Source organism: Kogia breviceps, chromosome 1, assembly GCF_026419965.1.
Source record: "Kogia breviceps isolate mKogBre1 chromosome 1, mKogBre1 haplotype 1, whole genome shotgun sequence".
NCBI lineage: Eukaryota > Metazoa > Chordata > Mammalia > Artiodactyla > Physeteridae > Kogia > Kogia breviceps.
The window spans coordinates 103,385,736-104,449,762 of NC_081310.1; the positions used below are offsets into that span (position 1 = coordinate 103,385,736).

General features: G+C 35.8%; 1 protein-coding gene, 1 long non-coding RNA gene and 1 pseudogene across 2 annotated transcripts; all 3 read right to left on the bottom strand.

Moving 5' to 3' along the window:
- Positions 1–92,284: 92,284 nt before the first annotated feature.
- Positions 92,285–909,636, bottom strand: DPYD (dihydropyrimidine dehydrogenase). The gene is made up of 23 exons (XM_059043609.2): positions 909,384–909,636; positions 861,571–861,681; positions 789,494–789,576; positions 703,140–703,227; positions 684,203–684,364; positions 668,252–668,448; positions 662,199–662,280; positions 652,951–653,038; positions 554,875–554,982; positions 552,994–553,163; positions 538,398–538,608; positions 516,262–516,446; positions 483,202–483,417; positions 430,221–430,385; positions 374,208–374,276; positions 365,487–365,570; positions 313,159–313,279; positions 312,228–312,347; positions 232,040–232,182; positions 200,793–200,972; positions 115,154–115,297; positions 96,563–96,703; positions 92,285–93,738 (listed from the first exon to the last, which is right to left on the bottom strand). The coding sequence occupies exons 1-23, from the start codon at positions 909,420–909,422 to the stop codon at positions 93,568–93,570; spliced, it is 3,078 nt and encodes a 1,025-aa protein (XP_058899592.1). The 5' UTR covers positions 909,423–909,636; the 3' UTR covers positions 92,285–93,567.
- On the bottom strand, positions 782,569–782,890 carry LOC136794464 (cytochrome c-like; annotated as a pseudogene).
- A 46,752-nt stretch (positions 909,637–956,388) lies between the features above and the next one.
- LOC136794468 (uncharacterized) lies at positions 956,389–1,061,853 on the bottom strand. Its single transcript, XR_010841262.1, has 4 exons — positions 1,061,360–1,061,853; positions 1,058,446–1,058,555; positions 1,057,956–1,058,319; positions 956,389–956,682 (listed from the first exon to the last, which is right to left on the bottom strand). It is a non-coding gene; the product is annotated as an uncharacterized lncRNA (long non-coding RNA).
- Between the last annotated feature and the right edge of the window lie 2,174 nt (positions 1,061,854–1,064,027).

Consider the following 1,064,027-nt stretch of genomic DNA (forward strand, 5'->3'; position numbering starts at 1 on the left):
ATATAGTCCAATATGCAGTTATTTCTGGGACTAGGTTAGCATTTGGTGGTGTTTCCTGCCAACGAATTTTGCAAAGGAAATTGCTGTGCTTGGGTAGTGCATGAAGAATGTAATCTGCCGGGACTCTTGAGTACCTACCACATGAATAAAAATATGTGCTCTCAGCAGAAAAAAAAAAAAAAAAAAGCTTAGACTAGAAAAACTTACCCTGTTCTTCTGATCTCTGTGAGTCATTGTCCCAAGAGAGGACAAGTAAGTACACAGCTCTGGAGATAAAGACAAAGGAGATAGGGTAGTAGTATCATGTTTCTACCTATTTGGAAGAAACTATTTTTTGTGATCTGGAATGTTGTAGACATTCACACTTGGCTTTGTAACTAATATAGTGATTAAACACATTTAGGTAATTCTGGACTGGACATCGATGTTAGTTAGATTAATGGAAGACCTTTCTGGTAGTGCAATCTGTTCAACTACCCAGAGGGGTTTCTCAGAGGACTTTTTGGAGGTATCTTGTTGGGAAGTTTATATAAGAATAATCATCAAATTAAAAAATCACAGTGATAAAGGGGGCCTTAGAGATGGTTTTTAATGGTTTATTACCATTCATTTCTCAGGTGAAATATGCTTTCAGCTGTTTAGGATCATATCAGATGAGAGCGAACCTCTGGATGGGCAATAGTCCAGAGAACTCCTTGAATTCCTTTCAAGACCTAAGTTTTCATGATTTTATAATAACAAATATAAAAATACTTGCATTGAAATAAAAGCCCTCCATACATTCTAGCTATCATTTTTATTATCTTAACTGTTGGTTAGATGCTAAAGAGTGAAGGGGTAATAATAAAACCAGGTCTGAGAAAAAGGCTGAGCAAAAGACTGTCTTTCTATAGAGCTTTTCAAGGCAAGTGAAAGCAGCATTAGCCTGCTGAGTGGTCATGAAGGGGAACAGTTGAAAAGAGCTTAGAATTTCCAAATCAGCACAAAAGCAGTACAGGTGTCACTTCAATCTCATATAACGTTGTACCCCCCTCCCCAAAACCCCAGTTCCCTTTGTGAGTCAGAATCAATACAGCTTAAAAAGAAGCCACAGGAAGGAAGCACAGTATTTGCTTACTCATAATGAATACTCTCCCTGTGATATATTGATAATATTACTGCTTTTGTTTTTAGAGGTATAATATATGCCCCCCACCATCACACACACACATATTCCAAGCTGAAACATGGCACCAAGAGCTTCATCCTGCACAGTTTCATTATTAATAGTGTTATCATTAATGCAAATGTTGACACATTATCTGCACAACCATTTTCTAGTAAGGAAATCCACAAATAACACTTGACATCTAGTTTGCATAGCAGCTACAGTGTGTATTTTTCACTGTTCTTTGTATCTTTACTGCTTAGTGGAGCGCCACATCATTTTGGCCTAGTTCAAAATCTTTTAATATGCAAACCTGAACCAACATCAAAGGACAACTCAGCTTCAAAATGATTTTCCACACTAACAGTCTTGTACATCACCACCAAATATTATCACATTGATTACTACACAGTTTTAAGATTCAATGGTTTTGAGTTGATTTTTTCCCCATTAATATATGTGGACTTTCATTATATGATTTTGGGGTCATAATTTTTTAGTTCTCATTTTCTTTTCTTAACTCTTCATTAAATGTGCAACTTTAATACAATTCAGGGTTTTCTAGCATCATGATGTTAATGATACTTCAATTATTTTACACTATTGTTTGCAATGCAATTAAGCAAGACACTGAATCTTTAATATTAACGTTTCTTCTGTATGCCTACAAGCATTACATAACTATTGCAAACTTGCTACAAATTCTGGAGGATTTAAATCAGAAACAACCTTTGAAGAGCTATACCTCACCATAGGGTGCAAACATCTTGGCTCCTAAGAAAGGCATCGTAGAGAAGGTTCGCTAATTGATTTTTCCTTACGAACAATCTGTTTCTCTTCCAGTTTATTATAGGAAACACTGGCATTTGTCATTTTTCCAATATTTGGAGCTTGCTGCCTTAATAAATGCACATATCAGATGATGCTCACTCCATGTCTGATGGGCGAATGGTGTTGGGCAGAGGAAGGTCACACTGATGTTAAATTTGCTGCTGAGCAAAGGATCACAGTGTAAATGGAATCCTGAAAGCTGGGAAATGCGAGTGTGCCAGTGTAAATAATCTATTAATTATTGACAGCTAGGAGACTGAAAATTCCTATTTAGTCATGACATCTTCATTTTCACACTGAGCCATTTCTGGCATTTTTAAAATTAAAGTTTTCTTTTACTATAGATATGAAATATTTCCATTTATACTAAATCTCTGCTGGTGCTTTCTTCTTCCTTTGACATTTTGTCTGGTTTTTGCATGTTAAAGCAATAGCAGATATGGCAAAAGGCAAGGAATGACCCAAGAATGAGAAAGAAAACAATGGTATTAGGATTGCTTACACATTACACATTTAAAAAATTCTGTCCCTATGTAGAAGGGAAACAAACCCCCAGGAAAAATGTAAGTGACGTTTGAGAAGCTTCAGGCACATTCACTATTTACAGAAGCCAAATGACATCGAAGGTGCTGACACTTATGAGACCATTTAGCAGATATCGCAGGACTGTAGGTCATTTTCAAACATTTAAAAATATTCCAAGAAAAAGGGCAAGGCTAATGTAAAATATTTTAGCGTTCTTGCTGTAATTTTTTTAAGTTATTATTATAAACTGGTCAGTGACATGATACCTTCATATATTCAATTTCTTTATCCCTACTACACATCATCAGGCTTGCTTTATTTCCGGTATCACCTATTTGCGTAACTGAAGTAACTGGCACTCTGTTCATCAGAGTTTAACTGGAGAGAGTATAAATGTAGCCTAACGAAAAGGTTGGGCCATGCAAGAACATTTGGGGACTTCTGAGGCACAGTGGGTTGGTGCCCCTGACATGTTGGGGAAGGGCTTTTATTAACAGCACACTTCCATTGGCGAGGTAATGTTCAGGCCTTTGATCACTATAAAGACCCTCTCTTCTGGGTTTCTTAACAAACTAAAAGGTTGAATCAGGTTCCCTGAAGTTTGTGAACCCCTTTTTGTCCATTTGGGTCAAGTTTGAAGCCCAAATGGACCAATTTATGTTTTCAGGTTAGTGTTGCTTTGAGTTGAGGAAATACGTTTGAACTTTCTATTCAGCAGTCCAACTCAGGGGGTGTGAATAACGGTGAACTGTTCACACGAGCCCCAGCACACCTCCACTGCTGGGTCTCCTACTGCTGGACTGCTGGTCCAAACTGGCCTTAAAGGATTCGCCACCAGGAGGAGGTCTTTCATGTTTCTCTAACTTTGATTTCCCACTCTCTGCTACTGATCATTTATGATAAACTGGAGCCTTTTGAGCTGAGCAATGTCATGGCTGCTGTCTACATTTGAAATGACACTACATTGATGCATTTTACAACTAAAACCAATATGAAATACATGATATTTAAAAGGAATGTTTTAGGTAATATGTCTGAGATAGAAAGGGAAAAAGTGAGAGGGAAGGGTTACCATGGAATAAATGTAAGTGTGAGGAATTTAACTATGTAGTTTGTTTAAAAGAAGAAAGAAGGCAGGAAGGATCCGTAAGGAAGGAATCCTTCAGAGGCTAAGCTAAGAGCAAACCATTATTCCTAACAGAATCACATAGTAGGTATGAGTCTTTGTATCTTCAATTCGGAAAGATATTTTTCTTTTGGGGGTGATGCTGTGCATTGTGTGTTCTACAACAACAGTATCTGAAATGGAGGGAATATAGATCCATCCTCATTGCTTATAACATGGGAGAACTAGCTCAGCCATAGCCCTGGTGGTACTTGAAATGCTCATTATGTCCAGCAGAGGGCACTAGTAACTAGTGCACACCAGTAACACATTCACGGTATTTCCCATGATGAATAACCATATTTTCAATACATTACAAGCCACAGTAATGAGAAGAACCAGTTATTATTTTTGTTCTTGTTATCATGACATAATATCTTTTATTTATCCCAGTGAACATTTCCAACTTCTATAGCTTCAATTAAAATATCAATGCCCGGTTCAGAATACTCTCTCAATGTCCAGAATTGGTCTATTAAAACAAATCCACACACATGTTTTCACATGTCTGAATAAAAGGAACTTTCCTGACTTTTTCTCACACTAACACTTCTATTCATTTAAGCAGAATTCCAAAGCAAAAGGGCAACAATTCTCAACACTGGAGATCTTTGAATAGATAGAAATGGTGCCTCAGAACTTTTAAGAACCGTGTCTCCGCTGCCCCAGTAGGAACTTTTCACTGAGGAAACACAGTCAAGGTTCAGCAAATCTTGATTTCACAGACAGACCCCCCAAATTTTAATTAGCCATCTCCTTACATGTTTAGATATTATTTATGTAACCATCTTATTACGTATTTAAACACTAACACTACTTGGGCAGCCTGCTGACTGTTACTGAAGAATTCCTTGGAGAGTGACAGATATTTCCAACCAATGATATTTTGATAACCAAAATATCATTCGCAAACTTTAACTAAAGAAATTTGGCCCTTTTCATCACCCTGGACCGGATGTGTAAAAGGAAGAAGCCATAGAACTTTATATATCTTAACTGTTCCTCAGTAAACTTACCTATAAAAAACAATAGCAAACACCTTCAAATCACTGGCAAGAGTTTCTTGCACTATTTTTGTGCAGTAGCAAAATCTAAAAATATTATTATTGAATGATAGTTATCGAAATGTAAAGTCTATGCATATTCTTATTAAAAAGAAATTTTATGACATTTTTAAATTAATATCTTTTTATAGCCCCATGTGTACACATGTGTTTAACTTTGGATCTTTGTGATTCTCCTTTTTTGGCAGGGAGACCTAGACCTTATGAATATGTGTGGTAATTTAAAAAGTAAATAAAAACATGAATGTACACTGCACATCATTGAAATGACACACTTTACTCTAAAATTATACCTTTTACGGCTTTCACTGAAAATATAGACTGCTGATCAATCAGAGTTTTGAATTTTGTTATTCATATTTCTTATCACCTGTTTATGAGTAGTGTCCATTTTGCTTTCCATCACAGTTGTGCCTGGTTGAGTGCAGAAAAGGTTACATGCTGGCATATGGTAAAAGCTTATAGGAAGATTTATACCATTTTGAATGGATTGTTTCAGGTTGCCTGCATTTGTAATACGGCTTTCTTGTCACGGAGAAGAAGAGTTTGTTATTTTTGGCTTTCATTAGAGTTCTCACTTCAGAGTTGGTTAGTGGGGGTTTCTGCTTTCAAAGCTGACATCTCTTTTCTTTTTAGCATCTGTTACATAAACAGGGTGAATAGCTACAGGGTTCCAAAATCGCGAAGGAAGCAGCTAACCCGCTTATTCCTCGCTCGACAATGTAACTGACAGCACGTAGCTCTCTCCACCCCTGCTGTCTCAGTTTTGAAGGGAAGCGCTGTTGCGCCCCCCCGCCCCCCCACACACACCAAGGCGCTGACAATAGGCAGATCTGAGGCAATGAGTGTTTCTGGGAAGACAGCAGAGGAGAGAAGCCTGGTGGTGGGAGAATGAAGGTAATAAAGGAAATTATTAATATTTCTATAGTGTTTTTTTGCATCTTTATCTCTCTGATTCTCATACCATCCCTTTGAGAATATATAATTATTACCTCCTGTTAAAAATTCTATATACATATTTGTATATATGTGTATTTTTAAGTAAAGAAGAGGAGAAATACTCTAGGTAGGAGAATTCTTTTTTCTGTTCTCTGAGCAGGGACTGGTCAAATCAAAATGTCCTAAACACAAGGGAAAATATTATCTCACACAACAAGAAGCTTCAGTGTAGAGTGGTTCCAGGGCAGAATGATGTCTTCAAGGACTGAACATCTGCCATGGTCTTTCTGCTCTGCTGTTTTCAGAGCACACTGGATTCACACTCATCTTGTGTCTTCATGGTCATAAAATGGCTGCCACAGCTCCAGGAGTCACAGTTCACATTGTCAAACGACACAAGATCTAGCACAGTTTCTTAAAGATAGCAAAGTCTGATGCATCGAATTGTACTGCTTTACCTCTGAGCTCAGTGGTGGCTTAATTCCCAAGCTCCACAGGGAAGCAGAATGGCTCCATTTGCTCCTGTCTCTAGGGTTCAAGCCCATGATAAAAGAAAAACAGAAACAAAGACCTTGGCCTCAGAGAGTTAAATAATTTACTCCAGGATCCAGGAGCATATATGGAACACAGTGCCCATTGTTCTGTCTCTAAGTCTGTCCTGGAAGGTGTTTGGGTTAAGAGAAGACAGTCCTCTCAGATATCTGTTTATTTGTACAGAACATCCACTTTGTACATAGTAGGCTCTCAATCAGCATCAGTTGATTTGATTTTAGGTTTAAAAATGAAATTAAAACGAAGTTCCCTCAGGCTATTTGGCTTTGCTCTCTCTCTGGCATTTCCCTGTGATAAGTTTAATTGAATTTGAACCAGACTCAACTGTGAGAAATGTCCAGGACCCAGATATCTTTTCTTTTGTGTTTAATTTTGTGCTGATATCAACAAAGATGGAGATAATCAGAACTCATTCTGCTTCTCTAGGATGCTAGCTTCACTTTCTGTAATTAATCAGCCAATTAATCTACAATGCCTTTTGAGTAACCCCACTAGTACTCCATTCTACCTGTTCTAAAGTACGGAAAAGGTGCTTTTCATCAAGGAGCTTGCAATATATTTGGAGAAACATGTCAAATACATGTAAAGCGTTGACTAACTGTTTTAAGGTTATATATGCATCAAATAATCAAGTTCCCTGGGAGGCTCAGTACACAAACAGGCAGACATAAAATGTGAGCTGGCCTTTGGCAGGAGAACTGGCCACAGGACAGCGGACTAATAACTCTGATGGAGAAGGTCTATTCAAATTTTATGAACATGAGTTTTCTCAGATATCTGCAGCTGCGCCACCTTGGAGGGACTGGAACTGAATAGGCCTCAGAGGCATATACCTCGGGCCTGGAACACTGGGCCAATTGCTTAGGGCTGTGAACTCTCCGCAGTGGGAGAATGATTCAGAGAGGCAGCCTTGAGGGCCAAAGGAGGATGTTTTTATTTAGGAAGATTTAGCTAAGAGAAAAAGTTTACAGGATCTCTATCCAAACAATCAGCCAATAAATGCAGACCTCATCCCCAACCCAGAGCCCACCAAGCCACACAGCCTCTTTTATGACTTATTTAGTGTGGTTTCTAATTCAACCTAATTTCCCTTGCCTTATCAGCAGTTTAGGCTCAGTGGACTTGATAGCAGGAGTTCTCTGATCTGTTGTTTTTGCTTTCAGCCAGAGCCTCTGAAGCTTGGATCAGGAATAGAGGTGTCGATTTGGAAGTCAAGAACAGGAGATGACTACTGACACCAGATAGGTACGCTATATAGGCAAGAAATTACAGAGGAGATAGCCAGAGATAGAGCCCAGAGGACTGCTCACTAGGGTTGATTCTAACCAAAATTGTCCCTGGATGTCTCATTTGTAAAAAGAAGACCATAATAGTACATCCATCCACAGGATATTGCGAAGTTTGGGTGAGTTAATAGATGCAAAGCATTAGAAAGTTTTTTGACAGAATAGAAAGTACTCAATATTGTAGTTATTAAGGCTAATCATCTTCTAATTCTCCCATTTTCCATTCTTCTTCCTTTACACATTTCTCCTGTCAGTGCTAAGCTGCCCTGGTGTCTGCATACCCTCCCTGGATGTTTGCAACCCTCTCCAAGCCCCTCTTGAAGGATGTGTGGGCCTCCAGTCCTCCCTCTTGACTTTCCACAATCAAAACTTAACTGTTCCATATCATGTAATCCAGCAATTCCACTCTTGGATGTATATCCGGGAAAAATTAAAACACTGAATTGAAAAGATACATGCACCCCAGTGTGCATAGCAACACTATTTACAACAGCCAAGGCCTGCAAGCAACCCAAGTGCCCATCAACAGACAATTGAATTAAGAAGATGTGGCATTTATATACAGTGGAATACTACTCCGTGAAATGAAATACTGCCATTTGCAGCAACGTGGATGGACATAGAGAATATTATGCTAAGTGAAATAAGCCAGATAGAGAAAGACGAATACTTTATCACTTATATGTGGAATCTAAAAATTATGGGAGACAGACTCACAGACATAGAAAACAAAGTAGTTACCAAGGGGCAGGGGGAAATAGGGAGGGACAAATTAGCGGTATGGGATTAATAGTTACAAACTACTATACATAAAATAGATAAGCACCAAGGATATACTGTATAGTACAGTGAATCTTTGCCATTATCTTATAATAACCTATAATGGAGTATAATCAGCAAAAGTACTGAATCACTATGCTGTATACCCCAAACTAACACAATATTGTAGATCTACTACACTTCAACCAAAAAAGAAAATTTAACTGTTCCATTTCAAGCCCCACTAATTCTGACATGGGTGTTTGCATTATAAGCAGACAATGCCTTAACGTCTAAAGAATGTCTCTACTGCTAAAAAAAAAGGAAAAAACTAAATAAATAAATAAAAAAGAAGAATGTCTCTACTGCTGAGATATGAGACATCGACAGTGGTTTCCTGATTCAGGGCTCTCTTGGGTGCCCTCCTCAAAATGCTTCCTCCCCACCCACCCAGTAAGTAGTCCCCTACTCATGTGATACCTTGAAAGCAAAGCAAAATAAATGGTGAAGAAGTAGGCACAGAGAAATGAGCAGTAACAAGGATGCTATCAGACTATTTCCACAGAAACCACGAACTGGTTTAAAGAGAGAAGCAAACAAATTTGTGGTCATTTAAAGTCTAAAGACACATTTAATAACATTTCTTAATTTCTTTAAGTTTCTTTTTACCCCTATGGAGGAAATCTACCCGACATAACATAAACCACTAATAATGTGCTCTAGGCAGAACATGGTTCTGTAAGCAGTGCAGGCGGGTTTCAGGCAAACTAACAACATTATTGATTTTAGCCAAGCTTATTAGAATCAGTGTTACATGCCCTCTTCCTCTACCAGATTGTATTTGGACTTCATTATGAAATCTCATTACATTAAAAGGAGGCAGCAATGAGTTCTGTAAATAAAAAATTTCCAGAGATGGATTTGTTAAAATTAGTATATCTGTGAAACCTGCTTTGGGTATCAATCTGTCAGGAAATGGAATCGTGTATTTTCTTTCTATCCTGCATACCCCCTGCTCTTTTCTCTGATTGAGAATATTTGCCAAATCTAGCAAAATACAGAAAACCATCCCTTGTTTTCCTGTTAGCAACCTCAGTGTAGCATACAACTGGGCGAGACATCAGATCACATAATGACTACAGGCAGCTTGAAGGAAGAACGTGGTTTATTCCCCTTTCCGTACAGCTCAGTGACACAATAAACTCGTGAATCCCAAACAAGAGCTGTGACAATGGAGTTAAGTCTGCAGCCCTCTGGCCCTGGGTTTTTAGTGCAGGAATATGAAGGACGAGAAGAGATTTGAAATCACTCCCATTTCTGCTTTAATATGTGACATATCATTTGGATTAGGCGGCTTAAGTGAATTGATGAAATTGATGGAAATGAATTTATAGTGGAAATTGTTTTTCCAAAGCAAACAGTTACCACATGTACTTTCCTCTTAGACCCTCACTCCTGCTGATTATTCAGTATCAACACACACAGTCTTGTAAAATACTGGAGAGAATGATGAAAACTATTTAGCCAGAAAGCTGAGTACTCTTTCTTCCAAAATTACAAATACAAACTCAACACCACACTATGAGTGTGGCTTCACTTGGCACTGAGGAGAGATTCTGGAATCCCCATTTGAGAAGCAGGGAAAGATGAGAAGTCCAAGGCCTTCCTGGAGGGGCTCAGCGGCAAACCGCTGGCCTGCTTCACACAGGACTCCCCAGTAAACCTGCACTGGCTTTGCGCCAGAATGCTTCCTCCCCACCCACCCAGTTGACATGTAGGATCTCTATAGATCTGGGCATTGACCTGATCTGTTGGATTAATACTGACACGGGGACAAAGACCTTGGTACCAAGATACTGAGCAGAATATTACAGAGTAGGGAGAGCCACACAGAGAAGTTAGAACTCCCAGGACTCAAGTCTCCAGGTAAAGGATGACAGTTGAAGTGACAGGCTGATTTCTCCCTCTTCTGACATGGTTTTTCCCATCCACCATACCCTCTATAGATTAGTAGTGGTGTCACACATTTGCTCAAACCATACACAGCCGTGCTGGGAAAATGTAGTGTCTTTATATTCTATAATTGATCTGAGTCTTCTTTATGAGTCCCCTCTCTCCTGGATGCTTTGAGTTGCCAGTAAACAAGATATCAGTCTCCTCTGCTTTAAACAGTCTCATTTCAGCCTCTGGTTCATCTGTCTGGCTTCCTCCCAGGACTGACTATGGGCTGCTGTTCCTACACCATGGGGACTTGGCTTGGTCCCAAAGTGTAGGGATGTCCTAGAGATCTGGAGCCTGGAAAAGCAGGGCAGGCACTAGTTGCAGTGTTCCTAAATTCCCCTAGAATTGTAAGGTTTTGTTTGTTTGTTTTTGCGGTACGCGGGCCTCTCACTGCTGTGGCCTCTCGCGTTGTGGAGCACAGGCTCCGGACGCGCAGGCTCAGCGGCCATGGCTCACGGGCCCAGCCGCTCCGCGGCATGTGGGATCTTCCCGGACGGGGGCACGAATCCGTGTCCCCTGCATTGGCAGGCGGACTCCCAACCACTGTGCCACCAGGGAAGCCCGAACTGTAAGTTTTTAATGATCGTCCCCTCTTGGGCTGTGACCTCAGGATGGGTGGGGCAGGGGAGGGGGATTGTATGCATATGAAAATACATATGCATCCCTTCCTCTGTTTCTTTCCTTCCTGCCATTGCTCAGAGCTGGCAAGGTTGGGCTTTTTATTTTACTTTCTCTTCCTTTCTGATCAGGAATTCTTACATCCTACATTTCCCTTGCAGAGATCATTCCCACTGGTCGTTGAGATTTAAAGAGAGAATCCAATTCACCAATAAAGGATTTCAACTCAGAAGGCATTTTGAAAGCATTGCACCCATTGCCCACTGTTATATTGGTAGAGGTAAAATTTGAGTGGACTTATAAAATAGTGGAATTATAAAATATTTCCCATATAAGCTTTCTTCACAATGTCCAATTTCAGAGGCAAACTTGAGATGTCTATTGCCCTAGCTCCCACGTTGTTTAGCTAGATATCCTGACCTCACTAGAGTCTCCTAAAATTCTTTAAACAAGATGGGTATTTATCTTTAGTTACCACAGTATACTTGGAAAAGAGTGCGTGATACTTGTAACAAAAACTGTGACGGGTTTTGTATCAATCTGGCTGTTATCAGTCTATTTATATTTACAAAATTCTCTTGTACTGATTTCATTAGAGCACTTCGAAGCAAGGAAGTCTCTCCTAGTTTGTAGAGTTGTATATACAGAGGCATTAGGTTATGAAATTAGTTTTCTAAGCTTCTACAAGGGGAAAAATGATCTCATTGTACTCAACCCTAGTCAACCTCCCCTGGAGTACATTATACACTTCTGGATACAAACAGTACATCTCTCGGAGGGCAACTGGGACCCAATCATTCAACATATTTATTCAACAAATATTTCTTGCACTCTATAGGCCAGCTTTTTTTTTTTCGGTGCTGAGGACAGAATGGCAGAAGTGTTAAATAAGGTAGAAAAAGTCTCTATCCTGAGGGAGCTTGTATTCTGGCAAGTAAAATAAGAAAGAGGATATGGGTGTGGATGAAAAATGTCACCTGCCATATCAGTCAACAAAGGATGTTGCGGTTATCAAGACTTCAGCCACTGCAGCTGCCCCACCTGTGCACCCTGAGGGGATTCAGGATGGAGAAAAGCAGGATACTGGTCCTAGATAGCTAAGGTGAATATCAAAGGAATGATGTCAATAAGTCCAGACTTTTGCATCTTCCCATACATAGAAAAGCACTAAATTAATTAACCTGAGATGTCTGGTTTTCTTTAATTAACAGTAATATTGATGCTCCAACTACCTGATTTTTTTGTTGCAGAAACTCCTATATATCCTGGCTCCTTCCTTACCTCTTCAGAGCTGTCCCTCAGAGCTGTCTGAGAGGCTGTCTTCTGGGCTTAAGTCCTCAGCAAGTCCACCGAAAAAACCATAATTCTTAACTTTTAGGTTGTGCATTTTTTTTTAGTCGATGTGAGTAAATATGAAGAGTACCTAGGGAACTTCAAGAGTTTATCCATAAGAAGAAGAGAAACCTTGGGAAAGGGAGAGTGAGATTTGACAATTGTAAATAGTACATGGCCTGAATTTTAAAAGAGAGAGGAACTCATATTTCTATTTGGTGTTGCTGTGTAGACAGGACCAGGGTCAATGGGGAGGATTAGGGAGGCATATCTTGCTCAAGAAAGAACTTGCTAGCAATTAGAATTTTACTTCACCTGTCTCTGTAGAACCCTAATATACTGCTGGCAGGAATGTAAATTGTGAAGCTGCTTTGGAAAACAGTATGACCGTTCCTCAAATGATTAAACATACATTTACCATATGACCCAACAATTCCACTTCTAGGTATATACACCAGAGAAATGAAAACATATATGCATACAAAAAGTCGTCCATGAATGTTTTTAGCAGCATTATTCATAATAGAGAAAAGGGGGAAACAATCCAAATGCCCATCAACTGACGATCAGATAAAATAAATGGAATCTTATTTTATTGGCCTTTTTAGGCCATAAAAAGGAATGAAATATTGATACATGTTACAACATGGACAAACCTTGAAAAGATTATACTACATGAAATAAGCCAGTCACAAAAGACCACATATTGTACTATTCCATTCATATGAAAGTACAGGATAGGGAAATCCATAGAGGCAAAAAATAGATTAGTGACTGTCTAGAGCTGGCAGAGAGGTTGGGGGGCTAGGAGAATGAAAGCTAATTTCTTTTGGAGGTGATGAAAAGTTCTAAAATTGATGGTGATGATGTCCGCACATATCTGTGAAGATGCTAAAACTGTATACTTTAAATGACTAAATGACATGAACTACAGCGTAAAAAAGCTGTTGAAAAAAGAAGTAATATTTGAATCTGTGGTTTCAACTTTTCAAACCAGATTATGGGATACTCCAAATTACAGCTTTGGTTTGAAAGAAAAGAGAGGGTCCATTTCAGGCTCCTTTTGAGACTTTTCATTCTCTATTTTAGCAAGTATGGAAATCAGACATTGTCTGATGACATGGGGAAACTGGGTTTTCTGAAAGATAACTCCTGCCTTTTTCTAGTGCTTTCTGTGTCCTTTGTCCTAGGTTCTCACTCCTAAGGATGCAATGATAAGATTCGGATGAGAGAAAGATCTGAGACAATTCAAAAATCAGTTGCTACTCTTCATCTCTCAATGAACTTTTATCAAAAAGGACAATTTTTAAAAGAAATGTATAATAAAAGAAGGGTATCACTCATCAATACAGGCTTGAAATTTATACTAAGGAACAGAATTTTAAAATTTCATAATTTTATTGCTTGTTATATGAAATAATAAAATTTTTACTTATTGGTACTTACTGAGTATCTATTGTGCCCTAGTCACTTTAAAATACCTTAGTCATAATTGTCTTTAGAGTTAAAGAAACAGTTTAGAGACACTGTAATTTGCTTCAAATCACTGTTTTTGGTTCAGTGGCAGAGCCAAGGCTTGAGTCTGTGTCTTTCAGGCATCGGTCTGCTTTTACAAGTTGCCTCTGAAGAAAGTGAACCAAAACTGCAGCTTGAACGTCCTTACTGCTAAGGAGTACAAAACCACTTAAGAGGTAAGCAAGAAACCTGGCTATGTAAAAGTTCCCTCCACAAAGTTATCAAAAGTGAAAACACATCCTAAAGTGAGTTCTCCCGATTATTTCTTAATAGGTCAATACCATTGCTCAAAGTCTTGAAAATTCAAAATTTTCTTATTTCACAATTACTGGATTCAAATGGCAGCGCTCTTGCTCTGTCTTTTTCTCTTGCTTTCTCCCTACACAAATTGCTAGCTGTTGAGCTGCCAACAAACCAGAGCTCCCCTGGTGCTTCGCACACATCTCCAGAAATGATGTCAGACCAGCTCGGCTCATGTTCATATTCTCCTTGGCTGATGAAATATTTAAACCATGCTGATAGCCTCAGATGGCATTTTAGATACTGAATACACCACCCTGTGGCTCTCTTACCAGAGGAACAGTAGGCTGCAGTGCCCTGCATCCATTTCTCTCCCATGTTTATGCTAAAAATGACACTTCCTCCTAATGCTTTTTAATCAAAAGCAGCTCATCACCAATAATAATAAAAAAAAAAAGTCATTGCTAGTAGGCTTGACTGGCCAAGTGCACACAATTAGTAAGACCTTTTGGAGGAAGAATGTACAGAAAATGCTCCATTCTTTGACTTTCAGTTAAAATGATAACAGCAACAGATCAAGTGATAGGAAACCTGTTGCCTGTCTGTCAACCCTGAGGCTGGTGCCTGGTGGGAGAGCAAGGCTGTCTCTGCAAGCACAGGTGAGAAGGTCGTGCAGAGTGCAGCTTTGACACCCAAGCTAACTGAGGAAGACATTTTCATTTTGACCTGATCCCACAGAAAACAGACAAACAAACCCAAAACACTTGTCGAAGAGCTGTGCTGACACAGGTAAGGTTAATAGGTGAGAGGGACTAGACTTTCCTTAATATTAATAAAACATACTTTGAGCCTTAACACAGTGCCCTTGTTCCTTAATTTTGATGGTAAAAATCAAACCATTTCCCTTCAATGTCGTTAATGGGGTCAGTCTCCGAGTCTGAGTCGGTTGCCATGCCGCCAAGTCCTGCGGAATCCTAAAAACCGTCATCATTTGTTTCTAAACAGATCAAGAGCTATTTACCATCTCAGTGTTTTGTGCACAGCTGGGTGTCTGGCAAATGTCCAATATCCATTAACATTTAAAAATTAGTCCCATAATGCATCTTTTCTAGGGCTTGAGAAGTATACACAGTGACACATGTTGGGAACCAATTACACTTGCACTACCATTAGTCTGGCTGCATTCAACTTCCCAGCAAATTCAGGCTAATTTAGTTTCCAGAATGGTGTGTCTAAATTCATACAATGACCTTAGAAAAGGCTGAGTATCTAAAGATTTAAAGTGGAACAAACTGCTTAGCAAGAATATTACTTCTCATGGTGAAACATGAGAACACATTATGTGATGATTCGCTGAATTTCTGCATGTTTCCTTTTAATCCACCCTTTCTAAAACTTGCAGTCAGGATGAGTGGGGAGGGCACAGTTGGACTAACAGATCTCAGTAACCATTTTTATTCCCTTGGTCTGCAAAGCTAACCTCACTTTGTTTGTTAGCAAACAATTAAAAATGTGTCTATTCTTTCCCACTTCTGGGGTTATAGCTGGGTTACCTGATTCCATTTGTTTAATGAATGAACAAATTCTGTCTTTGGAGTAGAGCACGTCAAACTCTATTTGGGAATCATATTATGATACTGCCCAAGATGAGCAAAGCAAACTATAATGGGTGGTTTGGTAAAATGCCAAAAGTAGAGAAGTTCAGAAATAAATACTTTCTAGAAAGTGTTCTTCAAATTTGCACTGTCAGAAAAATTCCTTTAATAATATCCAAGGTGAAAGAGGGAGTCGAATCTATCTGGGGAGCAGCGCCCCCCTTTCTTCCCAGGTGTGGATTCAGTTTTCAGCAATCAGGATGGAAACTGATTGGCTTCTCTGGCTGATGATTCTGGAACGCGTAGTGTCCAAGCTTATCTTAGCTCCCTTAGTCTATGTCATGCTGTTTAATAAAGCTAAATTGCTCACATAAACAGAATACTGTGCCATGGGCTTTCAGGATTCAGAGGTAGTTTAAAAATATAATTTTTCACTAACATTCAACAGAACAATTTAGCAATAGCTTTACAGAAAATTGCAGGAAAGCAGTAATTTTCCAAATGTGCACAAACTGATTCAGCAATTTACAAATTAGAGACTTTGCAGGGTGGGGGTGGGGGAAGGATGTGCACTGAGCTAAAAAAGTTGTCCTCTCCTAGGGAAGATTTCCCATGCCTCAGGCCACGCTGGCGAACATTATTCCATTTTCTTCAAGCACCTTGAAATATCATGGTAAAGCTCCTTTTGGAGGTTATAATTGTTAAGTTAAAATTGCATTGACTGAATTGACTTAAATTGGGGTTGATTCTAGGAAATGTCAAGGCCTCTGTAATTTAAGGGTAATTTTTAGTGGGTTCGGAGGCATATGTTAAGATCTCCTCTGGTGTGCTCTTATTTTGAGAAGACTATATATTTATTTGGTTTTTTTTGTTTGTTTTGTTTTTTTGTGGTATGCGGGCCTCACTGTTGTGGCCTCTCCCGTTGCGAAGCACAGGCTCCGGACGCGCAGGCTCAGAGGCCATGGCTCAGGGGCCCAGCCGCTCCGCGGCATGTGGGATCCTCCCAGACGGGGGCACTAACCTGTGTCCCCTACATCGGCAGGCGGATTCTCAACCACTGCGCCACCAGGGAAGCCCGAGAAGACTATATATTTATAATGTTTGGGGTTGAAATGCTTTTAAACATCATAGGAAATACAACTGCCTCAGCAAGGCTGTTGATTTGTGTTCTTATTGAGTTAGGAGTTTGGGGTTAGCATTCTTTTTTATCATTTAGGGAGTGTGAATCATAGTTACTGCTTAAAATTTTTAGGATAGGCACATAGACATAGTAGATTAAAAATAATAAAGAATAAATGTGCCAGTTGGGGAAAACATCCAAACCTATAATTTTTCAAAGCTGTTTATATTGTATGTTTCCAGGTCATTTTTTTTTTTCGCGTAGGGATTAACCCAATGGGTGTAGAAGAATTTGATTTATTGGATGAAGAGAGCTTCAATTTGGTTGAGAGTATTTCATTTTAATAACTTGAAAGGTAAAGATTTTTACCTCTAACAGTAATTTGAATGTGTGTCCTGCTTAAAATAACTAGTTCAAAATAGGCTGGGGGAAAAGGCGCATTTTATCTTTTGTATAAAATGCATGCAGGGTTATGATCTCATCACACATTAAAAAAACCCTTTACAATTGGAATCGTGAACAAGAAATGTATTTCTTCCAACTTAATTATTTAGTTTCCTATGAAGAAGTTGCTCTGTAGAGGTCAATTACCCTTCAGGGATATCCTGGAAGAAATGAACAATTAGCTTGATTTTCTGTTGAATTTAGAGCTTGAGACTCAGTATGTGATCTATTAAAAAAAGGAGATAATTCCTCTTAAACCATGTCCTAATCTACATGGGAGTCTTACACTGCAGGTAAGAAATCAGCAAAGTAATCCAATCCACCACCATGGGGCCAAGACTGAGCATCTCGATACACAACAAGCATGGCTTCAAAACATTAAAAGAAAAATCCCTTATGGGGAGCAATGAAGGATAACAGAATTCACTCCTCTTGAAGTGTAAAACCTTATGAAAGGGAAATGCCATCTGATTTTTTTTTTAACAAAAGAGAATTGCTTAAATCTGATTAAAGGGAGTAGCAGCAAACATTGTAATTTGGGGTCATCAGGAGAGTATACAGGTTTATGGAGAGATGAAAGGCAAGAGTATGACTTTCATAAGCTTCAGACTATCCAGGAGGCTGACTATTACCTGGCTCTGCTCTAAAATAAGCTCTCTTGCCCCAAGAAACAGAATTTAAAGTGGGGACTAAATTGAGTTAAAAAGCATCCTACACAGAGCTTTTCAGAAAAGCACTGAATTCGCCTACGTGATGAATCTAGAAAAAAAAATATTTCCTCTCTGGAAATGTCTTTCTCTCTCTTTTTGAGTTAACATGGGAGTTGTATTTACAACATTCTCTCTCTCTCTCTCTCTCTTAATTTGAGGATGGTAGTTTCAACTGGCTCTATTGCCTTGGAGAAGCCAGGGCTATGCTTTAAGCTAAATAATATTGGATGCCCCTCAGGATCTACATCACCTTCATGTCACTGATTGAGCATTTCTCCTGAGGATGCATTCATTTGTTCTGTCTCAGTCCTAGGACTCTGGCTTTTAAACACACACACACACACACACACACACACTTGGGAGAGAGATGAGAATATGCAGAGGGTTTAAAGAAGAACAACTCAGGAGTATATTATGGAGTGGGAAATTGTTGGAGTTGTGTCATTTCAAATATAATCCCAAGAAAACAGTTTATAGCCAGTTGCTGGTTTTCTTTACAAGAGGAAGAACAGTTTTATCAAAAACCACTCTGTGGGTGGCAGAAATAAGTTTATCCATGGAGAGGGGGTAGAGCTCTCTTGAATGGCTGCTACATATGATACCAAAGATAATTTGTAATAATATATAAAGAGAGCACCCTGAATTCATTTAACCAATTTCAATGTGATTTAAACACTTTTCATGCATTTTCATTGACTTTTACAGCATTCTGGTGAGGCAGAATGGGCAGATCTCATTTCTGCCTCTGCAGTTAAGAGATGGCTGTGATGGAGACTAGAGCCGCGGATGTGTGGAGTGGTGTCTGGTGATACAAGATTAGGTGCTTCCTGTTGAATCCCTTTTCAAGTTATTTTTCTGATATATTTCCTTTTCAATATTTTCTGTACTCAGTTGCACACTGCTTCAAGTCTTTCCTGGAGGGAAGGAAGGGGGGGCGGTCCCAGGACTTGAATCAATCTGAAAGTCATGCTCTTTGATTTTAATCCCCCTTTTCCCTTAAACTCAACTTCTGCTGACAGCCTCAGCATGACCTAGTAATCTTGAGCCATCAGATTGGCATCAGATGTGGCCAGAAGAGATTTTATGAGGAAGTGTGTTCCTACCACTCAGTCTGGACTTGTATCTCCAAAATCAAGGCAGCTTAATGTGTCCTGAAGGATTGAGTAGAGGCAGCAATCATAGATTTTGGTGTCAAGACATGCCTGGATTTAAGCCCTGGCTTTGACACTTAGTCTGAGTCTTCCTCATCTGTAAAATGGAAATAATATTGATAACCACCTCATAGGATTATTTATTTAGGTATTGGTGAGGATTAATGAGATATGTGAGCAAACATGCAGTCACCACAGACCCATGCTGAACCAAACAACTCATGTCTCTGTGATGCATAGTAGCTGTGGATTCAGAATTTTCTTGACCTTAGTCTTTTCTGTAGTGTGCTTTCTTGGTCAAAGCCCCCAAATGCCAGCTTTCTCTGTTATACCATGTCAGAACGTCACAAAGGAACTTTCCTGAGTGTAATTTTATATCAAATATATGTTACAGAACTCTTAACATAATAACTTTTCTTGGCCTTGATTGTTTCACAGTATATACCTACATCAAATCATTATATTGTACACTTGCAACTAATATAATGCTATGTGTCAATTTTTTCTTGATTTAAAGAGTAAATGAAAGTAAAGATGACTGAGGGATCCATTAACCTTTGACCTATAGAGTAATAAATTTTGTCATAAGAAGGCCTCACACCCCATAAAACTCTCTCTGAAGGTGCAAAACATGTGTGGTGGCAGTTTCCAAAAGCATTTCTGTACTTTGTTACCAGAATCAAACGTCAGAGAACGTTAGACCCAACAGCACCTTGGAGAGCACCAAACTCACTGCTCAGCCCATTTCGCAGATGAGGAAACCGAAAAACATAAAATGGTCACACTGCTCTTCAGTTACTAAGTAGGGTAAGAGCCTTGGACTCCTAATTCCTTGTATTGTGCCTTTTATATCTCATAGAATAAAACATAATCTAATATGTGTGGATACAAGTCTGAAGGCAAAGACTGCTTGTTCATTAAACAACTGATCCATGTAAACAATCCAGTTATTCAGTCAATTCATTCCTTGGCAGGGGAAGGGGGAATGAGTTGCTGATGGGGAAGGGACTCTTAAATTGGCTGTTTGGCTAATTGTTTGATGAAATCACTCACATTTCGGGCCAGTGGTCATTCCAATAGTCTTCTAGATACAAACAGATCAGAAAAAAGAGCTTCAGTGATGCCCCTTCCACTGCTGTTCTGGGTGAATGGGAGGCAGTGGTTATGGCCATGGGCATTCAATTTGATGGAAAGAGATGGTTTTCATTCCTCAAGATTTACAGGATGCATAATTGTGGCTAGTTGTCAACTCTGTCTTATTCCAAAGGATGGCTCTGGGTGAGCCGTCACATTTTTTTCCTTCCACAGTGATTTGTTTCCTCTATTTGTTTTTCCTTCAGTGGTGCATTTACACAAGGCCTAACAAAAGGTGGACACCAAACTCAAGGGCACAGTTCAATAGTTCAAAAGGCCTTCTCTGGGAATTAAGGGGATGTTTGAGCAACCACCAGAATGACAGGTGAAGTCAATACAAGGCAACTTTAGTTTTTCTTTGCCTATTTGCTCTTAGAATTATTCACTTTGCCTAATGAAGAGTTGGTGAAACTTCCTCTCTAATAGTAAGTTTTAAAACACCCCAAAGCATTTCCTACTCCATCCCCCCATTTTTTTTTCTCTAGTAGAAACATTTTATTCTCCTAGGTCTCTAAAAGTTAGAAAATGTTTCAAAGGTGACAACATCTGTTCCCTACAGTTTATCTGTTCCCCAAAGAGCTTTGCAGAGTCACCTTCACTAATGTGGAGCCAGCATTGAGCTCTGTTACATCTACTTATGTACCACATATCTGGATGTCTAACTACTTGTGTATTCTGAAGACCAAGATCTTATAAATGATGGCTCATAAACTTTACTACCTGAACTTTACCAGCTCACAGCCCCCAGTTGCTCATTTGAGAATCCCAGTCCCTCTCCCATTTGATTCACTAATCATGTATGTAGGCCCACCCTGGGATACATTCACTTAGGATTCAGTCTGTCAAGTTCTTTGCAAGGTGCTTTACCAGCCTTGCAGTGTCCTTAGAAAGAAGACTCTTCCTGGGCACAGCATTTGTCTGGGAATGGCCCCAAGAGCCTTTTGGGAGACTGAGCTGCACCATTATGGGGGGGTGTCATGGGGTTGGAGACCCAAGAGAAGAGATAAGAAAGGCCTTCTCCCCTGCTCTGTGTTGTACTTTGTCACTTGGACTCCAGAGTAGAGTAACTTGGGTTCAGAATCTTATAACATTCAGCTCCGTACATCCTAATGTCTTCCTCCCTTTGTGTCCAAGAAGGCTGCCTATCAGACTGGCGGTGGGGAGAAGAGCAGTTGAGAGAATGGAAGGATACTGTGCCATCCCCTCCATCCCTCCTTCCTCCTCAGCACCCCTCATATATACAACCACAGCAATGCTACTAACCCCACAGTATCTCCTTCAGTTGAAACTCCAGCTTCTTTGAAAATTCACTCATGGAAATGAATATCCATGCGTGTGGTGGGGCAGGATGGAGAGGCAACTGGATGGGAAAGTTCTCTTCCTGAAATCCTTGAGCAGTGTAAGAATTCAGAGTAGGAAAGGCTGGAGCCAATCAGGTGGTGAGGCCCTTCCTCTCACACTGTCAGGGTGTCTGCTTCCTTCTGGCCGGCAGTTGTTTCTTAGGCTGGGTGGTTATCAGAGGTATATCCTCTTCTCCATGTGTCTGCCTCAGCTGGCTTCCAGGAGAATAGAGCATGCTGGTGACTGTTCTCATCAGTTCTTTATTGAAGAGCTCATATGCTTGCACTCAGACCATATAGTAAGGGGATGAATGTGGGGAGATTGCATGGCTTCTGACTCCCTACCTTGGCCTTGAGGGTATGCCAAGTGGATGCTCTCTTGCTCACTAATTCTCCCTCTTCTCTCCTCTCACCCCTTTAAATCCCTTTCCCACATGGGTTTCCAGCACCATCCCTATCCCCTTCCTACTCCCACAAGTTCTCCCAGAAATTCAACACCCTCGCCAGAATAATGGAACCTCTGTATTCTCTCCTTGTGTCCGGAAAAGTCCACAATGTGGTCCTCATGTATCCGCTAGATGTGGTGGCTTTTTTCCTTCTATGGGCTTTTTGCTAGTCCACTGAATGCGCTCTCAAGTAGAGCCCACTGGAGCTACAGAAAACATGCTCCCCCTCTACCTCTTCCCAGGAAGCTGTCCTTTGGAAGACCTTGTACCTAATCTTTGGTACAGATTCCCATTTCTCCTTATTAACAGACCTTTGACATTGTTTCCTGAGAATGATCCTGGCTTTATATGTTCCCCTGCATTACATTCCTTACATTCATTGGCATGGATGGCACCAAATCTAAATCTCTTCTTTCTCAGATGAAACTCAGCCTAACTCATGGACATGGGTATACAAATTGACCCTTGAACAACATGGGAGTCAGGGGCACTAACCCTCCCGCTTAGTCAAAAATGCCCTTATATCACTTATAGTCTGCCCCCCACACCCATGGTTCCATATCCAGGGATTCAACCAACCTCAGATTGTGTAGTACTGTAGTATTTGCTATTGAAAAAATAAAAGCATGGATAAGTGGACCTGTGCAGTTCAAACTCGCATTGTTCAAGCATCTACTATGCATGTGTGTGAGTGTGGGGGGGTAAGACGGCTCCGCAAATTTCTCCTTGACCACAGAGTTGGGGTGTAGAGGTGGGAGGACTTGCAGGTAGTTTTCACAGTGCACCAACACGAACGGCACTGCTGGGGATAAGGGGCCGTGCCCTGTGCACACTCAGTATGTTTTCACACAAGTCCTTTAGTCTCTGTCTTAGGTTGGGTCCCCCAGAAACACACCCCGAGACAAGGATTTAAGTATAATCAGTTTATCTGGGAGATGATCTCAGGAAACGCCAATAGCAGAATGAAGGTGTGAGACAGGAAAGGGAAGGAAGGAAGCTAATGTGTGTGCAGTGGACTCCCAGGCTCAGTCCTCTGCCAAACTCTGGGACACTGTAAGGGACTTACATCAGAAGTGTCCCACCCAAGTGGTGGGGAAGACGGGTATTTATTCTTCTCTGTTACTAATGGCACGCTACTCTGGGAGGGATGAACTCCCTCAGCATTTCTGGCGGGCCCCGCCCTCTGTTAGAAACCAGAGAAAGCCCTCCGTGCAGAGTCATAGGTGCTCGCAGTCAGAAGCTGATAATAGCTTGCATTGGTGCAGAGCCAAAGGGAATGGGCAGGCCACTCACTGCCCTGTCTACTACTGCTCTATTCAAAGATATGAGCAGAAATACCCTTTTATACTTTATTGGTCTGTGATCCAGAAATGCAGAGACCTCTCCTTTCCTTTCGTCAGAACCTGCTCCATGCAGTTTGCTGGTGTGGTGTTTTGAAATGAAAGCCCTCCCTACCCCCATGCCACAGAGAAGGATTTAGCAAGGAAGAAGGAAGACTGGCTGGGATATTGGGTCGCTTATGTTTGTCAGTCTTTGTTTTGATAGCTCCTAAGAAGGTAGCTAGTACCTGTTTAATGAAAATTAAAGTATTTTCTAAATGGAATAATAAATTAAAAATTGGGATTTGAAGCAAGAACCCCTGATCTCAAGAGAGGTGCTCTTTTCATTTAGTTCCACCTTTCCCTCATTAGGGAGTCCCTGAGCCGAGGAGGCTGGAAACAGTAGTTGCCACCAATGATGGCAACGAAAGGGTTCCCTCACCGTGAATTCTCCGCCCTGACTGATAATGGCTTTTGTGTGTCTAGGACTGGGATCTGTAAATTGGCCTGCCAACCTAGCCAGAATGCTAAACCCCACTCCATTAAGGGCCATTCAAATCAACCAAAACGTCAGCACTCTTAAAAATGGATCTATTAATAATTCAAATGTTTTAGTAACAATACAAGCGTTTTCTCACATTATATTAGAAAATTTGACAATGTTTGCCCATATTTATAATTGCGCTGGCTTTCTTTTTCAGAAATAGTATGATTGCTAAGCACTGACACATTTGTTTCTGCACTGAATAGTCTGATTTGATGAAAATTTCCCAAAGCCCATAGCTCTTATTTCAACAAAGAAAATTTGTCTAGGAAAACTGTGAATTCATCCCAAGAAAAAAGAAGCTAATTTTAGCATAGGATCAGTGGTGTTTAGGTGTTTTTGTTTCTTCTAGTTCTTAGATAATTTGTTATGGGCAGTAACTTTCTAATCAGGATTCATTCTGTTCCACCAGCTGTAACAGGTACTAAAGTTTCCATGCTGTGGATCTGCACACGCATTATGTGCACATGCACATGCATTTACACACTTACTGTATTCATTCATCCATTGGACAAACACTTACTTGCTGATCCATAAATTTGTCACTAAATGTACAAACTTATTTGAAGGCCTACGATAAGGTAACTGCTATGCTAAAAAGGAGAGCACAGACCTTGTATTAGGAAAGACCTTAATTCAAATCCTATTAGTTGCCTAAGACTGAATAAGTGAGTTCAACTCTTCAAGTTTCAGTTTCTAAATCTGTCAGATTGTGATAAAGAAAACTTATCTCATGATTGATGAGGGTTAAATTAGAGAAGACATGTGAGTAAATTAATATTTAATTCTATGGATGGCGCTATGAGGTTGATATCATTATGCACATTTTTGTAGAGGAGGCAAGCAGAATTCTCCCAAATATGATTCTCCCCAAGTTGCACAGAATGGCATCCATGTAGTTAAAACAGGAGGCCACGTTCTGATTCATATACCTGACATCTTGCTCTATAGTTTTCAGGCTTATATAGAAGTAACAGGAAGCTTCCTTTTATCTCAGGTGACACTACAATTGTTCTTATCAGGTAAGAGACATAGAATCTCTTTTTTTATCAATTAAATACTCATTAAGGTTAGCAAACTTTCATTGATTGGTAAAGGAGTATGTGGCTAGTTAAAGGGGCAGTAGCAACTTAACTGCAAAGCAGAGAATGCCTAACAACTTCCCTGAAAGTATTTTCATTTATTTCCATTGGGTTTTATTAAACATCCAGCATTACAGCCTAGGAAGGCTGTTTAAATATTTGAGCGGGAATTGATTGTGTGTTTTGACATAGTTGTGCTTTTGCAGGAGTATCAATGATCATATGGATTGTTTGTCCGTTTGATGAACTTCTTGCATGAGTGGTGTTGACAGTCAGACTGTTCCTTCAAGAGCATGTTTGGCTCCACCAGTGTCCTTTTGTAATATATTAGGGTAAATAGTTTTCTTTGTGTGTGGGAGCACATTGCTAAAATCACAAAGGAAGGTGGTGGGAATATATGATTTTAGTATACAAATATTTATTTTACAGACAACATTTCAGAAACATTTAGTGCATACAGCTAAGTAGATCTATATATTGATTAGTCTGGCTTGTTCCCAGGGCAGGAGAACTTGATTCATCTCCTGTAAATTCACTACTCTCTTTAGAGTTTCAGGATCTTCACTGGCAGTGTTTCTCCCAGGGTATTAAGGCCTTTGCCACCTACGTAGGCATGGGTAAAGAAGAAAAAAATAGGAGAGGGAGACAGCAGCGTGAACAGAATATTTTGAAGATAGAATTACAAAGCATAAAAAATGTTTACCTTTGATACTTTTGTATAAGAAACCTCAGAAAAATAATCTTTATATTTCTCTTCATATTTTGACCTACTTTTGACAAAGGGAGGAGGATAAGGCAATAATGAGATGGGGTTTGGAGCCTGGTCCAGCTGAGCCCTCCTCTACCCCTCAGTGTGGCCTGAAGGAGGTTCCCGACAGTCCTGAGCCTCAGGCTCCCCCCGCAAGAATGAGTGTACCATTATAACTACCATGTAGAATTGTGAAGATTAAAGAAAATGTATACAAAGTACCCAGATCACAGTAAGTAGGGAATAATTGTCGGCTATTTTTATTTTTTAACAAGGTTATTATAGCCCCTGAGAAGACAGAATATCTAGTGGTTGGAATATGGTATTAGAAGTGGACAAGGTGCAAAATTCTGTTTTTAGCTCTACTAGCAACTCATTACATATTTGGCATTAGGAACGTACCTTCTTACTTGTGCCATTTAATTTTTAAGTTATCTGGAAAATATGATGTTGGAACTTGGTGATAATAACAGAGCCCCAAAGTGTTTTCAGAAAGGAATCTGGAGATAATGGGGGAGGGAATAGATCACACAGAGCCTTATTGACCATTGTGAAGATGGTGACTTTGACTTCTACCATGTCAGGGTTTTCAGTAGAGGAGTACAGTTACCTGAATTAGGTTTTTAACTGACTCTTGTGGTTGCTGTGTTGACACTAACCTATGGGGTGGGGTTTGGGGAGAAAGGTAAGGCAGTAAGCAGAAAGACCCATCGGGTGGATATTGTAGTAATCCAGGCGAGAGTTGGTGGTACCTCAGATGAGGATGGTTGCAGCAGAACTTTTGAGAAGTAATTGTATTCTTGATGTATATTCAAAGTAGAGACAATAGCATTGTAGATGGGTTGGATGTAGAGTGCAAGAGAAAGAGAAGAGTTAAGAATCACTTGAAAGTTTTGGCCTGGCCAAGTGGAAGGATAAAGTGCCACCAGCTGGGAGGGGGACAACTGAAGTGGAGCAGATTTGGGGTGGAAGATCAGGAGTTCAGTTTGCCACATGCTGAATTTTAAAATGTGTATTTAATTCTAGGTCGATTAGGCAGTGAGAGGTATACATCTAGAGTTAGAGATATGGATCTGGAGTTAGAGATATGTATCTAGAGGTCAGACTGGAGATACAAATTTGGAAATCACTTGCACGGAGATGGTATTTAAAGCCATAGACTGGATGAGATCACCAAGCAAATTAGTGTGATAGTAAAGAGGACCAGCTGTTGAACCCTGGGACAGTTTACTTCATTAAATGATGTCTCCCAAAATTTAAAGGAAGAGCAACATTATTCAAAAGAGCCCATATCTACATTTGATCACTTTTGTGACTTGTAGCTGTGAAAAATGTAAGTCGTCCTGCTTTTGCTGGGTTTCTGCTGAAAGAGAAGGTATAGTAAACAGCAGGGGAAATTTAATGTTTTTTTAATGTCTCTTTACTGCCACAGACTTGCATCTGGAATATATAAAGAATGTTCAAAATTCAATAATAAGAAAATCAACCCTTGATTAAAACATAGACAAAAAATTTGAACTAAAATTTTACCAGAGAAGATATAAAAATTGCAAATAAGCACATGAAGAGATGCATAGTATCATTAGTCTTTATGGAAATGCAGTTTAAAATCACAATGAGATATCACTGCATACCTACTAAAATAACTAAAAAGCAAAAACAAAAGAAGAAAACAGAATCTGATAGTACCAAATGCTAAGGAGGATACAGAGCAGTTAAGACTCAGATGGTTAGGAATGTAAAATGATACAGCCACTTTGGAAAACAGAAAGTTTATTCTTACAAAGTTATATGTACTCCCCATAGACCCAGCAAGCGTATTTACCCAAAAGAAATAAAAACTTATGGTAACACAAAAACCTGTACACACCTATTTGTAGTGGCTTTATTCATAACTGCCCCAAACTGGAAACAACCCAAATGTCCTTCAACTGGTGAAATGATAAACTGTGGTACATCCTTACCACGGAATACTATTTAGCAATAAAAAACAAATTACAGCTACACACACCAACATGGATGAATTTCAGATGTGTCACGGTAAGTTTAAAAAGCCAGATTCAAAGGCTATATATCGTCTGATTCTATAAAGACAATCTATAAAGACAGAGAACAGATCAGCAATGTGATGGACTGCAATTGTGGAAAGGAGTTGAGTGCAAAGGGAACAAGTGAATATTTTGGAGGGAGGGAACTCTTCCATATCTGGATTGTGGTGGTGGTTACACGACTACACATTTGCCACAACTCATAGAAGTGCTCACCCAAAAGGGTGGATTTTACTGTGTAGATAATTATATTGCAATCACCCTGATTAAAAACAGGATTTCTTTACACTAACAAAAAACAACCGGAAAAGAAATCAGAACAAACAAACAACCACATAGCTTCACAGTGTTGAACTTCTGGGAAACTACCTCAAAAGTCAAGAGAAAACCGGATCCCACGCTGAAGTCTTTCCCAGGGCTGGGCAAGAGGGAGCGAGTCAGTGAGGACCACTTTCATTCACTGCATCCGGAGCACTTTGACAAAGGCAGAGGTGGACTTGCTGTGGGCCATTGGACTGCACATCTCCTCAGTGAAAGATGATCCAGCCTGATGTACTACAAAGTGCCAGCATACAACAAGCTTGTTGTATTTTTAGTTCCCAGACTCAGAGACACCATGTATGGTCTTTTCACCTGGGGTGAGGTTGACCTAAAACACTACAGGCAGATTCTCTGGAGTAAAAGATTTTTAACTACATGTCAGTGACGACTAGTTACAAAAGGAAAGAGAACTTGCCCCATTTGACACTAAATGACAGAACAATGTGACAAAAGCTAAAAACAACAACAAAAATCAGTCTTTAATACAAGAGGCTGATCCCAGTAGTGTTAGGAACAAGCCTTTTGATTACCTCTTTTATCCCACGAATAGTAAATCCCTACCCTCAAAAGGCTTTCTAGGCTAGTCTCCTAGATTTTGGTCTGATGACCTCCAAAGTACAATTTGCAAAGTTGAAGGAATCTGACCTATGTTTAACGTTTAGTTTCCATCTATCTCTGCAAAGTGTATTCTGGAGAGGAAGCCGCAGGATTTTGTTGTCCCCCTATAAATCAGGTACAGCACAGACCACATGTTCTATAGCTTTTTAGAGACCTGAGTAATGGGTTAAAACCCTGATTAGTAAAAATGCTCTTCTAAACCTCTTGACTTAGGCTCCTAGCTAGACTATTAATTGTAATATTGGCTTTCTATGAAACTTCAGCCTCAGTAATAAAGTATGGAGTAAGGCTTTGCTAGAACTAAGCATGCAGAGACACCAGACAGGGTTCCTGCCATAAGGGCTGGCATTAGGGTAGGAGGAAGCAAAACTTAATAATAAAATAATAATAATGATGACAATGATGATGACGATGGCAATTCAAAGTAGCATATGCTAAATCACAAATGTGCACAAGAAATAGTAAACACAGTAGAGAAGCAGCACCCCGTAAATAGACGTTTGAGAATCAAACAGTTCTGCCCTGAAGTCCAAGTTCCGTTGCTTTGTGACTGTGAAACACTGGATGACTCACGGACCCTCCGTAAGTCTCAGTTTCTTTATCTAGAAAAAAAAGATAACTGTAGATTCTACTTGTGAGCGTTAAAGGAGATCACACCTATAAATGTTTATGTACAGCAAGCACTCCATCATAAGTGTTAACTATTGGTAGTGGAAGTAGAGACAGTACAGGTCGTAGTGAGATTGGAAAAAAGTGGCTATTTCTGCAATGGTATGTCAAGTGTGCTCTCGGGGGAGGTCCTGGCTGGAGCTATACATTTGGGAGTATGAATAGTACTTCAAGTCATGGTAGTGGAGTGAGATTAAGGAAAGAACATAGATTGAAGAGAGGGTATGGCCTAGCAGGGAGCCCTCTAGCACGCCAAAGTCTAGAGATGGGGCTAAGAAGGAGCTACTAAAGTTGGATTTGTTTTCTTTCTATTCATTTCAGAATTTACCTCTATAACACTTTACAAATCCCCCCAAAACATCACAGTCATGGAATTAAGCTTCAGCCTAAATCCTGACAGGTAGCTCTACTCACTTTCATTTCTGTCATTATTAAGGGAATGTGAAAAAAATAAGTTAAACTTTTCTTGGCCTGTGTAATTGTAGTCCAGGTCTCCATTGTCAAAGTAAAGGGTTGAAACAATTATCTAGATAATTCAGGCAGAACCTACCAGGCCCTTGGGACCCCTCTCTCCTGCTGTTTTTGCCTAAGTAACTAGGGAATCACTTCAATCCTCTCTCTGCTCACATAACTCTGGTCTTACTATGTCTTTAACCATTGGACCTTGTCACTGAAATAAATATATCATATTGGAAACAAATACCAGGGAGGGAAGGCACTCTCATTTCACATGTGGGTGTATTTTCTTTCCATATGGACTATGCTAGGAGCCAGTGCACAAGGCAGATCTAAAGTGTAAAGGATAAAAGAAGGCAGACAGGTAGGAGCTGAGTCCCTGTCAATCTGAAAGCAAATCAAGCCCCCTAAAGGTGAAGGAGCTGAATTTTCTTGACAAGATCCTGTATTATCATTTATTGTTATTTATAACTCTTTGAGAGAACAGCAAGAATACTAAAATAAAGGAGAATACATTGACCCATGTCACAAAACACTATGAATTTATGACCTCCCTATTAGAGATATTTTTCTAATCAAGAAGTAGTACTTTCACCTCAAGAAAAGGGATGTGAAGGGGGATGAGAGGTTTTTGATAAAAGACTAGAAAATTGTACTTGCTTAAATGCCCAGGATGGGATAAACAACAGCAGAGTAAACGAAAATCTCACCAGCAAATGACACCCTCCCTTTTGTGTGACTGAGTATAAGTCCATGGAACTTGCAGTTGTGCCCAAATAAAGAGAAGCCACCGGCTCTAACTCAGCATTGACAGAGGCTGTCAGATCTTATCTTAATGAGGCACAGATCCTAGGACAGGAGAGGAACAAAATGAAGCTGTGTAGTAAGGTACACAGCGCAGTAATTGGATCAAGCTGAGGCAGTGGTGGTCCTTAGCAGCTCTGGATACAAACGAAAGGGCTGTCACTTGAAAATAATTTGCTACGTTTCAGTGTTACTTTTGTCCATAGACTTGTGTGTTAGAAGAGCCTTAGACGTTCCTTCTCCATTTGCCTTCCAGAATATTTGTCTCTAACCACACTTCAGCAAATTTAACAACGTGGGAATCTTGAGATGCCTGAAATCCTTTATTTACGTGAATAGAATATACTTCCTCAGCTCTTACCTTATTCTGCATCCAGTAAATTCCCCATGTTGCTAGCTTAGTGTTGCAATTTGCATTGCATTGTCCATGATTTGCCAGGATTCCCCCAAGATGCTAGGTAAATATTGACATCCCATGCTGTGAAATGAACTCTCCAGAATAAACTGACGTCTTGTTACAATTAAAGAAGTATTTAGGCCCTGTGATCCACAGCACTCTTATAACAGTTCCATAGACATTGTTTCTGTAATATATTGCTTTGTAACAAGCTACTCCAAAACTACAGTGGCTTTAAACAATAGTTTATCATCTCTCATTATTCTACAGTCTGGATTGGGTTCAGTGATGGAGTTCCTCTCCATCTGGTGTTAGTTGGGGCTGGAACATAAGAAGATGGTTTCTTTACTCACATGTCTGGGCCTCACCTGGGTTGTCTAGAACAGCTGGGGGCTGGTCAGGCATCTCTCTCCATGTGGCCTCTTCATGTGGCAGGGTTGGACCTCCTGACGGCATCATGGCCTCAGAGAATCTGACTTCTTACATGGTGCCTGGCATCCAAGAGGGAAGAGGCAGAAACTTCCAGTCCTTTTAAGTCCAGGGCTTGTCCCATAACATCATTTCTGCTACACTGTACTGATTAAAGCAAGTGATGGGGCCAGCCCAGACTCAAGGGAGGGGAAATAGCTATTTCCCCTCTTAGGAGATGAAGATGCACCATATACGTACAAGAGGGAAGGAACTGGCCTTTAGGGACCTTAGAGAGGCCTCCTGACTGCTCTGGTGGGGACTGAGGAGCATTGGACGTTGGATTCATTGCTTGTAGGTAGTTTATTTCTAGTGTAGAGCATATTATTTCAGGGATATGAGGTACCCTAGGTATCATTTAAAAGGCATTTCTCCATGTACAGACTATTATATTTAAAATGGATAACTGACAAGGACCTACTGTAAAGCACAAGGAACTCCACTCAGTATTATGTAACAACCTAAATGGGAAAAGAATTTGAAAAAGAATAGACACGTGTGTGTATAAATGAAGCACTTTGCTGTACACTTGAAAGTAACACAACATTGTTAATCAACTATACTCCAATATAAAATAAAAAGTTAAAAAAATGTCAAAGGCAAAGAAAAGGTGTTTCTCAAACAATTTTATGGTTATCCATAGTAAGAAACATCTTATATCATGATCCAGTATAAAAAAATTTTAAAACATACACTTAGTAGTTTCATGAAAGAATATTGATCTTTAATACATGCATTGAACTCTGCTGTTTTTATTCTGCTTCATTTTAAAGAAAGTTGGTCTTGACCCATTGAAACTGATTTTATGATCTACCAATGGGGTAGCATCGTGATCTGAAAAATACCAATCTAACCCTATCTATTCATTTTACAGATGAGGTTGCTGAGGATTCATGGGGTTGGGAGACTTGTTGGGCGGAGGCAGAACTAGAATGCAGGTCTCATGGCTCAGAGGCTAAAGCTCTGCCACTCATTACGGTGCTGTAAAATCTGCAGCGCAAGCAGTGATCCAATGTGAGCTGTTAATTTTGTTTAGTTTACTTTCTCATTCTGGTCTCCAAAAAGGTGCAAATGAAGGATTTTTTTTAAAGAGGTTTTCTTTCTCATTACCCTACAACTTAACCATGCTTAGTATATTTATTCAAGCATGAGCATCAACTCACAGCATTTTCAAGGAAGCACAAAAAGCACAGCCTATTCTCTGCCCTCAGGCTATTTTTTTTGTAGTTTATTTTCTTCACAACCCTAAGATACATAAAAGAAATAAAAGTTCGTAAAGTCATACCTACTTATTAGAGCAAAGAGGGAACATTTCCTGATCTCAATGCTGTGATGAAAGGGGGGTGGTGGAAACGCCCACAGGAGATTTTGAGGAATAGGGCTGTCTCCCAGGAAGAGTTTTAGTATATTTCTGCTTGGAATCATAGATTGACTGGATGACCTCTGAATCCAAATCATTACTTATCTCCGTGTAGTGGTGTGATGGAGGCTGCATTAACTGATGGCCCAATTAGCTCTCCAATGATAAAATTGCTTATTAAGTAAACTAAACTATCTCTAAACATGGGCCTGCAGTTGACAGTGCAGAGCTGTACAGATGTTACTTTGGTTCGTCCTGTAGCTTGAGATTCTACTGCAGCACAGTCGAATAGAAATATGATGTGAGCCACATATGCACCACTTTGAAATTTTCTAGAAGCCACATTCAAAGAAGTAGAAAGAAACAGGTGGAACTAATTTTTAAACTTTATATTTTGAAGTAAATTTAGACATAAAAGAGTTCCAAAAATAATGCAACATTCCCAGGCATCTTTCATTCAGCTTCTCTTCATGTTAGCATCCTGCATAGCCATGGTAAGGTTATCAAAACTAAGAAATTAACATTGGCACAATATTATTAACTAAACTACGGACTTTATTTGGATTGGGGAAATTTATTAACCCAATTTCAACATGGGATCGATCTAAAAATCATTAACAAGATACTTCACGTTCTTTGTTTTGTGCTAAACCTTCAAAATCTGGTGTGTATCTTACACTAATAGCGCATTGCAGTTGGGACCAGCCACATTTCAAGCACTCAGCTGCCCAGGGTGGCTGGTGGCTCCCACGTTGAGCCGAGTAGTCCTACCGTAACAAGTCAGAGAAGAGCTGCCATCAACAATCAACTTCCTCTTGTGTGACCCCTATGGTAGGTACTTGAGTCCATGAAGCACTAATGGGTAGGACAAAAGAGTCTATTGTTGACAGCACTGGCTTAGGGGTCAGGCAGAGTGGAGTTCCAACCTTGCAACTTACTGTTAGCTATGCGACTTTGATATCTAACTCAAATTTTCAGGGCCTCCTTTTCCTCGTCTATTAAAAAATGAAGAAAATAACACCAACTCATGGGGTTACCAGATTGATCGAATGAGATCACGCTGTTAAATGCTGGCACGTGCCTTACCGCGAGCGGCTGCATGGCAAATGTTAGCTTTTAGTGGTTCTCTGTGTCATGGCCAAAAGATCAAATATATGTGCGTTTTCTTCAGTGTTGAGTTCTAGATAGTAAAAGTTGGTTTAAGGCTCTGGTTAGTATTTTAGAAAAGGTCGACAAGTGGTTATTGAGTACCTACTATTTTCCAGGCACAGTGCTAAGTGCTAGAGGCAAAAATGTGAATAAAATCCCTTATGGAGTCTTTGCTGCAGAATCTGAAAGATTATTTATGGAAAAGGAATATTTACCTAAGATGTTTTTAAAATCAATGGATCAGGCTGCATTTATTAGTTGGATTAAAATTTACTTATTTCCTTGTTACAGAATGAGGTGATAAGCTCATGGAGATGATTAGACATGTCAAAGAAAACCATCAATGGTAATAACAACAATAAAATCCAACATTTCTTGAGCACAAAATCATCATGTAAACCCAGAAATATAACTAGATCTTTGCCTTAAATATTACCTTACAATGTCTCTAGTAAAGTTTTTGTTATCTAAATCTCTGAGTGTAGTGTATGTCAATTTTTAAAATCCTGACACATACAGAGAATCAGGAAACCACAGTAGTGACTCTTCTGAACTTGTAAGATAATTGTCTTTGGGAAATTGTCCTACGAATGATCCTTCTCTTCCTCCCTCCTCCTTCCCTCTCTCCTTCTCTCCCTCCCTGCTTTCTTCCTTCCTCTTTTCTTACTTTCCTATATTTCTTGCATCTATAACATAAAAATTAGACAATTTGGACAAATTATCTCATGATACAAAGTAAATACAATTTGAGGAATGAACTACCTTGAACTTTCAAAATAAAGACTAATAGCTCATTGGTGTATTTTAAAATATTCTATTCATAGTGCAGTGATCACAAGACAAACAGACTGAATTCTGGCTCTTATATATAGATATATTCCTTTTGGGCAACTTAACCAATTTGACTCTCAGTTTCCTTATTTGTAAAATGAGAGTAAGAAAAATGCCTTCCTTTCAGGATTGTTTTAAGGATTAAAAAAGATAATATATGTAAAGCTTGTATTACAACATATGCTTTACACACATCGACCACAGAATGAGTGTTCAATATATGGTTGTTTGTCAGTCCAAGATGTCAATCTACTTGCAATTGGGGGATGCTGAGGAATAAGAACTAGTGTAACAAGAATGCAAAAAGAAAGAGTCCTTTAGCTTTTAATTAGCTAAATGGTATCTTTGTGCTTAGATGATCATTTTGAAATCTAGATTTTTTTAAGCTAGATAAAACTTTTTTTCCTCATTCTACTGTCTCCAATTTAACTTTTCAAGGACAAAATAGAGAGAATTTTTTTAACACCTTTATTGGAGTATAATTGCTTTACAATGGTGTGTTAGTTTTTGCTTTACAACAAAGTGAATCAGTTATACATATACATATGTTCCCATATCTCTTCCCTCTGGCGTCTCCCTCCCTCCCACCCTCCCTATCCCACCCCTCTAGGTGGTCACAAAGCACCGAGCTGATCTCCCTGTGCTATGCGGCTGCTTCCCACTAGCTATCCACCCTACGTTTGGTAGTGTATATATGTCCATGCCACTCTCTCACTTCGTCACAGCTTACCCTTCCCCTCCCCATATCCTCAAGTCCATGCTCTAGTAGGTCTGTGTTTTATTCCTGTCCTACCCCTAATCTCTTCATGATATGAGGATTTTAAGCATGATGTGTTTTTTTTATCACTTAAAGAGGATTGCCCTTCTACCTCAGCCAGCAAGGCCATGAGACTCATTGCCCCGGCATGGAAGGAGGACGGGGGGAAAGGAAATAGGAAGCCCAAAACTGGCCTCTTCTGTTCCAGGAGGATTTGGGGAAAGGGTGAGCTGAGATAGAGTGAGGAGTTCTTCCTGCCCCTGGTTGGGTCCACTTCTAATTGGCACAAGGAAACTTAAAAATCACCCAAATAATTTTGTGATCCTGAGAAGTGAGTGCTGATGTCATGGTGTGGGGAGAGGATGCAGGGTCTTTTAACAATCCCAACCTTTACAGTGGGTCTCCGCCCAACTTGGCTTAGAAATGATGGTGCCATCACTCTTAGGGATGAGCCTGAGGGAGCATCACTGCCTCTCCTTGGCCTTTGTAAGGCTTAGCAAAATTGGCCTGTTGTGGGGATGTAGAGGCCTTGAGAGGCCAGAAGACTGCCATAAGTTGGGATGAGGAGGTCATGCAGCAGAAGACTCCAAGCTGCATGCAGGGAATGAGTTTAAACGTTTGGGACTGTGAACTCTGGCAATGAACACCACTCTCTCATTGTCAAAAAACTGTGAGATAGAAGCACTATGCCTCTGCAGCTTAAGTTCACGGAGCAGAACAGAGCAGACCAGACCATGTGTTACAGAGGACACGGGGTTATTTGTACATTCTGTCTCCTTAGCACAAGCACTAGGTTGCGTTAGCTACATTCCTCCATATACTCTGACAACATTTTTACAAATAGCAGGGCAAGGATAAGACAGTTTGAAATACTTAAAAGAGACTATTATACCGAAAGAGACTGAATTGCCTTAAGGGAATAATTAAACTATTGTATCTAAGTTTACCAGATTAGACTAACATTTATATTCTCCCCTATTAACTGGTAGTATAGGTGTGTATGTTTGTATGTGTAGAAAAAAAGGGAGAATGAGAACATGGGAATATAGCCAATATTTTATAATAACTAGAAATGGAGTATAACCTTTAAAACTTGTGAATAACTATATTGTACACTTGTAACTTACATAATACTGTACATTAACTATACTTCAGTAAAAAAATTTTTTTAATCTAAACATAGGAGATTCCTTTCAAGGAGATGGGTAAGATTGTGAGAAGAGCACAGTTTTGTAGGGGGAAGTCAAAAGTTCTATTTTGCACATGTTAAATTTGAGATGCCTATTAGACATCTAAATGGAAAGGATGAGTAGGCATTTAGGTATGTGAGCCTGAAATTCAGAAAAGAGGGCTACACTGGAGATAAAATGTAGGCATTATCAACAAATAGTGTTTATGTGCCAGGGCATGGCTGGTCCTTGGCAATTCAAGTGTTTGAAGAATATATATACTTTCACTAGTTACCTTTTGGCAACACTGCATGCACAGCTGGGATGGGGGATGGAAGCTTGACTGATTTTCCTTTTCTCTTGACCATAAGCCTAAGAAAAATGGAAAAGTAGGAGTAGATTTAGTTGACCTAGAGGGTAGGTATTGGTGCTGAGTACAAAATTCTTAGACATCTGTGTGGTTTCCCATGAGGAAGGGAATGAGGCAAACCTGCCCACACTCCCTACAAGCTTCACAGAAGGAGTAGTGAGGACACAATTTGCATGTCACACAGGTCAATATTTTGAGAAGAAAAGTCCTATCCTTCTGTAGCCTCCTGGTTTAATACAAAGGCACAAGAAGAGTAGACATGAAAGAGGAGATTGAACACTAACAAAAGCCACCTGTCTCTCACGTTTCCACCTCTTTAACTTCTAAAAATAACATCTTTGAGAGCTGGGCCTACATATACATCTGTCTGTTGGGGTTTTCACCATTCACGCTTCATGATGAGGAGAAATTTAAGGCATGTACCTCTCACTCCCTTCCTTCCATTTACCTCCACATTTACCTCTCCTTCACACATCCATCTTCCCCAAGTGTGTTCAGACATGACAGTGGAAGCAAATGCTCTATTTCATGTCACTGGGGATGGACGCCATCTTTCTAAGTAGATGCACATGGATCGATCCTCTCTGCATCACTGACATAATATAAAACTCCCACTCTTTTGAGGTCCCCACAGGTCCATTGTCATTCCTGACTTGTTTTCAGTTGCTGATTCTGCAGAGTCTATCTTGTTCTTGAAATAAACATAGTCTCCTTTTCTGAGAGGCTTGAGCAAAGTATAGGAGAAAGGTTAGTAAATAATGGCAGTAATGATGTTAAGTATGCTAATATTGACAGCTACCATTCATTAAATATCTTCTTATGTTCTGGGTCACTATGTTCATCTCTTTGCCTGTCTTATCTCAGATACATGTGAAGTGGGGTTTGGGAGGCCATGTACATGGTGGTTAGGGCCAAAGCTCTGAAGCCAAACTATCTGGGTTAGAATTTTGGTAGCATCACTCACTGCTGTGTGATCTGGATCCCCATTTTTCTTGATTTTTTTCATCTGAGTAATATGAATAGTAATAGTGAGGATAATAAGGGTACCAACTGCAGAGAGTGGCTTCAAGGACTAAATGTGATAATATAAAGGAACAAAATTTGACATATTAAAAAATTAGGGAAACACTCGGCCCAGAGTAAGTGATCCATAAATATCAGCTGTATAAATATCAGTATTATATTTGTCCTCCTGTCAAAAATGAGAAGAATAAATCAAATGCAAGTGATCCTAAACTGCACCATGATAAGCGGTATGTCTGGACTTAAAGTCAGGTTTGTTTCAGGCTATGTATCTTCCAGTGGTACAGGGGCCAAAATGGCCCCATAACAGACTTCTGACATTTGTATATAACTAACGAATGTTTCATTCTAACATAAGAAATAGTGGTAAACACATCATGTGCTGTATCACACAGGCACATGTTATATCACTGTCAAGAGAAGACCACAGTGTTCCCATTTTACTCGACTCTTGTACTAGTTCAGGTGGCCCTGATCTACATTGCAAACTAAAACAACAACAATGATAACAAAACCCCCAGCAGCTATGTGAGAAGGTCAGTGCACCTGACCACTACCACATCAGATCCCAGGCTGCAGAGTCCTGCCTTCACAGTCGAGCCTGTGCATGTACTTTGTAAACTTTAAAGCTTTTATAATTATCATTCTGGGATGCCTACTGTGTGGGTACCAATACCTAGGAATATTTGTGCCATCTGGGTAGAAATTAAAAGCCCCTGAAAGTTGACATTATAACTCTCAATGCATTTTTCCTCTCTATTTTTCTTGTTTCTAATGTTGACAACCACCCACATGGTATTCACTGGTTCTCAGTGTAGCCCACAGAAACGCCAGCTGGCTGCATGCCAGCGTCAGGAGGATGAGATTGTGGGGAGCTTCCTCATAGCAAAACCTTGTCAACGACCAGCATTATTTCGGAATCTGAAATATTTTTCTTTTTCTGTCCCTTTGGTTTCTCTTTCCACCTGGGAGTGGGACCGAGGATGGGTTACTAATTATATTGTGGTAGCTGTGATTCGTAACAACCCCAGCCCTCATCTTGATGCAGCATCACTCACTTAGCTGGTCCAGCTAATACTCGGAGATCGGATGGGGCTGTCAGCGTGCACATGCAACATCGCAGGAACTCAGCTGTGCCTCCTAGTAGTTCCGCGCTGGCTTTTAAAATATGATTTGTTTTCTCCAAGCCTGTCCAATGCACAACATCCAGAAAGATACATGATTAAAACACAAAATCTGCCCCCTGCTTATTTTTGACAGTTATAACAATCTTTGTCTTCAATTAATAGAAATGCTAAATTTATCTGTTTGAGAATCAATGACTACCAAAATTCAAACAGAAGCATTTCAAAACCCAAGACCTTTCTTCTATCCTAATAACAACTCCTCAGGTAGCAGCACAGACTCCAAGGAGTATTCTTTAGTTTGGAATCTGGTCTTGTGTACATTGGATTGCTGATTAGAGCAATAATAAATGAAGGAAGTTTGCAGAGTGCACAGCACTTCCTAGACTGTATAAAAACATGTTAGCTTTTACTCAACAGGCATAATGCTTTAAAAATGGAACCACACTAGCTTCAGGACTTATTTTGGCCTCCAAAATCTTCCAGCCAAGAAATCTAAGGGCTTCTGACTGCATGTATTTTACACATAATGAAAATACATGGTGAGCCTTCAACCTGTGTGTGATGTGTGCATATCAGTATAGTAACTCTATGTGTTACTGTGCTTGTATTAATCTGCCAGGAATGAGAACAGTTCACTGACTTAAATATCTTTAGAGAATGATGGAGTCAGGATACAGAGGCTTGTCATTTGAGGTGTATTTGGTTTATACTCGGTCCTGTGGTGGTTCAGAACGCTGTATTATCACATGTGGAGCATCGTCTCCTACCAAGGTTCTCAGGGGCTGCCATATTGGATTCCAAGTGGCTCTGTGTTTGGGAGCAACAACAAAAGAGAGGGATTGATTGGTGCCCCTCCTCTACCATAGACCTGAGGTTTCCTTTTATCTGCAACTATGGACCCAGTGCTGTCCAGTAATTTATTTAAAATGCAGCTATGGTTTGGAATATTTAAGTTGTTCTTGCTCTGGGTATATTGTGTATTTCTTTGGTAGAACAACAGATAAGCTAGTATTTACTGAGTACTATGTTCTAGGCAGGTTCTAAGGGCTTTACATGTGTTAGTGCAATTAATCAGCATAGCAGTCCTATTAAGTAGCATTATTATTTTCCCAATTTCCTGATGAGGACATTAAAACACAGCAAAGTTAAGTGATTTTCTTAGGGTCACATAGTAAGTGGTAGAGGGGAAACATGTCCAGTGCTTTTAACCACTATGGCCATGGACTTTGAGAGACAGCTTTTATGTAGAAGTAGCAGTAAGGAAATTTTTTAATATCAGGTCAATCCAGAGGAGAAGCTAGAAACCTCTAATTTATGACACATAAACTTCTTGGTTTTTCAGGCTACTTTGCCCTGTTAGCAAGAGCATCTAAGAGTCCTCAATTTGGGGGAAAATTCTAAATCTATTGTAGCTACACATTTTCTCCTTTTGCAACAAAAATATTCTGAATGTGTAAAATACATGAAAAAATTGCAACTAGTAAGAGATATGAACACAAAGATTTTCTTACCCCATGTGGTGGTAATAGAATAGATGTTTCCAGAACTGGTACCATCCACAGTTTTAAGTCTTACCTAAGAAGGAGATAGGGTTCCACTCCAAAGAAATGCAGGGTTTGCTATATTAAACCATTTGGCTGGCGATTGTACCTAGAGTTAGGAGTGCTGCTGTACCCGCCAATCATTTGTTAGCTTCACACACAGTTGTAGGACATTTTCTATAAATGCATTTTCTGTAGATGGTGCATTTGATCACGGACTAGACATTTCAAGGGATGTCTCTGAGTAGAAAGTTTTGATTTGCTCCTATTATGTCTAGCCCTGTCTCACAATGAGTCTTGGTTACCCCTGAGTTATGAGATGTTGCAAGTATCTGAGGTAGTACTGAATGACTGGTATTCCCAAGGAACCTAATACAATAAGGACCAGTTGAAACTCTGCCCTTAGAGACTCACGTGTATACTTCACCTTGGTCTGTGGCCAGGACACAGGAGATGGATGAGCCATTGGTTCATTTATTTCAATTAATTCCATATCACTCCACATCGCCCATCCATTTCACTCCGGAGTAATACCAACAGCGTTCTCTTTTTGGCCTGAACCAGTGAGTCCTTTAGATGTCCAGGGCTACCTCCTAATTATTTTCATTCTTGCTTCCCCTGCCTACAAAAAAATAATTAGCAGTACTGTGCATGATTTGGTTGATTCACCTGCCAGTTTTGCTACACTCAGAATTCTAGAGCAGATCTGCAAACGAAAGGGTGTCCAAGTAAAGACTCTACATGTGAGGATAATTCACTAACTAATGGTTGCACTGCTAATTTGATTTTGCTGCTGATCAGAGATATGAAGAGAATTGTAATTGAAACGCATTGCCACCAATTTGTAAATGTTGGTACACATTATCCATCATTGTTATGCTATTATGCTATTAACAAATTATCACATAGAGGTAATTTAAAACTGTTAACTGATACAGGTATAACTTTTTCCTGGTGATAATTACACATAAAGAAAAGAGGTCAGGCTAAATGTTGCATGGTATTATTGCATGGACTATTGATGGACAGTAGTGATTAAGTGATGTTAGAGCTGAAAAATTACTTTGTTCCTAGCATTTCTATTAATTTTCTGTTATACATGAATTTAAAATATCATATTCAAATAAACAATAAATTTTTCTAAAAACACATATTCGGGATTAACTTTTCTAAAGTCACTATTCTGCTTCATGTTAATTTAATATTGATTTTAATGAGTTTTTGTTTTTTTTTTTTTTTTTTTTTTTTTTTTTTTTGCGGTACGCGGGCCTCTCACTGTTGTGGTCTCTCCCGTTGCGGAGCACAGGCTCTGGACTCGCAGGCTCAGCGGCCATGGCTCACGGGCCCAGTCACTCCATGGCATGTGGGATCTTCCCAGACCGGGGCACGAACCCGCGTCCCCTGCATCGGCAGGCGGACTCTCAACCACTGCACCACCAGGGAAGCCCTCGTGTTTTTTAGCTGCATACTTAGCTATAAAACATTTTCTTTAAAAAGTTAGAAGACACTAACTCAGTACCAGTGAATTCTTGGTTGAGTACGTGAATTCCCAATTCATTTGTATATTGATGAATTATGTCCTATATTCTTAAGGAAATTAGTACCAGAAATAATAAACTTATGCTTCAGAAGGTGAGTATTCAGTTTGACTAAGAGAGTTAGGATATGTGGGCAGATTCTGTGTTGATGCTATGATACTATGAAGAAAGATTTTCAATGTAGTCTATCACATTATGCACTGTATGTGGCTTTGGGGATATAACTAATGAAAGGGAAACTAAGATCAATTATAGGATGAGAGATAAAGTCAGATGAGGAGCACTGGATATTTCAGGTTTAAGCTTTGAAAATCTTCAGTGCTTGAAGCTTCTCAGCCAGAGGTTAGGTTGTCAATGAATATCACAATAAAAACACTGGACAAGTCATTCCTAGAAATGTTCCACGAGATCTTACTACAACCAATGTCAAGGACAAAATGTAAAATGACAAATAGGACCTTAACAGAATAATGTGCTATAATTTTATCTCCTCCCAAAGGGTTCCATCAGTGCTAGGACTGTTGAGTCTATGAGAGTCATGTGTTACAAGTATTTATGAGATGGAGAAGAAACAACAGAGGTGACATTCTGCTGCTGTGAAATGGGAGGCCTAGACTGATTTCTCAGTGCTCAGGTCAGAAAATAATTGCACATAAACTTATAGAGAACACGTGACAATAATTATTTGTTATTCTCAAATGTGGAGCACTAAATTCTGAGTTAGGACTTAGTGGGCTGTTTCTAAGTGATAAGTTCTAATATAATCATGAAGGGTGAAAGACATATCATCAAAATTACTCTTGAAAACCTCAGGAAGTTGCCCTATTGAAGACCTAGACACCCTCTTAGGAAATCCAGAGCCACCAGTTTTCTCCTAGGTTGTGTAGATCAGATTTCTGTGCACACCAGAGGCAGTAGATGTCATCTATTTAGGGCCATAATGCACAAGAAGGATATATGTATAAGCACCAGAGTCTGAGTCAACAGAGCAAGGACAGTCACATGATGAGGGGCATGTAAGAACCGGGGCAGGTTGAAGGAACAGATTTTCATCTTCTCACATTCCATCCACAATTCTCTCTGAGATTTATAGGGACTGAGTGAAATTGCTGAAACTGCTGGTCTAATTGCTTTATTTAAATAGCTATCTTTCACACTCTTCTTCTCTTTGCTCCCTCTCTTTTCTCTTCCTCTTTTCTCCCTTCCCTTACCTCCCCTCCACTACTAACTCTCAACAGAACATTATTTAGCATCACCCTGACAGTCTCTTTGAGATGGAATAGAAACATTAAGACTTAAAAAACTTGTATGTAGCGTATTCTCAGCTCTAAGATCTCTAATTTGTTCAAACCTCTATGACTTATTTTATGTTTGGTAGGGATTCTTAATGTTTTTGTTGGTCCAAGATTTGAGTAGATTCTGAAAGGACCCTTTCCCAGAAAAAGGTACTATAAACATTCAAACTCAATATAAACAAAAATCAAGATCCATTCATGGTCCTATAATTTTTAACTAAGATTCTCTAGACCACCACAGATTTCTCCTTCAACTAGCAGGTGGTCCACATTCTCACAATCTAATATTCCCTCCTCTATCATCACTTTAGAGGGTACCTATAAGGATGATAAGGATAGAATACTAAGATTGAATAGCTAACCTTCATTAAATGCTTAAAGATGTACAGGCACTAGTATCAATTAACTTATTTACCATTTATCACAACCTGATGACAAATGTGCTGTTATCCTCATTTACTGTTAAGGAAACTGAGGTACAGGAAGGTTAAGGAATTTGCCTAGAAAACACAACTAGTAAGTGACCGAGTCATGATTTGAGGTCAGAAAGTTTGGTTTGAGAGTCCAAGCTCTTAACCAGTATGCAGTATAAAAGTAACCGGGTGTCCTTCTATTCAGTTTGGTAAAAAGAGAAGATGATCATGGCTATACTGTACCATCAAATTGTGACCCTGTGACAGTGGTCATTTCCACCAGTGCTTCCCTCCTTAGAAGAGGATGTGCCGCCTCTTAGTACTTGAAGCTGGCTGCTGACTTACAGCTACATTCAGCCAGTCTTACAATCAGTCCCCTTGGTAAGCACTTGAATTGATTTCTAGCAGTTTGACAATCTGATTCTGGATTCCTAAAAGGACTATACCTACTTTTCAGAACAGGTTAATTACATATTACTGTTTGGTTTACAATCAAAATATAATTTCAAAGACTGTTTAATAAAAATAATATTATTTAGGACATGTGGCTGCAAGTATCAGAAATTTAACTTGTTATAAGTAAAGGAAGAAAAAAAATTATTGGGTCATGATCTCCAAAGATCTACAGAACAGTGAAGTCATGGAAAAATACAGAGAAGCTAGTACTATTGGATATCTTTTGTCCTCATCTGCTTTTCCTTTTATTCATTTTCCCTTATTGCTAACTGGCCTTTTCCAAATGGCAGGAAATATGAAGCACCATAGCTTACACATTTTACATTTTACATCTTAATTACAAAAGGGAGACAGTTTTCTCATTTTCTTCATGTACAGTTCAAGAATCTAAGACAATATATTTTATGGACACAACTTGGTTTAATTTCCCAAGGGTTTGTTCCCTGGAACAAATAAAATGGGACTAGGGATAGAGGGGTTGGATCGTTTGAAAACATATTAGGTCCACAGAAGTATGTGGATGGAGTAGGAAGCGAGAAGTTCCCAGGCAAAGGGACAGAGTGATACACAACCCTTACCGAATGACTATGAAAGAAAACTCAACTCGATTTATTTGCTTGAAGTTAGCATTAAATTATAAAGAACTATTGGAAAGAGGGCTTGAAAACTTGCTTTACACTTTGGGAAAATTTCTTGCTTTACACATTGGGAAAAAATGGTGTGCAAATCAAATTTGTGTTAATCCAGTAAATAAGTGACTGTTTGGAAAACTTTTATTATAAATATTTCAGCAAAAGTAATATTATTATAGTAAATAATATCAACCTTAATTTGAATTTTCATATCAGTTTAGAGTGAGATAAAATTGTAATGGGAAGCCAACGGGAATAAGAAGCAACTTTCTTCAAAGCACAGCTGTGGTGTCCTGCCGAATGACCTTCTGGAGGAGTCTGAGATTTGCACTGAGGGAACTAAGCTCAGAAGCAAAGTGGACGGGCACAGTTTATGGACTGACGTGTCAGAGGTTTCCTCATAGTCTAATGCCAACTGGTGCTTTTTAATGAAATGAGAAAAATAGAATTAATACACATGACATTTTAAGTAACACGATTCTGAGACATGGGCCTGAGTCCGCTCCTAGAAGAATCTGTAGTTTTCTAGAGGGAGATTTCACTGGTGTAGCTATACCTGCCTTACATTGCTGTCACCGTGCTGAGTAAAAGATGCTTCTACCAAGAGTGTTCTTAGGAATTATGTTAGTAATAAAGGCTTGTACCTTATGGAGGTCACATTTTCAGCACTGAACAAGAATCAGGATGTGAAGGACAAGTTTCTCATTCTGTCTCACTCACCTTAAGTGAGAAAAAGAAATTCACGTGTGAGACTTTGTGTATTTAAAAATACATGCGAGTCAGGACAGCCTCTTCAATAAGTGGTGCTAGGAAAACTGGACACGTAAAAGAATGAAATTAGAACACTCCCTAACAACATACTGAAAAATAAACTCAAAATGGATTAAAGACACTATAAAACTCCGAGAGGAAAACATAGGCAGAACACTCTTTGACGTAAATCACAGCAAGATCTTTTTTGACCCACCTCCTAGAGAAATGGAAATAAAAACAAAAATAAACAAATGGGACCTAACTAAGCTTAAAAGCTTTTGCACAACAAAGGAAAACATAAATAAGACAAAAAGACAACCCTCAAAATGGGAGAAGCTACTTGCAAATGAAGCAAGTGACAAAGGATTAATCTCCAAAATACATAAACAGCTCATGCAGCTCATACATCCAAAAAACAAACAACCCAATCAAAAAATGGGTGGAAGACTTAAATAGACATTTCTCCAAAGAAGACATACAAATGGCCAACAAACACATAAAAGGATGCTCAACATCACTAATTATTAGAGGAATGCAAATCAATATTTCAATGAGATATCACTTCACACTGGTCAGAATGGCCACCATCAAAAAATCTACAAACAATAAATGTTGGAGAGAGTGTGGAAAAAGTGGAACACTCTTGCACTGTCGGTGGGAATGTAAATTGATGCAACCACTATGGAGAACAGTATGGTGGTTACTTAAAAAACTAAAAGTAGAGCTACCATATGACCCAGCAATCCCACTACTGGGCATATACCCTGAGAAAACCATAATTCAAAGACACATGCACCCCAGGGCTCACTGCAGCACTATTTACAATAGCCAGGACATGGAAGCAACCTAAATGTCCATCAATGGAGGAATGGATAAAGAAGATGTGGTACCTATACACAGTGGAATATTACTCAGCCATGGAAAGGAATGAAATGGGGTTATTTGTAGAGACACGGATGGACCTAGAGACTGTCATACAGAGTGAAGTAAGTCAGAAGGAGAAAAAAATATATCATATACTAATACATATATGTGGAATCTTAAAAATGGTACAGACGATCTTATTTGCAAAGCAGAAATAGAGACACAGATATAGAGAACAAGTGTATGGGTGCCAGGGGTGGGGATGGGATGAATTGGGAGATGGGGATTGACATATATACACTATTGATACTATGTATAAAATAGATAACCAATAAGGACCTACTATATAGCACAGGGAACTCTGCTCAATGCTCTGTGGTGACCTAAATGGGAAGGAAATCCAAAAAAGAGGGGATATATGTATACATATAGCTGATTCACTTTGCTGTACAGTAGAAACTAACACAACATTGCAAAGCAACTATACTACAATTTTGAAAATAATAAATAAATAAATACCAGACCTGCCATTTAAAAAAAAAATATGTGGGAGTCAGATTGAAGCCTTTCTCCTTGACCAGCTTGAGTGAATGTGAGAAATGATGTGGTGTGGATGGGCACAAGCAGCTCTGAACTCCATCATTTGGAAAAATGAATAGCAGAAAGTTTTAGCTTTAATGCTTTTTAAAAATATACTTTATGTTTAGATTTATAGTTAATATTTTAAAATCTCTTTCATCTACCATTAACTCTGGGAGCATGATGATGGAACACTAATATCAATTTGTAGCAGTTTTTTGGGGGGAGTACATGTGTGCATTTGCACAGCAAGTTCAAAGGACGATTTAAGATTGAACAAATATAACCACTAATTTATGGTGATAGTAGGCTGTCTCAGTAGCTTGAAAGGGACAAGATGGTATATATGGGGAGACATTGATTCTATATAGAGGAAAAAGAAAATATGACGTTAGAATTATAATTTGTGAGAAAGAAAATCTAGCATGCTTCTTGGTTATTTAGAATTATGACTCGTTACCCATTATGCCATTGGAAGGCATCAATATATAGTTGGTCAAGAGTATGGGCTGTAGAGTCTAAGTTCAAATATCTTTATTACTGGTTGTGTGACCTTGGAAAACTTACTCTTTTAAATCTCAGATCTACCATCTTCAGAATGTGGGTAAGAATAGATGCTGCTTGAGAAGGTTATTCTGAGTAAACGAGCAAATCCATATAATGTTACTACCATAGTCCCTGCTATACAGCAACCGCTTAATAAAGTTTCCTATTATTTATGACTCAGTCATTAATTCCTCCTCCTCACTTATGGATAGAAAAATCTGTCCCAACACGCACATGCACATCCTGATCATATTCTTGGCTTCAGTACTCACTGGAATGGCCTTAACGTTGTCTGATCATGGATAACTCTTTAACCAAGGAATAGTAATGGACTGCTCAAGATAGAAGGTGACAAAGTCATAACTCCCATTCCTACTGATGGATAAGCTGAGTCCCAGAATGCCTATGCATCCTTCATAAGATTACCCAACTAATTGGTGTTAGATTAATGATTTTTCCATTATAACAGTTATTCTTAAGATCCTCTGGGGGGCAGGAACCTCTATGAGCACCTGACAAAAGCTGTAGACTTTATCCTCAACCAATGTATCTCTGCACATATAAAACATTTGGCATATAATCTCAGGGAAATCCCCCCACCACCACACCCAACACACACACACACACACACACACACACACACACACACACACACTTTCACAGGCTCTTGGTTATGGACTCTAGCTGATCAACACCCTCCTGATTTTGTACCTTGAAAAAAATAACTTTCGGTTAGATTCATCCTTGTTTTTCTTCCCATGCTTGTCCTTCATGTAGAGACTTTCATTCTCTCTTCCCCCTGTTCTCTAGACCATAGAGACAGGAACAGGAGATCTAGAAGCAATGACTTATGTTATATTTTAAAGCTGGTTTGAACCTAGAGGTTTTACCCCCTGCATCCTTTGGAAATGTTTCAAGAAGTACACAACCAACTCCAAGAAAAAAAAAACTTCTACCAAATCTCTCAGGAACAGAGCAAAGAATAAACTAGGAAAAACATAAATGTGGGAGTATGTCCATATGTGTGGCTGTTCTAATTTTTATTATATCAAGAACATGTGAAATGAGATGGTTCCTCTAGAATTGTGCTCATAACAGAGAAAAAAATTGCCCAAAATCATTGCTTTCCTTACCTCCTGCAGATGATGAATTGTGGTTCAGCTAGAAACTTATATCCAAACTAAAGTTTTCTCATCAGTGGTGGGATGATTTATTTTTTCCTTGGAAAAGTTATAAGCATCTCTCTGTATGCAGAAGAGTGAACAGTGGTAGACATAAGAAAATGGAAGGAGTGATTTGCTTTCAAAGTAACAAATGGTTATTAGAGTATTAGTGAAGGAATAAGAGGGTGAGGCAAAACATTGGAGTGGTGAGAGGGGAGAGAGGAGAAAAAAAGGAGAATCATAGAGAGATCAGATTGCCAGCTGTTCATCCACCCCTCTGTTGGTGGCAGACAGAGGACCCCCCCACTGTCCTTTCCAACATAGCCTAAAGCCCCCAGATAGAATAGCACGTGCATTAGCATACAAGGGATATCATAACAAAACTCCACAGACTGGGTGGCTTACACAACAGACACTTATTTTCTCACAGTTTTGGAGTCCGGAAGTCCAAGATCAATGTGTCAACAGGGATGGTTTCTACTGAGACTTCTTTTCTTGGCTTACAGATGACCACCTTCTCTCTGTGTTCTCACACGGTATTTCCTCTGAGTTTGCACATCCCTGGTGTCTCTTCTGTGTGTTCAAATTTCCTCTTATAAGGACACCAGTCAGACTTGATTAGGGCCACCTTAATGGCCTCATTTTCTTAACCCCTTCCTTAAAAGCCTTATCTCCAAGTGCAGTCACATTCTGAGGTACTGGGTGTTCGGACTTCACCGTATGATTTGGGGGAGACACAATTCAGCCCATAACATCAGAGTAGCTTGCCAGCCTGCCAGCCTCATAACAATGGTCATCCAGGCAGAGGTGAGCAGAAGTTTTTGTGTTTTTCATTGGAGTAATAGTTCCGTAAGGTAGAGTGATGCAAGGTGGGCTCACCACTTACATTTTGAGCCATAAGGATTTGGAAGATATAAGGTAGACAGTGACTACTTTGGCTCTTTGACCAAGGTAAGTCCCAAATCCTACACCAGCTCTCTCTGCAAAAATCCGAAGTCTCTGGAGCAAAAGATTTTCTGTAACCCTGAGAATGGATTTCCAAGAAGGCTGCCAACCCTAACATAAAGGCTTTGCTCCTGTCCAGCTCTCACTGCTGTGTATACTCACCACGGTGGAACATTTCCAATCCTGTCAGCTTGTCTTTGATTTTACATTTTTTATAGTAACTTTCTAGCCAAATATCAATGCTGCTCACTGTCTTTTAGATGTTCAAAATCAAAAGTTGCACAGTGGCTATGTTTTTATTTTATTTAAGGATTACTTCTATTTTTGGCAATCTTTGACAGCTCTTTTCAGCACTGACGCTACAATAAACCCATTGAAACTCTGGCTTTTATGGAGAGCAAACAAGCCAGAGAATTATTTCACCCAACTAAGATGAGAGACAGATTTTTGTTATCTTCCATCTCCAAAAATCCTATACATCTCCATTAAAGGTTTACCTTAAGAATGGAATTTTGTGTCTTGCTTGCATTTTCTAAACTTTGGAGTATTTCACATAAAATAGAAAAGTACCCTTCATATCTTTTATTTAAAGCCAGGACATCTTCTGGGCCAAAGAGGTGACTTTTAGAAATGGAGCTAGGACATGATCTTTTGCCCTAAATGGGAGACAAATCTAAAGTGTGCTGAGCTAAGAAGCCAGACAGGTTTCAGAAACCTCTTACCATATTTATTTTTATCTGTATACTTCATCTTGTGTCCATTCCCATGTGATCTGCCATCAATTACCCACTGTAATTGAAACCTCCAGTTTCTTATAAGGTAGAGATACAATAAAAGTAACTGGAGGCCAGAGAGGCTGCCAGTTCAGCTTTTGTCTGCCCCTGCACATCCCTGACTCCTTCCTATGGCCTTGTTGTTAAAAGCATCCATTTGTATGTTTCTTCCTTTTCCCCTTTTAAAGTTCATGGGGAAAATTATCATGTTTTGTTTCAAGGCACATTGGAATCAGATCAGGCATTGAAATCCTGGCCCTAAGCTTGCTGTGCCTACTTGGACAAGTTTCTTATCCTTTTTTCTGCCTTAGTTTCCTCATCTCTTAATTGGTGCTAGGAAGAATAAATGAGATTACATTTATAAAGCACTCAGTTTAGTGCATGGCTACATAGTATCAGCACTCCACAAATGGAAACTGTTTGTATATTTCTTATTCTCTCTCCTTATTATCTCTTTCATTTTGGTCCCATCTCTTTTCTTCTCCTCCCCTCTCCTTTCTCTCATTTACGTCCAGTTTTCTCTTTCTCCTAACAATAACATAGTATATGAACACCTTTTCCTGTGACCCAATCCAGTAAGTCTCAAGCAAGGGCTGTATTGGATATACTTAAGGATATTTAAGTATTTCAAAAGCCTAAGGGAAGTTTTAAATTGATCTGTAATAGCACTTCATTGTTTCTTTTCTTTTGACTCCAATTAGGTGAACTCAGTATACAGAAACTGCTTCCTGTTTATCAGCAGCTCTGATGAGGAGTTATATATGTCTTGCATTAATAAAAGAGAGAGAGAATGGGAAAAAAGAATCAACTTATAAACACATTTTTTTTCTGGGAATTACATCTTTCAAAATGTGGAGTCCATGAGGACTGAGAAAGAGAATAAAAAAATTAAACACATTTTTTTCTCTTTTCTCATCTCTAAATTTAAAAAGACATAGACTAGATGCTTTTACCCGTCCTGAATACTAGTGGTATGGACCATGTCAGCCTGACTCTTTAATTGAAAGGTGTTTTGGTGTCTGAGGCCATTAGCCCTTTCATTGAGGGACACTATAAGAAAAATGTTTATGAATCACACCATTGTGTTAGTTGTTCAGGAATATTATTGAGGGCATTGCCTGCTACATTATTCAGCATGGCTCATGTATGAAAGCCATTCCACTATTTCATATTGGCATCTAGGAAACTTAAAGTCAAATTCAAATCTCAATTCTAGCAACTGAAGTGGTCTTTACAGCTTACAATTTATATTTTATTATCCCAGATCCTGGTGTTTAAAAAACAACGTTTTCAGATTTTTCTATTTTATAATATTTACCTCAAATCCTCTCTAGAAAAATTCAGAATATACATTAGTAAACAACTCTCCTCCCTCCTCTGGCTTCTCTAACTTCTTAGCACTCACAGATACCATTTCCTCCAGAGGCCATTTCATTCACTCGCCTTCTTAGTCTCTGTTTATCTCCTGTGTAAAATCAATGACTAATAATTTGTGCACATGGACAAAAAGACAGGCATCTGTTCTTTCTCCTCTCCCAACGTCTAATTTTTGCATGTGGATTTCTGTTTGGCTTGTAGATGTTATTCTATGCTATCTGGTAAGAAGAAATCGACAGTGATAACTCATACCCCATATCATACCTGACTTTCCCTTATGGTCTTAATTTTGCTAGTGAAGACTGATATTTTTCTCTTCTCTATATTTCTCTTTTCTTTTGTTTGAGAATATCCCATATTTTATTTTGGAATATGTCATATTTTACATTGAGAAGATGGACTATGGACAAAATTGTTCCTGAATTACTTAGTCTGTACCTTACTTAAAAACAGTTGGTTATGGGCTTCCTTGGTGGCACAGTGGTTGAGAGTCCGCCTGCCGATGCAGGGGACACGGGTTCGTGCCCCGGTCCGGGAGGATCCCACGTGCCGCGGAGCGGCGGGCCCGTGAGCCATGGCCGCTGAGCCTGTGCGTCCGGAGCCTGTGCTCCGCAACGGGAGTGGCCACAACAGTGAGAGGCCCACGTACCGCAAAAAGAAACAAACAAAAATTGGTTATTGCAAAAGCCACACTACCCACAGAATGTAGCTGGCTCAGGCCAGTCCTTGATTTAGTAATTTACTATAGATTATTGAAGGGGTTTCGCATTTTAATTTTCCAAATTGTTTCAAGAGTGTTTTGGTCATTTTACAACAAAAACTTCAGTGAGCAGGATACCCATGTAACATTTTTTACAGAAGGATTGCTGAGATTCTGATAACTAAGATGGCATGTGGGTTACCACATGGTGAAAGCCACGGATCTTGAGTAGGACTTCTTGGGTTTGACCCCCAGATTCTTCATTTATTTGCCACGTGGTTTTGAACAAGTTACTTAGTCTTTCTGTACTTTATTGGTTTTGTTTTTTAATCTGTAAAATGGGCCCAAAATGACACTCTTAGCTTAGCTCAGCGCCTGGCGCATGAGCAGTATTATTGTTTTGATGACTTAAAATTTTCAGGATAAAATTGTCAAAACCGGCCTGCAATGAACTGGAACGTAATTACACTTTATTGCCTTAACTCCATGTCTCTTGGCTCTTAGCTGTTGGGTTTCTGTTATCCAGAGAAAGCTGTTCTATACCCCAGCATTATACTTGGACATTGGGGAACAAAAGGGAGCTCATGTAAAATGAAGCTGAAAAAGAAGTTGATGATTTAAATAAATGAGAACTGTTTCTTATAAAACCCAGGAAGGATAAAGAGCCCCACTCAGTTCATTAACCAGTTGCTAAATGGTGTTTGTGTTATCTCCATGAATACTAAATGAATTCATTATGATATGTGCTATTATGGTGAATAGCAAATGAATTCATAACGATGGGCTTCATAAAACTATTCCTAATGGAGAAGTTATGCATTATCAAGCTGGTTTCTAGAGTAACTAGGGCTTACATTTAAATGGGGGAAATAAATAATACTAGTCACGACATTGGTTAGTGGGAGTTACTTGGGAAGGTTCTACAGAACTGAGAACACAGTTCACGTCTTGGTAATACATCAGTAGCCTCAGATGACTCTCAGTTTTTGGTTTCTCTCTTTTGTTACTGATGGCTGATATCTATTTTTGTCTTTGATTCAAAGAGAAGGATCCAATTATATGCAGCTAGTCAACAGTAAACCTTTACTTTGAGATTAGAAAGATGAAGTGAGAAAGTCTTAAAGCATTTTTCAACCTTTCCTGCCCAGAGGCTATCTGCAGGAATGGTTATCACACTTCACCAATCTTCAGGTCAGTTGCTGTACATAAAATGCAGTGAACCCCCCTCATCTACCCACTTTCTCTCAGCATAAGAATAGAATAAATTTTAGAATTAACAGCATGAATAGTGTACCCTTGAAGTAATATTTGAATTTTATTGACCGTCATAAATAGATTATGAAATCATGGCAGCAACAAAAGCACAGATGGTGTCTTATTATAAACCTGCAAACTGCAAGCAATGAGTCTGAAGACCACTCAGAGGGCACTTGTGGGCCATCAGTGGTCTAGAAACCATACTATGCTAACCTCTCATCTAAAGGTAGAATTAATTTCTTAGAAAAAAATTGACACAACTTCTTGATTTCGTAATAAAATTAAAATACATCCAGGGCTTAAGTTTCAACAGCCAGCAGTTTTATGTGTAACCCTAATTTATGAATTACATTTGAGCCTCTAAGAGAAATATTTAGTGAGAAGTATAAAAAGTAAAAGAAATACAAGGTAAAATTTTACTAATGCAAGCGGTTTAACAATTCAATTAAATAATATTACTTGCAGCCTACAATGTGCAAGGCATTGAGGGAGATACGTAAATAAGACACTGTGTTAGTCTTCAAGAAATTTTCAATAGAGTTTGTCATGTACATATTTCACTATGATATAAATTAAACTGGGATAAGACTTAGAACTAATATACACAAAATGGAATGTGAATAATTATAGCAAAATAATAATAATCACTTACATAGAATTTTTTTGTGTGCCAGGAACCTTTCTAAACACTTTACATAAGTTATTTATTTAGTCCTCACAACAAGCCTATGATGTAGGCACTACTGTTATCCCCAATTTACGTGTGAAGAAATGGAGCCACAGATGGTAAAGTAACACAGAGATAGCTGACTGTGACCTTTTCTTGCTTTTCTTCTAGGATGGAGTATTTTACTGAGAAGAATTTTGAAGCTGTAGAAGAGGGTGGAGGCAGAAGATGGAAGAAGGTTGGATTCCTGATACCATAAAAAGATTGGACTTTCCAAAACAGAAGGTGGTATCAAAAGCAACAGAGATATAAAATAGGGTGATCGGTGAAAAAAGCAAAGAAAGATGTTTGATAACTAGAACATCGATGGTATTTTTAAGTGAGTGGTTCATGGAAGCATTAGTGCATGGACAAGATTTCCAGATTAAACTTAAAGAAAGAATAGGGCATAAAAAAGTGAAGACAGTAAGTGAAGCCTGTTCTTTTCAGAAATTTGGTATTGAGGGCCAGGGGGGCAAGGATGAGATTAGTTATAGGTATTTTTAAAAAGAAGAGCTTTTCAAAACAAGCATGGAATAGATTTAAGAGTGATTGTCAGAGGGGAGGAGTTGATGGAGACAAAGTGATTAAAGATGCAATCATCCCACCCTTTCTTGGAAGGGATATGCAATTTTATTTAATTTGTTTATTGAAATATAGTTGACATACAATATTATGTTAGTTTCAGCTGTACTACATAGTGATTTGATATTTGCGTACATTATGAAATGATCACCATGATAAGTCTAGTAACCATCTGTCCCCATACAAAGTTATTACAATAGCATTGACCATATTCTTTAAACTGTGTATTACATCCCTGTGCCTTATGTATTTTATATCTGGAAGTTTGTATCTATTAATCCTCTTCAGCTGTTTCACACTGCCCCCACACCCCACCCTTTAGGCAAACACCCTTTTCTTCTCTGTATCTATGAATCTGTTTTCATTTTGTTTTGTCTTGTTTTTTGGGATTCCACATATAAGTAAGATCATATGGTATTTGTCTTTCTCTGACTTATTTCATTTAGCATAATACATTTAGCTCCATCCATGTTGTTGCAATAACAAGATTTCCTTTTTTTATGGCTGAGTAATGTTCAGTTACATATATATATATATATATATATATATATATATATATATATAACAGCTGCTTTATCAAGTCATCTATCAATGGACACTTAGGTTGTTTATATATCTTGGCTATTGTAAATAATGCTGCAATGAAAATTGCATATATCTATTTGAATTCATGTTTTTGTTTTCTTCAGGAAAATACACAGAAGTGAAATTGCTGGATACACAGAAGTTCTACTTTTAATGTTTTGAGGAACCTCTATTTTGTTTCCACAGTGGCTGTACCAAGTTACAATCCCACCAATAGTGCACAAAGTTTTCATTTCTCCACATCCTCACCAACACTTGTCATTTGTTGTCTTTTTGATGATAGTCATTCTGAAAAGTGTGAGGTGGCATCTCATTGTGTTTTCAATTTGCATTTCCTTGATGATGTTAAGCATCTTTTCATGTGTCTGTTGATCATCTGTATGTTTTCTTTGGAAAAATGTATATTCAGGACCTCTGCCCATTTCTTAATCTGGTTGCTTTTTGATATTGAATTGTATGAGTTCTTTGTATATTTTGGATATTAACCTCTTTTGGCTACATCATTTGCATACATCTCCTCCCATTCAGTAGGCAGCCTTTTCATTTTTGTTGTTAGTTTCCTTTGCTGTGCAAAAGCTTTTTAGTTTGATTTGTTTTTTCCTTTGTTTACTTAATTGACAAAACATACCAAAAAATATTGCTAAGATCAATGTCAAAGAGCATACTGCCTATGTTTTCTTCAAGGAGTTTTATGGTTTCAGGTCTTATGTTTAAGTCTTTAATCCATTTTGAGTTAATTTTTGTATATGGTGTGAGAAAGTAGTCCAGTTTGAGTCTTTTGCATGTAGCTGTCCAGTTTTTCCAGCATCATTTATTGAAGAGACTGTCTTTTCCACATTGTGTATTTTTACCTCTTTAGTCATAGATTAATTGACCATATAGACTTGGGTTTATTTCTGGGCTCTCTATTCTGTTCCATTGATCTATGTGTCTGTTTTTGTGCCAGAACCATGCTGTTTTGTTTACTGTTGCTTTGTAATAGTCTGAAATCAGGACACATGATACCTCCAGCTTTGTTCTTTTTTCTTTTTTTGGCTATTCTAGGTCTTTTGTGTTGGTTTTTTATAGAGTATTTGTTCACTTCTATAACAAGTGACATTGGTGTTTTGACACGGGTTACACTGAATCTGTAGATTGCCTTGGGTAACATGTTAATTTTACCAATAATTATTCTTTCAAACCGTGAGCACAGCATATTTTTCCATTTGTTTGTGTTGTTTTCAATTTCTTTCATCAGTGCCTTATAGTTTTCCAAGTACAGGTCTTTTGTCTCCTTAATTAGATTTATTCCTAGATATTTACTTATTTTTAATGCAATAGTAAATGGGATTGCTTTCTTAATTTTTCTTTCTGATAGTTCATTGTTAGTGCACAGAAACACAACAAATTTCTTCATTTTAATTTCATATCTTGCAACTTTACCAAATTCATTGATGAGCTCTAGTAGTTTTTGATGGCATCTTTATTATTTTCTATATAAAGTATCACATCATCTGCAAAACGTGATAATTTTACTTCTTCTTTTACAATTTGGATTCCTTTTATTTGTCTTATTGCTGTGGCTAGGACTCCCAATACTATGTTGAATAAAAGTAACAAGAGTGGTCATCCTTGTCTTGTTTCTTATCTTAGAGGAAGTGATTTTAGCTTCTGACTGTGGAGTATGATGTTGGCTGCAGGCTTGTAATATATGGCTTTTATTATGTTGAGGTATGTTTCCTCTATACCCACCTCGTTGAAATTTTTATCATAAATGAATTAACTTTGCCCAAAGTCTCTTCTGTATTTATTGAGAAAATCAAATGATTTTACTTCTTCAATTGGTTTATGTGGAATATCATATTGATCAATGTGCAGATATTGAAGCATCCTTGCATCCCTGGGATAAATCCCACTTGATCATGGTGTCAAAAAGACGGATTTGTTGTTAGTTATAGGGATTGGACACCATGGTGTGAGGAAACATGGCTTGATGGTGATTTCCCTAGCTCAGGCTCTTCATTAGCCAATTGACCTATTTCTTATTATTGTAATCCAAGGAGGGAAGGAAAGGAGCTTGTGACGAAGATATAGAAGAAAAGTGAATCCAGGGAGTAATTTCAGGGAAGCCAAGAGAAAAGTTTGCTGATTTTTTCAATGTTTGGCACATTTCAATATCACTGCATGTTTTCTGAAGAAATTTTTATCAATTTTTCAGACTCTGGACCTCCATTAAAGAAAGTCTTATAACAAACACACACACACACACACACACACACACACACACACACACACCCCTCCAGTTACTCTAACTATATAATACACAAAAACCTTAGTTTTGAATAATTTCCTATATTACTTAAACATGTAATATATATGATGACTCAGGTAACTTTATCTTAACTTTATTCAAACAATGGCATTAGAGCCTATCTAACTTATTAATGGCACATTACACATTTCAGAAATCAGAGAACTTTTCACATAGTGCCTAGCAAAATGTTAAATGAATTAAATGTAGTTAAATATGAGCTTTAACACACATCTCATTTAATACTCACAAAAATCCTGTGAAATAGGTGTCATTATCCTGTTTTACACATGAGGAAACATGTTAAGTGACTTGACTAAGGTTACAAGGGGTGGAGAGGAAAAGCATGGTCTTGAATGGGTTTCAAATATCCTAGTAGTACACTCCCCTGCATTACATTTGTTTCATTTGTACTTAAAATTGAAAGTATAAGGCAAGTTTGAACTATAAACTTCATTGTGTATTAAAAATTATAATATTTTTGTGTAATGACTTCTAAAATCTGTTCACAGTCTTGTACTGTGGCTTACACCTCAGAAAAAAAAGCTCTCAGCTCTTTGAGAGTGGGACCATTTTATGTAGCCTAAAAATGCTCTCAAATGAAGCCATTTAGTAGCAGCTCCACAGACAACCTCCAGAATATAAAGTATGAACAGAGTCTAAATGGGAAGAAATGTTTTTGTGGGGGAAGAATGCTATTATTAGCATCCTTAGAGTCACCATGCTTGCAATGTGGAACCTGAAGAAAAACAATGATGTAGATTTATTGATACTAGTCTCTAGTACCCTCCTGGAGGTAATTGATAATCAATTACTTACCTGTCCTTAATATCTTCTCTATTTCTACCATAACAACCACAACAAGAACACAAATGGTTTAATGCAATAATTTATTCCTTCCACAAACTCTTTTTAAGTAATTATTTGGTGCCAGGCACTGGGATTAGCATTTTCAATACAAATATGAACAGAGTTCCTAATCTATTCCCTTGAGGCTCTTGTTCTCTATTGTGTGTATTTTAGGTATATATATATATATATATATATATACACACACACATATGTAGTATTACACATAGGACTGTTCAAATACATTATAAAAGATATTATATTAATGATAACCTGGCATTATGCATCAAACTAACAGTTGTCCCAGACGACTCAAATTCTAAACATTTTCAGGAGAGAAGCTGCCTTATACAGCGCTTCTCTTCTCTCCCTAATGTCTCCCTTCCTCACCAGCTGGTACAATGGCTTAGACTTAGTGAGTGGCCAAAAATACTAATTAAATGATTTCTTGATTGGCTTTTGATAATCTTTATTCTTCAAGGTATATATTTAGCATTTTTCTCCACAGCAATAATTTTTAATCATCAGTTAGATTTATTCTTTCATCAAACACTAATAAATGCTACTAGAGGTCCTAGGTAGTTTCTGGATAATTGTCACTGAGTTCAATTCACATCTAAACAAAGTCTTGATGCTCCAGAATTACTAAGGATGATTTGGCATATGTCAAAATTATTTCCTAAGGTCAGTAAATCAGGCAGTGTCTGCATAATGCCACCACCATTAAGTGATCTAACTTTCACATTCACATGTTGGCTTTATGTTTGCCCATCCAGGGGAGGAGAAAAAGTGAGAAAGCCAAAATTTGCTTGGTCGTAGAAGGCAAATCACTCAGTCAATTGTCTTGCCTCTCTAGGAAGTTATGGCTCAAAAACAAATTGAGCATATCTAAAGCTGATAAAGTGCCTAAGCTTCAAAAGCAAAACAAACCCAGAAACTGATAAATCCCTTTGCTTAAAAGCAAAACCAAAGAAATTTAAGTGACTAAGAGCAAAGCTTTTGTTTAGCAGCCAGGGATATGACACATAGTCTTGTGGGAGACAGGATGAGAATTAAATGATCGCATAAATGATCCCACTGTTTTAATGGATGATTATGAAATGACCAAAAAAAAATATTGCTGTCTCATTTTGATCAGGGTTTAAGGTAATACAGTGGAACAAGTTTGATAATTAAAGAGCTCCAGGAAAGCTGATGTTTATTTTTTAAAAAGTTAACCTAAGCCATTCTCCTCACTATGTAATTTAGTTGATGACATTTTTTGTTTGTTTATTTTCATGAAAACCGCTTCATTCTTTATCAGCTAGACTCACTCATTTCTAAGAAGTCAGAATTACGTGCCCCCAAAGTCGATTATGTACATTGCAGAGCAATCAAATCAGCTTGAAGCATAAAGTCATTTTGTGATTAATTAGATTTGAACTAGCTCTTCTTTGGAGGATACTTTGTGGTAAATCCCACAATTTTGTTTGTGTGTGTGTGTGTGTGTGTGTGTGTGTGTGTGTGTGTGTGTGTGTGATTTGGGCAGTATTTAGCCCCGTGACCCTTTCTTACTTGTTGAAATACTCTCTACCTTTGGACTTCATGATAACTAACTCTCTTGATTTTTTTCTCAATTTTTTTACTTCTTAGTCTCCTTTCTAGGGGTTTTCTTCTTTGCCCCATCTCTTTAACTTCTTAGTTTTCTGCCCCAGTTGTAATATATGATGAAGAGCATACGCTTTGAGACAGACTGATTGTGACTTCTCAATAATTATGGGATTTTTGAGAAAATATTTTAGCTTTTTGTATCTTGTTTTCCCTCAATAATACGCCAAGATAATTATACTTGCCTGTTTGTTTCCTAGGGCTACCACAGCAAAGTACCATGACCTGGATGGCAGTCTCACAGTTTTAGAAACTAGAAGCAAGAAATTTAGTTGTTAGCAGGACCATGCTCCTTCTGAGACCTGCAGTTTTGCCTCTTTCCAGATTCTGGTGGGTTGCTGGCAATCTTTAGCATTCATTGGCTTGCAGTTGGGTAACTCCAATCTCTGTCTTTGTAATCACATGTTTTCTCCCTGTGTCTATGTCTTCACATGGCCATCCTCTTATAAGGACTAGTTACATTGTATTAGAGGCCCACCCTACTCCAGTATGACCTCATTTAACTTAACTAATCACATCTGCAATGACCTTATTTCCAAATAAATTCATATGCTGAGATACTGGAGATTAAGACTTTAACATCTCTTTCTTGGGGGGGGGGGACCATTTCAACCCATAACACTGACCTATGGCATTCTTGTTTGAACTAGAATGACTGATCAATTGCTTGGCATCTAGTAAGTACCACAAAATTATGTTCCCTTCCTTTCTCCTTCATGCTGGGTTATAATTACAGTGTCTGTCCATGACTGATTTCAGTCTGTCCCAGTGTCCTTAATCTTTTTCCAAAAATGTGCACTGAATGTGGTGAAAGTTGGGTCACCACGTTGATCTCTATTGATTCTCATCCTCACGCTGGTTTCTGAGGACATGGGCTAATTAATGTTATTTGGTGTTTTTGTTTAGAGAAGCACTTACTTTCAACTCACGCAGTGTTTACCCATCGTGGGCTTCTTTCTTTGTCATTTTATTCAGTTTTACCTCAATCTCTTCCACAACACAATATGCTTTTGTCAAGGAATCAGATCACTATAGGGAGAGGGTTAACGTCCACAGATAGTGGACCCCAGGAGTACCTGATCTGATACAGGAGGTAAGATGGCTCTGGAAGACACAAACTGTCCTCAGTTATGGATGCTCAAAGAAGAGTGGTTAGTTTTAATTGTAATACTTTACTTTTGGCTATGCTTACCTCCTGCCAGATTTCTAATTCCCTTAACATTTAAGATTGCCAAATCAGGCCATCTGTAAACATGAAAAGTTGTAAAACTGGGGTCTTTCACCAAAGTGATAGTTTTAATATTCTGAACAGAAGAAGGAATGATTTTTTCTGGTCCGGAAAGTCCCAAACAACTTAGTTTGGAGTGGATATACCTTCTTCCTTCTCCACCCTCTGTAATTCCTAGGGCTTTCTGAATGTGGGTGGATTTTGGTTCAATGACCATCTTTTAAAATTTTTCTTTTTTCCTTTCTTTCTGTCCAGAATGTGCCTTGGCAAGCATTGTGGAGAAGTCCAGCACAGCCTTTCATGAGCCAGAAAGGTTAAAACTGTGATGAAAGGACAGCACCAGCTCTCTGCTGTTGGTGAGTTATTCTGTTTATTCTACATATGTTTCCTTTTAATTAAAATGTCATTTTTAATTAAAAATGAAATGTCAAGAAGGAAAAAAAATTGGCAAAGTCTGGACTATTGCAATGAATGCAAGCAGAAAAAGTCAGTAGAGAGGAAAAAACTTTGAAAGGATGAGAACAGTATCTCATTCACCATTTTTGTAGAAAGAAAAAAAATCCAGAAGGGGATTGGAGAGGTTTGAATGGTCCTTGCTGTTCATGGCACACACGCACATCTGCTTTACAGCATGTTTCCATAATTAAAAAATATATATTTGATATGTGGGCACATGCTTTAAGTTAATGAGTGATGCTGATGGGTGCCACATTTTTCATGAGTGACAGAGCCACTAATGAGATGTAACATTGACTGCAGAGGGCACCAATTAATTGTGTAAAACACCCTTGCTGGCCATTTATTTAATATATTTTACAGAAGTGTAATGCCTTGTGGCTTAATATGGAGCTTTTATTTTGTTATAAAGACCCAAGCCTACAATGGGCTTTTCAAGAATTATGCATCATTTATGCCTCCCTTTTCAGCATCGCTCTGATAGAGAATGTTCCACATTATGATTAAATCCTCAAAGGGATGCTTCCATAGACAAGTAAATTCCATAAAAATAATTGCACGAGAGTATCCATCCCTTTCCCTAGAGTGTAGGAGCTGACACACAGTTAAGAAGATGGTGGGGCATGTAGAAATCAGCTGTGGAGGAATGACAAAAAAGTAGTTTTGGTATTGAATAAGGGAAAGACCAATGAGGAGTGAACCTCTCCCCAGCAGGTAGTACTTTGATTTGGCCTTTCATCTCTTTCATTTTTGTCTCGTTTGCTCTTTCGATGAAAACTTCCCTCCCCTCTCCCTGTCTGCCCACGTTGGCTTTACTTTCTTCCCTCTGTGGTACCATGCTTTCCCTTGACCTGCGTCTGTGCGTATCGTCTTCCTTATACTTGAAATATAATTTTTCCCCAAAACTCTTCCCTAACTCCCTTCCTAGCTACTCCTTCTCATTCTTTGGATCTCAGTTTATAAAATCAATTCTCAATAGCATCCAAATCTACTGCCTTTTCTCTACCATCAGTAGGTTCTGTGATTACCCGCCCACAATGATATTCTTTCATAACACCCTGGAACTCTCCCTCATAGCACTTATTGCAACTGTAATTAAATAATGAAATGCTTAACTTCCAACTTAACTTGCCTACTTTTTCTACAGTGTAAGCTCCAGGAGGGGAAACCATGCCCACCTCATTGATGGCTATGTCTCTAGCACCTGGCTCACTGTCCAGTACATAGTAAATGTTAGATACATATTTGCTGTTGAATGAAGTTTACTGTCAGTGAAGTAAGACTCTGTGCGTGGTTAGTATGATTTGCTACAAAGCAGGTGGATAGTAGTGTAGGTTCCTGCAGATTATGAACGGGCTTTACAAACAGTCAAGCACACCTCTACTGTAGAGTTAGCTCTGTCTCTAGTATGGCTGTGATCCATGAAAGTGATAATAGTGCTTAGAGTTTTATCCTGAAATGATCAGAAAAAAAATGCAATTTATGGAGACATAATTCAGTAAACCGATATTAAGTTTCTACTGGCAGTGTGCTTGGTACCTACTGTACAGTTTAAGAGCTCTCAATTTAGTAAAATTTGTGGAGCAAGTGAGAATGAAAGAACATTTTTCTGCTGGCTATCCTTTTTGTTCTCCAATGGTAAATGTTATCTAGAGGAAAATGAAAGGTATCTGCCCAGTTCTTCACTGGGTCTACAAGAAAACATACTTGTATCTATTTACAAAGCTGAACCTGAAGGAGATTAAAATGTTGCTACTTGTTTACCTTAATAGCTGATGAACTAATATGAAATGACTGCTTTTGTTGAAAAATAAATAAAATGGTAGAAATTTTATTAGGTATATATTAATTTCCTTGCCTCGTCCTCAGTTTTGTAAATATAAGTAATAAAAGTAAAGACATCTCCTATCCATTTCACTGGATATTTTTTGACAGTTATCTTTGAAAAATATTGAAAAAGTTCCCCCATTTTTCTTTATCACCATGACAGTCCAGAAGTCTTGCTTTGTGTCCAATTGAAATCCCTCCTGCTTTATTAAAACAATTTCTGCTTGTTTGCTTCTCTGTATCCATGGAGAACAACTGATCGACATCCTTCATATAAAACCCTTTATATTCTTGGAGACAGTAATTTCCTGTGAGATATTTAGTTGAAAGTTTCATAAACTTTAAGAGAAAAAAAGGACTGTGATTTTGTAACTTTACAACAATATTATCCAAAGTTTTGGACATAAAGATAGTTATATTTACCTTCCTTTGTGACAAATTAACTCGAACCCCCTTTTAAATAGCATTTTGAGTCCCATCATAATACATTTAAATCACATATTTTCTGTCAAGCATGGTTAATTATTTTGAAAGTGTGTGCATTATAGCACCTCTTTATGGCTGCTCTTAATTTCTTGGTAAATCTCTTCTACTATATTTTATCATTTAAATTTATAATTGTTCCAATATGAATTATCACTCATTTTGAATTGATTTTGGCAATTTGATTTTAAAACCTTGAAATCTGATTATGGATAACCAATAAAAAAAATTCATGTGAGAGACAATACAATACTATCTTTTAGCGTTGAGTGATTCGATTTAGGAGCAGTTTTTAAAAATAGCTTAGCATTAATTTCACATTAGTTGTCCAGAGTAGTTTAAGGAAATCCAAACATTTACATAACAAAAAAGGCAAAATGTCACTTAAACTGCAAACATTTGTATATGATCTAGATGTGAAATTATTTTCTGGGATTGACAGCACATGGTATTAACTGTCTCACAACTTCTTCATTCTTCACAGCAAGGGAGCTCTTCTTCTTGGAAGTTCTATGATTGGAGGGGTCTCGATACAAATTAACAAAAAGTTCTGCCCAACTGTTTCCTTGGTTTTGGTGAAAGGCTGCCCTCTTGTGCAGAGAAGAGAAGCAACTGTTTAAAAACCTCATTTGCCTTATTAGTGATGCAATTACTGTTGGATTCTGAAATGAACATTAAGACTTTTCTTGGCACATGCAACTCATCATTTAGAAATATCAAGAAGCCACTCTTAACCTTCCTTTGGACTCCTTATACTTTATAAATGAATTATGATTTTCATAATTCTTTTATACAACTCAGGCCAAAGGTAAACTTTCACTTCCATATAAGAAAATAGCCCACTAATAGGAAGAATCTACATGGTTCCCCTTTTAAAAAATAAATGTCCCAGTTTACCCTCCCCCCTCCCCATGTCCTCAAGTCCTTTCTCTAGTAGGTCTGTGTCTTTATTCCCATCCTGCCCCTAGGTTCTTCATGACCAATTTATTTTTTTTTTAGATTCCATATATATATGTGTTAGCATACAGTATTTGTTTTTCTCTTTCTGACTTACTTCACTCTGTATGACAGACTCTAGGTCTATCTACCTCACTACAAATAGCTCAATTTTGTTTCTTTTTATGGCTGAGTAATATTCCATCGTATATATGTGCCACATCTTCTTTATCCATTCATCTGTCTTTACATTTTATTAAAATATTCTCTCATGGAAAAAATATGTAAATGATGTGCTTATTTCTAATTACAGAATCTTCTGATCTGTTAACAGAGTCATATAACTAAATAAAAAAGAAGACAGAATTATTCCTTTTGGTCTGTTGAAGGCTGGTTCTTGACTTTGTCACCAGAGGGAGAGAAGAAACTTGGAAAATCCTTCCAAGATTAGCACTTAAAAGTGAAAAATAGAACACACACACTCTCCCACCCTTTTTTTGGTCTTATTTTTCGAAGTATTTAGTTTCACCGAAGTAGTGATTCCAAAATTCATCTTTGATAAGTAGATAGATAATAGTATATAATAGCAGTAGATAATAAGTGGATTACTTCTATCTGATACTTTAATATTGTTTTATTTTATGCAAATGCTTTCTTATACTTTTTAAATTTAGGGTTTTAAAGAACTTAACAAATAATTATTGTCATTTAGAAAAGAATTAGTTGACTATATGTGAAAGGTATGAGCAATGAAGAATCCTGAGCAATGCTATCTGAATTAATTACTCTGTCTCTAACCCATAACTCACAGAATGGAGAAGTAAAGCTTTGATGTGGCTTACACTTTAGAATTCCATGAGGTCTTTAGTCATCGGATGATGTTCGAACTCCATCTTTTTAGAAGATAAGAATGACTTAAAAGCAAAAAGAGCCCCAAGAAAAATAAAAACATATGTCCACACAAAAAGTTGCAAACAAATGTTCATAGCAGTATTATTCATAATAACCATAATAGCCAAAAATGGAAACAATCCTAATGTCTATCAGTGGAAAAAATGTGGTTTATCCATACAATGGAATATTATTCATCTATAAAAAAAATGAAGTACTTATACCTACTACAACATGAATGAATCTTGAAAACATTATGCTAAGTGAAATAAGCCAGACACAAAAGGCTACATAATGTATGATTCCATTTTCATGAAATGTTCAGAGTAGGCAAATCTATAAAGATAGAAAGTAAGATTAGTGGTTTCCTAGGAGTAGGGGTAACAGAGAAGGATGGAGAGGGAGAGAAGAAAAGGAGAGCTGCTATTAATGAGCACAGGATTTCCTCAGGAGGTGATAAAACTGTTCTAAAATTGATTGTGGTGATGGTGGCACAACTTTGTGAATATATTAAAAACCATTGAATTGTACCCTTTAGATAAATTGTATGGTATTGGAATTACATCTCAATAAAGTTGCTATTTAAAAAAAAAAAAAACCCTGCCCACTGTGTTCTGTTAACAAAGGCTTTTCCTTTATTGTCAATGTCTGACATTTGGCATTCAAAACTCTTCTTATGTGTGCAGTTAGCCTCACAGAACCTTCCTTGGTTTTTAAAGATTTTATGTCACTGGTTCAAATCTGCCTTCTTGTTTTATGAGTTTAATTATTATGAATAATATTCCTTCAGACATTTTCCCCCCCTTCCAGGACAAAATGCCTTGCAGGGAATGTAAATATTTTAAGTGTTGTTACAATATTTATATGTGCAGAAACAAAGAGCCAAGGGCGGCACTTTGCCCTAACAGATCGGAGCACAGGCTTTGAGGTCTGACCGACTAAGATTCAAATCCTGCTTATTAGTTGTGAAATCTAGCACAAGTCCTCTTTCTGAGTCTCAATTTCCTTAGCTGTAAAATGGGGACAGTTTCACACAGCTGTTCTCTCGTGTATTAGATGAGATAATGCATTTAAAGCACTTTGCAAAGTTGCTTAGCACATGATAGATATTCAAAAAAGAGATTAATAATAATTCTGAAGGAAACAATTCCGTTTATTTAACTAAAGTACATGACTAGAAAAGAGTTAGCTTCCTCAAGCCACTTTAATGTTAATTAGGGAGTTTTTGTTTTGGTCTTTAAAAATATGAATATTTCTAGAGAGTTCAATATGAAGATGCATTTTTTTTTCTTTAAAAAAAGCTAGATAGAAACATGTAAGGAGTCATCACAGCTTTGCGAGAATGGACAAAATTATTCTCTTCAGGCATTATTTTCAAAATAATGGATTTTACTTGTCTTAGGAATTTTTTTCTGCCTTTTCATCACAATTGCAATCAGCATACTACCTGCTGTCAACAACAACAGAAACAGCTGGATCACTCATTTTGATGAGGGATTACTCTTCAGTATTTATAGTAACACCCATTTCACCAAGTGGAGCCCAAAAGAAGGAAAAAACAAACAAGTGACTTTCCTTATAACAGATAACTGCCTTCTTTTGAATTAAATTTCCTTCCCTATTGCTTTCCCCAGCTTCAGAGTCTGAAGCCCGTTTTGCCACTCAGGGGACAATATGAAAGCAGCCAAACCAATGTAGCTAATAGAAATTTAACTTTAAAAATACAAAGGTTTGCTTTAAATATCCTGTAATAGCATTAAGCAAAATATTAAGGGATAAAAACAAGCACATAGCCATGCCAAAGACCTTGAAATCTGAACAGAGACTAGGTTCGAAGTCAGACATGCATAAATAAGTGTCTTTTCTCAGTGATATTAATGAAATGGTTAATTCTGTTGTCATGGCAACAAAGAACAGCTGTGATAAAAAAGCTAAAGGTCTATACATAATGCCCAATACAAGGTCTCTCTAGTTCTAAAGCTGATTTTCTTAGCTACAATAGAAGTGATGTGTTTTCAATATCATCCTAAGCTTTCACGTCAAATCCTTCCAGTTAATCCAATAAATAGACAAGTAGCATAAAAAGGAATATATTTTTGTACATTATAAACCTTATAAAAGAAGTTTACCTGTGCTCAATCTTAAGAGGGGATCTGAAAGGTAAACATATGCTCCTGGAAAAATAAAAACCTTTACAGAGTGGAAATTGTAAAAAATGTATGTTCAAATGGGATATCAGAGTAATTATCAAACACATTATTATCTAGCCAGTCAGTAGGAATGTATTATATTTGAGATAACAATATCACTGTCAACAACAGCAATGCAACAGCAAAAGTAACTCAATTTTTAAAACTCACCAGAACATAATAAGTGAAAGAGTTTGTTTTCCAGGCCCATCAGCGTTGTTTGTGTGAAAGTGAATTCACTTCAATTTGCTGAATAATCACACCAGTAAATCCACCCCAGACTGCAGATCAATTTTGGACTCTGATAAAGACCCATATTTCATCTTTCTTCATAAACCTCTTCTTTCCACCTTCTGGTTCCTGAAAGATGTCCTAGCTTTCTTGGTCTTCCTCATCTCTCTTGCTCATATCTCTATCAGAACTATTCTCTTCTCTCCGCTCTCTTCCATGTTTGTAGCTCCGGTACTCATACTGCCTTCCCTGCATTACTCTAATAACTGAATGGGTCCCCAATTTAATGTCTTCTCAGATGTCAGAGTGATTTTTTTTTTTTTTTCTGCGGTATGCGGCCCTCTCACTGTTGTGGCCTCTCCTGTTGCGGAGCACAGGCTCCTGACGCGCAGGCTCAGCGGCCACGGCTCACGGGCTTAGTTGCTCTGCGGCATGTGGGATCTTCCCGGACCGGGGCACGAACCCGTGTCTCCTGCATCGGCAGGCGGACTCTCAACCACTGCACCACCAGGGAAGCCCCAGAGTGATCTTTTTAAAACACAAATCAAATTGTGTCATTTGTCTTAAAATCTTCAAGAGAGTCTCCCTTTACATTCAGAAAAAAAAATCCAAACTTCTTTCTTTTTTTATTCATCTGTCTTTATTTTTAAAATAAACACTGTATATATTTAAGGTGTACTTGATGTTTTGATGTGCCTATACATAGGGAAAAGATTACAACAGTCAAGCTAATTAACATATCCATCTTCTCACATAGTTACCATTTTTGGGGGGGGGGTAATGAAAGCACCTGAAATCTATTCTCTTAGCAAATTTCAAGTGTATAATACAGTGTTATTAAGTACAGTCAGGCCGTTCACTCGATCTTTAGACTTAACGCATCCTACACAACGGCAGCTTTGTATCCTGCGACCATCATCTCCTCATTCCCCAACCTCCCTGCCCCTGGTAACCACCATTTTGTTCTCTGCTTCTGTGTTTTCAACTTTTAAAAATTACACATATAAGTAAAAGCCTGAAGTATTTTTCTTTCTGCGTCTGGCTTATTTCGCTTAGTATAGTGTCCTCCAGTTTTATCCCTGTTGTTGCAAAGGGCACAATCTCCTTCTTAGAAGGCGCTTCATGATCTGAACCTTCGTGACTTCACTCTCATCTCCTGTGACGCCGCACATCTTCCTCTCTGGACAAAAAGACCTTTTGAAGCTTTCCAAATGGGCAATATGTTCTCAATGTCTGTGTCATTTTACAACTCTTTCTTCCTTTAATTTGAATGTCTCTTTTTGCTTTTCCATCTAATACTCTCCGATTTGTAATTTTAGATCTAACTCATATTTTCAAAGGTGGGCAACTTAGTATTATATGTAATGCAAAAAAAAAAATTAAAGGTCCCATAGTTAAATAATTTAGTTAAATAAATCGTGGCATCGATGCAATATGGAATGTTTTGAAGCCATTACAAACTATGCCAGAGATATACATGTATTGATACAGAAAATATCTACTGCTATCTTTTTAGGTTACTATCAGTTGAAAAAACAGTATGTTCAATGTGATTCAAGTTTTTAAAATTAACTTTATTGATGTATAATTTATATACTACAAAATGCACACATTTTAATTGTATAGTTTGATGGGGGTTTTTTTAATGCATACTAGCATGTGACCATGGTCACAATCAAGATAAAGAATATTGCATCACCCCAAATTTCACTGGCTCCCCTTCCTAGCTAATCCCACTACTACTCCTGGCTGCAAGCAACCACTGATTTCCCTTCTATTAATATAGATTTGATTTTCTTTCCTAGAGTTTCAATGAAACCATATAGCATGTGCTTTTTGTGTTTGGCTTTTTTCTTCCAGCACAGAGATTTTGAGATTCCCCCATGTTGTTTTATCGATAATCCTTTCATTTTATTGCTGAGTGGTACTCTACTTCGTTATTCAGTAATTTATCTATTCACATGTTGATGGACATTTGGGTTATTTCCAGTTTTTGCCTAATATTAATAAATCTGCTATGAACATTCAAGTACACGTCTTTGCATGGACATGTGCTTTCTTTTCTCTTGGGTAAATATCTAGGAGCAGAATTGCTCAGTTGATTGGTAAATGTATGTTTAACTTTATAGGAAACTGCCAAATTGTTTTCCAAAGTGGCTGAACAATTTTACATTTCCATCTTCAATGCATGAAATTCCAGTTCCTCTGTAGTCTTACCAAGTTTAATAGTGCCATTCATTTCAATACTGGCCATTCTAGTGGGTGTGTAGAGGTATCTCACTGTGGTTTTTATTTGTATTTACCTGTTGATTAATGACATTGAGCATCTTTTCATGTGCTTGGTCATCTGTTTATCTTTCTGGTATATATTCAAATCTTTTGCTCATTTTAAAATTTGTCTCTTTTTCTTGAGTTGTAAGAATTAAAATTTTTTTTTCTGGAAACAAATTTTGTTTTATGTATGTATTACACAATATTACATAATGTTTTATGTAATATTTACATAATATTACATAATATTTTCTCCTTGTCTATGGCTTGACATTTCATTTTCTTAATGGTTTATTTTAAATAGGAGAAGTTTTTACATGATTATGCTTTGGTAAAAATAAAGCATAAGCACATCTATCAAACACAGACAAGAACTTAATTGTGTCTTTCATCTTCGCATTCCTAGAACCTGGCTCAGTATCTGACATAGTCAGTGCACTATACAATTTGATTGAATTCATTCAGCAAATATTACTGAGCACCTACAATGTGCCAGGAATTATGCCTGGAACTGGGAACACAAGTTATATATGAAATACAGACCTTGCAAATAAGTAGCGACAAATCTCTATATTCTCTGTGCCTAGCAGGATTCCTAGCACTTACTAGCTACCTGAAAAAAGTGTGCTGATGAATGAAATGGAGTGATAAAAATTGAGCCTTGCATTTTTTTAGTGCCATTGTTTCAGATACACTATCCATTTATTTGAGAGGGTTTTTTGCTTGTTTGTTTTTAACTTATTTAATAAATATGAAGGCGGACAACCCAAATAAGTGAGAATTTGATAGAAGACTGAGACAAGTTTATAGCAGAGTTTTGTTTGGAGTGACCCAACCAAGTGAGCTGTTACTCTGGGGCCTCTGCAGAGCTGATAACTCCTAAAAGGAGAGGGATCAGGCAAATACAATTTTTTTCATTTTTTTTTTTTAAGGCGAGTTCATCTTTAAATAAAAATGGAGCCCCAGATGTCTGCGTGGAGCTATCTCCTTTTCTTCTTTATTAGAAGTGGTTACATCAGATCTCAAGTCAGTTTAAATGTCTTAATTATTAACAAGACTACGATCATTCTTTACATAGATGTTGTCTATGTATTCCTCAGTCATTAGAATCAGGACACCAGTGTCATTATCTGTATAATCAAATCGGATGATTTCATCCTCAGGCTCTCTAATCAGCATGATACTGGTAACTTATTTCTTATGAAACATTAACTCCAAGATATTAGATATATCATTATTGGTTACTACGTTTGAACCTTTTTCTAATAAGGGTAAATAGAAATGGTGATTGCAAGAAATCTCAAAACATATGAATAAAGAAAATGTTCTTTCAGCAGATGATAAATTCTAGTTCTGTAGTCATTCATGTGTAAATAGAAAAGGCAATCGGGAGTGTGGAAGGATTTTTTATCTGGATAAATTGATCATTGACTACTATTTTAGGCATGGGCTGTATTTTTCCTTTTATGATAATACTTAACAGACAGGTTTTTTAGTATCAAGATTTAAGATGGAGATTAAAGCATTTTTAATTTTATGGTAGCATTCTACAGGGTAGGGACTTTTTACAAACACTAGTTTCCTCTGAGTTTAGCTTCTGTCTTCAGTTTTGAGAATAAATCACTACCTGTGGGTGGAAATATGCACCTTGATACATTTGGTAACAGCTTTGAAGACAGAAAAACACACACACATTTTTGGGAATGCAAATAGAGAAAATGCACTTATTATAATCTTTAGCTTTTCCAGACAGGAATGCATTTCTGGGGAACACAAGGCTGTTGTCTAATTATTGGTGATTTCAGAACTGCTTGTTAACTTGTGTTAAACTGAATTGGGATCATCCCTTAATCTGGCCAATGCATTGCCCTATTACATTTACTAAACTTTACCAGCTGGTTCATGATAATTCTTTTGTCCTTCTACAGGACAGCTGGTTATAGAGTTCCTTAAAAAGCAACAAGACTGGGCTTCCCTGGTGGCGCAGTGGTTGAGAATCCGCCTGCCGATGCAGGGGACGTGGATTCGTGCCCCGGTCCGGGAAGATCCCACATGCACCGGAGCGGCTGGGCCCGTGAGCCATGACCGCTGAGCCTGCGCGTCCGGAGCCTGTGCTCCGCAACGGGAGAGGCCACAACAGTGAGAGGCCCGCGTACCACAAAAAAAAAGCAACAAGACTTATTTTTTAAGTTTTCTAATTTCTTCCAGCAGCTGATAGGCATTACTGTAGAAAGCCTTGGAGACGACAGTGAACTTTGTCTGGCTTAGATTTGTATGAGAAAACTCTGAAAGAGACAGCAACGTTCTTCACACAGACAGAAAGCCCTGGAGGAAATCAGTTACCTTCTTCGGGTGAAAGGTGGCTTCTATTGTTCTGCCATAATTTAAAATCCTAATGATTGAAGAAGAGGGTTCTTGGAGGGAAGAAAGAATGATACATAATTTTATCCTCAACAATTAAAAACCAACGAACCGAGACCCAAACTCTAACCCAGTCATAATGTTCCATCTCATCAATAAAGACAGGAATTTTTAAAGTTTGTAATTTTGTTAATTAACCTACCATTGCCTCAATATCCTTATCTAGAAAATGAAGATAATCATACTACCTTTGTCATTGACTTATTTTGAAGTTAAATCACATAATTTAAACAAACCACTAGGACAATAGATGACACTTAGTACGGGCTCAATAAATATTAGTTTTACTATTAGTACTATTGTTAATACTATTATTTTCCACTTTTATTATTATTATGGATAACTCCTCTCTGGTTTCTGTAATGTTTAGGGTAAAGCCTGTAAAATGAAAAGAGCTGAGCATTCATCTTTGGTGGTGATCAGGAACTGACATTGGCCTTCTGGAGAGAAGTATCCTCAAACATTAGAGATCACCATGTCCTACTTAATGGATAGAAGGAAGAGGTGTAAGCCTTTCAGGCTTGCATCTTGGAGGGAAAGAATGTCATGGGAGACCTTGGCCTGAGCCAAGGTCCTGGGACATGACCGTGTTTCCCACTGTGCTGAGAGAGCACCAAAGATGAGTCGAGAGTTAGTGGTAATCAATTCACAGTTTTATTTGGAAATACAGGTCCATGATCTTTTTTTCCACAATTCTAAACAAAGCCTCCAAAATCCAAGAGGTTTGGGTTTTTTTGTTTCTGTTTGTTTGTTTTTTAGTAACTTATCATTTGCCAGTAAAATTAACCTGACTTGCGCTCATTTGGGGGTGAAATCTGAACTGACGTGATGTGAGTCTATTGTAACATCATCATCGCCCTTAGAGTGAATACACTGATCCAGAAATATTAATGACTTCGTATATGGAGTGCTGCCCTCATCTTTCTAGGGATGTATATGACATACAGCATATGCATATGCATTTTTTCCTAAAATGTGAGAAATTCTGAAATGAGAAACACGCGTGGCCCCAAGCTTTGTGGATAAAAGATTAAGAACTACATCTCCTCACAGATTCACTTTGGTCTGGTAGGGTGAGCTGACCCACTGTGATCCATCGATTCCTCCCTGGGCCACTACCTCTGAGTGCCCGCTGCTGGGGAGGTGTCTGTCATCTCCATGCAGCACTGGTGGGCTCGCCAAGAGAAGGGAGGCCATCGAGACTGAAGCCACAGCCTGACTGTGGTGACTTCTTGCCTTAGAGAAAGCAACCCATCCCCACTTTTTTGAAGCCAGGAGTCAAAATTTAAAGACTATTTGGACAATCAGAATTCAATCTGAACGGTGACCTCCCCAGTGAGATTAGAATATGGCCTTGTGGGTTGAACATTTCTAGTTCCAATGAAGGCTTTGTATATTGGAGACTTGGGATCCTACCCATCTTTGGCTTTCAGTTTGGTGCTGAGAGCTCCTGACATAGTGAGATGTCCACACTTTGCCCCCCATTCAGTAATGTAGCTAGCACGTTGGGGCTACTCTGGGCTGACGCCTTCCCTCTTCTTTCCACTCATCTTGAAAATAAGACACTACCTCTGAGATTTATCAGTATCTAACAAATCATAGCAGACATGTAAGGTGATGTTAAAGAAAGACTAAACATAGATGCTAGTCTTGGTACTTAAATATTCTAGAGAAGGAATGTGAATTAGAAAGGTGTTTGTTTAGTAATGAAATCCTAGAAATGGGATCACAGATGGAAATCATTAAAGCACCTTGGAGGGAAGGGACTCTGGCCAGGGGAGGTGACTTACCAGCCCAGGTGCTCTGGACGATTAGAAAGTAATGTCAGTGAATATTCCAACCATCTAACCAACTCCCTTTACTTTATTCCTGTTTTCCTTGCTAGAGAGAAAAAAATATATTGACCTGAAGGCTTGAGAGTCCAAGCTCCTTGGCTGTTCTAGTTCTTATTGCACAGTCTTTTTCATAGAACTGTGTCTCTGATTGGAGGTGATAGGAGTTTACCCCAAGATGTGGAGCTAGTCTGCTATGTGCGCTAGTAAGCCCCCAAGACTGAGCTACCACCCTGGAGGCATTCTTGTAGGTGGGCGGCAGCCTTTCCTGAGACTGCCTGCCTTTGCCTGCAGAGAGCGGATGGGTGATTAGGAGAAGCTGACATGGTAACGTCCCTAGTTGTCAGATGGGAAATGTGCATCTTCCCCTCCAGGTTTTCTTCCTGAAGGAAAACATCTATTTTGGTATTCTTTATTCTTTTCTAAGGTTAGGGTACATCAGGTTGACAACAGTTAGTCAAATAAAAATATTTACTAAGCGTCTATTGTTTTATCCTCACTGCGCCAGGCCTTAGGGGTGTGCAAAAGAAGGGGAGATATGTTCCAAACAAGCTTTAAACAAGAAGAAACCATTCCTGCAGCTAAACCAGGGCAGGTAACTGTGGCTGGTTTGATTGACAGTGGGGAGAATTGGGGACTGACTTAGTTAAAGGAGGGGGAGAGAGGTGTGAGCAGAGGTGATGAGAGGTTCTAGAAACTTGTAAACAGGGAAGACACTTGCATGTCTGCAGGGGCCAGGCAGGCAATGAGAGGGGTAAGTGGAGGTGGTCTGTCCACTTGGAGAGCCCTGGCTGAAGGGGCAGCTGCTTCTAGTTTTAGCTCAGTGGTCAACAAACCTTTCCTGGAAAGTGCCAGATAGTAAGTATTTCAGCCATACTGTCTCTGTCATAACTTGTGACTGTGAAACTCTGTTGCAACCCCACTATGCAACTTGTTACCCATGACAGCAGCCATAGACAGTTGGGTTAGTGAATGGATGTGGCTTTGTTCCAGTAAAACTTCATTTAGAAAAAGAACCTGCCTTGGTGTGGTTGCTGAAGTATGCCAACCCCTGCTCTAGAACTGATGGTTGCTGGATCTGAGTTTTCAAAAGGATTTAGAAATCAGGATCGTGATGTGACATATTTTGATTTTAAGATGTTGACTCTGTAAAATTTTTAATGTCATCTGATCCAAGCAAAAGCATTTCTACGGCCCCATTGTAGCCAGTTTGTTCACTCTCAGTAAGATTTGATATAGGCTTGGGGGTAAGCAGGATTTGACAGCTGATGAGGAGAAAGAAGAACTTTCTAATAAAAAGAATAGCATGAGGACGATCAGGGAACGGAAGGTGCTCGTGGTGGGTGGTTAAGAGTATAAACACTAAAGCCATCTTCTAGCTGTGAGACCTTGGACGAATGACCTCACCTCCCAGGCTTGGGTTTCCCATCTCTGCATAACAAGGATTAAACTAGTTATTATTTGTAAAAGTGCTTGAAACAATCCCTGGCACAGAGGAATCACCAAATAGCTACTGGGTTAATAATAATTAAAAACAACTTGTTAAGAGGACTTGTAAATAACAAGCTAGACATTTAGGCCAGCTTACTATTAGGAATAAGTGCAAAATTTTTGACTCATTGCCCATTTTCCATTGATATGGGTGCTTTATTATTTGTAGTAGAGATTCGTGAATTCTACACAGGCAGACAACTCCCGTTTGGTCTGGAGTCAAACTCCACTCCTGACTGGTCACTCACTCTGCAAATGTGTCTCTTGATCCCAAGGGGGACCAGATAGACTATATATACCAACTTGGGAGGGAGAAGAGAAAAGGAACATCTAAGGAAATCTATTATATGCTAATTGCCCCTTAAGGTATCAGAATTCGTACCACAATCCTGTGAAGTAAATATGACAGTCTTCCCTCGTCCTCCAAGTCCAGTAGCTTGCTTCTGGCTAAGTGGCAGAGGCAGAAACTCAAACCCGCTTTAACATCAATGCCCATGTCCTTTCCTCTTTGGTAGCTGGAGTTTTCAAAATGTGTCTTGGGGCACTCTAGAATTTAGGAAAGCGACCATAAGCTCCTTGTGAGCAGAGATTTGTCTGTCTTTATGTTGAAATCACCAAGTCCTAGAATATGCACTAGGTATTTGTTAAACAAATGAAGAAATATCGATACGTAAAGGAAGGGAGGAAGGCACATAGGACGTTTTTTCGTGGCCTGTTTCAACCAGAGCAATTCCACTTGCATCTGCTTTATCCTTCTGGAAGCTCCTGCAGTGCGTGTCACTGCCTCCTCACAAAAGCAGATTATCTTCTCTGTGACATTTGCGGCAAAACTCAGAGAACGATAGTGTTATTGCTACATCACTGTATAAGGGTGTCTTCTCTAGGCCTGAGCTGAGATTCGAATCATCTAGCAAGTAGAGGCTATTGAGCCTATGCTTCAGGAGCCCAGAATTCCCAACCATCACTTCTAGGACTTGCACAGGCCTGTTCCCTGGGTCCCCTTCCAAAGGCAGATCCATTTGCACTAAGGTGTCCACAGGCATGTGCCTGAGGCCACCGACAGGGGCAGAGAGAGAGTGCGGAGAGAAAGGTTTAGGCTGGGAAGGCAGTTTCCATTTGTACTTTTGCTCCAGGCACCGTAAATATTAGGGCCAACACATTGGACCCCTTTAACAGAAGGTAATACAAGGAGTGGGGGCAGCTTTTATTCTTTTTACCTGAAAGTAGAGCTGATGTCACAGAAGCTAAGAAGATTGAGAGTTTTGTTGGCTCTGGGACTGGCAGGATATGAATGAGGATGTTAATGATGCAGTGGAAACTCAGATTAGCAGAATCCAGGTTGAGAGTGATGGGACCCTGGTGTCTCCAGGAGCAGTGCTGGTGTGCAAGAGGTTGGGGGAGCACATGGTCCCTTGGAGAAAGATGTTAATCCTTTTGTTTTTGTTGGAAATTGGGAGTGGGGTGTGCTCTTCAAAAACGGCTGACATAGGCTTGCAGGTGAGGGTTGGCTGTTAACATTTATTTCATCGTGTCAGTGTGACCTTATTGGTCCACACAGTGACCTAGTGAGGCCTGAAGATATTCAAATCAGGTGAACATTTCACATGAGCACTGTTTGATTAGCCCAGTGCTGACAGTTCAGCATGTGTCCCCATCGGAGCTGTCCTCACTAAAATTCAGCCCTTCTTGCAATAGTTCTCTTTAAGTACGCTTTGTAATTCTTTGGATGAGGGTTTCTAAAAACCTATTCTATTGGGGAGCCCCAAATCTGTAATTTCCTTCTAATGAGTCCTGTTAATTTGATGACAGCCTTCTCAAACATCACCACCACCCTCCTTTGGTCTGTAGGGGGCTTCATAATAAGATGGATCCAGGGGGACAGAGAGCTGCCAGACACATTAAAGAAGCTAGCTTCCCTGACTAAGGAAGGACTTATTAATGATTTTAGTCCCAAAGGGAGAGACACACAGAAATTCTTCAGAGAGAAAGAAATGGCGATGGTGAAATCAAAGCAACCCAGGTGGCCTATAAACAGGCTAATTATGTGGAAGACCCAGAAGCAACTCTGAAGTTGCTTCCCCAGCTGCCTTTGGAGTCTGCCAGGTAGCCAGATGCTGGCAAGGCAAGCACATCTTCCACAGGTCATCAGCAAAGTGGTGCACATGTTAAAGCAAGCGATAACACCCTAGGATACTTCTTTATGTAACAAAGAATATTTTAGATCTTTATGGGTAAAATTCTAGAGGATTTAGAAACCTCCATGTTATTCAATGAGTAAAAATTATTTATAAATTGTTTTTCTTATTGGAAAGGCATAATTATGGAACACTGCATATATGTATTTGTTCACACCCATAACCATGATGTCAGATTAAGGAAAGAAAATGGTACTAGTACACTGTTAATTTATTGTAATTGAGAGATAAATGGCAACATTTTGATGAATAATGTCATTTAGTGTCAAAGTTTTCGTTATCATCTTAGAAGTATCATGTCCAAAGCTTGGTGCAGACTCTGAAATTAGAGGCCAGGGTTGAAAAACTGCTCAATCTCTTGGCCTTCACCAGACCCTTTGTGACACCCTGATAGACATCCTAAAGCAGGGAGTGCAGCCCCTTCTCCCTAATTGAGTTTGGTGATTTTTTTAGAAAATTAATTAATTAATTAATTTTTGGCTGCGTTGGGTCTTCGTTGTTGCTTGCGGGCTTTCTCAAGTTGCGGCAAGCGGGGGCTACTCTTCGTTGCAGTGCGCCGGCTTCTCATTGTGGTGACTTCTCTTGTTGCAAAGCACAGGCTCTAGGCATGCGGGCTTCAGTAGTTGTGGCTCGCGGGCTCTAGAGCGCAGGCTCAGTAGCTGTGGTGCACGGGCTTAGTTGCTCCGCGGCATGTGGGATCTTCCCAGACTAGGGCCCGAAGCTGTGTCCCCTGTATTGGCAGGCGGATTCTTAACCACTGTGCCACCAGGGAAGCCCGAGTTTGGTGATTTTAGCAATGTCTCCAGAGAAGCCAGGCACCTGATTCAGAATGGAGAAGGAGACAGAGGGTGGGAAAAGGAAGTGTGGAAGCTTCCTATTTAAAATGAATGGATCGATTTAACAATTGCCAGGATGATGTTATTAAAGGCATCCTGGTCATTACTAATTGATGATCCCATGAGGTGGAAAGACTAGTGCTCTCCCCAGAAATCCAGATATTAGGCAGGTGTCATTTTAAACTATATCTCATAGGAAGAAAGAACAATTGTTTGTAGTAGTTCTATGTTCAATATCAGGGCTTAGTTTAGAAACCTAGAAGAAGAGATTCCTAGCTGACCCTTGCACTCTTCTGGGCTTACACATTGTTATAGGATTTTCTGGTGTACTTACCAGTCTCCATCATCGTACTGTGAGTTCCCTGAGAGAGGAGCCAGGCCATTTAATTCAAAATTTTATTACGGGGGAAAGAATGGTCTTTCCAACAAATAGTGCTGGGACAAATGGACAGCCATGTGCAACAGAATGAAGCTGGACTTTTACTTTACACCATCTAAAAAAATTAACTCAAAATGGATCAAAAGCCTAAATGTAAAAGCTAAAAATATAAAAATCTTAGATGAAAACATAGGTGTAAAGTTTATGACCTTACATTAGGTAATAGTTTCTTAGATATTACACCAAAAATATAAGCAACAAAATAAAGTAGATAAATTGGACGTCATCAAAATTTTAAAAATTTTGTGCTTCAAAGGACACTATCAAGAAAATGAAAAGGCAACATATGGAATGAAAAGAATTTTTACCAATTGTCTGAGCAGGGGCTTGTATCTGGAATATATAAATAACTCTACAACTCAGTATAAAAAAGACAAATAACCTAACTAAACATAAGAAGAGAATATGAATAGACATTTCTCCAAAGCAGAGATAAAAATAATACACACAAGAAAAGATGCGTAACAAAAAGCTATCAGGAAAATGCAAGTCAAAACCACAAGGAGATACCATTTCACTTTGCTAGGATGACTATAATCAAAAGGACAGATAATAACAAGTGTTGGTGAGGATGTGGAGATATTGGACATTCATATACTGTTGGTAGGAATGTGAAATGGTGCAGCAGTGACTTTGGAAAGCAATCTGGTAGTTCCTTAAAAGGTTAAACATAGTTACGACATGACACACCAATTCCACTCGTAGGTATACACCCAAGAAAAATGAAACCATGTCTACACTAAGGCCTGGACATGAATGTTTATAGCAGCTTTATTAATAATAGCCAAAAATGAAAACAAATGTCCATCGACTGATGAATGGATAAATAAAACATTGGTATATCATACAATGGAATATTAGGTAGCCACAAAAAGAAATGAAGTATTGATACATGCTACAAGTTGGATGAAACTTAAAAAGATTAAGCAAGGTGAAAGAAGTCAGTCACAAAGGGCCAAATATTTTATGATTCCATTTATGAAATGTCCGGAATAAGCAAATCCATAGTAGATTGATGTTTGCCTGGGGCTGGGACAGAGACGAATGGGGAATGACTGCCAGTGGGTATGGGGTTTCTTCTGGGGAGTGATAAAATTGATAGTGGTGATGGTTGCACCACTCTGAATATACTAATAGCTAGTGAATTTTATACTTTAAATGGCTGAATTTTTTTTAAAACATCTTTATTGGAGTATAACTGTTTTACAATAGTGTGTTAGTTTCTCCTTTACAACAAAATGAATCAGTTATACATATACATATGTTCCCATATCTCTTCCCTCTTGCATCATCCTCCCTCCACCCTCTCTATCCCACCCCTCTAGGTGGTCACAAAGCACTGAGGTGATCTCCCTGTGCTATGCGGCAGCTTCCGTCTAGCTGTCTATTTTACGTTTGGTAGTGTGTATATATGTCCCTGCCACTCTCTCACTTCGTCACAGCTTACCCTTCCCCCTCCCCATATCCTCAAGTCCATGCTCTAGTAGGTCTGTGTTTTATTCCCGTCCTACCACTAATCTCTTCATGACATTTTTTTTTCTTAGATTCCATATATATGTGTTAGCATACGGTATTTGTTTTTCTCCTTCTGACTTACTTCACTCTGTATGACAGACTCCAGGTCTATCCACCTCATTACAAATAACTCAGTTTCATTTCTTTTTATGGCTGAGTAATATTCCATTGTATATATGTGCCACATCTTCTTTATCCATTCATCTGTTGATGGACACTTAGGATGCTTCCATGTCCTGGCTATTGTAAATAGAGCTGCAATGAACATTTTGGAACATGACTCTTTTTTTTTTTTTTTTTGTGGTATGCGGGCCTCTCACTGCCGTGGCCTCTCCCGTTGCGGAGCACAGGCTCTGGACGTGCAGGCTCAGCAGTCATGGCTCACGGGCCCAGCCGCTCCACGGCATGTGGGACCTTCCTGGACCGGGGCACGAACCCGTGTCCCCTGCATCGGCAGGTGGACTCTCAACCACTGCGCCACTAGGGAAGCCCCATGACTCTTTTTGAATTACGGGTTTCTCAGGGTATATGCCCAGTAGTGGGCTTGCAGTGTCGTATGGTAGTTCTATTTGTAGTTTTTTAAGGAACCTCCATACTGTTCTCCATAGTGGCTGCACCAATTCACATTCCCACCAGCAGTGCAAGAGTGTTCCCTTTTCTCCACACCCTCTCCAGCATTTATTGTTTCTAGAGTTTTTGATGATGGCCAATCTGACCGGTGTGAGATGATATCTCATTGTAGTTTTGATTTGCATTTCTCTAATGATTAATGATGTTGAGCATTCTTTCATGTGTTGGTTGGCAATCTGTATATCTTCTTTGGAGAAATGTCTATTTAGTTCTTCTGCCCATTTTTGGATTGGGTTGTTTGTTTTTTTGTTATTGAGCTGCATGAGTTGCTTATAAATTTTGGATATTAATCCTTTGTCAGTTGTTTCATTTGCAAATATTTTCTCCCATTCTGAGGGTTGCTTTTGGTCTTGTTTATGGTATCCTTTGCTGTGCAAAAGCTTTTAAGTTTCATTAGGTCCCATTTGTTTATTTTTGTTTTTATTTCCATTTCTCTAGGAGATGGGTCAAAAAGGAAACTCAAAATGGGTTAAAGACCTAAATGTAAGGACAGACACTAAATGGCTGAATTTTATGTTATGTGAATTACACCTCAGTAAAGCTGTTAAAAAAATAATCTGGGGGCTTCCCTGGTGGCGCAGTGGTTGAGAATCCGCCTGCTGATGCAGGGGACACGGGTTCGTGCCCCAGTCCGGGAAGGTCCCACATGCCGTGGAGCGGCTGGGCCCGTGAGCCATGGCCGCTGAGCCTGCGTGTCCGGAGCCTGTGCTCCGCAACGGGAGAGGCCACAACAGTGAGAGGCCCATGTACCACAAAAAAAAAAAAAAAAAAAAAAAAAAAAAATCTGTTGTGTACCCAGCCCACAATATGCCAGGCCCTCAACCTGGCCCTGGGAATTCAAATATGCATATGGCAAGTGCTTGCAACTTAGTGCACTCATAGGCAGATGTATAAGGAGCAAAGATATTATCAGGAGGGAATGATTAACTCTCGTGTCTGGGGATGCCCTAGAGAAGAGGTCCCAACGTCTTGTGTTAGTTTTTTTGTTTTTTTTTTTTGCGGTACGCGGGCCTCTCACTGTTGTGGCCTCTCCCGTTGCGGAGCACAGGCTCTGGACGCGCAGGCTCAGCGGCCATGGCTCACGGGCCCAGCAGCTCCGCGGCATGTGGGATCCTCCCGGACCGGGGCACGAACCCACGTCCCCTGCATCGGCAGGCGGACTCTCAACCACTGCGCCACCAGGGAAGCCCCAGTATCTCCTTTTGACCTCACAATAGTGCTGAGAAGTTGATCGCTGATTGAGTGGTATATTGGTTAATGGCATGGATTCAGGAGCTAGACTGCATGCGTTCAAATCTCAGCTCTGCCATTTACCCACAGTGAGGCTTGTACAAATTGTTTAGTAGCTCTGTGCCTTAGTTGCCTCGGCTCTAAAACTGATGATAATAATAGTACATACTTCATAAGACTGTGATGGTTAAAAAGATTATAGGATGTACGGTGTTTGGAACAGTACCTGGCATGTAGTGCCGACTGGTTAAATGTTAGTTGTCATCAGTAATCTCCTTTCTCCTGAGAAAACAGGCTGAGATTATTAAGTAGTATCTTCCACAAGAAGACACATCTAAACGGCAGAGCCAGGATTCAAGCACAAGGAGTTGGATTCCAGAATCTGCATTCTAATTCACTATGTCATGTCACCTGTCCACAAGATTCTGTTCACCTGGTATATATCTTCTGTGAAGTATCCTTTGTCTTTCCCAGATGGACTTAAGGATGCATTTATATTATTTCCATAATAGCACGATCAGCATTCTATTAGAAGAAAATTACTGTGTATTTCTAGTGTTTTTCCATTAGTTTACACAGTGGCTGGTATCTACTGGTTATTAATAAATATATGGTGTTCTCAACTCTACTGCTAAATATACCTTCAATCCATTCCTTCCTCTCTAAACCCACTATTGCTACCTTATCAGTTCAAGTTCTCAAAATTTCTTGTTTGATTGGCTGTAAGGGCACTGTAATTAAACTTTGTGCTACCATACCCACCACCATATGTCATGATAGGAGATACTCTTAGTAAGCCTTTGTCTGTGCAATCAAAAGACTCTACAGTTGCCCTGCTGATAAAATTGATCTGAAAGCTAAATGTATATATACTTAGACCCAATAATTTCACAATTTGGACAGCCCCACCACCTGAAAGTCCTTAATAATTATTATCTGATGAATGTGGAACTGTCTCTGCTATTTAAGGAATGGTAATGAAGAGTTAATTTGTAAAGACCTCCTGGCTGAGTGTAAAAATGGTTGATGCAATACTATTGATAATATGCAAAGTATGGTTTTCCTTACTGTTGCTGTACCAAACAAGCCGTCTAAGATTTTCAACCACCCGACAAATTCCATATGGGTCTGTATGTAGTAATGAACATCTTCTCTAAGGAAGGTATCTTCTAAACTCTCTGAAATTGACAGTCATTCATTCACTAAAATCTCACTTGATGCAGGAACTAATAAACTTCCTTTCCTAAATAACAAATCCTTTACAATGCATAAAGATTAAGAAAACTTCATTTCTCATTTTGCCTCAGCATGAAACCGGTAGGCTAAATTTTATTTACTGCTCAATTACACAATCTGGTTAGGGGCCAAGCAGCTTCAGCATTTTCTATTTACCACAATTCTTTCAGTTTTTTTTTCTATCTAGTGGAGTTGTACCTTATATTTTAGTTTTCAATACCTTGAAGCACCTTTTTATACATTTGTTTACAGTTAGAATATCCTCTTTTTGTGTGGCATCTATTTATGTCTTTTGCCCATTTGCTCTATTGGTGGTCTGCTTTTTTCTAATTGATTTGTAGGCGTTTTAATATTTTGTGAGTTCTTTGTCAGTTATATGTAGTGCAAATGTATTTTCTCACTCTGTGACTTACCTGTTCATACTCCTAGTGGTCCTTTTGATGAAAAGAAACTCCTAACTTTAAAAATTTTTTAAAATTTCTGGCCGTGCCTCACGGCTTGCAGGATCTTAGTTCCCCGACCAGGGACTGAACCCAGGCCCTCGGCAGTGAAAGCGAGGAGTCCTAACCACTGGATCACCAGTGGGAGTTTCCCAGAAACTCCTAATTTTAATGTTGTCTTTATCAACTTTTTCCTTCATGATTAAGATTTTTGTTTTCTGTTTATTAAATATTTATCACTATGCACCCATCAGATTGCTAACACCCCTCCTTCCAATATAAAGTGTTAACAAGGGTGAAGAGGAACTTGAATGCTGCTGGTGAAGTGTAAATGGCTATAATCATTTTGCAAAACATTTCGGTAGCACAAATAATAATAAAGACACACGATTCCTACGATTCAGCTATCCCTTTCCTGGTTATTTCTCAAAAGAAATGCATACATCTATGCACCGAAATACAAACACAAGAATCTTCATAGCAGCATTATTTGTAATAGCAAGAAAGACTACCGACGACCTACATTTTCTTCAATAATAACATAGATATGAAATTATGCCATACTTATGCACTGGAATACTACACAGGAATAAAAATCGTCAAATTATCATTACATGCAATGGCATATATGACTCTCCAAAGGCTAATATTAAGTGAAAGAAATCAATCATTTAAAAAAATACATATTGTGGGGAACTTCCGTGGTGGTCCAGTGGTTAAGACTCCGTGCTTCCACTGCAGGGGCACTGGTTCCATCCCTCACCTGGGAACTAAGATCCTGCATGCTGTGCAGTGTGCCCAAAAAAACCCACAAAAAACAAAAAACAAACTTATTGTGTGGTTCTATTTATATAAAGTTCAAAAATAGGCAAACCAGCATGGTGTTAGGGGTCAGGACAGTGGTTATTTTGTGGGAGAAAGGAAGAGATCCAAGGAGGATTTCAGAGATGCAGGGAGAGTTTTGACTTGGGTGGGGATTAAATGAGTATTGTTCTCTTTGTGGTGTTCCCTTTGTGTGATAAGCTGAAACTTATGACTTGTGAACTTTTCTGTGTGTGCTATATTTTAATAAAAGAAGTTTATAAAAATAAAGTTAGCACATAAGACAAAAATCATATTACATTTCTTTTTGAGAATATCTGACTCTACATGTTACTGTTTCATCTGCTATATATCTATCAGTGTAATCTGATATTTTGGGGCACAAATGAATGCTTTGTTTTTACTTCTAAGGTCATGTAAGTTTCTACTTTAGAAAAAAAATTTTTTTCATACCTTAGGTACTAGATTCTAGCAACACGGAACTATTATGGACCTTAAAAATTATCTTTAAGTCCCTTGATAAAGACCTGAAGTAGGGCAATGAGAACAGAAGAAGATACAGAAGCACTTCTTATTTCAGAGGTAGAATTGATAAAAACTGGCAAAGGATGGGAGGAATGCAGTGGGACAGACTGTAGTTGATTTTTATTCTTTGGTCCATCCATTTATCCACATTTGGTAACAGCAGAGGCTCTTGATCCTTGCAGAATGCATGAGATGCCTATTGTTGCTATAACTATCACAAACTAAGTCACCGAAAGCAACACAAATACTTATCATCTCACAGTTCTGGAGGTCAGAGTCTAAGTGTCTCCATTGGTTAAAAGCTAACGATGGGCTGAACTGCCTCCCTTCCTAGAGGCTCTAGGGGAAAGTCCATTTTCTTGCTTTTGCTTCTTGAGGTGCTCAAATTCCCTGCCTTGTGACCCCCTTCCATTTTTAAAGCCCTAAGTGACCAGCTGAGTACTTCTCGATTGCATTACTGACCTTCTGTCTCTTCTGCCTCCCCCTTTCACTTACTGAGGACTCTTGTGATTACATTCAGCTCACCCAGATAATCTAGGATAATCTCCCTACTTTAAGGTCAGTTGATTAGTAACAACCTTAATTCAATCTGGTATTTATTCCCCCCCCTTGTTATGTAGCATGATAAATTCACAGGTTCCAGGCATTAGGACATAAGCAGCTTGGGGAGGGGACACTATTTTGTCTACCACACAACAATATGATATTTGTTATGATTCAACAAAGACGATGTGAACTTAGAGCTCTGGGGGTCACATGTGGAACCTGAAAATAAAGCCACAGAAGGCAGAACAGAGAGATGAAGGGAATCTGAGTTCTGCTGATGCCGTTATTTGAAACTCTGGATCCAATAAACACTACCCCTGGGGTTTTAGTTATGTAAGCCAATAACATCCTTCTTTCTTTTCCTAAAATAGTTTGAATTGGATTTTCTGTCACTTGAAGTTAAGCATCCTGACTGATGTGGGGCAGGAAAGAAAGGAAGAGCTTATTGTGATTTTATTGGATCAATCGTGTGTGACTAGACGAGGAGCAAAGCCATAGCTTTGCTATGCTTTCTTCCTACATAAAGAAAGATGGGAATAAATGAACTAAGGAGGAGATAAGAGTTGACTTTAGGCATCTGAAGTTAGGCTTTGTAACTGAATATCCATTGATACAAGTTGCAAGCACTCTGATATACACATCTGAAATTCAGAGAAGTGGGGATGACACATAGACTTTGGAGTCACCAGTCTTTCTCCTCTTATCTTTAATGAAGATGTTTTATCTATGGTGTTCTTTGCTAGGTCCTTGGACTCCTATACTGCTGTCTTTAGCAGAAGACAGCATAAAGCTGCCATGTTCTTGTTTCAGGAAACTTTCCAAAGATTTTTATTTTAAGGGTTGGCTCAGAATAATACTGGAATAGGAGTCATTGCCATTGGCCATAGTTGTTGGTAAGACTTTGCAGTAGGATAAAAATTACTCATGCTCGTAGTCGCAAAAGAGAAAACGAGGCTTCCCTGGTGGCGCAGTGATTGAGAATCCGCCTGCCGATGCAGGGGACACGGGTTCGTGCCCCGGTCCGGGAAGATTCCACATGCCGCAGAGTGGCTGGGCCCGTGAACCATGGCCGCTGAGCCTGCGCGTCCCGAGCCTGTGCTCCAAAACGGGAGAGGCCACAACAGTAACGAACTTTCATCATTAACTATACCATGTCCCCCCAACCACATACGTAGCCCCATCGAAACATCACAACCTATAAGAAGGAAGAGCAAGATGTAGTCTCTCAAATGTTGCAAAACAAAAGGGGAATGTAAAAAAAAAAATTATGGTTAGCTTCCTACAGTCCTGTTCCAAATCCCTAAGCCCTCCCTCTCCGTTTCACTCAAAAGAAGTTCTTTTAAAACAGAGAAAATAAGCATTTTTGAGTTTCTTACATAAAGACATAAATTGAATTGAAAGTTTCTTATCTTTTACTTAGGTTCTTATACCTCCAAGAAAATATGCAGACTTAACCTTTTCAATAATTGAGTCTTAACATACATGTGTCTTTCTCACACGTGTGTGTGTGTGTGTGTATACTTGGCATTTTATCTTTGACCAATTACCTAGATTCCATGGAGCTGGATACCATAAAATCATAGACGGCCAGGAAAGATGAATAAGCCAGCACTAGTAATAGGCAGGTAGATCTTAGTTTCAACAGAAACACATGAAGGAAAATTATTGGTAAGAGAGGAGGTCTTGACCTGTATGTTGACTAATGCAAATCTTCAAAAACTTCCAGCAGTATATGAATTTGAATTCATCAATGGTAGTGGAATAGAGAAGGCAGGGACACAGAAGACTCTTGGTGCTTGTGGAACACAGTATATGGAAAAGCACTACACAAATTCTGTAAATAAATAACTGCACAGATACATTAATCAATATGACTCACTACTATAGACTATCTACCGGTTACAAGATGGCTTGGTTTCTTTGATGGCACAGCAGTTTATAGTGCATATTAGAAGAACAGTAAATATGAAAACAATGATAGACAATATCAGAGTTTATAAATGCTATAGATCAGTTCATGAAAGGCTAACATACTCAGAGGGACAATTAGCCATGCAAGTTTCCAACCTGAATGGGACTATTCACTTTAAAAATGTCATTTTGTAATTTAAAAAATTTAAGCAGAAAATCTGTACTAATTAATAAAAGAGGTACTATATTAATTAATGTTACCATATTAATTAACCCTTTCAGACAATGGTATTTCATAATTTCTTCAGGCCATTAAATGGCACCCTAAGACCACCAAAAGTGAATAATGCATCTCCAAATATTCATATTGTAGAAAAACAGATAATACCCACTTACCAAATAATCTGGAAGAGAGGGCATCATCTGAAAGTCAAGTCAGCTGAGCTTCATTTCTAAATATAGTAATGGGATATATATATATATATATATGTTAAGTTTCATTACTGGGATCTTTCATTTTTGTTAGAATTAACTACCCTACTCTCTATTTAAAAGAATCTTGGGGCTTCCCTTTTGGCGCAGTGGTTGAGAGTCCGCCTGCCAATGCAGGGGACACGGGTTCGAGCCCTGGTCTGGGAAGATCCCACATGCCGCGGAGCAACTGGGCACGTGAGCCACAACTACTGAGCCTGCGCGTCTGGAGCTTGTGCTCCGCAACGAGAGAGGCCGCGATAGTGAGAGGCCCGCGCACTGCGATGAAGAGTGGCCCCCGCTTGCCATAACTAGAGAAAGCCCTCGCACAGAAACGAAGACCCAACACAGCCAAAAATAAATAAATAAATTTATTAAAAAAAAAAAAAAAAAAAAAAAGAATCTTGATCTTCCAACTGCTTGGAATGTCTTTTTCCAGATGGCTATGATGATGAATGAATGCTTAGGAAGTCATACCACCAGTTAATACTGACAGTCTGATTTTGAGTCTAGCAAATGTAGATTTTTGCTAGTAGCCTTTTATCTCTTTAAAGTTTATTTGAAATTTCTATGTTCATAAATAATAGCAACAGAAATTATAATTATATCTAATGTATTAAATGCAAAGCTATCATCTTCTGATGAAATTTTACACATGAATAAATTGAGGTTCAGTGGTCTAGTTAACATATCCAAGTTCATGTACTTGGCAAGCAGCAGATCCAGATTCTAATAACTTGTGTGTAAGATGAATAACTTTTTTCACATTTGTAGGAAGGTTTGGGAGGTGCAAGTGAAGATGGGGAACATGCACTGTGGGCTGTGTAGTGGGGGAGTGGAGTATTGGGTTTAAATATGGACTTTGCCCTCTTCAATGTATGGTCTCAGGCAGATTGCATAAACTCTTTGAGCCTTGGTTTTTCATCTGTGAAATGGGGCTAATAACCTCTATTCTGATCAAATTACTGTGTGCTTAAATGAGATGTTTTATTTACATTTTAGTTTTGGTTTGTTCCTGTCATTTTGGTTGACAGAGTTTTAAAACAATGGTAGAAGAATTTGTTCTGCATTAAAAAATGTGTGACTTATATAAACAATATTTACAGGTAATTTTTTTTCTTAATATACAAAGTCAACAAGAATTTTTAAGTTATTTTATTGTAATGACAAGGCTCTCACGAGTAGTACAAGATAGACCGCTGATGGTCTCTTCAGACAATATTAGATAAGATCTTAGTAACTGAATGTTTTTATATTATTGAAATTCTGTGTTTATTATAAAGTATAACCTGATTATATGAGCTCTAGTATAAACATATTTTTAAGTGAACACATTAAAGATTTTAATGAACTCATTGTTAACAAGGGAACCAGTAAGATTTACAACTTGTCCTAGTATAAACATTTTAATTTTAAAATAACAATACATAATAGAAGAGACAGAAGATGATTCGTATCCAAAACATATCTTTGTTTTCTAAATTGCTTCACTATAGGATGTTTTTAAATGAGAAAAAAAATTGAATACTTATTCAATGAGTTATTTAATTAACCTGTATTATTTTGTTTTATCCTCACAATAACCTTAGGAATTAGAAACTATTTTAATACCAATTTTATAGATTAGGAAGTTTGGTTGTCTGAGGTACCAAGCAATTAAGTGACAGCCAGGTATCAAACTCCAAAGACTGCAATTATCTTCCAACTTTGGTTAAAGCCCAGAGAATGTAAAGGACATATGTTTGGAATAGTAGTGGAGTAATAGTAGTGGAGTAATTCCATTTTAATGAAGCTGCATTTAATTTGTTAACACATGAAAGGATCTGGAGGTTTTTATGGTGGTGGAGAAATATGATGGGACATTCATGTTGGCAAGTAATCTTATCAATAGCACTGAAGAAATGGGAGGGGATGTTGGATGGCCTGTTAGGAGGTATTACAAGAGCTGGATAATACACAATGGAGGAAAGAACCATGGCAGTTACTACAATTTAGAGCTGGGGAAAGACTTGGGGAATGTTTTAGTAGTAAAATTGTTGGACATAGTAAGGGACTGCATGAAAGCAGGGAAGACAAAAAGCAGGAGAAGTTAACTATTTTGACTTTTATTTTTTTGCTGTTCGCGGGCCTCTCACTGTTGTGGCCTCTCCCGTTGCGGAGCACAGGCTCCGGACGCGCAGGCTCAGCGGCCATGGCTCACGGGCCCAGCCGCTCCGCGGCATGTGGGATCCTCCCGGACCGGGGCACGAACCCGCGTCCCCTACATCGGCAGGCGGACTCTCAACCACTGTGCCACCAGGGAAGCCCTATTTTGACTTTTGAAATTGAGTTTGAAATGGTTAAATACAGCAAGTGGTCAGATACATGGATAGAAGTCCAACTTGGAGGTATAGATGTTAGCACCATCTGTATAGAAGGGGTAATCAGAGTCAAGAGTGGGAAGAAATCTTAAGGACACCTTCATTAGATTTGAACTAGCTTGATATGTATGACTGACCGTGAATGGAATTTGCTGTAGAATTAACGCCAAACTGCTCTACCAAGAGATAGCAAAAGACCGTGTTATTTGAAACGCTTTATAAAATTTTATTTGGTATTATTCAATCATACAGATTTTGTGGTAAATGTGCATTTGTAAAAGTGCATAATCAAACATTTAATTTTTCTTGATCTTGCATTTGTCATAGAAATATGCCACAGATGATTACATAAAGATTCACTACTTATGGATTCATATTAAAATATGCCACAAAGAAGAGATAAACTAATTTATAGGATGCTATTTGCTGATTATGAAAATAGAGAAATATGAAGATATTATTTGGCAATAACAGAAAATATTTCTTTTTTATTTAATTACTTTCAAAATTCAACATAAACACTAAAATAAAGAATTGGTAAAGTGGTATCACACATTTAATATATATTTCCAATACTATATTTTTCATTCTTGAATAATGAAGCACATGAGCCACTGCTGTATAATCTGGGTTGTGTTCAAACATTAATTGCTATAATCATGAGTTACCATTAGAAGCAGATAGAACAGATCTGTGCACAGCAAAAGCGTGGCTTTAACCAGAGTTCCATCCTAATGCGTCTTACTTTGTTAGGAACATAGTTTAAATATTTAAAGAAGCATGTCATGTTGATTCACTGGTGGCGTTTGGACACCCATCTAAGGAGTGAGTGATGAACGGCACAGCGTGATATGAATGGTTACTAAATACTCTTGCCTTCAGTATCCAGCACCAAAAAGAAGTTATTTCAGTGAAGGGGCCTTAAAAAAGTTTCACAAATCCTTGCTGGCTTTCTTTTCCGGCCACAGTAAATTATTATTTGACTTCATTTGAGCTTTATGGAGCTAATTACCTTTGCTTAGAAACAGAGTTAAAATTAAATGTAATTTTTAATTAGAAAATGTTTCCTTGGAAACATTTGCTCCTAAGTTAAATTGTACTTTGTTCCAAAATACTTATTTCTTTTACAATTAGAAATCAAAGCCAGAGCCCAGCATAGGGGAATTTGGAAACTGTAGCATTAATTGCCACAAAAGTGCTAATATTTTTCATAATGGACAACTGATGGTGAACATCCAATTAACTGCTACACAGTTGTATTTAACAACTCTCCTCAGAAAAGACTTATTCTATTTTATGACCATTAATTGAATGGTCACTGGCAGTAGACTTTTCTAAAATTTAGAAATTTCTTGAGAAATTATCTTTTTTTATTTAGAAATTATATATTTGTTTGAATTTAGAAAGAGCTGAGCATAATGATCACAATTAAAAAGATCAGCATAAGTAGGTGACCTCAAGGTCCAGCAACTGTTTCACAAATCACCTTAACACACGGGATTCACAGCCAAGGGCAAGCCTCTCTTTGGTTCATAAGGTGTTGTCCTGGAAACCATTCTGATGCAGTCGATAATAGGGCACACGGAGAGACACAGGGTACAGCCTGTACAAGTGTCAGTAATGGTGGGCAGGTGGGTTTCAGGATCAAACTGGATAGCCTGCGAACAGAAATAAAGAGTCTTGCTGTCACTGCCCACAAAGGTCAAGAATGCCCCCATTTTAGCATCAACGTTTTTTTCCACTGCAGGAGAGCTGCACTTGGAGACAACTACGCCCAGCACCGTGGTGCAGCTATAGCAACAGTTGAGCTGCCAGGGAGAAGGGAAAAAAAAAAAAAAAAAAAAAAGGACAAAAAAGAAATTCTTTTAAAATTAGAAACACAATGTTTAAAATTCCTTAGAGGTATTTTTCTCTCTTTGTGTGCAGAAAATATTTCATAACATAATAACTCTCTAGTGTCCTGTGTTCTGAGAAGAACATAGGTCTTGTCAGTCTGACCAGGACTGGGTAGGTGTCGGCTACCTGAGGGGGGCAGGGTGCTTCCACACCTTGTCCTTCTCATCCTCATGGTTCTCGACAGTGGAGAAGTGTCACTGTCAGATGGGGCAATGAATGCACTTGCTTGGATTTCGAATTATGTGTGTAGTGTTTAGAAGAAGGCAATAGGAAAAAAAATTAGCTTAAGTGCCAGCTTTCAGGTTTGAGGATTTCTAAGCTGATTCTAGGCATTACCCGACCACCAAGGGGAAAAATCACTGAAAGATGGGAGCCTGGACACCTGGCTTCCTGGTCCTGGCCTGACACTCCTCAGCTGGGAGAACCAGGATAAGGCTTCCAGCTCTAAAACTGCTCAGGATTTTGAGAAATTCAATAATTGATTCCATTTCCCCCCCCTCCTTTCTTTCCTTCCTTCCTTTCTTTTAACATGAAGCAATCTATAATATGCAATGAAAATACCTAGTGTGAAATTTACAATTGAGATTTTCATTTAAAGTCATGATGATTATTTGTTAAAGAGAGATATTTCAACAGTGGAAACATCATGCAAAAATTTCCATCTAGGGGAGACTTCAGGGTAGCTACGTGCGAGCAGAGGGGACTTGAGAACTTGTCTGGAATCTTGCAGAACAATTTGATGTTTTTACTTAGATGGTGCACTAATTTGGAGGGATGAGCTAGGGGGCTGAGCAAAATTATGAGGGTCATTAAGCCCCCACCTCAATCCAGATACTCCTTGAGGCCAGGTCTTACATTTTGAAATAAGTACTGAATTCTGTTGTGTTTTTTTTTCCTGTGTCATATACAACATGTTATATAATCCAATTCAAAATATTTTTATGTTTAAAATTTTCCTCCCCCAAATGAGGTTACTTGTAACTATAATTATTTTCTCTCTTAGGCACATAAAAATGAAAATGGTCTCATTAGAGTAAATTATGTCAGGCTGCTTAATATTTTTAAAAAGTTTCTGATCTTTAAGGAAACAACCATATATCTGAACAAGAACTGCAGTTATGACAAACTATTAGAAAATTTGTCTAAACAAACTGTTGCCATGTTTTGTACAACAACATCTCTGATGGCTGTTTAAATGAGTAAAAGCTATTTCTCTTCCTTATGTACCCTTTAATAAATAGAAATCTAAGAAACAACTGATGAAAATAAAATAATACTTATGTTTTAGAAATCTTATACTTTGAAAATTTGCAAACACGTAAAACTTTTCAGTTGAAGATTTTGATTTTCTATTTTTTGTCTTTTGGAGACATAAGAGTCAAAGGACTTTTAAAATCTTTTAAAATGTATAATTGTGATTTTTCCCCCCTCATTAATAAGATTATTTTTGCTAAAATTGTACCAAGGCTAGAATTCCAAGGTGGAAGTAATAACCTCTAAGATTTAAGATGTTAGAACCCTGATGCTGTGATTTTAGTGCCAGAACTTCCTTACTAATCTCTGATTGGTTAATTAGAGAAAAGAGGAAATGAAAATGAATGTGATATGATTAGCATTTTCAAAGTAACCATTAGAGACACTTCTCAGATAGAAAAAAAAGTGATACAAGGGTGAAAATTTGGTACAGAAGTAGTGTTAAATTAAGGAAGAAGAGATTTTTTAAAAATTAAAATTATGTCTGTCATACGTGTATTTGGTGATCAGAAGAATATGTAATATCATACCACAAGCAAATAGGAACTTTCTCCAAGATGAATAAGGTAAATGAACTACAATTTTTAACAATGGCCATTTTATCTATTTTGAAAGTTCATTAATCATCTTAAAGGGATCTTATTTTACTTTATTATACTTCTTTATAGCTTGAACTATTTAATGAAAATAATATTATTCTGCGGTTTTCAGCCTGAAGACAGTTGAATGCCCATTTTTTCTTTATTGTTCCATGGCAGACTCTCAGCTGAAGGCTGAGGAACTGGGAAGAATCTCTGGATCATTTCATGTGGTAGGAGTAAAACTTGTTGGCTCTTCCAGCGATAGAGGAATTTCTGGTCCCAACCAGCCCATCTAGTGGGGGGCAAAATGCTTTTTCTTTCTAACTGAAGCTCAGTGAATACTGAATGGAAGAGCATTCTCTTTTGGTGGAAGGAAGCAAGTCCTTTCAGGGTCATGGCAATAAATTGTAGTTTTTTTCTCTCTGCATGACAGCATAATGCTTCTTCATGGCCATAATTGTGTGAATTTCCTTTTTTGTTTGAATTTTTCCTTCCAATTTTATGAGTGATGAAATGATACTAAAACAATACTGTGCACTGAATGGTGGCATCGTTGGTATGAGTTATGGCTTCCCTTAAAAAAAAATCACTATGTTATGAGGGTGAGAGAACAGAGAGCTATGTCACCGCTGAGTAGCAATGTTTGACACGTCTGGTCTGAATCCCACACTTTGTGACAGGAGACGCTTTCTGCTACAAAAACCAAGAAGAAACGTGCCTCACAGCATCCTAATTGCAACAGGATTCTTACCTGGTAGCCAGAGTCATTACAGGTCATGTAGCATTTGCCACAGCTGATACACATTTCTTCATCAATCACAGCCACAACTTGCTCTAAGTTGCTCAGTTCACCAAATGTTCCAAGGTACTGCAGTGCTTTTCCAATCACATCCTGAAAGATAGGCAGTGAATTACTTACAGTGTTCATTGTAAAACATTACCATGTGATGATTAATATCTGTCCACATTTCCCTGTTTTTATAGAATGTTACATTATATAACTTAAAAGGTTTTGGATATTGTAGTTCTCACAGATATACTTTTTATAATTATAGCTTACATATTTCTGTCTCCTGAAAGATGGGCTTTCTCTATATATCTAGCATAGAAACACATGACCTAACTAATTGCATTCAACAGGTTTTCTACAAATGATCTAAATCAGTGTTTCTGTGGACAGAAGAAATGACACCCTTTTCAGTGGTTGTGGCTTACTTTTTCTCAATTTTGGACTTTGAATGATCCAAAAGTAATGAAAAGTGACAAAGGGTAATGCACTGATACTAGAAAACTTTAGATTGCTAGGAATGAGGGGAATAAAAATGTGGACACTATGCATTTATAGCACTGCATTTGGAGTCTAGATTTCATTTAGAAGAGTGCTTTGAGAGCATACCCACCTGTCATGTCTTGAAGGGTATATTTCATTATTTAAAAATTCTAATTTATGTTAATTAATTAGGTTAATTTAATAGCTAAATAAGATGCTCTTTTACTATTAAAGAACTAGGATTTTCTTCATTCACCACTGAAGATTTTTCATGCTGTTACACATTGCTTTGTTCTTCATATTAATTGGAAGTGTGCTTAATATGTGAAGCACAGAAGATGTTTCATCAACAATAAGAAACACTCTGCTTCATAAAACAAAACAGAAGAATGTAACAATGTTTGTAAAATTAGTATGCTGTCAAGATTTTCTGCTCCTGTTTTTAACTTTTAACAAGACAATCTTTTGTTTGAATTCAAGGTCCGTGTTCAAGGTGGTGTGACTCATATTTAAAGCCATCTTCCTATATTCTCTATGGTATCTTATTTTCTGCTCTTCTTTTTATGACCTTGGTTACCCTTTTTTACTCTATATTTTCCCTATTTCAGCTCTAAATGACAATATGCTCATGACTTTGAGCTTTTAAACTGAAACAAAGTTTACATAATTATATACCATTCGTGTGTCTCTCAAAAAATAAGGTGATCAAAAACTTACTGTCTTTACTATTTTCTTTTCAGTGTGTTGAAGGTATAATTTCAGTGATACCACAGTCTGTTTGTAGTGGGGGGGGCCCTTGATGTCCAAATCAATATCTCCATTCTGAATTTCTCTCACAAACTTAAGATCTACTTTTATCAGCTGCATGATGAGCATGGTCATTAGAATTTGGTATGTCAACTTCACCACTCACTGAATTTTTCATCAGCATCACAAAACTGGATCTTCCTTTTGATTTCCTTAGTCTTATTAACACTGTTAGGATTTCTTCAGTCACTGAGGCTTGAAATTTCAGAGCTATATTTCACTCTGACTTCTCCCTACTCCAAAATCTCATCAGTTGCCAAGTCTTCTGAGCTCTGATCTTTTGAATCCTCTTTCCATGTCTACTAAAATCTTTAACCATTACTAATTAATTTCCCACTACTTCTAATGTAGATACAAGAGCCTACATAAGTCTCATCCTCGTATTCTCCCTTTCCTTTCTACCTTATTCAGTGTTGTCATCTTCATCTATGCTGTAGAGCACAGATTAAATTTTCTCACTACCTTACTCAAAAATCTGTTGAATTAAATACAGTTTCACATTTAAGTCTAGCATTTAAGGCTTTCTACCAACTAGTCTTTTTTGGTCTTATTTCTCACTTCCAAACACCATGTGCTTTAGTTACACGGGACACATGCCCTACACTGAACACACTTGTCAGTCAACTCCTCTGGCACCTAATTTTATCTTGAGTCCTCTGTCCAGAATACCCTTCCTTCCCATCTTCACTTTGAAAAATCCTGTCCATCCTTCAAAGACATCTCACATGCCACTAGTTCATGAAAACCTCCTTAATTCTTCCTTCTCCTTTCCTAACCAAATTGAAGATGTGATCTCCCTCTTCTTCATTCTCTTCTTCCTTTGTCTCCTACATCTTTTCCTCCTGCCCTTTTCCCCTCTTTGTCCTCTCTCTCTCCCCCTCCTACCAATGCAGTGGCCTATAGTGTTTTATCTATTATGTGGAACTAATGGTTACAGATGACTTTGAGTTCTTACTATGTATCAGGCCAGTGCCATAATGTTTAAGCATTTTCTCATTTAAATCTCACACATTTTATAGAGGATGAGATTATTGACATTTAAGGTATAAAATTAAATAAATGATGAAGCAGGGATTCAGACCAGGGCTGCCTAACTTCAAATTCTATGATCATAAGCACTCTGCTTTACTGGCTCATCTGTTATTTCTCTATTTAGCAAATTTTACTTCATGTTGTAGATATTTTCTACATTTAGCTCCTTATTTGCAGTCTCTTAGTAGGCTTTGTTCATCTTTGTATCTTATGTTGTGCATCTTACTCCTCAGATCACTGAAACGTAATGGGTACTCAAATGTTTGTTAAAATAAATGTATCTTTAGTTTGTCTATATACTAAATATTCAGCAAAATATTAGGCACACAGTTGTATGAGCTAACAGCTACTTTTTGATTTACTGAATACTTTTATTAATATGAGATTCCCCAAAAGATTTGAGTACCTCTTTAAATACAAAATAATCATAGTCAAAGTATCTGGATATGTTTAATATTTTCTAATATTTTAAGACAGTAAATGCATGAGGTCACTCTATGGCTGTAAAAGACTATACGTGATAGAAAATAATTTTTTCAATCTAGTAAACAAATTAGTCAAAACAGTTGTTTCATTGAATTAGATCATGGCTTGACTGAAATCATCAGTAAATATTCAAAAGATGATTAAACAGGAAACTCCGTAGATGGTCATCCAGCTTATAAGGTTCATTCCAAAGAAACAATACATATTTCTAAGATATTTTATTGTAGGAAGCAAATTCACATTCTGTGTATATCAAATATGCCTTTTGCTCTATATTGGAGATTTGCTGTTGTCATTTATTAAAACATCATTTAATGTGAAACTAAATAAAACAAAGTCCTTGGAGCCTCTAAAAATTATTTACACATGGTGTTAAAAATCACCCTTCATTCATCATAGTTCTTAAGAAAATTTTATATATATATATTTAATCTGGAAGAGGATAAAAGAATAGCAACTATTTTAACTTATTTTGTAAAGAGTAAGCAAAGAAAATGAATTATCATTCTATGTGGCAGAAAACGAGGACATTTGTTTAAAACTCAAAGCTTCCAGGTAGTACTGCCAGCTTATAAGTACCCTTGAGTATACGTTCTGGAATTTGGAGTTTGCTGAAAGTTGCATATAATCAGTAAAGCACATATGGCTAGTCTAGTCTCTGTTGGACACATACCTGTGGAGATTAGGGTACCTACATTCATTATTCCAAGCAGGGTGTGGATATACAAAGGTCATGCGGTCTGCTATAGCCATCCCTGATTAGTGGAAAAGTTTATGTGTGAATGTGTATGTGGGAGAAGTGATGTCAAATTCTTTAAAGTGTAGGTGATACATTTGATTTAAATATGTTTTCCCAAAATTAATGTTGAGAAGTAGTACAGAATTCTAGAATCACATCTTTGTCAATTAATTATTTGTTTGGGATAATCAAAAGCATTTTTAAAAACTAGATCAGTCAATATTTCTGTTTGATATAAAGTTTGGGATCAAAAGTGAGGAACTAGAGGGCCCCCATCCCATCCCTGCTACATCATACTTAATGTATTAGGCTTAGTATGAATTTCTTAGTTTTGGCCTATTTTTTTTTACAGGTGATTGAAGTATTTTCAAGTTGTGATTGATATCTGGCGTGTTAACTGTCGTTAGATTTAAGTCTACTACACATCTGATTAGCATACTATTTACGATACCTGTAAAAAAGTGTCATTCAGAGGCCAGGACCAAGGACAGTGTGCTGTGGGCAATCACTATGATGTCTATACAAAACAGATCAAAATTATTTGGACGTAGCTGTTTTTTTTTTTTTTTTTTTTTTTTTTTTTTTTTTGCGGTATGCGGGCCTCTCACTGCTGTGGCCTCTCCCGTTGCGGAGCACAGACTCCGGACGCGCAGGCCTAGCGGCCATGGCTCACGGGCTTAGTTGCTCCGCGGCATGTGGGATTTTCCCGGACCAGGGCACGAACCCGTGTCTCCTGCATCGGCAGGCGGACTCCCAACCACTTCGCCACCAGGGAAGCCCGGACGTAGCTGTTTAATTACTTTACCATTTCCTTAGCTGTACCATTACCAATGTCACAGGTTCTTAACTGTTATATCAAGTTCACTGCTTGCCTAATAAACCTAGCAAAATAGGAAATGAGATAATTTGGTTTGTTCTCACAGAATTTATGCTGACACTTGATAATTTCTTCTTTTATTAATGCTCTCAAGTCAAAAGTTTAATGATCCTTAATGAAGCTTTCTGGTCTACTTCTATCTTTTCTTCACTCCCCTTGCCACATCAACCTTTTCCTTTTCTAAAGAACCTGGAGCACCATTTAATTTTTAGCAGTGTGATACAGCAATATCATACTAAAATAGTTTCAAAAATATAGCATACAATTTATTTTCGATATCCTACATAATGTCCTCTGAGCTAGGAGATGGGGATTGTGACTGTACAATTAGAAAGGGAAGTCTTGAGTTTAAATTCAGTAGAACTCTGATAACAGGACTCAGCGTGAATAAGCTGAGTTGGGAGGGCAGAGAAAAAGCATGATTCAGGAAATAAAGCAGTAAGTAAATTAGTGGAGAAGGTTAAGAGAAGCAAGCGAACCAAGAGATGGGGTAGAAGCTAGTGAGGACCTGGGAACTGAAGTGGGTGAGAGAGGGTGGAGTGGAAGGGAGCTTGTTACTGAGAGACAGATGGGTGAGGTTTGGGTGTAGTCAGGGTTGGTTCAGTACAGATCTGTGGCCCTGATCACTGTATTCTTTTTATGTGGGCTGCCTCAGGCTTTAAAGTAGCAAGTTCTCGCCAGACACTTTGGATTTAAATACATTTAATGAGGCTAAATGTGATGTGTTTCTACTTTATCCTTACCTATCTTGGGCTTCACTTCTCAAATATGTTTTCCCTATCCTTTTCAGTTCTAAGAGCATTCTTTATGGGGATGCTACAGAGATAATAGGAGCTGAACAGTTCTAATTGTAAGTTAACAGTATACCATCTGCTCTAAGTAGTGGGTGTATTCTCTTTTCTTTTTTTTTAACTTTTAATAGACAAAATACATTTCCATTTTTCCTAATATTGTCTCCAAATTCAGATAATTTGAGGCTTTGGTATTTCTGAAACATTTAAAAATCTTGATGCCACTCTTTTATGATCATCGTTGGTATTGTGATCTCTATTTTCGCATATGACCATTCAATACTGAGTTATCTAAATGCTTCACTCTTTTCCTAATCCTCGTGAAACTCAGAGATTATGTCATCAAATTTCAATTTGACAGCCTCTCATTCTTCTTGATCCATGTTCAGGTTAGAGCTCTGACTGTGGGATTGTTTTCTATTGTTTCCGAGCTCCCTGAAAGTAGATTTACTAAAGGTGGCACACTTGTACATTTAAGCTCCGACTTCCTTTCTGTGGCCTAACAAACTCTACGATGATATGGGATGGTTACTTTCCTTCAAGATTATTTTAGCTGCCATTTTCCCCAAACAGATTTTTATAAAGAACCAGAAATAAGTCAATGCGGTAAGTCTCTCATTGCTTCTCTCTCCTTTGTGAGATTAAATTTCCAACATGGCAATTCAATAATTTTGCCAATTTTTTGCCTTTAGTGGAGTGGGATTTTCATCTGAAGTCTGTAAAGGCTTACATCGCTGCTCTATCTTGCCTGTCCGTATTAACCATCTGGTTACGGGGTCTCTGATGTAGTCCCCGAAAACATTTCTGTTTTCCTTTCATTTCACTCTCCTGCAGCTGCTTCCTCCATGCTTCACTTTCACATTTGTGGATTTCCATGCATGTGTATATCTTTTTGACATATACTGCTCCTTCCCCAGCCCTTTCATTAGACTTATGTATTCCAAAGAAGATATACCTTTCCATCATCATATTCTGGTCAGGAATCACATCTCAAAACATCCCCGTAAGACTTAAGAGTTGATTTTCACCATATTCTGTTCATGTGTTTTAAAGTGCAGTTTGATAATTTTTCATCTGCTATGTGTCTGTATATAGACAACTGAGAATGTTAATGCCTCCCGCCCATTTCTCTGGTATCTTCTGAAAATTGCTGGGAAAATCCTCCACTATTTTTCTTCCTGTGCCATCCCTTTTATGCTCCATAGTATCTAATATGCCTTACAGTTATATATGAGTACTTTTCTCCTTCCCCTCACAACTCAATTGAAATAATAAACCTCTCGATCAGGCTGACTGGTCTCCTGCCAACACTGTCTTGCCAGTCTTATGAGATGCACTCTATCTCTTCCTAGAAGCAGCAGGAAGAAGAGATGAAAACATCACTAGTGCCCCTAAACCATTCATTTTCCTACCCAGAAATTCAAAGACGTTAGAGATACATTCCTGGCTTCATAAAGAGAATGAGAATTCATTCTCATATATATCAACAGAAGTGGGAAGCATTCACGGAACTTTATAAGCCTTGGCAGACTCTCAAATCTCTGTTATATGCTGCCTGCGACTAAAGCACGTTTCTCATTTAGCAGGGCCAAATGTGCACACTGTCACTTCAGTTCTCTTCAGCCAGGAGATAAAACGGCTTCCTATTTGGTTTCTTTTCTCTAGCACAGGTGAACCTGTGGAATGTGTTAGGAGCTTCTTCAGAAGGTCCTGGTTCATCTTTTAGAAGGAGACCTTTACATCTATTGCTGGAGGTCAGTTGTCTTTTTCTTACTTTATCTCATTCTTCCCCTTCCCCTTCAGCACTGATTTTAATTACCCTCCTCTTCCTCAGAAGCCTTTTCTTTCACAAAAGCAACAGCTCTGCAATATGGCAATATGTATGGTAAATGCTGTGTCACTATGAAATGGAAATCCAGATGTAGGGTTGATAAAGAGGAAATTGACTGGATGCCAGGCTGACTCTAGGGCCCCAGACTATTCCCTGCGGTAGGACTGACAGCCTCTAAGACCATTTTTTAGCTTCCAAGGACGCAAGGAGAAGCTGGATACCGTGTTGGCTAGAGAAGACTTCTGGTTCTCAAGGATGCCCTAGCCACAGTGTAACACTGGGAGTAACCACTCTTGACGCTCTAGCTGAAATCCTTAGATGTTTAATCAGTATATCCCCTTGCTCTTTTACATCATGTTAAGACTGAGCAACAAAACTGGATTATTTTCCTCATTACTGCCTCTCAGTTTGGTCCTTTCTAGGAAATCCTATTGAACAAAAGAATGAGTTTTATATTGGATTTAAGGTCCCATGGCTGCATTTATTCCAAGAATGTATTAACACTATGCTTTACAAACATACTCATATGCTTGAAACGCCACCTTCCTTTTTTTTTTTCTTCCTTTCATGAGAGACAGAAGAAGATAGTGATTAAGGCCCAAGTTTTAGAGCCAGATTTTGGAATCAAGTCTTGGTTTTCATGTCTTCCTAGCTGTGTGACCTTAGACAAGTTATTTAACCTCTCTGGCTATTAATAACTTAATCAGTAAAATAGGGAAAATATGGATACCTGATAGGGTTATGGTGAGGATTAAATGAGTTAATTCACAAGCATGCAGAACAGTGCCTGAAACCTCATAAGTACTCAATAAATATTAGCTTTTATTATTAATTCTCTGCTTAATTAACACTAATTTATTAAACTCCATGTTAAATATCACCATCTCTGTGAAGCTTTGCACAATTACCCGAGGCGGAACTAATCCCTTTCACTCCTCTGTGTTCCCAGAGCATTTTGTACATATTTGATTGAACTGTAAATAATTTTTAACATGTGTCTTTCTCCCCTGTTAGACTATGAGCTCCGTAAGGATAGATATCTTTCTTTTTAAAATTCATGTTGTATTCCCAGTTTCCTGGATTGCAGCGAGTGCATAATAAATATATGTTAGCACTACATCTCCACCACAATCAGGAAAATCCTGGTGCCTTGAACCATGCCTTGTTAGTCTCTGGATGTACACCCAGTCCTTAGCACACTGCTAAGGTCACATAGCAAATACTCAATAAATACTTACTGATTGACTGATATTGAAACTGCCTACTTCTGAAGCAGCAGACCATTAAGTCTTATCTGAGGCATTTGAAAGAAAAGAGGAACAAAAGATGAGATCTACTGAGCATGGCTTGCTTAGAAATAATATTGTCACACTCATAACCAGAGAAGATGGGGGTAGATTAGAAACTTGAACGCATGACTGAAAAACTTGTTCAGACAAGAGGGACTTAGTCAACTTTGTGGGACACTGGGGCCCTTTCTATACCAGATGGGGAATAATATACTGTGCTAGCTGAGAGGATAAACAAAGCAGTGGCATGGAGTTTAAACTATTGAACAGAGGAATCTAGAAAGAGGCCAGCAGCAAGGAGGGAAGAAACACGCTAAAATAAACAGTTAGGTGGACAGGGAAAATATTAAGCATGAAAACAACCCAGACCCTCAGGAAAAAGGGGAGATGGAAAAATGGTATGTCAAGAACAGAAGAAACACTGTGGGGAAAACATAAAAGTAATGATGAAGCAGCAGAGGAGAGTACGTAGCATGCCTGGGTAAGTGTGGTACAATAAAACAATAAAAGCACAAGGAGAAATGTCTGATTCACATGCAGAGAGAAAATGACTCTTAAAGGGAACGTGGCTGTTAATTTCAATGGGGACTGAACAACCACACGGCCGCATCATCCAGATGGAGTCTAAAATAATGCGCAAGGGGGCAAGGGACTCCTACGAACATGACAACAACGGTGGCTCCTTACATTTGAATAGAACTATGCCTCGTGCAATACTTTCACACACATCATTGTATTTAGAACAATGGAGTTGCGGTCTTCTGACATTATCTATTATTTATTCTCCTTCCTGCCAATCTCCCGCCTAGATCGTTACAACAGCCTTCTAACCAGTCTTCCTGCTTCTGTCCTTGCCCATCTCGGATCCTGTATCAACACCGCAGCGAGAATGAGCCTTTGAAAACTTTTGTCAGATCACATCATTCTTCCTTTTAAAAAGCCTCAATAGTTTCCTGCCAAGGACTTTCCTACTTCGGGGTCTTTGCATTTTCTGTTCCTTCTGAACAGAACGGTCTCACCCCGCCCGCCCCCCCGATATTTATCTGCATTGATCACTCTCTCACTCTTTGAAGTGTTCACTCATATGCCATTTAACCAGGCAGGCATCTCCTGATCAACCTCTCCAGCAATTACTTTTCTCCTAATCCTGCTGTATCTTCTCCACAGCACTGTGACTATCTGACATAGTATGTACCCACTTGTTCATTTGTTTATTGTCTGTTCTATAAGGTAGACACCAAATGTAGACACCATGGTGTCTAAAATGTAGACACCATGAGAGCTGGGCTTTTGTTTTGTTCACTACTGAATTGCTAGTGACTAGAGCAGTGCTGGAACATAGTGGGTGGACATTAATAGTTGTTGGATGAATGACAAAAGGGATGTATGGGTGAATAGGACAATTATTGCCAAGTGGAAATTGTAATCTCAGTGGTTACATGTGAAAGACAAAATGAAACAATACCAGATGTCCTTGCCAAGATGAGCAGTGCTATCTGACCTGTGGGCCACTTCCTCATTCTTAAGACTTGCTCTTTTTTTTCCTCCATGTCATCATTTCCTTCTGGTTATTCTCTTATTTCTTTGATCACTTTTTCCCATTTGCTAGCCCAGAACTTCCTACTCCCTCATAGGGTATTAGGTTAAGCAAGAAATGAAGTAAATATACGTGAAGCTTCTGTCTTGTGTCTGGCACCCAGTAGGCAGTCAGCATGTCAGTTCTTTTTTCTTTATATCATCCAGCACAGGTGCAAAATTAGCTTGAGTTCACTTATTTCAATATGCTCAAATCTAAATTTTTCACCCCACATTAAAAAACTCATCAAACCTAAAACACGAAGAACAAAACCCTGAATCATTATCTTTCATTTTTCTTTATCTCAGTTAGTGGGACTATCAAAAATCTAATCATCTTAGTCTCCTTACTTTCAACTTCTTTCTCTCCCTTATACTTCAGTATATAATGAGAATCATCAAATTTTAGAGGGAGAATTAGCAAGGCTTCATCAATTTAACCTCTGCTTCTGTTTCCATAACCATGGCCACTCACCAAATCTAGGACCACATTATGAATCACTGGGAACATCCCTTTTCCCACTTACCCTTCTAATCACTACCCAGTCTACAGGGCTCCTTAAACGCCAGTTCCTCAGAGAGGCCTTCCTCATCTCCTTCAATCTAAATTAGGTCTTGCTATGAAAGAGACTCCATACATCCTGTATTTTTCTTTATAGTCTGAATTACAAATATAGCTTTATATTATTAGTGTGATTCTTTGTTTTAATACCTGTTTCTTTCTCTATTCTGTATGCTTCATGAGGACAGAGGCTGTGTCTGTTTTATTTTTTGTACTATAGATGCTAGCACACTATAGCACACTATAGATTCCTAGCACACTGCTTGTTTCATGGTAGGTATATGATAAAAATCTCCTGAAAAATATATGGACTTCTTCAAAACTTGCAACTTGGTTGACTTCCAGAGCTTTATGTATTCCTACTAACATTCTTGAGTTCACTTTATTGGCCATATGGAAATGGAGGGTCACACTAACCTGTTATCTACTTCAAGCTGTCCATTCCTAACATCCTAACTAATAGTGGGTAACATATACAATATTTAGGATATGTTTGGTGCAGGCTAAAAGCACTTCACACACTACCTAATTTATAATCCCATGAGGCAGACCCTTTAATTATGTCCACCTTACAGATTAGTTAACCGAGGCAAGTTCATGTAGCTGCTAAATGGCAGTGGCATAATGTGAACCCAAGCAGCGTGACAGAGTAGTTCCAGGCTTAATTCAGGAAACTCTTTTCCCATAAATGTAATCTGCTAAAATCTTATAAACCTTGCTACATCTTTCAATGAAGGAAACAGCTTCTTAAGACTTTCGAGCAGTCACTTTCTTCAAACATGGACTACTTACTAAAATGACACTGGTAAGCCCAAATTCAGTTTCATTAAATGCCTATGGTATTACAGTAGGTAGAAAATCATATGTCACTCTCTTATCCAAGATGACTTAATGTATTGTCTGGACTCCATTCCTTCCTTATTTGCCAAGGATATAGCTTCTTTAATCATGCCCTTTCTGGTAGCTTTAGCTATCCTTTCCTAGCATATAAACACATGCAAGCTCAGAGTATCCTAACATATACAAACCAACTTTCCCTCTACTACATATCTTCTTGTCACTTTCCTTTTGATCTTTCTCAAGTTCAGGAAAGAGTATTCCATATGCCTTGTCCTTAATTTTGAAACCTTTATTCACTCTTCAATTTACCACCTCCTGGATTCTACTTTTCACCACTCCACTGAATCTGCTTAGGCCAAGATAAGCTAAAATATGAAGGTCTGATGCTTATGCTAAGGAGTTTACCTTAAGATCATGGTTAAGATGTGGGAATTTTAAGCAAAGGGTAAAACAATCAGATTTGCATTTAACACAGAATACTTCATAATAGTTGGAGGATACATTAGATAAGAATGAGAAAAGAAGGTGGGAGGCCAGTTTGTAGAATATTTCAGAATTCCAGGAAAGAATGTGTAAAGAACTTCCCTAAGGCCTTTGCTGTAGGGAAGAGCAGAGGAGGAAGAAGACATGACAGATAAAAATGGTAGACATTGGTGAATGTCCATGATCCCATTCATGAGTGAGATGAGTCATAGGATGAAATCTAGGCCAAATTTCAGGTTTCTGTTTAGGTAAGAGGGTAGATAGAGTGCTGTTCATTGAGACACAGGACTCAGGAGGAAGATCAGGCTTAGAAGGAATGATAATCAGTTTAGTTTGAAGTACGACGGCTTTTATGCACCTTGCTTAGACTATCCAGGTGGAGGTATCCAGAAGATAGTGGGTAACACAGGTTTGAAGCATAAAAAGAGGTAGGGATGCAATCCAAAGATGGGCATCAGACTTAAATAGACATTTCTCCAAAGAAGATATACAGATTGCCAACAAACACATGAAAGAATGCTCAACATCATTAATCATTAGAGAAGTGCAAATCAAAACTACAATGAGGTATCACCTCACACTGGTCAGAATGGCTATCATCAAAAAAATCTACAAACAATAAATGCTGGAGAGGGTGTGGAGAAAAGGGAATGCTCTTGCACTGTTGGTGGGAATGTAAACTGATACGGCCACTATGGAGAACAATATGGAGGCTCCTTAGAAAACTAAAAATAGAACTATCAATCATACGACCCAGCAATCCCACTACTGGGCATATACCCTGAGAAAATCATAATTCAAAAAGAGTCATGTACCACAATGTTCATTGCATCTCTATTTACAATAGCCAGGACACGGAAGCAACTTAAATGTCCATCAACAGATGAATGGATAAAGATGTGGCACATATATACAATGGAATATTACTCATCCATAAAAAGAACCGAAATTGAGTTATTTGCAGTGAGGTGGATGGACCCAGAGACTGTCATACAGAGTGAAGTAAGTCAGAAAGAGAAAAACAAATACCGTACGCTAACACATATATATGGAATAAAAAAAAAAATGGTTCTAAAGAACCTAAGGGCAGGACAGCTATAAAGACGCAGAGGTAGAGAATGGGCTTGAGTACACGGGGAAAGGGAAGGGTAAGCTGGGACGAAGTGAGAGAGTGGCATGGACATATATACGCTACCAAATGTAACATACATAACTAGTGGGAAGTAGCCGCATAGCACAGGGAGATCAGCTCGGTGGTTTATGACCACCTAGAGGGGCGGGATAGGGAGGGTGGGAGGGAGGGAGACGCAAGAGGGAGGAGAATAGGGAATATATGTATATGTATAGCTGATTCACTTTGTTATAAAGCAGAAACTAACACACCATTGTAACGCAATTATTGTCCAATAAAGATGTTTAAAAAAAAAAGAGGTAAGGATGGAAGATAGTTGAGTCGATACATAGGAAAAGTTTAAATGAATCATAAAGGGAAATGATATAGAAAGAAGGAAGCAGAGAGAGGAGTCCAGACACCATCATCATGTTCTCTCTCCACCCTTTTCTCTTATTGTACCCCAACCTGCACCTGCTTCTGTCATGTGAAGCTACATGCTGCTACCTGAACTCATCAGTCTTCCCCTCAAGTCCCACCTTCTGCTACCTTTTCCATCTGGTTAATATCAAGAAGAAAAGGGAACTATGTTGAACATATTTCAAAGTAAAGAATCAGCACTGTAGTAGAAGAAATATTTTTGTCTTTACAGAAATGTTAAAAGTAGTACTAAGGTCTTGGTTTCAAGTAAGGGGCTTATAGCCAAGAATTTTGGACTTTGTCAGAAGGTTTTATTTGTAAAGTTTTTTGTTAAACTCTTCCTTATTAGACAAAGATTTACTTAAGGTATAAAATTTTTTATAGAAATTGGCCATCCTTATTAGAACTTTGTCTAACCCATTTCTGATTCACTCTTGAAAAGTTTTAGCGAATTCTGAGACACTGAAGATTTAAATGTAAAGTAAGTCATGCAATTTATGATACATTTTTTGTGATTGAATCATAACTTGAGAGATGGAAGGAGCCACTTTATTTTATTATTATTATTATTTTTTGCGTTACTTGGGCCTCTCACTGTTGTGGCCTCTCCCGTTGCGGAGCACAGGCTCCGGACGCGCAGGCTCAACGGCCATGGCTCACGGGCCCAGCTGCTCCGCGGCATGTGGGATCTTCCCGGACCGGGACACGAACTCGCGTCCCCTGCATCGGCAGGCGGACTCTCAACCACTGCGCCACCAGGGAGGCCCAGGAGCCACTTTAAAAGGCAAATATTGAGATCTTGGAATGGTTGCTTATTTGTGAAAAAAAATTAAAGGTATAGCCATATCTGATACTTTAGAGCAGAACAAATTTTAGATTAATTAAATAATCAAATGTAAATTCCAAAAGAACCAGATGGGGCGAATTCATATAATCTTAAGGTAGAAAAATCTAAACTAAGTAAATAAAGAAAGGGAGAAATCACAAAACTAGCTTTTGCCAGATATGATTTCATAAAAGTAAAACTTCTGTATGTATATCTAAAAACACCGTCATTCAAATTATCAGGCAAATGGCAATATATAAAAAGTTTATTTAAAAAAATCTATAAAACAAAGATAAATACTACAACAGAAAACTGGTCAAAGGAAATAAGCAACAAATTCACAAAAGAAGAAATGGTCAAAAATATATTAAAAAATCATGCCAATCTTACTACTATTTAGACATTGGAAATTAAACAAAAAATACGTTTTTGACTATTAGTTAAAATTAAAAATAAATCTATTGTTGATGGGTGTCTAAGAATATGAGTCCTCTCTTATATTTTTTGGCAGAATGTAAATCTGCACGTTTTTCCTGGAGAATAATTTGGCACTATGTATCAAAAGCCCTACAATTTCACCTGCAATTTCTCTTGAGAAAACAATAAGAGATCTACACAAAGATTTTTGTACAACAATAGTTATAACAGCATTATTTGTAAAAAAAAATTCTGGAAATAGACTAAAAATTCAACAATAGGTTAATTTTTAGAAGTTAATAAGTTCATATTACGAAATATTATAAAACCATTAGAGTGATATATAAATAATTAAGAGGTTTTTATATAGAAAATTTGAGTATTCTATGTTTATTTTAATGTATTACATTTAGGTTTAGAAAAATAACTAGAATACTATAAATCTAAATTTTAACAGTGATTAAGTTGAGGTGGTAGGATTATGGGTAAATTTTAGATTAATCTTTGTGCTTTTAACAGAAACAAAACAAAACAAACAAATGAAACTACAGAAGGTCAGGAGGAGGAAGAAAAACAGAAAGGAAATGAGACTTCTTTGTCCAGTGGTCTCCTCTTACAGATCTCTCATTAGATATTTGCCCCAAATCAAGTGATTAGTAGCACAGCGGTGACAAAACCCATGTGTCACAATTCCCTTACTAAACGTTATTCTCCATGTTCTATACTGACACCTTCATCTTCCATGAGCAATCTCTAGGTATATTTCATATATTTTCTAGAATGGACCCAAACATTTTGGTCCCTATTATGAGCCAATCTTTTCAATCCTAAGCCAACAATTCTCAATTTCACCTCCATCCCCCACTCTACCACTGTTTTACTATGTGACTTGATAAAATTATTTAATGTTTTTTAATTCCTCAATTTTCTTATCTGTAAAGTGAATATAAAGATAGTACCTATCCCAGGTATTGTGAAGATTAAATGAAATAAAACATGTATAAGACTTGGAACAGTATTGGCATATTAGAGCTCTTGGTTGCTACATACTTCCATTGGTACTTTCAGGAGATGAAATTTCTCTCCTACTCTGGAAAATCATACTGGAATATGAGTAAAAGTCAATTTACTAGAGGACAACTGCTCTTATTAAAAATACAATCATACACACACAGAGCTCACTTTTGGTAACAACATCATGGCTCTAGAGATCTAGTGTCATCTAACGCCACCACGAATATCTCTGGGACAGGAACAGATCTCTATCTTCCTCTTCCTCTAAAACGTAAGCTCTGTCCCACTCTATAGAAATATAAAGCCTTATAGAAAGCAAGATGAAATGAGCAGTCATTGTCATAGCAAATGTAATTCCTCATTTTCCAGAAATAGTTGCACCTATAACTGGTGAAAACTCCCCATCTTTCTGCAGAAAAACCTGACCATTATCAGCTACCATTATGCTTTCTGACAGGACACACCATATTTCTAGAAATGACAACAGGTATTATAGAATGGGTATAGACACCCTGGGAAGAAAAACAAGGTAGTGGAAAATCCACTGGACATTGAGAAAAATCTACCATAGCAGCCCCTTAATATGTCAGCACTGTTATGGTCTTAGTTATGGGAAGATGGTGTCAATGGTCTCTTGAGGCTTATGTAATGTAACACCAGGGGTACTTCAATTTGGATCATCTCTGAAGTAACAATTTAGGAGAGTAATGTAAGCCTGTACTATTTCTAATAAGACTCCTCATCTCTCCTTGAGACTTTAAAAAATGTTCACTTACTTTCCTGACTTCCCATTTCTTTGGTTTATTTAATTCTGCTGAGTTTGATATTTTATTTGGATTAGTGATCAGTTAGCTTTAATTCAACTTCAGCAGGTTTTTTGTTTGTTCTGTTTTTGTTTTGCTTCTAGGTTATCAACATATTCCCTGACAGAATAGAAGCCTAAAAAAGGCCTCAATGCTTTTATAATCACCTTGCTCTTCCTTTACTTCAAATATAAATAATATTTTTCTTTTGAATTTTGTATACATAAGGAAAAGATGGAGAGCTTACATTTATTTCAAATTAATTAAGTAGGAAAAAACAAGCAGGGACAATTCCCGCTTAACCCCAAATCATATATTAGTTATAGCCAAAGGGTGGGGGGAATGTGAAGAATGGAAGGATCCGGCTTCTTCTTTACCATCAGTGTCCAGTTCATCCTTTTAGTATCACACAAATAATTTAAAGGAAACAGATCAAGAGACTCTTTGGGGCTGTTATACTGCTGAAAGTCCCAAGTGTTCACTTTATTTGGAATTATGGCATTGAAGTGCTGGTAGAATTTGTGTTCAGCCACTTCCATATTTCCTTTCAGAACTCTGAATAACTTAGCTCTCTTAACATCGTCTAAATAGGACACATTTCTTCTTTCTCATAGATAGAGGGGAGTTTTAAGGGTTCCAACTCCTGTTTGACTACTAAAGAGGAATTTCAAAGAGCTCCTAAGAAGTAAGCTTTTCAGCTGATGCTTCAACCAGGAAATGGAGATAGTCACTAAATGGAGAAGAGTAAGTTTCAGTGACTGAAAACCACGTTCCCTGATGGTGACTTCAGAGAGAATGTGGACCTGTAATACTCCTTTTTAAAAATTATGATTGCAGGGCTTCCCTGGTGGCGCAGTGGTTGAGTGTCCGCCTGCCGATGCAGGGGACACGGGTTCGTGTCCCGGTCTGTGAAGATCCCACATGCCGCCAAGCAGCTAGGCCCGTGAGCCATGGCTGCTGAGCCTGTGCGTCCGGAGCCTGTGCTCCGCAACGGGAGAGGCCACAACAGTGATAGGCCCGTGTACCACAAAAAAAAAAAAAAAAAAAAAAAAAAAAAATTATGATTGCTTTAAAATAATTCCATCTTGAGGGAGGTGGGCAGGAGGGAAGTAGGTGTGGCTATAAAAGGGCAAAAGCTGAGGGATCTTTGTGCTGATGGAACTCATATCTTGACTCTGGTGGTGGACACAGGAACCTACCCATGGGGTGAAACTACACAGAACTAAACACACGTGTGTGCTCACACGCGCAAATGAGTAGAAGTACAACTGGGGAAATCTGAATAAGATCAGTAGATTGTATCTGTGTCATTATCCTTGTTGTGATGCTGTATTACAGTTTTACAACATGCTACCATTGGGGAAACTGGGGAAAGGGTACATGAGACCTCTCTGTATTATTTCTTACACCTGTATGTGAATCTACATCTTTTTCAAAATAAGAAGTTAAAGAAGAAAAACAAGAAATATCATGCACACATAATTCCATCTTCATGATAATTTTTGATGTTATCCAGAAAACAATTTCCTGAAACCCAAATCTGTACAGGCTTTCCCAAGGCTGAACCAGAGCAAGTTTGTCCAAAATGTAAGTTACCATGTTGATATTGATGGTGAATATTGATCATTTAGTTATACTCTATGACTCAGATACCTCTTCGATTTAATTGTAGATTACAGTAATTTTTAAATGAGTGTAAGAAGACAAAGAATTCACTGTAATATTTTATGGCCTATTTAAGTCATTCAAAATTTGCATGAAACACATATTTGACAGTGTTCTAAAAAGTATAAAATATACAAATAAAAGAGGCTATCCTGTCACTGCAGACAGAATGTTTAAAACTCTGAATATATTTCAAAAACAAAATCAGGGGCTTCCCTGGTGGCGCAGTGGTTGAGAGTCCGCCTGCCGATGCAGGGGACACGGGTTTGTGCCCCGGTCCGGGAAGATCCCACATGCCACGGAGCGGCTGGGCCCGTGAGCCGTGGCCGCTGAGCCTGCGCGTCCGGAGCCTGTGCTCCACAACGGGAGAGGCCACAACAGTGACAGGCCCACGTACCGCAAACAAACAAACAAACAAAAACAAAATCAGTGGTACATTTAAACAGGAAACAAACTAACTAAACAGTAAAATAGACATATTTACATATACAGCTTAATCTTTACCTTAATAGTGGGAATAGGCTTTTTGGGGATAAAATGTTTTCTCTCAAGTGGTGGAAAAGTTGCATTTTGTTCTTTCAGTCTTATCTTTTCCTCTGCTATGATTTTCTTGCGCTGCTCAAGATAAGGTCCAAAACTTGGCAGTTTCTAATAGGAAAACACACAAATAAGAAAGTATGTTAGCTCACAGAAGAGAAAAATGTGAGGATATAAACACAAATATTGTAAACAAACAAATGTGTGTTTTGAGACTGTTTCATGTATACTGTAACAAGGTCTACATTCATTCTTGGACACTAGTCTACGTATCAGAGTCCATTAATTATTAAAAAGAACACAATAGCAAAATACCTTTACCAAATATGTATGTATTAGATATATAAATATTAATTGAAATACATTTCTAAACAGAATAAAATTCACAATGGTAAACCAAACCATTCACTTAAAACAATAGCTATTAGTTAAACCATTTGTTTAGTTCATATAGACAGAAGGTGAAACCTATTGATGCTTTTTTTCTTCTTCATCAGGTTTTTAGCACAATATAGACACAGCCTAGTCTCTGACAAATGCTTTTGTCAATAGCAAAGGTACTTGGCCAAAGTTCAAATCTGTATCTCTGTTTTATTGTGTTCAAATTCTTACTACATCTCTTTAAAGATTGTAACTAATGTTGATTGCAGTTTACTGGAATAGCTGAAAAACAAAATGGTAAAAATATTGATTTCTCTGCACAGAAAATAAAGTTTATTTTGCATGAAAGAGGCAAAAATAGAAATGAAAAGCAGAGGAAATATCACAGTGCTTAAACAAACTCCTTCAGTATTCAAAATCACATTATGGAGCTTTAAATCTCAAGGTTATTCAATTGTACTTTACAAAGTTCATTTAGAAAGACACCTGGGTGTCATGGAAAAATGCTAAGTGGTTTCACGTTAACACGAATATGCCCTCATACTATTCATTATCCTACAATTATTTCCTCTTCACTTTGTCCTTCTCTTCTAGAACCTTTGATCTTCACTTTTACTGACATATACTGCTGGTGATAGACACCACTGAATTCCAAATGTTCTGTGTCTGCCTGGAACCTGGAATTGCTAGGTCTCTTTTCAAAGACTGCAAAAATACCACCACCACCCCCAGCTCTCCTGCAGAATAAAGCAGATTTACCGAGCCAATGAAGGCTTGGAAAACTACAGCATTCCAAGGTCATCCTGATCTCTGCCTTAGCAAGTAATTAGGTGAAAAAAATCACACTTGTTTTAAAACACTGGCCTCTACCTACCAGGTTGCATAACACTCTAGGAAAATGTGTTCTCTGGTCCTTTAGAGATGTCACTACGGTAGGTAAACTAAACTTAAACTGTGTTCCAATTCGGCCAAACTGCAACTGAAAGTTTATATTAGCAGAAAATATTCATGTGGAACTATCTAAGATTGTTACTTCCATTACCAATTTACTGTAATTATGTCAACAAGTTGAGCAAATAGAAACAATGTTATGAATGCCAAATTAATACACACAATTAAACCAGAACTATATACTTCATCTCTGCACCTTAATGCTTTTCTAAATTACAATATTTAATGATTACAGTAATATGAGATGATATGACAGAGGGAGAAAATATATGAATATGTTGTATCTATTTTATCATAAAATAAGTGATGCTGTCTTGTTAAAAAGCATAAAATAGAGTATAAAACAAATCCTCAATATTATCACATATGTAAGCCCCTTTAATGCAGAAAAGATAGTGCTTGCTTGTTCTATTATGAAATGATTCTTTTCCTAGGGCAGATGAGGTGTTACGGATTACACTTGGTGCCAAAGAAATGCCCCAGGGGTCCTTTCTTTGGTGAATGCACATCCACTTGATATAAATCTTGTCAGAATATCAATCTCCCCACACTTCTTTTACACATCAAGGACACCTCTACCCTAATCTTATATCCTTGAAGATTATTATCAAGACTTGTTAGTGTGAAACACATGGCCTCTGAGTCTAGCAGATCCCTCATGATGAAGGCAAGCTCTATGGAAATCTGAACCATTATCCTAATTCCTTGATGGGGCCTTACCTTCCTCAACACAATCTCATTCCACCTAAATGTTCTGTGAACTTATTCAAAAGAAATTATTCTCAGAACTTTTTAATCTATCTTCTTTTTTTTTTTTTTTGGTATGCGGGCCTCTCACTGATGTGGCCTCTCCCGTTGCGGAGCACAGGCTCCGGACGCGCAGGCCTAGCAGCCATGGCTCACGGGCCCAGTCGCTCCGCGGCATGTGGGATCTTCCCGGACCAGGGCACGAACCCGTGTCCCCTGCATCGGCAGGCGGATTCTCAACCACTGCGCCACCAGGGAAGCCCTAATCTATCTTCTTTTAAACATAGACCAGAGGAGATATTTTTTTCCATTTAGATTATTCTTTATCCAAAGAGAAATAAAGCAGTTAAATTTAAACTGTGATGATTTCAAGTTGTTCCAATAATGGTAATAATAATAATAATAATAATAATAATAATAATAGGAAATCCCTTGATTCAGAATAGAATACAGCCTGAATAGACACCAACCACCTGATATTTTCTTTAACTTTTTTGCTGTGGTTGACCACATTTACCATTTTTAACTAATGCAGCCTTTCCATAACTAAAGGTGCTATGATTCTAATGTGTTAATCTTTTATAACTAGTTCTAAGGAGAGGTTTTCAATTTAACATAGAGATTCCTATAGGATTTTCTTTGTGTGTGGGTTGAAGAATCAGTGGGAAAAAAAGAAAACTGTTGCCAAAGTTTTCTTTAAATTGAAAGCACACCCACCCACACAGAATATCAGTGACTGCCCCCTCGACGTTCTGCTATTTATCTCCAAATCAAAGAGGGTCTATTTGCATGTAGTTTCTCACTGCCTTATGGAGATCCCAGAGGCCGAAGTGTTGTAGTACCAGGTTCCAAAACGTCAAGGCTGCCATAGTCATTTTGCTTTCTGCATTAGTATGAGAAATTTCACTGCTTTTAAAAAATTATTATTACATTGCATGTTAGAATGCCTCTAGGATAGCTGAGAACTGAACATTTGAAAAGTTAAGTTTTCTGCAAATAAAAAGATCAATTCTCCCTTGCACCAGAGGATCACATATTACATTTAGGCATATGTTTGTGTTCAGATCTTGCCAAAGGAACAAACCAAAGCAAAATAAAAATAAGAAAGAGTGAAGGTGAAGGCAGAGCGGGCCACCGTATATGTGTGAAATCAGCGATGATTAATAAAGCATTTAGTTCAAATCTCTGTCTGAACATAATAGTTAATTGATTTCCTATTGCAGGAGGAGAAGCAGCAGGGCCTGACAGGGGCAGCAGCAGGAGCTTTTCCTCTTCATTCATTATTTTCTTGCAGAAAAAGTTGAAGCCTGCGGTAGCTCAAAGAGAGCAGTTTTGAGCGTCATGCTATATTTCTTAAACAAAGGAAAAAGTTCTTTAGGACTCTCGAAGGCTGCTTTGTAACTGACGAGCTGAACAAAGCTCAGAAATGGTGTGGTTTTTGTTTCAATGCTTTCTCCAGGGATTCATCATTGATGAATCTGTCCTCACCAGAAAAGCTAAATCCTACTCATTTAAAGATAACAGTATCTCACACTAAAACTGTCTCTGTCCAGATATTAAAAGCATTACACTGCCGATAGAAAAGTGACAACATAATGAATCAACAAGGATACCTTAAGCCAGCAAAGCTTTAGGGTAAAGAGGTCTATTTGGATTATAATTTATTCATGGATCAATCTAAAGGTAATTGAGCATATTATGAAGTAGAAGAGGGTTCTTGTTTCTAATAGAAGCAGGCACTAGTATCTTCCAGTTTAAATTGCGTAATTTTTATGAGAATGGCAGCAAGTTGGCTAATAGCACTGGTCTATAGTGCTGTAAGAGATCAACTCTTATTTTCCTAATCATACTCTCTCATCTGATTTGAAACAACGAGGGCAAGAAAAGTAATTTCTTTGACATTCAAATGGTAATAAGTTAAAAGATAAAATTATTTCAGGTTTATACTGAGTGTGAGATATATGTATGTATATATATAGTTCATATACTGTAAATATATATATACACACACTGAGTGCAACATATATGTGTGTGTATTTTAAATTGTATACATATTTTGCACTCAGTATAAACCTGAAATCCAAATATATATATGTCTCATTTCTGTGTGTATACACTGACAGATTGAAGAATAAATTAGAGGTAAAGGATATAGTATGCTTCACGACTAAGAATTTATTTTATATTTTTTACAAAAACATGTTCACATATGACTTAGTTACACTATCTTATCTTTTGTCATTTATTCAACATATACAATATCATATGCCTACTCTGGGCCGGGAACTGTCCTTTGCTACATTAAAGGTTGAATAATTTCCATACATAATGTGTGTAATTATCATTGCAACTAATTTTTTAAGTATCTCTTGTCATTCATTAAGGGGTAGTGTCAGGCTGAATTATATGTCAAGTATATCTGGTTACTGCAGTTATCTAAAGGCATTGTATACAAATCTCCTTGGAAAACTATTTAATTTCAATCAAATGACCAAGAAAGAGAAAAGTGAAGAAGACAAACTTTCAAAGAGTTGATCTTTTTTTTTTTTTTTTTGGCGGTTCGCGGGCCTCTCACTGTTGTGGCCTCTCCCGTTGCGGAGCACAGGCTCCGGACGTGCAGGCTCAGCAGCCATGGCTCACGGGCCCAGCCGCTCCGCGGCATGTGGGATCTTCCCGGACCGGGGCACGAACCCGTGTCCCCTGCATCGGCAGGCGCACTCTCAACCACTGCGCCACCAGGGAAGCCCTCAAAGAGTTGATCTTTAAGAAAACTCAGAAAGGCAACGGAGTACTCTTGGATACCTAAAATAAAAAATGCAGGAGCATGATGGCTGGGAACCTGCGTTCTCTGAGTGTGTTCCTAGCACATCCTAATTTCAATCACTGTGCACTTGGTGTGATGCAAGGAAGTATGGGAGACAGAGATGAGAGGTCTCTGTTCTGTTCTGTCTGAATTCAGTTACTTTTCTTCTTCCCTTCCTTCAATTATGACAGTAATCAATTACTTACATTTGATCCTGATTTTTATTCCAGAATCTGCTTTCACATGGCTTACATTCAGAAACTCAGATTTTCCCCATGAATAACTGGCTTGTAATACTTAATCACTGATATAACAGTAAGCCATTTTTCATGATATTATCAGATTTGGACAGTGGAAAACAATAAGAAGACAAAGAGAGGAGGACCATCTGTACATTATATTACCATAGTACTATGTGTTGCCCAGTGGTGCAAATTGGGACACTGGAGTTGGACATGCAAAATACATGAAATTAATGAAATATAACTCTTAGTTTAACCTGATAAATTTAAGTGGACAACTTCTGATAAAAAAAATGTAATGTCTATAGCAGTCAAAAGCAAAGATAACTCATGCTTCATAGTGAAAGCAGAAAGCCAGCATTTGCATAGTGGTTAGGATACTGATTTAGAACTCAAATTTGCATTAAAATCACAGTTTTACACTCATTAGCTGTGTGACTATGAGCCAATTACTTAACCATTCTGCTACTAATTTTCCTTATCAATGAAATGAGAATGATAGTCTCTAACTCACGATACATTTAATGCTTGGTATAAGCATTAAATGGAATAATATTTGTAACGTGCATGCCTGCCAATTTACTCCCACAAGCCTTAACTGCTTATGTTGCGTTGTGTACCAGGCTCTGTATTTCCACGTTTGCTCACGCTAGAACGAGCCCGCCCTGTCTTTTTTACCTGGTACATGCCCATTTGGCGTTTCCCTCTCAGCTCGGTATTCACAGCATTGAAGTAATGTCCTTTACTGATTCCCCTCTGTCCCCAGTGTTAGGGGGGCCTTGCAGTGCTGCAGAGCCCTCTGGGCACTTTTTAGCCTTGCACTTATGCCATTGCCTTATCACTATTAGCCTCTGCCTCCATGTTCTCCACTTGAGGTCCTAGTTAGTTTTTGATCCAGCACATAACAGGTACTCAATATGTTTTTTTTCCCGCCTTGTTTTTGGCTTGCTGCTTAGCATTTTTCTCAATAGGTTTTTCAAAACTTGAAAAATTACTGAATGAATGCATGCATGAATATCTTGAATGTATTTTTTAAAATCCTGCTGGCTGTTTGAAATGTCAGACAATCCCAAACAATTACTTTCAGAAAGAAATTAAGTTACAGAAATAAGTTCTTTAAAATTAAAAATTATATCATACTTACACAACAGCTGTGATTCATAAATTTAAAAAAAAAACACTTGTAGAGTGCAAGACACTTACAATTTATATATAAAAGACAATCTGTCTCCTTAAAGAGCCTGTAGTTAATAACAATTGCAATACTCCAAGACAGAGGCTGTGGCAGAGGTGAACCAGGATGTCAGATGAACAATGACAATGTGCACCTAACCCCGGCTGAGAGGACAGAACTTTTCTAGAAATGACATCCGAGCTGAGTTCTGAAGGATAGGGTGAAAGTTGGTTGGCAAGTAGTGAAGTTGGAGGTGTGAGGGTCAGGAAAGGGGAGGAAGATCCTCCAAGTGGAAGAAACACCAGAGAGAGAAAGGCGATACTTTGGAAGAGATGCCGGGGAGCCACCAGACTGCTGACCCTCTGCTCTGTGTTTAATAAGATACAAAGGGTGAGCTGCTTCTTCCGTGAAGGGGAAGCAGAGCACATTTTGTTGTGAAGTGATAAAGTCGGGATGTATGTTAGGGAGAATGTCAACCAAGAGAAGAAAATCTAACATGAATGGAATGCCAGCAAAGGATGAAGGAGATAAGACTTGCTTTTTGCCAAGGACTGTGCAGGTGCTGGAGCTGCAAAGACAACTAGGAGGTCGTTCTTTCCAAAAGCATTTTATGGCCTGTAGGAAGACTGACTCATATTCAATGGAACTGAGGTGAGAACATTATTGTTTTATATTGAAATATCATTTAAATGATGTATAGCAGATTCCTCTAAAGAAATAAACTTCATTGCTTAAAGCAATAACTTTTAAAGCAATATCTTTAGCTTGGAGTTCGGGAGATTAAGCCCTGATGGCATGATTGAAGAGAAACAAAACCAAAGAGATGGTCGAACCACTATGCACGAGAAATGCAGAAGAATTTTGAAGCAGAGACGCAAGAGGGAAGGGATATGGGGATATATGTATATATTTAGCTGATTCACTTTGTTATAAAGCAGAAACTAACACACCATTGTAAAGCAATTATACTCCAATAGAGATGTAACAACAACAACAAAAAAAGAAAGCAGAGAGGAGAGGGAAGAGGAACGTGCAAGAAGAGAAGGAAAAGCGAGAGATGTAGAGGGAGAAGAGCCTATTGATGTGATGACTGGAGTACTTCTATAAAGAGGAAGCACTAATATCCAATTTTAAGCAATCCAAATCCTCCTCTATGACCCCTAAAACTTTAAAAATGTCTCCTACCCACTTACATATCCTGGAGAGAAATTTGGAAGAAAGTCAGGGAAATAGGGTTGAGTTTCATGGTTGGATTGGAATAGAGACCAATTAGAGACAAGATTTGAGGGAGATTCCGAAATCAGTGGGAATAGGAATTTATTGCCAGAAGTGACATAGAGAACATAATCTCTAGGAATTTTGTAGCAATATCCAGAAGGATGGGACTGGTTGATCTCAGCTGACATTTGGGTTATGTAGGTAATTATTCGGAAGAAAGGGATAAGCAGAGGAAGAGATGCACGAACAGTTTGATGTAACCCTGATCTAATCAGCAATTAATTCCAACTAAGAGACTTCTTAGTGAAGGAGGAATTTAAATTGTGATGAAAGATTATAAAAGGGAGAAATAGTGTGTGGTGTTGAAAAGGGGGAAAAAAGAGAAAGGAATGGATGAGTAAAGGGTTGAAACATTAAGAAACTACAGAATGAACTTATTCTTACATGACTAAAACAGAGTAAGTGCCTGAGGAACAGTAGCAGGTAAAGCTGGGAAATCTATGAAGGGCTCTGAATTCTGCACAAAGCAGTTTGGATTTTTATTCTTCAGGGTGTAGGGAAACACCAGATACTTGACAATATGTAATCAGGTCTTTGTGGTGGCAGAAAGAAGGACGACTTGTGGGTAGGTGCTTTGGCAAAAAGAGGAGAATGATCCAGAATGTTGGAGATGGGATTCCGGTTGTAGCAGAAAAGGGAAATAGATGACATAATATTTTTTAAAAGATTATACAGTACTCTGGAAAACAGAGAGCCAATACTGACTACACATCCCAACTCCAACAGTACACATCGATTTTCACTCCCTCACAACCCACCAGCTGCTGCACCCGTGCTCTGACAGTGACTCCTGCCTGAAACCACCTAGCTTTCATTCTTTCTGACACAGAACCCTCTCTGACAAACTTCTGTCTCTACCTCTTTGCTACTCATCTTTCTGCAAATGACCCCTCCTCTCTCACCATCCCCTGCTCAATCAGAGTCTCAAACATTTTCAAAATCACATGGGAACTGTGTTCATGGGTGCCTGCATAGGCTGTGAACTACAGAAGAGTTACACCTTAGTGAAAATGAACATAAAGCAATGGTGGTAGGGAACCTGGGAAGGATGAAATAGGATTCGTTTTTCTTTCCTTGCATTTTGGAGGACTCCCTGCTTGTGTTTTGTAGTGATGATGAATTGGGGGAGAAGTGAAGGAAATCAACTTCCTCAACAATAGCTCTAGTGAGAGGTGATTGTAAGTTCTATACAGGAAGGAACTGCACCATCATTATTATCTTCATCAAAATCAGCATATTTATTGAGCATCGCTATACACCAAGCCCTTTGCAAAGTGCATGAGTACCTAATCTCTTCTTCATTGCAACCCCATGAGGTGGGTATTGTTCTTGTCCCCATTTACAGATGAGAAAACTGAGGTTCAGAAAGGCTAAATAACTTGCTCCAGTTTTCACTTATTAATAAATGGCAGAGCCAGGATTCAAATCCCAGTCTGCCAGATGCTAGACTCTCTGCTATGCTGTCACTCATATTTTGATGTAGTACTTACAAAGCTTATTAAATGAGTATTTAATGTATTCTTGATTGCTATAAAGAAGCATATTACACACATATTCCATTCCTTGAAATCTATGCTTCCTGTTTTTTCTTTTTCCACAAACTGTGAACTGAAAAACACCTCACACAGTAGACATCATTAAAGAAAATGCTGAACACATACCATGCAAAATATCTGTATTAGTTTAGTCCTGTTTATTACTGGTCTCAAGTCTAATGAGCTCAAGTTAATACAGGTGAAAGGCCAGAGTGTTACATGTAGCGGTTAATGAAATACCATAGAGATGCTGAGAAAATGATTAGCAGCCAAATGTGAATTTAATATACTTCATTCTCAAGATTCAGCGCCCCGTGGGAGGCATCTTTCTGGGGGAAAAAATGTGGTATATTGGAAGTAGCACTTGCTTCCGAGTTGGAAGATGGGGCTCCAATCTTAGCCTTGCTATCAGCTCTTCTTGTGACCTATGACAGTGCAGTGACTCCCTCTTAGTCTCAGTTCTCTTATCTGTAAAATGAGGAGGTTGGACCAGATAATTTATAAGGTTCCTTCCAGTGTGACGTTTTGTTTTGTTTTCAAATTCAGTTAGAAATCCTCAGGGTTTATGCTCAGGTAGCATCACATAGTCTGTGGATGAAACGGTGGATTGAGTCATAAATTATGTTGATATATACCTCTTTCCCTCCTATTTAACTATAGAACATTCTGAATCTGTTGAAGCTGTAAAATATGGATATTATAAATAATGTTTATCAAACTTCTAAGGTTGGAGTTAAACTGTTTTAGCCTTCATCAGTACAACCACAGATAGCATTGCTATTTTATCTCATTATTAAATAATGAAATCTGTATAGATAATTAACAGAAATAAAAACAATTCTTAAAATAAAGCTATTATAATCTGTATAAATTGGGAAAGTCCTACGATCACAACTAACACTACACTGTAATTATCTTTACAAAGTTTGATGTCTAGTTACAAACTGACCTGAGACATACTCTATACAAAATCAACTACACACATATTAGAAGTAGATATAAGTGATAACAGGCATGAAATTGCCAAGTGAGTAAGATTAAAACAAATACACTTCAACTGCATTTGTGTATATTCAAAGTTTTAGGTTGTTGAAGGAAAATAGAGCCTTCTACTAAAGCAGTGCAATATACAGAATGGTCACTCGTCTTGGGATGCAGAGACTAAGACGCTTAGTTTCTAAGACAAATCACCTGTCCTCTGTGAGCCTCGGTTGTCATCTGTGTAAAACAGAAATAACAATGACCACTCTTCCTCCCTACTCTTCATAATTTTTTGAAATAGGAAGGCACTAGTAGATTACTAAAATACAGCTTTTACCATTTTAAAAACTATAAAGCAGCATAGAACCCATGTTATTTTAATATACTGAATATAAATATGATTTATGCTCAGCATGATAAACAATATAAAGATGAAGTATGCTGAATTATAAAAATGTCACAAAGGGCTTCCCTGGTGGCGCAGTGGTTGAGAGTGCACCTGCCAATGCAGGGGACATGGGTTCGTGCCCCAGTCCGGGAAGATCCCACATGCCGCGGAGCAGCTAGGCCCCATGAGCCACAGCCCCTGAGCCTGCACGTCCGGAGCCTGTGCTCTGCAACGGGAGAGGCCACAACAGTGAGAGGCCCACGTACTGAAAAAAAAAAAAAAAAAAAAAAAAAAAAGTCACAAAATACTAGCTACACATGAAGAAAGACTTCCTGAGCTATAGTTCTTCCAATGCTTTAGGATGACTTGAATGAAATAATTGGCTTTTGAAATCCACCTTCAAAATGCTACTGCTTTCATGGCTAAATATTGCATAGAATGTCAAGGGCAAATACCAATAGGGGAAAATGGAATAAAAATTACTTCATTCAATGGTATGGAAGCAAAGGAAAACAGAAAAATGGAGTGATGAAGAAAATGGGACTGCTATAAATATGAAAAAAGCATTCAGGATTCAGGCTATATTTGGAGCCAGAGTAGAAGATTCATCTATCTTTTCCATATTTATTCAATATGATACCTAATATTTCCCTACACGGAAACACCTGGATGACTGCTTTAAGCCTTCTTACCTCCGAGTGTGGCACAAGACAAAAACTGTTACATTTTGATCCAATCAAAACTATTTTGAGTTACATTTCAGGACACACTGGAAAAAAAGATCATTTTGAAAGTCAATTTTTAGGGTTTCTATTGCTAAGCAGGAGATTTATATTGGAGAGAAAATAAAAGTAAGTGCAAGTTTTTAGTTGAAAGGAAAAGACTTTTCTAACATAATTAATTACCATGCTAGTAGGAAGTATTTAACATGGGAAAAGAATCTTTTATATGCATGGCAAAGTGCTCCATAAATAATAGCTTCTGCATACAGAATAGAAAACACTAGCTAACATCCATCTGTAACATCAGACTCATATCCAAACCTAGGTCACTACTGAAGGCAATCCTTGCCCCACAGATTTGGATTCTCCTCTCTGTCTCTTCCACATCACTTTCTAAACTATAATACCATTAGTTATGTATTTTCTCTTTTTCTGAATAGATCATAAACATTTTGAGAACAGGATACTTTTTTAACATGTTTTATCATTCCTCTTAATTCTTGACATATAGTTGGCTTTAATTAAATATTTGATGAATGAATGAAGGATTAAAAGCAACAGAGAGCTGTGTTGACAAGAAATTTCAGCTAACCATATGTGGTCACAGCTTAATGATGACAATAAGTGATCTAGTCTAAACACTTTTCATATAAAATATTCAGAAAGATTCTCTCTATGCACAATGCTGGGCAAGAGTGGGATTGATCTAATGCCTAATGACCAGGCAAATAAAATTTGGCCTGGTCCATAATATTGCATAAACCAATCCCTGATAATAACAGGGAATTGTAAAAACAAATAGCATTTGTAGTGATAAGGTATTGTAAGGTATAGTTCCAGCAATCAATTTAGATTCAATGGCTTAGAGCTCAATACAAATAATTTCTTTGTATTTTCCAGGTTCTTTGTTTAAAGTTTTCTATCAATAATATAGTAATGATCAACTATTTCATTTTCCTATTCATAACAAAAAAATCAAACAACAAAACATCTTATAGACCACAGTTACAAAAACCATTATTTTATTAAAAATTTACTTTGAACAATTGTGAATCTAGGCAATTATCACATTAAGTCAAATACTCAGCTTCAGGGAAAGAATAATCCACTTGATTCTGTGGCCTTTACAAAGGCCATATGGCTATGTAGTACCCGCTACTGTTCTTTTGACCACCCCCTACCCCAGCCATTGGCTGCCATAGTCTTTTATAAAGATGAGCCTAATGCTTTGCATTGGCTAATACCACAAAATGAGGACAGCAGTCAAAGAAACCAGCCATTAGTACATAATTTTCTGAGCTTCATCAGACATCAGCCAATTGCTGAATATCACATGTCCTAAGAAACACAGCACCAAACTCTAAAACTCTTATGTAGCTCTAAATTTCTAAAACCATAAAACCATAGCGGGTATGGTTTTAGAAATTGTTTTTGTGTATTATCTCAATTTCCACAATAACATAATTATTATAATATTGCTGAAACTTGAGGCCCACAGATGTGGCAAACACTTAATGCCCAAGTCCACATAACAGTAGGCAGCAGAGCAAACTCAAACCTAGGTCTCCCAACTCCAAGCTTAGCCCCTTCTCCTCTATATTGACTGGCCATGTCCTTCCCAAGCTTTTTAGCTGCTATTTCACCTAAGATTACTGTATGGTTTTTGGCATTTGACCAAGGGAAAGATCTAATAAAATGTGTTCTTGTAGAAGGCTCATTCTATGTGCTAAGCATTGAAGATATAACAGAGGGCAAAATAGATATGATCCCTATGCTCAGGGAGTTTGTAGTAGTTTGTCATGTAATAGGATTAAACATAAATAAATAATCCTATGAATATATACAACATTTATCACAATTTTCAATGATATATAGTTATCCGATTATTTGTTTAAAGTCTAATCCTAACAGACAACAACCTCTAACCCTTTGCTTTACTCACCAGGCAAAATCTTAGCCCGCATTTAACCCAATTATCCAGCTATTCTATATTTACACTTGAAAACTGAATATGGCTGGAGAATATGACTGCTCCCCATCCCCCAAATGGGCACTAAGTACCCAATAAGCGTTGGTACGTTACCACTGTCATTCTTGAGCTTTCTCACTACAAAATGACGTTCTTATACCTTCTTCTTTCTCCTAAAAACTAAACTGCCACTCCTGCTCATTGTTAGTTGATGATCTTGGTTAAAGATCATTACATTATTAGTTAACATTTTTGAAGTAATTGTTCTATTCTAAATTTTATAAATCCACCTCATCTGTACTACCATCCTTCGTCTTTTCTTCTTGCTATGATGGGAAGTGTCCTGGTTCTTTCAAAGGCTCCACTGAGGGCTCTATCTCACATCTGCCTGGTCATCCGAAGGAATGTGCCTCTGTAATTTTTATCTCCGCCCACCCCGTGATTCACTTTCACTTTTAAAAAGTATTTCCATTAACACACAAATGTGCTTTAATCTCTCATCCTGAAAACAGATACATAAAACAAATAAAATCACTCCTTTGAATCTACAGGCACTTCTAGGTATTATTTATCTATTGCCTTTTAAATTTCTTTTAAGAATGGTTAATGGTGTCTGTCCTCACACCCTCACCTCCCATTTACTCCTCAGTATACTCTTTTCAGGAATTTGTCCTCCATTCCAAACCATGGAAATGCTTTGGTAATGAGGTCAACAAACACCTTTATTTCTCAAATTACGTGGCCACATTTTTGTGCTCATTTTACTTTATCTCGCAGAAATGTTCAACCTAGGTAAGCCCTCCGTCCTTCTTAAAATACTACCCTTCTTCTCCTCCTACATCATTTCTGTATTTCTTTTGCTGGTTAAATCTTTCTTTGTGAAACTTAGAATATCCAAGGCTCAGTCCTAGCCACTCGTTTTTCCCCCTCTGTTGACACACGCTTTCCAAGTGATGTAATCTTGTCTTACGGCCTTAAATATCATTTAAACTGTGGCTTTCAAATTTATAGCTCCAGTTCTATTCTTTAAACTGAGCTCTAGACTCTTATGTCCAGCACCTTAATTAACATATTTAATTAAATGTTGAGAAGCAATCTCAAAAATTTACATGTCTTAAGTAGATTCCTTATTATTTCACTCCAAATAGGTTTCTTTTCTAATCTTTCCCATCTCAGATAATGGAGTGACTGCTCACACATTTGCTCAAGTAAAAACCCTAGGGTTAGTCTGGCTTCTTTCTTTCCCTTACCATCCTGCATAGATTAATCCTTCAGCAAAACATCCAGGCTCCACCCCCAACCCACATCCCCAAACTCCCCATTTCTCACCATCTTCATTGATATGGCACTAGTCTAAGGCTTCACTGTCTCTCACTGTGAATATAGAAATAGCCTCCGAACTGATCTGCCTGCTTTCTCTTTTGACTTGCTATAATGTATTCTCCACATAGTAACCAGAGCAGTTATCTCAAACACAAATGAGAACAGGTCACTCCTCTGCTTAAAATTCTCCAATGATTTCCCAGTGCACTTAAAATAAAATCTAAAAGCTTCACAATGACTGCAGATTTATCTGGTCCCCGACTACTTCTTCAGTCTCCTTTTTTACTGTTCTCCTCTTAGCTCACTATACTGCAGGCACACTGGTCTTGCTTTTCTCAAGTCTTATAAATTCCTATAGCCTTAGGGACTTTAAGGTAGGCCCTCCAAATCACACTCTGCCTATCTCCCATTTAATAATAATCCTATAATTAATTAATTAATAAGTTCATTTCTCCATCCTCTCTAAAAGGTATGAACTACCAGAATAGGTCGTTCATCAATTTTGTTCTCTGATGTTTCCCCAGAACCTTGGACCCCCTGACTGACTCATTGTATATTCTTAGTGAATGAAGGTACTGGGTGGCAGTATATTTAGGATAAACAGTGCAGTCCTTGAACTGAGCTTGGCTTCCAATCCTGGTTCCATTATTTACTAGGTTTTTGACCTAGTCAAATTTTGCTTAACCTTCATAATATCTCAGTTGCCTCATTCATAAAATGGGAATAATATTTCATAGGGTTGTAGTAAGGATTATATAATTTATACACTGTATATAAAATGAAGCTAGAGCTTTCTACATAGCAGGTACTTAATAAATGTTAGACCTTGTCTTCAACATCATCATTATTATAGAAATTCCAGCAGTGTATTATAGTTTTTTCAATTACTATCTTACATGTGCTTTAGCATATTTTGCTATGGGCTTACCATTACCCTAGAATTAACGTTCCCCTCCCTCCAGTAAACTGTTTTTCCATCTTTTACAAGGAAAGTCAATGGATTAAGCATGTTTTACATGATGGAAAACTGTTTATTTCACATCCAGACTGCATGCTCTCTGTAAAGTAAGAATTGCTCACATAGTTATATTATTTCATGCTCTGCATGTTTAAGTAAGTAAAATTAAGGAAATGAAGATTTGATAGTTGAGAAGTAAATGTAAACACTAGTGCTTAAAGAATGAAGGCAAGCCCATTCTGTAGCCTAAAGTGAATGCTGTCCTCTGTAGGGGTTGGGGAAAGATCCTAAGATCTGAGCCCATCACTGTGCTACTTCATGAACATCTGGCAGCCTGTCACTTCACAGGCAACAACATCTTCTCTAAACAGAAGAGACTTGAATTCATCAGGGAATCCCATAGTACAGTATATGCTTAACTTAAGTACCTGCTTTCCGTGATTTCCATAGATTATCATATTCATGACACTGTGGAGTGAAAGCATTCTTCTCACTCTCTAACCAGAACATGAAAAAGAAATTAAAACATTGGCAGGCACTTTGTCTCCAGTTTGTTGGACAAGTAAGAAAAGGACTGTCTACCCATTTATGTAAATGAAATTCTGTTAACTCAGCGCATTTTAACAAAGATGACAGCTGTCTGTCTATTAATAAATACCTGACAAGATAACAATTACATTTGGGGTTGACTGGTTTTTCTTTCAATAAATGTAGGTCAGTGGGTATTTTTAAGATTTTGTTTAAAACAAATTTTCAAACCCCAATAACTTTTCCCCTCATCTCCATTAAACCAGAAAGAGATTTCAACACGTACAGTCTTGCTTTCTTAGCAGTGGTTTCAGAACATAATGGTCAAAGCCTTAATATATATAACTATGAAATTAAATATGTATGTGCTTACTGTGTGTATATACATACACACACACACACATATAAATATGACATCCATACTCTAATGCAATATTTTGAATTCTATAGAAAGATGTAAAACATAGTAGGCTCTGTGTGGTCCAGGAGTGGCTACTCAGCTTAGGGATTATCTGGGTTCTGGCGCTGCTTCTTCTATTTGACTTTGGATTTTTATTTCATTGTTGACTATCAGAAAGGAAGGGTAAAGATATATAACAAAATAATTAATCTGGTTACCCATCAAGCTTTGGGAATATATTTATGAAATAATATATTAATGAATAATTTGAGTTTTGGTGGATTATCTATGGCATTCATTAATCCAATCCTGGCCCAGTGGCCTATTAGTTAGAGTTCAGAAAGTGAGTTTTTTAAACAGAATGAGGATGAGACTTTGAATTTTCTTTTATGGAAGATCATTCCAGGAGATTGTGTTTTTCTCTGTCTAGTGGAGTTTGGGAGAGGGTCTATGTTGATGTATTAGAATGCCAGTTATAAGGACTGGATAATTTTATCTTTATTTATTACAGATTAAAAGCACAATGTTGTATTTAATCACATTTAAGATGTTATATTATTATTATGCATACTATAAGAGGAAAAATTAAGCAAAATAAATTGTTTAAAATATTAATACAACTTTTTACACCTTCAGAGTCTGCTAATTTAAAGATGCCATCAATTAATTGCAAGACATTCTGATTCAGGGGTATTAAAATGTGAAAAAAATGCATGTCTTATAATTGATGGAATGCATTATGCTCCCCAAATACTTACCGATGCAGTTCTAAGGTTCTTTCTCATCATTGTTAGTAGCTGTAACAATGGTATTTCATTATTCTTAGAGCAATGCTGTGTGAAAATTACATCATCATCCCTAAAATTCTATTTATAAATAAAAGTCCAAATTTTAGAATTATAAAACAATAACAAAAACCTTATCATCAGAAAAAGGCAGGGAATAAATATTGTTTTATTTCCAGCTTTATCCCAAAAAACAATGTATCTGAAAGAAAGAGAAGGCAGAGAGGAGAACTCACTAGATACCTCTGATTTGGGTGGAGTCCAGATCTGAGTGCTTCTGAGATAGGTATCTGTTGTTTCCTGAATTCTATTTTCCTCCTATATCTACTCTAGAGGTAGGTAGTGCCATTTAAAAATAAGATTAAGGGGGCTTCCCTGGTGGCGCAGTGGTTGAGAGTCTGCCTGCCAATGCAGGGGACGCGGGTTCGAGTCCTGGTCTGGGAGGATCCCACATGCCGCGGAGCGGCTGGGCCCGTGAGCCACAGCTGCTGAGCCTGCGCGTCTGGAGCCTGTGCTCCGCAACAAGAGAGGCCGTGATGGTGAGAGGCCCGCGCACCGTGATGAAGAGTGGCCCCCCGGCTCGCCGCAAATAGAGAAGGCCCTCGCACAGAAACGAAGACCCAACACAGCCAAAAATACATAAATAAAAAAATAAAAAAAAAATAAGATTAATGTGAGTTCAAGAAGAAATTATCATACGCAATAGTGTTCCTTCAAAGAAAATCACGATATCTGACCATTTTTTAAAAAGCAAAGTTCTTCACCTCTTGTATTTCTTATGAATGTCTTTGCATGAGCTAAATACATGAGCAGTTGATGGACTTAGTTATTTCCAAGAGAAACTTCTGTTGATCAGAGTGCAGGGAATAATTCTAGCACATCCCCTTGGAGATATTTTTTCTAGGACAGAATGAGCCACAGGGAGAAAGATACACAAGACAATGTCAAAAGATACAGCATCGTTATGCCACTTAATGGCTGGTGTGGGTTACGTCAGCCAATAGTCCTGGGAAAGTGGGTTTTCCCTGAATAAAAATGAATCAAAAAGATAATGTCATATTTTATTAGACTCAATAAAATCATAAGCAAATACCATACATTCCGGTTAGTCCTCTAGTGATGGAACTGTGTATGTGATGGCACTAATGGATTCCTTAAATGTAAATTACTGCTAAATTCCTAAGTAAACCGTCCCTCACTTCAGAGCCATTGTAATCCATCTCTTATGTCAGCTGAACTGTGATGCTTATCCTTCTGATCGCACAGGCTTTACTGCTTTTCTTCATTCATCTCTCATACTCAGTAATCTTTTTACCTCTCCTTTCCAAGTTTATAATTTAAAAGAAATCTATTCACTACTGAAAAAAGGACCCTAGTGTAAATAAGATGTCTTCGAGTTATGACAAAGAAGCCATTACTGGTTATACAATGGTCCAGGTTCTATTACACATACGACAATCTGGGGAGTCTCACTGCTCCAGCGCCTTTAGCAATGTTTCATTTCAACACACAGAATCAAGGCGGGGTACTGACTTTAGGGTCTCCTTCTGTTCCTACTTCTATCATATGGTCTTACATTTCACGTTTGAGAGAAAAGTCCCAGAGGGCCAAGACTGGCTGCAGTAAGTTCTTTGCTTTGTCATCAAAATGGATTTTGATTTTTTAAAAGTTGCAAAATAGTGGATTGGCTAAATTGGAACTCATTCCTCAAAATCCTAGATGGCCATTAAAAAGAAAGTCATATACAGGAGGATTATAAGAAGTATAGAAAATGCTTGCATAATAAGAGAAATAAAAAGCAGAATTAGAGCAGTATATGCAGTAGGATACTAATTTAGTTTGAGAAATTATTGTTTGTATGTGTATACACACACCTGCACACACAGTTGGGATCTCTGAGTAGTAAGATTAGCAGTGATCTTTTTTATACTCCATGTATTTTGCTAATTTTCTACAGTGAGCACATATTACTTTTATAATCAGAAAAATGTTATTAAAACAAATATTGTCTTAAAAGGTATACTAATGGGAAATATTATAAAAACCTTTGTGGGAATAAAATTACAGTTACCATTATGGCAAAAATTGTTCTCTTTTATTAAAACTATGAGCTTCAAAAATTAATTTAGAACTGTAGCTACCATGTAAATCTAAGTTGTGGGAGAAAGCATAAGCAATGATGAGACAGAAATATGATAAGCAGACCTCAGGCCAAATTCTAAAATATTGTTAAATACATATTAAATTGGAAATGTTCATCCACTCCAGCAAAGCACTGTGCATATTTGAGGTTAGAGATGTTTACTGATGAATACATGATTAAATTTCTGTCCTATGTGAGGTGTTGGCAAATTAATGTGCCTCCAAGAATTAAACTGTAATGTAAACTTTTTAAGAATTAAAATTCTAATACTAGCTTTTATTAGAGAGATTTATTTTTAATTTATATTTCTGAAGGAAGACATACATTTAGATAGATGTACATATAAAATATTTACACGCACACTCAGAATAAAACTTTGAGCTACCTAAACAACTGTAGTTTTCTGAATGTCCCTGAGCCTAAAAATATTGCATCTCCAGAAGGATCTTTGGTGGCAAGTGTCATCTGCACTGAACGGAGCTGAGAAGAGCTATCAAGCTAAGAGTTACCCTCACATTCAGTTTCGATGGGTCCGTTTGTGGACTGAAAAAGAACACTTTTGACTGGCTAGTGATGTCTTTTGTAGGCCAGTCTTTTTATGTAGAAGTCAGTGAGTATGAGAGAAGTTTCACTAGAATAATAAAACCAATTTCTAAAAATATGAAACAAAGACTATACATAGATTAGAGGCCATAGAAGCAAATACATTGATGCTGGAAAAATAAGGTATCAGTAGAGAGAGGATCGTAAACAACAGTTGGTGAGACACAGCGAAGGCTTAGATTTTACAAGCACTGAAGACCCATTAAGGTAATATCTACTTCCCAAACACTTAAAAATGGGTATTTGAATTTCACTAAGGCCTGCTATACACACATATATAACATGTATATAAATATATAACAATATATACTATATAAATATATATATTGTATGTGTATACACACACACATAAGTACACATGGAGAGAAGCCAACTCTAATTTAAACTCCATCTTCCTCTGGAAGCAAAGGAAAAATGCATAAAAGGGAAACTGGGCATGTGCACATGATCTAAAAAAAGATAAATGAAGGAAAATATTAATGAGTCAATAAAATTTTCCCATTGCATATGATACTAAAGTTCAGAAAAAGTAGCTGTGGAAACTCTGCAAATGCTGAGACATCGGTTGTGATTTGAAAGCTGAATAATCTTCTGTCTAAATAATCCAGTTAAGTTACACCAATGTTTACTGAGAACCTACAATTTTTTAGGCATTGCCCTCTCTCATTGATTCACTGTTCAGCAAGGAGACTCAGGCTTACTGCACCATGGACACCTTCTAGAGGCAGCTATGTTGTATTGTACTGAGACACCAGCTTAGGAGGCCTACAGACATACAGCTGGTGTGAAATGACGACCCTTGATCTGCTATGGTTGTAGGGGAGCTCTTCTCTCAGAATTCATTTCTGTACACAATCTCTTTCTTGCAACATTTTGCAGTGAAGATGAATTACCGTTATTGTCCTCTAATATCTATCCCAGCAGATGCTTGAACAAGTAACTCAAGTCCCCATGGGATAAAAAGCATAATGACAGATTGAATGTGCTAACACTATAGGTTTACCCACTAAAACCTTTATTGATTAAATGCCTTATCATCATCAAGAGTCACTCATTTATCTGATGCTTTCAAGTATATGTGAATGTATGGATGAACTACTTTTTCCTGAACAGTCTTCACTAAAAGATCACTTCAGAATCATCAGCTGAAGCTTTATTAATGTAGTATAATTGCAGAGGACACTCAGAGGAGGCTAGGTCAAGCACTGTTACCATCTTTCTCATATACTGATTCAACCTATATACTGGGGTTTATCCACATTCTAGAAAGCTAATACAGAGATTAGAAGAGAAAGTTAATCCACTGTATAGATACACTGCTTGGAACTTTTAGTATCATTGTAATGTCAAAGATGTAGTTTTTAATATTATTTGGTTTAGAATTTTGCATCTTTATTCATAAGTTGAAAATGGTCTATAATTTTTTATTGCAGTGTTATCTGGTTTTAGTAGTAAAGTTGATCAAGGCTTATAAATTTATTGGGGGGTTTTCTGTATCTTTCTATAAGCAGGGATTGTTTAAATAACATAGAAACTGACAAAACTATCAGCTATTCAGTTGCAAAACTAGTCGTGCCTGATATCTTTTTAATGGTTAAAGTTAAAGTTTGCTTTCCAGTTCTATAGATGATAACTGGTTACATATTTCAAAATTTTTGTTGTTTATATTTGATGAGAAATTAGCTACTCTGTCTAGATTTTATTGCCAAAGAGTTATACATAACACATTATTCTCTAATTCTCCTGTATCTGAGGTTACTTCTGTTTTCATTCTTACAGAATATATTTTTACTTCCTCCTTTTTTGAGTTTTAATAATAATTTTATCTATTTATTGGCTTTTTCTTTTCAAATGTCATTTAAAAGTTAATTAGTTAATTAATTAGTTAGTTAATTAATTAAATTTAGTTATTTCCCAAACAGTCCTTGCTGACACCCAGGAGAAGAGGATATTCCTTGTAGATCCAGTGTATTTCCCCCTGGTGCAGGATCACCTTCCCTTCTCTGAGCATCCTGAGCTTTCTTTATAATCTTCAGGTTCTATTGTGAAAACACCTTCTTTCTTTTCCCTTCTATTTTGCCCCTGTCCTCAACCTTCTGTCTAGATGCTCTTTCTTTTTAACATTATATTTCTCTTTCTTTTCAACATTTCTTTTTCAGGCCAGAAACTTTGGCTTCCCAGCATACAGAGCATTTAAATGTACATGTGTAAAAAGCAGTAGATGATTATAAAATAGATTCCCATGTTTCTTAGCTTCTGCAAAGAAGTCGGGATGGCAAGGGCATCAAAAATTAGATCCAGCAATAATGAGTGACATTATTAGGTTTTCTGTCTGTTTAAGTACCAGAAAACAGCAGCATCTACTGAAAAGAATACTGAGCCTGTAATCAGATAAGAAGATTAAGGTTTTAGGTCTTTGTTTAAATTATTTTTTTTCTGCCAGATTCAAAAATTAAGGCTTCTCTAAGGGATCTTTTACCAAATTTCTCTCTTTTTACTCAAAATATTAGAGAAGTACATACAGCCAACCTGAAAAACAAAACAACAACACTAATTGTAAGTTTTTTTTTTGTTTTTTGTTTTTTTTTTTTAATTTTTTTTATTTTTTGCGGTATGCGGGCCTCTCACTGTTGTGGCCTCTCCCGTTGCGGAGCACAGGCTCCGGACGCGCAGGCTCAGCGGCCATGGCTCACGGGCCCAGCCGCTCCGCGGCATGTGGGATCTTCCCGGACCGGGGCACGAACCCGTGTCCCCTGCATCGGCAGGCGGACTCTCAACCACTGTGCCACCAGGGAAGCCCTAATTGTGAGTTTTATGGTCTGGTGAATCTGCTTCAAAACTTTGTAAAAGCCTTATTTGTTTATTTTTACTAATTTACCTTTCAGTGGTTTAGGCCATGTCATCTGAGGACTGAAGTTTAGTGAGAAAATTACTGTGTCAGTTGCAAATGGAAAAGAAGTTTCTAAATTTAGGTTCGTGGCTTTGGAGATCTTTGACTCTGGGATGAACCTGCTATCTGCACACTGATCTGGGCAAGGAGCACAGCTCCTCCAGTGGATACCTCTTATGTATGTAAGACAAACTATCATCATTTCAAAAAGATGTAATGGGACAAAAAAATAATGTAATATTATTTAGTAATAAAGGCAAAAAAACTCCTCATTGTTTTTCACAGGCTTTGGAGACAAAAGGTTCTTGCCTTCAGGTCCTGGCAATTTTGAATAAAAAGCCTTCAGTATAAAGCACACTAGGTGTGTTATTTATTGTGATTGCTAGTGACGTATTAGAGGCCAAGCAGAAGAGTATTTGAAAAGAAAGACCAATGCCGTGCATTCTATAACTCTGGCTCACAACCAGTAAGACGTCAATTTTATGCCATCGACAACACATCTCATCCCTTCAGTGTGTCCCCAGAAGTCAGGTAGGAGTTCCCTGTAACAGCCCTGCACGAGAAGACAGCTGAAGACAACGACATGGAAATTAGCACACTGTGTGTCCCACTTTGCAGCCCAGTCCCTTGATTTCCATGATTTGACAGGAGATGATATCAAAGGCTGAAGGAAGGTGTTAAGGAATAGGTGAGCAGTTAGGATCGCTAGTCACACACTGACAGCAGAGGAAGTGTCGGGCTACCCGGTGAGCGAAGCCACGGACATGGGCCCTATCATAGAAAATATGCTTTTTGTTAAAGCTTTCAGTATCGGGAGGGAGGAGCAACCTTTCTGGCATGAATACTCTACTGCTGTGAGGATCCAGTAAAAGGTCTTCTCAGGGTTTGTTTAAAAAGGTCAGCTCAGGAACTACTGACCCCCATGACTTCATCCTGACAGTTTCAGCCCTCTCACAAAATCACTCTTGTCACTTCTAGCCTCCTGTGCTTTTCTGAAAACAAAACCCTCTACCACCTGCCGTCCATTATTCCATCAGCGAGCAACACGCGCTCTCTTCAGCTGATATTTCAATTTATTTGTGGTTAGATGTGCAATAATCCTCTGACCGAAGCTGAGGGAACAGTTTAAAGATTTAAGACAAAACGAAGCCAGTGCTTCAAACATCTCTTCATGCAATACTTACCAGACACAAAAATGTGGCTAATTCTCATCCACACAAAAGCAAAACTAAGACACGCAGATGGTCAGTGCCTGCCCTCTGCAGAGGGAGAAGCAGGGTTGGCTCCAAGTAACAAATAATTATCCAGGTCCTTTGTAAATCAAGTTGTACCACTTCTCCTGTGAGCATCCACAAAGACGGCTGCATATATTTGCTATTAGCTCCTTCTTTGTCTGGGGATTTTGTTAATGCCCTTTCTTCATATAAGTTTGTGTCGCCTTGTTCTCACATTTGACACCAACTGAAATAGCCTCGGAGAACCTTTGTTTCTATTTTCTTCAAAATGTGTATTCTTCAATGAGGTTTCATCCTAATCTCTTCTTTTCAAAAGGATATGAATTGAACATGCAGAGAATCAGCCTAACAGGACCGATTATCAATTTCCATTTCCTTTCAGCGCCTCTGCCACCCGTGGGCCCCCTAGACAGCGTTCCTTGAAGACAAAGGGTGTCTGAAATGGACAACTTTATTTTCTACACTGATCTCTCTTAGTGGACGACAGAGACTCATCGCCCATAATAAATCCTTCCTCTGACCCTTTTATATAATGCACAGCTGAGCTAAAAAGGAAATCAATGTGGCAATTTTAATTTAGCAGTTTCATTCTGTTAATTTATCTAAAAAATCCTGTGCCATGACTTCCCCTTGTCAAAACAGCCAATTCCTGTCATTGTGAAAATGTGAAAATGCTTTGAGTTTCTTCCCTTTTTGAAAAATAGTATGGCTGTAAAAACCATGGGTCACACACACTAAGCCCTCCGTGATTTTCTTGTGAGTGCAAAGCTCCTTTTGAAATCAATGTGAGCGCAGCAAGTTGGAGAAATGTGGAGGGTCTCTAGGGAGAAAAAAAATCTGGGACTGCATTGTTTGTTAGCTTCGCTAAAGATGCCTGTGAAATACTATGGAAATGGGATGCCAAGTATCTGCAGTCTGTATGTGGTGGTGAAGCCTGGTCATTTTAGTAAACAGGGGCTGTTTAATCATGATTCATCCTTGGGGAGAGTTCTAAGTAAGGAACCACACTGTGTTTTCTGTCAGGGCACTGTAAAATGAGCTTGAGAAGGACCAGCAGACAGAGCCTTACTCTTCTCTGGATGCCACGCTGTCGTAGGGGACAGAGGCCACCTCAATGCCACACAGCCATCAGGGTCATGGTGGGATGAGCACCGGTGGGGCCTCGGAGAGGTGCAGACTCCACAAGGGAGGTGGGTTCTGCTGCCTTTTCAATAGGAACCTCATGTCAAAGGAATTGCTTTTTCAAGTCTTTGCTCGAATCTGACTTTTCCAAAACATCCAATTTAAATTGAGAATTCTTCCAGCCTCTTGCCCTTCCTCAGCCCTACCTAGACCACTTACGTAACTTTTTTCTTTTTTCCTCCTTAGCACTTGTGACTTTCAACCTCCTTTATAGTTTACTTATTTATTTTTATTATCTACCTCCATTCCAGGTAAAATGTTAAGTGCCCTGACTGCTTGTTCACTAAATTATCCTCAGAGCATGGCATAGTGTTTGGCACACCGTATGTGCTCAATAATTACGTTTCCCAAAGAAATGGTACAGGCCCGCATCTGCCAAGTTGTCCTTTGGGTGTAGGAATGGCAGCATCACACCTCTGTTGTCACCCCAGACCAAGGCCCGCTGTAGAGGGTTTCCTGGAGCCTGACTCACATCATGGTCGTGTTTGGGAAGAAAATCACCTATTGCTCTGAGAACCCTCAGGACTTCCATAAGAAACTGAGACTGGTAGAGGAGAGGAAGCCAACTCCAAACCAGATCAAGGAACTAGCCCAAGTGTGGGCTTATAAATAGTCAGATCCTGGGACTTGGGAATTGTAGAGACAAACCTAACTGGTTTCAGTTTGATACAAGGCTTCAGCTATTGGGCCAGCATGCTTCAGCACAGTCATTCAGTGAGGGCCATTATGGTATAGGTACCATGCCAGGCACTGCAGAGGAGACAGCAACTGGCCTATGTCTACAAGTAGATTATGATGTATAGAAGTTAGCTTATGTTTCAAGTCCAGAGCAAGACATGGGGTTTACTATCTTGAATCTTGAAGAATGGCAATGCTTTCAGTGGCAAAGATGAGACGAATGACATTAAATGTAATGGGAATGGCGTTAGGAGAAGCATAATGCATTTGAGGAATAACAATCACGTAATCCACTTACCTTGCAGACATGTTTACTGGAGGGAAACTGAAAAGGGAGATAAATCTAGAAAGATCGGTGGCTAATTATGTTGGAGATGGGATTTATATGTTGTATTATTTTATTGGGGAACCACCAATAGCTTTTAAGGAGAGGGCAGACTCCGGAAGTCTGTGCTTTAGGCAGGATTTTTTTTTTTTTGGTGTGTGTGTGTGTGTGTGTGTGTGTGTGGTACACGGGCCTCTCACTGTTGTGGCCTCTCCCGTTGAGGAGCACAGGCTCGGGACGCGCAGGCTCAGCGGCCATGGCTCACGGGCCCAGCCGCTCCGCGGTATGTGGGATCTTCCCGGACCGGGGCACGAACCCGTGTCCCCTGCATCGGCAGGCGGATTCTCAATCACTGTGCCACCAGGGAAGCCCTAGGCAGGATGTTTTATTTTATTTTGTTTTTGTGGGGGTAATGGGGTGGTGGCAAACATAATTAGTTAAGTAAATAAATATTTATGAGTGCCGAACTATAAAACTTAAGAACTATGAAATCCATCCAACTTCTAATCTTTAAGTGATAAAAGAATATTCTAGAATAGAGTCATGTATTTGCTTTTCAAAGACCTCCCAGATAGAGACTTTGCAACTTTGCTCATCAATCTTTCTAGTACTCTGAACAGTTAAGAAATTCTTCTGTATTTCCAAACCAAACCTCTTAACCTTCATTATAGCCAATTTTATCTGACTTCATCCTATATGTATACAGAGAATTACCATATGCCATACAAAAAGTCAGCCTGCCATATGCCTGAAGAGAGTACACAAGTAAATTTTGTTGAAATAATCAACAAAATTCTCTAAAAGCCTTGTTGCTTTAATCTTTCCTAATGTCACTCATTTTATCCCTTCAGTGAAAAGAAACAAAACAGAACAAAACTCTTAGGTCTCTTTGCTATCTTTATATTTCCTTCTGAAGATTGACATTAAAACTATACCTAGAAGAGTATGTCTAATGAAGAGACTAGTGGATGATCATTTTGTGACTGTTTAATATCACTGATTGACTTTTTAGTCCTCAATTGCATTGCTCTGATTAGTCTGATTAAATATAAGATTGCCTATACCCTAAGATTTTTCTTTTTTCCTATACTCAGACCTAGTTAGATCAGATCATCCTCCATTATCTTCAGAGTAAAGGTTAACTACCACGTGACCAGGGTACAGGGAAACATGGTTTTGACATATTAATTTGTTTTAAAGGTAAAACTCTCAGTTTTAAGTTATTAAAATATAGACTGAAAATTTTAATGCCAACAATAACATTCTGAAAATTCTGGGTATCTTTACATATCAGAAACATATTTGCCTTGCATACCAGCCAGTACCAAGATATACATACAAAGAGTTTACCACAGTTCCTGTAGGTAAAATTTATTTTTCTAATAAATTCTGCCTCTAATAATAAGGCTGGAGTTTGACCAGTTCATTGAGACTTGGTCCTTTATTACCCTCTGAAATTGTTACTATCAAGTGAATTTAAGAAAACCAGTAAAAATTCAACTGAATAGGGTTTGAAATATAGCACCTTCAATAGCCCAAAGGACTCTGCTACTTTCTAAATCCGATAAAAAAAGTAAATATATGAAGAAAAATATATATGCTCCTTGACATCACATTTATATACTAGCTTATTTACGAAATTTTTCTTTATTGGTCCTTTGAACGTAAGAAAATAAGAAACCTAGATACTTTAAAAATGGATGAGAGCACTTATTAACCAAGAAAATATACATGAATGTGTATCAATATTTACTTTTGTGTTTTTATTCTTTCATTATTCCCTAATTTTTCTATTTTATTTCCTATCTAATCTTTAACAGATTTTTAGAAAGCTACATTACTACATCCTAAGCATCCTGTTTCATATTAAGCCACTGCTGGGCTTAGGTGGATACTTTTATTGAGTTGTCAGGACGATGAAGGTTCTGAGACCTCAGCATATAGAAGTCAATATGCAGTAATGAATCTGGGTCCCTGCCAAATATGGTCTGCCATTGTGAAGTTCCATCCCTGCATTTTAAATCGTGCTGGAGTTTCTTGCATTTCACTTTTCCTTGGATTTTGTTTCATTAAACAACTTTGGGAGAAGTATTTTACACTTCCAATCTCTGTGTGAAAGTCACTGATCAATCAGTGGATTTATGGTTTACAATGACACAATGTCTCATATGTAGGAACCAGAAAAAAATTTCATAATGAACTCCTTCCTTATCGTTTTACTGAAGCAAATGGTTCCCCCTGCCCTGCTCCAAATAGCACATATTTCTGGCATTTTAATATATCGTTAGTTGGACCAGACAGATTTTAATCCCTAATAAAATAATTCTCCTAAACCTTAACTTATTTATTTTTCTTAATACTTTGCTATGAGAAAAGGCAAATAGTCATGTTAACTGGGTCACAATGCTTTAATATGATAACTTGTAGTAACTTCTCTCAGTAATTTTAAAAACACAGAGGCACAGTTCCCAGCACACAGCCAAGGGAAACCAAAGAACTAGATTTATTCCAAACACAGACTCCATAGGTCAATGTCCACTTTAGAATTTGTGTTTTGCATTTTATATTATTTCCTTCAACTTGTTTCAGTGTCTCTCAAGGATGAGAAAATATATTTTCCATGGTCCATTTGGAATTTATTCCTCCACATTTGTACAGATACTAAGGGTAAAATATTTGGTTTCCATGGATAGAAGACCACTGAGATAAACTAGATGCTACTAAAATTTGCCTGCATCTTTGGACATCCTGTATGATCCTTCTCTTACTTGCCTCCTATCCCAAATATCTGTGCATTCACACCGAAAATAGAATGGTTTGCAGGCTCTTCTCTTAGTGATTTGCTGGGCAATCTCTGTTTTATGAATTTAGGAAACTCCTTCTATCTGTGGGCCCTTTTTCTACTTGGTGTGAAAGAAAAACTAGTTTCATCCTAAATAACATCTGGAGGAAATGAATCAGTAAGGTAAAACCACAACTTCTACAATATTGTTTTAACCTTAATTTTGAAATCTTTAAAAAGGATTCTTTTAGAATAAATTAACTAGTGAGAAAGAAATAAACCACTTATTTTTGGAAGTAATAAATGATTTTAGGACTCTGTAGTAGCAACTTCCCAAATTAGCTCTTAGGTTAAAATTTTCAGAAAAGAGGAAATATTTTAAAATACTCACATTTTCCTATCTAACGTGAGGATGGTTTGTTGGTGAATGGAAACTGACCTTGTATCACTATGTCTCCTGTTTTATGTGGATGAATCTCTTTTTCAAAAGACTGTCTCAACCACATGAGTTCTTTTTTTTTTTTTAACCAACAAACCAAGAAAGTATTGCATCTTAGACATTCTGATTCTTAGACAAAGCATCAAACAATCTCATTTTACCACAGAAAGTTAAGTATATTTCGGTTTTATAGCAGATCATCTACATAGGTGTGAAAGAGAAATTCCAGTTTTATAACTTCCTAGTACATATATTTATTAGAACTATGCTGACTACTTGCATAGGCCTGAGGTTTAAGAGCTCTAATTTACTGAACATGACAGAATAAACCATGATGAGCAATAAATTATTTTTTTATAAATGCTTGGAAATAGTTCACTCTGCTTAGTGGAGATATAATTTATACCATTCCTTTCTTTTGATACTATTAATGTTTTATAAATCCTTTTGAGATTACTAGTACAGTGATCAACTTTAGCCTTGCTCTTGTTTGACTTGTCACAGAATCTCAATTTTTGGGATAACAATGAGTGAAATTTACTATGTGTATAAGAATTTTTCCAGAACTGTTCTTTGGCTCTCATTTTAACAGATGTGGTCTTAAGTGATAAATATCAATAGCTGGAGAAATTGAGAGGCAGTAGCTATTTCTCCACTATGAGCACAAGTTTCCCAGTTGATTTGGTTTGGGATATCTTCTCTTTAGATACCAATATCTATATATAAATCTGATAAATTTGCTTGAGTAGAACTTCTGAATGTGTATATTTGACAAACTTGATTCTATCCTAGTAATTTTTATTATCTGTAGATTATAAAGCATTTGTATACAAATGTCTTGCTGAAAGCTCTGGATCTTAACACTTAACAAAGCACTTGCTTTGACTTGCCTCCCTGGCCCCTTCTTCCATACTTAAACTGCAGCCAAACTAAACTTATTTCAATCCCAAATGCTCCATTATGTCTCATGCCTCTCCATCATGCACATACTGTTCTCTGGGTCTTATATACCTTTTCTCTAGTCTTAGTCTTGTGAAGATTAAGACTATTTCTTTAGGTCTCAGCTTTGATGTCATTTCTTCTAGGAAGCACTCCTGTCAACACTCACTTCTATAGTACCTGGGATTAACCCATTCAGAGCATTTCCTCTGCTACCTTGAGTACCTTAGTTTCCCCCTAGGCTAATTCCTCGAAGGGCAAGGATTGAATGTTGCAGTATTATTAGCACAATGCCTGTCACATAGCTGCGCTCAAATATATTCGTTGAATAAATGAAAGGATGAGTGGGTAGTGAAAACATCATCTTTTCTTTAATGTGCTTTCTGTACATCATTTCCCCATTTCAGTTCTTTTTTTTTTTTTTTTCCCCTGGAAAGAGTACCTTGAAACGTTCTCAAATACTCTGTTTCCTTTGGAACTTTTCTGCCTTGCTCTACCTGGACAATCATTTATTCATTCACAAATATTTCTGAGTTTTGTTTATGTACAAGGCATTTTGCAAGGTTGTGAGAAGAACTCCAAGAGAAATCATACTTGGGTGTGGCCCTCAAAAAGTTTACAGTCTAATAGAAAAGGAAAGACTGGCATAAAGAACACTATCATCAAAGTAGAGAATAGTGTCAGGGAAAGGAAACGATGAATTTAGTTGGAGAGATAAGACAGGTCTTCCTAAACATGAACAAGGTCTTAAAGCATGTGCAGGGTCTGGACATCATGGCATACAGAGAAAAGACATTGCAAGCAATGAGATAATGTGTGCAAAGAAGAAAGAGGAGAACAGAGAGCACGTAAACACAGACAAAACCTGTTTGGAGCTCAGGGCTTATGAAGAATTGGAACAATGCTGATGGTATGTTGAGAAGGGAGCCTGGGTCTAGATAGTGGAGATCCTTGAATGCTGAGCTAAGAGTTAGATTTTTGGCAGACAAAGGGGACTACTGAAGCTTATGAGCAGAGCTGTAAATCTCTCATCGTCTGGCTGAGTCTTGCTTCATCTTCCTACACAATATTTCTGTATCTAACTTTTTTTTCCTACGAAGCCACAGAAATACTTCTCATCCTGTTCCTGTTCCTTTTCCTATTATTTTATGACATAGTAATTGATTCTTCTAAAAAGCCCCACTTGAAGGCTGCTGGAAAGGTCATTGTCAAACTATTTTCCCCCATCCTCATTAAGCTTTATTACTTATATCAAGTTAAAAATCCTAATAATTAGCCTCTTCTGTAGTTTCCTGCTGGCATCCTTCCAATTCCAATTTACCTCCTATACATTTTCCTGGTCCTTTTGAGACCTTTGACTCCAACTCTTCCATTTCTGGAGCCATTTCCTGTCTCATATACCTCTGTGTTGTCTCTTTTTTTTGAAACACCAACTCACGGCCAAGCTCTCTTGGACATCTTGGATTATGGATAAAGCATATTAAACAGAAGTCATTAACCCCCCCACATGATGTTATATGTTGCCATAATAAACCTGGTCTGTATTGCTCATCTTGCATGAATCAAGCACATAGTAGTAGGTATTTAATAAGTGCTTAGTGAATAAATGAATGGAATGAATCTTGATTCATGTTGGAATACATGTTCCTTATGAATAGGAATTAATTTTTATATTCTACACTCTCCTCTACTCTCACTGGTACAGACACTCAATAAATGCTAATTAAATGAATGTAATTAATCCTTTCAGAGAAAGGAATGCTGTGGAAAAATCCCAAGGAAGTGCCAAAGAGAATAAATTTTCTTACCTCAAGATACTCAGAGCCTCATATATGGTATTTAAGATAATGCAGAAATGTACTCTTTAGCTCTCATTTACTGATGCTTGGCCTATATGCTTTCAATAAAATATAGCCATTGTTGATTTTTTTTAAAGCCCACCTCAAAGGTTTCATATCTTTGAACTAAACAAGAGTTCTGGGTTTTTATGACTTGCACAAACAAACAGAAGCTGGATGTGCTTAGAGTTATCCATACCTAATATTTTAATTCCATTGTTCAATAATTCCCATTCCTTTGCATTACTTTTGCTTTATTACACTCTTATAATACTCTCAAATATATCTATAAAACTTTACAACCCTTTTCCAATGGCATATGGTGTGTGTTCTGAAGAGAAACATGTTTATGAGCTGAAAGATGGGAAGAAAATGTAAAGTACTCCTACGAGACTTGGGGAGGGATTACTGCCTGCCTGCATGGCAGGAACACTGCAGTATATCAGACTCTTGCAACCTGAATCAGAGCTCTTCTGTTTCTGCAATGAACAGAAGTCTGGGAATGTACTACGCCAACTTTGATGCTTTCAGGGGTTTTTTGTTTTGTTTTTTTTTGTTTTTCCTGCTGGAGACTGAAGTCAGTAGTTCATTAAATAGTACTTAAATTCTGTGTGGTATAGAATAATATCTATTAGGAAGGAGAGGAATTTAGCGTGTGGACAGAGGTATGAAACCAAATACAATTGTACTGTCCTCTCCCATAGGAGCCCCCCACCCCCTAAGACTTCGTCAGGCCACAGGTAGTTCTTGGAGAACTTGTCCTTCCATAATCATTTTTGTAAGCCTACAGATTCTTGTTTTGAAATATCCTTTTGTGTTCTTAAAATGCTTCACTTGTTGAGCCCTCAATTCAAATTTTTTTTTTTTTTTTTTTTTTTTTTTTGCGTTACTTGGGCCTCTCACTGTTGTGGCCTCTCCCGTTGCGGAGCACAGGCTCCGGACGCGCAGGCTCAGCGGCCATGGCTCACAGGCCCAGCGGCTCCGCGGTATGTGGGATCTTCCCGGACCGGGGCACGAACCCGTGTCTCCTGCATCGGCAGGCGGCCTCTCAACCACTGCACCACCAGGGAAGCCCTCTCAATTCAAATTTTGAGCTGCCTCCGATTAGAGTCCCTCTTTCTCATCACAGTCATGGAGACACAGAGTCTAGAAATCTTAACATGGTGTCTAACCTTTCTCGTCGCTCCCTAATTGGTCAACAAGTACAGCCATTTCTCCTCTCAGTTCTCTCCTACCCACTTCTCGCCTCCATCTTCTTTGCTCTTCTCTAGTTTCAGGCTGTGACCTTATCTCCCATGGCCTACTTCAGTCATATCTTAACTGATCTCTTCTGACTCTAGCCTCTCCCACTCAGATCACCCTCCAACATGCTACCATAGGATGGCTGTTCCTTTAAGAAAGCCTTAAATAGCCTCTTAAATAAACAAGATCCCCTTCCCTCCTGTCTACTAAGTCCCAGAGGACTTTGGGATTGCACTGCTCCACACACTCTTTTTTTGTTTTGTTTTGTTTTTGTTTTTTTTTTGCGGTACGCGGGCTTCTCCCTGTTGTGGCCTCTCCCGCCGTGGAGCACAGGCTCCGGACGCGCAGGCTCAGCGGCCATGGCTCACGGGCCCAGCCGCTCCGCGGCATGTGGGATATTCCCGGACCGGGGCACGAACCCGTGTCCCCTGCATCAGCAGGCGGACTCTCAACCACTAAACCACCAGGGAAGCCCTCCACACACTCTTTACATCAGCAGCACTGGATGCACTCAGGGTCTTCTTCACATTCTACTCAACCTTAAATCCTCTTGAACTTCTTCACCTCTGAAATACGGCTCCTCTGTCAAATGTGGCTCAGACTCTCGTATGTATTCCTGGATTTCTCCAATTAGAAAGAGTCTCCCTTTTATGCTCCCTGACACTATTGTTACCGCATCTCCATTGCAGCATTTTTATTCTGCTTTTTATTAGAATTTGTAACTTTAATTCCTGTAGCACCCAGTGAGTTGCATCTTCCTGTCTTCTTCAGCATTTCCATTACTCATTTGACAGTGTGTTTTAAGTGGACCTAAAATTATCTTTGCAGAAAGTATTGGCTCTGCTCATGAGTAATTTTTGGTCTATATTCTGACATTTTTAAATGACCCAGCCTTCCTTGTAGATATTCTAGTAACAGGTAAGAGAAAATGGCATGGATCTGCCTTAGCAACACTCAGTGATGATCAAACAGATTTGAAAATAAAATATTCAAGGAGAATGGTTTGAAGGATAAATTTTTCTAGATTTTCTAAATTTTATTTCTAGGTGTTCTAAATTCAAGTTTTAGAGATCTACTTAACTAGATGCTCCTTTGTAAAAATCTCATCACTGTCAACAGTGAAGGACAGTGTAAAGTGCTGCACTAGGGAACCCACTATTGCATTTGTATCAGGGATGTGGCTCTAGAACATAGTATCTTTGTAAGGATATAACAGACATTTCTTGAGGGGTTCTTACCAGAAAAAGCTGTGCTTCATTCACTTCTGTTGGTTTATACCTATAGGTATTATGAATTGTATATGTGATTGTTCCACTTTTTGCATTAGTTGCTAGGCAGTTTAGAATCTTATTTTCAACCATGCTTTATTAACAAACATAAGACCACTCATAGACAATGGCTACTAACTCCATTTCTTCTCCATTTTATTTTTCTCACTTTAATATCTATCCTCTGATTTTTTCCCTTTCTAACATCTATCTATCTAACCATCTATCTATCATCTACTTATCCAGTTATTACTTATAACTTGAAAATCATTGTAAGAAGTTTTAAATAAGAACAGAGTTGAGGAAAAAAAATAAATATTTTAGAAATTTCTATTTCATACAAACTACATAAGATAGCACTTTATTTGTAGAAGGTACTCAAGGGTTTCCTGACTGAACCCAAAGAATTTCAAAGCATTGAAAATCCCAGAGAAAAAGGCTATAGGTCAGATGTAATCAGTCACTCGAAGGAAACCAAATAGGCTTTTGGTCAAAGTTGAACACAATAATATGGTACTCATCATTATTGGGTTTCATGTATTTATAGTGACTCATACTTCATAATGTGACATAAAAAGAATGAGGCAACATATGCAGTAGTTTTCCCTACTATAATCCTCATAAAGAGGCTCTGAAAGAGAATGGTACTTTTTATGCATGTACTAATACTCAGGCACCACTATATCAGCTAACTCAAACAGCAGTCACAAAAATCACATCAATATTTCTCTTACCTCCACCTGAGAAAGGTTAGTGTTATGGGGGTGTGCACAGGAAGAAGAGCAAGGATCGTGGATTGCTGGTCCCTGCTATATGTCAGAGCACGACAACTGAAATACACTGAGAAGGTCAAGAGCAGTGGAAGCTGAAGAGACAACTGTTTTGTGTGTGTGTGTGTGTGTGTGTGTGTGTGTGTGTGTGTGTAAATGTTCATAGGATCTGAAGAAACCTCAGTACAAATGTCAGTTTTCATGACCTGATCACATATGACTCAATACAGAGGTGAAATCAAGATGCCCCTACTGAGAAGTTCAAAGTATAGACTCCTGAAGAATAAGACTGCAGCAAGCCAAGAGATCCAGTCATAACGGGAAGGAAATCCATAAACACACTTTTCATATTATGCTCAGTTGGACTAGCAATGAAGAAAGATCATTAAAAACTGAATAATTTTAGTTTCTAGGGTTACCTTATTTTAGTTTTTTACATTACAAAACTTTTCATTCATTTATTTACCTTTTATTACATGCTTTTTAAATGAAGATATATGGTTGCTAAGGTGTCTACAATTTAAAATACATTTGGAAAGATTTCTGTGACTTTCACAATTACCATGCTATTAAGAGTGAACACAACTAAAATTGGGAGGGACATGGAGAAAGAAGCCGAGGAAAAAAATTGTTTTTAAAGACACACATACAAAATGTAATTCCTTCATTATCTTCATCAGACTTCCTTACATCTCAGCATTCTTTAGGTCAATCAGTCAAATTGCTGCTAATGCTTTCATCAACAGGAACATCATGATTGAGGTTAACACATCTGTGCAAGAGCTGTTACATTATAATAAAAAATTATAATGCTAAGAACTTTTTCCCTTAAGTGATATAGAAAATGCCCCTACAGATAAACTACTATTATATATCATTTCATTAATCTATTCCACGTTCATTACCTTGGCTATAGTATAGTTTACTAGGATAGGAAATGAATAAGATGCAGGAAATCTTTATAGCATAAGAAATATGCATAAAACATCTTGTTTCTATATTTTTCAATTATAAAGGTAAAAGAATACTATAGAAAAAACTGACACATAGAGAAAAGTAAAAGAAAACACACACACACAAATCCGGCACTCTAAAATTGGTATTCTTATGGGTTCTCCTTCCATCTTTGTCATGTGCAAGTCATCATGATGTAAAATTACTGTTAGAATATGTTTGCTCATTTTGCATTTTATCATGCGGAATGTGCCAGATCACTGCCTAGAAACTGAAATACTCTATTTAATGATATACCATGATTTAATCAATTTCTCATATTGCTTCCAAGTTTTTATAGTTGGTACTATTTGATTATTAAATAATGATGAAGTGAACTTGTGTGCACATTTTAAAAAAATGTATTTGGGAATATTTCCTTAGAATTAATTCAAAGGCTTTAGATTATAGGATTTCTTTTCCAGAGAGTTGAAACTATTTCCAAAGTTATCAATATTTACAAGATCACCAGTTTCATACCAATACCTGACATTGTCTTAATATACATAACTGTAATTTTTCTGCTTATTTGTTATGTGATATAAAAATGAGACCATATCTTTCATTTAATTTTTTTCAAAAAGCAGTGGGCTTGAAAATTTTTTCTACATTCTTTGTTAGTTGTACTTTTTGTTCATGTATTTGACTACAGAGGTATCAAGATATTTTTCTTAAAATTTTAATTTAACCTTTTATTAAATAAAAATAGTAACTCTGCCACATGTATTATACTCTCCCTCAATCTATTGCTAGCCTTTTAAATTTAGGCTATATATTATGTACACAGGTTTTTAAACTTATGCATATAAATCTATAAACTATGTATATTAATAAATGGATTCTATAATTGTTGGTATTACCTTTATTTTATTTTTAAATTGCTTTTCGATAGTGATAATGTACAGGGATATTATATTTTATTTTCTTCTAACTTTTTAAAGTTTATAGCTAACATACAGAGAAATCTATTTGTTGGTATATTTTTCCTTTGTGTTGCTTTTTTTTTTTCCTGTACGCAGGCCTCTCCCTGTTGTGGCCTCTTCCGTGGCGGAGCACAGGCTCCGGACGCACAGGCTCAGCAGCCATGGCTCACGGGCCCAGCCGCTCCGCGGCATGTGGGATCTTCCCGGACTGGGGCACGAACCTGTGTCCCCTGCATCGGCAGGCGGACTCTCAACCACTGGGCCACCAGGGAAGCCCTTTGTTGCTTTTTAAAATTGATTACTTATAGATGTTTGATAAATATTCAGTTTTAATTTCTACCTGTTCTCTGGTTTGTTTTTTATATCTAACTATTTAATCCATTTGGAATTTGCTTAGGTGTATGGTATGAGACATTTTCGATTTTTTTTCTACATAACTGCTATATATTATCATGTAATACATTTTAATTAAAAAATACTTTCCCACTGTTGTATGAAACCTTCTATGATACACAGAATTCATAGAACTTATTATACATACAAGGTTCTATTTTTAATTTAAAAAATTATATTCCATATAGGTAGAGACTGTTCGTTAAGGTCTAATTACATTGCTAATATATGATAATTACAGGAAGCAACATTACACTGATAATTTCCTTATCTTCTAGGGAATGACTTTTGATCAAGCTGGAGCTTTGTAGAGTTGGCACTGGGCTAATCATAAGTTTTCAAGAAATGAGAAGAATATTGCCTTCAATTTTTAAGCTAAGTTATTATTCTATCTCCAAAATGAAAATAACCCTTCTGAATAAATCTGACTATAAAGGTTTGTTTTCCTTTGGTAAATGAACTGTTTAAAATAAAACTGCATTTTGTATCATCACATAGTATTGTGAGCATGGATTCTGAAGCCAGACTGGCCGAGTATAATTCTCTGGGCTGCTACTGACAGGCTGGATAGTTTGGGGCAAATTACTTAATCTCTTTGTGCACTACTTTCCTCATATATAAAATGACAATAATAACAGTCATTATCTCCTGGGGTTATTACAAGGATTGAATGAATATTTATATTATTTTACCTAGTTTTAGAGGAAAAGGGGAAACTGTGTTAACAAAAGTTTCCTAGAAAGGGTTATCATTTGGCTAAATCTTAAAACATTAAGTAGACGTTCACTATTTGAATTTTCCATTTTGACACCAGTTTCGGAAGCTGGTGGTTGCCAATTTAGCAGATAATTTTTACTACATACTTTTAGAAAGTTCTGCCCAGCTCTGCTGGGACAAGTAGACTATTGCTTTTTCAAAGAAGTTCTAGCATAGGTTTCTCTACAGATCATATAAATCTTTTGCCTTTTTTTTTCAAAGAAGTCTTAGGCCTAATGATGAAGTATGTCAATACTGCCTTTGACAGCTATCTCCTCTCAGTAGAACTAGTGCTGAGAGTACCCCAGTGTTGAGAGTATACATGGTAAAAGATCTGATAGAATAATTTACAGACAGGTGAATAGTAGCTAGTGGGTTACTTCTTTTAGGCAGGATCTTATGTACATTTTTTATTTAAAAAGTGTCTCAGAAATAATTGATATTTTAAAATATCACCCTAAAGTGCAGCTTAATCCACTATTTTTCCGGGTTTCTCTAAGCATTAAATTTGGTCACCATGAAGCAATAATCCTAGAGTTATTAGCTTAGCTCTACTAACACACACTTCTACTTAGTTGATTTAGCTAATCCTTAGCTTCCACTAAGAATTGATATGGTATAGTTATTTGAAGGACATTTTTGTATCTTTCACAAAATAGCAGTTGTAGGCATTGTACATTATATTAAGGAATATTTCTTAAATATGGATCCATGTAACAAAATTTCCCAATATTTAGTGCCTGTCAGAGCAAAATACTGTCTCTTAAGGCAAACCTAGACTTCTCCTCTTATCAGACCACAAGCACTGCAAAGCCCATGACCTTCTTTAGTTTCTTGGCTACCATTAAGTTTAAAGCTAAACTTGGTGTCCTGTTTCAGTACTATAGCTTATCTCTGGTTTCAGATACAAGTACTTCTTACTTCCTAAATGATTCCTGATCACTCTTAAATTTAAAAAAAAATGGTATCATCTTAAATGTTTTAAATCTATAAGCTGTTTTAAAAAGCATATAGGTACATGAATGAAATAGTTATTATCTGTATTCCTCTTTTGACCTTTATTAAATGTTAATTTTTAAAAGACAGTGGTATTTTTTTTCTTTCCAAGTAAATTTCAAGGTCCTACAGCAGGATAGGATTTCTTGTTTTATACCTTCTATGTCCTTCACTTATAGGTACTCAATAAATAACTTGATTGGCTGATAGCTGTCTTTTAAAAGAGGATGTCTAGTTTTCGTTAAAAAATGATGGGTTAATAGAAATATTGAGCCAACAGAGGCTTTCTGTTATTTTCAAATTACTCCACAATGGTCTATGATTATTTTCTATATGTAAGGGAGAGTATATCCAGGATCACCACTCTTTAAACTGGAAGGGATTTTGACAGAGTCCAGTTCCTTTATTTCAGGGATTAAGAAAACAAGGCCCAGAGAGTTTATATCATTTGCAAAGGTTACATGCGAAGTCATTAGAAAGTCAAGACTGGAATTAAGGCTTCTCATTTTCCAGTCAAGTCATCTGAGGCCAATCTATTTATTCACTTTCTACATCCACACAATAAGAATGACTTGCACACATTTTAAGGTTTGAAATCAAGCATGACCCTAATTAGAATCTTCATTCATAAAACTCTAAGCTTTAAAAGTGCTAGGAGTCATGACACAAATAACAAGTTCGGAGAGCTCACTGTGCCAGGCCCTATGTTAAACATGCTTTATTATTTCATACAATCTTCACAATAACCTTCGATGTAAGTATTACTGTTATTCCCATTTTACAGATGAGAAAATGGGTGGCAGGCCCCATGCTTAGTACCAAGATTCAGCTGAGCTGAGCTGAGCTCTCATTTACGATGAGTATTGCCTCACAAATCCATTACAGTACATGCTTTCCTCTTTAGATATGTAGATATTTTTTCCTAAGCCAGACTGGGCTACCCTAATAACCCTCTACTAGAATTCTTAATTCCTACCCACTTGGGCCTTTTCCCTGGAACCTTCCTGCCATCAAAATAGGAATTCATACTCAGCCCTTCAGGACTGAAGTCACAAGTAGTGCTGGAATCCAAGAAAACACCAAGTATTCAGACAAATCGGGAAGGAATCATCTGAATTCCTTCAAAAGTCAGTGAAAAGAAGATGCTGCAATTAAGGAGTACCTTGGAAGAATGTAGGAATCAAATTTGTGAAGAGAAGGAAGGAATCTAAGGTGAAAGCAACTGGATCCTTTCTTTGTTTATGCCATCCTCAACACCAGTAAAGAGTAGCATACTAGATTGTCTTGGACTAGAAAGAATAGCTAAAATGGACAACTAACACCATAATATTTCAAAGTGACACATATCAGAGAAAGTCTCAGCTAACTAACCACTTCATTCCGTAAGTATGATATTTGCGAAAGGTGATCACCTGTTAATGTTTCTGATGAAGCCTAAGGAATCATGTGGCAAATGCTGAGGAAATAGTTCAATTCGAACCAGATTCATTGTTCACCTGTTGGTGCCACAGTTCTGTGTAGTGGTTGTCGGGTCTTTTTGTAGCTGTGGAATAGAGGGCCTTCTGAAAATGCTGAGAGTGCAGTGCCTTCCCAGAGCCGACTCTACTAGATGCCAGCCTCAATCACGCATGTGCCAGCTAATACCATGCCACACAACCCATCAATGCTTTCAGCATTTTTAATCATCTGCCTTGGAGAGACAGAAAATATTACTATTGATTTAGCTTGGTGTTTAATGTGGTTGTTAAATTTTAAACCACTGTACCATGACCAGTACTTTGGGTAGTAATGTAATTCTTCCAGGTTTATCATCTCTCTTGAAGCTTAACTATTTAGTTCATTGTGTAGCATTAAATTCCAGACAGAGGAATAATTTTTAATAACACAAACACTTAATAGAACAACTTTTCTGTAAGCTTTCTCATAATGGTAACAGGAAAAGACAATTGCTCTCACTGTGCTCCGCTGTAGACATTCTGCCTGCTCTGTATCTCTATCAGTTTTTCCATAATGTGCTCTTGGCACACTTACTTTAGGATTGCCGGTTTGAGAGCACTGCTTTTTTTATCCTTGTCACCAAATGTGATATTTTCAGCATTCAAGATACACTGCAAGTGGGGATAAATATTGAGACTGATTAATATTGAGACTGAAATTGAGAACATGTAGGTGCATTTACCTCTTTATAAAATGAGCCTTTAGGAAATTATTTCATCTTGGGGATATGTCTGGCTATTCTACACAATTTTTTCTAAAAGGCTAATAGTTAATGTGTCAGGCAGCACTCCTTCTGTACTCACTGCCCACAGGCAGAGTGGTCGTGGTAGGTACACACCTTAACATAGCATAACATCAACTCTTGCCTTTCCCACAGAGAGACTGATGGCTCCACTGAGTACACATCCCTGATCCAAGATGTTAGTGAACACATTTCTTATCAGCAGTGGAGCTCTCAAAGGTTTCCTCAGTGTTCACCAACCACGTTCCAGTGTGGAGGAAGGATGTTAGCTAGGTATGGGACTAAGCACAGATGCAATCTGGGTATTCAAGCTGACCCTACTGGTGGATGTTGGCTGCACACTGAATGTGGCCTGGCTGAAACCTGTTCCTATATGAGTGTGGCATGTGGAAATTGGAACAGATGGCGGGGTCAGTAATAAGGAACTTGTTTGTTGTTGCCGATTGGAGGCCATTTCTCCTGCCAGCATGACTCCACAGATTTATCCTGGCATTGGTGACCAAGGGGAGACAAACAACGTTGTTCAACAAGCATTCTGAAAGATAGCATATGGCCAGGAATAAATCTCTAGAGAATACCAGGATGTGTTGTGTTGTGCTACACTGTGGTAGTATTGCTCCTAAGCAGTAGAGGGCATGGTGAGTTCGTCCGGTTAGCAGTATAAATAGAAGTGACTGAAAACAGCAGCAAATATAATCTGGTGAGCTTGGGAGCAATTGTGTGGTGTGCTGCTTCTAAGATTACTTGCTTAATAAACTGCTTTCGTTTCATTCTTTCTCATTTTACTACCAGAAAATATTCATATGGGTTGGGTTTTAGGGTGACAAAGTGTTGAGAATGTTTGTTGATTTTATATACATATATATATATATATATATATATATATATATATATATATACACCCACACCCACACCCACATATGTGCGTGTGTATGTATATATGTAGTAACTAATAAGAGAGAAGCATTAATGATGCTAGTCTAGAAGCTTAGTTAATTGGAGTCTCTGGGGGGAGCAACTCAAGTTGGTGTCTGCTAATTAAGGCAATGCACTTTCCAGGGATTTAAAAAACCAAGAGCCCGTCTGACTTTATGACCACTCACTGGTTATAATGCAATAGCAGTGACTAGCTTTCACTGATTCTACTCACATGGCTGACTTGGTTAGATGCATTTCACTCTCACAACAAAAACTCGTGGGGAGTAATATAGTAACATTAGTCATAGAATAAAATACAATGTGATTCCACTTTAACATTTTTTCAGAAATCTGGAAATTTTGTCATTTAGTTTGGTCCTTTTGAAAAAAAGAAACCTGTCACAATTGCATATTTCTTCGGAAGCTTTGTGGATTCACACATCTTATTCAAATATAGATTAATTTCCTGAGATACCTCCAAATTAGGTATCCTGAAATTCCATTCGTCCAGTTTTGACCCATGCCGGCTCTGGTTCATTAGTGCTGAGCAGGTCCTGGTGCCTCAGATGCTTCTCCCTCATTTCTGATGCTATAGCAGGATCTTCCCAATTACAACTGAGCAAGTAAATGTGATTTTTAGAAAACTACAAGGTACTTTTCATTCTTCTGAGAACAAGTTATAAAAATAAAAATATTTACTGTTAAAGTGGTTTCACAAGATGAATCAAAGAAAAGTCAAAACATCATGAAAAACCCAATAATACAACTTCCAGATATACAACAGAACAATGAAACAGTGCCAAAGCCAAAGACTTGGTTTTATTCATGGATTTAAAAAAATCTTGGACTTCTGGTATTTAAAACTTCTCTCCCTAGAATCTGGGTTTAATCCTAACATATGAGAGTGACCAGAAAAGCTCTGAGATCTGCCTAGGGTTTTATCCAAAAGCAAGAAAAGAACCTAGTGGGTTTGAGAGGGAATAGAGATGTTCCCGGCTAGTTTTGAAAGTGAAGCTCATTCAGTAAACTGTAGTATCAGTTTTTCCAAATCTCAAGTAATTAAGTTTTGTGTTATACTACAAAGCTGAACATAGGTGTGAGCTGAGAGTGGGCCTTAAGTCACATAGGTTTGCAAACAGGTGGAGGGTAGGGAAAGCTCTCTTCTGAGTAGATATTACACCTGCAAACCTTGTCATTATCATCCCAAACAGGGTGGAATGGGAAGTGCTAATATGGTGACCTGGCTTCATGGAAGAGGGTGCTTGCATTTTCTAGCACAGTTCCTGGCACATAATGGAAGCTCTATACATGCATGTCAGACAGAACTTCAAAGCTTGGGAGACCATGGGGCAGAGGGCACAGAAGGTGGCCAGCAGTTTCCTGAGTTAGAAGGGAATTAAGTTAGGGCATGAAGATGGGCACCCTTGCTCCACTCTGCCTTACCTCCTTCAATTTGTCTCCTGTTACTTCCCCCAACCATTCTACTGCAACACACTGCTCCTTGTTGTTGCTTAAACTTTCACACTGCCTGTTCCTTCTGCTTGGAAATCTCCTCTCAGGCATCCACGTGGCCTATTCTTCACATCCTTCACCACTGTGCTCAAATGTCACCTTCTCAATGAACTGCAACCTGTCTCCTGACTCCCATACTTTTGACTGCCTTACCCTGCTCTGTTCTTCCAACTATATAGCCATGCCTCCTAACACACTATCACTTCTTATCCTTATTGTTCATTTTTTAAAACAACTTTATTGGGGTATAAATGCTTTACAATGGTGTGTCAGTTTCTGCTTTATAACCAAGTGAATCAGCTATACATATACATATATCCCCACATCTCCTCTCTCTTGCATCTCCCCTTACTGTTCATTTTTATGTCCTCTCTCTTGAAGATAAGTTCTACAGGGGTAGGACTTATTTTTATTGATGTGTCCTAACTGTCTACAACTATGTCTGGCAAATGGATTTGATAGTTATCTTAGATTTCTGTGCCATGTGAACTGAATTCCCTTTGAAACATCACAGAATATGTGCTGAGGGAGAGTAAGGAATTATTGACTCCTATGCTAAGTAGCTGCAGTGCATATCCGTGACCTCCTACCAAAAGCCAGCATCCTGGGTATTCTAAAATCACATTCAAGAATTACTCAGTGGCTCTCGAAGAGATACATGCATTCCGATGTTCACTGCAGAAGTATTCACAATAGCCAAGGTATGGAAACAACTTGTGTCACGAACACACACACACACACACATACACACACACACACACACGAATATTATTCAGCCATGAAAAACAAGGAATTTCTGACATTTGCAACAAAATGGATGGAGCTTGAGGGCATTATGCTAAAGGGAATAAGCCAAACAAGAAAAGACAAATACTGCATGGTATTACTTACACGTGAACTCTAAATACAAAGGAAAAAGAAAAGACAAACTGAGAGAAACAGAGTAGAAAAGTGGTTGCCAGGGGCTAGGGGGAGGGTGGTGGAGGAAATTGAGAGAAGTTGGTAAAAGGGTACAAGCTCAGTTATAAGATGAATAAAGTCTGAGGATCTAATGTATAAATGATGACTATAGTTGATAACACTGTATTGTATATCTGAAATTTGCTAAGAGAGTAAGACTTAAATGTTATCACAAAAGTAAAAAAAAAAAAGGAAAGAAAACAAGGTAAATATGTGAGGTGATGTATGTGTTAATTAACTCTATGGGGGGAGAATCCTTTCACAATGTATACAAATATCAAATCATCACCTTGTACACTTTAAATATCTTACAATTTTATTTGTCAGTTATATTTCAATAAAGCTGAAAAAAAAAGAGAACTACTCAGGTACTCTCAAGTCAAATGGCAGGTCAAAGCGCTCCTTTGGAGTCCTCCTGGGCTGTTTGGAAGCAGGGTCTACTAAATTAGATTTAGAGGTACTCAAGGTTTGAGATCTATCCCTATATAATGCAGAGAGGATAGAAATTTAGATATCATTGGAAATTAAAATATATTGAAATGGAATAAATTTAGATTAGATAGTTCTTCAAATCAACTTGCACTCAGAGAACACAGGAACATTTTTTTGGTCAAAAATAATCAAACTTCACATTAAGGATAAATAAATCTGTCTTCAGTAGAATTTCACCAAATATTTCTGGTGTTAGTGTGAAGAACTAACTTGAGAATTCTGGTGAATGCATTTTAAAGAAAACTTCATATAACATTAGGGAAGGAAAAGAAACTCACATCTTTCATATAGTTCTACACATTTAGAATTATAGATACATGAGAAACTCTCTTCTTCTCAAAGACCTAAGAAAAAAATAAAGAGATAAAGAAAAAAAGGAGAAAAGAAATAAAAATAAAAAGAAAATATTCTAGGGATTTTTGTTTCAGTCCTCTTCAAATAATTTATTCTCATAACTTCTATCAGATTTAACTTCCTCGTATTGGTTTAATTTCCCTTCCTCAGTGGTAGACTTAGAAAACTGCACTCCTTAAAAAAAAAACAACTTTATATAATAATCCTTTTTAAAACAGAAAAGTAACAATTTTTCTTCAGCCTTTCTTTTTTTGGCTAAACTAAGTTTAATTTAGTCTACAAGCTAAATAATGCCCTTCCTGATTTTGCTTTTTGGCACTTGAATAGTCTGGATTCTTTTAAATTTGGCTCTTCCAGGGCTATTTTGATAAAATATTTGATCAATATTCTTTAGAGACTCCTACAAAACCTTCTAAAGCTACTACTTTCATTTTTAGATTTTGTCACTATAAAAAATATATGTTCACTATGGGAAATTAAGGAAATACAGAAAAGAAAAAGAAGGAAACCAAAATCACCCAGAATGCCTGCTCTCAGAAATGCCAGTTAATATACAGGTATTTCCATTGCTTTTTCTCCTGTCCACATATACATGTTTTTTGAACAAAGCTGGAATTATATTTAGATATCATTTGGTTTCCTGCTTTTTTTTAAACTTAATACAAGCATTTCCTAGGTACAGTGTACATTATTTTTACATATTACATTTATTTTAAAAAGGAGTCACTTTCATTCTACCAAGGGTGTTTATAACAAGATATATTTTTGAAATCCTTCTTGGTAGAACAGTTATATAAGAAGTGGGGTATCTCAGCATTTGCTTTAAATACACTGGAATATCTAATGGCCAGCACATTTGGAACTGAGAACACTTGACCAATTAGAGTAAATTCCTTGAACTGCAAAGTAAATAAACCCAGAAAAGTGATTTGAGGACCACTATTACTGATTGAGATATCTGACTCTCTTGTCCACAGTGGAAAGAAACCTCAGGGATGAGTGAACCTAGACTCCTGAGTAAGGCATTTTAGCATCATCCAGTGACAGTAGCAATTAGGTAGACCCTTCTATGCAGCAACTCAGTATATAATGCATATATTTATAATGCTATCTCTAAAATAGCAAATACAATCTTCATCTATATTCCACAAGTACTTTCTTAGAATTTAAGTTTGTCAAGCGTTCACAGGTTAAAAATGAGTTATTTTTAATCATAAGAATTTTTTTACTACAGCATATTACCAGGGAACTTAGCTATTCATTACCTCACAGGTTTAGTTTCTGAGGTGAGTACAATTATAAACCAAAAAGCATTCTGAAAAGAAAATTTACAACCCATCTTTGTAGGGCCATTTCTTATATGTCATCCTACAAATTTTACTCTACCAGAATTTGGGCAGAGTTATTCTTAATAAGTGTGTAAAGGCTGCTTTTCTGTGTCATCAAGAAGAGTTATCCCCCAGCACACGCCGACGTACTCATCTGGTGTATGCAGTACCCCCAGTTACAGACCTTTCCTACACAGTAATCATTATTCCTGCTTTGCTTTTCTGGTCATCAAACCCCAGTATGTATCACCATGAAACAAATGTCAAATAAAAGGTTGTCTCAGGAGAACCCCAGAGCTGAACGTTTGACTCTCAAGACTTTGGAACAATATTCTCTGACTTTAAGGCCTTTGATAATTCAAGTGACTTTTTAAAGCAGAAGGACAAGAAATAGGTATGCTTCCTTAAAGTAGATACATAGGCAAGTGTTTTTCTTTCAGCTTTGCACAAATATAGTAGAAGAATCTTTTATATTCTGGGCAACCAACCAGAACTCTATTAACTAGTAGATGAAGTAACCTAAACTATATGTTCCAGATGTAATAGGGAACAAATGTACTCAATCCATGGAAAGTAAAGTCACAACCCACAAATGGAAAGAACTAAAAGTCATCAGGTCCTTCTACATGAAAAGTCCATTTTGACATTTCTGTTGTATTAACAATCTGTTCCTGCTTTGGTGGCCTTGGAAGAATGAACAGCAATATTCATAGTCTCTACTATCAGCCTTGTTAATTTTTTTGAAGACCGCTGGATATTTATTAACCTATGACTTTTCACTACTTGAAGTGTTCTCATTTCTATAACAAATAGATTAAAATCAACAGAGAAAAGTTCCAAAGAGTGACAAAGTTATTGGGTTTTCTTGAGATTGTTATGCTTACTTCTTTATAATGGAGGTCTTTTGAGTCATAGTGAAATATCACCTATTTGGAGTCATATGCTGTGCTTTATCCCTTTGGTAGATCAGAAAAAGAGAGAACTTGGGTCCATCACTGCAATCTGATGCAGCAAAGAGGAGTGACAACTGAAGCAGTCTTAGACGAGTTATCATTTTTTCTTACAAATTACATTCTTATTCATTCTACAGTTATGCCAAAATAGCATTCGTTCTCTCAGCAAATTTAACAAATAAAATAAAATACCTATCAATGTAGTGGCTCAGATTCAGTGATGTTGAGGGAAGGATGATATGTAGAGAGATGCTAGTATGGTACAGGGTGTTGGTGGTGGGGGAGCAAGTGTGCACAGTTAATAGGAGAAGATGTCAAAAAAAAATGAAGCATAATAATAGTGCAATTTATCCTTGCTAAACGTACTGCAGTGTGCTATAATTAAATATGAAAACCTAAATTTATCTCTATGTTCGGTTGTCATTAATTTAACAGGGAGTGCACATGTTCTAATCTAATGGCTGATTTTTTTTTTCTCCATGTGCAGCATATTAAAATGTATATTAGCCTCAAGGTGCATAAACACAAAATAATAGACCAAAGGTTTTGGCCTGTGGAGAAAAAAATCCATGCTCAAAGGCCGTCAAGTAGCTGTGATGCAGGGGAGACACTCACTTAGCCTCATTAAGCCAAAGCTCTCTTTTGCTTGTCTTTTGTTCTGCATGACAGCAGCCTCTTTGTTGTATAATAATTCATTCCGAGTTCGTTCCAAGCTACCGAAACTGGTGAACTGTGGCCATTTTAATGAGAAGTATTGGTGGTATGCATAATCTGGAAGCCACGTGGCCAGACAATCACAGAGCACTGCAGCCCGCAAAATGAGATATTGTCGAAATCACAAATTTGTCAAGTTGTTTTTGGACAGGGTATTATAATAAGCACTAAAATATGCATCCTATTACTCTGCATCTGCCAGTCAAAGATCACAGTAATGAATGCGTGCTGCAGGGTAAAACCAGGCCGTTTTCCTAAGTAAAACAAACCACAGAGTACAGAAAAGAATTATGCGGTAGGTTTTTTTGTTTTTTGGGTCTTTTTTTTTTGGCATTGCTCGATTTCTTTTTTTAATCCTTTTGCACCAGGAATCAGGTTCTCCTGGCATGGTGTCCACTGCTAGCAGTGAATACACAGAGCCTTCTGATGCCAGGGAGTTTACGTGAATACATTGCTTTATAATAGGTGTGCTTACCAATGGAGAATACAAAAACCTCAAACTCAGAGCTTAAACTGAGTCTAATGAAGAATTCCTTGGAGACAAAAGAAAAAAAGAAGGATAAGAAAATCTCTCCCAATGATATGATGCCTTATGTTTTATCCTTTCCTACTTTAAATGGCTTAGGCTTTGGGGCTTGTTTTTTGTTTGTTTGGTTTTTTTTTTCCCCCTGGGTTTTGTATCTGTTTGTCTGTTTCTTGCTTTTTTGTCTGTCTGTCTGTTGGTTTGCCTTTTTGGATTAACCTGAAGCTTCCATACTAGCCAGTTTAAGAAGACCAATACAGTGTATAAGGTAAGTATTTTCACTTGTCAATAAAAATGGTCCTTAGGGAGAGTGACCATATAATTTATCATCTAAACCAGAACTCAATTGAGAATGAAAGGGAGAGGGGTATCAACAATTGAAGGCATAAAAACCAGGTTTGTCCCAGGCAAACTGGCCTATACGATTATCCTAACTGTAGGTTTTTGGATTGGTAAATGTGAAAGAAACTCACAATGACCAAAGGCAGTACAACACATTCTGTTATTTTAGCCAATCTGTATTAAACATGTAGGGGTTTTGTTTTTGTTTTTGCCTTCAGCTAATGGACTCTCCATAAAGTCTGGCTAGAAGTAAAATGATTGGAAGACAACTGGAGAATAGGGAGAAGAATCCACTGTTCCACTCTTTTCTAACCACTCATTTAAACAAATTTTATTTGATCAGCAGGCACTATGAGAGACAGCAATTTATAAAACTATGGTCTTCATGGTGTTTATAAACAGGACTGGGGGTGGAAAGATACACACATAGTAAATGTTCATGTAGGTATAAACCAGATGGTCCCTTAGTTCAGAGGAAAGAAATATACTTGCTGGTCAGGAAAAATGAACAAAGCTGCCTGAAGTAGGTAATGACATCCTGAAGAATGAGTAGAATTTCATTAGGCAAGGAGAATTGAGTCAGGGGAATTAATTGCAAGTCATAAGCCGAGATGTTGAGGTTGTGATAGGAAGGAGCAGGGCATGTTTCAGGACCACTTGACTCAGAGATGATGCTGTATATGCAGAGGAATAACAAAAGCAAGATCGGTATAACAGGTTGCAGTGAGATCCCAAAGAGGCTTGAATGCCAAATAAAAGAATCCCTTACGTCTACTGATCAAGCAGTGTCACTGAAGGCTCTGAACAGGAAAAATGAGTTTTGGAAAGAGTAAACTGGCAGTGATATATAAGAGGGCTGGAGTGGGAGATGCTGGGAGGAGAAAGCCTACAGTTGAACAGCAGGAGAGAGGTCATAAAAACCTAAACTAGAATATTGATATTTGAGTCAGATAAATGGGGCTCATGCAATGCTCCCATTCTTTCTGAAATATTTCTACTGTGAGACTTACACATATTCCCCAAGTTGCATCATATCTTCTCAATGTCTTCAGTGCCCTCAGCCACCAGTCCATCTCGTCTTCATGTCCATCTCTTCTGTGCCTTGTCTCAGGCTCAGTGATTGGAGAGCACGTGACCGGTCTTGAGCCCTACTTTGAAAATGCTCCGGACCAAGAGGATGAGTCTATGTGACTTGGTATAGCCTAAGTTAGTAGGCATTTTCTTTTGCTTTAATGTTTAAAAGTGTGAGCACTTTGGGGACATAATTACTTTATTTTATAGGTGCAGGTTTGCAAAGGAAGATAAGCGCAAGGCAAACCAGAGCCCCGAGTTTGTCTCAGGAGATTCAAGCTAGAAGCTCTGCCCACAGTTGAATCATGGAAGCCTGAAAGTGTAACAAATGTCCTGGGATGTAATGTCTGGAGTCTTAAAGCTGTGATGCATGACAAGCTAAGCTCTTCAGTGCCAGAGGTCTCCGTCTCTGGGGCACTAATACATCCCTCCATTGCTCAAGTCTTCTGTTTGGGGTGTATCCGTGTGTGTGTGTGTGTGTGTGTGTGTGTGTGTGTGTACGTGTATGTATGTGTTCCTTTGGGACATTTGCTTTGAAGTCTGGTCACCAAACTAGGCTTTTCCCTGGTGAGAGCACCATCCTATAGAGAAAACATCCACATTTGCCTGCAGTTTGTGTAACTTGCTAAACTGAAGACAGACACACTGCACGGCAACCAGAATGCTTTCATTCACCCTTTAATTTCATTAGATTTGCATCTACTGGTCAAAATTCTGGTTTTATTTTTCAACTCTGATGATGAATACTAAGAATTATTTTACTTATAGCTCTATTTAATTTCGTAGGGAATAAGAAGTATTATGAATTTTTTTCTTTAAAGACCTCAATAATATTTATCTTCTAAATGGAATCTTCAAATATACCAGGGGTATCTTATGGCTTACGACATACTGCGACATGTCTACTATGAGATCCCTGGAAATATCTGTCTCAATAATATCATTCCACATGCTGATGTCATGACAAGAACCATTGAACACCTGTTAAATAATCAGAATCACTTGATAAAATTTCTAATGATTGTTCTACATAAATGGAATCCCCTACAGTGCATTGCTTGTATTTTCTTTATATTCCTCTTGAATATTCTTCCTTGCATTATAGCTATTTAAATCTTACCTTTCAACTAAACTATAAGTTCTCAATAGATAACACCTGCTTCACTCTAAGTTCACAGCACAGAGCCTTTCATGTGTTTTGGGCTCAATACATATTAGTGGAATAGAAAGGTAAATCTAAATGTTTCACACTTTTCAGAGTTCCTTTTTATTATAGAAACATAATATGCAGATGTGCTAACAGAGGATGACAAAAAATAGCAGTCTTTTGAAAACTAGTATTTATTAAATGGATGGAATATGTGTTATAAGTTAGTGTTGTATAAACAATTAAAATGCTCTACAAGGACCAAACTGGAAGCTCATATTGGTGGCAATGTGATATTGGATTCTAACTGCATTTCACCTGCAAAAGACAGATTCCTTTACTCCATCCCCAGTGCTATCATCTTAGTCTATGGCAACATCGTCTTGTAACTAGATTTCTCTAACAGCCAGTCCCACCTGCCCAGTGCAAAATGAAAGTGCAAGGCCCATTGTTTTAAAAAGCATTAAGAACTTCAAGATGGAGTTAGCAGGGCATTAAACCAAGAGCAGAACTCTTTTGAAGAGGGGAGTGTTGTGAGACTGCACAGGTCACACACCCATGAAACTGGCCCTGGTAAGTCTTCTAATGATCTCTCTGATTTGATTTTGTGTGTTTTCTATTTTCCCACAGCAGCACAATGATGTTTTTAAAATGAAATTTAGATAATATCATTGTTTCTGGGCAAAACCATTTGACAGCTTCCCCTTGCACACTTAATATAATCCAAATTCTTTATCATAAAGCTCCACATGATGTGGTCACTGCCAGCCTCTCTAATCCTATGTGGTGTGACTTTTACCCTTTTTCTCTAACTTTGGCCATACAGGCCTTCTTTCAGTCTGTTAAACTGAAGCACAGATGCTTTTCTCTCCCAATGGAATGCTGTTCCCTGACTCCTTCTCATCCTTCAGATCTCATTTCAAATATCACTCCCTCAGAGAACCCTTTTTTGATACCCAAACCAAAGTAGCTACACATTCCACATATTCTCCTAAGCACACCTTTTTCTCCTTCATTATAGTTATCACAAACTTTAACTTTTTAAAAAATTAAAATTGTTTCTCTCCATTATCTGACTGTAATCTCCAAGAAGGCCAGAGCCCAGTCTATCTTATTCACCACAGTGTAACATCTGGCACAGAGCCTAGCTTACAACAGGTGCTTAATAAACATTTGTTGAATGAATGAATGAATGAATGAATGAAAGGTTCATTCAAATGCTCAATGACATTTTTCTCATTCTTTTAATGAAGTTAAGATGTAATTTGCTTGGGCAACCAGAAATATACAAGTTCACTCTGGCATTTGGAGGGGGGAGTACCAGGCTCTGTTCTGTACCCAGGAAAAAGCTATTTTCTCAGGATAATGAGTATTTATTAATATGTATTTTTGTTATACAAAATAGGACCCAGAACCAAGTACATTCCCTCGTCATCTGTTTTCATGACTCCTGGGTGGTCTGAAATAGAATGTCTCTTTCTAGGGCCTTCTCTTTCCCATTTTCTATTCTATTTCAGAACAATGAGCTGTTATTTTTCACTGGCCATCTTGTCCTTCTTTGGCTTCAAATAGAACTAGGGCCGTTTTTAAGAAACTACACACAGATAGAGTATATTGCTTCTTCCTGGAATTCTAGTACATTATTATGACAAATGTTTTTCATAGCAATATTCATTGCATTATGTTCAACTGTTTTTGTTGTTGGCCTGGAAATACTAGAAGTATAATTACTAGCTTTGACAAAGTAATAAAGTCAGTAGAAAAAACTATGCTAGGATTATGGCCTCTTGTTAAGAGATAAGCAGCGAAGTCAGTACCTACATGGAAAATTAATATTGATATCAAATCTAGCTATCTTATGCTCAAAATAAAAAATCATTACATTCTTAAAATATTCTTCTATGAAATGTATTCCATTTATAACTGGAATGCTATAGAAAACATTAAAATACTTTATATACATTTATATAACACCTACTTCATTTAGAAGCTTTTTATTATATATATGTTTTTATTATATATATATTATGCTTACATATATAATATATATTATAGATATAAATAAATATATGTGTGTAAACTTTCTTTTGATTCTCTATAACAGTTCTGTGAAATCAGCAGAGGAAGATTTAGTTATCTCCATTCTCTAGATGAGAAAACTGAGGCTCAGAAATATTACCTATGACCATGCAATCAGCTAATGACAGAGTCAGAATTCAGATTTTCAGATTCCTTTTCTTTCTATTTTACTGTTCTATGTTTAACAAATACAGCAGATATAAAAAGCATTTTAAATTAAAAACATTTTGATGAACATATTCTACTATTCCATGGAAGAACTCAATAGCAAAAAGTTAATTCATGAAGAAGATTTATGATCGTACATTATCTGAATCGGTCTAGTATTATTTACTAAGCCCTCTTCAACCTTTCCCCATCAAAAAGAAGTGTATTAAATTAACATTATAGTTATTTAAGAACTAATTTTTTTCTAGCCTGATTTAACTTTATGGATAAAGTATTAATTATCATGATTTCTTGGTTTTCCACCAAAATGCAGTTGAGGATATTTAAACTGGTATTTCCAGGAAATTCCTTATGCTAACTTGGTAAAGCATTTATTTCATAGGAAGTATTTCCAATACTTTCTATAGGAAATTACACTGTGCAATTTCAGCCAAAGTTTCCAGGGATATGGAGGATTTATTTCCTGGCCTAAACCATCTCTAAATGAGATTTAAGAGTTTAAAAGCTGGTAGTGGAGGGAGTAGTGCCTGTGTTCTGGTGGATGAGGTCATACAGTGAAGTAAGTCAGAAAGAGAAAAACAAATACCGTATGCTAACACATATATATGGAATCTAAAAAAAAAAAAAATGGTTATGAAGAACCTAGGGGCAGGACAGCTATAAAGACACAGATGTAGAGAATGGACTTGAGGACACAGGGAGGGGGGAGGGTAAGCTGGGACGAAGTGAGAGAGTGGCATGGACATATATATACTACCAAATGTAAAATAGATAGCTAGTGGGAAGCAGCTGCATAGCACAGGGAGATCAGCTCAGTGCTTTGTGACCACCTAGAGGGGTGGGATAGGGAGGGTGGGAGGGAGACAAAAGAGGGAGGGGATATATGTATATGTATAGCTGATTCACTTTGTTATAAAGCAGAAACTAACACACCATTGTAAAGCAATTATAGTCCAATAAGGATGTTTTAAAAATAAATAAATAAAATATATTCAAATTAAGGGACTTCTCTGGTGGTGCAGTGGTTAAGACTCCACACTCCCAATGCAGAGGGCCCGGGTTTGATCCCTGGTCAGGGAACGAGATCCCACACACTTGCCGCAACTAAGAGTTCACATGCCACAACTAAGGAGCCGGCATGCCGCAACTAAGACCCAGTGCAACCAAATAAATAAATATATATATGAAAATATAAAAGATATTCAAGTTAAGTAAAGTATTTCATGTACAAAATAAATTTGCATTCACAAATAAAACTATTATGCCTTGGAAAAATAAAAAGCTGGTAGTGAATGTATGGTTGGGCTACATTACATTCAGATGAATGAGATTTGCAAGGTCAGTGTCAGTATCAAATTTGGGTGTAAAATGCAAAGGTAGGAAGTTTGATGTTCTCACTTTTTTAGAAGATGACTGACTCACATACATTGTGTATACATATATATGAACACATACATATGCAGAGGCCCATATTTAATATCTATTAGTGTATCTATTAAATGATGGTGTGATATCACATATACATACAGACACTCATATGTAATAGATATTAATATATTATACATAATATATACTATTATATATAATATATGCAGATAGGCACACATACAATAGATACTGACATATCCAATATAAAATCGATATTGACATATGATATTTTATATATATCAATATATATATAATTATCTATATGATATTAACACTATCAGCTTTTTTTGGTCAAGTTGTTACTCTCTCAGGTATAGCATGACTAAGAAATGGATCCTTTTTTAAGCTTATGTTTGATGATTTTCATTGTATTTTCCCACTGATAAAGTAGAATTTTAAATATAACTCGTTTTATTTTTATCTGTCCTCAATTGGAGTGCTTCCTAGTTCATTAAATTTAGAAATCCCTTCTCACTGCCCCTCTGTCATGTACTTAATGATCTGTAAAACACTTAAAAACACTAGAGGAGTTCGTTTTTTAAAAGAAACCCTACAGAGAAGCCTTCTGAAATGTCAGAAAATCTTTTGTAATCAGCGATTTATTTATTTGTGCTTTAACTACTGATATTCATATAGTAGAGGCATTCTTTTGCAGGGCAAACCTGTAGTATGCTCTGCAGCTTAATCTGATGATAGCTGATACAGCCTATTTAAAAAAAATTTTTTTGCATTGCTCTTGTAACAAAACTAGTTTAGAGCCTAATGAGAAGAATTAAAAGCCAGAAGAACAGGATTTAGGTTCAGCTGTGGGGAAAGAAAGTAATAGCTACACCGCATCCACACTCCTTTTCTAGCACTGTCTTTTTTGTGGACTATTTGGTAACATGGCATGATAGGTGAATTGAGGCCTACCTGGCTGTTGGCTGTAGAACGTGGTAAAGACAGTGTTAAGAGCATGTGTCTAGGTAATCTGCACAGTAGGTATCCTAGGTAAGTTAAATGTGTTTTTACCTGTGTCATCACGAAAGTGGAACAGGCTAGGGCTGTACTAGACTGAACTTTTCTCAAGACCTGGTAGTGAAGTGGGGAGTTGGCCTCTACTGGTTATCTTCTGTGTGGGGTAAGGCTTACCTGGCCTGAATGAGTACCCAGACTTGGGCTGGGTACTACTAGGTATGTGGGATGTAACACTTGGGACATAGTTTTCTGTTTGATTTCACTACTATACATCAAACTTCATGCTTCCTAAAATCAAAGGCTTTTCACATTTCATATTTCCGTGTGCTGTTATACATCTGACCTTGGAATCATCATTTAAACTATTCATAGTTCTTTTCATCTATCGAATTTTATAACCTGTTGTTCTCTGGATCCTGTATGAAGCATGAGCCTTTCTGCTTTTGTGGCCAACTATTCTCTTTGAATTTTCACCTGAGTCATTATCTGCCTCTTCCATGGTTTGTCTCTGGATAGGAGGCCCCAAATTGCATTAGCTGTTTTTATTATCCTAATACATTGAAAGCCTGATTTCACTATAATTTGTTCTTCATTTTCATCCCAGTTCTAGGTCTCCTGATAATCTGTTTTCTGAATTGTGTCTATTAAATGTCTTATTTGGCATTATTATTTCACAGATTCATATCTTACATTTAACCAGGTTTCGCTTCATTTCTTTGTCCTTATTTGTAACCTCTTTAGATTCTTTTGTAGAAGTCAGCTTTTTCTGAGAATTTAAAAGTGGTTCTCAAATTATAACCATCTACAAATTTCCTTACTGTTCTTTTGACCTCATTTTCCAATGATTTCATCAAATAAGACATACAAAGTCCTTCCTACTTTGAGATATTACTTTATTGTATTATATATACCAGTATTTCTCAAACTTTAACATACACATCAATCACCCAGAGATCTTGTTAAAATACAGATTGTGATTAAGTAGATCTGGGGTTGGGCCTGAGATTCTGCATTTCAAACAAGCTCCAGGTGATGCTGATGTCGCTGGTTCATGTACCATGCTTTGAGAAGCCTTTTTATCTAGACAATTTTAGTTCATGCAAATAACATAAATAACCTAACTGATTTCTAATAAAGTTTTAAGGAAACTGTTCATGGTTTTACACATGGAACTTATTTGAAATGGTGGTTACTTGAGATGAATTTCTTTGTATTAGACTTTGTATTAGAGAAAGGATCTTACTTCCATATGGCCTAAGAGGGTGATTAGCATTTGATTTTTTCCTTCTTCAGAATCTAGGGTTCTGCTCTGGGGTTTGAAAATGCTTACGTGGTTCATTCAAACCCTTCTTGATGGTAAGCTATATTACCTAGTGTTTGCTCCCATTCAATCACATGTCACCTTTTCTGTCCATTCATATAACTTGAGAGATCCCTTTTCAGTGTATTGCCATCCTCTTTCCTTTTGCTTATTGGGGAGATTTATCTACTTATGTGGGATTTTATTCCTCAAATAAGGTAGGCTTGATTACTGACCCCTGAGGAACACAAATGCCTAGTTATCCCTATTTGTAATTTACTATTATTAAGTCAGTTCTCTATGCAGGACAACAAAGTCCCTCTCATTTCCATAGTGACTGAATGAAGAAGCAATGATTACAAGGAGCCAGCCAGAGCATATGAGACAGAAAAAAGGAGGCTTGAAATTTCTCCACACTTAGGAAATATGTATTCCGTGGCACAGAATGGAGTATCACTTTTGAAATATTTCACTTTCTGTGAAAACTGCCCACACCTCTTGATGGATATATTTTGAAGTTGTACAAGCATTCCCATACCTGTAATATGTGTATAAGCTCTCCTTTATTTTTGACACTTTTATTTACCCTTAATGTACATGGAGCTAAAAGTGATATATTTTCTAGACATGGCTTGATTTCAGGTGATATATATCTGCAACCAGAGAATAAGATTCTTTACAATGAGCAGTGTTGAATAGGTGCTTCTACAGTAATCAGGCATCATGTATTTGGACTTGACTGCACAGGGTAACCATATATATTCTTATTGAAGCGCTGGGTGTTTAAAAATGCTTTACTTCATTCCAAAGTTAACAAAAATGACCCTGAAAAGTACACTGATAGCAAGCAATATTGCAACAATTATACCCTTCACTGCATTTGATTGTGGGGTTTTCTCTTTATTAGCTTAAAAGTGAGCAATACCAAGTCTAATTCCCCAGGGCCTTTTGTGCTTCTACAAATCATGTCAAGTTGCTCACAACCACTGAATTCATTGCTCTGATTTAGAGATAGCAGTACATTGGATGAGAATTTTAAAACAACAATAACAAAAACATTTAGGTCTTCAATTTATACAAATTCGCAATTTCAGAGAGTTTTATATCTAGGTGAATGTTCTTTTCACGAGGATTCTTCATGTTCCTCATTAACTAGAGATGAATTTTGGAGAGTCCACTTCTGGTAATGGCCAAGTGCCCTGTGTTGAATTTCTGCAGGTAACTCACCCCCTCACACACATACAAAGTTATCCAAAGGGATTTAAGAATGATTAAAAGAAAGCAGAAACTGAAGGGAAGTTGACATTTGGAAGAAGGGAATAACACCACTCTTTTTGCTTGAGGATGGTTTCAGGTGGTATCAAGCAGGGAGGTTAAAATTCACAGAGAAATCCACAGTCCTACTAGTTGAGAAACCAGAGTTCAGTGCCATCAAAGCATCTAGAAACTGGGGGAATTTCTAAGAAAGGGGAAAGCTACAGAGAAGATCGAATTCTGCGTATGTACTTGACCCAAGTCTCTGGCTGACTTCTGAGCAATGCATGTGCTTGGTGGACTTCAAGCAGCCCAGCCAAAGCTGAAATAACTGAAATAGCTGAAAAGATATTTCAGCTTCCGCTAAGTGCAGAGTGGTCAGAGTTTGGGTTTTGTGTTCACATAAGTTAACTGTCTGCTGAAACAAACAAAAGTCAGCACTCTTAGGTAGCAAATAATAGAGTCCAGAGTCTCCACAACGTATCATTCACACAGTCCAGAAACAATAAAAAATTATCAGACATATGAAAAAGCAGGAAATTGTGCCAATTCTCAAAAGAAAGGGCAGTCAATGTAGATCAATGCTGAGACGATCCAGATATTGGAATTAGAGGTCAAGGATTCTAAGGCAGCTATCATAACTATACTCAGGGTCTAAAAAAAATATAATGATAATGAGTGATAAGAAATCTTGCAGGAAAGAAAATCTATAAAAATAAACCAAGAAGACATTCTAAAATGGAAAAATGTGGTATCTGAGATAAAAAAAATTTCACTAGGTGGGCTTAACAGCATAATGGTGATGGTACAAGAAGAAAGATTCAGTGAACATGAAGGGAGATCGATAGAAATTATCCAATCTGAAAAATAGAGAAAATAAACAATTGAAAAAATAAATAAATAAAAGAACTTCAGGGACCTGTGGAACAATATCAGACTCTAATAAATATTTAATTGGAGTCCCAGAAAAGAGGAAAGAAAGAATGGGACACAAAAACTACTTGAAGGAATAGTAACTAAATATTGCCCAAATTTAGTAAGATGCATACATTTACAAATTCAAGAAGCCCAGAGAAACTTAAGCTCAATAAATACTATAGATGACTTCTGAAGGTTTATAACATTTTAATACAATGTAGGGGGCAAGATGGGGAAAAATTTGTGGACTCTGAATTTGTAATATGTTTGGGGATATGGAAAAATGGGAAAATAACAAAAATGAACTAGAAATACATTTTGTTCCTTTTAAATCTATTATTAGAATGTTAAACAGGAGTACTATAAGAATGAATTATCCATTAGATAACTAAATAAAAATAATATTATTCAGTCACTATGCCACTTAAATAAATTCTAAGGTTTCCTTTCATTTCCCTCCCTCCCTTCCTCACTTCCTCCCTCTCTCTCTCCTTCCCTCTCTCCGTTTTATCCTGGAGGAAGGCAAAGAACATAATTTTTCTTATTGGCACCATTAGACTGAGGAAGAAATGACATTTTATTATTTGGGTCAAGTGTTATTGTGATAACCAATAGTTTTATATTTATAATATTGCATATTTAACTAACTTCTCCACAATTATTATACAGTAGAGTGCTAGGATTTCTAATATGATTTTAAAATAATTTCTATTTAAAGGATATGAAATTAAAACAAAATTATTTTATGAAAATAGGTGATAAAGAAAAAATAACAAGCAACTTTTCTCTATTAACCATTCAGAATATTAGAATAGGGTGACTGGGAAATTATACTGAAAATGCAAGATAGAATGTTTTCTCTACACTACTCATAGTAGAATGTTAATTATACATCCTCAACTGAACCAATGCCCTGAAGCTTTTCTATGATATTGATAAGAGAGTTCAAAATGGATGTCTCTTTAATGTACCACCTGACAAATATGAGATTAAAGGTCCTGCAGAATTTTGAAGGCCAAATGATGGGGTGTCTGATTCTGAGAGATAAGCTAACTCTTTAAATAGAAATGAAAGACTGCATGAGACTTACCCCCTTCTATCACCCCCCCCTCTAATTCCCAAGGTTTAAACTCAATTACAAATTCATTGGTACTTGGATTTTCCCTTATTGTCACAAATTTTGAACATCTGAATTTCAAAGAGAACACAACAGCCTTACACACAGAATCAGTCCTAGTTGGAAGGGTACCACCCAAATTATTTAGTTCGTCTACAAGAGACTGTACCATTACTGGGATTCAATAATGTGATATCTGAATAAAAGCCTTACTTTAATTACTGCTTTCATTTTTTTTTTTCAAAGCCCAGTTCTTAACAAATTTTGAAAACATAAATTTGGACCTGGTCACTGTCTGTTCTCCAGTTAATTCTTCAAATAGCTTCAGGATAGCTTTAGTTAACTTGGCAAAATGCCCCCAGAAATGAATTAGCATGTTTAACAACTTGGCCAATCTCTCCCTCATCCCTACCCCAAGCAAAGCCTATTTAATTTCAAGCAGGCATTTTAGCATATAGTGGTTAAATTCCATCCTGCGTTCCTATCTTGAATTGGCTGATTTGGAGGCAGGCAGACTTCCTTCTGTACCTCATGCAATTTAGAAACAACAGCAGATTAGCGATTAAATTGGCTGAACAACTTCTGGCTCATATCAATTAATTTCTCCAAGGATTTTTCCTTAAATAAAGCATCTTTTATACACAGCTGCAGGGAATGTCTCAAACAACCCAGCTATATAATACACCACTATCTTTGAATACTTTCATTTTTAATGTTAGAAGCTCTGTCATAGAAAAGAGCCTGGAAATCCATCATTATTCTACATTGATACAAGTATAAGAAATAACAGTATCAGTGTTCCAATAAATTAAGACTCTGTAAAGAAGAACTCTCACCTTCTGAAAGGTGCTGCAATCATGAGGGATCTGAGGGTATTTCTAAGCCAGTCAAGAAAGAGCTACATATTTGGCATCTGTAGAGGTTTTCTCCTCTTTAATGTTAAATTCAACATGAAATCTAAACCATGTGTAGTTAAAGTGATTTTCCAAGTAGAAAGAAAAAGACCTACTAACCAAGTCCACACACTGTGAACAGTATAAGAGGAATGGGATCACCCTCCTTTGGAAACAGGGATGAGAGGATAAAGTTGTGGTACTCACTTGTTTCTGGCTCCTAGAGTTCGATTCTTAAAAAAAAGTGGAAGGTTAAAAAGTTGTATAGTAAAACTGAGTCTTCACTCGAATGGGAAAAAAAAAAAAAATCACTTTCCTCTTGGGGTTTCCTTAAGATGCTTGGTGGTTTACCTGTACTATCCCCTCAGCCTTTGGAAGCTGATCAACCCAGCTACCTACTCCTTTCAAACTTCTCTATCCTACCAGTTCAGAGGTACCAGGAATTACCTATAAGGAATTACATTTTGTGTTGAGAACTCTCCAGACATAGGCAAGAATCCAGAAATTTGCCAAATGGGCTAAAACTTGTGCTTTAAAGTTTAAAAAAAAATCAGAATTTAATGCAGATACAGGAATATTACCTATGTTCCACGTTATCTGAGCATTTGGAAATTTTCCTTATATTTTATTTTCAGTAATTTTTATTACCACTAATGTTTTCAATAACTTTAGAGAGTATATTAATGCTAAATTAGATAATGGGAATGTTTCTGATAGCAAAAGTTTAGATTTATTAAAAAATGGAAGAACAGATTTACACGTTAAGTTTTTAGAGTGGCATTTCTTTTTCTTCTCAGCAGATATCCAGTGGAAGTTTTATATTTATCAAGAGTTTTAGTGAAGGATAAAAGTTAGAATTATTCCTGTCATAGGAAGAGCACAATAAACACTTCTGTGGAATACCTACCTCATATTTATATACTCCCTGGATTTATTTAGTATCCCACTATTAGATTTAAAAATTAAAGCCCGTATCACTCCATTTCCTGTAAGTTACCACTTCTTGACACTGTACAATTCTTGGACATAATTACTTTGAGTCCCTAGAGTAATGTCAGTAAGCAACTCATGAAAGCTTCCTGGTAGAAGCAGATAGAATGAGACAATGACTACATAACTGAGATCAAATTATATCCGCAGGGAATATGGTGCTCTCTGTATTCTATAAAAGTCTACATGAAAAGCTCACTGATTCGGATGAATAGTGTGGAGAGTTCTTTCGAGCTGGTGAAAAGTCTGAATTATAGATTATTGGGAAAGAAATGCACATCCACTGGAAGAAACCGCTAACAAGTGCTCATTTAAAACAGTACCTACATTGTTGGTTTTCATAAGCATTTTGATAGCATACTTGAAAGCTGTTAATTATCTAAAGTAGGTTAAACAGTTTCTTGCAATGTGTTTATACTGATAATTTGTTTAGCAAAGCAGTCCTTTTTATATCAAATAGCAGAAAGGTATACTACAGCTACTAATGACTAAACATTCTGCATTTTAAATTAGTTGTATCTCAAATTTACAAGTTTGTAGTTTTCCATTACTAGTCTCTGGAAAAATTCTAGGCCTTTCTTTCAGAGGTCCACTATTCTTATTCAATATTCACAAATATATAACTTTAATTAAATATGATCATATCCTAAGAGAGTTATGTTTTCAAGTTTGGATGACAGATTTCTATAGTGCATGATAAGCTTTTCTTTCAGTCACATAGTCACAGATTCTAATTGTAAATCTGAGGAACTCTGAGAATATGAAACCTTTTTATAAGCATGATAGTCTCCAACCAGCAAGTTAAGCTTTTCACAGGGAAACAAGAATATTATGAGACTTACCTAATTAATACCTAATCTTGCTCTGTGACAGTCACCCCTACAGTGTTCAACAGGCTATCACAGTCAAGTGTCAAATGAGTTCCAGAAATCAAAGTACATTTTACCAACAGCCATTCTTCTCTTTTGAGAAGGATGTGGACTGGTTTGGGTTTGTGTTCTGATCTCCTGTTGTCTGGGTTCAAATCCCAGCTTGGTTATTTACTAGCCTTGACTATCTTCTTATCTGTGAAGCAGGGATACCAGCAAGACCTATTTCACAGGTTGGTCTGAGGCTTAAATGTGGCACTCAGTCCAGCACACAGTACTTAGTAGGAACCAGGAGAATGTTAACAATTGTTATCTGTTTGCTAGAAACATATCCAAAGGAAGGTAGGTTCATTTGGCATGAATTATTCTTATCGAGTTTTCATTTCTCCCTACCCTTACCAATGAGCATTGCATTAGACAAATTCTGCTTCCAAAAGAACACTGTTTTCCTTTTTTCACAATTATATATATATATTTAAAACCAGTGAATTCCAGTTTTTTCCAGGGGGCCAAATTCAACTTTAATATTCAGAAATTTTCAGAATTCACATTTTTTCCTTTTGGGAAAATCAATGTATCTTCAAAGTTTTGGCCCTGCTCCCAGGGGTGATGATTTCTCAGAGATGACCAGTAATGTGTTCAATCACATTGTCAAGCTCTCTCAGTTCCCTTGATGCAGTCTGTCTGGGGCTGGAGACTTGCATTTAAAGTGGTTAAGTACTACCTGACTAAACTTGCTCACATCAAAACAGGGTTTCAATTTCCATTTAGTGATTTTTGTTCTGCTCTTTCCAGACTGAGATGATCCTTCTTAGTGGAGAGGATGGAAACAAAATAGGAGTTGAGTAGTTCTGTCAACTGTGTGTCGCCTGTAAACACTTAACAATTTTACATTTACTTTCTTAAGAAATGGTCTGATCACTACCATTTTCATCTGGTAGCTCTAAAAAAACATATTACTGACGAGATGAATACCATCCATACTACTCTATTTTTTTCTTTCCAAATCAAAATGTCTACATATTAGCAATCTTCTTACATTTTGTCTTAGATGAAGCATCTATTTCTTTCCAAGGCAAAACAGTTGGGGGAAATACCCTTAGTATGAAAATGTGCTTACAAATGCCTATAATAATGATCAGTTTCTTCTTTTTTTTTTTTTTTTTTTGGACAAATTGGGTTAAGTTTTGAAACACTGCCATACTTTGCTCTTTAGATGAACTCTATTCCCAACTTGAAGCAGTTAATCACTACTGAATCAGGTTACATTGTTCTAACCTGCATTAGAACAGGCATACATATTTGGCATAATAAATTAAAAAACCTCAAATACACTCTCTGACGGTGAACCGATGGTGTAACACTTGTATACACCAATTACGCTCTGCGTGGGATTGTCGCTTGACTTTGTATACCCACTATGCTGAAATCTCCTCAAAGACAACCTTGAAGCTCGTCCCCCAACCCCCAAATCCGGCTGCTGCTTCACTTCAGCCCACCGAGCTCTGGCATGCTACACCTTGTTAACACCAATTTAAAAATAAGGAGTAGATAAAAATTCTAATTGTTTTCCTGCGAATTTTTCTTAGGTCCAAGAATATAAGGCCAGGTATCCTGTAGGACTTCCAGAAGGAAGCTTATAGGAGTAAACACAGGAAATATACAAGCATTGTAAAGCTAGGGCATAGTACCCACATCCAGAGCTAGGGAACTTTCAAACACCACTTGTAGGTTTAATTTTGGTTCTCTGCTGACCGACATGCACCACAATGCCTGAAGAAGGACTGCACGAATGGGAGCTTCGCCTGGAGTATAATGAAAATGTTCTAATCTTCTTGGCAAGTGTATGTAGGGGTTTGCTTACCATTAAGTATAAATCAATCATTGCCTGGTACCCTGAACAGTGAAGGGCACTAGAAGCACATCGGAGACTGTGTACCATAGGAGAGTCTGAAGTCCATTCAAATACCAGTTACTGCCTAGATGGCTGATTTTATATGGAATGGAGATGACTTAAGAGAGAAAGAAGGCAGCGTTCACAGTTTGGCTGGGCGTCCAGCCAGACGTGCACACAAATCTAGACAGGCACTGCAGCTGCTGAAGGAGAGGCCCGATGCTGGGGAGGGCAAAGAAGTCTGCAGGAGCCTGTGCAGGCTCCTCTCCATTGTCTGAAGGCTCTCTCTTCTCCATTACCCCCCAGCTCTCTTTATCTCAAACACGTTTAAAGACATAAATCAGCAGACAAGAAGGACTAGATTCATTAAGGCAATTGGTGGGGAAAATATATGCATATAAATAAATACCTAAATTCATAACCCAAACTGGAATTGTTGTAGAGGAGCTCAAAGTCAAGAAATCCAAAATAAAGAGACACAACTGAAGGAAGAGATGGGTTTGAAGAGATGGGTTTGTGACCTTTGCCTGTAAACAGAGTACATGGTGAGGATCAGGCCAGTGGGCAGGATGGCAATGTGGCTAACGATCTTGATGCCAGCAGTGAAGGGCCTAGGTAAGGAGGTGATGTGCCTGCAAAAGTAATGATTTATCCTGAGTCCACTGAATACAGGTGAGCAAGCAGGTGTCATGTTATTCTCAGTACAATCCACTACCATAGGTCACTGGAAGGCAGGTAGAAAGTTCACCACTTTGCCCACAGATTAATAGAATCTTAATCTGTTGTCAACCCAGCTCAAATCTAAAGCATTAGAAACAATGATTGTCTCAGCAGAGGATGATAAGTAGAGTCAGTGAAGCATAGAGGGCAAGTGTGCAGATTTTGTGAGCACATACACCTGGGCTAGAATGCTGTCTCTGCTTTTGCTAGCATGGGAACTTGTACAACTTTCTTAACCTCCCTGAGTCTCTTTTCTCTGCAGGAAAAAGAGGAAAATGGTTCAAACCTCACATGGATTGTTATAAGGATTAAAGTAGGTAACATACAAAGCTGTCAAAACAATACCACACAGCAACCAGTTGAAAGTATTTTTATCATATCATCATGATTATTAATTCTACATTTCTTTGGGCAAATAACTATGAAGTCATGAACTGACTCTAACAGCTTTGTCTGTCTTATAAGATGAACACATACATCACTGAATGGTAGACACAGGACTTAGCCAGGCTGTGCATTCAGTGGGTGCAGTTGAGGGGCATCACTGGCCCCTTGGAATAACGAGACCCATCCCACTGACAAGACATGGGATGATGAGACCATGTAAGAGGAAGTTCATTGGCACAAAGGAATTCTTGAAATGGGAATATTAATGTCTAGAGAAGATGTAAGAAAATTTTCAAGCTAAGGGATCATTGTGTTTATGGCCATGACACAGGAATTAAGAAATCAGGTGAAAGTAGATTTTGTGTCCCATAGAATTTGAAGCACCCTCACTGTCACAATCATAGGTAGATGATGCTGTTATCTTTCCTCATAGCCTTTAGAGTCTCTAATAGTGAGTGTGAGAAGGGATTTGTATTTTATAAACTCCAGAGTACATATATAAATGAGTAAAAAGTGTATCTTACTCTGGCTAACTGTTTTTATTGGACATCCTTCAAGTAACAAATAAAGTACTTAAAACTCATTGGATTAAGTTCTGATGAGCCTAGAAATGCTAATGAGAGGAAAAGACATGATTTGATACAGAGTTATAGATCTGATTTCTGTGTGTGGAAATTCATATAAATTTGTTTTTGTCGCACTGATTCTGATAACCTGCCATAAAACTTTTGTTAATGCTAAGAGGAAAGACACAGCTAACGCTATAAATTCATATAGATATCTTTGGCTTCCATATTTTGGTAGCAAATTAAATTTATCACTTCATTATCCCTTCCTGGCAGTTGGAAGTTGTAGACTTTAATGGAAGGTGCCAGGGCTGCTAATAGACTCTTCTCGTCACAGATGAAGGAAATGTAAAAGCAAAACTCACAAAGATTTGATGGGTTTTATGCTAAAAGACAACAGCACCCAAAAACACAAGCTAAGAATGAAGCCTGTACCCTATCAGGGGATGGAATTAATTATCTAACAGATTTGTAACTCTTTCTCTGCTATAAATAAAAATTCAGCAGTTTTCACAAGTGATCATTTGGCCACAGCCATTGCTTAGTATAGATTGGAATTAATGAGGACATTTACATAAAGCTTATACTACCATTTTCCACCCTCAAGACAGTTCATCTGTCCTTTCCCAATTGCTCCTAATCTCCCAGATTGAGATGGACATTTGTTCCTTTCTGCTTCTATAACTCCAGTATCATAATAGCAGTTATGTTGAAAGGAGGTATAGTTTAGTGCTTAAAGGCACAGTTTTTGCAATAAACAGAACTGGGTTTGTATCCTGCTTCCACTAGTAATAACTAAACCTCTTTAAGCCTCAGCTTCCACCTTTATAAAATGAGGGTGTATATACATATAAGTAAATGCATGTATATATGTATATGTGTAGATAGTTATGTAAAGCATTTAATGAATTTATTACTATTATCTTATTTTATTTAATTTATTTTTTTTTTGCAATTGACCATCCCTTGAAGATAACGGGTTTACCTTGTTCATCACTCAATCTCAATTATCTACCACAATGCCTAGTATGTAACAGATACTCAGTATTTGTTGAATGAATATACATATGTTTAAATGATTAAAAGCCAAACTCAAATTAAAGCTTCTGAGCTAGGCAGAGAGACATAAATTCTAGTTAGTACCCAAAATCAAACCTGTCACAAAAGTTATGAGTTCAGAAAAGATATGTGACATTTGTTTCCAGGCATAATTTTTTAGGAGATGCATCTTAGATAATAGGAAGCACAAAAGCAGAAACTTGAAGGAAAAAAATACCAGCATCAAAATATAGTTTTGAACTTTTTACAGCTTTGCCATAGTAATGCCTCACAAAATGCACAAAATGTACATGTGTGAATCGAAATTCAACCTCAAGAGTTTTGTCTTTATTTCTATAAATGTTATAATTTTATTATCTCTTAATAATGGTGCTATTACAAGACAAAATGTCAATGCATATATTAAAGCATCAGAAATGTATCTGGCTTAAATTTCCAGACAGATGTCCCACTGGGTTTGTCTGTATAAGGGTAGGTAGGACATTAGGGCAAAAGAGCCCAGCCCTGCATGTAACACTCTATCAACAATCAATTTAAGGTTCTGTTCTGGGAGCTGTGGCCTCAGGCAAGGCCAGCTTTTCTTAACAGAGGCTGCAAGCACTGGCTGATCATACAAAGCAAAGGAAGTTGAAGGCCTACCAAAGGACCTAATCAAATTTTCTATCTTTCTGAAACAACTTCTCATTTGCATTGTGATGCCACATCCTTTACCCGTGTCACTCCTCAAGGAGCCAGTTGTTCCCCTTCTAGATTTCTAAGCCCTAGCCAACCTCTCTGATGTGTAAGGCCTAAAGTATTCCAATTCCACACCCAGTTGGCAGAAGGAAATACATTTGTTTATGCCCCCAGCCATCCATTTTCTTTAAGCTGGTTTCCAGCCAAGATTGTTATCTAGGTACCAGTTATTCTTTTCCAATAGTTAAATTCATAAGGTTTTAGTTTCCCAAAGGCTACCTGATTAAAGTAATTTGGACATAAAAAGTGTCTTTAGTATTTCTTGTATGATATATCTTACTTTGTCCCTAGAAATATTACTGAATGTTTCTTCTCTAGTTTCTTTCAGAATTAGTTTACTTTTTTAAAAGTTAATTTAACGTATTTATGTATATTTACACACAGTAAAATACACAGTAGACAGTTGGAGGAGTTTGAATAAATAAATATATCCATGAAACTATGACCCTAATCAAGGTATAGGACCTTGTTATCATTCCAGAAAATTCCCTTGTGCCTTCTTCCAGTCAATTTCTACTTATCACTGTTGTGATTTTGAAATCAAGTAGGACCCTATGGGGATCCTGGGCACAGAAGCTTTTCTATGTCCTCCATTTCTTGTTTATAGGGAATAGGCTTCAGCTTCCATGACTTTCCCTGAACTCCAAAGGGCAGGTTCAAACTGTTGCTAATCAGGGAAGGGAGGGGATGCAGAGACAAGGGAGCAGCAGTCAAAAAACAATAGCACAGCCTTGGGGCAGGGTCCTGCTTCCGCCTCAAGGCATACACATAACAATATCTTTGAGCTCTTCTGCAGAACCAAACCCCCCAACAGAATGGAAGATGTTAACTACTTGATGAAGCATTCTTCATTTCAGAGAGAAGGTCACAGTTTGATAACCTCAAGAATCACAGAAGCTCACCAGGAGACCACCTGAGGCCAGATTAAAGGAATACAGGCCCTGCACACACCTTGATCCTTATCAGCAACCCTATCCTTGAACCATTGCTATAAAACTCCTCACCAAATTCCCCAGCGTTGGAACACACAGTTTGGGGGCAGGAGCCTGCTGTGTCCCCCTTTGCGTGGCAAGGCAATAAAGCTATTCTGTGCTACTTCACACAAAACTCTGTCTCCAAGATTCAATACAGCACCAGTGCACAGAGGCCAAGTTTTCAGCATCAATTTCTAACATAGATTTATTTTTCCCATACTAAAATTCCACATAAAGGGAATTATTTCGTAAGTAGTCTTTTGTGTCTGGCTTCTTCCTCTTAACATAATGTTTTTGAAATTCATCTATCTCAAACTTTAAGGAGATATGTTTTTATTTCTCTTTGATAAATACCTGGGAGGAGAACTGTTGGGTCTTATAAGAGAGTGCCAAAGAGTTTTACAAAGTGGTTGTAACATTTTATATTTCCACTGGCAAAATACAGAGGTCTAGTTGCTCCATATTCTCGCCAACATTTGACATTGTCAGTCTTTCTAATTTTAGCCATTACAGTGGGTGTGAAGAGGTATCTCATTGTGGTGTTTTGCTGCACTTTTTAATGTCACCTAAGCTTTTTCTGTTTTTCTTTACCCAGGTTTGTCAGTTCTTACCTAGTGCTGTCCTTTACTTAGGAGAATATCATTCCTAATCGCAAGTCAGGCTACTTAAACTATGGTGATGTGCAAGGTCACCTGTGTGATGGAAAATAAGTTGGTGATGACAAAAGATGCATCTACCAAAACATTTCCTTGACTTACTCCTGCTAAGCTTCCTTTGGGTTTTCCAGGAGGGGCAGAATGTACCACCATCACAGATAGGCTTATCAGGCTTTTGGTAAATTAATTAAACAGAAGTCTGCTCAATTTTGGTGCCAAAGGACTAACAGAAGAAAAAAGGAGTGGGGCAAGGAAGTGGGGCTATAGAATGTCTGTCCTTGGACTCTACCTTGTTTCTTTTATTCAATTACTGCCTGCTCTAGGCCTTGACACCTACCTAACCAGTTAATGCATTTCTCCTTAGGCCACAGAAATTATCCTTGAAGCTCCTTAGAATCAAGTGTATCTCTTATTAATTGATTTAAAGTGAAAAAAACCCCACCACATTTCATACAATTTAGGCTAAATAAGTTTTTTAAACACAGTGCAAATCAATTGAACTGTCCTTTCATATTGCATCCTTCAACTGCTGAATATTCTATATGGCATTTCACAGAAATATGATTTGATTTGAGAACATCTGCAGCAGTCTGGAACACATTTTCCCCTGTACTTGACTTTTTAGCTCATTATAGCTCTCAGATGTTCTCTCAGCAATCCTGTGACATATTGGAGTGTTACTGAACAAACATCAGTGAAGCCTATGTCTTGAGTAGTGTCAATCTCAGTTGAAAATGTTTCAGCTTTCTTAGCATCAACACTAGAAGAATTTAATTAACCCACTGAAACTTTCAAAATGATAGTTAATGCATGTAAGAAATGAGAAATCTGAAACGTAGGGGGAGAGTGGATAAGTGCTTAACCTCCCACAAGCTGATGCCTGCCACCCTCAGCCTGCACTTAGGCAGCCCATGAAAAGCCTTGCTGCTCTGTGCAGCCTCCTAGACTTTGCCATGAAACCTCTGGCTTGCACTGTCACCCCTCCAGAGATGGAGAAGGTGGAGGTGGCAACCACTGCTGTCACACTCCCCTGGTCCGCAAACAAGGTCAGCTTCCAGCCTCTAATCAGCTCCCATCCAGCTGCTCTTATGTTTTTAGTAGGTGGGGTTGGGAGACCAAGGTCAGAAAAGCGCTGTTGGCAGTGACATGGTTTTTTGCCCACTGCTGCTATTACATTAAGAAAGCAGCTGGTGAGATAATGTATGCCAAAGTGCTTTGTAAATTATAAAGTGCTTATATAATTGTCAGGGATAATCACTACTGTTGTTTTATTCCTAGGTTGCAGGAAGAGCACTGAACTGGGCTACTGGGTAGCAAAGTCCACCAGAAAGCTAGAGAGATGGGCGTGTGGGGTCCAGAGGGGGGTCTTGGTGAGAGTACAAATTTGGATGATAACAGCAAGGAGATTAAAATTGGCTTCTGGGTCTGATGAGCACAGACAGTAATAGAAAAGCCATGGACAGGGGAATGTTATGTGAGGGCCAAAAAAGGGGAGGGGTTCTAAAAGATTAAGTCCAGGAAGCTTCTCTTCAGACACAGAAATGTTGTTTGAGCCCAAGCCTCTGCCATACTTTCAGCCTTAGCTTGGGCCCTAGCCTTTCCACACTTCCTAGACCTTAATTTCAGATTATTTTGGAAAACATTCTCAAGTTCCCTGCCACCCCTGCTATTCTGTGCATATCTCTATATCACTGTAATTATCATACTATATTATATAAATAACTCTTTAATTGCCTAGTTTCCACACTAGTCTGTGATCCTTTTAAAGAAGGCAGCATTATAATACCTGGCACATACTAGGTGCTAACAATTGTTTGCTTGATAAAAAGTAAGTGAGAAACTAGGAGAAAAGAGTGTTCAAAAATCAAAGAAGAAATTTCTAATAGGAAGAAGTGGTCAATTGTTGAATGTAACAAGATCTAGTAAAGACAAGACTGGAAATTACTGGGTTTGGTGACCACTAAATCACATAACTTGAACGAGAGCATTTCTAGTGATTTGGGGGGTGGGGATGGATAGAAATCTAATTTTGATGGGCTGGAGATAGTAAAGCAAGTAAGGAATGAGAGACAATGAGTAGAGATGATGTTTTCTGGAACCTGACCTGTGAAAGGAAGAAAAAATTCAGACCCTGCTATTTATTTTTCTCAACAATCCTATGGGATACCTATTGTTATCCCAAGTTTTTAAACAAGGAAATGGTGGCTAAGGGGAAAGTATGTAAGTTGCCCAAGGCCTTACTACTAACAAGAAAGAAGCTATGTGAAAAGCATAAACTCTGCTCAGTTTCATCAGTTGGATTAAGCCAATGGTGGGATCTCTTCACAATAACTTATTTAAAACCAGCTACAAAGCAGGAATAAATATTTTTGCTGTATGGTTTGGAAACAAGGCTATCTGGTATCTTCCGGCATTTTGCCAAGAGATCAGGCCCAGGGTGGAGTGATGTAATGGAAAACTGCATTATGGTACCAGCTGCCAGCACGTGGAAAGAGGTGCAGAAAAGGAAAGTGAAGGTCACTAAAGAGGAGCTCTTCCATTTTACAATTTTCAAAGGGCTACAGAGCTATCAGTCCTCTGGCCACAGCTACAAGTTATTTGCAATTATGTATTAATCCTCACTGGCTGGTTGTACTCTGGTAATAATCATACTTGAAATGTCAGTGACTTAACACAATAAAAGTTGATTTCTCACTCATAAAAAAAGCCTGTTGTGTCTCTGGATATCCTCAATGTGGCGGCTCAGCAATCTAGGCCATCCATTTTATGTTGCCACTTTCTCAACATGAGACTTCAGAGTTTGCTATGGCAAAGGAAAGGGAATTTAGAGAATTGAGTGCCAGCTGTGAAATGTTTCCACTCAGAATCACATGCCACATTTCACTCACATTGCATCAACGAGATCTAGTCACCTAGTCATATGAAGCATCCAAGAGGCAAGGAGGTTTACTTCTCCTACAGAACAAGGAAATATTAGTGAGCCCCACCAATGCTGACCACAAACTCTGAGGGTATGAACAGAGAAGGATAATCTTGCAGGCTTGTTCTATACCTCAGTGAAGAATGTATACAGTAGTCCTGGGATAATTCTATTTTCTTGGGAGGCCCGGATTACCACAAATGCCATATGTTTACTTTCATTAATTTCACTTGGGACCTACATTAAATGTAAAGAAACATTTAGGCAATATTTGGTAACATTTAGGCTCCAAAAGATAACCAGCTTGATAGCCCTGAAAGGATGGGTGACATTCTATATCTCATTTGGAATGGGCATATGCAGAGAATAATTGAAAGCAGAGGATCTAGAGAAGGTTCTCCAGTTTGAGATGAAATAGGATAAAATTGATAAGCAGGAAAGACAATAAAAATGCTTTAAAGATATATGGCAACAGAGGTTCAGGAGGCATGGTCTTGACGTGGTTTGCCAGGAACAATCCACAATAGATTGGGCCAGCATGGGAGTGAGGCTTCAGGGCACTTCCAAGTCTATGAGGCAACTTCACAGACAGAGCCTGAAGCTGCAAATCAAAGAATTCTCTAGGTAGCATTAGTCGCGTTCTCTGGGCAGGTTGTAGTCACAGCTTCTCAAACATATTTCTAGGGGTCACTCGTGGCCATGAAGCACAGACTAATGTAGAGCATGGATTTTAGACACTAATAAGATTGCTTTCCAATATCTATACAGCATGAAATGGAGGGGATATTTAGAAATTAGGTGGTTAATTAGGTCAATATGGCAACCAAACAGAGTAATTGGGTTTCTAAGGAGAAGAGGAAAAGGGATAGATATTTCATCTGGATATCTAAATGGCTTTAGTTAATTGGGAGACTGCCAATTATTCAGAACAATTGAAGATATCTTGGCCTATCCTTCCTAAACTTCCAGGGTTTTGGTAATGCTATTCAATGGCAGTTGCATGCATATAATTTCAAAGGTAAAAAAACACAAAACCAAAACCAAAACCAAAATACAAAACCAAAACCAAAGAACTATGGTTTGTCTTGTTTGATGTTTTGGGGGAGGGGGTAAATCACATCCTTCTTTTGAATTTCAAATAGCAGATATTTAATTTTTTTCTCAAATCTTAGATTAGTATAAATTGTCATAACGCTAAATATAATTAGAATCTCTGTTGACTCTTTGCATTATCAAAATGACTCCTTTGACTCCTTTAATACCAGAATATTATATCTTGTATATAATGCTCTGTTTATGCAAGTGGACAGTGAGGTTAAACAGAGATATGACAAATGCCTATTTTTTTCTCAGGGGAATCTCAGGGGCGTAGCTCAGAATTACAGAGAAATATTTTGCTTTATTCCATAAAATCAGGATTAGGAACAAAGCTAGCTGGTTTGTGATAAATGTTCACTGATTTTGTAGAGTTCTTAGGAGGGAGGATAGGCTATGAGTTTAAGGATAGTATTTGAATTCAAATTTTATCTTACATGCTTATACTAATGGTTTCTTTACAAATCCTCAGTCCCCACCCAGACAAGAAAAATCCTAATTTTTTTTCCTGGCTTAAAAGTACCATCAGAATTAATGTGGGTAACTTGTGTTGAAGATGAAAAGCACTTTTACACAAGTTCTAAGTATATAATTAATATTAATGAGGTGCATTCTGATTAAAGTAGTATATTTGATGAAGTATGAGGAATTATACTGAACCACTTACTTTCATGAAAGTGACAAAGGGAATACTTTCATTTGTACTTGGCAATTAGATATCAATTTAATGAGTGAGAAGAAATAGGGACTCGTAACTTTTAAAAGCATGATGGAATGCTGGCAATAGTGAAAATGTTGTATGGCTTACATTTTATTTCAGGCACACAGTGGTGGACTGCAACAAGGTGGGTAAAATGGTTACAAATTCAAGAGCTCATTGCTGCCCAAATTCCTAAACCAGTCAAGCTGTCAGTGCTCTGCACTCCAGGAAGTGCAAAGCCATATCATGCAACATCTTTCTGTGTTGGTGCCCATGCAGGCATTACCAATTGATCACATACCTCTATTGGGCTTGGCTTTGAGTTAGAATTCTCCTCTACAAGGTGCTCTCAGTAATTGCCACCAAATATCAGAGTTCCCCTGTGCAATGAACCCACTTACCCCTGAGATGGGAGAGAAAACAAGCTGGGAAGGTTTACAGGGGCACAAACTATTCTGGTTATAAGCAATGCAAAACTATCTTTTCCCATAACATGAGAGACTTCTACCAGCATCTCCTATAATTGTTGATATTAAATTCTGATATAGTTACTCTGATTTGGCAACAAAGTATGCCCCTCCCTTTCACCTATTTTAGGACCAATGATGAACCATTCATGCTAGTTTACTGCCAAAACCCCAAATTAACAAATTTATCTCCATTTTGCTTGGAAAGCAAACATTTCTGATTTGTTTAGGAGCTTTCTTGTGTGTATGAAAGGGAGTGCTTCAAAGGACAAAGTTGCAGGCTTTTAAGCAGATCAAACAAAACTAACCTAATAAGGGCATGTTATCAATAGAAAACCAAGAGAATGTATAAAAATAATGTCTGAGTATCAGCTGGAAAATCTACACAGAAGATGGAAGAAATCCACTCATAAAGCATTGCTCAAATGTTTATGCTTACCCTAATGTTATCCATATATTCTGGATACAAATATATCATATATCCAAATTACTCCAATCTATCTATCTATGTTAGAATTAATTATAACAATAACTGCCATGCATTGAATGCCTGCTATGTGCTACATACATCATATATACGATTTCTGGTCCTCACAAAGCACCCATGAAATCAGTATCATTATCTCACTTTGGCATTTCAGCAAAGGAGAACTGTAGGATTCATGTGGTTGGCCCAAGTTCACCCAGTAGTAAGACACTGAGGTGGGATTCAAACCCAGACCTGCTGGACTTCAAACACAGTGCTCTTTTTACTACAGCAGCACATTGACTCCTTTGTGGGATTCTTACACATTAATGAGCTGATGAGACACTCAGGACTACAAGAGGGGGATATCAAATCTTATCCAGCATTTTTGCTTATAAGTAGGAATAATCACCATTTATAACAGGTGATTGCCCTATTTTTAAAGGATACTTGGCAATTCAGCATTCTACCTAAGATACTACTCAAACCATCTGATGATATTTAGAGATGTAGATAAGTCCCCATAATATCTATGCAGTAGACTCATTTGGTAATTTTGGAAAGTTTGAATTTCCAGGAACTGATGCTTTGTTTTTTTTGCCATGTTCTATGAAATGAACTAAAACAATAAAAAATATTTAGCTTCATGCAATCAGTCATAGAAAGCAATAATATTGATTTCTATTTCAATCATTACCCAAGTAACTGAAAGAAATGTAACATGTCATCTGGAACTTCTTTAACTGTATAATGTATCCCCAAAACATAACTGCAGGGACAAAGCTGCAATGAGAGAAAATAGCATGGACGAGAACTATGAGGCCATAAGATGAACTTGAAAGAAAACGGCTTCCATCACCTTTACCCTCTCTTTTCTGAGCTAGCCGTGCAAGTGATCATGGATGGGAGTTCGCTGCAAGAGCCCACGGGCTCCCTCACAGTGGATTTTTCATTGGAAGATTCCGTGTACTTGTTGATAAGATTAAATTATTTCAAATCCAGTTTACTTTCATAAAGTATTACATATATTTATTCTGGTCACAAGTTCTTTGTGAGATATAAGTATTATGGATATTTTCTCTCATTCTGTGACATAAATTTTCATTTCCTTAACTTGCCTTTTGATGAGCACTTGCCTTTTGAAGTGCAACTTATCATTTTTTTTTCTTGTATGGTTAGTGCTTTTTGTATCCTATCTAAAAATTTTTCCTTATAAGTAAATATATTTACTTATATTTTCTTTAAAAATTTTATAGTCTTACTTTTTACTTTTATATCTATGATATATTTAAAATTACTTTTGTGTCCTGTGTGAGGAAAGTATGAGGTTCATTAAAATATATCTATATCTATATCTATGCTTAACCATTAATTCCAGCACCATTTATCAAAAGGACTTTCCTTTCTCCATTGGATTGCTTTAGTGCCTTGTCAAAAATCAATTGAGTGTATACGTGTGGGTTTACTTCTGGACTTTCCATTGATCTATTTGTCTATCCTGACACTAAAACACACTTGCTTGATTACTGAAGATTTATAGAAAGTCTTGAAGGCAGATAGGTCAAATCATCTAAGTCTGTTCTTTTTCAAGATTGTTTTGGCTATTCTTGCACCTTTGAAAACCAATGTAAATTTTAGAATCAGTTTATCAACTTGTACAAAAATGTGTGTTGGGATTTTGATTGGGATTGTCATAACTCTACAGATCAGTTTGGAGAGAACTGAGATCTTAACATATCTCTCCACTGATAGTTCTTCATTAATTTTTCTCAACAATTCTTTGTAGATTTCAATGGGTGGCTATTGCATATATTTTAATTTGTTCCTAAGTACTTTGTAGTTTTTAAATGTCATTGTAAATGGCATTTTAAAATTTAATTTTCTGATTGTTTATTGTTCTTGTTGTTCATACATAAATACAACTGACTTTTGTATATTGTCTTCTGTCCTGAAACTTTGCTTAATTCATTTATCGACTTTAATAGTGTTTTTATAGGTTCTTTAGGATGTTATATGTACACAATATTACTATCTGCAAATGAAAACAGTCTTAGTCCTTTGTTTCCAATCTGGATGCCATTTCTTTCTTTTCACGTCCTTATTGTACTAGTTAGGACCTCCAGTATAATACTGGATATATGTAGTGAGCATAGACATTTACTCTTAGTTCTTGATCTTAAGAGAAAAACTTTATTTTTTTTGCCATTACATATGAAATGAGCTGTAGAATTTTTGTACATACCCTTTATCAGATTGAGGACGTTTCCTTCCACTAGATTGCTTAGGGTTTTATGATGAGTAAATGATGGATTTTTTCAAATGCTTTTTCTGCATCTAAGGACTTGTACTGAGAACATATAAAGAACTCCTAAAGTTTAATTAAAAATAAACTCAACTTCTAAGTGGACAAAAGATTTGAATAGACACTTCACAGAAGAAGATATATGGATGGACAATAAGGACACAAAGAAGTGTTTAAATCATTAATTTCCAGGGAGATGAAAATTAAAATTGCAATATCATACCAATGTACATGTACTAAAATGTCTAAAATTAAAAAGACAGAGGATACTAAATGTTGGCTGGAAGAACCGAAATACCCATCCACAGTTGGTAGCAGTGTAACATGGTACCACCACTTTGGAAATCTGTTTATAGGTTTCTTATAAAGCATACACATCACCTTATGACTCAGATATTACACTCCTGGGTTTTACTCAAGAGAAATGAAAATATGTATTCACAAAACCAGTTATGCCTGAATGCTTATTTCAGATATATTTATAATAATGGGAAAGTGAAAACAGCCCAAATGTCATTTTGAATAAATACACAAATTGTGGTATATTTATACAATAAAATATTTTTTACCAATAAAAAAAATGAATTACTTATAACTCCCCAAATCATGGATGAATCTCTGAAACACTGTGCTGAGTGAGAGTAACTACACACACAAAAAACATACAATGTGGAATTCGAATTATATGATGCTAAAGAGTCTGAACAAACTAATCTATGTTGACGGAAATTAGATTGTGTTTGCTTCTGGTGATGAGGAGGAGGGAGAGATAATGACTGGGAGAGTGCAAAAGGGAATCTTTGAGGTGTTGACAATGTTCTGTATCTTGATAGAATTAAGAGTTGCATGGGTATATCATTTGTCAAAACTCATCAAATGGCTTATTTAAGACCTGTGTTTTTAAAGACAGACCTTTTTACTTTATGTAAATTATATCTCAATTTGGAAACATAAAAAGCATTAAAAAATAAATAGCATGAAGACATAAAACTTTTATAGTTGTGGGCAAACAGGAGATACCACTCTTCTCTTCTGAGATTGTTATTATTAGAACTTTTGTGATGGTCATGCTTATGACATTATATATTCCTTGTGGATACTTCTTTGTTCTCTGTGTTGGATAATATACCAGAGACAAATGAATAGATAGACATCTACATATCAAACACCATAACCAGATAGCAGTAGTTTTACAAAATCATATTACTTTTGGTTTTAAAAACATGAGAATGGGGCTTCCCTGGTGGCGCAGTGGTTGAGAGTCCGCCTGCCGATGCAGGGGACACGGGTTCATGCCCCGGTCTGGGAAGATCCCACATGCCACGGAGCGGCTGGGCCCATGAGCCATGGTCGCTGAGCCTGCATGTCCAGAGCCTGTGCTCCGCAACGGCAGAGGCCACAACAGTGAGAGGCCCGCATACCGCAAAAAAAACCCCAAAAACCAAAAAAACAAACAAAAAAAACCACATGAGAATGATGCATCTGGTCATATAGATGCACCAATTTTGGTTTCTATCATCAAAATAAAGCCTTGTTTTATGAGTCATTATACAAGTACCACGACAGTTTCTCTGATTTTATCCTAATGAAAGCTTTTTAATGAGTACACATTATGTTCACTTATTAATATCACTGATATGTATTTCATCATATTTTAATACCTACTGAAAGTAATTTGGCACATTTACTGTTTTCTTCTAATATGCCTGCTATCTTTGAAAGGGCCTGGCTGGAATTTTAATTATAAATTTGCTTCCTTTTTTCCTTCCAAATAAGGACACCACAGATAGTCTGTGCAACTTAATTCTATAAACATGTAGCATTGTGCTAGGTGCTTGAAAACTCAAGCGTAAATAAGACATGATCTCTGTTTTCAAGATGCTCATAATGAGCTCAGCGATGGACAAGAAGTAATGTTAACTAGAAGATAATGTCAGAACTGCAATAGCAGTTATATGAACAAAGGGTTGTAGAAGGAGTGACAATTTTCCCAGAGGGAGAGGAAGAGAGTCATAGATAGCTTCACAAAGTAAGTGACATTTAAGATAGATCTTAAAAAATAAAAAAGAGTGATCAATATATCATTCATCAATTCGGCTATCACGCTGTTGCTCCTACATGGTAGATACTGGGGCAGGCACTGGCACGCAGTGTGTGGTCTGGGCCCTAAAGAAACTTATACTCTAGGTACATTTTGCCAATCCTAGAAGGAATGCAGGTTGCTCACTTGCCACTCTTTCCACTCTGGCTTCTTTCCATTTAATTTTACTAAACTAGACTTGTACACCAAAAGGAACTTTAAGTTCAAAGTTATTATTTTTCTTTTTACATTTTTTCATTTCTGAATGTCATGGGAAAAGTGATGGCTTGATAAGTCATTGACTACTAATAATTAGTTCTACCACTTAGCTGTTTTCTTACAGCATTGATTTATTCATTCAGTTACTTATTCGAGCATCATTTATTAAGCCCTTTCTGAGTATCAGTGGGTCCCCAGGAATTGGGATACAAAGGTGAAGAAGACTGTCTGGTAGAAGAAACAGAGATGCAAAAATTCAAATGCTGTGTGATACTGGTTGCAACTAAGGTTGAATAAGAGAAGGAGAAATTAATTCTGGTGTAGAGGTCAGAGAATAACTCAAAGAGAAGCAGATGCTTTCATTACTCTTTAGTGAACTGGAAAGACATTTCAGATGTAAGGAACAGCATGTGAAAATGAATGCAGAGCCCAAGCAATCAGTAGTGTTGTCCTGTGCTGTTTCCCTTTCAAAGGCTCTTGCTTAGGAATCCTTCATCTCAGGCACAAAGAAGTGAAGTCATTTCCTCCCATGCTTTCTGACTGTAACATTTTCGGTTCTAATATTGGAGCATCCAATTTCTTTCATGTTTCTCAAGCAAATAATCTCCACATAATTCTTATTTCCACACCTAAAAATGCCAAATACTAAGTTTACTTTCTAATGTCACTAAAATATATACTTTGTCTCCAACTCTAAAGAAGAATTTGTGGATAAAGGTATAACTGCAGCTAGAGTCTCATTTAAGTATTCTTCATGCTTTATCTAAAATACTGGGGGCCAAACGTAGCTCAAAACGCAGAATTTTTTTTTTGGACTTTTGGAAAGAAAAATGGTACACATACTACCTTTTCCCTAGCACCTACAGCAAGGTGTGGTGTGGCAACCTGGACTTCAACACATTCGTCGCTCTGCAGTAAACACATAAGTGTTCACTCTAAGAGGAATAAATAAAGATTACAAAAGCCTCACATCAGTTCAGGCCGGGTTTGCTGCCAAATGAGTTATGTGAAACATTTGGTTTCAGAGCTTTTTGGGTTTCAGAAGTGTTAATGAGAGATCACAGACTTGTATTGTGGTTATCCTCATTTCATAGTTTTGGAAACAGATTTAGAGAGATTAATTAACCTGTCCAAGTTGCTTAGCTAGTATAGTAAGGAAGCATCATGGAAACCTAACAGTCTTACTAGGAACTCTGTTGGTAACCACTGTCCCATACGTAGCAAGCAAACACTTCACTTTTATTAAGTCGCCAGATTTTCACCAGGTAGAAGAGGGGATTAAGGTAACTGAGTATACAATAAAACTGCTTTGCTACCGATGCGCCTCCTTTTTGATGATACTGTGAATAGCCTCCCCTTCCTTATCCTCACAGACTTCCTCGTTGCTGACTGTCTGCGTGGACTCTGGATGTCACGCTTTGAGAACTGTATCTGTCCTTACAATTCTTCTTGCTTACATGTCTTTGACCTAGCTGCTGAACTAACTCCCTGCCCCTGGTTCCTCAATGGGTATTTTCAACCACTGGCCGTTCAGAGCCCAGTGTGCTGCTTTTCTGGATTTCCTCTCCTGACTCTCTATTTCATTTCTCTTCCAGCTCGAAATCATTTCTTACCAGCTTTCTCCCTCAAGAGAAGCTTGTGTTGTTCCCATTGCTAACTTCTCAATCTCTGACTATATTCGGTTGCTATTCTTGCCTTCATTCTTCTTGGCAATGTGGATCCTTGTATGCTTCCATCAGAATCAGGTTGTTAAAATACAGATTCCTGGACTCACCTTTGACCAATGAAATCAGGATCTCTAGGAGCGGAGCCTGGGAATCTACATTTTCATAAGCATGCCACATGGTTTTTAAGCACCAGGACTTGGAGATCAATAGCTTTGTGGTATAGCAGAGCTGGTGATTGCTCTTCCTGTGGGATCCGCTTTCATGTTTGCAGGAACGAATTTATACAACTTGCACCGTAAGACCAGAGCAAACCATACATGCCTGACTTCTTGCTCTTCCAAAATCACATGAAGAAACATTGTTTGCGAAGTTTAATCAATTTATACGTGAGGTATGCATTAGGGAGACTATATTAAATATACTAATTACGTATATTAAATATACTAATTACTTGGCTCAAGTCTCATTTTTCCTCCGTCTTCAAACACTGTACTGTAATTCGTTTCTTCTAAATTTCTACTCTAATATATTCTAGCCTGACCTCTGAGCGAAAGATGAAAGAGAGTAACAATTGTACTTTCCAAACAAATTTTTCCTGTCTAAAGAAGCCAGCTACTTCCAGCGGGGCTTTCTAAAAAGGGTCTGCAACTTCTCTTGTCCCTTTAGCATGAAAACAGGGTAAGAACCAGCATCCTATTCTTTAGCTAATGAGAATATAGTATGAATTATTTTCAAAGACGCACACACACACACACCTGCAACACTAGGAAGGAACAGCTAGGAAGCCACAGCGCTTTGATTCACTATTAGGGATATTAACCTAAAGGGGATAGTCACCTATTGTTTTGAGTCATGTCAGACCTCACCAGAGACTCTGGAGCATAGATCTATTACCAGACCATCTGCTTGTTCCTAAACTTAGTGCTGAGAAATGAATTGCTAATATAATCACATAGGCAAAATCTTTTTTTTTTTTAACAGATGATAATGCTGGAAATTACACTTATGATTTTGATGAAGGCTGGACTTACTAAAATAAAGTCTGAATCTAGATTCAAACTATCAGAAAATCAATTTCCACTTAAGTCACTGACACAAGTGTCTCCATCATTATCCATCTTTTATTTGAATATGTAAGTTTTTAAATGAGTGTGGAAGTCTTTGAAAGACAAAAATGGCACAGTGCAATGCAGCTACTTCCATTTCAGCTTGCAGGGTGACTGCATACATTTGAGACAATGCTTTTATAGACAGTCATAAACTATCAAAACTACCATGTCAGAAACAATTGACTTGATACATTTATACTGGATGAGTGTAAAGTTATTTGTAATTTTTTTTTTAGTTATGAACAATTTTAGGATATTGATGGCCATTGATAAAGGCAAGAACACTCACTGTCTAAATACTTGCAGACTCAGTTTATGATAATATGACTAGTTACGCTAATAATGCTGCTTAGGCACAGTCTCGCTAATTATAATATTATAAATATTAATGTCACCCAGGCTTTTTGTTTGATTGCCACTCATGGAATCATTCATCACGATATTTTCCTGGAATCCACACTGTAAGATTTTATTTCTTTCTCCCTTTTATTTTTCATCACTGGACTTGCAGGGATACACATTATTCTCCAAGAAGCCCTTATTTTTGGCTATCTGTTTGGAGAGGAATAGTGATATTTACCATTAAAACTAGCCAAATGTAAATTGTTATATGATGTTTCTCTTATTCTTTCCGAGTCCCTAACCCTGCCATCCAAGGCACAGTACCCAGGGTTTTCGTTTTCCATTCTTTTTCATGTGACCTGTTTCAAGTTAAGATTCATTTGAATTATTAAATGCTTCCTTAAAGAATCTTTTTACTTGCCTCTCTTTTCTTAAAGTTAATTATTGATGTAGTGACAAGCTGAAAAGACTAAGAATTATAATTTTTTCCTCCCTTCATTCAGGACTCAAGAAACATCTTCTGACAATGGTTATCTATGTAGAATAATACAAAGGAAATACAAAGGCGAAATGCTGAATGTTGTTTTAGAAAAGATTTGCTAAAATCACTGTATTATACAAAATGTAAATGTAGTGTATATTTCTCTGAAAATAGCAGTTAGTGAGAAAGTTGGGACATAACCTTTTGAGCCCAGGTTTAACCACACAGCAGAAGCAGTTACAAAAGATACTGATTAGATTTTAATTTTAAAAACTTCATCATATTATTCAGGGCTGCAGTGATTTGATTGTCTTGAAAATAGAAAGGTAATGTTATAATTTCCAGAGCTTGTTAAAGAATAAAGAAATCTCCAGCCTCCCACTGGAAAGAATGCCAGTCATCACCACAGTAAGCAAGAATTTGGAGGCACTTTACACTATAAACTTCAATCTTTTTCTTTTATATGACCTTGTGTTATACTGGTTTCATAAAAATGTAACGCAGAGACCTATCATAGAGTTGTAATCAAGCCTCCTTCAGAAGGATTCTACAGCAGAAATCACATCAAATGGGCACTGTGTTTCCTCTGTTAGTGAGATGGTAGGAGGGCAAACAAGACCTGAAATAGAAAGTGAAAAAGGCAGAGTTCTCAAGGACAACCCAGGAGAGGTGGCCACATACCTTTCCCACGAGTTCAGCAATGCGAGGAACTGGTTTGCCTTTCTGGTGACTCTCGGTGGGTGGACTCTGCCCGTCCCAGTCTTGTAGCTCTTCAATGCTTTGCAGATAAAGCAAGGCTTTGAGGCCAGTGCAGTAGTCTTGAATGACAGTGAAATCCTGATTCTGAACAGCACTGCATACCTAGAACAGGTGGAGCAACCAAGTAAAAGTCAAGCTAAGAGCTAATTCTCCAAACAGCCTCACTTTTCATATAGTCAACACAATTTATTTTATGTGCCAGGCACTGTTCTAAGCATGACAGGTCAGTTGTTGCCTGGAGGGGATGGGAGTGGTAGGGAGGGAAGGACTATAAAAGGGACGAGGAAACTTTCAGGGACTGTGAGTACTTTCATCAGCTTGATATGGTGATAGTCTCACAGGTATACACATATTTCAAAACATCAGACTGTACACTTTAAATATGTGCGGATTACTGTATGGCAGGTATAGTCAGTATGGCTGTAAAAAATTAGGTCCAGGGGCTTCCCTGGTGGCACAGTGGTTGCGAGTCTGCCTGCCGATGCAGTGGACACGGGTTCGAGCCCTGGTCTGGGAAGATCCCACATGCCACGGAGCAACTAGGCCCGTGAGCCACAACTACTGAGCCTGCGCGTCTGGAGCCTGTGCTCCGCAACAAGAGAGGCCGTGATAGTGAGAGGCCCGCGCACCGCGATGAAGAGTGGCCCCCCGCTTGCCATAACTAGAGAAAGCCCTCGAGCAGAAACGAAGACCCAACACAGCAAAAATAAATAAATTAATAAATAAACTCCTACCCACAACATCTTCTTTAAAAAAAAAAAAAAATTAGGTCCAACCAGAAGAATTTCCCAGGAGTTAAATTTAGCACAACATGAGAATGGACATTTTAACTCTCTCATTCTCCCTCCGTTGAGACGTGCAGCCTGGACGTGGTTCTCATGCGAGAAGGTGGTCCTGCTGAGCAGAAGACCCATCAACTCATCCCTCATGTACCACTGCCTGCCTCTTTAGCCTCATCTATCACTGTCCCCCTTTGTATTCACTGTGCTCCAGTCACCCAGGTCTTTCCTCTTTTCCTCGAATTCGCCACATTCTTTCTTTGCCTTAAGACCTCATAAGATCTCGCCGGCTAGAAGGTCTTTCCCTTCTACATATGGCTAACAGCCCAGATTCAGTCTCATGGGAATTATCACTTCCTCAAGGAGGCCTCCAGGAGCCCAAAATAAGTTAACACCTTCTTTAGCTCAAATATTTTTGACTTCTAAGTTTTGCAAGGTTATTTGATTGAAAGCTCCCTCCCCCAATAGACTGAAGCTTCAGGAGGGAAGCAGCTATTTTATTTTGGTCAACATATTATCCCCAGTGACCAGCACAGAGTTTGTCATTTATTCTGCTCTTAATAAGTATATGTTGAATGAATGCGTAATTTAGAAGAGATTTTTAAAATTTGAGTGACATTTCCTAGAAAATAGAGATTTAATACTAGAGTTAAGGAAGGTTGATTCTGAGAAATTAGGATCATTCAAATAAAAATATACTTGAGAGTCTGTGTTAGGATTGGAGTTAGAGCTTGAATTTAGTGGACTTAGAGAAACACTCCAGGTTGATTATTTACAAAGATACTTCTCCAATTTTGATACCATACATAGTCTCCAGAGACTCATTTACAACTGCCAGTAGGACCTCCTCCTCATATGGCCCATCATCACTTCAAATTCAAAATTTACCACATAGAATTCAACACCTCTCCTCATTCATATTTCAAGTCAATCCAAAGAAACAGGCATCCAAACAAAACTAAGCAAAGCAAAACTCACTTCTATCCCATCTTCCCAGATGTTAAATTCTTAGCATATATCATAGTTGCTGGTGATTGCAGACAATAAAGAAAAACCATGTCATACATGAATGTCAATGAAGAAATACCTGAAAATAGAATAAATCATATTCTATTTCAAGTTCTCTTAAAGCCTTCCGAGTCTTTAATTAATACATTTTATTGCCATCCTCATGCCTAGTGCACTACCTGATACCTAGCTATTGCTAGGCTGGTTGAGAAAATTTACTGAAAACACACTAAGGGGTTCCAGAATAGGGAATGGGAAGTAGATAGAGACAGAGAAAGGGCAAGAAAAATATATACCTAAGAGTTCACAGCAAAAAGTGGTAGTGATTTCATCATATATATGAAAAAGAAGGCCAAGTGTGGAATTCTGGGAATATGAGCATTTAAAAGGAAGGCTAAGGAAGACCATGAAGGACACTAAGCAGAAGAGATACAAGACAGCATAATGGAAGATGTCAAACGCTGCACGAAGATCAGTAACATCAGAGGTGAAAAGTGATGGTTAAATTTACCAATCAAAAGACTTTAGCATTTATGGGGGAGAAGCTCTGCAACAGGGCAGAGGCCATCTTATAGTGAGCTGAAGAATGGATGAGGATCGAGGACGTGACGATATGAAGACAGACTGCTCTGATGAGAAGTTTTGCTCCTACTAAGAGAAAGAGGAGAGCTAGGGGTATAAGTAGGAGAATTTTGTATCTTATTTTTATAAGGATGGAAATAGCTATGTTTTAGGGGAATGTGGACATTTTATATTTCAGAATAGGAGAGAATGGCTTCTGTATATTAAATTTCTGTCAAAATTGGCTGAATGATGGCGTGGTAAGAAGAAAACAATGTAATATCTAACATGAGATGAGCTCTTACTATGGGCCACACACTCTGTTAAGCACTTTTTAATGTATTGGGTTGTCCAAAAAGTTCATTCATGTTTTTCCATAAGGAAATTATATAATTTAGTCCTCAAAATAACGCTGAGGTAGGTTTAATTTTTAGCCCTATTTTACAGATGAGGGAAGTGAGATGCAGAGACTTGCCCCAGGCAGGCCACATGGTTAGAAAGTGGATTATACTGCATAATTCATGACCGTGCAGTCTAAGGTGATGAAGGTATAGACATTCACGAAGGAAAACTCTTTTCACGTAACTACAATTATCTTTTCCATGACCCAAACACATGTATATATAATTTTAAATGATCAATTATCTTCAACCCACATATAACTATTGTTTTGAAAAATAGATACTGCTAGATAAAAATTGTCAATGTCCTCCTGTTTTATTTACTTCTTACTTGTACAGTATGAGTAAAAACAACAAGGTAAAACCAAAAAGCAGAAATAAAAACCTTTCATTTCCTATTGTGAAGGGCTGTATGTTACCACAGTGCAGGAAAGAACATTGAATAACCACTAAATACAGACAAGAATATTTTCTAGGAAGTCCATTTATATCACATAAAAAAATTTGTTTCTCAGGAGGAACAATTTAAGCATTAATTAGGCCTGTTATAACTTTCTTAGAGTTGATTTTCTTTTCAGAACAATTATAAAGAACATTATAATTTCCTCCACAGGATTTCTTTTTTAACTGTAAAAGTCAACTGATGCTTTACTTAATCTTCTTTGTTCACTGTGATATTCTGTTTTTTTTTTGTAGTATATGTTAATGGATATACTTTTACTATAGTCTTAAAATAGTTCCCCATATGAACATAAGAAATCAGATTTTGAAAATCACATCATGTCATGTAATTTATGGGATGTTCACGACTGCTGTGAAAACCTGCTGCTAAAAGGACTCTAGATACCCTGCAGTGTATGAATAGACAAGTTGAGTCTCAGTCCTCCCTAACTTTTCCAATGAGAAGATACAAGAGCCACTACTTCTCTTAATCCACAAACATGGCACAATTTGTATAGAGTAGACTCAGCCAAGTGGTGCTGGAGTGATCACAAAGCAGACTTGTGTATTTTAACTATGGAAGAACATGTGGGGCTAAAGACTAAAAAGACTCCCTCTTTTCCCACCCTCTTGTATGCACTTTACCCTATAGTGCTAGTGTTTCACATAATTGGGAGCTACACTGAGCACGTGAAGGGGACACAGAACTTGAAGAGGGAGGAGAGGCTACCAGATGGCGACTGAACATGGCTGGGAGGGTGTGATATGCTGGAAATCCTGGACGCCACCATCAGGCATGGGTGTCAGAGGGGACCACTTCAGATATGTTTCATCATCAAGCAAATGTCACACTATTTATATACCTTCCTAAAGTGAGTAATTTACCTTTTACTATCCATAAGATTAAATATTAATTTTCTGATAGAATTTCTGATAACAGAAGCTTTCACATTGATATTTCTTTGAAAATTTTAATATATATATATTATCGGAGGGTCTTACTAAAATGCAGATTCTGTTTCTGTAGGTTTGGAGTGAGGTCCAAGATTCTGCATTTGTGACAAGCTCCCAGGTGGTGCTGATGTCACTGGTCTACACTTAGAAGAGCAAGGATTTAAGCACTGGCGGGGATGAATCTCATCTTATCCTGAAATGCTGTCTGCAAAGTAAATTTCTTCCAAACAAATAATTTCTTGATTTTTACTATTAGACTGTAGCAACACTTTCATGGCCCTTTAAAGCAGCACTACTTATGATAATAAGTCACATCTGAAAAAGAGAGTAATTTTCTGATGAAATAGTAATGAGACCCAAAATAAACTTAGGATGCAAGCACACCACTGGGAACAGAGCTTTGTCCGTGGGATTTGATGCTCAGAAAATGGATTTGCTCAGAAAGGTGCCTCGCTCTTGCCTAACCTACACTGAGGGCTTTATCTCTATCTCAAAGGCAAATGGTTCCTTTTAAAACTCCAAACGTGTAGCTGCTACTCCTAAATGGGTGTATTTTATATGACATCTCTTAATTGTTTGTTTAACAGCTCTGATTAGGACTCTTAATAGCTGTTAACATGTTTGCTCAGTATAATTTGTAAGTTCTTTATGGTGAAGGCTGGTTTATCTTTCTTCGCAGCAGGGCATCAGGTGCCATTATAAGGATCATTGCCACCATTAATTATTTCCATAAGCGTGAATCTCCCTAGAGTGAGCTGTTCTAAATAGGGGCCCTTGGATTCTCAGCGGGACCAGCCCTGTGCAGGGGCTGAGTAGGTGGTGACCCCCTGTGTGGCATGTTTTGAGGTGTGCTGTAAAGCTCCCGTGGCCACCGAACAGTCTCCTCTAGAGGTCTGACACAGTGCCCTGAATTTTCACTTTAGGTGCAGCCACATTTAATTGAAGCCTGTCTATGTAAAGCAATTGTAAAAATACCTGGGAGGTGACAGAGGGTTGAGGGGTGCTATTCCTTTCTCATTATTTCTCATTAAATGAGATTAACCATATTAATAGTAAAGTACCTATTTATGGTGATTTATATTATAAAAATCTCCTTTACATACATTATTTCTTTTAATACTCCGAATAAAACTATGAATTAGGCAGGGGAGAGGATAGTATTTTTACATTAACAATGGAAAGAGCTTGGACTTGAAGGACTATTTCTTAAAGTCTAATTGAGTGGTTTTTATGCCATATCAAGTAGTATAGCCTAGGGGTTAAGAGCATACATGTAGAAGTTTGGCAGAATCAGGTTTAAACTGCATCTTAGCTGCCTAAGTATGAGCAACTTTCTTCACTTAAAAATGGAGATTAAATACTTAGCACACAGAAGAGTAAAAGGCAACGTATTTAAGTGCATAAACTAGTAGCTAGCACTTAGTAAGTAAGCTAAACTGGCACCAAAAATAAATTTCATAACATGAATAAATCATTAGAGCATGAATTAGGCAGAATATAATTTTTTAAATCTATACTTTTTGGGTCTAATGAAGTAAAAGAAGGTCATGGATATTATTTTTATTTACATTAAGTAATGCCCTCAAAAAAAGCTCTGGTCTTGTTGTCAGAAGACATGACTGAGACCGAGCTCTGTCCTTCAGCACCTGTGTGACTGAAGCTAGTCTTTTAGCTTTTTGATTCCTCCTCTCACATCTCCCAGTCTGAAAACAGTGGATGATGATAGCTAATTCATTACTGTGAGGATTAAGTTATCTCATGTAGGTGGAACTGCTGTGGAAATTATAGTACCATTCAGACAGAATGGTATCAAACCTCATAGCTATTATCAGGTAATCTAGAATTTAAAGGGCCTGGTGGAGGTCAAAATGGAAACTTTTGCCTGTAAAGGAAAACAAACTCCTTGAAACGTAAAAGACAGTGTACTAGAAAACTAGCAAACAGAATTCAAACTGGATTAAAAATACTAATCCCAGGCAAATAACTTGGCCAAGAAGAGTTCTATAGAAATAGAACATTGTGGGGCTGGCACTTGTTTTTGTGCAACAGACTAGCACCTCTTTCAAATGATATTTTGAAAATGTGACAAGGTTCTTAAATAGAGATCTTGAAGTATCAGACACGACTCAGATGAACCCATGATCACAATGATTCCTTTTCATTTCTTACCACATAGGTGGACAAACTACACTCCAGGTCTCAGAAATGTGTGCCACCAGACTGTAAGCAGTAAAATACAAGTTTACATTTTAAGTCCAAAGTAGTCTCAAAGTTTCTGTACATTCATTAGTAAGAGGGATACTTGAGAGTAACCACATTTAAGCAAAAATGGAAATTCTGCAATGCTTATAACATTCCAAAATATCCTAATAACACAGTCTTATGTGGCTGGAAGAAGTTCAAGAATATTCCCATGAAACGAATCATAGATGAAACACTGAATAAGGAGGATTATCCATCCAATTCTTAAAAGATTTCCCAGAAAAAGAAGAAAAAAGTGATCCTATGATCTCTCTTTACTAATCGCTTTTGATAAAGGGTTAATCTGTTTAAGCAATGTAAAACACCTGCAGTATTTTACATAGTGCTTTATTGTTTTCAAAGACAAAAGGGAATTTAGACATTTTTCAAACCAGCCTCCTTGTTTCACAGCTTAGGAGTCCAGAAAGGTTGAATGAACTGTCCGTGGTCACACAGGTGGAGGCAGGGCTGGCCTCCCCACCTGGTCTGAAGCTTTTGGGCTAAGGCACTGCCTTTCAAGTGTCATCACTTAGTCCATACACCAGTTCAGAGAGGAAGACGGAGAAGGTGCTATTAAATGTTTAGTGAGTGAAGAAATGGAAACTAAACATTGAATGTCCCAACTCAAAAGATTAGTAGGTGGTTGAGTCAATGGTCAGATTCAGATCTTCTGACCTCTGCTTTTATCTTATCTCTCTAAATTCCGAAATCTTAAATGTAATGTGTCTTCCATGGTTCAATATGCTCATATTTATAATTTTCATAAGAAGAAGCACATTATTGAACAATGATTTCAAATTTATTATTTAATGAATAATGGCAGAAATCCAAAGATTTTTAAAAGCATCCTAAAATAATTGGAAGACTACTTGAAGTTTTACTACTAAAACTGGAAAACAGACCTCTACTGTTGTTGGATGAAAATGCAGTTTCCAATTCCATCTGTCCACACCCACTGATTAAAAACATCAGATCTTCCGAAGGCATGGAATCAGTCATTCCTCACTGAATTGAGTTCTGACCAGTACTGATAAACATGTATAAAACTACATTGTACCTTTGAAACCAGTGTACAATACATACCGTTAAAGTAATAATTCAGAATAACAATATCCCCTGTGAGGTTTTGGTACTACATAAACATGGTACTGCTTACTAGAATTCATGAATAAAACACCAAAATTATGATTTTATAAAGCTATAGGTGAAAAGACAGCCCCTGGAGATACATAGTACATAGGGAGCTAGATAGGGGTATATTTGCATATCCACATAAAACCACAAATCTTAGTAGTTCTGTCATATTAGTTTCCATTTGTTGGAGCTGTACAACATCAAAGTTGTGATGTCCCTATATACTGCATTTAGCAGTAATGTAATGGACTACGTGAAGAAATCAAAGTGAGAGTTTCTAAGTAGTTTCCTGGCAATTGAGACAGCAGGCTCTTTCATGTGCTCTGTAACTGTAGCAGTGCATTGATTTAAACTCCTTCTGAGATCTCAAATGCTTTTATACTCTTAGGTCTCTCAAGCAGCTTTTTTTTTTCAAAGTGATAAAATTCTAGCATTCAGCAGAATACCGTCTTTTTTGCCCCAAAAGGAGAGGGCTTATTTCAGCTTTGCTACTAAACTGCACAGGATCACTAAGTAAAATAGCTGTCCAAATGCCATCCTATTAAGAAATCTGGCTTTGAGTTCAGTTTTCTATGTTCTGACCACAGCAAATTGGATTGGGGAAAAAAGAACAAAAAACAAATAGCCCCACAGATGTTGTTTTTGCGAAGGTTCAGTTCAGAAAAAGCCCAATGGATAAGCAGTTAAGCTTATTAATTTTTTTCAAAGTTGTCCTTTAATTGCTACTCATTGATAAATCCTAAGGGTATAGGAGTCACTTAATTTTTGTTTCGTATGTCATCTATTTCATTGTTGATTACATTCCTTATCCTCTTATCTAGCCTTTTAAATTATATATTTTCTGACAAATTCTAAGTATATGAATACCTCTTTTTTTCCCAATCAGGAAGGAATTTTAAGGAGCTTGAAAGGCTACTTTTCAATGTCCATCTGTGGTCATTCCCTATCTGATTAATTCCTTAACCCACATTCAGCTGAAGACAGACTAAAGAGAATAAAGTGTTTCCAAGGTATTTTATACTGAGATTCAGACCACATTTTGCCAACCAGAATATATTCATCTATTCTCCAAGTACTTTCTTACAGGCAGCACAGGCAATGGGCCACACCCTCGACTATTATTCAGAACAGCATTGTGGGACTCATCTTCTCACTTGTACTTTGTTGATGACACAACTTGACTGAAGATGGCCTGGACTGATTAGTCAAAGGGATGTGCCCTGCAGGTGAGATTGCGTCTGTCTCTTTCCTTATATCGTCCTTAACAAAGTCAGTTCCAACTGGATTCAGATCTCAATTATGACCTGAACCAAGAAATAATAATAGAAAAGAATCATACAGACACAGCACCGCTGTCTGCCTTTTATGAGGGGCTAGAGATAAAATGGTGAGCCAGGCACAACATGTAGGGCCAAAGAATGGTGACTGCTTATCTGCCTCCTCAAAGACATTGCTGTTGATGGCCATGCTTCCCCACAGACATAAATACAAGACAAAAATAACTGAGGCAAGGCCTGGAGTCTTCTGCACATCAGGGTCTTATGTAGCCCATTCTTCAGTTAGGGGCTATGGCTGAAGTTTGAGGAAGCTTGGTCCCTTTTGCTTCAGAAGCAGTAGGATTTTTCTACTAAAAGAAAGAATCTCACCATCCTGGGCTATTGCTGTGGTGCAGCATCAGTTACCACAGTAATTTTCAATTACTCTGCAGTAACACAGGTGGTGGTGCAAGGGTTTCACAGAGCATTGTGCAAGCTCAGCACCTCCCATGATCAAAGTGGGGCAAGAAAAGGAAACTAAATATCCAAACAATAGCTGTCAGATGACTAAAATCCATAATTTTAGGCAATCTCTCTTTTTCAACAGTCAACACAGCTGCAAAAACTTGACTTACAATATCATTTACTAAAATACCACATGGGGTTTGGATGACTGAAGGAGAATAAGTCATAATGCCTAGAAAGGAAATGTCTATTGGGCAAATTATCCCATGGAAAATTTTTTCTGGACCTTGAAGCTGGATAAAGGTATGTGGTTATTCAACAATATAAGCAGACATTCATCATTCCAAGAAAAAAAGGACTATTTGCCTGCAACGAGAGAAATGCTATTAATGTGAAAATAGCATCTCAAATAATACTGTCCACCTCTTAACTCAAAGCCCTCACAATTCAGTAGTTGATTTTATGTTTAATATATTATTGATGAAAACACAAATTTGTGAGAGTAGTGTGTAGCTATTATCAGTGAGTCAAGAATCTTGACTGAGTTGCTGATATAGTCTGGGACAAACAAGTTAGACAAAGTTCAGCTGATTGAGTGAATACTTACAGAGTTAAGTGCTATAGAAAAAAACCCTACCAATGTTCAACTTAATATACTGAAAGCACTCGTATACACCGAGGGAAGGCTGGAGAAGCAAAGCAAAAAGGTTTGTATTTTTAAAAAGATGTGTTCTTTTTAAACATTAAAGACCTAAAGACAAAGAACGTTAAAGACTTGTTCTTAATTCCTTTACTATACAGGTAGAAAACATGAGGCTCACAAAGTTGTGACTTTGTGGAAAGACCAGGGAAATAAATTGTATACTAGGTCTTTATCTTTTAAATTAATGAAGACCAAGAACCTGAAAACAAAATGCCTGGTTTTCAAGCTTCCACAAATGGATCGCTGGAATATGGTTACAGATGAATGAATGCAATGACCAAACAAGTAGTTTTATTTCTGCATTTCTCACTAAAAGGGCACATATTTTATGATTTGTGAGTATGAGAGTTAACCTGAAGGAAGATAACAAACACCAGTAAAAGTTCTAGGCTGAGAGTTTTAGGAGGATACTCAGAGGTGATCATATGATTTACCACCGAAACTATGACACTTGAGAGTAAACAGGGCAATTATTCATGAAAACACCAGGACAATCAGCATAAATTGAAATTGTCCTAGACAAACCTAGATCTATGGTTTCCTTACTTATTAGAGGTTTTTTCCCCCATGTTTAGATCGGAAGGAGCTTTTCGCTTATCATCATGGAATGTGTTCTGAAATACTCTGTCACTTTTGGTTTGGTTTAATATTCTGGTCCTTCAGGTACTTATGCAGGCCTCAGAACCTTAACAATGGATTTAAGTCACAGGGCCTTTACTGCTTAGGTGGGAATTTGGAGTCTTGGATAGCTGACCTGATCCAGATAGCCCTAGGGTTAAAAGGGCCCTCTTGGCCTCCAAGGGTCTTTTGGCAGAAGAAGAACACAAGACGAATAGAAACAATAAGGACTGTCCCAAATCCGAATCTTGTAAGCCAGAATCTTGTAGACCTTCCTTAAGGGTGGAAAAATCTGATGTACTTTACATATTTAAGAATCTGTTCTTTTGTAACTATCATTTCTTTATGCTTTACCCAAATTCCTTTAGGCTTATTGTGCTTTGAAATTCACCTAGTGGGTATTACGTTCCAAGTTCATGTGTAGCACTACATTTAAACTTCACAATAACACCATGAAATGTGTTATTATTTTCTTCAATTAGAAGATGGGTAAAAGAGGGTCAGAGAACTAAGGACCTTGAGTAAGATCATACAGCTAATAAATAGAAGAGCAAAGGTTCAAATCTTGGGTCAGTCTGCTTCTAGGACCCTTTCTCATAACTACTGTGTACTCTTGCTTTTCCGTTGTAACCACTACAATCACTCATGTGGAAGCAGGGATAAATAAATAAATAAAATTTGTATTATATGTATTTTTATATACATATATTATGAATCTATCTATCTATCTATCTATCTATCTATCTATCTATCTATCTATCTATCTATCTAAAATAGAACTCTTGTGAGGACTATATCGAATAAAATATGTAAGTATTTGGGTCAGTACCTAAAGTACATGTATGGTAGGTATCATTGTCTGGATCTCATTCACCAGTTTTCAGAGACACAATAAAAGGTTAGGTACTATATCTGTTTTGTTCATCACTGCACACTCACATAAAGATTTGTGCTTGCCATGTGATTTGTTCAATGAATAAATGAATGAAGCAAGATAAAGGTATCAGAGTAACAGCACTCAATGATGAGCATCGTTCTCTTTCATTTTCTGTCAATAATTCATTTTCTCTTCCTCTACAATAAGATATTTTAATTTCAATTTCTATTGCATTTAGAGTCTGTACCATTCAGTGCACCATTAAACATTAATTTCTTTGCACTTAACTCTTTTCTGGGAATACCAATGTATTTCTAGGATGCAAAGAAGCAGCTCTACTTCTTTAGCATTCTTCTTGATACTCAGCATACTGTTTGTCACAGCCAAACTTGGCCTGTATTTGGACAGGAAGGCTTTCTTGTTGTATGTATGACACAGTGGGTCTCATTCAGAGGTAAGAATAACTATACAAGTTTTTAATTCTGTATCTTGATGTGAAACTAGTGCCTTTTGAGTTTTCTTTCCATAATGATTAACTTCTAAGTTAAGTTACTACATTGAGCCCCAGGACTAAAATGATCACATCTATGTTGTAAGCAATTGGCTTATCACACACAGATGAATATATAAGATAAAATGTGGAGACCAAGAAATAACTGAATTTCAACTGTCATGCTTTGACAACATAAACTAAAATCTGATTGCCATTCCCTCTCCACAAATCAACATACTTCAAGTTTTAAATCAATTAAGAATATGAATTAGAATATATATATGAATTAAAGAAAAAGATAAATAAGGTAAATGCAGGTTAAGTGAATTTTATTTGTTTTACATTTCAGTCTTATCTATAAAATGTCACACTGTAAGTTAAACTATTGCTTACATCCTGAAGCTGTTATAAGGAACAGTCCCTAATTACATAATGCTCTAAAATGCAATAGAACTGGCTTATTTTTTTTAAACTCTCTTTAGATTACTCACATTTACTTTGTGTGTTTCAGAGACATCATGCCCTATGAATATGCAACATTATTCTTAATTTAGCTCTTTAAAACCAGGCATGTGCAATGTGTGGTGTATTTGGCCATGCTGAATTCACCAGTGATTAAACTGATTTTTAGCTTGCGTCATTGTTTTCAGGCCCCATGATGAGTCACGGAACTTTTCTCTCACCTCATATATATTACTGCATCTGGTATCATTAGGATGGAGTTAACATCCAGGAGGTAGTGATTGATATAGGGAGATGATAATGAGATTATGGCTCATGCCCTTAAAGCATGACAACTGAAATCCTATCCATTTCCACATGAGGAAATATGCTAAATATTATAATATCTGACACGTCTATCACTGTGGGATTAAGCCAGCTATCTGAAACAGGGTTGATATTTTGATCCTTAAACATATTATTTTCTTTGTCTTACAAACACAGAATAATTGATTTGGAGATAATGAAGGTTTAAATCTGCATACCCAAATTTTTAATTCCAGGAAGTTTTGAGGTCCTCTTGGTTCAGATCTCTCAGCTTAAACAAAAGAAGCAAACAACCATCACTGTCTCTCTTTCCTCTGATTTTGTGGGGCGGGATCAGTAAACAAGATAAGAGAGGTGTTTAGCTAGGTGTTTAACTAGGAATATGTATGTTTCAGACCCGGAGAATCTGGTATGAAAGTTTTCAAAAGACCCACAAGTCACAAGAACATTAAATGTGTAGGAAATCTGACCACTTAAACACAACAGAGAAGCAGTATTTCTTGAATGCTTGAAGAAAATGAGTTAGGGAACTGGATAAGCATGTTTTTTTGGTTTTTTTTTTTGCGGTACGCGGGCCTCTCACTGTTGTGGCCTCTCCCGTTGCGGAGCACAGGCTCCGGACGCGCAGGCTCAGCGGCCATGGCTCACGGGCCCAGCCGCTCCGCTGCACGTGGTATCTTCCCGGACTGGGACACGAACCCGTGTCCTCTGCATCGGCAAGCGGACTCTCAACAACTGAGCCACCAGGGAAGCCCAGCATGTTTTTAAAGACTAATAAATTTAGGCTTCTTTTTTTCTTTGGAAGGAAATGTTTTCTAGACCTTTTATTTACTTTATTTAAAAATATACATTTGATGCAAATTTCATTTCTTTTAATCTTTTCCTCTAACATAATCTTCTAGAATTCAGCTTCAGGATATATATATATATATATATGATATATATATATATGATATATATATCTGAGAATGATAAGGGGTAACTGAAACTGCCCTCTGAACTATTCAACACCCAGACGCTTTTTGTCTATTTCTAAACATTCACTGATAAGAGATATCTACCCATTCATTTCTCAGCATCTATACACGAGCATGTATCCATGTATCTACTTTGTGCCTAATCACTACCAGGCATTCATAAGCAATGGAAAGGAATATACATCCTAGCTGAGAGAGAAGACATATATTTATGGGTTATACATGCATTTGAAGGCTCGGTACATCTCTGGAAAGTAGGATAGAGAAAAGGAGATGCAACTGTCTATCTGACATATCCACTGAGATGTCTCCTAGGCATGTTAACTATGGCCAGAATAGCATTCTTAATTTTCTCACTCCTTACAATCTACTTCTCCAATAGTCCAAAACTTAGGAATCATTCCTTATTCCTTTTGATTCTTGCCCACAAAATTCTAATCTCTCAGCAAGTCTTGTTGCATTCCTTCAAATATATATTGTAAATTGCTTCATTTCTCTCCATGTCCATTGTTTTTTGTTATTCAAGACCATCATCATCTCTCACCTGGACCATAGGAATAGTTTTTACCTTCTACTCTTGACCATCTCCAAATTAATTACCTACACAACAACTAGAATGATTATTTTATGATATAAATTAGATCATATTTCAACACTGCTTAAAACCAGAAATGTCTTATCTCACTTTGAAAAAATGGGAACAACTGATATACCTGACAATGCCCTGTATGACCTGGTTTCTGCTTGCCTCTCTTACTAATGCCCGATATGCTCTAGCCACATTGGCCTTTTCTGAGCATGCCAAAAAATGGCATGTCTTTTATTTTGTCACTCATGCCTTTATTTTCGCCTTAAGGGTTTTGCCTTATCTGCTTGTAATGCTCTTCTCCATATTTTCATATGGCTGGGTAGTCTTCTCATTCAGTTCTCCTCTTAAATGTCACCTCTCCAGAGAGGACTTCCCCCACCAGACAATCCAGCTACCCAGTCACTATTTTCTATTTTAAGTTTTCTGCTAGCACTTTTCACTACCTGTGGTATTTTTCTTATATGTTTGTTTCTTATTACTGTGTCTGATACCTATAAGATACTCATTAACCCTTCAGAGAATGAATGGACATTATTTATAACCACAACCTAACACTGCTTGATAACACGAATCTCATGACTGAAGTTCTCAGTGCGTTAGTTATCCATACCATTAAAGCCAATCTCTCCCTGATGTGTTTAACTTTTCTTAAATAACATAGAGTTTTAAAAATTAAAATACTTGCATCAGGCATAAAGAGTTAGACCAAGTATGATCTATGTTTATTTATAGGAAAATAGTATAATTTTAATACTTTAATGTATAGAACACATTTGTGGAATCTAGGAATACCTCCGCCAAGGATGCCTTGATTAGGCAGACTCGTTTGAATGTGCTTACTTTTAAGTTAGGCAGGGCTCATAAACATTTATTTAACTTGATTACATTTGAGATCATAATATTAGTATAAATATTAGTGGATTCTTATAAAAGGTATTCTGTCTCATTTCCCAGTAAAATTAAAGAAATAGAACTCCTAAGCATTACTGATATCCCTCATGCTTACCTTCCAGGGTTTTCACTGTGAATCACTATTAATTCAAATTTCAAACCTTTATATTTAATAATTTTGTTATATACAGTACTCAAGCAATCTATCTCTAGGTATGTGCATTAAAAAATGGCATTAAGAAGGTATAATTTAATACCATAAAACTTGTCTATTAGAAGTGTAATAGTCAATGACTTTTAGTAAACTTACAGAGTCATGCAGTCATCACCCCAACCCAATTAAAAGATATTTCCACCACCCAAGTGTTCCCATGTGCCCTTTTACAGTCATCCTCCTATTTCCTCCCCAAGCTGCTGGCAAATGCTGACCTGTCTTCTGTCCTCATGGATTTGCCCCTTTGGATCATTTTCATATAAATAGAATTATGTAATACAAATAGTACAGTATTTTGTGTCTGCTTGTCTTCTCTTAGCATAATGTTTTTACACATGTTAAAACAACCTATGGTGTTATGGCATCAGTTAATTTCATTGCTGAATATTATGCCGTTGGACGTACCACATTTTGTTTATCCATTCATCAACTGATGTGAATCTGGATAGTCTCCATTTTGGGGATATTAGGAACAGTGCTGCCATAACCATCTGTGTACAAGTCTTTGTGCTGATATATGTTTTTATTTATCTTGGATAGGTACCTAGGAGTGAAATTTCTGGACTGTATGGTAAATTTATGTTTAACTTTCTAACAGCTGTCAAACTGTTTTCAAAAGTAGTTGCACCATTTTACATTCCCACAAGCAATACATGAAGTTTCCAGTTTCTCCACATCCTCACCAGCACTTATTACTCTCTGTCTTTTGAAAATAGTCACTCTAGTGGGCAAAAATGTCAATATAGCATAGGGGTTAAAATCAGAGATGCTAAGCCAAATTATATGAGCTTAGATGACAGCTTTGCCATTTACCATATTGTTATTTAACATTCCTATCTATAGAATGGGGACAATGCTAATATCTATCTCAGAGGATCATTGGAGGGGAAAATGAATTAATATAACTAATAGCTTACAAAAGTATCTGACACATAGTAAGTTCTGTGTAAGCATTAGCCATTATAATAGCTTTGTTATCATGATTTGCAAAGTTATAATGTACGCATAGCCTGTTTGTGGATCATAGTGAGGCTGTGGGAAGCTATTTATGTTCTCTTCATTAAGAGTTTCTTATATGACGTTGGGCTAAGATAGTTATCACAATATCCAGGCACTAGAATGTCAAGTTTTATAAAAATCGAACTAAAGATCTTACATATAATCAGAGTGGGTAAGACTCCAAATGACCAGAATGACCTATCAGACAACTTCGGTTAAAATTGGGACTTAGACTGATTTAAGCAGTGGTTTCATTTATTCATAAAATATATCTATCCATGAAAATATTGAAAAACTAGTATAGACAAGTTGTTTTCCTATATAAAGTTGCATTCAGTTCTCAATTACTTGACCATAAGGACCTTCTTCCTCCCTTTTCTTTACCTGTATATTTGTTTCTTTGATTCCTTTTTTCCCTTGCTTGACTGTTTGGATGATTAATGAATCATTGCATGCTTCAACCAAGGAATGAATGGAGAAACAGCCAAAAAATGATATTCTCCCTTCTCAAATCACTACAATGCTCATTTTAGACACTTTTCCAGAGAAAAACAAGTCCCATCTTCTTATCAGGTATACTTCTGATTAATAACTTTAGAATATGTTTTGCACACATGCTACTCAGTTTTAAAATATCACTGAAAGCATTTCAGAGCACTTCCCCTGGGTTTCCAGGTATAAGCAGGAATCACTTCTGCATGCTTAGGTCATTGCTGTCCTAATTTCTCCAGGTTCCAGAAATTCTTTGGGTACCTATTTAATTCTCTCACAGCAAGCTATTCCTACCTGAGAGCACCCAACTTCTTAGCTTTCTGTGTCTCATTCTGGGAGTGAAGTGATCTAGGTTATAGTGTGGTAAAAATATTAATATAAAATTGCACACTATTTTCACTTACCTACATTACCACTTATGGTTATAACCAAAGAAATGAACAGTATGAATATAACATTTAACTGTTTCTGTACTGACAGGGTTTTTCTCCATTTCTGAAATTCTATGCTTCTACAAAATAAGATGAATATATTCTGTTTAAAAAGAAGTAGTAAGGCCAATGGATGAAAGATACATGGAAGTAGAGTTTCCACAATATGAGGCAGAATTTGCTTATAATTTTAACTGGATAACTTGTAAGGTAATAAGATATCTGTCACTGTGAATATAGAGGCTTGATAACCAGATGTGTAGAAGAGATTAGAATCCTGGATGAAGTGCCACAATGGGCCACACTACAGTTTGTAGGAGCCCACTTTCACAGGGTGATAAAACCCAGGAGGGAGAGTTAACTCTCCAGAAGGATGAACTTTAACCAATGGGAGAGAGAAGGCCGAAGGGAATGGCAGATCAATTTTTTCTTCATTTTCCCTGTGATGGATTTTCCCAAGGCACAGTTGTGTTTGTTTGTTTGTTTTTTGCCACGCCATGCTGCTTGCGGGATCTTATTTCCCGGACTAGGGATTGAACCCAGGCCACTGCAGTGAAAGCTCTAACAACTGGACCGCCAGGGAATTCCCCCAAGGTACTGTTTATCTAGTCTGTCTGGAGGCAGTCCACGTGGCCAACTGACTGTAGCTTCTCTTTGCATCTTGTGAAGCAGTGGCCAACTCAGTAACGCATTAATCCGTATTCAAATCGCATCTTCCTCTGTCTCATTTCTAGTTTCTTTTACTCTAACCATCCTAGATTTTACCTTCCAACAAAACACTAGCACTTGACCTTTCCTTCAGGCCATTTTCAATCAACCTGAGCTAAGACTAGCTATATGCTAGTCAAAAGCTAGAATAGAGGGCTGTAGGTTTTGTTTTAAAATTCTTTGCAGATGTATAAAAATGCTAGTGGGGGATGATGATGATCATTCCTATCTAACATCTGTGGGGTACTTTTTTGCAGGTACTATTTGAAGTGCTTTACATGTGATAACGTTTAACCCTCACATCTATCCTACTAAGTAGATATTACTATTATCCCCACTTTACAGATAACAAAACTGAAGTATAAAAAGTTCACACACCTATTAAAGCCAAGGTCATATAGCTAACGAACAGCAGAGCTAGGATTTCACTCTAAGCAGTTTGATGCATTTTCATTTGTGTTGAAACATACATCAGTAAGGTGCAGTCTTCTGAGGTCCCCTGTGCTTAGCTAGCAATTCTGAGGCTGATATCATTGCCTGTGTAGCCGACTCTGGACAAGGCCACTTGGGTCCTTGCCACACTTTTATGATTAGAATGTGGTCGCTCAAGAGCTGAGGTCCACTCGCTTTCAAGAATGTGTGCTTGGGAAATCAGACTCTCTACCTCCCAGGCTACTTAGCTCACACGTTCAAAAGGAAGCATCGTAAAACACACACTTGGATGCACCAAAGTTTCTCATATCTTCCTGCGTAGAGGTTTATTACAGAGACCTGTAATAAAACAGACTTTTATTTTATGCTTAATTCAGGGCATTTGTAGTTTCACCTTGCATCATTTTTACCCACCATCATACAGTGTATATTACATTCATCCTGCACACAAACAGACATGCCCATGTTCAGGCTCCTTATACTTATGTGACTATTGGGGCTGTACTACAAAAGTTCCTACTTTGTGTTGTGTGAGATACTTAGAGCTGAGAGTGACCTATACTTTCGTTTTGCCTTTCTCTTGCTCTATTTAAAATAATGACCACAGAATCTCTTTCAGCAAAAGGTCATCTGGGTCAATGGACAGAACACAGAGGAGATCATCTGCCATAATTGCAAATTAATGCTCTCCTGGTAATGCATTAATTACACACTATTGATCTACAATTGAATCATAGAAGAACTACTGAGAAGTGATTCTACTTTCTTATTTTTTGTGCTTTTATTGTTTTTTCCATAATGCATTTTTCTTTCAACTGGAATTTTCTCTAATTGTCTCCATTTTTAACTTCCCACAGCGAGATGACTTCTAACTTGTAATTAGAATCTGTAAAAATTCATGTCTCTGTCTCAAAAGGCTTTTGGAAATCTACTGAACTGTAATTTTGATGCCATAAAACACGTACATGATGCACAGATACATATTTCTAGAGAGCCAAGCTTTTGAATGATTTTTTTTAAAACTTAGATAAAACAGAAATCCATTTGGTCCTCTATCTGAAATTACAATTTGTTGAATAGTCTGCAATAAAAGATTCAAAATTTTCCCCTAAAAGCATTTTTCTTGGGAGCATTGATGATGTGATTTCCCTTCCTTGAGCAAACTTTTAACATATAAGTAAACCGTTTCTATCAGATACATTTTTTTAAGGAGTGTAAATGTGAGAGGAAGGTGCAAAAATCCAGTAAATATTTATACACATTTGCACAGAATCCTTCTGACAAAATCCAGATTTCCTCTTGTTTGTGGCAAACTCAATTGATAAAAATTCTTCTACCGAGTGGAACTGATCATAAGCTTGTATTTCAATGCTGAATTTGATCATGCTCCCAGTTTATACAAAGGTCATCTGGCGTAAGCCTGGTTTCTGAATTGTGAATTAGAAGTCACTTGAACTGGAGACTGAAATTTCCTGACAGAAATTTCCTGTACCTTTCATACACCTTAAACTTATCACTGATTTTTAAAAACTTCGAAATGGGAGAGACATAGTTGTGATTTCTAATAAAAGTCTTTTAAGAATGTTTTAGGTCTATAAGAACTTTGATATTTTACTGTAATTTCTTTCATAATCATTATTTGCATGAGTCCTAATCAATACTATGAAAATAAATATGCATCCAAATTATCTGCTTATTCTTTAATCCTCAGTAAATCATTATCATCTGTAGCAAGAAAATGTCTAATAAATGTCAATTATATGACTAAAATTACATGATCTTGGTACTCTTTCTTCTAGGAGTTAATAATGAGAGACCAACATAATCAGAGTTGATATGCACTTTCCAACCAATCTGAGAGCTGGACCAGGGTGCCGCAGCCTCCCTGATGTACCAGGCATCACTGGATGGCAAGAGGTTGGCAGGATCAGAGAGGCTGGAGCAGGAGGGAGGCACTAGACGTACTGGGACTCTGAATTGTGATACTTCCTTTAACATATTAAATATTTCTCACAACAACCCAATAAGGTAGATACTATAACTTCTATTATACAGATGGATAAACCAAGGTTGACAAGAGGTTAAATAATTAGCTTAAATTTATTTAGTTATAAAGTGGTGAGTCCAGGAGTTGAGCAAAGAATTGTAGAACTTCAAATCTTCTCTTAACTACCATAATATACATGGCAATACAACCAGATCTGGATACATAACAGAGGCACAAAAATACTGTCAAGAATCTTCAAGACTAGAACAAACGAAGGTTTTTGAAAAATGCTAGGGACCAACAACAGGCTTTCTTAACTGAGTGCATTAAGAGCAAGGAACTTGAGACACTGGTTGGCAAGATAAACAAAACAAAACACCACATATTAGACAATGATATAGAGGTATAAGGCAGAACTGTTCAGCTTCAATTTTACCGCACTAAGAAGAGATCCCACCAACCTTCTTAAGGCAGCTCTCAGAGCTCAGTTATATCTTTGGTGCAGAGCCCTAGGTGTCCGGTAGTGCAGCTACTGCCTAACAGAGTCGTCCTCCCTCTTCCTCTACCTTAGACACATCCTGTATTAAGATCAGAAAGTGAATAAGCAAATCTTCACATTTCTAATCTTTGAAGATGGTTAGAAATAAGACTTTTTCAAGGATACTCCGTAAGAAATGAGCTGGGTGTTCATATTTTAAATACTGTAAGTTATACCAAAACAATATTTTTAATAAACAGGACAGGTGAAAATTCATATTTGTATGACAATTATTTGTAGTACACAAAGGCATTTTCTTCTTCATACTTATTTCTTCTCTCACAAAAGAGAAAATTAACTCTGTAGTATGCTCCAAGTAAAAATAATTTGTTAAATACACAAATTGCAAAATTGTAGGATTTATTTTAATTCACAGAGTAAAATGTCTTTTGGAATGTTCTAATGTAAATAAATCCAGGTTACCGAGGTCAAAAAAAAAAAAAGAAAGAAAAGAGAAGAAAAGTGATAAAGAATTGGGATAGCACATACAAAGCAAAATAGTAGAGTACAAAATTGAATGTCAGGCCTGGAAACTCTTAGGGAGGTAGGCACTTATGAGAAACCAGCTGTGAAATCTCTTTTTGTGGTCTGTATTTTCATTTTTTCTTGTAAGAGAAATATTTAGAAACTTTGTGGTCTGTACTTTCATTTTTTTCTTGTAAAAGAAATACTTAGAATGGCACAAACAATCTATTCTGATCTGAACTCTTGGGGAAAAAATTCAAATATATTAAGCATGTGATAGAACTGAATGATTCCAGAAAGGGATTTGTGTTAGTCTGATTTGGGGATTCATATTTAATAACATTTTTGTTGTATAGAAAGTTGATGATGATGTTCTACCATTAACAGAACATGTACTGGGAGATATGTTTTTTTCTAGAAGTGATGGATTTGTGTTGATAAAAACACATTTTGGGGAACATCATCCTTGGAAAGAGTAAAAAAAAAAAAAAATATGTGCAAGGCAAGGATGAGGGAGGCTGGCTGCAGCCCTAGAAGAGAGGAGAGTTGAATCACAAAGGATAAAAACCATAAATTAAAAGTGAACCATGTGCTCTGGAAGTTCAAAGTAGAAAGGGCCCACTGAGCATTTATTTGCTCCTGGATTTGTGGAGAGAGAGAAGGGGTATGGTGTCAGACTGTGAAAATGTAAAGACCTTGTCACTCTTTAATAGCTTCCCATTAAACAGAGAATAACATCTAAAATTTTTATCGTGGCGTACAGAACCCCACAGGATCCACCTCTGCCTGTGACTGCCCCTTCATCTCCTATCATCCTCATCTCTGCTGTGTCTTTCTGTCCTGAAACAAGACAAGACTGCTCTCACCCTTGTGCGCCAGGCCTTTGTATTTATGATCTTGTTCTTCCTTCTGCCAGGAGGACACTTTTCTCCCAGACCTCTGCATGGCTGACTTTTTTTTTTTACTCATCCGAATCTGTGCTGGATTATCGTATCACTCCTCTGGGGGGGCTTCTAGCATGCAAGGTTCCTGAAAGCATTCTCAGTTGTCTGAAAACATCCTAGTACCCTTGGGGCTAGAACTATGCCTGGCACATAGTGGTCACCCACCACGTAATAAATGAAGATGTCATCTGATGCAAGTTCACTGAGGACAGCATTTCCCTTTTACTAAATATCATATCTCAAATACAACTAAGACCACATCAACATTTACTGGGAAGCTACATCAATATGCTATTTTTGTTGACCTTATTGTGAATTGAATCCCTCCACAGCTTTTCCACAAAATCTTCTCTTTGCCATAGTTACCTCTATTTTAGATGTATAATTAAGTTTTTGCACCCAAGGATGGGACTTTATATTTATCAACAACCAGCTTTATCTTCTTATATGGTATGAGTCACATATGTGTCTCTTGCTTTTCCTGAAGCTACATTGGAACTTACTGTGCCTCCCTATTTCACGTTACTTAAAAATTTGATCAACTGGATTTCTATGTTTCCCCCAAACAGAACTCAGGAGCCCTAAGTTAGCCAGCTTTCTAGAAATCTCACGATTTCCTTTACTCAGCACATGAGAAAATTTATTAGAATTTAAAGTAATTTTGGAAACTGAAGAATTCAGGGATAAATTATTTAATAAGGAGTAAGTAGCTCACCTGGAAAATTATAAGACTGGGGTAAACAACTGATACACAGGTGTAGTTCAAGAGTTGAGAATGAATCATCAGTTAATACGTCAAGGACAGAGCATGCATTCACATGTTTGTGAATGATGATGAATTTCTTTTTCATTTTCTAGAACATTTCTTGAGCACAATAACATGGATGGTAGGAGATGCAGAGACAAATCATGGGGTAGAAATCAGGAAACATGGTTTCTAATCACACCGGTTAGCCAACTGATGAAACAAAGTTAAGGTAATTACAAATTTGCAAATCTACAAAATAGGGTTAAAAAGGCTTATTGATATGCCCTTAGCTTTGTAAGAGCCAAATGAATTAATAACTAGAGAGGACTTTTTGAAAAACAGATGGTAATTCATCATTAATATTCTTTTTTAAAAAAAATTTATTTATTTATTAATTTGGGCTGTGTTGGGTCTTCAGTGCTGTGTGCGGGTTTTCTCTAGTTGCGGCGAGCGGGAGCCACTCTTCATCGTGGTGCGCGGGCCTCTCACTATCGCGGCCTCTCTTGTTGCGGAGCACAGGCTCCAGATGCGCAGGCTCAGTAGTTGTGGCGCACGGGCTTAGTTGCTCCGCGGCATGTGGGATCTTCCCAGACCAGGGCTCGAACCCGTGTCCCCTGCATTGGCAGGCAGATTCTCAACCACTGCGCCACCAGGGAAGCCCCATCATTAATATTCTTTACAATATATTTGCTATGGCCTAGTGTTTTCTAATAACTCTCTATTCAGTGTGAACTCTGAACCCTAACTTAGTACCAAAATGAGTCTCTAAAATACTGAGGTGGATTTTTAAACAAATACACAATTATACACATCTAAATTAGTTTGGGATTTTCAAAATAATGTTGGTGGATGTTGACACTGCTCAGAATAATTTTGTTACACATTTTTTTGAACAGTTTATTAAAGTCAGTTTATGGACTGACAGAAAAGGAGACTCACGACTTTGTATACTTAACTCAGTTCAACAACCAACGTTGTTCACTTGGCTTGGCTCTCTTTAGCTTTGTTTACAGGAAATGAGATCTATTCTCAAAGTATGAAGAGTAGTTACTGATGGTATTGAAAACACATTAGCTCCCAAGTGACTATTTCTAATAGTCATTTGGGTGGATAAGTTATGGAATGATTATTAAAAAATTATTTATGTTAAATCACAATTCATTTCAAATGATAAATTGGAAAGATTCAGGGAAAACCAACATAGAAAACACAATTTTGGGAAAATAATATGTGAAATAAGAATATCTAAACAACTGGGATTATTTTTTTTAACTGAAGAATTAAAAGGTAAATAGTAGTTGAAAACTTGGGTCAGACATATGAAGATTCTTTGATGAAGAAGTGAAACTAGTAATTAACCATAGCTCTGCATACAATGCAAAAAGGAACAGACAATATAAAGGATCTGGCCAGAGTCGGGAAAAAATTTAGCCAAGGAAGTTTATACAAGATCAGAAATTTCATATGGCTAATTGCAAACATCTTAGCTAACTCATGGTTATTTTCTCACATAAAATAGTCACTGTGTGGTAGAGTTACTTTTTCTTATAGTAAAACTGTCATTCAAAAAGATTAGATTTAATTTCAATTATTTCTTTTGAATCTAGATATTAATCTTTCTATCAAGTGGCGAGTGTGTAATCATTCGAAAGCCTAGCAGGTTTCCATTTAATTTCCTCTGTTTGCTTATAAACATTGTTGCACTGCAATCAAGATACTTTTCAAAAATTAAAACCTCTTCCATTAAAGACACCATCCATTAAAGTAATTTAAAATAATGTAATAACTGACACAGTAATTTGAATTTCGCTGAATGGATACTATTTTTTTCCTATATATTATTCTACGAATATAGGGTTTCTATTTTTTAAAATAACTACTTGCATATTGTTCTTAACACTGTACATGAAACACTCATTAAAGCTAGGAAACAAGAAACAGCATAGTGGAAAGAAAAATGTGTCTATTTTAACTAGCTATGTGAAATAATTCTGATGCCATTTAAAATAACTTTGAATGGTATCAACTATTCTTCTTTCATGTATCATAGCCTGACTTTAAAGTGAATGATGATTAAATGAAAAGTAAGAAATAATTGAATAAATATATTTTCCGCTTACCCAATAAGAATTTAAAATATAGTACGCAAAATTTTTACCATTTAAAGACCCCCATCTATATAGTTGAAGTACTTCACTCTTCCTGTGCATTATGACCAAGAAAGAATGTCCATAACGCATCTGTACTCATGTGGAAATAGTGTCATCGTGCTGCTTCAATTACCTCTTTTTCTCTAGTTTCAATAAAATAATACATCTCTTGATCACATTAAAAAATTCCATTTAGCTTGAACTAGCTCCATCAGAGCAGCTAATTATTGTCAAAAATTGATTTGGTTATATAACTCTAGTGAGTGTCTGTCACATGACCATGACTCACAGCAAATGCCCACTATACTCCCTCTTTCTGCTGTATTTCAGGATTTTCTATTAACTTCAGTGACAAACCCATACAAAAGAAATGGAATAAAAAAACCCACCCATACAATCTCAATGAAGGCACAGGTCATAATTGTACATGAATGAACTTCCTATAATTTCTGATGTCCTGAATCAAAGTCCTTAAAAGATTGAATTGTAGTGGCAATATCATTAAATTAAATTATAGAAACCCAAAGTAATTCAGTGAAAAAAAAGGTAGTATAGTACTTATATCCTCTATCTATATACAATAGAGGAGAGTGAACATTTTGTGATGAAACCTATTACTGAAAGCAACTGACTCCATCTGGGTTTTGGTTGCAATAGAAATCCCTAAATAGTTTTTGTTAATAGAAATTGTAGACTAGTACTTAAATCAGATGAAGGGGATACAGAATTCATTCTGAAGGCTAGATCTGGGACAAACTTAAACTACAAGTTTAAAAAAAAAGCCAGTGTTAATTTATTAATCTTTTCAAACTGTTTTAAAGGGAAATTATTCAAGTTGTTTATTTACTATGCCTTTCCTGAATAACTAATTGGCAGCCAGAAGCAAACTTCCTTTTTTCAGAGTAGCCTTTCAAAAGATTTAAGAACTCAAGAGTTTTTTAAAGAGTTTGAGAATGTAATTTAACAGAGGTATTTATAAATTTCAGTGTTCAGTATCTTAAATTTAATAATAATTTTCACTTAGAATTTGTATAGATCTAACTTGCATATTCTAACTAATGAGAGCCTATCAAAAAAGATGAAAAATGAGATTTCAAAGACACTGGGGTTCATTTAAATAAATTAGAAGTTAGTTGGGTTGACTGACAAATAAGAGGAGCTACCCAAGAATACACACCCATAATTAGTTTTGAACCTTATTTCTTGGCCAAAGTGTTGCATCTGGTTCTGTTGTAATAGTCATTTTTACTCCAAAGTTGTTCCAGGGAAATCATCTGAATACTCAAATTATTCTCTAGCTAACGCCTTAGTTTTTATATAAGACATTAACTGAAACATTTTTAAGGTAGGGTTATTGGATGCTTTACCACTGAAATGTTAAAATCCTCATCAAAGCAAATTGTAGAATAAGGTAATAGAAGTAAATAGTGCCAATGAGAAATGGTACATTTTTAAAAACTGTAAGAAGACTTCAAAAGGCAAAAAATTGCCCATTAAAATGCAGCCTGAAACCTAAAAGGCATTTTCCATTTTTAAACTGCAAGGTGGTCTAAAATATTTTGTGATTTTTATATTTCAGTTAAACTCTCAATTAGCAAAAATTTAAGCAAGTGATGCTATAACCTAAGTATTTTAATTCAATAAATATTTCCCTGATTCCTCGCCTTCAGTTTTTTATACAAATATTACCTTTTCAATGAGACCTCTTTTTTTTTCTTTTTCATAGCACATATCATCTTACATACCAGATAATATACTTATGTTTCATATTTATTATATCTTTGTCCTCACTAGAATGTAAGCCCCATGAGGTGATGTACTTTTGTCTGTTCTACTCACAGAAGTATGTATTCCAAATTCCTAGAATAGTGCTAGGCATGTAGATTCTCAAAAAATATTTACTGAATGAATAAATGAATGAATGCTTCTCTGTGGTGCATACTGATTAACAAGAAAAGAATGTTCTATCACACTTATCAAATATTTAATGTGTTTTTCCTATACCCTGGTCAATACATCAGGTGACCAGTGTTCTATGATGAGGCCTGGCATTAAAAGATACATTGAGCCAAACAGATTTCCTCTTTTGAAAATCTGAGCCAACAGATACTAAGCTGGTGAGGTATTTCATGTAGAAGGTGGAGCTGAAAGACCACCATGTGCAATGGGTCCATGATGAGCATGTGCTAGGCAGAAGTTCAGAAGAGGGAGGAACAAGGAGTAAGTCCTGGAGACAAAGGATTGAACAGAGCTATAGATTCCTTTGAGGGAGAAATCACATGGCGCACAAAAGAGATGGAAAAGTTCTCTGCCCAGAACTGCCCCATTGGTTCTTGCAGTTCCTGTCTCCATTCACATGTAGAATACAATAGGCTTCATTTTCTTCAAGTAGTTTGAGTGAGTCTCTGCTTCTTGATCGAAGATGAGCCTAAGCAGAAACTGCAATTTGAGTGATTATTTCACCACACGTTTTTATGAAGACACAAAGTACTCTATATATTTATATATCAGGGTCCATAAAGCTGAGTGCACTTCTGTGTTTGGAACATATCATGTTATTTATTTTTCTATGTTTCCACATTTCTTCTCTTCTTTGAATCCTTACTCTAAGAATTAACTTATAGCCTGAACATGTAAGCTTTGAGTAGATGGGGAAGATCTGCCTATTACTGCTACTCCACCTTAGAGGTTCTGGGAGGGGGACAGGTGGTATGACCAGTTGGAAGAGCATTGGCTTTGCAGTCGAGAAACTCAAGGTTTTAGTTCTGGCTTTAGCACTAGTCATGTGACTTTGGCTACACTACTTTCATCCTCCAAGCCTCAGATGATGTCAAAGAAGTATAAAATGATTTCACTCTCAGGTAGGCATGGAAATACTGCATCTAGCAGTAGCTAGAATCAGCACATGGTAGTCAGTCAACAATTTCCACCCCTAATGTGTAACTCGCCCAAGCTCACATGTCTGGAAATGAGCTGGAGTCCTTTCTGGAACCCACTCATAATGCGTTTTTATCCTTGAGTTCATGTATTCCTTCATGTTCATGAAAATAAATTCAGGTGATATTCAAGCGTAGACATCCATTATCTTCCAGATTCTTCTTGAAATACTGCTCTGTATTCTCCCTTCATTTCTGATGCCCACAAGTCCCTTCTTTTATCATTTCCCTTCTTAAGGAAATTCCTTCAGTCATTCTTTTAGTTATGCTTCCTGGAAATAAATTCTTAGTATTTCTTGAGTTAAGAATGTCTTGTTTTATCTTTCCTTCCTGAAGGAAATAGGATTATGGGTTGATAGTTCTTTTCTTTCAACAGTTGAAAAATTTTGTCTCACTTTCTGGACTTGATGGTTTCTGATGATGAGAAATCTATTGTCATTATAATTGTTTGCTCCTTATAGGTAAGATGTCATTTTTTTCTTGCCTTCAGGGGCCTTTTGTCTTCAGTTTTCAGAAGTTTGATGATGATGTGTTTTGGTATGAGTTTCTTTGGATCTCTCATGTTTGAGATGCATTCAGCTTCTTGAATCTTGTAGGTTTATGTCTCTTACAAAACTTGGGAAGTTTTCAGACATTATTTCTTTTTCATCCCCTCCTTCTTTGACCTCTCCTCTGGTACTCTGATAACATGAATATTACAACTTTTGTTACACTCCCACAGTTTCCTGAGACTCTGTTCATTTTTTTCCTTTCAGTCTTTTTTCTCCCTGTTTTTCAGATTGGTTAATTTCTACTGCTCTATCTTCCAGTTCACTGAGTATTTCTTTGTCCTCCCCATTCTTTTGTTGAGCCCATCAACTGAGTTTTGTATTTCTTATTATATTTTTCAGTACTGAAATTTCCATTTGGTTCTTTATATCTATGTCTTTTTTGAGACTTTCCATATTTTCCATTTGCTTCAAGCCTGTTTGTAATTGCTTCTTAGAGCAACTTTATGATGTCTGCTTTAAAAATCTTCATCAGATCATTCTAAATATCTGTTATTGCTATCTTAGTATTGGCATCTATTAATTGTCTTTTACCATTCAGCTTGAGGTCTTCCTGGGTCTTGGTATGATGAGTGATTTTCAATTGAAACATTGACATTTTGGGTATTATGCTAAGGGACTCTTCATCTTATTTAAACCTTTTGTTTTAGCTGGCTTTTTTGGATACCATTCTGGCAGAGGAGGGCAAGGATGTTGCCTCATTACTGTCCAGATGCCCTACTTGTCCTCGTTTGACACCTGAGGGACATAACTCCTTGTTACTGCCAAGAGAAGATAGGAGTTCTGGCTCCCCTCTAGGCCTCATCTGACACCAGCGGGCTGTGATGGGGGGGACAGAGTGGCCTTGTTACCGCTGGGTGGTGATAAAAATCCTGACTCTCCATTAGACTTCCTCTGACAAGACCCCGGGGTGGGGGAGGAGAAGGGACATCTCATTATTGTCAGTGGGGTGGAAGTCCATGCCTCCCACATATGGGAGCTCATTATTGCCCAGGAGCGATGCTGGGTACCTTGTTACAGCCTCCTGAGGCTGGAAGTATAAGAGCCATGCTTGTCCTTTGCTTGTGTGGACAAGTGTGGTGCTGCAGTTTTTAGCTGTGGTGTTTGGCTAGAGAAGAGCAGTTATGGTCTAAAAGTTTTCTGTCTTGCTAGGCTGCCCTTTCCTGGTTCTCTGGCTAGAAAGAGTAGGGGTTTTTTGCCTGCACTGTTGTTTCTGGGTTGCTGGCTTCTTTGGCTCCAAGTCTGGGATATATGAGGCAAAAAGAAAACCCAGGAAATTCTCCACTGTGTTGTGCCTTGGGTCCTGAGATTCCTAGCCAGACTGCCTTCTCCCCTCCTTTCAGAGTCTCTTTATGTTCGTTCTAGATATATAAAGGTTTTTAATTGTACTTACTCAGAAGCATAGGGAAAAGTACACCTACTCCATCTTTCTGGAAGCAGAAGTCCTCCTCCATTATCATTTTGATATATGTTATTTCCAATTTATATTTCATAACAGGATGTTAATTCTGATTGTGAAATTGGCAACACAAGATACTTCACTCCACTTTCTTGCCAGAGAATATAAGTGATGCTAAACACTCTGCTCCCCACTTACCATCAACGTTAGGTAGTAAGCAGCCATATTAAAGTGGGATTTACCTCAGAGGTCACAGTCTAGTCCTCATGTGAAAAATTTAACCTGGGTCATGTCAGACCATCCAAACCTGCATATCTGGTCCCTGAGAGAAATGCTTATGCTATAAACTACTGAGGCACTGTACTGCATCTATGCTGAACAACATTATAATATAAAAAGCAAGTGTATAAATAATAAAAAATTAAGTAATTTCTAAATTATTTGTAGAGGGCTAATAAGAGTATGAATGTACTACATCTCAAAGTATCACTTTATGAAGACAATGGATTATTTTCCCTCAGCTTTGTACCACAGGAAGGTAAACAACCAATTTATTTCTATATTTCTAAAGCCGTGATTTCTTTGCTTTGGCTACCAGGAAGTTCAGAGTCAAATTTGTTAATGCCTCCAGTACCATACGGCATAAATTTTGTGTATTGGCCTTGCCCTTGACTTCTCTTATTTTTCAATCAAGATTTTACTTTTACCCAGAGTTCCTCATATATTTGGTTTTTATCCAGTAGTACAGTATGCATTTTGGAACGTGATCTCATTTATTTTAGAAACATACAGGTGAACAAATATGGTAAAAAAAAATAGAGGGTTTGTAAGCCCTCACAAGGACAGGAAATGAACCTCAGGTTTGTTCTCAACTCGTAATAGAAACTTAATGAGTGCCATGCTTTTGATTCCTCAAAGCCTCTTTCTCAAGAGACCCTACAAGAACATACTTGTTGTCACATAATTTTCACTTTATTTGTTAGACGGAGTTTTGTGAAGGGACAGACAAACACAAGTACTACCTGGAGGACTGAAGCACCACTGTGAAGAAACTGAAGACCACTTTCAGCTGAGTCAATTCCACCAGTGGCCAAAATGGGAAATCCAGGCAAAGCGTGAGCAATAGTGGACACAGCTCTCAAAGCAATAGGTCTGACGGCTGTGCCTACAGAAAATGAGGATGATCAATGGTTAGTATATTGACCACTTGAGCATATTGCCTAATAATCACTATCATGTGATGGCAGTGTTGTATTAGACAAAATTTAATTTTATCTCTACTTAAGATATATATGTATGTAATATACAAGCATTGCTATGTTTCAAAGTATGTTAATTTGTAAATGGATGTGTACTTATTTTAAGGACTTTGATGCTATTATTGCATGCAGGCATGTTATGCAAGTAGGTATAGCAACTCTAGAACTCTCACATAAAATACATACATATCACAATTTGATACACAGTAATGTGTAAAAGATTGTATGGGGGTTTCCCAGGCGGCGCAGTGGTTGAGAGTCCGCCTGCCGATGCAGGGGACACGGGTTCATGCCCCGGTCCGGGAAGATCCCAGATGCCGTGGAGTGGCTGGGCCTGTGAGCCATGGCCGCTGAGCCTGTGCATCTGGAGCCTGTGTTCCACAACGGGAGAGGCCACAACAGTGAGAGGCCCGCGTAAGGCAAAAAAAAAAAAAAAGATTGTATGGAACACTTGAGCATCTGTTTTAAAAAGAACAGGGAATAGCAGATTTTGTAAAAGAAAAACAATCACATACAGTGTATAAATAGACATACAGCTCTGTTATGTTTCCGTGAAGTATAAAGCAGCTGGTGTGAACAGAGATACTGCAAAAACGAGCAAGGTGCTGATGAACTTTGAGATTCCATATTTCATTTTACATGTATTTCCCAAAATCTGATAGTGATTTTACTCAAACATTGTGAGTCTAATCTAATTTTTCATACATTAGAACATTTTAATCAAGTTAAAGAGAATTTACTAGAATTCAGTAATTAGAGTATGCGTTTGAGTTTGTATACATTATTTAGGCAAACATTACCAATACATTAATTGCTAATTGTAATAAAGGCTGTATGGATGGACAGAACACTCTGAGGTCATTTTTTACATGATTACACTGTATAATGCTGCTTAGACTCTCAAGGGTTAACCCAATCAAGAGTAAATTAATGCTCTCATAACATAGTAATGTAATTTGATATTTCTGATGTACACTCATAAGTCAATGGTCCTTTAAAGGCATTTTCTGAAGTTAAAATAGTTCTTTTTGTGCAACAATGTGGCATTGCCTCAAATAAGGGCTCCACAAACAACAAAACAAGCAAAGGGTAAAATAAGCCCATGTGGTGAGTACTTTGGTATCTCCTCCACCACCACAAGCATCCTTACCAGCATTCTAAATATGTATTCATTGGTACTCCTATTAAGGAAGCACAAAGAGCTTTCATTAAAAATTGGTGGTTTTCTTTTTATCCTGTTCATTTCAGATGAAACTGAATTTACGTGTAAACCAATGCTTTAGCACTCAACACCAAAAATGTTTGTGGAAATATCTACTTGGCGCTCCCACACTTAAAAAGTCTTCCTCTAGATAGTAGAGTTTCTTAGTCAAGAATATTCAATGCTGACACTTCAGGATTCCATAACTGACATTTAAATACAAGGTAGTAAGTTAGGGCAAATTAGAAACTGAACGTCAAGATTCTATTTCTATTTCAAAATATTTATCAGTGACTTCTTCTTAGTCTATATGTTTTAACCATAAAAAAGGCTAACATAGTGGACAGGAGAATGAATGGAAAGAATACACACACACATATTTATAGAAACATATCTTTAGCTATACTAAAAAGAAATTCAAGAGTAAAAGTTAGAGGAAAGCATTTTTAAGGGAAGTTGTAACTTAAATAAACCTTTTAGACAGACATACAGCTATATTGGCATAATATAACTGATATGTTCAATATATGCTAAGTTGATGGCTCCTTTACACACATGTTACTTTGAAGTAATAAAGAAATATTGGGATTCTTTTTTTTTCTTATTTAGTTGACCCTGGAGAGTAAAGGAAATTTTTGCTAAGCAGATAAATAATTTATTTCTAACTGCACTGTTAGAAGACTATCATTAACACTAAGGGGTAAAATTTCAAAGCGGTACACAGGGATTTGGCCACATATTCCAAATGATATTAATGGACATAAAATGGCAAAACCCCAGAACACAGCTTTGAAAATTTAACCAGTTACATTTAAAGGGCAACATTATTACACAGGTGTTAAAAAACATCAGCAAATCCTCAGTGGCATTTGAAGATGTTCAATTAGGTCAATAAGACATTTTCTATTTGATGTTTTTCCTCTCTTTTAAAACTTTTCTAATTTACCTAATGAACATGAAAATCTTTCAAAATGATAAAGGTATCTTTTCAAAAATTAAGAGTAATTATGTTCTCTGAGGAAATGGGATCCAAAAATGAAGAAACAGATCCTTCTGTTGCTGGGTAATAGTAAATTCAGTTTTAATTTCCATTATAAATTCCATTTGATTTGTTTTCTTTATAACTCAGTTGATTTAGTATGAAATATAATCTACTTGTTCTCAGCATTTTTATAGGGAATAGATTTTAAAAATGGCTTTTATTCACCATGAAAGGTTTTTGGAAGGAAACTGAAGGTATGTAAAAGGATCTTTCTAAATTGTTATACAGAAATTTCTTTTGAGTTTTAAAGTGACAGAAATGAAAAAATAATAGATTCAATATAAAAATAAAACTTTTGGTGTGAAAGAAACACATATATCAATACCATACGAGATTGTACATATGTTAATTAACATGCATACAGATTTCCAGAATCACAGTTATTGAGATAAGAATTTTTAAAACTTTGTCACTGCTACAGTAATTAAAGATTTTAGACCAAAGACCAGGGAGGAAGAAGCCAGTTGAGAAGCTCAAGGAATTAAAAGTGGACTCCATCCTAAAGGAAACAACAAGGTTTAAATCAAAAAATTGAAATCCTATAAGCTTAAATTAATTAATAGGCAATGTGCAATTTAAATGAAGCCTTCATCTACATGGGGTAACCAGATGAACCTGATGGGAAGTTAATTACATCAAGCCTTTCTGTTTCAACAGTGTGGGAGGTGCCAATGAAAGTCAGCCATTCTGAATCCCCACATTTTGAAACAAGCTGCAGGTTCAAACAAACAAAAAGTGAACTTCACCTTTGAGTTCCAACATTGCTGTGAAGAGTCCTGATTTGTACCAAAGTGGCCCTAGCAGAAAACCTGGGGGACTAGAATGAGCTTGTGGTATCTAATCAATCTAGGCCCTCCATATAGTCACATCCTAAAACGCAAATCAGTATGTTGAATTCATAGATCTTTGATAAACTTCACATTACATTTGATTGATTCATGATCTAGAAAAACATTTCAGTAAGCCAGAGATGTTGAATTCAAAGGTAACCAATCTGAATTCAATGATTTTTTTCTTAAGAAAATACTTTCTTATTTTAATTGCAATTTCAAAAATGCTGTTAGTAGTAGTATTACATATTGATATGCAAGTAAGAATTAATGTATTATGACTTAGGTTCCTTACTCAGGCCTCATTTATCCATTCATCTGTTCATCTGTTTATTCAAGAAATATTAAGCACCTGTGCCTTCTTTTAAAACAGAGGTAATTGTAACTGAATTGGAAAAGCTTAAAAGACAATCTCTGTTAATCAGTTTATGTTGTAACCATATTGTCACCCAGGGTGGATACCCAAAACACCAGCCTCAATGATCTTAGGAGGTAGTTTCAAGGTAAATAATATGAGTTCAGTTATTCATTCTGTACACATCCCATTAGGAAAACTTCACATTCATTTAAACAACATATATTTTATAATTACTATTAATATAAATTCTAGAAAGAAGGGAATTTGAGGATGAATTAGTTACATCAGAGAGACAACAGGGCCAACTGCTTAGGTTCAAATTCTAACTCCACTATTTACAAGCACTGTAATCTTGTGAAAATTTCTTAATCTTTTCATCTATTAAATAATAAAATTATAATAACTTCATAGAGCTGTTTTGAGGATTAAATTATTTAATATATATAAAGGTCTAGCACATAATAAAGATTATACAGATGTTTGCTATTATAACCTGTACTACCTAGGAGGACAACTGATTTCAGAGGGAGCATTTATTTACTTTGTGCCTTTTATGCTGTTGCTGTGTGCTTAGTAATGCAAAGAAACCATTTTTTTTTTTTTTTTTTTATTGGAGACAAGATCATGATGCCTAGGATGATGAAACTTTATAACCTCTGCTCCCTTAGGAGAACCACACATCTCCCTCTCCCTTTTCCCCTCTCCAGCAGCTTTCATTTAGTTGTGTCATAATGTTGGTAGGATTAACAGACTCCAAAGCTAAAAATCTCAAAGGCAGACATCCATATATTTAAGATTTTATTTTGAGAATCAAAAGGTCCATGAACTAAATCAACATGCAATACTTTTAATGACAACATCAGAAATTGGGTTTATTGGTGAGAAGGAGGCAGAACTTTACTTAGCATGACTAAATCCTTGAAGAGAAAAGACATTTTTTTTTTTTATTTTTTATTTTTTTATTATTTTTTTTAACATCTTTATTTGAGTATAACTGTTTTACAATAGTGGGTTAGTTTCTCCTTTACAACAAAGTGAATCAGTTATACATATACATATGTTCCCATAACTCTTCCCTCTTTTGTCACCCTCCCTCCCACCCTCCCTATCCCACCCCTCTAGGTGGTCACTAAGTACAGAGGTGAACTCCCTCTGCTATGCTGTAGCTTCCCACTAGCTATCTAATTTACATTTGGTAGTGTGTATATGTCCCTGCCATTCTCTCACATCGTCACAGCTTACCCTTCCCCCTCCCCATATCCTCAAGTCCATGCTCTAGTAGGTCTGTGTTTTATTCCCTCCTACCACTAATCTCTTCATGACATTTTTTTTTTTTTTTTAGATTCCATATATATGTGTTAGCATACGGTATTTGTTTTTGTCCTTCTGACTTACTTCACTCTGTATGACAGATTCCAGGTCTATCCACCTCATTACAAATAACTCAGTTTCATTTCTTTTTATGGCTGAGTAATATTCCATTGTATATATGTGCCACATCTTCCTTATCCATTCATCTGTTGATGGACACTTAGGTTGCTTCCATGTCCTGGCTATCGTAAATAGAGCTGCAATAAACATTTTGGTACATGACTCTTTTTGAATTATGGTTTTCTCAGGGTATATGCCCAGTAGTGGGATTGCTGGGTCATATGGTAGTTCTATTTGTAGTGAAAAGACATTTTTAATGGGCAAGATAGTGTGGAACATATGCTAATTTTGGATAACTGAAATTTTGAATAATTGAGTTTAATTCTGTTTGTTTTTTCTTTAATCATTTGACTCCTAAGACAGCTACTGTTACAGAGTTAATTGTTAAAGCTAAGTCCACAATAAACTCCCTGATAATGGCTCTAGCTGGCAATAAAACAGAACTGGGTTATAATACTCACTCATGCTCACTGTGTATACAAAAATAAAATGTAGTTTTAATTTCCTTACATTAATTAAAATATAATGAATTAAGTGGATAACAAATTCCTTAGAAATTGAACTTTGACTGTCTATTTGTTAACAGTTTTAACATCACCCAGAAGGAAGAAAATATTAGCAAATCAAGAATTCCAAGGATTTAGGAGTTGATTGATTTTTATAAAATAAACATAAATCAAGCACCCAAAATTTATCCTTTAAAACTTTAAAATATTAATGAACCTAACATACTGATAAATATGTAAAGCACATAAATACATATATATATATATATATATATACATATATATACAATGGAATATTACTCAGCCATAAAAAGAAACAAAATTGAGCTATTTGTAGTGAGGTGGATAGACCTGGAGTCTGTCATACAGAGTGAAGTAAGTCAGAAAGAGAAAAAGAGAAAAACAAATACCGTATGCTAACACATATATATGGAATCTAAGAAAAAAAAATGGTCGTGAAGTACCTAGGGGTAAGACGGGAATAAAGACACAGACCTACTAGAGCATGGACTTGAGGATATGGGGAGGGGGAAGGGTAAGCTGTGACAAAGTGAGAGAGTGGCATGGACATATATACACTACCAAACAGAAAATAGATAGCTAGTGGGAAGCAGCCACATAGTACAGGGAGATCAGCTCGGTGGTTTGTGACCACCTAGAGGGCTGGGATAGGGAGGGTGGGAAGGAGGAAGATGCAAGAGGGAAGAGATATGGGAACATATGTATATGTATAACTGATTCACTTTGTTGTAAAGCAGAAACTAACACACCATTGTAAAGCAATTATACTCCAATAAAGATGTTTAAAAATAAAATAAAATAAAAATACATCTTTACACATGGATTAAAGTCCTCTGAGAAAATTACCATAATTCAACTAGAAACTGAAGTACCACAAGGATCCAGGGTTATATCAAGAGATATGAAATCTAAAGAGGAGAAATGGGAGAAAGAAAACCAATTATTTTATGTTGTTATTTTAGGTTTATTGAAAAAGCTGGGCTTCCCTGGTGGCGCAGTGGTTGAGAGTCCGCCTGCCGATGCAGGGGACACGGGTTCGTGTCCTGGTCCGGAAAGATCCCACATGCCGCGAAGCGGCTGGGCCCGTGAGCCATGGCCGCTGAGCCTGCACGTCCGGAGCCTGTGCTCCGCAACGGAAGAGGCCACAACAGAGAGAGGCCTGCGTACCGCAAAAAAAAAAAAAAAAAAAAAAGCTAAAATTTTTCTTATGAAAACGTTTTAATTTTTGTTGAATATTTCAAGATATTTTTTCTGAGTCTTCATAACTTTTAGCTGTTTATCTGCTTCATAACATATTTAATATATTCATAGTCAATTTATGTTCAATAATTTGGTACCTAGCATGTGCCAGGCATTTTATTTTAAAGCAATAGAATTAATACTATTTACCAGAGAACGGGCCATTTTCCTTTCTGAGCATTTGTTCTTGGAGTGATTTCCATAGCCTGAAAAGGAGACTGGGGCTTCATATAGTGTGTGATTTAACCCTTAGAGTGCTGTGCAGGTAGATGCTATCATCTCTGTTTCGTATATGAAGAAAGGGAAGTTCAAGCTGAATAAAACTTGTTCTATGCCACAGTTTAAAAGTTTAAACACCAAACTCTGTGACTATCAGAGTCCATACTTTTCAGCTGCTACTGAGAAATGACAGTGCAGCAATTATGAGGAGGATCACTTGCACATTGTCTTTGCTTAAGAAAACCAGTATCAGTATCGTCTGTGGTCTAATGCTCAGATCACAGGTTCTAAAGTCCAACCAATTAGGTGTAAGTCTTTGCTCTATTACTTTACACAACTGTGACTCTGAGCAAGCTCCTTAGTTAGCTTCCATCAGTTTTCCCTCTCTGTGAAACAGGGACATCAATAACAATAATATCATAGCAACTTGGGGACTATTACATGATACAATTTGTGGAAAGCACTCGGCACAGGGCCTGGTTCATAGTATATATAAGCTAATATTACTATCAAAGCCAGAGAAAATTGATCAGAAAAATAAGCATTCACTATAAACATGTGGGGATAAACACTTAATACTTAAGGGGTGTTAGTTAATCTCCTAGATATTAAATTTGGAGATCCTAAGTCATTTCATTTCTAAAAATTATAGTTTGAGTCTATGATTGTAAATGCATATATTTGTGTGAATAACTCTTTATTAGATTTATAATGCAACTGCAATATCTAAATGTATATGTCTTATCCAGATACTCTATTTTGAGAAATCTAATCCATTAGTACATAGACATAAAGTTACATGTACAAAGATGTTCCTTGAAATATTGTTTCTTATAGCAAAACAGTGAAAACAACCTAAATAATCACTAGCAGTTATGCTAGTAAATAAATTATAGTTTCTCCATGTATGTATGATATCACAGGAAACCTTTAAAACTGATGTGGAAATATCTCTAGGATACAATGTTACATGTTAAATGACAAGTAGCAGAATAATATATAGGGTATAGTCCCATTTTAGGTAAAAAAATGTATGATTACATTTAGTATGTGGGAATGTAAATGCAAAGAATGTTGAGTTTTAAACTGCTAATAGTTATTTCTGGGGAACAGGTTGAAGAGAAACTTTCAAGTTTGATATCTATACGTCCATATTATTTAATTCTTTTAGGTAAGAAAGTGTTTATGATTCACTTCTGCAACGAAAAGTGACTATTTTTTATAATGCTTCTAAAACAATACAGGAATAGGCATTTTCAGATTCTGTGCTGTGAAACATTTATATATGGGATGTGCAATGATTCTACTCTCTGTAGATTCAGAAGAGCATATTTGGTTATATATCCAATATTTTAAGTAAAATATTAACAAACTTAGAATATATCCAAAACAGGGTGAATAGAATGATCTCTCTCTTTCTCTCATTCTCCCCACCCTGCCACATACACATATACACATACACACACATAATGGGATGGACCCAGAGATGGAAAAAGCCTATGAAAAGTTTTGTTTGGAATCAAAGGGTAAGCAAAACCAGTAAAGCTAAATTTCAGTATGTCAGTTTTCTGAAGTAGTTTAGGATATGGTGATTTAGAAGAACACAGGAAAGCAAGAAAGTGTTTCACACATAACAAATTAAGGATGTTGAGTTATGTTACTAGTGTATGAAACTTTAATTTTAACATTATCTGCCAAAATAAACTTTATTCCCCAAAACTTAAAATGCATCTATATATATATGTATATATAATATGCATATATTATATATAGTTTATTATATACAGTTAATTCCACTGTTATGGTACAATAAGATTGATTTTGAAATAAAAATTTTAAAAAATAATATGTGTGTGTGTATAGAATGGCTGAAAGTAATCCTAATAGTTGTCTTCAAATATTTAAAGGATAACCATAAAGAAAGGCTTCATTTATGTTTTCCTAAAAAGATAACTAGAACAAACGGTTAAGCACACACTATTGGTTTTATTATTGCTATTTTTATCATTAATTTGTTGTAAATTCAGCAACAGAAGAAGCTACATTTGGATGCCCATATCCCTTAAACCTAAATGGATATTTGGCAGGTAGTAGCAGGTAGGATGCAATAAAAAAAGCCTCTGTACTATAGAAAATATTGGATTAGATGATCTCTTCCAATTCAAAACTCCAGGATAATATGAACTTTGTCATGGTATTTTAAGGAGCAATTTTAAATGCTCTGTGTTTTCCCGGTAGATACCAGTGATGAAGTTAACTTATAAAAGAATTAAGTATGAGTTAAAGTGAAATTCTAACATGCAATACATTCATTATAGAGACTCCTCTTTTGAGTGCTTTCTAATTGTCAGGTGTTTTCCTAAGTGTTTTTTCATGCATTGTCTCAGTGACATTACTTTAGGTATTTTTTTTTGTCCTCATATTCTTAGATATGTAAATGAGATCATAAGAAATAAATATCTCGCCCTCAAGATCACTCAGTTAGACAGTGTGGGTCCAGTATTTGAATCTAGATCTACCTGACTCCTAATACCATGCTCTTAACCACAATACTATATTTCTTCCCTATTTTAATTGTTTGCATATTGATTAAGTTATAGAGAAGTTAATAATTTTTATAAATAATAAAGATATGTTGTCCACATATGATAAAACCAAAAATACTGGCATTATATTAATTGTTGGCTAGTCATTAGATAGAAAAGATAGTAGTTAGTAATTGGTATAACTAGAGAGACCATATGACCTGGTTTGCCCAGGAGAATTCCAGTTATCATACCTATATTTATTTGTAATTACATGATGTAATTATAAACAGCATCCTCTTTCACTCTAAAAGTAATCTAGTTTGGATAATCAATTAAAATGATAATTGTATCTAGGAATTATAGGACAAAGATAATTATGGAAGCAAAGTGAAAGTTGATTTAGAACAAAACCATAATCTATGAAAAACTTAGAAACTAACTACATCTTCCAAGACTCAAAGGATGGCATGAAGAGATAAATTTCCTTGAATTTGTTACTAGAGGGAAAAATATATGGCATTCATATGTGATATCTAGGCATAATTAGTCTATATGTTCTTTCTGTTTTCAACCTGTAGGTGGCCACCACAAGCTACACTTATTAAACAACTCATTAGTAGCATTTTCAATACTGTCATCTTCAGATAATTAGCAATTTATTTAAATAACCAATTTCTGTAGAAATAATTGCCATGAAATGCCCTGAACCTACTTTTTCATAAACTATAATAAAAGTGTTAAGATAATCCCTGACATTTGCAAATGCCATTAGTTCACCTTTCCTTTTGATAGTGCTATGGCATTATGTTTAAACAATTACCCGATAACACAGCAGTTTAATGAAACAGTACAGTATGAACATTCTTCAATATGGCCAGTGAGGACTTTCAGATTTAGAAAGAAATCCAGACATGTTAACATAGAGGAAAGACACACAGACAAAAGAAAAAGGATTATTTGAAATAAGTACATTATTGCTATTTCCAACTTGGTTTAGTTTTCATAGTAGATGCTACAACATATGTACTCTCTTTGGAAAAAATAATGGAGAGTTTTGTAAATTGATTCATGTAATTGGATGGTGTCAATTAAAATCATATGAATCTATGAATATGTAAAATATACTCATCATATTATTTGTTCAGTAACCTCCACACACAAGAAACAAGTAGGGAATTTGTATTACTCTCATTTTTCACATATTTGTGTTTTTACTTACAAAATGGTATAAATTTTCAAAGTAGAGTCATCAAGGAAAAACTATAAATGGCTTTTACATCTCGGATGGTATTTAGCATTTAAAATGGACCAGGGTTCTAATCTCAGTTTCTTCCTTGTTATTCGGCTCCCTATTTTAAGTTCTATTGATGAGGGCTCATAGTGTGTTTCTGAGTTACCAGAGATAAAACTCTCCGAGACCGTCACAGTTTTTAAGCTGTTGGTCTTCAGATTGGGATTGACATACACACACTACTGTATATAAAATAGATAACTAATAAGGACCTACTGTATAGCACAGGGGACTCTACTCAATACTCCGTAATGGCCTATACGGGAAAATAATTTTAAAAAGAGTGGATATATGTATATGAATAACTGATTCACTTTGTTGTACACCTGAAACTAACACAACATTGCAAATCAACTATACCCTAATAAAAATTTAAAAAAACCCAACAACTAGAATTCAAAAGAAATTACAAATCATTTTATGGCTAAAAGGAAATAATGCTGAGAACCCACTGAATACCAGGTGCTCTCCTAAGTTACTTACACATTATTTATATCCTCACAGGTCACATATGTATTATCCTCCTTGCACAGATGAAGAAATTCAGGCTCAAAAAAGTTAAATAGCATATAAGAAAGGCAGTGTTCTGTAGTAAAATAACACATTATAGCAATAAAACAATTAGTTCACAATGTGACCATAAAATTCATTGATGCATTTGAATTTGAGGGCTTTTTTTTATTTCCAGATTACCATATGCCTCAGTCCCCCCCTTATAAGTACTTCTGGCAGTACTGTAAGCTTTTATATAATGAATTTACCTATTAATATATGACTCCTTAAAAAATACACACATTTCCTTAGAGAAGAGATTCTGAACCATGACAGACTTAGCAAACTTGGTGTATAAACATCTCTCATAAGATTTTGCCTAAGGATTTTCAGGGCAAATGTTATCATACCATGTAAAAATCTCACAGTCTATGTGTATTCAAAAATGGTTACTCGAAGAGGAGAAAGAGAAAGATTCAAATGATGATGATAATGTTGATGACCAGGACTAGGCTTTGCTCTTGGAGAACCCAGGACAATTAGAAGGGGACATTTTTCTGAAGACATAAAAAATAACAAAAAATTTCCCACATCCACTAGGATCATATTACCTCTTTCTTTGTAAAGCCATGATTTCTTTTCTCTCTGAAATTCTGTACTCTGTTTACACTGTGGGTAGTTCCATGGTCAGTGTGTCCATGGTAGCACTTGCCCTACTGTCAAACTATTCCTTTTATTCTCATTCTCTTTTTCACTTTACAATGAATTATGTGTAAATCTCTGGGCCTTGAGATAAGGCTGTATTCCACAGAGTCTGCTGAAACCCAGGTTGTACAGCAAGCACTGAGGTTTTGTTCTCTCCTCTGGACTGGACATTTCTCAAAGATATTAATTGGCTTTAATATTTTTAAAATTGAAGTATAGTTGATTTACAGTATTATGTTAGTTTCAGGTGTACAGCACAGTGAATCAGTACTTTTACTGATAATAGTCCATTAAAAGTTATCAGAAGAGAATTGGTTAATTTCCTATGCTATACAATACATCCTTGTTGCTTATCTATTTTATACACAGTAGTTAGTATCTCTTAATCCCATACCCCTATTTTGCCCCTCTCCCCATCAGTAAACACTAATTTGTTTTTTATATCTTTGAGTCTGTTTTGCATATACATTCGAGATATAAGTGATATATAATAGTTGTCTTTCTCTGTCTGACTTATTTAGGTAAGTATAATATTCTCTAGCCCCAACCATGCTGCTGCAAATGGCAGAATTTCATTCTTTCTTACAGCTGAGTAGTATTCCATTGTGTATATCTCATCTTCTTTATCCATTCATCTCTTTTTTTTTAAACATCTTTATTGGAGTATAACTGCTTTACAATGGTTTGTTAGTTTCTGCTTTATAACAAAGTGAATCAGTTATACATATACATGTGTTCCCATATCTCTTCCCTCTTGCATCTCCCTCCCTCCCACCCTCCCTATCCCACCCCTCTACGTGGTCACAAACCACCGAGCTGATCTCCCTGTGCTATGCGGCTGCTTCCCGCTAGCTATCCATTTTACATTTGGTAGTGTATATATGTCCATGCCAGTCTCTCACTTTTTCACAGCTTACCCATCCCCCTCCCCATATCCTCAAGTCCATTCTCCAGTAAGTCTGTGTCTTTATTCCTGTCTTAGCCATAGGTTCTTCATGACCTTTTTTTTCTTAGATTCCATATATATGTGTTAGCATATGGTATTTGTTTTTCTCTTTCTGACTTACTTCACTCTGTATGACAGACTCTAGGTCCATCGACCTCACTACAAATAACTCAATTTCGTTTCCTCTTATGGCGGAGTAATATTCCATTGTATATATGTGCCACATCTTCTTTATCCATTCATCTGTTGATGGACACTTAGGTTACTTCCATGTCCTGGCTATTGTAAATAGAGCTGCAATGAACATTTTGGTACATGACTCTTTTTGAATTATGGTTTTCTCAGGGTATATGCCCAGTAGTGGGATTGCTGAGTGGTATGGTAGTTCTATTTTTAGTTTTTAAGGAACCTCCATACTGTTCTCCATAGTGGCTGTATCAAGTTACATTCCCACCAACAATGCAAGAGGGTTCCCTTTTCTCCACACCCTCTCCAGTATTTATTGTTTGTAGATTTTTTGATAATGGCCATTCTGACTGGTTTGAGGTGATATCTCATTGTAGTTTTGATTTGCATTTCTCTAATGATGAGTGATATTGAGCATCCTTTCATGTGTTTGTTAGCAATCTGTATATTTTCTTTGGAGAAATATCTATTTAGGTTTTCTGCCCATTTGGGGATTGGGTTGTTTGTTTTTTTGATATTGAGCTGCATGAGCTGCTTATAAATTTTGGAGATTAATCCTTTGTCAGTTGCTTCATTTGCAACTATTTTCTCCCATTCTGAGGGTTGCCTTTTGGTCTTGTTTATGGTATCCTTTGCTGTGCAAAAGCTATTAAGTTTCATTAGGTCCCATTTGTTTATTTTTGTTTTTATTTCCATTTCTCTAGGAGGTGGCTCAAAAAGGATTTTGCTGTGATTTATGTCACAGAGTGTTCTGCCTATGTTTTCCCCTAAGACTTTGATAGTGTCTGGCCTTACATTTAGGTCTTTAATCCATTCTGAGTTTATTTTTTGGGGTGGTGTTAGGGAGTGTTCTAATTTCATACTTTTACATGTAGCTGTCCAGTTTTCCCAGCACCACTTACTGAAGAGGCTGTCTTTTCTCCACTGTATATTCTTGCCTCCTTTTTCAAAGATAAGGTGACCATATGTGTGTGGGTTTATCTCTGGGCTTTCTATCATGTTCCATTGATCTATATTTCTGTTTTGGTGCCAGTACCATACTATCATGATGACTGTAGCTTTGTAGTATAGTCTGAAGTCAGGGAGCCTGATTCCTCCAGCTCCATTTTTCGTTTTCAAGATTGCTTTCACTATTCGGGGTCTTTCGTGTTTCCATACAAATTGTGAAATTTTTTATTCTAGTTCTGTAAAAAATGCCAGTGGTAGTTTGATGGGGATTGCATTGAATCTGTAGATTGCTTTGGGTAGTAGAGTCATTTTCACAATTTTGATTCTTCCAATCCAAGAACATGGTATATCTCTCCATCTATTTGTATCATCTTTAATTTCTTTCATCAGTGTCTTATAATTTTCTGCATACAGGTCTTTTGTCTCCTTAGGTAGGTTTATTCCTAGATATTTTATTCTTTCTGTCGCAATGGTAAATGGGAGTGTTTTCTTAATTTTATTCTCAGATTTTTCATCATTAGTGTGTAAGAATGCCAGAGATTTCTGTGCATTAATTTGGTAACCTGCTACTTTAAAAAATTCATTGATTAGCTCTAGTAGTTTTCTGGTAGCATCTTAGGATTCTCTATGTATAGTATCGTGTCATCTGCAAACAGTGAGAGCTTTACTTCTTTTCCGATTTGGATTCCTTTTATTTTTTTTTTCTTCTCTGACTGCTGTGGCTAGAACTTCCAAAACTATGTTGAATAAGAGTGGTGAGAGTGGGCAACCTTGTCTTGTTCCTGATCTTAGTGGAAATGGTTTTAGTTTTTCACCATTGAGGATGATGTTGGCTGTGGGTTTGTCATATATGGCCTTTATTATGTTGAGGAAAGTTCCCTCTATGCCTACTTTCTGCAGGGTTTTTTATCACAAATTGGTGTTGAATTTTGTCAAAAGCTTTCTCTGCCTCAATTAAGAGGATCATATGGTTTTTCACCTTCAGTTTGTTGATATGGTGTATCACGTTGTTTGATTTGTGTATATTGAAGAATCCTTGTATTCCTGGAATAAACCCCACTTGATCATGGTGTATGATCCTTTTAATGTGCTGCTGGATTCTGTTTGGTAGTATTTTGTTGAGGATTTTTGCATCTATGTTCATCAGTGATATTGGCCTGTAATTTTCTTTCTTTGTGATGTCTTTGTCTGGTTTTGGTATCAGGGTTATGGTGGCCTCATAGAATGAGATTGGGAGAGTTCTTCCCCCTGCTATTGAGAAGGATAGTTGTTAGTTCTTCTCTAAATATTTGATAGAATTTGCCTGTGAAGCCATCAGGTCCTGGGATTTTGTTTGTTAGAAGATTTTTAATCACAGTTTCAATTTCAGTGCTTGTGATTGGTCTGTTCATATTTTCTGTTTCTTCCTGGTTCAGTCTTGGCAGGTTGTGCATTTCTAAGAATTTGTCCATTTCTTCCAAGTTGTCCATTATTGGCATAGAATTGCTTGTAGTAATCTCTCATAATCTTTTGTATTTCTGCAGTGTCAGTTGTTACTTCTCCTTTTTCATTTCTAATTCTATTGATTTGAGTCTTCTCCCTTTTTTTCTTGATGAGTCTGGCTATTGGGTTATCAATTTTATTTATCTTCCCAAAGAACCAGCTTTTAGTTTTATTGATCTTTGCTATTGTTTCCTTCATTTCTTTTTTTTTTTGCGGTACGTGGGCTTCTCACTGTTGTGGTGTCTCCCGTTACGGAGCACAGGGTCCGGATGCGCAGGCTCAGCGGCCATGGCTCCCGTGCCCAGCCGCTCAGCAGCATGTGGGATCTTCCCAGACCGGGGCACGAACCCGTGTCCCCTGCATCGGCAGGGGGACTCTCAACCACTGCACCACCAGGGAAGCCCTCATTTCTTTTTCATTTATTTCTGATCTGATCTTTATGATTTCTTTCCTTCTGCTAAATTTGGGGTTTTTTTGTTCTTATACATTTTAGATATGAGTTCTTTTTCAAATTTATGTGTATAAATATAATATTTTTTCTAGACTTTGGCTACTTTATTGATTTCTTATAAAATCCAGTTTATCAATTTTTTTAAAGTTTAGTAAGTGCTTTTATTTTTTTTAACATCTTTATTGGAGTATAATTGCTTTACAATGATGTGTTAGTTTCTGCTTTATAAGAAAGTGAATCGGGCTTCCCTGGTGGCGCAGTTGTTGAGAGTCCGCCTGCAGATGCAGGGGACACGGGTTCGTGCCCCGGTCCGGGAAGATCCCACTTGCCGCGAAGCGGCTGGGCCCGTGAGCCATGGCCGCTGGGCCTGCGCGTCCGGAGCCTGTGCTCCGCAACGGGAGAGGCCACAGCAGTGAGAGGCCCGCGTACCACAAAAAAAAAAAAAAAAAAAAAAAAAAAAAAAAGAAAGTGAATCAGCTATACATCTACATATATCCCCATATCTCCTCCCTCTTGCATCTCCCTCCCACCCTCCCTATCCTACCCTTCTAGGTGGTCACAAAGCACTGAGCTGATCTCCCTGTGCTATGTGGCTGCTTCCCACTAGCTATCTGTTTTACATTTGGTAGTGTATATATGTCCATGCCACTCTCTTTGTTCCGGCTTACTGTTCTCCCTCCCCATGCCCTCAAATCCATTCTCTACGTCTGCATCTTTTTTTTTTTTTTTTTTTTTTTTTTTTTTGCGGTACGCGGGCCTCTCATTGTTGTGGCCTCTCCCTTTGCGGGGCACAGGCTCCGGACGCGCAGGCTCAGCGGCCATGGCTCACGGGCCTAGCCGCTCCGCGGCATGTGGGATCTTCCCGGACCGGGGCACGAACCCGCGTCCCCTGCATCGGCAGGCGGACTCTCAACCACTGTGCCACCAGGGAAGCCCTACGTCTGCATCTTTATTCCTGTCCTGCCCCTAGGTTGTTCAGAACCTTTTGATTTTTTTTTTTTTTTTTTTAGATTCCATATATATGTGTTAGCATATGGTATTTGTTTTTCTCTTTCTGACTTACTTCACTCTGTCTAACAGACTCTAGTTCTATCCACCTCACTACAAATAACTCAATTTTGTTTCTTTTTATGGCTGAGTAATATTCCATTGTATATATATGCCACATCTTCTTTATCCATTCATCTGTTGATGGACAGTTAGGTTGCTTCCATGTCCTGGCTATCGTAAATAGAGCTGCAATGAACATTTTGGTATGTGACTCTTTTTGAATGATGATTTTCTCAGGGTATATGCCCAGTAGTGGGATTGCTGGGTCATATGGTAGTTCTATTTTTAAGTTTTTAAGGAACCTCCATACTGTTCTCCATAGTGGCTGTATCAGTTTACATTCCCACCAACAATGCAAGAGGGTTCCCTTTTCTCCACACCCTCTCCAGTATTTATTGTTTGTAGATTTTTTGATAATGGCCATTCTGACTGGTTTGAGGTGATATCTCATTGTAGTTTTGATTTGCATTTCTCTAATGATGAGTGATATTGAGCATCCTTTCATGTGTTTGTTAGCAATCTGTATATTTTCTTTGGAGAAATATCTATTTAGGTTTTCTGCCCATTTGGGGATTGGGTTGTTTGTTTTTTTGATATTGAGCTGCATGAGCTGTTTGTGTATTTTGGAGATTAATTTTTTGTCAGTTGCTTCATTTTCAAATATTTTCTCCCATTCTGAGGGTTGTCTTTAGTAAGTGCTTTTAATATTCTTTCCAAAAAATCTTGCTTAACCCCAAACTACAGAGATATTCTCCTATGTTTTTCTGCTAGAAACTTTATAATTTCGGGTTTTACATTTAGGTCCTCAGTCCTTTCTGAATCTTTAAAAATTTTATGTATGAAGTTAGATAACAACTAAGGTTCTTTTTTTCCCCTTTTTCTTACAAATATCCTGTTGTTCCACCACCATTTGTTAAAATGATTTTTATTTTCCCCACTGAACTAACTTAGTGACTTGGTCAAAAATCAATGAATTTTATATGTAGGGACCATTTCTGGATTCCATCCTGTTCTATATTTTTATACTGTTATCTTGATACTGTAGATTTATGGCAAGTCCTGAAATGAAATAGCATCCTTGAATTCTGTTTTCTTTTTCACAGTTGTTTTAGTTATTCTAGTTTATTTTTTTATATAAATTTTTGAATCAGCTTATCTGTTTCTTCAAAGAGTGTTTACCAGAATTTTATTAAAGATATTTGGGTCTATATTAATGCAGGATTTTGGCCTATAGTTTTATTTTCTTTTAGTGTATTTGCTGGGTTTTGTTATCAGAATTATACTGGCCTCATAAAATGAGTTGTGAATTGTTCCTTCTTGTTCTATCTTCTGCAAGAGTTTGTGTAAGATTGGTATTATCTCTTCCTTAAGCTTGATAGAATTTACCAGTGAAGCCATCTGGGCCTGCAGTTTTCTTGGTAGAAATGTTTTTAATGATGATGATGATGATGAATTCAATTTCTGTGATAGTTATGGGGTTGTTTTTTATTTTGACTTTCTGTTTTTTGTTGTCAGTTTTAATTAGCTGTGTTTTGCTTGGAATTTGTCCATTTTGTTTCAGTTGTTGAATTTATTGCATAAAGTTGTTCACAGTATTCCCTTATATTTTTATTGTTTTTAAAATCTGTTGTGATGGTTATGCTTTAAGCACTTAATGTGTGCTTGTCACTGTGCCACCTGCTTTACATAGATTATTTTATTTGGTTTTACCTGGTTCTATTTAGGTCCAATAGATGTTCTTTCCCACTATATGGTTATCCAGATAGCTGCTGGTTTCTAACTACCCACTTGCCTGAGGAACATCCTTGCTTATAGTCCAAAGCCCTAAAATATCAGTGGCAACATGGATAGATACATGTTGAGACTAGATGACCAGTTTTAGGCCCCTAGCTGCCCTCTGGACTGGTAGAAGAGGTTACCAGAATGATGCACATCCCCAATGTCTAGTATAGTATGAGAGCTCCTCTAGGTAATACTTTGGAAGATCTTATCTGAGGTAATGCAATGTTAAATTATTTTCCCTTTCCTAATTGCTCGATCACGTGCTCTATTTTATGCTTGCTGCAGATTTCTGCAATATTTATGATGTTTATTAAGAGTATAAATGCATTTATGAAAATAAAAATGTGCAATACTGATGACAGTTGTTGAATGGTTGAATGGAGTGGAACTTGTACGAGCTTCCATTACATAAGGTCTCTACATTGTAGAAAGAGGAATCTTACTATTTTAATTGTTACCTTTGTCTCCTCTGACTGATAAAAATCCTATTACTTTTAAAATCAGACTGAAAAGATCCTCATGATCTATATAAAGGCTATAGCCAGGGACATGTACATAGACTATATATTCTGTTTAGTTCCCTCTGATAAATATTTCTTATTAACAATGAAATAAATATGGACTTCTTTCATTCTATTATATCTTTTGTTCAGATACTGTTGAAATTCAAAAGAACTGAAGAATTCTTATGCCAGATCAATATTTTAAAAATCGTCTTTTTAAATAAAATATCATACAGAAATTTATGATGATAGCTGGGGGAGTGGGGGAGGGGCTGTCCCTGTGCTCACCAGGCAACACCTCTCCCCACCCAAATGAGTCGTATACCATATCCCAACCTGAGAGGCTGCTTTAGTTTTGCTATTAACATTAAGTGTCTCACAAACATGAATTGTTCATTACTGTATCTGTAGTTTTGCTCACCTTGTCCCCAACCCCTGACAGAATTTTAAATATCCTAGTTCTCAACCCCACACCTATCTGTCTATCTTTTGAGAGCCCAGTTGACATCCTGCATCTCCCACAAAGCCTTCCTGAACCACTTCAGTCTCCTGGATCGTCCTATGCTCTGAGTTTCAGAAATTCTTTAGTTTGCTCCACATAATCAGGATGTGGACATGCATTGCCCATGTTTTCATGGCAATGAAAACTCAGTCTCATAGGCTTGCTGAGAGGAAGTACCTTTATTGCTGCCTTTTAGTAACTGACATAGTGCTGGGTACAAGCAATACTTTGGACTAAAAATGATTTCTCGTTTTTTTACCCTATTGTAATTTAGGAAGAAATTTTATTGTCAACTAACAGAGAGCAATTACTAATCAGTAGAGCAAATATTAATGAGTAGAGCCCCTACTTTCCTAAGTGCCTGGTCAGTTTACAGAGAGCATTAGTACTCAGAGAGTTGTGATCAGGTCTACCAGGAGATGTCCTTGTCCACATTAATATCTTTATTTATTTATTTATTTACTTTGCGGTACACGGGGGCCTCTCACGTTGTGGAGCACAGGCTCTGGACGCACAGGCTCAGCGACCATGGCTCACGGGCCTAGCTGCTCCACGGCATGTGGGACCTTCCCGGACTGGGGCACGAACCCGTGTCCCCTGCATCGGCAGGCAGACTCTCAACCACTGCGCCACCAGGGAAGCCCCACATTAATATCTTTTAACACCTGTCAGAATACTATCATCAAAAACTCTACCAATAACAAATGTTGGAGAGGATGTGAAGAAAAAGGAACCCTTGTACCTGTTGGTGGGAATGTAAATCTGTGCGACCACTATGGAAACAGTATGAATGGTCTTCAAAAAACTAAAAATAGGACTACAGTATGATCCAGCAACTTCACTCCTGAGTACACATCTGAAGAAAACGAAAAAACTAATTCAAAATGATACATGCACCCCATGTTCATAGCAGCACTATTTACAATAGCCAACATATGGAGGCAACCCAAGTGCCCATGAAGAGATGAATGGATAGAGATTTGAGAAGGTGGCAGAATAGTAAGACACGGAGATCACCTTCCTTCCCACAGATACATCAGAAATACATCTACACGTGGAACTGCTCCTATAGAACACCCACTGAATTCTGGCAGAAGACCTCAGACCTCCCAAAAGGCAAGAAACTCCCCACGTACCTGGGTAGGGCAAAAGAAAAAAGAATAAACAGAGACAAAAGAATAGGGACGGGACCTGCACCAGTGGGAGGGAGCCGTGAAGGAGGGAAAGTTTCCACGCACTAGGAAGCCCCTTCACGGGCGGAGACTGCATGTGGTGGAGGGGGGAAGCTTCGGAAACACGGAGGAAGAGCTCAGCAACAGGGGTGCGGAGGGCAAAGCGGAGAGATTCCCGCACAGAAGAACAGTGCTAACCAGCACTCACCAGCCCCAGAGGCTTGTCTGCTCACCTGCCGGGATGGGCGGGGGCTGGGAGCTGAGGCTCGGGCTTCGGTCTGAAGCCGGGAGAGGACCGGGGTTGGCTGCATGAACACAGGCTGAAGCGGCTAGTGCACCACAGCTAGCTGGGAGGGAGTCTGGGAAAAAGTCTGGAGCTACCGAAGAGACAGAGCCTTTTTTTGCCTCTCTTTCCTGGTGCGCAAGGAGAGGGTATTAAGCGCGCCGCTTGAAGGAGCTCCAGAAACAGGCGCGAGGGGTGGCTATCAGCGAGAACCCCAGGGACGGGCATGAGACGCTAAGGCCGCTGCTGCCGCCATCAAGAAGCCTGTGTGTGAGCACAGGTCACTATTCACACCTGCCCTTCCAGGAGCCTGTGCAGCCCGTCACTGCCAGGGTCCTGTGATCCAGGGACAACTTCCCCAGGAGAACACACGGCGTGCCTCAGGCTGGTGCAACGTCATGGTCTCTGCCGCCGCAGGCTCGCCCCACATTCCTTACCCCTCCCTGAGTGAGCCAGAGCCCCGGAATCAGCTGCTCCTTTAACCCCCTCCTGTCTGAGCAAAGAACAGACACCCTCAGGCGACCTACACGCAGAGGCGGGGCCAAATCCAAAGCTGAACCCCGGGAGCTGTGCAAACAAAGAAGAGAAAGGGAAATCTCTCCCAGCAGCCTCAGGCGCAGCGGATTAAATCTCCACAGTCAACTGGATGTACCCTGCATCTGTGCAATACCTGAATAGACAACAAATCATACCAAATTGAGGAGGTGGCCTTTGGAGCAAGATATATTATTTTTTCCCCTTTTCCTCTTTTTGTGAGTGTGTATGTGCATGCTTCTGTGTGAGACTTTATCTGTATAGCTTTGCTTTCACCATTTGCCCTAGGGTTCTGTCCGTCCATTTTTATTTTCTTTTTTTTTTTTACTTTTTAATATTTTTTCTTAATAATTATTTTTCATTTTAATAACTTTATTTTATCTTACTTTATTTTATCCTCTTTCTTTCTTTCTTCCCATTTATTCTCGCTTTTATTCTGAGTTCTGTGGATGAAAGGCTCTTGGTGCTCCAGCCAGGAGTCAGTGCTGTGCCTCTGAGGTGGGAGAGCCAAGATCAGGACACTGGTCCACAAGAGACCTCCCAGCTCCACGCAATATCAAACGGCGAAAATCTCCCAGAAATCTCCATCTCAACACCAAGACCCAGCTTCACTCAAGGACCAGCAATGAACAGTGCTGGACACCCTATGCCCAACAAAGAGCAAGACAGGTCTACAGCCCCATCCATTAGCAGAGAGGCTGCCTAAAATCATAATAAGGCTACCAACATCCCCAAACACACCACCAGACGTGGACCTGCCCACCAGAAAGACAAGATCCAGCCTCATCCACCAGAACACAGGCACTAGTCCCCTCCACCAGGAAGCCTACACAACCCACTGAACCAACCTTAACCACTGGGGACAGACACCAAAAACAACGGGAACTACGAACCTGCAGCCTGCAAAAAGGAGACCCCAAACACTGTTAGATAAGCAAAATGAGAAGACAGAAAAACACACAGCAGATGAAGGAGTAAGGTAAATACTCACCAGACCTAACAAATGAAGAGGAAATAGGCAGTCTATCTGAAAAAGAATTCAGAATAATGATAGTAAAGATGATCCAAAACCTTGGAAATAGAATTGAGAAAATGCAAGAAACATTTAACAAGGACCTAGAAGAACTAAAGAGGAAACAAGCAATGATGAACAGCACAATAAATGAAATTAAAAATACTCTAGAAGGGATCAATAGCAGAATAACTGAGGCAGAAAAATGCATAAGTGACCTGGAAGATAAAATAGTGGAAATAACTACCACAGAGCAGAATAAAGAAAGAAGAATAAAAGAATTGAGGAGAGTCTCAGAGACCTCTGGGACAACATTAAATGCACCAACATTCGAATTATTTGGGTCCCAGAAGAAGAAGAGAAAAAGAAAGGGACTGAGAAAATATTTGAAGGGATTATAGTTGAAAACTTCCCTAATATGGGAAAGGAAATAGTTAATCAAGTCTAGGAAGAACAGAGACTCCCATACAGGATAAATCCAAGGAGAAACATGCCAAGACACATATTAATCAAGCTATCAAAAATTAAATACAAAGTAAACATATTAAAAGCAGCACAGGAAAAACAACAAATAACAAATAAGGGAATCCGCATAAGGTTAACAGCTGATCTTTCAGCAGAAACTCTGCAAGCCAGAAGGGAGTGGCAGGACATATTTAAACTGATGAAGGAAAAAAACCTACAGCAAGGATCTCATTCAGATTTGATGGAGAAATTAAAAACATTTACAGGGCTTCCCTGGTGGCGCAGTGGTTGAGAGTCTGCCTCTGATGCAGGTGACACAAGTTCGTGCCCTGGTCTGGGAAGATCCTGCATGCCGAGGAGTGGCTGGGCCCGTGAGCCATGGCCACTGAGCCTGCACGTCCAGAGCCTGTGCTCCGAACAGGAGAGGCCACAACAGTGAGAGGCCCTCATACCGCAAAAAAAAAAAAAAAAAAAAAAAAAAAAAACCTTTATAGACAAGCAAAAGCTGACAAGAGTTCAGCACTACCAAACCAGCTTTACAACAAATGCTAAAGGAGCTTCTCTAGGCAAGAAACACAAGAGAAGGAAAAGACCTACAATAACAAACCCAAAACAATTAAGAAAATAGGAATAGGAACATACATATTGATAATTACCTTAAATGTAAATGGAGTAAATGCTCCCACCAAAAGACACAGACTGGCTGAATGGATACAAAAACAAGGCCCATATATATGCTGTCTACAAGAGACCCACTTCATACCTAGGGACACATACAGACTGAAAGTGAGAGGATGGAAAAAGATATTCCATGCAAATGGAAATCAAAAGAAAGCTGGAGTAGCAATTCTCATATCAGACAAAATAGACTTTAAAATAAAAAGTATTACAAGAGACAAAGAAGGACACTACATAATGATCACGGGATTGATCCAGGAAGAAGATATAACAATTGTAAATATTTATGCACCCAACATAGGAGCACCTCAATACATAAGGCAAATAGTAACAGCCATAAAATGGGAAATCGACAGTAGCACAATCATAGTAGGGGCCTTTAACACCCCACTTTCACCAATGGACAGATCATCCAAAATGAAAATAAATAAGGAAACACAAGCTTTAAATGATACGTTAAACAAGATGGACTTAATTGATATTTGTAGGGCATTCCATCCAAAAACAACAAAATACACATTTTTCTCAAGTGTTCATGGAACATTCTACAGGATAGATCATATCTTGGGTCACAAATCAAGCCTTGGTAAAAATAAGAAAATTGAAATTGTATCAAGTATCTTTTCCAACCACAACGCCATGAGATTAGATATCAATTACAGGAAAAGATCTGTAAAAAATACAAGCACATGGAGGCTAAACAATACACTACTTAATAACTCACTGATCACTGAAGAAATCAAAGAGGAAATCAAAAAATACCTAGAAACAAATGACAAGGGAGACACGACGACCCAAAACCTATGGGATGCAGCAAAAGCAGTTCTAAGAGGGAAGTTTATAGCAATACAGTCCTACCGTAAGAAACAGGAAACATCTCAAATAAACAACCTAACCTTGCACCTATAGCTATTAGAGAAAGAAGAACAAAAAAACCCAAAAGAGAGCAGAAGGAAAGAAATCATAAAGGTCAAATCAGAAATAAATGAAAAAGAAATGGAGGAAACAATAGCAAAGGTCAATAAAACTAAAAGCTGGTTCTTTGAGAAGATAAATAAAATTGATAAACCATTAGCCAGACTCATCAAGAAAAAAAGGGAGAAGACTCAAATCAATAGAGTTAAAAATGAAAAAGGAGAAGTAACAACTGACACTGCAGAAATACAAAAGATTATGAGAGATTACTACAAGAAACTCTATGCCAATAAAATGGACAACTTGGAAGAAATGGACAAATTCTTAGGAATGCACAACCTGCCAAGATTGAACCAGGAAGAAATAAAAAATATGAACAGACCAATCACAAGCACTGAAATTGAAACTGTGATTAAAAATCTTCCAACAAACAAAAGCCCAGTACCAGATGGCTTCACAGGCAAATTCTATCAAACATTTAGAGAAGAGCTAACACATATCCTTCTCAAACTCTTCCATCAGATAGCAGAGGGAGGGACACTCCCAAACTCATTGTATGAGGCCACCATCACCCTGATACCAAAACCAGACAAAGACATCACAAAGAAAGAAAACTACATGCCAATATCACTGATGAACATAGATGCAAAAATCCTCAACAAAATACTACCAAACAGAATCCAGCAGCACATTAAAAGGATCATACACCATGATCAAGTGGGGTTTATTCCATGAATGCAAGGATTCTTCAATATACACAAATAAAACAACATGATACACCATATTAACAAATTGAAGGTGAAAAACCATATGATCAATGCAGAGAAAGCTTTTGACAAAATTCAACACCAATTTGTGATAAAAAACCCTGCAGAAAGTAGGCATAGAGGGAACTTTCCTCAACATAATAAAGGCCATATATGACAAACCCACAGCCAACATCAACCTCAATGGTGAAAAACTAAAACCATTTCCACTAAGATCAGGAACAAGACAAGGTTGCCCACTCTCACCACTCTTATTCAACATAGTTTTGGAAGTTCTAGCCACAGCAGTCAGAGAAGAAAAAAAAAATAAAAGGAATCCAAATCGGAAAAGAAGTAAAGCTCTCACTGTTTGCAGATGACATGATACTATACATAGAGAATCCTAAGATGCTACCAGAAAACTACTAGAGCTAATCAATGAATTTTTTAAAGTAGCAGGTTACCAAATTAATGCACAGAAATCTCTGGCATTCTTACACACTAATGATGAAAAATCTGAGAATGAAATTAAGAAAACACTCCCATTTACCATTGCGACAGAAAGAATAAAATATCTAGGAATAAACCTACCTAAGGAGACAAAAGACCTGTATGCAGAAAATTATAAGACACTGATGAAAGAAATTAAAGATGATACAAATAGATGGAGAGATATACCATGTTCTTGGATTGGAAGAATCAAAATTGTGAAAATGACTCTACTACCCAAAGCAATCTACAGATTCAATGCAATCCCCATCAAACTACCACTGGCATTTTTTACAGAACTAGAATAAAAAATTTCACAATTTGTATGGAAACACGAAAGACCCCGAATAGTGAAAGCAATCTTGAAAACGAAAAATGGAGCTGGAGGAATCAGGCTCCCTGACTTCAGACTATACTACAAAGCTACAGTCATCATGATAGTATGGTACTGGCACCAAAACAGAAATATAGATCAATGGAACATGATAGAAAGCCCAGAGATAAACCCACACACATATGGTCACCTTATCTTTGAAAAAGGAGGCAAGAATATACAGTGGAGAAAAGACAGCCTCTTCAGTAAGTGGTGCTGGGAAAACTGGACAGCTACATGTAAAAGTATGAAATTAGAACACTCCCTAACACCACCCCAAAAAATAAACTCAGAATGGATTAAAGACCTAAATGTAAGGCCAGACACTATCAAAGTCTTAGGGGAAAACATAGGCAGAACACTCTGTGACATAAATCACAGCAAAATCCTTTTTGAGCCACCTCCTAGAGAAATGGAAATAAAAACAAAAATAAACAAATGGGACCTAATGAAACTTAATAGCTTTTGCACAGCAAAGGATACCATAAACAAGACCAAAAGGCAACCCTCAGAATGGGAGAAAATAGTTGCAAATGAAGCAACTGACAAAGGATTAATCTCCAAAATTTATAAGCAGCTCATGCAGCTCAATAACAAAAAAACAAACAACCCAATCCAAAAATGGGCAGAAGACCTAAATAGACATTTCTCCAAAGAAGATATACAGATTGCCAACAAACACATGAAAGAATGCTCAACATCATTAATCATTAGAGAAATTCAAATCAAAACTACAATGAGATATCATCTCACACCGGTTAGAATGGCCATCATCAAAAAATCTAGAAATAGTAAATGCTGGAGAGGGTGTGAAGAAAAGGGAACACTCTTGCACTGTTGGTGGGAATGTAACTTGATACAGCCACTATGGAGAACAGTATGGAGGTTCCTTAAAAACTAAAAATAGAACTACCATACCACTCAGCAATCCCACTACTGGGCATATACCCTGAGAAAACCATAATTCAAAAAGAGTCATGTACCAAAATGTTCATTGCAGCTCTATTTACAATAGCCAGGACATGGAAGTAACCTAAGTGTCCATCAACAGATGAATGGATAAAGAAGATGTGGCACATATATACAATGGAATATTACTCCGCCATAAGAGGAAACGAAATTGAGTTATTTGTAGTGAGGTCGATGGACCTAGAGTCTGTCATACAGAGTGAAGTAAGTCAGAAAGAGAAAAACAAATACCATATGCTAACACATATATATGGAATCTAAGAAAAAAAAGGTCATGAAGAACCTATGGCTAAGACAGGAATAAAGACACAGACTTACTGGAGAATGGACTTGAGGATATGGGGAGGGGGATGGGTAAGCTGTGAAAAAGTGAGAGACTGGCATGGACATATATACACTACCAAATGTAAAATGGATAGCTAGCGGGAAGCAGCCGCATAGCACAGGGAGATCAGCTCGGTGGTTTGTGACCACGTAGAGGGGTGGGATAGGGAGGGTGGGAGGGAGGGAGATGCAAGAGGGAAGAGATATGGGAACACATGTATACGTATAACTGATTCACTTTGTTGTAAAGCAGAAACTAACACACCATTGTAAAGCAATTATACTCCAATAAAGATGTTAAAAAAATAAAATGTATAAAGAGCTCCTATAAACAATCATTACAAGATGAATAACAGCTAAAATAAGCAAAACTTGAGTAGATGTTTCAAAAAAGAAAACATATAAATGGGCAATCAGTACATTAAAAAGGTACTCCATCTGAGGGAAATAAAATCAAAACCTTTGTAAGACTCCATTTCACACTTGTTAGAAAATAGGTAAAAATCAAGAAGGCTGATAACACCAAACGTTGAGAAGAGTGTGGAACAAGTAGAACTCTCATATATTGCTAGTTGGAGCATAAAATGAGAAAATCCCTTTGGATAATTGTTTGAAAATCTCTTTAAAAAATAAACATACATCTATCCTATGACTCAGCCATTTCATTCCTAGATTTTTGCCCAGGAGAAGTGAAAACAAGACTACAAAATTGTATGTACAAGAATGTTCACTGCAGCCTTACTTATAATAGCCACAAATTGGAAAACACCCAAATATCCTTCAACAAGAGAATGGATAAACAAATTATGGTCAATTAATTTACTGAAAATTATCATCAGTAAAAAAGACTTGCCTACTGATACTGAAACAACACAGATGGTTATAAAAACTATTATGTTGAGTTAATGAGACCAAAGAGTAAACACACACACACACACACACACACAGTGGTAGGGATGTGAGAAAGAGAGAGACAGAGATCACAGAGAATGAATAATTTGATTTATATGAACTTTAAGAATAGTCAATATCTATATATATCTACAGTGACATATATATAATATGGTGAAGGAATTGACTGCAAAGCAGTATTAAGAGAATATTCTGGTATGAAAGAAATATACTCTATATTATTTCAAACTGTAGTTACTACAGAGGTATACAATTGCCAATGCTAATTTAGCTGAACACTTAATATCTGTGCATTGTACTGTATGTAAATACACTTCATTCAAAAAATAAAAAAATATGTAAATACATATTAGAGGTAGCGAAAATGTCCATCTTAAAAGTAAGCATCTCCCAGTTGGATCCATATCTAAGACATCTTTGGTGGTCAGATCACTCAAAGACTTCATTTTATAAAATATGAGAGCATCTTCCCATTAGCGGGCAGAAACTACATCCAAGAGAAAGTGAATCTTATATTTTAAAGGTCAATAGGACTGGGCTTCCTTGGTGGCGCAGTGGTTAGCATTCCACCTGCCAGTGCAGGGGACACGGGTTCGAGCCCTGGTCCGGGAAGATCCCGCGTGCTGTGGAGCAAGTAAGCCTGTGAGCCACAACTACTGAGCCTGCGCTCTAGAGCCCACGGGCCACAACTACTGAGCTCACGTGCCACAACTACTGAAGCCCATGTGCCTAGAGCCCGTGCTCTGCGACAAGAGAGTGCACCGCAATGAGAAGCCTGGGCAATGCAATGAAGAGTAGCCCCCACTCGCTGCAACTAGAGGAAGCCCAAGCGCATCAATGAAGACTCAACGCAGCCAAAAAGTAAATTAAATAAAATAAATTTAAAAAAATATTTTTTTTTTTTAAAAAAAGGTCAGTAGGACTAAGGATCATATATGCAGTACATCATGAACGGGAAATCCGCAGAACTACATGACCCATCAGGAGCACTTTTTATGATATTGTAGGCCTCTTCAATGCTTGTAATCTCCATGAAATTTTCTTGAAAGCAGTGCCTTGGAAGAAGCCATATATATCCCATATAAGCATGTACAGGAACATATACACACTGTCAGTGATAAATTACTGATTGTTAAGAAAAAGGATACATGGAGTATAAAAATGATGCAAATATAAAGACAGGTATTACGGCCAGATCCTAGATCTAAAGCACAGCCCTTGAATTAGCCAGGCATTGTAAGCACCGCTCCATGTAGAAAGACGCATCTCCAGTAAGCTGCAAAGGCAATTTGGCCCTTTGCTGATGGCTGTACTAAGTTAAGACCCCAGAGCCAAATTTCAAAAATGTCATCAACTGATCACAAATATTGTTAACATATAATGAGAGTTACTGTTTCTGCACTTTATGCCCCAATTGCTGTTTGAGTATATCTTTACCTCTCCAAAACAAGAGAGTGAGCACTCAAGGGTGTTATTCCTATTAAAACCTTGTAATCATAAACTGATCTTCCCAGCTGAATCTTTAAAGAATATTTGGCTTATAGCTTATGTCAAGTCTATGATGGGTTTGCAATGAAAAAATCCTGTCCCTATTTGCTGCTTTTCCAATCTTTTATGTTTTCTGATGAAATTTCAGGCTCTTGTCAAATTGAGGTCGTTACTTCGTAGACTGGCAAGGCTATTTAGGCTGAATTGGCAAGTGTGCAACCCCGGATGATTCAACTTGTTGCCAAATGGCATTTAGCTAACTTCTGCATGCATGAAAAGGAGACAGCCTATTATCAGAACCAACTTGGTGGAAAAAGGATATACAGTCAGTATCTAATGCACGTATCTAAGCAGAAATGGGATGCATATGTTTTTCCTCATTCATAGATGCTCATTCAGTTTATATTGTTGCCGTAAGTATTTCATCATCCAAATGCTTAAATTGTGCATAATGATTCCAAATAGCACTGGACCATTCAGAATTGGGCATTGGGCATCACAGATGTGCTAAATCCAGCTACAGTGGCATGGCTAGAACATGGTTTCCTTGCCTCAAGGGGAGAGACTTTTTTAGTACCCTTTGCCAAAACTGCTATACATTGTTTTCTCAACAGAGTTCAGAGACTCTTTGTAATTGTGTAGAAACTGACAGAAATCATATAGGACTATACCAACCTTTCAAATCTCTTCAAGTATATCTGCAATGGGTGTAAATAGGGCCAGCAGTCACAGTGTATTTCTCTTTTCTAACACTAATATTTGTTTTACTCTAGGCAATAAGAATAAGGTGTGAGAAATGGCATGCTCACAGGCAGTAAGTGGCTTGAAAAAGGTCTCCTGTTTGCATTCTAGAAGATCATCTATTTATAAACTCCAAAATACAAATCGTAAGACTCCCAGAGTTCTTATTTACTAAAAGCTAAATTGTTACAGGGCAGCTCTTGAAATTTGAAATTTTAAAATGGCAAACTACAAAAAGTTTCAAGAAAAAATAATAATGTCCCATATCTAGCACAAACTGAACTAGAGAAACATATCTGTGATTGCCAAAAAGGGCTAGCACTCTAAAGACTGTAGGCAAACAAAATGCTAACAAGTTTAATTATTCACAATGGCACATTTATGGAGAGTATAATGCCGCAATCAATAATTACAAGCCCACACAAACAGCATTGTAATAATTCTACAAGGCATGTTCAGAAGTGAAATAATTTAGAATTTGAAATCAATAGCATTTATAGACATTGGAAAGTGTCAAATGGAAAGTGAATGCCAGTGTTTGTATTCTTTCTGGAGCATTCTCACTATTCAGATTTTAATTATTCCTTAAAAGATTTCCTAGTATCTAAAAGCAAAAGCAAACATTTGTCCTTTCATGTCTCAATTAACTCTTCCAACAGACTCAGATTTGTCGGGAGGTGTTTTATATACAGGAAAGTGACAAGTCTTCATGAGAACTAAGGTTTGTCCCAAGTTTTCCCCTTTAGTCTTTGTTCCTTTTGGCTTCTCTCCCTTTTGACCTTCTCAGCCTCCAATCTCACTTTGTTCCCTTTGTTTCAATTCAAAAACCTCTTTGTTAGCATGTCAAAATAAAGGTTTTGGGCTTCCCTGGCGGCGCAGTGGTTGAGTCCGCCTGCCGATGCAGGGGACACGGGTTCGTGCCCTGGTCCGGGAAGATCCCACATGCCGCGGAGCGGCTGGGCCCGTGAGCCATGGCCGCTGAGCCTGCGCGTCCGGAGCCCGTGCTCCAAAACGGGAGAGGCCCGCGTACCGCAAAAAAATAAAAAAAAAAATAGAAAATAAAAAATAAAATAAAGGTTTTGGCACAAATGCTTTCTATCACAAGATATTACTTCGGTAAATTCATAAATTAAAATGCTCCCTATAATTAAAAATAAAAGAAATTGCGTGAGGGGTATAGGGAAACTCTGAGTACTATCTTTTCAACTTTTCTTTAAACCCCCAATCATTTCAGAACAAAAAGTTTATTTTGAAAAATCCCTTATACAGCACTTGGATTCTTCCTGCTCTAACAAAAATATCAGTTTGTCTACATTATTTGGCAAAAACGAAGACACAAACTTGTGCATACTGGAAATAGTTTTTTAAAAATACAGTACTTATAGTTGTTTTTATTAATTACCATTTCCTATTAAGAAATAATAGGAATGATATCTTTTATTGGACTGTCTACTATGTGCAAAGCACTCTATTAAGGCTTTTACTTAAATAGTTTCATTTAAATCTCAGAAAATCCTTAGGAGCTATTACTTTTGATGCTCAAAGTGGTTAAATACCCTGCCCTTGTAATAATAACTGAAAGATCTTAGTTTCCACCCACATCTGTTGACTCTCAAATCAGTGCTGCTTTCCACATTGCCTCACTTCACACAGTTAGCATTTGTGTGTACTTATGTTCATACTAATATGATTCCAGGCACTGTACTAGGTTACATATTTATAAGAGTGCTCAAAAATAACCCTGAAAACAAGTTGCTATTAGTCCTAAAAACAAAAGGAAACACCCTGACGTTTTCTAGTAAAAGCTGTTCTAGTCATGAAAGCATTTCACTGTCATCTCTAGTCTTTGCTGACACTTCTTCAAGTTACTAAAAAAAAAAAAAACTATATTTAGGCATTTCTCCATTAATGGATTGATGTCCAATCACCTTATGTATCACCAAATTATCTATCAATTGAAAAAGAAAAAGCAGAAAATTTAATTTCAGGTTACTCCAGAAGCTATGGCAACCAGGCTGTTTGGCAGTCAAAGGGTGTAAAATCCAGATTTGATAGATGGATATATTTACATATTCACTTTTACATTAAACAGAGCGGATGACACATCCCTGTATAAAACCTATTATTTAAACACTTCAAGTGAAAAGTGTTAAAATAAATGGCTCATGACTTATGAAGTGTTAAAATAAACATTTATTTCAACATATACATGTCATAAGCCATTTATTTCAACACTTCCTACTTAAGAAGGCTCACCCAGACAAAAAGGAAAGATTTCCTTTGCTAAGATATGTCAAGAGGCCAAGACACAGAGGCTAAAATCGGAGTTTCAGTGTTAGAGGTCTTGGTTTGGAGAGGCTGGACCAGAAGGTATGGTGGGAAGTTTGATGCTTCACACCTGGTAAAAGCTCTGTGCTTGTGGTAAGCAACATCACCCACATTGACTTCATTTAGACATCACATTTATCTAAACCGACTTCGAGACTTCAAGGCATGCCTGAGCATCAAACTGCAAATGAAATGTACTGTTTGGTGGTATTTCTACAAAGAAAACATATGTTCTATTTCATGTCTCCACTAATTAGAAGAGTCTGATGTAACCCAAACTCTGCAGGAAACAAAGCTTCCAAGAATAAAGGCAGAGTTTCATAAGTATAATAAAGCTTATATAGCACTTCTTATATGCCATGCTTCATTCTGTGTGCTGTATAAATATCAACTAATGTAATCCTCACAACAATTTGGAGAGGTGGCTTCTCTTATTTCAGCCTTTTTTTTTTTTTTTTTTTTTCCAGATGAGAAAATTGAGATACAAAGTGGTTGAGTAACCAATCCAAGAGAAACCAGTGAGTGGTGGCACCAGGATTTTACCCCAAGCAGTTAGCACCAGAGACCCCACACTTCATCCCTGGGCTAGGCTGCTGCCTCTTAGAAATAGGATAGCAGACTATTTCGTGTTATGGTCTAGAAGTTATGTAAGCTTGAGAAGTTGTCCAGTTCATCAATTCATCTTCAGGCAGGGCCAACCTAAATAGGTGAAAATTTCTCCCCTTTGTAAATAAGACATATAAACACAAATAATTAATGATGTTCCTGTAAGATATTAGTATTGACTGATGACTGCTGACAGTTATGAATTCTTTCAGTTTTGCCTATTTTAAGATTTTATTTTCCTACAAAAGGTCGAACATCTATGGTTAAAATGAGAATGTCTGATAGTGACTAAGTTATTTCCCTCTAGGATGTTTCTATGGCCTCAAGGCAAAAATGCTGGCAAATGTTTCCATTTTCAAGCAAACCCAATAGCAGTAGACTTCATATTCTGAACAACTCTCTGGGGTCTCTTTTATAACGTCTCTAATCCCATTCACGAGGGTGCCACCCTCCCAAAGGCCCTACCTCCCAATACCATCACATTGGGTGCTGGGATTTCAACATATGGATTTTGGAAGGACACAAACCTTCAGTCCATAACACCAACCAATCCCTTTGACAATCTCAAGGCCAAAAATTGGTAAAAAGAAGTCAGGAGACAGAGGGCATCGTGACATATGAAGAACATACTTTTAACATACCACAATGGGGAAAAAATTCTTAGAGAGATTATTATAGGGGTATCTGGCATTTCAAAAGAGAAAACTAAAGTGTAGAAAAATTATGAAATGTATTTCACAAAAAGATGTAGGATTTTTTTTCAAATGACAATTTGGTTAATATTAAAATATATACTAATATGTTTAAAATCTATATTTGATATATTATTAGAATATAAACTAATACTTCAATAGTATAATTTTGAATAATTATTGATCATTTATTGAATATACTAGATGAATGAGATCTATCTTTTCATAAAGAAACCTGATATTTAAGAATTATTATTGAGAACAAATTTTTTTTACTACTATATATATATATATATATATATATATATGCTGTCTGAGTGTGAATATCTTAACAGTTTTTCCTCAGTTTAAGAAAAGTTTCAGGGCTTCCCTGGTGGCGCAGTGGTTGAGAATCCGCCTGCCGATGCAGGAGACACGGGTTCGTGCCCCGGTCCGGGAAGATCCCACATGCCGCGGAGCGGCTGGGCCCGTGAGCCATGGCCGCTGAGCCTGCGTGTCCGGAGCCTGTGCTCCGCAACGGGAGAGGCCACAACAGTGAGAGGCCCGCTTACCGCAAAAACAAACCAACAAAAAAAGTTTCAGACCTTCAACCAGAAAACAATGAAATTTTACACAAATTTAAAGTATACATTTAAAGTATTCAAATATTTTCATCCATTACATCACCAGACATTTCTTGAATGCCAACTATAAAGTAGCTATTATGTTTGGAGGTGGTGAAATAACATTAGCATGTAATACATACTAATGGCTCCAGAAAAACCTGAGCAAATGACCATGACAGCTCAGAGGAAGGTTTAGTAGTATACTTCGCTGGGTCATCTTTAAGATAATATGAGCTAAATCTTAAACAAGTGGCATTTTAGAAGACAGAGAAGGAAGGCAAAGGAATCACAGATAGAAAGCACTGCATGAGCAAAAGGTCAAAGATCTGGAAGTAATCGGAACATGAGATGTGTAACAAGGCCTAGAGTAAAGGATGGATTAGGAGGGACAGGAAGGGGACAAGTCTGAAAAGTGGGTGTGGCAGGTATCTCTGACCCACATCTAACCTCCTTAACCACCTCCGATTTCAACTGTTGCTGCCATGGACAGTTCCATGCCAGCTATTATTAACCCAAGAAGGCAGAGGCCCACTCTAAGTTCTGCTAGGCTTCTTTCTTCTTTGTGCCCCAGGGCTGCTGCTGACACAGCAGAAGCCTACCAGGTCTGCACAATTGCATCCACAAAAGTGCCAAGCAGTTAAAATTCCCTGGACAGCTTTCAAGTAGGGGTTGATGGGCACCCCTGGATAAATGCTTCGGCTTTCCATCCTTCAGGTGGAAAATTCAGCAAGACCCTCTGCCATCTCTATACTTCTCAGGAGTTTGCAACTCTAATCTCAAAATAACACTCTTAATTGGCTTTTGCTTCTTCTTTGCCTTACTCTCCTTCCTCCCTAACGCCTGCTTCCTGAGATCAACTCCCAAATAAACAACCTGCATCCAAGTTTTTGTCTCGGGGTTAGCTTTCAGAAGAACTCAAACTAAGGCAGTGAGAGTTACAACAGGGCCAGTGTGTGAAGGGTCCTGTACTCCACTTAGCATTTTGGACTTTTTCTTACAGGAGCAGGAAAGCCTCTGCGAATGTTGAGCAGAGTGGTCACCAGATTAGACGGTATTTTAGAAGTTATAAATGGTAGCGGTGTTAAATAAGGATTAGAAGGAGATGAAAGTGAAAGTGAAGAGATTATTAAAAGGTCATTTAAGAATTAACTCTGTTGGAGTAAAAAATGTAAGTCCCCAAAGATACTCTATACGGTAGCATCCGCTTTGTGTAAAGTGCAAATCCAAGCAAAATTAAATATCATATTGCTTAGGTGTATTACACACACACACACACACACACACACACACACACACACACGATAAAATTAAAGAAAAAACAAGAACTTGGTAAACATAATGATAAAATTTAGGATGGTGGTTATCTCTGAGTGTGAGACAGGAGAACGGGATAGGGAGGAACAGCTAAGTCTCGGTTATTGGCAACATTCATGGGTTAGTGGGATCACAGACTTATCATATTAATGAAACAATGAATTAATAAGTACATAAGTAAATAAAAGAGTACCATTCATGGACCAATCATGATAGTGTTTTGTGACTGAAGACCCATTTTTGTGCATCCGAGATAATCCAAACAAATGAACCCCAAAGTAGTGAGATTAAGCAATAAGCAATAAGATTCAACAATAAGTATATCTTTGTAGAAGAGTTCCACGAGGTTGTTTGCTGGTAAAAAAGATGTGGAATTAACTATTCTCCACATATTTTACTTCAGCTATGAAAAAATCCATTAGAAGTTACTAAAAATATAATAACTACTACAAATAATAGTAACTGCAGTGAAACGAAGTTACTTAATGTGTACACTGCTTTCTGATTGGATAGTGGCTAAAACGGACATGATTTTTAAAAAAGAATTAAGTTCATCATCTGTAAGTTCAGGTCTTGGACTAAATCAAGGTTATAGAGACAGAAAATGGGGTAAAAGGGTTCTGTCACACTCAGAGGTGGACCATATTGTACCTTGTGATTAATTAGATATACAGATTAAGAGGCTGGGAGGTTAATGTTATTAACTATGATAATTTTTAGGGTTTGTAGAAGGTAATAATTCGGATTTGGGTGAGTACCTGAGGTTATCTAGATGGAAAATATCTGAGCTACTTTGGAACATGAAATATAGTCCATTATTTATATTTTGGTTTGCCATGAATAGTGCACTGTATAACTGGGATTCTGTAAATGTCTTATTTATATATAGTAGCCTAGGGCTGAAAGAGGATGTGACAGTGTTGGCTACTGGAAAGCATTTCCTAAAATGTCCAGTTGAAAAAACCATCTATGGACTTTAGTGTCATAAAACCTTGGTATAAATTCTGATTTCCTCTCTTAACAGCCACTGTGAGCTGGATTTTAAGCAATCTAAAAATAAAGCTAACAACACCTACCTCATAGGTGATTGTGAGAATCAAATGAAATTCTGAAAATGCTTTGAAACAGTAAAAGTGTTACACCAATATTAGTTACCACATCATTTTAAAAATAACTTTGGAAATAGATGAATATAGCGACATGGATTCTGATGTTTCTGGTGATGATGATGATGAAAGCTAAAATCTATTACCCTTACTATCTGCTAGCTAGATCTTTATAATGATTATCCCTTAATGATGATGGCAGAAATTGGATAGACCAATGAACCAAGGACCAAAGTGTTCAATCAAGGTGAGAGAGTGACTTAAGGACAGTAGATGAGATCAAGTGGCATAACTGAGGCAAAGTCAGTGCAAAAAGTCGAGGTGGCATAAAGAAGACCAGAACTTCAAAGAATGGTGATTGAAGATCGTACAGCAATAATTTGGAAGGAGTAAAATAATAAAACAATTATATGAACATCATTAATTTTTGATCGCATTAAAACTCAACAAGCTTTGGACAGTGGCATATATGGATAGATAGGTATGTACACATACCTCTACATATATATAAAATTGCCTGCCTTTCACCACTGTCATTCTTGGCAGATAAAACACTATAATCATTTTATAGTTGAATGGCATATAATGCAATGAAAGGTCTTCACAGGAAAAAAAAAATTATGTTTTCACCCTTTTACTTTCTTTAGCAGTGATTAGTTCCAGAAATATAAGGTATCATCACTTCTCAAAAAGCGCTGTAGGCTATAAGACTGCTCCTCTGAAGTGGGCACCATGTAATACATGTGCTTTATTCCTAAACATCAATCAGTTTCAAGAATGGCAGCTGCTTGTAGAATGGTAATAATAGAAATAGTCAGCTAAGAAGTATGCTAGGCTTTAAAACACTGGATGACAGATGTGAAGTCTTCTTGTTATAAAAGAACACTCTCATATAATTATGCTTTTATAACTAGTTATATCAGTTTCTAAATATTTAGTTTTTAAGATCTTTTTTGTAACAAAACTTATATGGCAGTGTTCTGTACTGACATAAGAAATAAGATATAGAAATATATTCAAGAACTATATGAAAGTATTCTGGATAGGTGTGGTGGCTCTAGGTCATTTAATCTGAAAACTACCCCATTTTAATGATTACTAAAAGCATGATTTGCGAGTATTTTAATTTACTGCAAAAGTATGGACTTGAAGTAAGAATGTGATACATCTTGCAATTACATGAAGTTAAAAGTTTAAGCAATTTATGAAATAGATACGTATACTTTATTGAATGTGCTCTTTGGTAAAAACCATGACGATGTTTATGAAGCAAATGAAGCAAAACTTCATTTTGTGTCAAATACATAGAGAAGGTGGGTCCCTTACCTAAACTGAGTTATATTTTTGCTGGAGAGAGGGTTTGCAGACTGAACCTAACTATATAATGTAATGTATCTAAATGCCAAAGAAATACAGTGGACGGTTCTAAAGGAGATTAAAGAGCAGGTGAATTCCAGGATGTGCTGGGAGAAAGTGATCCTCAAAGTACAAAATGAGATAAGCGGACGTCAGGCATTCCAAACTTCGGAAAGTTTTTGAAGGAAGGCATGGAAGTGAGAATGTACACACTGATTCTACAGAACAAGGAGATAAGCATTCACCTTGGGTAGACAGTGTGTAAAATGATCACTGAGTTGCAAATTGGGAAGTAATGCTTGCTAGATTGTAGAGATTTAGTCTAGGATGACTAAGAAGTTTGACAAACATGATATTGGCATAATACACAGAGTTCTTTCTGTGTGGCATTGAGCAGATTTTGTAGGAGATTGTAATATAAAGGTGAAGGGAGAGAAAGGGAAGGGGAACTAACTGGGTGCCTCTATGTGTTGGGCAGTGTGACAGACAACTTTGACTTTAAATACGTCATCCTTATAATTATACTTTATTATTAATATATGTATTTGAAATCACATCAATTCAAAATTATTTTCGAAAACCAATTGCACAAATATGAGAAAGTTTAGTACTAAATGACGCTTGCTCATGGGGATGAAGTTATGACAACCCTGTTTGAGAAAGAGATAAAAGAAGAACTTATATATCAAGAAAGAATCAATTTGCATCTCTCTCCTACTGTGCTATAGGAGGGAGGAAAATTAGAAGGAAAATTGTGCCAAATGGTTGCTTTATTTTAAAAAATTAGTTTCAGAAGGTAGTTCCAAAATTATTTCTGAAGGTTATGAAGGGTATGATTTTACTTGAGAAGATAACAGTGTTCTTAGAATTGAGAAGTAAGAGTAGGCCAGGCATTTGGCATGCATTATCTCATTTATTCCTCATAACAGCTCTGGGAGGCCTGATTTTGAGTATTATCTTCAATTCACAGTGAAGATACAGAGGTCGTCAGCTGGTAAGTATGCTTTTGATGTTTAAACTCAGTAAGTTCTTTGCATCATTTACGTGGCCTCCATCCAGTAACTCCTGAAACACTGAATTATTTGCAGTTTCTTGAGGAGATCATGTTTATTCCCATCTCTGTGTCAATTCTCTTGCTATTCTCACTGCCTGAAATGTTCTTCACCTTCTTCTCCTATTCCTCCTTTGAGGCCCATATGAAATGTTATATCCTTTGGGGGGCCCTCCTGGATCATCCCCAATCACCACATTCCTTCCTTCTTGTTCCCTCTAGCACTAGCAGCCATCACCTTGAATGACAGCCAAACAGGCATGCATGGCTCTTCCTTTGTGGTATGAACTCTGTAAAGGCAGGAGAAAAATCTAGTGACTACCTTGACTGTGGGTGTATCCATCGGAAAGAAAATGAAAGGAAGCTTTAGGAAACACTGAGCATGGCTGGATGAGTTCATGAAGCTCTCTTCAGTCTGTTTCTTCATGTGTTAAATGGGGCCAATGGAAAAACCCACTCCCCCAGGGTTAAACAGGAAACTGCGTGTAAAGTGTTCCACATAGAACCTGCCACCCTGTAAGCCACCAACGCGCGTTATTTCTTATCACCACTGCCACTACCATCATTATTCCTAGAAAATTCATTCCTTAACTTCCTAAAAGATCAAAAAGCATTATGCTTTCCTCTAAAACTTGAAGACAATTTTAAGTTTTATAAAAACAATTGTCATTGGGAGATTGTCATTTGAGTTTTAAATGTCACGATGAAACAGAAATTAACTTTTATTTCTTGTATAATTTTTATTTTGTCTTAACTTTTGATCGAAGCCTCGAAAGAAGTAGCAATTTGGGGTACGTTAAATTTTACCTAGAAGATACATAAAGGATAATATTATCCTTCTTATTTCTCTTTCCCTTTTAGGAGGTGGAAATTATAAGACATTTTCTGGTAGAAAAGATATCAGACTTAGGTATATAGTCAGTTTTGTTCTGGATCCATGCTGGGAGAGAAAACAATGAATGTTCCACTTCATTTATGATTTCCACTGTGAAAATGATAAGGACTAGTATATTCTCACATCAAATTAATCTATAGTTGTAGCATTTAAGATACAGTGAAAATCCCTAATTCAAGTGTACAGTATCACTTATAAAGCCAAAATAAATGGGGTAAGATAAGAGTTCTCAGTCTTGGGTTATAGTGTCATTGCAAGACTTGAGCTGTGTTAATTCAACAAGCTTGATCTTGATTGCCAAAGCATGCTTGTCAATATTTAGCTCCCAGAGGGCATGTCAGGGGCCTTTACAGAAACTAGCTTAAATAAAAAATACTATAGGAGGATTTGTGATCCTTTTCCTAACACTCAGATTAAACTGCTGATTTTTTTTTCTTCTAGTTTTTTAAACCAGGAACGTGTTTTCCATATTTCTACAGTAACAAGAAGAGGAGAAATTGCATAGAAGAATTGTAAATGCTGTTATTAGGATTTCTCGAAACCCAGATAAAATTCTGTCACATGAAATCACTATAAGGCTTTTATCTGAGGTTTGAAATAGAATTTCCCCATCATGATTACAATATGGGAAAAAGTGTGGAAAAAAACGTTAATCTGTATTGAGAAATAAATGTAATACAGATGAGATGACGGGTAATGATTCCTACAAACTTAAAAACAAATGGCTTGCAATTTAGTAACTCTATACTTAGAATCTTCTGCTACAATGATGCTATGAGGTTTCTAGACTTCTGTAGCCATTATTCCTTACATTTAAGAAAATGTAGTGAGGATCAATCTTATAATGAAGAAAACCTACACCCTCTATGGTGATTAAGAATAAAAGATGATATGAAAATTAGCGTATTTTTCCTAAATTAATACATTTCTCTTTCCCATCTGACTTTTCTGGTTTAATAGATAGAGGTTAGCAATCTACATTTCCCTTTTATTGAGCCTGACAAAGCATTTATGAAATTGAGTATGATGAAGATTATGGCAAAAATAAAAACAAAATGTTAAACGTATATCTCACATAATTGAAAAATTACCCCCTTCACTTGGTGATCAAAATTTTTATATATGTCAAATCCTTATAACATAGCAGAAAGTGGCCTTGATATCATCTATCTTATTTTTTTACCCCAAATAATGACTAAAGATGAAATCAGATCAATGCTGTACTAGTGAGAGTCAGGCTGAAACGACCAGAACCAGACCATGATCCAGCTATTTTCAGTTAGCTATAGACAGCTGTGATTGACAATACTGATTTTTAATACACAAACGGCAAATTTCTCTTCTCAGTCTCCAAGTTTCTGAATTGAAAACTCTGATGATTCATTGAAACAACAGTTTTGATTTATCATATTTGTTTTACTAAGGTAAGACAAACGTCTGAGATACATTCTTAAATTCTATTTGAACTTTTATGTAGTGGTAAATCTTCCCATCTTTGTCCCTAATTTAAGCTTCCTAAATGTCAATTGACCCTCATAACTATTATTATATTTTATAGATGGATGGATCAAGTGAGCACAAGGTAGCACCAGAAAGCTACCAGTATTTAAACCAGGACTTGAACCTGGTTTTGTTGATTACCTTGGGCTCTGTCTTTATCAACATATCAGAGATTTCTTGATTGAGGCAAAGTTTGCATACAAACAATGATGAGACTTCCAGACCTAAAAATGTTTTTGTTTTTAGAGAAACATTACTCTCCAGCATGTGTCAAAGATTTAGTTAGGGAAAGATAAAACATTATGGTTTTCAGTTATATTGTGTGTTGTCTTTTCTTAGAAAACCACTTCAATTCCCCCCCCCAGTAGATGACAATGGCAAATCAATTTTTATTCACTATCCCTTTTATCCTTGGACACTGCCTTATTGGATGCTGGGAATCCTAACTATAAATTACACCTTACTACTTTTGCTGTGGTTCACCATACTTCTGCCTCACTAGTATTTACTGTTTCTTAAATTCCTAAACTCATGGTAGTAGGTCCTTTGCATGCCCTCTTCCCTCTGCCTGGTGCTATAAGTATCCACATGATTGCATGATTGGCACCTTTTATTCACACAAGTCTCAGCTCAAATGTTATTTCTCAGAGGCACCTACTCTGAGCCCCAATTTAAAGCTCCACCCCTTTCTTCCTCTATCAAAATTATATCACCTAGTTTTTCTATATTCATAACAGTTAGGAGTATCTGAGATTATCCTTACTTATTGTTTATTCCTCACCTCCCGTCCTTCTCACTGTTGTTTGCTCAGAGTCTAGAACAGTACCTAGCATATGGTAGGCTCTCTAACAAATATGTTTAAAAGATAAAGAACTGAATCAGTCTCTTTAACATCCAAATATAATATATCCCACAAAAATATTTTTAAGAATAACATTTGTCATTATCAGCCCCATCTCTGGGAATTTAATCATAGCAGAATTTGTGTTACTGTGATGTATAAACAACCTCATTGTCTATTTTCTATTATGTAGTGTATTTTTAATATTAATACTGACTTGAGACAAATCTGGTATTTTAATCTTTCCACTCAACTTTTAAACACAATATTTCTTTAATCATTTCAGGTCGCCTACTGACCAGCTCAATTTCAAACATGTAACCTATCTATTTGTAAGTCAGAACATTTTAGTATTCTCCACTTAGATAATCAGTTTTCTAAGAAAACCCCATTCCTTTATTATAGTGTAAGTTTGATTCCTCCACTCAGAATTTTATAAATTAAACATTCCATATCAGATGTATCCTACAACATTTTTATTGAGAAAAGTACTATATTGTACTTCGAGTAAAAGTAAAAATTACTTTTAAGTCATATGACTTTAGACAAATAGCAGTATTGAATAAAGTTATTACCAATTACCAGATTTTTTAAGCTAAAAAGATGGGGATATCCAGGAATAAAGAACTTAATCTAAGTTTCCCAAGAATTAGCTCATAATTTTAATAGAATATGAATTTCAGAGAAATACTGTGCTATAAAATCTGTATGATTTGTCCACGTTCAGAAGGGTATTTAATAAATGTCCCTAGGCAGCAACTTCCACTTGGCTTAGGATGTCAAGGGAGAATACTAGCCAGGGAATGAAAAATAGTGCAGTTGTGCTCAGAATGCTCAGCTGCTAGGAGAAGCAATCTCTACACCATGGACAGAGTGCACAGGAAGGATCCAGACAGACTCTAGGAGTGTGACCCAATACCTGATTAAATAACATTGCTGTGGCCTGAAATTCAGGGTCCTGGATCTTTGGCCTTCCCATGCAATTCAGTTCAATACTTCATTATACCTTGTCAAGGCATCTCTGGTGGATTTGCAGTTTTCTTCATCTTTTATGTGAATATTTCAGATGAATGCTGTATCATCTAGTTCTGCCCCTCCCTTTAGCAGACTAGTGAGAAACAAGAGTTTTATTTAGGTCAGAGTAATTTAACTGACCCACAGCAGAAAGTTCCTGAAGAGCTCAGCATCTTAGCTTGAATGCTGATTTTAAAAGAGAGATGGAGTTGGGAACACATTTTTATTTTTTTCCTCTCTGAGCTGGGACAAGCCTTCAAGGCAGCCTGAAGTTGTAGGTTGCAAAGGATTATATTCCAGATCATTCTTTAATTTTGGTGAGGATAAGTAGGATTAAGACCTGATTTCATGTCTGTTGGTTTTGAAGAAGTGCAGAGTTAGAAAACAACCTCACAAAACTCCATAGCCAGTCCGAAAGATCAGGTGCTAGATTCCTTTTTTTCAGCAGTGTGCTTTCTGCTAAGCCACTGAAGAGAAGCTTTATTGTCAATGAAAGAATATTGTACTTAATATCACATCAGAGTCCTTTAATTCTGATCTCATCATTTAGCATACATGGACAACCATTTCCCCTTTCTGAATCCTGGTGCTGTTATCTTGAAGTGTTCACTAGGATTCTTCCGAGGATTAAGTGAGAGAAGAGCATGGGAGCTCTGAGTGTCTTATGGAGGCACATTCTTTGGCTTTTCTGTCAGCTTTGTTAGCTAAGCACAAGGTCCCTACTAGCTATTGGGGGAGCTCAATGTTTGTGCTCTGGACAAGGATCAAACCAAGGAGAAATCTGACTCAGCAGTTGTCTTTTCTTTGGGAATTGTCACCATTAGTCCCTCAAGAAGAATATACTTGTCAACAGCTCTGGCTGGCTCCCCACTTGCTCCAAAAGCTAGATCTTTAAGCTAATAATAACTTTTCAGTGTGTTTGCTATTTTTTCTTATATTCTAGGCAATCTAGGAATATTATGCAACTATTACAAATGATAATCATGATAATTTTTAATCACATGGCAAAGTACTTATGAAGATATAATTTTAAGTGAAAAAGAATGCAAATAAAATTGAATATATAGTGTTTTTCTATGATGATAAAATATAAATTACTTGTGTGTATACACATACATATATATAATGTATGCATGCACACACATATATTAATAGTGAATAGAGGATAGAATTACTGATTTTTATCTTCGTTTTTACATATTTCTCTATTATCCAGATAAAAATTTTCAACAATAATGTCTGCTTTGATAATAATTTGGAGGTGTCAAATCCATTGGCTTTGAGATTATTATAATTGGGAATGATTTGGTACGAGGACTATTTGTTATATTACTGGTAGCCTTGTCACTCACTGCTGAAGTCTCTTCCCTTTCCCAGCCTCAACTGGGACCAATGCATGGATGTAATTTCTGCCATCCAAGGGTACCACAGTTAGCCATAAAAAGGAGGAGCATTTTATGTCTTTTCCCATGGATGCTGTTCTATGACAACTTGCTTTTTACCATTAATGCTTGCCTGCTGTAAATGTGTACTTACTCATTGTATTAATCAGGTAGGTTGGGCTGACATACCAAAATACCATAGACTGAGTGGCTTAAACAGTAGAAATTTATTTCTCAGAGTTCTGGAGTCTGGGAAGTTCAAGATCAAGGTGCCAACTGATTCAATTCCTTAGGAGGGGAGGGCTCCCCTCTTGGCTTTCAGTCAGCAGTCTTCTTGCTATGTCCTTACATGGAGGAGAGAGAGCACTCTGGTGTCTATTCCTCTTCTTATAAGGGCACCACCCTTGTGACTTTATTTAAGTTTATTATTTCTTAACATGTCCTGTCTCCAAACACACTGGGAACTAGGAACATGAATTTGGGTGCGGGGGGGGGGTGCATAATTCAACCCACTGTTAAATAATTCACTTAAAACTGAGCTAAAGTATTCAACCGTACATAAGCACTCAAACTAAAGATGAACTGTAACTCCTCAAATTATACCACTGAGAAGAGAGTTACCTATATTCAAACCCTGATGATCTTTCAATTATGCTGTACTCTCCCAATAAACTTATTCTGAAAAGGAAACAACTTAATATAATATTTTGGATATGTCAGTATTTATCTGATAGGATTATAAGCAGGAAAATATTTTTAAATTATTTAATCATTATTTTTGCATGGTGGGGAAGGACCTCACAACTGAAAAGGCTGGATATTAGAATAAAAATCAATTTAAAATTTAAAAGTTGTAAGGATCATGAATGTATCCGTACATGATAAAGGGGAAAAAAGACCAAAATTTAGGTGAATTGGCATTTGTAGCTTGATATAAAATTTTCACTGACAAAATTACGTATGATTTCAAAACTGTTTTATGGCAAATATATTAGATATAAGTAAAAAGGTCTCTAGGAAAACTGTATTGGGTAACTAAAAAGTAGCTTCATTGATGAGAAATCTCTGTTATTGACGGTGTGTGTGAGAGTTTGAATAAGATTGTTCATGAAATGAACATGAGAAAGATTACTTCCAAATTAACATATTATTTTATACACAATGTACTTTTATGTATATATAAGGAAATTATGATATTAAATATTATTATTAAGTATTTGAAATTTTTCTTCACATCTGTACAATTTATTTATTCAAATTGGCTGAAAGCTTGTTTTTTCAATCATCTCACTCAAAATAGAGGATTGCCTTATAATCCTAGGCACCTTGTATTTGGACATAAACTGCCTTTACCTGACACTTAATCCACAAAATTGTAGTGTGTGAACTACACAAAACATAGTGTTTAACACTAACTCTGTGTATATTATATTAAAACACTGGAGAGAGATGCTAACCTCATTGATAGTTTTCTTCACTTAGCACAATTGCAATTATCTTCTAAATGTTCAAGAGTTATTCCCTTACTTCAAGGTTATTCCCATTACCTTGAAGGCCTGGGGTTGTACATGTTTCCTTCACTTCATTCCAGCAGATTGCCTGGCATATATATTTCTTAAAGGAACGAAAGAGGGTGGAAAAGTTAGCAAGAAGCAGCAGAATCACTAAGCACCTAATAATCTTCCACTAGGAGTCTGAATTCAAAGAGTGGGAGAATGAGTTTCACTTTCCCCAAGGATCTATGCTATTGTGGTGTTGAGAGACAGACTGCTACTTCAGAAGAATGTCTACAGACTCTAAACCTCGATCCTTCTCTCTCCCCAAACCTGCCTCCTTGCGTTTCTGAACCAAGTGCTGACACTCCTCATATATGAGCTACTCCATTGGGTTACATCACTGATCTCCAGAAGAATCTAATTAAAATATACATACATTATCTGTGGAAGTTAATTAGCTAAGCCATTTATGCCAAAGTTCACTCACACGGACAGCTATGATGTCTGTGAGGGGAGAAAACATAGAACAGGTAAATTCTGCTGTGAGTTTGGGGCCAGAAAATATTTGGAATACAGGCAATCACTACCTCAAGGTGGTGCTTGGGAGACAAAAGTTGGGCTCAAACATCAAAAGGCAATATGGACACTGGGAATTTGCTGAAAGAGGAAGTAAAAGTGAGAGAAACAAAAACTTTGTCTAGTTAAGTTCTTCTAGAGTAGAGCCCTGCCTATGCTGAACATTTTAAAGGAATTAGTTATACATGTTCTCTCACAAACTGTTTTATGTGTTTTAAGTAATTTTAGTCAGGAAGATTTCTGTTCTTTACTTAATATCCGTCTCTTGTGTTGATTCCCTAAGCTGTTATTGAGTATCTACTACTACTACTACATACCAGAGACTTTGCTAATAGAAGATTTTTAAAAAAATTGACCAATATAGCATTTCTGTGCTAAAAGATCTTTCAGTACTAAGAGTGAGATGTAAACAAATAATAACCACACAAATGACTGATTTCTTCGACAGAAGCACATGGAGATTATGTGGAAGCCATTAAAGGGAACATCTAATTTAGCTAGAGAGTTCCCAGAGAAGATTTGTTTGCACACTGAAGAAAAACTGGGATTTCCCCAGACAGGGGAAAAGCAAGAGATAAGCAAGAAGCATGGGGACCAGGGAGCATTTGAAGACCAGAGAGTGGTTCCCTGTGACTGGAGCACAGCTGAGTCTAGGGAGGTGGACAGGCAGAAAAAACTAAGGCTAGAAACGTGCTTAGGAATGAGTTTGTGGGCGTAAGGAGTTTGAAGATTAAAGAAAGTTGTCTGTAGTGTAAAGAAAGAATAGACAGAAGATGGGAGAGAAATCATGGAAATAAAATCAGGTAGGAGTTTATTTCAATATTCCCAGTCAGTGATAGTCTTTGGGGTTAGAAGAAAAAGACCAGCTCAGAAAAACATTAAGTAAGTAGGTTTTTTAGGCTTTAGAGATCAATCAGATATGGTAGTCTTATCATAGCCTCCTCTTATCATTTTGGAAGAGGTAATGTGCATTGAAGGTAAAATTGTAATACAAGTCAAAGAGGCTGTCTTTTTAAATTCAATATTTTTCAAGAAATCTGCACATTCTCCACACTCTGATGATAACTATATTTTGAAAGCCCTGCGAAAGCATCTATTTCATTAATGCCAATTAAAAGAATGTAGAGAACAAATTACTAAAGCATAAATATACAGACCATTTTTCAATTTATCGCCCACTCACCACTGCCTTCTACCTCACCACATTGCAAAATAATTGCCTGTATTCTCCATTCTCCCACTTGGTGAACGACTGAATCACGGTGTTCAAATCGAAGGACTTCCACACTTTGAATAATAATAATTGATCTCAAGCATGGTCTCTTATGATTTAACATTCATTGTATTCTTCTCTCTGAAGTGTTTTTATATCAGTAACTGTAGCTTCATTGGCCCTTACATCACAGTGTTCGTTTTAAGAGCGAACAAGTACCCTGAGATAACTGTGAGCCTCTTTTTGAAAGATGATTTGTGTCCTGCAATTTGAATTTAGGGCAACAGATTTTGTCAAAGGCAAACAAGCACATTTTTCTCTTTTAAAAACCCAAGTTTTGAACATCTGCGAAAGGTCTCAACTCAATTTGACACTCTGCCACGTCCTAGAAAAACCCCAACTCACAGTCATGTTTATTTCTTCTCTACTTTTTCTCCAACTTCCACTACATTTTAAAATTATTTCCTGACTAAATTAATAAAAACAAATTAAAAGATGGCAGAGAGCACAGGCATAGAAACTTATTTTTTTTTTGAGAGGGCTACATTTAGCTAGAAGCATATTCTGTTGCTTCTAGTTGAATCTTTATTTACACAACAATTAATCAGCTATAGTATGTCTTTTATCTGAGTAAATGATCAACAACCCTTTTAAAATATGTTAAGGAGTTCATTTACATCTGAATTCTCCTGACAAATACTAAAATAGATAACCTTAATAAGGCACTAATGAGATCATTATAAGTAGTTTTGTCTGTATTTAAAGCACAGATTTAAGATCTTCATTAATGATTAACTACTGGAAAACTTTGTCCAATCCCTTGAGTTATTTTTAAATCTTCATACACTATAATTACACATACTCAATCATAAAACTTTCCTTGGTGCTGAACACAATTGAACTTTGAATAAGAACAAGTATGTTACAAATCTTGGCTGTTTAAAAGGTTAATCTTTAAGTAGATTAATGACGTAGTGATCTTTACTCATTTCAAGCTTTTTTTGACTGTGGAAAAGATACTTTACTTACAAGCTATTGCTCTGACCAGACTTATAGGGTTAATTTCTCTAGAATATTTAACAACAAATACCTTGAACTTTCTGATTATAAGGTGTCCCTGAGATCAGATAAATTGCATGTGGTCTATCACTGGTCTTTATTTTCGGTTGTAGTAAAATAAAGTGCACTTTTTCTCATCAGTTTTGAAGGAGTGACAATTAGTTTTTAAATTATATTTGAGCTAAAATCAATGTGCAAGACTTTAACCCTAAAGTTACCGGACAAAATAAGGGCATTTTACATGTGGTACCACAAAATTTAAAAAACAGAAATACTTGATATTCCCGTTCATTAAATATAAAATTTATTTCCAAAAATAACTCGTAAGTGACTATATTTTAAATTCATAATGTACAATTTCAGAATTAAAGTCAGTTTCAAGGCAAATTAGCTAGTAGTTTCCAGCAAAGAGGTGAATTTAAGAAATGTAATTTTCTAACGTAATCAAGCCTTTCAAAACATGGTTTGCCAACAGGGCTAAGGGTAAAAATCAATATTTTCTGATCCTTGAAATCTTTGCAAAAAAAGGCATTCAGAAAATCAACACAGAAGTTTAAAAACTATGCTAACATACTAATGGGGCAACATTGATATTCATCTATAAACTATTCCCTCTCACAAGAGATCAGTTTTTAATACAGTACAATTACCTCCATAGTGACTGCAAAATGGCAGTTAAAGCTTTAAAGTGTAAATCTTTACTTAGGTAAAGCTTTAAAGTGTAAATCTTTACTTTTGAGTGTTTACCAGTCAGGGCTTTAAAAAGTGTTGGAGAGGACGAAGGAAGGTGGTAAGCTATTTATAAATTGGAAGGTCTTTTGCATTTGTCTAGGAATATATATTGTTAATATGTGATTAAATTACCATACCAGTTTTCCTGGAGGATTTCTGTGTTTATTGCCTTTTTTGGTGAAACATTTATCCAGCTCTCTCAATCTCGTCCTCTTTCTTGTATGAATTCACATGTATTAAAATGCAGGTGTCTTACTTGTTTGATATATGTCATTTGCATTATTTGAAATCCTGCAGCCTCCCAATTTCTTGCAGTCCGTACAGTTCAGGAACAAAATTATTTAGTAATAAGATTCTGAGGATAAGACGATGTCTAATGAAACATACATATAACAACAACTTCACAAGCAATCTTTTCAATTTTCCTGTTGAATTTTAGGAGTAAAGTTGGAGAAAATGTCTATTTTGAAGGAAGCACAGACTAAATTATTGTCATCATAGCCTGTGAATTATTATTGGATGCCCATTTTGCTCACAGGAGACTTTATACACCATAAAGTTAAGGCAATCTTTATTTTAGAAGCTTATACTTTAAAGAATAAAATGAAGTAAAATAAACTTTAAAATAAGTAAAATAAACATTAGCTCAGATACACACACCTAAGTGCAGGTAATTTGGAACTATATGAACAAAGTACATATACTCATTAACAATGATCATCGTAATAATAATAACTAAATGTCCAATGAGCATTTACTAAGTATCGCTATGCTAGAAGCCCCATGGGGACAAGGAGTGATCAGTGTTAGTGACCACTGTATCCAGTATGTTGGACTAGCGTCAATTACGTGCTAGGCAAGTCCTTCTCTCCTGAAGTTCACAGTCTAAAGAAGACAGACAAGAAATTAGAAGTAGAATACCACAAAACCGTGATAGAGAGATGCACGTTATGCACGGACTCGGCGGGGGGGTTTCTAAAGTGTTTGGGGTGTATAAGTAAAACAGTGGACTTTGTCTTGAAGAATACATGAAAGAGTGGCTCTTATGGTAGGAATGCCTCTATGTCTAAGGGAGTGGTATGTTTGTAGGTGCATCAGCAAGAGAGAGCTTGGCATGATGTAGATGTGTGAGTAGCTCAGCATGGTTGATCATGGCCCAGGGTAGCTATAAGGAATGACAACAGATGAGGTTGACTTGACTGGGACAAAATCATGCAGGGCCCTGGGATGCCATTATAAGGCAACTCTTATCCTGGAATTCTATCCATTTTATAAATTCTGGTTAAAAATGATATCTCTCCCACAAACCTTCCCTGATCCTTCCAGAGAGAAGTGAGCTCTCTCTCCATGGAGCTCCTACAGAACTTTCTTTGAGTTGATCTTTTGGCATTCACCACATTTTCTCTTGCAATAGGTGGTGGAGTGAAAAGAATAAAGAAGTAGGATTCAGAAGGCAAGAGGTCTACTCTCAATTGTGCCTTTGGACAAATTTGTTAACTTTATTAATTCTGGGTAACAATACTTATAAGCATTTACCACACAGGGTTATTGTGAGTATGTGAAAGTGCTCTAGAAATTCTGAAATGTTACTTGAGTTATCTGAGTATATATCATGTATCTCCTATCAGAATGTACACACCTTTAAAAGGGACAAGAATTAGACTCTAGGAAGGGTGGACAGTAGTTTGCCAATTATTTTTAAGTCTAAAACCTTGAAGATTAATCTCAATCTTTACTTCTTCCAGGAGATCTTTGCTTTGTCCCTCCCCCTGATGTGTTACTTCCTCTCTTCTTGATTCACACACATGTGCACAGCTATTGCATGGTGCTTGCCATATTATGCCTTCTAATCTTCCTCCTCTCAGCTTCCTTTGCTGGATCCTCCTACTCTTCCTGATCACAGAATGTTGAAACAGTCTTTGGACCTCTTGTTTTCTCTATCTGTATGCATTTCTAGTGTATCTCATCAGGTCCCATGATTTTTAAATACCATACACTGTTTACAGTCCGAATGCTCTATTTATGTCTTAAGCTCTTCCTTTACCGTGAGCTTCATAATCAAATATCCAATCAGTGACTATATACATCTTCACTTGCCTTTTTAAAAAAATACATTTATTTATTTTTATTTATTTATTTTTGGCTGTGTTGGGTTTTCATTTCTGTGTGAGGGCTTTCTCGAGTTGTGGCGAGAAAGCCACAACTTCATCGTGGTGCACGGGCCTCTCACTGTTGCGGCCTCTCACTGTCGCGGCCTCTCTTGTTGCAGAGCACAGGCTCCAGACGCGCAGGCTCAGTAGTTGTGGCTCACGGGCCCAGTTGCCCCGTGGCATGTGGGATCTTCCCAGACCAGGGCTTGAACCCCTGTCCCCTTCATTGGCAGGCAGATTCTCAACCACTGCGCCACCAGGGAAGCCCTTCACTTGCATTTTTAATAGACATTGTAAATCCAACACATCCAAAATGAACTACTGATCTTCTTCCCCACTCCCCTGCCATGAAGCTGTTCTCCTTCAGGGTTCTCCATCACTTTAAGTGGCACCATTATTCATTCAGATCCTTGACCCAAACTACTTGGAATAGTCTATAATTTCCCTTCCTCTCATTTCCAAAACCCAATCCCTCAGCCTGACTTACTTATAAAATATACCCTGAATGCAACGTTCCCACCCTCCATTGCTTCCATTGCTACCTCAGTAGTCTAAATCACCATCATCTTTGGCCTGGATTTCTGCATTAGCCGTCAAAATGATCTCCTCCCTGCCTCCATTCTGTCTGCCACAGAATAGCTACTGTGACATTTGATTTAAAAATGGAAATCAGGTCATCTACCTACCCTAAAAATTAGAATAAAATCCGAAATCCATAGAGGGCCTACATGATCTCTGGTTCCCCCTCTCATCGTATTGTCAAACACCATCCTCCTTGTTCACCCTACTTCACATCACATATCCTCACTGCTGTTCCCAAGCATTCCGCCATCTCAGGGCCTGTGTGCTGTGCTTCCCTCTGCAGGTGAAAACATGGCTTGTGCCCACATTTAATTCAAGTCTTTTCTGACCACCATACTTTCTAAAATTGTGATTATACACTTCCCTTGCCTCTTCTCTGATCTTTTCTTTACAGAACTTATCACTATCTTGCATTAGGTATCTCTTTACCGATTTATTTATTCCCTCTCTCCTCTATTAGAATGTTAACCTTCGTGATAGCAAAAAAGCTTATCTACCTTGTGCAGTCCTATATTCCTGAGCAACTGAAAATAGCAAGACTGAATACTTATTGAATAAATATTCAATTAATAAATGCTTAATAAAACAGGTATTATAAATATATTTGAATAACTGATTTCAAGTAATGGACCAGTTTAGCATTTGGATGCAGTCTGATCAAGATCATGCTCAATTATCTCTTAATCCACCAATCTTTTCTTCATAATTTAACTGAACATTCCTGGCTGATAGCTTACCTTCTAGGTTTCCTGTGTAAGGCACTTGCTTCAACATTTTATTTTGGTGGTGCTGATCTATGTATTTAGTTTGCTATTGTCCAGTTCAATTTATGTAACTAACTCTGACTAATGTGCCACGTAAGTGTTTACTGTCATTCATCTCATGACTCAGCCTGTTCCAGGAAATGCAAATATCAAAAAAAAATTAATTTCTCTTTGATTGTGGCTTAATATTTTTCATCTTCAGAGATGTATTCCCCTCTGACTTGAACAACGTCTAATGTCAATGAAAGTCTGCCTACTCAAGGACTTCAAAGCCAAAAGTAGTGTGCCAGTCTATAACAGCAGTGTCCTTTGAGGTTCCAATTTTTAAAAGTTAACATTTACTACTTGACTGCCCCTTTACCACATTACAATTCAGGGCAGGACAACCAAAAACTCCAGAAGGTGAGTGGATAGGGAGAGAGATACACAATTGTTGTTGATAATATAACAACACATGACTAAGCTGCACTAGTTAAATGTTCCTCAACGTTCTTAACTCAATGCCTAGATTTAGAAAGTCACAGATCAGGACTCCAATTACGCTGAATTACCTGGTGGTATTACTAACCCCCAAGCTGACTTCCTGCCGTTGCTCTCCTCTAAAACTGTGTAGAGGAAAATAAGGACAACTAAATCAGGCTAATTTGATGTGCATAACTGGAAAGAAAGCATCATTTAAGAAAAAAAAATAGTTTCCTGTCATTTGGCAATGACGCAAAAAGCTAGAGAAATCTAACATCCTGAATTCTGTGCAGAGAATATTTTCCTTGCACAAGGAAATTTACTAGTTCCATATCAGTTTTACTTATGTGTGTATGTGTACACACACACAGACAAGACAACACACGTACACATACATACACATTACACTCTTAATAAGACAATGGTATTTCACAGAAATTTTTCCATAGCTCTTGGTAGACATTGAACTTGAGCTTATGAATGGCAAGAATTTACTTTTAAAATATAATGTGACATGCTGAATCTCTAAGTATCATGGTTCTTACATTGAAATTTTTCAAAGAATTGTTTTTTAATTATCTAAAAATGTAACATATTTTGATGAAACATTGCAGATTCACCATACCTATACACTCCTTCCTGAAAACCCCACCTTAATGACAAAAAGTAAATATTAAAAGAAAAAAAGCATAGATGCATGGAGACAAAGAGAGTAAGGAAGGTATCTTCTATAGATGAAAAATTTTGGAACTTGGAAAGTGAATTGAGAAGTGGTAACTGACGTAGTAGAAACCTATGAATATGCATGGTGTGGAACTCCCAGAAAGGCTCAGGACTGTGGAACGCAGCAATGCAGTGGAATGAAGGGCCCACAAGGGACTAAATATGGGAACATCATGTGAAGATTGATATGTAGAATCAGCAGGACCCCAGGTCCCCTCTCCCACTCTTTGAAGTCAGATTTCTAGTAGTCCGCTAAAGACCAGAGAGTTATTTTTATGGAGAAAGTGTACTAGAGATACACCAGATATCAAAACTAGTGGAAGGCTGTGATTGAGATGATAATGAAAAGTAGGGAAATGAAATGAAAGTCTGCATATTGAACACTGAGACTACCATTCACCCTCCTTTCCTTTTATATCAGAAGACATGTGCTTCCATGATAGGACACTTGAGGATTCTTTTCCTAAGAAACTATTTATTCCTAGAGAAAAGACCCCATATTTATGAGCCCCAATAAAAAGGACAGCTTACTGTTCAATCATTCTACATTTAAACTCTATAACTGCTCAACTTCACTCACAAACTCAAAGCTTCCAGTCAGCTTTTTAGTGTCTCACACTCAAAACTGAATCAAGAAAAAGAGCCCTGGATCCCCAGGCATTTCAGAAAGTCTCCTATATGAACTAGAGAAACCAAAACAAATCATCAAAATAAATAAAAGAATGAATAATGAGGAGGAAATAGTAAGCATACAAGAATTGAAGGAAAATTGAAAGAAAAAAAACAGTTAATATCCTTAGAAAGGGTAAGATAAGGCATTGCATTCAAAATATCAGCATGCAATAAAAAAGAAACTATTGGAAAATAAGAAATAATTTTAAGAAAATTAAAATACAACTACCAATAAAATAATAGGTTAGGGGATTTAAAATGATATAAAATTATATCCCCAAAGATAGAATAATAAATCTCCCAAAAGAGAGAACAGTAAGATTCAAGTAGAAAAAAAGATTTTTGAAAATTAGCAAGGAGAATGACTTAAAAAGACTAGAGAAAAACAAAGACAAATTATAACAAAATAACACCAGAAAATTTCTTAGATCTAAAGGTATAAATTTTCAGATAGAAAAGACCTGAGAGCTCAACAATAAATTGAAAGGAAAATCCTCACTGCAAAAATCAGATCACAAGGGGTAAAGAGATCTGAAAGGGGTGAAATATATATATGTATAATATAATATATAATATATATAATCTTAAAGGAGCAGATATTAATTGCAGATTTCTCAATAACTGATAGAATAAATTGGAATAATGGCTTAAAATGTTTAGTTAAAAATGGGGCTTCCCTGGTGGCGCAGTGGTTGAGAATCCGCCTGCCGATGCAGGAGACACGGGTTCGTGCCCTGGTCCGGGAAGATCCCACATGCCGCGGAGCGGCTGAGCCCGTGAGCCATGGCCGCCAGGCCTGCGCGTCCGGAGCCTGTGCTCCGCAACGGGAGATGCCACAACAGTGAGAGGCCCGCATACCAAAAAAAAAAAAAAAAAAAAAAAAAAAAAAAAAAAAAAAAAATGACTTTAATGTGGAAATTTATGCTCAATCAAATTATTAAGTATGAAAATAGAATAAAGATATTTTTAAATATGCATGAGCTGAAAATTTATGAGTATGCTTAAACTATCTCAGGAAGTTCTCAAGCTAAGTTCCAGAAAAATATGCTAAGTAATTACACTAAGAATGAGGAACATGGAGGAAACAGAAATAGAGACTCCAACACAAGTACTAAGTTAAGGGACATTCCTAAATGATATCAAATAGGCATACAGCGCATAGGTTTTGTTTTGAAAATGTATATCAAGTTACAATTCTACCAATCGAGAGTCAAAATCTCTACTTCACCACCATTTCTTGAATTAAATATTCCCTTTATAATATTTTACCAATTTGATACTTAAAAATAGCTCACTGCTGCTTTACTTTGCATGTCTCTGTAAACTGAGCTTTAAAAGTTTTTTTTCCTTGTGTTATTATTTATTTTCCTTTTTTGTTCAAAGAACTTTAAAACTCCACCTCTAGTTTAAGACAGACCAGAAAAGAGCTGCTTTTTTGACTTACACCTGGATATTATGCTATAAACTGAGGAATGTCATTAGAAAGCCAACTGACTGGTGATAATAGCATGTTGGCTATTAAGCCTTTTGCTGAGGATAGAACTATTATATTATATGGTATTCACTTAATGAGAAGGCATGCACCTTGGTTCTGAAGCAACTGCGTTATCTTACGAACACTTTTTACATTCATACTTTAGTTTTGTTCATGCTTTTAAAAAATATATAGATATTTTAAATTACATGCAAATACATTCAATGTCTTCACTGTGATATTTTTTCATTTCTTTCATCTTTAGAAAGCTTTTCTTTTCCATTTCAAATAGGGTAACTATCCACCTATTGTTTTTCTTTTTTCAATAGTTTAATCTAGTACAGTTCCTCTTTTAGGTTTTAATATAAAACTTGTTTTGATGTATAGTATGAAGAAAGGGTATACTTAGATTATTTTTCCCATGGAGCTAATTTACCCATTCATTATAAGTTTAATGAAAGATCTTTTCCCAATTGACTTGAGAGTCTTCTTTTATAATATGTTATGTTCTTTGGAATACAGAGTTTCAGGGTTTTCTGTTCTGTTCCTTGGTTTTTCATAGATTGTTATGCCAGCAAACATTTAAAAATTATCATAATTTTGCAACTGGCTTGTATCATCAATTGTGTATGTCCCTTTTTACCTTTCTTCTGGTTGAAAACATTACTTAGTAACTTTATTTTCCTATTTTCTCTTGTTTCTGAACTTTAAAATAATTTTGTATGTCTTAGAAAAAAGCTTACTGTAATTCTATAATTGCATTAAACATACAACTTAATTTGAAATAAATGCCATATTTACAGTAATGAGTCTTTTGTGACAGTGGTCCCCAACCTTTTGGCACCAGGGACCAGTTTGGTGGAAGACAATCTTTCCATGGATGGGGGTGGGAGATGGTTTGGGGATGATTCAAGCACATTACTTTTATTGTGCACATTATTTCTATTATTATTACATTGCAATATATAATGAAATAATTATACAACTCACCATAATGCAGAATCACTGGGAGCCCTGAGCTTGTTTACCTGCAACTAGATGGTCCCATCTGGGGGTGATGGGAGACTGTGACACCCAAAGTGTGTTGCTTATGTCCATTCTACTCTGTAATCTCGCTTTGGTTGCTGTCACTGCAGAAAACCCTGCTTCACAAAGACAGGATGTTGGAAATGGAAGCAGGCGTTTCAGTGTTTTTGTGGCAATCTCAGGATATTCCGCCTTGACTTTAATCCAGAACGTATAGAGATCTGAAGTTGTCTCAAACATACTTTTTTTTTTTGCGGTACGTTGGCCTCTCACTGTTGTGGCCTCTCCCGTTGCGGAGCACAGGCTCCGGACGCGCAGGCTCAGCGGCCATGGCTCACGGGCCCAACCGCTCCGCGGCATGTGAGATCCTCCCGGACCGGGGCACGAACCCACGTCCCCTGCATCGACAGGCGGACTCTCAACTACTGCGCCACCAGGGAAGCCCTCAAACATACTTTTAAGGCCACCGTCATTTGCCATCTCAAGCAGTTGATCCTCTTCTAGCATGGACGAAGTTGATTCACCCGGCTTATTCACAAATGGAATGCAGGTCAATTCCTTCCCAGTTTGTGGGTCTTTTGTGGTTGGGAAGTAATGCTCAGAGTCTTCTGAAAGCTGAGATAGGTGATCATGCACCAGCTGGGAGAAAGAAGGCCCTGGCTCCGTCTCTTTCAAAATCTCTGCTAATGTTTGAAACATGTCAAAAACCCCAGTGTTCACTCGTCGCCCCCATAATTCCAGTTTGGCTTTGAATGCAGCCACTTTATCCCCCGACTTGAACACTGTTGTCGTTCTCCTTTGAAGTGACAGATTGAGTTCGTTGAGCAGGCTGAATATGTCACACAAGTAAGCAAGTTTTGTGACCCATTGTGTGTCACTGAAATGTGCTGCCAGTGGTGACTGTTTTTCTAAAAGAAATCTCTGGAGCAGCTCTCATAGCTCAAAAACCCTGGCCAGTGACCTACGTTTAGAAAGCCATCTCACTTCTGTGTATAAGAGAAGACGTGTGTGCTCTGCGTCCATCTCCTCACAGAGCTGCACGAACAGACATGAATTAAGGGCATGCACTTTAATGTGGTTGATAATTTTAATCACATCCTGCAAAACGTTAAGCTCAGGTGACATTTTTCGGCTAGCCAGCATTTCCCCATGGACGACACAGTGCGTAGACTCACATTCAGAAGCGACCTCTTCGACCCGAGTAGTGAAACCAGAAAGCCGTCCAGTCATGGCAGCCACTCTGTCCGTGCATATACCGACACAAAATGACCAATTCAGTTTTCCTGATATGTAATCATTCAGAGACTTGAATAGTTCTGCAGCTGTGGTGTTGGTTGGCCACAAAAGTGCACATTACATATACTCATGCGCATCATCCTGAAAAATATATCACACAAAAACAAGCATTGTTGCCTTGTTGTCAACATCGGTAGATTCGTCAACCTGGACTGCGTACCATGGTGATTCAATCCTCTCTAACAACTGTGCCTCAATATCCTCTGCTATTTCATCAATTCATCTAGTTATGGCGCTAGCTGAAAGAGGAACACATGCCACCTTTTGAACTGCAGCCTCTCCTGAAAGTTCACGACAGATGTCCTTAGCAGCAGGCAGGATCCACTCTTCATCAATAGTAAAGGGTTTCATAGCTTTAGCAATGTGGTTAGCCACTAAGAATGATGCTCTTAGCGCAGACACATTTGACTAAGTGGTGGCCTTCAATAATTGCTTCTGTTCTTCGTGTTCACATTTTTTCCCTTTGAAAAACTCCAAAGGCTTGTTTTTTAATGCAGGGTGCTTGGTTTCCATGTAGCGAAGCAGTTTTGAATGTTTTATGGCTTCATTGGATAGCCAGTCGCCACATATTATGCAAAGCGAGCTTGGAGAATGTGAATCATCTGTTGCAATGAACCCATAATTTAAGTAGGACTCTTGGTATTTTCTTTTAAATGCAGCTTTCTTTTTGTGGGCAGTCTTAGAGTCTTCTGTTGTCTCATCATTGGGTCTTTCCCCCTTTTCAAAGAAGCTCTCCAGCGACGTTAGTTTTTTACTCATTTTGGCTCAGGTTGGCCTGTGGGCTTACCAAAACTGTGACTGAGACAAGTGCACGGTGCAGGAAAGAGGCATGGACGGAAGTGGTAAATAAAATAATGGGTGGGCCACGTGCAGACTAAAATAAGTGTCAGATTCTGACTTAAAGACTGCCACCAGGTGCAGCTGTACAATTGAAGTACGTCAACTCCCTATAAAGCCTGCCACCAGATGCAGCTTAATTGTTACTTGCCACTCACTGATAGGGTTTTGAGATGAGTCTGCAAGCAATTGACTTATTATGGTCTCTGTGCAGTCAAACCTCTCTGCTAATGATCATCTGTATTTGCAGCCGCTCCCCGGCACTGGCATCACTGCCTCAGCTCCCCCTCAGATCACCAGGCGTTAGATTCTCATAGGGAGCGCGTAACCTAGATCCCTCGCATGCACATTTCACAGTAGGGTCTGCGCACCTATGAGAATCTAATGCCGCCATTGATCTGACAGGAGGTGGAGCTCAGTGGGTAATGCAAGTGATGGGGAGCGGCTGTAAATATAGATGAAGCTTCGCTCGCTCACCTGCTGCTCACCTCCTACTGTGTGGCCTGGTTCCTAACAGGCCATGGACTGGTACTGGTCTATGGCCCAGGGTTTGGGGACCCCTATTTTACTACAAGGGTGTACTATATTTTGTCATTTATTCAAACCTGCTTCTCCATGCTCTGCAGTTATGTTGTTTCTTCCATTCAGCTCCCATATATTCTTTGTTAAGGATGAATATTTTCTGTGGTTTTTTTTTTTTTTTTTTTTTTTTTTTTTTGCTAGTGTGAATGTTAGTGCATAAGAGAGCAACTCGTGTTTGTATGTCTGCTGTATGGTGCAGGCCCTACTGCCCCAAGAGCATAGGCTTGGGAATCAGTCAGACTTGGCCTCAAATAAAAATGAACCTGAGTCTCTGGCACAATTTTCCTCATTTATGAAATGATTCTTTGTAAAGGCTGCTTAGCTCAGTTCCTGGCACTAAGGGGCCCCTTTAATAAAAGGTAGCTGCTATACAATATCTTAGTGCCACCATTGTCATTACACTGTCCTATACTCTTATTAATTCTAAGATTTAATATTTCATTTTGCATTTCCTAGGTATATGAGCAGAGCACCTCCAGGTAAGTAGCTATATTTTCTAAAAATTCATATCTCTTTTTTTCATGTAACATATGTTACACATAACTTCCAGAACAACATTAAGTAACAATCTGATGATATTATATAAATAATATTCATAATATTAAGCCACCCTTGCATTCCTGGAGTATTATTCTTTGGTCAAAATAGATATTTTAATATAGTATTGAATTTAACTTCTTAGTAATTAATGTACATTTAGATTCATAACTGAAACTGATCCAAAATTTTTATTTAGTGCTTTTTAAAAAATCAACTTTCAAGTGTGCTGAGTTTCATAATTACTTCCATTACAGAAATATTCAGGTATTATTTTTGTCGTATTGGCAAAGAGGAAGCACCTTATAAATGTAACCATTTATTTTATACATATCATTTAGTTTAACCACCACAAAAACCCTCTGAAGTAAGCCTTATTCTTATTCCTATTATATAGATGAGAAAACGCAGGAGATAAATGTTTCCCAAGGTGTCAAAATATATTAATTAAAAAATCTGTGCTTTTGAGCACTACGTTGCTTAACATGACTTTCAAAAATATTACTTTCTAATAATATTGCAAGACCACCATTCTTTATGTCAGGTCCCAACTTTTAATATTCATTCATTCAACAGTGTTTATTGAGCACCTACTATGTGCCAGCCACTGTTCCAGCAACAGAATATATATCAGTAAGTAATACAGTAAAATATCTCTGCTCTTGGGAAGTTTATATTTTACTGAGTAGTAGCAGACCATAAACATAATAAGTAAGTAAATAATTTGTGGGCTGTGTCTAAAGCAACACTTAGAGAGAAATTTATAGTTTTATATATTTATATTAAAAGAGAAAAAGGTATAAAGCCAATTATCAGAACATCTACTTTCTATTCTAAGAATCTAGAAAAAGAGGAACAAATTAAATCCAAAACAAGCCAAAGGAAGGAAATAATAGAGGTAAGAAATGAAAAGAGAAAATGAACAAAAGCTAGAACAAATCAAAAAAGCCAAAAGGTGGTTCTCTGAAAAGATCAACAACATTAATAACTTCTAAGTAGAATTATCAAGGAAATAAAATATAATGCTCAAATTACTAATAATTGGAATGAAAGAGGCTAATAATTATAGATTCTAAAACATTGAAGATAATAAACATTAAAAGAATTATAAATAAGTATATGTGTCCTCTTTCCTTCCAGTTTTATTGAGATATAATTGACATACAGCACTGTGTAAGTTTGTATACAGCATAATGATTTGACTTACATACATCATGAAATGATTACTACAGTAAGTTTAGTGAACATCCATCATCTCATATAGGTAAAAAAAATAAGAAAAAAAATCTTTCTCTTTGTAATGAGAACTCAAGATTTACTCACTTAACAGCTTTCATATATAATATAACATACAGCAGTATAACTTTATTAATCACATTGTATATTACATTCTTAGTACTTCTTTTTCTTATAACTGGGAGTTTGTACCTTTTGACCACCTTCATCTAATTCCCCATCTCCTCACTCCCCACCTCTGGTAAAATCTGATGTCTTTCTCAGTGAGTTTGCTTCTTTGTTTTTAAAGTATAATTGATCTACAACATTATGTTCACTCCTGATACGCACAAAAAAGTGATTTGATATTTCTATACATTAGAAAATGATCACCATGATGTCTAGTTGTCATCTGTCACACAAAGATATTACATTATTGACTATATTCCCCACATTGTACATTTCATACTCATGACTCCCTTATTTTATAAATGAAAGTTTGTACTTGTTAATCTCCTTCACCTATTTCTCTCTTCCCCCATCCCCTTCCCTCTGGTAACCATCTGTTTGTTCTCTGTATCTATAAATCTGTTTCTGTTTTATTATGTTTGTTCATTTGTTTTGTTTTTTTTTAGATTCTACATATCAGTGAAAATGTTATTTGTCTTTCTCTGTCTGACTTTTCACTTAGCATAATACCCTCTAGGTCCAACCATGCTGTGGAAAATGGCATAATTACATTTTTTATGGCTGAGTAATACTCCATATATATACACCACATCTTCTTTATCCATTGATCTATCGATGAGCAATTAGGTTGCTTCCAATCTTGGCTATTGTAAATTATGCTGCTATGAACATTGGGATGCATATATCTTTTTGAATTAGTGTTTCTGTTTTTTTCAGGTAAACACCCAGAAGAGGAATTGCTGAATCATATGGTAGTTCTATTTTTAATTTTTCAGGAATCTCCATACTGTTTTCCATAATGGCTACACCAATTTACACTCCCACCAAAAGTACATGAGGGTTCTCTTTTCATCACATCCTTGCCAATATTTTCAGTTTGTTGTCTTTTTTATAATAGCCATTCTGACAGGTGTGAGGTAATATCTCACTATGGTTTTGATTTGCATTGCCCTGATGATTAGTGATGTTGCGCATCTTTTCATGTATCTATTGGTCACCTGTATGTCTTCTATGGAGAAATGTCTATTCAGTTCCTCTGCTCATTTTTAAATCAGGCTGTTTGCTTTCTTAATATTGAGTTGTATGAGTTCTTTGTATATATTTGCATATGAAACTCATCAGATATATCATTTGCAAATATCTTCTCCCATTCATTAGATGGCCTTTTTGTTTGGTTGACAGTTTCCTCTGCTGTGCAAAAACTTTTTAGTTTGATGTTGTCCCATCTGTTTGTTTTCGTTTTTTTTGACCTTGCCTGAGGAGACATATCCAAAAAAATATTTCTAAGACCAATGTCAAAAGTACTGCCTGTGTTGTCTTCTAGGAGTTTTATGGTTTTCAGGCCTTACAAGTTTTTAATCCATTTTGAGTTTATTTTTGTATGAGAAAGTAGTCCAGTTTGCTTCTTTTGCACGTGGCTGTCCAGTTTTCCCAACACCATTTATTGAAGGGGGTATCTTTTCCACATTGTATATTTTTGCCTCCTTTGTTGTAGATTAATTGACCATCTAAGTGTGGGTTCATTTCTGGGCTATTATGTTCCATTGGTCTATGTGTCTGTTTCTGTCCCAGTATCATATTGTTTTGATGACTATAGCTTTGAGTTTGAAACCAGGCAGCATAATACCTTCAGCTTTGTACTTCCTTCCCAAGATTGATTTGGCTATTTGGAATCTTTTGTGTTTCCACCAAATTATTTATTCTAGTTTTTTGAAAAATGCATTTGGTATTTTGATATATATTGCATTGAATCTGTAGATTACCTTGGGTAGCATGGCCATCTTAACAATATTAATTCTTTCAACCCATAAGCATGGTATATCCTTCCATTTTTTGTGTTGTCTTCAATGTCTTTCATCAGTGTCTTACAGTTTTCTGAGAACAGGTCTTTTACCTCTTAGTTAGATTTATTCCTAGGTATTTTATAGTATATGTCCATTTTAAATTTCACTACTTCAAATAATAATTATCCTTAAGTTTTTCAAAAGGCTGTCTCAAGTTTTTTATTTATTTATTTATTTTTTTTCTGTATGTGGGCCTCTCACTGCTGTGGCCTCTCCCGTTGCGGAGCACAGGCCCTGGACGCGCAGGCCCAGCGGCCATGGCTCACGGGCTTAGGTGCTCCGCGGCATGTGGGATCTTCCCGGACCAGGGCACGAACCCGTGACCCCTGCATCGGCAGGCGGATTCTCAACCACTGCGCCACCAGGGAAGCCCTGTCTCAAGTTTTTAAAATTATCTACATCAAGAGTGAAGCAAAAAAAAAAAATCTCCGATTTAGGATAAGAAATTTGCACACCTGAATTTCCACCCACCTACTTTTGTTATTTCTCACAAATTATTCTTTGTTAAAATAATCTGGAATTTAGATCTAAGTTTTTCCTTTTAAAATTTTGTTAATATTTGTGGCTTCTTTTTCAGGATTAAGTTTTGACACAGGTATTTAATTTTGAAACTCAAATTCCAATAAATATTTAGGCCTACATATATGGTTAACATTTAAAAAGCTTAACATTTATGCAATGTCCTCCTAACTCTTGGATTCATAATTTAATTCAATGGTTCTCATACTTTAGTGTGCATCAGAATCACCTGGAGGGCTTGTTAAAACAGACTGCTGGGCCCTACACTTCAAAATTTCTGATTTAGTAAGTCTTGGGGTTCTCCTTGAAAAATCTGTGCTTCTAATAAGTTCCCAGGTGATGCTTACTGCTGGTCCAGAAACCATAATTTGAAAACCACTGTTGTAATTTATCACTCAGTTATTTAGTACATATATCTTCAATAATAGTTTTAAAGAATGATATATTTTTTGAGCCCTTGTATATCTGAGAATTTTCACACATTAATATCGACTTTGATATTTGATTACCCTTTCTTCTAAAAATATGTGCCACTCCATTTTCTTCTGCTATTTAGTGTTCTTGAGACCATATCTGTGGCTAGCCTAATTTTATCCATCTATTCTTGTAATTAAAAATATTTTGTAGAATATAAAATGTAAGTCTCTTTACAGATTTTTCTGGTAATCAGTGAATTCTTTCTAATTATTTTTTTAATTTAGGAAAGTGTTTAAAAAGTTTAAAAATATATGCCTTTCATTATGAAATAACATATGGAAAGTGCCTATTAAAGAAACTAAAATTTAGAAAGTAAGCTTAGAATAGTGACTGGTATTTTTTCTTTAATTACCTGCTGCCCCACCCTCATCCTGCTACTTTCATCAAGAATTCCGTTTTTGGTTGTCTGTATGTCTATCACCTTCTCTTTCATGATATTGACTTCTCTGTCCTATTTGTCTACATTTTGGAGAGATTCCTAAGGCCACCCTTCACAACACTGATTTGAGTTTCCATGGTTTCAACTTTTCTCTGTCATACAAGCAATGTGGATTTTATTTGTGCTATTGTATTTTTGCTTTTTTACTGTTTTTCCTTTTCTCAACTATTTCCCTATCCATTCTGCACCTTCTCATCTCAGTCCAGCATGAGTTGCCCCTGCTTTTTCTGTCTGCATGGTTAGGCAAATCCCCTCTTCAGGACTAAAGGTATGTGCAGCATTGATGTTCACATTTCAAAGGCAAATTGGCAGAATCTAGCAGATCATGGGAGTCTGTGAGACTAAAGTGGGAAAGTTTTATTTTTTTCTCCTGGCCTTGATCTCTGACACTCTTTACAGATGGAATATATGTAAAACTACATAATTCCCCGTGAACAGATACTAGGAGTCATCGAGTCTCTAATTCTACTTGAAGATCTTAGCTTATGAGGATTAGAGCTCTTAAACATTAGGCATTGCCTCCAGCTACTCCTGGTCACCCCTCACAGAGAGAGAGATATATGAAGTTTTCATTCATTCTATAATCTATCTTAGGGCACTGGAACAACAGCAATGCTGCTTGCCTTAAAGTAGGTATAAAAGTGCTGAAAGTGCTTCTTGGCTCTGTTTTTATCTATTCCTGGTTCAGAAAAAAAAAAAAAAATCATCCAAAATATTCTCATAAAAACAGCTCTTTTGATACATCCAATCATATGCACATTCTCAGAAATACCTGGTCAGGAATCCTATAGGAGTAGCAAAGAATTGCCTCTAAAGATATATCCCATCACCCCAAATTTAATACCTATACATAAAGCTCACCAAATAGAAAGTCAGTAAAAATTGCTTGACAAATGCGACATTTGGCTAAGAGTTAAGTCAAATTTTTGCTGTTCCTTTGAATATTGTCACTCTTTATTTGTTCATAAATGTTAGTGAGAATTTTGGAGAATCCTTCTGAGGGTCTACTCATTTAAAATTTAAAAATCTAAATTATTATTAGAAAGACCAATAACTAAACTGAACCATCAACGATATACTGGTTCACTTCATTCTCCTTAAAACAAACATCTCAAATTTTTATGCAAAGTATTATACCTTGTAATGGTGACATTTCCCACATTAAAATGCCCCTGCCAACCCTGTGCCAAATGGGGACTGAAGATCACAGGTGTCAGAATACTCTGTGATTCTTGTTGAGAAAAGTATGTATTCCTGGCCTCGCCTCATATCTACTGAATTAGATGCTCTCTCAGCCCAGGAAGTGGCATATTTTAAGTGTTTTAACAAGCTCCTTGGTGTGACTACTATCATACTAAACACTTTGGTGATCCCTGCTATATTATAAACCTATACAAAAATGGTGAAACTAAAGAAAAGTCTTTTGGGAATGATTTAGAATAATGGATAAGGAACAAACATGCAAATACACACACACACACACACACACACACACACACACACACACACACACACATTATTTCTACCAAAAAGTTACCATACCCCCATCAAGTATAAACTTGCTATTAAAACAAGGATTTAGGGAGCTAGAAGGGCCAAGGCAAAAAGATATTTCCGCTACTCAAACTATTATTGTTAGTCCAATTCTTTTCTATTATGTTTTATTTTACACTGTTTCAGACAGAAATTTATAATTCCATTTTAACATTGGACTAGAGTAAAAGACCAAATGTTTGGAGCTAGTGAATAAAAATCCAGCACAGAAATAATTTGATCCATTAAACCTTTGGCATCTGCCTTGAAAAGTACATATGTTTCTTTGTGTTATTTCTCAGTATATTAATATGAGAAATGCATGAAGCACAGAGGTTAATAGGAATACTGAGAGGTTTACTAGACCACTTATAGTATAATTGTGACCTGTCATTACTGTGATATTTTTTAAACAGTGATTAATCTTAGTGGCATATTTATAGATTATTTTCAGTCTAATTTTTTTTTGTTGTTAAAGAAATACAAAAGTGGGTCTCTGTGTATTTTCATCCTACAATATATTAAGAACATTACAAATGCATAATAGTGTAAACTAATAGAGAATGAGCTGGGGTAGGAAAGTTGCTATAATACAGTGGTTAAATTCATAATATCAAGAGCCAGACAGCATGAATCCCAATATACGTAGATATCAGCTGTGTGACATTACAGACTTTACTTGACCTTTCTGTGCCTCAGTTTCTTTTTCAGTAAAACAGGTCACTAACTGAGACCACCTGACCAGGTTGTAATGATTAGATGACATCACGCATGAAAAGTTCTTAGCATCTGGTGCATAGTAAGCTGGTCTATAGTCTATTAGAATTTCTTACTCAGTTACAAAAAGCTCACAAGCAAGTCAAGGTGGATGGCAGAGATTAAGAGACAGTCTGATCTCCAAAACTTTCTGAATTGTACACAGCTGAAAATTAAAAATCAAAAGGTGTTTCTTGCAGGTCTAAAATGTGCCTCTAACTTTCCTACATTTTGGTGGAGATAACAAAGAAACAGCAATGGTTCCTGCTTTTAAGAAGCTTATAATCTAAATAGGTCAATCATTAAACAGATGTGCTAAATGAACAAAGATGTCCAAGAAGTATTCCTTGGACTCTTGACTATGTGTATACACTTTTTTCAAATTAATTCACACTGATTAATATTTCTCATACCATATGATGCCTAAGGTATGCTGAGGGTATCACCTTCTTCTTACTTTAATTATATTTTATCTTCTTTTGTTTTAAACCAGGGAAAGTGAGAATTAGTGTAGTTTACTTTTTCCCTTTCAGAAAGGGCTTAGCATAGGTTTTTGGGCCCAATATCTTCCCCACCTCACTACTTTCAAAATGTCCTTTTCGCTCTCCCTACTTAATGAAAAACTAACATCTCTGAATTACTTAATAGTGCTTATGCAAGCTCAGTTGAAATCATAAAGGAGACGATACTGCTCCTGGGGAAAAAGATGGATCTGTCCAAAAAGAAGGTGAGACAGTTGCAGAAATACATGGTCATTTGTAACTGACTGAAGATTACAAAGAAGGAATTAAGAAGGACCCCAAAGTTTGTTCTCAGCATCACAGTTGGACCAAGCCCTCATACAGTTTATTTAAGCCAGTAACAAATAAGGTTATTTATGACTATATTGATGACAGTTTCATTTCAAGTGAATGCTGCATGCTTACATTTTAAGAAAAATGCCTGAATGTTTCCTGTCTTTTTTTTTGTTGTTGTTGTTGTTTTTCTTTGGAATAAATTCAAGAATTTTTCCCTAATTCATCTATTTGACTCAATTTTCCCATTTGGAGATGAAGTGATATAGATAATAAGGGACATGATTTTGACAATGTTCAGATTGTCAAATCGTAGAATAAATTTTAGATTACTAAGTGACATCTGTAGCCTATTAGAATTTAATGAGTATACCATAGTTATACCATTTAGACTTATTGTGGTGGATTTTGGATGAAGACATTGATAAAAATGCCTAGCAGTTCATCTTTGCAGACAGATCTTAGCCTGAATCCAAACTATGACATGTCCTGGCTACGTAAACTTTGGCAAGTTGCTTAACCATCTGGAGTTTGAGTCTTTAAATCTGTAAAATGGGCCCAGTAATATTCACCTCATAGGGTTATTTAAATAAGAATGCACTTAGAGTGTTCAATACTGTGCTGGACACACAAAGATCATATTATTAAAAAGGCCTGGATATTCCACACAGCTGTTACTCATTTTTTGAATTGCCAGGGCTGAGGACTGCAGAAAGGCTGATCAATTCTGCTAGTAACACAAGTGACTAGCAGCATAAATGTTCAAAAACCACCATTAGCACATATTAACTTATGTACTGAAATTTATTAACCCATGCAAGGAAATTTTCTCAGAATTGCTGTGCTACTTTAAGAGACATAGTCGAGTTTACATAAAAAGTAATAAAACCAAGGTACTGTTTTGTTGTCATAAAGTTGTGCGAAGATTAGATGAAATAAGCTAGCACTCTTGTCCTAAAAGTATGTATACTCAGTGATGTACTTCATATGGCAGTATGTATCCCATGGGTAAATTGATTTTAAGGGAATCACTTTCTAGATCCCATATTTCCATATGTATTATTTCTTAAGTTATATTGCCTGAGAAAGAGTACAGTCAAGAGATCATGCTGGCTCTTCTGTTCTCAACTCCCATGTCTCCACATTCCTTTCCACCTTAGAAAAAAGCATATTTCTCAGTGATCTCAAATACTGCAATGGTATATTGCCCTGTGGTGTAAAGATTCTAGGGTACCAAATGGAATGATAATTCAAAATATTGGCGTTGGTCTATGATTGAGTAAAAACTATTTTTGCAAGTCAGATGACTTCTAAGTTATTGCTTCAAAAAAACTGAAAGAGAAACTCAACAAATTGTTTAAGTATTTTTGTTTAAGATCAATAAGTAATGTTTAGCTTATAACATGAACGGTGTCCAAAGATTTGAGTGAAATGACTATGCTATTATAAAACTCTTTCCACTCTAAAATTAAAATTATTTAGATGAACAAGGACTTTCAATGTTCACATCTACAAATAAAAGCAGGACAGAATGATGCTGAACCTGGGCATTTTTAGGAATAACATGCATCAATGGATACATGATCAGATTTTTTTTTAAAAGCCATATTTTTCTCATTAAGAAACGCATTTCCAATAAAATTAGTTTGTTGAAAAATAATCAAAACTTATAATACATTTATATTATTATGATAGAGTATAAATTTTAAAGTCTAAGAATACGAAAGAAAAAAACATTTATCATTTAAAGTCTTAACCCAGAAATTTAAAAATATAAATGTCCAGTTATAGACATATATTTTGTTAAAGACAAATTCCATAGAGGGGCTTATAAAAGAAGTTCAAGCTTAAAAATATATGAAAACAGAATAAAACAGAATAAAATCTGGTGAGAAGTTCAATTATAAATATTAGTTCAAGGGAAAAAATATATGTAAAACTTTCAGCTATTATTTAGAGCTTGTTTATGTATTTTTAAATAAGATGATGAGTATAAAGTCACTGCTCTTTAGACTCTATTAGGTTTATTTACAAGAATGATGTAGCAATTTCATTTTAAGAATGAATATTTGCAGAACTCGGGAAATTCTGTCTTTTGCTATAAAGTAAACTTATAGCCAAAATTTGTAAAGGTCAACCTAAACTGAGTGAAGCGTACATGGTATATAATTTTTTAAATGTGGGGTATTTGTGAGCATAAAAATTTGAAGACCACAGACATAATATGTACAGAATCCTTAGTATACTTTCTGCACCAAACTGAATCAAAGTGCTGGACTTTTTGCAAAAGCATAGCAAAGAGGTTAAGCTGGCCTGACCAGATTCCTTTGCCTCCTCTATTCCAATCCTAACTCTTCCTGTACCATCACTCCTGTATCATCTTGGCAGTCTGTACCTTTAATGCATCAGATACTGCATGGGTCTCTCAAAGGTTTACCATGCCCTACACTTAAGGACCTCTTGGAACTTATCAGGTATTCACATGATACAAAATTGTCTGGGCTGCACACCAGGACACTCCTCCATCCAAGAAGGCTGTAGGCAGCTTCCAGGGTTGATGGGCATTATGGCAAACAGGCTATAAACATGACTTTGGAAGACTCTCAGTGCATAGTGTAATCATACAAACAGCAGGGATACTGTTCACTGAAATAGCTTATCTCCGCAACATTGGTTATCTCCTTCCTTTTACTGATAAAAAGGTACCATTGTATGGGGATGACAGGAAAGAAGTAAGTGAAGAGAGAACAGAAGGCTACCAATACTGTTGTCTTCTATATTTTAAGAGTTTGAGAAAGTAACTAGGTTCATTGATATTTAAGTGCTTGTCCTGGAAGAAAACTGTTATTATTCAGTATGTTAGTATCTGCACAAAGTCAAAAAGGAAAACATAATACTTCACAGTCATGAGCTTAATTTTACCCTTGTCTACCTCTGACACCTTCAAAGGATTACTAATATCCATAAATTGTCTTTAGTGGCATTCAGAATGGATTCTCTTCGCATAAACAATGGTTTGCAATCAACATTTAATCTGGAATGGGGTGACATATTCTTTCTATTCTGAAACATCAAATATTGTGTTCTGTAATTTTTCTAGGAATTAATTCTGACCTTATTAACTACAATTTGTTTCAGAAACTTAACTCTGGGCAGAGATTCTGCATTTATTTATAGAATACCATGATTCTCTAATTTTACCTTGGATTAAAGCCTTTTAAGTTATTTGAGAAGTCATTCAAACCAAAATGCTCAGTGACACTAACTGTACTTCATCTACTGTCTAATGCATATTCTCAGGCCCTCCCATACTTATGTATCAGAAATTCAAGAGGAAGACTCCAGCAATCTGTATTCTAATAAATCCTCCAGGTATTGGTACACATTAAAGTTTGAGAACCACTGATCTCCTGGAGTCTCACCTCACCAGCAGGACTTCCGTAAGTAAAAACTGGCTACAGTTTAGACGTTAAATAGAAATATTTCCTTTAACAACATACATGAATCCTGATACATAAAGGAATCATATATACAAATCTTAAGTCCAACAATTAAGGGTTAATCTATTTTCTATTATAAAGGAATCATATATACAAAATCTTAAGTCCAACAATTAAGGGTTAATCTATTTTCTATTATGTGATCAGGCATTTGCTTCTAGAGGGTTTCAAGATCTTAAACTACTGAGAACCAGTGACATTTTGATAGTTCTCTAGATGTTAGGAATAAATGTGTTAGCTTTATAGTCAGAGTTTGCAGGAGGTTTGGACCAATGCTTACAGATTTAAGCCAATGAATGGATAAAGATGGTGAAGAATCTCATTCTAATCATGCCCTCCTTTCCTAATTTCCCTTTTCACTGTTTGGTCTTCTTCCCCTTTTCCTTAGGGAGCCGAGTGATTGATAGCCTAATCCAATGACTATTACAGCTGCCTCAACTAGGACTCTTTTCCTTATCATTAGCAGTTAGCCTATGGTTAAATTCACAGCTCACTGCTTGGTACAGCCCCTGAGATTTAAGGGTCTGGCCTTTAGAAAATATTTAACATAAAACTGAAATCTTGACATACTGAGAACTCAGTTCTCTGCAAGGCTTCTTTAATTAATCCAATGTACTGTACCATTGTTCTGTATGAGACTGTGACATGGTGAACTGTTTCTGAAGCTTACAGAGATGTGTAGCTCTAAATTAAACAGTCACTGACGTGTACCTACACTGATTTTTAGTGCAGTAGATATGCATGAATCTGTGAATATTTAAATTCAAGCTCAAACAGTGACAAAATACTCTCTAGTTTTACTTTCATAATAGAACATTTTTGATTAATTTCAAGCTTGAAATCATTCTTTATGAAAACACACACACACACACACACATACACACACACACACACACACACACACACACACACACACAAGAAAGAAATTTAATAATTCATTACCACTGCTGCAAAGGTAAGTTTTCTTAATATGCTTGTCAGGGTCCTTTAGTTTACAAAGTCTATCAAATATTTTCCTAGGAGCTGGTAACAGACATTAATTTATTTTCCTAATTTTGAACAAAGAAAACATATATACTATCCAGATACCCAATAATTTTTTGGCTCTTAAACATCATTCGATTTTATCATTTATCTGCAGTTATTTTAAAATACCTAAGGAAAGAATATAGACCTTGATCTATGCTTTAAACCTTTGCCCTTGCTCCAGTCTGTCGATGAGCTGTAAGCGTCTATGAATATGGCAGCTGAGTCCCAGATGAAAAATTATGCATCTCATAAACTGCTATTCTGCTGAAATGTCAAGCCAAGGCAAGGCTGTACCTCAAACTCAGCACTTGGCATTTTCCTTCTGTCTGCTTTGTTGCCATGAAGCAAACATGAACAGTGAGGATTTGTGTAGGGCAGGTAGCAGGCGAGCTCACTGTCAAAAATCTATTATTAGGGCTCTGATCTGCTGCATAGACCAACGACGGCCAAACAGTGAGGAACTCCGGCTTCGGGAAAAGCAATATAATGCAAAAGGGGATTCTTTGTCAATCTGTACATGAATATATTCAAATAAGCATGATTTAAATGAGAATAGTTCTAATGGTGAGCTTCTCTCAACTAAACTGATAATTTATAATGAAAATTGTAATTCAACATCTTTATTTGATATGCCTACTTTTGACTATTCTCTAAATATAGTACACATGTTTATATAACAAGTTCTTTATGAATTTGATCAGTTAAACTTGTGATAGTCTAAGAATGTTTTTACATATGTGAATAATAGACTAGAATTTTTTGCATTATGTTGGTACATATAAAAAAAGAAAATAGATAAGTGAGTATAAAATGGAAGGCTCTCCGTTTAATTATTCTTTTTGGCATGATTTATTACTGCTTTTTTATTCATTTAAATATTATCTTTATCAGGTTATTTTAGATATTTCAGTATTAAAATCTAAGATCTTATTGATAAAGATGGTTACAATAGATAGCTGAAATTTTATGACAGATAGTAGGTGTGTTTTTCTGAAAGGATTTTATGCATCAGTAATCATGTGATTGACACATAAAAAAATCCAGCCCACTAAAAGCTACTTCCTATAAAAAATATCAGTACTGCATTTTATGATATAATTGTAACACATAGTATAAGAACTTAAAGCAATCTTACCAAAATTTTCAGTTGCTTGCATGTGTGAAAATAGTTATTCAAAGCAAAATGTAACTGAAACTTCTGAGTTTCCAATCTAGTATATGTTTTGTCATCTTCTCCATTTTACACAATAGTCACTAATAAATACAACAAAATAAGTTTAAGTTTATGCTTAGAGCGGGTTACACTGGATTTGTGTTTACGTAGTGCCCAGTAGCTGAGTGCATGCTGCTAAGTGCCAGCAACTCTTGAGTAACTATTTTAAAGACAAACATAAAATATGCAGTGTGGAGCCAATGCTTAAGGTTCTTTTTTAAGCTACTATTGATATATTATTGATACATCGATTCCCTCAAGTTTTCTGAACTATACACTTTGTACTCACTTCTAGCCCTACATTGTCACAGAGTTACAAGTTACTAGCAAATTTCTAACTTGCACCTTCTTTTATTGGTAATTCCCATGTTGATTTTACAAAGAAAACACCTTTAGGCTTGTAACTATAAGAGCTCAGTTAGTGTTCACTGTCCAGTAGCCCACATAGCTGGATTTCAAATCATATATCATTTATTTGTAGAATGTAAGAGCATTTATGGAGTATACCATTATCATTTGTTGAGAAATACACCATAATTTCTTAACCTCTGTAATATCTCTCATGTGATTAGTAAAATATGGGTTCCTGAAACAGATCAAATCTTGAAGGCCGTCTTTGATGAATTATTCAGAAATCAGTATAAAGTTTATAAGTATTAGTAGTGAATAATAATAGTGTTCTACTGTTTTAACTAAGTTGATACAGAATCAATAATTTCAAACATCTAAAATTTGAAATTGAGGACAAGAATTTCCCCTTTTTGATAAAATACAACAAATTTAGCAAATAAAATAACTTAAAATGAGTTAATTTTTCAACCTTGTAGAAAGTAAATTATATTGAGCCTAAAGTATCTATCATAATCTCAAAGTGCCTTCTGCAGAGAAATTTCAGAACTTTTCCCTATATGTGGGTGTGTGTGTATGTGTTTTCATGTAAAACAAATGAAATATGTGCAGGACAATGGAATAACAACAAACCTAAGGAATGTGCCCATCCTCCATTAATAAAAAGAACCTTTTAAAACACAATAAGGAACAATAACAAAAACTCCTTCAAAATGTTACCCCATTGCTTGATTACTATTTCTCCCGATGCAGCTATAAAATGAATAAAAGTTATCCTTGTGAAGTCAGTTGCAAGAAAGACGTATCTTTAGTTATGCCATGCAGGACTCATTTTTAACCAACTCTAAAAGAATCTTATCTACAGGGAGGACTTCATGTGAAAATGTCCCACCACAGCTGGATAACACCATTTATACAGGTGAGAGTAATCACTGAATTAGGGGCAAGCTTAAGATGCCATTATTATTTGGGGACAAGGTCAAGAAAAGGGTCAAAATTTGAAACTAAATCAAGAAAAAAAATAACCAAACTAAAACTAGGTAAAATAATGAGTAATTCACTTGAGGATAGAGTTTATAAATAATGTTCCTGATGAGATTAGTGTTCCTTCTAACCAAATAAATAAAGCCAAGGAATTTTCTCCCCCACCCTCAAAAAAAAAACCAACAATAATTTATTCAACTGTGTAGTGATACATGAACTAATTGCTGTTTGATGTTAAAAAGTATTCTGCATGGATTCTAGAAAAAAAGAAAGTCAGGTGGTAACAACTTACAGTATTATGCTTCTACTCTCCAAAGAAAGGTAGAGAATATTGATTCTTTAGAGGCAATGATTTAGACAGAAGTTCTTGTATAGTGGAGAGCTTAAATGGTCATCCTAGTTTCATGAAAATATTCCTTATGAATACTGAACAAGTTTTCTTTTGATACTGTTCTTACTATGAACTCATCTTTAATAGTCTCCTACTGTTACCACAAATCTTGCCAGGTATTTCTCCTACAATTAAAACTTAGGTTTATAAGTCATTTTACTATGAATTTGATTCCTGTGTTTGACCACCTTCCCCACTCCAATAACCTACAGATGAGTTGGAAAATGCAGTTTCTAAAATAACAAAGCTGAGGATGAGACCTTGGAATGAAGTCCTAACTCTCCCTCTGGATATAAATCTTAAACTTCAACAAGTAGAAGTTACCTCACTTAATGACTTCTACAGGCATAATGACATCTTTTATTTAACAAAGAGACCTCCCTCTAAAACAGCAGCTTTCTGACATTTTTGAAGTTAACCACAATAAAAAATTCATTTAACATCATGATCTAGCACAGAAATATATATATGTGCACATTACATGTATAACTAACCGGTGTTTATCCCAACTGTGTGCAAAGCATTCTGAAAAGTTTTTTCTGTTCTATTTCATTAAAAAAAAAAAAAATTGTTCAGAGTTCATTAAGCTTGATTCCATAATACACTCATGAGTTGGGAACCAAAGTTTGAGAAACTGCTTTAGAATACTCTAGAATCCAGACTGATCATATGTGAAATAATTAAACTGACATTCCTTAGCTGAGGTTCTGGTTTTGAAGCTAGTCACTGCACCTTACTAGCTAATATGTTTTAAAAGAAGGACATTACTGAAATGTGACCATTGTTCTATAGCACATGCCCTACTCTAGTTCCTCACCATTTCCGCATTGAAACAAAACAAAATATTCATTTCAAATAGCAGGGATCTTATTCTGAGAAAAAAAAAAAAAAAGACTGATAGAGAGCTAGAAAGTATTGAAAGAGAAAAATAGCCTTCCCTGGTAATGAAAAGTATGTACTGTATTTCAGGTGGCTATCCAAAATTGAACTCTTTCTAGCTTTCACTTAAAAAAAAAAAATCTATGATTCAAGCAGCTCTTCTAAAAGTAGATATTCCAGTGTTCTGAGAGAACACTTGGGTAAGTATTAGCCCTGTGCTGTGGGAATTTTTTTTTTTAATTTTGTAAAAATACCTGGCATATTTTGTGTAGTTTTCTATATTGAAGCAGCATAATTGATAAAACTAGGAATGGTATTTAGCCATTTTGATATTTTCATCACCCCTAAAATTTGAAGCCATTATTATGTAACACATTTTGTTAGGCTAGGTTTTGCTATAACTCATTCTGAAGGCACTTTGTTATAGAACTTACTTCTGTCCTAAAATATATTATCATTGCCTGTTTAAACTGCTTTTCAGATTATATTACCTTTAAATTAAAGCAAACATTGCTTTAAAGGAGAAAAACTATTAATTTTGTCAATATGGAGAGAGTCTATTTTCAAAACAAATTGTTTATAATGTGAAGGGACTTAATATAGAACCTATTAGAAATGAGGTACAAACCCTTAAAAATGTTAGGGACATTTTGTTGTTTAAAATGAAAGTTCTACCCAGGCTTGGTTGAGTTTATAACTCAAGTGAATATTTATAGATGAATTTATAAATCTTAGAAATAGTTTTATGGAAATGTTAACGGGCCCTGAGGTACAGCTAAACTTGTTTGCAGATACTGCTATAATTTCCAGTGTGTGTATGCTTAAAAGACTGCAACACAAAAGACTTTTTCTAATGCTGTAATTCCGTCCGTTTATTAGACTGAGTTATAGTATGGGAGAATATTCAGAAACTGCAGCTTAAATGAGAAAACGTGAATGGTGTTACTTATATAAAATACTACTGCAATAGTTCTTTTATTCATTTTTAATGTTCAGCACCCTCTGTGACCTCCTTTATTCTCTTGCTGTCAACATGGCAGGCTGGAAAAATTGAAAAGGGGTGACAGAAAACATAGTGCACGTTACAGCCCAACTCTGGAATCTCTCAACTCTCTTTCTGAGACACATGCTAACTTGCTTCATGTTATTCTGCATTACGATAATATTTAAGGCCCTGTTTGGTAGCTCCTGATACAAGGGAGTTCTGTCGGGACCCTGAGCAGGTGCTCCTTGTCAGCCTTCCTCTTTCTGACACTGTGGGAATGGCATTCAATTAAAAGCAGAATACACTTTTTTTTTTTTTTTTTAAATCATGGCTTATAGGCACACTTCACGCTCTCAAAACATAATACCTCAGCATGGAGAGAGCTTTATTTGTGTCTATGCAGCCTCTTCCAAAAGCACATTTTGGTCAGATTCAGCAATGCTTTTCTCGAACAGTGGGACACTGCTATGTTATGTATATTTACCACTGTCTCTATCACCAAGGAGACTAATCCCCATACCAGTACAGTCAAGAACCTCAAAGCATTGCCTTTGCAAGACCAAGTTCATGTTGTCACAGCAACAGAGGGCACAGGGCAAAGATACTGAACAGGACTTTGGGATTAAAACTTCTGTTTCTGTTTCAAATGCAAGTGTTTTATGATGAGAAAAAGTGTGCAAAGGTATGAGGTCTGCAAATATCTTGTCAGCTGAAGCTATAAATGTAATGTTTTAATGATTTATTTCACAGTTGTGAAGGTAAGATTTTTGAAGAAGGTAGATTTCAAACTTCTAGGAAGACTGGAAACTAACCCAGACTATGAAAAAAGATATTAAAATCAGGGTGCTTATATTCTTCTTTTAGAAGGCCTTGTTATTAGCCTTTACTAATTAATGATGGGACAATTGTGACAATGAGACACTCTTGAGTAATGCACAGACTGAAAGAGAATAGAATTTGTATGAAACCCTATCTTGGTATACTCTCCTCTTGTGCTATCAGTCACTTGATCAATCTGTTCCATCTGTCATAACTATTAGAAGTTTTGACCAGCAATGAGTTATAAGAATTTAGGATCATAAAAGTCACAATATTCTTGCTTGTAACATGATCTCTTGATTTTTCACCAACCTCCAAGGAAGCAAAAATGCAAGGAGAGGGTAACACCTACCGGACACTCCTCCGTACGTAGTCCGTTTTCCAGTGCCCACTGCTGGCCAGGGTGTGCCATCGGCCTTTAATCCCATGAGACCTGAGACGGTGTTGGTGGCTGTAACACCGTCTGCGCCACCTATGAAAAACACAACATTTTTCTGCAGTTCTTAAAGGGACGATTGCTAAAACCCATTCAAACCCACACAACCCAGAAAAATGCATACTCTACTTTCTCTTGAGAACATTTCCTCCCCTCAAATATAGTCACTAATTTCATTCCTATAATTATACTTAAAATGCTAGACATAAAAATTTTTAATGAGCACCACTTTATTTTTCCAATTATTATACAGATTTGTGGATGCCAAATGTTTTGTATTCAGTGTTATTTTCCAGGTAATTTACAATATCTTTACAAATCAGGATGCAATTTCCATTGGATAGCACGTAGCATATATGATTTGTAAAATCATGCATTGACTGTATGATTTATATATTCAAGATATTTATTGAGCATGTGTTTAAGGCAGTGTACTAGATCCCATCAAATATAAAGGGAACTCATAAGAAATTTCACCTGTGGAAGCAGCTATCTTTTTAAAGTTTCATTAAAGGTTCAGGTGCTATTGCTGGACTGTTATATTGTGAAGTCATTCATTTTGGAGTGGTTTGTTGTGACTGTGGCTTCGTTTCAAATCGTTTGTGTGTAAACCAGGTGTTTATTAGGAAAAATAAAAGATATTCTTGTATTCCTGGGCCACTTACTAGCTTGAGTATAAGTATGGATCTGTTACATTTGTGAGGTCAAGCGCTCAATATAATACCTTTCTTAAAGTTTAAAGAGAGATATGCACATATATTTGTGGATAAAGATATACTTTAGTATGGCTATGAAATTTAGGCCCATACTTACATAACGAGAAAACAGATGTAAGTCAGGTTCTTACCTTCCTTTGCAGCTCTGGCGATGCTTACGATATCAGTGACATTTGGGGTCAACTTGGCAAAAAAAGGAATCTGAACAGCTTGCCTAACCCAGCGACAGATGTTTCGTACCAGCTCTGGATCCTGTTCAAATAGGTCAGTTAAATATAGAACATAATTAAAGAATTGTGATCAAAATGTGTGCTGGAACAACAGCAAAGCTGGAGATGTGCAAGACAAATCCAACTTGACAATGAGCAACATGATATATTTCTCAAATTCCTCCTCAGTATTACATCTAGACTCATTAGGGAACTAAGGTTAACACACTTCAAGCGAACTGCAAATTCATCACATAAAGGTTAAATTCCTCAAGGGAGCCTTTGGAAAATAAAATTACAAAGAACCAAATGGAAGAAAGTGTTTCCCACTTCCAGTTAAATAATGTCAGAAATAAAACATAAACTTCTGGTGATAAGTTCGGGAACCATTACAGAATTTCTAATGACCTCATTGGTTTAAGCCTAATAAAAATATTTGAATAGCTGACTCCCAGGTGAATAGTATGAAATCTGGAGCCTATTGTCTTCATTATTAGAAGACTGAGTCTTGTTGAATTGTATTCAAAAGAAAATATGTGACTTCCTAATCAATCTAATTATGGTATATAGTATATGCTAATGTGGGGTAATTCAGCCTTAGGTTACACACGAGCTGATCAGTAACTTTAGCTTACTTTTGCAAATGTTGCCAAGAGCTGTGTAGCACTTTTCAACATTGGTCAACTTGAAAGAATTGATTAAAATGACAAGAATGAAACAAAACATCAAATGTTCATTTTTAAAAGCAAGGAATAGATGTTTTCCTGCACCTGTTCCTTGTGATTTTTCAGGCTTCTATTTTCTCCTGCGACAAGTATCATTTAGAGGGCAATCACCTATCCCTTCCATTGAAAATAACTCAGCAGTAGTAATGTTCTTTGATTTCAACACATACAATAGTCCTTTTTTTTCATTACTTTTAGTGCAAAATTTATTCTGACAGGTACTGATAATGTGCTTTGATAAATTACATTAAAATATGCAATAGCAGTTCATTATTGAACTTGGTAATATTATCTTAGGAAGTTAAAATGCTTTTTTTAAAAAAATAAAAGATCCACCCAGAAAAATGCAGATATATATTTAAACTATGAAACAGTAGGCAAGTATTTCATTTGTAATTAATATTTTTATATGTAAGAAAGTTGCTCTTTGCATTTTAACCTTTCGAATTCTTTTAAGATGAGATTTCTAATGTTACAACCTTTAGAAAGAACCTTTTCACTTGGGTTTAATGTATCTTGATCAGTCATCTTGTATTACTCTACAAGTTACGTGTTTGCGTGCTAAGACACTGTGATGAGGTAATTTCTGTTGATTGTTATTGTCTCTATTCAGCAAAACTAATAATTTCAACAAGAAATCTTTGACTTGGCTTGTTCTCTTTTCAGAACAGTAATTTCTTCATTAAACATAAATATTAAAAAAGCACTATATGGAATGCTCTACAGGGCATACTGTGTATTATGAATAGTAAAATCTGGAGACTTAGCTGTACAAATTCTAACTCATGAAAATGGAGATCTGCCCCTGCCCATGCAATGTTCATGAAATATTTATAACCACTGCACTGGCATTATGAAGACAGTTGCATCTTTGTGACTTTCATTTTTAAGTTATGAATTTCCACGGGACTTAGCCTAGAAATGACAGTAACTCTAGATGACATCAATTGCATGTCCTTTGTGAAAGCTCTCTTTAAGGTAGAATTTGCCAATAATTTAAAGATCACTTGAATTGCATAATACATGGAAGGTAGCCTGATAAGAATTAGTAAAACAAATTTAAAATATTATCTGGTTCCAAAAGAGTAAAGACTAATAATCTGATATAGGTTTCTAAGTGGCTTTCAATACTATTGACCACTGCGTCTTTATATTTACTTTGAACATCTGCCACACTTTTTTTCTGTTGATTCTCACTAGCTGAATACTTTAAATGGATGCTTCATACATTGTTTAACAATTTGAAATTTGTTCAGAGTTTTTCAGTTTTTGTAAAAAAATATGGTCCGTTGGTTACCTTTATTTACTTGAATCATCTGCTGTTATTTTGAGATACCATAGTTTAATCCTCCGATAGTTCTATGAGTAAGGTTTATGGTGTTCAGATATATTTTACCTGTCTTCATACTCAGTTAAGCCAGCTGTTCACTAATCCTCATACCCAGTTGAAACATAATTTGATTACCCGAGAATTTTAAAGACAAGTTATAGCCAACATTATTGTAAAAATTATTGACTGTTCCATAAATTGCAAAGTTTTGTTTGATAGGCATAATAGGGAATATTATAATACAACTAGAAATGTGGTGAGGCTAATAACATGAAAAAGTGAATCTGTACACTTTGGAGAAACTATTCACACATTCCTAATTTCCTTACATTTTTGATGTGAATGATCGAGATCTAAAAACAATTAATAGTGCTTATGTATCCTGACCTTCTCATTTGCTAGTGATAGCATCAGGTGGCACTGCCCTTCCTAACAAGCCAATTTTTAGAATCTTATTGAAATGAATAAATTTTAGACAATTTCTAATTCTCCCCTCCAAAAAGTCTTCAGGATAGGAAATACACAAAGTTACTACAACCTCTCAGACAGACTGAGACTTTAACATTATCCACACCAAGAAAAATTAAATAAAAGAAGACAATTCTGGATTGCTTTTCTACTTCTAGGCATATAACATTGTAGGCACTCAAAAAAATTCGTTGTGTCAATGAAAGAAGACTAAATGAAAACTTGGCAGATTTTCAATTTACTTCTTTATGTATCCATCAATTTATAGATTATGTTTGGGTTTAAGAAAGACACAAATATATTTTATGATAGATACTGTCTAAAAGAATGAAATTCACTAAGACTTCTTTACAAAGCAGGAAAAATTCTGAAGAAAAATGGTAGATAATCATGGAAAAAAGAACAGCTTAACAAGTCTTTTAAAGTGTCTAGTCCACAAAAAGCCCACCTGTATCACCAATTTTTTACTGGCTCTTCCTGCAGATATTCATAATGCCCATCCCTGATCATGATTTGTAATCTCTCCCATAGCACTGCTTGTGTGTGTGCGCGCGTGTGTGTGTGTGTATACTACTTTAATACCTGTTAACCTTTTTGTTATTTATATGATCACCAAAGAAAGCTGTGAGGGAGCAGAATGGGTTTTCCTGTGATGGAGGTATGTGATATTACTAGCAAGAAAGCAGTGAAGCCCTTAAAGGAACGATTGACAGGTCTGGGGAGCACGTGGTGGTCTTGGGGGTACTTCATGACGTGAAGGTAACAGATCAAGCTTGTGAGGTGCTAAGAAGAGGATAAAATCAAACTAGAGATAAATGTGGCCTCTGACAATTTTAATGAGGAGCAACCCTGTGTCTGTCTGCAATTAATACACTCTGGAATAGATTCCTATGAAACCCAAACAACAGTGACAACAGCAAAAAGCGAAAATGTAGTTCTGAGCAGATTGTTTGTTGCAGAAATGTCCATTGTCCAAAACTGGTTGCTTTTAAAAGCTTAATTTTCTATCTGGGCCACAAAATAATAATTTTTAATTCTAGTAACTAGCATGTCTCTAGTTACACATTAAGGGGATTCTATATATGATGCACCCTGCTGCTTTTGAGGACCCTCAGGTGACCTCTCCATTGTAGGACAGGTATTTTCACCAATTACCTAGGGCATCAAATGTCACTGATTTCATGCCCTGTACAGAGGAATAAGCACTAGAGAATGAGATTGTGAGAATTTCTTGATAAGTTAAATTACTAGTGAAATTTTTGACTTTAAGAAACATTTTCTCCAATTTCCCTGGTAATTTCCACTCTGCTCAATTCTTTTCAAAATGGCTTTCTTAGAAGGTGGCATTTCAATGAACCCACTGAAAAATTTTACTAGCTATGAAATGTTTTCTACTAAGGAACTCTTAAGTCTTAATTCATATGGCATGCTAGGAAGTAGCTAGCATTTTTATGTCCACTTTTCTGATAGACAGAACTAGGGTCCAGAAGATCAATCTGAGTACCTACTTCACCTTCTTAATTTTCTTTCCCATTATCATGTCCTAAACCATCATCTTCTTTAGCAAAATTGCTCCTTAAAGTAAAATGCAGCCATCAATTGTAAACTAGAACTATAAAAGGCTTCTACTTCATTTATACCTGTAAGACTAGCTGTAGCTTCAGAGTAATAGGCAAAAGTGATATATTTTATCCTTTTATGTCAGTAAAGTAAGACAGAAAGAGTTAACTACTCCAGGTAGAATTATTAGTAAATGCAAAGACTAGGTATTGGAATGGGGATGTTTTAAATTAACTTATATTTTAGCATGTGTCCTTCTTGCACCAGTTTTCCTGATTTAAGAATTCTAACGATGGCATAATCACCTTGGAAAACCGTTTGGCAGTTTCCTCTAAAGGTAAATGTGCACTTACTAATCAGTGCAGCAATTCTACTCTGAGTTATATATCCAAAGGACATGAAAATATATATCCACACAAAGACTTGCACACAAAAGTCCATAGCAACTTTTTCAAAATAGCTCCAAATTGGTAACAACTCAAATATCCATTAGTATGTGAATGAAGTGGCATGTCTACACAACGGAATACTATCCATCAATTAAAAAAAAATACTAAACTACTGAATCATGCAACAACTTGGACTTAATCAAGGAAACATTATTTTCAGTTAAAGAAGTCCACAAAATGGTACATGCTGCATGATTACATTTATATGAAATTCCACAAAGGAAAAGCTATGCTGACAGAAAGCACAGCATTGGTTGCTGTCGCTGAGGTTTGGGGATGGGAAAGAGACTAAGTGGGAAAGGGCATAAGGAAAGTTTTTAGGGTAATGGAAATGTTCTGTATCTTGATGGTGATGGTATTTACATGAGTGTAGACATTTGTCAACACATACCAAATTCTATACTTAAATGTATTTTTTCTGTTATAAGTAAATTATACCACCACAAATTTCATTTAAAATTTTAAAATAACTCCAAGAGTGTTCAAATATAAATAGAAAAATTAAAAGTCAGTGGCATTCTAGGCAGTGTGGGTTTTTTTTTTTTGCAGTACGCGGGCCTCTCACTGTTGTGACCTCTCCCGTTGTGGAGCACAGGCTCCGGACGCGCAGGCTCAGCGGCCATGGCTCATGGGCCCAGCTGCTCCGCGGCATGTGGGATTTTCCCGGACCGGGGCACGAACCCGTGTCCCCTGAATCGACAGGCGGATCCTCAACAACTGCGCCAGCAGGGAAGCCCGGGTTCTATCCTTTTAACAAATTTATTTACTGACGACAAGGCACTGCAATTAGCCTATGCTGGAGACAAAGATGAGTGGGACAAAGAAGGCAGAGTCTACTTGGAAGTACAACCCAGGCACATAAATAACATGTATGTTGGATGTTAAGTACAAAAGAGGAGATCCTGATATGCTCTCTTATTTCAGAGTATTTCAGAGCATGTAGCACAGAGTTCATCACATAGTAGGCACTCAACAAATACTGTCGACTTGATAGAGCTCACATTGCATAAATTAACATTGACTTTCTTATTTCTATTTACTCAGAAGAAAACTGGGAGTATAAAATTACTGGTTCCAAGATAACCTAATAGACAACTGTTTCAGGAACTATGCATTATGTTAGACAATGGTGTTAAAGATATATAATACACTATCTCTATTCTTAAAAACAAAACAAAATAAAACACTTCATAATCCAGGGGGGAAATTCATATAACATATAATACGAATATAAAATGCTATAAGTCTACAGCAATGTATCTGTATATGCATATAAAATATTATATATATATATATATTTTTTTTTTCCTCTACTTCCCTTGTGCCCTAAGTTGAAGATGACACAGAACTAACTGCTTGTGTGTTCTCTCCTCCCCAGGCACCCGTAGCCTTCTCCATTCTGATTCTTGCTTCAGGCTTTTCTTTCTCTCTCTCTGCCCAGAATGTCCTTCATCTCTTGTCCCTTGGATAACATCACTTCCATCCTACCTCAACACAGGATGGATTAATAAATAATGACTCCCTTTTAAATACTCTCATAATGTTTCTTTATTAATTCATTTATCACAGTGTTTTATAATCATGTTTTTTTTTTTTCCCCCATCTCTACCAGACTATTAGTCTTTTAGGGGATATATCCTACTCTTTTATCCTGATCCTCTTATGTAGAGTCTAAGACACTAAAGATAATAAATACTGTGTTGAACAAAAGAATGAAGAACTCCTAAATGTGGATCAGATTTCCACAGTGAGCAAGAAAACAACTGTCCCTTCCCTTCAATGGAGCCAAAATAAGCTGGAGATATCAGTAGTTCTTGCTCCATAAGCCAGTGGAATTTGGAAACAGTCTTTTGCTGTTCTCTACCAGCGAGCTGAACTGCTTGGAAGACAGCTGTGCCCTCCTGTGGCCCGGCAATCCATTAAAAACTCCCTGAGGTCCCGACTGCCCATGGCCCTTTCTGTCTAAACCTTTAGGATATTGAAGATTTTCCAGTCTGCACTCTTAACCTTGCCTCAAGTCCCAGTCCTTGGTCCCTGGGGCCTGGTGGGGAAGTCTATCCATAGTTTTGCCAGTTAAAGGGAACTTGCACTCCTTTCAATACCATTTCCTGTGACTATGGTTTAATGCTGCTGTTTCTTCCATTCAGACAGCATTTCCCTAGCGTACCATTCCTCTGATATTCCAAGTGTCAGGGATCCTCATTCCTATACACTTAGTTTCAGAAACTTAAACCTTTAACAAATGGATGCGAATTGCCATGAACTATTTAGATAATTCTTAAGAAGTAGGTAGTCTTTGAGTCATTATTTTTAACCCCTCTGATGACTAGCCCCTCTTTATACCCTCTGGTCCACTAGCTCCCTTCTTTATTCCCAAGTGGCAATGTAATGATGGAGGTCAGCTCTGAAAATGGTTCAAACTTCAAATCTTCCCCTCTACAGGTTGTCCCTATGGAAGCAGATTCAGATTTCCTCAGATTGTCTTGATCCTCTGTTAATCCCAACTGGAAATCCACTGCCTCAGGTGACCATGGCAATCAAGTTGGAGAAGTACCTGCCAATGAGCATCTCCTGCTCACAGTTCCACGTGCTTTTCTAGCCAATGAGTGTCTTGGGGAGGCTCTTCCTCACAGCGCTCTTGCTGTCTTATTATACAAATACCTTGAGTCTCTATTGTAGGAACCCCAAATTATAACAAAACAAACAGAAAAACAGAAACTGATTCTGCAAGTTAAGGGGTCAACTTTTGGAACTGTTGAAGAATTGTATAACCTTCCACCAGAACTAATGAGTAAATACACTAAGGTGACTTAACTAGGATCCGAAATGTTCTTATGGAGTACATGTAGAAGCAACTATGACAGACCCAGACATGCACCACTCAGATCCTCCTTCAGGAAAAGACTTGTGCCCAGCTGCTACAGTGTGGTGAGCTGACAACTTCTAACTGGTCACTCCTTCAGATCACCTTCAGATTTCAAGCTGAGGTCAGGGTCCTCTTGGGGAGGCCCCAGCCAAGACAGCAAAACTGTGGTACAAGGGCCCAGCCATTTCTATCCAATGCAGGATTTCTCTAGTCGGCCATCTTTGCCCTAGGGCTCTCTGTTGGGCTGCTGAAGATTCTTCTCGTATCTGTTTCAGGGTCTGACTGCTCCCCCTCCCCAATCCTGCTTCATCCTTATTTGTCCCTATTCCTTCCACAAGTGTTACTCCCCAATAAACCTTTTGCACTTCTAACTCCATCTATGTGTCTGATTCCTGGAGGCCTCAATTCCTTACTTGAATTTTTTAATTCTCTCTGTGATACGGTTAGGGTGTATTCTAAGAAAGTCAAAGAAGAAAAAGAAGCTCACCCAAATGACCCTAGGGTATCTCACTGAGAGAAACTCAAGAAAGCTAAATGGAATCCTAACAAAGCTCTTACACCCAGCTTTCCTGGAAGGTCCTGGAAACAATCAAGCCTAGTTTACTCAACAATGGACAATATACGCTTCTGGGTAAGAAAGGGTCCAATATCAAGAAGCAGGACTAATTTTTCCCGTGAAAAAGACTGCTTTAAGGGACATCGTAGCAGACAATGATTGGGTGTCCTCTGTTCAGATACAGTTCAGAGTCATCACTGGAGAGTTTAGATACCTACTTTATCTTTTGATTCAGAACCTGCTGGAAAAGTCACTGCTGTGATGTGGGACACTGGAAATGACTGTGCGAAGTCTACAGATAAAGGAGATGATACCTTTGTGTCCGAAAAGCCAGGTCTACCAATCAGGGGAATATGATCAGGGGAATCAATGCATATGCTAATCCCTACCCCAGTGCCATATCTCTTGTTGATAAAACAAATTAATAACAACCTCTTTAAAAACATCATGAAGACGTCATCTGGAAACTTCCGGCAGGTGTGTTGGGTCTCTAATATTCTATTCTAAAGTCTGCTTTTGCTTTCATATCCATTCTCTTTGCCTGAACTCTTGCATTTCTGGACTTTATCCTTTGCCCACTTCTTTCTGGATAAGACCTCTTTGAGTCCTGATGCTTACCTGAATTGGCCTGCAGGTGCCCTGTTTGCATCCATATTTGATCCATGACTTATTGGTCAGTTACAGGCAGTCATTCCTTTCTGCTTCACAGTGATTTTCCTTTACCTCTGCTGGATACTTCCATCTCTACTTCCCTTTTATCATCTCTCTCCCCACCCAAATGAAGAATGAAGTAGGCTCCATGTCTGTCTTCATAGGCAAAAAATGCCCTTTGAGCACCATACATTGGCCATAGTGCACAGAAATTAAGACACTTCAAAATGCTCTACATTAAAACATTTTTGAAAATGGCTCATTCTTTTTAGCATTCTTTACACTGAGGCCCCCAAAATACCTTGATCTTTCCTTATATGTGGGGTGTTATTTGTGAATTCAAAGGTTAGTTTTGTACATGATGCAGAAAAAGTGCTGTCCATAGTCTGTTAATGAAGTTATTCAGTGTAACCTGAAAAATCTTATATGTGGAGAAACAGGCTATGAACATGCTTTGCTGATACCACCGGTAGGGGTTCAAAATTGTGGACCAGCTGAGCAAAACTGAAACTCAGCAGGCTCCTCCATCACTGCTCAGAACACACCAAAAAGGCTTCAGTGGGTAATAAAGTGACAGCAGTCACTTGCACTTCTGTGTACGGATTCATTTTAGATAAGGGCAAGTAAGTATTTAAGTGTATAATACGGAGTTTTTATTCTTTGCAGACTTTAGGCAGCTTGTCGTTTGTTTTCTTAATGAAAAGCATTAGTGTAAGCAGTGTTAACAATTGATATTTTATACATCTGTTGGTCTACTCACTTAGCCTATGTTTTTGAGTGCTAGAGTTAGAAAACAACCAGAAGCACAAAACCTCAGTATCTTTATAATCCCCTGTTCCTGTGAATGATTAACCAACACAGGGAGGAGACTAGTGTAAAACAGCCTTTTGCCCTGGAGCACCCATGACGCTGATACATTTAAGATGAAGAGTCTAGGGAAGCCATGCTTCTGTCCTGGGAACTTTATGAAATCCAAGCAAGAAGGAATTACTGTTGAGGCAATTTTAAATAACGTAGCAGAGAAAACCTCAATCCCTTGGCAATGAATGGTTTCAGCTAAGGGGAGCTCATCCGTAACAAGTTGGTACAGTTCCTTAAGGGATTTCTTCCTACTGCTGCTAGAAGAGCTAGAAAGAAATATCTAGGCCTTTGTTTTGCCAGCTCAGTAGACTGATTTCCCTCTTTGAGCTGAAAAGGATTTGGAGATAACTAAAAGTGGGGTGACTTTATTGAAAGGTGTTTGCGTGAAAATGTGGGATGGGGAAGATATTAAATATGACCTTTTGTAAGTGTGATATTAACAAACTCTTGATAGAAAATTCAGGGATGTTAGATTTTACTCCAAATTTTGAGCAATCTGAACCTAACTTAATCTTTATCAATGTATTTATACTCATGTGGTTTATAAGAGTACACATCATAAGGGGTGTGTGTGTGTGTGTGTGTGTGTGTGCGCGTGTGTGTATAAAAAGAGGATTCTCTATTTTAAAGTCTTTCACGTGTCAAGGAAAGGAACCATGGCAAGCCTACCCCTGCTGCTCCCCCCATTACTGAGGGCTTATTACAGTTATATATGGAGAAGTAAGAAGGTAAGTGAAATGTTTTTGGCAAAGGAAGAGCTGGTCCTCTGGGGTCTGGGATGCCTGTCATTCATCTTGTAGGACACACAGCAGCTCTGGTGACCCACCAGTGAAATCAGTGACAAAGAGCAGCTCTTACTTTCTTGTTTTTCCTTTAAGAGTTGGTGTCTATTGCTTTTAGGATTAGAGACTCTGTGATACTAATGAATCTGCTCTTACTCTTCAGTATCTCTTTTTCCATTTCTACTTCTACTCACTTTCTCTTTTTTCTATATTGACTTTTTGGTTCTCCCATTCAGTTTTTCTACAATCCACCAGAGAATCTATATATTTCAAAACCAAACCCACAGAGAAGATCCTCAGATAAAAACAGAATAATTTTTTTGTTTTGTATTGTTTTTTGTTTTGTTTTTTTGGCCGTCCCTCCTATTTCACACCCTTCCCATTTATTTTGTTAAATTCCCACTGTATGAAGTATTGGTGGAACACAGAAACTATCTCCACTATGGAACCCACTGAAAAGAAAATTTTTGTCTCTCTATTCTCTGGCAACCAAGAAACAATTACATGATTCTCGGCATGGCCAACTGATGCTCCAGCCAAAATTTTAATCTCACGATCAGAAAAGTGGCTGAAGTTTCTTTGTGGTAGGGTGTGGTACAAAGTCTCTTGACAGTATCCAACAATGGCAGTAGTGGCAGATAACAGCACTGGTACAGGCTGTGCATTATCTGGGCAATTCTTGCTACCCATTCTCTGGATCCATTTGGTTTCTGACCCTTATCTAAGCCTGTTGTTCCTGCCTTCCCTGATTCTCTAAGACATCTTGTATCCTGACAATAAATCTTCTTTTCACTTCTGACAGCTAGAATCAGTTTCTGTTGCTTGCAAGTAAGAGTGCTAAATGATAGTCAGTTAGCCAGTACTCAGTAGAGAGTGACCTTATTGCTTGAGTTATGGCACCACACACCCTGAAAGGCTGCTGATCTCTTTTTTTTTTTTTTTTTTTTTTTTTTTTTTTTTTTTTTTGTGATATGCGGGCCTCTCACTGTTGTGGCCTCTCCCGTTGCGGAGCACAGGCTCCGGACGCGCAGGCTCAGCGGCCATGGCTCACGGGCCCAGCGGCTCCGCGGCATGTGGGATCTTCCCGGACCGGGGCACGAACCCGTGTTCCCTGCATCGGCAGGCGGATTCTCAACCACTGCGCCACCAGGGAAGCCCTGATCTCTTTTTATTTAGACTACAGCTGGTCACTTTTTGCTCAGGATACAGTATCTAGTCCAATGAATTGTGGTCAAAGTATCCAGGACACATGCTTTTGTGACAACTTGTATACAAGATATTGTTTTTGGTCACTTCCCTTTAGAAAGGAGCTTTAGGTGTGGCAGGTCCTTAGCTACATGGATTGTGTATAGTAATAAATAAATAACACTTTTTTTTTTTTTTTTTTTTTTTTGTGCTAGGCGGGGCTCTCACTGTTGTGGCCTCTCCCGTTGCAGAGCACAGGCTCCGGACGCGCAGGCTTAGCGGCCATGGCTCACGAGCCCAGCCGCTCCGCGGCACGTGGGATCTTCCCAGACCGGGGCACAAACCCGTGTCCCCTACATCAGCAGGCGGATTCTCAACCACTGCACCACCAGGTAAGCCCAAATAACACTTTTTATTTAGCTCCTAATAATTAACCTGAAACGTTCCATGAAATGTGAAAATTACAAAAAAAATAAGGTATTAATTTGTCCTCAAATACAGTCAAATTAGATCACTTAGGGCACTAAAAATTGGTCAAAGTCAATAGAATATATAAATGGCCTTTGGGATTAGTATATGTCATTATTTTTCTATAAATCATTTAGCATTTGAATATGTCATAATAAGCAAGATGTCGTATAATTCAAGAGACCCTTTTAGAAAGAAGTAATACATATCACCCAGGTACAGGAAAGCTTGATTTGAAGTGTATTAAGAGTAGCTATGAGTTCTTAAAAGATGGATATGTAAACAGAGAATGGTAATATAGCCCATAGGAAAAAATATCCTGAGGCCCTGAAATTAATTTAAAATATGATCTCCCTTTCACTCTGAATACCTGCATGATTACCAATTCAACCAGGATCTTTCGTTTATCCCAATTCAACTTTACTAAGGTGCCTGCAGCCTACATGGTTGAACAGTTAGGCAGCTTGCATGGGGGGAATAATCTTCAAACTGCTTGAAACACAAAATCGTATTAGTATTAAAAACAGGTATTTACTTTTGTAATATTCAAGAAATGTAAAGTACCCAAAGAACTGCTAAACTTAGATAGTTTAAAACTTTGCATTTTTTTCCACTTAAAAATAGTAAGTGTAGTAAACCTTACTGGGTCATGTAATTAACATCTAGATGTTGCAGCATATAATTAGGTTTTTAGAATATTGGGCAAAGGCAGCATCCAGCATCACAAAAAGGTTTTACTAATACATTTCCAGTTGCTAATATTCCTAGATTTTAACATGCAACAGTTGAAATCACAAACGTGACACAGTTACTTCTTACTTTATCCTTTCTCTGCTAAGTAAGGTATTTGTGGGAATTCAAAAACTATTGAATCTAAACCTTACTGGACATTTGCAATCATCCTGCAGTTAACCACAAAGACTTTATGAATGGCTTCATTTTGGTATAAGAAAAAGACATAAAAACAACCCCAAGCAATTTGCTCTCCTTGAAGTGTGTAATACAAAGAAAGTATTAGTGGTAGAATGATTACCCTTATTTTATTACTTTTATTTACTTCTAAAGTGTGTGTGTGTGTGTGTGTGTGTGTGTGTGTGTGTGTGGCGGGGGGGGGACTAGGAGTCTTGAAAGAGTCACAAAATGGCAGCAACTGGATTAGGGCCTGTGGAGAAACACATGGGTAAGGAATGCATAGGAAGACTCTAAAGCATGGGAACGCACTGTGTGATAGGAAATAGAAAAAAGAAATTCCAAACTATTGTTTATGAAGGGAGCAGAGAGGAGATATGGCTAAACGATTCAACTAGAGTTTAGAGTCAGCTTCCTACAGATTCTGTGCTAGACAATAAGAAAACACGAAAAGCCACATGGTTAAATCCATGTTTTAGAAATATAATTCCATATATGTCTGTGGGTTGAGTAGGATAAGATACAGAGCAAGTAGGGACACCAATCTGAAAGAGAAAAAAGGCCTAGTGCTAGTGAAAATCAAGAACTTCAAGTGGACTAGAACATCATTTTAAGGATGAATATTAAAAACTTTCAAGATTAGTACAAATTGGAGTTGGGGAACGAAAGTCAAAAATAATTCTGTGGTTTGTCATTGTAGGAGAATAGTAATTTCATCAACCAAGTGAGGAAATACTAGAGAAGCAGGTTTAGCAATAAAATGATGAATTTTAGATACATTGAATTTGAGGTCCCTATAAGACACCTAGCTGAAAGAATCCAGTTGAGAGTTAATAGGAATCTGGATCACAGGATCACTAAATCATAGATTTAGTGATCATAGTTGTTAGTATGTAGTTGGTGGTTGAAGTCTTGTGAAACCCTTGCTATGTCAGAGAGAGAAGAGAACAATGAGGAAAGATCCAAGGAAGAAGGGAAACTCCAATAAAGAAGATGTAGATGTAGTTCTTGATATAAAATACACCAAAGACATCAGGTAGGATGAGGACTGAAATGTAGGCAATAGATTATACCCCTTAAAGTCACTGGCAATTTATGGCACATATAGCTAAACATAATACGGATGGAGACAGATTACAATGGGTTAAGTAGTTAAATCTATGGATACACACAGCCTAAGAAAACCAATAATAAATTTAATCTGAACTATCAGAGCTTAGAACTGTGCTTGACATAAAATGTGTATGCAATGAATATGTTGAGTAATTATCATTTTATTGTTATCACAATTAGAACTAATGACACAGTGGAAGATCATTTGCTATGTTATGAGGCAATGCATATATGTAAGGGAGACTATATGACATTTTTAAAGGAATCGGTTATAGTTTAAACAATATCTCTGAATTCTAACAATGTGAAATCCATGACAGTCTGAGATGTAGGTTTGTTAATTAAATATCTTATTGAAATCACAGGCCTAGATAGGACTCAAAGAGGTTATTTAGACCATTCTCAGGCAATATTAAAAATAACAAACATACAACACAGTGATTTACCAAGTGCTCTCACACATTGTAACTTAATTATCCTTAAATCATTCTGTTTTGTTTTCTATCAGGTTATCCCCAGTGAGAGATACAGTAGACCCACTTCTCACAACATTTGAAGACAAATTCACACAAATCTCTTTCGCATCTTAATACAAATTAAAATCATATATTTCTGTTTACCTTGAAAGAAAAAAAAGAAAAATTGTTTAATATAATTTATACACTATCCTTGCATTAAATCTTTCTTCAAATGTTATTTTAAAAAAAAGTTTTCCATGATTATGAAAGGATGATTTCATAAGTATTGTGTAGTAATTTTTTTGAATAAATCATTTAAAAAATTATTGACTAAGAAAAATAAAAATTACTCATAATAAAACAACCAAACAACAACACTATTAAAAAGGTTTATTTCCTTCTATTTTCTGGGAATAAGAATACAGTTTCCTCAAAGTTAATTCTTACCATTTTTACAGTTGTAAATCCTTTATTTTTTTCATTATATCATGTGCACTTCCTATGTCATTCAACTTCTTTAAAAATACTATTTTGATATTCATAAAATATTTCATCATATAGATATACCCTATTTTACTTAATTATTTCCCAATTTTTGCACTTTGAGATATGTCCAGTTCCCATTATAAATAACATTGAACTAAATCTCTTCTGGTGATTGGTGCTCCTAATTCCCTTGCTTTTGTTCCTAGGTGCTGTGTTTATGGATAAAACATGAATTCTCTTAAAGCAAGTAAACAAAATCAGACATTTAGAATATATAACCCCTTAGAAGAGCTGGATAGTCAATAGACCTGGGCCTGACACTAGTGGAAACTTATGTTGCTATATGTTATCATGGGAGCAACTGGTGAGGGAGACAGAATTGGATTTTTCAGTTGATGCAAAATAGGCGAGAGCCCAACCACAATCAAACAATCAGCTTTTAGCCTTCCCCCCATCCCCCCACCCCAGGCCTAGAGCACACAGGGCTTCCATGTCTCACTCAGAGATGGATCTCTCCTCAGTTAGCACATGTACAATTTGGTTCCTCCACAATGTTTAATTTAAGCCAATGCTATTCATAATGGGATTTTCCTGAACCTTATATACCACAGATATCCCTATTAAGAGATAAAATGATAATGCTATTATATGGTGGCCACAATCATTTCTAAATAATTAATAGACAATAACCTGTGCTGTACATATAAACCATGATATGCAGTCAAAATCAGTCACTACGTAATTTTAGAACGGTCATGTTAGCCCACTTACGTTTAATTACCAGACCAGAATTTGTTAATATGCTTCCTCCATCCACAATATACTTCCCCATTCATATCACACACATTAGTTCCAACCCTTGAGAGAATTAATTTCTTCATTTATCTTTCCTTAGGATTTTTTATATATATACTTATATTTGGATTGCTCAATAGAAATGTATTAGACGAATGAATGAATATTATTTGTTATGTAACTGGATAATATGATTAAAAAAAACTTTAAAATGTCAATAGGGCTATACATTCCCAAAGTCACATTAGATAGAAAAAAGTAGGACTACATACTACTAAGTGAAAAAAAAAAAGGTCAAACTACATTAACTACAGGCATGCTCTTATAAAGCATCCTTATATAATCTTTTGCTAATTATCTGAGAATCATATATTTACTTTTATACAATTAAATTTCCTTAAAATTTGCCGACATTTTACTGTGATTATGTTGCAATCAATCCTTACAGAAAAGAGATATCATTTATAAATTCTTAGGTTAGTTTTATTACATCAGTTCTTCATAACCAAGAGGCTTTTTAGTTTATATTTTTGTTTTATTTCACGTTTAATTAAAGCTAACAATTTGTTTAAAGTGTGATAAATTAAAGAAAATGTTTCCCAAGTTGAGTGAGAGACAATCTTTATTGTACTTCCTAGATTTTTGGGCAGTTTGGTAGGATGAACTTAATAGCCTAAAACAGCTATTTAAGAACAAGAGAAAAGAAGAATAGGTGTAAATCTGAATTTTGTTAAAATTGCACGAATAGGAATGAGCATTAACAAAAATATGTTTTGTAATATGGAATTGCTACCAATTTGAAGTATGCATAAATTCATTTTTATGGTTATGCCATTAACTTTGAATTATCCATATTGGACTGGTAAGAGCCACTTCTATTATAAGCAAACTCAAAAGCAAGTATATTTCTCTTTGGGATGTAATCACAGTTACAAACGTACACTTTTAACTTTCTTTATTTCCAGTATTTAATCCTGGATTAAAGTGATGCTTGGTGAGCACTCTGCTGGTTACTAATGGGTAAGGGTAAGAAATATCTTTGAGTCACCATGCATGAATGGGACACTAAATAAATATCTTACTCTACATTAAAACAAATATACTATCAGATTATCTTATACCATATTTGTGAGTTTGATCAATATTAAATATGAGCATATTCAAATTTACAAAAGAATATACATATAATGATCTTTTATTTCTATGGTATTTCCCATAACTTCTGCAATACCAAAAGTACACTATGTGTTTCAAGAACACTTGACAATTTAATTTATTTAGACTTTCCAAAAATTCAAATCAGAGCTTTAGTATAAATTTTCTTATTAGTTATACATATAAAATCTTAATATGCAAAGAACATTTTACATATATTCCTCTCTTCTTAATAGGAAATGGAAAAACGGACAACTGTTTGAACATTAAATATCCTATAATTCCTCCTGATATAAAAATGAAGACCTGAAAATAAATACTGATTTTCCTGTTTATAAAAGAAATCAGGCTGAGTCCCATGTCAACAAATGAGTTCGCAGCAGCTCTAAAGAAATTGTAAAGACGATCAGTCTATTTTCTTTTTTATTATTTTCTTGTCGTTTATTGTCACAGTTATTGCTTAATGAAGATGTGAACTTGTATAACTAAAATCTGCACCACCGTAAACAATAAGGCATCATCAGCCATATGATGATGCAACTTATTTGCATAGTAGTGGGCTGTGTGTTGTGTAACCAGTTGTAACCATCTTTTCCTTATTTGGTGATATTCATCCATCCATTCATTCCTTCATTCAACAAATATATATTCAACTACTATCTTAGTTGCTGGGGTAAATAAGTAAAGTGAATAAGACAAAGCTATGGTACTCACGGAATTTTCATTCAACTGGGAAATACAATAAGGAAAAAAGAAATAAATATGTAACACAATTTCAAGTAGGTAATAGAAAATTCAGAGCAGGGTAAGAAGATAAGGAGAGAAAGAGTGATGGGGCTGTGGGTATGGTAAACTGAAGATGGGTTGCTTGGTTTAAACCTAAGAAAGTCACATTTAAGTTTATGTATATTCTATGACCAAAACAAATAATGACTTTGCTTTTATAGTACCTTAAAATTATTTTAATTTCATTTAGTTAATTTTTTTTCTTTGTTCCTAGATTTTGAATTGTTTCAAGTCGGGGACCTTTTTTTTTTTTTTTTTCATCATGCAATATCATCCATAGAGGCAAGCATAATACTGATATACAACAGGCACAACAGATGTACTAATCATTGACTAAATACTCATCACTTTAGATAAAACTTTATTAGAATGAGATGTGACTTCAGAGCAAATACTATGTAGATTTTACATGATCACTACCTGTTTCTATTACCTAGTTTTATGTTTAACACAATAACAGGAAACTGAGATGCAGATGTTAGCTAAGTAGAATGCTTGTAAAAGTTAGACTAATTCTTAGCTAAGTGATTCACTTACACTAACCTTAATGTACAATTCAAATTCCTTGCGAAACTATACACTGCTATATTTTATATGAGATCACTCACCATTAGTTAAAACTGCAAATGTTCACACCCATGTATGGCTAGGTAGTGAGATTTAAGGAGGAAAGGAAGAAAGGTAGGAAGGAAGGAAGGCACATAGGCAGGCAGGCAGGCTAAAGAAGACTAGACCTAAGTAACTGAATTAACACCTGCAAGGCATCATGGTATTTGGTTTTTGTTACAAATTAAATGATAGTGCCATATGTTTAGAGTGGTTTAAGAATGACGGGTGGTTTTACTTTTTCAGACATAGATATAGAATAAGATTAATTGAATGCCTGCTTTTATTAAGACAATAACTTTAAGTTTTACTTAAAGTTACATAATGCTTATGCTAGAGCAGGTGTTCAGAGAAATACAATTCCATAGTACTAAGGGAATATTCTTGGTACTATGTATCTATTATCTAGGAACTTTTACATTAGAAGAAAGAATACCTTATTTCTCTCAGCTTTCATATTCCAGGTCCTTTTTATTCCATCTGAGATGCTACTGAGATAATCACTGTTAATTAACCTCTGATTGTGTACCTAGGAACACTGAGGATACACTTGGTGTTTCTGGGCCTTGATACACCCCTCTTGCCTTGCTGTGCTATTTGGTGTTCTGAGGTCTCAGCTACCTCCTTAAAATGATGACACATCCTGTCTGTATATGAGGTCTTTGAGCCAGTTCTCCTGTTTCTGTTTTACAACTTATATAAATATATATATATACAACCATGTATATTTAGTAAACATATTAATAGTGGAAGTAATATGAAAGTAGGACTAGGGCTAGCATCACTATAGGCAATTTTTTTTTTTTTTTTTTTTTTCCCCTTTTCGGTACGCGGGCCTCTCACAGTTGTGGCCTCTCCCTTTGCGGAGCACAGGCTCCGGACGCGCAGGCTCAGCGGCCATGGCTCACGGGCCCAGCCGCTCCGCGGCATGTGGGATCTTCCCAGACCGGGGCACGAACCCTCGTCCCCTGCATCGGTAGGCGGACTCTCAACCACTGCGCCACCACGGAAGCCCTAGGCAATTTTTTTTTTTAAACATCTTTATTGGAGTATAATTGCTTTACAATGGTGTGTTAGTTTCTGCTGTATAACAAAGTGAATCAGCTGTACATATACATGTAACCCCATATCCCCTTCCCTCTTGCGTCTCCCTCCCACCCTCCCTATCCCACCCCTCTAGGTGGTCACAAAGCACCCAGCTGATCTCCCTGTGCTATGTGGCTGCTTCAAGAAACGAAATTGAGTTATTTGTAGTGAGGTGGATGGACCTATAGTCTGTCATACAGAGTGAAGTAAGTCAGAAAGAGAAAAACAAATACTGTATCCTAACAATATATATGGAATCTAAAAATATTTTTTAAAAAATGGTTCTGAAGAACCTAGGGGCAGGACAGTGATAAAGACACAGACGTAGAGAATGAACTTGAGGACACGGGGAGGGGGAAGGGTAAGCTGGGACGAAGTGAGAGAGTGGCATGGACATATATACACTACCAAATGTAAAACAGGCAAATTTTTGAAGTAAGAATTCTATCTCTGAAGACCTGACCATTTTGGTTGATTATCTGTCTTAAAGGCATCTTCATCTGCTCCTAGCCAAATACCCTGTCTTCCACGTTTGAGCATGAATATAATTCAGGATAGTCATCAACAAATGATAGTGGTGATGTATCATATGACAGGGACTAAATATTTACCATTTATTGGGTCCTGGCATATTATAAGCAGTAAAATAAATCACAAGCTCTGGGGAAATAAATTATAAGTTAGGAGTCAATAAATAAATAAATTCCTTATGATTACTGATATACACTGAAAAACAGAAAAAGCAAGAATTAAAACTACTACTTAATATAGTAAGTCTCTGATATTCATAGACTAAACATCTGAAGTCTCAACTCCTTGTGAATGATCCCATAGAGCATATATTAATATATAATTTTATATGAAACTTGGATGATGTTGTGAGCTTGGTGTGAGTGAGTCACTTGGCCAGGAATAAGCCTAACTTTTAAGAGCTTTTTTAGCTAGCACCTACGCTGAGGTGCAGGCTTAACTTTTTTTTTTTTTTTTTTATACTTAGAAGTGCAAAATAATTTTTGAACATGTCAAAAGACTTTGTGTAGAGTGAACCCCAAAGAAAACCAATTGTTAATTCTCATGACGGAAATAAGGAAAAAGTGAAACAGTTTTATAAAATTGATGCATCTTAGAAAATAGAAGTTCTGTATAAATTTGATGGTGACTCAGGCAAAAATTAGTAACCATATGCTCTATATAGGAAACAAGAAAAAGTGATGTTTGAAAACGTTTCGGCCGGTGCTCAATTCAGAGTTTATGTTAATGGCATTATAAATGACTTTAGTTCTGTTTCTATAGAATCATTAGGGTCTACAGGGACCATTTAAATATTTCAGTTACACTTTACTGCTTTTTATGAGGAAAATTATATATTATAGTGATACTTAGGGATTTGAGAAGGTCTTGGGACTTATCCCTCATTAATATTTAAGTCTCAGCACTTGTCGATTTACTTTTCTGCTATAATTTCCTATTGATTCTTCAGTAATTGATAAAATTTGGCTTATTCAGCTTATTATGGAACTCTTTATGAAGATGTAGAGTTTTCTTGAAAGTTCTTGTTAAATTTGACACTACAATTCATGGAAACTTAGGACTTAAGATACCTTAAGAACTGCAGCTTCTCCAAATGTCCAAGTGCTAGCATGGGCCATGGTTAAAGTTATATTCCCACCTGCTGATTCCTGCTGTTTGGTCATTTTTTTTACTCATTTTTGAAAACAATGGCAGACTTTATGGGATTTCACACACAGTCTGTGGTCATACGTAGTTTACAGTCTAAGAGGGAAGCAAAGCATGTAATCATAGTATAGGCTGGTATGGGATGCTAGAGGCAGCATGATGGCATAATGAAAAGAATATGGGATTGGAGTCAGCTAACCCTCTGTTTTCCTGGATCTGTCACCTACCAGCTATACAACAAGTACCAAGCACATAGCAGGAGGTCAACATACAAGATAAGCAGCACAAACTGCTGCCAAGTTTAGAGAAGGAAAGTGTCATTTGGGGCAGCAGTGGTCAGTAGAGATATTTGACTCTATCCTTGGAGAACAAACAAGCTTGACTGGGCAGATGGTGGAAGGAAATCTGTTCTGTGGCCCAAACACAAACGAAGGTGCTGCAGGGAACAAGAATGTGAGGTGCAAACTGGGGAAAGCAGAGTGTGTAAGTGTTGCAACATGGAGGTTCTGTGGACAGGTGAGGGGAAATCAGATCAAAACTGTAGATTTTGAAAGAAAGACAGGTTGTCTGTCTCTGTGATAAGCTTCTAGAGAGGGCACTTCTTTTGTTTTTAATCATGCTTTCCTTGGCAACATGCACAGGAAACTCAGCTGTCAGCTTTTTGTAGAGGCTGCTTCCTAAATTTAATTAGAAGATGCTTCCTAACACAGAAGCAGAGCCTCCCCTCTTCTTTCCATTATTGTACTTTATCTGATCAAACTCAGCTCCTCAAATTTCCAGCTTAGTTGTTTTCAACACTGCCTGTGCATCAGAATCACTTGTGGAGTTATACACATACACAGGCCTTGGGCCCAGACTTCTGGACGAATCTAGGGAAGAGGGGTCCATGCATATTTTAAAGAGAGTTTCATTGGTGATTTTAATCTTCAGAAATGATTGGGGGAGAACTTGTAGCTCATATCTTCTTTCTTTAAAATGCGGGTCAAAGGTAGTCACTTGTTCAGATACAATAGCATGCTTATTTCTCCTTGGGATAACTGTATATTTCTCCTTAAAATAATGGAATATGTCACCTTGTGGATTAATTGTAGAGCTGTCAATACCCAAAAGCCTACTTTATTTGCCACAGCTCTGTCTGACCCAGTGGGTCCTCACAGTCTTGCATTACCTCCCACTTGGCCAATTCAACAGATAGGACCAAGGATAACTAAATTTCTTACATTTTAAAATAACATACTGGGCTTCCCTGGTGGCGCAGTGGTTGAGAATCCGCCTGCCGATGCAGGGGACACGGGCTCGTGCCCTGGTCTGGGAGGATTCCACGTGCCGCGGAGCGGCTGGGCCCGTGAGCCATGGCCGCTGGGCCTGTGCGTCTGGAGCCTGTGCTCCGCAACGGGAGAGGCCACAACAGTGAGAGGCCCTCCTAGCACACACAAAAAATAAATAAAATAAAATAAAATAACATACTGGAAAATATAACAGTGCAGTTGCTGCTCTCTTAAAAGTAGTACACATGCCTTTTTGAGGCAAAGACACAACGCAGTATACTCTTTCTAATATTCTTTATTCCTCCATTCCTCTACCTTCATCCTAGTGACTTGAGGCTACTGAGACTTCCTTCTCCCTTTACTCCCACGGGCTGTTTTCTTTATTCAGTGCCTTATGTCCTGTCTTACATCTCATTCTCTCTTCAAGGTAACTGGTTTCATAAATTTAAATCATGAAGTTATAAATAGATTAATGATTTTTCCTTATAAAGAATAGCCACATTTTAAAAGATAACTCCAGAAAACAACAATGTAATAATGTCTCCACCTCATAGAATGACTCAATGATGGTGGATCGTTCAGACACCACGGCACAATAGTAGGAAAGATACATTTGAGCAAGTACGCCTTTACAAAGCGGCTCTGGAATTACACCTTGTAGACTATTCTAACCCTGACTAGTAGGTGCTCAATAAGTGTTTTAGAATGAAGAACTACGCCAACATATTTAAATAATGTCAAGAAAAGAGAATTGAACCAGGAGCCAGGAAACCTGAGTTCGAGCTTAGGAACAAGATGAAAATGGACCTGAAAAGGGGGGAAACAAGTGCTTAGAGAGATAGGAAGTGAACCAGAAAAGTACAATTTTTAAAAGAAAGGAAATAATTTCAAGAAGGGGTTCTAAATAAGGTCAAATTCTGTGCAAGAGCTAAGAAGGTAGACGACTGTGAAAATGTTATTAGTGACATTTCTGATAGTATTTTGACTAGAGTGAGAGGAAAGTCAGACAGAAGTTTGGAGTGTATAAGTGGTGAAGAAGTGAATACAGTTTTCTAGATGATTGGAAATGAAGGAATGAAAGAAAAAAAAAGGACAGGTGTACTGAGAGGGTGGTAGGATTGGAATAGGGTTTATCTCAGGATTTTGTTCATGCACGTAGGAGACGGGGAAGGGGCCAAGGTGAAGGAGGAATGAAAAATATAAATATGGGGAAGAGAGTGAGATATTAGAGAAGTAGATGAGGTTGGGATTAAGCATTTGAACAGAGGGGTTTGTCTTGGAAAGGAGGAGGGACTCTTATCTGACATTTGGGTTAAATCAGAATGCTGACTAGAAAGATATATTTCCAGGAGTGTCAGAGCAATGAAGAGGCAGAATACCTCAGGCCTCTACCAAATATTTCCTGTCATACTCTCTGTTCCAAGAAAAGTACTCATTGCACCTCGCTGAGACCACCACCCATAGGCCCAACTCTATGGTATAATGTACTTATTCAGTTAGGTCTCCCAGGACAGATCCCTACTGTCTCCCACTGCTCTAAGGTGGAAGACCTCTAAAAGACATCTTAGCTGATGGGTTGAACTCCTAGGCTTTTTGCGAAGAAACTACTAAGGCAAGTCTGAATTGAAGAGTTATGACTCAACACATTTTTGGGGAATTGGTTTCCAGCTAAGAGAGTGCCTCAAATGAAATTAATACAGAGTTAAGTAGGATTTTGAAGGACTATATGGCCAAGAATCTCTAAGTCTGGCAGAATGGCTAGGGATAGCTTAATAGCTAAATACCACTTAACTATATTAACAGGCTTGGCTGTGTCGATACTGGGCAAGAACTATCTCCCAGCAACAGAATCTGAACCCATGGCAGCCACACTGGCTAAATAAAGCACTTGGTTTACTTCAAAGGAAGTGAGTTACCACTAAATCGGCAAGCAGAAGGTGGGCCCTGCTTAGTTCCATTGACAGCTGTATCTTGGTTCCCTTCCTCCACTTTTCTAAATGGGTGGCTCCTCCATGACTGTTTACTAAATACAGCAACTACTGTATTAAAGAATTTTGTAGATGAAGTAGTAGGACATCATGATCCTATTATTTTGACCTGACATTTTAATCCAGAAGATATTTCGACTGAAACTCTGGGAAAATTAGACTCAGTAGAAAAAACCCAAACAAAATAACTATAAAAGTGAAAAACTGTATAACATTAAAACTTTACACTTGATGGCAATATTTAAACCTGTGAAAACAGATTCTGGGAAGGTAGAAAGTTGCCAGAATAACACAAAACCTAAAGAAGCTTTGAGCTCCCCAGAGAAGAGAGCAAGTATGAGGCTTCATTAACCTTGGGAAGAGGAAACAAGCAGAAGTCCCACTGGGTCTGAAGTTAACACAGCAGATTTTTTTTTTTTTTTGCCACTGGAGAGGGCTCAGCCAGCATATGCCAGTGACGCTCCAACCTTGCACATCTGTCAATATTTCACATGGTCCTCTGGGAGGCTACATAATCCTGCTAGGGCTGACATACCTGGAAGGGTTGGAGGGTGGGGAATAGGTGGAATAAATTGCTCCAACCATTCATATTTTAGGAGGAACTGACCTTTTCCTACTTTTACCTATAGAGTCTTAGGACCTGGTCTTATATCCTTCTCAGAGAAGGGGTTCAGGTATGCCAGTGTGTGATCACTAGCTCACAAGACAAAACCTCTGCATCATCCACAACCTTCCACTTGCTCAAGAGAACCTCAAATCCTGGCCTGTTCTTGAGTGACAAAACCTACATTATAGGGAAGTCAAAGGAGAATTACTACCTATTTCATAGACTCTGTAAGTTGTGGGAAGGAGGTCAAGCTGAACCAGTAGCTACTATTAAAGAACAGCTAATGAATTAGAGAAGAATGTTAATTTACATGTAATGAGTATTCTCAAGGAGCTGCAATTAGATAATAAAAATAATAATCACTTGAACTGACAATAATGATTTTCAGAATTCTAAAACCAAATAGAGAAATTGAAAAAGAGTGTAGCCACTGCTGAGAACTGAATTAGTTGTCTGGATGATCAAATAAAAGGGGAAAAAAAAGAAAATTAGCAATAAAATAAGAGACTTAGAGGAAGATCTAGGTGACATAATACACAAAGAGGAGTTCCAGATGGGGAAAAATTGAGCATGGAATAGAAGTGATAATCAAGGAAATAATAGAATAAAAATTCCCTGAGTTGAAGAAAGACTTGTGTCTTTTGAATGAATAGGCTCACTAAGACTCAGACAGGATTAATTTTACGAAAAGCCACACACCTAGACATAATCAGGGGAAATGTCTGACCTCCAATGCTAATGAAAAAAATTCTTTCTTCTACCCAGAAGAAAAATAGTTTTCTTACAAAGGAAAGATTATCTGACTATGCTATTAAAAGAAAAGGCCTACGATCCAAGAATCTTTATACTAGCCAATATAATACTCACATGTTAAGGAAAAAGCACAATGGTTTTCAACATTCCGGGATTCAGAAAATATGCCACCCTTGTATTGATATCTTATCTGTAGAAAATACTCAAGGAAGTACTCCCAACCTCATAAAAATTCAACCAGAAGCAAATCTTTACTTTCTGAGAAGAGGAAAGAAGAAAAGTACAATGAAATAGTGTTAAGCAACTTGTTTTAATTTATATGATGACAATTCTACAACTAAGATTTAGAATAGAAGTTATGACAGGATTCTTAAGAAATATGTATTCTTAAAATTATATGCTTAAAAAAGATATATACGTATGTGTGTGTGTGTATTTATATATATATATATATATATATATATATATGTCTTAAATAAGTTTAATAAAAACTTGCAACTACATTTTTTCAGCTACTTAGGAAACCCAGGAATTGTGGAGGGAAGAAAGTAGAGGGAGAAAGGCAGGCCGAAGCCTAACGGTCTCTAAAAACAAGTAGGAGAAGGACTTCAGGGGTAAAATGAGCAAGCAGGCTGTTCTGGTAAGGACATGATAATTATTGATATACTAATTGAGAAATATTGCTTTACACATCATTGTGAAGAGAAGAATAAAAGTCCATATTAGGTAACAAATAAATAAATAAATAATAAAACAATGGGGGAAAACTTCAGCAAAGTAAGCAAATAGTAAACACAAAATAATATGAACTACTAAATCAAATAGATCAGTTACCACTATATGTGTGAGTAGGCTGAATTTCTTATCAAAGTAAAAAATATCCAGATTGGGTTTAAAAAATCAAATCAAATAGCTAAAATAGAAAACAAAAAACAAAAAGCAAAAAAGAATGTAGGAAGAGCAATTTAGTTTTGAGTGAAAATCTAGACCAAAAGCATTAATGACGATAAGGAGTGATATTATATAGTGATAACAGACATGATTCCCAAAACTATATGCATAAACTATACAGCAAACAAGATGAGGCATATAACATAACTTTAAGGCATGAGTTTAGCATAAGGCTTACAACCCTAGGAAACAAATAGGAAAATATATAAAAACACAATGATAATACATGCAAACATGTATATTGAACTTATACAAACACCTTCAATTATGTCATGTTGAATTACAAAGGCCCTAAATTAATGCAGATATCCTCAGATCTATATCCACACGCACAAGGCTTGACAAGTTAGACTTTTCTCATGAACCTTCCTTTTCTTCCCCAGAATAGCATAAGTTAAGAAAAAAAAAAATTGTTGATTATACTTAGGAACCCATGGAATTTTCAAGTTTCTAAATTCTTTCACTGAATACAGACTACATCATTAAAAATAAACATTTTGAGTTATTTGGCTTAGAATTTAAAAAGGTGAAATTTACCTTAAAGACTTTCCTGTTTTACCTACAAAGTTAATGGTTCTCATTTCCTTTATCTCAAAGCAGATAAGCATGATGATCTGATAAGAACAGCTGGTTTCTTGGTCAGCCACTTTATCACTCTGTGTTTCACTCCTTGATAAAGATTAACACATCGGGTTTCCTTGGTGGCACAGTGGTTGAGAGTCCGCCTGCCGATGCAGGGGACACGGGTTCGTGCCCCAGTCCGGGAAGATCCCACATGCCGCGGAGCAGCTGGGCCTGTGAGCCACGGCCGCTGAGCCTGCGCGTCCGGAGCCTGTGCTCCGCAACGGGAGAGGCCACAACAGTGAGAGGCCCGCGTACCACCAAAAAAAAAAAAACCCATCATTTTCTGTTGTCAGTATTCTAGTAGTGCTCATAGCGGCTGCAGAACTAAGTCTTTCATAGATGAAGCCTAACTATTCCAGTGGTGGGCTAGAGCCAACTCTATATTCAGTGACATCAGGTGTAGCTTGAAACTGGCCATAGTGGGAGCATTTATACAACAGAAACTACAAATGCTACAGATCAGGGGTTCATTTTCCATAGAGCTAGTTTAACAGCACACTACTGATTTCTGTTCCTTGTAGTCGATTTGACAAAGTTTGGAATCTCATACTCTAGTAGGAAGATATAAAGTAGAAAAAAGGCCTATCAGAAACTTATTATGTTCTGCCTGAGTAAATGAATTTATTTATGAGAAGTACAGTTTTCTTAAAAAGTCATGGAGTCCTTAAACTAATAATTTTAGGAAATGTTAAGTCTGAAAAATCATCTTATAAAATTATAAGCTTAGAAAAAAATTGTACTTTTGCTTAAGGCAAGTTAAAAACATGATCTTGTCTACTCTCTTTTTTTTTAATCTCCTATATTCTTGTAGTAGTGAATCTTTCTAGTTTCTACTTTCAAGAACAACTAATTTAATTTTTCAAAGGATGGTTAGAATGGCATTTCAGTGAATAAGAATTTTTCATATTATGCCTTAATAAAACTTGGAGACCTGTTATTATTCTATGGGGAAAAAAAAAATTACCAAAGCTTTTTCTTTCTGATAAAGCATTGAAACATTTTTATTACTTCATACAACTTAATAATGCTAAGCAGAAGTGAACTTATGTTCTTAATGGAATTAATCAATGTCCAGCTGATTATAACCAGTATTAGGTTCAGACTGGGCACAAGTGCTTTTCAAAGTCATGTGTGGGAACATGAAATGAAATCCCTTAATTTTCATCCACAAAATGTCCAGAAAAGTAAGAAAGGTAAAGACAAGGTCAAAACCGAGCTCTGAAAGTTGAACACCAATCAATGTGCAGAAGTCTAAGAGGGATTTGTGTTGGGAGTTGAAGTCATGATAAGGGGCTTGTCAGGAGGAGGCAGAGCCCTGCTCTAAGGGGCTTGAGTTGTTTTTATTTAGCAGCCTTTGTAATTTCTGCCCTTGCAAGCTCATGAAAGGGCTTAGCATTAGCACCCCACCACTCACCGTCATCACCACTCTAAGAAGGACAATTCAATTTCTTTTTATGGCAGAGACCAGTTTTTGAGGTCTGGATGAAGTCTGCTACCCCCTGTATTTGACTTACAGTTTCAGGTATTTAATAAACACTGTTAAAACAAAGAAGTGAAGAAAACCACCTCCAAAAATGACAACAACAAACAAAAAACAACAACAACCAAAGATAACACCAAACAACTTTAAAAAAAGCCTTATAAAAAATACTGAGAATCAGTGTATTTCCTTAATGTTATAAAGGTCTTCTGAGATTCGTGTGTGTGTGTGTGTGTGTGTGTGTGTGTGTGTTTAATTGTCTCAGCTATCTTCTGTGAACCGAGAAAGACCTTCTTTTGTTAGAATGTGACAGACCAGTTAGAACTGTGGCAACTACCATTTACAGCTATTGATTTCCATGTGACATTAAAGGCCCCAAATTCAACCATTATTCTCTTCAATTGTCACAAACAAAGGTTAATAATAGTTGAGTTTGGACTGAAGGAATCAAGTAAAGATTGCCAACTGAAATTAGCACGTTCTTCCTTTCTGAGTCTCAAGTCAGTATGAGGGTCTGTGTTCCACAGATTACATGTATATTATCACCCTTTTAAAATATGCCTTTCTCCCAAAAGTAATATTCGAAATACAGAAAAGGAAAATGTAGTTTCATAAGAAATCAAGCCATTTAAAATAATAAATAATTTAAAAATATATTTCTCTTTGCGCAGAGTAAAAACATTTTGTTTTGTTGCTTCTATTGCAGCAAAATAATGTTTCTCATAACTCTAAAAAGTGGTATGTAGCATGATTAAACAATATTTCAATCCCTTAGTTCATGCAGAGGTTACCAGCTAGAGGGGAGAAAGGTTTGATTAAGTTTATGTCTTCCATGAGGAATTTTAAAGGAAAGCATACAACTTCTTTAATATATGAGTGCTGAAGCTACAAATGGCTTTCTCTCATGGGTAGGTATGAAAGAATAAAGTCCTTTTACTATACTAAATAGGCAAAAAAATAGCTGGTAAGATATTATAAATTTTCACAAAAGCAATGGCAAATTTTAAACGTCTACAAGTCTTTACAATTTCAACTTGCTTATATTTATATCATGACTTACTACCTATTTATCCTATTTATGAATGGTAAATAAATAAAGATTCATGTGCTGTTTCCACTGCAAAAATTTTTTTAACAAGTTCCTTATTTTGAAAAAATTATTCCAATAATTTTAATTATTTATTGATAAATTATCATTAAATAGTTATATAGCACTATCAAATTATAATTCTCATTAGATGGAAACTAGTCATTTTTGGACTACTTCATAGACAGGAATTCTAGATCAAGTAAATGAGTTTAGGATAATTTATTGTAGATCATTATTTCTAAAAAAAAATGAGACTCCTCCCAAAAGTTAACCTGTGGTTGTTAGTAATCATTCTAAGGAATTTTGGAAGTGGAGCAATATATTTTCAAAAAAACCTGGTTTATTCTTTGAATAGAATAAACATTGGGCCTGACTTAATGTCATGCAATAGCATTTCATAGCTTAATAACAACAGTGGTAGTGAAATTATTTTAACTATAGGATCCTATCCTGTGCACTCAAACATAATAATATCCTTTTAAAATCTGACTGAAATTTTAAAACACCCAAGAATTAACAATTGTTCCTATATAATTGTATAAAAGAAGACATAAAATTTCCCCCTTCCCAATCCCAGAGTTTCTAACCACTAGGAACATTAGTGTGTATTCTTTTCATTTTTTTACCCCATGTTTATATAGGCCTATCTATATATACTTATGTATTATTGTTATTTAACAAAAATTTAATTGTTTTGTTCTCTCTCTATACATATGTATACATATATATGTTTACACACACACATATGTATACACACACACCACATACATTGATATATGTGACATGTTCACTTTTTCCCCCTGATTAAAACAGACCTACCTCGTTCTTTTTAATAATGGCAGAGTAACCTGTTACATGGATGTGCCAGTCCCTTAAAGATGAACATTTAAGTTGTTTCCAGTTTTTGTGTTTTTACAAATAGTGCTTGCACTGAACTATTTTCAACATGTTTATGCATGTTCTAAGATTTTTATAGGATAGATTTCTAGAACTGGATTACTGGGCCTAAAAGTTCATGCCCTGAAATTTACTCAGATTCAGCAAAACACTTTCTCAAAGTGTGGTACGATTTACTTCCCCATTAACAAAATATGAGAGTGACTCCTTCCCCCACATCCACAACAGCACAGAATGTTATCACTCTTTGCCAATTTAATTAATGAAAAATTTAGTGTCATGGGCTTCCCTGGTGGCGCAGTGGTTGAGAGTCCGCCTGCCGACGCAGGGGACACGGGTTCATGCCCCGGGCCGGGAAGATCCCACATGCAGTGGAGTGGCTAGGCCTGTGAGCCATGGCCTCTGAGCCTGCACGTCCAGAGCCTGTGCTCCGCAATGGGAGAGGCTACAGCAGCGAGAGGCCCGAATATGGGGTGGGGTGGGGGGGCGGATTTAGTGTCTGTGTTGCTTTAATTTGCATTTCCATTCTGACCTACTGAGTTGGCTATCTTTTCATGTTTACTGACCATTTGCAAATCCTGCTTCTTTGAATTGACAATCCATTTTTTATTGGGTTGTTTCTCTTCTTCTTAATTGGCTAGAAATCTTTTTTTCTAATGTCCTTTTCTTCCTGCTTATATGGATAAGCCATGCTCACTTTAGAAAATACATATGGGCGAAAACAAGATTAAAGCTGTCCATATCGCTACCCACACAGAGAGGAATATTTTTGGCATATTTTTTGTTAGTAGCATGAATGATGAGATGAAATAATTGTGTCCATTCTGTTATGTCACCTCTTCTATTCACTCAATGACATAGCCTTGGCATTTTTCTATACTTTTAATGTTCATTCACAACTCAAAATTAAAGTTGAATCAAAGCTGAGCTGCTCAATCAGCTTCCTCTCATAACTCACATCCTGTACTGAATCATGATTACTGTGGGAATGCAAGAAAATGCCTTTTAGTTGATAAGCAGAAAACAGCAGGAAGAAAAGTGACAAGAATCTTAATTGCAATTACATACGCAAGCAGACTCTATTCTTCTAAATATTTACATGTATTTTAATCTTCACTACAACTCTATAGGATGAATACTATTATTAATCCATTTTACAGAAGAGGAATTGAATGCAAAGGCAGTTGCTTTATATAGCATATAGCATGCATACAGACTGAATCCAGTAATCCAGTTTTGTGATCTGTGCTCTTAGTGACTATGCAACCTGCCTAATGGAAGTACAAAAGCAGCAGTGAAATCATTTGCACTTGGATTGGTGTTTTCTGAATTATTTTTCCCATTGCAGGGATTTTGAACATACGGATTTTTTTCATTATTTGTCTTTTTGTTTGTTTTAACTTTTTATTTTATATTGGAGTATAGTTGATTAACAATGTTGTGTTAGTTTCAGTGGTACAACAAAGTGATTCAGTTATACATATAAATGTATCTGCTCTTTTTCAAATTTTTTTCCCAATTAGGTTGTTATATAATACCAAGCAGAGTTCCCTGTGCTATACAGTAGGCCCTTGTTGTCATCCATTTTAAATATAGCGATGTGTACATGTCAATCCCAAACTCCCTAACTCTCCCTCCCTTCCACCCTTCCCTCCCCACCTGTAAGGTCATTCTCTAAGTCTGTGAGTCTGTTTGTTTTGTAAATAAATTCATTTATATCATTTTTTAAATATCCTGCATATAAGTGACATATTTCTCTTTCTCTGTATGACTTACTTCACTCAGTATGACAATCTGAATAGAATAAATACAAAAGAATATTTATAAAATATATTTTTTTACATAAAAATACTTGTGTTTCTCATTTCCTTGCTTTTTTAAAATTAGTTTTACCATATACATTTACATCCCTAAAAAACATATAATTTAATATTAAATGATTTTATATTATTGGGTTGGCCAAAAAGTTGTTTCGGTTTTTCTGTAAGATGTTACAAAATCCCGAATGAACTTTTTGGCCAAGCCATTATATATACGTGGAATTATATTCTTTCTTACTTATTCTTCTGCAACTTTTTTTTAGCTCAATATCAAATTCCTAAGATTCATTTATGTTTTTGCATGTAGCTGTGTACCAATCTTTTTTATTGCTGTATAATATTTCATTGTATAACTACATTACAGATTTTTCTATCTTTTTTATTGTGGATGGGTGTTTGGTTGTTTATAGTTTTTGTTATCTCTTAAGCGGCTGTTCAATTATTTTGTCCATTTTTCTATTGAGTTGTCTTCTTCTTGTAAATTTGAAGAAATGTATACATTCTAAATTTTACTCCCCTGTCAACTGTTTGTAGAACAAATGTTTACTCCCAGTTTGTATCTTGCCTTTTCACTCTCCTCATGGTATCTTTTGATATCAATCTTTTCTTTTATGATTTGTGCTTTTTCTGCCTGCTTAAAGAGAGCTTCCAGATCATGAAGGCAATAACACATTCTTCAACATTGTTTTCTAAATGTTTTTAGTAAATGTTTTGCCTATCACATTTAGGTCTTTAACTACATGTATTTGATTTGCTAATTGCTAACAATTGTCCTAGTACCATTTAGTTCATAGTTCAATATTTTTGCACTGGTTTGCAATTACAGCTCACTTAAATCAAGTTTCCATATGTGTTTGGGGTTTTTTCATGAATTCTCTATACTATAACTTTGCTCGAATATCTAAACCTGTGCCAAAAACCACTATCCTAACAGCTATAGCTTTATAAGAATTTTTGATAGTTGTTAAGGCCGACTCAATGTATATTAGGTGCTTAGAACAATGTTTAGAACAGAATAAATGCTACATGAATCTTTGTTATTACTATTATTATTATTGAATGCCTTGGATTTTTTTTTTTTGTCATCCATATAAACTTTAGACTCAGTTGGTCAATTTCAATGAAATAATTTTGCTGGGATTTTTATTGGGTTTGCAGTAAACATAGAGATCTACCTGGAAAAAAATGAAAATCTTTACATAGTAATATCTAATTCCCGAAGATGGTATTTTCCATTTTTTACATCTTTTAAAAATGTCTTTCAATAAAAATTTTTAATTTTCCACAAAATGATTATATACATCTTTTGTTAGATTAAATCTATTTATTAATATTTTTTAACACAACAATAGTGTATAGTTTAAAAAAATACATTCCTAACTTGGTGTAGCTAGTGTATAGAAATGAATTGATGCTTGCATATTGATTATTTCCCTTTCTAAAATCTTTTTAATTCTAATAATTTATCACTGGATTAGTTTAGAATTTCACTATAGATAATCAGAAGATATATATCATCTAATTTTTTAATCCTTATATTTTAAAATTTTTATACTTTTATTTTATTGATTTTATAATATAAAATTAATTAGTCTTACTGCATTGACATTATATCTAGTACAATGTAGGACAGATATGCAAATAGCAGGTATCCTTGTTTCACTACTGATCTTAAAGAAATGCTTACCATTAAGTTTGCAATATATATTATTGCAAAAATAATATATATTGCAATTATTTTGCAAACATGTTAGATCACTTTAAGGAAATTCATTCCTATTCAGTTTTCTAAGATGGTTTTAAAATTATGAATAGATATTGAATTTTATCAAACATTTTTTCTGTAGCTATTGAGATGATCATATGAATTTTTTCCCTTTTAACTGGTTATGTGATGATTTACCTTAATTAATTTTTTTCTTTTTTGGTTAAACCAACCTTGCTTTATTGAGGTAAGCCCCAAGTGTCATGCTATGTTCACATTTTTTATGCACTGTGGGATTCAACATGTTAATATTTTGTTTGGTATTTTGTATCAATGCTCATGAGTGAGATTAGCCTGCAATTTCTCACACTGACCTTTCAATATCAAGGTTATGCCTGCCTTATAGAATGAGTTGAGGGGGGTATTCCTTTTTTTGCTATAGTCTTTAATACTTTAAAATCTTTTCTCCAAATACTTCCCATTTTTTGAAGCTAGTTTTAGAAGGGCTGCTTTTTCCTATGCACAAAAGACTGATCTGACTGTAATGTTGGTCAGCCATTTCATAGTTAAAATGAAAATTATGAGTCTTTTTGACTAATTAGGTTTCAAACAGCTTTTGGTTGTACAGTATATTCATGGATGTTAAGATAGTATTGTCACAATTAAGGTTTTTGAAAAAATCCTTTCCAAGAGGATGTTTTCCATCAATAAACAGAAGTAAAGTTCAATGCCTGATTAACAAACATAATGTCCTCTTTAATAATTCTCAGCACTCTGGTAATTCTGCTAATATTACTGTGCTATCTACAACTCTCTCCTTTTGTTTCATGTTTTGAATAATTCAATTAAAAGTCTGACAAAGCAATAACAAGGGATTAAATGTTGTAGAATTGTAATTCGAAATAAAAACATAAGCTCTTTGGAAGTATTTATTAAAAATTATACTAAACCTTTTCAAGCATATGAGATTCTTGGACTCTTGCTTAGCCAAGTTATCCTGCTTCCTCCTTTGTACTCAATTCCAGTAAACGAAGAAAATAAAAATGTGTAAAGCTGAAAGACGTTCTTGCAAAATAGACCACTTAGGAAGGACTCTGAGACTTCTCTATTTGGCCTACACTGAAGGAAGGATGATGACTTGCCTTCTTTTCTCCTGAACTGTGAGAAGACTCATCTGTTGTAAGATGAGCACTGAACAGCGGCGTTTATAATTTTGACCCTTTATCTGGAAACCTTTAAGGTACAAGGCAATGAGGAGGATATGAAAAGGAATGTGATATAGACCAGACCTTAGAAAATATTTACTTTAGAAATGGAGGTAGGACAAAAGTCACTTTCATGCACAAACTAATCTCATGTGGTTGGTGGGCAGAAAGGAGCCAAGAAAATATGCTAAGGAGCATATGGATCAAGATGTCAACAGCATAGGATTCAAACCTCCCATATAGACATAGTTCTGCCCTCATCAGATTTAATGATGAAGAAAGATACGAGGAAATCACTTATTCTTACATCAAGATTAAAAAAAAAATTAATATAACGTGGCATCACTTTAGAAGAGGAGCTATGGAGTAGAGGTGAAGTGTACAGGCCTGTAGTCACACATCCTGACTCTGAGTCCTGGCTTGGCCATGTCTTGGCTGCAGGATTTTGGACAAATCGCTTAACCTTTCTATGCTTCTATTCTTTTATCTGCAAAAATCAGGAACATGGTAACACTAGCTCACAGGGTTGTTTGAGGATTAAATAATATAATCTATGTAAAATGTTGACACATTTCCTGGCATATAATAAACTCTCAAAAAAACAAGAGATATTTGTTGCTAGCAATGTAAGCCAATCCTACAAATTCTTATCAAAAAATTAGTGATGATTCTACGAGAATCAGAAACCATAAGAGTATCCAAACAAGAAAAATGCTAACTAAGCAAAAAAAGAAGAAAAATATAATTAAAGAAATAAAAGAAAGTAAACCATGAGAATTTTTTTTTTTTTTTAATCTTGTGAGATGAAAGTAGTCTCAGACCTGGGACTGCTCCTCTTCAGAGCAGGAGAGAGAGGTAAGAATGACAGGGAAGGGGACCACAAAAGAAAGGGAGTCATGAGGAAAAAGAAACTTCCTTTTTTTTTTTTTTGGGTTTTTGTGGTACACGGACCTCTCACTGTTGTGGCCTCTCCCGTTGCGGGGCACAGGCTCCGCGGCCATGGCTCACGGGCCCAGCCGCTCCGCGGCATGTGGGGTCTTCCCGAACCGGGGCACGAACCCGTGTCCCCTGCATCGGCAGGCGGATTCTCAACCACTGCGCCACCAGGGAAGCCCCCGAAACTTCCTTTTTAACAAAGTAAATTAAACTTTATTATAATGCTGACTGGGGTATTGATGGTGAGAAGGAAGAAATTAAATATTCAAGTCACAAGATTTAGCCCAAAATACGTTACTTAAACAGCTTCCTAATCTGCAGTGTACCACTGTATACAAACATTTAAAAAATAATAACATAGCCCTCTAAATTTACCTGCATTCTCTATTTTTATGTTCACAACTTATACCAGAATGTGTGCTGCCCATGCCAATTTTATATTTACTAATCTACATATAAGACTGGATAACTTTTGTAGGCAAATATTCCATTTGACAAATTCGGGGTGATCTGAAAGTTTGGGTACAGGAGTCAGCCAAATAAACTAACTGATAAATTAATAGTTTAATTTTTGAGAGTTTTTTTTTTTTTTTTAAGATGACAGGTTTTATATTAAGACTGACACCAGTCAAGGAAGGCACAGGAAGAAGTGAACTTCAATTATTCATGGTGCTATAAGTCACAAAATCAGGAGAAAACATATGATATAATTTTTTTGGATTGTTTTATCTGCTGATTTTAAAAATGTTATCATTTAGTCAATGGTTTATATCATAAGTGGAATCTGGTTGATAAAAATGCAATAGGAGATTCAAAAGAGATTGATACTGTTGACTTTTAAAAATTAGGACATCATGTCAAAGGCACACAAAACAGGAGTGATGCCTAGTCAAGGCTGAGCCATTTAATAATGGGATGAATAAAACTATAGAGGGTGAACTGGGTTCACCTAATACAAAAGTCAGTTGTGTTTGGTGGAATCAGCTACAAAAGACTGGCTTTTTAGGAATAAATCTTGGGAGGTTTCCTGAACTTCTCATCTTCTATCTTGTCACCAAAAATATTTCCCCCATGGCATTCTTTAAGGATGCAAGTGTCCTAGTTACCACATTTGCTTATTTACTTTCAGTTTATTACCTCCCTTTCACTTTTACAACATCTTCGTAGCTTTTCTTTCTTTTTTTTTTTTTTTTTTTTTTTTTGTGGTACACGGGCCTCTCACTGTTGTGGCCTCTCCCGTTGCGGAGCACAGGCTCTGGACGCGCAGGCTCAGCGGCCATGGCTCACTGGCCCAGCCGCTCTGCGGCATGTGGGATCTTCCCGGACCAGGGCACAAACCCGTGTCTCCTGCATCGACAGGCGGACTCCCAACCACTGTGCCACCAGGGAAGCCCATAGCTCTTTATATATGTTCCTCCCTCTACTCTTCTCCTCTCCCAACTAAGAAAGACAATATTAAAAATGCAAGTGTGAAATATATGAGAAAATAACACTAGCATTTTACTGCATCTGGAAGCTGACAGACTTATTCTTTTGGGTGCATAAAATGCACTATACAAGTTTGAGAGTTTACTTTGAAGGCCAATTAGTAAAAATAAGAGAAGTTGTTCCAATGGCATTTGTAAAATGATATTAAAGGGACCAGTGTTTCTGGTCCCTTTAATAAAAGGACCTTTATAAAGTTGTTTTTAATAAAAAACAACTGATATAGGAAAAACTTACGGGGCAGAATTCAAAGTGGCAAGAAAAGAGAAAAAGAGGGCTTCCCTGGTGGCACAGTGGTTGAGAGTCCACCTGCCAATTCAGGGGACGTGGGTTCGTGTCCCGGTCCAGGAGGATCCCACATGCCGCGGAGCGGCTGGGCCCGTGAGCCATGGCTGCTGAGCCTGCGTGTCTGGAGCCTGTGCTCCGCAACGGGAGAGGCCACGACAGTGAGAGGCCCGCGTGCCGCAAAAGAAAAAAAAAAAAAAAAAAAGAGAGAAAAAGAAACCACTAAATGAAGGGAACACTTAACTAGAAATTTGGAGACATGAGGAAGAGTGGAGAGATGAAAAATATAAAGAAAATGATTACAGAAATAGAAGAAAATCATTTAAGTGGCAAAAAACAATAAACTAGCTTTTCTGAGCTACTAAAGCAATTTTTATTTAAAACATCAAGTACAAAAATAATAAAAACAGCAATAACCCTGGAATACAATAAAGTAAAAAAAAATAGAGAATGAAAATATAAAAATACAGTAGAGATAGAAACAGAAAACCAAATGTGATTCAGGAGAAACCAAATTCGAAGATAGTAATTTTACAGAAGAGAAAATAAACAACCAAATAAAAGTAAACAGAGGGGGAAACATTTAAAAGGAAAAAGGAACTAAATGCTGCAAAAGGAAGAGTTTAATTATAGATTTTTATTTAATTACACTAATATTTAATAAGTATACATATTAATACAATTAAATTCAGCTACTGCAAATATTACAAAAATCCATAATCATACCAGAGCTGAGGATACTGTTTATGTTTGTCTTTAAATGCAACTCAAAAATGAGACAGAAGAATCTGGCATATTCTCAGATATTCACTGCCAAGAAACTTTGAGCTTTCTAATCCAATTTAGGAAGAAAATAAAAAATTCTTTGTAAATAAATCTAGATAAAGAATAGGAGTGCTAGGTCCAAAAGGATCAAGGAAGAGAAAATGGAGAAAGCAGAATAACAGACAGTAATATGAGGTGTCCACAGAAAGAGGAAAGAAATTGGGGATAAGGGACATGACTAATTAAAGAATGCAAAAATGCAAAACAAAGCTGATGGTATCCAGTATCCTCAACACCTGCACAATTCCTGCCACATAATAATTGCTCAATTAATAACTAATTAATTAATTGAATGAATGGATGTTTCAACTACCAGACTATCTTTTCAGGCCGTGTTCATCAATAGAAAAACAATGAAGGAAAAGCAAATAGGTAGATTTGCCAGGAATAGTGTCAACATAATTGCCACTTTGGAATAATAGACCTACTTTTGGAAAAAGATGAAAACCCCGAATAATCCAGAAAATTAGGAACAAAAACACACAGATTCTATGTGAATTGATCTACAGGGAAGAAATAGGTCTGCACTCTTCTCAAAGAACAATTCTTACTGGTTGCTTTGATTGTTTTTTATTGTCATCAGCCTTGGCACTCCTCTGGATGTGTGTGTAGGATTCTTGGAACCAAAACGAATATCACGTACAGTAAAGTGCACCTATCCTGAAGGGAAAATGACAACCACATAACACCATGTAAAAGAATGCCAACAAGGGGATTCCGCAGTGGCGCAGTGGTTGAGAATCTGCTTACCAATGCAGAAGACACGGGTTCGAGCCCTGGTCTGGGAAGATCCCACGTGCCACGGAGCAACTGGGCCCGTGAGCCACACTACTGAGCCTGCGCGTCTGGAGCCTGTGCTCCGCAAAAAGAGAGGCCACGATAGTGAGAGGCCCGTGCACCACGATGAAGAGTGGCCCCCACTCGCCGCAACTCGAAAAAGCCCTCACACAGAAACGAAGACCCAACACAGCCAAAAAAAAAAAAAAAAAAAGAATGCCAACCAAAAGAGAATTTGTTTTTGCGTTATATGAGACAATAAGGCAGAAAGAGAAAGAAAAGTAAAGCAAATGACTGTGTGACAGAAAAGAACAAGGCTCACAACATACAAGACCAAGAAAAGGGGGTGGGGGAGCCCATGAAGGCAGAAACAACGTAACAAAAAGGACAAAACCAGCAGTAGAGAAAAGAACTGTCAGACACAAAACCCTCAAAACAATAGATAAGAAAAAAAGGATCAAGATGACAGGAAAAGAGCAGCATGGAATCTAGTAAGAAAAAGAAACAAAAATTTCAAATAATGGATTTTCTAAAATCCCTGCTGTTCCACCGGTGCATTGTGTCACAGTCTCACAGAACAGTGCATAATTTATTATGGTCACTTGCTGCCAGGCTGTTCTAAAGGGCAACAGCTATATGAAAATACTCCCCACCGTTGGATGGCTTAATGATCCACCCTTTGTAGAGGGGCAGGGCTGTGGAATGGCCGGCGAGGACAGAACCACTTATGGTCAGGATGGTGCTCTGCATATTTAGTGCTCTCTACCCTGTGAAGAAAGGGCGAATTAACTCTGGGGCACCTCTGTGGGAGTTTTTTCACCCCTCTTCAGCTTCTCCTGAATAATCACCATCTTTCAGGAGTAGTTTCTGAATGCCCAATATCACATATTGCCTCCTTTAGGGGAGGGATGATGTTAAATAGAAACAATAAAAAAAATGGATTTTTAGAATAAAAGTCCTTGAAAATGAACATTCATGGCTGTAAAATTGCACTATATTTTAATCATGTCTGGAGATTTAAAAAAGAAGTTAGGGCTTCTTTTTAGAAATGAACTTGGATACAGAAAAAATAAATATGACATAAAAGTAAAGATCATTCAAATTATTTTTACCGATCATTTTCAGGAGCATGGCCTTTTCAGTAGTTTATATAGGAGTTTTCATTACTTCCATAAATAGCACTATCCTCAAAGACAGATGCATCATTAAGATATGTATCCATTTCTATGATTAGTAACGCCAGGGATTACTTCTTTAAAATTCTTTTTTGAGGGGCACTAGTGCCTGAGGTTGGGAGTAGAGGTTCATGAATCAGATGCCCAGGATTTGGATCCTGATGCTGCCGTTTACTTGCTATGTGACTCTGCCAAATTACTTACACTTTCAGTCTCTGGACTCTCCCCTTTGTACAATGGGAATTAATAATAGTACATATGCCATAGAGTTGTGGTGAGGATTACATGAGTTAGACCTTGAATCAGAGCCTGGCAGGTGTCAGTGATGGTACCTGCTCTCAAACGAAGTGTGAGGGGACATTCAGGAGACATTTGTAATCCAGAACCATCTGCCATTAGGTGGTGGGCATGGAGACAGGAGAAAATAATGTTCTGCTCCAGATCTTCTCAATGCAAATGGCACAAAAACCACTTTGTATTAAGGCTTAATTCATCCACTCATTCATTCATACCTTTATTAATCTGTCCAAAAAATATTTACTGAACATGTGTCAGAATAACATTAATCTTGGGGGTTCAATGTAGAGTAAGTCATTCTAGCCATAGTTCCTTTGTCTGTAATATAGATAATCTATCTTCCACCTCAAAGTTGATTGAGGAGCGGATGTGATCCCATGTATAGAAAGACCTAGCAAATTGCCTAGAATAATATGGGCACTAAGTGAATAAACTCAATTTCTATTATTCATAAAAACTCTTCATGAATTTATTATCTTGGTATATACATATATATATATATATATATACACACACATATATATATATATCATGGTAACTTTGTAGCCACCTCAAAAATATAATTCCTTATTTACTATCTATTGGGAAAACTGTATTTCACTTTACCCTAAATCTATCATTTCTATAGAGAGAGTGAATATCTAATATATATAATATTCAAAATTTTATATGTGTGTTTTTAATTGTTTAAAATAAGGATGGCTCCATTTAGAGGAAAGTTTTTAATAAGAGCTTAGTGATAAGGATTGGAGAAAGTATACTGAAAATATCAGAATCACAGATATCAGTGCATGGTCTAGGATTGGAAAAGTAAAGACCCCCTGACAGTTGGGATTATAAACCATGGATTTGTCTGAGGTTAGGTCATCAGATGGATAAAGAATGCTTATCTGTTTTGGGTAAGAATGAGTCACTCACTACACCATGGAACAAAGAAGAGAAAGCTGGAGAGAGTGTGAATGATAAAGGCATCATCTGTCTTCCTGGATCCAGACAATCATGAAGTCAACTTCAACCTTGTACCATCAGTTACATAAGCTAATATACCTACCTTAGTTTATAATACCAGAATTCCTCCATCTGCAGAAGACAGAAAGCTAAGAACTATCTTTCCACTTGTTTCTTCCTTAAAACCCATAGCCAATTCATCCTCAATTGCTGTTCAATATACTCCTTACCTTCGGCATATCCATTTCTCTATCTCCACCATCATTTTCTTCATCTAAGCTACAAACCATTGATATTTTTTAACTTGAACTACTTTCTGCAGGAGATTTCAGCTGGTCTTCTCAAGTCCATTCTCATGCTCCTCTATTCTATTCTCTCAAAATGAAAATATAATCCTATCATCTCCACCATTGCCACCGTCCCACTCACCAAACACATGCACATGTACATATGCACACACATTCAATAAACCCTTTAATAGCTTTCCACTGCTGTTTGGATAAGATCAAAATGCTTCACAAGGCCTGGTTATGGGGTCTTAGACAGCATGACCTATATTTTCCTCTCCAGTACCGTCTTGTGCCACACACATCTGCTCTAAGCACCCCATTCTTATTTCTTGCCCTTCAACAGGAGTTGTTTCAGCCACAAGGCTTTTGCTCATGTTGTTTCCACTGCCTGGAATGCTCTAACCCACCCCAATCATTTCACTTAGTTAAAAATCCGCTAAATATTTCAGTTATCAGATCAAATATCACTTCCTTAAGTTATCCTTCCTTGACCATTCAGAGTAGCCCAGAAACTTCATACTACATGCTCTTCAAGTATCCTGGACCACTGCTTCATGGTTACTATGCCAGTCATACTTGTTTGTGGGGTTATTCATCCAATATCTCTCAACTTTACTAAATGGAAAGCTACATGAGGACAGAGAACATGTCTAATTTTGCTCATCATTATATTCTTAGATTTTGACACAATTCTTGGTACATGGTAGATACTCTAAATATTTGTTGAATGAATGAAAGTAGAGAAATATGTGATGATTTGGGGAGTGCAAAATAGGGTCTCTAGAATCTATTTCTCCTAGATAAAAAGTCTAGTCTCTAAAAGTTTGAGACCTAGGTGATAGAACATAGAAGGAGAATCAAGAGTGAACGCAGGAAAGAGGAATAGAGAACAGACACTACAAGTGAAGGGAGCTAACTGTTCCTTCATATACCAAGTTCTCCCATATTAGGCAAAACATAGTTATAGAAAAAACAGGAATGTAATGCCTACTATGTTGCCATACGACTTCTTGCGTAGTCAAGAAAAGAAAAATGTTGGCAATGGAAAACTGGCAACAGAAATCTCATTTGATAGAGGACTAGACATTTTACAAATAAGAGAAAAAATCTGCATTCTTTTTTTCCGTTGCAGAGCACAGGCTCCGGACGCGCAGGCTCAGTGGCCATGGCTCACGGGCTTAGTTGCTCCGCGGCATGTGGGATCTTCCCGGACCAGGGCACGAACCCGTGTCCCCTGCATCAGCAGGCGGATTCTCAACCACTGCGCCACCAGGGAAGCCCCTGCATTCTCTTTTTTGATGAGTGATGAACATACATTAAACGTAACTGAATTTGCAGTTACCTTTGATCTATGAGGACTTTTAAAGCTGAATACACCCAGGAACAAAAGATAGGGAGGGAAAAGTAAACACCCAACTTATCAATTCTAGAAAAAATAAATAGCAAGTAATATGAGGAAAGAACCAAAGATATTTAAGACATCTCAAAGTGGCTAAAATTGACAGTCATGCTTTAAATTGGTATCTCTTTAAACAAAACTTTTTTTTTAGAGAATGTATTAATTAATCATATTGCTACTTGATAAATTGACTTTTTTTTGAAAGAACAAAAACAATGTTAGCTCCAAACATGACTGTCATTAAGATTTCTGCAATGTAATCAACGTCAACACAGGCTTCATGTTTGTGTAAAATCCGTGATTCCCCATTAAGGACCTCCTCATGTGTTTCATGGGATGGGGGATGTAATAGTTCCCTGGGAATGTGACTGCTGGACGATGGTAACAAAAGCCACAGAAATTTCAATTCTGAATCAGTACTCCTAGGCTGTAAAATGCTGTGAGTTTGATAAATCTACTTTCTTTGACTTACTTTTCTGGGGGGGGAGAGGCAATATTTTCTTCTATAGTCAAATAAACCCATGTGCCTCCTTCCTAAAATTGCTCACCTACTCCCAGCTGGAAGTCTTAAACTGATTGTACTTTAAAAGATTACTTCTACCCCAGCAAGAAATGTGTAAAAACTTGCTCTCTGAAGTAGAAGTTGCCTTAATTTTACGGTCTTCTTAAATGTAATGCCTCTTACGCCTTCCCTTGATTTGCCTTATTCATTATGCTCTCTCTTGCCCTATCTTGAACTCTGCTGCCTCCGAGTCTGTTAGCTCCTGAGTTCTTATTAGTTTTCTGGTCCAATCTTGCTTTTTAGCCCAAAATGCAGTGTCCTTTTACTCCTGGGTCTTTTGTCCCTTTTAACGCAGGACTCAAGTCCTATTTGCCAGTTCTTTCAAATATTTTAGGCTAGTTGGATCCCATGACTGGACCCGCCATTCCATTGCCAATATTTCTATCTTAGTAATTTTGGTTTCCAACTTTGCTTCTGTTCTGCACTGCTGATACCTATTTATTCTGGTGTGACATCATGGTATACAAACTGCATGATATCACAGACTAAGACCATAGCCTCTCCCCACCTCATTCCCACATTTCTCTCTTTAGGTCAAACATATTTTTGGTTCATCTTTGTGCTATAGTCAACAGACATACAGAAAACTCTCAAATTCACTGTGATGTGATCACTTGAGAGTGATTTTAAAACAATTTGAAATGCTATTGCTGCTTTATTTCAGGAATATAACATGATGAGTGTAGTAAAAACCACATTAAGTTTGAAAATACATATTTAGATGTTTTTCCTGAAACCATTCACTGAGTGGTCCACCTATTTGTACTAAATATATATATATGTGTGTGTATATATATATATATATATATATATATATATATATATATATATATAGTTTTTTAACTGACAGAACCATGATTTTTATTCTAGATAAAACAATGACACTTCCTGATCTAGAACTAGTAACTCAGTTAGATTTAAAGGGTGTTGCTTTCTACTAAAGATTTATTATTTTTAAAAGAAAGGGATCATTTTTATATCATTAACCAACATTAATAACTAAAATTGAAAAACTCATAGAGAACCAGCTTAAGGCAAAATATTGGCAGTTCTGTAAATGCCTCTTACAGATCTCCTGTAGTTGCCTACTTATCCAAGCACCCATGTCTATGCGAACGTCTGGGAATTAAAATCAAATAAAAAATTATGCAATATAATATAGTATAAAGCAAATATTTCTTTTTAATCAGAGATACTCTTTCTCATAACCAAGTTGATAATTTATTTTAAAGCACTTCCAAAATTATACCGCCAAAAGGAAAAATAAAAGAAGGCAGGATAGTAAAATGTATTTGGGTAATATCAGATTTCAGTCGCTTTTGCAGAAGCTTATACCATGCACCCATTTCTTGTCTGTCTTCCAGGAATGAGGTTATTTTACAGTGCAGTGATTTCCAAACCTGTGACGTCTCAGGGGCTCAACCCACTGAGGCTAACTTAGCCTAGTCCACGTTTAGCCAGTCAGCTCATAGACCTCAAGAACAACCTCCTAGCCCGAACTTACATTCGTCCACGTTGATTAGAGCAAAGTTAAACACCACATTCAGGACAAAGCAACACTTTGACACCCATGTTTCTTAGGGGGGCTAGAGTCAGAAGGGATGAGAAGAATCAAGAACCTTAAACAGAGGAGGTCTCGTGGGCACATACCTAACCAATATCAAAAAGAACATTTAACTCAGCAGTAAGCCTCACCTTAGATTCCCCCAAGAGATGTCAGGTCACTGTGACTTGAGTTTGTTGTATTTTACCACTGGTGAGGCTCCCACATTTCTTTCTCTAACCTTTAAGATTTCTCATACTCTTGAGTTCCTGCACTTCACTCCTCTGGGAAATATAGGAAGTGCTATCACTTGTCAGCTGTTTTGGCTTTAAAAGAGGTATCTTTATACTGTCCCCTCCGTAGACATTCAATGGGGACCAGATTGAGGCAGGGCTGTGGTCATTGTTCCCTAGACCTTGTATTGCATATGAGATAGAGGGTCTGTTAGCCCAGCCGCTGGAAAAAGGTTTTATTTCCTAAGGGAAGTGCCAGCACCTCTGGGACAATGTGGTCCTCACACTTAGTTTTGGATTCTCTTCCTGGTGACAGACATCTGCTGTCTGGCAAGGGCAAGAGCAGTAATCTGTGTTTTATGAAAAATGTTGGCATGTTTTGGCAGAAGCAAACCCTTTCTCTCTTTTTTAAATAAAAATATAGAGTTTATGTAAATTAAATATGGACACAGAACAGATCATGAGGGAAATATCAAAGTGTTGCTTTAGGTGATCTTAATATAATTCAACAATTACTTAAGATCTACCACTTTTTTTTTTTTTGCGGTATGCGGGCCTCTCACTGTTGTGGCCTCTCCCGTTGCAGAGCACAGGCTCTGGACACGCAGGCTCAGCGGCCATGGCTCATGGGCCCAGCTGCTCCGCGGCACGTGGGATCTTCCCAGACCGGGGCACGAACCTGTGTCCCCTGCATCAGCAGGCGGACTCTCAACCACTGTGCCACCAGGGAAGCCCAAGATTTACCACTTTTAAACTAGTTTGTTTTGCTTAGCTAAATCATCATGAAAAGCAGGACTGTATATATATTTTCTGATGAGAAAATTAATGTTAAGACTGTCTTCACTGACTAATCCAGTGTTCGGAAATTCTATGCAGAGAATGTATGTAAATAAATTGAGGGGGCTGTGAGATAGAAAGACATAGCAGGTGATGATGGTGGCACCGCCATCTTTAGTCAGGACTCTGCTTTGCCTGTAAAGCTAGAGTCGTCTTCTCTCCAATTACATACTATCATTTTGGAATTTTCCATCCAAAGGAATTGTTACCAAGCTAGTTGTGCACTATTTAGCAATCACACCCACAATGAAGGTCAAACCATGGCATCCAAAACACTGAACAATGAGAATCCTCCAAGGGCCAGATAAATAACATCTCTGTAGCCTCTTAGAACCGTTAGGTAAAGAAATCCAAATTCATTGACAGTGATTCAATCTCTAGGTCACCATAGACTGAAATGAGAGTATGTACCTAGTTTCTATCTTTAACCTGTTCATATATAAAATATTATTTTTCCTTTCTCATGGAAAATTTGTTTGATTGATAAAACATACCCAATTAATGAATTAGATGTCATCTGAAATAGAATTAGACAGGTGATTTTTATTTGAATAATTTCAGTTGAAAAGATATGAATTCCAGGCGGAGGGAATAATAGTTTTCAAAAAGGTACAGAGTAAGAAGTTTCCAGGGCAACTGACTGACTTATTCAGTTGACTAGAGATGTGGTTACACCCAAATGACAAAGTAGAAAATACTAGACAGAACACCGGATGGGGGTCAATGACAAGGGCATCACAGGCTCTGAGCCTTGTTAGTTGGTTACCTTAGGCTAAGGTTATTTAGATCACTTCCCAGTCCCCAATTCCTGTCCTCTAAATAAGGAGGCTGAACTGGGAAATCTTCAAGGTTCCTCTCAGTTCTGAGAGTCTGTGCCACATCATTGACTCAAGGCAAAGAAGGAAACAGCTGGTGTGAAAAGTAACTCAAGAAAAGACTTTAAAAATGTATGCTTTCTGATGGCAAGGACAAAAAATCATGGGGATTATGTAACCAGTATTTTAAAGTCCTGTGGAGCATGTTTCCTCTTGCTCTCCTTTTTTGCTATGTGGAAGATAAAATAGGAAGGTAGGAAGACAAGGCAACTTATCCCATACCCCACGCCCCCCCTCCCCCAACTATTTTTCTTTTGGTAGCTGATGGAGGGTCTAAGAATTAAAGGCACTGCTGGCTGAGGAAGGCAGCCTAGAGAATCTTCAATGTCAGGAACTCAGAGGATTAGCAAAAATGCTGGGAAAGGCTTGATTTCAATACTTAAAGGTTGAACCAGACAGGCACATACTGATCAAATCCATGTTGCGAATGAGCACTTATCCTTGGTTAAATGTTTGCTGCTGTTTACATGTACCAGATACATTGTTAAAGGAGCCTAAAATTAAGCTCTAGTTCCTCATTGCTGCATGGCAGTGCAGGCCAAGTGTGGCCATATCTTCCTTATTTCAAGAGACCTAAGAAGTAGAATTTTTTTGTCCAGCCACCTGTTTTTAAAATGTTGGTAATAATTTCAAAAACAAAACAACCACAACAACAGTAGAAAGCTACTCAAGGTCTATTCAGCTTCTGTGTGAATCTAGGTTTGGAAGTTGTACAGGGTGGAAGTAAAAATATTCACTATAATTCTAAAAGGACAAAAGAGGGATATTCACTTAATGCCCTATGAACACTTAGCATTTCAGAAAAGAAGACCTCAGAGAGGTGCCATTTCATCTGGACTTTATAGAATTTATTGTAGTTCAAGTACCTTTATAAAGTAATATGCTGCCACAGGAAACTGGTTTACACAGATTGCATGTAGACAACTTTAAATTTGAATGTCAAGACATCAGAGAAGCTTCTGTATTCCCAAGAGACAGAACACCTAAATAGTAGGTTCAGGTTTGTCTGTGACTTTAGAGCTGACTTAGTCCTGCACTTAATTTTTAATTAATAATAATAATATTTATGCTAATATTCAAGTACTGATTTATTAGGAACTGTTCTCCGTGCCTTTCCTATATTCAGGCTTATATGCTAATTAAAGCTCAGGCCCCAGGGGCCACTGACCAGCTTTGTGACCTGGGAAACATGGAAGCTCAGGTTTTTTTGTTTCTTATTTTTAAATTTGGTAAATGGGATAAAACCTCATCCTACTTCAGAGGATTGTTATGAGGAGAAGGAAGAAGACAGAAAATTTTCATGCTGTAAAATAACTCTGACTCTTTGGAGTGCACACAAGCCAAGCTAGAGCACATTTTCACCTTCACTTGAGCAATAAGTAAAACGTTGACTTTTATGCAGGCCAGGGAAAATGTTCATGTTTTTTAAAAAGAACAACACGATATGCATTTATTTCTTTAGTTGTTCTTATTTTACCAATGCTCTTTATGGGTAGATTAAAAAATAACATGTTAGCCTGCTGCCTGTAATGTTCGCATTTAAAGAACATTAAAGCTGGAGGGGATTTAGAGATCATCTAGTTCAAATTCCATGTTATAGAGATGGAAACTGATGCTTTAGGAGAGTAAATGGCTTGATCAAGGTGACACAGATGGTTGATGGAAAGAAGAAAGAATGAGACTGCCTGTAAACACTTAGAAAGTGTCATGCTAAGTGTTTAAGATTTTATATGAAGTTTCACCATGCAGGGAATATACAATTCAAATTCCCAAGGTCGGTTTGAGATATTATTTATTTCTATAAATTCCATAAATATATATGATGTCTCTGTGCTGTAAAGATTAGAGCCTTTTCTATTTATATATTTCACAATTTTTAGTCACTTATGGAAACATAAAGAGTTTAAATATATATGTGTATGTTTAAATATATACAGCTAATTTAAAAGCACTTAGGTACAAAAGCAGTATTTTTCACTTATTTGGTATCTGCAAGAAAATATTTGAGATAATGGAGAATAAAACAGATGTTTAGAGAAGAAAATGTACTGTATTATGATACCTTACCTCATCTTAAGGAGCTAAAATCACTATTGTTTCTAGAAACACCAGAAATGTGGACAGTACAAGAGAGTGTTTCCAATGGATAAATATTCTAGCCATGGAATTAAGGTCAGTTTGTTTCATTCATGAAGCAAACATTTATCAGGCTCTGGCGATACACACAGGTCTGTGCTTGGCACAAAGGGAACTTTCAGCAGATGGGATTCAGGATCACACTGTGATGGGAAAAATGAACTGGAACGGCTCCTCAGTCCCCCTACACTGAGTACAAATTCCCCATCCCACCAACTTGCAAGTGTTTAAAACTGTGAACCTTAAGGAGGGAAGAAGAGCCAGTGGGAACAGGAGGCAGAGAAAGGAAAAAAAGGAAATAAAAGAAAAGATGAATAAGCCCCAGATGTTTTGGGGCCCACTCTAAAAATTCAGAGTTATAGTAAAGTTTTTTTTTTTCAATGCACTAATATTCTTCCTTCCTGCTGTTTAAAATATTGAACATTCACGTGTCCCGAGGCAGAGTAATCATTTAAATTATGTTGGAGCAAAATGATTAAATTAGCTTTATTTTCCTATTATATAATTTGAGGATATAATTCAAAAGAAAATTTCTAAACTTGGCTAATAGGAAGAATTGGTTATAGTTTTAGAGATTATAACTAACAAGTGAAATGAAAATGATTCTAAGTTTCCTTCAGCCTAAGATAACGGTTTTTGGAACATATGTTTTCCATGAGTTTTAGAAATCTTAATGATAACTGACTGAAAAATTTTAGTACTTGCATCTTCATTCTGCCAAAGGCTGTGAGAAAATTTGTGTGGCTAAATAACTTTCTGGAGAGGATACACCTAAGACACTTAACAGCTGGGTAAGTTTAGAGGTGTTCCCAGAGCAAAAGTCTACTCTAAAAAATAAACTCAAAGCTGGGCAACATTTTCAAAATAATTGTCATATTTGTGGCAAGGAATATATATTAAAATACATCTTTCTTTTAAAAATTAGTCAATAGATTTAAATTTTCCATAGCTATTTTAATCCATGTAACTAAAAGATATTTTGGTTCTAAGTTTCAGACACTGGGAAAGGGGTAAAGAGAGAAACTCGACTCCCTCAGGCCCTGCTGCAGGTGTCCTTTTAGGAACCTTCCTCATTTTAACGAAGTTACACATCTTGACATACTGACTGTTGCCTAATCATATGACTTATAAAAGTTATGATTTAATATAACGGTATTTTTCCTCTACAGGTAATTCTGAGGCTCGTTCTATTACCCCACTTCTGGATAATCTGTTGTGAGTGGAATAGAGAATGTACTTGAACAACATTTGACTAGGCCATCCTTTCCTGCTGCCATAAAAGAATGGTTTCTTCCCAAGTCACAAATCTATTCTGAATGTTAATTAAATATTTACAAGGTACTTTAAAATCCTCCCTGAATGCTAATATGAAAAGAGCAACCTATGTTCATTTGAATAAGCAGAAATTTCTGCTCAAGTTAAGGGCCTCTGGCCTCTGAGTTTAATTCAAATAATTCTATGACTTGAAAAAAAAAGAATTGAAGAATTGAGCACCTACTATGTACAAGGCCCTGTGTCAGATGTGGAAATAAAACTAAACTTTCTAGGACTAGGAAATTTGTCATAAATTACAACATTTTGTATTATTTAATTCACATCATTTCCCTCTGGGCTTAAAAGCGAATTAGATGCAAAATACTCACCTTTTTCGCATTAAGCTTTTGCAATGTTCCTTAACATATAACACTGTATCTAATTACACAAAGATGCAATATTTTCTACATATTAACATATATTTCCACATTTTATTCATTAGGTTTTTGAAAGTATTTTAGCATGAAGTTTCCATTTATTGTATCCAAAAATAAAAATAGCATCAAAGTCTTTTTGCAACTCCCAAAACACAGTTAGGGAATAATGATCATATGCTAAAAAATGTAAAATGCAATTTGTGCTGTGCCCCATTTACTACAAAATCACTACGAACAATGCATTTTGTACAGTATATTGCTCCAGGGAAACTGGATCAGCATCAGGAATGAATAAAGAACATTGCATTTGAAATCAGCTAATTCTGCTTCAGCGCTTTTAAAAACTATTTGTTATGATATTACCTCCCATCAAGCACATAATATGATATTTTCCTCAATAAACCTAAACAGTTGCTGTAATTTCAACTTCTCTCATTTTCCACTTTTTAAGCACTAAATATTTAAACAATGCAGACCTGGAAGTCTCAAGCCACTCATCTGATCCTCCCATCTTCCTGCCTAAGGTATAGTAACTATCTGTACAGGGCCTGTTCTGTCACACAGACATACATAATGGCAGCTGTTGATGTCCTTACCTGCCCGCAAGCCAGGCCCATTCCTCTTTCTCCCATGCCATGTGGACACGATAAATTTAACTCCAGGGCATCTGCTCCAGAAGCCTTTAAGATGTGGAAGGAAAATAAAAGTAAAGGCAAAGCTTTATTCGTGTACCGATAGGTTTCACCATTGATAACTCAACATAGGTCACATATGCCAAGTTTTAACTACTCTGCTTTCTGCACCATGGCTACCTTGTGAGGTATATTCTGACTCTCTCAAATGAGAGGGTGTATGGCAGCAATAATAATAACAACAGCAAATATTTATTGAGTGCTTATAAGATGACACTCACTGCACTATGTGAGTTATATTTGTTACCTCTGACACTCATAACCCTTGGATTATTAGGGTACCAATTTTACAGATGAGGAGACTGAAGCTCAAGGGAATTAAATGACAAACCTGGTTATCAAATGCCACAGCAGAGATTTTAACTCAGGTCTGTTTGACAGCACATTGATTCTGCCCTACACAGCTTCTATTTTCATAGAAACAAATCTTACTAATTCTGGATAATTGGTACTGGAGGTAGCAGTGCAAAGGAAAATGTAGTAGGCTAGCTGGAATGAATTTGAGTAAAATTTTAAATGTTCCTCTTTTATCAATTAACTTTTATTATTCTTTAATACTGCTTTCATATGCTTCAGAGCATTCAAGCATGTTAATTCCCCAAACTGGAACACCATTCATTATGTTCTATGTTGCTTTAAAAAAATTTAAAAGTAAAATAAAATTTTGGTAACAGTTCAAATTAAACCAAAGTATAGAAAAATATAAATAGTCTTTCTCTTCTCTCCTTCAATTTCCTACCTCTAAAGTAATCAATATTAATAATTTAATGTGTAACTTTCTACTTTTTCTATGTATACAAAAAAGTAAAGCATACATATAACACATGCATCGGGCTGCTTTTTTCTTCTTGGTTTTGCTCTTTATATTTTTCATTTTTTCTTCCAGTTTCATTGAGATATAACGGACATATAGCACTATATAAGTTTAAGGTGTGCAGCATAATGATCTGACTCACATGCATAACGAAATGATTACCACAAGAAGTGTAGAGAACATCCATTATCTCATATAGATACCAAATAAAAGAAAAAGAGAAAAAGCCCTTGTGATGAGAACTCTTTTAGGGTTTACTCTCTTAACAACTTTACATATGATGTACAGCAGTGATAATTATATTAGTCAAGTTGTATGTTACATCACTAGTACTTGTATATCTTATAACCAGAAGTTTATGCCTTTTGACTGCCTTCACCCAACACACCCTGACTCTGATAACCATAAATCTGATCTCTTTTTCTATGAGTTTGTTTGTTTATTTTTGAAGTATAATTGACCTACAACACTGTGTTAATTCCTAGTGCACAACATAGTGATTCAATATTTCTATACATTTCTATATATTACAAAATGATCACCATGGTTAAGTCTAGTCACCATCTGCCACCATATAAAGATATTACACTACTACTGACTATATCATGCTGTACATTTCATACCCATGACTCATTTATTTTGTAATTAGAAGTCTGTACCTCTTAATCTCTCTCTCCTATTTCTCTCATGTTTTTTAACTGATAATCAATTTTACTGTATTTCTTAAAAGTCCATGCTAAGAAACATAAAGTACAGATAATTTTGTCTTACTTTAATAATTAAATGGCATCTTTCTTATATAACTCATTAATTCATTAGTATACAAATGGGTCCTAACAAAAATGAAAAAAATATTTCACGCTAAGCATTCTTATAATAATTGGAGAAACACAGAATTTTTGAGAAGTCTTCTGTAAAAACTCTAAGAACAAATAGAACACTTTTTAATTTGAGGAATGGAGGATAAACTAAACAATTCTTTTACATAACTTCTGGAACTCTTCCAATGCCACGATTTCCTTTTAAGTAAGGTAAACCAGAAGCTTGAATCAGTTCCCATAATGTTAAAACATGTCTATAGCATCAAACAAAGACTTAAAAAAAAGTTCATTATTTTCTAGGTGTACCAAACCTTTCTTTAGGCCAACAGAGTTTCTTCAAGTCTCTCTTTTCTTCCTAATCGATCAAGATTTTAGCCTATTTTTTCCTGTCTCATGAATTTTAAATAGGACCTCAACAAACCTAAAAATTCTAGTTAGTTCTTTCTTGGTTGACTTCCTACCCACCTTTATTCATTAGTGAGTCTGCTTTTTCTTCTGTACATTTGTGAAAATTCATTTGCTCATTCAGCCTATTTTCTAACATGGTTTTATTATGGTTTTTGCTTCTTTAATTCAATTTTAAAATGCTTCATGTTATTTGAAAATTACCATGAATCAGGCTACATTTTTTCCTGTTGGTTTGGTGGTAAGCTTGGACAAAGCACAACCTGCTAAACTCTTGAGCCCTAATCCTAGAGCTGCTAAGGAATCTGGGCAAGTCAGTTAACTTTCTTTGCCTCCATCTGTTTAAGTGTAAACCGGAGATAATATGACCTATCTCAAAACCATGTCGTGTGGGAATTTCTAGCTTAATTAAAACATTGTACATTGTAATTATATACAATATTGTGCTTTTCTTATTATTTCTTAGTTATTTCAAATACTTCTTTTAGACTTCTTTATTTCTTTTAGACTGCTAGTTGAATTGCAGCAATTAATAGTAAATCAATTCAACAACATTTTGCAATAAGTTTTAGGTACCATTTGTATACATATTTACATTATACACATTTCCTAAATTGTAAGTGCAAGTTTACAATTAGCTATCATAGTAGACAATAATAACTAACATTTACTGAGTACTTACAATATGTCAGACATTTTACTAGGCTCTTTGTAATGGGATATACCATTATCCCCATTTTGCAAGTGATAAAACCAAAGTACAAAGAGTTCAAGTGACTCACTTATTGTTCTATAGCTTGTAAATGAGAGCAGGGTCTTGAACTCAAGCATTCTAAGTCCGGAGCCTATATTCTTAGTCACTATCATAACTGATTAGAAATCACTTATTCCATGGCTGGAGTTGTTTCAGTGTGTTAACAAAACATTACAACTCGACATCCTTAAAGCTTCTAAACGTTAAATAAATATTAAAATCTTGTAAAACCACTTATCCAATTTAAAGTCTGTTCAGTGTTTAATTGTTAAAAATGTTCCCAGTGTTATACACGTATACAAACACTGACCCACCAAACACACCTGGAAAGACCTTTGAAATGAGCATGTAGGCTTCAAAAACAGATAATCCTGCTCAAGGTAACACCAAGAGATGGGGAATATTCAATTGGCCTCTGCTTGAATATTTCTGTCATAGGATGTACACCACCTTAAAGGGTAGTTAATTCTATTTCCAAGCAACTATATGCATTCAAAAAGCCTTAATTGCTGAATTAGCATGAATGTTAAATTAACTGAAACTGGGCATGCATTCTTACTCCTGTTATTCACAAGCTTTTTAGTTTAGTCACTTGGCCCAGAGTTTATTCTGCCTCACCTAAATGATTACACAATAAAGTAATCTAGTGAAGGCAGTGACAGAAAATTTGCTGTTTCTAATTTCATATATTATCTATCACCCATCTATCGGCATGAAGTAGAATGATATGTTAATAGTGTGGACTATGGAGCCAGAGTTCACGGGTTTGAATCCCACTTTTACCACATACTAGCTGTGTGAGTTTGGGCATATTATTTAACAACTTTTGGCCTCAGTTTCCTCACTTCTAAAAGGTGGAAAACAATGAAAGTAACTCGTAAGGTTGCTTTTCTAAGGTATAAATAAATTTAATCAAAGTGAATGACTTAGAAAAGCGCCTGGACTACACTAAATACTACGTGAGTGTTAACAATTGCTATCTATCGACCTGTCTCTCAGTCCATCCATCCATCCATCCATCCAATTAGAATTTCCAACTTGCCTTTCCTCAGCTTTGATCTGAAAAAAATTTAGAGTAGCTATCCATACTTCAGGGGGAAAAAAGAAAATTATTCTAAGGAATTCTCAGAGTGGTGGTAGTAGTGTGATTTCTAAAATTTTCTGAATCATTTAATAAAAACTCTCAGAGAAACCAGGGAAGCAAAACCACAAACCCTTGTACAATATATACAGCAAAATCGGGTGCACAGCTCTTTCCCTTCTCCTTTCCTTACCTCTCCCTTCCTTCCCGATCAATGTAGTTCTAAAGTCATTGGTTGGGGCAGAGCCAGGTAGGTGACTAGTAAGATCTAAGGAAGAGCCATGAGGGTCCACTGTGGGATATCAGAACCTGAGCACAGTGAGAAGGACAGACATGTGGAGGGTGGCTTGGTGTAGTGCATCAGAGCCCTAGTGGGAAGGGAAATCTTCCATGGATCAGGGCAACAGGCAAAGGACATCAGAGCCCAAGCAGGGTGGAGAGGCATGAAGCTACACTTTTTGGATTCTCTCTTAATTTCTTCTGTTAAAAGAATACGCGAGGTCCACTGCCAACTTTCTATGTAGCAACAGTGCCAACTAGTCTCAACTATCCAAAACTGGGGACACAGTGTGGCCACCTGGTTTTGACATCTATGCCTCTCAGCTGGGCCTTCCTTGCCTCATCCTACCAGTTACAGTCAGACCCTTGGCAATCCCTCATCAAGTCCCTGACTTAAAATCTTCAGCTTTGGATCTTAATCTCCTCAAGTTCATTGGTGCCCAATAAAGTGCACTCTTCCCATTTATTGTATAATTGCTTCCTTTCTGTTCGTCACATGCCAGTATGCCAGCTCTGTGCCTCTATTTTGCTTCACTCGACAAATATCTGAGGACTATCCGCTGGCTGGCAAAGCCATATGTTTGGAAATGGGAATTAAACAGTGAACCAGATGGGGGTCTCTACCCCGCCCCCAGAGTTTGCTTTGTCATAAGGAAGATAGGTTACAGGGCTGATGACACCACTGTTAATCACCATTTTATTAAATTCTGCAGAAAAAAGGTACAAGCAAAGATAGACCCAGATTTGGCAGAGCTGAAGTTTGTACAATTTGGGGAAACTTCTTTAAAAATGAAAAATAATTTTAAAATGACAAACAGAAAATTAGTACAGGCACTTGGAAGTACCTTGTACAAGTCAGAGCTCTGAAACTTAATCTTCATTAGCTTTATGGTAAACCAGTTTCCGAGGATAGGATCTTAGAAGGAGTCGGACAGGGGGTTCACCTACTAGTCAGGGAGCTCAGAGTGGAGGAAGAGGGACCATTCCAGGCCAGGGGAACAGCAAAGGCTCTGAGGTATAAATGTATTGGAGGAGTGAAAGAAGGCCATCGGGGACTGGAATGTAAAGAACAAACCCAAGGTGATACTGGGGAAGTGGTAAGGTACCATACCATGTAGGTCAAGTCAGGAGCTTTGCGTCTTAAGAAAGGTAGTGGAAAGACTGTGGATTGATTGAGGGAGAGATTAGTGGGGCATCCTGAGATAAACTTAGATTAGGATGGTAGCAATGCTTATTGAGCCACACCTAATTTATATGTCTCCTCAGATCTGATGGCCTTAATTGCCACCCAAGCTTTTGTCACTAGCTTAAAAAGTGCTATCCTACATCTCCCATCATTGCCAATTCTCACAGTTCCCTCAGGATGAGAACGGGGATCTGTCACAGACTCCACTGTACCTGTCAAAGTGGGAGCTCCAGGAGGGCCAGTGCCCTCGACATGCTGTGGGATTTGACTTCCCTATCAGCTACCTAAAGGGGGCAGGACACATAACCCAAAAGTGCAGAAGAAAGTAAAGCGCTGTAGTGTAAAATTTTACCAATGAGAGACAGGAGACAGGAAGGAACCAGTAGATAGCTCCCTCCCCCTTCTTCTCCTCTAAACTGCTGTGAGGCAGGACAATTCCATACAGCCCTCCCTGGCCCACACGACTGAGCGATTGGTTCCATTTCCTTGGGAAGTGGCAGCCAGCTCTGGAGTGCACCATGCTCTCTCTGCTTTCCCTTCTTCCTATCGCCTTTCCCCGCCCTCACTCTTACTGCTCTGGAATTGAATCCTTCAATGAAGCATCTTCACATTTATTTTGACTCAGGTTCTGTTTTCTAAGCTAACACGCATTAAGAAAGAAATGGATTCAAAAGTCTATTCAAATGAGTTCAAGATCTATTCCAGACCTACTATTGTGTATGGTTCAATTTGGTATACACATTGAAACTGTGAACATATCTACACAGCTGAGGCTCTACCTTATTCACCTTTGTTTTGGCTGGCCAGGGACTCTGCACATAGTAGGTGCTTCATAGATCTTCCTTGCATGGAATTGGAATAGGTTATCAATGTCCCAGAAAAGTAGGATAGTGTGTGATCAGATAACTGAACCAAAAAAAATTGAGCAGAGCCTAACCATGCTACTGATTTGACACCAAGTTGTAAAAACTTTTCCAGAGGCTGCTTCTGTTTTATGGTGTTCAAAAGACAAGACAAATGAAAACCAGGTTGAGCAATGCATAAAAGAAGACATTAAAAGTGTGGGTATTCTAGGGTTAGAGTGAAAAGGAAGGTTTGGTTCAACATGGTTCTATTTCCAAGAATATGCATGTGACAAAAAAGATATACTGTATGTGTATTAACTTTTAAAAACAGCATTTAGTAGAATTTACCATATTTTAAGAATGTACTAGGTTCTTTTTTTTTTTTTTAACCACCCACGTGGTCTTAAATAGTGAAATAAAATGGTAGCCTCTGGTGAAACAACTAATAATGATCCCTTCTTGTGCACATTTTCATTCTGATATAGAGTTTCTGTCTCTATTTTTTCATGTTCTTATACAACTGGATCTGTTCTGCTGTTACACATGTGCATTTGTTTTCAGATATAACAGTAAAGAGCAGATTTCCTCAATTCCCTATTGCATAATTCAAGAATTAATCTACTCTAAGGAGAGGAACTTCATGAATTTAAAGTATACCCATCACCACATTAAGTGATTTGCCGAACTTAAAAGCAGTGGCTCACTACAACAGCTGGGTGTTATCTCAGATTTCTTACCCCTCATTATCAACATCCGGAAAGAAATGTACGTTCTAAGTGGTATAGTAACTTTGGCTTGAACACTTTTTGTTTTTGTTGACTTGTTTTAATGTGGGCTCTTCCATTGTAAGAAAATCTGTTTTAATCTGTTTTGAAGCATGTGTTCATAGAAACAAAACCAAATACTGACCCTACAAAGCTTTACTGGGTGTCTCCCATATAAGCTGTGATGGAATCACGCTGCCCATTGCTGCCCTCCAGGGGGATGTGAAGACCTGGGGATAGTTCCTTCATGTGCTATACCCTGAGCTGGTCCATATTTTAAGATTAGAGGGAAGTGTTTTTTTTTAATTGACACCATCTATGGATTGAACTTCTTGATATGTACATTGCTTTCCTGTGGAGAGATCCCACAGACTGTTTTGACTGAATGGAAGGCATATCTTTTTCTTTTTTTTTCCTCCTTACTTCCCCTTTTACTTTTATTGATTGATTGCTATAAGAACCTAGAAAATGATATCGAATTGTAGTTTTAAACTACAATTAAAGAAATAGGTATAGAATGTGAGAAATATGAAAAATATCTTTAAGTTGGTTACATGTATAAAGGCTTTTGACTTTTTAAAAGTAAAATTTGCTTATTTAAAAATTAATGCTCATTACTGAAGAAAATTCTTTAAGTATTTTATTCTACAGAAGGCAGAGAAGCTAGTAGCGTGATAAAGCCATTCATCATAGTCAAGCTTTAAATTGGCAAAACTCATGCCAAACATGGGCTCTGTAGAAGATTTCATGGTCAATTAGGCAAATACATGTATAAAATGGACCCAGCTACAAAGATCATAAAGCCAATTACTGATCATGTTAATGTTACCCCTCTAAGTCCCAGAAATAATTTTTGCCCTTGCAGGTTTAAGATATCCAAATAAAATATACAATCAATATTTTTGAACACTATAGAAAGCTTTATAATATTTTATAATGTAGAGTCGTTAGTTCATAAGTATTGTTAGATTTAGTCTTCTGTATTTCTGAGGGGTTTTCAAGAAACCCCAGCTCAAGCTGTCTACAGTATTTTTCATGACAACACGATGGACATAAGTATACAATTTAAAGTATGTATTTTTCCATTTGAAATACAAATTTGAGGCACATGGTTAGTTGTTTGCATTTGTGCAAGATTCAATTTATATTATAGAAAACCTGTTGACTAGTGTTCCATTCAGGAGCATTCTGTCCTACCATTTTATGCATGTCTGTATTCAAACTAGAATAGTATTAAATGAACCTTTTATATTTTAAATATACAAGAGTTTTATATTCAAAATTTATTTTCTTGCTGTCAAACTAGTTTGCCTAAAGGCAAGGTAAGATCAAGTTAGACTCTCAAAGGTAGAATTAAATTTTATCATGGCATCCATCATAATGTACAGTTTGCTTAATATGCAAATAAAGAGTATATGGATTCAAAGAATAAAGGATTTTTAGGCAGTGTGTGAAATCCAAGGGACCACTTTTATAGAATAGATTCCTTTTAAATTTACATTTCCATCATTTTAATGAAAACATAGGGTAAACAAATTATAATAGAAATGTTCAAAGTTACCATTTTCCATTTAATTTTACTTCTACTGGGTTATTTTTCATGACAGCTCTTTATTTAAAACTAATAAAAATAGAAGAGAAGAAATAAAATAAATATACTAGAAAGAAATCATTACCTCAGCCTTTCTGGAGAGTTCCATCCAGTCATTTTTGTTGTAACTGCACATGATGCTAGCAATCACAATCTTTAAAAAGAGAAAGGAAAGGCTATTAGATCAAATAGTTGTGCCTTTGTACACAAGGGTATATGATATATATATATATATGTGTTTATAATGATAAACTATATTATAAATATTAGTTTTCCATCTGTTGAAAGAAATCATTCAAAAAACAGCAGGGCATTATAGTGAGGCAAAGGATGAGATCTGGGGCTTCAGACTTATGTTAGAGACTTTCTCATTTACTCTCTTTGAATACTTGAGCAAGTTACTTAACTTTTCTGATCCTCAGCATTCTCATTTTTAAAATGGAGAAAATAATACTGACCTTGCCAACCTCAAAGACTGATAGTTGGAATGACATGGATCTGTGTATGTGAAAGGATTGTTTAAATTATACAATGACACAGAAATATTTATTAATATAATTAATGGTATAGCTAAAAGGTTTCAAGGTATGGAAAGGAAGTAAATTAGTGTTTTCTTCAATCATATCTTATTATAGTATGGATAATAACACCTTACATATTCAGAGTGATTTATAGTTATAAAGTTTGTTAAATGTTGATTATTTAACTATAGTCTTACAGTAACCTTATAATGGAGGCTACATAGAGTAGTATTTACTAGTATCTGCTCTGAAGCCAGAATGTCTAGATCAGAGCTCAGACTCTACCACTAACTGTGTGGTCCTGGGCAAGATATTTAGTTTTCTCACTGGTTAAATATGGATAATAGTATCTTCCTACTTAGAAAAGTGATCATTGAATTGCTAAGATTTTATGGCTCTAATGATATGCTAGGTAATGTTTTAATTGATTTTACTTTATTAACTTACTTAATCATTCTCAGCATTACTCTCCCCATTTTACAGATGAAGATACTGAGGCACTGATATGTAAAGGTCACAGAGCTAATAAAGAGCACAGCCAGGACTCAGACCCAGAAATCTGACTGACAGTCTGTGCTTTTAACCACTAGGTTTTGCTGGCCTAATGTAAACATTCAATATATGTCAGTAATTCTATTATTACCATTTAAAGACTATGAGATTGTGACACAAAGAGTTTGTGCCAAGCCTAAAGTCACAGAGTCCAGTGGAAGAGTCCACTAAAAGCCACTGGGCTCCCACCACATACAGGTTTTTAATGTATGTCTAAAAAACAAAACAAAACAAAGATGTGCTGTGCAAGTCAGATGAATGCTTTTAATATTAAGAGAAAGACAGAAAATATGTTGGAGAGAGTTCTGAATACCAGAGCTCGAAATACTGAATAAGTCTGTCCTTAAGATTGGATCAATTTTTTCTCTCCTGATAGACTGTAATCTCCATGGGTGCCTGGACTGCTCTGCATCATGCATCATTTTATCTACAATAACCAGCATGATGTTTGGCACATAGTAAAACTCAGTGAATAAATGTATGAGGGCACTAAAGGTTTAGGAACAGAGAGTTGCTTTTTCAGCTCATCTTTTTAAAATTAAGCAGAAATGAACACCGTGAGTTAGAGAAGGGAAAAAAATACACAATTGGTGAAAACTGTTGGCAAATAATTATTATACAAGTCAGAGTGAAGAGTGAGCAGGGCAGTTGCAAGTGCTGGTCTTGGCGATAGAAAAAAGGGTCAGATGTCAAAATACATAGAACTTGTGAACTAGAAGGAGCGATTCAGAAAGAAGAATCAAGGGCTTCCCTTGGTGGCGCAGTGGTTGAGAATCCGCCTGCCGATGCAAGGGACACGGGTTCGTGCCCCGGTCCAGGAAGATCCCACATGCCCCGGAGCGGCGGGGCCCGTGAGCCATGGCCACTGAGCCTGTGCGTCCGGAGCCTGTGCTCCACAACGGGAGAGACCACAACAGTGAGAGGCCCGTGTACCACACACACACAAAGTAGGACAATGAGGAGAAAAAAGGAAGCCAGGAGAAACAGTCTATTCAAATAGATTCCTCTGTAGACAGATGAACAGGGAGAAAAGTAAAAGTAGATGATGAATAGAGGAGGGAAATCAAGAATGCACAGAGTTCAGGATTCAACTTTGGTGTCCAGTTAGGATGCAGCTTTAAAGAATTTGAGAGAAATACCTCAGAGTGATCCTTGGCCTTTTCTCTAGGGGCTAAAAGAAAGTGAAAAGTCAAATTCCAAATGTGCCCATTTGCAAGCAAAAAAGGATCACCAGCATAATTGTGCAACTTCAGTAATAGATGCTCTTTCTGCCATTTCCAAGTGCTCTAAGATCTTGGGGATAATCTGCCCACTTTGCAGGCAGAAAACAGTCCAGGGAGGAATTCCACAGGGGACACCAGATCTTCTGGGACTAGATTAATACCTCCTTGTGAGTATCCTTGCATGAAAAAAAAAAAAAAAAGGGGGGGAACTCATTCGAAAAGAAAATCAGTTGGGATGAAGGCTGGGGGCAGGTGACAGATTCCTATTGTCTTCAGTGGCCTTGACGTCAAGTAAACAAACACACATTTTAAAAAAACGGTTACTCTAAGGATTTAGGGGAGGAGCAAACTCCCCAAGCTTCTTGGTAAAACTTTAAGGGCAGGGTTAGATCCAAAGATCCAGACTTAAAAAATGACTTTAGCATTAGATGTTAATTCTCCTGTGGTGAAAGAGAAAAACAATAGACCTAGGATTTTAGGGAGTTTTACTATTCAAAGCAAATCAAGACAGACAAAAAACAAAACCAAAACCAAAACATGCCTCCAGTTATGACAGAGTATCCCCAAGTTCACATCCCCATACAAATATGAAGTAGCTGCTAAATCAGCACAGCGTCCTATGCCCCAGTGTCCCTCTCAGGGTGCCACGGAGGACAACAGGGGAGAGGCTTCTACTGGGCAGGATCCAGGTAGGCAGACAGGCTGACCAAGAAAGCCACTTCCAGGGAAGTCAGGTTTACTAGCACTGACAACTGGATACGATAGATGCTCTCAACTAGTGACTAAGATAGTTCCTCTTTACTAAATGGTGATTTTTATTTTGATAAAGCTGTTTTTGCTTCAAATATATATTGATTGTGCCTGGATTGGTTAAAATCTTCATTTTCCTTATAAGGCCTGAGGATCACAAGGACCTGCACTTGAGCTTGATAGAGAGGAATAAGTATCACCCAGAGAACACTGCCATTGGGGAAGGGTGACCACAGGTGTGAGAGATACATTACGTTGAACAGATACAAGTTTTATTTGTATGCTCTGAGCAGCCAAGCACTACACTGTTCTTTCCTCATCATCTAAAAACAGAGTTTACCTTCTTGCCCAAAAAGCTGGGAAAATATCCCCAACAGGGTTAATCACAGTGATCAACTACTCTGGTCTCATTAAAGTCCTTCAATGGAGCTGGGGAGTTAAAGGTTTTTTTCCTCTTTGGTCCCTGAACTGGAATGAGGGATGTTCAGAGTAGCTGGTAATCACTGACTGCTTACCTAACCAACCCAACCCTCCCACTCCTACCCAAGGCTAGCTGCACTAGGTAAAAACAAAGCAGAGACAGAGGAAAGTAGAGATACAAGATGGAGAAATGCTTCCACCACTTTCAAGTCAGGTGTACCACTAACATGCCTGTACAAGTGAACCAATAAATACCACTTTGGGCTTAAGAAAACCCAGGTTATATTCTATTTTCTATCACTGACAGTCTTGACAATTACTACATGCAAAACTAGAATTGTCACTTTTAAAATAACTTCCTAAGCATTTTTTTTTCTGTCAAGTAAATTTAAGGGAAAAATAACTTTATACACTATTTTTAAATGCTAAATTATCTAAGAAGTCTAAAAATCTTTATCTAAAACCAAGGGATAGTTTGTGAAAGTATACGGTAACATTCTATTTCAGAGGAATAATGATGACTCCAAATCATTTTATTTTTTATTAAAAGATACTAGGATTTTTCGAAAAGTCAGGCTAAAAGACATTAACACTAAAAGAACACTGGACAGAATTTAATCTTTCTTTGATGATTAGAAAGCCCTTCAGTGTTTTGCTGTGCTTAGTTTGTAATCAAACAAAGGAAGACAGGTTATTTTTTTCCTATGGAAGAAAATAATTGATGTGTATTTTACATTGTGAAACATCATGAAATGTTACTAGAAATGAATACCCAATGAAACATTTTTAAAACCAGGTAACATTTCCCTATCTTTCTTTTAATTTAAGCCATTTCTAAGTGCTCCGTTTTTCATGGCTAAATTTTAAAACATTATTGGATGAGTCTATACATAACTATATCCTACATTTTTTGATACACAGTCTAGTGAGAGATTCAAACAATGTCAGTTAATCAATTAATATGGAAACTGAGCATCTGCTGTGGTAGGCACTGGATGACATGCAGAGGAGTTTAAGATATTGATTCCAAGTCTTTGTTTATCAACATTTAACCAGTATTTTTTGAGACCTTCTATGCGCCAGTAACTGTAACTCAAAAGTGATGAGCAAAAGAGGAAAAGTCCCTACCTTCCTGCAGCTTACATTTTTAGGGAGGAAAAAAGTCATTTAAAAAATACATTATTAGGACTATTTCCAGGTCAAATTAAGGAAAAATAGAGGAGAGCAAGATGGAGAATCACAGGGGTGCACAGAGCCTCATTAGTTGATGGTCAGTAAAGGGCTCTCTGAGTGGAGAAATAAAAGATAAGAAGGCACCTCACACAGAAGAATGGATTGGGACCTGAGTGAAAAGTGGCATTCCAGGTAGAGGAAACGGCATGTGCAAAGACTCTGAAGTAGGAGTGAGCAGATATACTTAAAAAGAGAAGCCCTTTGTAGATGGCATTCCATGACAGGGCAAGAAGAGTGTAAGAGGAGACGAGAGAAGCAGGCAGTAGCCATATCTCTGGGAGCTGAAACCTGTGGGAGTTTGGATTTTACCGTAGGTATAATGGGAGACCACTGAAAGGTTTAAAGGAGGGTGATAAAATGATCCGATTTACATTTTCAAAAGATGCTTCTGGCTACTTTATAGGGAACAGAATGAGGGGCTGTAGGGTAAAAGCAAAGAGTCCAGTTGAGTTGAAATAACGTGGCTTGCATGATATTCATGGAGATACCAAGAAGTGGAACTCTGAGCTAAGACCAACAAGGTGGATCAATGGTTAAACTCAGGAGGTGAGAGGAGAGAAAAAATTAAGGATGATCCCTAGATTACTGGCTTGAACCACTGCGTGGAGCATAGACACTTCACCAAGATGGAACAAAGAGTAGTGCAGTAACAAGTGGGGGACTGTTAAGAGGTTCAATATTTAATATATTACATATAAAATGTCTAGCAAGCATCCCATTAATGATAACATCAAGTGTGCCACTGGATACATGAGTCTAGAATTCACTGAAGAGGTTAGGGATGAAAGTGAACATTGTAGAGACTTCGACATATAATGGTATTTAAATCTACCTAGCTTAGTGACTTCTAAACAGAATAGAATAAAATAGAGAAAATGAAAGAGATGAAGATTAACCCAGAGCCACATGAAAATGCTAAGAGAGGGAAGTGTTCCAAAAAGTAAGGAGCAATCAACCGGGATGAATGCTTCTGACAGCTGGTGTAAGAAAACAGAGAAGTGTTCACAGGATTTGGCAGTACAGATGCCACTGGTAAGCTTTACAAGAAGGGTGTCGGTGAAACAGGGAAGACAGAAGTCAGACTGGAGTAGACAGAATGAACAGAATACGAAGGAGTGAGAGAATTGATACACAAAGCTCTCTAATAGTTTTTGTGGGCTAGCTCAAAGAGCAATGAGGCAGCACATGAAGGGCTGTGGGAGGTCTAGTGAGATATATATATTTTTAAATGGACTATATTTGAGTATGTTTTTATGCCGGTGGAAATGATGTGGAAAAGAAGAAGAAGCTGCTGAAAAGGCAAGAGGTGATGATGAATCTGTAATAATTTATGAATCAAATTGTGGGTGTTGTTTCTCCCTGAAAAATACTTCAAAGGTTAAAAACAACAGGACACTTACTCTGCAACAAGAAAAAGTAGTGTTAAATGGCTTCAACTGTCATCCTTCCAAACTTTTAAATTAAAGAATCACGATTCATAGTCAAATTATTTTTTATAATTCATTTCCTTATGGAATAAATAAAATGATTTTATTAAGTATTTATTTTTTCAATCTGAATGACAGTAAAGTCTGCACATCAGAAATTAAGGTGAAGAGCAACATAAAATTTCCAAGTAGTTACAAGCAGGCCGTCTTGTCAAATTCACAAATACTTACAGTCTATGCCTAGAACACAGGTTGGAAACACTGATTTGGTATTCTGTAATCATACTGTGAACTATATTGGAAATTCAGTCAACAATTCAGCTTCAAGACAACCTAAATTTTTTAGTACGGAAAAACTGCAAAGTGACAAAGGTGAACAATTGTATATTACAAGTGGCCGAGTTAGGTTTTGTCAAACAATTTAACAAAACCATTGCTAGCACTACTGGGATTATATTATATTGAGGAGGAAAAATAGCATGGGACATGTGATTTTCAAAGACATTTAAAACTAAGAAAATATGTTTACTAAATATTAATTAATTGGACAACATTCAAATTGTAAATGTTCTTTTTTTTTTTTGTAAATGTTCTTTATACCACTGTACAAATATACTAAAATGAGATTGGTACAATTTTCCTGAAGTGTACACATTGAGAGTAGACCATTAAAAGTAAAACTCATAAGCTCTTCAAATTTTATATGGTTACTGCTAATTTAATGGTTGCAAATGAGAATAGTACTCTTAAAGCTGTCTTCTAATATTATTTCAAAATTTACCATTTTCTTTGCTTATTTTGGGACCCACAACTACCTTGCTTACACAACTATTCCTAATACAGAAAAGTCATGTTCAAAGTTATAAAATATGCACATAGTATCCACAGAAAATCAGAGATGTTTTCCACTAGAACAAGAAATAAAATACCACTGTAGACTATTCAGGAACTACAGTAACTGCTGTTTTTTCCTCTCCTTTTCATCACTTCTTACTAGGTTTTTATGTAGTTTCCATCCCCACTGTATTTAGCAACTGATCTACCCTAGGTCACCACTAACTTTGGCAAAATTATTAGACACTTTCCAGCCCAAATCTATACTGGAACTCTTTCCAGCACTGAGACGGTTAGCCACCTCCACTTCCTGAGACCCTCCTCTGTATGAGCTTTGGAGATACAGCCTTTTATCCCTATTTTTCCTATTTTTGCTATTCCTTCTCAGGCTCTCCTGCCTTTAACACCTTTTCCACGTTGATGTCCTCAGGTTCTACTCATGGTCCTCTTTTAATGTAGACATCATGTTCACAATGAATTCAGAGAATACCTATATGCAGAAAATTCACAAAGTAAACACCTCCAACCTGTGTCTTTCTCCTGAGTGCAAGAACAGCATATTCAACTATCTTTGAGCACTATGCTCAACTTGCCCCAAATCAAACTTAAATTTCTCCACCCTGAATTTGCATTTTCCCCACATTGAATTTGCTTATACTCTATGCTTTTGTCCCAAGTTAGAAAACTAGGAGGAGATTTTCTTTCTTCATTTCTCCTTCATTGCCTACATCCAATTACTTACCAAATACTCTCTAGTCCACTGATTCTCAGACTTGGCTGAGCACTGAAATCACCTGGAGAGTTAAAAACATAACCCCAAGATCTGTATGTAGTTAGGCCCAGTCATCAGTGTTTTGTCAAGGATCTCCAGATAGTTCTAACATGCAGGATAGTCTGAGAAGTATTGCTCTAGTTTACTCATCAAATATCTCTTCTAGGTGCTCCTGACTCTTCATCATGACTGTCTTAGTTAAGACCTTCACCACTGCTCCCCTGGATTACTGAAGTACCTTTCTTATTAGTCTCCCCATTTCTGATATCAGCCTATGTCATCTGCCAGATCCGTCTAAGAGACAAACCTGATCATATCACACTTCTGCTTCAAATCTAAATTCAAGATAAAATCTAACTCTTTAATATGCTATACATGACCACAATGGGACATTTGCTCCAACTGCACTGAATTACTTTGCTTCCTGAATGTAACATATATTCTGCATTCTCTTGACCATATGTCTACTCCTTTTGTCTGAATGAATAAGGAATGGTCCCTGTGTTCATATGGTATAATAAAGGAGACATATGTAAATTGATACAAAAGTAATTATAGTGTATGAACCAGAATACAGTGAGAGCAGAAAGGAAAGAGTGATTATCTGTATCTGTGTGAATCAGGGAAGGGTTCAAAGAAAAGGAACTCTTAATCGACTATGAAATCATCCACAGTTATTTATTGGAAACTGATTAGAAATGAAAAGGCCAAGAGTACTCCAGTTGTAGTAAGCAGCAGAAACAAAGGCACAGGGTGCTGTGTTTAAGGAATATGCTATGCTTAAGGAATATCAAGGAGTTCAATTTAGCTCTGGGGGAAATGAATGGCTACACTTCGAGGTCATGGAGCTGGATGCATAGATTGAAACCAGATTTATTCAGGCAAGGGGTTAAAACAATGGTTTCTAATCAGCTGAGCATTTGGCCTTGAATTTTAGATTATTTTGTCTAGTAAATTCCTGCTCCTCTTTTGCTCATTACCTTTCCCAGGCAGGCTTACCTGTTCACCCTTCCTCCCCTGTGTCAGGCACCCATCTTCTGAGATCCCACAGCACCCTTTGCATGCCTTTATCATAACATTTACTATATTGTACTAAATTGTGGTTTGTATGTCTTTCAAAAGATGACCAAAGTTTTTGGGGACAGGGCCCAGTTTTTCATCTCTATATCTCTAGTATCTAGTATTGTACCTTATATTTAATTAGGATTCAAAAATGTTTGCCTCAAAGGAATAATGAAATAGGTAGCTGAGAAAAGAAATTGTAAGTAACACACACTGCAAGTAATCCAAGCAGTTAAATAATGTATTCAATTACATTTACAATATCTAAATGTAAGTAAATTTCTACATTCTACAGAGAGAGTGAGAAGGACAGGTAGGTGGTACAAGGTAAGAAGTTCAAGAACCTCTCACATTTTATAAAGTATACTTTATATTAATGAATAAGAGTCCATTATATTTGTTTATAGATTTACACTTAATACACATTTTCACATACATTATCTCATTTATTCCACATAATAATTTTGAACTTAGAAAACCTTATATTGAGAATAATGAGCACAGATAATTTACTTTACCAGCATAAAGTAAATCAATAGCAGAGGCAGGGATTAAGCTCAGGTCTTTTGACTCCAAGTTCCTCTTGACTACATCAAGACTATACCATATTGATTTCCTATCCTTTCAATTTACATTAGAGATTCTAGCTGATTTTGTGTCCTCATCCCTCTTATGGTAGTCTATTTGAAAGAAAGTGTTCCCTTCCCTGTATCCATACCCCCTTGCAAAGTAACTGTGCAGCTACTCTGATAAAGTGGGGGATTTATTTACCTGCCTTTTGAATGTGGGCTTTGTGACTTTTTTTTTTTTTTTTTTTTTTGCGGTACGCGGGCCTCTCACTGCTGTGGCCTCTCCCGTTGCGGAGCACAGGCTCCGGACGCGCAGGCTCAGCGGCCATGGCTCACGGGCCCAGCCGCTCCGCGGCATGTGGGATCTTCCCGGACCGGGGCACGAACCCGTGTCCCCTGCATCGGCAGGCGGACTCTCAATCACTGCGCCACCAGGGAAGCCCTGTGACTTGTTTTAATCCATAGAATTCACAGAAGTGATGTTGTGCCAGTGTCAAACCACAGCTTAAAGAGGTCTTATCCTCTTCTGTTTACTCTCTTGAAATCCTGCCTAGCCATGTGATCAAGCTAGTACAGCCTGCTGAAGGATCAGAGACCACATGGAACAGGGATGAACCATCCAGCTGAGGCCACAAGGGACCAGCCAGCACATAGCCCACCTGGAAGTTGACTATAGACAGAGTGAGACCAGCTGAGACCAGAAGAGCCACACAGCTTAAGCTTAGCTCAGCCCAAATTGCTAACATGCATGCAGAATTGTGAACTAAATTCATAGTTGCTTCAATCAACTAAGTTTGGGGTGTTTTGTTATGCAGCCAAAGCTGATACCACTTTTATTAAGTTTAACAAGAACTAGCACTTGCTCTGTACTTGCATGTGTCAAGCACTATGTTAAGCATTTCACGTGTATTATCTCTAACCATGATAAAGTGGAAATTATCAGCCTCGATTTACAGGTAGGTAAGAAAAAAACTTATTTAAAGAGGTTAAGTACTCAGGACTGTACAGCTAACAAGAGTAAATATAAATCTTAAACTGTCTATCTATAATATTTTTTCTCTAACTCATTTTTTTTTGCTCCTTAAACACACATTTATAGAAAACTATGTGGGTTTATTTTTATACATGATGCATTTCATTCAATGTGTGTCAATTGTTATTACTTTTATTTTCAGAGACTAACCTTATTTCTGTGTTCTTGCTCAATGTATTATTTCACTGTGACTCCATAAGTAACATCTAAGCTAGACAGGCAGACTGAACTGCCTAGGAAATCATGAAGTCAAAGGGAAGATCAAGTGAGAAAGACCCAATGAGATGATCGTTGTTTCCTAACCACCTAAACATGTTAAGGGATGAAAACAGGGTAGTGTTGGCTCTGTATAATTTGGCCCCAAATCACCTTGCCGCCCCTTACCTTGACACACCAAACTGAATACACTGTATATACTGTGTATTCAGTATATATTCAGTATATGTATTCAGTCAATATATAGACGTTTTGTGGCTTCCATCTTTTCCCTGTGCTGATCCTTCTTATAGTCCACCCTACTCCTCTGACAGTGTATCTCCTATTCATTCTTCACGTTCTAACACAGAGCTAACTTCTATCATACTGCCCTCAATGATCTCAGAGACAGAATTACTGTTTTTACTGGGTATTTGAGTGTGATACATCTACCTCTACTTCAGTTCCTATCACACTATATCACAGATGCATGTTTATTTATACGATTGTCTTCCTTTACTCCACTCAATGGGAAAACATGCTAATTTTTATTCACCTTCATTTTCTTATCATTTGGTTCAGCATTGAATAGCACCTAATGTGAACTTAACAAATGTCTGTAGAAGGAAAGATGGCCTTTTGTTATTCTTTATGAATTAAAAAAAAATTTCTATTTCATCCCTATAAAGATAATAGTACTTGCTGCAACAATGGAGAAAAAGTGCATATATGAAACTACCAAGACTACCGTATATTTTCATACCTATAAGTCATTTACTGTCTACATAGCATGATTTTGGCACTGGCTTTAATCTATGATGTCTAACTGGATTTAGGCTGTTCTATCACTGTTGACCCTTCACTGAGGTTGCAGTAAGTCAAGTGAAGTCATAAAATTTGAATTCACTGTACACAAAAATGGTGTCACCTACATAAAACCTGTGAATGAGATTTGATTTTTCTTCTACTTAAAAGGTCATGATATGTTGCCTGTATTAATGTGGTTCATTCGGGGGACAGCCTTTCAAAGGCACATAAAGGAGTTGACTTGAAATATGTTATAAAGTATCTATTCCAATTTTAAACTTTTTCTATTTAGAGGCTATAACAAATATTCATTTAATGAAATGCCTTCATAAATTAATAAGGTTAATAAAATACAGTATTAAAATGTGATATAGGAATTTGAGGTTAAAAAACAGGTTAAAAATAAAGTATTAATAAAAAAATAACCTTTCAAGATAATTACATGGAATAATGCGCTACCTTAAATAGTCTGGGTGCTTCTTCCAATACTATACATATAACACATGGGCGTTATAAAGATTATTGAAACATTTTCTGTAAAGATTTTAAATCCCAAATGAAAATTTTATGTAAATACTGTTATTGTAATTATTTTATGAGATGTAGCTCTTTTGCTCTCATTAACTATGATTGTACGTTTAATGCATATTAAATTAGATAATCCTGTTGTGTAAGTTAGTGGTATTGCGTCTTAAGTTCTGGGTGGTAAGCTTCTGGAGGACGCTGGCTGTGTCTTCCATCTTAGCCTATGTCCCTTATGGGCTGGGACTGCCTGTTCTGTTTACTAATGTACCTGTCACCTATTAGGAACTCACAAAATATTTGTTGAGTGTAGAAGTAATTAAAAGAATAGCTGAAATGCAATAAATATTTGTTAAATGCAATGTTTCTAAGAAGTCAGGGACTTCTAAAAACAAACAACTTATTCTTTCCCAACTATATGCTATTATCTCACAGAAATTCTATAGGAAGCCTTAAATCCAGTTCACTGTGGAACATGCTGCCCATCCTTGGGAGACTCTGACTCTGTTCTGGGGACTTCTTCAAACTTACATATTCTCCCCTAGACATACACAGGCACTCTCCCACACTTCCTTCCATTCTCTGCCCAAATGTCATTGCCTCAGTGACACTTTACTTAAGACTGCAAACCATCCCCTCCCAGCTCTATTTTCTTTCCCATGGCACTTTCTATTATATCATTTTATTTAATATACTTAATGTCTTTCTTGCCTCAGTGTGAATGTAAGCTCCACTAAGGTAAGAATCTTTGTTTTGGATACAGAACAGTGCTGGCGTATATGGTGATGCCCCTTACTTGTGAAATGAATAATCAAATACTAACATGTCATTTAAATGTCTTTTTGCATCAGCTACCTGATCTATAAAATGGGAGTAACTTGGCTTACCACACTTTTTTCATAGGGATTATTCTGAGAATAACATGGTTCTATATATTTGACATTAAATACTTTTCAATGAAATTCAATGATTTTTTGACTAAGAGAATAATGCCATATTCAGATTTGCCATTTTCTACAATTTAGTTAGAGTGCAAACATTGACATTTTGAAATAGTGCACCACTTTGGTTTTAAACATCCACTGATAAGACTTTTAAAAATATGTCATTGGAAAGGGTAGAAAGCACCATCTTTATATGCTGCTTTGATCTTTTGGTAGTGTCATCTTGTGGGCATATCTGTAAATTAATGCAGTTTTTAAAAAAAGAGGCAGATCCACAGGATCAAACTTTATAGATCAATTCACATTTTATAGATATTTAAAAATTATTTTTAGATTTCACTGAAATATTAGGAAATTCACTAACATCTAGGACAACTTTTATTAAATTATGTTTCCTGGCTTAAACTGTTTTATCAGAATTGAGATTAAAATTTTTTTCCTACTCACTCAGAAAAAATTCTAAGAACTTTGAGCCCCAGACATGTATGATTCCCTATTTGGAAGACCCAAAGAGGGCCAATACTGCAAACAAGTAGCACCTTAAGGATAGAGTAGTGTGCTGCAATGAGGAAAGTCTGGAGAGTAGGGGAGGGGTTAGCAGCCATGCCCTTTTCCTGAGAGGTCTGAAGAACACACACTTTAGACCATAAAGCTGGAAGCTTTACTCCTCACCCATGCTCTGCATGAGACACATGTATTTCCATTGCTCCTGTCCTTCCCCTATGTACTTCTGTAAGTAGTCATTCATCACCTTCCTCCCCATGAAACCACCTGCTTCAGTGCCCACCTTGAGACAGGCACAGAGAGGGCGCTGAGGGAAAACTAGATGACTGAATAAACTAATGATCCTGTGCACTCTCTTTTTACACAAATAATACCATCTTCACTTTTTTTTCCTGCTTTCCTTCTCCTCTTCATCATATCCCATCCCCACTACAGTTTCCCTCACCTCATCAGACCTTTCTGAACAGGAAGTTATTTCCATGTGGGGACTCATGTGCTTCCAACTCCTCCATTTGGAGGAGCCGCATCTGCCAACAATGGGCACCTTGGTAAACAGCAGTAGAAACAAACCCTCTAACACGCTGCACTTTTCAGGATAATGATTAATGATACTCAACTAATAAAACATTCACTGTATCACTGAATTTTGATAAATGATTCCCTGCCTTAATATGCTGTTGATACTTGGGAATCAACCAAAGATATTTCCACATTTTGTAAACATCTTAGGGTTTCATCTATATTTCAAATTTCAGTTCAAAATGTTCCTTCTCAGAAGCTTGGAGTAGTGATTTACAACAGAAATAATGACAGGATCTTTTTCAAAGTGATTGGAACCTTTCCGGTATAAACTTTACACAGCATAATGAATGTGTTGGCATTTTGAACTTATGTGCATACTATAAAAATAAAACAGAGTGTACAACAAAGTCCCTGTTAAATTCACATTACCTGTTAAATGAAGATACCAAAAGGCAGAGTAGCCTAATTAAAATCAAGAAATGCTATTCAAGCCATACTTATATACCTCTAAGATAATACATATGCACTAATATTTACAATGCATGAAAAGGGTATACATCTCATTAAGCACACGGGAAAAAATCCCCAAATTTCTTTGCTTTAGTGAGTTATTTCATAAAATATTTCTAATATCAATATTAGCTATTTCAACTGCTGAGGTAAAGTTACATTTGTCAATAAACAATGTATTAGCACTTCTAATTCAAAGCAAACTCTGAAACCCTTACAGAGTTTAAAATTTGATGTTTTTTCACGATAATATATTTAAAGTTTAAAAATTAAAACGTTTTTCTCTTAAATGTTCTTTTTGCTCATTGTTCATACTTTTCCAGCTTGCTCATGATTGCACAGATGTGATATAAATGCTGTTTTGCTGTTTTTAAGAAACAGTAATACCCCCCCCCAAAAGAAACAGCAATGAAGTGTTTGTTTTGTAATCTTTTCTCTCCCATATCCCACATATAATTACATGATCTTTGAAACAGTCAAAACAAATAAAAGTAGCCTTTCAAAATAAAGTAATAGTATGGCTGGAATTTGTAGTCCTCTATATTAAAGGTAGATTGTAATATTCCCTACTATATAAGATTTGCCAATTTGAACATTTATTTAAAAAATAAATTTATAAGCATACACATCTTATGAATTATTGTATAAAAGTATACACAATTAAGAGTTGGGAAAAAGGCATACGACTGAAATTTTGGGTCATCAAATGTTTTGTTTTGATAATTACTATATATTTTCAAAGAGCATTATAAAAACTATAGCACTGATTATTTTAATTACTTAGAATATGGCAGAGAACAGCCTCCATTATAATTTGATTTCAAAAAACAAATTCCTGTTTAGACCTTTTGAATTATTTACAACTACCTCCAATTTTTCTGTCAGTTAGCAAAGGAACAGTGAGGTGTCCTTACCTCCCCCACCAAACAAGTCGTCACAGTAGAATACCATAAAAGCATGTGATGAGGAATTTAGTCTCAGATGCAGCCCATGTCCCCACATGTCTCATAAATTCTTCTAATGCATTTTCACATGCATGATCATGAATGCCTATTCAGTGAAAAAGTTTACCATATGCTACATTTTTCAACAACCAAGAACAAAGAGCAAATGGTTCCTGGCCTTGTATATGGAACAAAAAGCATAAAAGCAAAACAAAAACCTCTTACATTTTTACTAAATAAAGGAATGAATGCAGAATTGTAAAGACTGAGTGGAAGCTTCTTTGGGCACCATGCTGTTCTTTTCTTGAGACAAAAGTGTTCAATGAGAGACAGGAAGGAAAGGAGGTACAAATGTAGACCTCATGTGTCACTCAATCCATCTTCTGCTTAGTAAAAACTGTTTGCTACAGTAGAGTATTAAATGCTTCCTTCAGTATACTTAAAGTAACATAAATTTTTATTATTTCTTTAGGAAGAAATCACAATATAGTAAGTAGAAAGTTACTGTCAAGAGTTTTTATTTTTCCTTTCTCCCTTCAAGATACTCTTGGGTATGCCTCTTGAATCAGGCTAAGCAATCCCTTTCCTCTTTTAATATGTTCTAATGACTTGGAGTATTATTTCTCAGTAGATATTAATCAGCCAAGCCAGAGATATTTAGTGCATTGGCTAAATGTATAATATTTTCCCCCAAATTATTTATGTAAATAATATATACATATGTATGCTTAGAAATCATATATATATTATATGCATACATATACACATACACTTCCCCTTAATCAACCACCCCAATAACTCTACAATGATCCAGCCACCTATGAGCCTGAATTACTCAGCCAAACACACACACACACACACACAATTCTATAAATTGAAAGGAAAAATACTTAACCTTAAATTTTTGTCCTATCTAGGCAAAGTCCTTCTTACTGAATTGTGATTTATTACAATTAGTCTTTTTATCACCTGGTTACCAGCCTTGGTTGAGTGCACAAGCAATTTCTGGTAAAGGACTCATTGTATCAAAATACCTTAACCAATAAGCTAAAGGTTCTGAGAACCTCATTATATGGGATATTATCTCTATCATATACTTTGGTCTTAAGAACTGCCAGAAAAAACTCACTCAAAGCAAATTAGTGGCTACATTTCATGTATTAAAGGACATGTATAGTTTTGGTCTGGTGTCAGTTTCACGGTGTCATTTTACTGATGTGCATCAGAAGGGACCCATGGAGGAAAATTAACTTGGGCTTTTTAACTGGCAGAGCAAGATGCTCATCTTCTAAAAATACTTATGCCTTAATGGTGTTTTTTTTCTCATATAGAATTACTCTGCCCCGCTCCATTTCTTACTGCCTTCTTATTTATTTGCAGAAGAGCTATCACTCTCCACCGAATATGCTGTCGCTATAAAACTGCTCAGAATCAAGTCTCTCTAGGGGCAAAGTATTTTAGTTCACAACCTGTATCTTACTATGCATGCTAACAGCAAGCAGTATTGAAGCATTTCTATTGCCTGACTTGACCTTTGGTCTGGTTCAAAGTATCAGCTTCTTCCTCTGTTCATTTCATCTTGAATAACTTTGTCAATGAATATATTTTTTAACATCTTTATTGGAGTATAATTGCTTTACATTGTTGTGTTAGTTGATGCTGTATAACAAAGTGAAGCAGCTATACGTATACATATATCCCCATATACCCTCCCTCTTAGGTCTCCCTCCCACCCTCCCTATCCCACCCCTCTAGGTGGTCACAGAGCACCGAGCTGATCTCCCTGTGCTATGCAGCTGCTTCCCACTAGCTATCTATTTTACATTTGGTAGTGTATATATGTCCATCCCACTCTCTCACTTCGTCCCAGCTTACCCTTTCCCCTCCCCGTGTCCTCAAGTCCATTCTCTACGTCTGCATCTTTATTCCTGTCTTGCCCCTAGGTTCTTCAGAACCATTTTTTTTTCTTTAGATTCCATATACATGTGTTAGCATACGGTATTTGTTTTTCTCTTTCTGATGTACATCACTCTGTATGACATAAATCACAGCAAGATCTTTTTTGACCCACCTCCTAGAGAAATGGACATAAAAACAAAAATAAACAAATGGGATGTAATGAAACTTAAAAGCTTTTGCACAGCAAAGGAAACTATAAACAAGACAAAAAGACAACCCTCAGAATGGGAGACAATATTTGCCAAGAAAGTAACTGACAAAGGATTAATCTACAAAATATACAAGCAGCTCATGCAGCTCAATATCAAAAAGTCAATGAATATATTTTAGGTCACTCTAAAGAATCTTTATTAAACTAGGCATCTCATTCTTTTTTAAAGAAACTCATCAACTTTCCCTACTTTTCACTAAATTTTCTTTTACCAAATTAAAATGTCTTTGCCAGTAGCATGGCTGTTTTTACTTCCTATGAATCCACCCTACCCCTTCCTGAAGCTGTGAGGAAGAAGAAAAAAACTTCAAGGAAAATCAAACAAACAAAAAACCTCTAGAAGACCTTGCAGAATGAAAAAATGGGGAAACTACTATCAGTCTACATATATCTCAAAGACTTCGTTTTGAAGCTAGTGTTATAGCAGTCATCCATCCTAACTAAACTAATCAGGTAATCCTTCCATAATCTCCATCTTTGATGAAACAACACTTCCTTTACAAAAGAAGCACCACTAGGCTTCCTGAGTTGTCCATATTTCAATGAGATACTTATCAGCAATACGGAATCTTCCATGCCTTATTACTGACAAAGTTTTTCCTGACATCCCTATAGCATCATCCCTTTTTTTTGATAGAGTTACACTATCTGGTATGTGTGTGTGTGTGTGTGTGTGTGTGTGTGTACTCCAGTAGCATTTACAGCTTGTAAAGATATGAATTTTATAAAATAGTCTCTTTTAAATTAATTATTTTGGATATGTTTGTCGTGTCTTCCCAAGTGTATACACCTTTGATGGCAGGGACCCTTATATGCTTTATTTTCCCTGGTAAGGTGTCTTTCATATATTTGCTGTACTTGTGATTCGGAGATATGGCAACTATTCAATATTACCTGTCTTACTATAAAAAAGATGAAGGAAATGATTAGTATAGCAAGAGAAATCCAGTCATATTAATGTTTAGGGACCATTAACTTTTTCAGTTCCCATTTTGTCAGAATTTGCTATTAAATCACTTTTCGTTGAGAACCTGAAAAACATGTCACAGTATAGGATGCTTTAAAAAGAGGGCAGTCTAATTCCTTATAGTTTCTTTTTTTCTTTCTTTTAAACATCTTTATTGGAGTATAATTGCTTTACAATGGTGTGTTAGTTTCTGCTGTAAAATAAAGTGAATCGGCTATACATATACATATATTCCCTATTCTCCTCCCTCTTGAGTCTCCCTCCCACCCTCCCTATCTCACACCCCTCTAGGTGGACACAAAGCACTGAGCTGATCTCCCTGTGCTATGAAGCTGCTTCCCACTAGCTATCTATTTTACATTTGGTAGTGTATATATGTCCATCCCACTCTCTCACTTAATCTCAGCTTACCCTTCCCCCTCCCCATGTCCTCAAGTCCATCCTCTACATCCGCGTCTTTATTCCTATCCTGTCCCTAGGTTCTTAAGAACCATTTGTTTTTTAGATTCCATATATATGTGTTAGCATACAGAATTTGTTTTTCTCTCACTGACTTAATTCACTGTGTATGACAGTCTATAGGTCCAGCCACCTCACTGCAAGTAATTCAATTTCATTTCTTTTTATGGCTGAGTAATATTCCATTGTATATATGTGCCACATTTTCTTTATCCATTCATCTGTCGGGGGACACTTAGGTTGTTTTTATGTCCTGGCTATTGTAAATAGTACTGCAATGAACATTGTGGTACATGAATCTTTTTAAATTATGGTTTTCTCAGGGTATATGCCCAGTACTGGGATTGCTGGGACATAAAGTAGTTCTATTTTTAGTTTTTTAAGGAACCTCCATACTGTTCTCCATAGTGCCTGTATCAACTTACATTCTGACCAAAACTGCAAGAGGGTCCCCTTTTCTCCACACCCTCTCCAGCATTAATTGTTTGTAGATTCTTTGATGATGGCCATTCTGACCTGTGTGAGGTGATACCTCATTGTATTTTTGATTTGCATTTCTCTAATGATCAGTGATGTTGAACATCATTTCATGTGTTTGTTGGCAATCTGTATATCTTCTTTGGAGAAATGTCTAGGTCTTCTGCCCATTTTTGGATTGCGTTGTTTGTTTTTTTGATACTGAGCTGCATGAGCTGCTTGTTTATATTAGAGACTAATCCTTTGTCAGTTGCTTCATTTGCAAATATTTTCTCTCATCTTGAGGGTTGTCTATTCGTCTTGTTTATGGTTTACTTTGCTGTGCAAAATCATTTAAACTTCATTAGGTCCCATTTGTTTATTTTTGTTTTTATTTCCATTTCTCTAGGGTCAAAAAGGATCTTGCCGTGATTTATGTGATAGAGTGTTCTGCCTATGTTTTTCTCTAAGAGTTTGATAGTGTCAGGCCTTACATTTAGATCTTTAAATGTGTTTAAAGAAATGAGACCAAATGAGACCATTTTGAGTTTATTTCTGTGTATGGTGTTAGGGAGTGGTCTAATTTCATTCTTTTACATGTGGCTGTCCAGTTTTCCCAGCACCACTTATTGAAGAGACTGTATTTTCTCCATTGTATATTCTTGCCTCCTTTATCAAAGATAAGGTCACCATATGTGCCTGCATTTATCTCTGGGCTTTCTATCCTATTCCATTGATCTATATCTCTGTTTTTCTGCCAGTACCATACTGTCCTGATTATTGTAGCTTTGTAATATAGTCTGAAGTCAGGGAGCCTGATTCCTCCCTGGCTATTCAGGGTCTTTTGTGTTTCCATACAAATTGTGAAATTTTTGGTTCTAGTTCTGTGAAAAATGCCAGTGGTAGTTTGATATGGATTGCATTTAACCTGTAGATTGCTTTGGGTAGTAGAGTCATTTTCATAATGTTGTTTCTTCCAATCCAACAACATGGTATATCTTGCCATCTGTTTGTATCATCTTTTCTTTCATCAGTGTCTTATAGTTTTCTGCATACAGTTGTTTGGTCTCCTTAGGTAGGTTTACTCCTAGGTATTTTATTCTTTTTGTTGCAACGGTAAATGGGAGTGTTTCCTTAATTTCTCTTTCAGATTTTTCATCATGAGTGTATAGGAATGCAAGGGATTTCTGTGCATTAATTTTGTATCCTGCTACATTACCAGATTCACTGATTAGCTCTAATAGATTTCGGGTAGCATCTTTAGGATTCTCTATGTATAGTATCATGTCATCTGCAAACAGTGATAGTTTCACTTATTTTCCGATTTGGATTCCTTTTATTTCTTTTCCTTCTCTGATTGCTGTGGCTGACTTCCAAAACTATGTTGAATAATAGTGGTGAGAGTGGGCAACCTTGTCTTCTTCCTGAACTTAGTGGAAATGTTTTCAGTTTTTCACCATTGAGAACAATGCTGGCTGTGGGTTTGTCTTATATGCCCTTTATTACGTCAAGGTAAGTTCCTTCTATGCCTACTTTCTGGAGGGTTTTCATCAAAAATTGGTGTTGAATTTTATCGGAAGCTTTTTCTGCATCTATTGAGATGATCATATGTTTTTTTCTCCTTCAGTTTGTTAATATGGTATATCACATTTATTGATTTGCATATGTTGAAGAATCCTTGCATTCCTGGTATAAACCCCACTTGATCTTGGTGTATGATCCTTTTAATGTGCTGTTGGATTCTGTTTCTTGGTATTTTGTCGAGGATTTTTGCATCTATGTTCATCAGTGGATCTTGGCCTGTAGTTTTCTTTTTTTGTGACATCTTTGTCTGGTTTTGGTATCAGGCTGATAGTGGCCTTGCAGAATGAGATTGGGAGTGTTCCTCCCTCTGCTATATTTTGGAATAGTTTGAGAAGGATAGGTGTTAACTCTTCTCTAAATATTTGAATTTGCCTTTGAAATCATCTGGTCCAGGACATTTGTTTGTTGGAAGATGTTTAATCACAGTTTCCATTTCAGTGCTTGTGATTGGTCTTGTTTATATTTTCGATTTCTTCCTGGTTCCATCTCAGAAGGTTGTGCTTTTCAAAGAATTTGTTCATTTCTTCCAGGTTGTCCATTTTATTGGCATATAGTTACTTGTAGTAATCTCTCATGATCCTTTGTATTTCTGCAGTGTCAGTTGCTACTTCTCCTTTTTCATTTTTAACTCTATTGATTTGAGCCTTCTCCCTTTTTTTCTTGATGAGTCTGGCTAATGGTTTATCAATTTTGTTTATCTTCTCCAAGAACAAGCTTTTCGTTTTATTTATCTTTGCTATCATTTCCTTCATTTCTTTTTCACTGATTTCTGATCTGATCTTTATGATTTATTTCCTTCTGCTAACTTTTGGGGTTTTTGCTCTTGTTTCTCTAATTGCTCTAGGTGTAAGCTTAGGTTGTTTGAGATTTTTCTTGTTTCTTGAGGTAGGATTGCATTGCTGTAAACTTCCCTCTTAGAACAGCTTTTGCTGCATCCCATAGATTTTGGGTTGTCGTATTTTCATTGTCATTTGTTTCTAGGTATTTTTTGATTTCTTCAGTGATCTCTTGGTTCTTTAGTAGTGTATTGTTTAGCCTCCATGTACTTGTATTTTTTTACAGATTTTTTCCTGTAATTGATATCTAGTCTCATAGCATTGTGGTCGGAAAAGATACTTGATATGATTTTAATTTTCTTAAATTTACCAAGGCTTGATTTGTGACCCAAGATATGTTCTATTCTGGAGAATGTTCCATGAGCATTTGAGAAGAAAGTGTATTCTGTTGTTTTTGGATGGTTTGTCCTATAAATATCAATTAAGTCCATCTTATTTAATGTATCATTTAAAGCTTGTGTTTCCTTATTTATTTTCATTTTGGATGATCTGTCCATTGGTGAAAGTGGAGTTTAAAAGTCCCCTACTATGACTGTGTTACTGTCAATTTCCCCTTTTACAGCTGTTAGCATTTGCCTTATGTATTGAGGTGCTTCTATGTTGGGTGCATAAATATTTACAATTTTTATATCTTCTTCTTGGATTTATCCCTTGATCATTATGTACTGTCCTTCCTTGTCTCTTGCAATAGTCTTTATTTTAAAGTCTATTTTGTCTGATATGAGAATTGTGACTCCAGCTTTTTTGATTTGCATGGAATATCTTTTTCCATCCCCTCACTTTCAGTCTGTATGTGTCCCTAGGTCTGAAGTGGGTCTCTTGTAGATAGCACATATACAGGTCTTGTTTTTGTATCCATTCAGCCAGTCTATGTATTTTGGTTGGAGCATTTAATCCATTTACATTTAATGTAGTTATCGATATGTATGTTCCTATTACCATTTTCTCAATTGTTCAGTTTTTTTATTGTAGGTCTTTTCTTTCTCTTGTGTTTCCTTCTTAGAGAAGTTCCAGTAAAGCTGGCTTGGTTGTGCTGAATTCTCTTAGCTTTTGCTTGTTTGTAAAGGTTTTAATTTCTCTGTCGAATCTAAATGAGATCCTTTCTGGGTAGAGTAATCTTGATTGTAGGTTTTTCCCTTTCATCACTTTAAATAGGTCCTGCCACTCCCTTCTGGCTTGCAGAGTTTCTGCTGAAAAATTAGCTTATGGGGATTCCCTTGTATGTTATTTGTTGCTTTTCCCTTGCTGTTTTTAATATTTTTTCTTTGTATTTAATTTTTGATAGTTTGATTAATATGTGTCTTGGGGTGTTTGTCTTTGGATTTATCCTGGATGGGACTCTCTGTGCTTCCTTGACTTGATTAACTATTTCCTTTCCCATATTAGGGAAGTTTTCAACTATAATTTCTTCAAATGTTTTCTCAGTCCCTTTTTTTCCTCTTCTTCTTCTGGGACCCATATAATTCGAATGTTGGTGCATTTAATGTTGTCGCAGAGGTCTCTGAGACTCTCCTCAATTCTTTTCATTCTTTTTTCTTTATTCTGCTCTGCAGTAGTTATTTCCACTATTTTATCTTCCAGGTCACTTATCTGTTCTTCTGCCTCAGTTATTCTGCCATTGATTCCTTCTAGAGAATTTTCAATTTCATTTATTGTGTTGTTCATCATTGTTTGTTTGCTCTTTAGTTCTTCTAGATCCTTGTTAAACATTTCTTGTATTTTCTCCATTTTATTTCCAAGTTTTTGGATCATCTTTACTATCATTACTCTGAACTCTTTTTCAGGTAGGCTACCTATTTCCTCTTCATTTGTTTGTTCTGGTGTGTTTTTACCTTGTTCCTTCATCTGCTGTGTATTTCTCTGTCTTTTCATTTTGCTTAACTTATTGTGTTTGGGGGTCTCCTTTTCGTATGCTGAAGGTTCGTATTTCCCATTGTTTTTGGTGTCTGCCCCCAGTGGGTAAGATTGGTTCAGTGGGTTGTGTAGGCTTCCTGGTGAAGGGGACTGGTGCCTATGTTCTGGTGGATGAGGCTGGATCATGTCTTGCTGGTGGGCATGACTGCGTCCAGTGGTGTGTTTTGTGATGTCTGGGACAATAGTATGATTTTAGGCAGTCTCTCTGCTAATGGTGGGGTTGTATTCCTATCTTGCTAGTTGTTTGGCACAGGGCGTCCAGCACTGTGGCTTGTTGTTTGTTGAGTGGAGCTGGGCCTTAGCATTGAGATAGAGATCTCTGGGAGAGCTTTTGCCGTTTGATATTATGTGGGGCCGGGAGGACTTATGTCCTGAACTTGGCTCTCCCACCTCTGAATCTCAGGCCTGACACCCAGCCAGAGCACCAAGACCCTGTCAGCTACTGAGCTCAGAAGAAAAGGGAGAAAAAAGAACAAAAGAAATAAAATAAAATAAAATAAAGTTATTAAAATAAAATATATATACTGTTAAAAATTTTTTAAAAATTAAAGTAATTTAAAAAAAGAAAGAAGAGAGCAACCAAACCAAAAAACAAATCTATCAATGATAACAAGCACTAAAAACTATACTAGAAAAATAAAACAACAACAAAAAAAGACAGACAGAACCCTAGGACAAATGATAAAAGCAAAGCTATACAGACAAAGTCACACAAAGAAGCATACACATACACACTCACAAAAAGAGAAAAAGGCAAAAAAAAAAAAAAAAAAAAATATATATATATATATATATATAAATAAATAGGAAGAGAGCAACCAAATCTACCAACAATAATAAGCTCTAAATACTAAACTAAAATAAATATAAAACTAGGAAAAAATTAGATTCAGAAAGCAAGCCCGAAGTCTACAGTTGCTCCCAAAGTCCACAGCCTCAATTTTGGGATGATTCGTTGTCTGTTCAGGTACTCCACAGATGCAGGCTACATCAAGTTGACTGTGGAGATTTCATCTGCTGCTCCTGAGGCTGCTGGGGAAATTTCCCTTTCTCTTCTTTGTTCGCACAGCTCCTGGGGTTCAGCTTTGGATTTGGCCCCGCCTCTCTATGTAGGTCGCCTGAGGGCATCTGTTCTTCACCCAGACAGGAGGGCGTTAAAGGAGCAGCTGATTAGGGGGCTCTGGCTCACTCAGGCCATGGGTGGGAGGGGTACAGAATGCGGGGTAAGCCTGCGGAGGCAGAGGCCAGTGTGACGTTGCAACAGCTTGAGGCACGCCATGTGTTCTCCTGGGGAAGTTGTCCCTGAATCATGGGGCCCTGGCAGTGGTGGGCTGCACAGACTCCCGGGAGAGGAGGTATGGTAGTGACCTGTGCTTGCACACAGGCTTCTTGGTGGCTGCAGCAGCAGCCTTAGCATTCCATGCCCATCTCTGGTGTCCGTGCTGGTAGCCACAGCTCCCACCTGTTTCTGGAGGTTGTTTAGGCAGTGCTCTGAATCCCCTCCTCGCACACCCGAAAACAATGGTCTGTTGCCTCTTATGCATGTCCAGACTTTTTCCCGGACTCTCTCCTGGCTAGCTGTGGTGCACTAGCTCCCTTCAGGCTTTGTTCACGCAGCCAACCCCAGTCCTCCCTCTGGGATCTGACCTCCGAAGCCCGAGCCTCATCTCCCAGCCCCCATTCACCCCAGCAGGTGACCAGACAAGCCTCTCAGGCTGGTGAGTGCTGGTCAGCACTGATCCTCTGTGTGGGAATCTCTCTGCTTTGCCCTCTGCACCCCTGTGGCTGTGCTTTCCTCCATGGCTCTGAAGCTTCCTTCCTACCCATCCCTCATCTCTGCCAGTGAAGAGGCTTCCTAGTGTGTGGAAACTTCTCCTCCTTCATAGCTCCCTTCCAGAGGTGCAGGTCCCATCCCTATTCTTTTGTGTCTTCTTTTCCTTTTTTCTTTTGCCCTACCCAGACACGTGGGGAGTTTCTTGCCTTTTGGGAAGTCTGAGGTCTTCTGCCAGTATTCAGTAGGCATTCTGTAGGTGTTGTTACACATGTAGATGTATTTCTGATGTATTTGTGGGGAGGAAGGTGATCTACATGTCTTACTCCTCCGCCATCTTGAAGGTTCCTTATAGCTTTGAAAGGATTTCAAACTGTCATTCCATCTACGTATAAGGTCTAAATTCACATGACTTAGACTCTCACTCATTAGACTGTCACTCTCATTCACCACTCATGTAATGTGGTACAGAAACTTCTTGTCTTGTCAATGGTTCATGTAGAGTTATAATTTGGAATATGTTAAGGAAATGTATCTAGTGACTATTCATGGCGCTAGATCCTTCCAGAATCATTGACTGAGTAAATGCTTAACTCTCTGATTTGCCATATCCATAAGTATCAAATTTTGGGCCTCCCTCATTTCTAACTTTAAAGACACTATTTTGTTTTAGCTTCTAGCTATACAGCAACATTTTCCCATCAGAAATGGATCCTAGAATACTTTGAAGCAACTGGCATAGAACTTCTCTTGACATATGTCTTGTGGTAGTTAGCAGCTGCCAAAATGTCACATTATTCTTGGTGAAATAGAAAAACTTATATCTGGAAATCATTAGAGGTCCAGGACCTATAAAGCTATTTGCAAACCCAACACAAATTTAAACAAATGTGAAAGTGTTGTTCCATTCATCACTCGGATGGAATTAATCCAGACCTTCTGGGATATCCTTAACTGAGAGGTGGTCACTGAATCCCCTCTTTAATTAGACCCTGACTTCATCTCAATCCCCAAAGATTTCTTATTGACTCATATTTTCCTATCATTGGTTCTCAACATTCACCCTCTAATATAATATAGCCACTAAAGATTAATTAATTAATTTAAAATTTTCTAAGCTGTGTTCAGAAAGATCTTTGACTCCTGTTTCCCCTGCTTGTTAGCTGTTTGATCACTGACAGGAAACATACTTCCCTAAACTCTACAAGGGAGGTCACATAACATAGTGAAAAGAGCTTGGGCTTCCACATTTATTAGCTGTGGAGCTTAGGTAAATTTCATAGTTCCTTGGGTAAGTCAGTAATTTCTGTGAGACTCAACTTCCTTATCTGTAACATGGGGTTAATAATAGCTGCCTTAGTGAATTATTGAGCTATTTTTTAGAAAGCATTTCTATTTATTTGTCTGTTTCTATATCCATCTCTGTCGCTTTCTCTAATCCTATCTCCATCTCTACTTCTACACCTGTACTTCTAAATGATAAACATAAAACACCCCCAAAGTATTAGCTAGCTCCTTTGACTCTGTAATTATCTAAAATTATCACATATTTCTTATATACAAATATTAAATACAATATGTAAATTTCAATTTCAACAAATAACATAATACATGCCTTTAAGCAGGAGAATTGCATTAACTGAATGGTTGAAGGAAGTATAGGAAATACATTTCTTTTAAACAAAACTACATATAGTAAGAAGAAAATTCTTTAAATAGACATAGTCTGTTGCCTGGTAAATCTGATTTTGATTTTATTTTACTGTGTGTTTTCACTTCATTTTTTTTCAATATTGAAATACAAATATGCTTCTTATTAAAAACTACTTAGAACATCAAATCCCATGCAGTAAGAGTGTTAACCATTGTAAACCCTGTCATGTCTCTGAGAAGCAACGGAATTATCTTGTTATCAATTTAATAATGGAACATTGAAGTAAATGATGCCATCCACTGACACCAGTAACACTGTCTCTCTGGGGAAATTCATGTCTGTGAGAACTGTCAATCCAGATGGATACGGACGTATTAAACATACTCTTTTCAATCCATAAATCTACCCTTTCTGGGATGCCTTAATAAAAAGATTCCTTATTTTGATAAAGACAAGCTATGCAGAATATCTTGACATTACTGATCTATAATCCTTTTATTTAAAAAATATATTTTGTGGAAGGGGTTAGTAAATAATTTAATAATAATAATAATAAATAATAATTTTCTTCTTCCTTTGTTTGCTTTAACATAAACTGCATGTAAAATATTATTCTGAGGTTTTAGATGAATAAAGTATTAGTAATTACAGAGATGTAAAGGCAGATATAAGGTATTGATTCACCTATTTGCTTTGGCAAGCTTTCTGCAAAACATAGTTTACCTCTGCTGTTTTGCATTAAAATTGCCTCTAGTTCTAATTCAGATGGATATAAGATGATTCTTTATATTAAATGTGTCATACATTTTCCCATGAGCATATATGACAAGAAAAGTAAAAATCATAAGTATAAATATATCAATCAAATATACAGTACTAGAAAAGAATGAAAATCTTCTCGGTACAAAAATACATTATAAGAAGAAGCAGAAAGCAAGAAATCAGTTCAGTTGCATTGTAAAATTACTGAGATGTTTTGGTATCTTAGATTGCTGGTGCATATTAAACTGCATTAATGGACACAGGTTTTAGCCAAAACCTAGAAGTAATGACATCCTCAATGCCTAAAAACTGTGGAAGGAAGAACACATATTGATAAGGGGAAAAGAAGTTCAAGGTGGAAGTAAGGAATCTAGAAAAGGTTCTTGAAATTTCCAACTGATTTTGAACTATTACTCCCACCGTCCCCACCCCAGACGATTATATTCCAGGGTGAATAGAGGGCTAACTTGCCATGAGATCATTCGACGTGCTCTTGTCCAAATGCCTTGTGGGCAGCCCAACTAGATATCTTAACAGGCACAAGAAACACTATGTACCCAAAACCAAACCCACCATTTCCCTCCCCAGATCTGTGTCTCCTGCTACATTCCATCTTTAGTGAATGGAGCCATCAAATACACAGTTATGTAAATCAGAACTGAGAATTATTCTATAATACTTCATTTCTTTATGCAATAAGCCCTACACTTGCTACTTGAATAGTCACTATCTCGGGCAGTTCCAACTCTTACACCCTCTAAAATTTATCACCTCTTCCATGTCCACTGCCCTTGTCCAGGTTGTTCCCATTTATTACCTATGTCAGGTCCTTCTATAGACCTGGTACCTAATAGCTATGTAAGTTATATTATGGCTTTAATTCTCACAACAATTTTATGACATAGGCACAAATATTCCCATTATAAAGATTTTTTAAAATTAAAATTGTATTAAAGTTTAGATAATTGCAACAGTTTAGAAAAATGCAATATGAAGAATAAAAACCTACCTCTAACTCTATTCTCTACCTCTAGCCCCTTTTTCCACAAATGTGAACACTATTAATGTTACTTATCTATTTAAAAACATACATTTTCACACCAAAGAGATCATATTATGCACATGGTTCTGCAACTTGAACTTCAATTCCGAAATTATCTTTGATATTTATTAAATCAGCCTCTGCGTTTTTTCCAATTTTTAAAAAAACCATTAAACAATACCGCAAAAACTACTTTTGTACACATATTTTGGAGATTATATCCACTGAGAAAATTCTTAATGAAGAGATTTCTGGGCCAAAGGGCACTTGCATTCAAAATTTTATTGCTATGGTCAAATTCTTCTGTGGAAAGTGTGTACTAATCCCACTATCAGCATATGAAAATGCCTATTTTCCCATATTCTATTATATTAATCAGAATCCTGACAGGAAACAGATGGCACACTCAATTTGGGTAATTTGAGTAAAGATTAATAAAAGGGCTGTTTACAAAGGGGTATGCTTGTGGAGGAAAATCACAAGGGACAGTGGAGGATACCAAAGGAGCCAGTAGGGAGCCATTACCATCTCAAGACCTGAAGGCTGGTGAAGAGGGAGGGCCATCAGACAGGAGCTGAGATTTAGTGGCATTCACAGCCACCTCACAGTGACTCTTCAGGGAGGGAGCTCCCAACCTTCCCACAATCTCTCTGGTCCTCCTGACTGAGCCCAACTGGAAGCCAGAGGACAAGGTGGCCCATTGATGCAGGTCAGCCTTCCAGATCCAGATGTGGTGTGAAAGGGGAGAGTGGATCTGAGCAGCACACTGAAGATGTCGACTGGAACTTATAATTTTCCAGAGTTGAAAGTTAAAAAGGGTTTGTGCATAATGTTGAAGCATGTGGGTATTTCTATTCTGTCATGTTGATTTCTGAACTATTAAATACTCCTTTGCTAAGTGGTTTTGGTGTCTCTACTCTTGTTCTTTTTCCAACAAGTTTTGGTAGAGCTACTCAGGGATCTTTCCAAAATGTAAGTGGGGTCATGCCATTTCTCTGCACAAAATCTCTCTGTAGTTTTCCATTTTTCAGGGATAAAGTTCCAATTCCTAGGCAAGAATAAATGGCTTTCCTAATTGGGCCCCTGTGGTCTGGGGCCACCTCTCTAGCCATCATGCCTGCTACCAAAAATCTGTCCGTTTGTATTCAGCTCTCAAGCACTGCTGAGCCATTTGCAGTTCCCAGTTGTGAACCATTTTCTCACACTTGTATGTGACTATATTACTTGGTCAGAAAAGCCAGCTCCTCCTTTGTACACATGGTCAACTCCTATTCATTCTTCAAGATGCCACTCCAGGGCTTCCCTGGTGGCGCAGTGGTTGGGAGCCCGCTTGCCGATGCAGGGGACACGGGTTTGTGCCCCGGTCCGGGAGGATCCCACATGCCGCGGAGCGGCTGGGCCCGTGAGCCATGGCCGCTGGGCCTGCGCGTCCGGAGCCTGTGCTCTGCAGCGGGAGAGGCCACAACAGTGAGGGGCCTGCATACCGAAAAAAAAAAAAAAAAAAAAAAAAAAAAAAGATGCCACTCCAGAGTCCCTACCTCTGGAAGGCTCTTCCCAACCAACTCTCTTCTGGCAAAGTTAGACACTCGGTACAGTACTCAACCTCTATGTGACACTGTGCATTTCTCCCTTGCACACAGTTTTCTAAACCTGTTTACTTGCTTATCCTCCCCTTTAGATTGTGAACAACTTGAGAGCAGGGCTTGTTGCTTGCTCACTTTTTCATCTTCCTCTTTGGTATAGAGCAGAGACTCTGATGTCTGATGAGTGTGAGTCCTGGGGTCTTCACTAATTTGCTGTGTGTATTTGGTAAAGTCCTTTCATTTCTCCAAGTTCCTTAGCTTATAAAATGGACGTAATCTTAGCGCCTCACTCTTACGATTGTTTTGAGAGTTAAAAGAGTTTTAAGTTTGCCAAACCTTTAGCACTATGTCTGGTATAGAAGCACTCAAAATTGTTAGTCATTAATCTTGTTTGCTCCAGAATATTTATGTATCATATCAAACCACCAAGGATTCCACTTCCAAGAGGTTCACAGCGACTATTTGCATGAAAAAACACTACCTTTCCCTAGAGTAATGTGAAAAGGTTTGAGGCCTGACATTAAAACTCCTGAGGGCATCAAATTTAAGATTTCTGGACAAACAAAAGAAACAAGTGGTTGCTCAAATCTCTGGGTAACTAGAAAATTACAAGGGTAGACTTGTTTTGTCAGTTATTGTTCATTGTGTAATCCATAGCATACAAGAGTGTCTAACACATAATGGGGGATAATAATACTTGGTGGAAGAAGGTATATGTCTTAGGTTGGGGGGACACAAACTGCTTATCGATATGAACCACTGTTGTGGCCTAAAGTGCCACACAAGACCATTGTCAGTGACTGGGAAATTATTGCAATTCCTCAGGAGGGTGGAAACACCATTCAAAAAGCATGGCAACAATGTAGGGTCTTAAAAACTGTTATCTCTGGTGGGAAATTCTCCCTCAGCTTTGAAGACCTGATGGCAGAATCAATAGGAAGAATATTTCCGAGAGCAGGAGCAGGAAGAATTTCTGTTAAGAGGTGAGGTTCTAAAATAGTAAGACCTGTAAAGTACTGAGGACAGGGGCAAGGAGATAGAGCATAGAAGCAATGGGGATTGGAGTTCTGTGTTAATACTGAGTGCTGCTTCTGAGTCAAATGCTCCTGAAATTCTGATTCATTCTCACTCCTTGTTTTATCCTTGGGAAAAGGGAGACAAATAGAATTCTCCTCACCCTTAATTCTAAGTGGTATTATGAATAAACTAAAAAAATAAATCTGATTTTTAAATTATAATTTACAATATTAAGAAAAGTACCACTATTTGGATACAGTTTAAAAAATGCACATTTTAAACAAATAATACATTCATTAGGGAGAGTTTTACAATTAGACGGAAGAAGGCTTTCACAATTTGATTATTTAGTCCTTATCAAGGCACCATGAAAATGACTGGATAGAGGGCAAATGACAAGGGCAAATGATATTCAATGAGGGAATTAAGGTCACATTTGCAGACTTCCTCTGATAGCATGTCCACTGATGAGTAGGGATTGTGGTAGGCTGACCTAGGAGACCATGAAATCAGCAAACTAAAGGCGGGGTAAAGCACAATAAACTTTTCTCATCACGGTCTAAGACATCCCACTTCCTACTTGCATGGTGTTTTTAGGTCAGTGGCGTTGCCTCAGATCCTGCAGGTCAGAATAGAGAGTCTTAGCACATGACAGGGTGGTAGGGTCTGGTGCTTCATTCACTGAGCACCTACTGTTTGCCAGGAGTTGTGCTAGGTTCTAGGTATACAATAGTCAAGAAAACAGATGTGATATCAGCATACATACCTCAAGATTACAGTCTAGTGGGCGATAGAAGCACTCAAAGAACATAAAATGGCGTATGCCTACAAACTGTGATAAGTGCTGCAAGTAGGTTGTTATGGTATCCAAACAAACACATACATACATGAAATAATGGGCACTTGACACAGATAATCCTTTCAGGTAATGTCTATCCATAGAAGTGACTTGCAATTGAAAATCTGACAGATGAGTGGAATGCGGGGGGTGAAAAGTTGCCAAATTCAACTAAGCGGACTATCATGTATCAAGACCCAGAGGCAGTGAGGACTAGCTATGTTTAAATACATAAAAGAAGACTAGGGTTGCCGGATGGTACCGACAGAGGGAACGGAATAAGATGCTGTCAGGGAAGCCAATAGTAACCATAGTAAAATGTTGGTTCCAGCAAAAGAAATCATACTGTGATGATCTTATGAGGAATTAGAGAGAAAACTCTCTAGCTCTCCCATGCTGCCCATATGCCTAATTTTTTCAACTTGAGGGTGGAGTTGAACATCACTGAATTCTTGATTTCATTCAAGTCTGCAGGTAACCACACATCCATACTGTAAGCTCTTTTTCTGTCTGGTGTGTCATCTGGCTTAGGGGGAGGAGGAGTATGATTATGGCTAAGTGGGGTGTGTGAAAGGAAAGCAGCAACTTCTTTTGTTCCTTTCCTTTCAGACCTGATTTTATCCTGAAGAAGAGAGTACAAAATGACATTGCATCCCTCCTGCTGGGGAGAGTGCAGAATTGGTCATGGGCAATTGTGAGCACTGAGCTGACATAGTACCCTGGTGACCCGAATGAGTTAATGTATTGTCCAGAAGCTCTAATTTACAACCAGGAAGAATTTGGGGTATTGAGAGGCAGATTGAATAGGTCCATTTTGGCCCATTGTGATTTCAGTGACAGGTCCAGTTTGCTCTAGTCTAAACTGACTCACCAAATCATGCATTCAGACAATTAAATCACCAACCCTTTGACATACTGTAGGATTCCTGCAATGTGACACAGCCCTGTCACTTAAGGTTCCAGCTTAATGTGCCCTTTACTTTCCAGTCCTTTCCTCTTTTCGGGCACTTTGTGCTGAAAATCTTCTTTGACATTGATTTTAAAACAAGATATGCACCGTGTTGCTTATCTTTCTATTAACCTATGAATACAAAATCTTGCATATAAGCTTGTAATAAAACCAGTTATATAACCAGAAATATAGCTAGCCATCTTGATTCTAAGATTTGTACCTTTTTAATTAACCAACACTATGTCATATCTGTTTGTCTTTTCTTGTGGAACTTTCTTAGTATATAACAATAACAACTATTACATTTATTTTTATATACTGATGATAAGAGATAATTCCAATAAAATACATAGTCAAAGAGGATTTTAAAAAAACACTTCCAGAGTGGTTCATGAAACTAATAAAAATGATATCTGGGAAACACTTAATGCTTTTTCAATCAAAATACCAGTGGGAAAGTAGTCCCTATAATAATGGGTGTTCAGTGGTTACATGGGGACACTCCAGAACTTTTGCTAGGGTGGTTTATTCAGAAACAGTCAAGGTGCTGCTGGATGGAAACAAGATGGAAATGAGTCTTTTATCACACAAGTAGAAAACACAACTGAAAGTAGAGTGGTAGTCAGAATACTATTGGCAAAGAAAACACAGACATGCGGCTCTGATAAGAACGAGACGAAAGAGAAACACCATGTGGAAACTGACCTGCTATACTGTGAAAGAAAGATTCTTTGGCCCTAGTGGTTAAACTATATCACCAGAACTATAGAAAGGAGGAAATGAACATTGATTATGATACTACGCATCATTTGTTATTTGTTATGCAAATACTTATAGTGAAATTCTCCATAACACTCATTACTGAGTTTGGGCTCAGTAATTCTTCCAGGATCCTTCTGTCACCTTCATAGGATCAATTTGAAAGAGGCTTCCTCTTCTCCAGACACTGGTATTAGTATATGACCTAGTGGGCCCTTGAGTATTTTAAATTCTTGTGCCCACAGTGAATAAAACCCTTTTCCAAATGCTGTTTTAGTGACAATTAAATTTTTCTTAGATTTTTCTAAAATATAAAAACCAAGCAATTAAGAGTTCTTAGATTGGCCATTCCCAGCATCCCACAATATCTTTATTCTAATATGTTCCAAATGCATCAAGTAACCAATTCAGTTTTTCAGATTTAAAATTTTCCTTGTATTAAAAAACATAAATTTAAAAAATTGAACCACATTTACTGAATATAGATTACTTAGATAACGAGTCTGCCTTAAAAATTTTAGGGCATATCGTGACTATGCTTAGGGTAGTGTATTATAAAAAACTGATAAAATTAATTTGAAATCCCTAGATGATATATATGTATATGTTTGGCATACATAGTTAATTCTTTTATTAAGTATATATTAAAATCATCAGGATAACTAGATGTTACCAAATTATTTCAACTCAAGAAAAACAAAGAAAACTATACAGTTTCCTCTTTACAACAATATAATACTATAGATTATTAAGCTGATATCTTTAATAAACTGATGATTTCTACATTTTGGTAGAACACAATTAGGCAAATAAAGATATTTCAGTATGACAGCAACAATTTCAAAGTAAAGGTAGAATTATCATATTGTCTTATTAATTATTAGGAATATTTTATTACTAATAATAAAACTGTAAAGATATCAGAAGAAAGGGGGAATTGGAGATTTCTACTCTCCTTCTATGACTACAACTTCTTGAAAACTCTAATCTCCTATAATGATCCAGTTCTTTGTTACTCCAGAGGAAAATTTAGAAGGGACATTTTATAGAAACAGATGTCTATGATTAGTAAGGTTTCACACATGATTATGCTCTTAGATTATAGATAATCTTCAATGGAGATAAAAGTATATTTGACATTTTACAAAACAGCCTTCATCCAAACATGCTATGGCTTCAAGCCAATCCTCCAACTCTGGTCAAATCCTTCTGTATTCGATTCTAAAAACATTCTTACTTGAACCTTTGGCAGCATTCTTTTAATTATTCCCCTTTCACAACTTTTATTCCTTACTTGCATTTTAACTGTACACTTTCATACATATTATATCTATTGGCTTCAGCTAACTGAAAAAGAAAACCCATGTCTTCTTTACAGCTATAATGTAGATGTCACTATTTAGGCCATTTCGACTACTTAGGATTTTGTTTTATATGATGTTCTTGCAAATTCCTATAGCATGAGAGATTTCAGATTCAGAGTTGGCAGAAGAACTTCATCATTTATGCAGCATTTAATATATGAATTAAGTTGTTTTGATCATGCACTGTTTCATGTTTAATCCTCAAATACATTCTTTGAGAAAATTTCTATCAACAACCACTAACTTGGAATACTCTGAGGCAAAAGGAAAGGCATATAGCCAAGCCTTTGTCCTTTGTTTTTTGAAGTAAATTATCTATATGTTGGTAAATCCAGTCAAAATATAAGCTTTCTGATATTGGAAAACTTGAGCATTAGACAAAAATGACTTTTTCAATTTTTTTTTCCTAGTTATTATCTCAAGAGCCAACATAAACCTATTCCTATTTCTGCTTGGTCAAATGACTGACATTTTTGTGTGTCCAAAGATCTATACATTCATCACACATAAGCTAGAATACAAAACTCCTGTTTGTCTATTCTAGGAAATTACTAAGAAAACATAACCCCAATCCTTCACTCTACACTAGGTACCAAAATAATTTCACAGCTGATTTAAAACTCTTACCCTCATCTTCATGCCCCAAGTGCAATGTGACCTGTCTAGCCAGGAAACTAACAGAGCATTCTCTCCCTTCCTCTTTCTGCCGTGTGTTCCCCAGCTCCCAGCAGTGGTCTGTTCCCATAGTTAACCTCACAGACAAGATAAAGCTTTCTTGTCCAATGAAGCAAGAAGAAAAAAATTTCTCTCTGAAAATGTACCTCCATTTCAATTTTTTTTTCCAGGAATAGATATTAATCCTGCCCCTTTGCCCACTCAGCCAATAGTCAAAAAACCTCCGAATATAAAAATTCTCAGTAATTTTCTATATTGCTCCCATCAAACTAGTTCATTACATATGACTAAAATGGAGTAGGGAATAGAAAATAATATGTATTCACCTCTGGAATGATCTCATATCTTTTCTGAGCATGAGATCCCACTGGCTTCTCTTATGTGCAATTCAAAGATGCCTAAAAAAATGACTAAGTATTTATGGTTCATTTAAAATGTAAAACCTCTTTCTTCTGTTATTCAATATCCACTGCAACGAATACTACTGTAATGTAGGTTATGTGGTACAATAAGATTTCTCAGCCTCAGTGAGAGATCTTTTTAATCAAATCATTGTCAGACATGTAGTATCTTTAAGGCAGTGATAGCATCACTCCATCTCTTTGTTTATGGATGAGACTGTGATTTGGCCAAGTCATATAGCTGCCAACAGAGCTGCAAAAGATTGTAGTTCTTGCAGACTAGGCCCAGCATTTATTCATTTATTCCCTACACTCCATTATTGTTTCCCAAACTCATGCTCCTCTCCCCACTCCCCCCGCCACCAAGCTGCAGACTCCCTAATCTCAGTTTCAGTCAGTTGCCTGAAATTATTTTGTAAAGAAAAGTAGTTCTTCAAATTCTAAACCTGAAAAGGAAAATCAATTCAAAAAGTTAATAGCCAACAAATATTTATTAGAGTGATTACCATGTGCCAGGCACTGTAGAACAAAATTAATAATAAGGTGGAATCAGTAGAGGTAGAAAAGCAGCAGGTTTTGTTCACACAAGGAAGTTTCAAGAGTTTGAGCTCATTACTTAAAATAACAAGGGGATCATGTGATAGGAGACAGTTAAGACAGACATCCAATCAACCAGCCAAGGAGCCACAACAAAAACTAAAAGTTAAACAAGAACAAAATCTACCTGAGGTCCTTAAAAAACGCTTGATAACATCACTTACACAAATAAGTGATTCATATAATTTGAAAATGAACACATTCATAATGCTTCAAGTCCTTACGTTTTTCTGAGTGTGTTTAGGTGTTTTTAAGTCTGTTCATGTGAGTACCAGTAAGAAAGGTTTCTTTTCAAAGTGCTCATATGGTTATGATTAAATTACAGTATTAATTTGGATTGAGAAAATGGTTTACTTTGCTAAACACAATATTTGGTAAATAGAGTATTAAAATTTTAAAACATTTAGAAAATTTTACAAGGATGCAAATGACATCAGAATATCAGTTCAGGAGAACTTAGTAAAATAGTGAGCATTTTCAGAAGTGGACACTAGACATAAATTTGGATTTTGGTAGAATTAATACAAACTATTATGCCACCTTTGTAACTATACAGAGAAATGTTAAATGTTTAGCTCGGACTATTAATGGTATAACATGATATAGATCTTGGTAAATTTGAGTTAATGTGGACTACAATTTGTGCTATGTATATGACTGTAAAGATTGGTATGCTTTATAAATTGTTTTATTTCACATAATTTGATTTTATATTTCACTTAATTAACTTGCATGATTTTTAAATTTCAGTAAATCAATAATATATTGGTGAAAATATTTTATATAAGAAATAAATTCAGCATAACTTTGTCTGCCTTAAACCTAAATACAAAGAAATATCTGTCATTGTGGTCTGCAATTTCTTCCTTTTTCTTTTTCTTCTTGTCTTTCCTTTTCCTTCTTCCTTTTTGTTTTGTTTTGCTTTGCTTTCTGGTCAGAAGGTATGATTAAGTAGATATTGTTATAGGTAAGTGTTGCATATTGGTGAGACTGAAAGCTTTGAAGTTCAATTCCTGGCTTTGCTACTTTCTAGCACTTTTATCTTAGGTAATTTACTTATTTTTTTAGGATTAGTATGCACATTTGTAAAGTGAGGAAAATACTTTCTGTTTAAAATTGTGATGTGCATTAGTGATAAAGTAGGTATTACTCAGCATAGCAACTGGCACAATAAGGGGCAATTATTACTAATTAATTTAGTCATCATTAATTACCATACCCTAATAGATACTGACAACATATAAGTCTAAAAGGATGTGCACCTGGGTTTTAATAGTATTTTTGGGGTGTGTTTTATTTGGGGGTGGGGGGAAGGGAAGGTTAGCAATAACCAAAAAACATGCATTTAGGAAAAGAGGCATGAGGCGCTTAATAAATGTGGACAAACTGAACACCAGTCTGCATGACTTGGGTACCAAAATCTCTAAACTTCATTTTTCCCCTTAGTAAACAGATTGAGCCAGACGACGCTTGCTAATTAGTGATTCAAGGATTCTGGCATTCAAGGACCCTGTGACTTAACAATTCAGTTACATTTATTGAGAATGATAAAGAATGGCAATTCCAATTTTTTTCTACAATCATCAGATTTCTCTCTAAGATTAGAAGGCTGTTTCAGTGATGATTGGAAGTAAATCTTAATATAAATCAGAACATCACAGGAGATGCATAGAAGTTCCTTAGATAGAACTATGGGAAAGGAATATTACCCCTGGAAAATTCAAGTGTGTGATTTGATATAGCCTATCTAATCAATCACTGATCGACTTAGACAGATTTGGTCACTTGTTTGTTAGACTCGGCCAACATGGCCTAGAGGACATGGAGTTTTAAATAAGAATAATAATTTAAACTAAGTACTGTGACAGTTGCCTTTTCTTTAAAAAAAAAAAAAGCAAGCAAACAAAAAAACCTTTCATGGCATGAGTCCTTTAATTATATGGCTGATTTTCTATAAATTAATGAAAAATTTAAGAAATGCCCACTTCCCCATGAAATTAAATAACATATCATGATGTATATGACAAAGAAGCAATTGAACTTGGCTGGGCATGTGCCTTGGCCCTAGGAATACCAAGAGACCACTATCTGGAGGGAAGAACAGAGACATATGCAAATAATTACAAGATAGAGTTATATCTGCATTGATAGAAGTATGATTATCCTTCTCCCATATCTAGTTCCTCTTATAAAAATTCTGGTTTACATCTGTACGCCTTTTTGTATCTGTAAAATTTGCCTATGTGAATCAATCCTTTTGAGAATGTAGAAGTGGAGCCTGGAGCCTGGGGGTTAGAAAGAACAAAGAAAGAGAAATAGTACATAGCAGAACAGGCTTAGGAGTTTTTGTCAGACAATCTTTGGCAAGACACTATAAAACAGGGCCTTAGAACTAACCCTTAGAAAAATTCATTTATTCATTTTCTTGAGATATATTAATTGAGTCCCACTCTGCACAAGCTACTGTTCTAGAAGGTCGAGATTCAGGAACAAATGAGGAAAAATAAAAAAGCTCCCTACCCTTATGAAATTCACACTCTGGAGAAGAAATAAGTTTGTGAGAAAAGGGACAAATATATTATTGAATATATACTGAAATACTGAAATATACTGTCTAGTTGAATATTATATTCTAAAATAGTTTCTGACAGTATATATTCAATAAATATTGGTAGAATTTTAAAAAGGGATTTTTTTTTTTTTTTTTTTTTTTTGCGGTATGCAGGCCTCTCACTGTTGTGGCCTCTCACGTTGCGGAGCACAGGCTCCGAACGCGCAGGCTCAGCGGCCATGACTCACGGGCCCAGCCGCTCCGCGGCATGTGGGATCTTCCCAGACCGGGGCATGAACCCGTGTCCCCTGCATCGGCAGGCAGACTCTCAACCACTGCGCCACCAGGGAAGCCCAAAAGGGAACAATTTTGATGGTAATGAGTACTGTTGGAGTTTGTGATAGGGGACTGCTCTCCACATGACAGTCAAGGAAAGCCACTATAAGATGGTATTATTCGAACAGATAACTTGTGCTAGAATCTCTCATTTCTTTATAAGATTCAATTACATGAATGTTAGAGGATTTGATATTGTCCCACAGATCTCGGACACTGTGACATATTTCTTCTTTGTTTTCTCAGTTTTGGTAATTTCTTTTACTCTGTCTTCAACTTCACTGATTCTTCTCTCTGCTATATCCAGTCTCCCTCAAGCCTATACTATGAATTCTTCATTTCTGAAATAGTATCCTTCACATATTTCTATTTTGATCTTTTTAATATTTTACAACCCTCTGATAAAATTCTACCATCTTTTTATGAATGCTTTTCCACTAGACCTGTTTTTTTTTTTTTTTTTCACACTTATCATGTTAATTCTAAAGTCTTTATCTGATAATTCCAGTTCTATCTCTGGATATGCTTCTACAAACAACTTGTGAGAAAACTCTCTTGACCTGGGTCACATGTTTTTTTTTTCCCTCAAACCTTATAACTTTTCATTGTATGTCTGATAGTTTGTGTAAAAGAACAGTAGAGACTTAAATAAGTAAAAATTATCTCAGAAAAGGGTGTACCCCTTCTAATGAGGCTACTAATGTAGGAGACTGAGTTGATCAAATCTGTAGTTAAGCTGAGTCTGGGCTTTGTGTTGATTTTACTAGATCTAGTTCTCCACTGGCTTCAAATGTTCGAGTGTTGGATTAGAAATTTCTCTTCAGTAGGACTTGGGAACTGAGCCCCAGAAAGACTCCAGAGTCTCTTTATTATGATTAGTCCAGCCACCAACTTTCCAAACCATGGGATGTCTCCTTGTCTGCAGACCATCTGCTAGCTTTTTGTGTTGCCAGGGAGTTCTTTTTGCTCTCTACTTCTACACTGGCTTTCCGTGCTTCAGAACATCTTTCTGCTGAGCATGCCTTCCTCAAGCCTTCAAAAGGGCTACTGCAATACAACTGGTGAAGGCCTAGAATGCCTTGGAAAATTTCTCTCAGGGCTCTTTGCCCACCCCAGGCTTCAGTAGGCCTCTGCCTTGTAACTGGAGAAGGTCCTGATTCCCTTCAGGATGATCTCTCTGAGCTCTGCTGCCTCAGCCCCACATCTGGTAGGCAGCTCAATGAAATAATATGGGAAAGAGTTGGTTGCTAATGGCTGACAATTCTCTGCCTGGGCTCCTTGAGGTTCTCACACATCATACCACTCCAAACACATCCATTCTTTAAACCTTTATTGGTTTTTCTGTTGTGATTTCCTTCCCTCCCCACCATTCCTCCAGGGAGCAAAACAGTCAAGTCTCTTCTCTCCCAAAAAGAGCTTATCACTTTCTGGAATTTATTTCTTTTGGGTTAATCTGCATGGGTTTAAAAAAAAAAAATCCAATTTTGCTGATTATCTGACTTACTCTGGTTTTTAGGGTGGGAGTGTAATCTCTTCTGGCTTTCTATCTCCTAACTAGAAGCAGAAGTCCTGCCTGAAATTCAAAGACACAATCTAATCATACTGTATCTATCCTAGCTGAGTTTGAACTGAGAAGGTCTTGGAAGATGTTAAGCAGAAGTAAGGCAAAAACTCTGAGTCGTAAAACATGATACAAAAACTTATTGAATAGTAAGTAGGAAAGTATGTTAAATGTAAAGTATTTGAGGTATAATTATAGTCTGGGTAACAACAAAAATTATTGTTATATGTCATTTTCACATTGATTTCTAATCTGTTTTCTAATAATTCATCTAAAAACTTATTGCATACATAAGTTTTCCAGTCTATAAATGTGTTCATTTTCTATATTGACACCTCCCCCCCCAACCTTGCAACCCAAGAGCCATAATTAAATTTATAATTTAAACTAAATCAACCACAAAACAGTTACTGATCATTTTAATACTGGGGATTTTAAAGAACACATTATGAAAAAATTAAATGCAAAAAGAAGCACAAAGTTAAATTAAATTATTTATTATGGAAAGATTAGTTAATCTAGTTACTTCTCTAAATTTTTCATGAATAAAATATTACACAAAATTTCCTTTTGCATGATCAGTATATAGATCAGAAACTCCCCAAAGAAGTTGTATTAATAGTTAACTTGGGCTTCCCTGGTGGCGCTGTGGTTGAGAGTCCGCCTGCCGATGCAGGGGACACGGGTTCATGCCCCGGTCTGGGAAGATCCTACATGCCGTGGAGCGGCTAGACCCGTGAGCCATGGCCGCTGAGCCTGCGCGTTCGGAGCCTGTGCTCCGCAACGGGAGAGGCCACAACAGTGAGAGGCCCGTGTACCGCAAAAAAAAAAAGTTAACTCATTCTTTATTAATATACTCTAGGCATTTTAACAACATGCAAAGTGAAGTGTCTACCTCAAAAATGACTTTAATTATAAGTTATTTCTTTGCTTCATGTACATAATGGATAATTAGCTTAGGAAAAATCTCAAAGGGAGAAAAAATACCCAACTGTGAAATTCACAAAAACTTTCCTTGGACTGGGTGCAAATGCTATTCAGGCTAATACCAGGGATGCATAAATTCTCTCTACTTTATTTACAATGCAGTCTTGATTAGTTAGGAGCTCATTTTCCAGTTTGTGAATTATCTAGGTCTTTGCTTCTTCTCTTCCCTCTCTCTGGCTGATTACCTTTCCCATTTCTCTGCTCTTTAGCACCTCCACCAGAAGGGGAGGAAAATCCAGGTGAAAAGAAAAAGTGAATCATACATGGACATTTTTAAGTATTCTGGAGCTTGACTTTAAAAAATAATATTTTTTTTCTATTGTGAGTGTTTGTACATCAGACCTCTGTCATCAATTTGAAATTTTACCACTAACAGTCTGAGAAATATCCTTGGGAAATTACCTTCATCTGGATATCAGATTCTAATACAAAATAGGGATGATATTCATGTATTCCTTACAAGGTTATTTGAATTCATAAAATCTCTTTGTCAAATTCTTGCTTCTTTTCCTTCTGTTAAGATTCAGGGCTTGCCTTGAGAAATGGCACCTTGCCAAAAAATGTGGGTTTTTTTTTTTTTTTTTCTTTTTTCCTTCTTTTTAAAAAATCTCTCTTCTCTTAACACGGTTATGAAATGCACTCTTGGTAGAAAAGTAGAAGCTACTGGCAAAAATGTCATATCTTTACTGTTGTATTTCATTCATAATTCTTCTCTATCTGCTATTAAAATGATAATCACAAGTTACCTGTATTAATGGACCTCATTTTAATGTATATTTTCATGAGTTTGATTCTTAAAATGAAGACACATCCCATAGAGTGAAATTTTAGGTAAATTAGAGGGTTCATTTTACACATGCTTGTTCTATTAAAGTTTGCCTCATTTGTGATATTTTAAGGATGAAGTACTAAATTTGCCTAGTGATTAAATTAGAAGTCCAGTGCCTCCATGACCATTCTCCTTTTAGATTGTTTACAATTAATTAGATCATATTTGTGCATCACAGATATAGTTTTAAATTCTGATTAAATTGAATCAATTACCCAAACATAAATAATGGTTGAAACAGAAAGACAGTTATTAAAGAGCAGTCTATAGACCTTTAAAATAGTACTAAGTATTTATTTTTTTGAAAACTGTCTTAAAGAATAAAGAGAATAATTTTAAGTAAATACCTTAGAAGACCTAAGGGGAAAAATATGAAATTTGTTCCTTGTGAAAAATAAATCTCTGGAATATTCCCCGTAGGGTACAGTGTAAAAGAATAAAATGCCCAGTGGCAAAAAAAAAAAAAAAAAAAAAAAGTAAAATAGAATAAGTAGTTTGTAACAAAGTTAATGCAACACACATAACTATAGTATCTTATGTTAAATAACAGCCTCTATTTAACAATCTCCAACTTTTAGCCTCTCATAAAACTTTGGTGATTTTTAAAATATTAATAAATTAAATGGGCTCTTCAAGATAAAAAAAAAGAAACACTTAGGGACTTGAGGGGTCAGGGGCAGTAAGAGGTTTTACTTTATCCTTTCTCTCTCCTAGTTTCCCTAATACTTTAAGAGAAGAATGCATTAGAGCTGATTTCTCCACAAAAACAGAACACTGACTGATGTGAAATATTACCAAATTGATAATAAGTAAATGAGTCCACTGAACAAACCTCTTCAGCAGTTTGAGTATGGGCTTTGTTTTTAGTTTATGACATGGTCTGGTTATGTAGCAAACATATGTAATTGATAAATTGTATCCATTGCCTCTCTCATGAGCTACTACATAACCAAGAAAGAGTCTAAATTCAATGCAACATCGCCATCCCCAGGGTCTCTTCCAACATGGTTCAGTGTGTTGGATGCTATACTTCCAAACTGAGGAGACAATATTGTTACCCAAAAGGCAGCCTGACAAATTACAAAGTGGAGGAGAATTTGAGAAAAAGTATGTTGCAGGCAGTTAATGCTTGTATATATAAAGTGACTAAAAGCTTTGATGGATTTTCTCAAGATTTTTCCTTTACTGAATGAGATAAAGCCCTAGCATTTTAATCTCCCACAAAGCAGAAGCTGAAAAAAAACCACCCAACATTTCTTTTCTTTCTTAACACTGCATAACATCATTTTAAACCTCATGTTAATTCCCGTGTCTCCATATCAAAGTGAATACAATCAAAACACTAGAAAATTTCACGGAATGTAATAACTGACTGGTGGCTTGGGCAATGGGTAGGGATTGAACAGTCGGGTGACAGGGGTTTAGCCATTTAATCCAACCTGGGATTAATTCCCAGGGCACATCCCATGAAAAGTGCTTTTATAATTTTAAATTTAACCTATTGAATATGTTAAAACAGATTTATTGAAATATAATTCTCTACATATTATGTATTATATAAAGTATAACATATAATAATTGCACATATTTAAAGGTTACAATTTTATATACTTTGAAACTATCATCACAATCAAGATAATGAATATGTCTATCATGCCTCCAAATTTCCTTGTGACGCTTTATAATCCCTCCCTCCAAACCCTCCCCTATGAGGCAACCAGTAATCTATTTTACATCCCTATAGATTAGTTAACAGTTTCTACAGTTTTATCATAAAATATGTATTTTTTGAGAAGGAAAGAGGCTGGCTTTTTGTTTCTCAGCATAATTTTTGAGATTAATCCATATTTGTATGTATCAAACAGTTCATTCTTACTACTAAGTAGTATTTTATTGTATACAACACCACAATTTGTTGATCTATTCAGTTGGACATTTGAATCATTCACAGTTTTTTGCTATTACAAATAAAACTGCTGTGAACAGTCCTGTATAAGTCTTTGTATGGACATATGTTTAGGTGTTTCTTGGGTAAATAGCCAAAAGTGGATTATCTGGGTCATATGGTAGGTGTACGTTTAACTTTTTAAGAAACTACCAAACTATTTTCAAAAGTGGTTTTACCACTAGCAATGTATGAGAGTTCTTGTAGCTCCATATCCTCGCTAACATTTGATATAATCAGTCTTTCAAATTTTAGACATTCTAATAGATGTATATCTCACTGTGGCTTTAATTTGGATTTTTGTAATGACTAATGATGTTGAGCACCTTTTCTTGTGCTTATTTGTCATTCATGATCTTCTTTGGTGAAGTGTCTCTTCACATGTTTTGCTCAAAGTGGGAAGGGTTGTTTGCTTTCTTATTACTGGGTTTTGAAAGTCTTTTAAACATTTTGGATACAAGTCTTTTACCAGATACGTGATTTGCAAATATTTTTCTCAGTCTGTAATTTGCATTTTCATTTTCTTAGCAACAGGTTTGAAGAGCGAAGTTTTAATTTGGAAGAAATCACATCTATCATCTTTTTCTTTCAAAGACTATACTTTCGGTATGCATCTAAGAAATATTCAGTATTTATCTAACCTAAGATAACAGAGCCTTTCTCCTTATTTTTTTTTTTTTTAAGGAGTTTTATAGTTTTAGGTTTGTCATTTGGGTCTATGAATATTTTGAGCTAATTTTTATATGTCATGTCAGACATGAGTCATTTATTTTATTTTTATTTTTTGCATATGGATACTCAATTTTACCAGCATCATGTGTTGAAAAGACTAAATGTTGTCCACTGAATTTCCTTTTAGCATCTTTGTCAAAAATCATTTGTTCATATAAATAATTTGTAGGTTGTTTTCTGGACTTGTTATTCTGCTCCATTAATCTATTTGTCTATCTATCTTTATGCCAATACCACACTATCCTAATTACTGTAGTTTTAAAATAAGTCTTGAAATCGGAAAGTTTTAGATTTCCAATTTGGTTCTTTTAAAATTATTTTGGCTACTGTAAATTCTTTATACTTCCATATGAATTTCAGAATCAACTTGTTAAATTCTGCAAAAAAAATCATGTTAATATTTTGACTGTAATTTCATTTAACCTTTAAATCAATGAGGTTACTTGACATCTTAACAATAGTGACTCTTCTGATCACTGAACATGATATACCTCCCATTTACTTAATTCTTTAATTTCTATTGTAATATATTGTAGTTTTCAGTGTTCACATATTTCACATCTTATGTCAAATTTATCCCTATTTCATTTTTTTGCTATACTGATATATTCATAAGATATACTTATTTCAGTTTCCAATTGTTAATTGCTAGTATATAAAAAGTACAAATGATTTTTAAAAGTTGATCTTGTATCTTCAATCTTGCTAAACTCATTTATTATTTAAAGTTGTATTTTGGCAGGCCAAGGCCAGGTTGAGTCATTAGGCATTTGCCTGGGGTGCAGAATTTAACGGAGTGCAAGAAAAGTTAGTAATAAAGATAAACAGTATTTTAATGCAACTATTTAAAAAATCAAATCTGAAAACAGTAACTTGTAAGCTAGCTGCCTGCTTTTGTAAATAAAGTGGTTCTTATTGGTATATTCAGTCAGATTTTCTACATAAATAATCATGTCATCTGTGAATAAAGGTAGTTTTATTTCTTCCTTTGCAATGTGCATATCTTTTATTTGTCTTCTCTTATTAAACAGTACAGGAACTCTAGCACAATGTATTCTAGAAATGGCAAAAGCAAATATCATTATTTTATTTCCCTTAGGAAGAAAGTATTCAGTCTTTTACCATTAACTAGGATATTAGCTCTAGGGATTTTTTTTTTTTAATGCATTTTAGAGGGCTAAGAAATTACTCTTATATTCTTAGTTTGCTGAAATTACTTAAAAGTTAGGAAAGGATTTTTGAATTTCTTCAAATGTTTTTTCCTGTTTGTGTTGTTGTTATTATTTAGTTTGCAACTTATCTGAATTATATTATTTTCAAATGTTAAACCTACCAGAATTCCTGGAATAAACCTCATTTGTTCATGAGGTATTACATTCTTTATATACTGTTGGTTAATATTTGTAAATTTGTTTAGAACTTTTGCATCTACATTAATGAGGAGCACTGGTCCATAGTTTTCTTTTCTTGTCCTGCCTTTATCTGGCTGTGATATCAAAGTGTGGCATTACAGATTTAGTTTGTAAGTATTTCCTCTGTTTTTCTTTTCTGAAAAAGTAGGTGTAGAATTGGCATTATTCTTTCTTAAATGGTTGGTAAAACTCACTCATGAAGCCATCTGGGCTTGTAGTTTTCTTCATGGAAATGTTTTAAACCAGGAATTCAATTTCTTTAACATTATCCATTGCTTCTTGAATACACTTTGAAAATTTGTGTCTTTAAAGGGATTTGTCCAGTTCACCTAAGTTGATTATCTGCATAAAATTGTTCATAATATTCTGTAATTTTCTGTTTTATATCTGTAAAATCTGCAATGGTGTTACTTCTCTCATTCCCTATATTGGTAATTTATGTTTCTTCTCCCTTTTTCTTCCTGATCAGTCTAGCTAAAGTTGTGTCAATTTTATTTGTCTTCTTAAAGAATCAGCTTTACCTTTGTTGACATTTTCTATTATTTTTCTGTTATTTATTTCATCAATTTCCTCCTCTAATCTTCATTATATCCTTTATGTTATTTATTTTGGGTTTAATTTTCTCTTTTTCTAGTTTTTAAAGGTGGAAGTTGTAGTCATTAATTTGAGATCTTTCTTCATTTCTGATACATGTCTTCGATGGTATAGATTTTCCCTCAAGTAATGCTTGTATGGTATACCAAAAATTATGATATTTTATATTTTAATTTTCATTCCATTCAAAATAATTTTTAATTTTGCTTGTGATTTCCTCTTTCAGCCGAGGGTTATTGAAGTATATTATTTATTTTCTAAATATTTTGGGATTTTACAAATACATTCCTGTTTTTGATTACAAATTTAATTCTGTTGTGGGCAGACTATATACCTTGGATGATTTACATTTTTTTTTTAATTGTTGAGACTTCTTCTATGGCTCAGAATATGGCCTATAATAGTAAATATTATGCATGTACTTAAAATGACTGTGTATTCTGTTGCCTTTGGATGGCGTGTCCAATAAACGTCAATTAGATAAGTTGATAGCATTTTTCAAATCCTCAACAGCTTCATTCAATTGTTTTATTAAGTACTGACAGGCAGGTATGGAAATCTCCAATTATAATTTTGAGTTTTCCCATTGCTCCTTGTAGCTCTATCAGTTTTTTATTCAGGTTTCTTGAGCTCTGTTATTAAGTCATAAAACATTTAGGACTGTTATCAACTCTGGATGAATTTTTTTCATCATTATAAGTTGATCTTTTTTTGCCCCTGATAATATTCTTTGCTTTTATAACTACTTTGCTATCAGTATTATGAGATTGTATTTGAATAGAATTACCATTGTATATCTTCTTCCATTGCTTTAATATTCTCCTATTTATGTCTTCATATTTTAAATTGTTTTTTCTTGTAGGCAGCATACAGTTGAATCTTGTTTTTTTTTTTAACCAAATATGAAAACCTCTGCCTTTTAATTGAGATGTTTAGACCAATTACATTTAATTTCACTATTGATATGGTTAGGTTTAATCTTACTTTCTTTTGGTGTGAGTACTTTGTTTAATTCTATCTTACACCTTTATTTTTCATGTTTTACCTGTAACTAAGTCACATTATTTTAGTGGTTGTATAGAGCTTATATAGAGTATATATCTTTAGGTTATCACAGTCTACCTTCAAGGGATATAAAACTTTACATAAGGTTTTAGAAGCTTACAGTAGTATACTTCCATTTCTTCCTCACAACTTTTGCACTATTGTTGTCATATATTTTACCTTCATGTATGCTATAAACTCCCCACACTATCTGATAATGTGTTTTTGTTTAAACAACCAATTCTCTTCTAAAGTGAATAAATAATTTTAAAAAATATTTACCCATGTAGTTACAAATCTTGGTGTTCTTTACTAGTTTGTATAGATCCATATTTCAATCTGGCATCATTTTCCTTCAACATAAACATTTTCTTTTAACATTTCCTGTAGTGCAGATTCCTGGTGATGAATTCTTTCCACCTTTTTATGATTGAAAAAGTACTTATTTCACTGTATTCTTAAAGATATGTTACTGAATTTTGAAATCGAGTTTAACAGTTTTTGTTTGCTTGTTTTTTAAATCTTTCAGCACTTTAAAGATGACCTCTAACTTGCACTGTTTCAGATGACAAATCAGAGCAGTAACCCTTATGTTAGGTTCCTCTGTATGGAACATGCTTTTTGTCCCTGACTGCTTGGAAGTTTTCCTCTTTATCACTGTTTAATTAATTTGATTATGATGTATTACCTTGGTGTAATTTTATTCATGTTTCTTGTGCTTGGAGTTCATCAAGTTTCTTGTTTATTATTTTTATTTGTTTGTTTTTGTTTTGTTTGCATAGTGGGAGGCTAATAGTTTTAAGAAAAATTGGGAAAGTATGGTCTATTATTTCTTCAAATTTCAGGAATTCCAGTACATATTAAGCCACTTGAAGTTTTCCCCAGCTCACGAATGGTATGTTTACTTTCTTCTCTCTCTCAACCTCTGTGTGTGTGTGTATGTGTATGTGTGTGTGTTTGTGTGTGTGTGTGTTTCACCTTGGATAGTTTTTATTGCTGTATCTTCAAATTTACTAATTATTTCTTCTTCAGTGCCAATATGCTGATAATAACTTCCAGTGTGTTTTCCATCCCTTTCGTTGTAGTTTTCATGCTTGGAATTTTGATTTAGGTCTTTTATCTATCTTCCATGGCTTAACTTAGCCTTTTGAATGTATGGAATAACAGTTTTAATGTCCTTGCATATAATTTTAACATCATATCAGTTTTAACTGATCGATTTTTTTATTATTTTGGGGCTATTTTCCTATTTCTTCACATACTAGGTAATTTTTAATTGGATGCCAGACATTGAACTTTATCTTGTTTGGTACTAGATATTTTATATTCCTATAAATATTATTGAGCCTTTTTCTGAGTTGCCATTAAATTACTTGGACATATTTTTATCCTTTCAGGTCTGGTCTTTAAGGTTTGTTGGGCATAACCAAATTAGTGCTTGGCCTATGGCTAATTGTGAATCATTTTGGATTTATTTTGATTTTTATACATTAGACAGATCTTTTTTAAAAAAAATAAAGTAATGCCACTAGATAATTGTCCTTGATTTTAGCAAAAAAGCGAGGTTGGGAAATATCTATGTCCTCTGGAATAAACGAACAGTATTACAAAATCATTACTTAAGCTGTGGTGTAAAAAAGAGAAGAGCTTCCTGGAGGATATACTAGGCTTCCCTTCAATACCTGATCCAGCAGTTTCATAATTTACTTAAAATAAATCAGCATTGGAATATATAGACATTTACAGAAACAGGGACTTTATACACTCAAATAATTCCAGATGGAGCAAAGAAGGAATGCCTCCAGTTGCAGAGACTCTTAGGTTTGTTTCTGTTGGTAAATACCCTTTTTGGGATACAAGGAGAGAAGAGCTAAGGTGCTGTTTGTGCTTTGTAAGCTCTGTGATCAGAAAGCAAAAGTAATGAACTTACACTGATCATTGCTTCCTGACAATACATTTATCGTAGTTTCATTTGTTACAAATTTATCTGAACAGACTGAATGGGTAACACAATCCCCTATTTCTAATTAGCTGGACTTAATTATACATACTTCAAAGAAAAGGAAGACCACTTCTGCTGAGTCAGCCTTCGTGGCACCTGTAAGAAGACTGTGCAGGAGTAATGGGGTGACGAATGTCCACTGAATAAGTAGGGAGCATCCTCCTGCTTGGAGGATACCTAGATCTGACTCAGTCCCTTGACTTCCCTATTTTCAAATACAGAACTTAAAATGAGGCCAGGTAACAATTCAAGCCAAGGTCCACATTGAGTCACTGGCATTGTCTTCTACAGACACCTACCTCGCTGCAAAGCAAAAAAAGCTGAGCTATAAAGTGTTCTTCACTGGAACTAATGACAAGATAATGATTGACTGATGACAGAACTTTCTTTGTCAAATGAAAAGATTTGTTGCTTTTTTTTTTTTTTTTTTTTCTTTTGACAGTCTGCAGTTGAGAAAGCTCAATCTAATTGGCCCATCTGAGTGGGTTGACAAGGGAGGATTGTAACATGTATGTTCTTAATTTCTCAGGTTCTTTATGGTCAAATAGAACACCTCTTCATGGTGTAATGGAAAGATTTCCAGTCCCAAAGCATTTACTTACTAACTGTGTCATCTGGACAGTTAATGCAATGTCTCTAAATGTCAGTTCCCTCATTTGTAAAATGGGGAAAATCTCTGTTTCACAGATACATAAAACCCTTAGCACATATAAACAGCTCCCAGTAAACAGTTCTGGTATAGGAGTTTTATAAATATTTAATGATATATGTCAAAGTTCATGAGTGACGTTGATGATATATGTAGTAGAATCAATTGAGGAACTTTATAAAAAATATAAACACACACAGATACACATATACATATCTATACACATACTTACATACACACACACAGATCTATATTCACTGTATCCATGCCAGAATTCTAAAATGATTCAACTGGTATAGGGCCTAACCATAAATACCATTTTTGAATCTCTCTAAGAGATTCTAATATGCAACCAGAATTGAGAAATGCTGGACACAGGTTCTTAATCTGAGGTCCTTAGAACCCTTGATAGAAAACAGAAAATTCATGAACCTGGATGGAAAAAAAAAAAAAATTAGGTCTTTATTTTCACTAGCCTCTCACTGAAATTTAGCACTTCCTCCATCATGAAGCAACAAAACAGTGTAACACTATCAATACCTATGACTTTGCACCAACAGAAACCAGAGAAAATCACATAGCGATGTAGAGTTGCTGCAGCTATCTCAGGGTATCAGTTGGAGTCACCATTATATCAAGACTGCAGTAGGTATTAAACCTGCCACTAGATTGTATTTTTAGTGCCTTACTAAAGAGTAACATATTTTACTACATCATATTTTTTAAAATATTTCAATAATTTTATTTTAATATAATGGGAATCCTTTATTACCTTATGAATTTTGTTTTATTCATTGAAAAACAGTATTCTAAAGGAGGCTTTTAGGCTTCACCAGGGTGCTTGTGGAGGCCATGGCACACACATAAGGTTAAAAACTCTGTATTTAGAGGCTATTGGTCAGGAAAACATCTTCAGAATGCTGACAGAGAGCAACTTCTTTGGAGTCATTTTGAACATAATGTGTGCAATGCCGATCTCTCAGTAATAAACTGACAATGGGTTTCAGTAGAAATGAGGTGTCTTATAATAGAAGTATATTTACATACCAATTGTTCTTCCCTTATTAATTTCTCTAATAAAGCCATCATTCCCCTTTCTATCTTCACCAGCTGATTCACTGATGAATCCCTAACTTTTGCCTAACTCTCACTTTAGCTTCCACAAATGATAGAAAATGCCAGTCTTTGCTTGCTAATTCAGTGCATTCAGACAAAATGCAGCATGTATTTCTTGGTAAAAATTTTTTGCAAGCCTGAAGTATATGATGTCTAAGGTTTTTGCAGTGAGAATTAAAGGATTCACTTAAAATTGATTTCTGTAAGCCCTAATTACACAATACATTTCATAATAAGCATTGCAAAATCTCAGCTTAGGAAAGAAAAGAAAAAAAAAACCTCTGAGTAATAAATTGTCACTACAATGATCAGTGTGCCAGGTTTAATTCACAGGTAAATAAAAGGAAACCTTGAAAGCCAAGCAGAAATCTGGTATAAATGTAGGCTTTGGTATAATTCTGTGACAGTTAAGAAACAAGCCCTTACAATATATTTCAGGGGGTCTTAATGTCTTTATATTCAACATGGTCTTCCAGCTGTCTCCTCTAGTTCATGGTCAACTGGTGCCTACTTTCTCTGGAAAGAAAGATACTGGCTGCTGATGTTAGCTGAACTATATGCCCCCCGGCACAATTCCTTTTTCAGAAAAGTTAGCCCTTGCTTAGAAGCTGCCATAATAGGTTGAATTATCTGATCCCTGTCATTAAAGGTGGCAGCCACACACTCGAGAATGATGTGGGAAAACTCCAGTGAGAGTGATAATTAAATGTGGAAAATGAAGGGTCACCTTCTTTCATTCAGCTCATTGGGCTTGGCATCAGAGTAATTCCAAAACAGTGGGGGATATTCTACTCTCAGCATGGCAGTATCTAGGTGCACACATATTATTTCTATGGGTTCAAATGGGAATGCCATTTTAATTTTATTTAAAATGTTATCTTTGATATGGGAAGTAAAAATGTTAGAAATTAATTCTAAGAATACAGAAAAAGAATAATGAATATAATCTAAATGGTAAAAGAATCAGCAACAAGAAAAGCTGCATTGTTTTGTCAGAAGAAAAAGTGTTATAGGAGAAGAAAATTATTTCCAGGGAAATTGAAAAGAACATTTAAATGTGTTCCAAGTCTTTCTGCTTGATTGTAGGATCACAAAGCAAGGGTTTTGTCTCAACTTTCTTGTCTACTTACTGTCATTTCTTGGAAGCCATTATTATAACATCTTATTCCTCCTCAAGAGAGGGTAGAAAGTATCAGGTGAGCTTAAGACAAGTTATTGGTAGGTATTATTTTCCAGAAAAAGGGATTTTTTTCAGATACATTGGCTCATTTAAATACGATTGAAAGAATATTTCATACTGTTCTTATTTTGCATTAATATAAGTAACACTGAGCCTTTAAGGGCCTGAAATGATATTGCAATATAAGCAGGTGCACTAGTGAACACTATTACTAGACAGGAGCATGGATGCTAAAATCAAATTTCTAGTTCAAATTCTGGCTTCACCATATAATACCTGTGAACCTTGGGCATGCTACTTAACTCTGTGTGCCTCAGTTCCTCATCTGTGAAATGGGGAAAATAATACTACCTATCTTATAAAGTTGTTGAAAAATTAAATGAGTGTTAAAATACACAAAGCATTTATAACCATACCTAGCACAGAGTGAATACTATGTAAGTGCTCACACTTATTATCATTTATTATTATTTTATTGCATGTTCAGTACCTAGCATAGTATTACTTAACACTGTAGACTGTTTAAAAATATATTAATAATTATTTCTATGGTTGACCACTTTTTGTCCTTGTCATTCTGAGAAAAGCTTCCCAAAACATGTGGATTCTTTAAAGCACAAATAGTCCAACAAAATTGTTACTAGAGTTGATTATATAACATGCAAACAGATAATTGCAACATCAAGCTCAGGAAGTGAAAAATTCCTGGGCAGAAGCTATAGATTTCATATGGCCTTTATAGTTGCCTTCACATCTGAAGGGTTGAATTGAGGAAGATAAATTGTATCTTATGTGATTATATTTTGTTTCAAGATAAGAGAGAACTTTGAAACAGTTAGAGCCTTCTAAAACAGAAAAATAAACTTGATGAGCTAGGTGATAGTGTGATAGCTAAAGTTCCCCTGTAAAATTTCCTGATTTATCAGTTTGTGGGCAAACATCCACAAATTTCATTAGATTTTAAAATATTTATTATTAGAATACTTGAAGTGTTCTCATTTGTCTTTGAAATCTTTTCTACAATGCAAACATACATCGCGCCCCAAACTTCAACCTCAATTCACCACCAGCTCACTGAGAGAGAGAGAAATGTGTGTGTGTGCATGTGTGTGTACGGTGAAAGGGGCTCGGGGGAAGAGGAGGAGAGTGAATGAATGACATTAAAGACAACACTAACCAATTATTGAGGAGAAAATACTATCTGTGGACTAAAAAACTATAGGCAATATATAAAAATCCACAAAAAATGAAATATCATACATAAGCCTGATATCACTGTAATATTTGTATATAGTACTTTAGAAGAAAAAAAAATTATAAAAGATAGTTGACTCACTCAGAATAAAGGTGTTAAAATTATTTGGTGAATTATTTCCCACTGAAAAAATCTAAACTATACAAGAAATTCTGCTTCTGCCTCAGCTTTTTTTTTTTTTTTTTTTTTTGTGGTACGCGGGTCCCTCACTGTTGTGGCCTCTCCCGTTGCGGAGCACAGGGTCCAGACGCGCAGGCTCAGTGGCCATGGCTCACCGGCCCAGCCGCTCTGCGGCATGTGGGATCTTCCCGGACCGGGGCACGAACCTGTGTCCCCTGCATCAGCAGGCGGATTCTCAACCACTGCGCCACCAGGGAAACCCTGCCTCAGCTTTATATTTAAAATGATTTACAGTCTGCAATTTCTTCCTAAGGTCATCACCTTCATAAATACTAGCCACATACAGTGAAAACCAACTCAATAAAATGAGTATTTCATTTCTCTTCCTCCTGCTTATGTAGATACTTCTTCCATCTACATGGCACCCATTTATAACAAAGCCTCACATTGTGCAGATTTTTATGAGTTCTTGAGCATTTCTTTCTTTTTTATCTTTCTATGCATCAGCAAAGCAACTGGCAGATTCTTTAATAAAATATATTATACACATTAATATTTATAAGCCTATGAGTTGGATGTTTAAATAAACATTCACCAACTTATGCCAATTCTTTTGTTTTAGACATTAAATCACACTTACATTGTCTGGAAAGTCAGCTTTTAGTTCAGTGACACTTTGACACCAATATGCAGCTGTTTTTTCACTGATGAGCTCAATATTCAGGAAGGAGCTTTGTCCAGGGCCATACATGGGGCCAGAGGTGGTCCCCCGGATGATTCTGGGTGAAACATTTGTCACTATGTCCTGTTGAAAGAATAAAGATATTGGGTCTCCTTTCTACAAAGGAAAAACTGTTATCTTCATTCTATACTCATTTCCATATTACAGTATTCTACTAAGTCCTGCCTCACATTTTTAATATATTTTAAATTACAGTTGAACATAAACTACTTTCAAATGAAAAAGTAAAATAAAATATTTGTTGGCTTTATTTAAATTACTTCCTATAATTGTAAGGTTAGCATAGTGGAAAAATATGTAAATTCATTTACACTGGTTTTGGGCATACACACTTTAATTTGTGTGCAATTAAATAATAAATAAAAACACGATAAGTAAAATGTAAGAAAATCATTTCAGTCTATTTAATCTAAGCATCTCCAATGAGATTTTAACTCAAATAAGAGTTACTGTTTGTAAAGAAAAAAATTTTTTTTCTAAAAAGTAATTTCAATATAAATTGAAATTCCTAAGGAGTAAGGAGTACACATTAAGGAGTACAGCTAAGGAGTATATATTAGCACTATTGGCTCATCAAACTTTAACACACATTCTAACAAACTAACTAGGTTGATTTACCTATATGATTCTAACTATAAATTCACATTCAATGCGAATTAATTTTTCCCAAGACTGAAATGAGGATATCAATAACTTCCTGATAACTATAAACAGTAAACAGTCAAATTAACTTGCTTGTTAAGTGTAATTAACAATCCATACTGCTTCTAAAGCTGTATTAACAAAGAAGAGTAACATTCTTACATTGCTAAAAACTAAAAAGAAACAAAGATAGAAAAATGTTTCTTTAGCCAGCTTCCAATTAAAATTAATTTTGAGTAAAGGTCATTTAGTTAAGGAGCTATCAGAATTATTCCTTTAAATACCCCTCCTCACCATCTTGTCACTTTTAGTGAGATAACATGAACCCCCATTAGTATATAGCAATTAAGGTCAATTTACATATTTTAATTAAGAACCACCCCATATAAAACAATTAGCGTAATAGGCATACTAACTGGATTTCATAACATTTGGACGTTTTTCCAACTAGATAGACAGGAAACCTTAATTAGCATTAATTAGTGCTGATCTGCATATGTTTGATAAGGCATACCCTTGCCACAAAAGATTATTTATTCCTGAATCTGCCAAATGCTACAGTTGCAGAGGATAAAGGACTTTTCTTCACATTGAATGTTAATTTCTGGCAATTTACATTCACTTTTACATACGAATTAGTATATTATAAAATAAATGTTACAATAAGCCACCTTAAATATGTACATTTTTACTTATAGGAATCCTGCCAGTTAATGTTTTACTAATTAAGCCATTCTACTTTTTTTGATGTTGGGGGTAGGAGTTTATTAGTTAATTTATTTATTTTTGCTGTGTTGCGTCTTCGTTTCTGTGCTAGGGGTTTCTCTAGTTCTGGCAAGCGGGGGCCACTCTTCATCACGGTGCGCGGGCCTCTCACTATCGTGGCCCCTCTTGTTGCAGAGCACGAGCTCCAGACGCGCAGGCTCAGTAGTTGTGGCTCACGCGCCTAGTTGCTCTGCGGAATGTGAGAGCCTCCCAGACCAGGGCTCGAACCTGTGTCCCCTGCATTAGCAGGCAGATTCTCAACCACTGTGCCACCAGGGAAGCCCAAGCCATTCTACTTTTATTGTAATCGTAGGAATACCACCAGCCTTACTTTGATTTGCTACTGTGAAACCATGTTACACGATCTTAATGGGTAAAGTGACAAGTAGAGTCACTCCAGGAAGCTCAAGCTTAGTGGGTCCAATTTATATCTTGGCAAATGCTTAAATGTGTGCTGTGTGTACCTGCAGGTGGCTTCTGTGCATCTCACCCAGGTAGGTACTCTCATGCTGTCATGGTCTGAGAAAACAATTCTAGAAATGTTTCATTCAAATTAGGCTGATTTTCTCTTAGGTTTCAATTTTCAAGAGCCATACATTTAAGACTTGAGTTCCTCCTTTCCTCTGCTATCCCCTCTACTCTAAATTTTCTTCACCTAGATAAGTCCAGTCTAGGTCACAGTCTGTGCTCTGCACAGGAGAATTGGACCAAGGAGGTGAAGAGAGACCATATTCAGTTTACCAAGTAATGTGCCCTGGCAATGGGTAGTTCCACAAATGAAAGGGCACCTGTTTTAAATGACCATTTTGTAATTTATTGACCTGTGTTGAGGAGGAAGAAAACTTTCCTCTACCCTTCTAGGTTCTTCAGGCTGGTCTAAGAACTAAATTGACATGAGATAAACAGGAGAAATGGAATTTAACTTCATATGTACAGGAATACTACATACATGAGAGGGTAAGAGTCCCCACATACATGACAGGCTCAGAGACAGGTTAAGTGAAGTATAAATGCCATCCTGAGCTAAGGAAAGAGATAGGGATCTGGGGCTTCCAAGAACAGAAGGGTCATTATAGGACAATAAGAAGAAGAGTAGATGTTTGGTAACTAGATGTTTGCCCTGTTGAATAGATGGAGACACTTAGGTAAATAACTCTTTTCTGGGAAAAATCCCAAGTTTAAATTCTTCTAGGTACTTAAAGGAGGGGCAGTAGTTTCTCTTGAACCTGCAGGATCTTGACTGCCTTTATCTCAAAGTAACCTTCATGCCAAAGTGACACATTTTGGGGATGCTAATTCTGAACCCCTACATTGGAAGTAGCACTTTCTGCTTATTCAACAAAACGGACTCGTGTGTTAGACTCCCTGCTCCTGCCCATTCTTCAGGTCTTAGCTCAGACTTCAGTCTATTTAGGAACCTTTTCTGATCTCTCCAGCACCATCAAATCTTAAGCTGCTCTGACTCACACCATCATAACAATAACAATGGTACCAAGAGTACCATTCCCCATTTGGTACTCTCTACATTCTGTATTGTGATTGTCTATATTCTTGTCAGTACTTTTCAGTAGAGTGTAAACTTTTGAAGAGAAGGAACCATATCTTGTGTACTATTACATGTCCAGCTTCTAGCCTGGCCTTTAGTAGGTATTCATATAATGTATTTTTCTTTCTTTCTTTCTTTCTTTTTTTTTTTTCAGTTGAAGTACAGTTGATTTACAATGTTGTGTTAGTTTTGGGTGTAGAGCTAAGTGATTCAGATATATACATATATATGCATATACATATATATATTTATACACATATATACACATATATACATATATATGTATATATACTTTTCCAGATTCTTTTCCATTATAGGTTATTGCAAGATACTGAATATACTTCCCTGGGCTATACAGTAGGTCCTTGTTGTTTCAAATAATGTTTTATGAAGCAACCTAAACTAGAACCCTAGGCACTAGAATAGGTCTTGTCCTGAGGCAGGAACTATAAGATATTCGTTGCTGGCCTCATTATGTTGCTGAACAAATGAGTTTGCGCTTATACTCAAATTTTAGGAACTAGTTCTTTGCTTATATCCTTTCCTACTAGACCATTTACTTGCTTCCCCTGATCCCTCAGGGACCCCTTTTTGAATACAGTCCCCCATCCCACACTATGGCTAGATCCCGATACCAGCATGCAGTGATGCAGACTGGCCATTACTCCACTTCTCCCCATCCTAGCCTACTGCAGATCTTTGATCACAGAAAGCATATTTGAACTTGATCACCCTGTAGCTTCTAAGACTTTTCTGACTGTTGACCCTAAGTTGCTGGATTTATCTGATCTCTAGGATCCAAATAGAATGGCCCCATTCAGATATAAACCAACTCTTATGCTTTTCCAGTTCAAGTGGATAAGAATTCCTAACCTGGTCCATGGCCAACCTAGGGGACTTCTTGGGTTAAGAGATTTCTTAGGTTAAAGTCCTGATGATTTCTTCCTATCAGGACCTTAACCAACTATAGTTGCCTCTTATATCTGTGCTCTATGCTATGCCCATATCTTCATAGAATGTGTAGATTTTTTTAATATCATAAAATAAAAAAGACATGAGTGGAAGAATCACAGCTATACTGAATAAGGAAAATCTCAATAGTCTAGGAATTTAAAACCATATGCTATTTTACAGTATTCCTCCTAATAACAATTCAGCCAAGAACTCACAACAGCCAAAAGGGTCAATAAGATGAGAACATTTAATTGGAGGACAGTCAAGCAAACGCTTCTTTCTTCAGATGTCCTCCCTCAGTGATACCTTAAAACCTCAAATTCTTCCACTAGAGATTTTGTGTACTGTGAGTTGAATTTATTGTTAATGTTGGGATTGTTTTATTTTCCTCTTCTATAATCCAATGTTAAACTGTAAATATACTGTGGGAGGATTATCAATGATTTCTTTAACCAAGATCCAACAGGAAGTACAAGGCAAATCAAAGGGAAATTTTATCTATTGTATGACAAGGATTGTTTACTCATTTATGTTGATTTATGACAGGTAGTGCCTCTCTATACAGGTCAGTTTTCTCTCTCCTTAACTCAAGCAAAGAAAAAGATCCTTAATAACGGTCCAGATTACAGCCACCTATTGTGTATAACTTGTCAACTATCCATGAGTCAATTGTTACCATTGCAGCAATTAAAAAATTCAGCATATTCCAAATTCAACTAAATTGCCAAAATTCCAATATGGTCATCCAGTGATAAATCAATAATATAAATTTTATTCTAGGCTGTGTTTCCCAAATTCAGTCATATTTACCACTACTTTGTCAAAAACCTTCTCCAGTGACTTGAGACTTAGACTTTTTAAATTAAGTGAAAGATGAATGAAAACTTGGATATAACAAATTATCCTTGGTTATCTGATTAAAGTTAGAGCTTCAATAATTGGGCAATAACTTACTAAAGCAATTGACCTGGGAATACTAGAATCTGAGTATGATTTTACAAGATGATATTTTGCTTTAATATTTAATAGCTAAATCATATTAGCATTGCTTAAGGGAGTTAATATAACAAAATAAACATATTCAAGAATAGTTAGAACAGATAAGAGTTCATTCTCTATAACAAAGAAGATGAATTACCATAGTTCTAGTGTTCAGTACATTAGCAATATTCAGACTTTTTAAAAAATTGATGTTTATTTATAAGAAATCATTAGGTGATATCACTGCTTCATGTGATTTTGTAATTACCATTATAAAATGGAGTGCTAGTGACCTCTTAACATTTGAAGTGATGATAGTGATTTTTCAGCACTAGTAAAGAGATTGAAATGGTAAATAGGCTGATTATGTTTGTTTGTTTAAGTTCACTTACTTGACCTCTCTTATCCTAAAAAAAAAACACCAAAAAAACCCATGCTGTTTCCATGGTTACTGCTGGAGTAAGATAGTCACAATGGGCTCGCTCAATGAATAGGAAAAGGAAACTGCAGAGATGACTTGGTAAGAAAGTAGGAAAAGAATTGGGGTCTAAAACTGGTAGCTGAAAATGAAAAATAAAATTTGCACAGTGAAACACAGCTACTATACTACAACAGATGAATTTTAAAAATATGTTGTTGAGTGAAAAGAGCAAGATGTAAAAAAATATAGAATATGATACGTAAAACATACTTCTGTGATGAAATTAAAAATAAGTAAGAGAATAATTTAAAAGAATTACTTTTGATACTTTTTAGAGTAGTAGATGCTGGGGGAGAAACTGGAGATGGAGGAGCAACAAAGGCTTTCTAAGAGTATTAGTGATATGCAATTTCAAAGAAGCTTTATTCCTGAACTGTAGAAACACATGGTAGAATGAGAAATCTGTTTAATGAGCTTTGTGCTAGCATAGTGAATACTGTTATAAGCTATCGCTAAAGGTTTGTTGGTTTACCTGAAAACCTGTAACTTAAATCTTAGGGATATTTGTTCCTTTTTAATTTCCAAGATTCTGCTGTGAATTGGTTGTTTTTTATCCCAAAAAATCTTTTAATTATTTGGTTTTAATAACTAGAATTTCAAAAATGTAATGCACTGCAGGAAAAATCATCCTCTAAAATATATCATCTCGAATATAAGTGGGATTTAAGTATTCATTATTCCATAAAAGAGTAGACTCACTTTACAGATAAATCTAACAACAAATATCCTGTTACATAATATGATTCCATCATTATAAATCTGTCATACTGTTACCCTGGTAATAGCAAAAAGTAAAATAAAATTCAACAGTGGCCCAGTTTCTACTGCAACTCAACTGTTATGAAAGAACCCTCTAACATTTTATTTTCTTCATGAACTAAGTATATTAATATTTTATTACTCCATAAAATAAACTTTATAATGTTCAGAATAATTTCCACTTGGTTGTTTTGGAGGGGTGACATGAGAATCTGTTCTTAATACATCAATTTTCCATCTTAGTTATCTTATACAATGATAGCACTCAAAAACCTAAATTAGTGACAAAATTTACCCATTTGTCATAAGGAACTTTAAATCTGTCTATCCACGTGGAAAACACAGTAAATAAGATTAACAATGTTATCCTACAAATACAAAATAATTTATCAGAGAAACAGTGGTGTTGAAAATGCAGAAACAATAATAATTTAGATTTGTATAGCACAGATGTTTCACATAGATCATCTATTTGATTTCACAACTCTGTCATCATGCAGTTAATGCTACAACCAGGTCTTAGAGATATTAAAGTCACTTGTCCACTGTTGCACAGCTCTAGTGAGCATTAGAGACGAGACTAGAATCTAGATGTATTTATGTGATATGAGTAATAAAATTATTAGTGATTTAACATTTGATATATATGATAATAATTAGTACTAATTTTAGTTGCAAGAAAAATAAATCAACTTAAACAACTTAAATTTTAAAAGTGGGATGTGGCATATGAGCCTTAAGGAAGAGAAATGTATTCCATAATGCCAGAATGTTAGGAACGTTTCTCTGTCTCTTTTCTCTGCCTCTTTTCTCTGCCTCTTTTCTCTGCTTCTATTTGCATATCTCTTCATTCTTTTCTCTTTCTACAGAGGGCTTCCTCTGTCCTAGTTTTTATGACAGAACACAGGCCTCTGACAGGTCCCAAGTTACAAGATGTATAGTCTCTCCCCAAAACTTGTAATCTCTCAGGCCCACCAACCCCTGTGGCAGAGACTCTGACATGGTTTGATAGTCACCGTTTGTCTAATTAACTGTGTCTAGCAGGGTAGAATTAATCAGGATTCACACAGATGCTCATGTAAACAAAGATGTAGTAACTGAGAGCTAAACAAGCAGTCTTATTAAACAAGTCTTCTACCCAGGACTAGTCCATGCAGAAAGAAGAAATTAGAAAAAAGAAATTACGATATGGGCATTCATAAAGTGTCATTAACTTGGAAAATGGCTGCAAAAAGACAAAATTATTATCATTTAGTGAAATTAAACTTTCCATAGTCTCGAATCAACCTTGATAATCCATTTCTTATTCCTGTGGCCCCAAACTTTGCAAGATCAAAGTCCTATGAACCCTTTGAAACCTTCTCATGTTTTAGAACACATTGCAAATTCTGTATTTCCAGTGTGCTGGTGTGCTGACGACTGTCAACACAAATGGCCTGGGGTGCACTTAATCTCAGTCTTGGGCTGGACAGAACTGACTGATGGCTACCCAATGTAAGGAAGGTAAGAGAGTGGAAGGAGCAAGAAGGAAAACAAACAAACAGCAGCACATTGTGCAGTACAATAATTAGGGAAACAATTTAGAACTTGATTAGGCTTAGAAAGGAAATGATGAACAGAAACTAAATATACTGAATGTCTATGTCAAGGAAGGAATTTTACTCACTTGCTCTTAGTGCACACTTGGGGCCAAATGTCTTCCTCCTCCTGGATAGTGTCAGATATCTAGAAGATTTGTTTTCTCACACTGCACAAATATGGAGATTTAATTTTTGAATTTTATTCATGTCTGACAGGTAAAATTCTGGGTCACAGGTTTGTAGCCTTTTTTCTTTCCTCTTTCCCCTTTTCAAGGAGTTTATAACTTTGCAAACAGGACACTAAAAAGTAATTTGATTTGCTCTTTGACTTTTTCATGTATCAAAATGGCTTCACTATATCACAGAGAGGTTGTAGGATATTACATGACATAATAGAGCACATGGCTGACATGTGGTATTTGATAAATAAATATTTATTCATTCATCAATTCACCAACTTTAGAGACAAAGTAGAAGTTGTGAAAGTTCAGGCAACTGTGCATGGGCTGAAGCTGGGAACTCAACAGGAAATTAGGATGGGAAGATTGCATAGAGTTAGGTCAAATTAGAGAGTCTTGAATGACTGTTTTAAAGAGTTCAAACTTCTTTCTGCAGCCTTTGAGAATCCATTGTGTTCTGTCTCTTATTCAAGTTATTAATACCAATAGCTCACAGCAGCTGTGCATTCACAGAGATAAGTCTTACAAGAAACAGATGAAGAGCTTTTTCTGTGCTGATATCAGATGGATTAGAACGTGATTAATCAGCAGACAGACTGATTAAATTATTGGGTTCACTGTTCAGATAAGAGGTTTTGGATATACTCTGCCAAACTGTAATTAACTTAGAAATTTCTGCTGGCCTGCTCATAAGATGATCATGTGATATGCTTTGAAGAAATCTTTTAGGGCCCCAAACAGCAGCTGTGAAGGTATAAGCATGAGTCAGTTCTAACAATTATTAAACATCTTCAAGTATTAGGGCAGGATTTTCATTGAAAATGATAAATATTTTTTAAAAAAAACTTTACATTTTATAAAACTTGTATAAATGCTGTGGTCTTCCTTGAGAAGCCACTGTAAATGAAATGGCTATTATTTAAGGAAGGGGACATCTAAAAGAATCAGACAGGAGTTCTCCATTTTTGCATTATGATTAATAAGATATTGAGAGAAAGCCCTCACAATATAGTGCATTTAAAAATACCTGACAGGATATGAAAAAGCAAAAGCAAAAGATGCACAATTGTACCTGTGTCAAAATAAGGAAATTTCTCAGAGATCAGAAATGGCAACCAAGCAGAGATCCACAAGGCAAACCAGTTGTAGGGTGATATTTGCCCTCGAGGTTTCTGCCAGTCCCAGGTGGCCTACAGCCTGAGTTCTAATGGCTTAGAAACATCTGAGAGAGCCACACAATCAGGGCACATGCATGGTGGGCGTGTGACGAGAAGCCTCCAAATAACGGTAGCACCAACAAAAAGTTATGCTCTCATTTTCTGAGCTAAAGAATAACTATAGAGTAATGATGGGGTATGTGTCCACTTGAGCCTAAATATTGGATGAGAAAGAAAATATCTCTCCTAAGAATACAAACTTGTGTGGGCCCCCAAACCACAAGTTGTAAATTTGGTTTAAAAATGGCTCTTGGCCATAGTGTCTTCAGATAATTAGTAGAAGCAGTATCAAAATCTCTCTGGAGGAAATTTTACCCCAGGGATGTGAGTTCACAATAGATTTCTACTAATCAAATGAGGGGAAAAAAGGCATCATAAAAGAAAGTCAGTAGGAAGAAAAAGCTATAAAATCAAATCTACAAAACAAAGCAAAACAAAAATCCCCCACAGATACTGAGATTTTCAAATATGGAATGTAAAAGTTTAGTATGTTTGAAAAATAAAATAGAGTCTTGAATGTATAATCAAAGAATAAGCAATTCAAAACTTACCATAAAAATTTTAAATATAAAAAAAAGAATTTCTAGAAATAAAAAAGTAATAATTGGGAAAATAAAGAACCTTAATAGTTTGGGGTAAATAAGAGATTAGACATAGATGAAGAGAAGTAGTCAATTTGATGATATATCTGGGAAAATTACCTGAAAGGCAGCATAGACAAATGAGATGGAGGTAAAGAGACAGGAAACACAGATTGAGAATTAAAGGAGAAATCTAACTGGAGTTCACAAGAAGATAATGGGGACAATCATAAGAGAAAGTATTTCAATATATATTGTCAGAGATTTAATAGAATTAATGAAAGATGTCAGTCTTCAGATCCAGGGACACCAAAAAACTCAAGGAAAACACATTAGATAAATGGAAAAGAATAGAGAGCCCAGAAATAAACCCACACCTACATGGTCAATTAATCTACAACAAAGAAGGCAAGACTATATAATGGGGAAAAGATAGTCCCTTCAATAAATGATGTTGGGAAAACTGGACAACTACATGCAAAATGGTGACACTAGACTTATTACCTTATACCATACAAAAAATAGATTCAAAATGGATTAAAGACTTAAATAAGATCTGAAACCATTAAACTTCTAGAAGAAAACATATGCAGTAAGCTCTTTGACACTGTTCTTAGCAATATTTTTCTGGATCTGTCTCCTCAGGGAAGGGCAACAAAAGTAAAAATAAACAGATGGGACTACATCAAACTAAAAAGTTTTACACAGTGAAAGAAACCATCAAGAAAACAAAAAGCAGCCTACTGAATGGGAGAAGATATTTGCAAATGACCCATCCAATAAGGGATTAATATCCAAAATATCTTTATACATAAAGAACTCATACAATTCAATTACAAAAAACAAACCTGATTAAAAAATGGGCAGAGGACCTGAAGAGACACTTTCCAAAGAAGGTGTACAGACGGCCAACAAACACATGAAAAGATGCTCAACATCACTAATCATCAGAGAAATGCAAATCAAAACCATAGTGGCATATCACCCCATACCTGTCAGAATGGCTATTATCAAAAAGACAATAATAACAAGCATTGTTGAAGATGTGAAGAAAAGGGAACACTCATGCACTGTTGGTGGGAATGTATATGGGTACAACCACAAAACAATATATAAGTTCCTCATAAAATTAAAAATAGAACTATCATATGACCCAGCAATTTCTGGATATTTAACCAAAGAAAACAAAAACACTTATTCAAAAAGATATATGTACCCCAATGTTCACTGCAGCTTTATTTACAATAGCAAAGTTATGGAAGCAACCTAAGTATCCACTGATGGAGGAATAGATAAAGAAGACATGATATGTATATACAATGAAATATTACTCAGCCACAAAAAAGAATGAATTTGCCATTTGCAACAAGATGGATGAACCTAGAAGGCACTATACTAAGTTAAATGTCATACAGAGAAAGAAAAATACTGCATGACTTCACTTACTTGACAAATCTAAAAAACAACGAACAACACAAAAGAAATAGACTCACAGATACAGAGAACAGACTGGTGGTTGCCAGAGGGAAGGAGTATAGGGAGATGGGCAAAATAGGGGAAGGGGATTAAGAGGTACAAACTTTCAGTCATAAAATAGATAAGACACAGATAGGTAATGTACAGCATAGGGGATATAGTCAATAATATAACTTTGTATGGTGACATATGGTAACTAGATTTATCATGATGATCATTCCATAATGTATAAAAATATTGAATCAGTACATGGTACACCTGAAACTAATATAATATTGTAAGTCAGTTTTACTTCATAAATAAATAAATAAAATTAGTACCTTGTAGTAAATAAAGCACTAAAAGCAAAGAGAAAACTTAAAAAGGATCCAAAGTTATAAAGACTACCTACAAGGAAAAGCAGATTGATAGTGAACTTCTTGACAGTGCCAGTGGAAGTCAGAAAAGAGTAATCTATTTTCTATAAAGAAGAAATGTTGACTGAGAATAATGGTATACCTTCAAAATTATAACTCAAGAATGAGGATAGGGACTTCCCTGGTGGCACAGTGGTTAAGAATCCGCCTGCCAATGCAGGGGACACAGTTCGATCCCTGTCCGGGAAGATCCCACATGCCGCAGAGCAACTAAGCCCGTGTGCCACAACTACTGAGCCTGTGCTCTACAGCCCATGAGCCACAACTACTGAGCCCACGCACCACAACTACACAACTACTAAACTACTTTTTTGGTATGCATGCCATGTTTCATGGTTTTAAGAAAAGTAAAACAAAAAAATATATCAAGCAGGAAAAAGAAAAACTGATAGGATGCAGACCTGATGGTGGAAGTATTCTAGAGTAAGCCATCTAAAACTCTAAGATTGGTGTGTTCTTCCTCAACCTTAGCATCTCTGTTGATATAGAGCCCTGTATGATATTTTAGAGAATACTGGTTCCAGTGTCCCTCTAAGAAAATAATGGGGTTGTATGACATGATCCCTACCATCACTTTCAGCCACCACTGATTAGGATAGCAAAAAGTCATTTATCCATAAAACTATAAAACATTCAACATGCAAATCTTTCAGATTAGAAATGAACATTTCTACTATATGAACATTTTCCATCCATGACACAAATTTATGATTTTGGGATAATCTCAAACTCACATTAAAACCACTTTAGGTAACACACACACATGCTGTGGCTATCTTAGGGAATCCTCCCCACCAATATTCTACTGACTAAAATAAGAAGATGCAGTATGAGGGAGAAAAAAGAAGTTTATTTCTGCCAAGAATCTGTGAAACCAATCAGCTAAGAAAAAAATCATTCATCAGGGCTTCCCTGGTGGTGCAGTGGTTGAGAGTCCACCTGCTGATGCAGGGGACGCAGGTTTGTGCCCTGGTCTGGAAGGATCCCACATGCCGCGAGGCGGCTGGGCCCGTGAGCCATGGCCGCTGAGCCTGCGCGTCTGGAGCCTGTGCTCCACAACGGGAGAGGCCACAACAGTGACAGGCCCGTGTACCGCAAAAAAAAAAAAAAAAAAAAAATCATTCATCTGAGTAAATATACAAACTCCCCTAAATGTAAGTTAAGCAGCCATGAGATTTAATAATTGAAATAATAAACTTTAAAGTCTATTTTTTCATAATTCTAACCCCCCAACTCAATAACGTTCTTTCACATATTAGGCCGTAAAGATGCTTGCATTATAATTACAAAACACCATTTAAAAAAATGTATTATGTCCTACAGCACTTAGCCTTGACAAACAATTACTGGATATCACATTCAATTGAATACAAAAAGCAATCTTTATCACAGGTTAAAATTAGCCTTGGAACAATAAATGCTTTCACAGCTATTATAAACTCCAAACTGCTTTGTACCAGTCTCTTCTGAGGAAATGCAAACAAGTAAACCGAAGGACATTTGAATAACTTCCTGTCTGTGTCCTCTAGTTTTTTCAAGTTTTGTTTTTTTTTTTGTTTTTTTTTTTTTAGTTTCATAAGGAATAATCATTCATGTTACACTTAAAAGGTGGTCGATACGGCTTCATAGGGAAAGGCTTTACAATTTAGAATAAAATAAAACAAGAACAAATAACCAAGCAAACAAAGAAACTGAGAATTCTGAAATTCAGAATGTGTTATTCATAGTAGCATTCTATTTTAATTATCAGGACCACTTTTTAGGCATTATTGTAAAAAAGAAAATTGAATGGCAAAGTCTTTGCTTTGATGGGTTTCAGGACATGCTACTCCAAAATATGGCACGTTGGCATATTTAACACCTTAAGGTGAAGAAATTGTTTAAAAGGGCAGAAGCAGAAAGGTCACACTGACCTCATTCCTCTCACCCTTTTCTCCTGAAACAACTGTACAAACAAACCTTGTTAAACTCACTCTTAACTTCCTAGTTATTTCTTCACCACTTGCTACCCCCTAGTCCAAACTGCTTTGTCTTGTCCATTATTCACAAATTTATTGTTCCTTTGTCTAAAAGGAATTAAAGCTTCCTGCTCTGGTCACTTCTTTGGGTCTTCATTCTCTTGTGAAGTATTCTGTGTACATGTAAAAACTCAACAAAATGTGTATGCTTTTTGTCTCTTAATCTGTCTTTGTCAGTTTAACTTTCAGAACCCAGCCAGGGACCCTACGAGGGTCCAGGAAAACTTTTTCTTCCCGTAGAAACAGATTTGTCAGTTGGTTCCAACCCAGTATTCTGAGATAATATACTTTCTTGTCCACTCATCCTTCAGAAGACAGCATGAACTGTAGAATTTCACCATTTAAATTACTTAATGAATTACTTTAATCATAATAGTTATTAATTCTGAAAATGGTATAATCAAAATCATAACAGCAAAGTGGTGGGCAGATGCAAATGCTGGATATAACCACAAAATATTCTTACAGGTTGACCTAAAAATAAACTGATTCCTGGTAGAGATGTTACAATCAAAATCTCCCATCACTTTGACTAAAATACTAATTTGAGAGTCTACCACTAGTTTGCTGAAGTAGCCTTAGAGATCATTAGATGGTTAGAAGGAACAACCCAGTGCTCAGTTTTCCTTTGGGCTGTAATCATGTTCTGACTTTAAGTATATTCAAAATTAATTAATTAAATAACTATAATAATAACAATGAATATATTTTAAGTAGCAATTAATTCAGTCACTTAAATGCTTGTCCAGGTGCCAAAGCTGGTAAAAGCCGCTCCAAACAATACCTTATATTTGTAGAGTGCTCTACAATATCTTCTGTGCTTTCACATATACAATAAAATTTAATGCTCTTAAATGTCCTATGAAATGAACCATTTCCCAAGGGTGCTTGCTGGGATATTTGGGTATGGATGGGAAGTTCTTTGACCATACCACCTTGGGAAAACATCAAAGCTATAGCTCCTCTTGGTGATTCACAATGCACCCTAAGCATATGAGAGGCCATAAGATATCCAGTACTAAACCTGTCAACCTTTCCATAATCCATTATCTCACAAACCCACAGGACTCTGAAACTTTTTCTCACATATTGCCAATTAATATCCTGCATACTTCAATATTTTATAGAAAACAGATTATGATATACATATATGGCAGTGGTCTTTAAAATTTTTTATCTTGTACACATCAATAAGAGCAAACATTTGACCAGTCATCTCCAAATAAATAATTAGCAAAAATAAAATATTTTCCTACTTTCTTACTATATCCCAATGCTTTAGGGATGTTTGAACTCACAGTGGACAGAAGGGCACTGAAAAATATCTCTCTGGAGTACAGAAAGAAGAAAAATCTGTCCAGAGAGAAAGCTTAAAATCTTACAAAGGACAGGAAGATTGTCCAGAGCTGAGGTCGGTAAACTTCTATTGTAAAGAGCCAAGTAATAAATATTTTAGGCTTTGCGGGCAATGTGATCTCTGTCACAACTACTCAATTCTGCCATTGTCACATGAAAGCAGTCATAGACAAAATGTAATGACAAAGCAATCTGTGTTCCGATGAAAATATATTTATGGACACTGAATTTCATTTCTTACTGCTACTTACATACATTTCATATAATTTTCACTACTTACAATATTATTTTTCCTTTGATTTTTTTTCCCCCCAAACATTTAAAAATGTAAATATCATTCTCAGTTCATGGGCTGTATAAAAACAGGCAGTAGGCCAGATATGGCCAGTGGGCCATAGTTTCCAGACCCCTTGTCCTAAGCGTAAAGGGTCAGATTAAAGAGCAAAGCAAAGGATGGGGATTAGGGAAAGCACCATTTTGATTTTCCTACAAAGCTTTACAGGGTGAAACACAAATAATTAGATAAAGATGATTCTGTTTTTTAAGGTTTAGTAGGCTTAAGACATTTAAGCTGCTTGACAGTAAGCAGCAATACGAAATACAGCTGGTCAGTATATAACTGATTCCAAAATATAAATATATAGAGGAATAATTTCCAAAATATTTTTTTAAATGATGGCCACTTTGACAAGTTTTCAGGAAACTCCAAGATTAGTCAGAGCTGGCTCCATGGTCCTTATGGCCCTCTGTGGAGAGTCAGCACCAATGTTTACTAGTTGGACTTGTCCTTGCAAAAATGATACAAAGGAATGGCCTTTTAATATATCAACCTCATTAGGAATAAAATGCACGGCTAACATCTGTAATGTTTCATAGCACTACATATAATTATTTTCAAATTTAGGTGAGGGTTACACAAACATCATAGATCTCCAGAAGCCTTTTATCTGATATATGTAAACATAATAAAACCTCATGGTTCTGATTACCAAAGGCTAAAGAATGAGTAATTTATACACTGCAGGCCTACAGATGTACAATTTGTGTGATAAAATAGACCTAAGGGGAAGCTCCAATTGCAAAGACAAGGGACAAAGATAAAATGCCATTATTTCCTCACAAACTTTTTTGGTTCTGGTTGATTTTTCTAAAAATAGTATTATTATTTCTGATTTTCTGGAAGCAAAAATAAAACAGTAGTTACAGGCAACACAGTTTAATACTAGTTATAAACAAGAGAATGTTGAATTTCATTCATTAGCATATTGATAAGTTTCTGTTTCTATAACAAAATTAAGTTCTACTAACAGTTCACAACTTAGACTGTAGATACTAACCACAGCACCATATAATGATCTTATAATTGGATTGCAATGTCTTGGATCAATTTTGTAATGGGCGTAATTTCAAAATAATCTTATTTCTTTTTTGAAATGGTTACAAATCTAATATATAGAGAAATGTGGAAGATCCTAAGTACCTGAACCATAGCAAGTAAGGTATCTGATTGTTCCCTTAGATAAGATGAAGGATATGAGCTAGGAAAAAAAAGAAAAAAAACTTAAATAATTGCTTATTCACATGGAGAAAGATATCTAATATTGAACAAAAGGGCTCCACTTTCAGCCAAGTCATGTTCATCATTTTTATAAATAACTGATGGTAGCCATATAAAGACCTGAATACAGATATAGAGAGATCATATTTATTAAATGTGCTAATGGTATTGAGGGGAATTAGAAGAAATTACTCCAATGGACTAAGAGACCAGATTAAGAGACACAGGTCAATACTGATTACCATAAACCTACTGCACCCATTTCCCCTGGCATTTTCAGAGGGTTTTTGTTTGTTTGTTTGTTTGTTTTTAATACGAAGAGGCAGTATTGTGTATTGGTTAAAAAGAAGAAACTCAGGGCTTCCCTGGTGGTGCAGTGGTTGAGAGTCCGCCTGCCGATGCAGGGGACATGGGTTCGTGCCCCGGTCCGGGAAGATCCCACATGCCGCGGAGCGGCTGGGCCCGTGAGCCGTGGCCGCTGTGCCTGCGCGTCCGGAGCCTGTGCTCCACAGCGGGAGAGGCCACAACAGTGAGAGGCCGGCGTACCGCAAAAAAATAATAATAATAATAAAGTCAAACTACCTAGTTAACATCCTAATTCTTTCATCATACTAGCTGTGGCATCTAGACAAGTTACAACCTCTTTCTAATTCACTTTCCTCATTGGTAACATGAAGACAGTTAGAGATAACATTTCAAAAAGTTACCCTGGATAAGGTAAAACCAGGTACATGTAAAGTACTTGGAACAGTATGTGATAAAATATAAACATTTATTATAGTTCAATGGTCTTCTGTGCATTAACATTCTTTACCCTCCCTCTAGTTCCAACATATATGATATAATATTGATGTCAACCTTATTTTGGTGAATTGATACTGGGTATTCGGGAGGTTGTGCATCGCTCAGAGTAGTACACCTGCACAAAGATACTGGGAGAACTCTGGTCTTCAGGAGGGCTTCTGCTAATTTACTGAAGCTGCACATGTTAGCTGACACAATTGGACCCACAAAAGGATTATAAGATTTCTGAATTAGTTCTGATAACATGCCACACTGCTTGTGCTAGTAAAGGGAAAGAATTTAAGCTGGAGATTGTGAGTGCTACAATGTGGCAAAGATCTAGGTCATACATACCCTTTTTTTTTTTTTTTTAACATCTTTATTGGAGTATAATTGCTTTACAATGGTGTGTTAGTTTCTGCGTTATAACAAAGTGAATCAGTTATACATATACCTATGTTCCCATATCTCTTCCCTCTTGCATCTTCCTCCCTCCTACCCTCCTTATCCCACCCCTCTAGGTGGTCACAAAGCACCCAGCTGATCTCCCTGTGCTATGTGGCTGCTTCCCACTAGCTATCTATTTTACATTTGGTAGTGTATCTATGTCCATGCCACTTGCTCATTTCATCCCAGCTTACCCTTCCCACTCCCTGTGTCTTCAAGTCCATTCTCTACGTCTGCATCTTTATTGCTGTCCTGCCCCTAGGTTCTTCAGGACCTTTGTTTTTGTTTTTTTTTTTAGATTCCATATATATGTGTTAGTATACAGTATTTGTTTTTCTCTTTCTGACTTACTTCAGACTGTATGACAGACTCTAGGTCCATCCACCTCACTACAAATAACTCAATTTTTTCTTTTTATGGCTGAATAATAGTCCATTGTATATACTTGCCTTTTACACATCCTTTCTCTCTCAGTGTATGGTGGAGACTTTCAGAGTCTACATAGACTACAGTGTCATTTCTCTGATGGCTATGTGTATTTTTGTGTTTTCTTTTCTTTCTTTCTTTTTTTTTTTCAGTACGCGGGCCTCTCACTGTTGTGGCCTCTCCCGTTGCGGAGCACAGGGTCCAGATGCGCAGGCTCAGCGGCCATGGCTCACGGGCCCAGCCGCTCCGCGGCATGTGGGATCTTCCCGGACCGGGGCACGAACCCGTGTCCCCTGCATCAGCAGGCGAACTCTCAACCACTGTACCACCAGGGAAGCCCCTGTGTTTTCTTTAAAAAAAAAATCTTTGTACAAAGCTTGAGATGCCTACTTCACTTCTGCAAATGTGTATAATGAGATCAATAAAGTTTCCCCAACAGTCGCAAATTACACTGCCTCTACCTTCAATATGTTTTAAGGGAGATCATAAAGACTAAGGTGGACAGTCCCAAGATAGGCCAAAAAAAGCTAGAGTCAGAAAGGGAGACCAATATATTGGATACAGAATCAAATTCAAAAGAGATGTTGATGGGCCAGAATGATAGGCTTAATTTAGCAAAATAGCATGTAATCAGAAATTATATTTTGGATCTAACACTCCAAATACACAAGTACAAGATAGAAAAGGCATAGTTCATCAATGGAAAAAAAATAAAATACTATGGTGCTTTTATTTCAACATGGCTATTAAAAAAAAGGAGGCCACACACACAAAAATAGTGAATATATTAATAGTAAATTTGTATTAGAAAAAGGGATGTGATTGTCCCACTCTCAGAGCTGTTCAGAGTACTGCTTCCAGTTTGGGGCAACTGAACACTTTCATTAAAAAATAACAACAACAAAAATTGGTTAAGAGACTTAAAATGATATCATATGAGGAGTAATTCAAAGAAGTAAGTACAGTTAGCTTAGATAAGGTAAAACAAGAGATATATAAAAGCTTTGATCATTTATCTGAAGGACAGTCATATAAAGGAAGTTTAGACTTTTTCTCAAATTACCGTAAGGAGTAACTTGCACAATAATTAGAACTATTCTAAAGCATTTCAACTATGCTTTCTAAGGTCCAAAGCTGTTTAAAGAGGCAATTATTTGTCTCTAGAGAGTTCCTCCTAACTGAAGTATTTGAGAATAATGTAGTAGACACCTACTAGATTATCTACCCAGCACTTCTTTTCTGAGAACTGTCTTTTCTCTCCTTCATCCACTTGGTTGTGGGAGCCCTATACATAACTTTAGATTGACTTGGGGACAAGCATTTTAAAGAGAGTCCAGACATGGTTGCAATTTTTAATTACATTTTCTTCCTTAGGTGAACTGATTTCTTGTCTTTGGGATCCTGTAGGACATCCCATTATATACCTCTCACTTAGACTTAAGTTGCTGCAACCGAAACAAAACTAACATACCTATTAGTATGGATACTAATTGCTAACGATGGAACAGGCAGGTGACAGCAAATAAACCTGCAAATCCTCTTCCAGCTAATATTTTGCATTTTTGTGGTTAACTATTTTCAATAAACATCCATTTTTAAGGGTGGGATTTAGAAGTTTTATCAAAAACCCCAACATTTACCCAAATCTTGTTAGCTCACATAGCCTTAAAAAGAGAATAAAATAGGATAAAATGTTCCTCAAATCATTAAAACACTGAATTTTTGAGAAATAATTCCCCATTTTCCCTCTCCCCTCAGTTCCTGGCAACCACCATTCTATACTCTGCTTCTGTGAGTTAACTATTTTAGATAACTCACATAAGTGGAATCATGCAGTATTTGTCCTCCTGTGTGACTGGCTTATTTCACTTATCGTAATGTCCTCTAGGTTCATCTATGTTGTTACAAATGGCAGAATTCTCTTCTTTTTCAAGGCTAATATTTCATTGCATGTATATACTACATTTTCTTTATCCATTCATCTGTCAATGGACATATGGAGTGTTTTCATATCTTGACTATTGTGGATAATGTTGCAATGAACATGTGGGGCACAGATATCCCTTTGCGATCCTGATTTCAACTGTTTTGGGTATATACCCAGAAATGGGATTGTTGGACCTTATAGTAGTTCTGTTTTTAATATTTTGAGAAACCTCCATACAGTTTACACAGCAACTGTACCGTTCCACATTCCCACCCAACAGTGTATAAGGGTTCCATTTTTTCCACATCCTCACCAACAGTTGTTATATGTTTATGTTTTTTTAATAACAGCCAACCTAACAGGTGTGAGGTAATATCTACTTGTGGCTTAGGTCCAAATTTCCCTGATTATTAGTGATGGGTATAAAATTTCTGTTATACAAGATGAGTAAGTTTTAGAGGTCCACTGTAAAAAACTGTACCTATAGTTATAACAATATGGTATTGTGCACTTCAAAATATGTTGAGGATAAATCTCATGTTAAGTATTCTTACCAAAAAATAAAAATAAAAATCCACAAAAAACACAAGGAAATTTCTGGAGGTGAGGAATATGTTTAGTGTCTCGGTTGTGATGATAGTATCACTCATGGGTGCAGGCGTATGTCCAAACTGATCGAAATGTAAAAACTAAATGTGTGCAATTTTTTGTATATCAATTATAGTTCAACAAATCTAAAAAAAGATACTTAATTTTTGAACAGATGTTAAATATTGATCACAGGTCACTGAAATGACAAAGTCAAAGTTGTAATAAAATATTCTAATGATGAACAATGCAGTTTGGGGAGAAAGAATGGAAAGATAATTACTTCAAATTCTGAGTGTAAATATGGAATTAACACAGTGAAGTGTAAATGCCAATACAGCCCAGGTATATATACTTTCAATGTTTGATTACATATATGAGAACATACCAAAGATATATTTCGAATTAGATATAGATTGGGAGTTCCGATAGATGTTATTTCACATTTTAAATTTCTGGGACTATCTCTAATAACTTTTAGATATTTGGTGTTCTTTGATTAGTGTCTAGGTATTAAGTCAACTGTTCTTAAAATAATGTACAGATTAATTTTATTTGTAGTAATTGGATACTAGATATTTTGAATATATTTACTGTTCATTCATTCAGTAAAAATTTAGAGGGCAATTAGTCTGTACCAGTTACTTCCCATTAAAATTAATAAATAACCCTCAAATGAATAATAAACGTATAAGATATGTGTTTTTCATTTTTAAGTACAAAATATTATGGTGGTATATAATGTAGAAACTGCATACAGATGTAATTTTGTCATTTTGAATATCTTTCCTAATCTTTTATTTAGCCTGAATGAAACATATATAATATAATTATAACAAATCTTGGACATCATTTTTCTTGTATAAATTCTATAACTCATGAATAAAATGCAATTCCAATAAAAATTCCTTTGATTGCCTTTTGGAATTATAAAAAAAATGATTCCAAATTTTACCTATAAAAATAAAGTAACGAGAATAGCTAAGGAAAAGGGCAATAATATATATTAGTAAAATTAACACATATAATAAAAACCAGTAATTTTAACCGTATGGTTTTGTTACAAGAAGAAACAGAAAGAACAATGGAGCAAAACAGGAAGCCACTGTATGTGGGCATGTGTGTGAATATGGTGGATAGTTAGGCTATAATATTCAATTAATGGGAAAATATGAATTGATCATCAATTGTCCTAGGACAATTGATAAATCATTTAGTGAAAAATAAGCTAAAAATAATTGACTTGACATACACCAAAATAAACACTAATTTTTTTTTTTTTTTTTTTGGTACGCAGGCCTCTCACTGTTGTGGCCTCTCCCATTGCGGAGCGCAGGCTCCGGACACGCAGGCTCAGCAGCCATGGCTCACGGGCCCAGCCGCTCCGCGGCATGTGGGATCTTCCCGGACCGGGGCACGAACCCATGTCCCCTGCATCGGCAGGCGGATTCTCAACCACTGCGCCACCAGGGAAGCCGAATAAACACTAAATTTTATAAAGTAAAAATAAGTAAATGAACAAGAGGGAATAGAAGAAATATATGTTACAATGTACCTCAATTTTATTTGTTGATAAATTTTCTAAGTATAAAAGCAATGAAAACAAACAAAGAAACAAACAAATAAACAGGACAAACTAGACTTAATAAATATTTAAAATACCTATACTTCCATACCATATAATCATAAAAATACAAATGAAAACATGGGAAAATGTTTGCAGCATGGAGAGCTTGGATTAATACTCCATCTATTGGAAGGAAAGGATTAACAGCTGAGTTGTGGCCTTTCTTCTAGCTCCAGTGTCAACAAAGTTTTTTCTGTAAAGAGCTATTTAGTTAATATTTCAGTCTTTGTGCTTCAAAAGTCTCTGTCAGAACTACTCTGCAACTGTACCATGAAAGCCACCACAGACAACATAAACTAATGGGTGTAGCTGTGTTCCAATAAGACTTTATTTACAAAACTAGGCAAGGGGACAGATTTGGCCTGTGGACCTTAGTTTGTTGACCTTTGTTCTAGCCTCAGAGATGCCTAAAGACTTGACCTCTGGCCAAATTCTCCTTGCAACAGTAATTCAAAGAATGTATACCCCATACAAGTTAAATGAGAGTCCTGCTGAGGTTATGCTCTACTCACTGGATGGCTGCACCTTTTGTTGAGTTTGGCCATTAATTAATTAATTGATGAGATGCAGCTACACCAAAGGATGTACCTACCACTGAGAGAGCCATAAACTAGCAAGGTAAAAAAGACTGGATAGATCCGAGAGCTGATGGTATCTCTGAACTGAGGGTCCTCACCCAGGCAGCCTCTTTTATAGTAACCATGGAAGTCCACAGTGCAGAATGATTTGTGGATGTTGGAAACTCTGCCAGAGACTCATACCACTTCCACTCTGCTATCACTCTGCATGCTGAACAGACCTGTTCCAGATCTTTTTCAAACCTAAGAAAAACTGATACTGAGTCTCTGAGCTTGACTATCAATCCAAATCCAAAGACAACTGCTGCTGGGAAAAGCAAACTATATGTGTGATTATAAAGGGTTTTAAATCACTAAGAAAAAGATGAACCTTCTAATAGGAAAATGGCCTCAAAATATGAATAAACAGCTGACAAAATGAAATTTCATATGAAAAATAAAAAGAGAAACAATAAAAATGTTTTACCTCATTAGTAATCAAAGAAGTAAGTTTAAGTGACACCCCATTATATACCTATCAAATCAGAATTTATTTTAATGATAAAACTGTGCATTGGTAAAACTTGAGGGAATAGGAAACTTCAGGGAGTTTACACTGGAAAACTTGAAAGAATTTAGAAACAGAAGGTGAAATAAAATGTACTTTTTGAACAATAATCTCATTTCTGGGATTTTATTTCAAATGTAAGTAATAAAAATATGTGTATACAAATGATGCACAGGAAAGAAATTATCTGTAAGCTAATAAATTAAATACAGCCTTAAATGTCAAATAATAAGTGAAAAAAATTATATCAAAACCAAATTCAGCAGACATTGTTCACTGCCTATCTAATATCCAATCCTATTTTTGTTCTTACTCACAGAATCCTGATATCATTTAGGGGAAAATGTGCCCAATTTAAGACTTGCCTCTGTATATTCCCTTCCACCTAGGGGAGGCCATTTGACATAGATCTGGTCAGTGAGGAGTAATCTAAGAATTTCTGAAAAAGCTTTGCTTCCTGAAAAGCTTTGCAATATAGACATTGCACTTTCCTGCTTTTCGTTTCTTTCTGCCTAAAAAACATATTTCTCAATAGCAGCATTTAAATGATAAAAAGCAAGGAGAAATGCCTCAAATTTTTGAAGAGAAATAACTTTTAAGCTAGAAATATTAAATCAATGAGAATTCTAAAAATGTACCTACTATACACCCTTTCTGCGGAGTTTTCTGGAGGATTGGTTTTAGGAAAATAAGAGCTCAACCAAGAAAGGAAGAAATGGGATTCAGGAAACATGGAGAGTAGCATAAAGTAAATTGAGGACTCAGAAACATGAGTATAGATTAGAACAGGAGTGGGTGGTCTCAAGATGAATAAACTGACTGAATCTTTGGAACTTTTTGTGGAAAAACTGCTTATGCATATGTAAGAAATCAGGTAAAATATATAGGAAAAAATAACGAGTTATATAAAAAATAAAACTTATTTAAAAGGTGCAATTATTAAATCCATTTAAAGCAAATATTTGTAAGTCAAAAGAAACAATCATCACACACAACTTGAGTCAACAATGAGCAACATTTACATAGACAAAGTAAGATAAACATTAATAATTGAGAATGAAATTCTTAGGAACTGTAACAGGAAGTCAATAGAAAATGTATAATTAAAAAAATGCAATGTAAGTGCATTAGACTCATACTTTTTTAAAAACCTAAAAAATGGTAAAAATTGAAAGTAGTTGCTTTGCAAAGCAAGAAAAAAAAGTGTGAAAAGGTGGGGCAGGGAACAGCTGAATTTCATAAAAATATTTTTAGTATTATTTGAGGTTTAACTTTGGGCACATATTACTTTGCTAACAACAAACTTTTGTTTTAAACAAGTTATAAAAAGTAGGCTAAAAGAAAATATGGTATAAAAACTACTATGTTAAAGATTACTATACTCTATGTGCAAAAACACCCCTCAAAATGTTAGAGACATATAACTCAATAGAAAAAATAGTCAATATTTGTCAATTATTCCTCAATAAAGCTTGGGGGAAAAAAAGGGAAAAACATAGTTAAAGGAAGTGCACAGTCATTTCATAGAGGAAGGAAGGTAAATATTGATAACAATGTAAAAAGACACTTAAATTTATCAGTAGTCAGGAAAATGCACATGATAACCAGGAGATGCCATTTTTCACCCATAGGATTTTGCAGTATGGTATGTGAAAATAAGTAAAGAAAACCTCATTTTAAATGGAGTTGGGAAGCCCTGATGTGGGAGCTCTCATGCACTACCACTCCCAAGATTTTCTCATTGCCCAGCAATAGCCCAACCCATGAGACACAGCCACATTCAACCAATGAGAAACTGCCACTACCCTAAACTCTTGTTCTCCTCCAATGAACTTTCATTCAAACATCCTCTCCCAACTCCCTCCTTTACTGTATGAAAGAACATTCGTCTACTTTGTTCTTCAGACACGTCTGTGGTTCACCCATAGTCGGCATGTCCTGAATTGCAATTCCTCTGCTATTCCCAAATAAACTTGTTTTGTTGGCTAAACTGCTTACCTTTATGTTTTAAATGTTGACAGTCAAAAAGTTTAAAAGATTGATATAACGTTCAATGCTGAAATTCACGGTGAAGATGGATACTTTTACATTATTGGGTGTGTGAACTGCTAGGACATTTTTGAAAATTAATCTTCAGTGTTTCTCAAAATTAAATAATACATATACTTTTGAATCAACATTCCCCTTATAAGAATCTAGTTTAGGGAAATAATAGTCCAGAACACCAAATATGAACATCTCATAGTGACAAAAATTCATAAAACCCTAATGTCTGGGTTTCCCTGGTGGTGCAGTGGTTGAGAGTCCGCCTGTCGATGCAGGGGACGCGGGTTTGTGCCCCGGTCTGGGAAGATCCCACATGCCGCGGAGCGGCTGGGCCCAAGAGCCATGGCCGCTGCGCCTGTGCATCCGGAGCCTGTGCTCCGCAACGGGAGAGGCCACAGCAGTGAGAGGCCCGCGTACCGCAACAAAACCAAAACAAAACCTAATGTCCGTCAAGAAAAAAATAGTTGAGTAAATCCTGCTGTATCCAATCCATACAATGAGAATTAGGGAGCCATTTAAAAAACTGAGTGAACTTGCTTACATTCTACTTTGAGAGGTAGACCATAAACATATAACTAAAACGGCATATAATATAATCATCTTGTTAGAACCTTAAAATCTTGATAAAGTTAAAGCTATTTTTTTCAAGTTAAGAAGCCATGGTTCCTTTGGTTGTTTCATTTATCTAACTGATACCTGCATTGGCACATATTTTTATCTAACAAGTATTTTAAATACCAGTTCCTCTTAGAAAACTGTATGAGCTCCACTTTCTCCTTCTCTCTCTGTATATGTATGATCATTCACACACATAGATATATTAAGAAACACACACCCATTCCTAGAGAAAGAAATTACTGATAGTGGATTATAAATCATCATTGCCTTGAAAGTTGTTTTTTTTTTTTTTTCCCGTATACCTTTTACTAAAGCAGATGCATTACCTTCTCCTATGGTATTGTGGGGTGGTGAGGGCGGTGGGAGAAGCAAAGGTCTATCACGTTGAAAGTTATAAAAGTGATAGTACATGTCGACAACAATTGACAAAGCACAGTGCTGTTGTTGAGAGAACAGTCTAGGGGATATATATATATAAAATCTAGGTATAAAGATTTACTGTCAATCAGTGAACTATACAGTTATTTAATATGTGGATGTATCCAGTTCTTCCCATTGCCTTAAATTGCCTTATTCCTCCTTCAAAGTGGTATTATCCACCTGAACACACATTCAATTACATTTTCCACTAAGGATGAACTGCTAAAAATCAATGCACACATCATAGACACCTATATTTTTCTTTCTCCATTAGAGTTTAAGATTGCTACAATTCTATAAGTATTGACTCACTTCATTAGATTATTTTGGGTGAAGAACTTGAGGCAAAGATACCGTTTCCATGTGAGTACTTTAATAGAAAATATATACTTAAATTCCACTGTTTTTTTCTTCAAGTAAAGCCTGAACCAGATTCGGGTACACATGGGTAAAAAACTGGTTTGGATAAATAAAGGATATGTGCAGGCCAGTTTCTGCGATAACAAGGAAGAATTTTCATTATTTTATTGGGAATCAAAGATAACAAATTTAGTTTTCATAATAGGAGTAGCAACTAAAAGAAAAGCATGTATTTCTGGGTACTGAGAATAGGCCAATCACCTTTGTGCAGAAAAAGTCCCCCACCTGCCTCTGCCTTCCCCTATAATTTCCCATTATGAAAAGTTAAGATTTTAGTTCTTTTTATAGTACCTCTCATGCAAACTTACCCTCCTCCAACCTATCAACATATCTGAACACATTTTCAGTTAAATCTCCAACCAATATTTTTATGTTTGTAAATAGGTAAATATTGGGATAGAGTGAGAATAGGGGGAAAGAACAGAAATACAAGCTTGACTTTTTTGACTATATCTTATATACATTTGACTCTGGACCAGGCACATATTTTACAAAATTTAAAAGCAGCCACTGGCATAACCACACAGAGAGGTGCTACACAACACAGCTACTTTAAAGCACTGTGACTTTGTACATCTCCAGTGGAACAAAAATAATGGCAAACAAACAAAATAAATGTCAATTTTTTTTTTCAGTATTAAACTTGTTGGGAGAGTGGTTTTGCTGTGTATAGTATAGAAGAAAGAAAGTATAGATGTAACATTGACAATGTCAATTAAAAATCATGTAGCTCTGAACTGGAATTGGAAATAATAAGTATCATTATTTATTTTATTCTAAAACAATTAATATTCAGATCACTGTCTACTAAAAAAGCCTAGAAGCAATGACCAACCTAGCATCAGTGGGCAGCCCTAGGACCCAGATTATGGTCTCTAAATACTATGTTTTTATTAAGTGGAACCAGATTACTCAGAGAAATGACTTTCTACTTCAGGGCAGGAAGTAAGCAAAGTGAGCCTAGAACATTTTGTCCCATCAAAAAACAAGGCAGCTGTCAAAAAATACAAGCATATTAGAGTCATGTGAAAGCTTATAAGTAAGTGGAAAAAAATAAAGCATTTATCCTGCTTCTCCTATATGAACTCTAGCTCAGCGTAACCAAATAATTCATGGTAGGAAATTACACTTTATAGAATTCTAGTTAACATTTGAAGAAGGTAAGATAGAATTAAAGTATCATGCTTATGCAATGCCACATAAATTAATAGATCCATGTAGAGTAATAACAAAATTTGTTTTCTATATCAGTGTACTATTGAGACACTTGAAAAAACATATGTAACCTGGGTTCTTTGTGATATATGATTTCTTGAGATGACCAATAGTTACTTACAAGCATCATCAATAGAGCAAAGTGGCTATTTTGTATACCCTGATAGATTAGGATAGATACCTACTAGATATTCTTGCCAAAACAACAACAACAACAAACACTATCAATCCTCTAGATCTAACCACCACATTATGATAAATCTAAGGGTCTAGAGATAAATTTAAATGAAAGCTCAGGGAGGCAATCAATGAAATCTAGTCTTTAAAAAACTCTAAAGGACAGATCAGCTGGCTTTTCTAACAAAAACTGACAGAAAAAATTTTAAAGAGGGAAAATTTTAAAGAGATTTAAGAGAAATATCATACAATTGCTATTTGGGGATCTTATTTGGACATACTAATTCAAGTAAACAAATAAACAAAATTAGACGCAAACACAAAAGTTGACTAGATATTTTATGATATTAAGGAATTATTGTTAATTATTTTTAATTGTTATTCCAGTACTGTTTTCATATTAAAAGAGCATCTTTTTAGAGATATATATTGAGATATTTACCAATTAAATCATAAAACAACTGATATTTACTTCAAAATAATCGGGAACAGGAAGAGTGGTGAGGTAAGAATGGATGAAAGTTGGCGTTGAACTTATAATTATTGCAGCTTGGGGATGGACATGTGTTTTACACTTTGAAATTTTCTGTAATTAAATTTTTTAATATGACATGAATACTAAGCTTTGTTATCCCTTTCAGATACTCAAAACGGGTTCTATGAAAATCTGTATCTAATATCTCAATCTGTGTCCCCATCTTAAATGATTATATATATCAAAATTTGTGCCTATTATAAATTTAATGTCTATTTCATAAGTTAACCACAAATTGGTATGAACCTACAGGTTTAAAGTCTGAAAAACAGTGGCTCTGACTAGATGATACCACTGTTTGAGCACATAAAACTTAGTTAAAAAGACAATCCGTAGCTTCATGAAACTATTTATATTTGCTGATATAGGACACCCTATTTTTAGGAGAAATTATTATGAGGAAAAATATATTTTTAAGGAACTAATGAGTTTGGGGCATGTGCTACACTAAAGAGTTAATATCCAAAATATATAAACAGCTCATACAACTAAATATCAAAAACCAAACAACCCATTTAAAAACTAGGCAGAAGACTTGAATAGACATTTTTCCAAAAAAGACATAGAGATGATCAACAGGCACATGAAACGATGCTCAACATTGCTAATTATTAGACAAATGCAAATCAAAACCACATGAGATATCATCTCGCACTTGTCAGAATGGCTGTCATCAAAAAGATCACAAATAAAAAATGTTGATGAGGATGTGGAGAAAAGAGAACCCTTGTACGCTGTTGGTGGTAATGTAAATTGGTGCAGCCACGGTGGAAAATAGTATGGAGGTTCCTCAAAAAACGAATTTGAAAAGACACATGCACCCCAATGTTCATAGCAGCATTATTTACAATAGCCAAGATATGGAAGCAACCTAAGTGTCCAGCAACTGATGAATGGATAAAGAAGATGTGATATATATATATATATATATATATATATATATATATATATATATATGTATATATATATATGTGTGTGTGTGTGTGTGTGTGTGTGTATATATATGGTTGAATATATATATATAGTGGAATATTACTCAGCCATAAAAAAGAATGTAATTTTGTCATTTGCAACAACATGAATGGACCTGGAGGGTACTATGCTTAGTGAAATAAGTCAGACAGAGAAAGACAAATGCTGTATGGTATTGCTTATATGTGGAATCTAAAAACTAAAACAAATAAATGACTATAGTGAAACAGAAAAAAAAAGATTACGGCTTATGTTCTTATTTTGACATGAAGGCAAAAGCTCAGTTCTAAAAACTGGATGAATTTAGCACAGCAAAGTCAGGGAAATCCTAACTCAGTAATTCTCAGACTGCCCCTGAGGGGTCTATTCACATCACAACCACATGTGCTAGAGCTACTCTAGGACACATCACAGGCTTGACCTGAGGTCATTGCCCTGGTTAATCCTCTCCTACTATCATGAAGATGAGAAAATATGTCAATAATAATAGTTACCCTTTGTTGAGCACTTACTATGCCCTCAGCACTTGTTAAGGTTTTACTTCTATTACCTGCTAGAAATGTACTTGACACATGGGTGTACTCAGTAAATTATAGTTATTACTATTTCATTGCAACAGCTTCACAAATAGGAGACTGAAACTTAGAGTTGAAATAACTTGCACAGAGTCCCCTAGAAAACTGGGATATGAAAGGGAAACCTGCCACTGAATACATGAGATGTATCCATAATAAGTCCTGTTGGTGTTTAAACCAGCTTGAAAATTCATTCCCAATGGCAGTGCTACCATGAAGATTGGTTGGTGAATCAGAATAAAGCAGAACTGGGCTTTATTCATTAGTTTATAATTCAACAAAATTTTGATTCTTGCTCTAAACATGCACCTTAATAATGTTAACCTTAATATTTTTTGCCCACTTACTAGATGCCGAGAAATATATCTACTATTTTCATCACTATGCCAAATCAACCACCACGGCATGATGTTGGTTGGGCAAATCATTAACCTTTCTGTGACTCTGTTTCCTGTCTATAAAGTATTGATAATTATAGTACCTTTACTAGTACATTATCATCATCATCACTATCATCAACTCAGTGACTATTCACAACAATTTCTTATAGTAGATATTCTCATCTGTTCTACCACTTACTAATAGCTTCATTAGAGCAACCATTCCGTGTCTCATCCTCATCTACTGGATGGGACTAATATTAATATATACTGCATAGCCTTGTTGTGGAGATTTAGTGAGTACATTAACCCACAGCTCCTGGAATATAAACACACAAGAATTGTTTTCAATTGGGTGAGGTCCTAATGAATGGGGGAACGGAGCAGATATGAATGGCTTTGCCTCTGAAACCAAAAAATAATTAAATATCATATATACTGTGCAATTGTGAGGGCTCACTGCTCTTCTGTGTCATCATTATTTTTTTAAGTTTCTTTTGATGCCATTTTTAGAGTAACACTTTTTTAAGAATAAAGGGAGATAGTTCTGTGTAGTAGAAAGACATTGGTTTTGGAGTTAGGTAAACCTGACTGAGAATTCTGGCTTCACCATTTAATAGCTGTGTGACCCTGAATAGTTTACTTACTTCTTTGGGATTTTGTTTCCTTAATTACAGTATTATGACACAATATGAAAAGATATAAAATTCTTATTTCTAAGAGCTGTCATGAAGATTAAATCAGATGATCTATGTCATAGTAATACATAAACTGTTTCAGTCATATTTTCCTATGTATCAAGTTTTTAGAGGAAGGTAGGCTCTACAAAAAGATTTGATCCTAGAGTTTTGCATCCTCAGATTAAATATTTTTTTCCCCAAAAGTTGCAACATCAGCAGATTCTCCACCCAACTTCATGGTGGCACTGCCATTGGGAATGCATTTTTAACATGGTTGAAACATCAACAGGCCTATTATGGATATATCTCATGTATTCAGCATTCAGTAGCAGGTTTCCCTTTTATGTCCCAATGCCTCAAAAGGAGCTCTTCTGATACGGTATTTTTGATTCATTTCCACTTGTCAAGGAGGGACTATCAGGTTTTATTTCAAATTTCTGTCATGCCATTGCTGTGTGATACTTCACGTCACAAAAGATGATGCAACTTTCCACATATTAAGCTCGACACAGTCATAAATTTGCACTCCAAGCCCTCACCGACTTCAATAGGGCTTCAACTTGTAGAATGATTGCAGATCAAGCCATTTTGATATAATGTAATTTTTTTAAGTAGCTTTTTTCCATAAGTAGAAACATGCTGCAAACATCAAACTACCTGCATAGCATACACACAGCAGTCAGTAATCCCACTCCTTGTCAAAACATTTTCTGTTCATATGGGAGTGTTGACTGTCGTCAGAGACTTAAAAAGATTTTAAGGAAAACCTCTGTAGCCACACTCCACTCCCTATTAGCATAACACAATTTGAGGAGCTTCATTAAAATCCATTCTTATAGAACCACACCTTGGATGCGTTATTACAATAAATTAGCCACCACTGTTGAACTTCTATGCATACAAATAATAGTACGGTTCCCTTCATTTTAAAATCATCTTTTGTTTCCAAATTAAGGTTTATTTTGCCAGCTGATCACAGCATAAATCACAAAGAGCATAGCCTGCAAACATATGTCTCAAGTTCAAGCAGCAATGATCTGCTACTTACAACCCTGAAGACAATAAACATTTTTATCCAATCAACCAGAGTCTAAATAAATTCAAAGAATGAAAAGTCTTTGAAATATACAGGCTTTTGGATATCAAATTACCTTTGAAACCCCCCCACCCAGAAGTATCTCTAACAAAATCCATTTGAAATACTGCTTCAATATTCTAAAAAAATCAATAATTTAAACCACAGGTTGAACATTTTTACTTCTTCTACGGCAGACTGTCATTTTTCGAAATGAAAATGCTAATGATACCGAAGGGGAAAGCACTAAGCAGAAGAGATGCATGAATGAAACCCTGGATTGGCTAGACTTGCTGGTTTGATGTCTTTCTCGCTCACTCATCTGTGACAAAATGTCTTTTAAAATCAACAACTTTCATTTCAGTGTTTCTAAAAAATGCACTTCTCTATTGTACATAACCTTCTTTCTATAGGAAGTTAAGGAATGTGCTATAGCAATACATTTTATAGTAAATATGAATACAAAATGTTACACCACATAGGCTCTATTATTTCAGCATAATCTATAATGTCAGGACACCTTTAAATATTGCACAGAGCACTAGGGAGAGGATATTCACCTAGTACTAATGGTTTTCATATTCATACCACTGTACGAAAATATAAGCAATGAAGAAAGCCATGGAAATCCAGAGCCCAGAGGAGTTCAAATTCAGAAGAAACTTTTTTGCTGCCTCTGAAATTATGTGCAGTGTTTAAAAATGTTAAGAAATAAAGGTGTGAGTCCAGGGTCATCACCTTCCCTGTGCGGGAACTGGATTTAAATGAGCTTCTACCTAACATAAAACGTTGCTAGTAAACTGGGTGAATGTTGGAGTTGAGTCATTTTTGTCCAGGAACTGGGAATTCATGGGGTGTAAAACATCTTACCGTAACAAGGGCCAGAGAGATAAAACCAACAAAACAATGATGACCAATGAATAGTCAAACATGATCCCAAGAGCAGTGGGACTTACAAGGGAGAAATTCTGTCCCATGAAATCAGATAGTTAAAAAGAGACAGATAGTAAATCTTTTAATAAGTTTCTCGTTTCTTTCCTAAAAACCTACAGCAACTTAAATTCAACCTATAGTTAAATTATGAAAAAAATATTATTGATCCGTTTGTATCAAATGATAAATTACATTATATTTCCATCTGGAAGAATAAAAATCCTAACTTAAAACAGAAGAGAGGAATCTGGCTTTTGCTGAGTGGCGGCTGTGTTCGTGGCACTGAACTATGACTGTAGCAGACACAAAGAACAAGGGGACTCAGAAATTGCTAAGCTAACATACACATACTACTATATATAAAATAGATAAACAACAGGGACCTATTGCATAGTACAGGGAACTATATTCAATACCTTGTAATAACATATAGTGGAAAAGAATCTGAAAAGGAATATATAGCTGAATCACTTTGCTGTACACCTGAAACTAACACCACATTGTAAATGAACTACACTTCAAATTTTTAAAAAATGGTTAAAAATTTAGAAAACAAAAAAAATTGTTAAGCCTCAGTTTATCCATGCAGTGGGGATTATGACATCTACTGTAGCGATTTATGAGTAGTAAAAAACAAAATGTAAATTACGTGGCTTTCAGAATTCCTGACATATATATACAAGAAATACCCAATGCTAGTTTTTTCAGAGGAAGATACATCTGGAACTCAGATAACTCTAAAAAATTTTAAATGTTCTAGTTAAACGTTTAGCATGGTAAAAGAGAAAAGAGCTGGTGTCTTCTTCCTATTAAAACAGGCAGTTCTAGAATTCCAAAGGTTTATGGGAATGCAATTTTAAGGGAGGAGAAAGTTTCCAGGGAGGGTTACATCTAAACTGGCTCCTGAGGCTGAATTGAGTTTCCCATAGGCAAAATATTGGGGAGGGGTCTTCAGATGGAAGCTCACCATATGAACAAGTGCTGGGGGAAGGCAGCACCCGGCATCTTCGGGGAACGTGAGGGTGCCCTCAGGCAGGTGTGCCTAGAGCAGTGAGCAATTTATAAATCTTGTGCACAAGCATAGTCTGTAGATTGGATAATAAAAAGAACACACGGGGTCTGAGAAATTGTATATTACACAATTGTATTATACAATTATAGGAAATTGTATAATTGTATATACAAAGGGAACATTTCTATTTAAAAAAACCTTAGACTCTCTGTTACTAAACAGGTGGAGTGGAAATCAAGGCTAAGAAAACATTGGGTTGAGATGACAGAGGGCCTTGTATGACATGGTAAGGAGTATGAAGTTTCTCCTACATGTGGAAAGGATTGTGACATGCCCAAATATACTTTAGGGGGATAATTTTGGTTGAAAATAATCGCATTAATTTCTGTTGGGAGACACCATGGAAATTAGACCCTTTAAGAGGTTCATGAAATGTTCTAAGTGAGGACAAATGAGGCCTTGAACCAGGAAAGTCAGAGCAGGGATGGAAGATAATGTGTATGGAGTGTTTTGGGTTTGGTAACTGATTCTATGGGAATAGTCAACACTCCATTTGAGAAAGAAGAAGAGAAAGAAGGAAAGAGAGGGAGAGGGAGAGGAACAGAAGGACAGAGAGAGAGAGAGAGATCCATCAGTGTCCACATCTTAATAAACTGTAAAAATGTTTCTCATGCCGTTCTCTCTGCTGACTCTTTCCCTCATTGAAAATCAAGAGTCAAAATGTAGACATGGACTTAAATGGATGAACAGCTCTGTGCTGGTACTTTATTCACTTGTGAACTCAAAGTTTTAATAAATTTCCCTTCCTAAGCTGCATCAAAGTTATTTGTTCCATTGTTGATTTTATTATTATTGATTATATTATGATTACATTAGCATTTGAATTTGTGAAGTACTGTAAGACAGTTTGTTAACAATTTGTCATGATACCTCTGATGGGTGGGAGGATGACACACATCATTATCATTATTATTAAGATTTTCTTTTACAGCTGGTATCATGATAAATGATTTACAGATAAACATAGCAATACTCAAGTTATTTATATCAAGTTAATTAATCATATTGATTTAACAACCTGTTCTGTTAACTTTTTCCCTGTAGATGTTAGTTTTAGATCTAATTTTAGAATAATTAAATTGAGTTCAAACTTTCAAACTCTACATTAGTACCTATATCTCATCTGAAAAATTATTAACATTTTCAGTTCAATTTTAATAACTGCAATTCTTCTAGCAGGGTGACCTTTTCCTTCCAAATATTTGAAGTAATTATAGCTGGAGAATGAAAGTACCCACTGACAATTTTCTTTTGCTATTGAAAAGTCCTACTGCAGTGACTGGCACAGAACACAGAAACCACGTTTCTCTCCTCCTACCTTCACTTCCTTTATGAATGGGGCAACCATAAACAGCTGCCAAGTCAGAGATCCGGGAGTCATTCTTGCCTTGTCCCTCCCCATCTCTAGCTTCATACAATCAGTCACCAAGGCTGCTACTGCAGTCTCTTTTATACATTTTATATAGGTTCACATTACTCAGTCAACAACCTTGGGCCGATACCATTTCTTCTCCAGTAGTATGCTCCTGTAAAGTCCATGAAGACTGGATGTTCCTTGCCATGCTCCTCACCACTCTATCCTCAGGGTCCACGCACAGCACTTGGAAACAGAGTAGCTTATATATACTTCTGAAATGAATACATTGATCCTCCCCCCTTGCACAGATGGAGAAAAGTACCAAGTAGGGCAGCAGAGAGCAGGGAAAATCATTTGCTCCAGACTCCTTGAGTGATATGCTTTAGTCTTGCTATCTAGAGTGTATTAAATGTTTCTCCTTAGGTTTCTAATTTAGTAAGTTACGTTCATAATATAGCTTGGAACATTTATCCATTTCCTTGAACTATATAAATAACCAAACAGTAAGAGAGTACTCTTTGAATAGATGACATCCTGTAACACTGTCTCCCAAAGGCTGGGGACCCATATAAACTGGCTATTCTTTACAGGTTGCCTTCTACGCCCCACCCTAAACTCTTATTTTCAGAAAGACTTGCTCTCATGTCATGCCTCCAGTGGACGCGGATAAGTCTTTCCTGATGACCGCACTTCCTAGATCAAGAGAAAAGAGTGAAAAATGGCAGCTATTTTAACTGCTAGTTATAACAACTAGTTGTTATGGTGATATGTTATTAAGAATATTAAGGCAATCCCAATCTCCCAATTTATCCCTCTCCCATCTTTCCCCTGGGTAACCGTTAAGTTTGTTTTCTACATCTGTGACTCTATTTCTGTTTTGTAAATAAATTGACATATACACACTTCTATATATAAAATAGATAACTAATAAGTACCTACTGTATAGCACAGGGAATTCTCCTCAATATCTGTAATGACCCATATGGGAAAAGAATCTAAAAAAGAGTGGATGTATGTATAGGTATAACTGACTCACTTTGCTGTACAGCAGAAACTAACACAACATTGAAAATCAACTATACTCCAATAAGAATTAATTTTAAAAAAGAATATTAAGGCAATTATTAGGCTTTCATACTTTTACCATTTAGTTATCAATTATACTAGAAGCGAATATCACAATGAGAAACAACTTCAAACTCATTCTGGTAGCTATAATAAAAAAGACAACCAGGCTTCCCTGGTGGCGCAGTGGTTGAGCGTCCGCCTGCCGATGCAGGGGACACGGGTTCGTGCCCCGGTCCGGGAAGATCCCACATGCCGCGGAGCGGCTGGGCCCGTGAGCCATGGCCGCTGAGCCTGCGCATCCGGAGCCTGTGCTCCGCAATGGGAGAGGACACAACAGTGAGAGGCCAGTGTACCACAAAAAAAATAAATAAATAAAAGACAACCAACAATGTTGGTGAGTATGTGAAGCAACTAAAGACCTCATACACTGCTAGTGGCATTGCAAATTGGTGCAGCCATTTTGGAGAAAAGTTTGGTGTTTCAACAAAAGTTAAATATAGAGTCACCGTCTTACCCAACAAGTCTACTCCTAGGTATATTCACAAGAAAATTGAATACATACATCCACTCAAAAACTTATCCATGAATGTTCAAGAAAATACTACTCATAATAAGCAAAAAGTAGAAAAAGTCTCTAAATATTAATGAACTAATGAATGGATAAACAAAATGTTAGTATATCCATAAAAAGGAATGTAGTTTTGATACATGCTACAACATGGATGATCTCTTGAAAATATCATGCTAAGTAAAAGCAACCAGACAGAAAAGGTCACATATTGTATGACTGCTTTTATATAAAATGTTCAAAATAGTCAAATCCATGAAGATAGAATGTGTATTAGTGGTCTCCAGGGGGTGGGGGGAATAGGGAGCCATTGCTCGTAGGTATAAAGTTTCTATTCTGGAGTGATGGAAATGCTCTTAAATTAATTAGTGTTGATGGTTACACAATTCTGTGAATACACTAAAAAACATGGAAATACATATTTTTAAAGAGTGAAATTTATGATATATAAATTGTAAAAGAATTCTAGAATGAGGTTGAGAGCTAAGGTTGCTAAATATTGTCTTTCTTTTTTTTAATTGCAGGGATAAAACTTTCCAAAGAATTTTAAAAAAAAACTGTGATTACATAACACACACACACACACACACACACACACACATATATATATAATAAATATACATATTTTATATAGTATACTTAGACCAAAGTAAAGTATTATAAGTTCTCAACAGATAACTACATGATCTCATGATATACATATATATACTTTATTCTTGTAATAGCTATATATAAATGGAAATTATCTAGCTTTTGAATTAATAAAAGAAACATTGAAATGTATATGTAAATGTAAATGAGGAATTATTTTTGAAGATTGTGTTTTGTAAAAATTCTTCTTTAAAACTTTATCAACAATGATAAAACAGATATACGTGATTTCTTCTTATGCAAACTTATATCACTTACAATAAATAAACTTTTCATATTACTCTCTAAGGAATAAAATGAAAAACTGAGTAGATCAAAATGTAGAATGGTTGGAGTTGTAACACTGACCTCTATCTGATTTTTCTCCCTCAGGAGATATACCTTTAAATAAGCAATTTCAGTGTTTAGCCTTGTATTCCTTTGGTAAATTCACTTTTCTTCTATCTTGCATAATTTCTTTATAAAGACTTTATAACCTAAGACTCCAAATGGAATGCATATGATTTTTTCTTTACCCTTGAAATAAAGAATATTTTATTTTACATCTTTTTTTAAATATCTGTGACTTAATATTTTAAGGTATTGCTTTAAGACAGGTTGAAAAACACCTTTTGTGTTAAAATAGCAAATATTTTCATTTACCATGCATATATCTCCAAGGTTAATGCTAATTCAAAGATATTTTACAGAGTATATAATATGTATTTCTCTCTTTCTATTTAAAAACATATAGCATACACAAAACTTCAAATCCTCTGTGGAAAACAGTGAGAAAAAAAACATACACATTCATCTAATCACAGGCATACATGCATTTTATTTGCTAAGAAAGCAATAAAAAGATGTTGACACTGTAATTTAATCAAGACCTTATCTTTCAGAAATCTGTTTTGAAACACTTAAAATTTTATCTTTCTTCATTAACATAAAAGTACAAATCCAAGATTTATTATGCATCTGTGACCCTCTGTTTCAACTGCAACTTAAAGTTCTATTCAAAATCTTATTTCAAAATCCTCAAAAATGTTGGAATCTAGAGGCAAATGGCAAAAACAATCATTTGTATTCAGGTCTCTTTTAAAAGGGATATGTATGTGTATACCTAACTTCATTTATAAAAGGCCTGTGTTCTTCAGTGGATTAGTTTAGTTTATTTACAAGGAGAATTTTCATGTTTGTATTTCAACCATAGGTAACTTCCTGAAATGAAAAGTTATATATACTTCCTCAGCTATAAAGAACAACAATAGCAACAAAAAACTTCTAGATCTTTTATTTTTAAGGCACTAACATTTTGCAAGTTATAACTCCAACAGTACTCACACGCATTCAGAAATGAAATACATGTAATTCAATACTGAAGTACTCTGTTCTTATATTTTACTAAATTTAAGCAAAAGCCATTTGTGTGGTAAAATTATATAAATAATAAAACTGAAATTCTCCCATTACAAATAAAATTTTGTTATTTCTTAAAAGTATATCCAAATATATCTGTAGTATGTCTAATATTTTATGGTTCTCGGTGAAGCATAAATTAAAAAGTAAATAATTAACCCAAAATTCTTACTTCAAATGTCTTTTAATCAGTCATATTTGTTGTCTTCTCATATTTTCATAAAAGAGGCATTTTTTTCCCCTTATATGCATGGAATTTTTTTTTTTGCACATGAACACCAAATAACATGTGTTAAAATGGGGAACTGTGAAAACACTATGTGTATATTAATATAATATGATATAGTGTATCAGAGCTGATAAATGCCAAGCAAACAGCACATTTAACATGTTGAAGCACATTTTAAGCCTTCCTTTGCTCACGTAATCTAGGCTTCAAATGTATTTCTCAATTGCTCACTGCAGCATAGCTGCAGAACTGAAACAAAACTTTCAGTATAAAAATGAAAACCCCTTTGTTTCCACAAAAATCCTTATTCTGTCATCCACTGGCATGAGCTTTCCAGTCATGTTCTCTGCCAGTCCTTACCAGTTTGCCAATTACACAAGCTGCTTCCCAGACATCAGACACAAATTCCACAAGACTGCTGTGCAAGCGTACCCTAATTAACCATCAGCTTAATTAGACAATTTACTGTGTAATTAGCAGGCAATTAGTCAACACCTCTCAGATCTTATTGACTGCTGTGACAGCCTTTCTGTCTCTCCACATTCCAATACACAACAGCGACCATGTATCTAGCACTCTTCAACCCGGTATGACATGGTTCTGGATGGAGAATTGGGTAATATTATACAACAAAGGAAAAAATCAATATGTAGTCTGTCCAATTATTGAACTGCTTATAAACTTGTCTTTTATTTAATACTGAAAGTTCAATATTAAATATACTTTAAGTACTTGCTCCAAAAATGGCTATAGCGGCAACTTCTTAATGTTTTATTTCATGTTTTAATGTGAAACACTGCAAATTACATGTACTATGAATTATGCTCCATGACTGACTATGCCTACAATAATTTGAGTGAATTTTCTGATCTGCGTATAAGAGAATTACTCGATTAAATCCTATTAATGTTAATAGCAGTTATAGACACAAACCCCATACACACTGATGGAAGGTGTTCTAGAGTTGGGAAGCACTTTCTAGTTTTCAGTGAATTATAAACAGGTTCAGAAATCAGGAATCACAGCTTGGTGTCTTAACATTTACATTAATACTTATTAAGTTTAGATGAAAAAGCGTTTCTAAAAATGTTTTTCTCTGAGCCTGTGTGTATGTTACATAACATCCACTGCTCTTTGCAGTGCAATGTCTGATCCTTATAAAATCCTTTCCTTTTTTGGGGGATTTTATGATTGGTAAGTAATGATATTCCAACAGCTATAAGAAAGAACAATTCTTTATCTCTTTTGCTTTTCAGAAATATTAAAGATGAATTTTATTGAATGATTTAAAAGTCACAAATCCTCTGCTAGTTGAAAGGAACAGAAAAGAAGAATATGTGACCATTCCTTCATAGTTTAATTGGTCAGTTGTCATCTATATTTTCTGTTATCTGATAAACTGCAATAAACATAAAGTATTTATTACAATAGATTTTTTCCTATATTATTTACACTTTCCCATTAGCAATGATATTTTCTTTCTTCTTTTTGAATGTAAGGGCCCAAAAATTCTAGGCAAGAAGAACAATTAGTGAAAGGCAACAGGTGACAATGAGGTTGGCTCATTGGAGAAAACTAGAAAAGGCCATTGTGGCTGTAGCTTAATTGGTACAAGTAGAATGAGATGAGGTCTGAGAGACAGGCAGGAGCTATATGATAAAGTGATTTGTACAAGAATTTTGGATCTTAGTTTACGGGCTATGGAAAGCCATTAGAATGTTTTAAGCAAAGGAGGGGCATGATATGACTTAGGTTGTAAGAGATCACTTAGACTGTGGTATGGAGGCTGGCGTAGTATTCAGTGAGAAATGATGGTGGCCTAGATGTGGGTGGTATTAGTGGAGATAAGACCTTAAATGAGAAGGGAAAAAATATAGTGATTTTCTATGATTACATAACTATTAATGTTAATGTTTTAGTTTGGCATGCAGATTGTGGTAACAATAATGACAACTCTACTGATACGGTATTTCACACATTAGAAAATCATTTTTACAATTTTTTTAAAATTCAAACTGATCTTCACTAGAATACCATAAAGAAGGGAAAACAGATATTTTGGTCTTGTTTTACAGAAGGTTTAGAGAAGTATAGATGTATGTTATAAGTATAAGGTATAGATGATACAAACATAAGCCTCGTGATTTGACAGGATTAATCAGAAAAAAGAGACTGTGTTGGGGGGAAGTGGAAGTCATTACTGAAATGGTGAATGGGAGTTACATCATGATTAATAGTGACTTCCAAATTGAATTATGTAATTCCTCTACTTAAAACCTCTTTAGTTCCCTGTTGTCTATAAAATCACATTTAAATTCCCAGCCTAACAGGCCTTTCCCATAGTCACCACAGATACTTATACCACCCTATGATGCGTTATGCTGAATCTTACTTAAGATTCAGCTGCTGAATCTTAAATATGCTTGGCACTCTCAAGACCATGGATGTCCGTGTGCTATCCTTTCTGCCTAGAATAAAGATACAGCTCAAATGTGAAGTCATTTTTCTTTTTAAAAAACTGAGGAAAATACTGCTTTTGAAGTAACATTTTTAGTCTAAGAATCTCTGCTGCCTTCTGTCAACATTTAGTCAGTCTTCCTGCATCTTTTTGTTGTATATTCTGAACGAGTTTAAATCTTGTAGAGCAAAAACCATTTATACACATACACACACACACACACATGCACACCATATGAATGGTCAGTGCCTAACAAATGTTTGAGTGAATGAGAAAAAAAAAAGGGTATATAAAGACAACAACAGTTCTCAAAATACATCCAGTCTAGTCAGTATACCTAAAAGTGACACTTATGACACTTTTAGATAAATTTTAACTTTTAATATAGAGTGAATTTGGCAGAAGCTAATGATAAATTGTTCCAAACATATGGGATATTGTGGGAAAACATGCAAATGAATAAGCAGAGCAGGATGCAAAGGGCAGGGATTTAGCTGAAATGAAAGAAGCAGATGGGGAAGTCGGGTAAGTAAAGGTAACTGATGTATGAAAAGAAAGTTTGGCTGAATGCTTCTCTAAAAAGACAGTTACTGGGCTTCCCTGGTGGTGCAGTGGTTGAGAGTCCGCCTGCCAATGCAGGGAACACGGGTTCGTGCCCTGGTCTGGGAAGATTCCACATGCCGCGGAGCGGCTGGGCCGGTGAGCCATGGCCGCTGAGCCTGCGCGTCCGGAGCCTGTGCTCCGCAACAGGAGAGGCCACAACAGTGAGAGGCCCGCGTATAGCAAAAAAAAAAAAAAAAAAAAAAAAAGCCTATTTGAGTCTCACCTTGTCCACTCTCCCAAAATGATTAACTAATTAACAAGTGTGAAATCGCAGCCTGAAATGGAAAAGAGGTGAAGACGTAATTATATTGGAAAATTGATTGGTTTCCTTCATAGTCGACTAGCCCAAATTGTGAAATAGAAGGCAAAAAAATTTGAGAACAATTTAAATAACTTTAATAATATACTTGGTTAAAAATGTTACTTTGGTTACAATTAAAAGATTTATGTTTAATATTAGAAGTATGTCAACCTGTTTGGAAACATCATAATCTATATTCTACTGAACAAACTAAGCCTGGCATACATGGCATGCTTGAAAATTATTCACTTAGAACTTTGGGGAGGGGTAGGGAGTATTTTTATTGGATTCTTACAAGCAAGACTTAGCTTCGTTATTGCAAGTGTACACACAAATGGGTATGCAAGCACACACACACATTCTTTTGTTGTTGAAGCAATCAAGTTTGCTTCAGAGAAGAGCTTGCTAAACAGTCTTGAAGTGAACATTTGGATGAAATCTCCCATAAGACTACTACGTGTGAACTGTAGCCTTTTAAAAAACCCATTCTTTATAATCTGAGGGTGAGTCAATTTTATGAATTATGAATTCAGTCAAAATTATGAATACAGTTCATCTAAATAACAATTAAAGAACCCAACCAGTGAAAATCAAACTATTACTACACAGAAATCACTTATGGTTTTAGCATGTTAAGTTTCCCAGAGGAAAAGCTTATACTGAATGTGTTTAAATAATTATAGTCCTTAGTTAATGTATAGTTAGATATACAATAGGAGAATAATACTACACATAAAAAAAACCTATTTATGTACTAAATTTAAAGCCAGAACTATAGCAGTGAAAATAATGCAGTGGAATGTTGTTCATTCATTGTTTCATAGACTTTCATGATAAAGTAATGTAGAAGCTCAAAAATAATAAAATATATTAGTTTTGATATAATCGTTTAAAAATCCAGACCTTTATTTCTCATAAGGCCTTCCAAAAGGAGTTATAAGAGTAAACTGTGATTTTCTGTATTGTAATCCAAAGAGAATTACTCAGGCTCTAAAATATAATTATGTATGATATTTGTGAAATTTTTCTTAACACCTATAAATATTATTTTTTGCATTTTTAGTCTTGACAATGTTAGTCCTGATTTTTGTCTGGTTCATAGGTGCTGGCAATTTGTGCAAATGTAGGCAACTTCCTCTCAATTAAGATAATGAGGATCGAAACAAGTTTCTGGAAATCCACATGGGAGAACCGACAACCGACATGGTGAAAAGTCTGCAAACCTTATTATGGGAAGGAAAATGGGACTATTTAAAAAGGAAAAAGACAAGGCTTGCAGATAGGACATGAGAGCTGTCTCCAAGTAACTGAAGAGCTGTCATGTGGAATTGTGGTTTAAATTAGAATCCTATAATTATTCATTCATCTAACAAGTATGTATTGCATCCTTCCTATCTGCCAGACATGGTTCTTGGCACTGGGCATACAGTAGCAAACAAGAAAGATAACATCTCTCTTCTTATGAAGCTTACTTCAAATGGCTAAAACAGAAAATATACAAGTAAATAAATAAATGATTAAGAACATGGTAATTTCATATGGTGCCAAGCACGGTGAAGATAAAACAACCAGGGAAATGGGGGACAGAAAGAATGAGTTGAGTTTTAAGTGGTCAGCAAAGAATTCTCTGAGGAGAGAATTTTTGATGTGAAAACTGAATGAGAAGCAAGAGTAGCTGTATAAAAAGCTGAAGGCAGAGCCTTCCAGGCAGAGCAAACACAAGCAAAATGGTCCTAAGAGTTGGAGGAGCCTACCATATTGGAGGACTAGAAGGATGGCCAGGGTGGCTGGAAAAGGATGGTACAGAAAGATTGGCTTTTCATGACAATGGATTCCCAGAGGTTTTAAATAAATCTCTCTCTCTCTTTCTCTCTCTCTCTCTCTCTCTCTCAATGAAATGGTAGATAGAACCAAAATAGACATAAAATCCTAAGTGCCACTCTGCTTGAAGCAGGGGGTGGGAGGCCCTCAGTGCAACTGTTCAGGTGAACTCCAAACGCTGATAGAGTCAAACTGCCTTCATTTTAGACATAAAGTAATGAGGTCCAGTAAGGATAAATTAGGAAGCAGCATCATATAGAGTGAAGAGCCTGAAATAGACCAAATAGACCTTGGTTCAAAACCTGGCATGGTAAATTTAAGCCTTTGGATGAGTAGAGCCATTTTCATGCTCCTGGGTCCTGTCTGAGGACCGAAGCATGTGAATAAAGCCATCAGGGACAAGCCAGCCACCAAGCAGTCTGTCAACTGGCCACAAATGCACTAGTGAGAACAAGTAACATCACATGGGGTAAAAAAGGCCTACACAACTGAGCCCTGACCAGATTACCAAACTATAGGATCAAAAGCAGATTACTTGCTGCTTTAAGCCACTAAATTGTGGGGTGGTTTGATATACAGCAACAGATAAATGATACAGAAATATCTGCTAGCCTAAAATCAAAAACATGTAGCACCAGATCTCAGATTGAGAGGCAGGCAGAGGCCTCTCTTGAAAACTCAAGAGTAGTCTCTTAGTAATCTGGAAGAATGTTAGTGGAGGCTTAACACACAGTGTGAAAATTGCTATTGGAGACTGGGAAAAGAGTGGCCTTGGGACTTCCCTGGTGGCGAAGTGGTTAAGAATCCACTTGCCAATGCAGGGGACATGGGTTCGAGCCCTGGTCCAGGAAGATCCCACATGTCACGGAGCAACTAAGCCCGTGCACCACAACTACTGAGCCTGTGCTCTAGAGCCCGTGAGCCACAACTACTGAGCCCACGTGCCACAACTACTGAAGCCTGTGTGCCTAGAGCCCGTGCTCCGCAAAAAAGAGAAGCCACTGCAATGAGAAGCTCGCACACTGCAATGAAGAGCAGCCCCCGCTCGCTGCAACTAGAGAAAGCCCACGAGCAGCAACAAAGACCCAACGCAGCCAAATAAATATAATTAATTAATTAATTAATTTTTTAAAAAAGAGTGGCCTGTATTATGCAGTGACAGAACAAGTGGCAAGAATGTCACTGGTGATCATTCAGAAGATAGAAAATGTACATAATGCATTTGTGGATCCGACTAAAGAAATCTCTAGACAGAATGCTGAAAGTGTCAGTTGAGTGTTTCTGCCGAGTATAGTAAGGTACTGTAAGAGAGAAAAGAGCCAAATAAGGATATATTTGACTGCTAGCAAACTTAGAGTGAGTAAAGCAAAGGAACCTAGGACTTGCCGTGTTGGAAAATAAAGCTATTCTTCACACTTCATCTCTCCTGGAAGGAAAAAGATTTTCCAAGTAAGAAATGACCCTGGGGTAAAGATCACATCAAGAGCGTTGCTATATAATACTTTGTTAGGACTTTACAAAGATTTCAGTCAGGTCCTAGTAGATTCTTTCAAGTAGATGATATCGATTCTAAGAATCTTTAGGACACTCTGTCACAGCAGCAAGACATATTCAAAATGGAGAGAAGTCTGTCTCAAAAAGACTTATGGATGTGGCTTTAGGGCATGGAGTCGGCCCTTAACAGATCTGAAAAGTTTTTTTTTTTTTTTTTTTTTTTTTTTTTTGCGGTACGCGGGCCTCTCACTGTTGTGGCCTCTCCCGCTGCGGAGCACAGGCTCTGGACGCGCAGGCCCAGCGGCCACGGCTCACAGGTTCAGTCGCTCCGCGGCATGTGGGATCCTCCCGGACCAGGGCACGAACCCGTGTCTCCTGCATTGGCAGGCGGATTCTCAACCACTGAGCCACCAGGGAAGCCCTGAAAAGTTTTTAAGAGAGTTTTGTGGTGATATCACTATGACCTAGGACTAAAAGGGATAATTCAAAATAAAGCGAGGAATAGGGATTCCTAACTTTCTATGGTCAGAAACAGGCTGAAAAGGCTACTCCACTGCCAACATGGACCATCAGTGGTCATTTCTAAACAAAACAAAGCAAAACAAAACTCAGAGAACAGAAGCAAGATCCCAGAAGTTAGGGCCAATAGTGGATAGGAACAATGGATTAGGGAACCACTAGTAGAGAGTAGAACTGGATCTTAATTAAGTAAGGGAACCTGACAACATATGCCCAACTGAATTTCAAAATTGCAGTGGACAAGTGATTGCTATTTCCCGTCCATTTCTTTCCTTCCTGAGTGAGAGTATCTGCTGTGGTTCTCATGACCATATCATTTTATGTTGGGTGTATAGCAGATAGACAACTTGTCTTTCTATTTCACAGAATCCTGGATAAAGTGAAGGTGAATCCGAACAGCTTTATATGGGTTAGGACCTGAAACAGATCACTAGATCATAGACATTGAGTCCCAAATCATGACTGGATGACATTTTGAGTGTCTTGGAATGGGGTGGAATCATTTTGCACGTGGAAGTGATGTGAATTATTGTGACCAGAGGGCAAGTTACAAAGACAGCTGTAATAATCCATCCCTGCTGTATGCATGCCCCTTTGTGATATGACTTTGCTGTTCTTCGCATCAATGAGCAGATGGTATTTACCTACTTCTTGAATACAACATGTATATTGTACCTTGTAACTTGCTTTGTCACAGAAAGTACAGTGGAAGTGACAGTGTGTGACTTTTGAGGTCTCAGCAAGGCCTTGCAGCTTCGAGTCTTGCCTTCTTAGAACACTGCTACCTTGTGAACAAGCCCAAGCTACTCTCCTTGATGTTGAGATACCAAGAGACAAGAGAGATTATGAAGAGATGGAGAGAAGGGCCCGGCCATCTCAGCAATTACAGCAACTCTGACCAGACACATGAGTGGGGCCATCTTGCCTGTCCCCAGCCATCCCTTCAACTGACTGCAAATGCATGAATGAGCCCAGCAGACATCATGTGATGCAGAAGAACTTCCCATATGAGCTCAGCCAAACTACCAATGTGCATAACTGGGTGAATAAATAATTGTTGTTCCAACTCCTGGGCTACTTATTTAGCTTTCTCAGACTATTATAGTTGATCCTTGAACAATGCAGACTTGAACTGCATCCACTTATATGCATATTTTTTTCAATAATTAAGTACTACAGTACTATATGGATCCATGGTTGGTCCAATATGCAGATGTGGAACCACAAATACAGAGGGCTGACTATAAAGTTATAAGCAGATTTTAGACTTTGCAGGGGGTCAGTGGTCCTAACACCCGTGTTGTTCAAGGGTCGGCTGTATTTCATGTAAAAAAATTGTACTATCTATCTTATAGGGATATTGTGAAGATTCAATGAATAACTTATGAAAAGTATTTGGCAATATCTATACATTCTAAGTAATTGATAAATGGTAGTTAGTAATGTGTATAAAAATAATAATCATAACAATGACCTGCAATTTCAAACAATACGTTCAAGATAGTAATATAGAAGCAACTTTGGACAGAGACTGTTGTTGCCCAGGTCAAATTTCTTTTCCCTAAATGGCACTGCCTCGCCATACTTGTTAGCCTTCCTCTACGGTATTTATTTACTTGGAAGGAAAAAAAAAGAACACCATATTTTAAAATCAACAATTAATTTATGTTAATAAGTTAGACTAATTTATGTCATGATGTCTCTGAGGGCAGAACTAAAAATATGGATGCAACTTATGAGAAGGCCGATTTGGGGACAATAAAAGGAATACATTTCTAAAACAGATATTTCTATAGCTATAACAGGCTGCAGTGCCTTAACGATCTAGCATGTTCTGTCACTAAAGGCATTCAAGAACAGGCTACATTTCTTCTGTCAGGGCTACTGGCACATAATTTGGCCAGATAATTTTTATTTCCCGTCCTAATACTGTACAATACTTATTCCGTTTTCTCAAAAATTCTTTGCATTTTAAAGGTTTAGTCAACAACCTAAATCTTACTATACAATCCATGCATTTAGAAATTCCACTGACATTTTCATTTTTAGACATGTATACATGTACTATAAAAGCAACCTGGGATATGAAAATTTTAAATTGGCCTTTTCTCCCTTGATTGAGATCAATACTCAGAACAATCCATTTTTTATGTGTTAACTGTCTGTTCATATGGCTGGAAGAAAAATAAACTCAATATGCTGTTGCCAAGAAATCTATGTATTCATTTACTAATTCATTTATCCAAAGAATATCTATGAAACATTTATCAAACTCTTCCTATACACTAAGCATCGTGCTATGTGGTATAAGATTGTATTTTATGGAAACAGTTAGAATCAATACTTTGATGCCAAAGAAATAATGAAGAATCTTAAATATTTCTCAGATTTCAGTTTTCAGTATTTTATGTGGAGAGAGACTCATTATTTGTATACCTACATACCTAGTTATTTGATACTTATTAAAACAAAATATATGCATTCAAGACATTTTCTTACTAAAAATAAATTACAAGTATACTGTAATCGTTATATATAGCTTATAAGTGAAGTGAACTTCTGCTTAGGTTTGAATTTGATTTATGATAGTTAGAAACACTTCTGAGTTTATCTGTGTAGTGAAGATATATGCACCCTGCAGTTAGATATTCCATATTTGCAGTATATAATATGTGGCTACCTATGAGAAAAAATTTACGATATAATCAGCAAAAACAAAGTGTTTTATCTATTTCTTACCAGTATAATGCAAACACAGGTCAGGAGGTTATTTTATGTGAAATCTAAACAATTTCTAATATTCCCAGTTAAACAGAGCATTACTCTGGTTTGTCAGGACACTTTAGCTTTAATTAAGCTTGACAGATTGATTTCTCCCCTACCTTTTTAAACTTGAACTCAATACATATTTATATTAAAATTTATAATTATATTTTAAGTATTTTTATCATGATATTTCAAATGTTGTCTTTATAACACATAAACAGAATCTCAAGAAAGGCAAGCTAGGTATTTTGGGACACTCTAGGAAAGTCTGATTTGGGAAGGAAAAATATAGTTAATAAAAGCCACCTTTGATGTTATTTAACACAAAAGCAAACATAGATCTTTTTATATTTGACATTAAAAATCTTATCATTTGCCTCCCTAAAGAAAGCACATACAGCTTTTATACAGACTGCACAGTAAAGAATAATAATATTTCTGTTTACTGAGATAACAACTGGCATTTCACTGTAAGTCAATGGTCTTTCGTTGCTACAGCATATTAGACCTCAATCTGGCATCTACAAATGTCAAGAGCATAAAAAATATATATAGGATGAAAATCAAAGCATGTTCCAAACTGCCCAAAAAAATTAAAAAAGGGAAACAAAGTTCACCTAAACATATCTGCTGCAGAAATCAGTGTAATATTCAACTGTCAATCTAGAAAAACAATGAGGGAGCCACACTGTCAGTAGGACAGGATAATAAAATTTCCAGCAGATGTTCAGTCAGGGCTCTAATTTTTACTGAACTCCCTTGGCAAGCATTTAATTTCTTTATCATATGCAAGCTCGGCAAATTGTACTTCATCAAAACTGTATTGTGAAATATTAATATTTCATATGATAACAAAACTCCATAGAATAACCTTTGTCATATTAAGAGCATCCAAATTTGAAATGTCAAGACTCTGAATTTTAATACATTTTAAGTAGACTCTTGAAATAGCATACTAAACTGTAATAAGGCTAATCTAAATTGGTATGCTATAATGCCACACAAATGTATAGTACATATAATACTTTAATAGATGTCTTTAGTAAGAGGCTGTAAAAACATGTGTTTATAATACTGAGTTTTATACTACAATATTTCACCAGTAAGAAAGCACAAAACTCATAAGACAATAATAAATTCACAAAAATTTAATCACTAATTAGAGACAATATAAGAACACAAAACAAAAAGAAGTAGATCTCTATTAAGCAAAATGACTACTTTGCAAAATCAAGTACGGGAAAAAATCATTTTTGAAAATAGAATCATATAAGCCCAAGGTGGCACTGTTATTTATGTCATTACAATCCGCACAAATACATTTAAAATAGTTTTTGCAGAAATATTTTGTTGTACGCACCATCAAAGTAAGTAAAGTGGAGCTTCCTAAAACCCCCTGTCATTATATTTTATGTGCCAACTTTAATTTGCATTTGTCCATAACTCCTCTTTTGAACCAGTATCACAGACTCCTGAATTGGTAGATCAAATTCAAATTGGAGGTTCAGAAGGAAGTTAGCTCCCACATTTATTTCTGCTGGTGATCCTAATAAAGGCAACTGCTCTTAGGTTATTGAAAGAGACAGCTTCACAAATCAATGCATGTCACCAACAGAGTAAAGACAGATGTCTCTGATTAATCAGAATTCAATTTTGTAAGCAAACAGGAAGTTCCAAGCAAACACTTTTTTCCCCTACAATTCTTCCCTTATACCTGATTAGCCATCTATTTCTGTTTACATATAAAAATTTTTAAATAGCATAACTAAAGTAGTCATTAAGTGATATCAGAGACTCAGTTTTTCTCAACGGATTAAACATTTGATTATAGCTTCCAAGTAATTCTTAAAGGAAGAATTGAAATAAAAACAAATGTAATGTCAATATTCTACAAGGTTGTAAACAATTGATTACTGATATTCTAAAGCTAAATCCAATATGTTGTTTATTCTTACACTTTGTTTAACCAAAGTATTTCTAAGTATTCAGCCAATTTATGAAAAAACCTCCCTTTAGCTATTTAAACATAAAAATATTTAACTTCTTTTTTCATGCACTAGTTTTCTAACTTTTGAGGATTCTCTAGATATTCTTGATCACACTTACACACAGCATCTTGTAAAGCTGTCAGAATAAAACAGCTGTGATGTTTTAGCCATAATAATGCCAGCTATTGATCCTAGTAAGAGGTGAAAGAAGAGAATGTGCTTAATGGGGCATATTTGTTGTGTATTATTTTCTTTGCCTAAGGATAAGGCTGATTTAAATAATGATACCCTTTTCTCAGTCAGTAGATTCACATATTCTTATACATTAATTATTACTAACTACTGGTAAGTACTAAATATATCAATAGGTGTAGCATTTAAAATTTTATCAATAAAGGGCCTAAAAATGTTAAATTTTGCTGCTTTTTTCTAATCCAAAACCGTATAAGGATGCAAACCTCTACTGCATAAGTTGTTCCACTTTGAAAACATTCACTTATATGCTTTCTGTACTTTAAAGAATCAATATGAACTTTAATATGTAGTTTATTTTCTACTAAGTGTGTCCACTTGCGTTGTGAGTACAAAGTCATAATATCAAATTAAACTCAGGTATTGTATTTGGGGAAAGGTTTCTGTATTTAAAAATTCAAGAAGAATCTTATTCCCAGCACCAGTAAGTTACAATAAATGATTTTTTTTTTGACACGACTTGGATTCCAGGATTATGTGCAAATAAAATTCATTGTCTCTCTAACTTTGAGTTGAGGCACATGTCCTCATTCACATACATCCAGAAATCACAAAACAATTAATAATGCCAACATAAGAATAAGTGAGTTTGTGATTATTAAATGAAACAGACACTGTGTAGTATTTATATTTTTGAAGCTTCTTAGATAAAACACAATGAAAACTGTATGCCATTATCCCTCCATAGGACAGAAGGAATGGAAGGAAATTAAAGACTCATTTGTAATAATAGGTTTTATCCAGTAGTTTAATAACGGTTATTTATAGGTCAGAAAAATCTTTCCATTATAATATTTATTCCCTAATTAAAATACATGACAGATATTTAAACATGACTTCAAAAATAATTTCTTACCTTATCAAGAGAGAAAGTTTTGGTGAGAGCAAAGCCCCATCCAGCTTCAAAAGCTCTACGAATCATTGATGAACTGGTAGTTGGAGTTGCACTGGCAAGACCAAAAGGATTTGTAAACTTCAATCCAGCCATTTCCACACTAATGTCCACCAGATCAATAGGAGTATAAAAGAGGGGTAGTTCAGGTGTGGTAGAAACTGAAGCTCCATATTGTGACTGCAAAAAAACAAAGAGCCAATAATTATGCTTGTATCACATCTGATTTTTCCATATAATCTTTTACAAAAATCACTTCAACACAGCATTTAAATTAATATAGATTACATCGGTCTGTTTGGAATGATGAAAATTAGCAAAAAAGTCAGTTAGCAGAGAACCAAATTCATATAATATCATCTTTTTCTAATTTAAAAGGTAGTTTAGAGAGTACTAATGGAAATAATATCAATTGAATAAACAATAAAACTACACTTAAAACATTCTGAGATTCAAACACAAAAGGGAATAATTTCAGAATTTATCTCCTTGGTCCCATTAGCCCAACCTTTTTCTACTTAATTTGTGGAAATGTCTTTAGTGCTCAGAGATACGGTCAACAGCAAGTCAGGAGTCCTAAATTCAATTTCCAGTAACCTCACTCTATTTATGAGATTTTAGGAAAGCCATCTAACAAATCCTTTCCTTTTCTCCTTTACCGTTTTCAGTACAGCAGCACGAATGCTGGTTGCCTAATTTCTACCTCCGAGGGATACTGGAAAATGCAGGAGATCAAAAGCCACAGGGAGATATCTAATTTGGAAAGTGGGTAATGTATTCATGTGCATGAGGGAAATTTCTTCAGAAACTAAACAGGTACCAAACAGTTAGTATAGAAATTTCAACTGTAATCTCTTAAAACTGTAAAATTACCTTTGTTAAATGAACATAGTAAAAAGCAACTTTGCATTACTGGAGAGATTTAATCAGAAAACCCTTTACAAAGTGCATGGCCCACTGAAACATAGTAGGTGCTTGCTAAATGTCTCTCTGATTGCAGAGGTTATTGGATATTTCATCAGGTCTTTTGTTTGTAAAATGTCTCTGTCTCGGAGGAGGTTCAAGATGGTGGAAGAGTAAGACATGGAGATCACCTTCCTCCCCACAAATACATCAGAAATACATCTATATGTGGAACAACTCCTACAGAACACCTACTGAACGCTGGTAGAAGACCTCAGATCTCCCAAAAGGCAAGTAACTCCCCACGTACCTGGGTAGGGCAAAAGAAAAAAGAAAAAACACAGACAAAAGAATAAGGACGGGACCTGCACCAGTGGGAGGGAACCGTGAAGGAGGAAAGGTTTCCACACACTAGAAGCCCCTTCGCGGGCTGAGACTGCGGGAGGTGGACGGCGGAAGCTTCGGAGCAGCGGAGGAGAGCACGGCAACAGGGGTGTGGAGGGCAAAGCGGAGAGATTCCCTCACAGAGGATCGGTGCCGACCTGCACTCACCAGCCCGAGAGGCTTGTCGGCTCACCCGCCGGGGCGGGCGGGGGCTGGGAGCTGAGGCTCGGGCTTCGGTCTGAAGCCGGGAGAGGACTGGCTTCCTGAACACAGCCTGAAGGGGGCTAGTGCACCACAGCTAGCCGGGAGGAAGTCTGGGAAAAAGTCTGGACCTGCCGAAGAGGCAAGAGACTTTTTCTTGCCTCTTTGTTTCCTGGTGCGCTAGGAGAGGGTATTAAGATCGCTGCTTAAAGGAGCTCCAGAGACTGGCACGATCCATGGCTATCAGTGCGAACCCCAGAGACGGGCATGAGACGCTAAGGCTGCTGCTGCCGCCATCAAGAAGCCTGTGTGCAACCACAGGTCACTATCCACACCTGTCCTCCCGGTAGACTGTGCAGCCCGCCACTGCCGGGGTCCCGTGATCCAGGGACAACTTCCCCGGGAGAACGCACAGTGCACCTCAGGCTGCTGCAACGTCATGCTGGTCTCTGCCGCCACAGGCTCGCCCCGCATCTGCACCCCTCCCTCCCCATGACGTGAATGAGCCAGAGCACCAGAATCAGCGGATCCTTTAACCCCATCCTGTCTGAGCGAAGAACAGATGCCCTCTGGCGACCTACACGCGGGGTGTGTGTGTGTGTGTGTGTGTGTGTGTGTGTGTGTGTGTGTGAATCCAAAGCTGAAGCCCAGAAGCTGTGGGAACAATGAAGAGAAAGGGACATCTCTCCCAGCAGCCTCAGGAGCAGCAGATTAAATCTCCACAATCAACTTGATGTACACTGCATCTCTGGAATACCTGAATAGACAATGAATCATCCCAAATTGAGGAGGTGGACTTTGGGAGCAACGAGATATATATATATTTTTTTTCTTTTTTTCCCCTTTTTCTCTTTTTGTGAGGGTGTATGCATATGTTACTGTGTGATTTTGTCTCTAGCTTTGCTTTTACCATTTGTCCTAGGGTTCTGTCTGTCCGTTTTTTTTTTTTTTTTTTTTGAATAATTTTCAGCACTTGTTATCATTGGTGAATTTGTTTTTTGGTTTCGTTGTTCTCTTCTTTCTTTCTTTCTTTTTTAAAAAAATTACTTTAAAATAATTTTTTTAAATTATTTTTTTGTTTTTTATTATAATAACTTAAAAAAAAAAATCTTTTGCTTTCTCCCTTTTATTCTGAGCCATGTGGATGGTAGGCTCTTGGTGCTCCAGCCAGGCATCAGGGCTGTGCCTCTGAGGTGGGAGAGCCAAGTTCAGGACATTGGTCCACCAGAGAGGTCCCACCTCCATGTAATATCGAATGGCGAAAATATCCCAGAGATCTCCATCTCAAAGCCAAGACTCAGTTCCGCTCAACAACCAGCAAGCTACAGTGCTGGACACCCTATGCTAAACAACTAGCAAGACAGGAACATAACCCCACTCATTAGCAGAGAGGCTGCCTAAAATCATAATAAGACCACAGACACACCCAAACACACCACCAGATGTGGACCTACCCACCAGAAAGACAAGATACAGCCTCATCGACCACGACACAGGCATTAGTCCCCTCCACCAGGAAGCCTACACAACCTAATGAACCAACCATAGCCACTGGGGGCAGACACCAAAAACAATGGGAACTACAAACCTGCAGCCTGCAAAAAGGAGACCTCAAACACAGTAAGTTAAGCAAAACAAGAAGACAAAGAAACACACAGCAGATGAAGGAGCAAGGTAAAAACCCACCAGACCTAACAAATGGACAGGAAATAGGCAGTGTACCTGAAAAAGAATTCAGAAAAATGATAGGAAAGATGATCCAAAATCTTGGAAATAGAACAGAGAAAAAACAAGAAATGATAACAAGGACCTAGAAGAACTAAAGAGCAAAGAAACAATCATGAACAACACAGTAAATGAAATTAAAAATTCTCCAGAAGGGATCAATAGCAGAATAACTGAGGTAGAAAAACGGATAAGTTATCTAGAAGATAAAATAGTGGAAATAACTACTGCAGAGCAGAATAAAGAAAAAAAAATGAAAAGAATTGAGGACAGTATCAGAGAACTTGGGACAATATTAAATGCACCAACAGTCGAATTATAGGGGTCCCAGAAGAAGAAGAGAAAAAGAAAGGGGCTGAGAAAATATTTGAAGAGATTATAGTCAAAAAATTCCCTAATATGGGAAAGGAAATAGTTAATCAAGTCCAGGAAGGACAGAGAGACCCATACAGGATAAATCCAAGGAGAAGTATGCCAAGAAACATATTAATCAAACTATCAAAAATTGAATACAAAAAAAAATATTAAAAGCAGAAAGAGAAAAACAACAAATAACATACAAGGGAATCCCCATAAGGTTAACAGCTGATGTTTCAGCAGAAACTCTGCAAGCCAGAAGGGAGTAGAAGGACATATTTAAAGTGATGAAAGGGAAAAATCTACAACCAGATTACTCTATCCAGCAAGGATCTTATTCAGATTTGACAGAGAAATTAAAAAATTTACAGACAAGCAAAAGCCAAGAGAATTCAGCACAACCAAGCCTGCTTTACAACAAATGCTAAAGGAACTTCTCCAGGCAGGAAACACAAGAGAAGGAAAAGACCTACAATAACAAACCCAAAACAGGAAGAAAATGGTAACAAGAACATACATATCAATAATTACCTTAAATGTAAATGGATTAAGTGCTCCAACCAAAATACATAGACTGGCTGAATGGATACAAAAACCAGAGCTATATATATGTTGTCTATAAGAGACCCACTTCAGACCTAGGGACACACACAGACTGAAAGTGAGGGGATGGAAAAAGATATTCAATGCAATTGGAAATAAAAAGAAAGCTGGAGTAGCAATTCTCATATCAGACAAAATAGACTGAATTAGACTGATATAAAGTCTATTTGTTTTAAATAGACTTTAAAACAAAGACTATTACAAGAGACAAAGAAGGATACTACATAATGATCAAGGGATCAATCCAAGAAGAAGATATAACAATTGTAAATATTTATGCACCAACATAGGAGCACCTCAATACACAAGGCAAATACTAACAGCCATGACAGGGGAAATCGACAGTAACACAATCATAGTAGGGGACTTTAACACCCCCACTTTCACCAATGGACAGATCATCCAAAATGAAAATAAATAAGGAAACACAGGCTTTAAATACTACATTAAACAAGATGGACTTAATTGATATTTATAGGACATTCCATCCAAAAACAACAGAATACACTTTCTTCTCAAGTGCTTAAGGAACACTCTCTAGGATAGATCATATCTTGGGTCACAAATCAAGCCTTGTTAAATTTAAGAAAATTGAACTTGTATCAAGTATCTTTTCTGACCACAATGCTATGATACTAGATATCTATTACAGGAAAAAATACAAACACATGGAGGCTAAACAATACACTACTTAATAACCAAGAAATCACTGAAGAAATCAAGGAGGAAATCAAAAACTACCTTGAAACAAGTGACAATGAAAACAGGACGACTCAAAACCTATGGGATGCAGCAAAAGCAGTTCTAAGAGGGAAGTTTATAGCACTACAATCCTACCTCAAGGAACAAGAAACATCTCAAATAAACAACCTACCCTTACACCTAAAGCAATTAGAGAAAGAAGAACAAAAAAACCCCCAAAGTTAGCAGAAGGAAAGAAATCATCAAGATCAGATTAGAAATAAATGAAAAAGAAATGAAGGAAACAATAGCAAAGATCAATAAAACTAAAAGATGGTTTTTTGAGAAAATAAACAAAGTTGATAAACCATTAGCCAGACACATCAAGAAAAAAAAGCGAGAAGACTCAAATCAACAGAATTAGAAATTAAAAAGGAGAAGTAACAACTGACACTGCAGAAATACAAAGGACCATGAGAGATTACTACAAGCAAGTATATGCCAATAAAATGGAGAACCTGGAAGGAATGGACAAATTTTTAGAAAAGTACAACCTTCTGAGACTGAACCAGGAAGAAATAGAAAATACAAACTGACCAATCACAAACACTGAAATTGAAACTGTGATTAAAAATCTTCCAACAAACAAAAGCCCAGGAACAGATGTCTTCACAGGCAAATTCTATCAAACATTTAGAGAAGAGCTAACACCTATCCTTCTCAAACTCTTCCAAAATATAGCAGAGGGAGGAACACTCCCAAACTCATTCTATGAGGCCACCATCATCCTGATAGCAAAACCAGAAAAAGATGTCACAAAAAAACAAAATGACAGACTAATATCACTGATGAACATAGATGCAAAAATCCTCAACAAAATACTAGCAAACAGAATCCAGCAGCACATTATAAGGGCCATACACCATGATCAAGTGGGGTTCATCCCAGGAATGCAAGGATTCTTCAGTACACCTAAATCAATCTCTGTGATATACCATATTAACAAACTGAAGGAGAAAAAACATATGATCATCTCAATAGATGCAGAGAAAGCTTTTGACAAAATTCAATGCCTATTTATGACAAATACCCTCCAGAAAGTAGGCAGAGAGGGAACATACATCAATATAATAAAGGCCACATAAGACAAACCCACAGCCAACATCGTCCTCAATGGTGAAAAACTGAAACCATTTCCACTAACATCAGGAACAGGACAAGGTTGCCCACTCTCACCACTCTTATTCAACATAGTTGTGGAAGTTTTAGCCACAGCAATCAGAGAAGAAAAAGAAATAAAATGAATCCAAATTGGAAAAGAAAATAAAGCTGTCACTGTTTGCAGATGACATGATACTATACATACAGAACCCTAAAGACGCTACCAGAAAACTACTAGAGGTAATCAGTGAATTTGGTAAAGTAGCAGGATACAAAATTAATGAACAGAAATCTCTTGCATTCCTCTACACTAATGATGAAAAATCTGAAAGAGAAATTAAGGAAACACTACCATTTACCACTGCAGCAAAAAGAATAAAATACCTAGGAATAAACCTCCCTAAGGAGACAAAAGACCCACATGCAGAAAATTATAAGACACTGATGAAAGAAATTACAGATGATACAAATAGATGGAGAGATAGACCATGTTCTTGGATTGGAAAAATCAACATTGTGAAAATGACTGTACTACCCAAAGCAATCTACAGATTCAATGCAATCCATATCAAACAACCACTGACATTTTTCACAGAACTAGCACAAAAAATTTCACAATTTGTATGGAAACACAAAAGACCCTGAATAGAAAAAGCAATCTTGAGAAAGAAAAATGGAGCTGGAGGAATCAGGCTCCCTGACTTCAGACTAAACTACAAAGCTAGAGTAATCAAGACAGTATGGTACTGGCACAAAAACAGAAACATAGATCAAGGGAACAGGATAGAAAGCTCAGGGATAAACCCATGCACATATGGTCACCTTATCTTTGATAAAGGAGGCATGGATATACAATGGATAAAAGACAGCCTCTTCAATAAGCGGTGCTGGGAAATGTGGACAGCTACATGTAAAAAGAATGAAATTAGAAGACTCCCTAACACCATAAACAAAAATAAACTCAAAATGGATTAAAAACCTAAATGTAAGGCCAGACACTATCAAACTCTTAGAGGAAAACATAGGCAGAACAATCTGTGACATAAATCACAACAAGATCCTTTTTGACCCACCTCCTAGAGAAATGGAAATAAAAACAAAAATAAACAAATGGGACCTAATGAAACTTAAAAGCTTTTGCAGAGCAAAGGAAACCATAAACAAGATGAAAAGACAACCCTCAGAATGGGAGAAAATATTTGCAATTGAAGCAACTGACAACAGATTAATCTCCAAAATTTACAAGCAGCTCATGCAGCTCAATATCAAAAAAACAAACAACCCAATCCGAAAATGGGCAGAAGACCTAAACAGACATTTCTTCAACGAAGATATACACATTGCCAACAAATACATGAAAGAATGCTCAACTTCATTAATCATTATAGAAATGCAAATCAAAACTACAATGAGATATCGTCTCACACCGGTCAGAATGGCCATCATGAAAAAATCTACAAACAATAAATGCTGGAGAGGGTGTGGAGAAAAGGGAACCCTCATACACTGTTGGTGGGAATGTAAATTGATACAGCCACTATGGAGAACAGTATGGAGTTTCCTTAGAAAACTAAAAATAGAACTACCATATGACCCAGCAATCCCACTACGGGGCAAATACCCTGAGAAAACCGTAATTCAAAAAGAGTCATGTACCACAATGTTCATTGCAGCTCTATTTAGAATAGCCAGGACTTGGAAGCAACCTAAGTGTCTATCAACAGATGAATGGATAAAGAAGATGTGGCACGTATATACAATGGATTATTACTCAGCCATAAAAAGAAACGGAATTGAGTTATTTGTAGTGAGGTTTATGGACCTAGAGTCTGTCATACAGAGTGAAATAAGTCAAGAAAGAGAAAAATAAAATACCATATGCTAACAAATGTATATGGAATCTAAAAAAAATGGTCACGAAGAACCTAGGGGTAAGATGGGAATAACAACGCAGACCTACTAGAGGATGGACTTGAGGACACGGGGATGGAGAAAGGTAAGCTGGGACAAAGTGACACAGTGATAGTGTATATATGGACATATACACACTACCAAATGTAAAATAGATAGCTAGTGGGAAACAGTTGCATAGCACAGGGAGATCAGCTCAGTGCTTTAACCAGCTAGAAGGGTGGGATAGGGAGTGTGGGAGGGAGGGAGACACAAGAGGGAAGAGATATGGGGATATATGTATATGTATAACTGATTCACTTCGTTATGAAGCAGAAACTAACACACCATTGTAAAGCAATTAGACTGCAATAAAAATGTTAAAAAAAAAAGTCTCTGTCTGTCTCCCTTCCTCTCTCCCTTTCTCTCTGTTTATCTCTGAAAGACAAATAATACTGGCAAATATAAAGAGGATGAATTTTCCCAGCCAAAGTGGTTACTGAATGGACAGGTCTAGTTAATTCTAACGTCAGAACTCTTTTCTCTTGTGAATCATCACTCACAAGTTGTTTGAGCAGAACTTTAATTTTACAGGAGTGTGTCTTATGTAGATAAAGATTGCCATGACCTGCATAAAAATTATTTCTAAACCTCCACCATTTATAATGCAAAGTTAAGTTCACGTAATATGTAAAAAAGCATCAAACTTGTCAACTGAAAGACTAGTGTGTCTCTGGTGCCTGCAAAGAGGTACCTGATGGCATCTAGCATTCAGCTTTGGCAGGCATCTTCTGCCAACAATGTTCTGGGTTTCAAGGCACACTTCTGAATATTGTGTACTCCTATTGTGAGCATAATGTCTTCTGTTCTCACATGGATGGCAATACTATTAAAAGGATTATTAGCAAAGACAAAAGTTATAATGTATAATATAAGGAAGTGAGGGATAATCTAAGTCAGGTTAATTTGAGGTGCGTGTCTGTCTGTGTCTGCGTGAGTATGTACAGGGATGGGTGAGGAAATAAACACCTTCGGTGAGATTTTCTTAGCTCTGAATAATCATAATTAAATTGAATCAAGGAACTTCAAGGTTAGACTATGGAAGAATTTCCTGACACCACAATTTGGTTAACACCAGGGAAATTTTAGAAGCACCTTCCATGTTTGAGGAACCTTAGAAACTATGGGCAATCTTTGATCTGATGATGATAGCAGAAATACTTATGGTTCCATGTTCTTTATTAGATGAGGTGAATGACACTACGTTTTCTCCTTTTTTCATGGTTTTGTACTGAAATAACTAATCTCTTCAATCTCACAGATGAATTTTAGTTTGTCAATAATTATAGCTATATAGCATTAGACAATAGCCCAGGGACATAGATATATATGTGTAGTTCAACTTACATTTCTTAATTTACGTAGTTTTAAATACATAAAGTATTGCTTTGGAATTCTTAAGAAGGTTGCTGCCTTAATATTTAAAAAGGGAATGATGTGGCCAAACTCTGCAAGATTTTCCTTAAGCTTCAAAACAAAAACGAAAAGCAAACAACAAAACAAATAACAAAAAAATCAATACACACACAAATGTCAAATGAGAAGTATACCTTCTTATAAAAATGTATATTTTATTTCATTGACAAAACTACTACTGATGTATATGCAGATATGACATAACCTAAAATCTTTAGTTGTAATAGGCAGTCTTTTTTCATATTGTACATACAGGGCTATTTTTTTGTTTTGTCTTTGTGCCTTTTTACCACAGTGTGGTGCTACAGCAAACCAGTCTGGTCAACCTCACACTATACTCAAGCCTTAATGTACGCTTCATTTTCTGAAATTTAAAAGCTTGTTCCCCTCTGCACACTTGCTCAGGGAACTTAAGCATCTCAGATTTCAGCTCTCACCACAAGGCTAATTCCTCCCAAATCCAAATTGCAACATTCAAATTCAGATTTCCAAGAGACTTCAAGACCTTTGGATGTGGATGCTTTGTCGTTAATTCAAACTCAACTCCTTCAAAATGTACCTCATCATACATTCCCTTCTAAAGAATATGTTATTCAGATTTTCAATTTCAGACTGTATTATTTTTCCAGTCATCTGACAGTGTTAGTAAGCAATGAAGGTAAGAAACAACCTAGATGTTGAATAATGAGGACTAGCTCCCCAATGATACTACTGTACAAAGAATGTTACACTGGCGTCAGGAATGACACAGAAAAAAAGAATGTATTGACATAGAAGAGTGATTATCCTGTAATAAGTGAAAAAATTAGTGATGAACAAAACAGACAAGGTCTCTGGAGCTTACATACAGAAAAATGTAAATAAAACTACCAACAAATCAACTGAACACAAAATTAAAACCACAGATCATTCATCACACTGCCACTTGTCTCCATGCATTATCTTAGGTATTCCGACTAGCCTGAAATATTACCTAACACTTTCTTCACCCATCAAGCTCCTAATCATCCTTCCAAACTCAACTCATTCATGCAAGAATATGCTTCCTGGGTTATTTCCTTAAGAGACTTCATATAGTTGTCTAAAGTAGCTGACTCTTTTCTTTGATATTTTATCATTTAAAATATGGCTGTACCTCAGTAGTCATCATACTCTGCAGTACATGTTGATTTTCTCTTCAAACAGAACATAAGCTCCTTGAGGGCAGTGACTATAACCTATTCAAATTAGTATCTCCATTAGAGTTTGAAATATTTGCAAAATATATGTTTAGATTACATTATATCATATTATATATAAAATACTTACTCTTAAAGGCAAATCTGCCCCTTGTAGAGACAAAGATAAATAAAATCACTTTCCCATAAGGCAACACTCATTATTTATATCTTTATAATTATTTTTAATACACAATGCTTTTTGACATTCTCATTGTCCTTTGTTGGCTATCTCATTTACCTTCTATTTTCTGAAACTAAGGAGTCTGCTAAAGTAGTTAAAAGGGTTAAATACAGGAACTTGAATTTTTAAAATTTTCCCCCTTTTCCTCTCTCTAATTCAGGAATCAACTTATAATCTGGACATCACCACAATCTCTCTGGTTGTTCAAAATGCACTTAATAGAAACCAAAAGAAAACTACAGAATCAAAAGAGGCTGAAGTGATAAAGAACTGAGATCAGGATGGAGGGCAAGGGTAAAAATAGAGATTAAGGAAAAACTAAATATTCAGCGATTTTTAGAGAGTAAAAATAAAAAGTAACACTTCTTTTATAAAAGCCATTGTCAGCCACATGAGATACTGAGAATGAGAGAGATGTCTAAAGATGACTTTTGTAAAAATTTGCTTTTTCCCCCTCAGAATTTTTTAGGGGAGACTGAGAAAAGATTTTAGTTACTTACAATTCAATCTAAAAAAAAATAACTCGATGACATGCATAGATCATGAGAGTTCCCAAATTCATATGAGTTACACTTAAATGTTCTCATTTCATTTCCATCTACAAAATCCTTCAAGGAGCTTCACTACCTGCAGAATACAGCATAATCTCTGCAGCACTATATAATCCCAGTTGTGATCTGGGCTCTTCCCTTTCCCTACACTTTCTAATCACATCTTTCACCCTTTCTAATCTCATCTACTACCATTCCCTCACAACATCTTATGCTTCAGTTTATTAAACCACTTATAATTTCTCAAACAAAACAATATCATTAATGCATCTATGCATTATGACTTTTTATTTTTCCTAAAATGTTACTTCCTGCTTGGCTTTTCTGCTCTGAAAATTCCAACTAATCCTGCAAGAGTCAATCTTGCTGTCATCTCCACCAGGAAACTTCCCCAGCTATCCACAAGCTCACTTGTCCCCTTATCATACTCTGTACTTGGTTGCTTACATGTATGTGTCTCCCATCTAATTTACTTTCAGCAACAAGCATAAGACTTAGCAGAAAGATGCTTAAAATATTTGTTGAATGCATCAGACTACTGTCTATGGGTACTTAGCCTCTTTTTTACATCAGTTCCCATAAGATGATAACCAGTTTAGATGAAATAATCATTAACTGTATTCCAGATATTAAAAAAGTACAATATTCTATTATTTTAATGTAGAGTAACACTCAACTCGTACCTCTGTAAGACTACTGAATTTAGCAAAGGTTCTCAAAAGAGCCATCCAGTAGGAATGGTAAATAACTGTTCTAGGCAACCAAGTTCCTATGTAAATACAGGTATTCTATAATTCAGTCACACAAAGTGACGTAAAAATTCACCTCACAATTTCTCCAGGATCCAGCTTAAAATAACACATTTTTCGGCCCTCCATGACTTTTAACTTTCAGATTCAAATGGACTCCTTTGGTTCCAAGTAACAGAAACTAGGTTCAGAAGGTTATTATGAGGGTATAGAAGTATCTCATGTAACAGCAGGAAAACAGCAAGGCATCCAGGAAGGGCTGGGAATCCTCATGGAAAGCCATAGGATCTGTCTCTTGCTCTCTCTTCTGTGTGCATCTAGGTTTATTCTGTCTCTGCAAATTTACTTCCTCTGCTTCATTATCCAGAATGGTTGATATTTTATAGGTCTAGCCCAGACATTTTTAACTCTACATTTTAAAACATTTGGAGAGTTTTTTAAAATTCTGATGTCTTGGCAAGAGAGTCTCCATGCTAATTACATCAGAATTGCTCTGAGTAGGGCTCAGCACTGTAATTTTTAAAAATCTCTCCAGGAGATTGCACTGTGCATCCAAGCTTGAAAATAATTTCTTTGGCCGTATTAATGCTTCTCCTAATTCTTATCCTCAAGTGAAACATTCAAGTTTAGCTACCATCATCTTAAATGTCTACAATTTTCAAATAAGTTGGGCACATACTCTAAAAAGTGCTTATCTGCTTAAAAGGCATTAGTTCTGACAACCATCAATATATTTTCCAAATGTTAAGGCCCACTGTAAAAATAGGTCACTTACTTTATTCTCAAAATGAACAAGATACTTGTCTATTTGCAAATAATACTTATGCTGGGCCCAGTGATAAGTGTTTTGTACTTATTCTCTCTTTTTGATCACAACTCTTCAAGTTAGGCATCATTCTCCTATTGAAGATGAGAAAAGTGAGGTTCAAAGAAAGCAAATTACTTGTCCAAAGATAAGCAGCTAATACATGGTAGAGCAAGATCTGAATTCAGAGCTTTCCCTTACATTATATCAAGTTGTCCCTATTTACATAAACATTGTTTTTCTAAAGTATTAATGCCCTCAAAATAGGAAACTGACTTAAAAATTATTCATTATGGTTTGATTAAACCATCACACACAACACATGTACACATGCAATGAAAAATCTATTATCAAAAATGAAAAATAGGGCTTCCCTGGTGGTGCAGTGGTTAAGAATCTGCTTGCCAACACGGGGGAGATGGTTTTGAGCCCTGGTCCGGGAAGATCCCACATGCCGCAGAGCAACTAAGCCCGTGCTTACTACAACTACTGAACCTGCGTCTAGAGCCTGCGACTCACAACTACTGAGCCCGCATGCCACAATTACTGGAGCCCGTGCTCCACAACAAGAGAAGCCACCGCAATGGGAAGCCCAGGCACCACCACAAAGAGTAGCCCCCGCTCACGGCAACTAGAGAAAGCCTGTGTACAACAATGAAGACCCAACACAGCCAAAAATAAAATTAATTAATTAAAAACAAAAAACCAACAATGGTGAACAGACTCTTATACCGAAGGTCCAAATTAAAAAAAGAAAGAAAGAAAAGTATATACCAGTCAGATATTAATGAGATAATCAATCATAATGCCTTTCAGTTGAAAATAGAAATAAAAACAAGTACAATGCTACACTATAATGACCTATTATTTTATTATCACTGGTATTCTTCTATTATACCTGGCTGGGTCAGGGAATCACAGACAGAGAAATTTGCATATATAATTGCTATTCTGTTGAGGGAAAAGCAAATCACATCATAATTATGTATCCCAATTTCACTTTTTTCCCTAATTTGCTTTAGTAGAATGATTTTTTTTAAGAAAGCACTGTTAAAAGCAAGACTATTGGTAGTGTTATGTTTGACTGAAGAAGAGAAAATAACTATCACTATATTGCTTCCAATTTAAAATCCTCAAACAGCTTTCACTTACTCATTTTATTTATATTTCATTTTGATATAACTATAATGGTCCCTATCTTGGGGTACAGCTGCTCTAGAAACATCCACCCTGAGATTATTTTAAGGCAAAGAATAAATAACATTGTGCAGGTACTTACAGCTAGATTAATTCATAGGTTGGATTAATGCATTAATTAACTCCAGCTCAGTTACTTTGCCCTTTGAAGAAATATCTGAGGGAAAAAACTTACAAGGCAGAAATTAATTTGGATTAGCTGTTTCCATGATGGAAAGGCCTAGGTACAGTGATTATAATTATAAAATAAAATCAGACTTCATTTCTCCATCTTGAGAAATTATTATTTATAATGAAAATTTTAAAAAGATATGAGTCTATAAAAAAGTTTCTAAAAAATAACAATCCCATTTTATTCACTTATTTAAAGGACTATATTCACATTGCTTTTCATAAGATATCTGTAACCTGAACACAAAATAAGGCTACAAAATTAAATATTAACTCAAATCAATGGGATCTTTTTCTCCATCTAAACCCTACCTCCACCCCTAACTACCAGCTGTTAAGCAACTTAAAGTAGTATCATGTAAACATTCCTCTGTTCTTCAATAAAAAAAAAACTATTCCTCCCTTAGTTTTTCCCATTTACTTTATTATGACACTGCCATTTATCCAGCTTAAGCCAAAAATCTGTGAATCATTCTTCATATTGTTCTCTCTCATTCCCCATTTCTTTTCCACCAGCAAATCTAATGACAGTGTCTCCAAAATATATGAATCAAAGCACTTCCATCCATTTTCACTGCCACCATTATCTCTTACTGGGACTATTTCTTACTGGTTTCCCCAGTTTCCCCATTTTCCTTGTCTCCTACTGAAATTCACTCTTTACTCTGCACCAGAATAGCCTTTTAAATACATAAATTTGATTGTTTAAAAATTTTCATTGGGTTCTCATTGCATTTTGTTAATATTCAAACTCTTTATTATAGTCTACAAGATCCTTCATGATTTGGTCCTGTGTCCCTATCCAAACTTACCTTATTCCACTCTCTCTATATATGTACATATCAGTCACATGTTACTTCCACCAAACTCTATCTTTCCCTGGGGGTCTGCATGTACTCTTCTCTCTACCTGGCATGTTTTGTTTTGTTTTTTTCTTTAATTCTTCAGTTTCCATGTAAAACTTTACTCCCATTTCCAAGTACCAGCACTTCTAGCAACTGCTATGGACTGAACTGTGTTCTCCCCAAATTCATATATTGAAGCCCTAACCCCCAAGGTGATGGCATTTAGGACTGGGCTTTTGAGGGTTACTTAGGTTAAGATGAGGACGTGAGGTCATGAAGGTGAGGCCCTCATGATGGAATTAGTGCCCTTATAGGAAGAGACACCAGAGAGCTAGCTCACAGCTCACTTGCGCTCCTCTCTCTCCCTCTCTCTCTCTCTCTCTCTCTCTCTCTCTTTCTCTCTCTCTCTCTCTCTCTCTCTCTCTCTCTTTCTAGCTCACTCTCCACCATGTGAGTACACAGCAAGAAGGTGGCCATCTACAAGCCAGGAGAACCCTCACCAGAACCTGATCATGCTGGCACCCTGATCTCAGACTTCTAGCCTCCAGAACTGTGAGAAAATTAATTTCTGGTGTTTAAGCTACCCACTTCATGGTATATTGTTATGGTGGCCTGAGCTGAATAATAAAGCAACCCAATGTAGTATCACCAATGAGTCAAGTGAACTTGTAAAACGTGCTTCCTAAATCTCATGTGTCCCATGATCTAAAATGTTTCCTAGGCATATTCAATTTTTCAACAATATTTACGAAGCGCTTACTATATGGTAGACATTGTGACCAGGTCTAGGGACACAGCAGTAAACAAATTACACTTTCTAGTTTCATGGATCTTATCTTTCATGGATCAATTTTTCAACAATATTTACGAAGCGCTTACTATATGGTAGACATTGCGACCAGGTCTAGGGACACAGCAGTAAACAAATTATACTTTCTAGTTTCATGGATCTTATACAGAGTGATGGGGGCTAGGGGGTGGGAGACAAATACAAACATAGATTAGTGTATCTCTGTGTGTGTGTATGTGTGTGTGTGTGAGATAGTGTGATTCATAACGAAAGATATATATTTGGTCTTTGTCCTCTTTCTGGCACATTGCTCCTAAAAGTCTTGGACTTTCCTCAATGATGAAAACAATGGGAAGTGTCTTTTGCTATGTCAATGAGGTGACTTTTGGAAAGAACCAAAGGATGGGGGCTGGTTGCCAGGAGAATCAACCTTGTGGTAAGTTGGAACTTTCAGTCCCACCTACCTGTCTCCCTGACCTCAGTGGAGGGGAGAGGGGCTGGAGGTTCAATCAATTGCCAATGGCCAATGATTTAATCAATCATACCTAGGTAATGAAGCCTCTATAAAAATCCAAAAGAACAGGATGTGGAGAGCTTCCAAGGTAGGAACACCAGATTTGGGTGAGAGTGGTGTGCCTGGTGAAGGCATGGAGACTCCATGCCCTTTTTCCATATCTTGCCCTATATAATAATTCTTCCATCTGGCTATCCCTGAGTTATATCCTTTTATTATAAACCAGTGATCTAGCAAGTAAAATGTTTCTCTGACTTCTAAGAGCCACTCTAGGAAATTAATTGAACCCAAGGAGGGGATCATGGGAACATCTGATTTATAGCTTGTCAGAAGTACAGATAACAACCTGCTCTTGTGATTGGCATCCTAAGATAGAGGGGGGTCGCTGGAACCTCCAATCTATAGCCTATTAGTCAGAAACACATATGTGATAACCTGGGCTTGGTGACTGGTATCTGAAGTGGTAGAAGGGAGGAAGTCTTGTGGGATTGACCTCTTCCCTGTGGGATATGACACTTATCCCCAGGTACATAGTGTCAGAAGTGAGTTAAATTGTAGGATACCCAACTGGTGTCCTGAGCATTGCTTGGTGGTGTAAAGAACCACTTCCTCTCTACACATACATGTTGGTATTAAGTCCAGGGACCCAAAATATTGTGTCTTAAAGTGTTTTTTCCTCAGAAACAGAATGCAGAATATGTGGGTTAGGGAATAGTATGGATGAGGTCAGGGAAGTTTTCCATTTGGTACCCACAGAGGCTTCTTTAATAAAGTAACACCTGAGCATATACCAGAAAGAGGTGAGAAAAGGGTCATGAGTGTATCAACAGAGTTTTGGTATACACTTTTCATGACTTTGAAATGAATGGCCCAATTTATCAATTTAGCTACAGCAATAACATTGGTTTCTACCTTCTACTAAGTATAATATCATCCATTAAGAAAACAGAAAGTATCAGTCTCCCAAGGCAATAGAAATAAAAGCAAAAATAAACAAGTGGGACCTAATCAAACTTATAAACTTTTGCACAGCAAAGGAAACCATAAAACAAAAAGACAACCTATGGAATGCAAAAAGATATTTGCAAATGATGAGACTGTCAAGGGATTAATTCCCAAAATATATAACAGCTCATACAGCTCAATAACAACAAAAAAATAAACAACCCAATCAAAAAATGGGCAGGGGACCTAAACAGAAATTTCTCCAAAAAAGACATCCAGATGGCTGATAGGTAATTTCTCAACGTTAATTATTAGAGAAATGCAAATCAAAATTATAAGAAGGTATCATCTCACATTGGTCAGAATGGCCATTGAAAAGTCTACAAAAAAAAAAATTCTGGAGAGGGTATGGAGAAAAAGGAACCCTCCTACACTCTTGGTGGGAATGTAAATTGGTGCAGCCACTGTGGAAACCCATATGGAGGTTCCTTAAAAAACTGATAAGACAGGGCTTCCCTGGTGGCGCGGTGGTTGGGGGTCCGCCTGCCGATGCAGGGGACACGGGTTCGTGCCCTGGTCCGGGAGGATCCCGCATGCCTCGGAGCGGCTGGACCCGTGAGCCATGGCCGCTGAGCCTGCGCGTCCCGAGCCTGTGCTCCGCAACGGGAGAGGCCACAACAGTGAGAGGCCCGCATACCGCAAAAAAAAAAAAAAAAAAAAAAAACTGATAAGACAGTTATCATATGATCCAGCAATTCCACTACTGCATATATCAAGAGAAAACTTTAATTTGAAAAAATACATGCACCCTAATATTCATAGAAGCACTATTTACAATAGCCAAGACATGGAAGCAACCTAAATGCCCATCTACAGATGAATGGATAAGGAAGATGTAGTATATATATATAGTGGAATATTACTCAGCCATGAAAAAGAATGAAATAATGCCATTTGTTGCAACATGGATGGACCTAGAAATTGTCATACTGAGTGGAGTCAGACAGAGAAAGACAAATAGCATATGATATCACTTATATGTGGAATCTAAAAAATAATACAAATGAACTTATTTACAAAACAGAAACAGAATCACAGATATAGAAAACAAACTTATGGTTTCCAAAGGGGAAGGGGGAATAAGGATAAATTAGGAGTTTGGGATTAGTAGATACAAATCACTATATATAAAATTGATGAATCACAAAACCCTACTGTATATCACAGAGACCTATATTCAATATCTTGTAAAAAATTATCATGGAAAAGAATTAAAAAAAAGAATATATATATTTGTATAACCAAATCACTTTGCTGTATGCCAGAAACTAATACAACATTGTAAATCAACTATACTTCAATAAAATTAATTAATTTTGAAATTAATTAATTTTAAGAAAAGAAAACAGCAGGTAGACTATTACACAGAACCTTTACTTCATACAACAATAAGGGTCGGTTAAAAGGATAATACAGTACTTTAAGAAATGGCTTCTGTTAGCCATGAATCCCTCCCAAATAATAAATAACATGTTGACAAATTTTCAAAAGTGTCAGTCAAGAAGGTAACAGTTGCCATATTCACAGGCCCAGGGGCAAATGCGGCGACACTGCTGACAAGATGTCAATGACTAGTGTAAGAAAAGCCTGGTGACCAGCACAAGGTGGTGCCTGACAGCAAATCCATGTAGTACAAAGGAGTCAGTATGAGCAAGGTGAGAGTGATGAAGGTAAATAACAGAAGCTGACATTTAAGAAAGGTGACAGCAGCAATGTTAAACATTAAGACTTGGAATAAAAAGCTCAAAATTGTAAGTCAACAACCTATCAGGCAATCCCTACTTTTGTGTTAAGCTATTAACTCTGCATTTCTAGGAGAAGTCTCTGATATAGGCTAAGGTGGGGATAGGATGCAGGGAGAAAACCAGTACAGTCTCTCAGAGGTTATTTTGCCACTCTCAACAAGTCAGTTAGGCCTCTTTAAAACTCATTTGTCTCATCTTTAAAACAACGATTGTGAAGGATTTTGTGGGAATCAAACGAGAAAAATTGTAACACTGTTATGCTCATTTTCACCCTTCCATTTCCATGTTAACTGTACCCCACCACCTGTTTTAGCAGTTGAAAGTAGTATTTATCACCAGTGATCCGAGTGCATCTGTAAAATCTACTTCCTAAACCTCACGTGCCCTGTAATCCTCAGCATGTTCAATTTTTCAACCACTGTTATCAAGTACCTACCATATGGCGGGCGTCTGTTGTCCAATCACCTACTATAACACAGGCGTTGTTCTAGGCATCGAGGATACCATAGAGAACAAAACTGACAAAACATCGCATTGAAGGCTACATTCCCATGGGATGTTGTCCTGCAGGCAGTGACTATGCAATATATGCTAAGTCATCCAAAAATGAAATAACATCATTTTGAGGGATGGTTGTATGGATTACAAAAGCCCAGTCCCCTTGTTTTCATCCCCACTCTGGTACAGAGTTCTCTGATGACTAGCAGGAACTTACCTACGTGTTCTACCTTCCACAAGCTCAGCTAAAGTTCAGCCAAGAGAACACCACGAGGAAGAGGATGGACAGTTACTGAAAAGAACAGCAGGGCTGAGGATGAAAAAACTTGGCTACAGCCCCAACATGGCCATCACACAGTTTCAACACCTTAACGATGGCATTACATTTCTCCTGTTCTTTTTTTGTGGATCTTATTGCTGTCTTTATCTCTTTGAGGATCTTTAACATACTTATTTTAAAGCCCTTTCAGAAGATAGTTCTATTATTCAATTCTCCTATAACTTGAATTTAATCTTTCAAAGTCTGTTCTTCAGCTTCCTGCCCTATGTATTAAGGGGTTGAATCAGATGATATCCATATCTCTCTCAACCAACTTCAGCATAGGTTTTCTAATTTGTAAAATGGGGGAAAAATGGTTACTCCAGAGGTAATTTTTCAGTGTAACATGAATGTTAAGCTCCTAAAAAGGAAATGAGCATGTAGCAGGTATTCAGTAGATTAGATTCTTTATTTTTAACATGTATCATTTGGGTTTCAGAACCATAAAAAAATTATAATTTTGTCCTTTTTATGGATGAAAATAGTGAGGCACAAGATAACACATCAGAAACTTTAACAGGTTTCAAGTCTTTAAACTGGGAATTCCACCTCTATAAGTACATTTTGCTGCCTCAGAGCCATTAGTGAGATAACCAAAAGGCAATATGATATTCCCAAAGGTCTGAAGGGAGAATCAATGAATAAGTAAGTCAGGGCTTGAACCCAGGTCTCTTGACTTTTAGGTTTCCATTATATCACCTTATCAGGATAATTTTCTTTTTTTAATTTTTATTTTATATTGGAGTATAGTTGATTAACAGTGTTGTGTTAGTTTCAGGTGTACAGCAACGTGATTCAGTTATACATATACATGTATCTATTCTTTTTCAAATTCTTTTCCCATTTAGGTTATTACAGAATATTGAGAAGAGTTCCCTGTGCTATACAGTAGGTCCTTTTTGGTTATCTACTTTAAATATAGTAATGTGTACATATCAATCCCAAACTCGGATTCTTTACAACTTGTATAAGAGTCAACTTTACTAAATCATTGAATGCAGAATAAAATTCTAGCTAAAATTTTCAGCTGAGTTATTTTGCATTTGAATTTCCCCCAGCAACCTAAAGATTTTTAGTTCTTTGTTCTACTGTGATATTGTCCTTAGCACCATACAGCTCCAGGCATCAAGGTGTTAAAGATTTGGCATAGAATTCTTAACACCTGTATATAGCCCATTTGGACCAAGTGACACTGCAGTGGCTAAGTTCTTTCATTCAACATCAGCATACGCTGAGATCAGGTTCTGTATGGCATGGATCAGATTTTTCAGTTATTTTTTTCTACCCATTCTAATCTTGAGTTATCTGCCTGAAGTAGCAATCTACTGCTATATTGGTAAGGAAATATTCTGCCTTTATGGAGACAATTTCATTTTAAATTACTTTTCAGGTCAAATGCTGCCATTTAATAAGGTTTGGAACCTTATACAAAGTCAATAAAAGGCGTTAAAATTACTTATTAGTCATGGCATTTTCTTCCCCTATCACCAACTAGATAGTTTTGTTTTGATAGCTCCATTAGATATAGGCTCATTCCTCATTTTTTCCTTGATTTCCTTTTACAACATATAGATGACATAAAAAATAAATCCCCCTTCATATACAAAAAGCTACACATTATTAAAATTGAATTTTTAATAGAAAAAGTATTGTCTCTGATACTTATTACTTTAAACATTAGCTAGGGAATACACCAAAAATTAACATGAATATATCACCAAAGGCAAATTCTATAGATAGCACTATAGGATTTATTGTATGCTTATTTACAAGCACTTAAAATGGACTTTGTTTTTCAATAACTGTAAGCAAATTTAACTTTACTACTTCCCATTGAAAGGGATAAAAATGAGATCACATGCACTTCTGATTCTTTTTCAGTCTAAAGGTCCAGTTTCCCAATGAGAAATTGGGCTGAAGTCATCTCAATACTGTGATCCTGACCAAGTGGAAAAACTTAGCATGGAAACAGCATTTAGCCATGACATACTTCAATATTATTTTTCGGAGGCTATCACTATCTCAAACTAAATCCATTATAATTTAAAACTGTCTTTTTATTGATATTCATTGTTTTTCAGCCTGACAGTGGCCAATGATTTATACCAATTTTCTTTTAACACAGGAATTAAAGAGTTTGAAATATATCTTAAAGGACACTTTTTCAATAGGCCTCAAGATTTTAATACAGCTGTCATTTGAAAAGCCTTACCTCCTCTCAGTTGGAGAAGGGTTTAGAGAAGAAACGAGCTCCCTTGATAAGACTGTTTTTATTTGAAGCAGTGGAGGATTCAAAAATTAGTATGACATATTGATGATGCCTTTTTTGAAAGGCATTTTTATTCCCTAAGTAGAAGAAGACTGTAGCTGGCTGTCAATCATTAAACCACAAATGAAGTCCTTTGCCTGGCTAAGATATTTGCAACTATACCAATACTGGTAAACTAACCACCAAATTATAGCCTTTTCTCCTGCCTCACCCAGATTTCACAGGAGCTGCACACCCAAATAAATGCCTCTTGGCTACCCATTCATCTAACAGCTGGAAAGATGACACTTGACATTTGGAAACTTTCCTGTGAAGATTGCTGCAAGGCTTTCCCATTAGCTTCCTGGTGAGACTGTAAGGTCGAATAAGCTGCCTCAAAACCTGCAAAGGGTAACGGAAATACTCTAATATTAAGCCTGTGCGATTTAAATTTCTAATTCTCAAATCATAGTTCTTCAGATACTGTAGAAACCACTGGTATATTTCAGGGCAAAAGAATGCCTTTGAAGATGTGGAATTAAAGTGATATTTTAAGCAATGATGATGATAAGTGCCTTTTATTTAAAGTTGGCACTGAAGGTCTTCTAAGCAAGAGAGACTTGGGCATAGATAATTTCTTCTACGTTTGTTTTCTAAAATCCCAGACTGTCATATTTTTTTAGCAACTGTTCATCTTTGTCCAGAACAGAAATCTTAAACATAAGGCACTGTCACTACCATTCTTTGGGCTTTACTTTCACATCATAGATATTATGAGAGATAGGTTTAAAATTTTAACAATCCAACAGTGTGGGTTTGTTTGGAAAATCATTGACCCCAATATAAAATAAAATTGTAAATATTCCAGTATTAAGAAAATGCTGTGATCTTATAAATCTTTCAAGTATAAACATAGGACTTTTTTCTCTTTAGAAAGAGACCTTTTGAAGAGACCCCCAAATCAAAAAGTTTTAATAACCTGACAGTTCACTAAAGGTATTAGATAGATAAAATCCTTCACATAATCTCAAATCCTAAAGATGGCAGAAGGTGAAAGATTTCATTTATTGATATGAATGCACATAATTCAATTAGCTTTATAGCAATGATCCTTCTGCACTGTGCCCAGTTTTGAATTCCCCATCTTCAAAGTGTCCTTACAATTTTCTATTCTTGGTTGTTAACTCAGTATTTCCCATGTGAAAGATTCAAAAGAATGAATAGGCCTCTCTAAATGTTCAGTCATATGTCCAAATGTAGATAAAGTTAATGATTAAAGAGGAAAATGAAACATTTAAAAAATATATGCAGAAGGGCATTGAAGAAACAGCAGGCATGAATGATGTAGCTTTGAATCTTGAATTAATCACCATCTGAGACTGAAATCACTTTTTAAAAGTCAATTTAGTGAGGCTGAAATTTACCCTATTAGAGACAATGACAGATAGGGATTCCTCTGGATGGGAATCTCATGGCCCCAAATCACAAAAAAACATGAACACAAACCTAGCTTTCTCACAACATTCCATTAACAAATCCACCAAGAGGAGTCTCAGCTCACAGAGAGAAAATGAAATACTTAGCAATGACTGGATGACTCTTTTCAAACTAAAATCACAACTACCATGTTGGACTCACTATATGGTGGGACTATGGCATGTCTCTCTCTCCACTAGGTACTGAAACCACAAATTTGTTTCACATAGCCTATTGAACTACCATCAGATGGATGGTAATGACTTTCTGTCACTCTTGACCTGGGGCAGATCTGAACTAGTGACCAAAAGGTTAAAGGCTCTGTATCTCATTACTAACCCCCTGAGAGATCTAGTTCTCTCAACAACTAACTATTCTTTTGTGCCTCAATGAAACCAAAAGAAAATACACAAAAACCTCAAGCAGTAGAGAAACAGGTCATCCATGCAAGGAATTTATGATAGTTTTGAAGAACTTTACAAACACCTACTTCAAAATATACCCATATACTACATAAAACTGAGTAGAATCACATTAACTGTGAGAGAAATTCATTATAACCTTCATTAAAATATCATATAAGCTTCACTGAAGCCGAACAACACTGTAAAAAGTTGAGCTGAAAAAACACTGTAGAAAACTAAAACTTAAAAGATACCTGTGCTCTGTGATCTTACAGGGTTAAGAAAGACATTTTAGATCTAGTATGATGCTATATTTACGTGTGTATCTTGTACATACGTTCTAAGATAATTTTGCCACAAGAATTAGTTTCAGGAGGGATTGACAAAATGGAAAGTATAACATAAAGAAATAATCATAAATGAAATAATCATAATAGTATCAGGCACCTTAACATGGATACTTATTATAGGAATACAGCTTATTTAATTAAGGGTAAAGTTTGAGAATGAAAAAAAAAAAAAAGAATATCATTTGGGAACATTCATGTCAACAAACTCATGTATATATAGAAGGAACAATGAAACTAAACCAATAATAAAATTAACTTTTTGCTGTTGTAGAAAGTTGACCTCAAATGCTAACTGCCAATAAACAATATTCTGTAACTATTTAACTTCAACTATTCTGTAACTAAGTATTCAGTGACACCTAAAGTCACTTGTAAACTCAGTAACCAAAACAATTTTTTTAATGTTTAATGACCCAATGCCTCCTTCCTTACCCTTTGCAGTTTCTCATGAACTCTACCTAAAAGAAACCAGGTGTTATCCTTTTCATTTCTTGCCTATAGTTGAATAAGCTCTATACAAATTCTGTCCTTTATTTGAGTTTCTATTCATTCCATATTTATCCTTCCACTAATAACTCTTGTCTTTTGCCTTTCAATATTTATCTTTGTACCACCACAACTGCTTTCATAGCAGCAGCATGTACATTTAGATAAACCCTTCCACTACCAGTAATAAATATTGTGTTATTTTATTTTATTTTAATTTTTAAAATAAATTTATTTATTTATTTTTGTCTGTGTTGGGTCTTCGTTGCTGTGCGAGGGCTTTCTCCAGTTGCAACGAGCGGGAGCTACTCTTCATCGCGGTGCGCAGGCCTCTCACTATCGTGGCCTCTGTTGCGGAGCACAGGCTCCAGACACGCAGGCACAGTAGTTGTGGCTCACGGGCTTAGTTGCTCCGTGGCATGTGGGATCTTCCCAGACCAGGGCTCAAACCCGTGTCCCCTGCATTGGCAGGCAGATTCCCAACCACTGCGCAACCAGGGAAGCCCAATATTGTGTTTTTTTAATGTTACATATAAGAGATAGTGAATTTAAAATAGAATTCTGAATCACAGAATAGTGACATGACTAAAGGATCACTCACTCTAATGATGTAATCAAACCAGTGACTTTTGAGATAATTTCCATAGATTTAGATTGCTTTATTTGACAAAATGTCTCATGTTTACAATATCATTTTCTAAGAACTACCATGATTACTTTAGGAAAAATGAACTTCTGATCTAGGATTAGACTTACAGGAATTTAGCTTGTATTCTATCTCCAAGTTCTCAGAGAAGGCCATAGCATGGTGAGATATCATATAGCCTTTTTTCTCTCTACGTTTTGTGACTAAATTTTTGTTTGTATGTCAATACTAGAACAAAGTAAGTGCTGAATCTTCTGAATGATTGTATTTTTGTAAAGAACATTTGGTATTAAGGTATTAAGGTACTTTTTGGTAAAGGAGGACCTTAGGCACCTTTTACACTCTCTTAACCAAGTTGGTTGCACCAAACAGATTCACTAGACTAGCTTCTTCTCTCCTTTTCCTCTCTGAGATATACAAAGGAAGGCCAAGGAGTACTGAATCTTTGTAATGGGTGGGGTGCTCCTGTGTGCCTATGAACCTTCTACTCCACTTGTTGAGTTGTGTGCTTATTAAGAGTCAGTTGTACACTCTTTATCCCATTTGTGTTGGCTCAAGGTGTAAAGAAAAATTATATAAATCGATGAGCTATACAAATGTGAAAAAAAAGAGGGTTGATTCTGTGAAAACTAAGTTGAATGTTTTCAAAAGATATGATAAAAAGGTGAGTTACTAAAAAACAGTTGCTGTCAAATTAAGTGTGACAGAAACAACTGAAATGGCTTCAGGGTGATCATAAAAACCCAGAAAATTGCTATGTATGTTCCTTGAAAATGTGGCTCCACTTTAAAATACAAAAATGGAAGTCGTAGACAATATATTATAGTTAGGTTTAGATAAGAAATATTCTAGAACTACAGTGACTGTATTGAACAGACCTTGGCCCTGCTTATTTTTTTTAAGAGAAATGAAAATGAGAAAATATCTAAATGCATTAAAATAAAATGATATGCTTAATATATGTGTATATTCTTTTACTATGTCCCCATTTTAACTTTTTCAGATTAACCAAAAAATTATTGATTATTGTTTCATAGGACAAGATAATTTTTTGTACTCCTGTGTTTTTAAATAAATGTTCTGGATTTAACCAATTTATCATTGATAAATGTTCTGGATTTATCTATATAATTAAATGTCTAATTTTTACTCCAATTAATAATTAAATAGTCTTTAATCGAGCTAATTGCCCCTCTGTTTTCTTTCTCTGGGAAGTTCATATTCCTAGAACTTTTCTATACACTTAATCATTCTGGTTAAGGTATATTTTTAACCAGAATTAAGTTATACACAGAGTACAGCCTCCAATCACAATCTTCTAATTTCAGTTTCAAACTACAGAGGAACTCTCAGGAGAAGTTCTACTGCATTATTATATTTTTAAATTTTAACACATACTGTAGGGGAAGATATCAAGGACTGCTGCTAATTGGCAAGAAAACTAAGATTCCAGGGTTGAAAAGTACCAGGGAAGTAGTTCAGTACAGGGGAACTTAACAGCTAGACATTTGTGTGTTCAAATCTTGGCTTCATTTCTAACAGGATACTGACCTTGAGTAGGTTTATCATTTGAGCCTAAAGTAAAGTAGGTAAAGTTGGTAAAGTATTTTTACCAGCTATGAAACATAGATAATGATGCATGTTTAACAGGGTCATTATAACCAAAAACTGTACAATGTATGATAGATGCTAAACAATTAGTGGCTGTTATTTCAATGGTTGACAAGTGAATATAAAAGGCATGTTCCAGGGAGGATAAAAATCAGGGACTACTTCTTTTGAGTCATCTCTAATAATTCTAGTCAACATTGATTTCCGTTTCTTGACTAATTTAGCATTTATTTGTTATAGTAAATTTAGCTTTCTATTACGTCGTATATATTTTTCTCTAACTATTTCACGTGGATGAAATAATTGAATTCAAACATCATTATAAGCTCCTTTAGAGAAGGAAGGCTGATGGGTTAATGTGGTTCTTTTTTTTCCCATTACAGAGGTTTTTATCTATCCATCTGTCCACATACATGAACACACACACACACAGACACATACACACACACACTAGTTAAATAAATCCATTACAAAGATACAAGTAGAAGTGCAAATTTGAAAATTTATAGAATTTTTTTGTTTACCTGTAGTCATTCTTTCAGTTGCATACTCTTTCTTTGGGTACACTGTCAAAATTATCTTAGTCAGTATTCTCATTTAAGTGAAAGAAGAAAACTCAAATATGCCTGGACTCCACTAATATCATAGTATTATAAACAAGTAAGGTGAAGTCATATTGGATCACTTATTCGTACAACTAAAGAAGAGCAAGTTTAATATTTTAAAATAATGACTTACAAGGAGGGAAATGCTGACAAAATGAAAAATATTTCTCTCTCTATAAATTCCAGATCTGACACTATCACTTCTTCATTCAAACAGTTCCTACCACATTCCTGCCTCATTACATACTCCAAATTAAATTCCCAAATTGGGTATCCTCATCGTGTTCTAACCCCAGTATAATAAACCCCAGATCCTTTCTCCCATTTTTCCTACATAGTCTCCATGTTCAGGGCCTCCACTAGCCCAGACTGCCTTTTGGTGAAAAAAAAAAAAAAAAAAAAAAAAAGCTGTAGCACAGGTACAAGGCTTAGGGAGCAGGAAGAAAGCACCTTTGTGAAAATTCGAGGAAGGCACTCCTGCCTCTGAATAGAAACAGAACAGCAAAAGATGCCATTGTTTGGTGAGTGGAGCTTGGTTGGATTTCAGCCAACCGGTACCCTTGTTTGGGTAGCCCTTGCACAGTGGGCAAGCTATGAAATTTTATCCAGTAGGCTTCTTTAAGTTCCAGCGATTCAAACCATTCAGCATTCTTCCAGTTTTTCTTATCTTCCCTCTTTATGTGTATCTTGATTTTTATGAAGTCTGCTCACTCCATATCATGATACCCACCTCCAGGCAGAATCAATCATTATCTCTTCCATACTGCCTCATGCATTTACATTTTTTATTACTGTATTTGTTATTTTGTATTATATGTATGCGTCCAAAACTATTTGTAAAGTACCATTTTAAACAACTACTGCTTACTGAATGAATGAATGAATCCATGCATGAATGACTACATGGATAGACAGATGGACGCATATGGATGAATAAATGAATGGCTAGATAAAATGCTCTTATCATGACCTGAAACAGCCTCTTTCAATCTTCATCTATTAAAATACTATACTTTGACTTTCTATTCAAATCTCCTATTTTATAATTTTTATAATTTTTTATAATTTTAACAGTCCAAAGGGAATAATCTCTAATAATTCACAAACAATAAATATTTAGAGCCCAGACTCTTTACTAAGAACTTTCCATAAATTCCCTTATGTATTCTTCCCTGAAACCCAATAGGGTAGCAACTTTATTATTGCTCCTTTATTAAGAAATCATTTCTTTACCCCTATGAAGACCACGTCTTAGAGCAATGAAGTGACTTTCCCAAGGTCATATAGTTTGAAAGTATTGTTGAAATCAGACCTGTTTAGTTCAGAGCTCAAATTTCTAACTACTCTATTTTATACTCCTACTCATTTATTCACTTTGGTACCCTCCTAAAGTTAAGTGTTAGACCCAACAGTTGGTACTCAATAAGTGGTAATTGATTAAATTAACTAATAAAATTTTAAGTGAAGCTCACTTCAGATAACTATGGGAATTATTGAAATCCCAACATGTGTGTCTTTAAATAATCACATGTACCTGAAAAAGTATATTTCAAAGAAATTCTAAATATCCAATTGCAATGATTGCATGTATGAATTAATACTATAATGTATGTATAAAATCATTTTTTTAAGTCCACTATCTAGTGTTGCATGTTTCCCCAAAGTATAACATAAAACAAGGTGTTATAAACCTTCATTCATGAAAACTCTTCAGGCATTATATAAATTTTTCTAAACTAATGCTACATTGGTAAGAAAACACTAGTTATTTACAGTGCTAATTAACTTATATAACAGATATATTAGTTTTCTTAACTCTTCTTTAAATTCCTTTAAAATCAATTATCCCTACGTTTTTTTCCTATTTAATGATGAATACACTCTTTATTTTGAGGGTATATTAGTAAACTAGCATGCCACTGGCTTGAGTAGCATCAGACCAGTAAGAAGCCTTCAATTAGGGAAACATAGGATGCTAAAGAATACACTAGAAGGAAAGTGTTTCTGGAAGAGGAGAAGGAAGCAAAACCTGAGGGACAAGGGGGATACAGACAGGTGAAATGGCTGGAGTCAGGAAAGGCCCAGATGTAGGAGATATCTTGATGTGTTAGGGGAAATTCAAATTGGTATCACAAGCTAAGGAGTTTGGACTTTATCTTGAGTATAAAGAGGAGCCTCTGAAGGGTTTTAAGTGAGGAAATTAGGATCAAATTTGTATTCTAGAAAGATGACTCTGGCTGCAGCATAGGGGCCTTGGATTTGACAAGGGGAAATTGGGGGCAATTTTAGGAGGTGACAGAGGCCAGAACTAAGTTACTGACAGAGTAAAGAGAGAAAAATCCTATTTTGTCTATATGTTCCTTTTCAGTCTCATAAGTGCTTAGCACTTTGTATCCAACACCCTCGCAGAATAGTGAAAGTGTTCATTTTACCTGACAGAGATTTTATCTACCTTCTGTTTTTACCGCATTTCTAAAATGCCATTCAATACTTTCTTTGACAAATCTGAATTCTTCAGCCAAACCCAAAACTTGTACTGGTCACAAATTTTTAATTTTTTTATATTTTAAACACCATCATTCCTAGCAATATATATTTAAAGTACATGCACTTCTTTTTTTTTCGTAATACCTAAGAGACTGTGTCTTTCCTTTCATGAGTAAGTGGAAACTAAGTAAAATGATTGCTCATTTTTATCAGCACACATTTATCAGATTCAGGGAAGTAGAAAGATAACAGTGAAGTAAAAAAAAAAAAAATACCCTTAAGAATCTTTCTGAATGATAATTGTGAAGCACTACAAAACCACCATCATCATAAAATATAGTAAACATTCTCTATGTCTTTGAATTTAAAAGCTACAAATGGATTTAAATATTTAGAAAACAATAACACACGCCATTCTCCACTTGCCTATGTTCAACTTTACCTTTTCAAATCTCTCTAGCATCTCTGCCTTCCCACCATTTCCCTTCTGCAAACTGAATTCACATCTTCACTAGGTTTTATCTGGCGTAGCACAAAAGGCTTTTCTCCCTTCTCCTGGGTCTACTTTCATTTCTTCAAGGAGTTAACAGACTGGTCAGTGAGATGTATGTCTGGTCAACCAAAAATTGTATTTCACACAAAAAATAAGCAAATTAAAATAAGTGTATGAACACCTTTACAGGGATAGAATTGACCAGGCATATATGAGACAGAGAAGAAAAGAAAATTTAGATAAATAACTCATAAATAAGGGTGTGTACAGCAGTGCTGTTTTATGAGAAAAATAGGTGTGTTAACACACTAGGCATAAATCTTTCAACTGTGTTTTCTTAAGAATTATCTCTATTCTGAGACTGTGCTGTTTCCTACTTTTCTCATAAACTTTCTCGTTAATAAATGTGAGTAAATATTATAATTTCATGTGTTTGAGTGTTTATTTTAATGCTGCTACACAGCAAAACAAGAAGCAATCAGCCCTATATTGGTTTCCAAAGTGATTTTGAAAATTTTATTAGTCTGAGTAATCCACAGTTTGAGGATGACTGATGTAGAGGATTTGACTCTAGGAATCAGAAATGTTAAATACTAGAGATGAAACAAGTTTAGGGGATCACGTTTGGTTTAAAAGAAGTGAGTTTGAAGTGTAGGCAAGATATATATCCAAATGGAGTGGTGAATTTGAAATGTAGTTTAGACAAGTGAAGATGTTAGCAGACAGGTGGATCATGGAAGAGAACGCCCTACTGGTGATACAGATTATGGAGTTATGCACTTGGGAGCCTTGGGAGAACACTATGAAAATAAGAAATAAGAGTAGAATAAGAAAATTAAAGGAGTTTTGGGACAGAAAAATTGAAAAAGCCAAAACAGGAGTCCATCCTGGGTAGCTGTCTTGAACTGTTCCTGCTGTGAATTACTGAGGCCATACGGACTCTCCAAAATACAGATGCTGCAGCAACTAGAGCCAAAACCACTACCGACATGTCTCCTTTGTATTCCCAGATTTCTGTCTGTTAAAATTGCATTCCTTTTCCCCTTTTCTTCCTAGCATAGTCCCTTTTAATTTATGAATGATTTGGACAGAATTCTTAATTTTAGATTTATCATCTCCCCAAAACGCTGCTTCCTTTGTCTCTATGCACAACAAGTAGGCTGTGGTTTACACCCATTCTTAGAGCTTTACCTCTATGGGACACCACACCACACTCTGGCCCAGATCCCAACATCTCAAGATGAGAGATGCCGAGGTGAGGTAGGAGTAGGTTGGTTAACTGAACATAAAAAATATGATGTAATCAGTACCAAGTCCAGGCCCAACCTAGTAAGTAAGTAGTCATGGATGAATTACAGAAAGAGTAGAGAACAACCAGAATAGACTAAATGGTGGTGACAAAGAGGAAGAAAAATATTCAAGGAAACATTAAAGACAGTAAATTTTGCTAGCATGTGAGAAACCAAAGAAACCGAAAGAAGGGAGGCAGGAATTATACCGAGAATTTAGAGCCTTTCTTGAACAGGAAAGAAAAATAAGGATTTTATTTACAAGAGCAAACTTTTCCAGAAACATTTTATGCAAATGAGGTCACTGTGTCTACATTTAGTTAAATTATAAAGCAAGAAAAGAACAGAGCATTTTGTCAAAAAGTAAAACAACTGAAATCTAGTAGATATGGCTTTTTTCCCCAAGAGCACAAAATTACTGTACCAGAGTACGTTTAACTTTATATTTTACCATTTTTACATTCTGCATTTGTATCATAACAGCAAATAGTGAAAAAAATAATTACAATTGAAATTTATAAAATATTTGTTTTCTTTTCAATTAGGTGCGTATAATTTAAGACTTGAATAGGAACTCACTGATCCACGTGGACAGACAACATAATTTTCTGGACCATGCAAGATTATTAGGAATATAGATTCTATATCATACTGTATATCATCCAGATTTGATAAATGTATTATCCATGTCTTTAAGCATTGATAAATATTTTGAATACAGGATGAATAACTTCATAGTATTCCACTGGTAGAAATGCACAAATGAATTTTCAATCACCTAAACAGGTCTACTATCCAGTCCACATTTAAAAAATTTTATCCAAGTAAATATGTATGTGACCTATTGAATATACAGTTATTATATACCTTATAGAAATGCTCATATGAATGAGTAGAAAAAATAAAGAAGTACTTATCCATTGGAAAAAATTAACTGAAATTAATGGCAAACACCTACCTGTATATATTTGTGAATGTACCAAGAGGCTTGCTTTCCGTCATTCACGGATTCCACTGTAGTGTTAGCCATACCAACAACATCACCACCTGCAAACACCCATGGTTCACTGGTTTGCATAGTTTCTGGATCTACTTCTGGGAGATCCCATCTGTTAAATTTTATAGGGCTCAAGGCTTCTTTTACTGGAAAAAAGTGAAAGACAACAGGCAATGACTAATCTGTGCATCACATAAAAATAATTTGAAAATTAAGAAAAATTATGATGTAATTATTGTTCTAGGGATTCAAGCAACTGTTTTTAATGAACCATAAAAATGGAAAGTTAATGAAATATCTTAGTTAACAACACATTCAAAGTGTACTGACTTAACCAATTCAAAATAAAACTCACATGTAGGTGTTAAAGACCACAGATTTGGGCAATGTTTCAGATCTGGTATTTATGTGTAAGAAGTTTGGCAGACTACAGTCCTTTAAATATTTTAATTGTTATAAAATGCATTTTCTAAAACTTTGTCCATGACCATTATTTTCACAAATTTGTTACTATTCGTATGATCCCAAATTTATTCCTGTGTAACACAGATGTAAGTTATATTGTGAATTTGAATCAACTGCCAATCTCTTCCTTTCACAGCAAGTTTTATGAACCAAACAAGACAATATCTTCTACATTTCCATCAAATTACTTAAACTTAATGTTAAGTGATTTAATGGACCCAGAATACAGTTACATTTAGCCAGAAATTTCTGTTTTATTTTGTAAAAATCTACAAATGCAACCATTAACATTAGTTCCTTGTGGAAATTGCTCTGTAAACGAGATTTAAATTATCTGCTAAATATGCTGTGTTCCAATGAATCTAAACATGTCAGGAAAAGGAAGAGGTTGAGTCCCTTTAAGAAAAATTACCTAAAGGAAACTCACTAGTCACACGATCTGGATATTTGGAAGAGATAAAAGAAACTAGATTAGATTAAGGGGTTGATCTAGAGAAGAAATGAAGAAAGGTAGACAGTACCATATATGATGGAGCAAACTGAGCCAGTGTTTAAGATAAAATGTTCTTTCCAGGTATTCATATCATGAATTTTAAGCACAGCTTCTCAAGATAGACTAAGGGAGCTATTTTTTATTCCAATTGAAAAGAAAATATAACAATATAAACAAAAGGAGAAAATATTGGAAGTTCTTAGAATACAAAAATTAGTTGTTGAATAGATGAATGATTTAAGTTTAAAATAAAATAGCCAAATGTAAACCATGTTATTCTAAAATTATTTTTTTCTGAGAAATAATAGGAAAAAAAACATAAAAATAAAACCCTGGTGCATATTTGTAGCTTTCTACTTGAAGAATATTAGAATTCTAGAAAACTATTAAGGGACTAAAGTTGATTGTGTTTTCCCCACAAGACTGTAGGCTCCATGAGAACAAGCATGTGTCCATGCTATGCTGCTTACCACTGTGCCACCAAGCCTAGCACAGCACTTAAATCTTAAGAGACACTCAATTCAGTGGATGGATGGATGGATGGATGGATGATGAGTAGATGGATCAATGCCATCATGCTCAGGTTTTTATTTTAAAATCTTCTATTGTTTGTATCTCTGATGTAATTTCACCCTTCATTGAGAGTAAAATTAAATATTCATGTAATTATTTTCAATACAGAATGGCATTCTGAGAAGATTTTTCTATTGTCTTTAAAGGTCACATGAAAAGAGACCTTTAGCATTTGTTCCCCGTTGCATAACAGATCATCACTACCATCTGTTGACAATTATCTGAGTTGCAAAACGTCGATAGTGAGCATGGCTCGTCAATTCAACCTATTATAATAATGGTAACTGTAACACACCATCATTGAATGGTATAGAGACATACATACACACACACACACACACACACACACACTCACATGCAAGGGGTAAAAAATAATTCTCCTGTACAAGAAATGACCTTATTTGTCCAAGACTTTGATACAACCTTGTCCTACATAGAGATCTGAAATAAAGATGGTTTTTAAATGAGAAGGAATTCAAAATTATTTCACTAGGAGATCAAAGCTCTTTTATACATTTTCCTCATTTTTTTACAAGAATATCCTTGAAGATTAGCACAGATTTCACTCTAAGCTTGAGCAATGCAGGGATTATGCCTTAGTTATCTTTGATTTCCCACAGCAGCTATTAGAGTCAAAGACATATATACTGTGAAGTTATTGAAGATTAAGCTTCAGGGTCCCTCACTTGCATGGGCCTCTTTCAAGGCCTAAATTTGAATTTGTAATTTTTTTCTTTTTTATAGAAAGTCCTCAAGTTATATAGGCTTCAGGTCTCGCAAAACTTGAATCTACTCTTCAGTACACCTTAAATAGTAGGTGCTGAATAAATGCTTGCTGAATTAAGTTGAAGTTCATAAGTAATGTGCTTTATAACTTTTTTATGATTTACAAATGCATATGGTATGATTCACTTTAATATTAGAGCTCTATCACTAACTCAGTCAATAAATAGTAGACGTTATTAGAAGTTTAATAAGTAATTCTTGCATTTCTTAAAATATTTAGCACCAACACTATAAGCCAACCTAGGAATATTTATTTGTGAATTCAAAAGCACTATTCTACTCATGGGCCTTTCCACTGGATACACTTTGTATTACTTTATGTCTCTAAACATTCATACATACTCATGTTTACTTTTTAAAATATGTTCTTTCCTCAATATTTAACTCAATTATAACTTGAAGTCAGACCTGAATATAAACTTTTAATTTTTCTATCATTTGTAACATGCAACTAACCTCACAAATAATCAAATAACTATGACACTGTATTCCAAAACAGAATTTTTCTCTCACAGTAAAAATGATCTCAGCCCCCTTTTGAAAATCACCTATTTAATTTTCCCCCTACTCTTTTTAGAGGGCTTCAAGTTTAACATGTTCATAGTTTCATTTAAGAAATAAATAGAAAAAATGAGAGATCAAGCAATTGGTTATGATGTTATTAAATAGTATAGCAAAGCTTACATCAATCAAAACAGAGATCATTTGTTTGCATTTTAATATCTAATATTTTAACTTTTTCTTTGTCCAAATGATAAAGGATCATTGAAAAAATAGAAAAAAAATGAAAAAAATAGAACACGGACAGCTTATAAGAATATAAGCGATGCTTTAGTGGGTCAGAACTGTTTTCAATCAGTGGCACTAAGCAGCTAACACAAGAATGACTATTCATTACAACTTGAACATCAAATGATTAGGATCGTTTCCCTGTAGGCACAGTGGACTCAATATTTAAACATGAGGGACAGAGAGAGGGGATTAATTAATTTTTTGAAACTTTGTTGATTCTGATTGTGGATCCTAATAACACTTTTCACGATTTCGATGACTCTTTTGAAATGTAGCTATTTCTATTACTTGATCATATTTTTAAAGCTCCAAAGTATTTAACTTAGAACTCAAATTAAGGATTCACTGAAAAAAATCTATATGCTTTTATTCATAATTTGTCAGGAAGGAGTTCATTTATTTAGCTGCTTCTTCTTAGAGGGACTTTCATCCTCCTCGTCATTGTAACTATCCTTCTATGGACTCCTCACGGCTCTCTTACATCTCTGCTGATACGTTTAACTTGGAATACAATAAAAATAAGTCTCAGAAGGATATCTTCTGTTTTGCCTTTATCTAGCTTAGAAGGAATGAAAGCATAAGGGGATGAAAAATGTATATTTACATTTGCAAACCAAATAACTGCTTGCCATATCCTATGAAGTGTTAAATGAATATTAATAGAAGGATTGTATTATTTTCTTTCTTGTTTATAAAATAATGGGGGTGGGGAAAGATGGATTTTCTGTTATGATCACACACAGTTTCCCCACAGATTTCCATGAGATTGCATCTTGCTGGAGACTGCAGCATATGTCCTGGTAGTTCCATAGATGAACAGAAAAAGAACTTGAAAAAGAATCCCAAAACGTGCTTATTCACAGTCTATATTATTCTGCAAATAGGATAGAAATGTGTTAAATGTTATGGTGCCTGGAATTTTATGCAGTCTTTAAAAGGAATGAAAACATCCTTAATTCATACCAAACATTCAAGATTTATGTTAATTTTCTGCTTTAATCACTACTATGTTCGAATGAGCTTATTTAAAAAACAAAGACACTCTGAGGTAGCTTTAAAACAAGAAATGGTTTTGAAATAGGAACTTTTAGTCAACTTAATGTTATGCATGAGATGATTTTTTTATATAGACTTAATTGTATTGTGACACACAAGTTCTTCAATAAGCCACAGCTTAAAATTGCAGAAACCGTCCCTCAGGGACACATCACTGGCAGATGCAGATTGCCAAGGTCAATTAAACTGATGTAGCTGTGCTGTCATATATGTAGAAGAGAAACCCACAAGCATATGACAAGTATATTTCTCAGTATTTATAAAAAGATGTCAAGAATGTGATATTTTAGTACATAAATATAAATTAATTCTCCATAAACAATAAAACAATACAACAGAAATCATAATGAAGAACGATTATTAGTATTCTTTGGAGAGTTTGAGATGCTATAAAACAATGGGGGGGATAAAAAATTTCAACATTTATAATAAAATGATATCTTGAAAACAGATGAATTCATCAATGTGCTTGTTGTTTAATTTTACATAATGTATTAGCCAACAGGACCAAAGCACAATGAAACAAAAAGGAGAGCTGAGGCAATAATCTCAGTAAATCAGAGCTGAAAGCAAAAATCTCAGCAAGAGCAAATAAATTCTAATTACAGGGCCAGGATATCAGAGCTGTGTTCAAATAGAATAACCTGGGGTAAGGAGGGGACAGAACCACAGAATGCCTTCAACTAAGAATATCAAGTCTGGTTGGCACGAGCTTTGTTCTCACACCTCCCTTCTGCCTCTGAGTATTCGAATCAATATGCTGTCCATTCCCAAACACAATGGAGCGGACAATGACAATTAATCATTTTCTTTTCCTCAAAAGTCAACCTTGATACTGTACCTTCCTGCTCCCACAGAACCTCAAGTACCTCTGATTCTTTTTAGACTACTGTCTTTCTTATATTCTCCTCTCTCATCTCCTATGTTGAAAAACTGGTCTTAACCTGGTTCTCTCTTCTCACTGCCATTCTTACATCTTCCTTTATCTAATTTCTGGAGTAATTTACACTACCTACATTTTTTACCACACACTTATTCCTTCCAGTGTATCCCTCTTATGAAAATATGGTCTCTATGGTCACCAAATTCCGTGACTTCAGTTCTCCTCCTTTTTGCCTTTCTATAGCATCCCATAGACGAATCACGGTAATTTTGATCTCCTTCTCTGATTTGCGGAATGCTACTCTATCCAGACTCTCCTTCTTTTTAAACTGTCCTTAGCCTCTATCTGGCTCCTCCTCATCTTGTCATCATCCTCTTCCCAGTTCTCAAATATTGTCTACTACACTTTTCTGTGTCAGAAATTATAGTTGTCTTGTGCTTTTAACTTCATCTCTCTGGAAATGACCTCAAACACTCCCCTTCTGCTTTTTTATTCTGACACTTCTAGCTGCCTGTTAGAGATTCCAGTGTGGATGCTCTACTGTCCCTTTTAAATTGTCACATGTAAAACCTAGTTCACAAGCTTCCTCTGGGATTTTCACATTTCACAATTATTAGTAAGCTTGCTTTTTCACGTCTCCTACTCATTGTGACCACCAAAGCTTCACTGAAACTCTTATAACTAAGATGATCCAGATTGCCACATCCAGTGACCCTTCCTGTCATCACCTCACTTCAGGAACTAGGGTGGGGTGGGGTGAGACACCCAGAGAACGAGGTTTAAGAAGGTCCTTAGGCTCAAGATCGTGCAAGGGTAGGTCGGTGCCTCAACTGTCTCACCCTACGTGTGGCACTGTCTTCCTTGATTTCTCAGTAGCATTCAACAGATGACCACTTCCTCCTCATAAAAGTCCCTTATCTTGGCTTCAAGGACACCATACTTTCTGCTTTTCCATTTGCCTCCATGATCATTCTTTAACCTTCACTGCTGCTTTTTCCTGTTCCTCCTTCTCAAAAAAACCTAGAAATAGATCTTAGTCTTGGCATAATCTTTGAATCTTTTCTCTCCACTTATCTCAACATGCAGTCAGTTACCATGTTCTAACAATTCAACCAAAGGAAATTCTACACTAGTTACTTCTTACGTCTCATTTACATCATCCTCACCTAATGAAGAATGTTAAGGAAAGCAATCAGCATTCACTGATCCCTTGTGTGAGGCAGACATGATGCTGAATATTTCCATATAGTAGTCTCATTTAGACCACAGCACAACTCTTTAAGGTAGGTATTAGCATCCTAAATACAGCCAAGAGGTGGTAAAGCCAGTATATGAATCCAGTTATTTCTCAGTGCAAAGCTCTCCTTGCCACTGACCCTTGGTGTGAGGGAAAGAAAAAGCCAGGAATAGGCCAAAAACAGTCTCTTAAAGTTTCACTATTGGGAACCATGGAATCATTAAAATTAAGCAGATTAGGGTTGGAGGGGCAGCAATTATCTTTCTTGTAGGTCTTATTTCCACAATTAGAGAATCAGCTCATTGTAGAGAAGAAACCCAAGTATTTTCCAAAAGCTTCCCGAAGCTTCTAAAGAAAGTCTCTACAGTGACAAACACACTGATTAGAGAAGAATAGGCACTTGGCTAATTTCTTTTGATTGATTTAACTATTTGACTTTCCTACTGCTATGGTTAAATAATGCTCAGTTTGGATATGCTTGTAGAATTCATGCAGTGTAAAAGTACAGATTTAATTTTCTTTCCCTCCATGCCCAAGACAAGCTTAGGCTCCCCAAGTTAAATACAAAAGATGGATGTCAATAATAGCCTGTAGCAACTCCTTTTGTTTTACTTGTATTCTATAGGGAGTCTCATTCTCATTTCCTAAACCGACCAACTAATCAATTCAGAATTAAAATTGTCTAAGCACTTCACCTTGATTTGCTTATTTCTCTGCAATAATTCCATCTATTTAGAACACTAAACTCCTTGAAGATTTGATTTCATTTTCTCTGGAAGAGATCTCCTCAAGGAGGTCAGTGTCCTTGAGGAAAATATATGGGGATTGTTTTCAAATTCTCAGTTGGATTCCCAAATGCTGCACTTTGATTTGCTTATTTATATTCAATGATACCATCTACTTAAGACTACAAACTCCTTGAAGGAATAGATCATCCTTTAATCTGATTTGGACCATAATCATCATAATTCTATGCACATTTGGGTGCCTAATACCTCTTGATAATTAGGAGACAGTGAAAAAAGTGGAAAGCCTACTGAAATATTTTATGTATACTTCTCAGTGAAAGAACTTTTTAAAATGCTGGATGATACCATCAAGTGATATAAATAATTACAGAAAGGGGTTAAAAAATGTTTAATATAAAATCCTCATTTGCTGCATTTAAAGCATAAATAAAAACAAATAGAAAGCCAGAAGTAAATTACACTACTTGTGAAAACAATATTATTAAAATATAAGTGAATACTGAAAAATATTTTAATTAACAAAATAAATCAAATGGAAAAGATTCCCTAAATAGAGCTTTAAAAGTTAAGTCTATGTGTGTTTGACTGCCATGACTAATTATGTATCCATGTAATGTGTGTTCAATTTGGGCTTATTTAAATAGCAGAAATGCTCATTAGCTGCAGTATATCTGTGAAGCTTCAGTAAACAGTTTAATGGTTTTTATGTTTAACCAATTTCATAAGTTCCTATAATTTTAGCTTTAGCAGCTCATTAATGTTACTTTTTGATATCCATCTTATGACTTCTTTTTCCTTGTCAATCGGCTGTAGGCATACTTCAGTGCAAACTTAAAACATACAGTAGAATTTATTTTAAACAATTTTAGCACATAAGTAAATGCATGATTCAAAAATATAGCTTCTTTATATAGAGTACTGGTTGTATTACCATGCAGTCAAGAACTATCTTTGGTATTGACAAAGGCTATATTCAATAGAATTCATGATGATAATAAAGACAAACATTTATCGAGTGCCCCAGGAACATGTGGTTGGTTTTGGACGAGGCAATGTATATGTTATCTCTCTGGATCTTCACAGAATAGGTATTATTTTAATTTTATAGCTGAGGAAACTGAGACTGAGATAAGTTACACAGATCACATTCTCAGGATTTGAACCTAACTACAAATCCACCACAGCTTTACCAACTGGGAATACCTTCAGAGGCATTTGGAGATAAACACCTAGACCTTAGTAGAGGGCCCTACACCTTGGGATTAGATACAGTCATATGATGGATGAAATTCTAGAGAAAGAACACAAACCTGGGTAAAAATAGAATGAACCATTTATTTTTTAAAGTGGCAGCAATCACAACCTGAACTAAAGCCAGAAGAGGAATCATCAGAGTTTCATGAGAATCAAGATGTTTCTGAGCCATATAGCCACGAAGTGATCATTTCAAGAAATGTCAGATACAAGAGAAATGTAAGGTAGGTAACCAGATTTGGGGATCTGGAGTTCAATGAGCAGTAAAAAATGACATGTGCAGGTAAATGATGAAGGCAAAAGGCAGAATAAAAGGGGTTAAGGAGAAAGGACCTGGCACAGACAGCAAGGCACTGCATACAGGATGTTCTTTGGGACTCAAATAATGATTGCATAGGAAAAAAATACAGCACTAGCTTGCATTGGTTCATTCAATTAGCAAATATTGTCTGCTGTGTACTAAACCCAGCTGTAGGCACTGTAGTAAACCACAGATAAGGGAACTGCCCTTGTGGGATGTACATTTCAGTTGGCAGAAGATAAAAAATAAAAGGTAAACAAGTAAGTGAACTATATGATAGTGAAAACGGCTATGAAGAGAGATATATCAATGAGAGTGTTATGAGGTGAGGGGGCTGAGAAATGGAAGATCAAGGTGGGGACGGAGGGGCACAGGGGGCTCTTTGATGAGATGACATCTGAGCTAAAACAAAGGATAAGAATGAGACAGCATGTGAAGACCTTGAGGCAGATCATTCCAGGCAGAAGGTACTGTTACAGAGGAGCTGAAGTTGATGCACTTGAAGAGTAGAAGGGAGGCTTTATGTGCGTGGAAGAAAGCAAGCAAGAGCAGAGGAGAGGGGGGCTAGAGATAGGCAGAGGCCTGATCAAGGAGGGCTTCAATAAACTGTGGGAAGAATTTTATTCTAAATAAAGTAGGAAACCACTGGAGGGTTTGGAACACGGGAATGAAATGATGTAATTCCTGTTTATAAAGCTGATTCTGGTCGGATTATAAGGAAGCAAGAGGAAATGCAGGGTGACCAGTGACGAAGCTACTATTTTCAATGCAAGTGGAAGTATCAAGCATCTGACCATTCCCTCAACAGAAGGAGGACTTGCTGGTCTTCGTGTGATACTTTACATAAACATTGCTTTCATATGCTTTGGTCTTTACTGTGAATTTTCTGTAGCAGTATTTAGAATAAAGCAATCATTTCATTCTATTCATCTTAACATTTATCCATCTCTTCATTCATCCATTTATCCATTCATTCAGTGAACCATTGAGACTGTGCTGGATACTTTGGGTTAAAATATGAATAAATTACCCTGCAGTTCTACTGGCAACATAATTTAGAGTATATAAGGTGTATAGGTTGAAACAGGAGAAAAGCAGGAACCAAAAAGGAGAACAAAATTAATTATATGTTTCCCTCTGTGTGTGAGCGGAACATATTTTATTGACATGGTCCTTTAGATTTCAGGTACCCACCAACTTTAGAATAAAATTCAGATACTTTAGCCTAACACTAAAACATTTTGTGAATTAGCAATGATACATTTCTCCAGCTTTACTATTTCTTATTGTGTGCATTATGATCTAGTCAAAGGAATTACCCCTTGTATGTATCTAGCCTGTTCACTGTGATGAAATGTGCTTTCCCGTCTCTAGTCTCTTAATTCCTGTCCAGTCTTCATCTCTATTACCAATACCACTGCCTCCATAAAAACTTCTTTGATGCTTACAACTGGAAGTCATCTCTCCACCCTGTGTGTTATGCTAGCAGTTTATCTATTTCTCCTTGAGTCCACCTAATGGCATTTTGCATTTTGCCCTCTCTATTAGACTGCAAGCTCCTGTAGACAGGGACAATGTATTTTTTTGTGTGTGTGAACTCAGGAGAACCTAACCCAGAATCTTGTAAACTCAATAAACATAGAATGAAAGAAGGGGAAATAAGGTCCCACAAGTATGCAGGAGGGCAGATTAGAAGGGTGCTAAAATTAAATTGAAGCATTTGGTTTCAATCCCACCATGAGGGGAGAATAATTTTAGATTCTAAACTATGAGAGTAATACAATGATACTGGTGATGTAGTAGCTCATTTGGCAGCAGTGTGCAAATACAGGAAAAACACTGGGCCATGTTAAATAAAGTGAATTGTCAATACGCTTTTCAGAGGTCTTGGAAAATCACTGGATGTTCACTGAAAATAATATGCTTGACACTCTTCCATGCAATGTATGGAAAAAATAGTTGTGTAAGTGAAAGTCCTTTGAAAACATTTTAAAAGCTTCATAATTACAAAATATTATAAGAATGGCTAGCATGGAAAAAAGGTTGGCACTGGATAGCATTAGAACATATAAAGCTTAGGCGAGACCTCTGAACGTATGTTCAAGTGCGTGCTGGTTTTCTCCTCCAGCAATGCCAGCACGTTCGGGACACCTAATAAATTACATGTGCATATTACATTTGAACTGTGTAGCTTCCATACTGGGGGGCTATCTATTAAATATGATTCAATGTAATTTTCCAACTGATGAAATTACAACTTACATGTATGTAGGTCAATATCTAATTTAACCAAAGACTATTTTAAATAGGTATATTGTTATTTTTGTGATGTGTGCCAAGAATACAAATGCAAAGTAATTAACAAAAATAATCTGTAATACCAAATACATATTACTAAGAACAATAGTATACAACCTACATCATTACTAAATTTATAATTTCACATCTTGATTTCACATCTCACAGCAGCAGCTTACTGTAGTTTAACACTTCACAAGAATATTTGCTTTCAGAATAAACCTTTAGTATACCATAAGCTAACTAGTATTTAAAAGACAAATATAATAGGCTATGGTAAACAAAGCTCTGGACATGTATTACACTCACTCTATGTTGAATAACATTTTCCTACGTTTTAAGATTTCTGTACTCTGAAACAATTATGTTATTTTGTCCATTTTCTACCTTCTTTCCCCAGCAAAACTTGTTACATGCCACTGCTCTACTTCTTGTATGTAATCTTTGATTTGATGGAAAAGTACTGATTTATCCACTGTCTCCCTGTAAGAATGCATATGATATCAACCACTAGTGAAACCTGGAAAACAAAGATAAGGGAAGGCTCTGAACAGGGCTATTCACTGGGGAAACAAACCTATTCCTATGCAGTTATTAGAGGGAAGTAAAATAATTACAGAAATATCATGTTGTGCTTCAAATGGATGTCTAAGGCAGTTGTAAGTGATGTGATGTTGAGTCCAAATTATTTTCAACACTGTTATCAGTTTGACCTCCCTCCTCATCGCCTTCACCCCTTTAAAATAATTCCAAAGAAAAACTGTGCAAAGATTCCATTATTTTGGATGGTTACTCTGCAGAAATGCCAGTGCTTGCTTTAAATCCTACCACTTTATCCTCACTCTGCACAGTGTATTCTATAATAGAAAGACAATAAATCTTTCAGCCAGAAAAATATCTGATAATTAGGACAATTTTTAAAAAATATGTACAGTTTTACTATTGGTTTCCTGAGAATGCTTCTTGCCTAAAATACAGTTAAAAGCCAGACAATGTACAGGGAAGACTGAAAAGGGATTCATTCTCATCACTGGGCCAATGATACAAAGGATAGATCAATCTTTTATTACTCAGGCATTATGACGGTAGCATCAGGAACCAAATGCATTAGTGAAAGAGGGAAGGTACAGAACCATGGATTAAAACTGTCTTCATGTCATGTCCTCCAAAGATATTTACCACATACAAAGCAGCAATAACAAAAGCTGATTTTTTTTTTTCGTCTTCATAATATGGTAGGTGAGATCCTTCTGGATTTCCAAATACCACATGTCCTCTTTCATCATACTTTTAAGAAGTTGTTATTTAAAGTACAAGTTATAACAGCTTTTATTCATTAATTCAATCAATGAATAACCACTGTTCTGGGCACTAGGTTATGACAGTGAAAAGACAGACAAATGACAGATAATGATTCCTAATGTCTCTTTTCAATCAGAATGTTCTTAGTTCTGGTCCTATTTCCAGTTGTTGAATGGATTAGCAAATCCAAATGACACACATCACCATTGCACTCAGACCTGTTCTGTCTGCTGCATTTGTGAGTTCTGGAGGCATTAGGGACATCTGATCAGATTCTCAGGCTAGATACTCCATATTCCACCCCTTTATCAGATGACCAAACCCTGACTGTCTACGTAAAAAATATGTCTGGATTCTGAACGTTCTTCTGCAGTTTTATGTCCTTTAACTTAATCCGGGCCTTAATTAGTAGCCACGCAAACTGACAACAACAGTCTTTTAACTGGTTTCATCGATACTGTTCTGTCTTAATCCCAGGCTACCTTGGAGCAACATGCTTATTCCACACTCCTGATGCTTCCTTCCATGTGGGGAAACAATTATTGGTATAATACTCGTGGTGCCTCTCTGTATCTTACTCACCTCTCTTAGAAAAGCTGAATTCAGTAATTATAATTAGTGGATCTGGAAGAAGAAATTAGGCATGCATGACACATGCTCGTCAAGCCTATAGCTTGACAGCTGCCCAGTTGAGCACAGGTTGTCTCCCTCCCTGAACACTGAAAATCTTACTGCTGCAATTTCCCAACAGGGGAACCACAATTGTTGGATCTTACCTGTGACTGGTGAGTAACTTTGCTTATTTCAGGCATCCAATACTAGGAAACACAATTGTCTTCTGATATGAACCACCTCAAAGGTGACTTCATGGTTTATAACCCCCAACTATTTGAAGAATATTACAAATGCTGCAAACCCAAGCAGAGAGAAGGAAGATCCATGACCTACCAGAATTACCTCATTAACATAAACGTCTCTCCCATATTTAAACCTCCTCATTTGTCATCCGGGTGTCTATAGGATAAAATTCAAAACCCCTGGCTTAGCATATAAGTCTCTTAACTCCACATAAATTTGTAGCCAAATTTCCTGCCATCTTACCCCTACCCACTTTCCACCTTATCTTACCATACAGCATCTGCTCCAGCTAAACAGACTTTCTCACTATTGTCTGGTCACCTGAGGCCATTCATCAGCTTGTACTTTTTGTATGAATATTTCCTCTAACAGAGAAACTCCTACTCAAGCCCTAAAACCCAGTCCAAATATCATCTCAAATTAGCACATTATGCTACAATTTATGTATTTACATGCCTGTTTCTCTCATTAGCCTATGAATCCCTGGGAGGCAAAGACTCTCTTTTATTCATGCTTGTATTCTTAGTGCCTGGACAGGGACTATAACATATTTGGATATTATAAAATGTTCATTGCATGAAAAATTATGAGAGAATGAATAGTAAAAATCATAAAATTAAAAGTTCAATTTTAGAAATAAAAATGAAAAATTCAGACCTTCATTTATAAAGATGAGAACATGCATGAAATAAGTAGGCTGATGACAACTTTCTAAAGACATGCTGGTTTTTTTAATACAGCTTTTAAAAATGACTGTAAAATGACTACTTAATCTAACAGTATGGTGTTGAGCAAGTTGCATAATCTCCCCGTGGCTCCCTCCCTTCCACCCCCATTCCACCTGGAAACTCCTACACATCACTCAGCCTTCAATTTACAACCCACTTCCTCTAGGAAGTTTCTCTGAACCTTCAGACTATGTTTTGCGCTTCCCTAGGACTCTAAACTTCTCCCAGCACAATTTATTAAACTGCATTCCTGGAGGCAAAGTTTGCATTCACCTTTTCCACACTTTATCCCCAGAATACAGCCCAGGGCCTGGAATATCAGGCCATCAGAAGTCATTAGCTAAAAAATAAATCTGTGAAATTAGGAGTCTAGAATACATTATCTCTTAAATCCCTTCCAGCACATTTGGAAATGTATGTAAGGAAAACTTCAACGCAAGTTACTGCATTGTAACATATCCATAAGTTACATTGGACTGACAACTTTATTTTTCAGTTCTTTCTCATCCATTCTTAGTTGTATTAATCATTAGTGAGGCCCTCCCACTAACATTTGTGCCATTAGTTAAAAAGTTCTCCGATGTATCAATAAAGTGCAGTATTCCTTAACCTGTTCTTTGAAACTATATTGTAAACATTTCTGTTTATAAAAATGCATGCAACAGGGATAATCTGACCAATTATGACACATTTTCAACTTGGTACTTCATTCCTTCCCCTTCCTCTTTATTTTTGGTAAGGCAGAAGAGGAATGATGAAAGCTGAAGGCCTCAAAGAGTGGACAATTGTTCAAAGAAAAGTTTGCTGAATCTAAGTGCCATGAGTGGCTTCTGAAGGACATACTTTATTGTTTGAAAAATGAAACATATTGGTCAAAAAAAAAGGGTTATTAAAATGCCTCAGTGTTTCCACTTCCATTAGAGAAGTAGCATATAAGTAACATTTTAATAAGGAAAAAAATATATCAAACATACTGATGCCATGTCTTTTCAAGCACAGGTAACTATTACTATTGGGCACTTGACTCATCTAGTGCTCAGCTTAAAACATCTTTTCTAGGTTTTTCCCAACACCTAAAATAATTGAGGAAAATGGGTCCATTCGAAAAATTCCTGAATATCTGCATTGTCACAGTCTCATGCACACCATTTCTTGCCTACCTAGCAATTTCTAGCTCTGGCTTAGGCCAGAACAAGGCAAACTAACCCATGGACTGCATCTTTTCTCAGGGTAGGAGGCAAGTGAATCAAACTACACTTGAAGCTAGTACTGACAGAACCTTTTATTTACCCCATGAGGTTTTGAAATAATTTTCTGAGGGAACTGGTAAGCAATTTTAAAGCCTCTCCACCACCGTCCCCGTCCCCCCCAAAAAAAAATCTCACTCCCTTATGCAACCAATTGCAACTAATGCTATGAAGGAAGTTGCTTTCTGAGGGTTTCCTTAAATCTTCAGAAAGAACTGGGCTTCGTGTTTCCTTGTCTCTAGTAAGATGAGGAGGAAGAAAATGTAGGCACTGGGTGAAGTGTATAAACTACTTTCCTAGAAGAAAAGCCATGCACTCCCTGCTATGCCCAGAGAATTCAGTCACCTTGTGATTTGCTCTCCTGAGCAGTGCTGTGCAGCATTATCCTGAGTCAGTTTTACACACCATTCATCCTATCTTTCCTTCCAAAAACAAAGGTTTTGTTTTGTTTGCGGTATGCGGGCCTCTCACTGTTGTGCCCTCTCCCGTTGCGGAGCACAGGCTCCGGACGCGCAGGCTCAGCGGCCATGGCTAACGGGCCCAGTCGCTCCGTGGCATGTGGGATCTTCCCGGACTGGGGCACGAACCCATGTCCCCTGCATCGGCAGGCTACTCTCAACCACTGCGCCACCAGGGAAGCCCTAAACAAAGGTTTTTAATCTTAGTTATCTCATACCGTAATTTTCAAATGCTTAAGAGATTAAACTTAGTATCCTCTAAAGTGCTTCTCTTTCCATTTTAAGATAAAAGTGAGCAAACCAAAAATTTGGCCCAGTTTTACCATGTTTAAGAGGAAAAAAAACAAAGATATTAAAAACATCCTCTGCTCTTTATATAATTGATTTATGAAAACCCAAAATGGAGTTTTCTAACTACTAAAAGTTAGTTGAATGAAAATTCCTCAGTGGTATGAGAATCATCAGAATTGATAATAACACATTTTTAAAACATATGATACAGTTACAAGCTGTGTAATGTTTTTTCTGTAAATAAAAATAACCAAATATAGGAAACATTTTCTCATTTAAAAAATCATAAATTGTAAGAGCATCTGCTTCACTTATTTTATAAAGACATGTGGACAAAACCTGCAGGGCCCCAAATGAAGTCCTAATTTTCAAATGTTTTTATTCCTAGACAACATTCATAATGTCATAAGGGTGTAATATAACTCAATTTAATTATTAAAATATGATTTTGTTACACAAGCATAATATCCAAAATGTAAGAGATGCTCACTATGTGCTAGACATATATCTAAGTGCTTTACATATATTATTAATTTACTTATTCTCAAAATAACTCTAGAAGGTAGATGCTATAATCTTCCCTCTTAAAAGATCAAGACCACAAGACCATGAAGTATGAAGAGACTAAGGGAGCCAGATTTCCAGCTGGGTATCCTGGCTCCAGAGCCCCTGCTCTAAGCTGCTCTACCAGACGGACTCTAATTAGTGTCATATTTATTGGATTATAAAGAGTGCAACAATTTATGCCAAAGCAGGGAAAAAAATCGATAGCAACAGAAAAACAGAACTACTTGTCTAACATTTATGCTTTCTAAGAAAAGTAAACCAAACTGACCGCACAACAGGAAAAAATAACAACTAGGTGTAATAAAATTAATATCTTAACATGAATCAAGTAAAGTCAAATGCACAAATATATACTGTGCAACTATTATGGGTACAATAATATGTTGGCCACTATTGGGACTACAACTTACTATAAAGATACAGTCTATGCCTTTTTGGGGTTTACAATCTAATTGGAAGTTAAATTATAATAGGTTCTTGGAAGATGAAAACACATAGCTCTTTTCAAAGTGGACATTTCAAAAGAATGAGAGGATGACGTGGTGTAGTGTATGAAAGAGGCACAGAGGTCATGGCATAGGCTAAAGTGCCTTCCTGCAGTTGTCTGAAAGCATAGTCAAACACACATAAAACTAAGTCAACTAGATCTCCTAGGACTGGGAGGACAAGGCGACTGTTATCACCTCCATTGGAAAAATGAAACTGTGAGGTCAGTGAAAATGGTAACGCATTCTCCTTATCAATTCCAAACCAACAGCGAAGATATGCACGCTTTCACAACTGGCAGTTTGGTTCAAAGCAGAAAGAGAAGGGAATAAAATAAGGAAAAAGTCTCTTAAACTTGACATTGTCCAAACAAACAAAAAGAGGGAAAATTCAATTCCATAAACACTGATGTTGGTGTTTAATAGATGAGGAGACTTCCTATATTATGAAATACATACTTTTAAAATAAATAAATAAATGTTTTAAAATTTCCAGTGAAGGGCAATATTTGTGGAGTAGAAATGCCAGTTAAAGGTAGCTTGTGCTTAATTTACTGACAGCCTTTAAAATCAGTCTTCAATACTAAAATCCAAATTTGAGGTGATTTGGAATCTTACATACTTAGAGAAAATGGATGAGAATTTTGAAAATGTGGAACCACTCTCAGTTTTTCATAGGAAATATATTAAATAAAGCTAAGACTTTATCATACCAATCAAATTAGAAATTGGACACCACAATGCCTCTAGAATTTGGACGGTACTTAATGAAAGAGTCAATTAAATTGTGCTCATAATAAGCACACATATATTCCATGCACAGGGATGTGGAATACAGAGTCTTTTGTTCTTACTTCCCACTTACTGCTACAATCCAAAAAAAAGAGAAATAAAATAGAATTAAATAAAATAGTGATTATTACTTATAATTGTTACAAGCCTTACGAACAATGAAATAATTAGAAACTGTAATCCAAGGATATTATACAAATTTGTTTTATAAACTTGACTTATCTTTTCTTTAAGCTGTTGAGGCACTTACTATTTTCCTGACATGAAATATTTATTACAGATATATTAGGTGCTTAATACTAAAAAAAGTCATTTTATATTCTCCTTTGCAAAACACACAAATTAAGGGACTTGCAAAAGTGATGCAGTATATCAGAAAAAAATGGGATTAAAAATTTAATTTTCTGCAAATTCCCAACTTAGTTTACCTTTACAAATACCTATTATTGATATAATTGAGACACTACAAATTCATTTCACTACTTTTTTTTTTTTTTTTGCAGTACACGGGCCTCTCACTGTTGTGGCCTCTCCCGCTGCGAAGCACAGGCTCCGATGCGCAGGCTCAGCGGCCGTGGCTCACGGGCCCAGCCGCTCCGCGGCATGTGGGATCCTCCCAGACCGGGGCACGAACCCGTGTCCCCCGCATCGGCAGGCGGACTCCCAACCACTGCACCACCAGGGAAGCCCCCACTACTATTTTCATTTAAAATATTATTGTAACCAGACAATGCTGAGTATAAATTATCACTGTACTTTATATGTACTCTGTCAAGTTTATTTCATTCCTTGAATTCTTCAGCATATATTTACATAATCCATTCACCAAGGACTTTCTAAATTAACTGCTTTGGAATCCACCCTGTATCAGATACTGGGAGGAACAGTTCAACAGGGAACAGTGGAACTAAAAGTCAGGCATGTAGTATACATAAAATCATTTGCTGAAGTTCTCAAGTACTAAGGAGTAGGCACTTCATCCTATTGTGCAGGGTAAAATTGTTGAATTTAATGAAAAGTAAAACTGGAATTAGATATCTGAATCTGGGATATCATTTTTGGACTTTAGTGATAGGCGAACTATGGTATGGTAGCGAACTTGAGAAGAAATCTGCCTTAAGGAAACCTGATGAGGTGATCCTTCCTTACCTTGGGCATATCTCTGTAAATGTATTCTTAACTTGATAAAACAACTATTTGTTTTCAGGTCTGCCTCCAACACCAGTTTGTGAGGTTTTTAAGTATAAGGAATGCCTCATTCATCTTTGTACTCTCCAGAATACAATTTGGTACCTGGCATTCACTAGAAACTCACTAAATCATTGTTACATGCATGAGCATAAATATATGATGAAATGTCTTCTGAGACATAGAGACTGGAGAAAGAGACGGCAGAGTCATTTTACACAGAAGTGTAATAGTGCCTATTGTAATCTAGCTATGACTTGGCACATAGAAGTTGTTCATTAAATATTTCTTACAGGAATTAATGCTTATATGAATAAATGAATGAATGAATCAGTTCAGTGAAGGAATAAATATATTAAGAAGAGAAATGGGCAAAGTCTGAACTTTGGAAAGGTAGAGTAAGAAAAGCAGTCAGTGACAGTAGGAAAGGAATAGTTAAAAGAAAAAGCAAGAAAATGGAGTGTTGGACTTCCCTGGTGGCACAGTGGTTAAGAATCCGCCTGCCAATGCAGGGACGTGGGTTCGAGCCCTGTTCCACGAAGATCCCACATGCCGTGGAGCAACTAAGCCTGCAAGCCACAACCACCGAGCCCATGTGCTGCAACTACTGAAGCCCATGAGGCTAGAGCCTGCGCTCTGCAACAAGAGAAGCCACCGCAATGAGAAGCCCGAGCGCTGCAATGAAGAGTAGCCCCCGCTCACTGCAACTATAGAAAGCCGATTTGCAGCAACGAAGACCCAACACAGCCAAAAATAATTAAATAAAATACATAATTTTTTTTTAAAAAAGAAAGAAAATGGAGTGTCATAAACAATAATAATGTGTTACAGTTTCATTTCCAAAGCACTTTCCCATTATTTCATTTTAATTCTGACAACAGTCCTGAGAGGTAGGAAGAGTATATATTATTATCATTATTTTTTTATAGAGGAAGAAAGCTGAGGCTCAGAAAGGTTAAGTGACTCGGAAGAGAGTTTTTCAAACAGAAAGAAATATTTAACACTGTCAAATGCAGAAAATAGAATATGGACTGAAAAGATGTCACTGAGTTTGGCATGAAGTTCACTGGAGCCTGTGCAAAGTGAGGTTGGGAAGGACGGAAGAAGAAGGGTAGAAAAGCAGGTTGATGTTTAAGGAAAGAGATTATAAGTAAATATATTAAAATATATCATACCACATATGTAATAATCACAAAGGTACCAGACATAAATCACATCACATGGGTATCAAGATGGGATAAAATTCAGGGTAGAAGAGGAAGACATGAATATCTTCTCTTCTTACCCAAATGGACAACTTGCTTCCTATAAACTGATTTTCACTATACCTGATACATGTGCACATGAAAGTTTTCTTTGAAACTATTATTTTAAGATTTTAAATACCATTTAGATAAGATCTTCTTGATCAACTTCTAACAAATAATGATTCTCTCTACTATTTGTTAAATGCTTTCCATTCAAAAAATAATATTGAATATGTTTAGAAAGCAGTAGAAGCATGAATGCTATTTAATATTCCAGCTCTTCCAGCTCCCCTCTAACTTGAAAGTAGCTCTTATTAATGTCAATATTGAAGGGCCCTCGTAAAGCAAGTAATTCTATTTGAGGAAAAATTTCCCAAGCAGTTTGTTTTTCAAGTCAGCAGGAGGGGGGAAGAAAGGAAAGTGAAGAACCATTTTCCCTTGATTTCTCTAATGTATAAGGGGTAACACATGTAGAGCACTGGAAGAAACAAACACAAGTAAATTTTGGAATAAAATATACAAATAAATTCTTAAATGACTTCGTCAACTAAGCACAAATAAAACAAATTTTCTTTTCTTCTGCTTCATATTGTAAATACTATGTTAAATCGTTCACTCTTCACACACACAGGAACATAAGCTTTGGAAAGCTGTTTTCTATGATCTTCTAAGTCACATCTACTTAAGTTTGCTTAGGAAAAGATATATTTTTCTTAATATTAGAGTTGTCAGTTGTGGGACATAAATTTAGATGGTAAGATAAATTATTTTTTGATAGGCAAATAATCAACAGAATTGCAAGTTAAATATGATTCAACTTTTTACTCAATTTTTGGTCACATGCAGAGCAGTAAGAACAGTATGATTTTTTTAGATAATAGAATGCAATTTATACATTGTTCTTTTTTTCCTTGCTGAACTCATCAACAAATAACAAACCACACTGTGACTATGTCTACATATCACATAAACGTCTAGATGAAAAGTGACAAATTCAGGCCATCATCCAGCTATTCAAAAACATTTATCTTGATGACATTAAACATCTGGATGTTTCCAAATACCAAGATGTTTGATGTCCTGCAGATAAAATATCTTGATGAGTGGTTAAAACTTTCACTTATCTGTTGCATAAATATGCACATTTGCAAGCATATATATATTTCTATTTCAGACACAAAATGTAATTTTAGCATGGATATAGTAGGAAGTTATAGGAATCGTCAGGTTTAGATTCTTTTTTTTGGTTACTGTTTTTCTTAATGAATCTCTGACCTAGAGAAACATCTTTCTTTTACTTTCCTTTTAGTTAATAAAATAGTTAATTGTCATTTTGACAGCGTGTAGTAAAAGGTAAAAGATTTGCAAAATGAAGGCATGGAGGTACCGAAGCTTTCTATACAATGGCCCACAAAAACACTGTGTGGGAAAACTTAACACAAAATAGTCTTAGTTGATTGACTTATTATTCATTTGGAATGCTATATAAAATATTTCCTTTTCTCATTATCTTTTTTTAAGCATTTTGTTATTTCTTAGTATGTCCATTTATGCCATTTAAATGAAATGATAGGAGTTCAAACTTCCTAATTTGATAATTTTGATGTTTCTAGTGATGATTTGGCATGAAGATAGTAGTCAACATGAATTCTATTTTTGACTATTCATTAGATCCTAATTTGCTTGAATCATTGAAGATTGGCTCTTACAACTTATCTGTCACATTTTCTTACTCTAGGTCTAATTGAAGAAAAAGCTATTCTTATAGAGGAAACAAGGCAAAAATTATTACAAAGTAGAACATGTATTTTGATTATAAGCTTAAAAGAAAGATTAATGTTCTTTTCAATTCCCACTACTTTAAAAATAATTCTCTATAAACATTAAATACCATTTCTACATCTTATAAATCAAGATTTCTTGCATTCCATACTAGAAGAAGGAAATGAATGTTCAAGTGAAAAACAATTCCCCGAAAGCTGGAAACCATTATGGCAGTAAAATAACAGACAATTGCATAACACATGTCAGCTCCCGAGCACTCTACCTTTAGGATCACTCAGAACTGAGCCAAAGGCACTGATGACCACATCGGCTTTCAGACGGACTATCTGATCTTCATCTTCATTCCAGTTTCCAGTTTCATCTTGCTCTGTCCGAACAAACTGCACAGCAACAATTCTCCCTCCTTTTACTATAACCTTCCGTGGGGACAGGAAAGGCAAAAATTCACATTTTTCTTCCTTCGCAAGCTCCATCTAAAATGAAACAGAATAGAGAAAAACTTGAAAATGTTTCTTCTTTATTTAATATTTGATTTTTAATTCAATTATACATGCTAAAGCTTATAATGTTTAAATAAACGAGAAGTTTTTTCTTTCACCAAAGCTGAGATTCAGTTATCAGCTATTCACATTTTATAAATCACTGACTCAGGAGAGTCTTAGACTGAACTTGTCATGTGGAATTTTATAGATCATGGCATCACAAGATACTTCTCAAGTTTTAGGTTGTGCATGCCCTATGGCTGGTGATGTGTGAGGTTTCTCACTATAGTAGCCTGGCCTCCTTATGCTTTCATTTCTGTAAGTTAAGTTCTCTTTTTTATCCTGCATTATATGAAAATAAATTCTTATTATTATTACCAGACTGTATATCTCTAAGCTGGAAAAAAGTCAATAAAGTGAGTGAGCCAGTTTCTGCAAGTAAGTGATTGGAATGGTAGGTAGGAAAATAGATTAGAGGAATTCTGTAGAACCAACAAATAAATTAGATTTATTTTTACTTTTTGTGTAAAAATGTACACGAAAATTTCAGAAAACAAGCATGCTCTTCTTGACAAATTTCCAGTTATTCCACATATCTCACATAATTTATTGTGCCATAAAATTAGACACCCTATTTTTTGTTTGTTTTCGTGCCCATAAAGGGATTTCTATTAAAACAGAATGTTGATATTAATTTAGTCCACTTACTGTTTTGGAGGAAATCCAGGCATTTGTTAATGTGATCCTAACCAGTATGTTGAGTATTCTTTTTCAAAAGATGTAAAAACATCCCACTAAAGAGGTTGAGAGGGTGTTGAGGACACATCTCTCAGCACTCTACCCATAACTAGCGGTTCCAAACGTTACAAAGCATCAGAATCACCTTAGAGGGCTTGTTAAAACACTGCATAGGCCCACCCCCAAGGTGCCTAGTTCTATAGGATTGGATGAGTCCTGAGGATGTGCATTTCTAACAAATTCCTAGGTGATGCTTTGCCGCTGGTCCAGAAGTGACATTTTATGAACTACTGTCATTTTAGATTATAGCTGTCTCTGAACTTAATTGATCTATACTATGTATTCTCCATGAGACTAATATTGCCCATAAGGGAGCAAAATTGATTCTTGGGGAAGAAAAATTCTTAGATAACATAAAGCATAGAGCCATAGCTTATAAACAGATATACAGAATATCTAGGATATTAAAATAACAGTGTGGGGGTAATTAGAAAAAATATCTAAAATGACTCCTTCAAGGGACGATAATTTATTATTTTTTAATTTGAGAAATGCAATGTATTACCAAATATTGGCCTGAAGCTATTTCAGTCTACATCTTATTTAGGATATTTTTTGAATACTGGTTTTAATGCCTTAAAAATTGGACTGCCTAAGCTATTATCACACAATATTTTACTTTGCATTATAAAATTAAGAGGTTAGCAATAGCAAAAGTACTACATAAGTGGGTAGTGTGGGTTGTAAGTATACAGAACAGTGGATCTCAAACTGCTCAAGGTTTAGAAGGAAAATAGAAGTAAGTGGAACTGAATCAGTTTTGAAACCCACTTCCACTCCTTATTTGGGATAATTGCTGAATCTCTTTGACCTTCAAGTTCCTTATATATAAAAAGGGGATAACAATACCTAACTAATTGGGATGTGGTGTTGTTTAAAGCAATTCAGAAATGTAAAACACTTAAAGCAGAACTTAACATGTAGAAGGTGAAAATAAATGCAATTTATTTGTAGTTGTCATTTTCTGAATTCACTTTTTCCCCAAATCATTCTTCAATCTATTTAGTACCACTTAGCAATAGGATTATGACTCCAATAGAAAGGTAGCCCAACAACAAAGGTAAAAAAAGGAAAGGCCCAAGAAACTTGGACTACTTTTTAATTTTCTACAAAATAAAAATGTGTGATGTCTGGAAAGCAAAATATTCCTTAAATACCTCAAATTACAAAATAAATAAAACATAAAATGGTATGTTCTCTGTATCACTTTTGTCCCATTTGCATAATGCAGTGCCTTATAGCTCAATATAAACCAGTTATTGTGTTTCAAAAATGTCAAGTGATGCTAAATTTTAATGATAATGCCAAACTTGACTGGATAACAATGCCAAATGTTTATGGTTTGAATAAATCAATAAATGATGTGTATTTATAATAGTATTCCTTTCTGTGGAGGGCAGGAATAAAACCCTGAACTTGGCTGTACACATATTGGGAGCATGTCTCAGACTGATTTAGGGTCTGTTTTGTCCAATTCTACTCTTTCAAACTATGAATACTTAGACAGTATATATTATTATATGTAGATAATCTCACATACTTTTTGCCAAATTTGGCATTTAATTTACAAACAAAAATTGAACACTGCAAATTTTAAGAATTGAAAATAAGTTTACCAATGATTTATGCTTGAACATGCTTTAGTAATACTCTTACCATGGCTTTTGACTAAAACCTACGTAGAGTTATGAACATGAAGAAACCATATATTAATGTATCCTTAGCTCATATCATAATTTTCCATATATGCCAGGGTTGATACCAAATATTTAGTATTCATGGCAGCTATCTGACAGTGCATGGAAGTCAGCAGGTATATACATCGGCCCCCAAAGAGACTATTCTAAAATTCTGCTCTTGAAACTTGCAATGTTATTTACTTTCTCAAACATTTAAGATTAGACTATTGGGCAGCAGACACAAATCACACTCCTTCCTGCTATTTTGCTATTAGGTACCTAGATTTTTCATTTTACATAAAAGAGGGGAAAAAAACTTTTAAAGGAAAGATAGAAAGACATGATGAACATATGTAATTATTTGGAAAGTATTGATATTATATTGAAAAAAGAACTGAGATAATAAGATATATCTTAGTCAATAGGGGAATATTAGGAAAATGAGAATTGAAATAAGTGAAGCCATATGTTAAGTGAAATATCCTTTGCATTATTTGTGGACAACAGAGGAATTTACTTTCACTGTTTAAGAAATCTGCCTGATAAGACAAAAATAATAATAATAAATACGTATGCAGCTACCCTTTAAGTGCCTGGATATCATCATGATTTACAGATTTCTCAACCAACCTCAGGCACTCTGCTGCTTGCTGGCCTCACAACAAACACTTTGTGGGAAGAAGTATTATTTCCTTCCTACAGAAGGGAAACTGAGGATCAGAGAAACCAAAGGTATATTAACAGATGGCAAAGCTTAGCTAAAATCCTGATATGGCTAGAACAAAATCCTTTGGTATTCAGTTGTATTCAAAGGCAGAAGTTGTGGTATATTTAAAATAATGAGACTTTGTATGGTTCCAGTTGCTGACTCTCAAAACAAGGCGAATTAGAACAGGAAAGGATCTAGCCAAAGGCAAATTAAAGGTAAGGAGTTGGCTGGATAAAGGCTGCCTTCAGTGGGAAGAGGAAATCCAAGCTTCCTAGTCTAAGTAAGTTTAGAGGTACTATGTAATTATGAAATACAGGAACCAAGTGATGGACTTATGAACCCAATATTGTAAATCAGTTAATGGAGACTCCTTGAATCCAGAGGAAGGATCAGTTTAGAACAGAGAAGTACTACTTCATAAAGCAAATAGTAGAGACATAAAACATATTATCTCAAGATATAAAGGTAGAAAATTAAAATAGAATTTAAATACATTTATTTGTTAGACAGTAAACTTCAAAAAAACTCTTTTAAGTACAGAAAGAATATCTTACTAACTTTCTATCCCCAGTGTCCAGAAGTGACATTCAAATATTTAACAAATCATGAGCACAAACAAATGAACATTCAGACGGATGCCTGGCAAATCAGGATATACTCCAGCTGATATGCCACATGGAAGGTTATCAAGTGAATCTATCAAAATGACTGGCACACAGTAGACATTGAATAACATTTTGTTTACCAAAATGAATGACTAATATGAAAACCCAGAGGACATTCAAGCTAACAAAAGGAAAACCAATTAGTAGTATGTGGAGTCAACAGCTACTAAACATCCATCCCAAAGCAAGGAACACAGAGCATGCAAAAGGCATGCTACCTGACCAGAGCATCCTATGTTGTGAGTCTGAAATCAGAAAGCAAATAGTACTTCTCCTCAGTTGTCAGTTCCACTGCCATATGAAAATGATGGACCAAAGTGACCAGTGGTCTAACCTCATGCAGTGGGTCTTAATATTTTATTGTTTAAATTAATCAGCCTTCTGTGTTAATTAGTTCACAGATGTCAGTGTTAGTGCCTTTTAATACCTAATGTTTGTTAATGATCATTAATAATCAGCAGCTCGGAGTTTGGTATATGGACACTTCTGTTCATGGCACACATATTTATTTATTTGTTTGATGGAGCCTGTTCTCATGAGGAACAACTGGTACATCAAGCAAACATACAAATATCTCTTGTCTTTTTCTCCACCAATAATAACTCAAGGGAATAAAAGACAAAAGCATCTATAAGGTTCCATTTTTGAGGTTCAGTAAATCAAATTGTTACTTTCTTTTCATACTATATGAGGAAAGTGGAAAAAAAACCACTTCTTAGCTTTGATTTTTACCTCCATATTCAGGGAAAATATGTGGTTGATGCAGAGTGAAATAAAAATAGAGTGCTATAACATGCAATAATGATCATCATTTTAATGATTAACTTTATGTAATGTGATGATTTGGTCTGATTAATATTACAGGCACCACACTGTGGAAATTATGAAACAACTTAATTTACTATAATTAAAAGCATGATGTCAACTCATTTTTAGATTGCATATAGGCAAAGTAAGCATAGGTTATAAACCATAATTAGCAGAATTCAAAACTAGCATACATTAAATTCTAGTTGCCAAAGTTTGAGAAACGATATGAAGAAACTATATTCTTTGTAAAGATTATCCTCTAATAGCTAGACATTTAACAAGTTATCAATTCTGTATAAACATGAGGACCTCAGAGATGGTATTTCAAATCAAAATTGTCTGGTAGTCTGCTTTGGCCAGTGATAATCCTGGACAATATTATGTTTTATTTCATCACTGTTAAATTTATTCATACTACATAATGAGTCCAATTAACTTATAAATTTACCATACATTTATTAAGTACTTATTATGTACAAAAATGGTGCTAGGTGCTGCAGTTAATAAAATAATCCCTACTTTCAAAAATCTCATAGAGGCAGGGCTTCCCTGGTGGCGCAGTGGTTGAGAGTTCGCCTGCCGATGCAGGGGACACGGGTTCGTGCCCCGGTCTGGGAGGATCCCACATGCCGCGGAGCGGCTGGGCCCGTGAGCCATGGCCGCTGAGCCTGCGCGTCCGGAGCCTGTGCTCCGCAACGGGAGAGGCCACAACAGTGAGAGGCCTGCGTACCGCAAAAAAACAAAAAACAACACTCATAGAGGCAGACAAATCTGCAATTATATTGTGTGATAACATATAAACACCTTCTGTCCTAATGACAGATAAAAGGGCATTTTACACAGCAGTTGTGCAGGTCAAGAAAGGTCAGCCTGGAGAAGATACAGCATAAACTAATCTTGAAGGATGAGTAGGAATTAGTTACTGAGAAATTCTGGTATGGAATAGATTATCTTCCTTTGGTGAGGGAAGATGTAGGATGGTAAAAGAGTTAATCTCAACAAAGAAAGGAAAGTGACCTGGTTAAATCCCCTTGTAAACATGCTAATGGAAAACAAACTATCAACCAGTATTTGCAAGTGGTAGAGCTCTTATCTGCATAAAGCTTTTGGCAAGATATACCTGCTAGTCTAGGATTGCCATGGTAAACAAAACCTGGGAAATATGGATTTATACAGCAAGGTTCTCTCTAAAGAGTCAAATAAACTATGTAACCATCTGAGTATAAACTGGAGATGTTTTATAGTTAAAACAGCTTCTTTTCGTGTAAGTGATGGAGCTACAAATGTTACTTACAGACCCTACATTATTCTGGATAAAAGCACACCGTGATGCAGCAGGATGGGACCTGGAGAACTGTACTAGCGGTCTTGCACCTCTTCTTGGTTACCCCACACTTCATGCTTACTTATATCCTTGAAATTATTTATAAAGTTCGATGCAAGTTATATCTCTAATTCATGTGAGTTTGATTTCACAATCCAATATTCTGGTTATTTTGGTTACCAAGGAGACGAAGGAAGATAAAGAAAGAGTCAGTAAACTCTGACGATCCACTCTTGATCTCATCTTTAATTTACTAAATACTTCCTAATGTATTTTGTACTTTTTGGTTTATACAGACTCACAGTCTGTGGTGGAATGAAGAGCAATTTTGATACGCTTACCACTCTCTGAAATCTCCAAGCTAATTCTGCAATTATTCTTTTCTTGGGCAAAAAAGTTTGCTGAAACCACAAGTTGAGTTTCCTTCTTTTAGTACCTCCTATGGTGTTACAAGCATTTGGCTTCTTTTAATTTTAAGCTTTTAAAATTGAAGAATCTTGAACAAAAGGAAACATTTCTTCACATGAGAGTTGTACTACACATTTGATACAGTTGCCCCTTAACTATTTTGTGTCATGATTGAGCTGCAAAATCCAGAAATGCAACGCATGCATAATTTATAGGCTTAAAGTGCCTTTGCACAGGTATCATAAAATACATCTTTTCTAACAAGAAGAGGGTTTTTTTTTTTTTTTTTTTTTTTTTTTTTTTTTTTTTTTTTTTTGCGGTACACGAGCCTCTCACTGTTGTGGCATCTCCCATTGTGGAGCACAGGCTCCGGATGCGCAGGCTCAGCAGCCATGGCTCACGGACCCAGCCGCTCCACGGTACGTGGGATCTTCCCGGACCGGGGCACGAAACCGTGTCTCCTGCATCGGCAGGCAGATTCTCAACCACTGCGCCACCAGGGAAGCCCAAGAAGAGGGTATTTTTAAACATTACTCATTTATGACTGACAACATTTTCTTAAATCTGACGAGCTCTTATTGTTCCTCATATTAGATTTTGCTACAGTCAGGCATTCCTGGCTATTGTTGGAGTATCTCACAAAATTACCTTCTGCATTACTTTGGTGCCTTTGCATCATTACCTTCTTCCATCTTGAAATGCCTCTTCATATAAATTCTGTACAAATCAGGATCCTCTGTTTTATGCAATTCGCTAATCCTCTCTGATTCTACAACTTTTTATTCATTTTTCCTTTGGTTTCATACATTGATTGGTTGAATTTCTTTTTTTCCTTTTTTTAAAAAAAATTCTCAGCTATTTTTTAAGAGACTAAAGATCAGGAACAATTAACATTTTTCAATCTACATTTAATACTAGGTTGATATTGTAATATAATACACTTAAAAAATTTAACTTAAAATATAAATAATTAAATAAAAATAACTACTTATTTTAAAGCTATCAGAAGTAATTTTGGGGCATATGTATATATATATAAATATAAATTACATATTTTGAATATTTCATATTCATTTAAAGTCTTCCTATAACGTTTTCAATGTCCCTAAAATATTTTATTAAACGTGCTTCATTGATCTGTTGTCTTGGATCAAGCACTATTCTATACTTTCAGTCAGACCCAAGTTGAATGAGCCAATCCATTTGAAGGAGACTGCACTTTAATTTATGGGATGAGTATAAAGTAATAACTACCCTATGCAGTAAGTGCTCTAATATAGGAAGCATAAAGAGCTATAAGGTCCCACAGGAGGGAGAGGCTAATTACAATGGGATTAAGGAAGCCTTCAAAGAGAAAATGACATTTAGAGCAGACCTTGAAGGATGAGCTCACCTCTTAAGAGAAAAAAAATCACTTTAAAAAGAATGACAATTTTTTTTTGTTTTTGCATTAATCCATGCGTGTTTTTCATTTATTTTTATCTTTTAAATTGTATGCATGTCGAACATGTGTTTAAAAATTATACAAATTAATTTTTAATATTTTCAATTTATATAAAAGAAAGAAGATATTAGAAAGCTGAGATGAATATTATTAATGGGAGAGGCGCTTCTAAATTTCACATAAAAGTTAATAGAGTAATAGCAACATAAAGTTTAATAGAGTAATAACAAAATATCATTATTTAATAAGGCTTAATAGTGACTTGATACCAGTTTAAAATGTTCACTGTTAATGAATCTGTGTATATATATGTGTATATTTTTTTTTCATATATATAGTATATATATGTACATTGGAAAGTTGGTAAAAAAAGGTACATAGTTTTCAGCTCTACAGATATTCCTAAGTCAACACAATGCAGCCACCCCCTTGGGATTTTTGAAAATAATTAAGCATTTAGAATATATAATCTTGAATGGGCACAGGATTTGTTGGCTCCTGTTTACAGTCCTTTTTTTCCACTCACCATCTGAATTATCACATGTAGTATAGAATTCTGACAACCACACCTGTCAGCTTCTTTGATATCCATGTCTTGAGTGCAGCAGATTTTACCTCACCAACTGACTGAGGAAACATTAATTGCAACTCGTTTCAAGTGTAATATTTATAGATATTGCTAAAATTTTCAGTACAGAGTTGCTCTCATTCCATGAAGAGATAAAGCCTTCCTGTCCAGATTCCATATCATTCACAGATCTTTCTCTAAATGTTCAAAATACAGAACTTGGGGGAACAGAATAAACTCTGAGAAGCATAGTTATAACACTGATTTTACAGATGGGCACATCAGACTAGAATATATAACCTAGAACCAAGTGCTTCAACTTTAGGTCAATTCCTTTTTGACTGTTCCATTCTACCTCTCATACTACACTGAAATTTCAGGCTTTTCAAAATGTAAACACATACAGATCCTTGGAATGTCATTCCCACATCATCATAAATTATTAAAGGCATACTTAATATCTTAGTACCAAGGGAGTCATTAACTAACTTTGTGTTCCTGGGGACAATTGTGTGTGTGTGTGTTTCTTTGCAGGTACCTTCATATCTCCAACCATGCTAACAGGTCTCTGATTACCTTCCATGGAGAACGTCAACCAAAATGATGTGCAGGTGACAAATATTGAAGAGCTGCTATAAGCATCACCCTTACTAAGTAAAATGAAATTTGCCAGCTTATAAAGTTTATTTTCTAAAAATAGTCCCACGGTCATATCTCTCATAACTAAAAATCTAGAAAACGTTAGCTACTGGTAGGAAAATGCATGTTTAGCTAGCCATATTTAGATGATGAAAGCATCCACGGATGCAGCTTTAACATGATCATTTGATATTAAAATTATCTGAGGGGAGACCTACGGCTCATGCCACATGAATGATCTATTATGGATCATGTTATGTGGTACCAGAAGGATTCAATTAAAAGGTACATTTTTTCACACTAAGATATGTTATTTCAGAGTTGTAGTAACAGTTGAAGAAATTTCTGACTAACAGACCAGGCAATCTGGTTCTGTTATTTTATTATTAAAAATAATAAAGTAGCGTTATCAAAATAGTTGACCTTCTGAATAGCTAAAATACATAGAAACAGGCATTATCAAAGTTAAATCAGTTATCTTTTGGCAAATAAACAGGGGGGAAGCCAAGGGGTGCTAGGGAGTAAAACAGAGAGCCCATTTAAAATATAGCAGAATTAAAGACCTCTCATGTTTTGCTGCCATTGGGAAATTGACTGTGAACAATAGATTCTTGGTATGTTCTCTGTGTGTGGGACTATGCTATTAAAATAATTTTGTACCATATTCTTCTCAGTAATAATTAATAAGAACTACAAAGTCCTTCCCTAACCTTATCCTTTAAATTTATCAACTCAAGAGGGTCTGTTGAGTCCTGACCTTCATGCCTCCTTCTAGGGATTCCCAACTGCCTAAAGCATTCTTGCAGTTCTATCTGATCTGTCAACAACTTTTAATACCAGCATTTTTGGGGATTCTGTTATCCTGTGAAATTTAATCTCACCTATTTAAGCTTGCAGAAAGTTCTGGAGGGAATTATTAACAGATTTTCCCTCATCTTCTTAGAGGACAGTGCTGAATGATTGGTTGGTTTCCCTAAGGACCCATGGCTGAGCAGTGCTAGTTTGTCAGTAGCATCCTATTTAGCACGTGTGTGAGGCCACAAGGGAGACTGAAAGACATTTGGAATCAGAATTATATCAATATGCTGATGATGCCTCCATATCTTCATTTCATCAAAACGTATATCCTGTAGCATTAATGCTTTCTTAACTAAGATGGAAAGTGCCCCCAAACAGCACACTGCTTATGGCTCTAATTAGACAGCTGGAAACTACATTGATGATACACTAGAGCAGTGGATCAGCAGCCTCAGCATCACCAGTGAACTTGTTAAAAATGCAAATTCTCAGGCCCATCCCACAGCTACTAAATCAGAAATTGGGACTAGGGCCCAGCAAGCTGTGTTGAACAAGCCCTCCAGGTGATTTTGATGCACATTGAAGTAAGAAAACCTCGGCATTAGAGAAATGGGATGTGCTTGTCACTGCAGAATCTATTAGTAGTGCCTCCTAACTTAGTAGATTAAAACACTTCTGGATCTAATTATATGGTTCTTTGTTACTAAACATGTAACAGTTCCTTGTTAAGTCTAACTGGCCTATGTAATAATTCATATTTGCCACTAAATGATGGGAAAACTTTATATTGTTCTGTATTTCCCTCCCCCTTCAAAAATCATTTGAGAATTAGACCACAGCTTTGGATATATACATGCTGACATGCCTGACTGTGAGGCCTTTTACCAACAGACAAATTATGTTATTTCCAAATTCCATCAAAGAGCCAAAGCCCAATAAACAATATACATATTTGAGAAAAACTCTAAATGTCAATCTTCATTGACTTCAAAGAAACCAGTGTGATTGCAGTTTGGGTGTACTGGGGGTAGAAAGCATAGGAAGAATAGAAGAAATACAAAGAAATTGGGTTTGATATTAAATTCTTCACATAGGCTGAAAATTTATCTGAGAACATTCTTTCAAAACCTGTATCTTGAAGTAGATACATGATATTGACTTACCAGTTTCTTAAGTGTTAGCACTACCATGTCTTGGGCCTCTTTGATGTATACCGAATCAAATAACTACATTTATCTAACTTGGAAACTATGAGCCTTTTTAATGCTAGAAGCCCTGGATGCTTGTTCTCTCCAGAAAACATTAATTCCACAATTATTTGTTGAACACTTTTTATGTGGCATCCATTGTGCTAGGCAGGGGAAGAAAAAAGTGATGATCATGGCACCGTTCTCATAGAGCTCACAGCTCAGTAGTTTTAAGATCATGTAAACATTTTAGTTTCTTGTAAACTAATAATAAACATCCAAACATTTGTTCTTCTAGTTTTAATGAAGCCCCAGATCCGCCTGAGTTCTACTAGGCTCAACTGCAGGCATACAACAAGTTATCCCACTAATCCATTGCTTCCTCCCAATACTTTGATAAACACAGTTCATCCCACCAAGCTTTGGCCTTCTGACTGAGCCATCCTGGACTCTGATCCTTTATTTTAACTATTTTCTCCATTGCACTAACCACTGTTCAACATACATTTATGTGACAGTTTATCTGTTTGGTTGCCGTGTCTTTCCTTACTAGGTATGAGCTCCATGAGGGCAAGAATTTCTATCTGATGTGTTCACTGCTGTATTCTAATTGCCTAAAGCAGTGCTTGATACACAGTGGATGCTCAATAAATGTAGGCTGATTAAACAAACAAGCAAACAAAACTTCTACCTTCTCAAGTACTTAATTATCTGGTCTCGTTCTGTGTGTCTATGAGTGTTCTACTTATGCAGAAGAAACAGCCACTACTCATTTCTAGTGACCCTTGCCAATGGAAGATGACTATAATATAAAGTATGAAGTAAACTGACACTGCCATTCAGGGATGTCTTCCCTTCCAACTTTCAAGGTGCAGCCTTTCATAATGAAAACCTCTCTGACTTTAGATTTAGAAAAATAAGATTTAAAATATTTAGTTCAAAACGTATTGCTCAAGCACTTATTCTTGGCTGAGGTCCTATGCTATGCATGAGGATACAAAGATGAATCAAATTAGCTTCTTTTTTAATCTTAGGCAAGTCACTTTACTCCAGTATGGCTGTTTTCCTTTTATTTGTACCATGATAAGATTGCACTAATTGATGCCTAAAATGGTGCTCCAGAGAGTGTGTGGAGAAAAGGGAACACTCTTGCACTGCTGGTGGGAATGTAAATTGATACAGCCACTATGGAGAACAGTATGGAGGTTCCTTAAAAAACTAAAACTAGAACTACCATATGACCCAGCAATCCCACTACTGGGCATATACCCTGAGAAAACCATAATTCAGAAAGAGTCATGTACCAAAATGTTCATTGCAGCTCTATTTACAATAGCCAGGACATGGAAGCAACCTAAGTGTCCATCGACAGATGAATGGATAAAGAAGATGTGGCACATATATACAATTGAATATTACTCAGCCATAAAAAGGAATGAAACTGAGTTATTTGTAGTGAGGTGGATGGACCTAGAGTCTGTCATACAGAGTGAAGTAAGTCAGAAAGAGAAAAACAAATACCACATGCTAACAGATATATATGGAATCTAAAAAAAAAAAAAAGAAAAAATGGTCAGAAGAACCTAGGGCAAGATGGGAATAAAGACACAGACCTACGAGAGGATGGACTTGAGGACATGGAGAGGGGGAAGGGTAGGGTGTGACAAAGTGAGAGAGTGGCATGGACATATATGCACTACCAAACGTAAAACAGATAGCTAGTGGGAAGCAGCCGCATAGCATAGGGAGATCAGCTCGGTGCTTTGTGACCACCTAGAGGGGTGGGATAGGGAGGGTGGAAGGGAGGGAGACAAAAGAGGGAAGAGATATGGGGATATATGTATATGTATAACTGATTCACTTTGTTATAAAGCAGGAACTAACACACCATTGTAAAGCAATTATACTCCAATAAAGATGTTTAAAAAAATAAATTAATTAATTAAAAAATAAGTAAAACAAAATGGTGCTCCAGAAAAAACTCCTATGATTACAAGACTATCTCCACCTTGGATTTTGGAAAAGTCTGGAAGGGTAGAGTGGATGGAGAGAAACCTGGAGAATAAAGTTGACATTTGTAACTCAGTCATGAACCAGTGGTGACTCTGATATTTGAGTGAGATTAATCTGTAATATGGTTAGTCTACATGTGACAAATTACCTATTGACTACAGTTATAATTCTTGCCTAGAATAGAGACTCCAAATATGTTCAGGCATTCTAAAGCAAATCAAATTCATAATACTGATTTAGATAAAATGAGTAATTTATCTTTCTATAAATACATTTCATTCTTGTTCTCAGAACTAATACCCTTTATAAGGCATTATCTTCCTTAATGTTAAAATTTGAGAAGTCTGTGGTACATGTACCCAGCTGATGTTTCACCCAAGGTTAGTCACCAGTCACCTGTTAGAATGAAATGATTTTAAATCTGTCATTTTTAGTAAGTTTACTAATTATTAATTCTAGATAATGCTTACATTAGAGCTCTTTTAAGAAATAAATGGAGGGCTTCCCTGGTGGCGCAGTGGTTGAGAATCCGCCTGCTGATGCAGGGGACACGGGTTCATGCCCCGGTCCGGGAGGATCCCACGTACCGCGGAGCGGCTGGGCCCGTGAGCCATGGCCGCTGAGCCTGCACGTCCGGAGCCTGTGTTCCACGACAGGAGAGGCCACAACAGTGAGAGGCCCACGTACCACAAAAAAAATAAATAAATTAAAAAAATAAAAATAAATGGAAATCTCTTTGTTCTACTGCCTTCACAGAAGAATGAATTAACTATAAGTATTATATATATATAATGTGTACAATGATATATATATGTGTGTACAATGTGTATATATGTGTATATGTATCATGTGTACAATGAGATATATATATATATATATATATATATATATACACATATCTTTGAATGCAGCTTGTAAATTTGACTTATGGAAAATTCCGAATGTCTCTAATTACCACATTCTCCTAATTAATATCCATATACTTTGTGAAGAGTATCTAGTGTTTGGATATGGAAGACTTAGCACATTCCGCTGTTACTAGTTAAAAACAGTACCTTTCAAAGATATTAACCCTGATGATAATAAGAAGCACTTGTGTATTGACAAAGATAAACTTCTCATTGTATCCAAATCAGTATTGTAAAATAATTTTATTTTACTTTGAAGGTCTGTACTAGAAAAAGCAACTATGGGCAACCCAGAAATTTTTAAATGTGCATTTCACAATCTGAAGAACATTCTAATGATTTAAACTAGGAGACTGCACATTAACAGTTACATCTTCTAAAATTTGTTGCATGACAACTCCATATTTTCTGATGGTTCCATTTTACCTCCTCAGGGACAGCTCTTATATGAACAAAGCCTTTTCTGAAGACGATGAACACTCGGCGGGCTCCACAACGTAAAGCGGATGTTGCGCAGTCGAAAGCTGTGTCTCCAGCTCCGAGTACAATCACGGCTCCCCGTATCGATGGCAATGGAGAGTGACAGGCACACATTCCTGAATGATGAAAGGAAAACCCCATTTTCAAGTAGAGAAACCATTTCTGCATGACAGCTCAAAAGATACTTGTACTCAAAGCAGTGTAAAATTGCATCTTGCAGTTTTCGAGGATGGAGTGTCACTATCAAATTATTCTGCTTCATTGAAAGACAGTTTTATTCCCACTTTAAAAATATGCTCATACATGTAATTTCATAGTCAATACCTTTAACTTCTTTTTTTCCTTCTAGAAGGATAGCTATAACACATTTTGAAGAGTTTGGGTCATAATAAACTGGAACCAATCAATTTAAACTCTGTCAAAGTTGTGATATGTATTTTTAACTTATTGTCATTAAACTTGTTTGTTAGAAGAAAAAAAGTGATCCTTGTGATCTGAGTTAATAATTTGCAGTATTTCATTAAAACCTTTTATTTAGAAATCATCTTATAAGATTTCTAACATATAGTCCTGCTGTATAGTATATTTAGTAAATTTTGAAAATTTTGAATATGTTCCCTTTATGTAACTGAAGAATTTCTGAGAACTATTTTCTTGAAATAGTTAAGATAAAACTTTCTCCCTTTTACTGCTTTTCTCCTGGTTTTGTTTGTAAAACTGAGCAATAAAAGAAATCTGACTCTCCAAGTGAATATTTCTCAACAGCATTTATATGAATATTTGATGTTCATATGAAAATTCTTTAAAAAGTAAAATGCAGGTGTTTGCTATGTATTAGATAGCTCTGTATTATTGGATTAAATAAAACTGTTGACAAGATAAATTACTATAATTTTTGAAATGGCACCACAGATAGCATAATCATTTTGCTTGAGTCTGTATTTGGGATTACATAATTAGCCTTTTGTAATTCTCAAATACATGCTATGTGTACAATGATCTTCCCTAGCAAGCATCGTGTTCTCTTGGAAGGAAGAGGACGAAGATGGTACACAACTTTAGCTGTAAAGTTCTATAGATTGATCTAAGAGAGAAATTTTCTTATCTTTTTCAATTTTAGGAGAATAAACGTAGATTCTTATCTTTTCCATATGTAATTGATGTTAAAATATCTGAAGTTCAGAATTCTTTAAAAATATATATTTAAAGGAGTTTGACTATCAGGTTTTAGGGAATATATTATAGCTTCTTTAACACTAAGATGATGACTCTAGCCCAGTCAAAGCAGAGGACAGGCATAGCTTCCAGTTGTTCTTCCTTTGGTGTGTGAAGTGATTTCACAAAGAGCCTAGGTATTAGGCTATCCATCAAAGTGTTTTATTTTAATTTCATAAAACTGTGGTTCAAGAAGAGACTTAATCTTTCTGCTGGTGTGGATACAAATCATGGAAGACATGATCACTTGTCCTATTTTAAACAAAAATATAAAACAGTTCCCAAAGTGAAGTTCCTGCCTTTTCTTTTAAGAACAACTTCTGATGTTTGTTAAGGACACTCTTATTTTGAAGCAACTTTTCATAATGCAGTTTAGAACTGTATATAACACAGTGAAAAATCCTTATGATGATGTTTGATTGGGAGGATGGACAAATAGATGATTCTGGCTAACAGTAATGTCACATTTTTTTTTTTTTTCATTTTACATTAGTGTAATAAAAGGATGACTTGGAGATCTGGACAATTTCCTACTGAGCCTGGACTTAATATACATTCATAATACACATAACAACATAGGTAACATTAGGAACAGAAGACAATATGTGATACCTGCTTTACTGCTTTTGGCTACAAGTGGCAGAAAGTCTTTGGATGTATAAAACCCCTGGTCCTGTGTCAGGCCTTGGAAGATGTGATCCTTTTTGGGTTCTGGCAAACCTAAGTAAAAAAAGTTATAAAATATCATTAGCAGGAGGAGTACTTTTCCAACTGACTATTAGAAAGAAAGTAGAAAGCTGTAATCATTAAGATAATATGGTTCTTAGAGGAAAAAAAAAATCTATAAGCAAATTAACATAAAAGAATGTACATAACACAATGTAACACACCTCAGAGTATACCTTTAATACATAACTAAGAATACATCATAAATCACATATTCATGTGCATATGTACATATACAGAAACATGGATACTCACATATAGTGTTAAGGGGACAATCAGGTTATATTATTTCCTCATGTCATAAATAAAAATAAATGTCTGGTGTATTAAAGTGCTAAATATAAAAAAATTCATCACAAAACCTAAAAGAAAATATGAATATACGTTTATCTAGTCCCTGAATATGGAAGGTCTTTCTAAGGGTGGGGGGAGGAGACTAAAAAATTTCGAAGGAAAAAAAAGTATTTTACCACAAAAATTCATCTAGTTTTACACTTCAAAAATATTATAGGGGCTTCTCTGGTGGCGCAGTGGTTGAGAGTCTGCCTGCCGATGCAAGGGACACAGGTTCGTGCCCCGGTCAGGGAAGATCCCACATGCCACAGAGCGGCTGGGCCCGTGAGCCATGGCCGCTGAGCCTGTGCGTCCGGAGCCTGTGCTCTGCAACGGGAGAGGCCACAACAGTGAGGGGCCCACGTGCCGCAAAAAAAAAATTAAAATTATAAACAAATTAAATGCCAAGTGATTAGCTAGAAGAATATTTTAACAAATAAAATGTCTTTTCTATATAAAGACATTTCTCAGTTTTAATGAGGAACATATTAACTTTTCAGTAGAAGCATAAACAAAGGATAACAAAAATTGGGATAACAAAAAATATAAATAGTTTATAAGCACCAAAAATCTTAACTCCCCTAGTAATTTAAGAACTGCAAGTTAAAACAATGAGATATGATTTCTCCTCTATTAAAAAGTAAAGGGTTTAAGAAAATTACACTATATGGCAAGATGGGATTTGTTATGCTCTTTTGGTAGAAATTTGGTAGAAACTGGTGCCTAATTCTAAAAAACAGTTTTGAATGTATCATAAGAAAATACTAAGACATGCAAATAAAGGTTTGATGTATAAAAATGGTCAGTGCAAAAAAAAGATAAGAGAGAAAGGGTGGAGGAATATCAAAATGCCAACAGAATGAATAATCCAGTTTTACTTAAAGAGATGAAAAACATGACAGAACAAAAATGCAGACATTAAAACAAACATTTGAAAAGTGTGGTAACAGATTGTAGTCAAAATAGTGTTAAATAAACTAGCAGGACATAAAACACTGTGTATAGTATGATTTAAGTTTTATAAAAATATATAAACTATATAATCTGAACAGTAATCATTTCTGGTGGTGGGATTGGGGATATTCTGGGTTTTTTAAAATTATTTCCTTATTTTCCTAATGTTCTATAACATGCATGGATCAACGAATTAGGAAATAATTGCCAATATTTTGAAAAGAATATGAATAGCTGGTTAACATGTTTTCAAACTACAAATGAGGCAAATCTAATAGCTTTCAACCCACTACAGGAAAGCTTTTCATCTCAATTCCATAAGGGGGAAATGTATAGTTTAATGTTATTTACTATCCAAATCTCAGTCTACCAATAGTCCATTCCAGAGAAATAGGAGTTTATTTCATAGTTAAATGAAAGCCAATGGTAGTTGCTGGTAGACACACAGAGTAAAAAGCATGGCCCAGGAGATGAGTTTTGTTGTGTGTGGTAAGGTTGATACTATATCTGACCTGAAAACTGAAGGTGCTGGTGGATTGAGTGCATAGCCAGCAATAAACCATTGCTGTCCCTTCAAATTAAATCAAACATTTTTCTTTCCTGTCTAGCACCTCTTTCATTTCCTCCCCCCCAAAAGATTTGCCCTTTGTTTTTAGGTTATTTTAAGACCAGTTTTAAAAATTGTTTTAATTATCTAAGAAAGCTAGGCAAGTCATTTGACTGGTCTTTGCTCTGGCTTCTCTATAAACAAAATGAGGATAACTTTATTTCTTCATTTTCTGACATGGAGGAATATCCCTTAGTCTATTTGTAACATGGAAACTATTACATAAATGTGTGGTTATATATATTAATGTAATTCTTTTCGAAGGACTGAGATGGGGGTGGTTACAGTTACATTAATATAGCAGAATATGTACTTGAAGATTCTAATGACAAAACAATTTTTCTTGAAAGCTATTAAGAGATGATTGTAGTTTAAGCTACATTTGATTAGTCAAACCAACATGTATCATTTTATATATATATAAAATATATATATTTAAATAATAAGGACCTGTCTCCTCTTTCATATCACTATACTATAGAGATTGCATATGTTCTATGGTACTTCATTTTCCCATTTTCCTGTTAAAAAACCACAACAAGGAAAACAATGTGAAGGGTTTTGCAATTTCAAGGTGATATGATAAGCAAAAACCTTTAAGACAGATCAAAAACAAAGCACAGAGAATGTAAGTGGTAAACAAGAAGTCTATAGTTTCTGGTAATGAAGTCTAAGATCCTTCCTTTACTAATTCCTAATCTGAGCTTTTTCATTACTTGCCGTGGGCTAAGGTAAAAGGGAGATTTACATCTGTGCTTATTTTCTATAGATCCACTGCTAAAATAACTGTTATATAAAGAAATGCAAGGCATTTGTATTAAACACACCACCTGACCCATAGAGATGACTTTTTCTCTCCTGCAAGAATTATTTCACAAGAAAAAAGCTTTGGTAAAATTTAAATTTCATTTTTTCACTTGAATCATACACTGACAAGGACAACTGAGTTTCCTGTGCTTCCACCCCACTCTGCATTTATCACTGTAATGAATTTAACATTTACTGGGTCAGATTCTCCCTGTAAATGTTGAAGAGGGCACCAGCTAAATGTTCTGACCTATAGATACTGGCTTGAGGAGAGGAAAAATGAGCCAGTAACTGGATGGGATGATTATGATTGGGTTATCTCTGCAGCCTATTTAGCCACACCTCAAGTCATGCTCACTTTTAGATTCCCAGTGTCCACAGAGACCTTCTCCCCTACCTGGGTGGCAGATCATCTATTAGGACCATGTATCTGAAGCTCTGCTCACATACGCTTTGGCAGTCCAGCCCAGCTGGCAGAAGTACCCTATTCTCTGCTAACTATGATGCTGCTGGGTGATTAGGAACAGGGTCTTTGTCATCAGACAGAGTTTGGTGTGAGTTCTACCTCTCCCATTTATCTGATTGTGATCTTCTGTAAGTTCCTATAATAGTTAGTTTTATGTGTACATAGCTAAGTACACACATCACATTATCCAATCAAACACTAATCCAGGTATTACTGTGAAGGCATTTTATAGATGTGGTTAATATCTATAATCAGTTGATGTTAAGTAAAGGAGATTACCTCAATAATCTGGATAAGCTTCATCCAATCAGTCCAAAGGTCTTAAGAAAAAAACTGAGGTTTCCTTAAGGAAGAAGAAATTCTCTCTGTCTGCTGGCCTGGCCTACAGATTTTAGATTTGCCAGCTCCCGCAATTGCATAAGTCAATTCCTTAAAATAAATCATACCACTCAATCTATCTATCTGTTTATCTATCTAGCTATATATCTACCTATCTATTTATCTATTTTATATATCTCTTAAAGGCTTTATCTTTCTAGAGAGCCCTGAAACAATTCATTAATTGCTCTGATCTTCTATCTCTGCATTTCTAAAACAGAGATAATAATTATATTTCTCTTCTCTCATAGATGTGCGACTTAAAGGAATATCTATCTATCTATCTATCTATCTATCTATCCATACATATATATATAAAGCATTGGGATCTGGCACATAGTGAATGCTCAATAAACAGTATCTATTAATATTAAGATAGGTTTATTATTCTGTAGTCTATAATATTTTTTTCAAATTCCACATTTTGTGTCAAGGAAGAATAAATCTTAAATCAAAGTAAAGTATTAAAACCTTAGCAAATTTAAACAAAGTGCTACAATAGAAGAAAAATGAAGCAACCTTAAGTGAAATATGAAAGATAATGAAACTTGCAAATACCCATCTATCAAGGGAAGATTTCCCTGAGAGTAGGTGGCATATTAATAAATAAGGTATGTGTCTATACCAGGATGATTTCAAAATGACACTGAAATGACTTTTTAATTCACCTTTCAGTGGGAAGAAGGAGGTTTATGAACAAAGAGGAATTGACAAAGATTTGACAAACAAAACAACTCAGGGTAATATATGTATAGTGTTCTTTGTCTTTCAAGAAGGCCAGATAGTTTCTTTGTTCCCCTAGAATAGTTACTGAATTTTTGGTGTTTCAGCATGCATTTATACAAAGGAACACCTTCTTAAGAAGTACTGAAAGATTATCATTTTCAAGTTCTCCAAAAAGAAAAGAAAGAAATAAAATGTTGCTTATACTGCAGAAAATCTAACTTAACATGTATTGATTACTTATAGGCACTGTTCTAAGTGCCTGACATATAGGTAGGTGATTTTTATATACTAACTCATTTAATTCTCAAAACAACTCTATAAGACAACTCGCATTATTATCTGCATTTTAGATATGAGGAAACTGAGGCACATTAAGATTAAGTAACTTTGCTGAAGGTCATAGAACAAGTTAAGTAGTAATGCCAATTTCTAAACTGGATGGTCTGGCTGTAGAGTGTATACTTTAACTTCAAAATGCTTCCTTTGCCATGTATAAGGTTATAATTAAGCCCTGTTATAATGTGTTGCTACATAACAAGTGATGTCTAAAGTAATCATTCAACGTATATGTATTAAGTTTTACTGTAAGGCTATGGATACGCATACAACACAGAATGTTCCAATCTAGTGGTAGAGAAAAGACTGGCTGCTTTTCTAGGCTGCATCTTTGTTTTGCGATTCTTTTCTCTAGCACAATTCCTCTCTGAAATGTCTTCCTTCTTAAGTGCATTCCCCTTGGGTATCTGCTGGTTATTTTTCAATATTTGATATTCTTTGAAATCTGTATCTTTGCTTTGTTTCCAAAGCACCTCCCTCTGAAACAACCACAGAATAAACAACAGCAGTGTATTTAGTAAATTCTTTGTACTCATATTAAGTTCTGCACAACATCAATTAACATTAACAAGATATTACATATTCTGTTTTGTGTTATCATCTAGTAAGTAAAAGATGAGGAATACGTTTCTAAGGCTGAGTCTTCATAGCTATTGTAGGACGTGTTTAAGAATTTCTCAGATTTTATAATGTCTGCATGTGTTACTTCACTGGGTCAACTCATTCAGCGTTAACTGAATTGAGCAACAATTTGTGTGACGCCTCTCATTCTTGAAGGCATTCACTTGAATGACAGCTAAGCTGTCATGCGGAAGATGGTGATCAGATAGGCGTGTCACGGGAGACAGCCTCACACATCCCACAGAAGTGGAGAAGACAGCACAGAACATTGTGAGACTGCCTCTGGTTCCTGGCTTGCGGAAATGGGCAATGTTCTAGTATTCTGAACTCTCTGCAGGTATACGGTCTTGTTATTTCACACGAGTGCTTTTTCAATAAGAAGATTTTAGTAGATACATAAAATCCCTCTGATTATGTCCTACTCTCAAGTTTACTGGCTGAGCACAGCAAAATGTATTTGATTGCAAATGTCCTACGTTTTTCACTTTTCCAAGTACTTATGTGTCTAAGATTTTGCTGTCTTCTCAAAGAAGAAAGCACGTTGTGTGATCTCAGTCCTCATTGCTAACCCTGGTTTGGGGAATGGTGCTGCATGAGGAAGAATATTTACATGGGAAGATTAAACATGGATTCATTAAACAAACTCTCACTAAGGGACACGAGGCTATCTACCACAGCTATGCAGTTGTGTCTGTAAGAAATGTCCCCGTGTAACCATTGTTTTTCTTTATTTTTGTTCATTAAATCTTTTTAAAATATCTTAATGCCAACTGACTTACTTCTATCATTTGTAAATACAGCGTACTGAATAAGATTGAAACCTCTAAGTCAGACTTTCTGTGTTAAAATTCTCATTCTAGCTCTTACTAGCCATTGACCTTGGGAAAGTAAATTATTCTTTCTGGGCAGCAGCAGCCTCATCATAGGATTGTTAGGAGAGGAAAATGAAAACAATATATGTAAAGCTCTTCACATAGATACGAAATAAACGTTTCCTTTTATTTGCATTCCCTCCCTAAAAGCCTTTGTTTGATATAATGAAAGGATACATTCAGATAGACATAAATTAAATGTTCATCTAATCCATCATATACACAATTCACACTGTTGCACATTTAAGCGGTCAGTGTTGGACAGATTGGTTAGAATGAAAGGCTGTGGTAAGACAAGGGTATTCCTCTAACCTCATTCATTCCACAGACTACAATGGACGCAAACCATACGTGCTTCAAGACCAGGAAATAGCAAGGTTAAGACCCTCTATTGGTTAAGGCATCATTCAAATTGCAGCAGTTAGTTAACATCCTGCCTCAGAGACCACTGACCTAGGAGTCTGGAGGACTGGGTTCTAGTCTCATTATATCTTCTTTCTAGCTGTACTTGGGTAAAATTACTTTTAATACTGTGGCTGTCAAATTCCTTTATTTTATCTAATTATGTTTTATTAAGGTATAATTGACATATATTAGTTCCAGATGTACAACATAAAGATTCAGTATTTGTATATATTGCAAAATGATTACCACAGTAAGTCAAGTTAACTGCCTTGATTGGAACGAAGATATCTCTGACTTATGTACAGGGTTGTTCTGAAATGAGGTGGAAAAGTACACATAAAAGCACTCTGGTAAATCTAAAACAACATTCAAATGTAAGTCATTATTACTGTCTTGGGTAAAATATAAAAACTATGGAAAAATAAAGACTCACATTATAAAAGATTCATAGTATACACTTTCACAAACAGAAGATACTGCAATTAATCATACGAAGATATTTAAATGGCTGTAAATAGATATGTAAATGTAGGTATAACTCATAAATACATGTATTATGGATATATGTGTTTACATACTTACTAGAAAAAGTAAACTATTTCGATAACAAGCCCAAACAGTTGAGATTACAATATGGAAATAAAATATTCTTTTCAAGGGCCTAAGCATTCCACAATTTCACAATGGATTATAAAGTTCTACATCTGTCACTTAAAGATCACTTATATGACTCAAAGGATTTACTTCCAAGGGAAAACAGTGCCGTAAGAGTTATCACTCTAGGATCTATATATGGATTAGAAAGAGAACAGATCAATGATGCCCTATTGTGATTCTTTTCCCAATAAAACTCCCCATCTTTTTCTGACAACCCACTGTAAATGCATTTAGCTCTCGAGCGTTCAGACTGAATTCAGAAAGAGTGGAGTGATTCAACATAACACATATGAAATCAGATCACCATATATCACAATAGTATTCATTTCATTGATTTTTCAAATCCCCATTAAATATCTGTTCTGTATAACTGCTGTCTAGTCTCTTTCTCTCTCATTGTGACCACAAGCATTAATTGTATGGATCACATAATTTGTTAGAGCATAACAAGATGAAGACTTTTAAAAAATGTTATGAATGAAATCACCATCTCAAATAATTTTTTCCCATTACACAAGGTATTTTTCTGTACAGAGACATGTAACAATAATGACCTCCAGAACTAAGAGGAGTAAAGAACACTCATACAATTTTGAAAATCGGAGAGACGCTGAACTAGGATCTTCTTTTTGTATTTAATTATGAAAACAGAATTTTAAAAGCAATGGAGAAGAGAATAAAGTAAACAAATGTAATAATTCCTATGAAGTTACAAACATATTTGTTTGCTTTTATGATTTCATGTAGAAAATATGTATAAGTTCTATTATACCAATGAGATCAGTTCATAAAATTTCATATTAGAGCTAATATCAGGCTCCAATTTAGAGTTTATATGGGTGACAGACAATATAAACATATTAATAAAGCAATGTGTTCACAAGATCAACACATATGAAGTAAATTGAATCTAAGTGGTTAAAATTCTTCTAGAGGATTTTTAATCTGTAATAAAATATCTAGCAATTTCATATAACAAAATGAGAATAAGATGCATTTGTAGTCTCATAATTTTTACTCCTTTTACACATTTGGAAAAAATAGAGAGAGAGAGACCTTATTTTAATTAATAAAATATTGTCCAAGAACTCAAAGATGGATAAAATATCCTTGAGTGTTTTTTACTTTCCTAATAAATAAATTCTATATTCAGGATCCACCTTATCTATTGTTCTTTCTATATAAAGGGACATATGAAGGAACCAAAACAACAAAATCCTGGACCAAAAAAAAAGATGAACTATTTTTCTTTATATTTTTGTAATACAATTTTCTTGTAATTAGCAGAAGTTATTTTACTAATTAAAATTTAATTTTAATATAAAAATAAGATCTCATTAAAATCTCTCTTCTAGAAAAGATATGTTAATGTAACTTTTTTTTCTGTCACAAAATTATACATATCCCTCTGATTTTTGGTATTATTTATTAAAGTGTGCTTTATCTCTTGGGCCTTTTTTATTTGTTTTCCTCCCTTCTCTTTTCTCTGTTTCTCACTCTCATTTGGCTTTGGCTATAAAACAATTTCCTTAAATTTTAATCCTCACATCATGAAGTAAGGGTAAGCAAAAAAGTTCAAAGAATATGCCTCAGGCGAAGATTTTTTTTTTCATAATGACTGGAATTCTTAGATGGTGTTAGAAAATTACTATTTAGGACTATGTAAGCATACTACATTCCAAAGTAAAGAAATCATTAATAATAAAATACTGAAAAGGAACAGTTATATTACAAAATAAATCTACCCGGCTTACAAAGAAAACAAATTTGCTATAGCTACCTGCTGTGGAGATGAGGCAGTAATCTCAACAGCAGGAAATAAAAGAGAAGAGAGGAGAAAAATACAAAAGCACAGACATTAAAAAAGTAATTAAAACACTTATCTCCATCGACATACATTACAAAAAAAACCCTCAACCAACCACCTAAAAACCATACTTTACTGAACTGCACAGCAGGAAACAGCATTAAAGCTGCCACCTTAAACACACATTCTGTAGAAGGGAGAACACCCCTTTAAAAATGTAATCTCAAAAGTATTACTAATGTGTTAATCACCAGTAAATGTACCATACATTCATTGTATTGTATTAGTTACTTTCTCAAAGGTATTTATTAATTGTACTTCTAAATTTTTTACTCAAATAAATTCTTAAATATACGTACAGGTAACCTCTATTTGTAATCGTTCTAATGAATTTTTCAGCTATATTGTGAGGCTAAAGTATTCTGTATATCAAAAACTTTATGTAAAAGTTTTTAATATAACATGCATTTATAATAGATAATGCAGTTAAACTGTTTTCTTTAAAGCCAAACTAATCTTTGCTATAGTACTGAAATAAAAAGAGTGAAACACAATGCAAGAGTTGAGGTCATGGATTAAAACTGAAATGAAAGCTAAGAATCATTCTGATTTACCCAAGTATGCTCTGGCCTTCAGAGCTCTGCAAAGTGAAACAATACAAGTCTGAGGAAGCAAGTGGCAGGCCTTAAAATAAAGACCATGCACCAAATGTGCCTGGTGACTCTCTGAGCTGCTGAAACTTGTTTCTGCATCTACCTGATTCTCCCCAGGCATGTCTGTGAAACGATGGAGAGCTGCCTGATTCAGAATCAAAAGACGTCTAAGGGATTCCTGACCTTCACTTGTGTGTGTGTGTGGGGGGGGGGGGGGGCGGTACACGTGCCTCTCATTGTTGTGGCCTCTCCCGTTGCGGAGCACAGGCTCCGGGACGCGCAGGCTCAGCGGCCATGGCTCATGGGCCCAGCCGCTCCGTGGCATGTGGGATCTTCCCGGACCGGGGCACGAACCCCTGTCCCCTGAATCAGCAGGCAGACTCTCAACCACTGCGCCACCAGGGAAGCCCCTTCACTTTTTAGCTATCAGCTATAAGCTCATGCCTAAGTCATTAAATTTTAAACCTCAGTTTCCTCAACTTTAAAATTACAAGAATTAGAAAAATGCATTTCCTTATAGAACTGTTATGTGGACAAGTAAGCATAGTACAGCTCTATATTGCTGAAACAACTTAAATTTACACGTAGAAAATACAGATATTGGTTTTGCTACCATATAATTATTTTATCTTTTAATTATGCATTTTGTTCTTTACTCAAATTATACATTTCTGTGCAAATTTATTTATCTTATTCTAAGTCACTGCTGTGGTTTTTATAAATCTTACAAGAAAATAATCTTAGTAGATTTTTTTTCAAGAAATGTGTATGTAATAAGAAAAATATTAAATTATTTCCATGATTAAATATACTTGGAATGCGCTCAGTATTACCCATACATTGCTGAGTTAGAGTCTTGAAATTAGAATACTTTTCTAGGAATTCAGAAAATTCCACAAAGTAATCACTTTCCAAAGACACTCTTGATGGATAGACACGGTCAACCATTTCAGAAACATACGGTTGACCTTGAACCTCAGTTTGTTCATCCACAAAATAGGCAGATTATCGAGAAACCAAATTCTGAAACTTGCCTGTGATTTTCAAGGAATCCAAGACTATGAAAATGTATCTTTGTACATGTGTGCATTTTATTATGTATGTGTACAGAGAGTCCATACCTTTCATTATACCACCCCTACAGAGCCTATGACTCAAAAATAGTTAAAAAATCACATCCACTAAGATTAATTCAACTATACCATACCACTTATCCAGCTGCTATCCCAAGTGTATGGAGTGTGGTCTCAAATGCCAATTATCCACACCTGACAACTGTTACACACCATTAATAAATACCTTTTTTTCTTTTGGTACGTGGGCCTCTCACTGATGTGGCCCCTCCTGTCACGGAGCACAGGCTCCAGACGTGCAGGCTCAGCAGCCATGGCTCATGGGCCCAGCCGCTCCGCGGCATGTGGAATCCTCCCGGACCGGGGCACGAACCCGTGTCCCCTGCATCGGCAGGCAGACTCCCAACCACTGCGCCACCAAGGAAGCCCCAAGAATTTGTAAATATATTAAGGTCTGGTAAAATAAAGTTATAGTTTTGATGTCAGACTTAACTATGTTCATATTATTACTCCACTGTATATTGGCTGTATAACCTGCATAATCACAGTTACTTAAATTTCAAGTCTCAATTTCCTTATCTATGAAATCAGGTAGATTAATTTAGATAATATATCTCAATAATATGATAAATGCTTACTACAGTGACTAGCAGGTGGTAAATACTAGTAAATGAATTGGCTTTTATGTATTTTAACTTCCAAAATCCTATTACTTTCATACTTGTACCTTCCTTGATATTTTTCTTTCTTAATACTTAACATAATTTTAATATAAAACACCACAACAACCACCAAAACTACAGATAATTTTAAATACTTAATGCCAACTGAAATTTCCTTTGATATTAGTGATTAACCATATAAAACTTGGCAGATTCAATGTATATTCACTACATATCCAGTTCTGAAATTTCTGTTACTTAAAAAAGCCAAGCAAAACTACAGTCTACCCTGTTCAACTTTCAAATTTGGATACTAGTTGTGATTTTTAATTGTTATTAAGATAAGATGGAAATAGAAATTTTGGATGTTTCATTTATTTAAGCACTTATTCATTAATACCTATTGAGTGCCTACTGTACTTGGGATACAGAGGTACTTGGGATATACAGAGATGAATAGCTTCCAGTCTAGTGGGAGAAGAACATATAACCAGAAATAGAAGAAAGCAAGATAAGTGATATGACAAACGGATGCATAGGTAAGTGCCCAGGAGCCCTTACAAAACACAGTTTACCTCAGCTGGTGACAATGATACTTATGCTCAGTCTTGAAAGATGAATGTTTCCCATGGTAGAAAAAGAAAGAGGAAGAATGAGCAACATATACAAAGGTGTGAAGGGGTAAGAGTTCAATGTGAGTGAAACTAGGGTGTGGCCAGGGGAGCAGATAGGAGAGAGGGAATAGCAAAATTTGAAATTTGACAGATAGGCAGGCCCCAGACCATAAAAGGCCATGCAAGCCACAACACGAAGTTTGGATTTTACCCAGAGGAAACACTGCAGGGAAATGATACAGTCAGCTTTGTATATTAACAAGGACAAATTGGTAGCAGTATGTAGACCTGACTTGCAGACAGTGAGAATGAAGGAACTAGATCATGTAAGGGGATGCTGCATAAATCCAGATAAGACAGGAACACTAACCTTGTACTTCTCAACCTGGATTATTAGTAACCTCCACTAACATGGCATTGCATGGAGTGTCCACAGCCTCAGTACAAACACAGCCTACTTTCCTGGGACAACAATTTCAATCAAAGATAAGTACTTTAAATTATGGTGTTTATATTAAGACAATAATGGAGATGTTGAGGAATGAAATGCAAATTTCAAATAAAATTTTACTACTTCAAAGAAATTCTGTATATGGGATTTGAAACTGTGCCTCTGGATTCCTTAGAGGTATGTTTTCACTTTCTTCTCCTATTACAGTAACTTTAATGGGGAAAAAAAGAAAAGGATTCACACTAAGATACTGACAATGGGAACACATACAGGAGAATAAAAACATATCCTGAAGGTCTTTAAGGGTTAATTTCATTGGATTAGGCACCTCTAGGTTGAAAGGAGTAGAGGAAAAGGAAGGGTCACAGCTGAGCCTCAGCTTCCTGTTTCTCGGTAGGTTCCTCGTGGTATGCTTGACTGTGGCCCAGGACAGTGGAAGAGGAGAAGATGCTAGGGCAACAATATTGTTCCACTTTGAACATATTTAATGGAGCGTGGGACATCCAGTAAAGTCATTCTACAGATAATTAACAAGTAAAATTTCAAGTCTGAAGCTCATGAGAGAAATCTGGTTTGGACCAAGAGATCTGAAAAGTATCAGCAAAGAGACTGTACTGGAAGCCATCAATGCTAATGAGCTAATCCTGAGGAAAAGAAAGCCAACAGTGGAGCCCTAGGTAACATATCAACATTTAAAGGAAGAAAGAGGAAAAGGAGCCCAAATGGAAATTGAGGAGAGATCAGTCAGTCAGGAGAGGCAGGAGAAAGCAGTATGCTGGAAGCCAAGAGAAGAGAGGTATCAGTTCAGACTTTATATATATACAGTGCATTAAAATGTACCAAGAAACAGGTGCTTAAAGAATACTTTTGATTTTAGGACTCATCTTTCTTGAATTTTAAGTATAGTACAAGGTCACTATACTATACTTTTGGAAATAAAAGCATTAATTAATTAATTAATTGTTTTCGGAGATAGTATAACTAAAGGAGATTTATTGAGACAGAGCATAAAAGAGAACAAAAACAACAAAATAGAAATATATGTATTGTAGCTATGAAAATCCATTTAAATGAGGCAAATCAGAAGAGGAAGAGGAAACAGGATAAACCCTATACTGACACCCACACTGCAAGGTATTCTAGTGGTAATGCCTGCCAAAGTATGAAAAGATTTTGCTAGAAGAGAAATATATCATATGCCTTTCTAGGAATCAGTATCAGTGGAGAATATATTCATACTAAAATGCTTTCTTAAAGAAAGAATTAGTCAACAATGGCAACTCTGCATTAATTAAATTCTGAGCAAATAACAGAAAATGGATGTAGCTTAGCTTGTATAATATTTGTTTGATTAAAAACTGCCTTTAGGAGGGATTCTTAAAGAATTTCGTCAAAACTGAAGCTTTGACTTAGGGAGCTGTTGTTCCACCTCTAGTAGGTTTGGAAATCCCACAAAAGGGCCCACTGATATGCGGTTCACCCTGCAACAAATTTTTTGACTTCTGAAAGCAAAACCAAATAATGACTCCCTGACAGGTGAAATACATGGCCAAGGTAGCAACACCTATGTTTGCTCTCAGTTCCCCCACCTACTTGCTGTGTGATGTGTAGAAAATTAGCCTATTTCTCTGTACCTTAGCTTTTTCTTCTGTAAACTGAAGCTTTTAGCACCTCGTCCCCTGAGCTTTTCCAAGAACTCTTGAATCACTAAGCATTATACAGACATAAGAAATTTAATAACAATTGAAAATATTTTCATTATAATGGAGTCTGTTACATAGACAAAGAGTATCACCTCTTTTACTACTACAAGGTGAGGAAACTACAGTAATAGTGGATGGTGGATTAATCAGGGAGATCAAATTGAAATTCTGAGGTTCTCTTTGGAAATGATTTAAATTCCCTATGAACTATAAAATATACAAACAATCAAAAATTAAATTATACTCAAAAGTACCTGAACCACTCTAACCATGGTATAAAAGCATATATCTTGAAATCATCAATAAAAATCTTACACTTTTTAGGGCTTCCCTGGTGGCGCAGTGGTTGAGAGTCCGCTTGCCGATACAAGGGACACGGGTTCGTGCCCCGGTCCAGGAAGATCCCACATGCCGCGGAGCAGCTGGGCCCGTGACCCATGGCTGCTGAGCCTGCGCGTCCGGAGCCTGTGCTCCGCAACGGGAGAGGCCACAACAGTGAGAGGCCCGTGTACCAAAAAAAAAAAAAAAAAAAAAATCTTACGCTTTTTAAAGTCAACATAGAATAATGAATTCTATCCCAAATGCCTGTGGTTTAATGAAGTGAGCAGTTGATGTTTGATCTTTTTTCTTTTTTCAGTTTCTGAAATATATTAGGGTCATTTCTTATCATAAATATTTTAAGTTTTTTTTTAAAGAAGTCATAGATACTGCTAAGCTGTTTGAGTTCTGCTGCTTAGAGCATGGTTTATGTAAAACCAATATCAGCAATTTCATCTAATCCAATAGTTGTAAATTCTAGCCACCATGAACACTTTTGTGACTCTAACTTGCTGTCTTGCCAGTGTACTCTGTAGATTATGAAGGAGAGGAGATAGACTGCAGTTCAGAAGCTCTCTTCAGCACCTCCTGTCCTAAATTCAGGCTCAACTTCATATAAGCTCAGTAGTAATAAATATTCTGAGTTAACGTTTGTAGAGTGTTTTGCCACTTAACAATAATTCTTGTGTACTGGAGCTCCACAACAGCTTTATCGGCTAGGCATCTTTATGAACATTTAAAAAATGAGCAAAATGAGGTTCAAGGCAGTGAAACAAGCTTTCTGAAGTCTCATTAATTCTGCCAAAGCCAGAATTAATCCAGCAAAAGCTCTTAAATACAGTGTTTCTTCCACCATTACACAGAATATATGTTTAGGATAGTCTATAATCTTTATTATTAGGGGGAAAAAAGGAACCATAACCTAGTCTTTGAAAATTTAGCATACAATGATCTGTGGCACCTTAAATTTTCTGAATGTTAATACAGTAGTTTTATTCATAAGAAAGATAAAAACATGCTTTACATATTAGCAGGTAATTATTCACATACCCCACCTACGCTACATTTTCAAAGATTTTAGGTAAACTATGTCTACTTAAATTTAAATGATGTCTTGTAAAAAGGATTTTCTAAGCATTATTCATTTGTTTAAAGCACAGATCTACAATGACAAACCTATCGTCAATTCATTTTGTTGAAAGGGTAATAATGAAAGCATTATTTTCCTTTTTTCACTGCAAGTCATTTGACCTATGTTAAATCAACTCTCAAATTTTCATTCATTATTTCTACATGAAGGATTTTGCCAGCTCAAAAAAGTATAAATCTTCATTTGTCAAATTTAAACTATCCCTGTCCCAGTTGCTATCAAGGCTCATAGCTCTTATCCCTTAAAAAAACAGCAAAATGTTGTCAAGTCACACAACCTCCCCACAGCCTCAGATGACCCCTGGAATCAATAATATTTGTAACTTGTAAGTGCACAGTTAAGGAGATCAGAAGGCAAGCGCTGTCCTCGTTAACCGCATTGAGCTGTGATACTACAGCCAACTCCCTTGTGTGGTCTGTGATCAATTTTAATCTCCTGACCAAGAATAAAAGAATGCAGACTCCTGATTCTGGATTCATCTTGAAAGGAGAGTATAGATTTGTATGTCTGCAGTGGGAATGAAGGATTTAATTCAACTGGCATTCAAGGAAAGAATACATCTAAACTATCATTCCTCCTCATTACCCTCATTGCTTCCAGGGTCCTCTATCGACAGAGCTAAATACTGAAAAATGTGTACACAATGGGTTAAAAAGCAAAGCTGTCTTTGTGGACATATCATCAACTGACTACAGAAACAGAATTTAGAGTGATTTGTCGTATTGCTACATGATTTAAAGTGGAATCACTTTTTCTATCTTGAATTTCCTTATAAAGGTTATAATTTTGTGCCAGACTTCTTTGTGTGAAAATCTTTATGTTTAAGCAATTAAATAATGCATAATATACTAAATCATCATTTAAAATAATCATGATTAGTTGTTTTCAAATCCTTACATTTAGGTACACTGTTACATTTTGGGAACTTTAAATTGCAAATTGATATAAGAAAGAAAAGACATCACCAGTTTGTTAGTTTTATATCCTTATATCTATACCCATGTCTCTCTCTCTCTATGCACATACATATATATGATAATGCATTTACAAACAAATGCAGAAATACTCTTATTTTTCTATAAAAATAAGAAATAAGACATTTTATTGTTAAAAATAAATATAAAGTGTTCTTGCAGTTTACAGGGACAATTCAGGCAACTGTAATTTGAAAATTCCCTAGTTCCTATAAAATAGCATTTTCAATACATCAGACAAAAATTCCCATTCTACATCATCACCACCATCATTGCAGCAAACAGTTTTTGGGCATTTATGATGCATCATGTACTGTGCTGGACAAAAACAAACAAATAAACAAACAAACAGAGCAAGGTGGTGAAGAACATGGACCCCAAAGGCAGAGCCTAAGTTCAATTTGCAGCTCTGCTCCGTCCAGGCTGTTTGATCTTGAGCATATTAATTTGCCACCTTTGTCTCAGGTCCCTCATCCGTAAAGCAAGTATAAGGTCATGAATAGCACTGAACTTAGTAGAGCTTTTATAATGACTAAATGAGAGAACACAGACAAACATGGAAGTATGTGTGGTACTTCACGGGTACTTAATAGGTGTTAGCTATAATAAAATGTATTCTGGCTCATTCATTCATTCATTAATAAACATTCAGTAACTGCTCCCTATGTAAAAAGGACTGTGTTAGGAAACAAAGATGAGCATAAGACAACAATGTGACATTTGCAAGCTGTTTAACTTTTGGACATCAGCCTTCTTATTTACAAAATTAAGATATTAACGTTTGTCTTGAAAGACTGCTATAGAGATCGAATGAAATTAATTACATAAAGTGTCAATCATAACACCAGCTACATATAGGGGATGGTCAACAGATGTTTATTGAATGAAAGAATAAAGAACTGGATGGATGGATGGATATATGCTATGCCTTAGGCAGAGAAGAAACAAGAGTGAATCAATCAGTCATGAGCTCAGAGCACACATTTATAAGTGAATTTCAAATATTTCTAGACTAAAAAATTGAAATATACCAGGTAACAAGGTTTTTACATGAAGTCCTGGCAAAAAGTACATTTGTCCTGTTTCCTCCCATAGAGAAATCAGCATCTAGTGAAAATGTAAAGGATAAATATAGATTCCTTTCACAGGAGCTGCCTTTTCTCTGTTTATTAATTGTGTAATGGGTTCACAGTTCAAAAGGCCCAAATTTGGCAGTGGTAGTCAACTGATATTCTAAAACCAATAAAGCAGGGTATGGTGCTATTTACCAGGGAGGAGTGATTTATTTAATTATTTGATTTTAAATATTTAATGAAATCCATGACATTTTGATTGGTTTGAAAACTCTGGAAAAAAAAAAAAAAAAAAAAACAGAAGTGGGAATCATCTTGACATTTTTATTTTAAAAACAATGACTCCACCTCAGCCAACAGAATTGAATTAGTAAAGGAATCTGTTTCTCTATGTGAATTTTAGTAATAGGAAATTATGTTTATTCTGTCTCTTAAAATGACTATTAACCAGATAGTTAAAATATATATTGATTTGAAAAGGATAGTAACATTTTAACCTACCCACTGTGCCAATTCAGTCCAATTCTGTTCTATGTATGCTCAAAGCTGATCATTTTTAATGAGCTGTTCTATGAAAGTAATACCACAAGCATTCATTTTTTTCCTAGTTAATGCCATGCTAAATTAATGGTATAATGAGAAATAACTCAGGGGTGTGCCAGCATCTTAAATGGTAAAGAAATTGGGGGCTATCAGACCCAGTCAAGTGGTAAGTAGAATTATAAATCTAATTGCAATGTGCTCAAGTAAAAGACACCCAGATCCAGGTAGAAGAGCATGAAACTCGGAGTCCAGATCTGCCAGAGTTGGGTAAGGTGCAGAAAAGAGGGCATTTAGAACAAAATCAAGTAGCACTTCTTGAACACTGGTTCAGGAAAGCTTTGTGGAACTAAAAACATTTCTTTTAGATATCTTAACAGTACTATACTATCTGACAAAAAAAAAAAGTACTATAAATTGACTACTGTAAATGCCAGCTTATATACAGAACTCATCTCTTGTTTTTCTGTTTTTGTTTGTTTTGTTTTGGGTTTTTTTTTTTAATTTTTATTTATTTAGGCTGCTCCAGGTGTTAGTTGCAGCTTGTGGACTCTTACTTGAGGCATGCATGTGGGATCTAGTTCCCTGACAAGGGATTGAATCCAGGACCCCCTGCCTTGGGAGCTTGGAGTCTTACCCACTGGACCACCAGGGAAGTCCCAGAACCCAACTCTTCTTAACTGAGGATAGACTTTGCATATGTGTGTACATGTGTGTGTATAATATATATTATGATGCATGCAAACATATTCACAACTACAGGTACACAAGTAACTCCATATCTACTTTCCTAGCTGTATATGTATATGTGTATGTATGGTTTAGAAGTATTAGTTAGTAACAAACATATTGTAGCTTTATCAAAAAGTAAAACACCCATCCTTCTCAAACTCTTTCAAAAAACTGCAGAGGAAGGAACACTCCCAAGCTCACCCTGATCCCCACCATCACCCTGATACCAAAACCAGACAAAGATGTCACAAGAGAAGAAATTTACAGGCCAATATCACTAATGAACATAGAACCAAAAATCCTCAACAAAATACTAGCAAACAGAATCCACAAATACATTAAAAAGATCAGACCATGATCAAGCAGGATTTATGCCAGGAACGGAAGGATTCTTCAATATACACAAATCAATGTGATACACCATGTTAACAAATTGAAGAATAAAAACCATATGATCATCTCAATAGATGCAGAAAAGCTTTTAACAAAATTCAGTACCCATTTATGATAAAAAGCTCTCCAGAAAGTGGGCACAGAGGGAACCTACCTCAACATAACAAAGGACATATATGACAAACCCACAGCAAACATCATTCTCAATGGTGAAAACCATAATTCGAAAAGATACATACACTCCAATGTTCCTTGCAGCACTACTTACAATAGCCATAATTCGAGAAGATACATGTGCCCCAATGTTCATTGCAGCACTATTTACAATAGCCAGGACATGGAAGCAACCTAAATGTCCATTGACAGAGGAATGGATAAAGAAGTGGTACATATATACAGTGGAATATTACTCAGCCATAAAAATAATGCCATTTGCAGCAACATGGATGGACCTAGAGACTCTCATACTGAGTGAAGTAAGTCAGACACAGAAAGGCAAATATCATATGATATCACTTATACGTGGAATCTAAAAAAAAAAGGGGGGGCTTCCCTGGTGGCGCAGTGGTTGAGAATCCGCCTGCCAATGCAGGAGACACGGGTTCGTGCCCTGGTCCGGGAAGATCCCACATGCCGCGGAGCAACTAAGCCCGTGAGCCATGGCCGCTAGGCCTGCGTGTCCGGAGCCTGTGCTCCGCAACGGGAGAGGCCACAACAGTGAGAGGCCCGCATACCGCAAAAAAAAAAATAAAAAAAATAAAAAATAAAAAATAAAAAAAAAAAGGGTACAAATGAACTCATTCGCAAAAAGAAGTAGAGTCACGCATGTAGAAAACAAACTTATGGTTACCAGGTGATAAGGGTTGGGGGGGAGATTGGGACTGACAGATATACACTACTATATATAAAATAGGTAATAAGCTGTATAGCACAGGGAACTCTATCAATACTCTGTAATGGCCTATATGGGAAATGACTCAAAAAAAAAAAAAAGTGGATATATGTATGTGTAACTGATTCACTTTGCTGTACACCTGAAACTAACATAACATTGTAAATCAACTATACTCCAGTAAAATTTTTTTTAAAAGACAATTAATTGACTTATCTCGTCCCCTTTACCAGCTCGAAAATCATTCACAAGAATCAGTAGGTATAGCTGCTTTAGGTAGAATGGTCTCTCTCCTTTCCTACCTTTATCTCATAACCTTCCTATAGGATAGAGATCACCAAGAATCCATTGAATGCCATTATCCAAGGTGGTTTAAGACACCTAGACAAATTAGGGATAAGATGACCAATAGGCCAGGCTAAGTTTTAGCCAAACAAGTCATTCATCACCAAATCTTTTATAACCGATGTACCTCCTGATTGGTCTGTGCCCATGCTTTGCTGGTTAGTCAATAGTTGAATGTCACTCCTGGGATCTAGCCAAATTAAAGTGAACATGAGGATGAGAGGCCAGGAAATATTTTCTATGCTAACATGGCAACAAGGTGGAGTGGGATGGGGTAGGGGGGAGTAACAGAGAAATGAGAAGACACAGAAATACTGTCCCTTGCCTCTTATCAAAATATATAACAAAATCTCAGAGTGCTTCTATTCTTCACTGACTCCTTAATCCCTCCTTCTACCAAATGAAAGTAAATACTTCCAGAGTTTTATTGTTAACATGACTTTCAAGCATTAGTTTACAACTAGAAAAAGCATGAATGGCTCGTGTATTATTTGGGCCATAATGACAAATATTTAGAGTGTATCCTATTTCCACAGATCTCTCCTTAAAACGTGCATTTATATAGTAATTGGCATTAAAAGTAGAAAGGGTTAAGAGACTAACTTAATCCTGTGTTGCATTCGTTAAATTCAGCATATTAATGCAATATGATATTGTCTCTGTGGAGTTTCATTTCACATGATAAAAGAAACAAGAAGCATCTGATCAATAAATAGAAAATCAAGTTACATATTCCCACTAGGTTGCTCTAACAAGGATTAATCTCAGGAATGTTGGTGCATGCCTAAAGTTGTGGCTTTTAATCCTCTCACACCAGTGGGTCTAAAATACTTGCCATTAGCACTAATGTAAAAAGAATTAATACTTTACATATGGATATCCACTCTACTCAAATGAAGGGGTTAATGGTAAAATAAGCCTTTAAGGATGTAAATGATTCCTCCCACGTGTCTGGAAAATAGCTCAAGTGTTTTTCATTTAAAATTATTAACATATAGAAACATTATTATCTCTGCAGTTAATATGCACCTCACTGAAACTCTCATGGTCTGCAAAAATTAAGGAAGGTAGCATCCCTAATGAAGTTATAAAACATATATCATTTATTAAGCAACAAATTGCATCTTTAATTTTGGCTTTAATATATCTTTAATTTAAGCTTTAATCATTACATGGAAAATGCCTTCCAAAGCCCCAGGACAAATTATGTCATGACAATAGGGTTTGTTTCTTCTACCCCCTACCTTCCACCCACCCCCAGTGCTAAACAAGGTTGTAATTGACCTCAAGCTTCCTTTTTATGAGCAGGCACTTCTCTGAAATACTGAGAAAATCAAGGGAAAGACAACAAGATACGAATGTTTTTCCATTAAGAGTCTAATTGCATCTAATTTTGACATTTTTTATTGATTAATGTAGAGTATTGAATAATCTAGTGAATGTTATGAATCAGATTTTCATTGCTTAAAATGTGAAATGTTAGAATAAAAAGGTTAAAGCCAAATTAGGCATACATTTTTCTTCCCTCCCTCCCTCTTCCCCTACTTTCTTTCTCCCCTTCCCTAGACTCTTTCCTCCCTTCAATAAATATTTATTAAGCAGCCTTGATATGATAGGCATTGTTGTCTTCCGGGAAAATTTACCTAAATTTGTTTGAAATCATATACTAATTTAATGTAAAGTCTATTTGCACAAAGCATAATTTCAGTTTTCAATAGTTGATAAAGTTTGTCTGAAAAACCCTCTTTCAAAGGAAAAATATTTTACATCTTGATAATACAAGGGGGCAAACTCCGTTCAGTGTGCTTGTAGAAATCAATCATACTTCTCTGAAAATAATTAGGGAAGAGTGTACATGTCATTAAAATCTTTAATAAATTCTTTATCATTGTTCATGATCTAACACAATGCTCATCACCTGTTTTACATAAACAGGTAGTTTCAATCACAAAATGTTAGCATTTTGATGCTATATGTAGAAATTTTGATTACATACCATTTATCAAATGGCAAATATGTTTTTCCCTGTGTAGCAGGTCGAAATGAAGGATGAATCAGCTGAAGGAGGAGAGATGTGTTGATCCTGGAGGAAGGAGGGGCAGGAGGAGAGGACAGAGGAAGGAGCACGCTGAGAGGTGCTGGTGAAACTTCCAAAACAACTGTTACTAATCCTGAATTGCCAGTGTGTGTCTAAATCTGTTCATTTATTTTATATACATTTACAAATTAAAATTACAATTTTAAAGAGGTAGGGTATGAATATGAACGTATATAATGAATTAATTCTAATTTATAAATTTTATTATATTAAATAAATAATGAGGGTATCATTACATGTCAGTTAACACCAATAATGAATAAAGACACAGTATAGAAAAGAAAATGAAATTAGATTCCTTGAACATACAGAGGACAATTGCACAGAGCCAGAACTATGGGCACCATACAAGTGGTAGTTACTCTACAGTTGGCCCTTGAACAATATGGGTTTGAACTGGGCAGGTTGACTTATATTCAGATTTTTTTTCAATAGTAAGTACTATAGTACTATGTGTTCTGACTCTTGGTTGAATCTAAGGATGTGGGACTACAGATATGGAGGAACAGTGGATACAGAGGAACGGTGGATACAGAGGAACTGCAGATACTGAGGGCCAGTTATAAAGTTATGCCTGGATTTTTGACTGCATGGAGGATTGCCCCCCTCCAACGCCCCAATTGTTTAAGGGTCAAATGTATTTTCTTTTGTGTATACCTGCAAAATTATAATTTTCCTTGAATTTTCACTGATGGATCATCTTTTTCTCTAACTTTCCGGCTCATGAAGAGCCAGAGAGACTGGATCTTACTTATAATCCCAGCAGTATCTCTCATGGAGTCAATACTCAAATAACTGACCTATGGGAAATTTTATACTGCCCCTACAAAGTTCTACTCATGGCACTGAAATATAGTGATTTAAAATATAATAAATGTTTTAAAATGAGCCAAATATTTAAAGTTGATTTAATTTTTTAACAAAGTTTTATAACAAGGTGTATCAAATCAGGTTCCCACAAGAAACAGATTTCACTCTTAAAGGATAATAACTCTAGGAGATTTTATTTACAAAGAAAAAATTACAAAGGTGCAGGTAAGATGTTAAGGAATTACAAGGGACAGAGACTTGGGGCTAGAAGAATTAATCTAACATCAATGGTTCTGTCAGATAATCTAACACTTTCACTCTTTTCAGTAGATCGAGTCACCTATTAGATATAACATAGAGTATTTATAACACAGTGAGGTTATTTCCTCCATAAGTCTGACAGAGCAAAAGCAAACATAGAAACTTTTTATAAAACCAGATAAAACTAAGATAAAAGGTACTTCAAGGATGATTTACTCCCAGAAGGGGCTTGACTTGTCCAAAACTGCATAGTCAACTAAGTGACCAAGCTGGGGTCTGGACTCAGTTACTTAATTCTCAGACCACTTAATTTTCATTAACAATGAAAGCATCATGATTATCCACCAAAAGAAATCATATGTACATCTTCCCTACTCACCAAAACATGCACTTTTCAATGTATTTTTTTAAAACCATGTTTAAGTGTGAATATACAGGATTATTTAATGTTATAAGTTGCAGAGACCTTGGATATCATGAGAGCTCACTGTCTGATTTTAGTAGTGAGAAAATGAAGCTTACAAACTTTTAAAATATTTGGGTACCAAAAGCTAATTAAGGGCAAAACTAAGACTTAGAGATCTAATTCAAACATAGCTGCTCTTTCCACAATCTAAAGCTGCCTCTTATTTTTTCCTTATTTATTCTATAATGGCAGGCTTTGATCTACTTTTTTCCCCAACTTTATTGAAGTATAATTGACAAATAAAAATTGTATATATTTAAGGTATAAAATGTGATGATTTAATACACATATGAAATGAAATGATTATCATGACCAAATTAATAAATCCATTATCTCACACAGGTGTTTTTGCTTGTTTGTTGTGTGTGTGTGTGTGTGTGTGTGTGTGTGTGTGTGTGGTGAAAATACTTAAGATCCACTCTCTTAGCAAGTTTCAAGTATACAATACAGTATTACTAACTATAGTCACCGTGCTCTACATTAGAACCACAGAACCTAGCCTATAGTGAAAGCAGGTACCCCTTGACCAACATATATACATTTTCCCTACCCCTCAGTCCCTGGTAATCACCATTCTACTCTCTGATTCTATGAGTTTGACCTTTTTAGGTTCCATATATAAGTGAGATCATACAGTATGTGTCTTTCTGTGATCGACTTATTTCACTTAGCATAATGCCCTTCAGGTTCATCCTTGTTCTCACAAACAGCAAAATTTCTTTCTTTTTTTTAACTGCTGAATACTATCCCATTGTGTGTGTGTGCGTGTATATGTATATGTATACACGCACACACACACAATGGGATAGTATATATATGTGCATATATACACATACATATATTATTCATATATATATATATACATATATATATCACGTTTTCTTTAGGAAATGTACACTATTAGTAATAATGTAAATTGATACAGCCATTAGGGAAAACACTATAAAGCTTCCTCAAAAAATTTTTTTTTAAAAAGTACTACCATTTGATCCAGAAATCCCGCTTCTGGGTATATAGCCAAAGGAGATGAAATCTGTATCATAAAGAGGTATGTACACTTCACTGTTCAACGTAGCTATTAAAAATAGCCACCTCACAATGGTCAGAATGGCCATCATCAAAAAATCTCTCAACAGTAAGTGCTGGAGTGGGTGTGGAGAAAAGGGAACCCTCTTGCACTGTTGGTGGAAATGTAAACTGGCACAGCCACTCTGGAGAACAGTATGGAGGTTCCTTAAAAAACTAAAAATAGAGCTACCATATGACCCAGCAATCCCACTACTGGGCATATACCTGGAGAAAACCATAATTCGAAAACATACATACACTCCAATGTTCCTTGCAGCACTATTTACAATAGCCATAATTCGAGAAGATACATGCACCCCAATGTTCACTGCAGCACTATTTACAATAGCCGGGACATGAAAGCAGCCTAAATGTCCATCAACAGAGGAATGGATAAAGAAGATGTGGTACATATATATAATGGAATATTACTCAACCATAAAAAAGAACAAAATAATGCCATTTGCAGCAACATGGATGGACCTACAGATTGTCATACCGAGTGAAGTAAGTCAGACACAGAAAGACAAATATCATATGATATCGCTTACGTGTGGAATCTACAAAAGTCTACAAATGAACTTTTCTACAAAACAGAAATAGAATTACAGATGTAGAAAATAAACTTATGGTTACTGTGGGTAAGTGGGGGTGGGATAAACTGGAAGATTGGGATTGACACATACACACTACTATATATAAAATAGATAACTAATAAGAACTTACTGTATAGCACAGGGAACTCTACTCAGTACTCTGTAATGGCCTATATGGGAAAAGAAGCTACAAAAGAGTGGATATATGTATATGCATAACAGATTCACTTTGCTGTACACCTAAAACTAACATAACATTGTAAATCAACTATACCCCAATAAATTTTTTTTTAATAATAGCCAAGATATGGAAACAACCTAAGTGTCTATCAGTGGATGAACAGATGAAGATTTCAGGCTTTTAAAAATTCAGAGCCATTTCAAATTTTTCATATATGCCTAAAAGAACTAGCTTAGGCTGCTAAACTCTGAAATACTATTGAATGTTGTTGGCAATTATGATTCAAGTTAAGACACATTTAAAGACTGTTGAATAAAATGAGGTGATTAAGACATGATTCTTATTTTAAAAAATTCATATATCCATGTATCCAATTACTTACTGAACATTTTCCACTGGTTGGCCTAATAATACATCAAATTCAACATATCCAAAATTTGATCCATCATTTTCCTCCCCAAATGTACTCTTTTTTTTAAATTTATTTTTTTTTATTTTTTATTTTTTATTTTTTTAAACATCTTTGAGTATAACTGTTTTACAATAGTGTGTTAGTTTCTCCTTTACAACAAAGTAAATCAGTTATACATATACATATGTTCCCATATCTCTTCCCTCTTGCGTCACCCTCCCTCCCACCCTCCCTATCCCACCCCTCCAGGTGGTCACAAAGCACAGAGGTGAACTCCCTGTGCTATGCGGCTGCTTCCCACTAGCTATCTAATTTACATTTGGTAGTGTGTATATGTCCCTGCCACTCTCTCACATCGTCACAGCTTACACTTCCCCCTCCCCATATCCTCAAGTCCATGCTCTAGTAGGTCTGTGTTTTATTCCCGTCCTACCACTAATCTCTTCATGACATTTTTTTTTTTCTTAGATTCCATATATATGTGTTAGCATACGGTATTTGTTTTTCTCCTTCTGACTTACTTCACTCTGTATGACAGACTCCAGGTCTACCCACCTCATTACAAATAACTCAGTTTCATTTCTTTTTATGGCTGAGTAATATTCCATTGTATATATGTGCCACATCTTCTTTATCCATTCATCTGTTGATGGGCACTTAGGTTGCTTCCATGTCCTGGCTATCGTAAATAGAGCTGCAATAAACATTTTGGTACATGACTCTTTTTGAATTATGGTTTTCTCAGGGTATATGCCTAGTAGTGGGATTGCGGGGTCATATGGTAGTTCTATTTGTAGTTTTTTAAGGAACCTCCATACTGTTCTCCATAGTGGCTGTATCAATTTACATTCCCACCAGCAGTGCAAGAGAGTTCCCTTTTCTCCACACCCTCTCCAGCATTTATTGTTTCTAGAGTTTTTGATGATGGCCAATCTGACCAGTGTTAGGTGATATCTCATTGTAGTTTTGATTTGTATTTCTCTAATGATTAAGGATGTTGAGCATTCTTTCATGTGTTTGTTGGCGATCTGTATATCTTCTTTGGAGAAATGTCTATTTAGTTCTTCTGCCCATTTTTGGATTGGGTTGTTTGTTTTTTTGTTATTGAGCTGCATGAGTTGCTTATAAATTTTGGATATTAATCCTTTGTCAGTTGCTTCATTTGCAAATATTTTCTCCCATTCTGAGGGTTGTCTTTTAGTCTTGTTTATGGTATCCTTTGCTGTGCAAAAGCTTTTAAGTTTCATTAGATCCCATTTGTTTATTTTTGTTTTTATTTCCATTTCTCTAGGAGATGGGTCAAAAAGGATCTTGCTGTGGTTTATGTCATAGAGTGTTCTGCCTATGTTTTCCTCTAAGAGTTTGATAGTGTCTGGCCTTACATTTAGGTCTTTAACCCATTTTGAGTTTATTTTTGTGTGTGGTGTTAGGGAGTGTTCTAATTTCATACTTCTACAGGTAGCTGTCCAGTTTTCCCAGCACGACTTATTGAAGAGGCTGTCTTTTCTCCACTGTATATCCTTCCCTCCTTTATCAAAGATAAGGTGACCATATGTGTGTGGGTTTATCTCTGGGCTTTCTATCCTGTTCCATTGATCTATATTTCTGTTTTTGTGCCAGTACCATACTGTCTTGATTACTGTGGCCTTGTAGTATAGTCTGAAGTCAGCGAGCCTGATTCCTCCAACTCCATTTTTCGTTCTCAAGATTGCTTTGGCTATTCGGGGTCTTTTGTGTTTCCATACAAATTGTGAAATTTTTTGTTCTAGTTCTGTAAAAAATGCCAGTGGTAATTTGATAGGGATTGCATTGAATCTGTAGATTGCTTTGGGTAATAGAGTCATTTTCACAATGTTGATTCTTCCAATCCAAGAACATGGTATATTTCTCCACCTACTTGTATCATCTTTAATTTCTTTCATCAGTGTCTTATAGTTTTCTGCATACAAGTCTTTTGTCTGCTTAGGTAGGTTTATTCCTAGATATTTTATTCTTTTTGTTGCAATGGTAAATGGGAGTGTTTTCTTAATTTCCCTCTCGGATTTTTCATCGTTAGTGTATAAAAATGCCAGAGATTTCTGTGCATTAATTTTGTATCCTGCTACTTTACCAAATTCATTGATTAGTTCTAGTAGTTTTCTGGTAGCATCCTTAGTATTTTCTATGTATAGTATCATGTCATCTGCAAATAGTGACAGCTTTACTTCTTCTTTTCCTATTTGGATTCCTTTTATTTCTTTACCCAAATGTACTCTTGATCCTATCTCCCCTTTTTATGAAAAATAATCTAATCATTCATTGAAAATATATTTATAGAGCACCTACTATGAGCCTGACAGTGTGCTGAGAATCTATGTTGACCAATACTGAAATGATGGCTGCCTTCATGTAAAAAAAAAAAAGTGTAGTGTAAAGTATACACCAACTATCCAGCTCACCAGATATGTAGAAAAGTAAGAATTATCCACCTAAATATCTCCCTCGTCATCAAACCTCATTTTTATTAAATCACAAAATCCTATTTTTTTCCACTTAATAATTTCTCAAGTTAACCTTCTCAAACTCACCACCATAGTTCAGGCCCTAACCTTTCCCTGGCTGACAAAAATAATCTCCCAAACAGATCTTCCTGCTTCTAGCTCATCTTTATTGGAATCGTTCCCCACCATACTGGCAAAGAAAATTTTCTGAAATGGAAAATTAGTCATATCACGGATCAGGGACTCCCCAATGTTTAACTCCTTAGCATGGAATATAAGGCCCTATTCAAGTTGTTTGAACTTTAGTCTCATCTCTCCTATTCTTTTAACAACTACACTTCACTTCCTATAGACTAATTTGACTTTCATCGTGTAGTACCCTGAACACAGTATTCCTTCTCATTTCTCCATGTATTATTGATTCCCTCTGACTGAAATACCATGCCCTCCCTCTTTGTCTAGATATTTCTTACCTTGTCTTTAAGAAGCAAATGATAAGTCAACTCCTCTGAGAAGATTTACAGACCAGTGTCACCCCCTACCCCAAACTGAGATATGAAATTCCCACTCTGTATCCCCCTTCTTTATTATTATTACAACCAGCACTTGACACTACACTCTATTTTTTTATTTTTGTGTGTGTGAATTCTTTAAGAAGTCCCTGCTTTGTTATTGTCTGTATACTTCCTGCCTAGTACACAGTAGGTATTCAATAAATACTAGTCCAATGAAGGAATGGTAAATTCAGTTATTTGTTCATTTTTCATTTACTTTCACACTTTTCTCAGCGTCATTAAAAAAAAAAAAGCCTCCCTATGTATGTGAATGATTCATCCTTTTTTCTTCTAACATTCAAGTATCCAAATGTAATTTTAGGATAATGAAATTAGAAATTATTCTGAGAAGAGAATTCTTCTTCAAAATATCTTTTTGAGACAAAATAGGATTACTATTCAGAGACCAGAGGGACAATACAGAGACTCTGGATAGTTCACTTAATCATTCATACAAATAGTTTGGATGTTGCACTAGAACCAAGATTTCCAAGCGAGGCAATATGTTAAACCTAAGAATGAGAAATATTAATAACTGTCACTACTCACGTATCAGCTCAAATTACTTAGAGTGCTTGGATAACTGTGATGACACAATAAGTAGAAAACTGATTCAAACACACAAAATATATATATACATACATACATATGTCCTAGGTGAATGATTTGTACAATAGTAAATATTATAATTATAATTTTTCATTTCAATTTTAATGCTATTGACAAAAAGAAAGCCCAAAGAATGAATATGCTACAGTTGTGTTAAAATTTCTAACTTTATTAGAGCAGAGATTTGTTCTAAAATTAAGGTTATGAAAATATTCTTTCTTTCCTTTTCTCTTTCTCTCCTTTCTTCCCTCCATCTTTGCCCCTTTCCTTCCTCCCTCCCTCCATTCCTTCCTGCCTTTCTTTCACAATTCATAAATGATCAAAAGGCCCAACACCTACATATTAAGATAAGGATTAACTATGAAGAAAGAAAAAAAATGCACAATGTACATGTTTACAACGCTTACACTTTCTTCATCAAAACCACAAGACCATGATTCCACAGAAGTCAGTTTTGAAAATGTACCAAGTACTACACAAGAACCAATCCACAATGAAATAAATTGACAATGGGCTATTGATTTCAAGCATAATTATAAGCCTTTTACCAGGCTTATAGATCACTAAGATACGGTGACTGGAACAGACCAGTCAATCTGCCCTATTCATATTTGCAAGTTAGCATTAAAAAAACAATTTAAACTTAAATAAAGTTAGGCTTACACTAGAATTTCTAGACCCTTAGTTTTGCTGGATCTTTAACTTTTGGTGGTTTAGATGTCCAGTGAAAAACACCATTACTGAGGATGAGGCCAGGCTGAGGATGAAATTTGTCTTATGACCTAGGGAGAGTTACAGACTATTTAGCAGGAAGATTCTGTCTCTGAGTGGGGTGTGTGTCTGCTGCTGGACACTTAGGTGGGAGAGTGTATCTGAGAAACAAGGCTTGTTAAACCCTTGCTTCTCTAAGCAAAGTCTGCAAGTCTGCAGCATCTACATCACGTTAGAGCTTGTGACAAATGCAGAAACTCCAACCTCCACCCCAGACCCACTGAGTCAGCTGGAAGCAGATCTCCAGGTAATTTGTATGTACATTAAAGTTCGAGAAGTACAATTAAACCATCAGTTCTCACCCTGAAGTAAGAATAAATTTTTATGAAAAAAAAAGAAAAAGTTCCAACCTGCCTTCTCTTGAAAAACTCTTGTTTGCCCCTTGGTCCCACTGAAACATAGGTCATACCACAGCCAGACCTGTTGTATGTTTGATAACTGCATAAGAAATCAAATAGGCAAGTATATAGAGAAAGAAATTTGGGAATGCTACAGTAGACCCCTTTGAACGCTGTCACCTAAATGGTATAAAAGTCATTTCCCTGCTTTCTTTCTGTCCCATTTCACTGATGAGGAAATTAAAGGATTGCTTAGTGCTGTTCTAGATCAGTGTTTCTCAAAGTCTCTGTGGTGAGGGACCAGTCTTCTTTTATTCCAATCCATTTCAAAAAATAATTTTGGTGAAACAATATAAAAATAAATTACACAAAATATGAATTCAAAAAAGTTGCAAGCATACAAATGTATGCCCTGATATTTTATTATTTGATTCATCATACATGAAATTACTCTGTCAGTTATTATTGACCAGGTTATTATTGACCAGTAACAACCACTTCAGACACTGGCACCAGTCTATGGTTACACTGTCCGTGGCACTGCTACAGATCACATAGAATTTGAACCCAGGTAGTCATACACTTCAGAAATAAATAGATTTGAATCTAGACAGGCCTCAAAAGCACCACTTTCAACCATGGCACCATCATCACGAACCCGTGAAAGGCACAGTCCAGCCGGAGAACAGGGTTCCTTGTTTATAGACCAGTGCTTAGCTTTTGTCAATAAACCAGATCAAATCATAAGGCAGTGTAACATAGAAGAAATAATAATATACCAGAAACATGAGAGTATGTAGTTTTGTGTTTCAGTTTTGGAACTAGTATGTAATCTCAATGAAGATGTTTTTATTTACCTTCATTACATTCATTTTGTTTATATTTGGTGTGTGATATACTCTAGACTGTAACTGACTAATGTATCACATCACTGGGTTGTTATATGGATTATATACTTAGACAAAGTTTTATTATTTTATTTTATACAGATTGCTAATTTACAAAATCTAATCTTCTATAGAACTGTAATCAATTGTTTGGTTTCCAATCGACTAGGTAGTCAAAACATATTTTCATTTCTCTTAGAATTGCTAGAGATGCTTAATAAAATTATTTAGAATTTAAATAAATTATTATTTAATAAATAATAAGCAAAATAAATAGCTTAATATTAGATTATATCCCAAAGCACAAAATAAGCATCCTTGAGTTCATACTTATATAAATAAATGAATAAACAGGAAGAATAGACAAATCTCCACAGAGTATAATTCCAAATAATTGATGTAGGTACTCTACTCTCAAAGAAGAGGAGCATAACTCCCCAACTCTTAAGTATGGCCTGCTCATAGTGACTTCCTTCCAAAGAGTATGAAAAGGGGGCAAAAGAGTAACTTATTAGTGGGGAAACCTGGCATACACTACTTTAGCCAGGTAGACTAGAACAAGTTATTGAAGGTGGACTGTCATAGAAAGTGAAAAGAATGAGCAACTTAGAGTAGAGAGGATTCACTGCAGAATAATTGGAAATAAATTTGGAACCATAGAGTTTTCAGTTGTTACCAAGACCTCATAAAGTCAGCCCTAAGCAATAGAAGCATTTTAATGAGGGGTTTTTTGATCAGGGACACAATATAATGAAAAGAACAATTAAGGAAGATAATTTTAGTTGGTGGGATGAAATGAAAGAAGAAATTCTGATACAGAGAGCCTGTCTATAAGAGAAAATATTATTGTTTATAAACATCTGAAATAGAGTAACAGCAGATACAATAGAAGAAAAGAATGATATAGAATTATTATAGATTAATTGTAGATGATATACAGGACAGTAACTGTTATGGTCTGAGTTGTGTGCCCCAAAATTCATATGTTGAAGTCCTAACCTTCAATACTTCAAAATGTGACTGTATTTGGAGATAGGGTCTTTAAAGAGGTAACTAAATTAAAATTAAGTTAATGTCATTGTGGTAGGTCCTAATCCCTTAAGACTGGCATCCTTATAAGAAGAAGAAATTAAGACACAAACACACACAAGGCAAGACCATGTGAAGACAGACACAGGGAGTAGATAGCCATCTACAAGCTATGGAGAGAGGTCTCAGAGGAAACTAACCCTGCTGACACATTGATCTCAGACTTCTAGCTCCCAGAATTGTAGGAAAACAAACTTTGTTGTTTAGGCCACCCACTTTGTGGTACTTTGTTATGGTAACCTTGGAAAATTAATATAATGATAAAACAATAATTCTCAATTCTGAAGTTTTGCAACCTAGTGCAATAACCATGACTTCACTAAAAGTAACTGGGAAACTGGAGGAGGAAGTTCATGTGGGCTGTGGCAAATGATAAATCCCTCAACACAGATAAATCATTGTCCTCTTTGGGTCATTTAAAAAATCAAGGATAGGGGCTTCCATGGTGGCGCAGTGGTTGAGAGTACGCCTGCCGATGCAGGGGACACGGGTTCGTGCCCCGGTCCGGGAAGATCCCACATGCCGCGGAGTGGCTGGGCCCATGAGCCATGGCTGCTGGGCCTGCGCGTCCGGAGCCTGTGCTCCGCAACGGGAGAGACCACAACAGTGAGAGGCCCGCGTACCGCCAAAAAAAAAAAAAAATCAAGGATAAAATAGCTTGTCCTCTTTACTGTGTACCTACTAGCCTGTGGGCAAAGTGAGGTCTGAGACCACTTCCTTCTTATTTTTCACTCTCAATGATCTTGAAACATAGCAAGAAATATATAAATATTTGTTAAGCTAATGAATTTATATTTCCCACAGTGCCAAGCCCAGAGTGTCTTGCATTTATCAGTGCTTCATTAATGTTTGTTGAAACAAATCAATAGGAAAAAATGTTTTAAGCCCTAGTCAAAGTTATATATATATATATATATATATATATATATATATATATATATATATATATTTTTTTTTTTTTTTTTTTTTTTTGGTGCCCGGGCCTCTCACTGTTGTGGCCTCTCCTGCTGCGGAGCACAGGCTCCGGACGCACAGGCTCAGAGGCCATGGCTCACGGGCCCAGCCGCTCCGGGGCACGTGGGATCCTCCCGGACTGGGGCACGAACCCGCGTCCCCTGCATCGGCAGGCGGACTCCCAACCACTGTGCCATCAGGGAAGCCCTATAATTATTTTTAAATGTCAATGATACCAACATAACTTAAATGAGAAAACAATTATTAAAGTAATGGGAAAAATATCATGCAAATATCCAGCTACTTCAGGTTCTTTAAGATGATTTTAATCTCAATTTAATTTGGAAGTGAATACTTCCAGTGCCTACAACTGGTTACTCTAAATGACAGGAAAAAAAGCAAGCAATGACTTCTAAGCCCCTCTGAAAACCTCTGCCTAACTGAAAATGGGTTTGTGTTCTCTCTCACATTTCTACTTCAGACTATTGTTTCTAAATATGACGTATGTATTTCCAACATAAACAATAGTCTTCTAAAACAATGTTAAGTTGCTATCAGTTGTTAGTATTTGCCTGACTTGTATAGGTGAGAAGGATCAAGTCTCATCATGTCTCCCTTCTGTATTAGCTTGACAACTGTCAAAATGAAAAGACATAGAAAGGGAAGAGATTGGAGGGGAACTATAATTCTTGAAATACATATTATGTGCCAGGTATTTTCTAGGTGACATACATTCAATTCCCACAGCATCTCAGTGAAATATATTACTGTTTCTAATTTATCTAAGGGGGAACTGGAGCTTAAATATGTTGAAGTAACTTCCCAAGATATCATATTCACTAAGTGGCAGATCAAGGATTTGGCTCCAAAGCCTAGATACTTTAATTTACAGCACACTGCCTTCCAGGATTAATGGAACATTGTATGTAAATATTAACAACAATAATTTAATAACTATAATCATTTCAATTATCACTTCCAAGTAAGTAAACTGCTGTTACCTGCATATCACCTCTTGTTGCATTATAAACTGAGAGTGTGAGGACCCAGCCTGTGGCAACTCACATTGTTTCAGGTATTCTTCCCAGATCACCCTCCTGGCTCTTCAATTTCTCAGGTTTATAGATAACAAAGAATGTATGCCCCTTCGCCTTCCCAATTATGATACTGCACTTGGAGGCCCAACTATGCTTTTGTCTGTTGCAGGGCCAGCAAGTTTGTAAGTTCCCCCATCCCCATCTTACCTATGACAGAAAATCCTGCTCTGCATAACACTTATTTCCTTCTCTCTACATACTGTGTTTTGGAACATCTTTTCCAGACTGGATGACTTAGGGGGATTGAGCACTATCAACTGATTATCATTCGACACTACATTGCTAATTGCATTGAATTATAATAATATATATTTATATATATAGTATATATAATATATACAAATAAAATACATTATTATAATTATAATGCTATTAGGTTCAAGAAGGCAAAATTATAAAGAGCCTTTTGAGCCACACTAAAGACTTTGGATGCCATCCTGAGAAAGACCAGTTTGCAAGCTGAGTTGTAACTATCTAGTAAGGAAAAGATAAGTGCTAGGACTAAGGAATGATAAGAAAGGGACCCATTTTAGAGACATTTAGCAGTAGACTCTTTAGGATATGAAAACTGCCTGGATATGGAAGGAAAGGGAGAGAAAAAGTCTCTGAAACTTTGGTCACTTCCACTGACTAAATCTTCAGGAGCACTTGCTTCCTGGATTTACCCATCCTATTTCCCCAGCTCTCTAATACTCTCCATTTATACTCCAGGAACCTATTTCCTGCTTTCCTACATCCTGCTTTAGCTCACGCCCAATGTGTATTCATCACTCCTCCCTGCATCTTGATATACATTCCATCCCCGGATATCACCCAGTATACACAGTGATTCTCTTATTGTGTATGCCAAAGAGAAAAAATTCTCAGACATTAATGGTTAAATTGCCATTTGAAAATCAACTAGTAATAAGAAAAAATGCCTTTGGCATCATATATGTTTGCCTGCTGTTTTAGGTCCTGCAATCAAGCACATAGCAATAGTCTCAAACAATTGTATCAAATAACAGTTAATTATAGGAAATCTAGTACCACTTGGAAATCTTGCCAATAATAACAATGACAATAATACCTCTTCATAATTTTTAGGAGATGAGGAGAACAACCATGATTTGTGACAGCCAAGTCCTACTTAGACTTACAAAATGATTTATATATGCAAAATAAATTGGTTAAAAGGAGAAAAATTCAGGATTTTCATTTCATTATATGCAAACAGAACTAGTAAATACTAATGTATGACTGTGCTGTTTTATGGGCCATGTATTATATGTAAAAGAGCAATATGTGCTTGGACTTTGAAACTAGACACCTGGGTTCAAATCGTAGCCTCTACATACTAACAAAATGACCTGGGATGAATTTTCAACTGGGAATCCCAATGATGGGGAGATACGCATAATTCATTTGACTTAACATGTGTAACAGAGTTAGAAGAATGCCTGGCCGTTAGTGAATTCTCACACACATTAGATATTATCTCTGCTCCTTTTAAGTTAATAGTTATCTTTAAAACAAAAAAAAAAGCAAATCACTGATTTATTTGATTTTCTGTTTTCCTCCCAGACCATAACTACTCTAGCAGAAAATGCTATCTGTCCACCTCTAAGTCACATGCTAGATCTGACATCTTTTTACCGCTTAGGTTGCTACCACTTGGTTTGGGCTTTCCCAGAAACAGCCTAAGACAAGAAATCAATTGCAAGTACTTTACTTGAGAGATGATTACATCCTTGGCGGATGAGGACATGAGTCAGGGAAGGGAAGAATGAAAACAAAGGGTGTTTTCCAAAAACTTAACCCATGGGTAATGAGCTCAGATGTGCTAGGGATTCTGGGAGCCAATGTAGGACACTTGCCTCAGAGCTATCCCATCCCAGGGGTCTGGTAACTGGAGCATTTTGGGGTCATCAGTGATAGTTTGAAGGCGGCTCACAGAGGCATTATTTCTTTTGGTACATCCTGCCTCTCCACTGTCATCTCATACTGGCCCCTTACTTTTTAGATTGATACAGCCATATTTTATTAAATGTAGTAAAGCCAGCATGACTCACATCTTCACATAATTCAATTACTCAAGTGACTCTCCTCAGAGATGCCAATTCTGATCATTCTATTTAAAATAGCACCCCACTCCCCTTAAAAGTCAAAAATTTATTTCAAATGTTAGCAATCTTTTGTTCAAGATCAATATATTCAGCATATTCTATGAATGGGTTTTAGAAATTAGAACCTAGACAACACTATGATTTATACAAATCTTAAATTTTATTATTATACTTGTAAAATGGGGATAATAAAATATATTTTCAGGGGTAGAAGAATTGAATAAAATAATACAAATATGCTATAAAGTACAATATAAATGTAATAAAAACGCAGTGTTCTTATACTTAAAACTTTTTATATTTTGTACTAAAGTTTTCCATACGGTTCATTTTATTTCATTTCCATTTTCCTTCCTTAACCACTTACTTTTGTCTGTTTTGTTTTGTTGTTTGCTTCCTAGGTCCCTTCAAATACTCTGTATGCCATCTCTTATGTGTCTAATCTGGCGCTGCTCTATTTCTCCATGACTTCTCAATCACTCTCTTTCTAGCTCCCTCCACATCCTCCTCCTGGAGGGTTTGTTCCTTCCTCTGAGCATTCTGCCAGTATTGTCTCTCCTGCCATTTGAAGCTAACAAGACCCTGAACTGATGCTTCTCTAGGACCTCAGAGCTTAATGTTTTGTCAGCTTCAAGCTGTTTTGGAGAAGGTGTTGGCTTATTTCTCAGCTGTAGCATTGACTTAGCAAGTCTTTCTTCTAAACCTATAAATAATTCATTTCAGGTCAAGTTTTCATTACTAGAAACTTTTCCCAGTAAATGAGTTTCTTTATCTCCAGTAAGAAAGTATGATTTGGTGGTACTAGTGCTAAGCAACTAATTAACAAAAGATAAGTTCTATAGTAGGAAGGCATAAGCCTTCCACTTTGGTACAACAGTATCTGCTACTATTTTTTTGTTTTGGGGAGCAAAGCAAAGAATTACAGTGGTAATACAGCTTCCTGCCCTTCAGAAAGCCTGTCAATAGGCGGTACTGTCAAAAGCTTCAAGACATAAGCCAAACCTCAATGGAACACTAATACTCCTGTTGTCTTGATATGTTTCATTCTAGGTTCTATAATAAATAATTGAAGAAATGGAGGTAGTTGAAACAACAGCAAAAGGATAGGTACATAACAGGCTTCTGAGAGTGGCCTACCGATTTTCATTTTGCTGATACCACACCTAATGTGGCTTACAGGGATCCCAGAAGGATTTCCCAGTCACTTCAAACTGTCATAGTCTGAGCTGCCCCAATGATGGGAGTGGGGTCAAGAGTACTGGGCATTCTGTTAGTCACTCCAAGCCCAAAAGACTGTAAGTCAAGAACAGGCACAAACTCTCTTCTGATCGGCAAAACTGAAAGCCCCGCCAGCCACTATCAAGCCAGCTCAGAGTATAGTTTATCTTCTCTTGTCAATCTAGCAAACCCTATTTGTTGCTGGCATTTCAACAAGCAAGATTTATTAAGGGTGAAATGTCAATCTTGGGCCTTGCTCCACCTTGTCCCAGGTCAGTAGGCAATGAAAGTGGTCATTCTAGAAAGTGGCCTTTTGCAATCATAAGCACTTATGTGAAACCAATTTGAGAAATGATTTATGTTGACAAAGAGTAACAGATCAAATGCATAAAGCAATAAAGAGATGGACAAAAAAATATGTGCTTCTAAGGAACTTGTTATTCCGAACTAAGTTGAAGGAATTTCATGTAAAAAAGTAGATGTGAATTAATAACTTTTCTGTGTTTTATTCAGGAAAAAGGAAACACATGCAAACTGCTAAAATATAAAAAGAAATGAAAATGGAATTTTCTTGAAACATAATTTGCAATTTTGGACAAATGTTTGCTCTTTAAAGGTAAGGGAGTAGGAAAAATATTTTGTGGAGAGATCTTTATAATACATTAGGGGGATAAACGAGTCAGAGAAACCATAACATTAAAAGATGCAAAGTAAGAATATTAGGTCATTTTATGGATAACACAGTTATATTTTTTTAAATGATTTTTAAAGACCCCTTTGAAATTGAGACTTGAATTATACATAAATAGTGCCACAGGGTTGGACTTCTAAAATTCCATACCACCACTCAATTGTAACCTACAAGTAATGCCAAGAGTACATAAGCACAAGACCATGCAACTTTTCCCATAGTAAAAATAACTAATATAACAGGGAGTGAAATGAAAAGAGCTGGTAATGCATTTCCCCCCCAGCATATCAAGCAGGTTTTCATAAGGAAGCTGTGGTCATCAATCACTACCTCATTACCAGCCCGTCATCTGGGCTTAGGCTAAATGTATTCTGGCTGGCTGCCATACTAAATGTTCAATGAAACATCCTTAAGGCTCTCTACAAGTTCAGCTGAAGTCGCACATGCTATACATCAAAGAGGAACATTAGCGTTATCATAGCTTAATAAATAGTGCCATTCTGGCAATGTAATCTTGTGTTCTAGAGCTATCTACCATCCCTGGTATTATACTGCTTAAGTAAACAATCTTGCTGTCTCCTGTGAGGTTTATTTAATGATAAATGCATATAGAGATAATTAGTCATACTACTACAGATATACTGCCAAATCTACTCAAAAGCTGGCCATAAATGAGATTAACAAAATACTTTAATACACACAACATGTAAAAAAAAAATCTCTCTGGGAATATAAGTCATACATGTCCATTGCTATTCATCATGTTTGACTCTCACTGGAAAACTTTTAAGCCAAATAAAGGCCCCAGTCTTGATGGTGACTTTCACAATTTCAACTAACACAGATATTGGTTGATATGCTCATTGTTGAAATGGTTGCTTGCTGTCATTAGTCTTATAATGATAGTCCCAGAATTTTTAACATACATACAGGTGTCATTACCTTCACTTGTATAAACTATATACCTAAGTTTGAGGATGGGCTATTTTTTAAGGTGAAATGTGCAAAATGGTTTCAGAGCAGTCAACATTTTTGCAGTTTCTGGTTATTCTTAGTTTCGTCTTTAAAGCCTAAGGATATAGGCAACATGCACATTACTAAGAAAAAATGTCCCTGGCTTCTTCCCAAGTTTCAAAAATATATAAGTAATTCTAACACAGAATTGTGGGGCATGCTTTTCTAACACTAACAAATTTGCTGAGGCCACACAACTTTCTTTGGTTTTCCTGCTAATTACATGCTTTTGATTAAGAGTTTCCAAAAAAATAGTGATAATATTTAAGAGATCTGAAAGCTAAATCTAAAATGTGAAGTCAAACATATTAATAAGAATTATGAATCAAGATGGGATATGCCAACAATAAGTAAATTTTAAAAAGAAAAGATTTAGTGTCAAATATAAGATGAAGGTCATCTTGGGACAGAAAATGAGATAGAAATATAAAACAGCAAGCAATATTCAGGCCCACATAAAGTAAAGGGCACTAAAAATGAGATAAGGATATGGAGCCAGGTTTTCCCTGAAAGTCTAGGTCTGGGGCTGGGCTAACCTGCCAGGGAAAAGTGGCCAAAACCATTGCCAACATGCCATCTGGAACTATGACATTTTAAAATGTGAGCCTACAGGGGATAGTTGAGCATAGGCACAGTCTCTTCACTATTAATCAAACCAAGACATCAACCACTTCAGACATTAGATCACTATGGGAAGAAGCCCCCAGACACATTATTAAGATGTCAAGGAGGAAAGCTGTTCACTCTATCCTTAGATTCAGTGTCTGGGACCCGTGAATCAACAAATAAAAGATTAACAGGAGAAAAGGTGTATGGTTTTTATTAATATTTGCATTCATAAGAGTTCACAGAAAATAAGCAAAACTCAAACAGGCAGTTTGACTTGGGGGCTTATATACTTTTTTTTTTTTTTTTTTGCGGTACGCGGGCCTCTCACTGTGGTGGCCTCTCCCGTTGTGGAGCACAGGCTCCGGACGCGCAGGCTCAGCGGCCATGGCTCACGGGCCCAGCCGTTCCACGGCATGTGGGATCTTCCCGGACCGGGGCACGTACCCGTGTCCCCTGCATCCGCAGGCGGACTCTCAACCACTGCGCCACCAGGGAAGCCCTGGGGGCTTATATACTCTTTAAACAAAGGAAAGGAGGTTTGTGCTACAAGGGAAGATAAATTATGGGGAAATGACTAAGAAATATATGAGGGAAATAAAGAAAGATAAGGGTTATTTTAGTAAAGTCTGTTTATGCAAACTCGTCTCAAGTGTTGAATCCAATCTTTGGCATTGAGGTCCTCTTCATTTCCTTTCCTGGTGGGCAGGACAGGGTGGTCAGGGGCAGGACTAAGGGGCACTTCCACAAAGAGAAATTTATGCCCTGTTTTTAGGCAGATAAGGGGAGGGCAGAGTACTCTTCCTGTATCTGTGGTTCTTAATTGCTTTCAATTCAAAATAATCCTTATGCCTAAGAGGCATATTTTGGGGAGGCATATTCTGATTCCCTTCAAAGCCCTGATTCAAGACTAAAGTTCTAGAGGAACAGATTAGCAAACAGCAAAACCACTGGATAGGGAAAGGAGGGTACAGATGAGGAGAGAAAGAAAAGTAAACCAACACAAAATTTTTAAATTCTATTAAAAATGAATATGCAAAAACAAATGTTATAAAGGATTCAAATGCTAAGAAAGAAAACCATCTAAGTCAATATGAGAAACAGGAATTACAAAAAAAAAACTAATTTTATGGAACACTCTGACAAAAACATTACAGTAAGTATGTCCAGAATGCTTAGAACAGAAAATGATATATTGTTTTTTCTTAACAAAGTATCAACTTCTGGTACAAAAAGAGGGAAATTAAATGTGAAACAACAGATTTGAAAAAAATAATTGATATAAAATAATGGAAATAAAATACAATTAATAAAATAACAATAAATGAAAAAATAACTCTTGCTCTGAGGATGTCAAAAAGATAATTAGAAATAATACTGAAAAATTCATCTACAAGGCAGAATAAAAACTAAAACATGAATAAGTAGGTAGAATATATTGAAGCAGGAGGAAAGGGGGCAGGAACAACCTTTAAAAGAATGATATAGCCATAGTACAAGACAAAGACTGGTTAGAACCAACTGGGTCCAAGATGAAGGAAGATTCAACTACCAGTGGACTGTGAGCCTCATTATACACTCACTGTAATACATTAGCATGCTAAATGTATTAGCATGTGCTAAGTGACACACCCACCAGTGCCCTGACAATTCTGAGGCCAACCATAAGAGGTCAAAAAGTGGGTGGTGGCCCAATTCCTAGAAATCCACACACCTTCCCCAAAATAATTGGAATAATCCTCCCACTCATTAGCCTATGAAATTACCAGCCCATAAAAATTAACCACGGCCATATTTCGAGGCTCTCTCTCACCTTCTGAGATGGCCTACACTCTGTCTGCAGAGTGTGTTACCCTCTAAATAAATCCACTTTTAACCTATCACTTCGTCTCCGAATTCTTGAATTCTTTCGCAATGAAGAAAGAACCTAATTCACCAGGGACAATATGAAAGATACCAACAGATGTCTTTGAAGTTCCAAGAATAAAATAGAAAAATAGAGAAGTATGATTTAGAAAAATAGTAGGTGAGTATTTTACAGTATTTAACACTGATGGCCAAAGTGGGCACTTATGTTTCCACAAGGCTTATAGAACAGTGTCAGAATAAAACCTATTCATGTCTGGGTGTAGTACAACTGACAAGAGCAGGATTTTTAGGGACAAAGAAAAACCCTCAGGACCAAATCTAATCTCCTGCATCTAGTTGCAATTGCCTGAAATTCCTTTAACTGGAGACAAAGGCTTTCAATCTGTAGATCGAGATAAAAGGCTTAAAATGCAAATAACCAGGAAGAAAGAATGTATTCAGTCCATGCTCTGTTTACTTAGATGGGGTGTTCAAAAAAGTGAAGAGGCACAAAGCACCATAAGAGATCTGTTGAGAGTGATGTCTTTGAAGAGAGGGTCTGGAATAGCACTGCCTTCAGATTCAGGCTATCTGTGCCCCTGGCTCTGGATTTCATTCAGAAGATAATGTTCTAGTAATTTTTTGGCTGTACTCCAAGAGGTGAGGTGTTCTGTGGAGCCTCAGCTATGTGCCCACCTGGAGTCCATGCTTGGGGATGGAATTCCTTTCACCAAAGGCCTGAGCCTGCTTCCTGGGCCTGTGGCCTCTTCTTTGGTTATTATACCATCCTTAGCATCATGTCTGCAAACCAAGGGCTAAGGGTGGCCAGGGTGCAGCTATTGCTCTCCCCATTTATAAAATGGGAATAAGACTCTATTCTAGAATTGCCACAATGATTTAAAAAGTCATTGTATATGATTGATATCTATAAACATTTAATAAATGCTCATTCCTTACCCCTTATTGATAATGCTATTATAGTAAAATAAATGTATGTGTACTGAATTAAGAATAATGTTCTATTATCTTCTGTTATCTGCTGTCCCATGGCTCAGACACTGAACAAAACTACTGTACTATACTCAACATTAACTGTTATTCTGCACATATTTATTTGGTTGTTTCCTCCCATCCTGTCTTTTTCTTATCTATTATAGACATTTTGGAAATAAGAATTTGTAAGCACTGTGCATTTTTGAAAGTATAAATAAGAAACAGTTGAATTTTCTGAAAGTTAAAAAAAATCTCCTTTCCTAATGATCATTAAAGTGATGTGTTATATCAAATAATCAATGGTCTCATTAAAAATGACAGCGGTCTTACAAATAGTCTATGAAGCTGGGTCCTTGAGTTTCAGTGGTGTATGTCTGTATATTTAATTTCATATAATTGGTAGGTAAACAAAGAAATAAGATTTTCAGCTATGACATTGATTCCAATTATCTCATTGTTAATTTAAGGAGCCCACTGGAGGCTTAAGATGCATTAAAAAAATATAACCAAATTAGATCCTCAAACACATGTATGCACCACTAAATGATGCTTCACATTCCTATGCAAGCTGATATGATTTCTGAGTGACACTGATAAGGTCAACAGTCATGTGAAAGCTGGTTCTTATTCTACTCAACCTAATTGAAATATAGGGACAGAAACTGTATTTTTATGATATCACAAAAAAGGAGTTAACTACTGAAACAGAAGTAACCCAAGGGCAATCAATCATCAGAGAATCTACCTCTTTATCTAGTCTGCATATATAACTGACAACTCATCAAAATATTTAAATATATATAAATGAAGTCAGGTTACACAGTGACTTGCAGAATTTAAAGAGTACAAATTCATTGATTTGTTTTTTAAAAATAAATTCCTAAGGAGGAGAAAGGGCATTTTCCAACTCCCCTTGAGGCACTTAAGATTTTTTTTTTTAGTATTGCTTTCAACCTCTAGCAGAGGTATTTTTATTGACATATTTATTCTGTTAAAAGATTAGGTGAGTCTGTAATTGTACTGGTCGCATAACAACACCATGGCCAAAAAGGCCAACATCCAACACCATGGCCTAACCAGTGTTAAGTGGTTCCAGGGTAGTTTTGGAGAAGTTAGGACACAGCCTACATTTGCAACAACTGTCACTGCCTGGAGGCTCCTGACCCTTCACAGATGCCATGTGTCATGGAAATTTTCCCTGGGTGAATAAAATGGTCATTTTTATAGAAAAGTCACAGAGGTCAGTAAAGTGATAGCAGAAAAGGGTGATTCATGCTTGACTCTGGTGCTCTAGCTCTAAGGTCTGAAAGTTAGTCTAAATATCTTGTTTATTCTTGCCTGCTATGACTTTAAGAGGTCAATCCCCTTAAAGAGATAGATCCCAGTAGCTGGTCTTCTAGCATAAAATGTTTATTATGAAGTCAATGCTTCACTTTTCCTCTTCAATTTGAAAAGTGATTTTTAGCTTCCCTGTCTTTCTTAGATGAAGATTATGACTGCCTGGCTGACACATGCATGGAATATAAAAGACATATGTCACTGCTTAGCCTGTACCAAGTCTTGCAGTGGGAATAAACCAAATGATTCTTCTTTTGGACACAACTGGTTAGACGGGGGATGAATGCTTAATCCAGGTCCTAACCTCTGATCAGTCCACCCAGATACTATACACAGTCTGTAGTGGGGAATTTTGTTGATATCTGTAATGCAGAAGGTTAAGGACTTCTTTTGGAGAAAAGTACAGTAAGCACATGTAAAGTTATAGAGAAAAGTAGAGGATGAAAATAGCAGAAACAAAAAGAGACAGATCAGATACAAAAGTGTTTGCAACCAAGAAATGAAGAGCTTTATTTCTAGTCCTGATGCTTTCTACTTCCCATAAAGCCTGGCAACATCTCATGTCCTATATTACAATGAATCACTCTTTACTTGAGCTAGCTTCTGTGGCTTTCTGCAAAGAAGACTACCACTGAGAAAACACAGCAAACATATTTATTATTACTGGCTATAATATTTGAACTAGAACTCTCAAGCTCCTCCATCTCTAAGATGTAATAAACAAAACTGTAACTTTGTATAACTACCAAAATGTCATGTTAAAATGTCTTCCCATTGCTTTCTACCCTTAGTTATCAGGGCTCCACATGTTGCAAACATTTGTGTATATATATCGGATGATAAGGCACTACAGAGTGAAACTTATCACATGTTTTTAAAGGAAAATATTTTAAAGTTACATTTTGAAATATGTAATACTTTCACATAGTTCAAAGATAAGATAAAGAAAGATACATTGTGAACAGTCCCTCTTCTCTATTGTCTTCACTTTTTTAACTTTTTTGGATAGCACTGAATATATGAAATTTTCATGCATACACAAGTAAATATTCCTATTACCCTATTTTTTGCATAAATGACAGCATATATTGTTGTATACCAACTTTTTTCACTTTACTGATCCATCTCAGAGATATTTCCCCATTGATATATAAAGATGTTCTTCAGTATTTTTAAAGCTTCCTAGTATTCTGTTGTACAAATATACCATAATTAATTTGTTGATTATTAGCTAGTCTCTCCTGATGGACATTTAGGTTGTTTCCATTACTTTGCTCCTTTAAAAAATACTGCAGTTAATAAACTAGTAGACACGTCACTTCTTATGTATAAAGAAATTTCTCAGAAATGGAATTGATGGTTTTACATAAGCATTGTATGAGAGTGTCTGCTTTCTCACAGCCTCATCAACAACCTGCCAGTCTAACAGATAAAATGGCACCTCAATGGAGTGTTAATTTGCATTTATTTTATTATGAGTGAAGTTCAGCATTTTTTAAACTGTTTAAGGGTCATTTTTTATTTCCTTTCTGTGAAACATGCTATTCTATTTTAGTGTAGGATGTGAAACATAGATCCAACTTTATTGCAGAGGATATCCCAGTTATATCAAAACCATGTAATGTATAATTTGTTTTTCCACACTAATTTGGAATACCACCTTTTACATATACTAAATTCCCGTGTGCATTTGTGTCCATTTCTGGGTTTTTCTAATCTATTCTGCTGATCTGTCTTTTCATGCACTAATACCATATTATTTTAATTGATGAGATTTAATGATGTTTTAGGTTTATGACAATATATTTTAACTTCTGTTGCTCTTATAAATACATACTTTCATTTCACCACATCTTCTAATAGGTTAATTAGAATCATTTTTTGTTTGCATACATAAAAGCTACTGATCTCAGTACACAAATTTTGAACTCCAGTTTTCCTAAAATTTGTTTGTGAAAGTTTATCACTTGATTTTTCTTTGGTACGCATCTAGAATGAAATATTTTTTCTCAACCAATACAATTCTTATATCTCTATCTTCTTTCTTTTCCCTAAGTGTTCTGACTACTACTTCCATTAAATGTGAAATAACAATAATGATAATGGACATTATTATTATTGTCTTGGTCCTGAGTTTACTGAGAATGTTTCTCCATCAGAGAAATGCTACATTAGATTTGCAGTAGGATAGATATATATTTGTGTTAAGAATATATCCATCTCATCCTACTTACAGTATTTTTCTTTGAAAATCAATAATGACTATTGAACTCTGTCAAATGACTTCCCAATTTTGATATAAATTATCATATTCTCCTTAGACTTATTAAAATAGTATATCACTAGTTTTCCCTAATATTGAACAATGCTTATATTTTGTAATAAACCTCGCTTTTTCCTGGTGCATTATTCTTTAAATGTGTTGGTGGAGTCTGCTTGATAAATTTCATTTAATATTTTGTATTAATATTTATAAGTGATATTGGTAAGACTCATACATAGTTGTGTTTTTTTTCCTTTTCTTTTGGGGAGAATTGGGCAATTTTTGTCAGGTTTGGCATAAAAGTTATGAACATTATAGGAAAAACTTTAGAAGTGTTCCTTACTTTCCAAGCAATTTAAATAATAATGAAGTTGTTTACTCTCTTATGAAAATTTCTGAACCTGACTTTTGTGAGGTGAACTATGACATATTTTTCTTTTTCTTTGTGGAAATCAGTCAACTCTCTTTTTTGAGGTAAGTTTTGGTAAACATTATTTTAGTAAAGAATTATACATTTCAAATGTATTTGCCCTGAATTTTATAAATAAATTTTTATAATTTACTTAATTTTTTATGTTATTTATAGTTGTTTGGTACTCAGAGTTCATATTTTTTGTGGTTTTGTTTGTTCACTTTTCCCTCCTTTTCTATTTAATCTATTTGGTTTTATAGCCAAAGACTAGCTATTAAATTTATTTTTTTAATTCTATTTTTCTGTTTTCTAAGTCATTAATTTCTGAGTTTATCTTTATTAATTACTTTTTCTTTTTTCTCAATTTAAATTATTATTTTTAACCTAACCTTCTGGGTCAGAAGTTTAAATCTTTGTTTTATTCTCTCTTTTTTGTTGATAGTTATTTAAGGCTTCAATTAATTGTATTCCACAGGATTTTATATGTATAGTTTTGATCTCCCCCCCACTTATATTACAAATTCTGTTATTTCAATAAGTATTTCCTATTTGACCCAAAGGTAGTTTAAAGGAAATTTCTTCCCCTGTATTTCCCATACAGTGTTTTTACTGTTTGTTTGTGTATACTCCATCATGATCAGCTAATCAATACCAATATATTGTTACAGTGTGATCAATATTGTGTTTACTCGTGAAAATTTACTGAGATTTTCTTCATAGCATAGTACATGCTCATTTAAATATTGTCCATGGGTGCTTTAAAGGAAGATGTATTTTCAGTTTCAAGATACAGAGTTTTATGTGTTTTAGCAATCGATTATTATGTTATTTAATTCTATCTCACTTCTGTCACCTTGATCAGCTTGGACTGAGAGTGGTGAAATAAGTTTCCTACTAGTAATGTGCCTATAGGAAATTTGCTGCTTTCAGTGCATAGATTTTCATCACTACTACATCTTCATTGTGATTTTCAGCATTTGGTATTAGAAAGTGCCCTATTTCTCATTTTATTGCTTTTGAACTGAATTTCACTTTGCCTGTTATTAGCATCATGACCCTGCTTTACTTTTGTTTTCATTTACCTAGTGTAACATTATCATCCTTTTATTTCAGCCTTCCAAATTCACTTTGTTTGCACTGTACCTATTAAATAAAGCATAGAATTGGGTCTTGATTTGAGATGCAATCTAAAGGATTTGTTTTTGTTCTGGTACTGTGCCTTTTATGATAGAGTCAATATAGTTGGTCAGCTAAGTCATCCTATTTCATGCTATTTTTCCTGGTTTTTACATATTTTACCACTTGGTCTGCTGCTTTCTAAAAATTTAAAATAGGTAGTGTATATATGTCCATGCCACTCTCTCACTTTGTCCCAGCTTACCCTTCCCCCTCTCCGTATCCTCAAGTCCATTCTCTAGTAGGTCTGCATCTTTATTCCCATCTTGCCCCTAGGCTCTTCAAGACCATTTTTTTTTTTTTTAGATTCCATATATATGTGGGAAGCAGCCACATAGCACAGGTAGATCAGCTCAGTGTTTTGTGACCACCTAGAGGGGTGGGATAGGGAGGGTTCGAGGGAGGGAGATGCAAGAGGAAAGAGATATGGGGATATATGTATAGGTATAGCTGATTCACTTCATTATAAAGCAGAAACTAACACACCATTGTAAAGCAATTATACTCCAATAAAGATGTTAAAAATAAAATAAAATAAAATGGATAGTTCTTTCGATATTTTTACAAAAACCATACCCTCAACCTACTAATATTTTAGATAGCATCAATAGTCCCCTAATACAAAAAATCATAAGATTTCTTCCCCTAACACCCATTCTCCACCACTGGCCTTTAGTCAATACTATTTCCATCCTTATGTTTTTCCATTACATGTAAGAGTAATGTGCTTATGTTAAGCTCAATGTGCTTTACTTCTGTTGAGAGACTCAGTCAGCTTTAAATGATTACCTAGCTATTAAAGATAAAGCCTCACATTATTTCCCACTTTTCCTCCATATTTCTGTTATTTTTATCATTTCAGCATTATCATAGCACATGTCATTCATATTCCGTTCTATCACCATGATCCCCACATTTGTTCTAGACTTTATTCTTCAGTTATATTTGTAGCAGTCACTAACACTTTTGACCCACCTTTCAGCATCTTTTCTGATTGACTGAAGTTTGTTCTCTAATAGTTTCACCAAGAATGGTCTCCTGAAAACAATCTTTCCTGAGTTCTTGAATGGTCAAAATGTTTGTCTGTAGACTTTATACCTGAGGACAGTTTGGCTGAAAATAAAATACTTAGCTCATACTTTCTTTCCTTGACTCTCTTGTAGGTATTGCTTCAGTGTTTTCTGTTCTAGAATAATGCTGCAGAGTTGTATGAAGCCAGTCTAATATTTTTTCTCTTAAGTATGACATGATGTTTTCCTCTATATATCCAAAATATATATTATTTTATTCTTTAAAAAATTCATTAATTTTCCTAGGATATTTCACAGTCTTAGGCACTCCAGGGTAATTTTTCCTGGCAAGACGTTCAAAGTATAATTTATAATCTTTTATTTCATGCATAGAAGTTTTCTTGAATTATTATTTCAAATATTTGTTCTGTTCCATTGGAGGAGGAAGAGGCTTTCTTCTAAAGGACTCCAATTATGTGTATGTTAGATCTCTTTTGACTGTTTCTTATAGTTATTATTTTCTCTTTCAATTCTTTCCCTTTATCCATAACATTTTTTGTTGTTCTCATTTCCATGTTATATGTACTTTATAGTGCTTTGCAATCTTTATTAATTTTTCTTCCATTCTGTCTTTACTTCAGTGATTATGTTGTTTTTTGTCATCTTTCTTATATTTTGCCAATTCATTTTCTATCTCCTCCTATTTTTCTACCTTGGTTCTGGCACTTAGGCTTTACAGCTTTCACTCATAGAGGTGATGATACACTAAGTTTTCTTGTTTTAAATAAATAGCAGAATATGAGTCATTATTTCTATATGTTCAACTGCAGTATGTTTCTGGGGAGTATGATTCACCTATTGGTAAATGTATTTGCTTTTTCCCACAATTTCTTATAGCATTTATGTTTTAAGGCCACAATAATATATTATTACTCATTACCTAATGTTTTGACTTCGTTTAGACTAGTTATTTAGAGGATGATCCTGCAGAGGTGGTTAGGCAGCGAGAGAAGGTAACATTCCAAGATTATTAACCCAAAGGTTCTATCCTTTTTTTGCAGGCATGCACACAGATGGCTTCCTGCAAATATAGCTTTTTTATGTGGGATTCCTTGAGTAATTTCACCTACTCTGTTTTGCTGAACAAAATCAAGTACAGGAAGAGCTTTTTGTTTTTGTTTTACCCTACGAGCATTGCCCACCCAAGTTACAAAACTTATTTATGCAAAGAAGGGCAAATGGCCATGCTGTCTGAGATCTCTCACTTCTGACTCTATAATATTTGTTTTCACTTTCTCTTCTACAGTTTTTGTCTGATTTAAGCAGCTCTCGGCAGCTCCTAAAATACTTCAGAGTATACCAGTTATATCTATATTCTGATTTTACTGAAAAAAAAATGTGTTTGGATGTTTTTGATATTATTGATGTTGACTTTAAGAAGAAATGTGAACTAGCTTACTAGAAAATATAAGTTTAAATATTTTGGTGTCCTTTTTACAAATAAAGAAAATTAAATTGACATATATTATTCTTAAAATTAAACATGAGTTTATATATTTTTTCTAAACAAATTTTATATTTGGTCGCCCAAAACAATGGGAAGTACAGAGCCCAATTATTTATCTGATTAGAAATAGAAGACAAATTCCCTGGAGGTGAGATATACCATGTATAGAACTAGGAAAAAGCAAAAATAACAGCATAATACACAGTTTTTATTCTAATATATACTTATATAGTATGTGTTTCTTACTAAAAGCAAAAAACTTTAAATCCAAGATCACACATGTTTTCAAAGAGGGGAATTTGCCTATTATAATCTGTAATAAACTATTGAACATAATTTCATTCAACAGTGCTACATCTTTATAATTTCTCTAAATAAGCCAAAGAAAGTTTATCTTAAAATACTTATCGAACTATAATATATCTGCATAGTACCTTTGTATAATTATATAACTTCTGAAAATAAACATATATAAATTCACTCTATATTTGTTTTCCTAACAAAATATTAAAATTATTACACTGTCAAGTACAATATCATCACAAAAATTATGTCCAATAGGATTACCAAAACAAAAGTCTCCTCAGACTCTCCTCCATTTTTTTCCAATTCATACATTTGATATTTTGCCAATTACTAATGAGTCAACTCTGCCCTTTCTCTTTCATTCATCTTCTCATTTTCATTTCTGCTGCTACTACCAAATCAAATTTTCATTATCTTTCACCTTGACAATAGCCTCATAGAAACATGAAAAGTTATTGTTGAAAGGAACTTTGCGATCATAACCAGGCCACCAAATATCAGGTCTGGATTTAATTGCAGCTGTTACTAGGTGATGGTTTGAGACTATCAGGATAGTTTAGGTCTAACAATCAGGAATCTAGGTGGTGAGATCCACCCTGGATTCAATCAAGTAGCAGCTGTTATGCAGAAAACCCAACCTTTGATAGAACTGTGGAAATCAGTCTGTGGTTTACAGTGAATGTCTAAGGCACTATGGGCAAACTAATCTAAAACTAAAGTAAAAGTGGGCCAGGTGCTGTGGACTGTGTTAACGTAATAAGAAGAGGAATTAGGGAGCTGAGCTTCTGAGCTTTAGAAGCAATTTAATGCCTGTGTATAATCTCATTAGGTATTATGTCTTGGGCTTGATAGGAAACCAGATACTTGGGGAATAAACTTTATTTCTGTTATATGATTATGGTTAAAATTAGTGTTTTGAGAATAAAGTTTAGAACATAATTACTGAAATAAAGTAGCTATACAAGTAAAAACTAACAGAAAACAGGTAGAAATACAATTAAAACTAGAGATTATATTATTTATATCATAAGCACATATAGTTTTATTCATTATTGAGAGCTGGGATTTTTTTTTTTTTTTACATTTATCTCAGTGTATTGTAATGGTGCATTTTTATTTATTTATTTATTTTTAACAGCTTTATTGGAGTATAATTGCTTTACAATGGTGCGTTAATTTCTGCTTTATAACAAAGTGAATCAGCTATACATACACATATATCCCCATATCTCTTCCTTCTTGCATCTCCCTCTCTCCCACTCTCCATATCCCAGCCCTCTAGGTGGTCACAAAGCACCGAACTGATCTCCCTGTGCTACGTGGCTGCTTCCCACTAGCTATCAATTTTACATTTGGTAGTGTATATATGTCAATGCCACTCTCTCACTTTGTCACAGCTTACCCTTCCCCCTCCCCGTATCTCCAAGTCCATCCTCTAGTAGGTCTGTGTCTTTATTCCTGTCTTGCCCCTAGGTTCTTCATGACCTTTTTTTTTTTGCTTAGATTCCATATATATGTGTTAGCATACGGTATTTGTTTTTCTCTTTCTATCCTGTTCCATTGACCTATATTTCTGTGTTTGTGCCAGTACCATACTGCTTGATTACTGTAGCTTTGTAGTATAGTCTGAAGTCAGGGAGCCTGATTCCTCCAGCTCCGTTTTTCTTTCTCAAGATTGCTTTGGCTATTCAGGGTCTTTTGTGTTATTCTCAATGGTGAAAAACTGAATCCATTTCCACTAAGATCAGGAACAAGATAAGGTTGCCCACTCTCACCAGTATTATTCAACATTGTTTTGCAAGTTTTAGCCACAGCAATCAGTGAAGAAATAGAAATAAAAGGAATCTAAGTCAGAAAAGAAAAAGTAAAGTTGTCACTGTTTTCAGATGACACGATACGATACATAGAGAATCCTAAAGATGCTACCAGAAAACTACTAGAGCTAATCAATGAATTTGGTAAAGTAGGAGGATACAAAATTAATGCCCAGAAATCTCTTGCATTCCTATATACTAATGATGAAAAATCTGAAAGAGAAATTAAGGAAACACTCCCATTTACCACTGCAACAAAAAGAATAAAATACCTAGGAATAAACCTACCTAAGGAGACAAAAGACCTGTATGCAGAAAATTAGAAGATGCTGATGAAAGAAATTAAAGATGATACAAGCAGATGGAGAGATATACCATGTTCTTGCATTGTAAGAATAAACTTTGTGAAAATGACTATACTACCCAAAGCAATCTACAGATTCAATGCAATCCCTATGAAACTACCAATGGCACTTTTCACAGAACTGGAACAAAAAATTTCACCATTTGTATGGAGAACTGGGATTAAGATATAATAATAGCTAACACATGTTAAGCATTTATTTTATGCCAGGCATGATTTTACACATTTTATCTGTACCAAATCACTTAATCCTGTCTATGATCCTAAGAGGCAGTTATATTATTTTCCAGACTTAAAGTTAAGAAGACTGAAACATGGAGTTATTGAGTAACTCATTCAATAAAAAAAACTAAGTTTAAACTCAGGCACTACAGTTCTGGAATCTTCAATCATAATCATTTGGAATACATGATTCTTTGAAACTATGCATAGGCATACAACTCCTGCTATCTCATTTCAGTCAGATGAGATCCTCCATAGAACAGTTTTCATGCAGGAAGCCTATGCTGAAAGAGAAACCACCTGGAAAAATAAAATCTACTTTTTTCTCAATATAACATACTATCTGTGGATTGTAGATTGTTTGCACAGAAAGCCATAAGAACTCCTTCCATCCTTGTATGCATGACCCATTGTAGATGACTTTGACATTCCTCTGCTTAAAAGTTAAGGGGAATCTATGACCCTGCCCTTGCATTTGGATTATCCTGTGACGATTGCTTTGACCAAAATAATGGGGTGAGAATAACACTGTGTGACTTCTAAGCCTTGACTTCAAGGCTTGAAGCTTGTACATTCATTCTCTTGGAACAAACCTACCTTGTGAACAACTGGGCTAGCCTCCTTCAGGATGAGATACCATGTGAAGAGTGATAGAGGATGGGATATCATGTGAAGAGGGATAAATATGTAGATTTTAAAAATCCAATTTTCCCAATTGAGACCTAAGACATGTGAGAAGCCCATCCCAGGCCAACCAGGCTCTAAGCAACCTCCCAACTGATTCCAATTCATGTAAAAACAGCTGAAAATATGTGTAGCAGAACTTCTGGTTGATCCCAGATCAAAATGCCATCCATGGAATCATAAGCAAATAAATGTGGGGTTGTTTGTTATGTAGCAATAGGTAATTGACACTTTAAACACAAAAATCCATTAGAAAATTGGTCATCCTGGTTATTCCTCCTGATTGCTCATTTTCATAATCTGCTTGTTGACAGTGATTGTTTAAATTAGGTCTTTCTTGATATTTTGTTTTATTACCCTCTATCTTTCAATACTTTATCAAGTCCTTTGGGCTTTACTCTCATTTCCAATATGACTGGCTTATACCATATAATTTCTCTGTCTCTGTCTCTCTATATGTGTGGCTATGTGTGTATAAAATATTATATACATTATATATATATATATATATATATATACACACATATTTTAATTATTGTATGATTTTATGGGGTACTAGTCACTTCAACTTCTCTCTTTAAATCCCCAAATCATTTAGTTCAAATTATTCTGAGATGACAGCTTTATATGTGTGTGTATATGTAGAAAGGAATGAAGAAAGACTATTTAAATACCTATTTAATACAGCTATTTAATATTCACTGTCCACAATCACTTTCTGAACTATCTCCCCCAAAGCACATAGGTATCCTTTTGTATGTATTCATTTCTTTCATACTTTTATTACAAAATAACCTAAATTATGGTTCTTTCTCTTGTTACCCTGGATTCTTTCCTAGAACAGAAACCCTACTGAAAGTGTAAACTGTCAAATTTTCGTCCATTATGAAAATCTCTCAATACTGACAATTGGCTTCTAGTTGTTTAAATCACCAAGTGCTACCTTCTGTCCCCAGAGCCAGCCTAAAAAATGCCCCACAATGTTAAGTTTAAGATATAAAACCTTGCAAGAAATAATCTTAATGTGGGATTGGCTGGTGTTCAAATTTTCTTATGAAGGACGCACATAAGGACATAGAGTCTGCTTATGCCATTTATATGAGTCTGAAACTGTGCTCAGTTTTATAGGAGATGAAAAGTGGGAATCAATGTCAGTACCAACAATTAATATTTATAAGGATTACAGACTGATGCATAATTATCAAGTTTTCACATGTGTCATTTCTTTTCATCATCATATCATCCCTGCATTTGGGACCTGGGAAGGGTGTGACTTCTCCAGGGCTGCAGATCCAGTTTAAAGACAGAAAGAACCAGAAACCTATATTTATTATGAATTCTTATTAGATTCCTACTAAGTATGCCGTGGATCTTAATTTTGTTTTACATATGTTATATCTACATAATTAGAAAGAAGGACATACCTCTGTATGTTCTTTGATGTTAAGGATGCTAGGCAATATTAATATTTGACATCTTTGCAAGGAGTTCTAAGAAAACTCTTAAATCTAGAAGGCTTATATTTTCATATGTTTGCCTACATGTTTCAGTTTAATTGAGGAAGCAATTTTTAGTCTTTAATTAATTGGAACTGTAATTATTCAGCGCCTGGAGAAGTCAATTTAATGAAGATTTTCAGCTACATAAGGAGCTCTCAAGATGATCATGCCTATTTCCACTTAAAACTGATTTATAAGTAAAAAAGATGAGGAAAATATTCCTGACAGTGAAGGTTAGCAAATTTTAGAAAACACAAAGGTTACAGAAATTCTTTCATGACTGTTATTAAATCTTCATATTTCTTATTCTAGTTATAATTTTGTCTGCACATGAATAAGTTACTTAAAAAATAATGTTTCTTTTGCAGTTTTGAATGATTCTGTGGCTGCATATAGTAATGTATTTAAATCTGATCACAATGCAATTAACCATGTATTACTATTTGGTAATTAAAGGATGGTAATTAATTTTTTTGACACTTCAGGGGAGTCAAAATTTTGAAAATAAGCGAAAAGTAAAAAGAAAAATTTGGGGGGACTGTCTTGTTGCCAGACAAGTATTCCTGTGTTTAATTTAAATGATAGCTAAGATTTCATAAATAATTCTAAGTTAAATATAAGGGGGAGTTGGGAGGTACCAAACAGTAATGATGAAAAGCACCTTATTTTTAGGCCATGAATGCTCCCAGATAACACAGAAAATGAGAGACAGGGGAGAGGTCGAGAGACCATAATAGGAAGAGATCTGTGTTACTGAAAAGAGCAGAATCAATGCCATCATCTTGTGTTCCTATTACTAAAGCCTCTTAAATGATTTTCCCATCTCTACTCTTCCCTCTATACAGCTGCCAAAGAGATTCCTTTAAAATGTAAATATGGAGGCGGCCACATGTGCCTACCAAGGATCAAGGTCTCAGCAATGGGAGGCCACCGTTCTTTCACAGTATCAGAAACTTAGGGGCTGTGGGGCAGGAGGCTACTGGAATGGAGCACACCTGATAGTAGCCAGCACTGTCTGCTTTTACCACCCTCCCTCTCCTGACGCAGGCCACTGCTCTCGGTCTCCTCTCTGTGCTGCTTAACCGAGGACGGCTCCCTCCAAACACCACCCGCTCCTGGGCACTCAGAAAACACTGTCCCTGCCACCCTCACCTACCCCGTGCCTCCCGTGACCAAGTGACCTCTGTGGACAAGAATCTGAGGCAGAAGAACCAGGAGTACTTAAGAATGCTGGGATCTGTAACGTGCTTTGTGAACACAGGAGGTGGTTCACTGTGGTTTCATAACAGCAGTTGACACTGGTGATGCAGAGCTTTCAACTTTTCCTCAATATAAGAAGAAAGATTTAAATAAAACACCAAACTTTGGAAAAGTCTGCTACACTCACACATTTTTGGGAGAAGTTTGGGAAGAGCAATGAAAAGTGGCTGTATTCACATCTGGTTACTATGGAACTGGAAGCTGAAACAGCTGCAGAAATGACAGGATCATGAGAGACCTTCAAGATTGTGGAAGAGAAAGACATAGAGATCACCTTCCTCCATACAAATACATCAGAAATACATCTACATGTGGAACAACTCCTACAGAACACACACTGAACGCTGGCAGAAGACCTCAGACCTCCCAAAAGGCAAGAAACTCCTCACGTACCTGGGTAGGGCACCTGCACCAGTGGGAACAGTGCAGGTTCCCACTGCACCGTGGGAACGGGACCTGCACCAGTGGGAAGTAGCTGTGAAGGAGGAAAGGTTTCCACACACTAGAAGCCCCTTCGTGGGCAGAGACTCCGGGTGGCGGGGAGAAGGAAGCTTCGGAGCCACAGAGGAGAGCGCAGTAACAGGGTGCGGAGGGCAAAGCGGAGAGATTCCCACACAGAGGATCAGTGCCAACCTGCACTCACCAGCCTGAGAGGCTTTTCTGCTGACCCGCCAGGGCGGGTGGGGGCTGGGAGCTGAGGCTCGGGCTTAGGAGGTCAGATCCCAGGGAGAGGACTGGGGTTGGCTGCGTGAGCACAGCCTGAAGGGGCTAGTGCGCCACAGCTAGCCGGGAGGGAGTCCGGGAAAAAGTCTGGAACTGCCTAAGAGGCAAGAGACCATTGTTTCAGGATATGTAAGGAGAGGGGATTCAGAGCACTGCCTAAACAACCTCAAGACACGGGTGCAAGCCGTGGCTTTCAGAGTGGACACCAGAGACAAGCATGGGACACTAAGGCTGTTGCTACAGCCAACAAGAAGCCTGTGTGCAAGCATACGTCACTCTCCACACCTCCCCTTCCGGGAGCCTGTGCAGCCTGCCACTGCCAGGGTCCCGTGATCCAAGGACAACCTCCCCCGGGAGAACACACAGCACACCTCAGGCTGTTGCAACATCAAGCTGGCTTCTGCCGCCTGCAGGCTTACCCCACATTCCATACCCCTCCCTGCCCCTGGCCTGAGTGAGCCAGAGCCCCCGAATCATCTGCTCCTTTAACCCCGTCCTGTCTGAGCGAAGAACAGATGCCCTCAGGCAACCTACACACAGAGGCAGGGCAAAATTCAAAGCTGAACCCCAGGAGATGGGCAAACAAAGAAGAGAAAGGGAAATCTCTCCCAGCAGCCTCAGGAGCAGCAGATTAAATCTCCACAATCAACTTGATGTACCCTGCACCTGTGGAACACCTGAATGGACAATGAATCAACCCAAATCGACGTGGTGGGCTTTGGGAGCAACGATATATATTTTTTTTTCCTTTTTCTCTTTTTGTGAGTGTATGTGTAATGCTTCCTTGTGTGATTTTCTCTCTATAGCTTTGCTTTTACCATTTGCCTTAGGGTTCTGTCTGGTTTTTTTTGTTGTTTGTTTTCTTTTTAGTATAGTTTTTAGCATTTGTTATCATTGATGGATTTGTTTTTTGGTTTGGCTGTTCTTTCTTCTTTTTTTTTTCTTTTTTAATTACTTTTTAATTTTCTTTAATTTTAATAATTATTTTTTATTTTAATAACTTTATTTTATTTACTTTCCCTTCCTTCCTTCCTTCCTTCCTCTCTCTCCCTCTCTCTTTCTCTCTTTCTTTCTTTTTCCTCTCCCTTTTCTTATGAGCCATGTGGCTGACAGGGTCCTGGTGCTCCAGCTGGGTGTCAGGCCTGTGCCTCTGAGGTGGGAGAGCCAAGTTCAGGACACTAGTCCACCAGAGACCTCCTGGCTCCACGTCATGTCAAATGGCAAAAGCTCTCCCAGAATCTCCAGCTCAACGCTAAGACCCAGCTCCACTCAACGACCAGCAAGCTACAGTGCTGGACACCCTATGCCAAACAACTAGCAAGACAAGAACACAACCACATGCATTAGCAGAGAGGCAGCCTAAAACCATAATAAAGTCAAAGACACCCCAAAACGCACCCTCAGACGTGGACATGCCCACCAGAAAGACAGATCCAGCCTCATCCACCAGAACACAAGCACTACTCCCCTCCACCAAAAAGCCTACACAACCCACTGAACCAATGATAGGCACTGGGGGCAGACACCAAAAACAACGGGAAGAATGAACCTGTAGCCTGCGAAAAGGAGACCCCAAACACAGTAAACTAAGCAAAATGAAAAGACAGAGAAACACACAGCAGATGAAGGAGCAAGATAAAAACCCACCAGACCAAACAAATGAAGAGGAAATAGGCAGTCTACATGAAAAAGAATTCAGAGGAATGGTAGTAAATATGATATAAAATCTTGGAAATAGAATGCAGAAAATAAAAGAACATGTAACAAGGATATAGAAGAACTAAAGTGCAAACAAAAGATGTTGAACAACACAATAAATGAAATTTAACATTCTCTAGAAGGAATTAACAGCAGAATAACTGAGGCAGAAGAAAAGATAAGCTACCTGGAAGATAAAATAGTGGAAAGAGCTACTGCAGAGCAGAATAAAGAAAAAAGAATGAAAACAACTGAAGACAGTCTCAGAGACCTCTGGGACAACATTAAATACACCAACATTCGAATTATAGGGGTCCCAGAAGAAGAAGAGAAAAAGAAAGGGACTGAAAAATATTTGAAGAGATTATAGTTGAAAACTTCCCTAATATGGAAAAGGAAATAGTTAATCAAATACATTAAGCACAGAATCCCATACAGGATAAATCCAAGAAGAAACACGCCAAGACACATATTAATTAAAAAAATCAAAAATTCAATACAAAGAAAACATATTAAAAGCAGCAAGGGAATAACAACAAATAACATACAAGGAACTCCCCATAAGATTAACAGCTGATCTTTCAGCAGAAACTCTGCAAGCCAGAAGGGGGTGGCAGAACCTATTTAAAGTGATGAAAAGGACAATCCTACAACCAAGATTACTCTACCCAGCAAGGATCTCATTCAGATTCGAAGGAGAAATTAAAACTTTTAGAGACAAGCAAAAGCGAAGAGGATTCAGCACCACCAAATCAGCTTTACAACAAATGCTAAAGGAACTTCTCTAGGCAGGAAACAAGAGAAGGAAAAGTCCTAAAATAACAAACCCAAAACAAGTAAGAAAATGGTTTAAGAACACACATATTGATAATTACCTTAAACGTAAATGGATAAATGCTCCAACCAAAAGACACAGACTGGCTGAATAGGTACAAAAACAAGACCCATATATATTCTGTCTACAAGCAGAGACCCACTTCAGACCTAGAGACACATACAGACTGAAAGTTAAGGGATGGAAAAAGATATTCCATGCAAATGGAAATCAAAAGAAAGCTGGAGTAGCAATTCTCATATCAGACAAAATAGACTCAAATGAAAGACTATTACAAGAGACAAAGAAGAACACTACATAATGATCAAGGGATCAATCCAAGAAGATATAACAATTCTAAATGTGCATGCACACAACATAGGAGCACCTCAACACATAAGGCAATTGCTAACAGCCATATACAGGGAAATAGACAGTAACACAATCATAGTAGGGGACTTTAACACCCCACTTTCACCAATGGACAGATCATTCAAAATGAAAATAAATAAGGAAACACAAGCTTTAAATGCTACATTAAACAAGATGGACTTAATTGATATTTATAGGACATTCCATCCAAAAACAACAGAATACACTTTCTTCTCAAGGGCTCATGGAACATTCTCCAGGATAAATCATATCTTGGGTCACAAATCAAGCCTTGGTAAATTTAAGAAAATTGAAATAGTATCAAGTATCTTCTGAACACAATGCTATGAGACAAGATATCAACTACCTGAAAAAAATCTGTAAAAAATACAAACACATGGAGGCTAAACAATACACTACTTAATAACTAAGAGATCACTGAAGAAATCAAAGAGGAAATCAAAAACTACCTAGAAACAAATGACAATGAAAACACAATGCCCCAAAACCTATGGGATGCAGCAAAAGCAGTTCTAAGAGGGAACTTTATAGCAATAGAGTCCTACCTCAAGAAAAAAGAAACATCTCAAATAAACAAGTTAATCTTATGCCTAAAGCAATTAGAGAAAGAACACAAATCCCCAAAGTTAGCAGAAGGAAAGAAATCATAAAGATCAGATCAGAAATAAATGACAAAGAAATGAAGGAAATCATAGCAAAGATCAATAAAACTAAAAGATGGTTCTTTGAGAAGATAAATGAAATTGATAACCCAATAGCCAAACTCATCAAGAAAAAACAGAGAAGACCCAAATCAACAGAATTAGAAATGAAAAAGGAGAAGTAACAAATGTTTCTGCAGAAATACAAAGGATCATGAGAGATTACTACAAGCAATTATATGCCAATTAAATGGACAACCTTGAAGAAATGGACAAATTCTTTGAAAAGCACAACCTTCCGAGAGTGAACCCGGAAGAAATAGAAAATATAAACAAACAAATCACAAGCACTGAAACTGACACTGTGACAAAAAATCTTCCACAAAACAAAAGCCCAGGAACAGATGGCTTCAAAGGTGAATTCTATCATATATTTAGAGAAGAGCTAACACCTATCTGTCTTAAACTCTTCCATAATATACCAGAGGGAGGAACATTCCCAAACTCATTCTACCAGGTCACCATCACCCTGATATCAAAACCAAAGATGTCACAAAGAAAGAAAACTACACGCCAAAATCACTGATGAATATAGATGCAAAACTCCTCAACAAAATACTAGCAAACAAATCCAACAGTACATTAAAAGGTTCATACACCATGAGCAAGTGGGGTTTATCCCAGGAATGCAAGGATTCTTCAATATATGCATATCAATCAATGTGATACACCATAGTATTTGAAGGATAAAAACCATCTGATCATCTCAATAGATACAGAAAAAGGTTTTGACAAAATTCAATACCAATTTATGATAAAAACTCTCCAGAAAGTAGGCATACAGGGAAGTTACCTCAACATAATAAAGGCCATATATGACAAACCCACAGCTAACATCATTCTCAATGCTGAAAACGTGAAACCACTTCCACTAAGATCAGAAACAAGATAAGGTTGCCCACTATCACCACTATTACTCAACATAGTTTTGGAAATTTTAGCCACAGCAATCAGAGAGGAATAAGAAATGAAGGGAATCCAAATCAGAAAAGAAGAAGTAAAACTCACTGTTTGCAGATGACATGATAGTCTACATGGCAAATCCTAAAAATGCTACCAGGAAACTACTAGAGCTATTCAATGAATTTGATAAAGTAGGAGGATACAAAATTAATGCACAGAAATCGCTTGCATTCCTATACACTAATGATGAAAAATCTGAAAGAGAAATTAAGGAAACACTCCCATTTACCACTGCAACAAAAAGAATAAAATACCTAGGAATAAACCTACCTAAGGAGACAAAAGACCTGTATGCAGAAAACTATAAGACACTGATGAATGAAATTACAGATGATACACATAGATGGAGAGATATACCATGTTCTTGGGTTAGAAGGATCAGCACTGTGAAAATGACTATATTACCCAAAGCAATCGATAGATTCAGTGCAATCCCTATCAAACTACCACTGGCATTTCTCACAGAACTAGAACAAAAAATTCCATAATTTGTATGGAAACATAAAAGACCCCAATAGCCAAAGCAATCTTGAGACAGAAACACGGCTGTCTGTAGGAATCAGGCTCCCTGACTTCAGACTATACTACAAATCTACAGTAATAAAGACACTATAGTACTGGCACAAAAACAGAAATATAGATTAATGGAACAGGATAGAAAGCCCAGGGATAAACCCACATACATATGGTCACCTTATTTTTGATAAAGGAGGCAAGAACATACAATGGAGAAAAGACAGCCTCTTTAATAAATGGTGCTGGGAAAACTGGACAGCTACATGTAAAAGAATGTAATTAGAACACTCCCTAACATCATACACAAAAATAAACTCAAAATGGATTAAAGACCTAGATGTAAGGCAGACACTATCAAACTCTTAGAGGAAAACAGAGGCAGAACACTCTATGACATAAATCACAGCAAGATCCTTTTTGACCCACCTCCTAGAGAAATGGAAATAAAAACAAAAATACACTAATGGGACCTAGTGAAACTTAAAAGCTTTTGCGCAGCAAAGGAAACCATAAACAAGACGAAAAGACAACCCTCAGAATGGGAGAAAATATTTGCAAATGAAGAAACTGACAGAGGATTAATCTCCAAAATTTACAAGCAGCTCATGCAGCTCAATATCAAAAAAACCAAACAACCCAATCCAAAAATGAGCAGAAGACCTAAACAGACATTTCTCCAAAGAAGATATACAGATTCCCAACAAACACATGAAAGGATACTCAACATCACTAATCATTAAAGAAATGCAAATCAAAACTACAATGCGGTATCACCTCACACCAGTCAGAATGGCCATCATCAAAAAATCTACAAACAATACACTCTGGAGATGGTGTGGAGAAAAGGGAACCCTCTTGCACTGTTGGTGGGAATGTAAATTGATACAGCCACTATGAAGAACAGTATGGAAGTTCCTTAAGAAACTAAAAATAGAACTACCATATGACCCAGAAATCCCACTACTGGGCATATACCCTGAGAAAACCATAATTCAAAAAGACATATGCACCCCAATGTTCATTGAAGCTTTATTTACAATAGCCAGGACACGCAAGCAACCTAAGTGCCCATCAACAGATAATGGATAAAGAAGATGTGGCACATATATACAATGGAATATTACTCAGCCATAGAAAGAAACAAAATTGAATTATTTGTAGTGAGGTAGATGACTTAGAGTCTGTCACACAGAGTGAAGTAAGTCAGAAAGAGAAAAACAAATACCGTATGCTAACTCATATATATGGAATCGGAAAAAAGAAAAAAAAAATGGCTCTGAAGAACCTCGGGACAGGATAGGAATAAAGACAGACGTAGAGAATGGATTTGAGGGCATGGGGAGGGGTAAGGGTAAGCTGGGAAGAAGTGAGAGAGTGGCATGGACATATATACACTACTAAATGTAAAATAGATAGCTAGTGGGAAGTAGCTGCATAGCAGAGGGAGATCAGCTCAGTGCTTTGTGACCACCTAGAGGGGTGGGATAGGGAGGGTGGTAGGGAGACGCAAGAGGGAGGAGATACAGGGATATATGTATATGTATAGCTGATTCACTTTGTTATAAAGCAGGAATTAACACACATTGTAAAGCAATTATACTCTATTAAAGATGTTTTTAAAAAAATGGAAATCTGATTCTTTCACTCCCCATCCAACTACCTCGCCTCTCTGGCCACTAGTCTCCTTTTTTGCTCTCTACCTGCTCATCTTACATGATCCCTCCCGTGTCTCCCACTCAGGTTAGATCCCCTTGGAATGCAGCCTCATAGTCCTTTACAATTCGTTATATCACTTTTAAAATTGTTTCATGATGTGGTATGTGTTGTATTTAATATTTGTTTCCCACCAGCCTAGGATCTCCTTAAGAGCAGGGTTTATGTGTGTCCTCTTCACATATATATTTCCAGAACCTGCCCAATGCCTGACATGAAGCAGGTTCCCCAGTACCCTGTTAAATGAATGAATAAAATTGCAGTGAATAATATTTTCTTTACTAATCTCTTCATGTATTCAATCATTCAATTAAACATTTAATAAGGATTTAGTTTATGCTCAGTCCTAAAGTTACCATGGGCAAAAGGGATGCATAAACCTTGCTCCAATTTACTTTCTAATTTATTAAGAATAACATATAATAAGTTCCATAATATTAAAAAAATTCTTTCATAGAAGTTAGTTTCCTTATGATAGTGATTACATTTTTAAAAATCTTGTTGATCTGAAGAGCATGTTCCTCATAGTAACAACACCGAACTTTGCAAAAGTGCCTTTTAGAGGTGAGTTATTCAAGCAGGTATATCTCACAAACCACACAAAAAGGAATTAGTAGTCCTGATGGCATAATTCTGCTACTGTTCCAAGTTTATTTTCACATTGTTTTTCATTGGGTTTAACCCACTATGACTATTAACAGGTTACTACTAACTTGAAAGAATTTTGAATTTTATTTTCTGAAATAATTATCTAGTATATGTGAAATATAAGGTAACTACTTTTATAGAAAAGGTATAATTTTTACCTAAGCAACAGTGAATAATTCCAGGTGTGTACACACACACACTCACATACACAACACACATGCAGATTAGAACTCCAACAGCAGTGCTTAAAATAGTACCACTCCCTTCATTGCATTCTATTATTTATCATATAACATGTCACCTAACTAAAAATTGTTCAATCTTAAAATGATAGATTATTCAAACGTCTAGCTATAATAGTTGCAGTGAAATGCTTAACTCAGAGTATTTGATGAGTGTTAAGACCTCAAGACTTCAAACTTTGTTTCTGTTTGGGGACTGTTGTTTCAAGTATCTACAATTTATTCATCTTTATACATAAAACATATATGCAATTTTAATAGTTGTATATGATGCAGAATTTGAACATTTAAGGGATGTTGTTACACCACATTAAGTTTAACCCTCATTTATGTCTTGGATGATAGATGCAAGAATTCCAACTGAGGCAATTTTATGAACCAGTTAAATGATTTGTATTCAGAACAGCATTAAAAGTCCCCATGACAAAGTGTACTTGAACAAAAATACCCTGCTTGTGACACATCCTTTACAAGTAATGTGTTTTCATTTTTCACATGTTGCATCTCATTTATTTTACTCAGGCACACATACTTAAATCTGCAAGATACTGCAAGCTTCCAATACCTTTGAAATAATAAATCACTTCTTGCAGATGTTTTCACCCACTGCAAGGCTGCCGTTCATTAATCAAACATTATCAGTTTCTATCATTGCCCAGTGTTAAACAGAAAAGGCACTTCATTTTGAGTTCTGACTTTCATTCACTGGTTAGTCCCTGACCCCACAGTACTCACTGCTTTCACTTTAGAAATGTGAAACCTCCTACAGTGTAATAGATTTTACAGCAAAAATCCTAAATGGTATTATATTTTTTGGATTCTGTATTGCTTTATCCTGAGCTAAATCACACTACATATCTAAAATGGCAAATAAATGCAGTCATAATATCCATTCAGAATTATATCCACAAAAACAATAAATTTATAACGTATGCTGTGGTTCTATGAATATGCCTAACATCAAATTTCTAGAACACAGGTGCAGGGATATACTTTTTTAAAAATTTGCTTAAGCTATTTAAATCATTTCAGAAGACAATGAAGGGCAATTTGTCTACCCACAGTAATTTTTAAGCCTAGAAAAAGAAATTGGAACAAAGAGACAACTGTAAAATCTTTCTGAGTTTTTTTCTCTCTAGGGAAACACATTATGGAAAATGGATCGACTTGTAATACAAGATATTATGGATGATCTTACATATCATGAGTCACTGGAGACACCCCGTAACATCCTTACGACCTAAAGAACAGACAACTTATATAAACTGCATTTCTTTACTGCCTTAAAAATAGCCCAATAAACAGATAACTACAAAAAAGAATTTGAGCATCACTTTCATTTTCTTTTCAAAAACACAGTCTCATGTTATTCTCTTTGACTAACAAGTCTTGAACAATAAGAACTCAAAGCCAACTCTAAGACCAAAATTGATTTTACAATAAATTAATGAACTGGAGACTGCCATGCAATTAAATTTATTTATTTATTTATGACTGTGTTGGGTCTTTGTTGCTGCACGCAGGCTTTCTCTAGTTGTGGTGAGCGGGGGCTACTCTTTGTTGCAGAGCATGGGCTCTAGGCATGCCAGCTTCAGTAGTTGTGGTGCACAGGCTTAGTTGCTCCACAGCATGTGGGATCTTCCTGGACCAGGGCTCGAACCTGTGTCCCCTGCATTGGCAGGAGGATTCTTAACCACTGTACCATCAGGGAAGTTCCCACCCAATTAAGCATAAAGGAAATGCTTTATAAATATTTCATTTCACCAGTATGAATCGATAGTGATTATTCATAAACTTTCTCTCATTAAGGTATGGTGCTAAAAGCCATACATATTGATATGGTCCCCATTCCAGTAAATTTATAATAAAAATTATGTGAATTTTTGCAAGATCCTTTTTCAGATCAAGATCTGAGGGATTCAAAGTCAGTAAGAAAAGTGACATGAAAAGCATGTTACCATGCTTTCACTCAGGTATCAACTAACCTTACAGAATATTAATTTGAGGGCAGAGGGGAGAGTAACAGTACCATGGCAAGTTTTTTTGCATGGTGATGCTCCTAAGCCTGGAGGCCTAAAGCACAGAGGCTCCGATGTCATCAGTCCAGAAATCCAGATGCCTCCCACTGCCTTGGGAATAAATCCAAACTCCATAAACTTCTTAACCTCATATATGACCCATAACAATTTATTCATGCCCTATTGTCATGCTCTATCCCTGTCATATACTTTCTTACCCTTCAGCATGAATCTTAGGAATACATCATACAATATTTGCCAGTTTTCAAATTTCACTCCGTTGTTTCAAGTTCCTGTGTTGTGGTGGACACGATCTTCTCTGCCAGCAATGGAGTTACCTCACCTTCTCTGCCTAAAAAACTCCCACCCTACCATTAGTACAGTAATTAAAAAAAAAAAAAAAAAATATGAGAGTCTCCAGGAAGTATGTCTAAATAATCATGGAATTTTTAGTGACTAGTAGAGTGCCTAGACCAATAAAAATTGTTAAAATTATGACAAATAATTGAATAAAATAATGGACATGGGTAAAAGTTGTCTTTAGCAGTCAAAATTTGAATTTCTTATTTATGCCTTGATATGTTCTTTGTCCTTACATTTTCATAAAATCAATCCCTCACCCGTTTTCTTTCTCTATCCATTCTATCTTCTCGTTTTAGTTTCCCACAAGGAAAGGATCTGAAACACTTTTGTATTAGGTTGAAAATAAGCAATAGTGCTAACATTTTATTCTTTCCATACACATACGCATTTAACTAAAGATAAGCATATGATTGTTGTCCTTATGCTAAATAACAAGCCTTTAGCTGTGAAATTGTAGGTTTGGGCTTAAAAGTGTTTGAGGAGAGAAATCAGACTCAGATCTCTATTTAAGTCTGAACTTAATGTCTACCAGTGATCAATACTGTGCATGTGCTACCTGTATGTACAATAACTTATCAAGGTGTCATCTATAGTTTATAACCCCCATCTTTAACTCAACTAACCCAACAATCTCAAAACTTAATGGGATAAGTAGAGATGCCATTCACAAATTTGTGTAAGGCCAAATAGGTTACAGATATGTAGCTATAATATATATTCTCCTGCTTTTATAATGTATTTGAGATAGTATAATACTTGAGATAATCTAATAATTGGATAATTACAATGATTGAACATTCATATTAACTCTGAGTTTCCTGGCAATGGAGTAAAAATGAGATGATTATAAACTACGTAGATATCAATATCTAATGAAAGAAGGTTTACCAATTCATCAGGAAAGACTATTTTTTTCAGGGAATTTTGTTATAACAATCAATATATAAAACTTACTGACCAATATACCAATGTTCAATAGTAACTGTACCAAAGGAATAAGATTTCTTTACTTGGCTTTTTTAATATTTGAAGAAGTCTTGGGAATTGTAATATATATATATATATATATATATATATATATATATATATATATATATATATATATATTTCCATATAATTTTCAAGATTATATGAGATATCTTATTGTAACCTTTATATAACCTTTGTAAGGCTATAATCTGATATCCTTATAACCTTTCTGTACAGAATCACTAATATGTATTATCTGATTTGAGCAGTAAATAAATACCTTTTGAAAAAAACAATTCGATGACTATATTATCCTATCTATCAGAAATATCTTTTATAAAAATAAGTAAAATATTAAACAGCAAATAATAATAAAAATAGCTTGAAAAATAATCAATCAAAATCAAATATGGGCTACCATAAAAGGGATATTTTCTATCTATTGTGTTCTACTTGAATATACACAAATATGATTAAACACTTGCATTTCCCAAGAAAAAAAATCTTGACAATTAATTTTGCAATGAGACATTTTGAAAATAAAATCCTTGTGATCCCACAATGAAGTGTCATGGATTTGATTTTTTAAATTACTACACCACTTTCTTACAAACTAGTACGTATCCCTTTTTTCCTTAGAGGCTAAAAACATGGTCTCACTGAAGCTCAGCTCCACTACTCTGTTAAGCCTCAAATAGAGCGAGACACATTTTTGACTGCTGTTTCAGTGCTCAGAAGATGTTTTTTGTGAGTTTCTTTCCATGTTGCCTGCTGAAACACATCTAGCCATCCCAGCTCCAAAGTGAGAGTGGTAATCTCTCACGGAGTGTACTGTTTAATTTTGTTTTTGTTTAAACACGTTGATTCCTAAAACTCAGCTAGGGCAAGGAAAATAAAACCTTTGGGATTCAATAATAAAAGTTAAAATATTTAAAAATAGTCTTCTTATAGAAGAAGCAATCAAATGAGTGTAACACACACATGAGTACACAAAGTGCTGGCATCTCCTCCCACTCAAGAAAACAAAAACTTAAAAATTGTACACATTTGAGATAAATATGAATGGACTTGTGTTATCTTGTGTTGTGAGGCAATTAATAAAAATATTGACTTTTAAATATTTTTCTGAGTCATCTAGCTTTCACTGTTTGTGGGGAAATAAGGCTGAAAGGGGGGAATAGCATGCTTAGGAAACTCAAAATAAGGACACATTTTCTTCCTCTTTAAGTTTTAATGAAAAATAATTGCTAAAGAATATCATTATTTCTTCTGCAAGAATGAGGACTTAGAAGATCGAAGGAACTTTTCAAAAAAGCAACATCTCTTGAGCTCTGACGTTATTGTATTTCCATTTCTCTTATAAATCTAATGTACCATTTTCCATTAGCTATTGATCTCTTTACAAGTCATAACAACACATCTTATAAAACAAACAACCATGACTAACTGTCATATTCCACCTACAAAGCAGTTGCTCTGAGAGCCCAGTGAGAAAAGGGATAAAAAGATTCTCAACTTACAGAGAAATTCACTCACTCAAAATGTAGAAATTCACTTAATCCTCTTTTTTTTCACTAGAGTACCTTCTGCCTCGTGCCCTCTAGTCTAGGCACTGGGTTTACTCTCCTGAACAAATGGGGTTCTTAAGCTCTTCAAGGTGGACAAGGGATCAAGAGATTTAGCTGCTTTTTAACAGACTTTTGACAAATCTCTTCCTTTACTCCTACACTCACAGCTGCCTGGTATTGCTAATATTGAAAGTTTAAGTGGATTCCTTGTTGTCCAGTTCAGGACTCAGTTTTCTAGGGTCTGCTCAGTCCGATCCCATATAGCCATCTGATTTTCAGTTTCTAAAGTTTTATTGTTGTTTTCTCTCCTACTCTTTTTTCTTCTGGGTTTATGGCATTTGAAAAATTCTATTGCTTTTATTTTAGTGGCAATTCACGGTAAGATAGAAGGATATGCTTGTATTCAGCCTGACATTTTCAAATAGAAGTCTCACTTTAATTATAAAAATAAGAACTTCTGTATCATATTTACTTTGTGTTAATACTTGGAAATTTTTCTTTTCAATAACCTGAATAGAACTGGAAAATTTATTTGTAGGTGTGACTTTTCTCTCTTCAGTCTACATTCCAAGAATGAATTTGAACTTTTAAGTTCAACTGTAATTTCTTAAGCTCATTGCCTAACTGTATTCTTCAGCACCTTCACTGTACAATTATCACAACAGTAAACAAGATGTAAGGCAAAAAAAATCAGCTATGGCTTTCTGTAGATATTTATTTACTAAAACTTCTAGAAAGTATTAAAATTTATATTTTTAAATTAAATTTCTAAATTCTAACATACATTGTCTTGCCCATGAGTTGCCTCACACTTGTGACACTTAAAGTTGTCAATATTTCATATGAGCCAATGTAATATAAAACCAAAATATTTTTTGCCAGTGTTGGGGCTTCTGTCAATCAATGACATCACATCCTACAGCCATTACAGACTAAGCAACAGGTTTTATTTTTTTGTTTTGGGGTTTATTTTTTTGTTTTGTCTTGTTTTGTTTTGCATTATGCGGGCACTCTAGAGATTTGGGAGAAAGATTCCAATGATCTTTTTTGTATTACATAATACAGTTTGTGCACCAGTATATGGGTGGTATCTGCTCCATACATTCAGTAATGGAAATTATTTGGTTATCTGTATTGTTCTGAATAGTTATAGTTTAAAAAGGTCAATCCATAATAAGAAGTAGTTACCATACTACATATATTGAACTAGTGTTCTTTAACATACGGCTACTAAGTAAGTCTTTGGCAGAAATCACTTTTTTCTTTTGACTAAAGTTTTGGCCTAAAGGCTTAGCTCAAAATGAATTACCTCATTTTTCAAGTCAGCAAATAAGATTTTTTAACTTAGTTTTTTCACTTATGCTCTATAGTTGACTTAGATTATTTAAAAGTGAAATACATGCACAAAGTATAAGAACTCAAGTTTTTGAATGAATGCTCAATTAGGTCATTCTTTATTGAATTTTACATACATTTATTTTGCTTTCTTGTCTTTCTCCTCATTCACTTTCATTTCTTCCATTTCCACCTCCTCATACATGAGTATTGTACATTCATATAGTCATCATTCATATAGTACATTCATTTTAGTCATCCAGGTTACTGGAGCCTACAAAGCTCCAGTAACATAGCATAATACGCTTAAGGATAAATTTATCTTCAATTTTTAACTTACAAAATGCCCTGCATTTTTCCTAATAGTAATATTCTCTAATGGCATGGTGGCAGATTTCATCACTATACTCAAAACACAAGCTCTTGCTACGGACTAGTAATCTGCTAAAATACTACTGTTCCTGCATTTTAGAAAATAATATATTTGTCATAATAAGTTACTAACGGGGTTATTCAGTGACCTGATAACATTAACTCCTTTTCAAAGCAATTAATTATTTATAGTTGAGTATAACTTACAGCTAGACAAACTGGCTCAAACCAGCTTTGCATATTGGTTTTATTTTTATATGCTTGAAGGGATAACAATTTTGTAGATCTCTTAGAATTCCATTGAAAAAATAATAACATTTCATTGTAATACATTCAAGAGATATTACTTTTTTAATACAAATAAAAAATAAAACTAATGTTCAATAAAGGTATCATTCCTACTTGTTCCATCTGTTACAATAAAATGTTTTATTTTTTCTCTTCCTTCTATCCCATAAAAGTTAACTGGCTAAGACCTCCCATAAATGTAAAAGTAGTTAAGGAACATTTTAATGTTCTTTGTCTATATTTCTCGACTTTGCTGTGGAGTTTCCTTTCCCCACTTAACATTTTCTGTTGGGTGTGCTCCTGGAGATAAGGTTTTCTCTTCTCTCTCTCTCCCTCCCCCACCCCCCCACCTGCTCACTTGGCTCTCATGTTCTACCTTAGAATTTTTTCCATCATCACCAAACTCTCAATGAGGAAAAGTATCCTTACAACTTTCAAACACTAACACAGCTGCCTATGCTGTTTTTTCTAGTCTCTAATTCTGCCCCACCTTCTTCTCTTTAAATATTTCAAACTTTTGTGTTCCATTTACTTCTTGCCTTGCCAGAAAGTGTATTCAGCTTCCTCTATTAAAGCAATAACTACAACTTTCTCACCTCTCCTCTTTCCTTAAGCCACTTTACCACTCTTTACTTACTTTCCTGTGGAATGGTAAGAAGACCACAAAGTTTGGATATATGCATTTGTTCTTGAGATCCTTGGTGACCTCAGGCAAGCCACTTTTCCACCTAGACATAGCTTCTTCAGCATTAAATTTGATGTAACAAACACCTGCTCCCTGGGATTATAATGCAGTTTACATGAGATCCAATGAGATCATATGTGCAAGGCCTCTAACACATAGTAGGCATTCAAAAAAACCGTTAGTAAAGTACTTAGGCACTGATGGCTCAAGCCAAAGTTGACATTTACAATGGGACAGATGTGATTTGCATTAGATAAGAAAAACTCTCAAAAACACCAAGTGTACTTTCTAGAATTATTGGTTTTTCTTACTTTTCTCAAGTTTATCAAGTTACTGATAGAGCTTTTAAGGCTCTTTCAAAACACTCAACAAAGGCAATTACCACAACTTAGATTCAGGACCCTAAAAAAAAGCTGCATTTCAAAACAGTCTTCAAAAGTAATCACAAAACATTTGCTAGCCTGATTAATAGACATTTAAAATCTTCTGAATGACTTGGCTCAGGATTTTAGTTCATTTCCACTGTAACCATTTGGGGAAAGCTCACATCTGTGATCAACAAGCCTGTATTGTGTCCTGCCACTCATCTACACTGGTTGGTGGAATGATCAGGGACATGGTAAAAATTCCCGCAGGATCCCAGAATCCTTTCAGCATCCTGTTATAAATAAAAAGGAATTCTCCACTAAAGCCAATTTGATAAGAAAAGTATACATCACTTTTCATCTGAAAGGTAGGTGATTTTAATAGCAGGTTTAAGCAATTGGGGAAAATTAGTTATTTTTTAATAGAAATAAAACTAGTGTAATTTAAAAAATTGAATACAAATAATGAATACCAGTGGTTAATATTATATATTGTTACAAGGATTCTAAAAAGTTACAATGTTGAGGGAAAAAGAATTTAGCAAAACAACAATTACCAGTGTTTAAAAAGATCTGTTTATTTGATTTAACATAAATTATGTCTGTAGTAATAAGTATTAGGTAGAGTTTAATGCAACTCATTACTACAAATGCATTTTGTCAAGAGGGTAAACATAAATCCTGAGATCATAACTTGCCTAAGATTTTCCTCCCCACTCCTTTATTTCCTCTACCAATCAACGTACAGTGGTTTGTGGAGACCATATGTTCAGTTATTCTGCATTGTGAAAACTTAGAATCTGTGAGGATTGATTTTACATTTCCATAATACGTAATGTATATTTTCTTGCCAGACGTTAGGGGAATACAAAATTGAACTCTAATGATGGCAAAAAGTTAATTTTAGAGATGTATCTATTTAATAGCTATGTAAGAGAATTTCTAAATGTATTAAGCCATATACTAGTACTATATTTTGATAAAAGAGAAAATACAGAAAGCCAGTAAGAATACTCTAGGGAAGAAACAAACTTAAAAAGGAATTGTGGCAAAACTGAATTTATTTTGCAAAAGAATTTTATTGGTTATTGAAAAAAGGATGGTAAACTCACATCTCACTTTATATGATAAACATGTCTCTAGGAAAAAAAAATCAATACATTTTATAAACTATATCTTGTGTTAATTCTTGTTAAGGAAATTTGCTTTTTTAAGGACTGCAAGATTATGCTTTTTAAAGTAAAAGTTTTCTTTCCTAATTCATTTATTTTCTAAATATACATGTATTATACAAAATTTTCTTTTAAAAGTATATTTTCATGTAATTATTTAATATTTCCAACTTACTTACGACAAATATCCAGTATTCCCAAGTCAACTCCTTAGCAAGTAATAACCATGTTTGAGACTATTGGCTCTGTACATCAGATGCTAATACTAGCATCGCGCTACAGAAGTTCAGTACTGATGTGAGTTTTTACTTTTTCTCTATTATCACAAAAGATCCCTCTAACCAGAGAGTTATCTAATCTATGCTAAGGTCAAAAGAATGGGACAATAACAGAACTAAAAATAACTATGAATAAGTCATGTTGAAATAATATCCCTAGACACAGAATTAGAACACAGTCATTGCAGTGTGTCTGAATATCGTACTCTGTGAGCGTGGGCAGTCATACAATTTCACTGGGCCTTAGTTTCTCATGCTACAATAGGGTGGTTATGAAGAACAAATATGTAATCCCACTGATGCCATGGCTTCACATAATACCTATAAGCTGATAATACTAACGACTGCCATTTTTTTTATTCCTACCACATGCCAATTTCAGTGAAAAAATAACTTACATTATTTCTATTACTTCCAATAACCATGAATGGTGGAATAATAACTGAATTTGACCAGCTTTAAGGCTTATAGTTTTTCTGCTAGAGCATACAGCAAGTAATACCAAATCCACCTCTCCTGCCCACACTTCACACTTGATTTACAGACATAATCAGGTATACCTGAGGGCTTACTGGATCTTTCCACCAGGATATCACAGGAATCCTAAACATAAGAGGTCAAATCAGAACTCATAATGTTCCCCTCTCTTATTCTATTGGTAAACTGACAACACCATGCAATTGGTCAAAAGAAGTGTTGAAGACTACCTCATCCCCATTACGATGGCTACTAACAAAAAATCAGAAAATAACAAGTGTTGGCAAAGACACAGGGAAATTGAAACCCTGTGCACTATTGGTGGAAATGTAAAATGGTTCAGGCACTATGCAAAATATTATGGCATTTCCTTGAAAAATTAAAAATAGGATTACTATATGATCTAGCAATTCCACTTCTGGATATATACCAAAATTATGTGAAAGCGGGGACCTGAAGAGATATTTACGCACATTCCTAGCGGTATTGTTCAAAACAGCCAAAAGATGGAAGTAACCCAGGTGTCCACTGACAGATGAAAGGATAAACAAAATGCAGTAATACATAAAATGAAAAGTTGTTTAGCCTTAAAAATAAAGGAAATTCTGACACATGCTAAAACATAGATGAAACTGGAAGACATTTGCTAAATAAGCCAGCACAAAAGAACAAATACTGTATGATTCCACATATATGATGTATCTAGAGTAGCTGAATTTATAGACATAGAAAATAGAATGGTGGTTGCCAGAGAATGAGGGAAGGGGAAATTAGGGAGTTGTTAAATGGGTATAGAGTCATTTACCATTGCAACAAAAAGAATAAAATATCTAGGAATAAACCTACCTAAGGAGACAAAAGACCTGTATGCAGAAAACTATAAGACACTGATGAAAGAAATTAGGGATGATACAAATAGATGGAGAGATGTACCATGTTCTTGGATTGGAAGAATCAACACTGTGAAAATAACTATACTAAAAGCAATCTACAGATTCAATGCAATCCCTATCAAATTACCACTGGCATTTTTCACAGAACTAGAACAAAAAATTTCACAATTTGTATGGAAACGCAAAAGACCCCGAATAGCCAAAGCAATCTTGAGAACGAAAAACGGAGCTGGAGGAATCAGGCTCCCTGACTTCAGACTATACTCCAAAGATACAGTAATCAAGACAGTATGGTACTGGCACAATAACAGAATTATAGACCAATGGAACAGGATAGAAAGCCCAGAGATAAACCCACACACAGATGGTCATCTTATCTTTCATAAGGAAGGCAAGAATATACAGTGGAGAAAAGATAGCCTCTTCAATAAGTGGTGCTGGGAAAACTGGACAGCTACATGTAAAAGTATGAAATTAGAACACTCCCTATCAACATATACAAAAGTAAACTCAAAATGGATTAAAGACCTAAATGGGGCTTCCCTGGTGGCGCAGTGGTTGAGAATCCGCCTGCCAATGCAGGAGACACGGGTTCGTGCCCTGGTCCAGGAAGATCCCACATGCCGCGGAGCGGCTGGGCCCGTGAGCCATGGCCGCTGAGCCTGCGCATCCGCAGCCTGTGCTCCGCAATGGGAGAGGCCACAACAGTGAGAGGCCCGCATACCGCAGAAAAAAAAAAAAAAAAGACCTAAATGTAAGGCCAGACTCTATCAAACTCTTAGAGGAAAACATAGGCAGAACATTCTATGACATAAATCACAGCTAGATCTTTTTTGACCCACCTCCTAGAGAAATGGAAATAAAAACAAAAATAAACAAATGGGACTTAATGAACTTAAAAGTTTTTGCACATCAAAGGAAACCATAAAAAGAAGAAAAGACAGCCATCAGAATGGAAGAAAATATTTGCAAATGAAACAACTGACAAATGATTAATATCCGAAATTTACAAGCAACTCATGCAGCTCAATATCAAAAATCAAACAACCCAACCCAAAAATGGGAAGAAGACCTAAACAGACATTTCTCCAAAGAAGATATACAGATTGCCAACAAACACATGAAAGAATGCTCAACATCATTATTAATAATTAGAGAAATGCAAATCAAAACTACAATGAGATACCATCTCACACCAGTCAGAATGGTCATCTTAAAAAAATCTAAACCCTCAGAATGGGAGAAAACAACCCTCACAATGGGAGAAAATACTTGCAAATGAAGCAACTGACAAAGGATTAATATCCAAAATTTATAAGGAACTCATGCAGCTCAATATCAAAAAAACAAACAACCCAATCCAAAAAATGGGCAGAAGACCTAAATAAACATTTCTCCAAAGAAGATATACAGATTGCCAACAAACACACGAAAGAATGCTCAACATTATTAATCATTAGAGAAATGCAAATCAAAACTACAATGAGATATCATCTCACACCGGTCAGAATGGCCATCATAAAAAAATCTACAAACAATAAATGCTGGAGAGGGTGTGGAGAAAAGGGAATCATCTTGCACTGTTGGTGGGAATGTAAACTGAAACAGCCACTATGGAGAACAGTATGGAGGTTCCTTAAAAAACTACAAATAGAAATACCATACAACCCAGCAATCCCACTGCTGGGCAAATACCCTGAGAAAATCATAATTCACAAAGAGTCATGTACCACAATATTCATTGCAGCTCTGTTTACAATAGCCAGGACATGGAAGCAACCTAAGTGTCCATCAACAGATGAATGGATAAAGATGTGGCACATATATACAATGGAATATTACTCAGCCATAAAAAGAAACAAAATTGAGTTATTTGTAGTAAGGTGGATGGACCTAGAGTCTGTCATACAGAGTGAAGTAAGTCAGAAAGATACAAACAAATACCGTGTGCTAACACATATATATGGAATCTAAGAAAAAAAAAAAAAAAAGGTCATGAAGAACCTAGGGGCAAGACGGGAATAAAGACACATACCTACTAGAGAATGGACTTGAAGATACGGGATGGGGAAGGGTAAGCTGTGACAAAGTGAGAGAGTGGCATGGACATATATACACTACCAAATGTAAAATAGATAGCTAGTGGGAAGCAGCCCCATAGCACAGGGAGATCAGCTCTGTGCTTTGTGACCACCTAGAGGGGTGGGATAGCGAGGGTTGGAGGGAGGGAGACGCAAGAGAGAAGAGATATGGGGATATATGTATATGTACAACTGATTCACTTTGTTATAAAGCAGAAACTAACACACCATTGTAAAGCAATTATACTCCAATAAAGATGTTTAAAAAAAATTCAAAGAAACTATAAGGGACTAAAAATAAGTGCATGCATACACAGTTGGGGCAAATTATGGACAAGATTTAAAAAGACCAAAAATCCATCTGCCACTTCTGAAGAGCTGGGAGCAAAAGCACGGGGTCCAGAACAAAATCGGAGTTCTGTTCATGCCCCCTGCACACAACACTACCAAAGGGGTGGAAAGACCCCCTAAACCACCCCTCCAGACCCAACATCTGGACCCACCCCTACCCTCACCCCATATAAGGAACCAGCTAGCCCCACCTCAGTGAATGAGCAGAGAAACGTGTTACTTGTTTTCGCTCAGGAGCCCCATTAAAGCCTTGCCTGGGGGGAAAAAAAAAATGGGTATAGAGTTTCAGTTTTTCATGTTGAAAATTGTTCTGTGGATGAATGGTAGTGATGGTAGCACAACAAAGTAAATGTACTTAATGCCGCTGAACTGTACATGTAAAAAATGATTAAAACAATACATTTTATGTTATGTGCATTTTACCATAATTTTTTAAATGAATTTTAAAAGTTTAAACCATTATATATGAGCAATGCCATCTTATTGTATTTGTTAAGAGTAAGGCTTTGGCTTCAGATGGACCTCCATTCAAATCTAGATTCTAGTACTAAGAAAAGTACTTAACTTCTTTTAGACACAATTTATGTATGTGTGAAATGAAAGTATCAATAATACCAATCCAAAATTACTTCAAGATAATTAAAATAGTTTATGCAAAGAATATAGCCAATACTCCAAGAAATTTAGCTACTATATATATTACATTCATATGTACACAATTCTTATTTATTAATTGCATTAGTTTTATTGTTTTTCTAAATGAATCAGAACCCTTTAAATTTATTTTGTAATCTATAATCCTTAGCACATATGGTAGAAGTTTAATAATATACTTTGAAATATGATCAGCCAATGGTAAGATTAAAGGAATAAGAACAGTGGCAATGCACCTGACTATGGTTGATATTTATAAAACACAAAAGAAAGACTGTTTCCTTTCAGTAAAAGGGAAACAACCATAGAGATACTAAATTGCAGTCAATTCTAAAATACATTAATCTGGCACTGATAAATTTATCAGTAAAGTATAAATATTAAGGTTCAAAAAACAAAACCATCATGTACATAAAAAAAGGAAGAGTAGAAATACAAAACAGGAACTTAAAGAGTCAAGGAAGCAATTTTCCACTTAATATGACTTTTTTCCACTAAACTAGATGTACTGACATAATCTGTGACTGATTAACTCAATATCAATATCTTCTCCAAAGTTAACATGAATTAAGAGTAGGATGCACAATTTACCTGAGTAACACAAGCAAAGTGAACATCCGTTAATTTTCTGTTGTGGAAGTTTTTGTTTGGGGAGGTGGGGGATGTAAACAGAGCCTCTGATGAACAGAGCCTCTGATGTGTAATGTTCTTTCCATCTGCACACCAGGAGGCACTGCATGGCTAATCAGAAGATAACACACATCAAGTTTCTCATATATTTTGAGATAAGTAAATAAATCAAAATTTTGTTTTAAAATTGTTTTCTTAAATGTCCATGGAAAATATGCTTAAAAATATACTCTAAAGGTTTATGTTATTTGAGGTAATAGTTATAAATAAATCATAAAGTATTGTTTTCCTCATATATGTTAATATATATAGCTTATATAGCTTATATAGCTTAAATAATATTACAAAGTAATATGAGTTTAAGAAATTAAGAAAGAGTAATGTAACCAAACTAGGTTCTCCCCCATTGATTTTCACTTATTCATTTAAATAAATCCGTGTCATACAAAAGAGCGTTGGGGAATTCAGAACATGATTTTGCTGGAGGCCCCTTAAATGATTCAAAGGCAGTATCTGGAGAAAAACTGATTTGATATAAATTTCAATTGAATTGCTTCTAAAATAGATGTATTACTTAAAATACAATGTCTTAATGAAGTCTCCTCTTCAAAGCACTTGTCTTGCTTTAGAACATACTGTTTTTAAGCATTTATGTCAAAGAAGGTGTTTAAAAGTCCAGGGAAGAGAATATTAGTTCATTTGATCTAGTGCTGTTTGCCAAAGATGGTATAGCCTAACCCGTATAAATAGGAAATAAGTGATAAATAAGACACAAATTAGCCTGCAAATTTTCTCATTTCTATTCTACGGAAAAAGTATCTCTAGAATGAATGCTAACGCATATGTAGAAATATACCTACTTTCCTCTAACTCGCATCAACTCTGCCATTTCCATATCATTTCTCATGCTTCTCTTATTAATCTCTTTCATTGTGTATAATGGACTCCCTTATTTTACCAACTTTTTACATAGAGTGATTTACAAAAGGGTAAGATATGCAAAGTTGTGTAATTTGTAGTATGAATAAAGCTATCTAGTAGTATGCCTCAACTTTAATCGGAAATCATTGATGTTTTGTACATATGTGTTCGATGTAGTTGTGAATTTCAAATTCATTGAATTGCAGGGTTGGGGATGGAGGTTATGTACTGTGGCATTACTTAATACTTCTATGATAATATCCACTATCTTAGTGACTTCTAATTTTGTTAGTTATTCTGAAGTTTATCCTTCGACATCAACATTCTACCTCTAGAGGACAACCCATACCTACCAGATGATTAGTACATTTAAATAAAAACATCCATCATGTTGCCCATAGTGAATGTTCAATAATATCCCCTTCCAAGTTCAGATGATTTTCACCCATCAAAAGATGTAACCGGGCTTCCCTGGTGGCGCAGTGGTTGAGAATCCGCCTGCCGATGTAGGGGACATGGGTTCGTGCCCCGGTCCGGGAAGATCCCACATGCCGCGGAGCTGCTGGGCCCGTGAGCCATGGCCGCTGAGCCTGCGCGTCAGGAGCCTGTGCTCCGCAACGGGAGAGGCCACAACAGTGAGAGGGCCGCATAATGCCAAAAAAAAAGGAACCATTGGCCATAAGCCATTGGGAATTGCTAAAAAAAAAACAGTGCTTTAACAATGTGCTTCTTTAATTTCAGCAACTACAGTAAGTGAAATATATTTTCGTTTCATAAAATATATAGAGAGAAATATAATAAAAATGCCTCCATGTCTCTATCCAAAGAAATCCAAAGATGTGTTCAATATTTTAAAATATAATCTACATTCTTTTACAATTTTTTAATAAAAAGAACATGGGTTACAGAATACTTTAAAATAAACCTCTTGCTAAATAAATTACTTCCTCTTTGACTACCACATGAAAGCAATCAATATGCTTTAATTAAACAAATGGTTAATTCAACAGATATTTATTGAGCACCTACAATATTCCAGGAATTCTACCAGCAGAAAAAGACATTTTTTAAAAAAGATTTTCCTGTATCACCACCTTCATCATAAAACACTTATTAAACACCCTCACGCAAACAGCTTTGCCTTTACCAAAAATGCTAAAAAAAACCCCTAATATTCAATTTACAGTGTAATACTTGATGTAATGATAGACATAAGCGTAAGAATGACATTCACTGTAACACTGAGAATTTTAAAATTATTGCCTTTGAGTGGGTAATCAAAACCATGAACACGTCTTTGCATTTCATCAGAAAAAAGATGCCTGGAAAGTATATGAATTTTTAAAAAGGTTAAATGATCAAGTATAGTTTTAAACTTCTCAAGAAGTTATGATGCTATTTTTCATTTTTTCCTTTATTTCTCTTTTCTTTTCACTCTTCCAATTATTTTACTTCAAAAAAAACTGTATTGATATACTATGTGTCAAGAAATGTGCTGAAACTGTAGAATACAAAGATTTAAAAAACTAATCTCAGTTCCCACGGGTTTGTAATATTGTGTATTTGTGCATGGGGCAGAGAAGTGGATATATGCACACACCAAAAATAAGAAGAAAACTAAGTTCAGTCCTATAAATGACATATAAAACATTTTGCTGGGGCTTCTCTGGTGGTGCAGTGGTTGAGGGTCCGCCTGCCGATGCAGGGGACACAGGTTTGTGCCCCGGTCCAGGGGGATCCCACGTGCTACGGAGCGGCTGGACCCGTGAGCCACGGCCACTGGGCCTGCACGTCTGGAGCCTGTGCTCCGCAGCGGGAGAGGCCGCGGCAGTGAGAGGCCCGCGTACCGCAAAAAAACAAAACACAAAAAAACATTTTGCTATGTGTGAACATACAGTGAACCTATATCTCAGCAGAATGAGTATGACAGTCTCATGTAGGAAGTACCATTTGAGATGAATATTATATGTATTGACTTTACCATACAGGGACAGACTGAAAATTTTTCTCAGTAAAGAGTATAAGTCAAGGTATAATGGCGATTATAAAAGTACAGGTTACTTTTGAGGAATGGCTAGAGATCTGGTAGTGGGAGAGGTCAATAAGGGGTGTATTTTTAAGGAAAAAGGGGTATATTTGGACAGCTATGGTAGCCTGTTGAAAGTCATACTAAGAAAATTGGACTTATTCTGAATGCAGTGACAGCCACAAAAAATGTTTGAGACATTTATAGCTTATTTTATGTAGTGTTATCTCAGGTGGAGAGTTCTTCAAGTTAGAGTATCAAATTACTCAGAGAAGCAGTGATAACCATCCTAGGGACCAGGATTACTCTTACCAACATGATTAGTATGGTCTCCTAATCAAACTGTTTAGGAATCAGTGCCAGCTTGGTTAACTTGAAATTAGAACAAGGAGATTTAGGGATCTTTAAAATGGACTTACTATGTATCTTCATGATAGGGGCTCAAATAACTCCAGGTTCATTGATTCATGTGCCTTTAAAGAGACACTGCCAATATTTGCTCAGGCTCTTTTTTTTTTTTTTTTCCTTTTCTATGCTTGGAAAGTTGACCAGCCCCTATTACCTATTACTGCAGATTAAGATGCACTTTCTATAGATATGTTAATATGATCAAAGACTAATTGCCCTACATCTATTTTATCTCCTTCTGAGGGCTTTGCTTGAACTCATTAAGTGATGATTTAATGAACTCTCAGCTGGAATTCTATTTCCCTCATTTCTAAATTCTTGGGAGCCATCTCACAATTATACCCAAGTACTTACAAGTGACACTAGATTAGACATTATTACAAATTTTAAAAAGGCATTGGCAAAATATCCATGCCCTTTTCTCACTTACAATTAAGACAGGTTTATTATTTTAAAATAATCTATTCAGAATTGTGCATAGTTCTTAAACAACTTCAGTTTTTATCTGTAGACAGAAGATAAGTGGATGGTCTAAAAACCTATTTCACTTTCTTCTAAATAAATAGGAAGTATACATGATTGTGTACAATTTAGAAACTACTGATTAAGAAGCTAATTAAGCATAACTTTTACAGAGAAGAATTCTGGCTCTAAGAAGGCACGGGAGATTTAACTAAAGGCCACACTATAGCGAATTTAACACCATAATCTCTCAATGGGTTTTCTTAATTGTAATTATCTCTTCTTCCACTGGTACAATATTTGGGCTTCATCACATTTAAAAAACATTATTTTCTGACAGTTATGGGAGAAAACCAATTGGTAGTAACAATGAGAAAAGTGATCATAACTACAAAGCCTAATTCTTGCAGATTATTAAGTGCCATATTCAAGATCATTAAGCTGGACTCATCCATGTAAGCAGGTGTCATCAGCTAACTTGTTGATTTTCAGTCATTTGCAGCTGAAACACTTTTTATGTTTTTATTTAGTATTTACTTTTTATTTATTTATTTTTAACGTCTTTATTGGAGTATAATTGCTTTACAATGCTGTGTTAGTTTCTGCTGTATAACAAAGTGAATCAGCTAAAAGTATATATATATATATATATATCCCCATATCCCCTCCCTTGTGCATCTTCCTCCCACCCTCCCTGCAACACCCCTCTAGGTGGTCACAAAACCACCGAACTGCTCTCCCTGTGCTATGCAGCTGCTTCCCACTAGCTATCTATTTTTTTTTTGGTACTGTTTATATGTTAATGCCACTCTCTTTGTCCCAGCTCACCCTTCTCCCTCCCCGTGTCCTAAAGTCCATTCTCTACGTCTGTGCCTTTACTCCTGTCCTGCACCGAGGTTCATCAGAACCTTTTTTTTCTTTTTAGATTCCATATGTATGTGTTAGCATACAGTATTTGCTTTTCTCTTTCTCACTTACTTCACTCTGTATGACAGACTCTAGGTCCATCTACCTCACTACAAATAACTCAGTTTCGCTTCTTTTTATGGCGGAGTAATATTCCATTGTATATATGTGCCAAATCTTCTTTATCCATTCATCTGTTGAGGGACACTAAGGTTGCTTCTGTGTCCTGGCTATTGTACATAGAGCTGCAATGAAAATTGGGGTATATGTGTCTTTTTAAATTATGGTTTTCTCAGGGTATATGCCCAGCTGTGGTATTGCTGGGTTGTATAGTAGCTCTATTTTTAGTTTTTTAAGGAAACTCCATACTGTTCTCCATAGTGGCTGTGTCAATTTACATTCCTACCAACAGTGTAAGAGGGTTCCCTTTTCTCCACACCCTCTCCAGCATTTGTTGTTTGAAGATTTTGTGATGATGGCCACTGACGGGTGTGACGTGATACTTCATGTAGTTTTGATTTGCATTTCTCTAATGACTAGTGATGTTGAGCATCCTTTCATGTGTTTGTTGGAAATCTGTATATCTTTGAAGAAATATCTGTTTAGCTCTTCTGCCCATTTTTGGATTGGGTTGTTTTTTTTTTATATTGAGTTGCATGAGCTACTTGTAAATTTTGGAGATTAATCCTTTGTCAGTTGCTTCATTTGCAAATATTTTCTCCCATTCTGAGGGTTGTCTTTTCGTCTTATTTATGGTTTCTTTTGCTGTGGAAAAGTTTTTAGGTTCCATTCAGTCCCATTTGTTTATCTTTGCTTTTATTTGCATTTCTCTAGGAGGAGGGTCAAAAAGGATCTTGCTGTGATTTATGTCATAGAGTGTTTTGCCTGTTTTCCTCTAAGAGTTTGAAAGTATCTGACCTTACATTTAGGTCTTTAATCCATTTTAAGTTTAGTTTTGTGTATGGCATTAGGGAGTGTTCTAAATTCTTTATTTTACATATAACTGTCCTGTTTTCCCAGAACCACTTACTGAACAGGGTGTCTTTTTGCTCCATTGTATATTCTTGCCTCGTTTATCAAAGATAATGGGACGATATGTGCGTGGGTTTATCTCTGGGCTTTCTATCCTGTTCCATTGATTTATAATTCTGTTATTGTGCCAGTACCATACTGTCTTGCTTACTGTAGCTTTGGAGTATAGTCTGAAGTCAGGGAGCCTGATTCCTCCAGCTCCGTTTTTCTTTCTCAAGATTGCTTTGGCTATTCGGGGTCTTTTGCGTTTCCATAAACATTGTGAAATTTTTTGTTCTAGTTCTGTGAAAAATGCCAGTGGTAGTGTGATAGGGATTGCATTGAATCTGTAGATTGCTTTGGTTAGTACAGTCATTTTCACAATGTTGATTCTTCCAGTCCAAGAACATGGTATATCCCTCCATCTGTTTGTATCATCTTTATAATTTCTTTCATCAGTATCTTATAATTTTCTGCATACAGGTCTTTTGTCTCCTTAGGTAGGTTTATTCCTAGGTATTTTATCCTTTATGTTGCAATGGTAAATGGGAGTGTTTCCTTAATTTCTCTTTCAGATTTTTCATCAATAGTGTATAGGAATGAAAGGGATTTGTGTGCATTAATTTTGTATCCTGCTACTTTACCAAATTCATTGATTAGCTCTAGTAGTTTTCTGGTAGCATCTTTAGGATTCTCTACATATAGTATCATGTCATCTGCAAACAGTTACAGCATTACTTCTTCTTTTCCGATTTGGATTCCCTTCATTTCTTATTCTTCTGATTGCTGTGGCTAAAACTTCCAAAACTATGTTGAATAATAGTGTTGAGAGTGGGCAACATTGTCTTGTTCCTGATCTCAGTGGAAACTGTTTCAGTTTTTCACCATTGAGAATGATGCTGGCTGTGGGTTTGTCATATATGGCCTTTATTATGTTGAGGTAAGTTCCCACTATGCCTACTTTCTGGAGGGTTTTTATCATAAGTGGGTGTTGAAATTTGTAGAAAGCTTTTTCTGCATCTATTGAGATGATCATATGGTTTTTCTCCTTCAATTGTTAATATGGTTTTTCACATTGATTGATTTGCATATATTGAACAATCCTTGCATTCGTGGGATAAACCCCACTTGATCATGGTATATGGTCCTTTTAATGTGCTGTTGGATTCTGTTTGCTAGTATCTTGTTGAGGATTTTTGCATCTATGTGCATCAGTAGTATTGGTCTGTAGTTTTCTTTTTTTGTGACATCTTTTTCTGTTTTTGGTATCAGGATGATGGTGACCTCATAGAATGAGTTTGGGAGTGCTCCTCCCTCTGCTATATTTTGGAAGAGTTTGAGTATAGGTGTTAACTCTTCTCTAAATGTTTGATAGAAGTTGCCTGTGAAGCCATCTGGCCCTGTGTTTTTGTTTGTTGGAAGATTTTTAATCACAGTTTCAGTTTCAGTGCTTGTGACTGGTCTGTTTATATTTTCTATTTCTCCCTGGTTCAGTCTCAGAAGGTTGTGCTTTTCCTAAAATTTGTCCATTTCTTCCAGGTTGTCCATTTAATTGGCATAGAGTTGCTTGTAGTAATCTCTCATGATCCTTTGTATTTCTGCAGTGCCACTTGTTACTTCTCCTTCTTCATTTCCAATTTTGTTGATATTGGTCTTCTCCCTTTTTTACTTGATGAGTCTGGCTAATGGTTTATCAATTTTGTATATCTTTTCAAAGAACGAGCTTTCAGTTTTATTGATCTTTGCTATCATTTCCTTTATTTCTTTTTCACTTATTACTGATCTGATCTTTATGACTTCTTTCCTTCTGCTAACTTTGAGGTTTTTTTGTTCTTCTTTCTCTAATTGTTTTAGGGGCAAGGTTAGGTTGTTTATTCGAGATGTTTTCTGTTTCTTGAGGTAGGCCTGTATTGCTATAAACTTCCCTCTTAGAACTGCTTTTGCTGCATCCCATAGGTTTTGGGTCGTCGTATTTTCATTGTCATTTGTTTCTAGGTATTTTTTTGATTTCCTCTTTGATTTCTCCAGTGATTTCTTGGTTATGAAGCAGTGTATTGTTTAGCCTCCATGTTTTTGTATTTTTTACAGATGTTTTCCTGTAATTGGTATCTAATCTCATAGCGGTGGTCAGAAAAGATACTTGATACAATTTCAGTTTTCTTAAATTTACCAAGGCTTGATTTGTGACCCAAGGTATGATCTGTCCTGGAGAATGTTCCATGAGCACTTGAGAAGAAAGTGTATTCTGCTGTTTTTGGATGGAATGTCCTATAAATATCAATTAAGTCCATCTTGTTTATTGTAGAATTTAAAGCTTGTGTATTTTCATTTTGGATGATCTGTCTGTTGGTGTTAGTGGGGTGTTAAAGTCCCCTACTATGATTGTGTTACTGTCGATTTCCCTATATATGGCTGTTAGCATTTGCCTTATGTATTGAGGTGTTCCTATGTTGGGTGCATAAATATTCACAATTATTATGTGTTCATCTTGGATTGATCCCTTGATCATTATGTAATGTCCTTCTTTCTCTCTTGTAATAGTCTTTCATTTGAGTCTATTTTGTCTGATATGAGACTTGCTACTCCAGCTTTCTTTTTATTTCCATTTGCAGCGAATATCTTTTTCCAACCCTCACTTTCAGATTGTATGTGTCTCTATGTCTGAAGTGGGTCTCTTGTAGACACCATATATATGGGTCTTGTTTTTGTTTCCATTCAGCCAGTCTATGTCTTTTGGTTGGAGGATTTAATCCATTTACATTTAAGGTAATAATCGATATGTATGTTCCTATTCCCAGTTTCTTAATTATTTTGGGTTTGTTATTGCAGGTCTTTTCCTACTGTTGTGTTTCGTGCCTAAAGAAGTTCCTTTAGCATTTGCTGTAAAGCTGGTTTGGTGGTGCTGAATTCTCTTAGCTTTTACTTGACTGAAAATGTTTTAATTTCTCCATCAAATCTGAATGAGATCCTTGGTTGTAGGTTTTTCCCTTTCATGACTTTAAACAGTTCCTGCCGCTCTTTACTGGCTTACAGAGTTTCTGCTGAAAGATCAGCTGTTAACCTTACGGAGATTCCCTTGTATGTTATTTGTTGTTTTTCCCTTGCTGCTTTTAATTTTTTTTTTGTATTTAATTTTTGATAGTTTTTTTGTTGTTGTTTTGTTTTTTGTGGTGCGCAGACCTCTCACTGTTGTGGCCCCTCCCGTTGCAGAGCACATGCTCCAGATGCACAGGCTCAGCTGCCATGGCTCACGGGCCCAGCTGTTCCGTGGCATGTGGGATCTTCCCGGACCAGGGCATGAACCCGTGTCCTCTGCATCGGCAGGCAAACTCAACCACTGCGCCACCAGGGAAGTCCTTGATAGTTTGATTAATATGTGCCTTGGCGTGTTTCTCCTTGGATTTATCCTGTATGGAACTCCCTGAACTTCCTGGACTTCACTGACTATTTCCTTTCGCATAGTAGGGAAGTTTTCAACTATAATCTCTTCAAATATTTTTCAGTCCCTTTCTTTTTCTCTTCTTCTGGGACCCCTATAATTCGAATGTTGGTGCATTGAATGTTGTCCCAGAGGTCTATGAGACTGTCCTCAATTCTTTTCATTCTTTTTTCTTTATTCAGCTCTGTGGTAGTTTTCTCCTCTATTTTATCTTCTAAGTCACTTATCCATTTTTCTGCCTCAGGTATTCTGCTATTGATTCCTTCTAGAGAATTTTAAATTTCATTTATTGTGTTGTTCATCATTGTTTGTTTGCTCTTTAGTTCTTCTAGGTCCTTGTTAAACGTTTCTTATATTTTCTCTATTGTATTTCCAAGATTTTGGATCATCTTTACTATCTTTACTATGAATTCTTTTCAGGTAGACTGCCTATTTCCTCTTCATTTGTTTGGTCTGGTGGGTTTTTACCTTGCTCCTTCATCTGCTGCATATTTCTCGTTCTTCTCAGTTTGTTTTGTGTTTGTGGTCTCCTTGTGCAGGCTGCATGTTCATCAATCCCGTTGTTTTTGGTGTCTGTCCCCAGTGGGTGAGGTTGGTTCAGTGGCTTGTGTAGGCTCCTGGTGAAGGGGACTGGTGCCTGTGTTCTGGTGGGTGGGGGTGGATCTTGTCTTTCTGGTGGGCAGGGCCATGTACAGTGTTGTGTTTTGGGATGTCTGTGAACTTTGTATGATTTTAGGCAGCCTCTCCACTAATGGGTGGGGCTGTGTTACTGTCTTGCTAGTTGTTTGGCATGGGGTGTCCAGCACTAGAGCCTGCTGGTCGTTGAGTGGTGCTGGGTCTTAGCGTTGAGACAGAGATGTCTGGGAGAGCTCTTGCTGACTGATATTAAGTGGGGCCGGGAGGTCTCTGGTGGACCAACGTCCTGTACTTGGCTTTCCCACCTCAGAGCCTCAGGCCTGACCCCTGGCTGGAGCACCAAGACCCTGTCAGCCACACGGCTCAGAAGAAATAGGAAAAAATAAATGAAAAAATAAATGAAAAAGAATAAAGTTATTAAAATAAAAAATATTAAAATTAATTTTAAAGAACAAAGAGAGCAACCAAACCAATAAACAAATCCACCAATGATGACAAGCATTAAAATCAATACAAAAAAAAAAAAAAAAAAAGAAAAGAAAAACAGACAGACAGAACCCCAGGGCAAATGGTAAAAGAAAAAAATCACACAAAGAAGCATACACATACACACTCACAAAAAGTGAAAAAGGAAAGTATATATATATATATATATATATATAAAAGGTAGAGGGCAACCAAATCAATAAATTTACCAGTGATAAAAAGCTCTAAATATTAAACTAAGATGAACATAAAACCAGAAACAAATTAGGTGCAGAAAGCAAACCCCAAGTCTACAGTTGCTCCCAAAGTCCACTGCCTCAATTTGGGATGATTCGTTGTCTATTCAGGTATTCCACAGATGCAAGGTACATCAAGTTGATTGTGGAGATTTAATCTGATGCTCCTGAAGCTGCTGGGAGAGATTTCCCTTTCTCTTCTTTGTTCACACAGCTCCTGGGGTTCAGCTTTGGATTTGGCCCCGCCTCTGCATGTAAGTTGCCTGAGGGCATCTGTTCTTGCCCAGACAGTATGGGGTTAAAGTAGCGGCTGATTCTGAGGCTCTGGCTCACTCAGGCCAGGGGGAAGGAGAGGTACGCAATGTGGGGTGAGCCTGCGGTGGCAGAGGCTGGCGTGAGGTTGCACCAGCCTGAGGCGCACCATGTGTTCTCCTGGGGAAGTTGTCCCTGGATCACGGGACCCTGGCACAGGCTCCCAGGAGGGGAGGTGTGGATAGTGACCTGTGCTTGCACATAGGCTTCCTGGTGGCTGCAGCAGTAGCCTTAGCGTCCCATCCCCATCTCTGGGGTCCGCGCTGATAGCCACGGCTTGTGCCCATCTCTGGAGCTCGTTAAGGCAGTTCTCTGAATTCCCTCTCCTCACGTACCCAGCAACAATGGTCTTTTACCCCTTCCACAGATCCAGAGTTTTTCCCGCACTCCCTCCCAGCTAGCTGTGGCGCACTAGCCCCCTTCAGGCTGTGTTCACTCAGCCAACCATAGTCCTCTCCCTGGGATCTGACCTCCAAAGCCCGAGTCTCAGCTCCCAGCCCCCACCCGACCCGGCGGGTGAGCAGACAATCCTCTCGGGCTGGTGAGTGCTGGTCAGCACCGATCTCTGTGCGGGAATCTCTCTGCTTTGCCCTCCGCACCTGTCGCTGGGCTCTCCTCCGTGGATCCAAAGCTTCCCCCTCCACCACCCACAGTCTCTGCCCACAAAGGGGCTTCCTAGTGCGTGGAAACTTTTCCTCCTTCACAGCTCCCTCTCTGAGGTGCAGGTCCCATCCCTATTCTTTTATGTCATTTTTTCTCTTTTCTTTTGCCCTACCCAGGTACGTGAGGAGTTTCTTGCCTTTTGGGAAGTCTGAGATTTGCTGCCAGCATTCAGTAGGTGTTCTGTAGGAGCTGTTCCACATGTAGATGTATTTTTGATGTATTTGTGGGGAGGAAGGTGATCTCCATGTCTTACTCATCTGCCATCTTGTAGGTCCCCGTGAGACAATTTTTTATGTTGAAGTATGGACGTTTGCATTTATTACATTTTTCCTACATACTCTATATAACTCACTTTCCATGTTTTGGTTGCCATTTACTTGTTTTCTTTAACTTTGCTTAATCTTAATTTCTTATCCCTAAAATAGAGTTAATAATATCTACCTCAAGGGCCGTTTTAAAAGTTAATGGCATAAATTATATTAAAAATTGAAAATGGAATATTTTAGCTAATACTGCTACTACTAGCATTATCACCACCAGTCATATCATTATTCCTACTTGTTTATTTCATTTATAGTGTAATACCAACTTTAAAATTATGTAGTAGCTATTTCCCCTTGTGTTTGGTTAATATTATAATACCCCAGAATTCCCAACATATTTTAACATCCTATCAATTTACTTTAGCAAATAGTCAAAATGGTTGCATAAAAATCAATAGTTTAAAAATATTTATAGACTTCCTACTATGTACCAGGGACTACAGTATACACTGAACATTTATCAGTGAGTAAGGCAGACACACTCTTCAACCTACAACAGTTTAACTTCTACTGGTGGAAACAAACGTGTAACCAGTCAATTATAATACGTGGAAATAAGTGCTAAAATCTGATCTGGGGCTTCCCTGGTGGCGCAGTGGTTGAGAATCCGCCTGCCGATGCAGGAGACACGGGTTCGTGCCCTGGTCCGGGAAGATCCCACATGCCGCGGAGCAACTAAGCCCGTGAGCCATGGCCGCTAGGCCTGCGCGTCCGGAGCCTGTGCTCCACAACGGGAGAGGCCACAACAGTGAGAGGCCCGCATACCGAAAAAAAAAAAAAAAAAAATCTGATCTGAACATCCAGAGAGGGAACAGGGACATAATGGTGTGAGGACTGGTGGTAAGGAAGTGGCTTCATTCATCCAGGCTAAAGAGTGAAGGTAGGGAGTGGATTGTCACAAGTAAAGAGAACTCCATGAAGTAGAAAAAAGGATATGGAAGAACTCAAATATGAAAATAATGACAGTTCTGGGTCCAAGCAACACCAGGTCCAAAAACCAAGTTAAAAAAATTGAGATGAGGTAAAAGGGAAAACATTTCAAATGTCTGCAACACCCAATTTAATAAGTGACTAAAGACATAAGTTGTGAATAAATCATGAAGAGCCTTGAAAGTCTTATTTTAAGGAGTTTTTCCTGTATCCTGAAAGAAATAGGGAGCTAATTGGGTGGGGAGTAGGGGAGATTTAAATGAGGGAATGACATGATGAGATCTAAGTTTAGAAAAATCACTATTTCTGTTGTGTGGTTAGCGGTGGCCAAAGAGACTGGTTAGGAGGCTAAAGAGTAGCCTAGTAACTTGAAGAGAGGCGAATAGTGATAGTGAGAAGTGAATTCAAGAGTCAACACAAGTAAAGCATACAGTGGTGAGACAGAGACTATTCAGCTCTATAATATCTTCCTGTAGCCTCTGCTCCCTTTGTATCTACTGTGACTGTAATTATAGATTTTACTGGTATTCACCCTGTAATTCCTTCCCTCTCTCATGTATTAAAAACAAAAATTCAGAAAAAAAAATACTTTGTCAGAAGAATCTATAAAGTATTACCATTTTTCTGAGGGTGTATTAGTGGATATTCTTTACCTTACATGCTTGTTTTAGCCTTTTCATCACTGCCATGTTTTGTGAGAATATAAGAGGTAAAGTACCATAAAATGGACAATCAGAAATGGGAAGGGAAATAGCCTCCTCTGAAGCAAAGATTAAGGATTCAATTCTTCAGTCACCTAGAACAGTAATGCTTAGATTGGCTCCAGAATATAATCACCCAAAGAACTTAAAAAAATATATACCTAAAACATTGCAGTCACTCAATACTTATTTAATTCACTCAACAGCTGCTTATTGAGAGGTGTAGGGCATACTATGGGGAAAAAGCAACTAGTACTTGAGCGTCTTTACAACGTATAGCAGTGGCTTTCAAGCATTGACTATTAAGCTTCATCTTAAAAACACATTGTCCATATAATGCAATATATGCATGTGCAATCACATACACCAAAAACAAATACACATAAAATGGGAAAACATTTTTTGCAAAATAACACTTACCACAACAATATGCAGCACACTTTTTGATATTTTCTATTTGTTTGTGCTCATTTTTTAATAATAAAAAATGATGGTTGTAAACCATTATATTGATTTCAATACCAACCAAAGAAAGCCATCAAATACTCTGAAAAAAACTCGTACAGAGGATGTTCTAACTCTGTTTCTGAACACTGACAGTAACACACTGTGCCGGTGCTGTTATTTCAATAAAAATACCCAAAATTTAGAGTCTTTTAAAAAAATACCAATTATCTCAAAGACAACTCAATCCCGTTTGAATAAGACACAGAGCTTTATCTCACTTACCTTTATTTCACTTAGAAAAAACTAAACATCTCATGGGTAAAGAGACGTACTCTTTCAGTCTCACAATGATGTACACACAATGAGATAATTTCCTTAATGGATTCTGGAATTATTAGGGAAAAACCTAAAAATGAGCAAGTTTTCACCAGCAATATTTCACGCAATACTAAAAATCAGGAAACATGAGAACACACTTCTGTTAATGCAATGGATTTATAAAGCTATCCTTAATAAGTCATATTTAATTAAAAAATAACCTTTTTTTTCTTTTAGAGAAACTAACATAGGATGAGACAGTAGTTATAAATATAGAAGAGCTATAATATGGTATTCCCAATTACAGAAGGAGAAAATACTCTTTTATCATTAAGTGACCTATGTAACCAGCATGCAAGTACTAAGTTCCAAGAGTTTTTTTCTTTGCTATTAACTGCTTTACTGATTTCTCTCAATAAGGATTCCGTGTGTCAGATACAAATGATGATGCATATGTATGGCGGAGACCTCTATTTTTTTCCTCTCTATATATCTATTATCCCCCTTCTCTATAGAAATAGAAGTTTAATGGAGCATTATGTCCACCCAGCTAAAGGTTTTATGTCCCAACATCCTTTGCTGCCAGGTATGTTTATGTGACAAGGATGTAGACAATAAGATACAAACAGAAGTGAGGGACTTCCCTGGTGGCGCAGTGGTTGAGAGTCTGCCTGCCGATGCAGGGGACACGGGTTCGTGCCCCGGTCCGGGAAGATACCACATGCCGCGGAGCGGCTGGGCCCGTGAGCCATGGCCGCTGGGCCTGCGTGTCTGCTCCGCAACGGGAGAGGCCACAACAGTGAGAGGCCCAAAGATATAAACAGAAGTGATATGTGCAATTTCTGGGTCATAAACTTAAAAGGAAAGGAGTCCCCTTCCTTATTTCCAATTTTTGTTAGCAGGAATGTGGAAATATTGGCCACCTGAAAACCAAAGATGGAAGTTAGGTGTTGAGGATGGTTCACACTGTTAAAATGAGAGAGAACTAAACTTGTATCTTGTTTAAGCCTCTATTATTTTCCTTTCTTAAAGTGGCCAAACCTATATCCTAAGTAATGTAGAATTCTTATTGCAAAATGTACTCCTCTATACTGAGTGGGAAAAAGTAGATAAACAAACTGAGTGAAGTTTAATTACAACATAGAAGCATGGTGAATGAACAAAAGCAGGTAAGGATGTGAGGCTGTCTAAGTAATAGGCAGTTATATGGTAATAGAAAGGTCACAAATTCCCAACTCGGCAATCAACAGTGTCAAATAAATACTTCCTGGAGAATAAGGCTATTTGTCTTCTACACACAGAACCTTTTTTTTTTTTTGGCAAAATGAAACTTTCTTGTATACATTTCATACAAAATACTGAAATAGAACATAACTGCATTCTACACATCACTGCACCAAAATGTCAAAAGATTCACTTCTCAGCATGAAAATGCAAAGAAACATAAATATGAAAGGACTTCACATTTTTAAATGTTTTATTCACACCTCAGTGCAGAGTCAAATGGAGTATTGTGAATAGGATGTAGCACTATCAAATAACATATGTAAGGGGACTTAATGGAATAAAAGAAAAGAAAACTCTGAAACATTCCTGATTCTTGCAGGTGGAAGAGATCTCCATGGCTGAAAACACTCAGTGATAAAATTCAGCTCTTCCAAATTTTGTTATAATTTGCTTCTTGAGCAATTAATTTGGAGATATTTCAATGTATTGGTTATTTATTTGGCCCCTATCTCTTCAGTACAGAGATTCTTTGTAGACAAAGTTCATAGAGATACACTAAACTGCAATAGCATATACAACTCCATTAATAGAAAATATATCTTCTACATACAACTGCTGTAGGAAACCACAATGGTGAATCTCAATAGCTATTTGAAAACACTGCCAATGTTTCAGCGCTATTGCCTGACTAAATTTTTCATTTATTATCAACCAAACATTTTTTAATACACATTTGTTGAAAGTAACAGCAACTTACTGATGCAATTTTGCTGGTTATTAGCAGAATATACACCAAAAAATACTTGCTCAATTTCTTTAAGTAAAATTCTCAGTACAAATGTACTGTTGAAAAGTAAAACCAAACTCAAGGGTAGTGCCGCTAAAAATGGAACCTAGAGAATATATCCCTAGATATTTTCTCTTTCCTCTTTGTATTTACACATGATTATTGTACTTAGATAACATAGGAAAATACTGCTGACAATGGCTCTCAAGTTTCTGAAAGAAAGGAGGTTCAGTACAGATATTTAGGAGCTAGAAGGCAGGAAAATTTATCTTCCTCTTCATAATCTTTCATCTAAGTAAAGGGAGTGACAGAGATGGTCTTAAACTTGGTATCAATTATCTAGTAAGAGAACACATACCATCCTGATAAGAAAATTTAGTAGACAGTAAAGCATTCCTGATTATTTTACTCCAGAAACACTATGAAAAAAAGAGAGTCTTAAAACAAATGTTATCCAGTGTGTGATTACTTAAAGAGATGGAACAGTTTTCACCTCTTTGTAGGTTTATTAGACATTCCTATTCAAAGAATGTGAACTAGAGAGGAGACAAACTGAAAGACATGAGGATGCACTTAGTTTATACGCCATAATTGTTCATAGTATGATCATATAAGAGAATAAATACAAAGTTCATGAGACAAAGAATAAATTAAATCAACCATTTGCTCTTTCTGGTTTCTCTGTATACAGGAAGTGGAAGGGAACAGTATTAGAAAACTCAATCTCCGTGGGATATTTAGGCAAAATATGGAACCATAAGATATATTAATTGCCTTAGCAGTTATACACTGTCCATGTGACATTCAGAACTATGATTAAACATCTTTAAAATTCAGTCAGATATGAAAAGTCTTTAGAAAATATTGAAGAAAATAGAAAATGAGCTAATTCTCTCCTTTAATATCAATTTAACCAATTTGTTTAATCATAAAGAGAAAGCTACAGCATCAAGATATTTCTAAGCCCAAATTCTGAGCTTCTGTGGCATGACTTGAAAACACTTTGCCTCTTAGATGTTCGCTGGTGATGAGAGTATGGTGAAAGAATGGGAAGATAAAGACAGTCTTGCCAAAGTCAATCCATAATGAGGTGAGGCAGTGCGACACATTACAAAATAGGAAATTTTCTTTGGCCATTCATTTCTGTCTGCTCCTCCCTGAACAGACACAACTTCTACCATGAAAATGTCTGTAGGTAGTTATTCTTCTGGATATTATCAGGAAGTAAAAAAATATTATAAAGAAAAATATTTTAAAGTAAGCTACTCACCTATCCCAATGAAAGCAGCTTTGTAACCTTCTTCTTTCAAAGTGCTAAGAGTAAATTCATTCACTGAAAGGCTTTTACCACAAATTATCTGTAAGAAAAAACATTTCAGTAACTGTATTTTGGCATTTGAATGACTAAAACCTTAATCTTTAACATCAAAAATAATAAAAACTCCATACACACATATATATAATTCCATATATAGATATGAAATATGAAAATATTTTTGTCTTTTAGTATATAAGATTATGTATACTAAATAGTATATAAATAGAACAAACATGTTCTACTTAATAGCTAAATGCATTTTTGCCTTTTAATTAAGTACCAGAAGAAAAGCTAGTGTATTTAAAATCAAGTCAGTAAATTTTCACAGCTTAATTAGTATGTTCAAGGCACTACGTGGGGCATTTTAAAGAATAAAATGATAAATGAGACACAGTTGCTGCCTCAATGTACAGTCAAGATCTGTGCAGATGTACAGAAATAAGTATAATAAATAACAGAGTGTGATCAGAACATATCTACAAGAACTCAAGGGATGGAGAAATTCATTTTGGCTGAGGTCATACAGATGAGAAAAAAGAGGGAGTGGGATTTCAATAAAGCCCTTTTTAAACTGAAGTATAGTTGATTTACAATATTGTGTTAGTTTCAGGTGTACAGCAAAGTGATTTGGTTAAACATATATATGTGTGTATATTTATATTCTTATTAAAATTCTTTGTTTCATTATTTTGATGTTATCTTTTAAAGTTTTATCTTAGTCTTTTTAATATGTTTTTTTATTTTTTAACATCTTTATTGGAGTATAATTGCTTTACAATGGTGTGTTAGTTTCTGCTTTACAACAAAGTGAATCAGTTATACGTATACATATGTTCCCTAAATTCTTTTCCATTATAGTTTATTGTAAGATATTGAAAATAGTTCCTTGTCAATAAAGCCATCTTTAAAAATGGATAGGATTTTGATAGGGGACACTGTCCAGGGAAGATGAGTAAAGTCAGGAGTCAGAGGGTAGATACTTCTATTAAAAATCACAGTACTTTGCTTAATTCCAGACATAAGCTTATTTTCAGATCTTGAACCTGCTGACTGAAAAGGTGGCCAGGTCCCTAGCAAGAAAGACCCTGAAACATCCTGGCAAGTAAATACTATAATGATTGCTCTATTCATTCTCCAAAGGGAATTATAGCCATTTACCCAGGTGACTGTACACTGGGGAAGGGGGCATAATCACACATTTCAAAGACACTGGACAAGGTTCTTCACTGACATTGATACCTGAAGAGTGGGGACCTACAGTGATAAGGTGAAAAATGGAACCTGGATAAAGTCTGGCTCACAGTGGGCCTAAGGGGATCACAGACCTAGTTAGTGGTTATTCCCAAGTCTCCAAGTGTATAATAAAAATTGTTATACATGTCAGTAGAAATAATCCCCACGTTGGGTCCCTGGTTTGCAAAGTAAGAGCTATTATAGCTATAATCCTGGGAAGGCCAGAAAACTTCTGAAACCCTGGTCGAGAGAGTATATCAACCACAATGATAGCCTGGAGTCGGTGGGATGGGGAAAGATGGTGGTGGTCCATGTTATACTTCTGTTTCATTTCCCAGTCTGGCCTTGCTGAGACTAGATGATTCCTGGAGAATGACTGTAAACTCCTGCAGGCTTGACCAAAGTGAAGCCCTGACTGCAGTGTCTGTGACAGATGTGGTATTATTGCAGATTAATAAGGGCACGGGTACACTGCACGTAGCCATTGATATGATGCATGCACACTTTTCATCATGTTTCTGTGGAAAAGGGATCAGAAACAGTTCACATTCATGGGGGAAAGATAAGAATATTCATTTACAGGTTTGCCTCAGGAATATGTCAACTCTCTTCTATAATAATATATATAATCTGAAACGATCTGGCCATACCACAGAACATCATAGTGATCCATTACACTGAGAACATCATGCAGATGTGACAGCATAAGCAAGGGTAGCTAGTATGCTGGAGACTTTAATATGCCTGCCCTCCACAGGGAAGAAGATGAACCTTATGAAGATCAGGGACTAGCCACTTGAGTGAAGTAAAGGGGTCTACTTCTCAGGTATGTGCCAGTATATACTCTCTAAATTACATGACTTTGCTGCAATTTTGCACTCATTTACCATTATAAATAAGGAAGCACAAATGTCTGGTAGGTTTGAGTTTTGAAGTCAACATGTTCCTAAAAACAAAAGTCTCTAAACTGATTCACAGAAGAACAAAGTTTACCCATTAAAACAATAATTGCACCTAACCTGCAAAGAGTACCTAACTTAAGTGCAAGACTCTCTTCTAAATACTGCATAGATGGACTTCTTTCATCCTCACAATAGCATTATGAAGTGGTATTGTTATCCTCATTTTACAGATGATGATACTAAGGGACAAGAGAGCTTTGACAACCTTTACCAAAGTCAAGTATGTAGTTTAATTGCAGAACCAGCACGTGTAACAGCTATGCTCTAATGTCTCTTGAGAATGAAGGGCAGAACCAGCACCATCCTCAAAGGCACAGAACAACATACTGCATGTGGAGAACTACTTGAAAATGTAGTGTTTCTGGGGTATAAAGTGCAAAGCAAAGAATAGAAAGAGAAAGTAGGGGGATAAAATGACTTTGGATATAACATAGGGGGGCATTTTTGTTTTACTAAAATACTAGTTCTAATTTTATTGGCAGATAAAGGAACCATTTGAAAGTTTACAACCAGGGGACAACCAAGGTGAGATTAACAACTAATATTCAGAACTCTGGAACATATCAAATACCATGAAATAAACTGGACAATTAAATAAACACATATTATCAAAAGCACTTAATACTAAGTATCTAATAATGGGTATTACTATTAGAGTTAGTAGAGTTAGATGCTATTAAAAGTAATGGATAATGAAGTTTAGAATTTTAATTTATTTTTCAAAGAGTAGATTTTTTTATTAAACTATTTCTTTTTTTTTTTTTTTTGTGGTATGCGGGCCTCTCACTGCTGTGGCCTCTCCCGTTGCGGAGCACAGGCTCCGGACGCGCAGGCCCAGCGGCTATGGCTCACGGGCCCAGCCGCTCCGCGGCATGTGGGATCCTCCCGGACCAGGGCACGAACCCGTGACCCCTGCATCGGCAGGCGGACTCTCAACCACTGCGCCACCAGGGAAGCCCTATTAAACTATTTCTGACCATAAAGAAAGATAAAAAGTTCTAGTGCTTATTTTTTGAAATGACCTCAATACCAATATACAATGAAGGTTAGACATAAAAGAAAACTACAGTTCCAAATATTCTAAAAATTTTAGTAAACTGAATAATACTACAATTTCCAAAGTTGAGCAGTAGAGTGCCCTGCCAATGTGTCTATCAGTGGAAGTGATACTCAGAATACTTGACTTTAGGTTTGGTTTACTAATTGACTCAGCAAAAAAAACTGAAGAAAGACCCCCATCCTTCCTGAGGTAGTGTTTGTGTGCATGCGTGTGTGTGTGTGTGCGTGTGTGTAGCTGAATAGTGGAGTTATGTGATTTATCAAACGGGATTGAAAATATCCCAATTTTTCCACCCTGATAGAGTAAACATGTCCCTGAATTTGTAACATACAGAAAGGATGCACAGCCATTTTGCGTTTCTCAGTCTGTTTCCACCCTAACATGCAACTGAGGAAGCCAAAAAGTTGAATTATACTTTTGTGTATCAAAAACTGCAAAGACAAGTAGCTTAACTCTTAGTGTTAATTTACTGGGACTGGGACCAGTAAGACTTTACTTACTGTAGCCAGACATTGTGGGACAGGGGGAGAATAACCATCACTGTGCAGTAAGTAGCTCCATGGTGCAAATGAGAACAAAGCAATAATAAGAATAATCAATGGAGTGACAAGAAGCACAAGGACTCTTTCTTCCCTATGTTGGGGAATCTATAGTCAAATTTCCCTTTTCTAAAGCCTAGAACCCCCAAACATTTGCCATCAAATCAAAAACTCACTCTCAGAAAGAACAGGAGAAAGATTCTTTGACAAAATGTTAAAATTTTGCTTACATTATGCCTTAGGAAATTGGACCAAGACATGTAAAACTTAACTAAAACTGGTATTATATGACAACTACAGACATCAAAACATTTTGTGGCTGATATACTATGAAGTCCTAAGATTATTTGTTCAATACATACGATGTCAGAAAAATCACATTATGGGCATTTTGTTTGTGTTTTTGCTCCTTTTTCTCCCATATTTGTTATATATGTAATATTTTCCATCATGATTTTCTTAGATATGGATTATAGCATATCTTAACCTCCCTCTAATGGCTTTAATAATATATGCCTGGGTACTCAAACATCCCACCTAAACTGAGAATAAAATTTGCTCCACATCAAGCTTAGTGTAAGAGTTATTACTATTTCAATAGAAGGGCTGAATATAATAAGCCCTGAGCCAAAGTTCCACCTAATATCCACTCCAGGACTTGACAAAAACTTTCTTTATGCATCCATAATATATTTTCATACATATAATAATATTTTTAATGTAGGATTAAAGTTTACAACTTTTTTGGTGTGGAACTCTTTTTTGAAATGAACTATGTGACACCCATTATTAAAAAATACAGATAATAATGTACATGCTCTTCACATTTTTCTGATAGAAAATTTGGCTAAATAGACCAAGTATTTCCAGACTCTCTAACATAGAAAACAAGATAAAATAATTTAAAAAATAAATTCAGCTCTTTTTAGACACAAAATTATTTTGTTGGCTATTAATGCACGTTTCTCGCCTTCCAGTACAGATAAAATATGACTTCATATAAGTTTTCAATAACATCCTATAATGATGGAAATGCTTGCTGCAAATAAACATAATGACTAACAAGATGATGTAAAAAATTTATCAAGAAAGATATCTCAGATATTTCTGTTCAAATTATGAAGACAAATTCCTAGCAATTATAAATTTAGTTTAATCAAAATAGAATTCTGTCAAAATATTGAAAAATGACAAATATACAAATTTTAAACGTATTTAGAAAAATGTAAAATCTTTATGGAGATTTACATTTTTAGCTTTAAAAAATAAAGTCAGTAGAAATATTATAAAGACTATGAAACAAGAATATTTATATATACTTGAATTCTGAATTGCAAAACAGAAAAAGAGTATTTAGTCTAAAAGATTGGTAACATTTTCAGACACAAATATCACAGGAGACTTTGTTAAAGTCCACCTAGGGTTAGACATAATTGACAGTGGTTTATGCTGAAATTTTTATTCTAAAATAAAGAGTTTTATAAAAATATAACAGCTTAGAGGGTATTTCTTCTAAAGAATATTTTTATTATACTAGGAAAAATCCTTTGATGTGAAATTAGTTGAGAGTATACTTGATAAGTTAAAAATCTTATAACTTGCTGATAAGTAAAGTAAAAAACTAAAATTTGAATTCTACCACAAGAATACAGAAGCAAATAAAAATATTACCCTAAAACTCTGTTTTAAAAGGGAAAAATTGGGCTTCCCTGGTGGCGCAGTGGTTGAGAGTCCGCCTGCCGATGCAGGGGACACGGGTTCGTACCCTGGTCCGGGAAGATCCCACATACCGCGGAGCGGCTGGGCCCGTGAGCCATGGCTGCTGCGCCTGCGCGTCCGGGGCCTGTGCTCCGCAACGGGAGAGGCCACAACAGTGAGAGGCCCGCGCACCGCAAAAAAGAAAAAAAAAATAATAAAAGGGAAAAATTATTCAACCTAGAAAAATAAAAATTAAATCAGTATGCAACTCAAAAGGTTGAGAAAGAATAACAATCAAGTGTAATCATAGCAGGGAGAAAGAATAGAGTCAGCAATTAGTGAATAAGGAAACATAAAACTCTGAGACCTGATTCTTTCAAAGAATACATTAACTAGAGAAACCACTATCTAGTCTTATTGAGAAAAAAAGTTAACACACAATATATAAGTTTTAAGATGCAAGAGCAAATACCATCACAGGTACAGATGAGGTATTTTTATTGTATACTAGAATAATATGTTTAAATCTATGCTAATTAATTCAAAAGTCTCAATGAAACAGAAATTTTTTCTAGGAAAATATATACTGAGAATAAAATAGGTGGAAAGACTGTGGAAGATTTTTTTAAAACATCAATGTTCTGATTTTTTTAAAACATCAATGTTCTGTTTCTCATAAAAAGACTGAAATCAGATGGATAAAATTTTCAAATTTAGCAAAAATGTAAGTATCAAGACAATATTCTTACCAATAATAAAATAATGAAATGCTTGGAAATTTATTTCTATAAAGCTAGCATAACTCTATAACCAAAATCTATAGCATAACCAAAACTTGCAAAGATAACAAATAAAAAATAAAGCAAAACAAAGACAGACTTTCAGAAGCTTTGAAACTCTATAAAGCGAGCAACAGAATCTATTCCCTGTTGTATTTATAGTTTTAATATTCAGTGCATAAATAAGTGAATGCAAAAGAATGTTTTTTTAAAAACTCATAGAACAAACCTAGTTCTAGATGTACAGATATAATAAAACATGATGCAAAATGTATATATTCCAGAAATGCAAAGATTAATAAAACTCAATACATTATCTGAACATAGATTTTCAAAAGGGGCAATTAAAAAATTTAACACCCCTCCTCCATTAAAATAAAACAAAATAACTTAGAAAATGTCACTATTCTAATTCTAGAAAAAGAAAACATTTACTCAATATGATAAAAATACTATTTCATAGATCAGAAAAGATGCCATGCATTACCACTTTTATAACATACTAGTGACAATTAAATAGTGGAAGAAAAAAATATATATATATAACATACAAATAGAGGGGTTTTTTTGTGACACAATATCTGACTGGAAAAATTCATCTTAGAATAAACAAGAACTAATCTATCAGCTATTAGATATGAAATAAACTGAAATTACTCAACAAAAAATTTAGCTGAAGAACATAGTTGGGAGGGAAGATGATGAATTAAACTAAGTTTATATATGATGAGTGTATGTTATTTGGATGATAAATGTGTTCATTAAACTATTAAGATTACAGGACTAGAGTTCAAAAGAAAGATGGTTCTAGACAAGTCCTTAGCACACCTCTAGGCAAAAGTAAATTCTCCATAATTATTTATCAAATAAATGAAACAAACCTATTAGAAAGAGAAAAAAATCAGATAACCAAGATAATGCTAGATCATGAAAGCTAAAAATACATACATACATGAACATACATGCATGCATACATATCAGAATATATCACATGCTGCACAGGAGACAAACAGTATAAACCCAGAGAAAAATTCATTTAATTGCCAGGAAATTATTATTGACTTTTAAATATACAGTGTTAGTTGAGAGGTAAAAATGGAAGGCAGGTTATAAGAAGAATTTGGTGATGAGAAAAATGTGGTAACAAGTGTAGAACATTTTTAAAAATATATATCCTTTCATGGATAAAATTGATAAGTCATAAAAGATGCAAGCATTTCATCAATGGATGCAAGTCCTCAAAGCTGAAAAAGAACCTCATTACTGTCTCTCCTCAAAGTGATGGACAAGACAGTATTGACCTTCTCTTTAATTCAGGTTCTAATTCTTTTCTGATAATTTTATTCATAGGGTTTAAAATTCAAATGTACAAAATGGTGATAAACTCCTTCCTACACCTTCCCAAAGGCAATCTATACTATCAGATTCTATACATTTCCAGAGCACATATATTTCCAGGCATATATAAGCAGATATGTTTATATTTTACACAAATTGTAGTAGCATACTTTTGCCTTTGAACAGATATTGACCAAGGTAAGGGACATTAATTGGCTTTGTCAAGGTTATCTGACTATAAAATTAGAAAGTTGCATAACTGTAGCTGAAATGTATATTTTCTGGCACTCAGTGCATTGACTAATATTATGTCTTGAGTTTCCTAGTAAGAGAAATGGGTATGCCCTAATTTATGCAATATAGCTGGTACGGTAAAAATCAAATGCAATTTTGTAATTATTTATAAGATGAATTCAGAGGTGTCTTAAATTAATTTTTGATTCAACTTCAATTTGAAGTATCACTTAATATATTAGTTTGAAGTCTCAATAATCATGTTCTTATTTAATGAGATTTAGGTAAGAACTTGCATTCAAAATGAAATACATTTAAAGAACTTTTCAGAATATATTTATATAAAGCAAGTAATCACCCTTAAATCTATTTCGAACACTATTTTTGAACTCTGTTTTCATAAAGTTGTGCACATCTGTAATGCATACTTGCTATAAGATTTTTTGTTTGGTGATTACGTGTAACTGTTTCATCACCTAACCATTGCCAAATAAGATATAATTATAAGTGTAAATGCACAAAATACTGTTTTGAGTGTTTCCCTTTTTCTTGGTTATTTTAATTTTTATTTCTAAATGCAAGAGCCATGAATAGTTTGCACTTTTCAAAATAGCTCCCATATGTACTTACAGAATGTATTATGTAAATCATAGTACTTTATTAATCTATTATTTTATATCTATTACAGAAAGGTAAAATTTTTGAAATAAAAATAGCAATATGTTCAAGTGAAGAGCCAGAGTATGATACTCTTAAATAATACAAAAGAATATGAATATCTTAAGCTATATTACGAAAGTAAAATGTATTAATTTTTGACCATCTTTAAAAGAACACAATATTTATTCCACAAAACAATTAAAAATACACAGCTGTTGCTTTCTACCTTGCTGATTAACTGTTTATGTTGAAAAAAGATTATCACATTAACACTATTGACATTACGCATATAGTAAATAAAATAAACCTCTGTAAGAAATTATGTTCCAAATTGTGAAATACAAATGTTTCAGAGTGCACAAAACTTGCATGAAAAAAACGTGATTAAAGCAACCAAATCCTTCTATTAGCTGCACTGAACCCCTAAAGCAATTTAGGAATTTGTTTCTTACAGACAATTAATCACATGCAGGCGTGCCAGATGAGAACTATTGATTGCCCTTTTCCAGGCTAGTGGCATTCAGACAGTAGACAGACAAATGCCCTAAGCAAGGAGAAGCATCTTTCTGCTTCTGCCTGGTGTAGCTTTTAATTGTTCTTTCCTAAAGTGTGTGACATTTTGTTGTTAATCTTTACTGTAGAGTTTACTCCTTTCTTTTGGAGCAATACACATGTAAGTGTTATGTTTTTCACTTACCTTTACACCAAGGTCCTTCATAAGCTCAATCTCAAAATTTACTACATTATATGGTAGCCGGAACTGAGGGATTTCAGAGATACTGAAAATAAAAACGAGAAACATTTGTGGGAAAACCATCAATTTAAAAAACGCAACATGTCTTTATTGATCAGTGTTAAAAGAATAAGTATCTCTTCTGAGGATATTTTCATATCACATAATGTGAGTGTGAGGACATCCACATTTTTATATGCATGACAGAATATGATATGGGTTACAAGAGAAACAGTAGAAACTGATGTGAAAATAAATAAAAACAATGAAAAACAAATGGTGAGTAGACAATTGGCCTATACCTTTAACTTTATTACAGTATTTAGTTGATTTATTTACTAACACTTGTATAAATTCCTAAGAAAATCTTAAAAAACCAAAAATTTGAAAGTATACAGTATTTACTATACATATCATATATACATACACAAATATATATTCTATAACTATACCTCTAGCTTGTTCAGGTTCAAATCTGTAACTTTGTATTACCATGCTGTTCAGGACATTACAGAATAAGTTCTGTAATGTGATCTACAGAATATTTTTACAGTAAAACAATCTTCTATGATAGCAATGTGTCCCAAAAGGGTTCAGTCATTAAAAAGTAATCCTATTTGATATCAGTGCTCATTGTTTTCTGTCTTCAAACACAATCACTTCAAGAGTTAATAGTTCATACACAGTATTAAAGGTAAGTTCAAATAACTTTTCAATATCTTATAGCAATAAAAAGGCTACATGTGTTCATGAATATACAGCAAGTCATGTAGTCATTCAGCTATTCATCCAACAAGCATTTACAAAGTACCAGGTACAGTGTTAGCTGCAGTGATTTAATGGTGAATTTGACCAAATTACCACTTTTAATAAGCTCTCATTCTTATGAGCAAAGATACATAAACAGATCATTACAACAGAATGTAGTACATTCAGTGAAAGAGCTATACCCAAGCACTATAGAGACTGATTTGTAAAATAAGTAAATAACTGTTGAAGATGAACTTTCTGGATCATTCAGTGCAAGGTCTTCCAAAGTACATCTGTAGTCTTTTCATTCTTTGGTGACCTATGAACTTGATTATTCAATTAATTTCTATACATCAATCAGCAAGGCACCATGCTCATCTCAGTGCTATAGAAAATGCAAAGTACTGAACAGTACAAAATCAAGGTCCTATATTAAAGGAGCTTTCTATCTAGTTAGGGTGTAAGATTATACATAAGAATGATTTAGGGCATAGGTTAAGAAAGAAAAACCTCCTAAGCTGATCTTTGGACAACCACACTACCTCAGCGGTTATCATAATGCTCTGGGCACCACACAGGACTCTGCCTTTGTAGGGTAGCAGAATATGCCCCTTCCAAATATGCCACTTTGGCACAGGATTATTTTGAGCTGAAGACAATTAAGAAGAAACAGATACAAGAAAAGCTCTCTGGTCCCCTACTATCTGCCAAAAAGCAGTACATAAATTTGCAACGGTGTGTCTTCCTTTCCTGTACCAAGAAGGGCAAAACTCTTAATCACCAGGAGACACTTGTAGACCCTTACCAGCCCAAAGATGGGTACCAAGAGGAATTTACATTACAAGCCTTACTAAATAACTCTTATGTTCCATTAGTTTCCCCGATACATTTACCTTCTCAATTTGCTGTCCCTAAAAGCATAAACCCCTTTTCCTTTGTCTTGTCACTTCTCCACAAATTTATCATTCTTTGTTAAGATGCTACATAAACCTCAACTTCTGACCCCCCTTCTCTGAATGACTCATCACTGAGTTCTCCCACATGTATGTACAATACATGTGTTAATAAACTGTTTTTCTCCTTAATTTGTCTTATGTTAGTTTATTTCACAAGGCAACTACTGACCTAAGAGGATAGAGGATAATTCTTTTTCCTCCCTGTACCTTCCGAGGCTAAGGAGAAAAATTCTTAAATCACATGGAATATATGTAGGCACAAACAGACACCCAGTCTTGATAGGCCTGGGGGTCTGCAGAAGAGAGACTGAAAATGGTCTAACATTGGAATCTGATGAAAGTCCTCAAAAGGCTAGACACGAAAGCTAAAATTCTACCTAAATAAATCAACCACAGCAAGGTGAGCCTCTAAAAACAGATAGATGCACTGTGAGGCTGAGTACCTTCCTCTGACTTGGGATTTTTATGGGCTCTGAATAGAAGTACACGATATGTAAGAAAAAAAATGATGCTAGTTTAGGTCAATGGCTCTAATTTAAGATATGGCTCTGAAACAGCAGGTTAATGAAGCAGGAACAATTTTTCTATTGACCAGAAAGAAAGGAGAACACACTCAACCTAGAAAGAAGAAACCAGAGCAAGGAGGAAGTATAAGTCTGAAAGCTGAAGTAGCCAGCAGAGCAAATGGAATGCCAGGCTGCTAGGGCTTGAGCAGCTCTGCTTAGAATCACATACTGCCCTGAAAGCGTTGTAGCCCACACTTACTTAGCACATGTGTTATGAATAAATGTGTGAGAATCACATTTCCAAGCATCTTCTATAGGAAATAAGAGTAACATGAGATACTAAAAAGAGTTAGATTTGATCATAATCAAGTAGGCAGGGGATAGGAGGTAATTATTGATTGTTATAAACATGACAATTATATTCACCAGTGGATGAGGTCAGCACACAGATGGGCGATACACACACACACACACACACACACACACACACACACACACACACTCACACTCTCATGGTACAATGTGACAAGTATAAAATACCAAATGTGAACGAGAGTGTTTCAAAGGAGAATTAGCTTATTGCAAGATGAGATAATCAGGTGAAATGTGACATATGATCAGCTTTTAGACAAGTGAAGGCATCTCAAGATGAGGAAAATGATAAGGAGGAGGAACAGAAGGGGGAGGAGGGAAGAATATAAGTGTACATGCTGTGTTCAGGGGATGGGCAATGGAGAAGAGGGCTGTCAGCAGGCTGTAATAGGAACACTACCATCCCAGATACCAGGCAAATTCCTCCTTATTTCAGAGCTCTAAATGCCGTCCATATGTGATGGCACCCACATTTTCTCCTCAAACCTAAATTCCAGACTTTTATATTCACTTGGACGTCTAATAGGTATCTCAAATTTTTTATACCCCAAACTAAACTTTGGTTCCTCCACCCCAACATATGTCCTCAGACAACTCCTTCCTATGAGTTGCTCAACCCTAAACTCGTACTCTATTCCCTTACCAGCATCACACCAAGTCCAGGTGCAGGCAATAAGGAGGTGCACTGTTTTTAGACGATTTAAAAAGTTATAAAACTGACAAAAATAAGCCTTTTTGTATTACCACCATGAGCAGGTAACTCTAAACAAGTCAGTGATATTCTAAACAGTGTCTCCCAAAAAAAAACTCTTTGGTGGATCTAAATTCTAAATAATGGCTACAGTTGCTATAGAGTTTTAGTAATAAATGTTTTAAAAATAAATATCCATATGTGTCAGGTCTACAGTCCTCTGCTCTACCAGCTGAGCTATCAAAGGTGAAGCAATTATACTCCAATAACGATGTCAAAAAATGTGTAAGATTTAAATAATCCCAATTTTATTACCCATTCATTAATAAACTGAGTTCTACAGAGCAGTTAATATGGAGAACTCCAGTTAAACAGCAGCCACTGGCACATGCTGATTCACCTACAAGCATATTCCTCATTTCAATGGCCAAAGGCAGCATGTGTCTCCACTCCTGCAAGACTACATATTCCAATGTTTAAACTGTTGATCTGTGATTGATAAAATGATAACACATGAAGCAACGTGAATCTACTTCAATTCTATCATTTTGTGTGACCAGAAGTTTTTAACTTGGGTTTAAACTTTAAAATAGTGAAACTGTGAACTATACCTTTAATATTGAAATTATTTTGTTTTAATTGCTAATATTTTGTTTTATGGGACTGAATAAAAATAATTATAATCACCAATTATTACATAATTCTCTTTGAAGATTATTTTATTGTACAGACTAGAGGATAACCATATTTTTAAAATTATCTATTCCATATATCAAATGCTCTAGGGACAGCACTAAACTGCCATTTTTGAAACACCCTCATGCATTTATAAACACCTGACATACTCTATATTTGGTTTATTGTTGCTTTATTGTCTACCCCTCCACTACCAGAATAGAGCCCCATGAGAACAGGCACTTTGCTTTATTTACCTTTGTATCTCTAGGGCCCGAGACAATGACCAGCACATAGTAGGAGATCAATAAATTAAAAAGTAAGGAAGGAAGGAAGGGAGGAAGGAGGGAGGAAGGGACAGAGGGAGATTACCCTCAAGACTGCATGTTGAGAAAGGGGATACAAGGATAGAAGATGGAATTTAATTGCAATGGTTACTTCCCAAGTTTGTTGTACTTATAAAAACAAACTTTCATTCTTCTATATGTGCTCTTTTAACAAGCTAAAGTTTTGAAAGAAATCTTCCTTGTGGCCACAAATCCTTTAGTACAATCAGTGGAATGCCCAGATAATCTAAAATAATAATCGTTCTTATATGTTCATGTTTCTTTCATCTAAATTGACCAGTAACAAGCTCCTTCCATTCTTTTTAAAGCACGATGCTCATACTCCGATAGAACTTTGCTTTAGTTTATTACGCTACAGGTACCACACTTTAAATTTGTGTTACATCACACATGTTCTCAAAATATTTTCTATGACCAAAACTATTTCACCTAAACCCCACTTCTTTATTGTGAATCCATAGGTGTTCTTTTTGTTTTCTTGATGATTTCCTTTGCTGTGCAAAAGCTTTTAAGTTTGATTAGGTCCCATTTGCTTATTTTTGTTTTTATTTCTTTTGCCTTGGGAGACTGATCTAAGAAAATATTGCTAAGATTTATGTCAGAGAATGTTTTGCCTCTGTTCTCTTGTAGGACTTTTATGGTGTCGTGTCTTATATTTAGGTCTTTAAACCATTTTGAGTTTATTTTTCTATATGGCGTGAGTGTTTTAAGTTCATTGATTTACATGTAAGCTGTCCAGGTTGCCCAACATCAGTCAATGAAGAGATTGCCTTTTCTCCATTGTATATTCTATAGAGTTCCATTTATTTTAAATAAAGCAAACTCCATCCAATTTCTAAGCTTAATATGAATTTCTGAAAATCAGATACAAAGTGAATATTTTCCATTTCAGGGTATGAATCTTCATAGGAATAAATGATTATGTGACTGAATCCTGGTTTAATAATGATGCTGATTAATAGTAAATAATAATATGGTATCTATGAGATAAACACTGCATAAATGTACATTAAAATGGAACATTTTTAGTAGACTCTAACATAATTGTAATCAGCAAAACTTAAAAGATATTGGAGAATGAAAATACGTGACCAGGACAGCACATCTATGTACACAACAAAATGAATCATCCAATATTCTGTGGAGTTTGGTTTCCCCATCTCTAATTTGCATAATTTTCACATATATATATCGCCATTAAAGGAAAGATTCAAAGGGGTGAAATAAGCTTTCTTTTTTATTTTTAAAGAATTTTTTGATGTGGACCTTTTTTTTTAAAGCCTTTATTGAATTTGTTATAATAGTGCTTCTGTTTTATGCTTTGGTTTTTTTGGCCACGAGGCATGTGTGATCTTAGCTCCATGACCAGGGATTGAACCCACACCCCCTGCATTCAAAGGCGAAGTCTTAACTGCTGGACAGCCAGGGAAGTCCTGAAATAAGCTTTCATATGATTGGTTCCTCTATTCATAAAATATTTTGCTAAGATTTCTCTTAAATTCACAGAACTAGACAGAGAAATTTTAAAATAAATATTGCTTAAAGCCAACTGCAAATTTAAAGTGAATAATGAAATCAAACTTTGAGCATTTGGAAAAAGAACACTTAAAATACCATCTGTGAGCCTGAAGTTCCTATACGATTACAAATCAACAATATTCAAAATCGTTTTACCCCATCATTTTTGACACTGTGAACATGAAATAAATGTAGGCATTACCTTAAACCACCAACGTATTCTTGTTTTTCAAATATAGTGATGTCAGAGTAGCCTAATCGAGCCAAGAAGGAAGCACAACTTATACTTGCAGGCCCAGCACCCAAAAGAGCAATCTTTGCAGCATAGGCTTCAGGCATTTTTTCTGGGGGAGGCAGAAAATGATTCCTGATTTGTGGGATATTCATTGCTTTGAACACCTATGGAGAAATCAATTGGCATGGTTAAAATTTTTAAGCTAACTTTTACATCCTCAAACATATTTTTAATGTTTCAAATCCATTTGTGCTTTTAATAGAAATAAGCAGTACATTTTAAGTATTACCATACTTATAAGTTATATTGGGTCAAGCCGATGGCAATTTATGCTTGACTAACTCTTTCTCAATCTTTGAAATTCCTGTCTAAGGTCCTCTAGGAAGCATTCCTGACTCGCTTTCCCTACTGCAGCCCTGGTCCAAGTTAAGTGCTCCTCCTCTGAGCTCCTGTATCATACTGTGTATGCTATTAATGAAACCATTTACCACGTGTGCCACGTTTCCATGTTAGTCAGTGGAACATCAGTTCTTGAGTCAGAGAATATGTCATATATAAAAACACACACATATAACTTATTAACTATTTGTTTTAAATATTTTTAGAAACACGTTACCATTGTATAACCAGCAGTGAGCACTAACCTGCCACATAGACATTCAGTAGATAATTTATGACATCTGCTTCTGGTTATGATAGATTAGCTTTTGAAGGATAACATTTCAAAAATATGTTGGAAACACTGGAGAGCCTCTGAAGTAAGCCTGACTAGAGGAGCCAAGATCTCAGAAAAAAGGGAACAGCAGAAGTGAGATGACAGTTTAGGAGTTACTTTTACCCTGAGGGAATTCACCACTTCTTAGCAGAGAGAGGAATCTTGTAGATAGATGACCACGGCTCAGAAGAGACAGAAAGAGAGATTTTAGCTAATTTTCTAGGACTAGAGAGACACTGTTTATAAACAAAACAAATCTCTATAAAGCAGAAGGGAGCTTTCTGCACTCTGAGAGGCCAGAAGAAACAACTGGAGTACAGGAGTAGCTGAAGAAGAAAAAGTCCTAGTAAACACCTTAGCATACAGCTGAAACTTCTGGAGGGCTGTACTCTGCAAGTGGGACAAACTAGAGGTAGACATGTAACCCAGTCTGATTTAGATGAAGGTGATAAGGTCTCACTCCTGTCTACCTCCCAAATGATAGGGCGAACCTTCTGTGGAGGATAAGTCAACTGCAACATCTACAAATTTTCATATACAAGGCCTGGCTTTTGATCAAAAAAGCCCAGGCCTCTCATTAACTAAGAACTAAGAACTTCCAATAACTCAGAAAACATAAAGATATGCATACATAATCCAGTAAGTGTAGTTATCAAAGACAGACTTTAGAATAACTATAATGAACATGTTCAAAAAATACATAAGAATGTGAACTTCACCAGGAAACCTGAATTTGTTAAAAAAAATTCTAGAAAAGAAAAAAATTCAAAATTAAAATTGAAAACTAAATAAATGTACGTAACAGTAATTTGAACAGGTGAGCAAAAATGGACTCATAAACTGAAGATGGGTCAATGTTTTGTTCTGTTATTTGTAAATTATTATTGCGCTGGATTTTCCCCCTTAGTTTTATAGTAGGGTGCATCAACCTTGGTAGTTTTTCTGATGAACTGAATATTAGAATGAAATTTTGCAAACTTCATCACAAAAGCAACATGTTTAGAGGTCTGGCTTTAAAATTATGCTCTTGGGGTTGAGTCATGACCTCCATCCTTCTCATGGTGTATAGTATCAAATAAGTGCTTTAACATCTCCATGCTTCAGTCTCCTCAAACCGTAAAGTGGGGTTAATAATATCTATCTCATAGGGCTAATATGAGGATTAAATGAGTTAATACATGTAGACCTAATCTGAGGGTTTCTCTTCCCATCTGTAATGAATGCCAGGGCACAGTAGAATTGTACCACATAGTAGGCATCCAGCAAAATTTTGATGAATTTCAAAATTCCTGAACTCCAGTGATAGGTGTCAACAAATGAGTAACACATGCAGTTCTTCCTCAGTGATACAAAAGGATGGTTATTTATAGGTTATTTGTAAGTGAATAATCTTGAGGAACACTTTAAATAGATTTCCTTGTATAATTGCCCTGTGATTTCTGACTTTTCACTCATCTGGAAAGTGCATTTCTTTCATCACTCCATATTGACTTTACTAGCATTTTCCCCATAATGTTCATATTATTTTGAGGCAAGGGAGAAATTATCCTTTTAAAGGAGAATTTATCATTTTATCATTTTAAAAATGGAAAGACTGAGACACAGAGAGGGGCCATGTAATATTCCCCCAAGCCTCCTCACATTCTGGAGACAGAAATAGTATAATTTTCTAATAATTATGCAGCGGTCTCTAAATGGAAAAGGACATAACATGGTAAATGCAAACATATTTACTGATTCTGAGAGTATCCTTTTTCTCATTTAAATCTTTCTTACTTTCTAAAATGGTACTTAATGGAAATAAACACAAATATTTGGTAACTATATTTCTTCCTCAATTACTCTACTTGTTCTTATTAACCAAGCAATAGCAACTATAAATTATAGGAGAATCATGACAAATAAAGTTTTCTTGGATATTTCAGAATATCTCCACTAGTTGAAGGATATATTTTAAAAGGTTAGTTGTATTCAACATATCCCATAAGAGTTTTATATTTTTGCAAGTATTTAACTTGATTTTATTATAGAATAAAACATAATTTCTGGTCATTTCTAAAGAGATACTATTTGATCAGTGTAGGTCTAAGAGGAACCTTAATAAAAATAATACATTGGTTTTCATTTTGCTGGTTTCAGTTTCTTGGAGTTAATTAATTAGCAATATGACAGTGTGGTTACCTTTTGAATGCTTAAATGGAGAGAGATTGTTATTTGTGCATCCAAAAGTAAGTTACCTCAAATTACATGCCTTCTAGGAGATGCTTCTACGTAATTTTCTTTGTAACTTGCTTCCTTTTGTGAAAGGAGTCAAAGGAAGTACTGAGTACATACTATTCACCGCACTCATCCTTTGAAAAGAAATATTCTTGGGCTGTCTGACAGTTTCTTCACCACAATTAAACAAGGGACACCAAAAGTGGGAACTGTGTTTCAAACACATCAGAAATAAGGAAAACTCCATGCTATGGCAAATTTTTAGTTATCAAAATTATTAATGCATTAGTGATTCTTAAAAAATGTTGTTTCATTATTTTCTTACTATTAAAATAGACATTATTGGGAGACATCGCTGGCATGGTAAAAATACTGTGTAATTTGATATCAGAATATTCTGTTCCATCACATTTCCACCTTAATTTGGTAAATATCTTTATGTGTCCTATATGCACTAGATACTAGTATGAATAAGACAAATACAGACCTTCCAGTAAGTAGTTCCCTGGGTAACAGGGTACTCATATGTCTTAAATATAGAAAAATTATTACAATGCAATCTGTCCATGTGTAGGGTTCATTTTTATACATGGTGCTGTTGGAGCTGGTGAGAAAGAAATGTTATCCCAGAAGGGAAGAAAGATAACGCCTTAGCCAAATCTTTAAAAAAATGACACATGTTACTGTGGAGAGGATTTCACCTCTCCAAATGTCAGCTCTAAAATTAAGAGAGTAATAATTACTTCAACAATTTATTGTGAAGATAGAATAAATCAATGATGATAACCTCCCGAGATTAATGGTTTCTCTTTATAAGGCACTCTTGTAGGTGCTTAACATTTATATCTCCAGCCCTAAAAATCTTTAAAGTTAGGTATGATTGCTCATTTTATAGACAGCAGAACTGATTCCTAACTTATTATTCTACATTATAGTTCATATTTTTATAATGATTAAACGATATGTTCTATTTGTGATTTAAGGCTACAACTGAATTAAATAGTTAAGTTGACAAAATACAATTAGAAAACATAGGTGTGTGTACTTTGGTTATGAGCAACTTTACTGATCCAAAATCATATGTAGGTTCGAACTAATCAGTGCAAGCACTCATTTGCCTTCAGAATTTGCTCATGCTGTTCTCTGCGCCTTGAATTCTCACCCACTCCTGACTTTACCATACTTGATGAACACCTTTCAGGATTCGGTTTAAATTTCACTTCCTCAACTCAGCTTTCCCTCCCTGCTAGACTATCTGTTAGGGTTCCTACCTAGTGGCTCCCACAGTATTGTCTGACTGCCCCCTCTCCGCACTTCAGTGTAATTTGCTTGCTTTATTTTCTTTCTCACTAGGCAATAAGCTCCCTGAGGTCTAGTATCATTCCTATGTTGTTCATCACTGTATCTTTAACACCCACACACTGCCTAGTACCTAGTTAGTCACTCAAATATGTGTTCAATGCTGGAGTTGGAAAATAAAGCTGCTGGGGGTCAGGCAATCCATGCTACAGCTTGCTGGGGACAAAAGGAGAGCTGGGAGGAAACAGATAGTGATGGAGACGTGGTAGACTGGAGAGATCATTCCCACGTCCTATCAGCTTCAACTGATTTTTAATACGATTTTTCTAGAAACAGCAGTAATGGTTAACTACTATAAGCAGGTCAATAAAATAATAAAAGAACAGTAATTAGAAGGCAACCATAATTGAAATGTACTGGTTGTTATGTGATATGCCAGATAATCATTTACTAAGCTATTTTCAAAGAGCCAGGTTTTCTTTGTAGATCATTATTTTTGTTCTCATTTTATATTTCATTATTTTTCTATTATTTTCAGTTCCTTTCTTCTACTTTTTCTGCATTTACCACCAACACATCCCTACTCCACCTGTTTCCTCTCTCTCTAGCTTCTTGAAATGAAACCTAATTATTTATATATAATCTTTATCTCTTCTGTTATATACACTTAACACAATAAATTTTCATGTAAAAATGTCTTTGGCTACATTTTACAGGTTGTCAATGGAAATTGTGTCATTCAGGTCTAAATATTTTATAATTTCTATTGTGATAACCTCTTTAATCCATAAGCTATTTACAAATGTGTGTTTTAAATTTGTTGCTATTGCCTTCATTTTGACAATATTTTTATTTTTGATTTCTAATTTAGTTGTGTTGCAGAAAAATGCAGTCTGTATGTTTTTATTTGGAAACAATGTATACATACATATACACACACATATATATCTATATGCACTCACTCTATATTTGTTGGGTACAGGAACCTTTCTGGATTTATTAAATCAATCTAATAAACTTTAATCAAAAAAATCTTACAAATTTTGAGTAAGGCCATATTATAATGTATATGTAAGTTTATGAATTTTATATTTTAAGACATTTATTCTTCTTTTCATTAATTGTTTTTCTCTTTATTTTTATTAGTACACTTTCCCTAAAATTCCACTTTTGTTACATACGAATATCACTACATTAACTTTTTTATGGTTACTATCTGCAAGGTATTTCTTTTTTCAACCACCTTATTTTCAAGTTATCTGATAAGGTCTTTCTCCTTTAAACATCATATAGCTGTTTGGAGTATTTATTTTTAATCCATAATAAAGTCACTTATGTTTTAATATGTAAACTTAATAAATATAAGTTATTATGATTAATTATATATTTGTATGTATTTCTACTATCTGCTCTGTTTCCTGTTTACCATATTTTGTATTTGCTTCTCTCTCTCAATTATTTTACCTTTCCTGTCTCTCACTGGATTAAGTTTTCTACCCACCCACCCCTCTTTGATTCTATGATTTCTTAGAAGTTACAGGTATTATTTCTATATTTTTTGTGATTACCTTTTAATTTTTAACATAGATATTTCAATGTTTTTAAAACATTGAAGAGAGATATCAAGTATCTCTCTCCTCCCAACACAAAAGGCCCGTAGCACCCTTAACTGTGCTTTACCACACCTACCTCAAACACCTTTCTTGTCAATTTTATATAAAATTTTATCTCTATCTTTTTTAATACCCCCAAATGAGTTGCTATCATCACCTTACAGTCAATAATTAATTTTATTTACCACCATATTTTTTCTGGTTTATTTGCTCAACATTTCTTACATCTCTCTTTCATTTCAAGTTTGTCTCAGTCATGCTGAAGAATAACTTTTAGCAGTTCTTATAACAAGGTGAGTAATAAGTCAGGTTAGATTTTAAATGCTTAAAATACCTTTACTCATGCTTGTATTGTTAAGGGAGAAATACAGTTCTTTATCTTAGTTCTTTTAAAAAAGTGTTCTTGGCTTCTAACATCTATGGATGCTGATGAAAAGTCTGGGGTCAGTCTAAATGTTGTTTGGTTTTAAAGTAATCTGTTTTCTCTTTTTCTGGAAGCTGCTTCTTCTGAGATCTTTGGTATTTCACAATATTATAATCATATTTCTAATAGAGGGGCTTACATCTTTCCTTTCTTTTGGAAAATTCTCTACCATAACTGCCTTAAGGCTGCTCTTCACCAATCTCTTTCTATTCCATTTCTAAATTTAACTTTTTACTGGTATTTTTACTACAGTGTATATTTCCAATCAACTATTATTCATACTGAATTCGTTGTTTTTTTCATAATTTTATGGATATTATTTTCTGTCTATTTATTTTAAAGGCCTGATTATGGTAGTATTTGGTTTCATGAGGATAAAATCACCTATAGGTTGAGTCTTTTGATTATCACTGGCAGCATTAGCTTTCTAAATGTGGCTTTGGACTTTTTGTTCCAGACTTATTCTGAGAGAAAGTCTTCTGTCTTTGCACTTACCCTCTTGCTTCTTATGTACAGTACGTGATGGCCTCCACCCAGCATCACTCCTCTCCCTCTACCCCACTGCAGAACCAGGTCTCTAACTGGAAGCCCAGGGCTCCAGTCCCCAGGTGACATTTAGGGATAACACAGAAGCAAGTTACTGGGCCACTAGGCACATGCCCAAAACACTGGGGCACAGCTCTCACTGCTTCTCTTTGTAGCTTCATATAAGCCCTAGCCCTGCACCTATTTTTTTAAAAACTTTCTACCAGGGTTAGGTAAATCCAGTCCTCTACAATGCAAGTTTTTGGTACTTATTATCCCACACCAGTCAAACTCCCCAGCAGCCCCTGATTGTTTGCTTATGCAGAGCCTAGCAGACAGTGGCCCAAGTCCCCTGTTTACTGCTGAATATTTCTATACCATTTCTGGCCCCCAAAGGTATTTATCTTCCTTTTTAGTTCAGCTATTAACTTTTCTTGTGTCCTTATTATATTTCATTTATCATTACACTTTGGAGCAAACGGGTATTGAAATTTTAGCTCCCAGCATAATGGCTCTTACAAGTGATTCATGCTGATACACTATTACTGCTTTGTACTACTTTATACTACTATTGATCAAATATATTTGCAAAAAAATACATATTTTTAAGTTGTTAAGATTCAAACGAATGAAAGTCCATCCTTCTACACTGTAAGGTGCCCACAAAAGTATATATATTTGAACTTACAAAAAAAAATTCAAAAAACAGTAATAGCAAATAATCTTAATAACCATGTGATTTTGGTAAATTTCAAGGTTATTGCCCCGAATCTCTGAACGTATCTCTGAGTATTTTTTAAAAATTTTTATTAGAGTATAGTTGCTTTACAATGTTGTATTAGTTTCTACTGTACAGCAAAGTGAATCAGCTATATGTATACATATATCCCCTCTTTTTTGGATTTCCTTCCCATTTAGGTCACCACAGAGCTCTGTGTAGAGTTCCTGTGCTATATAGTAGGTTCTCATTAGTTATCTATTTTATACATAGTATCAAGAGTGTATATATGTCAATTCCAATCTCCAAATTCATCTCACCCCCCAACCCCACACTGAGTATGTTTAATAGATTTCTAAAGAGTTTTGGAAAAGAATATCAAACATTATTCCTTTCTATTAATCATTGCATTAAGACCAAAAGGAGAGACACAAATGAAGCCTGTACAGACATTACTTGTGATTACATCCCCAAGAGCAGTCCTCTTGACTTTATTGATACAAACTATTGTTTTGCAGTACGCAGGCCTCTCTCCTGTTGTGGAGCACAGGTTCCCGACGCACAGGCTCAGCGGCCATGGCTCACAGGCCCAGCTGCTCCGTGGCACGTGGGATCTTCCCGGACCAGGGCACGAACCCGTGTCTCCTGCATCGACAGGCGGACTCTCAACCACTGCGCCACCAGGGAAGTCCTGATTTTATTACTCTTTAATGCATATCTTTCATGTACCTCTTATTTCTCTCAGAAATACTCTTTTTCTTTTCTATGAACAGTATTCACAAACTATTGATAACACTGTTTTCAAATAGAAGTAGTATGGAGAAATTTTATTCAAAGATGATACAAGTTTGGGACAATAAGGCAAGTGTGCGATGTCATCAAATCTAACTATTCACTAATCCATATTCTATTTATAGATGAACTGCAAAAGGCATTAGCCATAAATATTGGTTATTATCCATAAATATTGGTTATTATCCATTATCATGGTAATATATCTTAGATTATACACATGAACTAGCAGATCTTATTGACCAGTTTGCCAAACTGTATCATAAATGTGTTAGACTCATTCTTAAATGTACTTATAGACCAGTTATCACAAAATCAGGCTTAGGTTTTCCTAATTAATATAAAACTTTAGGTAAAAGCTTAAACTTCAGGGCTCTCAATTGCATGGGTCCCTTCCAAGGCCCTGAATTTAAATTTGTAGCAGTACTTTTGTGTAATTCTTCAAAGAAGGAACCCAAAGCTTATCATCACAGACCCCATGAAACCTGAATATTGGCTGTATAATAATCCTTCAATGGCAAGAAGAAAAGAAAAAACAAAACCTTACTGGTAACGTATAAAAATAAAGAAAACAACTAAGCCATATGTGTTGATCTTACACAACCTATTTTAATATAGTTGCTTCATATCTAACAGAAAATGAGGTACAGTTGTAAGGTACAGTGACTGAGGTATTTGTGGTTGAGTCAATAAGGTGTAATACTGTGAGCTTGCAACCAGAAAACCCAAGTTTACATTGACTTTGTATCAATGACTTACAACATTAGGCAGGACAAGTGACAGTTTGTGAAATAATGGGAATTAGATGGTTTGTATTCTGGATCTGCCCTTTATTACATGTGAACTTGTGTAAGCCTCTTGTTACTTATACAAAAAAATGAGGGTGATAACATTTACCTAGAGGGTTATTTTGAGTATCAGTCAACTTCTAAATAAAGCACCTAACATTGTCCAGGGCTAAAGGAGTTTGTTTAACAAACTATGATTTTCTAATCATTTTGATCCTTGGTTTCCTCATGCCCAAAACGGGAAAAACATTGGCTAGTTTACATGTCTTAATGGTTGTTTTTAAACATTTTAAAGTGAGATATTATAAAAAAGCATTGAAGTGCTATGCAAGTATGGACTATTATGATGCTACATTTTCCCCCTACCTGATCCTATCGTTTGTACTAAGGTCTAATCACCTCCAAAACCAAATATCAAAAATTAATGAAGATTAGAGAGGGGAGACAGCAGATGCAAGAAGAACTACAATCCTGCAGCCTGTGGAACAAAAACCACATTCACAGAAAGACAGAAAAGGCATGAGGGCTAAGTACCAGATGAAGGAACAAGATAAAATCCCAGAAAAACAACTAAATGAAGTGGAGATAGGCAACCTTCCAGAAAAAGAATTCAGAATAATGATAGTGAAGATGATCCAGGACCTCAGAAAAAGAATGGAGGCAAAGATCAACAAGATGCAAGAACTGTTTAACAAAGACCTAGAAGAATTAAAGAACAAACAAACAGAGATGAACAATACAATAACTGAAATGAAAACTACTCTAGAAGGAATCAATAGCAGAATAACTGAGGCAGAAGAACAGATAAGTGACCTGGAAGACAGAATGGTGGAATTCACTGCTGCAGAACAGAATAAAGGAAAAAGAATGAAAAGAAATGAAGACAGCCTAAGAGACCTCTGGGACAACATTAAACATAACAACATTCACATTATAGGGTCCCAGAAGGAGAAGAGAGAGAGAGAAAGGACCAGAGAAAATATTTGAAGAGATTATAGTCAAAAACTTCCCTAACATGGGAAAGGAAATAGCCACCCAAGTCCAGGAAGTGCAGAGAGTCCTAGTCAGGATTAACCCAGGGAGAAACATGCTGAGACACATAGTAATCAAATTGGCAAAAATTAAGACAAAGAAAAATTATTGAAAGCAGCAAGGGAAAAACGACAAATAACATACAAGGGAACTCCCATAAGGTTAACAGCTGATTTCTCAGCAGAAACTCTACAAACCAGAGGGAATGGCATGATATACTTAAAGTAATGAAAGGGAAGAACCTACAACCAAGATTACTCTACCCAGCATGGATCTCATTCAGATTCAGTGGAGAAATCAAAAGCTTTACAGACAAGCAAAGGCTAAGAGAATTCAGCACCACCAAACCAGCTCTACAACAATGCTAAAGGAACTTCTCTAAGTGGGAAACACAAGAGAAGAAAAGGACCTACAAAAACAAACCCAAAACAATTAAGAAAATGGTAATAGGAATATACATATCAATAATTACCTTAAACGTGAATGGATTAAATTCTCCAACCAAAAGGCACAGGCTTGCTGAATGGATACAAAAACAAGGCCCATATATGTGCTGTCTACAAGAGACCCAAAACTAGGGTAAGACTTCAAAACTAGGGTAAGAGACTGAAAGTGAGGGAATGGAAAAAGATATTCCATGCAAATGGATATCAAAAGAAAGCTGGAGTAGCAATACTCATATCAGATAAATAGACTTTAAAATAAAGAATGTTACAAGAGACAAGGAAGGACACTACACAATGATCAAGGGATCAATCCAAGAAGAAGGTATAACAATTATAAATATATATGCACCCAACATAGGAGCACCTCAATACATAAGGCAACTGCTAACAGATATAAAAGAGGAAATCAACAGTAACACAATAATAGTGGGGGACTTTAACACCTCACTTATACCAATGGACAGATCATCCAAAACAAAAATAAATAAGGAAACAGAAGCTTTAAAAGACACGATAGACCAGGTAGATTTAATTGATATTTATAGGACTTTCCATCCGAAAACAGCAGATTACACTTTGTTCTCAAGTGCGCACAAAACAGTCTCCAGGATAGATCATATCTTGGGTCACAAATCAAGCCTCAGTAAATTTAAGACAATTAAAACCATATCAAGCATCTTTTCTGACCATGCTGAGATTAGAAATCAGTTACAGGGGAAAAAAATGTAAAAAACACAAACACATGGAGGCTAAACGTTACTAAATAACCAAGAGATCACTGAAGAAATCAAAGAGGAAATCAAAAAATACCTAGAGACAAATGACAATGAAAACACTATGATCCAAAACCTATGGGATGCAGCAAAAGCAGTTCTAAGAGGGAAGTTTATAGCTATACAAGCCTACCTCAAGAAACAAGAAAACTCTCAAATAAACAATTTAACAACAACAACAACAAAATAATGAAGATTGGATTATTAGTCTAAGGATGCTAATGTAAATGCATATGCCTTATTAAGTTTGTTATGAAATTTCATTGTTGGTTTGTATTATTTCCTGAGAAACTACAAAGTTTCTCAGGACATGCAGTATGTAGAAGCAGCCTATAACAACATTTAATTCTAATCGATGTTCAATCAATGTTTGTTTGATTAACTGAATCCTTACCTAGTGGGAGCTTAATACACTGGGTGTTTATACAAGCCAATTTTCCTAGTATAGTCCTGGTTCATTTCTGTTGCCCTGAATTAATTATTAATAGTGTTCTCATTAACTCTCTAAAGTATCTCGGTCATTTGTTTTATTAACTGATTTATAAAGCAATCGACATAACACACAGAGTATATCCAATCTCACATTTCAGTTTATGCACTTTTTCTTAATAACTGATTTTAATATGAGGACTGCACCTAAATTTTTTATTCGTCTCTATATATCTATTTGATAGATGGGATGCATCACAAAAGAAACATTATTTGAAAGAGGACATGCAATACTCTATTATTTATTAGTGTATGTGTGTCTATAATCTCCTCCAATATAACTGTAGAGGGCAAAAGTTTAAGGCTTTTAGTGACTCCATGTTCAAGATGAAGATATGGTAGAAATAATATTTGTCCTATTAAAATAATCACTAACTCAAGTAATCATGTTCCTTCTTCATTCACAATTCTTTAAAGTATTTATTGCAGCATTTAACAAAATATAAATATTGATGTCATTTAAATAATTTTACTAGGTTACTTAATGTAGCCTCATAATACCTGGCTGTTTGAATCATATCAGTGTATTTTTTTATTGTATTATAAGCACTGGTCAATTTGATTTCAACTGTGCCTACTCAATAAAACATAGAAATAAATATAGTATATGATGGTATATAAATAGTATATGATGGTGGGCTAAGAACTGGGTATTACAAATGAGAGGTGATATAAAAAACCTGCTGAGAGATACAGTTAGAGAAAAATCTAAATATTAATTCTGTTCTCAGTGAGTCACCTGATTTAGTCTGGAATTCCATTTGTCAGTTCCATTCTTAACTGAAAATATGAAAAGTAAACTAAAAGTACAGTGTCAAGAAGTATATGCCACACAAAACAGTATATTTAATGGGTATTAAAATAATCTCATAAAACATTTACTGGGAAAAACAGATACTGTTTTTAGATACTAATTTCATAATCTAATATATTGCTAAAAATTCATAATTGAGGCAGCAATCTTAAGTACTAATCCTCTGAACCTCATTAACTTTAAGATTTAGAGTTAAACTTTAGAACCTTGGACTTGCAATTTTAATTTTTCTAAATTGTCTCTAAAACTCTTTAACATCAGTAGAAGGGAAGTGATTTGGCATGCAGCTAATTATCTACATATAGTTGTTTTTCAAACTTTAGAAATGAGTAGAAAGATGCATTCTCATTTCATTATCCTTTTGCAACAATTCATTAGTTAAATTTGAGAGGTAATGAGAGTCTAGTTGGTTTATTAAATGTGATAAATATGATTTCTTAAAAATTCAACTAAATAATCAAACACATTTTAAAATAAAATTTTCAAGTGTTACATTTGTATAGAGAAATTTTTAAGACCCTGAAGAAATTGATAAGAAAATCCACAGCAAACTATTATTTCCAAAATTGTTTTTTGAAGCACTATTATTATACCTAACTGAACTAGGAAAAACTGCCTCCAAGAGAGATTTGGAATCACCCTGTAGCCTGTTTGTCCCACAAGCACACAAAAGTGTATAAAGCAAGGTCACCGCAGATGTGAGGACAGCAAAGGACTGACAATAAAGGACAAAAAGAAAGTAGCTGAGTAGCTGGTCTCCTGATTCTCCTCATGCTATCCTTTGTGTGATTTATTCCTTTTCTACCACAGTCCCTCCAAATCATATGCCCATGTTCAAATGGAAAGGTGTAAGGTATGGATTTAAATGATAATGGCAGACTACAGAGTTGATATTTTAAAAATCACTAATAAGTTATAGGAAAAACAATTTTGAAAAATATCATACTATTTTACTCTGCTTTCCTAACCTTTGTTTAATTTGGCTGAAAAATAGATTTATATTTCTTTAAAGGTCAAAAATCAATCATTGTTTTATCAAACAACCAAACCATGAAATTATTTGCATCATGTTCCACTTTGTCTTAAGTATTCATGTCAATAGTTTAGTAGTTTGAAAGAATAATAGTGTTTTGTATACTGTTATTTATAATTTAATATTTTTATTTTAATATTATTTAAAATATTTATAATTTTTCTTTTCACTGGAAGTCAATTAGTTCATTGTATTTTGCTTACTTTTTTAATTGAAGTATAGTTGACTTAGTGTTAGTTTCAGGTATACAGCATAGTGATTCAGTATTTTGCAGATTATACTCCATTTTAGGTTATTACAAGATAATGAGTATAATTCCCTGTGCTATATAGTATATCCTTGCTGCTTATCTATTTTATACATAGTAGTTTGTATCTGTTAATTCCATACCCCTAATTTGTTCCCCCCATTCCCTCTCACCTTTGGTAACCACAAGTTCGTTTTCTATATCTGTGAGTCTGTTTCTGCTTACCTTCACAACTTTGACAGTTGGGTAAATTTAAGTAAACAACCCTTTCACAGAACTCTCTAAAATAACTTGCCCTAAGTAGTCAAATTTTTTTTAAAAAAATGAATGGAAAGCTTTTCTATAAAGTTCCACTGGGAGATTTTTATTTATGATTTGATATATATATTTGAAGCCACAGTAATACAAAGCAAAAATGGAACGTAATAAGAAGATACATTCCTATCTAAATTCCATGAGTCACTTAAAATGCATTTAATGCCATTCTAATCTATGATAGGTCTTAAATAAATAGATTGCTTTGGAAAGCAGTGGTAGTAACCTCATTAAAACCAAGTGAGAGTTCTCAGAGGAATGGTGTTTCCCTTTCTCTCCCTCTCTCTGTTTCCTCTCTCCCACGGTCTCTGTCTCTCTCTCCCTCCCCCCCCCACCCTTTCCTTATTGCTCTCCCCCTTTCGCCTTCTCCCTCTCTGTTGTCAGGTCACTGACAAACTAACAATATTATTTTAACGCATCTTGTTTTGAAATGCAGTGTTAGTTCATATATATATTATGTGACCTTTTACTTACTACATCCTTGCAAGCTTGCCCTGTTTTAATGAAGAGGCAATGAGTCCCCAAAGAAAAACGTGGAAGAATTCAAGTGAATCTTCTCCATCAACTAAGGATTTTCTCAGGTTGTAAAGATCATACCTTGCACTGGTCAGGTAAGCCTAATGCAATTTTGAATTTGGTAGGAACAGAAATTAAATCCAAGAATTTATTGCAACAACTCACAACCTGAAATTGTTTCTATTTTCTCATTCCCAGGAGTCCTTCCTTAGAATTAACCTGTCAGAAAGCAGGAAGGGAATAACCCTGATTTATTACTAAAAGCAAAGTGAGATTTAAGCTTGAGGGATACTATGGGAAGGGTCCTAAAAAGAAAGAATATATTGCGTTTAAGTTGACAAAATCAGACATGGAAGCCATTAACTAAAAATCTAGTTGTTGACAGGCATTTAATTTGGTATTCTAGCCAACTGGACACCAAGGATTACAAAATTGTACTGAAACCTCCATATAAGCTGGTCATTTAAATGATACATGGGAATAGACCTGGTAGTTGACTCCAAAAAGGAGACCCCAGAGAGAATAAGATGTCCCAGAGAATCAAAGTCATTTAAAAAGGATTCATAAAAGAGAAAGACATGGCACAAACTTACAGGATAAATAGGGACAAAATGTTTTCATATTACTTCATTATAAATTTGCATCCAAATAACACACCCTGCTTTTAATCCATAAATTCACAAAAGCTAATGTTAAAGAATATTATTCAGTTTTAGGGTGTTTGATAATTCTACAACCTCTATTACTCCAAAAATATTACAGAAGAATACTGATGCATTATTTCAAGCTGTAAAGATTAAAGATAGTTTCTGGAAAAAAAATCAGTTAAGCAAGGTAGTCTTTTCATAATGGGGGCTCCTAGCCACACTCCAATGTAAAGTTAATGAATATATCCCATTTTCAGGTCCTCCACTTTATATAATTTTCAGTGAAAGTATTTTAATAACCTCTGGGATTACAATTAATTTAACATATGGTTTTAGAAATTTTCATTTTTAAAGCCAAGTTGTTGAATAAAAATACTGTTAATGGCACAAAACACTTTCACTTTACCTGTATATCACACTAAAAATATTGGATATCAACAAAGCATCAAGAATTAAAGTTATTTTAAGATTTTTGTGCTTTGGGGGGAGGGGAACAATGTATACATCTTACATACCTCAGTAGCAAACTGTTGCAATCCACCAATATTAATTGGTCCCTCTTCAGTGGCATATAAATTGCATCCACCTACACAAAGATCAGAAGTTGGACATACCATTCCACAGCTCAGACCAAGTGGGTTATCAGAAAAAATCATCTTAGCAGCTCCATAATAGTTCTGAAAAAATAAAATAAAATAAAATTTTCTTATGTAACAATTTACCTTTTAAACATTCAAATTATGACCTATATTTTTCTATTAGATTATTGGATTGAAAATCAAGATATGTATAAGATGCAGAAGTTATAATACTGTTTATCATCAGGAGCTATAAAGCAATTATTAGCAAAGTAATATATAGGAGTATTCAATATACATCATATTAATAAATGAATAAGGGCTTCCCTGGTGGCGCAGTGGTTGGGAGTCCGCCTGCCGATGCGGGGGACGCAGGTTCGTGCCCCGGTCCAGGAGGATCCCACGTGCCGCAGAGCGGCTGGGCCCGTGAGCCATGGCCACTGGGCCTGCGCGTCCGGAGCCTGTGCTCCGCAGCGGGAGAGGCCGCAGCAGTGAGAGGCCCGCGTACCACAAAAAAAATAATAAATGAATGAATAATTAATTTTGGTAGCTGAAATTTAAAATATGAATGTTCTGTAACTATTTTTTTTTCACAAGGCATCTAACTCTATCCTGCTATAAATATTTCTTTTCAGTTTTAACAAAGGTTAGTTAGGCAGATTGCTTGAACAGCTTAAAATCTAAACCTTAAGAAAAAAAAAAAAAAGATTATGCTCAGGTTATCCAGATTATCCTCCATTTAACTAAATTAAAAGCAACCAGGGCTCTATTTCCCTTCATTTCATCTGGCCTGTCCATGGATACTATGTACTGTGACACTCTTTGTTGACTTTCCTCCATCAGTAACATCCTATTAACCAAATATGCAGGCGAAACTCATTAAACAGGACTAAACCTTAACAAGTTCATCCCTAATCACTCCCTTCCACACATTTGACTATTATAGGTCAGCTTAGAATCCTTTACATTTCATTAAGAATTTTGGGGGACTTCACTGGTGGCACAGTGGTTAAGAATCTGACTGCCAGGGCTTCCCTGGTGGCACAGTGGTCGAGAGTCCACCTGCCGATGCAGGGGACACAGGTTTGTGCCCCGGTCCAGAAAGATCCCACATGCCGTGGAGCAACTAAGCCCGTGCGGCACAACTACTGAGCCTGCGCTCTAGAGCGCGTGAGCCACAGCAACTGAAGTCCCCTAGAGCCCGTGCTCCACAACATGAGAAGCCACCACAATGAGAAGCCCGTGCACCGCAACAAAGAGTAGTCCCCACTCACTGCAACTAGAGAAAGCCTGAGAGCATCAATGAAGATCCAATGCAGCCATAAATAAATAAATAAATAAATAATTTTTTAAAAAAATCTTAGGGTTTCCCTGGTGGCGCAGTGGTTGAGTGTCTGCCTGCCGATGCAGGGGACACGGGTTCATGCCCTGGTCTGGGAAGATCCCACATGCCGCGGAACAGCTAGGCCTGTGAGCCATGGCCGCTGAGCCTGCGCTCCGCAACGGGAGAGGCCACAGCAGTGAGAGGCCCGCGTACTGCAAAAAAAAAAAAAATCTTAAAAAAAGGATTTTGGGACTAAAAAGAGAACTGCCATATGACCCAGCAATCCCACTACTGGGCATATACCCTGAGAAAACCATGAGTCATGTACCACAATGTTCATTGCAGCACTATTTACAATAGCCAGGACATGGAAGCAACGTGAAGTGTCCATCAACAGATGAATGGATAAAGAAGATGTGGCACATGTATTCCTCAAAGCTGTCAAGTATTTTGTCGAAAATAAGGAAAATTTTGAGAAACTGTAACAGTCAAGAGGTCCCTAAGGAGATGTGACAACTAAATGTAATCTGTTATTTTGGACAGGATCCTGGATCAGAAAAAGAGCATGAGGTGAAAATAGAGGAAATCTGAAGAAACTATAAACTTTAGTTAATAATAATATATTAATAATGTTTCATTAATTGTAATAAATGTGCTATACAATGTTAGATGTTAATAGGTGAAACTTTGTATGGAAATTCTCTGTACCATCTTCACAATTTTTTAATAAATATAAAATGCTCTAAAATACTTTTTAAAAAAGAGATGGCAGAATGTATTTAACAATATGAAACAAATGCATTTATTTTCCTTTTGGCTTTTGTTTAAAGTATTTTTGAAGGTCTCTGAAAACACATACATTGCTTCCATAACTAACTTCCATCATAAATACAAATTCCTATATAAAATACTGATGATAATAAATAACAACAATCATCTTTACTATTTATTGACTCTACTACATTCCTAGAATTTTACCAGGTCTTTATTTAAGTTTTAACACCAATCATATTATATAAGATGTCCAGCACTAAATAAAAAATTTCTAGGCATAAGAAAAGAGAGAATTAAATCCCTGATAATCAGAAAAACAAATAAATAAATGAAGCAGACCCACAGGTGATCCAGAAAGTAAAGTTAGCAGATGAAAACGTTAAATTAATTTTAATAAAAATTCAGTCTAAAAAGACACACAAAATAGATGAAATAATAAAAATATTGTAATATTGTAATCTGTTAAAAAAGGATCAAACTGATATTCCATAACTGAATAAAACATTTTAAAATAGATCTAAATGCATGGTTTTAACAGCATTCATGGTGGTTTAACAATATTTCTCTTATTCTCAGATCTGTCTCTCCACTCCATTTCTGTGCTTACCGCCTTATTTCAGGCCCTCAAACCTCTGTCTGGGAAAAGGAAATCATTGTGCACTGTTGGTGGGAATGTTAATTGGTGTACCACTGTGGAAAACAGTATGGAGGTTCCTCAAAAAACCAAAAACAGAACTACCATGTGGTTCAGCCATTCCACTCCTGGGCATATATCTGAAGAAAACGAAAACACTAATTCGAAGGGTTACATGTACCCCATGTTCATAGCAGCATTATTTACAAAAGCCAGGATGTGAGGCAACCCAGATGTCCATCGATGGATGAATGGATAAAGAAGATATAGTATACAATGGAGTATTGCTCAATGGAGTATTGGTCTTCTTAGAAACCAACAGTCACAACTGACACATGTAAATGTTTCTTCAGTACACTTGAAAACCGAATGACTTTTTGGCCAACCCAATATGTTCAAATGATTTTTAAAAGGGTTCCAAGACAATTCAATAGGTAAAGAACATTCTCTTCAACAAGTGATACTGTAATAACCAAATTTCACATGCAAAAGAATTAAGTTGAATCTCTACCTTACACCTTTAAAAAAAGTTAACTAAAAATGGATGATAGATGTAAATTTTAGAGCTAAATTTATAAAACTCTTAGAAGACAACATAGGAGCAAATCTTCATGACCTTGGATTAGGCAATGGTTTTTAGATATGACAACAATGCACAAGCAACAGCAAAAATATAGATAAATTGGATTTCATCAAAATTAAAAGGACGCCATCAGAAAAGTTAAAAGAAAACCAGAACAGGAGAAAACCACACATAATAAGAAATTTGCATCTTGAATATGTGAAAAATATCTACAACTCACTAATAACAAATAGCCAATTAAAACGAGCAAAGTATTAGTACAAACATATCTCCAGAAACATACAAATGGCCACAGCATAAGAAATGATGCTCAACATCATCTATCAGAGAAATACTAGTCAAAATGACAATGAAATATCACTTCTCATCTGCTTAGTGGGCTATAGTTGAAAAGACATACAATGAAAAGTGTTGGCAACGATGTGAAAAAATTGGAACTCTCATAAGCTACTGGTGGGACTGGAAAATGATGTAGCTGCTTTAAAAAATAGTTTGGCAGTTCCTCATAAGTTTTAAAACTAAAGTTACCATGAGATTCAGCAATTTCACTCTTCGGTGTACACCCAAGAAAATTCACAACACATATCTATGCAAAACTTTGTACACTAATGTCCATAGCAGTATTATTCCTAATGGCTAAAATGAAAACAACCCAACTGGCCATCAACTGATGAAAGGCTAAAAAAAAAAAATGCTGTATATCCATCCATACAATCGACGTTATTTGGCAATAAAAAGTAATGAAGTAATGATAAATGCTATGACATGGCTGAACCTTGAAAATATTATGTTAAGTGAAAGAAGCCATTCACAAAAGACTACATATTATATGATTCCATTTATAGAAAATATATAGACTAGGCAAAACTAAAGAGACAAAGCAGATTGATAACTGCCTATGACTGGGGGTCTGAAAAGAAGTGGAAAACAGCTGCTAATGGGTATACAGTTTCATTTTGGGATGATAAAAATATGCTTGATTTGATTGTGGTAATGACTGTAACTCTGCAAATTTATTCACCATTACTGAACTGTGCACTTTACATTGGCAAATTGTATGGGTTATGAATTATATCTCAGTAAAGCTGTTATTTTAAAAAGTACACTTACAGTACTGGGAATTATATAGGCAATGTGTAAGGCAATAAAAAATCATTCTTGTAGAAAATAAAATTTTTTAATAAAGGGATATTTGAATAAGACCGCTAAATTAGATACAAAACTAGACAATATCCTAGAAGGCAATAAAACATCACTTTTGGAGTTATACTTTCTACTGAATGGAAAAGATTTACATCTCTACTGTACACAAATCTAAAAGTAAAGATGTAAATTTGCAGTCTAAAATTTTAATTAGTTACAAATTAATAGGTTTTTTTTTCCTAAAAATTAAATAATACTTAGATGTCACCTTGTATTTACTTACAAAATGCTTTAGTATGATAATGGTAAACAAATACAGACTTATCTCATTGGTCGTTGGTCTGGTTTTGGATAATTTTGCCTGATAGTGGTAAACATTAAACAAACTGTTCATAATGAACAGTTACGAACTTAAAATTAATTGGTCTACTCGTAAGCAAACTTCTTTAGTTCCTACTTAAACCCATTGATCCACTAACTCAGCACCTGTAATTAAGCAAGCAGTTAATCACTGCCGAGAAAATCTCAAAGTCATTGTCAGTATTCTTTCCTCATCTTACTTGAAACATCAGGAACATCTGACATGACTGATTAACAAATATTTACTGACTCACTGACTAAAAAATCCTATTGCATAATTAGAAGTTTTTATAATAAAAAGAGTATCATAGCAAAAACTGTCAATTGCAGATAACTTTTAAGGGTACTTGAGGAAAAAAAATGCAGAAAGAATATAATCTACTTAAACACCTAAGGATCTTTCCACAAGAATACTGATTGTTTTATGAGCCCCAAATTAGTTTCAAGACTGCACATAAAATAATGACAGAAGAAGAAAAAAAGATACATATTTTTTAAATGCAACAAATAAAACATTTAAAATTATACTTATGGCTCACGATTGCTACCGCTGTCAAACTTACTAGGGCCTGATCTATCACAGCCTATCATTGACAATAAAACTGTCTAGTAATTCTTCAGCACTCTCATAACTCCAAGTGTAACCGTTACATCAAAATAAAATTATAGGAGGCTATAAAATGTTTTAAATTAATAAGAATTACTGACTATTTCTTAAATTAAAAAATCACCATGACAATTTTTTTAAGGCAAATTTACGTTCCCTGATATCAAAATGATTTGCTATTGGAGTAAGAAGTCATTTCAGGCTAAGGTTTAGAATCAGTTTTAAAATTGGTGGCATTCAAAATGACTCTGGAGGTGACAGACCTAAGAGATGAGAGGGAATGCCATACAGTCATTGTAGATTGAAATGAGTAAATAATCAGAAAAGTTCAAAATATGTCTTGGCATAATGACTTGGCAGTTTGGCTAGAGTAGTTCATTCATTCACTTAGGAAATGATGATTAGGAGATATATTTGGAAAATGTGTTTGGACCAAATTATGGAGATCTTCACTGTCAACTTAAGGGTTTAGTATTTAATCGAAGTTTTTTAATAGAACGGTGCCAGTACTAAGGGACTAACTAGGAAGACTACTATATAGATGATGTGGAAATTCTCAGAAAGGGAGTGGACATACAGGGAATTTGAAGAAGAAACAGTTTAAACCTAAAAAACAGAAAGCATTGGCATATATCACAGAATAATGAAACATGGTTTTGAAAATGGGCTAAGCCAACATTAAGCAACTATTCAGAAGTCACCTTTGCAATCGACCTCTTACAAATAATTTTGAAGAAACGGTAGATAACTCCATGTATAGAGATCTGGGTACCCAGAGTCAAAGACATTCAGAAACCTATTAGAAAGGGAACACTTCCTCAACTCTTCCCATCAAGAATGTCAAGATCAATATCAATTATTTCTCTCATAGTAAGTGGGAAGATTTCTTGAGCCCTCCTTCTAAACTAGAGTTTTGACTCCTATTCTGTGAGCTCTTAAACCTTTCTAAAAGTAAAGGCTATAAAATTTAAATTTAGAAGAGTACTTTAAAGACAACCCAGCAGTCTCCTTCTAGAAAATACACAAGCACTTCAACTGGTTTCTTCATGTTATTCAGTCACAAGTATTTTAGTCTTCTACTGTGTGAAAGAAAAAAATGTACAGGGCTATGTTAGGAGGGATAGAAAATAAATATCTGATCTTTTGTGCACAGATTTGTTTTATATATAAAGGATGATGACTTTTACCCTTCTTTAAACAAAAATCTAAAAGACAAAAATGATGTTTGATATGTTTGCTGCTTTTATCTCAACATAAAAGAACAGGTGTTGACTGTTATCTGGTCCATTAACTTACCCAGTGTCTTGTCAGTGCTGAATTTTCTATTACTCATTGGGATTTTTAAAGCATATTCTAAGGTACAACTTGTGCCATTTATGTGAGTTAATTTTAAGATAACTTCAACTTTTATTCTTTGTTTTTCGTTTAAAGTTACAGCTTGAAACTTCATTAGTGTCATCCCTCTACAATTTAATGATTTTTAAAGTCATTATCAAGAAACACGAAAAACTCACAAGCCAGCTATTCTCTCATATGGTATAACTATTTTAACAAATAGTTCTATCATATTCAGGCCTTCATGTCACTACAGCATTATCAATACAGCTGGTGGATTTATTTTAAAGTGTTCTTCCTTCTTCCAATGAGTGTTTTCACAGATGGAAGCACCCTTCCAAGATAAACTCCAATCTGTTGCATTTAAAAAATACTTGGGCTAAACTTCAGTAAGTTTGCATGTGTGAGAAGGGTGAATTAACATTACTTGTATTTCTGGATTGAGCTATATAATGGTGAGTGTCATGATGTACATTAGTTGAATAGAAAATATCTCTAGTAGCACATACAAAAGTATAGGCAAAAGGACATCTCTCTGGCACTCACCATCCCTCAGTAAACAATCTATGTATCTTCACATATTTGGCAAAGGAAAGACAGGGATATATCACGAACAGAATACACAAAAATTCCCACCTTCACAGTACTCACATTCTTGTAGAGACAAATGGAGATGGAAGAATAGATTTGGATGCTTTTATTCTGAAAATCCTCCCTTCATACCACATATACTAAATTTTACAAAATTTTTACATGAGTAGACTTTAGAACTATGAATTTATTTTAGTCTCACTTAATGTGTAAGGAAATTTTTAAAAATCATTCTTGTATAAAATAAAGTTTTTATCTGACCTTGAGACGCTAAACTAGAAAACACACATTCAAGTGCACACACACACACACACACACACACACACACACACGGGCTTCTGAGCCATATGCTCCTGGATTTGAATCATGCTTATACCATATGATTGGAGGAAAATGTAATATCTCTCAGCCTCAGTTTCATCACCTAAGAAATACAGATCAAAATTCCTTCTTAATTAGTTATATTTATGTTAAATATTGTTTAAATACTTGACACAGATAAGTTGCCTAGTACATTATGGAGCATAGGGCAGATTTAATGAATTTAAGTCCCCACCCCTTCCCCTAGGCTTTTTCTCCCTAAAAAGGTTTTCTTAACATGTTAATTCTAAGAGTTTAAGATTTTAACACTTATTAAAGAAAACTCATGTTAGGAAGTAGAAGACAGCAAAAAAGAGCAAAAAGTACAGAAAGAAAAACTATCATCAATCTACTAGGTCATAAAAAAGAAATGGCATGGAGGCATATGTAAGTAGAGGCATAATAATTTATATACATTATAGAAATGTAAAAATGTCACTTCTACTTCTCCAATTTTCTGCACCCTATCCACCTTTCTCTATTAAATTGACCTGAGAACATATAATATTACCCAAGTTTGTTAAGATAACTTAGTGTGTATGTGTACATGTACTCAATTCACTAATCATCAAGTATTTACAAGCATCTACTCTGTGAGAGGCCTTTTGGTAAGCACTAGATATGCATGAAGAATCAGTATTTTTGCTCTAGATTGTTCTGGTTAAATGGAATACAATGATCAACTATACCAATATCCATCCTTTTCATACCATATATCATTGTTCAAAAAACATTTCCTTTAAAAAGCTTTATCAATTTTTCACCATTTTCCAACCAGAAGCATAATGCAGGTATGTCCTTTCTTTGCACTACACCTTTTCAACCACTGTATTTGTTAATATATATTTATGATAGTTGTAAATTTTTCTGATGTGTCTTTTATTAATTTTTTAAAATTTCAGAAACCATGTCTGATCTATAATCTTTGCCTCTAAGCAAGCAGTAGAATATTAGAAACTTAATTAGCATTTATCTTTTAATATCAAAAATAAACATTTAGGTAAAATTCAAAAAGTGTAAAGTACTTCACAGCTTTGAATGATCATTTTAAAGTAAATAATGTGAATATCTGTTGTGAAAACTAACAAGCCCACTTTATCCAGAGAAAATAATAAAATGTGCAATAGATTTTGTAGGAAATTTAAAAAGGTATAATTTTTTTCATTCTTAGGGAGATATTAAGAAGCACAGAAATAAACAATAGAACAAAGATTATTTCATTTAGTGTATGCTAGAGTTTGCATATAGTAATTTACCATAATTCATGATATAATTTCTTCAAGGAGATAGGATGCCTTTCTACATCTAAACTTCAATGCAAATATAGAAACACATATGTTAGAGTCATGATCATAATGTTAGAATGATCATTAAAGCTAAGAAAAAAATGTAAAAGTAGAAGTCTATAAGTATCATTTATAAATATTACATAACTTGAAAGCAAATAGAAATATTTTAATTTGAGAAATTATTGAAGGTGAAGTAAAATTAACATTGAGAATCCCCTATGTATAAACTACATAAAAATGCTAAAAGATTTTTCTCTAATTTTATATTATAAATTTTATTTTTACTGAGATTATTTTTCATTACAACCCAACTAAAGTGTACATCTTTTTAAAAGTAACCAGAAATATGGCTTAAATATGATTCTTTATACTTAAACAAAAATATACACACATTCTATACTAAAAGGGCATTTGGTGTCTAAAAGTTTGAACTAGAAATTTAGTATCTGGATGTATTGCTGCACTTCTTATGTCCCTCTCTTCTGAAAGACTTTACACTAAAAACAAAGCTATATCACATGTGCTGCCTACTCAGCAAATAACTGTGAACTGTGTCATCTTGGATATCATTTAAATATACTGGTTACTAATATTTGGCTACAAAAAGAAAAACTGTGGAGGTCTTGTTGTTGCTTCTTTGTTCTTTAAAAATCTTTTGTTATTGAAAAGGGAAAAAAAGTACAAGTCAATCAAGTTTTTGGCCAAGTTTTAAAAATAAATTTATATTTTCAATAACAAATATATATAATAGCTACATAAAATAAAATAAACCTGAAGGTAAAAAAGAGCTCAAATAATCTCACTCCAAATCATCTTACATCAAACAAGATTTAAAACAACAAACTCAGTGACCGTTGTTGAACATCATATATATGATAATAACTTGACAGAATTTTACTACTTATGATATTAGAACTAGACTATAATTTAATACTCCTATTTTCTTCTATTCAAGCAAAATAAAGTCAGACTATTTTATGAAGGCTTGCTCTTCACTGACAGAAATGAGAGATTTCTTAACTGACAGGGTGTTTTGGTGTCTACCATAGTGTGTTATTATATATGGCTCATAAAACCAGCTGTCAGTTACAATCTGTAGAGTGGGTACAAATAGATTTATCAGAAATGTCTCCTTTCCAAGTGCATTAATTTAAACCCAAACTACTTTCAAAATTGTAATTAGTTTTGATTATAGTAATTTACTTAAAAATCTTCAATTTATCAAAGTAGTTGTCTAAAAATGAAACCCAAATTTCTTTAATGACGTCTACTGTGTTATACATTTTGCCCACTCTTCAATATATTAATACTACTTATAAAACTCTGTCAGGATAGCAAATGTGTTACTTATTTAGCTCTTTATTTTTTAATAATGACTTATAAATATACATACTTCATTCATATAAATAGTGTAGTGTGATGCAAACAAAAGCACGCTCAACAAGAAAAAGCACACTCAGGAAAATCCAGCTACATTATCAAGTAGTTCTGTGATCTGGGATAAATCATTTAACCTTGCTGGATTTAAAATTTCTTCTCCATATAATGGGATGGTTAGACAGATTAAAATTCCATTTGTCTAGATTCTGTTACACTGAATTTTACTTATTAATAATGACAAATATTCTAAGTAGTATCTCATGTGTTTATATTTTTCTTTGTCTTGATTATACTAAAGAAAAACTCCGTAATTCCAGTTTAACTTACATATACATATATAAATTATAAATCATTGTTCTGTTTAAAAATAATTAATTTTTAAAATATATTTACAATAGCATATGTTTAAATGTTTCCAAACATATACACAAACACAAACAGTGTGGCTTACCTGTCTCATATAAAATTGGTTTCATATGTACAATGAATATCTTTTCTCATTTAGTTATATTACTTTTAGATTTTATATTGCTTATATTTTATAATGGATTGACTAATAATGCTTTGTGTTATAGGTTTTCAGAACTAAATGTTAATCTTTTGAAGGGAATACGAAGAAAAGTAGTTAATGTTACATGTGTTGGTTGTGATTAAAAGTAAAAATGTAACCTTTTAAAGATCCAAAGACATATATATAAAACAGAAACAGGACAGACTTTGCATAAGCATTAATGATTCAATAGACAATTTAACATCCATCTATCTTTTCCAGTACAATGCATTAGAAAAGAGGGGACATTTTGACAATAATATTATAGTCCTTTGTCTTTAGCACTAGTAAATTTAGCATTCTACCATTTGCTAGACTCAAAACTGAGAGGCTACATATTAAAGGCTGAATTCCAGAAAATTTAATGTTATACCAACTGATAAATGAATGAGGTAAGATAAGCACACATTTGCATTAATAAATTTAAATTAATGTTATTAGAGTCCAAACACAGTGTTCAATAATTATTTTGTAGAGCATCTTTCCATTTCGTAAAACTAATTTTACATGTTGAGAAAAGTTAGGATATTCTGAAAATAAATATACTATCAGGGGAATAAATATAGAATTAAGTATATGATAGATGTGGCATTTCAGAATAGTGGGAAATGTATTATTCAACAGATTTGGAACTATTAGTTATTTAGAAAAAAAAAAGGCTGAATCTTTCTTTCATCCTTTATACCAAAATAAAAACTTAGAATAAGGCCTGCACATTACTCTGTAACCCCTTAGCTTTATTTTATTTTACTATTGAATTTTAATTTATTTTTATTAAAAATATACATGCTGGGACTTCTCTGGTGGTACAGCGGTAAAGAATCTGCCTTCCAATGCAGGGGACGCAGGTTCCATCCCTGGTCAGGGAACTAAGATCCCACATGCTGTGGGGCAACTAAGCCCATGTGCCACAAAACTACAAAGTCCATGCACTCTGGAACCCGCGCCACAACTACAGAGAGAAAACCCATATGCCACAACTAGAGAGAAGCCCATGCGCAGCAACAAAAGATCCTTCATGCTGCAACTAAGACCCAACACAGCCAAAAAAATAAATAAAATAAGTAAATAAAATAAATAAATATTTTTTTAAAATATACATGCTCATTGTAGAAGTAAAATAAAATGGACATTTATAAGAAAAATGTTAATAACCTCTTTACCCTGCCCTCAACCTCAATCAACTGAGGAATCTAAAGTTTAAGTTATTTCCTTCTATGCCACTTTTAGCTTATATATAAATTAGAATTTTTTTCTAAAGATAGTGTTATGCTATTCATATTAATATGCAACTTACTTTTTTCATTTAATAGGGATATCTCTCTAGATCAACAAATATAATAATAATGCATAGCCTCATAACATTCCATAATATAAATATAACCTAATAGATTTACCAATTTTCCTAATGATGGATGGCACTATAGTTGTCTCAAGTTTTTGCTACCTCAAACAATGCTATGATTGGTATAATAAATACTATTGTACATATGCCATTAAATGGTCGCACTTTTATTTCTCTAGGAAGAAAAGATAGCAAAGTATTGCTAGTACAACAGTATATATATTTGAAATTTTCAAATACATTACTACTGTATGAGACTTCTTGCTTCCTTTCTGCTAAATAGCATAGGAGGTTATTTAACTTTTTAACTTTAAAAATATGATGAGAGAAAACTGGTGTCCCACCCTTTGATTTACATATTTCTGGCTAATATGGAAGTAGGACATCTCTAATATGGCCATTAATCATTTGCATGACCTCTTCTTTAATGTTTGTAACTTTTGCCCATGCATATACAGGGTCAGGTTATTTTTTCTCATTTAAATTTTTAGGAACTCTGATTTAACAGAGAAGTTACCACTTAGCCTAAACATGCAGAGCAAAAAAAATGTTCACTTGGTTTCAAGTTTGATTAGATTTTATTTTAAAATACATTTTAAAATGTGTGTGGTAAAATTTTCTCTCACATATTTCACAGCTTCAAAATTATTCTTAAATCATTTTCTTTTTATACTTAAAAATTTAGTCCACCTAAAATTTATCTTAGATGGCCTGATGAAGGGTTCTAAAAGTAAAGTAAAATCAGAACCACTTTTCAAAGAACTCATCATTTTCCACTGAATTAAAATGTCCTCTTCATTATATATTATGTTCTCTTACTTACTTGGTTCTATTTACAGACTTTCATCAGTTCCAGAAATGTGAATTCCTATACCAACTCTATATTATCTTGACTATAGTAGCTTTATAGTGAGTATCAATATCTGATGGCAAATCTTTTTGTCTTATTTTCAACAGTTTCTTCCATATGTCTTCTCAATTACTATTCCAGTATTTACTAATAAAAATGTGGGTTTCAATCATTCTAGACTACCCACTAGATCTTAAATATTTATAGCATTTTCCCACATGTATTGAGGAATTGTTATCTACTATGACTCTTCTAATTTAAAAAGTTAAAATTATAGGTAAAATATGTTTTAAAAAGTCACTGTGAATGCATCCATGAGCTTTCATGTCCAGTGACTGAAAATGACAAGGCAGTAAGCAGAGAAATAAGTGGAACCATCTTAAAGGCATTCATCAAACCAGGTAAAGAAGGCTTTCATTTTCAGGGCCTTTGAGAACATAGCAAATATAAATTCCTTCTAAAGAAACATGTCTTCATTGTCGTCCTCAAAGAACTTTCACAGATAAAGCCTTAAAGAAGATGAGCAACCAGAGTTAAAAAATAATAATAATAAAATAAAATTTTAAAATATATTAAACATACAGGGAAACAAAACACTATGAGTGGAGCAGTAGACATCACAGACAATATAATCAGGCTCACAAATACTTTAGATAGTGGAATTCTCAGAGTACAAAAATAAGTAATTTTATCTGTTTTAAAAAATTAAAGATAGGCTTGAAAAATAAATAAAAAGCTACCAGATATTTTTTTAATGTAAAAAAAAGGACTCCTAGAAATGAAAGATAAAATTGTAACTCAAATCTCAGTGGACCATTTTAACAACATGTTTGAAATTGGTGAAGAAAGTATTAGTAAACCTCAAAGTAGAACTGAAGAAAATGATCTAAGATGTAACCCCCAAAAAACAGAGATGAAAGTTTTAAAAATAAATTGAGTCATTGAGAATAAAGTAAGAATGTTTAACGTATATCTAATGAGAGCTCCATAAAGTGAGGAGAAAGAAAATGAGAAATTCCCCCAAATGATGAAAGACATCAATCCACAGATTCAAGAATCACAAGGAAAACCAAGCAAAATAAATAAAACGAAATCCAGACTTAGATAAATCACTGTAATACTGTTGAACACTAAAGATAAAAAGATCTTTAAATCAACTCCCCTCCAAAGACATGACTGTCAAATGAGCAATAACTAGGCTGCTGGTGATTTTCCAATAACACCAATGCAAGACAAAGACACTAAAATGATATTGTCTGAGAGGTGAAAAAAAATAATAACTGCCAACCCAGAATTTTATACATAGTCAAACTATTTTTCAAGAGTTAAGAAATGTATAAACAGTTTCAGAAACAAAAAGAGTTGGTCAACACCATACCCTTACTGAATAAAGATTTAAAGTATTTATTCTAAGCAAAAGTAAACTGATATCCCATGGAAATCTCAACATGGAAAAAAAAAACTGAAGAAAATCGGCAAAATTAGAATAAACCTAATCCAATATTGGCTAATCAAGCATTAACAACACTACTGGTCAAGTTTTAAAAGGATAGAATTATTACATTATGAGATAGGGAGGGGCTAATTAGAATTACAGTACCCTAGTCTATGCCACAAGACCCACTCAGATTAGGTCCCCAAACGGCACAGACCCGTAATAATTAGCTTGTTGTAAAATTTAGAATACAACCAGTCCTAGAAAAAAAAATACATCTTTCATAGTACTCATAAATTGGCATCTCAACTGTAAGGGAAACTGCCAGACAAGTTCAGAACTACTTATTTAAACCAAATGGCAGATTTAACTCTGAAGGATAATGGCTTGTTAGTCCTCTTGGAGCATCACATAGATTTTTAAAAACTGTGTTCCCGGGCTTCCCTGGTGGTGCAGTGGTTGAGAGTCCACCTGCCGACACAGGGGACACGGGTTCATGCCCCGGTCCGGGAGGATCCCACATGCTGCAGAGCGGCTGGGCCCATGATCCATGGCCGCTGACCCTGTGTGTCCGGAGCCTGTGCTCCGCAACAGGAGAGGCCACAACAGTGAGAGGCCGTGTACTGCAAAAAAAAAAAAAAAAAAAAAAAAAAAAAAGCTGTGTTCCCTTGAACATCATCTTATGGCAGGTAGGTAAATTTCTGTCAGTTTTTTTGGGATGGACAGAGGTGCTTACACTATCATCTGGCAATAAAAGTGAGGGAACTAGCCTTGTGTACCAAAGAAAACCTGAAATCTCATCACTACATTTTATTTTATTTATCCATAATATTCATATTTTTTTAAATTACTGAGTAATGAATTATAGACTTCCTAATACTTTTTTTCATCCTCTTACTTCTCTTTCATAATAGTGGGAGAAAGTCCAATTGGCTTACATAATAGGTTATGTATTGGGACATTAGTTTCTAGGCAATGGGGAGCCACTGAAGCTTTTTGAACAAGGGTGTAATGTAATTAGAGTTACGATTTTAAAAAATTATTCTGAAAATTATCAACATTTTATTAGATAAGGGTATAAACCACTTAGCCATTGAAATTGAAAAGCAAACCCAAAAGAAGGATGGACTAAATCTATTGATTGTACTTCTGCTTTGTAACCTCTGTGCATGTGTGCATATGCACACACACAGACATATCAAGACAACATATTTAAACAAAAATATTGTTATCAAGAATATTTATCAATAAATTCTGCTGGTTAAATTGTGTTGCTCCTCTGACTTCTTGTTACTTTCAATAGGAATCTATGATAAAGAAGTATTTTATTTTACATTGAGTTATTTAGTCAGTTTTTTTCTAATATATATTATTAAATTTATTTATCTAGATATAAAAGTCACAAAATCTAAATACACAGATTCTGTAAAATATGCAAATCTGTGGAAAAACCAAAGCTTTACAACTTAATATAAAATTTTAAAAGAGAAAATAACTATTGTTTGAAATAAAGCATCATGAAACAAAGAAACTTTTTAAGTAATTTTTCACTAAATTTATAGATTGACCTTATGCATACTGTTTTTTCAAAAGAAAACTATCAAAAAATCTAACCTAGTATTCATAGTTTGATTAATCTGAAACGTGTACTTCCGATTGAGAGATACAGTTGCAAACAACAGCCTGAGAAAAACTGACTGAGGAGGTACGATAGAATTGAGTGTACCTTTGGAAACTAGAGCTGTAATCCAGTTTGTAAGAAAGTAAAGAATGGAAGTATTAGCCTAAACTCCACTGAATCACAGAAACCTAACACAATACAACACAAGTGACATCCTTTTCTCAAAAAGGCACAGGGTTCATTGAGTTGGGTGATTCAATTACCCTCTCAACGTGGAAAGAACCCCCCTCCTGATTTGAAGTCCACTGGCAGAGCAATGTGGGACAGCCTACATTGTACACAGCTGGTAAATAGCTAAAAAGCTGCAGGCTTTAAAGTACAAGAATCTCTGACCTTTCATGATTGCTGCAATGATTCTTCAACAAAATACTACTTACAACAGAGTTTCTTAAAAGTCTGCAAAAGATTACATTTTCAATTAAATACCTCCAAATATCTTCTCTTCATACGGAAATGTGTTTAAATAAATACCGAAGTGCAATGCTTCATCAGATAGTAAAGAATTAATGAAACAACATTTTTCCTAAAATAGAAATGATTCTAATCTTGTTTAGACACTTTATAAACTTTTCAAAGAATATCGTTCTTCCCATTTTGTCTTTTTTTAATAAATTTTGTAGACCTTAAATGAATGTGCTATACACTAATTAGAATCACAAAATCACTACTGAATTATAGAATATCTAAGGAAAATTTAGCTAGCATGGAGAATGATTCTAGTATCTCCTCATGCATGAAGCCAAGAGTACTACTACCTTAGATATAATTTTAGCCAAAACCCTTTCTACTTCAAATGTTGGACATTTTGTTTTACTCCTTTTCTCATGAGGTTATTATTAAATAAATGAGATTTCATGCACATACTTCACATAAATTATTCATTCTCACATACAAGACAGAGATCCTGTGATGATAAATGTTTGGGATACTACAAAGTTAGTATTCCTTTTCAGATTTCATCTTATTTACAAAACAAACATAAATCATTGATGATTTCCTACTATCTACAGAATTAAGTCTCAAATATTGAGCATAGAATTAAAATATTTTCACGACCTAATCCCAACCTAATTGTCTGGTCTCTTTCCCATCACTCTTCTTCATGTAATCTAGGCTTCATTTTAGCTACACTGAATTTATTATATTTCTCCAAATATGTTGTATATACACCCATATTCCTGCTTTTTCATATGCTGAATACTCTTCCTGAACTGCATGGATTGCAGCACTAACCATACTGAATTATGGCTAGGTTTTTGTGTTGCTTTGTTTTTTAATGTATCTGGCTTTGCTCATAGATTATGAATTTCCAAAAGGCAAGGTCATAGCAGAGACCCTTTCTTACCCAGTACCTGTCACTGTTTGGTAGATAGTAGGTGTTCAATTAATAACACCGGCTACAAAAAAAGTAATCACTTGTATAGTATTTACCATATTGAATGAATAGAGAAGTTAATAATTCCACATCAACAAAATATTTGTTGAATAATTACTATATTAGAGATTTTCACATACAAATATTATTTAGTTTATACCATAATCCTGTAAGACAGATGCTATCTTTCTTTCATAAATGAAGGCAAAGAAATAAGAAATTTTCCCTGGGTTCACAAGCGTTCAATCTAAAAATTCAACCTGGACTTCAAATCCTAAAAAAACCGAGCATGTCGATTAATACCATGTACTATACCTAAGTAATAACCTCTAATTCTTTTGAAATCCTAAAGCTATATAAATTTATAATTTTTCTCCTACAATATTTTTAAAATCATTGACATATTGAGAAATGATCTTTATATATTAAAAGGTACCTGGTGGTTGAAGGGGCACTTAACTGGATTTCTGCAGCATTTTAGAACTTAAGTGTTAAGCCCTGTGAAAGGAAGGATTCACTACATCCTTATGGGAAGATTCCTTCAGCTTTTCCTCAGTTAAAAGATAAGATACTTGGATAAGAGCTTGTAATGCTCCTTTCACAAACAAAAGATACTATTAATTAATTAGTCAATCAATAAACCATTCTTAGTGAATAAAAATTAGGCTTAGCGTTACACTGATTAAAAAAAAAACAAACCAAAAACTGAAAGATCAAAATTCCTTTTTTTTCTACTCATGCCCATAAAAGTCTGTTTTCTATTTTTTAATTGTTGGGGGGTTTTTGGTTACAACTCTATCAGTCTCTATGAATTATTCCAAATCTTAAACAAATTCCCTTGATTTGTTTCAATGTGCCAGAGTTAATACCAAAGCACATTTTAAAACAAAGATACTTCACAAATTTGAATGTGTTTTGATAATCAATGACAGTTCCTATCTATAAGCATTTAGCAAGCCTAAGCTAGAGTAAATCTATTCAGTGAATGCTTTGTATTAAAAAATGATTAATTTCAACACGAACTAATTTTTAAGACAATAAACAGTGAATACGCATTTCACAATAATCATATCACAAACTGGGAGAGACTAATTAATAAAATGTGCCACATTTTCACAGGCCTATAGAAATCATATTTTTAATACTTTAACCCAATTTACTAAGATAAGCTTTATGCTTTAATCATGGTCATAATAGATAGAGAACAAGATCAAAGGCTGTTATTAATTTTCATTTGCAGAACTGAATCCAAATTTACCTTGTTTGAGATACTTGTGATGAACGATTTAATATCTAGATTAGTTGGACAGCTCTTCTGACAGGGGGCATCTGCACATTTCAAGCATCTAGGGAATAAAATAACTGAATTAAAGAAACCATAAAGTAAGTGAGATAATATTCTATATATTCTCTACCCCAGAGTTAGTGTCTAGTAAGAACAAATAAAATTGTACTATTTTTAGGTACAAAATTTTTTAAAGCAATAAACAGAGAGTACTTGTGTTTCACTTTTTGCACACCTCCTAAGGTGTATGAAATGGCACCATTGAGGCTAATAACTGCCCTTTCTCTTGGTGTTCCTCCTAGAGTTTAAGAAGATCATACTTATTTAAGATACATCATTCATTCATGCATCCATTTATTCAATCAGTCTTATTTGCATCCCTCACTACACTGATAATGCTTAGAGGATGGAGTCTTTTATGATAAAAGTTTTGTATGCCTTTTACACCACAATTATTATACAAACACAAAGGTAAAGTCTTTTTACCACGTGTAAATTCCTTTCTTCCTCCATTCATCCCTCCCACTTTTCCACCCACCTCTCCTCCCTGACTCCTTCCCCTGCCATCATCCATCCCTCCCTCCCTCTTCCAATTTTCTGATGTATTTTAACCTACACATTATTCACATGGCAATTGGGCTTTGCAGTAGATGCCTCAATGCATAGACCAGATCTACCCCCTTTCAGACTGAAGCATTTATTCCTCCAGCTGCTGTGCCCTCATGTGAAGAGAAAAGGCTGAACCAAGGTCATGCCCCCTTTCCAGCTGCAGCCAGTTTCCAATCACAGGTCAGTGAGGAGAGGTAGAGGCCCAGTCTCCTTGCCCCCACTTGGGGAACAGGTCTGCAGGGATCTACTGTAGCCTTTATTTTAGATATGTCTGTCCAATCCTGATTCCTTCACTCTTGTACAGGTGTGGATCTTCTAATAAACTTCCCACATCCTAATCTCATATCAGAATCTGCTTTCTGTGGAAATGACCAGAGACATGTTCAAACTTCAGTGTTCCTAAGAACTACCTGGGAAGCTTGAAAAATGTCATAATTGCCACAGAGAAGCCCCTCCTGAGTCTGAGTTATTGGCCTGGGAATCTGCATTTTAGAAAACCCCTTTAAGGTGATTCTGATAAACATGGTTGGAGCCACACAATGAGAATCACAGTTCTATAATTACTACTTTAGGACTGAAACCACTGGTTAGAATGGTCTTTAATTTGTACATTCATATATGTATTTGTGTATTCATTTGATAAATATTTAATGAGCCCTTGTTACATGGCAGAACCTGGGATATGAGGTTGTAAAAGTGATTAACAAGACCACCATGGTCCTGCTCTCATAGAACTTGCAGTTTGGAGGGAGTTCAGACATATAAAAGGCACTTGTAGTAGTCAGTTCGGTCAATGTAAATTTGGGTAAAAACAGCATGCTAAGGGAGCATATAAGAGGAACAGTAGTCTTGGAGGGAGAGAGTCAGGCAAAGCTTATTGGGAACAATAACACTTAAAGGGATGCTTGAAGAATGAGTGGGCATTAGGGAGGCAAAGGAGGGTGGGATTTGGAGTGCAGGGTCACTCAAGAATATGACAAAGGATAAAAACAGTATGTGCTGAGGCCTGGAGAGAAAAAACATGAGGGTAGGTGAACTAATGGAATCTGCTCTGGCATAAAGTGAAAGTGGGAGTAGTGAAAATTTAAGCTGGTGATCTGAAATTTAACATATACCATTGTCACATGTGTCAGAAGACGAGAATTCTCTGAGAATTTCACTGAGGATGAGTCCCACGTTGCTCAGTGACAAAGGTCACTAGCTGGCTCATTTTCTATCCACTTCCATGTGTAAAGACGTTGGTTCATTTCCTTCAAGAAACCAATACCGGTCTCCTTGTCATTCTTTTGTGAGTCAGAGTGTCCTCTTCATTGTCTGAACCAATTTCTCAGTACCTAATTAATATCTTGTTTTTAAATCTGATCTCTTCTCTCTGGTTTGTGCCCTTAGCCTTCTCTCTAAATTAAATTTTACACAATGAGTACCGAAGGCTTTTCATAATCAATTGTCCTCTCTGAAATGCAGTAATTAAACCTCTCCCCTATCATTTCTCTAAATGCCATTGTTAGATTCACATTTATAATTTAGTTGAATTCCTATCTTCTTATACTTATGGTTTTGTTTTTTTTTTTCCCTAAAACACTCACTGAGTTTAAAAAGAATTTCTTGGTAGTATGATCAGTAGGACAACAATCCAAAAAGAAAACAAGTCATGGTCTATTTGGTCCTTGATGTTGAAATGAGGTGATACTTATATGTGTTATCTTCACATGGATAAATATATTGTACATTAATAGTGGTTTGAAAGGATTTCCTATTATGTGGTAAAATAAAGTAGCTAAAATAAAAATAGCTATAAAATAATATGCAATCTTAAATGTCTTCTAATTTATAAAAAAGTCATTTTGACAATTTTTTAAATATCTACCACTCCATAAGAATAAAGCAACAAAAATACTTGTTATGATAGACAAATATATAGATAAATAGATAGAGGATTCTGGTTATCCCTAATGAAGTCACAAGTTTTCAGCTTTTCTTTTTTCTAACACCCAACTTGAATAATAAGGCAATTAAAAAATAAAGTTATAATGTCAGCAGGTATGAATGAGCCAAATTAATTCAAAGTGTGTTTTTCTGTTCTTCCAGAGAAATCTTATACTCAACATAAACAGATTCACTTAACAGCACTGACAACACAAGGAGTTTTAGTTGTGGTTATTAAGCTTCTTTACCAAATAATTCTTTTATTATTGAGCTAGTTCACAAATAACAGCTGTTGGAAATGTCAGATGTTAATGAGGCAGGGCAATGGAAACCTAAATTGTAGCATTCTTTTTTTCTTTGGTGCCATGAATATGCCAGAATGGGCAGACTCTGATAATAATACCATCTTGCAATTCTCTAAGCACTCTGCAGACTAAAGTGCATCAGGCTGCCATTAATCCCACTTATCACTCTGACAGCTCAGTAATTACACTACTGCTATAGCCAGGTAGTCCTAATAAAATATCAACCACTGCAGTGGAATGCATACTGGGGAGATGTTTTATTAAACTTGGGGGGGGGGTTGATCATCAAGTGACATTAGTGTTGACCTATTTTTCTATTTGACAATAAATTGTCCTTTGACCATGCCATAATAGATATTACAGAGTGCATTTACTGTATCAAATCAGAAAGGTACTGCATTACAATGATGTAGGCAAATGGTGTAAATAAAATAGCAGAAATGCATGTCAGAATGTTTTACCTAAATTGCTTTAAATGATTGATACCATGAAAAATCACAGACACAGTACTTAGGGGAATATGTCAACAATTATTGTAAACCACAGTCCTACATAAATTTTTCATTAGAAGTAACATTTAAATTACACTTGTTTTTATCCTCAGTCATTTAATTCCCCTTTTGTGTTTCAAAGTTACTCTTTCATAGTGTACTTTATTTTTAAATTCATTGTAAAAGGCAAAAGTTAATTCAGTAAACATTTATGTAATATTTTAATCCCCAAATAATTACATTTATACTGAGTATGTTAAACTATTTTTAAAGCAATAAAAAGTCTTAGATTTTTTACCAGTGATGAACTTTTCTCATTTTTATATTTAATAGAGAGGATAACTACAGATTTCATTAAAAGCAAAATATACAATCTTTAATAATGTTAATCCTTCATGATTCAACATCACCATAAAAAATGTATGAAAACTTTAGTACCGCTACCTAAAGGACAAAAACTATTAAAGATATATTTATCCAGGAACTTTCTCTAGGGAAAGAGAGCTATGATTCCTCTCCCCAAATATCAGTGAGGCTGGACAGTTTTACTCCATAGTATGACACCAAAAAACATTATAGTGAGCAATGAACTAAAGCATTTCATTCTTCACACATCTGAGAACAGACGCCTGCTTCTTTTATTGTTAAGCATACATAGCAGTTGAAATAGTAACATATGCTTGTTGAAGAATTTTCTAATCCATGAGTTTAAATAATAATTAATTTCTTTCTCAGTTTAAAAAAATCACACAAATCTGTTTGAAAGACTTAAAAACTCACATTGCATTGTCTTTGGATATTTTGCTAGACTTTGGTTCAATCAAGTCAGCACTGTTTCATCAGGTTATGTATAATCTATGTTAGCTTATATAATCAAACTGGGCAAGTCAGTATTTACATTTAAAAATTTAAATATTTTCTTAATATTCATGTTGTATTTCCTCAGATCTTTGATATTCAGTACCTTTATTTGGAAGGTCTAACTAATTCAGGTGTAGCAGTGGGTACAGGATCTAACTTCTCCACCCTATAATAACCACTGTAGGCAAATATATAGTCTAACATCCTTCCCCAACTTGGCAACATTTCTACTGAAACTGGGCAGAATAGAGTAACAGACTGAATGGAAGGTGTGTGAATCAAGAAATGGAGGTTAGAAGAGTCATACATATATCTGAGTTCCACAGCTTACATCACTTGCACCCAGATTCTGTCATAATAAAAGGACCCAAGAAAGTTGGTTGGCATCTTTAAAACATGATGATACTAATCCAATGTTCTGATGCATTAAATATACAAGAGCCATTCTCAGCTTCCAATAATTCTCTCTGCTTCTCTCAGTATTGCATTAACAGCCTTTCCTATACACTTTTTGACTGCTTCTCTGATTACACCACAGGTTCTTACTAGCTCAAGGGTATTTGGAACTAACTTTGAATATTCCTAATATGCATCTTGGCCCAGTTTCTACGTTCCACTGGGCTGGAAAGCTATGGCAACATCATTTACAATAACTGAATTTTTTAATCCTGTGCACCATTCTGCCTTTTAACCTCACCAATGATGTTCATGTTTTAAGGCTTTTAATATTTATTTGATTTTATAGGTTAACAACAAAACAATTTTTAAGTAAAGATATTTATCCACTAGAAATTTCCATTCACATGTGGGTGCTCCAAGACAGTTCAAAAGAAGCAAAATTTAGAACAGTACACAATTCACACAATCAATGCTCAAAACATTTTGTTGGATGATAATGAGTCTAGGAATATAACATAGTTAAAAACTTTTCTACAGTATTTCTATAGTCTGTGTCAAAAAATTGTCTCAAATACTAATGGCTAAAAATGTGCATTTTATACTTTTTGCATATTTTGAGTTAAATGAAGGAACTTAAAGTTAAAAATAATGCTCATTTTTGATCTTCATATATAACTGATTCTTAAAAATTAATAAGACCACTTTTATCTCTACTTCATAGATGAGAATATTGAGCCTCTGTAAATCTCCCAGAAGCATAATGAAACCAGTGGTCAAGGCAGCTGAAGGAACTACTGGAACATATTTACCATCTTACACCCATCTAGTCCTTTCAGGTATGAAGACAACCCAAAATTTTAAAAGGTGATGTTTTACTGACCTCATCTCTTGACAACACTAGTGCCTCCTTCCCAGAGTAATTTGAAGACTGAGAAAAAAGCAGTTGAGAAGTCACAGCTAGAAAAAGGCTATAGTAGCCTCTCTCCTAGAGTCCAATTTTAGTTTAAGAAAAAAAAAAAAGTGGAAGGTAGTCTTAACCATCTCCTCAAGAGGCTTCTCAAGTCAAGATAAAAACATTAGAGTTTTATGATATTACACAGTTTCGAAGGCTAATTCAATTACAGCTTTAAACAGCTTTGGCTATAGCCACTTCTACTGGAAAGATACTTTTTGAGCATATTCTTATTTTTGAAAAAACTGTGTGTGCTACAGAAACCTCAACAGCATAAGAAACCATAAATCTGCATACATCTTTTCCTGCAAGCAAATAAAACACTTCCATAAGAATTTAGTATATATTACCTCCTGAAAATTTTTAAACAAACATATTGTCCTATTTTACTACACAAAGAGAGTATCATCATGAGTATCTGAAGAATGCTGCTCTTAAACTTAGATTTTTCTCTTTCTTACGAGAGCCAATGGGACTTCAAGTTTTTGTTGTATAGAGGTGGAACAAGAAGAATGTGATGGCATCTGTATATATTATAAACTGCAGGAAGTCGTTGAAAGAAAATAAACACACATCATGCATATATGCATAAGACAGAAATAATTAGGTATGAAAAGAGAACCAAGTATGATTAAAGGAAGTGGGGTCAGTCCTTAAGGCTTTCAGAATCTACTAGGGCTTTAAGATACGAGAAATAGCAGTTTTAAATAATAAGCCAAGATTTAAATACCAATACCAAAATCTAAAGAAAACAGGTTTATTTGCCAAATGCAGGTTATAGCAGTGAAGGAAGAGTGCCCCCATTTCCAATTTCTCTCTGCTATAAATTTAGTTGAAGAGTACAAGATCATGACTTACAAATTGAATTGTTGAAGTGGAATAAAAAATGTTATTATATTGTAACTATTACAAGTAATTAGGGACTTCCCTGGTGGTCGAGGGGTTAAGACTCTGTGCTCCCAATGCAGGGAGCATGGGTTCAATCCTCAGTTGGGGAACTAAGATCACACATGCCACGTGATGCATCCAAAAAAAAAAAAAAAAGTAAATATTACACATTCACAAGTTTTAAAAACATGTCAATAACACAGAAACACTTAAAGTCAATGAATACAGAACAAATCAAAATATTTATTAAATGTTTTTTTTTCTGCCAAGTAGATATCTAGGCCCTAAAACCTATGATATAATTTTTCCTGTCATTTGCAGCTATAACAGAGGTATACTTTGATCAAGAAAACCAGAGAATACTAATAGATAAAAGTCCTGCTTTATGTCCTGGAGGGATAGTCCGCTTGGCAACACTCTTAGGAAACCATTTTTTATTCACCTTAAAGATGGTGGGGATTGAGAGTATTTAAAGGGAGTGAAGAAGATGGCCAGATTCAAGAAGATAAAGAGCTTCCTCTGTCTTGCAGTAATGAGAGGGTGATAAGCCATGTAGCTGGATAGGGTTACTTGTGAGACTTGGTTATACTAAATATAGGCAGCATAAACAAGCCAGATTATACATAGCGTATAGGTATGATATATAGAGCGTGTGTGTGCACACACCCAGACTTATGTGTACACTAATATTAATTACTAAGTGCTCAGATGTGCTTGCTTGTCCAAAGCCTTTAAATGTATTACCTCAGAAAGCATAGCATAGAGGTTAAGAGAACAAGCTCTGGATCTTGATTGCCCATATTTAATTCTTGACTTCACTGTACTGGTGTTAAGACTTTAGGCAAATGACCTAACCTCTCTGGGGATCAGTTTTCTCATATGCAAATGGAGATAATAATTTGTACTTCAGAGGTTTATTGTGAGAATGTTTAAATATTATACACTGACACCAAATAGTATGTACTTCTTTAGTTACTTAACAGGCATTCTCTATAACTCTCAAAATGCTCTGAAAGTTATGCATGGCTTTCTCTCCTTTAATGTGAAAGGGGTCAGTGAAGAGTCACAGTATAATGTTTTACAGTTATTTACATACATTAAACGTAGTGGATATCTGACAAACATAAATATATGCTTTAAATCTTCATTTTCTCCTTATGGGATTTCAGAAGAAGGAAAAAGCATTTCCACTTCAGGAAAATCAGAGAAGCCTTCTCAAACAAAGATACTTAGGCTGGAGACTGAAGAACAAGTAGGATTTTAGTATGGACCAATGAGTCTACTAGAGGTTGATATTGAGAGCAAGTTATGGATGCATATGTGGTTTCTCCGTATTCCACACAGCAGCTACTACACCATGTATATTTTACCTGCCCAATAATATAGGAGGAATGAACGAATAAAAGGAATGAGAGGAAAAGAAATTGTTGCCTAATGCAATTCATTAAAAAAAAAAAAAAAAAAAAAAAAAAAAGATTATGGGTTCATCCAGGGCAGAGACTATATAACCCATCTTTGGTTCTCAGTATTACTCACAAATGTTTATGGAAAATTCCTGTCAATGCACTTCTTCAGGAATCAAACTGCTAAAATACATGTCAATCTCATCAGTGACCCAATGTCATTTATACAGAATCCTTTCCTCATGAGGTTTCTGGTTGTTTCTTCATGCTAATAGTATGAGGCAAACATATTCTTCTCCCAAAAATCAGTTAAATTAAAGATGATGGGTTGGGCAACTCAGTATAGTGTGAAGTTTGTGCTTTTGAAAAATGGATATATCCTAACTAAAAATGTAAACTGATCTTTATTATGGATGTATAGTTGAGTAAGTAACTAACAAAAGCAATTAGCAAATATGAGAATCCATGCGATGAAAGACGCTTTCCTTCATTCCTGCTCCACACATTATCTCCTAGTACTTCTGTATTTTCAATGCCTGTGTAAGGCATATTTCTCCCTTCCCTTTTTCAATTGTTGCCACCTGGTGAGATGGTGACAAAGTATTTCTTACGCTCCAGCATAGGGTAGCACTTTGTCCTGACAAAATATGCTATCTATGCACAAATATTTCCTTGGGTAACTGTTTGCAAATAAGAAAATACCTGTATTTTACATACCATTTTAATTTGAATACATCTATATACATGTGACGACATACATCCATAATAAAGATCAGTTACATGTTTAGTTAGCATGTAGTCGTTTTCAAAAACCCAAGATTCACAATACATTTTATAGTCTAGCCTACCATTTTTAACTACGAGCCATAAGTAATTATTTTTCAAACCAGTATATTGTTGCTCAGCACAATTGTGGTTCCCCTCACATTCTAGACAGCTGTTACATGATGCTCAATACACTTTTGATCCTTTACAGACCTTAGGGAGAACTAGGTGACAGTACTGACAGTTTTTATTATAGCTTTCCTACTACTCAATAATCTTGTTTCACCTGGACTATTTCCCCAGTAGTGTCATAAACTCTTTGATTTATACTGAGAATCCTTCCAGGCTTCTTAGAAAGAAGAAATTATTTTTCGTAGCATGTCCATATGCTGTGCAAATTATATTTTCAAACTTTGGAACACCTGTTATATGTTTATCTTAATGTCAATGAAGCCCCTTTAGGAAGGGCAACCAAAAAAAGTAATTTATATTAGTCATAGATGCTCTAAAAGCAAAATTTTCAGCAAATTTCAAAACTGAAAAAGCTTTATATTTTATGACTTTTTGCAGGCAATTTCAGAAAAAATATAATAATAGTAATATTGACAGATCTTTGATTTCTAATAAACATGTAAAAGAGAAGCAAAGTCAAACAGTTTAATCTATAAATAAAATATAATTTCTAGATATGTGGGGTATATTGATCATGAAAAAAGAACATTTGTGTAAATATGTAAACCTACTTAAGTGCATGGGGACTAAGGTTAAGGACAGATTTTACTTTTTACAATGTTATATTATTTGAATTTTTTGCAATGTGTAAATAAAACATGTAATATAAAAAATAAAAAAGACTTAGATGTTGACTGGCAACTAAAATCACATTATCTTGTGTAATTTTCATTTTGGTCATTTGAATTGACAAGGCCAAAGCCAACCCACGATGCTCCCATATCCTCTTTAAATTTTACAAGGGGCCAGTTAAAGGTTTTAATAGGAAGACCACAATGAAGTATACTTCTGAGTAGGTTCACAAAGCTAACAGAACAAAGGGTCAGGTCTGGCCAAAAAAAAAAAGAGTGAGTGACAGTACAAGTGCTGCTGGAGGGAGTCATTAATTAAGTTAAAACAACAGCTGAATAAAACACTTGGCCTTAAAATTATAAGACAGTATTTGCCAATAATAGTATTTAAATTTATCCAAATCTCAGCTATCTAAGTACAGCAGGAATGTAGGAATACATTTATTAAAAAGCCACCATGTTCTAAGTTCTGTGCCGGAGAAGGAGAGAATTTACTGAAACTTACTTGGAAGATGTTGACTTAAAAATATACTGGACTTACTTCATGTAAAAGAGATTTTTGTTCAGTTTTTTTTTTTTTTTTTTTCTTTGTAAGTGCAACAGTGATTGCAATACTTTAGGTGCTGAAAGAACAGATTTGGAGAGCAAATGCCATATCTGAATTTTCTTCCTGTTGGAACTAGTATTCAGTTTCAAGTGTGGAGCCCACACAAATTTATCTAAAAGTTTTACTTCATAAAAATAATGTCACTCCTCCTTTTTTAAAAGTAAAAGTTTTTAAACACACTTTAAATTAAATTTAAATATTCATTTCTTTTACTTAGTTAAATCTATGTTGATTACCCCAAGTAAAAGAAAATTGTATTCAGCACAAATTTTGTCAAGTGTTTTACACAATCCTGGTGAACTTTTTAAAAACCCATATCTGATCGTGACATTCTCCTGCTTAAAGGGAGAACTGGCATATAATGACCTTTGAACTTGGCCCCTGCCTATTGCATTCCTCCAGCTCCAGCTGTAACACCTGCCCCACTCTAGACAGAACTCTGCAGTTCTGTGAGCAGGTCAAGTCATTTTTCAACCTCTATGTATTCCAACAGGCTCGTCCCTTGCCTGAAGAGCCGCACTTCAAACCTGCTGCAGAATTCATCTCAGCTGTCTCTCATGGAGCCCCCTGGTTCTTACCATTCTGATCTCCCAGAGCACCCTGTGGATTTCTTTATCAAAGTAATGAACACATTGTACTATAACAGTTGATTTTCTGGTTTCTCTATTTCCTCCTCCAGTGAGAAAATGGTGGGGTCCCTTTTCTTTGTTGTTGGTCTGCTTGGAAATAGATTCATTTTAAATTGGCTGAAAAAGACAACTAGAACTTTGGGAATATGCCAGTTATTGTTTTTAATGTTTGGGAAATATTAGTTTAATAATTGACTTTCAAACTTATGTAAATAACATACACTTACAGTGAAAAATATTTATATTTGGTTTAATTTATTTAATAACTACTCATGTAGAAGTTGCTATATGCTAGTACTATTGTATGTGTTTTACAAATATTAACTCATTTAATCTTCATAACCACTCAGTGAGGTAGACATAAATATTAACTCACTATATCTTTATAAGAACCTGATGAGGTAGATACTGTTGTTATTCTCATTTTAAAGATAGGAAGGCACAAAATTTTCTTCTCTGATTTAGGTTTGAAATATTTTATTGCTTATTTCTGTGATCCTGGTGATTATTAAGTTAATAGACATTTCCTAAAGTCCTGGGATTCCCAATTTTCTCTTCTACTTCATTCTAAAATCATAATAGTGTATGGTGATGTCAGGGCTTGCCTCACAGGTTGTGAAAGCTGAATTCAGGACTATTATCCAGGTGTGACTTTCTCCAAAGTCCAGTCTATAGGTATCATCATTTCATTTCTGCAGTATTTCTCATAATGATAGCCAGGAGCCCCAGAGAACTTGAGAAAGTTTCTGATATAAGAAAACCATATATGTTATAGTCGTTATTATACAATATATATATGCCATATATGGCTGGCTTCAAATGCAATCTAACAAAATTCCTCATTTGCTTTACGAGGTACCCAGCAATAACACTTGTAGATCATGCTATTCTTTACAAAGCATTTTCTTATATATAAATTACCTACAGAAATAACTAAGATCAATCTTTAAATTGATCTTAGACAAAATAAAAGCAATTAGAAACATCCTACAGATATCACAAATATGAGTCAAAATAGATAAACTAAAAATGTATTCAACATCTGTAATCATGACTAGCCTAAAAAAATTATCTCACTATAACATTTGGAACATTGTATATTGTGACAAAAAAATAATTAAGACCAAAATTGTTCTGTTAAAGATGTTGTCCAGACCACTATTACTTCCCACTAGGGTTTGTGTGAAGTGACTTTGACACTATTTCAGTACTTGGGAGTTTAATGCCTAAGAGTCAATGCTGACATCGCACATGAAGAATATGCAGAAATTTCAGGAAATTAATGAATATGGGAGAAAAACAGATAAGAATATAAATGTTTAATCTTATTAATTTAATTCATATCTTAAGGTGGACGAAGGTTTCAGGTAATAGCACTGCTTGGAAATGAACTAATGTCATGATGGTCTGATCATTATCAGAATATTTTGAAAAAAATTAGCCTAGAAGCCAAAGGACATAATGTTCAGAAATAACATCTTGAACATTGTCATCAAAATTAGCTGCCTATAATATGTATATGTATAACTGATTCACTTCGTTGTAAAGGAAAAACTAACACACTATTGTAAAACAGTTATACTCCAATAAAGATGTTAAAAAAAAATTAGCTGCCTACAGCTAAATATTATTTAAACTCTAAAAACAGCAAAATAAAAAGCTAAGGGCACATCATATATATTTTTGTAAAAATGCAAAATTCCACTGACTATGCTTCTAGTGAAATGCATTATAACACTGGCAGTGCTGTCACAGTTTGTCACAAGCACCATTAAATTTAAGAAATTTAAATGAAGAATTTGAGTGGAAGTAATAGAACTTAAATATGTTTGTGGTCTATGGAATCTTAACACATCATTTCCTTTGTTTTTTCATTCATTTCCTTCCTTCCCTTTTTTCTCAATCAACAGATATCTATAGAGCACTTGTTATTTGCTGAGGATTTGTAATCTGCTGCATTCTGGAGTAAACAAGATGAGAAAGCCTTGGGTTCTGCCCTCAAGAAGCTCACAGTGGAGAAGTCAGACAAATAAATACACATTCTCAAATGATGCAAAGCTGTGGCAATGGAAAGATGAGGGATGTACATACTTGCCCAGTCTGTTCCCTCCTCTTTCTTAGTATAATGCTAAGGACACAACGAACAGATTTGTTGCCCTAGGGGGGTGTGGGTGTGGGTGTGTGTATGTGTGTGTGTGTGTGTGTGTGTGTGTCTATATGTGTACAGGTGTGTCCTGTATTTAATACAGGGCTTGAGGAAGATATAAAAAGTGAGGAACTGGAAGTATTTGCTACTATCTACTGAAAAGTAGCATAGAGCTCTCTGCCCAATTACTTTTAGATTCACCTCAATCACAAACACATCATCTCTTTCAAATGATCTCTCTTCTTTCACCCACACACCAGCCAGTAGGTACTCATCACAACACAATACCACAAGAGACAAGATAGTTTGATGGATTCTGGACTTAAATCCAGCTCTATCACTTACTAGCTTTGTGATCTTAGAAAAGTTACTTAAATACTTTGCGCCCCCAGCTTCCTCATCTAACTTGCTAATTATAGGCTAGACACCATACAACTATAGGGAGGACTGCATAAATTAATACATGTAAAACATTTAGTGCCTGCCACATAATAAATGCTCAATGATGTAAATCACTGCTGTAAATCATTATTGTCTAGGAACAATGGAGAATGCAATGGAATAAATGAGCACTGTTTTTCCACAGCTAATGGGAAGCGCAATGTTATGATGAAACTGTAAAATAATGAATACCACACAGGTTACTGTGAAAACCAAATAAGATAATTATGAAGAGGACCAACAACAATGTTGCCCAATAAATGATAAGTAGAAAACATTTTTAAAAATATCTTCCAAGCCACTTCAAGGGAGTTTGTGGAATACAGAAGTGAAGTGGAATCATACTGAATAAAAATAGAATGTGTAACCATGAAAGATTATATGAAATAAAATATGTAAGATGTGTTATGTGCATCCATAAGGTTTATAATGAAAACAGCAGCCACACCCCAAAGCCAAAAATAAACTGATCTCTACAGATACCCTACTAGCATGATGGGTCAAACTTAGAAACGACTTGGCAATCATTACCTCGTTTCCCCAAATGATCTCTTCTTTAGCTCATTATTAATAGTTGTAATGAGACTGTGTTAGTAACCAATTCTGTATTTGGGTAGTTAGTGTAGGCAAATTTATATGTCAACAATGAAAAGAGGTACTGTAGCCTAGGGTGGTGAGAGTAGGCAGGGAGGCAAATGAATCTTGCTTTGTCAAGGGAAGCACCTCTGACAGAGGTATAATTTTTTGCCTCTTTTATTTCCCACATCTAGGATGCATATGTTTCCAATACATGAACACATTTCATATGATAGTACACCTAAATTTTCTACTTTAAACAGAAAGAGAAAGAAGAGAAATTTATTTTCAAAAATATGTTTAGGGAATAATTTTTCTTATGTACTACCTTCTCATTCAAGCTGTGAAATGTCCCACCTGTTCCCTTCTTGGTATTTTTTTAAGGTGAATTTTTCAGAACAATCCCACGGAGAGGAAATTGCTTTACAAGCTAGGAAGATATGAATCTGTTCTCCCAGTAGAGTGAGTGCATAAATCCTTTTTTATTGAAGAGGTGTTGGTAAAGTTCTATATATAAGACGACAGTACAGTATTGATTTTGGTAATGCTGATACAAAAGCAATATTTTTATTTAAACATGCCACATTCTTTCCATTTTCCTGCCTTTGCTCTTGCTTTTCCCTCAGTATAAAATGGATGACTCCTCACTCATATTCCTCATCTGGAAAATCCTTGGGCATCCTTCAGGATGCAGAATAGGCATCATCTCTTCTTGAGAAGGCTTCCTCAATTACCTCCTTTCCCTGCTTAAAGGTTATTCATTTACTTCATATTCCCACATTTTTCACACTATACTATAATTATTTTTAAACTAACTATATCCCCAAATAGCTGATAGGTTTCAGGGGACATTCATTCATTCCAAAAATATTGGTTAAGCACCCATTAGGAATAAGGTCATGAGAAAATAATGGCTAAAAAAAACAGACACAGATACTTCCTTTCTGTAGTTCAGGTTAAAAAAACATTTCATTGAGGATGAAGAAGGATTATCATAGCATCGAGCAGCGAGATCAGGGCATCAGGGAAGCCTCCTGCCATCTCCATGTTGAGCAGGAGTCACCCCAAGCAAGGAGAGGAAGGGAGAAGGCAAAGGAAACAGGTGGAAATGCTGTGAGATGGCAGGAGTCTCAGAGGTTGGAGGTTTTGAAGGAAGATGCTGGTGCCTGGAACAGGAAGTGAGCGGGAGGGTGACTAACAAGGGTTGGGAGACTTCAGATTTATTCTGGGACTTCCATCAGATAGCCATACCAGGGGGTCAAAAAATGTTTGCTGAATAAATAAATGAATAATAATAAAAAGAAGACTATGCACTTGCTTGGTTTTTGAGGGCTTGTATTGTTTCTATCTTGAGGAAATTAAAATTTTTACAAGGTAATTTACTTCACATTACTATAAATAGGAATGAATATTTTTTGCCCTATTAAGACCTTCCCCTTTTCATATATTTAAAAGTAATTTAGAGAGCTATAATTCAGATTAAAATACAGTATTTATGATGCAGCCAACTTGAAAAATAGGCATCTTACATACATCTGCTTCCAGAGGAAATATTTATAATATTTACAAAGTTTCTCTGTGGATTCCAAGAAGATGAAATTGTACAATCTCTTTAGGAGAAAAATGATCATTTTCCACATAGCCTTACCAAATGAATGCCCCCAAAGACAGCTTGGCACTAACCATTTCTTTTGTCTGCACTACTGAATTCCCATAATATACACTACCCAAGAAAAAGGAACACCTGCCCCTGACTGATCATCTCATTATAGACATTTCCCATCACGAAGTGATTCAGTCATGAGGCAAAGACACCTAAAAATAAACTCTCAGAGGAAGACAAATTCAAGAATCTAATCCATAATTGTCCTCTGCATTGAAAGAGCACTGGACAAAGAGTGCCTTCTGGCTCCTATTCTATTATGAACAAATTATATAACCCTGATCACATCATTTAACATGATCAGGCTTCAGTTTTCTTATCTTAAAGGTATGGGTGTATGATTAAGTGGTCTCTAAGTGCCTTCTAACATAAAAGGGCCATGGTCTGATGTCCTCTTCACATGTTTCTCAAATGTTATGAGACTAGGAGAGTAAAATTCTTAAGAAAAAGTATAAACACCATTCAGTTTTCAGTTTGGGGAGTCAATAAAGGATCACCACATTTTAAACTCTAAATTTTTTTAAATGAGAGAAATGAACCTTTTAATAAGTGGAACATAGTTTGAACCCAATAGTGAAACCTGTCCTAAAATTTCATTAGTGACATGGAAACCCTTATTTTAAAAGTAATGTGAAGAACATGAAAGAAACCCAACCCACAGTAATAAAAATGGTAAAATATTTGACAACCTTGATCTGGTCCAAAATGTACGGCTACATTAAGTGATGAGGATATAGAATGTTTCCCATTCCTCCACCCTGTATTTCTTGGCAGTCTGACTTAATTTGGGATTAAAAAGTCCGTAAGAAAGGTATTTAATTCCATTTTTAAGTGTTAGGAACTGACTGCCTCTACCTACACTACAGTCTGAAGTTCCCATTTATTTCTATCTTCATCATGCCATTTTAGTCTCCTGCACAGGAGATGTCAAGCTCCTTTCCAAAAAGTGTATCAAAAGAAAACAGTTTGGGGTCAGAAAATATGGGCTTATATCCTGTCACTGCTACTTGAAGGCTGTGGGGCTTGGGTAAACCACCTAATCTTTCTATGCCTACCTTTTTCCATCTGGAAAATGAGATAATACTTACCACCTTAGAATCATGAGAATTTAATAATGTACATGAAGGGCCGAAGCCCAAGTAGCTATTCAAACTGACATGTATTCAATCACATACTCATCCCACCAACACCTTACCTGGAGCATGTCTCTCGGGGACTGTCTTTTGACCTGTATTTTGTTTACTTGCTGCCCAGGCTATAAGCCAGAATTACTGAATTACTGAATCCCACAGACATACACCTTTTGCTGGGTTGGTATTCAGAAATATCTACTAACTTTTCTAAGGTCCTAAACCTCCAAAGATCTGTTGACTACTCATTAGGTCAGATTTTTTATTTCTGTCATCCTGTCTCTCTCGATCTCTAGTCTATGCTTCTTAAAATTGTTAAAATCCTGAATTTTGAGTCTTCACTGCCAATTTGGCTTTTAATATTATGCTTATCTATTATTTGATAATCCAGTAGATTTACTCATGTGGCTTCTTATAACCTCACCACTCTCTTTGATATTTCCTTTCCTTCCTATAGCCATCAAGTTACATAATTGTGGAAAACAGCATTTGTCTAAATTAACATTGGTATATTTCTCTTAGAAGACAAATAAGAAACTATATTTTTGCTTAATTTTGTATATAAACCACTACATATAATTTTTTTAAATGATATTTTGTTTTAGATGAATATTTGTAAGACACACAATTTTTATACTGTATTGCCGCCTATTATAATCTTTTATATATATGTGTATACATATATATTTGTATTAAACTCACATTCCTAAACTGAGATGCTATTAAGAAAAGACATGAGGGCTTCCCTGGTGGCGCAGTGGTTGAGAGTCCGCCTGCCAATGCAGGGGACACGGCCTCGTGCCCCGGTCTGGGAAGATCCCACATGCCGCGGAGCGGCTGGGCCCGTGAGCCATGGCTACTGAGCCTGCGCGTCCGGAGCCTGTGCTCCGCAATGGGAGGGGCCACAGCAGTGAGAGGCCCGCATACCACAAAAAAAAAAAAAAAAAAAAGAAAAAAAGAAAAGATATGACTCTAACTTGTTTCAGCAATAACATCATATTTATTTATCAGGCATTTTCTAAGTACCTACCATGTGACAAACACACCAGGGTTTTAAAGATGAATAGAATGTGATCCATGACTTTACACAATAACCATATTGTTGGGCAGCAAATATTTAAACACCTAATCATGGCTATATATGGTGAGATAAATTAAAAGATAATACAAATGCTCCAGAAGCAAAAAGAAAGCAGTGATAAGTTTATAGTGGGGAGAGTCAAGGGAAGTGTTCTTCGGAAAGTGGCTTTTAATCAATCTTGTCTTAAAGAACAATGACTGTGACAGAGAATGAAAGGGGGGGTGGTATTCTGGTGGAAGAAACAGAATGAGAAAAGGCATGGAACATAAAACTACATGGTGTGTTCCTGAAAAAGCTGTTCTACAGACAGGTTAGAATAACAGATACCTGAGAAGCGGTAGCTAGAAAAAAACGTCCAGAAATATAGTCTGGATTAGAACTAAGTTTTACTAGTCTTCTAAGAATTTTGGTTAAAATGACATTGTAAAATTTTGATTTGAAGTTCATCTTCATTTCAAATAGCCACATGACATTCTCTCTCTCTCTCTCTCTCTCTCTCTGCCTCCCCATCTCCCTCCCTCCATATATACATGTGTTAAAAGCAGAGTTAACCTAAAGAACAACTGAGATACCTCAATGGATAGGAAAAGAAACAAAAACACAGAGTAGCAAGCAGATTGGAAGCAACAGGTCTGATGGGCTCCAGGCCCTGAAGCAAGCATAGAGAGCCTAGAATCAACTCTTTTGATATAACTGAGACCAAAAGTGCCCCACCTGAGATGGGGGACTGGAATACGACTCTATCCTTAAAATCATGGATCTTTACCATGTAAGGAATTAGAAAAATACTGAGAGTTGTGCTAATTTGAATAAAGACTCATATAAAGCTTTATGCCAAAGAGAGACAGAAGGAAGCTAACACAGACTTGATTCTAAGACATGGGTCAAGCCACCCCTCATGTGGTTACCACCAATACAACATCAACACAATATTACTATGGGATAACTTCCAGAGCCACCAATAAAAGACATGAGATCCATATTGAGGCAACCATGGAATTATTACATGGGAAGGGAAGAAAAACACATTTCATCAAGAGAAAAACAAATAAGCACAACAATCACTCAATATACACAAACACACAAACTTTCTAAAAACAGACAATAAAAAACTTACGTAAAAGACTGCCAATAATCAGGAATTGAATTTATTACAAAGTGAAAATACAGAGTAATCTGAAAATTTCAAGATTACTATGTTTATAATCCTCATAATAAAATAAAATAATGGAGTAGAACCTGCTGTATATAGTACAGGGAAATCTACTCAATGCTCTGTGGTGAACTAAATGGGAAGGAAATCCAAAAAAGATGGGATATATGTATACACATACCTGATTCACTTTCCTGGTATAGCAGAAGCTAACACAACATTGTAAAGCAACTATACCCCAATTAAAAAAATAAAAAAATAAATTGTTTAAGTTCAACTGTAAAAAAAAAAAAGTAGTAAATACCATTCCTTAAAAACAAAAGAATAACGTATGAAACAAAAACAAGCAGAAATGAAAAAGAAATGGGAGGATATTGAAAAGAGCCAAATAGAAAATCAGGAAATAGAAGTTTTGTCATTGAAATGAAAGTATAATAGATGGGACACATTCTAGAGTGGATGCAGTCAGAGAGAAATTTACTCAATTATAATATGATACTGGAGAATTCATATAACCTGCAGCACATAGTGAAAAAGATTAATACATTTATATTCTGGGATAAGCAGTTTAAACATCATTGTACAGCAGAGAGTGGGGAATTATTATTCAGGGGATTCTTTAGGAACTAATTCTGGTGTCAGCATAAAGAATGAACAACAGGTCACTGTCATATTCCTGCCAAGTCATGATGAGGTCATGAGCAAATAGGTAGTAGAAGGAATGGAAAGAGATACATTATTTCCCCCAGCTTTTCTCTCACTTGTTAGTTTCCATATTTTAAAAAATTACTTAGGTTAAAACTTCTTTAGTTATTCTCTGAATCCTCTCTTTCTTGGCCTCAGATTCTTTCTCCACAAGTATTCCTATCTTCATTCTTTCTTTCCAATCCCCCTAGCATAGAGCCATATTACTACCTACTACCCAGAATATTATTTATTTTCAGTATGATTGGATATCTCCAATCATATTATTACATGGCAGTCATACTATTTTCTAATAACTGTCAAATGAAGTGCAGACTCTTGAAAAATGATAATAGAAATAATACTATCTTAAAAGCCAAATGGATCTGGGTTCAAATCTTGTCTTTTCCACTTATTAATGTGACAAGTCACAACTGTTGTGAGCCTCACCTTCTGAATCTATACAAGTGGATTCATAGAGTTATTATCAGGACAAAAGGAGATTAAATATCTACAGTCTTGCTAAATATCTGTAATGTACTAAGTGCTTAATAAATGTTACTTCCCCATCCCCTTGAATACCCAATAAGAACAGCATTCTCTAACATTCTTGATTAACCAAGAAAGAAAAGACCAATGCCCCCATTGTGTCTTACCTTTCTCTGTTTATGTATTTGGTTAAACTAATTTATTTACCCAGCTGTCTCCACTTCTAGTCTGTAAAACTTTCAGAGCACTGCCCACTTTTATTCCTCTCTGCATCACTCTATTCGTAGCACAGTGCCCAGCTAATAGCAGAGGCTTAATAAATGCTAAATAAACAAATTAATGTAGCTACCATCTCATTTATCTCCCACTCGCTGCCCCTACATGCAACCAATGCTTTTTAAAACTGTACAGTATGATATTCTTAAATTACCTTTACAAGTCTCTCCCTCTCGTTCTTCTATCATTCCCCTTGACTTTCCTCCTCCTAGCAAAAGCACGTCCAATGTACCTCATTGACTGATTTTATTATCTCCCTCAAAACTGACCTATCACTTCTCTGAACTCCTCAATCAAGAAAGAGAAAGGATCTTAATTACCATATCCAATAATATATGCTGTTTCCTAGGCTAGATTATCACACATAGTAGGAGCTCAAATTTCTTAAACTGACTTCAATAATCTTGTCAATTAATTAAAAGTTTTTTCATAGCAGCAGAATGCATCATAAAAAGATAATGCATATTTTAAATTATTATGATTTATTAACTCGATTACTTTGATTTATGGCAGGGATCAGAAATGAGGATTTAAATATCCAAATAGGATATTAAGATTCTCAATATTCATTCAAACATCTATTATGAATCTTACTTCTCTCTGAAAGTAAAGCTTCATACCAACCTAATTAGCATGCATTTATTGTGTGTGAAAACATCCTCAAGGATTTTACTTTCTTTTCCAATCAGGTCGTAATTGCTTGTCCTAATAGCTACTAAATATTTTATTAATTTAGAATTAACATAAAGTAAGATAACAGTATATATAAAAAATAATAAGAGAACACTGCTGTCAATTTATTGAGGTAAGAAGGAAAGCATGAGAAAGATGGGAGAAAAGGAGAATAGGAAACTGGAAGGAAGAGGTGACAATGTTGAGAAAAAGGAAAAACAAAAACAAAAAGAACAGAATAAAAAAGGAAAAGAACTGATAAAGGGGTGAAAAAAGTAGCAATGAAACAAGAAAGAATACAGAAAGAAGAGAAAAACAAGAAAAGAGAACAAAGCATAGAAAGGGAAAAAATGTTAGATGCATATGGTATTTATTCTATCCTTATATATAAAATTCTAGCATTATGAAATTAAAATATAGTATAAGATAAAATGACTCAGCTTTCCTGAGACAGTTTTTTACTATTTGGTCCATTTCCAGTACAGAAATTGTTGTGCAATTCCAAAACACTTAAACCATGAGATGTGGATTTAGATTACAGCCATCTATTTTGGTTTAGCATAAAGGCGACACTACATATACATGTTCACATTAATATCAGTGCATACTTTCCACCATTCTTCATTCAGTTTCAAGCCAAAGAATAAACATTTAACTTTATCTCTTTACACAAAATTAACTGTCAAATCGTATTTTCATATTTTAGGTTAAAAGAGGTAAAAATAGTTTCTATTCATAATTAGCCCATGCTTTACAATAATTATAAAACTCTAGGAATAAGACAGGTTTTCCTAAGAATAAATACTTATAGTACTTTATTTGGACCTACAATGCTGACTTATGAATAGCTTCTCATATTTTGTGCGTAAGATTTTATACATTTATTTTATAATTCTCTCCTTCTTGAAAGTGAAATTAATTCTAATTCATATTGCAACTCTCATGCTTTGCACAGTACCCAACAATTTATACATTCAACAAGTGTCTGTTGAATGAATGAATGAATTAATATACCAATGAGATGTTAATGGCTTAAGGATTTTTGATTCTTTTGTGAACTAATCTTTTAACATTTGACACACAGTATCTGCTTCTTCCATTCTAGCCTACCTATTACTACCAAGCTAATTTTCCTTATTTATTTTTTAATATTATTTATTTATTTATTTGGCCACACCAGGCAGCATGCAGGATGTTAGTTCCCCGATGAGGGATCAAACATGTGCCCTCTGCGGTGTAAGCACAGAGTCCTAACCACTGGATGGCCAGGGAATTCCTTAATCTTCTTTAAATACTTATTTTATAATGATATTCTCCTGCCACAAAACATTAAAAGACTCATCCTTTCTGAGGCTTAAAAGTTTAAATACCTTGAGCTCCCTACCAATCAGTGATAGATTTAAATATTCTACAACATTTAACTTTCACTCTGATGAGGTTTTTTGCTTTTTGTTTTAAGTATTAATGTATGACACTGTCATAAACTTGTGGGAGTTCAGTATAGAGTTTGTGGGAAGGAAATGCTTTTGCAGATTATGTTTCATTGCTTGGATATTTAACATACAACAGCAAAATGTCTGAAGAAATTTTTTGTTTAATACATTTTTATGGGCTGTAGCTACAGACAGGCTATTGGACCACATCAAGGTCACTACACTCAACAGCCATTACACTAAGGTAGGACATCTGAGAAATTCAGGTGCAAGCTCAGAGGACACAGAATCAGCTGTAGAACACAAGCACCTGTGACAGGTAACACGACATAAGAATACCACTCAAGAATTTCCAACTTCCATCTCTAGTCAAAAACTCACACCTCCGAGGTGGGCTTACAACATAAGCAGGAGAGTAACTGGTAGCCTTACTTTTTTTTTTTTTTCTTTAACATCTTTATTGGAGTATAATTGCTTTACGTTGTTGTCTTAGTCTCTGCTGTATAACAAAGTGAATCAGCTATAAGTATATATTCCTATACCCCCTCCCTCTTGCATCTCCCTCCCACCCTCCTTATCCCACCCCTCTAGGTGGTCACAAAGCATGAGCTGACCTCCCTGTGTATGTGGCTGCTCCACACAAGCTATCTGTTTTACAACTCGTAGTGTATATATGTCAGTGCCACTCTCTCACTTCGTCTCAGCTTACTCTTCCCCCTCCCTGTGTCCTCAAGTCCATTCTCTACATTTGTGTCTTTATTCCTGTTCTGCCCCTAGGTTCTTCAGAACCTTTTATTTTTTTTTAGATTCCATATATATGTGTTAGCATACAGTAATTCTTTTTCTCTTTCTGACTTACTTCACTCAGTATGACACACTCTAGGTCCATCCACCTCACTACAAATAACTCAATTTTGTTTCTTTTTATGGCTGAGTAATATTCCATTGTATATATGTGCCACATTTTCTTAATCCATTCATCTGTCGATGGACACTTAGGTTGCTTCCCTGTTCTGGCTATTGTAAATAGAGCTACCATGAACATTGGGGAATATGTGTCTTTTTGAATTATGGTTTGCTCAGGGTATATGCCCAATAGTGGGATTGCTAGGTTGTATAGTAGTTCTATTTTCAGTTTTCAAAGTAACCTCGATACTATTCTCCAGAGTGACTGTATCAATTTACATTCCTACCAACAGCGCAAGAGGGTTCCCTTTTCTCCATACCCTCTCCAGCATCTGTTATTTGAAGATTTTTTGATGATGGCCATTCTGATAGGTGTGAGGTGATGCCTCATTGTAGTTTTGATTTGCATTTTTCTAATGATTAGTGATGCTGAGCATCCTTTCACATGTTGGTTGGCAATCTGTATATCTTCTTTGAATAAATATCTGTTTAGGTCTTCTGCCCATTTTTGGATTGGGTTGTTTGTTTTTTTGTTATTGAGCTGCATGAGTCGCTTATAAATTTTGGAGATTAATCCTTTGTCAGTTGCTTCGTTTGCAAATATATTCTCCTATTCTGAGGGTTGTCTTTTCATTGTATTTATGGTTTCCTTTGCGGTGCAAAAGTTTTTAAGTTCCATTCAGTCCCATTTGTTTATTTTTGTTTTTATTTCCATTTCTCTAGGAAGTGGGTCAAAAGGATCTTGCTATGATTTATGTCACAGAGTGTTCTGCCTATGTATTTCTCTAAGAGATTTATAGTGTCTGGCCTTACACTTAGGTCTTTAATCCATTTTGAGTTTATTTTTATGTATGGTGTTAGGGAGTCTTCTAATTTCATTTTTTCCATACAACTGTCCAGTTTTCCCAGCACCACTTATTGAAGAGGCTGACTTCTCTCCATTGTATATTCTTTCCTCCTTTATCAAAGATAGGCTGACCATATGTGCGTGGGTTTATCTCTGGGCTTTCTATGCTGTTCCACTGATCTATACTTCTTTTCCTGTGCCAGTACCATACTGTCTTGATTACTGTAGCTTTGTAGTATAGTCTGAAGTCAGGGAGCCTGATTCCTCCAGCTCCGTTTTTCTTTCTCCAGATTGCTTTGGCTATTCGGAGACTTTTGTGTTTCCATACGATTTGTAAAATTTTTTGTTCTAGTTCTTTGAAAAATGCCATTGGTAGCTTGATAGCCATTGCACTGAATCTGTAGATTGCTTTGGGTAGTATGGTCATTTTCATAATGTTGATTCTTCCAATCTAAGAACATGGTATTTCTCTCCATCTATTTGTATCATCTTTAATTTCTTTCAACACTGTCTTATAATTTTCTGCATACAGGTCTTTTGTCTCCTTAGGTAGGTTTATTCCTAGATATTTTATTATTTTCATTGCAATGGTAAGTGGGAGTGTTTCCTTAATTTCTCTTTCAGATTTTTCATCATTAGTGTATAGGAATGCAGGGGATTTCTGTGCATTAATTTTGTATCTTGCTACTTAACCAAAATCATTGATTAGCTCTAGTAGTTTTCTGGTAGCATCTTTAGGATTCTCTATGTATAGAGTCATGTCATCTGCAAACAGTGACAGTTTAACTTCTTCTTTTCCAATTTGGATTCCTTTTTTTCTTTTTCGTCTCTGATTGCTGTGGCTAAAACTTCCAAACCTATGTTGAATAACAGTGGTGAAAATGGGCAACCTTGTCTTGCTCCTGATCTTAGTGGAAATGTTTTCAGTTTTTCACCACTGAGAACAATGTGGTTGTGGGTGTGTCATATGTGGTCTTTATTATGTTGGGGTAACTTCCCTCTGTGACTACTTTCTGGAGAGTTTTTATCATAAATGGGTGTTGAATTTTATTGAAAGCTTTTACTGCATCTATCGAGATTATTGTATTGTTTTTATCCTTCAATTAGTTAATGTGTGTATCACGTAGATTGATTTCTGTATTTTGAAGAATCCTTGCATTCCTGGGATAAAACTCACTTGATCATGGTGTATGACCCTTTTAATGTGCTGCTGAATTCTGTTTGCTAATATTTTGTTGAGGATTTTTGCATCTATGTTCATCAATGATATTGGTTTGTAGTATTCTTTCTTTGTGGCATCTTTGTCTGGTTTTGATATCAGAGTGATGGTGGCCTCATAGACTGAGTTTGGGAGTGTTGCTCCCTCTGCTATATTTTGAAAGAGTTTGAGAAGGATAGGTGTTATCTCTTCTCTAAGTGTTTGATAGAATTCACTTGTGAAGCCATCTGGTCCTGGGCTTTTGTTTGTTGGAAGATTTTTAATCACAGTTTCAATTTCAGTGCTTGTGATTGGTCTGTTCATATTTTCTATTTCTTCCTGATTCAGTTGTAGAAGGTTGTGCTTTACTAAGAATATGTCCATTTCTTCCAGGTTGTCCATTTTGTTGGCATAGAGTTGCTTGTATAATCTCTTACGATCTTTGTATTTCTGCACTGTCAGTTGTTACTTCTCCCCTTTCATTTCTAATTCTGTTGATTTAAGTCTTCTTCCTTTTTTTCTTGATGAGTCTGGCTAATGGTTTATCAATTTTGTTTATCTTCTCAAAGAACCAGCTTTTAGTTTCATTGATCTTTGCTATTGTTTCCTTAATTTCTTTTTCATTTATTTCTGATCTGATCTTTATGACTTCTTTCCTTCTGCTAACCTTGGGGGTTTTTTGTTCTTCTTTCTCTAATTGCTTTCGGTGTATGGGTAAGTGGTTTATTTGAGATTTTTCTTGTTTCTTGAGGTAGGATTATATTGCTATACACTTCCCACTTAGAACTTCTTTGCTGCATCCCATAGGTTTTGGGCCATTTTTACTGACATTTATTTCTAGGTATATTTTGATTTCCTCTTTGATTTCTTCAGTGATCTCTTGTTTATTTAGTAGCATATTGTTTAGTCTCCATGGCTTTGTATTTTTTAGTTATTTTCCTGTAATTGACATCTAGTCTCATAGCGTTGTAGTCGGAAAACATATTTGATATGATTTCAATTTTCTTAAATTTACCAAGGCATGATTTGTGACCCAAGATATGATCTATCCTAGAGAATGTTCCATGAGCACTTGAGAAGAAAGTGTATTGTGTTATTTTTTGATGAGATGTCCTATAAATATCAATTAAGTCCATCTTGTTTAATGCAGCATTTAAAGCTTGTGTTTCCTTATTTATTTTCATTTCTGCTACCTGTCCACTGGTGAAACTGGGGTGTTAAAGTCCCCTACTATTATTGTGTTACTGTCAATTTCCCTTTTAATAACTGTTAGCATTTGCCGTATGTATCGAGGTGCTCCTATGTTGGGTGCATACATATTCAGAATTGCTATATCTACTTCTTGGATTGATCCATTGATCATTACGTAGTGTCCTTCTTTGTCTCTTGTAATAGTCTTTATTTTAAAGTCTATTTTGTCTGATATGAGAATTGCTACTCCAGCTTTCTTTTGATTTCTACTTGCATGGAATAGCTTTTTCCATCCCCTCACTTTCAGTCTGTATGTGTCCCTAGGTCTGAAGTGGGTCTCTTGTAGACAGCATATATACAGGTCTTGTTCTTGTATCCATTCAGCCAGTCTACATATTTTGGTTGTAGCATTTAATCCATTTACATTTAAGGTAATTATCAATATGTACGTTCCTATTACCATTTTCTTAATTGTTTTGGGTTTGTTATTGTAGGTCTTTTCCTTCTCTTGTGTTTCCTGCCTGGAGAAGTTCCTTTAGCATTTGTTGTAAAGCTGCTTTGGTTATGCTGAATTCTCTTAGCTTTTGCTGTCTGTAAAGGGTTTAATTTCTCCATGAAATCTGAATGAGATCCTTGCTGGGTAGAGTAATCTTGGTTGTAGGTTTTTCCCTTTCATCACTTTAAATAGGTCCTGCCACTCCTTTCTGGCTTGCAGAGTTTCTGCTGAAAGATCAGCTGTTAACTTTATGGGGATTTGCTTGTATGTTATTTGTTGCTTTTCTCTTGCTGCTTTTAATAATTTTTCTTTGTATTTAATTTTTAATATTTTGATTAATATGTGTCTTGGTATGTTTCTCCTGGATTTATCCTGTATGGGACTTTCTGCACTTCCTGGACTTGACTATTTCCTTTCCCATATTACGGAAGTTTTCAAATATAATCTCTTCAAATATTTTCTCAGTCCCTTTCTTTTTCTCTTCTTCTTCTGGGATCCCTATAATTCTAATGTTGGTGCATTTAATTTTGTCCCAGAGGTCTCTGAGACTATCCTCAATTCTCTTCATTCTTTTTTCTTTATTCTGTTCTGCAGTAGTTATTTCCACTATTTTATCTTCCAGGTCACTTATCTGTTCTTCTGCCTCAGGTATTCTGCTATTGATTCCTCCTAGAGGATTTTAATTTCATTTATTGTGTTGTTCATCATTGTTTGTTTGCTCTTTAGTTCTTCCAAGTCCTTGTTAAATGTTTCTTGTATTTTCTCCATTGTATTTCCAAGATTTTGGATATCTTTAGTATCATTATTCTGAATTATTTTTCCGGTAGACTGCCTGTTTCCTCTTCATTTGTTTGGTCTGGTTAGTTTTTAGCTTGTTCCTTCCTCTGCTGCGTATTTCTCTGTCTTCTATTTTTGCTTAACTTACTGTGTTTGGGATCTCCTTTTCGCAGGCTGCATGTTTGTAGTTCCCGTTGTTTTTGGTGTCTGCCCCCAGTGGGTTAGGTTGGTTCAGTGGGTTGTGTAGGCTTCCTGGTGGAGGGGACTGGTGCCTGTGTTCTGGTGGATGAGGCTGGCTCTTGTCTTTCTGGTGGGCAGGACCACATCCAGTGGTGTGTTTTCGGGTGTCTGTGAACTTAATATGATTTTAGGCAGCCTCTCTGCTAACGGGTGTGGTTGTGTTCCTGTCTTGCTAGTTGTTTGGCATGGGGTGTCCAGCACTGGAACTTGCTGGTCGTTCGGTGGAGCTGGGTCTTAGCATTTAGACGGAGATCTCTGGGAGAGCTCTCACCAAGTGATATTAGGTGGGGTCAGGAGATCTCTGGTGGTCCAATGTCCTGATCTAGGCTTTCTCACCTCAGAGGCTCTGGCCTGACACCCGTTCAGAGCGCCAGGACCCTGTCAGCCACACGGCCAGCCTGCGGTCCCCAGGAGGGTCGCGGCTTCTGTCAGGGGGACCTCTCCAGATCCAGCAGCAGAGTGAGGCTGCCCTGCCCTGGGGCTGAGGGGCAGCTCAGTGATGGCAGAGGAGAGGGACCTCAAGCCAGGAGTTCCAGCTCTGCCCAAACGTGGGCTCCCTTTTGGTAGCCTTACTCTTGAGGAGATACTAACAACTGGTGCAAAAACTGGCCAATCAATCAAAGCTAATACCAATCTATTGGACTCTCCATCCAATCCATAGTCTGGTAAGCAGTAATATATGCACATTGTTTAAACCAATGAGCTGGCGGTGGTTTTTTATGTGACAATAGCTAATTGATAGGAAAACTGTACCTAGAAGTTCAGTAGTATCATAACAAAAACCTAAAATATGTGGCACTGGCTCTACAATGAGGAGGTAGTCAGAGGTGGAAAATTCTTACAAAAGATAGAAAAATAGCAAAAGAATTATTAGTAAAGGCTGGGAAGATGCTGGAATTATTAGGGGTGCTGGAAAAATAATGGTGACTTGTGTTTTATAGCAGCAAATGTAACACTGTGCCCTGTAGTAAATCTAAAGCAAGATATTATAATATACCTAATGAATTTATGGACCTTGGCAAGATGACTTTTCAGGTGATATATTCAGAATGTCAGTTGGTCTTACTATGTATAAGGTATATTAATAAAGAGTGAACCAAGAAGGTACTTGTCCATTTGCAAGTCGATTTCAGAGGGAATATAGTGAAGCTGAGGGTAGCTAAGTTTGAAAATAAAATTTTTTTCATCTGTAATCTTCCCAGCTGGCAAGAGATATTCAAAGTGAAATGAGGCCCAAGGAGTAAAATCAAATCAAGGCTAAGGTTGTAAGGCCCTGTGCTAAGATCTCTAAAAGAATTAAGTGGTGTCCAGTGGGGAGAGAAAAGATGAGGACAAGGACATGGGCTTCTAGAAATCTTTAAGGTGTGGTCTCACAGACACTAAACCAAAAAAAGAAAAAAAAAAGCAATAATAAAGTGTATAAAGAGAAGCATTTCTGGAAAACAATTGTGGTTTGGCTTTTGTGGTGAAGAGTAAACTATACCAGACAGAGAGAAAGCCCACAAAATTTTATATTAAGTTTCATAGGTAAAAAAGCCACTAACCTGTAATAAAAGCGATTTAAATTGTTCAAATTGCAAAACATCTTCTGGGCCTCTAACTTTCTACGAGAGGAATAAGTCTAAGAAAACTACTCTGGTCCCAAAATGGACCTGAGAAGTATTTCTTCAGAAGTAGCCGAGAAAGGTAACAGATTAGGAAGGATATCACAAAGAGCAGAGCAAAAATCTGAGAAGGGGCCATGGGGAACAATGAACTGGAAACTTACTCCCAAGGGGAAGAGTCAGGACCAATCAAGGAACATTTCCTATTTTTGGAGTTGAGGAACTTGATAATATTTTTCCAGCATGGTTTCAGAATTACTGTGGACCAGTGACTGTTCGGTGCCTCTCATTTTACCCTCTTTAGAAGCTGCATCTGAGGAATCACATCAGAACTTTATGTAGTTTATGAGACCCTGTAATTAACATGATACTAGAACTGGACAAGATTTCTGATGGTGCTGAGTTGGAAGTGAGGAAATTTTGCTTTTGGGAGAGATATGTGTAACTGATGCAAGAAGTGGTCTATAATAGAGTGATAGAAAAATGGGCCAATTTCTTCACCCCTTCCCATATCTACACACTTTGCAACGTGATTTTGCAGCTTCTTTCATCAAAGGGTAGATCTATTTCCCAAATCCTTGAATTTAAGCTGATGCTGTGAACTGCCTTGGCCTAGAGAATGTGGCAAATCGTGTGCCAGTTCTGAAGCTAGGCCTCAAGAGATCTTTCATGCTTATGCTCCCTCTCCTGGAACCCTGTCATTCCTGTGTGGACAACTCCTATCTAGCCTGATGTAGCTAGTACATGAGTGACCACAGGGAGGAGAGTCCAGTTGTAAAAGCCAAGGTTACCCAGACCTCCCAACAGGCCGCCAACCTCAAACATGGTAAAGAGTTTAGTCAAGATCAGCAAAGCTATCTGCACAACTTAGCCCTGATGGGATATGTAAGTATACTCATGTACAATAATAAATACCATTGTTTTAAGCTTCTGAGTTTGGGGATTGCTTGTTATGCAGCAATAGCTAATTGATACATGCAATGATCCTCTAAAAATCTCAAATGCAGACTAAATAACAGTCAAATTTTTAACAACATCTAGAATTAATTTCAACAGTCCTCTCTTTAAATAGGGCCAGAACCAGATGGTCATTTTAGGTTCTTTCATCTTATGACTTTGTTCTTTCTGCCGATGCACAAAAGAGAGGCTGAGATTTGGCAAAGTTAAGAGAAAACACACTATTACAATATCTACTTTCTACTTAAATGTTTCCATGAATAAATTTATAATGGCTCAATTTAAGAAGGAGATGACCCAGAAAAAGAGCAATCAGTTCCTCTGAAGTTCTGGGAAGAATTCTCTCAAATATGTACATATATCCCTTCCTAATTATGGAAATTATTGAGCAAGCATCTTCCTATATCTAAAAGTTCTAGATTTTGTAATGCCAGGAGACATATAATCTACGGTTTTCTAAAAAGTACTGTGTGCATATTTGTGTATTAAACATAATAATTTTAAAATTCACTGTAATCAGGCTAAAGTCCTGGGAAGCAGAAAATGTAATTTTACCCTGAGTGTGCTCTTATCATCATTTATTTCTATGTTAGCTGATTCTAAATACGCTTTTTATTTAAGCAAGCATTGCCAAAAATCATTTTATAGGCAAGAATTTCCCACAAATCATAGATTGACAGTGAAAGAAATTCACTCATCCTTTTTACTGGCATTTTAGAAGACATTAAGATCTGTGATGATAATGTAAAATTTTCAAGTATCCTTTCACATTCTAAATTTAGTCATTTTCTTTGCAGTTTAGCAGTTAAGCAGTTATTTCACAGTCGTGTGAAATGGGAATATTTCAATTACAAAAGCTAAATTCCTACTACAAGAGGGATAAATGTTCAACATTTTTTGCTGTAAGTAAAACTACTTTTTATGCCTGTAGGACTCCCAAAATCACAAATATTTATTTCAAAATGCATTAAGGTAAAGTCCATATCAGTCTACCACTTACGGAAGGTTAAATGAGAGCTCTTTCAAATTTAGCCAAATTTCACAAAATACAAGCTATTTTAGCAAGATATGATAAATATTTGTCATATAGTAATAAAAGAAATAAGAAATAAAATTATATTTATAATATTAACTATATCACATAATCCCCCCAAATAAAAAATAAAGAGCATTAGATTTTAAAAATGAAAACTCTATTCAGTTTTTCATATAAAATTACAAAAATATAGCATCTACTAGGTTATAACTTATAAGATGACTTTCTATAGCCATTCATCTTTCTATTGACAGATTCTTACAAATTAGGTACAAATTGCTGGTCTTGCCTTGATTTCCATTTACTAGCACTATTCTGCAGGAAGGAAAAGGATTTTTTGGAAGGAATGAAGTACTCTCTGGTATAAGAATTTTCAGGCTCAAAGAATACAAGAGCTGGATACAATTATACAAATTTTTCTAAAGCAGTACAACAGCAAGTTTCAACCAATTCATCATGGGTTTTTTACCTTTAAAAAAATCCTCAATTTTTTACCAACATTCTTCAAGCATAAGAATAATCTCCATCATACATTTGAGTTATAAAACAACATTTAACATACCAGGTTGGAAAACATTTGTCATTGAGTAATGATGTGTTCATTTTGAACAATTATGAGACTGTGACTGTTAAATCATTACATTTTTAAATTTTAAAAAAAAATTAACACTGTCAAAGTGTGGGACAAGATCTCAAGACTACCCTCAATATATTTTGTGGAAAACATCTTGAAGTCAAATGTGAACTTAATTTAGAAATATTTCTTAGCTGTTAAAATATAGATGCACATATTTTCAAACTTCTGCCACAAATTAGTTGCTCATTCCACATGGGACAATAACTTTAAAATATTCAAACATTATTTTTCTCCATAACTTATAAAGAACACAGTGTCTGGGGAAATAAAGCAGAAAATAGGAGACATTAGGAAGAAGTTATCATCCTTCCACTTTAAACCTTCCATTTTGAGTGGGAGTGGAGGTTGGGAAAAATAAAGGAATAAATCAGTAAGCAAATTAAACATCAATATGATTTTAGCTACTGATAAATGCTTTGAAACAAACAAAAACCACACACACACAAAAGCGACTGACTAATAGGAGCAAGGATCATTTAGATTAGGTAGTTGGGGCTTCCCTTAAGACACAATATTTGAAGTAAGTCCAAATGATATTAAAAAAACAGCTATCGGAAGACCCGGAAGGAAGAGTGTTTTGGCAGGAGGCTATGTAAATGCAAAGTATCACTGCTCATTAACACGTTCATGCTGCACTTCCAAAACTAAACTGCAGTTGCCTGAGTTCAGACATTACGTTACCCTAGTTGCTTTATATGAACATTATTATCAGTATAACTCTACATTTCCAACAGTTGATTAATAAAAGTCAATTAGTTAATGAAAATAAATGTTTTTGTAGCAGTATGATATATGAGTGTGTATACTGATTTTAGCTATTAGGAAAAGATAAAATGTCATTATTTAAGCTATATAAATAAGGAAATGACTGATATATTTAATAAACTATTCAAGAACAAACTTTTTTGAAAGTTTTTAAAAACTTTTGCATGCATTTTTCTATTAGTACCAACATTTCCAAATTAGAACATATAAAAATACATATTTGCATAATTAATGTGCATGTGAATGAAAAAATACCCACTGGAATAAAAAGCACCCCTATGTTCATTACAGCATTATTTACAATAGGCAAAACAGGGAAGCAACCAAAGTGTCCACTAATAGATGAATTGATAAAGAAGATGTGGTGTATATATATATATATATATATATATATATATATATATATATATATACACATATATATATATACTCAGTGGCATATTGCTCAGCCATAAAAAATAATGAAATCTTGCCATTTGAGACAGCACAGATGCATCTAAAGGGTATTATGCTAAGTGAAAGAAGTCAGACAGAGAAAGACAAATATTGTACTTTCTCACATGTGGAATATAAAACACAAAACAAATGAACAAACTAAACAAAACAGAAACAGACCCATAGATAGAACAAACTGGTGGTCACTCGAGGGGAGGGAGGTGGGGGCTTGCTGAAATAAGTGAAAGGGATTAAGGGGTACCAACTTCCAGCTATAAAATAAATGTCACAGGGATGTAAAATGCATCATAAGGAATACAGTCAATAATACTGTAATAATTTTGTATGGTGATAGATGGTTACTAGACTTACAGTGATGATCATTTCATAATGTATTTAAATGTAGAATCACTATGTTGCATACCTGAAATTAACATGATATTATATGGCAACTATAGTTCAATTAAAAAAAAAAGATAATTGTAAGTGACTAACACCTTACATGAGAATATACTATTTTGAGTAACTAGAAAACACACTACATTTTCATGACAGCTTTTTTAAAAATGAATTTATTTATTTATTTATTTTTGGCTAAGTTGGGTCTCCATTGCTTCGTGTGGATTTTCTCCAGTTGCAACAAGCAGGGGCTACACTTCGTTGCGGTGTGCAGGCTTCTCATTGTGGTGGCTTCTCTTGCTGCAGACCACGAGCCCAGCTGCTCTATGGCATGTGGGATCTTCCTGGACCAGGGCTCCAACCCGCATACCCTGAACTGGCAGGTGGATTCCTAACCACTACGGCACCAGGGAAGCCCCATGACAGCTTTTTGATATAGGCTCTGTCTAGGATGACTGGATAATATAACAGTCATTTCTATTTTATTATACTGGGAAAATTCATAATACTCTTGTAAATAAATTTTTATAAGTGTTAGATCAAGCACAGGCAATGACATGAAATATATTAGATATGATATCCAAAATCTCAGTGTAACTATTTACTGCACAAATCTCATTCAAATATCCTATTTCTTACATTTATTTATTATATCCTTAATACATCTTAAAACATTAAAATCTAAAATATAAATATACATGGGCACACACATATATATCTATACATATAGGATATATTTATTTGTGTGTATGTAGATAAAACAGACCATAACACTATAAATACTATAAATTGGCAACTGTGAAAAACAAATGGCCATCCATTTGAGATATTTTTAAATGTTTAAACTTAATTTTATCAAAAAATTTATAGTTAAATCAAAATGTTATTTTTCCCACATCAGATTGGCAAGTATTAAAAAGTATCCATTGTTGGAAAGTAAATGGGAAACAAGACACATTAATAATCCATCAGTGGTTATCAACTTTAAAGAGCTATTTGACATTTATATTAAAAAAAATACTCCTGCCCTGCCTCAGGTGGGGCAATAACTAGTAATTTTTCTGCATCTATGGGTAGATCTCTTCCCTCATTCCTAATATTCTGAATTTATGTTTCATAACATTTATTTTTATCCATTTGGTATGTTCTATCTAAATAAATGATTTATCTTTTCGAAAAACCAGCTTTTAGACTGAGTTATCAGTTTTTCATTTTTTATTTGATATCTTCATTAATTTTTACTGATTTGCCTACTGCTGTCATATTTCTCACTACTACTGAGCTTCTATCAAGCATCCTAATTTTAATAGTTTTCTCATTATAAATAGTGCAGTGTTAATTAGTACATAACATTTTTCTTTTCTTTTTTTTTGTCTCCCCACAAGGCACATATTCTACTTTGAATTTTTCTAGTTGTTCTCTTTGTGTTTTATTTAATAGCATAAGTGAACCTATTTTTCTACTGGTAAGTTAAAAGAAAAATTGTATATTTTTGACTTCTTTAATTTCCCTACTCCATAATTACTAATTCTTCATTATTACAGTCTGGGGTCTTACATGCAAATTATCATCATTATATTGACATGTTTGCATTATAACCTATTCTTTCAAGAATATTTGTCTTTTACATTCACTTGTACACAAGATATTTTAAACTCCAATTCTTGATTTCTCAATGTCTTTCATTCCGCTGGAAGATATTTTCCAGTAATTTTCCCTAATAGGTTCAATGATATATATTCTGAACACCTGAATATTTAAGAACATCTTTCTGTCACTGCCATAGATAAACATCTTGGTTTTCCATAAAACTATTAAACACAATATATTTTTCCTTAAAATTCTATAGATAGAATTTCTCCACTGTCTTCTGACATATGGAATTGAAAATAAGATGTGTGAAGCCGACTGATATTTCCCCCTCTTATAATCTGTTTCTTTGGCCTAGATATTCATAGAACTTTTCTTAATTATTGCAGTACAATAATTTGACAGTAACAAAAAGAAAATTACTGCAAGGTAAATAAAATATTCTTCCATTATGCCTCTGATTATTGTCTCATTTCAACAATTTTGCTTTCTCTTTGGGGTATATCTATTTCTGCCCCCCACTCTCTATTCCCTTACTCTGTTCTTTTTATTCAAAGTATTTATCATTCCTAACATATTATATATTTCTATGTCCCCATGTCTATAATTCTTCATCCCTCCACAGAATGTCAGCTCTGTGAGAGTAGGTACAATATTTACTTTGTTCATTGCTGTATCCCTAGAGAATTGACTGAGTTCTAGTATACCTAGAATGTAGCTAGAATATAAATGTTTTGAGTGAATCACTGAAATCATATATATTGGGCCATCATTTTATCCTTAATATAATTGTCTCATGTTACACATTATAATTTTCATCTGCATTATTAAGAACTGCTCAAATTTCTTCTTTTTATCACAGATTTTATTTTATTTTTTTAGCCCTAGTTCTACTCATTACTGTCTCCAATGTGGGGTTTTGTTTTTTTTTTTTTTAGATTCTTAACAGTTCTGTCTTACCTCTCTCCCTTATCTTATCTCTTCCTGTATTTTCATAGAAGTCATGCCTTTATGACTGTGCTTAGGGCCTAAAATTCTTCCAAGGTGCATGCATGTCTATCTTTAAACAAAAGATAATGGGTAACAGTTACAGGCATTGCTACCAGAGTTCATCTGCTTCACATGACCAAGTCCTGTGACTACCTTGGGACTACCTTTCAGAGAAGATCCTATGACTTGATTAGTTTTGCAGACTTCCTATCCAGTTTCTCTAGGACTTTCAAGATCTGCCTATATGTAGAAGGAGGAAGGAGGCATGGTGGAGACAAGAGGGAGAGTCTAGAGCAATGAAGCATCCTCCTCCCTCAGTCTCAGGCAGTCTTTATGATATAAATTTCAGGCACAATAATAATAAGAAACCTGGCCAAAGTTTTCTTAGGGGAATTCCTTCTAATGTATATATAGTATGTAATTCTTCAAGACTATTAAATTGTCCATCAGACTTAGTTGTCACTGTTTTTGTAAGGTTTGACATTTTTAGTGTATCTCCTTAAGAGTTCATAAAGGCTGGAAAAGGCTACATTTTAATTTTAATTAAAGTAGTATCCAAGTTTTCTGACAGATATTATATACTTCTAACGAAATTATCTTAAATACCACCTGAAGTGTGGATACTATTTACCATGAGTAAACTACTAACTACAATTAATAATTATTTATTTATATGTCTTTCTTCCTTTTCTTCCCTGGGTAGTCATTATTTGCTACCTACCAGCTGGTAGTGAAAATCCATAATGATTTATTTTTAACCCAGATTATTTAAAATATTAATATTTTAAAATGTATATATGCCAGGCTTTTTCATATTATGTATGTCTGATTTTTCACTTGCAATATAGAAAAAATGATTTTGTAATGAAAATGACTTTCCCTTTGCTTATGAGCAACTATAAATCTGTTTCTTGGAAACAGTGTCAAAGATACTCCAGACACCAAGCCCACATTAATTTCTCCTTACTGCACATTCACTCACTAACATGCAATTCAGTGCTTACTTATTTGCAAATTCATAGTATGAAGTGTTCTTTAGAAGTGCCAGAAGGGACCTTACAGATTATCAAGTTCAATTTACAAACGAGAGAACAGAACCACAGAGACATATTCAAGATTGCAAAGCTAGCTAATGGCAGAACTGAAGCTAGAACACAGGTCTTACCATTTCTTTTCCAGTTTTATTTTTCTAGCCAGATGGGAAGGTATTTAAGGACAGAGATCATGTCCTCTATGTCCTAGTAACCTCTTTCATAATAGGGGTAATAAGTGAAAAATGTTGAAGCGCTGATAAATGAGGGATGATAAGCAAGACATGCTTTTGTTTTTCTGTTGCTGTTCTAGCTTGACTGCATGGTTAAGTAGCAATTATGTACCATATCATAATAATGTGACAACTAAGTGTGATAAACCTCAAATGTGTTCTCCAAGTAAGGTCACATCAGAAAATACTTAGAAATTTAAAAAATATTTTCTTTGGTTGTAATAATAATTAACAAAATATCTCAAAGTTTAGTAAGCACATCAATAACATCATCTCATTTAATCTTTCAATGGCCTTATTTAGTAAACATTATTATTATATCCAAATTACTAATAAGAAGAAAAGTCTCAGAGACAAAGTAACTGGCTCAATGTCTCAGAGCTAATGAATAGGAAGGCAGGAAATTAAACTTAGTCCATTTCATTAAGAAGCTTAAATTCTTTCTATCACTTCTCCACACACAAATGCTGTTTATTAAGCCATGTCCAAAAACTCCTGTATTCAATACCACCAAAATGAAAATTATAATTATTACTCTCAATATTCAAAATTACTATAACCTAAGATATATTTCTTAAAATGTGTAAACTTAGTTAGCACTTCTCATTAAAACATGTCCATGACTATAATAGAAGTCATTTCTTTTTACTGTTACATCATTGTATATAGGCAAAGACAGGGTGAAGGGAAAGGTTTCCCTTTATGCAGCAGTGAATACTTAAATCTATTTAACAAATTGGAGTTAGCAATGGTAAAACTCAAAAGAGTAGTAGCTTTGATAATTTTCTACATATTCCCTAAGAAATAGCTGCTCAATTTTCCTCAAAAAAACCCCCACAAAACAAAACAAAAAAACCCTTAGGTACAGTGAATTTTTATGTACAGCACAACATTGGTTAAGGAACCACTTGGTGCAACAAGCTCTCTTTCTATACTGATGGTTATCATTGAAACATACTGCCACCTTATGACAATTCTTTTTATATCTTAATTTTCAGAAAACTCTGTTTTAAAAATAAACTCTTGCCAGGAATATGACCAGCACAGAAATTATCTAAAATTTAAAATAAACAAAATAAAATCCCTAGCTCTATTGAAAACAGACTGAGAGAAAAATGCTATATTTAAAATAATATTTTTAGATTTTGAATAACACAATGATTTTGATGTCATGATGTAAGCATTTTTAAATTCAAGAGACCAAGATATAACTGATTGCATGCTAGCAATGGACTTGAGTTTTGAGTCTACTTTCCAACTATAGTTTGAGAAGTTATACCCAAAGCTTTAGTCCCTTATTGTATCTATCATACTGTATACACACACCCAAAAGATAAAAAATTGCAATTTTTATAAGGTTCCGTTTGGAAGTATAGGGGAGACACTAAAATTAAGAAAGACGGTATATCTGAATAAAGTATTGTGTGAAGTTTACAGTAAAGCAAAATAAGTATTATTACTACTACAAATTAAAGTACCAATTTACATAGAATCCTCTTTTTGTTTCCATAGTAGAAATTTCTATTGTACCAGAAAATGTGAAGCTTTTATCCAGCAGCTGGCTTATTTTTCTCTATGGATCCAGTGATTCATGTCTGTATTGGATTTTGTTTCCTTTTTTGCATTAGTTCCTAAGGTACTTATAGACGAATTTATGATTCGTATTTATCAAGTATATAAGAAGTCATTGTATGCATTTTGTACTCTACTATCACTCCTGGCTACACCTTATTTTTCTGCCTTATTTTTACTTTGGCCTGATAGTACCATTTACTTTCATTTTTATGTATATACTTGGTACTGTGGAATGAGTATGGATTTTGGAAGCTGAACAACCAGAACCAGCTCTAACTTTTACTAGCTGCAGGATCCTGATAAGTTACTCCATCTCCAGGATAAACTATAGATTTGTCATTCATAAATTAGGGTTAAAATACCTTCTTTGCACAATTATCGTAATGATTAGAGACAATGATTAGAGATACCTAATATTTATTGAGTGCTTGATATGTAATGGTTACTTATATAACTTAATTTCTACATTTTTATTTCAATAAAGCTTCTGAAATCAAGTTGTATTTTATAATTGCAATTAATACAGTAGTTTTCTCTCAAAAAACATGTTTTTAAATCAGTGATGTCTTAGAAACTAGGAAAAACAGTATTAACTTATTGTGCTGTATTTTTATAATCACCCTCATGCTCTTTTTGAACTAAACAGAATTATTAACAAAAATATTTCAATGAAATGCTCAGTTTAAGTTAAATTATGAATGAAGGATAAACAAATAAAGGATGTAATAAAGACTCTGGTATTATAGTTTTAAGGGGAAAAGTTGACAATTCACTAAATTTTTCTATTTTTGTTTAAAATTTATGAGCAAAGGAACAAAACTTTAAAAAAGAATTTGTGCATAATAACACATCGCTTAGTTTAGTTACTGACTTGCTGTTTGCCCAAAGTTTTAATCAAGAGAATTCTTACATGTGGATACCACTGGAGACATCTGTAAAAGTTAGTGCCACGTTAACTCTTCTAGGCATTGCAGCACCTGGTGACGCCACAGGGAAGAAATCATGGATACTTCTTGAACATACTGCAACAGCTGTCAACTCAGAAGGAGGTATATTCTAAGTTCTACCAAGCAAGTAGTATTCTACAAAACCTCATTCTATCCCTTCTTTTAACTGAAAAGAAGCCAGATGGAAACATGCAACTTGGCAAATGGCAAATAAAGAATTCATATAAATCGTATTGCATGGGTCTCTTTATGTTCAGCTTTAAATACTTGGTCACTCAATTCTCAGAATAATTTCACTGACATTTTAAAATAAAAATAAAGATACCGGATGCTTTTCCAGGTAAAGACAACACCACATCTCTAAGAGAATACAATAAATGTAAAGACAACGGCAATATGATTGTATCTTTAACATAATATCAGAGTGAAGAAATAAGAGACATCATTCTAGAAGCTTAATAACATCCAGAATGACTGTGACTGCTGCATGACTAGCCATCTCTCACAACAGTTAATGGTGCAATCTGCTTGGAGCACACAGCCACAGAAAACCAGAAGACAAGCATTTTTATTCATGATATAGCAATCCTAGCTGTGTTGCTAGGGCTAAACCTCCACCTGTATCTCCATTGCAGACTTTTATTTCCATCCATTATATGAAATTACCATAATAATTTTAAACATACTGTGGCCAGATTTAATCGTTAATGTATATAAAGATCAGAAACTAGTAATTGTGTGATATATTATTGCTACCAAAAATTACTTACGATTTTAAGATCATAAGATGATTTTCACAAAATTGGACATATAATTATTCAATATTTAGTGTTCAAGCTTCACTACTTCTGAGGTGCCACTGGGAATGTGTTAATTTGTCCATCCATTCTCTTATGGCTGCATAAAAACATTAGTTGAGTACCTACCATATAACATATACCATGCATTTTTGTTTACACGGAGCCATTCCTTAAATATAACTAAACATTTCTTTTATAGCTGAAGTCTAGTTTAGGGCAGGAAAAATACCCTACAAAATCTGAAAGAGAATGATTTGTATCAAGAATCTGAATCACTTCGTGAATGATCTCCACTGGGTATGATGTCTTAATGATGGTGTAATAGAGATCACTGAATCCCCATGAGCATTCATAAATTTCCCACTAAACTCACTAAACTAAATTGTAGTATAAACAATTTCCTAAAAGCTTCTTAATGACACAAAGTGTTTGCTTCTCTTCTATATAAAGCCTAAGAATTACATAAATGATTTTAGCACGTCAACTCTCATTTTTCTATACCAGTAATAACACATCTTAATGTGGTTAACCAACAATAAGCAGTATTTTATTAACAATATTATCCACTTTTCAAATACTTAAAATTTTACATTATTTAAATACAACAACCACATCATTCATGAGAAACAGACATCTTTACACCCAGCACTACAGATGAGAAAGCTGAGCCTCACAAAGGTTCAGAGAGCTACCTAAGATCACACAGAAAGTGAGAATACTGGGGTTTTGACTAATTGATTCATATTTGTGTCCAGCCCATGTCTCATTCCAGTCCTTTATCCCTTGATAAAGCTTTTGGGCACAAAAGTTAAATACCAGAAGGTACTCTTCAGTATACACTGTAAAGGAAACTTTAAGGGACAGAAAGATGGCACTTGAGATGTTGAGGTAGGAAACCCAGCCACTATTTTCCATTTTCTCTCTTCCTTATCCTCTACCGCTAACAGATGCACAATTAAACCACTGCAAACAAAGAAGTTCTATGTAGGAGGTGTAGTTCATACTCCCCAGTTTCTGTGAGTTCCATAACTCACTGTAGGAGATATACTCATAACTACTACTTCTACAATCCTCACTTCTTTGCAAGTCGTTTTACCTCACCTTTCTTTTCACACCATCATCCCATTTCCTTTTGTGGCACCAGATAGCTGCCGTGGTTAACAATATAAACGATGACAGTCACTGCAGCCTTGCTTGGCACATGCTCTATGGAAGGTCCTCATCCTGGTAGCTACCTCCCTCCCAGAAAATGGAAGACTACCACAGAGAGCTCTTCATTATCTGCGGGTAGAACATCTGCATTGGGAATTACCCATTTGCTCCAGACACTGCCATGCACACACTTTTCTTCCCACCCTACCAAGCTGCATTCCAATTTCATTCAGTTGCCTATTTACATTTAAAACTTCCAACAAAAGCACAGAAAGTGAAAGTGCTGAAAAGGCAAGGGGGTAGGTGGGGAAGGCCCACTCAGAAAAAGGCCATAGAATCATACTACTATTGTATATATACCCACTCTAGCATTAGCAGGATTAGTCAACTGCCTTAAGTCATTTATAAAGAGTAAACTATTTTCCTTGGCTACATTTGAAAAACAGAATAAATGACTAAACTCCTTTTCTGCATTTGTCTGTATGAATCAAGCCTTAGAATATATTCCCTGAATATCAGCTGGTAGTACCATCAGGGTGTTGCTATGGTTCCTTGTGACTCAAAAATATAAAATGTGAATCAACATAATGAAGGCACAATCCTAGAGAAATGTGCAATGATGTGACAGGCACTCAAGAATTCTTGGAGAGTGGGGGAGCGTTGGGTAAGGGAGAAGCACAAAATGTTAACATTTATAGTTCCTGTGTTACCTATCTCTCAAACATTCTGTTCCTAGTTCTTATAGAATCAAGACCATGGAACATAAAAACAGAATAGAAAACTTTGATCTTGACAAAATAATTTTTGAATAATTATGACTATAAGTGATTGGCCTCTACTACAATATTAAGAACTCCATGGCTCAGTTTTATGTAGATATGTATTGATCATCTTATTTTTTTAAATCCTTCTTATTTAAAAAAAAATATTTTTATATAAGCGGACTCGGACCATAGGAAATAAAATGTACTTTCATTCTTGGGTTGAAGGTGAAGGGGTTGTTACCCCAGGAATGATGTTGATAAACAAGGGAAGAATCTACACTATTTTACTTTCAGGCAAGAATAAGAAGGTATCATTTCTTGGGGATCATAAAGCTGGAGATAGAACCTCATGACAACTTGTTCAATGGAAGGCCATATCTCCCTTAAGATCAGTACTTTATTCTAAATCCCAGACTTGTTCCCAAGTCAGTAATAGGAAACATCAGCTTTTCCACACAATCCCTCATACTTCTAATAAAATCATGCTTCCCATGGCTACAGATGATATCTTAGGAGAGGCAAGTTCAGAGTAGAAACAATAAACATAATTGTGGTTTAAGGAGCAGGACTGATACTACACTGACCTTATGATCCTCTTACATTTTTTGTTAGGAGTAGTAGTAATAGTTTACAAGAAATGAGTCACATTATGGTATAACCAATCTGATGCGAAATATTTGATCTCATTTGAATTTCTACCCCCAAGAGACAAAAAAATGTTCAATATAGAAGGAATAGTAAATAAAAGCAAAACTAAGGACATCTCAATTTCCAGTGATCATTATCTCTCCAAGCAATAGTGTTTCCTTAGGCATGAGCCATGCTTTTCCTTTTCCTTTTTTTTCAAATTACTCTTACAGTGAAAATAAAACCAATTTTTCAGCTTTTCATAACATTTGAAAGTATAGATATCTATTCAGTAACCTAGGCTCCCTGGCAAAAAGCTCTAGGGGACATATGAAGAAGCTCTTTAGAGGAAAAGGACATACAGAACAAGAGAATACACTTAAGTCTCTAAGTGTATTAAGGAAAATGTAAATTTATACAATTTTACAAAACCATTGTCTTCAAGAAATGGAGCACACAGTGTATTCTCGGGGGGGGGGGGGGGGTTCTCATTTAATACAGTAGGCTATGAATCAACCAGATTATATATTTCCTCTTACTCATAAGGGCACTAGGGAAGCACTGTTTCTCATAGATGGTTTATATTAAAAAACACAGCCCCTCTCTTTGCTCCCCTTTCAGAATACTTTCTAACTACTTCTATGAAAAAATATGCGAGGGATTCATATTACCTGACTAAGCTGACAGATGTTATCCAAAGTGGCACTGTTGTGAGACTGTGATTTTGACAGTCATCTATATCAACTTCTTCTTAATGTCTCATTTTTCACAGTGTTAAGTACACAGGAACAAAGGTAGCCAATACATAAAAATGTGTGTCCAGAGGAATTTAAGACCAACAGAAGCTGGGAAAGTAATTCTGTGTTGGTAACTTTTGTGTCAGGAAATAATGTAGAACTATGGTGTACATGGCACTCTAACTTTAGTAAACACAATGACATTTGTTAGATTTTTGTTGTGTAATGAGAATTAGATTTACATCTTGTTTAATAAAATCATTAAAAGAGAATATAACTAACTCAGACTTTGTAGAAGGGAAAAAAATATAGCAGAAAAATAAAAATATACTTGCCTTTTCAACAAGCTTCAAACACCATGAAGTCCATTAAACATTTAATTTAATTAATATGCCTATTTCCTTGGTGATAACATTTACTGTTATAACATTTACCATATTTTAATATGCTTTACTGAATATGAGAAAGATCAAATATGTACCTTTTGGACTATGTACCAGAGATATAACACACATTTCCTCTACTAGTATCATATGAAGCAGCTTGGGCCATTGTTTTATGCTATGCATATTATTCATTTTGAATATATATTTAGAGTAGTATTTTCCAAGTGGAAGAAGATAACTACTCACATGCATTTGTGATTCAAAGCTTTCATTTAGGCAATGATGCCCACCCATCAATAGGCTTTCATGCCATATGTTTTTATAGCAGTTCTCTAAACACAAAGGGAACCTAAATATTCAGTGAGTTTCAAGCACATCAGACACCTCTGTGTTTATTAATAGATCTTTATGTGAGTTGAAAGAGAAAGATGACCTTTCCTTATAGGTCACTGCCTCCTGACTGAAATAATGTGTGCCCAATTTGGCCTTTAAATCTTAGGTCAACGATATGCTTCAGCCAAATTAAAAAAAAAAAAAAAGGCTCAGCATTTCTCCAAAAATACTCAAGACAACCTCATAGAAGATGAATGGCATTTAAATCTTATTACTCTGAAAAGAACAAAGGCAATTTTTTAAAAAAACATTCCCTTCTCTTTTTATAACATGTTTACTAGTAACCATTACTTTGCCAATCCTATCAAATATGACAGTTGGTGCCCCAGAAAATTTAATGATATTTCTAAGGAAATCCATGCCTTCTCCAAACATATAAATGAAAAAAAAATAGGGTGATATGTAAAAATATTTACATTTGTTGACTGTGACTAGCCTTCATTTATATACAAAAGACATCACCCTTGCAAATAATATTTTTTTTATAAAGCAGAAAGATAAAATGTGTCCAGTCCACTCTGAATTACTGTAATGTTCTCATTTAAAACCACCATCTGTCAGAGATTATCTTATTTTATACCAAGGGAACATCCATTAAATATTCATCCTCCTCATCCTGGAAATATGCTCATACAAGATTAGGGCCCTACCTGAGGAGATATGAATATTAGTCATTTTATTAGCTCATCTCTGAATGAACCTTAGAATAGACACCTGAGAAGTTTACACCTAAAGAGTATCATTCTTTTTAGGCTAAAGAGTGTGATTTCTGAGGGCTGCTATTAATTTACACATTCTGAGGCCAATGAGCTAATTTACACTATCTTGGCAACGAGCAGTTATCACTTATTTTGTTTGATTTTAAAATAGCAAAAAGTTGCAAAGGTAAAGTTTGTTAAAATACAGCACATACCTGCAATAATTTGGATGGAAATAAAAAGCTAATGTTGGCATAACTGCTGAGGTTCGAAAATCGAGTAAATTGTTCTCTTTTTGCATGGAAGTTCCTAACTTCTACACTACTTAATCACAGCTTCATAATTTATGCTTTACTCCCTGGCTTTGGGGAAAAAAATACACAGGTCACTGTGAACTAAGAGCAGTCCTTAAAATATTCATGCCGCCTTCTATTCTTCATACAATAGTAATGAGAAAATTGAACATTTTGTTCAATTACAGAAAAAAACTACTAAAAATTTCAAGTTATATATGCAGACAAATAATATGTAAATTCAAGAAGAAAATAAAGCCTCCCCTCTCATTTCACAGATTTCCCAGGAGGATACTTCATATAAGCAGTAAAAATATTTGAAAGCCTAACTTAGTAAGTCATAACTGCATCTATATCTAAAGTGAAATGGAAAAAGTGAGACCTTCATCCTAAACAGTGAAATAGATCAATATGACACTTTGGAAAGAAAGAAGTTTCAAGATGCTATATCATAACTGCTGGCTTACATTGTCAGCCTGCATGTCTAGTCTTCATTTAGAATAGTGGCAGTCTTTCATGGAAAGGTTCCCCTGCTATTCTGTAATACACGAAAAAGAAGAAAGAGGTCTATTTACAAGATTCAACCTACCCGTAGGCAGAGAAGTAGCAAACACTTTAAAGAACGATTCTTGGCAAAGACTAGAAGTCTAAGATACAAAATTCAAAATAATGATCCTTCTGCAATTTTTATGATGTCCTTTACTTAAAAAAAAAAAAAAAGCTAAACTCTGAACAAACAGAAGTTCAATTGAGTAAAACTATGGTAATAAACGTACTTTTAAAAATAGAGTTAATGACTCTCAAAATGTTCTTTTCTGAAAACAGAAGATATTTATACATTAAGTGCTAAAATATAAGTGTGCATCAGCATTGATATTATCATTATCAATACCTCTGCACAGAGTTCACTTTGCCATTGACTGTTATTGGTTACCTACTGCACACATTTGAAAGACAAAGTTTAATAATAAGTCTTTAGGTAGCTTTGTGTAATATGGACATTTTAACAATAGTTCATGAACATGGGATGTCTTTCCATTTATTTATGTCTTCCTTAATTTCTTTCAATAATGCTGTAGTTTTCAGTATACAAGTCTTTCATGTCTTTCGTTAAACTTATTCCTAAGTATTTTATTCTTTTTGATGCTATTGTAAATGGAATTGTTCTCCTAATTTCTTTTTCAGATTGTTCATTGTTAATGTGCAGAAATGCAAGTGATGCATATATGTTGATTTCATATTCTGCAAACAAACTTTGCTAAGTTGTTTTATTAGTTCTAATAATATTTTTGTGAAATATTTAGCATTTTCTACATCTTTTTCAATAGTTTCCCTTTCAGCCTAAGCGTATCCTTAAATCTAGGGGACATTTTGACCTCCATCTTAGGCTTTCATCTTAATTCTCAACTTCTTCAGAGTGTTAGTTGGTTAGTGTTCTCCTTATTGTTTGCCACTTTGGAGAATCCAACAAAATGTTCTACTCAAGGTGAGACCTCTTTTCTCTTCCACCTCTGTACCTGAATGTCACTTATTACTTACTTCATTCTCTTAGAACTTACCATTCGAAGTTTAAATGGTGATCTTTCTTAAAGGAGATCAATATGCTCACCAAATTCAAGATCTCTGGTGAGCTGTGTCAAGTGTGTAGGAATCATATTAACTTGTTGGCTGTTAGCCCCCCTGGAAACATTTGTAAAGTGGCATTTGAGCTTGCTATTCAGGTTTATTGGACACTGCATTAAAGAGTTTAACAGAAAAAAAATAATAATAACAATAAGTCTTCCCCTAGGAAAAATTATACCACAGTGGGGAAATACACATGAAAAGGTTGAAATAATCATTGCAGTACAATGTAACAAGTACTTTATTATAATATGTGATAGATTTCCTTCAGAGGGTACCAACAATCCCTCCCATCCTTGTATGTGCATGCCACTTCTCCCTTTAAGAGATGGGAACTTCCCTCTTGAATGTGGACTACATTTGTGACTCCCAGTGACCAATAAAATGGTGGCAGAAGTGCCACTGAACCAGTTCTGAAACAAGGCTTTAAGGGGCCCAGCAGCTTTCACTTTTGCTCTCTTAGAATCTAACTGCAATGCTATGTGATGCTAGTTTAGCCTATTGGAGGATGAGAGGCCATGTGGGAGAGCCATGTGAGTGAGACCATTCTGGTATTCCAGCACCAACTGAGGTCCCACAGGACTGCAACCACACAAGTGAGCCCACATAAGAACAGCAGAACTATCCAGCTGAGTCCAGCCAAAGGAATTATAAGAAACAGTAAACTGTTGTTTTAGGCCACTAACTTTTGGGATGGTTTGTTATGTAACAATAAATAAATGATATAAAATAAGGAAAAAATAAACATGGCATTCATAGACCTATAGAATCTAATCTAATTTTCCCAAGAATAATCAGCTAGTAAAGGACAAAAAAACCAATTCCCCTGAATTTCCACCCAAGATGGAAGTATAGTGCAAAGGCAAAAATACCAGCTCTATTCTTAAGTTGAACACAAAATCCTGTGGCTGAATATGAATCACACTAACCAATACAAAAGATGACCTACATTGGTGGGACACATTAGTATCCTCACTCAATAATAAATTCACAGTGATCCAGAATCTGGCAAAGATTCATGTAACAGCCCCAATTTAAAATATTACAAATAATTTGCTAACTATTCAGTATTAAAATTTTCAAAGTGATATCCACATATTATATTTCAGAAACAAATATAACAGGACCATATAAGCTGAGCCTCCTTCAAAAATGCTTTATTTGAGATACAGTTTAATGATAAGGCTTCTGACTGTACTGGGAGCATCAATCATTGACCAGCATCTCTTTCTTTTCTAAAACTGAATGATAAGTAAGCTATTACTCACATACTTACTATTGATCAGTAGGATACAAAAACCTGTGTGGTAAATTCTAGTAGTTTAATTTCTGGGAAAATAGTTTGTGAACATGAATTTTAGGTTTTTCTTCCCAGAAAATAAATCATATTTTTTATTATAGATGTTAAGCAAAATTTTAAATAGCCCCATTTCTTTTTTTCTGCTTTTCTCTCACCTCCCACACTTCTTTCTCAGCCCATGGGATCTCATGCTGGCCTGAGTTCCTTTTGCTATTTCACAATTTTCTCAATTCCTCAGAAAAGCAATATTTGAATAACAAAATTAAGTATAACATAAATATGCCTTTTTAGATACATCTCCCAAAGGACTCCATGTCCCCAAATCACTCAACTCTTTTTCCCAAATCAACACGTTCAGTCTCTGAATACAGCTGGTATCAGCTAGTTATTAGCAAGAAAGCTTCAACACATGGCTAATAAAAGTACCTCTTTAAATCTCTGATAGACTTAGAGATGGATGCTTTGAAAAATCAAGGAGTGAGGCCTTCAATAGTGCAAGGGAGAGAATCAAGTCAAAGAGCAGAGAATCACAGCGGCAGTACCTGAGGATGTGTGCAAGAGGGAAAGTGTGCCTTTGGAGAAGGGAGAGGTTACTGAGGATCTACATTAACAGGAAGTTGGGATGTGTGTTGTAAATCCTTCACTCACCTCCCTCAGAAAATCTTCAGTAATTTATCCACTGCTTACTAAGAATTTCTAAGAAAGAACTCTTTCTGTTGATGGAGAAAACTGATAAATTCTGTCTCAGAGTTACTCTGGGCTCAAAACAGATCCTACTCATAGACCCAAGGGACTTCAGGATTATGCTCCTTTTAAACAGGAAAGGTTTTGCTGGAAGAGGACACTCTTGTTGCACAAGAGGGAGAGCAATGATATTAGCATTTTAGTCTCTAAAAGTTCTTTCTTACACATATTGAAAAGGATGGTACAATGCCTGGAGGGATTCCTCATCAGGACCCAGGAGAGAACAGATTTTCTACAGAATCTATGCATTTCAAACAGAAGTACCATGTTTCCACAGAGGGCATAGAATATTCTGCAACAACGTGATTTATATGGTTCTCTTACTTTTTTGACATTTGTTTCAGAGCAATTGCCTGAATACATTCTTTTTTTTTTTTGGCAAAATGTGCATAATAACATATGTTGAAAAAGTAAAAAACAGTGTAATTATTTTCTATGTTCACCTATCATTTGAATATTATTTGTTATTCTCTTTACATCTCTTCTTTACCCTTCTTTACAATTATTCAAAATATTAGGTTTATGTATGATCATTTATATTGGGAAAAGTAGAATTACTACAGAGGACATTCTGTTGAGTTCAAAATATTCAATTAGGAAAAAAATCGATAGATCATTTAATCACATTTATAGTCATGATTAAAGATTATCTACAAGTATCACACAGTAAATGTCCTTCTTTGCTTTAGTATAAACTGCAATCAAAAGTTTCCAATTATCTATTAAATTATCATAATGTTTTATAAATAGATAAGCTACTCTATTGAGCTTATAACTTCTTTATTAATATTTATACATTCAGTCAGGAAATAGGCAGTTGGTTCATCCAAAGTGTCTAAATAAGAGTTATATATATATTATAAATAAATACCCAATATGACAGGTCAGTTATACCCACAGTTTCTTAAGAGGCATCATTCACATTTTGTAAGGAACAACTCTTTTTTGTATGGGGGATGTCTGAGATCTGTGATGCACTCTTATTAGATGCCAAAGCACCCACTCATCATTGTGACAACAAACAAAAATGCCTCCCCACATTTTCAAATGCCCCCTGAGGGGTAATAACACCTACTCCCCCAGTTAAGAATTACTAGATTCACTTTATAATTCAGGAAGGAATAAAAATCTTTTACAAAACTGAAACCAATGAAACCTCTACTTAACTTGGAAACCATAGTACTCTGCATTTGCAACTGTAGCATTAGCAGTACTGTAACAAGTTTTATGGTCTAGTGTGTATTTATAGTACAGCTGTGCTAAACATTTTCGAAGGAGTGAGAAATTTGCATTTGCGATAATGCAGAAAGCTTACAGGGAAATTATGCTTAAGTCTAGTAATTATATCATGGTCTGCTCATGAATCAATTGGCCCCAGGTACAGTTCTTTTTACTACTTTAAAACCCCCTTTCTTTGAGAAAAAGAATATTTAAATGTTACACTAAACTAATTCATTCCAATCAGTATCCCACATTTGTGGACAACACTAAAACAAATATTTTATAGACTTGTCTAAAACTATTCTGATCACTGAAATTTGTCCAGTTAAATATTCAGCTACATCAATATTTTATTAGACCTTTCTTTTTTTTGTTAAATTGTGGGGGAAGACAAGGTAATGGGAAAAGAGAAAAAAACAAAATCTTTTTGATTCTTAATTGCTCTAGGAAGCACAGTGTTCATAATATTTTGGGTTTAAGAAACTGATTTCAAAAAATTATAAGTATTTTTAAAATGAGGGAATAAACTGATGCTTCTTAATAGCTCTCAAAGAGAACCTTCTTCTGCTAACACTTTTATGCAGTCATAATGCAGTATAAAGATACTTCAACTAATAATTGTTCATTGTAGGCCCATTAAATACAAAGAAGGACTATACAATCAGAAGACCTTAATCAGAGATACCTTCCTGACACCAGTTTAGTCATAGGACTTTGCCCATCTCCCAGAGGAAAAAAGAGAAAGATACTGTTACTGACTCTTCAGTCTGCAGCAGGCCTTTCTAGCGTTAAATACTTTATATATATATTTTCTAACTTAGTTCCACAGCATTTCAGCAGTAGCATCTCCATTTTACCAAAGATGAAGCTAAGCTTCAAATATGTCACACCACACATAAGTGTCATTAAAATAATATAAGAAAACTGATGATTAATAAGATAACCAGAAAACTGAGTTAAAGTCATGCTCCTTTATGTAAGTTATCAGTCTTGGGTAATTTCAAAATGGGTAGCAGAAAAATATAGGAGAGAAACTTACTACATATTCATCACAATTCATTCACTCATTCAACAAATGTATCTACCTACAACAAATATGATATTATTTTATTCCACCATCATTTATCAATTTTTTTAAATGCTGGGGATATGAAATTTAAAGTGTTAGAACAATAAATAACTATGTAATCAACTATTGAACATTTAGTGAAAAATATTAACTGTAAGTCATATGTGGGTCCTACTAATAGAATACATAAAATATATCAAAAAGCAAACTAAAGTAGAATGGAGTATACATTACAGCAAATAATCAGAACAAATATTCCTACATAAATTTGACTTTATATACTTTTACCTTTATCTTAACAATTTCACTTTTTGACATAGCAAATAAAATTTTGCATTCATCATTGCAGTTTTTTTAAACAATGAACATAGTATACATACGTTTATGCCTGAGTGCTTAAGTTTTCTTTAATATATGTATATGCTCAATAAAGATAGTATAAAATAGAAATATCATTCTCTGAGGAAGTTATTTATTAAAAATAACTGTTATAATAATGATTACATGTCTCATTTTGTTGTACCAAGATATAATGAAATACTACTTATTCTAATAAAATGCAATAAAAATGATCTTTCCCTGGGCTACTCTTGTGATTTTAAGGTCTCCCTATAAATCTTCTACTAACAAAAACAGTCCTTCATCAATCGATGCCCCCATTAAAGCCACAGAAATGATGGTGACATCTTAAAACTTTTATTGTACTGTACAGTTTAAAATTCACTTTCTCTTTTAATCCATATCAATTGTTAGGTAGATATTATTATTATCCCCCATTTTACAGACATAAATATTGATGCTTAAGGAAGTGGGGGTTTTTGTTGTTTTTTTTTTTTTTTCTTTTTTTTTTCAGTACGTGGGCCTCTCACTGTTGTGGCCTCTCCCGTTGTGGAGCACAGGCTCTGGACGTGCAGGCTCAGTGGCCATGGCTCACGGGCCTAGCCGCTCCGCGGCATGTGGGATCCTCCCAGACCAGGGCACGAACCCGTGTCCCCTGCATCGGCAGGTGGACTTTCAACCACTGCGCCACCAGGGAAGCCCCTGTTTTTTTTTTTTTTTTAATTGTGTCAAATTACACAGCTAATTAAGGAAATTAGGTAACATTCATTTTTCTTCAGGGCTTTTAATCACATTAAATGGATTCCTCTATTCAACATATGGATTTAATTTTCTATGAAAATAATACTGTAATTTCTCATTCCACACTAATCACAAATTTAAAATATCCTCTCAATACACCAGGAAAATCTACGTTTTAGTACTTATATAGTAAACATTCTAATTATGGACATGACTCACATAAATAAGTTTTCACCCCAATTCACTGTAACTCTTTCTTAATGCCAGTATAAAAATTACTCTTTATTGTTACTTGTGAAAAAAGACATCAGGGAGATTCTGAACCAACAAAGGAGGAAAATACAGGAAGGGAAGGGGAAAGAGAGATAAGGAGGGAGAGACAGAGAAACAGAGAGAAGAGAGAACAAACATCCAGCAGTAGTGATATGAATTATTTTTTTAGTTGTCACAAAAGTAATAATTACACTGTAACTCCATGGGAACAATGGTAATTTCACAGTAGCTCATGTTACTCTTATCATCCTATATCCCGATAACTGTGAAATTAATTTGTGGCACTACTGTAAGTGTTGGCCATAAGCTGTTCCCTTGGTAACAGTATTATGCTACCATAGAGAAGGAATATTTGGCAGCAAAATGGACAGCAGCAAGCTGATTATACATGGGAAAGCTTCTATCTAAATACACATAGCATAGCAATCACCTTTGGAGAGACTACATGGCTTTCCAAAAGAGTTCCCTCAGTTCACTGTCCAGTATCTGTTGACTATAGTTAGTTCAAGTGAATAGCAGGTAATGATCAAATTACCAGTTCATATTTAGTAACAGGGCCTTCTTATCTTTAAAAAATTGCAAGGAGAAAAGTACAAAAATGTATTACATTTATCTTGCTTTCTTTTCTCTTTCCTCCCCTGAAATTATTACATGCCATTAGAAGCCATACCAAACGTATACACACACACACACACACACAAACATACACAGTTCAATGAAAAGCATGCATGCAGCTGAGAGCTAGGCAACCCTTAGGTATAAACAAAGATACTAGGCATGTTTTTAAAACTATTTTGCTTAAGGATATTCATTTAAGAAAAAAGATCTAGGGCTTCTCTGGTGGCGCAGTGGTTGAGAATCTGCCTGTTAATGCAAGGGACATGGGTTCGAGCCCTGGTCTGGGAAGATCCCACATGCCGCGGAGCAACTAGGCCCGTGAGCCACAACTACTGAGCCTGCGCGTCTGGAGCCTGTGCTCCGCAACAAGAGATGCCGCGATAGTGAGAGGCCCGCGCACCGCGATGAAGAGTGGCACCCGCTTGCCACAACTAGACAAAGCCCTCACACAGAAATGAAGACCCAACACAGCCAAAAGTAAAATAAAATAAAATAAATAAATAAAAGAAATGCATTTCCATTTTAAAAAAAAGAAGGAAGATTTTTTACATCTGCAGTCTACTACCTTCAAAGTCACAGAAGGAAAGGTTGAACATGTGGCCAAAAGTCTAGTAGCTTACATTTCTACTTTTTCTTTTTCAACATAAAATATTGAAGAGAGTATACACTAAAGTGGAAGAGCATAACTGTGTGATATCACAAGAAATTCTGAATTAGAGATGTGTATTTTAAAAGCCATGCACTGCAAGCTTTGGATGGCTTAACAACCCAGAGGCAAAGGGCAGATTCTCCAGCTCGCCCCTTCTTTCATAACACTAAGCAGGCTGAATACCACTCCAGGACAGCAACAAATTGGCTGAGCACACTGTTTAGATTGGCTAACATTTACGTGTCTGTGCTAAACTAAGCATCAGGAGACTGGCACTGTTTTGTCATTTTTCAGATAGAAAATTCAGATATGAATTCTTCAGAGTTCAGTAAGTCTATTTTAAAATCTATTTTTGCTTTTGATATGATCAAACTGTAACTAGAGATATAACTGCATTTTAATATTTATGATAAGCTTTTGCTGAGTAATATTTTCCATTTATATGCAATGCAAGGTCAATAGTTAATAGAAAGTCCTTTGTTTAGTGTATCATAGATTCCTGTCAGCCTAACTTCAGGGACTATTGGGTTCTGACAAGTTCGGCAGAAAAGTTAAATCACAGACAGAAATGTATGAAGCTTAGTTGGCTCCTACCCACCAATCTTTTTTTTCCCCAAAGTACCTGGCACAGAGTATGTTTACAATATTTGTTGAATAATTGAATAAATATTCTCAAAATCCTGTTTGGCCATATTCCCCATAAGGACATTGTCCTAACCTACATTTAGAGTCATCTCCTCTGATATCTATTTCTCCAGAGTTATTCTGCTAATTTAGATCTCTGGATATTCTCTCTGTAATATCTTGGAAAAGATCAATGAGAATAGGAATTATAGGATATTATTTTATTTTATTTTTATAAGAACTAACCACACATAGGCTAACCACAAACTAAGCTAATAAACCATTTTTTAACAGAATTCTTCATTATAACCCAATAAATAGTGAAATAATTTTTGCTATTATGAAGTTACCACCTATTCAGGGTATGACCATGGGCAAGTTTCTTGACCCACTTGAATCACAGTATCTTCATACATAAAATGGGTATAATAATAGTACCTACCTCATGGGATTATTATTAGCGAGAAACAAGATAATTCATGTAAAGTATTTAGCATAGTGTTGAAAAACAGAAAGATCACATTAAATGTTTATGTTGTTATATTAAACATATCAAAGGTATCGATACTTAAGATATATTCACTTCAGCGCTTAAAGCTTTATCTACCATGTCACCTAGCCTGGATATGATCCAAAACCTCTGCTGAATAATCTTCTTTGTACCAGGAACTAAAGGTGGTATTGAAAAGAAACAGATTTTGGTGTCAAGCAGACAAGAGTATAAGTTATAGCTTTGTCACTTAAAAGAGTTCTCATCTGCAAATTACTGAAGCTTCTTGAATGTTAATTTTCTATTAAAAAGGGTAGAGATTATAAGTGTCCACTACCTTCTTCTGACTTTTAGAAAAAAATTCATACTCCTTTCAATAGCCAATGGGTGGTAGAACTCATCTTCCTCCACCAAACTCCATCCACGTTGCTTTCTTCAGAGTCCTCATACATGCCAAGCTTGATATCCATTCAAGGTGAGCCTGGAAACCCACGTACTTTACCTCAGTGGTACACCTCCCCTCACCCATGGAAAGCAACATTGAGGTATAGAGGATTTATATAATGATTAGTCAGGCACATTATGTCAACTGAAATAAGGTTTCCAGGAAGTCTGTATATTTGAGTAACTTCAGTATTTCTTAGGAATCACAAATGATTAACCTAGCCTTACAATAAAATGTGACCCTGATTTGTGTGATCAATAAGTAAATTTTCAGGGAAATGACTGAGTATATGACAGTAACTTTAGAGGAAAATTTATACCTGCATGAATAAGTTCTCATCCTGAAAAAAAAATTACCTTCTGAAAGTCCATGCTAGTTATCTGAAATAACAAAGGTGAAGTACAAACTATGTGATCCATCATAATGTGAAATAAACATGTATTGCTACTCTGTGATTTTGGTCTTTATCTCTGTCTGACCCATTTCTTGAGATTATTACCTCAAGATGCTCTCCCATGGAGTTTTCACTGAGAATACTTTAATCCAGTTTCTTAAAAATCCATAACAAATTACTAGCGTCTCAATGACTCAACAACACTCCTATGTTTCAAAAATGATATATAAAAAACATAACCTACAGTAAGTGTAACTAAAGTATTTTATACCTGCAGTGTTGAATTGTTCCATTGAAGGAGAACAGGAATAAGTTCACATGCCAAAACTAAACCTTGTTGTCACTTTAAAGTGTATTCTCTCTGAATTTACTAATTCAAAATCCCACAATTCCAACATGAATCTCTTAGCCTCCCATTTTGCTTGCTCAGTTTCCTAGTTACTACTGGTCTTTATGTTCTTCAAGATCTCTGCTATACTCTGTGTTGAAAAATAAAGTGAAGACACGCAGAACGAGACTATCAAATGGTTCAAGTCCCTGATTTGTTATTCATTATCTGTGTAACCTTAGGCATGGTTCTCTTAACTATGAAATTAATGTAAGAATAATACCTTGAATTTAAGTAATAATAATACCCATCTCATTGTATTGTCACAAGAATTAAGTGAGTAATCATATGTAAAGTATTTAGAAAAGTTCCTGGCATTAGGTAAGTAAGCAATAAATAACAGCTATTATGATTGAGTCCTTCATTTGTTCTTTACCTATTTTATTTCATCCCTTTTTTTTCTTAAACTCCATTTGAATGATTTTAAAGAACCCTCTATAAAGATGCCTATCCCCTTGTTTCCCAGTTTTTCCATATGCCTTTCTTAGAAAATTCATATTCTGAATGAAAACTTTCATGCCCACAGAGAAAACCATATATACATGCAGAAAACCAGCATCATAATATAGCCAGTGTCACCAATTATCTGAGCTCTCAAGGCTCCACAGAAACGGGACCTATTTCTTTGGTCAACTTCTCATTCTTCCATTCTCCAGAACAACTATGGAAAACTTTCATCTTTCCTCCTCAGTGCCAAGCAATTTCTGTTCGATTCCTTTATCCTCAGCATAATAACCTTCCTTTTTATTTTTGTGACAAAAGCCTTTAGTTGGTGCTCCCTAACAGAGCTGTCATCAATTCTCTGAACCTGCTTGAAATGACCACTGATTTTCTTCTGCCCCTTATCATAACGGTGTTTCTGGTCCTCTTCCTATCAAAGGCGAATCCCCACAAATGTAAATGGATTCCATCTCCTTCTACTGTCTCTAAAGTCACATGCTTTCAATTTTCACCTCTTCTCCTTTCATCTCGTAGAACCCCCTTATTGGCATCTAATTCTTTTTAGTCACTCCAATGTAATAACATTCTTCTCTGAATCCTACATCTCCTTCCTCCTATAAACAGCCAAAAAGTAGAAAGAAGTCTGTTGTCTATACTGACCATCCCCATTTTTCTTCCTGCCTACTTATTTATTTATTCATTCATTCCACAGTCTATTCCGGTCTAGTTTCTGCTCCTACTTCTCTATGGATACACTCATGTTACTAAGTATGTCCACGCCATTCACTCCAGAGAATACGTTTTCAGATCTCCTCTTATTTAATCTTTCAGAAGCATTCAATAAAGTTGTCTACTCTCTCCCTCTTAAAGCATTATCTTTCTTTCAACTTTAAAAATAGTATATTTTCCCCTTGCTTTTTTGGTCATTCCCCAGTCTCCTTTGTTTTCATTTGTGTTTTCCTATTCCTTGCCTAAATAATTGTTAATATTGGAGTTCTTCAAGATTCTACTGTGGTCTTTTGTCTCATTCCACACTCATTTCCATGGCTTCAATTATATCTCCATACTTATCATCTTTATGTCCTGCATTCTCAGATCTCCACACTACAGCCCATCTCTGTCCTTATCTTTGGGCATGTATGTCAAATATAATTATTAATTCCTTCATTGTTCATTCAACAGATACATAGTGAACATCTGTCATGCCCCAGGAACAATTCTAAATGTAGGGATGTACACTGAACAAACACACAAAACTTCCTGCCTTCACACAGCTTTATTCTATTGAGGGAGTTACATTAAATATAAACAAGCAATATAGACAGTATATTAGATAGTTGTGAATTCTCAGGAGAAACATAAATTAGGAAAGATGAATAAGAAATGCTGATGATGTAACCTGGGTTATGTTTAGATAGCAGCCAAGGAAGGTGTCTCTAAGGAGGTAAGATTTCAGTTCTTCAGAGAGAACTGAAAACTGAAAGGAAGCAAAGGGTATAGAAAATGGCAAACTCCTGTGTTCTGTGAAACTTTTTATGGTTTGCCTCCTCCCTCTCTAATCAAATTTTCAGCCATGTATATTAACTATTCACTGCCTAGCATTTTTTTTAAATTTCTTATGCTTTTCTTAATTGTTTACTTTGCAATAAATGATAAACATGATTTATTTTATTATTTGAATAGTAGTGTCTTATCTTCACGCAAACAGATCCTCTTTTAATTTATTTTAGAAGTAAGCAGGATATAAATAATAAATCAAAGTAAAATACATCAGTATGTGAGTTGAGCTTTACTTTGTAAAGAAAGGGCACTATGGTTAATAGAAAAAGAGATGCAAAGAAGCCAGATTGTAGTGGGTACAGGTATGACTGAAAGGTAAAGACATGGAGTCACACTGTTTAGATTACATATTCCAAAAGGTTGGCAGTGAAACACTGGCAGTGAAACACCTTCCAGATAAATTTGTAGTTAGATACGGCACAATTCTGACCGTTGGCTCTTAGTGAATTCTTTCAAGTTTTTAAAACTATTTAATTATGAACATAAGCCTTAATTAAGACAAATCTTTCTTCTGCCTAAATAAGAAACTGCTTAAATGTCAGAAGGCAAGACTAAAAGTTTCTGTCTAAACTCATTTTACAGTCTCCACATTTACATACAACGTGCCATGCTACCAGAAACCACTAAGCACATTCTCAGACAGGTTCAGGGCCATCCATGCTCCAGTAAGAACTTTGAACTTGAAGAAATATACAAGAAACCACTGAGTCAAAAGCAATTTCTACTATTCAAAGTACTATTTGTTGCCCTTTGGGTGTCCCAGATATATTCCTCAGATATTTCTGTTACCAAGACTCCCAGCTTAATCTTTGCAAGACTCACTATCCTGAATTTAGGGACCTTATTCTCTTTAGTGCAGATGTCAGAGCCGCCTTACTTATCTTTCATGCCTTGACTGATCTTTCTGAAATCTAGAACTTTTACCATTAAAAAATATATGTTTTACATGTCTACAAATCTATATAATGAACATATTTAATCCCTCTCAGGCTATAGTCCAAGGTATGGCCCTGAAATGGCTTCAGGTTTTTTCTTCAAATATTCCATAGGATTCTACATCCGTTTTTCTTTTTTTTTTTCCTTATGGTTGTTGTTGTTTAATTTACCCCACCAGTAACATTTTTTTCTCAAACTAAACTGAAATGGCTCATCAAGATATAGTAAAAAGACATCTGCAAAAAACTTGATACAGGCAAAAGCAGCATTTAAATGATTAAAAGTTTTGTTCTTACATGTCTTCAACATACTAGTTTATTATTCTTTTCAAATAAACACATTATTTTTCAAACCGAAGGTATGAAATTATTACAATAAAAGCAAATTAAATATATTAAATGCTGTATAATTATCTCATTTATATGGCTAAGGTTATTAGCTTATATATAATGTCTTTAAAATAACTCCTATTTGCAGTTATGTTTCAAACTGCAGATTTGACACAGCAGCCAGGAAGAATGCTACAATTCCTGCTGTGCTAAACTTACTGAAACAAATAGAAAAAACACTTTATTTTGTTTTGTTACTGTTTTACTATTTTGTAATTGGACTACCCTACAGGAAATACTCTTCTTTATATCACTGAGTTAGTATAATAATCTTGTTCCATGCTCTTCCTTTATATACAATATAAGGATTCCTGAATTATTATTTTATATGATGGATAAAAATAATATAATAAATAAATAATAATATAATAAATATTATAATAATATAAATATAAATATTTATAAATATATTTATATATATATAAATTTATATATATATAAATTTATATATATATAAATTTATTTTTTTATTTTTATTTATTTATTATATATATATCAATTTATATATATATCAATTTATATATATATTTATAAATATATATAAATATATATATTTATAAATATAAATATTATAAATAATATAATAAATAAAATAAAAATTTAATTATATTAATCAAAAGTGTGTTAGAACTACTTGTAATGGCAAATGCTCCTAATAATATGATTGAATGTATTTTTTGACAATGGAAATATGGGCACACATACTTACATCCAAGTATCTATAAAATACGACTACAGAGAGATAGAGAACTAAGCATTCTAAAAAAAAAAAAAGTGTCTTCTCCAAATGTTTTAAATGATTAACACCATATATCTTACTATTCAAAGATTACAAAGTTGTTGTTTTTTTCTTTCAATTATTAAATAAAATAAGGCTAAAAACCAAAGTCTCCTTGTATACAAAGTAGTCTTAAAATTTATATCTGGAGACTATCATTTAGGGTTATATTCAGTGATGCTTATATATTATGTGTTCCATGGTTAATTTTGTCAAAATAAATAACTTTGTATAAAAGTGCTAATATCTTCATAGAAGAACTAAAAACGATCTTTAGAAAATGCTTGATAACTCCACTCCATCTCTCCCTGGATTCCACATGTTAAGACCACCTTTAAAGAGAATTTTGTCACTGAAGTAAAAAATTCATTTAAAAGGTTTTTAAGCTGGAGTAGCTTTATGAACAGTTGTGCTAACAGCAATAAAATGTTATTTCTAGTGAATAATGAAAAGTCTTATCACATTCTATTTAGAGAAAAAACAAACGTGTTAATATGCTAAATGTTTTTTTTCTTAACCCTAATTCTCATTTAATGCAGACATCTTTGAGGGGGAAAAAAGGAGTGTATATAATGGGATATAACATCTAATTTGGAGCTCTATATAAATACCACCTGTTCCTTAAGTGCTATCAGCACTTACTGAGGATCAGATTATAAGGATACCAAAAAACTTTATTTTATATAAAAGCACACAAAGAATTTCTTCAGGAACAGACACTTGTGAATATAATAGTAATGAAAACTAAAAAGGAACTAAATATAATTTTGCAAATTATATCCTACAGTATCATGTCCTAAAGCTCTGTCCCAAAACTCACTATTTCTGAGGATTTTAACATGTTATACAAATTCATTAAGAAAAATAAATAAATGCATTTATTTCATAAAACTTTAGATACATCCTACAACGTGTCTTTGACATTATCTATCCCTACAGAATCTCATTGATATTTCTCTTCCTACAACAAATTTTATGGCATTTGATTGTGTTCACCCAGGTGTAGCATACTCAGTGATACAGAACTCTCTCCTGAGTAAAGAAGAGGGAATTAAAGAAATTAGAAGATAACAGGTTGCATATTCTAGTCGTAAAAAGTCACGTTAGGAAAGGTAAGTGCTTAAGTGGTCATATAAAAAGCCCAATTAAAACCAATTAAGCTTTGTCTCTTAGGATTTGTAAACCTACACTTTTGAGCACTGAACTGAGTTGACAAGACCAATTAATAACTCTTATCAAAGTAGTGAAATACTTCATTTACATTTGGGATAACCTGCATGTATATTATTTTGGTTTTGAAAAAATAAACACTAAATTGACACTTGCTAAAATATTCTGTTAAAACAAGCAATGACCTGGGGCTCTATTTCGATTCATTTAAAGGAAATATAATTTAAAATGTTTTCAGGGCTTCCCTGGTGGCGCAGTAGTTGAGAGTCTGCATGCCGATGTAGGGGACATGGATTCATGCCCCGGTCCAGGAGGATCCCACATGACGCGGAGCGGCTGGGCCCGTGAGCCATGGCCACTGAGCCTACGCGTCCGGAGCCTGTGCTCCGCAACGGGAGAGGCCACAACAGTGAGAGGCCCGCGTACCACAAAAAAAAAAAAAAAAAAAAAAAAAAGTTTTGAAAAATAAGGCTCATAGAAGTTAAGGAGCTTACTAAAACTTACAGCCAGTCCTAGAGACAGAGCCAAAATTAAAACTCTGGAAGGATAGAAGACCGACCAATTGAAAGGTAAAGCAAATTAATTTTGGTTTAAGGCAGTTGAGTTTTGCATGACAAACATGAAAATGTCAAATAAGCATTTAGAGCTTTGGGTGTGGGTTTCAAGAAAGTGATATGGCAGATAATACAGATTTAAGAGACACTAACACACAGACTACGAATAAAGGCAAAATAAGTAGGTGAGATCACTAAAGGCATGAATGCAAAGTGAGAATAGGACCCAAGAGGAAAAATATTTTAGAGAGAATAGGAAAAAAAAAAAAGTGGATTAAATATTCTGCTTGAGGGAAGGAGACACAAGAGGGAGCGGATATGGGGATATATGTATACATATAGCTGATTCACTTTGTTATACAGCAGAAACTAACACAACATTGTAAAGCTATTATACTCCAATAAAGATGTTAAAAAAAGATATACATATTAGATATATGTATATACATATATGTGTATATACACATATATACATATGTATATAGACACAATGGAATATTACTCAGCCATAAAAAAGAATGAAATAATGCCATTTATAGCAACATGGATGGACCTAGAGATTATCATACTAAGTGAAGTAAGTCAGGCAGAGAAAAACAAATATCATATGATATCCCTTATATGTGGAATTTTAAAAAAAGGATACAAGTGAATTTATTTACAAAACAGAAACAGTGTCACAGGCTTCAGAAACAAACTTATGCTTACCAAAGGAGAAAGGTGGGGGTGGGGAAGGGATAAATTAGAAATTTGGGGTCGACATGTACACACTACAATATATAAAATAGATAATCAACAAGGACCTACTGTATGGCACAGGGAACTCTACTATTATTAGGATATTATTTAGGATAAGGATATTCTGTAATATCCTAAATGGGAAAAGAATCTGAAAAAGAATAGATACATGTATATGTAACACTGAATCACTTTGCTGTACACCTGAAACTAACATAACATTGTAAATCAACTGTACGCCAATATAAAAGAATTTTTTTTAATTAAAAGAAAAAATATTGTTTGAAATGAATAAAACAAACAAAAGAAAAACAAGATTTGTTTTTCTCTAAAGTTATAATGACATGTAGTTGCTTATATTCAACCAGTACATAAATTTAATAACCAATACAATGTGTTAAGGTAGAGGGGGACTTCAACTTCTAGACAGAATGTAGTAGGTCACGGTAGGTCAATCAATGCTCTAATTGCCAAAAACTAGAAAAAGCTGAATAAACCAGAAACATTTTCAGAGGCCATCAGAGATCGGAAAAAGCAAGGAAAATTACACAAACTAAAGTTCTTGAGAAGGGAGAATGTTCTCAAGATGTGTTGAGGAGAAATTACCAAAACTTTTAGTGATCATTGGCACAAGGGAAGGGGTGCTATAAGTGGAACATTAAGAGGACAAATATGTCTGTCTCCCTGCTGGATATATGCAGAATTCTAGTGTTGTGTGGGAGGCTTATAGAGACTAAAAAGTTCTAAAAGGCAAACAGAAAAAAAAAGGGGGGGGAGGAGGGAATGGGGAATGAAATAAAAACTGTTAGAAACAAAAGGAGAAAATTGACAAATCTCAAATCATACTTGAAGAGTTTAACAACCTTCTCTCAGAAAAAAATAAATATTTAAATAAATAAAAATCAGTAAGGATATTGAAGATATAGATAACACTATCAACTGTCTCTAATTGACATTTATAGGACACTACACCCAACAATTGCAGAATAAACCTTCTTGTCAAATCAACATGAAATATTCACTAGGCATAAACCATATGCTGAGATAGAAATCAACTTTGAAAATATTAAAATCGTAGAAATTTTATTTTCTGGCCATAATCTTTTACAATTGATAAATCAACATTGACACATCTTGATCACCCAAAGTCCATAGTGTACTTTAGGGTCACTAAAATGTTCAGATCTTTTGCCCATTTTTTAATCAGGCTGCTTGTTTTATTATCATTGAGTTTTAAGAGTTCATTGTATATTTTGAGTAAAAGTCCTTTATCAAATGTGTCTTTTGAAAATATTTTCCCAGTATGTGACTTGTCTTCTTATTCTGTTGGCAGTGTCTTTGCAGAGAAATTTTTAATTTTAATGAGGTCCAGATTATCAACCTTTCTTTCACAGATCATGCCTTGGTATTGTATTTAAAAGTTATCAGTGACTCAAGATCATCTATGTTTTCTCCTATGTTCTGGGAATTTTCCAGTTTTGCATTCTACATTTAAGTCTATGATCCACTTTGAGTTAATTTTTGTGAAGGCTGTAAGGTCTATGTTTATATTCATTTTTATGCACATGGATGTCCAGTTGTTCCAGCCCCATTTATTGAAAAGACTATCCTGTATCCATCATATTGCCTTTGATCCTTTGTCAAAGATCAGTTGACTATATTTGTGTGGGTCTGTTTCTGGGCTATCTATTCTGTTCCATTTATCTGTCTGTTCTATAGCCAATACTACACCACAATATTGTAGCTAGAATGTCTTAAAATTGGGTAGTGTAAATTCTCTGACTTTGTTCTTCTTCAATATTGTACTGGCTATTCTGGATCTTTTACCTGTCTGCATAAACTTTACAATCAGTTTGTCAATATCCACAAAATAACTTGCTAGGATTTTGACTGGGATTGTATTGAAGCTAAAGATCAACTTGGGAAGAACTGATATCTTAAGAAAAGTGAGTCTTCCTATCGAGGAATACGCAATCTCTCCATTTATTTTGTTTTTCTTTGATTTTGTCCATTGGAGTTTCATAGTTTTCTTCATATAGATCTTATATATATTTTGTTAGATTTATACCTAAGTATTTCATTTTGGGGGTTGCTAATGTAAATCATAATGTGTTTTGAATTTCACATTCCAATTGCTCATTGTTGGTATGAGAAAAACAATTGATTTTTGTATATTAACCATGTATCTTGCAACCTTGATATAATGCTTATTATATCAGGAGGTTTTTTTGTCAATATTCCAGGAGGGTTTTCTGTCAATATTTTTCAGATTTTGCACATAGACAATCATGTCATCTGTGACCAAATACAGTTTTATTTCTACCTTCTCAATCTGTATACCTTTTATTTCTTTTTTGTCTTATGCATTAGTTAGGACTTCCAATGTGGTATTAAAAAGGAGTGTTAAGAGTGGACATTCTTGCTTTGTTCTGAATCTTATCAGGTAGATCATCTTTTTATTTGGGTCTTTTTTTCTTTATTGTTATTTAAAATAATGATGTATGCATCCATAATCTTTTTTCTTTTTATTTATTAAATTTTTTTTTTAATTGAAGTATAGTTGATTTACTATATCATGTAAGTTTCCGGTGTACAACACAGCAATTCAGTTATATATATATTAAAAAATCATTTTTAGATTATTTTCCCTTATAGGTTATTACAAAATATTGACTATATTGATAGTTCCCTGTGCTTGGTCCTTGTTGGTTATCTATTTTATACCTAGGACTGTGTATATGTTAATTCCAGACTACTAATTTATCCCTCCCACCACCTCCCTTTCCCCTTTGGTAACCATAAGCTTGTTTTCTATGTCTGTGAGTCTCTTTCTGTTTTGGAAATAAATTCATTTTTGTCTTTTTTTTCCTTTTAGATTCCACATATAAGCGATATCATATGATATTTGTCTTTCCCGGTCTGGCTTACTTCACTTAGGATGATAATCTCTAGGTTTATCCATGTTGCTGCAAATGGCATTATTTCATTCTTTTATGGCTAAGTAATATTCAATTATATAAGTATACCACATCTTCTTTATCCATTCATCTGCCAATGGATATTTAGGTTGCTTCCATGTCTTGGCTATTGTAAATAGTGTTGCTATGAACATTGGGGTGCATGTATTTCTTCGAATTATGGTTTTCTCTGGGTATATGCCCAGGAGTGGGAATACAGTAGCTCTATTTTTAGTTTTTTAAGGAACCACTATACTGTTCTCCACAGTGGCTGTACCAATTAACATTCCCACCAACAATGTAGGAAGTTTCCTTTTTCTCCACACCTTCTCCAGCATTTAGTATTTATAGACTTTTTGATGATGGCCATTCTGACCAGTGTGAGGTAATACTTCCTTGTAGTTTTGATTTGCATTTCTCTAATAATTATTGATGTTGAGCATCTTTTCATGTGCCTTTTGGCCAACTATTTGTCTTCTTTGGAGGGATGTCTATTTAGGTCTTCTGCTCATTTTTGAATTGGGTTTTTTGGTTTTTTGATATTTAGCTGTATGTGCTGTTTGTATATTTTGGAAATCAATCCCTTGTCAGTCACATCATTTGCAAATATCTTCTCCCATTCTGTAGATTGTCTTTTTGTTTCGTTCATGGTTTCCTTTGCTGTGCAAAAGCTTTTAAGTTTAATTAAGCCCCATTTGTTTACTTTTGTTTTTATTTCCATTACTCTAGGAGACAGATCCAAAAATATATTGCTGCAATTTATGTCAAAGAGTGTTTTGCCTATGTTTTTTCCTCTAGGAGTTTTATTGCATCCAGTCTTACACTTAGGTCTTTAATCCATTTTGAATTTCTTTTTGTGTATGGTGTTACAGAATGTTCTAATTTCATTCTTTTACATGTAGCTGTCCAGTTTTCCCAGCACCACTTATTAAAGAGACTTTTCTCCATTGTATATTCTTGCCCCTTTTGTCATAGATTGACCATTAATCAATTAATTAATTGATTGAACATTAATCAGTATCTTACCACTTTTATTCAACATAATTTTGGAAATCCTAGCCACAACAATCAGAGAAGAAAAAGAGATAAAAGGGATCCAAACTGGAAAAGAAGGAAAACTGTCACTGTTTGTGGATGACATGGTACTATATACAGAAAATCCTAAAGACACTACCAGAAAACTTACTAGAGCTTATCAACGAATTCAGTAAAGTTACAGGATACAAAATTAATACACAGAAATCTGTTGCATTTCTATACACTAACAATGAAAGATCAGAAAGATAAATTAATGAAACAATCCCATTTAACATCACATCAAAAAGAATAAAATACCGAGGAATAAACCTACCTGAGAAGGCAAAAGACCTGCACTCTGAAAACTATGACACTGATGAAATCAATCAAAGGAGACACAAACAGATGGAAAGATATACTATGGAAGAATCAATATTTTTAAAATTATCATACTATCCAAGGTAATCTACAGATTCAATGCAATCTCCATCAAATTACCAGTGGCATTTTTCACAGAACTAGAACAGAAGATTTTTACTTTTGTATAGAAACACAAAGGAACCTCAAATACCAAAGCCATCTTGAGAAGAAAACATGGAGCTGGAGGAATCAGGCTCCCTGATCTCAGACTATGCCACAAAGCTACAGTCATAAAAACAGCATGGTACTGGCAAAAAAAAACATATACAGATCAATGAAACAGGACAGAAAGCCCAGAAATAAACCCACTCACCTATGGTCAATTAATCTTTTTTCCAAATATAGTAAAAATGGTAAGGGTAGTTTAGTTTTATAATAAACTGTGAAATTGTCTTCCAGAGTGTCTGTAAACTTTCCCCTAAATGATGCTTTAATTGCATCTGACATATTTTGAAGTTTTATTTTCATTATTACTCAAAATGTTTTTTAAAATTTCCCCTGTGATTTCTCCTCTGAACCATGGTTATTCTTAAATTTGTTGTTTAATTTCTAAATAGTTGGGCCACTGTAAGTAAGTGGCTGGAAGTAAGTAAGAGAGAAATTGGCTGGAAGTAAGAGAGAAACTGAGTCACAAAATATAAGGTCAGAGAAGCAGTCAAGAGAATCTGAAATACAAGGGGTATTGTAGGAATTTTCCCTTTTACTTTAGGTTTGGTAGGAAGCCAATGAGGGGTTTTGATCAGAGGAGAAATATGATCTGACAAATTAATAAGGTCATTCTAGTGTCATTAATTAAGGTCATTAATAAGGTCATTCCACATTCTCTGTGTGGAGAATAGACTTTATGGAGCCCATTTGGAAGTATAGTCCTCAACCTTGGCTGCATCCAGGAGTCACCTGAGATGCTTTAAAAATACTGAGACACTAACTAAAGTCTCCCCAACACACACACACACACACACACACACACACACACACACACACACACACACACACACTTCTCATTTAATTGGTCTGGAGTTTGGCTTAAAAATTGGAAGTTTTTAAACTTCCCTTGTCCCCATGGTGATTCCAATGTGCATTCAAGGTTCAGAACTAATGAGTTTGAACATTCTGAATATATTTTTAAAGAAAGTCAACAATGTTTTCTGAGGAATTCTAATAGAGTACAGAGTATGAGAAAAATGAAGAATAAAAAGGATCAAGAATGAACCAATTGTTTGGGAGCCTGAATTCTGGTAAACTACAAGGTGAATTACTGGTAATGGAGAGGTCTGGGTTGGCTGAGGTTCCTTTCATGCACCATATTCCCAAAGAACTGTGCACCACAGTGGTTTCCCATTTATGTCTTCACCTTTTCTCTTAGCCTATAGCCTCCTAGCCCTTCTTCAGAGCTCAGCTCAATTAACTCCCTTGGGGAACCTTCCTTGTCAAATCATCCTATAATCTACACTCTTACCAATACAATTCTCCTTTGGAGAATTATCTTAGTTACAATTTAATATACATTTATGTGGCGCTTTTTTTTTTTTTTTTTTTTTTTTTTTTGCGGTACTCAGGCCTCTCACTGTTGTGGCCTCTCCTGTTGCGGAGCACAGGCTCCAGATGCGCAGGCTCAGCGGCCATGGCTCACGGGCCCAGCCACTCCGCGGCATGTGGGATCTTCCCAGACTGGGGCACGAACCCGTGTCCCCTGCATCAGCAGGCGGACTCTCAACCACTGTGCCACCAGGGAAGCCCTATGTGGCTATTTGATAAATGCCTACCTCTTCTCTCATTACACTATGATGATAAAGCTCATGAAAATTTGCTCAAGATTGTAACTCTCGTGCCTGCTTGTGCTTTGCACACTTAAGAATTTAATGAATATTTGAACTATGTCTAAGAGTAGCTATCTCCACAAATTTTCAATGTCATTGTGTTTTCAGTGGCCTTGTATCTATTATACTAGAATCACCCTTTTAGATATAAATGCTACTAGAGTTCACAAATACATACATTGCTCAAAACAATAAAAAAAATTACTGTAATAACAAAGCCCTCTTTCTTATTCAAATCTTCTAAAATGCCACAGATGAGATTTGAGACTCTTGTATGTAAAGTATAACTTCATTTTTTTTTTTAATCAGTGTTGAATTTTTATTTCAGAAAAACACAAAAAGAAAAGCTATTGAGTGGAGTATGTTAAAATTATCCTTTTTTTTTTTTTTTTTTTTTTTTTAGGGCTTCCCTGGTGACACAGTGGTTGAGAGTCCGCCTGCCGATGCAGGGGACGTGGGTTCGTGCCCCAGTCTGGGAAGGTCCCACATGCTGCAGGGCGGCTGGGCCCGTGAGCCATGGCTGCTGAGCCTGCGCATCCAGAGCCTGTGCTCCACAACGGGAGAGGCCACAACGGTGAGAGGCCTGCATACCGCAAAAAAAAAAAAAAAATATCTTTTTTTTTTTAAAATTAATATTTATTGGAGTATATTTGATTTACAATGTTGTGTTAGTTTCTGTTGTACAGCAAATTGAAACAGTTATACATATACATATATCTACTCTTTTTTAGATTCTATTCCCATATAGGTCATTATAGAGTACTGAGTAGAGTTCCCTGTGCTATACAGTAGGTACTTATTAGTTATCTATTTTATATACACAGCAGTGTGTTTATGTCAATCCCAATCTCCCAATTTGTCCCTCCCCCCGCTTTCCCCTTTGGTAACCATAAGTTTGTTTTCTACATCTATGGCTCTATTTCTGTTTTGTATATAGGTTCATTTGTACCATTTTTTTTAGATTCCACATATAAACAATATCAAATGATATTTGTCTTTGTCTGACTTACTTCACTCAGTATGACAATCTCTAGGTCCATCCTTGTCACTGCAGGGGCATTATTTCGTTCTTTTCTATGACTAATATTCCATTGTATATATGTACCACGACTTCTTTACCCTAACTTCATTCTTAAACTTCAATAAATTGTACTATCAATCAGTATATTTAATTACACTCCAATATACACACAAAATTTTAAAATTCTATTAGAAAACATAACTGTTACAAATATATATATATAACTTATACTAAATTATAATCTCAAATTATAAATTGAAATTCAAATTTTATGTTAAGCCTCACTGTAATTCTTGCTACAGATAGCCCTAATAAACCCTAATACCATTTATTTTCCAATCTAATATAAAGAGCCTAAGGTTACTAATTTAAAGAAGTTAATTAAAACCACAAATAAACACCTGATACATCTATATTTCAAGAATAGCAGTCAAGATCAAAAACTCACTGAGTATATAAACTGAAATTTAAAAAACCAATACAAAGAAATCATCCCTTGCTGATGGTAACTTGTTTTCTTATCAATAACCTCCTAACTGTGACTATTTCTAGGGTTTTAGCTTCATCCATTGCTCCTCACCACTGGTTTTGTTTTAATCTTCTCTTATGATTTTAAAATTAATAAATACATGTTAATGACTTACAAAATTTTCTGCACATCACTAGATTCTATTTAAACACTTTACACAAGCCATCTCTTTTACCAAGAGTCCTACCCCAAGGCACTATGCTCTGAACGCAGAGGTTGAGGGCAGTTCATCCCTCGATTCTGGCACCCAGCCCACACTTGGTATTTGGCAGGCCCCATAATTACACTGATTTGAATAATCAAGAATAGAAAAAGTCTTGCCTACTTTTGTTTTTAGGAAACATATATGATAACTACAATCACTTCTGAGCACAAGATAAACCTGGAATGTGATAAGACGTTCAAAGATATTCAATTGAATTATGCTACAAGGAACATGTGAGTGTGACTCTGTGTGTGTGTGTGTGTGTGTGTTTGTGTGTGTGTGAGATATATATGTTGTATATGTGTGTGTATTTAATAGTTATATGTTTTCAAACACTGAGGGTTTCATTCCAAAGTGCGTTTTAAAACCTGAGTACGATAACATTAACAGATGAGCCTGGATTGAGTCAAGTCCAAATAATCTACCATGTTACATACTTATGAGGATATAAAATATAAAACTTAAGTTAAGGAATTTATTCATATCCTAAATAGACTGTTTGGAAATTTGTGTAAATATACTACTTCTATTCAACATCGTATATAAAATGTATTTATTGTTACATATAAGCAGATAAAAATAATCAGAGGCATACAATAATTTAGCATGTTTAGATAATCTTAAGCTTGCTCATATATTTATAGATGGCAAATAGTATGTATTAGTATTGATATAGTCAAGATATCTTTCTGGAATAACTATATCATCTATAGAAATATATGTGACAAATATTTATCATGACCCTTAAAAGCAGGTAAATATTTTGGTGGAAGTGCTGAAAGAACAAGCAATTCTCTAAAAATTTCAAGTGAGCAGAATAATCCTGAAGAAATATGAATTGCAAGACAAGTCTTGTATTACTACCAAATAAAAATAGACTTTCATTTTAATGGAATGATCCAACCTAAGCAATGATTCTCAGGCTTCAATTAATGGTTCTAACTGGCTCAAACTTGCTACCCAATGCTTTTTAATTATTTAATATATTTTACTCATATGCAATCATTTAACTATAATTATATGCCAAAACTAGTAATTTATTTCTTTACAATGAAAAAATTTCTTATCCTTGTTTCACTATTAAAAAGAAAAAATCTGATTCCTCAAACAGCTTTTTCATCCAAACTGTTTAAATTTCAACACAGTTCTTAGCCCTGGGTGAGAAATGTCTCAAGCAATATTCCCTTACAGAATATGAAATTATAAGCAACATCTAAGTGGATGAAGAAATGAAATATGAAGGAAAAATATGACAATGACAAATATAATACCAGTAAGTAATTTAACCTTATTGTAAATCATTTTTCTTACCCATCTAAAAAAAAAGAAAAAAGATTGCTCTAAACTCTCCTCAAAGATAGAGGGAGATACTGGCAGGATAACTGGTTTGTAAACACAGCACAGATATCAACTAAAAGTATCACCTATGACGTCCAATGACAGACACCCATTTCCACTAAAACTTGATGGAAGTTGATGTTATGGAAGACTTCTAAATAAAATGACTACTATTATTTCTTCTATTTGCCAGCCAAAGTAATGGCCCTTAAAATGGGAGAGACCTATAGGGCTAAAAGTTAGGACATGTACTAAACTAACTAAATTTCTTAGGAGGTTTCTTGGAAAAGATTAGGAAGAATGACTTTTGAACATCAGGAGCATTTTTTTAAAAAGAATACAGAGGGGCTTCCCTGGTGGCGCAGTGGTTGAGAGTCTGCCTGCCAATGCAGAGGTCGCGGGGTTCATGCCCCGGTTTGGGGGGATCCCGCATGCCGCAGGGAGGCTGGGCCCGTGAGCCATGGCCGCTGGGCCTGCGCGTCCGGAGCCTGTGCTCCGCAACGGGAGAGGCCACAACAGTGAGAGGCCCGCGTCCCGCAAAATAAATAAATAAATAAAAGAGTACAGAGTATCTCATATGGCCTCTCACTGAATCCTAGAAAAAACTTCTTTGTGCACTAGAAGAAAAAGATTTATTCATGATTCACTGATTTATTAAGTAAATATTGATTGATTAAATTTTAAAATAGGGGCAATTCCTCAGAGAGTCCCATGGGTACAAAACTTTATAAAGAAGTTAAACAGACAAAAAACACATCACAATGAATATTTTCCAATAAATATCAGCTATCATGTATGTACTTTAGTAGATGCCATGATTCTTCATCCATTTATAAAAATAATTGATAAAGTATAGTATCACAACGTTGAATTTTCATAGGTACCTCATCATTGTGGTTAACTATTGTCAAACCAGAGAGTAACACTATACTGTTTCATAATGTACATGGTTCTTCAACCACAAGCATAACAGATTAATGCTAACTGATTCAGTGGCATTGACATGGATACTTCATGTTGGTTGCATATTGGTGATTTTATAATCGCAACTGACAATTTAATTCTTAATCATGCTTGTTCACTTGTATCAGTAATCTAGGAAATGTAACTTATTCAATTTCAAGGAACAGCCCAGAAACTAGGAGATATGACACCTCAGTAAATGTTATAAGTCACACTTATTAATAACATGGGAAGAGCTTCATAGTATTTTTACTATTAATCAGAGAAAATCACAAATTCATAATATATGTACCAAATAATTCTTTGAAATTTATTTTAATTGGTTTATGTCAAGTTTGCTCTTAACGAGGGGTCAGTGAACTATGATCCATAGGACAAATCCAGCTGGCTGCCAATTTCCATAAATAAAATTTCATTAGAACACAGCCACAACAATGCAGCCACACCCATTGGATGACCTATTGTCTATGTGGGTGCATTTGCACTATACCAGCACAACTGAATAGTTGCAATTAGAGACCATATGACCCAGAAAGCTGAAGATACTATCCAGACTTCTACATAAACTGTTTGCTTACTTCTGCTTTAGACTATCAAATTACCATGTTCTGTTTATTGAAGCAACAAATTCAGAAAAAGTAAATCTAACCAGTTAGCTATCTTAAACAACTGTCAGAATGGGACACATTTTTTTTTGCCAAAAAATAGAGTAAACACAAACACTCTCGATGGATAGAATTCAGTATACCTCACAATAACCTGTAGAAATAACAGGTAAGAAAGGGTAGACATTTTCTTTTAAATGTAGTGTGCTGATATATGAGAAATGGTAAATAGAAAAACTAAACTGCAATGCATATCTTCTAGAAGAGAAGACTATTACAGAAAAAAATAGAATCAGCTATTGTGTTATATGTGGAATGAACCTAAATTAATTAGAATGAGCAATAACAAAATATACCAATGTACTTATAAACAATAATAAATTATCTATAAACTCATTCTATTATTCTTCTTAAGTTGTAGAAAATGCCAAATATAATTACAAAATACGTATTCAAAACATGTAAACCACTAATTTTCCACTTGTAAAAGCCTGATTCAAAAAGCAATTTACTTTATGGTTTACTTAAGCTTTGTAACTACATTAAAATATGATAGTATATACACAACAGCTTGTTAACAAGATTATCATAACATTAAAATCATAATGTGGCACTTCAATTATGGATACTTAAAATTAAAGCTAATCCTCACAGTACCAGTTTTTATCTCCTAAATAATTTTAGCTACTAGATGCTCATTCAAAGTCTGTATCTAAAATGATAAGCATTCTAGAGTAAGACAGCTCTGTACTTTTCTTTGGTAGCAAAACAAAAGCTGGATCCTTTCTCTGTAGTCTTTAACACACAATCTTTTGTTACTAAGGGAAAAATGCAATATTTTTTTTTTACCTTAGTTAAGTACTATTTATTTATGTTGTTGCTAATGTTGTTTTAAATAGTAACTTCTAATATAATAATACATATTTCCTGTTTTGGTTTTATGTTCTAAATGTATCAAGTTGTCATAAAATAGCAGTTACAATATTAATTTGATTTTTTTCTGTAAATATTTCTTTTAAGAAAATATTGTCTAGTTACACAGTGGGCACCAGGTTGAAAGAAGCAATGCTCAGATTAATGAATATGATAATGCATTTTTTAAGTATATAACTGTATCAAGTCATGCCTGATTTACTTGTGCTGTTGTTTCTCAAAATTTACGATTAATAAGTATGCAATCATTTCTCACATTCAAGTTCTAATTAAAGTTCAAAGTAGAGAAAAACAGTAAATTAACATAGCTCCTAATTCATATATGCCAATTGCTACCAAATCCATAAATAAACCACAAGTATTAGGTATATATTTGGTTTTATTAAACATTAGTGAAAATTAATATAGAACTTTTCTTCTATTTCCCATGAACAGTGAAAAAATTAAATTATTTTTGGCCCATTTGAAACTGAATGACAAATCTTGCTTTCACTCATCCCTGAAATGAATGAAAGTACCATTCTTAAGTTATGCAGTAAAAAGATAATACCAAATGTATGTGTGTGTGCATACCCATGTGCACATTTGCACACATATGTGTAAACTGTGTGTATACATATGTATTCATAGTACACAAATTACATTAACTTAATTACATGGAATATATAATCAAATGCAATTAATTACATATTTTTACATAATTAATCATTTTCCTAATGCTTAACCTACATTTTCTAAGCTGAATTTCAATAATGTTATTAAAGTAGTTCCATCATAAATATCTAGAAAAAGTAATGGTGTGCTTTTGTCTTTACATTTTATAAAATTTGAAGATATTCAGCCTGGTTGCCCTCTTTCTATGTTAGATGACACAAACCATAGACACGTGCTTATCTGCATAGTAGAGTGTGTGCCTCTCTCTCTAACAGAAGTGATAAAGACAGGATATTCTCCTCTGCATGGAAGAAAAGAGGATACTCTTGTAACCTGCTTACTGGGGGCAGAGGGTGGGGTGTGTTTTCCAGAGATTCCTGCTGATCCATTTAGCGAAAAAAAAAAACTTGGAGAAATGTAATTATTATAGGATCAAGAAATATGATTAAAATAGAAAGTTTACACATTGTTTCTGCATCCAATTTCACAGGTCAAACTTTGCAGGTAGTTAAAACACACACATACACACACAGGGGCATGTATAATTACCTTTATTTTTGTAAACTTTGAAGATTTTAAACAATTTGTGTTTACTTTTCAAACCATTAAACAACCTGCTGATTTCATTAGAAATATTTTAATAAATTCTCATTTTATTTATTTTATACTTTTCTTCAACACCACTCCAAATTTTCTCATGCCTTAGATTTGTTTTCTAAACTACTTATTCAATTCACTATTCATAAATATTTAGGTTGCCTTCTCTTCCCCCTCCTCTTTTTTAACCATTATAAAAGAATTTCACTGAAAGTTGTGTATAACACTGTAATTCTAACACATATGTCTAAAAAGCAAATGGATTTCCACACTTCAAATGCTGTCAAACTGCAAGATTTCCTTGACTGGGACAAGAAGATTCATATAGAGATAGAAATAAAGATAGAAATTAATAGAGATAGAGTACATATATATGGACATATATATATATATAAACACATTTCTGCATATAATATATATATATATACACATACACACACAAACTTATCTACAAGTGTAAGGTTAAGTAGGGTAGTGATAATATTCTTATCTTCAAGTCTTATTCAGATGGCCAAATTACTCATAGAGACAGTCTTTTACTTCAATTCATGTAGAAGTACCAGTTAAAGAAATACCAGTGTAGTTTAACCATTATGCTTAGCAAGGGATGCAAAATTAATATAACTAAAACAATAAGCAACTAAAACAATATCTAGGTACCAGGAGTTACACATCCCTTAGATCAGATGGCAAACAGCCTCAGTACCACTACATATTAACAGAGGAATGAAATTAAAGTTGTACTTTATAGACTAACACATCTAGAAGGGAAAAACTGAAACATATTTCTTTTTAATGTCTTTGAATCTCTCTTCAGACCTCACTCTTGCAATGAAAAGTTTAGATTGCTATTTATATTCTACCTCTCCAAGTCTATGAGTCTAAAGGAAAGCAATAGCTTTAAAGGATTTTTACCTTTCGACTTAAATGATATTTAAATAGTACTGTATCTCTTAAAATTATTTTCCTAATTTACATAGTTATACTTTCAGTTTTAACTCTGGATACATGGCTGGGTTTATAGTACACCTACAATTACTATTACACGCACCAGAAAAAAAGCCAGGAACATAAACTGTGCAACTCAACATCACCATCTAGTGACAGAATTCCTAACACGTGACAAAGCTGAGCAAAAAGGAATAGATTTCAGAGATATAATGTCCTTGTATTTTATCTTTAGAATAATCACCTAAATGTAACAGCTCTCACTGAATATGTATGGCTCTACAAATAAAATACTAACCCTTAATTGGCTATGTTTGTACTCTAAAATGTAATTTATATTCTCACCATAGAGGTACATCCATAGATCTCACCAATCTATATTTTTGTTGTATTTAGTCATTATCAGAAAGCTTCATATAGTTTTTTACATTTTTTTCTTAATGAACTATATTCTATATGTCACTTTTCTTTCAGATTTTGACACCCCATTTTCTTAAGTTATTCAACTGAAGTACCTTCCAATTTCATTATTTCTACTACACATGGCCCACTACTGCCTTGGGAAGTAAAAAGGTGACAAAAAGACACCACGTTTTTTAAAAAGGTCCCACTTTTCCCCTTGATGTTTAGAAATGATTACAGGGGCTATGACAGGTGTAAAATATAATACAGTAATCAAATCACTTTGGTATGATAAGAGGGTTGAATTGGCAGAGATAAGGGAAAAAATGAAAAGAAATTGAGAATTTCACCTCTAAATTCACTATTATCATACCATAGACAGAGATTTCACCTGGAGATGATACATTTTTTTCTGTCCTTAAAATTTTTTTCATGTGATCATTTTCAGAAATCCTGTACAGTATTTCCACACAGCCATGGAACTACAATGGACTCTATTATAAGTCAGACAAAAAAATATTCCCTCTGGCATTCTACATTCTAAGACCAGACCGAAGTTTTCCAGTCAATTCCATTATGTATGACACATGTAATTTATTTGAAATAAGCACTATATACCATTCAATGGAAATAATGTATACAAACATTGTAATACTTTGTATCTTCATTTTCTTAATGTTTCATAAATTACAAAGCATTCTCTCCTACATTATTGTTGTTCTTCATATCAATCCTTTTAAATTTTTAATCCTATCTTACAAAAAAGTAAGACTAAGAAAGACTAATTTATCTAAAATCACCGTTGGACTCTAATATATGATTTTTGCCACATATCCTAGATTTTGAATCTTATTTTATTCTTCCCATTTTTCCTTCTTACTTCATTATTTTTCTTTTATTCTTTTTTTTTTAGATGGAGAATTTTAATTAAATTGGCATAGTTAAGACCAAAAAGGGAAAGTGGACATTGTCAGTGTATCTTCAGCCCTTGCCTTAATGGGCGAATGAACACAACCTGAAACACAGGTGACTCTTGCTGGTCTATGAGACAGTGAAGGGAGCTTCTCAATATTTAAATATATTAATATAACCAGTTATAAAAATCTAAATATAAAACCAATCTCCTATAGGGTTTGAGAAGGATTCACCATATCCCTGAAAAGTTTAACATTCCTTATTCAAGTTTAATCACCTCTTTAGAAAGGGAAAACAATGATAGTACTTGTTGAACCAGAATTACTATCAAAATTCAAAAAGCTGACTATATTTATTTAGCCACAAGCCAATCTTACTTAAATCAGGACATAAATATTACATCAGTCATTCATGATCTGAATTCTAGTGTATGAGATCAATTTAAATATGGTACACATAAAAAGTCATGAGACATTTGATTCATAATAAATAAGGCAGTGGCCAACTATTACTCATTAGTAGCTTTTTTGAGATAAGTTATCAAGTCTGCCCTTTCTCCTTTCTTCTTAAGGCCAGCAAAGATCATTTTTGTTCCAGGGATGTACTTCTTGGGATTCTCCAAATACTCCATCTGCTCTCCTCTCCCCAGAGGTGATGCCTTCGTTCTTGTTGGCATCTGTGTAAGAGAATCCAACAGCCTGTCCTGTCTTTCACCCAAACAGACCACAGAGATTTGGCCCAGCCTTGTGCTTGCCTCCCTTTTCCACAGTATGGCACTGGGCACACTTCTGAACAAAAATCTTCTTGCCCTTCTCGACATCACCCATTTAAAAATCGTTCTTTCTCCGTGCACGACTCAGAGGTTCCCGCTCGCAAGCCAAACGTCCCACTCTCTAATCCCAAGAACACGCTGGTCCACGCCTATGTATCTCATTATTTTTCTAATCATTCATAATATGCTCCCATTATAGAAAATTTAGAACAGAAAATTATAAGCCTGAGAAATGTGTAAGCCCACCACCCAGATATAAAAGCTATTTTGCTGTATTTTATTCCTATCTGTTTTCTCTTTATTCTTTATATTCAATGGATATCATGTTCTACATGCAATTTTGTTTCCTGGTATTTTTCAATGAACATGATGATACTCGTGTCACTGAAAAACATTGTGTTAAAGATCATTTTAATATCCAGATATAACTAAATATGCCACAATTTACCATTATGTATATATTTATTGATATACCATATATATTATTTTATATTCTAGAAACTTCATTTTCTTATTATTTCCTTAATAGTAGACAATTAGGTTCTACTCAATTTGTTTACTGTTATATTCTACAATTTGAGAAACATTTTCAGATTGTCCATAATTTCTATGTCTTGTGCATAGTATATTTCATGAAGTTAAATTTATATGAAAAGGGGTATGTTTGTTTCAAGGTTCTTAGTACTTATTGGTACACTTCCTTCCTTAAATGCAGAAGTAATTTCAACTCCTCTTGATCTCTGAGAATGGGACAATGGCTCTTACCATTCCATCTCCAGCACTCAAAAATCTCCTCCTCCCTCCTCGCTGAACTGCAGTAACGTCAATAACCAAGAATTAGTACTTTTTATGTAATTTATATTTTGCTTGCCATTAGAGTTGAATATTTTAAGGGTTTCTTTTTTGTGTGTGTGTGTGGTACGCGGGGCTCTCACTGCTGTGGCCTCTCCCATTGCGGAGCACAGGCTCTGGACGCACAGGCTCAGCGGCCATGGCTCACGGGCCCAGCCGCTCTGTGGCGTGTGGGATCTTCCCGGACTGGGGCACGAACCCGTGTCCCCTGCATCGGCAGACGAAGATTCTCAACCACTGCACCACCAGGGAAGCCCAAGGGTTTCTTACTCATACTTTGCCAATTAACCACTGAGCTCCTAAATTTTTTTGAATCTCTTACACACATGGCAATACAGAACACTGATGTTGTCTTTAAATTGTGTGATTTTTTTCCATATACAGAAGCTTTTTTAATGCAGTCAAAGCTTAGTTATTTCCTCAACTACTTTTTGGATTATTATCTCTTTCCCCATCCAAACCTCAGAGATAGTCACTTTCATAGTTTATTGAACTGTGGCTGTCTCATTTATTTATTTTAGCTCTTTAATATACACAAAACTTCCTTTAATACCTGTAAGGTGAAAATATAAGGTGAGTTCTTTTTTCTAGACAGCAAAACAACTGTCTCTTACACCATTTGCGGAGCAATTCAACATGTCCTGGATGATTGGGGTACTCTAATATAACTACCTCATAGGATCTTCATAGAATAGGTAATACACAGAAAAGTTCACAAATTTTCATCTTTATCTTAAAAGTGACCATATTACTAAATTCTTTTATTAATTTCTAGAGTGTTTTTGTTGTTAATTCCATAGAGATTTCTACATATAAGTCATGTCTTTAGAAAATAATAGTCACCTTGTCTCCTCCATATCATATTTGTTAATTTTGGTTTTATATCCATTACTATGTTCTGATTCCAGTTTTACTCTTCATTTTTTGAGAGAGACTGTGCATGATGTGTATGTGTGATGTGTGTGAACGTGGTTTAGCCTTACCCTAGACTCTCTCTCCTTCGATGATAATTCCATCGGTGAGAGAAAGGTGAATGTCATGTTAGCAACTCAAAAACATCCCTCTGGTGCGATGCTGTCCAAACCATAGCCACTAACCACATGCAACAATTTACATTTAAATTAATAAAAATTAAATAAAATTAAACATTCAGTTCTTCAGTTACACTAGCCACAGTTCAAGTGCTCAGACACACCATATCAGAGTCCCAATTTATTCTGTTGGAGAAAGTTATTTAAAATTTTTAAATCCCAAAATATGTTTCTGACACACATTTTCCTAAACCAAGTATTTTCTTAGGCATCTGGTTAGACTCTCCTCCTTTCTGATTCCATGCACTATCATTCAAAATCAGATGCTTTCCCATGGCTACAAATATCAAAATACTTAACAAATCCCAGTCTGCAACCTCCAGTCTTTTTCCTGAGTTGCAGAGTTGTATTTTCCTTTGCCTACTGCAAATTTACACATGAGTTTACCAAAGCTATCTCAAATTCATCGGAAAACTAAAATCGTCTTACTTAATCCTCCTCTTCTTTTCTCTTTCCCTATCTCAATTAATGTATATCCAAATACTCAAAACAAAAACATTTGAGTTTAAACTTACACAGTGCTGTATGTCAATTATATCTCAATAAAACTGGAAGGGAAGAAAAAGTTGAATACAAAGTCAAAAGAATTTTTTTACTTGCCCTTGATAAATATCCTTCTTCTTATTTTTTATCTTTATCAATAATTCTACAAATAATTATTAAGCACCTAATATGCTAATACTATGTGGTAAGGCTAAGAATACAAAGGAGAGCAAAATAGCAATCCTCCTACCCTCATGAGATTTACTATCTAGTAGGATACACAAATAAATTAGACTTTATTCTGAAAGAATAAGAAAACTTTAAAAGGTTTTAAACAGAGCAACAGAGATTAAATCAAGTTTTTAATATATTGAGGCTATTAAGTCACAGAGTCTCATCAGATCTACCTTCTAAATATTTCTAAATTTCTCATACACACTCTCCTCTGTTGACCTCTATATCCTTCTACCTTTATCTTACTGGGGTCACTGATTTCTCTAGATCGTTCATTCCCTCCACTGTACCCTCTACTCTACTGCCAAAATAAACTTTTGAATTATTTTTTCCCAGTCTGGGTATGAGTTAAAACCTAATAAAATACTTGCTTCATTTAGCCAGCACATTCCAGAGTAGGCTGTAGCCCCTTACACATTTTAAACAGCCGGCCACAGGTCCTCACATCCAGGATTAGATCCTCACATCTGGGAACAGGAAAAAGCACCGGAGGGGTCTAAAATGATTCCTGAGCTGGGACACTGATGAAAGAACAGGTCCAAGACTGCATGGCAAAGACTGCCCACGAACAGGGACTGGATGAGATGACAGATAATTGAGCAAGGGCAGAGACTTCTCTTTTTTGTTCTAAGCTCATAGCAGTAGTAGAACCTTAATAAATAAGGAGGTAATACCCAACTTGATGATAAGGCCTAAACATAGCAGCCACAAAATGTCACTGTTCAAAAAAAAAAATGTCACTGTTCAGATTCAGTCCAGTTTTGCTCCAACTTCACCAGACTACAGACACACTCAGGAGGAGGGTATGGGTGCCCAGAGCCACCTGAGGGCTGCTGCAGAGGTTAAGTTAGTGAGAAAAAAAGGATGTTCAATAGCCAAGCTATGTCATGCCCATGGACCAAGAGAAAAACTGCCATGGCATTTTTGGGACCAGGGAAACAACTCAAGTACTGGGGCTCTGAGTCTTCACATCAGGCATTTGATTTTTGTATCTGTCTCCCCAACTAGGCCATTAGCCCCTTGAGGGCAGAGATTCTCTTATTCATATCTGTAACCCCATTACCTGGTGTTATTACAGAAATACAATAAATGTTTATTAAATAAATGAATGATTGTATCTACCCCCACATTGTATTTTCTTACCCTATTAGAATTCTAAAAAGCTGTAAAATAATCTTCATAGTTTTGTCAATATATTTAATCCTGTCATCCCCTTCCTTAAAAACCACAATCACTCCTTGAAGTAATTTAAAGTATCTATCATGGCAAGCTAGACTCTATGTAACTGACCTCTAGAATACGGTAACAAACACATTTCCAACAAGCCTCCTGAGACCAGCCCCTGAGCTAACTGAAATTGTTGGCAACTTATTCATACCTGTCTCCCACCGCAGCTTCTCACACTCTGAAATTCTGAATACTTCCCACCATCCCTGCCAACCTCGTACTGCTTTATTTATACCCAAGGATTCTTGGCATATAAGGAGAGATATTACTGGCCAAATAATTCTGCCTATGTGAGTTTTGCAGGAAAACATACATTCAAAAAAGCTTGAAAAAAATTTGCTCTACATCAGACCATTTTACTGTTCTTGAAATACATCTTGCACCTTTGTTCAATACTGTTCCTTCTACCTGTAAAACTGGCCATATTCAAGGCCTAGATCAAATTTCTGATCCTCTCCATGGTTTTCTTTGATTTGACACTCTTCATGTAAGACAAAAAAAATGATCATAGATGAGAGAACAATTAATTTTCGCCCCTGATGCATTCTCCTTTTATTCTATTAGTCACATAACATTGTAACTTTTTGTTTATGTGCTTTCCATAGTCTCACATATAAAGAATGAGCTCCTGTTGTATTTCCTAAAGGCAAAAACCAGAAGTTTTTTAAAAAGTGCTAGGCTCACAGTACACTAAACTGTTGAATGCTTTTAGTAACAAGATTATTTAGTTGTGTTTAGTGAATCAAAAGATTATGAGTGTGTATGTGTAAAATATGCTGCCAATGTAAACAAAGTACATTACACAGCCATGATTAAATGCTGATTTAAATTATCTAGCCTATTGCTTTACCTCATAGCATGGATGGTTGAGAGGTTACTCCAATCAGGTAATACTTATTTTTCTCATTAATTCATCTCTACTTTTTAAAAAGCAGAATTTTTGAAAATGCCAAGTATTACAAAATTTGGCAGAATTTAATAATCTCTTCCAATGCAGTTCTCCCATAACTCAATTTGTTTTTTTCTTGATGATGAATTTTCTATACTAATTGCATCCTTCCCTTGTTCACTGTATTTCCCTCACTCACATCCATTTTCATTCACATTGCCCCTTTGCAATTCTTTCTATGTTTTGGCCTTTTATTCAAAGCTTCAGAGCTGGCATTCTCTTTGTCTTCCTGTGGGTCTATGGGTTTACTTCAAACTGAATAGATATAAAAATATAGAGAATAACTGTACAGTTCTAAATAAATATTGATGTTATGTTTAACATATTCAAAGTTATTATAATAAGCATTTACAAAAATGATGTTTTCAATTTATACCTGTGGTAGTTTCAGGTAGAGAATAAAGAATATATTGAAAAACAGCAGTTCAGTCATAACTTCTGTATTGGCCTTTTCCACAATACATTTTACTCTTTATTTTAAATTTACGACTATTTCCAATAACTTTAACTTTCTGAGAATGTCCACTTGCATTGTATATAGATACAAATTCTCTATTGTGGACTCAGTTTTATTTTTCCCTCTTTTTTATTAGTAAAGACATTAACAATAAAATAGGCTCACTTGCTCCAGCTGGTAATTTCTCAGTACTAGTAATATATTATTCCTCTTTTTGTGACATCATAATCATCTATATAGAAGTACCATGTATCTTTGTGTAGAAGCTACTGTTTCCATTAAATTTAATTACCTCCCCCTGTGGTTTTAAATAGAAGTGGCTTCAAAATGAGGGCAGCTTCTATTAAATTTAATTACTTTCCCCTGCTGCTTGCACGGTAAAAGGGAGGTCACTAAATGAGAGCAGCTTCTAGCCTAAAGTATATGGTAACTGTGTGCCAGCAATAACAAAACTGTGCCCAAAATACCCTTCTAGGGAGCTTCATAGGTTTATCCTTTCTCCTATTTAAAATTTTTTCTTCAGCCTTAATTTAAGCCCTTAAAAAATGAGCATGGATAGAAGGAGATATATTTTAAAAATCAATTTTAGTTTCACAGGCTAAATCAAGGCAAATATACTATTTCTGTACAAATATATCGGAAATTATCCCACTCAAAGGTTCAAGCTCAGAACTTTTAAGATTAACATCATTTGTTGTTGTTTCTCCAGCTGTAAGAATGCTAAGTTTTATTCTTCACACATTTTCAATGTCTAGTAAAATCCTTCATTGATTCTCATCAGATGGATTTAAAGACTGCTTCCTAAAAGTTATTAAAAAGGTATTAAGTTTAGGGAGATTTCAGAAAAATATTCAGAAATAGTAATGTTAAAAAGAAAACCCATCAGGTTCATTATAGACTGCTGTATTTGAAAAAAAGTTAATCTGTATGCTTTATAATAGTATGAAAACATATCGGTTTAAAAATACTATGGTATAATCCTATAAAATATTTTAGTTAAATATTAATTAGGAGAAAATACTACTCAGTTAAAACACCATTGTACTATTTATTTTTTTATACAGGCAGAATGTAGATGAACAACATTTCCATTCAATCACACAGTTTAGTATAAATATAAAACAAGACACCCCTTAAGCATTTTAAGTAACAAATTAAACATTTACATTTTTTACTGTGCACTGAGGCTTAACATTTATGCAGCTTCAAAACCAAAGTACAGCCTCAAGGGAAGTCTCTCCACTGACAAATTAATACCTTAGAGAACAGAGCTGAATGGTGGCAATGAACTCATTTGTTCCCCCAATAATGAAGAATGACTTTTTCTTTACCACATCTGTGACTGTTGCTATGGTGACCCAGACTTACCTCATTGCTTCTCGGAGAGCTCCTCGCTCACCAAGAGTCGTGTGCTTGATGTCATCAAAATTATTCTCCAGCTTCTCGCAATTCTGCAACATATTAGAAAAATGCATTAATCCTCCAACATCCTGAGATAAAATTATATCTATGCAATTATGTAAAATATAATTGATTATATTGATTATGGACTCAAAAATATGCACACCATTTTAATTGGGTAGGATTCATTAAAATTGACAGTGTGAATTCAACAGTAACAAAATAAAAACGTTTTATGATACAGCTGTCACAGAAGTCTTCTTATCAATTTTTCAAAATTGGGTAAATAGAAGAAATGAGTATTATATAAAAGTAGTACAACTTCTAGAGTTTTGAGGTTTAAAAATTGGTTCTCTAAAATAATCTCAAGTATATCAAAACCAACTGGAATTCAAAAGAAAGTCAATAAAGTTTGAAATCACAATAAATTGTATATGATAAATACCCAGTTCTAAAATATTAGTATTTACTGATATGGAAGATAAAGCCCAGGGATAATATAATAATATAAGTTCAAACATTTTGAAATCAAAAATTTAAAATTAGATCTTTAAATAACAGTTATATACAAATTGTTCACAAATATATATATATGTATATATGTATATATGTTTGAAAATAAATAAGTCCAATCATTAAAATTAAGTGACATTACATCAGGCTCTTAGCATTACTGGACTGAATTTTCTAAGAGTTTGTTTGTTTAATTTTAATTATGTTTTTATATGTAAAACTAACTTAATCTCACATGACTCTAATAAGTTATCAGAACATAATATATAGGATAAAATTTTAGCCTAAAAAATGTATCCATATGAATCTTTTGGCACGTTAGATTTCATGTATTTAGGTAATAAAATAATTGGATTTAGCATTTTAGTTAAACAGATAGTAAAACTAAATAATAAAATTCTAACATTAATGGGTTCTATTTTAAATTGTAAATAAGTGCTGGATTTTACAAAAATACAGAATTTAGATTAATAATTTCCAATGTGTAAGAATTCATTGATTTAAAACCCATTGTCATATATACCATTATCTTACCTTGATATCTTTTTAGATCAGCCAAATTAAGGCAAAGATCCTTTTTAACACATAGTTATATGTTTTACAATGAAAATCTTGAAAATTAGCAAAATGTATCTAAAATAATTTGAATTCTGAATAAAAGTCCTTTCTTGGGTATGCAAGTTGCAAATATCTCCTGCTCTGTGTCTTGTCTTTTCACTTTTTAATAGTATCTTTTCATAAAGAGAATTTCTTTTTTTTTTTTTTTTTTTAATACGTGGGCCTCCCACTGTTGTGGCCTCTCCCGTTGCGGAGCACAGGCCCCAGACACGCAGGCTCAGTGGCCATGGCTCATGAGTCTAGCCGCTCGGCAGCATGTGGGATCTTCCCGGACCGGGGCACGAACCCACGTCCCCTGTATTGGCAGGCGGCCTCTCAACCACTGCGCCACCAGGGAAGCCCAAGAATTTCTTATTTTTAAAGAGGCCCAATTTATTATTGCTTTAATTTATGGTTAGTGATATTTGTGTTCTGTTTAAGAAATCTTTGATTTCCTCAAGGTTATAAATTTATTTTCCTATATTTTTTCCACAAAGCTTTATTACTTTGCATTTCACATTTAGATGTGTAATTCATCTGGGATTGATATTTGTATATGGTGTATAACAGAAAATCACACCATACAGGTCAGCAGTTAAATCAGTACTATTTATTGAAAAGGTCATCATTTCCCCACTTTAATTCATCTTTTCCATAAAGTAAGACACAGTATACATAGGGTCTGTTTCTGGAGTCCATAATAGCCAACTGCTCAATTTCCTATATTTGTGCTAGTATCACACTAATTACTTATATCTATAATAAATAAAGAACTCCTACAAGTAAATATGAAAAAAAGTGCAATTCAATGTAAAATGGGCAAAAGATTTATATAAACACTATATAACAGACTATACAAATAACTAATTTAAAAAGAACATGCTCAACAGCATTAGTCATGAGAAAGATGCAAATTTTAAAAATGAAATATCACTACACACTTTGAAAATGTGTAAAATGAAAAGGATAGATGATACAAAAGTGAGTTTTTTTAGTATAAAAAGCAACTGAAGCACTGCTGGTGGAACTGTAAATTGCTAAAACGACTTGATAAAGCTTTTTGGTAGCACTTTCAAAAGCTGAACATTCATGTCTTGGAATACACCCAGAACAAATATATAATATGTTTGCCTAAAGTCGTATACAAGAACGTTAATTGTAGCACTATCCAAATTTCCCCAAACTGGAAACAAGTCAAATGTACATAAAGATGGAATATATAAATCAACTGTGTTATATTACTACAATGGAAAATAGCAATGAGAATGAACAAACTACATCTATGTGGAATAACATGGATTATCTCACAGCCATACATAGTACTAAATAATGTGACACACAAAAAATCACATAGGAAAATTATACCACTTATATAAATTTCAAAAACAAGCAAAGCTGGGCTTCCCTTGTGGCACAGTGGTTAAGAATCCACCTGCCAATGCAGAGGACATGGGTTCAAGCCCTAGTCCGGGAAGATCTCACATACCGCGGAGTGACTAAGCCTGTGCACCACAACTACTGAGCCTGCACTCCAGAGCCCGCGAGCCACAACTCCTGAAGCCCAGGTGCCCAGAGCCCATGCTCCACAACAAGAGAAGCCACCTCAATGAGAAGGCCATGCGCCACAACAAAGAGTAGACCCCACTCACCGCAACTAGAGAAAGCCTGCGCACAGCAACAAAGAGCCAACGCAGCCAAACATAAATAAATTAAATAAATAAAATTTTAAAAATTACCTTTAAAAAAATAATAACTTGGAAACAAAAACCAGCAAAGCTACAGTGAATAGTTCAAGAATAAAAGTAAGAAAACAGTTCTATTTATAAGAATATAAAAAAGAATAGAATACTACTTAATAACTTTAACAAAAGAAGCATAAGACTTGTGTACTGAAAAGTACAAAACATCATGATAAAAATTAAAGAAGACCAAAATAAATGGTAAGACATCCCGTATTCATGAATTAGAAGACAATATTGTTAAGGTGGCACTACTCCCTAAATTAGTCTAAAGTTTCAATGCGATTCCTGTCAAAATCCCAGCTATTTTTTTTTGCAGATTTTGATAAGCTGATTCTAAAATTCATATGAAAATAGAAGGGACCCAGAATAGCCAAAACCTTCTTAAAAACAGAAAAGCAAAGTTGAAGGCCTAACACTTCCTGATTTCAAAAATGACTATAAGCCTACAGTTATCAAGACATACATAAGATGAATCATCAGCTCTGCCAGCCACCAACAGGAGAGGAGGCGGCCCAGCCCCAGGGCAAGGATGGAAAGGCTGGCCTTCGGCGAGCCCTGCTCCTGCGGCTGCATCTGTGCGATGAACTCTGGGAAGCTGAGGATGGGCCCGTTGTGGAAGACTGGGTAGTAGAAGACATAGGCTACCATCCAGGGAAAGGAGCGGAAGGTGTGCTCAGCCGGCGGCTGCTGCCAGCAGAGCTCCAGGCTGAAGCTGGTGTAGTACAGGCAGCGAACGGTCAGTGTGAACTGCAGCAAGTAGTACTCATTTTCCGTCTGGTACCACCCTCTCTTAACTTCCTCCACATCTTGAAGCCTCAGTGTAGAGAGCAGGAAGAGAGAACAGAGCCATGACAGGAACAGCGACCGGAACTGGGCAACACAGAAGGAGATGGTGGTGTGAAGAAGAACCATGGCTGTGCCTTGGGTCCCCAGCACACACCAGCAGGCCCACATCCCATAGGCTGATATATATATCCACATATATATATACAAATGTTCATAGCAGCATTATTCATAACAGACAAAAAGTAGAAAAAATGCAAGTCAATAAAATGATAAATGGATAAGCAAATAGGGTATACCAATATAATGATATACTATTCAGCCATAAAAAGGTACGTTCTGATACATGATGAGCTTTGAAAACGTTATGCTAAGTGAAAAAGCCAGATACAAATGAATTGTATCAATGAATTGTATCAATGAATTGTATCAAAAAGCCAAATACAAATGAATTTTATCAATTCATTTATATAAAATGTCGAATACAGGCATATCCAGAGAGACAGGAGATTAGTGGTTGCCAGGGAGGGGCTGCAGAGAGGGAAGGAATTATTGCTAATGGTAACGGGGTTTCTTTTTGGGGACATGAAAGTTCTGAAATTAGTGGTGATCAATGTACAACACTGTGAATATACTAAAAACCACTGAATTATATGCATTTTAAATGAGTGAACCCTATGGTATGTGAATATATCTCAATAAAGCTACTATTTTAAAAGTAGGCAGAACTAATCAAGGTGTTGGAAATTAGTGGATAGTGACTACAGGAGACAGAAGAGGGTCTTCTAGGGCACTGTTTAATTCATTTTGTGAAAATTCATGGAACTGAATACTTAAGATCTGTTTAGTTTTCCATATGTAATACTGCAATAAAAAGCTTTTAGAAGAGAGTTCGAATTCTGGTGAAGGGATCATAATGCAGTAATATATCACTACAGTTAAAGAATGCAGATAAAGAAGTTCAAAGTATCTGACACAGTAAGTGTTAGCTACCAGCTAATAATAATAAAATAACATTTTATTATTTACTAAAATTCTGTACTAAAGATCCAATTCCTGTAACTTACCCTGATAAATTTTTGATACTTCATTAACTAAATTATGAACTTTTTCTCTATAGAGTAATAGTCTTAAAGAATGACATTTATATGACTATAACTGCAAAGATGAATAACTAAATTATTCGAATTAGACGGCCTTTGAAGAACACTTTCCCATTACTTCTGGGATAAAATTAGTCTGGACCCCTAAGGCAGAAAGCAGAGTTTTCCTTTCTTTCTTCAGGAAAAAATGGGTAGGGGGGACAAATGTAAATTTTACATTGAACAGATTATAGTATCCTTTCAAATATTTCTATGGAAATAATATTTTTTAGAAGCTTTATGTTCATAGGTGTTCAGTGAAGCATTTTTATGACAGTGAAATATTGGGGGAGGATCCTAAATTTTCAACAATAAAAGAATAGTTAAATAAAGCACTTTAAATTTGAGGGATATTATGCATTAATTACAAATGCTATTTAGATAGAGTTAGCCAATGTTTGTATGACATTGTGTAATTTTTTTAAAAAGACACTATAAAATTGAATATGTTGTATGATATGATTACAGTTTTGAAAAAGAAAACAAGCAAAGCCAAAAAAGACAAGAAATGAAACAGTAACTCAGATTATCTCAAAATGTTGAGTAAACAAGGGTTTATTTTTTTACTTATAGTTTTCAATATTTTCCAAAGTTTCAGTTATAGGTTTATATTTCTTTTTGACTTCAAGATTTTAAAAATCAAGAGTTTTTTTAAAGATTTTTGGAAGTATTTGTTTATTCTATGCTGAATATACTATTTTTGTAAAATATAATACAACAAAGTAATAAAAGAAATTTAATATAAGATAGGACTTGACTTTTCCAATATTTATTTTTTCTATTAAATACGCACTTGACTAATTAAGATCTCTGCCTCCTCTGATTATTTGCCAATGAGTTCATGAAAGTTTTAATATTTCAAATTGTCCAAAAAAAGTTTCCAATCATCAGTTTGATTTCTTTACTTTTGCACACCCAAAAAGAGGTATAAGGATGTACACAAAGCAGTAAAAGAAAATAAAGTCATATAATAAAATCAGTTACACTTATTTGCTATATTCAACCTACAACATAGCTTAATGTCAACAACTGATACTCAAATAGTGCCACTTGGGCTAAGTGAATACCTGAAAAGACCAAAACACAACTACTACCTGCACTGTGGTTTTAAACTTTATTTTGGTCTCCATTGCTGCAGAGAAACAAGTTCGTAACAGACATTAAAGAAGAAACAAACAAAATTACTGGATTTTGAGTTTTTAAAGGCCTATCCCTAGCATACATAAACAATAGGGTGGAAAGACTGCTTGACTGTCTAGCCTTTCCAGCCACAGAGATAGGAGATAACATTCTTCTGAAGACAGAGTGAGAGAAAATTTGGACACAGAAGCCTTAAGTAGCCCCACTGAGCTCACTATGGCTCCAGGAATTGAGGACAGGCAAAGATATCAGAGTTGACTGAGAGAGAAAGTGTTTATATTTTAAAACAGATGGGGGCTTCCCTGGTGGCGCAGTGGTTGAGAGTCCGCCTGCCGATGCAGGGGACATGGGCTCGTGCCCCGGTCTGGGAAGATCCCACATGCCGCAGAGCGGCTGGGCCCGTGAGCCATGGCCACTGAGCCTGCGCGTCCGGAGCCTGTGCTCCGCAACGGGAGAGGCCACAACAGTGAGAGGCCCGCGTACCACAAAAAAAAAAAAAAAAAAAAAAAAAATTATACAGATGGTTTCAGAATCTCAAACGAGTCTAGATGTTACTACAAAAAAATGCATTTGCCTCCCTTCTATGTGGTAAATTGAGAGCATAAAGAAAAAATACATATACTTTGTTTGTCTGGTTTTTCTACTGGTCCCGAAATCCCTCATCACTTTCCTCAAACCTGGCCTAAACCCAAATCGGGACTTGAACCCACGGTCTTTTAATTGAGATCACACACCTGGTCTCAGGACTTAATGAAGCTCAGGTTCTTGATGTTCTTGTCACAGAAAGAATTCAATGAAAGACAAAGTGATAGGTAAGAAGTGGATTTATTCAGAAAGAAACACACTCCACAAGCAGAGTGTGGGCCATCTTAGAAGGCAACAAGCCCCGAAATATGAAGTAGTTAGTTTTTATGGGCTGGGTAATTTCATAGGCTAATGAATGGGTGGATTATTCCAATTATTTTGGAGCTGGGGTGGGGATTTCCAGGAATTGAGCCACCACCTACTTTTTGACCTTTTATAGTTGGCCTCAGAACTGTCATGGCGCTGGTGCGTGTGTCATTTAGCATGCTAATGTATTACAATGAGCATGTAATGAGGCTCAAGGTACACTGGAAGTCAAATCTTCCACCATCTTGTACCTAGTTGGTTTTAACCAGTTTTTGTAATGTCCTATGGCTATGTCATTATTTTAAAGGCTGTGCCCTGCCCCCTTCCCTCCTGCTTCAAGGGGATTCTGTATGTTAGTGTAGGATTATCCCAGAACACAATTTCAGGCATAAGTAAGGCATAGGGGACTTTCCAGAATGTAAAAAACTTTCAAACAATTCTAAAAATGAACTCGCCCATGGTGATGACTGATACTTCCTATTTCTCAAGTGCCTCGCAATTTCCTTTGACCAAGATAATTGCATGAGAGAGCTGCAACCATCACAGCAGATGCAAGACAGACCATCTATTTTGTAGGAAAGAAGGAAGGGAAAGGCAAAGGGTAACTAAAAAGTAAAAGGGGACACAAGGAGAGAATGAATGAACAAACTACTCCTCAGACTAGCAAGTACAAGAACAAGAAAAATCAGTGATTAGTAATAAAACACTGGAACAAAAAACAGGCCTATTAGCCTAAATACCATGGAGCAAGAAAGTGGGAACACACAGAAAAAATGGAAGGACATGAAAAGTATTGAATTTAGTGCTGACCAGACATTCCATTGGCTACAACAGGAAAATGTTACCTCTACTTAATTAGTAGGAAACTGGAAATCCATATCAGCAACCAAGGTAAATGTTATAGTTTTTTGGCGTATAAAGATGAATTATATTAATAGTAAACTAGCTAATAACATGAAGGGCTTACTCTGTGTTAGACACTTTTCTAGGAACTTTACCCATTTAATCTGCACAACAACCATTGAGATCCATACTTTACAACTGAGGAAACAGGCACAGGGAGATTAAGACAACTTGCCTAAGGTCATATAGCTAGTAAGGGATAAAGCAGGGATTTGAACCCAAGGAGTCTGTCCTCAGAGCCATACTCAAATCCCTCACAGACTGCCTCAAAAGAGTAAACTGAGTAAAGTGAGTATAATAAAGTTCTGCATAGGTCCTCCTCTAGATGTTTGTTGTTAAATTTAGATAACTGGATTGGATGGATAATAGTTTACTAATAAAGTGGGGCATAAGTTTGGACAGAATACTGTTTTATTTCTTTCTGGATGTGCTATATTTTACAAGGTAGAAAATATAGAATTCAATATACAGATGTTTAGGCAAAATTAATACCCATAAATATTTTGCATGCAACAGTCTTTATTTGGGTCTGTGACACCACTGTGACAAATATAATGAGCAATTAAATTCCCAAGTGCTCAGATTTTGGCAGCAATTAAAGTAGAAACTAGAAACTAAGCATCAAAAAGAACTGGTTTTGGTGGCCTCCTGCCAAATGAATCCCCATGGGTTGAGAGAAGGTCTAGGGTTTCAACTGTGATAGATTTTACAGTGTTTTAATATCTCATCGGTATTAAGGATTGTATAAAAGTATGATAAAACAAATGAGTAAAATATCAACAGCAACATGGGGGCAAAGTAACACACAAGATCTCTGAATGCTGAGAAATTTAAACATGATCACTGAAGTATCTTTGCTTAAATTAGTTTAAGCAAACAATAACAAATTCAACCAAGTATCTAGTGATCACATGCTGGATGGGGCAGGAAAGAAACAAAAAATTCAGCAAATTACATTATTAAATAAAAGAATTGATGGTATTACCATATATTTAATTTCTATTAGGACAGCATTTCCTTTATGAAATAACCACAATAACTAGAACTAAATAGATTGGATCTAAAATTTATATAGTAATCTAATTTTTTTAATTAGTAAATTAATTTTAATAAATGAGGAAAGTTTTATATTATTAAGGTCATAGAGTTAATGGCACAGCTACTAGAACTTTAGTCTCATAATTACTAAATAACAAAAGCTGAAGTTAATCAATTAAATTTCAATACAGAAAAAAAAAACTTGAAAATCAGGCATCAGGGATATAAAGGTAAATAAGAAAAGACCCCCACATTGATCATAATCCTGTGATAATATTAGAGAAGAGAGAGGAATTAACTCTCCTAGAACAGAGATGTCTATGAGTTAATGACTTCTAAACATGTCTTTGAAATGAGTCAAAATTTTCCAGATTAAGGGGGGCTGAGGAGGGGCGAGAAGGCAAAGGTAGTGGAACTGGCTCTAGCCTCAGACCTCAGCATTACTGCCTACTAGTTATAGGTCCTCAGTTAGGACACTGTTTATCCTAAGCAAAATATACTTGAACCTTCTAGCACGGTCATCAAAATTAAATAATCCATGTAAATCACTTAGTACACCAAACAAATAGAAGGTTTTCAATAAATGGAGGAAGCAAAGGAAAAGAATAAAGAGGAGGAAGAGAAGAGTATCCATGAACCCCACCATAATCCTAATGGATCAGACATTATGGAGTGAGGTAGAAAAAAGTGCATTTTTCATGTCTTCCAAGTGATTCTAATGAGTAATAAAGTAAAATCAATACAGTCTTTATGGGAAAAAGAAGATTTTTAACTTTTTGATCATAAGATCCCTATGAGAATATAATGAAAATCATAATCCTTTCCTCGTAAAATATTAAAGATTCAAAAAAATTCAAAAAAAATGCATATATATACAATATGCTACATATAATTTAAATGAGCCAGTGGATCCCCTGAAGCCTATCTATAGCCGTATGTCTATGTGCACCAAATTTTAATATGAGGAAGGATGATTTTGTAATGGACCTAGATGACATAGAAATGAAAGTTACAAATATAATGTCCAAGTACATTGAGAAGCAAGGGGTCCAAAAGCTGGCAAATTTCTATTGTTTGATAATGATGCTTAAGTTTAAGTATTCATATTTCTAATAAAAAATATGTTGCAAAAGTCAATCCTGTTGCCAAGCTAAAATGAAAGCAAGTCATTCACTCATTCATTCATTCAAAATTTATTTAGATTCTAATAGGTGTCAGATACACGGTAGTCACTGGATACGAAGATTAAAAAAAAAAAAACACAGGGCTTCCCTGGTGGCGCAGTGGTTGAGAGTCCGCCTGCCGATGCAGGGGATGCGGGTTCGTGCCCCGGTCCGGGAAGATCCCACGTGCCGCGGAGCGGCTGGGCCCGTGAGCCATGGCCGCTGGGCCTGCGCGTCCGGAGCCCGTGCTCTGCAATGGGAGAGGCCACAGCAGTGAGAGGCCCGCGTACCACAAAAAAAAAAAAAAAAAAAAAAAAAACACAAAAAACCTATTCATGTTCAAAAACACAATTTCAATTCAATAAGGAAACTATTATCAGGCAAGTTATGTCCCACATCCAGTGGAAGAATCCTTGCATATTAATGCGATCGTTACAAATGATCACATATTAATGCGATCACTACAAATCTCAGATGACTGGGAGCCTGCAGGACCCACAGGGAATTAACACCACGGAGGCCACAAGTTTTATGGAGGCAATTATAAATTTACATTTCAAAATCTGAATAATTTAAGTAAAATAGCACACTCAAAGCTATAAAGCTACAACTCTAAGGTAATTTAGCATTGATTAATTTAATGATTTTCTTTAGGCAGTAAGGTAAACAGGGAAAAGTTAATACCAATGCCTGTTTCTCATGAAGTCAGAAATTCCTAAGGTCTAAGTTTCTCCAAAGAATGAGTCAATTAGATGAACTTACTCTTTCAGTAAAATGTTATGTTTTAAATCTTGGCACTCAGCAAAAAGCCTCAGAACTAGCCCCACTGAAGTTCTTTATGAGTAAAGTAAGAAATAATAACTATATTCAGATTTTTTAAATTCCAGATGAATATTCTAATACCAATATACGATTTCCAGTTCTAATCCAGAGTTTCATATTTCAATAGATAATTGCTTTTCCCTTCGGTATGTCTTAACTAGTCTAATCCTTTCAGTGAACATTAAGACATAATCATGTTTAGCTAATGTCATTTCACTAATGGTGGCCAGCTTACAATCAAGGCCTGTCTAGGAGAATCTCATATGACTCACAGTGAAATAGAATATAATATAGTAGGAGACGTAGGAGCTGTGGAGACAGGAAATCTGTTTTTAAGTTCCAGCTTTGCAAGTAAACTGTTTATATGTTCTTAGGAAAATGTTTAACATCTCAGTCTGCAAATATTTCTTCATGAAATGAAGATATCAATGAAAATGATAAAAGTCTTGACACACACTTCAAAGTGCTGTGAGGAAAAATTAAATGAGATCATGTATGTGAAAATATACTCTAAACAAGAAAGCACTGTTCAAATAGTGCTATACATTTTTAAATGGATAGAATAAATCTCATTTCCAGGCTCATAGTCTAAGTCAAAATGTATTTTAGCTACAATTACCTTGAAGTATTTTAAATTTTAACTCTTATCCATGGTAAAAATTAAGTAATATTTTAGTACTCTCCCAAGATGAGCAAAAATTAAAAACAGTTCTTCTGCAGAATCCTACCTGCTGAGCATTAATTCCTATATCTAAAGGAGGTAAACAAAATTCAAGATTGAGTATTTACTTTTTAATCTTAATTTCTTATTCAAATTACCACATATACCTTTACATAACGTATGGTTATATTTTGTCTTTTTTGGATTCTTTTTTTTTTTTAAATAGTTATTTATTTATTTATTTGGCTGTTTCGGGTCTTCGTTGCAGCACGCGGGCTCTCAGTTGCAGCTCACAGGCTTCTCTCTAGTTATGGCATGTGGGTTTTTTTCTCTTCTCTAGTTGTGGCACGCAGACTCTAGGGAGCGTGGGCTCTGTAGTCTGTGGCACGCGGGCTCTCTGGTTGAGGCGCTTGAGCTCAATAGTTGTGGCGCACAGGCTTAGTTGTCCTGAGGCATGTGGGATCTTAGTTCCCTGACCAGGGATTGAACACGCATCCCCTGCATTGCAAGGTGGATTCTTTACACTGGACCACCAGGGAAGTCCCCATATGGTTAGATTTTGAATGAATCTCACTTGGTTTACAGGATAACCAAATGAAAAACAATTATCACTATTTCAAAAAATATTGTGGAGTACTATGTGCCAGACACTGCCAATCTCAAATCACTATATAAACCTTAATATTTGCTTTTTAGAAGTCATTATTATTTACTTATTCACTTAATCTTGAGAGGGAAAAGCCTTTCAAAGAGCAATTTAAATAATTAAAATCTACTACTTCAACTGCAAAGTTTGCTTACCTTCAAGCTCTGTTTGACAGGACCAATCTCATTTGCTACCAGGCTTCCTGAACTCAGTTTGCTCCAGTGAGAGTGCCTCCTTGCTGTTCCTTCTACACAAAAGCACCTTTTCTCCTCAGGGCCTTTGCACATGCTGTTCCCTCTGCCTGAAATGTTCTTCTGCCAAATATTCACATGGTTTACTCTCTCATTTCATTCAGGTCTCTATTTAAATGGAATTTCTTTAAAAACATCTTCCCTAACCATTGTCTCTAAAAATGAATTTATCTTCACTCTCTCTGCCACCTTTCCCTACTTCACTATTCTTCTTCATAACATTTACTATAACTAACGTTATATTACATGTTATGGTATTTTTAAAATACTGACTGTATTCATAAAGGCAAGTGGTTGTTTTTTACTTATAAATATTGACTATATTTATGAAGGCAAGAGGTTTTTTTTATTAATTTATTTACTACTACATTTCCACATAGTAGTTAACCATTAAAGGTTGTTGAATGGATGGTCTAGGAACTTTCACATACATGAATCAGATGCTAGCTTCAATTAAAAGTGCAAAATGATGTCAGTGAAGGCAGCTAGCTATCTTTCCTCCAAAAGACCTTCCATTGTAGCCTTATCTTGACAACTACCTCATGGTCCAAATTTGGTTATTCAGTCTTGCAAACTAACAGCAAATTTTATCAGTCTGCCTTTCATATTTTGTCTCACATTAACCAAGTTAAATGAAACAGAGATACCAAATTAGAGTGCAAATGCAGTCATTTATTACCTGAAACTGTTACATGGACCAGACTATTATGATAACATAAACAGTGAAATTTAACTTTCAGGAAATTCAATATGAAATGGCAAATAAAAATCAATGTTGGTTAGTGAGCATAGATTCTAATGAAAAGAAATCAGACTTTAAAAAAGTGTTACTTCAAATGAGACAGCATAGAGTATTCTTGCATTCCACAGAGACCATTATCAGTGCTTTACTGGATGTGAATAGACACTGCCCTTGTTGAGCTTTATAACTCATCTTCTCCTATGATTCTGGAGTTAAGTGCTCCTAATGGACATTTGGGTAGAGCTAACCCAAACAAGTCTTTATTTGCCAGTTGAATCTCCCAAACTTTTTTTTTTTTTTTTTTTTTGTGATATGCGGGCCTCTCACTGTTGTGGCCTCTCCCGTTGTGGAGCACAGGCTCCGGACGCACAGGCTCAGCAGCCATGGCTCACGGGCCCAGCCGCTCCGCGGCATGTGGGATCTTCCCGGACCGGGGCACGAACCCGTATCCCCTGCATCGGCAGGCGGATTCTCAACCACTGCGCCACCAGGGAAGCCCCCAAACTTTTAAAGATAATTGTTCCTGTACATACTCGTAAGTCACAACAAAATGCCCTTTGTGGTGCCAAAAAAAAAAAAAAAAAATCAAAAAGAAAACTATCTGCAAGTCACTATAGTAAGAAAACAAGGACTTCCAATTAAGTACTTAATAAATTGCTAAAATGGAGGGGAAAAAAAAAAACAAGAAAGCAAAACAAAACCAAAAAAACCCAGAAAGTACTAGAAACTGATGGTGTTTATAGAATATGCCTACCAAGAATAAGTGGGAAAAAAAATTGTATTACAAATCATAATCTACATTTGTATCATTTTCTCAACATGTTGCTTCAAATCCTAGCTCATTTACAGCACTCTCATCCAGTTCAGCCTATGATATCTACTAAATAGCATGGGTGTATATTTTTTTGATGAACGGAAAAAGCTTATTGGCCAAACTGGACCTTCCTGTGTTGAGAGATACAGTGGAAGATACACAGAAAGCTACAGAAGGAATGGAAGCTTTGATCACCTTATTTGTTTCCTAAGCTTGGGTATGTGCGCTCATATTTAAATACCTCTTTAGCACTGGAGTGCATGCAGACCACGGTTCACCATGAATTAGCTCCCTTTTGGCAGTTCCTTGCTATGAACTTCAAATAAATGACAGAACTTTGTATACCTTCAAATAACCCTCTGGTAGATATTTTGAGTCCTGCTATGCTAAATGAGGCCAATAAGAAAAACCTAATTCCAAGAAGATCAGAACTTTCCCAAAAGACAACTCTTCAAGTGTTATATATTTATGAGTTAATTTCTATAAAAAGTATTTCTACCAAAACAAAAAATTAAATTCATTTTCTTAATACTAATAAATTCACGGTACCAAGCACTTCATATACTGGCTGATTTGTTATCGTAGAGAAGGATCAATACCAGTCTGAGTAATCTACATTAAAATGCCCATCAACCACATGATCCAACAGCTATTTACCTTTGTCATGTGGAAGCTTAAAAATAAACTATTTACTAATAGTTTTACTAACATCAGTATGCCCCCACTAAATTAATTACCACCACTAGAAAGGCAGAGGTACACAGTTGTTCTATACAGGATCTTAAGCCTATTCAAAATTAAAAATTTGATATAATCTGGAGGCTTTAAAATTAAACAATCCCTTGTCCTTGGGCAGCTTATCTCAGAAGCAATGGGTGTTCTTTCCAGAATAGGGATATCTCAGCAGATGAGGAAAAGTTTGAGGTCAAGGTTGACAGCGTTGGGGGAGTGGAATAATTCCATTATTACTACTCTGACATCAGTGGTATTTTTCTACATCTCAAAGACAATTTTAGATAGTTAAGTTTTTCACATGAAGGATTGTTTTTAGGAACATCATCCACTTTAAAAATCTTAAACAAGTGTCTCATTTACTGAATCCAATCTGCTTATTCATGCACTTAATTACACAGAAAACACATTATTCTCAGTGTTTAGCACTTAATCTTTAATATGTTTACTTTGGTCAAAATCTACAAATGTCTACAGACCATATGGCTGCATAATGCAACGCATAATGTATTACAGCAGTACCATACATCGCATGTACGATGTAAAGTTAGACATCAGGTAAACTCACAGATGTGAACATACGTGAACAGTCTTTTCTCCAGTGCTGGGAAGGACCACTTGTTTTTAAATTCTATTAAAAAATAATTAAAAGCTGGCTATGTATCATTTTAAGCTATCTCATTCTCTTGTTTGGAATAAAACCTTGAGATCACAGCAAAGTGAGTCAATTCAAACAGGAAGGAGTAATTCAGTACTGGAAGTACTGAAATTTAACAATCTTTAGTGCATCAAAAATTTTAAATGTACATTACAAAAAATATATATATGCAATCCAATCCAACATAAGTCTCCATAAACAGTACCTAAATTGATAAACTGATTTTTGTTTACAAAAACATAGGCCTAAGATTTCTCTATAAACATGAAATGCTTGGTACCAGATAGATATCAAACAAAAGACCCTAAAATAGTATTTCTAATCATATATCTTTAAAAGCACACGTGGATTTTAAATATGTGAGAAAAGTTTAATAGAATCATTTAAGTTCTTGTGTTAAGTTAAAAGTCAGAAAAGCAATAATTTTTAAGTCACAAAAATAAAGCCTTCTAATATCCTTTGGTTTTGAAGAAATAAAGGCTTTTACTTGACAGTTACTTACATAAATTTGTATCAAAAAGAGAAGTTGGCAGAGACTTCTAAATTCATAACAATTGTCTATTAGTCTGTTTTTAATAATTTTTCATTGGCATGTAATCCTCTTTAATTAGATTCCACTCTCTGTTGTTTCAAGACTCCATAAACTGGTGTCTTATATACCAGCTGCTAAAGCAGGAGTTACTGTCTAAATGATATTCACAATGAGTATTTAGAAGGTTTACAATTATACCCTTGCTAATAAATTGTGCTATTTTCCCCAACAATTTTAAGTGCTAATCTTCAGAAGGCATTTTAAAATTAGCTAAAATTCCGTCAAGAGATTTACAAAAATTGTTAGCATGAAGATAATTATGTCACAGTCCTTGGACTCCATCTCTGATTGTGTGCATAAATCAGAAAATGTCAGCTGTGTTTTCCCTTAATAATTATCCTTGCAGCAATATATTATAGTCTAAACTCCTATTATAATTTTTGTTTCTGGTTTGTAAAACATCAGACAATTATTTCAAAAGTTTGGAACTGATTAAATAATTTATATTGCCCAGAATAGTGATTATCAGTTCTAAAATTTTAAGTATCAGTAATAAGTGGATCAATATGGAAAGTATAAATTCAGTGCTCATGAACACTCCATCCTCAGGAACTAAACACTTGAATGTGCTAACAATTTTTTAAAATATTGATTTATTAAAAATCTAACATAGCAGATAGTAGGCACATAGAGGTATACATTTGAGTAGAAATTCTAAGACATATATCCTTTTAATTTCAACACTAGAAACACATGAAAAATAGTATCTGTGTATCTGAAATATATGTCAAGTTTCTTGTCATCTGTTAATATATGATATTTCTATCTTTCTTGTAAAAAAATATAACCTTCATTTCAGGAGGTATGAAATGAAAAATAAGTTCTCTCCCTTTCATCCAATAATCATAAATTACAGGTGTGTTTTGATTATTTTTCTGATTAAACAAATTAGACTAAAAGATGGAATTTTGATATAAGCTTAGTAACCATAATAAAAACCAAAGTCTTAGATAGTTATCTTTATACTTAATAGCTAAATACCAGGAAGTATTTTTGGTATATTTCTCACCATATCAAGCATTTTAGAATTAGCAAAGATAAAAGTTCCAGTTCTTGGAATACATCAATGCTATATAACTTATGAAAATGGCTAGATGTAATAGTTAAAGGCATGTGGCTGAAAGTTGTGTGTATTCAAAGACAGGTGAAAAAAGGGTATATTTTCCTGAAACATTAATTTCATGAAAGAAATTTTGGGAAAAATTTTGAAATTTTGCCAGTCAACTATAATCAATAGTCACATTTTCCATGTTATCCAATACTACGTCCTTTCCATGAAATCTCAGAGTGGAAAATAGTTATGTGCAATAAATAATTAGTAAATAATGGAAATTGAGTATTATTGCTGAATTTAACGTTACAAACTCTGCAGTCACATCAAATTAACAGGACCACTGCTAGCCCAAAAAGGAGTGTAGCAGCTAGAACCAATGATTTCAGCAGACTCCCAGGATTCAATTTTCTGAAAAATAAGTTTGTAACCTTAGAAACCAGGCTTCTTTCCTCAATTAAACCAACCAATAGACAAAACTCTTTCCCACAAAATACATCAACATTTTCCACAACATCTTCCTTAAAAATGTTTTAGTAATACACATTATCAAGCTTCAATCCTTTCTCAGTATACTCCGCAATATAAAAAACAAGTTTAAAATTGTGCTTAAGTGAATTAGCATTTTTAAGTTCAATTTTTCTTTAATTTCCAATTTTATTTAATAATTAGATGTTCAATTGTAAAAGTAATATATTTTCCTTGTAAAATTGGAAAAAAATACTAAGTTACATAAAAAATAATAATCTCCTACCTCATACTAAAGTCTATTCTTATCCTCTATACTAGTCCTTTTAAGCACAATTACTATCTTTCTGTAGTTTTCCATGCTCACAGAAACATATACTTTATGATGTAGTTTTCCTGTGTGTGTTGGGGGGGCGGGGGGGCGGGTGTTTTTCAATAAAGTTCACCTTTTTAAGAAGTCAGCAATTTTTTTTCACAAAACATGAATATGTAGATATCCTACCAGATCAATAAATATGTCTCTAAAATTCCAAAAACTACATCAAGTTCCCTATTTTTAACAATTTTATTAATGATGGAAATGTACTTTTTATCCTAGCATTTTATTGCTACAAATAATACTATAATATGTACCACTGTACATGGGTTATGATAATTTTTCTTATTGTGAGATAAACTTTTTCGCAGAGGAAATGTTAGGACTTTTTTTTTTCATTTTAATATATATTACTAGATTTTTCACCAAAATTTTGTACCACTTCACAACTCACTAGCAGTGTATGAAAGTGCTTAGTTACCTGAAACTTTGCTCATGTTAGATATTATTAACCTCCTACATGTTTGCCAACTTAAGACTGGAAATCATTTTACATTTACCTGACTCCTAATGAGGTTGAGCATCCTTTAATGTGTTTACTGGCTGTTTATACTGTCTCTTTTAGATATTGCCTATTCATATCCTTTGACATTTTTCTTAATCATTTATGTTATAAATATATTCCCAGACAATTGCTCCTATTTGACTAGTTTAGGGTATATTTTGCCACACAATCATTCCTTGTTATTTTGTTGCTTGTTTTAAAAGTATATTAAAAGCAATGACAAAAAATAACATAAAATCTATAAAATGAAGCTAAAATGGATTTTTTAGAGGAAAATTTATAACATTAAAAGAAATAACATGGGAAAAAAACATAAAATATTGAAAATCATAAAGTATTTATAACAATTCATAACAGAGAAAAAGAAAAGAGAATCCCTCCACACTTATCTGATGGAAATGGGAATAAATTTTTGAAACCCAGGGCTGTAAGATTTTGGTTGGATCTGCTTTGCATCAGAAAGAAACATCCAAGCAGAAAATAGGGTTGTTACTTATGTTTAAATCATAAAATTTAATATATTCAAATGACATCTGAATAACTAGTTAAGAATAGAGGTTAACCAAATACTGTATCTTTCTTAGATGAAAGCATGAACTTCACTAATTTCCTTAATTTTTCCATGTTCACTATTTCACCATTATTTATGATGGTAAAGATAAAATACTCTGTGAAGAAAATTTCAGTAGGCTATTTGAGTCTTTTCCTTTTATTTCTTTTTATTATTATTTTAAAATATTATATTTAATTAGAAAAAAATGAATGGAGTCATGTGTACAACGGTGCCAAATCCATGAAAGGCAAGAAGATTCACCTGCATCTGGGCCATGAGACTTTGAATGCTCCAGGAGCTATAGTCACATTCTCAATTTATACTTTGTCTCCATGAGTTTGCTTCTTTTTTCCTGACTGGTTTGAGTAGAAAAACAGGTAGTTTTATATATTTAAAAATTTGAAGTATCAATAACTGTAATTTTAGATAATTTTTAATGAAATAGACAAGAATGTGTATAGTTTTCTCTGCTGCACTTCACTGGAGACAAGCATTGGTCCAAGAAATTTTCATCATGAAGGAATATGATGCTCTGTCAGAGGTTAAAAACTGAAATAAGGTAAATCAACTTAAATTCATTGTTCACTCTAATACGGAGATTTGCAAATTTGGTCTATTTAAACATTCTTACAAGTTTGGGCATGATTCATTAAAAAAAATTATAAGGAAAACAGTCTATTTATGGTACATGACCAAAATGCTGCAATGAAAATGAAATTTGAAAATTGAATGAAGAGTTGATTATGCAGATTGCAAGGCTCAGATAATTTACATGTGATGAAAATTACAGTATCAGTTTTTAAATTAATGGCATTATCAGTCATCCTTTTTTCCCTGAATCAGTCCTTTTATGAGATTATCACAGAGACAAGAGAAGATGGACCAAAAGATTAGTGACCCTTTTATCCCTTTCATCCCATCACAAACCACAAGTGGCTTAACTTGTCATCAAAAAATATACTTATCAAAATTTCCATCAACACAGCCTGGAAACATTGCACTGCACTGCCTCTTTGACTTCATTCTGGATCTCTCTTATTAGTGATTATCTGGGGGTACTTAGTAAGCAGTGAGGAAAAGAAAGTGATGGCATCTCTCCCCCACATGACTGTGTGCAATCGCCAATGCTGGGAGGGCTAAAAAAGAATGATAATAACCACGTTGGTGAAATGAATATGTGATATAAGTACTTCTTAATTAAACCAGCTTCCTGACACTGATAGGATCATTGAAACAGCATCCTACCAACTATCCAAAGGAATAGCTGGGGAAAAATATCGTTCCTTGGCACAAGCAATTCAAATATTTTAATGTCAAAATGAACAAATCTTAAAGTAATCTGACATACTATATATTTTACTTATTTTGTTTGCTGTTAATTTTATCAAACTAGAATGCAATTTCCACAAGAGAAGTTATTTTCCTATATTTTGTTCACTGCTGCGTTCGCAGGGTATCAAGCACTGCCTGACCATAATAGGCATTCAATGAATGAATTAAAACCATATTAGATGTAGAATTAAAAATTTGCATAAATACTAAAATTAAACAAAAGAGACTTTATAGACATTTTCCCTGGGCTAAAAGGCCCAGACCTTCTCTAGTATGCAGTAGCTCCTTTGAAAAGCACTACTTTATTGATACAGTTCTTAAAAACTGACTTGCTTCACAGGGGAAGATGATAAGCATATCTTAATTTTCCTTTAATGACTATTAGTAATGTATAAAGTAATGTATTATTTATATTATTATAAAGTAATATTTCTATTAAGCATATTAAATATTTCAACTTGATAAATTGAGTAGATATCTTGCCATTCTTGTTAGAATAATTAAATGTTGGCTGCAATCATTAATAGAATAACAAGTATAATAAAATTGTCAGTGAATATGTTAAAATTGCAAAGATGAAAAAATTATTTTAGGGTTTAATTCTCAAATGTACTTTTTTAAAGAAAATCATACTAAACTGCAATTCAAGATAATTTCCTCTCTCACTAATATATTATTTAGTTATTTCTATCAGAAGACATCTATATAATATATTTAAATAGTCCAAATATCTTAATTCTTAAATTAAGCATTATATACATATTACATACACATATATTACATACATACACTAAATATATCCTACAATTCATATAGGAGCTTACTTGGTATAACTCTCCACCAAATGATACTATTAAGACCTTTTACTAATTTCACTAAATTATTATCATAATTAACATGATTATGGTTAGTATTATCTTAAATAGCTTATATATTACTAGTTCTACAAAGATCTGCTCAATATTGTATTCATTGACAGATTGCTGCTGAGACCACTGAACTGGAGGGGGCCTTGAAAATGCAATAAATGTTTGTTGAACTGAATCAAAACTACTGCCTACTGGTAGTTATGAAGTAAAAATCTATATTGTTTAAAAAACTTCCAAAAAACAAAATTCACAACCTCTCAAGGAATTAAAATCTTCACTCTTAGGATATTCTTTAGCTCTAATCTAAAGTCCTTATGCTTCCCATCCTCTTGTTCTGCACTCAATGGAGATGTTCAATAAATATTTGTTAAATTCCATCCCCTTGTTCTGTTCTCACTGAAGATGGAAAACAGCTAGTCATCTTTCTTTTGTAAGAACTCTTCATCCTTAAAGACTGTTATTAACTCCCTATTCTTAAAGTCTCAAGATTGAACAATCCAATTCTTTTGCCTTGCTTCATCATTCTGATTTGTTTTCAACTCTCAATTTATACACATGCTTATCTCAGGAATCCACTGCATTTCTCAACTTTCCTTCTTATTAATGGGGCTCAAAACTGGACAACTTGTTCTATGCATTTAACCAATTTTGAACATAATCAACACAAAGTTGCTTTACAGCTTCTTACTACAGCAATATCTACCTTTCCAGCAGCCCAGTCTAGATGTTCTTAGGAATTAAAATGACACTTTGACCCACTAGAACATACAGATTTACTGGCAGAAGCTATTTTCCCTCACAGCAAATAATGTTTCCCTTCAGTATATTCCATAGAGTTTTATCATAATTTTTCTCAGCACAAGCCAATTACATGTAAACTGAATACAATTTTAAGACAAAACAAAAGAGTAAAAAGTGACACCCAGGGCTTCCCTGGTGGCACGCAGTGGTTGGGAGTCCGCCTGCCGATGCAGGGGACACGGGTTCATGTCCCGGTCCGAGAAGATCCCACATGCCGCGGAGCGGCTGGGTCCGTGAGCCATGGCCGCTGAGCCTGCGCGTCCAGAGCCTGTGCTCCGCAACGGGAGAGGCCACAACAGTGAGAGGCCCGCGTACCACACACACACACACAAAAAAAAGTGACACCCATATGCCATTTCATGGTAGATTTGAATAATTCCACTGTCTTCCCCAAATCCACTTTTTATGGAGCCTCTGACAATCCCCCTGTGAACAATATGATACCTGATGCATAAGAACTTTTATTTCGTCAGCTAAATTGGAGATGTAAACTTGATTTTCTAAATACTTAGCATACAATCAGGCTGATCTTGCTTTGTGTATTAACTAAATGATAGCCGCACTTCTCTCCTTAAAAAGTCAAATGTTCATTAATTTAGTGAGTAATACTCTGAAATAGACACTCCATAATATTTGCATACATAAATCATTTTATGAATTTTGTTGGTATGGATTTACTAGAAATAAATTAATACTTTTAGAATTTATTCTGAATATTCTAGCTCTCTGTCCTCGTAAAGTTTACATTTTAATGGAGGGGAGAGAAATGATACAAATATATACTTCAAATATCTATTTAAAATATAGTAAAATACACACTTCAAATGTCAACATTTAACACTGATAGCCTCAAATACTGTTAAATGCTTTAGGGAAAGAAAGGAAGGTAATGTGATAGTGAGGGAGATGTGGACCTAGTACAAACAGAATGGTCAGGACCTAGTTTCTAAGGTCATGATAGAGGAAAAAGGAATTCCGAAGACACTGAGATGGCTATGAATTTCACGTAAAAGAAACAGTGCTCCTTAAAGTTTGATAAAGTACCTAATGGTTGAAGTTAAAACAGGAGAGGTGGACAGGGTCCAGATCAAAAAGAATCTTGTTAAACAGTGGTAAGGAGTTTGTAATTCATTGGAATTACAACATGAACCTTTCACAGGGAGATATTTATTTAGCAACATTGTCTTAAAAGCATAAGAAAATCATCATATAATATTTTCTGTTCTCTTTTTTAATCACTATTCCTCATTTACTAATTTTTTAACTTCTCAAAATATTAGTTCATCATATGCGTCTATAAAACACGTTCATCAAGAAGTGTAGATTTCTTAAAAACTGCACAACAGATAAATTACCTTTTAGCTTGTGGAATTAAATATGAAGAACAAGGGAGGGAGGAATGGCTGTCCCAGTCATCATTTTTAGTTAGCCACACTCAGATCTGACTTGCACTGCTCATCTTTCACTAAGAATCAGTGCTGTATTTCCAACTTACTGCTAGGAATTTAGAACATGTCTGACACTGAACTGTATATTTTTCCTCAATATAAATTATTTTGGGGAATTCCCTGATGGTCCAGTGGTCAGGACTTCACACTTCCACTGCTGGGGGGCAAGGTTCAATCCCTAGTCAGGGAATTAAGATTCTGCAAGCTGCGCAACATGGCCAATAAATAAATAAATAAATTATTTTCTTCCCAGGAACAACCAAATCCTTTTGGGATGCAGTGACTGTTGAAAACTAAGAATACAATCGCTACAAAAAAGAATCTCAAATAATTATTCAGACAAGAACTCTCTCCACTTATTTCTTAAGTACAAAAAAAAGATGTAGTGTAAAAAATAAAGATAAGTGAGGAATAAAAGTGTAAAAAACATAAGCAATTGGTAAAATGTGTCCTTAACATACCTATGAAGCTTAGTAAAAGTAAATTATTCTTAAAAGTCTCATAGTACTTTAAAAACAAAACAGATTTAAAACACAAGTTTATCCTAACAAAATAATAAAAGGGATCATTAGGCAGGAAATAAAAGCATGCTATATTTATCAGCTTAAATGAAGGGTTTAAAGAGAGCCTCACTCCATTTATTGACTCTGGTATTTACTGGTTGTGATAGAAAAGGCAATTAATTCAAATATGCTAAAAATTTAATATTATACACTTATAGAATCAATATACAGTGTTATTAGTCTAAAGAAAAAGATTAAAATTTCAGCAAAAAAGAAAGAAAGAGAAATATCATAGATGTGATGAGGGCAGGGTAGGGATTAAGATAGCATTTGAATGCCAGTCCAAATATACCAATTAAACATAAATGTAAAATGGTTAAGCGTCTCTATTAAAAGATATTCTCAGAATAAAAAATAACAAGATATACTTCATATCAAATGACAATTATAAATAATAGGATGGGCCTGGCAAATCCAAAGAACAAGATTGTTTTATATTGATAAATAGTAAAATCTGCAAAGAAGATACAATAACATTAAACTGAGATGGAAACAAAGCATTCAAAACATTTTTAAATAGTCAATATCAATGAAAAATAAGACATTTCTCTATTTTTTTCTCTTTTTTAAATTATTTTATTGAAGTATAGTTGATTTACAATGTTGCGTTAGTTTCTGCTGTACAGCAAACTTATTCAGTTATATATATATATATATACATATATATATATGTATATATATATATATATACACACACACACATTCTTTTCCATTATGGTTTATCACAGGATATTGAATATAGTTCCCTGTGCTATACAGTAGAACCTTGTTGTTTATCCATTCTATACACAATAGTTTGCATCTGCTAATCCCAAACTCCCAATCTATCCCTCCACTACCCACCTCCTCCTTGGCAACCACAAGTGTGTTTTCTATGTCTGTGAGTCTGTTTCTGTTTCGTGGAAGTTCATTTATGTCATATTTTAGATTCCACATACAAGTGATATCATATGGTATTTATTTTTCTGTTTCTGACTTACTTAGTACGATAGTCTCTAGGTCCATCCATGTTGCTGCAAATGGCATTATTTAATTATTTTTATGGCTAAGTAATATTCCATTGTATATATACACCATATCTTGTTTTTTTAAAAGTACTGTTTATCTGCATTCTTTTAATATCTTGCTGAAATACAATTGATTTACAATGTTGTGTTTAATTTCTGCTGTACAGCAAAGTGACTCAGTTATACATAGTCTTTTTCATATTCTCTATTTAACAATAAGAAAATATCATTTCTGTTTAAGAACTTTTAAAAATTGTGACTGCTCTCCTAAAATGTCATATTGAATAGATTAAATTAAAAAAATCCAAAACGGTTCATCCTTTAAGAGGATATGTAAAGTGTCATTGTAGAGGAGATAGGAGGTTGGGCTGTGACATGTAATTATATTTTACGTTATTAGGGCAGCAGATCTAATTTTTAAAGTTTTATTTTGTGTGTATACAGCATATAAATATCAAACACCATTATTATATGAACACTTACAGTATATGTGTATAATACACATTTAAATTGTCTTTGTAAAAAATCTACAAGTATGGGCTTCCCTGGTGGTGCAGTGGTTGAGAGTCCGCCTGCCAATGCAGGGGACATTAGTTCGTGACCCCGGTCCGGGAAGATGCCACATGCCGCGGAGTGGCTAGGCCCGTGAGCCATGGCCGCTGAGCCTGCGCGTCCGGAGCCTGTGCTCCGCAACGGGAGAGGCCACAACAGTGAGAGGCCAGCGTGCCGCAATTACAACTAAATAAATAAATAAATAAATATTTTTTAAAAATCTACAAGTATATGAAATTACTAATTATACAATTATGCCTAATTAGATATGAATCAGTGTTATTCATGTCATAGTTATAAAACGGTGTTGTATAATTAACAGCAAGTGTTATCTCCCTCTGTACCATCACCATTACTCAGCATCTTGAGTGCTATGTTTGTTTTGGAGAAGCTCAAATAAAAAATCGAAGAGTTTTCAGAGGAAAACAATGAGGAAAGATTAAGGACTTTTTTCTGTGTATTATGAGATTATGAGTCAAACATTTCCAAACATTTGAAATGTAATCAGTTTCAGTTTGTTTTAAGTTATAACTAACAACTGAAGATTAGATGTGAGAAAAATTTCTTATACAGTATATTTTAAGGAAATAATCTTAAATATGTAAATATTTGAAATCAAGTCCTTTATATCAATACCATGAGGCATTGTTGACAGTAGCAAAAAATAAAACAAAGCCTGTATAAAAACTGCATATTCAGCTTTAAGGGCACTGAATATATAAATTATATTACTGTGGTACTAAAAGCATTTAAATAATATGTAGTATGATATGTGATAAAATAATATGTAAATTTCCCATTTAAAGTGAACAAAATGAGGTTACAAACTAACAGGTATGCTATATAATCCCATAATTAATAAAAATATAGAAGTATTAACTAAGATTGAAACAACACACCAAAATGTTTGTGACTTTATTTTTGAGGGGTAAGATTTCAAGTGATTCATTCCACTTTGCTCTGCTCTGTCTATATATATTTCCTAAAATTCTCTAACACTATCAAAAATTCTTTAATAGCTAACTTTTACTGAATTCTTGTTCTGTATCAGGCATTGTTCTAATTCTTTTAAACCCTACAACAGCTCTGTAAAAGAGCCATTACTAAATTTGTTTTTTCAGATGAGGAAAGTGAAGCAAAGAGGTTAAATAACTTGTTGCCTAAGATTTCCTGGGTAGAAACCGACAGCGTTCAGATGTGAATCTTACACATATGGTACCAGGACCTGCACTACACTCTAAGCATTTCACAAACAAGAAAAGAATTATCTTTTATAATTCTCAAAGCATTATAATAGTTATATTAAAAATTAAAGAAACAAACCTGATGAATATAAAGATTGCTATGATCAGTTCTATCTCCTTTTATGCATATTTACAGGAAAAAATATGGGCAAATATTCTGTAGCAATGTTTGAATAAAGCTTTTCCGAAAGACATGATGAGTCTCTTCCAAACTTTTAATTTTGTGACTTCCCTTTAACAAAAACAAAAAAAATCACATGTTGTTGTTGTCCTCAGGAGCACTAAGAAATTTCCTGCCTGAAAGTAAATGACTGAGGGGAAAAAATTATAGACTATTATGGCATGCTAATAATCCAAATTAGATAAACAAACACAGCAATGGAAAGGAAGAAAGAGCAAATGCACTCAGCAGACAATGGTGATAAAGAGTAACGGACAGCTCATTCTCCACATCTAAAATTGCACAGGCTAAGCTATCAAAGGAAAATGAGTCATCTGATTCTCAAGTTATAAGGGAATCCTACAGAATATTTTGAGTTTGAATAGCTAACACTACAGGAAATTGAAATAGGTCTCCAAATATCTGATTAAAATCATGCACGATTACAACTGGTATAGAATATTTTTGTACCTCTCTTACAAATGGTAAAATGCAGGTTAAATTTCCAGTTTCTCTGTTACTTAACTTGCAAAGTAGGTATTAATTAAGGAAGTAAATTAAGGTTAACAAAAATTTTAGTTATGAAAATGAAGTTTAAAACTCTTTATTAGGACACTTTTCACTTCTACAGTGCTTCTTAATGAACTATTTTGTGCTTTGATTCAATAGTCCTTTTATTTCATATGAATTCTTTAACACAAATGGATTTTTACACCAGAATCTGGCTTTAAATCTCTAAAAAAAATCAGCCTCAGAACACTAGAGTGACAGAATAAAAGGAAAAATGAGAAGAGGAATAATATGAGGGGTGCTGTGCAACCATGAGAGATAAGAAATACATGAGATCATAGGGAAAATAAAACTACCAAAAACATCATCTATAGAATTAAGTCTCCAATTTTTTCCAACTTAATTTAATCATGCAAAGTGCCTACTAAAAAACCACAGGCTAGGTGATTTTTGTATTTCATTGCTTATAACTATAACTCTACCAACTGTTCCTCTATAAATGATATATTAAAATCAAATCAATAATGACTTTTAAAATATATGTCTTTTTAGAATATATCTCCCATGATTCCTTACCAATTTGCAAGTGAAAGGGAAAAATACATTGTTCTCTTTTTTCATAGTTGTCTATGTAATAAAATAAAACAACATAATTTATGTAAAACACAGAATAGAACTTAACATCTTCCCTAAGTTAAGTATATCACTGTTTTATCATTTGACAAAGCAATGATGCTCAGAGTAATATTTGACAAAGGAAATAGTCATATCTATAGTAATAGAAAAGATATATAGAGAAGGACATCTTAATTAAATTTTTAAAAATATAATGTCTCTGGGCTTCCCTGGTGGCGCAGTGGTTGAGAATCCACCTGCCAATGCAGGGGACACGGGTTCGTGCCCCAGTCCGGGAAGATCTCACATGCTGCAGAGCGGCTGGGCCCGTGAGCCATGGCCACTGAGCCTGCGTGTCTGGAGCCTGTGCTCCGCAATGGGAGAGGCCACAACAGTCAGAGGCCTGCGTACCACAAAAAAATATATATCTATATATATGTATATGTATATATATATATATACATATACATATATATATAATGTCTCTAACAAGTTATAATTTTGAAACACAAATTATCACTTGCCTAATTCCTATGTATGTCATTTCTGTTGCACTTTATTTAATATTCCCATTCAAACAAAGTAATGAAAACTATTCGCTAAGATGAAGTCTAATTAGGATCCTCCTTATTTTTAAGATAGTGTAGTATATCACCTCACTTATTATTCCTTTCACCTATAAACTATGACATATATATAAAATCACCTAAGTGTAGATACTACATATAAGGTCAAGGTGAATGCTAATATACCATGATGGAAGTTCAAGAAAGAGTAATTATAATTGAAATATGCAAGAACATTTGGACCTCCCTCCCTTATGTAGTCTTTTTCATATATCCATATATTTACACCATTTTTCAGAAAGTTTCTGACCTTAAATCAAAATTAGATATTCAACCCTAGTCCCAAAACTTATGCAAATATCAAACCAGCCCATACCTACTTTTATAAATTTCACTGTGGCTAATGGTGCCAGCAGCAAGAAAAAAAAAATAATTGGGAGCTGGACAAATAAATATGAAACCTTTCTGTAATTGTAAAGCACCGTAAATAAGAATTGATGTCTATGTGTGTGTGTGTGTGTGTGTGTGTGTGTGTGTGTGTTTGTGCTTGATTCAGGTAAACCAGGACTGAACACCTGAAAGAAACTGAGCTGTTAAATTTTGCATGTCTGAACCAGTCAGGAAGTACAGTTATATGACGACTGAAGAAAACCAAATGAAGGAATGGAGAAATGAAGTGGAAATTAGGTCACTTTTAACAAATATTCAAGGATCAACATTAGAGACTAAACTATTATTAGCTAGATTCTTAAAATCAGAAATTCTCACATTAAAAACTAATTCTCTGTTTTAATTTTCTTTCTGCTTTCTCTTAGTTATAATAATACTGACTAAGTGTTATTACGGCTTACATAGTGCTTGCTATGTGCCATATATAGGGTGTCACATTTGCTAACAATATTATTATTATATGTTAGTATTATTAAGATTAGTATATATTAATATCATCCTCATTTTATAGATGAGGAAACTGAGCACCAGATAGTGGAAATAACCTCCCTAATATCACTGAGCACCAGATAGTGGAAATAACCTCCCTAATATCACAGAGCTAGTAATTTTCTTTTCTTTTTTTTTACAGGGCTAGTAATTTTCTAAACCTCAGTTTCCCCATCTTTAAAATGGAACACAGTATAATACATGTAATGCATTATAATAATAATTATTATTTGTTGATGATGTTATCTAAATTTTAAGAGTGGAGTTGTAGCCAATGAGCACTGAACACCTGCATTTTCTAAAAAGGTCATCTCCATTGTGAAATTGCTTTGCAGAATGGCAACTTTCTATTCATCTTACTGAAATTCAATCGATCTGATGCTCACATAGTAATATTCTGATTATTATTTGGCTTTTAACGGAGTTCCTTTCTAGTGTTCTGATACATGGAAGAGTTACTTTCCTCATTACAAACTAACAAACTGGCACACTGAAAGTTAGGAAGAACTGGTCCCATATATTTCCCTCAGAAATAGTTTACCAATTTATTAGTGAGAACCAGTTGGCTGTCAATACCCAGACCCCACAGTGCATTCTTTGTATCTTGACATCACCTACAGGCATATCTCCCTAAAACCCATTAATCCCATTCTGGGTTAATGCTTCAGAAGTGCTTTCTAGCACAGTGGTAACTGTCTGTCAGGTTATTTCTCTTGTGTTATAGTCCTTTATTAACGGGTTTCTCTCCCTCACTTAACTAAACATTCTTCTGTGTATAAAAGTTCATGCATAACCCAGTGTTTGATCAATAGTAGGTGCTCAATATCCACTTACTGGATTAATTAACAATTGATTTATATTTAGTTCAACTCTTCAGGAACTTCTATGCTATTAGTTTAGTCATGTGCAGTCTTCAAAATTTTTGATCAATAAACTCCTTGGGCATTATCATACTTAAATTTCTGAACTAGGTGAATCACTCTGAAAAGAATAATTAAGATTCTGCTGCCAAATGTGGGCACATCTGATGAACAGCAACCTATATAAAATTACTGAGTACAACCTCAAGGCTGATTTTTTCCTATCCAAGTATGAGACATACTACACCACACCTGGTCTAGAGTCTAAACTAGAACACTGTCTGAATTAAAATGTTTAATAAATCTACTAACTGTATAAACAAAAGGGCAAAATTTATTTAACATTTAATTTTTCTTTCAAAATATGTTACACAACATCTTCAATTATCTTCAGATACACTTTTATTAGAAGGTTGACATGAAGGATGTCATCAGGTAATAAGAGATCATCAGATAACACATGAGTCACATGACTTATCTAAGATTGAGTATTTAGGATAGAGTCTACTTCCATTTTCCAGTACCACTGTGCTTTATGAAACTATCTTCAAGAAAAAAAAAAAAAAAAGCAGCAGTTATAAGAATAAACCAGGCCACATGGAAGCAAATGCCTTATCCTCACAAAAATAAAAACATTTATAACCATAAAAGAATAATAATAATAAATAATAAAGATGGATGGAAAAACATTCTTAATTACAATGTTTAGTTCTGGGCAAACATTCTGGAGGAAAGAACAAATTTATAAGAAAATTATTCTGATTCAAAAAGAATCAGAGGGCTTCAAAAGGAATTTGGAGGACTAGAATCAACTTTAAGAGAAGCCAGATTCAGGAACAAATCATTAGAAATATACAAACTTATAAATCTTTAATAGACAGGTAGACAGTTCCTTTTAGAAAGAGCCAAAAGACCACAAATCTAAATGTTTAGAATAAGTTAAGCTGGGAGCTGAAGTTCCAAGAAAGTTTCAGTCTTTAGAAGACACATCAAAACACAGCTAATTTCACGTAGCTGCAACCAAAACAGCCTTCAAAATACATCAGAAGAATTAAGAATGACTTCAAATAGCACTAAAAGCAGTGCATTGGATAAAAATTTCAGTCTTGAGGGAAGTACAAAACTACTTTCACAAGAAGCCAGAGATTGGAAAAGGGAAAGGGAACAAACATTAAACAAAATAAAATGTTAGAAAACTCTAAAGTGTGTATGTAATGAATTCTAAAAGATAAAGAAAGATCAAGACTTGGGTGAACACTAGCTAAAGATGAGGGATTGGGCTACTGCTCTTGGAGAAGATAACACAGATGGTGGGAACTTGGAATTGAATATAAATAATGCGTTAGATCCTAAGTGTCCATCAACAGATGAATGGATAAAGAAGATGTGATACACACACACACAAACACACACACACACACACACACTGGAACATTACTCGGCCATAAAAAGAAAGAAATTTTGCTATCTGTGACAACATGGATGGACCTGAAGGGTATTATGCTTAGTGAAATAAGTTAGACAAAGAAGGACAAATAACGTATGTTTTCACTTATATGTGGAATCTAAAAAATAAAACAAATGAACAAGCATAAAACAGAAACAGATTCATGGACACAGAGAGCAAAGTAGTGGTTTCCAGGGGGATGAGGATTAAGGGAATACAGTCAATATTTTCAGTAACTTTGTACAGAGTATACTCTATAACAATATCAAATTACTATGTCATACATCTGAAACTAAAACAAAATTGTAAGTCAACTAAACTTTAATTAAAATAAAGAATGCATTAGAAAATGGAGCCCTCTTAGAAGATGAATTAAAAGTCATTTTGAAGAAATTAATTGATGCAGCTAAGTTATTTATTTTTTTTCACAACTTTATTGGAGTACAATTTACAATGTTGTGTTAGTTTCTGCTGTACAACAAAGTGAATCAGCTATATGTGTATATATATATATATATATATATATATATATATATATCCCCATATCCCCTCCCTCTTGAGTGTCCCTTCTACCCTCCGTAACCCATCCCTCTAGCTCATCACAAAGCACGCAGCTGATCTCCCTGTGCTATGCAGCAGCTTCCCACTAGCCATCCATTTTACATTTGGTAGTGTATATATGTCAGTGCTACTCTCTCACGTAGTCCTAGCTTCTCCTTCCCCACCCATGTCCTCAAGTCCATTCTCTACATCTGTGTCTTTATTCCTGTCCTGCCACTAGGTTCATCAGTACTGTTTTTTTTAGATTCCATATATATGTGCGTTAGCATACAGTATTTGTTTTTCTCTTTCTGACTCACTTCACTCTGTATGACAGGCTCTAGGCCCATCCAACTCACTACAAATAACTCAATTTCATTCCTTTTTATGGGAGAATAATATTCCATTGTGTATGTGTGTGTGTGTGTATATATATACATATATATGTGCCACATCAATGGAATAGGATAGAAAGCCCAGAGATAAACCCATGCACCTATGGTCACCTCAACTTTGACAAGGGAGGCAAGAATATACAATAGAGAAAAACAGCCTCTTCAATAAGTGGTGCTGGGAAAACTGGACAGCTACATGTAAAAGATTGAAATTAAAACATTTCCTAACACCATACACAAAAATAAACTCAAAATGGATTAAAGACCTAAATGTAAGGCCAGACACTATAAATCTCTTAAAGGAAAACATAGGCAGAACACTCTATGATATAAATCACAGCAAGATGCTTTTTGACCCACCACCTAGAGTAATGGAAATAAAAACAAAAATAAACAAATGGGACCTAATGAAACTTAAAAGCTTTTGCACAGCAAAGAAAACCATAAACAAGATGAAAAGACAACACTCAGAATGGGAGAAAATATTTGCAAATGAAGCAACAGACAAAGGATTCATCTCCAAAATTTACAAGCAGCTCACCCAGCTCAATATCAAAAAAACAAACAACTCAATCAAAAAATGGGCAGAAGACCTAAATAGACATTTCTCCAAAGAAGACACAGATTCCCAACAAACACATGAAAGCATGCTCAACATCACTAATCATTAGAGAAATGCAAATGAAAACCACAATGAGGTATAACCTCACACTTGTCAGAATGGCTATCATCAAAAAATCTAGAAACAATAAATGCTGGAAAGGGTGTGGTGTAAAGGGAACCCTCCTGCACTGTTGGTGGGAACATAAATTGATACAGCCACTATGGAAAACAGTATGGAGGTTAAAAAACTAAAAATAGAACTACCATATGACCCAGCAACCCCAGTACTGTACCCAGTATATTCAAAAAGAGACGTAATTCAATGTTGTGTACCACAATGTTCATTGCAACACTATCTACAATAGCCAGGACATGAAAGAACTTAAATGTCCATCAACAGATGAATGGATAAATTACTTATTTAACAACTCAATAAAAATAAATAAATGCTAACTAAACTAACTGAAGAAGATAGGAGAATTTATGTACTTAAAGGTTATATCAAAAGTTTCCAAACTGGCAAAGCTTCACTGCAGTCAGAAAACACACACACACACACACACACACACACACACACACACACACACACACACACACACACACACACTGAAAGGTAGAAGCAAAAGCTATAGTGGAAACTTCAAGTTTTTCCTGAACTGAATCCAAAAAAATGCATTTTCACAAAATATCCAATTTAGTGTAAATTTATTCCATAAAGATGGAGGGGAAACTTCCCAACAGAGATGAAAAGATCAGCTACACATGTAAAGAGATAGACATCTATAAAATTATTGCCAAAAGTCTTTTAGAAATAATTTCAAAAGATATCATTGGCTATTATCAAAGGCAGCTTATTTTCCTTGAGAAAAAAACTCAGATAATAGATTGAGAGATCTGTTGGCTGAGAGAAACTCTGATATCATAAGAAAAGAAAATGCCTACACATTAGACAAATCATTAAGAATTTAAATATTCTGAAAAGTATCCTAACATCCTCAATACTCCAAGTGGGGGGCACTTAGCAGAGACCAAGGAGGACTATCTGGAAATGCTCTGAATGAACAGATCTCTGGAAAATGAGGAGCATCAAGCTGTGGTGTTGTGCAGCTGCAGAGTTTCAAGTCCAGAATGGACCAGATGCCACCTGCTCCTGTCCCAGGGTTAGAGCCACATAAGCAGGCCCTTCCCTCAAGGCAACTCCTTCCTGACAGAGCAGGTCCTCCATAACAGCAAAACTGACCTGGCACTGGTAAGGGTTTTGGACTTTCTTTGGGCTCAACTCTCCCACTTGACATGGAGTTGCTGGTCCAGACTCTGGTGGCTTAAGTCTTTCTCTTAAGTGAGATGTTACAGACGGATACTCAGGGGCAGGTATTAAGAGAAACCCTTGACCTTCCCCCAATTCTGTAAAGTGAAGATGAACTTCCTGAAGAATTCACTTCCCTGAAGAAACTCCCTCACTCAGTACATCCTCCCCTGACAAGAAAGGTCTATATACCAAGCACTGAATTTTGTCTTCTAATCACATAGCCTGAAAATAGAAATAAGTCAATTTCCTAGTTCATCTCACCTTCCCATGAGTCTGTTTCTGAAGATCCAGAACCATAGCAAGATACTTTTTTTCTCCCTTTACTAAAGGAATTTTTTTTCTCTCTCACTTTTTTGGATTTTTTTTACCATTAAGTGATTACATAATGGCTCAAATGAAAGTCTGATAGGATTATAATCCATAGGAAAATGTTTTATAATTGTGTGTTATTTACATGTGAATCATATGTAAATTGCTTCCATTTTATTCAATTTGTAGGTAGTGTTTTTAAATCCACTAAAATAATCCAGAAACACAGGCAAGTATTTTTGTCTTTCTTCAAAAATAAATGTGATATTTTTTTCCTTTTTTATAGCTATTATTTAAATGATTATGGAAACTTGATAGGATTACAACTCTTAGGATAATGTTTTATAAATAAATTTTATTGAAAAGTGAAGTTTGTGGGTACATTGCTTGTTTTCTTATGTTTCTAGATAATATAAAGACAGTACTTCTGTTTTGCTGTTTTACAAGTCTTCCCTAACATTAGCTGTAGTAAGAGTTTTACAAGGGAAATCCTGCCATAGAGACATTTGAAAGTTGAACTTTATTCTGTAACCAGCAATCAAATTTAATGTATTGGGGCTTCCCTGGTGCGCAGTGGTTGAGAATCTACCGGCGAATGCAGGGGATATGGGTTCGAGCTCTGGTCTGGGAAGATCCCACATGCCGCGGAGCAACTAGACCCGTGAGCCACAATTACTGAGCCTGCGCGTCTGGAGCCTATGCTCCGTAACAAGAGACGTGGCGATAGTGAGAGGCCCGCGCACCGCGATGAAGAGTGGCCCCCGCTTGCCGCCACTATAGAAAGCCCTCGCACAGAAACGAAGACCCAACACAGCCATAAATAAATAAATAATTTTTTTAAAAAAAATTAATGTATTGGCGAAACTAGTATGTTTACCAAAATAAACTTTGATTTAAAAAAATTAAACTACCTAAACATCTAGGCTCTGGGAAAGAAAAATAGACATTACTGTCTAGTACTTTAATTAAGAATTATCAAATCTATACTACTGTCAAAACAATTTTATTAGTCATAATATATGCTTAATGAATATATACTTGAAATCTTTAATGCCAAATGCAGAATGTATTTGACAAATATTATGTGACTAGTTCTAATTTTGAATGAAAATACATGTATTATATAGTTCTATGAATTTACAATGACCTATAGTTAATGTTTGATATTATTTGTTTTTCTAAATTCTACTTGATTTTTTTTTCTTATGTTTATTTTCCACTGGTAATTTTTAATCATTCTCTCCCTTTTGGACCATTTACTTCTCTGTTTTTGAAAATATCAAGCAATTTATTTTTTTGTTACCTTTGTTTTACTCTTCAGCTTTATATCTTCTTGCCTATTACCCAAATGACCCTAAGCAGCACTCTTTCTAAACCAAAAAATTAATAGGTTAAAAGAAAATGCTCTCTATGGGACTGTTGTATAGTCTAGCAACATTATTCACTGCCCTTTTTAACACAGAGCAGTAACAAGGATTCCTTCCCTTTCTGTCTCCTTAGTATACAAAACCTTTCTTTCACTGTATATCGACTCACTGGTAAACAGAAGAAAGACATAAATGACAAAGATATGTTCCACTATTAATACCAGTATTCATAACAATTTAATCTTTTTTAAAAATTTCTCTCTGGTAGATTAAATGAGATAGCCTTAGATTTTCATAATTATGGAAGACAATAGAAATTCTAAATATTTTTATGAGGTCGTATTTTAAAATATCTTATTTATAGATAGAAAACACTTTTAAGATACTAACATCCTTACTACTATTCAATTATTGACTTTTAATGTTAGAACAATGTCAGCTTAAGTATAGTTATTAAAGTACCTTTTTTTTCCAATAAAGGAAATTTTCTACCAAGTTATTGCAGAAGATAGAGGTAAATATAGCTCAGTAATGTAGAAAACAGTAAAAAGATTTTAAAACCAAATAATAGAAGGCATTTAACAAATTTATCATTTATGATCATTTGCATTCACCAATAACAGACAAAGTTTTTCATCTTGAACTGTAATTAAATCCAAATCTATACTACTTAGGAGAAACAAAATAAAACAAAGACAGAAGCAAACAAACTTTTTAAGATAAAAGCATACACAAAAATGTATTAATAAGCAAACAAAAATAAAACAGCTACAATAATATACTAACAGATAAAATACAAAGCAAAAATTTTGAGTTTCAACACATGATAAAATATATGGCTGCCTAACTTAACTGCTACCTACCTCTTCAGAGGCCATCCAACCTAAATTCCCTGTCTAGTCACTTCCCCTCATTTCCCTCTACTTACATTCACCACAATATATTTATAGTACCCAAAATTTTATCTATTTAATTACTGCTCATCTTCCCTAACTAAATTGTACTCACCATGTATCCAGTCCCATTTAAAAGACCTGATAGTATTGTTTAAATAACATAGCTAACAAGTTTAAATTAATAAATATATATCAAATTTCACATGATATCCCATAATTAGGGGATATATTTACTTTCAATTGTTCTTAGGACATTAAACACTAATAACCTAATATTACACAAATTTAAAATATTTTACAGTCAATTCTAAAAAGCAATTTTTATACAGGCTTTCTTACTACAATGCAGCATAATGAGAAAATGATAACATAACAAGAAAAATACAGTCATTTGGACAAAAGATTCAACCATTATCCTGAACAGCTATTAGGTAAAACTATAATTTTTTTAAAAAAACTTATTTTAAGTAAGTAAAATGGAAAAACTCCATACAGTAAGTCCCCTACATACGAACCTTCAAGTTGCCAACTTTCAAAGATGCGAACATGCCTTCACATGTCCAATCACGTAAGTTAGTTCACGTGTCTGGCATATATTGTCACGTGCATGCATCCTCTACGAATGTTTGTGCTTATGTGTACTTTACGGTACAGTACTGTATAGAGTAAAGTAGTACAGTATCTTTATTTCAACCCCAGGATGTCTGGAAGCAAGTGTGAAAGCAGCAGTGATGTAGCTGGTCCTGCCAAGAAGCACCAGGCGATAACAATGGAAACAAAAGTGAAAATAATTGAGAGAGTGGAGCGAGGCGAAAAGATGGTAGACGTCACTGGTTCCTGTAGCATTGAACTCCTTGCTGTGCAACACGAGGAGCTTACTAATGAAGACCTAATGGAACTGGAGGCCCAAAGAAGGACGGAGAGAAGAGACACAAGAGGAAGAATTAACTGAAGAACTGAAGAGATTCACAACGCAGGAAATGGCAAGGGGATTTTCTTCCTTTGAGGAGGCACTGTTAGTTTTTGAGGCACAGGACCCGAATGTAGAATGGTACACGAAGGTTGCAGCAGCCGTTCAGAATGCAATCCAGTGCTACCATGTCATCCATGATGAGAAAAATAGAGCTACTACCCAGACATCCCTGGATCATTTTCTCAGGAGGTAGACAGAATTGAATCCAGCAAGGAACCAGAACCTGGGCCATCAATGTCAGGCATGAGTGAAATTTCGGCTTGCCCTCGGTCTCCTATTGCTGAAGATTCTTCAGCTCTCCCATCCCCCATCTCCTCCCCCTCCTCCGGTCAGTAATTCTTCTTACCTGTTCACTCAATGCCAGCCCCTGTATGCCAGCTGTGGTACTGTACTACTGCACTTTTTCAAGGTGCTGTACTGTAAGATTAAAAATGTTTACTTTTCTTGTTTGCTTTTCATGTATTATTTGTGTGAAAAAATATTAAAAACCTATTACAGTACAGTACTATATAGCCAATTGTATTAGTTGGGTACCTAGGCTAACTTTGTTGGACTTATGAACAAATTGGATTTACAAATGCACTCTCAGAATGGAACTCGTTTGTATGTAGGAGACTTACTGTACTAAAGACCTATCCAAGCTGTAATTGCTATTTTTTAATCTTAATGATATATTTAAGTCAAGAAGTTATGACTTTAAAAAACAAAAGTGATAGTAAAAAAGTGAAATAAACTAGTAGTGATATTAGTAATAAGGATAAAATGTGACATGGCATGCTACGAGAGCATCCAGCAGAGACACATGAGCTAGGCTACAGATTCAAGGGCAAACTTCCCTTCCTCTCATAAAGAAGTGCTATATGATCAACAGAGGATGAGAAAATTAAACACACACACACACACACACACACACACACACACACAGGAAAGATCTGTCAAGAAGAAAGGGAAACAGCAGCTACACTTCTGGGGAGGTATAAACTGGTAAACACTTTCTGGAGGAAAATCTGTCAGCATTCATTGTTTGAATGAGCAATTTCACTTCTAGGAATCTATACTATAGAAACATGCAGAGAGACTTCCCTGGCAGTCCAGTGGTTAAGACTCCATGCTCTCAATGCAGGGGGCACAGGTTCGTTGGTTAGGGAACTAAGATCCCACATGCCCCATGGTGTGGCCAAAAAGAAATGTGCAGATATACAAAAAGAAGGTACACAGAAGGAGCTTCACTACAACGTAGTTTGTAATGGTATAGAACTGGGAAGTACTAAAAGTCTTTTAAAAAAGGATGATCAGGGACTTCCCTGGTGGCACAGTGGTTAAGAATCCACCTGCCAATGCAAGGGACACAGGTTTGATCCCTGGTCCGGGAAGATCCCACATGCCATGGAGCAAATAAGTCTGTCTGCCACAACTACTGAGACTGTGCTCTAGAGCCCACAAGTCACAACTACTCAGCCCGTGTGCCACAACTACTGAAGCCCACGCGTCTAGAGCCCAGGCTCCGCAACAAGAGAAGCCACTGCAATGAGAAGCCTGCACACCACAACGGAGAGTAGCCCCCGCTCGCCACAACTAGAGAAAGCCTGCACACAGCAATGAAGACCCAACGCAGCCAAAAATAAATAAATTAATTTTTAAAAATAAAAATAAAAAAGGAAGATCAGATACGTAATTACATATGTATATAATAGAATATTATGTAGCCATTAAAATTAATGAAATAGATCAATATGTACTGCCCAGGAATCAGGTAAAATCTGTTTTATAGGTAGCAACTAACAGCAGACTCTTCTAAAAGTCTATAACCTGATGATAAATCCAGTATAACAGTATAAGTTCTAATGTTACATAAAAGTATATATAACACTAAGTTTCTGGAATGCAATCAATAAACAGGTAAACCCCCAAACTGTAATAAAAGGAAAATAATAATGCATGTAACATAGTATAGATCTGCTCAAAGAGAACTTCTCTGTAGGGTTCTAGCAAAGCATGAAAGTGACATTAGTCTAAAGTTAATTTGTGTAAGACCCTAAAATATGGGAATGGAGGCTAGGCTAATTTGGGAAAAGAACTCACCAATTAGTGGATAAGGCAGATCTTAGACTGAATAAAAACTTTTAAGCACCTAGTAAGATGCTAGGCACTTAGTAGGTATAAGAACTTATAGTATCAATGGGAAGAGTGACAAGTAAAGCAGCAATGTAAACACAGTGTAAGAAATTTCTTAATAGTATAATATAATTTACTTGTTTGTAAGTTTTTATTTTCTGTCTCCTCTGACAAGAATGAGAGTTCCATGAAGAAAAGATTTTTGTCTAGTTGTATTCTAAATGCTTATAGCAGTGCCAGGGAATTAATAAGTCCTCAACAGATTAGTTGATTGAATGAAGAAAGGGAAAGAAAACAAGGGATAGCAGAAAGGTGGGAAGGTGGGCTATTCTGGAGGTAGGTTCATGGTGTTGGGAGGCCAGGGAGTAATCAAAGAAGGTTTTCCAGAAGATATAATATTTTAGCTGAGACCTGAGGACAAGATTGAATTTAGTGAAAGTATCTGAATGGTGTGAGATTATCTTAAGTCCTTGATCAAATAAATGAAAGACTGCTTAGACAGAGATAAGTGGAATTGATTTCTGTAAAAATACTGTTTTGTTTTGCAACTAACGTTCCAGAGGTGTATCCAAGGTGAAGATGTTGATAGATAGACAGATAGATAGATAGATAGATGATAGATTTTGATACATATATCAAATTATACAGAGTTCTAGTAAGAAAAATGATTGGAAATATGTTCACTGGACTTAGCAATACAGAGGCCATTTGTGACCTTGATGAGAGCGATTTCGTTCAAGCAGAGGAAGCGGAAACCAGACTGTGGAGGGTTTAGGAGTAAAAGAGTAATGAATGCTTGGCATTTCCAGAGAATGGGAAGTGATTTTGAGGTCTGGATGACAGAAGGAGATTTAGCTGTTTACATCTGTGAATACCTCTAGTTATAATATATACTTCAACTAATTTTTTTAAAATGACAAGCCTAGGCTATGCGTTTGCATGTGGAAGAGGAAATACTGCTGCAGAGGTAGAGGGGGAAAAATGTGTACTGCACTCAAAATGAGCATCTTCCATAGGCTTTTAGACATTCTCACCAGGAGCTTTGAGAATTCAACAATATAAAATTACTTAGTGACACTAGTTGGTGAGGAGAAAGATTTGCCTGCCTATTATTTGGATGTGAAAAGAAAAGAAAAACAAACAGCTTTAACAAGCAGAGTAAGCTTGTCCACTGAACTACATGAAATGCATTTAATTTTTCTCTCCAGGAGTGTACTCAAGCTTCTGTATCTCTGTGGTTTTGGTTGTTCTAGGACAATACCTTTGAAAATATCAAAATATTTCTTCAGATATTTAAAAACATTTATTCCAAAGAATAAGAAATATTGAGACCTAAAATTCAAAATTTATTGATTACTGGATATTCGTTCATTTATATAATAGAAAATTACCATAGAGTTTCCATACTACCATTTTTTCATTTTATTTTTTTTTCTGTCTCTTTCTTGCCATCCTCCCTCACTCTTTGATTATCTTACATAGTTCCAGTCTCTCCACAATTTACTGTCAAGAAATATTTGCTGAAAGTTAATAATATTTATAATAATAAATATTTGCTGAAAGTTAATAATAAATAATAATAAAGTGTGTTACAGCATTAAGAGATAGATTTCAAATGAGCATGAGTAAATAACATTGCATTTATTTTGTTATACTTAAATTTATTGAAAAAGTAACCCAAAAATTTCACCTATATCATAAAAATGTAAGTACATTGCTTTTACTTTTAAAATTAGTTATAAAATTATAAAATACTTGACCATATTATGATGTGGTAACTGGCACTCTTGGGTTTTTTGTGTGGTACGCGGGCCTCTCACTGTTGTGGCCTCTCCCGTTGCAGAGCACAGGCTCTGGACGCGCAGGCTCAGCGGCCATGGCTCATGGGCCCAGCCGCTCCGCGGCATGTGGGATCTTCCCGGACCGGGGCACGAACCCGTGTCCCCTGCATCGGCAGGCGGATTCTCAACCACGGCGCCACCAGGGAAGCCCGGCACTCTTGTTTTAAAGTTTGTGGTTTTTTTTTACAATATTTGGGAATGTGTAATTGGGAAAACTGTATATGGGCATACCAATAAGCTTTTTTTAAGAAACAGTTATTCTGGTCAAACCATGACCATAATGTCTCTGCCTGAAACCCCAGGTTTTTTAAAATAAGACATATAAACAAGGATCTAAAATAATTTAAAATATCAACACTGACACACATTTTAAACTAGCATACATAGGGGTGACTTTTTAAATTATTCATTATTGAGCTATAAGTGGTTATACAAACATAGAAGAACCAAAGATGACTAAGACGCAATCCCTATCATCAAGCAGCTCAAATCATCTCTGATGTTATAATAGAAGACATGGGAATCCACGTAGTTACATGGCACAGATAGAAAACTTCCTTCCTTAAAACTAGGATGAACCTCAAGACGCATTTCCAAAAGTACATATAAAATAATTTTTACTTTTCCATTCACTTTCCAAACCACTTTGTCACCTTTGATTGTTTCAATCAACAGATGCCACAGGAGGGCAAATGTAGAGTAATCACACATGTTGTGGCCTCTCAGTGTGACTTCCATAAGGGAGCTTCTTAACTGGCTTTTTGCGAATGGTTTAGAGGTATGGCAGGACATACTGATGCATGTAAAGTGATAACATTTTTGATAGTGATAAAAACTGAGTCATTGTACACATTCAAAATTTACCACACTTGAAAATATATTTGAAAACTATACAGGTCCTTCTGTTAACTTTCTGATCTCAATAATTTCAAAAATATCCTATTTGAAAGATTTTTTTTATAAATTATAAATAATTATTATCTTCTTTCTGCACTTGATTTTTACTACATTATATTATATTCTTTATATACATTTGTTTTATGTATAATGACATATTTGTTATATATTTACTTATATATAAATATTTACATTTACATAAATTAACTTATATAGGGAAAATGTAACTAACTCATTTACCAAGCCCCATTTATACACCCCCAAATACTCCCTGGTATCTCAGTGTGGCATGCAAATATTTCTATGTGTGGTCTAAAACAAAAGAAAAATGGTGTTCTAAAACAAAAGAAAAATAAAGAAAAAGGTTGGGAAGTGCTATACTAAATGATTACTCAATTTGTAATGATGGGAAAACTGGCCTATCTGAAGTAGTGGTGCTCTCCTCAGCTAGATTATTCTGTGTGAAATTTTAACCTGTAAACAATATTACAAAGTATGCCTCTGAAGGATCTCACAATTTCATAAAATGTCCAGGTCTTAAGTGCATCAGGGTAAGAAACATTATTACTGATTTCATTTGGGCACCATAGAAAAAACATAATATGTTCCTCTTCAAGTCCTTTATACAGAATAATTCCAGACAAGATAAAAACTTCTCATCATAACAATCCAAAGATATAAGCTATCTGATATTTCTCTTCTTATGACCTAAAACAGTCTTTTCAGTTAAAAGCCAGGATGACAGCTGTATTATATTTACTTATAGAACTTGAGAATCATTTTGCTCACTAAAAGATACTGTTAGATGGTTAGAGAAAACAATTTATTGAGCCCACGGGGGGCTAAATATTTCTAATTCCAATCCACCTCAAAATGGATACAACATGAAAATATTGGTGTTCAAAGAAGCAGATGAATTTGAAAAACCAAACTTTAAATGTGAACTTCAATTTTGATACATGTGTGACTGTATTTTTTGTGTCATTAATTAGATTTGAGATAATAACATGGACTAGTTTCTAGAATCTTTGTTTCATTATTCTGTGTATATACTTTTGACAAGTATTTGTCTTGGTCCTGAGGATATAGCTGTGAACAAAACTGACTGAGCCACTGCCCTCAAGAAATTTAAATTCTAGAGAGGGAGAAAGTCAATAAACAAATAAACCAGCAAATATGTAGATGATAATAAATGCTATCGAGGAAAATTAAGTGTGGTTAGAGATAATAAGAAATGCTGGGATGGGAGACGTTGCTATGTGACTTTCAGTCTCAAGAAAGATCTTTCCAATTAGATTACATATGAGCAGAGATCTGAAGGAAGTTAAGAGAGTGTGCTATGCAGATATCTGGGAAGGAGTATTTCAGACAAAAAAAAAAAAAAAGATAGTGTAAATGCCATGAAGCAGGAAGCTATATGATGTTTCATGAAAAATTAAGGAGACACGGACTTCCAGTTCCTGATTCTGCATGTAAAGAGCCTGGAAGTCACTACTGCAACCTAACAACAAGTAAAAAGCCTGAACAAACTGAAAAATCAACAGCTTTTCTTGGACTTGTAAAAGAGGGAAGGACCCAGAGCAAAGTGTTTTCCCCAAAACTGGACAGATAGGTGCATATAGGGAGCCAGAGAGTACCTGTATAAAGACTAAGGAGAGGAAATTGCCATGGGAACCAGTGCCAGGGCAGGAAAAGCTGAACTATAATTGGTAAATTGCTGCATGCTCAATGTGAAGAAGTCTGAGGGTGAAAAATCCCAGGGAACCCAATCATAGGGAAGCCCCCAAAATATTGTCAGATTTACCTCCAAGAGTAGATATATTAACTTGAGAGAGAGCAGACTTCAAAGCAAGGAAAATTATCATAGAAAAAGAAGCCACATGCAAAAGAATGAAACCTGACCCCTATCTTACACCACACATAAAAATCAACTCCAAATTGATTAAGACTTAAACATAAGACCTAAAACTGTAAAATTCCTAGAAGAAAACAAAGGAGAAAAACTTCTTGACATTGGTCTTGGAAAGATTTTTTTTGGATTTGACACCAAAACAAAAGCAACAAAAGCAAAAATAAATAAGTGGGGGACTACATCTAACTAAAAAGCTTCTGCAAAGCAAAGGAAACCATCAACAAAATAAAAAGGCAGCCTATGAAATGGGAGAAAATATTTACAAACCACATATCTAATAAGGAGTTAATCTCCAAAATATACAAGGACACACACAACTCAATAGCAAAAATAACCCAATTTAAAAATGGGCATAGGACTTGGACATTTTTCCAAAGGCAAACAAATGGCCAACATGTGCATGAAAAGGTGATCAACATCACTAATCATCAGGGAAATGCAAATCAATCAAAACCACAATGAAATGTCACCTCCCACCTGTTAGGATGTCTATTATCAAAATGACAAAGATAATAAATGCTGGGGAGGATGTGGAAAAAAGGGAACCCTTGTATACTGTTGGTGGGAATATAAACTGATACTACTATATTGAGAACATATGGAGGTTCCTCAAGATATTAAAACTAGAACTACCATATAACCCAGCAATCCAACATTTGGATGTATATTCAAAGGAAATGAAATCATTATCTCAAAGAGATATCTGTACTCTCATGTTCATGGCAGCATTATTCACACTAGCAAAGGTATGGAAACAACCTAAATGTCAACTAATGGATGAATGGAGAAAACCAATGTGGTATATGTATATATACAGTGGAATATTATTCAGCGTTTGAAAAGAAGGAAATCCTGTCCCTTGCAAAAACATGGATGAACCTGGAGGTCATTATGGTAAGCAAAGGAAGCCAGAAGACAGAGAACGACAAATGTCACATGGTATAACTTATATGTGGAATCTAAAAAAAAAAAATGGCCAAACTCATAGAAATAGAGAGTAAAAAAAGTGGTTGCCATGGGTTAGTAAAGAGTACAAACTTTCAATCATAAGATGAATAAGGTCTGAGCATCTCATGTATAAAATGGTGAGTATAACTGATAACACTGTAACGTATAATTGAAATTTGCTAAAAGAGTAGAACTTAAATTCTCTAAATAAATAAAGTAAATGTGTGAGGGAATGGATGTGTTCATTAATGTGAAGGGAAGAATCATTAGAAAAATAAAAAAATAAAAAGAAGGGCATCACGCAATGATAAAGGGGTCAATTCTCCAGAAAGACATAAAAATCCTTAATGTGTACAAGTTTAACAACAGCATGTCAAACTAAGTCAGCATAAAAACTTACAGAATTGCAAAGAGAAATAGATGAGTCTACTATCATAATTGGAGACTTTAACACCCCTCATCAGAAATGGACAGATCCAACAGGCAGAAAAAGTAATAATATAGTTGAACTCAACAACTACATCAATCAACTGGTCATAATTGACATCTATAGACTATATCCAACAACAGGAGAAAGCACATTTTTCTCAAGCTCACATGAACATTCACCAACACAGAATACATTCTGGGCCATAAGACACATCTTAACAGATTTAAAAGAATACAAAACATACAATGTCTCCTCTCAGAACACAGTGTAATTAAACTAGAAATTAATAACAGAAAAACAACTGGAAAATTGTAAAACACATGGAGATTTAATAACACACTTTTAAGTAACATATGGGTCAAAGAAATCTCAAGAGAAGTTTAAAATATGTTGAACTAAATAAAAATGAAAATACAACTTACCAAAATTTATGGAATGCAGTGAAAGCAGTGCTTAGAAGGAAATGTATAGTATTAAATACATATATTAGAAAAGAAGATCTAAAATCAATAACCTAAACTTCCACCTTAGGAAACTAGAAAAAGAAGAGCAAATTAAGCAAAATTAGAGAATGACAGGAATTAATAAAATTGAAAACAAGAAATCAATAAAGAAAATCAATTAAACCAAAAGCTGGTTCTTTCAGGACATCAGTAAAATGGGTAAGCCTCTAGCCAAGCTAACTAAGAAAAAAAGACAGAGGGCACAAATTACTAACATCAGAAACCAAAGAGGGGACATCACTACAGATCCTATATACATGAAAAGGATAATAAAGGAATATTAAAAACAACTCTATGCCCACAAATTTGAGGACCTAGATGAAATGGACCAATATCTTGAAAGACACAAGCTGCCAAAACTCACACACAAAGAAACAGACAATCTGAATAGGACTATATTTATTAACAAAATTTAATCAATAATCAATAACCTTTCAAAACAGAAAGCACTAGGCCCAGATGGTGAATTCTATCCCCTGGTGAATTCTACCAAACATATAAGGAAGACATTATACCTATTCACTACAACCTTTTTCAGAGTTATCTTCTGAAGCAGAGAACATACTTCCTAACTCATTCTGAGGCCAGCATTACCCTAATAGCAAAACAAGACAAAGACATTATTAAAAAAGAAAACCATAGACCAGCATTCTCATGAACATACATGCAAAAATCCTCAACAAAATATTGGCAAATCAAATCCAACAATGTATAATAAGAATTATACATCATGACCAAGTAGGACTTATTCCAGATATGCAAGTCTGATCCAACATTCAAAAATTAATACAATCCATCAACAGGCTAAAAGAAAAATCACAAAATCATATCAATAAATGCAGAAAAAGTATTTGACAAAATCGAATACTCATTCATGATTAAAAAAACAAACAAATAAACAAACCTCTTGATAAATTAGAAACAGAGGAGAACTTCCTCAACTGGGTAACGGACATCTACAAAAAATCTACAGCCAACATACCTAATGGTGAGAAACTTGTAGCTTTCCCACTAAGATCGGGTGCAAGTCAAAGATATCCCATCTAAACCACTTCCTCTCACCACTCCTTTCCGACATCGTAATGAAAGTTCTAGCTAATGAAATAGGAAAATAAAAGGTAAACAGATTGGGAAGGAAAAAATAATGCTGTCTTTGTTCACAGATGATATTACTGTCTATGTAGAAAATTGGAAAGAATCTACCAAAACACTCCTGAAAATAATAAGCTATTATAGCAAGTTTGCAGAGCACAAGGTTAATAAACAAAAGTCAACTGCTTTTCTCTATACTTGAACAAAGGGAATTTGAAATTAAAAATACACTGTCATTTCTATTAGCAGCCAAAAAAGTGAAATACTTAGGTATAAATCTAATAAAATATGTACAAGATCTATACAAGGAAAACTACAAAACTCTAATGAATGAAATCAAAGAGGAACTAAATAAATGGATATAAATAAATGATCCTATATAGAAAGGCTCAATATTATCAAGGTGTCATTTCTTCTTAACTTGATCTATAGATTAAATGTAATCCAAGTCTAAATCTCAGCAAGTTATTTTATAGATACTGACAACTGATTCTAAAGAGTATATAGAAAGGCAAAAGACCCCACAACACCCAGTACAATATTGGAGAAGAAGAACAAAGTTGGAAGACTGACAGTAACCAATTTCAAGACTTACCATAAAATTACAGTAATCAATACAGTGTGGTACTGCCAAAAAAAGATAAATAGATCAATGGTACAGAACAGAGAGCCCAGAAATAGACCCACACAAACTGATCTTTGACAAGAGAGCAAAAGCAATACAATGGTGCAAAGACAGTCTTTTCACCCAAGGGTGCTGGTAAAACTGGACATCTACATGGAAAAAACAAATTAAAAAAAAAAAAAAATCTAGGCATAGACCTTACATCCTTCACAAAAATTAATTCAAACTAGATCACAGACCTAAATATAAGAAAAACTATAAAACTAGAAAATAACATAGAGAAAACCTAGATGATCCTTGGGTATGGCAATGGCTCTTTAGATACAACACCAAAGGCACTTATGAAGAAATAACTGATAATTTGGACATCATTAAAATTAAAAGCTTCTTCTCTGAAAAGATCATGTCAAGAGAATGAGAAAGCAAGCCTCAGACAGGGAGAAGATATTTGCAAAAGATTTATCTGAGAAAGTACCATTATCCAAAATATAAAAAGAATTCTTAAAACTCACAATGAGAAAGCAAACATCCTGATTTTAAAATGGGCCAAAGATCTTAACAAGCACTTCACCAAAGAAGATATATAGATAGCAAATAAGCTTATGAAAAGATGTTCCATGTCATATGTCATCAGGGAAATGCAAATTAAAACCAAAATGATATAGCATACATGACTATTAGAATGACCAAACTATGCAACACCAAATGCTGCCGAGGACGTAGAGCAACAGAAACTCTCATTCATTGCTGGTGGGAATGCAAAATGATACAACCACTTTGGGAGACAATTTAACAGTTTCTTACAAAACTAAACATACTGTTACCATATGCTCCAGCTATCACACCCCTTGGTATTTACCCAAAGAAGTTGAAAAATTATGTTCACACAAAAACTTGCACATGGATATGTATGGCAGCTTTATTCTTAATTGCCAAAACTTGGAAGCAGCCAAAATGTCCTTAAGTAGATGAATCGATAAATAAACTATGGTACATACGGGCAATGGAATATTACTCAGCACTAAAAAGAAATTAGCTATCAAGCCATGAAAAGGTATGCAGGAATCTTAAATGCATAAAAAAAGTGAAAGAAGCCAATTAGAAAAAGCTACAGGCTGTATGATTCCTACTATATGACATTCTGGAAGAGGCAAAACTAAGGAGACAGTAAAAAGTTCAGTGGTTGCCAGGGGTCTAGGGGAGGAGAACGATGAACAGGCAGAGCACAGAGGATTTTTAAAGCAGTTAAATGTACCGCTCTGGTGGGAGATGCTGATAATGGAAGAGGCTATGCATGTTTGGGAGGTAGTACATACATGGAAAATTTCTGTACCTTCCCCTCAATTTTGCTGTGAACCTAAAAATTCCTTTAAAAATCAAGGTCTTCCTTCCAGAGTAAGTCACTGGGAGAACAACAGAAGTTGGAGTAAGAAGGGTAGTGGTGCAGATTGTAAAAGACTGTATTTTATCTCAATTGTGATGGGAAGACAATTAGAAGACATGCTGTATTTTGTTTCAAGATAATAATAATATGGGTTTTTTTTAAGTTTTGTTTGTTTTAAAAGTCTGAGGAAAAGGAGAAAACAACGAGACCATATAGGAGAATACCTAAGTTCAATATTGCTTTAGATCTGGGCAAGAGATGGTGACATTGGAGAACCTCTATCTCTCAAACATATATACCCATAATACATTTATTAAAGAACAAATGACTGCTTCTATCATTCTGAAACTGAATTATGTGCTGACACAGTTTTAAACCCTAAAAGGGTTCTAAACCATTTTTAGGGTTTAGAACCCTAAAAGTTCTAAACCATTGAGGCTCCAGAGAACACTTCTCTACGTCTTCCATCCTCTCTCCTTCAAAAAGAGAGAATAACATGAATAAGTGTGGGTATGTCATTACTGACATATGAGATAAAAACTGCTTTGGAATGAAGGGAGGATTTGAGTTGCAGAACCTTTAAATAAACAACAGAGAATTAAAGTCCTTCCTTACAGGTAGCATAAATTCAATACTTCTTGTATCATTTTCTAGTAGTGCCAAGAGTCCACTGACTTGATTCTTTCCATCTTCTAATTCATAATTCCAGAAACACATTATTGTAATTGTAGGGAAATAAAATATGCCACACCAAAATGTGTTTCTTTGGCTTGAGGATTATTTTAGGCTGATCGCTTTAAAGAAACAAAAGGCTCAGGAAGAGTTTTTAACCTCCTCCTCTTAATTGCCAATTAAAAATTTTTATAAAGGGCCTGGTCCAGAAGGAGCACTATCACCAGAGATATCTACAAAGAACACGAGCTAAGTGTGGCCCAGGGCCTGGAAAGGAACGTGTTTTTCCTCCTCCACACGATCCTTACAAAATCTGCATGTGACAGCCAGAGAGTAACTAGTAATATTAAACAATCCATATTACTGTTAAATTTGTAGGCATATATAGATCTAGATATAATATGTGAAACATGATTCTTTATAGTACCATATACATGAAAACTAAAGCTTATATTCAAATTGAATTATTTTTATCAAATACTAATATTTGATAATATTTACAAAAAAGTTCAATATAAATATCAACTTCAGTTAAATATGATTTTAATATTTTGATATTTAATAATTATAAATTGTTTTACTTCATTGAATGATTTTGTTTATATTATTTTATTATACCATTTTAATAAATAATGTGAATATTTTAGAAAAAAGTTTTAAATATATGAAAATAGTTTGTAAATGTTTAAATATTTACTTTAATTTACATTTTAATGAAATATATTCAAATTGGTATATTTTGAATAAATTCCATTATATTTTAATCCTTTAAAACATTATTGCCACTAGAATACAAATTATATGGCATCTTCAATTATCACAACACAGTTTGTTTCTGCTGAAACAAAGGCAAGAAAAAATAAATTTCATAATATATAGTAATTTTATAAACTATACACGTTTATTTTATTACTCACGTAAGCATCACCAGCCCACCAACAGAACAGCCATGTATAAAAACCATATTTTTCAACTTTATCATTATGAACATGTATTTGTTAAAGCTGGGTGCTAGAATATAATTTTTTAACACTTTTTTGTCTTGCATTATACTTGTAAATATTCAGATATATGAGATGTGGGCCTCTATTTGTATTCTTGCCTGAGCCAAACAAATGACCAGGCCAGGGTAACAGCCAAAAGACCAAGTATGGTTGTGCAGTTGTACACATAATTCTAAGAGAAACCACACCCACAGATCACAATATAGATGAAGCTCCCGTGAGGTGGAGAAGGTGAGAAGTTGTCTTTTCTGTATATATTTTGAAGGTAGAGCTAATTTACTAACAGACTAGACATGATGTGTGGAGAAAATAAGAAATCAAGAATTCAATATTTTTGTCCAGAGAAATTAACTGGATAAAGTTATCTTTTACTGAGACTTATTTGGCTATTAAAAAGAAAACAGTTTAGGTAACTGTTAAAAAAGAACAACTCCCGACACTTTCTATGTATTTTCTCTTAAGAGGAATGACAGAACAATAATACCTACCATAGAAATACTTCACCAAGGTGGTAAGATAAATGTCAAGTGTTTTGAGTTCCTTGGAGGAAAATATTCTATAAATGCAAACTGGAACTTCTATCTTGATAGTTTTAAAATGATTTCTTGAGTATATATTCTGTCTAGATTCTTTTCTGATGCCAACACTGTGTTAACAGTTCCAATTAAAGACTCAAATACAAGGCAAATCTCAGAAAATCTTTTTTTCTTTTGTCAACATTACTGTTTTCAGCACTTCAGCACTGCTTTCAGCATTACTGAATTTTACTGATCTTTCACATGTAGCTTTCTAGATGTTTATTCCCATTTTTAAAATATCTGTTTCTATTTTTTAATTAATAAAAAAATATTTTTATTTTTCTTAAAGTTACTTCCCTTATGACAGTACAATAACATTATTGCTTTGAGACAATTTTCTGTCAGATGTATCAACTTCTGAGTATAATTAGATCACTCTTTTGAAACTTAGTTTCTTTGGAAAACTTGATTTGAATTTTGGGCAAACCCAGTAAAACTTGCCTAATGATATATTGGTAATGAAAACAACTTTAAAAAGGTGGGTATATGTAACAACTGTTCCTATCTTGTTTCAGTTTAGTACAAAAATATTCCAAACATTTACTTTCTTCTTGCAAAAATATAAACATATTTTTATATATTCTGAAGTATGCTAGGACTTGCAGATGTCCAGTTTCATCCCTAGGTGTTAACAGTTTACTTACTAGCTACATGACTTGGACAAGGAACTTAACATCTCTAATTCTCAGTTCCCTCACCTTTAAATAGGGATAACTCTAGCACTTACATCACTGAATTATTGTGAAAATTAAGTAGGTGTTATTTAATTTCTTCTTCTAAAAGGGTACAAAGTAATATACATTTAAAGGCCTTCATATGCTGTTCCTTATTATCCTGTCTATTCTGGTAATACTATAGTTATCTGCAGTTCATTGAAAATGTCACTGTTTTATAAATCTATGAGGCTACACATGCTGTTCTTCTGCTTATATTGCTCCCTTTTCCCCTTCTCTTTTCTGCCTGGTTAAAGGCCCGCTGATCTTCAAATTCAAATGACCCATCATCTTCTCCAGTTATTCATCATATTCCCTCCTGGAAAAGGTAACTTCTATAATTATCCAGTTATTTATTTCTCAAATATTTATAGAATGTCCAACATTATCCAATGTTCTAGAATTTTTCTATGCTTTAGAATATCTATTCAAGATTTATCTTAAAAATATAATTGTTTTTATTTTGACCTTTACTCTTCATCTTTCTACCACTGGTCCAAACCCAGTTTGTTGAATGAATGAAAAGAAGACTGAAATGCCACCATTTCTATTTATTTCTGTTTGAGGGATTAAATATTTGTTCAATTGATTCATAATATTTTCCACTCAAAAGATTAAAACTAGGTTACTGTGATGACATTCATCACAAAGCAAGCAATGTTTCAGTGCTGGACAAAATATACTATGAACTGTTTTTCCAAGAAGGTATAAGATTAATGCAGTAAAAAGGAATAATGCTTTTATAGGGGAGATAAGTAAGAATGTTCAAAAGAACACTTTCAGTGAAAAAATTACAAGCTATGATATTTAATCTAACAAAGCTTAGTATACATCTGATAAAGCCTAAACCTTGCATCGCAGATAACTTGTCCAATATATACCCAAAGTTTGAGTATTGATAAGTTCTTTCAGCCTTTTTCTGGGTTGGAGTGAAATTATCTTCTCTTCCACTTGTTTTTTTTTTTTTTTTTTTTCATCTCTGCCTAGAAGCAATTCTGTTACAGCCAGAACCACAGAATGTGTAACATTACCAGTAATTAGCAAGAAGTGACTTTATCACTGAATGTCTATAATAAGAGCAATAATAAGAGAAAAAATCAGCAACAGTGATTGCAAAATCTATCAAGGATGAATATAATAGCTAGCAATCATTGAGTGCCTACTATATGCCAGGCACTATGCCAGCTGGGAGAACAATGTGCCAAGATGGCACCATAGCTGGTATTTCCCACCATACATCAGTGCTACATTCCATTGCTGTCTGTTTCTCCCTAATATGAGTATGGATACCTTCTTGTATCCCTACTATGGTACTCAATATGTATTTAATGAATGATGAATGGCATTTTATTTAATTTTTTCATCCCTTTCCAACAAAGAGTGCTGTTCATTCTTCCTAAATAATTTTCACAATATCTGAAGAATCTTTAATCCCATTCTCTTTATTCCCATAACTCCCACCTTTATTGATGCCCCTAACTAAAAAGTTCCAAATTAACATTCTAAAGACTACTCATTAATTTTAAAACATTACTTTTATGATGGTAGTATCTTAGTCAAAGTCATGAGTTTATTGCCCTAAGAAAAACATCCAAATCCCTAAAGTGTACTTAATTTTTTTCACAAGCTCAATCCAGTCTTCTTTTCTAGACATTTTCACCTCCACCCTTCTTTCCAAGACTCTTCCTCTATTGCTCTCAGGCATGAATCCCTTCTGGAGCCTGAATTATCTACTGGATTTTTGCCTCCCAAACATACTATGCATATTCCACATTCAAAAATCTGTTCTCCTTGCTGGACCTCCTGGCCCGCTTCCTTTTACTCACTCTTTTAAATCCTCCCCTACTAAACCAAAATATGGCAAGAACCCAAATATGATAGAAAAGTTATTCCAAATATGTGCAAGAAAAACAACCACACTTTGTTTTGTTAAACTTTCTTAGGCAGTGCTGTGGGGAAATGATTTGGGTAGATTACTTGTTGATTTGTAGCTTACAAAGCTGCTGGCTTTAAAGCCAGAGAGTATAACTTTAAAAAGAAGGCATATAGATATAGACTTAGAGATAAAGAGATAGATAGGTTAATATAGAGGTATAGATATAGATTCCAATTCTCAAAACACATGAGAGGGAATTTAAAACAAAACATAATAAACCTAAAAGCAAATGGATAGGATGAACTAATAGATAATAAGGGCAAAGGTATACCATAAATGCTATCTGTATTCTTACTGGAGCTCAGGGAGGAAAAAAATGGAAGTAATCCAAAATAACCAACTACAATTACTTCATGTAACATGGAAATAAACTAAGAATACTACATCTGTATATGTTTTGTCTCTTATAAAATAACACTGAAGAGAGTTTATGATAAAGGGTCTATTTAATCATGAAAATCATATGGTTATATCAACCTGGGTTTGTTTACCAAATACCCAAATGGATGAAGCAGGTCAACTGTATGGTGATGAGTGGTAACTAGACCTTTGGTGGCGATCACTTTGTAGTGTATAAAGATGTAGAATTATAATGTTGTATACCTGAAACTTATATAATGTTACATACCAATTTTACCTCAATTTTTTAAAAAGTATATGACATTTGAGAAAAAGTCACACTTAGGGTAAATAAATGTAGTATCACTTAGTCAATTTTTACCATCTGTAAATTATGACTGAAGATTTAAGAAATCCTAGATAAATGTTTTATCATCTGAACCTGAGACATTCTCCATATGCACATAAAAATAAAATAATAAAATGACACACCATTTAGTGAGCATTTACCATGTGCTAAGCTTTGTATTATACCCTTTTAAAATTCATTAGTTCATTTACTCCTAAAAATAATTTAATTAGATTGCTATAATTATTAGTATTTCCATTTTTTATTGAAGGAAACTAGAGCTAGCTGATAGAAGTGAAGAATAGTACCCAAGGTCAAGTTAGTAAATGCAGAGACATGATTTGTACCCAGGCAGTCTGTCTCTAAGTGGGAGCTAATTACATTACACTCTACTGCTTCACCCAACCCATAAAATTTAACTATCCTCACCCCTTACTCTGTTTTTCTTTTCCTACTTAATTATAATTTTCACATATTCCCTAAAACTAAAACATCCTTTTCTAAGTCATTAGAATTTGATATATACCACTGTGCTCCTTAGGATTTTTTGGTTGTCTAGATCTAAAAACTGCTTTAGGTAGTTTAAGCCAAAAAAAGAAGACTATATTTGGATACCAGAGTATCTCACAAAACACAAAATTGCAAAACTCTCCTGATGAAAAGCCATGAGTAACACAGGCAGCTTTTTTATCTACATCTGCCTCAATCTTCTCTCTCTTTAGACTGGCTTTTTCTGCTTTTAATATAATTGGCAGGTGGAAAATGGCCACCCCACAACACCCAGGTTTCTTTTTTTTTTTTGTCTACTGAAACAACCTAGAATGAAATGTTATCTCTTGTCCCAGATTTCTAAGATAGAATCTGCTTTTCCTGGGTTGGGTGAGTTTTCTCAATCAGATTCAGAATCTGACCCCAGAATTGGGGTCACAGTCAGATGGTGCAAGTATAGTTTAAAGGGCCCACACCTATGCACCTGTGAATTGGGGGGCAGATACCCTCAAAAGTATACACCACAGTCATATTTATTCCAGAATTTATGATAAATATTTGCCTCTTGTAGAAAAGAATCCTATAACTAAGGAACATAAAAACTATACGGAACTCAATCCTAAGAGGTTGTACATGAAGGCAGAGTATGCTATCCCAAAATATGCTACTTTACTCAATTTTTAAAGATTATTTTGAGCTGAAGGCAACTAAGAAAAAGCAAGTGCAGAAAGAGCTCTTTGCTCTCCACTATCTGTCTAAAAGCAGGACATAAACTTCCCTTTCTGAACGTGTTCCTCCTCCCTTCTCCTGAAGAACAACCCTTATCACTGGAGACAGAAAGCTAACACAAAGATGCAAAAACAAACCTTACTAAAATAAGTCCTATCAGCCATTGGTTTCCCCCATATACTTACCTTCCCACAATTAACCACCCCTAGAAGTCAAATCCCTTTTCCTTTGGTCACTTCTCTATAATACTGCCCTTTGTTAAAATGGTACATAAGCCCATGAGTCCAACTGCTTCTTTGAGTCTTCACTTCTTATCTATGAAAGCCTTCATGGACATAAACTGTTAACATCAAATAAAATGTGTACACCTTTTCTTCTATTAATGTTTTTTGCCAGTATAATTCACAGACCTCATATATTGAACATAAGATAGAAGAAAAATTTTTTCTCTTTCACATAAATTATAAATATGGATAGATAGACGATAGATATAGAAATATACAGATATTTGGAGCTACATCTTCAAATGTTGATGTTGAAATGTTAACCACTGATCCAATCTGCAAATCTTGAATAGATACTAATGTTTTCAGGATCAATCCTATGCAATTTTCTGGAGAATAGGTTAGTAAAATCTAAATAGATATTAGAAATTCTGAGAGACTAAAAAAAGAAATATTCCATTCTGTCTTATTAAAGACTACTGAACCAAAGTATAACCATGCATAGGATATAACACAATTTTTGTTTTTGTTGTTATTAAAGCAACTCAAAAGAAGTAACACTAAAATACCCTGGTCTAAAGAAAAGAAAAAAAATGCAATGCAGTTAGGATGCTCCAATCTTGATTGAGATATATAAAAATCCAAATAAATTTCCAAAATGGAGGACTATGACAGCAGAGTTTCACATCTCTGTTCATATTCAATTGTAAGTGTGTGACTGGAGGAGGATCTTTTTCAAGCTATTTCTCTATAGTCCCTGATACCCAGAGTGCATGCAATATTAATGTTCTAGCTTTGTGAGTATACGGCATACACCAAATCCTCACTACAAGAAAAGCTCCTCAATTCCTAATCATTTCAATAGGCTCTAATGTAATATTTCCTACATTGGAAATCACTGCACTTTATTTAAGGAAATCAGTCTGGCCGAGTGAGCTCTGTGGAGTGCAGCCTGCACAGACATCAGTTCAAAGGATCAGATGTCAAAGTGCTCCCTCTAATGTCCCTTAATCATCACTCCGATTAGTGCTTGAATAGGGCTGTGATTAAAAACGCTGCTGCCATTGTCTACCTATTCAGGCGCCTAGCATTCTACGTGGGTTCCACCGATTAGTGTTTGAATAGGGAAGCGATTAGAAAGACAGCTGCCATTGTATGCCCATTCAGAAAACAGCAAAACTCACATATTTATTTGTTATGAGCACCAAATAAATGTTTTGCAAAGGTAAAATATACCATTAGTCTCTAAAGACAATTTAGCTGATTTCTTTAGTTCAGAGCACTCTATTTTCCCATATGCAAAGTTATTTCTTATTTGCAAATACAGTAATATGCTTCATTAATATCTTTTAAAATATACATATCCTGTTTTTATAGACATAGTCTTAACACATCTGCTTTATTATATACTACTTATTGACCTACAATACATCATATAATTCCAGTTTAGTATTTATGACTATGCAAAGAATTTCTATATAAACAAACCAAATCAGTTTGGTTTCAGATCTTTTAGATTCCCTTCTCAATATTCCTGGACTAATATGTAATCTATAAGAACAACTTCTCCAAAGAGAAACTTCCTTGTCAAATGGTTAGAGGAAATGTTTCACTCTAGGCCATTTTAAGGGAAGAGAAACATTTCAGGTTAGCACTAAGTTCTCCACAGAGGCTCACACAACAGAGCGTCGGCCAGGGAGAAATCCCCATGACAACGAAGAACTATAGACTGATGAAACTGGGCAGGACCAAGATGTCATGCTGAAGCTTTTTGGAGAGTGCAAAGTATGGTAAAAAAAATTCGCAGGAAGATAATTCATTCCAACTTCATGCATATATTAGGCAATGCTCAGAAAATCTGGTACCTCCGTTGCTTCTCTCTCTCTCTCTCTCTCTCTCTCTCTCTCACACACACACACACACACACACACACACACACACACACACACACCTTGCTGCTAAGAAATTTCTGGGAAATACAGGAAATGTCTGCTCTGTTTTCCATTACTGTCCTTAATATCTTCCTGTTTATTACCCTTCCACATTCTTTCCATATTTAGTTACTCAGTTCTGTATCCACTATCATTATGGATCTACATATGTAGTAAGAAAAATAGACCTGGGAGCATCAACCCATCAATGCTAAACAATGACAGTTATAGAGGATTATATATATGCCAGGAAGTGTTTTAAGTATAGTATGCAAATTGACTCATGTAATCCTAACAACAACTATATCAGGTAGATGCTATTATTACCCTCATTTTACAGAAGAGGAAATGGAGGCAGGAAGAGATTAAGGAATTTACTCAAGGGCACATAGGTAGTAAATGGCAGAACCAATAATTGAACCCAATTAGTTTATCTCTGTAACTCACTCTTAAACCAACCTTTCTGCTGACAGGTCATCCCTTCAGGTTCCACTGTCTCCTTTCATAAAAAGCCAACCTCAAAGATAAGGCAGCTAGCTTTAAAGGTAAAGATTTCTTTCTTTTGCTAATAAAGCGAACTGAAACACACCTTACTCAGAGGAAAGTTTTTTCCAGTTCAATTTAAACCCTGACTAGATAACTACACTCCATTCTAATTAACAATAAAGTTGGTTAAAAAAAAAAAACAACCAGAACTGCCACTTAACTACTATAAAATTTCACTCCCACTTAACTATTATAAAATTTCAAACTAAAGAAGAGCAAAATAAAAGTAACAGGGCTGACGGCTGACAATTACAAACGAGTTTAATTAGCGTGTCACATGCACGTGGAGAAAGTTGTGATCAGTCTGAAATAAATAATTAAAGCAAAGCTTTCTTGTAACAGCCTCAGGAAATCAAGAGTTAACACTTTTCTTCTTTTTAGTCATTTAACATTTTATTACAAATTTTGCCTGGAGAATAAATCTTTTATAATACTATTCTAATTCTATGTGTGCAATAAAGTGCCAAGAAAACACATACTTTCAAAGACAGAACCTAATATATGGCAAAATTCCAAATTCTAGCAGGTAGCAGAGTGTGCTTTCTTAATGAGATGGCACGCAGTTCTCTCAATGAAAGAATCAGAATACAGAACTTTTCAATAAATGTAATTATTAATATAATTACTGTTATTGTTACTTGTACTACTCCCCTCTGATCTCTTCTGTCTTATCACTTGGTACTTCCCCCCATATTCTACACAGCCATGCAGCACTAAAATTGTTAAAGTATCAATATCGTTAGTTCAATATCCTCCCCCTCATCTTAAGTGTCTGCAATATATAGTCTGTACCCTGGTGGAATCCTTCTTCTTCTTTCCTTCCTTCATCTACATTTTCAACTTAAATTCTGTTTTCTCAGAGAGAAAACAGAATTTTCTGTTTTCTAACACTAAATCCTGAGACTAGGTTACATACTTCTATAAGTCCCATGGATGGCAATACTCACAACACTTGGTTGTGAATGAGTTTAATGTCTGTTCGAATGACTGTAAGCTGTCATCTCAGGAAAAGCATCTGTCCCTTTCCCCACTTTTCATAGTGGTTGGCACATATTTGGCCTTCCATTAATATTCGGTAATTAATTAAACTGTACAACTCAGATTTCAAGCAAATATACTATGAATGTTTAGTAAAATAATTTATCTATAGTAGTGTTGAGGCAGGAGGTAGATGGGCCCCACCCAGGGTAAGCAATTGGAGTTTGTCCCCTGTGGATACTCCAAGATGAGAATAGCAGGACAATAGAGAGAGGAGGCTGGGCCCTGCCCAGATAGAAGATAAGAGACCATAAATTTCTCATTCTCAAAGTCAAGGAGACCTTCCCGACCAGAAAGCTCCTTGGAGGTCAAAAGGGGAATTATGCCAAGCTACCCATAGGTCTCTTTAGTGGAATCCATCTTGGCTGAGGATGCATGCACCCAGGGGAGGATCCTGAGATATAGCAAATACAGACTCAGAACCAGGCAAAGCAAGATGATTGGCCAAAGGAAACCTGGAAGAAATGCCCCATAAAAGCGATTTAAACTACCACGACGGCGCAACCCTCTGTGTCCGCCCATGTGTCTATCCACACGTACTGTACTCTTTTTTTCTCCTAATAGACACTTCACTTGTTTCACTGCTTTCCGTCTTTGTGGGAATTCTTTTCTGCAAAGCCAAAGGGCTAGGGCCTTGTCACTGACCACTGGTCTAGTGGCTAGAATTCGGTGCTCTCACTGCCATGACCCAACCTTAATCTCTGGCCAGGAAGAGAAACCCTGCTTCAAGCTGCTACAGACCGAGGCCAACCAAGATCAGTGTTGTATAAATATGGAAAAATGTGATGCAATATATTAATTATCTAAGAGAGGTCAATGCTACAAAAAGTATCTTATTTCTAGCCATTGGATCAATGCCCAAAAATGTTCAAAAGATGCTCTTTGGAGTTCATAATTCATATATAGACAATGGAAACCAATTAATGATTTCATATTTTAAGTACAGATTCAGAGTATACTTTGTATTCTTAAAGAAATTGAGATTGCCCAAAATTCTCCTTTAGAAATTTGTAACTAGACTAAGACTTCTACCAAAAATGCCCTTCCCATAAGCAGTATGCTACTATATTAAAATAAATACTGGTTATGTGTCAAAATTCATATGACTGAAGACTCCATCCCAATTTCAAAATTACATGGTTTACATGTCTAAATGACCATGCAGCAAGAGTTTAGGCTCAGAATCCCTGTTCTTCTTAAAGTTGTATATTCTGACAACAGGATTTTTAGGTAGTCACAATTCACAGTACATTTTAACTCTGTAAAATTTTCCCTCTGCTGAACTTTTAAACTTGAATTTTCTTTAAAGGATTAGTTTTTTCTAGTTAATGTCTATCCTAACACACACATAAAGTTAATTACTAAATTTATACGGTAATAACTTCTAACCTTTGTTAGAAGTATGGAAGAGATTGTCCAATAAAGATCACTTAAAATATACTTATTTAAAAACAAACTTATTTTTCTAATCCTTTACAATGTTCTCAACAAATGCAGCAGGATAACTATTCTTAAAAGAAATGGTAACACCATACCAGATTAATGATTCCAAAAAATCCGATAATATAAGCAGTAGCATTACTGGGAAATTAACGTAAGGACCAGGGAAGCCCACCCAGTGAGCCAGCTAGGATTTCTGGGGCCACCTGTGCCATCCAAATCCATTTGAGTCCCTGCTGCAGGTTGGCAGTGGCTACCCAAGTTTAAACACTTATGGGGACATTGCTGGGTCCCAAGGCATGCTTGTACCTCCGGCACAGTGCAAGCCTTTGGTTGGCAGCAGTTTTCAGGGTCAGTACTATGGTGATGTAAGTGAGGTATCTATGTCACAAAATTTAAGGAGACACTCACTCTCAGAGTCCTGCAAGTACTGTCTCAGCTTCCCAACACAGGGTTCTATATGGCTTTGCCTGGCCTAGCCCTTCTTTCTTAGTCTCTCTGACCCAAAGTAGGAACTTACCCTACCCTAATTTCCCACCCCAATAGACCTCATTTGATACTCTGCTGGATGAAGAATGGGAGATAATCACCGATTCTGTTAAATCCAAATTCAGAATGAGACTTTGTGGGATAGGGGATGTTTTACTGGAATTTTTGTCTCCTTCCTCCTAAAGTTTGCACATGTTAGGCAGCTAGGCCACTGGTTTTCATTTCTTAAAGAGAAGAATGTAAGTGCAGAAAGCAGCAACACAAAGATTTTCTGTGAGACTTTGGATTTCAGAAGTGAAGTTTTCAAGGAAACTGGAAGAACTTGGGTGATTGACAGTGTGGATTCAGGAGGATATGTGTGATGAGTTAAAAGCAAATTTTATCCTCCACTCTTACCTTCCCATCTAAACGATGTAAATATTTTAAGAATGGAAAAACAAAATGAGGATCAAAAGGAAAGGGAAGGGTCCAGGAATAATGGTCGATCCAGAGAAAGAAGCTCAGTTCCTCAGGCTGGACACAGGAGGAATGACAAACCCTAGCCAGGTGCGTGGAAATCATGAGCTTGGGGAACCTGTCACCCACTAACTAAATGAAGCCCTAGGAAAAGGTGACTAAACTGTGAAGTTCCCCAAGCCCCTGTGTTGAGAAGAACATTAGAATGATTGTCATGTGTTCAAGAGTGACTTCAAAGTAGAAGAGAGGTGAGGGACAGGAAGGGACCTGGTGAATGGGAATGAAGGATGACTCCACATTCCCCGTGATGGTTATTAGAAGAAAGATGTCATGAAGAATCAGCAAGGCTCAGCTCACCTATCACACTTGCCACCAAATCCCCAGAAACTCATATATTAGCTCAGAGAAATAAGGGGGAGTGGGGGGACAAACAGGGAAAAGAGAATTCTGAAAGTGACAGTGACTAAACTTCTACTCTTAGAGAAGTTCAAAATAAAAATTAAGTTCAGTTATAGGAAAATAAAGGAGGTTTTATTTCCTGCATGCCTGAGTTTCTAGTCTGATATTTATATTATGTATACAAACCATGTATTTTTCAACTATTGAAGAAGGCATTAAGTTGTAAAAAATCTTGGTTTTGGTTATTTTTTTAATTCCAGAAACTCCTTCAGGCATTGAGTCTATTTTTGGAAGAAAGCTATTGTCAGCAATCAGGAAAGCAAGCTCAAGCTTGAAAAGTTGTTTTAGACTATGGTGTAAGAAGAGGCCAAGGCAGAATAGGATTGCTTTCTTACTGTGAATCTGGTCAAAAGCTCATTTAATTTTGGAACTTAAAAATAAAAATTCATATTGTGAATTTGATATGTACCAATATTGGGACCTGCATTCTATGTCAAGTTTAACAGAGCCAAGTAGCTGGGGATCCAAGCTTCCACCTTCCCTTTCTGAATGAGATTGGTTGACTAATAACTTTATTAACTACGTGGATTTCATCTTTTAATAGTCACGTAAAATTGAGGGGGAAAAATGGACTCAGCACATAAGGCAAGCTAGAAGGATAATTTCCAAAGTACAAAAAATAGCCACATTTGGTAATCGGGTATTAGAGGAAAAGCACACTGATCTCGCCTCCTTTGTAGGAACTCTCCCACTACACTCCTCTGGTTCTCATCTCACCCATCATAGCACTTCTTGGCTAAATTCTCATCTCTGCCTGCCCTTGCCTGGTGCTCAGTGCCAAGCTGAACCACAATGGATGGAGCCTGAGGCAAAAGGAAAGAAGTGTGCTTCCGTATACACATTTTATATATTTTTTGTATTATTTACATATTTTGTATGATTTATATTTTTGTATTATTTACCTTGATTATTGAGTCTTTTGGTGCCTCCTTTACGCTTTTCACCAGAGGCTAGTGTCTAACTCCCCTCTCCCTAATCCCTGCCCAAAGTCTAACCTCCATACTCTTCCCACTCCACACACCCTTCCTGGGTAACTCTGCCCACAGGCTTCTAATTACCCACATATATTCTGATTATTCAAAACTCTTCATCTGCATTCCTGACCCTGTTACTGAGCTTCAACCTTTAAACTAAACAGGATGACCCACAGGTACAAGAAACTCAAACGATCCCAAACTGAATTCACGATTTCTCTCAATTTATCCTATGAACAATTAAGTATACACATAAAGTCAACTCCCAAGTCATATTTATTTTACCTCCTGTTATGGACTAAATGTTTGTGTTCTGTCAAAGTTCACATGCTGAAATCCTAACTCATTGTGATGGTATTAGGAGGTGGGGCCTTTTCCAGGCTTTTAGGTTATGAGGGTGGAGCCCTCATGAATGGAATTAGTGCTTATAAAAGAGGCTCCAGAGAGCTCTCTCATCCCTTCTGCCACGTGAGGGTACAGCAAAAAGCCATCTATGAATGAGGAAGCAGGCCCTCACCAGATACTAAATCTTCCGGTGCCTTGATCTTGGACTTCCCAGCCTCCAAAAGTATAAGAAATAAATGTTTGTTGTTTAAGCCACCCAGTCTGTGATATTTTTGTTATAGCAGCCCAAACAGACTAAGACACCTCCTAAATATATTCAAGCTTATCCTCTCTCCTACATGCCCCCCACCCCTGGTCTTCATGATTTGTCTTCCAGCCTTGCACACCAGTCCCAGAGACCTGGCCTCCCATCTTTCTCGTTGAACCCATCTTCTACACTGAAAGTTAGACTGATTCATCTTAAGGCAAATCTGACCAACTCATACTGATAATTAAAATTCCTTCAGCGTTCGTCCTCTGAAAGAGGACTATATGTTGATATTTCTGTCTTCTTCTAAAGAATGTGAGACGTTCTTGGCAGGGCCTATCTCATGTTCATTTTTATTCCAGAGTGCTAAGCGGCACAATGCCTGGCCCATTGTAAACAGGCAATAAATATAGAAACAAAGTGGCTAAGATTGTGAAGCTCACCCAGGGGAAAAAAAAAAAGATTACCAAAATCTATATATTACTTTAGTCACTTCCTAGAAGAAAAAAGTTCAGTGATTTATTTTTATTTACTTATTTTAAAGAGTCTACTTAAAGAGCTCTGGTACCAGACTGCATGGATTCAGCCTCTAGTTCTACCATTTAGTTGTGGACCCTTAGACAGGTTTCTTAAGCTTCCCTCATCTGTGAATAGAGATAAAATGTAATACCTACCTCACAAGGTGGTTCTGAGGCTAAAAAGAGTTACTTCATAGAAAGCACTTTGAAATATAACTGCAGTCAGCAAATTCTTAATATACATTATGGTTTATTTGTATTTGTATTATTTTACTTTGAGCACCTACTACGTGCCATGTGTTTAAAACAAATTAGCTAAAATTCTCAAAACATGTCAAATAATTGGCTGTATTTAATTGCCTTTCCTTTTTATTTTCACCCAGGATAAGTTTTCTGATTTGTAACGTTTTCTGCTTTTTAAAAATTGCTAACGGAAAATGAGCACAAAATATTTATGTAATTAAGACAGTTCAACATTTTCAAAAACGGCAAAAATAAACAGCAGTTATAGAACACCTGCTTAAAAGATACTGGAAATAACTGTTTTGTGCTTCAATAACCAGTAAAAACACATTTGCCAGTTTAAATTCCCTACTGAATTCAGAATTTCTAATTATTACTAGAATGGTATTTACTTGGCAAGGAAAGAAATTCCTGGGTAAAAAATTTCAGAATTGCCATTCTTAGGGTACTTCCACAGGCCAAAACAGATGCCTATTTTCTAAAAAGCCTATAAACAAATATTTGTTTATTAAAACTAAATGTGATTTAATTTAATAGACAACTTTAGACTACTTATTTTGCATATTTTATTCACGTTTGAGTGGCATTCAATACAGTGCCTAACATACAGTTGCTTCAAAGACCAAAGTGGAAAGAGAGAGAGACAGAGAGGACTCTACCCGAATAAACCCAAACCACAGCCCCAATGCAGATATGCTAAGAATGATAAGGCAGTAATTATCTGAGTCAAACCAAACAGTGAATTGTAAAGCCAAAGCAAAATCATTAGAAAATAAAACAAAATAAACACAAATAAATAAAGCCTTTCTATTTGGTAGTTAGGGAGTTGGTTCAAAATGAGCTCTTTGGCTGCCTTCAGAAATGGTGTAAGATTACTGGTCACAAATGTGACCACCACTACAATCTACATTTTCCTTAACTTTAACGTATCTCTTTTCTAATCATCTTATTCGTGTTTTTTAAGGAGGCCAGGTAATACACTGGAAAGGACACACTAGATTCAGATAACCAGAATTCTAGACATGGCTCCAACACTAAGTAATTTCAATGAGTTTAAGTAAATAATTTAACATTTTCAGCATAGACAGTAAAATGAGGAAACAGATCAGTATAATGAGGAAACAAATCTGGGTTGTCCATTCACATCATGGTAAAAATCAAATGCAATACACAAAGGTACTCTGGAAACTGTATAGCACTATACAAGAAAATATGTGATCCTTATGTCTAGTATGTAAGGACTATGTAAAAGAGGGGTCATATTCATTCAACAGATCTTTAGTGAGCATCAAGGGTTCATGAAGCTGGGGACATAGCTTAAGAAACAAAACATGATGAACAAAACAGAAATCCCTGCCCTTCTGGATTTTACATACTAGTGGAAAAAAAATGACAATAAACAAATCAGTGAGTTAAAAAAAAGAGTATATCAGTGATGAGTGCTATAAAAAAAGTTAATCAAGTAAGTCTACAGAGAGCTTGGTAGGGTGGCAGGTTAGAGTTTTAAATAGGGTGGCTGGGGAAGACCTTGCTGAGGTGACAACTGTACAAGGGAAATTATGCAAACTCCAAGTAAGCTGGAAAACCACTGAAAGATTCTGAGCACAGGAATATTAAAAGGATTTCTTCGATGAATTATTATGAAGAGACTCTACCAGGAAAGGGCATAAGCATGGAAACCATTACAAAGCAACTGAAAAAATCCAGATGAAAGATAATGGTGATGGCTTAGAAAGGTTGGTAGTGGTAGAAGTGGTGAGAAATAATCAGATTCTAGATATATTTGAAGCCAAAAGGATATTCTACTTATGGAAGGTGAGAGAAATAACAAAATCGAGGACTCAGTATTTTGCTCTCAGAGAAAGGGTGGATGGACATGACTCCAGGAATAATACATTTTGGAGGTAAGATCATAATCTGGATTTTCAGTATGTGTACACTGAAATGGCGATTAGACATTCAAGTGGAGGTATTCATTAGGCACTTGGTTATAGAGGACTAGAATTTTAAAAAGTGGTCCAGGCAAGAGATATAAATGCAGCAGTCATCTGTCTATATATGGTATTTAAAATGAAGAGACAAAACGTGATCACCAACTTATTGAGTCTCTAAAGAGAGAAAGAAAGATCTGAGCCCTGGGCACTCTGATATTTAAGGGTGAGAAGATGAGGAATAACCAACAAATATGCCGAGTGAGAAGGAGATACCAATAAGGAAAGAAGAACACCAGGGAGTCTGATGTCCTGGAAGTCAAGTGAAAAAAATATTTCAGGAAGAAGAGAGTGACTGCCTATGTCAAGTACTGCTGATACAGGCCAAGATTTGGCTCTTAATTAAGCAATTTAAAGTTCGTTTTCCCTAAAAGCAAAATTTGAGACAGGGATTTGGGTTCACGTGATTATGGAGTGAGTGCTCTTCGGGAAATACCAATACAGGAGGGGTGAAGCAGGGTAGGAAAAAAAAAAAAAAAATGCTGAGCAAGCATTTGTCAGTGATAGTGTCTAGTCTTAATCAAAGCTACAGGGCAAGGACCTGGAGCACAACTGCCCATAAGAGCTGTCCTTACCTTGAGGCAAGCAGGCGGGCTTCTTCTAAGATGCTGTCTTTCTTTTTAGTTCTCAGAAGGTTAATTATGATACATCTTGCTATGGATTCCTTTGTGTTTCAGAGGCTTTTGAATCTGTAGATTTATGTCTCTTGTTAAATTTGGGAAGTTTTTAGCTATTATTTCCTTTTGGGGTATTTTTCAGCCTCACCCCGTTTCTTCTCTTCTTGATAGGGGTAGAAGTTCAGTGGTCTCACCACTGACACCACAGAGGGTGACTGGGGATGTGGGCTGCCTTGGTTACCAGCTAGCTAGTGGGTATGAAAGTCCTGACTCCCTACTCTTTCACCCAGCAGAAGGATTGGAGCATCTCATCCTCTCATCACAAGATGGAAGTCTAGGCTCCCACTAGGCCTTTATGAATGCATCAGGATGAGGTCACAATTTTTTTTGTTGTGTTTGGCTAGATTAAAGCAGTTACTGTTGAAAAGTCTTCTGTTGCTAGACTGTTCCTTTCCTGGTATTTTGGCTAGAGAGAGCAGACTTTGTTGAGATCTGTGTACGTGTGTGTGTGTGTGTGTGTGTGTGTGTGTATGTTTGTGTGCATGTACATGTGTGTGTGTATCAGTTAGCATTTCTGGTTTTCCAATTTCTTCAGCTCCAAGGCAGAAAAAAGAAAACCCAGGGAACTCATCACTGTGTCATGTTTCAGGTCCATATCCCTAGCTTGCTGGCCTTCTCTTCACCTTTCAGAATCTTCTTATGTTTGTTTTACCTATAAGGCTTTTTAGTTTAGATGAGTGATTATAAAACTCAAGTATGAAAACTTATCAATTAAAAAATAAATCATATCTTGTGGTGATACTTTTATTCAATTCTTCATGCACAAAGAGAATAATCATGAAAAGGGAAAAAAATGCATTCTTTAATGACACTGAGGATAACTTTCAACTCTAGCTCCATATTTCCCCTTAGGAATGTTATTTCACTGTTCTTTATCAATCCGGTGTATCACATAGAGTTTTCAAAATGGTTTACATCCAGAGCAATATATCTGCTGTTATAAATTGAGATTATTTTAACATATATTTAAAGCTTTTATTTTTCCTCTAACACTTGCTCATTATAGAAAATTTGAAATATACAAAAGTGCTAAGAAAACAAATATAATTACTATTAACATTTCATTATATTTTTCTTTTTTTCCTTGTGAATATGTATATAAGTGTGGTTGTGTAAAAGTGCATACAATCGTTCTTAAATACAGTGCTGTTTTGTGCCTTGTTCATATAATATAGTTTGTTAAGTATTTTTTCAGATTATTAATTATTTAAAAAGTAATTTTAGGGCTTCCCTGGTGGCGCAGTGGTTGAGAGTCCGCCTGCTGATGCAGGGGACATGGGTTCGTGCCCCGGTCCGGGAAGATCCCACATGCCGCGGAGCGGCTGTGCCCGTGAGCCATGGCTGCTGAGCCTGCGCGTCCGGAGCCTGTGCTCTGCAGCGGGAGAGGCCACAACAGTGAGAGGCCCGCATACCGCAAAAAACGAAACACACACACACAAAAAGTAATTTTAATGGTTGCACAATTTACCAATGAATAGATCTGCCCTAATTTACTTAACCATAACCCAATGGTTGGAATTCAGTAGGTTTTTTCCCCCACATTTTTCTCTACAAATAATGTTGGGATGATCTTCTTTCTATTTATTTACCTACATTCCTAATTCTTTCCTTACTATAGTTTACTAGGAGATGAATTACTGGGTGTAAGTGTTTAATAATTTAAAGGTATTATTATGTACTGAACTGTATGTATATCCCCTCAAATTAATTTATTGAAGTTGTAACCCCCAGTAACTCAGAATGTAACTCTATTTGGAGACATTTGGAGACAGCCTTTAAAAAGGTAATTAAAATGAGGTCATCAGAGTGGATCTTATCTGAGATATTGGTGTCATTGTAAGAGGAAATCTGGACAAGTACAGAGTGAAGACCATGTGAAGACACAGAGAAAAGACAGCCAGCTGCTATCTAGAGAGAGGCCTCAGAATAAATCGCCCCTGCTGACACCTTGATCTCAGATTCCTAACCTCCAGCGCACTGAGAAAATAAACTGTTCTTTAGGCCACCCAGTCTGTGGTACTTCATTATGGCAGCCCTAGCAAACTAACACAGGTATTAACAAATATTGTCAAAGATATTGCCAAAGATACTGTCAAATTGCTTTTCGAGGAATTTGTGCCAATATATATTTAATGGAGAAAAACACTTCTCACTGTATCTTCGCCAATTACAAAAAATATGATAATATTGGACTGGCCAAAAAGTTTGTCCGAGTTTTCTGTTAACACCTTATGGAAAAACCCGAATGAACTTTTTGGCCAATCCAATATACACCACTCAGTTTACAGGCTAACATTATGGAATGAAAATGCTAATTTTTTTAAAATAACAACAATAATAATAGAGAAAGCCTCTCTTTCTAAATAAACATCTTAATAATCTATAAAGGGGACCTTAAAGAATTTATCTAATTTAATCTAATTTATCTGGATCACATTTAAAATGAGAGTTAGACTTGATAATCTTTAAAGGCATTCTAAGTTTGAAAATTACGTGATTCTTTTTTCAGTGTCCTTCATAGTTGATCTATTCCTTGATCTAATTTGGACCACATTAGTGTCCTTCCAGAGACCTCTACTAGAAATGTCATAGTAGAATGCAAAGTTCACAGAGCCGGAGCAAGGAAAACTGAATTTCAAATCCAGATCTGCTAGTAAGTGGCTGTGTTATCATCTCAAGTCATGTTGTTTCTCTGTATTTCTATTTCTCTTTTTTTACTCAAACAACTTTGCTGGTTGGTCAGTGACAGAAAGATTTAAAATCAGATGAAAACAAATGCACATGAGTACATACCCTCAACTCCTGTCCTCGAAGAGTTTATATGTAGGAAAGAAGTGCATAAATATAAATTAAAATCATTGTATTAAACAGAACATATACACAAGGTACCAAAAGAGCTAATGTTAAATAAGCTAATACTATTAATTAGCTCACTAGTTACTTTGAGAAAATTAATTTTGGAGAAATTAATTTTGGGAAATCAGGTAAAAAGGAAATTGCTTGGGCTTCCCTGGTGGCGCAGTGGTTGAGAATCCGCCTGCCGATGCACGGGACACGGGTTCGTGCCCCGGTCTGGGAAGATCCCACATGCCGCGGAGCGGCTGGGCCCGTGAGCCATGGCCACTGAGTCTGCGAGTCCAGAGCCTGTGCTCCGCAACGGGAGAGGCCACAACAGTGAGAGGCCCGCATACCGAAAAAAAAAAAAAAAAAGGGAAAATGCTTTCCCAAACTTAAAGATTTATACCCTCTAAGACAGAATTTTTAAATTAATTGCCTTCAAGGTTGTACTTAATCCTCATTTATGGCCTAACAATCCCAGCCCAGTAATCATTTCATGGGCCCAATTAAATAACATTCTAGCAATCAGTAATCTCAGATTTTTGCACCTATACCTCACCTGGAACTATGAGATGTTCATATCGAATACCTAATGTTCAAATGTTCCCCTAAAGCATATTTTACAACAGTTTGTATATATTAGTATACGCTTGCTCAACTGAAGTTATATTTATAACTTTGAAACTCTTCTGTATCATTGTGTCATTACAAAATGATTTTAAGAGGTTTTTACAAATTTTTAAGAAAATAAATTTTGGCACCAAACTAAATTTATATGATTTTAAACTATTTCAATAGATTGTTTAAGCATCAAAATTAAACATACTTTTCAGATTATTCAAATATAAAATATTTAAAATAAGAAAAAAATCACAGCTGTACTTTACACATATTTAATTGTTTCTAACTACATATAAAATCTGGTCTTACAGAGTATAGAATGAGATAATTTTCAGCATGAACTAATGTATCAGTGGTACTTACAAAGCAGTTCTTATCAGGATTTCTCTTCCAATGTTTCTTGGCTAATTTCTTGGCCAAAGTGGAATGCAGAGCTGCATGAGATTGTGTTCGAGGATTTAAAGCCAGGATACTCTGAAGACAGTATAAACAAAGTATAAGCATGTGTAAATATGTTGGCATTTTAAAAAATCAAATTTTATTTTAAGATTCCCCACACATACCCCAAAGACATATATTTAAAATGCTGTTTTTCCCTTCTACTATTGTAATTCCACAACAAACTTACCTAAAGTAATCATTTACTAGGTGATATCCCAGCTGACTTTATAAAAATATTTATTAATGATAATATGGAGTTCAAAAACATGTGAAATATAACGAATAACTCTTTAAGATAAATTTTATAATTAGTATTCTTACATGAGAATGAAAAGAGAGGCACTTCATTCCAGATCTGATTTAAAGTAGTAATAATACTCTCTACTTTAAGTTTTTAGAGTTTTACCAATTGCTTTCAAACGTATTATTTAATTTAACTTACAAATAGCTACTATTATCCCAAAATCTTGGATGATCAAATAAATTCAGGGTGGTTAAGTAACCTGTTCAAGATCTCACAATTAATACGTGGAAGGGAATGAATCAGAACTCAGTTCTTCTGAGTGTTGGGCTTACATTTGAATTCATCCAAAGATGAAATCTATATATTTTACTGTGACTTTGTGAGGTATAAAGTAGAAGAGAAAACCTTTCTAACCACACATGTAAAGCAGCATCTGAGTAACTGAATAAAAAATTAATTCCAAAGCCCTGTCTTAAGCAATGCTTTAAAACATAACCACTAGGGGCTTCCAGAACAATCACATGAGGACCTCTGAAGATCAACACCCCAGCAGAATAACATAACTGATAAAAATTAGTAAAACTAAGAATCCTTTGAAATCTCCAGAAATTGTCGTAAAGCCAAAGTGCAAATGAAGAAACATTTATTCAGGAAAAATCTACTAAAACTTGGTAAGAATGGAGAGGGTCTGTGGTATTTGAAGTGCAGTCTGCCCCCAGCCTCCACGTTCCCAGTTCAGCCTGACAGAAATTCTACCTCAGGTGAGTACAGCCAAGAACACAGAGCTCCCTCCGCCCCCAGCCTCTACCTGAGGCTGTGGTGTCTCCCAGAGAGAGGCAGGACATTAACATTTCTCATCCCCTCTCCCTACTCTACCAGCTATGCAGCAACTAAATGCCAGAAAGTGCAGCTAAGAAGTCAGGAGCTCCTTTGCTTCACCCAGTCCCCACTCATAGAGCAGAGGCTCTACTTCAGGAGCAAACATACCAGTAACAATGGGGTTCTGATCACCATCATCTCAACTCACTCATGGTTTAGAGTTAGCAAACCATGAGAAGCAAACTGAGATCAGAGGTTACTGCCTATACCAGGGCCCTGCTCATAAAAGCAGAAGTGTCACTCTGTGAGAAGCAGGCCACTGTAACCACCCCCCCTAGATCTGGAGCTGTGGCTCAGAGATTTTTCCCAAAGAGAGGCAGGCCATAAGAACAGATGGCGCTCCCCAGAAGAACTGACTTTATTTGAATTAATACATAGGAAGTTCAAGCCTAAGGGTACTCTCAAAAACAATAAAGATTTTGATGCCAAACAATTAAGACAAAACTGGTAGCTTCATGAGAACAATAAAATAAAGCAGAAGGCAGACAGTTTACCAGAAAGAAATAGCTAACAGCTCCTGTAGGGCCACAAGAAGCTGCAAAGACTCACCTGAAAACTACCCCTGCAAAGGGGCCCAAATTTAACTGAATCACACTGTGGAGCAATTTATATGCCAGGGCATTGTCAAAAACAGCAGAGCAATCAACTAGCAATCAATAGAGACTAAGAGCTGGCTGTGATACCAACAGAGGTTGATAGTTTAACAAAGAAATCCAAAGAGAAGACACAGAGAGTCCCACTAAAACCCGTCATCCCAGAGTTACTGGACACACACCCACGATTTCACCCTACATGAGTGCTATCGGAGGTTCACACCTTGAGGGAAATAGACTTCCCTAAAGTAGTCCATCAAATCACTAAACATATATGCAAACAACAACAAGCCCCCATCCCTGGGGTGGGGGAGAAGGAAACTAGTATCCTGAATTGCTATATTATCTGAAATGTTCAGCTTTTAATTAAAAAAAAAAATTACAAGACATTCAAAGAAGCAGGATTATGTGATCCATGCAAGAAAAAAAGCAGATAACAGAAACTGCCTTTCAGAGGTTCCAGGTATAAGATTTAATAAAAACTTCAAAGCAACCATTATAAGGAAGGTATAGTAACAATATCTCATCAGAGAATATTCATACAGAGATTTTAAAATTCTGGAGATAATAAACTACAATAACTGAAATGAAAAATTTGCTAGAGGGGCTCAATAGTATATTTTAACTTGCAGAAGAAAGAATCAGCACATTTTAAGAGAGCTCAAGAGAGATTATGCAATCCAACAAAGAGAAAAAATAATTTTTAAAAAAATTAACAGAGCCTTAAAAATGTGTGGTACACCACTAAGTACCCCCAAAATATTGTAGCAGGATATCAGAAGGAGAGGAAAGAAAGGAGGAGAAAAAAATATAAGGAGAAAAATGACTAAATTTTTGATTTTAAAAAAAGACAGAAAATACATTAAAGTATATATCCAATAAGCTCAAGAAATTTGAAGTAGGATAAACTCAAAAAGATCCACACATCGGCACATTGGTAAAAAATGCTAAAAGTCAACACCAAAGAGAAAATCTTGAAAGCAGCAAGAGAAAAATACTCATATGTACAAGGGAACTCCAATAAGTTTAACGGTTGATTTCTCATCAGGAACAATAAATGTCTGAAAGTAGTAAGATAACATTTACAAGGTACTAAAAGAAAAAAATTGTCAACCAAGAATCCTATACTAAAGGCAGAAGAACAAAAAGGAAATAGATTTGAAGTATACTGTAAACCAACTAGACCTAATAGATATCTATAACCACACTCCACCCAACAACAGAATATACATTCTTCTCAAGTGTACACAAAACATTCTCTACAACAGACCACATGCTAGTCCATAAAACAAGCCTTAATAAATGTTAAAGGATTAAAATCAAACAAAGTAGTTCTCCAACCACAATGGAATGGAAACAGATATCAATAACAGAAAGAAATCTGGGAAATTCACAAACAGCTTACATGCACATAGTAAACATTGTGCTGAGAAGGTTCAGTTACAAAACACCACATATTGTATGATTCTATTTATACACAATGTCCAAAAAAGGCAAAGCTATAGAGACAGAAAGTAGACTGTGGGTGCCAGGGGCTGGGGGATTAGGGGCAAACGCAACATTACTGCTAAAGGGTATATGGTTTCTTTGGGGATGATGAAAATTGATTGTGGTGATAGCAGCACAGCTATGAATACACTAAAAGCCTTTGAATTCTACACTTTATACAGGTAAATTGTACAGTATGTGATTTACATCTCAATAAGGCTGTTACCAAATAATAATAATAATAATAAACATATATTCTACATTCAGTGGATTTCACTGTATACTGCATTCATTCTAATAAACATCATTGGGACTTATTTTATTATCCCAGTATAAATGAAGATTACTTTTAGTAATTGCTATATATGATATACATGATAGTTCTTCAATCTATCAATTTAGACATCTGTGTTCAGGACAACAAACAAACAATAGAGCTATGAGTTTTAAACAGTGTATTCCTTATGATGAAACAATGCCAAAGCAACCTAGTAATAAGAGCCAACATTAGAAAACATAAGTGGGCTCCCCTGGCGGCACAGTGGTTAAGAATCCACCTGCCAATGCAGGGGACACGGGTTTGAGCCCTGGTCTGGGAAGATCCCACATGCCATGCAGCAACTACGCCTGTGCCCCACAACTACTGAGTCTGCACTCTAGAGCCCACGAGCCAGCACTATTGAGCCCGCGTGCCACAACTACTGAAGCCCGTGCATCTAGAGCCCGTGCTCTGCAAAGAGAAGCCACCACAATGGGAAGCCCACTCACCACAACTAGAGAAAGCCCACTAGCAGCAACGAAGACCCAATATAGCCAAAAATAAATAAATTTATTTTAAAAAAAGAAAACATAAGTAATCTCCTTTTTATACAAAAAAAGTTGAAAACACTTCCTTATTATAAAATAGATGCAGTTTTATTTATTCATCCTGAACCATTACTAATCTCACACATTAATTCAAACTGATAAATAAAAAGATGACTTTTTTTAAAGGCAGTTATTGTGGCCAACATTTAAAGGAAAAAAAAAACTGGGTAATATGCAAGAAAGATGGCTGTATTTCATTTAGTTTTTACTTCCACAATCCATATTGTGATAAATGATTATGTTTATCTATGTCGGCACAGTAATGTAACTTTGAGAATAGATATTCTGAATGCAATTTATTGGCTACTTATCACAGTAACTTTTCTTTTACACAGCATAAGTAGAAAGTATAACACAACATGAAATATTGGGTTAACCTTTTGCAAAAAGGCAGTGAGTTGAATTCAATGCATCTTGGCTAAAAATAAATTGGATTGTGGAGAATGGTTACCAAGGATTTGACTTAATAATAACCCAAATGAAAAGTGATATAAAATAAAAATACAAGACATGAGTGGTTGAGAGCTGTTAAAAACAATTTTCCAAAGCAAGACTTTTTAAAACTAAAAGTCAATATCATCAATAACTAAGCAGCTGTAAGAATAATACAGGAGAGTTCTAAATTGTGTTCTTCCTAAGAAATGACCAAAGCCAGGTCCTAAAAGGGTCACAGGGTCCCCTCTCTGGATAAATTGAGCACTATAAGAGGCCCATTAACCCTTTCAGATATAAGGCATACTGCTTATAAAGGGAGATTTTCTCCCATGCAAAGAATTTGGCCTTTGGCTTTCCCATTTTCAGTAACACAATAAAAATGTACTGGTGATTCTAAAGACAAAAAACAGAATTTGAGAAAATTTCATTGTACTAATTTTATTTAGGTTAAGAAACAATAGAATATGATCCAGATACAGATTTACACATGAGATCAAATCAGAGGCATGTGTTGTCACTGTACTGTCTGTCAATGCTATTCTGGGAAGCAGCTGGAATGCCACAACACACAAACTAGAATTCTGCATCTGAGGAGCATCCTTCTGTACTGCCATAGAGAACACAAACAGGAGCCCATATTGACTACAATAACAGGCCATCACTTCACAAATAAAAGCATTAAGTCTTAGCCCCAAAATACTGGAACTGAGTACTGAGAACTTGAATTCCAATTGCAGAAAACCACTTGGCCAACATATTCTCTTTCTAAACACATAGCTTTGTTTTATATCACAATATCGATTATTCAAACATAATACAGCTTTAAGCTCCCTTCATCCTTTGCATTTTAAATTATAAGCAAATGTTTCCTCTTCAGTACTGGTCATTGCTTACTGACCCATTAACATAATACACATACACTGACATTTTTGATTTACAGGCTGAACTTAATGAATTAGACTTTGTCTTATTTAAATTGTGCTTAAATTTTGTCTCTGATAACTTACCCTGAGTTCTCTATAACAGTGTCCTACTTTCCATTGCATCAAGTAAAAAATAAATAAAATTTAAAACATGCTTTTCTCATTTTTTCATAGTTCGGTATAACTATCTTGATTTCAACAAAACATTGTATTGTGCTGCCATTCTTTTCCTCTATAAATATTCTCAGCTAACAGAAAAACAGAAACAACTATTGCTTAATGCTTTTGCTAAGTATCTCTTGCTTCATCCAGGTAACAATCTAACAAATGTTCATCAATGGAGAACTGAACTTTTCAGTATTCATTTGCTTAACAGTCTCTTGCTTACAGGCCCCAATCTCAGCCAATTACCCTACCCTTTTCTATATCTATCACTAGTCATAGTATAAAGCAAGTTTAAGTAACTTAGGAATTTACAAAGGTGTCTTTGGTTCCTGGATAAGCTCAGAATTCCAGCTGGGTTGGGAGCTGAAGAGGAGAGAATGCAGCCTCCATTTTGCACCTTGCACCCACACTTGAGATATAACCTTGAGGTCTGAAAAGCTTGGAAATCCATGGTAATCAGTCCCGGTCAAGAAATCGAATTATTCTTAATGCACTTTCATTCTCTGTCCAGGCTCAGATTTCTTTTCCTTTAGGTTGGACTACATTTCCAAATAACTTATCTTCCATATTTTTCATTTTACTAGCTCTATTCAAAGAACATTTTTTTCCTTTATGCACAATGACTAACTCACTACAGTTAATACATAACTGATGAAGGATGGAGTCATTAACAGTCCTAAATTTTATAACTTTCATTGTATTAAATACTTACTAAGCAATACGCATAGTGTTTCAGATTAAATTTGGGCTTAGATTTTAACTCTACTATTTTTTTTTAACATCTTTATTGGAGTATAACTGTTTTACAATGGTGTGTTAGTTTCTGCTTTACAACAAAGTGAATCAGTTATACATATACATATGTTCCCATAACTCTTCCCTCTTGCGTCACCCTCCCGCTCACCCTCCCTATCCCACCCCTCTAGGTGGTCACAAAGCACAGAGGTGATCTCCCTGTGCTATGTGGCAGCTTCCCACTAGCTATCTAATTTACATTTGGTAGTATATGTATGTCCATGCCACTCTCTCTCTTTGTCACAGCTTACCCTTCCCCTTCCCCATATCCTAAAGTCCATGCTCTAGTAGGTCTGTGTTTTATTCCCTTCCTACCACTAATCTCTTCATGACACTTTTTTTCTTAGATTCCATATGTATGTGTTAGCATACGGTATTTGTTTTTATCCTTCTGACTTACTTCACTCTGTATGACTGATGCCAGGTCTGTCCACCTCATTACAAATAACTCAGTTTCATTTCTTTTTATGGCTGAGTAATATTCCATTGTATATATGTGCCACATCTTCTTTATCCGTTCATCTGTTGATGGACACTTAGGTTGCTTCCATGTCCTGGCTATCGTAAATAGAGCTGCAATGAACATTTTGGTACATGACTCTTTTTGAATTATGGTTTTCTCAGGGTATATGACCAGTATTGGGATTGCAGGGTCATATGGTAGTTCTATTTGTAGTTTTTAAAGGAACCTCCATACTGTTCTCCATAGTGGCTTTATCAATTTACATTCCCACCAGCAGTGCAGGAGGGTTCCCTTTTCTCCACACCCTCTCCAGCATTTATTGCTTCTAGAGTTCTTCATGATGGCCATTCTGACCGGTGTGAGATGATACCTCATTGTAGTTTTTATTTGCATTTCTCTAATGATTAATGATGTTGAGCATTCTTTCATGTGTTTCTGGCAATCTGTATATCTTCTTTGGAGAAATGTCTATTTAATTCTTCTGCTCATTTTTGCATTGGGTTGTTTGTTTTTTGTTATGGAGCTGAATGAGTTGCTTATAACTCTTGGAGATTAATCTTTTGTCAGTTGCTTCATTTGCAAATATTTTCTCCCATTCTGAGAGTTCTCTTTTGATCTCGTTTATGGTACCCTTTGCTGTGCAAAAGCTTTTAAGTTTCATTAAGTCCCATTTGTTTATTTTTGTTTTTATTTCCATTTCTCTAGGAGATGGGTCAAAAAGGGTCTTGCTGTGATTTACGTCATAGAGTGTTCTGCCTATGTTTTCCTCTAAGAGTTTGATAGTGTCTACCCTTTCATTTAGGTCTTTAATCCATTTTGAGTTTATTTTTTTGTGTGGTGTTAGGGAGTGTTCTCATTTCAAACTTTTACATGTAGCGGTCCAGTTTTCCCAGCACCACTTATTGAAGAGGCTGTCTTTTCTCCACTGTATATCCTTCCCTCCTTTATCAAAGATAAGGTGACCATATGTGTGTGGGTTTATCTCTGGGCTTTCTATCCTGTTCCATTGATCTATATTTCTGTTTTTGTGCCAGTACCATACTGTCTTGATTACTTTAGCTTTGTAGTATAGTCTGAAGAAAGGGAGCCTGATTCCTCCAGCTCCATTTTTTGTTCTCAAGATTGCTTTGGCTATTCGGGGTCTTTTGTGTTTCCATACAAATTGTGAAATTTTTTGTTCTAGTTCTGTAAAAAATGCCAGTGGTAATTTCATAGGGATTGCATTGAATCTGTAGATTGCTTTCGGTAGTAGAGTCATTTTCACAATATTGATTCTTCCAATCCAAGAACATGGTATATTTCTCCACCTATTTGTATCATCTTTAATTTCTTTCATCAGTGTCTTATAGTTTTCTGCATACAAGACTTTTGTCTCCTTAGGTAGGTTTACTCCTAGATATTTTATTCTTTTTGTTGCAATGGTAAATGGGAGTGTTTTCTTAATTTCACTCTCAGATTTTTCATCATTCGTGTATAAGAATGCCAGAGATTTCTGTGCATTAATTTTGTATCCTGCTACTTTACCAAATTCATTGATTAGCTCTAGTAGTTTTCTGGTAGCATGCTTAGGATTTGCTATGTATAGTATCATGTCATCTGCAAACAGTGACAGCTTTACTTCTTCTTTTCCTATTTGGATTCCTTTTATTTCTTTATTTTCTCTGATTGCTGTGGCTAGAACTTCCAAAACTATGTTGAATAAGAGTGGTGAGAGTGGGCAACCTTGTCTTGTTCCTGATCTTAGTGGAAATGGTTTCAGTTTCACCATTGAGAACGATGCTAGCTGTGGGTTTGTCATATATGGCCTTTATTATGTTGAGGAAAGTTCCCTCTATGCCTACTTTCTGCAGGGTTTTTATCATAAATGGGTGTTGAATTTTGTCAAAAGCTTTCTCTGCATCTATTGAGATGATCATATGGTTTTTCTTCTTCAGTTTGTTGATATGGGGTATCACATTGATTGATTTGCGTATATTGAAGAATCCTTGCATTCCTGGAATAAACCCCACTTGATCATGGTGTATGATCCTTTTAATGTGCTGTTGGATTCTGTTTGCTAGTATTTTGTTGAGGATTTTTGCATCTATGTTCATCAGTGATATTGGCCTGTAGTTTTCTTTCTTTGTGACGTCTTTGTCTGTTTTTGGTATCAGGGTGATGGTGGCCTCATAGAATGAGTTTGGGAGTGTTCCTCTCTCTGCTATCTTTTGGAAGAGCTTGAGAAGGATAGGTGTTAGCTCTTCTCTAAATGTTTGATAAAATTCACCTTTGAGCCATCTGGTCCTGGGCTTTTCTTTGTTAGAAGATTCTTAATCACAGTTTCAATTTCAGTGCTTGTGATTGGTCTGTTCATATTTTCGATTTCTTCCTGGTTCAGTCTCAGCATGTTGTGCATTTCTAAGAATTTGTCTATTTCTTCCAGGTTGTCCATTTTATTGGCATACAGTTGCGTGTAGTAATCTCTAATAATCTTTTGTATTTCTGCAGTGTCAGTTGTTACATCTCCTTTTTCATTTCTAATTCTATTGATTTGAGTTTTCTCCCTTTTTTTCTTGGTGAGTCTGGCTAATGGTTTATCAATTTTGTTTATCTTCTCAAAGAACCAGCTTTTACTTTTATTGATCTTTGCTATTGTTTCCTTCATTTCTTTTTCATTTATTTCTGATCTGATCTTTATGATCTCTTTCCTTCTGCTAAATTTGGGTGTTTTTTGGTTCTTCTTTCTCTAATTGCTTTAGGTGCAAAGTGAGGATGTTTATTCGAGATGTTTCCTGTTTCTTAAGGTAGGATTGTATTGCTATATACTTCCCTCTTAAAACTGCTTTTGCTGTATCCCATAGGTTTTGGGTCGTCGTGTCTCCATTGTCATTTGTTTCTAAGTATTTTTTGATTTCCTCTTTGATTTCTTCAGTGATCACTTCGTTATTAAGTAGTGTATTGTTTAACCTCCATGTGTTTGTATTTTTTACAGACCTTTTCCTGTAATTGATATCTAGTCTCATAGTGTTGTGGTTGGAAAAGATACTTGATACGATTTCAATTTTCTTAAATTTACCAAGGCTAGATTTGCGACCCAGTATATGATCTATCCTGGAGAATGTTCCATGGGCACTTGAGAAAAATGTGTATTCTGTTGGTTTTGGATGGAATGTCCTATAAATATCAGTTAAGTCCAACCTGTGTAATATATCATTTAAAGCTTGTGTTTCCTTATTTGTTTTCATTTTAGATGATCTGTCCATTGGTGAAAGTGGGGTGTTAAAGTCTCCTACTATGATTGTGTTACTGTCAATTTCCCCTTTTATGGCTGTTAGTATTTGTCTTCTGTATTGAGGTGCTCCTATGTTGGGTGCATAAGTATTTACAATTATTATATCTTCTTCATGGATCGATCCCTTGATCATTATGTAGTGTCCTTCTTTATCTCTTGTAATAGTTTTTATTTTAAAGTCGATTTTGTCTGATATGAGAATTGCTATGCCAGCTTTCTTCTGATTCCATTTGCATGGAATATCTTTTTCCATCCCCTCAATTTCAATCTGTATGTGTCCCTAGGTCTGAAGTGGGTCTCTTGTAGACAGCAAATATATGGGTCCTGTTTTTGTATCCATTCAGCCAGTCTGTGTCTTTTGGTGGGAGCATTTAATCCATTTACATTTAAGGTAATTATTGATATGTATGTTCCTATTACTATTTACTTAATTGTCAGGTTTGTTCTTATAGGTCTTTTCCTTCTCTTGTGTTTCTTGCCTAGAGAAGCTCCTTTAGCATTTGTTGTAAAGCTGGTTTGGTGGTGCTGAACTCTCTCAGCTTTTGCTTGCCTGTAAAGGTTTTAATTTCTCCATCAAATCTGAATGAGATCCTTGCTGGGTAGAGTAATCTTGGTTGTAGGTTTTTTTCCTTCATCACTTTAAATATGTCCTGCCACTCCCTTCTGGCTTGCAGAGTTTCTGCTGAAAGATCAGATGTTAACCTTATGGGGATTCCCTTGTGTGTTATTTGTTGTTTTTCCCTTGCTGCTTTTAATACGTTTTCTTTGTATTTAATTTTTGACAGTTTGATTATTATGTGTCTTGGCGTGTTTATCCTTGGGTTTATCCTGTATGGGACTCTCTGTGCTTCCTGGACTTGATTGAATATTTCCTTTCCTATATTAGGGAAGTTTTCAACTATAATCTCTTCAAATATTTTCTCAGTCCCTTTCTTTTTCTCTTCTTCTTCTGGGACCCCTATGATTCGAATGATGGTGCGTTTAATGTTGTCCCAGAGGTCTCTGAGACTGTCCTCAGTTCTTTTCATTCTTTTTTCTTTCTTCTGCTCTGCAGTAGTTATTTCCACTATTTTATCTTCCAGGTCACTTATCCGTTCTTCTGCCTCAGTTATTCTGCTCTTGATCCCATCTAGAGTATTTTTCATTTCATTTATTGTGTTGCTCATCATTGCTTGCTTCCTCTTTATTTCTTCTAGGTCCTTGTTAACTGTTTCTTGAAATTTGTCTATTCTATTTCCAAAATTTTGAATCATCTTTACTATCATTATTCTGAATTCTTTTAGACTGCCTCTTTCCTCTTCATTTGTTAGGTCTGGTGTGTTTTTATCTTGCTCCTTCACCTGCTGTGTGTTTTTCTGTCTTCTCATTTTGCTAATCTTACTGTGTTTTGGGGTCTCCTTTTTGCAAGCTGCAGGTTCATAGCTCCCGTTGTTTTTGGTGGCTGTCCCCAGTGGCTAAGGTTGGTTCAGTGGGTTGAGTAGGTTTCCTGGTTGGGGGGACTAGTGCCTCTATTCTGGTGGATGAGGCTGGATCTTGTCTTTCTGGTGGGCACGTCACGTCCACATCTGGTGGTGTGTGGGGATGTTGGTAGCCTTATTATGATTTTAGGCAGCCTCTCTGCTAATGGATAAGGCTGTCTTGCTATTTGTTGGGCATAGGGTGTCCAGCACTGTTCGTTGCTGGTCCGTGAGTGAAGCTGGGTCTTGGTGTTGAGATGGAGATCTCTGGGAGATTTTTGCCATTTGATTTTGCATGGAGCTGGGAGGTCTCTTGTGAACCAGTGTCCTGAGGTTGGTTCTACCACCTCAGAGACACAGCCCTGACGCCTGGGTGGAGCACCAAGAGCCTTTAAGCCACACGGCTCAAAATAAAAAGAAAAAATAGAAAGGAAAGGAAGGAAGGAAGAAAGGAAGGGAGGAAGGAAGAAAGGAAGGGAGGAAGGAAGGAAGAAATGAAGGAAGCAAGAAAGGAAGGAAGGAAGAGAGGAAGAAAGGGAGGACGGAAGAGAGGAAGGAAGGGAGGAAAAAGGAAGGGAGGAAAGAAGTGAGGAAGAAAGGAAGGAAGGGAGGAAAGAAGGGAGGAAGGAACGGAGGAAGGAAGGAAGGAAGGAGGGAAGAAAGGAAGGAGGAAAGAAAGGAAGAATACAAAATAAAGTAGGATAAAATATAGTTATTAAAATAAAAATAATTATTAAGAAGAAAAATTTCTATAAAACAAAAAACGGGTTGGGCTAACCTTAGGACAAATGGTGAAAGCAAAACTACAAAGACAAGATCTCACACAGAAGCACACACATACACACTCACAAAAAGAAAAAAAGGGGAAAATAATAGTATATCTTGCTCCCAAAGTCCACCTCCTCAACTTGGGATATTTTGCTGTCTATTCAGGTTTTCCACAGATGGAGGGCACTTTAAGGTGATTGTGGAGTTTTAATCCACTGCTTCTGAGGCTGCTGGGAGAGACCTCCCCCTCTCCTCTTTGTTCGCCTAGCTCCTGGGGTTCAGCTTTGGACTTGGCCCCGCCTCTGTGTATAGGTCGTACAAGGGCGTCTGCCCTTCACTCAGACAGGACAGGGTTAAAAGAGCAGCTGATTCGAGGGCTCTGGTACAGGCTGGGGGGAGGGAGGGGTACGGATGCGGGGTGAGCCTGCAGCAGGAGAGGCCGGCATCACGCTGCACCGGCCCAAGGCGCGCCGCGCGTTCTCCTGGGGAAGTTGTCCCTGGATAATGGGACCCCAGCAGTGGCGGGCTGCACAGGCTCCCAGGAGGGGTGGTGTGGAGAGTGACCTGTGCTCGCACACAGGCCTCTTGGTGGCGGCAGCAGCAACCCTAGCATCCCACACCTGTCTCTGCTGTCCACGCCGACAGCCGCGGCTCACGCCTGTTTCTGGAGCTCCTTTACGTGGTGCGCTTAATCCCCTCTCCTCGCGCCCCAGGAAGCAAAGAGGCAAGAAAAAGTCTCCTGTCTCTTCGGCAGCTCCGCGCCCGTTTCTGGAGCTCCTTTACGGGGTGCGCTTAATCCGCTCTCCTCTCGCACCAGGAAACAAAGAGGCAAGAAAAAGTCTCGTCTCTTCAGTAGCTCCACGCCCATTTCTGGAGCTCCTTTAAGCAGCGCACTTAAACCCCTCTCCTCGCACACCAGGAAGCAAAGAGGGAAGAAAAGGTCTCTTGCCTCTTCGGCAGCTCCAGACTTCAACCGGACTCCCTCACGCCCAGCCGTGGCACACTAGACCCTTCAGGCTGTGTTCACGCCGCCAACCCCAGTCCTCTCCCTGGGATCCGACTGAAGCCCAAGCCTCAGCTCCCAGTCCCCACCCGCCCCGGTGGGTGAGCAGACAAGCCTCTCAGGCTGGTGAGTGCTGGTTGGCGCCTATCCTCTGTGTGGGAATCTCTCCGCTTTGCCCTCCGCACCCTGTTGCTGCGCTCTCCTCCGCGGCTCCGGAGCTTCCCCCTCCGCCACACGCAGTCTCCGCCCATGAAGGGGCTTCTAGTGTGTGGGAACCTTTCCTCCTTCACAGCTCCCTCCCACGGGTGCAGGTCCTGTCCCTATTCTTTGTCTTTGTTTATTCTTTTTTCTTTTGCCCTACCCAGGTACATGGGGAATTTCTTGCCTTTTGGGAGGTCTGAGGTCTTCTGCCAGCATTCGGTGGGTGTTTTATAGGAGAAGTTCCACGTGTAGATGTATTTCTGATGTATCTGTGAGGAGGAAGGTGATCTCCGTGTCGTACTCTTCCGCCATCTTCTTGCCCAGCCTAGCTCTACTATTTTTGCTGGTTATTTAAACTCTCAGTCCGTCTACTTCTTCAACTATAAAATGGTCATTAGTAATAGTACCTACCCCATAGGGTTGTTTTGAGGATTAAATAAAATGACATATAAAACTTAGAATGGTACATGCAGAAAGTGCGTAATACATGTTATCAATTAGTATATGATGGGACTAGATTTTAGACTCCACTCAACCCATTTATATTTATATTCTTAATACTGTTAAATTTTGAATACATATGTATATATGAATCATACAGGAATATAGAAACAGATGAAGGCAACAGGTGAAAAGATAACTATAAATGAGACTGTAAGTAGAGATATATCCCAGGTGAAACCAAATCATTGGTCTCTAAACTTACCTTTGCCCTAAGCCAGCAATTTCAAAGGCACATTGCCTTAAAATGCAATATGCTCTTCACAAATTAGAATGGAAGGGTCATGAAATTCAATTACAGATTTTTAAAATCCAGTACATGTACATAGCAATGTAGATATTTTATAATACATACAACTCTATATAACTCACGGACCTTTGGCTGCAACATGTTTAGGTGAACTCACATTACATTTCCCTCCCAAGAAAGACAGGGCAAGTCAAAAGTGATGAATTTATAAAACATTAATAAACTCATCAACTGGAAGTGAATGAACCCCTTCAGAACGCTACTCATTCTGGGAATTCCGTGCCTGGGAAATTTGATCTACTTCTACTGAACCAATAGTTAACACAAATAAAATAGTTTATGTATCTTAAAACACTGCATTCATCATGTCACTCTCCTATTCAACAAGCAAAGGTCTGCCACCTGAAGCTGCTGTCTGCCTTTGCAGGGTACAGTATGCACTCTCCTTCACTTACAGAATACACACCACACATTAGGCACCTAAGTGCTTCCTAATTGAAAAACGTCTTTTTATGTCTTTCAGAAAGATTAAGAATTCAAACACAGGATCCATAACTTATACATCTGATATTAATTTCATAATTCTTAATACAGAACAGAGAATGCCGAAGGTGGTGACTGATTCTGACTTAGACACTGTATTAGACAGCTTGGGCTGCTACAAAAGAATCTCATAGACGTTTCTTTCTCACAGTTCCGAGAAGGCCCTGTCTCTAAATACTATCACATTGAGAGTTAGGCCTTCAACACATAAAATTTAAGGGGGACACAAACATTCAGTCCATTAATAGCCATGGAAAGGATTCTACTACCTGTGGAACTCTGCAAATGTTGTTAATCCTGGGCATTAACTTAAAAGATATTTTTCTCTTAAAATTGCAGTGGTACTGCATTGAGTCTACACTTTTATTTTATCAAGAAGAAACTTCAAAATAAACAAAAGAGATATTACACGGTATTGCTTAAATTTTAATAAATAAAAACAATATTGACAAAGAAATTAATATTAGCCATTAATTATGTATCTACATGGTATTGCTTAAATTTTAATAAATAAAAACAATATTGACAAAGAAATTAATATTAGCCATTAATTATGTATCTTCCTTTATTCCTTTAACCATTTGAATAGTATATATACCTAGTTATGTACTGTTTATATATTTTCATTACAGGAATTGAAAACAAAGTGTCACATGCAAACCCTTATAAAGTGGTATCAAAAACATAAAAAAGGGCTTCCCTGGTGGCGCAGTGGTTGAGAATCCGCCTGCTGATGCAGGGGACACGGGGTCGTGCCCCGGTCTGGGAAGATCCCGCATGCCGCGGAGCGGCTGGACCCGTGAGCCATGGCCGCTGAGCCTGTGCGTCTGGAGCCTGTGCTCTGCAATGGGAAAGGCCACAACAGTGAGAGGCCCACATACCACAAAAAATAAAATAAAATAAAATAAAAAAGATGAGAACCTGTACTATACCCATTTTATTTAAAAATTTCACTACTTTATAAACTATTTTCTATTTAATATATTATTGCAAAGTATCTCTGCATTATATATTTAAATAAAAACCAATATTTGGAAAAGGCATAACTATAAAAATTCATGCTAAAATAGTATCTTACATTTGCAAGAGTTGCATATATATATATATATGAATGTATACACAGAAACTCAAAATTATGCATATAGAGAATTAAAGAGAATTATTACATTACCAAAAATATTCACCAGTTCACTGATAATTAAGAAAATTCTCAGTCCGGGAGGATCCCACATGCTGCGCAGCGGCTGGGCCCGTGAGCCATGGCCGCTGAGCCTGCGCGTTCGGAGCCTGTGCTCCGCAACGAGAGAGGCCACAGCAGTGAGAAGCCCGCGTACCGCAAAAAGAAAATTCATATTCTGGAATTTATACTTTTTTATATTCAAGAAAAATTAGTAACTTTATCTCAAAACTTGCTTTACAAAAATGTTTTGGCCTCAAAAATCAGCCTTTGAGAGTCTTTTTAAGTAATATGAAAACTATTACAACTTACCTTTAATCTATTAACTTTTGTGTATAAGATACATTGTTTCTCAAAAGAGCTGTGTTTACATGACTAAGGGTCATTTTAGTTCAAGAGAGGCTAAGTGTACGCCAGCATGCTAAAAATAAAGCAATACTGGAGAGCAAATGGAAAAGCTAGAAAACAAGATTTAAGGGGAAAGAAGAGAGTATGACCTTGTCTGAGTTTAGATTTTTTTTTTTTAATTAACTAAATTGAGCAAGTAGCATGATTTTCAGGTTCACAAAATCGTAATAAATCAAGGATTGACTAGTTGCCCTTCATTTATATGGTTAACAGCTAAAAGGAACCATATAAGGGCTAGCAAGTGATTTATATCAGAAATAAAAACTAAAAGTATTTTTAAGTGATCTATTAATTTCTTGATTTTATTAACATGAAGAATTATCATAAGATACATTTTCTTTTTGCCACGGCGAAGAGATCCACACCTGTGTAAAGACTAACCTACTTTCTTCCTTTTTTCCGCCCCACCATCTCCTAGTCTATCCCCACAGATGCGCTTGCTTAACAAAAACTAAGGCAAAACCTTTGAAACAGCCCCAGCCAGAAAGCGCCAAGACAGTCAACCGCCCTGAACCGGTTCCAGCCCAACCACAAGGGCAGCGCCTGCGCAGATGAGACCCAAAGTGTCCATGAGTTGCCTTTGCCTCAGCCTCATTACCATATTAAGATCTCCATCAAAAGAGGGGGCTTGCACTTTGCAAGACACAGTTTGTGCTGCGTGCAAAGGAGCCCAAAGGACTACTCATGCTCTGGTTGTTTCTGGAAATTGCCGCCCCTTTCCCAAATTCTGATGGCGTACTCACCTGTTACGCCTTAAAAGTTTCTTGCCTCCCTCCCTGAGGGGAGAAGGGTTCAGTAGAACTCGGAGCTTTCCCTTCCTCATTCCTTAATCAATAAATAAAGTTTCCTGCTCTGCTTTGCAGAACCTGCTCTCCTTCAATTGGTGCAAGCAGCACCAGGCAAGGAAAGGACCCAACTGGAATCCCCCCGATCAGGAAGGGGTCAGTAAGAATTTGAGAAGGATAAGTGTGAAGCAAGGATGAGTTTGGGAGTGGTGAGTTTGGGAGTTGAACTATTTAAAATCAAGAAAATGCAACTTTTGAAAACTTTTTTTTATTATGCTATAAGCTTCAGTTTACTTCTCAACTCTCCATGACTTTTTTTTTGTGTGTGTGGTACACGGGCCTCTCACTGCTGTGGCCTCTCCCATTGCGGAGCACAGGCTCCAGACGCGCAGGCCCAGCAGCCATGGCTCACGGGCCCAGTCGCTCCGCGGCATGCAGGATCTTCCCGGACCAGGGCACGAACCCGTGTCCCCTGCATCGGCAGGCAGATTCTCAACCACTGCACCACCAGGGAAGCCCTCTCCATGACTTTTATGCCGTATTCAATACTGTTGATTTGCTCTTCTATCCAGAAATACATCGTCTTTGGTTTCTCTGGTATAACAGTTTTAAGGCCTCTCTTTCTATTCACTACCTTTACTTCTGTGACTTCCATTGCCCTCTTGACCACAATTAAGGGTCCTTGGACCTCTTCTGCATGCCCCTTTATTGATGATTTCTGCAGCTGAGTCTTATATCTATATTCCAAACCGTGAGTTCTCTCTCTGTCTTGATCTACAGTTATCTACTTCACTGGATGCCAAATAACCCACCTGCATGTTCCATCATTATCTCAATTTCTTCACATCAAAAAACAATGTATTGGGCTTCCCTGGTGGCGCAGTGGTTGAGAATCCGCCTGCCGATGCAGGGGACACGGGTTCGTGCCCCGGTCCGGGAAGATCCCACATGCCTCGGAGCGGCTGGGCCCGTGAGCCATGGCCGCTGAGCCTGCGCGTCCGGAGCCTGTGCTCCGCAACGGGAGAGGCCACAGCAGTGAGAGGCCCACGTACCACCAAAAAAAAAAAAAAAAAAAAGTATTGTCTTTTTCACCCAACTTTTTAACTCCACTTGACTTCTGTCAATAATACAACCACTTCTCCAGTAAATTTAACTTCACATGTGGTCAATCTATAACTACTATTTCTTTTGTTCCTTAAACCCACAAAATGCCAATGTTATTTACATCTGGCCCATCCTCTGTATTTCCTATTTCTAAAAAATATTGCAGATCCTATTACAGTACACTTGGATCATGATATAATAATACTCTCCCAATTAAACTATTCACCTCAATTCTGTACTTTCTCTTTCCTATATAACAGACATCCTATACACATATAAATGCATGTGCACACACACATATACACACCACAAAGCTTAAATGTCTCCCCATTACATACATAATGCCAATAAAACTATCACCTTGCTATTCAATCTGGTACCCACACATAGACACACCACAAAGTTTGAATGTCTCCCTGTTACATACCTAATGCCAATAAAAATTATCACTTTACTATTCAATCTGGTACCACCTACCACTCCAACATACTTCCACTCTCAACTATTTGTTGTTTATTGAGTCTGTGTACAATCCTACATCCACACCTCTGCTCACATCACTTCCTGTCTAGGATGCAGCCACTTTATGTTAGTTTAAATGCTAACTTTCCTTTAAGAACTAAGAACTATTTCCTCCAAAAATTAAGAAGAACTGTCCCTGCCTCTATTTAGATCATATCCATGAACTTCTAAATAACCTATTGCCACTGTCATTGGACACATCAGATAGGGTATCATTTATATTAATATAAATGCCCTCTCATCAAACTGTTCAGTAAAACCCTCAAAAGCAATGATATAGTTTATATATCTTCCTGTCCTCAAAACCAAGCATAATTTTTCATTAGTAAAATTATGCAAAAAATTGTTAATAAGAAAAGTTCTTATTAACAAAACAGTCATAAAAAGAAGCAAGAAACTTCCATGGGAGAACGAACTTCAATGCTGGCAAAACAAACAGAATTTTGTTTTCTTCTTAGTGTTCATTCTATTGCAGAGGACAAAGAACACCACTCAGTATCTGTCAGCACTTACAAAGATTTTTAAGCCATATAATCATTAACTACTCCAAAATGGGAGGTCAGTGTTTTCCTAATTTCATTGGAAGGTTTAATCATGCAACTAACTTGCTGAAGCAGCAGTGAAGCACTTTGAACTGAACCTTGCAATCTGTGGTAATATAACACCAGCAAAAAGTTCTGACAAGAAAACAAATGAATTACTTGTTATCCACTTTGAACATGTTCTAGGGTCAAAATTTTGGATTTTATTACACAACACAGACATCTCCAACATATGATTAGATGTGGTCCCTATGAAAAAAGAAGATGCAGACCACTGGATGACGTAGACACAAAAAAATAAAAATATAGTGGTCTAAGTATGTTCATAGAGCAATGCATGGTGCTAAGTCAGCCCAGAAGGTGAGTCTAGGAAAGGCTAGATTTGAAGTGTATTTTTTAAGGGCTTCCCTTGTAATCTTTAAAATAAAAAGGAGATCCTCTTAAAAGAAAGTTTAACTTGTTGTTTATGACAACAAAAACCTGGTAAATACCTGGCAAGAAGAGAAAAGTTAAATTACGGTCTGTCTACAATTGAGTAATATACATACTTATTACAAATTGTGTTTAAAAAAATACTTACTGATGTGGAGAAAATATTATGAAAAGTTTTTAAAAGGAGGAAAAATCAAATTTATATATGAAATAAGATCAGTTCCATGAGAAAGATATAATTTTGTGTATTAAATAACTATTTTAATTAATATAAAATTCATGGATATAATTACTATCTAAGCCCCTTCTCTTAAGTGATATCTTGTATTCTTAATGACCTTTGTTTGAGTGCCTAAGAGAATGATCTCCATTTATTATAAAAAGTAGTATTAGCTAATGGAAAATATGCGGTATGAAGTCAGATCAAGATATCTCAATTCTTTAACAAACGTGATCTAGAAATTCCACCTAGGGGCATAAATATCTCACTTTAAATACTTTGAATTTAAACCTAAATTAAGATATGAAGAAATGAAGCCTCTTTTACTACTCTTCAGTTGTAATTAAATACTACTTGACCTAAACTGGTTTCCTTTCAGGAACAAATAAAATTAACTCTCTGCATCTTCTCAGGGTCTCTAGGATTTAGTACATTAGAGTTGGAATGGAGTTTAGATATTAATATTTGATTTCCCATCCTAATTCAAAGCTTATTCCAAACACTTATTAAACTATACCAATCAAATTTATCAAAGAAATATGACAAAGCATTAATCTATAACATATACAAGGCTCACACAAATTATTAAGAAAACAAGAAAATGCCAAAAGATAAATACAAAAAGGGCATAAACACTTCACAGAGGAATGCATGTATATTTCCAGTTAAAAAATGTTCAGCCACCCACTGGGCCTTCATTAAAATAATTTTCTGCTCCTATCACTACTAGAAAAGCTCTTGTCAACTCTCTGATGATGAACAAGTTGCCCAGTATTTCTCTTTGTGCTATTGTTGTCATACATTTTACTTTTTTTTCATATTTTTTACCTTTTTTTTTTAACTTTTCAAGTTATTTTTATAATAGCTTTATTGAGATATAATTCACTTACCACAGTTTACCCATTTAAAGTATACAAGTTAATGGCTTTTAGTACATTCACAGAGCTGTGCAACCATCATCATAATCAATTTTAGAACACTGCATCAATTCCCCCTCCCAAAAAAAATCCATACCCATTAGCAGTCACTTTCCATTTCCCCCAAACTCCCAGATTCAGGCAATCATTAATCTACTTCCTGACTACAGATTTCTCTGTTCTTTTTTCCCAGCTTCAGTGCAGTATAATTGAGAGATTATAAAATTATATATGTATTTAAGATATACAATGTTGTTCTAATATACATATACATCATGAAATGTTACCACAATCGAGCTAATTAAAATACCCATCCCCTTACAGTTACCTTTCGTGTGTGTGTGTGTGTGTGTGTGTGTGTGTGTGTGAAGAACATTTTAGGTCTACTCTCTGTAAATGTCAAGTAATACAGTATTATTAACTATGGTCACCACGCTGTATGTATCAGATTTCTGGAACATGTTCACTCTGCATAACTGAAAATTTGTACCCTTTGACAATAATCTCTCCATTTCCCCCACCTCCCAGGCCCTATTTTTGCCTTTCTGTGCCCAGCTTATTTCACTTAGCACAATGTCCTCCAGGTTCATCCATGACATTGCAAATGAGAGAATTTCCTTCATTTTTATGGCTGAATATTCCTGTGTGTGTGTGTGTGTGTGTGTGTGTGTGTACTCCATTTTAGTTATTTACTCATCCATTGATGGACAATTGAGTTGTTTCTGTATCTTGACTATTGTGACTAGTGCTGCAATGAACATGGGAGTGCAAGTATCTTCTCTTCTGATACTGATTTCTGTCCTTCGAATATATACCCAGAAGTGGGATTGCTGATCATGTGGTAGTTCCAATTTTACTTTTTTGAGGAAATTTCACTCTTCCATAATCGCTGTACCAATTTACAGTCCCAACAACAGTGCACAAGAGTTCCCTTTTCTCCACATTCTCGCCAGCACTCATTATCTTTCATCTTTCTGGTAACAGCCCTAACAGTGTGAGGTAGGCTCTCACTGTGGTTTCAATTTTCATTTCACTGATGATTAGAGGTGTTGAACACCTTTTCATATACCTATTAGCCATTTGCATGACCTCTTTGAGAAATGTCTATTTGCATCTGCCTTTTTAATTGGATTATTTGTTTTCTCACTATGGATTCACCTATTCCAGACATGTCATACAAACAGAACCACACAATATATGGTCTTTTGTAACTGTTTTCTTTCATTTTGCACAATGTTTTCAATGTTTTATCCCTGTTGCATTTTACTTTTATATATATTATAAACCCCACACTACATAGTTTTCATTTAAATAATTAACTTTTAATGACCTTTAAATAAGTAAAAACCATATATTTACCCATGCAGTTACCATTTTTGCAGTTTTGTATTCCTTTGTGTAAATCAATATTTCTGCCTGATACCATTTTCCTTGTCTGAAGGATGTGACTTCCTTTCACATTTCTTATAGTGCAGGTTTGCTGCTGATACATTCTTTCAGCTTTTGTCTGAAAAAGTCTTTTTCACCTTAGTTTTCGAATGCTGATTTCACTGGGTATAGAATTCTAGGTTGAGAGCTGTGTGTTTTTCCCAGTACTTTAAATATGTCGCCCTGCTGTCTTCTCACTTGCATGGTTTCCAAGGAGAAATCTGTTTACCCTATCTTTGTTCTTCTGAACCTAGTTTGCCTGTTTTTTTCTGTCTGCTTTGAAGATTTTCTCCTTATAACAGGTTTTCAGCAATTTGATTATGATGTGTCTTTGTGTGGTTTCCTTTGTATTTCTTCTGCTTGGCTTCATTGAGCTTTTTGGACCTATGGATTTATTTTCTCAAATATTTTCTGATTTCTCATCCCACCAACACTCCTCTCCTTAGGGGATTCCAGGTATGTATATATTAGGCCACTTGAAGCTGTCCCACAACTTGCAGCTCATTTTCTTTTTCTATGCTTCATTTCAGATATTTACTATTGCTATGTCCTCAAGTTCACTATGTTTTCTTCTGCACTATCTAATCAGTGTTTCATCTTATCCAGTGTATCCTTCATCATAGATATTGTAGTTATCATTTCTATAAGTTCAATTTAGCACTTCTGTCTTATCTTCTGTGCCTCTACTTAACTTTTTGAACACACAGAACATGTTATAACTATTTTAATGTCCTCTACTAACACCTGTCTCAGTTCTGAGTTTGGTTCAATTCATTCATGTTTATCCTCATTATGGGTTGTATTTTCCTACTTCTTTTCAAAAATGTCTAGTAATGTTTAATTGGATGCCAGGTATTGTGCATTGCACCTTGTTGGGATGTTTCTGTATTCCTATTTATATTCTTGAGTTTTGTTCTAAGACATAGTTACGTGGAAATAGTTTGATCCTCTTAGGTCTTGCTTTTAAGATTTGTGAGGTGGTATCTGAGCAGCATTTAGTCCAGGGTTAATTATTTTCCACTACTGAGGCAAGTGCCTAATGCCCTATGAATCATGAAGTGTTCCAGTCTGGCTGGTGGGAGCAGGCATTCTTCCCAGACCAGTGTAAATGTCAGGTACTGTTCCTCTAGTTCTCTCAGATTGTTCTTTACCCAGCTTTGGGTCACTTTTCTCACATTCATGTGCTCATCATTCCTCTGTGGAAGACTCAGGGGGAGGCCCCCTTCAGAGCTCTGGGTTTCCCTCTGAGAAGCAGTCTCCTTTGTTACTCTGTGCTACAAACTCCAATGGCCTTGGTCTCCCCAGAATCCACTAGGCCCTGGGTGGGTTCCCACTTCCTGAGCTGAAGCTTATAAACTCTCTCAAGACAGTAAGCTGGGGGCTTCCCTGGTGGCGCAGTGGTTGAGAGTCCACCTGCTGATGCAGGGGACACGTGTTCATGCCCCGGTCCGGGAAGATCCCACATGCTGCGGAGCGGCTGGGCCCGTGAGCCATGGCCGCTGAGCCTGCGCGTCCGGAGCCTGTGCTCCGCAACGGGAGAGGCCACAACAGTGAGAGGCCTGCGTACCACCAAAAAAAAAAAGTAAGCTGGGCAAATATTGGGGGCTCTCCTCCTTTGTTATCTGTCTCTCAGGGATCAGAATCTTTTGTTGCCTGATAGCTAGTTTATTAAAAACCATTGTTTTATACACTTCATTTGTTTTTTACTGTCAGGTGGGAATGTATGCAGGAACGGGTTCATTCAGTAGGCCTGAGTTGCTCAAATCCTGCACATTACCAGAAAAGGACTATTTTCAGAAGTGGCCCTTGACCCACTCCTGGGAACCAAGCTGGGAATGCTCTGATCTGAGTACTTTTATATGCCTAAGGTCTTGGGCCATGCTACACTAACCTGACTAGATAGTTTAAGCTTACAGTGTGATTAATGATGAACATCTGCTTTTTCTCTGGGGGTCTGGTGCTTGAGTAACTGAAGTCAGCCATGTAGCACTATATGCCTCTGTGACTAAGGCCAAATAAAAACTGTGAACACTAAGGCCTGGGTCAGTGCCCCTGGCTGGCAACACTTCACACATGTGGTTAACACATTGTGGTTGGGGGAATTAAGCATGTCCCACATAACTCCATTGATAGAGGACACCTGAAATGCTTGTGCCTGGTTTCCTCTGGATTTGACCTATGTTCCTTTTCTCTTTGTTGATTTTAATATATCTTTCATGTAATAAACTGTAATCATGAATATAATAACTTCTGAGTTCTGTGAATACTTCTAGTGAATCAATGAGTCTGAGAGTGGTCTTGAGGACCCCTGACACAAAATGTAAACTCATTACCTTTTACTCCACCTTGAGCAGAAGTGGAAGTAGAGACAAGAGTACCATATTTTAATGATCACTCTCTCCTACACAACTTAACTTTCTAAAGCATCTTGACAAAAAAACATAGAAAAATTCTCTAAATGGCAACAAAGTGATTTCTCCACTCATATATTCAACTAAGTGTCAGCCAGTAAGATGTATTTAGAAGTGTGGGTCTTTTAGGAAGTCTCATTAAAGGGAGGGGTACACCCTTCTTTTCCCCTTCCTCCATCCTTTTGGAGCTCTAACTACCAAACTGAACAATGAGGTGGACTTGAGAATATCAGAGTGTAAAGACAGAAGCCTGCTGACAAGAAAAAGGTGCTGCATGTCCTGCACTATGTATCTCTGAGATGCTTTACATGAGTAAGAAATAAATCACTGTCTTGTTTAAGACACTTTTATTAATTTTTTCTATAATATGCCTCATAAACTGGTTCTTACAGTGCCCGAGGTGATTCTGGTGGCCAACTAGGTGTCGGAAGCACTGATAGTCCCATCAACAAGCAAACTATTTGGAGCCAGAATATATATAAACATCAAAATGAAAGCATTTGGCTTATGTACTTAAAAGAAAAATGGGAAATCACATCAGCATAAGTTAGTATTTTTCTTGAAACCCATCACCATGTCAAAAATCCTAAACCAAAAATTACTCATTTCAAAAAATGATCAATAGAAACTTTGTTGTGCCAGCACAGGAAAAAAAAATGATTCATTTTAATCTCCATTGATTGACTGCTAATAGGTTTCTCCATTTTAACTGACATGAATTTTTTACAATATGGCATGATGATGTGAATAAAAATTTACCCAATGTTCCTTCGTACACTGTTTTCTGGAAGCCTTCCATAACCATCCTTTGCACACTCCTTGCCTTCAATCCACACTCGAACCAAGCTATGTTAAACCCAACTTACAAGGCTGTGGTAGATTACACACTCTGTGCTCCCAAGATACACTATCTCTATCAATATTTTCAGACTTAATTTCAGGATTTATTCTCAGCCTAATATATATTTCAAACAAGAAGACAGCTTAACTCCTCTTTCTCAAAATTTTATAACGTTTCTTCTTTGTAGAAATACTTCGGCACATTTATCTAATGTTCTTACACTGGACAACTGCTTATAATAGCTGATGTTAAATGGGAGCTTCCAGTACACAAGGCACCATTCTAAGTGTTTTTCAAGTTGATCCTATGATGCCATTACTATTATTATTGCCAGTTTATAGATGAGGAAACAAAATCACAAGGAAAGTAGCTTGCCCAGAAAGTGTCTTCAGATTCTATACTGTTAATCACTACTCTACTTCCTCCATGGGCAGCAATATTAGCTTCAGATTTATTTTTAATGTATGTAACTCAAAGATTGCTGTATATTCATTGTAAATAATGAAATGAGTTTTGGATTATGACATATAACAATGTAAATAAGACATGAATAAGTCAGACTTAAAGAAAAATCTATTATCTGTCTGTTAGCCACAGCACCTAACAAACTAACTGGTATACACTGATTACCTGTTTCGAGGTTAAATGAAAAGAAAGAGGCAAATCTTAGAAATATTGTTAAGGAAACTCTGGAAGGAGGTGATGACAATGAATGCAAGCTGTAAGAGACAGAAAAATAAGTGTATCTCCCATGTCAAGAATTTGTGATTATAAGAGAAAAGGTAACCACAGAAAATAAAAATTGGGATACAGAACCGGCTTAGGAAAAAGTGTTCAATTCTTTTTGACACATCACTTGAGTACTGGTGTTATCTTACAAATGACACACAGACTAAAAAAACTGACAGTGAAATACAGCATGTTACCAGTGCCTTTCAATTGTTGAATTTGAATTAAGTCCAGACATCTTATCTGAAAAGCTAAGATCTTTCCTTAATTGTGAAGAAATCACAGATGCTCTGGTACCAAAAATACAATTTACAACTTAGAAATGCCAAGTAACACTACTTCCATTATAATAGAAATTATATGCTTAACACTTTCAGTTTATAAATTTTTTTACATATATTATTATTAGATCATGTGTTCCAACTGAAATCTACACTGTTTAAAAAAAAAAAAAAAAAAAAGTCTACTTATGTGCCTGTCTGCCAATGAGACTTGAGCATGTCGACTATAATGACTGGCTATGACTCATCTCAGTATCTTCAGTGCCTTGTATAGGTATAACATAAATGAGGCTCACAATGAATTGAATTACACCTCCTTAGAGTGTTAGAGCCGTAAGGGACCTCCATTTACAGATGAACCTAGGAAGGTGAAAGGAAAACCCAAGTTAAAGGCAGTCAAGATTAGGACCAAGTCTCCTGATTCCATTACTTTACCATATTCATAAAAAATATTACTACAAAGAAGCTACAAAATATTTTGAGTTATCCACTATTTTACATTGTCTCTAACCACACTTCTGACTGGAAGTATATATAAAAGCAGAAATGGAGCAACAATCAAGAGATGTATAAATAATAAGACCAGAGAGAGGCATAATAGGTCAGAAGTTCAGTGTTTCAGATTTTTTGGATAAAACTAGGCTTCTTTTGTTTCCCCAGGAAAGATCACATGATCCCCATATTTAAAACAATTCTTTAAGCATTAAAAGTTTTCCATTGCCATTGAAATACTATTCATCTCAAGATGAGTAAATTATCACTGTCACTTTCAATACAAAGCTTCTTGCACTTCAGCTGTCATTTTACAGATTCATAACTGAAAATAAATTTTAAGCAGAGTTACATTGCTGTGTAATGAGTAATAATTTTATCAAATTAGTAGCATTCAGCTTCTAGTGAGATTTATTTTAGTCATAGAATATTTAGTAAAAAGAGCATACTAAACAGAACCATTTACCTTTTAAGACTTTTCTAAAATGGGGCATACTACTAGGAAACAATCAGCTATTACTCTCTATTTCAATCTAAATAACTGTAGTAACTTCCAGGTGTTTGATAAAAGGCAATTCCATCACTGTATAGGTTCACATACTTTCTATAAGCCTTCCTGGCATTTAAACTTATTCAAAGGTATAAACATTTTCCTCAAAAATGATGGATATTAACTTGTAATTAAGGTTATTATGTTGGCATAGAGGAGGATCTGACTTAATGAAAGACTCTCTGTGATGGAAATTAACAAGATTGCTACATAATTACATAACAGAATTGATTGTGAGCAACATTTGTGCTATTTACACACTTGTTAAGATTTACGGAAGCAAAGGCTGGATGATTAATACATCTCTTGTAGTATTTACTATGAAGTGAAATAAAAACTTGAAGTACTAGAAATGATCTGTTTAACATTATCACAGAGAATGAGATATCTCAGACTTCTTTTGCTTTTTTTTTTACATTGAACATAATAATTTTTATTGGAAAAAGTGAAAATTTTAAATAAAATGAAATTTAACCCTCCTAAAAATACAGGTTATGGAACTGAAGCATTTGATAACTTTTGAGTATATAAAAATATGGTGTTTCTCACAATTCATGAATCAGTTCCAAAGTAGAGCTTCTTAACCAGAATCTTGAAACAGGCAAAACATACTAGACTAGCAAAGCAATATCTAATATGAGCAAGGCTGTAGAAATGTCCTGTGTTATTATATTAATTCTATTATTAACATAGCAATATCTTTAGGTTCACTAATATCTTTTTAAAATTATTCCTTGGAAAACTTTTCTTGGAACTATCTTACATTTCACTGTTTTTCACTTTCTAGCCCACTATTTGGTAATTTAAATTAGTTTCAACTCTACTAGAGGAACCCAGAGATCCAGATATTTAGTGTTTTAAAATCTTAATTTAACCTTTAGGTGGTCTTTTAAAAAATTGTACTTTTCTAAAACTGCTAGGCAAATAGCCAAAGATAAAAAGAAAAATGTCCAAAAATGTGACAGATGAATCATACTATGGGTAAATTAAAAGCAGGAACAGCTAAAAGTATTGCCTCTAGAAAAGGAATGGAGAGAAGGTGGAGAGAGCTGCAGAGAAGTCAGTGTTGTTGGAGCTGAACCCAGCTCCAGTGGGTACTGGAGAGCCTACAGTTAACATTTTTTCCCAACTTCATGTTTTTAGGGTGTAAAACCTGCTGTGGAGGATGTATTTACCCCCGGGTAATCAGCAAACACTACAAATCATGGCTTCCCTGCTCCCCATCCCCCTCTCTCCACTCCCTATCAGTTGTTTACCAGCCTATCACAGGGAGGAATAATAAAGAGCACCACTGATTTCCTTAAAAGCTTTTCTTTATTTTTTATTTTTATTTTGCCCATTTGTTACACTAATTAAATTACATTTAAAGATGCCTTTATTAAAACAACGGGATAATTCAGAGATTATTCCACAGGATTCACTGGGCAGCAAGGTAATCATAATATTTCAGTAACAGTACCTTAATAATATGGAGAGAACTCAAAGTTCCATGTTAATCCAAAGTAGTTCCCATGGATATTAAAAGGCACTGGTGAGCTTGAGTAATAGCATGAGCATTTGCATAACTAGCCAATGTAATTTAATATCCCCTGAAAAGTTGACTCAAAGAATAAAAGTTATCAAACCCAAAGGTCATATTTTTAAACCAAAGGTTTATATGGAGGTATACTATTTTAAAATTGAGAAATGAAATATTTACATAGACTCCTGATTTATTTCATTTTCAGATTAACTGAGAACTAGACAAATTCCTTTGTTTTGAACATTGTAGAGCAAATTACAATTACACAATATGCAACTCTAAGTATTTGCCATCGGAGCATAATTAATTCAAAATTGTATTTGTACTAAAGATGCAAAAGAGGCAATGGTTAGGCTTATATAAATTAACCACAGATCATAGCCTTGTAATGATTTTTTTCTAATTCTCAAATATGAACTGATTGTCTTGACAGTGGCATCATCACTGTTATAAAGTAGAATTGCAAAAGAATAATGTCCTTCAGTCAAGGGATCCAGTGAATGTTTTATAACAAATGTCTAAATGTATAGAAACTAAAGAAAAAATATATAGAGAGAGAAAGAGAATCCCAAAGCCAATTGAAGTTCTGCAGTCCATTTTGCCTATTTTTCCTAATTTCTGCAACAATTAAAGACTGTGTCCTGTCAGAGATCAACATAAGCCTGGCAAAGGGCAAAACTGGTCAGTTGACACCATGTTGAGAAGTGATTGATGAAACCTCATCAGCTCCCCTCCACTGCAGCCATCTGGCCTGTGGATTAGAAGCCATTCATACCTTGTTTCATTTACACATGTGAAGGACTCCTTGAAGAACTGAATATAAAACATCTTATTGAGAAATTTTGTGAATGCATACAGTGGGAAAAAAATGAGGTAACGTTTGAAGGACTTCCCACTCCTGTACTTCTTTTACTCCTAATTTTCATGTCATGTATTTTAATGTCTGAATAAAGAGCAATGTAAAACTGGGCTTATATTCATAGATTTTAGTTTCCAGTTCACTACTGACTTTAGTCGAACCATTTAACCTTTCTATGCCCTTGGTTTTATCATTTCTGAAACTAATATATCTTTGTAAGGCTGGAAACATGTTTTTAAGTAAGGCAGGGGGGAAAAAAGTGCTGTGAGTACACAGACCCTCATTCACCCTTCTTAACTCCACCACTGCCAGCTCCTGTACTTACACCTGGTCTTACACTTGACCCATTTCAGCCAGGAGAGCCCTCCTCTACCTGTCCCTAAAAACAGACACCTAACTCATTTTTGGCCCCTGAATTACAGGAGATTGGAGTGAAGGTGGGAGTAGATTATAACACAACTTACATGAATCTCTTTATTATCATTTATTTAATAAAATGAAAAGAGTGTAAAGCTAAATCACCTAGCTGCATGAATGTGGATTTATAACATGCATACTTTAATTCTAACACCATAATTCTGAACCATCACAGCCAAGCACTTTTCACTTTCTGTCCTGATTTATACTTATTTGTGAATTTGCTTCAAATTCCATTCTGATGTCATAAGCTCATTGAGGGGAGGCTCATTTATCTTTTTAGCCAGTTCCCACATGGTACTTAATGTACTGTTTAGGATATAGCAGATACTTAACAATTACTTATAAAACTGAATGACGGTATATACCTTGTGGGTAACTTTAGCTTTGGAAAAATACATATTTAATTTTTAGTATAGATTTTAGAATGTATCTACTTGGTTCTTTATCATATTTGATAATAAACATATTTTCCCCTCATACAAGGACTGTACGTGTCTGTAAGTTAAAGAACTTCATGATAATATCAGCTTCCAGATGCATTTGTTCTTAATTCATTTGTTCCAATTAATAATAGTATGAGGTAGACAGGATAATGATCATGATCTCCATTTTATAGATAGAGAAATTAGCTCAATTTGACAAAGCTATACAGTGGCAGAACTAGGACTTTAATAGCATATTTAGGGTTCTCTAAAATATATTATGATATTCAACCCTAATTACTTCCTTAAACTATGAATGTGAATTTAATAAAGATCTTCTCTTTTACAAACTTTAGCTATCTCTACTTCCAAAGTCTCATCCTTCCTTCCCTTGCTTCCTTCCACAAATATCCCAGCTTTTTTGCAATTCATATTAAAATCTGTATTCATTTGCTAAGGTTGCCATTTTAAAAATACCACAAACTGGGTGGCTCAAAACAACAGGCTCACAGTTCTAAGGCCTATAAGTCTGAAATTAAAGTGTCAACTGGCCATATTTCCTCTGAAACCTGTAGGTTGTCTTTGAAGGCTCTAGTGTTTGCAGACAATCCTCTGCAATCCTAGGCTTGTAGATGCATCACTCCAATCTCAGCCTCCGTAGTCATATGGACATCTTTCCTCATATATCTTCACATCATCTTTCCTCTGTATTCTCCTCCTTATAACTCTGCGTTCCTGTCATCTACCAATCCCTTGATCACCACACCACCCTCTGCCCAAATTCTGTGAAAATTTAACATCGAGTTTTCTTCCCATACCCTCCATTCTTTTCAGCAGTCCAATGACTTCAAAAGCCACTTACATCATCCAGCATCTGTCTCTTACTCAAGTCTCACCAACAATTTTTTTTCTTCCACATCACTTCAGCCACCATCTCCCTTAGCCTCGTTATTAATTATTGCACCACCTCCAAAAGCTTTATTTCAAACACACCACTCTAATCTTCACCTCTTATACTCTTCCCCCTTACAAAAATTCTTTGACCTTATTGAGACTGCCAATCCATTGAGTGCACCCCTGGTATTCTGACTTCCCTCATCTTCAAAACACCCGTAACTCCCTTCCCCTCTCTCACATCAACTTCATTGCCCAGGCAAATCTGAACCCAATTAAACCCTTTAACTACTTTCTCTGCTACCCAAGCAGCTAAAAGTGGCTGGAGAATTCCCAATTATGTTCACTGTTCTCATGTTAAATTTTTGACAAATTTCAAATGTAAAATAAACACTGCCTAACAATCCTACTGTACTTTCTTATTGTTTTCATTCTCCCACTTTGCAGAAAATCTATTCATACTTTCATCTGTTCTTCAAATCTATATTCCATTTTCCTCTTAGCCTCAGTTAACAATGTTGCCTCATATGCTTATTAATAAAAACAATCAGATGGGAACTCCCTCAATTTCCCACCACCCAATATACCACCTCTCTACATCTTTTTCTACTCTAATGCTTATATTATCAATCCTATTCCCTCTCACCAAAAGAATCCTTTCATACATGTAATTATCCCTCCTATGGATTCAACACTGGTGTCTCTTTCCACTGGTTCTCTTCCATTAACATGTGTATATGCTCTTTTATGCCCTTCCAGCTACTTCCCCATTTCCATGTTCCTCTTTACAGCAGAATTTTTCCCCAGAGTTTTCACTTGTCATACTATCACTTCCTTATATTTTGTTCTCTTCTCAGTCCACTCTTATTGGCTCCCTTCTCCAAGCTAGCTATTGTCAAGCTCACAATTTCTCCATGTTAACAAACTAAAGAATCTTTATGCCCTCATCTTACCCTCTCAACAGCAATAAAGACAGCTGACTTTAACACATCCTTCCTCTTTCCCTGGTCTCTGTGATACCAGAGACTACTCAGCCCCTTGTCCAGCTCCACTGTCTCTAAGTGGTCTTAGCCCCATAATTCTCCAATATCCATGTCCACTAGGACTGCTTCACTGATCTTCAGATGCTTATTTCCAGCTGCCTATCTGATATCTTCACTTTGATATCAAATAGGGATTTCAAACTTAATGCCATTACATACAACACCTGTATCTCCCTCTCACCGGTTACTTCTTTTTGCTCTTCAAACTAAGTTCTATCCTACCTCTTTGATTTGCTTTCTTTTTTAATTCAACTAGAGCATGGCCTTGAGGATATGGGCAGGAGGAAGGGTAAGCTGTGACGAAGTGAGAGAGTGGCATGGACATATATACAATACCAAATGTAGGGTGGATAGCTAGTGGGAAGCAGCCGCATGGCACAGGGAGATCAGCTAGGTGGTTTGTGACCACCTAGAGGGGTGGGAAGGAGGGAGACGCAAGAGGTAAGAGATATGGGAACATATGTATATGTATAACTGATTCACTCTGTTGTAAAGCAGAAACTAACACACCATTGCAAAGCAATTATACTCCAATAAAGATGTTAAAAAAAAAAAAAAAAAAAAAAAAAAGCCATGGCAGACTTCTGGTCTTTCAGGTTTGAGTAGAAAAGTCACCTCCATAAGGAAGCCTGCTCTGACTGCTACATATAAATAAGGCTCTACTAGTCATTCTGCATCATTTTATTCTGATTTACTTTTGCCAAAACTCGTCATACTGTCTAAAACTACCACACATTTTAAAGTTTTTTTTACTGTCTATTATTTGTCTACTGTAATGCAATTTTATTGAGAGCAGAAATCTTTTTGGTCTTGTTTGCAGATGTATTTCTGAAATCTAGACCAGTGCCTAGCACATGGTAAGAAATTTATAAATATTTTTAAATGGACAAAACAAAAAAAGTAAATTTCTGTGTTTTTAAAATATCAAAACATATTTTCAGAGATACAAAGTCCATTGGAGTCAGAACAATAATTAGTAGCCATTATTAATATTTTAACAGCTGACATTAATTACACAGTTGCTATGTGTTAGAACTATTAAAAATATGTAGTACTGAATATGCACTATTTCCTTCAACCATAGAACAATCTTATGATATAGGTACTATTACTGCCCCGATTTTTCAGGCAAGGAAACAAACAGAAAGTTAAAGTTATTTGCTAAGGTCAAAAATTAGTAAGTGGGGGCTTCCCTGGTGGCGCAGTGGTTGAGAATATGCCTGCCAATGCAGGGGACACGGGTTCTAGCCCTGGTCTGGGAAGATCCCACATGCCGCGGAGCAACTGGGCCCGTGAGCCACAATTATTGAGCCTGCGCGTCTGGAGCCTGTGGTCCACAACAAGAGAGGCTGCAATAGTGAGGCCCGCGCACTGCAATGAAGAGTGGCCCCCGCTTGCCACAACTAGAGAAAGCCCTCGCACAGAAACGAAGACCCAACACAGCCATAAATAAATAAATTTTAAAAAAAAAGAAAAAACTAGTAAGTGGCAGAGCTAGGATACAAACACTAGCACTCTCATTCCAGAGCCCATACTCTTAATCACTAATCCATGCTACCCTTTCATTACAATTAAAATAAATAATAATGATCCATTACATATTACAAATAAATATTTTAATAGGTTAAGTCTACTGATCTATTGCCGTTTCTGAATTTATCTGAGGGTAGTTTTAGTGGATGGTATGTTTCCAAAATAGCATTAGTTTTGTTCTGATTTTGTAATTCATTAGCACTTAATTTTCTTAAAATCGGTGATATTTCTACTGTTCTTATTTGTATTTCTTATTTTCTCTTATTTTATTATTACATTAAAATTCTGTTAACATAATTTGTTTAAAAGAAAATGCAAACTATTTTAAAATGTGGGAAAATGTTCAAACTTACAATATTAAAATAAATGCAAATTGAACTAATTAGACAGGAGTTTTCATCAAATTGTTTAATTAAAAATTAAAAATCAATATTAACCTTCAAGGGTATCATTTCATACACATTCATACACTGATAGCAGCCATATGAACTTGTACAACTCAAAAATATTTCAAATCCTTAAAACAGTTATACCTGCAGTGGATAATTTCTCTTCTAGAATCCTTTCATGATAATGTGATCTTAAACATGTCTAAAAGTATTTTAAAGTTTTGTTTATTACTGTCTAGTTTTGGCGTGAAGGCGTGATGGGCAGTAATATTCATGAACATATGAGAATTTTCTTCTACAAATGTTTTTATCTCTTTCAAAAAATATAGAGGCTTGGGCTTCCCTGGTGGCGCAGTGGTTGAGGGTCGCCTGCCGATGCAGGGGACACGGGTCCGTGCCCCGGTCCGGGAGGATCCCACGTGCCGCAGAGCGTCTGGGCCCGTGAGCCATGGCCGCTGAGCCCGTGCGTCCGGAGCCTGTGAGGAGAGGCCGCAGCAGTGAGAGGCCCGGGTACCACAAAAAAATATATATAGAGAGAGAGAGGCTTAAGCATACCAATGTTCGGAGTTAGGTTGCAAGTAAATTTTAGCTTTAAAATGAAGCATGAATCAAAGTTATTTTGGGTCTTCCCTAGCGGTCCAGTGGTTAAGACTCCATGCTTCCAATGCAGGGAGTACAGGTTTGATCTCTGGTCGAGGAATTAAGATCCCACATGCCACGAGGCACAACCAAAAGATTTAAAACATTGAAAAATAAAAATAAAGAAAAGGAAATGTTTTTTTTAAGTTATTTTGTTTAACACATCTAAGACAAAAAAAAAGTTTTGCTTTACCAAATTTGTCATGTGAGAAAACTATGTTGAGGCAAAAATAGTTACACTGTCCCTTTCCTCTTCCTAAGTACTATGAGGAAAAGAAAAAGGAAAAAATTGCAAACATACATGTGCTTGTGTACTACACACACACACACACACACACACTCACACACACACACACACACAACTCATTCTTCTGATGTAAGGACCTAAGATGAAAGAATCCTTTGAGAATCTGGCCTGACAGAGTGATTTTGAAGGTGGGGCTACAATGTAAAAGTTTCCATCCTTGGTCACATGTTGGGACATCTGCAGTTGGTGTTACATTTATTCATTTGCAATCACATCCTGAGATTTATTCATTCAAGGTAACAACTTGAATCCCAACCTTACTTATCCTGCTCTCCCAGAGCAGAAAAAATAAGGAACCATCATCAGGCAGTAAAGCCACAATCTAGAAATAAGCATCAGATCAGGACTGAGTGCAAATCAAGTCATATCCACATCAAAGGAAAGGACATCCAGATGCCTGAGTGTTCCACAGCCTTGTGTCAGTGGTGGGAGGATGAGGCAAATGGGTGATTGGTTCCAATTCCATTTTGTCCTTTCTGTCTTTGTACCCAATAATGAGACACTTTTCCATTTAAAAAATACTTTTTAAAGATGCTTAATTCAGTTGAATCATTGTAGGTTAGAAGGGCAGAACTGAAATGCACTACAAATTATTAAAGCCACCCTCTCAAGTATATTTACAACATTTTAAGAATTTTGTTGAAGCATTATTTTTAATAACCACACTAAAAACAAATGTCTGATAATAAATGTTTTCAATAAACTTTGGTATCTCCACTCCCAGAGAATCATGCTGCCTTTTAAAAAGTTAGTAAGAATGTAGGGAAATACTTCTGAGAGGATAAAAAAGCAAATATAAAATTATGATTCCTTCTCTTTTTTGTGTGTGTATGTATTATAGATTTTTGGTCTGTGGTTAATATGAGGTTTATATATAACTATATATATATATATATATATATATATATATATATATATGATTGTTTTAAGTTGCTGATCTCTTAATTTCAAATGCATTTTAACGACCCTGCATTTTTACTCCCCACCCCCTCACTACTACTGTTTTTGACATCATATTTTACATCTTTTTGTTTTGTGTATCCTATTGCAGATATAGATGATTTTACTACTTTTTTCTTTTAACCTTCTTACTAGCTTTGTATGTGGTGGATTGCCTTCCCCAATGAGCTTTTTCCTTTCATAATTTTCATGTTTCTAATTTTGGTCTTTTCTTATTCCCTTAGAGAACTCTCTTTAACGTTTCTTGTAAAGCTGGTTTGGTGGTGCTAACTCTTTTTCCTTTGCTTGTCTAAAAACTTTTGATTTCTCCATCAAATCTGAACGAAAGCCTTGCTGGGTATTATTGGTTGTAGGTTTTCCCCTTCATCACTTTAAATATATTATGCCTGCAGAGTTTCTGCAGAAAAGTTAGTTGATAGCCTATGGGAGTTCTCTTCTACATAACTCGTTGCTTTTCCCTCATTGCTTTTAATATTCTCTATCTTTAATTTTTGCCATTTTAATTACAATGTGTCTTCGTGTGGTCCTCTTTGGGTTGATCCTATTTGGGACTCTCTGTGATTCCTGGACCTGGATGTCTGTTTCCTTTCCCAGGCTAGGGAAGTTTTCACCAATGATACCTTCAAACATGTGCTCTTCCCTTTCTCTCTCTCTTCTTCTGGGACTACTATAATGGGAATATCAGTGAGCTTGATGTTGTCCTAGAGGTCTCTTAAACTGTCCTCATTTCTGTTCGTTCTTTTTTCTGTTCAGCTTCAGTGATTTCCACTACTCTGTCTTCCAGCTCACTGATTTGTTCCTCTGTATCATTTCATTTACTGTTGATTCCTTCTAGTGTACTTTTCATTTCAATTATTGTATTCTTCACCTCTATTTTGTTCCTCTTTATATTTTCTAACTCTTTGTTATAAACCTCTGACTTCTCACTTTGTTCATCCATTCTTCTCTCAAGTTCTTTGATCATCGTCACAATCATTACTTTGAACTCTCTACCTGGAAGACTACCTCTTCACTTAGTTTTTCTTCTGGGGTTTTACGTTGCTCCTTTGTTTGGAACATGTTCCTCTGTCGCCTCACTTTGCCTAAGTTGCTGTATTTATTTCTATGTATCTGGTAGGCTGGTTACGTTTCCTGATCTGGGAAAAGCAGCCTTCTGTAGGAGATGCCTTATGCATCCCAGCAGTATACTCCCCTCTGATCTTCAGAGCTATATGCATTAGTGGTGCCTCTACGAAGGCTGCATGGGTACTTCTGTTGTGGCAGGCTGACTAATGTGGGTGGCCTGATAGGCGTGGCCGGCCCTTCATCCAGTGGGTTGCCAGGCCTTGCCTTGTGCAGAGGCTGCTGGCTACTGGTTGGTAGCATTGGGTCACAAGACAGCTGGCTGTGGAACCCCAGGGGGTCCTGGGATTAGTACTGGCTCAGTGGTAGGCAGAGCTGGGCTCTTGAGTGGGTGGATGCAGAGCTAAGGTTCCTGGATCTAGTGTCAGTCTGCTAGTTTGTGGTGCCGGTTCCTGACATGGCAGGCTGTGGGTTTCTAGGTGCCCAGACCTGGTGCCAGTGTGCTGGTGAGTGAAGCTGGAAATCAGGGCAGCTGGATGGGGAGTCCAAGATATCTCAGAACTGATACTGGCCTGCTGGTGGGTGGGGCCAGGGTTGGTGGGGCCTGAGGCTTGTGCTGGACATTGGTAGGTGGGTCCAGGGCCCATGGGGTCCCAGGGCTAGTGCCAGCTCATTGTTGGGCAGAGCCAAGTCCCAGGGTCTCTGACTGCAGGGCCCCAGGGTGTCCCAAGGCTTGTGTTAACCCACTGGTGAGTGGCCAGCCCTGGGGTGGCTGGCTGAGGGGCCCAAAGTTTCTCTGAGCTGGTGTTAGCCTGCTGGTAGGAGGGATCAGGGCCCACTGGGTCCCAGTGCTGGTGGTGGCCTGCTGGTAAGTGAACTGGGTCCTGCCACGGCAGGCTGCCAGGTACAACTGACCTGACACTGGTGTCCATGTACTGGTGGTTGAGATGGGACCCAGGGGGTTCTGGAACTAGTACCTGTCCACTGGAGGAAAAAGTTGGGTCCTTGAGTCTCTGGTTGAAGGGTACTGGGATGTCCCAGTTCTAGTGCCTGCTCCCTGGTGTGTGGCATCAAGTCTTAGGCCCTCTGATGGACAGGGCCATACCCAGGGGAGGCTGTGGGTTCAGGGGGTCTTAAGGCAGCCTGCTTGCTGGTGGGTGGGGCCATGCACACACGTGTGTGTGTGTGTGTGTGTGCGTGTGTGCATGCATGCGTGTGTATAATGGAATATTACTCAGCCAAAACAGAGAATGAAATTTTGCCAATTTTTCCATTTGCAACGACATGGATGGACCTTGAGGGTATCATGCTTAATGAAATAAGTCAGACAGAGGAAGACAAGTACTGTATGTTATCACTTACATGTGGATCAAAAAATAAAATAAAACACAGCAAATGAATGAAAATAACAAAAAAAGAAATATACTCACTGATACAGAGAACTAGTGGTTACCAATAGGGAGAAGGAATCAGAAAGGGGCAAGATAAGGGTAGGGGATTAAGAGATACAAAATACTATGTGTAAAATAAATAAGCTACAAGGTTATATTGTACAGCACAGGGAATATAGCCAATATTTTATAATAACTTTAAATGAAGTATAATCTATAAACATTTTGAATGTTATACACCTGAAACTAATACAATATTGTAAATCAACTATACCTAAACGAACATTATACGTGATTAAACTATTTAGGGAAAAACCTCATGTATAGGAAAATACTAAATTACTATCAGCATGACTGTTTCATGTGGTGTGACTGTATGTTTGGGATCTTCTTTTCACTTTTTTTTTTTGCATCTTTTAAATATTCTGTAATGATCATGAAAAATAATTAAAATTAAGTTAGAGAAATTTTTTTTAATTAATGAAAATTAACCCCCCAAAAGGAGTATTTCGCTGTGAATGTTGTTATGCTTTAATCTTAGGGATCTGTGAAGAGAACTGAATGACTATTTCTTCTTTGAATTACCAAGGATTTCAAACTTTTCACCAGCACTCCCCAAAATCTGTCATGCAAGAACATTTGGAAGAAGATTCCCAAAGCTTTGAGGACACTATGGTGCAAAGAGTCAGAGAAAGGTAACTTGAATTTCTGTGGGGATGGGGATCCACTATCTGTACTCTAGTTTCCATTGACAGTTATCAATCAAAAAGCACACTGGAGAAACTGATTCCTTTCTGGAATCTCTGGTCTTAATTTCTAGTTAAATACAGCATCATTCTACAGACACACAAAAATATGAATTTATTAATTCCAGATCACCCTCACAGAACTCCAGCCATATAAAGAAGGATCGGACTTTTTCTGTGTGCTCAGGAGAGATTTAGACTTAACTCATTCATTTGATTAAAAAAGAAAAGGAAGCCGGCAAGCATGGAGAAAGTTTAAAAATCAGTTGAATAAGTATATCAAATCCACATAGCTGGTATAAATGGTGCACTTAATCCTACCTAGCATGTAAAATACAGTAGCTCTACACCACTACCTTGCACTTCCTTAATATGATCACCCAGCAGGTCACATTTCCAAACAATTTCACCATTGCCATATTGTATCACAAACCATCCGAAAAAGACTGATCAATAGCAAACTCACTGAGGAAACAGCAAACTCTTCACAGTGGTTGAATGATTTCCACAAGGTCAGACAGCAAGGGATCTCACTTATGAAGCAAAAATAGCCCCAGGCTTCGCCCCTATCCCAGGATACTAATTTTAATTAACATATAGTAAATATACATTATCTTCTATTGTTTTGCTGAAGATTTCCTCGTGGCCTTTAATTAAACATACTAACATTTCTAAAGTTTTAACATGTTACTATGGTCAATTTTTAATATCATTCAAAGGATTTCACAAAGACTAAACAAACAGATCTACTTAGATGAGTCAATCTTGAGTAGGTAAAACAAGTTGAAAACTGGAGGATGAAGTTTGGGGAGAGAGGTGAATGAAAGTGGGGAAGGGCATGGGGAGGATCAGCAGAGAGTGGTAGGTAATAAAATATTGGAGGAGGGAGAAGTGCAGTCAGGCTCCATCCTCGAGCACCATCTGTATAAATCAGGCCTGGAGTTGACATGTAATTTTGTGGGGGTCCCCTGAGAAGTGGCCCTCAGGCTTCATTATTGATGAAGAGATTTTTCTTCAAAGTGGCCTAGCCAGGAGTGCCTCAAGGGGACATTCATAAGCACTCATAATATCAATTTCCAAGCACCTGGGAGGTAGGGACACAGACTGTCTCTTTAATTATTATGATAGAGGTAGAAGATAGTGAGAATGCTATTACACACCAAGATGAAATCCTCAAAGAAATTAAATTTCTATAACCTAGTATAAAATGTTTATTATCTGAGTCATCCTTTAGAAAGGGCACACTTAACCTTTTCCTGGTGCAAAATAGGTTGATCTCTAATTCCCTCCTTCCTAGGAATTAAAAAAGTTATAAATACAAATATAGTGTATGCAGGGATGCTTAGAAGCCCAGAAAGAAACTTTCTTTGAAGCTAATATGCTCACTTAGAGAAACTATAAGTTTAGTCCAGTTTACACAAAGGGATATGGAGTTGGACACTTTTTCTTAAAATAATTATATAGGGATTTCTTTTCAGAAAAGGATAACACCAATCCCTTCTACATATCATTGAGAATGCCAAGAAATCATTTTCACCAATGCTTGGGCCTGATCTAGTCACAAAAACACTCAGAAAAACACCAAAAAATCAATCCATATGTACACTGCAGCAAAACAGCAAGGGTTAGGGGGTAGGAGAACAGTCAATGCTGAATCTGAATCTTATTCCCCAGAGAATTAGATGTGGATAATCCTATATAGACAAAGCCTGTGCCACATACTTCCTTTGAATTTCCTGCAGCTTACACTAGAGGGTTGGTAATACAGTGGGTATTAAAAATATTTTTTAAATAGAAATAAAACTCAAAATGAAGAGGGTCTCTTTAACTTGACCTGAATTTTAAAAACTCCCCCATCTCACTGGTAATACTGACCAAAAGAATTCAGGAATTTTCTCATAAGTCATATATGCAACATTTTTTAATCTGTAATAAGCCTCACTCATAATTCTTTTAACTTCATTAACTCTCCCTTTCTTCACATATTTTACCAGCTTTTGATACCACTAGTTAATTCTTGGAGTTGAACAACATTCTAGCCAAACGACGTTTACATAACACAGATAATATATGCAATAATAATATTTACAATAAGTACTACCATTCAAAAAGCACATATTTTAAGTGACAGATGCTGTCTAAGGCATTATATGTACATGACTCCAATTAATCCTTATTTATTAAATAAAATTAAAGTTAATAAATTAAATCCTTAATTTATTGCATGAAATAAATTAAGATTAAAACCAACTGACAGAGGAAGAAATGATAGTCCAGGAAACAACTTGACCACAATCACACAAAGAAAAAAATAATAGTGCCAGGATCTGAACCCAGGACTGTTTTTTTTTTTTTTTTTTGTGGTACATGGGCCTCTCACTGTTGTGGCCTCTCCCATTGAGGAGCACTGGCTCCGGGCGTGCAAGCTCAGCGGCCATGGCTCACGGGCCTAGCCTCTCCATGGCATGTGGGATCTTCCCGGACCAGGGCACGAACCCGTGTCCGCTGCCTCGGCAGGCAGACTCTCAACCACTGCGCCAGCAGGGAAGCCCCCCAGGACTGTTTTAACACAATTTTTGTTTGTTTGTTTTGGTTTATTTTTCAAACTAATCATGAAATGAAGCTTGATTTTGTGAAGTACAAAATATTTTTACACAAAAATAATGAGTTCCTAACATCAATATATAGATAAGTGTGGTGAAGAGTCTGAAAGAAGTTACATGTTGAGTTAAATACAGATGTTTCTTATCTACTAGTGTAACATTTTAATTAAAAGCAATGGAAGCAGTAATAATTATAAACCACAGGAAAGACATAATCCTATTAAGAGTTATCAGTAGTATAATTGGCTCCAGGATATCTGTGAACACCCACATTATTGATGTTTGAGGCCAAAAAATACCTTCTGTCTTAACATGGAGGATTAAGAGCAAATGAAGTCCAGAAGGCAAACATGTCACATTTGAAAATCAAAATCCTGATTACAGATAAATTTATAACCTTAGAATGCCTTATTAAATATTTTTTAATTAAGGCAGGATATAAATGACACAGAACTTTCCTTACAGTTTTAAGGACTGAAGATTTCTTCCTCCTATATATCATTGTGTCCATTTAGCTAAGAGGCAAAAAAGCAAATTGGCCAATTCTACTTTTCAATCTCTTTAGCCACATTGAAGCCTAGACTATATCAAATCTCTTACAGTTCCTTTGTCACATTATTTCATGACAATTTTTTTTTAGTCTCATTGTCTTCAATTTTAGTGTTTCTAATTTTGTGGCTTAACTTTATGCTAATTACTAGACTTCTCCCACAGTGACCACACATGTTTACCTTATTGGAAGGTCTATTTTTCAGCTCTTGTGTTGTTGCTTGTTTATATACAGTTTGGTAAAATGCTGTATTCCAACAGTTTAGGAAAGATATGATTGCTTAATGATCATCCAGTTATCTCAGCATTCTGACTAGAGATCTTCTTGGTATTCTTACTAATTCCTTAATGTAAATGTAGAGCTTTCCAAAACTGGGTTTTCCTTCTAGAATGTAAGAAAGGAGACTATTGAATTTTAGCACATTTTAACAATTAAGCAATCAGTCAACACTATCTGCTATGATTAAGATTAAGCAGATCCAATCTAAAAATCTCCCTAGTGATAATTCATCATTAGTCATTAATCTCACAGTTTTTAATTAAACCACTGAAACTAGCCATCTACTTCATGTGTAGGAGGTAAATTTTTTTTTAAACTGTAATGAAATACATACATAACCATCCTTAACTATAGGAATGTGCAGTACCTTAAAACTGCAAGGAGGTATCATTGGAATAACTCCAAATTTGGAGAAACTTTCCAAATCACATAATCAGACACATTTCTACAGCCCAGCTAAATTCCTTAGAAAGGAGGAATACTTTAAAATAAATTAAGTATTGTCCACGGGACAGCTTAAAATAAAGGAGAACAAGCACATTTTTAACAACTCAAACTCACAAAACAAATTTTTAAAAAAATTTTTTTTAATCCTTTAAAAGCCTTGGCAAGTCAAGATAGCATTTCCAGAGATTTGTGGTGCCCAATCAATAAAAGGAAGGAGACAAAAATGGATGCAGTAAAAAACATTTAAGTTTCAATAAATAAATAAATAACCCATAACTTCTGCAAAGTTGAATCCTTATTCTCTCCTTTGGATCTATGCACCTCCTCCCTCCCCAGGGGCAAAAGCAGTTATGATAAAGGGCATTCTGAAATATCTTTTGCCATCTCTACCAATTCATAAGCCTTTTTTCAAAATTCTCCTGAAAATTTACTTTCTCCAAGTTGTTTCCATTATACTGCCATTTCCCAAAGCCATTATTTTATTATCTTATTTTCTTAATTAATAAACACAGAAAATTCTAGATTATCTTCTCAAATGAATAGAAGTCACACTATCGGTAATTCAGAAACCATTTCTATTTAACTCTAAAAGCATTATAATTTTGTGGACATTGGACTGAAATCCTTTTTTCATTCAAGATAAATTTGAAATGAGTTTATAACCCCTTATGAGTCATTAATTGATAATTCTAAGAATAGACCTTGACTTGTGGAAACAGTAAAGGAGTAGACAGCAATTTAGTTCAGCTATACTTACCAAAATTACTAATATCCAAAGAATTAATTAAAAGCTCACTGTACCTGCATAATTTTCATTGGGCTTTACTTTTACAGTAAATTCTCAATTACCCATGTCAGTGGAGAGGAACAAGACATTGAACAAAAGTGAACTCTTCCAAAATCATTCTTACTTGCTTTTAGAAGTGCAGATATTGACAACAGACCAGTTGGCAGTTCAAACTAAATGAATTATTGTGAAGGTATTGCTGAGGTCAGGGAAAGTGATCAAAGTCTGATATTCACCTTTCTTGAAACCTTCCCAGGAGAATTTGTATTCAAAATTCATTCTTGACAAAATTTAGCTATATCCAAAAAGTAAGCCCACAAAGCAAAATAACTTTTAAGAGTATATAGCTACCATTAATGAACTTTAAATTAGTAGTTATTTCACAGGCAGTGATTTTCCTAAGATCGTTGTTCTATATTTTTATTTTTTAATATGTTTTGTCCTTTTCCTAACAAGATGTGAAGCTATGACATATATTTATTAATTTTACATCTTGTCTATGTTTATATCTTGTCTATTTTATATCTTGTTTATTATTTTGTCTATGATTATTTTCCTTACTTAGCAGATTGTGCAGATGTGACACAGAGAAGCTAGGTAACCTAAACAAAGTCACCAATCTAAAAAGGGGTAGAAATAGACCTCAACCACAGGCAGTTTGCTCCAGATCCCAGGCCCTGAACCACGTTAATAGGTCTGGAAAAATGTCTGACTTCTCATACATCTGCTACCATTACTATAATTACAATAATTTTTTAGTATATGAGCTAGATTCTATTGCCTAGTATCTATTACCTACTAATGCATCCTTGCTATGCCTATCTTCTGGCCCAGGAATATTTCAGTTTTGGAGTCTGGTGACCTATTTTTTATGCTCCCAACCCTTCAAACCCTGATGCGCTATTGGATTGAGGCTAGAAATATGGAGTGAGCACACAAAACAACTTTGTAAACCTCAATAACTTTTTTCCCCAGAAACAAAAATATTTCTTGGCTGCTTCACTGAAACCTGAGGTTCTATAGGTAGCTTAAGGACAAAATTAAGTCACTATTATAGCGGGTTGTCACCATCACCTTCTGTTCTTTTCACATTTATCAACTGAACATTTACTGTTTTATACTGATAATTTTTTTTAAAGATTATGTGCTTCTCCACATATTTGAGAAAAGGCAATGGTCACAAGCAGATCAATCTCTAGACAATGATTTTAAAGAATTCATTCAAAAATGGCAAATCCAATTTATACATTCAAATTTGATAGAAAACTGAACCTTCATAATTCATTCTGACTCTTCCAAAAAAAAAAAAAAAATGCGCTTTGGTGAGTCAATAGGATCACCTGAGACATCTATGCTTGGATGTGTTCCTCTAGATTTAATGTATTTTTCCTCACTGAATTATATTTTAATGATTAATTTCACACCCTTTCATGGTACTCTAGCTCCTGAATCGTGGGTATTACTTTGAGAGAAAAGAAAATTCCCATGCATGATGAAAGATGCTATTGATTAAAGTGTGGTGCATATATGAACTACATAAAAGGTGAAAAAGCTTGAATGCCACTATTCTATATCACAAGTAATATTGGGCCAACTAAGCTTAGATTAAGGGGAGTAAATGTGAGGGTTTGACCTTCTTAAATGGTCTTATTTGAAACAATTCATGAAATTAAGCTGGTCATTAATGTTTCACTGGCATCTTTCTCCTTAGTGTAACATGGTTATGAACTGATTTCTTGGACAACTGCAAAAGAGATATAGATAAATTCAAAAGCCAAAAGCCATCTGCCCTCTGACATTCTTATCTCTGAAATCAGTACATCACTACTGCCTAACACTGTCAGAAACTTACTTTTTGACTTAGCTTCAAAAGGGGGGGGGGGGGGCCGCGGGCAGAGGCGGCATTTGGTGAAGTCAAAGTAACAAGGACCAAAAAGGACAATGACGTAAATCAAGTCTTTTACCCTGTGCATGAATAAATATTGGGTTAAATATATCATACTGATCAATATGAAAAAGTAAACTATCCACAAGAGAAACCACAAGTAAATTAAGTAGACATGTCCACGTAATATACTTTGGCTCTTATTACTAGAGTGGATTTTTCAAACCAATGTATGGAATCTGGAGAAAACACTACTATCACCCCCCAAACAGAACACAAAGTTCCTTCAATCACTGACAGAGATAACACAGTGGCAACACAATGGCAAAAAGCAGCTCTTCTGCAAACAGGTGGTTTTAAAATTTTACTTAAGCCACTGAAAGGACTGAGGAAAGGAAAATTTTTTCATTCTAAGGAAAATACAGGCGTGCACATACACACGTTTTACCAGCGTAGGAGCCTCAAATTTTTTAAAGCCCCAAACAAAACACAACAAAAAACTACAAAGCAGTTTACTTTAGCTCAAAACTGCTGACATTGGGTTAGTACGTTTAAAATCACTGTTTGTTATTATATCTGTCTCATCGCATACATAAAGGTCTTAGGGAGAAGTCAAAGGAAATGGTCATGTATTTCAGGAAGGACTTTATTCACAGGAAGAAAGATAACATTTTTACAGAAACAGAGTGCAAGAGAGAATCAAAACTGTTGACGAGAGGAAAACACAGTTTATTTTGTATTTTTGAAGGCACTGTATTTTTCATGTTTTCAATACCTTATTCCATTCTTCCCTATGTTATTTTCATAAGCAATACTAAGGCTAGCAGGGGCTGCTATAGCTGACACACAGATCTTTATTTCTATACTTTGCAAATATGCAGAAGTCCGAGACTGGAGGTGGGGCAGCAAACTGAAGGTGTCCAGAAACGCGAAACGCTTACAGGGGCAAAGGGGAAGGTGCGGGATAGACTACGTGAGAAATGAGCGCTTTGAGAAAATCCATCTCTCTCGAACACTCGTGGTTCTTCAGTCACTGCCACTCAGGGACTTCTTTAACCCCCACTCCGAAGTAAACAGCCAGGTCCCAAGCCAAAGAACACCCCTACCGTCGCGGGCCCCCCACTTCCCTCCCTGTCAGGCCACACGGTTCTCCGGCTTCCTCGCTCCTCCGCCTCCTCCGCAGACCTCCCGCGGAGGCAAAGTTTCCAGCCTCTCCCACTTTCCCCCGCCCTGCGGTGGCCGCGGCGGCCTTCCGGGCACCCGCCAGCTGCGTCCCCCGCCCTCCCTAGGCGAGCCCGCGGGCAGTCCGTACCTCGATGTCCACCACGTCCTTGCTTAGCACAGGGGCCATGGCGTTGTCCACGGCCTGGAGTCTCCTACAGACAAACCCTCCGCCCGTCCTCAGGCTCTAGACGGAGACCAAAGCAACAGCTTGCTCGAGCGCCCGAGAAAATGGAAAGCAGAAGGAGGTCGGCGCGGGGGCGGGGCGGGCGCAGGGCGGTGACGCCCCCAGGGCGGGGCTGCGCACTAGACCCCGCAGTTCCGCGCGCGCTGCACGGTGGGCCGAGTGGCGGGAAGGAGCCCGCCCCCTGTCTCCGGCCTTCGGCCCCCAGCCTAGCGGCTTGTTTTCCTTCTACTCTCAGAAGGAAGGGAGGGAGAGAGCGCTCGCTCTGGGGACTAGCCTTTGCTCTGTAAACTGTTAAAGGCTGAGCTAGGTACGTAGGGGCCAGATGTGATTAAAGGTAAAAACAGTCGGCGCTCTAAGTAACTAATTACTCCTTTTCTCTCCTTCCGCAGGAGCCCTGCGACGTGCAGAAACATTGTCTTATGGGCAGCTGCATCTTCACAATTCCTCAGGGGTAAGATAGTAGTAAATGTTCCTCAGGCGATCCAACAAGTAGGCGAGAGCAGGCAAGTGCAGTGGTCTTCTGAGTATTGACAATTCCTGGTGGCAGGGGCGAAGAGAAAGGGGGCCCGGAATGGAAGTGAGCAAAAATTTCTACAGACAGAAGCTGCAAGTAGTTAAGTCCTGTAGGTGGTACAAAATCAAGGTTGTATTTTTGCAGTGCAGTTCGTTCTAATGTCTATTTTTTAAAATTGTTCTAAAATGTGAAGCTCTTTTGAAGAATTGTTCTTTATGTTTTGTTCTAGAGCTTGCTGGGGAGAGGGGAACGATTTCATTTAGAGGCAGTCTCAATCCAGAAAATATTCTCCTCATCTTTGAGTGTATCTGTACTCCAGACGTCCCTCCTTTCTCCCTCCATCGTCCTCTCTTCTCCTGTAACTCGTCCTGCTTACTTCTGTTAAGGCTTTTATCACACTTCTTAGTCCTCTTGGCTAGATAGTGAGCACCTTGGATTCTAGTATTTCCTCTTTATCATTATTCTTTCAACAAATATTTGTTAAACATTTTCATTCATTCAACAGGTATTTAGTAAACATTTTCAATTACCAAACACTGTTAGGTGCTCTGCCTACAGACTTCAAGAAGACACATCAGTCTCATGGAAATTTTACTCAGAGTAAGGAAGTGAGCAAACTAGCAGGAGACTGAGATGCCTGCTTGGAAGATTAGAGGACTAGGACAGAATAACTGGCGTGTGAGTGTTCACTACCTTGAGTGGTTGGGAAGACTACCTTAAAGAAACCATCAGATTACCGTCCAGAACCTGGATAGAGGCTGGATACATTTTTCTTAAATCTAATAGTATATTAAGAGAAAGTAGAAAGTTACATAGAAACCTTGGACTATTCTTGACTCCCCTTTTCTCCCACATTTAATGCATCCCAAGCTCTCAGGATTCAACCTCCTAAATACATCTTGGAACATTTCTTCATTTCTCCTTCTTCACTGCATCCACCAAGATCCAAGCTGCTGGTATTGCAGCTTCTACTCTTACCCCTTTCCCCTCCAGATTGAGCTTTAAAAACTATCGATTGTCTCATCACACACACACACACACACACACACACACACACACACAGAGCATAAATCTTTCAGTGGTTCCCACTGTATTCAGAATAAAATACAAACCCATAGTGACCTCTGAATAACCTGCTCTTCCCCTTTTCTCCAGCCTCACCTAGGGCTACACTTGCCATGAGTCATTATGTTCCAGCCACAAAGTAATCTTCCCATTCTCCAATCACTTTTCTCCCTTTACACATGTCCTCCATTTCTACTTGTACTTTAGGTTTCAGAGAAACCTTCCCTGACCTATCCCCACCACCAACAAAATTAGACCCACCCTGTCTCTGTTGTTCTCTTTCAGGGCACCCTATTTTTGTCTCCATAGCCCTGTCAGATTTTATTTGCATATTTATTTGAGTGTGATTTGTTTAATATCTGTCTTCTATTTACAGTGTAAGCACCAGGAAGGGAGGGTCCACATCTGGCTTGGTAGCCAACTGAATATTCAGTGTCTAGGCCAGGACTGAAACATGAGACCAGGCATACTAGGTGACTGAAAGAACTCAGTAAATCCTAAAGTTAGTTTATGCAGTAAGCAATTCATTTTAGAAACTTTAGTTTTACTTTACAGTTTTACTTTACCATATATTCTTCTCAATGTTCCACTTATTCCTGGGAAGTAAAATCATAGTATCTATCAATGATTTTCTAGTTAAAATGTGTCAAACTAACTACTTTTCTTTTCATGGAGTAAAATTCCGAAGTCTGATTTCCTTCATCGTCCTACCTTACTCACCACCAAAGTCATCTATATCCTCTTTCTTAGAGATATTTTTATATATGCATACATAGATCATACATACATATACACATACTTAGAAGGAGAGAAAGATATACACATGTGTGCATTTATCCACATATGTATATAATATGATATATATAATTTTAATATGTATGATTCCTTTTCCAGTTGAACCAGAAAGTTTCAATAGTCAATTTCCTGACCACCAGAGATATGGATTTATGTGTTGTTTTAGGTTGCACACTAATACAAATCTTATCAGTTAGCAATCCATACTTTAGTTGTGCAAGTTATCCTTAAGAGTTAGACACTATATTTCCATGTTGATTTTATGTGATTATTATTCTCCTAAACCACCATAGAGGATAAAAGACCAAAATATGCTGTCTTTCCAAAGATGAGAGCTTCTTCAGTGATACTCAATAATCAAATAGAAAATTTAAATGTTATTTTACCATCCTCTCAATCTCACCAAACAGATGTATCCTATTCTGAGATATTTAATTAAGGCATATAATCACATTGCTCACATGCCACACCTATACTCCATGATCAGTGATGGAATCTAGTAATATTTTAAATCCATTGAAATTCCACATTAACATTAAACACAGTTGTACCTGTAAATAATCCAAGCTGTTTAAAGCTTACTGCAAATGCATTCACACTACACTTTTTTAAAGTCGTAAATTATGATGGCACTTGTCAAGCTGTCCCTCTGTTTGGAAGCACAGTCAAATATCAGGTGTTCCACATTACTTTTTTGTAGGGTTTAGAGGGACAGCATATCAAATAGTGTACAAATTTACCAAAATGCATCTCAGCCTAATAATTTACATTACACAAATGAATATTATTATTACCATAATCAGAAGGAAGGCTTATGAGTCATCCTTCATTTCTGGAAAGTTATTCAATACCACGATTTTGGAAACACAATAAAAATTTAGATTTCCATATGCTTTTATTTCCCCTCTTTAGTCTAGAATTAAGCAATTTTTAAAACATTCTTTGGAAGATGATTTTCTTCCAAAAAGTCAGAGCCTTTGATTTAGCATAAAACCTTTTTTCCCCCATCTGATTTTTTAAGGCCAGATTAACTCCTATCCAAACTGACCAAGAGGATAATGACTAAAAATCAGTTGGGCTCAAATATATCAAGTATTCCTGCTCAAAAAGGTAATAATGTATATATTAATCCTATTTTATGGAATAAACATGGTATAATTTATTCAGCTGCATATGCCATGTATCCTATATAAGCCTGCATGTATCCTATATAAGCCCACACATACACACGTGGGTGCTACATATATGCATATATATTATGTAATGCCATAAAAATCACAGATAACAAAGAGAAAATATAAATTCCTGTCACAAATTTATTCAATGATTACTTATTGAATGCTATTTTTTCAGGCCCTGAGATAGGCATTAGTGATACCTCAGTGTATAGTAAAGACAATGTCCTTGTCATCACAAAAATTAAGCCACTAGTTCAAAAACTCATACTGTCACATAGTGATTTTGAGTAAGTGATTTAAATGAATGGGGTTATTATGAGAGTTAAATGACAAAATATGTGATAGTATTTTATACATTGCAAAACACCATGCAGTGTTACACGTTAACTGTTTAAAGATATGTTCTCCAATGCTCATATTCCAGAAATACACCATTGGGGTATGGTTGACTATGAATGATTTGGGGTAAAATGCAGTGTGAGTTGGAGGTTTATAGGCTTAGCTGATTTAAACTAGGGGAAAAATATCCTCTAGAATGAATATTCCCTGAATTTCTGTCATTACCTCGAGACCTTTTTCTCAGGCTTTCTCACAATCAAAACTTACCATAATCCCAGCAGCTGGCAGTTAATAGCTGTCTCTTGGTTTTCTTACTGAGATTTTACTCTTTCATAGTTTCAAGTGTGTTTATATTGGGGATTGAGACAGAACCTTACTGAAATTATTCAATGTTTCTTTTGGTCAACTGCAGTGGATGTCTGATGTGCCTCACAGGTTCCCACCCTTCCCTGCAAGTTAAGACTAACGTACTCATTCTCACAGCTCCTGGGCCTGTTGGTGGAAGAGTGACTTTGCTGAGTCACTCTTGGGAAATTGTCCCTGGCTAAAGAGAGCTATTCACTTAAGGGTCATTCCTCTTCCTCAGGTAATGCACATCCAATAACTGATTGATGTGGGACCATAAAGGTTTGGCACTTGCCTAAATTAAAGATGTCTTTGAGGGGCCATCCCAACTTCAGAGGTCCCTGAAGGGATCATCTGAGACATTTGTTAGAATTGCCAAGAGTTCAACTTCTCTCCCTGTCCAACCTGCTTCATTCTCCACTCCCACAGGTCCTCATCCAGATAGCAATTCCCAATAAATAAACTTCCTGCCTGCACATTTCTATCTTAGGTCTACTTCCCAGGGGACCTAAGCTGCATTATCACCACTGTATATTGTTTCACTGATAAAATATATTGCATGTAAAATGTACTTAATTATCCATGTGTCTGGACATAAAAAAAAACTGACTCCTATAATAAAGTCTCATCATTTATTTCAGTATTCTGAGATATTCCTATATTTGTTCATATATTTATTTATACCACAAATAACTATATGCCTAATACATACTAGGTATAGTGAATAACAGAGGTACCATGGTAAGCAAAAAAGAAATGAAGTCTCTGCTTATGTAGCTTGCAGATGAGTTAGAGAGATAAACATTGTCAAGTAATCACACAAAAATATAGTATTTACTATGAATAACAATATCAAGGAAAATATAGAGAACTGTTATATCAGAAGGACTGGGAAATCAGTGAAAGACACCTTGAGTAAGTGACCTTGCTGCTAATTTCTGAAGGACAGTAGAAGTTAAGAAGGCCAAAAAAGAAGAGATCAAAAGCATTCCAGGCAAGGAAATAATCTCTGCAAAGACTCCAAGAACAGTGGTATCCTAGTGGAAGGGAAAGAAGGCTTTGATATCTGGAGGTCAGGAAGCCAGGTGGAAAGTGACCCAGAGTGAGGCAGTAGAAACAAAAATGGACTGTGGTGTTTTAGTCTTACTTCAGGATTTTGAATATTATCCTATAAGAAATGAGAAGTAATGGAAGTTTTTTAAAGCAGTGGAATGACATGATCAAATATGTATTTTGAAGTATCACTCTGATTGCAGTGTATGTGTAATTGCATATTCATATATTCACTTGGGTAAATATGTGAAAATCAACCAATGCAAGTGATTTCTGGGGATGGGCTCAGTCATTTCCTCCATATGTTAGCCTGGCTGGTAGTCACCATGGTCATAGAAACCAAAATAGTGAGTTTCCTACCATATATTGTCATTGTCATTTATTATTTTATTTATTATTTATTATATTTATTTATTATTATAATGTCATTGTCATTTATTATTTTCTAATAATTAAAAAGCAGATCTCTATTTTCTTTTTATTCTTAATTTTTTAAACTTTTTTCTTTTTTTAAATTAATTTATTTTTTGGCTGTGTTGGGTCTTCATTGCTATGCACAGGCATTCTCTAGTTGCATTGAGCAGGGGCTGCTCTTCGTTGCGGTGCACAGGCTTCTCATTGCAGTGGCTTCTCATTGCGGAGCTCTAGCTCTAAGTGTGCGGGCTTCAGTAGTTGTGGCTCATGGGCTTAGTTGCTCCATGTCATGTGGGATCTTTACGGACCAGGAATCAAACCTGTGTCCCCTGCATTAGCAGGTGGATTCTTAACCACTGCCCCACTAGGGAAGTCCCTCTATTTTCTTTTTAATTGAGGTGTAGTTGATTTATAATATTATATTAGTTTCAGATGTACAACACAGTGATTCAAAATTTTTAGAGATTATACTCCATTTGAAGTTATTATAAAATATTCACTATATTCCATATGCTATATAATATATCTTTGTACCTTATTTATTTTATACATACTAGTTTGTACTTCTTAATCTTCTAACTCTATTTTTCCCCTCCACTTTTCCCTCTCCCCACTGGTAACTACTAGTTTGTTCTCTATATCTGTGAGTCTTTTTCTGTCTTGTTACACTGATTCTGCCCCAGGATCCAGCCCCACTCACCAGCAGGCAAGCACCAGCTTTGGGACACCACAGAACCCATAGCCAGTGATGTCAGGATCCGGCCCCACCCACCAGCAGGCGAACACTAGCTCTGAGAACCCTAACCCTGCAACCACCCACCCCAGAACCTGGTTCTGCTTACCAGTGAGCCAACACTAGCCCTAGGACCCTGGCCCCCCTCCCCAGGCTTCCACAGTCAGCTGCTTCACAACTTGGCCCCACCAAACAGTGGCCATCAGCTTTCACACAAAGCAGGGCCTAGCAAACAACCAGACTGACAGCAGACACCCACAGCCAACCACAACAGATGTACCCATGCAGCCAACAGAGGGGGTACCCCTAGAACACATAGCTGTAGTGACCAGAGAGAAGGGAGTGCACTGCTGGGACCCAGAGAACATCTTCATAAAAGGCCACTTTTCCCAGGTCAGGAAGCATAACCAACCTATCAGATACATAGAGATAAAAACAGCAACTTAGGCAAAATGAAGTGACAAAGGAACAAGATAAAACTCCAGAAAAACTAAGTGAAGTGGAGCTAGATAGGCAGTCTACCAGATAAAGAGTTCAAAATAATGATTGTGAAGATGGTCAAAGATCTCAGGAGAAGAATGGATGAACAAAGTGAGAAGTCAGAGGTTTTTAGCAAAGAGTTAGAAAATATAAAGTAGAACCAAACAGAGGTGAAGAATAAAATAATTGAAATGAAAAATCACTACAAGGAATCAACAGTAGATGAAATGATACAGAGGAATGGATCAGTGAGCTGGAGGACAAGAGTAGTGGAAATCACTGAAGCTGAACAAAAAAAAGAAAAAAGAATGAAAAGAAATAAGGACAGTTTACAAGACCTCTAGGACAACATAAAACATAGAAATGTTCACCTTATAGTGGTCCCAGGAGAAGAGAGAGAGAGAGAGAGAAAGTGGCAGAGAACGTATTTGAAAGTATAATAGCTGAAAACTTCCCTAGCCTGGGAATGTAAACAGACATCCAGGTCCAGGAAGCACAGAGAGTCCCAAACAAGATCAGCACAAAGAGGACCACACCAAAGTACATTTTAATTAAAATGACAAAGCAAAAATTAAAGACAGAGGCTAGATTATTAAAAAGCATCAAGGGAAAATCAATGAGTTATGTACAAGGGAACTCTCAGAAGGCTATCAGCTGACTTTTCAGCAGAAACTCTGCAGGCCAGAAGGAAGTGGCATGATATATTTAAAGTGATAAAGGGGAAAACGTACAACTAAGAATACTCTACCTGGCAAGGCTTGCTTTCAGATTTGATGGAGAAATCAAAAGTTTTACAGACAAGCAAAAGGAGAAAGAGTTCAGCACCAGCTTTACAAGAAACAGTAAAGAGACTTCTCTAAGGGAAAAAGAAAAGGCCACAACTACAAAGATGAAAATTACAAAAGGAAAAAGCTCATTGTTAAAGGCAAATATCTGGTAAACGTAGTTAATCCACCACATACAAAGCTAGTAAGAAGGTTAAAAGACAAAAGTAATAAAATCATTTATATCAGCAATAGGAAATTAAGGGATACACAAAACAAAAAGATGTAAAATATGATGTCAAAAACAGTAGTAGTGAGGGGGCAAGGAGTAAAAATGCAGGGTTGTTAAAATGCATTTAAAATTAAGAGACCAGCAACTTAAAATAATCATATATATATATATATATATATATATACACACACCTGTAATACATACACACTGAAAAAAGAGAAATGAATTCAAACAGCGTTAAAGGTAGTCATCAAGACAAAAGGGCAAAGAACAAAATAAAAAGAAAGGAACAAAAAAAAAGCTATAAAAACAACCCTCAAACAATTAGCAAAATGGCAATAAGTACATACCTATCAATAATTACTTTAAATGTAAATAAACTGAATGCTCCAATCAAAGACATAGAGGGGCTGAATGGAGACCAAAAAAAAAAAAAAAAACCCATGTAATATTCTGCCTAGAAGGGACTCACTTCAGATCTAAAGACACATACAGACTAAAAGTGAGAGGATGGGGAAAAAGTATTCCATTCAAATGTAAATCAAAAGAAAGCTGGGGTAGCAATACTTATATCAGACTAAATAGACTTTAAAATAAAGACTGTAACAGAGACAAAGAAGGACATTATGTAATGATTAAGGAATCAATCCAAGAACATGTAACAATTTTAAACGTATATGCACCGAACATAACAGCACCTAAATACATAAAGCAAATATTAACAGACATTAAGGGAGAAATTGACAGTAACACAATAATAGTAGGGGCATTTAACTCCCCACTTGCATCAATGGACGGATCATCCATACAGAAAACCAATAAGGAAACACTGGCCTTAAATAACACATTATAGCAGGTGGACTTAATAGATATATAGATAACATTCCATCCAAAAGCAGCATAACATGCGTTCTTTTCAAGTGCACATGGAACATTCTCCAGGACAGAATATGTGTTAGGCCACAATACAAGCCTCAGTAAATTTAAGAAAATTGAAATCATATCAAGCATGTTTTCCAGCCACAATTACATGAGACTTGAAATCAGTGACAAGAAAAAACACTGCAAAAAAAAGACAAACATGTAGAAGCTAAACAATATGCTACTGAACGATTAATGGATTACTGAAGAAATTTTTAAAAACCTGGAGGCAAATCAAAACAAAAACACAACAATGGATAATCTATGGGATGCAGCAAAAGCACTTTTAAGAGGGAAGTTTATAGTGATACAAGCCTACCCAAGGAAATACGAAAAACCTCAAGTAAACAACCTAATCTTACACCTAAGGAACTAGAAGAACAAACAAAATCCAAAGATAGTAGAAGGAAAGAAATCATAAACCTCAGAGCAGAAATAAAGGAAATAGAGACTAAAAATACAATAGAAAAGATCAGTGAAACTAAGCTGGTTCTTTAAAAAGTAAGCAATATTGATAAACCTTGAGCCAGACTCACCAAGAAAAAAGAGAGAAGGCCCAAATCAATAAATCAGAAATGAAAAAGGAGAAGTTACAACAGACACCACAGAAATACAAAGGATCATAAGAGATTACTACAAACAATTATACTCCAGTTTGAACAACCTAGAAGAAATGAACAAATTCCTAGAAATGTACCATCTTCCAATACTGAACAAGAAAGAAATAGGAAATATGAACAGACCAATTACAATAATGAAATTGAATCAGTAATTTTAAAAACTCCCCCAAAACAAAAGTCCAGGGCCAGATGGCTTCACAGGTTAATTCTGCCAGACATGTACAGAAGAGTTAACACCGATCCTTCTCAAATTATTCCAGAATATTACAGAGGAGGGAATACTTCCAGATTCATTCTGCAAGGCCAGCATTACTCTGATACCAAAACCAGACAAAAATATCACACACACAAAAAAAATTACAGGTCAACATCACTGATGAACATAGATGCAAAAATCCTTAACAAAATATTAGCAAACCAAGTCCAACAATACATTAACAGGATCTTACTCCATGATAAAGCGGGATTTATCCCAGGGATACAAGGATAGTTCAGTATCTGCAGATCAATCAATGTGATACACCACATTAAGAAACTGAAGAATAAAAACTATACAGTCACTTCAATAGATGCAGAAAAAGCTTTTCACAAAATTAAATATCCATTTATGATTTTAAAGAAAACTTCACAAAGTTTGTGTAAAGGAAACATACCTTGGGATAATAAAGACCATATATGATAAGCTCACAGCTAATGTCATACCCCGCAGTGAAAAGCTGAAAGCATTTCCTCTAAGATCAAGAATATGACAGGGATGCCCAGTCTCACTACTTTTACTCAACATAGCAGTGGAAGTCCTAGCCACAACACTCTAACAAGAAAAATAAATAAATATAGTCCAAATTGGAAAGGAAGAAGTAAGACTGTCACTGTGTGCACATGACGTGATACTGTAGAAAATTCTAAAGATGCCACCAAAAAACTACTAGAGCTCATCAGTGAATTTGGTACAGTTGCATGATATAAAATTAATAAGCAGAAATCTGTTGCATTTCTATACACTAAAAACAAACTATCAGAAAGAAAAATTAAGGAAACAGTCCCAGTTATAATTGCTTCATAAAGAATAAAATGCCTAGGAATAAGTCTAACAAAGGAGGTAAAAGACCTGTACTCATAAAACTATAAGACCCCAATGAAAGAAATTGTAGACAACACAAATAGATTGAAATATACTGTGTTCATGTGTTGAAAGAATTAACATTGTTAAAATATTTATACTACCCAAAACAATCTACAGATTCAGTGCAATCCCTATCAAAATACCAATGGCATTTTTCACAGAGCTAAAGTAAATAATTTTAAAATTTGTATGGAAACACTAAAGATTCCAAATAGCAAAAACAATCTTGAGAAAGATGAACAGAGCAAGAGGTATCACACTCCCTGACTTTGGACTATACTACAAAGCTACAATAATCAAAGCAGTATGGTAATGGCACAAAAACAAACACATAGATTAGTGGAACAGAATAGAGAGCCCAGAAATAACCCCACTCATTTATGGTCAGTTTATCTACAACAAAGGAGGGAAAAAGATATAATGGTGAAAATACAGTCTCTTCAATGCATTGTGCTGGGAAAACTGGGCAGCATATGTAAAAGAATGAAATTAGAACATTTTCTCACATCATATACAAAAATAAAATCAAAATATATTAAAGACCTAAATGTAAGACAGGAAACCATAAAACTCCTAGAGGAAAACATAGGCAGAACACTCTTTGACATAAATCAATATTTTTTTGGATCTGTCTCCTAAGGCAAAGGAAACAAAAGCAAATATAAACACCTGGAACCTAATAAAACTTAAAAACTTTTGCACAGCTAGGGAAACTATCAACAAAATGAAAAGAAAACTTACTGGGAGAAAATATTTGCAAATGATATGACTGATGAGGGGTTAATATCCAAAAAATATAAACAGCTCATACAACTCAATATCAAAAAAATAAACAAACAACTTGATTTTAAAATGCAGAAGGCCTGAATAGGCATTTTTTTCAAAGAAGACATACAGGGGCTTCCCTGGTGGTGCAGTGGTTGAGAATCCGCCTGCCAATGCAGGGGACACGGGTTCGTGCCTCGGTCCGGGAAGATCCCACATGCCGCGGAGTGGCTGGGCCCGTGAGCCATGGCCGCTGAGCGGTGCGTCCGGAGCCTGTGCTCCACATCGGGAGAGGCCACAACAGTGAGAGGCCCACATACCACACACAAAAAAATGAAGACATTCAGATTGCCAACAGGCACATGAACAGATGCTCAACATCACTAATCATCAGAGATGCCTATTCAGGCATTTCAAATCAAAATCACAGTGATATATCACCTTACACCTGTCAGAATGGTTATCATCAAAAAAACCACAAATAACATATGTTGGTGAGGATGTGGAGAAAAGGGAAACCTTGTACAGCGTTGGTGGGAATGTAAATTGGTAGAGCCACTATGGAGTACAGTATGGAGGTTCCTCAAAAACTTAAAAACAGAACTACCATATGGTCCAACAATTCCACTTCTGGGTGTATATCTGAAGAGAATGAAAACACAAAGTCAAAAACATACATGTACCCCAAGGTTCACAGCAGCATTATTTACAGTAGCCAAATATGGAAGTGGCCTAAGTGTCCATCATCATATGAATGAATAAAGAAGATATTATATATATATATATATATATATATATATATATATATATATATATATACACACAGTGCAATACTGCTCAGCCATAAAAAAGGAATGAAATTTTGCCATTTGCAGTAACATGGAGAGATTTGGAGGGCATTATGCTTAGTGAAATGTCAGACAGAGAAAAACAAATACTGTATGTTATCACTTATATGTGGAATCAAAAAAATAAAACAGATCTCTATGGTTTTAATCAAAGCCTAGAAAGAAAAACCTAAACCTCAGAAGGAATTTTATCTCTCAATCAGTGGCTACCTTCCTATCTTCCAACACGAAACTATAAAGATCCATTTTTAATCTTCTGAATAATGAATGACAGGCTATTCTTGTTCCTTGGTTTGTTTTCATGATCACCACCTCCTCTATATTGTGAGGTCCTTCTTAGTATTGAGTGTGTCTTATCTTTTCATTCTCCATGCCTAACACAGTACCTAGTAGTAGTACATACATAAATATATTGGAATTAATATTAATTATTACTCTCTCTAAACTTGACAGCATACAGAAAGGCTGAGAGGAAAAGATTTCTAGTAATGAATAAATAAAGGGCATTAATGGGCCATTCACAAAAAAACAAAGAATACAAGTGGATGATAAAGAAGTGAAATTGTATCAACCAAACTAGTAATCAAAGAAATGCCATTTAAATGATAATGAGATATGATTTTTCACCTATCAGACTGGCAAAGAAAATTTAAGGAGTGATCAAGGCATAGGAAAATTAATGGATTCATAAGACTCTATACTGAGTAAAAATTCCTTATGGTGTATAGTTACAGCAGTTTAGCAGTACATACTCAAAGTTTAAACATGTGCATTATCTTTGTCCCAGCAGCTTCATTTCTTATATTTTTATCTTTAAAAAAAAGTTATGCTTCCATGCAAAATATACCTAAAAATATGGTTCATTCCAATGTTGTTTATGCAAAAACAAAAAAGTAACAACATAGATGTCCTACAAAAGGTGACTGATTAATAACTGTATTGAATGGGTACAGTTAAATCTTACGCAGTCTTTAGAACTGGGGTTGTAGAATTTTACCCACGGTGAAAGATACTGGCAATATATCAAAGAACATATGAGATTATATGGTCTGAATATACATGGATAAGTAACAAACACATATTAGTTAATTATAGGAAAAAGTAAAAGTTATTTTAAAAACTCTAATGCATCATGAGCAAATACACAAGCACATATACCTTTTATAAATTTGTATATGTGCATGCAAGGAAGACCTTCCTTGCTCCTACCATGGTGCTTGACACATGTTAGGCACTCTGTAATTTTCATATGAACTATTTTATATGAAAAGCTGAATACCAAAAGTGTCAATAATATTCTACAGTCCATTCTATGAAAATAATTATTCATATTGTATTTCTGGATGAACATTTTTTAAGAAGTATAGAAACTGGCAAGTAGAATTATTAATATCATAGTCCTGGCTACAATTTTTTAAGTTATAGGAACTGGCAAATAGTGAACACTACTTAAGCCTCATCTAACTAGACAAAATAATCTGAATATTTGAATAATGTCCTATTACAAAGTAATTGATTGAATGTATTGATTTATTTAATCTATAAAGTAATAATTACATCAGTCTTTTGCTCCAAACCCTTCATGGCTTCCCAATTTACTCAGTAAAATTTACAGTGCCCTATAAGGCATGCATTATCTAGCGGTCTGATTCCTCTCTCCCCCTAATTCCTACTGTTCTTGTTCACTCCAACTCTATCCAGATAGGCCTTTCCATTTGCTGTTCCCTCTGCTTGCAGTGATATTTTACCAGATATTCTAACAACGAGCCCCTCATCAGCTTCAAGCATCTATGTAAAATTCACCTTTTTGTTAAGGTCTATTCTGACTACCTAATTAAAACTGTAGCTCCCACTTCTCACATTCACCAACCCCCTTTCCTGCTTTACTGCAAACTAGCATTCTGTTTGTTTTAATTATGTGTCCATTCATCATCTACCTTAAGTTCTGTAAGGTTGTTTTGTTCACTGCTGTACTCTCAGTATCTGGACTACTACCTAGAACACTGTATATGCTTAACAAATATTTTGCCTGAATGCATGGTACAGCTAGTACATTATAGTCCCCTTTCACCTTTTCATACTCCTGTATTAGCATTTAACGTTGAATATTATACATTTATGAGTCTGTCTCACCCACCAGAGAGAGTTGTTCAAGGGCAAGGACTATGTCTTGTTAATCTTTGAATCCTTAGCTTACATAGTGTCTAGAAATAAGTAGACACACTCAGATATGTGTTGATTGAACAAACAAATGGATTAAAAATCAGCATACATGTATATTCTCCCAGTAGCACTTGCCCCAGTGTATCCTTAGACATTTAAAAGTTGAAATTTATCATGTATGGCAATCAGAGAAACTCCAAGCTAGAAGCTTCCTCTGAAACATGTTTCCTGTTCTCATTCTTGTCTTAGCAACTTACTTGGCAATATTTGATAAATATAGTCGCCTGTATAAAGTAAATAAATTTGAAAATATTTCCATTTTCTTATTTCATGTCTTAAACACATTCAAAGAGTTTCATTAGTTTTGTTTTTTCAAGTGTCCTGAGCAGTCCCTTCTCCATCTATTGAAAATGTTATCAAATTATGCTTTTAAAAAAAATTGCGTCTAATCTGCAGAATGCTAGAGAACAATAATTTGGTAGTGTTGGGGAGCGCAAAATGTCTCTTTGGCATATTAATTGTTTTAAACTGGTTATTTTCTGAGAAACAGCAGACATGAAAGGGCTCTGAAAACCATGTAGGAGTTGCCCTTTTGGAAGAAACATAATTTGTAAGAGGAATCTCCATTTTAAGTGTGTCTTTCTGTACCTGAGAGGAGGATGACCAAATATCTAGAAACTTATCAGTAGAGAAAGCAGTGACTTGAATCTGCATCGCAATCACCCTTGTTTACTATGCTTCTCCTGATACCTCCCCAAACTGACTCTCCCACCCTCAATATCCTCTTTTTCCAAAAATTTTTATTGAGGTATAATTGACTTACAATATTGTGTTAATTTCAAGTGTACAGCAAAGTGAATCTATTATACAAATATATATATCCACTCTTTTTCAGATTCTTTTCCCATATAGGTCATTACAGAGTATTGAGTAGAGAGTTCCCTGTGCTATTCAGCAGGTCCTTATTAGTTGTCAATTATATATATAGTAGTGTGTATGTGTCAATCCCAATCTTCCAATTTATCCCTCTTTTGTCTTTAGCTGAAGATGGTGTTTATGGTGAGGGCTTCAGCCATTTTGGCGAGTTATTCAGTTTTTCTGGGTCTCTCCCATGTATACATGTTATTAAATTTTTGTTTGATTTTCTCTTGTTAATCTATCTCATGTCAATTTAATTCTTAGACCAGCCAGAAGAACCTAGAAGGGTAGAGGAAAATTTCTTCCTTTCCAACAACAGTTTGTATCATAGGCAGGATAATAGTTCCTAAAGTATTTTAGCACTCTTTTAGAAGCACTAATAATTACATGTTTTTGCCATTGTATGTGACATACCTGTGTGTATATAGATATATTTTATCACTCAGTATACTGTTTAGATTTATTGCTTAAGGTTAGTCATCACTGAACTCATAAATTCAACTATCTTGTTTTAAACTTCAATTGAAAGAAATTCTTTTAAATATCGTCTTATTCTTTTCCTTTTTTTTTTTTTCAATCGGAGGAGTGGGAAGGTGAGGGATACTGATTAGCATGACTCTTCCAAGTAGCACAAATACATTTCACAATGTGATCTTTGATAAATGTCCAAATGGATTTTAAAACTAAGTAAATTGAACTGCTTTTTATTGAGTCCTATAATTTATTCCAACCATCTGTGTTACACACACACAAAAGTTTGTTTTTTAAGGGTTTTAGATTATTTTTTGTCCCCCTCAGCACCATCATTAGGATATAAAAACATTAACATATTTCAGGATTGACTTTGGCCCCGTAAAGAATATATCTTTCAGTCGAGAAACATTTTTCAACACCACTATTTGCAATTTGAAGATTAAAAAATATGGACCCAAAAGCATCCTTTTGGCATCATACTTTCTATGTAAAGGCCACCAAATGTTTCTTTCTGAGAAATTGTATTGAACAGTTAGGATCTTGGCATGCTCTATTGTTCTAGGGAAAGATATTCTTGGCCCACACTTGTTGTTCCTGGGTAATGAATGACTAGAATGTGTGGACAGAGCCACCTTCCCATCTGTACTAGCCTTAGCTACCATCGATTGCTGTGTGGTGTCCTCTGTTGAACCATGCATGCTTAGTCATTAATTTTACTTAGGACTAATAAAAATACCTGCTTTGGGGGCCTCCCTCCCTGGTGGCACAGTGGTTGAGAGTCCACCTGCCGATGCAGGGGATACGGGTTCGTGCCCCAGTCCAGGAAGATCCCACATGCCACGGAGCGGCTGGGCCCGTGAGCCATGGCTGCTGAGCCTGTGCGTCCGGAGCCTGTGCTCCGCCACGGGAGAGGCCACAACAGTGAGAGGCCCGTGTGCCGCAAAAAACAAAAACGAAAAAAACCTGCCTTTATTGATCAGCTACTGTATGCCTAGGACATTACATATAATTTTCGATTTAATCATCACAGCAATCAGAATTTTAAAGATAGAGAAACTGATGCTTATGTATTTTATGGGAATTTCTGATAACTACTTTTTTGTGTGTGTGTAGAAGTTATTATTGATAAAACAATGTTAGAAATGTGTGGATTTTGTTTGTTGTAAATGCATTGGAATTTAAAAAGTGCAATTTTAGTTTTCTTCAAGGAGAATGGTACTAACTTTTAAAGTGTCTACTGTGCTAAACTTCATGTTAATTATCACAGTGAAAAGAAAAGAGGCTTAGTAAGATTAACTGTGTATCTTCTCAAGACTGAATCCAGGCATATCCTGGATTCTTGCCTAGGACTCCTTCATGTGTTTCAACCTGAAATAGTGTAATAGTAGCCTATATTCTCCTACAGAATCCACCTATCTTCCTATGTATCTATCTATTCTATTCTAGTCTAGTCTAGTCTACCTGTGACCTATAATAATCCTGATGTTTGGGGAATGATACTATCTAAATGGTGACTTTTCTGTGCTACAGTAAGAATCAAACATATAAGTTACATATGTAACTATATGTATCAACCACATCCTATGTAAATACATGTATTTGTGGTTGATACATATAATAAATCCATGCCTAGGTGATAAGCTCTATTGTCATCTTTCTCCCATCATTTGCACTAAGCAGAATTACTAAGCATACAACACAAATCTCAAAACAACTCATATGATGCAATGACACAAAAAGCAATTCACACTTTAAAATAGATTGTTCTGAGAATAAGAAAAAAATTGGCTAAAGCAATAAAAGTAGAGAAAGATGAAGGAATTTGAGATCATTTAGCCTAGAGAAGATAAAGCTTACTGAGTTTGAAAAAATGATTCATTTAAATAGGTTTTTTATAAGAATAGTGAGCAGTTTTCTATTCTGACATCAGATCAGAAATGAATTAATAAATTATCAGAGTTTAATTGGCTATAAGGAAAATAACCTCTATGCCAAAGTGATGAAATATTAGAATGAATTACTAAGGAAGATATGAAGTCTTTATACTGGAAATCTGCACAAAGAACATAGACAACCATCCTCCCACCAAAAGTAAGCTACTGGACAACAAGATCTCAGGTAGTCTTTTCTAAATTTTTGCTTTATAGACATCATAGCTCTTTTGTTACTTTTCTTCCATCTCTCCCTGCCATTCATAACAATATACTAAACAGTAACAATTTCTGCCTTTTCTTTTTTTTTAAACATCTTTATTAGAGTATAATTGCTTTACAACGGTGTGTCAGTTTCTGCTTTATGACAAAGTGAATCAGTTATACATATACATATGTCCCCATATCTCTTCTCCCTTGCATCTCCCTCTCTCCCACCCTCCCTATCCCACCCCTCTAGGGGGTCACAAAGCACCAAGCTGATCTCCCTGTGCTATGTGGCTGCTTCCCACTAGCTATCTATTTTACGTTTGGTAGTGTATATATGTCCATGCCACTCTCTCACTTTGTCACAGCTTACCCTTCCCCCTCCCCATATCCTCAAGTCCATGCTCTAGTAGGTCTGCATCTTTATTCCCGTCTTGCCCCTAGGATCTTCTGACCATTTTCTTTTTTTTTTTTTTAGATTCCATATATATGTGTTAGCATACGGTATTTGTTTTTCTCTTTCTGACTTACTTCACTCTGTATGACAGTCCCTAGGTCCATCAACCTCACTACAAATAACTCAGTTTTGTTCCTTTTTATGAATGAGTAATATTCAATTGTATATATGTGCCACATCTTCTTTATCCATTCATCTGTTGATGGACACTTAGGTTGCTTCCATGTCCTGGCTATTGTAAATAGAGCTGCAATGAACATTTTGGTACATGACTCTTTTTGAATTATGGTTTTCTCAGGGTATATACCTAGTAGTGGGATTGCTGGATCATATGGTAGTTCTACTTTTAGTTTTTTAAGGAACCTCCATACCGTTCTCCATAGTGGCTGTATCAATTTACATTCCCACCAACAGCGCAAGAGGGTTCCCTTTTCTCCACACCCTCTCCAGCATTTATTGTTTGTAGATTTTTTGATGATAGCCATTCTGACCGGTGTGCAATGATATCTCATTGTAGTTTTGATTTGCATTTCTCTAATGATTAATGATGTTGAGCATTCTTTCGTGTGTTCATTGGCAATCTGTATATCTTCTTTGGAGAAATGTCTATTCAGGTCTTCTGCCCATTTCTGCTTTTCTTTTTTTTTTTTTTTTTTTTTTTTTTTTTTTTTTTTTTTTTGTGGTACGCAGGCCTCTCACTGTTGTGGCCTCTCCCATTGTGGAGCACAGGCTCTGGACGCGCAGGCTCAGCGGCCATGGCTCACGGGCCCAGCCCCTCCGCGGCATGTGGGATCTTCCCGGACCGGGGCACGAACCCGTGTCCCCTGCATCGGCAGGCGGATTCTCAACCACTGCGCCACCAGGGAAGCCCCTGTGCCTTTTCTTTTTAAGCACATCTGATTATAAGACTATTAACTGCAGTTTGTCTTTTACATTCCATTTTCAAGAAGTGAAAACAGTTATATATGAGCCAGTTTTTCAGGAAAAATGCAGATTGCAAAGGAGAACCCACTTAAAATGTATTCCTTACATACATGTAGCAACTAGATCGATGATTGAAAAATATTGTTAAATCATAACACTCCCCTGTTCAAAACCTATCAATGGCTTCTCATTAAACTAAAGTAAAATCCAAATTCTGTAGTATGGTCTACAAGGCCTTTCAGGATCTGAACATCCTGTATCTCTGTTCTCCTCTCCTCCCATTCTTCTCCAGCTCACACCACTTCAGCCACTCTGGCCTTACTACTTATCCAACACACCAACTTCTTAGCTCTTCCTAGTCTTTTTCCTTGGATTAATACCAAAATGATACTGAGCAGGTGACCACTCAACAATGTTGTATGAGGATATTCCACACTCAGGGAACAGCAAGTACAAAGCTCTGAATGCTCTCTTTCTGTCATTTTCCCCTGAACATGCATAGGCAGACATACACATCGACATCCATATCTTTCTACTGAACATTTTTCTTTGCTGCACACCCACTGACATTATATCTGTTTTGTTTACCCATTTAGTGTCAGTTTCTCCTTCTATGTCATGAGTACTGTGATCAAAGACTGCTTTCTTTCTTATTCTCTGTTATATCGCCTACACCTAGTATAGTATCTGGAAGATGATAGACATTTAATAAATCAGCCTTTCATTTCACTTTCAATTTAAACATAGACATTACTTCCACAGTGCCAAAATCTGATGAAAAAAAATGTTGTTTATAGTTGTGACTATAGCCAAAGTCAGTATATTTGTGACTGAATATTACACTTTTCATCCGTATGCTTTGTCATAATGGAAAGAGAGATGTAGTCTGAAGGTGAACTGGGAAGTACAATTTGAAGAAATTATATCATTTATTCTTTCTAAAATGAATCAAGGCTTATTGTCTTTGGGTAAAAATGTATTATTAAAAAAAAAAACTTACAGTGAACTTCTTTTCTCCATGTAAGAAAACATTTGCTATTTAAAAAATGTGATTCTATCTCTGATGTGGGAAGAATTTATTCCATTCCCCATCCGAGAATTTCATTGCCATTTGCATGTTGCCTGGAATACAAATTGTACTTAGTAATCAATCAGTGTTTAATTGCTGCTCAAGTAAACCCTCGTAATCAGACTTGCTGTAAAAATGTTAAGGTGTACAAAAAGCATAAGGTGGCATTTTCCCCTCCTTATTATGCCTGTGTAAGTTCCATTAATACTAATAGGAGGCACAGCTGGTCGTCAACAGGAGATTACAGGTTGCTGTTTAAATCATATTTTATTTTTATACCTTGGCAAGATTTATGTATTGAAATCAGTTGGCCAGATTTTTGCTGTTGTTAAGAAAGCTTTTCTCTGAAAGAATGAGATTGGGGGAGGGAAATGGAGTCTCATATTTTTTATTTTAGGAATGTAAAGACTTGAAATCCAAGCAGCAGCTTGTCCTTATACAGCAAGTCTGTCTTATGCTTTAGCACCAGCTGGAGTCCCATTTCTAATTTGCTGTGAAGAATTAAGTGATTTGAGACACATACCCTGGAGTATTTGACCTCCAGTGTCAACCAGCTAGCTTGCAATTCCCTTGGCTGGAAAGTTTCTCCAGAATTGATTTGAACTAACATCAGTTAAAATACTCTGCAATATAGTAGTAAATATCATTGAAAATCTGAGGATGACTTTATAGCCATGAAAATAAGCACACTGTAGAATATTAAGGAAAGGAGTTTAAAAACCATGGAAAGCTTGGTGATCAGAAATGTTGTGACAATAGAACTTTTCACCTCAAGGTCATCGGTTTGAGTCTGGCACAGTTGGGTAGCTTCACTGGCTGAAGGTGATTGTGAACTGTGTCAGTGCTCTCAAGCTTATTTGTCATAAAACAGCTATTCCTGTTATTGTCAATTGCCACAGTGTTGACAATTCTTGAGATTAGAAGGACTAATAAGGACAAAGTTAGGGCAGTATCCTCATTTACCCCAATGCAAACCAGCCTCCATTTATTTCAGTCTTCCTTTTCCCATGTTGTTTCCCTCTTCTGGATTGTTGTCCATTTTTTCTCTGTAGCTAATCTAGTTCTTCAAGTCATTCAACTCATTCCTTCTCCCTCTCCATGATACATCCCCCAATCATCCTAACGATTATTATTTTCTCATTCCTGACCTTGCTTGGTATCCAGTTACCTGATAGTAAATATACCAGTATGAGTAACGCTATTATAGGTGGGGGAATAAATGTCACCATTCCCATATTTCTTGAACTTCTCTATCCCTCTATTTTCTCCTTCCCCAGATTCTGCTACAGTTAATTAGCCACATCCCATGGAGCCATAACCTCATTCTCGCTCCAAAATCTCACCTGAATCATCACCCTAGTTCTGGTGCCCCTAGTTGACACTGCCTACCCTAACTTGCTGTACTATCCACTCTAAACCATGAAGTATACAATGAAAGCTTATAACCCGGGACGTCCCCATCCCCTTGACATGATAAAGTAGATAAAGAAGAAAGTAGATGGCAAGTGTCAGTCATGAGGTGAGATCAAAGGTGAGGGTAGTTTCTAAGAATCCCTAGTTGGAAAACTGCATAGTGATTACCTATCATAGCCTATTTTCCCATATTTATTAGAGTCATATGTTTGTTGGGATATTTAGTACATTTAATACTACATTTCAAGTATAGTATGAGTTCACTAGCCTTATGACTTTACATAATCCCCGAATTCTTTAACTGCTATGTTTATTCCCAGAGTAAAACTACATGGTGGGATGGAATAATAAAAATATCTACCTTTTATTAAGAGATTACTCTATGTCAGGCACTGCCTTGAGTGCATTATGTATATTATCTCATTCAATACTTAACTCTATCTCAGGAGATATTATTATGCTTGTTTTATAGTAAAGGAAATTGAGCCTTCAGGAGTTTAAGTACGTGACCAAAGTCACACTACCAGAAATATCAAAGTTTCAGGCTGAACATAGATATTTCCAAATTCATAGCCCATTTTCTTAACCAGTATTGCCCACGATGTCTTCAAATTATAATATTTTGTGATTTGATCCACCTATTTAAGCACCTAAGGTCTAGCCTGAGATTTACCATAACATATCAAGTTTGCTTCAAGGAACTATTATGTATATGCATTCAACTCGGTGCTTTATTTAATATATTTGATAGAATGAAGTAGAGTTATGCTTATGCACCATTGTGTACCAATTCTTGGTTAAGTCTTTGTCACCCAGTAAGATTTTGAGTGTAATAATCCAGTAACTGACATATATTTTCTTTTTGTCTTAGAAAACATATGACACATTATTGGGCACTGAATAAATGCTCAGCAAATGCTTATAGCTTTGAATTGATGTTCTAATAAAATTATCAGGTTATGGAAATTCAGAAGTTTGTGCCCTGCAAATTTTGATTTTAATTTGAAAGAAAAATTATCCTACTTGCTATTATGGTATCTAAGACTATATACAATCCACTAGTGAGGTTTTGAGGGATATGTGATCATTTTGTATTCATAATTTTTTTTTCTGAATATGTGATAGAAATGTAAAAAAAAAGTAAGGGAGAAAATATGTAACACTCATAATTCCACCATCAATGCTTTAATCTATGTCAATTTATACAACTGTTTTACACAGTTGGAATTATTTTAATAACCTTGATTTGTAACCTGATTTTTTTCACTTAACACGAAATATGATATTTAGTAGATTCATGTTATTCTAAATTTTGAATGTTATTAAGTATAGGTTAGGTTATGCTGCAATAACAAATGATGGCAGAAATTTCAGAGGCTTAATACCACAAAGGTTTATGTCTTACTCATGCTACATTTCCCATGTGGGTTGACCCAGAGCCTCTGCTCCATACAGTCATCCTGGGACCTAGTTGCCAGAGGTTTCATTTTCTTTTGGTTGTACCTTCTGGAACATGTGGCCTCCTCAGTCACTGCAGCACATGAAAAAGATGCAGGAAGTTTTCATCTTAGCAATTAAATACTTAAACTAGAAATGACACGTGTCATTTCCACTCATAGTCCAATCGCCAAAACAAGTTATATTACCCTCCTAATTGCAAGGGGGCTGAAAACTGTAAGGAAACATATGGAATATTTTATATAACTAATCTTCCTCACTTTTTTCCTTCAATATAATTCCTTCAGTTTTATATTTAACAGAGATTTCTCAAAGTTATGTTTATCAAGAAAGGCATTCTTCCCATTTTTCAAGTGTTGATAAAAATGTAGCAGTTACTAACCTTAGAGTTCAGACTCAGGTTCACCAGAAATGTAACTTAAATTATTCTCAATAGAACTTAATTTTTATTCTGAATCCTTAATCAGTCAAATGGCAAAACCAAAATCTCATTCATTGTAAGGCTTCTTTTCCCTTTCACACAGAGTTGCTTCTTCTAAATTCTAGGCAGTTGACAAAGTGCCAGCATCTTAGTAAGGAGGGTGGGCACCTGGTCCTTGGTCATTTTCATGTTTCTCTGTGATAAAAGATGAGATGACCATCATCCATTCTGTTCACTGTCCATACATGTAAGTACAGTTTGCTTTTCTTTCCTGAAGACAAAGCCTCCAAAGCTTCCTGTTCTCTCTCAGCTACTGCCATGGGCCTATGGAACAGAGGGAACACGTTATTTTGCTATTGTAGCTACATTGGGAATGTGTTAGGGATGGGATGAGCGTGAGAGCATGCAAAACAGGCAGAGCTCGAGTTCTTTTCTGAAAAACGCACAAGTGACTAATCTTTCATTCTTGATCGGAAAAATGAGGACTATAGAGATTGATCACATATTCTTCCCAAATATTATGATGTAGCATAACCTTGTTCCTGGATCTCAAGTTTTAAAATGAAAAAGATAAAATCTGACTCATTTTACTCATGTTTACAACCCTCATTTCAGGCTATAATCTGACTGCATAAATAGAGGAAACACAAAAAAATGAGGAAAGGAAAAAGAAAAATACATAGCAAATTTTCAAGATATTATTCTGTAATCTGCTAACCAAGTACTCATAGCTGGTTTCTCCTGTGTAAGCTGGCCATATTCTGCACCATGCAACTATGTTGTCTAATAAATCCTGACTGTCTAGTGTTTATCTGGGATCCCAGAGCCAAACTTCTCCTGTAGTAATGTGTGGCTCAATCATATTCTCAACCTTAGAATTTTGCTTAGAGACTCTGGTGTTCCTAGGAATAAAATTTTATTATATATCTTTAGAAGTGGTGGTAGTGAAATGGGGGATTATTGCTGTTTGTTCATTTGTTGGTTGGTTGTTGCTTTAGAAGAAGCACTTTGTCTATCACAGTGGGTAGGTGATTCATTAGTTGTGAATGTTAATTCATTAATTGTGAATTACTTGTGAATTCCCTCTCTCCCTTCATCTGGCTCCTGGGAAGGAAGCTTTGTCTTGTTTCTAAGGAATTATTTTCCAATCCTCCTCCCCATCAAGCAAAGTTAGAAAAATAGATTATTTTGTCATTCTGGTAGAGGGATTTTGGGCTGAATAAGCCCTTTCTGACATATGAATTCATATTGTGAGAAAGAAAAGGACAGGGATAGTAGAGGCCTTATGTTTTGGGACTGGGATGAGAATGAGAGTTGACCTTCAGTCCTGAGTAGGAATGGGAAGTAGTGTGAAAAAAAAAAAAATGAGTGCAGCTTCCACAGAGTAGAGGCCCTCTGAGTAGGTACGTCTTAGAAGCTGAAGGCTCGTTTCTGCAAAGACCAAGTGGTAAGTTTCACACTTTTGAGGATCATGGCAAGTGTCCCCCATAACTTAGCCAGATAAAGTGGAAGTTGACCTTCCTCTGGAGCAACAGTCCTCAAAGGCACTGTGCTGTCTAGGCAGGAATTCTGATAAAAAATATGAAAAAGTACATAGTGAAAGATCAAAGTCTAATATTACATGACATTACATAGACCTTAGATGGTCTCTATTTTTTTTATAAACCTTTTATTTTAGAAAAATTTTAGATTTACAGAAAAGTTGCAAAGGTAGTACAGAGTTCCTGTGTATCTCACATCCAGTTTTCATTATTATTTACATCTTAAATTAGTATGGTACATAGATCAGGTTAATGAACTAATATTGGTCCACTATTACTACCTAAAGTTCAAACTTTATTCATATGTCCTTAGTTTTTACCCAATTTTTTTTTATTGTTGCAAGATCCCATCCTCTATACCATGTTATATTTAGTTGGCATGTCTCCTGAGATTCTTCTTGGCTCTGGTAGTTTCTCAGAAATCCTTTCTTTTTTATGATATTAACAGTTTTGAGGAGTGCTGGTTAGGTATTTTGTAGAATGACCCTTAATGAAGATTTGTCTGATGTTTTTCTCATGATTACACTGGGTTAAGGATTTGGAGGAGGAAAACCACAGAAGTAAAATGCCATTCTCATTGCATAATATCAAGAGTATATGCTATCAATCTGACATCACTTTTTTTTTTTTTTTTTTTTTTGCGTTACGTGTGCCTCTCACTGTTGTGGCCTCTCCCGTTGCGGAGCACAGGCTCTGGACGCACAGGCTCAGCGGCCATGGCTCATGGGCCTAGCTGGGATCTTCCCGCACTGAGGCAGGAACCCGTGTCCCCTGCATCGGCAGGCGGACTCTCAACCACTGTGCCACCAGGGAGGCCCTATGATCCCCTTTCTTGAGGGCTGAGAATCTATATAAATTACCTGGAATTCTTCTGCATGGAAGCTTTTAAAATTCTCTCCCATGTATTTACTTATTCAGTAATTAATTTATATTAGTGTAGACTCACGGATATTTATTTAATACTTTAGGTTATAATACAGTACGACTTTATTTTGTTACTCAAATTGTCCCAGCTTTAAACATTGAGAGCTCTTTAAGTTGGCTTCTGTGTTACTTTAAGATTCCATTTGTGTGTTTGTGTGTGTGTGTGTGTGTGTGTGTGCGTGTATTAGTCAACTCCAGAGGCTGCTATAACAGAATACCATAGACTGGGTTGCTTAAACAACAAGAATTTATTCCTTACAGTTCTGGAGGCTGGGAAATCCGAGAACAAGATGCCAGCTCATTCAGTTCCTCAGTGAGGGCCCTCTTCCTGGTTTGCAGATGATTGCCTTTTTATTTTATCCTCACATGGTGGCGAGAGAGAGAGAAAGAATGAGAGAGAAAGAAAGAGCAAGTACTGATTTTAATGCCGTCATGGGGGCCCCACCTTCATCTATACCTAATTATCTCACAAAGCCTCCATCTCCAAACTGGGGATTAGGGCTTCAACATATGAATTTGGAGGAGATACAAACATCCAGCTTATAACAGCATGTGTGTGTGTTTTACCATTTTCTTTCTGGCACTACAATATGCTGCAGGCTCATCGTGTGTATTTCCTGCACAGTCTGGAAGCGCTCCAAGGAGCCCTGATTCATTTTATTGGAGAACGGTATTAGAAACCAAGATTTGGGCACTAGGTATGCTTACTGCTACTGGAGTGTCATTGCTTCTAGGCCTTCTCAGCAGACAGAGCAAGGAAATATGTGTATGTATACTAACCCTCGTGTAGATAAATATCTATAAATATTTCCTGTGTATCCATCTGTGACTATATTAAACTAAATGTGAGTTCATACTGATGTCTTCAACTCTAATCCATTACCACATAGATCATGTAACCTTCTCCCCTTGCTTTTCTGTAACCTCTTATTCCAACGGTGAGGGAACTGACTCCCATCAACCACCATCCACCATCTACCATCCACCATCCATTTACTTAATTGTTCAATTTCAGTGCACGTGTACAGCAGTACCAGAACTGTTAACCCACGATCCAGTGGGAAGCAACAATACATTGCTTTTGTAGTTACTTTTGTCTAGTTTTACAGACTCTGCTAATTTCCAAAGTTGCTTTGGTTAACACCTGTTCCCCCACTTCCTTCAGTGAGGTTATTTTGTTCATTTGTAATACAGTTAGATTCTTTTGTCACAGTCTGCATTATATCTTGGGATCTCTTGATTTCCTAAATAATTTCTTTTTAATTTGCATACATTAAGGTTTGCTATTGGTGTTGCAAAGTTCTATGGGTATTGATTGACAAATGCATTATGTCATATATTCTCTATTAGTATCACGCAGAATAGTTTAATTGTCCTAAAATATCTCCTTTATTTCATCTATTCAAACCTTCCCTCTTCCAGAACCCTTGGCCACTACTAGTCTGTTTACCCATTCTATAGTTTTACCTTTTCCAGAATTTCGTTTAGATGGACTCACACAATATGTAGCCTTTTCAGACTGACGTCTTTCACTTAGTAATATGCATTTAAGATTCATGCATATTTTTGTATGCCTTACTAGCTCATTACTTTTATCACTGACTAGTATTCTGTCATTTGGATATACCACAGTTTGTTTAACAAAAAGAAAGACATCTTGGTTGCTTCCAACTTTTAGTGACTATGAATAAAGTTCCTGTAAACATGCATATGTAATATTGATTTTTAGCTTTATCTTACTTTTAAAAAAATGTTGACATAATTTACATACCATAAAATTTATCCTTTAAAGATGTATGTTTAAGTATTTTTAGTACATTTACAATGTTATATAATCATCACCACTGTCTAATTCCAGAATAATCTCAGCACCCCAAAATGAAAACTTGTATCCATTAGAAGTTACTCCACAGTCTCCCTTGCCCCCAGTCCCTGGCAATCACTATTCTACTTTTTGTCTCTATGGCTTTGTCTATCTGGGGACATTTCATATAAATGGAATCATACAATATGTTGTGTTTTGTTTCTGACTAATTTAACTTATCATAATGTTTTCAAAGTTCATCCATGTTGTACCATGTAACAATACTAATTGCTCTTTATGTCTGAATAATAGTCCATTCTATGGATATAGCATACTTTCTTTATCCTTTCTTTAGTTGATGGACGTTTGGGTTGTTTGTACTTGTCGGCTATTAAGAATAATACTGCTATAAATATTTATGTACAATTTTTATATGAACATATGTTTTCATTTCTCTTGGGTCTATACCTAGGAGTGGAATCCTGAGTCATATGCTAACTCTATGTTATACTCTTTGTGGAACTGCCAAACTGTTTTCCAAAAGGGTTTTGCCATTTTAAATTCCCACCAGCAATGTATAAAAGTTTCAATTTCTCTCCATCTTCACCAATACTTGTCGTTGTCCATTACTTTTGTTATAGCCATCTAAGGGGTATGAAGCAGTATCTTACTGGAGTTTTGATTTCCATTTCTCTAATGAATAATGATGTTGAGCATATTTTCTTGTGCTTCATGTGCAGATTTTTGTATGAGCGCAGTTTTCAAATCAATTTGGCAAATACCTAGAAGCATTATTGTTGGATTACGTGTTAACACTATGCTCTCTTTATTTTTATTCAATCGGATAAATATGATATGAATTGCAACCAACATTTGTGGAAAAACTCCTACCTGTTACAAACTATGACAGTTAGCCATTTGTTAGCCAGAGAGGAGGCAGAAAGCTTCTGTTACCCCGTGTTCTTCCCTGAGTGGGGAGGAGACATTTCACCCTCTAGGGAAGCTTGGAGAAGCGTTGGGATACTTTTGGTTTAACAACGACCTGTGTGCTACAGGCATTTATTGTCTGAGGCCCAGTCAATATTGTTCAGTGTGTGAAAGAGTCTTGCACAATTAAGAAACGCCCTATCTCAAATGTCATTGAGTGTCCCAGATGAAAATAACAGCCAGACATATGAGTCAGCAGAAACCAAAAGGTAGAAAAAAGTGAGGCGTAGAGTTCAAAATTTGCAAGTGATGGAAAGAAAATAGTGGTTAAGGACAACTTCCTGGGTCTGAGAGGTGATACGATCTTCCTAGAGCTGTCTTGAGTCATGTCATCTCTGGGAACTCTATATGTTATAGTCTCTATTTAATGACCCCTGGGTCACTTGAGAATCTTGTTTTCCTTATTTATATTTTGTATCTTCATCCTGACCACCTAACATTATGTAGATTACCTAAGTGAGTGTCAGGTTTTGCAATCAGGAGATGCTAACTAGCATACCTTTTTTTCCCCATAAAGATATGGAGAGGGTGGAATATGAAGAGGGAGGTCCACTTAACTCTGAAGTTATTCATTATAAGCTGTTAGGACTAATATTTGCATGTTGTTAAAATGTTACAAGTAATGGTGGTATCTTTAAATATTAACCTGGCAAACTCATTATTTGGGATACTTTGATTTGTTGGTTTTTTTTTCTATGTGATTCTAGTAAATTGGTTTCTGAGAAAACTCCACATTATGAAATGGAAGATACCAAATATTTGGGGAGGAGAAAAAAAAGCCAGTACTTTGCAAGTTTACTCACACTGTGTGGTTTGTTATTTCAGAAAGCTTAGTATTTCACAAATGTATTCAACATTATAAATCATGAATTAACATAGAAAAAAGTGAAAACTCAATAACACCCGTAGGTAGGAATTATAGCTTAAGTTGTGGTTAAAGTAGAACTTTGTCAAAAGTATAACCAAGTTACATTCTGTATACACTAAAGCATTTACTTTCCATATACTTGAATTTTGCATGTTACCAAAATGCTGAAGGCATTTTTTCCCTAGTGATTAGAACCTGGAATACATTGTTCTGTATTATCAGCAGCCAAGGCAATAAGTAGTGGTTAAGTCATGTGGTAGTCTATTCCATCGGTGGCCCCAGATGAATTAGTCTCCTGGTATTTGTCCCCTTGTGCAGTCCTTTCCCTGTGAATCTGGACTGGACTAACAATGTGCGTAACTAAAAGAATAGGTCTAAGGTGACTGTGCCAGTTCCAGGCCTAAGCCTTAAAAAGTCTGGCAGCTTCCACTTTAGCACTCAAAGGAGCCTTGACCCACTAGACAAGAAATTCAGCTATGCTTTTGGAAAGGCCGTAAGAAGCAGCAAGGAGAGTGAGAGGCCCTGAGACTACATGAAAGAGAGATGCCTAGCCCTCTCAACTTCCCTGTTGCCCACAGCAGACTTGCCTGCTGAATTTACCTACAAAAGTGACCAACAATAGGACCATCAGAAGAATCAGAAGCTGAGCCCAGCCCAGACTACAAACGTGTAAGCAAATAAAACTGTTGTTTCAAGCCGTAAGTTTTGGCAATGAATGACCAGAAAAAGCACTTACAGAATATCTGACACTGCATAGTTTGCCAAGGAAGTACAAAGAATAGATGATGGAGTGATGCATGTTTGACTTCCAGGTTTATTTTATTTTATTTTGTCTTATTTTATTTAAATTTTATTTTACTGAGGTAAGAACACTTAACCTGAGATGTACTCCCGTAACAGTTGTTAAGTGTAGAATACCATATTGTTGACTATAGGTATGACATTGTACAACAGATCTCTGGAAAATGTTCATATTGCTTAACTAAAACTTTATGCCTACTGGTTAGTAACTCCTCTACCCTCTCCCCCCAGCCACTGGCTACCACCTTTCCACTCTGATTCTATGAATTTGGATATTTTAAATACCTCATATAATTGACTTCCTGGTCTTGAGCTTCCAGTCTTGAGTATACTATACATCTTTTCACTGAAAGTTTTAGAAATTACATTTTTTATCAGTAATATATTTTAGCTACATTTTAGATTATCCAAAATACAGCATGGAATATTAATTATATTTAGCATTTTTGTGAGTGAATAAGTTTTCATCTTCTAGTAAGTAGCTTATAAACGAACTTTTGGAAGGCATTAGTTTACTGAGTGTTGTCTGTATCATCACATATAGTACTTCAAGGTATAATTCTCAATTATTGCAGCAATTCAGGCAAGGGAGAAATTTGGACCTGCCTGAGCAATTCAAGAAAGGTGCAAGCCACTTTGGTACCTGGAACTGATAGGAAGGAAAGAGTTGGAGTGAGCCAGGGTAGAAGAACAAGACAGACATTCTAAATGAGGTGTGACATGCTAAATGAGGCACAGTGGCCTGGGGAAAGCTGCCATCTTAGAAGGGTACTTAAAGACTTGGTTTAGATTCACACTGGCTGGGTTAAGAGGATTTTAAAGGAATTGCCCAAAGGTAACTTAGCAAGGAAATTACATGATTAGGCCATGTTTTAGACTTATGAATTTGGCAGCAATTTTGAGGACAGAGTAGAAGAAGGAGAAGTTTAACAAAATCATGAAAAATCTTACTGACATCCAGTGTTTTCAGAAACTTTCTCTAGTATTCAAAAGAGGTTTTTTAAAACAGAAGTATAAAATAATTGCAATAAATAGTAATAAGTACTATGGCTCTTTAGTCAAATACTTCCATATAATGTCATAATAACAACAAATTAGAAAGACTACCATATCTTCATGATCAAAAAGTTAATTCTTTGGTCATGTAACTTTAATGATCATCCTGGGCTGTTCCACAATACTGTAAATAAAGAGATGTATGCTTTTTGCAACCATAACCTTTGTCATCCTTGAACAATTTTATGTTGACTTTCCTTAGAAACTTTATAGTGCTTGTATATATATATATACGTATTTTTCTTTCAGTCTCTTATGCTGGACATGATTTTTCATATTTTGACAAGCGTTAAACAGCAGAGCATTTTCTTACACATTTAAATGTCACTAAATAAATGTGAATGTGTCTTCTTGTAATGAAAAAAGATGTTCAAGACAAAGAAATTCAGGCGGACTCTAAAGGAATAATTGAGTCGGGATGAAAAATAAAACGAAAAATTTTCTCCCTATCTCTCAGTTTAGTCCAAAGTATCTCTTAGAATATCTTAAAGGTATCCTCTATGAACATATACCTATACTTCATATTATTATTTGTAATTGAATAGAGAGTATCACAAGAACTGAGAAAAATATCTTCTTAAAATTTATTACCTTTATAAAATTTGTAACCAAAGGTTTATTTATGCACAAATACTCTTCAAAGGGCAAGCCTCATGTTCAATACCCAGTTATGGCTAGAGTTAGTGCTAGAAAGGCAGGTCCATAAGGTCTATCCAATTTATATTCCTAGGAGGATGAGCTGTGTTAGGATTTCTTCTAACACACAACCTGAATATTCTATTCTATACAACTTTGTAGAATTTGGTGGAAGCCTTTCCAAGTTAGGTAAAGCTTTTTAGAGGGCTTAGTATTTAGCTAAATTTCCTGGATTGGTCTTGGAGCTAATTTAGGCTTTAGTGACATGTAATAACAACTTGAGACATTTCCTTGGCCAGAATTTATGTGATATGTGCTTCTGTGATTTAGAGTGTTATGTTGTATCACTGGATTACAGATAATCCATTTCCCATTGAAATATGTAGCCACAAACTTTAAATGAATAAAGAATGAGTTGAATAAGAAGCATAGCAAATGTTGCTAAAATGCAAAGCCTGCATATATTTTTAGATTTGTCTACATTAGGACCTATACTATAAAATATGGAAATTCTTTTAAAATCTGGAGATACTGCATGGTTTTGGAAGGCATTCCTCTAAATGGATCTAATTTAGGTTTTAAGTATTGTTTGGGATAAAATATTAAAGGTAGCTTTTGATTTGAGATATTTAAATTAGAGATGCCTGTAGATTAATTTCAAAGATTAAAACTCATAATCAGCTGTTAATTCTAATTCTTTTTACTGTCATATAAGTGTAAAATTGTATTTTTATCTCTAAGGTAACATAATGAACCATGAATCTACAATTTGAAAAACTGTATACTAATGAACTTATAATTCCCTCGTGCATATGTTGGAAGGCTTTTTTTCAAAGCATATCTGAAAGTATAAAGAATCTCTTTATAGTGTTTGATTAGCAGCAAAATTAGTGAGTTAGAAACATTATTCATACTACAATAGAGACGTAGGCAAGTTGGAAACTCTCCAATTGGGTATTTGGAAACAGGGACAACTTAATTGTTCTGAGGTTGAGAGACAAATTATTGATTACATTTTCCCACTAAAGTATTCTCTTTAAAATTAAACTGAAATTTGCGGGATGGGTGGTGGTGGTGGTGGGATGAACTGGGAGATTGGGACTGACATATATACACTAATATGTATAAAATAGATAACTAATAAGAACCTGCTGTATAAAAACTAAATAAATAAAATAAAATTTTAAAAATTAAATTAAACTGAAATTGTTGGTACCTTTTGCTAAGGAAACACTCATCCTCTACTGGAAAGTGCTTGGCAAATGGTAGGTGCTCAGTAAATATTTTCAAAATGAATGCTAAATGCAAACATGTCCACTAATTATGAATCTTCTGCTGCTTATTTGAATTTAATAAAAATTGTGTTTTATTTTTCTATTGTATAGATTAGACACAGTAAAGAGATATGAATGTTGGTGCCATTTTTGGTGATTTTATGAAGCAAATTTGTGATTTGCAAATTTTGACTCAATATTTATATTTCTAGTGTACAAACAACTGATTTCTGAAAAATATTAAAGGCATTTTTTTGTGTATCAAATGCTTTGATCTTTTCAATAATGCCTCTTGAACATGAATTTTTAAAATATAAACCCAAGCAATGAAAGAAGAGTACAAGTGTCTAGATATTAAATGAAATGTTTACAGGTGTATATCTTAAGCTATATCCACTCAAACTTAAAATAAGAATTTTCTAAGCAGCATAAGAAATTATGATAGAATGAGTTGCCTCTGTGTGTGTGAGTAGGTATGTATTTGGGCTAGTGTTCTGTTTGTTTTACAGTAAATGGAAAAATAAATGATACTTTTTGTGGCTGAGTGAGAATTTTAGTGTCCTAAGTTGTGTATGTATTAGATGAGAAAAAGTCCTTAAATATTCAAAATTGGTATTATTGGTATATACATTAAAGAAGTTCTTTCACTGAATAGGAGAAGAATGCTTACAGCAAGCTTGGAGTTGGGTGAGGAGAAGGAGGGTCAAAGATGAACAAGGATAGAAGTAAGGATAGCCATGCACTAACCAAAAATGTGAAAAATACTTTTATTACTCATTGGACAAGAAAATTACAGAATCAAGGATGCAGAAAATCCACACATTTTGATGTGTGTAATTTAGTTTCAGTTTAAAAGATACTGCTAAATAGAAGAGAAACAAATTCAGATATTTCCAAATGAGGCTTGCATCCAGAAGAAGGGATTTCAGGCTTTACTCTAGTCTATCACTAAATGTACCTGATACCATCATTAAGTATGTATTAATAACCTAGCACTTATGTATGTACAATACTATGTTAGATGATGAGAAGACAGAGAATCATTAGACATAGTTAAGAATCTTAAGTTTTCCAATCTTATTAGAAATCCAAGAGACACCTATAGAAAGAAGATAAGATCTGGTATCATCTGCTATGTTCCAAATACATGTACAAATAATAAGTGCTATATTCAGCTATGATAGAAGGTGGGATGTGATAAGTGTTAAAACCAAGTAGCATGGGAGCACAAAAGGTGGAGAGATTAAAATTGGGGAAGAGGAAATGGGATTTTAATACACTAAGTTTTCATGTAGAAGGAACAGTATAGCAAACGTACTAACATAAGAAAGATGGGGCAAGATTGTGGAGTTGCCCTGACTGAGCATACATACAGCATGTACAGTGGCATAAAAGCCTTAAAAAAGTAAGTTGACTGTAGTTATGGAGAATTTCAAATATTGGGATAAGAGGTATTAATTGTATTAAATAGACCTGTAAAACTGTTCAAAGTCTTTCAAGAGTTAAATCCTGGTGTAACATGATGAGATGTTGGTTTAAGAAGAAAACTCTGGTAGTGGGTAATGAAAAGAATAAAGTGAAAGTGTGGAGACAAGTAAGGAAGTTACTATAATAATCCAGGTGATAGGTTTTAAGAATTTGAACTAGGACAATAACAGAATGAACGGACACAAGAGGTAGATGATGTTGCAAAGATGAAATAAAAATACTGTGCAAGCAAATAGATGTTAGGCCAGATACAAGAAATAAAAATGTTAGTAACTACTATTTGTTACACATTTTTACATCCATATTTATTGTCTAAAATTATCTTTCTCAAATTCTGGAAAGGTACAATTTTCCAAGACTGAATCAGGAAGAATTAGAAAATATAAACAGACCTATCACAAGTAATGAAATTGAAACCATAATTAAAACTCTTCCAACAAACAGAACTCCAGGACCAGATGGCTTCACAGGCGAATTCTATCAAACATTTAGAAAAGAACTAACACCAGTCCTTCTCAAACTCTTCCAAAAAATTGCAGAGGGAAAAAGACTCCCAAATTCATTCTACAAAGCCACCATCACCCTGATACCAAAACCAGGAAAAAATATCACAAAAAAATAAAATTATAGACCAATATCACTGATGAGCATAGATGCAAAAATCCTGAACAAAATACTAGAAAACAGAATCCAACAGCGCATTAAAAGGATCATACACCATGATAAAGTGGGATTTATCCCAGGGATGCAAGGTTTCTTCAGTATATGCAAATCAATCAATATGATACACTACATTAACAAATTAAGGAATAAAAACCATATGCTCACCTCAATAGATGCAGAAAAAGCTTTCGACAAAATTCAACACCGATTTATGATAAAAACTATCCAGAAAGTGGGGATAGAGGGAACCTAACTCAACATAATAAATGCCATATATGACAAACCCACAGCAAGCATTGTACTCAATGGTGAAAAACTGAAAGCATTTCCACTAAAATCAGGAACAAGACAAGGGTGCCCACTCTCGCAACTCTTATTCAACATAGTTTTGGAAGTCCTAGCCACAGCAAGCAAAGAAGAAAAAGAAATAAAAGGAATACAAATTGGAAAAGAAGAAGTAAAACTGTCACTGTTTGCCAATGACATGATACTATACATAGAAAATCCTAAAGATGCCACCAGAAAACTACTAGAACTAATCAATGAATTTGGCAAGGTTGCAGGATACAAAATCAATGCACAGAAATCTCTGGTATTCCTATACACCAATAATGAAAAATCAGAGAGAGAAATTAAGAAAACACTCCCATTTACCATTGCAACAAAAAAAATAAATAGAATACCTAGGAATAAACCTGCCTCAGGAGACAAAAGACTTGTACTCAGAAAACTATAAAACACTAATGAAAGAAATCAAAGATGACATAAACAGATGGAGAAATATACCATGTTCTTGTATTGGAAGATTCAATATTGTGAAAATGACTATACTACCCAAAGCAATCTACATATTCAGTGCAATCCCTATCAAACTACCAATGGCATTCTTCACAGAATTAGAACAAAAAATTTTACAATTCATATGGAAACACAAAAGACCTCGAATAGCCAAAGCAATTTTGATAAAGAAAACAGAGCTGGAGGAATCAGGCTCCCTGACTTCAAACTAAACCACAAAGCTACAGTAATCAAGACAGTTTGATACTGGCACAAAAACAGAAATATAGATCAATGGTACAGGATACAATGCCCAGAGATAAACCCACGCACATATGGGCACCTAATTTACAACAAAGGAGGCAAGAACATACAATGGAGAAAAGACAGCCTCTTCAGTAAGTGGTGCTGGGAAAATTGGACAGCTACACATAAAAGAATGAAATTAGAACACTCCCTAATACCATAGACAAAAATAAAATCCAAATGGATTAAAGACTTGTATGTAAGACCAGACACTATAAAACTCTTAGAGGAAAACATAGGAAAAACACTTCGACATAAACCACAGCAAGATCTTTTTTGACCCACCTCCTAAAGTAATGGAAATAAAAACAAAAATAAACAAATGGGACCTAATAAAACTTAAAAGCTTTTGCACAGCAAAGGAAACCATAAGCAAGACAAAAATACAACCCTCAGAATGGGAGGAAATATTTGCAAATGAAACAGCAGACAAAGGATTAATCTCTAAAACATACAAACAGCTCATGGAGATCAATATCAAAAAAACAAACAATCCAGTTTAAAAATGAGCAGAAGACCTAAGTAGACATTTCACCAAGGAAGACATACAGATGGCCAAGAGACACATGAAAAGATGCTAAACATCACTAATTATTAGAGAAATGCAAATCAAAACTACTATGAGGTATCACCTCACACCAGTCAAAATGGCCATTATCAAAAAATCTAGAAACAATAAATGCTGGAAAGGGTGTGGTGAAAAGGGAACCCTCCTGCACTGTTTGTGGGAATGTAAATTGATACAACCACTATGGAGAACAGTATGGAGGTTCCTTAAAAAACTAAAAATAGAACTACCCAGCAATTCCACTACTGGGCATATACCCTGAGAAAACCATAATTCAAAAAGAGTCATGTACCACAGTGTTCATTGCAACACTATTTACAATAGCCAGGACACAGAAGCAACCTAAATGTCCATCGACAGATGAATGGATAAAGAAGATGTGGCACATATATACAAAGGAATATTACCCAGCCATAAAAAGAAATGACATTGAGTTATTTGTAGTGAGGTGGATGGACCTAGAGTCTGTCATACAGAGTGACGTGGTGATGGACCTAGAGTCTGTCATATAGAGTGAAGTGGTGATGGACCTAGACTCTGTTGTATAGAGTGAAATAAGTAAGAAAGAGAAAAACAAATACGGTATGCTAACACATATATATGGAACCAAAAAAAAAAAAAAAAAAAAGGTACTGATGAACCTAGTTGCAGGGCAGGAATAAAGAGACAGACATAGAAAATGAACTTGAGGACATGGGGTGGAAAGGTGAAGCTGGGGTGAAGGGAGAGTAGCATCAACATACATATACTACCAAATGTAAAATAGATAGCTAGTGGGAAGCAGCTGCATAGAACAGGGAGATCGGCTCGGTGCTTTGCGATGACCTAGAGGCTTGGGATAGGGAGGATGTGAGGGAGGCTCAAGAGGGAAAGGATATGGGTACATGTGTATGCAAATGGCTGATTTGCTTTGTTGTGCAACAGAAACTAACACAGTATTGTGAAGTAATTATACTCCAATAAAGATCTATTTAAAAAATAAAAAAATAAAATTGTCTTTCGTATAATGTATTTGTCTGGTGTGTGTGTGTCAGAGCAATGCCAACCTAATAAACTGAGTTACTTCAAACATATTTTATGCAAAGATATTTGCATTATTTTGAAGTAGCAGAGTACCAATTTTCGGTATAGAAAGGTTCTCTCGAAGGAGGGATGATAGGAAAAATCTAATAGTAATTCATGTTTCATGTGAAATGTATGGAGGGTATGTATGTGTGTATTTGTTTATATAAAATCCTCCGCATCAGCTTTATATCTGAAAAGATTATTGAGAATCACTGTTGGAAAATGTGTTGGAATAAGGAAGTTTATTCACCACCTAAACCAATTCATTTGAAGTGGGATTAGATATCATCTGTTTAATTATGAGAAAAAACAAAAAAATAAAAAATAAAGGCCATACCTGAATATATTAAATAATAATACAAGACAATGGAAAAGAAGCATCTGCTTGACCTGGTGAAAGGGCTTTTTTCTGAAAGTGATTTGCTGCAGGAACCAGAAGGAAATATTAGAAAACAATCAGCATTCAAAAAAGTGTGCAAGAAATAATTGTTTTTTACAAAACAATAGAAGAAAGTCATTAGAGAGACAATGTTCAAGTGAAATGGTAAAGGAATGACTTAAAATAAGAAAAAATTGTAAGAAATTTAAAATTATATTAAAAGAATAACAATCCATTGATATCTCAAAAAGCTTAATGATGATGTAGAGGATAAACTTGAGTCAAACAAGAAAGAGAAGAACAATAAAACAGTAGAAAATGACTTTTGCTATTTTAGTCTCTGATGTTTTAATTAAACATAAAATGCATTATGGAGAAATTTGAGAATAAGATAAACTCCATGGATCTTTTCCCCAGAAACAGGTACACATGCATATACACCTAAAACTCTTATCAATTTATAAAGGTTCATAGACCTCCCAAATTGCATACATGTACCCTATGTTAAGGTGAAGAATTCCCATTATGCAGTGGATCTGAATAATCTAGTTCAATATTTCCAAAACCAGTATTCCATGGAATACATTTTTTCCCCAACTGGCTAAGACCAAAGTGTCCCATACTCAAGTTTGGGAACTGATAGAATAAGCAATATTAAGCAGATTCCACTACTTCATTACTTCTCAGAGCCTTATATATGCAATGTATCAATACCTAACTTTTTAAAAATGCTTACTCTCTGACAGACACTAAGTGTTCAGTATAATATATATTCTTCTTACAGTCCTCAGAACAGTCCTATAAGTACTGTACTGTTATTTTTCCTCTTTTACTGACATGGAAAGTAAGGTTAAATAATTTGTGAAAATTCACACAACCTGTCAACTGGGGGAGCTAGGATCCAAACAATCTAGTTTAGAGTCTGTGTTATTAACCACTACAATAAAGACAGGAAGCAGGGCATATAGGGACTATTAAACTTTTGTATTTTGAGGTGAACCTATTAATATTCCACAGAAGTAGTACTTTATAGAGCATATATGGAAAGTGTTAATATGATTAAGTAGTTGAATAAAATATAAACATAATGTGAAACTTACACACACACACAGTTATATAGCTTTGAAAACTAACAAAATACAGAAAATGTTTACAAAACTTGATCATTTTATTAGGCAACCAAAAATATCTCAACATATTCTGGGCAGAAATTATGCTTTCTATATTCCTTGTTAACAATGCAAAGAAACTAAAAATTATTAACTGTATTAGTTATGCTATAATTATAGCTGCTGATACAGAGCCTCAAAATAACAGCTCTTAAATGAGTTAGAAGTTTATTTTTGTCACACAAAGAATTCTATCATAAACCATCAGGGTGGATAGGGCAGCTCCTGGTATCAGGGACCCAGGCACCTTCTACTTTCTTATTCTACACACCTCAACCTTTTGCTTCCACATCGTGGTCCAAGTTAGCTGCTTCAGCACCTCTCTCCTTCATGTCTGCATTTCAGACATTGAGAATAAGGAAGCACACTTTCATTTTCAGAGTAAGCATTTATATCACTTCATAATTCCATCACTTTCACTCAGATCTCCTTGTGGAACTATTACATGGTAACACCTAGCTTCAAGAGCAACTAGGAAGTAGTAGTCTTCAGGATGGTGACCATGTGCTCAGTTAAAAAACATATCGCCACATACGAAGGGAATAACAGATATTGGGATGTTGGGGAAACCAATAGATTTGGCCAATCTAGAAGAAAATATTCTCTTTACTCAGATGCACAATGAAATCAAAACTATAGTTACAGCAGGTTTAAAACTGGTGGGATGCTGCCAAACCTACACTCAGAAAAAAATTGAATGCTTAAATGATCTTATATTAAACAAGAAAGAATGAAAATGAATTAATCACTCAAGTGAAGAAGTTAGAAATAATTCTTTAAAATGAGTAGAAGAAAAGCAGGGAAAAATTAATAAAGATAAAATTGCAGGTTAATAATTTATAAATGAGAAAAAACAGAATGGTAAATAAATGTAAATGCTGGCTCTGCAAAAGACCATTAAAAGAGACAAACTGCAGAAAACGCAAGTCAATAAAAAAGGAAGATGCAAGCTCTTTACATTATGTATGAAAGAGCGAATATAATCACAAACACAAAGGAAGATTTACAATCATAAGCATATATCATCACCTAGTGCAGTGCCTACCAGAACACCTAACACAAATAACAGGAGCTTAGTTTTAATTAGTTAATAGGCCCTAGCCTACAAAAAGCTCTTGTCTATAAAGTAATTAATATATAAATCTGTTATAGTAAAAAAATCAATTTAAGATGTTGGAAATATGAAGCAGAGAAGAAGGAAGGAAATCAATATTTTTGTAGCACATTCTGTATGCCAGGTACTTTACATACTTTTTCTCATTTATTTAAGCTTCACAACCCTGTAAGGAAAGATTACTACATTTCAAAGCTGAGGAAACTGAGATTCAAAGAGGCGAGTAGTTTGTTCAGTCTCAGGACCTAAATGATTGAAATAGTGTCTGTTCAGTTTAGTCTGCCTAACCTGAAAGCTGATGTTCTTTCCACTGCTTTGTACCCTTTTGCTCATTCTAAGGCTTCTCTTTGCCAAGAAAATCTTTTCAAGTTCCTTATATCTAAGCAGGCCCATTTAAGCTAGTTTATTTTTTCAAATAGCAGGGATTTCTATACAACTTCTTTTGAAAAAGCAGTTTACTGCTCAAAAAAAAATATTTTTTTCTTTTCAGTTATTGCATCTAGGTGGGAAGGAACTTACCTAAGGCAGAAGTTTCTCTCAGATCTCAGGACAAATCACATTGCTTCTAATCAACTGGTATACTTTTTATCTTTCAGACACTGGTCTCATAACTGACTGCTTCTTTCCTCTGGCTTGTGAGAAGCTTAAAAAACAGAGGCAGGTTTTTTCCAAAACCCTGCAAAACCCATGCGTGATTTTTGTACTAATGTTATCTCTCATTTTATTTTCTCAAAGCTTTTTAATTTTTGTTTGATTTTAGTATGTTTATTATATCCATGATGTTCCAAATACTTTTGCAAGCCATTTAAAATAGTATATGTACTAAAATGTTGATTGGATAAAAGATATATATAAACTGATAATTTCTCTAACCATTCTCTTAGTTTTGAACATTTAGTTTCTTTCACTGTGTTTTTCTGCTTTCCTAATGTAGCCTAATCTTGCTCTGACACTATCAATGTTTTAAATTGCCAATTTTACCACTTCCTCATAAATGGTGGATATTGTTATAACCCATATGTACTTTAATCATAGGAATAATAGCACTTTGGTATAGAGAGGGAAAAAGTCAGAAATGGGGAGGGAGAGCATATGGGAATTCATTTGATTACAGGGTGGGCACTAAGGAGAGTAGTGAGCAAACCAAATCATAGTTGAAGAGGATATGGCAGACTCACTTGATTTTTTCTGCCAATAATATCTAAGTATAAGCTAGTGGACTGAAGCAGAGCAGCAGGGATTTCAGATCGTGGAATTCTTATAGCCAGGTCCGTGGTAGCACCAGGGTTTGAATGCAGCATTTTCCAGTTTAAAGCATAATCCAGCTAACTGCATTAAGGTCAGGGTCCAATACCTACGAAGACGTATGTACCAGTTATCAGAACTGATTTAATGGACAAAAACTACTTGTTTTCATTTTTATTTTGATAAATTAATCAGTTTAAAATTAAATGTCACTATTAAATCTAGCTTCTCATTAAAACTTTTATAAACTTTAGCTAGTTATTGAGGTATTATTCCAGTTATCAACTTATGAGCTCTTTGTATAATATAGTCAGCCTTTTTATATTTGCTGAAAATATTTTCCCAGTCTTTTATTTAAATATATAAGAATATTATTTGCAACATGGAGAATTTATATATATTAAGTTAATGTTTCTTCTTTAATATACTGATCCCTTCCAGAAGTATTGCTTACAATGTACATTTGCTTGTTGGTATGATAGAGTATCTTGCAGTGGACCAGCATTCCTGTTGAGAACAATGGAAGGAGATTTTTTAAATGCATATTACTTGGGTGTATTTTCTGCTCAATCTTCCTGTAAACCTAAAACTTCTCTAAAAAATAAAGTCTGTTAATTAAAAAAATGTGTTTAAAGGTACTGGTGAACTACAGAAACAGAGAAGACTAGGGAGACACAAGACTTTGGACAGAGGGACAGTTAAAAGTAGTAACCTGGTTAAAAGATGAAATTTGGGACCTGTGGGACTAAGGGCCTAGTAAGAAAGAAGGGGTACAAAACTGACCTTTGCACATGGCAAGTTTTCCCTGCAGGATATTTGCCAATTTCTGAAGGTACACAGGTGCGAGCTAAGACGATAGTTTCTAACAAATGTCTTGTGGTTTTGGCACTCTTGTTAAAATGAGTAGACAAGAGTAATATTTCAGTATCTACCAGGGAAAGGAACCCAAATGAACAAACTAACCTCTGGTTTGGAAGTAGTAGATAGATGCAGAAAAGAAAAGCAAACCAGAATTAGGAAAAATCATACCAGAGTTACAACTAATCCTGACTTAGTCCACCCCCTGATTAAATTAAGTCCTCACTTTTCTGCCTGGCAAAAGAAAATATGAACCCTCTCTGAAGGAAAATAATATCAAAAGGTGACTCTATAGTATGTATGAATGACATTCAATTATAAATTACTAGACATGCAAAAAGACAAAGAAAACATGAATTAAAAACTGAAAAAAGAGAGATAATAACAGATAAAAAGATATTAGAAATTACCAGGCAAGAACTTTTAATTAATATGATTAATATATTAAACTAAATAGAGGGAAAGGTGGAGAAAATAGGTGAAAATATTAAGAATTTTACTAGTGAATTATACTATGTAAAAATAAATAAATAGAAATTTTAAAACTGAAAAATAAAATAACAGATTGAGAACTTTAAATGGGAGGTCAACTGCAAAGTGTGTTAATGAAATCATGCATACTGAAGCAAAGAAAAAGTGAAAATCCAGAAAAACATAAGTGAAAGTATGACATAATGAAAAGATCTAATGTACATGTGACTGGTTCCCATAAGGAGAGAGAGAGAATAAGGAAGCAGAAATATTTGAATACATAATGGTCACATATTTTCAGAAAATGATGGAAGATATTTAGCATACAGTTCAGAAGTTTTTTCCAAAACTGGGAAAGCTATACATAACCAAAACCACATGTAAGGACACCATAGTAAAACTGCTTAAATCTAAAGACAGAAATAAAGTTATAAAAACAGTCAAAATAATAAAAACATTGCCTTAAAAGAGTAACAAGATAAATCGTTCTTTAAAGAACAAAACCATAAAACAATGAAATGATATTCCAAGTGCTGGAAGGGAATCCTATTTTCAGAGAAAATATCCTCCCCAAACTAAGATGAAATAGTTTTTTAGACAAATAAAGACATAGAATTTGTTGCTAGAAAAGTTAAACAAAAAAAAAAAAAAAAAAAGGAAAGAAGAGAAATAGAGTTCTACAGACAGAAGGAAAATAATCTCAGAAGGGAAAAATAATTAAGAAAGGAAAAGGTAAGTATAGGAGTAAATATAAATGAATACTGATACTAAGTAACAATACTAATGTCTTGAGCACTTTACAATGTTATATAATTAAGTGCATCATAATAATAACAAAAAATTATCTCAATGAGGATATTTTCATAATGTATACATAAATCATAACATTGCACACTTTTAAAATCTTAAAATTTTATTTTTACCTCAAGTATACCTTAATAAAGCCAAGAAGAAGATAATAACACAAAAGGGGAGAGGGGAATAAATTGAGGCAAACCATTCCAAGATCTCAGCAATGAAAAAGCAATAATTTATAAACAAGGATGCATATTTTAGTAACTATGGCAATTACAGAATAAAAAAGAACATAGAACTAACAAATAATAGGGAAATAGAATGGCAAAATATAATTAACCCCAAAGAAGTTAAGAAAGGACATAAAACTATAAAACAGATGGGTTATATAGAAAACAAATTATATAATACCTATCAACCCCCTCAGTAACTCTACTAAATAAAAAGACATTAAATATTCTGACTAAAAGACAAAAAATAAAACTTAACTATGCTACTTATTAGAAGTATATCTTAAGTATAAGGGCACAAAAAGAGTGACTGTGAAAGGATATGAAAAGATATATCATAAGAATGTATTCAGGGGCTTCCCTGGTGGCGCAGTGGTTGAGAATCCGCCTGCCGATGCAGGGGACACGGGTTCGTGCCCCGGTCCGGGAAGATCCCACATGCCGCGGAGCGGCTGGGCCCGTGAGCCATGGCCGCTGAGCCTGTGCATCCGGAGCCTGCGGTCCGCAACGGGAGAGGCCACAACAGTGAGAGGCCCGTGTGCCACAAAAAAAAAAAAAAAAAAAAAAAAAAAAAAAAAAAAAAACAAAGAATGTATTCAAAAGAAAGTTGGGTATTACATTAATATAAGACAAACTAGGTTTTAAGACTAGAAGAATTCGTACAGAAAAAAGAACTATTTCATACTAATAATAGGTCAAAACAACAACAGAATATACAATTGTAAATTTGTATACACCTATTAATGTAGCAAATATATATTATGATAGATAGATGGATAGATAGATAGATAGATAGATAGATAGATAGATAGATAGATAGATATAAGCAAAAGTTGACACAAGTAAAAAGAAATAAACAAGTCCAAAGCATATGAGAGAGTTTAACTCACCATTATTCATAGCTGATAGAACAAACAGACAAAAACATTTTAAGAATATAGATCTGGGGCTTCCCTGGTGGCGCAGTGGTTGAGAGTCCGCCTGCTATGCAGGGGACACAGGTTCGTGCCCCAGTCTGGGAAGATCCCACATGCTGTGGAGCGGCTAGGCCCGTGAGCCATGGCCTCTGAGCCTGCACGTCCTGAGCCTGTGCTCCGCAACGGGAGAGGACACAACAGTGAGAGGCCCGTGTACCGCAAAAAAAAAAAAAAAAAAAAAAAGAATATAGATCTGAACAACACAGGAAATTATTTATTGGCATAAATTGAACAGTGCATACAATCATGATAGAATATACATTATCTTTAAATGCATATTGAATATGTACCAAAATCTAAACTTGGCAAGTCCCATAAAAATAAAAAAAATTCCAAAAAAGTTTCAAATAATTGAATAATACAGAGTATAGGCTTCTGGCCACTGCTGAATTAAGCTATAAAGTAATAACTAGAGAATCTCCAACTTTGGGAAATCAAGTAATATAGTTTGCATGATTGAAAGACAAAACCACAGTGGAAATCAGAAAATCTTAGGAACTAAATAATAATACAGCACATGAAAACTTAGTTACAGCAATGTTCTCTAGAGACAATTTATAGCTTTAACATCTTATATTGGAAAAGAAAGTGCTAATAATCAATATCAGAGTTTCCATCTCAAAAAGCTAGAAAAAGGAACAGCATATTAAACACAGAAAAGTAGTTTGAATAAAATAAAAATAAAAGTAGAAATAGATGAAATAGAAAGCAAACACACAACAGAAAAATTCAACAAAGTGCTAAGTTGTCTTCTGTTTTTGAATAATAAAATTGATTATCACAGACAGGAGACAGGCCTGACTAAGTTTTTTTTAAAAAAAAGAGAGAGAGAGAAAGTCAGCTTACGAAAATCAGGAACAAAAATGAGATGTCATTATAGGTTCTATCAATATTAGAAAGATAATAAAGGATGTTTTGAATGACTTTGCACAAATACGTTTGACAGTTTAGATGAAAGGAATAGATACCTTAAAAAACAAAATTTGTGAAAGACATCAGGAAAAGGAATAGAAAATTAAATAATTCTGTGTCTATTTTAATAATGGAACCCATTATTGAAAATTTTACACAAAAAAATCCTGTCAAGTTGATTTCACCAGTGACTTCTTCCAAATATTTATGAAGAAACAACACCAATTCTATAGAAACACTTCCAGAGGATTAAAAAAAAAAAAAAAAAAAACAGAAGAAAAACTTCCCATTCTTTTTGAGGGCTGTATAATTCCAGAAAATCTGGATATATTTTAAAAAATTAAAATCACACAAATTTTTTTACATGAACACAGATGAAAATAAATCCTGCACCAAAAAGTGCAGTGTGTTAAAATGAGTCAGTTTTATTCCATGAATTGTAGTGGTGTTTTAGCAGCCAAAAATAAATCAATATAATTGACCTTAATAGAAAAAAAGGAGAAAACACATACAATCATACCAATAGATAAAGAAACATAAAATACAATTCATGAAAAAAAAAGAATTGTGTAAGCTGGGAACATTTGGGATCTTCCATTTTATTGAAAGCTTTCCCCAGAGTTTGGGAATGGGACAAGAGTGTCTGGAGGTTCCAGTCTGTGCAAAAATATCTGAAAAAAAGAAATGAAAATAATATTACAGGAAGAAATAAAACTGTCATTATTTATAAATAATATAATTACATATGTGGTAAATCCAAAAAAAAGTGGACAAATTACTAAAATTTATTTAGTAATCATCAAGATTACTAAATACAAGGTAAATATACTGAAAATCAACTGTATATCTATATACCAGCTACAGAAAATATAAAATAGAAATGTTAAAGATAACTTTTACAATAGCATAAAACATAAACTATCTAGATAAAAATCCAACAGAATATGTAAATTCTGTATCCTAGAAACTACAAAACATTGTTGAGAGAAATTAAAAACCTAAATAAATGAATGGATATAATTTGTTCATGAATTGGAAGATATAATAGTGTATAACTATTCTCCCCCTTATAAGTGATCTATAGATTCAATGCATTCCAACTAAAATCCCAGAAGAGTTTTTTTTCTGGTGGAAATTGATTAGCTGATTCTAAAATTTATATAGAAATACAAAGGTCCAAAAATAGTCAAGATGATCTTTTAGAAAAATAAAGTGGAAGAATTTCCAGTGCCAGTTATCATGTCTTATTGTCAAGCTGCAGTAATGAAGACGGTATGGTACTGACAAAATAACAGGCCAAAGAAACAAATGAGAATTCAGAAACAGACGCACACTCACCTGTTCCCTTTATGTATGACAAAGATGTCACTGCAGGGCAGTGGAGAATAAGGGATACTGGTTCCATTGAATATCCATATGAAAAAATGATAGTTGTTCCCCCAGCTTTATTAAGATATAATTGACACATAATTCTGTGTGAGTTTAAGGTGTACAATGTGGTGATTTGATACACTTATATATTGCAAAATGATTACTGCCATAGTGTTAGCTAACACTTCCATCACGTCACATAATTACCATTTCTTTTTTTATGGTGAGAACATTTACAATCTACTCTCCTAGCAACTTTCAAGTGTATAATACAGTATTATTAACTGTAATCACAATGCTGCACATTAGGTTCCCCAGAACTTATTCATCTTATTTTAAAAGTTCACCTTTTTAGAATCCACATATAAGTGATATCATACAGTATTTGTCTTTCTTTTCTGACTTATTTCAGTTATCATAATGCCCTCAAGTTTCATCCATGTTGTCACAAATAGCAGTATATCCTTCTTTCTCTTGGCTGAATAATGTTCCATTGTGTATGTGATATATAGATAGATTATAGATAGATAGATAGATAGATAGATAGATAGATAGATAGATAGATAGACAGATAGATAGACAGATAGATAGATGATAGATAAAGATATATCACATCTTTATTCATTCATCATTCACATTATTGTTTCCATATCTTGGTTATTATGAATAATGGTGCGTTGAACACAGGAGTGCAGATATCTCTTCAAGGATATGTTTCCATATCCTTTAGATATATACCCAGAAATGGCATTGCTGGATAATATGGTAGTTCTGTTTTTAATTTTTTGAACAACATCCATACTGTTTTCCACAGTGGCTATACCAATTTACATTCCCATCAGCAGTGCACAAGAGTTCCAATTTCTCTATTCTTGACAGTACTTGTTATCTCTTGTCTTCTTGGTGAAAGCCATTCTAACGTGTAGTGATATGTCTTGTGTTTTGATTTGCATTTCTCTGATGATTAGTGGTGGTGAGTACTTTTTCATGTAACTGTTGCTCATTTGTATGTCTTCTTTGGAAAAATGAATATTCAGTTCCTCTGCCCATTTTTAATTGATTATTTTTTGCTATTGTGTGAGTTTTTATATATTTTGAATATTAAATCCTTATCAGATATATAATTTGCAAATATTTCCTCCCATTCCATGGGTTGTCTTTTCACTTTGTTGATCATTTCTTTTGCTGTGCAGAAGCTTTTTAGCTTGAAGTAGTCTGACTGATTAATTTTTGCTTTTTTGTTGCTTGTGCTTTTGATGTCATATCTATGAAATCATTACAAGACTAATGTCATGGAGCTTTTTTCCTATGCTTTCTTCTAAGAGCTTTACAGTTTCAGGTCTTATGTTTAAATCAACCACTTTGAGTTAATTTTTTGTCAGTGGTGTAAGACAGGGGTCCAATTTCATTCTTCTGAATATGGTTATCCAGTTTTCCCAGCACCATTTATTGAAGAGACTATCCTTTCCCCACTGCGTATTCCTTAAGGGCTTTTGATTCTGTTCTGTTGATCAGTGTGTTTATATTTAATGCCAATGCCATACTTTTTGATTACTATAGCTTTGTAGTATAGTTTGAAATCAGGATGTGTGATGCCTCCAGCTTTCTTCTTCTTTCTCAGGATTGCTTTGGATATTTGAGGTCTTTCGTGGTTCCATACAAATTTTAGAATTGTTTTGCTGTTATTATGGAAAGAACCACTGGAATTTTGATAGGGATTGCATTGAATCTATACATGCCTTTGGGTAGTATGAACATTTTAAAGATATTAATTCCTAATCCATGAACGTGGGTATCTTTCCATTTTTTTGCTTCTTCTTCAATTTGTTTCACCAAAGTTTTGTAGTTTTCAGTGTATGGATCCTTCACCTCCTTGGTTAAATTTATTCCTAAGTATTTTATTGTTTTTGATGCTACTGTGAATGGAATTTTTTTCCTTGTTTATTTTTTAGATGCTTCATTGTTACTGTGTAGAAATGCAACAACTACCTCATGCCATACAGAAAAGTAAATTTCAGAAAGATTGTAGATCAAATTTTTTAAGTTAAAACAATAAAGATTAAGAAAAAGCATAATGGAGTTTTTGTTTGGCTTTGGAGGAAGCAAAGATTTATTCATCAGGACACAGCATTAAGTTTACATAAAGGAAAGAATGATTAACTGGATAATATTTAAGTTAAGTATGTAAGTTTCACTGCATAGAATTAATAATGTCCAGTGATAAAAAACACCATTAATAGAATCAAAACCAAGACACAGAGACGGCTTAAAGATGGCGGAAGAGTAAGACGCGGAGATCTCCTTCCTCCTCACAGAGACATCAGAAATACATCTACACGTGGAGCTTCTCCTGTAGAGCACCCACCGAACGCTGGCAGAGGACCTCGGACCTCCAAAAAGGCAAGAAACTCCCCACATATCTGGGTAGGGCAAAAGAAAAAAGAATAAACAGGGACAAAAGAATAGGGACGGGACCTACGCCAGTGGGAGGGAGCCGAGAAGGAGGAAAGACTCCCACACACTAGAGGCCCCTTCGCGGGCGGAGACTGCGGGCGCCGGAGGGGGAAGCTCCGGAGCCGCGGAGGACAGCTCAGGCACAGGGGTGCGGAGGGCAAAGCGGAGAGATTCCCGCAGAGGATCGGTGCCGACCGGCGCTCACCAGCCCGAGAGGCTTGTCTGCTCGCCCGCCGGGGCGGGCGGGGCCGGGAGCTGAGGCTCGGGCTTCAGTCGGATCCCGGGGAAAGGGCTGGAGTTGGCAGAGTGAAGACAGCTTGAAGGGGGCTAGTGCGCCACGGCTGGCTGGGAGGGAGTTCGGGAGAAGTCTGGAGCTGCCGAAGAGGCAAGAGACCTTTTCCTCCCTCTTTGCTGCCTGGGCGCGAGGAGAGGGGATTAAGTGCGCCGCTTAAAGGAGCCCTAGAACCGGGGGCGGAGCTGCCGAAGAGACAAGAGACTTTTTCTTGCCTCTTTGCTTCCTCGGGTGTGAGGTGAGGGGATTAAGAGCACCTCGTAGAGGAGCTCCAGAAACGGGCGCGAGCCGCGGCTGTCGGCACGGACAGTAGAGACGGGTGTCGGACGCTAAGGTTGCTGCTGCCACCACCAAGAGGCCTGTGTGTGAGCACAGGTCATTCTCCACACCGGCCCTCCCGGGAGCCCGTGCAGTCCGCCACTGCCGGGGTCCCGGGATCCAGGGACAGCTTCCCCGGGAGAACGCACGGCGCGCCTTGGGCCTGTGCAGCGTCACGTCGGCCTCTACCGCCGCGGACTCGCCCCGCCCCCGTGCCACTCCCTCCCCCCAGCCTGAGTGAGCTGGAGCCCCCGAATCAACTGCTCCTTTAACATCGTCCTGTCTGAGCGAAGGGCAGTCGCCCTCGGACAACCTACACGCAGAGGCGGGACCAAGTCCAAAGCTGAACCCCAGGAGCTGTGTGAACAGAGAGGAGAGGGGGAGATCTCTCCCAACAGCCTCAGAAGCGGCGGATTAAAGCTCCACAATCAACTTGAAGTGCCCTGCATCTGTTGAAAACCTGAATAGACAACGAATCATCCCAAGTTGAGGAGGTGGACTTTGGGAGCAAGATATACTATTATTTTCCCCTTTTTTCTTTTTGTGGGTGTGTATGTGTGTGCTGCTGTGTGAGATTTTGTCTGTATAGCTTTGCTTGCACCATTTGTCCTAGGGTTAGACCGACCCATTTTTCTGTTTTTTGTTTGTTTTTTTGTTTTTTTTTTGTTTTTTTTGTTTTTTGTTTTTTAAAAGGAAATTTTTCTTCTTAATAATTATTTTTTATTTTAATAACTATACTTTATACTACTCTGTCTTCTCCCTTTCTTTCTTCCTTTCTTCCCTCCTTCCCTCCTTTCTTCCTTCTTTCCCCCTTCTTTCCTCCCTTCCTCTCTTCCTTCCTCCCTTTCTTCCTCTGCACCTTCTGTCCTTGCTTTCTTGCTTCCTTCCTTCATTTCTTCCTTCCTTTCTTCCTTCCTTCCCTCCCTCCCTCCTTCCTTCCTTTTCTTTCCTCTCTATTTATTCTACCTTTTATTTTGAGCCGTGTGGATTAAAGGTTCTTGGCGCCCCAGCCAGGCACCAGGGCGGTGTCCCTGAGGTGGGAGAACCAACCTCAAGACACTAGTCCACAAGAGACCTCCGAGCTCCACGTAATATCAGACGGCGAAAATCTCCCAGAGACCTCCATCTCAACACCAAGACCCAGCTTCACTCAAGGACCAGCAAAGAACAGTGCTGGACACCCTATCCCCAACAAAGAGCAAGACAGGTCTACAGCCCCATCCATTAGCAGAGAGACTGCCTAAAATCATAATAAGGTTACCAACATCCCCAAACACACCACCAGACGAGGACCTGCCCACCAGAAGGACAAGATCCAGCATCATCCACCAGAACAGAGGCACTAGTCCCCCCAACCAGGGAATCTACTCAACCCACTGAACCAACCTTAGCCACTGGGGACAGCCACCAAAAACAACAGGAACTACGAACCTGCAGCGTGCAAAAAGGAGACCTCAAACACAGTAAGATAAGCGAAATGAGAAGACAGAAAAACACACAACAGATGAAGGAGCAAGATAAAAACACACCAGACCTAACAGATGAAGAGGTAATAGCCAATCTACCTGAAAGAGAATTTAGAATAATGATGGTGAAGATGATGCAAAATCTTGGAAATAGAATAGACAATTTGCAAGAAACAGTTAACAAGGACCTAGAAGAAATAAAGAGGAAGCAAGCAACGATGAGCAACACAATAAATGAAATTAAAAATACTCTAGATGGGATCAATAGCAGAATAACTGAGGCAGAAGGACGGATAAGTGACCTGGAAGATAAAATAGTGGAAATAACTACTGCAGAGCAGAAGAAAGAAAAAAGAATGAAAAGAACTGAGGACAGTCTCAGAGACCTCTGGGACAACATTAAACGCACCAACATTCGAATTATAGGGGTCCCAGAAGAAGAAGAGAAAAAGAAAGGGACTGAGAAAATATTTGAAGAGATTATAGTTGAAAACTTCCCTAATATAGGAAAGGAAATAGTCAATCAAGTCCAGGAAGCACAGAGAGTTCCATACAGGATAAACCCAAAGAGAAACACGCCAAGACACATAATAATCAAACTGTCAAAAATTAAATACAAAGAAAACATATTAAAAGCAGCAAGGGAAAAACAACAAATAACACACAAGGGAATCCCCATAAGATTAACATCTGATCTTTCAGCAGAAACTCTACAAGCCAGAAGGGAGTGGCAGGACATATTTAAAGTGATGAAGGAAAAAAACCTACAACCAAGATTACTCTACCCAGCAAGGATCTCATTCAGATTTGATGGAGAAATTAAAACCTTTACAGACAAGCAAAAACTGAGAGAGTTCAGCACCACCAAACCAGCTCTACAACAAATCCTAAAGGAACTTCTCTAGGCAAGAAACACAAGAGAAGGAAAAGACCTACAAGAACAACCCGAAACAAGTAAATGGTAATAGGAACATACATATCGATAATTACCTTAAATGTAAATGGATTAAATGCTCCCACCAAAAGACACAGACTGGCTGAATGGATACAAAAACAAGACCCATATATATGCTGTCTACAAGAGACCCACTTCAGACCTAGGGACACATACAGACTGAAAGTAAGGGGATGGAAAAAGATATTCCATGCAAATGGAAATCAGAAGAAAGCTGGAGTAGCAATTCTCATATCAGACAAAATAGACTTTAAAATAAAGACTATTACAAGAGACAAAGAAGGACACTACATAATGATCAAGGGATCGATCCATGAAGAAGATATAACAATTGTAAATATTTATGCACCCAACATAGGAGCACCTCAATACATAAGGCAAATACTAACAGCCTTAAAAGGGGAAATCGACAGCAACACAATTATAATGGGGGACTTTAACACCCCACTTTCACCAATGGACAGATCATCCAAAATGAAAATAAATAAGGAAACACAAGCTTTAAATGATACATTACACAAGATGGACTTAATTGATATTTATAGGACATTCCATCCAAAAACAACAGAATACACATTTTTCTCAAGTGCTCATGGAACATTCTCCAGGATTGATCATATATTGGGTCACAAATCTAGCCTTGGCAAATTTAAGAAAATTGAAATTGTATCAAGTATCTTTTCCGACCACAACGCTATGAGACTAAATATCAATTATAGGAAAAGATCTGTAAAAAATACAAACACATGGAGGCTAAACAATACACTACTTAATAACGAAGTGATCACTGAAGAAATCAAAGAGGAAATCAAAAAATACTTAGAAACAAATGACAATGGAGACACAACGACCCAAAACCTATGGGATACAGCAAAAGCAGTTCTAAGAGGCAAGTTTATAGCAATACAATCATACCTTAAGAAACAGGAAACATCTCGAATAAACAACCTAACTTTGCACTTAAAGCAATTAGAGAAAGAAGAACAAAAAACCCCCAAATTTAGCAGAAGGAAAGAAATCATAAAGATCAGATCAGAAATAAATGAAAAAGAAGTGAAGGAAACAATAGCAAAGATCAATAAAACTAAAAGCTGGTTCTTTGAGAAGATAAATAAAATTGATAAACCATTAGCCAGACTCATCAAGAATAAAAGGGAGAAGACTCAAATCAATAGAATTAGAAATGAAAAAGGAGATATAACAACTGACACTGCAGAAATACAAAAGATTATTAGAGATTACTACAAGCAACTGTATGCCAATAAAATGGACAACCTGGAAGAAATGGACAAATTCTTAGAAATGCACAACCTGCCGAGACTGAACCAGGAAGAAATAGAAAATATGAACAGACCAATCACAAGCACTGAAATTGAAACTGTGATTAAAAATCTTCCAGCAAACAAAAGTCCAGGACCAGATGGCTTCACAGGCGAATTCTATCAAACATTTAGAGAAGAGCTAACACCTATCCTTCTCAAACTCTTCCAACAGATAGCAGAGGGAGGAACACTCCCAAACTCATTCTATGAGGCCAACATCACCCTGATACCAAAACCAGACAAAGACGTCACAAAGAAAGAAAACTACAGGCCAATATCACTGATGAACATAGATGCAAAAATCCTCAACAAAATATTAGCAAACAGAATCCAACAGCACATTAAAAGGATCATACACCATGATCAAGTGGGGTTTATCCCAGGAATGCAAGGATTCTTCAATATACGCAAATCAATCAATGTGATACACCATATCAACAAACTGAAGGAGAAAAACCATATGATCATCTCAATAGATGCAGAGAAAGCTTTTGACAAAATTCAACACTCATTTATGATAAAAACCTTGCAGAAAGTGGGCATAGAGGGAACTTTCCTCAACATAATAAAGGCCATATATGACAAACCCACAGCTAGCATCGTTCTCAATGGTGAAAAACTGAAACCATTTCCACTAAGATCAGGAACAAGACAAGGTTGCCCACTCTCACCACTCTTATTCAACATAGTTTTGGAAGTTCTAGCCACAGCAATCAGAGAAGAAAAAGAAATAAAAGGAATCCAAATAGGAAAAGAAGAAGTAAAGCTGTCACTGTTTGCAGATGACATGATACTATACATAGAGAATCCTAAGGATGCTACCAGAAAACTACTAGAGCTAATCAATGAATTTGGTAAAGTAACAGGATACAAAATTAATGCACAGAAATCTCTGGCATTCTTATACACTAATGATGAAAAATCTGAGAGTGAAATTAAGAAAACGCTCCCATTTACCATTGCAACAAAAAGAATAAAATATCTAGGAATAAACCTACCTAAGGAGACAAAAGACTTGTATGCAGAAAACTATAAGACACTGATGAAAGAAATTAAAGATGATACAAATAGGTGGAGAAATATACCATGTTCTTGGATTGGAAGAATCAACATTGTGAAAATGACTATACTACCCAAAGCAATCTACCGATTCAATGCAATCCCTATCAAATTACCACTGGCATTTTTTACAGAACTAGAACAAAAAATTTCACAATTTGTATGGAAACACAAAAGACCCCGAATAGCCAAAGCAATCTTGAGAACGAGAAATGGAGCTGGAGGAATTAGGCTCCCTGACTTCAGACTCTACTACAAGGCTACAGTAATCAAGACAATATGGTACTGGCACAAAAACAGAAATATAGATCAATGGAACAGGATAGAGAGCCCAGAGATAAACCCACACACATATGGTCACCTTATCTTTGATAAAGGAGGGAAGGATATACAGTGGAGAAAAGACAGCCTCTTCAATAAGTGGTGCTGGGAAAACTGGACAGCTACATGTAAAAGTATGAAATTAGAACAATCCCTAACACCACACACAAAAATAAACTCAAAATGGGTTAAAGACCTAAATGTAAGGCCAGACACTATCAAACTCTTAGAGGAAAACATAGGCAGAACACTATACGACATAAATCACAGCAAGATCCTTTTTGACCCATCTCCTAGAGAAATGGAAATAAAAACACAAATAAACAAATGGGACCTAATGAAACTTAAAAGCTTTTGCACAGCAAAGGATACCATAAACAAGACCAAAAGACAACCCTCAGAATGGGAGAAAATATTTGCAAATGAAGCAACTGACAAAGGATTAATTTCCAAAATTTATAAGCAACTCATGCAGCTCAATAACAAAAAAACAAACAACCCAATCCAAAAATGGGCAGAAGAACTAAATAGACATTTCTCCAAAGAAGATATACAGATTGCTAACAAACACATGAAAGAATGCTCAACATCATTAATCATTAGAGAAATGCAAATCAAAACTACAATGAGATATCATCTCACACCGGTCAGATTGGCCATCATCAAAAACTCTAGAAACAATAAATGCTGGAGAGGGTGTGGAGAAAAGGGAACCCTCTTGCACTGCTGGTGGGAATGTAAATTGATACAGCCGCTATGGAGAACAGTATGGAGGTTCCTTAAAAAACTACAAATAGAACTACCATACGACCCAGCAATCCCACTACTGGGAATATACCCTGAGAAAACTATAATTCAGAAGGACTCATGTACCAAAATGTTCATTGCAGCTCTATTTACAATAGCCAGGACATGGAAGCAACCTAAGTGTCCATCAACAGATGAATGGATAAAGAAGATGTGGCACATATATACAATGGAATATTACTCAGCCATAAAAAGAAATGAAACTGAGTTATTTATAATGAGGTGGATGGACCTGGAGTCTGTCATACAGAGTGAAGTAAGTCAGAAGGAGAAAAACAAATACCGTATGCTAACACATATATATGGACTCTAAGGGAAAAAAATGTCATGAAGAGGTTAGTGGTAGGACGGGAATAAAACACAGACTCACTCGAGCATGGACTTGAGGATATGGGGAGGGGGAGGGGTGGGCTGTGACGAAGTGGGGGAGTGGCAGGGACATATATACACTATCAAATGTAAATTAGATAGCTGGTGGGAAGCTGCTGCATAGCACAGGGAGATCACCTCTGTGCTGTGTGACCGCCTGGGGGGGTGGGATAGGGAGGGTGGGAGAGAGGGTGATGCAAGAGGGAGGAGATGTGGGAGCATGTGTGTATGTATAACTGATTTAGTTTGTTGTAGAGGGAAAACTAACACACTATTGTAAAACAATTATACTCCAATAAAGATGTTTAAAAAAAAAAAAAAAAAGATAAAAAAAAAAAAAAAAAAACCAAGACACAATGGTAAAGATATAGATATATGATAGATAGAGAGATAGATAGATAGATAGATAGATGATAGATAGATAGGCAGATGGATATTTGACAAAAGACTTTTATCTAGAATATATTAAGAACATCTTCAAATCAATAAGAAAAAAGCATACAGTCCAGGAGAAAAATAGGCAAATGATTTGAATAGACAGTTCACATAGGAGGACATCCAAATGGCCAGTGAATATGATAAAACATGCTTAATATCATTGATCAAGTTAGTGCAAACTAAGACCAGACTGAGATAACATTACTCACCCACCAGAATGAGTAAAATGAAAAATACAGGTAGACACCAAGAGGTGCATCATTTCTTAATGGTTCCCATCTGCCCAGCTGTTGGACTCACTAAAATGTTGCGGACAGCACTGATGAGGATGTACCTTTAAACAACCCAGGATAAGAAGGAAGCTCACTGTCTTCAGACCTTATGAAGCTTTGTGGTGAAGTGAAACCTGAAAACTAGCCATGTGGCTGACACGGTTTTGGTGCTCCAGCAAGGTGTCAGACCTGTGCCTCTGAGGTGGGAGAGCTGAGTTCAGGACATTGGTCTACCAGAGACCTCCCCACTCCATGTAATATCAAATGGTGAAAGCTCTCTCAGAGATCTCCATCTCAACACTAAGACCCAGCTCCACTCAACGATTAGCAAGATACAGTGCTGGACACCCTGTGCCAAAAAACCAGCATGAGAGGAACACAACAAAACCCGTTAGCAGAGAGGCTGCCAAAAATCATAATAAGGTCACAGACACCCCAAAACACACCACCAGATGTGGACCTGCCCACCAGAAAAACAAAATCCAGCCTCATCCACCAGAACACAGGCACCAGTCCCCTCCACCAGCAAGCCTACACAACCCACTGAACAAACCTTAGCCACTGGGAGAAGACACAAAAACAATGGTAACTACAAACCTGCAGGCTGCGAAGAGGAGACCCCAAACACAGTAAGTTAAGCAAAATGAGGAGACAGAGAAATACACAGCAGATGAAGAAGCAAGATAAAAACCCACCAGACCAAACAAATGAAGAGGAAATAGGCAGTCTACCTGAACAAGAATTCAGAGCAATGATAGTAAAGATGATTCAAAATCTTGGAAATAGAATGGGAAAAATACAAGAAACATTTAACAAGGACCTCGAAGAACTAAAGAGCAAACAATGATGAACAACAAAATAAATGAAATTGATAATTCTCTAGAAGGAATCAATAGCAGAATAACTGAAGCAGAAGAACAGAGAAGTGACCAGTAACATAAAATAGTGGAAATAACAATTGAAGAGCAGAATAAAGAAAAAATAATGAAAAGAATTGAGGACAGTCTTAGAGACCTCTGGGACAAAATTAGACACACCAACATTCAAATTATAGGGGTCCCAGAAGAAGAGAAAAGAAAAAGAAGAGCAAAAGAAAGGGACTGAGAAAATATTTGAAGAGATTATAGTTGAAAACTTCCCTGACATGGGAAAGAAAATAGTCAATCAAGTCCAGGAGGCACAGAGAGTCCCATACAGGATAAAACCAATGAGAAACACTCCAAGACACATATTAATCAAACTGTCAAAAATTAAATAAAAAGAAAAAATATTAGAACAAGCAAGGGAAAAACAACAAATAACATACAAGGAAATCTCCATAAGGTTAACAGCTGATCTTTCAGCAGAAACTCTGCAAGCCAGAATAGAGTGGCAGGACATATTTAAAGTTAGGAAAGAGAAAAACCTACAACCAAGATTACTCTACTCAGCAAGGATCTCATTCAGATTCGATGGAGAAATTAAAACATTTATAGGCAAGCAAAAGCTAAGAGAATTCAGCACCACCAAACCAGCTTTACAACAAATGCTAAAGGAACTTCTCTAGGCAGGAAACACAAGACAAGAAAAATACCTAAAATAACAAACCCCAAACAATTAAAACAATGGTAATAGGAACATACATATTGATAATTACCTTAAATGTAAATGGATTAAATACTCCAAAAGACATAGACTTGCTGAATGGATACAAAAAGAAGACCCATGTATATGCTCTCTACAAGAGGTCCACTTCAGACCTAGGGACACATACAGACTGAAAGTGATGGGATGGAAAAAGCTATTCCATGCAAATAGAAATCAAAAGAAAGCTGGAGTCGCAATTCTCAAATCAGACAAAATAGACTTTAACATAAAGACTGTTACAAGAGACAAAGAAGGACACTACATAATGATCAAGGGATCAATCCAAGAAGATATAACGATTGTAAATATTTATGCACCCAACATAGGAGCACCTCAATACATAAGGCAAGTGCTAACAGCTATAAAAGGGGAAATAGACAGTAACACAATCACAGTAGGGGACTTTAACACCCCACTTTCACCAATGGACAGATCATCCAAAATGAAAATATATAAGGAAACACAAGCTTTAAATGATACATTAAACAAGATAGACTTAATTGATTTTTATAGGACATTCCATCCAAAAGCAAGTGCTCATAGAACATTCTTTCAATGTTTTTCTCAGGACATTCTTCTCAAGTGCTCAAGGAACATTCTCCAGGGTAGATCGTATCTTGGGTCACAAATCAAGCCTTGGTAAATTTAAGAAAATTGAAATTGTATCAAGTATCTTTTCCAACCACAACACTATGAGACTAGATATCAATTACAGGAAAAAATGTGCAAAAAAATACAAACACATGGAGGCCAAACAATACACTACTAAATAACCAAGAGATCACTGTAGAAATCAAAGATAAAATCGAAGAATACCTAGAAACAAATGACAATAAAAACACGACAACACAAAACCTATAGGATGCAGCAAAAGCAGTTCTAAGCGGAAAGTTTATAGCAATATAATCCTTCCTCGAGAAACAAGAAACATCTCAAATAAACAACCTAACCTTACACCTAAAGCAATTAGAGAAAGAAGAACAAAAAAACCCCAAAGTGAGCAGAAGGAAAGAAATCATTAGATCAAAGCAGAAATAAATGAAAAAGAAATGAAGGAAACAATAGCAAACATCAATAAAGCTAAAAGCTGGTTCTTTGGGAAGATAAACAAAATTGATAAACCATTAGCCAGACTCATCAAAAAAAAAAAGGAGGAGGAAAATCAATAGAATTAGAAATGAAAAAGGAGAAGTAACAAGTTACACTCCAGATATACAACAGATCATGAGAGATTCCTACAAGCAACTATATGCCAATAAAATGGACAACCTGGAAGAAATGGACAAATTTTTAGGAAAGCACAACGTTCCAAGATTGAACCAGGAAAAATTGAAAATATAAACAGACCAATCACAAGCACTGCAATTGAGACTCTGATTAAAAATCTTCCAAAAAACAAAGCCCAAGAGCAGATGGCTTCACAGGCAAATTCTATCAAACATTTAGTGAAGAGCTAACATTATCCTTCTCAAACTCTCCCAAAATATAGCACAGGGAGGAACACTCCCAAACTCATTTTACAAGGCCACCATCACCCTGATAGCAAAAGCAGACAAAAATGTCATAATGAAAGAAAACTACAGGGCAATATCACTGATGAACATAGATGCAAAATTCCTCAACAAAATACTAGCAAACAGAATCCAACAGCACATCAAAAGTATCATACACCATGATCAACTGGGGTTTACCCCAGGAATTCAAGGATTCTTCAGTATACACAAATCAATCAATGTGATAAACCGTATTAACAAATTGAAGGAGAAAAACCATATGATCATCTCTATAGATGCAGAAAAGCTTTTGACAAAATTCAACACGCATTTATGATAAAAACCCTGTGGAAAGTAGGCATAGAAGGAACTTACATCAACATATAAAGGCCATATATGACAAACCCAAAATACAAGGTTGTCCACTCTCACCACTATTATTCAACATAGTTTTGAAAGTTTTAGTCACAGCAACCAGAGTAGAAAAAGAAATAAAAGGAATCAAAATCAGAAAAGTAAAGCTGTCACCGTTTGCAAATGACATGATACTATACATAGAGAATCCTAAGGATGCTACCAGAAAACTACTAGAGCTAATCAATGAATTTGGTAAAGTAGCAGGATACAAAATCAACGCCCAGAAATCTCTTCCATTCGTATTCACTAATGATGAAAAATCTGAAAGAGAAATTAAGGAAACACTCCCATTTACCATTTCAACAAAAAGAATAAAATACCTACAAATAAACCTACCTAAGGAGACAAAAGACCTGTATGCAGAAAACTATAAGACACTGATGAAAGAAATTAAAGATGATACAAACAGTTGGAGAAATATACCATATTGCTGGATTGGAAGAAACAACACTGTGAAAGTGACTATACTACCCAAAGCAATCTACAGATTCAACGCAATCCCTATCAAACTACCACTGGCATTTTTCACAGAACTAGAACAAAGAATTTCACAAGTATGGAAACACAAAAGACCCCAAATAACCAGAGCAATTATGAGAAAGAAAAACGGAGCTGGAGGAATCAGACTACCTGACTTCAGACTATACTACAAAGCCACAGTAATCAAGACAGCATGGTACTGGCAGAAAAACAGAAATATATATCAATGGAACAGGATAGAAAGCCCAGAGATAGACCCGCACACATGTGGTCACCTTATTTTTGATAAAGGAGGCAAAAATATACAATGGAGAAAAGACAGCCTCTTCAATAAGTGGTGCTGGGAAAACTGGACAGCTACATGAAAAAGAATGAAATTAGAACACTCCCTAACACCACACACAAAAATAAACTCAAAATGGATCAAAGAGTTAAATGTAAGGCCAGACACTATCAAACTCTTAGAGGAAAACATAGGCAGAACACTCTATGACATAAATCACAGCAAGATCCTTTTTGACCCACCTCCTAGAGAAATGGAAATAAAAACAAAAATAAACAAATGAGACCTATTAAAACTTAAAAGCTTTTGCACAGCAAAGGAAACCATAAACAAGACAAAAGGACAACCCTCAGAATGGGAGAAAATATTTGCAAACGAAGCAACTGACAAAGGATTAATCTCCAAAATTTACAAGCAGCTCATGCAGCTCAATATCAAAAAAAGCCAAACAACCCAATCCAAAACTGGGTAGAAGACCTAAATAGACAGTTCTCCAAAGATATACAGATTGCCAACAAACACATGAAAGAATGTTCAACATCACTAATTATTAGAGAAATGCAAATCAAACTTAAAATGAGGTATCACCTCATACCAGTCAGAATGGCCATCATCAAAAAATCTAGCAACAATAAATGCTGGAAAGGGTGTGGAGAAAAAGGAACCCTCTTGCACTGTTGGTGGGAATGTAAATTGATACAGCCACTATGGAGAACAGTATGGAGGTTCCTTAAAAAACTAGAAATAGAACTACCATATGACCCAGCAATTCCACTACTGGGCATATACCCTGAAAAAACCATAATTCAAAAAGAGTCATGTACCACAATGTTCATTGCAGCTCTATTTACAATAGCCAGGACATGGAAGCAACCTAAGTGTCCATCGACTGATGAATGGATAAAGAAGATGTGACACATGTATATAATGGAATATTACTCAGCCATAAAAGGAAACGAAATTGAGTTATTTGTGGTGAGGTGGACGGACCTAGTGTCCATCATACTGAATGAAGTAAGTCAGAAAGAGAAAAACAAACACCATATTCTAACACAAATGTATGGAATCTAGAAACAAAAAGTGGTTCTGAAGAACCCAGGGGCAGGACAGGAATAAAGACTTGATGTACTTGAGGACATGGGGAGGCAGAAGGGTAAGCTGGGATGAAGTGAGAGAGTGGCATGGATTTACATACACTACCAAATGTAAAATAGGTAGCTAGTGGGAAGCAGCCGCATAGCACAGGGAGATCAGCTCTGTGCTTTGTGACCACCTAGAGGGGTGGGATAGGGAGTGTGGGATGGAGATACAAGACGGAGGAGATATGTATATGGATAGCTGATTCACTTTGTTATAAAGCAGAAACTAACACACCATTGTAAAGCAATTAAACTCTAATAAGGATGGTAAAATAAGTGAAAAATTCAGATAATGCTAGTGTTGGTGAGATTATGCTACAACTGAAACCTCATATAGTGCTAGTATGAATGTAAACTAGTACAACTACTTTGGAAAATGGTTGGACAATATCTACTAAAACTGAATATATGAGCTACCAGCAATTCCACTTTTAGGTATAAGACCAATACAATAGAGTATATATATTCACCCAATCATTGGAATAACATTTTGCAGTGAGAAAAGAGGAAAAGAATAAAATCCTAAAATGAATCTAATTTGAGTTGGGTGATGTTTGAAGCAGCTACTACCTGTAGGGCTAAGTTAAATTCTCCCAGTTCAGTGATTCTAGAAATGCTCTCAAAAACCCCTTTAGCTGGGCACAGGGTCCTAGTCTGTTGACTTGGTCCCAGTTTCAACATCTCACCCCATCTTCCTCAGACAGAGGTGTTAATACAGTGTTTTGCTTGATCCCAGGCTTGCCCTTGGATCTTGACTTTCTAATGTTTCTCCACTCCATATTCTACAATCTGTGAATGAATTTCACCCTATTCCTATGATCAGGCCTATCTCACAGAACTCCATCCCAGGAATTGCTGTCAGAGCCCCTCTTTAGCTGGGATGGGAAACTGGGTGTCAGTGAAACAGGCAGAAAACTAGCAAACAGATAAGAGTCATATTGATTAGATGGCCATTATTTTTCTAATTGTCCTGTCACTTTTGTATCACCAATTGGTTTTTCCACGTTGATGAAAATTAATTATAGATATTCTAACTCACTAATTTCGTGGCATCCTTCTGGGCATACACTTATCAATATAATTAACATGTTTTCAGATACTCTGCTTTGGGAGAAAGTTCAGGTAGTTGAACTCCCTCTTTAGCAAACACTGTGCCTTGCCTTCATGATAGCCTTGTAATGTTTATCAGGAGAGTGTCATGGGAATTATTTTCTTTAAAAAAAATTTTTTTAATTGAAGTATAGTTGCTGTACAATATTATGTAAGTTATGGGTGTACAATATAGTGATTCATAATTTTTAAAGGCTATATTCCATTTATAGTGATTATAAAATATTGGCTATATTCCCATGTTCTGCAATATATCCTTATAGCTTATTTTATACCTAGTAGTTTGTACCTCTTACTCCTCTATCCCTGAATTGCCCCTCCCCCCTTCCTTCTCCCCACTGGTAACTGCTAGTTTCTTCTCTATATCTGTGAGTCTGCTTCTTTTTGTTATATTCACTAATTTGTTCTATTTTTTAGATTCTACATACAAGTGATATCATACAGTATTTGTCTTTCTCTGTCTGACTTATTTCACTTAGCATAATGCCCTCCAAGTCCATCCATGTTGCTGCAAATGGCAAAATTTCATTCACTTTTATGGCTGAGTAGTATTTCATTCTTTATCCGTTCATGTGCTGATGGACACAAAAGTTGCTTCCATATCTTGGCAACTGTAAATAATGCTGCTATGAACATTGGGGTGCATGTATCTTTTTGAATTAAAAAGTGTTTTTGTTTTTTTAGTTATATACCCAGGAGGGGAATTCTTTACAGAATTCTCCAATGGTTTTACTCCTTTTGTCCCCTTCCCTTGTTTCTTTATTTCCTCTGTTCCTTCCAAAGTTTGAAGATTTCTACATAGGTGTGGAATATCTTCTTGTCATAAAATGTTATGCTCCTCCACCTTCCACTAAGCTTGTTAAAAATATATTTACCCTTCTTTTCTGTCTTCCAATATTGAGTTATATCCCATCAAGTTGTACCTAGGAAACTTTTTGGTTAACATTTCAAATAACTTTTGTATTATATAAATACATACTCTATATAGGGTATAGAACAATCAGCTTTACGTTTTGTTCTTATATTTTTTACAGTGGTTTAACTTCATAGCCTCATTCAAAGAATCACGTAGGATAGTGAGAAACTTGGTTATCTAATTGACATTTTGCTGCATGATGGACCACTCAAAAGTAGAATCAATTTTATAATTTACACAACAAATCCATTCTCACTGCATTTAGGAGAAGTTAAAAAATGTATTTTTCATTCTAAAAGTATTCATAAAGGGGTAAATGTTAAGAAGATCAATTCCATAATAAGTGAAAAATGTTTGACATGTGGTTAGTGGGAGGGGGGATCAAAATAAGAAAAAACTAAAGATGATATAATTTCTGAATCCTTACAAGTTTTAAATATTCTAAACCTAGCATAATGCCATCTTCTTTCTCTTTGCATTTCTGTTACTCTCTGCACTTTTTATTCCTTAAATCCTTTAATTATAGCACTGGACCAGCTGCAGCAATGAGGACTGTAACTATGATTTGCTAAAACTCTGTAAGCTTTTCAGTTTCTTACAATTCACTACCTCCTAAACAGATTGGACTTGCACCTCAGCTCTCAGAGAAAAAAGTGTGGGCACTTGTACTCACATGAGATTGACTGCAAGCTGATCCAAGTGGTGCCAGGGATGGACCATACTGGGCTTGGTTTATGCACAACCTGAGATCTGCTTGAAACCACCTACATCTCCAGACCTCAGACACTTCCCTCACTAGTGATGGGGTAGAGGGAGTGACACTTTAGCAAATAGTCACACCTTCCACAGTTATGAAGCTCCGGACACTGCCACTGCCATTGCCACAAATTTAGAAGCCTTCACATGTTGCACCAACTGACGTAAAGACATTACATTTGCCTGTTGGCTGTATTGCATGCCTGGAGGCTCTGGCTTCCCCAGCATATACCTGGAGGGGCCAACTAACACAACCCAGAAACTGGGGAGTTATTACTGCATGGGGCATATAGAAAACAGAGGATACTGCAAATAAATTGTTTGCTTTTCCTTCCCCTCACTGGACTGTTCCAAGTTGCAATTAGTTACATATAACCCTTCTGGGATATCCTGCAACAATTAACAACCAACTGTGATGCAAAGCTGTGACCATCTCAACAATATACTCCTTATTATCCTCAGTTTTTCCTTCACTCCTACTTCTCTGGGATTGCATACCCAAGAAAGTCATAGCACATAAGCTTTTGCCTCAAGGTCCATTTTCTAGGGAAAAAGACAATTTTAGAGTCCCTCGTCTAAATGGCCACCACTAAAACATAAAGACATGAAAAAGTTGAAAGAAGTATAGAAAAATATATAGCAGGAAAACATTAATTTTAAAAATCCACTGTAGTTTTATTGAAGACTAATAAAATAAACTTCAATGAATAAAACAGCATAATTAGGAATAAAGTGGCCAAATACATGTCAAAAAATTCATCAGAATATTAAATAATTAAATTGTGTGCACCTAATAAAACATCTCTAAAATATATACAGGAAAAATGGTTGAAACAAGAGCAAAGTGATAAATCTCCAATCATAGAGACTTCCAGTCACCCTTTCAATTATTGATACATTAAGAAGAAAGAAATTTAAAAATAGAGATAATTTGAACACACAATAAACATATTTTAATAGAAATTTTAAAAACTGGAAAAAAACAAAATATTGTTTGTTAAGTGACTGAATTAAGAGACTGTTATATAGGCACTCAGTGGAAAATTATGTAGCCATGAAAATGAACAAATTATAGCTACATGCAACACAGTGAATCTAAGAAACATAGCCTTGAGTGAGACAAGAAAGTTGCAAACCACAAAGTTAATAATATCATGTTACACACTTCAAAATCTAGAAACAGATACGTCTACATCAGAAAACCCAACATTCAAGATATTGGTTACCTTTTGGGATTGGCAGGGAGATGGGGTTTGGAGGAAAGCATATGTACAGCCTTGGTGACATGGGTAATATTCTACTTCCTGAGCTGGCTGCAGGGTTCATGACTGTTATATTTTCATGCTTCATGATTTTTATATATAAAATATTTTTACTGATATATATCAATTTTATATAACAAATATTATATTATAAAATAATATGTAAAATTTTAAAATTAGTTGTAAAGATCATGTCTATTGAGTAAAATATTGATATATTATTAGTTACTGATAAAATTGTTTAAGAAAATTAATTTTGACAATTTCAATACCAAATTTTAGTCACTGTAGATCTTGAATTGTGGTCTACTCAGAAAAAAAATTGTATTTTATATCCTGAGTCTCCTAGATTCTCAAAGTCAATAAAAGAGTAGTTTTTAAAATTATAAACTCTGATTCAACTTAATGGTCTGCTTTCCAATTCAATTCAGTATTTTTTTCAATATAGAAGGGGTATAAAGTATGTCCAGGGAAATATGGCATATTTTTCTAATTGTGTTCAGAGGTGTGTCTATCTATAACTTTGAAACTATCAGTGAACGTGCATAATTTTCCTAATGTAGAGAAATATTACTGTTGCTACATGTCATTTAAATATTCTTCCTTGAATTACATATGCTATACATACAGTGCTAAATCCCCCCACTCCCATACCTGTAAATTATTAGTTCAATCTGTGCACAGAGCTATGAGTGATAAGCTTAGAGAACACCAAGATGATGTGCTAGTCTGTTCATTTTATTCCTAAATGCTGCCAATTTTGAAGAATTCTACATAGGTGTGGAATATCTCCTTGTCATAAAATGTTATGCTCCTCCACCTTCCTCCACACATATTTATTAAGAGATAGCATAATGATAACTAGCTGATTCCAATCAAATCTTCAGTTTATTCACTTATTAGCTGTGGGTTACTTATTATCTTGCTGCCACATTTTCTGCTTTTTAAAAATAGAGATAATGTTATTCCCCAATTTAGACGTTTGTTGTGAATATAAAATAATATAGGTGAAGTTCGTAGCACAACGTCCTTTTTATTCATTGAAAGTGCTCAATAATTGTAAACTACTGTCATTATTATTATATAGTTGAGGTAGTGCTTACACCTGTGGCCAGTGTTTTTCTCAAAGGAAATAGTACTGATGTGCTATTTTACTCTTATCTAAGATTTCAGACTACATAGGCTCTATAAGAATATCATGTTTATATGTATGGAGATTGGAAATAAAGGAACGAGTGTATCAGTTTCAGCTGCAAGATACAGAAGACCCAACTAAAAGTGGCTTAAACAGTAAGGAAAATTTATTATGTCATGTGTCAAGAATTCTTATTTAGAGGTAGGGTGGTACTACACAATTGGTTCAGAATCTCTCTTTTCTGCCATCCTCTGCATGTGTGTTACTTTCTCCAGCCTTACAAGAAGGCTACAATAGATTCAGATAGCTTCTCAAAAGACTAATCAAATATTGAATGAAAAGGCATCCCTCCCCTTTGTCTGAAGAGTATGAAAAAAATCTTGCAAGATGATGTAGTCTTGTGTCTCATTGGCCACAACAGCCTCACATGTTCCTAGAAGAATCAGGGGTGGAAGGCTGTGAACGTAGGTAGTGACAGTATTTGTCACACTGAGGATGGGAAGGAAGTGCTGGAAGCAGCATTTAAAATGTTAATCAATCAGCAATCAACAAATATTTACTGTACAACATCTAGTATAGAGAATTATTCTATAAATATTTGGGGTAAACACACAAAAAGATGGTAGTATGTAATTAAGAAGAAAACTCAATAATAAATTTTTTATTAAAAAAGCAAATTACTAGCAGGGACATAGATTCCATTAAAATAAGAAAAATGTACAGAATTATAAAGTAGAATTATCTCATTATTTGTGTATAAGCAAATGTTCTTATCTATATATATATATCTCCTCTTTATCCTTAACTACATTTCCCTCATGGGAAATAACACTCATTTTATTTTCAGTGTTAGCATACCACATGGTTTGGAGAAGTTCCTTTTTTTTTCTGGTTGTTACCTGGACACTAACATTTAAAAAATAAATGGAGAAACTCTAGAAAAGTTATGCAATTTGCAATTAAAGATGAAAATTATAATGATAAACTAAGCACTTAGCATGTATATATAATATTATACTTAGATTCTAGGGCTTACTGACAAATGATAAGCATAAAAACACACAAACAAGAAAGTATATCATATTTTAGTTCAAAACCATCACAGAAGCCATAAATTCCTTAGTGCACATTTTTGAATTTTGGAAATATTGATGATTTATACATGCATATTGAATCAAAATGGTCATCAAGAGAGTAAGCAGTAAATATTTAATGGATTTGTGAACATTAGGCCAATTATTTTTAACTTGTTTCCATTATAGATAAAAGGAATATTGAAAAAAAATTCTCAGTGCTGTTTTTTTTGAAGATGCCAAGTTTTTAAAGGCTCTGAACTCATAAAAATTTTAAAGCTAATAGAACCCTTATAAATTATTTCATCCTTTCTCCTAATTTTACTAATGAGATTCAGGTAGAGAAGAGGTTAAGTGACTTTTCCCAGTTCGTGCAGCTGGCTAACTGTTTTCTGGGACTGGCTTGCACCCTTTTCAGGCTGCATTTGTACCTTTTTCATAAGTTCTTTCCTTTTCTTCTCTAATTTATTTGTGTCCTTCATTTCTTCTCTGGCATGCTTGGAATACACAGAAACTATAAAACCTGAATTTTAAAGCAGGCAAATAATATATTTTACTTAAATTTGAAACAATTCTGTTAAAAACATAATCTGGAGAGATGGATTATGTTTTAAGTCAGTTGTGTTTCCTCCCCACCCTCCAGCCCCAAATTTACTGAGGTATAATTGTGAAACCAAAATTGTATATATTTAAGGTGTAAGATGTAATAATTTTCTATACATTGTGAAATGATTACCACAATCAAGCTAATTAACACATCTCTCATCTCGCATAGTTATCGTTTTTGTTTCTGTTTCTTTGTAGGGAGAACACTTAAGATCTACTCTATTAGCAAATTTCAGGTATACAATCACACTATTATTAACTATATTCACCATGCTGTACATTAGGTTCCTCAGGATTTATTCAACTTATAACTTACAGTGTGTACCCTTTGGCCAACATCTCCCCATTTCCCCCTCCACCCAGCTTCTGGCAACCACCATTCCACTCTGTTTCTGTGAGTTTGAATTTTTAAGAATCCACATTTCAGTTGTCCGTTTCTTTGCTCAAGTCTGGATTCTAATATCTGGGATGATTACTTCTCTGACAGCTGGGAAATCTAACCACCAGCTCTATTCCTCACAAGCTTACCATGCTCAAGCTTCCCCAAAAGACTGTTTGATAACACTGAAGAATAACCACAGTAATCATAGAATAACAGAACAGAAAATCAAACAGGTTCAAAGTCTCTACCCCAACTGTAAGAGTCCCCAAGGAGTCTCTTACAGTTCTCCCTGTAAGAACTGTGTAGTTCTTACAGGGAGATTGTTCTTATGAATAAGGATTTTTATCTCCAATCCTTGCCCATGCACTAAAATCTACTCCCTTCTCCAAACAAGAATGTCCTCAAGGCCACAGGGCTCAACGTTATCTTCTGAATATACCTCTGCTGTGTCTATGTTGCTTAAGTCATTATCTGTTTGATAGAAGCACACCCTTCAGGCAATTTCCACCTGGTCTCATGTCCATTTCCTATGTTGGTAACATCAACCAGCTATTTTCCATTCAGAGATTCTTCCTTCAATAAATAATGGTTAAGCACTTGGCGTATTCCTGGCATCCTAATAAGCTCTGGGGATACTTTGGTGCACAAGAAAGAGACAATTTCTTTCCTTAAAGAGCATTTAGTCCACTAGGGAAGACATGCAGCTAGACAACTAAACTCAACGCGATTCTTGCTCTGATCCAGCAAATATGGAGTATGATGAAGGCATGTGACAGAGAGGCCTGATATAACTTCCAAAGATGGTTACTTTTAAACTGGACACTGAACACTGAGTAGGAAGCTCACAGGCAAAATAGGTCAATTTCCTTTTTACTCTTGTGTTTGGTAATTAGTTTCCTCATTAGTTTTACAACAAAATTGTTCGTGAAAGAATATTTAAAAACTAGAAGCTTTTCTTCTGGAAACCTTAATTCTTTTTCTCCACAATTTATCTGCGACATCTAGATTTCTCCACTTCCTGGAACTGACTCTTAATATGTGAAATTAATTTCTGTCATGGCTATGGTTTCCAAAGAAGAGTCACTGACCCCCTATCTCAGAATCACTTAGAGTAATATTTAAATATGGAGATTATAGGTAAGCCTCCTGGTCCTACTGAAACATAATCTCTGGGAGTGTGAGGAGAGGAAGAGAGAGAACTAAAATTTGCATGCTTAACAATTCCCCTCATACACACTAAGGTTTGAGACTTAACTGGCTGCCATCATTGAGTGTATATTCAGAATGTAACTAAAATCCTCTTCCCCTGTTTTCTTCTCATTGCCTCAGAATGGAGTATATGTGTCTTTTCAAGGAGAACTATCCCTAGCTGTCCAAGTACCAAAAAACTCACCTTGATTATTTCCCATTATATTACCTAAGGCACTATGTTGGTATATAAGCATTTCTTGGGACTAAAATGACACATGCCTGGGGCAATCACCAGTTATTGTGGTCCTCTTAGTTGGTAGAAATAGGAATTAGTAAGGTTAGTTTTCAAAATTCCTGCTTAGCCTATCTGGAGTTGTATATTTTTATCTAGGGAAACAAAATCACAGTTCCTATAAGTGACTAGCCTCTAGCCAACTCAGAAAATTGGGGCAAAATTTATCAAAGTACCCTAGAGTTTTTGACCCAAGGTCCAACATTCTACTAACTGAATCATTTGGGTACCAAAATATATTGCGCAAAACTATTGTATTAGTTAGGATAAGATTAGTCTGCTTCCAAAAGGACTCTTAAGGAGAATTCAGTGGCTTAAGGAAGATTCAAGTTTATTTCTCTCTCATGTTAATAGTCCAACATTAACTCATGGTCCAAGTTGGGGGGTATGGCACTGCTCCACATGGTTTTAAACTGTCTAAATTTCCTTTCACTGTATCCCCTCCATTCTCTAGAGCATTCTACCTGTCTGCATCAGGTAAATCAGGTTTCTGTACACTCCAGTTAGGGGAATGGAAGGGGAAGGGGAATGGGAGCATGGAGAAAGCACAGTAAATGCATACATCATTTCCATTCATAGTCCAGAAGTGAAAACTTTGTGCTGTGCTCACACACCACTGAGAATCAGGCTCATAGTTGTAATCTCTGACTGAGTGGCTATAAGCATGGTGCCAAATGTATTACTATGGAAAAAGGAAAAAACAGATATTGGTGTACAGCTAGCAGTCCCCGTAACTGTACTTTAGACATGCAAACTGAAATGATATTGTTTTTGCCATAAAAGAGATTATTGACGCTGAAAAAAATGCTTTTTTTTTTTTTTTTTTTTTTTTTTTTTTTTTGCGGTATGCGGGCCTCTCACCGCTGTGGCCTCTCCCACTACAGCTCATGGGCAGTAGATTGGATGACCCCTGGCTTCAAACAACAACTATTCTATTTTGGCTTATGAGTCTGTGGGATGATAAGTTGATTGTCCAGTTAGCAGACAGGTCATCTAAGGCTAAATAATTTAGAATGGCCTTGCTCACGTGCCTGGTGTTTAGCAGGTTGGTTGATATTGGGGACCTTAGCTGGTATGTCTCATCTCCATCCCATGTGGTCTCTCATCCACCAGGAAGCTAGCTTGAGCTTCTTCACATGTCAGTCTCAGGGCAGCAAAGACAGCAAGCCCAGATGTGCAAGTGCTTGTCAAATCTCTACTTTCAACATATTTCCTGATGTCTTATTGGCCAAAGCAAGCCACCTGATAAAGCCCAGATTGAAGGAGCAGAGAAACTTTAGCTCTTGATGAGAGGAACAGCAAAGTCATTATGCAAAAGGTGTGTGCAGACAGGGATGGGGGGATTATTTTAGTCATTTTTGTAAACAATCTACCATGAAGTCTTTGGAGTACTAAAGGACATTACAATTCAACTTAATATTTTTAACAATAAGATGATCTTCATACTTTGTAAACTATAGTGGAAAGTGGATAGGTATAGCTTATCTTAAAATATTACAAAGAATTATATTCCAAGGCCAGAGAAATGAAACAAGGATCTTAAGAATAAATCCATATTGAAGATTACCTAGATGAGAGAGTTAAGTAAGCAACTAAGTGGGGTTTTCTCTAGACTGTTTAATCTTTTCTTAAATTCTTTATTTCCTGCAGTTGCTACCTTCAAAGTTTCAAGGTATACATACAGCCTGTCATCTTGATAGACATAGTGGCCTCTGGCTCAGAATTTTCTGTTTGAGCTTTCCAAACAGTGGGGTATACAGCCAACATCAGTCCTTGAATTAACTTATCAAGAAGTTTTGAAGAACTAAAGCCATTGACAATCTAATTTAGGGGATGGTGGGTTAAAACCCCAAAGGATGCCCTTGAGCTTCTATATGAGTCACTGTAGAAAGCAGATGTTTTTCTAAACTAATGTACAGAAGAAATATACTATACAAGTATTAGCAATTGTCTTCTTTACAAAATCTAAAAATATATAGGAGAAATCATTCCATCTGTAAAGCCAGTAAAATAATTTTTACAAATCCTCCTCTCCTGGAATTTTGATGAACTAATTGAAATGTTTTCTAGTGTGTTAGAAAAGCAAAATGGTTCAGTGTTTTATGTACTAGGGTGAATTCAATTACTAAAGTGCTACCATTATTGATGTTTATACTAGGTACCAGGCATCATGTGAAATATATCATCCATGGAAAGGTATGCAGAACATTATGAGGACCTGTCGTATTTATTTTTTCTTCTCAGATGAAAAAAACTAAAAGCCCAGAAAAATTAGGGAATTTCCCAAGGTCTAGGGTTGTGCTGGTAAGCTGGGACATGGGGGTTAAAGCCCTGATTTATATGGTTTGCCAATTTTTGCCATGTAACTAATCTCAACTTGGCTGATTTCAAATTATCAGTGTGATGTCAGTGAACATGATGTTGGAAAGAGATGCACATAATCAGCTATCAAGATCCAGTAGGAGGTGGCTCTGATACTCCACTGCCAAGATCATAAGCATAATAGGAAGTTGGAGAGCCAGGATTTGAGCTCCTGGCTGTCTACAAAGTCCATCCTTTAAACCATCATACAATAATGCCTTCTGACATTTTTGTGACAAATCACAAAAGATCATGAAGGTCTACAGTATCTTTAATCCCAGAAACATAGATACTTCTTTATTCTCTATTTTATTGAAACTAATACAGGAAATAGTCTCTTAGAATTATTCAATAATCATGTTAGAGGCCAAGAAAAACTGTATGCTCCTTCCATCACCATTTCTATTATTCTTCCCTTTCCATTATCTTAAGCTTTCACACATTTTGCTAGTGTTGCTTCTTATTCATATTTCATTGCCACTTTTCATCTTAATATCCATATACTTGGTCCCCAACAAATTTTTTTGCTGTTTCAGAATGTTGGCTGCCTTTTTTCATTTCCATAGTTTATTAAATTTTTTCTTACCTTATAGTGTAACTTTCTCACTTATGCTCTTTAGTTCTTCAACATTTTGGCATTCCTTGTTTGAGCAAGTAAGTAGATGGATAGAAGTCTAACTACTAAAATAAGATGGGTTCACATTTTAAGAATTATTTAACCTTGTTTAATACCAGAGTATCCTCATCTGTAAATGAGGATAATAATAGTACTTACCTTGTGATGTGTGAGTGATTGATCATTTAAAAAACAAACAAACCAGGAACTATAGCAGGAACAAAAATGGAGGGTATGAGATGGTGGTACGGATGATACTTTGAGAATGGATGAGATCCAACATCATTTTATGCTGATGAAAAACATCATTTTATGTTTGGTGGGAACATATCTCAAAGATTTGTAAACAAAAAGAGTCTTGAAAATGATAGCATTTTTTATAACATGAAATAAAATTGCACTAGAGTATTTTCTTTGATAACAGATTTTATACTAAGAATTTCATCCTTTGCTAAAATAATTAAGATACTCATGAATACCATTTACTGTTACCATGGATTGAAAGAATGACAGATGAGAAAATGAATTTTTCCCCAAATATTCTCATATGTGTTAAGCTTTAAGAAAAATAAAGAAAACAATTTTGCAAATTGGTATGAATTTTTATCTGATTGGTAAGAGGAAATTTATGAAAGCATACCTGTGATGATAGACCAATACATGTTTATACTATGCTGGAGAAAATGAGAATTTTAAAACTCATCAGAATTTTCATAATTTCTTCAAATAGCTGAATTGAAGTGAGTGGATACCCAGCAAAAATTTTTTTCATATACTTCTGTAGAAAAATAAAAGTACAAATTGAGGTGATTTCTCTTTTTATAAAATGAGCCCTATTATATATTTTCTTCACATATAAAGATAGAACATATACTACAAAAGAACAAACTTAAAATGGAGAATTCTCACTGTTTAGTAGTAAAACAAAATCTTACCTTCTGTTTGATGTATTATTCTTGTTACTCCATAACAAATTTCAGTGACATCACGATTTTCTGTTGAAATTATTATTTTATCATGTAGCATACCCTAGAGTTTTGAAGAGTTGTACAGAATGGTGAATAAGAATTTTTTTGACCTGATGCATTTTCAAGTACATCCAGGCAAATGAAAATAAATAGATAGGAAACAGAGCTAATTAAGAAGATTTAGGTTCAAATGAAATAAAACCGGCAATAGGAACAACATTGAACTCTGAATCAGGAAATGAAGCCATGAGTGAATTCTATTTTAAGTAGTGGTTAATTACAGTTAAACTTCAAACATAACTTGTAAATCATGTAACAGAGCATTAACTAGAAAATATAACGTAGTCTGTGTTTAATATATTTTAATTTACTTTCCTTCCTCAACTCCTACTCTAACATTGTTGTTATACTATGGAAAGCCAAGTTTCATATGACCAATAGAAGGTAGTTTAATAATGTAATAATGTCAAGGGCTAGAAGGAAATTCTGGAGAGAAAAATCATTGACTTAGAATTTAACCAATATCCTTCTAATAAATCGAAAGTATTGATGAGGGCATAAATGCTGCATCAACATAAAGAAAAGAAATCTATTGAATATAATACCTCTGTTTTTTCCAAAGCCAAATGATTCCCTTTACTATTCCAATGGCTTCACTTGTTAAATTTCATCACTTAGCAGACAAAATGTGCAAGTTGGCAATAATATAGTTATATTGGCACTTTTTCCTCCTACAATTAAATAACTTGAACTTTCCCTCTATATAGCATATTACACTATAGACTTATATATTGTTTCTCTTCAAATTTTGGTATTACCGTAAGGTGTGAGCTTCACTTATTAAAACAAGATAATTGAGATCTTTATATTATTCAGGGGAAAATATGGGGGTCAGTTTTTGCATAAAACTTTAAACTGTAGTAAATCTCATTTTTCTCAGTATTATGGGTTAGATTTTTATTGACTACTAAAATAGCATGATGTTTAAAACATTTACAATAATTTATATTATATGTAAAAATGTATCACTGATGAATATTGAATCTAAACATACTCTAGTTTAAACAGATTGTAAAGCAGAAGTAGTGAGAAAGCTAAATAAATGATAGATAAATTAAAGAGGAGTCAGGATTAGTCACAAAGTGAAAACGAAAGCTCTAATAATGACAAGGTTGTGAACTAAACATTTAAAGAAAATGCAAGACATATCTTGGATTTCTAAATTTCTATTTCCACATAGTTTTCCTGGGCTTCATTTTATTATCAGGTTATAAAATCTAGCCTAATGGAATAATAAGCATGCTGAACTTACAAAGAATGCTACAGAAATTATCTTGCAACATAAATATGGATTTTGTATTATCCTGAATATAATCACTATATTGTCAAGATGTTATATCTAATAGTTTTTATCCAGCAATGTAGACTACTATAATTCTTCAAAGCTTTATTTATTTATATAGACAAGCCATTTTATTATTAGACTTTGCTTTTTGTCTTGAACATTTTATTTTTATATTAATTCTAACTTCTAGAGAACAGTGGAGAATGTTTAAATTGACCATTTTTATGGAGTACGTGATTTGTCATGAGCAATATAAATAAATACATTAATTGCCTTATCATACTTGTATCTGACAGATGGGTCCCCAGGCACAGAGCCTAACCTTTTATTTTGACACCTGCCACATTTTGCCAGCCCTGACCCTTTTTCTTTGCCAGAGTGTAACTGTGCTGTTCACCATGGTTGCACTAATCCCCAGCTTTTAAAAGGCATAATATTGGAACCCTTCTGAGAATCGCTGCTATCAATCAGCTGATACCACAACATAAAGCATTTTACAGATCCATCCAACATCCTTTCTTTCCTGTGATTCAAACACATTTTCTTTTATTTCTGTGTCCTACTGGCTCAATAAGATTACATGGAGTTTGTTTTAATCTAATACCCCATATTGTTACCTTCTGATACAAACCATTTAGTTTAGCAGTAATTTAAAATTTAGAATTTATGGGAGAATAGTAAAAGAAGTTATGTTTCCATTTTTAAACTAAAAGATACTTCTTTACTACAAAGCAAGCATGCTACTTTAATGTAGCTAAGGAGTTAAAAATAATCTGAACACGTTAATTAAAAAAAAAAAAAACAAGCATCAGGGCAATAAAACATGTTTTGAGAATTACTGTGCACTCAATCTCAAACCTGCACCTTTGATTTCTGGGGTGATTCCAAAAGCCACTAACACATGATATGTGTCTGGATTCATACAAACTAAAAGCACATGTCTGGTCCATTAGACAGAGGTCTGGTTCTAAAGAGTTCTGCAAATCAGAGGACAGACAGAGGGCAGGTAAGCTGTGGAGGCACATCCATTACTGAAATAATTTAATATAAATTTTAAAGGATTCCCTCCTTGAGAAACATCAGACTATAATTAATTATGGAAAATGTTTTAAGCAATCTTTTGGAGGGAATATGTTGGAAACAAAGAATTTAAAAAGTATAGATAAGTAGGTGGGAGACAGATATTTGATAGCAAACATAAAGTTCCATCAGACCAGCCCAGTTTGGCTTACAATCTCATTGAGGACTGGAAGCCAATTAGAGACGGGTACACTAACAACCTGCCTTTCAAATATGGCATCTATTGTTTCTGAAGTGAGCTTATTTGGAATAAGGGAAAGAGCCTTGGACTATGTCTTAGATAAGCTACCTTTCTTCTATAATTTAGACCCATTTATGCCACCTAGGATATATATGTACATTGCAAGAAGTATGGGATCTGTATCTTAGGACATTCAAAGAAAATGCTGTTTTGTGCCTGGGGCTAAGAGATATTAGAGTTAAAAGGCAATTCTAGAGTTGTGGCAGCTTTTTGTACCTCAGCATCAGCGTTTTTGAATCTTTAGTAAGCCACTATTAATATGACTCAGCTGTATTTCACTTCTTCCTCTTCTCTGCCCCAATCCAAATTTCACAGTTTACTCAGAGTTTCTGCTAGCTCATATTTTAAGCATGTACAAAACCTTGGGCTATCATAGAGAATCATTTTTTCACTGATTAGATCTAAATCCAGAGACAAAAATACTGAAGGGCCCATCATATTTTCAAGCCTGGCCACAGTTCATAGATTGCTAGCCAGCCTATTCTTTGGTCCCAATTCAATCAGCTCTAAATGGTGGGAAGCAGAGATTATTTGCGAGTAAACATCTCCACTTAGATGGCAGATGTTCTGGATGAAAATGATTCTCTTAGAAGGAATACGTCATGACTGACATAGACAGGACTCAAAGTGTAGTCCAGAGACTGGAGCTGGTCCCTCTGCTATTTGTTACCCAACCAAAATGATAAGCACATTGAGGATAACCATGTCAGAACTTTTACAGCTATTTGTTAAAGTCATCTGATGGCTGCTGAATCCAATAACAAAAAGTTTAGATTTGTGTTTTGTATACATTTTTGGTTTTTTTTCCTAGTAATTCATTTATATTATATTATTTAAAAAATAATGGTGACACTGAAAGTGGGTGGTAAACTCATCTATCATCACTACAGATATTTTGATAGGCACTGGTTTAGAAGACTCCTAGAGTTCTAATTATGGTGCTCGCCTAGCTAATTAAGTAATAATGATCAAATCTTTGCAGTCATATTATAATCCTCTAAGTAGCAGTTTCTTCTGTAAGGAAACTCACCTTCCCAAGTTATTATCAGTCATAAGGCAATACATGAGAATAAATTTGAAAAGTTGTAATAGGCTAATCAGAATTAACTTATATTTAGTTGTTATTAAAGTCTCTGCCTACATATATCTATATATATCTTTCCCATATAAATATAAGATATAGCTGCAGTGGAGATTTTATTGCTTGTTTATCTTGTATTTGCTATCTTTTGCAAAAGGCAATCAGAGATCAAATTGATAAAGATCTACTCAGGAAACAACCTGTTCTCAATAATTTTACAGTTTAGTTGATTGTAAATAAAAGTTAAGTAAAAATATTTTAGCAGTGTAACATTCCAAGAACTACAAGGAAGAAGTACATGTGTAATAAATTAGTGATATAAGTATTAAAGACTAAAGATATTCAAAGGAAGGAAAGAGAATTTCATGCTATGGTGATTAAGGAAAATTTTTAGAACAGGTAGGATTTGTACAGTATCTTGAAGAATGAATGAGATTTGGAAAGGTGGGAAGGACAAACTAGGTTATTCTAGGCATAACACAACTTTCAAGCAGAAGCATAGAGTCAGAACATCTATGTATATGTGTGTGAAATGTGTGGGTATTCCAATAGATAGATAGATGTCAGAAAATAAATAAAATTAGAAACAAAATAAATAAAATTAAAAATTCTAAAAATTAAATTACAATAGCCAATCTTAATTTTTTTGTAGTTTTCCTCACCTAAAGTATGATCTTAAATTATTAAAACTGAAACGAAATAGAATTGCTTTTACATTCATATCATTTACTGTCACATGTTAAATGCAAACAATGGAAGTGCAAAATAATAAATCATTTTCTTCAAGTAAAACAATAATTTAAATAATAATTTTTAAAAATCTCATAAACAGTTCAAAGAATAAAAACACAGTTATTAAAGTATTAGTATTCTTTCCTGTGGATATCTGACGTTTCAGTCTAATGTAAAGAACAAAACTGAAAGGCAAGAGAATTGTTTCCCCTAATAAGCAACTTATTACCTTAGCAATTTTATTACTTTACACTAGGGTCATAATAATTAAATTACAAAATATCATAGAGCATCATGTAAATTTGAACCACTGAACATATAGTGCCTCACTTATAAAAGTCCACCAAGTATGAATGCCATTATTTTAAGACATAAGAACTAAGATATTATTAGCAAAGCAGTGACTTCAATACAGGTTTTTGGTATTTCACATTCAACTCTATGACACCAATTTGAAGTACCAAGATACCAGTAATTTTGTTTGTATAATATTTTTATTTTTATTCTGAAAATTTTATATGATAAGATTAAATCAACAACTTATTTGTACAAAAATGACAAACCAAAAAATAATCTACAATTCTAAAGTGGTCACTGCCTAATATAATAAGCAAACATATCATGCTGCTGCAAACATATATTGCAAGAATCATCCTACTCTGATGGCATATAAGTAAGACAGTATTGAAAGTGAGAGAGTAACTGTGTACGAATCTCCAAGTGCATAAAATACAATTAAAGATGGTAAAGACAAACTGAAAATGTTTAAACAAAAAAAATCGAAACCACAGTTCTGCGTTAATTTTAAAAACTGCAGTTCCTGGAAAGAGAAAAGGTAATAAAAAAGATCTTAAGCTTATCAAACAATAGGTAGAATTATTTGAAAATGAAAGAATTAGAGGAAAATGTGTAGAAACAGTTTATAACTTCCTCTGCAGCACTTCCCAGCACTTCCCAAACCATGTAGCTGTGACAAGAGCTTATCAATCAGTTAGAAAAATACAACAAAATGGATTGAATGAAGCTTTTCCACTTAAAATCACAAATTTATAAAGCCAAAGAATTTTATTTTGGTTTCAATTTGTCTTAAATAATTAAATTTTCTCTACATTTCTAGTATTTAATACTTTTATTAATTGACTCTATGAATAATTTATACTAAAATTTGTTTAATATTTACATGTTATAAATTCTTGCATTTTGCTTTGTAATGTGTTTGTAAATGTTTATCTTTGAACTGTATGAACTCTAATTTTGCTTTCATTAATTTTTAGCAATATTCAAACAAACTACCTAGCATCAGGCTTATCATTTTATCTTACTATTAATTGCCTGTCCAACTGAAGTTCAGTATTAATCAAGCCATACTAGTTGATCTCAGCTGAGGACTCTTTTAAGAAAAAGATGTGATGAGAAGATCGTGGTTGTCAAATGATGTTTAGTCAGTGAGCTGGCTGCTCCTTTTACTGTTTCTTTCCACTTATTCTAATCCCTCCTTTCCATAAACTCCTCTGCAATGTAGCAATTAGACGTATTCCTTCAATTAAATATGATATCCGTATAACATATACTATTTTTTTGTGGGGGGCGGTACGTGGGCCTCTCACTGTTGTGGCCTCTCCCTTTGCGGAGCACAGGCTCCGGACGCGCGGGCTCAGCGGCCATGGCTCACGGGCCCAGCCGCTCCGCAGCATGTGGGATCTTCCCGGACCGGGGCACGAACCCGTGTCCCCTGCATCGGCAGGCGGACTCCCAACCACTGTGCCACCAGGGAAGCCCCAACATATACTATTTTAAAAAGTTATCTTTTTCTTTTAAAGATTATGATTCTTCAAAGAACCGTCAATATGCACTTCTTTGTTGTTTACCACACATTTCGCCCCTCAGCTACTTTTCAGTTTGGCGTCCTGTACCCCAGCTGTAGATAGCAAGACTCTTTACTTAGCAAACTCATGGCCTTTCCTCAGAGCTAATTCTGAGTCACCTTTTGCTTTTTTATATTACTTATCACTCTTATCTTAAAATGTATTTCTTTTGGCTTCCTTGACTTCTTTTAACTCTGATGATTTGTTTGCCTCCTTCCCTTTTTTGCCCTGGAATGCAGGTATTTCCTAAGGATCCGCTTTCTTTTTTCCCTTTAGTTTTCTGTCGTCTGTGGAATGTAGCTCTTGTCTCTCCCTACTTTAATCTCTGTGAGGATTTTCCTGAAATCACTCTCTCTCACTCCACACCGCCCACTGGATCAACCTGACATACCACCAGCACCTCAAACTCAACGTGTCCAAAAGCTTTTCTCTCCTCTCTCCACATACTTTCCTATTCCTTGGGTAGCAGGACCATAATCCTAGAAAACCAGACAGGAATACTGCACTGGGGTCTCACTTCCCACCCCACCATCCTCACCACATGTCTTGAGTTTAGAAATTGTGTGGATTTTGCCTTCACAATATTCCTAACATCTGCTTCCCCATCCGGATTCTCATTTTTGCTGTTAGTCTCTCATTTAACTTTGATCTAAAACGTCAAAATAATTATATAACTTGATTCTCTATATTCACTTTCTTCCTGTAAAACATAACTCTGATCATGTTCAGAAACCTCCAATGATTTTTTATGAGAATTCTAAAGTACTTGTTTTTAAATTTCAATAACCTCTACTATTTGGCCACATATACTTGTCTAGCCTTATTTTTAAATTCTGTAACTTTTAAGATACATTTCCCCTGTCTTTTCTCCCTTACAATAGACTGTAAGTTTCTTAAGAATTAGGGCTTGGTTATTATTTGTCTGCGTGCTCCTTAGACCTTCACACAACATTTTATTCTAGGATCTAACTATACATGTTTTCATAGTGAATGAATAAATGAATGAAGTAGCTTTTACCCACCACCTCTTCATCCTGGAAATTCTAACATTCCAGACTAGCAATAGAATTCTCTTAAGATCAAACCTAATAAAAAAAAAACCCAGAGTGGTGGGTCACAGCCCTGGATGCAGCCTGGAATCACTGGGAGGATTATGAGAAACAGTAATGCTCCACCTCCAGAGACTCATTTAATCGTCCTGGGTGGGATTCAGTAAAACGGTATTTTTAAACGTTCTCCAGGTAATTTGAAGTACGCCCAAAGTTAAAAACTTTTGAGCTAGAGAGAAAGTGTGGGCTGGGGAAATTGGAATTTTGAATTTAGTTCAAGATTAATTTTCACATACTATATTTACCCCAACAATAAAATCCACCCAAATGAATCTTTTCACTGTCTCTAGCATCAGAATTTGATACTTCATAGGTCTACGGCTAATGGAAAATATACATAGAAAAACCATTCGTTTTAATAGAATATTAGACTTTTAAAATCTATAGGTAATTATCTGAGATTAAACTATTCAAAAAGAATATTAGACCTGAAAGTAAACCATCATAATTTATGCCTGGTTCTTTTATTCTGTTTATGCAGTGATCTGTTTATTCAACCCACATTAATATTCAGTTATGTTTTGGTTGTTTATAATTGCAATTTTAATTTATACAGAAGTAATTTCATATCAGATTGTTTTAAATTCTAGAGTTTATTGATCCTTAATACATCCTATGTAGCCATTAATAGTATTGTTATTGGACCTTGGTAAGATCTTCAAGCTCATTAAGTGTTTTGAATCCTTTATGCTTTAAAGAGGGAAAGGGTACAAATGATATAATCATTTCTGAGTTTTTAATATTCCATTATTTTGTCTTGTTCTCTCTTTAAATACAGATATAACACATATTTGGAAATATGTTTTACATTTTAAATATCACCAAGCAGCCAAGCGGTATTGTTTATCTAACCCTTATTATTTTAGAAAGTAATTGGTTTTAACACCACCATTTGTGACTCAGTAATTCATTTACTAGTTCTGAAACACTAACAAATTTTTTTCTTAATAAGTTCCTCCTGTGTCACTTCCCTACCTCCTCTACCCTAACTCTGCTCCAAAACTGTCAATATTTCAGAATAATATAGAGGTAAATGCAGAAAAAAGTTTGTTTTTAATTCTGAAACTGGTGTCAAAAAACCTGAAGCCCTTGGAGTTATGGAGAGGACTCAGAGTATAGATATATTTATGAGAGGGAAATTTGTGAAAAACTAAAAATGTGTCACCCCCACCCCCATCTAGGCTTGCTGGGCATGAAGCAGGTGGAGAAGTGATATAAAGAGATTATCTATCATTAGAAATATAGAAGGGATGAAATAAAGTGAGCCACCTGAAAGAGTAAAGCAGGCAGGAATAAGGAATGTGTAATAGATGATTACAAGCGTGGACTCAAGCCAGACTGCCTGTGTTCAAATCCCAACTCAAGCGTTCACTAATTGTGTGACCCCAGGCATGATATTGGTAGTTATGTTGCCTAATTTTTTCTATAGTCTAAAAAATGGGGATAAATAAAATATCTACCTCATAAAGCTGTGGCAGGAATTAACTGAGTTGGGGTTGCTGGAGAGGATGTGGTCTCACTCAGACCTCCCAGCTCCCCACGTACTTCACAACATCTTTTCCCTCCCTTGACTGTGATGATGCTTCATCCTCATTCCTTCCTATTATCTTGACTATTCTCTCAAACTCAGTTCATAGAAGACCACTGTCTTTAAGAGTTGTCTTCTAGCCAACACTCTAGGTCACAGGCATCCTAGAAAGACCCTGACACCTGCTTAAGACACTTCTCCAAGCTTTGCCTCCTACCACCTAAACTGAATTTCTTCATTTTTCTTTGCTCAATCCCTTTACTCGGACCTTGCATTTAGATGGCATACCAGGCTTTTTTTTTTTTTGCGGTACGCGGGCCTCTCACTGCTGTGGCCTCTCCCGTTGCGGAGCACAGGCTCCGGACGCGCAGGCTCAGCGGCCATGACTCACGGGCCCAGCCGCTCCGCGGCACGTGGGATCCTCCCGGACCGGGGCACGAACCCGTGTCCCCTGCATCGGCAGGCGGACTCTCAACCACTGTGCCACCAGGGAAGCCCTAGATGGCATACCAGGCTTTTGATTTGGTATCTTCCCCCCTGCTTCATCCTCTCAGCACCTAATGTGCTTCTGATAAGAGGAGGACACACTGGCCGTGCACTGGACCAGACTTCCAAGATTCTTCCCAGACCCCAGGTCCGGAAGCCTCACCTCCCTTTTCTCCTTGGGATGGTCACACAGCCTCCACAGTAGACTTTTGTCTATCCAACTACCCCTTAAAGGATCAAAGATCCTCTCATTTTCTCATCCCCCACATTAACCCAATCTCCTTTTCCTCCACCATTCCAACATTCATTGATAGGCTAATAAAAATAATGACTTAACATCGATTGAATGCTACTATATACCAAACACTTTTTGGAGATAGGTAGTATTATCTTCATTTTGCAAATGAAATAATTGAGGCACAGAATCAGTAGGTAACATAACCAAGGCCACACAGCTCTTAGATGGGAAAAGAAAGAATGAAAATCTGAATCTCCACACCGGATTTGTACTAAGTGTGGTTTTTAGAAGCAGACTGTCTGGGTTTGAATCCTACTTGGCTGGGAGCTGTGTGACCCAAGGTAAACCATTTAATAGATCTGGGCCTCAGTTTCTAATTTATAAAATTGAGATCATTATGCCTGTCTCCCAGGATTTATAAGAGTGTTAAGTGGGATAATAAATGTAAGGCACTTAGAACAATACCAGAACTTAGAAAGTGCTTTAACGGTTACTTATTGTTATTACTCTTTTTTGCCTCTTCCTGATGGCTAAATATTTGTTCCCAGTTTTTTGAGCACTGACCCAAGTATCTGACTGTGCTAGATGCCTGGATGTTCCACAGATGTCTCGACTCATTATTATCTCCCCAACTTGTCCTTCTAGTAGAGCTTACCTTGGTGAATGCTATTATACAAAACACAGGAGTCATCCTGGGCTGCTCGTTATTAATCAGTTAATCCCAACAATGAATTTCCCCATATTTTTCCAGCCTTAAAAGTTATCCCATCTTCCCGCCTCTCACTCCTACCTATAGCAGACTCCTTTCTTATAATAGTGAAATACTTAATGATAGTTCATTATTAAAAAACAAACAAAAAAACAGGAACCCTGCTATGTGCCAGCGAGTCAGTGACAATCATAAAATGAATAGTATCTAATCTCTTCTCTCAAGGATCTCACAGTCTAATTAGGAAAAGAACACATTAATAATTGAACACCAAGTGGTGAGCGCTTTAACAAGGAATATGTCAGGTATTAACGGAAGGTGGAAATGAGGATTATGGATGGTGTGGTGAAGAAGGCAATACCAAAGGTCAGTCTCATTCAACAAGCCAATGAAACAAGGCTCTGTGCTAGGTGTTGGGGTATTTCTTCTGAATATCATAGTCTATGGGAGAAACTATAAATATATATTTCAGTATAAAATAGCAAATGCTAAGACAGAGGGAGACACAGTTCTGAGAGCATAATCGAGGTCTGCAGTATAAGAATAAGACATTTTAGAAATGTCAGGATCTAAACTAACTGCCTCTGCCTTATTTGACTTGTCTTACTGGAAAAACCTATTTTTAAGGCTCTCTTCAGATGTTGCCTTCAGTTTGAGGCTGATCCTGGCTTTCTCCCAAGTGGGTTTGGTTCACAGTGTCCATTTCACCCCACTCTCATCACTCTACCCTCAGCCTTTTACCTTTCCTTGACCACTCCTCTGTGAGAGCAAATATAATTTCTTTTTTAAATGATTATTTGCATGGTATTCTTTTTCCCAATCTATTATCAAGTGAGACATCTCAATATGTGGGGAGTTTGCCACCATAAAAACCTCATTTTCTTATAGTAATCCACTCAATTATCAAATGCTCTACCCAGTTAATAGCAAACTGTACTTGGTGACTTCAGAAATTTACCATGATTGAAAATGAGAGTTAAGGATGCAGTTTACATTTAATCTAGGTGTTCCTTAATACAAATAGTACAAATGGGTATAAAATATCTTCAAAGCTTTAATTTTCTTTATCATTATAGCAGTCAGATTACATTTAAGATGTGTTTATATTCAGAGGATTTTTAAAAATTAAAACATTAGTCACAATGAAATACTTACGTATTACATATAATACTATATGTAAGAACTCAGTAAAGTTTAGTTATTGTTGTTAAATCTCTTGTACTCAAATTATCTTCATTGATAGCCAAGATATGGAAGCAACCTAAGTATCTATCAACAGATGAATGGAAAAGGAGCTGTTGTGTGTAAATATATATACAATGGAATGTTAGCCATAAAAAAGAATGAAATTTTGCCATTTGCAACAACATGGACAGACCTGGAGGAGATTATGCTTAGTGAAATAAGTCAGTCAGAGAAAGACAAATATTGCATGTTTTCAATTATATGTGGCATCTAAAAAATACAACAAACTAGTGAACATAATAAAACAGAAATAGCCTCCCAGGTACAGAGAACAAACTAGTGGTTACCAGTGGAGAGAGGGGTGGGGGGAGGGGGCAGGTAGGGGAAGGGGATGAAGAGATACAAGCTACTAGCTATAAAATAAGTAAGATACAAGGGTGTAATGTACAGCACAGGGAATATTTTATAATAACTTTAAATGGAGTATAATCTACAAAAATATCAAATCACTATGTTGTAAACCTGAAATTAATAAAATATTGTATAAATTTAAAAAATTATCTTCATTGAACATATGAGCACTTCCCTGGTGTTTCCTATGTGCCAGGCACTGAACAATCTGACCTAACAGGGCTGCCAGCCACTAATTCATATGGCATCGTTGTACAATTTGGAAAAGACACTCTTCCTCAAGACATTTTTGTGTCCATCTTGAGGAATTTGCCATAATAAACTAATTTTATTAGAACAAGCCATCATACTGCCATCTGCAGAAGAGTGTTGTAATAAATACTTAAATCTGCAAGGCATACAATGTGAATGGCTCCTCTAGGATTGTGCAGTAAGCAACCTACACAACCATTCACTGAGATCCAGCTTAGTCTATCCTTGTCCTCGAAAAGAATGTTACATTTGGTAAGAAAAATAAATGCTTCAATAATGCACTAAATCAGAAATCATAAGTTTATATAAGTAAGCAATTTACTATAAAATTATTACGAAGAAATACCATCTTAAAAGTAATGAGTCTCATACATGGTTTCAATTTGACAAAATGCTATGCTGACTGTGAGACTCTGAGAAGTCACACTATAAACAGTGATGAACTTTTGACTATGGTCATTATTTAGAAAATCTGTTTTTTAATAAAAGCAGCTGAGAATCTGTCAGACACACAATTATTGGGTTGAAATTGACCTAAATAAGTCCACATGTTCAAAATCCTGTTTCCAGAAAAAAATATCCTTAAACCACCTAAAATAAATATCTATCTTTAAAAAATATATATTAACAATTCATATTATAAGAAAATCCTCCTTATAGTTAAATCCACAGTGCTTAGAATTTAATGTCTTTTATTCTCTCAATGTGAGAATAAATGATACAACAAATGTATAGTGCCTGGATATGGTAGGTACTCTATAGGTGATGAAATCCTTCTCATTAATAAGAAGGATTTAGAATACTTTTCAGGTTTCCTGTATTATGGCAAGTTACAGTATTAACTTCCTGCAAGCAAATATAAATGAATAATCAACTAGTGGATTACAGTACCTGAAATTTTCTTTATAAAATGTGGATATGGCAGTCTGTGATCTCAGGTTCACATTAGAGCATATGTTGCATAAGTACAAGATTTAACCAGGAGATAGTATCATTGTAAACATTATTCCAAATTTGAAGAAAATGGCTTTTTAATATTTATATCTATCACTGATTTTTAAAAATTGGGAATGCCCTGGTTTGATGAATTGAGACAATGGTAACTAACTAATTAACTAACTAACTAACTAACTAAATAAAACTAAGCAATGCCTTTTCATTACCATGGAATCCCTTTACCTGTTCTCTTTTTCTTAACAATTTCTTTATGTTCTCTTTTTCCCAACATTTCTCAATTCTTTTTCCATTCAGCTTCTTACTGCCACATATAACATAAAAATATTTTCCACAATTTCTTTTCTTTCTTTCCTTATATTCTTTTTTTAAAATCATAGATTACCTAAGATATATTAGAATACTAATGTGTCTGTATTACTGCAAGAAGGATTCCATATGATCCCAATATCTATATTGACCTGTTTTCTTCAGTTTTATGTAGCCCAATTAGCAGCAGATGTTTTTTGTTTGTTTTTGAACATTTTATGTGTAGAATGTTTGTATTTTTCATAGTAGTTTTTCTTCTAATTGTGTTGGAACTTTTAGTGTATTTCTAACCTTTTAATTGTATATAAAAAATAAAATCCTCTAATGCTGCATCATGAGAGATAAAAGGGACACTTCTATCATCGTGCTTCATAATTACAACCTGCAGTCAGGAATGGAAGTCATGGTGACACAACTAGAGAGTTGCTTATCAGGGACATAAGATTAAGGAGTCTGAAAGAAGAATGCACCCGTTGATTGTGGAGAAAGAAATAAGGGGATCATTTTCTTAACTACATGGAAATGTAGGAAGAAAAAAATCTAGGAAAAAAGACTAAAAATTGCATTTCTGTAACAATTAGTAGAGAAAAGAAAACTTTAATCAATTTATTTTCACAGTTTCTACACAAATAGATTCAAAAAGAATTATCCACACCAAAATGATTCAATTACTTATTTTTTCAGTGAATTTAGTAACTTTTTTTCCTGATTGAGTGAACCAACCAAATGTTTGATAACTTCTAGTGGATGTTGACAGTGTATTGATGTCAGTCATGCCAACAGTTTTTTTAAAATAAATACTAAACTGAGACTATCCTTTGAATTTCTCATTAAATATGAAAGTTCATATTATTTCCTTGTTGTACTCTTGAAAAAACTCTTACAAACAGGGCCAAACATCTCTTAGAGAGGAAAAAAGGAATTTACCTCCTTGACTTTACCAAGAGCTGTTACTCAAAATTTGTTGTTAGTGTTGTTGTTTAATTCAGGGGAAAATGCTATATTAAGCCGTGAAAAAATTAAGAGAACATGTGATTTTTAAAACATATAGCTACGATATAAATGAGAGTAATTGATCTGTAGCACAACAACCCAACTTCATAAGAAACCTCCTAAATTATATAATAAATTGCTCTTTTTTCTGCCACCTAGGCCACTTCTTTTTGTTGACACTATTTACTATAATAGTAGCTAATGTCTATGACTTGAAGAAGCAGACTCTCTCTGTTAAGAAGAAAGATTTTTAAGACAAGGGCCTTCATTCTTTGTGAAGAGCTAATTATTCAACAATTACATGTGTGACATATTTTACACATTAAAAACTATGTAACAGAACTGATTGTTGCTTAAAACAAAACAATCTTTTTAGGGAAAACTTGTAACAATAAAATCTGTTTTTAAATCCATAGAGTTTAAGTTGGTATTTAAATGATGATATAAAGGAAAATAAACTGATTTTTGATTATACATTTAATGTTAACTCAAGTGCCTCTTGATATCACCTTAAATTAATTTAAGCTATAAAATTGCCTGTTGACAATCTGTTTTTATAAATCTCTTGTTAAGAAAGATTTGCATTTTCTATCATTTAGTTCTAGTTTGTATTAAACAATAAAACTTAGTGTTTGTAATATTATTGTCATTTCTACCTAAAATTTATTTGGATTTAGCAATATACTTTACCCACTTATTTGCACAGTGGCTCCCTAATTTATACTTTATAAATTATTTATTTATAAATAAATTTAAAAAATCTCTATGGATTTATTTATTTATTAATGAAATATGTCCTTTAGTATTTCTTTCAAGTGACACACTTTGTGTGTCATTGTATGTCTTTAAACTTTTTATTCTACCCTCTTTTGTAAATGTTAACTTTACTTTGAATGTTATTTCCTCAGCACTTTGAAGTTATTCCTCCATTCTCTTCTAGCCTCTCCTAATGATGATGAGGTCTGTTATCAGTCTGATTGTTCCTTTGTAAATAAGGAACTTATTTCTCCTTTATCTCTATTTGATTCCAAGATTTTCTCTTTGTCTCTGATGTTCTGCAATTCACGACAAAAAGTGACTAAGTATAATTCGTTTTATTTTTTATCTAACTTTTTGATATGAGGACTCATTTCTGTCTTCAGTTCAAGATATTTTTCAGCCATTATTTCAACTATTTCCCCCTCCCTATGAACACTATTATTTCTTATTGGATTATTATTAGACATATGTCAGAGCTTCTTGATTGTTTTTTTGCCTCTACGTCTTTTAAATTCTCTTTAATGTCTTTTTTTTTCTTTCCATCTCTCTCTTTGTGCTGCATTTTGCATGCTTCAGTCTTCCTATTCACTCATTTTCTCTCCATCTATGTCTAGTCTACTTTATATCCTTTTAATTATTGTTTTATTTCAATGACTTTATTGTTTTATTTGATTGAAAACTTTTTTTGGTTTATACTCGTGGAAGCTGGGAACTCAGGATTCGATACTAAGTCTTGAATAAATAATACCAAAATGTTGAGGTAGTAATTCCAGAGAGGAAAATCCTATGATTAAGCTACAAGATGCATGCAAGAAAGGATGAATCATTATCTTAGTAGCTCTAGCATCTAGTAAACAGCCTGGCAAATTGTATATCTTAATAAGTGTTTACAGTATAGATTAAATATAAACCAGCTAAGTGATAAACTTAGCAATAGTATATGCTAGCACTGATACGTTGTCCTTTCTAATTGTCAGTGGTTCAAGTACAATAATTCTCAAACCAGAGATATTTAAAAAAGCACTTCAGGAGAACTTTAAAATGAAGATTTACAGGCCTCACCACAGAGTTTCTGATTCAGTAGGTTTGGAAAATGTCTAGAAGTCTGTATTTTCACATGTTTGATTTTGATTCTGGGAGTACAGAAAGTATTTAGAGAAATATTACCTGAGTGTAATCAGATTTTGAAATGATAGTAGAGGTAGGTAAACCAAAGATTCCTCTACATGATTTAGTCAGTAGAGAGGACAGTTGAAACTGACAAGAGAGAAGACCTTTGGAGTAAAGCTGAATAACAGGAGAAAAATTTGAGAAAGGCTTATTCTGCCCTTATCAAGTATTACATCAAAGCTAGATCCTTTAAAAAATTTGTAAATAATAAATGTTTGGTCATTTGCTCTAGTAAAAAGCAGCATTTTACAGCATACATTGTTTTAATTCTTTACATTGTTTCCTTAGTTAAAACCATTTGAAAATCGGTAGAAAAGGTTAATATTGAGTCTTTTTTTCTTGTGGATTTATTTTTTTTTAAAAAAGCTTTGCATTGAATTTTGTAGCATCGCAGAATTATAATGTAATGTAATTTAGCTTAATATCTATTTTGTGTTAGATGACAGTTTTATTAAGCAGAATCAATAATCATCTTTATTCAGAGTCATAACGACCCATTATAAGTCATCTCATTTTCCCTAATTTTAATTTTACCTCTTAGAGTATGCCTTTCTAGAATTGCTAAAATGGTTACACTTGGTTTCTTTCATAAATATAATTTTAACAATCATGATAGAAACATAAGTCATCTAGTAGTTAGTACCACTATTCTATATATTTGATACAAAACTATTTTAGTGTCTTGGTTTGTCAATTAAACTTTCAGACAAGCAAATTTCAGGAAATTAAATTACCATCCTTTATGTGTTGGAGGCTTAAACTGAGATGAATAGTCTTTTCTTTCTAGGATGCCACCTTTCAGACCCCTGTATGTATTAGGGTAAGGATTAGCAATCAGATTAGACAAAAGTGGGTCTTGTCCCCAGCAGCCTCTAGAATAACTGGATTCACAATCGCCTCTTTAAAAATATCAACAAGCTAGGGTGGTTTTATGTTTATCAGGTATTTTAGCTTAAAGTAAAAAAAATTAGACAACAATCAGATTATTTTTTGTCAGAACAATTGCACTGATAGATGAGGGGAGAGAATGAAGTTATTTAGGTCATAGATACTTCAGAGCAGAGAGGACATCAGAAGTTCTCCAATTTCAAGGTTTTATATAATATTAAATATCTATTCAATGTCATATAGTTTACAGAGCATTCTCACTTGCTTCCTTTCATATAGGCCTACACCTTTTCTTCCAGAAGAACATCATTATTATTCTAAATTTACACTGAGGGGACTAAGTGTCAGAGAAATTGACTCACACCCAAGACGGTTACCTAGTTCGAGTGGAGGCAAAGCTTATGCTCTTTTTCCACAACATCAGAGTGTTGACAGTCAGAGCACATCCCAAAGGCTCTGGATGCCTGGGAACAGAGGCAAAAGGTCAAAGAAGTTCAAAAAATGGAGGGTGAAGGTCACCTCAACTACAAACTTTACTGGCTTTATATTATTGTCCTGGGACCAGCATGCAACAATTGCTTAGAATTCAAGGAAAGTCAACTCCTTTCAGCTTCTGTCATGGGCACTATAGGTGGCTCCTGTTGCTTTTGAGTAATAATTCTATTTCATCTATACATGATTAAATATAACTTTCTTCTATAAAATTTGTGCCTAAGTGAACTAAAGATGTATTTCCAAGAATTCAAGGGTACTATGAAGAAAGATCCATCTATGGATGCAAATATGAATTAACCTATGATGCCATTATGTAATTTGATATTTTACTTTATATTATATATGTATTTATTCAATAAGTAAATAGTGAATGCCGAAACTGCATTATACACTGGGATCATAGAGAAAAAAACACAGTCTCTGACCTTATAAAGCTCATACTCTGGTTACAGAGAAAGGCATTGACAATACAGCATGGTAAGTAATATAGTAGAATTCATAGGAGGTCCTGAGAATGCAGAGGGACAACCTTTAAACCAACCTTCCAATTGTTTTTGAAATTATTGTTTTGCTGTGATTCACTTACATACATGCATATCAATTATTTGAAAGTTTGCGTGTATGTGTATATGCATATAGTATGTAGCTTTACTCTTTCTCAGTTGCTACCTACCTAATATGTAAATAAAATAATGTTCCTGAGTTTGTTCAAACAGAAAAAATTCATGGAGAATGGTAAATTAGAATTGCTTTGATTGCACTTGCAGCATGTGGTTAATATAATGAATACTGGGCTATCTATTTTTATAGGGGTCTTAATAAGCCATGCTGAAAGTGGCATTTTAAAAAGTCTTGGGTAAATTAACAAAAGAAATGCTTTTATTTTTAGCCTAACAGATGTTTTGTTTCTGGTTTATAACCATCTCTTAAAACATTAGAATCACTGGAATGCTACAACTACCCAGGAATTCTGCCAGTCTAGCAAAGTCTTCAAGATAAATCTAGAATAACTGAGAAAATAGGATATCTCTGTCAATATGTCCCATATCTATAAAACTCTTGGTCACAAATTATGGTTCTCCGAAAATCCATGTTCTCCACTTGGGTTGTTTTTTTTGTGTGTTTGGTATGCGGGCCTCTCACTGTTGTGGCCTCTCCTGTTGCGGAGCACAGGCTCTGGACGCACAGGCTCAGTGGCCATGGCTCACGGGCCCAGCCGCTCTGCGGCATGTGGGATCTCCCGGACCGGGACACGAACCCATGTCCCCTGCATCGGCAGGCGGACTCTCAACCACTGCGCCACCAGGAAAGCCCTCCATTTGGGTTTTTAGGTCAATAGTTATATCCATTTGTTAGTATAAATAATACAAATTATCTGAATTCTATCAAGTTTTTTGGTTATATTTATATTATTTTTATTTTAAATAAAAATGATCGTGGTATTTGGAGTAAGTCTTTCTGGCCAGATTCTGAAGCTTTCACTATCTTTGGCTCTAGACAAGTTTTTTACTCCAAGATTTAGTTTCTTACCTTGAAAATGAAGATGATTCTTACCACATAGTTCTATTGTCAGGATCAAGCACAATATATTATATAAGGATCATGTATAGCACAAGGCATAGAGTAGTTTCTGGGTCAGTGATAGTTGTTATTTTTGCTTGGCTATAAAACCTGTGCTGGATAATACTTTAACATTTAAACACACCTAACAACATTCCGATGGTGACAATTAGTCAAAAAATGTAATGATTCCTATTCATTTATTTTGTGGGGACATCAAACTCACCTGTCAGTGATTGGCCTGGCCCATATGATCCGACCACTCAAAATATTACTTGGGTTGTGTTTCCCCACCAAAACAGGATGAGACATGCAAAGTATTTTCCCATAGTTGTAGCATTAAGTGATGCCTGACATCTATTTTAAATGCACAGGCTGAAGGCTGTACAATAAAAAGGAACTGGGGATGCTTTTTGAAATTCATCAAGGTATAATGACACCAGTTTATTTTAAAAACTGGATTAAATGTAGTTGTATTATTTGACACCATACGGATATTTGAGCTTAGTTGGTCAGAACTTGGTATTAGTATGTCAGGTTAGGGTATTCAATCTCCCTCATGTACTAATTACAATCTGATTGATTTTTCACTCACCGGATTTTTGTTTTGTTTTGTTCTAGGCTCTCCGACTGCAGCTGTAACTTCAACTTGCCAATGTACAACATTGCTCACAAGAGGACCAGATGAGAGAGTGTGAATGAGTTTATTGCCAACCCTTTCCTACTCCCCAAACAAAACAATTTTGTAGATTTGTTATTGATGGGTCATAGCACCATCTTCATATACAAATGACAACATTTCATATGGCATTATTTTCAGTATAAATGATAACAGAGATCATGGGGAGACTGTAAAAATTATCTTGGGCTATTGTCTTATAGATTAAAGTACAGTTATGTTTTCCACTGATTTACATTCTGACATCTTAGCTGATTATGTTATTTGCTTCTTTTATGCTCATCCTCCCCTTAGATCTGGCATAACTATACTTTTGTTTACTATTCTTTCCCTTGTTAGATTGTGTGTTTTCTCTGAGCGGCAAAATACATTTTTTATTATTATTATGAGAATGCTAAGTATTTACCTAATTACCCTTCAGAGAACACTGGAAGAAAATGCAGTTGAACAAATGGATGAATACTGGAAAGGGATTACTGAATACTTATATTATTTCTGGAAGTCAGCAGCTGTTTTCTTTTACTTTCAAATAGTTTTATTCTAGGTTTCTATTTTTTTTTCATGACAGTTTGTCAAGCTTATAGCTGGTAATTTTTTCTTCTTGTTTGATAAAATATTCCAGGAGTGTGCAAGTACTCAGATAAATATTTTCTATTAAATATTCATTAATTTCAGAACTGATTACTACATTTGTTCTGTTTTAGAATGAAAAAATAATATAGCATTTATTTTTATATCATGGATTTCAGTTCACATATAAGTTCAAAGAATTTCAGATTCAATTTTATGCCAATCCAAAAATTGAATAACTGATATAAGTAAAAGGGCATAAGCCCAATACAAATAGTCAGAAAGAGAAAAATCTCATTAATTCATTTTAGGCAGTCAATCAGTCATCCATCATACAATATCGAGAGCATAACTTTGTGCCAGGGATTTCTGTAGATACAAAGTTGAAAAGATATAGTACGACTCCTCCAAAATTACACACTCTATTAAGAAAGGTAGATGATGTGGATGTGAAAACAAGTTAACGTCAATACAGTGCAGTCAGATCGATCATAGAAATACGCAGAGTCACTGAGAGACTACCTAGCCCAATGGATAATCCAATCCGGCAGACAATGTATACTATTTCTGTTTCAATTTGGAATGCATTCTGATTGTGGCCAAGCAAGTTTGTTTTATTAACTTTTGTGCTGGATTGGCTAATCTTTAAATTGTTTTAATTGCTTACATACATATAATTTAGGAGTAGGACAAATGATAGAATATGATGAAAGATAGGGTAAAGGGTCATGTGAGATTAAACATTAGTAAAAAGTAATTCAAAAAGTGGAATTCATTCCTGAAATGGAGAAGTAATTGCAAAATTAGGAACATGTTTGTGGAAATTCAATAGTATAGCTTGGCACTGACAATCTGACTCATAGCTCTCTTACTATCTATTCACATTTTTCCTTTAGGGGAAATTTGACAATGATGTCTCGAAAATGTGTTGCCACTTTCAAAGCATCTTGCTAGCATTTTAGCAAGGGGAAAGCAGTTCTGGCATTTTAAATAAATGTTCTCCAAATCTTCCCTGCCAGACATCTCATTAAGTAGGAAGCCTCAATAGAATAATATGGAAAAGCAATTTTAAATAGAAGTTTGATCCAAAACATGGTGATTTTTGTAAATAATATTCTGGGAAGTCTTCTGTGCTTTTTATGGATTTAGTTTTACTGTTGGAGTTGTATGCCTCTCGCTGTTTATTATGACCAGAAATATCACCCTGCCACCCACCACTCCTTTTCAAGGAGAATGGATTGTAAATAAATGTATGAAACCATTCCATAACTTACAGCAGACTATTCAAGAAATGACAATTTCTGAAATGATCGTTTATTCAATATGTTCCCACATAAATATTCCCTAAGATATTAAATGCATCCCCTTCTTTAATATGATGATACTTTTTAATAATATCTTTAGAGCCCTTCTTTTAAATACTATATTATGATAATTGTCTCTGCCTCATTGTGATTCTCTTGCTAAAAGTGGACCCCTGAAAGCAGAGTTTGTGTCATATGCACTGTATACACCTTTATATCTCCAACCTGACCACAAACATATAAGTACTTGATTAATATTTTTGAAGCAATGACTACTAGCATGACTTATCAGTGTTAGGTACTTGCTGATATCTATTTATTTCTTTTATAAATATGACTTTCAATGTGACTGATTATCTTAGTCTAATATTCTTGTTTGCTGAAATTGGATGGAAACAATCCTGTGCCATTCTATCTGGATTGCCTTCATTCCAGCGCATGTTCTCATCCTCTCTTGGTTGGATCACAGAAATAACCTTCTTACCACTTACCTGACATAAGTCAAATGTCCCCACCCACTCTATGTCTGACTTCACTCCCAAAGTGATATTTCCAACATTCAAATCTGATTATGTCACACTCATGCTCAGAACTCTTCCATGCCTGCCTTTCACTCCACAATGAATCAAGATTCCAGGGTTATTTTACCTGGACTTAGTTCTAGGAGTATATAAAAAATCCTGTCTTTTCACTTTTCTCCCTGAAGTGCTCTACTTATGATGTTCATTAAATATTGTTGAATAAACCCTGCAGAACTGAATAAATATAGATGTCTATTGTAGCCCACTTATGCCAAAATTTGGGCAGGCAAGTTTGTTCATGGAAGTTTTTTAATAGCAATGTTTGTTTGAAAATGCAGATGGGTGCTTTAGGAAAGCATTTCACACACTGGACCTGTTGATAAAAATCATCCAAGGTGGAGGTGTGTGTGTGTGTGTGTTTTGCTTTTTTTTTTAAGTTTTTATTTAATATTAGAGTATAGTTGATTTACAATGTTGTGTTAGTTTCAGGTGTACAGCATAGTGATTCAGTTATACATACACATATATCTATTCTTACTCAGATTATTTTCCCATATAGGTTATTACAGGATATTGAGTAGAGTTCCCTGTGCTATACAGTAGGTCCTTGTTGATTATCTATTTTACATATAGTAGTGTGTATATGCTAATCCCAAATTCCCTGGAGGGATAAATGAGGTGTATTTTTTAAATGAAGATTTCTGGAATTAGAACTTGCTAAGGAAAACTTGTGAATCTTTAATTTTTAAAAAATAATTGCTCTAATCGATTCTCCTGTTCAGTCAGGTTTGGGAAAGATCTCTTGGAGTTATAGTTAATATCTGGAGACTAGATTCCTGCTCAGTGTGGAAAGCTGGGATATGTGGCCCTAAAGTCATTCCCTTCCATGAATTTTGAGGAACTGGGATTCTAGTGGAGGTCACAGTTTACACATGTGTAGATGCAGATAATTGAATTGAGATTTACCTGAATGCAGATAGGAGGAGTTTGGGAACAAATGACTAGGTCCAGGGTCACCAGATCAGGAGAGTTCTGACCAATTGTCAAGGATTCTAAGGGAAATCATTCTCTAACCCCACACTTGTTTATTAATTTAACAACTATTTGTTGAACACCTATTATGTGCCAGGTATAGTTTTAGGTGTTGGGATATAACAATAACTCACATAACCTCAGCATTCTTTCAGGTGATCTGTCCCAACTCACCATGCTTGACTCTAGAACTCTCCAGTTCAGAGTAATTTTCATAGCCACTTGGCTCTTATGCAAATTGAAAACAACCTTCCCCAAAGAGCCATCATCATCCTTGTTAAAAATGTGTCGAGGGCTTCCCTGGTGGCGCAGTGGTTGAGAATCCGCCTGCCGATGCAGGGGACACGGGTTCGTGCCCTGGTCCGGGAAGATCCCACATGCCGCGGAGCGGCTGGGTCCGTGAGCCATGGCCGCTAGGCCTGCGCGTCCGGAGCCTGTGCTCCGCAATGGGAGAGGCCACAACAGTGAGAGGCCCGCATACCGCAAAAAAAAAAAAAAAAAAAAAAAAAAAAAAAAAAATATGTGTCGAGGATTTTTGGTCTGACTGAAAACTCTGAAAGTATAACAGTTGGATCCCGGTTATCAGGCACAACTTCTCACTCTATGAAACCTGTTTATAACTTACATGAACGCTTATGAAGAGTTCATTCTAGGCCTAGCCCCGAATCTCTGACTATTAAATGCCCTATCATTTTAGGTGAAAATACATTGTATTTCTTATTTTTATCTTTTGAACCTGGCATTTTTCTGCTCACATTGATAATTCTATAAATATTTCAGGCTGTAGAGGCAGGATGGTGAAGTGTGGAGAATTGTTCTTACCTCACAAGCTGTGAAATTAAATGAGTTATAAAATAGAGTGTTATATTGACTAGCATTTAACATCTGTATGTTAAAATTACTGTGTTAATTTGTTAATTTTACAGGATGTTAAACTGAAATTTGAGGTGGCTACAATGACTTGTAAATATTTATTTATGATAACAAAAGTGTCTTCAAACATTGTCAACTTTTTAGTACACCTAATGTTTCTATGAAGTATGGTGAGTTAAAATGATGGCCTTGAGACAATGTTTTCTACTCTATTTTTAAAATCCTGTGTGGTAGTCAAGACTTATGTTTCTTGGTATTTCATTTCTCTGTGGTAACATTAAAATTAAATTACTACATTTTTACAAGGAAATTATTCTAAAGGCAAAGTCTACCAAATTAAATCTAAAGACAATAAAAGACCATACTGAAGTAAGAATAGAACTGCAAATACAAAAACTAAAAACAAAATAGTAAGCATGGGGGTTTTTCGTTTTGGGTTTTAAATTTTTTTATTTTTTTCATTTTGGTTTTTAATCAACAGTTTTATAGCTGTGGATGCTTTGGAAAATGGAAGAATTTTCAACAAGAGCCAAGAATGTCATGGTGATTTCTGGGGGTGTATTTCCAAAGACCACAAGAAATATATCTGCCACTAAATGGGAATTATATAGACTCTTACATAGATAATACACCCACCGAAAAGCAAAAGAACTACCTTACTTTTGGAATTTCCCTAAAATTCCACTTGTAGTTGCAAAAATAAAATGAGAAAATGGTGTTTATTAGCAGTGGTCTTAAAGTCTATGGAATGGTGCACTTGACTTATGAAAGTAGAAAGCCAGGATATCAAAATAAATATCCTTTTTGTTTTGTTTATTAGAGTGAGAGGGAGTCTTACTAATTACTATGCTGTAAATATAAGAAAGTTAAAGCATTTAATAGTTTCCTTTACTGTTCACGTTTTTCTGGGATGTTTTGAAGATGACTGCATCAAACACAAACTATTTTAAAAACTAGTAGATTAAAAGAGAAGTTACCTCTTCTCTTTCTAGGGGTTTTATGAGCCCACATTTAAGTATTTATCATTGAAATTAGGATAATTCCCAACACTACCACCGACATCAACATCTACCATGTATATTGTACAACAGAGTTTCTTAAATTCTTCCACATCATAGCACTCATTGAAAGTAGCATTTGTATAGCACACTGGGGTGAAAAAAAACAAAAAGAAGGCTTCTTCCTGCAGTCTGAAAGCTGGGGAAGGTCTGGGACCCAGGCCCAACCCAGAAGCCCTGAGGGCTGCAGGCGTCACTATTCTGGCACACTAGTAGTCCGTTTGCATACATCAGGGTGTATTGGCATACCTGTTGGGGAGCTCTGTGTTTACTTTTAAAGAGATGGTAACACTAAAAAGACTACGTGTTCCTTTTTTCTTTTTTTCAGTTTCCTTGAGCCAAAATTTTAGCAGGAAATATTTCTGTATTTTATATCTCAGCTTTCTATTGGAATAGATTGCTTCCAATGTCCCCAATGATGAAGATGATAAGTAAGTACTTGAGTTTTGTCTCAAATAAATGCAATTAGCATAAGTGAATCTGTTTGTAGTGACTCAGGTTTTTCTTTCTTCCTGAAATTTTCAATAAAAAATTTGGGGTTCAAAGTAGCACATTGGATTGCTTAGCAATTTTTTTCCTAAGGTAATTATTAATGGTTTGGAAGAAAAAAGTAAGGTGGCATATCCATGTAACTTGATTTATTTTATTTTAAATATCTTTATTTTTCTAGTTTAAGATATAATGTTTTTCATCTAACTTGTGTATAACAATGACAATCTCTAAAACGTAATTACGCATACCAGCCAGTTTAACTTCAGAAAGAAATGTCTTTAAAGCAATTAGAGAGGTGAGAGTGGGTGGGGCGGGGAGAGGATTGATTTATCAGTTTCCCTTAGTGTGTTCAAAATTTAACAATTCTTCCTGTCTAGAAACTGTTATATGTAGCTTTAATCTCTTCTACTACAATGCAACTTCATTTTCTCTTTTTATGTCTTGGAAGGCAGAAGGCCCCAAGAGTGTAAGAGAAGTTAAAGAATAACCAGCTCTACAACTGTGATTGGGTAGCGTTGCCACAACTATAAAATGAAAGCTATTTCACTTGTTCCATAGCCCTTAAACTTTGGAAATAGTGTCCAATAGTGGAAAATTAAAAAAAAAAAAAAGTCTTCCTTGTTGTCCAAAGGAAAAGAATCATGAGTCTGTACACATGATAGATTAAGTCAATTGTATTTCTTTCAAAAGCTTTTAAAAGCACAAGTCTAAAAGCAGTTGTATGTCACCATGAAGATGTCAGTAACCTGTGACACTTAAGCAATTGATTTCTATGTTCATTCTGCTTTATTAATAATCTTTTGTATATTTCCCAACACATTAACCTGCTCATACTTCCATAATAATCTCTTCAGTTTTGAAGATAGTCTTATTGCAACATGTACTCATGAGGACTAGTCTCATCTGTTGGAGACTGAGATCATATACCAGGAATACCCTTTGAGCATTTATGACCTTAAAACCAGTGTGAAATTGGATCACAATTACAGAAAAATACCAAGTCTGCAACTATTTGTCTCAGACATCTTAATGGCAGCTCTTGAAATGACTTAAGAAGACTATTCAACACCAAATCTTTTCTAAGGAACTTATTGAAGTACATTTGAACTTTATCATACTCCTAGAAAGTTTTGGAGAAACTGTTGGTTTCAACATATATGTCCCTTGATTTTGCCTTTTGTATTGTGCTTCAAATGGATAAACAATGGGATTTTTCCCATTTTTAAAGGGCACGATGGATCCATTTCCTCAACATATTGAAATGTAGAGGACATGAAACTATATACCAACTATTCCTAAGATATTTATAACATTTCTGATGATCTTCAATAATTGTACATATAATGTATTAAATTTACACAGATATCAACTATTTATTAGATTTTTATTACAAACATTGAATTGACACACAGTAAAAATGTCTCAAAATTATTAAACACATAGGGAGTACACACTATTGTTATTCTATAGCATTTAGAGAAACAAATGAGGTGAGTTGATGCTATCTCGCATATTATCTAGAAATTGTTACTCTCATATTTTTCCAAATTGATAATTAATTAAATCCTGGGCACCAACAGATTGCGGGGGCGGGGGGAGGTCTTTCTGTTCATGTGTAACTTCTGAAGTTCTGGTTAGAAAAACACATTCCAGATGCCCACACAAAAATCTTTCACTCATGAATAAATTTATATGATGGTTAAATTTATTTCCAGAACATTTTAAACTAATGTTTCCTATTAAGCCATTTTACAATTTTGAATTGATATAAATTATGCCATTTCTGAGTTATGATTATTCTGTAACAGTTTTTTACCAAGTACTAACTGAACATATTTCCTAACTCTGTCAAATGAACTTTGCTATTTTTTGTAGGTTCTTGATTTGAACTATCAGCTAATTCCAATACTACATCTTCTATGAACTTGGTAGGTCTAAGATTTTCTCTATTCAGTAACCAATTTGAATGAATTTATTTTGGCAACATATGGAATTAATCTAAATGATCATTTGTTAAGGTGAGTTCAGTTTAGATAATAAAATTTAATTTCAGAAATGTAGCTCCATTCACCATTTTATTAACTGATGCCAGTAGCTGAATATATGGACTAATAAGTGAAATGTTATTCATGAGAAAGTAGAAAAGTCAAAATAATTTCCTGATTTTTAAAAATCTGATTATTAGTGATACTGTTATATGCTTTTACCAGTTCCTATAGTTAAAACTGTATAAAGCAAAGTAGAGTTACAGATGAAGCTTTGTGTTTTTAAAAGACAATCACATGAGTTTCTTTCCAAATCATTCAGCAGCTACTTAGAAAACTATTTTGAACGATATCATTTTGCAAAGATAATTATCACTAAATTATTACTACAGCATAAATGGATAGGTTGTCTCTGGTTATCTACCAAAGAATCTCCTTCATCTATAAATTTACGAGTACATTTTAATATGAAGTTCATATTTTAAAGACATGAAGACAAAAGGGGTGCATCCTGGTCTATGGATTTGGGAAGTTCTTTTCTTTCCACCTCAAAAGAGGCTATTTGTTTGGAGGTCAAGTCCAACACATGTGCAGTGTACAATTACAGAGTTGTCTGGCCCTGAGCTTCACCTGGAAGTCTAGTTACACATTTATTAGTGAGAAATTCTAGCCAGGCTAGATCACTTGTGGGACCCCACCATCTGCTGTGAGCCTATATCTTAATGCAGTCTGGCCTCCTCTTTAGATGATGGGGGATACACTTTTAAACAACACGTGATACCACTTCCGCTATCAATTTAGCAACATTTTAATGAAATTGGAACTTACAAACAATATAAGGACAGTAGGATCAACGTTTTAAAACATGGATAGTGGGAATGAATTCATAATTCTAAAAGTCAATTTGGCAAAAATGCATCAGGAACCTTAAAATATTTGTATCATTTGAGGTAGTAAATTCTATTTCTGGGGACCTGTCATAAGGAAAAACTAGAATATTGACTAAAAGTTGTACTGCAAGGTTTTTATGACAGTGACATTTGTAATATGGGAATAATTTAAACATCCAACACAATGTTACTGGGTAAATAAATTATAATACACTCTGAGGAAAAGAGATTACAAATAATTAAACTTGTGCATAAGATTTTTCATAATATGGGAAATGCTTTAAAATAAATAAAAAATGACAATTGAAAAACAAACTTTAAGTAAGGATTACATAAATTCATGAGGAATTGTATCTGCATGTATGTGCATAACTATATTTTGTACCTATTTCTGCATTTTTCTCTTTAACTATATTTAAAATGCATAATGAAATGTCCTTAAGGAGATAATGAAATGTCCTTTGTGTTCTTTTAAATTTCTTTACACTTTTACACATTTTCAAAATTGCATAGAATTAGATATTATTGTTATAATCACAAGAATCTTATTTAAAAAAAATAGACTCAGACCCTGATAATGGAGAAAGAGTGCCCTTCATCAGCTGATGTGTCCATCTGACAGCACAAAAATACACTATCAGACCATCACCATATACTAAAACATTCCATCACTTACTCATGGGTGACAAATTGGGATATATTTGATAACTTGGTTTGTATAATTATTACTAATAATTGAGGTACTTGGCTTCATGTATAGTAAAATTTCCAATACTTCCCCTTTTCAAGTGTAAGACAACAAGGGTGAGTTGAGAGTTTTTCTAAAATCCCGAAGAAGGTGTGAAAATAATAACTGAGAAATAATTTAAAAATCATACAGAACAAGACCTTTTTAACTCACAAAATATACTATAAAATTATTTCCTGAGGAGATTATTTCAATGTATACTTTAAGTGCCTTTTTATAAACAATATTGACTGGAGAACTTGAGTCTGAAATGCTTGGAAACTAATAGGAGTTTATTAATTTCATTTAGGGTATTTCAAAGCCAAGTCTTAGAGTTGTTAAAGGACCTTTGCCATACTACTAATGATTACTGTGTTTTGTTATATTGCCACCAAGCTGGTAACTACAGATATGGAAGAATGGTCTTAGGACAAGAATAAATTGGAAATAGGCACAATAGCTCAATTTTGTCCTGGTAACAGGAAGAACAATGTTGCTATGAGATGATTTTTGTTCATGGTAAACACCACAGCTAACACCTTTATTTCAGCAGTTTTTCACTGAATAAATACAGGCAGGGAAAACGTTTATGAATGGACTGCAATAAGTTAATGTGTATGAAATTTACTTGGCATCAGGCACGCTGTGGCACAGCATTCTGTTCACAATAGGAACAAGTTGAAAAGAAAGTAGAATGAATGAATAAATGATAGGCATTTAATGAACCCTGATTTCCTTCTCCTTCATCACTGTTTCTTCCTTAATTGATAGGTGAGTCAAAAATTCAGGTCTGCAGTGTGGCCTGGAAGATTTCATGCTAAAAACAATACAAAACAAACAAACACAAATATATTTATCAGTGTACAACCCAATGGTATTAAATTTATTTTGAGTAACATAATTTTTTAAATCTCCAGAGTAAATTCAAATAGTAGGCAAAATGCCATGGTTTTTAGTTAAAATCTCAGGAAAGTGGACATTTTTATATGTGCCTATGAATAACCCTGTAATACATGTTTTCATGAGTAAAATAAAATTACTAATAGACCCCTACAGTTACACTGCTGAGAGCAGCATATCAGGATGAATTTGCATGAAGAATGTAAATTTCATTTTTTGTCATAGTGATCTGACTTTCATCACATGTGGCTATTACATTTTTAATGGATGCTTAGTAACTGAATCTCTAGCTTTTGTTTGGTAATATATATTTTAGGGAAAAAATCACATTCAACAGGAGTTAGAAAAAATTCTGGTTTTTATATTGATTGATGCACATTAATTGTTTACCAGAATATTTAAACATCCCCCAAGCTCATCTTCTGAATAAATCATTTGCAAACTCATAGGCAAATAGAGCATAATTGATGGGAGTAGCATTCAACAAATGCCTTGTGATTTGAATTTTATGTGTATTTTATATATGTGGTTTTATGGATAGCAGAAACTGAATAATATATTTATCTTTGGGTAGAATTTTCACCAGTAAGCTAACTAAGAAACTAAAATTTGATATCTCTGCTTGGGGTAATTTGAAACTGAAGTTGCATTTGTTTGAAAATAATTTTAAAGTTTTGAACTACCCAGTAATACTAAATACAAGTTTTATTGAAAACTACAAATGCAAAGCAATTGAAACATTGATCACTGAAAAAAAAAAAAAAAAGGAGTGGGGGTAAAGGAAGGAAATGAGAAATGGTTTTATTTCTCAATAAACATGTCATTGCTGATTAAAGAAAGATATGAGATTTCATTGTATGCTACAAAGGAGGATGACATCAAAGTGTCCTGTTGGTAGCAACCTAGCTATGTAAACCAAAAAATAGAGCTGCATTAAAAATACAATACGTCAAAACAGTAATTTTTCAATGCTGGGTAAATACTGTGGACATTTTAAATTCAAAGATAAGCAGAATCAGCAGACAGTGACAGAGTTAAATTTGCTAAAAATCAATAGAAGAGCAGTAAAATGCAATTTTCTTAAACCAGGCTGTAACTTCAAGTGAGCCGAACCATTCCTGATTCAACTGAGAGATTTTTAAATAGGACTTAAGAAAAGTGGATTTAATATTGTTTCATTTTATTAGTGCTTGAGCAACATAAATGTGAAACGCTTTGAAGTAATCTACATTATATTTTTATTAGCTTCAGAGTTTCTATATACATATTTTATGTTCTTTTCAAAAGCTTAAATGGTATTACATTGTAATTATTATTTGCAGATGGTATTTGTTTTTCTCATAATGGCCAGTCAGAAATCAGTACTCTGAGTTCATGAAAAAGAATCATTTCATGTTGAGTAGCAGTTACTCAGTATGCATTCTAGCTCTTCCTCTCAGAGGGAAAGATTTAAATAATGTATGGTGGGTTCCTTTGTAATGAGGCGCTCGTTTTTTTATGTTTTGTTGCGATTTTGTCACTTTAGAGGAAATGTCGTTAGTTAAAGGGTCAAAAATCATATCAAGGATTTCATCGATGCCATATAATTGAGCTATATATCTTTTAATGGGTGGATGAATGTCATTCAAGGCTCTTGGGCATTTAATTCAAATACTAAATTTAAGAAGCATGAGCATATTGATGAGTTAGGAAAAGACATAGAATTTTTTGCATGACACTAGACCTGGGTGAATATCTTTTTTCTTCCTTTCTTTCTCATTAAAGATTGATCTAAAGATTTTTTTGAGGGAGACTTATTTGATAGACGTAGCCACTTTTTTGATTCCCAGAGTGGCAATAAAAAAATCGGTCAATAAAACACCATTTCCCATTTCTCTTGTGTCCGGTACTCCCTTCCTCTTCAAATGCAGCTGTTTTCTTAAGGATTCTTTCAAAAGTGAAGGCCATGGGGGAAAAACAAAAACAAAAACAAAAACAAAAAATGACAGTTTCTGAAGAGCCAAGTAGCTTCTTAAAGCACTGAATAAAAGTGTTGCTTCTAAGCATTTTGTGGCTTCTAAAATAGGCTATCTTGAAATAATAAAAATAAAAATAATAACAAATCTCAGCAAATTTTAACAAAAGAGTAGCCTTCCTAAAGATATCTTTCATTATTTTGACATCTCTTTTCTTAAATGTTTCCTGCATGTGAAATCTCTTGTATCCTCTGGCACACATGACTTGTTAGGTATTGATATTTATTTTGTGCATTTATTTATTTATTTTTCACATCTTTATTAGAGTATAATTGCTTTACAGTGGTGTGTTAGTTTCTGCTTTATAACAAAGTGAGTTAGCTATCCATATACATATATCCCCATATCTCCTCCCTCTTGCATCTCCCTCCCACCCTCCCTATCCCAGCCCTCTAGGTGGTCACAAAGCACGGAGCTGATCTCCCTGTGCTATGCGGCTGCTTCCCACTAGCTATCTATTTTACATTGGGTAGTGTATATGCGCATCTATTTTTATTGCCTACACATTTTGTTATTATGCCATGTCAGGCCCTTTGTCAACTGACAGTATGTGTAGCCCTGTATTTGGGATACATGTCTAGGAGGCATAATAGGTAGCAGTAACATAAAACACAAAATCAGCAACATGCTATGCCAGAGAAAATCTTTTTTTTTTTTTTTTAACAAAAGTTTTGTAATATTCTCTTAACTTAAAACACTAGCATGTTAATTGTACCTGTTTTCCAAAGAGCATGCCATTATTATTGACATGCTGCTAGCTTTATGGTCCCAGGATGCACAAATTATTAGTGTTGCTTGACATTTTAAAACCTCTAACTCTATAGCCTATAGCTATATTCCCGTTAGCTATTACAGGTTTTAAGAGGTCATGCTAGTTCTTGATCAGTGATTGCTCAGTATTTCAGAGGTGTCAGATTCTCTTGTCGTTAAAAAAAAAATCTTGGTTGTTACTTTTGGACTTTATAAAACATTGTCTAAATAAAATTTAAAGCACTGTTATGTGTCTGATGCTTAGAGGACACCTATGCTGATTTTTGTAAAGAAACTACAATTACTTTTCTACCACTATTTTTTTAGCATTAAAACAATACTATTCAAATGCAATTATTATTAGATTTCAGTGCCTTTCTCTCAAAGCATTCCAATGCAATATTAAAGCAGCACTATATCATACATAACTGAATATGTCTGAATACTTATTATCCAAAAAGTCCATCTGATTAGGAGTAATAATGAAAATAGTTGAGTTACAGGAAGGTATAGCATATCTATGAGTCTTTAATTTTCCAGGAACAACATACTGATTCGTATCAGACTGAATGGCTATTTGCTTGTCATGGAAAGATACAAGCATTGGAAGCATGAAACACAAAAACAGAAATATCGAAGACATCTGATTTTTTTTTTCAAAGAATTGTGATACTTTATTTTTGCATTCTCAGTTTATTTTTCACTGTGAGAAGATGTTAACTGACAATTTTTTTGAAATCTTTAGGCAAATCAATGCATTCCCAAATAATATGTCTGTGTTTGGGGGTTTTAATTATTAAAGAATTACAATGAAAATATATTTTGTTTCATTTATTTCCTTTAATATACACTTACCCTCTCCTATCAGCAGGAAACATTTTAAATTAGGACACCTGTAATGAAACTCAGCACAATTAATTGCCTGTTAGTCTCTTACACGAGATCTATACTACTAGTTATGTTGCTAAATTGTGGGTTTGGAAACTTGCTTTATACAGGTTGACTTCCAGCTCATCAAAGGATGTATTCCAAAGTCCCAGTGAATTAGTTCCAGAGATCAGTGGAGAATAGGAATCACATTTTTCAGTGTTCTCCCACTGTCATATTTAATGGCTGATTTTAAGTCCTTGTGCCAACTCATCTCTCTGAAGCACTTCAATCTGTGGGACAATTCTCTATATCTTGAAATATTCTTTTCCTTTGGCTTCCATTCTTCTTCTCTTCTCATCGTAACACTAACCAATCTTTCTCAGTTTCCTTTCTGGGTCCCTTCCCTTTTCCCATTCCTTAGATTCTCCTTTTTGGTTCTCTTCTCATTTATCCAAAGAATGTTTGTGAAGCAATTACTATGTGTACTATAGTGTGAAATCTCTGAGGTATTCAAAAGTGCATACAATAAAGGCACTATCCTGAAGACCTTGACCTTTAATAGTGAAGAAAGCATGTAAACTTATCTTTCTAACTGAATGATGTCAATGCTTCTCTTCTCTTCATGTTCTGCCCAGGTAATCTCACCGATCCTCAAGACCTCAGCACAGTGGGTGCTGCCTATCCCTGACACTTACCTGCAGCTGTATTTCCAGCTCCTTACTAGACCTCTCTCTTTGGATGTCCTCTAGACACTTAAAACTCAATGTGTCACAAATTAAATTTTTTCTGAACCAATGATACTTTAACTTCCAGAAAAAAAAAATCATAGTTCATCTACTTGATTCTTGGTCTTGAATGTTGTCACTTGTGTTAATACTTTCTCAGTCTTATAACCTCTAAATTATCCTTGACTAGTGCTTTCTATTTCCTTTCTTACACTGAATGTGTTTTAAAAGAAATCTACTTATTTTCCTCGGAATATAAATCTACTTATTTTCCTTGGCTTCTGAATATCAATTCCTCATTGCCACTTTATTTCAGTCCTACCTCACCTCTCATCTGGATGAATGGCAATAATTTCATATCCTATTTCCCTACCATGTAGACTAGTGGAAATATACGGGGCTTTGGAATCTTTCAAAACGATTAAAAGCGCAGCTGCACCACTGACTATATATGTGATCTTGGATAGTGAACTACTTACTCCAAGCTTCAATTTCTCATGTATGACATGAAGTAATAATATGAACATTTCAAATTTGTTGAGAAAATTATTGTATAATATAATTCCTGACATATATTAAACACATACAAATATTAGTTACCTTCTCACTTCAATTTATCCCAGACAATACCATTAGAATGATCTTCCTTTAAAATTCTGATCATATTCTCCTATTGAAAATCCTCACTGAATTCCCATTGCTTAAAAATTACACTCACCTGGATATTTTAACTCCAGTCCACTTCTCTAACCTCATTTCCTGTCTCTCCACTCCTGGCTTCTATTGACTAAATCGTACCAACCTTCTCACCATTCACTGAGCTCTCTGATCCCTGCGAATACTCTATGTCTACCCAGACTGTTCCTGCCTCCTCTTTGGAAAGGTCTTCTCAACCACCTCTTCTCTTGGTAAAACTCCTATTCATCTTCAAGACCCAGATCAAACGGCACATCTTCTGGAAGTCTACACTGACTCATCCAAGAAGAAATAGTCGTTCTGCCTTTTGTACCTCAGCATCACTTTGTTTACAAACAATGGCATGTTAATTTCTTGTGACCTTTCCTATATGAGCTTCAGTTTGCTAAACAATAATAACAAGGAGAACAACAGTAATAACATTTATTTATGGAATACTTCTTGTATGTAAGGCATTGTACTGTGCCCTTTATGTTGCTTATCTCATCTGGACCTCACTGCAACACAGTGAGGTGTCAATAGATGTTATTTCATCCCTAGTTTACTGATGAGCAAACTGAGGCTTAAAAATTTGCAATTAGTCCTAGAGGAACCACTTAGGTAGATCTACCTTCAGAATCCATGCTTTTAAACACATATAATTATTTATTTTAAGCATCATATGTTGATTCACAAACTCCTATAAGAATATGATAAAAGTAATTTTTAAAATACCATTTGCAAATCCATTTCCATATCATGTAGCTCATGGATCTTCTGAGGAATCCACTGATCTGAAGATAAGATACTTTTCCTTACAGATCAAATTTTTAATTCTATAATCTGGAACAAATATTATCAAACTTTTCATTTTTAAGTAAAATCCACATTTAAAATGACAACCTACAGTTATCTCAGTGATGTGGCTTCTAAGGAAATTGAGATGCTTTAGTTTCCTGGAACAATGTTTGAAAAACACTGGGTCAAGGTAGTGACATGTTCAACTCCTCAGAAAATATTTATTTCTCTTCGTGTTGGAGATGAGCTTGTTATGAACTGTACAAAATTTATCCTTGCATCCCATCATGAGTTTTTTGAAGGGTTATTTACTCAATCAAGCTTTTATCTGAATATTTCAATGAGGTTGGGATTTAAAAGAAAAGTAAAACATGTTTCCACAACCAAGGTAAGTCGGGCAAAGTACTTTTTATCATGAAAACTGAGCAGCATTGACAAGCTGACATGAATGGAAACGTGTTGATCCAGATTATTGAGATCAGCCCCAGACATATTTGCATCAATGCTCAAACATGTGAATTATAAATTAATCAGTGGGAACAAAGTTGTGCTTATATACGGATAGCAGAGATTGCAAATTGGCTGCCCGTGGACTGAATTTGGCCCATAAACATGTTGTTTGTTCTGCCTGATATTTTTTAAAAATTTAAGACAGTATTTAAATACCGGGGTATTTGGTTTTTACATGAATCTCTGGGTTTACAGCTTCTCTTGAAAATTTGGAAGCTCTGATAACACTGGGCCCATGTTCTCACGTGGTAACAATTGGCTGGAACTGAACAGCAGCTGTTCCCTCTACATAGGACTTGTACATTCCAGTGCAGCACAGCCTCCAGCAGACCCATTTCACCCATTTACCATACCTGCCTGTCCCTTGTTGGTAGTTGGAATCTTAGAAGACTGGTCTGGAAATTTGAAGAGTTTATAGGAAACTGTTACTTTTAATAATGCATCATGTGGGCTTCCCTGGTGGCGCAGTGGTTGAGAGTCCGCCTGCCGGTGCAGGGGATACGGGTTCGTGCCCCGGTCCGGGAGGGTCCCACATGCCGCGGAGCGGCTGGGCCCGTGAGCCATGGCCGCTGGGCCTGCGCGTCCGGAGCCTGTGCTCCGCAACGGGAGAGGCCACAGCAGTGAGAGGCCCGCGTACCACAAAAAAAAAAAAATAATAATGCATCATGTGCTGCAATGCAAAAATGAAATCACCTCTTCTAAAGTGTAGGTTGGAGATATACACTCCTAGATAGTCGCTGAGGCTGCTGTGACTCACAAAAAAGAGTATAAATAGAAAAATCCCACGTTTAAATATTTGGAATCAAATACTTTTTTTTTTTTTTTTTTTTTTTTTTTGCGGTATGCGGGCCTCTCACTGTTGTGGCCTCTCCCGTTGCGGAGCACAGGCTCCGGACGCTCAGGCCTGGCGGCCATAGCTCACGGACTTAGTTGCTCCGCGGCATGTGGGATCTTCCCGGATCTTCCAGGGCACGAACCCGTGTCTCCTGCATCGGCAGGCGGATTCTCAACCACTGCGCCACCAGGGAAGCCCTGGAATCAAATACTTTTGACTATGGAGAAACAAAAGACTTGAATCCTCGCCTCCTGGTCAAATCCTCACCTTCTTGAATCCAGGTACCCTATGATGAGTATGAAATCAAATCCAGAAGCCCAATAGTATTTCAGTGAATAAGGCATCCACAGTTAAATGTAATTTTAATATTGATTATCTATAAGAAAGATGGGAGGAGGGGGTCGGAATGAAGATTTATTTTCTTTTTATTCTCTTTATTTTGGTATTATTAAATTTGTATATCACCTTGTAATTAGAAGCAACAATATAAACAAGCAAAACATAAATGGGCAAACATTTTATTTTGTCATATTTTACAATTCTTTGTTTTCTAGTCTTTTCAATCTGGTGATGATGATGCTAGTATTATTAAAATGGTCTAGTAGGTTACAGTATTTCCAGTTATTCTAAATCCTTACAGTTCTATAGGACCTTGAAGGAAGTTTCATCATGAGAAAAAAATTAACCGTATCATGGTTTAATTGTTTGTGTTGGCTAATAAATGTAACACTAAATTTCTATTCCTAGTGCTTTGTTGAATCTTAGACCAGAGGATATATTAGAGGACTGATTTGATTTAGAAGGACTTTGAGTCCCTTAAATTATCATGAAAAAAACAGCTCAAATTTCTTTGATGTGTCACTCATCTTTCAGCAGCCCTGGTAATATTAGAGCACTTCATTTTTTTCCAAAGCACTTTCACATACTGCAAACTTGCCTTTAGGTATTGCAATTAAGTTAATTTAGGATATTTAGCCTAATGGAAGTGTGAACAAGGATAGCTCAAAAAGGAGGGTGACTGATTGAAGACTTTTCTTTCTGGTTCAGCAGTCTTTAAGACTGAGAGATTTAATAATTCTGATAAGTAGGTAACAGGAGAACCAATACCTAGGAAGATACCGGAAATGTGAATATTGTCATTTGTATTAGATTCTCACCATTTGTGGATTTACCATTTGAAATTTGACTCTTCACAAACTGCCCCAAAGGTTTATGACATTTAAAAGCTGTGATCATTTTTTGAACCTTAAAATTTGAATTATTTTCTTTTCAACTCTGGTAATTTGAAGAAAATCACTTAGCTAGTATGTGAACCTAGTTACTCACTGGACATCAATGCTGCCTGTTGTTCTCTAACCATCTCTGCATACAAAGCATCTCACTTAGAATGGTTTAGAAAACACAACTATTTCTTTGTGGAAAGGAACTGGTCTTCAAAAGAGAAGAGGAGATTAGAGAGTCAAAAACAAAAGTGATTAACTTCTGGTGAAAGAATTTCTCAACTGAAATAACCCAACACTGAAAGCAGTGTTTCTGTTTATAAACTTGGAAACTTCAGATTTCAAATATCGAAAATATCAGGAGTCTACTACCCTTTTGGTATATCCTTTAATACCAATTCTCTTATTTTCAACACTGGACACATTTGAGTTTGCTAAAAGGTCAATTTAATCTTCATTTAGTCAAACAAAAAAATACTCATTGAGTGCCTATTTATGCAGATTATGGCATTAAAAGAGATTAAAATAAAGCATTGTTACAAATAAGGTTCCTTCCAAAGATATTCCTCACCTTCTGTATTTAAAGACTTCTATTTCTGGTCATATGGTCCTCTGATTATTTACTTTCCTTTTCATTCTGCTGTATCTTTGCATATGCTTTTTATTCCCCCTTAAATGATCTCTATGCCTAAGTGCTGTATTTGTTCCAGATTCGGCTCAGGTGGTATTTTCTCCAGGAAACCTTGCGAAGGAGAGTGGAGCATCTTTGCTTGAGTCTACTCAGCACTCTATACAGACTTCTCATGACGTTTCCCATTGTAATGAGATTATGTGTGCTCCTCTCTACACTGGTATCTCCATCAGTAGGACTTTAGCTTATTAAGGGGTTAGACCATGTTTCTTTTTCAATTAGTGGGTATCCCCAGTGCACACCAAAGTGCCTAGAAGAGTATACATTCACTTAATTTCGATAAAGTCAGGAGAACCAGCTGGAGAAAAGGGCCCGTCTGGGAGAATGGGATGATGAGGTGAGGTGGATGCTGTCCTGGAAGGAAGAAAAAAACGGAAAGGCAGCAGTATTCAGTATATACAGAGCATCGATGTGCAGTTAATTGAGAGCTGACAGTACACTGCCAAATGAGAAAAGAGCAACCTCACTGGAGAATAAACTTGCATCAAATCCAAGAAATACAGTAGCCATTTGTTCAATGATCATATGATTGGGTTTGATTCTGAGCCTACCAGGCAGTACTTTGTCAAAATGATTCAACCAGGTGTGTTTCATGTCCAGAGGAAATAAAACATTTAGGATAATGCAGTAATGTTCTAAACTTTAAAAAAATGCAAATATCTTCTTGAAAGAGGCATAAATTACAAAACTCAACCATATATGTAATTTAGGTTGTATCTATGCATTCAAAAAGATAAATTATAAATGTATGCCACTAATTTATCTTTTAATGATCATGTTCTTACATGTTTTCTTATTATAATATTAAATAATATAGATACCAGACCTAGACAAATTTTTCTTAGTTTGATAATTGTTCTAATTATGAAAATCTGATGAAGCAAGAATTCAATCTGGAATAGCTCTCTTCTTTTGATTCTCCTTTAAACATTTTATATTTATTCCATTTAGTGTGATTTCTGTCTCTTGATACAAAACAAATAGTCTTTAACATATTGTTTTACTCATATAAGATTCCCAGAAAAATGCTGATTTTTAAGATTAGGAATCTTTCATAATGACAACATATCTAAAAAATAGGCCTAGTTATTTGTTTTTGCCTGAGGATATGACGTAAATCAAGGCTTTCCAATTACAATTCGAGGAAAGGAAAACAGGTTGTATAAATAATTTTATGACCAAATATTATTATCTTCCTACACTGAGGGCTGTGACATCCTGAGCACCGTACTAGGCCCTGGGACAACCAAAATTAATTAGAGAAAGCTCCTGCTTTTGAAGAGTTAATAATCAAGTAGGAAGATAGACACAATAACAGAAAATGCAAATATTTGAAAACGAATTAGCTAGAGCTTTGTGCAAGTGCTATAGGAGCAGAGAAGGGAGGGCATTTGCACCAGTTTGAAGGCTTTATAAAAATGCGGTGGAGATGATGCTGAGTCTTAAGGATCAATAAAAGGAGGTAAAGGGAGTTCCTTCACCAAGGCAAGGGAGACAGCAGGTACCAAGACATGGCGTTAGACAATAAAGTACCTGATGAATCAAGCATGTTCCCATCTCAAGGCCCTTGCACTTGCTGTGTTTCCTTCTGGAATGCTTATCGCCCAGAAAGTCAAATGGTTTTTTTTCTCTCATTTCAGTCACTTCTCTGATCAAATGCCAGGTAGTACTCCCTAATCTGTACTCTCTGTCTCCTTACCCTACTTCATTTTTTTCTGAGGAGTTATTACCATATGCTTCTTATTTATTGTCCACATTAAAGCTCACATGAAGGCATGAACTTTATATGTATCTGGATTCAAAGTCCTTAAAACAGGAAATGACTCTCCATAAATACTTGCCAAATGAGTGAAACAATGACGCTAAAAATATTAATAGCAAATGAGCATACCTGAGATTCAGCTTTTCCTCTGTGACTATTTTGACACATAAAATGACTTAGGTCAGGAAACATGTTAAACAACCCTGAACTTGAAGATAAAAGCGTGAATCATGGAGAGGAATAACGTTCTCCATACTCCATTCCCGTTCCTAAAACTGCTCCATCAGTTTCGTAAAGCTTTTCTGAAGAAACCAGAAGCCTCACATATTTATAGGATCAAGAGTTAATCTCACATGTTAAAGTTAAATTTCAAGCCCAAACTAAGTGATATTAGAGCATCTAGATCAACATATTTTTGAAAGAGATTATGTCATAAATTATTCTTGCAATATAGTCATGACTATAATCTGAAGATTTTCTGGCCTAGAAGCCCTACTCCCATAAAACTACACTTTTTCCAAGATTTCTCAATTCTCTAATAAATGAAAATATAAACTTCATTGTCACAAACCAACACATTCATAACTTTTAATTTGGTGCAATTCTCCTTGAAATTCTCAAGAAATGTGTATTTCTTTCCAAATATATAATTATATTGTATAATTTATATTTGCACATGTCTACATGCTCTAGATATGCTGAATACAGATTGTGGGAAAATATTCGAATTATATTAATAGGAAAAGTAATCTAGTGGTTATAAATAGGTCCTGCTAATTATTAATATCACATATGACACACTTTACACTTGAATTTAATTACTTCAAGTTAATAAAAAAAAAGGCAGTTATTTTATTTGATTATAGGGTAAGTTAAAAGACCAATTTTCCTAATCCTTGTAATATAGGTCATGCACTTTTAAAATATTTGAGAACATAATTTGCTTTTATATTATTTTACAAGCTTGTCAAACTTCAAGCATGAATATAGCGTTAGTGCTCTATAACTACAGGTTAAATTACATTTTGAAGAACATATATATATTATGTACATTAGGAATATATATATGTTTTTATATATATATTCAGAATATACATATATAGTTTGATGTAGTCTCACTTATCTATTTTTTTGTTGCCTGTGCTTTTTGTGGCACATCAGTGAAATCACGGCTAAGACCAAAGTCATGAAGCTTTTGCTCTATGTTTTCTTCTAGGGATTTTACAGTTTCAGGTCTTACATTTAAGTCATTAGGCCCATTTTGAGGTGATTTCTTTTTTTGCATGGTGTAAGATAAGGGTCCAATTTCATTCTTGTGCAAACGGATATCCAGTTTTCCCAACACCATTACTGAAGAGATTATCCCATCATCATTATGTATTCTTTGTACCCTTGTGGAAGATCAGTTGACTATATATATGTGGATTCATTTCTGAGCTCTCTATTCTGTTCCTTTGTTTGATATGTCAGTCTTTATGCCAGCACCATACTGTAGCTTTGTAATATATTTTGAAATCAGAAAATGTGATGCCTACAGCTTTGTTAATCTTTTTAAGATTGTTTTGGCTCTTTGAGGTCCTCTAAGGTTCCATATGAATTTTAGAATTGTTTTCTCTATTTCTATAAAAAAAATTGCCATTGGGATTTTTATTGAGATTGCATTTAATCTGTAGATTTCTTTGAGTAGTATGGACATTTTAACAATATTAAACCTTCCAATCCATTAACACAGGATATTTCCCTATTTTTCTGTGATTCCATTCCTTAATTTATTTCATCAATGTTTTGTAGTTTTTTAGTGTACTTCTTTAATTGCCTCAGTTAAGTTTATTTCTAAGTATTTTTATTCTTTTTGTAAATGAAACTATTTTCCCATTTTCCTTTTCGGATAGTTCACTGTTAGTGTATAGAAATGCAACTGATTTTTTATGTTGATTTTGTATCCTGCAGCTTTGCTACAGTCGTTTTTAGTTTAACAGGTATTTTTGTTGTGGTTTTTTTTTTTTTTTTTGTCTTTATGGAATAACAATCAACAGAGTGAACATATGGAATGGGAGAAAATATTTACAAATCATATATCTGATAAGGGGTTAATTTCCAAAATACATAAGAAATTCCTACAATTCCACAGCAAAAAAATCTCATAATCCAATTTTTTAATAAAGGGTTAAGGACTTGAATAGACATTTCTCCAAAGAAGATATGCAAATGGACAACAGGTATATTAAAATATGCTCAACATTGGTAATCATTAGGGAAATGAAGAACAAAACCACAATGAGATATCACCTCACATCCGTTAAAATGGTTATGATCAAAAAATCAAAAGACAATGTTGGCGAAGATGTGGAGAAATTGAAACCCTTATACTGTTGGTGGGAATGTAAAAAGGTAGAGCTGCTGTGGAAAACAGAAGGCAGTTCCTCAAAAAGTTAAAAATAGAACTATCATATCATATGATCCAGGAGTTCCACTTCTGGGTATTTATCCAGAAGAACTGAAATCAGGATCTCATCTCAAGGAGTTATTAGCACTTCTATGTTCATTATAGCACTATTCTCAACAGTCAAGAGGTAGAAACAACCTAAATGTCCATTAAAATATGAATGGATAGAGCTTCCCTGGTGGCGCAGTGGTTGAGAGCCCGCCTGCCGATGCAGCGGACACAGGTTCGTGCCCCGGTCCGGGAAGATCCCACATGCCGCGGAGCGGCTGGGCCCGTGAGCCATGGCCGCTGAGCCTGCGCGTCCAGAGCCTGTGCTCCGCAACGGGAGAGGCCACAACAGTGAGAGGCCCGTGTACCGCAAAAAAAAAAAAAAAAAAAAAAAAGAATGGATAAAGAAATATGGTATATACATACGATGGAATATTATTCAATCTTCAAAAGGAAGGGAATTCTGCAATATGTGACAGCTTATGCTAAGTGAAATAAGTCAGTCACAGAAGGACAAGTACTGCATGATTCCACATATATAAACTATCTAAAATAGTCAAACTCATAGAAGCCAAGAGTAGAATGGTGGTTGCCACGGGATGGGAATAGGGAGAAAAGAAGAGTTGCTAATCCATGGATATAAAGTTTCAGTTATGTGAAATGAATAAGTTCTAGCAATCTGCTGGACATTTCATGTATAGTTAACAATATTTTATTGTACATGTACAATTGTGTTAAGAGGGTAGATCTCATGTCAAGTCTTCTTACCACGATTTTTAAAAAGAATATATACATATATGCATATAATTTAAAAATCTGTGGGTTATTTAAAATATTCAAATGCTTTTTTCTTTTTGTTTTGAAAAAATAAGTTCCACTACTAGAAGTAATTGGTCATTTATTTTAAAATCAACATTACAGCGGAACGGAGGGAAAGGCCTTTTTTTAAAACTAGACATCTGAAATAGCTATTGAACTTGAACTACTGTAACTGGGAAATACATGATTATGAAAATTTGAGAAACCTTCAAAATGTGAATATATATTTCAGAGTTTTTTGAAGTATAGCTACATGAAGCCAGCAGATGTTGGTTATGTGTATTCATATTCTTTGTAAGTGGTATAAACATCATTATTTAGCTTTTATATACTGCCTGACAGAGAAGTCAAGCATCACAGACATTTATTTGTTAATCATTAAAGGAAATAGGTGTCAAGAATAATTTACAGTATATTATATATGTCTCCAATAGGCTAATTTTATAAACCTTAAAATCAGGAAGAAAAAAGTCACAAAGAAAAGCAGTCTTCTGGTTTTCACACGTTAGGAAAATTGGACTGTTACATAGAACACGTAAGAATTTTCTCCCCTATGTGATCTTGGGGAATATTTTTCCATGTATAATAGAAACTTGAGAGAAAAAGTGAGAGAGAGAGAGAGACAGAAAGAGACAGATAAAGGCCCTAAAAACATTGATTATGTAACTTTACATGCTGAGAATGAATTGGCTATGAGGTTATGAGACAGGAGTCAGGTCTAACACCTGTGCCTTAATTGCTTTCATGAATGACAACTGTAGATATACACACAGGCACAAGTAGAGAAGTAGAGTATATCAGACCTATGACATCTCCATTTAAAATATGGAGATATGACACAAAGTAGTTTCCTCTTTTTCAGTTTTTCAACTTAAGATAGATTCCATAAATGAAAAAAAGTATATCACTTCAGAGTTGTAGCTTATAAATTGATTTTTCAGTTCATTAGTGTAAAAATATCTCATTAGCATAAAAATATTAATTTTACCACATCCAATCTGTGTATGCATTTTTTATTCATACCAGGGAGTCAGTTCTCCAAGTGAAAGGTAAGAATTAATATTCAAATAAGTGATTTCACCCATTTAAACTTAGAGGAGGCAAGTATTAATTTCTACATATTCATGATTGCCAATATTTTGATTAATTTTCATGAATTTCAACTGATACTGATACTTGAAATAGGTTTTCCAGATTTTTAATATGAGTTACTCATATAGACTAAGTCATTATCAATACTTCTCCTATGAAGAAAGACTAGATGTAAAGGGTAAAATACCTTAGGAATGTATTGATCAGTTTATAAGCAAAAAAACCCCCACTAAAGTTAATTTTCATTGAATTGATAAAATGATTTACATGTATCAAGAATTCTTGGCATACTAATTTTTACCAAACCCTTCGGGAAAAAATCAGCTATATCAAATTTCATCTAGAAGCAACTAAATCTTAATGCTACCAAGCAAAGATGCGACTCATTTCAAATGTTGTGAGTTTTCTTCATTTCTAAAAATAATGAGTACCAGAATGTTTTAGGTAGATTATTCTAAGGGAAGCAGCATAGCATGGTAATAAATTTCTGAAAGGGTTCTTCAGTCGGATTGCTTTTTTAAAGCCCTGCTCTGACATTGCTAATGTTTTCTCTTGGACAAATTGCTTAACCTCTCTGTGCCCATTTTCTATCCATAAGATAGAAAAAATAATGCCTATCTCACAGGGTGGTTGTAAGAATTAAATAAAAGAATCCATTTCAACTAAGCACTGTGCCTTACACATAGAAAATTCTCCATACCTCTTCAGTATTATAGTAATGCTGTTAAAATTGAGGTAGTCTCAGTTTAAAAATAAATTGGTCAGTAAATTTTACGACTGTGGAGTTTGACATTTTTACTTACAGTTTGAGGGGTGTTGGTTTTAAGAAATGTTGACAATATTTGAGGAGAACATATTCCTGACTTCTTTCTTCCTTGCGAACTTAAATGTGGAATTTCAGTTGTTTGCATTGCACTTGAACAACTATTTGAACATGTTTCTAAGATACTATCTCTAAAATTACCTCTAGAAGCCTCCTCTCTGTTTCCTGTAGCTTATATTCTACACCAATGTAGATGAGATAAGTATAGCATTGCATGCTAAAATATTCTGCAAAAGTCAACATGGGTTTAAATAGTTTCATTGATTCAATTATCATTGGAGTTATCTCTATATATGTATCATTTATATTACTATATACTCCAAGCAGCTTCATAATAAGATACTTAGTAGGAAAAAGTAACTAAGATAGATAGGAAAAATCAAAACACACCCCTTATATTTTCTCTTTATGCATATACTTACTTTGTACTTCAGAGTCCTGTTGTTTTGGCTGAGCTTTCCAATACTTGTACTGGGTGCACAATTAGTAAACTTGGCACTGACATGTTTCAGTGATCAAAACCATGCAAGAATATAGTTCCTTGCTTTGTCTGAAATTGGCCAAGACTTTTTGTGATAATAGCAAATAAATCGTCTGCTATATTTTGCACACATACACACAAAACCTCTCTATAGGTGTCTATGAGATTAAAATTTTTCTCAATGATAGGAGTAGGTGTATGTAACCTAATACTATATATCCTTTGTGTGTGTGTGTGTGTGTGTGTGTGTGTGTGTGTGTGTGTGTGTGTTTGTGTGGTACGCGGGCCTTTCACTGTTGTAGCCTCTCCCGTTGCGGAGCACAGGCTCCAGACGCGCAGGCTCAGCGGCCATGGCTCACGGGCCCAGCCGCTCCGCGGCTGTGTCATATCTCCGTGCCCGGACCGGGGCATGAACCCGTGTCCCCTGCATCAGCAGGCTGATTCCCAACCACTGCGCCACCAGGGAAGCCTGTAACCTAATATTATAATCCAAATAAGTTCTAAATGTTAGATGTTTTAATAACTTTTTTTTAGATTGCTTTATTCTACTGAAATTTTAAAAAGCCACTATGACCTCAGTATAAAGTTGTGGGATTTATATCATAAAGAAATACTAGATAACACCTAAAGTTTAGAGTGTTTGCACTTCTTAAAAATTTTGACCTGAAAAAAATAAATGCAGCTGAAATTAATTCAATGTATTTCAACATATTCTATAAAATATTTTTATTCTATTATTTACTTTATGAGGTTATGGGACATTGTCATAGTTAAATTATTTTAGATAACAGAGAATTTAGTAAATGTAAAGTAAATTATTTTAGATAACAGAGAATTTGGTAACATTTAACTCAGCAACTTCCTGTCAGTTAACACAGTACCTTTTGGTATCCTAATTTATCTTCTCTCTTTTTCTCTTAAGAAATGGGTGTTCCTCAGATATCTGCATCTATCTTTCCATGTCCATATGGTTTTGAACAAGTGGGGAAAGTATTCACTATTTACTGTGTACCCACACTTGTATAGTTTAGCTGGAACACCATTTGGTGTGGTACTCTTCCCATTTTCCTCATTTTGATTGCTTTCTCAATCGGAATATGGTAGGTCGATTATCCCACAGGTCTCCAGATGGCTGCTGGATCATTCTATGTAGTATCCATCAACAATATTTGATGAGTTATTTAAAGTTTATCCAAGATTTTTGCAAGTTAATTATTTGGTCATAAAATATAAATTTTGTCTGGAGAAATATCATAATCTTAGATTTTAGGAATGAAATCTTATGGATTATTTAAAGAAAGAAACAGGAAAACACATTCATATCTTTTTGAGAAACAGATGGCTACTCTTACTGTTGGTTATCCAAAATTGTTTCCATTTTTACCCTTCTATACTGGCTAAGATGACATTTTAGTGGAAACAGCATCCTTACATACAGACCATCTTTGTTCCTTGAAGGACAACTATTGAAATAACAAAGTATATGAGTTTAAACTTCTGCACGACAACGAGGCAGACCCACAGAGCTATAAGGATCAAACAGTGGAAATGGAATCAGACCATAACGATACCACAAAGATGTGATATGAGGCAAGAGTGTAAAGATGTGAGGAAATTATGATGTATATCCTCATGTGAATATAAATGTGTCAAAAGAAGATCATGGTTTATCAACCTCCTTTTCTGCCTCCCTACCAAAACATGCCAAATCTTTACTGCATTTTGGAACACCAAAAATGTAGAGTTTCTTAATTTATCCTTCAATATTCGCCATTTCTCCACTGTTTTGTAAACAGGACTGGGGTAAAAAATTGTTTTCCCCTCTCTCTAACCAACTCCTGTTTTATGCTTAGCTGATTTTAATTTCATCTCGGTTACATTTCCCATTCTCTCTTCTCATTCATTCATTTATCCTTTCCTTTTAAGTTTAGTGAATACCTACTGGAGATTCAGGAAAAATAACAGGTGATTTAGAGAAAATCACGCAGGGAGCTCTTAGTAAGGAGGAAAAACGGTATGTGAACCAGTAATTACAATAAAGTGCGATGGGTACCAGAAGGTATTCATAAGGAGATGTGAAACCACAGAAAGCCCCCTAACTCTGTTAGTTGGATTCCAGATTAATACATCTTCATGTTTTCCTGAATCACTATCTGTACATAAATATCTGCTTTATTTTATCTTTCACACAAGATTTGCTGAAGCATGTTTAACGACATCATTTGTTGTATAAATGGAAGCATTTGCAGTGGGCTTAAAACCTTAACAAGCAAACCCTAACTGAAATTGGAACATACTTTCCAATTTGCCTCATCTGTGTAATACATGTATGAAATATTTCTGAATTAATTATTCCCTCTTTCTTTTTCCATGCAAAAATGGAAAAGATGTTCATGATTCTTGCCTAGTGACTATTCATTCTTTGGGTAAAGAATATTTATATTGTAACCTTTACAATGGGACCAGAATTTAGCTTCGACTTTCAGGCTTTAGCCTCCAGTTAAGATTAACACATGTTGTATTTTATGAGCTTTTCTGAGAAATTCTTTATATCTTCAACTTTCACAAAATGCTTGCTCTAGAATTTACCCTCTTCAAAGGGGATTTGGATTCTGTTTCTTTCATCTCAGAAGAGATGTGTTAGTCCCTATTAAGTTCTAAATTTATTTCAAAATTGATTGAACAATGACATTTAACTGATATTTATGTTTTAGAATTAATTTAAATGAGAATTAGGATTGTCAGAAATAATCTGAAGATTGGATGATGCCTATTTCAAGTACTAGGCTAAAGATTTACGAGACGTATACTAGTTTTAATTTATTTTAAATCTAATGGCATTACATCTGATAGAGAAATGCAAAGTTAGTGAACTAATTCAATTTTGTATTTAATTCTTGTCACTTTGTACTAGTCAATTAAGAACATTTAGACCTAAACAAATTTCAGAATAGTCATAAAAAGGCAAATCCTTATATTTTGTGTACAAAACCAATTTAATTGATTTTTCTGTTACTTTTTATTAATTTTATTTGGCATTATATATATATATATTATTATCATGAATTTGTGTGTAAAACTGATTAAAATTTGTTTTCATAAAAACATCTATAATTATTTTATTAAATATTATTTAATTTATTTTTTCATCGTACAATGTAAATATTTCAAAATAAAGTAAGGCAGGCTCTAACTAGCACCCGTATATGTGTATAATATAATGACAGGATAGTGTAGTAAACCAGTCTTTCAGATAGTCCACGTCTTTTTTCTGAAACAATGAGTTTACATGAAAATATTTTTAGACTTTTTTTTTTTTTTTTTTTTTTTTTTTTGCGGTACGCGGGCCTCTCACTGTTGTGGCCTCTCCCGTTGCGGAGCACAGGCTCCGGACGCGCAGGCTCAGCGGCCATGGCTCACGGGCCCAGCCGCTCCGCGGCATGTGGGATCTTCCCGGACCGGGGCACGAACCCGCGTCCCCTGCATCGGCAGGCGGATTCTCAACCACTGCGCCACCAGGGAAACCCTTTTAGACGTTTTTGACAAACAAATTTTAGCTTTTTCTGTCTTCCCCAAATATGGTGTGTATTTTGGGACTCAAATGCTTTCATTGTAAATGAGAAGAAACAAAAAAGAACAGTTACTCCTCTAAGGACAAAAAATTATCAGAATAAGTTTTGTGTTTTATAAAAACATTAAACTATCTTATAAACTACTATAAACAGAAAATTCAAGCAGAGATCTTTGCTCTGGGATATGTTTCTTAAAAATATAATAACCAATAAGTAATATTTTAGATATTAAATACTTCATCTACCCTCACTCTTAAAGCTGTTTCTTAGGAGTAATTTCTTTATTTTTCTAAATTACTACAACTTTAAAGAAATGCATTTCTTTAGCAAATCTTTCAATAGAGAGTTGGAGTTTTCCAGAGAATCATGCTAATTAATGAAACTGAAGGACAAAGCAGGCAATGTATTCCTAAAATATTTTGATACGTCTCAGTGTCTTTGTGCTTGATCCTGCCTTAGCTTAGGACACTCTTCACCAAGCATCGGTTCCATTCCTGGCTTTCCTGATCTCAGAAATTCACCTTATGTCAGTTGGCTTCCTCCAGTTAATCTTTGTCTCCTCAAGGTGTTAATTTCATTTGTGGAAGTTTTCACAATTTGTAATTACTTTTCTCTCTATTGGTTTAATTGTTTATTGGTCTCTTTTATTGTGCTGGAAGCTTCAGGTAAGTATCAACTTTGTGTTTTTTAGCAACAAAACCAGCACCTTGCATGGTGTCTGGCATGTAGTAGCAGTTCAAATAAATACATGCTGAATAAATAAATGAGTGAAATCAAACTTAACCACATTTCTAAAATTTCTACTAGCTCAAAATAGCCTAAAGTGACATATTTTTGTGTGTGTGCAAATCATATATTCCAAGAAAGTGTTCTAGGTGCTTACAAATTCTGTGGAACAATTATTTATTATTATTTCTAATACAAAAATTGTGGCATTCTGCCAATATTTATGCAATAGCAATATGAGGGCACAGAGTAATAACTGCTGAAAGAAATGATAATTCTTTTCACTTTGCCATCATTTACATTTTTGTCAACTTTAGAAAAGGAGAAAATGGTGAGAAAAATCTGTAAAAAGTTTACACACAAAAGAATATTTCAACGAAGGAAAATATGTCAGCTTACTATACCATATTTTGTTCTTTCAAAATATTACAAAATTGACATGGGACATAATGATGTTTGATGTTCTAAGAAAAATACAATATGTTTAGGAAACTGTATATGTGATATGGATGCATCATTGTGAGAAATACATAAGGAACTGTTAACATTTCAAAAGCACAGATTTTCAAAATGGTATGTATATGTGTCTGAAATTGCTGGTGTGCTACAGTTAATTTTTATTCACTTATCTTTTATAGACAATTTCCATAGCTTATCATGAATCCCAGAGCTGCTATGATTAAGTCAATATATGTACTTGAATAGTATGTAAATGTATTTAAGTATTTAAATATAGTGTTCTTGATATAGCCTAAGGTGTTTCACATGAATATATACAATATTTTTGCTTTTTGAGGGAGATAAATGTATTTTTATGCTTCATCACACATACTGTAAATATCCTTTATGCTTGTACTAAATTCCCACTTTGCTTCACATCATCCATTTAATTTTTTTATATATGATGCATAATAAATTCATGATGCTAAATTCAAACTCTGTAAGAGTCTGACCCATGATAAGTCAATTCCATATCTTTCTCTGTGCTTCACTGATCTGGTCAGAATATGGACTTCTTTTTATAAGAACAGGATTGTTCTGTGATTGAAGCCATGAAATCAGATGAGAACCTGGGAGATACTGGAGAAATATTGTTCAATGGCATTATTACTGTGAATGATTTTTTTTTCAATTTTCTTTCTCAAAAAAAAATCTCTGAGATTACTTAAAATCACAGAAGGCTACAGCTAGTTCTATCACTTAATTCTACAGGTGAAGGAAATGAGACACAAAGTGCTGGTTTAAGGTCACATTTCAGCTAATGGCCAAAGCAGAAATAGAGCTCAATTCTACTAATTCCCAAACTGATGCTCTTCTCAGGCATCACTCATCTTCACTGGTTGTTTTAAGAAAACATGGAAATGGCAGTGAAGTGGGAAGAATTGAATATAAAGTAGCTCTTAGGCTCTTGAACTTATTAGCTGTGTGGCTTTGAGTATGTGACAATCTCTATGAAACTCAGTTTTCCTATTTATAAAATGTCAATAATAGTACCTGACACAGTTTCAGAAGTAAGTAAAACGAGATAATACTTTATACAATGCCTGCGGTGTGGGAGGCATTCAAATAAAGTATACTATTATGATTATTTACAATTAGCATTCTTTTAAAAGTTAATCATGAGTAATCAATCACAGCATTCTACAGTATGAGACAATCACTGGGTGGGCAGAGCTCTCCTGACATTGGAAGGATCTAGCTTTGCTGTGGCAGACCGTGGCTGCACCCAGTTTAGCAGTAATTAGTCCTACTCAACCAAGGTAATCAGGAAATTGGCTCTCAGACTATATTTGCAGTTTTATGTGGAGGGAAATGATTCAATATTCAGTAATGGTTAGGTTCTTTCAATGTTCAACCTTGACGTCCTTGTGTAAATAGGATCACTGTTGAAATGGCATGGAAGTTTTGTGTGCAAAATGACAGCTGGGGCAGCCCCTTAATCACATTTACACAGAAAAGGAGGGGATGTGCCATTATGGGAATGCCAATGAGAAGATGCGCTGAATGTGAAAATCAGTTATTTTTAGTGTTAGTGTAAATATTAACAGTAATAACCGGACATAGAGTTGTCCTTCTAGTTTCTATGTTTCATAAAGGAGAAAAGAATCCCATGTTTATTTGTCATGTTATGTTTGAACAATATTTTCACTTCAAATAAAGGCCTAAAAATATTTTATAAATTAAATAAGTTTCATAACTTACCCAGTAATTGCGTAAAGAATGTGACAATTAGGGATAAACTATGTGAGGAAGAAAGTTTTTGTGATAATTATAGGGATGATCACACAAATACTTGGCAGGTTAAACCCCATACGTGTTAAACTAGACGTGATCCATGACTCTGGAGTTGTTACTATCAGCAGGACTTTTCTTGGAGAAAATATTATCATATTAAGACTGGAAGTTGTAATTTCTCTAAAGCTCAGTTTCTCATCTTTAAAATAAGCGTAATAGTACCAAATGACCATTTAAGTCTCTTTCAGCATTAAACTCTGAAAACAATTCTATCATCAGTTCAAAGATAGAGTCCTTCCTATACATGCACCCAGAATCCAACAGGACTGAGGCTTGAGGGGAGATATTCTACCCTGTGAGGTTCCTATTATCCATCAAATCAATACCCAGGATTATTAGAGGATTTAGGAGTGATCCCAGAGATACTGCTTCTATAATCACAACCTAGTTTGTTCCTGACCCTTCAGGACAGCATAAACCTAGTTTTGACTTCAGCAGGAAATCCTAAATTCAAGGCCAGAAGCAGAACTGCACTGTTGTCCAGAACTGGGAAATATGTTTCAGTGTACTAACCCATTCCCTCGGTGGCTGTGACATAAATGAACTCATAAAATCAGCTTCCTTTTTTTTAATGCTCACATATTTTGACACTTATAGCTTGCTACATCACAAATTATCCTTCATCCATGTGTTGTCTGGAACATGGCTGAAGGTATTCAGTGGTCTTCAAGCCTCAGGATTCCAATTTTACTAAATTTTAAAGAGACACCCATTCTTAATTTCCTTTGTTTAACCTACTCCAGAAATCGAAGTGCCTTTAAAGGTAAATGACAGGATAATAGATCTCTGTGTCTTCTTTGCAGTGAATATTATACTTTCATTTTGCACAGTAGAGCTCAAAATGCCTCACTTTATGCTGATGGTGGGCACTTTTAGAGTTTTTTCATCCTCCTACACTTAAAGCATATGACAAAGTGGCCACTTGCAAAAAGAGATGAAGGGGATGAGAGCATGAAATTCACAGAAATTAAGATCACATTAAACACTAAGTAGATGTACTTCCATCTATCTCTATTTGTAGTTTAAATTTTAAATTTTCTATACCAAGAATTTCACATTGACAAACTACATTTCTGGTTAAAATTAGATACCTTGGGGAAAAATATAATAATCATAGTAAAGACAAACTGGAAACACAGTAATCCTCACAAATCAATGTAAATCAAATACATAGATATGTATGAATAACATTTAATTATTCATAAATAGTTCTTAAAAATATACTACTAAAGGAACTTAATACATTACAGTTTAATGTATTTTTTCAAAATAATTAATTTCTGTAGCCATATGGATCTATCACAGAAAGCAAATTGTGTATATTAGAAAATGAAAATAAAATAAAGAAAATGCCTTTCCTAAATATAAACTTTATTCCTTAAATTAGTGTAATTTTGTTTTATAATAAATGTAAAAAAACAAATCCATAAAAATGTCCGTCCTACTAAATAGTGGAGAGAAATCAAAATGAAGCTAATTCTTTTAAAACAAATTTCTCAAAACAAATTTTTACCATGTGTTCTTTCTGCTGATAAACAACGTGTAAAGTTAAAGAGAGGAAAATGAAAACAGTAATCACCATTCACCAAATATAATTTTGGGAAATCATTTCAGAATCTTTTAAGTCAACCTGGATTATCTCTTGACTGAAAATAAATAGTGGCTTCCTCCACACAATAGCCTAGTTTTTTCAAGTAAGCTAGTATGACTAACAAGTGAGGGTTATTTAAAATATTATTTTACATTTTTAAATGTATTTAAATAAATTTAACTAATGTATATGAGATATGTGGGATTCCTTTTTAAAGACTAAGAAACCAAGATAAATTAGGATAACAGTTAATAAATCAGAACAGAGTTTCAAATTTGATATAAAGTTTTTTTAAAGAAAAATAGATCATAATTTTAAAAGGATACAAATGATATATTTTATAATTGTTTCTACATTAGACTAAGATATTTAATCATCCTAAAGACTGGACATTTTGTAAGTGGTCATATTCTTCTAAGAGATGTAAAAGCAAAAGTATATCATGTGATGGTCTTTTATCATGGCCTAGCTTTGATTAGAAACTCTTAATCCCTATTAATTTAACTACTAAAATATTTTGGATTGTTTTTATGGATATTTTTAAAAGCATTAAACACAGTGATAGAAAAGGATTTAAATTTTGAATACCTTGCTTTATCATCATCTAGGAGTACTTTGAAATTAGTTTTCCTGCTTTATTAGCATTCTATGGCAATCTTTGTGCTAAAATGTCAGCCCCATAGTTTCATGAATCATTATAAAAACATCATGGAGTATCATTTATAATGCACAAGAATTCATTTTGACGCAAGAAAACAGACCTTGTTGCAGTATGCCATTCTTGAATTCTATTTTCATGAAATTTGAGGTAAGTGCTAACATTTTGATCTGGCCTGGTTCTTGTTAGTGAGCCAGTCATGGCATTAAAATTAATATATATCAAAAAGAAAGAACAGAAAGGACGGGTAACAGAAATAATTCGATTTAATAAACATGTTACACCTAATATTTCATATTTTAACATGCTAATTTTAATACTTGGACTTAATACTTGGCCAAAGTGTGCTTTCACTTTTATTTCCTCAGTATTTTTTTCCAATTATCTTTTCCTGTATGGCTAAAAATTTCAAGTTTTCTTCTTTACAGGAAAATGTTTGTTATATAAATATTATTTGAGTGTTTTAGGAAATTTTATTTACTACAAACTTTAAAACATACAAAATTTAAAAATTAGAGTTCAAAAACTATAAAATAACATATTTTCGGGTGGATAATTGTTTAAAATTTCCTGCATAGATCTACTTTTATAGTCATATTGAAAAACTTTCTAAGTAGCATCAGGTAGCAGTTTGCAAATAAAATGGTCGAGATGTGACTAAGTCAATTTTGCAAAAGGCTTCAAGCATTCTAGAACAGAGATGTTAAACCACTAATGTTTTATTGTTGGTAATTAATAAGCTCATATCTGATAAGTTTCCAGCTATCAACATACTAATTTATATTAAGTATAAATCCACAATGATGAGATTATCAGCAATATAGGTCCACAATAAGCCAAATGAAATGTGGCTAAAAAGTAAATCTATATATTCATTTGAGAAAGATTCTAATGGGCTTTATAATGTTAACAAAATTTTCAAACTGACTTTTCCTTTATAAAATGTTTAAAGTTACATTTGCTACATAAAAAAAGAATGTGTGAAACATCAACAATGTAATAATTGAACACCTCTGAATCCACCCTATAACTTAAGAAATAGAACCAATAATAAACTGAAACATTTAATAAAAATACAAGAGAAAAATAAGCTGGTTTTGACATTTCCAAATTGTAAGTATCTTTTCTGCCTAAATATAGGCTACTTGATACTTATTTTGTATCCTTTTTACAGTCAAAACTTCTCTGTTTGAGGTCTGAAGTACTAACCTTTAAATTAGTGTCTACTTAATCTAATAACTAAATCCATTAAACTTCAGACTTACTAAAATGATTTCATTTTCCTTTCTGGATAATCTGAAGTGCTTAATCTTAAATGTTAACTGTCAAAATAATGGACTTCTTTTTTCCTCCATAAGAATAACTTGGATTTCTAACATATCTCTGGTCAGTCATTCTATCAAAACAGGGTGTGCATCAATTGTTCCACCACTGAGATTCTCTCTTTAGTGTTTAAGTCTGGACAGTGTTGCTCATCTCTACCATGAAAAAGAAATAAGATCATATTCTAAAATTAATTTATAGTCTTTTGTTCATAGTCAGAATGTATTTTTAGAGACAGAAAGTTCTATTATTCTGACAAGTAATGGAGCAACTATAAAAATTTTTTTTGAGCAAACAGGATATTATAGAACACTTTAATGCATTAAAATTATAATGTGAAATACTACACAATTTATTATTTAATGTTATACATATTCTCCATTAGGTAATTTTTTTGATATTTGGCCTATACTTTCTCTCTTTATACGTTAGTAACGGTTGTATTTTTACTAAGAAATATTATTATTAGTTCTTCATTATATATTCTGGCATCCTATAATGCATATGACTAAACTTACACTTTGTCATAAGCAAGTACAGTGTCTTATTAATAGAAGGAAGACGTTAGACTGAGAAAAATTTCAGTTATGTCGCCAATTGGTTACTTTAACATTAACTCAAAGGTGGTTTGAGATTATTTTTTGTGCTAAATACAAAAGACAACTTTAATGGATCAGAGAACTATTCTAGGTCTTACAATACAGAGTGATATAGTTTATTAGTTGTCCTTTTAATTTGAATTTAAAGTATAGACATAAACAATTCCCGCACTTTAGAGCTGCGTTAGTTTAGCCTTTAAATTCCTAGTATTTCCATGAAAGCTTGAATAAAAAGCTGTGGTCTGACAAACTAAGAACATATTATAGTCTATGAAAGTCTTCAATTGGCATAATGAGAACTGATATAATCTAACTGTTTAATAAGTAACATTCGGGCTTCCCTGATGGCGCAGTGGTTGAGAATCCGCCTGCCTATGCAGGGGACATGGGTTCATGTCTCGGTCTGGGAAGATCCCACATGCCGCTCGGCTGGGCCCGTGAGCCATGGCCGCTGAGCCTATGCATCCAGAGCCTGTGCTCCGCAATGGGAGAGGCCACAGCAGTGAGAGGCCCGCGTACCACAAAAACAACAACAACAACAACAACAAAAAATAAGTAACATTCATTTTTACTATTATACAATAATCTATATTCTAAGTAAATTTTAATCAAATGAAGTTCTAATAAACATATTTAGGAAATTTATTTTATACTATTGTATTATTTACTGGAACGTTTTGTAAATGCTCAAAGAATTTGATAAGGGAAATTCACTTACATGAGAATTTAAAAATTCCTTGTGTCATTGATGAATGAGAAAATGTTAATAATGATCCATAGGACAATAACACACACACAAAGTACTTATTAAATACTTTATGCCTTTTATAAAATGAAGCTGATTCTCCTTGCTTCTGCACTGGGACATAATTTAACACCAGAGTAAAATTTGGTAAGTCATTGGAATTACTACAGTGATAGTAACTTAAATCAAAAGAAAATTTTAAATTCTGGAAAAATTCAATTCAATATGCATTATCACAATTATAAAGCTATTAGCAATAAGAGTACTATTAAGAGTATTATGTAACACTAATAAGAGTACTATATAAGTTCCATATACATAGATCTCCAAATAAAGTGGAATATTTGGGAACCTAAAATATTTCCCAAATGTTACAGAATTTGCCAGTGAGGTGAAGTCCTGATTTTGAATTTAAAGTATCTGCTATAATTAGTAATTAATAATAAAGTATTACTATAAATCTACAACAGAGCCTAAATTATTGATATTTGGGTCACTGTTGCATAGAACCTGACTTTAATTGTGAATTATTTTTAATCAATAGGAAGCAGTGTTTCTGAAACTCTAGCAGGCATCAGAATCAGGCTTGTTAAAACACAGACTAGCAGGCCCTCACCTCCAGATTTTTGGATTCAGTGGGCCTGTGATGTCATCTGGGAACCTGCATTTCTAACAAGTTCCCAAGTGATGCTGAGACTACCTACCGATCAAGAGACCACATTTTGAGAACCACTGATCTTAACTGCAGCATTGTACTCTTAGCACCTTCTTTGAGAAAGTCTATCATCACATTCTCAAAAGACATTTATTGACTCTGGAGCCTAAGATTATTAATGGATTTGGGAATTACATGTATTCACTTTCATTTTAATAGTTACTAAAATAAAATTTCTGAAAATAATAGATATACTAACAATTTTTCCTAGGACAGTATAATTATGTGTAGTTATAAATGGTGTTATAATAACTTAGAAATGGTAAGAAAGTAACTATTGCTTTGAGGTGAAAAACTGTGTACTTAATTCTTTTCTTATCAGGTGCTTCCTTGGTCTCTTCGGTTCTGAAAGGTAGTCTATACTCTAAGGAAAAGAAATACAAGTCCTTTTAGAAATAATTTTTAATATTATTATATTATAACTGTGATGGGTAAGTGTTTTCTGGTGAATAGAGACAACAGTAATGGCTTATAGCAACATTCATTTTTACACAATTTAATATTTGTTATATTAACCACAATCTTGTAAATTTCTTGAAAGGAAGATGTTACTTTACATTCTTTTGAATCCTCCACAGAGCTTGTAAGAGCCTGGACTGTGAGATGTCCTAGAGGGCATGAATGATTTAAGGACAATGTCACACCAACATTTAGAAGAATGCCAGGTACATAGTAGGTGCTTAATAAATGTTGACAGCCATGAATACATGACTCATGAAGAGTACATGCATAATAGATATTTACTGATTTATTCTGAAAGACATCCTAGCTCTTTTGACTATACAATCTGTTTGATCTCAGCATGTTCGTCAGAAGCTGTAAAATGAAACGTGGGATGGTCTAAATATCCTTGCATTAAAGCAGATGACTTGATAAATACCAAATTGGCCTTAAGTTATTCATTTTGCCCATGTCTATGCTACAGGCATTACAATAAAAACCTGTTTCTACATTTAGAATTTTCTCATTTTTAATAATGTAGCTATGACCCTGTATAAACAAAATATATATTCAAAATACACATATTACTACAGGTTTAATGAGACTAGCATGGTGAAAGCCAGATTTGGTTCTGCTTGTGGCTGTGAGAAGGAGATTTATAACCTAGAACTAGGTCTTCTGAGGATTAACTAGACCTGTGTATTGCACCTGAAATGTTCATTTAATTTCTGCTTTTACAGTATATTAACTCAGATATTATCTTTGTTTTTTCACCAGTTCTGAGAATTGTACCCTAACATATGCAGGGGGATTTAACTGCATACATTAAATGACAACTACATCATTATAAAGAAAGGATGAGTGTGAAACCGAATGACAAAAAAGTAATGAAGGAGTTCTGTCTTCCTCTCACTGATTGGTAACCTAAAAGCCCAGGAAAAACAATTACAGCATATAGGATGTGTGGTACGGGAGAAATTGCAATAACATCTGATAAACCCAAATGCCTTGATAAAGCTGAACTAATTTTTTCTAACACAATATGAAAAACCACTGATGACAAAACACTTTAATAACAGAAGTCATTTAAAGGTTTTTATTTTTTTTTAAGGAATAAAGAAAACGAAAAATGAAAGAGAACCTCCTACTGCTCTGCGTCTATTTTTAATACTGACCCCCAATACACCAGTTACAGGACACAGTACTGAGGCCCGCTGGCTGTGACAGCCCATCTGACTCCATAAGGTGACGTAGCCCGGACTAACACGCCAGCAGCCCTGCTTCTGGCAAATATCCTTTACCACCTTCAAAGAAAGAACAGGGTGGGCAAGAACTGTAATGCTGCTTAACACGAGACTCTTTCTGCTTCCTTCTCCTTTTCCTCATAAACTGAGTGAACTGTTGTTAGAAGACAACATACTGCTAAGTTAATGTAACTTAAAAATTTACAGCAGGTTGTATGCCTGGAGGCACATTCTGGGGCCACCTGTAGGCATCTAATTTCATTGAATATAATGAATAATTGTGGAGAATTTCTCCGAGTCTAGAGGAGAGCGGGTAAGAAATGTATCGCTAGTTTACTCCAATACGGATTCTGTCGTGGAGGATTAGAGAACTGTACTCTCTCCAACAAATAGGAGTAATCTTTCTCCCCACAAAAGATCCGTTAAATGCAACACCAGACACCTGGGTGCCAGATCTACACAGCCATTTCTTGGGCACTTTTGATAATCCACCTGCAGCAATTGCCACTTGGCAATTGCTTAATATAGCACATTGATCCATTTGAGACTTTTTTTTTTACAGTATAGAAAGCTATTTTGTTTGTCTCTCTATATCCTGTTTATCTCTTTGCAGCCTCCTCATATTTTGGCAAAGGTAGAAAGTGACAGTAAGAGTACCCTTGATATGATTCCAAGTGTTTATTTGGGAGAAATTAATATGTGTATTTTAGAAATGCTCAGCAACCTTGACCTTTTTCACCTGGAAGGTAAAATTAATATACTGCAGAGCTGCTTTAAAGAGAAAGTGTTTGTTATTATGCTTTTGCCACAAGGTAAGTAGATTTAGTACTTATCCTATAGCTACTTAAAGTATATATGTTGTTTCAGATCCTATTCTGCTGTAAGATCAGTGAAATTTTCCACACACATACACACACAAACTTTTATCGAATAAGTTCTAAAAGCTAGCCTAATTTTCGTTTATTTGGGTTATAAGTTACCCATAAACTTTATTAATGTAGCCCTTAGTCTTAGAGTCCTTGCAAATACTGTTTGTATATTTAAATCTACGACAACCTTTCTCCACAACAGTCGCATAGTTTTGAATTAAGAAAAGTACATTTAAATTATCATTTACATACTGAGGATTGGATTCTTGGTGGTATTAAGGTTGACGTTTCCTTCTGTTTGTATTACACGAAGGGTTAATAAGGTTTGCATAACCTTTTCTTTGATGGCTTTATAGCAGAGCATTACAGGATTGCTGCCAAAACAGATTTTAACCCTTTTAATCGTACTGTTAATAACCACATCGTGCAGAGTACAGCCTATGCTGCACAGGAGGCAATATAGCTCTGAACACAGTTTTGACCTGATAGCCAATCAAGGAAAGTTTCCTAGAGATACTTGCCATTTTGGTTGCTATGGTGAGTTTCATATTTTGTGGAAACCACTGCTAGATGTCTTAAAATAGACCTTTGCCAAGAAAAACATTGGTCCAGTGGCATATGCTGGCGGAGCATTGCAAGGTTGCTCAAATTCCCTTCCTTTATTTTTCCCTCTCTCCCCTGGGGCAACTGCTCCAAGCATCAGCCCACTAGTCTGGCAGGCTAAGAATCCAGAAACTTGCTGCTAATTACAATGCTGACAATTCCCAACCTGTTTACTGGCGCCAGCAATCAAACCGCATCCTCTCGAGTGAACCAAAAAGCACTTGCTGGCTTTAGCTTCCTGAGGTTCCAAGCTGGCTATATTAATTACTGTTAACTTAAAGCTGTATGTTGTACAGAAGAAGCTTAATTAGCTGGTTTGAGGATTAAAATCTATCCTTTACAAATTTTAAAGCCTTCTGTTCTTGACCAAATTATGTGAATCCATAAAACATCTTTCCTTGGACAAAATGTTATTATTTTAGGTGTGGCTTCTCAGAGTCAATTTTGCAACTGTATTTATTACCTTGAACTAGGCACCAAAATAGATCAGAAGAAAATCTTTCTCTCCTTCTCTCTTTCTCTCTCTCCCCCTCCCTCCCTTCCTCTTCTCCTCCCTTCCTTCCTCTCTCTCTCCCTCCCTCCTTGCTTCCCTCCCTCCATGTTTCAACTCTTTATCTTTCTTAGAGTTATGTTTACATTTTGTTTTTAAAAAATTGAAGAAAATAATAAGCATAATTATTTACAGTTAATGAAAAAGGAAAACCTTTTGATGAGGACAAAATGGTCAAAAGATATATATTTATCTTGGTAAATTTAAAAACCGTAATAGTTACTTACACTATTTTTCAAGTGAACTCTCACTGCTGTGAGTGAGGTCTGATTTGGGAACAGTCATCTTTTGAGTATAGGAAGTATATACCTTTGATTGATAAGCTGGGTGACTACACAGTGAGAAATCACCCTCTCAGGCTCCTAAATGGTTAGTATTACAGGTAACCCACCACATAATTTTCATACACAGCATAATAGCAATGGACAAGTGTTTAGTAAAACTGAGAATTTTATTTTGACTCTATTCTAATCCAAGAGTCATTCTGTCTTTATTCAAGATAGTTTTGAATACTTAAAAGCTGAAATAACAGAGAGTAAATACAATTTTAATTTGTATATTAAAGACGTGACTTGATTTCTGTTCTTCTGTGTGAAAATCATTCAGTCAGTGTTACTTACTAATCTTATTTTAAATTTTCCATTGAATGTACTACATGACAAATATTTGTCACTCCAATCTTTCAGCCAATATTTTCATCTGGGAGCTTATTAAATTGAGCTGATTTAATTGAGATTAAAATTTTCCTTGTTTTACTGAAATATTGCAACTTGGGTAAAAGATCAAGCTGTTCCTTTAATTATGATTTATGTTTGTTTCAGCATTAACATTCATTTGGCCTATAAAATCTTCCTAGATTTTGAAAAAAACCTATCCATAAGCACACTGCAGACCTTTAGAATCTATTAGCACATTCACATCTGTATATACAATATTTGAGCTTGAAAAAGTTTAAATCAGATGAATCACTGACTAGTAAGGATAATATAATTATTGTCAGATACCAGGAAAAGCAAAATTATAAGAAAAACCTCAATGTTGAAGTTTTAGTGTGATGTGTTAGAAAGAAAACATCCAAAAGACTTAGAAAATGGGTTCCAAGTATTAACTGGGTGTCTATGGGGAAGTTACTTAGATTCCCTGTGTTGTGAGGATTTCATGTATAAAAAGTAGAAGTATGACCATACACCAGATAACTGGATCTGAAATAGAAAATTATCATGAGAACTAAAAATCGTAAGAATGTACTATAGGCTTATCTAAGACTCATGAAATTTTGTATTCTGTGTGGATAATGAACTGGGAAATAATTACATCAAAAGAAAACTAATGATCAAGTGGGAATGCTATGTCTTTGGACACAAGAGCCAAGCCAGAGAAGAACAAATGTGTCAACCTTCTATAACTTTACCGTTGTTAATTAACAAACAGTCCTCTGCCCTAAAATTTAAATTGCAGTGAAAAGGAAAAGCTAGACTCTTAGACACAAGTGTCTATTTTATACTGAGAAATATTGCTAATACTGTCTTAAACAAATCCCCCTAGGTAACTTTATTTCTAAAGCAGGGATTCAAATATAAAATATGTCTTTTCCAATAGAAAAATGGATTAAAAAGGCTTTTTAAAGCCATGTTCCCCTTAGGCTTAATTTTCCACAAGTCTGTCTTTTCAGACTGATGATCTTTCCTTTGACCTGTGAAACATCCAGATTTCATGCCTTTCTCAATTTTCTACCTGTAAGTTAGGCCCATTTTACTCAGACACTATTTCTATTTTAATTGATTCTATACCATTTCTATATAGTTCTATAGTAGAGCATGACTTTCTATCTAAATAAAAGCAAGAACTTTTGCATACTATGAAAGAAACCCTACTATATAGTTACACTATATAAAATCAGTACCGTCAACTTCCCATATTTTGGGAAAAGGACACTATATAAAAAAGATCTCTTGTAAAGTTTCCAAAAAATTGGTATTTGTTCAATGTGCATTGGTACTAGCTATTAGATCTGCCAATAAAACTGCCACATATAATTTCATTATTGTTTCTTTAACACATCACCCCAAACTGCATGATCCTCTCTGCAGTTCACATCCTTAATATGGTTACTTGCTATCACTGTCCCTTGCCTCTTGTCAAATCCAATTGTTATCTGCACAAATCGCCAGATCTAAATGTGAAACTGTCTAAAAAATTTAACATCAACACTGATTCTTAATATAGCAGCCACAACTAACAAAAACCTGTTTGGAGTAAAGAATTTCGACTTTGTCCTAGTATTAAACAATGTCAGAGCTGTTTTGGACAACTATATCCAGCAATAGAAAAGAATATGAGATATTTTAATTAAAGTGTAAGTAAATGGCTTCTGAACCACATGCTCCTATCACCAGAAATCTATTTGAAATCAATTGCTTTTGAAAGCTTTATAGAACTTTTATTAAGCGTATTCTCAAAGTTTTAAATGGACATGATTTGTCATATCCATCATTAAACTGTGGATGAAACATTATGTAAATTATCTGGATAAAACAATAGCTGACAAGCCATATTATTTTAATTTTTAAAAAATGGGTGTATTCTTTTGTGGTTAAAATGTTAACTTATATTTATTATACTTGGAACATCCAGGAGAGTAACACTTCTCAAATAAAACTATTAATTAAGTTTGCTTGTAATTTAAATTTGCTTTGCTAGTAAATAATGAAAAAAAAATATTGCACAGATCCTGACCTTAGAAAATATATATCACAGTAATTATTATATTGGATAAAATGAATTTCTATTTATTATTTGTTTAACATTTTATGAATTCTTCTAAGTATTTATAAATTTAATAGTAAATAAAATATATTAGGTAACATATTCTACATCAGACTTCACATAGAATGAAATGAGTCTTGATTAAACAGTTACTTGCAATTTTAAAAAGCATACCAGCTTAAAAGAAATGTTCCCACAGATTTTTCAATTATTTAGGAGTTATATCTGAGAATCAGAGAAAATGAATTTTCTATCTTAGCAAAGAATAAAAGCACTATTAACACAACGTTATAAATCAACTATACGTCAATTAAAAATTAAAAAAAATAAAAGCACTATTAAACAAATTGAGAATTAGAGTTTACATTAACATTAAATTAAACTTAAATACATTTAGTTCAATGGCCATTTTTTTAAAATGACATTAACTATGGAAAAAATGTAAAGTTCTGTATTAACGTGTCCTGAAAGGATATAGTTGCTTTCACTAAATTAATAAATATTTTAAAGCAACTATCATTTGCCAGACACTGGACTAGATATTTTAAAAGGCTGTACCATTGCTATGCTATTTTAGGATTAAATATTCTAGACAAATATTAGTCCTTTTCTTTTTAACAGAATGAAAAATAGTAATTTCCCCATTCCTCTAAAAATTGTAATTAAATTTAATAGCAGAAACATTTACACACAGAATAAACATTTTAAAAGGCCCAATGTTTATTCTTTACCCACTATTATTGTATACATAGACTTTGAAAAGAGTTGTTTGTGATTTGGTCTTATTAACTTGAAATATTTTTGAGATGTATCCATGGTTTGAGAGCCTCACAAATATTATACATATAGAGACATACACATACATGCATTCCTACAAAAACACACTAGGATGAACCAGTAAGTCATTCTTTCGGGGCTTTTCTTTCCCACTGAAACTTCAAATAAAACTCAAAGGGTGAAGAAGTGACAAAAATGTCGCCATGTGCTCATGTTTTAAAATTTTAAGTAAAGATTGTTTAAGTAAAAACAATTTCCTGTTTGATATCCAGACAAAATATGTTGGTGAATACCTTTGAAAGATTTATGTCTTCTTAAAAGCTGCTTTCTTAGTTGTGGTATCGATTTGCTCACCATCTATCTACATATAAAATAAAGAGTAGAATTCAGGCCAAAACAAAAAGGTTATTTTGGAAATGGAATTCATGAGAGGTAGAAGGGCCTTGAGAGGATCTAAATCCAGCCCTCCTGTTGTGGATGAGACCCTGAGCGCTGTGCAAGCCCTGTGGCTAGTCACAGTTCACAGCAGAACCTGTACTGAAAATCAGATTTCCCGGCCTTTATTCCAAAGTTCTTTCACCATAAGATGCACTCTCTTTCATTAAGTATCATATAATTGAGGAAGAAACAAGATTCAAGTTTTTTGCATATAACTTCCTCAATTCTCTAACTTGCTTTGTCTTTGTAAACACTGTGAAATCCTGTTTAAAATAATAGTTATGAAAATGAATTGTACATGAAACTGGACCCATAAAGTAACCATTCTTAAATTAAATTCCCCAGAAGTTATGCATAAAATAATTTAGAATATTTGTTAAGTCTTATCCTAATATGTTTCTATTGTAAAGGAAAAGATGTTTTTGTAATTATGCTTCTGATAGAATATTAGGCATGGCATTCATTCATTCATTCATTCTTCTTGAAGTCCCAAAATGAATGGAATATTTACCAGATATACAAAAACAATCTTAAATAAGTAACTTTAGTTTATCTTGGGATTGTTTGAAGCAATTCTTGAAATTGGTCACATTTGCTCACGGAGATAAAAATAGACCTCAAACAATTAATTTCCACTTGTGTATTGGATATAAATTTGTTTAAATTACAAGAAATATCAATTTTCTAGTTAAATTGTATCATTGTTATGAAAAGAATTTTTTAGAAAGTGTCTCTTAAGAGCACACATTTTATTTAAGTTTAAAAAACAGACACTACTTTCAAATTATGCAATTATGCCACTACTGTAATGTAACTTGTCAACTTGAAAAAAGTGTACTATGATATAAACTGTATTTTAACCATGAATTGTATCAGTAAATGGGCTACAGCAATATAAGTGTTTTTTTAGTTTGAAATTTGAGGTTCAGTATTGTTTTGAAGCTAATAAAATAAACACAGGAAGCCTTATTTAACATCCTTTGAATATTTTAAAGTTCATAGCTTATTCTTGGCTTTTTAAAAAACTTTTAGTTTCAGCTATAGGTGTCATGTGTATAAATTTTCAGATACCATGGATTGTTACTGAATCTCAAAGGGTATTTCCACAAACACAGCAAATGAAAAGTGTTGTCTTTACACTTGTATAGACAGTATCATACTTTTCATTGGTTGTGGAGAACAGACTGTCTTACTTAGCTCTCATTATTAACCAGGAGAGAGAACTCAAAACTCAGAACGTAAAAGATTTAGGTAGTCACATATTTGTAATCTGGGACAACAATATAAATATTAGGACACATTGGTTCCACCGTCCGTCAAGCTGCACTCAGCAAACTCAACCAGGTACTAAACATATTTCAAGAAACTTAAAATTTCATAATATCTCTTTAGCTTACAGTTTTCGCATGAATTGCAATGTATTCTCAATGAAAAAGCTTATAATAAACACTCACATGAAATGTTTGGTAAATTTAAATTTGAGTTCTAAGTCATGATTTAAAGTATAGGTGCCAGAGGAGAAAATCTCAAAACATTTGAAAAACAAACTACCACAAAACTCATTGTTTAAAACATATTTAGCACTTATGTTTATAGGCGTATAACTACCAATAACTATATGTAATAGCTAAATACGATAATAAAACTCTTTAAGTATTGTCATTAATATGTTTTCTTTGTATTGAGAACATTTATCATCAAATAAATTTACTTTCAAATAGTAAGTCTAACATGCAGATTACACTACTTTATAAGAGTAAGAACATCATCCTGTCATTTCTGTGATTCAGTGACAGTGGCAACTGTACAGTATTGAAAAGTTGGTGAATAATAGTGAGCATCTTATACTGGCTTCTGTGTCCTTAGTCCTTCTCTGTCCTACATAAAAGCACAAAATATTCCCCAATATACCCATCATCTCCACCTAGACAAAAAAAAGTCTATTTTTATACTTGAAAATTTACTAATACTGATATGGAATATAATTTAAAAAATGGTAATATGACTTATGGAATTTTCCTCCCATTAAAATGTACTTCATCATTCTCCTTTGCCTGGACATTCATTGATAGCACTGTTCTAGTTCTAGACTGGCACTGCTGTAACACCAAGAAACATATCATTCTAGAGCTAACAGTGGACTTGGAGAGAGATCCTGCCTCCAGGACATGATTATTTATTTTAAAATGTACTTGGTCAGAATCATCTGAACAATAAATTTTTTTGGTATTCACACAGAGGTTGTCACGACCCTCAATGGCTCTTTAACCCTGAAAACCACCATTCCCTGAACTTCTATTCAAGCAAAAATATCAGAACATGATTCACAAACAAAATATAAAATCAGAAAATTCTTTGTGAAACGCAGTTTCTGTCAATCTCCTTACCTGAGACTCAGTAGTAAACCATCAACCAACATGGTGTTTCTTATACCTATTAATGAATATCATGTTATAAATTTGAGTGTTCTAGACATATAAATTTCAATGAGAAAACTAAAATTTTCTATCAAAAGCCATAAATTGTGTTCATAAAGATTTGAGTACTTAGGCAGACTTCATTAAGGTAAAAACAGTAGACAAAAGCAATTTTCACAAGTTTTCTCCTTCCCTGTCCACTGTGCCTTAAGTATTACTGTCAAGTAAACAGTCTAAGCTGTATCCATATGCTTTTCTCAGGTAGAAATTGTATCACCTTTGTAAAGCAAACCATATTTTAGAAAAAGGATGCATACCCTTCTAATATTTGGACATGAACTGAAAAAGAATCCACCTATTATGATTCCTTAAAATCACTTGTATCTAGCATGAAAAACATACACAATCACTTCGTACTTCTTTAATCTTGTCTATGGATACCAACAGGGCAAAAGTGATAACATGCTAGTGGTGATGTAATTTAAAATTCTATTTTCTGAGGGAGAAAAACAGCTGCCTTATAACAATAACAATTAACTACAGCAATTTCAATTTAATAAAATTTGGGGGATTTTCCTCCTTCTTATCTAAAAAGGCCAAGTATGGTAAAACCCATATTTTTTTGTTTTGTTTTGTTTTGTTTTCTAAATTTAAATAGGAACCAGCTCAGTCAGACTGACACCTAATGGAAACTTTTATAAGAAATAATTCTGCACAGGAAAGAAAGCAATGAGATATGTAGTTAAACCACTTGAACCAAAAATATCAGATACTTTTTGTGACCATGAGATGAGTACAGGTTTCCTCTAGATTTCGTCACTAGCATTTAAAAGTATTCCACTCTAAAAAATTATTATTCATTTATGAAGTAATTGCGATCATAAGCTAAAGTACCAGTGGTGAAGAACTGAATGAAATAGCTTATTTTTCAAAAGTTCTTCCTTATTCTCTCAATAAATGCCAGAGTATTACATCTTTCATTTCTTGCAAACTCTGTCACTAGGTTCCCAACTCCCTTTCTGCCTTTCAATCTCATACACTTATTTAACCAACCAGCATGAGGCCAACTTTCCAAAGATCACCGAATTACTGGATTATGCAGCTTCTCTCTACTTTCCCAATTTCCTAATGAAACAAGGGCACCAGTAGACATATTGAATTCTGTTAAATACACAACAAGCACAATATTTAAAAGCCCTTAATCACCAACTGGTGAATCCCGAGAGAAAGAGGGGTAATTCATGGAACGATGAAGGAAGGTACAGCAGTTTAAAAATTCTCTTGCTAGTGATAGAATTTCGAGTGCAAAGATAGTATCTGTGTTTTCTTTTCTACTTAGACTCCTTCTTAAAACGGAATCGCCAGCCCTGGGAGCTTCTGAGAAGGGCCACCACTCATTTTCCTTGCAAACAACCTTCCCTGAGCGCAAAAGCTATGAGTGTTGATACCCTGAATGCGGGATCAGATGCGGTGTGGTAGGAATAGGGACAGGGAGAGGCGTGGCATAGTGTACCCTTCACTATGAATCCAAGACACTGGAAGAAAGGCGAGACTCTAGATGGGAAAGTGTGAGAGTGTGCCTGCCTCCTCTGGGGCACTTGGCTCTCAATGTCTCCATGGCTCAGGGCTGCTCTGGTGGGCAAGAACCCATCGGGGTACATGCACGTCGCGCTCGGGAAAGGCCAGTCCTCCCAAGGGAAAAGGTGTCTGGGGAGTAGCTCGGTTTAGAGCTGGTGTGGGAGCGCCGCGAAGGAGAGCGTCGCAGGCTTCTCTCTCTTTCTCTTTTTTTCCCCTTCTGCAGCTTCGACTTCTCAGGAATTCAGTCTTCGCAGCCCGTGCACAATCAGTGGCCACCACGCAGATAAGAAACTTGGTCTTAGGGTCCTAGGAGGTTCTTGCTGAGCGTCGTGGAACCTTCTGGGGGCCTGGCACTTTCTAGTCCCCAGCATTTTCTCCTTCCACCTAAGAAGCGCCGCCACTGGACAGGCCCTGGCGCCTCCCTAGAGGGAAAGGAGAGTTGCAGAGCCGCGTGGTCTGAAGCCCAGAAGAGCTGAGAGTTGGAGCCTCCTCGGCCAGCGTCTTCTCCGGTGGATCATCTTTTCCAGCACCATTTTGGGCATCTCAACTCCCGCCACAGCCGGCTGTCCTCAGATGTGTCCGAGTGTGCGAGGGCGGGGGCGGAGTCGGTGGGTGGTTGCTAGCTCTTCGCTAGGACCCCTCCTCTGTTGGACAAATCCGTAGGGTTTGATCGTCCATTAACATTTGAAACAAACAAGCAGAAACTGTAAGTAGAAGTAGGGAAAGGCTCTCTCTTCCTCTAGTCCCATCGCAGCAGACCTGAGAAGGGGAACGTGCCTTGGGTTTGCTGATGTTTGAGACTCATCCTAACGGCAGAGGCAGGGAAGACACGACGAAGAGGTGTCCCAAAGAAACTGGACGACTGAGCAGTCCCTGCCTGCCCCACCGCTTTCGGGAAGGTTCCAGTTCTGTGCCAAACGGCAACCAATCCGGTTCCCATGCTGATTCTCCACCCCTTGGAGGAGAATCCGAAAAGAAAATATGGGCCCCTGAGAGACCCAACACACTTCCAGTCTGGAAGTTCTGGGGGACCCGGGTCCGGGTCTCCCGCCCGCTCCCCACCCGGGCCTCCAGGTCTGGCTGCGGAGTGGCACGGCTGGGGGTGGGGCCCGGGATTCGCGAAGTCACAAGCCTCCGCGGTTTGCGGGGGCACCTTCGCCCACGGACACGCCCTTTCTGCGCAGGCAGCCCGCAGCGACCCTCTGCTGAGCTCCAGCTCCTCACTCGCGACGTTGCCAAACTGCTCAAGGCCTTTCCATCACTCCCAACTTTCGAGATTCGCCCGGGCCGCCGCGTCTCTCCCCGCAGCCAGACCCCAACGGGGAGAGGAGCCTGGAAGGCCGGGGACGCCGAAACTCCCCGCAGGCTTCGCGGAACAGACCCTCATCCTTTCCCCGCCCCTCCCCTCCGCCTCGACCCCCGCCCTTCTGCACGCACCCATTCTACAGCTCCGGTCACCAGAGGCGCGGCGCACACAGCCCTTCTGGTGGGATGTGTCTTGCGATCACCTAACACGCGACCCAGAGCGAAAACACCGAGGAAAGGAAAAGATCAAAAAAGTGCTACCTTGGCAACCACAGGCGTTTAGAGGCCAGCTGGTGGGCTGGGAGGGGCGGCCGCTGCCCGCCTGCCGCTGGTACTCTCCTCGACTACGCGTATTCTTAAGCAATAACAACGTAATCCGTATTATCCACCCAAGAATACCCGTCACCGAAGAGAGTCAGAGGACCAAGCTGCTGCTGCCGCTGCTACCGCTGCCGCTGCTACCGCCGCCGCCACCAGAACTCTTGCTGCTGAGCCCGCCCCTGGCTGGGGCTGGGCTGAGCTTGACCGGGACCATAAATCCATAACTCGATTTCCCTAAAGAAGGATCCAAAGCTGTGCTCGGCTGCTTCCTGCCCAAATCCAAATGGCTGCTCTATCTCCAATTCTGAAAGACAAATCACAAAACCAACCACTTAACACAGAAGAAGCGTGCACTCTTCTCAGTGAAGAAGGAGGATGTGGGAAGGCTCTTTGGGCACAGGGTGGGCGTGACAAGTAACCTTTAGTTTACCTGGTGCTCTCCCAGTGCCTTCCTCTGTCCTTGCTCTGCTTGGTACCCCTTCTGGTCTCAGCCAGCCCACTCTAGGTGCTTTGATTGAGTGTCATGGCAGCGAGAGAGCCCTGTAAGAGACATGCATAGTTAAGCACACAAATATTACAAATGTATTTGCTTAGACGGCTTTAAGAAGAAGTGAGGCTCAAATAAAGATAGGGTCATGCATGGGTGAAATTTTCAGCAGTGTGTTTTGGAAATGCATTTTCTCAAGCCCAAGATCACAGAAAATAAACACTCATTCAATTTACTACTTGAAATCAAATACTTATAGATCTACAAAAATAGTCATCTCTCCTTTGAAGGCCTTAGAGCTATACAACATAATGATTTTTAAAGGGGAAAAAAAAGCTTCAAAGCACATAATAATTAAACTCATTTTCCATAGTATCAGAACTCACTGAATTGACAAGCTGGTAGAGTTTCTATGATTTGGGCACTGTTTTGTAGTACCACAATGTGTAATTCCATAGCCCACATTTTAAATATACAGTATAAATACATTGCTGTACAGTTGTTGTGAACACCTCTACAGAAAAACCTTTGAAGCTCTGTCTTCATTAAAAAAATTTAAGAAAAAAAACCAGTAAAAACTCATTTGCAAATTGACTGTAATTTTGGTTTCCAGAGAGAGAATCTCTGTGATTCTTTGATGATCAATATGGCTCTTACTGGAAAAGCTTTGTCTTAAGATCCTGCAGTGAATATTCTGATAATAGGGGTTTATTGTTCACTAAATAAAATGAACAAGTGCAACGTCACTACCCAAGACATGTTGTGGTTCCATTAGAAAGTTCTCAATTTGCTTTTCCCTTTACTCTCAAATACATGGAAGTACATCCATGTGAGTGGGATAGGGAGGGGTATATGGAAACATGGCAATAGACATTATGATTCCTCAAATTATGTAAGTGCAAATAGCTCTTCATCAAGGGATAATTATATAACAGAATCTCTCCCACTACCACAACTCATCTTTAACTGACCTGGTTGCAATTTAAGGCGTTTAGGTCGTGCTTTCTCTTATTACTGTTATTTTTTAAATATATGACTGCTCCAACATACCAACTCATCATTTTCCTGACATGTTACTTACAAATAGAAAAATCAACATGAATTCTAGGTTTTATGAACAGCTGTTTAGTATATAATGCCTGATGCCTAAAATAACTCAAAAGAAAAGCAGCATTGCCCAATTAGTAGCCTATTTTACAGTATTTTCAGATGACTTTTAAGTACACCTTTCACAAAAAGACTGATGCCAATTAAACAAATTAATAAGTGCTATTTTCTGCCATTACCTAACATAGCTATAAAGTGAAGCTTTTCTCTGGGGATGCTACAACCAAACACACACACACACACACACACACACACTCACACAGAAAGCTGACAGGTTCTCTTCAGCTTGAACTCCTAGAAACAAAAGCCCTTAGGGAAAGTAATGCAATAGTCTGTGAGCAAAGTGTACATTTGTTCCTGAACTCTTCCATTTAAAATCAACTAACATTAAAAGGAAAATAAGAAACACATTATACAGACAGATTTTGATTTAGTAAATAGAACATTCCTTTTGAATTAAAAAGGATTATCAAGGGATATATACACCACACACACAAACACACACACATACATATATGCATATACATACATACATACATACACAACAATACATGGCATATCAGAATCACAGCATAAATGCCCACACAGCTTTTCAATGCTTTCTGAGTAATCTCCTTTAGTTTTGCTTCCTCACAATTGGAATAAAGCACACACACACACACACACACACACACACACACACACACACACTGACCCACAGACTCACACGCTTTAAGAAACTAGAACAACGCAATCAATATGCTTTCTTTTTATCCAAGTAGTCAGTGCCAGTCCTTTCCCTACCTACCTAAATGTTCTCCCAGCTTCAGCACCTGGACGAGTGGACAGCTCAGCCCGGGCCGATTGCCGGCAGCACTCGCAGCAGAACTGACTCTCTGAGCTCTAACCAAAGCTCTCTCGTGCTTCCGCGGGGCAGCCTGACTTACGAGAGAACACCATTTCCTACGAGACCACTGCCGCTGGGTGCATATTCAATTCAAGCCTCCTTAAGCTGTCGGATTTCCCCCACCCATCCACCCTCCCCCCTTCTCCACCCTCCACACAAAAACGGAAAAGGGAAAAAAAGCCCAATACCATCAGGGCGTTTGTTGATTAACTTACTTTGCTTTTGAATATTTAGATACTGCTAGCGGAGCAATATCAACGGAGGCTTAGGTCTGCATTAAGTACCTTTGTTCATCGACTCCTGCAAGCCATGTTTATTAGAATCTACATTTCTCTAGCTCCCCAATAACTAGAGGTGTGTTTTGCGGGCAAGGGCTTTCAGCACCTTTTGATCTCTCAAGGCCACCGCGACTGACTGCCAGTCCCCACTACTTTCCCACCCTGTCCCCCGCACTCCAACACCCATCCCAGTCAAATGCTTGGTAATTTGCGACCAAATATACATAAAGAAACGCGACAAAGCAATCGGTTTGAGGAAATAAGCCAATTAAGCTAAAGCAGAAATGCTTCTCTCTCTCCCCTCCTCCCCCTTGCCTCCCTCCCTCTCCCTCTGAAGTAGAAAGGGGGAAACACCGAGAGGGAAAAAAATCGGGAGGAGTGTGATAGTCGACTCTTACAATCAATGGAAAAACACTATACACATCTTCCTGAATAATACTGTCGTTCTCAGACAAAAAGCAACACATTTATCGATGTAAACATAGTCTCCCTGTTCCACACATCCTACATCCTTTACGTTTGCCGAGATTTGTCTTGCGGTATAGCAAAGTAACTGTCACAAATCCATCTCGATTGAAGAGCTTACCCTCTAAATCCAGGTTTCAAGCGGAACTCCAACTGTGTGTAGAAGCCAGAGAGTCATCTGATGAGCAGTGAGGTAGGCTCTGGGTATGGGAGCTGCTTCCCTCGGAGCGCCGGGTTACAGTGTTAACAAGCCCTAGGAAGGGACCTCGGTGCCTTGCGCTGGCTGTGCCCCAGTGCCTTCGCATGGTGGCGGCTTGCTCACGCTTCCGAGGAGTCCCAGGCGGTAGCCTTCAGCTGATGCGAGCTTCCAGAAAGGAGTGGGGAAGGGAAAAAAAAATCATCTAATGCAATCAAATCGATCTGATCTACACCATCTGTCGCCTGCCACTATACACAAACGTTAAAATAGGAAAACGGAAAACACTGACAACCCGAGAGGGCTGGTCTGCAAAGAGTTCATTTTTAGCAGAGCATAATTGGGTATGGTCGGCGTATAGTTACAAAAGCTGCTGTTAACCATCCAGTAGTGGATCCCAAACATGCTAATGGTGGATTAATTGAGGAAGATCTGACGTGCAAGCTTCATAGTCTCTTATTCATGACTTCCCAATGGGAAAGGACCAATGCCTTGTGGGACCATGGTAACATACAGTCAAAAAGCTGCTAAGAAAATGGCTGTGTGTTCACAGCACCTCTCTCTGATAACAAACATATGTCGACTAAAACGGTTTAGTAGAATGGGGGGGGGTGTTGGAGAATAAAATTTTCTTTTCCAGTATAAGCAACCCCATCTTCCTTCCTTAAAGAAATGCAAAAATAGATACCATATCTTTACCACAGTGGAGGAAAAAAGATGTTTTAAAAGATTTTTTTTCAAGATTAAATTCTGCCATATAAAAGAAACAACACTCCTGTGCAGCAATTCTAAAAAAAAAAAAAAAAAAAAAATCTATTATCATTTTTCCCTTACTGTGATCAGAGTAGATCTATAGCATGTGCAGTATATAGAAACTCAGCCCAGTTAATCCCACCAGGATTGACTGGATGTTGTTTAATGCCAGATACCTTTTTGATTTCCTGAAATCAGGATGCCTCTTGGGCAGGACATTTTGCATCACTGAAAATTGACATAATGAACGTTAAGTGTGATTGCAGTGAGGAGATGGGGAGAGTTTTCTTTTTTAATTCTACAGTTATTCCCTCTGGCCAAAATTCCTTTTGGACTGTTTCCAGTCTTTCCTGATCAGCTGATGGGGGAGGTAAAGGGAAGGGGAGGGAGTGGAGATACGGGGTCAGGGGGGAGAAGGAGGAGAGAGACTGTAGATTACCAATAGCCAATAAATTCAGTTCTATCTGTAATAAAAAACTATGGCAATAAAAGAGATCACTTACTAATTGCTGATCATGATATTTAAATATAAATATAAACCCGTTTTTAAAATTAGTGGTTTATATGTGGAAAGAAAATAGTGCAAACAATAGAGTGACCATCCCTTACCCATTTGTGTTTTTAAAATTAAAAAAGGAATATAGAGTTTATTATCTAGATATGTGATGTTCTTTTATTATCTATGTCCAAATAGGCCGCATTTCCTCTAATTTTGTCATCCATTTGAACGCTGAAAGCTGTGTTTATTTTGATTTGGCTGCCTTTGAGAATATAAATTACATATATTCATAGTAAACAATTAGTGTTTAGGATAATTCTTGAGATAGCTGAATATGTCTTCTGAAACTTTGATCATCTCTTTAAGGAAAAAAAAACACCTCACAGTTATGAATTAGATTAGTCTCAAAATATAGCTTGAAGACAAACCAAACAATTTACCTGATCTTTTGTTTCAATATACATTAATTAAGCACTCTTTCCAACCTACACAACATTCCAGGGTCATAGTCAGAAATCCAAGTCTAATAGCTCAGCAACCTTTGTTGTCATTCGTGTCAAGCTATTGCCCCCTGCAGGTTAGGCTGAAAGTGCAGGCAGAATTTGGCCAAGTCCTCAGAAATTTATGGTAGTCATGTTACTCGTTCCCTCCCAATACTTAAGTAGAGTCCATTTATTAACTTTAAGTTTGTTTACATCATAGTTTAAACTGTTTAGAAATAGCTAGTAAATTGAGAAAAAAATGAAATGAGATTTGTAGATAGAAGATTTCAGTTTCCCTTCTGAGAATTGCAGGGTGGAGCAGATTACCCACTTTGTTGTCACACCGGAAGTACCTTGATGCACTCAATATTGTTTCTTCACCTTTTCATATCCTTTTCCCACAAGCTCCAGCAAAACTTAAAAACAAAAGCAACAGAATTGGAATTATGATTTCTCAACAATAAAGAAATTATTCTGGGTAATTTGCTACTTGATGTCAGTGTTCTCTTGGTAGACTCAATGAAGTGCATTCGAATCAAACCCTTTCAGAGTCTTCCTACTACTGATATGATGAGGACAATTACAATGTTTTTCTTGAATATAAAATGAAATGTTATTTCAACGTTCATGCTCCCGCCATCCTATCTTCCTCCCCTACAATCAACTTTTCCAAACAAGGCACCTGCCAAGATGAAATAAATTTAGTGTTGACAGAATAGAGATTAAGTCAACTTTTCAACAGTATTAGAAAGTGGGGCAGGTTTATGGGAATGATTTCAGAAGGCTTATGGGAATATTCTTTTATATTTTCGAAGTCATGATATAGCTACTTACACTGAGTCGTAAAGAACCCTGCAGT

What these genes read in the sequence shown, in the direction of transcription:
- DPYD (XM_059043609.2), bottom strand. Translation starts at nt 909,422, where the DNA reads ATGGCCCCTGTGCTAAGCAAGGACGTGGTGGACATCGAG. An exon ending in AGCCAAAAGCAGTAAAGCAG is followed by an intron (nt 553,164 to 554,874) that starts GTATCACATATT and finishes TTCATCATTCAG; the next exon opens with GAATGTGTGCCTGTCACTCT. An exon ending in TTGCTGAACTCGTGGGAAAG is followed by an intron (nt 115,298 to 200,792) that starts GTATGTGGCCAC and finishes TTTTCCTATTAG; the next exon opens with AAACTGCCAAGTTTTGGACC.